Source organism: Hypanus sabinus, chromosome 3, assembly GCF_030144855.1.
Source record: "Hypanus sabinus isolate sHypSab1 chromosome 3, sHypSab1.hap1, whole genome shotgun sequence".
Classification (NCBI taxonomy): Eukaryota; Metazoa; Chordata; class Chondrichthyes; order Myliobatiformes; family Dasyatidae; genus Hypanus; species Hypanus sabinus.
The window spans coordinates 47366318-48519750 of record NC_082708.1 but is presented as its reverse complement, the minus strand read 5'-3'; the positions used below and the strand labels follow the sequence as shown (position 1 = coordinate 48519750).

At 43.4% G+C, this 1153433-nt stretch overlaps 5 protein-coding genes, 3 long non-coding RNA genes and 1 pseudogene across 18 annotated transcripts; 5 read left to right on the top strand and 4 right to left on the bottom strand.

Annotated features, from left to right (window-relative positions):
* The first annotated feature begins 50054 nt into the window (after nt 1-50054).
* On the top strand, nt 50055-80576 carry LOC132391291 (uncharacterized). The gene is made up of 5 exons (XR_009511159.1): nt 50055-50126; nt 63054-63159; nt 64628-64668; nt 72123-72389; nt 78654-80576. It is a non-coding gene; the product is annotated as an uncharacterized LOC132391291 (long non-coding RNA).
* A 34835-nt stretch (nt 80577-115411) lies between these two features.
* LOC132391290 (uncharacterized) lies at nt 115412-246670 on the bottom strand. Of its 2 annotated transcripts, XR_009511158.1 has the most exons (4): nt 246531-246670; nt 235842-236236; nt 121233-121331; nt 115412-115506 (listed from the first exon to the last, which is right to left on the bottom strand). It is a non-coding gene; the product is annotated as an uncharacterized LOC132391290 (long non-coding RNA). The 2 variants fall into 2 exon arrangements; XR_009511157.1 differs by lacking the exons at nt 115412-115506; nt 121233-121331 and adding an exon at nt 175845-177397.
* LOC132391288 (probable ribonuclease ZC3H12C) lies at nt 243345-358338 on the top strand. 2 transcript variants are annotated; one of them, XM_059964255.1, is made up of 6 exons: nt 243345-247001; nt 308362-309107; nt 320651-320790; nt 339081-339315; nt 339419-339525; nt 351999-358338. In XM_059964255.1, exons 2-6 carry the CDS (start codon nt 308431-308433, stop codon nt 353369-353371), a joined length of 2532 nt encoding a protein of 843 aa, XP_059820238.1. In that variant the 5' UTR covers nt 243345-247001; nt 308362-308430; the 3' UTR covers nt 353372-358338. The 2 variants fall into 2 exon arrangements, with proteins under 2 accessions (XP_059820238.1, XP_059820239.1); XM_059964256.1 differs by lacking the exon at nt 308362-309107 and having other exon boundaries at nt 246629-247001.
* Nucleotides 358339-360575: 2237 nt separating this feature from the next.
* On the bottom strand, nt 360576-438618 carry LOC132391289 (radixin). 3 transcript variants are annotated; one of them, XM_059964257.1, is made up of 14 exons: nt 438287-438618; nt 436791-436856; nt 400108-400191; nt 398576-398671; nt 395479-395753; nt 391533-391616; nt 390013-390159; nt 388807-388903; nt 386865-387028; nt 385102-385232; nt 381257-381417; nt 369975-370067; nt 369505-369747; nt 360576-362623 (listed from the first exon to the last, which is right to left on the bottom strand). In XM_059964257.1, exons 2-14 carry the CDS (start codon nt 436800-436802, stop codon nt 362459-362461), a joined length of 1752 nt encoding a protein of 583 aa, XP_059820240.1. In that variant the 5' UTR covers nt 436803-436856; nt 438287-438618; the 3' UTR covers nt 360576-362458. The 3 variants fall into 3 exon arrangements, with proteins under 3 accessions (XP_059820240.1, XP_059820241.1, XP_059820242.1); XM_059964258.1 differs by lacking the exon at nt 438287-438618 and adding an exon at nt 436986-437059; XM_059964259.1 differs by lacking the exons at nt 395479-395753; nt 398576-398671; nt 436791-436856; nt 438287-438618 and having other exon boundaries at nt 400108-400166.
* Nucleotides 438619-465404: 26786 nt separating this feature from the next.
* LOC132391287 (adrenodoxin-like) lies at nt 465405-516485 on the top strand. The gene is made up of 4 exons (XM_059964253.1): nt 465405-465588; nt 480969-481093; nt 501817-501946; nt 513278-516485. The coding sequence occupies exons 1-4, from the start codon at nt 465470-465472 to the stop codon at nt 513390-513392; spliced, it is 489 nt and encodes a 162-aa protein (XP_059820236.1). The 5' UTR covers nt 465405-465469; the 3' UTR covers nt 513393-516485.
* Nucleotides 516486-533084: 16599 nt separating this feature from the next.
* Nucleotides 533085-535821, top strand: LOC132390756 (uncharacterized). The gene is made up of 2 exons (XM_059963305.1): nt 533085-533533; nt 534851-535821. Exons 1-2 carry the CDS (start codon nt 533085-533087, stop codon nt 535347-535349), a joined length of 948 nt encoding a protein of 315 aa, XP_059819288.1. The 3' UTR covers nt 535350-535821.
* A 7919-nt stretch (nt 535822-543740) lies between these two features.
* On the bottom strand, nt 543741-949826 carry LOC132391285 (rho GTPase-activating protein 20-like). 7 transcript variants are annotated; one of them, XM_059964247.1, is made up of 15 exons: nt 949758-949826; nt 934118-934203; nt 908525-908695; nt 904377-904526; nt 903620-903661; nt 899864-899948; nt 896795-896872; nt 888608-888674; nt 876597-876785; nt 559255-559433; nt 557620-557781; nt 554787-554896; nt 550461-550650; nt 548273-548390; nt 543741-547546 (listed from the first exon to the last, which is right to left on the bottom strand). In XM_059964247.1, exons 1-15 carry the CDS (start codon nt 949824-949826, stop codon nt 545787-545789), a joined length of 3456 nt encoding a protein of 1151 aa, XP_059820230.1. In that variant the 3' UTR covers nt 543741-545786. The 7 variants fall into 7 exon arrangements, with proteins under 7 accessions (XP_059820230.1, XP_059820229.1, XP_059820231.1 ...); XM_059964246.1 differs by lacking the exon at nt 949758-949826 and adding an exon at nt 948336-948468; XM_059964248.1 differs by lacking the exon at nt 949758-949826 and adding an exon at nt 947900-948047.
* Nucleotides 949827-950058: 232 nt separating this feature from the next.
* On the top strand, nt 950059-959166 carry LOC132391286 (uncharacterized). The gene is made up of 3 exons (XR_009511156.1): nt 950059-950156; nt 950257-950350; nt 959038-959166. It is a non-coding gene; the product is annotated as an uncharacterized LOC132391286 (long non-coding RNA).
* Nucleotides 959167-1009907: 50741 nt separating this feature from the next.
* On the bottom strand, nt 1009908-1010853 carry LOC132390755 (sin3 histone deacetylase corepressor complex component SDS3-like; annotated as a pseudogene).
* Nucleotides 1010854-1153433: the final 142580 nt, after the last annotated feature.

The following is a 1153433-nucleotide window of genomic DNA, read 5'->3' as shown; positions in this document are numbered from 1 at the left end:
AGTACAATGTAGGAAAATGCATGGCTAAGCACTTTGGTAGTAGAAATAAATGTGCGGGCTATTTTCTTAATGGGGAGAAATTCCAGGAATCTGAGATGCAGAGGGACTTAGGAGTCCTTGTGCAGAACACCCTGAAGGTTAACTTGCAGGTTGGGTCGGTGGTAAGGAAGGCAAATGCCATGTTAACATTTAAGAGGTCTAGAATACAAGAGAATACAAAAGCTGATGCTTTATAAGGCACTGGTGAGGCCTCACCTTGAGGACTGTAAGCAGTTTTGGGCCCCTCACTTTAACAAAGATGTTCTAGCATTGGAGAGGGTCCAGAGGAGGTTCACGAAGATTATTCCAAGAATTATAGGGTTAATAAAAGAGGAACATTTGATAACTGTGTCTGAACTCACTGTAAATCAGAAGGATGAGGGCAATCTCATTGAAACCTTTTGAATGTTGAAAGGCCTAGACTGAGTAGATGTGGAAAGGCTGTTTCACATGGTGGGAGAGTCTAGGATGAGAGGGCACAGCCTCAGGATAGAGGGGCATCCATTCAAAATAGAGATGCGGAGAAATTTCTTTAGCCAAGGGGTGGTGAATTTGTGGAATTTGTTGCCACGTGCATCTGTGGAGGCCAGGTCAATGGGAGTATTGAAGGCAGAGATTGATAGGATTTTGATTGGACATGGCATCAAAGGTTACGGGGAGAATGCTGGGAACTGCGGTTGAAGAGGAGATTTTAAAAAACGGATTAGCCATGATTGGATGGCGGAGCAGACTGGATGGGCCAGATGGCCTAATTCTGCTCCTACGTCTTATGGTCTTATGGACTGCTCACTCAGTCTGGCTCAGGGGACCTAGAGGCAAAACACAAAAATGTCCTCAGGGGACCTTGTGGCAAAAGACAAATCAGTGAAGAGCTTTCTCACACAGAGTTTTCAGAAATACTGTGTCACTGATGAACTGGGTGTTCATGGGCTCATATTATCTCAGGGTTATGACTTCCTGCAGGAAGACCTTTGGTCACACTGTTATACATGAACTACTCTTTGGCTTTGGATGCCGAGCTCATTTAGACTGTGAACCTCTGGCCCCAGGATCTCCCCAAACAGTCGTTGCCATGTTCCCTAGCTTGTTACATTGGAACAGTCACCAGGCATTTTATTTGCAAAGAAAATATTTCATCTACACTGCTTTCAATGAGAATCAAGTGACAGGTTGAGTGCAGGCATTGACTGGATTCAGATACCCATCAGACCTCTTAATAATCCTCACCTCTTCAAAGAGACCAGAAAAGAGGTGCTCTAGGTTTTACTTGTGCAACATACAGACTATAGTGGATTATGAGTGAGATTTTCCAGTATTTTAAGAAGTATTTGATGCCTTTATCCAGGGGGAGTCTCCACCACCAGGCCGTGTTGTTGCCTGCATCAGTCCAGGGCTAGCGTGCAGTGTATGTGGCAACATCGTTGTTGTGTGCTACCTGCGGCACAGCTACGGAGTGGGTAGCCAGTCCCAGAGCCTAGGGTTGATGAGTCAGAGCCTTGAACACGTCACCATGAGGCCTAACAGGAAGGAGGAGGCTGCCAGAGTAATGTCCCTGCTCAGCATCCACAGCCTCACCATCCAGTTAAACACAGAAGGAAGATACTTGCTGCAGAAAATTCAGGGGGATTCCTAACTCCGAGGTGATTTTCATAAGGAGTCGGCAGATAAAGTTCCCCAGAGCAAAAGAACTGACCCTCACACTGCAGTATCATGGTAAATCAATCAATTGTGAGAGGCTAGATTATACATAAATTCCCCTCACATCTCACAGTGCAAGTCCACCTGCACTGAATAAGAATGAATGAATCCCATTTTCAATTACTTTAATGGTTTGCTACATCTCTGTACTTCCTGATGAGAGGCTCCTTGCTTAGAGAACTCAAGCCCCTGCATAGCGATATTTCACTTTGCAGGTATAATCAGTAGTATTCAGGTCACCGTGTGAGTTAATTACATTTCTTTGAATCATCGTGTGGGGACGCTCACATCCAGAGGGAACGGCGGCTGCCACCTCCTGTTGGCCTCTTATACTGGGCCCAGCAGGTTTCCTCATTCCTGACACACAGGAGACCATCAATCTGTCATGTATCTTGTTTAGCAAAGCTTACGTGTCCTTTTAAGTAAACATCTGAGCTTTTCCATCTCCCCTACTGCCCTTCACTCCTCCATGGTAGCCAGAGTGTGTGCTATTGCAGTCTGTCCACAAGGCAGACAGTCAGATCAAAGGTTGTGACCCTCTCTTAAATGTGAGAAGTTGAAGGAAAATAAATCCCCAGGGCTAGATAGGATTTATTCAAAATGCTGGAGGAACTCAGCAGGCCAAGCAGCATCTGTAGAAAAATGTACAGTCGATGTTTCAGGTCGAAACCCTTCGGCAGGACAACACCTTATATGTATTCCGTTTGGGTAACCTCCAACCTGGTGGCATGAACATCAATGTCTCGAACTTCCTTTAATGCCTCCCACCCCCTACCACCATTCCCCATCTCCTTTTCCCTCTCTCACCTTATCTCCTTGCCCTCTTTTCTTTCTTCCATGTTCTTCTGTCTCTTCCACCAGTCAACTTCATCCCTCTCCCTTCAGGTTTCACCTATCACCTTGTGTTTCTCTCTCCCCTCCCATCACCTTTTAAATCTACTCGGCTTTCTTTTCTCCAGTCCTGCCGAAGGGTTAAGGAAAAGATTATACTCTGCTGAGTTCCTCCAGCATTTTGCAAGTGTTGCTTGGATTTCCAGCATCTGCAGATCTTCTCTTGTTTGTGGTGGGATTTATCCAAGGCTGTTGCAGGTGGCAAAGAAAGAAATTTCTGGGCTCTGGCTGCAAATTTTAAATCTTCACTGGATGTGAAGTCTTCCAGACGTATGGAAGACGGTAAAGATAATCCCACTTTTCCAGACAGGCCACTGGGAAAAGCCTGGTAACATTGGACCTGTGAAACTAACATCAGTGGTTTGGGATAACATTCTAAGGAAGAGGGTTAATGATCACATGAAACAGCAGGAACAAATCAGAGACCATGGACATAACTTTACCAAGGAGATACTGTCTGACCAATTTAATTGAATTCTTTGAAGAGGTAACAAGTGTATTAATGTCAGTGGGACAGTAGATGTGATGCACACAGACTTTAGTAAGGCCCTTAACAAGGTTTTATCTAAGAGATCAATTCAAAAGGTTAGGACCCATGAGATCAAGGGCAAGTTGGCAAACCAGGTCCAAAATAGGCTTGGCAACAGGAGAAAGTGTGTTGGCAGAGGTTTTTTCATGATTTGATTCCTGTGACTAGTGGTGTCTCACAATGATTGGAGCTGGAACCCTTGTTGTTCTAAAGTACATGAATGACTTGGATGTGGATATGGAAGACATGAACAGTAATTTTGTGGCTGACACAAAGGTTGGTAGAATATTTAATGGATTTGACTGCTGCAATTTATTAACGTTTTGGTGAAATGGGCTGATAAATGGCAGGTGGAATTTAATCGGGACAACTGTAGGTGACGGATTTTAGGGACACAAATGAGGCTAGCTCATACAACACAAAAGGTTGGGTCTGAGAGAGGACTGAAGATCTTGGAGTACAAATCCATTAATCATTGAAGATAGCAACACAAGTAAATAAAGTGGTTGGAAAGGTATGAGACAGTTTATTAGTTTAGGCATCAAATACAGAGTTAGGGAGGTTATGCTCAAACATTATAAAACATCAGTCAGACTTCAGCTGGAGTTTTACATGTAGTTGTGGTGGTCATGCTTGGTGATATGTGATGGTGTTGGAGAGGATGCAGAGGAGATGGACCAGGATGGAGCATTTCAGTGATGAGGAGAGAAAGGACAAACAGGTTTGTTCTCCCTGGAGCAGAGGAGTTGAGAGGGGTCCTTGTCAAGCTATATAAAATTATGAAGAGTGTAGATAGGGTGGATAAGTTCTTCCCAAGTCAAATGAAGATCAAACTTGAGAACATAGATATGGGTTCATGGAAAAGAGATTAAGAAGGGATACGAGGAGGATCGTCTTCACCTAGAGAGTGGTAATTACCTGGACTGGTCTGCTCATGAGAGTGGCTGAACGTGGGCCACTGACTGCATTTAAGCTGTGTATAGAGGAGCATTTCAATGCTTAGGCATAGAAAGCCATGGACCAATGGACCATGGTTGATGAGATTAATACGAAAGAGTGCCCCTGGTTCATGTGGACGAATTGGGCCGATTGTCTGTCTCTATGCCACTTGATTGTGAGACTCAGGACACTGGCCCCACTGCAGAGCACGCTGCTAAATGTAAATCATCCCCATGCTGCTTCAACCTGGATTTTAGTCTATTTCACATAATTTGCAGGGCATCTGACTAGGTGCTGACACTAATCAGGGACACAGACCAGCAGGTCTGCTAAAATACTTCACTGTATTGTTCAGGGAAAGGCACTTTTGGGTGAGCTATGAAAGATCTTTGAGCTATAAAAGATCCCAGGAGTTAGGTTGAGAAACAAGTGCCCCAGTGGCCTGGCCCCCTTTTATCGCTCTACCACTGATGTGAAAATTGTGCACATTATCTGCTCTGTGCTTTAACAATCCACATGCTGGCTGCAGTATTTCTGTACACTACAGCCATATATGATTTCTGAAACAGTTAGAAAGTACCTCATTGACCATACAACACGTGCAATGTACCTGGTACTTGACAGGTGAGGGATTGTGTAGTGCGGAGTCAGTCCCACTGCCCGGACTCCCCACCCGAGCTGACAGGTGAGGGATTGTGTAGTGCGGAGTCAGTCCCACTGCCCACAATCCCCACCCAATCTGACAGGTGAGGGATTGTGTAGTGCGGAGTCAGTCCCACTGCCCACAATCCCCACCTGAGCTGACAGGCGAGGGATTGTGTAGTGTGGAGTCAGACCCACTGCCCGGACTCCCCACCCAATCTGACAGGTGAGGGATTGTGTAGTGTGGAGTCAGTCCCACTGCCCACAATCCCCACCTGAGCTGACAGGTGAGGGATTGTGTACTGTGGAGTCAGTCCCACTGCCCACAATCCCCACCTGAGCTGACAGGCGAGGGATTGTGTAGTGTGGAGTCAGACCCACTGCCCAGACTCCCCACCCGAGCTGACAGGTGAGGAATTGTGTAGTGTGGAGTCAGTCCCACTGCCCACAATCCCCACCTGAGCTGACAGGTGAGGGATTGTGTAGTGTGGAGTCAGACCCACTGCCCACAATCCCCACCCGAGCTGACAGGTGAGGGATTGTGTAGTGTGGAGTCAGACCCACTGCCCGGACTCCCCACCTGAGCTGACAGGTGAGGGATTGTGTAGTGTGGAGTCAGTCCCACTGCCCACAATCCCCACCTGAGCTGACAGGTGAGGGATTGTGTAGTGTGGAGTCAGACCCACTGCCCGGACTCCCCACCCGAGCTGACAGGTGAGGGATTGTGTAGTGTGGAGTCAGTCCCACTGCCCACAATCCCCACCTGAGCTGACAGGTGAGGGATTGTGTAGTGTGGAGTCAGTCCCACTGCCCACAATCCCCACCTGAGCTGACAGGTGAGGGATTGTGTAGTGTGGAGTCAGACCCACTGCCCACAATCCCCACCTGAGCTGACAGGTGAGGGATTGTGTAGTGTGGAGTCAGACCCACTGCCCGGACTCCCCACCCGAGCTGACAGGTGAGGGATTGTGTAGTGTGGAGTCAGTCCCACTGCCCACAATCCCCACCTGAGCTGACAGGTGAGGGATTGTGTAGTGTGGAGTCAGTCCCACTGCCCACAATCCCCACCCGAGCTGACAGGTGAGGGATTGTGTAGTGTGGAGTCAAACCCACTGCCCAGGCTCCCCACCCGAGCTGACAGGTGAGGGATTGTGTAGTGTGGAGTCAGACCCACTGCCCACAATCCCCACCCGAGCTGACAGGTGAGGGATTGTGTAGTGTGGAGTCAGTCCCACTGCCCACAATCCCCACCTGAGCTGACAGGAGAGGGATTGTGTAGTGTGGAGTCAGTCCCACTGCCCACAATCCCCACCTGAGCTGACAGGTGAGGGATTGTGTAGTGTGGAGTCAGACCCACTGCCCGGACTCCCCACCCGAGCTGACAGGTGAGGGATTGTGTAGTGTGGAGTCAGACCCACTGCCCGGACTCCCCACCCGAGCTGACAGGTGAGGGATTGTGTAGTGTGGTGTCAGACCCACTGCCCGGACTCCCCACCCAAGCTGACAGGTGAGGGATTGTGTAGTGTGGAGCCAGGCCCACTGCCCACACTCCCCTTTTCTGGGTGTGGAGGATGGAACAAGTTGACACACTGCATCTGTGTGGAAGAGCAGCCCCCAGGGGATGAGCTGTTGTAACTCAGAGTGTGGACTACCCTAATGGTCTTTGACAGTTTGTTGCTGTCAAAGGCCTTCAAACCATTTTTGGATTGAATCATTTCAAAAGAGTTCCAATGGATTGAACAATTAAATCCTTAAAAATCAAAGAGTTAAAAGATTTTTTAGAATAAGATTAATTAAAAATAATATAAAGTTCTTAAAATAATTGAAGCCATGAACATGAAGCAAAATCTATTTGAATTTGAACATTGGTGTATGCACTAACATTTTCTGCAGGTTCAGTGATGGGGTTAAATGTGTGTGTTGTCATTCTGGCAGAAGGACTGAGAGCAAAGTGCATCAGTTCCACTCTTCAATCTATTAGTCCTCCTCCATGGTACTCAATAGCAAGTCCGGTGGCAAAAGAGAAGGTCAAATGCTTCATAATCACAGCACAGTACTCTGAATCCATGCCAACCGTAAACAACCAGTCCTTCATTAGTCCCAGTTTTCATTCTCCCCACATTCTCCTCAGCTCTCCCAGATTCTGCCACTGACATAGAACATAGAAATCTACAGCACATTACAGGCCCTTCGGCCCACAATGTTGTGCCGACCGTGTAACCTACTCTAGAAACTGCCTAGAATTACCCTAGCGCATAGCTCTCTATTTTTCTAAACTCTGTGTACCTATCTAAGAGTCTCCTAAAAGACTTAGACCTACACTTATGGGCAAATTTACAGTGCTAAAAACTAAACTACCAACGCATGTGTTTTTGGGATGCATAAAGAAGCCAGAACACTTAGGGAAAAAAACATGGAGAACACCCAGACAGCATATGAGGTCAGGGCTAGACTCATGAAAGTGTCTGACCAGATGACTTCCATCTTCCATGTTTAGCCAAGCATGTGTGAAAATGGGAAATGAACTTGGCTACAAAAGGTGGTTCACTATTAAACCTCTATTGTAAACTCAAGAAATTCCGCAGATGTTGGAAATCTTGAGCAGCACACACAAAATTATCAAGGAACTCAGCAAGTCAGACAGTATTTGTTGAGGGGAGTAAACAGTTGATGTCTCGACCATCAGGACCGGAAAGGAAGAGGCAGAAACCAGAATGCAAAGCTGGGAGGAGAGGAAGGAATACAAGCTAGTAGGTGATAGTTAAGGAGGAAGATAGATGAGTGGTGTGCTGAGGAGAGGGATGAAGTAAGAAACTAGCTGATAGGTGGAAGAGTTAAAGGCTGAAGAAGAAGGAATCTGATAGGAGAGGAGGATGGACTATGGAAGTAAAGGAAGGAGGGGAACCAAGGGAGGCACTCGACAGGGGAGGAAAAGTGAGGGGGTAAGAAGGGAACAAGAATAGGAATAAAACAAGAGAGAAAGTGGGAGGGGGAGTAACTATTGTTAGCTAGAGAAGTCAATGTTCATGCCTTCAGGTTGAAGGCTACCCATATGGAATATGAGGTGTTTCTCCTCCAGCTTGAACTTGGCCTCATCATGACAGTAAAGGAAGACATGGACAGACATGTTGGATTGGGAAAGAGAGGTCAAATTGAAATGGTAGGCACTGGGAGATCCTGCCTTTGGCAGTGGACAGAGCGAAGGTGCTCGACTCTGTGTCAGGACTCACCAGTGTAAATGAGGCCACACTGCGAGCACTGGATACAATAGATGAGCCCGACAGACTCGTAGGTTAAGTGTCCTCTCATTTAGCAGGACTGTCTGTGTCCTGAATGGCGGTGAGGGAGGAGGTGTAGAGGTAGGCGTAGCACTTGCAGGGGTAAGTGCCAGGAGGGAGGTCGGTTGGGAGGGATAAATGGATAGGGGAGTCACAGAGAGAGTGAAAGCAGGGAAGAGGGAGGGAAAGCTGTGCTTTGTGGTAGGATCCCACTGGAGATGGCTTGTGGAGAGGTAGGTAAAGGCAAGGGGAAGCCTGCTCCTGTTAAGAGAGGGAGAGGTTGGGGTGAGGACAAGTGTGGAAAACTGAACATTTGAGAGTGAGAGCAATGGTGGTGGAAGAGACGACCACTAATGTTCTGCAATGGAAAACCTTTGGTGGAGACAGAGGAACTGAGAAAATGGAATAACATTTTTACAAGTGACAGGGTGGTGTGTTGTAACTATACATTTTCCCACCCTGTTACTTGTGAATCTTCCCTTCAGCTCCCATCACCTCCCTCTGACTCCTCTCTGTCTCTTTCTTCCATGATCCACTGTCCTTTCCTACTAGATCCTTTCTTCTTTAGCACTTCTGCTCTTCCACCTATCCCCTCCTAGCACCTTTCTTCATCGCCCTTCCCTACCCACCCACCCTCTGCATCACCTGGACTCACCAATCCCCTGCAAATTTGCACTCCTTCCTCTATATCCACATTCTTTATACTGGCTTCTGTCCCTTTCCTTTCCAGTCCTGATGAAGGGTCTTGATCCAAAACGTCAACCATTTATTCCCCTCCACAGATGCTGCCTAATTTGCCTGGTTCCCCTCCAGAATTTTTGAGTGTTTAAATCTCTGTTAGCTCGCTTGTCAGTCTCTCTTGCTGGCATTCAAAGTATGATCCGCAATCAACCAAACTAAAGCAGCCACATATAATATTTGTTCAAAAACTACTCATAGAAAATATTATTTTAAGGGACATATAATTTTGAAAATCTAACAAGTTAAGATTTTAGTGTTTGCAAATAAAGATACTTGCCATCTGTTAATGGGGTTGCCATTTCCACATAAACATCAATGTCAGCTGCTTATGAATTATTCAGTAACCTATACTATTTACACTTGTGTAGATAATGTCATCATTAAATTAAAAATGCCATTAGATCTTGGAATATTGCCCAATGCTGAAATGTTGTGAAAATATAAAGTCAAAATTTCTTATTTTTTAATTAAACTGTGACTGTTAGCTCATGGGACCACATACAAAGTTGTCTCAAGACTCTGTGTAAAATGGAATTCACCAAGTATCCAATGATAACATTTATATATGCTTTCACAGGCAGACTGGTGAAGTATTTAAATTGCTACAATAATACAGCAACTTTAGATCAAAGCATATTTACTCACAAAAGAAAAATTACAAATTTACCAAAAATCACTTCAAATAATTCTGAAAGGTAAACAAAAAATCTGCAAGGAAATCTTAAAGTAAAATCCTGCAAGCTGTTTGAAATGAGATCACGCATCATCAGTAATGATAGCTGACATATCAATGTCTCACATGTTCATTGCAGAATATTGTGAATCATCAACAGTTTAAAGAGAGCAGAACAGAGGGATGAGAAAAAGCATTTCAATCAGACTCCAGGAATGGTGAGCAGAATCAAAACTCAATGGGCTAGAAGTAGGGGATGACTGATGAAGCAGGCAGCATCTGATGCAGAGTGATGCCCTTCGCTGTGGGAGACTGGGCACAGGAGAAAAGTGATGCTGATGGATCTGACCAACCTATCAGAAGAGTGTTCCAATGGACAGCATCCTTGCCCCAAGCAATAACCTATCCCATCTCTCAGACATTCCAGCACTTCCTGCAAAGAGAAAGTTGGAGTTTTATTTAACATGAGAAGTTCTGAAAGCAAATGGCACTAATTTTGCACAACTCTCATTTTATTTTCAATATTCAAGCCCCTGACAAAATTTCTAACTTTAGTGTCAAAGAAGAACTGATCGTGCAAAGCCACTGACAGGAGTCAAGGTGGTACAGATGTACTTGCCTTAACTAATTCATTTTGTGGCTAGTTTTCTTCAGGTTTTTTTATTATTGCTTTGAATCGCTGTAGAAAAACAGCTGTTGGAGTGGGTATTTTCACTCGTGTGATGTGAGTGTTGCTGCCAACATCAACATTTATTGGGAACGATGAGGCACCGTGTTGAGTGACTGACCTCCATGTGGTGAATGAGTGATCTATCTGCCTGACCACGTGTGAGGATGTGCAGTGGTAACCTGATATCTCCAGAGGCATCTCTGTTTATCATCATATTTGTCAATGCCTTAGATTAAAGAATCTATCCAAGCTTTTCAAAATATCAAATTAGCATGAAGCTCCAAAAGGGTGAAGTGGATGGGCAAAACTTTGGTATGCTGCAGAAAAGTGAGAGGTCAACTACAGAGGGCTTAAAGACAAACTGATTAGTAAGAAGCTGGAGATGGCGGAGAAGTAGAAAGATTTGGGATCAGGCACAGAAATAAGTAAGAGTTAGTAAAGGTACAAAATAAATTAAAACAGCTGTTGGAATGTTAGCCTTTAATCTCAAGGGGCCTCAAATAGAGGGTGGTTACAGTTCTGCTGCAGTTGCATAAAGCTCTGGCCGGCCATGTTGTTTTCCACACAACGCATCTCGGGAAAGATACACCAACCTTCGATGTGGATGAATTAACAATCAGCAAAGGTTTAAAGGGTTCTATTACAAGGCAAGCTGCATATACTATACTCCCTTGAAAATGGCAGATTAATTCAGATGTTAAGATGATTAATGGATTTTCTGTTTAATAGAAACTATTTTCTCTGATACGAAGCATTTAAGGAAGTCTGAGCTTTGCTGGGCTATTTAGGGTGATGTCAGGGAACAATCCTTCACTTAAGGTGTAGACTGAAGGACCCTTCATCCTTCGTTCAAGAGCAATCTGAAATTCTGTCTGTCAAAGAGCTGCTGTGTCCAGGTTAGTTGTAAAATTCAGAACTGGAGTGACTGATGTTAGGTGATGTCATTGATGGAAATGGAACAAAAGCTGAGGCAAACCAACTTATTGCACTGAATATAAATGGGGAAATGGACTTGAAAGATCATATCATCTTTAACAGAAACAGAAAATGGTGGAAACAATCAGTAGCTCAGGCAGCATTTGTGGAAAGAGAAAGAGAGTATGTTTTAGGTCCATGACCCTCCATCAGAACCAAGAAAGAGAGAAGTACAAGTTGGGGATGAGATAAGTAGAACAAAAGTAATGATCCTGATAGGTAAAACAGCAGCTGAATAATCAGTGGCAACGATTACATCTCAGTGTTAAGGTTAGTTTGATTTACAGAATAGGACAATAGGTGATCTGTAGTCTGATCAGAGTTGGAAAGTGAGGAAAGTCACATTGTATGGTGACCTCAGTAGCCAACTTCCATTTTAATCCAGTTTTAGGGTCTCAAAAGGAAGGCAATACAGTTGGGTCAAAGATTAGATGCTTACTCCGAATAGCTCAACTGCTACTCCTTGTATGGGCTTTGGCAAGTGTCTAGGACAGCAAGTGGAAAGCTGGGAGGAGAGTCATTAAACATGGAAGTCTGCTACCATGAAGAATACCTTTCTACAGGTGGCTTTTTACAATAAATATTTGGAAGAAATTATCTTGCCCAACCTCAGGTAACTATCAAACTGATGCAGATGTCGATGTTGCAGCGATAACACACAATGCCAAATTTAGCTCAAGATCGACACATTCAGAGTGCTAGCAGCCTCCTGCCTATACAATGATATTTCAGAAAATCAGCATGATTCATTTAATGGTGACTTTTTATGATTTGTTGTACTTTTATTAATATGTTTCATTATCAACTAAGTGTGTCACATAGAGTAGGCCTATTAATTGAACACGCAGAAATAACTCATTGAAGTGTTATGGATTCTTGCCAAATTCAAGACATTATATTTAATACTCCACAATAATCTACATAATTAAAAGTCTTGAATTTAGCAAGTATCTATTACAATTCAATGTGTCATACACTTAATTTATATTAATCAGAGTTTCATGCTGCGCACAGCAGAAATATAAACCTATTTAAAATAAGTAGATTAGAGTGTTTGGTAAAATAGTGAAGAGAGGGATTATATGTGTTAAACAATTGCTCACTAGCATTCAATGACATCATTTCAAGGCCAAACATCTTGAACATAAACTAAGAATAATCTATCAGGAAGATGGTATGCAATACTCATTGAATGGCTGGTTTATGAGCATGGTTAACTTTCAATATTAAATATATTATCTATTCTTCAGTAATTTATATAAATGATATATAGTCTACAATAGTTTTTAGTTGAATGCATTAAGTACTAATGTAATTTCAAAACCACTGCTACTTTTACTGGGAATTTAGAGTGACTTTTGTACTGCATAGAAAAAAACATTTCCATTGGGAGCACATTCTACAAACTGACAGATGAAAAAGGAAAGTGCTTTTATAATTAGCAACTGACCATGAAAGCATGAAAATTGTGAAGTTCAAGTTGTGTTTTAAACTCTAAAGAGCTGAATGGTTCATGTGAGAGTCAGATGCAGCTGCATTAGTTGATTACAACAATCCTTGCCAACAATCCAGTTTGGCACTGAAGATGTGTATCACTGTTGGAAGACCATCTTTTGAAAGAACTGCTAACCTTATGGCCTCTATGCTATTTTAAAGAGTCGGGTATTGGAATTATTTCGCAACATTATTTTGGAAAACAGCCAGTTGGTTATTTCAAATTTCCTGGTCTATATCTTGACCACAAGACATAGGATCAGAATTAGGATATTCAGTCTATTGTCTATTCAGATGTTATTATGGCCCTCTCAACTTCATTCTCCTGCCTTCCCCCATAACCTTTGATGCCCTGACTAATCAAAAACCTATCAACTTTCACTTTAAATAAATTGTACCCAATGCCTTTTCTCCTTATCTGTCCTAAATTGATGCCCCTCTATTCTAAGGCTGTGCATCCTGGTCCTAGACTCTCCCACTATAGGAACAGCCTCTCCAAATTCACTCTATCTAGGCCTTTCAGTATTTGATAGGTTTCAATGAATTCTCCTCCTTATTCTTCTGAACTCCAGTGAGTACAGGCCCAGAGCCATCAAACACTCCTCACATATTAACCCTTTCATTCCCAGAATTATTCTTCCTCTAGACCCTCTCCAATGCCAGCACATCTTTTCTTAGACAAGGGGCACATAACTGCTCACAATATTCCGTGCAGTCTGACCAATGCCTTAATAAGCTTTTGCATTTCATCCTTGCTTCAATATTCTAGTCCTCTTGAAACAAATGCTAGAATTGCATTTGCCTTCCTTACCACTGACTCAATCTGCAATTTAACCTTTATGAAATCCTGAAAGAGGACTCCCAAGTCCCTTTATATATCTGATTTTTACATCTTCTCCATGTTTAGAAAATAGTCTATGGCTTTATTCCTTCTATCAAAGTACATGAGCATACACTTCACTATACTGTATTACATCTGCCACCTCTTTGTCCTCTGCTCACTCTCCTGTTACAAGCACCCACCCCTTAGTGATAATGATCAGAGAGGCACCGAGAGAATCCATAATTACCACACATGAATAAACACAACCGAATACCTGTGTGCATACCTACTAAGTTGTCCTGAGAGAAAGAATAGAAAAGGTAATACCAGGAAAAGGAGTCTGTGCTGGCCATGTAGTTCTTGTGGTCCCACTCCAATCTCCCCATGTCCTTGGGGTACTCCACATCTGCAATGATTGGTCTCTGGTAGTTGAAGAGTTCCTGCTATTTTGTATTTGATGCTCCCAACTCTTAGTGTTCCTCATCAGTTCAAATGATACATTTCTTCCTGTTGGTTCAAGCTCATCTGACCTATTTGTGTCACCTTCTTATTGGCTCTGGTCCAGGGCTAAAACCAGGAGTGTTCTATGATCTCCGCCATCAAGCCTCGTGCTATTATTCATTTCAACTCTGACTGGTTCAAACCAGGTGATCCAGACACTAAGTCTAAAGACATTGCAGATTTTTCCTCCTGCTAGCCAGCCACTTTACATAATAAATATCTGCTTGTCTGAGAACAGTCCCAGGTTTAGCAGTTGAAACTCAGTGTCCACATTCAATTGCTCGGATTAGATTATCCAAAAGCAAGAAATAGTTCTCAAACAGTTCACAAAATGGAGGTTACAGAGCAGCTTCACAAACCGGCAGCCTCCGTCTCCTTCAAGCACATGGCAGGAACAAAGACAATTGGTTTGTCCACTTCCACTGTCCTTGATTCATTTGAACTCACTGATTTGTAGACTGCACTTCTTTCTGGTGAACACTCCTAATCAGTCTAAATCCTTCTGCAGACTCCCTGCTTCCTCAACACTACCCCTCCACCTATCTTTGTATCATTCACAGACTTGGCCACAAAGCCATCAATTCCATCACTGAAATCATTGACAAATAATGTGCAAAGAAGCGGATCCAACTCCAATCCCTGCAGAACACCAGCAACCAATAAGAAAAGGCCCCTTTATTCCCACTCTTTGCTTCCTGCCAGTCAGCCAATCTTATGTCTATGCTATTATGTTTTCTGTAATACCTTGAGCTCTTATGCTATTTAGCAGGCTCAACTGCAGTTCATGGTCAAAGACCTTCTGAAAGTCCAAGTGAACGCCATTCACTGACTCGCCTTTATCTATCCTGCCTTTACTTCCTCAAATAATTCCAAAAGATTTGTCAGGTAAGATTTCCCCTTAAAGAAACCATGCTGAACTTTGGCATATTTTATCATGTGCCTCCAAGTACCCCAAGACCTCACCCTTATTAATGGACTCCAACATCTTCCCAAGCACTGAAATCAGGCTAACTAGCCCAGAATTTCCTTTATTCTACCTCCCTTACTTCTTAAAGAATGTAGTGACATTTGCAATTTTCCAGGTCTTTGAAACCATTACAGAATCTAGCGATTCTTGAAAGGTCACTATTAAGGCTTTTACAATCGCTTCAGCTATTGCTTTCAGAACCCTGGTATGTATCGAGGTGACTTAGTTACCTTCAGATCTTTCAGCTTCCCAAGCACCTTCTCCTTAGTAATAGTAACTACACTCACTTCTGCTCCATGCTACTCTTCAATTTCTGGCATAGTGTTGGTGTCTTCCACAGTGAAGACTGAAGCAAATACTTAATTTCATCCACCATTTCTTTGTCCCCCATTATTACCTATCAGCATCATTTGCCAGTGGTCCAATATCTACTCTCAACTCATTTACTCTTTATAGATCTGAAAAAAAGCTTGTCACATCCTCTTTTACATGATTGGCTATCTTACCTTCATATTGCATCTTTTCTCTCCTTATGGTTTTGTAGTTGTCTTCTGTTAGTTTTTAAAAGCTTCCCAATCCTCCAATTTTTGCTCTATTATATTCTCTCTCTTTTGCTTTTATGGTGTCTTTGACTTCCCTGGTCACACACAGTTGCCTCAACCTCCCTTTAGAATACTTCTTTATCATTGCAATGTACCTATCCTGCACCTTACAATTTGTCCCTAGAAACTCCAGCCATTGCAGTTCAACTGTTATCCCTGCTAGTGACCATTCCAATCAATTCTGACCAACTCCTCTCTCTGTAATTCCCATTACTCCACTGATATACCTAATTTTAGCTTCTCCTTCTCAAACTACAGGGTGAACTCTATGTTATTATGACCCAAATACTAAGCAGCAGAGACAATTTAGCAGTGAGTGATAACTTTGATAATAAATTGAAAAATAATATACTAAGAGGGGTTGAAAAATAATGGTGAACTAATACTTAACTCAACAAGGCATCTGAGAGCTAGGAGAAACTGGTTGAGGCTAGCTGGCTCATTGAGGGAACAAGGGCTGAGGATGAGAGCTGGGTTTAAATAGGCTGCTTGCTGGTGATGAGTTGGAAATGCGTGACAGATGATTCCTGTTAACAGGGTGGAGATTGGGAGGTGCCCACCTGCGGAGACCTGACAGATCCAGCACCAACCTGAATTTCACCAACCATCTGCACATTGAATCCCTCCTGATCATAACATTGCCCTTTCTGCATGGCTTTCCTAATTCCCATTTTAATGAGTACCTCATATCCTGGCCACTGTTTGGAGGTCTGTAAATCTGTAACTCCCGCTGGGATCTTTTTACCCTTAACTTTACCCACAAGGATTCTATATCTTCTGATCCTATGTCAGCTCTTTCTAAGTACTTGATTTCATATTTTACCAATAGCATGCACCACCCACAGCCCTTCTGCATTCCTGCCTGTCCTTTCAATACAACGTGTATCCTTGGATATTTAGCTCCCAAGTATGATCTTCTTTCAGCCTCAAGTTAGTGATGCCCACAACGTCGTAATTGCCAATTTCTAACTGTGCTACAAGATCATCTACCTTATTCCATTACTTACTACTGGAACAACTTCATGACTACTTTATTTAAGAAATAACAATTTATTCAACAATGATCTTTATTTTTCTGGAAGTATCCTGGACAAAGTTGGCCATTGTTTTCCCTAACTGACAGAAGTAACTATTCTGCAGAAATACTTCAGTGGCTGTGATGCATTTTGAGACTTAATGAGGTCTTGAAGATCCACAAGACTGTCTTTTTATTTCAAATTTTATTGCATGAGATGCCCCACATTGACACTTCTGCCCAGTCTATCCTATTTTGTCATTCATTTCAGAAGTCAATAAACAGAGGCAGAGCATGACGATATGGTGCAATTAGTGGAGATGTACAGATGCTGCTTGTATACTCCAATATCTCACATGGCCAAGCTCCAGGTCATTGAAGTATTCAAGAGAATGGGCCTTAAATGACAAGTGCAAACCAGAGATCCCAAATTAAGGCAGATATCCTTTATCAACATTTTAAGATCTTCATTTTCTTAGGATGTCCCTCAGAACCAAGGATAACTTGCTTCCATTCCACTCTGTGTGTTCTTAACTGACTGGTGAAACCATTGTGGGCCTCTCAAGATACTGCACAGGTGTGACATGAGATGTTTAATGGGATAGGTGAGTGGTTTAATTGGTGGTGTCCTTCTTCCACCATTTATGCTGAAATTCTATATGCTTCCAATAAGTAGTTCTCAATGTCATTTGGAAAGCCCTTCTCTGTTTTGATCCATTACCATTTAGGGTTTCCACAAGTTAGTGGTGATGTTACATTTTAAAGGAAGCATTGAGAACATGCTTCAATCTCTTTCTCTCATCTCTTGTAGTGTTGGAGCTCAGGTTGGAAAATTCATTTCAGGGATCTGTGGTGAGTGACGTAGACTGTCTATTGAAGCCAGCTGAGTGTAAGCAGGAACTCAGAGCTGGGGTGTGACCTGGGAGAGACTGCTGACCTCGGTTATCTTGTCCTTCCAGTGAATTGGAGAATTGTGTGGATTCAGCATTAATGGTCCTTCTCCTGTGCTAGGGTGTCTGCTGAAGGTGGCATCTGCCTCAGAAATGTACATGATGGAAAGGTGGGCTGAGCTCTGCACAAGACATAATGTTTGATTTCAGAACTAGTCTTTCCCCTAGATGATAAAATGATGTGCTGGCCTACTGAAATTCATGGTGAATTTCATTGTCAATGTCTGTTTTCATTGGGAGGTAGCTGCAGGGACATTGGAGATGTTCCATGTTTTCTGTCTTTCCTGTTGATGGACCCTTTTAGGCAGTTGGCAGCAGGTTAATTGGGGATCTCTGTTTAGTACTTGTCAAGTATAAGGCCCAGCTTTATGAGTGAGCTTATAAAGTGAGCTTATACTAATGAGTGAGCAAAGTGAAGGGAGGGTGACCATGTTTATGGAGTGAAAGGGAAGCAGATTGGACAGCTTCCCATTTCAGCAAATGATTGTTGGAGCTGGGCTACAGTACTGTAGAAAGCGATCTCTCTCTCTCTAATCTCTCTAGTCTCTCTAATCTCCCTAGGCTCTCTTGTCTCTATCTGAGATAGTCAAGGCCTGATTGGGAACAGTCAGCATGGTTTTCATCATGGGAGGACATGTTAGCAAACACTTTGACCAGATCCCGCATGGCCCACTGGTCTGCAAGTTTATGTCATGTAACTCAGAGGGAGCTAGCAAGATGGATTTTGAATTGTCTTAATGATAAGAAGCAGAGGGTTGTGCCTGAAAGTCAATTCACTGACCAGAGGCCTATAACTAGTGGGTTAAGATTGGGATCTCGGTTATTCATTACTTATGTGGATTATTTGCATTTGGATGAACATGATATGATTAGCAAGCTGCTGTAGGTTCTAAGTTAGGGGTCTTGTTGATAGTGAAGCAGGTTACAATAAAATGCAATAAGATCTTGATTATTTATTGATTGACATACAGCTTGGGACAGGCCCTTCTGGCCCTTCAAACCACAGAGCCCAGTAACCCCCAATTTAATGCTACTCTAATCAAGGGGAATTTACAATGACCTATTAAACTACCAAATGGTATGTCTTTGGACTGTGGGAGGAAACTGGAGCACCCAGAGGAAACCCAGACAGTCACAAGGAGAATGTATAAACTCCTTACAGGTAGCTGTGGGAATTGAACCTGGGCCACAGGAACTGTAAAGCATTGTGCTAACCACCATGCTACTGTGCCACCCCATGATTAGTTCGGGAGATAGACATCGGATTTCAACTCAGATAAGTGTGAGGTGATTCATTTTGGATATTCAAACCAGTGCAGGACCTGCAAGTAGACAGGGTGATGAAGAAGATACATAGTATGCTGGCCTTCATCAGTCAGAGCATCAAGTTTAGGAGAAGGAATATTATGTCGTAGAAATGTAATTTGTTTACGATGCTGCACTTGGAGCATTGTGTACAGTTTTAGTCATACTGTCATAGGAAAGACATTGTCAAGCTGGAGAAGGTGCTGAAGAGACTTACTGTACAAGTATTCTCTCTCTCTCTCTCCCTCCTCTCTTTGCATAAGTTCTATATTGAAAAATAGGACACACATAAAAATGTGACATTCTTGTTATGACAGAAATACTACATTGGTGGACTCTTATTCCAGGAAAATTGATTATTTCACTAAGCTGAACACAGAAGACGATTTTGTTGGTAGCATTTCAGAAATCGATTCAAGCCCTGTTGAATAATAAGCTAAAACTGATTCGTTAGCATAAGGAGCCTGTGCCAGGGACCTGGCCTGCCATAGTTCATTTTTAGAACCCACAAATAGCACAGAACCCATTACTGATTTCCTGGGAGGGCAACAGTGCACATTTCAGGCTGCAATCTCTTACTTATTTGCAGTCATGAAAAGAAACAAATTGTTAATTGTTTTATATGAAGAGGTTCATATAACAAACATGTGTTGCTAAATTGCATTATTACTTATTGTATGTCTTGGCAATTAAAAAGTATCACGCTAATTTCATAACACTATCATAAAGCAAATCATAAAACAAGTGATGCTCAGAATGTGGAAATGTTGAATCTAATCTCTTTTAGCTGATGAAGTGGGATGATATATGACTCTAACGCTCTCCTTGGCGACATGTAACAGAGAATGTGTGGCATACTGTACAGCGTTAGTTTTCGCTTTGTGGACTTGGTTCCATCTCTGACTGTGACTGAAACTGATAAATGCATCAACAAGGGGAAATGATAGTCAAACAAAAGCAAATCTTAGAACCAGAATCAATAAGTCTTCTGGCACTGAAGTACTTGTGAGAGTAAAGTTGATAAATTACATTTACACACAATCTAATTTGAAGACCATAAGATATAGGAGCAGAAGTAGGCCATTTGGCCCATCAGGTCTGCTCTGCCATTCACTCATGGACTGATCCAATTCTTCCAGTCATCCCCACTCCCCTGCCTTCTCCCCATACCCTTTGATGTCCTGGCTAATCAGGAACCTATCAATCTCTGCCTTAAATGCACCCAATGACTTGGCTTCCACAGGTGCTCCTAGCAATAAATTCCACAGATTTACCACCCTCTGACCAAAGTAATTTCTCCGCATCTCTTTTCTAAATGGACGTCCTTCAATCCTGAAGTCATGCTCGCTTGTCCTAGAATCCCATGCCATGGGAGATAACTTTGCCATATCTAATCTGTTTAGGCCTTTTAACATTCGGAATGTTTCTATGAGATTTCCTCTCGTTCTCCTGAACTCCAGGGAATACAGCCCAAGAGCTGTCAGGCATTCCTCATACGGTAACCCTTTCATTCCTGGAATCATTCTCATGAATCTTCTCCGAACCTTCTCCAATGTCAGTATATCCTTTCCAAAATGAGGAGCCCAAAACTGCACACCATACTCTAAGTGTGGTCTCACGAGTGCCTTACAGAGCCTCAACATCACATCCCTGCTCTTATATTCTATACCTCTAGAAATGAATGCCAACATTGCATTCGCTTTCTTCACCACTGACTCAACCTGGAGGTTAACCTTTAGGGTATCCTACAAAAGAACCCCCAAGTCCCTTTGCATCTCTGCATTTTGAATTCTCTTCCCATCTAAATAATAGTCTGCCCATTTATTTCTTCCACCACAGGGCATGACCATACACTTTACAACATTGTATTTCATTTGCCACTTCTTTGCCCATTCCCATAAACTATCTAAGTCTCTCTGCAAGCTCTCTGTTTCCTCAACAATACCGCTCCTTCACCTATCTTTGTATCGCAAATTTAATCACAGATCTATTAATCCCATAGTCCAAATCATTGGCATACATCATAAAAAGCAGGGGTCCCAACACTGACCCTGTGGAACTCCACTGGTAACCAGCAGCCAGCCAGAATAGGATCCCTTTATTCCCACTCTGTTTTCTGCTGACCAACCAATGCTCCATCCATGCTATTAACTCCCCTGTAATTTCATGGGCTGTTACCTTGCTAAGCAGTTTCATATGTGGCACCTTTTGAAATTCAAAGTACACCATGTCTATTGCATCTCCTTTGTCTACCCTGCTTGTTATTTCCTCAAAGAATTGCAGTAGGTTTGTCAGGTAGGATTTTCCTTTCAGGAAATCATGCTGGCTTTGGCCCATTTTGTCACGTGCCTCCAAGTACTCTGTAATCTCCTTTCTAACAATCGATTCCAACAACTTCCCAACCACTGATGTCAGGCTATCATGTCTATAATTTCCTTTCTGCTGCCTTTCACCCTTCTTAAATAGCAGAGTACCATTTGCAATTTTCCTGTCATCCAGTACAATGATTCTTGAAAGATCATTGTTACTGCCTCTGCAATCTCTCCAGCTACTTTCTTCAGAACCCGAGGGTGCATTCCATCAGCTCCAGGAGATTTATCCATCCTCAGACCATTAAGCTTCCTGAGCACCTTCTTAGTCACAATTTTCACAGCACATACTTCACTTCTCAGACACTCTTGAATGTCCAGTATACTGCAGATGTCTTCCACTGTGAAGACTGATGCAAACTACGCAGTCAGTTCCCCTGCCATCTCTGTGTCTCTCATTACAATATCTCCAGCATCATTTTCTATTGGTCCTGTATCTACCCCCAACTTTCTTTTACCCTTTATATACTTAAAAAAGCTCTTAGTATCTTCTTTGATATTAGTTGCTAGCTTCCTTTCATAATTCATCTTTTCCTTCCTAATGACCTTCTTAGTTCCCTTCTGCAAGTTTTTAAAACCTTCCCAATCCTCTATCTTCCCACTAGCTCTGGCTTCCTTGTATGCCCTCTCTTTTGTTTTTACTTTGACTCTGACTTCACTTATCAGCCACAGTAGTGTCCTTCTTCCCTTTGAAAATTTCTTCTTATTTGGAATATGTCTGTCTTGCACTTCCCCCATTTTTCACAGAAACTCCAGCCATTGCTGCTCTACTGTCCTTCCTGCTCATGTCCCTTTCCAGTCAACCTTGGCCAGTTCCTCTCTCATTGTGATTTCCTTTATTCCACTGAAATACTGACACATTGGTGTTTAGTTTCTCGTTCTCAAATTTCAAAGTGAACTCGGTCATATTGTGATCACTGCTCCCTAAGGGTTCCTTAACCTTAAGTTCTCTTACCACTTCCGGATCATTGCACAACGCTCAATCCAGCACAGCTGATCCCCTAGTGGGCTCAACAACAAGCTGTTATAAAAAGCCATCCCTTAGATATTCTACAAATTCTCTCCCTTGAGGTCCAACAATTACCACGACATTGCCCTTCTGACATGCCTTTTCTACCACCTGCTGTAATTTGTAATCCACATCCTGGCTGCTGTTTGGAGGCCTGTATACAACTGCCATTAGGGTCCTTTTCCCTGATTATTTCTTAACTCAACCCACAGAGACTCTAAACCTTCCGATCCTATGTCATCCCTTTCTAATGATTTAAAATTATTTCTTATACACAGGGCCAAACCATCCCCTCTGCCTCCTAACCCATCCTTCCGATACACTGTATATCCTTGCACGTTCAACTCCCAATGGCAGCCATCCTTCAGCCAAGTTTCAGAGATGGCCACAACGTCATGCTTGCCTGTCTGTAGCTGAATTCCAAGATCATCCATTTTATTCCTTATGCTGTGTGCATTCAAATATAACAATTTCAGTCCAGTATTTGTTGCTTTCTGTTTTAACTGCACCATGTCTCTATTGCCCTGTAACTCATCCTATTAGCCGTGATTATGCCTCATCTCCTGCCTGTCCTTTCTATAATCTCTGTTGCATGCTATCTTTGATTTATTTCTGTTTTCCTCTTCCTCAGTTCTATCACCACGGTTCCCATCTCCCTGCCAACTTAACTTAAACCCTCCCAAACAGCTCTATTAAGCCTGCCTGCTAGGATATTGGACCTCTTTGGGCTCGGATGTAACCAGCCCTTTTCGTACAGGCCGTACCTCACCCAGAAGAGGCCCCAGTGATCCAGGAACCCAATGCCCTGCCCCCTATACCAGTCTCTCAGCCACGCATTAACATGCCTGATTATGCTATTGGTTGCAATATAAAAGAAAGCATATAAATATATAATATTCTGTATTTGAATTTGGTTGCAATCCTTTTCACTTTCCTAAAGCATGCCAAGTGAGTTAAGCAGAATCAAGTGGACCATCAGAAAATGTAAACACATGGACATGGGTGAGGTGGGACTAGACTCAACCTTGCTACCTTGGGCAGTCTGCAATCCTTCCACCAGCCACATTGACCAAGGCTCATGGTTGAAAAATGAATCAATCAGAAGGAACCAGAATGAATACCACAAATCGTGGCAAATGCAATGTCAGCATTCAATTCACGAGGTCTAGAATACAAGAGCAAGGATGTGATGCTGAGGCTTTATAAGGCATTGGTGAGGCCTCACCTTGAGTATTGTGAACAGTCTTGGGCCCTTCATCTTAGAAAAGATGTGTTGCCATTGGAGAGGGTTCAGAGGAGGTTTGCAAGGATGATTCCAGGAATGAAAGGGTTATCATACGAGGAACATTTGATGGCTCTGGTCTGTACTCGCTAGAATTTAGAAGAATGAGGGGGGATCTCATTGAAACCTTTTGAATGTTGAAAGGCCTACACAAGTAGATGTGGAAAAGATGGTTCCAATAGTGGGAGAGTCTAGGAAAAGAGGGCACAGCCTCAAGATAGCGGGGCATTCATTTAAAACAGAGATGCAGAGAAATTTCTTTAGCTAGAGAGTGGTGGATTTGTGGAATTTGTTGCCATGTGCAGCTGTGGAGGCCAGATCATTTGGTGTATTTATGGCAGAGATTGTTAGATTTTTGATTGGACATAGCATCGAAAGTTACGGGGAGAAGACCGTGAAATGGGGTTGAGGAGGAGATTTTTTAAAAAAGGATCAGCCATGATTGAATGGCGGAGCAGACTCAATAGGCCAAATGGCCTAATTCTGCTCCTATGTCTTATGGTCTTAATCGAGGTTGATCATTTCAATGAGAGTTGAGTTGAGAAGTGACGTGGAGTGGAGGAAATTAGGGATGGAGAGTGGAGAATGGAATAGGTAGAGGAAAACAGTTAAAGACATAGAACTTAGCAAATTCTAGCAAATCAGTTTTGGCATACTGCTCAACCAATAACAAATTAAATAACTCAAGACTGAAATGAACACACAGCAGGTTGTAAATGTGCACACATCACATCAGTTACACAGACAACCATTCAGATTTAATTTTGAGAATATCGTTCATCTTAAAAGGATATGCTGGCCTTGGGGGGAATCAGTCACCATCACAAGTAAGCTGCATTAACTTTAACTTTAATGATTAACTGAACGTTAATGAAAAAAATGTCCAAGTTCCTCATTTTCTTCTTATCATCCCTGAGAAAGCTGAAGGATAATTTGACCTTTGCTATTGAAGGAATGAAACTCAACTCTTAATTTTCAGTTTCAATGAATTTGCCTGGCAGGAATTAAAGTTTATCACACTGGTTAAAAAAATACTACTTGAACGGTTAATCTCTAATATTCCAGAGTTAGCCCCATTCCAATTGCAATGCACAGGAATGGGGACTCAAATGGCAAAAGTCGCTACAGCTAATCTGCAGACCCGAGATTGCAAGAAAGTTCCAGGGGTTTCTCAATTCAATTTCCATTGTCTGAAGTTACTTTTCAAATTGAGAATAATTAAAAATAAGCATTGTAAACTTCACTGTTACCTTCATAGGAGATTCCCTCCTTCAGCTGAGATTTCCATTATGGAGGGAACATAACTAGAACTGGTTTATTATTGCCACATGCATCAAGACAAAGTGCAAAGCTTATCTTGTGTACTGTTTCTACACATCAAGTCATTACACCTTGCATTGAAGTAGTGTAAGATAAACAATATCAATGCAGAACAGACTTTAACAGCTACAGAGTAAGTGCAGTGCATGTAAACAATAAAGTGTAAGATCTTAATGAGGTAGATTGTAAGGTCAAGAGTCCATCTTGTTGTACCAGAGAAGTATTTAAAGTCTTACTACGATGGGATAGAAGCTGCCTTTGAGCCTGTTGGTAGAGGTTGACCTTCACTAATCCGACTACCTGTAATCCGGCTCCTTCGATAATCCGGCACTGATTTCAAATTCCCCACGCAACTGCAATTTCAAATTTCCCGGGCCACTGTACCAATCTGCTGCAGATTGTTTTGGTTGCACTAGATCTGTTCACGTGTTGGCACGCTCTTGTAAGCACAGACAGGCGATTCCTGCTTGTTTTCCTGCATTTATTAATATCACTTGGGTGAGGTGCGGCCGCCCGGCACCCGCCCGTCTCACCTGCCTGTGGCAGAGGAGCTGGCACGCACCGAGTCGGTCTGCCTCCTCGCCTGCCTGCCGGCAGTCGCACACTGCCCTCTGGCATTGCCCGGCCGGCGCTCCGTCCTCTTCTGCCCACGACCTCAGATCAGACGTGGCAACCCACTGAACTTAAGCGTATTACTAAGCGGAGGAAAAGAAACTAATGAGGATTCCCTCAGTAACTGCGAGTGAAGAGGGAAGAGCCCAGCACCGAATCACCGACCGCCTGGCGGTAGCGTGAACTGTGGCGTATAGAACACCTCCTTTCTCCAACTTCTGTTTCTGCTCACCCAGATGTGCTGCCACCAACATCAACAGTGTTTGAAGAAACTGTTGTGCCAATTTCAGCTCCAGTTCCTGATGCTTCACTCATTTTTCAAGATGAAGATGTTGATGATCCTGACAACCCCACACTTGCAGACATGTAACTTTGCCTGAAGTTATATTAAACGTCTCACTTTAGAAGCGGAAGTGCTCAACTGTTCTGTATAAGTTAATTCCTGTACGTTTATTTTATCTGTGCCTGTACAGTACATTACTTTATTAAAATTTCACTTGCTACACATTTAATATTTCTATTTCATTATTATCTAACGTACTGATTTACATGATATTTTAAAGGTATGATGAGGCGGTTAGCTATTGCGTAATGTGATCCTTCTGTAATTCAGCACTTTCACTAATCCGGCACTCCTCAGGTCCCAATGGAGCTGGATTATAGAAGGTCAACCTGTACGTTATTTCAGACTTTTGTATCTTCTGCCTGATGGAAGAAGTGAGAAGACCAAATGTCCAAGGTGGAAGGGATCTTTGATTCTGTTTGGTGCTTTATTGAGGCAGCAAGAAGTATAGAAAAAGTCCATTGAGTGGAGCTTTCCATGATGTGCTGAGCTGTGTCCACAACTAACTGAAGTTTCTTGCAGTCATGTGCACAGTAGTTGCTGTACCAAGCTGTTATGCAGATAGAATGCTTTCTATGGTACATCAATAAAAATTGCTAAGGATTGATGGGAACATGCCAAATTTCTTTAGCTTCCTGAGTAAGTAGAGGCATTAGTGAGCAGAAGATGCAGTGTATATGAATTTCAGTAAGGCATTTGGTAAGGCTCCCCATGCAAGGCTCCTTCAGAAAGTAAGGAGGCATGGGATCCAAGGAGACCTTGCTTTGTGGATCCAGAATTGGCTCTCCCAGGACTTCAACATCTGGCATGAAGAACACACAACTGCCATTTACTATACCAGGTACAGTAAGAAAAAAAAAACAAAAAGAAAAGCTTAACAGAAGCTCATGCAGAGCCAACGCCTCCTCCAACCCAGAGCCTCCTTCGAGGGAAAGCCTGATGCTTCTACTCTTGCCACTGGCCTACTCCTAACAATGGCCGCTCTGCTTGTTCCTCCTGCACTGCTCCCGCCACTGATGGGGCCTCTGCAATGGCCAAATGCCCACAAAGCTCTCTTCTTAAATAAGCATCGCCGACCTATAGTATGTTATGTTTCTGGCTGTGACTGCACCAGGACAGGCTACTGGTGAGGTTGATTCCTGGGAACTTGAAGCTCCCAGCCCCCTCAATCTCAGCACATTTTATGTGAACAGGAGCTTGTGTATCTAAAGTCAATGACCAGCTCTTTTGTTTTACCGACATTGAAGGGATGTAAAGTAGTATTTAATTCTTCGATAAGAAAAAAAAGAAAAAATTCTGCTTAATGGTTGCTTAGCAATTTTTTAAAATTTATTTTCCTTATTCTGGGCATCACTGGCAAGGCCAGCATTTATTTTACATACATAATGGCTTTGGGAAGATTGTTGTGAGCTGCCTCATCAAGCGAATGCAATTTTCTCTGGTAAATGTACTCCCACAGTGCAGCTGGATACAGAGTTCCAGGCTTTAGACCCAGCAATAATAAATGATTAAGGGATATATTTAAATTTCAGAGTAGTGGTGACTTGGTAAGCTGGTGCCTGCTGCCCTTGTCCCTCTTGGCAGCAGAAGTCAGGAGCTTCAGAACTGCAAGTACAATTATCTAGGTGAATATTCACAGTGCATTTGTTAAATGTTAGGCATTACAGGCACTGCATGTCAGTAGTTGAGGGACTGAACACTTAGAGAAGAATAGCATGGTGTTATGAATGTGCCACAACTCTGAGGGGCCAAAGGGTACAAAGTAGCCCCCTCCTTTTTGAGAATCGCAAGATCGCTATTAAGTCAGTTCAGGAGACCCAGGAAATGAGAGGAAGACATGCAGAATCCACAAAGAGTTTGGAATGTGTCCTGGCCTCCGAATGGCGGAACCATTGATAACAGCTATTGTCTCTTGGAGATGGAATTGTGTATTGAATACTGTACGATGCATCGAAACCCCAGGCAATGAACCGGGAGGGGGGGGGGGGGGTTGGTGGAGGGATTGCATCATCCCAACCTGATTGACATCTGAGACCCTGTGAGTCAGGATAAAAGAGGGTCTGGGGAACAGCCCCTCAGACGCACCAGAAGAAATGCTAGAACTCTTGTAACAGCGTAATAGCAAAAGCCGGTGGAAAGTCCACGTGCGTCCTTTTCCATTTGCCTCGGAATCAGTGGGTCTTTACCATGGAAGATTGGCTTTAGTTAACCACAAAAGGGGAAATCAGTCCCCAACTTCCATCGGCCAATACATTATCCCCTAGACAATGATAGAGCTATTTCTTATTGATTATTATTATACCTGCGCTTTTAGATTTAGTATTGATGACGTATATTATCTGTATGTTTGCATTGATATTATTTTTGTGTATTTTTATCAATAAATACTGTTAAAAATAGTACCATCAGACTTCAACGTTCCTCTCTATCTTTGCTGGTAAGTGACCCAGTTACAGGGTACGTAACAATGGAATGGAATGAAATAGACTGAAATGGAACGAAACAGAGCCTTTCAGTCCATCTACTCTGTGCTGACTGTGTTGTCTGTCTATGTTATCGCAATTACCCACATTAGGATGGTGGATGGGATACTATTCTAGCGTCTTGAATAGTATGGAGCCTCTTGAGAGTTGTATTAACCCAGACAAGTAGACAGAATTCTATCACGCTCTTGACTTGTACCTTGTAGATGGTGGAAAGGCCTTGGGATCTCAAGGGATGAGTCACTTGCTGCAGCATATCCTACTCTTGGCAGGGTACTCCACAATGGTTATGCCATTGATGGTTAGAATCTCTTCTGCTGGAGACCTCAGCAATGGTTATTCCATTGAATTTTAAGGGAAGATGGTCAGAATCTCTCTTGCTGGAGATCTCAGCAATGGTTATTCCATTGAATGCCAAGGGAAGATGGTTAGACTCTCTCCTGCTGGAGATGGTAATCAATTGATATCTTAGAGGCATGAATGGCACATAACCAATTAACCACATAACCATGTCACATCAACCATTTTTGAAGCTACCTCGGTGTTGTTTCGTGCAAAATGGGTAGTTTTCCTTGCTGAAGCTTTACAAATGGAACTGAACATAGTACAATGTTACAATACATAGTAACAGCGCACCCCACACCTTTATGTCTCACTTTGCATCTTCACAAGGACAGCACCTCATTGTTTTCAGATATGAGTAATGCTTTTTCCAGCTCACCTTTCTGATTGAATCAGGATTGATCGTCTGGCTTGATAGTAAAAGTAAAGTGCAGTAAGGTATAGAGTACTGGATGTAACCTATCTAGGCCAAGAGGCTTCAGATTTTGATTGTGTACTTTACAACTGCTATTAAATGAACTGATAATGGATTCACTGTGTGCTATTGACATGCTGGTGGGATGATAATGAAATTATTCATTCTGCATTGTACAAATTAAGCAGCAATTTACAGGGGAAGGTAACAACCAAAGTCATGAAAAGGAAAAGCTGTGAGGTGCTTCAGGAGTTGGGAGGAAATTCAAAATTAAGAAATCAGACTTTTTTTAATTCTATGATAAATATACTAGCTTTCTGTACAGCATCTTTTTATTCTATCCTCCAGATAATACATTTAATAATCAAGAGTTCATGGAGACAGCAAAGAGTAATATTCAAGCCACAGAGCATTGCTTAACGAAATTAAATTGTTAATTGGGAGTAAGCCAATGCTAATTTCCCCTTGGAACAGAACAGGTTCTCAGAAAAGCACTCAGGGTATGAAAATATTGATAACTTCCCAGAACTATATTGATTTAAGATACATTATAATAAGAAATTAGGATCTGCTTTTATCCAACTCAGCTTTATCCTGCTCTGTAATGTGCCCTGGATAGAGACAAATATGGAAACAGAAAAGTGTTGGAGTGAAATTGCAGTAATGTAGAACCTGTGACAGTGGAAAGGAAGCTTTCTCTTCTCCTAATCAATTTTCTTTACCATTGACATTAAAGGAAATACTAGTGGGTAGTGTATGAAACAGGCTGGCAACGTCATATTTTTTAAATGAAGTACTGGTGGGTAGCGTATGAAACAAGCTGTTAATGTCATAGTTTACTAATGTTGAAGGCCAATTTCTCACCTGTTACATATTAGTGTACTAAAAAGACAATTGCCAAGAAAATAAGATAAAGTTAAGTTTTTTATTGGCTTGTTATAATGGAAAAGCATTACTATCAGGACCATGAATTACTGTAGAAGAGCAGCAATGCCTGGGATTTCTGGAAGCAATTTGAAGGGGCAGGATATATACGTCCCAAAGAGGAAGAAGTATTCTAAAAGGAAGATGACACAACCATGGCTAACAAGAGAAATCAAAACCAACATAAAAATCAAAGAGAGGACATATAATAGAGCAAAAATTAGTGGAAAGTTAGAGAATTGGGGGCTCTTAAAGACCAACAGAAGGCAACTAAAAAATTCATTAAGAAAGAAAAGACAGAATACGAAGGTAAGCTAACCAATAATATTAAAGAGGATACCAGAGGTTTCTTCAGAAACATAAAGTATAAAAGAGAGGTGAGAGTGGATATTGGACCACTAGAAAACAATGCTGGAGAAGTAGTAATGGGGGTCAAGGAAATGGCGGATGAACTGAATAAGTATTTTACATAGTCTTCATTGTGGAATACACCAGGAGTATGCCAGAAACTTGTAAGTGTCTGTGGGCAGAAGTGTACAAAGTTGCCATTACTCGGGGGAAGATTCTTGAGAAACTGAAAGGTCTGAAGGGAGATAAGTCACGTGCAACAGATGGTGCACACATTAAGGGTTCTGAAAGAGGTGGTTGAAGAGATTGTGGAGGCATTACTAATGATCTATCAATAATCAATTGATTCTGGCATGGTTCCAGAGGAATGGAAGATTGCAAATGTCACTCCACTCTTCAAGGAGGGAGAGAGGCAGAAGAAAGGAAATAATAGGCCAGTTAGTCTGACCTCAATGGTTGAGAAGATGTTGGAGTTGATTGTTAAAGATGTAGTTTTGGGGTACTTGGAGGCACATGATAAAATAGGCCAAAGTCAGCATGTTTTCCTCAAGGGAAAATCTTGCCTGACGAATCTGTTGCAATTCTTTGAAAAAATAACAAGCAGGATAGACAAAGGAGAATTGGTGGATGTTGTATACTTGGATATTCAGAAGGGCTTTGACAAGGTGTGTCACATGAGGAATTCAGAAGAATGAAAAATGACCTTATTCAATGTTTGATTGAATGTTGAATGTTGAAAGGCCTTGATAGAATGGATGTGGAGCAGATGCTTTCTATGGTGTAGAAGTCTAAGACCAGGGTGCGCAGCCTAAGAATAGAGGGGCATCCTTTTAGAATGGAGATGAGGAGAACTTCTTTAGCCAATGAGTGGTGAATCTGTGGAATTGGTTCTCACAGGCAGCTGTGGAAGCCAAGTCATTAGGTATATTTAAGAGGTTGATAGATTCTTGATTAGTCAGGACTTGAAGTGATATTGGGAAAAGGCAGGAAACTGGGGATGAGAGGGAAATGAATCAGCCATGCTGAAATGGCAGAGCAGACATAGTGTCTTATGGTACTTTACTTTTCAAGTATTATTGTTGGAGCATTATTTAGATGATGAGCTGATTAATTAGGAAGGGATATGGTGTGGGGGTGTGGGTGATGGAGGATTTCAAGGGTGGTGAACGTATGGGAGCAGATTATAGTTTTAAGTTGAAGCCCAGTGCATCTGGTGTTCTGCTTGCTGATAGATAAAAGTGCCTGGGCACAGAATGTTGCTTTCAGCTACCAACCAGTTTTAGAAATGAGCTCAAATTGGCATTCATCCTTTGATCTACATAGGAAGTGACCTGGTAACTGAATAGGTACAAGGTTGCCTAGCATTTATGATAACCCTTGTAAAGAGCGTGTATAGATACAGTAATTCATCGTCTGATAAGTGGTTGTTCCAAAATTAAAATCTTTTACTGTTGCTTAGATATTTAATCATTTAGTGCACATTTTAGGCCACTAGAAGTGATGCACAAAATCTATGGCACCCTCCAGCATATTGAATGACCTGGTTGCATCTGCCACCCCCCCCCCCCCCAGAACATGCTAGAGAGCTGACAATCATCACGCAACATATCATTGACATCTGTTCATTCCATACAGTCAACACACCCTGTGTGTCCTGCTCATGAAATCCGATTTCACCAGACCCAGCACACACATGCAATGGGCTGGCCAGCTTCCTTCAATGTCATGCACTCAGTGGACATTTTTTGTTAGGTGCACCTGTACACTGCTCATTATTGCAAGTATCTATTCAGCCAATCACAGAAAAGCAACTCAATGCACAAAAGCATACAGGCATGGTCAAGAGGTTCAGTTGTTGTTCAGACCAAACATCAGAAAGGAGAAGAAATGTGCTCTATGTGACTTTGATCATGGGATGATTGTTAGTGCCAGGCGGGGTGGTTAGAGTATCTCAGGATCTCCTGGGATTTTCAGGCATTAACAGTCTCTAGAGCTTAAAGGGTATGGCAAGAGAAACAACAAAAAAAAACATTCTGCAGCAGTTCTGTGGGCGAAAATGTCTTGTTAATGGGAGAGGTCAGAAAAGAATGGCCAAACTGGTTCAAGCTGACAGGAAGGCAATGGTAACTCAAATAGCCACATGTTACAACAGAGGTGTGCAGAAGAGCTTCCTTGAACACACAAGACATCAAACCTTGAAGTGGATGGACTACAGCAGCAGAAGACTGCGACCATACATTCAGTGGCCATTTTATTAGGTACAGGGGGTACCAAATAAAGTGGCCATTGAGTGTATTACGCAGTGATTCTATGAGCCGGAAGGCGTTCCCTATTTGTGTAGTTTTGTTGGAGGTTTCACTGGGAGGACTGCCACTAGGATAAAGTGGAGTGGGCATCCTCAAAGAGCACCGTTTTAACACTGGTTTTTGTATGCAGTGGAATTTCTTGGCAAGTACAAAACTTAGTGGCTCTAATAACCTGGAAGGTTCTAGAAATGTGTTTACGTTACCGACTTTTCACTTAAAGGATCAATGCCATTACTCTTACAATTCCATAAGCAACTCATGCAAAGTGCTGTAGCAACTCAGTAGGTCAGGCAGCATCTATAGAGGGATAAACAATCAGCATTTCAAGTCAAGACCCTTCGTCAGGACTGGAATGTGCAGCCAGGGGTGGTGGTAGAGGAAGATGGATTAGGAAGATGTGAGAGACTCTTAGATAGGCATATGGATAACAGATCATTGGAGGGCTGTGTGGAAGGAAGGGTTAGACTGAACTTAGAGTAGGTCAAAAGGTCATCACAACATCATGGGTTACTGTTCTATGTTCTATAACTCATTAATAACTTACATAGACTGGAATTTGTTAACCCAGGTCAGCAGAATTAACATTAAATGGATGCCATATACAAGGAAAATGAGGCTTCCCTAGCATATTAATTCACTGACCTGATCCTCCACCCCTCACACCTCCCCCACAACCTTCACCTTATTGTAGAGGAAGGGGATCATGGTACAATTTTTTGTCAATTTAATCTTCTGTTCAATTCTCAACTGGTCTTCAAAGACAATTAAATTTCCTTTGCCATTCTATGTGCAGTACCTCATTAAGGTACTGTATGTGTTCAGACAGTGATTATCTTGTGGTCTTTTCTCACACAGTCCCTTGGAATTGAACTTTTGTTTCCACCGATAGTGGGCAAGTTATTTTGTGATGTGGAGTTGTCCTTCTGCCCATTACAGTGGGTTTCAGTGTGCTGCCATTCTGAATGCTCCTTTGCTACTTTTCACAGCCGTGGGCCAAGACATTTATGGGATGTTACATCTAATCAAAGAGGATAATAATCCCTTCCCATAGCAGAGATCAGTGCACAGTATCCACTTTTCATGTGAACAATGTGGCCTGCCCAGTAGATTACTTGACGCGACTAGGGCTTCACTGCTGATGTTGCTGGGAGAGGATGGTAGCAGTGGTTTGCTTACCCCTTCAGAAAGGGGTGGCACAGTGGTGTAGTGTTTCGTGTAATACTGTAACCGTGCCAGTGACCTGGGTTCAATTCCACCGTGGACTGTAAGGAGTTTGTACGTTTTCCCTGTAACCACATGGGCCTCTTCAAGTGGTCTGATTTCCTCCCACATTCCAAGGATGCCTGCTATAGATTGTCCAAGTTTCCAGGAGGACGTATAATAACTATGGATTGGTGCAGCATTTAGCATGACTATTGGGCTGCTCCGGCAACTCAGGATCAATCCTGACCTCCGCTGCTCTCAGTGGAGAGCTTACAACTTCTCACTGGATTTTCTCCAGGTGTCCTACTTTTCTCCAACAGCCCAAAGATATGCTGGTAGGTTACTTGGCTCTTGCAAGTTGCCCGTGGTGTAGGAGGGTAGAAGGAGAATTAGGGAGCATTTATTGGGAATCAGAGAGAGTGGAGATTACAGAGAAATCAGCAAGAGAATGGGATTGATGAGAATGCTCTGAGAGCTGGCATGGGATTGGATGGGCGGAATATGAAGATATGCTGCCTCATGGAAAAATGAAGTTGTCCCAGATTTGAGGTCTTGATCTTCAAACACCTCATAAACAAGAAGAATCTTTTTACAGCCGAATGCAGTGAAGCTGCCAGCACATATTGTAACATTCATTTTCTGTTCCCAGCTGCTGACCAATAAAAAAATAATGAATAATAATGAATAAAAATAAGTTGTTTAGTCCATGTCTGCTTGTGAGCTTTTTTTATGTTTTCTCTTATTACAGGTGAAGAAATATAGACTGAACATCTGAACAGATAAAAATCTACAAAATTCCTTTTGGAGCCCTGAGAGTAATCTCTGCTGAATCTTGAGGAATTCAGTCCAAAACTGCAGTATGTAGTATTCAACGTAGACAGGAGCTGGTTCTAGACAACACAAACATGATCCCAGGAGGAATACAAGCATTAACTGAGATTTCCTGATTGGACAGGAGCCTGACTGGAAGAGAGCCATTGCGCTCTAATTGTTGTCCTTGTTATATCTTCAGGGCTCAGCCGTATTTTAATGGTGTGGCTGAGCTCCAAGCACTTGAAATAACTTTGATTGGGAATTTAATCTTGAACCAATCCATTCTTCCCTCACTACATGCTCTCCATCCCCATTTAAACCAGCGTACTTTTCTCCAGCCCTGTTTCTTCTCTTCAGCGTGAACTGAGAGCCATTATTTGGAGAAGTTGCATCAAAGGCTAATAGGATTCTTCACACGGCAGATTAACCCTTGAAGGGAGTTACTTGTGGATTCATCTCAGGAACCTGCGCTTGAACAGGCTGTCCTTGACATTACATACCAGCTGTGCAGGGCTTTAGAAATACATGGGCTGTCTGGCATGTTTTCTTTAAACACATTTTTCTGCAAGTCATCTCCCACTGTTGCATTTCTCCCCATGAACCACTAGTACTATGCTCAGCTGCTTTTAAATTCTGTGTAAGGTATCCTAGGATAGACTTTAGCTACTGCCAAATTTCTAGTAAGTTCTATCTCCTGCAGAATGCAGGAGCTTTGAACAAAGTGGTTTATTCTTTCACAACAAAGAATTGTCACTTCAAGAGGTGCTTCCTGTCATGGACACGATGCTGATGCTACATTTCCAGACCGCAGACCTTTCAAGTCAAGTCAAGTCAAGCATCAAACATCATTTCCGAAAGCTCGGAAGGCAGCAGAATACATCCTAGCCCTAGGATCTGAACAATCTGTGCAAGATACTGACCATATAATTTCCTCTTCTCCTGCACTAGTGATCTGCTGTATCAAGGAGCCAGAGTAATAGCTGCTCCCTGAATATTCATGAGATGGGAGTATGTGGGGTATTGAGATTCTAATCAAAGTGCTACATGCTTCATCAAAGCCCGGAAATAGCAAAAGTTTTCAAAAAGTTCAAAGTACATTTATTACCAAAGTATGCATACTATATACAACTTTGAGACTCGTCCTCTGCAACGATTCCACAACTGATGGTTGTAGCCTCTAATGTAAAATCCCTCAATGTTGGCCACTGTCAGAGATTGACTTCATAGTCTGTTCAGGCATGTGATGATCCTTGAATTTTTTTTTTCAATCTTAGACCTATCAATTCTTGGATTTGTGAAAGCAACTGGTGACTAAGTTGCCCAGTAAAGGGAGAGAGGCCATCTTCTCTCACTCTTACCTGATTATTGAACATTTTATGGTTCCACTTGTTCCCATTCAGTTGAAGGGTTTTGACCCAAAACATTTGTGGTTCGTTTCCCTCCATAGATGCTGCTTGACTTGTTGAGTTCCTCCAGTTGATGCAGCATCTTGTGTGAAGGTTATTCAGAGGTCAGGGGAGAAATTTTCTACTCCATTATCATCCACCAACTCACTCCACCACTGGGTGAGACTGTTTCCTGTCAATTTTTCCCCGTGGCCTTTCTCCATGTTCCCCAGTTGGCTTATGTTCATCCAAGCACTTGAATCTTCAGTTTTGCTTCACTGCCTTCTTCTGTATTACTCTTTGCACACTTTGCTGATTCTTCCACTAAAAAGCAATTTTGCTGTAATATCTCAGATGAGGCACGTGTTACAAATACTTGGCAGTCACTTCAGTCTTCCAAACCATTTCTTCCTTACCTGCTTGTCAGGCCTGTGCAAACAGGCACCTCCCAATCTCTACCTAGCTAATGAGAGTCACCTGCCACTCATTTCCAACTCATCACATGCAGCCTATTTAAACCCAGCTCTCATTCACAGTCCTTGCTCACTCATCAAACAAGCCATCCTCACCCAGTTGTTCCTAGCCTTCAGGTACCTTGTTACCTGTGAGTCTTCTATCTGTTCTCTCTTGTTTTGTGACCACTCATAGCTTGTAATTTTGCAGTTGATTATTAAAATTATCACTCACAACTAAATCATCATTATTGCTCTGCTTTTGAGTCAAACAACTTCTACATTTCCTGACAGGATGAGTGAACCATCGATTGACCCAACAAGAGTATGCACACTACAGAGAATGGACAAAGTGGCAGATGGAATACAGTGTATAGTCATGCACTTTGGAGAAGAAAGAAAAGCATAGATTATTTTCTAAATGGGGAGAAAATTCAAAAATCTGAGGTGCAAGGTGTCTTGGAAGTCCTCGGGCAGGATTCCTTAAAGTTAACTTGTAGGATGAGTCAGTGGTAAGAGAGGTAAATGCAATTTTAGCATTCAGTTTGAGAGGACTAGAATATAAAAGCAAGAATGTAATGTTAATACTTTATAAAGCTCTGGTGAAGCCTCACTTGCAGGATCGTGAACAGTTTTGGGCCCATTATCTAAGCATGGACATTAGAGAAAGTTCAAAGGAAGTTCACAAAAATGATTCTGGGATTGAAAAACTTATCATATGAGGAATGTTTGATGGCTAAGGGCCTGTACTCATTGCAATTCAAAAGAATGATGAGGGGATCTCATTGAAATCTACCAGATGTTGGAATGATGTCGAAAGGATGGTTCTTCTGATGGGGGAATCTAAGACCAGAGGACACAGCCTCAGCATAGAGGGATATCAGTTTAGAATGGAGATGAGAAGGATTTTATTTAGTCAGAGAGTGGTGAATCTGTGGAATTCATTGCCACAGGCAGCTGTGGAGGCCAAGTCTTTATGTATATTTAAGGCAGAGGTTGATAGATTATTGACTGGTCAGGGCATAAACGGATGTGGGGAGAAGGCAAGAGATTGGGCTGAGAGGGAAAAGGACTAGCCTCAACCATGATGAAATGGCAGAGCAGACTCAATGCACTAAATGGCCTATTTCTGCTTCAATATTTTATGGTCTTGTGGAGATGCGCACATGACATGGTGGTGTGATAATGTAAGCCATTCTTCACATGTTCTCCCGGTCTGTTGTTGCCAGTACACCCTTCTATGCAGTGGTTGCTGGGGCAATAGCAGCAACATTGATGAGTCAACCTATAAACGGGGAAGTGATGACCCCTCCCCTCCTGTTAGACTGTTTGAAGTAACTTATTTTTTATTCTTTCTTCTCTTTTAACTTCTGTATTTTTGTATGTCTGTGTAATTTCCTTTGGGATCAATAAGGTATCTATCTATTCATGTACTTCTACATATAACATACAAATACACACACACACACACTATACTATATAATACAACTACTGTATAGAAATCCACATCATAGTAAATTATAAATTGTCCCATTCAGGCCTGAAGATTTAATCACTGTGGAAGGTGTCTTGTGGGTTAGTGTATTTCTTGACAGGGCTTGGTGGGTTCTGAGGCTTTCTCCATGGTGGTTGTAGGAGTTGACTCTGGGACAGCGGGAAGTGGTTCTGACAGCTCTGGACACTTATCTTCTCCTTTCTTCTTTCTTCTCCCAGATACTCCTGGCACCTTCTGAACAAGTTGACATCCCAACCAGTGCATGGCTAAGATCTTACCCAGGCCACCAGACAAAGCTTCGAGCCAATGTTTTCATTTTAACCACACCTAGACGACTACGTAGCTTCTCCAGTACTTTAGCTCCCAGCTTGGATGGTACAACAACTCTCAATCCTCACATAAGGCAGCCTCCGTCAAGGGCAAGTTCATCCCAGCTCTGGTAAAAATGAGGGAACTGGGATTGCTGCTGCATATTCCAGCCATTTTGAGAGGCCTTGTAGACCTGACATGGTGTGAGGTCTTTTCTGGTTTCCCTTTGGATCATCCCTGCTGTAATAGGGAGACTTTTGATTTGCATTAGAGGGAATACGTCAAGGGTAGTCTCCTCTTTTGTAAATCTTTCGGGTATTTCCTCTTCCAAGGGTAAACGGGACGATCCATCAACATTTCCATGATTAGCTGTCCTCTTGAATTTGATCTTGTAATTGTGTCCTCCAAGAAACAGAGCCCATCTCTGTATTTGTGCTTGCTGCTGATAGTGGAACACCTTTCTATTGACTGATAATGGACACTGGTGGTTGATGAGCAGTAATGAGAGTAAACTCTCTCCTAGGCAAGCAAAGGTTGAAATGTTTTACACCCCAAACCAGACTCAAGGCCTCTCTGTCAATCTGTGTATGATTTTTCTCTGCAGTGGTAAGGGAACATATGCAGAGGCTGTGGGGAGTTCATTTCCATCACTCATAATGTGACATGACTGCACCATAAGGCGAGACATCACAGGCGAGATTTACTGGACAATGTGGATCCTACTGTGTGAGTACAGTGTCCGACATAATTTCCTTTATCTTTTGGTAAGACACCTCACACTGCTTTGTCCATTGCCGTTTCTTCCCAATCTACAGTAACGAGCTCAAGGGTGGAGCTCAGCAGCCAGGTTTGGTAGGAATTGGTAAAAGTAATTTACAGTCCTAAAAAGGACTACAACTGCGATACGTGGCAATCACCACTACTTGAATTTTCAGCACACTTGTGCAATCCTTGTGCATTGATGGTGTGACCATGGTAAGTGATGGTTGGTTTAAAGAATTCACACTTGTCACTTCATGCTCTGAGCCCATACACTTCTAATCTTTTTAGCACCCTCTTGAGATTTTGAAGATTGTTTTGTCATCCTCACCAGCAAAAATGATGCTATCCAGATAACACTGAGAGCTTGGGCAGCCTTGCAACACCTGGTCCATAGCTTTCAAGTGCAGATGCTCCTCCAAATATAAGCTTATTCTCATGATAAAGTCATTTGTGAGTGCTTATGGTGAGAAACACTTTGGCCTCTTCTTCCATCTCCATCTGTAGGTAGGCCTCAGCTAAGTCCACTTTGCAGAAGTGTTTCCCTCCAGAGAAGTTTGCTAAGGTATCCACTGTTGGGCAGAGGACATTGACCTATTTTCAGTACTGGATGGATGGTAACCTTAAAATCACCACAGGTCCTGACAGACACAATTTTCTTGGCTACTGGTACCACTGACATTGCCATGGGCTCCACCTAACCTTGGAAAGAATTTCTTCAACCTCCATGCAATCTACTTTAACACAGATGGTATAAGGAACCAGAGGGGCTTTGTAAAACTTTTCATTTAACACTATTTTATTCTTGATATGTTTGAGTTTACAAATGCTATCCTCGAACTCTGCTGTGTCATCATCCAGGAATGTTCTTAATTCACTTGCTCCTGCATTAGTTACTTCCACAATATCACCAAAGCTCATTTTGGCCGGTTTCATCAGAGCAATCGGACTTCTACACATACTATGCTCTTCCACCTAGCACACTCAACAGAATTGGCATTCGCTTTGCCTTGGCTATTTCATTTGCTTCAAAATACTATTCAATTTATTCCTCATACAATATCCAGTTATCTGTTGTGTAATCAAACGTATCTATCTTTCTGACGAGGCCAGTTATTTCTGCAATTTTATTTATGATCATTATCACCCATTTGATGTCTCTGTCCCCTTAGAAAGAAAAAAATGTGGCGTTTTTTTAAAAACTCGGCCTTGTTTCTCCTCTTGCGAAGAAAGTGTGCTGCAATGTTTTAAAAACTTAAATATCTTGCTGCACTTCAACAGGTAGGTACTCATCTCAGGTTCATTTTAAAACTTCTTTATCACCACGATTATGTCTTGTAACTTCAAAACATAAAACTAAGTGAAAGATAAACAGGAGAGTCCACGTTAGTTTCATTTTAACTTTAGCATGACATGGTGGCCTGATTATGCATACCATTCACACACTTCTCAATATAACCTGTAATTAATTATTTAAATGAACAAGAATATTTAATCAAACCATATATTTATAATATTACTCAAATGTTACTGAAATATTAAATACACATTTGCCACCTTCCAATGCAGCCATGGTGATCATGACCTTGGTGAACCGGTTTTCCAAGGTGGTCTATTTCATTAGCTTCCCCAAACATCCATCAGCTGCCTAGACAACAGAACTGGTTCTCCAATATGTACAGTACCTTTTAAAAGTATTCACCCCTCCAATCCTTTGCTCACATAAATGAATATTATAGCCAAGGATTTGGATCAATTTAACTGAGAATTTGTATTTGCTAATCACGTACTCCTGTTTTCACAGTAGAGCCCAAACAACAGGGAAAATTGAAAAGTATGAAAAACTAAAAGCTCACACACTGAAATGTCAGCAGTTCAGAAGTATTCATTAGCCTTTGATCAGTCCTTAGTTGAACCACTTACTGCAGCTATTACAGCCAGTAGTCTTCTTGGATAAATCTCTATTAGCTTTGCACAATGTGATGGAGCAAGATTTCCATATTTCTCCTTAAAGAATTGTTCAAACTGTGCCAGGTTAGTTGGGAAGTGGTAGAGGAGAGCAATCTTGAGGTTTTGGCAGAGATGTTTGATCGGTGATGCCACTGAAGGACATCAACTTTCTTAATTTGAAGCCACTCCATGGTTGTTGTGGCAATGTGCCTTGGGTCATTGCCCTGCTGAAAGACAAACTTCCTCTCTACATTCAGCTTTCTGCCAGAGTCTAGCAGGTTTTCATCCAGGATTTCTCTGTATTTAGCAGCATTCATCTTCCCAACAATTCTGACCAGATTTCCAGTCCCTGCTACTGAAAAGCATCCCCGTAGCATGGAGCTACCTCCATCAAACTTTACAGTAGAGATGGTGTTACCAGGCTGATGTGTAGTATTAGATTTACGCCACATGTATGCTTAGTGTTGAAGCCAAAAAAATTTCACTTTAGTCTCATCCAATCACAAGACCTTCTTCCACTTCTTTGCAGTATCTTCTAAGTGACTCTTTGCAAAGTCTTAAGGGCAAGTATATGCTTTTTTTTTAAGGCAGGGCTTCTTCCTTGCACTCATTTGTGCAAGACCTTAGAGATTGTTGAGCCAAGAATGTAATCTCCAGTTACAACCACTGACATCTGCAGCTCACTGAGTGTGACCATTGGCATCACAGTAACCTCCCTTATAAGTGCCGTTCTGCTCTGATGACTAAGTTTAGAGGGGTGGCTATGGTTTCATATTTTGTCCATTTTTTCATGATGGACTTCACTGGGCTCCGAGGTATGTTCAGCGCCTTTGAGATGCTCTTGTACCCTTCCCTACTCTTGTGCTTCTCAATTATCATTTCCCTGACTTACCTTGAATGCTCTTTGTCTTCATTTTGTTTTGGTCTTGTGGAAAACCTGCTGTACTGTTGGAGCTTGTTTTGGTCTTTTGGAAAACCTGCTGTACTGTTGGAGCTTGTTTTGGTCTTGTGGAAAACCTGCCGGACTGTTGGAGCTTGTTTTGGTCTTGTGGAAAACCTGCTGGACTGTTGGAGTTTGTTTTGGTCTTGTGGAAAACCTGCTGTACTGTTGGAGCTTGTTTTGGTCTTGTGGAAAACCTGCTGGACTGTTGGAGCTTGTTTTGGTCTTGTGGAAAACCTGCTGTACTGTTGGAGCTTGCAGAGAGAGGAGGTATTCAGGTGATCCTCCACGTTGCTACATCTACTAATTGGGTGAGTTGGTCAGGTAATAAAAAAAATTGCACCTGAAGGAAGTTAACCTAGTAATTACAAAAGGGATGAATACTTTCTCAGCCTTACAAATTTGCTTTTTAATTTTTAGTCAATTATCAGCAGGTTTTGGATATTTCCTTTTGATTTGACATCATGCACAAAGTTTTGAAGATTAGCTCAAAAATCCAATTTCAATATATTTTAAAATTAGAAAAGGGGCAGTAAAATGTGAAAATAGTTGGGAAGGGCCGAATATTTTCTCAAGGTACTGTTGTTCTTCTCCATGGTTTTCCCCCAGGACATGATGCCAGACCAGGGCCAACAATCCGTTTCCCACTTCTGGTGAGCCTTCTGTTTCCTCTTCTGCAGCTCAGTGAGTTTCTCACATGCCTATCATCCACAGACCAATGGACTGTCAGAAACATAGAAACATAGAAAATAGGTGCAGGAATAGACCAATTGGCCCTTCGAGCCTGCACTGCCATTCAGTATGATCATGGCTGATCATCCAACTCAGAACCCTGTACCTGCCTTCTCTCCATACCCCCGATCCCTTTTAGCCACAAGGGCCATATCTAACTCGCTCTTAAATATAGCCAATGAACTGGCCTCAACTGTTTCCTGTGGCAGAGAATTCCACAGATTCACCACTCGCTGTGAGAAAAAAGCCAATCAGCAAGTGGAGAAGTTTCTGAGATGCTTCACCACATCTAACCCTTCCACATGGAAGAAAAATCTGCCCTGGGTCGAGCTGTCCCACAATCAGCACATCTCATCTGCTACCAGCATGTCACCCTTTGAAATGCTACGTGGTTACTCCCCCATCCCCATTGTTCCCACAGAGGATACAACGGTAGAAATCCTATCGGTCAGAGCCCTGGTTTGCCAATGCCAGAATGGACAATCCATCGCTTATTGAAGGATTCTACCAGAACCATCTGGAATGCCCTAGGCTGTCAGGTGCCAGCCATGGGGTGGTGGGGGAGGGGGTAATTCCTGTCAGACCTTCACAGGCATGCACTCCCTCCAGTCTCTACTCAGCTAACTGCCCTCATCACCTGCAGCCTATTTAAACCCAGCTCTCAACCACAGTCCTTGTTCATTCATCAAAACAGCCTGCCTCAACCAGTTACTCCTAGCCTTCAATAACCTTGTTGCCTGTGAGTTTAGTATTTGTCCTCTCTTGTTTTGTGGCCCCTTATAGGTTGTTATGTAGAAGTTTATTATTAAAGTTATTGCTCACTGTTAAATCCTCACCGCTGCTCTGCTTTCGGGTCAAGCCTCTTCCACATTTCATGAAGATGCTACCAAACTATTAAACCATTTCAGATATCTTAAAAGCAACAATCCCAATTTATTGTCTTCTTCTCTGGAGTTTGCTCAAACTTTGACAAATATACATTTGCTGTTGTGTTTTATAGCAAGAACAAGAGATGTTATTTCTGATCCACACAGACTCAAATTAACAATTGGCTTGCACCTTACTAATAGCATGCATCATTCAAGTGTTGTTATTATTTTCAGTGAACTCTGGAAAATTATTTTCTCAGTGTTCAAATGATTAAAAAATGATATTTGAAAATCTGCATTAAATTTATCTGAATTACATTTATTGGCTCTTGGGTGCTTTCATTCAGTAGCATTTAAAAAATTGCGAGGAGTAAGTCATTAGACAGTCCCATTTGCACAAAGTCATTTAAACTAGGGTGGCTACTTCCAGCCTATTCATCTTTCTAAATAAATGATCCTATAACTGTTTCACAAATTACTTCTTCAAGCATAAATTGTGGCCAGTAATTCATATGTCTGTTTATAAATGCAGAATGTTCATAGATTCTATATAGTAATATTCTGTATTTGTAGTATGATAGATCAACAGAGAAATTCCTGAGTGTAGCAATTCTAGATGTAAATAAAATATGGAAAAAACCTAACCTACAGATAAATTATAAGTTGAACAATTATGATCTTATTTATTGAGGAAGCAGGCAGTATTCGATAAACCACATAGATTTCCCCTTTCTTGAACTGCACTTTCTGCTAATCTCTCCATGGACCTTAGCTTTAAAGTTTATGCTGGCTTTAAGTACTTGGAGCCAATTAAGCTATTTGCTGTGCTTTCTGATTTAGCCAACTACAAAACACATATTATATGCAAGAGGGGCTTAAACTTTGATTACAATTTTAGTAATTTCTCAGTTTACCCAGTTCCTTATTGAATTATTGAAAAGAAAAAAAGTACCTTTCTTTAATCTGCTACAGGAAGTGTAATTCTAGAACTGAAGTGTGAAGAATGTTGCTGTTTTTAGTAGCTCAGTGTTTCAATTCTATCTCTAGTGTTTCCAGGAATCATATATATACAAAATAAAAAAGAAATGCCAAGTGTAATCTCACAAACAAAAGTGAAAGGAAATGAAATAAATAGCAAGCAAGTTCAGACCTGCTATTCTCTGAGGTCAGTGCATTGTAAGAAAAAAGTCTTTTTCCAAATGCATAATGATCAGCTGTGTGCTGCAGTTTTGAAATGTAATGATAGGGATAACCCCATGTTGGAGAATGAGGACTCTACATGAATTTAGTGACACCAGGAAGAAGGTGAAGAAAATCTATGATAGCTGAGTATCGTAATGGGTTTTTAGAAATTGTATGATGGAAAATTTTGATGGTTGAATCTTAATCTTCACAGTTAATGTTTTTTTAAAAAGAATGGATGACAACTTAATAAAATGCTTCCACACTTTCGCTATTCTCTTTAATAATTCAGGCATAATTGTGATTGGAATCATAATCCTGATGCTGAGGTTTATCTCTAGGAGTTAGTGAAAAGCTGTTATCCTTTAAAATGTTGTACATTGTCTAATCTCAATACAGAAGAATGGGAAGCTAATCCATGCGATGCACTATAATTGAATTTTAAATCCAATCACACATTGAAAATGTAACAATTCAAAACAGGAAATGAGCTTGATACCTTTTATTAGAAATGATACTTGCTACAATTTACAGTGCTTTGAACTGGAATGAAATCTGGCATAAAGCATGCTCAATGTTTACATTTAGTTATGTGAGTCATGCCCAACCTACCCCATCATCATTGATCTGCTTAAATATGTCAACTGTGGGTGGTTCTGGATTATAAAGAGTTACTTAAATGTGACTTTCAACCACAGCACAACAGAATATGTTTATTCCATAATTCTACATCAATTTTCATCCTGCTCTTTGTGGTTCAAAATGTAAACAAAGATATTTCACACTTGTGGGTTGCAATGATACTCTGTAGCAGATGTTCCCATGTCTTCTCAGTCAAACTTCGTGATTCTAGAGGCACTCGTGGTCTGCCCTTTCACTGTGCTGTGATTGATTTGCTTTCTGAGCCAGAACATGAGTCATGCACTTGATTTCTTTCAGCTCTCCGAGATCCCTATCTTTTTACCTCACTCTGAAGCACCTGACAAAGACCAATATATTGTCATTTAATCTGTATCCCTACTGGAATAAAAGCTCAATATAGCTCTTGTCTATGCAATTATCATTGTGCTAAATGGGATATTTTTCACAATAGACTGGTGAACTGCCATCACCAGGAGCCAGACTAATTTGCATCACAAAAATGTAACCACACAGCCTGGCATAACTACTGTACGACTCTGTTAGTATAAACCCAGCGGACCAACCTGGTCCAGTGAAGGGCATGTCTAGAGCAGCACCGTGTATGCTTACAAATGGGATGCCAGCCTGGTATGGTAATATGCATGTTGAGAACCAGGAGGAAGAGCTAAGCAATTTCACAAACAATGCAGCAGATTAATGTTCTGTGATACTACCATATCAATGAAATAGCCAGCCAAGGAGAAGACTCCATGAGCATTGTCATTTTCCACAGTAGTAGAAACTGCCAATAGGTGTAAAATTCAAGGCAGAGGTCATCTTTCTCAAGATGTACTCCAATGCACAAGTTATTCCATTACAGTTACATATATACCACAATCTGGAAAATTGACCGGGTATGCCCTGTCCGCAATATAGCAGGAAATGAAGTCCAACAAATGAACTTTCAACCGCAAGTTTTCTCACCACTGTTATCAAAGTGACATTCAATTTGCCTTACTCCATGATCAACTGGCATCTGACCTCATGCCAGCCTTGATTCACACATGGACGAGAAGGCTGGATTCCAAAGATGAAGTGAGAATGGGTGCCCTTGGCACTGAGGCAGCATAATACTGAGTGTGGATCAAAGAGTTAAGGTAAAACAAAAGATTCAGGAGCAGAATTAAGCCATTCAGCCTATCACGTCTGCTCCACAATTAATTCATAACTGATCATTTTCTCTTAAGCCCATTCTCCCACCCTGAAGTCCTTATACCAACCAAGAACCCAACAATCGCTGCCTGAAATAGACCCAATGAATTCCACAGATTCACCATACCCAAGCTGAAGAAGTTCCCCCTCACTTCAGTTTTAAAGGGATGTCCTTTGGATCCTTGGCTCTCCTCCTAAAGGAAATATCCTCATCACATCCTCCTCCTTCTTTGGCTGTCCATCGATTTTGATGTTGACTGAGGCCTGGGCAAGGTTGTATGGAATCGATGGCATCGCAGAGCAATGTGAGATTAAGTGCCTTGCTCAAGGACACAACACGCTGCCTCAGCTGAGACTCAAACTAGCGACCTTCAGATCATTAGACCAATGCCTTAGCCACTTGGCCATGCGCTTCACCACACGACTGTATCCAGGAACATAAAACATAAGAAATAGGAGCAGGAGTAGGCCATCCGACCCATCAAGTCTGCCCCATCATTCAATAAGATCATGGCTGATCTGTCCGTAAACTTAGCTCCATCTACCTGCCTTTTCCTCATAACCCTGAATTCCCTCACTATGTGAAAACCTATCTAACTGTTTCTTAAATATATTTAGAGAAGAAGCCTCAACTGCCTCCCTGGGCAGAGAATTCCACAGATTCACCACTCTCTGGGAAAAACAGTTTCTCCTCATCTCCATCCTAAATCTTCTCACCTGAATCTTGAGGCAATGTCCCCTGGTTCTAGTCTCACCTACCAATGGTAATAACTTTCCTACTTCTATCTTATCTATCCCTTTCAAAATTTTGTATGTTTCTATAAGATCCCTTCTCATTCTTCTGAACTCCAGAGAGTATAGTCCTAGGCAACTCAATCTCTTCTCATAAGTTAACCCCTTTCATCCCTGGAATCAGCCTGGTGAACCTCCTCTGCACTGCCTCCAAAGCCAGTATATTCTTCCTCAAGTATGGAGACCAGAACAGCACACAGTACTCCAGGTGCGGCCTCACCAGTACCCTGTATAGTTGCAGCATGACCTCCCTGCTCTTGAATTCAATCCCTCTGGCAATGAAGGCCAACATTCCGTTTGCCTTCTTAATAACCTGTTGTACCTGCAAGCCAACATTTTGCGATTCATGCACAAGCACTCCCAAGTCCCAATGCACAACAGCATGCTGCAATCTTTCACCATTTAAATAATAATCTGCTCCTCCTGACTTACTGAATGAGCCTACCATGGGGAACCTTGTCAAACATCCTACTAAAATCCGTATACACCACATCCACTGTTCTACCTTCATCAACACTTTTGTCACTTCCTCAAAAAATTCAATCAAACTCACAAGGCATGACCTGCCCCTCAAAAAACCACGCTGACTATATGTAATTAGACTATGCTTCTTCAAATGCTCAAAAATCCTGCCTCTAAGCATCCTCTCCAATAACATAGGACTCAATGGTTTATATTCCCAGTGATATCCTTAGTCCCTTACTTGAAATAAAGTAATAACGTTTGCCATCCTCCAATCTTCTGGTACTACTCCTGTGGCCACTGAGGATACACGAACATTGGCAAAGGTGCAGCAATCTCTTCATTTCCCTTAGAAGCCTATGGTATTCCCCATCTGGCCTTTAAATTTATCTATCCTAATATTTTCAAATGTTCCATATATTTTTCAGATGGCATTCACAATGTCACATTTCTATTTTAGTTTCAGATTTGTAGCACCTGCAGGATTTTAGTTTTGAAGTGCAAAATTAAACTGAAGTCCTAGCATCCATGAAAATTCATCTTATAATGATGGGAATGAAATCTGAACAAATGACCAGATGAGCATTGCTCAGTGACTTTCAGTATTTACATTAATCAAACAAAATCCTTTCAGATTTTGTTATGAATACTGAACAATCTTAAGATGAATCAGAGGTAATAATGGATTTGAAATCGCACTGCTTTACTAGAATATTCATAGTTTTTCATTCATTTAATCTCTTTTTAGCAGAGATTATTCAGCTTGCATTTCTGTTTCCTGGCTTTCTGCCTTCTGATTTTCATTTTACAAATCCTTAGTTACCTTTCAGTCAGACCTTGTCCTTGCCAAGCTCTGCTGATTGTTTGCCAATGTTAAGGGAAAATTACTGTTTGCCATTTTAAGGAGAAAGGTACACTTGAATACATTGAAAGGTATTGCTTCCAAAAATATGGAAATGTAGAGGTTAAGTCCAACGTTGGCAGAGGCAGGAGAAAGGCTTCCATTGGTCAATGCAGCAGCTGAGCTGTCACCCATTTAATTTTCCTTACCATTGTCGACAAGCAAATCTGTTATTTTCAAAGCGTTCAAGATGGAAATTTGCTTACCCGAAATTGTGGGAACACTCAGCAAGTCATGAAATGTGGAAAGACAAAGATTTACAGGTATGGGTTTGTGCTGGGATTTCTGGCATCTGAAACATTTGAAAAATGAATCCCAGGGTAGTATACAGTGATACATACATACTTTGATAATAAATTTATTTTGACTTTGATATTTTTTATCTTCATTTTGAAAGTTGTTCTTTATTAAGAATTTAATGTGCAAATAATAATCATTATCATGTGTACACTAAGAGTACCACTGAATTTGGTTACTGTTGGTCACTTCCATGAGTGAACTTTGCATCCCCAACAAGCAGCAGGACACCTTTTCTGCCCAATGTCTAATTAATGATATTCCACCCCAGAGTTTATAAAAGATACACCATTTGGTGCTGGATTTTATGATCTCGTTGAGCAATGCTCTTCATCCTGTTGCTAAAAATGATTTGAAAAATGCCAAGTAAAATTAGATTAAAAACACAAAATGCTGTCTGGCCTGCTGAGTTCTGCCAGCATTTTGTGTTTTTATTTATTTCCAGCATCTGCAGATTCACTCGTGTTGCCTTAAAATTAGATTAACCTGGTTTATTTCATACAAAATATAAGAAAGAATGAAGTTGCTCCTTTTTATCAAGAAAACACCAAAGTATTCCCACCGTCTCTATTAATATCTCAATTATGCTTTACAAACTAGTACCTCAATTAACTAGTGCTCATCTTTAGTCTTACAAAATACATCTATACATAATTTTGCCTGGAATCACAAAGTTGTTCAGAGCCTGTTAAGTGAGATCATTTTTTTCCTATTTCATACTCAAAACTGATGATTGAATTCACCAGAGAAATAAAGAAAGAGATAAAAGTTAACTTCTGACCCAAAGCTGCTTTCTGTAGAAGATTAACTCACTGAACCAACTATGTGGAATGAAAATATTTGCCAATGAGCTATGATAAGTACCATGAATGTTTTGTTAATCCCCCCTCTCTCCTGCTGGGTGCATTGAATGAAAACGATTGTTGTTCTGAAGATTTTGAGCTGCTGAAGGTTGTGCTTCATGGATCACCATAGTGTTGTAACTGATGCAATAGATGAGATTATATACTCCGGTTGGATGAACCATCTGACTGTCCAATTAATATACTTAAAATCATCTTCTGGGGTATGTTATTTTCTGAACTGAAGTTGTACTTATATCAACAACAATATAAGTCAGATGAAAATAGAATTTCAATTAACGTCAGCTACTCAAAATAGAGTTTTGATAAAAGTATGAGGCTAACATCCATGATTTTCAACTTACCAGCAGAAAAACTACATAGTAAGGGGATTTTAATTGAACAAGCAACTGTATCTCAGAGAGGTAACAATTTAATTTTGTAGCTTTATATATATATTTCAGATTAGTGGAATGAGTTTTATAGTGTAAGGATGACTGCAATTTGTCAAAGTAATATTGAGAATTTTTCAATTAAACATTAATTAAATTCAGAAATGATAAACATTTATAATGTAAAAGTGATAAACTGGAAAGTGAAACATCACAGTAAATAATTTTGTTTTTATAGCCTTGAATGTCTGACTTAAAATATTGTAGTTACCAAATATGTAGACAATTATTGTAGAAAACTGTAAAACTAAATCATTTATGCTAACTACTTATACAGTAAAATTCCAATCTTATAATCTGAAATATCCATGCCAGTGTGTACTGAAAGACACCAGTGGAAGGAATTTGTACCTTTCTTATATTTGCTGTTTTTGAGCATGATTTTTCTTAGATGCATTGAATGTTCCCCGATTGCTCTTAGCTCTTTGATCAACATAAATGGGACATTAAACAGATTATTTTGCTCGTGTGTTGTGATGTCAATACATATCGTAATTGCACATCAACACAGCTGAAATACATTAAGAAGTTGATTGAATAAACCAGTCAGCTCATGAAACCCAAGTAGAAGATAGAGTACATTTTGTGTGGCACAGTTCCCAGGAAGACGTTGGAGTGATTGAGGGAGAGTTTAAAAGAAGCGAGGGGAGCAGTCAACACAGGTTGCATACCATGGTACCTAAGGAGACACTGGATTGTACACAATTGGGCACTTGGCAAGATCCAATAAAAGCAGCAATTGTGGGAGCAGTCATTGTGTGAGTGGGCCAGTACTAGAGTGGAGGGCTGAGGATTTGGCTCATCAAGGCTTTGGCAAGGAGAGGCATTGTCCATAGGTAGATCTTTATTTTCATTATTTAATCTTTCTACCTTTTTTATTGCACATTTAGAGCAGTATGGATGCAAGGCAGGATCACGGAACGCTCCTCTTGAAGGAAAGGCAGGGAGACCTCCAGTGCCTCTGATGACTGTAACTGCAAGAAGTGCATCCTGGAGCAGCTTCTAACAATGCATGTTAAAGAGTAGGAGCTGGAACTTGTAGAACTCCGGATCGTTTGGGAGGCTGAGGGGCTGATAGACAGGACATACAGAGAGGTAATTACACCCATGGTGCAGGGCACAGGTAAATGGGTGACCAGCAGGAGGGGAAAAAGTGATAAGCTGCCAGTGCAGAGTACCCCTGTGGCTGATCCCTCAACAACAGTATAACACTTTAGATACTGCTGGGGAAGGAATGACCTAGCAGACAAAAGCCACAGCAATCAGGCCTCTGGCACTGAGTCTGGCTTTGTGGCTCAGAAGGGAAGGAGGGAGAAGAGGCGAGTCTTAGTGATAGGGGATTCATTGGTTAGAAAAATGGAAAGAAGGTTCTGTGTGTGAGAATGAAATTCCCAGATAGTATGTTCATTCCCAGGTACCAGGCTGAGGGACACCCGGAGTAAGTCCACAGCATTCTTAAATGGGAGGGTGAGCAGCCAGAGGTCATGGTCCACATCGGTACCAATGGCATCAGTAGGAAGGTTGGTGAGGTCCTGCAAAGTGAGTTCAGGAAGTTAGGGCGCTGAGTTAACGGACAAGAACGGCAGGGTTGTAATCTCAATGTTGGCACCCGTGCCATGTGCTAGTGAGGCCAGAAGTAGGAAGATCATACAGTTTAACACATGGCTAAGGGGTTCATGCAGGAGTAAGCGTTTCAGATTTTTGAATCATTGGGTTCTCTTCCAGGCAAGGTGGAACCTATACCCAAGAGATGGTTTGCACCTGGAGGGGATCTAATATCCTAGAGGGTAGGTTTGCTGGTACGGCATGTGGTTTAAACTAAGAGTTGCAGGGGGGTGGGAACCAGTGTGCCAGAAAAGTGTGCCAGTGGAGTGATTGTGGAGAAAGATGTTGTTTAGCATACGTACATGAAAAGTCAGGAATCAAAATGCTGAGCATGGTGGGACTAACGTAAGGAGTATTGTAGCAAAGCTGGATGAACTCAGGGCATGGGTCAGCATGTGGAGTTGTGATATTATAGCCATTAATAGGACCTAGTAGCAGGAGGGGCAGGACTGGCAGCTCAAAGTTCCAGGTGTCCATTGTTTTAGGCATGATAGAACGAGGAGGGGTTAAAGGGACACCGGTGGCATTACTCATCAGAGAAAATGTCACAGCAGTGCTCAGATGGGACAGACTGGAGATCTTGTCTAGCGAAGCTTTATGGGGAATAAGAAAGGTATTGCAATGTGAATGGGATTGTATTATCGACCACCCAACAGTCCGCGGGATTTAGAGGGGCAAATTTGTAGAGAGATCGCAGAGTGCTGCATGCAACAAAAGGTTGGGAGGTAGGTGGCTTTAACTTTCCATATACTAACTGCGACTCCCATACTGTAAAAGGGCTGGGTGGGAAAGAGTTTGCCAAATGTATTCAGGAAAGTTTCCTTTATCAGTATGTAGAAGTCCCAATGACAGAGTGTGCGATACTTGATCTCCAGTTAGGGAATGAGACAGGGCAGGGGAGATCTTAAATGGATTTTTTTTGCATCTATATTTGCTCAGGAGCTGGTCACAGAGTCTATAGAAGTGAGGCAAAGTAGCAGTAAGGTCATGGGCCCTACACAGATTACAGAGGAGGCGGTGTTTATTGTCTTGAGGCAGATTAGAGTGGTTGCATCCACAATGCCTGACAAAGTATTCCCTTTGATCCTGTGGACAGCTAGTGCAAAAGTTGCAGGGACCCAAGCAGAAATATTTAAAACATCCTTAGCCATGGTTAAGATGCCAGGGCTTTGGAGGAGAGCAAATGGTGTTCTAAAAAGGTTCTAAGAATAAGCCAGGAAATAATAGGATGGTGAGCCTAACATTGGCACTGGTAAAGTCATTGGAAGGTAGTCTGAGGGACAGGGTATATGAGTATTTGGATAGACGTGGACTGATTAGTGATAGTCAACATCACTTTGTGCATGGTACATGTGCGTGGAGTCTAACCAATCTTATTGAGTTTTTCAAGGACATTACCAAGAAAATTAATGAAGTCAAGGCAGTGGATGTTGTCTATATGGACTTTAGCAAGACATTTACCAAGGTCCGGCATGGGAGGCTGGTCAAGGAGGTTCAGTTGCTCAGTGTTCAAGATGAGGTAGTAAATTGGATTAGACATTGGCTTTAAGGGAGAAGCCAAAGAGTGGTAGTAGATAGTTGCCTCTCTGACTGGAGGCCTGTGACTAGTGAAGTGCCACAGGGATCAGTGCTGTGTCCATTGTTGCTTGTCATCTGTATCAATGATCTGGGTATTAATGTGGTTAACGGGATCAGCAAATTTGCAGGTGATGCAAAGACTGGGGGTGTTGTGGACAGTGAGGAAGACTATAAGCACTTATAGTGAGATCTGGACCAGCTAGAAAAAATGGACTGAAAAATGGCGGATGGAGTTTAATGTAGTCAAGTGCGAGGTGTTACACCAAGTGTAGGTTTTACACAGTGAACGGTAGAGGAGTGCTGTGGAACAAAGCGATCTGAGAGTACAGGTCCGTAATTCATTGAAAGTGGTGGCGCAGGTAGATAGGGCCGTAAAGAAAGCTTTTAGCATGTTGGCCTTCATTAATCAATGTACTGAGTACAGAAATTGGACTTTTTTGTTGAAATTGTATAAGACATTGGGCAAGCCTAATTTGAAGTATTATGTGCAGTTTTGGTCACCTACCTACAGGAAAGATGTAAATAAGATTGAAAGAGTGCAGAGAATATTTACAATGATGTTGCCATGACTGGAGGACCGAGTTACATGGGAAGATTGAATAGATTAGGACTTTATCTCCTAAAGAACGTAGAAGACTGAGGGGGGGGGGCAGATTTGATAAAAGTACACAAAATTATGAAGGATAGAGATAAGGTAAATTCTAATCGTTTCTTTTCCACTGCAGTTGGTTGAGACTATAACTAGAGGTCATGGAGTAAAGGTGAAAGATGAAATATTTAAGGGGAACTTGAGGGGTAACTTCTTCACTCAGAAGGAGGTGAGTGTGTGCAATGAGCTGTCATTGCAAGTAGTGGAAGCGGGTTTGATTTCAACATTTAAGAGAAGTTTGGATAGGTACATGGATGGGAGAGGTATGGAGGGCTATGGTCCATGTGCAGGTCAATGGGAGTAGGAGGATTAATGGTTCTGAATGGACAAGATGGACCAAATGGCCTGCTTCTATCCTGTACTGTCTATGACTCTTCAACTTTCATAACTCTTGTCCAATTCTTGTAAAATTCTTCAACCTAAAAAGAAAACTTCTTCATATAGGATCAAAATTACGTCAGTGGCATTGCACATTTACATTTCCATAAGATTTAAAAAGCTTGCTCTGCATAGTGCGTTCCATTTTCAACTTTATTCCCTTCTTTTGGCTATATCCTTTTTAATATTTCCAGCAAGTACTGTATGTTTAACAATTACTGTTGACAACATGAAACTTGAATTCCTAGTTTATAATAGCAATGCTGCACTCTATTTATCACTTTCATTGTGGGTGACTTCTGCACTTTCAGACGTATCAGTGAGCTATGACTTCTTATTGCACATTTGTGGGCTATCCTCTTTCACTAAAATGTGTTTGTCACTCCATGTGAACACAAATATATACAAACTCGAAGCACTAAGCTTTGTGAGCCCGATGCACCACTCAATGAGATTTTATCCAATCCAATCGTGATATCAACTCTGCATTCCTACCTACCTCAGTAACCTGTCACCGCCCTTGCTTATCATGAATCTATCTACCTCTGCCTTAATAATATTCAAAGATGCAGATTTTGGAGGAAAGGATTTCTAAAGGGTAACAATCTATTGAGAAAAAAAATTGTGCCTTATCTCAGTTAGATGGATGATCCCGTATTTTTACCTGATGACCCCTAGTTGTAGAATCTTCACAAGATGAAGGACTCTCCCTGCCCTGTCAGATTTCTTACATGTTTCAATGAAGCTTTGAAAACCTCACAAAGTCACCAAGGCATTTTCATTCAGTTTTCCAAACTCGTCTTGGTGGGTTGACTTTATTAATCCCAGATTCAGATTCAGATTTACTTATCACATGTACATTGAAACATACAGTGAAATGCATTGCAACACCAGCAAAATGCTGGAAGATCTCAGCAGCTCAGGCAACATCTATGGAAAGGAATAAAGAGTTAACATTTCAGGCTGAGACTCTTCATGAGGTCTAGAAAGGAAGGGGGGAGAAGCTAGGATAAGAAGGAGGGAGGGTGGAGGGAAGGAAGCACTAGAAGGTGACAGGTGAAGCCAGGTCAGTAAGGAAGGGTGGATGAAATAAGAAGCTGGGAGGTGATAGGTGGAAAATGTAAATGGTTGGAGAAGGCATCTCCATAACATTCATCAGGACCCTACCACCAAACACAACTTCACCCTCCACTCAGGGATTGCCCCCTCTGTGGTTCCCTTATTCATTGATCCTCCCCACTAATTCCCTCCTGGCACATATCCCTGCAAGTGGAAGAAGTGCTACACCTGCTCATACACCTCCTCCCTCACCTCCATTCAGGACCACTATCAGTCTCAGCAGGTGAGGCAATGCTTCACCTGCAAACCTGTTGTGGTCATCTACTGTATGCAGTGCTCCCAATATGGTCTCCTCTACACTGGTGAGACCTGATGGAGGACCACTTTGTCAAGCATCTTTGCTCCATCCACAAAAAGCAGCATTTCCCAGTGGCCAACCATTTTAATTGTAATCCCCATTCCCATTCCGAAACATTGGTCAATGGCCTCCTCTACAGCCATGATGAGGCCACTCCAAGGTTGGAGGAGCAACATCTCATATTCTGCCTGGTTAGCTGCCAACTTGATGGTATGAACATTAATTTATCCAAAATCCAGTAACTTTGCCCCTTCACCTTCCCTCATCTTCATTTCCCAACCTTGGCCTCTTACCTCTTTTCCTTGCCTGCCTATCATGTTTCTCTGTTGTCCCTCCTCTATTTCTTCCTCCCCATGGTCCACACTCCTCTCTTATCAGATTCCATCCTCTCTAGCACTTCATGTTTTCTACCTATCACCTCCCTCCCCCAAACATTATAGTCCTTCTCTCCCCCACCCCCCATCTTTTTATTCTGGCTTTCCCCCACTTCCTTTCCAGTCCTGAAGAAAGGGCTTAGCCCAAAATGTCAACTGTTTATTCATTTCCATAGATGCAACCTGACTGCTGAGTTCCTCTAGCATTTTGTGTACTGTATTGCTCTGGATTACCAGCATCTGCAGAATCTCTTGTGTTAATCAAATGTGTCTGCGGTGAACTACATATACCTGTCTGGACATGCCCCCCCCCCCCGCCGACTGCTCCTGTGGCTCCTCCCACTGACCCCGGTATAAATGCGATTGGAGCCTGAGCCCTGCCCTCAGTCTCCAGGGTGTAGTATGGTGGTCAATTGCTGCTTGTTCTTTCTTCCAGTTAATAGAAGCCTGTATCTCGCCTCACGTCTCATAGAGTTATTGATGGTGCATCAGTGTCATTTGCATTAACAACCAAAAATCTTAAGGATGTGCTGGGAGCAGCCTGCAAGTATCACCATACATACCAGTGCAGACACAACTTGCCCACAATCTTCAGCAGAACAACACATAACACAACAAGCAACAAATCAGCAAAACAAGCCCCCTTTCCTTCCTTTCTCCTGCCCACCCACACACATGGACAATCCTCTATCTCCAGGACAGGCCCCTGGACCTCCAGTCTCCAGGCTTCGGCCAACGGGCTTCAACTCCAAGACCTTCAATCAACCTTCAACCTTCGGTATCAACACTCAGACTAGCTGATGACAGGACCCTGAACTCCAAACACCACCTTAGTGGCCACGGGCTGCAGTGCTCTTGCTGTCTGCTTGCATGGACATCCAAACCCAGGCCTCACTGATCTGGGACAACCCAACATCCACATTGCTGGCCTTCAAGTGCAGAGCAGAGGCCTGGACAGTGGATATCTATTTCCTGAACACACAGCTGCAGCATGTTTGAACCCCCCACTAAATTACCATAAGATTCTTACATTGTCTTCCAATTCTTGCATTGTGACCAAAACTATCATCATGAAAGTCTTGCCACCATCCTCTTAAACGTGGACACATCCCACGCCTGTCATAAAGAGTTGAGATACAAACTTCAGTAGCAATTACTGATCAGTTTTTATCCTGGCTATAATGAACTTTTACCCTTAGATACATGAATGTGTGTCCTCATGAACTGATCCGTAACTTTTCATGCTAGATCTCAGGGTTTGCTACAGTTAAGTATATAATTAGCTTAGCAGATACATCCATGCAAGACAGGATATTATTAGGCAGCAACGTTTCTGTCTGGCTGTTATCACCCATATGGTTACTGCAGAAATATCTTGCCCTTGATGAAAGGCACACACCACCAGTTTCAAGGAGAGCTTCTATCCAACTGATATCAAACTCTAGAATGGATCCCTCATATACCAACGATGAATTTCTGATCTCCCAATTTACCTTGTTGTGGCCTTTGTCTATCTGCACTTTCTCTGTAACTACTACATTGTATTCTACTTCTTTCTACTGCTTCAAAGTACTTACATATGGTGTGATCTGTTTGGATGGCATGTAAGCAAGTTTTCATGTGGCATTAATAACCTGTGTTACCAGCAAGCTGAGGTGTGAGTGGTAACACCATATCCCTACAGGAAGATCCTCTACTCAATTGTTCCTTGATCTTCTTTCCCCTCCCAGGCTGTTGCAGTAATGATAGGTATCTGCAAATTAGACCTTAGTTTAACCCTCTAATCTTTGGCCACTTTTGTTCTTGATTACCCATCCTTAAAGTAAAAAACAATCTTCTTTCATTCAACCTTAGCACTAAAAATTTAGTGACTTCAATTTCAGACTTCTTCTGAAGTGGAGTTAAGTGCATTGACTTCCATTACCACTCTTTCCATTGAACATTCTTGATAATGCCACCTCACTACTATCTTCTCAAGAGCAATTGTCTACCTCTTAATCACTTTATTGTGTTACTCTCAGCTGAATTCCCAACCTTGCTTTTTCCTGGACATTCCCTGGACACTGCTTTCTCCCATACACTGGTATCTACATTTTCAAAGCCGTGTATACTGAATCTTCAACCCCAATTCATCACAATGGTTCTCCACCAGCTAATCTACTCAACCAGGTCTTGCATTCCCCTTTAATACCCCATCCCCCAATAATACCGTTGCCCTCCCTCACTCAGGCTACTCTTTTTGTACAGATTTTATCTTGCGCCATTTATTCCAAGAGTCACAAAATTGAATGGTTATACCATACAAATAGTCTGGATATGAAAGATTACATTTGATTTTGTCATGCCTTTATAAAGCCCTCAATCCTATCTCCTCCATCCTTATTGATAGTGAGATACCTATGTGGTATATACATTTTTGTCTCAAAGACTAAGACTGTCTGCTTCCCCTACATCATAAGGCTCAGATTCTAACTTCTTTTGACCTGAACTTGGATATCTCTCCACCTGCTATCTTATCTTTCCTTCTGGGAACTCATCAAAAAGTACAGGTCCTGCTCCATAGATCCTAATCTCACTGAACTACAGGCAGACATTCTGTGTTGTAATCCCATATTGGCTGTTAGCTTCTCCTCCATAAGAACCGCATCTCTTTTAAACCTGCAGCCATCACCCTTCCCCTCAGAACCACACGACCTTCTGCCCTTGATAATAACCACTCATCTGTAATCTGCCTTTCCTTATAAGAGTGTTTGAATATGTAATTACCTCTCAAACTAATGATAGTGCAACGTGTTGAATCTCTTCAACCAGGATTTATTCCTGACAGGGTGTCAAAACCAGGACTGTGACAAAAGGAACATGTCTCTTGAGATCTTCTTGAACTGTCAAGACCAGCTGGCATGGTTGACCACACCATTTAAAACTAATATCATGACACAATATGCAGCTGGATGCAACTATGCTCAGTTGTTTCATTCTTATTTATTTACATGTAGCTACAGAATCACGACAGTGTGCTCCATTCTTGCTCACATTTTTCAGCAGTATGCTAGCACTTTGCAATTCCACCTGAGAGCACTTGTCATTTTCAATATCACCTCTTGTTCCCTCCATTGGTAGGCTGTTTAATTTCATCTGACTTATTTTGGGAAGACCAAAGCCATTGACCTTTAACCTTACCACATTTGTTGTTCACCTGCAATCCAGCTCTGTCCTTGGAAGCTTACTGAAATTAAAGCAAACTGCTTACTTCTATTAATCATATTTGATCTGGGATATCTCTCTGATGGCCTTTGTTTAGCTCCCTAATATCCCAAGACTCTCTCCCTGCCCCAGCTAACTTGCTGAGGAAACAATGCATTCTTCTGAGCCTTTGTAACTTCTAGAGTGTTTCATTGCACTCCTGGGTGCTTCCCTCAGCATGCTCTTTATGAACCTAATTTCTTCCAAATCTCTGTTGCAACCTTCATCTTACACCCTGTTCTCATGGATCCCAGTTATTGTCATGCTTTAATTTCAACAAATCTCTGCATAGTCCTATCCCTCTACAACTCTAACTTCTTTCAGCCCTTTAGCATTCTGCACTGTCTTTGCTGCACCAATTCTGGTGTCTTGAGCACCCCTGAATTCACAAATCCCACCACTGACACCCTTGTAACCCTGTTAAAACAATTGCCAAGCTCTTCAGCTTCACATCTACCTCCCTAAGCCTCACAAATTCTTCATCCTTTTGCTACTTTAATGTTTGACCAAGCCTTTAGGCCATAAGAAATAAGAGCAGAATTAGGCCACTCAGCCCACTGTCTGCTCCACCATTCCATCATGGCTGATTTATTATCCCTCTCAACCTCATTCTCTTGCCTTCTACTCATAACCTTTGATGCCCTGACTAACCAAGAACCTATCAATCTCTGCTATAAATATACTCATTGACTTTGCTTCCACAGCCATCCTGGCAATGAATTCCAAAGATTCATCACCCTCTGGGTAAAGAAATTCCTTCTCTGTCGTGGTCCCATCTGGCAATCCCCCATCTTGCTATTAGCTCCTTGATTGGGCCTTAATCACCTCATCTGATTTCCAATTGTTTCCTGTTCTACTAATTACAGCACACCTGGTTTCCATCACTGAATGTAGGATAAGAACCCTGGAGTCACAGCAATGAGCTGCCAGTTCATTGGTCAATTCTATGTATGTAAACCTGTTTCCTGATTCCTTAGGACTGTCAGTTCTAAGCTCTGCACCGGTTCCTGAATATTCTACATAAACCTTGTCTCCATGTAAAGACTTTCCTGGATACCTGTTTCCACATTCGTGACTGTGCTAGCGCCTTACGACCCTGTCTCCATACCAGTGTCCTGCACTTGGGTTCATCCCCAGTCATGTCCTTGCAACATTCTCAGCTCTGTTCTAAATGGACATCATTCTATTCTGAGGCAGTGTTCTCCTGTCCTATACTCACACACTACAGGTAATATGTGCTCCACATCCACTCTAGGCTTTTCAATATTCGATCTATTTCAAAGAATTCCACTCTCATCATTCTTCTAAATTCCAGCAAGTACAGGCCCAAAACCAACAAATGTTCTTCATACGTTCTTTCATTCCTGGAATCATTCTCGTTAACCCCCTCTGGACACTTAACAAGGCAAGCACATCTTTCTTCAATAAGGGGCCCAAAACTGCTCACAATATTTAAAGTGCAGTCTGACCAGTGCCTTATAAAGCCTCAGCTCACAGCCTTGCTCTTACATTCTAATCATCTCATTTGCCTTCCTTACCACCAACTCAAACTGCAAGTTAACTTTTAGGGAATCCTGCACAAGGACACTGAATTTCCTTTGCACCTTTGATTTTTGAATTTTCTCCCTGTTTAGAAAGTAGTCCATGTCTTTATTCCTTTTATCAAACTGTGACCATACACCTCCCTACATTATATTCCATCTGCAACTCCTTTGTCCATTCTGCCAATCTATCCAAGTTCTTCTGCCAACTCCCTGCTTCCTCAATTCTACCTGCCCCTCCACTTACCTTAGTAATGTATGCAAACATGGCTACAGAGCCATCAATACCTTCATCCAAAACATTGACCCCAGCAGAACACCACTAGTCACCAGCAAACAACCAGAATAGGCTGTCTTTATTCTGACTCTTTGCTTCCTGCCAATCTTCAATAATACAATCTTCAATCTTTCACATAATATCATAGGGTCTTATCTTGTTATGCTACCTTGTGTGCGGCACCTTGTCAAAGGCCTTCTGAAAATCCATTTAAGCAACATCCTCTGACTCTCCTTTATTTATTGTGCCTGTCATTTCCTCAAAGAATTCCAACATATTTGTCATACTTTAGCTTTGGCTTACTTTATCATGCGTTTCCAAGTACCCCAAAACTTCAGCCTTAATAATGGATTCAAACATCTTTCCAACCACTGAAGTCAGGCTAACTGGCCTATAATTTCCCTACTATTGCCTCCTTCCCCTCCCCCTTCCTAAAGAGGGGAGTGACATTTACAATTTTCCAGTCCTCCAGAACAATTCCAGAATCCAGTGAATCTGGAAAGATCATTACTAGTGTCTCCACAATCTCTTCAACCACCTCTTTCAGAACCCTGGGGTGTAGTCGATCAGCTCCAGGTGACTTATCTACCTTCAGACCTTTCAGCTTCCCATGCACCCTTCTTCTTAGTCATAGCGATGACACTCACTTCTGCTCCTTAACAGTTTCACTTTTGTGGCATAGTGTTAATGTCTTCCACAGGGAAGACTGAAGCCTAATACTTTGTCCCCCATTACAATCTCTCTAGCATTATTTTCCTATATAGCTGCAACATTACCTAATGTTGCATTACCTATATATTACCTAACATTACCTATATAGGACCCTGGTCAGACCCCACTTGGAGTACTGTGCTCAGTTCTGGTCACCTCACTACAGGAAGGACGTGCAAACCATAGAAAGGGTGCAGAGGAGGTTTACAAGGATGTTGCCTGGATTGGGGAGCATGCCTTATGAGAGTAGGTTGAGTGAACTCGACCTTTTCTCCTTGGAGTGGCAAAGGATGAGAGGTGACTTGATAGAGGTGCACAAGATAATGAGAGGCATTGATCGTGTGGATAGTCAGAGGCTTTTTCTCAGGGCTGAAATGGCTAGCATCAGAGGGCATATTTTTAAGGTGCTTGGGAGTAGGTACAGAGGAGATGTCAGGGGTAAGCTTTAAATGCAGAGAGTGGTGAATGCATGGAATGGGCTGCTGGTGGTGGTGGTTGAGGCGGAAATGATAGGGTCTTTTAAGAGACTCCTGGATGGCTACATGGAGCTTAGAAAAATAGAGGGCTATGGATAAGCCTAGGTAGTTCTAAGGTAAGGACATGTTCAGCACAGCTTTGTTGGCTGAAGGGCCTGTATTGTGCTGTAGGTTTTATGATATATCCCAAGGCTATCATAATATTGCTCTTATTATATGTGTTTTCTATTTCCAATTGAAATGTATATCTCATATCCTGGCTCCAGTTCAGGGGCTTGTATGTAACTCCCATCAGGTTCTTTTTACCCTTGCAGTTTCTGAACTCTATCCACAATGATCCAATGAGACCTCTTTCTAAGGATTTGATTTCATTTTTTCACCAACAGAGCCACCCCAGCCTCTACCTGCCTATCCTTCTGATACAAGGTGTATCCTTGAATGTTAAGCTCTCATCTGTGATCGTCTTTCACCCATATCTCAGTGATGCCCACAACATCACACAGCCAATCTCTAACTGTGTTGCAAGATCATCTACTTTATTCCATATACTGTGTGCATTCAGATATAACACTTTTTGACCAAAATAACTTTTGGTCAACTTGGCAACAGTAATTATGCACTTCAAATATTTTGTTGTTCTTTGTTTTCTAGATGTGCAAGGCCATCGTTATAATTTATTGGTGTTGATTCCAGTACTTACGGGAAGAGGTTTTGGCCAAAAATGACATACCTACTGGAAGAATGGCCCTTTTGCAAGGTTGGTAAATGACCTCTTCAAAAAGTTTTAGTAATCCTGATACAAGAAGAATATTTTCTTATCAAGACACATCTCAGGCACAGCAAATTTTACATATACTAGATTTCTGATCCAAGGAATTAATTACAAGACAATCAACCAAATCACTCTGGTATTAACATGAATTAAAAAAAACTCCCAGTGAAGACGTAACTCCAGTGAATTTTAAGATGAAGAAATCATTTCCAGATGAAGTTGGTTCGAGCAATTCACTAGGTATAGAAAGATGTATGATTTTGTCCATCAATGTTAAAAACACTTTAAGATGTACTCTTAGATTTTATTTCATTAATAGCAATATTTATTTATATTGGTCATAATTGATAATATAACTTCATTCATTTTTCAAAAGAAATTGATTCGACTGGATATTTTAATCTACTCTTTCACACGTTTGGGAGCTGCAGCAAACGTTTTGGATCAGATCCAATTCTTAGCTGCATGCTTCCATAACTTTGAGCTTCTCCAAGAGAGCAGAGAGATGAGTCTGAAAGCACAATGAAAATTAATGAAAATAGTGTAACTGGGATTTATCTGATTTTTGCCGTAAAATGAAGATACAGCACCCGAAGGTATTTCACAATGAAAAAGTAACCTGTATTCAGAGCATCTGATTAATATGCACGTCCTCACCAGACACGCACATTACCAGTTTTCAATCTCTCTGGAATACCCCTAGAAAGAAAGCACAGCTGCAACACCCCTAACTGGGAGCAGATAAAATCATGCGCCTTAGTTTCAAAAGAGGCTGCGATGTTAATTCCTGGTTTCAATCACCTTCAAAAGCATTACTGCATCCTAATTGATGTTGGATATGACATATATGATTAAAATCAAGCACGATTCCTGTATTGCAATTCTATGTAATTTTAAAGTCATGCATGCGTATGATACACTGAGCTCTTCAACATTTAAAACTAATTGTATCTCTAATTTAGGCTAACAACAGAGATGCAATTCTTATTGGTTTCGATCAATTTGATCTTACTAAGAGCAGATGGGACACCTTGTCGGGGCAGGTGAAACGAACTGCAAGATGTTATTGGTAGATTCGACAAAGGGCGCCACGATGTAGATGTACCTCTGGAAATGGGATGGGATCAATAAAAATTCAAATGTTACCCATGTCTACCGTAGTTAAGAATAATATAGGAGCTCGTCCTCGAGTGTAAGCGTTTGTAGTTAGTCAGCATATTTTCTGTTCGTATTCACCCACCCCTCCAGTCCCAGTGCTTAATAAGGTATTGAAATTTGAACAAAAGAATCCCGCAAAAGGCAACGAATATCTAAAATGAATTGGAATTACCAAGTAACTGGATGAGCTCAGTGATATTTTTGGTTGTCTAAGAAAATACGTACTTCCGGTTATTGGGGCTGTGCAGTTCACATTGTTTCACCGATCGGTCTTATTATTATTTCGTTACTTCAGCTCTCGGCTTCCGGAACAGCAGGACTCGCCACCCAGCCAAGGTAAGAGAAACATCTGGAGCTGTTTCTTTTTAAACTACAAAGATCAATTGAACTCACTTTGAGTAGATCTTGGTCTTTGTGTTAATTACTCTTTGAGAAACCCTTTCTCTAAGATATATTTATAAATCTATAGTTTTATGTCTCTCTGCTCCGCAAAATTGCATTGACTGGCAATTTTAATCCGACTCCTTTGTTCGTGCTGCCACCGACTTTTGCCTTCCCGCAACCAATCAGGCAATCGTTACTTTGCCATACCGAGACCCGCAACTGGTCTTCCTATGAAAACCGATTATTTTCGCAAAGGCTTTGTCTTTGTAACAATTGCACGTTCCGACTTTTGAAACCGCCGAGATAAAAGTGATGAAGTAGTTGCAGGCTGGGCATGTAACCGAATTGGAAATCTAGATTGCTCACTGAATTACAAACAATAGTCACTCACCAGTATTAAGATTGTGGAAGCAGCTTCGGAATGTGCACCTTAACATTATAAGCCTTTGCTGGGAATAGTGTTGAACATTATTTTGACAATTATCAGGTAACGTTTGAAAACATAACCTGCACCTGCGAAGCTGAGTAGCGTAAATCAAAGAGGACAGGCAAGCTTCAGTGACTGGCAATGGAATAGGGTTGTTTGGTCTATGTGAAAGATTCTCTTGTCGCTAGCCTTTTTTTTGTTACCCCAAGCGATTGCTTCACTGCACAACGTTATAGATTCATTAGACGGACGCACAGAGACGCATTACACCACCATTGGTGAACGAGGTTCTCTGTTCGCATTTATTTTGCATAGCGATGCCAAACGTTGAGTGACCTTTTTATTCTCAACTTCTTTTTATATGCAGTTTAATTGTGTTTTCAATACCACCAACAGGCAGATTGTTTGACGGCGGCCTTACGTTTCATTTTGGTATCATATTTGCTATTTCCGGATCTTAAACTTGAACATTGGAATTCTATTTCCCTCCTACAGGCACAGCGCTTTACTCGGCGCGACTGGTATTGTATCGCCGACCGAGGAAGCTCGATAGATCAGCAGCGCTGAGAACAGCTACTTCTCTGGCCAACAAATGAGTGCCAGGATACACAAGGATTTGTCGCTTTCTTTGTCCTCTTGTACTGGAAACAGGAACTTTTCTCCGAGCAATGGTACCTGTGTGACCGAGGTGGGAAAGTTAATCCACTCCTTCTCGGCGACTGTGGTTCTGATCGTGTTAGTGACGCTGATATTCGGCGTAATTGCCGTATCTCTGTTCACCTTCCACTTTCACAAAAGCAAAATGAAGAAGCGGAAAATGCAGAGGGCTCAGGAGGAGTACGAGCGCGACTGCTGCCCCGAGGCGGTGAAGGGCACCCCGCCAAAGAGTGTGGCGGTGAGCCCAGGCCCTCAGACGGCGCCGGCGGCGGCAGTCTGTCTGTCTCCCGACGTCCACAGTAGAAGACAGAGTCTCGACTCTCGGACCGGCCCGGAGAGAGGAGAATCGGATTCAGCCCTCCACTGTACAGACGCTGCGAGGAATCCAGTGTTCCATTCCATGCTTTTGTAATGAACCATCGCCTGACTGCCGAGAAAACTGGTGTGTAAAATACTTGAAGATAGCATAGTTTCAAAAAAAAAATAGAGGGGAGGGGGTGGCGACGGCCACAGCGCATGGCAAATCACATTAAGCCCGGTTTCCTATTTCTGGAAATCAAGTATTTGTGTTTATAAAGGAGACGCACATATAGCAGAAATGTATGTCAGTTAACTCCAGATTTCCACTTTCGTAAATTTTCGTCTATATATAAAGTCCGAGATACCCGGCAAACGGTGCATGCAACGATGGAGACCAACAGGAACATTACACCAACACTCGATCTGGAGACTTTACACACGCAGGAGAGCCGCGGACTCCATAGCAACCGGATTGAGGAGCTGTCCATTGATTATATTTGTATAAATAAAGGCAACCATCAAACTTTACAATTGCTTTATTCAGATTCCCAAATATTACGTTGCTTGATGCTTTTTGTAAGTTTTGACTTTGAATTCAGTGAAGACTGGTAATCTCAGCACACTTCAGATAGTCATAGGATCTAACCCTGTAAAACCTAGATCTTTGGACTCAAACTCAAAAAAGTAGAATTACTAGTCTCGATTTGTTTTCAATTTCGCTTATTTTATGTGTGACTATTCACTCTTTGAATATTTTGATATATTTAAGTTTAATATCTGTTCAACTTTAACTGATAAACCCTGCTTAGCTACTTTTTGTTTTACACGAGGGAATTGAATACGCATTTCTAACAATAACCAATTTCATGATTTTTACTGTGATGTATACAGTGAAAGAGGTACGATTAAAATCTATCCGGACATGAGGCCTTTATCAATAACATGTTTTATAAAAGGCTAACTAAAAAGTTTTAGCCCCGTCCCTGAGATACTCTTGATAAGGCATATGACCCATTGCAGTAAACCATCGTATGCTGTCCAAACCTTTGGAAATCTTTTCCTGAAATATTATTGTGATATATTCTTCATGGAAAGTTACAGGTCGTGAAACGTGAGTTGAATAAGAAAGCAATAAAACGTGGTACTCTTGCAGTGCACGTGCATTTTAAGCATTTCGAGTTATCTGGAAAATGAAAGAACCCAAGATTCCTGACTATATTTTGGGAAATTCCACCATATAACGCCTTTATTACAAAGTGTTGCAATCGATTTAGAAATGACGACAGTATGTCAGTCATTTTAAAATGATGGGGGTCTTTGTCTCCAAGCTTATGCAAAAACATATCAATAATGTGCTGCCTTGGTTAAAAATAATGCGATAGACAACGATCAAAGGGATTTTCTATACACATCACTGGCACTGCCACCTTGTATGTTTCAAGAGTATGGGGCTTCTAAATGGAAGATGAAATGGCATACCCTTTCTAATATGGAGCTGTCCTGGCTTGTGGTGCTGAAAATCAAATCCCCGAGAGGCGGTTATCTGACAAATCATAAACCAACACTTACCGAGCAGTCATCTAATAGTTTTGCTGCTTCAACCTTTCATTTGCTGAAGCCCAACTGGTAGTGTTATTCCCTTCGTAACGATTAACCAACCTAGAGAATTTTGCCACTATTATTTGCCATCTGGTTTGCATTTTTGCACAAACTCAGATCCATTAAGATTGTCCATTTGGATTAATTTTGTTGTCTTTCTAAGGAATTTTTATCGCAATTATCTCAGTTAGGTTTATTATAAAAGTGTTCAATTGTCTGTTTGAGAGATGAATACTATATTTGACTATCGCCTAGATAGTTTCCTATCTGAAAAAGAAAACGTAATATTCAATTATTGGTAGCGGTGCTGCTATTATTATTATTGGATTATTTTCCAGTTTTGGGCTGAATAATTTCCCATCGGCATTTGTTGAGGGACGAGGATAGAAATGTAAGCCTCCAGGGAAATATAACCTCGACTACCAGAAACTGTTGTTGTTCTGGTTTTAAGTATCCCCAGATGCCAATTATCCACAAATGTAAATATTTATTGATGTTTACTTATTAAATGGATGCTTTTATTGACTTGCTAATGTAAGCATATGGTACTAAGAGTAACACCATAATTGACAGTGATAATATTGGTTTATTTGATTTCACAAAATTACAATCGCAGCATAAATATTAATACTTATTAGTTTTCAATAATATGTCAATCTTACCAAACCCATCATATATATACCCAGTATAAAAGATAAATTATCCTTTATCAAAAGGGAAAATTTTATTAATTTATTCCTTGCTGGCGATTTTACATTAACAATGAGGTTGTTAAGTTTGAAATGAGTAAGTAAATACTATTGAAACAGGAGAAATGATAATCTTTCATTTGTTGTTCCACGTTGTTTATTTATTGTGAAGAGCGCGTGTTCTTTCAGTGACTTTATTCTTACAATACCTCAAAACAAAGTCACATAAATGTAACTAAACTGTAGATATTCTTCTTGGAAGCATCCAGTACTTTGTTTGTTGGGGGGGGGGGGATTGAGGAACTTCTGAAAAAGTAGCACATATTCTAAATCATATCAACATGATGATTGGTTTCAAACCCAATGGCGTATAGGTACGAATAAAGAATTATACAGCTTTTAAAAATATATCCACAGTTGAAGGAACATTGTCATTATTAAATAGCTTGTGATATCTTGTGTAAGGAACCTACTGTACTGCTGAAAGTCCCTTTAGCTATGATCTTAACGCCCTTTGTTGAAGATTTTCTAGATATCCATATCTTTGATTTCAGTATGGCAACTTTGAACGTTGCTCGTCATGAAGATGTTCTGGCCGTTAAAAATAACTTAATTTCACAGGTCATGTGTTAATTCCACTGTGAATTTATACTGAACTAGCGTCCAAGTCATTTAATTCTCTATTAGCAAAGAGGACTAACACGTTATTCTTCCTCGGCACTTTAACCCATCTATGTCCTTTCTCCTACCTTCTAACCTGTTCTTCCATTTCCCCATATTTGTTCGCCTGCTTATAAGACATCTATTGTCACCACTATACCCTTGTCCTAACAAAACAACTGGTATTAAGGTCCATTTGCTCACAGCAATGTGAATATCGATTTGACATTAACGGACATTTGGAATGATAGAAGTTTTCATAAATACCAATCAGCATTATTGGTCATGTAATATTGTCTTGATTTGCCGGGTGTATGTGTACTAGCTCCTGGGATAAAAGAAAACTATTCATCAGAATTCGTTACTTCCAGAATTAGTTTGCGGGCCACCAATTCCTCAACAAACTCTAACTGACGTATTCATCGAAGTCAAGGCAACATAAGCACTGTGACTCATTCTGAAACAGTTAGACACGATGGCCAGTAAAGGACCCGGGGCTAAAGGTTCACCTTAGTGTGGCAAAAGGCGAAAGATATGCTGGTGCCGAAAGAAGAACGGAGAGCGGCAATTGTTTTGGCGTGCCTGCCTCCAGTCAAGTCGTTGAACCTCGTAAAGCACTGCTTTATAGTAATGGAGATAGGGTGACGAGCAGTGTGAATAACATGTCGCTTACTGAGAACCCAGACACACTTTATCTCCTTTGTTGCAACTCAAATCCCAACACCCTAAAATACAGCCTCGTTGAAACCTGCGCTTTTTTGTTTGTATGCTGTTCCATCCCGACCTAAGACTGACGTACTCAAGGAGACTCAAGAGTCATACATGTGGACTCCTTTATAGCTGTTGTACAAGCCCAATCATGTAGCTACTTGCCGAATGACTTGCTGCAATTGACTTCTAAAGACCACACTGTAAATAGATCCACCAATATGTTGCCCTTATCTTACACCGAACTTATTTAAGCTATTCAGTGGCTGTTCGATGGTATAACGTGACTTCATAATCTACAGTGGGCCAGAGATGAACTTGTCACTTTACAGAGAGTTCATCCCAGGAGCAACTTTGCCGAGAAGTCCCATGGAGCTCTGCGGCCCTGCCCTGACAGCCGGCTCAGTGTGTACACCGCTGACCACTGGGCCAGCTTTCAAAATGATCATCATTACGGGCGAATGAACGTACAACAATACATAACGGTGAAACCGACTTACTGTTTTCAGATTTGTGAATTTAAACCCACGAAGAATCTCCAGTAGTATCATTTGATGAAATTGTGTTTGACTTTTTGAATAAACTGAGAGCAGTCTCCCCGAGTCTCGCGGAACTGTTTCGAGCAGCTCCAACTTTCCGACGCGGGTTAAAGCATCACCCGGGGGTGGGGGGAACGATTTTTGCCTGTACGCTCTACTTCCTATTCTCACATTCGCCTTACAGCTACTATCTTTCCCTTTACTATAATGACACGTGCTGCTGTTTATTATTCAGATCGCCACTTCTTGGCTGACACGTTGAATGCGATGTCGCCGGTGTGGCAACTTTCCTCTCAGTACTGCCTCAGTTGCGACGAGCTTTGGTTGGACATTTTTTCTGTGCTGTATGCTTATTTCAAAACGTTAAACATCTCTGACTTACTGACTGACTTCGCTTTTCTAAGAGCCAACAGACTCCCCATTCTCGCCTACGCTGCTGAATACCTGCTCTGTAGGGAAGAGTCTAATGGGTTCCTGCTAATTTCAAAACTGTGTCGGCTCCTTGCTTTCTCCTTGGCTAGGCGAGCATTCCACTCGGGGGAAGTGTTTTATCTGAAGGGCTCCGTCACCCGATATCCACCGCAGTACCTTTGTGTCGTCCGGCAATTGATTTCGATATTGAAACCTTGAACCCGACGGAAGCTGTTAACGTGTTCAGTAATCGCTACTGCTATATTCAGACAACATTCTAAAGTTACCCAGAACCTGCGTTTCAATGTTTGGAATATTATCTGGTTATCAAAGTCGATGCAAAGTTTATATTTAATGTTTGAAAACCATATGGGTTTTCACACGTTCAAGAGAAATAATAATTTTGGAATGATAATTCAGTCAATTCTCTACCGTGTCTCGTCACAAGTAGCAATGCAATAATTTTTATTACAGAATTGTATCAGTTCGGGCCAATTGTCGTCGGGGGGTGGTATTTAATTAGAGACATGGTATTAAGCCTTCACACGGGGATCTCAGACTCTCCCCCTTTCTCTGTTCAACGTTTCTTGCTTCGACTGTCCAAAACACCACCGACACGGAGTCTGATTGCAAACTTTCAATCACTGCAACAGCGCCAGTAATGAATGGAACCTCTCGGCGTACTTATCCAGCGGCACTAACCAGCGAAGTACGTTTTGATGTGGAGCTGCTATAGAAACAGAAAATATGTTACAGCCTTTTCAAATGTCTTTTAACTGTTTGCAAATTGTCCAGTTGCTTTAGGGATTTTGATTGAGAGAAAAGTTTTGGACCAGACACTCGGAGAGATCCTCAACATCCACCTGGGAGAGTGTGGAGGGCCTCGACTTTAACTTCTCAGTTGTGAAGCCGCGCGTCCCACATTGCGGCAATCCCTCGTCGGACTCCGGAGCGTCGGTGTAATTGTTTTCATCTCAAGCCTCCGGACTTGACTTGAAAGTGGGCCCAGAACTTTCTGACGCAGACACCATATAACTAGACAGAGAACTACCACCTTCCTATTTCCATTCTTTCTATAACTCATGAAAATAGATTGGAAAGTAATTTGAACTATTTACCCAAAAATGTGTTGAGCCTAATATTTGAAACTGCTTTTCATTATACATAATAAATTGTAGGTGTTCTTACAAATGCTTTCTTTTTGTCATATTATAGTATTTATAAATTAATTTAGTTCAATCCTTTGACCATCAATGCAACTAACTGCACATTATCACCAAAGGCAAACTAAGCTATAGCAAGAGTTCATAGTTGGGTAAAACATTTCTTTGACCTCTTTGACCCTGGTTTTACTCTTTCCATGAGTGTATGCATGCCCCTTTGCTAACACAAACTAATTCTTCTCTTTTGATATAGAGACAAGCCACCCCAACTCCTTTAAGACGACCAGGACATACTTGATCACAATCAAAGGATGTGCTTTCCAGCTCCAGTCAAAGACTCCCGAGCCAACTGCTATTCACTGAGAAGGCAGGAGAAACGGGTTGAGAGGGATAATAAATCAGCCATGGTGGAATGGTGGAGCAGACTCGATGGGCAGAATGGCCTAGTTCTGCTTCTATGTCTAATGGTCTTATGGACTCCAAGTGTGACCAACAAAACCTGAAACATCTGTGAGAAGAGGTAGGGGCTGAAATAAAATCTGCCCATAATTTCTTACCAGGATTTAGAACCCAATTTTATTATCTCAGGTGAACTGTTTCTACCCTAACCTCCCTCACGGCCCACACTGACCTGGCCTTTCTAGTCGAAATCAGGTTTTCTGTTCCCCAGCTCCAGGAGCAGTGCATCTCTAGTTGACATGCAATTTCAGAAAACATTCAGGAAAGTTTTGTGCTAGAGGTTTAATAGAAGAATCAATTGTGTGATCAAATAAATATAGCAGCTTGGATAATGAAACGTTGATAGATAAATCAATATTGTTGGGGCTTCCTAGAGCAGTAATATTCCTAAATACATGGTAGAATCTCCTTAACAGTGCCAGAAATTACAAAGACTGATCCCTTAAATGTTGAGCCTGGTGGGATGGAAGGTTCTGTCATAGTTGCCAAGTCTCTGAGTATTATTTGGGCTTGCCTCCTTTCCTCCCCTCAGATGCTATTCACTAAGGAGAAGGATATTGAATTGTGTAAGGTAAAGGAAACAAATAGGGAAGTTATGGAAACTATGACGATTAAAGAGGAGGAAGTACCGGCGCTTTTAAGGAATATGAAAGTGGATAAATCTCTGGGTTCTGACAGGATATTCCCTGGGACCTTGAGGGAGGTTAGTGTAGAAATAGCAGGGGCTCTGAGAAAAATATTTCAAATGTCATGAGAAACGGGGATGGTGCCAGAGGATTGGTGTATTGCTCATGTGGTTCCATTGTTTAAAAAGGGTTCTAAGAGTAAACCTAGCAATTATAGGCCTGTCAGTTTGACGTCAGTGGTGGATAAATTAATGGAAAGTATTCCTAGAGATGGTATATATAATTACCTGGATAGACAGGGTCTGATTAGGAACAGTCAACATGGATTTGTGTGCGGAAGATTATGTTTGACAAATCTTATTGAATTTTTTGAAGAGGTCACAAGGAAAGTTTACAAGGGTAAAGCAGTGGATGTTGTCTATATGGACTTCAGTAAGGCCTTTGACAAGGTTCCACATGGAAGGTTAGTTAGGAAGGTTCAATCGTTAGGTATTAATATTGAAGTAGTAAAATGGATTCAACAGTGGCTGGATGGGAGATGCCAGAGAGTAGTGGCAATTAACTGTTTGTCATGTTGGAGGTCGGTGACTAGTGGTGTGCCTCAGGGATCTGTACTGGGTCCAATGTTGTTTGTCATATACATTAATGATCTGGATGATGGGGTGGTAAATTGGATTAGTAAATATACAGATGATACTAAGGTAGGTGGCGTTGTGGATAATGAAGTAGGTTTTCAAAGTTTGCATTGAGATTTAGGCCAGTTAGAAGAGTGGGCTGAACGATGGCAGATGGAGTTTAATGCTGATAAGTGTGAGGTGCTACATTTTGGTAGGAATAATCCAAATAGAACATACATGGTAAATGGTAGGGCATTGAAGAATGCTGTAGAACAGAGTGATCTAGGAATAATGGTGCATAGTTCCCTGAAGGTGGAATCTCATGTGGATATGGTGGTGAAGAAAGCTTTTATGCTGGCCTTTATAAATCAGAGCATTGAGTATAGGAGTTGGGATGTAATGTTAAAATTGTACAAGACATTGGTAAGGCCGAATTTGGAGTATTGTGTACAGTTCTGGTCACTGAATTATAGGAAAGATGTCAACGAAATAGAGAGTATAGAGAAGATTTACTAGAATCTTACCTGGGTTTCAGCACCTAAGTTACAGGGAAAGATTGAACAAGTTAGGTCTTTATTTTTTGGAGCGTAGAAGGTTGAGGGGGGAACTTGATAGAGGTATTTAAAATTATGAGGGGTATAGATAGAGTTGATGTGGATAGGCTTTTTCCATTGAGAGTAGGGGAGATTCAGACAAGAGGACATGAGTTGAGAGTTAGGGCACAAAAGTTTAGGGGTAACACAAGGGGGAATTTCTTTACTCAGAGAGTGTTAGCTGTGTGGAACGAGTTTCCAGTAGAAGTGGTAGAGACAGGTTCAGCATTGTCATTTAAAGTAAAATTGGATAGGTATATGGACAGGAAAGGAATGGAGGGTTATGGGCTGAGTGCGGGTCACTGGGACTAGGTGAGAGTAAGCATTCAGCACGGACTAGAAGGGCCGAAATGACCTGTTTCTGTGCTGTAATTGTTATATGCTGCTCAGAACCCTGCTTTGAGGAGCAATCGGAGCTAAGCAAGAAGGAAGACTTCTAAGAAGAACTGGTACAGGAAGTCTCATCATCAGGACATATATGGTAGAAACAGAGAAGCTGGGGGAATGAAATGGAGCCCATAGTGGATAATGATGTAGTTGAGATAGTTTTGGGATTGGGGTTTGTAATGAGTATTAGTAAGATGAAGATTGGTAAGTCAAGAAAGGAAAGGGAAAGGTCATATATGAACCATGTGAAAATCAGAGAGAGATGGAACTTGGAAGCAAGACTAATAAAATTAAGTGAGCTGTAGGAAGCAGGAAGAATATTATCAGGAAGATGAAGCTGAGGAAGATGGCTCGAGTTTGGAAGAGAGGACTATATAATATATCCATATATTAACAAGCATTGGCTGGCCCCATGTGATTTCCCATAGTTTCACCTTTGCTATGAACTGAGAAGAGTTGAAGGAGAAGTTGCTTAAAGTAAAGAGTGTGTTGGTAAGAGAGGGATTGGTTGATTCAGGTATTCCCTCTGTTCTACTGTTCTCTCTACAACACCCTCACAGATAATTGACATGAAATGTTTTTCCTCTTTACATGTGTGCTGAAGGACCTACTGAGTGTTCTGTTTACAGCACTGTTAGTTTTTATTTCAAATTTCCTGCTTTTGAAGTTTCTTTCATTTTGTTTATTTTTGATTCAAAAGACCGAAAAGGAAATTTTCCTCTTCTTCGTTCATTGAAGGTTTTGGCAGTAGTAGTGTTTAGAACATGGTCTTGTGTAATATCCCTGTGAACCTAATCCTTTCCCTAACCTGGTATAACTCCCCATCACTTACCAATAGCTTCACCTCATGGATTTCAGCAGAACAAGGAAGGTCCAATACTATCTGGGGAATTGGGGATGGGAAAAAGCATCTGGCAACTGGTACCTACATCCCCAGATTTATAGTCCTGTTGTTTAACGTACATCTGAAATATTTATGGGTAAAGTATTATATGCCACATATCTGAAACAAATTTATGCAATGTGTTATCCCTAAGGCAGATCATTGGTGCATAGAACCAGTGGAGAATATGTACCAAATGCCTTGGTGAAAGAAGATCCTAATTCATTTGCTGGGCTCTAGTTTTTGTCAGGAGTTCAACTCTTGAAATTTCTCTTAATTAACTGCTCTTAACAAGGGAGCATGGGATGCTTTTAGTGTACATCTTGTTTACATACATGTAAAGAGGAAACAACCACTTTGCAACCATATCAATGTACTTATTGTTTACAATGAATTCAATTGATAAAGAAGAAGTGTATCAATGATAACACTTTCTCCAGATCTCTGGTAAATTCCACTTCACATACTAAACTTCACTCTACGTTTTCCAATTTCAGTACATGGATGATACCTCTAGTTGTCTACTTTACAACTCCTTTATCCTCCACCCTGCCCCTGAAGTACAATGCTCTCTCAATCAGCAGTGACCTTGAAAAACTTCACAATCAGAACATGCCCAGCTGGTGGTCGTTAAAACTTTGAACCATTCTGAATAGGATTTTTGAGGTCTTGTGAGTGTTATAACAGATATAGCAAGGCCATCTGCCTCTGCTGCCTAAGATCCAAAGCTTTCCCATGAAAAGCACCCATGGGAAGACTCCTGCCAATGATTTGTGGTGCTAATAAACTCACTAGCATCTCCTACGTCTCCAGTCCTACAACTTGCAGCAATATTACTTTCTCCTCTTTACGTAAGGCTGGACTGCTATTTTTCAAATCCCCGGTTATTTAATTAATTTAAATTCTACAGCTACTGTGGTCAGATTTGAACTTGTGTTTCTGGATTACTAGTTTAGAATTCTAACCATTAGCCCCCCTGCTGGACTTTGTTGTGTAGTGACAGGACAAAGAGTCTGCAATAATAAGGACCGACATGTAAGTGCCAGAGATAAAGGTAAAGTATTTGAAATCACCTTCACCCAGAATTGCTACATATTATAGATGATTTATCTCACTGTCCTTCTGAGACCCTCATCATTAAAAAGCCAGTTTTCAGCCAGTTTAGTTCATATAACATAATGAACAGTTGAGAGCTCAGAATGTAGCAAAGACTATAGAGTCGGGCAGCATTCCAACTGTTCTATTGATGATTTGTTCTCCAAAACCACATGTGCCTCTAGCTGAGCCATTCCAATACAACTCTGACACCTGACAAAATTGAAAATTCCCAGATTCAGCCTATTGACAAACAGCATGACATATCCAGTCCATCTAATTGCCAACCACTCGGTTTACTTCCAGTCATCAACAAGCTGATGGAAATCAGAGATCTCATTTGGCGTTAAATCAACGTAAATCTGCTCACTAATACTTGGTTCAGATTTTACTAAAATTATTCATCATTGGAGCTCTAAAATGTTTCAAAGTAAAGATTACGGTACACTTATTATTTAGAAAATGTATGGTTTATAGTCAATAACACATAATTAAGAGCTTTTCACAATTTTACATATTAACATCGATCCCAAAGTTATATTAGTATAATTTCAAAATTAAATAAACATAATTTCAAAAATTATATTAATGTTATGTAAAAGAAACTTCCAGTTATGCAGCAACAAAAGCTATGTGTGGGAAGCATTTCAGTAACTGGAAGGCCACATACCCTTACAGTTTAGAGGGAACAATGCTCCCAGTGGTCAATCATTTTAGTTCCACTGCCCTTTCCCATTCTGACATGTTGATCCATCGCCTCTTCTACTGCCATGAAGAGGCCACTCTCAGTTGGAGGAGCAACACTTTATATTCTGTCTGAACATCAATTTCCCTAAATTCTCATAATTTCTCCCACTCCCCCTTCTCTCTTTTTCCATTCAGGCATCCCTCTTACCCCTCCTATACACCTCTGCTGTGTTTCACCTCTCTCTCGTGCCGCCTTCTTTCCCTTTCTCCCACGGTGCATTCCTCTCTACTATCAGATTTCTCCTTCTTCTGCCCTTTACCTTTTCCACCTGTCACGTCCCAGCTTCTCACTACATTCCCCTCTCTCCCACCCACCTCCCCTTCCCCTCTCCTGGCCTCACCTATCACATTATAGCTTCTACTTCTTCCCTCCCCCACCCCACCTTATTCTGGCTTCTTCCTCCTTCCTTTCCAATCATGATGAAGGGTATTGGCCCAAAACATTGTTATTCCTCTCCATAGATGCTGCCTGACCTGCTGAGTTCCTCCAGCATTTCTGTGTGCTAAGACTGAATTTTCTCCTCCTTCTCCGAATATTTTTTTTCAATCTAATTCAAAATGTCCTCCCTCCTAGCAATGGGTACCACATTGTGAGGAATGTAATCTTGCTTAAAAAGGGTGCTATCTGTCCTTGTCATTATCAGATCCCTCACAGCTGCTCACAAGTGACCATTTCCATAGAGTTTCTTGGGGCAATGCTCCTCAAAGGCCACATGTCCGAACAAATAAATTTAGAACTCCAAGTTATGGCTAACATTGCAAATTGAATTAAATTAAATTACAAAATGATAAAAAGGTCACCAAGTGCATTCCAGTGAGGAACTGCTAGGAGTAATGAGCAATAGGCAGGAACTACTAATGTGGTGATGCTACAGTGCTGGACTAAATGTCAGAAGTAGTGTGCTATAAACAGAGTGATGGAACCCTGTAACCAATGGGCTGTAGTATGCACAACAACATTAATAACTAATCAAGAGAATACAATATTGCCCTGACATGACCTGTCCACAAAAATTGAAGTTGTCTAATTGTCAGTGCTCTGGAAATGATAGCTGGCAACACTTACTCCTTTTCTTCAGTTGTGAGCACACTGAAACCGATGTAATGACAGCTTTGGTCTGAATACAGATACCGGGAGTTCAATTCCAGAAGTTAAAGAGTGGTTGTCCTTCACTCCATTAACACTGTATTGCTTGATCAAGTTAGTGAGGATCTGAGAGAAAACACTACAGTGGACAGACTTACACTGGCACAAAGGATGATGGTTTTGAAAGAAGCCAATCATCTCAGTTCCAGGACATATCCTAGTCCAAACCTCTCTAAACTGCTCCTCTAATGACTAACCATTTACCTTACATGTTTTGTTTTGTTCTTTAGTTATTGAAGCATTCCATACCTGGCTACAACGAGAATTGAATGACCTTCAGGCATTGGCTGCAAGATGGCAAGCAGCATTTTGACTTCCTAAGTCCTGGGCAATGACCATTTCTACCAAGAATGACCACCTCTATTTCACGTTCAATAATAATACTACCTTCAGGTTCTGACCATTACTATCAGTGACCAAGGCTCAATTATGACAGCCAAATGAACAAATAGTTGACCTGAATGATTCACCTTCTGATTGCTCAAGACCTTCCTGTGACATACTTACACAAGCAGAAATCTGGTGTGTTTTTCATCTCCAGTTTTGTATGAATTGTTGCTAATGCAGTTAAGCGTTAAGTTACATAGAGCATTGAAGAGTATTGTCCAACTTCTCCTTATAGTTAATACATTCTAATCGGAGCAGCATCCTGGTAAGCCATTTCTGCATGATTTCCAAAGCATCCACATCCTTCCTGTAGTGGGGCAACTGGAGCTCTTCTGTATTGAGAAGTCCAGGCACTATGATTGGAACAGCACCAGCTACATCTGAGAATAAGATGGTAGCCATGTGGCAGCAGCCTCACCATGGTCAAGCTCTCTTTCATCCTGATCTCAGGTGATCTGGGGTGTTACGTGCACCAAGTCTCCACTGACTACTGCCTTATCCAATGTATTTCTGATGTGGGCTTCAGCCTCACTCTGTCACTGATGCTCAGTTAACAGCAAGTCTTGGGCACCTCTGGATTGATTTAAATTACCTGCCTTCAGGGTTGTGCTGTGTATGGCTTTATCTATCTGAACTATCGGTTTTGCATTGTGTCCGGGTGTAAAAGTGACATTTTTCTGGTCAATGACAAGTAACTTCACTTCATATCTCTATTGACTCTTTTGACTCATCATCATCAGGAAGTACTGCCAAGCCAGCTTCCGTGTAGTTTTGTACATTAATAACACATGACTTGCTGGTTTTAACTGCATCAACATGAGGATCATGACTTACCTGAAGAGGACATTACACATTATTTCATGTTGTCCCTAGTCAAGCTGATAGATGCCCTTGCAACAACATCTTGCTCTAGGTCTATCCAGGTGAGCTTTATATGGGGTTGACACTGACTGGCACGGTGCACTTGTTATTCTGAACCTGAGCCTGCCTCTCTCTCTCTCTCTCTGAATTGATGACCTTATCCATTCCCTGGACTTGCAATATCCTCGCCATCGTGCATGCTTTGTGGAAATTATATTTCAATCTGCAATTTCCGTACGCTTTTCAGACAGTCGTGTTGCTGTCCTCAATGTTTGAAACATCTAAGCTGCAATACAACAGAAAGTACTAGAAGCAATCATCAGGTCACACGGCGTCTGTGGAAAGAGAAACAGAGTCTCTTTCCCAGGTTTGATGAAAGACTTTGGATCTGAAACATCTGTTTTTCTTTCCACTGGTGCCCTGTCGAGCATCTGCAGCATTTCAGAACAAAACTAATTGACTATTTCAGGCATCTACAGTTGTTTTGATTTTCAATTCCTTTTTTCACTTTTTGTTTCATACTTTGCTTCCTCCTGCTAATAATCAGCATACCCAGCCTGCCTTTGGACAGCTCCTCACTCCTGTGGAGCATTTATCTGGAGTTACCTTTGACTCAGAGAATCAATGATCCCTCAAAGTGAACTTAGAGTCATCACAAAGGTCAATCTCTTCAGATCAGTGAACCCATCTAACTGCTGGCAACCATTAATAAGCTATCAAAGATTTCTCCCTGGAAGAACTATTAATAATCAACTGCTTTTTTTTTTCAAAGCACGTTGTGCTGTCCTGGCATCAAATGCCTTCTTTGGTTCTTCATTTGTGGGATTTATGCTACAGTACAATTCTCTGACATGGTGGCCAATGTGATGTAATTGGTAAACAAGAGAAAATCTGCAGATGCTGGAAATTCAACAACACAAACAAAATGCTGGAGGGACTCAGCAGGCTTGGCTGAGGAAAAGAGTACAGTCGACGTTTTGGGCCAAGACCCTTCAGCTGGACTAGAAAACAAAAAGATGAGGAGGTAGGGGGAGGGGAGGGAGAGAAACACCAGGTGAAAGGTGAAATTGGGGGATGGGTGAAGTAAAGATCTGGGAAGTCGGTTGGTGAAAGAGATACAGGGCTGGAGAAGAGAGATTCTGATGGGAGAGGACAGAAGGCCAAGGAAGAAAAAAGGGGGGAGGACCACCAGAGGGAGGCAATGTGTGGGGAAGGAGATAGGATGAGAGAGGGAAAACAGGATGGGGAATGGTGAAGACCATTACCAGAATTCGAGAAATCAATGTTCATGCCATCAGGTTGGAGGCTACCTACAGTAAGTCCCAAACAGTTCTTCCCAGTGAGGTGACACTTCACATGTGAGTCTGTTCGGGTCATCTACTGGATCCGGTGCTCCCGGTGTGGCCTCCTGTATATTGGTGAGACCCAAAAAAACCGTATTCTCCCAGTGGCCACCCACTTTAATTCAACTCCCCATTCTGACATGTCAATCGATGGCTTCCTCTACTGTCCTCTAAAATGAAGCCTCTTTTCCTTCTCTCACCCTATCTCCTTACCTACCCATTGCCTCCCTCTGGTGCTCCTCTCCCTTTTCTTTCTTCAATGGCCTTCTGTCCTCTTTTATTAAATTCCCCCTTCTCCAGCCCTGCATCGCCTTCATCAACCAACAGCTCTTTGCTTCACCCCTCCCCCCATCACCGTGTGTTTCTTCCTCCCCTCACCCCACCTTCTAATCTTTTTTCTCCAGAGCTGCTGAAGGGCTCTTGGCCCAAAACGTTGTCTGTACTCCTTTCCACAGATGCTGGCTGGCCTGCTGAGTTCCTCCAGCATTTTGTGTGTGTTAATAACACATAATCTGCAGATAAACTCCAGTTTATCTTGTACAGCCACATAGAAAGTGTGAATTGCTGCCTCCATTCTCGCAATTCAGATTACTTGCCCAAGTGGCCTGAGCATCTTTATTTGATGGTTTTGTGTGTAACTTAAGTCAGGAGGCAACACACCCAAAATGCTGGAGGAACTCAACCACTCAGGCAGCATCTCTGGAAATGAATAAACAGTCAACGTTTCAGGCTGAGACCCTTCATTAGCATAAAGAATGAGATTGGCATAAAGCCATTCATCTGATGAAAGGTCTCAGCCTGAAACATTTACTGTTTATTCACCTCCATAGATGCCTACTGACCTGCTGAGTTCCTCCAGCATTTTGTGCATGTTACTTAAGATTTCCAGCATCTGCAGTATCTCTTGTGATTATAATTCACAGAGCAGCTGTCTCTCCCTGCACAGTCAGTTTTTAATTTCTAGACATTTCTGACACCATCAGCTTCCCTTTCTGAGATACTGGAGAATCGAAGTTCTGTTACGATACCAAATGTGGCTTATTAAACAAAAGAACTTACAAAGAGATGCTCTTCCTCTCTCTCGTGTCGATCTGTCACACTAAGACCACGCAGCAGCTTTTGTTTCTGAATACTCTTCCAGAACATTGTTGCAAAAACAATGCAGAATGAAGTTCACAAACGAGAGAAAATCTGCAGATGCTGGAAATCCAATCAACACACACACAATGCTGGAGGAACTCAGCAGGCCAGGCAGCATCTATGGAAAAGAGTACAGTCGGCGTTTCAGGCCAAAACCCTTTGGCAGTTGATCATATCTATATCCTTAAAGGGGTACACACCCAACATCATTTGCTAAAGACATTACAATTGCAATCAATGTCATGTTTAAATAATCAGTTTCAGTTCTTGCCGGAACAACAAATCTCAAAGCATTGGTGTACCTTTATTCCAAACACAGGTGAAAGAAAAGTGAATTCCAACTGTGAACAGCGGGTGGCTACATTCAATATCAATATGGTATTTAACCAAGTGAAGACCTGAGGAGCCCTTGTGAGATTGGAGCAAGGAACTCTGAGTCACAGGAAGCCATGCCCAGCTCAGAATCCACTCATCTTATCGCCCTGTGTTGCTGCCAGAACTTCTAGTTGGGCTCTAGAAACTCCTAGGACAGTGTCCGGTGACCCACTTCTCCACACAACCCCTCCACTGCTGAAGTACTAAAATGCAGCAACAACAGGTGTCACTTACACATTCATAACCCTACTGTCCACATCGAGGGAGATGAGGATACTCCAGGGGCCACAGTGATGCTGTGATTAAGGCCATTGTCAAGAAAGGAAACAGGATCAGATGTAACTACAGAGGGGTTTCGCTGCTGCCTGCCGCAAGGAATGGTGCCAACAAGGTTCTCCTCAACAAACTCCTCACAGAGGCTAACGATCTGCCTCCTATCTAGAGGCACAGTGGGCATGCCCTTCATACCCAATGTCTGCAGAAGTAAGACAGAGACCAGGCACCATAAATAGTCTCATCGACCTCATTAAATTATCAATAGGGGGAGGGCGCTATGGAATATCTGCTAGGAAGGTGAACCCCCCCCCCCCGTATCCAACTGCCTTCTATCAACTTTCTCAATTATTCTCTGTTTTCAGGTTGAAGAAGGCTATTTGACCCATTCGCTCTATGCCCGCTCTATCATCTCCAGCCCCACCACCTTCTTACTTTCCCACATGTTCACTAAAACACCAGGGGTTTTACTGGTCAGATCACTAAACCTGGGAGCAACATTGCAAACCATTCGAGTTACAGAAAACTCTCAGAAGATGCGGGTGCTTCTGTGTGAACACCTGACTTAGTTGTGAAAGTGAATGTGAGACAACCCAAGTGACCCGGAAATTAATGCACAGAAACAGCAATAAACTAGACGGTAGTGCGATTTCCATACGCAGCAGCCTCTCCGGACTCTGGATTGGGGATTACCAAACGTAATGTGGTTTTTCTTGTGTGGTCTGTTTTGTGCTTTTTCGTGATATTATTCCGGAGAACGTTGTCTCATTTTTTAACTGCAATGTATTTGTGGTTATAAATGACAATAAACGGAATGCGAACCTGATCTGAGAACATCACCACAATCTGCTTTATATTACGCATCAGATGTATACCAAGCTATGCTCCAGACTTCACCTTCTATTTGATCAGTTCAGAAGGAGCATTTGACTAGAAGACAACAAAAAAGAAATGCAGAGTTGCAGCTGGCACCACACCTGGTGATGGCAGGTTCAAAGTTAAAAGCTCAAGTTTTTTAATCGAAGTACGTGTGCCACATACGACCTTGAGATTCATCTCCTTGCAGGTACTCACAAAACAAGAAACACAATAGAATCCACACAACCAAATCCTGACAAGCATCCAACGTGCAAAAGAGGACAATCGCGAGAAGAGTGAACAAAAAGGTAAACAAATAATACCTGAGGTATCGAGTCCCCGAAAGTGGGTCCAGAGCTGCAAGGTCAGTTCAGTGCTGAGGTGAGTGCAGCTGGTCTAGGAGTCAGTGGCTGCAGGGTAACAACTGCCCCCAAACCTGACAGTGTGGGACCCAAGACTCCCGCACCTTCTACTCAATGGTGGTAGTGAGAAGAGAGGCAGATGGGGCAAACGCAGGCAGACATCACAGAACACCAGTTCATTTTCCACTCCCTTGGGGCTTTAACACTTTAATCTGACTCATCTGTTTAATTGGGATGGAGTAATGAAGCTAAGCACGGGTTCATTTTCCGCTCTCGGGCCCCGATGCAGAGTCTGCCCCCAGTGATGGCTGTGCCTACATTCTCAGGAGTCAAGTCTGCCGAATCCTTCATGAGATCATAAAATCACCAGTTCATTCAGACGATTCAAAAATACGGTTTATAAAGGGAAATTACAGGCTGCAGGTTGCAGTGATCGCAGTTCAGAAGTATACAGTATCTTGGTGATGCTGTGTTGAGAAAGAAGAAATTGTTGAGTGGAATCACTGTGACTGTTTAAAATGAAAAAACATTTTCCTGTTAGTCTGTTGTGGAAAAAGTGTCCATGGGATTGTTCTTGTTGTCAGCACTAACCTACATTTTGTTCTCAGTGCTAACATTTCACAAAAGTCTTCCCATCGACATTGGAAGCATTTAGTATTTTAATTACAAATTTCTATAGCAGCAAATCGTGCTTACTTTTAGCTATGTATGTAAATGCACATGTATTAGTTCTGAGGTATTTAAGGAACATCTAAGTTTTTCACAAGATCATGATCCTTGAAATGTTACATAAAATTCTAAAGTCACTGAAGTCGTACCTCATTAACAGGATTAACATTTCTAAGCTGCATTGAAATAGGCAAGTGTGAATATGGTTATCAAGTATTCAATTTAGTATTGTCCATTCAGAGTTGAGAGGATTGAATTAAATTTAAGCTTAAGGACTCTGGAGTGGATTCATTTTGGCTGAAGGTGGTCAGCGATACCAGCAGGATGCCAGAGGTGGGATCCGAATCAGCACCAACGGGGAGAGACACTGGCAACTCTGCCTGCAAGTGCCAGCATTTCCCTTCATAATGGTCATGTGTATAGAGAACCTCAACTCTCTCTGCAGTCCTTCTAAACTGTGCTCCATATTTGGCTCTCACTTCCTACAGTCTCTAGCTGTTATGGTAGGAGAGATACAAAGGAAAGTCAGTGGATGTTGTTTACATGGATTTTCAGAAGGCCTTTGACAAGTGCTGCACATGAGACCACTCAACAAGATACAAGGCCATGGTATTACAGAAAAGATTTTAGCATGGTTAGAAGACTGGCTGACCGACAGGAGGCAAAGAATTGGAATAAAGGGGGCTTTTTCTGGTTGGCTGCTGGTGACTAGTGGTGTTCCACAGGGGTCAGTGTTGGGACCGTTTCTTTTCATGTTCTACGTGAATGATTTGGATGATGGAATTGATGGCTCTATGGTCAAGTTTGCAGATAATACAAAGATAGGTGAAGGGACAAGTAGTGTTGAGGAAGTAGGGAATCTGCAGAATGACTTAGAGTGATTATTAGAATGGGCAAAGAAGTGGCACATGGAATATAATGTAAGGAAGTGAATGGTCTTGCACTTTGGTAGAAAGAAAAAAGGCATAGACTATTTTCGAAACAGGGAGGAAATTCAAATATCAGAGATGCAAAGCGACTTGAGAGTCCTTGTGCAGGATTCCCAAAGGTAGACTTGCAGGATGAGTTGGTGTTAAGGGAGGCAAGTGCAATGTTTGCATTCATTTTGAGAGGACTAGAATATAAGAGCAAGGCTGTAATGCTGAGGCTTTATATGGCATTGGTCAGACTGCACTTGAAGTATTAGGAGCAGTTTTGGGCCCCTTATCTAGGAAAAGATGTGCTGGCATTGAAGAGGGTCCAGAGGAGGTTCACGAGAATGTTTCCGCGAATAAAAGGTTTAACATATCAGGAGTTTTTGATGGCTCAGGACCTGTACTTGCTGGAATTTAGAAGAATGAAGGGGGGGATCTCATTGAAATCTATCAAATATAGAAAGGCCTAGATAGAATGGATGTGGAGAGGATGTTTCCTCTAGTGGGGAGTCTAGGAGCAGGGGACACGACGTCAGAATTGAGGGCTGTCCATCATTTAGAACAGAGATGAGGAGGAATTTCTTCAGCCAGAGGTTAATGAATCTGTGGCAAACTAGGGTAGGTCTTACACTGTGAACAGTAGGAAACTGAGGAGTGCGGAGGAACTAAGGGATCTGGAAACATGGGCCCTTAATTCATTGAAAGTGGCATCATGAGTAAATAGGGTTGTAAAGAAAGCTTTTGGCACTTTGGTCTTCATAGATCATTGTGTTGAGTACAGGAGATAGGATGTTATGTTGAAGTTGTAAAAGGCAATGGTGAGGCCTAATTTGGAGTACTGTGTGCAGTCTTGATTAGGTTAGAACTCTATTCCCTAGAACATAGAAGACTGAGGGGAGATTTGATAGAGGGATACATAATTATGAGGGGTATAGATAGGGTATAGATGTTTCCTTAAGGTTATAGCTGGAGGTGATAATGGGACACTACCTATTAAGTGTTTGCAATGACACATGCTTCAAATAGCTTCTGATAACCAAGTCCAGCTCCTAGCCTTCATGTGCAGCTTAGCTACTAAGCCCAGTGGAACTGTTTCTACTGACAGGAGAAGGGACAAAAGTGGGCTTTGGGCAGATGGGGCCCATCAGCCATGGTTGGCAGCTCACCTAGGAGAAGGAAAACTCTGATCTCAAACCTCTGCTGACTTGCATCTATACCCACTCATGGGGTAAGCTTCAGGAGTAAACACCAAGGGAAAGTCTAGAGCTGGAATTGCTAAGGCAGTCCCAAGTTGAGCTCAATGCTGACTGGCAACTCCTGCAACGCTGCTGGTACCGAACTCTATCAGTCTCTGCTGTTCCTTTGGGATGTGTGGAGAGGAGGAGCTTGCTACATGTGCAAAAACAACTTGCTCTCCATATCGTACTGCCCAGGCTTGATATCTAAACACCTAAGACACAATATCCATGGTCAACTCTGATCAACTGAGGTAAGGTAAAGGCAAGCAGGTGTTCCCTCAGAGATTGGGTGAGACTACAACTAGAGGTCATGGGTTAAGGGTGAAAAATGAAATGCTTAAGGGGAACATGAGAGGAACGTCTTCACTCAGAGTGTGAAACGAGTTGTCAGCGCAAGTGGTGCATGCAATTTCATTTTCAGCTTTTAAGAGAAGTTTGGATAGGTGCATGGATGGGAGGGGTATGAGGAGCTATGGTCCCAGTGCAGGTCGATGGAAGTAGGCAGACTAAATGGTTCAGCATGGACTAGATGGGCTGAAGGGCCTGTCTCTGTGCTCTAGTTTTCTATGACTTTCTGACTCTAGAGTCAAAGAGTGAAAAATTTAACCTTAGTGTTTTGAATGTAATCCTTCCAATAGCCAGGCACAGCAGATGTGCTTTAAAAGTTGGAAATCCTTGCAGCTAATGAACACTCTGATATTTTGTTCAGGGACTAGCAACATCATGAGTATCATTAATAATGTCCTTATATAAATTCAAACAGTGATCACTCATCAACATTTCAACAAGTTTACCTTAAGCAGAGCTATGCTACACTTCAGAAAGAAAATAACACATTCATTTTTTGAAATGTTATAAATATTGCAATTACCATATAAGCAATATTTTCAGCTTTAGATTTCTGAAGAGCAGAGGCACAATCTCACAATACAGAAATCCTCTGGCATAAATAAATATTCAAGAAATCATTGTGGAGCGTTATAGTTTTCCAAATTTATGCGTGACATAGAACGTGGAGGTGTGGTGAACTGTGAAAAGGGAAGTAATAGACTTCAGGGACGTATGGCTGGGCTGGAGTAGAAGATAAAACTAATGCTGATAAATGCAGCGTTACATGTTGACAGGAATAACTAGAGGAAAATAAACTGAAAGACACAGTTTGAAAAGAAGTACAAGAACAGAGTGATGTAACAGTCAATATGCACAGTTTGTTGCAAAAGCATCAGAACAGGTTGAGAATATTTTCCTGATGCAGAGTTTTGGCCCAATATGTCAACAGTTCCTTTCCTCACACAGATGCTGTTGAACGCTCCATGTTCCAGCACGCTCTTGTGTCTCTCTTGAGAACTATTGTGTTCATTTTTGTAAGCCACATTCTGGGAAAAGCAAAAAGGCTCTATAGAAGATGCACAGGAAGGAATTTGAATAAAAGGATTCTAGGTATTAGGACTCTATGTGGAACAACAAAGATTTGAAGGGGACCTGACCAAATTAATTGAAATCATGCAGGGTATAGTAGACTAAAGAAAAATTACTTTCATCAGCAGGAAGGCCGAGAGTCAGAGGACATTGAATGGATGGTGATAGAAATGAAAGCAGTATAAAGTGAAGCTCCTTTTGATGCAACAGGTGCTTAGAGTTTGACATGCATTGCCAGTGTAGCTGTGGGTGCAGAATCTGACTTAAAAGGGGCCTGTATGAACATCTGAAGGGGAATGGGAATAGGAATGGCTGAATTACTCATGAATTTGATGGGCTGAATAGCCTCCTTCCGACCTGTAACCATTCCGTGATTCCAGGATTCTTTAATGGAGCAGGACAAATGGTTTGAAATGGCAGCTGAGAGTGCAGAAAAGCAATCATCAAGAATCCTGGAATGGAATTGGATTTGATTGGGACTTACGTTTATATATAAAACTTCCTCCAACTATTTTAAAATATTTTGGAGCAGCAGCTTTTAAGATAAAATTATGGTAACAACGTTCCAGTAATTCATTTACTTTTAAAGTATTAAATCAAAACAACACACACAAAATGCTGGAGGAGCTCAGCAGGCTAGGCAGCATCGATGGTAAAAAGCAATCTACATTTCAGGCCAAGACCCTTCAGCAGGGACCCTCGCTGGGCTCCTCCAGCATTCTGTCTGTATTGCATGGATTTCCAGCATCTGTAGATTTTCTCTTATCTATTATTAAATCAAAATGTTATTTTGTAGGATGCAGTTTCACTAAATCCTCCCCCTATCTGAATAGTGTTGAAGTTTGGTGTACCTTTAGGTGGTTTCCGTTAGCCTCGCGAGACCATGGATCCAGGTTTCCAGGGCACAGGCCTGGGCAGGGTTGTATGGAAGACCAGCAGTTGCCCAAGCAGCAAGTCTCCTCTCTCCATGACACCGATGTTGTCCAAGGGAAGGGCAAGGGCTGATACAGCTTGTCACCATTCAGTAGGAGTTGCCAGAGCGAGGTTGAAGGCAACGTCGGACTGCCTTAGGGACTCCAGTTCCGGATTTGTCCTCAGGGTTTACTCCCGAAGCCTTTCCCATGAGTGGGTATGGCCGCAAGACAGCAGAGGTTTGAAATCAGACTTTTCCCTCTCTTAGATGGACTGCCTTCCCAGGCTGACAAGGTCCATCTACCTTTAGATATTTGTTGATCTCACAGTAATACTAAACACCAATTACAAACTAAATAGTGTTCCCTCCTTGCTTATCAATGTCAGCCCAGAATAGAATATTGGATATTTTAATCAATAGTGTCAAGGCCTCTGAAATCTACACACCTTCAGTTCTTGTCTACTCAATATTTGACATATTTCAGATCTGCAGGCTTGTAACTGAGATCCCCTCAAGCAAGTTAAGTCCAGCATTTGATTCAGCCAGGCATCAGGCTGTGGACACATGTACTCTGTGGGCAGACTCTCATGGAACTCAATTTGCAGTTCACGCCTCCTCAGATTTCCCAGCCCACTGATCTGCACCAGGCTATCCAAAGAATTGAATGCCGTTCATAGACAGTAGATAGATCTTTTTATTTGATTTAATTCCAAGTTAAATATATATGTGTTGCACATTGCAGGGTGTTTAATTTGTATGTAAAATTATAAATAACCTGTTTTTTAAAACATTTTTTTAAATATGCAGTATCCTTTGAATACATGTGAATGCGAACCAGTCACTTAGTGAGATCTTAGTGGAGCAATCCATTGAAGACCATCTGAGACAATCTTAGACAAATCAGTGTAGTCAAGTGGCTAGTAATGAGGGTGCCAGTAATCCAAATTGAAGATAAATGCTTGGAAACATTTAAGTAGGTCACTCAGAACTTAGAGAGACTCAGACAATATTTCATGTTCCTGACTATTCTGTACCTAAGTTAAAGTTAGTGAATGCCCCTGGAATTCTCAGTAAGTTCTAGTCCCAACAGTTGGAGTCCATGTGATCTCCTGGATTCTACACCAAAATCTACACGTGTTTTTAAGATATTCATGGGCTTTCATTTTCAGTGGTGAACTCATGAGCTATCAACACCATTCGTGGCTGAGCCAGCAAGTTAACCCAGGGAACTCTCTTTCTAACTACACCTTGAAAATCTTGTATGTTTCAATCAGATCCCCTCTCATCCTTCTAAATTCCAGTGTATACAAGCCCAGTCGCTCCAATCTTTCAACATATGACAGTCCCGCCATCCCGGGAATTAACCTCATGAACTTATGCCGCACTCTGTCAATAGCAAGACTGTCCTTCCTCAAATTTGGAGACCAAAACTGAACACAATACTCCAAGTGGGGTCTCACCAGGGCCCTGTACAACTGCAGAAGGACCTCTTTGCTCCTATACTCAACTCCCCTTATTATGAAGGCCAACATGCCATTAGCTTTCTTCACTGCCTGCTGTACCTGCATGCTTACTTTCATTGACTGATGTACAAGAACATTTAGATCACGTTGTACTTCCCCTTTTCCTAACTTGACACCATTTAGATAGTAATCTGCCTTCCTGTTCTTGCCACCAAAGTGGATAACCTCACACTTATCCACATTAAACTGCATCTGCCATGCATCTGCCCACTCACCCAACCTGTCCAAGTCACCCTGCATTCTCCTAACATCCTCCTCATATTTCACACTACTACCCAGCTTTGTGTCATCTGCAAATTTGCTAATGTTACTTTTAATCCCTTCATCTAAATCATTAACGTATGTTGTAAATAGCTGCGGTCCCAGCACTGAGCCCAGCACTGAGCCCAGCACCCACTAGTCACTGCCTGCCATTCTGAAAAGGACCCGTTAATTCCAACTCTTTGTTTGCTGTCTGCCAACCAATTTTCTATCCATGTGAATACCCTACCCCCAATACCATGTGCTTTAATTTTGCCCACTAATCTCCTATGTGAGACCTTATCAAAGGCTTTCTGGAAGTCCAGGTACACTACACCCACTGGCTCTCCCTTGTCCATTTTCATAGTTACATCCTCAAAAAACTCCAGAAGATTAGTCAAGCATGATTTCCCCTTCATAAATCCATGCTGACTCGGTCCGATCCTGTTACTGCTGTTCAAATGTGTCGTTATTTCATCTTTTATAATTGACTCCAGCATCTTCCCCACCACTGATGTCAGGCTAACTGGTCTATAACTCCCTGTTTTTTCTCTCCTTCCATTCTTAAAAAGTGGGATAACATTAGCTATCCTCCAATCCTCAGGAACTGATCCTGAATCTATAGAACATTGGAAAATGATTACCAATGCTTCCATGATTTCTAGAGCCACCTCCATAAATACCCTGGGATGCAGACCATCAGGCCTTGGGGATTTATCAGCCTTCAGTCCCATCAGTCTATCCAACACCATTTTCTGCCTAATGTGAATTTCCTTCAGTTCCTCTGTTACCCTAGGTCCTCTGAGCTAGAAGCTTAGCTCTCAATGAAAGCTCATTTGACCACACTGCAAGAATCTACGTTAATCCAGGCATGGTTTCTGGGTGCTGGAAATACGTAAGGTCATTCAGCATGGAAATAGGCTTTTCAGCCAGTCACTTCCATACTGTCCTTCAAGCACCATCTACAATAATCCTATTTTCCCTCTTTACCTACTCATCAACTTCCCATCCCTCTGACTCTCCATGCACCCAATTAAAGGCAAGTACAGTGGCCAAATATTCTGTCAATTTGCTTCTCTTTGTTAGATTCTACACCAGGCTACAATCATGTTTTTAAGACATTACAAATATTTGATCTCATTGCCAAATAGTGGATCTAAGAGCAATGCCTCATTTTGGGACGAAAGCAGGGCATTCAGGAAAAGCTATTAGACCTTCTGAGAGACCTCTATAAGCTAAGGATGTCAGGTGCATAACATTCCACACCTGAATAACTTACTGTGGCTCCCAGTTTGATTTATTATCAAATAATGCCAAATGAGTTGGCTTCAAATGGAATAGTTGTCAGTTCATTCACAAAAAGACCAATCAAAAAGCAGATGGGGGCAGGGATAATCAAAGCTCAGAATGGAATATTGCCCGGCATGTCCATGGAAAAGTAAGAATGCCAACATGGAGTGTACACCTGCAGAACCTTTGATAGAGATAAAATCAAGAGAGCCAAACCAAATTTGGCTCTTGGGACTGAACAAATGCAGTTAAGCCAAGAACATCAGTGGTGCTAAACCAGCAGGAATAGTTTCACATCAATGGGATTCAGAAACCAACATAGAAATTAGTAGAAACAAAAGATGCTTGGTTAAAATTGAAGACAGAATCCAAAGTGGTTTTATAGATTAAATTGTTTCCGATATAGACTAATCCATCCAGATCAGGGGTTCCCAACCTTTTTTACGTCATGGACCCCTACCATTAACAGAGGGCTCTGTGGACCTGGTTGGGAACCCCTAGTCTAGATAATGAACCAGTCAATTATGAAGTCGTATCTGAGCTGGAACCAGTGCAGACTTCAGGAAGTGAAACTCCAAATCCAAACAAGTCTGATAAGAAAAGGAAACCTTCTCTGTTTGATTCAGGAAAATTCTGAAAACTTGCTTCTACATTAGTTTTGTAGCTGTTGTTCATTAAACATGTAAAAAGACAAGTTAATTGTACGTCATTATTGTAAGTATAGAAGGAATATCTCTCTATTTAATAAAAAGGAGAGAACTATGGTGTGTGGTGTATTTATTCGCATGGGCACTGTGTACTTCATGTTTCTGTATGTGAACATGCTGTGGAAGGGCTGTAAAACTATGAAAGTAACTCTGACAGGAACGAGTAGTCTCTAGCAAGCACCTGAAGACTCAATGCCCTGGAAAGAAGTGTGGGGAAAGAGCTACCTTTCAATCAGGTCTGCAATCAAGATTTAAAAGGCAGAGCTTCGCGGCAGTTTCTCAGAGTTGGCTGTGACTAACGAACAAGAATTCATTAGAAAGGGCGAATCAGAGTAACACAAGTGGAGCGGCCAATCTTTTGAGTTTGGCTTTGGCTCAGCAGGGTGAGACAAGTTCAGGCTTGGGTGTTGTAAAGTTCCTCTCTTTTTGTTCATTCCTCATCTGTTAGGGCATAGTGGTGTAGTGAGGATGGCTCCACGGGCAGTGGTTTGTACTCTGTGGCACGTGGGAAGTCTGGGAAAACTCCAGTGCGGATAAACACATTTGCACCAGGTGCACTGAGCTGCAGCTTCTGAGAGAACGTGTTAAGGAGCTGGAACTCAAACAGGAAACTGGGGAAGTGATGGATGACCACAGGAGGTGGCCATCCGTAGGGTGCAGGAGACAGGTAAATGGATGACTGTCAGGAGGAGGAGGGAAAATGCACAGTCAGTGCAGAATATACCTGTGACTGTTTCCCTCAATAATAAGTAATCACCTATCGGAGGGAGTCACAGTGACCACCTCCCTGGTTCTGGTTCTGATGCCTTGGCTCAGATGAGCAGAGAAGTAAAGATGACTGCAGTGTGGATAGGAAATTCAGAGCAACAGAGATGTGATTCTGTGGGCACGATAGAGACTCCTGGGTGGTATGTTGCCTCCCAGGTGCCAGGGTCAGGGATGTCTCAGATCAGGTTCATGGTATTCTCAAGGACAAGGGTGAACAGCCAGAAGTCTTGGTACATATTGACAACCAATGACGGAGGTAAACAAGGTGAGGAGGTCCTCATTGGGAGCTCATCTGGGGAAGGTTGACCTGTACAAGAGGGACGGGCTTCACCAGAACCCAAGGGGGTTCAATATCCTTGTGGGCAGGTTGGCTAGAGCTGTTTGGGAGAGTTTAAATTAATTTGGCAAGGCATGGGAACAGGAGTGAGAGTGCTGAGGATGGGGTAGTTGGTTTACTAACAGAGGCAGTGTGTAGTGAGATTCCTAAGAAGAAGGAGCTGTTAATGGGGCAAAATTGCAGTCTCAAGATGAGTTGCAATGTAAAAGACTGACAAAATCGATAAAGGGTGAATCTGGATACTTTGAAGGCACACAGTACATGGAATAAGATAGATGAATTGTAGTAGAGTTACAGATTGGCAGGTATGATGTTGTAGGCATCTCTGAATCGCTGAAAGAAAATTATAGCTGGGAGCTTATCGTCCAAGGATACACAATGTATTGAAAGGACAGGCAGGTAGGCAGAGTGGGGTGGGGGACTCTGTAGGTAAAAAATGAAATCAAATCATTAGAAGTAGGTGACATAGGGTCAGAAGGTGTTGAATCATTGTGGATAGAGTTAAGGAACCACAAGGATAAAAAGACCCTGATAGGAGTTGTACACCAACCCCCCAAACAGCAGTAAGGATGTGGCCTACAAATTACAATGGGGGATAGAAAATGCATGACAAAAGGGTAACGTTACAAGAGTCACGGGGGATTTTGATATGCAGATAGACTGGGAAAATCAGGTTGGTTGTGGATTCCAAGAGGGGGAGTTTCTACAAGACGGCTTTTTACAGCAGCTCGTGCTTGAGCCCACCAGGGGATCAGCTATTCCGGATTGGGTGTTGTTCAGTGAAATGGAATTGATTCAAGAGCTTAAGGTAAAAGAACCCTTGGGGAAGTGATCATAATATGATTGAATTCACCTGAAATGTGAGAATGAGAAGCTAAAGTCAGGTGCATCAGTAGGCACGAGGGAGGAGTTGGCCAAAATTGATTGGAAACGAGCACTGGCAGGGATGAAGCCAGAGCAGCAATGGCTGGAATTTCTGGAACCAATTCAGAAGACACAGGATATATACATTGCAGAGAGGAAGAAATATTCTAAATGCAACATTACAGAACTGTGGCTAACAAGAGAATTCAAAGACAACATAAAAGCCAAAGAGAGGGCATATAATAGAACAAAAATTAGTGGAAAATCATTCCAGGATTGAAAGGCTTGTCATATGAAGAGCGTTTGATGGCTCTACGCCTGTATTCGTTAGAATTCAGAAGAATAAGGGGTGATATAATTGAAGCCTATTGAATGGTGAAAGGCCTAGATGGAGCAGATGTGGGGAGGATGTTTCTTACAGTGGGAGAGACTAAGGCTACATCCACACTAGACTGGATAATTTTGAAAACACCGGTTTCGAGTAAAAATGATAGGCGTTCTCACTATGCGTTTTTGAAAATATCTCTATCCACACTGAAACGGAGATTTCGGCGAATCTCCTCCTCCTGCGCATGCGCAGGACACATCTACCGAAAACAAGTGACATGTTTGGTGTCAAATCTCACCATAAAGTGCATGTTTGTGTAGTTACAGACTAGAAAAACTTAAAACGATGGACAGCTATTGGCTCTCATGCAGGAGAACTTAAAACTAAAAAAAACAAATACTGGAGTGTACGGCGGCAACCAACGGAGTTCACGGACAGATTAACCCGGCATCAGTGTTATCCTGTATTTCCATACAATGTTACATTAGGTTGTTACACATCTATTGTCAGAGAAGTACTTGCATAAATAGGTAAACCACCTTCATACGAGCAAGGACAGAAAACAGGGCAAAGTGAGTACAGTATACTTATTTATTCAGTAAGTTATGGGTCAGAGTATTTGGTGAGTGCATTTCTAACTCTTCTGGCTTTAGTCTCGTTGCCATCTGTTCTGAAATTGTTAGGTTGGGTTCAAGAAAACAATGAACTAGCACGCTGCTGTCTGATAGCGTTTTCAGAAGTCTCCAGTTACGCTGTCCACACTGATCTGCCCGAGCAGCGTTTTCAAAAGTCACCCAACCTGGAAAGCATTTCTGAAAAGCTCTGTTTTCGGGGAACAAAAATGCAATTTTACTGTGGACGGAGGGTAAAAACGAAGAGAAAAAGCTTCGGTTACGGATTTATCCGGCGTAGTGTGGATGTAGCCTAAGACCAGAAGCCACAGCCTCAAAATGGAGGGGTGTCCTTTTAGAACTGGGATGAGGAGAAATTTCTTTAATGAGAGGTTGGTGAATCTGTAGAATTGTTACCACAGACAGCTGTGGAGGCCAGGTTTTTAAGTATATTTAAGGCAGAAGTTGATAGATTCTTGATCGGTCAGGGCATGAAGGGGTATAGGGAGAAGGCAGGAGATTGAGACTGAGAGGTATAATGGATCAGCCCCAGTCGTGATGAAATGGCAGAGAAGGCTCAATGGACCAAATGGCTTCTGCTCCTATACTTACGGTCTTATGGGGTCTGTAGCACTGTTTTGGGTTTTAAAATGCCATTAAATGGCTCACTGATGTTGTTTAAAAAACTTCTAAAGATTGCAGGATTCTGAATGTTAGAAAAAGCTCTATCAATCTCCCTGGTGCTGCATTACTCAGTTTCATTACCAGTGGCTGTTACCTGTATAACCTGTCATGAAACTAATGCATTTCCTCATATTTCTGGGCTCAGGAAACAGCCCTCAAACTATAAACACCGTAATGTAAATAGAGAGCTTGTAGCAGCCAGGGAGTTTTGAGAAATGAATGATGGTATGCTCCACTGATGGAAGGGAAGACTGTGTCCTCCCAGGGCTGCCGAGAAACAAAATGGGTTTAAAGCTTCTTCTTGTGCAAGGAAAATTGCCAGGCATATGTTTGTAAGGATGTGAGTGCTAAATCTCTAAATCTCTAAATACTTTGGAGATACCTGAAGTCCTACAAATAGCCATGTCAAACAAGTAGAAAGAAAAACAAAGGTTTCCTACCTAGAGATGAGAGTAGTTTTAAGCTCTGTACTTCAACCATGAATAGCTTATTGTCTGATAATGTAGATATCAAAATCAGCAGTAATGAAGTAAACAAGCCTTAGGAGTCTCAGAGGACCTACTGACCTTAACTTTGACTTTGTGTTTGTTCTTTAATTTTGCTGATGTGATACAGCAGCTGGAATTGTGTACTTCCGTTCATTTATTATTGAGCAAACACCCACTGGAACTGGCAGCTCAATTTCCATCGGAACAGATGAGCTTTCTTTACTAAAGCTCTGCTTATAAATGAAGATGAGGTGTGACTATCCACTTAAAGAATGATCCTCTCCAGCCTTCGGCATTAGGAGCTGATCTGGCTGTGAGTCAGTGGTGCCAGTTGTTAGTTAGACTAATGCAGTTGAAAATCTGAGGGCTGCTAAGTGCCTGGCTGGAAGATAAGGTGCTGTTGGAGTCATAGAGTCATACAGTAATACAGCATGGAAATAGGAACCTTGGCCCAACTCACTCATCCTCGGGAAGTTACTAGAGGCAGTTCTGAGGAATATGATCTGCTATCACTTAGATAATAAAGCCCTGATCAGGAATAATCATCATGGGAGATCATCTCTGATGAATCTTGTGGAATTGGATTTTATTGTCACATGTATCGAGGTACAGTAAAAAGTTTGTCTTACATACTATTCATACACATCAAATCATTACATAGTATATTGAGGTAATACAAGCTAAACCAACTACAGAATGCAGAATAAAGTGCAACAACTATAGAGAAAGTGCAGCGCAGTTAGAGAGTAAGGTGCAAGATCATAACGTGGTAAAATTGTGGAGTCAAATGTCTGTGTTACTGTACTAGGGAACCATTAAAGAGTTTTATAACAGTGGGGTAAAAGCTGTCCTTGAGCCTCCTGGTACATGCTTTCAGACTTTTGTATCTTCTTTGCAATGGGAGAGGGGAGGTATGGCTTTTTGAAGAGATAACGAAGGTATGCACTTCAGTAAGGCTTTGATAAAGTCCCGTGTGGCAAGCTAATCTGGAAAATCAGGTTGCATGGGATTCAGGGGAAGCGAGCAAGGTGGATTCTAAATTGGCTCGGTGATAGGAAGCAGTGGATGGTGGCTGATGGGCGATTCTCTGAATGAAAGGCAGAAATGCTGTTATATAGGACCCTGGTCAGACCCCAATTGGAGTACTGTGCTCAATTCTGGTCTCCTCACTACAGGAAGGATGTGGAAACCATAGAAAGGGTGCAGAGGAGATTTACAAGGACGTTGCCTGGATTGGGGAGCATGCCTTATGAGAATAGGTTGAGTGAACTCAGCCTTTTCTCCTTGGAGTGATGCAGAATGAGAGGTGACTTGATAGAGATGTACAAGGTAATGAGAGGCATTGATCATGTGGATAGTCAGAGGCTTTTGCCCAGGGCTGAAATGGCTAGAATGAGAGGGCATGGTTTTAAGGTGCTTGGAAGTAGGTACAGAGGAGATGTCAGGAGTAAGTTTTTACGCAGAGAGTGGTGAGTGTGTGGAATGGGCTGCCAGCGGCAGTGGAGGAGGCAGAAATGATACGGTCTCTTAAGAGACTCCTGGATGACTACATGGAGCTTAGAAAAATAGAGGGCTATGGGTGAAGCCTAGGTAGTTCTAAGGTAGGGACATGTTCAGCACAGCTTTGTGGGCCGAAGGGCCTGTATTGTGCTGTATGTTTGCTATGTTTCTATGAAAATCTATGACTAGAGGCATACATCAGAGATCAGTGTTGACATCTGCGTTATTCATTACGTGTAAATAATTGGATGTGAATATTCATGGCATGATTTGCAAGTCTTCTGATGATACTAAATTAGTGGTGTAGTTGATGGAGAAGCAGGTTACAATGAATTATAAAGAGAAATCTTGGTCAGTTAGGGAAATGGAATGAGGAATGGCAAATAGATTTCAATTTAGCCAAGTATGGGATGATGTATTTTGGACATTCAAACAAGGGTACAACCTATACAGTGAATGACAGGGCAATGATGAGTGTTGTGGAGCAAAGGAACCCGGGATTACAAGTTCACAGTTCATTGGAAGTGGCCACACTAGTAGATAGGATATTGAGGAAGACATTTAGCTTGCTGACTTTTCATCAGTTAGGGCATCAAGTTTAGGAGAAGGAACATGATACTGCAGATGTACAAGGTGGTGGTGAGACCACATTTGGAGTTTTGTGTACAGTTTTAGACATACTGTCATAGGAAAGCTGGAAAAGGTGCAGAAGAGATTCATGGGAACTCTGCCCGGACCAGAGGGCTTGGGTTATAGGGAGGTTGGCACACTGGTACTTTATTCCTCGGAGAGTAGAAAAATGAGAGGTGACCCAATAGAAGTTTACAAAATGACGATGGGTGCAAATAAGATGGAAAATCATACTTTTCTCTAGGATAGCGGAGTCCAAATGCAAAGGCACAGGTGAAAGATAAGAGGTGAGAGATTTTAAGGAGACCTGAGAGGTAACTTCTTTACACAGAAGATAGTGAGTAACAAGAACGTGCTGCCAGAGGAACTGGTCAAGGCAGGGACAACTGCAACATTGAAGAGTCACGGAGGGAAAGGCTTTGGAGGGCTATGGGCCAAATCCAGGAAACTGGGATTAGCAGGCTGAATATTGTGGTCAGCATGGATCAGTTTCCATGCTGACCACAGGGCCTGTTTTCAATACAGTGACTCCATGACCCTGTGCTGACAATGGTGCTAGTTCCAAACTAATCATGTCTCTCTAAACTTCTATTATTGTATTTGTCCAAGTGTGTTTCAAATGCTGTTATTGTACCTGCCTCAACCACTTTCTCTGGTAGCTCATTCCATATACTGTACACATCACCCATTGCATAAAGAAGTTTCCCTTCATGTCCCTTTTAAATCTTACACTTCTCACCTGCAAACTATGCTCTCCAGTTTTTAGCTCCCCTTCCCTGGAGAGAAGACTGTGTGTATTCATGGTAACTTCAGTAGACTTTTTTTGGAAAAGTGTATCAGGCTAAAACCAGAGAGATCAGAATGGAAGTGGGATGGAAAACTGTGTTTGGGACCTCAAACATCTTCATGGAGTGAACAATGATCACCATTATAACCTGAAGAAGCATCACTGCATCTCCTGTTTTGTCATGATGTAGTCTTTGCGATTCAATATTGCACTTTACAGTGTCAGGTCCCCCAACATTATGTCTCAGGATATTTCAGTTTTAACTTGTTCTTTTGTTTCTCTTCTCTTTAGTCTTTAACCGCTGGCATTTTAAGTATTGGTTATTAGGACAAGTTTGGTCTGTACTCGTTTGCACACATTCTCACTGGTTTTTGCAACATAAAATTCACCTGTGGTCTCACTTTTCCAGATCCAGTGAAGGGGTAACGCTTCTGCTTCTCTCTTCATGGATCTGCTGAGGGCATTGGGCATTTTCTGTTTTAGTTCCCGGTTCTGATATCTGGAGTTTTTTGCTCCAAAGATTGAAGATATTTCTGAAAATAAATTTTGTTCTTTAAAACTATTGGCTGGGATGGACAACTAAAAAAACATGCTAGGGTTCAAGAAAACCTGGAATTAAAAAAGTGAAGTGATATTACTACTACTGTTAATTCTCCCAGAAGCATGAGCTAAGTGACTTAAAACTGCTTTAACAAAATAATTGCTGAACATGATAGGTAAGGGGTGGAAAGTTCAAGGGAGATATTAGAGGAAGGTTTTTTAACTCAGAGAGTGGTTGGTGCGTGGAATGCACTGCCTGAGTCAGTGGTGGAGGCAGATAAACTAGTGAATTTTAAGAGACTACTAGACAGGTATATGGAGGAATTTAAGGTGGAGGGTTATATGGGAGACAGGGTTTAAGGGTCAGCACAACATTGTGGGCCAAAGGGCCTGTACTGTGCTGTATTGTTCTATGTTCTGTGTTCTATGATTTTTCTCCAGCATTGTGTGGAAAATATTCTAGTCCATGATGCATATAATTTAAATGTTCTTCTTTGCAAATACTCTCCTGCTGCCTCTTTTGATATACATGCATCATACCTCAATGCATTGTGAACTCATTACATCAAACATTAAGAATCATTATTAAATATCATTCTAAGAATATGAAACTTGTCTTAAGATGAGATGCATTTTCACATAATGCATTTTAATTGTGAATGCTGTATTGTGTACATCTAATACAAGAATATTTTAAGATCTTAGTTTATTTTTATTTCTTTTCTCGTTCTGAAATCTCGTTCTCATTCTCGCTCTTTCATTTCTCGTTCTGAAATCAATGAATGCTAAATTTCAGTAGCTACATAACAGCCAAAGTTCTGTATGTGTTGAATAAATTTACTTCAGAACATTTGTAAGATGGAAGATTACTTAAATTTCTTGATTTTAATTATTCTATGGATCACATCTGTAAAGGGGTCAAGCTTACCTTAGCTACAGCATCGACACTAGCAACAGTTCAATGTATCTCAGAATAAGAATCAGGTTTATTATCACCAGCATGTGACATGAAATTTGTTAACGTAGTAGCAGCAGTTCAATGCAATACATAATATAGAAGAAAAATAATAATAAAAATAAATAAATAAATCTTATACAATATACTTTATGCAGTATATGTAGATTAAAAATTGTGCAAAAAACAGAAATACTGTATATTATACTGGATAGTCAGAGGCTTTTTCTCAGGGCTGAAATGATTGCCACAAGAGGACACAGGTTTAAGGTGCTGAGGAGAAGGTACAGAGGAGATGTCAGGGGTAAGTATTTTACGCAGAAAGTGGTGAGTGCATGGAATGGGCTGCCAGCAACAGTGGTGGAGGCAGATACAATAGGGTCTTCTAAGAGGCTCCTGGATAGGTACATGGAGCTTAGAAAAATAGAGGGCTATGGGTAAGTCTAGTAATTTCTAAGGTAGGGACATGTTCAGCATAACATTGTGGGCTGAAGGGCCTGTATTGTGCTGTAGGTTTTCTATGTTTCTATTAAAAAAAAGTGAGGTAGTGTCCAAGGGTTCAATGCCCATTCAGGAATGGGATGGCAAAGTGGAAGAAGCTGTTCCTGAATTGCTGAGTGTGTGCCTTCAGGCTTCTGTACCTCCTACCTGATCGTAACAGTGAGAAAAGGGTATTCCCTGGGTGCTAGAGGTCCTTAATAATGGACACTGCTTTTCTGAGACACCGCATTAGGGTTATGCGATGAAGATGTCCTGGGTACTTTGTAGGCTAGTACCCTGGATGGAGCTGACTAAATTTACAACCCTCTTCAGCTCCTTTTGGTCCTGTGCAGTAGTCCCTCCCCTGCTCCCCTCCCCCATACCACATAGTGATGCAGCCTGTCAGAATGCTCTCCACCGTAAATCCATAGAAGTTTTTGAGTGTATTTGTTGGCATACCAAATCTCTTCAAACTCCTAATAAAGTATAGCCACTGTCTTGCCTTCTTTATAACTGCATCATTATGTTGGGACCAGGTTAGATCCTCAAAGATCTTGACACCCAGCAACTTGAAATGGCTCACTGTCTCCACTTCTGATCCCTCTATGAGGATTGGCATGTGTTCCTTCGTCTTACCCTTCCTAAAGTCCACAATCAGTTCTTTCATCTTACTGACGTTGAGTGACAGGTTGTTGGTGTGCTACCGCTCCACTAGCTGTCATATCTTTTGTGGCCATTTACAATGGAATCTACAATATCGAAATCTACCAAACATGCATGTATAAAAGATGAAGAACTGCAGCAAGTTACAGTCTATTTTTAACTCAGAACTCATTTGACTTTTGAACTCAGCAAAAGTCACAAATCAATCAAGTCAACATTCCTCATTACTCCTTTCAGCCCTCTTCCTGCTCCTTATAAACAACCTAGTTCTTGCAAAAATCTCAGGGGAAACTCTGCTCTTTGTTTGAAGAATTTTAATTTAACAAGAAAAATAAGTGTTTAAATACAATTTAAAAAGAAAGCTGAAAACATAACCTTTTTTAAATTAATTTTTATGCATTTCTACAAACCAACTACAAACAAAAAAAAACAACAGCAAAGTGAAGATTAATACCGTGCAATATAAATATATCAATTGTGTAATTCATAACAATAAGGAAACAGCACCCAGAATAAAATCATATAAAGTTAGTATCCTCCCCTCCCTTGCACTGAAAAACTCCAGGCCCACCATTACAATATGTGAAAAAAAATCAGAGCATTTAACCCCCCCAAAACTGTAAATATAAATAAAAAAGAATAATAATGCCTACTACCAAAACTATAATGTAATTTCCAGCAAAATGAAACCATAAAACTTACAGAGAGGAAAAAAAGCTGGAAGTAAGGGATTAAAAAGAAAAAGCTTATCCTAAAGAGGAGTTGTGAAAATATTCAAGAAAAGGTCCCCACACCTTTTGAAATTTTATGTCCGAATTGAGAAGTGAGTAATGAATTTTTTCAAGGTCTAAACAGGACATAATATCATTAAACCATTGAGCATGAGTGGGTGGGGCAACATCTCTTCACCTAAGGAGAACTAAGCGTCTAGCCAAAAGAGAGGCAAAAGATAAAGTTCAACGTTTAGTCAGACTCAAATGCATGTCTGCCTCACCCAAGGTACCAAAAAGGGCAATCAGAGGGTTAGCTTCTAAGTGGCAATTAAGAATATGGGATTGATGTACCATCAATAACTCTCAGAGACTGGAGGTGAACGATAGGCTTTTATTAGCTGCAAGAGACCATGATTAGCAGCAAGAGACCACCACACAACATCCTGGAGACTGAGGGAGGAGCAGTGCCTCCAATCGCCTTTATACAGGGGTCTGTGGGAGGAGCCACAGGAGCAGTCAGCAGAGGGGCGTGTCCAGACAGGTATATGTGGTTCACCACAGGGATAAAAATAAAAAAACTTATCCTAGTTTAGAGAAATTTTGGAGAGAAAACATAACCTTTTAAAGCAATGCTTCCTTATAAAATGTCATTAAATAATTTAACTAAGACAAATCTTCAAATGGAATTTTGACTTAAAACTGAACAGTTCTTTGTGATTCTCCCTCTCTTCTTCAGGGATTGTCATCAGGCCCAAGGTAACGCATACAGCTAGAGATGTGGACTCATCATCCAGTGGGTCTTGTAACAGAAGTTGATTTCTCAAATAACTTTTGCTAAGGCAAGAATCATTCCATACCACTAACATTAGTGGATGGTCTTTGTGACTATCTCTACATTTGGCTAAAGATCCAACTTACCTGCATCAAGATGGTAGGGACACAAGAGACTCTGCAGATGCTAGAAATCTTGAGCAACACACAGAATGCTGGGGGAACTCATTAATTCAGGCAGCATCTATGGAGGGAATAAACAGTCGACTTCTTGGACCATCAGGTCTCAGCCCAAAACACTGATGGTTTATTCCCCTCCTTAGATGCAGCCCGACTTGCCGAGTTCCTTAAGCACTTTGTAGGTGTTGCTCAAAATGATAAGACCATAAGATATAGGAGCAGAAGTAGGCCATTTGGTCCATCAAGTCTGCTCTGCCATTTCATTATGCCTGATTCATTTGCCTCTCAACCCCAATCTCCTGCCTTCTGCCCATATCCCTTCATACCATGTAAACTCTGCAAAGTGGAGCATCCTCCCATTGCATCAGAATGGCTGCAAGGGTGCAAATACTCATTCCTTCTGTGGAATACCTTCACCTTCCAGTGTTGTTTACATCATGTTGTTTGAAGAGGGGAAGATATACACTTAGTGGCCAGTTTATTAGGTTCACCTGTACACCTTATTAATGCAAATATCTAATCAGCCAATCATGTAACAGCAACTCAATGCATAATGCCATGCAGACATTGTCAAGAGGTTCAGTTGTTGGCCAGACCAAACATCAGAATATGGAAGAAATGTGATCCAAGTGATTTTGACCATGAAATGATATTTGGGGCAAAACCGGGGGGGGGGGGGGGGGGAGGTGGTTTGAGTATCTCAGAAACTGTCAATCTCCTATGATTTTTACGCACAGCAGTCAACTCTCTAGAGTTAACACAGAATGGTGAGAAAAATTAAAGAAAGTTCCATTTAGCTGTTGTTCTGTGGGCAAAAATGCCTTGTTAATGAGAGAGGTCAGAGGTCAGAGGAGAATGGCCAGGCTGGTTCAAGCTGACAGGAAGGCGACAGTAATTCAGATAACCACAAGTTACAACAGTGGTGTGCAGAAGAGCGTTTTGAAGTACATAGCATGTCAAACTTAGAAGTGGATGGACCATAGCAGTAGGACCATGAACATAGACTCAGTGGGCTCTTTATTAGATACAGGAGGTACCCAATAAAAACATGAGGAATTCTGCAGATGCAGCAAGTCGAAAGCAACACACACAAGATGCTGGAGGAACTTGAGTTCCTTGAATCCTGAAGAAGGGTCTCAGCCAACTGTTTATTTATTTCCATGGATGCTGCCTAATCTGCAGAGTTCCTCCAGCATTGTGAGTGTGATACCTAATAAAGTTGCCACTGAGTCTATTTGCCTGGGTTAAGTGAACATTTCCTAAAGTGAACCCAGTAAAGTCCACATTTTTTGTTTCTGAAACAGAGGTGTTCTAGAGAATATAATGAAGGTCAATTTCTGGTCAGATAAAACCTCATTGCTAATGTATGAGGAGTGATTGATAAGTTTGTGGCCTAAGGTAGAAGGAGTCAATTTTAGAAAACCTAGCACATTTATTTTCCCTACATTTACACACACAGTCCAGCAGTTGTGGAGCACACGGATCCCTCCTTTGCAGAAGTTGGCGTCTTGGACCTCCAGAAATGGTCCACAGCCCCAGGGTGATTGATAAGTTCATGGCCTAAGATAGAAGGAGATGTTATTAACTTCAAACTTTCTGCATATTCACTCAAAGAGTTGAACTGCATGTGTATGTAACAAGAGCTGTATAACTCATCTCCTTCTACCTTAGGCCACTAACTTATCAATCACCACTCGTATTACTAAAAGTTACAATAAATAAATATTACTAAATAATTATTGCAAAAGATAGTGTTCATAGACTGTTCAGAAATCTGATGGCAGAGAGTATGAAGCTGTCCTTAAAATATTGAGTGTGGGTCTTCAGGTTCCTACATCTCCACCCTGATGGAATTAATGAGAAGAGGGCATGTCCCAGATGGTGAGGATCCTTAATGATGGATGTGCCTTCTTGCTGGAGTTGAATGCCAAGCTGTAATCAATAAACAGTAGGCTGAAGGACGTATTGCTGTTGTCCAGGCAGTCCAGTAGAGAGGCAAAAAGATTGCATCTGCCGTAAGACGTGTTGTGGCAGGAGGCAAATTGCAGACTGTTGCTCAGGCATGGTTTACTTTTAGCTATGACCAACATCTCAAAGCATTTAATCACATTAGATCTGAGGAGATCAGGTAATCATTGTTGAGGAAGCTCACTGTATTCTTCCAAGGCACCGTATGACATGAGTGGGAACGTCTAACTGCAGCAGGGAGATGTTGAAGATGTCCTTGAACCAGCCAGCTGGTCAGCACAATTTCACATTGGAACAGACGAGTTTAAAGGGATGGGGAATGCAGAGGGTTTTATGCAGCATGTGATGTAAGGTGGGAGCAGGAAAGGGTGATGTAACGGTGATGGAAGTAACTGTCTGGATATATGTATTGAAACAATCCCAAAGGACATTATGAGACCAAGGATGGAAGAGTTCAGTTTAGTCTTAGGTAGTTAGCAAAAAGAGATACAACTTTGTAGCTAGGAAACAGACTTTATGACAGCAATCAAAGACAATCATTTGACCTTCCTGATATTTCTTAAACTAATGCACAGAATGTTGAAGAAGCTATGTGACAAATCAGAATGGAAGAAGTGCAGAGAGAGGTGGTGGTAGGGTTTGATTAAGTGTCACCATCTCAGACATTGTAACAGCCTGTACTTACATCAGGAGCACCACCAAGTTCAGGATCTCTGCGTAAACAGTAGCTTTGCATTTGCTGACAGCTGGTTGCAGCAACGTCTGCAACGTTGGGCTCCAATGTTAGATCCTCACAGCGGAAGAGCTAAGTGCTGCAGCAATTTCCCCAGCTCTTCTGAATTTGGCGTTTTTCTTTTTACAGAATCAGAATCAGGTTTATTATCATCAGAACGTGTCGAGGAATTTGTTAACTTTGCAGCAGCAAAATAACATAGAAAGAATAAATAAATAAATTACAGTTTATGCGTGCCTGTGTGTGTATGTGTATATATATATATATATATATATATAGAGAGAGAGAGAGAGAGAGAGGGAATAGATTAAAAATAGTGCAAAAATAGAAATAATATATATTTTAAAAAGTGAGGTAGTGTTCACGAGTTCAATGTCCACTTAGGAATAGGATCGCAGAGGGGAAGAAGCTGTTCCTGAATCGCTGAGTGTGTGCCTTCAGGCTCCTGTACCTCCTTCTTAATGCTAACAAGAGCAGAGGGCATGTCCTGGGTGATGGGGTCTTAATAATGGATGTCACCTTACTGAGACTCTGCTCCTTGAAGATGTCTTGGGTACTACGGAGGCTAGTATCCAAGATGAAGCTGACTAATTTTACAACTTTCTGTAGCTTCTTTCGGTTCTGAGCAGTAGCACCCTCCCCCCTATACATTCATAGTAGTTTTTGAATGTTTTAATTGATAAATCAAATCTCTTCAAACTCCTAATGAAACATAGCCACTGAGTTGCCTTCATTTATGATATACACATATGTGTGTGTGTGTATGTGTCAGTGTGTGTGTATTAAAGTTTTTTGATTCTTTATTTAATCAGAACAAAACTAATACTTCTAATTATTTGAATATTTTAAATAGATTTAAATGTTTTTGGGTGTAAGAAACATTCTAGCCTTGATCCCAGGCTCCTCCACTCCCTCTATACAAGATGAAGGGATTCAAATCTGGAAGTCCCGGTCAGCACACCAGGCTTTTTCCCTGAGGCCGGATCCAGCTTTGTGCAGCAAAATTGTCCGTGGGTAACAGCAAACACAGGCTGCTTCTGCTGATGGAATCTTAGCAAACATGCTTCCAACAATGTTGCCAGGGAACAGCACACAGATGAGAAATAGAAGAGCCCAGCAGGTGGTCCCGGGGGTGGGGGGGGGGGGGTACTTGACATGGCTGCAAAGCCATTGCGGGTGATTTTCTGCCTGCTCTTAACTGGTGCTGAAAGACAGATTGTACGGGCATAGCTGGTGCAAAATTGTCACATCACTCAGAGATACACTGTGATTGCTAATTTGGGAACTATCAGGCTAGTGCAACGTAGAATGTTGATTACTTCTGACTGAAGAATGCTTACTGCTAACATGATGTGGGAAAGTATGCGATATACACCACCTCAAATCCTTCTTCATCTTGTTAGAACAATTCCCCAGACATAAGTGCCATGGTAAATAATTCCTTTGCTCCATCCACTTCCAAGTTATTGGTGGTCTTTTCTTTCAATCTTACATCATAGTTGTGCTTCAGTCTGTGAAAGAACTAGATTAAATGCCAGTTTTTAATGAAATTTGAAGGGACAAAGTATTAAACTGGATCTCTCAATAATTTAGGAAGCAAATGACAAGCAAGTGTGAATTACTTGATGCAGTTGGTATTGATTTTAAACTTCCTGTGTGCTTAATCTTCCAAAAATTTTAATTTACATTCAGTAATAAGTTTAAGATAAGCCAATAAAATTTAAGGTCCTAATTTGTTTTCCAAGAGCCTATGAGCATGAAATGACAGGAACTAAATAACTGCAATCTCCACTGCTATTTGTTGGTATTACCTCTTAAACATCTTAGGTCAGCACTGTAGCACAGCCAGTATAGCCGCTGATTCATACTTCCAGTGACCTGGGGTCAGTCCTGACACATAGTGCTGTCTGTGTGGAGTTTGCATACTCTCTGTGTGACCCAACAGGTTTACTCAAGATTCTCCGGTTTCCTTCCATATCTCAAACATCTTCAGACTGGCTGGTTAATTAACCAATGTAAATTGGTTAAGGACAGATTCTGGCATGTTGATGAGCAGAATAAAACAGGATCAGTGTAGGATTTGCTTGAGGTTTGATGGTTGGCATGGACCTATTTCCATGGTCATAACTATTTTCTGAAAGGCATCTTGCATTCCCCAGATGCTCTTCATCGTTTATCAAGCCCTCCAGTTTTGCTAACCTCTCACGTGTTCAGTTATTGAACAGGATACCAAATCCAGATTGAACGCTAATAAGTCTCCCACTGGTTTCTTACAACTAGAGTTAATCTTCCTCTTTTAAGAGAACTGCTAACCTTTAAATATCGAATTTCCACAGTAGATACATTAAAAAACAGGTAGCACCAATCAAACATGATGTCAGTAATCCAATGAACAGATGTAGGCTAATCCTGGACCTCAGTTTCCACACCCATTTTCATGGATTATCCAGCTTCAATACAATGTGTAGCTTAATTGCATAGTGATCCAATTTTTCCACTAAAATTACAGTTCCCTGCTTCCATGTTCAGAACAAATGGCTTTGAACAGGCTGGTTAGAGAGAGTCTGTTAGTCCCATTGAAGCTGAGAGATTTGATACTATTCCAGTCAGAGTTTCCTCATGCATGGAGAGTCTACTAATAGGCTAATCAACTTCACTAACCTTATGGGTGAATGCATCTTCCAGTTAACATCATTGTAGACTGATGATGAGTGGAATCCCTAATAGATTTAGTTTCCTCTTCTTCCATTGTATAAGGCTATTGAGGCTGAAATGAATTTCATTTGACACTACAGAGATTACTCAAGACAAAATAAAGACTGAACCCAGGATCATCCTGATTTACAAAAGTAAAATGCACCAGGTTGGGGAATTCCAAAATAAAGACACAAAATGTATGAAACAGTCAACCAGGCTCCCAATATCCAAGGAGAGGGAAATGGTGGTAACACTCAAGATCAATTTAATTAGAAATGGAGGGAGTTAACAATTTCAGTGTAATATCAGTGTAAAGGAGGGAAGAGTAAATGATAAGGCTTATAGAGTGATTGATGGTGTACAGAAAAGAAGGGAGAGTAGGGCAAGGGAGAAGAGTAATATCCAGAAAGGTTATTCATGATTATGCTAAACCCATTTTCAGCATTTTTTATCTAAAACAACAGGAATGATATGTTATCTAAAGTTGTCAAATATAAAAATAATTTAAAAGGTGATGTCCTTTGGTGAAGTTGAGCTGCACCAGAATGTGATCAATATGGTTATGGAATAGTATATTTAATAATAAACACAAGAGATTCTGCAGAAGCTGGGAATCTTTGGTAACCAGAAGAAATTCTTCCCACCCAGTCATTGGTAAAAATGTAATTCTGTTATTTCAGTTCCTTCGTCTCCACCCAAAATCAAATTTCAAAGTGCAAAGTATACTAATTATCAAAGTACACACATTATATGTCACCATACCCCCTCCTGAGGTTCATTTTCTTGTGGGCATTCACAGTAAACATAAAGGAAAGCAATACAATCAATGAAAAACCACACACAGATGTTACTGCCAATCCAAATGGACCAGGGTCTGTACATGAGGAAACTAAGGATCCAGTTGCACAAGGAAGTATTGAGGCCTAGATTTTGGAGCTTATTGATTAGTTTTGAGGGGATGATAGTACTGAATGTAGAGCTGTAATAAATGAATATATTCTCAGTATAAGGCTTTTCATTCCCGAACTGGGTTGTCCATTCTTTTTTCAAAGAACAGTGTTTCCCTTCCACTACCACTGATGCCCTCACTATCATCTTCTCCATTTCACACACAGTGGCCTTTACCCCATCCTCCCACCATTATAACAGGGATAGTCTTTCCTTTGTCCTTGCCAACCAGCACTTCATTCTCCATAACTTCTGCCATTTGTAAAGGGATCCTACCACTAAGTACATCTTTCCCTCAGCCTCCCACCTCTGTTATTATTTATTTATTTATTTATTTGTCTGTTTATTAAGTTATTGAAATACAGCCCAGTGTAGGCTCTTCTGGCCCTTCCAGTTGCACTGTCACAAATTAGCCTTAGACTAAACATGGGACAATTTACAATGACTAATTAACCTACTAGCCAATACTAGCCGATTTGGATTGTGGGAGAAACCAGAAACCCACACAGTCACGGGGAAAACATACAAATGCCTTACAGGTAGTGTTGGGAATTGAACCTGGGTCTCCTGTACTGTGAAGCTTTGTGCTAATTACTATGTTACCATGCCACCCTCTCTGTAGGGATCGCTCTCTATGTGACTCCCTTGTCCCTCCCCATGATCTCACCTCTGGCACTTACTCCTGCAAGCATGACGTGTTATACCTGCCCCTACACCTCTTCCTTCAACACCATCAGGCACTTCATCTGTGAGTCTCTCAGGGTCATCCATGGTATCTAGTGCCCTCAGTGTGGTAGGATCCGATGCAGACTGGGGGATGTCTTTGTCGAGCACCTTTGCTCTGTCAGCTGAAAAAGGCTGGATCTCCCTGTTGCTACCCAGTTCAATTCAACCTCAATCCCATGCTTGCATATCTGTTCATGCCCTCCTCTAATGCCATGATGAGGCCAACCTGGGCCGGAAAAGCAACACCTCATATTCTATCTGGATGGCCTCACCTCCCCCCACCCTTTCCCTCTCCCATCCTGGCTACCCTCTCACCCCTTATCTTCTGCTCACCTTCCTCTGGTTCTCTCTCTCCTTCCCTTTCTCCATGGTCCACACTCCTCTATTATCAGGTTCCTTTTTCTTCAGCCCTTTACCACTTCCACCTATTCTTACTCATCTCAGGTTCTTGCTTATCTCCCAACTCCCACCCACCACCCACCTTCTGCCTCACCTGGTCTCACCTATCACCTGCCACCTTGTACTCCTTCTCCTCCCCCCCCTTCTTATTCTAATGTTTGCCCTTCCTGCCCAGTCCTGATGAAGGGTCTCAGCCCAAAATGTTGACTATTTATTTGCCCTCCAAAGCTGCTAGCTGAATTACTGAGTTCCTCCAACATTTAATAATGTAGCCTTCATGCAGAAAATTTATTTTTTTACTAATAGTTGAATAAGATTAGTGTGTATTAATTATATTTAGCATTGGGGTGACCTCACTAACATATTCAAGATTTTGGGAGAAATTAATAGTTATGCTGAAGCTTTTGTCCCTGAGCTACAGAACGTAAAACTTGGAGGCACGGCTTTTTTCTGAGCAGTTATCTGAAAAGGGTAGAAATTTCATTATCTAAATTGATTTGAAATTTTCTGTCTTGGAAGCCTTCATCTGTATTCAAGACTGATATTGATGACCTATTGGAGACTCGAGGAAGGAGAGTAAGTGGTAGAAAAGTGAAAGAGGTATTGAATCATATTGAATGTAGATATAGTTGTGACAGTGAACAATATAGTCTTGTTTCATTTTATTGTGTCCTTATTTTCCTAAATGTAGTCTTCTACTGAAGAATGTTAGATTGATTCTTCATCTTTACCACTCAGACCTTAAGCATTCTTTCCAACTGCAACGCTAAATTTCAATTTAGCTTGACATGCCTTCACTAAAACGCTAGAATACTACAGCCCAGTACAGGCCCTTCAGCCCTCGATGTTGTGCCGATCCATATATTCCTCTTAAAAAAAGTACTAAACCCACACTACTCTGTAACCCTCTTTTTTTCATCCATGTGCCTGTCCAAGAGGATCTTAAATACCCCTAATATTTTAGCCTTCACCACCATCCCTGGCAAGTCATTCCAGGCACACACAACCCTCTGTGTAAAAAACTTACCCCTGATGTCTCCCCTAAACGTCCCTCCCTTAATTATATACATATCCCCTCTGGTGTTTGCTATTTGTGCCCTGGGAAACAAGTACTGGCTATCCACCTTATCTATGCCTCTCATAATCTTGTAGACCTCTATCAAGTCCCCTCTCATTCTTCTATGCTCCAAAGAGAAAAGTCCCAGCTCTGTTAACCTTGCCTCATAAGACTTGTTTTCCAATCCAGGCAACATCCTGGTAAATCTCCTCTGCACCTTCTCCATAGCTTCCACATCCTTCCTATAATGAGGTGACCAGAACTGAATACAATACTCTAAGTGTGGTCTTACCAGAGATTTGTAGAGGTGCAACATGTCCTCTCTACTCTTGAACTCAATCCCCCTATTAATGAAGCCTAGCATCCCATAGGCCTTCTTAACTATCCTAACAACCTGTGCAGCAACCTTGAGGGATGTATGGATTTGAACCCCAAGGTCCCTCTGTTCATCCACATTCTTAAGTAACTGACCATTAATCCTGTACTCAGTCTTCTGGTTTGTCCTTCCAAAATGCATCACCTCACACTTGTCCGGATTGAACTCCATCTGCCACTTTTCTGCCCAACTTTGCATCCTGTCTATATCCTCTTGTAACCTTCGACAACCTACAGCTCCATCCACAACTCCTCCAATCTTCGTGTCATCCGCGCCTTTACATCCAGGTCATTTATAAAAGTCACAAATAGCAGGGACCCCAGGACAGATCCCTGCAGCACTCCACTAGTCACCGACCTCCGGGCAGAATACTTTCCTTCCACAACTACCCTCTGCTTTCTTCCTTTAAGCCAATTATTTTATCCAAACAGCCAAAGTTCCACTTATCCCATGCCTCATGACGTTCTGGATGAGTCTCTCATGGGGGACCTTATCAAATGCCTTGCTAAAATCCCTGTAGACCACATCTACTGCCCTACCCTCATCAATTTCTTTTGTTACCTCTTCAAAAAACTCAATTAGGCTCGTGAGGCACGACCTTCTCTTCACAAAGCCATGTTGACTATCCTTGAGTAGACTGTACTTCTCCAAATGCTCGTAGATCCTATCCTTAAGAATCCTTTCCAATAGTTTGCAGACCACTGACATAAGACTCACCGGTCTATAGTTCCCAAGTTTCTCCCTATTACCTTTTTTAAACAAGGGAACTACATTTGCCATTCTCCAATCCTCCGGCACCTCCTCTGCAGCCAAAGAGGATTCAAAGATCATAGCTACTGCTCCAGTGATCTCTTCTCTCACTTCCCACAGCAATCTGGGGTATATCACGTCTGGCCCTGGGGACTTAACAATCTTGATGTTTTTAGGAAGATCCAACACTTCTTCTTCTTTAGTCTCCACATTGTCCAGCACACAGGCCTGTTCTATTTCGACCTCATCCTGACCAAGGTCCTTTTCACATGTGACTACTGAAGCAAAGTATTCATTTAGGACCTCCCCAACCTCCTCCGCCTCCAGGCACATGTTGCCTTCTTTATCCTTTAGTGGCCCCACCTTCATTCTTGTCATCCTTCTGTTCTTCACGTAGACATAGAATGCCTTGGGATTCTCCTTAATCCTACAGGCCAAGGCCTTCTCATGCCCCCTTCGAGCTCTCCTAAGTCCTTTCTTAAGCTCCTTCCTGGCTACCCTATATTTCTCATGAGCCTTCTGCATCCTGATTCTTATATCTAACATATGCTTCCTTCTTCCTCTTGACGAGTTGCCTCACATGTTTCGTCAGCCATGGTTCCCTTTTCCTACCATCTTATCCTTGTCTCAGTGGGACAAACTATCCTGAACCCAGCACAAGTGGTCCCTAAATTTCCTCCACATTACTTCTGTGCTTTAACCCTTGAACATCTGTTTCCATTGACTCTCGCTAGTTCCTGCTTCATCCCTTCATAGTTAGCCCTTCCCCAGTTAAGCACTTTCCCATTTTGTCTGTTTTTATTCTTTTCCATAGCCAATTTTTCCATAAGGGAGTTGTGGTCACTCTCACCAAAATGCTCCCCCACCAAGAGGTCTGTCACCTGACCAGGTTCATTACCCAGAACTAGATCCAGTATAGCCTCTCCTCTCATCGGCCAGTCCACATACTGTGTCAGGAATCTTCTTGAACACACCTGATAAATTCAGCCCCATCTATCCCCCTTGCAGTCAGGAGGTGCCAGTCAATATGAGGGAAGTTGAAGACACTTTAAAGACAACAGCCCATCCATTAAAAACAGAAATTGACTCCACATTGAGATTGACAGGCAGACCTAGTGACTGAAAATCAATACTGATATTGGTAAGTCCAGGAATATTGATAATTATATTGCTATCGTATTATATTTACTACTGAGCTCCTCAGAGCAACAAAAGCTTGCATTTGGCAGGTGCGTTTAATACCGTTAAGATGGCCAAGCAACAAATTAAGTCAGAAATCAAGGCCATGTGGTGTGACTCTTATTGGCTCAATTTATGTCTGCTATCATGCTTTTTCTTTATTTGAGTCCTCTCCAAAATAAAATGCAGTAAGATTAACCCATAAATTAGTTTAGCATATCACCATTGTTTGCATGGTGATTAAACATTTTTAGAATTCTCTTTCTTTTTTTTAAGAACCTACATTGCACATCAAAGAAATGTCTACAAAAATTTAAAAATAGCCTTTATTTGGCAAATATACATGCTGCAAATAATGTGTATGTACGTGTTCATTTATAGTGTAGTATCTTCTGGGGCTAAACAGTAAGTTTTGGAAATATTCATCAAGTCGGAACACCTGTGGAAGGAGAATCAGAAAATATTTCCAGTCTGATTTTCACAATCGATTGAATTTATGTACAACTGCTCATCAGCTACAGCTATTGGCAAAAAGTTATTTATACTAATCAAAGAATATAATTTTCGTTTAATAGAAGTACCCAATTTTTTATATATAAGATCAGAGATCAGTTGCTAAGGGGCCTTATCCTTGTCCCATGTGGGTTACTTAGTCTCTGAATCACATCAGCATTAATGGACTACCTAACCACTGTTATCTGCAAATTACAAAAAAAGAATAATGATCGATATAAGATACAAACCTCGTTTGTGTTACATATCTTAAAAATACACTGTTTAGATTACATATCCTGGGATTGCAGATGCTTTCTCTATATTCATTTTTGCACCCAAGTCAGGTTATGCATTAAAGTTCCACTGTCAATGTAAGTGGATAATTTTGTTGACATTTCATTAATATTAATATAAGTAGGGTCAGAGCTGAGTTTTGCTGTGATAATCTAAAATATTAACACAGCGACACTTAAGTCAAAAACAAAAAAAATAAAAACGACTGCTTAAAACAAGAGATACAATCATCTGAAGACCTGTGACCTACCCTGAATTAATAACTTCAAATGGTGAAAAAGGATGACACAAAAGAAGTAGGTTAATTGAGGATGTTACAGGAAATTAAAAATGCTTTAAGGCAGCATTTAGTCCAATATAACATTACTGGATTACTTGGCGGATATCATTAAATACTTTCTAAATAGCTATTTACTACCTTGGGCACCATGCTCCTTTCTTGCTTACGTCAAAGGCGACTTATTGCAGAAAGTGCATATTGAATTCCACAGCCATTTATTTCTAATCCATTATTCTATTGCAAACACTAATGACTCCAATGGGGAAGACTGGAAACCCCTGAGGAGGCATGTTGTAGTTGCTGAGTAAATTAGATTTAAAGTAGGTAAGAAGTAGACTCAAGGCTTCTCTCACTTATGCTGAGTTGCTGAAATGAGTCAATGTGCTTTGCAGAATTATAATGACTGTCCTGATCCTCACCTCTCCTCACCTAGCCAAAGTAATTATCCACGTGGAAGGGATATATTATAGAACTCAGGCTCTTTTGTACATTGTGTTCTGTACATGTGCTGCAATGCAATCAGAGTCATTTGTCTCCCAGGCCTTCTAGTTAATTCCCTATACACAGTCATTTTGATTTCCCTTGCTACGATAAGGAAAATAGTAATCTCCTGGGTCCAGTGGTTCTAGATAAAACACACTTGTTTAATAATGAGTAACTCCCAAAATTTCATATGCACTTTGATATCACGATGTGAATATATTTAATATGCTGTGTTCAATCATTTCACTTCCACCCTCGACCGTACTCTGAATTACTTCATGAGTAATCAATATTCCTCGGCTAGTACAACCCTCTAGCTTGCAAAAGCTATTTATTTAGCTGGTTGATAGCAAATGGGCTTTAAATCTATCCAGAAAAAGCTTAATGAATATAGTATTCAGGGTAGATTTGATGGACAAGACTTTAGACTATATTCTTTCCATGATTTACAATCTATTTCTTAAGATACTGATTTCCACTGACCACATATGTGAATGTAAGGATGGATTGGAGAGTTCTGCTAATATGAATACATATTGGCTTAAAGAACTGAGAAACCATTTTCAGTACCAACCTAAAATAAAGCATGACATATCTGTGAAAACAGATACACGTGAATGAAATAAAAATTATGTATAATGCCTGAAGGATGAATGAACACTCAGTCCAACCAGAAAATAAAACCTGGCTCCCAACATTGCTCAGATATGAACAACAGAGGAATTTCTGAAGATGGTGAGGAAATCTGATATAGAAACTAATTTGAGGAGTTAATGAGAATTGTTTAACATTTAGCTTTTTATGTAATAAAAAAATTAGTATGAAAGCTTACCTTTATTACTAATCTCATAAGATAAAAAATGTTTTTTTATTTTATGAATTAGAAACATTGAAACTAGACTTCATAGGTTTTATCTTATTGAAATAGAGGTTCATAGACAAAAAGATGGCAATTTTCCTGGTGATTTAAGGAGCTTTTGAAAAAAGCTGAACAGTTTGAGGCCCACACCAAAGGCTAAAGGTTAAAGTTTTTCCATGCCAGGTTGTATGCTAGGTAAGCATTGGACATCGGTGTCATTTAGTCCCTAAAAAAAATTGATTATTCTTTGTCACAACAGTACAACAAAGAAGCTCATAGGTAACGAACTTGCAGTTGCCTCTAGATGCCTTAACTTTGGCTAATGAGGAGACACGGGATAACATCTAATTCATACCCATCAAAGAGCTGCTCTTGGATACTTTGCATCTCAAATTAAATGCCAATCAAGCCTAGCTGTCAAGTTTCTGCTCCGAACTCAACATTTTCCACGGTAGATTGTGATTGTACGAGCTCGTCCAGGTGACTAGCACCTCTGATAGCCAAAGGTATCTAAGCACAGCCCCTGTTCATTGGTCAGAGCACAGAGAGGTCAGTGTCATTCTTAATGTGACTTCCATTCTGAGATTTGATGTGAGAAATTATGTTGCATTGTTGCTCATTGTCAGTTTCCAGAGCACTATACTCAATGAAGCAGCACAATTTGCAGGGCCACTTAACATCTTGCTCCCACTTCTGCTGCAGAATACCTGGATTCTGAGACGGACATCACAAGTGTCTTTGAGTGTGCTCCACTGCCATGCCCACACTCAAATCTATTTGCAATGGACACTTACGTGGTGGTCCTGTTAGGTGAGTTCCAAAAGCTAGAGGAGCAAAGCAAATTGGAATGGAGTCTTTGTTGATTCCACTGCAGAGATAAGATAACCACAGCCTCGGGCACCAAACTATACAGGCAGACAATACTTGTGTCTACCTGTGTTTAGACACCAAGCTCTAAGGGTATTGTGACTCCTTTAGTGAAGCATTCAAAAGGATGGGCCTTTCACAAATCAGCTCGTAGTCTCCTCTTCCAACACACAACATCACCATGCAGCACTCAAATCTTCAGCAAGATTAAGTAAGTATGAACCATTCTTTATGAATCTACAGACCACCGACGTGAAAAGTAGATATCAGCAATGAAGTTCAACCAAAATCGATGTGCCAACTAGCCTTCAGTCACCTGAGAAGAAGGGTATTCAAAGGCCAAGGCCCCAAAATTGGCTCCAGGCTGACAATCCCAGCAACAAGAGATCTGCTCTAGGAGAAGGGTGGCTTGAGCAGCAGACATGGTGGTGGGGTGGGGGGTGGGGAGAGAAGAAGTTGTCAGTGTTTCAAGTTAAAACTGCAGCAGCATTTGTAGATGACACAGAGCATGGAGATGAACAAACGAAGAGGAGGATGTGAGCAGACATCACCAAGGTACAGAGAGAAAGGTGGAATAATATATAGGTGACAGGTGAAATTTAATGCTGAGAAAAGTGAAGTATTTGTTGGGAAGAAGGAAAAGTGGGAAACATAAGATAAAGAGCACATTACTGAAAGGAGAACCAAATAGAGAGATCTTGAAATGTATTTGCATTGTTCATGGAAATTGGCAGCACAGGTCAAAAAGATCAGGAACAAAACTTGAGATCCTGGGCTTTATACATATGGGCAGAAAGTGCAGGAGCAAAAAAAAATTGTGACAAAATGGCATAAAACACCATTCAATCGGAAATTTGGTCAATTGTCCAGTTTTGGCCAGCACACTTTAGAAAAGATGTATAGAAAGCGTCTGGAAGAGATTTGTGAAAATGATTCCCGATTGATGGAATCAATATGGACAGAACAGGAAAAAAAACATTGCTGTCCTTAGAAGAGAAGAGGTTGCAAGCGAGGTAACCTAAAATGCAAATGGTACTTAAATCATGAGAAAGATACAAAGGGCAGACAGACAGAAAATGGTGGATTGGTCAAGAGGTAGAGTTCACAGACAAAAATGACAGGTTTTTTTTTGCTTGCACTGATTGGAATACTAAGAGAGAGAGATTCAATCATAGTATTGGATAAGTAAGTCAGAATATCAATCTGCCCAAGAATGAGGAAAATGGGATCATATTTCTCTTTCACAGAGCTGGTTTGAATGGGCATGTTGGACCCATTCTGCTAATCTGTGATTTTCATACACAAAATTCTGAATTATAGATGTTTCATTTACTCCGCTGGGTTTAATGACAGAACATTCTTTGTGTAAATAAGCTTTAGCCTGACACTCAGCCAGCTTGATTTTCTGGTGCTCAAAGCAATGAGAACCAAGCTTAAATAAAATACTGCACATCAGCACAGAACTGACCCTACTGGCCCAATGAGCCATGCCACACCCTCCTCCCTCCAGCAACCCACCCATTTAACACTAGCCTAACCACAGGACAATATACAATGAGCAACTAATCTACTAACCAGTCTGTCTTTGGACTTTCGGAGGAAATCAGAGCACACAAAGGAAATCTCGCGGTTATGTATAACTCCTCAAAGACAGCGCTGGAGTTGAACCCTGAACTCCGACACCCTGAACAGTAACAGCGTCACACTAACTGCTGCATTGCCATTCTGCCATATTCAATGGGTTTAGACAAATATTGTTGTATATGCTGTTTGAAGTGAATCGAAGTGAACTACTTTGTGTGGGAGGAATGAATCCGATATTCAGGGGTCTGGCAATATGGAATCAGAAGGCATGGGAAGACAGTGGCAACTCAAAAAATTTCCTGGCTATAGGACTCTAATTATCTTGAGATCTGTTTGGTGGGTTGGAGGGGAAGGCTCCTGCTCACTCTGGCCTGCCATGGAGCAACAATGCATTTGAACTGCCTTCATCTCCTTTTAGTCATTCTCCAAGGTGAGTTTAATGACTGCAATGGACCACAAGATCAACAATAAAACAAACTGCAAGAAAGGTAGTGAGCAAGAACAGTGCCAATGGCTTCCTGCTCTTGATGAGGTGTGGTCAGGTCAGACCTGGAAAAGGTAACCCATGACGATGCAGAGAGATTCAAGGTCAGGGCATCGGTGATTCCTGGACCACGGCTTTGCCTGTGGCAGATAACCTGCTGTCAGGAATCTGGAAAGACCAACATGTTCATGATGAGCATCTGCCTGGCACCAAGGTGATGAAAGATCCAGCAGGCCACCTGTGGCTGGCTAAATATCACAGCAATGAAAAATCCAAGGTTAGTCGGAGGGTTGCAGAGTGCAAAGGAGTAAGTTCTTAACTCCTTCACTCATGCACAGTGGCAGCAACTCAAGTCCACTGCCCAAAGCCCATGCCTAGGGCCATGCCTGCATTATTCTCATTGTGTCAGAACCGGGATCAGTTTGATGCCAATAACACTATGATTCGTGACCTTGAGCAGAAGCGAGCAGACCTTTCTGCATTTGCATTCCCCAATTGCAGAAAGTGTTTTCAGTCTCCAGCAGGGGTAATTGAAACATTTGTAACATTTACCAATTAAATGATAATTTAGAAGCCTTTACTGCTGGGGTAACATGGTTGGCTAGTTTACTTTCAGTTGTTTAAAAGGTATGTATTAAATGAGCTCACCCAAAGCAGATCTGACATAGATAAATTGGAAAATATATGGGATATTAATTTGTTATCCACCAAAAGAAGAAGCCATCCCAAGGAAAAAAAATCCGCAGAGATTTATACCTCCCATCTCTTGCAAAGAAAAAGCAAATTAAACTTCGAGATTCTATCAAAGTTACAGCTTACCTTGTACGTTCTGGAGCGTAATATTTCTAAAGCTGCAGTAATTCAGCAATCATCCCAATACTGACACGACACTGCTACAACATTCCAAAAATAGCAGATCTGGAAGAGACATAACAAAGTTCGGAAGAAGTACAAGTACAAATATATAGAATATAAACATTTTTCATGGTGGCATCAGGGAAAAAAATCTAAATTCACATGAATTGAAAATTTGAGAGTTCCAGAATACCATTAGAAAGTTTGTCACATTTTTATTAGGTGCTGTATTTTTTTTTCTGTTCCTCTGGTGCTTGTAATAGTCCTTTTTGATTAAGGACCTTAATTTCTTATACTTGGTTATTTTCAGCTTTCTAAGTGATTAATTCACCAGTCACATTACATAAGCATTACCAATTACACACATTGCATCGTGTTATAGTTCTCTGCATAGTTCTTAGTCATGTTTACCAGCTCAGAAAAAAAAGAAACTATGAGAATTCCATTATAACTTAAACATAACTTTCTATGGAGTAAAAAAAAATGCCCATTAAAAGTACAAGTAAAATACATTAATTCAACAGGGAAAATACTGGGTTGGGAAAGGTTTGAAGTGAAATTAATTAACCTATTAATACTTTGGGCTACTCCACGACATTAGTGATATCAATGACTCTTTATTGAAATGTAATTTTGCCATTAAGTTTGATCCCATGAATGACTGCAGGCCACAACAATAATGTTGGATTGAGTGGTGATGGAAACAGCCCCTTCCCCATCCTATCATTACCGCTTCATAAAAAGTATATTCCCAAGTTACAATCAGGTGGACAAAAAGCAACAGCATAAAGTAATAGTTTATAATGATGACACCAGAGGCTGGAGATGCTAGAATCTGGAGCAGAAGTATACTGGAAGAACTAATGGATCAAGCATGATGTGTGGAGTCAATGTTTCGGGTCGTCTGAGGAGGGAAGGAGGCCAGAACGCAGGAGTGAGAGGGTGGTGGTGGGTGTAGGTGCAACCAACTGGGGGGAAGATGATGGGCAGTTGAAGCTTGCCAGGGGAAGAGGGAGTGTGTTGAGAAAGAGGCTGGTAGGTGATATATGGAAAACGTAAGAAGAAAGCCTATATTAGGCAGATGGAAGGAACCAGACAAGGACTGACGATGACACAAAAAAGATTGCAGATGCTGGGAAACAAGAAGAGCTTAGGAAGAGGGAAAGCCTGATGGTAGAACCAAGAGGGGAAGGGAATAGGAAAGGTGAAGCAAGGGAGGAAGCCAGGTGGATTGACATGTGGGTGGAGGGCAGATGGAACCACATGGGGGTGGTTGATAAGTCAGGGTAAAGAAGTTGGGGGGGGGGGAGGTAGGATGATAGAAAAGGTGAACAAAGGGAGAGAGATCCTGGATGGACTAGTGGCAGTGGGAGAGGAACACAGAGAGTGGGTATTCAATTTGATATAATTGAATTTTCTAGTTTCAGGTAACTCACTTCCCCTGTCCGGGATCTCTCTCCCTTTGTCCAACTTTGCTATCACTACACCCCCACCCCCCCATTATATGGACTCATCCCCTCGATTAAAATTCCCATCATCTTTCCCTTGTCCTGTTCCATTTATCACTTATCAGGCTCTGTTTTCCCTCTTCCACACCCCTCTCCTATCCACATCTATCTCTCTAAATTTTGTTTTTTCTTCTTGTGTTTCAACCAATCAGCTACCAACCTCCAACTTAGCTCTCCACTCCTTTGCTCACCCTTCTGGCCATCGTCAGGTTTCACCTTCCTCCGACTGGCCCCTGTCTCCCAACTCCCTCTCACTTGTACATTGCCTGTCTTCCCTCTACGATCTCAACAAAGATCCAGTGTCCTGCCACTCGTGCTGCTCGACCCACTGAGTTCTTCCATTGGTTCATCTTTTGCTTATAATAGCTTAATAAGAGCTTCTGAGTAAACTGCTTGACTACAAAGATACATCAAAGTTACAAGATACAGTATCAAGGAATTTTTGCTGCAAATTTACTTCTTTGAAATATAGTTTTCAAAAGGTGGTTCCTCAGAAAGACGGCATCCATCATTAAGGACCCCCCCCCCATCACTTTACTACCATCGGGGGGGGGTGCAGGGGAGGTACAGGAGCCCGAAGGCACACTCTCAATGTTTTAGAAACAGCTTTTTCCCCTCCACCATCAGATTTCTGAATGGGCAATGAACCCATGAACACTGCCTCACCGTCTTAGCTCTCTATTTCGCATTACTCATGTAGTTTATATTTTATTATATATATTTCTTATTGTAATTTAGAGTTTATTTTATGTAGTGTACTGCTGCCACAAAACAAATGTCATGATATTAAACCCAATTCTGATTCATACAACTGAAAGCCAGTATTAATGAATATTTAATTAATACATTTGTACCTCCTTTCTGCATAGAGGAATACTAGGAGTAAAAAAAAACCTTGATGAACTACTCCAGGTAGAGGTGAACTGGAAGTCTTGAAGTATGAAGGTAAAGCACCTTCCCACTCCTGACCCCTCATTGAAAAATGATCATCAGCTCAAGTAGAAATCAGAAGCAATTGCATCAGATCCTGCAAAAGCAGTGCACCAAGAAAACTACAAGAAAGCTGGCAATAAAGCACCCCAACAAGAAGGTACAAATTCAGAAATCTCTTTACTCCTCCAACACTAGCTAGACGCAGTCCCATGCCAAAAGAAATCTATATCCTTGTACAGGATTATAACAAAGTTTTAAATTGAGTGGTGGGATCAATGTAAAAGGTCTCAGCTGCCCGGCAAATGATTTGCAGCTCTGCCCTTGGAGCCAACACAGGTTTGGACCGTACTCTTCCTGTAATGGCAGCCGATCCAATTTTTTTCCTTCCGCAGTCAAACGAAAAGTACCTACCACATTTCATTAGTAAGAAATAGAGACCTAAATATTGATCTCACAGTACAGCAAAAGAATTGAGTTAAATCTTAACCTTTTAATAATAATAATCCTGTTAGAAATTTCTATTGATTGAAGCTTGACTGCTATTGTAGAAGGAGAATTCTCACATTATGTGTCCAATTGCAGTGAAGCGATGCTGGAATTTCTGAAGGACTGGTACCAATCCATTTTCAATGTACCTACAATTATGGAACACATTCTTCATGCTGTCAATACAATTATAAGGGACTCTGTGATGGAGAATGGATGATATGGTTTATTCTCTTTTATTATTATTATCATTTAAGCATTTATAAACAGCTATATTTTAACTTAAATTTGCACTAGTTTTGATAGGTGGATGTAAAAGCAGTGAACTGTGTGTTCAGAAAAGTGTAGTGGGTGAATTCTCAACAATCCCAGTTTGTATCCAAACTGAAACCTTTTTATTTATTTCCAATAAAGTGAAAAACTGGTGGATGTTAAATAATGATTACCATTCAGGTGCAAAACCATGATGAAAGGTCATTAAGCTGAAATGCTAACTTTGATTTGTAGGTTCCATTTGCACTTAATGAGGTAATTTATTTTTATTCTGAGGAATCACAAATAATTCCAAAACCTTATTTTGGAACATAATTAGTTTAATAAAATTAATGCAAATAAGAAGGTAAGTTTTTATTTATATAGAACCTTACATGATTTCAGAACATCTTTAGAGTAAAATAATTACTTGTACAGCACAGTAACTGCTATAATGAATAAATGAGAGTAGTTAGTTTATTTACAGCAACCTCAGACAATTAGAAATTTAAAAAGACCAGCATATATAAGGTATTAGCATAGGTAGCATACTAGCTGTTGACTGAGAATAAATGTTGGAAAAACTTTCCCATTGTGCTCAGAACAGAGGCTTGGGATCTTGAAAGGATACAAATGAAACTGCAGCAATGCCTCCTTGGTAAGCTCACTGTAAGCCAATCAAAGGACAGAAAGTCCCCACCGAAAAATGTCAAGGAGATGTAATGTTTGACAGGAAATCAAAGTAATGAAGTATAAGAAGTCCTAAACAAAGTGCCCAAGAGGTGAAATCAGAAGCAACACTCTGACCTATTTAATTAGGGTGAGAATTAGAGCCGCATGAATTACACTAGATATCAAAGACATCCATCAGACTGGAGAACTATTTAATGCAAAGAATGCTACTGTAGTGAAGGAGATTATTAAAATGCGTAATTAAATCAAGTAATATTATTCATATCCAGTGCACATTTGAATAAGACTCCAGGTTATTAAATTGAAAAAAATTCCAAAAAACATATGTAAGATTTTAGTACAGCATTATATACTCATGAATATTTGGATATTAGGTGATGTCTTTCATTTCCTTAGGTGCATTCCCAAAGTGCATTATGAGCAATAAATTACTATAAAAGCATTATCACTGATATAATAGAGGGAATATGATAGTCAATCTGCACACAACTATCTCTCACAAACAGCAATATGATAATGACCAGATAATCTGTTCAGACATGTTGATTTGGAATACCTCCTCAGCTTTTCTTCAAAATGATGAAAACAGGGTTTAGTTTAAGGTTGTATTCAAAAAGGAGAACCTCTGACAATTTAGGAGCCCCTCAATATAGCATTGTGGCTAAGTCTCTGGAGTGGGACTTGTTCCCATAACCAGTGGGCATGTTACTGCTTGAGCCATAGGAATTAATTAGAAGTGGACACTTTCAAATAAAGAAAATTACTTCATCTGGTGAATGTGCAATCTGCAGGGTTATTAAAGAAAGTGTGTGCTTTATGCCTTATGAAATAATTGTCAGGAAACAGACAAAATTAAAATAGCCATTTTTTCTCTCTGAGAGGGTAATTTGTATAAATCATCTAATACCCATTTTGCTGCCAATTATACATCCTACCTGTTTTTCACTTTCATTAATTTCTATTACAATGAACAACAAGATTTTGCTCCCTGAATACTTTTGGGTGTATCTTATGGATTTTGGGCTGCTGATCATGAAAATCATCATGAAATTCCCCCATCATGCACCACTTTTTGAAATCGCTTATATTTGTTATTTCAATTCATAATTCAAGTCGGAATAACTGATCTCAAGATTAAGGAAGGCATTTTTGTTGGTCCACCAATCAAACAGGTCATCAACGACAGGAACTTTGAAGAAATTCTAGTGGGACCGGAGAAAATTGCATGGAAGGCATTCAATGATGTTGTTGAAACTTTTCTTGGCAACGATAAAGCACCAAACTATGTGCAGCTGGTTGACAACATGCTACAAGCATTTTTTAAAAAACCATGAAGTGCAACATGTCAGTAAAGATTCATTTTCTGCATTCTCATTCAGACTTCTTCATTGCAAACCTTGGCTCAGTCAGCAACGAGCATGGTGAAAGGTTTCACCAGGACATTGTGGTCATGGGAAAACGGTATCAGGGCAACTGGAATCCATCAATGCTGGTGAATTATTGTTGGACACTTAAGCAAGAAGCCTCAGACACAGAGTGCAAGTGAAAATCATCAACAAAACATCATTAGCTGAGTTGAACTATTGCAAAGTATCAGCACCATTATGCAATTAAATGCATTATATTCAATAAAAGTTAATTTCTTGTTTCTCCAACTTCCTACATGATACAAGCAGTCGGAAATCATACTTGTGTTCAGCTTCAAGTAGTCTATCATAAACAAAAACATTTCTGAGGAAGCAACAATTTTGAAAAACAATTGTGAAACCCAAATTGACTCTACTTTGAAAAGAAATATTGAAGAATTGAGTTCACTTTAAGCCAAACTGTGTGACTGCATTGGAACATAGGAAGCAAAAGCAGGAGTAGGCTATGCAGGTCCTCAAGTCTTGTTAACCATTCATGGCTGATCTTATCCTGGCCCTAACTCCACTGTCTCTGCATGAGCTCCCTCTTCCTCTCAACGTGGCACCAGTTGCAGCTTTGACTGCCATCCCACTCGTAGTAAACCATCTATGAGTGTGTTGATAACGATGGTTCTTAATTTATAGGCCACATGGTCATTCAATGAAATCAATGAGATTACGTGCTCTGCCCCCTCCAGCACCAGGGTTATCATAGAAGAGACAGTATCTATGGAGCAACAGGAGTCTGTGTAAGGATAATAGATCCTTCATGAATGTGCAGCATTATTGATTGCACCAGCATTGACTCCTGTGGTAGCTATGAAGGTTCTGGAAAAGGATGCCCTGAATATCCTGCCAGCTGCTATGATAGGCAGCCTGATATGTGGGCCTCTGCACAGTACCTCGAAAGCAAAAGCTATTCAATAATATTTTGCTTGACTTCCAGACCTACATTGTCAAGTTTGGCTGCTGATTTCTATGAGGTACAAGGGAGCAAATGCTGAGGAGTTCTACAATCAGTTTCATTCCTCTTTTATTTTTTTTAATTTTTTATTTAGAGATACAGCATGGTAACGACAAGGCCGCACCACCCTATTACACCATGTGACTAATGAACCTACTAACCCATACATCTTTGGAAAATGGGAGGAAACCAGAGCACCAGGAGGAAACTCACGTGGCCACGAGAAGAATGCACAAACTCCCTACAGACCTCAGCGAGACTGAACACACACAATTAACCTTTTGAAGCATACATTTCACTTGTTGTCTGGACAAGACTCTTCACTACAACGTGGGTGACATTATATTGCAGTAAATCCTCGATATCCATGAATAATATTGGAATACTGATTTCCTGCGGATAACAGAACTGTAGTAATCACAAAGGTCCTACCCTTTGTACCTAATATACCTCCTAAATAAACATAAATACACCTTAAAATGTTCTAAAATATTAACATGTGTTAATAAACTCATTAAAATATTTAAACATTTAAGAGGAGGTAATATTAACTAAAATACTACTTCCATTGAAACTTTCAAACAGTGATCTGTTCTGAAATCATACTGTGCAGCCTTGTAAACAAAAGCCACTTTTATTAGAGCAGAGCATGGCAGCAAACTATTTGATATGTGTGGTCTGCAAACTGATCAGATTTATATAGACAATGGCTGGTCTCTCAATGTCTTTACATTTATTAGAAAACTCAAAGTAAGGCCTGAAACTGAGCTCCTTAAATGTGCAGACAGCAAATCAACACAAAGCAATACTCCAGGTGTGGCCCCAACATCTGTACAATTGTAATAATACTTCATTACTTAAAAAACACCAACTCCCTTGCTACACAGGCCAATACGCTATTTGTCTTCTAACTGCATGCTGCAGCTGCTGACTAATTATTTTGTGATTCATGCACAAGAACACGTACATTCCTCCGCACTTCATTTTCCCCTTTGAGATAATCATGTCTTTTGATTCCTCTTCGCAGAGTGCATGATCTCACATTTTCCCACATCAAACTACATATACCCACTCATTCTTTTATCTATATCCTGTTGCAAAGTCCATTTTTCCTGATCATAAGTGCCATCTCAACTATTTTAATGTGATGAGCAAAGTTTAATGTCTATCCTCTGTTTCCTTCTCCTGCTTATTATCATAAATAGTAAATAATTGACCTAGAACTCATCGTTGGCTTACAATTTTCCAGCCTAACAAAGCACCATTTACTCTCACTCTCTATCTTCTATTTGAAAACTATTCTTAAGTCCACGATAACTCACAGACACCAATACTATTAACTTTTATCTCATATACCAGCCTTTCATGTGATACCTTGTCAAATGCCTTTTAAAAATCTAAATACACTGCATCTGCAAATCCATGCCCCCCCCCCCACCAATTGTCAGGCATGCTAGGGAATTTTGAATTTCTGTGCACTATTAATCAAGCCCCTTTGCTCCATCTACCACAACAGATGAGACTCCCTGGTGGCCATCCATTTTCATTCTACTTCCCATTCTGACATGTCGGCCCATGGCCTCCATGATGAGCCCACTTTCAGGTTGGAGGAGCAACACCTCTTCTTCAGAAGCTAGCAGATATGGGTGGAAAGGGTAAAGGGCTGAAGAAGAAGGAATCTGATAGGAGAGGACAACGGATCATGGGAGAAAGAGAAGGAGGAGGGGCAGCAGAGGGAGGTGAGAAGAGTGATGGCATGAACATTGATTTCTCTAACTTCTGGTCATTTCTCCCTCCTCCCCTTGTCTCTTTTTACATCCCCATTCTGTCTCCCTCTTACTCCTTTCAGTCTTCTCACCTGCCCATCACCTTCCTCTGGTGCCCCTCCTCCTTCCCTTCCTCCCATGATCCACTATCCTCTCCTATCAGATTCCTTCTTCTCCAGCCCTTTATCCTTTCCACCTATCACCTCCAGCTTCTCAATTCAAACCCGTCCCCCACCCACCCACCTTCCCTCTCATCAGGCTTCACCTATCACCTGCCAGCTTGTGCTTCTTCCCTTCCCCCACCTTATTTTGGCTTCTTGCCCCTTCCTTTCCAGTTCTGATGGAGGATCTCAGCCTGAAACATCAGCTGTATTCCCCTCCAAATATTACCACTCGACCTGCTGAGTTCTTGCAGCATTTTGTGTGTATAACTTTCAATCTTCTTGGATAAGCAGGACCAAAGAAATCAATGGTTCGTTTTATTATCCAAGTACGTATGTAGAAAACAACTCTGAAATCTGATAGCCGTAAAACACAGAAAGCCATTTAAGTAGTTGAAAGAAAGACATCAATCAAGAAACGAAAGACTGAATGCCATCTGTCATCTGTGAATGTCTCCACAGAGGATAATGCACAGATCACCCTCTGGCCCACTGAGTCTCTCCACCATTTTGTTTCTTCCTTCAGAGCAATTAACTTTTGTGTTTTCTGTGGCTAAGCCACAATGGAAGTTTTTCCTCTGGTCTTCTGCTTTCTGAGTCATTCAGTCACTCTGGGTTTATGTTTCTTCACCAGTCCTGGATGAATCTCCAAATAATAAATAAATTTACTAGGAGAAGGAAAACTCTGATTTTAAACCTCCGCTGCCTTGCGGCCATACCCACCCATGGGAAAGGCTTTGAGAGTAAACCACAAGGAAGAAATCCGGAGCTGGGGTCCCTAAGGCAGTTTGCTGATGCTTACAACTTCACTCTGGCAACTTCTGTGATAATACTGGTGCCAAGCTGTATCAGCTCTTGCCCTTCCCTTGGACTACATCAGTGACATGGAGAGGGGAACCTGTAACTTGGGCAACAGCCAAATCTTCCCACCCAGGGTTGCACCCTGTAGATTACACAGCCCACCAGAGGCACAAACCCATGACCCCCTGGGATCAATGCTGCCTACTGCTACCAATGCAAAGCCTCAGAGGCTATGGTGAGGTGAGCAGTACTTTGCAGCCAATGCCTTCATAGATAAGAAAAGGTGCTATAATATATTACCCTCCCCTGCAACTGATTCCCCAGGGCTCCACTCCTGCTCGCCTCCTGCAGTGAGGTGCAGGCCAATGAACACTTCAAATAAGTTCATTTTGTCACATTCCTTCCCCCACACACTCTGGCTTCCAAGTAATCACACCGCCCATTTGCCCACAAAGTTCTAATTTTATCAAAAGGAAAGCAACATTAAAAATATATGGTATAATGAATTTGAGAAAATGGTACACAAGAAATAAAATAATAAGAAAATAGGGGAAAAGACAATGTAAGACTCCAAGATGATCCCTAAAATAAGATAGATACAGCTAGTATGAAATCTTCAACCTTTTATATTTACAACCCATGCAACTGATAGTAGAAACATGAAAATTTAAGTAAAAAATCAATCACGCTCAATAATTTTCTTCATAATTAAATATTGTTTTCTGACAAGCAATATATCAAGACATACTTAAAATCTTCGAAAATAATTGTGAGAATATACACATATTATAAATACACACCAGTCATTGCCTCATACTGCTGTGGCAGTAGAAATAAAAGAGAGAAAGGCTTTAAAAACAAATGCCTTTCAAGCAGGATTACACAATTGCTACTTAATTTGATCCCGCACAATTGCAAAATAGCTCCCGAGGGATCCACAATAACATAACTTCGATTAAAAAAATATATATTAAGTGTGCTGAGGCCTCATTTGGCCAAAAAATGATGATTGCCGAGCTTTCCCGTCATTAGCAATGATTTTTAATCTAATGCTTTTTATAATAAATCTGTAATTAAAGGAGCACTTCTGCACTATGTTTCTGTCATGTTAATTTACTCTGAGCTTTGTATTGAAATGCAGGTCAGAGCAGATATTTTCTACTTGGCAGGGCTCAACCGGCTCCTGTATTAAGGGATTGTTGCTGGCTGCATAACTGTCAGCAGGCATTCTGTGAGAGTTGTCAAGAAAGATCAATACACTTGTATAATTATACATCACTGAGCCCCAATTTGGGGCATAAAATAGGGGCAAAGAGGCTAAATTTTGCAGTGGTCTGAATCCTGCCCATCTTCTTTCCTGAATTTCTTTCGCTCCCATTTATCAGTCCCCCTTTTGACAAAACTCACTGTTAGATTTTTTTACAAACACAGTTAGCTTAATGCTATTACAGCACCAGCAAGCTGGGTATAATTCTGCTGCTCTCTTTAGGGACTTTGTATGTTCTCTCCATGACCGCATGGGTCTCCTTTGGATGCACTGGTTTCCCCCCCACGTCCCAAAGACATATGGGCTAGTAAGATAATTATATGGTGTGTAATTGGCCGGCGTGGGTTCATTGGACTTGTTTTGTGCTGTAACTCCAAATTAAAGCGGAACAGCAAGAGGAGCAGCATTAATCAACTAACTCATCAATGATTGCTTTCCTTCCCCTGTCAGCCTCTTGCTTATTCTTTCTCTAGTCTCTGGAGAGTAGGAAGGTAAACGAACCCAAAAGACAACAAAGTGACTTTATTCATGTAAGCCACTGTCCAGCATCTAGTCCTATGAAATAACTTTTAAAGGGGTCATAATACCAAAATAACAATTACAGATATAAAGCATTTGTTACATTCCTCCTTGACCTAGGGCTGCTCTATCCCTATATGCGTTAATCTGGTGCAAAGTCCTTGAGCTACTTGGTCTATAGCTGTCTTCCTCAATCTGGTCCAAGTGGATCGGTTTTTCCAGTGCCTGGTGCCAAGTTGTGGGTATTTGCAATGCGGGGTGAATGATGCTCCTCTGCTCCTTAGTGAGATGGAGCTTATTTCTCCAATAAAGAACCACCTCCTGTAACCTCTCATGGCATTGTGTTGTGAGACACCAATGTCTTCTGCCACTTCTAATGCCAGCCTGATGAGGGCTTTACCTTCACTTAGTGTTGGAATGTCTTTGGACCCGCCTTCTTCGGACTGTTTTGGCTGCGCATGTGAACATGTGAATAGCCTTTCCAATAATCTACCTAGTCTTTGCACAGGACTACACATCAATCTTTGGACGGAACCATATAAGAATGCTGACAGTATTCCTCATGTTCTATGTCCTTTTGTTACTCTTCAGAAGGGAAAATTATCTTGTCTGGTGATCAAAACCATGTGGCCGCTTACTGGTTAGATTACGGACCAACAGTGAATGCTCTGGACCATCAATCCAGAGTCTCAGGTTTAATACCCTACACCTAATGCAGTCATGGAATCTATGTTCAAGTAAATAATTACAATGAAAATATAATTCAAATATTAATCCTGAAAATATTAACTATGAAAGTACTGGATGATTTCAAAAACACATCCAGTGCACTTACATCCTTCACTGAAGCAATGTGATCTATCTATAACTCTAAACCCACCAAAATGGAAGATTTTCACTGCATCATTACTTCAGGATGATTAACCAGTGGCGATATCTATTTTCAGCAACGTCGGTATTCCATGTGCAAACCAAAAAAAAACATAATTGAATATCACTGAATAATTGTTTTCTAATGCCTATTTCCCTGAAATTTGAGCAGTAATTAATTATTACCAGATATAATTTCCTCCCAGTATGAAACAAATTGCTGCTGCCTTATGTACAGATTCTGTCTGGGACTTGTGAGTTTGCAATTTCCAATGGATAGTTTCATTCTGGGGCTGCCTAGATCTTTTTGCTGTTAGTGTCTCCTTTTCCTTTTCCAATATTTTTACTAGTTTCTACATAGAAGAATACAGAATACAAGAAAGTGTATATAAAAGGTCAAAAAAGATTTTTAAAAACTACCAATTACATTATATCTGTTCATAATAACAATCACATTACCCCATATTCATATAAGTTAATCAATAGTTATATTGAACTATACTAATTTATTACAAAATAAAAGAATCTAACCCCTACCAAGACTGAAGATGTTCAATAAGGAGAAAAGAAGGTAAAATACCTTCTCATATAATAAAAATTAATAATAGCCAGCATCTGAGTTTAAACAACGAATTGAAGGTTTTGAAGGTCCCCACAATGTTTGAAAGTCTTAATGAGATTCAGAAATTGAACAACGAATCTTCTCTAAATCTAAACATGACATAACGTTGAGCACGAGAAGGAGGAAAATCATCTTTCCATTTAAACAAAAGTGTCCTCCTAGCTATAAGAGAGCTAAAGGCCAAAATATGTAAATCAGATGCTTTCAGCTTAATATCTTGTCCTGCAACAATATCAAATAGGGCCATCAGAGGGCTAGGCTTAAAATTGGCTTTAAAGAGTAAGGAAAAAGTTTGAAAACCTTCCTTCCAATATTTTTTCAAGTCCCAAGCATATGAATTAACGAAGCTTCTCCATTATTACATCTGTTACAGTAGGGAGATATATCCAAATAAAAACGAGATAGCTTATCCTTAATCATATGAGCTCTATGTACCACCTTAAATTGTATGAGGGAATGACGAGCACATAGCGATGAATTATTAACCAGTTTAAAAATTTCATTCACAGTTTCTTCAGATATTGACGTCTGTAAATCTTGTTCCCAGAGATTCTTAATTTTGTCTAAAGCAGTGGTTCCCAAACTTTTTTTGGCCATGCTCCACCTAATCACCTCTAAAATCCTGATGCCCCCTATGGTGATATATAATTCTTATTATTCAAAAAGTGAACTCCTTTTCACCTGGAGGAAACCTAAAAGACCATTAACTTGGTTTAAACAAGCTTCCAAAGAACATAGCATTCATGAAAGAGAAAAATAAAAGAACCAAAGGACTGTTAAAGTTCTGAGGAAGAAATTACTAAGAAATTGTAAAAAAAAGAACATTAAGTGATATTAAAATAATAATAATAATAAATAAATAAAACAATGCCGATTCGTTTCTACAGCATACAAAGACAGATACACCATTTAAAAGAGATGACGCAATGTACACACCTTCACACCACCAAGAACCGAAAGCTACTGCAAAAAGCAGCATTGGCGTGACCTCGTACGAGTTTCTTACATGTTTGGACTTGTTCATTTGTTCCTTCCTACATCAGTCAATTCATTAATTTAATTATGAAAGCCATTTGATGGTTGTAATGATGGTGATACACTACATATACAGTACATACGCAATTACACATGTACATACACACAAGTATTTTTATGTATGCATACTGTATATACACATATGTATTAACTCGCACACACACTCATACTCACACAGACTTACTAGAAAAAATTCACTGTTAATAACTCATTCTCAAATTGCCCCCCTTAAAAATCAAATTACCCCCCTGTGGGGCGTATGCCCCACGTTGGGAACCACTGGTCTAAAGGAACATTCCTCGTCTCCAGTAACATACCGTAAATATTAGATATTGAACCATTATGAAAAGGTGTCAAACTAAAAATTATGTCTAGTAAGTTCCTATCTGAGCTTATAGGTAATGTACATAATTGAGATCTTAAAAAGTCTCTGATTTGTAAATATCTAAAAAAGTGAATTTTGAGTAAACTATATTTAGCTGACAATTGCTCAAATGAGAAAAGGTTTCCTCCAACAAACAGATCCCAAATAGAATTCTGTAAAGGTACCATTTATTTCAGAGTGATCAGTTGTCCTATCACCATTAGTTTTGCAAATTTCTTTAATTTGTCATTTTCTACATAAGTTTTTAATTGGTTGGCCAATACTTTGCCTGATTTATCTCTGTCAGTGTAAAATTGAGTTTTGGCTTTAAGAAGTTGAGTTTCAATTGGATATGTTAACAGAAGATCATATTTAGTTTTAACTTCAACACGTCTTTTACATAAAACAGGATCTGGAGCTATAGCACATTTTTGATCTAATTGTTTCAGTTGATTAACTAATTCAATTCTTTCTTTATTAGCTTTATTTTTAACACTCGCAGTATAAGAAATAATTTGTCCTCTAATATGGGCCTTGAAAGTATCCCATAGATTAAGATTAGAAGTCTCTTCCTTTTTATTCTCTTCAAAAAACAAAATAATATGCCTCTCTAGAAATTTAAAAAATTCCTTATCAGATAACAAAGTTGTATTAAAACGCCAAATTCTGTTTGTTTAAGGAAGACCAGGGAGATTTAAAGATAGAAATACAGGAGCATGATCTGAAATAGCAATCTCTTTATATTCACAGCAACAAGCTGATGAAATCATTTGACCATCCATAAAAATATAATCAATCCTGGAATATGCATGATGAACATGGGAAAAAATGTGTACCCCCATCTAAAGGACATAAGAAATGCCAAACATCAACAATACCACATTTCAATAAAAAAATGAATAAACAAAGCTGATTTATTAAGAGACACTGGTTTAGAAGATGATCGGTCTAAAATCAGGTCTAGCCAGCAGCTAAAATCTCCTCCCATCACCAAAGAACAAAGACTCAGATCCAGTAGGAATGAAAAAAACGCTCAAAGAATCCTGGATCATTTACATTGGGGGCATACACATTGGCAAATACTATTAATTTGTTATCTAGTTTCCCTGAAACTATAACAAAATGTCCATTAGTATCAGACTCTACTTTATGTTGGACAAAGGAAAGTGTATTATCTATAATAATCAGAACTCCTCTAGATTTGGCCTGAAAAGACAAATGAAAACAAAGTCCACTCCAACGGCTAAAAAAACATAGATTATCACATTTGCGTATGTGAGTTTCTTGTAAAAAAATAACAGGGACCTTAAATTTCCTAAAATAAGCAAAAATCTTATTACTTTTGACAGGGTGATTTAACCCTTTTACGTTAAAACTGAGTAGATTAATAGTTAGGTCCATTTTTAGAATAATTTAAAGGAAGGGTTAAAATGTAAGTTAAAACCAATCCATTAACCTTGAGAAATGGTAACCAAGCAACAAGTTAGCTAAAAAAAAATTCAAAAACAGCTTCTGAGAGGAAAATACCATCCCCCGCCCACCTCCCAAAGAAAGAAAACTGACCGATAGAAAGCCGGCATCTACAACTATGGACAACCCCCCAAAAAACCTGGTGATCGCTCCAATTAGTTTCAGGTTGTTTATATTCCAACCTAGACTAAACAATATCCAAACAAGAAATTCAATTCTCGTATATCAAAAATTCACTATTAACAAATACAAAAGGAAATTAGCTACGAAGGTTTACCAAAAGTAAATGATACCATTATTCATACAGAAAGACATTAAACATTCAATCTTATATCTTCATGAAAAAACAGACTAAGCAGCTAGCTTTCAAATTTAAAAAAATCTTTATGCTTCAGCATTCAAACGAAACCATTCAAAGGGTCCATCTTTAATGAGATTCTTAGTCAAAATAGGTAGCCAAGGGACAGGTTAACCCTTGATAGAAAAATTCCAACAAAGCTTGTTTAAACTTAGCACATCCCTCCATAACCTCAAGCAAATAGTCTTCGAGAATCTTAATATTCCACCTTATAACGAATCATGCCCCTTTGACGGGAATTACGAATTAAAAGTTTCTCATTTAATCTTGTGTTTTCATGTAAAGACAAACTAAACAGCTAGCCTTCAGATTTTTAAAACCTTTGTGCTTCAACAGTCGAACAAAACCATTTGAAAGAACCATTTTTAAATGTGATTCTGAGATGAGCTGGATAGCAAAGGGAGGGTTTAAAACCCTTGTTAAAAAACTCAGACATAACTTCTTTGAACTTAGCATGTTCCTGCATAACCTCAGGTGGGTAATCTTCAACAATTCTAATCTTGCCGCCAAGATAATCAATCATGCCTCTTCAACGAGATTCGTGTATTAACAGTTCCTTTGTTTTAAATTCATGAAAACAAATTATTACAGATCTTGGTCTATATCTGTTAGGAGATATAGGGGACAGGGGACACCAGGGGACCTGAACACAGGGGACCTGTGAGCTTGATATATCATAGGCAAAGACTCCAAAATTTCAGGAAATAATTCTTGCAGGAAGTTTTCAAAGAATTCCATAAGATGATTACCTTTGATTAATTCATCAAGACCCAGAACCCGCAGGTTGTTCCTTCTACTTCTATTTTCTATGTTGAAAATCTTCTGTCTTAACTTTTTGTTGGACTTCGATTGCTTTTCACAAAACTTTTGCAGTTTATCCACTTCCGTTTCCAGAGACAACAACATTGCTTCATTATTTTTTATACGTTTTTATACATATCGTGTTCATTAAGAGTTTGCTGAATAGAATCCAATTTACCATCTATTTGATTAAATTCAGAGCTGAATTGTTGAAACTTCTCAGAGGCTTCTCGTATATGACTACAGCAAATCCATAATAGAATCCAAACAGGGGAATCATCCTTTTTAGTACCTTGGCCACCCCTTGATGTAGCCATAATGAAAAAATATCACACTTAAAAAGGAAGTTTCAAAACAGGTTGGAAATAGTAAGAAAATTAGAGTTGGAGCAATGGGAGATTGCTGCTTCTCCATCAGCCACCACCAGGAAATCTCCAGTGTCTCCTACAACATCTAATTAGATTGGCATGTCCCTTATTTCCTCAACCTTTGCTGCATCTAGCTTCAGGCACCCTCCAGTGCTTGTGACCTGTGAAAGGATCTTGCTTCAGTTTCATCTTCAAATTTTATTCATTTGAGTTCAGAAGCACCTCCTTGAATCTGTATATCGAGCCTCTCAGTTTCTGATCATGGTCTAACCCTGCCTCTTCCATCACTTTTCCTTCTCCAAATATGCTATGATTTTAACCTACTGAGGTTTCAAGTGCAGCATCCAATCTTCAGTAAAATGCTTGTATTGCATTGGCATTCTCCTTCCACTGGTACCCACTGAGAAGCACACTGACAAGAGAAACTCTGCAGATGCTGGAAATCCGAGCAACACACACACAATGCTGGAGGAGCTCAGCAGACCAGGCAGCGTCTAGGAAAAGAGTGCAGTCAACGTTTAGGGTCGACACCCTTCAGTTCCAAAATGTCGACTGTACTCTTTTCCTGGATGCTATCTGGCTTGCTCAGTTCCTTCAGCATTTTGTGTGAGAAGTACACTTAAATGAGTTTAATAGGTTTAATCTTCAAAAGCCATTGCCTTAAAAAGGTGGCATCCATCATTAAGGAACCTCAACGACCAGGACGTGCTCTCTTCTTATACTACCATCAGAGGAGAGGTACGGGTCCTAAAGATCACTCACTCAATCTTTTAGAAACCATCAGGTTTCTGAATGGACAATGAATCAACCCATGGACACTACCTTACTATTTTTGCTCTCTTTTTGCCCTCCTTATTTAACTTACTTTACACATATTTCTAATAGTAATTTATAACATTTTTATGTATTGCACTAGTATGTATGTAGGCCTCCGTTAGTCTCAATAAACCATGGATTTGCTCCTTGGAAAGTTCTTTTTATGGAAGACCAGCAGTTGCCCAAGCTGCAAGTCTCCCCTCTCCATGCCACCAATGTTGTCCAAGGGAAGGGCATTAGGATCCATACAGCTTGGCACCGGTGTCGTCACAGAGCAATGTGTGGTTAAGTGCCTTGCTCAAACTAGCGACCTTCAGATCACTAGGCGAACACCTTAACCACTTGGCCACGCACCAACTCACCACACTGTACAGCTGCAGCAAAACAACAAATGTCATGACGTGTAATTCAGTGATATTAAACCTGATTCTAATTCTGTGAATTTCACGTCAGCTCACAACTAAGGCCAGTACCTCGTCTTTGTATCAAGAATTCTTATGGATAAGTGGTATTTATTTTCTTGTAAAGTGAAACTAGAAAATAAATACTTATTTGCATATATTATCTGTGCTTCACTGAATTGATCTTGCCGTGTTCCACAAATGGTGAGACTTCCAGTGAAAAGGGCCTATAAATCAAAATGCAAACTAATTCTTCTCATTTAGATGATATTTGCTATCTAGTTTTCTTGTTCAGTGAAACCAGAAAGCAAATATGTAAATAAATCACAGATCAAGAAAATTAGAAGACAAAACCATCTCATCCTGAATGAGGGAAGACATCAGTTTAAGCAGATTTATTTGTTTCCTTGTGTATCCGCTCAGATTAATCACACAGTTTACAGTCTCACAGCACATGTCCATGATTAATTCAATTTGGTAGAGATCCAGATTAGGGTCTGATTTCCCATTTCACTAGCACTTCAGATAGTGTGGCTCACTGTACACTTCATTCTTTCTCTGAGATGCAGCCAACAGACATGACTTTAAATTATTAATGAAGTTCCTTTGTTTGTGAAAGAGCTTACAGTGTCAGTCAGCAACCTTACAGTTTTGTCTCTTTCTAACTCTGTCGTTCAGGAATTTCCACCACCACCCTGTTGCAACATCAGCCAGCTGTTAGTCACCAGGAACATGGAAGCACCACATATATTAAACTTCCGGTAATATGGCAGCGCATTTAGACACTGCGGCCACTCTGGGTGGAGCCAAAGGTATACTTGTTTGTTCTGTATGTCTTTTTATACAATTGCAAGTCCTATCTTAGCTGGATACTAAGAACATCAAGTTGGTTGGTTGGTATCCGTCTATCTCGAAGGACAATGGGTGGTGACAATCGTCATTACAAGCCTGGGCGGAAGGTACGGAAATCCTGAAAGGCCCAGTTGTCAAGATCCCCCTCTTGGCCTCGCCTTCATAGTCCAAAGGAAAGCTTATGAAGCAATACATTTGGCACCAGGAGCTGCCTGAAGGATGTTCAATGACATCCAGCCACCTTAGGGGCTCCACTCTGGATTTGCTGTCTGGGTTTACTCCTGTACCCTTCATTTCTCCCAAGGCTGCCCACAAGGCAGTGGGCTACTTACCCATAGCTGAGGATCAGATTCACGAGTACCAGGGCATGACCACACACTGGTGGGCCTGCGTGCTACGTGTGCAAGGGCCAGACCTCCACCCCATCCTCTGCAGTTCAGCCTGAGTCTGAAAGGAGTTCCGTTTCCGTGTGTCGCCAGCAAGGAGGCACTACATGAGGCTTGCTGTTGGAGAGGTTGTGTACTGGCAGGGAGAGACTTACACAACAAAATTGAACAAGCTGTAAGATGGCCTTCCGGTCCATAACATTTAATTATCAGAGATCATTACGATACAGAAATTGGCCATGCTGGCTGTTTGTAGAATGATAACATTCCTCTGTTCTTTCCCTGCAGTTTTGCTAATTATTTTCCTTCAATTCCTTTAACAGCCCTGATTGACTCTACTTTCACCACCCTTGCAGAACCCTTGCAGGTAAGTTTCTTTACCCATCACACTGAATGTTGACAGACAACTACAGATGTTGGAAGCCACGGCAAACCTAAACTGCTGGAAGAACTCAGTGGATCAAACAGCACCTGTGAAGCCAAGAGAAGGTTTTGGCTTGAAACCCTCCATCAGTAATGAATTTCTGCCTGGTTCAAACCTCTTACTAATAGGTCATAAGACCATAGGGCATTATTAGGCCACTTAGTCTGTCAAGTCTGCTCCACCATTCAATTATGGTGGATTTTTTTTCAGCCCTGTTTTTCTATCTTCTTCCTGTAACCCTTAATCACCATACCAATCAAGAACCTATCAATCTCTGACTCAAATATACACATTGACTTGCTCTCCGTTATCCCCTACTGCAACAAATTCCACAGATTCACTACCCTCTAACTGAAAAAAATTCCTCCTCATCCAGTTCAAAAGGGATGTTCCTTCATTCTGGGCTGTGCACTCAGATTCTAGACTCTCCTCCTAATAGAAGCATCCTCCTCATAGCCACTCGAGCCAGGCCTCTCAGTATCTGGTATGTTTCAATGAGATCAACCCTCACCCTTTTAAACTCCATCAAGTGTAGGCCCAAAGTCATCAAACACTCCTCAAATTTTAAGTCTTTCATTCCTGGGATCATTCTTGTGAGCCCCCTCTACACCCTCTCCAGTGCCACATCTTTCCTATGTAGGGACCCAAAATTGCCCATAATATTCCAAGTGTGGTCTGACCAATGCCTTGTAAAAACTCAGCTGTACATTCTTGCTTTTATATTCTAGTCCTCTCGACAAGTTAACATTGCATTTGCTTTCCTTTCTACCAACTCAACCTATAAGTTAAGTGAATTCTGAACCAAGTCCCTTTACACCTCCAATATTGAAATTTCTCCCCATGTAAAATACATGCTATGCATTTATTCTTCCAACCAAATTCTATAACTCCTCTTCCCTTTGCTGTATTCCATCTGACATTTCTTTGCCCATTCTCTTAATCTGTCCCAATACTTCTCCAGCCTCCTTACCTTGGCAACACTATCTGTCCCTCCACCTATCATCTGCTAACTTGGTCACAATGTCATCAGTTCCTTCAAACAAAAAATTCACATATACACTGTGGTCCAAACGCTGACCCCTTGTCACTGGCAGCTATCCTGAAAAGGACACCCAATCTTCTATCCTTTAACACCATGAGCTCCTATCTCATGTGTGGCACCTTGGCAAAGGTCTTCTGATAATCCATGTAAATAATGTCCACTGATCTCCTTTGTTTAACCTGCTTGTTGCCTCCTCAAAGGACTCTAAAAGATTTGCAGGATAAGATCTCCCCTTAATGAAGCCTCTCAGTTTGCACAATCTGAACCTGTCATAGTCTAATAGAACTCTGTCAAACAATTTCTTAGCTTTCTTTGCTGCAAGAACAAACCCATCTTCTCCAATCTAACATGGTAGCTAAACCTAATGTAGTAAAATCAATCCTGTTCACTTTTAGGAAATATTTTCTTCGCACTCTCTCCCTCAGTCTATCACCACCTTCCCAAAACACAATGGCTAGAATTGAACTGTAAATCGCTCTTTATGAAGGTTCACCATAACCTCTGTCTTGCAACACAGTTTTAAATTACTGACACATTGTACCTAAGAGCTGAAATCTTGAGCAGACCAATGGGCACTCCATTAGTTTCACTACAAATTCTCATAAAGTACAGAGTAATCACAAAGAGGAGAAAATCTGCAGACAATGGAAAGCAAAGCAACACACACAAAATGCTAGAGGAACTCAGCAGGCCAAGCAGCATCTATGGAAAAGTGTATACTCGACATTTCAAACTGAGACCCTTCATCAGGACTGGAGAAAAAATGATGAGGAGACCCAGTAATTCTCAATGTGCTCCTAATAGTTTATGCTTTGACACTAGAAATGCCAGCAGAGATAATTCTATACACTAAAAATTGGGAAGACCAAACATGCAGTCTGTGGTTCCATTACAAGCTCTGTCCCTGAGGCACTAACTTCAACCTTCTCCCTGGCAACTGTATAGGATTGAACCAGTTTCAAAACATGACACTGTGCTGAAAATTGTATTTCATAATTCTGCAATTATTAAAACTGACTATTTATGTAACCTGGTAACGTTACAGACATTATCCATGCAGCCTTGCCTCAGCTCATTTATTGTGAAAGCTCTATCCATATTTTTGTTATCTTGACAGTTGACGCAGTCATTTGCTCTCTTAGCTTTCATAAATATGGTCTCTCCAAGTATCGCTCCATTTATCCGACTTTGTACCAATTACTGTTGACCCATCATCCTGTACCTGCTAACTACATTGGCTCTGTCAAACAGAATTTGTTAATTTGTATTCCCATCTCACTGTCTCTCTAATCTCCAGCCGTCTAAAATACTTGAAGTTTGTGTGCTTCTCCAATCCTAATTTTCTGATCATCCACAGATTTAATTGCTCGGGTATTGACATTATCTATTTAGCTTTTGTGGCTCCACAAATTAATATTCCTCCCTAAATCTCTGTAGCTCTCTTCTTTTCTCCTTAAACTGCCTCTTGTTTAGTTTTTTGTTATCTACCCTGCAATTTGAATTGAATTTATTTAAATCTTACATCCATCCCACAATGCGAGGGAGTAAAAATCTTTGTATTATGACTCCATTGCAATGTACAGAAGTTTGAATTTATAAGTCTAACGAGTTGTGGAAAGAAACTTTCTCATAGCCTGTTGGTCCTGGCTTTAATGCTGCGGTACGGTTTGCCAGATGGAAGCAGCTGAAACAGTTTATGGTCGGGGTGACTGGTGTCCCCAATGATCTTCCAGGTCTTCTTTCTGCACCTGCTGCTGTAAACGTCCTCAATGGAGGGAAGTTCACATCCACAGATGCTCTGGGCTGTCCGTACCGCTCTCCACAGTGCCCAGCAATTAAGGTTGGTGTAGTTTCCATATCAGCTGGTTATGCAGCCAGTCAGGATGCTCTCAATGGTGTCGCTGAAGAAGGTCTTGAGAATTTGGAGGCTCATGCCAAACTTCTTCAGTCTTCTGAGGTGGAAGAGACATGTTGTGCTTTTTTTTTTGCCATACAGCCGGTGTATACAGTCCAGGTGAGATCATCGGTGATGTGTATACTGAGGAACTTGAAACTACTTACCCTCTCAACTGCAGACACATTGATATTGATCGGGGCCAGCCTGTCTCTGTTTCTCCTGTAATCCATGATCAGCTCTTTTAGTTTTTGGACATTGAGGGAGAGGTTGTTAACCTGGCACCACTGTGTCACCTCTCCTCTGTAGGCTTTCTCATCACTGCTAGAAATAAGGCCAATCAATACCATGTCATCTGCGAATTTGCTCAGCAGATTGGAGCTGTATGTGGCAGTACGGTCATGGGTATAAAGGGAGTAGACAAAGGGACTCAGGACACAACCCTGGGGGACACCTGTGTTGAGGGTCAGAGGGGCAAAGGTGAGGGAGCCCATCCTTACCATCTGTTGGCAATCTGATAGGAAGTCTAGGATCCAGCTACACAAGGCAGGGTGCAGACCGAGGACTCTGAGCTTCCTGTCAAGTCTGGATGGAATTCTGGTGTTGAATGCTGAACTGAGGTCCAGGAACAGCATTCTAACGTATGCATCCGTCTTCTCCAGGTGAGTGAGGATAGTGTGTGGTGCTGTGGCTGTGGCATCTTTGGCAGACCGGTTCCATCGGTAGGTGAATTGTAGGGGGTCCAGTGTGGGCAGTAGCACATTGCAGATGTAGTCTTTAACCAGCGTCTCAAAGCATTTGCTTATAATTGAGGTGATTGTGACACAATCATTCAGGCATGCTACCTTGGTTTTCTTAGGTACAGGGACAATGGTTGACATTTTGATTTGACCTTAGTCAAATTTTTAACACGTCATTCTTGAATAGCATCTGGGTGCTGTATGATCACAAATTGTTGAAGTATATACAGTATATATTGTGAATTTTTGTAGGGTGCATCTAAGTATGTTATTCTTCACTGACAAAAAAGTCAGATGAAATTCAATACGAATCAGATCAATAAATAAAAAAACAATGATGTCCATGTCATAATGAGAAGCTTTGAAGTATTGTAACTTGTGCATCCAGTCAAGTTAATGTTCACTTCTGATGAGTAATGCTTTCACTTTGGATTCTGTATCATTTGTTTAGGACGGTATTGTATAGGTTCCAGTCCTTACACAAAGATTTTTCTGACAGGAAAAGTAATGATGTTATTTACTTCCAAATAAATTACCACAGATTTTGGGTGAATGAGGAAATGAAACTACTGCAAGACAAAGTTGTAGTCAGCAATCAAATTTGCTTTAAATTAGTTAGCAAGCATATCCTCTGCTGCCAGTCTAAAACTCAACAGAGCTTGCAAAAAATATCCATTATTCATTTTACAGCATCAAAGCTCATTGTGAAATATACTTCCTTTATTCAGTCTGTTTTATAATTTTAATACAATGGAAAGTTGTGACCATAATTATACACACAAATATTTGATTGTTAATTGAAAAAGCAGCCATTGACATTGAGTTAATCTTGTGTTAACTGTCACCAGCTTACCGTGGTTGATTTTGGTCTTCTTACCACCTTGGTTCTCATCACCCTTAAACATGAGGTAATTGTTGGTGGAAAATATCATTTTCTGATGGATATTTTGTGGTAGAAATTTCCTTTGATGTAAAGGAAGTAGAGGAGAGGCAAAAATAAAACACTTTGGGGGTAAAATATTCTACTTCTGTCTCATTGCAGGTGCATTAATGTTAGCACAGACAGCTTTAGAGACATTCTAGGAAACCACCCACAATGAGATATGACTCCTTTGGTTGTGTTATTGAAACGTGTTCCGTAATATTGGATGCCTAAGGTGAAGGTGGCATCTCCAATGATTAGCTTCTCACATCGAGGAACCTGATATGCTCGCCCATCCAATCAGCACTCTCCATCAACAGTTTTGGATATCACTGTTGACCTTTGATCAAACCTTTCCCTGGCTCTTATGGAAGGGATTTGAGTAATGAGGTAATATAGAACATAGAACACTAAAGCATGATCCCTCCTGTACCTCCACACTGCTAAGAATCCTGCCATTAACTCTGTACTAGACCATCAAGTTTGACTTTCCAAAGTGTATCACTTCACACTTTTCTGGATTGAATTCCATCTGCACTTCTCAGCCCAGCCCTGGATCCAATCAACGTCCCGCTGTAACCTATGAAAACTTTCTGTATTATCCAAACACCAGTAACCTTTGTTTCATCTGCAAATTTACTAGCCCACCTTTCCACTTCCCCAAGCAAGTCATTTATCACAAAGAGCAGGGGTCCCAGAATAGATCACTACAGAACACCACTGGTTACCAACCTAAAGGCAGAAAACACTCCGTCTACAACCATACCACACCCATACCCTGCCTTTTGCGGGCAAGCCAATTCTGGACCCCAGTGCTCCTGACTTACTGCATGAAACTATCATGGAGAACTTTGTCAAATGCCTTAGTGAAGTGCACATACATCACATCCACTGCTCTGCCTTCAATGTGCTTTGTTACACCTCAAAAAATTCAATCAGTCTCATGAGGCAATATCTTTCCCTCACAAAGCCATGTTGATAATCCCTAATCAGATTATGCTTCTCCAAATGTTGGTAAAACCTACCTCTAAGAATCCTTTCCAATAGTTTGCCCAGGATTGACATAAGATGCACTGGTCTCTAATTCCCTGGATTATTCTTATTACCTTTCTTGAAGAAATAATACTTTCCACCTTCTAATCATTTAGTACTACCCCTGTGGCCAGTGAGGATGCAATATTATTGCCAAAGGCACACCAATCTCTTTATTTTTTTCTGGAAGTAACCAGGGGTGTATCCCCTCCAGCCCTGGGAATTTATCAATCCTAATATTTTTCAACAATTCCAGCACATCCTCTTTCTTAACACCGACGTTCCAGCGTATCAGCCTGTTTCCTAATATCCTCACTAATGTCAGGTTCCCTCTCAAAGGTGAATACTGAAGCAAAGTATTCTTTAGGGACCTCCCCAACCTCCTCTGATGCCAGGCATATGTTTCCTCTTTTATTCCTTATCAGTCCTACCCTCAATCTAGTCATCCTCATGTTCTTCATATAGGTTAGAACACCTTGGGGTTTTCCTTAAGCCTACTTGCCAAAACCTTCTTATGTCCCCTTTGAGCTCTCCTATGTCCCTTCTTAAGCTCCTTCCTGGGTACCTTGTAATTCTCCAAAGCCCTGTCTCATCCTTGCTTCCTAATCCTTAAATATGCTTCTTTCTTTCGACTAGATGTTCCACATCGCTTGGTTCCTTCACCCTACCATCCTTTCCCTGCCTCAATGAGACAAACCTATCCAGCACCTCACACAAGTGTTTCCTAAACAAACCCCACATCTCTGTTATGCATTTCCCCAAGTGCATCTTTTCCCAATTTACACTCCCAAGTTCCTGCCTAATGGGATTATATTTCAACTTCTCTCAATTAAATACTTTCCCATACTATCAGATCCTATCCTTGTCCAAGGTTCTGGTAATGGTCAGGGAGTTGTGTTCACTGTCATCCAAATGTTCACCGACTGAGAGATCTGCCACTTATCCAATTGTAAGGAAGGAGTTATGTTTGGTTCCTCTTTGGAATACGCTAAAATGAGTAATGTAAAATGGATGTTTTTAAGACAAAATGGTGTCAGCTTGGAAGTGGTGATATTCTAGAAGTGTGTGTGAATGGACATCCTTAGCTACTGGTGAAGAATGATTTCTTCCTTATAGTCACCTATTGTCTCTGTTTCTAAGTTGTGTGTCTAGGCCGAAGATCACAAGAGTTGAGAAGATATGGGCTGGTATCACTAAGGGATGGAAAAGTACTTGGGTAAAGTTATGTTCAATTTTTGTAGGAATCTTTAAGAGGCAATTTTTTTTGTACAAAGGGGGATCTTCTCTTGGGCAGGGATGCAACTAACATTAACAGCTAGAGATAGAGACAAGAACTTCAAGAGAAATAGAGAGATTGGAAATGTTGTTGGCCAGTTCAGTTCCCTTCAGTGGCGAGGCTTAGTGCTTGGTGATAGATATTATTTTGCCTCCTCTACTACTTCATTAACCATTTTTCTTTCTTCCACAAATAACAAGATGTACCCACAGGCGTGACTGAGTTTAGGGTACTAGGGTGAATGAACCACACTCATGGCTAATATATTGTCCACATGTTGCCCTCACACATGTAGATCTGTAGTGGTGATGTTCTGGGTATAGTTGCCACTTTGTTAAATAAGATACGGTTTTATTGCTTAGTACTGGATCTGGTATGACCAATTCTCTGGTTAGTCTGCCCACATATTGTGTCAGGAAGCCTTCCAGGATCTACTGAAATTCTGCTCCAACTAAACCTTTGGCACTAAGGAGATACCAATTAATACTAGGGAATTTGAATGCACCCATGCCAACAACCCTGTTATTTTTGCACATTTCCAAAATCTAACTTCTGATCTGCTCCTCAGTGTCTCTGTTGTTATTGGGTGGTCTCTAGAATACTTACAACAGAGTGATTGCTCTTTTATTGTTTTTGACATCCATCCACACTGACTCAATAGAGAATCTCTCCATGACTTCCTCCATTACTGCCCCAGCAAAGCCACTCCTCCGCCCCTTTTACCTCCCAGTCTCTTTTGAAACATCCAAAAGCCATTTTGGCAGCCAGGTGTCTGTAATGGCCTCAACATCATTGTTCCATGTACTGACTTGTGCTCTAAGTTCATCACACTTGTTTCAGATATGTCTCACATTAACATGGATACATTTTAACCCGTCAAACTGACTGTAATTATGCCTTATCCACTACCTATCTTTCCTCGCAGTCTCTCTATGCATTGTAACTACCTTTTCACCAACTGCTCCATCCTCTGACTTAACACTCTGGTTCCCATCTCCCTGCCAACATAGTTTAAGCCCTCCCCAACAGCTCTAGCAAACCTGCCCACAAGGACATTGGTCTCCCTCAAGTTCAGATGTAAGCTGTCCCTTTTGTACATGTCCTATCTTCCCCAGAAAGAAATCTCAATATCCATAAATCTGAAACCCTGTCCTCTGCACAAGTTTTTCAGCCAGACATTCAACTCCTGTTCTTACCCTCACTGGCACATGGCACAGGCAGTAAACTAAAGATTACTGCCCTTGAGGTCCTGCTGTTTAGCTTCCTACCTAGCTCCCAATATTCACTCTTTAGGATTTATTCCTTTCCTTACCTATATCGCTGGTACCACAATTTCTGGCTTCTCCCCTTCCCCCTTCAGAATGCTGTGAAGCCAGTCTGAGACATCTCTGACACTGACACTTTGGAGGTAACGTACCAGCCAAGAGTCTCTTACAAATGCACAGAGTCTCACGTCTGTTTACCAAACTATTGAATCGCCTCTCACCACCATCTTTCTCTTCTCCACCCACTCCCACCCTGCCACCCTTCCTTCTGAACCACAGAGCAGATCCTATGCCAAGGACCTGATTGCTGCAGCTTTCTCCTTGTAGGTTATTCCCCCACCCCAACCGTATCCAAAATGGTATACTTGTTATTGAGAGAAATGGCCACAGTGATATTCTGCACTCTCTGCCTATTCCTTTTTCCTCCTCTGACAGTCGTCCAGATACCTGCCTCCTGCAACTTAGATGTGACTGCCTCCCTGTGGATCATATCTACCATCTCATTCTCCCAAATGAGCTGTAGGTCATCTTGGCTGCAGCTCCAGTTCCCTAACATGGTCTGAAAGTAGCTGTAGCAATCAGGGACATCTCCCACATCATGCAAGAGGAGTACTCTACTGCCCGGGGAACCCCTTGCAGTACCAATGAAGAAAGAAACAGAAACCTCAACCGAGCTTCCACCTCTCTCGTCAAAGCCTTATGAGCCAAAACCTCAGTTTCCTATGCTAACTTTCTCCACTCTAACAACGGCTGCTCTGCTTAAAAGTCCTGACAGGCCTCACTCACTAAAGCCACAGTACTGAGCAGAAGTCTTAGGCACAAGAAAAAAAATTATTCAAAGTTATTATTCAAAATTATTCAAAAAATTATTCAAAAAAATATTCAAAGTTATTATTCAAAATTATTCAAAAATTATTCGAAGAAACTTTAAAAAATAATGAAGTGAAAAGTTTCTAAATATCAAAAAAATTACTATAAAGAGCAGTAAACAGTAAAAACCTAAACCAATTTGGCGAGACTACCCGTTGACTTTAAAACTGCATCAATTCTCCTAGGTCGGGGGTCGGCAACCTGCGGCTCCCGAGCCATTTGTGGCTCTTTCACCTCTGTGCTGCGGCTCCCTGTGGCTTTGGGAAATAATTGGTCAGTATTTAATTAAAATGTATTTTATGTTAGTTTGTTAGCTTTTGAAATGTAATTCTAAATTTGAAGATTATGGTGATCTTGTACAATCTAAGTGTGGCGACACATTTCCTCACAATTAGCCAGCATTCCGGCTAAGGGAGATAGCCTACGGGGGTTTGTGAGTACGCGTCTTTTGCAGCATCTGCGTCCATGGGGGCTGGGTTGAGGGAGGCTTAAAAGCAAGGCTGTTTAGTTCGAATAAAGTTATTCGACTGCAGTTTACTGACTGCGTGAGCACACCGCTACAACGTGTTTTTATCGCTATTAATATACGTCACCACTGCCAATACCTGACACCCGCCAGTGCGCGATTTCTTTAATTTTTCAATCCAAGGTAAGCCAACTATGGAGAATTCTAAAAAAAGAAAAGTGACTGAAGAAAACAGAACGTTTAATGATACGTAGACAGATTCATTTGCTTTCACTGTTGACGAGACTGGTTTACCGGTATGCTTAATATGCAATGAGAAACTAGCAAACAACAAAAAGTCAAATGTCGCAAGGCATTTCCAGAATAAACACGCAGCCTTTGCTCAAAAATATCCGGATGGAGATGAGAGAAAAAAAGCCGTTTCGGAACTGATGCGGAAGGTTGATCTGAGCAAAAATCATTTCCAGAAATGGATGAAGTCTGGAAAATCAACGAAATACGCCAGTTATATTGCCGCTCAGGAAATAGTCAGGCACGGGAAGCAGTTTACAGATGGTGAATATATAAAAGAATCTTTCATTAAGATTTCAGAACATCTATTCACGGACTTTAAAAACAAGAGTGAAATTGTGCAGAAAATCAGGGATATGCCCCTCTCTGCAAAGACTGTCAAAGACAGAACCATAAAAATGGCAGAAGACATCACAAGACAGCAAATTAAAGACATCAATTCAGCTGTGGCCTACTCGATTGCCTGTGACGAGTCTAAAGACAAAGGTGATATTGAACAAATAGCGTTGTTCTGCCGGTATGTAAACTCTGCCGGGCCACAGGAAGAACTGATTGAGTTGATACCTCTAAAAGACCAAACACGGGGGGAGGACATCTGTGAGGCTGTCTTGAATTGTTTAAGAGCCAAAGGAATAAAGACCACCCATCTGGTGTCAGTAGCTACTGATGGGGGCACCGAATATGACGGGAACGCACAAGGGAATTGTGGCTTTACTGCAGAAGTCGCTGGACAGAAAGCTGCTGACTTTTCACTGCATCTTGCACCAAGAGGCACTGTGCGCTCAAACATTTCCTCCGGAATGCACAGAAGTAATGGATGTTGTCATTCAGATTGTCAATAAAATAATGGCAAAAAGTTTAAATCACCGTCAATTCCGTTTGTTACTGGACGAGATGGAAATTGCATATTCTGATCTCCTGCTGCACAACAAAGTCTGATGGTTGTCCAGGGGGGAGGTGCTGAAACGCTTTGTCGCGTGTCTGGAAGAAGTGAAAACTTTCCTGGGCAGCAAAGGGCTCAACTTTCCTGAGCTGGAACAGCCAGAGTGGCTGGAAAAGCTACACTTCATGGTAGACATGACAGCGCACCTGAACATGCTGAACACAGCTCTTCAACGGGGTAAGGACGTACAGCCCTGCACATGTTGGAGGATGTTTTGGCATTCGAGCGCAAGTTGACGTTGCTTGCCAGAGATTTACAGAAAGGCACATTGTCTCACTTCCCCAATTTGAGAGAGTTCAAACAAGGTCACGACATGATAAATTCGGAGTATTTACATTCTGCAATCATCGCAATGCAAACATCGTTTGGGAAACGCTTCTGTGAGTTCAGAGAGGAAAAAAACACATTATCCTTCCCGGTCACTCCCCTAAGCATCGATCCATCCCTACTAAATACGACTGCATTGTCAGGTGTGAGTCAACCTGAACAAGTATGATAAATATTTTAATTGCCTATTATTTTACGTATATTCATATGTTTTCATTGTTCAGTGAAATAGTCCTTTTATTTTTCAGGTTGACAGCTGGCTGACGTTATTTTTGGTTTGCTGCTGGCGGCAAATTTAAGTTTGGCGTTTTTCATAAATACAAGAAGGACTCAAATAGACGTTGAGTATTTTACTTAAAAGTAACCTTCAACCCAACGTCTTTTTTTCGGAGTTCAAAATGTTTTTGTTGCATGCAGAAATGTAATTTCATTTTCTCTGCAGGAGTTCATCAATTTCATAAATGCAACACATTATAGTTTGTTTATACATAGCATAAAGGCAAAACAAAACGTTGTATGCAGTGTTATTTCATTTTAAATGTCAAGCGGGTTTTGCGGCTCCCAGTGTTTTCTTTTCTGTGGGAAACGGGTCCAAGTGGCTCTTTCAGTGGTAAAGGTTGCTGACCCCTGTCCTAGGTACACTGTCTTGCAGTTTTATAAGTAAATCACCTGGTAGGTTGCTCCAAGCAGTTTGGAGAACTTGCCACAGTTACTTTGCAGACTTTGGCTGTCTCACTTGCTTCTGTCTCTCCAGGTAATCCCAGACAGTCTCGATGATATTGAGATCAGGGTTCTGTGGAGGCCATTCCATCTGAAACCATATAAAAAATCTAGGGTGCCTAAGACTTTTGCATGGTACTCTAAGTGCCTTAAAGTAAAATGGTTGAATTGAGGTGCTGGTTTTTAAGGAATTACAGGAGCTAGTAGTTTGCTTACTTGTTGGACTGAGGGTTGATGCATAATTTTGGGATGAGCATTCTCGTTGTGCAGATACTCTCTGTGCGTCTTTGATTACAGAACTCTAAATGGGCCATAAACAATTTCTATCCTACTTAATTTTAAATAATTATAAATTCTTTCTGCTGATGATTTTTATTTGTTTCTGCAAATTGGATATTGGCGTAAGGATTAGAAAGAAGGGGTAAAGAGATCTGAAGTTGGATTTGATAAAGTGGCTGAATTGGCCAAAAGCTTTCCCTTGTTCCAGTCTGCTAATCTCTTTCTTCTGTATCTTCAATTGCCAGCTCTGTTGGCACTTGAGTGAAAGCATTAAAACACATTAGGCCCTGAGAAAGGAATATAGTACGTAGGGAAATTCTTAAGATCATATTCTAGTGGCTCAGTTAGTAAGACTGAACATGCAGGATCTTGATGGGATCATAATAAATTTGCTAGAATTGGCAAAAATAAAAATAAAAATAAACCTTTTTTTTGTACTGGGCATCTCTGGAAATGCAACTCATTAGCCCCACACTAACAGCCACTGGACTCCGCAGTGAGGAACCCTCCTCTCTCAGGCTTCCTACATCTAGGGTGTATACGGCCGCCATACCCGTGAGGTTGGGATGCCTCGCCAACCCAAACTCCGGTTTGTGTGAATGCTGAGTGATTTACTGCCCCCTCCCCTGTGATCGCCTGTCAGCAAGAAATACTGCATGCAGTTATAAAGAAAATATATTTAAGAACGTTAGCTTAACCAAGCTGTTGTTAAAGAAAAGAAAGAAAAAAAACAAAAGAGCTCATCATAACTAAACAGTCAAATGTGCACATAAGCTGGAGCTCCTCTTGCAGTTGTCAGTAACTCATGCACTGGACCTTCGGTCTGCGTGAAAGCACACACTACCTTCTGAACGTCGCTCGAAATCCATCTCAAACAAACGAGCTCTCCCACGAGAGTACTGCTCCTTCTTATAACCATATAACCATATAACAATCACAGCACGGAAACAGGCCATCTTGGCCCTCCTAGTCCGTGCCGAACCCTTAATCTCACCTAGTCCCACCTACCCGCACTCAGCCCATAACCCTCCACTCCTTTCCTGTCCATATACCTATCCAATTTTACCTTAAATGACACAACTGAACTGGCCTACAGGAAGCTCATTCCACACAGCTATCACTCTTTGAGTAAAGAAATACCCCCTCGTGTTTCCCTTAAACTTCTGCCCCCTAACTCTCAAATCATGTCCTCTAGTTTGAATCTCCCCTACTCTCAATGGAAACAGCCTGTTCACATCAACTCTATCTATCCCTCTCAAAATTTTAAATACCTCGATCAAATCCCCCCTCAACCTTCTACGCTCCAATGAATAGAGACCTAACTTGTTCAACCTTTCTCTGTAACTTAAGTGTTGAAACCCAGGTAACATCCTAGTAAATCGTCTCTGCACTCTCTCTAAGTTATTGATATCTTTCCTGCAATTCGGTGACCAGAACTGCACACAATATTCCAAATTTGGCCTTACCAATGCCTTGTACAACTTTAGCATTACATCCCAACTTCTGTACTCAATGCTTTGATTTATAAAGGCCAGCGTTCCAAAAGCCCTCTTCACCACCCTATCTACATGAGACTCCACTTTCAGGGAACTATGCACAGTTATTCCTAGATCTCTCTGTTCCTCTGCATTCCTCAATGCCTTACCATTTACTCTGTATGTTCTATTTGGATTATTCCTGCCAAAATGTAGAACCTCACACTTCTCAGCATTAAACTCCATCTGCCAACGTTCAGCCCATTCTTCTAACCGGCATAAATCTCCCTGCAAGCTTTGAAAACCCACCTCATTATCTACAACACCTCCTACCTTAGTATCATCGGCATACTTACTAATCCAATTTACCACCCCATCATCCAGATCATTTATGTATATTACAAACAACATTGGGGTCCAAAACAGATCCCTGAGGCTAGTCACCGGCCTCCATCCCGATAAACAATTATCCACCACTACTCTCTGGCATCTCCCATCTAGCCACTGTTGAATCATCCAGATCATTTATGTATATTACAAACAACATTGGGGTCCAAAACAGATCCCTGAGGCTAGTCACCGGCCTCCATCCCGATAAACAATTATCCACCACTACTCTCTGGCATCTCCCATCTAGCCACTGTTGAATCATTGCTTGAACCATTCATCTGCACAAAGCACCTTGCGCAACAGGGACTTATCAGGGTCAGCCATCTTCCCTCCTGTCCACTCCCAGCTCCCCCCAAAAAGACCTCGATCCACATCAGTGCCCGTCACAAAAACCTCTGCACCCAGCGTTCTCTAGACCCTTCTCCCAATTCCATCATCCTGACTGGCTGGCACCACACTCCAAAGTTGTAAAACAAAACCCCTTATCTCTGCTCAAACCCAAACAAGCTGAAAGCAGAACAGACTGCTCTTACAGAACTGATCAAATGAAATCCCTACAGCACAGCAGTAAAAATCGGAACCAGGGCGTTACATTCTATCAAAGTAAAGTATTTTGTCTTAAAAATCTTCTTCAGCCAGTAGCCTTCTTTTAATGCTCCAAAAAGGAATTGGATGTTATAACAGGTATATGAATTTCTTATTGCTATTACTAACAAACATATACAGTAAAAGATCAAAGCTTCTTCCAATAGAACAGCAATATTTATTTTGATCATTCAGATATCATAATTCCTCAAAGTGCATTCATGACTTCCACCACGATGATGTGAGATGAAGGAAATGAAAATATTCAAAGTGGAATTATGTAGAAATATTGTTTATGCAAATTAGATAGCATTTGGGGTTCTGCCATTTGTCTGATATAAAATCCCTGGAAATTAGCAAATCTCCAATAAATCTAGGCTCTCCATCAAACAGTGCACAAAGTGTTCATTACGATAGTGGTCATAATGATAGGGATGTATGAAATATACATTATAATGAGTACAGAGATGAGGAACCAGTGAAAAAGTTAGAGCTTGTCTCCCTGGAGACAAGGTCAGGATGTGACTTGATAACATTGTCAAAAATTATGAAGTGTTCAGACAATTAAGTATACTGGCATCACACTTAATGATATCTCACACGCCTGTTTCATTGTGATGACTTTGATTTGGAGAAAGAGAAGTGAAAAACATACTTAAAAAAACAAAAAAAGAATAACATTGTAATAATGTACTATGTGACCTGTCGATCAGCTTGCTGAATTGGTCCAGTCTGCCTTCTGAACCCAGTCAACATATTCTGAGCCAACAAGAGCAAATAACACCATTGGTGTTCCACCCACATAAATTCAGTAACATTTTTGTATGATGTTGATGCAACCTAACATACTAATTGAAGGGGCAGACGATGAAAAAGAAGTATTATTCTTCAATAAACATTTAATAACACTAACTTTTACTGTTGGTCTGCTCAATAGATCTATATAAACCACAGTAGAAATTACAAACCAAAGTTATTTACAAGGTTGTAAGCATTGGCTAAAGTAATGACATCAGAGCCAAAAGAATTGCAGGCAACACACACAAAATGCTAGAAGAACTCAGCAGGCAGATTGAAAGACAGAGAATTTTACAATAGCATTACTTAATCTTCAGAAAGATAGGGAAGATTGAATGAAGAGAAAGAGATGGCAATAAGTTCTGGTCACCTCACTACAGGAAGGATGTGGATACTATAGAGAGAGTGCAGAGGAGACTTACAGGGATGTTGCCTGGATTGGAGAATAGGTTGAGCGAACTTCGCCTTTTCTCCTTGGAGTGACAAAAGGTGAGAGGTGACCTGAGAGGGGTGTGTAAGATGATGAAAGACATTTATAGTGTGGCCTTTTCCCTGGACTGAAATGGCTAAAATGAGGGGGCTAGTTTTAAGGAGCTTGGAAGTAGGTACAAGGGGCACATCCGAGGCAAGTCTTTCACACAGAGATTCATGGGTTAGTGAAATGCACAGTCAGTGAAGGTGGTAGAGGCAGATACAATATGGTCTTTTAAGAGACTATTAGATAGGTACAGGGAGCTTAGAAAAAATAGAGGGCTGTGCACTAAGGAAATTCTAGGCAGTTCCTAGAGTAGGTTACATGGACGACACAACATTGTGGGCCGGAGGGCCTGTAACGCACTGTAGATTTCCTATTTACTCCATGTTAATAACCAGAACACCCAAAGATACAAACTATTAATATCTAACTGATAATTGTTACAATGAGAATGTAGTAAGGCATTCATTATGCTCACCAACGTGTTCATGTGCTGTGTATCTATAGTTTATGAAGGAATTCCTGAAACAGTCTTTGAATCCAGAATGTCTGGAAAAAGGTTGGTAAGTGAGAGTAAAAGGTTAGAAGTGTCAAGAACACAATTTCTGATATGCAACTGCTGGATTTGAAACAGCACTGTGGCTGCCGGCATGGAAGTTACAGAGACAGCTGTGAAAATGAAACTGAGCCAGTAATTATGATAGAAATCAGAGAAACTGATGAAATCCATTTCTGAGAAAACCTCAGAATGAGAGAGCAGGGAATTGTGCATGGCATCAAACACAAAATGCTGGAGGAACTCAGCAAGCCATGGAGCATCTGAGAAGAAGAGTATAGTCGAAGTTTCAGGGCGAGACCCTTCAGCAGGACTCAAAAAAGAAAGATGAGGAACCAGAGTAAGAAGTTGGGGGGGAGGAGAGGGAGAAGTATAAGGTGATAGATGAAACCAGGAAGGGTGGAAGGGGTGAAGTAAGGAGCTAGGAAGTTGATCAGCAAAAGAGATGGTACAGAGGTTAATTGTGCATGGCAATACCTTCAGCTACTTCTGCTCTGTGAGAGAAAGAAGTATGCAAGTCAGTTGAATCCAGATGTTTTCTTCAAAGAGGAAAAGCTATAGTGTGGACCATTCCCCGGTAAGGTGAGGCACAGCCTGGCTCATTCCCTAGGTGGAGCTTCTATTACATTGCCTGCTCCAGCTGTTGCTCTGGGATGTTTGTAAGGTCGTTTTTGCCAGCTCATGCAGTAGTTAGTAGCAAGTCTCATTGTATGTTAGACTATAAGACCATAAGATACAGGAGCAGAATTAGGCCACTTGGCCCATTGAGTCTGCTCTGCCATTACATTATGGCTGATCCAATCTTCCTCTCAGCCCCAATCTCCTTGCTTCTCCCCTTATCCCTTCATGCCCTGACCAATCAAGAATCTATCAACTTCTACCTTAAATATACATAAAGACTTGACCTCCACAGTTGCTTATGGCAAAGATTTCCACAGATTCACCTCTCTTTGTCTGAAGAAATTCCTCCTCACCTCCATTCTAAATGGATGCCCCTCTATTCGGAGGCTGTATCCTCTGGTCTTAGTCTCTCTCAGCTTAGGAATCATCTTCTCCACATCCAGTCTAACAAGGCCTTTCACCATTCAATCGGTTTTAATGAGGTCACCCCCCATTCTACTGAATTCTGGTGAATACAGGCCGAGAGTCATCAGATGCTCTTCTTATGACAAGCTGTTCAATCTTGGAACTATTTTTTGAACCTTCTCCAGTTTCAACGCATCCTTTCTTCTAAGATAAGGGGCCCAAAACAGCTCACAATATTCCAAGTGAGGCCCCACCAGTGCTTTATAAAATTTCAACATTACATCCTTGCTTTTATGTTCTAGTCCTCTTGAAATGAATGCTAACATTACATTTGCCTTCCTCACCACAGACTCAGCCTGCAAATTTAGCCTTTGGGGAATCCTGCACATGGACTCCCAAGTCCCTTTCCACCTCAGTTTCTTGTATTTTCTCTCCATTTAAAAAATAGTCAACCCTTTCATTTCTTCTACTAAAGTGCATGGCCATACACTTCCCAACACTGTATTCCATCGGCCATATCATTACCCATTCTCCTAATCGGTCCTTCCGTAGCCTCCCTACTTCCTCAAAACTACTTGCTCCTCCACCTACCTTCATATTGTCTGCAAATTTTGCAACAAAGCCATCAATTCCATCATCATATCATTGACGTATAACATAAAAAAGAATCGGTCTCAACACAGACCCCTGTGGAACATCACTGGTTACCAGCAGCCAGCCAGAAAAGGCTCCCTTTATTCCCACTCTTGGCCTCCTGCCAATCAGTCACTGCTTTAATCATGTGAGAATCTTTCTTATAATACCATGGGCTCATAGCTTGTTAAGCAACCAGATGTCTGGCACCTTCTCAAAGGCCTTCTGAAAATCCAAGTACCCACCATCAACTGATTCTCCTTTGTCTATCCTGCTTGTTATTTCTTCAAAGAATTCCAACAGATTAGTCAGGCAAGATTTTCTCTTGAGGAAACCACATTGACTATGGCCTATTTTATCATGTGCCTCCAAATACCCTGAGACCTCATCCTTAATAACCGACTCCAAAATCTTCCCAGTCACTGAGGTCAGACTTACTGGCTTAGTTCCTTTCTACTGCCTCTCTCCCTTCTTGAAGAGTTGAGTGACATTTGCAATTTTCCAGTCCTCCAGAACCATCCCAGAATCTAGTGATTCTTGAAAAATCATTTTTAATGACTCCATGATTTCTTCAGCCACCACTTTCAGAACTCTGGAGTGTACACCATCTGGTCCAGGTGACTTATCTACCTTCAGACCTTTCAGTTTCCCAAGAACCTTTTCTCTGGTAATGGTAACTTCACACACTTCATGACCCCGGATGCCTGGATCTTCCACCATGGTGCTAGAGTCTTCCACAATGAAGGCTGATGCAAAATAATTATTCAGTTCATCCGCCATTTCCTTGTCCCCCATTACTACCTCTCCAGCATAGTTTTCCAGCAGTCCAACATCCACTTGCCTCTCTTTTACACTTTATGTTTATAGTTTAACAGATAATTCTGAATTAATGTTTATCTACAATGAATCTGTCACTTAGCATTTAGAAGAGAAAAAATGATACTATTGGTAATGGATCTCCATTCTTACTTTGAAATAAAGACTCCATTTGAAGCTGATTTAGCTAGCACTCTTGTGCACAGGAAAATATCCTGAGTGCTAAGTGACATATCATTGTAAAGAGAGGCAATAATATATCACTTATATATGACGTACCATCAGGTCCCAGATGGATCTGGGACCAAAGGAGATATGTGAGGAAAGGTTTCACATCAGAAGTAATATCAGAGAATGTGGGAGATATTCCATAAGACAGGTAACAAATATGGGTAGAAAAAGATTCAGTCTCTCAGACTGTCGATCTTTCAGCAGAACTGATAAATAGTCAGTTCCTTCACAATAAATTAGACCTGAATTTGAAGCCTGGTTCAGAAATCCAGGATATAAAGGTGGTTCAGATGATGATGGGAAATAATAAAGGCAAAGAGTAGCTTGCAGCTACTCCATAAAGTAACTGCAGGGTGGGGCAGAGTATAAAGCTAGAAATATTTTTGTCAGATAAAATGGTAGGTATCATAGGGGATTTCAAACAAGAAGAGAAAATGCTGAGAAAACTCAGCATGTCAGGCAGCATCTGTGAAAATAACTAGGGAGAAGGCTATAATGGATCTGGCATTGTACAACAAGAGGATTAATTAATGACCTTACTGGTATAGTGATGATAGATTCTAGAAGCAATCACAACATGCTTCAATTTCACATTCGCATTGAAGGGGCAAAGAATAGTTGGGAGAAATATTTTAAACTTAAATAAGGGCAACCATGGGTGCGTGAAGGCAGAGCTAGCTAAAATGAACTGACAAGTTGCATCAAGTGATCGGTCGGATGAGATGCAGTGACAGAGGTTTTTAGGGACTTTTCAAAATGCACAGTATAGGCATATTCCTAGGAGAGATAAAGATTCTGAGGTGTACACACCATCCATGGTTAACTGAAAAGAGCCATACTGAATGAATCGACAGCAGGCAAAAGATAGGACAAAATTTTAAAACACCAACTGATAACTGAAGGACTAATAAGAAAGGAAAGGTATGAGATGAAGCAATGTAAAAAGATTTTCTAGATACTGTTTTAAAGAAGAGGGATGTTAACAGAATGACCATTGATCTGATACTGAGGAATTACTAAAATAAAATTAAGAAACAGACATTTTGTATATGTTTTTTTCAGAGGATACACATAACATCCCAGAAACAGCAATAAATTGGAAATTGAAAGGGAGCTAAGAACCCAGAGAAATTGTAGATACTGGGCAAATTATCAGAGCTGGGGCCTGTTAAGTCTTCAGGTGCTAATGGAGTGTATTCCAAGATCTTTAAAAAAATGGGTGGTGGGATAGTCGATACATTAGTTTTCATTTTCCAATATTCACTATTCACAAGAAAATAAAGCATACAGTTATTCATAAAGGGAATTATTTTATTCACCCTTTTATTCACAAAGGGAGGCATACAGAGAACAGGAGCCTACAGGTCAATTTGTAATAGCAGGATATTTATGGTAGTCAGGCAACATCAACATGTTTTTGTGAAACACCACTCTAGAGGAACTCAGCCGGCCAGGCAGCATCTATGGAAAAGAGTAACGTCCTTCATCGGGACTGGAAATAAAGAGGAGAAATCAGAAAAAGAATGTGGGAGGGGGGAAAGGAAGAAGTGGTGAATGATAGGTGAAACCAGGAGGGGGAAAGAGGTGAAGTAATGAGCTGGGAAGTTGATTGATGAAAGAGGTACATGACTGGAGAAGGGGGATTCTGATAGGAGAGAACAGAAGACCTTGGAAGAAAGGGAAGAGAACCAGAAGGAGGCAATGGGTAAGTAAGGAGATAAGGTGAGAGAGGGAAATTGGAATAGGGAATGTTGAAGGGGGGCCAATTACTAAAAAGAAATCGATGTTCATGCCACCAGGTTGGAGGCTACCCAAACAGAATACAAGATGTTGCTCCTCCAACCCAAGTGTGGCCTTATTGCAACAGAAGAGAAGGCCATGGACTGACATGTTGGAATGGGAATGGGAAGTAGAATTGGAATGGGTTGCTACCGAGAGATCCTGCTTTTTCTGGCAGATGGAGCATAGCTGCTGAGCAAAGTGGTCTCCCAATCTATGTCAGGTCTCACCAGTATACAGGAGGCCACAGCTTGATTGAAGTTCTTGGAAATATTCAGGAACTAATGCTTTCACTGTAATTAGATTGCGAGAAGGCATTTAATAACAACCCTTAGTACTCAGAAGGTAAAAGCTCACCTGTAATATCATCATGGATAGAAAATTGGCTGGCTTACAAGAAGGAGGTGATAAGCATAAATGGGTCTTTTTCTAGCTGGTAAGATATAAAGTGTGGTGTGTCACTGTGTGCTTGGATGAAGGCACCATAGATTTGGTTGCTAGATTTGTTAGTGGCTCAAACATAGAAAGGGAACTAAGCTGAGACAATAAGAAATCTATAAGGGATAGAGATAGGTTATCTCTGTGTTAACAAGAGATAGGTCTACATAGGGATAGAGATAGGAAAAAGATATGACAGATTGAGTATGATATGGGAAAAAGTGACATGTTCCACTGACTGGAAAAGCATCTTATCTAAAGGCAAAAGATTATAGAAGCTTGATGAAGAGGGACCTGGGAGTCCGGGTACATGACTCACAAATGACTAGTAAGTATAGCAAGTAATTAGGAAGGGCAACAGAATGTTATTGCTTATAGCTAGGAGAATTGAATATAAATGTATAATGGTTATGCTTCAGTAATATGCTAGGGCATTAAGGAGAAACATTAACATGTTGAAAAGTTCAGAGAAGGTTTATTTAATTAACATATAGAGTAGTAGATGGGCAGTCTTGCAAGGAAAAGCTGGACAGGCTAGACTTGTATTTGCTGGAGTTTAGAAAAGTGAGAAGTGACTTGATAGAAACATAATATGCATATTTAAAATTTTATTTAGAGACACAGCACGGGTACAGGCCCTCACAGACCAACAAACCCATGCCGTCCAAGTGCTCCCATGTGACCAATTCACCTACTAGCCTGTATGTCTTTGGAATGTGGGAGGAAACCCATGCGGTCATGGGGAGAAAGTGCAGCTTCCTTACAGTCAGTGACAGGAATTGAACCTGGGTTACTGGCACTGTGTTACACTAACCACTCTGCTACCATGCCACCAGTATGGGATTCTGAGGGTTTTGACAATGCATATGGAGAGCATTTTTCTATTTTGCAAGAATCTAAACCTTTGTAAAATTAACATGTCACAAAATTAAGCCAGAGACAAGGTAGAACTTTCTCTTTTTGAAAGCATGAGTCTTTGGAACCCTTTTCCTCAAAGGGAAGTGGAAGTAAAATCTAAGTATCTTAAAGCAAAGATATTGATATGCAAGGGGTTGGGAAAATTACTGGGAATAGACAGGAATGCAGAGTTAAGAAAACTTTCATATTAAATGGCGAAACAGGCTCAAAGAACTGAGTGTCCTACTCTTATTTGTAATCTGCAAGTGTACATGTACAATGATTCTTTCTAATATCAACATACTTTATGGATGCCTGAGTTATTACTCCTGCAGAAGCAGAATGCACTATAATAAAACAAATTAAGCATTTTAAACATGAACTCCTCACTCTGTTTCTATACAAATTTCACGTCACATGCCAGGGATAATAAACCCGTTTCTGATTCTGATACCCACAGATGCTGCCTGACCTGCTGGGTATCACCAGGTTTTCTCCTACTCCAGAACTCCAGCACTACAATTTGTCACTTTCTGATCACAAAATATCTGCTGTGGGATACATTGCCTAAAATTCAGTTTCAAAGAAAATTAAATAAAAATGCTAGGCCAATGAAAATGAGATAGGATATTCCCTTGCAGAAAACCACACAAAAAGCACAGGCTCGGGGTGACTCAGAGCTATCTATTAAACAGATGAATTACAATGAAAAATTACAATGGAAAGCCAAAATTATTAATAAGCAATAATTTGCAGAAGTAAATCATCTGCGTGAATCCATGATTGCTTTAATCACCTGAATATCCCATTTAAATCTTGCCCGATTGATGTTACCAAACTAGTAAAATATTGTCAGCAAATGAAAACACAATATATATGATAGGACAAGTATCCACCTCAACCTTATTCATTCAATATTATTCAGGGAAGACATTGAAATACTGAGTTATTTCTGCTGCATCACGAGCAGAGGGTATTAGAACAAAAATAAATGAATCTGTCAAATCACACTTGCTAAGATCAGATTTTGCATTTTTTCATTCAATCCCCAAAATGAATATCTCTCAAGACTTGTGCTTAGGTAGCAACGAATATATGCTGATAACAGATTGTTTTCCTTCATAAATTGGCATGCTGACGCTCTCCAGATGAATTATAGTTATATACAGTTAAATTAGTTCATGCAGACAAATAATTTATGTGTTGACTTCCCATCTATTTAAACTGTCCTGGTTTAAATAAATGATTAGTTGAGTTATTAATCCCTCTCCGGAGTATAATGTGATCACATATCAAAATCCTTTAGATGAACTTTTGAAATAAGACCAATCTTTTTTTTTAAAACAACTCATATTTAAACCAAGCATAAAATAGTGAGCTACATTGTGGTGTAGGTAAGTTGTAATATATTTAATGGATGGTGGCTATTCAGACCTTGCCTTCAGCACAAGCGTATTTTCTCTCTGCCATTTATCAGTCACGTTATGTTGCCAATCCTAGTAAACACTTTGAACTTTGTAGATGCTGAGCAGGTCATGCTCCACGATAAATCTGGCTTGAGTCTGACAGCATCAAGATTCTTTCTAACCTGATCATGCTCTGTGAAAGCCAAGTGATATTATCAGACAAATGCTATTGCCTGACAGCCCACTGAGAAAATAAATGCAATGGCATTGGTTGATTGCCTAAAACACTGCCTGACAATATCAGACACCAAAGAAAGCAGTGAGATAGATTTTCAAGATTTGTGATATTCTTTACATATTTTTCCTACATTCACGTTGTTTCTTAGAACCATGTAGTGTTCTAGCACTGAAATTGACCATTCAGCCTGTCAAGGCCCAGATATCAGTTCTTCCCTGCAGACAGCATGGCGTGATCTTAATTTTCTGTTCATTCCACTTATTCTTTAATATTTCCTCATCATCCAACCACCCACTTCAGTTTAATAAGTTCCTGCTACTGGCTCAGATACAGAAAATCTATACTAGGGCTCTATTTCAACCCATCTTATGGCAATCAGTGTCCTATTCTGACCAATCTGATTGAAGACTTCATTTCTAACTCCTTCTTTTAATTCTCTCTGTGTGGTTATGATGACAGAAAACATTATATTGCCACTTAGCCAATGAGAATCCTTCACAATCACAAAGGGCATTATCCAGTCATTCCTGCTACCTTTCTAGTCTCAGTTCCAAGATAAACACAGCCATAACTTCAATATCTTCATACAATTGTAGCCGATTCCTTGCATCTCAGTTCAAAATTAGCCCCAAAGTTGACAGAAACACAGCAGGTTGTGGCTCTCACCCATCCAAAGCTAATAATGCTAATCCTAAGCAAAAGAGATTCTGCAGATGCTGGAAATCTTAAGCAACACACACAAACTGCTGAAGGAACACAACAGTACAGAGAGCATCTATGGAGGGAAACGAACAGGCAATGCTTTGGGCTGAGACTCCTCTTCAGGACTGGGATGGAAGGGGACAGAAGTGGGGAGGAAGGGGTGGTAATAGGTGAGACTAGATGAGGGGGAAAGAGCATGGTGGGGTTGGTTATGACATAAGAAACTGGGAGATGATAGGTGGAGGTGGTAAAGTTCTGAAGAAGAAGAAGGAATCAACCAGGAGACAAGGGAAGGAGGTGGGAAACCAGAGGGAGTTGACAAGGGGTGGGTGGGAGAAGGGGAAGGGTAAGAGGGTAAGCAAAATAGTCAATGGTAAAAGAGAGAAGGGAGAGAGGAAAGAAGGGGGAGTAATTACTGGAAGTTAGATAAATCGATGTTTATGCCATCAGGTAGTAGGTTACCCAGATGGTAAGATGTTTCTCCTCTGAACTGAATTTGGTCTGATAGTGGCAGTAAAGGGGGCCATGGACAGACATCTTGGTATGGGAAAGAGAATGCAAATTGAAATGGGTGGCCAAGAGGAGATCTTGCCTTGTGTGGCAGGCAGAACGAAGGTGCTCAACAAAGTGGTCCCCCAATCTACAAACATTTGTACATTGGGTCTCAGCGATGTAGAAAAGGACACATCGGATTCAATAGGTGGCCCCAACAGACTTGCAAGTAAAGATTCATAGGTGGATCATCGTGCTAATCCTGCCTCTTTTCTGATTCCACACCACTTACTGGCTGAAATCCTGGGATAATTTCAGATATGTTACTAAGGCCTTTGATGAGTAGAAAGGTTACCAGAGAGCCTAGCAGGAAACTCTAGGCAGTCAGTCTATTACATATTAGGAATAGCTTTGTCTTCTTAAGTAGTTCCTCAGGATCAAGGATGCCCCATTCAGACCCCAGTTTTGTAGGTTCTAAGATATCCAATGAGGCCAGTGTTGGAACCACAGACCCACTAACCAATTGGACAGTTAGTGGGTAATTTCTGAAGTGATCCACTCCTTTCACTACTTACACAAGGCATCTGCATGTTCCCATTTCTTAGACTACTGTTCTCCATGCCATCCTTAATCCTTACATACACAAGGCATCTGCATGTTCCCATTGCTTAGACTACTGTTCTCCATGCCATCCTGAGTAATCCTTCTCCATTTTGAGCCAGCAGAGTCTTGGCGTCAGGGGAGAGGCTGTATTTCTACAAGATGGCATTGAGCACTTCCTTGAATCTGTTCCTTAATCAAGGTCAGATTCAGTACAAGATAATCAAGAACAATTGCTCCTCCTTCCATCCTGACTTCTCTGAAGCCTTTGACATAGTCACTCATATAATCCCTTCTGTTGTCCATTTTGTTGGGTCTGATCTTGCATGGTTCCACTTTAATCCATTCAACTGTTTACTGATTCCAAGGGATAACATTTAAGTCCATATTCATCAATGGTGGGCTCGTGTAAGATGACCTCTGATTCTTTGTGTTGTCTGCGGAGAAAGGTGGAAATTCCAGAAGTACACTAATGATATAAAAGCCTACCATTTCATTATCTCAACTCCTCTACTCTTGCTTTCCTCTTTGTAACTGCTTCCTCTCATCATTTATCACCTTGGACAAATCTTGGCTGTGACCTTGCTTGGGTTATTATATGTAAGAGTATTCCTGAATCTCTTAACAGCTGAAATAAACTATGACTTTTCCTATGGTGCCAGGTTTATGAAAAACATGCTTTAATTTTTCAAACATTCGGGCAATGGGCTATTAGAAATATAAATATTATCAGAGCATTCACATTCATGCAAACATATAGAATGTGGAAAATGAGCACCTAGGAAATGTTTCAACAAAGTTAAGGACTGAGAACATGAATCAATGAGCAAAGGGATAATTATACAAATCTTATTTCAATTAAGCACAAATAGTACTGGTAGAACAACCTCCAAATAACAGCAGAATGTGATGCAGAAAAGTATATGCTATGAATCATTACTTCCCTGCTAAAGGATGCATCTTGAGATTAATTTGCAATGCTGATTATATCCCAAGTGCTGGTGAGTGGGACTGGTAAAGGTTTTGTTTGCAAGTTCTTCTAAAGTTCCAAAGTAGTATCAATGGTACAGCCCCACGTTTGTGAGGAGAATCATGCTAGGCACCCGACTGGTGACAGAGTTGGTGACTATGTCATGAGCACACACCAGAAACATGCCAAGTGAGCAGATCAAGGCAGCAGCCAAGATGGAAAGATGCTCCCATTATTCTGATCTCAACACACCAGCCAATAACATCTCTTAAACTCAGAGAGATGAGCAAAAGGTAATCAGCAGATAAAATGTCATACTGGCTTTATTTAAAGGAATAATCATCTATTATGGATTAAATCCTAGCTGATGTCATAAACTTAGCTACCATCACCTCAGTACAGACAAACAAAGCCTCCTGCATAGAAGTTGGACATTCCCTCATCCCTGTTTTCCCTCAGCCTGTTTAGTTGCTGGTCAGTTATGCAGCAAAGTTCTTGCAGGAGAGGGAAAATGTCACTGACACACAATCTGTTTGGGTGATGGGTTGGGTGATGTCTCAATGTGTGTTTGCTGTGAGACAGGGCAGTGAGGAGTCCAGCAGTACTGAGCATGTGAGCATGCTGAATCCATGCTGAACTACTATGCTGCCTAGTCCCACCAACCTACACCAGATCATAGCCCTCCATACCTCTCCCATATACAAATGTTTAATTCGAACCTGCGTCCACCATTTCTGCTGGCAATTCATTCCACAATCTCACCACCTTTTGAGTGAAGAAGTTCCCCTCATTCCCCTTTGCATTTCACTTTTCACTCTTATCGGATGACCTCTAGTTGTAGTCCCACATAACCTCAGTAGAAAAAGCCTGCTTGCACTTTATCTATACCCCTCATGATCTTGTATACCTCTATCAAATCTCCCCTCTTTCTTCTATGGTCTAGGGAATAAAGCCCTAACCTATTCAACCTTTCCCTGTAACGCAAGTCCTCAACCGCTGTCAGCATGCTTGTAAATTCTCTCTGCACTATTTCAATCTTACTGACATCGTTCCTGTATGTAGGTGACCAAAACCACACACAATTCTCCAAATTAGGCTCACCAATGTCTTATACAACTTCAATATAACATACCATTTCATGTAATCAATACTTTGATTTATTAAGGCTAATGTGCCAAAAGCTTTCTTTATGACCCTATCTACCTGTGATGTCACTTTCAAGGAATTATGGATCTGTATTCCCAGATCCTGCTGTTCTCCAGCACCTCTCAATACTCTACCACTCACCTTGTAAGTCACTTTGGTTTGTCTAACCAAAGTGCAACACCTCACTCTTGCCTGCATAAAATTCCATCTCCCATTTTCCAGCTGGTCCAGATACTGCTGCAAGCTTTGGTAGCCTTCCTTGCTACCCACCCCAATCTTGGTGTCATCCGCAAATTTGCCAATGCAGTTTAGCACATTATCATCCGGATCATTGAAATAGATGACAAACAACAAAGCACTGATCCTTGCAGCACACCACTAGTCAGAGTCAGAGGCAACTATTTACTACAGTTCTCTGGCACCTCGCACTCAGCCAATGTTTAATCAAATTTACTACTGTTGAGGGAAATCAGGTTCACGGGTTCGATGAGTTTCTCTACCAGTAAGTAGGAGAGCTACTTACTCACAAGACAAAGCTTCCAACACCCCAAAAGAGCATCAACTTCCAACTTCCAACCTTTCTGCCTCTGTGGCGTGCTCCCTGCCGTGCTGACCCTCGTGGGCAGGGTGCTTTCTGCCTCTGTGGCGTGACCCTCGTGGGCAGGGTGCTTTCTGCCTCTGTGGCGTGCTCCCTGCCGTGCTGACCCTCGTGGGCAGGGTGCTTTCTGCCTCTGTGGCGTGACCCTCGTGGGCAAGGTGCTTTCTGCCTCTGTGGCGAGCTCCCTGCCATGCTGACCCTCGTGGGCAGGGTGCTTTCTGCCTCTGTGGCGTGCTCCCTGCCGTGCTGACCCTCGTGGGCAGGGTGCTTTCTGCCTCTGTGGCGTGCTCCCTGCCGTGCTGACCCTCGTGGGCAGGGTGCTTTCTGCCTCTGTGGCGTGCTCCCTGCCGTGCTGACCCTCGTGGGCAGGGTGCTTTCTGCCTCTGTGGCATGCTCCCTGCCGTGCTGACCCTCGTGGGCAGGGTGCTTTCTGCCTCTGTGGCGTGCTCCCTGCCGTGCTGACCCTCGTGGGCAGGGTGCTTTCTGCCTCTGTGGCGTGCTCCCTGCCGTGCTGACCCTCGTGGGCAGGGTGCTTTCTGCCTCTGTGGCGTGCTCCCTGCCATGCTGACCCTCGTGGGCAGGGTGCTTTCTGCCTCTGTGGCGTGCTCCCTGCCGTGCTGACCCTCGTGGGCAGGGTGCTTTCTGCCTCTGTGGCGTGCTCCCTGCCGTGCTGACCCTCGTGGGCAGGGTGCTTTCTGCCTCTGTGGCGTGCTCCCTGCCGTGCTGACCCTCGTGGGCAGGGTGCTTTCTGCCTCTGTGGCGTGCTCCCTGCCGTGCTGACCCTCGTGGGCAGGGTGCTTTCTGCCTCTGTGGCGTGACCCTCGTGGGCAAGGTGCTTTCTGCCTCTGTGGCGTGCTCCCTGCCATGCTGACCCTCGTGGGCAGGGTGCTTTCTGCCTCTGTGGCGTGCTCCCTGCCGTGCTGACCCTCGTGGGCAGGGTGCTTTCTGCCTCTGTGGCGTGACCCTCGTGGGCAGGGTGCTTTCTGCCTCTGTGGCGTGCTCCCTGCCGTGCTAACCCTTATGGGCAGGGTGCTTGTTCAGGCTACTGAGGCAGTGTACATATGGTTCTATGTACTCCACGTGACAGCAGCCGCACCATCCCGCAGGAAGTCCCATATCCAGTACGTACGTACCGCTGAGCACCTAGGAAATGCCCACCTTCAGTGCCGACACAGTCGACCCAGGATACTGTTCCCACTCACACTGACTGGTTGACCTGTGGTCATTATACTGCCTGCAGCAACACTCCTTTCCTTTCCATATCAGCAGAGGGATTACTCCCCAAGTCTGGACCTTGGGATTAGACGAAAGGTATGTAGGGAAGTACCAACCCTTAGAACACTCACTCCACCAGGATTTACTGAGATTCAAATTCCTTAAGGCCATCCCCATACTATGGGGCGAGGTTGGTTGGAGTGGACTACTCCCTCTTGGCTTCCCCCAAAACAGAATACCAAAACCCAAGAAGCTGGATAAGTTCCTCCAATAGTCCTGTTCTTCATTGAAAAGGGGATCAGTATCAGCAACACCTCATCTGCAGTGTGTGATAGCACCCTCATGCAGACCTAACAGTCCAAAGCATGATGTAGTTCACAATCTCATACGCCATCCATAGGAATATGTTATAGGATCACACACCGACCACCATTATCTCCACTGCTGTCAGCATCCACCGCTTTGCCATTCTGTAATGCAAGGATTCACAAATTCACTCACACAAACACAAGAAAGTCTGCAGATGCTGGAAATCCAAAGCAACACACACAAAATGCTGAAGAAACTCAGGAAAAGAGTAAACAGTCGGCGTTTCTGACCGAGGCTCTTCATCAAGACTGGAAAGGAAGGGCAGAAGTGAGTAAGAAGGTGGGGGAAGGGTAGGAAGAAGTACAAGATGGCAGGTGATAGGTGAAACTGGGAGAGCGGGAGGGGGTGAAGTAAAGATCTGGGAAGTTGATTGGTGAAAGAGATAAAGGGCTTGAGAATGGAAATCTGATAGGAGAGGACAGAAGTCCATGGAAGAAAGGGAGGTGATAGGTAGGTAAGGAGGTAAGGTGAGAGAGAGAAATGGAAGTGGGGAATGGTGAAGGAGAGAGGAGGGGACAATTACTGGAAGTTTGAGAAATCAATGTTCATGCCATCAGGTTGGAGGCAACGTAGATAAGGTGGTGCCCCTCCAACCTAAGTGTGGCCTCATCGTGGCAGTAGAGCAGGCCATGGATTGAAATGTCAGAATGGGAATGGGAATTGAAATGGGTAGATGGATAGGGAGATTCCACTTTTTCTGGCAGATATGATTGCAGCAGAACTTAGACAAATTGGAAGAATGGACAAAAAAGTGGTAGATGAAATACAGTGTTGAAAAATCTATGATAAAACATTTTGGTAAAAAAGAACAATAGTGTAGACTGTTATCTAAATGGAGAGAAAATTCAAGCATCAGAGGTGCAGAGGGACTTAGAAGTCTTCGTGCAAGACTCCCAGAAGGTTAATTTACAGGTTGAGTCTGTGGTAAAGAAGACATTTATTTCAAGGGGAATAGAATATAAAAGCAAAGAGATAATGCTGAGGCTTTATAAGGCACTAGTCAGTCTGCGCTTGGAATATTGTCAACAGTTTTGGGTCCCTTATCTCAGAAAGGATGTGTTGTCAATGGAGAGAGTCCAGAGGAGATTTACAAGGATGCTTCCGGGAATGAATGAGGTTAACAAATGAGGAGCATTTGACAATTTTGGGCGTGTACTCACTGGAATTTAGAAAAATGCAGGGGAATTTCATTGAAATCTACCAAATGTTGAAAGGACTAGATATAGAGAGGATGTTTCCTATGGTGGAGGTATCCAGTACTAGAGGACACAACCTCAAAATTGAAGGGTGACCTTTTAGAATAGAGGTAATGAGGAATTTTTTTAGCCAGAGAGTGGTGTATCTGTGGAATGCTCTGCCACAGACTGCAGTGGAGGCCAAGTCCATGGGTATATTTAAAGTGGAAGTTGGTTGTTTCCTGATTGGTCAGAGCAACAAAGGATATGGCAAGAAGGCAGGTGTATGGGGTTGAGTGGGATCTGGGATCGGCCGTGATGGAATGGTGGAACAGACTTAATGGGCTGAATGGCCTAATTCTGCTCCAATGTCTTATGGTCTTATGGTGGATGGAGTGCAGGTGCTTGGCGAAGCAGTCTCCCAACCTGTGTAGGATTTCACCAATATACAGGAGGCCACACCGGGATAGAGTAAAAGACACACAGGTGAAGTGTCACCTCACCTGGAAAGACTGTTTGGGGCCCTAAATGGTTGTGAGAAAGGAGGCGTAGGGACAGGTGAAGCACTTGTTCTGCTTGCAAGGGTAAGTGCCAGGAGGGAGGTCAGTGGGAAGGAACAAGTGGACAAGGGGGTTGCATAGAGAGGGATCCCTATGGAAAACAGAAAGTGGGAGGGTGGGAAAGATTTGCTTGGTGGTGGGATCCCATTGGAAATGGTAGAAGTTATAGAAAATTATATGCTGTATACAGAGGCTAGAGGGGTGGTAGGTGAGGACAAGAGGAACCCTATCTCCAGCAGGAGGATGGGGTGAGGGCAGACGTCCAGAAAATAGAAGAGATGTAGATGAGGGCAGCATTGATGGTGGAGGAAGGGAAGTCCCTTTCTTTGAAGAAAGAGGACATCTCGTTAGTTCTGGAATGAAGAGCCTCATTCTGAGAGAGAGTCAGAGGAACTGAGAGAACAGGATGCATTTTTAACAAATGCAGGATGGAAAGTGGTATAGTCCAGGTAGCTGTGAGAATCAGTGGGTTGATAAAAGATATCAGTAGATAGACTGTCTCCAGAGATGGAGACCGAGAGAACGGGGAGGGTAGTGTTGGAAATGAACCAAGTAAATTTGAGTGCAGTGTGGAAGTCTCCTGCCTTCTCCCTGTATCCCTTCATGCCCTGACCAATCAAGAATCTATCAAGCTCTGCCTTAAATATACATAAAGGCAAGGACTGGACATTTTCCAGGAAGAAGCAGAGAGCTTTAAGGAGGACAAAAGGGGCCTGCCTGGAGGGGGGGGGGGGGCTTGAAGAATGACCTATCTGACCTCTCTTCCCCTAGCAGGGTTCCCTCCACCCCTTAAACCTCCCCTTTGGGACCCTGGCTCTGAGCCATGGCAAAAACATTTCCTTAGGGGTCATCATTGGCTCTCCACCCCCAGGCAGTTTGTCTAATTTGTGCACCCAACTACAGAGACCTCCTCCCACGTACTCCAATCTCTCCCATAATTAGGCAGCTATAGTGCCCTCTAGTGTTGGTACCAATAAAGGCAGTACCGTTCCTTTTAGATTGTGAGGTGCTGCTTTAACTAAATACCCTATAATGGTCCAGTTTAATCTATTTTCCTCTGGTGGGATGCCACCATCAGGATAGATCCCTGTGACCGGAGCCCACTGGTGAAGGCACACTAGGGCACCCATCTCCTTGTTGGATAGACTTCCTTCAGCACCCCCGGCTTCCCAGATCCTCAGCAGCCACATGGACAACAGCTCCTCTGGTTTCTGCCTGTCTCCATCTCCCTGAAGGTAGTCATCTCAGGTCTCCAGGTCCCACTCCCACAGCTAGCTGCTCTTCCTCACTCTGTTCCACGGAGGCTGCAGGTGCTAGAGGCCGGTGGTCCCCTTGCTGCGTGTGGGAGCACGTGGCCACAGGTCTGGGCTTTATTGTCTCCGCTGTGTGTGGGGAAGGGGGAAGGGGGAACACTTAAAGGGGATCCCCAAGGCTTTATTTTAACCCCTTTTCCCCATCCTCACCTTCTAATCAAATGTCCCCATCCCACATTCACATGTTGCGGTTGCCCCCCCGCCCCCCGCCATGACATCAGGGCTCAGACCTTAATGGGATCCAGATGCCAGATAGACCTATGTTTGGCCTCTAATAGCTGTACCTTCAGCCAACAAGCCACCTTTGTGCTCCTATCCTCTAACTCTCTGGCCCAGATCTGTACTAACTGGGCAGCCTCTCCCATGGTAACCCATCACTGGTTTAGTAATTCCATCTCATTCCTCAATCTATCCACCTCTTCCCCTTTGTGAGATTACCTTGTGCTGCTGCCAGCAGCTAAAAAGCATCCCTCTGGATCCCCATCTTCTTGGGGAGCCCTGCCTTTTTAAGTATGGACACAACGTGGTGTCTCATTTTCACTCTGCAGGAGTCCAACTTGTCTGAGCAGTCTATGAGCATCCCATGGTCCTCCAATAGGTTGGTGGGTCTCTCAAATCCCACACTGTTGTCCCTCTCTTGTGTTTCCTTCTAAAGATACTCATCTTCTGTTCAATCACCAAACCCTGCTTGCAGTGCCAATTGTTCTGGGAAATCAGGTTCACGGGTTCAGTGGGAGGGGACAGAAGAGACTCACTACCAGTAAGAAGGTTAGTGATTTACTTACAAGAGAAAACAGACTCTAAGCATCCAGTAAGCCCTTCAAGCCAAACTTGGTTATAGATACTTATTGAAACTGAGCATCTGAGATAGCAGGACAAAGCAACAGTAAACATACACACAACAGCCAAAGCTTACTTAAAGTGTGCCCCAGGCTGCACTGCAGCACATATCCACTGTCTACAGTTTTCATGGTACCCTCGTCTACCTAGCCCACGCCAACCTGAGAGGAAAAGAGACCTCACGGTTATTGTGTGCTAGATTTAAACCCCACCAGTGCCGTGACATCATTGGCTAAAGGAAGCTAATGGGAGGGGCTGCATGGGCCAGTCCCTGCCTCCCACGGGCGAGTGGCTTTCGGTGAGCAGAAAAGTTGAGACACTGCAACAGTTCACTGCTCAAACGCCACAACACCGTTACACTTCACAGACTAGTATAAGGCTAGTATAACTCCACAGAGGCCCCAGTATACTACATGCAAAACATAGCACAATAATACCCAGAATTATCAGCCCACAAGGTAATACCCAGTGTATTACAGTAGTCCCCAGATTCCCAATGACCCTAAAGACCACCAGCTTCCCCCCAACGGCATAGTAGTTATAGAACTGGCACCCTACTTTCCTGATCTTATTTATCAGTTGCTAGAAATGATCAGCCAGATTTCCCAGACCTGTGCAGCACTCATGACCAATCACAGCACAGGTACCACCTTAAGGACATTTTAATATTTTTGTTGGGACCCCTGTAATTTCTGCACTAGCCTCCCACAAGACCCAACGGGACATCTTGTGAGGCCCTAGGAATTTGTCTGCCCTAGTTTGCCTCAAGACAGCAAACACCTCCTCCTCAATAATCTGTATATAGTCCATGACCTCACTAATGCTTTGCACCCCTTCTATAGACTCTGTGTATGCCTTCCAAGTAAATACTGATACAAAAAATCCATTAAGGATCTCCCCCATCTCCCTCAGTTCCATTTACATGTGACCACTCAGATCTTCTGGAAGACCAAATATTACTATTTTCCATTTGCCCGGTTATCACCCAGTCACTCATACTATCCATATTCCATCGCAGTATCATGTAATCCACATCACACTCTGCCCTTCCACCTATTTTCATACCATTAGAAAAATTGGATAAATTAGATTCTGCCCCATCCTCTAGCACATTAATGTGAATAATAACTAACCGAGGGCCAAGAATTGATCCCTGGGTGTTATGCTAATGTCACTTTTCTAGTTACATGAAAAAAAATCTTATTCCAAATCTCTGTTTTCTATGTGATAATTTATTTTCAATCCATGTTGACATACTTTCTCTAATGCCATGAGCTAATTTGTACACCCAGCCTTTATGTCGTTCCTTGACAAATGTCTGTTGGACAACCAATACACCATATTTAGTAATCTATCTACTTATTACAGTCTCTTAAGAACTTAAACAAATTTGTCCTACATGATCAGCCTTTCATGGTTTGGTAAGATCAAGCTTTCCTAATGATTTCCTATGTTTTTGTTGTTTGCTTATTGACTCTAGCATTTTGCCAACAACAGATATCAAGTCAGCAGACCTATAGTATTCTAACTTCTGTCCTCCACCATTCCTCAGCAAGGGAGTCATATTTTTGCATTTCTTTCTGATCCTCTGATAGTATCACAGAATTCTGTGAGATTTGAGAAGCTTCAATGAGTATGTACATGCCACCGGGTCTGGGCAGCTTGAGAACCTTTCATCCCTTGAGTTCTCTTAAACTCATGATTGGGATCTTTATAAGTTCACCTATGCTATTTAGGCATTTTCCTTATATCTGAAAAAGCATCTAGTGCTTTCCCAGTATTTATGATGAATAAACTCTTCAAGGGCTTTCCAGCCATTTACAGGTATCGATTTTAACCGACGTTTCGATGACCAACTCTGCCATCTTCATCAGGAATGATGCCTGGGCATGTCTAGACTGGTGGTATTTATACCCCCGTCATCCATCCATCCCTCCTAATTGGTTAGTCCTCATCCAATCAGGTTTCTGCTTTTCCACTTTGTTTACAATCAAATTCTGGTTCTTACTTAGAGTGAGACCTTCGTCCTTGTTAAAATTCTTTTCCTCTAGTCTTATTTCAATGGCTTCCTTTACCAGGCAGTACCAAAAGCCACTGACATGGCACTGTAGTTTTGTGCCATCAAAGTCAATCCTATGGCCATTGTGAATGCAAAGTTCTGCTATTGCTGATTACTCTGGGTAATCCAAACAGATACACCTCCTACCCTCCATGATGTGGGTTTCCACCATGCATCCTGTCTGAGCAATATCTGCTGCTCCACATTCACAGGGAATCTTGTAAGCACCAGCCAACCTGAGTCTCAGGTCATCTTTGAACCGCATAAGCTGTCATTTTGAGCTTCCTTACAGGTTTCTGGATGGTATTAATCTGGTATTTCTTCAGGATCTTGGTGGTCCTTCCAGAAACCATGGAAATTTAGGGAAGACAGGTGGTAACGATTGACTTCCTTCACCTTGTAGCCATTCTGTAGGAACATCATGCATAATCATCTTATTTCCTTGTGGAGACTCTCCAGGTCCAAAATAGTTTTTGCATGTTTAATCAAAGTAGAAAGAACAGATCTACATTGGGAGGTGTGATGGTGGCTGATATTGTTGAGGTTTAAGACCATGTGTATGGGTTTCTGATGGACGCCATGCCCGAGGCTACTGTCCAGTTTCTGTCATATTAGAATGTCCAGGAACGGGAGGCAACCATTCTTCTCCATCTCCATCGTAAATTGAATGTTTGGATGCATACTGTCCAGATGGTCGTGGAATTGTTGGAGTGCCTGGAGTCCATGAGGCCTCACTACGAAGCTGTCATCAACATATCTGAAAAATAATTGGGGCATAAGGTCAATGATCTCAGAGCACTGTCCTCAAAGTCTTCCATGTAAAAATAACACTAGCTGGCAATACAGGCAATCCATGGCCACTTTATGCATTTGTTCATGGTAGTTCCCTTCATAGAGGAAGTACATTAATGTAAAGGTGCATTTAAAAAGGTCAATCATACCCTTTTTAAGCCTTGACTGCAGGAGGACCAAGCTGTCCTTAATGGGAACTTTCATAAACAAGGACACCATGTTCAAACTGACCATATACCATGCGAAAACCTTTTTGGGCCTGGAGAGTCTCCACAAGGAAATAGGACAACTATGCACAACATGCCTACAGAGTGGCTACAAGGTGAAGGAAATCAACTGGGCTCTTAAAAGGGCCAACAGAAAAACTAGGAAACCCAATAATGAGGAGGAACCCGTTGCTACCACCTGCCTTCCCCACATTTCCATGATTTCTGGAAGGATTGCCTGGATCCTGAAGAAATACCAGATTAATACCATCCACAAACCCATAAGGAAGCTCGAACCACAGCTTATGCATTCAAAGTAGGCCTGGGTCTCAGGATACCCTGTGAATGCAGACCAGTGTATATTGCCCTGACGGGATGCACAGTGAAACCCGTATCAAGGAGCACAGGAGGAGTATCCGTTTGGGTAACCAGAGGCATCAGTGGTAGTAGAACATTGCATTCGCAATGGCCATAGGATTGACTTTGATGGGATGGAACTACCGAGTTGCGCAAATGGCTTTTGAGACTGCTGGGCGAAGGAAGCCATTGAAATACAACTAGAAGAAAAGAAGTTTAACAAAGATGAAGGTCTCACTCTAAGTAAGAACTGGAATTCAATTGTAAACAAGGTGGAACTGCAGAAACCTTATTGGATGATGACTGACCAGTCAGGAGGGACAGATGACGGGGGTATAAATACCACCAGACTAAACATTCCCAGGCGTCATCACAGATGAAGATGGCAGACATTGTCATCAAAATGTCAGTTAAAATCAATACCTGTGCCTGGCTGGAAGCCTGAGAAGAATTTATTCCTTATTGTATCTGCTCAATGTTCATGCTTCAGCCACTGCCACCAAGAGAGGCCGTTCATTTTATTTTCAGATTTGGGTGTCTTTAAATTGCTTTTGTACTTGCTCCTAAATAGTTACAGCATTTTAAGGCTCAGTAAGGGATCTTTGACAATTGTAGTAAAGTATAATTTAAAAAACTATTAAATATTTTCATTACTCTTCAATGGAGTCACATTCCAGCATTAAATTCAGGTTAACAGTAAAAATACTCAAACTTCTGGATTACCATCGCTGGCCTTTCATTGCTTATTCATCTATGTCAATGTATGAATATTGATATTCATCAAAATCGTAAGGTCAGTAACCCGCCTCTGCACTGTTTTTCCATGTGTAATTTGTGCCGACTCATGGCCTCTGTGACTCTTGAACGTTGTGTTCGGTGTTGGGCACTGAAGGGTTTTATTTCGACATTTCCTCACATTTTTCATCCGAATGGTTTTGAATGTGAAGTGAGCATTTTTCAGTCTACCTCATTGCTGTGCTTTCAATCCCCAGGCTTGCACTAATTGTAACACAATCAACTTCATTGGAAGCACACTGAATGCATTAGGAATAAATTGAATCACTGTTAAAAAATGTGCATTATCTAGGACAATTGGTTATACAAATTTTAGAAGTATAATTTGGAGAATGAGGGTAACTAGTGTATGATTTAAATTTATGCTGTGTGCTGTTTGACAATCCAATTAAAGTGATGGGCAACCTTACGAAATTAGTTTATTAACATAAAACTATAGTTGATGCAGGTACAAGATTGGTGAGGATGGGTACAGCATGATCCCTCTCTTTGCTGTCTACTCACTTACAAGTCCCACTTTTTTTTTGGAAATGTCTTCATTAGTGCTGAATTGTGGTTCATTGTAATTAATCTTTCCCCTGCAGAATCTCATGAATGTGTAGATGATGGCTCTGTTAAAATCCAAACTGCGAAACTCAGCTTCTCTGGATATTAGTAAAGCAGCAATGTGTTAAAATACAACTGCAGTGTCGGAGATGTTTTAACAGCATTCAGCAAAATATCATTAAGAATAGAATTTTACTCTGAACCAGATTTACATTTGTCATAAAATTATATTTCAGTTAACCAAAAAGGGGAAGAAAATTAGACACAAGCTTATTGTAATTGTTTACATCAACAATTATTGTCACCCATTCTTGCATTATTTCATTTTCTACTATGAATAACCAAGTTAAATGTGAATTGTTTGCCAACAGCCAAACAAGGATGTTCACATCTGAGCCCTTTGCTCAATTGTTTAATAACATACAGAGGCCTAAAAACTGCCATTGAGGTAGTATTGTGGTTCACCAAAGAAACCACTCAGAGTGAAGGTCATAGAAAATAAGTACTTTGATGCATGATCTATGGAAAAGTGATTTGGGGTTTCCATGTGAGGAGTGTTAGCGACATCCTGGAATGGTCTTATGGCATGTGAAGTGTGACTATAACTCTGACCTCATTGTGCAGACACGAAAATAACAGGTTAAAGATGCGTGTTAATACTGTGGGTCTTTTCATTGATGAAACTATGTGAACAGATACCTAGGATTTCCATAATCACACTTATGTTTGTTGATTAATAATAATAATAATAATTATTATTATTATTATTATTATTATTATTATTATTATTATTATTATTATTATTATTATTATTAATCATTATTGGTATTATTAACCAGTAATCATATTTCTTGGTTAATGGTTAATCTCATTAACCAAGAATTGCACCATACTTCTGCCACTCAAGACTACATAGAGCTAGCGCTAATGAAATGCATGCAATCTTAGCTGTGCTCATCAAAGTTGACTAACTCCTCAGTAACCTGGAATGCCTCATTCGATGTTAACCAGTCTACCCACTGTGGAAAATACTTACTTTCCAATATATTGATATTGTTTAATTCTTGGAGAAAGCATAGAGTTAGATATCTTCTAACACTTGGTAATCTTTTTACTTATTTCATGTTGAAAAGAAAATAGTAGGACTAATATATTTGTCTATTTTTAAGGTGTGCTTTCTTGTTTTAAGTTAACAGATTTTCAAAAGCCTTCTACCTGTTCATTAATAATGCTATCTAGATTAATTATGAACAACATACAAAATCAACTGAAATAACTCATTATTTGTGCCCCGTGATTCCTTTGGGATGAAACTCTGGTTTCAAATTTGTTGACAAATACATAACAAATAAAAGTAGTGGGCTTGCATTGGTTTATTGTCATTGTCACGGTGAGATGCTTGTCTTGCATACCATTTAATGCAAATCAAATCATTACACATTTTATTGGGCTAGGGACAGGTAAGGCAAAAACAATGCAGAATAAAGTGTAAAAACTACTGAAAAAATTCAGTGCAGATGAACGATAAAGTGCAAGATCCCAACGAGGTAGATTGTGAAGTCAAGAGTCCACCATGTTGTAAAAAGATCCTTTCAATAGTCTGATAGAAGCTGTCCTGCAGCCTTGTGGTACGATTTTCAGGCTTTTGTGTCTCCTGTCTGACGGGAGAGGGGAAAAGAGAGAATGTCTGGGATAGTTGGGACTTTTGATTATGTTGCTCGTCATGATACTAGTTCCTTTCCAGGTCCTCTTTATGGCTACATCATGAAAGTAAGGCTTCAACAGCTAATTCTTCACCTCAATGTCAGTTTAAGTATTTGTATACAAAGCATTACATTTTGCTAGCAACACCACATCGGTAATAGACTTCTGCCACATTCCATACCGTTTCAGTAGGTGCATGTTATTTGTTGCTTGTTTTGAGTGAACTGCTAAAAAATGATTTCAGCTATTTATTTAAACAAGTAATAAAAGTAAGGCATTGAACTTGCAATCATAAAATGTAAACTTTGGAAACACATCCTCAGGGAATAATAAAAAGTACAGTCAAGCAAGTTTTAAGAAAAATTGGGGACTGATTTCAAAAGCAAGTAAGTAATTTGTCATCACAGTGAAAGTGTCATAATATCCACACATGGATCACATATACAAGAATTAAAGGAAACTAATATATCCATGCCTATAAGCTTATCTGTATTTTTCACATAGTATGGTCTGATGTCTGGTATTTTTCTGAAAAATATGTACAATCTTAACAACGCTGTGAGATTGTTAAGTGCAAAACCATGTTGGGTACCACTTGAGAGGTTTAGTAAGGTACATTAATTGGCAATTCTGTTACAACTGATGTGCACAATATTCATTTCACATGTTCCAAAGCACAACTGGTTCAGTGCACCTTCAACTTAATTTATTTATTTTAAGACCAGCAGTTTTTTTGTCAAGCCTCAGTTAATCAGAGCATTAAGGTGCAACGCACTTTGTGCCCATTTGATGCGAAAACAATTCATGGTGTGGCTTCTAATTTGAGAATGCTGTTCTATGCTTTTACTTTAGGAGGAAAGAAAGCAAGAAAATCATGGATATCAACTTTCATTTTTATGCACAGATGTTCAAAATCATACTAAATCTGTTTAGAGTTTGTTATTATGTGAGAGTCAGCATATTCTTGTGAATTTTACATTCAATCATAAAGTGATAAATTGGACCTTCTCTGAAAGAGGATCTAGTGCTTTCCCGGCGTATATGATGAATAAAAAAAAGTCTCAGGCCTCCAACTGGGTACGGGTATCAATTTTAACTGACATTTCGGTGACAGACTCTGCCGCCTTCATCTGGAATGGTGCTTGGGTACTCTTCTTCTTCTCATTTTACAGCGGTTGGCACCCAGCTTAATGGTGTATTACTGCCACCTTCTGTTCTGGAATGTGGATCAGAGGATAGACCTACATTCTAAATCCCTTCACCCACTCTCTCTCTCTCACACACACACACACACACCCCCAATCTACACTTAATCCTTCCTTCCTTCTTTGGACATCCTAGTACCCTATTCCTGCTTATCCTGCATCTTCTATAAAAAAAAACCCTGTATCCCTTAAGAAAGCTAAAAGTACCCTGACCTGTGCCCTCTCACCCATGCCCATTAACCCTTTTAATGTGAATTCCTGCACCCCCAATTCCCTTAGATTAATTCTCTTCATCTCTCTCCATATCCCACACTTCCTGCAACTCAGAGTTACATGTTCTACTGACTCCTGTTCCTGACATACCTTACACAACCCTGTCTATCTAATCATATATCTAGTATATCTAGTCTAGTGGTATTTATACCCCCATCATTCATCCCTCCTGATTGGTTAGTCCTCATCCAATCAGGTTTCTGCTGCCCCACCTTGTTTACAATCGAATTCCAGCCTCGTGCCTGATTGTCTGCCTGCAGTACTTTCTCTGCAACTGGAATGTTTTATTCTGCACTCTGTTATTGTTTTTCCTCTGCACTCCCTCAATGCACTGATGTGACGAAATGATCCGTATGGATGGGCATGCAAAACAAAATTTCGCACTGTACCTAGTACATGTGACAATAAGCTAATTCACCAATAATTAGCTTGGTTGGATTTATTCTACTTTGCTTTTGTGTGGCACGTACCTGAGCCTATTTCCATATTACCATGTTAATAGTGTTGCCTGGCCAGTTAGCTCTGGAATACATGTCTGTAGGATATTATCTGACTCTATGGCCTGTCAGTGGTGTTAATGATGGTTAGGCTACTACTGTCAGCATTAGTAGAAAAGGTCTTATTCCCAAAAATAGATAGTTTTACAATGGAACTATAGAGGTGTGGATAAGCAACTGCTCCAGGGAAATATTCATCCCCAGCTGTTATTTAAAGGATTATACAGTGCCTATAAAAAGTATTCAGCACTCCCTCCCCTGGAAGTTTTCATGTTTTATTGTTTTACAACACTGAATCCCAGTGGATTTAATTTGGCTTTTTCGACGTGGATCAACAAATAAAGACTCTTTCATGTCAAGGTGAAAACAAATCTCTACAAAGTGATCCAAATAAATTATAATTATGAAACCCAAAATAATTGATTGCATAAGAATTCACCCTTTCAAGTCAGAATTCAGTAGATGCACCTTTGACAGCAATTACGGCCTTGAGTCTGTGTGGATAGGTCTCTTCCAGCTTTGCACATCTGGACACTGTAATTTTTCCCCATTCTTATTTACAAAACTGCTCAAGCTCTGTCAGGTTGCATGGGGATCATGAGTGAACAGTCCTTTTCATGTGCAGCCACAAATTCTCAATTTGATTGAGGTCTAGACTCTGACTTGGCCACTCCAGGACATTAACTTCATTGTTTTTAAGCCATTTCTGTGTTGCTTTAGCTTTGTGCTTGGGGTTATTGTCCTGCTGGAAAACAAATCTTCTCCCAAGTCGCAGTTCTCTTGCAGACTACATCAGGTTTTCCTTTAGGATTTCCCTGTATTTTGCTGCATTCATTTTACCCTCTACCTTTACAAGCCTTCCAGGGCCTGCTGCAGTGAAACATCCCCACAGCACAATGCAGCCACCACCGTGCTTCACGGTAGGGATGATGTGTTTTTGATGATGTGCAGTGTTTGGATTACACCAAACATAGCATTTAGTCTGATGGCAAAAAAGCTCAATTTTGGTTTCATCAGACCATAGAACATTATTCCACAAGACTTCAGAATCCCCCAGATGCCTTCTGGCAAACTCTAGCTAAGAGTTTTTTTTCAATGGTGGCTTTCTCTTTGCCACTTGCCCATAAAGCTGCAACCGGTGAAGCACCTGGGCAACAGGTGCAGTCTCTCCCATCTCAGCCACTGAAGCTTGTAACTCCTCCGGAGTTGTCATAGATCTCTTGGTGGCCTCCTTCACTAATCCCCTTCTTGCACGGTCACTCAGTTTTTGAGGACAGCCTGCTCTAGGCAGATTTGCAGCTGTGCCATATTCTTTCCATTTCTTGATGATTGACCTAGCTGTACTCCAAGGGATATTCTATGACTTGGAAATTTACTTGTATCCAAATCCTGACTTGTTCTTTTCAATAACCTTTTCGTGGAGTTGCTGGTGTGTTCTTTTGTCTTCATGGTGCAGTTTTTGACAAGATACTGACTCACCAGCAATTGGACCTTCCAGATACAGGTGTGTTTTTACTACAATCAGTTGAAACACCTTGACTGCACACAGGTCTCCAAACCAGATCTTCATTTAACTAATTATAGACAATAGACAATAGGTGCAGAAGTAGACCATTCGGCCCTTCCAGCCTGCACTGCCATTCTGAGATCATGGCTGATCATCTACTATCAATACCCGGTTCCTGCCTTGTCCCCATATCCCTTGATTCCCCTATCCATAAGCTACCTATCTAGCTCCTTCTTGAAAGCATCCAGACAATTGGCCTCCACTGCCTGCTGAGGCAGTGCATTCCACACCCCCACAACTCCCTGGGAGAAGAAGTTTTTCCTTAACTCTGTCCTAAATGACCTACCCCTTATTCTTAAACCATGTCATCTGGTACTGGACTCTCCCAGCATCTGGAACATATTTCCTGCCTCTATCTTGTCTAATCCCTTAATAACCTTATATGTTGCAATCAGATCCCCTCTCAATCTCCTTAATTCCAGTGTGTACAAGCCCAGTCTCTCTAACCTCTCTGCATAAGACAGTCCAGACATCCCAGGAATTAACTTTGTGAACCTATGCTGCACTTCCTCTACAGCCAGGAGGTCCTTCCTTAACCCTGGAGACCAAAACTGTACACAATACTCCAGGTGTGGTCTCACCAGGGCCCTGTACAAATGCAAAAGGATTTCCTTGCTCTTGTACTCAATTCCCTTTGTAATAAAGGCCAACATTCCATTAGCCTTCTTCACTGCCTGCTGCACTTGCTCATTCACTTTCAGTGACTGATGAACAAGGACTCCTAGATCTCTTTGTATTTCTCCCTTACCTAACTCTACACCATTCAGATAATAATCTGCCTTCCTGTTCTTACTCCCAAAGTGGATAACCTCACACTTATTCACACTAATCGTCATTTGCCAAGTATCTGCCCACTCACCCAGCCTATCCAAGTCACCCTGAATTCTCCTAACATTCTCATCACATGTCACACTGCCACCCAGCTTAGTATCATCAGCAAACTTGCTGATGTTATTCTCAATGCCTTCATCTAAATCGTTGATGTAAATCGTAAACAGCTGTGGTCCCAATACCGAGCCCTGTGGCACCCCACTAGTCACCACCTGCCATTCCGAGAAACACCCATTCACTGCTACCCTTTGCTTTCTATCTGCCAACCAGTTTTCTATCCATGTCAATATCTTCCCCCCAATGCCATGAGCTCTGATTTTACCCACCAATCTCCTATGTGGGACCTTATCAAAGTTATGTGACTTCTAAAACCAATTGGCTGCACCAGTGATGACTTGGTGTGTCATACTAAAGGTGGGAGGTGAATACTTATGCAATCAATTATTTTGTTTTTTATATTTGTAATTAATTTAGATCACTTTGTAGAGATCTGTTTTCACTTTAACACAAAAGAGTCTTTTCCTGTTGATTAGCGTCAAAAAAGTCAAACTAAATCCACTGTGATTCAATCTTGTAAAACAATAAAACATGAAAATTTCCAAGTGTGTGGGGGGGGGGGTGCTGAATACTTTTTATAGGCACTGTAAGTTGAAGTACTGAGTTATGTTATGTTGTAGCTTTATAAAACTCTAGTTGGGCCACATTCTGTTCACCACACCATAGGAAGGATGTTGAGGGTGCAAAGAGACTTACTAGGAGGCTGCCTGGATTAGAGGGCATGTGCTAGAAGAAGAGTTTTGACAAACTTGGGTTATTTTCTCTAGAGCAGCAGAGACTGAGTGGAAATCTGATATAAGTGTATAAAATTATGAGGGGCACAGAAAGAATAGTCAGCAGCCAGTATCTTTTCCCCAGGGTTGAAACGTCTACTACCAGAGGGTATACATTTATACATTTAAGATGGTAGGGTAGGTTCAAAGGAGATGTCCGGGACAAGATCTTTACATAGATAGTAGTTGATGCCTGGGGCGGTGGTGTATGCAGGTACAACAGAAACATCCTAGAGGCTCTTAGATAGGCAGATGTAAGAGTCCTGAAGACTGTGCCTCCTACAGGCCTATTCCATTGGTAAATGTTGACTTTAAAATCTTATCTAAAACCTTAGCATTGCAATTAGAAACTCTGTTACCTTCTATCATAAAAGAGGATCAAACAGGTCTTGTAAAAGGCCATAGATCATCTAGCAATATCAGAAGATTACTTAATGTGATTCAAGCATGTCAGCAACAGGTAGTGGGCAGCTTGGTGGCTTCCTTAGATGCAGAAAAGGCCTTTGATCATGTCGAATGGCCGTACCTTTTTTCACTTTAGAATGATTTGGTTTGGGAAATAATTTTAAGTGGGAGAAGGTTCTTTATAATGACCCTTTAGCTGCGATCCTCACTAATGGTATCAAGTTGGATAATTTTAGTATCCTGAGGGCAGCCGACAAGGCTGCCCTTTATCACCACTGATTTTCACACCAGTGATCGAGCCATTGGCTGAGGCTATTCGGCGAGATCCCAAAATATCAGCTCCAGACATAGGACTAAAGTCACATAAAATTATATTGAATGCGGATGATGTTCTAATTTCCTTACCAAATCCTGCTATATCAGTGCACCACCTTATACAATGCATTAATTCATTTAGTGCCTTTTCAGGTTATAAAATCAACTTTACTAAATCAGAGGCTATGCCTCTGGGGAATCTGCAGCAGGTACCTGATACTCAGGGTGTTTTTCCCTTTAAATGGTCACAGATGGGTTTTGTTTACTTAGGCCTATTTATCACATCTTCATTTGATCAATTGTTCAAAGCTAACTTTACACAGTTATTTGATAATATCAAACAGGATCTTGAGCGATGGTGCACTCTTCCCATTTCTTGGCTTGGCTGAACATCCTTGCTCAAAATTAATATTCTTGTCTGCTCTACCAAATACGAATGATTCCAGTCATTTTTACCCAACAAGTACTTAAAAAAATAACTGGCTGGTTTGTTTCTTTTATCTGGAACAAAAAAAAAAAAAGACCCTGTATTAAAATGTCTAAGTTGCAGCTTCCCAGTAGTCTAGGGGGTCTGGATTTTCCAGACATCAAAAATATCAATTAAGTTCCTTTTTATCTTATGTGGTTGACTGGGTTTACAGGGACCCTCAATTTGGCTAGACATTGAAGCCTCACGAGCAAAATGCCCTCTTATTAATTTGCTTTCCCTCAATAAGATGAAACTAGTTAAGGAATATTGTCACAATCCAATGACAATTAATACAGTCAGGGCTTGGAGGGCAATGCGACAAATTGAGGGCAACACAGCGAAAATATCACCCTTCACTCCAATTACCGGCAGTCCAGATTTTCAGCCTGGCATAATGGATTCTGGATTTAAACTCTGGATTTCTAAGGGTATTTTCCATCTAGGAGATTTGTTTGATGAAGGAACAATGATGTCTTTTTAGTCAAATAGTACAGAAATTTAACATACCTAACAAGGATCTTTTTCGTTTCTTTCAGTTAAGAGATTATATACAGAAAAAAAATCATTGTTAACTGATTTCTATAGTTCTGACATAGAAAAGAGGGTGTTTTGTTCTAAGGGTGAAGTCTCCATCAGTACTTTTTACAGCATCCTGAGGGAATGTTCATGTGGAGAGGCTGAGTGGTTAGGAAAGGTCTGGGAGGAAGAACTGGGAGTAGAAATTACAGCTGAAACATGGGAAGAAACCTGAGATAATACAAAGAAAATTTCAGTTTGTAATAGAACTAAAACATTGCAACTTAAAATTCTGCATAGAGCCCATCTGACTCCAGATCATCTCTCGAAATTTAAGACAGGAGTTTCTCCAATGTGTTCTAAATGTAAAGTACATACTGGAATTTTCACCCACTGTTTTTGGACTTGTTCCAAACTTCAGGCATACCGGAGTGATATTTTGGGTAAAATGGAAAAGATTCTGAAGATGGAGCTTGAACTGGACCCACTGACTTTTCTCTTAGGCTTACCCAGCAGTTGTATTATAAATGCACATCAGAAAAAACGTTTTAACATTCTGATTTTTTGTGCGAGGAAGAACATCTTACCTTAGTGGATATCTGATAAGGCCACTGGACATTTTGGTTGGTGTAAGTTAATCATGGAATACATTGCTTTGGACTTTTGGACATGTATGATACACTCAAAAGCAAATAGTTTTCATAAAACATGGCAACCTTTTCTGCAGTATGCAGGTGTAAACCTGTCTGCTATACTAATAAGGGCTTTTGTATAGGATGTGGTGGTGATGTCCATATTTTGATGGAAGTGTTCTGATATCTGTGAGGGGAAGAAATGTAAATATATCTGGAAATTGAAAGTTTTGTTATGCTGAGCAAAATAATTTTTTTTAAATAGGCAGATGTATGTGTAGGAAACTGAAATATATGAACATAGTGTTGGTAGAAGGGATTAGTTTGGTTGGATATTTGAATACTAATTAATTTGCAAATGTTGTAGGTTGAGGGCCCTGTACTCGTACTGTACTGTTCTATGTTCTATCTCGAGGATCAAGAATCCAAAAGCAGTCTGCCATGAGTATGATGGAGCAGATAATTTATCCAATACACCTCCTGATCAAATCTCAGGAGATTTCCTTAACCCTTTCTGTGCCACTTCCTCTTCATGCTCTCCTAATTAGAGAGGGATTAATACATTTGTGTCAATTAGTGTTGTTCTCTATGCAATTGTTCCATGATGAGTGGGAATTAGATAAAACAGATGTAATTCTTTTCCATTTGAACTTTCACATGCTTGCAATAGTCATTTGAATGAATCATCATGTCTGCCTGAGGCAGAATCTCTACCCCTTCTACTAAGAGAAGTGAAATAAATCAGCACAATGCACTGTAAATCCCGTTTGATCCATAATTGTGAAGTCGAAGTGGACTCATTATTCAGATTTCTTTCGTTGCAAGTTATTCAAATTTGAATGTAGTTTATCTCATATTTTTATAAATATAACTAACATGGTTTAATAGATGAATAAATCAGTAAGGTATTGCCTGTCACTATGGAGTCATATCTGAGTACTTATTGCTAATTGGCACTCTGGTTTATCTACAAATTAAGGCTTGTCAGTAACAGATAAAAAATTCCAATTATATTTCACTTTACAGTTGCTTTTTTAATACAAAAGATTGGTAATTATCTTGGTGCTTAATTTGTGTCCATCTGCATCATTCACGAAGATTAATTAATGCAAATTAATGAAAGTTAAACTACTCATATTAGCAAATCCAATTATGACTGCCTTTCGTAGGTTTTGTTAACAATTGCTTTTTATAGTTCACGTTTAAATGAAAAAAATTGTTTTATTTAAATTACGCATACTGTATTGGCAATGAAATTTAATTAAACAAAACATTTTGACTATTTGTTTAAATACAATCTCCCAATCTAAGGTATCTCTATTTTCCTTTGTCTATCTTATGCTCTTCTACACTAGTATATACTTATATTTTTTCTATTTTTATGAAATATTTAGAAGTACTACTTTACAGAATGTTGGTTACCAGACATCCAGACAGACCAAGCAATTTATTGGGGCATGAATGCCATCCATGCTAATTTTCAATTTCTTTGAATTGGAAATGTAATGATGTGCTACTGTATTTACTGCATTGTTGGAACAATTTAAAATAAATCTTAGTAACCTATCACCTTTGGGTGAGCTGTCTGAGCTTCTTGCTTTTTTAGAATATCAAGGATACAAATATGAGGTGTATCGGGATGGAAGTAAATGAAATAAAAGGCAATAGGCAATGTAACATAAATAATGGTGAATAATAATGGGATTAAGTATGTAGTGAGGAACTCAAGCTATCATTACACAATTTTTGTGTAAGCAAGGTCTTGTTACACAAAGCTATATTGTTTCATTAACCTTCATCCTAAAACACAAAATACTTGTATCCATGGTATCCTAATACAGCAAGAAGCTAAGACAGCTCACTTGAAGGAAATACATTACCAATTTGGAATTCACAGCACAACATTATATTCCCAACTGAAATAAATGTGAATTTAGCATAACTGGCACTCATGCAGCAGTACATTGCCTGATCTGTGTGAGTTAGAGACAGTTCCTCGTGGACTTCAACTGCCAGGTTTAAAGAGTGACCTGGACCTGTCAAAACTTATCTGCTGAGCAGAAAATCGTGGAGTGAGTTGGAGCCAGTTCCTTGTGGATTTTATGTGCCATGTCTAAAAAGTGACAGGGCCTGTAGGGACTTGACTGCCAAGTGGGAGTTTGCTTCAGTTATTAGGAAGTAAGCAAGAGCCAATAAAAAGAAGTGGGTGTAAACAGAGTGGCCATTGTGGGAGTGGGCCAATGTTAGAGTGGTCAGGCTTTGGTGAGAACAGGTAGAGGCTTCGGATGCTGAGTCATTTGGAATCATTTAGTTGATTGTAGAACTTAAACTAGAAGTTAGAGCTAAACATAGGTTCCTTAAGGTTATTATAACCAGACATGATAGTGGGATAAGCTCCCACTACCTATTAAATGCTCCCAATGATGTGGTCTCAAATAGACTCTGATAACTAAGTTGAGCCCCTGGCCTTCACATGTGGCTTAGCTACTAAACCTGGTGTAACAGTTTCCACTGACAGTAGAAGGGGCAAAGGCAAGTTACTTGTGTCTTAAAACCAGTTGCTTCAGGCAGATGGGGGTCTTCAGCCATTGTTGGCAGCTAGAGGAAAACTCTGATGTTAAACCTCCACTGTCTTGCAGCTATACCCACTCATGAGGAAGGCTTCGGGAGTAAACTCTGAGGAAATATCCAGAGCTAGATTCCTTAAGGTGATCCTACATTGTTGCCAAACTACATTGGCCTCTGCCATTCCTTTGGATTCATCAGCTGCACGGAGAGGGAACCTGCTTTAAAGACAACAGCTTATTCTCCATAATGTACCACTCTGGCTTATGTTAGGACGTAACATCCCTGGTCAACCTTGTCTAACACAGGGTCTCAAGACTCAGAAGGGAATTACAGAGGCATGAGAGAAGAGTTGACCAAAGCTGATTGGAAGGGGGCACTGGCAGTGATGATGGCAGAACAACAGTACAGGAATTTCTGCAGGCAATTCAGAAGGCACAGGATAGATACATCCCAAAAATGAAGTATTCTGAAGAGTGAATGAGGCAATTGTGCCTGACAAGGGAAGTCAAATACAGCAACAAGCAAAAGAGAGGGCATATAATATAGTAAACATTGATGGAAATTTAGAGCATTGGGAAGCTTTTAAAAAAACAATAGAAGGCAACTAAGATAGCCATGAGGAGATAAAAAATGAAATATGAAGGTAAACTATACAGTAATATAAAAGATTATACCAAAAGTCCTTTTCAGATAAGAGTAAAAGAGAGATGAGAGTGGATGTTGGATCACTGGAAAATGATGCTGGAGAGGTAGTAACGGGGACAAGGAAATGGCAGATGAACTTATTAAGTATTTTGCCTCAGATTTCACTATGGAAAACACTAATACTATGCCAGAAATTCAAGAGTGCTAAGGACAGAAGTGAGTGTAGTTGCTATTACCAGGGAGAAGGTGCTTGGGAAGCCAAAAGTCCAAAGGTAGGTAAGTCACTTGGACCAGATGGACTACACCCCAGGGTTCTGAGTGAGGTAGCTGAAGAAATCATAAAACATTAGTAATGATCTCTCAAGAATCACTAGATTCTAGAAAGGTTCAGGAAAATTGGAAAATTGAAAATGTCACTCCACCCTTTAAGAAGGGAGGGAGGTAGAAGAAAGGAAATTATAGGCCAGTTCCTCTGACTTCAAAGGTTTGGAATATGTTGGAGTCCATTATTAAAAATGAATTTTTGGGGTACTTAGAGGCACATGATAAAATAGGCCAAAGTCAGCATGGCTTCCTTAAGGGGAAATCATGCCTGACAAATCTGTGGAATTAATTTGAGGAAATAATAGGCCAGGTAGACAAAGGAAAGCCAGTGGATATTGGTTACTTGGATTTTCAGAAGGTCTTTGATAAGGTGCTGCACATGAGGCTACTTAACAAGAGCCCATGGTATTACAGGAAAGATACTAGCATGGCTAGAAAAAAGGCTGACTGGAAGGTGGCAAAGAGTGGGAATAAAGCGGGCCTATTCTGGTTGGCTGCCATTGACTTGTGGTTTTCTGCAGGGAAGAGTATTGGGGCTGCTTCTTTTCATATTATATGTCAATGATTTGGATAACAGAATTGATGGCAAACTTGTGAATGATACAAAGATAGGTGGAGGAGGTAGGCACTGCTGATGAAGCAGAAAGTCTGCAGAAGGAATTAGATTGTGAGAATGGACAAAGAAGTGGCAAGTGAAATATAGTGTAGGAAAGTGTATGGTCATGAATTTTGGTAAAAAAAAAAAGAATAAAGGTGTAGACTATTTTCTAAATGAGGAGAAAATTCAAAAATCTGAGGTGCAAAGGGACATGGAAGTACTTGTGCATGATTCCCTAAAGGATAACTCACAGGTTAAGTTGGTGCTGAGGAAGGCAAATGCAATGTTAGCATTCATTTCAAGAGGACTAGAATATAAGAGCAAGGATGTAATGTTGAGGCTTTATAAGGCATTGGTCAGACTGTACTTGGAGTATTGTGAGTAGTTTTGGGCCTCTTATCTAAGAGAAGATCTGCTGGCATTGGAGAGGGTCCAGAGGAGATTCACAAGAATTATTCCAGGGTTACATATTAAGAGAGTTTGATGACTCTGGGCCTGTATACACTGTAGTTTAGAGGATGAGTGGGCATCTCATTGAAACCTATCAATTATTGAAAGGCCTAGTTAGAATGGAGGTGGAGAGGATGTTTCCTAAAGTGGATGAGTCTAGGACCAAAGAGCACAGCCTCAGAATAAAGGGATATCCATCTAGAACAGAGATGAGGAGGAATTTCTTTAGTCAGAGAGTGATGAATCTGTGGAATTCTTCGTCTTTATTCTTTTTTACCAAAGTCATGACCACACACTTCCCTATGGAGGATTTATTGTTTATTTATTGAGATACCGCACAGAGTAGGCCTTTCCAGCCCTTTGTGTCACACTGCCCAGCAATCCCCCAAATTAATCCTAGCTTAATCATGGGACAATTTACAATGACCAATTAACCTACCGACCAATATGGAGAAAACCGGAGCACCCAGCGAAAACACATGTGGTCACGGGGAGAACGTGCAAACTCCTTACAGGCAGCGACGGGAAACTGCACCCAGGTCATCAGTACAGTAGAGCCTTGTGCTAACCTCTATGCTACTATGCTGCCCATTTAAAGTGGAAGTGGATTGGTTCTTGATTGGTCAGGGCGTCAAAGGTTATGAGGAGAAGGCAGGTTAATGAGTCAGCCACGATGGAATGCCAGAGTAGACTTGATGGGCTGAATGGTGTAATTCTGCTCCAATGTCGGATGATTCTGATATCTGAACAATGATCACCAGTGTGGATTAGAGTTGCAAAATAACAGATATCAGGATGTTAATAGAAATAAAAACCATGCTAATTACAGAAAGTTCACAGAATAAAGAGGGAGAGCATAAGACTGTTGTTGAATATAAAAGGTACTGCTGAAATTTTGCAAAGAAATGCTAACTGAAAAAAGGCTGTAAGTGCCACTCAGGAGAGTTTAACGTCCACGGGATCCATAGGACCCATGAATATCCCTGGCAAATTAAGCAAAGAAGAATCCTAATAGTTACATACCAGACGAGAAAGACTCAGCAAATGCCGAGGTTGAAGCAAGGAAATCGAGAGGCAGTCTCTGCTGGGCAGCACAGGAAGCACAGAAAGTCTGATAGGCTGAGATGCATTTACTTTAGTGTGAGAAGCCTTACAGGGAACTCAGTGCATGGATCAGCACAAGGGATTTTGACATTATAACTATAATAGAAACAAGTTGAGGGATGGGCAGGACTAACATCTCAAATTTCCAGCATACCAATGCTTCTTGTGACAGAGTTGGTAGTAAGAGAGGAGGGGGAGTTGTGCTATTGACCAGAAAGACCAGTATGGCAGAACTTGGAGGAAACGTCATGGTGGGAACATTCAGTGATGCCATATGGGTATAATTTGGAGATAAAATATTTGATTATACTGTAGACACCGTCTCACATTATTAGCAGAAATTAGGTTATTATTTATGTAGAGAAATGACAGATAGGTGTAGGAATAATAGGACTATAATAGTAGATGATATTAACATCCTTACTATCGGACTGCTTCAGTAATAAGGAATTAGATTGGGAGGGATTTGTTAAGTGCATTTACTGAAACTATATGTAGATGGTTCTGCTAGGAAAGGGGCCACATTCAATCTCCTCTCAGGAATTAAAGCTGGGCAAGTAGTTGATCTGTTAGTGGAGGAGCACTTCAGGACCAGGAACTATTACCTTCAAGATAGTCATGGAAAAAATTAGGACTGCTCCTAAGTTAGGCAAAGTTTAATTTCAAAGGTATCAAACAGGAGATCTCAAAGTGTGGTCTAATGGATAAGGCATCTGACTTCAGTGTTTCATGCAGTCATCAGAAGATTGAAGGTTCAAGACCAGTCCTGGTTGTTTGGTCACCTACTTACAGGAAAGAACTCAACAAGATTGAATGAGAAAATTTACAAGGATGTTGTCAGGACTTGAGAACCCAAGTTAAAGGAAATGGTTGAATAGATTAAGACTTTTTTCCCTACAGTATAGGAGAATGAAGAGAGAATGTATATATGATAGATATATACAAATTTTTGAGGGATGTAGACATGGTAAATGCAAGTAGACTTTTTCCACTGAGGTTGGGCGAGACTAGAACTAAAAGTCATAGGTGAAAGGTGAAATGTTTAAGGAGACCATGGGGGGATCTTCACTCAGATGGTGGTGAGAGTGTGGAATGAACTGCCAGTGGAAGTGGTCGATGGGAGTTCATTTCAACATTTAAGAGAAATTTGGATAGGTACGTAAATGGGAGGTGTACAGAAGACTATGGTATGGGGCGAAGGTTGAAGGGACTAGCTAGTCTTGACAGATAGTCTTGTAATTTTGTTAGCCAAAAGAGAAGTCCTGGAAGACCAGCAGATAGCTAATTATTTAAGAATGACAGCAAGGATAATCAAAAGAACTACAGGCCAATGAGTTTATTTAAGTGTTGGGAAAGTTATTGAAGGGGATTCTAAGAGGCAGGATTTATTTGCATTTGGAAACACAATGACTGAGTAACAATAGTCAACATGGCTTTGTTCATGGGAAATCATGCCTCACAAATATACATTTATTGAAGAGATGTCAAGAGCATTGTTGAGGGTAGTGTGGTGGCAAGACCTTTGACAAGGTCCCACATGGTAGCTTAGTCTGGAAATTTGAAGCATATGGGATCTAGGGTAAGGTAGCCAATGAATCTGATAGGCTCACTCTACTTCCTTTTTAGATGCTTCTGAGCAAATCCACCAACAATTTTTCTAATCATGGTTTGTACAATTTAATTTCATCTATATTAGCAAAATGTATGCACTACCAGTCGCCATTCAAAGATGTTAACATGCTTGCTTGTGTCCAGAAAAGGGGGTGGGAAGAAATAATCTTAAAGATCTCAGAAATACAGCACAAAGCTCATCTCAATTATGTGCCAAGTATATTGATTCAATATAAGTAAATAATATTCAATACGATTTATTTTATAACAAGTGATTTTTATTTCATATTAAATGAAATATAGTTGAATATTATATGCAGGGTATATATGATTGGGCAGTTAGTACAATGCTTTTCAGTGGCTGTCGGTAAGATTGGGGTTCATTCCTGTCACTGTCCATAAGTTCTCCCCATGACTGCATGGGTTTCTTTTGGGTGCTCTGGTTTCCTCCCACGTCCAAAGGTGCACAGTTAGGGTTAGTGAGTAGTGGACATAGTATGTTTGTGATGTAAGTGTGGCGACACTTGCCCTGTACAATCTTCGCTGATTTGATCTGACACAGAATTATGCATTTCACTGTGTTTCAATGTAAATGTGGCAAACAAAGCTGATCTAATCTAAAATCGTGTTTTTGTACATGAGGATGCAATGATATTTATCTGACAAATATAACAAGTCTGAATCTGTCAGCATTTACTGTTAATAATGGGAAATTCTGACAACAACTTCTGGTATCCAGATGCGTACAGTAACTACAAATTTTAGAAGCTGCTGTCAACAGAACCCGGCTTCTCCATGGGTTCCACTTTTACAATCTTAACTGAGGTCACTGTGATAGCGTGAACTTGCATAATTTCCCATAGTTCTTGCTTGAAAACCAGAGGAAAAAATGACAGGCTATGTACAATGATGATAAACTGAGTTATTTTAATTGTATAATAACTAATATTACTACTGAACAACTGTGGAAGACATGAAAATTTTATTTTATAAATTAGGAATACCATTAACTCAAGAAAATTAATAATGTGAATACTTCTTTCATTTTCTTCTTTTATTTCTTTCTCTGAATCTCAAGTTTATGTTCCAATCTTTACTTCCCTTCCTGTCTAATAATTTACATATAATTTATAATTTCTGCTATTCAATTATTCCCATAGTGCAGTTTGTATATTCCAGTGAAAAATGTTCATTCAGATTGGTTGCTCCCACAATGTAGTTATGCAGGCATTCCAATGAAGAAGGGACAGCAATATATGTCTGACTTGGAATAAAGCATGACTTGAAGGAAAATGCAGAGGAGTTGCTATTCCATATAATTATAAATCTTAGACTTCTTTATAAACTTCATAATTTTAAGAGGCTATGATTTTACACAGGACATCATGTAGATGATCAACACTGCAGGTGCAATGTATGGTTGCGGTGGGAACAGATGTTTAAGTTAGTGGATAAGGAGAATATCAATGGGATTGCCTGTGGTGGCAAGTTTCTTAAGAATTACTGCAGCAGATGCTCATCCAGACAATTTGAAGATGTTCCATCACTCTTCTGAATTGTGTTGTGTAAATATCAGAGTCCTTGGGAAGTTAAGAGGTGAGCCCATCACCACAGAATTCCCAATGTTTGACCTGGTCTAGATATCTGGTATATATGTGGCTGATTGTGCAGTTACTATGGTAAAACAGGGGATTTTGTGGACTTTGCATAAGGAATATCAAGGGGATATAATTAAACATTCTCCTGATTCATGAAACAAACTTGCATGGTGTTGGAATTCAAGAACTGTTGAATATGCAATCTTTGAATCTGAAAGAAAAAAAACACAGGAGTAACACAGGGGTTACCCTGAACATCACATTATCTCCCCAACTTAATTGTACTCTGAGCTATCATTCTGTGTCCTCCTGTACAGTTATAACAAGGCACAATGCAAGCTTCAGGAACAGAATTCCACGTGGGCATGCACCAGGCTTCTGGATTAATAATAAATTCTCTAACTTCAGGTAACTTGCCTTCCCTTTGTGCATCTGGCCATTTCTGCTGTGACTCTAAGATATTGGTCTAGCTTGTTTTCTCATAAGCTTTACCTGATTAACCATCAACGAGATGCTCCATCTGCAGCTAGCCCCTTAGCAACCCAGGTCTCACCCTATCAGGTGTTCCTTTTGTCCTACCATTCCTCGCTGTAACTTAAAACAAATTTGTTTCTTTCTTCTTGTTCTCAGTCCTGATAAAGTGCCTTTAACTTGAAACATTAACTCTGTTTCTCTTTACATGGATGTTGCCTGATATCTGAGTGTTTCCTAATATTTTCTATTTTTACTTCAGATTTCCAGCAGCTGCAGTTTATTGATTTCCATTTATGGTTAGTAACATAACTGATTACAGTATCAAATAGTTACCATTTACCCCTGCATTCGACTGAAAAGGTGATTTACATTACCAGTGCAGGAGGTGAAACAATGAGTGTGGAGAGAAGTCAGCTCCAGGTACTTGAGGCTGAGGGAGTGTAGCTTCCTGTAGAGTTTTGGGTGTGTCCAAACAATGAAGATGCTGTCCTAGAATAGACACACTTAGTAAGGCGGCTATGATCATAGCCTCAGGAAAAGGAGAAATAACATGGACAAGACAGGAACAGCAAACATGTGTGGCCCACAAGGCAGCTAACATGGCCCACAAAGAGACAGCAGCTCCAAGCAGAGAGGGAATCATGTCAGGGGGCCACCGGGGAGAGGTCCTTGCAGTCATTCAGTTAGAGACCATTCCAACTCCTCTTGTGCATCAATGAGGGGCACTGGGAGCCTGATAAATTTACCTTGCTGCTGCCCCTGGAAAGAGAGAGTTTTAACTATCAGAGAATAGAGGGGTGAAGACAGGGAACGTGATTAAGTTGTGATCAGCCAGCATGGAAAGAGCCAACAGGCATTCGAATCTAGCTGCATCTTTAAAGATTGTTGCTCAAATTACTGGAACAATCTCTCTGCGTAGCGTCTTGTAGGTAGCCATCCGGGATGATAGGTTAGATGTAGGTGCACATAAAGTAATTGGGGGGATTTCCAACGCACCGCATTTTTGCTGCCCTGTTTTAGTAGATTCGCCTTGTAAACCTTCCCTGGTACAAATTTATTTTTGTCCAGGAGAGCCAACAGGAGGGATGTTTGAGTGTTTTTCTTTTCGGGGTTAGCACATATATGTCATGGTCCCCTCTGGCAATTCTCCATCTTGCTATTACCTCTTTAATTGGGCCTTAATACCCTTGCCTGATTTCCAATCATTCCCAGTTCAGCTAATTACAGCACACCTGGTTCCCATTAGCGAACATAGGATAAATCTCAGGCATCACAGCCCTGTTTTGCCAATTTGTTGGTTAATTCTAGTGTGAATAAATCTTGTTTCCTGATGTTACGAATGTGGAGCAACTCTGAGGGGCTGAAGGGTGCAAAATCACCCCCTCCTTTTTGAGAATCGCAAGATCGCTATTATTTCGGGTCTGAGACCCAGGAAATGAGAGAGATACACATCATGTCAGTAATGAGAGGGAGAGAGAGAGACACAGGATCACAGCAAAGGCTGTTGTTATAGACAACGCAGAATACACAACAAAGTGGAATGTCTCCAAACAAAAAGCGGAACGGAACCACTGATTACTGCTATTGTCTCTTGGAGAAGGAATTGTGTATTGAGTACTGTTCTATTCATTGAAACCCCTCAGGGGGCAGCCAGAGTGGTCTGGTTGAGGGATTGCATCATCCCAACCTGATTGACATCTGAGACCCCATGAGTGAGGATAAAGGTCGGGTCTGGGGAACACCCCTCAGACACACCAGGAGAAACGTACGAGACCGGTGGGGGGCTTCTGTGTGTGTCCATCCTTGCCTGGGTGGCGAGTCCTCCACAGAACAGTCTAGCTAAAGGACAGATACGGATCAAGATCATAACAAGGAAAGTCGGCAAGTTATTCTTCTATTTCTCTCTCTCTCTCCAATAATTGCAACACAGCGACAACAAACAGCTGCCGCCTGTATGAACTGAAATGAACTTTAGATTTCCATCGAACAATTCATTATCCCCTAGACAACGATAGAGCGTATTTCTTATTGATTATTATTATACCCGCACTTTTAGGTTTAGTATTGACAACATATATTATCTGTATATTTGCATTGATAATATTTTTGTGTATTTTTACTAATAGATACTGTTAAAAATAGTATCACCAGACTCCAACAGACGTCTCTATCTTTGCTGGTAAGTAACCCAGTTATGGGGTTCGTAACAACTTGGGGTCTCGTCTTGAGATTTGATACCAAATTGGAGGGCCAGTAAATCGGGCTTTTAAGTCCAAACTTGAATCTGGTTGCGCGTGTAACCAGACGGGAAACCAGCAAAGATGGACGTAGACAAATTTACACAAAACCCGACTTCGAAGGTGCTAAAGGGGGCCACAAAGTCGGACTTGGTAAATATTGCGAAAGGACTAAATCTTGCAGAGATGAGGTCGTCAATGAAAAAGTGAGAGATGTGGAGGGCCATAACTCAGTATTATATTGAGAAGAATGTGTTTTCGGCTGAGGTATTGGAAAATATCCCTGGAAAGGTACCAGCTATTGGCATGGCTCAGATGGAGTTGGATAAATTAAGGTTGGAGCATGAAATTAAGTTAAAACAGCTGGAAGCAGCTGAAAATGAGAAGGAAAGAGCCGAAAAGCAGAGGGAGTATGAGGAGAAGGAGATACAGAGGCAACATGAGTGGGACATGGAGAAGTTAAGGCAAGAGCAAAGAGCTCAAGGGCCAGACCGAGAGGAGAGGTTTAATGTTAGTAGGGAGTTTAGGTTAGTACCTCCGTTCGAAGAGACAGATGTTGATAGTTATTTCTTGCATTTTGAAAAGGTGGCAGTGAGTCAGAAGTGGCCCAGAGAGCAGTGGGTGGCGTTGTTACAAAGTGTGTTAAAAAGGAAGGCACAACAGGCATATGCAGCGTTGTCTGTGGAGGAGGAGGAGTATGAGAATTACGAGGAACTAAAACAGGCCATTCTTCGGGCCTACGAATTGGTACCTGAGGTCTATAGACAAAAGTTCAGAAGTTTAAAGAAAGTGTGGAATCAGATGTATGCAGAGTTTGCCTATGAGAAGGGTGTGCTCTTGGGTCGTTGGTGTGCAGCAGAAATGGTGGAAGAAGATTTTCGGTGTTTAAGGGAGTTAATTCTGATTGAGGAATTTAAAGGTTGTGTTTCGGATGATATCCGGATGTAGTTGAGAAGCCAAGTAAGTCCATATCCAAATTTTCCAGGTTCACAGATGAATATGCCCTAACACACAAGACAAAGTTTTGCTCTAATAAGAGTTACCAGAAAGACCGTAGAGACGGTAGAGAAAGCCCATCGGCTGAGGCAGAGATTCAGCCGGGAGCTAGTGGTAAAAATAAGGAGGAAGAAAGGCAAGATGGCAGGAGGGGTCCTGGCTTGACCTGTTTTAATTGTGGAAAGGTGGGTCATATTGCATCTAAGTGCTTTGCTCCGAGGAAGGAGACAGGAAAAGAGAAAGCAGCAGTCCCTACAGGGTGTATTGTGTTGATCAGTAAATCAACGAGAAAGCCCCAGGTAGATATAATACGAGAGGGGTGTGAGAAATTTATTTCAGAAAGGACCGTGTCTGTGAAAGAGGGAGAAACACCAGTTCCAGTGCGGATCTGGAGAGATACTGGAGCTGAGCAGTCATTGATTCTCAGTAAGGTACTAGATTTTGGTCCTGAAACAGGAGAGGTAGCTTTGAGAGGCATAGGAAAAGGGACAGAAGCTGTGCCTTTGCATAGGATCATTATAAATTGTGACCTGGTATCTGGACCAGTTGAAATAGGGGTGCAATCAGAATTCCCGAGAACTGACGTGGACGTCCTTCTGGGTAATGATTTAACAGGTGGTGAGGTTTGGTCAGCAATGAAGCTGACGAGCAAGCCTGTAAGTGTTGAGGACCCGCCCCTGGATTCCAAGATCTATCCCGCATGCGCGATCACTCGCAGCATGTTGAGAAAGACAGCTGAGAAAGAGACCAGTTTAAATCAGGCCAGTATCGATTTGGCTGAGATGTTTTTACCGACCCTGTACCAAGAGGGGTTGGGGAATGGTAAAACGGAGAATAGGGAGGTGAAAGGGAGTAAGGGAGAGGAGGTAGACCTACCCTTAGCCAGGAGGAAATTTATAGAGCCACGGAGTAAAAATGAGAAACAGATAAGGCTGTTAGAAGGTCCAGGGTTAGACATGGATGATCTGTTGGGCTTGACAGAACTGTTTGAAGAAGTTGAAAATTTTAAGTGTGCTCTCGATAATAAAATAAGGGCAGTCCTAGATGAAAAGGATGCCGTTACGTTGAAGGAGTCTGCTGGGTTGGCAGATGAGGTTGTCTCAGCCCGCAGGGTTGAGTTTACTCCGGAAGGGAGTTGCCCAGAGAGTAACTGGGAGGATCAGGGGAACTTAGAATTTGAAAAGGGGACAGGTATTGAAAGCCTGGAAGAGGCAGATGTCCCATTTGAGTGTGTTCAAGATGGGGATGCAATTGGTACTGAACCTAGTAATGGAACTCAGAAAAAGTCTGAGGTATTTGATTCAGTTAAAAAGGAATGCAGTCCTTGTGGGTCAGATGGACTTGGTTCAGTGAAGAAAGGGTTAACCTTGGTACTAATGGGAAGTGAGAATTCCCAGTTGTTTGTGTTCGAAGGTGCGTTAAAAGTTAGTGAGGAGATAAAAGGTGGTGATGTGGATATTATTATTGAAGGAAAAGTGAAAAGTGTAGTTCTTAAATTGAATGAAGAAAATTTAAAGTCTGGATTGGTGTCAGAAGCAGTAACCAGGCTGAAGGAACAATGGCTTGTTAACAAGGTGCCTGCCAATCAATTACAGTTTGATTTGGAATGTAAAGGTGCCCCACTCGCTAATGTTATTCAAGGGTGTGCTGTGAAGAGGCAGAATTTGAAATGCTGTTTGGACAAAGAGGGATTGCTTGCAGATATTAAACTGAAAACTAATAGAATGAAGGGTCCTGAAGATAAAACTAACGACTTGCTTAAAAATAAAGAATTGTGTGGAAGTTCAGAAAATGGGCTAAGTTTGGAAAACATTGTTGATAAAATAACTCCTAGGAAAGGAGCATGCAAAAGCCTATTCCACCCTGGTAAGCAAGCTAACCGCGTGAGAGTTAACTGGAAAACGGGATGCCACTTTAAATAACAGGATCCGGTTTTAAGGGATTTCGACAAAGTATGTAAATAATAAAGACAACACCATAGAAGATTGACTGTTAAGTTTGAAAGTAAAATAAAGATTAGTATATGCATAAACTTTTGTAATATACACGTAAGCTAAGATCACAACTCTTTAGTTTTGTTTTGCTGAAGAAAAGGAATAAAAATAGGTGGTTATTAAATTGGAGTCTGATGCTACAGGAATTTATTAAGGTACAAGATATTAAGATATTAAAGGAAGGGACAATGTAATCGCTAACTGTTTAGATGCTGAATTGAATGTATAACTGTATTACTCTGTGGTGAAAAAAAACTCTTTTGTATTGTGTTAGATTTTGAAATTCTGTAAGACTCTGTACTAGTTAATTTTTACCTGTGGTAAAAATCCTTAGAAGGATGGGGGTGTTATGAATGTGGAGCAACTCTGAGGGGCCGAAGGGTGCAAAGTCGCCCCCTCCTTTTTGAGAATCGCGAGATCACTATTATTTCGGGTCTGAGACCCAGGAAATGAGAGAGATACACATCATGTCAGTAATGAGAGGGAGAGAGACGCAGGATCACAGCAAAGGCTGTTGTTATAGACAACGCAGAATACACAACAAGGTGGAATGTCTCCTAACAAAAAGCGGAACAGAACCACGGATTACTGCTATTGTCTCTTGGAGAAGGAATTGTGTATTGAGTACTGTACTATTCGTTGAAACCCCTCAGGGGGCAGCCAGAGTGGTCTGGTTGAGGGATTGCATCATCCCAACCTGATTGACATCTGAGACCCCATGAGTGAGGATAAAGGTTGGGTCTGGAGAACACCTCTCAGACACACCAGTAGAAACGTACGAGACCAGTGGGGGGCTTCTGTGTGTGTCCATCCTTGCCTGGGTGGCGAGTCCTCCACAGAACAGTCTAGCTAAAGGACAGATACGGATCAAGATCGTACCAAGGAAAGTCGGCAAGTTATTCTTCTATTTCTCTCCCTCTCTCCAATAATTGCAACACAGCGACAACAAACAACGGCTGCAGCCTGTATGAACTGAAATGAACTTTAGATTTCCATCGAACAATTCATTATCCCCTAGACAACGATAGAGCATATTTCTTATTGATTATTATTATACCCGCACTTTTAGGTTTAGTATTGACAACGTATATTATCTGTATATTTGCATTGATATTATTTTTGTGTATTTTTACTAATAAATACTGTTAAAAATAGTATCACCAGTCTCCAACAGACGTCTCTATCTTTGCTGGTAAGTAACCCAGTTACGGGGTTCGTAACACTGATTCCCTAGGACTGTCGGTTCTAAGCTCCGCCTCATTTCCTGAATACTCTGTGCAAACCTTGTAGCCATGTAAATACTCTTCTGGATATTGGTTCCCTGTTTGCAACAGTGCTAACGCCTCACAACTCTGCCTCTGCGCCTGTGTCCTGAACTTGGGTTCCTCTACAGCCTCGTCCTTGCAACAGAATGAACTGGCCAAGGATGAACCCAGCGGACATGGACCCTGTGCGACAAAACCTCACCAGCCAGGGCTACTGGGCACTCACAACCAACTGCTCAGAGAAGTCACAGAAAACCTTCATGCGCTGTCCACGAATGTGAGGAAGGTCAGTGAACAGGTTGACTGGGTATCTGCTTCCCTTACTCCGTCCCTTCCAAGAACCCAGACTGACCAAACCACACAGCCGGAGATGGCTACGCCCCTTGGATAGGCAACACAATCCCCTCGAGAGCTGAACATACCCAAACCGGAACCCTACGCTGGGGACCTAGGGAAGTGCCGGGCCTTCTTATTACAATGCTGTTTCGTCTTTGAGCAACAGCCATGTATGTACAATTCGGACAGATCAAAGATTGCGTACATCATGGGGCTGTTACGAGGGGATGCCTTGGCATAGGCCACCGCGATCTGGGACAACCAACCAGAGGTCTGAGCCTTCTTCCCTCCTTCATCTCCAAAATGAGGAAGGTCTTTGAACAGCCCATTCGCAGTAAGGATGCTGCGAAGCACTTGCTAACTCTCTGTCAAGGTTCGCGAAGCGTAGCAAAATACTGCATTGAGTTCCAAACATTAGCGGCCGACTCTGGGTGAAATGTCAAGGCACTACAGGAAGTGCTTTGACAGGGCCTCTCAGATAAGATAAAAGTTGAATTGGCAGTGAGGGATGATGCAGACAGCCTGGACTCTCTGATCGCTCTAGCCACCAGGCTAGATATTTGACTCCAAGAGCATCTGTGAAAAAAGACCAATCGCCCCATTCCTCGGGTCAGCACATGTCCCATCTTGCCATCTTCAGCCAGCCGCTCCAAGTATAGCTCCTGCTCTGACCATCCCCACTACCCTGGGGGAGTGTCGGGGGGTGGCCGGATGGACCCAAACGCAGGACGTAGACACTGAAGTACTAGGGGGAGGACAGGATGGGAATGCCATGGCACTAAAGGGTAGAGCTGGGGTTCAGGTAGATAGAGTTCAGGCAGGCAGAGCGGAGTGGGCTCCCGAAGTTCGAGTTCAGGCAGACAGGTCCCCGGGGTTCAGGCAGACAGGTCCCCAGGATTCAGGGTTCAGGCAGGCAGGTAGACAGGTCCCCGGGGTTCAGGCAGGCAGGCTAGATATGCTGGCAGAGAGCCCTCCCTGGGCAGCCCGCATATGTCTCGGGTAGGGCCACCTCCCAGGCAGAAACACCGGAGGTCTGGGCATGACACGGACCCCTAGGCGGGTGCGGATCACTATCCCAGGGTTTGGGCGGAAGAGAAGGACGGGGCAGAACCACTGCCAGGCAGTGGCAGGTCGGCCAGACCTGCCCGACGGCATAGGTCCAGGGTGACCAACACAACAGTCATGATAACGGGAAAATCGGAAAACAGCCGGCAGACAGCGCGACCACATGAACAAAACAAACAAGCGGAGAAGCGGGACCAGCGCATGGGAAGAAAGGTGGGGGAGCGGACCAACCTGGCAGTACTGGCACAGGGCAGAGAAGCATGATGAAGAGAAGATCTGAGCCCAGGCGGGATCACAGAATGCAGGGAAGAGTTCGGAGCCGGCAGAGAAACGGGAAACAGAACAAAATGACCACCTGCCTGGTCCAAGTCCCAAGGCCCCTTATAAACACCTGCAGCTCAGTGAGTTACAGGTGTGCCTCCTTGAGCCAGGAGGGTCCTAACTAGATCACGGGTGACGGGAGGGACAACTGCAGGACCTGGAGTCCAGAGCCCTCGGACCGGATCAAAACCCGGAACACAGTTCCGGACCAGACCCTGACAGGGAGGAACCGATGCAGCTGGATCAGAACTGTCTCTCCCCGCTGAACGACTTCAGAGGCAGAGAGCTGGGAACTGTTACTATTGAGGTCAGCCGGGACATTTCTGGGATACCTGTCCTCTGCGGCCAAAAGGGAGGGCTCACCAGTAGAATGGAGTCCCTAGTGAGCCAAATGACACTCCCTTCAGTCCCCCAGACCCGGATGCAGATCCCGGCTACTGTGGACTATCAACAACAGTCCCTGTCCCTATCCGCCTTGGTGGATTCCAATGCCGGGCAATCTGCTGGACGAGGACATAGCCTCCTGGGCTAGAATACCTCGTGAGCCATTAAATACCCCTCTGGAGGCCTGGGTGCCAGACAGAAAACTGCTGGCTTGGGTTACCCACTGTACGCCACCCCTGACCTTGATTCTGTCCGGAAACCATCAAAAGAAGGTACGATTTAATCTCATCCATTCTCCTCAAGCATCTATAGTTCTAGGATATCCCTGGCTGAACCCATAGACTGGTCTGCCAGGAGGTTAGCCAGCTGGAGCCCATGTGGCCATGCCACCCATCTGCGGTTGGCTCCATCCCCTAGGGAGGCTACCATGACCTCGCTTATCTTGGAATCCCTCAACTTGTCCGGAATCCCTGCAGAATACCATGACCTGGGGCAGATACTCAGAAACAATCGGCTCTTTCCCTGCCTCCACACCGCCCATATGATTGTGCTATCGACCTTCTCCCCAGGGCCTTGTTACCCACCAGTCGTCTTTATAACTTATCCCGACCAGAGAGAGAGGCCATGGAGAAATACATTAGTGAGTCCCTTGCGGCAGGCATTATTCGACCTTCTCGAAGTTGGACCTTTGTAGCACCTATCATCTAGTCAGGATGAGGAGAGAGACGTGGAAAAAGGCCTTTAATACATCTTTGAGCCACTTCGAATACTCGATCATGCTGTTTGGCATTATCTATGCCCCCGCTGTTTTTCAAGCCCTAATCAATGATGGAACTTTATTAATCGCTTTGTGTTCGTCTACCTAGATGAAACACCACCGTACTCACTGTGGTAGATCAGTTCTCCAAGACGGTGCACTTTGTAGCCCTCCCTAAACTCCCTCCTGCTCAGGAAACTGCAGACCTTCTCATCCGCCACATCTTCTGCCTCAACAGAATCTCCGTGGACATCATCTCTGATCCAGTTCCCCAATTTGTCTTGCAGGTATGGAAGGTGTTCTGTCAATCCTTAGGTGCCTCAGTCAGCCTGTCATCCGGCTACCACCCACAGACGAATGGGCAAACAGAACGGGTCAACCAGGATTTGGAGGTGACGCTACGTTGTATAACAACCACAACCCATCCACCTGGAGTGACCACCTCGCATGGATTGAGTATGCCCACAACTCTCTGGTTAGTACTGCCATTGGAAGGTCTCCCTTTGAGTGCTCCCTTAGGTACCAACCCCACTGTACCCCGCACATTAAGAGGAGATTTCAGTGCCATCTGTTCAGGCCCATATCGATTGGTGCTGCAAGATTTGGGAGGAGACGCGCACAGCCCTGTTCAGATCAGCCTATCACAATAGGAGGATTGCTGATCAACATCGGACTCCTTTGCCTGAGTATCAACCTGGGCAGAAGGTGTGGCTCTCATCCAATGACATTCCCCTCAGAAACGAGCCTAAGAAACTTGCCCCTTGCTTCCTGGGACCTTTTGAGGTTGAAAGTATCATTAACCCCACAGCAATCCAGCTTAAACTCCTGAAGTCTATGCACATCCACCCTACATTTCACGTCTCTCAAGTAAAAGCAGTTTCCGTCAGCCTTGTGTCCTCCGACTGAAACCCCTCCACCTACCTGGATCAACAACCATCCGGCATACACCGTTTGGCGGCTACTGGATGTGCGCCATCGGGGCAGGGGCCTTCAATACTTGGTTGACTGGGAAGGGTACGGCCCAGAAGAGTATTCCTGGGATGCCCACTCCTTCATTCGGGGCCCCTCCCTCATCCAAGACTTCCATCGGGACCATCCAGACAAGCCTGGGGGATATTCTGGAGACTCCCGTTGAAGGTGGGTGGGGGGGAGGGGGTATTGTCATGATCCCATCTGGCAATTCTCCAGCGTGCTATTACCTCTTTAATTGGGCCTTAATTGCCTTGCCTGATTTCCAATCATTCCCAGTTCAGCTAATTACAGCACACCTGGTCCCCTTTAACGAACATAGGATAAAACTTGGGTGCCATAGCCCTACTTTGCCAGTTTGTTGGTCGACTCTCGTGTGAGTAAGCCTTGACTCCTGATTGCTTAGGACTGCCAGTTCTAAGCTCTGCGTCATTTCCTGGATACTCTATGTAAACTTTGTCTCCATGTAAAGACTTTCCTGAATACTGGTTCCCCGTTCACAATGGTGCTAATGCCTCATGACTCTGCCTCCGCGCCTGTGTCCTGCACTTGGGTTCGTCCTCAGTCTCGTCCTTGCAACAGTATAGTAAATAACTTCAGCAACTGTCTTCAGCTGCCAGCCTTCAGATGTGAAATTGAATTGTGGATTAAATCTAAAATACAGCTCTGAACAGTGGGTCCCTAAGACCCATGAACCAAGATAACTGGAAAACAACACAGTAAATTGGAAGACTAGACAATGCTAATTTAAATTCATTGTGTGCATTTGTGTGTTTGTAATACAGGTGCGAAGAGGGAAGTGAGGGTGGTATGTAGTTCAAATGAAGCATTGTAAATGTGGAATTGTCCTGAATTTTTCTTTGATCTGTGGCATATAAAATTCCAAGTAGTGTTAGGTCAGACGGACCTTTTGCTCTGAAAGTATCTCTCTCTTTCTTTCATGACTCCAAAAGGCTACTAGCTAATTTATGAGTGTTTATATCAAATAAAAAGACTACTTTTAATATCTACCAACTGTGTCTCTCCGGTGATTTGTTCATGCAACAACAGTTCCTACTGCCACAAATTAGAGAATTAGTAGCATAGATATGGTGAAGGATGCCACAGGTAACTTAAGCAAAAGCCAGAGCTTTACCAGGATTTTCATAAAGAAATGCAGGTAAGTCCTTCTGAAAAATTGATGGCATGTTCCATGCCTCTAATATCAGCTCACTGGACAGCAGTCAAAATACAGAGAATTAATATTTTAAGTCCCTTAGGTTGCTTTCCAATTACCTTGATTTTAATACGTGGGCTAGAAGAGTGAAAGACAATTGAAATACTCTTGTGCCAATCTTGTAGATTGAATATCTGTCACTGGGCAGACGATGGAGAATGTTTTCAGCAGAAATTATCGCAACCTTTTGCTTGCTCATAAGGTACAATTCAACTGTTTGCCGGATGCTTCTTAACGCTTAAGTACCTTCCAAAGCTAACAGAAAGAGCTGGTTTCCCTTTTACTTCATATTATCATATAGTATGCAGGAAACTAAATATGGAAGCTTTAGTGGGGTAGAGCTGGAGATTACAAGGCACAATGATGCAGGCAGCAGTCCTGCTGCTTATTTCAAGATCCCAATTTCCAGTCAATGCTGGTAGGCTGATTGTATCACCTGGGCAAAATATCATATGCTAGCCACATTTCAGCTTAGCATGCAGTTCTTAAAGCTGGCTGGCACATTTTGAAAGGATGTGCGTAGTCCATCTGTGCATCCCTTTCTTGTGTCCAATCTTTGTGTGCAAACTCCGTCCTGCCAATCTCTTTCTTATGCATCTGCTGATCACACAATGCTATCTTGTCATTGCTATTACTGACAAGTGTTCTTCCAGTAGGTGCAGGCAGTTGTTTCACAAATGAACTGGCCTGGGAAGCAATGGGGAATGGCAGAGAGAAGAATGTTGGTTTTCAGAGCATTGTCTTGACAGCCCTGGAGGTGCTGATGAAAGAGGCAAGAGTTCCTATATCTCCTTAGATACACCCCCATTACATCAATGCCAGAAGTCAAATCGAGGTTAAGTATGATGTTCTGCAACAAATTCACTGACCTTAGATGATATTAAAGCTCAATGAATATATTTTCAAAAGCTATACCCTTCTGCATCAGCAGCCTGAGGCATACATCAGTTCATCACATTTAATTGGACTCAAGCACTAACTTACTGGCAGCCTCTAATACTCAGGCCTCATATATTTCTTCCATATGCTTCACCACACTCATACATACTTACTGCTACTGCAAGACTTACACCTACATCACACACCTTACACACTGCAACTATTCAGTCATGAAAGACACATCACCCAAGTAGATTGCATGGCACTCACTGACAGATTTCTCACTTCTTTGCATAAGGTGGAGCTTAACAAAAGGCAATAGGAACTAACCAGAGTAAAAAAAAATGTACCTGCAGGCCTAGTTTATTATTCAAACACTTCTCTTCTTCATAATAATGCCTTGGGATCTTTTACATTAACTTTGAGGCCAAATGGGGCTTATTTCAACCTCATCTAAATGATGGATATTGTAATGAATGCAATCAAGTCTTGCACTTGAAATTCTTTTGGTTATAGTAATCACCATGGCTACATTCCTTATATATAATAGGAGTGGATTAAGCCAACTTCAATCAATGTACAAACACAAGATCTTCGGATGCTGTAAATCCAAGCAACACACACAAGATGCTAGAGGAACTCAGCAGGCCAGGCAGTAAACAGTTGACATTTTGTGTCAACGTTCCTAATGAAGAGTCTTCGCTTGTAAGGTCAACTGTTTACTCTTTTCCATAGGTGCTGCCTGGCCCTCTGAGTTCTGCCGGCATTTTGTGAGTGTGCTTCAATCAATGTAATTGTATTAATGGCTTTTGACTTCAGGAGCAAACAATGGTTTTCACTTCATCAGCTCAACTGGAATGTACCACAGGTTGAGTACCCCTTATCTGAAATGCTTAGGGCCTTAAGTGTTTCAGATTTTGGAATACATAATGAGATAGCTTGGGATCACCATAATTTCCGACTCTGAATTTATGTGCTACTGGTAAGCAGTCTTTGACTTACACTATAAATGATACACATAGTATGTACTGATACAGGTATTGTGTTAAATTTTCAACAGTGATAATCTTGGCAAATTCATTAATGAATTTCTCTGCTGCTTCATAATTAGCAGATGTTTTATCACCACAAGTCTTTAAAAATTTAATGCTCTGCCTTTTTAAAATTCCTGCAACCAGCCTGCTGAATATTCACAATTATTTTCAATTCTCAGTACATCGTGATATATCTCTGCTTGTTTCATGATCAGCACACCGGTAAGTGGTAAATGTTCACTCCAATGTTGACAAATTTACTCTATCAATACACAATCATGATCTTCATTTTTCCCTTTATGCACTGCTTTTCTATTTTTCATTAACTTCTGTTCATTACATATGTGAGCTTACTTTTTAGAAGTGTTTGTGGAGCACAGAGAGCTGCCTGCTGCCAGGGTGCCTTGTGGAATTTTCCATTTGTGACATCATGTCAATACTCAAAGAAATTTCAGATTTCAAAGATTTTCAGATTTTTGAATTTTGGATTAACCTGTATTTTATAAACTGTACAATATGGAAGTGTTGCACTTTATATTAATTCTAACAATAAACATAAAAAGTCTTTTATTTGTTCTGTGATGACAGTACTTTGCGGATGTTCTCATTGAGTAAATTGTGTAAATTAAACATCATATTGTAATAGTTCCATAGCTTTAAGGAACGATGAATTCATATAAAGCCCACTTACCTACAGTATCTCAGCTGGTATTTGGGTTTCCGTTGGTAAAGATTTAGCTCATAGCATTTTGTGTGCTGCAGCCTTTTAGAACTTGCAGGGATGGGAACGGGCAGTAGGAGGCTTTGGAATTACCGGAATGGGATGTGTGCTTGATGTGATGGGTAGCACATTGAAAGAAGAACACTTTGTCAGTGATAGTAATGACAACATAGCGTTGTGAGTTCAGCAGGTGCACAGGAAAGAGATTTGCAGGATGGAGTTGCACAGGAAGACCGGACACAAAGAAAGGGCTGCACAAAAGTGTGAAGGTAGCAAGAAGCAACATCTGGGTCACAGGGTGTACAAAGGTACAGTTTAGTTTACCTCTCAGAAGAGGTTGTCACATTAGTTAATAGCATACATCTGAAATTTCCTAAGGAGATTCCCCTCCCTGTCTGGAACTCACGCACTACAAATGGCTGTGTAACCAACCACTGCCTTGCAATATTTTCCTCTTCAGATTTTTCCAAGAGACATAAACAGGAACAATTGCATAAAGCTGGCCTTTGAAGGATTATTTGTCAACTCTGGCAATTACCTAAAGATCTGCTCTAATGACAACAGCATAAATAAAGTGTTTCCCTAGCTAAATTTGTTCAGGTATCCAATGATATTGAGTTGCAGCTCCTTAGAGACCATGTTAAGGAACTGGAGCTGCAGTTTCATGACCTTAGGCTCATACAGGAAATTGAGGAAGAGATAGATAGGAGCTACAGGAAGGTAGTCACCCCTAAGTTGCATGAATCAGGTCTTTGGGTGACTGTCAGGAGAGGAAAAGGAAATAGGTAACCAATACAGAGTACCTCTATGGCTGTTACCCTCAATAATCATACCGCTTTAGATACTGCTGGGAGAAGCTAAAAATCAGATGTATCAGTATTACTGTGGATTAAAGGCATGAAAAGCACAAGTGAGGAGCTAGCTAAAGTTGATTGGAAGGGGACATGTAACAATAACAGCAGAACAGCAATGGCTGGGATTTATGACAGCAACTCAGAAGGCACAGGGTAGATTGATTCCAAAGAAGAAATCTTGTAAAGGGAGGACGAGGCAACCTTGGCTGACAAGGGAAAGCAAAGACAGTCTAAAAGCAAAAGAGAGAGCATCTAGTATAGCAAAAATTAGTGGGAAGCTAGAGGATTGGAAAGCTTTTAAAAGCCAACAGAAGGCAACAAAAAAGCAATAAGAAAAGATGAAATGTGAAGATAAGCTAGCCAATAAAATAAAAGTGGATACCAAATGTTTTTTTCAGATATACAAAGAGTAAAAGAGAGGCAAGAGTAGATATCAGGCCCTTGGGAGATAATGTTGAAGAGGTAAAAACTTATCCCTTAGTTCCCCTTTAAATTTTTCCCCTCTTGCCTTAAACCTTTGCCTTCTAGATTTAGAAACCCCTATTCTGAAAGAAAGATGTTGTCAATCCATCTTATCCATGCTCCTCATGATTTTATTAATCTCCATATGGAAACACTCAGCTTCCTTCACTCCAGAAAAAAAAACAGTCCTAGTGTATCCAATCTCTTCTTTATAACTCAAGCCTCCAGTGCCAGCAACATCTCTGTGAATCTTTTCCACAGCCTCTCTGGCTTAATCACATCCTTACTATAATATGGCAACAAGAATTGCATGCAGGAATCTCTTATATTAAAACATTTGATCAATTTATAGAATAAGGTAAATGTGGATGATGAGATAAAGAAAATCTTTATTAGCAAAGAGAACCCTAATTGAAAATAGACTTATTCCTTTTACAATGGATAATCAACTTTTATATTTTATATAACTGGTTTCAAAAAGAGATCAGATATATAGGTGACTGTTTTGAAGGAGGTATATTGATGTCGTTTGATCAATTAAAGAATAAATATAAAATATCAAATAACACTCTTTTCTGTTATTTTCAATTAAAGGCCTATTTAAGAGATAAACTGGGTCAAACAATGTTAATGCCAAAACCTAATGAAATAGAAACTTTAATTCAAAAAGGAAAAATTTAAAAATTTATGTCTTGTATGTATAATTTGATTCAAAAACAGACAATTAAACCAGGAATTCATAAGTCAAGACAAAAATGGGAAACTGATTTGAATATTAAAATTGATGAAAAAAGACTATGTCTTGATAGTATGACAAATACAATAAATGTCCGACTTAGATTAGTACAATACAATTTTTTACATCAATTATATATTACACCACAAAAAATAAATAGATTAAACCCAAATTTATCTGACCAATGTTTCCGATGTAATCAAGAAATCGGTACTTTTTTACACTCTACTTGGACTTCTTTTAAAATTCAACCTTTTTGGATAAATCTAAGACTTTTACTGGAACAAATTATTGGAATACAACTTCCACATAGCCCAACATTATTTTTATTAGGCAATATTGAAGGAATAATACCGAAACCTAAATTGAATAAATATCAGAAAAAAAATTATAAAAATTACATTGGCAGTAGCCAAAAAAGCTATTGCAGTTACTTGGAAATCAGATTCATACTTAACTATGGACCACTGGAATAATGAAATATATAGCCGCATTCCACTTGAAAAAATTACTTATAATTTAAGAAATGGAATATGATATATTTTTGAAAATTTGGCACCCCTATCTACAAAAGATAGGATTAAATATATAGGTCCTTTGAAGATAAAATTATTAGTTATTTGGGGAAAAAATAAAGATATATACTAAAGTTATTTTGAACTCCATGGTGCATGTGGGGATCCTCCGATATCCAAGCAATTCTTCTTTCTTTCTTTCTTTTTTTTTCCTTTTTTCTGTTTTATGAGACAGGGATGTTAAGGGGGGAAGGGTTAAGGGGAGGGGGAGGACTAATATTAATTTTCATTACTCTATTATTCTATTTATTGTATGTAATTCTCTTAAAAAATTAATAAAAAATATATTTTAAAAAAGGATTACATGCAGTATTCAAGGTGCAGTTTCATCAATGTCTTGTAGAGTTGTAACATGACTTACCAACTCTTCAAAGCCCTGTCTGATGAAGGTGAGCATGCTAAATGCCTTCTTTACCATCTTGTATTGGCAATTCCAGTGATCTAATTATTTATACCCCTAGATGCTGCTGTCCTGCCCAGGTTTAACTGCTCCAAATGCATCACTTCACATTTGTCTGAGTTAAATTCCATCTGCTATGCCCACTTTCCCAGCCGCAGCCTCAGGACAGGGGGTAGACTATTTAGAACAGAGATCACAGATCAACTTTATTTGCCATATACGTTTACATGTATTAGGAACTTTCTGTGGTGCATTGGTGTGACATGCAACAAAAAAGCAGCATTCAACAATTAAAATGAATAAAGAATGATATATAAAAAATAAAATTAAAGATTAAAGTACAGATATGGCATAAAATGATCACAATATATAATTACCAGCATGTATTAACAGTGTAAGCAGCATTATAAAAAGTGTTTTAAAGTGCAGTGCAGTGACTGAGGTAACAAATAGAGGGGGTGGGGTGGGACTAACTAGAATGGTTGATCAGATTAACTGCCTAGTGGAAGATACTTTTAAAATGGCATGAGGTTTTTGTTTTAACAATAACACTGATACATTCACCAGTATCTTTAATCACTTGCTTCAACAGTCTGAGGTACCTACCTGCTTCAAGCCCACTTAAATTGTACCGGTGCCTAAGAAGAACGTGGTAACCTGCCTCAATTACTATCATCCAGTAGCATTTACATCCACTGTGATGATGTGCTGAGAGAGTTTGGTCATGAAACATCAACTCTTACCTGAGAAGTGACTTGGGTTCACTCTAATTTGCCTATCGGCACAATGGGTCTACAGCAGGTGCCACTTCAGCTCTCCACTCAATCCCGGAATATCTGGACAGCATGGATGCATGCATCAGGATGCTCTTCATTGAATACAGCTTGACATTCAATGGTATTTAATACTATAATCCCCTCAAAACTAATCAATAAGCTTCAAGCTCTCAGCCTTAATATCTCCTTGTGCAAATAGATCCTCAATTTCCTCACTTGCAAACTCCAGTCAGTTCAGATTGGCAACAACATCTCTTCCACAATCTCCCTCAGTCCAAGTGTACCATAAGTCTGTGTGCTTAGCCCCCTGCTCTACTCACTTCGTACTTATCACTGTGAGGCTAAGCATGGCTGAAAATGCCATATTTAAGTTTGCTGATGACACCACTGCTGTTGGCCAATTCAAAAGTGGTGATAAATCAGCATATAATTGAAAATTTGGCTGTGGTGTCACAACAACTTTTCATTCAATGTCAGCAAGGTTATGATTATGGACTTCAGGAGGAGGAAGCTGGAGGTCTATAAGCCAGTCCTCTTCAGGGGGATCAGAGGTGGAGAGGGTCAACTTTACATTCCTCGGTTTTATCATTTCAGAGGATCTGTCCTGTGTCCAGCACATAAATGCCATTATGAAGAAAGCATGGCAGCACCTCTACCTTCTCAGAAGTTTGACAAGATTCAACAAGTCATCTAAAATTTTAACAAACTTCTATTGATGTGTGATGGAGAGAATATTAACTGTTTGTGTCAAGGCCTGGTATGGAAATGCCCTTATATGGAAAAGCTTACAAAAAGTAGTGGAAATGGCCCAGTCCATCACAAGCAAAACTCTCCCTACTATTGAGCACATCTACACGCAGTGTTATTGCAGGAAAGCAACATCCATCATCAAGGACCCCCACCAACCAGGCCATGCTCTCTTCTCGCTGCTGCCATCAGGAAGAAAGAACAGGAGCTTCAGGATCTACACTAACAAGTTCAGGAGCAGGTTATTACTCCTCAATCATCAAGCTCTTGAACCAGAGGGGATAACTTCTCTCCTCTCTGAACTATTCCCATATACTATGGACTCACTTTCAAGGACTCTTCATCTTATGTTCTTGATAGTTATTGCTTATTTATTTACTATGGTTAGTATTAGGGATGCAAGTTTTTTTTTAGTGCCAAACAGATCAAATGATATGGGGAAGACGACATAAACAGTATCTGTGTCTTAGGCCTTCAACCCCTTCATTCTCCTTCCTTAATGCCTTTCACTGCCGCTAATACAGCATTACTGTTTTAACTTTTCCAGGACGCTCTTGTTAAATCAGTTGTCATGAAGAGAATCATGCAGGTCTGTGCTGGATTTCCTAGTTGATGTCCGTTATTTTCTGCAAACAGATGTGTGGGTTAGCTGTGAAGGTAAATCTGGATCATGATACATGAGGAACTCCAGCACCAAGTTACTGGAGCTCTACCTTGAGAGTTACTTGGCCAGTAGGTGTTAGAGTAACAAGCTGTTACAATGTAAAGGACATGATTTATGTGGTGTAAAAAAAAAGTTGTTATCAGTGAAACTTCTTTTTACAGGCAGCATTAAGTAGAAGACAACATGGAGTAAATCAGAGTGAAAAGTTAACTAAATGAGTCCGAGATGCAGTCTTGGAAGTTGTGAAGTAGAGTTCTATATCAGCCAGCAACTGAGTTGATTATTTTGCCTCAGGGATCTGTGCTGACTGGAATCATGCCACAAATCTTAATCAATTGAAGTCTCTGTTATGTGTTTTTTTCTTTCTGAGTGGATTCAGCCTTCTGAAGATAGTAAAGGATATGCTTGCGCAAGAAGCGGCTAATGAAACTTTCTCCACCTGGCATCTTCTTCTGATTCTTCTCTGTTTCATAACACAAGAAATACTCACAAGAGTAAGTTATACAATTCATCAACCTAGTCTGCAATCCATAAAAATCATGGTTTATTTTTAGCCTCAGTGCCACTTTCCAGCAGCATCCCCAAATCATTGATTCCCTTGAAGTCCAAAAGTCTACGGATCTCCGGTTTGAGTGAATGTAACTGTGCCTCCTCAGTCACCTGGATTAAAGAACTTCAGGTGTTCACCACCTTCTGAATGACAAGATTTCTTGTTGACTTATTCCCAAATAGCTTAACACATATTCTTATATGTGTGCCCCTGTTCAAAGACTCTGCCGTCAATAGAAATCATGCCTTCTGCATCTGCCTTGTGAAGACCTTTCTAAATGTTCCAAGTTCCAATAAAATTAGGCTATTGCTGGGGACCAATGGACTACCCAGATTCTATAGTCTCTCTTATCACCTCCTGTTGGAATTGATGGAAACTGTCATTTACTTCCATCTTTATTTATCTGCACAAAATTCCCTCTTCCAGTGAGCTTGTTAACATAGAGCAGGGGTTCCCAGCACTTTTTAGCCACAGACCCTTACCACTAACCAAGGGGTCCATGGACCCCAGATTGGGAATCTCTATGACATAGAGAAATCCAAAAGGGGACCATAAGGAAGATGCTAGGTTCTATAAATGCATGGAGCCAGTACAGCCGCCAACCAGCAATAGCCACTATTGACTATGCTGTTCAGAATACAGCCCTGAGCCTCATATCTCGGCAATTTCCCTGGCCTAATTACACCAACCCTTACATGCAGCCCCACTGTGCCAAGCCAAGGATGTTTCAATGTGGAACACTCTCCAGGTTCAAGCACAACAGCATACAGCATATAGCAGAGGGGAGGCAAGAGCTCATCCCAGGTTCACAACACAAGTGGAATCAGTACAGCATCTCTCTGCATTTGATGCTATAATGACCCATTTCAGTGTTGATTCTATTATCAAACTTCCTCCTGGGAATACATCTTGAAAGGTAAGCAGATTACCAATATATGGAACTGACAGAACAGTTGCCTTTCATGATCAGCAAGATCATGGCTGATCTGTGGGCTAACATCCACAATAAGTGGATTCTATCCAGGTCTTTGAACAGCTACATCAAATCATTGTAGTCCAACATCTACAGTATTCTTGTTCACTAGTTCTGATACAAAAAGCTGCATACCTTTTTGACTGTTTCCTGCACAGGTTCATGATACTGCAATGATGTATATACACATAATTCTACAGCTTCCTCTACTTCAAGCAATTTGTCATTTAAGAAACAGTATAATCTAGAATCTGCATGGTATACTGCTGTTTCTTGTTTTGCAATGCTGCACAATCCAACATAGATTTTATCTAAAGTCAACCATATTGGAGATAAGGAGGAATTTCTTTAGCCAGTGAGTGGTGAATCTGTGGAATCCATTGCCACAGGCAGCCGTGGATGCAAAGTCATTGGGTATATTTAAGGCAGAGGCTGATAGGTTCTTGATTGGTCAGGGCATGAAAGGATATGGGGAGAAGACAGGAGATTGGGGCTCAGAGGAAAATGGATCAGCCACAATGAAATAGCAGAGAAGATCTGATGTCAAATGACTTAATTCTGCTTCTATATCTTATGGTCTTATATCCATGATTGCATCCTTGTACTTGAGAGTTTGTTGCCACAACAAGAACTTCTTACTCAATCTCAGCAAGAGCAGAGAGCTGATTATTGGCTTCAGGAAGAGGAAATTGAAGGTTCATGAGCCAGTCCTCAGCGAGGAATCAGAGGTGGAGAGGGTCAACAAATTTAAATTCCTCAGTGTTATCATTTCAGAGGATCTATCCTGGGCCCAGTACATAAGTAAGATTATGAAGAAAGCACAACAATGCCTTTGCTTTTTTAGAAGTTTGCAAAGATTTGGCATAAAATCTAAATGTTGAAAAACTTCTATAGATGTGTGGTGGAGAGTATATTAATTGGTTGCATCACAGCCTGGTATGGAAACACCATTGCACTTGAACAGAAAATCCTACAAAAAGTGGTGGATTCGGGCTAGTCCATCACAAGTAAAGCACATTTCACCATTGAGCAGATCTACACAGAACACTGTCATGGATAAGCAGCACCCACCATCAAGAATTCACACCACTAGGCCATGCTCTCTTCTCACCATTGGCAACAGGGAGTTGGTCAAGGAACCTCAGGACCCAAACCACCAGATTCAGGAACCATCAGGCTCTTGAACCAGTGGGGATAACTGCACTCAACTTCACTCGCCCCATCACTGAACTGTTCCCACAACCTATGGACTCACATTCAAGGACTTTTCATCTCATGTTCTTGAAAGTTATTGCTTATTTATTTATCATTATTATTTCTTTTTTTTTGTATTTGGGAACACGAGATGCAGAGTCCATGAAAGTGAGTTCATAGGTTGCAGGAACATGTCAGCGATGGGCAAGTGAAGCTGAGTGAAGATATCCCCTTTGGTTCAAAAGCTTGATGTTTAAGGGGTAATAACTTTCCTAAACCTGGTGATGTGGCCCTAAGGCTCCTGTACCTGCCTTCCTGATGGCAGCAGCGGCAAGACAGCATGACCCAGGTGGAGGGGAAAAGATGATGGATGTTGCTTTCCTGTGACAGTGCTCTGTGTAGATGTGCTCAATCGTGGAGAGGACTTTGCTCAGGATGGTTTGGCTATATTCTCTACTTTGTACAGGATTTTCCAATCAAGGGCATTGGTGTTTCCATATCAGGCTGTGACGCAGCCAGTCAATATACTATCCACCATACATCTATAGAACTTTGTCGAAGCTTAATAAGGAATTGAGCAAGAATTCTAAAGTAGCAATATACTACTCAAATAGTAACCTAATAATATATTAGAGATTGTAATCTTCCAGTGATCTATTATTCAGGATATTTTATTAAAGTCTTTCTCAGTGTTATTACACTTGCTTTTTGATGGTACCAAAGTCTTCCTCCAATTTTCTTTCAATGAAACAGGCCAGAAATCGCAAAACCCTGAAGTTCAAGATCAAGTTTATAAATCCATGTTTACCGCCAAACTAAACAACATTCCTCTAGACCAAGGTGTACATCACGGTACATATAACTCACACAAAACTCATGAGGAATTATTACCACAAACAAATTTACAAATAAAAGGGAATTTATGAAAAGGTCTCTGTTGCTTTTATTTCATATCAAGAATTAAGAAAAAAATTGGAAAAATTGCATTGTTTTATGCATTCAAGAGTTCGGGCAGAAAATAAATAAATTTGATTTGAGTAAATGCTCTAAGTTCACTTACTGCCTTATCTTTTCAAACTCCAAGAAAAAAAATATTTTCCATTAAACCTAAAACCTTACCATTTGCCTTGGAGGCTATCAATACCTCTTTATTAATATGAACTTCAAGAAGTCATTATTCTCAGAAAAAAATCAAGTTTCTATCACCTTCAAATAGATAACAGAACCAATAAAAGAATTCCATATACCATCTCAGTTGAATAGTTACCTCGGTTATAACATCATACACTATGAATTCAGAACAAAAAATGCGTAGGACTGATGAATCAACAGTGGAGGTCATCACATTGGATTCTGTCTCAGAGGAAAGGTTGTTAATTAATAATTATAAATGATTTGATGAAAGCATATTATCCTTTCATGTTATTATTTTAAAGTTACAGAAGCATCTGAGGACAAGAATTGTATCACTCTGACTTTCTTGTATCCCACTGAACTTAAAATGCTCACTCACATAATAAACTATCAATGTTTCTCCAAAATAGTATACACCAAGAATTCAAAATTGATGAATCAGTAATTAATTTGCATGTGATTATTAAGTTGAACCAACACCAAATACTAAAAGGCAATGTATATATAATATTGATATCATTGGATAAACTGTAATCGGCCAATTAGCCTCCATAGAAACATCTCTGAATTGAATCTAATAGGCCTTGAAGATTGCCATGGTATCATTCACTAATATTCTGGCCACTCAAGAGTAGTCAGAACATAGACTTGACAATGGTAGCTTTGAAGAGGCAATAAGTCCTGCAAAAACTGTGTATGGTGATCATGGCATTCGCCAGCATCTAGTAAGGATGAACTCTTAGGATTTTCTGGAGCTGGTTTTAATTACAAATTTGTAGCCTGTGTTCTATGGTTAAGACTACAGGAAATTCCACGTTGGCAAAGTTGTACAGATGACACCATCCAATTTTAAAATGCCAACATAGAAACAAAAAAATGCCTTTAAAATTAAGTTATTTCATTAACTATTGGAACTTCCCCTAAAATCTCCTGACAGAATAAAAATAAGCTGAAAATTAATGGCAGCAATTTTTTTAGGAAATGCACACTTGGCTCAGGCTCTGACACAGAAAGCTGAAGGGGAGATGATGGTGAACAAGTCTAAGTCTTCAGGTTATAAAGGGTATATGAGCATCTAAAATGCACCCACAAGTAGCACTGCTGGGTCTGTGCAAATGATGTGTCCTTGCTGTGACCCTTTAAATAGTGCCAGATAAAAGTCTACTAGTCCCAAGGGCCAACACATTTAAAGGACAGTGGGTTTTTTTTTAATTAATGCATCCTTGTGTTATTCAGCATGGAAAGTCTGCCCTCTAGCATTTCTTTGTGATGGTGACTGAACTAAAATATTTCAGTTCTTGGAAATTATTCATAACTCATATGAGGAAAAAGAATCTAAGGATTCAGAAATTCTGATGCAGCTTACATTGAAGACCTTTCACTGACCTGTATGAACCTTGAAAGAAAATTTATTACAGAGATTAACAGGTAATCTGATAGTATATGAATTACCCTTGAAAGCATTAGCTCACAAGTAAGAAGGTTAAATAGACACTTTTTTTGATCTTGCTGAATTCTTAATTTCCTGAGTTCTCCAAAGGGGCCATGCATGCTAACTTGCCATGTTATTAATTTTGTCCTTAAAATTTTCTATCAGAATCCTAGTGCAGAAGCAGTCATGTTTTCCCCCACCCATGTTCATTTTCCTCAAATTTGTGACCCCATGAAAAAATGTCAAAATGACATCCACAGAGCTATCTGCAATTGCTTTACATCCACATAACCCCACTTCTTCCACTCACTGAAATCTATTCATTAAAAATCGAAGCAGAAGTCAGCCACTTAGCTCCTCACACCCTGCTACACCATACAATACGATTGTGGCTGATGTCTTTCCTAAGTGCAACTTTCCTATAGTAACCCATAATCCATTAATTTCCTTCATATCTAAAGGTTTATCAGAATCTGTCTTCAATGTACTCAGGATGTTATGATCTCAGTCTTCTAAACTCCAGCAGATAAAATTTAGCCTGTCAAAACCTTCCTCTTAAGACAACTTGACGATTCTAGATTCCAGTCTAGTAAATGTTCTCCAAACTGCTTCCAGTACATTTACATCCTTTTAAAACAAGGAGACAAATGCCCAGTACTCTCAATGTGGTTTCACAATGCTCTTTATAATTGAAGTGTAACCTCCCTACTTTTGTATTCAGTTCCCCTAGCAACAAACAATAATGTTTGTCAACAACCAATAGCAGCTGTCAATGCAGCATTTCCACTTGAGAAATATAAAAACTAGAGATCTTACATATAAAAACAAAAAATCAATGAATTCAGAAGAAACATCTTTATCCATCTTTAGCTTTGCTAATTAGTTGCTGTACCTCCATATTAGCCTTTTCAGAAACAGAGTGGAAGTGGATCACATTAATATTTGCAGCCTTCAGAATCAATACTGGATTCTAGAATTTCAGGTAACAGGCAGTTTATATCAAAACTGGCCTGTCCTGTTATAAGGTTATCCATCTATAATATTAAATAAATTAATACTCTCTCTCCACAAACACTGCAGAGAATAGGCACCTGTCAGGAGAGGTGGGTTTCCTCTTGGTCTGAGCCAACATAAGTCAGAATGAATGGTTAGAATCCAGTTGTGATAAATCAACAAGCATTTTTTCTTCCATAACTTGTTGCAAACATTAATTTCTCTTGAAGCCCAAGGCTGGCTGACGGCCTTAGGTCCAACTGATATTGTGCTATACCAGTGGCAGAAGGGATGGAAGAGGATGAAATGGGTCATTGGAGATTGACACCAATGCCCAGCTAAAAGCAGGAGTGCTGATGGGGAGACTATGAGAGGAGATAGCAGCATGGGTATGGATATATTGGCTTTGTTGTAGGCAGATTAGTTTCCTACTTAAGTCAAGTGGATGGTTGGTAAGGAAGAGAGGGATTAATATGAGGTTTGTGAGGGAGTTACCACTACTATATTTGGTGTGGGTTTGGGTAGTGTTCTGACATTGATGGAGAGATGTGAGGCAATACTTACAATTTTTTGTGTTAGCTGAATTTAGATAAAATATTTTAATTGTTTGAAACTCTTGTTTCTTACATATTTATTCAATTTTTGATTCGTTTAGTTTTACATTTTGTAATCATTTTATAATTTTTGATAAACTTTAATGCTTTTGGATTCAGAAACATTTTTAGGTTTTGATGGGTTTGAAGAGGACTTAAGTCAGGGTATGGATTAGTGACAGTTTAAGTATTTTTGCTCTTTTATAGGCTAAACTACTTTGGTTCTATACCACATCCCCCTCCCCCCAGGATTAATTCTGAATACAGAAAACCCTCCCATTATGAATTGATAATTGGGCCAGCACATTGTAGGAGGAGCTTCTGAAGAGGAATGTAATCTTGTTACATTAGTCAACAACCAATTGGCAGCTGTCAAGGCAGCATTTCCACTTGAGAAAGATAAAAACTAGAGATCTTACACAAAAAAAACAAGAAATCAATTAATGAATTCAGAAGAAACATCTTTAGAAGAATGTGCAATTCACTAAAACAGTGATAAGTTGAAGTAAATAGATTAAATGCATTTGAGGAGAAATTAGTACTTGACAATCAAGGGAATGTAATATTAGATGGCATTTAATTTGGAGTTTAAACTAGAGATGCAGGGGAATTGGAACTGGAGTACCAGAACAGTTAGTGCAGAGGTTATGGAGGCAGCTGTTGGTAAGACCCTAGATAAAGTTAGGAATCAAAAGGTTGAGTATGGTGCGACTAGTGTCCTGAGCTGCGTATATTTCAATGCAAGAAGTATTGTAGGAAAGGCGGATAATAGTGTTGAAGACGAGGTAGCTGGTTTACTAACAGAGGCAACGTGTAGTGAGGAGAGGCTGTTGATAGGGGAAAATTGTGGTCAACAGGATGAGTTGCAATGTCAAAGGTGGACAAGATCAAAAAGGGTGAATACAGGACTGAAGGTGTTGTATTTGAAAGCACGCAGTACACAGAACTTGCATCATAGTTGCAGACTGGCAGGTATGATGTTGTAGGTATCACTGAATCATGCCTGAAAGAGATTATAGCTGGGAGCTTAATGTCCAAGGATACACAACGTATTGAAAGGATGGGCAAGAGGGCAGAGGAGGCGACGTTGTTCTGTTGGTAAAAAAATGACATTACATTATTAGGAAAAGGTGACAGGGTCAGAAGGTGTTGAATCATTGTGGATAGACTTAAGGAACTACAAGGGTAAAAAGACCCTGATAGGAGTTGTACACCAATCCCAAAAACAGTAGTAAGGATGTGGCCTACAAATTACAATGGGAGATAGAAAATGCATGACAAAAGGGCAACGTTACAATAGTCATGGTGGGCTTCAATATGTAGCTAGACTGGGAAAATCAGGTTGGTGCTGGATTATGAGGGTGGGGGGGAGATTTCTGGAATGTTAACAAAATGGCTTTTTAGCAGCTCGTGGTTGAGCCCACTGGAGGATCAGGATCGGCTATTCTGCATTGGGTGTTGTGCAGTGAACCAGAATTGATTAGGGATCTTAAGGTAAAAGAACCTTTAGGAGCAAGTGATCATACAATGATTGAATTTTGAAATTTGAGAAGGAGAAACTAAAGTCAGACATCAGTATTACAGTGGAGTAAAGTGAATTACAGAGGCATGAGAGAGGAGATGGCTAGAATTGTTTGAAATGGAACACTATGCGATGAACTGGAAAGGCTGAAATTTCTGGAAGTAATTCAGAAGGCACAGGATATATACATCCAAAAAGGAAAAAGTACTTTAAAGGAAAGATGAAACAACCATGGCAAACAAGTTAAGTCAAAGCCAACATAAAAGCCAGAGAGGGCAAAAATTAGTGGGAAGTTAGAGGATTGGGAAGCTTTTAAAAACCAACAGAAGGAAACTAAAAAAGTAATTAAGAAGGTAAAGATGGATTACGAAAGTAAGCTAACTAATAATATTAAAGATACCAAAAGTTTACATATAAAGTATAAAAGAGAGATAAGAGTGGATATCAAACCACTGTAAAATGATGCTTAAGAGGTATAAGGGGAACTAGGAAATAGTGGATGAACTGAATAAGTATTTTGTATCAGTCTTCATGGTGGAAGACACTAGCAGTATGGTGGAAGTTCCAGGTATCAGGGGTAATGAAGTGTGTGAAGTTACCATTACTAGAGGAAAGGTTCTTGGGAAACTGAAAGGTCTGAAGGTAGATAATTTTCCTGGATCAGATGGTGTACACCCCAGAGTTCTGCAAGACATGGCTGCAGAGATCATTTAGGTATTAGTAATGATCTTTCAAGAATAACTAGATTCTGGAATGGTTCCAGAAGACTAGAAAATTTCTAATGTCACTCAACTCTTCAAGAAGGGAGAGAGGCAAAAGAAAGCAACACTATACACCGGTTAGTCTGGAAGATGTTGGAATCGATTATTAAGGATTAAGTCTCAGGGTACTTGGAGGCACATGATAAAATAGGCCAGAGTCAGCATGGTTTCCTCAAAGGAAAATCTTGACAAAGCTGTTGGAATTCTTTGAAGAAATAAGAAGCAAGATAAACAAAGGAGAATCAGTGGATGTTGTGTATTTGTTTTTTCAGATGACCTTTGACAAGGTGCCACACAAGAGGCTGCTTAATGAGTCAATAATATTACAGGAAAGATACCAGCATGGATATAGCAAAGGGACTTGGGAGTCTTTGTGCAGGTTTAACTTGCAGGTTGAGTCTATGGTGAGGAAGGCAAACGCAATGTTAGCATTAATTTAATATAAAAGAAAGGATGCAATGTTGAGATTTCATAAAGCACTGATGTGGTCTCACTTGGAGTATTGTTAACAATTCTGGGTCCCTTATCTTAGAAAGGACTTGCTGAAACTGGAGAGAGTTCGAAGGAGGTTCACTAAAATGTTTCTGGGACTGAATGGCTTGTCATATGAAGAGCGTTTGTTGGCACTGGGCCTGCATTTGCTGGCGCTTAGAAGATTATGGGGCGACCTCACTGAAACCTATTGAATGGTGCAGGCCTTAATACAGTGGATGTGGAGAGGATGTTTCCTATGGTGGGACAGTCTAAGACCAGAGGACACATACTCAAATTAGAGGGGCATTCTTTTAGAACCAAGTTAAGGAGGAATTTCTTTAGCCAGAGAGTGGTGAATCTGTGGAATTCTTTACCACAGGCAGCTGTGAATGCCAAGTTTATACGTATATTTAAGGCAGAGATTGATAGAGTCTTGATTGTCCAGGGCATGAAGGGATACAGGGAGAAATCTGGAGATCAGGGCTGAGAAGAAAATTGGATCAGCCATGATGAGATGGCAGAGCAGACTCGATGGGCCAAATGGCCTAATTCTGCTCCGATATCTTATAAGTAAGAATGGGTTTTAACTGGATTATAAATTTGGAATGACTGTTGGAGATGAACAGCCTACTTTTTTGAAGTATGAATTAATACATTATTTAGATCTTAACTCACCAACATTATTTTCAAGTAGGCCTTAGATGCGGTAGTACCAAAAATGACAGTATGATTGCGAACCAGGTACACTTCATTAGGACCAGGAAAGAAAATATGGTGGTGGAATGGATAGAACTAAGAAAATAAATAAGCGAATATCTGCAATAAGGGTTGGGAGGTGGTGTTGTGAGTTCAAGTAAGTAAATGTAAAAGCTAAGCAGCATTTGTGATCAGATTAAGCTTGTATGTCTGTGCAATGTTTTTGCTAACCATAAGGGAATGCCAAGCTGGTCATACTATAGAAAAAAATGAATTCAAATTCCGATCTAAACCTGCCCATAAGCCCGCTGGTAGCATATTTCAGTCTGTACACAAATTCCCACTATTTTCTATTGAATAAAGTTAATATATGAAAAAAGAATGGGCATATCTATCAGAAGACAAGACCCCAGCAAAGCTACAAAATCATAAAATTGCTTTCTAGAATTTGCTTTGAATTATTTTGAAAGAAACAGCATCAAAATACATTTGATCAAAGGCCTTGCGGCTTGAAATCTCCGGGGATCTAACCTGGACTCAAAATATCGATGCAGCTGTAAAGAAGGCACTAACAGCAGCTATATTTCATTAGAAGTCTAAGGAGATTTGGTATGTCACTTAAAACATTCTTAAATTTGTACAGTTGTACCATGGAGAGCATTTTAACTGGCTGCATCACTGTCTGGGATAGGGGGCCTACAGGATCAAAGCAGCAGCAGAGACATGTAAACCTAGCCAGCTCCATCATGGGCACTAGCATCCATAGTATCCAGAAGTATTTTCAAGGAATGATGCCTCAGAAAGGCGGCATCCATCACTAGGGACCCACATCATCCAGGTCATGCCTCATTCTCATTGCTACCATCAGGTAGGAGGTAGAGAAGCCTGAAGGCACACACTCAACAATTCAGGAACAGCTTCTTCCCCTTTCCCCTTTTTATTTCCACTTTTGCACAACTTACTTAATTTAAAAATTTAATCTCTATATACTTACTGTAATTCATGTTTTTTATTATGTTTTGCACTGTAATTCTGCTGCAAAGTCAACAAACTTCATAACATATGCCAGGGATATTAAACATTATTCTGATTCTGAATTAAACAATGGACAGAAATTATTTATCATTTTTTTCTGATACCGTTTTAACCTTGATAGAATGGATTGAACATAAATATAAAACTTTAAAAATATTTGCTGATTAAGACACCCTACAGAAAAGCCAAATAAAACTTTTTTAAGGTTAAGTTTATTAATTTCATTAATGCTTAAAATTGTATAATAATAATCAACTTTTATATAATTGGTTTCAAAAAGGGATTAGATATATAGGAGATTGTTTTGATGGAGGTATATTAATGTCATTTGATCAATTAAAGAATAAATATAAAGTATCAAACAATACTCTTTTTTGTTACTTCCAACTAAGAGCTTATTTAAGAGAAAATTAGGTCAAACAATGTTATTGCCGAAATCTAATGAAATAGAAACTTCAATTCAAAAAGGAAAGATTAATAGATTTATTTCTTATAAGTATAACTTGATTCAAAAACAGGCAATTAAACAAGGAGTCCATAAGTCAAGACAAAAATGGGAAAGTGACTTGAATATTAAAATTGAAGAAACAAATTGGTCAAGACTATGTCTTGATAGTATGACAAATACAATAAATGTCCGGTTAAGATTAGTGCAATATAATTTTTTACATCAATTATATATCACACCACAAAAAATAAATAAATTAAACCCAAATTTATCCGATCAGTGTTTCCGATGTAAACAAGACATTGGTACTTTTTTACATTCTACTTGGTCGTGTTCTAAAATTCAACCTTTTTGGACAAATTTAAGAGTTTTATTGGAACAAATTATTGGAACACAACTTCCAAATAATCCAATATTATTTTTACTAGGCGATATTGAAGGGATAAAACCAAAACCCAAATTGAATAAATATCAGAAAGAATTTATAAAAATTGCATTGGCAGTAGCCAAAAAGGCTATTGCAGTTACTTGGAAATCGGATACATACTTAAGTATAGATCATTGGTAGAAGGAAATTTATGGCTGTATTCCACTTGAAAAAATTACTTACAATTTAAGAGATAAATATGAAACATTTTTGAAAATTTGGCGCCCTTATTTACAAAAGACAGGATTAAATATATAGGTGCTCCAAAGATGAAATAATTGGTTATTTGGGGAAATAAATAAATATATATACTAAAATTATTACGAACTCCATGGAGCATGTGGGGATCTTCCGATATCCAGGCACTCTTTCTTTCTTTCTTTTTTTTTCCTTTCTTTTTTATATAGGGATGTTAGGGAGGAGGGGTTAAGGGGAGTGGGGTAGGGTATATATTTTTTTTCTCTCATATATTTTCTTTTATTTCTGTAATTATTTGAAAACTCAATAAAAAAGTTTTTTAAAAATTGTATAATGATAAAAATTACATAAATGCACAAGGATCTATTCAGATTTTTAGAAAATTATTTGCTTACTACAAATTTTTACATCAATAACATTTATTTTGTGCCTCTAATCTACAATTAATTAAATAAAATTGACAATATACAAATGCATGCAAAACAATATATTAATATTACATTTTTAAAACAGATAAAAATTCAAGCAATACACTATTCATAAATAGTGTATAGTGATGGGTAAAGATATCAATTATAATCAACGTTCCAATGACCAGTTCTGCCATCTTCATCAGGGATGATGCTGGGCATGTCTGTTTCAATGGTATTTATACACTTATAGTCCATCCCTCTGTATTGGTTAGTCCTCATCTAATCAGGTTTCCACTCTCCCAATTTGTTTACAATCAAATTCCAGTTCTTACTTAGAGTGAGACCTTTGTCTTTGATAAAATTCTTTCCCTCACTATTACTTCAATGGCTTCCTCTACCAAGCGGTTCCAAAAGCCACTGTGGCAGCACAGCAGTTTTGGGCTGTCAAAGTCAACCTATGACCATTGCAATGGCAGTGTTCTACTGCCACCAGTTTCTCCGGTAACTCAAACTGGTGCTTCTTGATGTGGGTTTCCACCATCCATCCCTTCTGGCCGATATACACTGCTCTACATTCACAGGAAATCCTGGAAATGCCAGCTGATCCTGAGTCCCAGATCTTCCTTGACCCACATAAGCTGTAATTTGAGTTTCCTTATGGGTTTGTGGATAGTATTAATCTGGTATTTCTTCAGGATCTGGCAATCCTTTCAGAAACCATGGAAATATAGGGAAGACAAGTGGGAGAGTGGAAACCTGATTGGATGAGGACTAACCATTCAGGAGGGACAGACTACAAGGGTATAAATACCATCAGAATAGACATGCCCAGGCATCATCCCTGATGAAGATGGCAGAATTGTTCATCAAAGCATAGGTTATAATCGATAACCTGTACCCACCTAGAACTCGAGAAGAGTTTAGTCATATATGCCAGGAAAGCATAGGTCCTTTTTCAATGTTAAAATAATTTTACGATTTTCATACTTGCAACTTTATCAACATCGTATTTATGAATTGTAAATATGACAGAGAATACTGTCACTGACATCAACAACTTGATATATTAATTAGTTAATATAATTTAAAAATCTCAAAACTCTATCTCTTTTGAGTAATTTTTGGTGACATATTAATGTCTCCAATTTACAGCATTAATGCTGATCAGGACATATTTTAGCAAGAAGAGGGTAAAAGTACTGAAATAGTTCCTAAAAGTAAGTTAATTTCAAAAGTATCATCTTCTTTTAGCCTGTGCTGTAGGATTACAGCAAAATTCAACTGTACTTGAAGGAGATGATTGTAACTGTTTCAGAGCCTTGCAAATCATAGTATTGAAGATCATATGAAAGAACTTTAAGTTACCCTCCTCAAAAACCATCTTCTAGGACTGTAGGTGAGAACGAAGCACATAACCTTACTAAATGAACCACAGCTTGAGAAATAATATCTGCCTTACTGCCTTCTTTTTCCTCAGGCAACACTTTGGAGTTGATGATGATGTACTTACACTCCATCTCTACAGGCTCAGAAGAGAATGAAGTCCTATGTAGGATCTTCATACACACACTAGTGAGACAGATAGTGTTTGACAGGTAGATTAGTGAATATTTGGGATGCTATGTGCTCATGGATCACCCCTGCCTGCCTCTTTCTTGGAGAGCTGAGATCCTGGTAGCTGCTTTAGTATTTTGAGTACCAGAGGGATTGCTATGAGCCAGCAAGGTTGTTATTTTTTAATGAGCACATCCCTAAAGCACTTTCATTTTGGTTCTTCCAGAAACCTCTTACATGACAGGGTTTCGAGCAGACAGCTTGTTTCAGGAATCTGAATAATGGATGAGAACAATGTGAAATGTCTAATGTCTGGTATGAGTGTTTACATTATGAATGTTAGTTCACCTCCCCTGCTGCTGCATTTGGAGGCTTCCCCAGAAAAAAGAATTTGGGAAATTTCTCTGATGCTTGAGGTACCTAGTGCAGCTTGTTCATATTCCTAAAGCATATAGAAGGGTGGAATTATTACTGCTTAATACTCAATGGGTTTGCTGCCTGAGTTGCAGTTTTTATCCCTGAACTCTGTTTGCATCTGTTGGGCAAATTCTACACTAGTGCAACAGAAGCAATGATGAATTTCATCTTTAATATTAGTCTTTTCTCAGAATTGGTTCTCAAGAAATGCAAACTAATCCATATTTGAGAGTCACACTCATCACCCCAGTCTGAGTTTTCATGTTTTCATGACAGTCATGACTTACATGGCATTGATTACCAGATTCTAGAATGGTAACGAACTCCTGAGATCAGCTAAATTTAGAAGAATACAGCATAAACCTTCTCTATTAACAGTCAACAGTTTTTTTGAGATCAAGAAAGGCCTAGTACAGATGCTGGTGAGGCTGGCTACATTTTCTTTCAATTTGTCATGCAATGAAATGCACATCTAGAGTGCCTCTTGAAGGATAAAGTTTACCCTGAAATTTGGAAGAGGCCATAGTCTATGGAAAGAAACAGATTGCAGTGACTTCCCCTCTGGAAGACAGTAGATAGACCTTTCTGTAATCAATTGGATTGCTTTCTTTCTTGGAAGTGATCATGGTTATAGTATTTGAAACTCCCTAGCTCTCCTCTTCATTGCTAGGATGTGGACATGACAGGCAATGTCAGAAGTTATTGCCCATCTCTAACTGGCCCTGAAATAAAGAGTAAACTGCATGTGAGTGTTGCAGTCATGAATTCCACTAGGGCTTCACTTTGCTGTGGGTTTTACTCCAGCAGAAGTGTTCATGTATTCTCTTCACATGTGACACATTGGTCCAGCCTTGTGTGTGTGTGTGTCTCTGTGTGAGTGTGTGCATGTGTCTGTGTAAGGCATTGTAGTCAAAGTGCTGAGGGAAATGATAATTAACCAACAGCTAATAGCAAAGGCAAAGAAAACCGGTTAAGGAAAACTGACAAAGTCACACTCACCACACCAATGAGCAAGTCCAACACTCATCAATGGGAACTAAGTGAAGAAGAGCAGGTCTGTAATCTATAAAGGTATTTGATGCATGTAGGAAATAGGTCAGAATTGTTCAAGAACATAGAACACAGTATAGGGACAGACCCTTTGATATTTGCTGTCTATCTATACTCTCATAATCTTATAAACTTCTATCAGGTCTCCCCTCAGCCTCAGCTGCTCCAGAAAAAACAAACCAGTTAATTCAACTTCTCCCTCTTGCACATGTCCTCTAATCCAAGCAGTATCCTAGTAAACCTCATCTGCACCTTCTCTAAAGCCTCCCCATCCTTCCTATAATAGGGTGACAAGAACTGTAAGCAATACTCCAGGTGTGGCCTAACTGGTGTTTTATAAAACACAACATAACTTCCTAACTCTTAACTCATTTTCCAGCCAAAATAGGCAAGCATGCCATATATCTTCTCTAGCACCCTATCAACCTGCACAGCCACTTTCAGGAAGCTGTGGGACATTGAACAGTATAGCACAGTATGGACCTTTGGCCAATGATGTTGTGCCGACCTTTTAACCTACTCCATGATAAATCTAACCCTTCCTCTCCTACACAGCCCATGGCCATCCTTTTTCCAGACTAAGAGTCTCTTAAATATTTCCAATGTATCAGCCTCTACCACCAACCTTGTTAGGGCATTCCAGACACTTATCACTCTCCTTGTAAAAAAAAAAATTACCTCTAAATTTCTCCTAACCATTTTTCCACTCACCTTAAAAGGTGGTCCTGGACTTGGACCTGGATGCCTAGATCCCTCCATACCTCAACATTGTTAAAGGTTCTGCCATTAACTGTAGCGTGTCTCTTTAAATTTGATCTCCCAACATGTAATATCTTACCCTTAGCCAGATTAAAATTCATCCGCCATTTCTCCACCCATGTATGCAATTGAAATATATACATATATAGCTCCTGAGATATCCTTTCACAATCATTTACACCATCCACAATGCTATCAATCTTTGTACCATCTGTGAACCTAACCCACTTGTCTAGCATACTAGCTAAAATAAGTCCCATTGACCACTACTCTCCATCTTCTATGAGCAAGCCAATTCTGAATCCACAGAAGACACAAAAGGTCTTGGTCAAGACCCAGTGATCTCATCCTTTGTTTCTCTCCCCTCTCAATAACCTGGGGTATTTTCTAGTTTGGCATTCTTCAAGAGATCCAACTCTACCTATCTTTATCTCAAAATGACCTAACATATTAGCATACTTCACAATAATCTCACTATCCTCCACTTCTTTCTTTGTAAATACTGATAATAAGTACTCATTGAAGACCTTGTTCACACTATCTGCTTCCAAGCACATATTCCCTCTTTTATCCTTCAATGATCCTCCCCTCCCTAATTATCCCCTTGTTCTTTATGTATGTTTATAATGTCTAAGGATTCTCTTTAATCATACTTGCCAAGGACTTTTTATGGTCCCTGCTAATTCCCTTCTTGAGTTGTTTTCTAGCTTCTTTATAATTCTCAAGGGCTCTGTCTGATTTTAGCTCCCTAAGCCTTACAATGGCTTTCTTTTTCTTCTTGACAAAATTCACCATAGACAATCTCCACAAGTGAGACGTGGACTTGCCCAAAAACAGCTGTTCCCAAATGCTTTTGTAATTTATCCTGCACCAATTCAATACTCTCCCACAAGGTCCATACTTATACTTATCCTTATTCATAGTTACCTTAAGATTTAAGGAGTTGAGATCACTGTTTCCTAAACAGTCACCCACTGAAAGTCCAGAATGGCCCTTCCTCTTGTTGGAATATCTATATACTGATTTCAGGAACACTCTTGGGTGCACCTAACAAATTCTGCCCATCTAAACTCTTGCACTAATGAGGTCCCAGTCTATATTGGGGAAGTTGAAGTAATCCATAACAACCCTGTTGATCAAATGATCATATTAAGAGACATTTCTGAAGATAATGAAATGATGTTTGATGGTTAATTTATTACTTATATTAATGCACAGTTAGCTAATTTTGAAGAGTCACTAAATAGTTTAAAATTGAATGTGGGCACATCAGAGACACATACACAACTGGGGATAGAATTGTGATCATTTACATTTTGATGTGTATTGCTCCAATTTGCCTTCTCCAACCTATTCTAGCACAACACTCCTCACCTCAGGAATTCAATAAACACTCACAAAGACCCACTATCCATCCACCACTGGGAAACATCTTCATGCAGTGTCATGCCTGCCCCTCACAAACAACAAAAACTGGTTTCCATCCATTCATTCAACCAAAGCCATTCCACAAATACTGAAGAATGCTCTGTCCTGATGCCTATGAACATGTTTTGACAGATATTAAAAACAGTTCCATATGTATATCGGTGAATGTAGCTACACCCTATCCTCGTTATATGCGGGGGATACGTTCCTCGTAGTCAACGCATAATGTGAAATCACATAATCTGAATAATTAGTTAAATGGAGAAAACAGGGATGCGTTCCAGAGGGCTTCCTAAATATGTTTTATCTGTAACTTATTCACATTTTCATACCAATACAACACAAAAGCAGTACCACAAGGCAACATTTGTATTATGTTTCATCAACTTAAGTTAATATTCAATGTAATAAATCATAGAAAGTTAACATACTAGGGTGTACAGTACTCACCAACAGTGGCAGGTGTGTTCGCTCTGGGAGATGAGTGGTTGTGGTGTCAGGCAGCTTTACATGGATAAGGTGGATGGTTGTGGTCGTCAGGATCATATCGAGCACAGCGAGGGGTGAAGGAAGACTCACAGAACTCTTAGAACTGCCGGCACCGGTTTGAAGAAAGTGGTGAGGGTTGTTTGCTTGGCAGCATTTTGTTTTTCAGCATAAATTTGCTCATAAGGAAGAAGGGTTGACGGCAGGGAACGACTGAAATGCTGACTCCATTCTAAACTTGGGTCCGTGTCCATCGCCATTTGTGCTGAGTGTTCCAGCTTCCGCCATTCCCTCACCATTGGTAACCTCCTGGAATTTTCAAAATCGTCTGTTGCTTGCAGCATCTGAGAGATAGCTCACTGTAGAAAAAAATATGCCTTGAATGTGGATCACACCTTGGTCGAGTGGTTGAATCAGCGATGTTGTGTTGCAATGTGAGTATTATTAAAAGTAAGTTAATACTAATTGGGGAGCTGTTGGTAGCAAGAGGCGGGATCCGGGGTTGGCGGGGTCTTTACTTCCGCTCTTTTACTCCCAGTATGCATTGTATATAGTTCCTCCACCCAGGCCACACGAGGTACCTGTAAGCCTCTGTATTGTAAATATCATTTGCCGTCCCAGATAAAGATGTTCTTTTGGCCACCAAGTTGTTGAGTGGTCTTTTTGTAAGAAGGGACATTTCATTAAAAAGTGCAGGAGCATAAAGGGTAAGGTTAAGCCTGGGCAGGGGAAAGCTCAACAGGCTCAGGCAGCCACACACCACCTAGGAGAAGCAGACGAGGAGGCAGTGTTGCCTACAACATGTTTGGGGTGGAAACGGATGAGGGACCACCTGAACCATATTATGCCACAGTCACTATCAAGGGAAAGGACATCAAGATTGATTCGGGGGCTACTGCATCGGTCATTAGTGAAGAGACCTACAGGAGGACATGGGGATCCAACCTGCCTCCCATCAGACCATCTAAGCTCCAACTCAGGACCTACACGGGGCAGCCTATACCTCATTTAGGGGTGTTATATGTGGGTATTTTGGGGGCCAGAAGGCTGAAGCCAGGCTGGTGATAGCAGGGGCGGTGGGTCCAATCTTTTGGGCCGCGATTGGCTTCGCAAAATCCGGCTCAACTGGCATGAAATTAACTATGCACACACGACGGAGGACATTCTGCACCGGTATAGTGACATTTTCAGGGATGAGATGGGCACACTGAAGGGCGTGACTGTGAAACTCCATGTCGACCCTGAGGCCACACCAAGTTTTATAAGCCCAGGTCAGTGTCCTATGCCATGAAAGGCAAAATCGACCATAAACCACTGATGAGCCTTTTTAGGGAGACCAGATGCATCCCACCACTAGCCTCAGCCAGGATACAACGTCGGGCTCTCACCTTGTCAGTCTACCAGTATACTATCATGTACAGAGTGGGTGGGGATAATGCAAACTCTGATGCGCTCAGTCGACTCCCTTTACCTGAGACGTCTGTTACTACAGATGTGCCTCCAGAGACTGTGTTTTCATTGGGGAGGCTGTCCGTGACACCTGTAAAGATGACCCAGATCAAGCAATGGACAGAGAGGGACCCAGTCCTGTCTCAAGTCAAGACTTTTCTTTTACAAGGTTGGCCCAGAGTTGTGGGAGGAGAGGAACTGAGGCATGCCAAACGTCAAGACCGAACTGAGTCTGCAGGATGGTTGCATTTTCTGGGGGGCGAGGGTCATCGTGCCTCCCCCTGGCCATTCACAGATTGTGGAGGAAATTCATGAGACTCACCCAGGGGTGTCTGGAATGAAAAGCCTTGCAAGATCCTACGTCTGGTGGCCAAGAATGGATCAGGATCTGGAGAACAAGGTAAAATCATCCACGCAATGTCAGACCAATCAGAACATGCCACCACCGGCTCCTTTGCACCCATGGGAGTGGCCAGTCTACCCCTGGTCTAGGCTACATTTGGACTTTGCTGGCCCCTTCATGGGGCGGATGTTTCTTGTAAAGGTAGATGTGCATTCCAAATGGATCGAAGCTCACATCATGAGCAATATCACAGCCCCTTCAACCATAGACAAACTCAGGCAAGGTGTTTGCAGTCCACGGGTTGCCTGACACTCTGGTCACTGATAATGGCCCGACGTTCACCAGTGAGCTGTTCGGTGAGTTCATGCAGCAGAATGGCATTCGTCACATTCGGACGGCCCCTTTCCACCCAGCATCCAATGGTTTGGCTGAACGGGCTGTTCAGACAGTGAAGGAAGGCCTGAAGCAGATGACAGGGAACTCTCTTAGTCCCTGGCTTTCACGTTTCTGTTTAAATACCACCTCACGCCACAGACGACAACTGCACACACTCCAGCAGAGATGCTGATGGGGCGTAGGCCTAAGTCGAGATTGGACCTGCTGCACTCGGACATGAAGGCAAAAGTGGAGAGAAAGCAGGAAAAGCAGAAGGACGGACATGATCAACATGCGTGAGACAGACAGTTAGAACCAGATGACAATGTCTATGTGAGAAATAATCAGCAATGGCTACTTGGTGTTATTTTTAAGCAGAGTGGTCCAGTCTCCTACATTGTTAAGCTGACTGATGGGCATGTTTTCTGCAGACATCAGGACCATGTGCACCTGTGTCATGATTCCAGCTCAGAGGTAGACAGTTCCATGGAGTTTCCAATGGTGAGACAGACTACTGGGGAAGCATGTCCACCAGTGACTTTGCTAGAGGGAGACACACTGGCAGAGGGGGCAGAGTCCCCTGAAGAGGATGGACATTCTCACATGGACACACAGACCCCCCTTGTGTCCCCAACACTAGATCCGCCCAAAACATCCTCACCAGCGGTGCCTGCTGGGTCACCGGGGGTAGTGCGTAGATCGCAGCGCCCTCACAAACCTCCTGACAGACTGAATATTTGATTGGATAGTTTCTTTTGTTGTTAGATTGAATGTTGAATTTGCCATTTTTTTTAGGTGTTTTTGTATTGGTAACCTGTTGCTAATGATACCACTGTTTTTATTTCCCAGTTTTTCTATATTTGGGGAATGTTAGATTTTAAAGGGGGAGAAGTGTTGTAATGTGGGTATTATTAAAAGTAAGTTAATATTAATCGGGGAGCTGTTGGTAGCCAGAGGCGGGATCCGGGGTTGGCGGGGTCTTTACTTCCGTTCTTTTACTCCCAGTATGCATTGTATATAGTTCCTCCACCCAGGCCGCACGAGGTACCTGGAAGCCTCTGTACTGTAAAGATCATTTGCCATCCCAGATAAAGATGGTCTTTTGGCCATCAAGTTGTCAAGTGGTCTTTTTGTAAAGTAGAAGTTACCACATATTTTTGGCGACAAGGTAAACTGGTTTTGTGAATGTGTCAGCCCACACACTCATGGGAGAAAATGAAAATTCCACATGGACTATACCAGAATTCAGCATCAACTCCAGATCACTGGAGTTGTGAAGCAGCAGCTCTACAAGCTGTTCCATTTGTAGAACTTTGAGTTTTATTTCAACTTTCCGGCATTTCAGCTCTTTTGTTTTCAAATTTCATGCACTAACTAGTTTTATACAGTGACAGACTGTACCTACAAGTTATGAATTATAGTCATTAATATCAACTGGTCTATACATCAGAGCTTTGTAGTGATAGACCTGTACCACCAGTATATTGTAGAGGTGGGGTTGGTAGAGACATTAGTTTGCAATCTTCAGGTTTGCTTCAACAGATGTGGCTTAACAAATGACTGCTGGCAAAAATCTTAGTAAGGCATTTGACAAAGTCAGCATGGGAGGCTGGTTAAGAAGATTCAATCGCTTGGCATTCAGAATGAGATAGGGATATAAAGAAAGCTTTTAGCAGATTGGCCTTCATAAATCAATGTATTGAGTACAGAAGATGGGATGTTATTGTTGAAGTTGTATAAGACATTAGCAAGGCCTAATTTGGAGCATCATGTGACGTTTTAGTCACCTACCTAAAGAAAGATGTAAACAAGGTTGAAAGAGCGCAGAGAAAATTTACAAGGATGTTGATGGGTCTGGAGGACCTGAATTATAAGGAAAAATTGAAAAGGTTAGGACTGTATTCTATAGAACATAGGAGATTGAGAGATTTCATAGAGGTGTACAAAATCATGAGGGCTATAGATAGGGTAAGTGCAAGCAGGCTTTTTCCAGTTGGGTGGGACTGTAACCAGAGGTCATAGGTTAAGGGTGAAAGGTGACATATTTAAGCAGAACATGAGGGGGAATTTCTTCACTCAGAGGGTCAAGACAGTATAGAATGAGCTGCTAGCACAAGTGATGCATACAAGCTCGCTTCAACATGAGAAGTTTGGATAGGTACATGGATAGTAGGGATTTGGAGGGCTATGGTCTTAGTGCAGGTAAATGGGAGTAGGCAGTTTAAAATGGTTTTGGCATTAACTAGATGGGCTGAAGGGCCTGTTTCTGTGCTGCACTTCTCTATGACTGTAGCTTTGTTGAGGAGTCATAACTAGTGGTCTGGCTGAAATATTAAAAGTAGCTTTTATAAGGCTGCAGTTTTATTTTCATTATGGCCTATTTTTAGACACAACAACACACCCTGTCATCACTGAAAATCTGCTCAGAGTGCATATCTCTGTTATGCACTCTGCTCTGTTGATCTTGCTGAGTCTGATATTTTCAATTTGCCACTACTCATCAGTCATTCTCCTTCTTACATAGCATTCCTGATGTCGATCTTTATGGGCTGACTAATACGGCTTTCATAGCTACCTTGTATTAATATGCAATATTGCACAAAGTTAGAGTAAAGGCTGGTTCCCTTTTTGTAAATTTAGGTCATGATTCCTATTTTAATAGACACCAAGCTGCTTGGCAAATTGGAAATGAGAGAGTATGCTGTATTATTTGAAAATGATTTAAGTAATATAAATATTATTTATAGACATACTTGTATGTCTTAGTAAATATTACAGAAAATCAAGAAACATTAGTAAAAAGGCAGAACTATACTTGCTTTTGTCATCCTTCTGTGAATGGAGAGCCAACTGCTTTAATTTCATGAACAAAAACAGAATGTACTAAAAATATTCAGCAAGTCAGGCAATATTGCGAGTGCAAAGCAGGATTACTGTTTCAGGCTGATGATTAGAATTTCTTTCCTTTTTTGATATTCATAAAGTAGCATTAGTGTACATAAACTCATCATTGTGCCTCCTCTGATATACTATGCACATTGCTCCCTGTCTGTGGGGAGATTTGAATTGGATAATCGCCCTTCTAAATTTCCTGCAACCACTGATAGTCAACTTAATATCAGCAATCTTTTCTACCTCAGTGCACTGTGTAATGATTTGATCTGTGTGAATAGTATGTATAACATGTATATATAGGTTTTTCATGGTTAGCTCGGTATATGTGACCACAATAAATCAATTCTAATTCCAGGCCCAACTGACTCACAGTTGAATATGAGCTGCAGCCTCCAGGATACAACGTGCTACATTTATTTAATAAACAATGCTCCTGACATTCTCAGACCTTAAAACATAGGAGTAGAATTAGGCCATTCAGCCAATTGAGTCTGTTCCACCATGCATTAGGGTTGAGGAAGATCTTGCACAGATTAGAAGAATAGACAAAGAGGTGACAGATGGAATACAGTGTAGGGTACTACATGATCATGCACTTGGTAGAAGAAAGAGATGTAGACTACTTTCTAAATGGGAAGCAAATTCTAAACAGGAAATTGGAGTTGCAATGAAACTTGGGTGTACTGGTGCAAGATTTCCTAAAGGATAAGACCACAAGATAAAGGAGTAGAATTTGGCCATTTGTGCCATCGAGTCTGCTCTGCTATTTGGTCATGGCTCATTTATTTTCCCTCTAAACCCCAATCTCCTGCCTTCCCGCTGTAACCTTCGACACCCCTGCTAATCAATAACCTATCAACATCCACTTAAAATAAATTTAATGATTTGGCCTCCACAGCCATGTGTGGCAATGAACTCCACTGATTCACCACATTCTGACCAAAGAAATTCTTCCTCATCTCTATTTTAAAGGACATCCTTCTATTCTGAGGCTGTGCCCTCTGGTTATAGACCCTCCCTCCACTGGAAACATCCTCTCCAATATCCAGTCTATCTAGGCCTTTCAATATTTGGTAGGTTTTAATTAGACCCCCCCCCCCCACCTTCATTTTTTTTTAAAGTCAAGTAAATACAGGCCCAAAGCTATCAAGTGCCTCTTAAGCATTAACCATTTGATTCCCAGAGTCATTCTAGTAAACTTCCTATGGATCCTCTCCAATACCATGAAATCCTTTGTTAGATATGAGCCTAAAATTGTTCATTATACTCCATTTATGGCCTGACCCAGTAAAATCTCAGCATTACATTCTTGCTTTTATATTCTAGACCCCTCAAAATGAATGCTATCATTGTATTTGCCTTCCTTACTAATGACTTAACTTGCAAGTTAACCTTTAGAGAATCCTGCACTAGGTCTCCCAAGTCCTTTTGCACCTTCAATTTCTAAATTAGTTCAGAAACCAATTAAGGAAACCAAGCTGACTTCCATCTATTTTATTGTGTGCCTACAAGTATCTTAAAACCAAAACCTTAATAATGGACTCTAACATCTTACCAACCATTGAAGTCAGGCTAATATGCCTAGAATTTATCACCTTTCCTAACTTCATCATTGTGATTAGTGATTTCTTTATCTTAAATATATCTTCATGAAGGTCAAAAGCCAAATGTACCTTACACATGAAAATCCTTGGGTTTTGAAAAGTCACAACTTGAATGAAGGTTGGTGGAAAGAGTGCAGGAGGCATAGCAACCACAATATGCATGGATTTTAGAATGTTGTCAAAGTTATCAAATATTCAAGAACTCCTCCAGATAAGACTTAAGATCTGAAGAGAGGACTGAGAAGTCAACAACTGGAGGAAGTACTTCAAAGGCGTCTTCTTTAAAGCAAGAATTCTTGGCAGCACATAATTCACTACAATCTTGGCATTACCCCAGCCAGTAAGAGTTTCGTGAGATCATCAGTAACTGAAAAACAAAAAGGTTGCTGGAGCAGACAAAATTCCTACTGAAGAATATATTGTATAGTACTTAAACCACAAGTTAACCAGTTGATGATTCATTATGAAGCTCAAAAAATCTTGAAACAGTTGCTTCTTCAGGGGTTTATTTAATGCAGCTACATAACTCTCTGTCACTTCCCTGGAAGGAGTATTATACAGAAAAATCAATGAATGTTTGATGCCATGACACTGCATAATACTCTCAATCAATGTGTACTGTGATTTATTGTCCGGCACTTATCATGTATGTACTCATGCATAGGACTAGTCTATCTGAACTTATCAACAATACATTCCAATGTTATAAAAAGTGTCACTATTTCCAATTTCAATATATTTCAAGTATGCACTGAAAATAAAACTGACATGAACTCTTTGGAATAATTGAATAATCCGTTTATTTCCATGGTTGTATTAATGTCTTGTATGATACTGCTTTAACTTCTTGGAACAATTTACATACTGAGGCTACTTCTTCCAAGTCTTTCCCAATATTCATTCAATAAGCAAAACTTCTGGCAGCAGCTTTCATGTTGAAGATTATGTTTTGAATATAGCTCATCTCAGGTACTTCTTCCTGAGAATGCTTGAAATAGTGACTCAGCATTCCCATTTCAAACAACACCGGTATGTTTGACAATTCAAGTGCGAAATTGAAGAATATTTCATAAGTCTTCATTATAGGCATGTCTATGCTGTACCTGCATACTTGCTGAGTCACCTGACCAGTAGTGGTAGCTCTAAACTTCAGTTTGAAAATCTTGCACTCTCTACCCATAGCAGAAAATTCATGCAATGATCTGAACAGAGCATCTTGAGTTTGTAATTACATCTTAATTTGATAAATGATATTCAATTGTATATTCACCCTATGAAAGTAAATCTGCCACCAGGAAACATCCCATTAGGAATCAATGATTTTTCGTCACATGGAAGGTAATTGCTTCCTTCCCAGTGATGCTTATTTAATGAATGAGGCAAGTAATAAAGCGAACTTTCTAAATAAAATTAATAACATGGTTGATAACAGCACTAGTGCTATAACTTGAATCATCTTATGACCATAGGACATAGGAGCAGAATTAGGGCATTTGACCTATCAAGTCTGCTCCAGCAATCATGCCTGATTTATTACCCCCCCCCCCCACTAACCTCATTCTTCTACCATCAACCCATAACCTTTGACGTCTTTAGTAATCAAGAACCTATCAACCTCTGTTTTAAATATACCCAAGAAGTTGACCTCTTCAGCCATGTGTGGCAATGAATTCCACAGATTCACCACCCTCTGACCAAAGAAATTGGGTTTTAAAGCACATCCTTCCATTCTGAGACAGTGCCCTCTGATTATAGACCCACCTACTATTAGAAACATCCTCTCCACATCCACTCTATCTAGACCTTTCAATATTTGGTAGGTTTTGATGAGATCCCCCTCATTCTTCTGAATTCAAGCAAGTACATGCTCAGAGCCATCGCATGTGCCTCATACATTAACCGTTTCATTTCTGGGATCATTCTCATATCTTATTCTTTCATTAAGGCTTTTGTTCTGAGTGATCCAGCACATATTCTTTTATGTAAGATGTGCTTGCATTTATTAATTTTTCTGGTTGCACATTACTCCAATTTCTCATTCTTAAGATACAATGAAGTTAGCACCATTATTAGGTTAGACATGAAGCTGGAATTACAGTTAATCATTCCAAGAGTGAAACATTGTGATATTGTCTGGATGTTTGGTTCTCATGATAGCATTACATTTGTCTTTAACCTTTGGGCTGCTAATACTCACCTTTAAATTTAAGACACACCATTCCTGGCTGTGCTAATGCACAAGTAAACTGCTTACTTTCCACATGATGATGATGATGGAGAAACTTTAATACTTCCTCCAAAATATATGGATTATTTTCTGTAACAATCTGTGGTTGCATGGACAGATTATTTTTTAATGCCCTACACAACTGTGTGCATAGAAGGCTGGAAGTTCTTTGAGGATGATTTAATTATGTAAGGCAGTTTAGTATAGGAATTCATAATCAGAGACTCCCACCAACCAGGTCATGCTCTCTTCTCGCCACTGCCATTAGGAAGAAGATGCAGGAGTCTCAGGATTTACCTTACCAGGTTCTGGAACCGTTACTAGTCTCAGCCATCAGGTTCTTGAATTACAGGAGATAACTTCACCCATCTTCACTTGCCCCACCTCTGAACTGTTCCCACAACTTAAGGACCCACTTTCAAGGATTCCTCGTTTCATGTTCTCAATATTTAAGAATGCCTTATAGCCTGCATCAGTTAGCGGCACAGGGCTATACTGAACTAAACTAAACCGAATATACTATGGGTTTTATGCTTGATTTTCTATGTGTAGTTCACACACTTTTTGCCATTTACACAATTCGTTCTTTTTCTTTGTATGTTGGTATTCTATGTTTTCTTGAATGGGTTCCATAGTGTTCCTTTGTTTTGTAGCTGCTTGCAAGAGGATGAATCTCAGTGTTGTATTCTGCGTATATACTCTGATAATATATTTACTTTGACTTTGTATTATTTATTAGTAGTAGTAGTATTCCTTTTTTTCTTTTTTTGCATTTGCACAGTTTGTTGTCTTCCACACTGGTTATCCACTCCATTGGTGCAGTCTTTCATTGATTCGATTACAGCTACTGGATTTAGAGAATGCCCGCAAGAAAATGAGTCTTAGGGTTATATATAGTGACATATATGTACTTTGATTATGAATTTACTTTGGACTTTTGAACCTACTGTATGTATCAATTAGATGCTCTTCTAACTGTCCTAATCAATTTCCAGCTGCCAATAGGTACAGCAAGTCATTTCTTTCTGAAAAATATGAATGCTCAATAGGTCTTAAGATTAAAATAACCAAACCTATTGTATTAATTAGATGTTCTTCTAACTGTCCAAATCGATTTTCAGCTGCAGATAGGGTACAGCAAATCACTTCTTTCTGACAAATAGGTCTTGAGATTAAAATAATCAAAATGTTCTGGGAATTATAGTAAATTATTAGAATTCTCTGCTTAGAACTCAGTAAGTGAATGAATTCAAGCCAAAGAAAGATAAATACAAAAGATTCTGCAGATGCTGGAGATCTTGAGCAACACACACAAAGACTAATAATTTTTTGGATACCACGGGAATCAGGAGATGAAGAGACAGGGCCGGAGTTTGATACAGATAATATTGTTGATTGGTAGAGCAGTTTTGATTGATGTAATAGCCTGTTGCCGCTTTTTATGTTCAAATGTTTTGAGTTCCCTTTGCCATTCTCACATTTTCCATTCTTCAAGAACTTCTCATTCTCACCCAAAAGTCACTTGTCCTTATTTTATTCTGCACTAAGTATCAATCGCGTCCTTTCTAACTTTGGTGCCAATGTTCTGCTCCACACCGCAAATTCAGGTCATTCTCATTTTCATCACTGCACCCAAATCATAGTATTTATACTTCAACATATAAGTATAAATACTGGAAACATACAACTGATCGCGCATTGTATGTAAAGACAAAAATCATGCTAACGTTGGCGATGTAATCTTTGCATTGGAAACTCACTCTGACTAACGTGCTTACCAACCCGCTGAGCATTTCCAGTATTCGCTTCTCATTACGGTTTGAACTCAACCGCAGGACTGAAGAAACGTTCTACTTACGGCTCGCGGCCGTTTCAGATTTGTTCAACACATGTGAACGACGCGGTGATGAAAGGAACTGGGCCGGGCGGGCGGTCTGCACCGGCCCCACTTCGGCTGCAGGTGGCACCAGCCCCGGGCCTCGGGACGGCGGAGCAGCCCGCTCGCGAGACCGCCGCCTGACCTCGCGAGCCGCTCCGGATCAGACCGGCTGTGGCCGGCGCCGGCTGTCCTCGCTGGTGGCAGGGGGAAGATGGACGAGGAGGAAGCAAGCCCACGGGCGGTTCGCCGGAAAGCACATAGTCGGCTTCCATCTTCGGCCTGCAGCTCGAAGCCGGAGCCGTCGGCGTGAACCTGCGGGCGGCTGCTCCAATCGCCGGGCACGTTCGGTGCGGTGAGTGTGAGCGCTAGCTTGAGTGCAGCCGTCTTGCACTTACTCCGGGTCGGGCGTTGCTATGGCAAATAACAGGGGAATAGAAAGCTTTCATCACTTCTCCAGCACTTCTCCAGGCCCTTCTCCAGGAAATGGCAGAGGACTTAACTAATTTGTGCCTATCTTCATAGAGAGAAAAACAACAAACACAAATCCTGCCTGAAATAGTAATGTATCAGTGAGAACGGGAAACTGAAGGAGATTAGTATTAGCCCAAAAATAGTTCCTAAACAAGTTGATGTTGAAAGCTAATCTGCCCTCGATCCTGATGAAATATCTTCGAGATGAAACGTCAACTGTTTCTCTTTCCACAGACGCTGCCTGTTCTCTGAGTTTGTCCGGTATTTTATGTTTTCATTTCAAATTTCCCATTCTAAAGGTTTTATTTTATTTCAGAATCAAGTTTATTGTCACCGGCATGTGACGTGAAATTTGTTAACTTAAGTGTCTTGAAACAGACAAGACAGAGTCAGTTAAAAATGCTATAGACTCTGAAATTTGTTACTGTAATTTGTTACTTAAAGCAACAAGAGACACAACAGAACCACTGTTCTAAACTCTAATGGTAAAACTGAAATGTGTAGTGAAAGATGCAATAATAGAACATTTTCATGGTGTAACAATGTAAAGGATTGAGCAGGGTTAGTGCACATTTATGAAAGGAAACAACTTCTGATTAATCTGCTGGAGATCTCTGAGGAGGTAAATAGTAGAACCAGTGGATGTGGTATGCTTGAATGTTTGATAAGGTTCTGCACAAGAAGGTGGTTAACATGGTTCAACCACATAGAATTGAGTTTAATTTGAATTGAAACTTGAAAGCAAAGAATATGAATAAGTGGATTTTCTCATGACGGGGATAGGTGCTTTGGGCACAATTTAGGAATTATTTGAAGAAAATAGTAAACTTCTGTCATCTGCTTTTCTGTCAAGTTCTTCTTAAACTCAATAGCAAAGTTTCAATGCTTCTGTTTAGTTTTACAAGTAGAAGTTTTCATGTTTTGGCAAATGCTTTCTGTGGTAAATGATGCTGAGGTTGAGCCTATTCCTTCCTGTACTTTGATCTGAAAGAATGCTTAAAAATCTTAAGTGATGCATAATACCATTTTAAATTAAACTTATGATAGGTATTTTGGCTCATTTCTATGTTGATTATGTTGCCAAAAATATGTAATATATCATCTGTATTACAACTAATAGTGAGTGGGATGATGCCGATATTTGGATGCCAACATCTACATCTCTCTCATTTTGCCTCTGTTCCTGAATGAGCCAGTGTTGCTTGTATGTTTACTCCAACCATCAATGTTATTGTTCCAATTACAGCTTCAGAACATAGAAAATGAAGGGGGGAGGGTTGAGTTACCAAAAAAAAATTAGAGGGAGGAGAAAGAGAATTAAAACATCACATGATTAAGTAAATTCCCAAAACATTCTTTTAAGTATAAGGACAGGAGAGTTACCAACAAAAGAAGTAGGATCCATTGGGGAATATAGTGACAATCTGTGCATGAAATCAAAGGATGTAGGCGAGGTCTTAAAATTATTTATTCTCATCCATATTCACCAGGAAGAAGGAAACTATAATTGAGAATTTGGGGAAGTGGATCAATTGAGAAGATAACATAGCAATGGCAGGTGAAATTTAATCTTGATAGATGTGAGATGTTGTACTTGGAGAAGAAGTAAGCGAAGAAGTATTGAAGGTGGAAAGGTTTTCATTTACAAGTCCAAGGTCCTGAAGGTGGCAGCACAAGGAAATAAGATATTAAAGAAGGCTTGCAATATAATAGACCTTGTTGATAGAATCAAATGCAGTGATGAATTGGCATATAGGAGGGAGATTGAAAATCTGGTTGAATGGTGCCACAACAGCACCCCCTCTCACTTAATGTCAATAAAACCAAAGAGGTAATTATTGACTCAAGGAAGAAGAAACCAGAGGCCCATGAGCCAGTCCTCATTAGAGGATTGGAGGTGGAGAGAGTCAGTAACTTTAAATTTCTTCGCCTTATTAGAGGATATAAAGAAGGCACAACAGTGCCTCTCTTAGAAGTAGATCTTTGAGCAGATTCAACATGTCATCTAAAAGCTTTGACAGACTTCTATAGATGCAAAATGGAGAGTATCCTGACTGGTTACATCATGGCCTGGTATGAAAACACCAATGTCCAAGAAAGGTAAAACCTACAAAAATGTGGTGGATACAGTCCAGTACATCATAGGATAGGCACATTTACATTGAGCACTGCCACAAGTAGGAAGCATCCACCATCAATGACCCCCACCATCCAGGCCATGCTCTCTTCTCACAGCTGCCAAAGCAAAGGAGATTGAGGAGCCCTGGGTCCAGTCCTACACCACCAGTTGAGGAACAGTTATTACCATCCAATCATTGTGGATCTGAAACAATCTGTATAACTTTCACTCACCTCAACTCTGAACTAATTCCACAACCTGTGGACTCACTTTCAAGGTGAGGTCATTGTGTGAGTGGGCCAGTGTTAGAGTAGGCAGTTCAGGCTTTGGGTCATAGAGGCATCAGTGAGGAGAGGCAAAGGCTCTCTGTAGGAGATTTTTTTTGTCATAACAGAGCAGTGGGGATGCTAGGGAAATACTGGAATGCTTGTTGTAGGATGTGGGAAGGCAGGGAGCTGCAACAAATTGAAGCTGAAGTTGGATGAACTCCAGATCATTCGGAAAGCTGAGGGGTTGATTGACAGGACATACAGGAAGGTAGTTATGTGCAGGGCACCAGTAATTGGTAACCATCAGGAGGGTAAAAGGGAATAGTTAGCCCTTGTGGCCATTCCTCTCAGTAACAGGTATTCCACTTTGGATACTGTTGGGGAGGATGACCCAGCAGAGAAAAGCCACAGCAGTCAGGTCTCTGGCACCGAGTCAGTCTCTGTGGATCAGAAGGGAAGGGGGGAGAAGAAGCAAGCTTTAGTGATAAGGGATTCATGGGCTAGGGAAACAGGAGAGACTGAGATTTCTCCTGGTGCCAGGGTTTGGACATCTCGGATCGTGTTCACATCATTCATCATTCTTTTTTTTTTGTAATTTTTTTTATTGAAGTTCATCATCAAACAAACATTTCCATAAGAAGTATTTCAGACATTGTACATAGATATCATATAATCATTTAAATCTCCACATAGTATTTATCTGAAGTATACACTTATAGAAAAGAGTGGAGAGAAAAAACAAGCAAAAGGAAAAAAACTATAACTAGGGAGTGAACTTTTTTTTGCAACATATTCATTGTTTTGTGAGAATAAAATAAAGCCTATGAGGCATTATTTAGTTAAACCATTTTCCCAGTATGAATCAAATTGTTCCAGCTTATGATTAACAGATGTTGTTATCTTCTCCATTTTGCAAATGTCCATTGTAATTTGCATCCATGCATTTAAAGTTGGGCTCTCCTGTGATAACCATTTCCTAGTAAGAGTCTTTTTACCAGCCATCAACAGTATATTATTAAATATTTATCTCTTTTCAACCATTCTTGAGGGATATATCCAAAATATATGGTCTTACTCTCTAAAGGTATTTCACATTTAAAGATGTCTTGTAGGGCATTGTGTATCCCCTTCCAATAGTCTTTGATAACAGGGCAGTCCCAAAAAATATGATAATGATTTGCATTTTGATTTCCACAATTTCTCCAGCAAACAGGGAGGTTACTATCATAATGGGATTTCTGGGAGGGTGTAATAAAATATCTTATCAAGTTTTTCCATCCAAACTCCCTCCATTTCTGTGAACTGGCACACTTCCATTGGTACCTCCATATTATTGTCCATTCTTTGTCAGATATAATTATTCCTCCTTCCTTCCCCCATTTTGTTTTAATGTATGAAGTCGAATGTGTTTTAAGATTTGACAACCCCTTATACATGCTTGAAATGATTCTACTACCATTATCTGAATTATATGCTTTTCTAAATAGGTCTATCAAGCATGTACTTGCCTTGGTTACATTTTTAAGCGTCTTATTAACATATTGTCGCATCTGTAAATATTGATACAGATCTTGTTTTTCTAATAAGCGTTACTCTTTAAGCATTTCAAAACTGAACAGTGTTCCTTCTTTCATTAGTTTGCAAAGAACTGTTATTCATTTAGCTGTCTAGTCCTTAAATTTAGCATCCGAATTATTTGGTGTAAAATCTGAGTCATATGTACATCATTTAAGAACTGCAATATCTCCCTCTAGATTATACTCTTTTATAGCAGTTTTCCATATTTTAAGAGTCAATTTCACCCATGGGTTATCAATTGTATTTATATACCTTTGCAGGTTGTTATCAGCCAAAATTGCTTGTATGGGGATGGGAAGTACCCGCTCCTCAATGTTTTTCCATTGAGCATCATATGATGGGTTGCACCAATATATCATAGCTCTCAACTGTGCTGCAAAATAATAATCTCTAAGAGAAGGTAGGCCCCATCCCCCCTTTTCCTTTGCTAATTGCAAAGTTTTGAGATGAACTCTAGGCCTTTTACCCTGCCAAATATACCTTGATAATATCTTGTTCCATTCATTGAATTGATTTTGATTAATCTCTATTGGTAGGGTCTGAAAGAGATATAACAGCCTGGGCAGTATATTCATTTTAATAGACTCAATCCTTGAACTGAGACTGAAAAAAGGAATCAGGTTCCACCTTGCCATATCTTCTTTAATTTTTTTATATAAAGGCTGATAATTACATTCTGATAATTTTGCCAAATCTTTTGCGTAATGATGCCCAAATATTTGAAAGACTCTGTTTGCCATGCCCAGGGATATCTACTTTCAATTTCTCTTGGTGGGGCTATAGTAATATGAAAGTAATTGGGTTTTATCTATGTTGATCTTGTATCCTGATAATTGACCATATTGTTCAAAGGATAGCATCAATTTAGGTAAAGCGTATGTTGGTTGCCCTAGATAGATCAAAATGTCATCTGCGTAACAAGCCAATTTATGCTCTGTCCCTTTAACAGTAATTCCCCTGATATCTTAATTTTGTCTGATGTATTGAGCTAATGGTTCCAAGTATAATGTGAAGAGTAGCGGTGACCATGCACAACCCTGTCTCATGCCCCTTTCTAGGGTAAGACTATTTGATAAAAATCCATTGATTTTAATCCTAGCAATGGGGTTGTCATATAGTGTCTGTATAGTTTTAATAATTGTGTCTTGGAAACCAAATCTATGTAAAAACTCTGTAAAGAAAATTCCAATTAACTGAATCAAATTCCTTTTCAGCGCCCACGCTTATCACTGTTGCTTCGATTTTATTTTTTTTGTATATGATTCATAATGTGAAGTGTCCTTCGTATATTGTCGTGTTTGGCGTTGTCGTATAAAACCTGTCTGATCGTTACGTATCAGTATGGGTAGAAACTCCTCTATTCGTTTGGCCATGATGGAGGTAAATAATCTATAATCTACATTAAGAACGGATATTGGTCTAAATGACCCACATTCCATTTTATCCTTGCCTTCTTTCAGTATAGCTGAGATTATCACTTCCTTCCAACTGGGTGGCATTTGTGCCTTTTTTAGAACCCATTTCAGTGTGAGGAGTAAAACAGGAATTAACTCATTTTTAAATTCTTTGTACCACTCTGCCGTATACCCATCTGATTCTGGTGACTTGCTTAATTTAAGCCTACTAATTGCAGCTTTTAGTTCAACTTCAGTTATGCCAGCAGTCATCATTCTATTTTGTTCTTCGTTTAAAGTGGGTAACTAGAGAATTCAAGAAGGTGTCAGTTTGGGTTATGCTTCCCCCTTGAACTTTGGAATATAGAGTTTTGTAAAACACTTCAAATGCTTCTTGAATTTCACTTAGCTTATTTTTTATCATTTTCGTTCTTGGGTCCCTAATTCTATGAATTGTATTTTCTGCTGTCTTTTGTTTTCAGTTTCCACGCCAGTATTTTCATAGACTTTGATCCACTTTCATAATGTCTCTGTTTCAGAAACATTAAATTTTTCCTGATTTCTTGCATAGCCAAACTGTTAATTTCATTCCTCTTTTTTAAAATTTCCCCTAATGTATCCTGTGCCAAATTCAATTTGTGTTTATCCTCTAGTTCCTTCAGCCTATTTTGTAATTCCTCTAATGTCTTATTCCTTATTTTTTTCCTATATGAAGATATCGCTTTAAATTTCCCTCTTAAGACAGCCTTCAGAGTATCCCATAAAATGGGAGGTGAAACATTACACTATTATTACTATTACAACATTATCATTAAATTCTAAGTAGAGACCAATTTCTTTTTTAATTTGTTCCTTAAAGTACGGATCATTGAGTCGGCTTGAATTTAGTTTCCAAATTATATTCTTTGGTTGTAGGTCAAAATCAACAGATAAATATATAGGTGCATGGTCACTTACATCTATTGTCCCAATTCCACAGGTGTTTATTTTGTCTTTGTCTTTTCCAAATGTTATGAAATAGTCTATTCTTGTATATACAGAATGTGGAACAGAATAATGAGTGTAATCCCTTCTTTTGGGGAGAAGGTCCCCCCGTATATCAATTAAACCAATGTCCTCAAAAAGTGTATTAACTTTCTTTCTTTTTAAATCTTTTTATTAGTTTTAAACAAACATAAATGAAACATGAATGCAAAGTGTTTGAGAGTACATAATTAATAGTTTAAATAGACATTCAGATATATAATAATAAAAATATATAACCTGTCAAACTCAGAACATTAATGAACAAAGAAGTAAAAAGAAAAAAAAGAAAGACCCCAAAAAAAAGAGAGAAAAAAAAACAAAAAAAACACTAACCAACATGGGCCATTGAATAATATTAAGTACATACACAGTAGTGCCAATAACTCCGAACCTCCATCCAAGTAATTAAGGATAATATAAGTAAGGTTTAGGAAAAGACAATTCAACTCATATGAAAATGTTGAATAAATGGTCTCCAAGTTTCTTCAAATTTAACTGAAGGATCGAAAACCACACTTCTAATTTTTTCTGAACTCAAACAAGAAATAGTTTGAGAAAACCACTGAACTACAGTTGGAGGATTAATTTCTTTCCAATTCAATAAAATAGATCTTCTAGCCATTAATGTAACAAATGCAATCATTCATTGAGATGAAGCGGATAAACAGTTATTATCCATCATTGGTAAACCGAAAATTGCAGTAAGAGGATGCGGTTGGCAATTAATATTTAAAACTCTTGAAATAATACTGTAAATATCTTTCCAATAATTTTGTAAACAAGGACAAGACCAGAACAGATGAATCAATGAAGCAACATCAGAATGACATCTATCGCAGGTTGAATTAAGATGAGAATAAAATCGAGCCAGTTTATCCTTAGACATACGAGCTCTATGTACAACCTTAAATTGTATTAGGGCATGTTTAGCACAAATAGAGGATGAATTTACCAATAATAAAATTTTATCCCATTGCTCAGTAGATATAGGACAATGCAACTCTTCTTGCCATTCCTTCTTAATTTTTTCTGATACATCTGACTGTAAATTCATGATCATCTTATAAATGATGGCTACTAAACCCTTTTGATAAGGATTAATTTTTTGGTTTGAATGAATTTATTTTATCATGTCTATAATATCTAATTATTTTTTTCGGTCTTCATCTATGGATCAAGCTTTTCTTTTATGGAAAACAAAAGGTATAACATGTTTTCGTGATCTGTTTCTGGATGATAATATTATGTCCTTTGAACAGCTATCTAATAAATATAATTTACCTAAAACCCATTTTTTTAGATATTTGCAAGTTAGAAATTTTTTTTTATAATGAGTTACAGTCTTTTTCGAAAGAATGTCCATTGGACATTACAGAAAGAATTTTAGCCCTTAATCCTTATCAAAAGTGTATTAACTTTCTAATGTAAGGATTTTGTTTCATGGGTTTTTCTGTCGGAAGAGTCTAAATTTGGTTGTAATTGTAAATTTAAGTCTCCCCCACATATCAGGAGAACTTCTGTTTCCGCTACCATAATATCAGTAATTTTCTGAAAGAAACCAATATCGCTTCCTGGGGGTGCGTATATATTCAATAGAGTAACTGAATTTCCATCTATATTCCCCCTTTCCAGAATATATCTGCTCTTTTTATCTCCCATTTTGAATACTTTTTCAAAATTTAGCTTACTTGAGATAAGAATAGCAACTCCTCTTCTATGTCCTGATTTATATGAGGAGAAAAACAAATAAGTGAAGCCCATTCTCTGTAGTTTTCCATGCTCATTATCACTTAAATGAGTTTCCTGTAAATATACTACATGGGCTTGTTTTTTTTTCATTTTGGATAAAATTCTATTACGTTTGATTGGATTTAATAGCCCATTGACATTAAAAGAAATTAATTTTACTTTGTCTTTAGCCATCTGTACTTATCTGTCAATGTATCATTGAAATTAGCAGAATAAAACTTAATCGATCTACTCCCTGAACAAATAAGAACCAAGAAATGCAAATAATAACAAAAATGACAACGTATGTGTGATTCCAAGGCTGAGGTCTCTGGTAAATGAGGCGTTGAGCTAGAGGAAATGTCTAGCTGTGGGGGATAACCCCTCCTACTTGTGAGTTGAGGGCTCCCATTGCAGTATTCATAAAAGTCAGTAAACAAATCCATTACACAGAAAAGATTTCCCTGTGTACTCTCTCGCTCTCTCTCTGTATACACACACACACACACACACACACACACACACACACACATTACATACATTACATACATTTATATATGTTCCTATTTTGGTGTGGAAAAAGGAGTATGTGAGTGAATAAAGAATAACAACTAAGTAATATAAAATCCACACTATAATAAGTATTTCTCGAGATAGGTATATCACCGTCTACTTTTGCTTCCATTTAGCTTCTCAACATTTTTAAAGTTAGCCAAACCTTACGGCTCTTCTGGAGGAGGTGAGAGCTGTCTTTGGAAAACTTCCAGTCTCTTCCTGATATACTTCTCTCGGTCTTCTCCTGTCTCCTGCCTTCTCGATTCTCGCACTGTTTCCCAAGCGGAGCGGGATAATTCCTCTACCAGGCTTTCCCTCAGTTTGATCACGCTGATGGGCAACCCTCTGGCCTTCATGTCTGTAGTCGCCTCTTCCACTGTCTGGTACAACCGTATCCCATCTTCATAAAACACTTGGTTTAGCAGGGTATGGAGTTTGAAATCCAATCTTTCCTTGTTTTAATATTCGCTTTACTTCAGAGTATTCTTTACGTTTCTGCAGGACCATGGGGGGGGGGGGGGGGGTAATCTTGGTCGATATATTTATATATTTATCGTCTAAAAACACCCTCTTCTTACCCCAAGCCCTTTGTAGAATCTCCACCTTGGTACTGCATCGAAGGAATTTATTTATTATTGAGCGTGGCGTATCTGCTCTGCCTCAGGTAGACTTCGGGACAAGCGTACAATGTGCTCTCTCGATTTCCAGCTCCGGAGTTGAGGGAAGCTCCAGCGCGTCCTGCAGCAACTTTCCGACAAACACCGTCATAGACAAGCCCTCCACTCCTTCGGGAACATTGTATATTCTGATATTTTTCTGCCGTGATCTTCCCTCCAGGTCAAGTAGTTTACCTTCTTGTTGATTTAATATTTTTATCGTCTTATTTAGTATCCATTCCACGTTTTGAACGCGATCTTCCACCTTCTCAATTCGAGTCTCTGCCACCACTATTTTTTGATTGACGTTGGCGAGCTCTGACTTAATATCATGTTGCTGCTGTTTTATATCTTTCTGGAACTCTCTTATCTCTTTCAAAATTTCAATCATATTTGCCGCTTCGCCTGAATGAGGCCCAGCGTCCACCTCGCTAGCACGCGGTCAGGCAGGAGAGCCGCTCGCTGCACTCCTCTCGGCCGCAGGCTCCGCAGTGTTGCTTTTTTATTTCCATTCTTTCTCCTCTTATTAGTTCAAATACTTTTGAAAAATACTATATTTGATGGGTTAACAAGGCTTAATACGTGTTTTTCCAGAGGAGCTAGTGACTTAAGCTAGAGTTGGATAAACTAGAGTTGCAAGGGAATAGGAACCAGAGCATCAGAGCAGTTAGTGGAGTAGTTATGGAAAAGATGTTGTTAAACCTACATACAAAGACAGAGGAATCTAAAGATTCAGCATAGTGGGAGTGATTTTCTGTGTTATGTACATTTCATTGCAGGAGTTTTGTAGGAAAGGTGGATGAGCTTAGAGCATGGATCAGCACAAGGACTTATGACATTGTAACCATTAGTGAGACTTGGTTGCAGGAGACACAGGACTGACAAATCAATGTTTTATGTAATAGAATGGGAGGGATTAAAGGGTAAGGGGTAGCATTACTAGTCAGGGGAACTGTCTTGGTAGTGCTCAGACAGGACAGACTGGAAAACTGTTCTACTAAGGCTTTGTGGGTGGAACTGGAGAATAAGAAAGGGATGACTGCCAAACAGTCCATGGGATTTAAAGAAATAAATCTGTCAAGAGATTGCAGACTGTTGCAAGAAACACAAGGTTTTGATGATAGGTGATTTTAACTTTCCACACTGACAAATGTGGACTGACTGGGATTCCTATACTATAAAAGGGCTGGATGGGATGGACTTTGTCAAATGTATTCAGGAAACTTTCTTTAATCAATGCATAGATGTACCAACTAGAGAGAGAGAGAGTGTGGTACTAAATTTCCTATTAGGAAATGAGACACAAGTTTGAAAAAGGGGACACTTTGCATTTAGTGATTGTAATTATCAAGATAGTTACAGAGGATCGGTCTGGTCCTCGGGTTGAGATCTAAATTAGATGGCCAATTTTGATGGTATCAGAAATTATCTGGCAAGTGTGAATTGGGGCAAATTGTTTTCTGGGAAAAGTGTAGATGGTAAGTGGGAGGCCTTCAAAAGTATGAATTTGAGAGAACATAATTTGCATGTTCTTCTGAGAACAAAAGGCAAGGACGATAGGTTTAGGGAACTTTGGTTTTTGAGAAATATTGAGGCCCTGTTTAAGGAAAGGAGGTGCAAGGAAGTATAGGCAGGAAGGAGCAAATGAGGCACTTGAGTAAAAGAAATGCACGAGAACACTTAAGGAAATCAGGAGGGCTGAAAGAAGGCATGAAGTTGCTCTAGTAAACAAGGTGAAGGAGAATCTCAAGAGCTTCTACAGATATATTAAGAGCAAAAGGATAGCAAAGGACAAAATTGGTCCACTGGAAGATCACAGTGGTCATCTATGCATGGAGCTGAAAGAGACTAAGGCAAGAGTCGGCAACCCGCGGCTCCAGAGCCGCATGCGACTCTTTGATCTCTGTGCTGTGGCTCCCCGTAGTTTGTTAGTTTTTGAAATGTAATTCGAAATTTGAAGATTATGGTGATCTTGTACAATCTAAAAACGTTGTGGAGACCCCATTTCCTGGCACATCCGAACCGGCTCACAACTAGCCACCGTTCCGGCTAAGGGAGATAGCCTACGGGGGTTTGTGAGTACGTGTCTTTTGGAGCATCCGCGCCCACGGGGACGGGTTGAGGGAGGCTTTAAATCAAGGCTGTTTAGTTCAAATAAAGTTACCTTTGACTGCAGTGTCTTTATTTTAGCGCTGCGTGTAGCGCTACACAGCTACGTGTTTTTTATCACTGTTAATATACATCACCACTGCCAATGCCTGACACCCGCCAGTGCGCGCTTTCTTTTAATTCTTCGATCCAAGGTAGGCTACCTATGGAGTAACCTTCAACCCAATGTCTTTTTTTTCGGAGTTCAAAATGTTTTTGTTGCATGTAGAAATGTAATTTAGTTTTCTCTGCAGGAGTTCATCAATTTCATAAATGCAACACATTATAGTTTGTTTATACATAGCATAAAGGCAAAAAAAAACGTTGTATGCAGTGTTATTTCATTTTAAATGTCAAACGGGTTTTGTTGCTCCCAGTGTTTTCTTTTCTGTGGGAAATGGGTCCATATTGGCTCTTTCAGTGGTAAACGTTGCCAACCCCTGGACTAGGGAGATCTTAAATGGATTTTTTTGCATTTGTATTTACTTGGGAGACAGACAAAATCTATAGATGTGAGGCAAAGCAGCAGTGAAGTCATAGGACATATACAGTTTACAGAGAAGGAGGTGTTTGCTGGCTTGAGGAAAATTAGAGTGGATAAATCCTCAGGGCCTGACAAGATGTTCCCTCAGACCCTGTGGGAGGCTAGTGCAGAAATTGCAGGGGGCTAGCAGAGATATTTAAAACATCCTTAGCCACGAATGAGATGCCAGGGGATTGGAGGATATCTAATGTTCTGCTGTTTAAGAGAAGGTCTAAGAATAAGCTAGGAAATTGTAGGCCAGTGAGCCTGACATCAGTAGGGGGTAAGGTATGGTAAGGGACTGGATATATAAGTATTTGGTTAGACAGGGACTGATTAGGGATAGTCAACATGGCTTTGTGCCTGCTGGGTCATGCCTAACCAATTTATAGAGTTTTTAGAGGAAATTGGCAGGAAAGTTGATGACAGCAAGGCAGAGGATGGTGTCTACATGGACTTTGACAAGGTCCCATATGGGAGATTGGTCAAGAGGGTTCAGTCACTTGGCATTCAAGATAATGTTGTAAATTGGATTAGACTTTGGCTTTGTGGGAGAAGTCAGAGTAGTGGTAGATGGTTGCTTCTCTGACTGGAGGCCTGTGACTAGTGGTGTGCCGCATCCGTTGTTGTTTGTCACTATTTCAATGATCTAGATAGTAATGAAATAAACTGGATCAGAAAATTTGCAAATGCCACCAAGATTGGGGATGTAGTGTATGGCGAAGAAGGCTATCAAAGCTTGCAGCAGAATCTGGACCAGCAAGAAGAGTGGGCTGAAAAATGGCAAATGCAATTCAATGCAGACAAGTGTGAGGTGTTGCACTTTAGGAGGACAAACCAGGATTTGCTTGGTGAGCAGTATGGCAAGGAGAGGAGTGTGGCAGAATAGAAGGATCTGGGCATAACAGATCCATAATTCCTTGAAAGTGTCAACACAGGTAGATAGGGATATAAAGAGAACTTCTGGAACATTGGCCTTCATAAAGTAAAGTCTTAAGTATAGGAGTTGGGATGTTATGTTGAAATTGTGTTAGAAATTGGTGAGGCCTAATTTGGAGAACTGTGTGCAGTTTTGGTCACCTACCTACAGGAAAGATGTTAATACAATTGAAAGAGTGCAAAGAACATTTAAAGGATGTTGCCAGGATTGAGGACCTGAGTTACAGGGAAAGGTTAAATAAGCTTTTTCCTTTGATGTTGGGTGACACTAGAACTAGAGGTCATAGGTGAGAAATGAAATATTTAAAGGGAACATGAAGGGGAACTTCTTCACTAATAGGGTAGTAAGTGTGAAATGAGCTGCCAGAGGAAGTAGTGGATGTGGGTTTGATTTCAACATTTAAGAGAGATTTGGATAGGTACGTGAATGGGAGGGATATGGTCCAGGTACAGGTTAATTAATAGTTTGGCATGGACTAGATGGCCCGAAGGGCCTGCTTCTGTAGTGTCTGATAGCATCTATAACTGATTCTACAATTCATTCTCAGTTTGTTTGTTTATCTATTTACTTAATATTTTTCATATTTGCACAGATTGTGTTGTTTTGTACATTGGTTGTCATTCTTTGTGTGTAGTTTTTCATTAATCCTTTTTCTTTGTTCCACTGTGAATGCCTGCAAGAAAATGAATCTCAGAGTAGTATATGGGGACATTTCCATACTTTAATAATAAATTTACTTTTGAACTTTTAACTTAAGACATCATTTGCCAGTGCATAGAATGTAGGAACATAAAGATTATTTATAACCTTAAACATAGCTAGAGTACTGGTTATAGCACTTTGTAGAATGCCAGTGCTTTGGATAGGTTGCAGAAAAAAATTCAGGAGGATTTTCCTTGGGATAGAGCATTTCAGTCATGAAGAGACAGTATATAGGCAAGGCTTGTTTTCCTAAGAGCAGAAGACTGTGAGGGGGATTCCTGATTATGTACAGGCAGGCCTGAGGAGTGTCCATAAGACATTTTCAATCCTGTAAGTTAGAAGCAAATTTTTTCAATGAAGGTTGATTAACAGGGGCATTTATTTATTGTCTTTCCCTGTGAAGGTAAATGGTACAGAATGAAAATGACCTACATCAAGTGGCTAGTTTCAATGATCGATGGATGTTACATTGTTTGATAAATATTTTATGAGTGTCATTCAATGCCTTCTCTTAAGTGATCTGATGTGAACCGGCTCTTGCGTTCTTAATAAGCATTGGAGTCTGATTATTGTGAGGTTGCTTGTAAATAGTTTTTGAAGACTGGTTGTCTTTTTGAATTAACTAGCTGCTATCCTCATTCCATAATTTGTGAAGACATTACATTTCTGTAATTAACTTCCCTAATGAAAGTTAATAGAAATTTATGAAACATTTTTTGTAGTCAAATTTAGAGTCAGGACTTCAGTAGCCTGCAGAGACTCTGCACAAAATTAAGAGGGACCTAGTTAAAGGTGGAATGAAACGTTTCCCCATAGCACAGGTGCTAAAACTGAGGATGTGAGTTAACAATAAGGAGCCAAAGGTTTAGATGGGATATGTGGAACAATGTTTTTCACCCAGGTATTTGAAATCTAGAACACATTGGAATGTGGAGGCTAATGGAGGCAGAAACTTGCATAGTAAAATGGACAAGATAGATGGGGTGTAAAGGAAGGTTCATTTGGACATTGAGTATAAAAGTTGGTAGGTCATGTTGAAACTTTATAAAACTTTGGTTAGGTCAGATTTGGAGTATTGCATGCAATTCTGGCCATTGTATGGCAGTAAGAATGTGGAGGCTTTGGAGAGGGTGCAGAAGGTTCAGCAAATTGCCTGGATTGTAGAGTATATCTAGAAGGAGAAGATGGACGTTTGAATTGTTTTCTCTGGAGTTTCATAGGCTGAGAATAGAAGTATTTAAAATTATAAGAGGAATGAATGGAGTAAATTGTAAGAGTTATTTTTTCCAAGGTGGAAATGTCAAATGCTAGAGGGCATAGGTTTAAGGTGAGAGCCAGGAAAGCAGATACAATAGTGACATTTAAGATTCAAGGTATATTTATTATCAAAGAATGTATAAATATACAATCTTGAGATCTGTTTGCTTATAAGCAGCCACAAAGCAAGATACCCAAGAAAACCCAATTTAAAAATAAAGACCAACACCCAACCCACAGAGGGGGTAGAAAACACAAATCTTGCAAACAATAGAAGCAAGCAACAACAACAGCATTCCGAACCAAAGCAACTCCTTGGATCCAAATCCCCGAAGTAGGCTCAAAACCTCTGTGTCAATTCATCATTTTAGTGGGGCACATTTTCACAAAGCTTGCAGACTCAAAATACATCAGACGGGGCAGTCTCATTGCCTCAGCGTCACAGAGAGAGAAGTGAACATTGCAGGAGAGCGAGCAAAATTGGCCCGATTCTCGACACCTTGCTTTTCCAATCTATCTGACCTGTGTATAAATTATCCAAACAATGGATCATACCTCACATGAGGACCCAGGCTCCACAGTGACAAGTCACTCCAGGCCTAGAGCACACAGCCTGGCAGTTTGCTTCAGGCCTAGATTTCGTTGCTGAAGAAACTGTTCTCAGCCTCTCTAAATTTGCTTGCACCCAGGTTAGCTGGACAGGCATTGAAACTCCTCTGCCTTGACTTCTCTCTGAATCGCTCTCTCCTACTCCATCTGTGTCGGTTTTGCAGCACGCCAGCAAGGCTCATCTCTCGAATTTGCTTCACCTTCACTCACCTCTTTCTTGTTTGTGGTGATAGTTTACTACAATTTACTTCAAAAATATGTTATTTGCAATGTTGTTAGTCAAATTTCTTGCCTTTTAAATTACTGGTAAGCTGTTGCATGCCTTCAGTAGCGCCATCTTGAACTGGAAGAGGCACATGGACCAGCAAGGAATGGAAGAAAAAAGACCATGCATGTTTGGGGAGATGGAATTAGTTTAGTTTAACATCATGATGAACATCATGGCCTAAAGAGCCTATTGATACACTGTATTCTTCTATGTAAGCACCAGAATGAGCCCTTGAATCACTAAGACATAGATTTATCAAATTAGTACTTGATGATTAGCATGGACATGATGGCTCAAAAGGACTTACTGTACAAAGTGCTTAGTTATATTAAAGTTGTTAGGAATTATTCCTTTTCTAAATGAATGATGTCCTGCTTCTACTTCTGATCTGAGCTGGGATCCATGGAATGTGGCATAAGATATGGTCGACAGGACAGGTGTATGAGTAACTTGGGAAGAGCTGTGTTTTTGTTTAGCTTTCAAGTTCACTTGAAAGAGATGGGAAGCTTTTGTTCTCTTCCTGGATGATTCTCCTTGCAGTTGTGGGACAGGGATTCTGGTGGAAAGTCTCTTGAAAAGACTAGTTTGATGAGAACTGTTAGGGGGGTGGAAAGTTAACTAATCATGAGAACAAGATTTTCTTGTGTTGTAACCTCTATTATAGTTTTTTTAAAATCAAAACAGTTCACTAGGCCTAGCAGATCAAGGTTAAACTATATACTTAATTCAAAGAGAATCAGCAACCAGCTAATAATTAACAATTGTTGACAATTCCATTTTCCCCATAGATGTAGCTTGACCCACTAAGTTCCCCAGTAGATTGTTACTTGCTCTAGTTTACAGAACCTAGTCTCTTTGTCTGTTTCCAGATCATGACATTCTCCATTTAATACTTTTCATAAGACCATAAGATGTAAGAGCAAAATTATGCTATTCAGCCCATCTAGTCATGGCTGATGTATTAATCCCTCTCAACCCCAACCTGTCTTCTCCCTATAACTTTTAACACCCTGACTACGGGTAGTCCCCGAGTTACGAACGTCCGACTTACAGACAACTCGTACTTACGAACTGAGGAGGGAGAACGCCGTTCACCATTTTAAGTCAGATCACGACGCTGTCTGCCATTTTAAGTCGTTGCCGTTGACACTGTGTTGAGTGTGTAACTTTGTATTTGGCTTAAATTTTTCTTAGCAAGATTCCCCCCACGTTCTGGTCAGCTGGTGGCGCAGTGAGATCAGCGCCAGGTTCAAGGATGGAGGTTCCCAAGTTTGATCCAGTGACATACTGCTCCCGTGCCGGGTTGATGTCGATCCAGTGACTCCTGTACCATCTGTGCTGGGTTGATGTCGAACTCGCAACTCGACCTCGTAAAAAAAAACATTGCTACCTCCAAACACAAGGAAATCTTCAGATGCTGGAAATTCAAACAACACACACAAAATGCTGGTGGAACACAGCAGGCCAGGCAGCATCTATAAGGAGAAGCACTGTCGACGTTTCGGGCCAAGATCCTTCGTCAGGACTACCTCCAGTTTAAATTCCCACGCAGAATATTGTGGAGGATCAAATAACCAAACCCAGCACAGACCCCACTCGTCCCTTTTAACCTGTCTTAGTGCGGTGTTTAGGACCTGGGGAATTCAATGCAGTGGTCCTTAGGACCCAGCAGATCTCAGCAGCCAGAAGAGGTCAGGATCCGCCGCCCTCAGTGTTTCTGTTCCGTTGACAGAAAGCGATCATGATTGAAAATAAAGTGGAAATAATAAAGTGTTTGGAAAGAGGTGAAACGCCATCGGTCATTGGAAAAGTGTTAGGCTACAGTCAGTCAACAGTCGGAACAATTTTAAAGAATAAAGTGAGAATAATGGAGCATGTGAAGGGCCCTGCCCTGATAAAAGCTACAACTATTACTAAGCAACGCAGTGGTTTAATTATTGGAATACATACATTTCTTAAGTGTTTTATATGCATAGAAAGGTAAAATATGTACTAAGACAAACGTTTGACTAACTGATGGTAAATAATACTGGATGTATTTGTTCCAACTTGTGTACAAGTCCGACTTAAAGACGGACTCAGGAACAGAACTCATTTGTAACCCGGGGACTGCCTGTATTCAAGAAACTATCAAACTCCATTTTAAATATACCCAGTGATTTGTCCCCCACACCTGTCTGAGGCAGATTTACCACCCTCTGGCTAAAGAAATTCATCATCTCTCTTTTAAAGGAATGTCCTTCTATTCTAAGGCTGTGCTGTGTTGTCCAAGACTTAAGGTGGTCTTCTCCAGTCTATTCTTGAGGCTGAAATCATGCTAGTAAATCATTTCTACACCCTTGCAACATCCCTTTATTTCCTTCCTAAAGGTAATAGTCAAGTTTATTGTAAACTTGAGTTATGACCTAGCCTGGTAAAAATTCAACAAAATCTCATTCTTTTGCAGACTTTTATTTATGAAGTTTATGGTCCCATGATCTTTAGTTACTGCCACTTCATTTGTCATTTTCCGGTCTTCTACTACTTCCCTTAAGGTGTAGTTTAGATGATTAGTAGGGTTCTTGTAACATGGGGTTAATTGGGTTGGGCATAAGGAGCCCAATAAAGAACCAGAAAATAAATAAAGAGGATCTCCTTATGTAAGTTGCTATTCAGTGCTAATATCCAAACTTGGGGTCCCTATAAGTTGAACAGAAATAAGGTCCCCAAATGCTATGAATACCTGCTTTTATAAATTGAATTGAAGGTGAACTAGCAATTCAAGTGCAGAGGTAATGTGCTGCCTGCCACTGGAAATTGTTGAATATAACTGCATTTTAACTTGTATTACATGACAGATAAGTAATAAAAAAGAACAAATCTGAGCCACTTTTAACTTAGTATAAAAATTGGATTACACTGCACAAAAAATTAGGGTAGTCTGCAGTGTATCTTCTTAGTACTGTACTGCTTTTAGATATCTTCTCATCTTTCACAATATGTCTGGGGAAAAAGGGCTTTTATCATGCACATAGAATATTGTAGATGTAAAACTTGCTGTAATGTGGTTGATTTAGATTGCATCTAAAACAGAAGATAATCTCATATATGGAGGCAGGATGAGAAGTAATTTATACATTAAGTGGTTAATCCATAGCTTTATTTGCTTAAGTCACATTGACCCTGGTAAAAATTTGTTCAGAGGTAGATTTTGAGGATGACTGAAAGGGAGCAGTAAAATTAGAAAAGCTTAGGTAAGAAATTCCAAAGCTCTGGGTTTTAGCAGCTGAAAGAATGGCAGTTCATTGTGTGTCTGTCTCTCTCTCTCTCTCTCTCTCTCTCTCTCTCTCTCTCTCTCTCTCTCTCTCTCTCATTACGCCACTGGCATTTAGGGCAGCAATGAAGATCCCCATTTCTGGAAGTGTTCAGGGCTTCCTTCATCATGTCAGTAGCCTCCTCTCAAATTTTCAGTACCGTCATTTATGCAAGTCCTGGATGAAGACTCAGGAACATCGTCACACTCAGTGTACTCAATATGGAGGATTCTTCATTGCTGTTTCCATAACAATTTTGTTTTACTGGTCAGGGTTGTTGCCCCTGAGCTGAACCCCCGAACCTGGAGGACCAGTGGACCACTTTCAGTCTGGACTCTACCCTTTGACCTGTTTGGCATGGGTGACCCTACCAAGAGCCAAAGCAAAAAGCCCTGATTTCAGCCCACATAACTCTGCAGGTCATTGAGGTATGCAAGATTCCAAACCCAACAACAAGCTTGTGGTCCTCTTGGAGGTATAGATGGGTAAGGATGTCATAAAGCAAAGTTTTAAAAAATGATGTTATAAATTTTAAAATTGTACTCTTGCTTAATTATGGAAGATTAAAGGATCAGACTAAGATTTGGTTGCTGGTGATCAATGGTCAAAGTTGGTGGTCAGCCTGCAGTCAAGTGGAGGACGTATAATTGGTAGGTGCCAATTGATTTTCAGATTCAGGTTCAGTTTATTGTCATTTAGAAACCATAAATGCAATGCAGTTAAAAAATGAGACAACATTCCTCCAGAATGATATCACAAAAGCATATGACAAAACAGACTACACCAGAAAATCCACATAACGTTTGGCAATCCCCAATCCAGAGCCTGGAGAGGCTGCTGCGTATTAATATCGCGCTACTATCTTAGCGCGTATCCCGGAAAGGAGCTCCAAACCCACCAGACAAAACAAGACCAAAAACTAAAGCTACAAGACCTGCACAAAACCACATAGTTACAACATATAGTTACAACAGTGCAAACAATAGCATAATTGATAAAAAAAAAACAGACCATGGGCACAGTAAAAATAGTCCAAAGGTGTTAAAGGACTATAAGTTGAAAAGAAATCACCACACAGTTTCCACAAGTCCCCAGGGTCCTGACAGACTCGCCATCCCACGCCGGCGGCAGAAGGGAATACCCTCGCTATGGACTTCCATGGCACCACCTGACTCAGCCTTGCAGACGCAGCACACAATGAAAGCTCCATCGAACCCAGCCTCGCAGATGCAGCACACACCGAAAGCGACCTGACCGCAGCGGACTCCAAGTCCGTTGAACCTCCCAGTCAATGACCATCCCCCCCAGGCACAGCTTCTCTGAGCACCATCCTCTGCCGACCGTATTAAGTCAGCTCCGCCAATTGCCGTCAGCAACGTGACCCCGAGGTCTGGGGGCCTGTTCTTCCCAGCAGAGTCCCGGACCTCACAGCAGCAGCAGCAACGAAGAAGGTCTTCATGGAGATTTCCCGATGTTCCTCCATGCTCCCACGACCATTTTCAATCGATTATGATTGTGCACGGCACCCCACTTCACAAGTAACAGATAATCTGCTCCGGAGTGGCCACTGCAAGCTGCGTCGTGCCGCCATCTTGTGGAAGGTGTGGAGGTCATAGGATTACTAGGTGATCCTAGGGGAAGGACTGGTTGGTTAGGTCATTGGATGATTGTGAGATTTTCAGCTTGATTGCTGAGTGTAGAAAATTCTTCAGTTAGATCATTGGATTTGCAACTTGAGACTGCAGGTGCAACATCTGCTGGAAAAACTCAGAAAGTAAGGCAAATCTGTATGGGTAAGAAATTGCTGATGTTTTGTATTGAAACCCTATATCAGAACTGAGAGGGGAGATGGGGGAGTAGTGATAAAAGAGCCCAAGGTGATTGATGGACTGAGGAGTGGTGAAAGATGATAGACTGCATAAGGGAGGGTTTGAAAGGCAGTAGCAGGTGAATGATGGCCGGAGGCAGACAAAGAAACGTGAGACACAGGTGTAGCAAGACATGTGGGGGAGGATGGAAGTTGAAGAGGCTGCAGGAGGATGATAAGCAGAAATACAAAGTGCTGCATGGCTGGAATCTGATGCACAGGAGCCTGTGGGTGAACTACAGTGGTGCTAGAACATTTGTAAACCCTGCAGAATTTTCTCGATTTCTGCATAAATATGACTAATGTCTGCTAAAATGTGATCAGATCTACACGCTTCCTAAAACTAGATAAAGAGAACCCCATTAAATAAATAGCACAAGAACATTATACTTGTTCATTTTTATTGAGGAAAGATGATCCAATACTACATATATTTGTTAGAAAAAGTATGTGAACCTCTGGGGTAATGCCTTCTACAAAAGCTACTTGGAGTCAGGTGTTCCAATCAAAGAGATGAGATTGGGTTGTAGAGGTGCCCTGCCCTGCGGTGGAAAAAAGAGAAACACAAAGTCAGGTTCCTGACAGAGCCTGTCCTTCTCAAGAAAGATCTGTTTATGTGCAGCATGCCTCAATCAAAACAACTTCCAGAGGATCTTAGAAGAAGAATTGTAGAGATGCATGAAGCTGAAAAAGGCTACAAAAACATTTCTAAAGACCTGAGTGTTCATCAGTCCACAGTAAGAGAAATAGTCTACAAATGGAGGAAATTCCATACTCTTACTACTTACCCTAGGAGTGGGCATTCTGCAATGTTCATACCAAGAGGACAATGTGCAATGCTGAAGGAGGTGAAAAAGAACCCAAGGGTAATGGCAAAAGTCCTGGAGAAATATCTAGAATTTTGAATCGGGAGCAAGTTACAGCTTGTGATTCAGCTGGGAGCTCAGAGAATTCGACCGTGTAGGTAGGATTTAAGCCTACCTGGTCAATACCTGTGGAGGAGGGGGAGCTGCGCAGGCGCGAGTGACGTCAGCGTCGAGCGCGCACTTTAAAAGGCAGGACTTCTTTTCAGAGTGGTCATTTGAATCGGGAGCAAGTTACAGCTTGTGATTCAGCTGGGAGCTCAGAGAATTCGACCGTATAGGTAGGATTTAAGCCTACCTGGTCAATACCTGTGGAGGAGGGGGAACTGCCTAATGGGTGTTGTGTACAGGCCCCCAAACAGTAGCGTGGATATTGGGTACAAGTTGATTAGGGAGTTAACATTGGCATGTGCTAAAGGTAATGCAGTCGTTATGGGAGATTTCAACATGCAGGTGGACTGGGAGAATCAGGTAGGTGCTGGACCCCAGGATAGGGAGTTTGTGGAGTGTCTAAGGGATGTATTTTTGGAACAGCTTGTGCTTGAGCCAACCTGGAACGAGGCTATTTTGGACGGTGATGTGTAATGAACAGGAATTGATAAGTGATCTTGAAGTAAAGGAGCCATTAGGAAGTAGTGATCATAACATGATAAGTTTTTATCTACAATTTGAGAGGGATAGGGGCAGATCAGAGGTGTCAGTGTTGCAATTAAATAAAGGAGACTACGGAGCCATGAGGGAAGAGCTGGCCAAAGTTAAATGGGCGGATGCCCTGGCAGGAAAGACAGTGGATCAGCAGTGGCAGATATTCTTGGGCATAATACAAAAGATGCAAATGCAGTTCATTCCAATGAGAAGGAAGGATTCAAAGAGGGGGAAGGGGCCACAGTGGTTGACAAAGGAAGTCAGAGATTGTATAGCATTAAAGAAAAAGAAGTATGACAGGGCTAAGATGAGTGGGAATACAGATGATTGGGAAAGTTTTAAGGAACAGCAGATCTTAACTAAAAAAGCAATACGGAGAGAAAAAATCAGGTATGAGCTCAGTCTAGCCAGGAATATAAAAGGGGATAGCAAAAGCTTTTTTAGCTATGTGAAGAGAAAGAAGATAGTTAAGAACAATGTTGGCCCCTTGAAGAATGAATTGGGAGAAATTGTTATGGGAAACAGGGAAATGGCAACAGAATTTAATGCATACTTTAGATCTGTCTTCACCAGGGAGGACACAAGCAATCTCCCAGATGTATGGATGGGCCAGGGTCATATGATATCAGAGGAATTGAGACAGATTGACATTAGGAAAGCAACTGTGATGAGTAGACTGGTAGGACTGAAGGCTAATAAATCCCCGGGTCCAGATGGTCTGCATCCGAGGGTTCTAAAAGAGGTGGCTCAGGAAATTGCGGATGCATTGGTAATCATTTTCCAATGTTCCTTAGATTCAGGATCAGTTCCTGAAGATTGGAGAGTGGCTAATGTTGTCCCACTTTTCAAGAAGGGAGGGAAGGAGAAAACGGAGAACTATCGCCCTGTTAGCCTAATGTCAGTCGTGGGGAAGATGCTTGAGTCCATTATTAAGGACGAAATAGTGGCACATCTAGATGGCAGAAATAGGATTAGGCCGAGCCAGCATGGATTTACCAAGGGCAAATCATGCTTGACTAATCTGTTGGAGTTTTTTGAGGGTGTAACAAGGATGTTAGACGAGGGTAAGCCAGTAGATGTTGTGTACCTAGATTTTCAGAAGGCATTCGATAAGGTGCCACATAGGAGATTGGTGAGTAAAATCAGAGCTCATGGCATTGGGGGCAGGGTTTCAACATGGATAGAAAACTGGTTGGCAGATAGAAAGCAAAGGGTAGCAGTGAATGGGTGTTTCTCAGACTGGCTGGAGGTGACTAGTGGGGTACCACAGGGCTCTGTATTGGGACCACAGCTCTTTACGATTTATGTCAATGATTTAGATGAGGGCATTGAAAACTATATCAGCAAGTTTGCTGACGATACTAATCTGGGTGGCAGTGTGACATGCGAAGAGGACGTTAGGAGAATACAGGGAGACTTGGATAGGCTGAGTGAGTGGGCAGATACTTGGCAGATGTCATTCAATGTGAATAAATGTGAAGTTATCCACTTTGGAAGCTGGAACAAGAGGGCAGAGTATTGTCTGAACGGTGTCGAGTTAGGTAAGGGAGAAATGCAAAGAGACCTAGGAGTCCTAGTTCACCAGTTAATGAAGGTGAATGAGCAAGTGCAACAGGCAGTGAAGAGGGCAAATGGAATGTTGGCCTTTGTTACAAGGGGAATTGAATACAAGAGCAAGGATGTTCTTTTGCATTTGTACAGGGCCCTGGTGAGACCACACCTGGAATATTGTGTACAGTTTTGGTCTCCAGGTTTAAGGAAGGACATTCTGGCAATTGAGGAAGTGCAGCATAGATTCACTAGGTTGATTCCTGGGATGGCAGGGCTGTCTTACGCAGAGAGATTGGGCTTGTACACGCTGGAATTGAGGAGATTGAGAGGGGATCTGATTGAAACGTTTAAGATAATTAAAGGATTTGATAGGATTGAGGCAGGAAATATGTTCCAGATGTTGGGAGAGTCCAGTACCAGAGGGCATGGATTGAGAATAAGAGGTCAGTTATTTAAAACAGAGTTGAGGAAGAGCTTCTTCTCCCAGAGAGTTGTGGAGGTGTGGAATGCACTGCCTCGGAAGACGGTGGAGGCCAATTCTCTGGATGCTTTCAAGAAGGAGCTGGATGGATATCTGATGGATAGGGGAATCAAGGGATATGGGGACAAGGCAGGGACTGGGTATTGATAGTGAATGATCAGCCATGATCTCACCCACTTCTGCACCTATTGTCTATTGTCTATTGCTAAAGTCTCTGTTCATATGTCCTCTATAAGAAAAACACTCAACAAGAATGGTGTTTGTGGAAGGACACCATAGAGGAGACCACTGCTCTCCCAAAAAATCATAGTTGTACGTCTCAATGAAATGTACATTGCTGTGTTTGAAGGAAAAAGGGCACTGCTCACCAATTCCAAAACCTCATTCCAACAGTGAAGCATGGTGGAAGTAGAATCATGATCTGGGGCTGCTTTGCTGCCTCAGGGCCTGGACAGCTTGAAATCATTGAGAGAGCAATGAATTCAAAAGGAGAATGTCAGGGTAGCAGTCCGACAGCTGAAACTTAATAGAAGTTTGATAATGCAAGAAGACAATAATAAGAACATAAGAAATAGGAGCAGGAGTAGGTCATCTGGCCTGTCCAGCCTGCTCCATGTCAATTAGATCATGGCTAATATGGCCGTAGTCTGACAATGATCCGAAAGTCAAGACAACAACAGAAAGGTTTAAAAAGAAGAAAATTTGTGTTTTGGTATGGCCATGTCATAGCCCTGACCTTAATCCTATAGAAACGTGGAAGGACCTGAAGCAAGCAGTTCATGCAAGGAAGCCTACCAACATCCCAGAGTAGAAACAGTTTTGTAAGGAGGAATGGCCTAAAATTCCTCCCAAGTCGATGTGTAGGACTGATCAACAGTTACCAGAAACATTTGGTTAAAGTTATTGCTGTACAAGGGTGTCACACTAGTTCCCAAAAGCAAAGATTTGTGTGCTTTTTCCTTCAAATACATATAATATTGGATAATTTTTTCTCAATAAATAAATGAACAAGTATAATGTTTTTGTGTTATTTATTTAATTGGATTATCTTTATCTAGTTTTAGGACTTGAAGATCTGATCATATTTTAGGTCATACTTATGCAGAAATAGTGAAAAATTTTCAGGGTTCACAGACTTTCTAGCACCACTGTATGTGTGTAGTGTGTGAATGGAACTGGGGGGGGGAGATGAAAATGGTTAATGGGGAACTCGTGGGTGGGATGTTGGAGAGTAAACTAATATATTAGAGATTGGGTTAAAGTGAATTTTTGGTATAAAACATAGAATTTCTGAGTACAGCACAGGAAGGCAGGGTCCTTCTCTCCACAATGTTTTGCTGACCAAAGTAAATATACTCCATGTGTAAACCATCCTTTCACTCCCATAAAGCCTATCTCATTACTTTTCATATATTTGTGAACTTTTCTAAGAGTTCTTTTCTTTACATTTGTGAGTTTATCTAAATATCCCTATTGTGTCTGCCTCTACCTCCATCCCCAGCAGTGCATTCAAGGAACCTACCACTCACTGAGTAAAAAAACTGTCTCAGACATCTCCCCTAAACTTTGCTCAACTCACCCTAAACAGATACTAAGAACAGATGTACAGTATAAAAACTATGTTGATGAATGGCATACTACAGTTGGAGCACAATTAGTACTGGTTTCACTTTGCATCTTAAAATTGTAATATTTCTGATATGAATAATGTTTGTTTTGTGTTTGTACTTATGTGAGCTGAAAATTTAAAATAGATGAATCAATGTCTGAAATACTATCTAGAATCTAAAATTTTAAATACAAATCTTATTTGCTGTCTGTTTCAGCCACCTGTAAGCCTGTGAAAATTCTACTTTTTATTGAATTGTGTACACAGTAGCCTTTAAAATTGTTGGGTGGAAAAAGGCTAAAATAAATTATTTTATTTAAAATGCACACAAAGAATCCAATCAAAAGGAGCGTACAAGGAATTTTAAACTTCTCATTTAAAACTTCTGTTTCAAAGTTAATAACAGTCGATTTGGAGTAGCCGAAAACTTGTTCAACTTTTCTGCTTAGGAATTTGTATTAGGTAATGTGAGAGTTCAAGAATAAATGAAGCTTTGCCACTGGGCTGAAATCTGCCAATATTAGAGTAAAATCTGTTATAGATTTAGAAAAAGTGTTCAACTCTTATATTAGTAAACGATGGACTTTGTGTATATAATTTCTTGAATTTAGTGTAACTACGAAAGCTTAAACATAGTTGTTTCCTTGTATGATGTGAGTATTAATTGTTGTAAGTTTATTGTTAATAAATTTTTGTTGCACTGGAATCCTTTGGAAAATTTATGAGGCTGGAGGTAGTGAAATAGTTCCCCCCCCCCCCAGTACAGTATAAGCATTTGCAGCCACTCATCATAATTTATTTTTCTACTGGATGTGATATTGCTTTAAAATGTTCCTAACATTACTCTGAATATATATCAGTTACAGAAGGCCATTTATTTTTATATATAGCTGAATATGTTGATATATTTTAATATTGTATCAATTTGTATGACTTGTGTAACAATAACAAACAAGGCAAGACCTTAATGTTTAAATGTTTAAACTTTCAGCATGTTTTATCTGATTATGATAGTAACAGGGTTTTGGTGAAGTCCATGGCTAGCCAGGTGTTTTTGCTGACAGCCTGCTGCCTAATGACTCATGCCCTCATTCAGCAGCTGCCTGCTAGTTCCCTTTGTTATGGGTATTGTTGCTGCACACCCCTTGTTAATACACATGATGCCCAGGGCAGACCTTGGTTGACATCAGTGTACTTGTCTTAAAAGGCCCCAAGACCTGACGTGGGATAGAAGTTGGTTTGCATCTGCCTAGGAAACTAATTGTTAGCTGGGTGAGCTCTTATTGGCTAGAAATCTGGTTTGGTAATGGGGGAAAGCATAGACATTGTCGGTCCATCTGTTCAGCTATTCATTGTTCTCTCTGACTGCCTCGACGTCTGCAGCTCAAAGTGTTATAAGGATTTTTTTTGTTAACTGCAATAAAGAACCAAATGTCTGTCTGCTGTTCAACTAATGTAAGTGTTGGAAATAACAGTTTTTAAAACATGGTTGTGCTTTTTTATAACTTTATACTATTAAATATTGAAGCAGTGGATTATATTTGAATTGGTCTGAAATCTAAGTGTATTGTGACTAATGTACATCACTTCCTTTTAGCCAGTTCTGAATGGCAATTGAACATGTATTTTGTGAGTTTAATGCCAAATAGGCAGTTTAACATTTTATACTTTTTACTTTGAATAATTTTATTTAAACTGTTAAGTATTTTGATGGTGTATAAATAGAGAGAAAATGATTAAAGCTGATTTCCATTGTTGTCTTTGTATCAACAAAATTAATATACAGTATCGATATAATGGCTTCGAAAATGCATATAGGTTGCAAATTCTGGTTAAAGATTCAACCAAAAAATATTTAGATTCCTTTTTTCTTCTCTGTTGGAAGTTGATTTGAGAACTTTGTTTCAAAAATGAAAACAGGAAGAGCTAGCCAGTCAGCATCTGGAAAGATAAAATAAAAGTGTTTATTTTTAAAGGATGCTTTTTAGAAACGTTTTACAAATGTTAAGTAGCAATGTGAATAAATCCAGCTTTTAGTCCCTTCTTTTTGTAAGCTTTTTCGTTTTCACAAAACAAAAGAGCAAGTTGGCTTTCAAGTTTTTAGAAGATTTCTTGCATCACTGTTTAATTGTTGTCCATGTTGCTTGTGCATTTTGGGTTGTTGAATTTTTTTTCCAGACTTTTACATTTTCTTTGAAAATACAATGTAGTTTCCTTAAAAACACTGCTATTGTATATGTACATTCAGCAATTAATGCAAAGACTTCACTGATTAGTCCACCAGTTGCTTGCCTTAGTGACATCTGGTAGTCCTTTTGCATTAACAAGTTTAGTTTATACAAGTCTTTTTTTATACCAAATTATCAAATTTTGGTTTTTAAATAAAAAGTAAGGGAATTGAAAGCTTAATTTTACAGTGGTTATGATTTGGATTTGATTGCGAAAACTACAAGTAGAACGGCGTTGGTTCTAAAGCAAAATTTAGACAGCACACTCTATTTAAGAAAGGTTGAATTGAACATCTTTTATATAAATAAAATACTTAAAAAAATTTAATATATGCTTTGCCTCCTATGTTTGATTAACAGGTTTGGTTATTTTGACACATTGTAAAATTTAAATTGATTCTTTGTTTAAAAAAATCATTTGAGTTTTTAATTTAAATTTCCATTCTTGCTGCAATTGCATCATAGCTTTTGTACTGTCAATGATTTGACCAAAGAACAAAATTATGTGGGAAATGGTAAAGAATTTACTTTCTGCATTTGTAAGTTGTGTTTAATTTTATGCCTTTCGAATGAATTCTAAACAACTTGGGAAAACAATATTCAAAGGCATTCAACAGTAAAACATTGAACTTGGCTTCTGGGTATTGCTATTAAAATGTGGTATGTATATGCACTTAAGGCTGTAAATGGTAACTTAAGTTCTGATGTACATATTTTCATACACTGTCAGCATTTAATAACATTCTATGTATCCAATTAGAATTCTTGTGTTCCATAATCTGGAATAATCACCCACTAAAATGGAAGAATTCATATTGGCATCAGTAAATCTCTATTTCGCATTATGCATGCATAATTCAAATTAAGTTAGTGTTGTAGCATAATAGTATATTATTGGACAGTAAGCAAAATCTGCCAGAAAAATTGCATCTTATTGTTTTAAGGCATCGCTAGGGACACTTTACATACAACCATTGTTCACGTGATTTGTGGAAGATGGAAACAATTTGCACCAAACATTGATGCAGTACTCATTATTGGAGTTTCAAAGACTGAATTGATTTCCGGGAAGAGTGTTGTAACTTTTATACGCTTAAGCAAAGGAACTTCCAATACTGTATATCTCTCAGACTCATCACTGCTCTAACATGTTTGACAGGTGCACTGTATAAGTAGTACAAACTAAAATAATTTTTAAAATACTTATTAAATGTGATAACTGTACTCATTTTGGGGGGGATGGGCACAAAATTATACTACTTTGAGTTCCTTATGCTGTTGATCCTGTTTTGATATAAGATGTGTTTTGGAAGATACTGAGAAATTTATTTTTGTTAAGTGTTTATTTTTGCAATGATGAGTTGGTACATTGTCTAGAACATCACCGTTAGGGCAATGAATATTACTCATTAAATAACTTCCCCATTTGTGGTAGAACACAGTCTATATAAGACAATGATGTCGGTTTTCCATGATTTGTTTGGCAGTTTTATTGTTCTAAGAGGGCAAGCCAGACATACTTGAGTCCCTGCACTTTTTGGCCTTTGTTCATTCAAAATTGTTCATTCACTATTGGTGCATTCGTGGTGGTATTTTGAAAGATTGCATCCTAGCAACAGGGAGCAGTTGCTTAGCATCACGTTTTTGAAATAGATTCTTCCTTTAACAATTTTAAACTAGTACATAGAAAATATTATTTTCTTTAAGTTTAATGGTTTAAGTTGTATTTTATAAAAGCATTCCCTAATAATTTAGTCATCTTCTCTGGTTCATTCTGTCTCCACATTTAATTTCCTTTGGTCTTAAATTATAGGAAACAATACCCAACCTTGTGTTGTGAATTGGTGCTCAGCTGAGTTCATTATGCTGATTTTTAACAAATTGTAAGACAGTTGAGTTTATAAAGTTCTTTTACATTTGGTTCTGATGAAGTGTCCTTGACCTAAAACATTAATTCTTCCTCTATAAATGTTGCCTAATCTGTTGAGTATTTACAGCATTCTCTGCTTTATTTCAGAATTATTTGGAAAAGTTTTTGTTAGCTTATGTAGTTTGGACCTGACTGACTGGTTCTGAGTATCCGCTTGTAAATGCCTCTTGTGGTCTGGGTTCGGTTTTTTGCTCTAATGTTTAAGTCCAGTTTTAAAAGTTTTGCCAATGGTACACATCATTTCTGCAAGTACACCTCTTCCCACTTTGTCACTTGTAAAAATGTTATTCCCTTCTGCCAGTTCCTCTGTTTCTGCTATATCTGTTCTCAGGATGAGGCTTTCCATTTGGAACATCTGAGATGCTCTTATTTTCAAGGAATGGGGTTTCCTTTCCACCACCATTGATGATCCCCTCACCCATATTACCTCCAATTCCCACCCGTCTGCCTTCACTCCATCTTACTGCATCATAACAGAGATATGTTTCTCCTTGTCATTACCTACCACCCCTTGGGTATCCATCTTTGTCTATAATTACCAACCCTAACAGGATCGTACCACTAGGCACATTTTCCTACCTCCCCACCACACCAGTTTCCATAGGTGTTGCTGCCTCCCACCTGATCTCACCTATCACCTGCCAGCCTGTGTTCCTTCCCTCCCACCCTCCTCCTTATTCTGCCTCCTTCCTTACCAGTCTAGCTAAAGGGTATCGGCCTGAGATGTCACCTGTTTATTCCCCACCATTGATGCTGCCCGACTTGCTGAGTTCTTAGCATTTTTTTGTGTATTGCTTAAGATTTCCAGCATCTGTAGAATCTCTTGTGTTTAAGAAGAACACCTGTTAGGGCATGATTAATTATTCTGACTACAATTGTTTTATTGACTGATTTCTGTGCATCACAGTTGATTTCTAAGTAGAATTCTCTAACTTCTGTATAATGCAAGTGTAGCAACATGCTTTATGAGAATGTTCTGAAGAAGGCTGAGTGAATAGCCATTCTGGGAAGAATTTTTAGTCATTTGCCTTAAATTAGGTGGTGCAGGTGCCCCCCATTTTTTGAATGTTCGCTTTACAATACCTTGCTGTTACGAAAGACCTACATTAGTTACCCGTTTTTGCTAACAGAAGGTGTTTTTGCTGTTACAAAAAAAGGTAGCGCATGTGCCAAGCAGCCAAGCTCCTCCCCTGGAACTGCATTCTAGCCAGTATCGCTTAAACACATGCTTGTGAGCATCTGTGCTTTATGTTGATATACTTTGTACATCCGCTAGCAAGATGAGTTCTAAGGTATCGGAAAAGCCTAAAAGAGTGCGTAAGGGTGTTACACTTAGCGTAAAACTAGACATAATTAAGCACTTCAATCGTGATGAATGAAGTAAGGACATATGTAGTGAATTTGGCTAAGGGTTTGTGGAAGATGATGTTGAAGAGATTTTGGCATCCCATGACCAAGATCTGACATGAAGAGCTGATGTGGAAGAAAGGATAACAATTGAAGCCGAATGCAGTAGCAAATGGCCCAAAAGTGAAGTCATCCAGGAACTGAACGTGAAGCAATTGTGTGAGATTTTCACTGTGATTGACAATGCTGCAATGATTGCAGAAAAGTATGACTTTAATTTTGAAAGGTTACGTAGGTTTAGGGCATATTTGCAGGATGGTTTGAGTGCTTACAAAGAACTGTATGACAGAAAAATGTGCGAGGCTAAGCAGTCAAGCATACTGTAATTTTTCAAGCCTTCCACATCAGCCACAGCAGACTATGAAACTTGACCTTCGACATCGAGGCAAGCAGACATAGAAGAAGATGCCTGCCTGCACTGATGGAAACAGATGATGATGAGGTGTCACCCCAGTCTCCTCTACCTCCCACCACCCCAACCTGTCTGCCTGCAATTGCCTGCTCTCTCCCTCTCTTCCTGCACCCCCCCCAGAGGAAGGTGTCTGCATTTGATATCTCTCCCCTTCCCCCTTGCTGGAGCTTATAAGAATGTAGAGTGATCTAATTGAAAGCTATCAAATATCGAAAGGCCTTGATCGTGTGGATGTGTAGAGGATGTTTCCTGTAGTGTGGGAGCTTAAAAAACAGAGGGCACAGCCTCATAATGGAGACACGTCCATTTAGAACAGAGATGAGGAAGAGTTTCTTCAGTCAGTGTGTAGTGAATCTGTGGAATTCATTGGCTCAGATGGCTGTAGGGACAAAATCATTGAATATATTTAAAGCGGAGGTTGAAAGGTTCTTGGTTAGTTAGGGTGTCAAAGGTTACAGGAAAATGGGGTTGAGAGGGATAATAAAGCAGGCATAGTGGAATGTTAGAGGAGACATGATGGGCCGTGTCCATCAACATATCCATCAGTGGTCTCCTCTAATGGCGCAATGAGGCCACAATCAGATTGGAAGAACAACACCTTGTATTCTGTCTTGGTATTCTTCCAATCTGATGGCATGAACGCTGATTTTTCAAACTTCTCGTGATGCCCCCCCACTTCTCTATTCCCCATCCCCTTTCCCCCCTCTCACCTTATCTCTTGCCTACCCTGGCCTCCCCCTTTTTTCTTTCTTCCATGGCCTTTTGTCATCTCCTATTAGATTCCCCCTTCTCCAGCCCTGTATCGCTTTCACCAATCAACTTCCACCTCTTTGTTTCACTCTTCTCCCCTTCCAGTTTCACCTATCACCTTGTGCTTCTTCCTCCCCTGCCCCCACCTTCTAGCTCTGACTCCTCATCTTTTTTCTCCAGTCCTGCTGAAGGGTCTCAGCCCGAAATGTTGACTGTGCCCTTCCATAGATGCTGGCTGACCTGCTACGTTCCTCCAGCATTTTGTGTGTGTTGCTTGGATTTCCAGCATCTGCAGATTTTCTCGTTTCTAATTGTGAGTTTACATCTTTAGCATATTTTGGTCTTTCCTTGCCACCTATTATTTCAGATTTGCATATAATGGAATTAAACTCAGTGAGAACTTCGTGCTGAAAAATCAGAGACCAAAGATTCAAAGTATGTATACAATATACAACCCTGGGATTCATCCTCCTGCAGGCAGCCACAAGACAAAGAAACACCATGGAATGTTCAAAGAAAACATTAGATGCCAAGCATACAAAAAAAAACACATATCACCACAAATGGCTAGCTGCAGTGTCTTTGAAACGGTCTAGACTAGGAGTTTCAGTTCAGTTCGATTTAGCGCTCTGTTGTTTGTTCACTGCAAGCTGCGGAGCCAGTTTTCAATATGCAATATTTTAACAAACTAAGGATTCTACGACACTTATAGTGCTTGCAATAATTCAACTTTACCAAACAGTTTTCATAACTGAAAGACTGATTGAAAGTATAAAAGTTGGGTCATTGTTGCTTATGGCAACCATAGCAGTATAATAGTTATGTGATTTGTTACAATGACACCAGAGATATATGACATCAGACTGGATGATGAGTATTTTAAGTATACAGTAATTGCACCTTGAGCAGTCTGCATATTGTTTGATGGGCCTTACTTAATTTTTGAAATCTAGTGCAAGATATTTTCCAGTGAACTTGTATTAAATTCTGTTGTCTTTGAAGCAGTTGACAAATTATAGTTAATAAGTGTGAAAAGATGCTGAAATGAATGTTTGCCTTTCTGTAAACAGGAAGATTACAACTTCTTTGTGGTATGTTGAATTGGTCTAAGTGTGTCAGTGGATTAAAATTAATAGAGCATTTTTATTTCAGCATTTTCAGTCGTATATATCATATTGTATGATGTAATATATGGGAGAATTATTAAAAACAGAACACATGTTTATTTGAGAGTTCTTTGAAACTTGTGTTAGAAGTGTTATAAATTGATTCCATTAATATGTTACATGGATCTGTGATGATGTAACAACTTCTTCCCTTGTCAGTTCAAGTATCATGTAGTTCAAGCTTCATTCAGTTCAATTTAATTATGGTAGTCGTTTTTTTAATTAAAGTTTCATTTAAATATTTAAAGAAAATGCTTTGCTTTTTGAATTGTTAGTTGGCTGATAAAATATATGGTAGATATTCAGTTTTGGTCATTGTTTTTTTGTTTGTCCACAGATTGCCAGCCTGCAGTTCTAGTACTTTCTTTTTTGTTTAATTTCAACATATTTAAGGCCTTGCCTTAAAAGAAGTTAGAATGTTGAAAAAGGGTACAAATGACTGAAGTACATAAAGATCTCTGTATTCCAGTGCACAAATCAGTGGATAGCTAGCAAACAACTTCAAAAAGTCCAAATTATCTTTCCCTAGGATTCAAAAATTTAAATAAGATCCTTTAAGAAGGTATCCAGCATTTTGGACTTCATTCCAAAGTGTTTGCTTTTCAAAAATAGCTAGGGTTTGTTGCAATTGTACAGGCTTGTGTATGGTTTGGTCCCCGAATCTAAAATAGATTAGTAACATTACAGCCATACAAAAGGGACTCACCAGGCTAATTCCTAAGATAAGTGGATTGCCCTAGCAAGAGAAAGTAAACAGTTTGGGCCTCTATTCCTTGGAGTTTGTACAAATTGGAGATGACATGAAATAGCTTTGCAGATGAGGATAGTTACCTTTTTTAATATACTTATAGATAAGATAAATAAAATTATTTATATATATATAATAAAAATATAGGTGGTATAATGGTCAATGAAGGTTATCTAAAATCACAAAAGGATTCAGATGAACTGGGGAAGTGAATGAAGGAATGGGCGATGGAATTTAATGAAGAGACACAAAAGATTCTGCAGGTGCTGGAAATCTTGAACAACACAAACACAAAATGCTGGAGGAATTCAGCAAGTCAGGTAGCATCTATGGAAGGAAATAAATGGTTTAACATTTTGAGCCAAGACCCTTCGTCATGACTGGAAAGGAAAGGGGCAGAAGCCAGAATAAGAAAGCTGGAGAAATGGAAATAAGTACAACCTGCAGAGTGAGAAATGAGACCAGATGTGGGGGAAGGAGGATGTTGTGAGAAGCTGGGAGGTGTTAGGTGGAATAGGCTAAGGCTGAAGAAGGACTTTGATGGAAGAGGACAATGGAATAAAAGGAAGGAGGTGGAGATGAAGAGTCCCGGCCCAAAACATCAACCTCTTTAACTCTGAGTTCCACCAGCGTTTTGTGTCTGTTGCTGGAACTTAACTAAGACAAGTGCAAGTATTTGCATTTAGCTCAATAAAACCAGGTCAAATGTGCACAATAAATGGTAGGGCTCTGCAGAGTTTTGTAGGACAGAGGAAAAATTTTCTGCTCCATTTAAGAGGAAAACAGTGAAAAGAGCAATAAACACATAGTTGGGCATACCTTCAGAACATAAAACAGAACATTATTGCACAGAAACAGGCCTTTTTGGTCCATGAAGTTGTACCAACCCATTAACCTACTCCAAAATCAATCTAACTCTTCCCTTCTACATACCCCTCCATTTTTCTTTCATCCATTTACCTATCTAAGAGTTTCTTAAATGTCTTTAATCTATCTGCCTCACAAAATTATTAATTTGTTAGTAAAGTTATTATCAAAGTACACATTGTATATGTCACCACATACAACCCTAAAATTATTTTTTTAAAGGACAAACTCAATAAATCCATAATTGAATAAAAACAGTAGTGGTATCAATGAAAGACAGTATCAACTTGGGCATTTACAGTGCACAAAAGACAACAAACTGAAAATACAAGAAAGTAGTAATAATAAATAATAAGCAATAAATACAAGACCATAAGACATAGGAGAATGATTAGGCCATTCAGCCCATTGAGTCTGCTCCGCCATATCATCATTGCTGATTCCAGATCCCACTCAACCACATACACCATCCTTCTTATCATATCCTTTGGTGCCCTAACCAATCAGGAAGCTATCAACATACGCCTTAAATATACCCACAGACTTGGCCTCACCGTAAACTGTGTCCATAAATATACTACTCTCTTGATATAAAAAAAAATTCCTCTTCTGTTCTAAAGGGTTACCCCTCAGTTTTGAAGCTCTGTCCTCTAGTTCTGGATACCCCCACCATAGGAAACATCCTCTCCACATCCACCCTATTTAGTCCTTTCAACATTTGGTAGTTTTCAATGAGATCCCCACGCATTCTTCTAAACTCCAGAAAGTACAGGCCCAGAGCTGCCAAAAGCTCCTCATATGTTAACCCCTTCATTCCCAAAATCATCATTGTGAACCTCCTCTGGACTCTCTCCAATGCCAACACATCCTTTCTGAGATATGGTGCCCAAAACTATTGACAATCTCATAGGATACTAGTGTCTTATAAAGGCTCAGCATTATCTTCTTGCTTTTATATTCTATTCCCCTTGAAATAAATGTCAACATTCTTTTTCTTCTTGTTTTACGGCAGTTGGCACCCAGCTTAATGGTGCATTACCGCCACCTTCTGCTCCAGAGTGTGGATCAGATGATAGACCTACATTTTAAATCCCTTCACCCATTCCCCCACACTCACATACCCTAATCTACACTTTATCCTTCTTTCTTCGGCCATCCTAGTACTTTATTCCTGCTTATCCATCATATCCTATATAAAAAAAAACCCTGTATTCCTTAAGAAAGTTAAAAGTACCCTGACCTGTGCTCTCTCACCCATGCCCAGTAACCCTTTTAATGTGAATTCCTGCACCCCCAATTCCCTTAGATTAATTCTCATCATCTCTCTGTATCCCATACTTCCTGCAATTCAGAATTACATGTTCTACTGACTCCTCATCCTGACTTTCCTCACACAATCCTGTCTTTCCCTATCATTTTCAATGTTTTGTTTAGTGCACGGTGTCCCAGCCTTAACCTAGTCCACACAGTTTCCTCTCTTCTGTATCCACTGCCTACCCTAGGACCTATAACACTCTTTTGTATTTGATATAAATGCCTCCCTTTCCCCTCTCTGTCCCATCTTTCTTGCCATATTGGATGATTTTTTTTTCCCCCAGATTACACACTTAGCCTCTGTTTTGCTGATACTAATGTGCATTTTTATATTTTCTTTTTTTAATGCCCTCTTTGCCAACTCATCCACCCTCTCATTCCCCTTCACCCTACAATGCCAACATTGCATTTGCCTTCTTTACCACAGACTCAACTTGTATATTAGACTTCTGGGAGTCAAAGGTTCAAAGGTCAAATTTATTTTTTCTTGGCAAACATCCACCAAAATAGAGGAGTGTCCCCAAAGAATGAAAGACAGTTAAACGTTAGAACCCCAAAGTCCATCCCAGCTCCCCCCTCCTGCATGTAAGCAGCAGCAAGCAACAATCCCCCCTCCCCCCCACTAGCAAAAAAAGGGCACCCATTACTGAGCGCAAGCGTGAGCTAAGCAATAGCAAAGACACAGATCAAAGTCACCCCAAAGGCCTCGCATTTCATCTGAAATTCAACCACCCACAGATTCTTTCTTTCTTTCTCCCCCTCCCCCTCGCTCTCCCCCTCTCCCTCCCCCCCCCCGGCAAGGGAGAGGGAGGTGTCCCCCATTTTCACAGCAAACAGGAGACATAACAACAACCCGCTGGTTTACCATGTTAAAAGTCTGTATTGTCACTTTTTTCTTGCACTAAGACTCTGCACCTCTGCTGTTTGAACCTTCTCCCTATTTAAGTAATAGTCCACACTATTGTTCCATTTACCAAAATGCATTCTTACATTTCCCAACACTATATTCCATCTGCCACTTTTTTGCCCACTCATCCAATTTGTCTAAGCCCTGCAACAGTTGCATTGTTTTCTCAGCACTACCTACCTCTACACCTACCTTTATACCATGTGCAAACTTTGCCACAAAGCCATCAACTCCATTATCCAAAGCATTGACAAACAATGTGAAAGGTAGTGGTCCCAATACTGACCCCCGAGGAACACCACTAGTCACTAGCAGCCAACCAGAAAAGGTTCTCCTTTATTCCCACTTGTTGCCTCCTGCTTGTCAGCCATTCCTCTATCCATGCCAGTATCCTTCCTATAACACCATAGGAATTTATCTTGTTAAGCAGCCTCATGTGTGGTATCTTATCAAATGTCTTCTGAAAATCTAAGTAAATGATATCCACTGTCTCACCTTTGTCCACCCTGCTTGTTACTTCCTTGAAGAGCTCTAACAGATTTGTCAGGCAAGATTTCCCTTTACAGAAACCATGCTGACTTTAACTTATTTTACCATTAGTCTCCAAGAACCCCGAAACCTCATCCTTAATAAGAGACGCCAACATTTTCTTAACCACTGAGGTTAAGCTAACTGGCCTATAATTTCCATTCTATTGCTTTCCTCCCTTCGTAAAGAGTGGAGTGACATTTGCAATTTTCCAGTCCTCCAGGACCATACCAGAATCAAGTGATTCTTGACAGATCGTGACCAATGCATCCGTTATCTCTTCAGCACCCTCTCTCAGGACTCTGCAATGTAGTCCACCTGGTCCAGGTGACTTATCCACCTTAAGACCTTTCAGTTTGCGTAGCACTTTTTCCTTTGTAATAGCAATGGCACTCACTCCTGCTCCCTGATACCTGCGGATCTCTGGCACACTGCTGATGTCTTCCACAGTGAAGACAGATGTAAAGTAGGTCGGTGGCAGGGATCGTGCAACTCCAATTCCAGCCTTGACCTCCAGGCTGAGTCATCATGTGCTGCTGCTGGAACCACCATCTTCATTTCCCCCACCGCCACTCCGCAATCCCATGTCTCTCAGGACCCACCACCAGTTCTTGGCCCCTTGGAAGCTCCATCGTCCTCTCACCCCGCCATCCGTGAGCACCCCAAACCTCCCTTCCCCTCAGACACTACCAACCCCTTCCCCCCCCCCCCATCTCGGCTCTCATCTCTCATCAATCTCAGCCAGGTCTTCACCATTCCCTCTGACCACCTCCTCTCTGAGGCAGAATATTCAGTCCTCAGTAAGGCCTCAACATCGTCCCTGCACCCATACCTCAGCGAGTTCTGTGACCGCCACAACGCTGCTTTTCTTCCACTACCTCTGTCTCCGAGCCTTTTTTTTTGGCAAAGGTCCTCTTCCTGCACACCCTGCCCTAGTCTTCTGCCTGCTCTGGACCTTTTCATTGCTAACTGCCAATGGGACATTAACCATCTAAACTTCAACACTCCTCTCTCCTATTCCAACCCCACTCCTTCCAAATGCTCAGCTCTCCACTCTCTCCGCACCAATCCTAACTGCACCATCGAACTCACTGTAGTAGTCTGGCGTTCTGACCCCTACTTTGCTGAGGCCCAGCACCAACTCTCAGGCACCTTTTACTTATCCCTTGAGCAGGACCCCTCTAAGGCCATTGTCTCCAACACCATCACCAACCCTATCAACTCTTGGGAGCTCCCATCCACAACCACCAACCTCAAATCCCACACTGTGCACCACTTGTTTCTACCTCCTATTCAAAATCCACAAACCTGCTTGTCTAGGTAGACCCATTGTTTCAGCTTATTCGTGCCCCACCAAACTCATACCAGAATACCTCGCCTCTGTTTTGTTCCCCCCCCCACCCCAGTTTCAGTCCCTTTCTACTTACATCCATAACACCTCACATGCTCTTGATTTTTTTCCAAGGATTTCAAGTTCCCTGGCCCCCATCATCTTATTTTTACTATGGATGTCCAGTCCCTATCCACCTCCATCCTCCAACAGGATGCCTCAGAGCTCTGTGTTTTCCTCCGCCTAGCATAACTTATCCTCACACTAAGTAATTTCTCTTTTGGGTCCTCCCATTTCCTTCAAACAAAAGGGGTAGCCATGGGCACTCACATCGGTCCCAGCTATGCCTGCCTGGTCGTTGGCTACATGGAACAGTCTATGTTGTAAGCCTACACTGTTGACCATCCCACATTTTTCCTACGCTACATCGATGACTGCACTGGTACTGCCTCCTGCACCCATTCTGAACTTGTCAACTTCATCCACTTTGCCTCTGACTTCCACACTGCCCTCAAATTTACCTTGTCCATTTCTGTCACCTCCATCCCCCTTTCTCAATCTCAGTGTCTCTATCTCCAGAGACAGCTTTCGACTGACGTCTATTACAAATCCACAGACTCTCACAGCTACCTGGAGTATACATTGTCCCACCTGGCTATTTGTAAAAATGCCATCCCCTTCTCTCAATTCCTCCACCACATCTGCTCTGAGGATGAGGCTTTTCATTCTAGAATGAAGGAAATGTCCTCCTTTTTCAAAGAAAGGGGCTTCCCTTCCCCCCCCCCCCATCAATGCTGCCCTCAACCACACCTCTTCCATCTAGATTTAGGAAGATTGTTCCCAATGTTGGGGAAGTCCAGAACAAGGGGTCACAGTTTAAGGATAAAGGGGAAGCCTTTTAGGACTGAGATGAGGAGAAACTTCTTCACACAGAGAGTGGTGAATCTGTGGAATTCTCTGCCACAGGAAACAGTTGAGGCCAGTTCATTTGCTATATTTAAGAGGGAGTTAGATATGGCCCTTGTGGTTAAAGGGATCGGGGGTAGGGAGAGAAGGCAGGTACAAGGTTCTGAGTTGGATGATCAGCCATGATCATACTGAATGGCGGTGCAGGCTCAAAGGGCCGAATGGCCTACTCCTGCACCTATTTTCTATGTTTCCATTTCATGCACGTCTGCTCTTACCCCATCCTCCTGCTATGCTACCAGGGATAGCATTCCTCTTGTCCTCACCTACCATCCCATTGGCCTCCGCATCCAACATGTAATTCTCTGAAACTTCTGCTACTTCAACAGTATCCCACCACCAAACACATCTTTCCCTCTCCCTCACTTTATGCTTTCTGTAGGGATCGCTCCCTATGTAACTCCCTTATCCATTCGTCCCTCCCTACTGATACTTATTCTAGCAAGTAGAACATATGCTAAAGTTGCCCTACACCTCTTCCCTCACTATCATTTAGGGTTCTAAACAAGCCTTCCAGGTGAGGTGACACTTTACCTGTGAATCCCTTGGGGTAATATACTGTGTTTGGTGCTCCCAGTGTGGCCACCTATATATCGGTGAGACCCCGAGGTAGATTGGGAGACCAGTTCGTTGAGCACCTACACTCCGTCTGCCAGAAAAAGTGGGATCTCCTGGAGGCCAACCATTTTAATTTCACTTCTCATTCCCATTCCGATATGTCCGTCCATGGCCTCCTCCACTGTTGTGATGGGGTCACACTTAGGTTGGAGGAAAAACACCTTGTATTTTGTTTGAGTATACCCCTAACCTGATGGCATGGGCATCGATTTCTCAAACTTCCTGTAATGTCCCCCACCCCCTCCACATTCATTTTGTATCCCCTTTTTCCTCCCTCGCCTTATCTCCTTGCCTGTCCATCGCCTCCCTCTGGTGCTCCTCCCCCCCCTTTTCTTTCTTCCATGGCCTTCTATCTCTTTCACCAATCAACTTCCCAGCTCTTTTTACTTTATCCCTTTCCCTTCAGGTTTCACCTATCACCTTGTTTTTCTCTCTCCCCTCCCCCAACCTTTTAAATCTACTCCCCAGCTTTTATTCTCCAGTCCTGCCGAAGGGTTTCAGCCTGAAGCACAGACTGTACTTATTTGCATAGGTTCTGCCTGGCCTGCTGAGTTCCTTCAGTATTTTGTGTGTTGCACAGATGCAAAGTACCCATTAAGTTCATCTGCCATTTCTTTGTCCCCAATGTATATCATCAGCATCATTGTTCCGTGGTCCAATTTCAGCTCTCACCCCTTTTTACTCTTTATTTACTTGGAAAAACTTTTGGTATCCTGCTTTATATTATTGGCTAATCTGCCCTTGTATTGCTTCTTTTCCCTTTTAGCTTTTTTTAAGTTATGTTTTGTTGGGTTTTAAAAGCTTCCCAATCATCCAACTTCTCACTCACTTTTGCTACCTTGTATGTCCTTTCCTTGGCTTTTATGCAGTCCTTAACTTCCTTTGTCAGCCACGGTTACCTACCTCAGTGAGAATTCCTGTGGGACATATCTGTACTGAGCCTCGCGAGCTATTCCTAGAAACTTCAGCCACCTCTGTTCTGCCATCATCCCATCTGGTATCCTCCTCCAGTCCACCTGGGCAGGCTCCTCTTTCATGCCTCTGTAATTCCCTTTATACCATTGTGATATGATAAATGTGACTGTTGTTTCTTCCTCTCAAAATGCAGTACAAATTCAATCATATCATGATCACTGCCTCCAAAGAGTTCTTTTACATTAAGGTGCCTAATAAGCTCTGGGTAATTACACAACCCAATCTAAGGTGGCCTTTCCCCGAGTATGCTCAAGCATAAGCTCCTCTAAAAAGCCATCTAGTAGGCATTCAACAGTTTCCTTCTCTTGCAATCTGACACCAACCTGACTTTCCAAATTCCCTTGCATATTGATGTTCTCCATTACAATTCTGACATTATCCTTATACATGCTTTTTCCAGATCCTTTGCAATCTCAACTCTACATCTTGGCTACTATTTGGAGGCCTATATATGATTCCCATAATGGTCTTGTCTACCCTTGCAATTTCTTAACATCCACAAAGATTCGACATTCTCTCACCCTATGTCACCCCTTTTTAAAGATGCAATTCCATCTATTACCAATAGAGCTACACCATTGCCTATGACTTCCTGCCTGTCCTTTTGATATTAAGTATAGCCTTTCATGTTAAGCTCCCAACTATGGCCTTCTTTCAGCTATGTCTCAGTGATGCCCATGTCATACTGACCAATCTCTAATTGTGCCTCGTTCATATTTAAATTGTGCATCTAAACGCAGCACCTTCAGTCCAGCATTCTTCGCCCTTTTGAATTTTGCCTCTGTGGTACAATTTAATTTTTTGCTTTGTCTGCATTTGTACCCAGGACTTGCAGCATTGCATATTAACAAGGTCCATCAGGATCTTGCGATAAGAAGAAAAGTGACTGAGACTATCACTCACTGTTTGACTGTACACTGCCTTCGTGCACCAACTCCTCAACGCCTTTCTGATGTAGACAGGAGCACAATCCATACCAAGTCTAGCTCCTTCAGTTTCTCCACTAACAAACAACTGGCTGATGGGGTAGACCTTCAGTACTTCAAGTTCTTAATGTCTAGCAAGGTCTTGCGATCGTAAAAGATATTTATAAAAGACGGTTCTAATCAAAAAGCTCCAAAATCTGGGACACTGTACCTCTCTCTACAACTGGATCCTCGACTTCCTCACTGGGAGACCACAGTTTGTGTGGATTCTAATAACATCTCCTCGCTGACAGTCAATGCTGGCACACCTCAAAGATGCATGCTTAGTTACTGCTCTGTTTTCTCTACCCATGTCTGTGTGGCTAGGTACAGCTCACATACACCACATCTGCAATGGTTGGTCTCGAGAGAGAGTTGTCGCTATTTGAGCCCCCCCCCCCCCCCCCAAACTTAACTACTTTCATAGTTTTCCTTATCAGGCCAATCTATAATGTCTCAATTTTGTTGGTTTGAGGTCTTCTGACTGACCTGTTAAATATTGTTCTATGGCCTTTGCCTTCAACTTCATGCCTTGGGTTACTAGCATGGGTGGAGCGTCGACTGATCGGCAGAAAACAGAGAGTGGGAATAAGGGGATCGTATTCCGACTGGCTGCCGGTTACCAGTGGAGTTCCACAGGAGTCAGTGTTGGGACCACTGCTTTTTACGATGTATGTCAATGATTTGGACTATGGGATTAATAGATCTGTGATTAAAGTTGCGATACAAAGATAGGTGAAGGAGCGGGTATTGTTGAGGGAACAGAGAGCCTGCAGAGAGACTTAGATAGTTTAGGGAAATGGGCAAATGAAATACAATGGTGGAAAGTGAATGGTCATGCACTTTGGTGGAAGAAATAAATGGGCGGACTATTATTTAGATGGGGAGAGAATTCAAAATGCAGAGATGCAAAGGGACTTGGGAGTCCTTGTACAGGATACCCTAAAAGTTAACCTCCAGGTTGAGTCAGCAGTAAAGAAGGCGAATGCAATGTTTCCAATCATTTCTAGAAGTATAGAATATAAGAGCAGGGATGTGATGTTGAGACTCTATAAGGCACTCAGTGAGACCACACTTGGAATATTGTGTGTAGTTTTGGGCTCCTTATTTTAGAAAGGACATTGGAGAAGGTTCAGAGAAGATTCATGAGAGTGATTCCAAGAATGAAAGGGTTATAATTTAAGGAATGTCTGGCAGCTCTTGGGCTGTATTCCCTGGAGTTCAAGAGAATAAGGGGGAATCTCATAGAAACATTCTGAATTTTAGAAGTCCTGAACAGATTAGATATGGCTAAGTTATCTACCGTGGTAGGGGAGTCTAGGACAAGAGGGCATAATTACAGGACTGAAGAACGTCCATTTCGAACAGAGATGTGGAGAAGTTACTTTAGTCAGAGAATGGTAAATCTGTGGAATTTGTTGCCATGAGAAGCTGTGGAGGCCAAGTCACTGGGTGTATTTAAGGTAGAGATAGATAGGTTCTTGATTAGCCAGGGCATCGAAGGGTATGGGGAGAAGGCAGGGGAGTGGAGATGATTGGAAGGATTAGATCAGCCCATGGCTGAATGGCAGAGCAGACTCGATGGGCCAGATGGTCTACTTCTGCTCCTATAGTTTATGGTCATGGGTGACTTCTTTTGTTCTGTTTAACTTTGGTTCAACCTGTCAAACCAGGTCACCCAGTCACTGGGCCTAACAAGGTCACACACTGCTTCTTCAAGTTTGCCATTTTACACAATAAACAGCTTACCTGAGAATGGTCTCAGTTTTAGAGGATACTCCTTGTGTCCGCATTTCATCAAACAGTGCACAAAATGGAAGCTCAAGGCCAGTCTCATGAAATGGCCATCTTCATTCCTGTTCACTTACTGATTGTTGTTCTTTCTGGTGAACACCCTCGATGTTAGTAAATCCAAGGAATTGATTGCACAGTTCAGGAAGGGGTAGTCAAGGGAATGCACAACAGTCCTCACCACAGGATCCCTTCCTGCTACTCTAGCTAGGCACTAGTAGACAGAGTAAGAAATAAACTTATCAGAAACTTAATTTAGCCTTTGCCTCTTCTCACTGAAGCCTTTTGAGCCAAAACCTCAAATTCACAGCTCTCACAATGGTCCCTCTGCTTAAATCTAACTTTTTTATAGTCCTTTGCCAAGTGCCTAATAAGCCGCTATGTTTCAAGTCTGCTGAAAAATTCTGAAAGAGTTAACTGGTTAGGCATATTATTCATAAAATCTCTTAAAAGTTTTAAATGTCTTTAAAAAAAACATAGACTGCAAAGTTATCTGAGCGATTAAGGATAAAAGACCTGGGAGGGAAAGGGTGTCAAATTTTGCACAGTTAGACGAGAGATTATTTAGGGGATAGTGTTATTGTTGCAATTTGTGAGTGAGCCATCAGTGAAAAAGCTGTTGCAATGAATTAACACATCGCAAGGGCCAGAACTAAAGAACTATAGATTAAGGGAATTAAGGAAATATTAATGCAAGATGGATTATGGGAAAAACAAAAATAAGTCTGCCCTTGGTTTTTTTCCCAGTTTGAATTTTAAATGGCTTTGTAAAATAGATTAAACTTATTGCTGAGTATTCAGAATAAATATGTATGCAGAATGAGCTAACCACATGCCATTTGTTAAATTACACAAGGAACTAGCTTACCAACATATAATATAACAAGCCTAAAGCAAAAAAAAGTAATCAAGGCTCCAACAAAAAAAACCTGGAAAGAAAACATAATTATTTCTTTGAATCACAGATGAGGTGGAAGGGCCCAAATAATTTATCTTTCTTAAGTGAGGAGTAGTGAGTACCCAATAAAGAAGCAGAACTGTAATTGACAGAGTATAACCTTCCCAAATTACAGAAATTAGAGCTGAAGTCTTTCCAAGTCTTTGGTTAATTACAATGAAGTCTTTCCAAGTCTTTGGTTAATTACATTAAAATAAATAATTTGGATTATTGTATTGGAATGTACAGATTTCTTATGCGGATTGACAAGATACAGAAATTACCTTGGCTAAGGAATCAAGAGTCATGATTTTAAAATAAAGGAGAAGGCCATTTAGGATTTTTCTTTTACTGAGGGAACAAATCTTTGAAATTCAGTAACCAAGAGGTTAATGGAGGCCCAGTTGCTGATTATATTTAAGCTGGGGATCAATAAATGCTTAGGTATTAAATCAGTCAAGAGATACAAGAAACTTACATTGAAGTAAAATAGAAGTCATGATATTATTGAATGGTGAAGCAGGTATGAGAGGCTGAATGACCTACTCCTGCTTTTTCACAAGTTATGTTCTTTACACCATCTTGTACAAAGCATCCTATCTACTGTCCCAACTCATTCTCCTTTACAATGAGCCCAATGTGGCTGTTGTACCATTTACAAAATAAATTTTAGCAACTCATCTAGTTGCAAAACATTATTACCCAGATTTTGTACTTTTTATTCAAGATTCATTTATTATCAAAGAATGTATAAATTATACTACCTTAAGATTTGCTTGCCCACAGATAGCCATGAAGGAAGAAACCCAAAGGAAATCAATTAATAAGAAAAAAGGAATTAAAAATAAAAGACCAACACGACACACAAGAAAAAGTTTAAAAACTACAAGTCATGCAAAAAGTGAACAACAACATTCCAAACCAAAATGGAGTCCTCAAAGCCTCCCTTATCAGTTCATTATATCAACAGGCACAGAACACAGCAGCTAGGCCAGTCTTCATAGCTTCAGCGCCATGGAGATGACCATCATGGTGAACGAGTGAAATTGGCTTTATTCTTGGCTGACGCCCTGTCTTGTGAATGGCATCACCTGTGTATTCCTTTTTCAAGATGTGTACAACACCAATTTGGAAATATTAACTTTTTTCCTGTTCACTTGTTTAAAATCCTGGAAAACTCTGTAAACATTTAGCAGAAAAGCTGCAACTGTTCTAGAAGAATGCCCAGTAATGCTTAATATGCAAATCAATGTCCTATGAGTAAACAAGAGTAATTTTGAGTACAGTTCACTTTACCTGGACTATTCCTCTTCCTACCCTGTGTCTTGCAAAAATGCTATCCCCTTCTCACAATTCCTCCATCTCCGCTGCATCTGCTCTCAGGATGAGGCTTTTCATTCCAGGATGAAGGAGATGTCTTTTTTTAAACAAAGGGGCTTCCCTTCTTCCACCATCAACTCTGCTCTCAAATGCATCTCTCCCATTTCCCACACATCTGCCCCCACCCCATCCACCTGCCACCCCACTCGGGATAGGGCTCCCCTTGTCCTCACCTACCACCCCACCAGCCTCCAGGTCCAACGTATAATTCTCTGTAAATTAAGCCACCTCCAACGGGATCCCACTACCAAGTACATATTTCCCTTCCCCCCCCCCCATCTTTCTGCTCTCCGCAGCGATCGCTCCCTATGTGACTCCCTTGTCCACTCGTGTCCCCCCCCCCCCCCCCAACCCTTCCCACCAATCTCCCTCCTGGCACTTATCCTTGTAAGTGGAACAAGTGCTACACCTGCCCTTACACTTCCTCCCTCGCCACCATTCAGGGCCCCAGACAGTCCTTCCAGGTGAGGTGACACTTCACCTGTGAGTCGGCTGGTGTGGTATACTGTGTCCGGTGCTCCCGGTGTGGCCTTTTATTTATTGGTGAGACCCGCTGCAGACTGGGAGACTGTTTCGCTGAACACCTACACTCGGTCCTCCAGAGAAAGCAGGATCTCCCAGTGGCCACACATTTTAGTTCCACATCCCATTCCCATTCTGATAAGTCTATCCATGGCCTCCTCTATTGTCAAAATGAATCCAAACTCAGGTTGGAGGAACAACACCTTATATAGCGGCTGAGTAGCCTCCTACCTGATGGCATGAACATTGACTTCTCTAACTTTCATTAATGCCCCTTCTCCCCTTCTTACCCCATCCCTGACATGTTTAGTTGTTTGTTTTTTTTCCTCTCTCTCTGCCCATTACTCTGCCTGTTCTCCATCTCCCTCTGGTGCTTCCCTCCCCTTTCTTTCTCCCGAGGCCTCCCGTCCCATGATCCTTTCCCTCCTCCAGCTCTGTATCACTTTCACCAATCACCTTTCCAGCTCTTAGCTTCATCCCACCCCCTCAGGTCTTCTCCTATCATTTTGCATTTCCCCTTCCCACCACTACTTTCAAATCTCTTACTATCTTTCCTTTCAGTTAGTCCTGATGAAGGGTTTCAGCCCGAAACGTCGACAGTGCTTCTCCTTATAGATGCTGCCTGCCCTGCTGTGTTCCACCAGCATTTTGTGTGTGTTGTGTGACAGTTCACTTTTGTTTAAATGGATATACCACAATTTTAATGTTGGTTAAAAACATTTCTAGCATAAATTGGTCAGCCACTGAGAAACCTATTGAATTTTGAAAGGCCTGGAGAGTGTATGGAGATGTTTCATACAGTGAGGGAGTTTAGGACCAGAAGGCACAGGTTCAGAATAGAATCAGATTTCCTTTAAAACAGAGATGAGGAATTACTTTATCCAAAGGGCAGTAATCTGTGGAATTCATAACCACAGGTGGCAGTGGAGACCAAATCATTAGGTACATTTAAGCTGAGATTGATAGGTTCTCGATTAGTCAGGGCATCAAAATGTATTAGGGAGAAGGCGGGAAAATGGGGTTGAGAGGGATAAGAAATCAGCCATGGTGGAGCAGACTTGATGGGCTGAATGGCCTAATTCTGCTTCTACGTCTTATGGTCTATAATAAAGAGCTTAACACACTGTGACTAGGTTGTTTAAAATTATGTTTTTAGTGCATGAAGATACTCACATTTTAAGCATTATAAATGTTTATGTTATTAATATAGATTACTACATACAAAGAAAGTTTATAGGTCGAGTGTTTTAAAATGCTAGTTAATTGTGAGTTTTTTAAATAATCACAGACAAAATGGCAGTATTTAGTAGATGCACCTTCGGCAGCAGTTACAGCCTTGAGTCTGTATGGATAGGTATCTACCAGCTTTGCACATCTGGACACTGCAACTTTTCCCTTTTCTTCTTTACAAAACTGCTCAAGCTCTGTCAAATTGCATGAGGATCATTAGTGAACAGCCCTTTTCAAGTCAGTGGCAAATTCTCAATTGGATTGAGGTCTGCATTGAGTGACTTGGCCACTCTGGGACATTAACTTTGTTGTTTTTAAGCCATTCCTGTGTAGTGTTGGCTTTATGCTTGAGGTTATTGTCTTGCTGGAAAACAAATCTTCTCCCAGGTTTTCTTGCAGATTGCATCAGGTTTTCCTCCAGGATTTCCCTGTATTTTGCTGCATTCATTTTACCCTCTACCTTCACAAGCCTTCCAGGGCTTGCTGCAATGAAGCATACCCACTACATGATGCAGCAATCACTATGCTTCAGGGTAGGGATGGTGTGTTTTTGATGATGTGGGATGTTTGGCTTACAACAAACATAGTGTTTAGTCTGATGGACAAAAAGCTCAATTTTGGTTTCATCAGACCATAGAACCTTCTTTCAGATGATTTCAGAGTCTCCCATGTGCCAACTGGAAATCTCTAGCCAAGATTCCCTGAGAGTCTTTTTCAACAGTGGCTTTCTCTTTGCCACCCGCCTATAAAGTTGTGACTGTGAAGCACCTGGGCAACAAGTGCAGTCTCTCCCATCTCAGCCACTGAAGCTTGTAACTCCTCCAGAGTTGTCATAGATCTCTTGGTGGCCTCCCTCCCTAATCCCCTTTTTGGATGGTGCTCAAGTTTTTAAGGACTGCCTTCTCCAGGCAGATTTACAGCTGTGCCATATTCTTTCTATTTCTTGATGATTGACTTTGCAGTATTCCAAGGGATATTGAGTGACTTGGAAATTTTCTTGATTCCATCTCCTGACATGTGCTTTTCAATGACCTTTTTGTGGAGTTGCTTAGAGTGTTCTTTTGTCTTCATAGTGCAGTTTTTGCCAGGATACTGACTCACCAGCAGTTGGACCTTATACTGTACTATGACTACACACAGGTGATGTCCATTTAACTTGTAACTTTTAAAACAAATTGGCTGTACCAGTGGTAATTTAATGTGTCATATTCAAGGGGTTGAATTGCAATCAATTATTTTATGTAATTAATTTAGATCACTTTGTAGAGTTTTCACTTTGACGTGAAAGTTTTTTTCTGTTATCAGTGTCAAAAAAGCCAAATTAATTCCACTGGGATTCAATGTTAAAATACAATAAAACATGAAAATTTATGGGGGTGTGAATACTTTTTATAGGCACTATAATGAATTTGGGATCAAAAATATCAAATGCTATTTACAGATACAATTTTTTATTGGACTACTCACAAATGTTGGAATAAACACTTTGAAATTCAAACTCTGAATTTCAGCTACTTTGGTTTGTTTAATGCAATGAATTTTCATTTTATCTTATATTACTTTGTTCATTTCTGTTGGTGTTTGGAGGATTTTCTATAGGTGAATATGCAAATAGATTTGGGGAAAATATTAACCATAACTTAAGTAAATCCACACAGTTTGGCATAATTTAGGTGGCATTATAACATAATGGTTAGCGTAACACAATTGTAGCATCAATGAGCGAGGTTCAATTCCCACCACTATCTGTAAGGAGTTTTTACGTTCCCTGACCACATAGGTTTCCTCCAAGTGATCCGGTTTCCTTCTACATTCCAAAGACGTATGGTTTATGGTTAGTAAGTGTGGGCATGCTATGCTTGCGGGCTGCCCTCAGTACACACTCAGGCTGTGTTGGCAATTGGTGCAAATTACACATTTCACTGTATGTTTTAATGTACATGTGACAAATTTAGCTAATATTTAAACTTTGTGTTGAAGCTGGTAATTGCACCTGTGATTCAACATTCTTTTGTGCTTTATTTAAATCTTTTATTGCCTTCTATATTTTGTTTTTTGAAGTATTTTTGTCAAGTAGCATATTCTTCCCTGGATACTTTATGAATGTATGTTGTTTGATTAGTACAACAAATCTAACTGTATTTACCTAGCAGTCATTGCCGTTTTTTAATGTGGCTGGTTCAAGAGAGCACCACCTGCTGTTAAATTCTGAGAAACCTTGAAATTTCTTTGTCTAATACTAGTGTAATTTTCATCTGGTTTATAAAATAAATCACATTTGCACTAAATTTTATTGAAATGAAAGGTAACTAGTGCTACAAAATATAAAGTAGTTAAAGCACAGATATCATGAATACTCGTGTTTGGGAATTAATATTGAATTGAGAGGAAAAACCGGCCTAGATTTTACAGTCGATGGTGAACATGACATTGTTTCTCCACAATCTTTCCTCACAGGAATGATTTTATATTGAAGGCCAAAAGTAACCTTTGCTACTACAGGAATTATTTAATGTACAAAAGGAATGTGTTCCTTGAAAATATTTTATTAAGGAGATTTTAATTTTAAAAGATTGAAGAAAATTGCATCTTGGGAATTATGGTGCAATTGCAACTTAGTCATTATTGTAAAGCATAACTTGGCAAATTGAAAGTGTGTGCCCCAAAGTATCAATACTATTGTAATGAAAGCTCATTAATCAAAGGATACCTGTGCCCTTACTAAATATTCTATAATCTTGCAAGGCTCTATTAAAACTTCATTTAACTACTTTTCCAGTGGAAATATTTGTAGCATTTTGTGTGTAAATTTGTCACAATCAATGTTTCAGCCTTGGTTTGTTTCAGATTAATGTTAAATCCTCTTATTTTATAATAACACCTGTGATGGTGGGCATAGAATTCTATGGAACATATTTTAGTATCACCACCGACATATAATCAGGCATAATGGACTCAAGTCCTTGCATATAACGCAGGGAGAAAAGCCACACACCAGCAACAAGACAGATTTGATGGGTTCCCTCGCTCAGTGTCTTTTTATGATATATTATTCTATGCATGTTTGAATTTCTAGGATTGGATGCTCAAACATGTCAATGAACAATTTGTGTGCTGAACTGTCCTGAGTACACGAAAAGTACTATCTAAGTAAAACTGTTTTACAACAAACTATTTCTTATTTTTGCAGTGGATTAGCAGTCTTTGTGGACTATGTATACTATGGCTTGTTTAAATTTAGAAGGAAACTGATAATATCTCCCTTTCTTTTGTGTCACCTTGCTTTCCTATGTACACTTTTATAATATTTTGCCTCCTTTTGTCTTACTGGGATGTGTCCTGAAAACATTTTCTGCCAAAAGAAAATCAAGAAATTGGACACTATCATTCATTGCCAACAGCATTTATACTGCACCTCTATTTAAAAAAAAACCTGTTCCATGCTTTAGAGAATTGTATTCTGTAGGTTTTCAGTTTAACATTAAAATCAATAAGTTGTTTTCTATATTTCACTTGTAGAGTGCATTGTTATCTCTAAAACATACAATTCAAACTTCAAAAGGGAAAATACCTGCAACATTTAGCAGGTCAGTGCCACCTGTAGAGAGAAATAAAGTAATGTTTCAAACCAATGACTTTTCTCACAAATATACAATGGATTCCAGTGCATTGAACCATCAGTTAATTGGGGCAGCCACTTATTTGGGACAACTCTTAAGTACAAAAACCATTACAAAATAGCCAGGCTTCCCCTTGTTTCAATGGAACCCCATGCCACTTGAAACAGGAGACAGTTGCCAAACAGTTTCTAATTAGCAACAGTTACATATATTTACATGGCTGTTTAGACAAGACACTGTACTTAAAGCAAACAGTTTTAAAATAGCATCAGTTGTGTGTGTTTGTGTTTATGAAGCAGTGATTTTTGTCACTGATAGATAGTTAGCATGAAATGAGCAGTAAGGCAATTCAGAAATGTTTTCCACACTACAGTTTCAAACATTCAGACTTGGAGATGCCAGAAAAGGCCATGAGTGAACATGTAATTATTTCATACTTCTAACAAGTTAGCAACTATGAAGAATTTCAAGGTATCAACAATTATTTTGAATGTTACAATGAAAATTAAGATTTGGAAAATACAATTGTTGAAAATATTGTATGAAGTTAGTCCATTATTTGCACTAGGTGTTTGTGCTGAATTTGTTCATTTGCAGTCAATCAAAAGAACACAGCTGCATACACTGGATTAATTCCTCCATCTGTAACTATTAGGAACCAATACAGTTTTATAGTACTGTAGTAGTATGTGTAATGTTCTAATTTGTTCTGTATTTCATAAAAATACATGTTATTCAGTTAAATGGTAGGTTGTTTATATATTATTATATAATTGTTTATATAACCAATCATATATAATGGTAGGTTGTATATACCTTTTTAACAATTTCCATGAAACTTTGGCTAATTGGGGCAACTGCTTTACCAGGCCAAAATGTACTGGTCCCTATATTTCCTAATTAACCAGGATTTACTGTACTTGTATTGGAATGTAACAATTAGAAGGCGGCCACTTAAACTCTGAACAATCAGGTTGTACTTGCACTTAGCATTCCCTCTTTTCCCCAGTGACGTATTACTCCATTGTGTGTCATAAATCTATTCATCTCCACATTAAATGTATTCAAAGATTATTTTTCTTCTGCCCTTTGAAGAAAAGCATTCAAAGACACAAGCCTTTCTTAAAGAAAAACATCTGCCTCACCTTAGACTTAAATGTAACCCATCATTCTTAACCAAATAACCTATAGTTCTAGATTCTTCCACAGGAAGAAACTTGTCTTTTCATATCCACACTATCAAGAACCTTCAGGATCTTAAAGGTTTTAAACAAGTTGCCTCTCGCTTCTCTAAATTCCAAAAATTTTTGACTAGTTCAACCTTTTTTTATAAGGCGATCTGCTAATTTCTTATATCAGTTTGGCAAACCTCTGAGCTTCTGCTAGCACTTGTACAGCTTCTTTGTAGCGCTACACAGTGCTCCCAATGAAATGTCATCACCAATGTTCTATATAATTGATGCATAACCTCCTACATTTGCATTCAATTCCTTAGCAACCAACTAATGCATTGCTGTACCTACATATCACCACTTCTGAATCATGTTCTGTGACACCCAGATTCCACTGTACCTTAAAATTCTCCAGTTTCTCACCAGTTTTTCCCCTGCCCAAATTTCTCATTTTCTCCCATTTTACTCCACTTAGCTCAACTATGCCCACTCACATACTTAACAATACCCCTTTGAATGAGAGTCAGTATCAGAATCAAGTTTAATATCATTGGCTTATGTCATGAAATTTGTTGTTTTGCAGCAGTAATACAGCGCAATACATAATAAAACTACAAATTACAATAAGGAAAATAATTAACTTAAAAATAATTGCATTATGATCATTAGAGGCATAGTGATCCCCTATACAAACTTCTGTCACCTGCCCTGTCTCATTCCCTAATAGGAGATTTTGTATTGCACTCTCTCTAGTTGGAAACTTTCCTGAACAAATATGACAAACTCTTTCCCATCCAGCCCTTTTACAGAATGGGAATCCCATACTGTACCACCACTCTCTGACACTCTGTAAGTTCTGGCATTCTGCTAGTGCCCATCACAGTGAAGACTGAAGCAAAAGACTTAAGTTTGTCTGCCATTATTTTGACCCCTTTACTAGCTCTTCAGTGTAATTTTTAAAGGTCCAATATCCATTCTCGCTTCTCTTTTATTCTTTATATGTCCAAAAAATCTTTTGGTATCCTCTTTGCCATTATTGACTAGCTTATCTTCATATTACATCTCTTAAACTCCTTATTTTTTTTTTAGTTGCCTTCTGCTGGTTTTTAAAAGCTTTTGAATCCTCTATTTTCCCACTAATTTATGCTATATTATATGACCTCTTTTTTGTTTTTATGGTGTGTTTAACTTCACTTGTCAGTCATGGATACCTCATTCTCCTTTTAGAATACTTCTTTATCATTGTGATATAATTATCCTGTGCCTTCCAAATTGCTCCTAGAAATTCCAGCTATTGCTGTTATGCTGGCATACCTACTAATATTCCCCTCTAAATGAAACATGTCTCCTTCTGGATGAAACTTTGGCTAACTCCACTTTCATGCCTCTGTAAAACTGATGCACCTGATTTTAGCTTCTCTCTCACAAACTGCAGGGTGAATGCGATCATGTTTTACTGACTCCTAAGGGCTTCTTTACCTTAAGTTCACAAATCAAATCTGATTCATTACACAACACCCAATCCAGAATTGCCTTATGCCTGGTGGGCTCAACCACAAACTGTTTTAAGAAGCCATCTTGTAGACATTCTAAAATTCCTTCTCGAAATCCAGCAATTCACCTGAACATTGAAATCACTGTGACTATCGTAAAGATGCTCTTTTTACATAACTTTTCTATTGCCCATTGAAATTTATATCCTACATCCTGGTTATTGTTTGGAGTCCTGTATATAACTCCCATCAGGGTGTTTTTACCCCTGCAGTTTCTTAATTCTACCTACAAGGATTCTGCATCTTCTGATTCTATGTCACTTCTCCCTAAGGATTTGATTTCAGCTTTACCAAATGGGTCACTGCACCCCCTCTACTGGCCTGCCTTTCTTTCAATACAATGTGTATCTTTGAAATATTAAGCTCCCAACAATGATCTTCTTTCAACTACAATTCAGTGATGCCCACATCATATCTGCCAGTCTCTAACTACTTTTCAAGATCATCTACCTTATTCTATGTACTGAGTACATTCAACTGTAACGCCTACAATTCTGTATTCATTACCCTTTTCAATTTTGCTCCCATTTTACACTTCAATTCAACCCACTATCATCTGTCTTCACTTTCTCTCAGTCTTACTGCACTTGTATGCCAACTGCTCCATCCTGAGCCTTATCACTCCAGTTCCTACCCCCTTCCAAATTAGCTTAAGACTTCCCCAATAGCTCTAAAAACCTGCCTGCAAGGATATTGGTTCCCTTCAGGTTCAGCAGTAACTGTTCTTTGTACAGGTCAACCTTCCCTAGAAGAATTCCAATGATACAGAAATCTATAACACTGCATGCTGCACCACTTCCTCAGCCCCACAATCATCTGTACTATCATCATATTCCTGCCCTGACTGGTACTGGGAGTAATCTGGAGATTATACTTTGGAGGTCCTGTTCCTCAGCTTCTTCTCTGACTGCCTATGCTCACTGTGCAGGACCTCTTTCTCTTTTCTACCTACAGTATCATTGGTGCCACTGTGCACCATGACTCCTGGCTGCTCACTCTTCCTCTTGAAAATTTTCTGCAGCCGCTCTGAGACATCCTGGACTATATCACCTGGAAGGCAAAACACCATTCTGGCTTTCTTTCACAGCCACAGAATGTTCATACCCTAGCTATTGTTATTTCTGTGCCTGATTTTACTCTTCCCTGCTGAGCCTCAGAGCCAGCTACAGTGCCACTCACCTGTCTGCTGCTGATCGGCCATCCCTCCCAGCAGTATCTAAAGGAGTATGGTTGTTGCCAAGGGGAGTGACCAATGGGGAACCCTGCACTGATTGCCTATATCTCTTACTTCTCCTGGTGGTCAACAATCTCCTATCTGAAGACTGTACTCTAGCTGTGCCCACCTCAGTAAAAGACTCATCTATGAGCTTTTCTGCCTCCTGGATAGTCCTAAGTATATCCAGCTCCAGCTCCAGTCCTTTGACCTTGTCAATCAGGACTTGAAATTGGGTACCCTTCCTGAAGATGTGGTCATCAGGGTACTCTGAAATCCCACCTCTCGCAGGAGGTGCATTCCTCTGCCTGAACTACCATCCTGCCAGCTCTTGTTATGCATATAACTTCTCAAGCTTAAATTCTAGCCTCTGCCTGTTCTCACCCAAGCCTGTTGAGCCGAAGTCTGATCACTCTATCACTGTCCCATTCACACGACTGCTCTGCTTACACCTCACTTCTTTTTATTGGCTTCTGCTGAGTGCCGAAAAGATAATGATGATTGTAGCTTACTGAAATGTTCCAAAAGGCCACAAGCTCTTTTTAAACCTCATGCAGACTCACCAGTTGATGACTTCTTGCAATTATTGTAGCCCACTAAAAAGATGTATGAGTTAAGATTAGATATTTGTGTAAATACTACATTGGAAGTATGGCAAAACTTGGAGGTTGACCCCAGCATATCCCTACTCTGATCATTTACACAAATGATGAATTCTACTGGATGATTTGATGTGCATGTGACAAACAAAGCTAATCTTTATCTTAACTTTATGTGTCTCATATTTGAATAACACATCTTAAAATATTACAGGCTCATCTCAGAATTCAAGTTTATTGTCATCTGACTATACATATGTTCAACTAAATGAAACATTTCTCTGGACCACAGTGCACCCACAATACATATATAGCACATAGCACATAAACAAAATAGTATAACAAATAACTTAATAAAATATAATTTAGAATACATATAGTGCACAGCACAGGTAAATAGTAAACACCTCGCTGTCCTAGTGACAAATTCTCAGTGGTGGCAGGGTATTCATTAATATCACAGCCTGCAGGAAGAAGCTGTTAACCAGTGTGGCAATTCTAGTCCTGATGCTCCTGTACCTCTTTCCTGATGGTAGTTGGTTAAAGGGATTGTGGGATGGGTAGGAAGGATTCTCAACTGTATTGTGCTGTAACCAACTTCTGGGTAATCTGTTGGGGGACTCCGAATTTAGGCATTCCTTAAAAAGTAGGCACATTAAAGTGTACATAATTAGTTTGTTCTTGTGGAAGATGTGTGCTTGCATTTCAAGTAAATTTCTTATTGGAAATCTTGATTTAAATACACTGAAATGCCAAATGATTTCACAAAATTTGTCATCAAATCCTTGATATTCTTGATTCAGGTCATCCAGTGACTTTAGACTTTCAAAAAGTTATCTCTTGTTGATAAGAAACATTATTCTTTTAAAAAGTTGGATTTTAATCATGAGTTTTCCTGTTTTTTAAATGTAAAGTTTTTTTTGAGAAGGTGAATTGAAGATGCATAATACTACAACTCATGGTTGCTACTGTTATCCCATTATGTGATTCATTTATGTGACCCAGTCCTTTCCCTAATGGGGTGGCGGGAGGATGGGGTGAGAGCAGATGTGCATGAAATGGGAGAGATGTGTTTGAGAGCCGAGTTGATGGTGGAGGAAGGGAAGCCCCTTTCTTTAAAAAAGGAAGACATCTCCTTCGTCCTGGAATGAAAAGCTTCATCCTTAGAGCAGATGCGGTGGAGACGGAGGAATTGCGAGAAGGGGGTGACATTTTTGCAAAAGACAGGGTGGGAAGAAGAATAGTCCAGGTAGCTGTGAGAGTCTATAGGCTTATAGTAGATATCAGTAGATAAGCTGTCTCCAGAGATAGAGACAGAAAGATCAAGAAAGGGGAGAGAGGTGTCGAAAATGGACCAGGTAAAATTTGAGGGCAGGGTGAAAGTCAGAGGCAAAGTTAATGAAGTCAACAGTCTCCTTGGTACGTGGTCTGTTCCACAAAGCCAACAAAAAAGCAGGCCTAGCTGGGACCCATATGGGTGCCCATGGCTACACCTTTGGTTTGGAGGAAGTGAGAGGAGCCAAAAGAAATTATTAAGAGTAAGGACTAATTCCGCTAGATGGAGGAGAGTGGTAGTAGAGGGAAACTGGTGAACTGGTTAGGTCTGGAATCCAAAAAGAGGCGGAGAGCTTTGAGATCTTCCTGGCGGGGGATGGAGGTATATAGGGACTGGACATCCATGGTGAAAATAAGGCAGTGGGGCCAGGGAACTTAAAATCATTGGAAAAAATTCAAAGCGTGAGAAGTGTCACGAACATAGGTGGGAGGTGATTGAACAAGGGGGGATAAAACAGTGTCGAAGTATGCAGAAATGAGTTCGGTTGGGCAGAACCAAGCTGAGACAATGGGTCTACCTGGACAGGCAGGTTTATGGATCTTGGGTAGGAGGTAGAAATGGGAAGTGCAGGGTTTGAGAACTATGAGGTTGGTAGTAGTGGATGGGAGATCCCCAGACCTGATAAGGTTGGTGATGGTGTGGGAGACAATGGCTTGGTGATCCTTGGTAGGGTCATGATCAAGGGGTAAATAAGAGGCGGTATCAGCGAGTTGTTGCTGTGCCTCGGCAAGGTAGAGGTCAGTTTGCCAGACTACAACAGCGCCCCCCCCTTAACAGCGGGTTTTATAATAAGGTTGGGATTGGTGTGGAGGGAGTGGAGAGCAGAGCATTCGGAACGAGTGAGGTTGGAATTGGAACAAGGTGTGGTGAAGCTAAGCTTAGCTTACTTTTCTTGAAATTAATCTCTTTCTTTCCTTTTCATAAATTTTTAAATCTCATATGGCAAACATAATAATTTTCTGTTAGATAACTGGCTTTTGCCAAAATAGGATTTAATTTTTCAAAAGCTAAGCTCAGTAAATTTTATTCAAATAAAATAGATTTTAATTAATGCTATTTACAACGTGAAATTTTATTTGCAGTGTTGAAGCAGTGTGTTGTGACAATGTCAGGATTATTTTTACAAGAAAATCAGAACCTCTCATGGAGCCAACCATTGATGGGGCACCATCAGTACAGATGACAACACAGTTCCTCCAAGACAGACCTTTTGTTTCCAGATATGAAGACAAAATATGAAATGTATCTTGGCTTTTTTCGAGCAGCTCTTTACAACAAAAAAAGTTTTCTTCAATTTCACCATCATTTACAAACCTTTCAAATACTACAACATGACATTTATTGGTGAAATCTTTACTCACCAACCTGGATAGGGAGGCTGGTGTTTTTCAGTTTATCACACAAAACCTCTTCAGCATCATGTGACATGTCATCAATACGTCAACTTTTCATACTGTTTAAGAGTGAAACTTTTTCAATTTCTTGTACTGCATCTTGTCCTAGCATTTTGCCCACTGTAATTTTACATGCTGGCATTATTAGCTTCTCACCAACTGTATGACTTTTCCTTCTCGGGGTAATAATTTCTGCTATTAAATAACTTGCTTCCTGAACTCCTTTACTGAATGACTTTATTAACAAAAGTTTTACTCGGTTCGTTTTGAGATTCCAATAGCTGTTTAAAATAATTAGCACTTTTACGTGTCACATGGCTGTGATTTGTAGTTCAGTGTCTTTTCAATTTAGCTGAAGCCATTGCTACAGTTGTAGGTTGTTTGTCACAGACTAGGCCCAGTGGAACAGTGGAATGATCACCAGTCCATGGAAAATCTATTGATAAGTAGCTTTCATTGTAAAGTCAGACATTTTTTTTGTGTCCATTGCTGCACAATAAGAATGGCATAATAATAACTAAATGAGAAAACAACAAAAAATATGAAAACCTCACAACACAAGCATCAGTCAACCCTCTGTGCAATACAGCGCTCACCAGTTATCAACAGTCTCCCCATCTCACATAAAAAAACTGAGCAAGGACTCACCCGAATGAACATGGTCCTACTGCGCACTGCCATACTGGCGTGAAAGACCTCCAACAAAATTGCTAACGGAGCTGCTCAGTCACTGCACACCACTGCAAGTGCAAGTATCACGCTTTGTACCAAGTTCAAAAAACAATGTTTATTTTTTAAATCACAATCTCTTGCAGAACCCCTAGCAACCTCTGACAGAACCCTAGTTGAGAAACCCTGATTTGGATGGTAACAAGGTAGTTTTCACAAACTGCACAGGCAGTCCAAACCGGAAGCCTCATTAGTCTGTGATGATTTTAACAATGCAACTTACAAAGAAGAATCATATCTGGACAAATCATTTTAATTACAGTTTTCATAGACTAAATAGTGACAGAAATGTTGTCAGAATATCACTGGATATAAACTGAAGTTTCAATATATTTATAGTTCCCGTAAAATGTAATCATATTTGTGATAGCACAGCTCATTGCTGATGTAAACTAGATGCAAGGGAAATATTCTAATTTTCTACCCAATGGTTGGTACACATCCACAATTACAATGTGTAAAATTTCAATTCCTTGGCTTTCTACAAATTACAGTAAGAGTATGAAGCAATTGATGTAGGAAATTGGTCTCAATTTGACAAATTTATTTATTTATGGCTTTTTTCACTTTTAGAAGCACAACCTGTTGTGTGTCCAAACACACACAGCTCCAGGATTGACTCTCCATACACGCAACAAATTAATGGGCTTGAAAGATCACTCAGTGACTGAGAACAGCACAGTTCTTAGACTTCTACATCTCAATGTGGAAAACACTAACAACCCACTAAACGTGATTACATCTTGGTCAGTAGTGGATAAAATGGCAATGGATAAAGGATATTCCAATACAGAGCATTTTAAAGAATGGGAAGTGCAAGATACAGACAGCTCTGGTTCAGACAGTGAATTGGAGCAGTTAGGAATTGCCATGTTGGAGACTAGTTCTAATATGAAACAGTTTTGTCAGTCACCTAGTATGGAATCAAAACTACTGAAATGCAATGAGCTTCTGCAAGACTTTAAAATTGATACTGAACCAAAACCAAAGGATGACTTAAGGATTACAGATGAAGACAAAGTTTACAAAACCAAAATGGAATTTGCACTGAAACTGGGATATTCAGAGGAACAACTGCAGTTGGTCTTGAACAAGTTAGGACCTGATGCCTTGCCTAATGACATACTAGGTGAACTTGTTAAACTGGGGAACAAAATTAATTCTGATGCCTCCTGTGGCAAAAGTACTCCTGGAACTATAAACCTACGAGATACAACTTCAACAGATTCTCAACGATCTGATTCTCCTGTAGAAGATGTGGTGGATGATGGGAATAATCTAAAACCTATAGTAATTGATGGCAGTAACGTGGCAATGAGGTGAGTGCAGAAAATTGTTTTCCTTTCCATACCCCCACCTCTCAATTTCTCTCTCTCTCTCTCTCTCTCATACATTATCTATCTCTCTCAAACTCTCACATACACTCTTCCTCAAATTCTCTCCCTCAAGCTCTCAAACCCTCCCCCCAAGTTCTCACTCCCCCCCCCCCCCCCCCAAGCCTCCTGAGCTCTCTCCCTCAGGCTGTTTTGGAGAATATAGAACAGTACAGCACAATGCAGGCCCTTTGGCCCATATTGTTCTGCCAACTCTTTAACGTACTTCATGATCAACTTTAGCCTTCTCTCCAACATAGTCCTCCATTTTTCTTTCATCCATGTGCCTATCTAAGAATCTATTAAATGTCCCCGATGTATCAACTTCTACCACAAGTCCCAGCCTGGTGTCCGTGCACTTGCCTCTCTCTGTGCAATATAAAAGCCTACCCCTAACCTCACCCCTACATGTTTCTCCAGGCACCTGAAAAGTATGTCCTCTTGTATTTATCTTTGCTGTCCTGGGAAAAAGACATTGGCTGTTCATTCTATCTATAGTTTTATTAACATGACGCTATTATAGCTTGGGGGGCATTGGAGTTTGGAGTTCATTTACTGTATCCTCTGTAAGAAGTTTGTATGTTCTTCCCATGAGTGTGTGGGTTTTCCCTGGATGCTCCAGTTTCCTATATTTCAAAGACGTACTGGTTGGTAGGTTAACTAGCCATTGTAAATTGTCCTGTGATTAGGTTAGGGTTAAGTAGGTGGGTTTCTGGGTAGTGCAGCTGATTGGGACAGAAGGGCCAATATATTTATTTAGAGATACAAATAAAAGATCATTTATTTGCATCTCTAAATAAATAAATATGCACATACTGTACATACATACATAAATAGCTAAATAAACAAACAAGCAAGCAAACAATCCTCTACCTAGTCATCTCTGAACCTCCTCTCCAAAGAGAAAAGCCTTGTGCTCAATATTTCCTCATAACACATGTTCTCTAATCCAGATAGTATCATGGTAAATCTTCACTGCACCCTTTCTAAAGCTTCCACATCCTTCCTGTAATGAGGTGACCAGAACTGAACACCGTACTTCGATTGTAATCTAACCTAAATTGTATAGAGCTACAACATTATATCACAGCTCTTGAATTCAATGCCCTGACTAATGAAGGCTAACACACCTTCTTAATCACCCTATCAACCTGGGCATCAACTTTGAAGGGTTTGTGGACTTAGGCCACAAGATCCCTCTTCCTCCACATTGTTAAGAATCCTTCCATTAACCTTGAATTCTACTTTCAAGATCAGCCTTAAAAAGTGTATCACTTAATACTTTACTGGCTTGCATTCCACCTGCCACTTCTCAGCCCCATTCCTCATCCATGTAATCTACAACAGTGTCCCGTTATAACACCGTTAATACAGTACAACACCTTTCTACTCTATAACACCGCCAAGTTCATGCCATCTAAAAACTTACTAACCTACCCTTCCACTTCATCATCTAGGTCATTTGTAAAAATCACTAAGAGCAGGGGTCCCAGAACAGATCCCTGCAGAAGACCCACTAGTCAATAACCTCCAGGTAGAATCCGTTTACTACTACATTCTGCTTTCTGTAGGCAAGTCAGTTCAAATCCATGTAGCCAGGTTTACCTGGATCCTATGCCTCTTGACTTTCTAAATGAGCTCATCATAGGAACCTTGTCAAATGCCTTTATTATATAGCAGTTAACATAATAGTATTAAAGCATCACCAACCGGAGCTCAAAACCACTGCTGTCTGTAAGAGATTTATATGTTCTTCCCATGACTGTGTGGTTTTCCTTCAGGTGCTCTGGTTTCCTCCCACATTTCACTAGATGTATGGATTAGTAGGTTAATCAGTCACATGAGTATAACTGGACGGCTCAGGTTCCTTTGGCCAGAAGAGCCTGTGACTGTGCTAAATAAAACAAAATAAAATCCATATATGCCACATCCACCACTCTACCTTCATCAATTTGTTTTGTTACTTCCTCAAAATAGTCAGTCAAGTTTGTGGGACATGACCTGCCCTTCACAAAGCCATGCTAACTACCTCTAATCAGACCATGCTTCTCCAAATGTTCATAGATCCTGTCTCTTAGAATCCTCTCCAGTAGTTTTCCCACAGTAAGATTCACTGGTCTATAATTCCCAGGTTTATCCCTGTTACCTTTCTTGAACAAGGGAATTACACTCTCCAGTCTTCTGATACTACTCCTGTGATTAGTGAGGACACAAAGATCATCACCAATACTACTGTAATCTCTTCCCTTTCCTCCTATAGTGAACTAAAATATATCCTGTCTTGCCCCAAGGACACCTATGCTAATGTTTTTCAAAAGTTTTAACACATCCTCTCCCTTAACCTCGACATGTTTCAACTCATTAGCTTGTCCAAGCTGACCTCACATACATCAGGGTCTGTCTCAGTGGTGAATACTGAAGCAAAGTATTTAATAAAGGCTTCCTCTGACTCCAGGCACACATTTCCTCTTTTATCCCTTAAGAGTTGTTCCCTTACTCTAGTCATCCTCCTGTTCTTCACATATGTGTAGAATACCTTGGGGTTTTCATTAATCCTACTCGCAAGGATTTTCTCATGCCCCCTTCTTAAGTCCATTCTTAAGCTCTTTAATATCTACCTTGTAACTCACAAAAGGCCTATGTGATTATTGCTTCCTAAACTTTACGTATGTAAAGTTCATCATGAAATATTCTATCACTCGTATTAATTTTGTCCCTTCTCAATGGGACAAACCTATCCAGAACCACATGCAAGTGTTCCCTAAACCCATAGCCTTAGCAAGGATAGGAGCAGGCAGTATGGGAAAGTGTGTAATTTGGGGAGGCTAATTATGAAGCTATTAGGTAGGAATTTGGGAGAAAAAATGGGAAACTGATGTTCTCAGGAAAATGTGCAGTGGAAATGTGGCAATTATTTGGGGTAACTAGAGAGAGAGTAGGACCACCACTGAAGGATAAAGGGAGTAATATTTGCTTGGATGCAAATGATGTGGGTGAAGCTGTAGCAAACACTTTATATCAGCAGTTATCAAGGAGAAGGTTGTGGAGGTTAAGAGATCAGTGCTAAACATATTGATATACTAGGGCAATTTGAGGTAAAGGAGGAGCGAGTGTTGGGACTCTTTTTCAGAGCATTAAGGTGAATAAGTCACCAGGACTTGATGGGATATACCCCAGGTTATTCAGAGAGGTGAGAGCAGAGATTACTGAGACCTTGAGCAATATCTTCTTCATGTCCTCTCTAGCCACAGGCCAGGTTTTGGAGGACTGGCCAGTAGCTAATGTTGTTCCATTATTCAAGAAGGGAACCAGGAATAATCCTGGAAAAACTATAGACAGGTGAGTTTCACAACAGTGGTAGGGATGTTACTGGAGAGAATTCTTAGGGATAGAACTTATGAACATTTGGAAAACCATAGCCTAATTAGGGAGAGCCAGCATGGCTTTTTGTGGGGCAAGTCATGCAGTACTAAATTGATTGAATTTTTTGACAAGTTGATGAGAGTGATTGATGAAGATAGTAGAGCTGTGGATGTTGTTAACACAGATTTTAGGATATTTGCCCAGATCCCTCATGAGATGCTTATTCAGAAAATTAAGATGCATGGGATCTATGGCGAATTGGCTGATTGAGTTCAGATCTGGCTTACCCATAGAAGACTAAGAGTAGTGATTGAAGGGACTTATTTCAGCTGCAGATCTATGATTAGTGATGGTCTGCAGCAATCTGAAGCCTCTGCTGTTTTGTGATGTATATAAATGACCTGGATGAAAATGTAGATAGGATGTAAGTTTGCAAAAGATACTAATATCGGTGGCAAACAATACAGCAGGATATAGATGAGTTGCAGGTATGGGTGGAGAAAAGGCCAATGGAGTTTAACCTGGCCAAATGTAAAGTGTTGCATTTTGGTAGGTCAAATGCAAAGAGATAGTACACTGTTATGGGCAAGTTCCTTAAGAGTGCTGTTAATTAAGGCATGCAATTAAGGTGAGAGGAGTTAAATTCAAAGAGATGTGAGGGGCAAGTTCTTTTACACAGAGAGTGGTGAGTGACTGGAATAAGCTGCCTGAGGTGTGATAAAGGCATAAGCATTAGAGACTTTAAAGCAAAGCTGCGAAGTTCGAATAAAATCTTCTTTAACTGCAGTTTACCGACTCCGTGTCGTTATTTCAGCGCTGCGTGTAGCATACTGCTGCAATTGGTGACCCCGATGGTCCAAGCGATATTTGGACCGGAGATGAACGACGCCGCATCTGTTCATGCAGTTTCATTGAAACTCCCAAGCTTCTGGATGCTGCGACCTCACCTGTGGTTCCAGCAAGCAGAAGCCCAATTCCACATTCGGCAGATAACCTCAGAGGATACATGTTACTACTACGTGGTGAGCTCCCTCGACCAGGACACAGCAGCCCAGGTTGAGGAGTTCGTACAGTCTCCCCCAGCGGACGGCAAGTACACGGAATTCAAAGCCCTGCTCATAAGGACTTTCGGACTCTCATGGCGCGAGCGGGCTGCCTGTTTACTGCACCTGGATGGTTTGGGAGACAGACCTCCATCGGCTTTAATGAATGAGATGTTGTCTGTGGCCGGAGGACAGAAGCCCTCCCTCATGTTTGAGCAGGCATTCCTGGAGCAGATGCCCGAGGACATACGCCTGCTGCTGTCTGACACGGATTTCAGCGAACCCTGGAAGGTGGCAGCCCGGGTGGACTTGCTATGGAACGCCAAGAAGGTGAGTGGGGCGTCTATCGCGCAGATCACCATGCCACTCTCCCAGCAGCAAACCAGACCCGGCCCAGCCACAGAGCCTGCTAACCCCAGAGGCAGGGGTGGGGAGCCCAACGAACAATGGTGCTTCTACCACCGGCGGTGGGGCGCTGTAGCCTGCCCTGCAAGTTCCTGGGAAATGCCAGGGCCAGCCGCTGCTGATGGCTACGGTGGCTGGCCATCGGGATAGCCTCCTGTATGTGTGGGACAAGTGGTCGGGACGCCGTTTTTTGGTCAACACCAGTGCCGAGATCAGCATCTTACCTCCAACGAGTTACGACACCCACAACAGGGCACCGGGTCCCCCCCGAGGGCCGTGAACGGCAGCACGGTAAGGACCTACGGCACCCATACGGTGCAGCTAGAGTTCGGCTCCAGCCGGATCACGTGGGACTTCATACTGGCCGCCGTAGCCCAACTGCTTCTGGGTGCGGATTTTTTGAAGGCTCACAGCCTACTGGTCGACCTGCCCAGGAAGAGACTGGTCCACACCGAGACCTTTCAGACGTTCTCCCTGGGTGAAGCCCAGTTGCCAGCCCCTCACCTCGACTCCATCACGCTGTCCGACAGCAACTTCACCAGGGTCCTGGTGGATTTCCCATCGGTTCTGGCACCGCAGTTCACGGCAGCCGTGCCCCGACACGGCGTACAGTACCACATCCTGACCAGGGACCACCCCTCCACGCTCGTGCTCGAAGGCTTCCCCCGGACAAGCTCCGACTGGCGAAGGAGGAGTTCAAGAGGATGGAGGAATTGGGGATCATACGTAGGTCCGACAGCCCATGGGCCTTCCCCCTGCACATGGTGCCCAAAGCGATGGGGGGCTGGAGACCATGTGGCAACTACTGCAGGCTGAACGAGGCTACAACACCGGACCCACTACCCTGTGCCGCACATTCAGAATTTTGCAGCAAACCTGCATGGCGCACAGATCTTCTCCAAGGTAGACCTCGTCCGAGGGTACCATCAAATCCTGATGCATCCAGACGACGTCCCCAAAACGGCACTCATCACCCCGTTCGGCCTTTTCGAGTTCCTCCACATGCTGTTCAGCCTGAAGAATGCCGCACAGACGTTCCAGAGGTTAATGGACGCGATGGGACGCGACCTGGACTTGGTTTTCATCTATTTGGACGACATCCTCATAGCAAGCAGCAGTCGTCAGGAGCATCTGTCCCACCTCCGTCAACTCTACGCCCGACTGAGTGAATGCGGTTTAACAATCAACCCGGCCAAATGCCAGTTCGGGCTTGACACCATCAACTTCCTGGCCCACAGGATTACTAAAGAGTGGGCAACCCCTTTGCCCACTAAGGTAGACGTAGTCCGACATTTTCCCTGACCCACCACAATCAAAGGCCTTCAGGAATTCGTGGGTATGGTCAATTTCTACCACCGCTTCCTCCCTTCAACTGCCCGAATCATGCGCTCCCTGTTCGCCCTGATGTCGGGTCCAGGCAAGAACATTACCTGGGACGAGGAGTCTGCCGCCGTTTTCATTAAAACGAAAGAAGCCTTGTCCGCCGCGATGCTAGTGCACCCCAGAATGGACGTCTCTACCGCCCTCACAGTGGACGCATCTAACACGGCAGTCGGTGGGGTACTGGAGCAACTCATTGCAGGTCGCTGGCAACCCCTGGCGTTTTTCAGCAAACACCTGCGACTGCCCGAGCTCAAATACAGTGCGTTCGACCGGGAACTGTTGGCGCTATACCTGGCAATCTGGCGTTTCGGGTACTTCTTGAAAGGTAGGCCCTTCACCGCGTTCACGAACCACAAGCCGCTTAACTTTACGTTCACGAAGGTGTCCGACCCCTGGTTGTCCCGCCAGCGGCGCCATCTGTCCTACATCTCTGAATACACAACAGATGTCAGGCACGTCTCGGGTAAGGGCAATGTCGTGGCGGACGCACTCTCTCGCCCTACCATTCATGCCCTTTCCCAAAGGGTAGACTCTGAGGTGCTGGCAGAGGCACAACAGACAGACGAGGAGATCCCTAGTTACAGAACCGCAGTCTCCGGTTTGCAGCTCCAGGACCTCCCCGTAGGCCCAGGTGAGAGGACCCTACTCTGTGACGTTACCACCAGCCAACCCCGTCCCGTTGTCCCGGCAAACTGGCGGCGCCGTGGTTTCAACTCCATTCATAACTTAGCGCACCCCTCCATCAGGACAACCGTCGGGATGGTCTCCAGCAGGTTCGTTTGGCACGGTCTCCGCAAGCAGGTCAGTGAATGGGCCAAAACGTGCATGCACTGCCAGACGGCCAAGTTGCAGCGACACACCAAAGCTCTGCCGCAGCAGTTCCACCACACCCACCGACGTTTCGACCACATTCATGTGGATATCAGGGGCCCCCTGCCAGTGTCGCGCAGAGGGCGGCACCTCCTCACTATCGTGGACCGGTTCATCAGATGGCCAGAGGCGATCCCGCTCACCGACACCACCTCCGAATCTTGCACCCAGGCAATGATCACCACCTGGGTGTCCCGCTTTGGTGTACCGGCCCACATTACCTCCGACAGAGATGCCCAGTTCACCTCCAGCCTGTGGTCAGCTATGGCCAGCCTTTTGGGGACACAGCTGCACCACACAACTGCCTACCACCCACAGTCGAATGGCCTGGTGGAGCATTTCCACCATCACCTAAAGTTGGCTCTCATGGCCCGCCTGCGAGGAGCTAACTGGGTGGATGAGCTTCCCTGGGTCCTACTTGGCATCTGCACGGCGCCCAAAGACGATCTGCAGACCTCGTCAGCCGAGTTGGTGTACGGCGCACCCCTGGTCGTCCCCGGGGAGTTTATACCAGCCCCAAGAGGGCATGACGAAGAACCTGCAGCAGTCCTGGGCAGACTACGCTAGAGGCTCGGCAACCTGGCCCCCATACCCATTTCACAGCATGGGCAGAACCCAACCTGCGTACCCAAAGACCTGCAGAACTATAAGTTTGTGTTTGTACGAAGGGGCGGGCATCGTCCACCGCTGCAACGGCCCTACAAGGGGCTGTTTACGGTGATCAGGGACAACGGGTCCACGTTCGTGCTGGACGTTGGGGAGAGGGTGGAGGTTTTCACGGTGGACCGCCTCAAACCGGCCCATGTGGACGTGGCGCAACCGGTCGAGTTCCCAGCACCGCGGTGCATGGGCCGACCTCCCAAACAAGGTCCAGCCCAGACTGTGTATCGCTGGTTCTGGGGGGGAGGGGGTTATGTGGCACCCACTTCCTAGCGCACATGAACCAGCTCACAAATAGCCAGCGCGCTGGCATAAAGGCCAGTCCCAAAAGGGCGCCAGGTCTGCTTCACTAACAAAGGGAAAAGCTCGCGCGGGACTGTGAATACATGCCTCCTACAGCATCCGCGCCTGGGGAGGGCGGGATCAGGGAGGCTTTAAAGCGAAGCCGCGAAGTTCGAATAAAATCTTCTTTAACTGCAGTTTACCGACTCCGTGTCGTTATTTCAGCGCTGCATGTAGCACACCGCTACAATTTACTCTTTTCTTTCAGATCATTGTCTTATTGCATTATCCAACTTTTATTAAGTTTCAGCTGATGGACTGCTACCCTAACATTCTGTAAACTATCTTCAGACAATTTTGAATTCATTCTTCCATCAATGATTGCAAGCTGTCCAGGCCCTGAGGCAGCAAAGCAACCCCAAACCACTATGTTTCACGGTTGAGATGAGGTTTTAGTGTTGGTCTGCAGTGCCCTTTTTCCTCCAAACATAGCAATGTGCATTTCTGTCAAAAAGTTCAACTTTTGTCTCATATGTCCACAGAACATTGTCCCAGAAGTGCTGTAGAACATTCAGGTGGTCTTTTGCAAACTTGAGGTGTGCAGCAAAGGTTTTTTTTGGAAGAGCAGTGGTTTCCTCTGTGGTGTCCTTCATGAACACCATTCTTGTTCAGTGTTTTACTTACAGTGGACACGTGAACAGAGACATTATCAAGTTTTAGAGATTAGAACATAGAACATAGAATAGTACAACGCAGTACAGGCCCTTCAGCCCACAATGTTGTGCTACTTAAACCCGGCCTCCCATTTAATCCCCCACCTTAAATTCCTCCATATACCTGTCTAGTAGTCTCTTAAATTTCACTAGTGTATCTTCCTCCATCACTGACTCAGGCAGTGCATTCCACGCACGACCCACTCTCTGAGTTAAAAAACCTTCCTCTAATATCCCCCTTGAACTTCCCACCCCTTACGTTAAAGCCATGTCCTCTTGTATTGAGCAGTGGTGCCCTGGGAAAGAGGCGCTGGCTGTCCACTCTATATATTCCTCTTAATACCTTGCATACCTCTATCATGTCCCCTCTTATCCTCCTTCTCTCCAAAGAGTAAAGCCCTAGCTCCCTTAATCTCTGATCATAATGCATACTCTCTAAACCAGGCAGCATCCTGGTAAATCTCCTCTGTACCCTTTCCAAAGCTTCCACATCCTTCCTTTAGTGAGGCGACCAGAACTAGACACAGTATTCCAAGTGTAGCCTAATCAGAGTTTTATAGAGCTGCATCATTACCTCGTTACTCTTAAACTCTATCCCTCGACTTAAAGCTAACACCCCATAAGCGTTCTTAACTACCCTATCTACCTGTGAAGCAACTTTCAGGGATCTGTGGACATATACCCCCAGATCCCTCTGCTCCTCCACACTACCAAGTATCCTGCCAGTAACTTTGTACTCTGCCTTGGAGGTTGTCCTTCCAAAGTGTACCACCTCACACTTCTCCGGGTTGAACTCCATCTGCCACTTCTCAGCCCACTCCTGCATCCTATTAATGTCTCTCTGCAATCATCGACAATCCTCTACACTATCCACAACACCGCCAATCTTTGTGTCGTCTGCAAACTTGCCAACCCACCCTTCTACCCCCACATCCAGGTTGTTAATAAAAATCACGAAAAGTAGAGCATTTCAAATTCTGCTGTTGGTGTGATCCTTGCAGGATGTCTGCTCCTAGGGAGAGTAGCAAGGGTACTGAGTTTCCTCCATTTGTAGACAATTTCTCTTACTGTGGATTGATGAACACTCAGGTCTTTAGAAATGCTTGTGTGGCCTTTTCCAGCTTTATGCATCTCTACATTTCTTCTTCTAAGGTCGTCTGTCTGGAAGCTGTTTTGATTGAGGCATGGTGCACATAAACAGATCTTTCTTGAGAAGAGTCGGCTCTATCAGTGACCTGACTTTTGTGTATTTTTTATAGGGCAGGGCATCTCTACAACCTATACCTCCAATCTCATCTCATCGATTAGAACACCTGACTCCAAATAGCTTTTGTACAAGGCATTACCCCAGAGGTTCACATACCTTTTCCATCAAATACCTGAGATATTGGAACATTTTTCAAAATAATTAAATAAATAAGTATAATGTATTTTGTGTTGTTTATTTAATTGGGTTCTCTTTAACTAGTTTTAGGACTTGCATGATGATCTGATCACATTTTAGGTTATTTATGCAGAAATAGAGAAAATACACCAACTTTTTAGCACCACTGTATATTAATCATAACAAAGCTAATTTGCTCAAGTGATATCAGAAATTTTCTGTCAGGAAAGGACAGCCACTCAGTTTACTTTTTCACTTGATAATAATGAAGTTTTTTGAGAAAGTAGACACAGTGGGTCATAATTTACCAGACAAGACATAGCACACAAGATCAACTGGGTCCAGAGGACCAATGTAATTGGGTATGTCATACTTTCACATTGGATAGCAAGGCATGAACTGCAATGGGGCTAGAACAGCATATTGCAAAGATCAATGTCCTCACCCCAACCCAACACAAATCACTCATGATTGACTTTGACAAAACTTCATGGATTTTAATTTTAATAGGATATTTTAGGAATACAGAGAAAGGAGGGTGGAAGTTATAATTTATTTGATGATTCTTGGGGATCTCAATCAAGGGAATCATTCATGGGTAATGTAATACTTTGGCAGGTTGGTAGTATTAAGTAAAGTATGGACACAATGCGTAGGTGGTTCCAACAACTGTCAGCAAGTGAAAAAGATGATGCTGCAAATTGATGAGTAATGTTAATAAGGCTAAAAGAAGATCTTTTCTGCTTGTTTTTCAGAAATATTGTTAAAAAATATAATTGAAAAAATAACTATTGTAAAAGAGATTAAAGCAGCTAACAAGACTTGCAAAGGAGTCATGAGCCAAATAATATTCACCACCTCTTCACTAACATATGATTTTTAGACTTGTTTACCTTCCCCTATTTTGAAAAATCAACTTCCCACCAGTTACTTAATTCTGTTACACGAGGAAATCTGCAGATGCTGGAAATTCAAGCAACACACAAAAATGCTGATGGAACGCAGCAGGCCAGGCAGCATCTATAGGAAGAAGCACTGTCAAAGTTTCGGGCCGAAACATCGACGAAGGATCTCGGCCCGAAACATCAACAGTGCTTCTTCCTATAGATGCTGCCTGGCCTGCTGCATTCCACAAGCATTTTTGTGTGTTACTTAATCCTGTTATCATGTTTTAAAACTAAATTTAATAATGAAGCTTACTGTTTTATCAATAATTTCTTTATTTATCTCTTCTGGTGCTCAAGATTCTGGACATGAGGCTCCCTTGTGTCAATTTCTTTTATTAATTCATCTTTCTGGTATTAATCTTTCACATCATTTAGTGGAGTGTTAATTCAGAATGATAATCTAATATACCGATTTAAGATTGGTTTTTGTTTCTTGCAGTCATGGCAATAAAGAAGTATTCTCCTGTCGAGGGATTAAATTAGCAGTGGACTGGTTTTTGGAAAGGGCCCATAAAGATATTACTGTGTTTGTGCCTGCCTGGAGGAAGGAACAGTCGAGGCCTGATGCCCTCATCACAGGTAATCTCAATTGGTTTGTATTGATATATGAATTAAAAATTGAGAGTGTTGTAGTTGATAGAATAGCATGATATATTCATAGTCCTGTTTCAATTTTTATTTTAGTTCTAAAATTTGAAAGAAGTTTTATACAAAATTATTGTTTGGTGTTTAAGTATTGTAATGTGTTGGAATCATAATTTTTTTCCAGCAGTTTATGGCTATGCAGCACAATCTAGGGAAGAGAAAATATTGTTCCATAGAAAAATACAGCTGGCCTGTATTTAAATAGATTGTGTATCTGTTCCTTTTAAATACTATACAACATAAATGATTTTGTTGACACTACATGCAGGCATATTTCTAGATGTAAAGTAGAAGATTGTACCTCCAGCTCTTTCTTGCCTAAAAACCAAGGAAGCCTAAAATTGCTACCTAAAAAGTATTTCTCCTATTTTCATATAAAAACAGTTGTTTTTCACATTTACCACATACTGTAGAAAAACAACAGGTCAGGCAGCATCTATGGAAAGGAACAAACAGTCGAAGGATCAGGCCAAGACCCTTCATCAATATCCCTTAATATCTACATTACAAGCTGTTCTTTTAACATAACTTTTAAATTAGGATTCCCAAACAACTTTCAGATGCTCAGTCAGATTTGATGAATATTTTTTAAAAAATGCTACAAAATGTTTGGGGTATTGGGGCAGTTAAATAAATGCTATTTGCTGAAAGATAATGAGACTTGATTTAGTGACTTGTAGGAACAAAAGTAATCTATTTTGCCTGCTATCATTTGGTGATGTTGTTGCTCTTTGACCGTGTACCTTCCGTTGTCCAATTTTCCTTAATACTTACATTACGATCTGTTCTTTTGCCTCAGTAATTGATGCATGAATGTTCACTGATGACACAAAATAGACGGGAAAGAAAGTTGGAAACAGACATAAAGATGTGTGCTGCAGCTGGATGAGCTTCAGCCCATACAGGAGAATGAGCAAACAGCATATGGAAGAATTAGGTAGTTGATCTTGTAGCACAGTTGCAAACTTGTAGGTACGATGCTGTGAGCAGCACTGAGTCATGGCTGAAGAAGGTCATAATTGGGGCTGAACATCTAAGGATACACATTGTATCTAAAAGACAGATAGATACACAGAGGAGGTGGCTCTATTGGTAAAAAAATGAAGTCAAATCCTTAGAGGTGACATGGGAGGACAGCAGGAGACGCTCATGGAGTGAGCTCTGTTTCAGATTCGCTCCATAACCTTTACTTTTTTTAACCTAAGATCACCCTTATTTAACTTATTTTTACCTACACCAAAAGATTCTTGCTACTTTTTTGGACTTAGCTTTAAGAGTTTATTGTGAATTTTTGAAGAAATGAATACAGAAATGGCTCTTAGATCTAAAGGGTGAGAACCTGGGAAGAATCCTAACGGGAACGGGGAGAAGAAGCAGACTGATCCTAAGCGCACTGAATTGACTTATGAAATGTTATTGGAGGTTTTAAATTAAAAATTTGAAGAACAATGACAAATTTTTAAACAAGATATAAAGGCTTTTCAAGATTATATGGATAAGACGGATTCAGTAGTTAACCAGCAGCAAGTTCTAATCGCAACTCTGCAAGAGGACGCTCGGAAGCGAGACTTGATAATTGAAAAACTGGAGCAGAACTTACTTTCGATGATTAAACAAGTGGAAACACTAAAGCCAAGAGTGTCGACTTTGAGAATCAGTCCAGAAGACAGAACCTATGCATAATTGGTCTCCCGGAAGGTATTGAACAAGGGGACCCCTCGAAGTACTTTGCTCAACTTTTAAAGGATGCGTTCCCTTCTGTATTCCCAGACAGTCCTCCGTTACTGGATCGCGCTCACAGAATTATGCGTCGATCACCAAGTGCTTCAGCTAAACCACCGGTTGTAATTGTCCGATTTCACTATGTGCATCTTAAAGAGCAACTTATTCGTGTGGCTCGGCGTGTAGGGATGGTCAAATTTCAAGATCACAATTTTTGATTAGTAGAGGATTTTAGTCCAGAGGTAATGAAGGGAAGGCTTCTTCTTAAACCTCTGATGTCTGAATGTTATGAGAAAAATCTAAAACCTGTGCTCTTATACCCTGCGAAGCTCAGAATATCGCCTCCGAATGCACCACGGCGTGTTTTTCTTTCTACATCTGAAGCAAGAAGCTTTCTGAATGAGAAGTTCCCTACTGCTACAGATTCTCATCTCTAATAAATGAGTGATTTTGATCGTGCAAGATGGTTTTTATTTCCAAAACCAGATTTTGTTTCTGGCTATTGGTGTAGGTTTACTCTATACTTTATACTCTAGTTAAAGTTTTTTTTTCGACGTACTGGTCTTATTATTTTACTTACTTCAACCACTATACTTTATCTTTGGTTATTATTATTAATCCTTCGAAGGTGAATTTTTTTTTTACTAAGATGGCGATTTCTTCTCTAAAATATTTTTGCTTTTTTTTATTTTGCCATTTTTTTTCTCTCGCCTTCTTCCTATAATGCATTTCTTATCACAGTTTAATTTTTTTTTTGGTTTGTTTGGGTTTTTAACCCGATTTATAAGTTACAAGAGTTACTAGTGATTAGATTTTGTTTTTTTTAAGACCAATTATATTAAGAAGTTTGGTTTTAGTATAGTGATTAGTATTTCTTTAGAGTTTGGGTGGATCTTTTTTTTATCCTTTATATATGGAGTTATCTTCTGATATGGGGGTAGATTTAGTTTCATCCTTCCTTTTTCCCAGCCTATCCCCTGGCTGGGGTGGTCTTTTTTTTCCTCTTGGGTGGAGGGGTGGGAGGTCTTTTTCTAAATCTTATGTTTCTTATATCAGTTTTTAGTTTTTTCATTTGGGCTGATTTTAAACTACAAAAATGTCCGTGATGTCGTCACTTCTGGGTCCGCCCCTTATTTTTGTTCCTCTTCCGAGTGCATGAGTTCATAATTTGGTTAACGCTTTATATACCAAAGGGTTGATTTCAGAAATATGGCTCAGACCATTAATTTTGTCTCTTGGAATACTAATGGCCTAAACCATCCGATTAAACGGAAAAAGATTTTCAAAGTATTCCAAAGACTTAATGCTCATATTATTTTTGTACAAGAAACTCATGTGAGGAAAGAGGGCAATTATCGCTTTTTTAGTTTTTGGAGAGGTCAACAGTATCATTCGAATTCGAATGCCAAAGTAAAGGGAGTTTCAATTTTTATTGACTCCTCTATTGCATTTGTCCAACATGATATCTTTTCGAATCTGAATGGTAGATTTTTGTTAATTACTGGCTTACTTTTTAACAAAAAGGTTGCTATTGTTAATGTTTATGCTCCAAATGTGGATTATCCCGATTTTTTAAGTCCTTATTTACTTCTCTACCTAATCTAAATGAATATAAGTTAATAATGGGTGGTGACTTTAATTGTTGTTTAAATCCTTTGATGGACAAATCTATATCTACTCAGACTTTACCTAATAAGTCAGCCACTTGTATTAACTCTTTTTTGACTGATAATGGAATTTTTGATATTTGGAGATTTCGGCATTCTAAGGACAAAGAGTTTTCATTTTTCTCACATGTTTATCATTTCTACTCAAGAACCAATTATTTTTTATTGACTTTTGTTTTATTCCATCGGTAATTGGTTGTAATTATGATATTATAGCCATCTCTGACCATGCTCCATTAAAACTTTCTATTAAATTTACGGATACAGCTTCTAGTGCTAGACAATGGCGATTTGATTCTACCTTACTGCAAGATCCGGATTTTATTAAATTTATGAAGGAACAGATCGATTTCTTCTTTTCAATTAGTTCCACGGATGATATTTCTTGCGGAACACTTTGGGACACTTTTAAAGCATATATATGTGGACAGATTATCTCCTACTCTGTTGGTCTGAGAAAACGCATTAAGAAGGAAACTCTTTTATTGGTTGATAAAATTAAAGAGATTGACCAGAAATATTTGATCACTCCTAGCAAGGAGCTTTACAAACAAAGGAACATCAAAGGGAACATAGTTTATTACTTACATCTTCGATTGAAAATCAATTAATGAAAACCAGATCTGATTTTTATATACATAGTGATAAATCGGGTAAACTGTTAGCTAGTCAATTGAAGAATGCTTTGGTTAAATGTCAAAATACTAAGATCCGTCAGCAGAATGGGGATCTGACAGTTAACCATGATGAGATAAATAAATCATTTCAAGATTTTTATACCTCCCTGTATCATTCCGAATTCCCTCATGATCGTAATACCATGTGTGATTTTCTTGGGAAATTGAATTTTCCAAAATTATCATCAGATGATCTTTCAATGTTAGAAACGCCTATTACGGATGCAGAAATTAAAGGGGTTATTTCCTCTGTGAATTCTGGGAAAGCACCAGGTCCAGATGGGTATACAGTAGAATTTTTAAAATGTTTTTCCGCTACTCTTTCTCCTTGGTTATGCGGGGTTTTTGAAGAAGCAATTAGATTGGGCAATCTGCCACAATCTTTTTATAGAGCTTCCATTTCTTTAATATTGAAGAAAGATAAAGACCCTACTGACTGTGTATCCTATAGACCAATATCTTTATTGAATGTAGATTCCAAGATCTTTTCCAAGTTACTGGCATCCAGGCTGAAGAAGGTATTACCCCAAATTATATCGGAAGATCAAACCGGTTTTATTAAAAATCGCTATTCTTTTTTCAATGTTAGGAGATTATTGAATATTGTTTATACTCCTTCACATGGCACTTCAGAATGTGTTATTTCATTAGATGCGGAGAAAGCATTTGATAGAGTTGAATGGCCATACTTATTTACTGTGCTTGAGAAGTTTAATTTTAGTCCGACACTCATTTCCTGGTTTAAACTGATATATCATACTCCAGTAGCCTTGGTGCTTACTAACAATCTAAGATCTCCCTTTTCTCGTTTATTTCGGGGTACTAGACAAGGCTGTCCTCTTAGTCCATTATTATTTGATATTGCTTTAGAACCCTTGACAATTGCTATCAGAGAATCACTGAACATTTTTGGCATTAATCGTGGAACAGATATACATAAGTTATCATTATATGCAGATGATTTATTATTATTTATTTCTGATCCTGAGAAATCCATTCCTGCAGTTTTATCATTGTGGCTCAATTTAGTGATTTTTCCGGGTATAAATTAAATCTTAATAAGAGTGAATTGTTTCCTTTAAATAGACAGGTTCCAATTTATGGAAATTTACCTTTTAAATTAGTTAATGACTCTTATTTACTTAGGGATTAAAATCACAAAAAACTATAAAGACTTATTTAAGGTTAATTTTTTACCCTTAACTAATCAAATTAAATGTTTGTTTACTAAATGGTCACCACTATCTTTATCTCTGATAGGTCGGATTAATGCTATTAAGATGGTTATTTTACCCAAGTTTTTATATATATTTCAAGCGGCACCAATTTTTATTCCGAAATCTTTTTTTTGCTAATGTTGATTCAAAAATTTCCTCATATATATGGCAGAATAAAAATCCTAGGTTAGATAAAATATATTTACAGAAGGCAAGGAAGGAAGGAAGGTGGATTGGCATTGCCTAATTTTAGATTTTATTATTGGGCAGTTAATATCCGATATTTGATATGTTGGTTAAAGGATTGGGATATATCTTTTAGCCCTCATTGGGTGAACCTGGAAATTAAATCTGTACAAGGGTTTGCATTGGGTTCCATTTTAGGGACTTCTCTTCCCTTTGCTCTTTCTAAATTGCCGAAACAAATTGACAACCCGATAGTTAAACATACTTTACGTATATGGTTTCAATTTCGGAAATTTTTTGGGTTGACTCAGTTTGTTTTAAATATTCCTATTGTATCCAATTGCCTTTTTTATCCTTCTATTATAGACCAAGCTTATTCAGCTTGGAAGACTAAAGGATTATTACAATTTTCCGATTTATTTTTGGATAATTGTTTTATGTCTTTTGAGCAATTATCTAATAAATATAATTTGCCTAGATTTCATTTTTTTAGATATTTACAGATTAGGAATTTCTTAAATACTGTACTTCCTACTTTTCCAAATTTTGTGTCTTCTGGTATTTTGGAGAATTTGTTTGAACTAAATCCTTTTCAGAAAGGGCTAATATCAAAACTTTACAATATAATTATGAAGATACATTCAGAACCCTTTTATAAGACTAAAAATTATTGGGAAAGAGAACTTAACCTTACTATCCCTATTGAGAATTGGGATAAAATTCTTCAATTAGTTAATACATCATCTATATGTGCTAAACATTCATTAATACAGTTTAAAGTTGTGCACAGGGCTCATATGTCCAAAGATAAATTGGCTCGTTTTAATTTCTAAATAAATCCTATTTGTGACAGATGTCATTCTGAGATAGTGTCTTTAACTCATATGTTCTGGTCATGTCCACTTTTGAAAAAATATTGGAAAGATATTTTTGATATTATTTCTGCAGTATTAAACATTGATTTACAACCTCATCCTATTACTGCAATTTTTGGTTTACCAATGATGGACTCACTCCATTTATCCTCTTCCGCTTGTCGAATGATTGCATTTCTTACATTAATGGCTAGAAGATCTATTTTGTTGAATTGGAAAGAAATTAATCCTCCTACCATATTTCATTGGTTTTCTCAAACTCTGTTATGTCTAAATTTAGAAAAAATTAGAAGTGTTGTATTTGATACTTCTATTAAATTTGAAAAGATATGGAGACCATTTATTCAATATTTTCATATGATGCAATATGACCCTGTTCCAAGCCTATTTGTTTTTCCAGTTTCGATTTTATATATGTTGAGAGGATCGGAGTTGACGACACTGATGATTTTGTATTTTTGTGAGATATTATAAACAGCCCTTTTTTTCCATTTTTTCTTTTTCTCTTTTTTCTTGTTTTTTTTTGCCTTATTAGTTATTAGATTAGTTTTTTTGCATAATTTTTTTTCTTTTTCTTTTTTCTGTTTTTTTAATGTATATTATGATATACCTAGGTTTGCCTTGTTTATTTGTATATTGTATCGTCCATGATTTGGGAATACTCATTTATACTGTAATCATTGCTTATGTATTCTTTCATGTTCAGTTGAAATGTGTATGTTTGTAATCCCTTTATCTATGTATCAATTTTATTTTGTTGATATTAATAACAATAATAAAAAGATTGAAAAAGAAAGAAAGAGGTGACATGAGATTGAAAGATGTAGAATCCTTATGTATAGAGCTAAGGAACTGCAAGAGTTAAAAGGCAGTGATAGGGTATATATATAGGTTTCCCCTGCAATCCAAAGGTAGAGCGTTCCTATGAAACAGTTTGTAATCCGAAATTTTTTAAATCGGAGAAGCAATTATCATTAATTTATATGGAAAAAATTTTTGAGCGTTCCCAGACCCAAAAAAAACCCACCAAATCAAAACAAATAACACATAAAACCTAAAATAACACTAACATATAGTAAAAGCAAGAATGATATGATAAATAAAGTAGAAATATTGTAAGTACAGTGTAGTTTCACTTATAAAACTCGGGAAGACAATGAGCCGAAATCGATTTGGCGGAAAAAAATCGGCACGTACACGCATACGCACGTATATGCATGCGCAAACAACTGCCAACACAAGGCTTCACGGTCATTGTAGTCTTTCTTGGGGTAAACGCACGTATAAAGTGGGCGTCCTTTTTTTTTGTAAAAGCGAAAATTCTGTTTGGTTAGCGAAAACTGGTACTAATGTAGGTCTTTCGTAACAGTGAGTTGTCGTAAGGCAAATGTTCGAAAAGTGGGGGCTGCCTGTATATAGGTTTCTGAGCAGTAACCAGGATGTGGGAGATAGAAATTACAGTGGGAGATAGAAAATACATATAAAAATGACAGTGTTACACGAAGGATGGGTGACTTCAATATGATTGGGAAAATCAGGTTGGTGCTGATTTTAGATCCCAAAAGGGAATTTGAAGAATGCATAGGAACTGGCTTTTTAGAGCAGCTTGTGTTTGAACCCACTAGGGAAAAGGCAATTCTGGACTGGGTGTTGTGTAATGAACCAGATTTGATTTGTGAGTTTAAGGAAAGGAACCCTTAGGAAGCAATGATCGTACTATGATAGAACTCATCCTACAGACTGAGAGGAAGAAGCTAAAATCAGATGTATCCACATTACAGTGGGTTAGAGGCATGAGAGAGGAGCTAGCCAAAGTTCATTAGAAGGGGACTCTAGCAACAATAAGGGCAGAATGACAATGGCTGGAGTTTATGACAACAAGTCAGAAAGTGCAGGATAGATTCATCCCAAAGAAGAAATTTTCTAAAGGGAGGGTGAGACAACCATGGCTGACCAGGGAAGTCAAAGACAGCATAAAAGCAAAACAAGTGGCATATAATATAGCAAAAATTAGTGGAAAACTTTAAAAGCCAAGAGAAGGCAACTAAAAAAGCAATAAGGGAAGAAAAGAATAAATATAAAGGTAAGCTAACTGTAGCGGTGTGCTACACGCAACACTGAAATAACGACACAGAGTCGGTAAACTGCAGTTACAGAAAGATTTTATTCGAACTTTGCGGCCTCGCTTTAAAGCCTTCCTTATCCCGCCCTCCCCGGGCGCGGATGCTGTAGGGGGCACGTATTCACAGTCCTGTCCTGCGCGCGGATGCTTTAGGGGGCACGTATTCACAGTCCCGCGCCGGCTTTTCCCTTACTGGTGAAGCAGACGGCGCCCTTTTGGGACTGGCCTTTATGCCGGGGTGCTGGCTATTTGTGAGCCGGTTCGAGTGCACTAGGAAGTGGGTCGCCACATAACCCCCCCCAGAACTGGCGATACACCTCCCCAATGTCCACAGTCTGGGCCGAACCCTGTTTGGGAGGTCGGCCTCTGCGCCGCGGTGCCGGAAACTTGACCGGTTGCGCTACGTCCACATGGGCCGGTTTGAGTCGGTCCACTGTGAAAACCTCCTCTCTCCCTCCAACGTCCAGCAGGAACGTGGACCCGTTGTTCCTGATCACCGTAAATGGCCCCTCATAGGGCCGTTGCAGCGGTGGCCGATGCCCGCCCCTTCGTACAAACACAAACTTACAGTTCTGCAGGTCTTTGGGTATGCAGGTCGGGTTCTGCTCATGCTGTGAAGTGTGTATGGGGGCCAGGTTGCCGAGCCTCTCGCGTAGTCTGCCCAGGACTGCTGCGGGTTCTTCCTCGTGCCCCCTTGGGGCTGGTATGAACTCCCCGGGGACGACCAGGGGTGCACCGTATACCAACTCGGCCGAGGAGGTGTGCAGATCGTCTTTGGGCGCCGTGCGAATGCCGAGCAGGACCCAGGGAAGCTCGTCCACCCAGTTAGGCCCTTTCAGGCAGGCCACGAGAGCCGACTTCAGATGACGGTGGAAATGCTCCATCAAGCTGTTCGACTGTGGGTGGTAGGCAGTTGTGTGGTGCAGCTGTGTCCCCAAAAGGCTGGCCATAGCTGACCACAGGCCGGAGGTGAACTGGACACCTCTGTCGGAGGTAATGTGGGCCGCTACACCAAAGCGGGGTACCCAGGTGGCGTTCAGTGCCCGGGCGCAAGATTCGGAGGTGGTGTTGGCGAGCAGGATTGCCTCTGGCCATCTGGTGAACCGGTCCACGATATGAGGAGGTGCCATGCTCCGCGCGACACTGGCAGGGGGCCCACGATATCCACATGAATGTGGTCGAAACACCGGTGGGTGGGGTGGAACTGCTGCGGCAGAGCTTTGGTGTGCCGCTGCACCTTGGCTGTCTGGCAGTGCATGCACGTTTTGACCCATTCACTGACCTGCTTGCGGAGTCTGTGCCAAACGAACCTGTTGGAGAACATCCCGATGGTTATCCTGATGGAGGGGTGCGCTAAGTTATGAATGGAGTCAAAAATGTGCCACCGCCAGGGTGCCGGGACGATGGGACAGGGTTGGCCGGTGGTGACGTCACAGAGTAGGGTCCTCTCACCTGGGCCTACGGGGAGGTCCTGGAGCTGCAAACCGGAGACTGCGGTTCTGTAACTAGGGATCTCCTCGTCTGCCTGCTACGCCTCTGCCAGCGCCTCAAAGTCTACCCCTTGGGAAAGGACATGAATGTTAGGGTGAGAGAGTGCATCCGCCACGACATTGTCCTTACCTGAGACATGCCGGACTTCCGTCGTGTATTCAGAGATGTAGGACAGATGGCGCTGCTGGCAGGATCAACCAGGGAGCGGACACCTTTGTGAACGTAAAGGTAAGCAGCCTGTGGTCCGTGAATGGGGTGAAGGGCCTACCTTCTAAGAAGTACCTGAAATGCCGGAATTGCCAGGTATAGTGCCAACAGTTCCCGGTCGAAAGCACTGTATTTGAGCTCGGGTGGTCGCAGGTGTTTACTGAAAAACACCAGGGGTTGCCAGCGACCCTCAATGAGTTGCTCCAGTACCCCACCGACTGCCGTGTTAGATGCATCCACTGTGAGGGCGGTAGGGACGTCCATTCTAAAGTGCACTAGCATCGCGGCGTTTGCCAAGGCTTCTTTCATTTTAATGAAAGCGGCGGCGGACTCCTCGTCTCAGGTAATGTCCTTGCCCGGACCCGACATCAGGGCTAACAGGGGCGCATGATTAGGGCAGCTGAAGGGAGGAAGCGGTGGTAGAAATTTACCATATCCATGAATTCCTGAAGGCCTTTGATTGTGGTGGGTCGGGGGAAATGGCGGACTGCATCTACCTTAGGTGGCAGAGGGGTTGCCCCGTCTGTAGTAATCCTGTGGCCCAGGAAGTCGATGGTATCAAGCCCGAACTGGCATTTGGCCAGGTTGATTATCAGGCCGTATTCACTCAGTCGGGTGTAGAGTTGACGGAGGTGGGACAGATGCTCTTGACGACTGCTGCTGGCTATGAGGATGTCGTCCAAATAGATGAAAGCGAAGTCCAGGTCGCGTCCCACCGCATCCATTAACCGCTGAAACGTCTTTGCGGCATTATTCAGGCCGAATGGCATGCGGAGGAACTCGAAAAAGCCAAACAGGGTGATGAGTGCCATTTTGGGGACGTCGTCTGGATGCATCGGGATTTGATGGTATCCCTGGACGAGGTCTACCTTGGAGAAGATCCATGCGCCGTGTAGGTTTGCTGCAAAGTCCTGAATGTGCAGCACAAGGTAGCGGTCCGGTGTTGTAGCCTCGTTCAGCCTGCGGTGGTCGCCGCATAGTCTCCAGCCTCCTGTCGCTTTGGGCACCATGTGCAGGGGGGAGGCCCATGAGCTGTCAGACTGCCGTATGATCCCCAATTCCTCCATCCTCTTGAACTCCTCCTTCACCAGTCGGAGCTTGTCCGGAGGGAGCCTTCATGCGCGGGCGTGGAGGGGTGTTCCCTGGGTCGGGATGTGGTGCTGTACGCCGTGTCTGGGCATGGCTGCCGTGAACTGCGGCGCCAGAACCGATGGGAAATCCGCCAGGACTGGTGAAGTCGTTGTCAGACAGCGTGATGGAGTCGAGGTGTGGGGCTGGCAACTGGGCTTCATCCAGGGAGAACGTCTGAAAGGTCTTGGCGTGGACCAGTCTCTGCCTCGGCAGGTCGACCAGTAGGCTGTGAGACCGCAAAAAATCTGCACCCAGAAGCAGTTGGGCTACAGCAGCCAGTGTGAAGTCCCATGTGAACCAGCTGGAGCCGAACTGTAGCTGCACCATATGGGTGCCGTAGGTCCTTACTGTGCTGCCGTTCGTGGCCCTCAGGGTGGGACCCGGTGCCCTGTTGCGGGTGTCGTAATTCAATGGAGGTAAGATGCTGATCTCAGCACCGGTGTCAACAAAAAAACGTCATCCCGACCGCTTGTCCCACACGTACAGGAGGCTATTCCAATGGCCAGCCGCCATAGCCATCAGCGGTGGCTGGCCCTGGCGTTTCCTGGGAACTTGCAGGGCGAGCGATAGTGGCGGGCTCTGCGCCCCACCGCTGGTGGTAGAAGCACCATTGTTCGTTGGTTTCCTCACCCCTGCCTCTGGGGTTAGCGGGCCCTGTGGCCGGGCCTGGTCTGGTTTGCTGCTGGGAGCGTGGCCTGGTGATCTGTACGACAGGCACGCCACTCTCCTTCTTGGCGTTCCACAGCAAGTCCTCCCGGGCTGCCACCTTCCGGGGGTCGCTGAAATCTGCATCGGAAAGCAGCAGGCGTATGTCCTCGGGCAGCTGCTTCAGGAATGCCTGCTCAAACATGAGGCAGGGCTTGTGTCCTCCGGCCAGAGACAACATCTCGTTCATTAAAGCCGATGGAGGTCTGTCTCCCAAACCATCCAGGTGCAGTAAGCGGGCAGCTCGCTCGCGCTGTGAGAGTCCGAAAGTCCTTATGAGCAGGGCTTTGAATTCCACGTATTTGCCGTCCACTAGGGGAGACTGTATGAACTCCTCAACCTGGGCCACTGTGTCCTGGTTGAGGGAGCTCACCACGTAGTAGTAACGTGTGTCCTCCGAGGTTATCTGCCGAACGTGGAATTGGGCTTCTGCTTGCTGGAACCATAGGTGAAGTCTCAGCATCCAGAAGCTTGGCAGTTTCAACGAAACTGCATGAACAAATGTGGCGTCGGTCATCTCCGGTCCAAATATCGTTTGGGCCGTCAGGGTCACCAATTGTAGCAGTGTGCTACACGCAACGTTGAAATAACGACACGGAGTCGGTAAACTGCAGTTACAAAAAAATTTTATTCGAACTTCGTGGCCTCGCTTTAAAGCCTTCCTGATCCCGCCCTCCCCGGGTGCGGATGCTGTAGGGGGCACATATTTACAGTCCTGTCCCGCGCGGGCTTTTCCCCTTGCTGGTGAAGCAGACTTGGCGCCATTTTGGGACTGGCCTTTATGCCGGCGCGCTGGCTATTTGTGAGCCGGTTCGAATGCGCTAGGAAGTGGGTCGTCACATAACCATTAAAATAAAGTGGATACCAAACTGTATTTTCAGATATGCAAAGACTAAAAGAGAGGAGAGAGTATATATTGGTCCACTGGAAGATGACGTTGAAGAAGTAGAATGGGGAACAAGGAAATTGTGGACAAGCTCAATAAGTATTTTACGTCAGTCTTTACTGTGGAAAGCACCAGCAGTATGCCAGAAACTGGAGAGTGAAAGGGGCAGAAGTGAGTGTATTTGCAACGACTAAGGAGAAGGTGCTCGGGAAGCTGAAAGGTCTGAAAGTAGATAAGTCACCTGGACTAGATGGACTACATTCCAGGGTTCTGAAAGAGATTGTTGAAGTATTAGTAGTTATCTTTCAAGAATCACTGGTTCTGCAATGGTTCTGGAGGACTAGAAAATAGCAAATGTCACTCCACTCTTTAAGAAGGAAGACAAAAGACAGGAAATTATAGGCCAGTTAGCCTGACTTCAGTGGTCAGGAAGATGTTGGAGTCCATTATTAAGGATGAAGTTTTGGGTTACGTGGAGGCACTTGAAAAAATAAACCAAAGTCAGCATGGTCTCCTTAAGGGAAAATGTTGCCTGACAAATCTGTTGGAATTCCTGGAGGAAATACCAGACAGGATTGACAGAAGAGAGTCAGTAGATGTTGTTTACTTGAATTTTCAGAAGGGCTTTTAAAAGGTGCCACACATGATGCTAATAACCCATGACATTACAGGAAATATATTAGCATGGATAAAAGATTGACTGGCAAGAGACAAAAAGTCAGAGTTAGTTGGGCCATTTCTGGTTGGCTGCTTGTGACTAGTGGTGTTCCACAGGATCATTGTTGGGACTGTTTCTATTCATTTATATGTCAGTAACTTGGATGATGGAATTGATGGCTTGCAGATGATACAAAGATAGGTGAAGGGGCAGTTAGTGTTGAGGAAGCAGGAGTCTGTAGAAGGACTCGTGCAGCTTAGGAAAATGAGTGAAGAAGTGGCATATGGAAGGCAGTGTAGGGATATGTGTGGTGATGTACTGTGGTGGAACGAATAAAGGCATAGATTATTGTCTAAATGGGCATAAAGTTCAGAAGTCAGAGGTGAAAGGGGACTAGGGAGTCCACATGCAGCATTCTGTAAAGGTTAACTTGCAAATTGAGTCGGTGGTAAGGAAGGCAAATGCAATGCTAGCATTCATTTCAAGAGGCCTAAGATATAAAAGCAAAGGTGTATTGCTAAAGCTTTATAAGGCATTAGCCAGGCCAAATTTGGAGAACTGTGAGCAGTTTTGTGCCCCTTATCAAAGAAAGGATGTTCTGGCACTAGAGGAGGTTCAGGAGAATTATCCCCGGAATAAAAGAGTTAACATATGAGGAGCGTGTGATAGCACTGTGCCTGTATTCACCCAAGTTTAGAAGAATGAGGGAATCTCATTGAAACCCTCCTAATATTGAAAGGCCCAGAAAGAGTGGAATTGAAGAGGAAGTTTTCTGTAGTAGGGGAGTCTAGAACCGGACGGCACACCCTCAGAATAAAAGGATGTCCCTATAGAATGGAGATGAAGAAGAATTTCTTTACCCTGTGTGTGGTGAATCTGTTGAATTCACAGATGGCTGTGAAGGTCAAATTACCGAATATATTTAAAGCGGAGGTTGATAGGTTGCTGATTAGTAAGTGTGTTAAAGTTTGCAGACAGAAGGCAGGAGAATGGGGTTGAGAGGGATAATAAATCAACCGTAATGGAATAGTGGAGCAGATTCCATGATATTCCAGGCATTCATCATTATCATTGTCAGAATGAGCTTGAGCAAAAAGATGGAAGAGGTACCAAGATGTTTCAATATGACTCCCAGCATCCAATCAAGAAAACTATCTAGGTAAAAATTTGAGGGGACACAAAAGTACACTTCACTGTAATTCTTGTATTGGTGAGATCAATGATTTTAACATTATTATTTTAAAAAGAAACCTTTGTCAAAGAATGCCTGATAGTATTAGGGTATGAATACATAAAAAGGTTGAAATGGAAGAACAAAAAATAGGGGTCAAAACAAAATGTGATAGAAGACTAGGTTCTTTAACAATTAAAGAAAAATTGGTATTACTGACTTTTGATCTGTTTCAAGGAAACAAGGTGACTTTGTGAAAATATGGTTGCAGGTTTTAAACAGTCATAGGGACATTATTTCCATGAGAATGACAGAAGTTTTACAGCTTTACTGGAAATTGGCAAGTACATTAAGGAGTATATGAGGAGGAAATAGGTGGATGGGTCACTTGAAGGTGGGTGTGTCTTTGTGTTGAAGGAATTCTAAAGTAATCAAAACTATGTACTTTCACCATTGAACTAATGCTTACAGTGGAACATCTGAGGTGATAACCTAAAACTTAAGTTTCCAGAAAGGGCTGGAGCATTAGTGTCTCCATTTCTATGTATTGCCATTTACAGGAAATTATGTACCCCAAGTCTTGCTGTACTGTAATACTCTCCAGGGCCTTGTCATTTGCTGTGTGTGCCTTGGCCAAGTTTAACTTTTCAAAATCCATCACTTTGCATTCATCTGAGTTAAATTCCATCTGCTATTCCCTTGGCTAACTTTCCCATTTGACCTAGATCCTGTTATAACTTTGGACAACCTTCTTTGCTGTTCACTATACTATTAATTTTGGTATCATCTGTCACCTTATTAACCATGCTACCTATATTTTCTTCCAAATCATTAATATATATTTAACAAGCAATAAAGGATCCAGCACCACCCCTTGGTGCAAACCACTCATTATAAATATCCAATCTGAAAAAGCAATTCTCCATTACCATCCTCTGCTTTCCACCACCAAGCCAACTTTGCATCCAATTTGCTATTTTGCCCTGGATCTCTTTTCCTCACCTTCTAGACCAGCCTGGCATGTGAACTTTGTCAAAGGCCTTGCTAAAGTCCACATAGGCAGTGCCTACATGCCCTTGTCAGTCTTCTTGGCCACCTCCTCAAAAAGCTTAGAGAACAAAGCCATGCTGACAATCCTTAATCCTTATTTTGTGTTTCCAAATACAAATAAATCCTGACCATTAGAATCCCTTCCAAATAACTTTCCCACCACTGATGTAAGGCTATTTGGCCTGGTCCCTGGCTTGTAGCCCTTCTTAAATTAAAGCACAACATTAGCTATCCTTCAATTTTCTGGTACCTCATCCATGGCTAATGAAGGTTATAAAAATGTCTGTCAGAGCTTAAGGCAATCTCCTCCCTTGCATCCCACAAATATTCTAGGATACATCTGGTCAAATCCCTGAACCTTATCTACCTTTAAGCAATGGAAGACCAACAACATCACCTTCATAATATCAATATGCTTAGTGATATCGCTGTCTCTTCCCTGAACCCCTAGTTTCCATGCCTTTCTCCATAGTAAATAGAGACAAAAAGTATTCACTTAAGACTTCGCCTATTTCATGTGCAGTTTCACATGTAGGTTATCACACTGTTCCTTAAGGGGACCTATTCTCCTGAGTTATCCTTATGATCATAATACACTTGCAGAATCTTTTAGGATTCCAGTGTTATCTCTGGGCCTCTTTTTGTCCTATTTTCCTTCCTAACTTCACTCCTATATGTTATACCTCTCATCTCCTGATCAGAGTCTCTTTATCCCTAATCCTGCCATCCTTGTCCTTCATTTTAACAGGAGCATGCAGATTCAGAACTCCCCTATCGCAATTTTTAAAGCATCCCACTTGTCACATTTCCCTTTAGTTTCTCCCAATCAAGTATTGTTGGTTGATTCTAGTGTTACTCATTAATGTTCATTCATTTTTATTAGAGCAATGCTGTTTATAAGAAACTGGTCAAAAATCCAAGATGTAGTCTAAAATTTATGTGATAAACTGAGCCGTAAACATTATCAATAACACTATACATCTCTATTCATATTGCAAAATTTTATCTGATCTTTTAAAATTAAATCTGGTGTAATTGTTTTCTAATTTCCTCTTCTCATCTAGTTATTTCCCAAAAATAAACGTTGGCTCAGTGATGGCTCCCAGTAGACGAATCTCATCAGTCCCTTTGCCGCTTTTCCCTATTCCCTTCCAGAAAAATTCTGCCTCACGTAACTATCGGCTCCCTTTATTGATACCTTTTGCCATTTATTTCTAAGAAATTTCAGGTTCAGATTCAGTTTATTGTCATTTATAACCACAAATACATTGCAGTTAAAAATGAGATAAAGTTCTCTGGAATGATAACACAAAAAAGTACAAAACAGACCACACAAGAAAAACCACATTACGTTTGGTAATCCCCAATCCAGAGTCCGGAGAGGCTGTTGCATATCAATATCGTGCTACCGTCTTAGCACGTTCCCCGGAAAGGAACTACAAACCCATCAGACAAAACTAAAGCTACAAGACGTACACAAAACCATATAGTTACATATAGTTATAGTTAACATATAGTTTCAACAGTGCAGACAATACCATAATTGATAAAAGACTAACTGACAAAAGACCACATAATTATAACACATAGTTTCAACAGTGCACATCTTTACCGTAATCTGATAAAGAGCAGTCCATGGCACAGTTTAAAAGTGAGCCACAAAGTCCCGACAGCCCATCATCTCACGCAGACGGTAGAAGGAAGAAAAACTCTTCTTGCCATGAACCTCCAGCGCTGCAGCTTGCTGATGCAGCACTTTGGGAGCCCTGACGACAGCAAACTCCAAGTCCATCCGAAAACCGAGCCCCTGACCAGCCCTCCAACACAGAGCACCGAGCACCATCTCTGCCGAGTGCTTCGACCCCAGCATTGGCCGCCAAGCAACAAGCAAAGCCGAGGATTCGGGGCCGTCCTCCCAGAGATTTTTCCGATCGCACAATAGTAGTGTCAGCGAAACAGGCATTTCAAAAGTTTCACCAGATGTTCCTCCATGCTTCACACGTTTGTCTCCATCAAATGAGGATTGTACACAGCTCACTACTTGACAGATTACAGATATTCATTCCAAAGTGGCCACTGCGCACTGCATCGCGCCGCCATCTTGAAGTCACGTGACTAAATTACAAGGAAATAATTTACAGTAGCCAATTAACCCACCAGTATATTTGGATATTGTAGGAAACCAAATTCCTTGGAATCCCAGAGAATTTCCAAAAACCTTACAGTATTAGACATCAGGTTTGAACCCCTGTCCCTGAAGCTAAGTGGCATCTACATGAACTACTGCATCAACATTCCCCTTATATGATGCTTCAGCTAATATTCTAGTGTGTTTACTAACTCAGATAATATAAACCTAGGATATCAAAATTCGAAATTGTACCTTGAAGTTAGAAAATGTTCAGAAATCAAAAATATTTGGAGCAAATACCGAATTAAAAACTACCTTGTTTCCACAGATCAAGAAATCCTGCGCAAGTTGGAAAAGGATAAAATACTTGTCTTCACGCCATCTCGTCGGGTGCAAGGGCGGAGAGTTGTTTGTTATGATGATCGCTTCATCGTGAAACTGGCTTATGAGTCAGATGGTATCATTGTATCAAATGATAACTACAGGGATTTGCAGAATGAAAAGCCAGAATGGAAAAAATTCATTGATGAGAGATTACTTATGTATTCTTTTGTTAATGACAAGTGGGTATTCAGATTTTGATAATAGAGTTTATCCTAAATATTATCATGAAAAGTATTAATATAACATCACTTCATAATTATATTTTATATCATTTAATTTCAGATTTATGCCACCGGATGATCCCCTGGGTCGCCATGGACCCAGCTTAGATAACTTTCTAAGGAAACGACCTGTTGTACCAGAATATAAGAAGCAGCCTTGTCCATATGGTAAATGCATTTTGAAAAATAAAATTCCTATTTATACTTCTCAGTTTCAGCTACATATGAACATTTAAATATTATTCCCAAGTAAAGAGAAGCAATTCCTTCACAATACAAGTTCAGTAGGACAAAAGTTCAAGTCTCTTGTATATATTTGGTATATTTGGCGAAGGCTTTGCTAACATTCTTGCAGTTTACAATTATAAGTGACCTGTCACATGTTGAGTCATGGTTGTGAGGATGATTGCAAACTTCTTACTATATTGAGGTATAAGAATTCTAACCAATCCAAAATTTCACATGCTTTCGAAGTGATACTAATATTTAATTCTTACATTTCAGATGAGGGTGCACACTATATGAGTAACATAGTGTCATTCCATTTAAAAGCATGAGAAATAGGAGTACACTATCTGGCCTATAGGGCCTGCTCTGCCATTCATGGCTGATTTGGCCGTGGACTCAGCCCCATCTAACTGTCTTTTTCCAGTAAGTCTTAATTCCCCTACTATTCAAAAATCTATCTTACTCGGTCCTAAGTACATTTAATGAAGGAGCCTCTACTGCTTCCTTGGCTGGAGAATTCCAGAGATGTACTACTTGCAAGGAAAAACAGTTTATAGAACATAGAACAATTATAGCACAGTATGGGCTCTTTGGTCCGCATAGTTGTGCAGACCTATATAACCCTATGCCATGATCAATCTAACACTTCCCTCCTACTCATCCCATAACACTCCATTTTTCTTACATCCATGTGCTTAAGAGTATTCAAAATGTCCCTATTGTATCCTATTGCCAAGAGCGCAGAGAAGGTTTACAAGGATGTTGCCGGGACTTGAGAAACTGAGTTACAGAGGAAGGTTGAATACGTTAGGACTTTATTTCCTGGAGCATAGAAGAATGAGGGGAGACTTGTTAGAGGTATTTAAAATTATGATAGGTGTAGATAGAGTGAATGCAATCAGGCTTTTTCCACTGAGGCTAGGGGGAGAAAAAAAACAGAGGACATGGGTTAAGGGTGTGAAGGGGGTAAAGTTTAAAGGGAACATTGGGGGGGGGGCTTCTTCACACAGAGAGTGGTGGGAGTGTGGAATGAGCTGCCAGATGAAGTTGTAAATGCGGGCTCATTTTTAACATTTAAGAAAAACTTTGGCAGGTACATGGATGAGAGGTGTATGGAGGAATATGGACCAGGTACAGGTCAGTGGGACTAGGCAGAAAAATGGTTCGGCACAGCCAAGAAGGGCCAAAAGGCATGTTTCTGTGCTGTAATGTTCTAAGGTTCTATGCATCAGCCTGTATCTCAGCAGCGCATGCCGGGCAACTACCATCATCATTATGTACCATACCATAGAATCATAGAAAAGTACAGAACAGAAATAGGCCCTTCAACCCATCTAATTTGCTGAACCATTTAAACTGCCTCCTCCCATTGACCAGCACTGGGACCATAGCCCCCTGTATCCATACCATCCATGTACCCATCCAAACTTCTCTTAAGCATTGAAATTGAGCTTGCATGCACCACATGTGTTGGCAGCTCATTCCACACTCTCACGACCCTACGATAAAAGCAGTTTCCCCTCATGTTCCCCTTAAACTTTTCACCTTTCACTCTTAACCCATGATCTCTGTTATAGTTCCACCCAACTCCGTGGGAAATGCCTGCTTGCATCTACCCTATCTATACCCCCCCATAATTTTGTATACCTCTATCAAACCTCTCAAATTTTCTACGTTCCAAGGAATGAAGTCCTAACCTATAAGTGGCAACACTTACTTAAGAAGAGAGCTTCGTGGGCATTTGGCCATTGCAGAGACCCTATCAGCAGCAGGAGCAGAGCACTGCAAACTAAATAAAAGTATAGAAGAGATAAGTGGGGCGGCCATTGTCAGGAGTAGGCCGGTGGCAAGAGTAGAACCATCAGACTTTAGCTCAAAGGAGGCTTCGGTTCTGGCTAAATTTCTGTTAAGGTTTTCTTTTTGTTCTTCTCTTACTTTACCTGGTATAGTAAATGGTGGTTCTGTGTTCTTCATGCTGGATGTTGGATATCAGAGTCTCCCAGGGAACTACATCTGCGTGAAATGCACCCGGCTGCAGCTCCTTGAAGACTGTGTTAGGGATCTGGAGCAGCAGCTGGATGATCTTCAGCTTGTGTGGGAGAGTGAGAAGATAATTGATCAGAGTTCCAGGGAAGTAGTCACTCTGAAGTTGCAGTGGATGAGTAGCTGGGTGACTGTCAGAAGAAATGTAAATAGGCAGTTACAGCAGAAGCAGCCCTGTGGCCATTCCCCTCAAAAACAAATATACTGCTTTGGATACTTTTGTTGGGGATGATCTCCCGGGGGAATGCCACGGCGACTGGGTTACAGGCACTGAGCGTGGGTCTGTGGTGCAGAAGGGAAAGAGAGAGAAGAAGGGAACGGTAATGATAGGGGATTTGATAGTGAGGGGAACAGACAAGAGATTCTGTGGATGTGAACGGGACATACGGATGGTATATTGGCTTCCAGGTGCCAGGGTCAAGACATCTCAGAGCGGATCCACAACATTTTGGAGAGGGAGGGAGAGCAGCCAGATTTCTTGGTGTAGGTTGGTACCAAAGACATAGGAAGAAAAAGCAAAAAGGTCCTGAAAAGAGATTTTAGAGAGCTAGGTAGAAAGCTGAGAAGCAGGACCTCCCGGGTAGTAATTTCTGGATTGCTTCCTGCGCCACACCCCAGTGGGGGTAGAAACAGGATGGTTTGGCAAATAAATGCATGGCTGAGAAGCTGGTGCAGGGGGCAGGGGCTTCAGATTCTTGAATCATTGGGATCTCTTCTGGGGGAGGTATGACCTGTTCAAAAGTGACGGGGTTGCACCTGAACCTGAAGGAGACCAGTATTCTCAGGGCAGGTTTGTTAGAGCTGTTGGGGGTGGGGGGGGGGGGCTAAACTAATTTGGCAGGGAGGTGGGAACTGGAATGATGGGACTCAGGTTAGGACAGATGGTTAAAAAAAAGTAAAGATAGCGTGCAGTCAGACTGTCAGGAAGGGCAGGCAGGTGATGGGACATAGTCAGAGCCAACAGGGTGAGTATCAGTACATTAGGGATGCAAAATCAAAAAGGATAGCAAATGTGGTACTCGAGGTGTTGTATCTAATGCGCATAGTGTAAGTAATAAGGTGGATGATCTTGTTGCAATATTACAGATCGCCAGGAATGATGTTGTGAAAGATAGTTGTAGCTGAGAGCTAAATGTCCAAGGTTACACGTTGTATCAGAGCGATAGGAAGGTAGGAAGAGAGGGGGACATGGCAATACTGGTAAAGGATGGTATCAAATCAGTAGAAAGATGTGACATAGAATCTGAAGATGTTGAATCCTTGTGGTTGAGTTAAAAAACTACAAGGGTAAAAGGACCCTGATGCAGTTATATACAAGCCTCCTGTTACTGGCTGGGAGGTGGAGCGCAGATTACAACAAGAAATAGAAAAGGGATGTCAAAAGGGCAAAGTTATTATCGTCATGGGAGATTTTAACATGCTGGTCAATTGGGAAAATCAGGTTGGTAATGGGTCTTAAGAGAGTGAGTTTGTTAAATGCCTAAGAGATGGCTTTTTAGAGCAGTTTGTTGTTGAGCCTACTAGGGGATCAGCTGTACTGGATTGGGTGTTATGTAATAAACTGGAAACAATTAGGGAGCTTAGGGAAAAAGAACCCTTAGGAACCAGTGATCACGATATGATCGAGTTCAACTTGAAATTTGATAGGAAGAAAGTAAAGTTTGACTTAGCAGTATTTCAGTGGAGTAAGGGAAATTACAAGTCGTATGAGAGTAAATTGGAAGCAGCTGTTGGGAGGGATGTCAGCAGAGCAACAATGGCATGTACTTCTGGGAAAAGTGAGGAAGGTGCAGGACATGTGTATTCCAAAAATAAAGAAATACTCAAATGGCAAAAGAGTACAACCATTGCTGACATGGGAAGACAAAGCTAATGTAAAAACAAAAGAGAGGGCATACAACAAAGCAAAAATTAGTGGGAAAATAGAGGATTGGGAAGTTTTTAAAGACCTACAGAGAGTGACTAAAGGAATCATTAGAGGGGAAAAGATGAAATATGAAAGCAAGCTAGCAAATAGTATCAGAGGATGGTAAAAGCTTTTTCAAATATGTAAAAAATAAAAGAAAAATGAGAATGGATATAGGACTGCCAGAAAATGAGGCAGAAGAAATAATAACAGGGGACAAGGAGATGGCAGATGAACTAAATGAGTATTTTGCATCAGTTTTCACTGTCGAAGACACTAGCAGCGTGACAGATGTTGTAGTGTGTGAAGGAAGAGAAGTGGGTGCAGTTACTATTACAAGGGAGAAGGTGCTCAAAAAGCTGAAAGACCTAAAGGTACATGAGTCATCCGGACCAGATGAACTGCACCCTGGGTTCTGAAAGAGGTAGCATTAGAGATTGTGGCGGCATTAGAAATAATCTTTCAAAAATCATTGGACTCTGGCATGGTGCCAGAGGACTGGAAAATTGCAAATGTCACTTTACTCTTTAAGAAAGGAGGAAGGTAGCAGAAAGGAAATTATAGACCAGTCAGCCTGAGCTCAGCAGTTGGGAAGATGGAAGATGTCAATTGTTAAGGACGAAGTGATGGAGTACTTGGTGACACAGGACAAGATTGGACAAAGTCAGCATGGTTTCCTTCAGGGAAAATCCTGCCTGATGAACCTGTTGAATTCTTTGAGGAGATTACAAGTAGGATAGATAAAGGGGATGCAGTGGATGTTGTATATTTGGACTTTCAGAAGGCCTATGACAAAGTGTCACACATGAGGCTGCTTATCAAGTTGAGAGCTGGTGGTATTACAGGAAAGTTACAAAGTTGGTTAGAGCATTAGCTGATTGGAAGAAGGCAGTGAGTGGGAATAAAAGTATCCTTGTCTGGTTGGCTGCCAATGACTAGTGGTGTTCCGCAGGGGTCGATATTGGGATAACTTTTTATGCTGCATATAAATGATTTAAACTATGAAATAGATGGCTTTGTTGCCAAGTTTGCAAATGATACAAAGATTGGTGGAGGAGCAGGTAGCGTTGAGGAAATAGGATGCAGAAGGACTTAGATTAGGAGAATGGGCAAGAAAGTGGCAAATGAAATATAATGTTGGAAAGTGCATGGTAGTGCACTTCGGTAGTAGAAATAAATATGCGAACTATTTTCTTTTTTTTTTTAATTTTTTTTTATTAGTTTTTCAAAACATTTTACAAATTAAAAACCCCAAATCCCAATGAGGAACATTAAAACAGTGCAAAATTAAGCATACAATAACAATATGCTACAAAGGAAGAGAATTTAGCAAAAAAAAAGCACCTAAATTAAAGACAAGTAAGTTTAGTGTCCTCCCCAAGCCCCACAACACAAGAAAAAACAACAGCAACTCCAGACCAACCACAACACAATATAGAGAGTATAAGTCAGGACAGCCAAACTCCCAGACTGTGAATACACTCAGCAACAGAGGGTAATAATGCCTTCTACCAGAAAAAAAAGGAGCTGAAAGCAAGGGACCAAAAAGAAAAAAAAACCCTCGTCAAGAGGAAGGTTATGAAAGTACTCGATAAAAGGTCCCCAGACCTTATGGAACTTTAGATCCGAATTAAGAACTGAATAATGAATTTTTTCGAGGCCCAAACAAGCCATGATGTCATTAAGCCATTGAGCATGAGTGGGCGGGGCAACATCTCCATCTAAGGAGGATCAAGCGTCTAGCCAGGAGAGAGGCAAAGGATAATATTCAGCATTTGGTCGGACCCAGACATAAATCTGTCTCGCCCCAAAAACCGAACAGAGCAATTAAGGGGTTTGGTTCTAGATGCTGATTCAGAATACACGATAACGTAGTGAAGACATCTTTCCAGAATTTCTTCAAGCTAGGACAGAACCAGTACATATGGATGAGAGAGGCCACATCCCTCTTGCATTTATCACAGAACGGACCAACACTAGGGTAGAATCGAGATAGTTTAGATTTAGACAAATGTGCTCTATGAACAATCTTAAACTGTAAAAGGCAGTGGCGAGCACAAAGAGAGGTTGAGTTAACCGATTTGAGAACTGAATCCCAGCTCTCCTCAGATAAGGAGATATTTAAATCCTGCTCCCAGGCCATTTTGATTTTATCCATGGGGGCCCGTCGTAAGGCTGCTAGTTTATCTCGGATGATTGATATTAAACCTTTACCTAGTGGATTCATGGAAAGAAATAGGTCCATAGCATTTTTTGCAGGCAGTTCAGGAAAGTTAGGAATTAAAGGAGCAATAAAGTGTCGGATTTGGAGATATCGGACTATTTTCTAAACGGAGAAAATCCAAAAAAATCTGAAATGTAAAGGGACTTGGGAGTCCTTCTGCAGAACCTTGCAGGTTGAGTCGGTGATGAGGACGGCAAATGCCATATTAGCATTCATTTCAAGAGGTCTACAATACAGCAGCAGGAATGTGCTACTGAGGCTTCATAATGCCTCATCTTGAGTATTGTGAACAGTTGTGGGCACCTCATATTAGAAGAGATGTGCTGGCATTGGAGAAGACCCAGAGGAGATTCACAAGGATGATTCCAGGAATGAAAGTGTTATCATACAAAGGACATTTGATGGTTCTGGATCTTTACTTACTGGAATTTGGAAGGATGGGGGGGTGGGAGAAATCTCATTGAAACCTTTCGAATATTGAAAGGACTAGACAGAGTAGATGTGGGAAGGATATTTCCCATGGTGGGAGAGTCTAGGACAAGAGGGTACAGCCTCAGGATAGAGGAGCGTCCATTCAAAACAGAGATGTGGAGATATTTCTTTAGCCAGAGGGTGGTGAATTTGTAGAACTTGTTGCCACATGCATTTGTGGAGGCCAGGTTGTTGGGTGTATTTAACGAAGAGATTGATAGGTTCTTGATTGGATATGGCATCAAAGGTTATGGGCTGAAGGCCGGGAAATGGGATTGATGAGGAGCAAAAAAGGATCAACCATGATTGAATGGCGGAGCAGACTCAATGGGCCAAATAGCCTAATTCTGCTCCTATGTTTTATGGTCTATTCAGTCTTTCCTTACAGCTCAGGACCTTCAGACCCAGATGCATCCTTGTAAATTTTCTGTACACTCTTTCAAATTTATTTACTTATTTTCTCTGTGTAGGTGACCAAACTTGCATACAATACTCCAAATTAGGCCTCACCAGAGTCTCTTTCCCAGACCCTGATTGTCCTTGGCTTTTCTTTTCTACAGAAGTGGTTCTATTGTGTTCCTCTGACCCCAGCTATTATCAATATTCTTCAGAGAGCATTTCCCTGGTATCAGTGGACTTATAATATGCACCAGCTGCTCATACGACCATCCACCCATGCTCCCATGGCTTCATGTGACCCTAATCGGGGCTAAGAAGGTGCTACAACTTTTTCAAGGGTTAGGGAGGGAAGGAACACCTTATACTTCCTCTGGTAGAAATATATCTCCACTCCACCACCCATGGGAACTACCACTTGCTGTGTATGTTAAAAAAAAAACACTACCTAACTTTGACATCTCCCTAAACTTCCCTCCAATCACTTTAAATGGATCTCTTCTGGTAATACCTTATTGATCCAAAAGGAAATTATAGTGTTACTGTATTGTTACAAGTGCACAGATATACAAGTATTAGAAGAGAATTAAGAAAGAATACAAAGTAAGTTACCTCAAACAGTCTAGCGGGGGGGGGGGGTGGGGGGGGAGGTCATCACTTCCATGGCTATAAGTTGACTCATTATAGCACTTAATGGCTGGGGATAAGAATGACCTCATATAGTGCTCTTTGGAGCAGTGCGGTTTTTTTAGTCTATTACTAGAAGTGCTCCTTTGTTCACCAAGGTTACGTACAGAGGGTGAGAAACATTGTCCAGAGTTGCCAGGATTTTCTGTCGGGTCCTTTGTTCTACCACAGCCTCCAGTGTGTCCAGTTTGACTCCTATAACGGAGTCAGCCTTTCTAATCAGTTTAGTGAGCCCATTGGCCTCATCTGTGTTGATGCAATTACTCAGCATACCACCGCATAGAAGATTGTACTAGTGACAACAGACTGGTAGAAGATGTGAAGGAGAGGCCTGCATACTCCAAAGGACTTCCAAAGGGTATTGGCTATTGCCACTCTGGGGGGAAAAGTGCTGGCTGCTTCTAACATTCTTATACACCTCTGTCAAGTCACCTCTCATCCTCCTCCTCTCTAAAGAGAAAAGCCCTAGCTCACTCAGCCTTTCCTCATAAGACATATTTTCTGATTTAGGCAGTATCCTCCTGGTAATCTCTTCTGCGCCTTCTTTAAAGCTTCCACATCCTTCCTTTGATGAGATCAGAACTGAACATAATACTCTTAAGTGTCATATAACCATAGAGCTGCAACATTACCTCACGGTTCTTGAACTCAATACCTCTGGCTAATGAAGATCAGCATACCATACATCTCCTTAACCACACAATCGATTTATGCGGCACCTTTGAGGGATCTATGAACCAAGATCCCCCTATCTTCCACACTGCTAAGAATCCTGCCATTAACCTTATACCCCACCTTCAAGTTTGATCTTCCATAATGTATCACTTCACATTTTTCTGTGCATCTGTAATTTTATACTCAGCTCTGCATCCTGTCTAGATGCCATAATAATCTACAACAACCTTCTACAGTATCCACAATACTGTTGGCCTTCATGTCATCTACAAACTAACTAACAATCTTCCAAATCAATGACAAACATCATAAAGAGTAGGGATTCTAGAACAGATCCCTGCAAAACACTACTAGATACCCTCTGCTTTCTGTGGGCAAGCCAATTCTTAATCCAGCATCTGTTTCCATGGATCCCATGCCATAAGACTTTCTGGATGAGCTTACAATGGAGAACAGCTTACAAAAATGCATAGACACCACATCCACTGTTTTACTTTCATCAATGTGTTACTTTCTCAAAAAGCTTAAGCTCATGAGGCATGATCTACCACTCACAAAGCCACCTAACTATCCCTAATAAAACTGTCTCCAAATTCTCATAAATCCTAGCCCTAAGAATCCTCTCCATTAATTTGCCCACCACTGACTTAAGACTTACTAGTGTCTGACTCCCCGAATTATTCACATCATTTCCTTGAACAATGGAACATTTGTCATTCTCCAATCCTCTGGTATTGCACCTGTGGCCTGTGAGCACGCAAAGATCAGCAGTGCCCTGACAATCTCATCCCTCACTTCCTGTAGTAACCTGGGGATTTACCTATTCTAATATTTTTTCAAAAGCTCTAACACTGCCTCCTTCTTAAACTCAACATCCTGAAGTGCATTAGTATGTTCTACATCGACTTCCATGTTTGTCAAAAGTCCCTCCCACTGGTGAACACTGAAGCAAAGTATTAATTAAAGATCTCCCCTACTTCTACCTCCAAGCACATTTCCTCATTTATCCCTGAATGGTCTGTAGTCATCCTCTGTATGGATTGCCTTTGGGTTTTCCTTAATCCTACTTACCAAGGCCCTCTCATGTCCCCTTCTTGCTCTCCTTAGTCCATTCTTTCTTATCAGCTCTTTCCTGGCTACTTTATAACTCAAACTTGGCTGATTTTTTGCTTCTAAAACCTTAAGTATGCTTCCTTTTTCCCTTTAACTAAAAGTTCCACCTCTCTTTATCAATAATGCTTCCTTTAAATTGCCGTCCTATTCCTGTCTGAGTGAGACAAACTTATCCAGAACTCCATGCAAGTGCCCACTAAACAATCTCCACATTTCAGCAACACACACAAAATGCTGGTAGAACACAGCAGGCCAGGCAGCATCTATAGGAAGAAGTACAGTCTTCCTGGTGACTGTTGATGCAGTTGATGTTTTAGGCCGAGACCCTTCATCAGGACTAACTGAAAGAAAAGATAGAGATTTGAAAGTGGGAGGGGGAGGGGGAGATCCAAAATGATAGGAGAAGACAGGAGGGGGAAGGATAAATATCTGTCTATCTTTTCTTTCAGTTAGTCCTGACCAAGGATCTTGGCTTGAAACATCAACTGTTTCACCAGTTCGGCACATCCTTTCTAAGATAAGGGGCCCAAAACTGCTCATAATTCTCCAAGTGAGGCCTCACTAGTGCTTTAGAAATCTCAACATTACATCCTTGCTTTTATATTCTAGTCCTGTTCAAATGAATGCTAACATTGCATTTGCCTTCTTTGCCTCAGGCTCAAACTGCAAATTAATCTTCAGAGAATCCTACACAAGGACTTCCAAGTCCCTTTGTGCCTCATTTTTTTTGTATTTTCTCTCTGTTTAGGAAGTAGTTTACCCTTCCATTTCTTCTTCCAAAGTGCATGACTATACACTTTCCAACACTGTATTCCATCTGCCACTTCTTCGCCCATTCTCCTAATCTGTCTAAGTCCTTCTGTAGCCTCTCTACTTCTTCAAAGCTACTTGCCCCTAAACCTATCATCATATCGTCTGCAAACTTCGCAACAAAGCCATCAATTCCATCATGCAAATCATTGACATATAACATAAAAAGAATCAGTCCTAACATCAACCCCTGTGGAATACCACTAGTCACCAGCAGCCAACCAGAAAAGGCTCCTTTTATTCCCACTCTTCATCTCCTGCCGATCAGCCACTGCTTTATCCATGCTAGAATATTACCTGTAATACCATGGGCTGGTAGCTTGTTAAGCAACCTCATGTGTGGCACCTTGTCTGGTGCCTTCTGAAAATACAATTACACAATCAACCAATTCGCCTTTGTCTAGCCTGCTTGTTACTTCTTCAAATAATTCTATCAGATTTGTCAGACAAGATTTTCCCATTAGGAAACCATGCTAACTTTGGCCTATTTTATCATATGCCTCCAAGTACCCTGAGACCTGATCCTTAACAATCCCCAACATCTTCCCAACCACTGAGATCAGACTAACTGCACTGTAATTTCTTTTCTCTGCCTCTGTCAGGTCTTGAAGACTGGAGTGACTTTTGCAATTTTCCAGTCTTCTGGAACCATTCTGAAATCTGGTGATTCTTGAAAGATTATTACTAATGCCTCCACAATCTCTTCAGCCACCTGTCTCAGAACCCTGGGGTGTATACTGTCTAGTCCAGATGACTTATCTACCTTCTGACTTCTCAATTTTTTAAAGAAAATTCTTCCTAGTAATGGTAACATCACACATTTCATGACCCCTGACACCTGGAGCTTCCACCATGGCGCTAATGTCTTCCACAGTAAAGACTGATGCAAAATACTTAATTCAGTTTATCTGCCATTTCCTTGTCCCTATTACTACCTCTCCAGCATTGTTTTCCAGTGGTCCAATATCCACTATTGCTTCTCTTTTACACTCTTATGTATCTGAAGGAATGTTTGGTATCCTCTTTAACATTGTTGGCTAGTTTACTTTCATATTCCATCTTTACCTTCGTGACTTTTTTAGTTGCCTTCTGTTGGTTTTTAAAAGCTTCCCAATCCTCTAGCTTCCCACTAATTTTTGCTCTCACTTTGGTTTTTATGTTGGCTTTGACTTCTTTCCTTTAGAATACTACTTCCTCTTTGGGATGTATTTATCCTGTTCCTTTCAAATTGCTTCAAGATATTCCAGCCATTGCTGCTATGTCCTACCAGTGTTCTTCTTCAGTCAATTCTAGCCAACTCCGCTCTCGTGCCTCTGTAATTTCCTTTACTCCACTGTAATATTGATACATCTGACTTCAGCTTCTCTTTCTCAAATTCAATCATAGTATGATCACTTGCCCCTGAGGATTCTTTTACCTTAAGCTCTCTAATCAATTCCAGTTCATTGCACAACACCCAGTAAATAGCTGATCCTCTAGTGAGCTCAACCACAAGCTGCTCTTAAAAAGCCATCTTGCAGGTATTCTAGAAATTCCCCCACTTGGGATCTAGCGCAGATCTGATTTTCCCAATCTACCTGCATATTGAAGTCCCCCATTATTATTGTCACATTGCCCTTTTGGCATGCATTTTGTATCTCCCACTGTACTTTGTAGACCACATCTTTACTACTGTTTGGGTGTCTGTTTACAACTACTATCAGGGTCTTTTTACCCTTGCAGTTCCTTAGTTCTACCCTCAATGAATCAACACTTTCTATGTTACCTCTTTCTAATTTGATTTCTTTCTTTAACCAATAGAGTAACCTGCCTGTCCCTTCGATACATTAAGCTCCCAGCTATAGTCTTCTTTCAGCCACGATTCTTACATCATACATACCAATCTGTAACTGTGCTACAAGTTCATCTATGTTACAATGATGGATTAAGTTATAAGTACTTATAAGTTTTCCTTGGATGCACATTTTAAATATTTTTTTGTATTTTCGTTATGTAAGCATGATGTTCGTGTAGAATTGTAGTTTATTTTTACTACAGTACCTTGATTCTACAGCCGTTGATTAAAAACCTCTCTTCTGTTTTCACCAGGAAAAAAGTGCACTTATGGTCATAAATGTAAGTACTATCATCCAGAAAGAGGTACACAGCCTCAGCGTTCTGTGGCAGATGAACTACGTGCTAGTGCAAAGAATTCAATAATGAAAACAAATGAAGGATTGGTGAAGAGCAACAGTGTTCCATCTAATAACAAAACTGAGGCTACATTTGATATCAAACATATAGCTCCAAAACAACAATCTGATCCAACTATTCAAACCTCTCTTTTTAATGCAGTTGAGGAGAAACTTTGCAATAAAACCAGACTGGAAACCAGGTCTGTGCCCTCTCTCATTAGTGCATCCAGTGCTTCAGGTGCATTAATCCCAGGTAGTGCCAGATCAGGTTCTGGCATGCACTTTGTGACACAAGAACAAGGAATGCCATTGCAGTTTCCAGCAGTTCTAGTAAATAGTCCCCATGGAACACACATGTCGTATAATAACCAACGCCCAAAGTGTGACTCTCCTGTCGATGGAAGTTATTATTCCATGATGAATCCTTATCCTAATCTTACTTTACCTGGTACACACAGCCCTAACCAGTTTTCTGTAGACAAACAATACAGATTAAACCAGGTAGGTTCTGAATGCAGCAGTGAAGGTAGTGTCAGCTGTGGTAGCAGTGATTCATATGCTGGATATAATGAGCATACCTACCGAAGTTCTCCTGTTATAATGCTTGAGGAAAATCTTAAATGTCCTCAGCTTCATAAGCAACATCAACCGCTTCATGGATACCATGATAATTTACCAAGAGTTCCAACTTACAATAAAGAAGAACAAAAGTCAATGCACAAAGCTTCAGTCCCTTGCATGACATCACATTTGCCACACACAGTGATTGGAGCTCAGTCCAGTTGTCCAGGTGAGTATTGTACAGTATCTCACAATGCCCATCACCCTCAGAATATGCATTTGAGAACAGCAGTAGGAACTACAAGGGTAGAAAGCTTTCCAGACACTCATTTGTATGAAAATCAACCAGTGAGACAAAGAAAACATTGCATAGATCAGGAAATGTATGCCAGTTGGAATAGGCTTGGTTATAGTGTGGACATTTGCAATTACCTACAGGGATTTTCATTACCTAATAATCCCACACAGCCATGCTATGATCAATTTACATTCCAAAGCCTACCTGAGAAAAGGGAACAAACCTGGAGGATGCCATGGAGTGGTCTACCAATTGAGCATCTGAATTCACAAAGATTTCCGGATGCTCGTGAAAAGGTTTTCACAAATTTGTGCAACATATTTCCATCTGAACTTGTGCGGATGGTAATGAAAAGAAATCCTCACATGATCGATGCTGAAAAGCTCGCAGCAGCTATTCTAGTTGAAAAGTCGAAACTGGGTTATTGAATTTAAATGCATCATCTTGGTGTTCTTATTTCTCAGCCCAAATGCTGAGGTAGCTTACATTTGTGAGATTATTCAGAAAAAGATAAAATACTATATTTCCTATACAAAAGGGAATATTTTGTGTTTTCATAACTACCTTTTAGACTTTGTATTATTTAAAGCTACAGTTTTCCATAGGAAAATATAAACTCTGTATTTCAAAGCACCTTTTAAATATTTACTTGTGATAAAATTTACTATTTTAATCTGATACAGCAGTATTAGTAAGCCTGAGTGTTTTTTTTTCCACAATGCATTTAGTGGCTTTTGGCACTTTTTCTTCAGCATTTAATGAAGTATTAATGGTAAAGATATATTAGTGCAGGTTCCTTTATTACCACTAATTGAATAGTGTGTTAAAAACATCTCTGATTTCCAATTAATGATAATTAAAAGCCAAGTAGAAATGCTCATGATATGTATTATTTCAGGATGTGATAATTGAAGTTGCAATTAAAAGCACCCTTTTAAATTTATTTTAAAATATATTCTAACCTTTTTAGTTAATGCACTAGGTCTGTGGTGTTATGAGAAAGCCTGATTTATCTTGCCACATTTTTTTTTACAAAGTGGAAACAAACAGATAATCTGTTTAATTTCAGTAAGTGTTGTTTCTGGTATTAACGGATTTTTGTCTGCTGCAGTGCTATGGTTGTCATACATGTTAGCAATCAGTTCTATTTAACTGTTGAGTATACTGCAACTGCAAGCAAAATCCAGAATAAGCAGAAATGACCTTTAATTGTTGATGCAAATTGTATCTGTTATAAAAATGAAATCTGTAATAGTTTTAAATTTGTACTTGTGTGAGTGAGATTAGGGATCATTTGGGCGGCATTTTACCAGATCCTTGAAATAAACCATTGGTTTACTGAATTGTTCAAACTTTCCTTTCACTAGTTAGGAAAACTGAGTTAGTATACTGCCAACTGAACAGCAAAGTCCTATATTTGGTTCTTGTGTGTTTCTCTTCGCAGATATTAAACAGATCTGCACAGGGTAACACATACAAACATTGTTCAGTACGGTTTTTTAATATCTTAAATTGAAGCTCAAGTTACAAGGAGTTTGATCACTTCATATTTATTTTTCAGTTTATTCTTGTTTCTGTAGTTTCCTGGTTTGAATTTTCACAGAACTGAGTTTCATTTCTTTATAGTCAGGCTGCAAGCTATACAAAGGAATCTTACATACTTATTTTTTAAAACTATAGGTAAAATTGCTATAAATGTATGCCTACTTAATAGATTCCTAGTTGTTAAATTAATTGTGTTCAGGAAAATAACCATAGTTTTAGCTTTGCAGCATGATCAGGTTATTTAATATGCAAGTGAATGTATGCAAAATACACCGAAAGGAAATAAAATTTTAAAAATCTAATTGCCTGCCATTATGAGAGAGGATCTAGTGCATTCCCGGCATACATGACAAATAAACTCTCCTCTGGTTTCTAGCTGGGTACATCTGATGTTTCGATGACAAACTCTAAGAAGATGGCAGTTTGTCATTGAAACTTTGGTTATAATCGATAGCTATACCCAGCTGGAAGACTAAGAGTTTATTATATTGATACTTGTCTGAGGGTGAATTTTTTTTTAATCAAAAATGAAAATTCTATTTCTCAGAACCTATTCAGTACTGCTCAATATCAAATTTCTGATCTTGTTGCACATTTTTTCAGACTCACTATTAAATGACCAATTCACCTTTTTCTTTCACTTTTTACTCAAAATGAGTTTATGCATTCCATGCATATCATCTTGCAGCCAGATCAAAAGTAAATGAGACTTGCCTATTTGAATAGATATTTTGTATTTCAGTGTGCATAATATATCAGTTTAACAAATGAATTACAAAATTTCAGGGAACATGGTAAAATGGATCCTAAAACCACGTCCAACACACCTAATAGAATAACCTTTTCACTACTTGTGTGACACTATGTGTGACAGTAAGTAGATTTGGGTAAGAATGCTTTTTTGACGGGGCATTGTGCTTATAGACATAACTGATACTCTGAACCATGTTCAGTACATTTCCAAAATAAATTGTAATATACAATATTCTTTTTCTCATCTACAGTACAATGCTGTTGATTTTTGAATTGCACACATCCCAGTATCATTGTAAGGCTCCAAGTTGGTAATGGTACTATAAAATCTAGTGTATCTATTGAAAAGTTTATAAGGAATTTTGTATGCCTCTATCAGTACTAGAATTTTGAAATAATATTCATGAATAATTATTTTGTTTTCCATTTTGTCAACTGATTAATTTCAGTTTTGAGCTACAATAGTATTTAATTGTACCATTTTATATTATATTCATCATTTTGAAAATGTAACTAATAGTTGAGTTTATAATAAAGTATAATAAAGCATTTCAAATGTGATTTTGCATTTGAAAATCAAATGCGAGTTTGCTGAACAGCTTCTGTATAATGCAGCTGACATTCATGCATATTATTGTAGGTTAAAAACTAATTTTACTGTCATTTTAAGCCAAATCAGTCTTGTGTCCTGTTATAACTAATTATAATTTTAACTCATTGGGTAAATGATCAGGCATACAAACTCAAAGTTACTTCGTGGTAACTTTTATATTTTAATGCAAGACAACATTGGGGTCAATTTTTGGCTAAAGTTTTAATCTTGTTAGTATTTTTTTAACACTGCATGTCAAACTAATGCACTATTATTCATCACATTGGTTTCTAAGATAAATTCATACTTTAAGATGTGCAAATGATGTCTATCACAAAAAGTAGGTATCAGGAAATCCATAAATCTTGCCTTATGATTCATATAAAATGTGATATAAAATACATAAATTTACCCATTTTGTCATTTCATTGTTAATTTTAATGTTTGACATTGACAACAATTAAATATTGAATGGGCGGGAGGGTGATGAAGGGGGTATGTATCTTAAAATTCCTTATTGTGATATCTTCAATAGTATTTCTTACAAGTGTATACATTGTAATAATCACTGCTTGTACATTAAAACAATCAGAATGTATGTAGAGTTCAATTAAAATAGCTGTGTAAGTTTTTTAAACACCTTGTGAGATTGTATAACTATAAAAGGGTTTATGGAATATGTAAGATGAATGCACTATTAATAATACTAACATTGTAAGCATTACTATGATGTAGTTCAGTTTGACTTTTGCTAAAACTGGTTTTTATATAGTGCTTAATTAAGAGGCATTTAGAAAGACACATTAACAAGCATGAAATTTAGGAAGAGATCACATGCAGGAAGTGGAAGTTAAATTGGCATCATGGTCAGCACAGAAATCATTGGTAATAGGATATATTCCTATGCTGTGTGTTCTATGTTTTGCTGTCACTTAGGTAAGCAGCAATCAAACCTGAATTTTTGTTAGCAATATAATTTGTGTAACTACTTTAAAATCTTCCACAACTTTCAGAATCAGGTTCAGTATTACTAGCATATTATTGTGAAATGTTGTTTTGCAGTTTCAATACATTACTATATATTAGTGCAAAAAGAGGAAAATAGTGATGTAATATTCATGGGATCTTTGTCCAGAAATCTGATGGCAGAGGGGAAGAAGATGTTTCTGAAACATTGAGTGTGTCTTCAGGCTAGTTTACCACCTCCTCGATGGTAGTAATGGCAAGAGGATATATCCTGGGTGACAAGTGTCCTTAATGATGGATATCACCTTTTTGAGGCATGGACTTTTGAAAGTGTCCTGGTTGCTGGGGAGGCTAGTGTCCATAATGGAGCCGGCTGAGTTTACAGCTTTCTCTGATCCTGTACAGTGTCCCTCTCCATACAAGATGATGCAACCAGTTAGAATGCTCCACAATATATCTGTAGAAATTTACAAGCGTCTTTAGTGACATACCAGTTCTCTTTAAACTCCTAATGAAATATAGTGGCTGTCATGCCTTCTTTGTAATTGCATCAATATGTTGGCCCAGAATAGATCTTCAGAAATGCTGACATGCAGGATCTTGAAACTGCTCACCTTTTTCCACATCTGATCCCTTGAGGACTGGTGCGTGCTCCCTCAACTTCACTGACATTGAGTGAAAGGTGGTTGTTACAACACCAACCAGCTGAGCTCTCTACCCTGTACCTCTCATTGTTCTAATGTGTAATTCTTCCAAGTTTTACGAATCAACATTTTACAATCCTCTCACCTCTTCCTAAGGATATACACCAACATAGCTATGCCATCTCCTCCACCTACCTACCTGTCCTTTTGATACAATGTGTATCCTTGGATGTTAAACTACCTATAATACTCTTTCATACTTGTCAATCTGCAATTGCTCTGCAAGATCATCTACCTTATTTTCTATACTGCATGCATTCAAATACATCACCTTCAATTCTTTATCATCATTTTCAATTTTGTCCCCATTACACTGCAATTCATTCTATTGACTGCAAGTTTGCCCTATTATCCGCCTGTCCTTCCCAACAATCTCACTACACAGCACTTCTCAGCCCTATAATTCAGTTTCCCACCCCCCTGTAAAATTAGTTTAAACCCTCCACAGCAGTTCTAGAAAACCTGCCTGCAAGAATATTGGTCCCCCTCAGGTTCCTGTGAAGTCTGCTCTTTTTGCACAGATCCTACCTTCCCCAGAAGCGATGCCAATGATGCAGAAATCTGAAACCCTGCCCCTTTACCTTAGCCACACATTCATCTGCCATATCATCCAAATCTTACCTTCAATGGCATAGGCAGCAAACCAGAGATTACTACCCTGGAGATCATTTTTTTTTCAGCTTTCTCCCCAAATTCTCTCTTCAAGACCACCTCCTCTTTCCTACCTATGTCATTGGTGAGTACCAAGAGTTCTGACTGCTCACTCTCCCCCTTTGGAATGCTGTGGACCCAATTTGGGATGCCTCTGACTCTGGTACCGTGTGGGGGGGGGGGGGGGGGGGAAGAATATACCATACGGGTACCTCAATCGCAGCCACAGAATCTTGTCCACCACTCTCACTATGGAATCCCCTATCATTACTACAGCCCTCTTCCCTTCTAAGCCAGAGACCCAATCGTTGCAGCTTCCCCATGGTAGGTAGTTCTCTTCCCCCCCCCCCCCCCCCACAACCATTATCCAAAATGGTATACTTATTGAAGGGAACAGTCACAGGGGTACTCAGCACTGGTACCCATTTACCTTCTGACAATCACCCAAGTACCTACGTCCTTTAATTGCATGCCTGTAGCTCTCATCACCTCAGGTTTGCCATATGAGCCCCAGATAGAGCTACAGCTCCAGTTCCTTAACACGTTCTCCAAGGAGCTGCAGCTCGATGTGATGCAGATGTGGTTATCCAGGAGACAGGAGGTTCCCCCAAATCTCAAAACAAAGAACAGCCCCTGGAGCCATCCTCACTGCACTATGTACAAACAGAGGACGACTTGCCAGGTACTTACCTCACCCAAGCCTGATGAGCCAAAGCCTCTCACTCCAGCACTGGTCCACTGACAATGGCTGGTCCATTTGTTCCTGCCTTATTTTTATTTGCCCTTGCTAATGAATCACAATTTAATTGGGCTGACAGAAAACACTTAAAACCATGTTTAGCCAACATCTACACTGTCCCTTGGGTATCCACTACTTCCAAAGAACAGTTTTTCAGCTTTTGTGTAATATTCTACAATGACCAATAGCCCTCAGATGCATGGAGGGTCAAATCCTCAGGAAAAATTTGTCATCACTATAATAAATGACCAAGCACTTTCTTCAAGGCTAATGCTACAAGTATCCCATTATTCCTCCTTAGAATTTTAATGTTGCAGAAAGATCAGCTCTATTTTTCTACATGCAGGAAAGTTGGAATTCAGCAGGCCTCAAAGACAGTCTTAACTGCATTTAAGTTTTACCTCCAAAGTGAATTCTTACTGTTTTTCCATTGGTGGTATGTGGAACTGCCCTTGCAGTTGTGGTATCAGTCTCAGAAGCAAACATTTTTTGATTGGCCGCATATAAAACTATCTCAAAAATTATGAAAAGGCACAGCATTTGATCTAACATATGTGCAACACATTAGGCATGCAAATAGCTGGCTGTGTTAATTTATAAATAAAAATGTCTAGAAGTTGAGTAAAGGAAAGCCTGTTTTGGAAAATAGTCAAATTGTTAAATTAAACTGAGCATTGAGTTGAATGTTTCAAACATGTAAATTTACTCACATGCAAAACATTAATTTTATATTTAGTTTCAGAATACAATAAATCTATTCATTTGCAATGTGTCATGTTAATTTCACTTTTCAACTGGATTTTTAACTCGCCTTTTGTCATAATTTAGCGAAAGGTTCATTCAGGATCAGAGTTCATGCTAAAATGTGTGCATAATTAAGTATATTAATAGTTCAGTACCAATTTTAAACTATGGAAACCTTCACTTGAACACGAGAATTCAATCCAGAATTGTATAGAAAGGCAGACACTAGGACAGGTCACTGTTAGAACAGGTCATCCTCCATCAAGAGATGTACAGTTGCAAGAAAAAGTTTGTGAACCCTTTGCAATTACCTGGCTTGCTACATTAATCATGCAAAATGTGTTCTGATCTTCATCTTAGTCACTATAATAGTGAATCTGCCTAAACCAATAACAAATAATTGTACTTTTCATGTCTTCATTGAATACATTGTTTATGCAAATCTTTATATTTAATAACTGATAGAACCTCCTTGAGCAGTAATAACTTCCACCAAACTTTTCCTGTAGCTGCTGACCAGACCTGCACAATGACCAGGAGGAATTTTAGACCATTCCTTCATACAAAACTTTCAGGTCATGCCACAGCATCTCAATTGGATTAAGGTTGGGTCTCTGACTTGGCCATTCCAAAACATGAATTTTATCCTTCTTAAACCACTCTGTTGTTGATTTATTCATGTTTCAGATCATTGTCCTGTTGCATCATCCAACTTCTATTAAGCTTAGGTGATGGACTGCTACCCTCTAAAATGTCTTAAATTTTGGATTCATTGTTCCCTCCAATGACTGCAAGCTATCCAGTTCCTGAGGCAACAAAGCAGCCCCAAACCATGATGCTTCTTCAGCCATTCTCTGCATAGCATCTTTTAATACCTCATGAAAAATTACACTTAAGCCTTTAATGCCTGGACCTGTACAATACTGAAAACAATTAGAGAAATGAAGCAGCAAAACTTGTTTTTACAATTTTATTGTTAACCAATGAATGTTCAAAGTAGTTATGCTCAGTTGTACAACACAGTACATGGTGCCAGGGAAAAGCATTTGTAGTTATTTTTAGAAGAAACAAACCAATGTATTTTGTAACAGGTGTTCTATAATGCTAGTGATAGCAACTTTAGCCTTTCAGTCAATATACACTGGAAACTTTCTTGGATGATCAAGGTGTTGCACAATTTTATAAGTGGAACTCTAATCAGGATTACAGAATTATTAAACTGCATTGTCCAACACTGATACCAATGTACTAACATCAATGTTAGTGCGGACATTTCAGAAAAAATCCACTGGAATCCACAGTATTTCAACTTGCTCTTGTAAATCTATTGTCCAGTATAAAAATACTAATGCTCATGCCTTAGTGCATGTTTCTATGCATTAACAGTATTACACTGCAAGTAGAAATACTTCAAAACATTTTTTAAGCATATGCACAACATTCACTAATCAGTCCTCAGAAATTGCCTTCTGTCCCTCTAGAAAAGTTTGGTATGCAATTACAAAAAAACTAGATGTTAACTCATGATGCAAATCAAAACTTTACCTGCAATTATAGTCACAAAGAGCGCAACAAAATTGTTCATTATTTCACCTACCAGGCATGTTAAATGCTCAACTATAAATGGCAATTTAAATAAACCATCATTACAGATATTGAATGCTGATTTATAATGCATAATACCAACAGGAGTTTAGCTGAACCAACTACAGAGGAAGCAAGGACAACAAATCAGAAGTGAATTTATTGCAGTAAATTGGTTATTCAGGAAATGTGGAGAGTTTGATAACAAATGTTAAAACACCATTCACTGTCCTAATGTAATTTACCCATTACTTGAATTTTATTACGCCAGTTACCTCAAACATCATTCACCTGAAATGTGTGCACATACACATTTGGAAAAATGCATCCTGGGTTCCAACACAATTATTAAATGCAATACAAATACTTCTCAGCCAATTTTATTTCTAATGCACTGATTAGACCACTCTGAATAGTAGGTATTATAGCCATACACTTCAGATTTTAGAATAACAGGTACCAAAGATGCAAGAATTAAAAAAAAAATCTTTTATGTGATTCACATGTATTGAGAGGGTGTTTGATTGGCCATTCATCATGTGTATAATATTGAGGTAGTATACTGTCCCCACCTTGGGACTGATGTTTTCATATGCTCCCCTGCCAGAAAGGCCCAATGTTAAGAATTGTTCACTAACAGATGCTGTATTAAATTTGATTCATGTAAACATAAAGCCCTACGACTCTTCATTACTTGCAGTGTCTTAGAGTAGTTTCTAGCTGAACTATTATCATTTAAGTCTTTGTGAACAGGTAGGCAAAGAAAACCATCTATGATGATAAGACATGAAACACCAACTTTAAAGATATTTAGTTTGATATTTTACTATATTCAGATATTACATTTCAGTCACTGAAATTAGACCTGAATTATGCAGGCTTTGCCATTTAAGGCAGATTGCTTAAATCCTAAATTGTTCTATACTAACTTTATACAACTGTTAAAGAAAAGCTACAGAGATTAAGCCAACTTCACACATGCATTTTACTGATATTAAACATGCCTATTCAACAAAAAGCAACAGTATTTTCTGAGTAACTCCAGCTGTTAACTGTTGTGCTATAAAATGCTTTAAGGATAGTTACCAACTGCCTTAAAAAATTTACATCTAACTCCTGCAGATCTAACAAGTACAATACTTTGGCAAGGTGAATTAATGTTACAGTTCCAGAATGCTACTTGTTCCTCTGCTAGTGGTTCAGCTGTTTTAAAGAATATTATAAAGTAACTGCACTCTCACATAGCTTCAAATTCATCAATGCGCTGTTTTGTGTTGCCTTGTCGTATCTGTCGCAAGGTCTTGTATTTGTCACGGCCTGCCTTAACATTCTCAGCATGGATGACATCATTTACAGTCTTCTTCGTCTCATCACGGGCATGAGCCAATTCAGAACTTAATGCCTGTTAAACAAATTAAGAGGTTTCAAAAGAGGAAAAAAAACCATTTTAAATTAGAAAAATATAAATATTTTAAGATTGGATATGCAAGGAAAATAAATATTATTAATTATTAGATGATTATTCATTCAGGAGTGTTTTATCCAGGGTACTAAACAATTCAGACAATATATTCAATTTCTAACTAAATTGCCTACTGTCTAGGACTTTATTTCAAAAGACTTCTTGTTTTTGCAGAGCTATCACACTTAAACAGATTTAGAATGGATAAAAATTATGGTTAATTGCATAATTCCTTTAAAAATAAAGCATAATTGAAAAGCCATGTGATTAAATCTGTGAGATTTTAGGGACAATCAAAAACTCATTTCCTTTTCTGATCTGAAAAGCCAAGTATGTCAATGTGGTTCAAATTAAGTTACGTTTGCAGTGTAGTGCTTTTAGTCCTCATATCTAAAAGCATTTAAAACTTCACCACTAAGATCTCACAGTGAGTGTAATAGGATAGGTCATCATTGACCAGCAAATTAACTGGCTCAAAACATTAGGTATCCTATAGGGGACAATTCTAGTTCCTCTTCCCCAGAATCAGTACATTGGCAAGGCACTTGACAAGGAACTGAAGTACGAGAAATAGGAATTTGATCATTTTTGATCATATTTGAGAAAAACAATCTCTAGGGAAGGTGAGGATTGAGATGGATTACCGATGGCATTTTAGGTAGATTCTCACCAAAAAATGTCAGTAGTACTATGGAACCAATGTGCACCACAAAATTCAGGATCTGCCTGCATATGTGAAGTCCCATATTTGCTGATTGTACTTCACTGGCAATTCCCCAACTGTGCCCCCTGCAGAATGTTTGCTTATTGCCACTAGACCCATTTCCCAGGACTTCCTCAGGGGCAATTTCTAGTAACATTAGTCTTTGTGCAGGAAAAGAAATCCTACTCACTTTCACAGAAGAAGCAGTTGAAAGGGCCAAGGGAAAATATTAGACATGATTTTTCCAAAGTCCGCTTTAATGTTTTTAATTAACTCAGTGATTAAAAAAATAACGAATGGTTCTAAATGTCAGGGATATTCAAAAATATATCTGTTAAAAGTTTTCAGCAGTGATGGGCAGAACAGGTTTGGTTCACCCATGACGTTATATTATACAGTGCCTCTATTTTGGGTTCGAAAGATTCTATGGAATTCTTTGCAAGATACTTGGTCAATTTTCAAATTAATGAAAATTCAAGTACATTTTTGAAGACATACAATTTAACTGTCAACAACACTGCAAGATAAAAATGTAGAGTCAAGATTTCCTTGCATTCAATGATTTGACATGGATATATTTTGCATGAAGCTTCAAGGTCTTATTATTTTAAAAACTTAACCTTCTACTTCAGAGCATACACTCAGTAGCTACTTTATTAGGTACCCTTGCATCAGAACAAGTATCAACTGCTGGCCAAATTACATTGTGCACTTCTCACACAGGCTTCCATATCTGCAAGTTGCAGATATTTGTCCAACATGACAAGTTTTGAGTGCTAACGTACTTCAAAAAGGTAATGTCTATAAGCAGGAAATCCTGCAACAAGTGAATAAAATTTACCAGTGGCTATGAGCAGAGATAAAAGGGTTTGTTAACCACAAAACTGCGATATGCAAGAAGCAAAATGAGCAAATAAAGATTGATAACAGAAATCCAAAAAGTAGAAAAGCTGAAACTTCAGTAGATCCGGTAACATCTGCAGAGTGTAAAACAGTATCTCAGACCTTCAGAGATAGCAAGTTAGAGATAAAACAGGGAAATACCGAGTGAGAAGAATGCACAGGGTGGAAAAGTAAGAGTAACTGACTCAAAGGAATAATGGTGCAAGGCAAAGCAGACAAAACTTAAAAATCCAGAATGGCTCTAGCTCAAAAATAAACACAACATAAAAGTCCACATGTATTTAAGCTTGTACTGGGTTTCCTTAAGAAACTGCTCTTCAGAAAATAAACTCAACCGATTGCTCTTTCTTCTATATTAATTGATTTTGACCAGGAAATATTCAAAATGTGTTAAAAAGTACAAAGATGATGAGACGGTATCAGAAGGAACCTGGCAGGCATAGATTGAGAAAGGCTGTTTTCTGGCAAAGAGATGCTTTATAAGTAGAAGGCCCTCAAAAGTGAAATATTGAGAATAGAGAATTAGTATGTTCCTGGTGAGATAAAAAGAAAGGCCAACAGGTTTAGGGAACCTTAGTTATTAAGGGATAAGGATGTACTAGTAAAGAGGTGGTAGCACATATCAGGCCTAGGCAGCTATGATCAAAAGAGGTACTAGCAGTACACGAAATGCAATAGAATATGGAGAAATCAGGAAGACTAAACAACATGGTTGCTCTGGAAGACAAAATGAAAGATAAGCCCAAGGGCTTCTATAGTTACATTAAGAGCTAAAGGATAGCAAGGGACAAAATTGATCCCCTTAAACATCAACATGATCATCTATGCATGGAGCCCAAAGAGACAGGAGAAGATCTTAAATGTTAACTTTCTGTATCTGTATGTACCTAGGAAAGACAGAATATGGAATTGAGGCAAATGCGTAGCGAGGTCATGGACTGTATCCAGATTACAGAAGAGTTGGTGCTGGCTGTCTTGGAGGCAAATTAGGCTGAACAAATCCCCAGGGTAATATATACAAATGATGGAGGAATAGAAAATGGAATGAACCGTTGAGGTTTCCGGCCAAGATACTTCCTTAGAATTGGAAAGGAAGGGAGAAGAACCCAGAATAAGGTGGTGGGGGAGGGAAGTAATACAAGCTTGAAGGTGATAGGTGAAACCAGTTGAGGGGAAGGGAGGTGGGTGGGGAGTAGGGATGAAGTGAGAAGTTGGGAGATAATAGGTGGAAGAGGTACGGGGCTGAAAAGAAGTAGACCATGGGAGAAAGGGAAGCTGGTGGTGGGGGAGAGATGATCCTGCTGAAGATGGTGCAAGTTGCAGAGAATAATGTGTTGGATGTGGGGGCTCATGGCGTGTTAGGCAAGAGCAAGAGGAACTCTAGCCCTGTGAAGGCGGTGGGTGAGGAAGGAAGTCTGGGAAATGGAAGATATGTGGGGGAGGGAAACCCTGCTCTTTGGAGGAGGAGAACATCTCAAATGTTCAGGAAAGGAAAGCCTCACACTTGGGAAGTGATGACAGAGACTGTGGAACTGAGAAAAGTAAATGGCATTTTTACAAGCGACAGGGTAGGAAGTAGTATGATAACTATCGTAAATACACTATACTTCTTCCCACTCTGTCCCTTGTACACTTGTACTAATTCCCATCTGCATCACATCAGATCAGCAAGGATTGTGTCACAAGTGTTGCTACACGTCTGGTATCAACACATCGTGCCCATAATTCACTAACCCTAACCATATATTTAATTAGCAGTACAGGGCAGAGGAATGTGGGAGCAAACCAAAGAACCTGGAGGAAAAGTCGTCATGGGCAGAATATACAAACTCCTTACAGATGGCAGTAGGAATTGAACCACACTCTTACAGCTGGAGATGTAATAACATTAGACTAACCTCTACTCCTTAGCCACAGGTGAGCTGACAGAGGACTGGAGGATAATTAATGTTCCACTGCTCAAGAAAGCCAAGAATAAGACAGTGATCTTGACATCAGTTGTGGATAAATTATTGGAAGATATTGTAAGGGATGAGGTATACAAGTATTTGTATAGACAGCAACTGATTAGAGATAATTAGCATGGCTTTTTACAGGTTTAACCAATACAGAGTATTTTGAGGTCATTACCAAGAAGATGAAGGGAAGATGATGGAAATTGTTTCCATGCCTTTGACCAAGTCCCAAATGGGAAGCTGGTCCAGAAGGTTAAGCCATTTGGCATTAAGAATGCAGTAGTCAATTGGTTTAGTGAGAGAAGTCAGATTAGTAGATGGTTTTTCCTCACTCACCCACTCATTGCCTATATTCCACAGGGTTCAGCACTGGGTCCACTATTGTTTATCATCTACGTTACTAATTTAGATGATAATATGGTAAACTAGATCAGCAAATTTGTAGACGACATTAAGACTGGGGGGCACAGTGGACATTGAGTAAGGCTATGAAAACTTGCAGCAGGATCTTGATCAACTGACAAAAATGGGTTCAAAACTGGCAGATGACAATGCAGATGAGCGCAAGGCGCTGCAATTTGGGAGGACAAGCCAGAGTCAGGCTTACACAATGAATGCCAGGACTGTGGTGGAACAGGTGGATCCAGGAAAACACATCTATAATTCCTTACAGTGGCATCACAAGTAGAAACAGTCACAAAGAGAACTTCTGGCTTACTGGCCTTTACAAATCAGGGCATGTAGTACTAGAGTTGGGATGTTATGTTTTAATCATCTACAATACCTGCAGGAAAGGAGGAAAGGAGGCAAAAAGATACTATAGGACAATCAATCTGAGTTCAGTGGTTGGGAAGATGTTGTGAAGTCCATCAAAGATGAGATTTCAGGGTACTTGTAGGCACATGATAAAAAGGGCAAAGTCAGCACGGTTTCCTTAAGGGGAAATCTTGCCTGACAAATCTGTTGGAATTCTTTGAGGAAATAACACGCAGAATGGACAAAAGAGAGTGGATGTTGTTTTTAAAGAGCAAACACGAGGAAATCTGCAGATGCTGGAAATTCAAACCACACACACAAAATGCCGGTGGAATGCAGCGAGCCAGGCAGCATCTATAAGGAGAAGCACTGTCGACGTTTCGGACCGAGACTAACGTTAGCTAGTCCTGACGAAGGGTCTCCGCCAGACACGTCGACAGTGCTTCTCCTTATAGATGCTGCCTGTCCTGCTGTGTTCCACTGGCATTTTGTGTGTGTTGTGTGGATGTGGTTTACTTGGATTTTCTGAAGGCCCCTGACCAAGGTGTCACGCATGAGGCTGTTTAACAAGATAAGAGCCCACAGTATTACAGAAAAGAACAGCAGGGGCAGAAGACTGGCCAACTGACAGGAGGGAAAGTCAGAATAAAGGGGGGCTTTTTCTAGTTGGCTGCTGGTGGCTAGTGGTGTACCACAGTGGTTGGTATTGGACCGCTTCATTTCACATGGCATACACTTCGGTACAAGGAATAAAGCAACAGACTATTTTCTAAGTGGGGAGAAAATTCACAAACCAGAGGTGTAAAAGGACTTACGAATTCTCATGCAAGATTCCCTAAAAGTTAACTTGCCAGTTGAATCTGTGGCAAGAAAGGCAAATGGAATGTTAGCATTTGTTTTGCAAGAACTAGAATATAAAAGCAATGATGTAATACTGAGGCTTTAAAAGGCATTAGTCAAACAGCACTTGAAGTATTGTGAGCAGTTTTAGGCCCCTTATTTAAGATGTGCTGGTACTGGAGTGGTCCAGAGGAGGTTCTCAAAAATTATTCTGGGAATTAAAGGGTTAATGTGGGAGGACCACTTGATGGCTCTGGACCTGTATTTGCTGGCGTTCAGAAGAATGTGGTGGGGGGGGGGGGGGTTGTCCTCACTGAAAGCTATCAAATAATGGAAGACCCAGATAGAGTGGATGTGGAGAGGATGTTTCCCACAGTGGGTGAGTCTGAGACCAGAAGGCACAGCCTCAGAATAGAGAGACATCCACTTCAAACAAGGATGAGAAGGAATTTCTGTAGCTAGAGGGTTGGGAATCTGCGGAATTCATTGTCACAGATGGCTACGGAGGCAGTCACTGGGTATATCTAAAGCTGAAGTTGATGGGCTCTTGATTAGTAAAAGTGTCAAATGTTATGGGGAGACGGAAGGAGCATGGGGTCGAGAGGGATGGCATGGCAGAGCAGATGCGATGGGCCAAGTGGCCTAATTCTGCTCCTATGTCTTACAGTCTTATGGAAAAATGTCAACAAGCTGAAACAGTTCAGAGAAAATTTACAAAGATGTTCCCCCAATTTGAAGACCCAAATTACAGTGGAAAATTTAAATAGATTAGGACCATTTCCTGCAGCATAGTATAAGGGATCTTAAGAGTTTTGCATAATTATGAGGAGAAAGTTAATGTAGGCTTATCCTCCTCCCCCCCCCCCCCCCCCCCCAACTAGGATGAATGAGATGAGAAGTAGAGGTCATAAGTTTAAGGTGAAAGGTAAAATATTTAAGGGGACTCTGAGGGGAAACAATTTGACTGATTGGTGCAAACATGAATCGAATAGCCAGCACAAGGTTCAATTGTAGCATATTGGAGAATTTTGGATAGGTACTAAGAGTGGGGCATGGAGGGCTATGGTGTGGGTACAGGTAAATGGGACTATGTGGGTGAACAGGTCAGCAAAGATTAGATGGGCAGAAAGACTGGTTTCCGTGCTGTAGTAGTCTATATGATTTTGAGATCCAGACCTGAACAGAAAAAAAATCAGGTTCCTTGGATTCTTAATTGCCACGCCACACTTCTGAGATAATAAAGTTAGTTTTAGTTTGGCAAGGAGGGAAGTATCTCATTACCCAAGTTAAGCTTAACAGCACAAGTAGAAAAGAAATAACAACTCACTCATATCAACCATACAGTCTGTAACTGGATGATATTGATTGATGAAATGACAGGAAGTCTATAAATTCCACTCATTTGAAAATTAGAGTGGAAGTATTATGTATGCTGGATGCAAGTTTAGGTCAGTAAAAAGACAAAAAACATTTTTGATGTAGGGAGAAAGGTTGATTTTAATTATAAAACTACCCAAACTACAAATTCAGAAAAAGTTGAAATACTGAATTAATATTCATTCAAATTTTGGTATAATGTTTTGTTAACCATATTGAAGAGTAGGTATTCGTGCAAACCAGCAAGAATTTCACATTTGGTACAACCGACCTCCTGTAGAACTCACCTGCAGCTGCTTCTTTACACGCTCATTCTTCTGCGTTTCAGTTATGCGCTCCTCCTCACTGCGATGGTTTGCTACTCCTTCAGATAAGAGTTCAGCACTGGCTTCAGCATTGTTCTCATCCTGCTCATCGTCATGCTCGTTCTCAGCTTGCGGAATAACGAGTGGAGGTGGTAGAGGAGGAGCGGTCATCACAACCTTCAGCTCTTCCTTGGTTTTTTCCAAGTCTTCCTGAGCCGTGACTGCCTAAAGTTAGGGAAAAACAAAACAGTTTTTGCCCCCAATCTGTACTGTCAGAAATTCTTTACTCATTTTCCAAATACAATTATGTCCTACTGAATTAATAAGAATTCTCTGCTAGTGTTGTTTGGTAGAAAAATCAGGCATTTTAATTTAGTTAAAAGCATTACTGAAAGTCAATATTCCAAGACAGTATGCATCTCAATACATTTCTGATGAAACAGGTCAATTACTTTCTGCTGCCATTCTGTGGCCTCTTCCTCCTTCTTTCTCTTTGCATCCTCCAGAAGTGCAATTCTGGCAGTAAATTCAGCGAGTTCAGCTGCCTAAAAAAAAAGAGGAAACTATGATTACTCAAAGTTGCTAAAATGTACGCACCATCACAATCATACATTTTCTGCACCTGAAAATTAGCCACTAGGCATGGAGAAATATAAAAATAAATAAAGCATTAACAATTTTCCTTCAGCAATAAACATTGATTGTAAACTAATCAAGGACAGGTGGTGCCAAACATTAAATTAAGCAGACTTCAAATAACTGCCCAAATAGGTAAAGAAATTGAAGATCCTTTTACTTTGGATACAGTTGCTTACTTGGCTTAAGAAAAAGTTACATTCTACAAATGGTGCATTTTTACAAGCATACCAGTTTGAAATTAAGGTTATTCAGCTAACCTCAAGGTTGCAGAAGAAAAAAACGTCTCATAAAAGTGTCTTGTAAACAACAGTGCAGAAGTATCTGTCAACTGGGCAACTGTTGGATTTGAGAATAGCTAGGTAAGTTTATTGCTGAAGCTGACAATACTTTCTACAAAAGTTAGGGAAATGCTGAACATGTACCTCATGGCTGCTGTGTTCACTTGTAATATTTTATTAATTATACACCTTAATACCTGTTTGACTGACTTATGTCTATGAAATAATCTTGAGTATCTTACTATGTTAGAGCAGGGGGTTCCAACGTCTTTTATGCCATAGACTCCTACCACTAACAAAGCGGCTGTGGACCCCAGGTTGGGAACCCCTATGTAGAGCACCTAAAGAGGATTGGGCTTTACTCCAATTAAAGTCCCAACTCAAAAGTAGTTTTGCCCTATTTAAAATAAGGATATTTTGAAATTTGTAAAGACAACTTTCTCACTGAAGCCATTTATTGTGGAGACAGGATGGAGGATAGCTAGAATACTCTGGCAATGCTTGGAATGCTCCATGATCGGGATCAGTCAAGCTAAAGCTAATTACATTCAAAAGATGAACCTTTATTTGTAACAGAGTTAAGTTCATTTGGAGGGAAAAAAGTGACTCAAGAATAATCCAAATTTTTGCACTAGCAGCCAAGACAAGCTGGGAAATCCCTTATATTGTAAAGCTCCCAATAGTTTCACCTCGATTCTCTTTTTTTGTTTTGTTTTTTTTAAACCAAACTTACTCCTGCCCTGCTCAAAAGGAGAGGAAGCGGGTGAAAGGGTAAAGTTTGCAATAGATTTTTAGTCTCACACATAAAAAAAGAAAGATAGGGTGTTAACTTTTGAGTGGGGAAGAAAGGAAGATTGGTTAAAAAGCTTTTGATTTTGCTTTCTGCATACCTGTCTCTGTAAACGTACAAATGTGTAGACAAGCTTTTAGAGAAACATTCAAGGACACATCAAGCAATGCTTGCTGAAATGTTCCCATCAACCAGTTTTTCCATTCAGATCCAGCTTGAGAGAATGCAAGATTTCTTTCAAACAGCCCACAAGATCATTACCTCGCAGAGAAAGTCCTCATACAAAATGGAGATGAAGCATTCGTTCTAAGTAATTCATAGCTGGACTTCAAGATTTGATTATTAAGTTTTTGAGTTAGTTTGTAGAAAATTCTAAAGATACAAGCACAATAGGCAAGTTTTATTTTATGAAGATCCAGTGGCATTTCTTAAGGTATGGCAGGTATGTCACATGCCCTAAGCACCACCTGAAGAGGGCATCACTGAGCAGTTTCTATTAAAGTCAGACAAGTCATCTTCGGATAGTGAAAAAAGAATTTTCTTCAGATGTATAATCTGTCTTTGATTATCATGGGTGAGAAGCACTAGGATGGCCTTATTTCAGAGCATTGTGTAAGAAGACCATGAAACGTTTCTTCATGAAGAAGGAAAGTGGAGCTGAAGGACAGAAGAGACGAAAGTTGGAGGCGGAGGAAGCCAAGAAGTCGAGCAAGTTCTTCATGCCCTTCTTTGAAAAGCCTGGAACAAGTAGTTCCACAAGTTCCATGGAGTCGCCTGCACCTGCTACAAGTTTGTTAGAATCTGAAGTTGGATCAAGTACAAATGCCTCACGAGTTGAGGAGGAAGTCAAGTCCGATAAATCCGAGTATGATGAGATTAAGAGTGAGGCTGCCACAGAGAATGTGGACATGACAGGAGGGGAAGACAATGGTGGTGGTGGTGACATTGAGCTTATTGATGAGATTTTACCTGACGACACTGAACCTAGAGAAATGGATTGTGTCAAAGAGCCTCGAACTGTCAGAGACAAAAGAAACGAATGGCTGACAAGAACTCGAGAGACACTGGGTTAACAGCCAAGGAAGAAATGGAAAGAGTCATGAAGGGAACACTCGACTGTCTTCACAGAGAAATGGACGAAAGGTTCGCTCATTTGCATGACACTGACGCCAAGTTTGGGTTCCTTCTCAATGTCAGGAGACTGTGTTACGGTGCCGACTGTAACGACCTAAAGAAGAAGTGCAAAAATTTGGCCAAATTGTACAGCTCTGATGTTGATGAACAGCAGCTATATGAAGAAACTTTGGATTGCACAAACTTTGGATTGCATCAAGGCAGGTCAACATGAAAATATCAAGACCTGAAGAGCTCCTTGAATTTATTGTTCAGTATGGAGATGAGAGCATCTTCCCCAATCTTCGCATTGCTATTCAGATAATGCTAACCATCGCAGTTTCCATCGCCAGCTGTTAGAGATCAGTCAGCAAGTTAAAACCAATACTTTCGTATTTGAGAGCCTCCATGGGTGAAGGCAGACTCTGTGATCTTGCTCTGCTGAGTGCAGAGAGAGAAGAAATTGAAAAAACTGACTTTGATCACATCATGGACCAATTTGCATCAGTGAAAGCAAGGAAGGTGCAGTTATAATTTTCAAGTAGTGATATAATTTGCTAATTAAAAGAATAACAAGCATCTAAAAGATGGGTGTCAGATGTTTGGACGGGCGCAATTTCAGTGTTTGCATAGGCACTACTTTCCGTAGATGCACCCTTTGAAGATCGGGTAGGAAAGGAGAAGTTTAGAAGAGGGGTTGGTCTTTTAATCCCCAACCTCTTGCTGGATTCAAACCCAATGAAACATGATTTTGTAAAACAAAAATATTTATATTAGTTATGGAGAGAAGGATCCACAAATTAGTGTCTTAAGGGCAAAGATAGCAAGTTTAAGGAACCTGACAAGGAATATTGAGGCAATTGGGATCAAGGAAATCCCAGGTGTATAAGATAGAGAAGTGAAAGAACATGAGATAGCTTAGGCAGATAAGGTAAAGGAGAACCCAACGAGATTCTAGAAGAACATTAATAGCAACAGGGTAACGAAGAAGTCCTGATAGGATTAGGATCAATATGGTCAATTATGTCAGGAATCACATGATATGCATGAGGTAGTATATGAACATTTTCCATCAGTATTTACTGCGGAGAAGTTCATGGAGGCTAATGAATTTGGGGAAATGAGTAGCAATGTAACTAAGCAGATCATTGTTATAAAAAGGTGTCGGTTCTCACAGTAGGAGTCAGGTGTTAACGGAGGGTTCACTTTTTTTATAATGTAAATAGAGATACCACATGGAACAGTTACTTCCAGCCCTTTTAGCCTCACTGTCCAGCAACCCAGTAATTTAACCCCAGCCCAACCACAGAACAATTTACAATGTTGCTGGTTCAGTATTGTTGGTGTTACATAAAACATAGAATTCTACAGCATGTTACAGGCCCTTCGGTCCACAATGTTGTGCCGACCATGTAACCTACTCTAGAAACTGCCTAGAATTACCCTTCCACATAGCTCTCTATTTTTCTAAGCTCCATGAACTTATCTAAGAGTCTCTTAAAAGACCTTATTGTATCCCCCTCCACCACTGTCGCTGGCAGTGCATTCCACACGCCCATCACTCTCTGCATGAAAGTCTTACCCCTGACATCCCCCTACTTCCAAGCACTTTAAAAATATGCCCCTCTCATGTTAGCCATTTCAGTCCTGGGAAAAAGTCTCTGACTACCCACACGATCTCACCATCTCATCACATCACACTTCTCATCATCTTGGGGAAAAGGCCAAGTACACTCAACCTATTCTCATAAGGTACGTCCTCTAATCCAGGCAACATCCTTGTAAATCTCCTCTGCACTCTCTCTATAGTATACACTTCCTTCCTGTAGTGAGGTGAACAGAAATGAACACAGTACTCCAAGTGGGATCTAACTAAGGTCTTGTATAGCTTTAACATGACCTCACAGCTCTTGAACTCAATCCCATGGTTGAGGAAGGCCAACACACTGCACCCCTACTTAACAATAGTCAACCTGCACAGCAGCTTTCAGCAGACACGGACCCCAAGATCTTACTGAGCCTGCACACTGCCAAGAGTCTTACCATTAATATTATATTCAGTCTTCAAATCTGACTTACCAAAATTAACCACTTCACACTTATCTGAGTTTAAGTTAATCTGCCACTTTTCAGCCCAGTTCTGCATCCTACTGATGTCCTGCAGTAACCTCTGACAACCCTCCAGATTATCCACAACACCCCTAATTTCTGTGTCATCAGCAAACTTACTAATCCACCCTTCTACTTCCTCATTCAGGTCATTTATAAAAATCACAAAGAGGAGAAGCCCCAGAACAGATTCCTTCAAAATACCACTGTTCACCAACCTCCATATAGAATATGAACCATCTACAACCACCCTTTGCCTTCCGTGGGCAAGCCAATTTTGGATCCAGTAAGCAAGGTCTCCTTGGATTCCATGCCTCATTACTTTCTGAATGAGCCTTGCATGCGGTAACTTATCAAATGCCCTAATGAAATCCGTATACACTACATCCACTGCTCTACCTTCAATGTGCTTTGTTACTTCCTCGAAAAATTCAATCAGGCTTGTAAGGCATGACTTGCCCTTGACAAAGCCATGCTGATTATCCTTAATCAGGTTATGTCTTTCCAAATGCTCATAATCCTGTCTTTCAGATTTTCCTCCAACAACTTGCCTACCACTGAAGTAGGACTCACTAGTCTATAATTTCTTGGGTTATCTCTATTCTCTTTCTTGAACAAGGAATCAATAATTGCAACCCTCCAATCCTCTGGTACTTCTCCCATCCCTATTGATGATGCAAAGATCTCCTCCCTTACTTCCCAAGGTAGCCTGGGATACATCTTGTCCGATCTAACTTAATACCTTTCAAAAGCTCCGGAACAACCCCTTTCTTAATGTCTATATGCTTAAGTGTTTCAGTCCACAGTAAGTCATCCCCACAATTGCCAAAGTCCTTTTCACTGGTGAATAATGAAGCAAAGTATTCATCAAGTACCCTCCACTGCCTCCTCCAACTATAGCACCTGATTGGTCGTAGTCTCACACAACTCATCCTCTTACTCTTCACATAGTTGCAAAAAGTCTTGGGGTTTTCCTCAATTCTGCTCACCAAGGCCTTCTCATGCCCCTTTCTAGCTCTCCTAATTTCATTCTTGAGCATCTTCCTGGCACCCTAGTAATTTTCTAGAGCTCCAACAGTACCTAGTTTCTTGAACCTTTTGTAAGCTATTCTTTTCTTAACTAGATTTGTACACCATGGTTCTTTCACCCTACCATCCTTTCCCTGCCTCAATGGAACATACCTTTGCAGAACACCATGCAAATGTTCCCTGAACATTTGCCACATTTCTGCCATGCATTTCACGGAGAACATCTGCCCCCAATTTATGGTCCCAAGATCCTGCCTATTAGCATTACATTTCCCCCAGCCCAATTAAATGTCTCCCAAATTATCTGCTCCTATCCCTCTCCAGCACTATGGTAAAGGAGATAGAGTTGTGGTCACTACCGCCAAAATTCTCTCCCACTGAGAGACCTGACACCTGACCAGGTTCATTTCCCAATACCAGATCAAGTACAGCTTCTCCTCTAGTTGGCTTATCTACATATTGCATCAGGAAACCTTCCTGAACACATCTAGCAAACTCCACCCCATCCAAAACCCTTTGCTCTGTGGAGATGCCAATCAATATTAGGAAAGTTAAAATCTCCCATCACAACAACCCTATTATTATTGCACCGTTCCAGAATCGGCCTCCTTATCTACTCCTAGATGCCTCTTACTATTGGGGGTCTATATATTAAAAAAAACACCCAGAAGAGTTATTGCCCCCTTCTTGTTTCTGACTTCCACCCACACCGACTCAGTAGATAATCCCTCCATGACTTACTCTTTTTCTGCAACCGTGATACTATCTCTGATGAGCAATGCCACTCCCCCACCTCGTTTGCCTCCCTCGCTGTCCTTTTTGAAACATCCAAAGCCTGGCACACTCAACAGCCATTCCTGCCCGAGACATCCAAGTCTCTGTAATGGCCACAATGTCATAGTTCCAGGTACTGACCCATGCTCCAAGTTCATCTGCCTTGCTTATTAAAATAGACTCATCTCAAACCATCTGGCTGACAGCATCTTTGCTCTATCATCTACCTATCCTTCCTCAAACTCCCTGCAAGCTGTCTCTACTTCTGTGCCATCTGCCTAATCCTCTGCCTCTTCACTTCTGTTCCCACCCCTCCTGCATCACAAAACAGTATTCAATATCTTGCCTGTCATACCGCGGCTTTTTGTTTAGCAGCCTCATGTGCAGCACCTTGTCAAAGGCTTTCAATATTCAATAGGTTTCAATGAGATCCTTTCCATTCTTCGAAACTGTAGCAAGTATCTACCTACTAACTGGTACATCTTTGGACTGTGGGAGAAAAGCAGAGTACTCAATAGAAACCCATGCATTTATGGGGAAGGTGTACAAGCACCTTACAGAAGATGTCAGAATTGAACTCAGACATCACATGCTGTAATTGTAACACACCAATAACTACGCTGCTGAGGCACCCCAGGATATAGGAGCTGAACTAGGCTATTCAGCCCACTGAATCTACTCCACTATTCAACCCCGCTGATGTGATTTCTGAAGCTATTTACTGGCTCATCAACTTTCATTCATCAACCTTTCCAATTAAACCTGGCAAACCACCATCCTACAATCTCCTCAAGGGAGCTGGGCTGTGGGAGGAATTCGGAGCAGCTGGATGGGAGGTGGAACCCACATGGTCACAGGAAGGATGTGCAGACTCCTCACGCAGGCAGTGCCAGAGGTTGGGATCAAACAAAAGTCTCTGGCAATGTGGGGCAGTGGCTCCACACACTGCTGAATATCTGGTGAACCGACTGAGTCATTATCAAGTCAGACTGGAAGCCTATGATCAGTGGTGAGGAGGTCAGTGTTGTCTGAAACCTCAATTAGCAATTTAGACGACAATGCTACTAAATAGAAAGTTATGGATTAACAGCAGAATTGGTAATATGAAGGCAAGCTAGCCAATAATATAAAAAATATCAATTTTAGATATACAAGATGAAGAGTACAAGAGGCAAAACTGGATATTAAACCTCCAGAAAATGATGCTGAACCAGTACTAATGGGGGACAATAGCGGACAAGCTCAACAAGTATTTTGCGTCACTCTCTGTTGTAGAAGGCACTAGCAATATGCCAGAAATTCAAGTGTGCCAGTAAGCAGAAGTGAGTGCAGCTGCTGTTACTAAGGTGGTGATGCTTGGGAAGCCGAAAGGTCTAAAGGTAAATAAATTTGCCCCAGGGTTCTGAAAGAGGTGGCTGAAGAGACTGTGGAAGCATTAGAAATTATCTTTCAAGAATCACTAGATTCTGGAATGGTTCCAGAGGACTGGAAAATTGCAGTGTCACTCCACTCTGTGGGAAGGGAAGGAAGAAAGAGAAAGGAAATTATAAGCCAGTTAGCCTGACTTCAGTGGTTGGGAAGATGTTGGGAGTCCATTATTAAGGATGAGGTTTCGGGATACTTGGAGGGGCATGATAAAATATGCCAAAGTCAGCATGTGTTAAAGGGAAATCTTGACTGACAAATTTGTTGGGAGTTCTTTGAAGAAATAACAGACGGAATAGACAAAGGAGAGTCAGTGGTTGACGTTTTGCAGGCCCAGGACTGGAAGGGTTAACATACAAGAAGTGTTTGATAACTCTGGACCTGTACTTACTGCAGTTTCAAAGAATGGGAGGGATCTCATTGAAACCCATTGAATATTGAAAGTCAAGACTCAGGGTCTTCGACTATATTTGTTGTGCGGCATTAGTTTACTGCTATGTGTACTAAATGTGCCTTGTGTTGTGCGAGAATGTCGGTACTGTTTTTCACCTTGCCCCTGGAGTAACACACTTTCATTGGGCTGTATTTGAATTTGAATTCATTTAACTCTCACATCCATACCACAAGGTGGGGAGAGGGGGAGAGTAAAAATCTTGTGTTATGACTCTGTTGCAATGTACAGACATGTGAATTTATAAGTCTAATGATGTAGTAAAAAGGTGCCTCGTAACCTGTCAGTCCTGGCTTTTATGCTGCAGTACTGTTTGCTGGACGGAAGCAGCTGAAACAGTTTATGGTTGGGGTGCACATACACATTTGGAAAAAAGCATCCTGGGTTCCAACACAATTATTAAAAGCAATACAAATATTTCTCAGCCAATTTTGTTTCAAATGCACTGATTAGACCACTTTATATAGTTAGTATTACAGCCTAATATTACAACCAGAATTTGAGGGTAACAGATTGGCTGGCTGGCAGATAGCAAAAGGTAGGAATAAATGGGGCCTTTTCTAGTTCGCTGCCAGTGACTAGTGGTGTTACACAGGAGCCTGTCTGGTGACCGCTTCTTTTCACGTTATACGTCAGTGATTTGGATGATGGAATTGTTGACCACATCTGTGGAAAATATAAAAATAGGTAGAGGGCCAGATAGTGTTGAGGAAGCAGGGACTCTTCAGAGGGACTTGTACAAATTAAAAGAATGGGAAAAGAAGTGGCAGGTGGAAATGGTCTAGGATAGTGTATGGTCACAGACACTGATAGAAAGAATAAAGGTGCAGATTATGTTCTAAATGCAGAGAAAATTCACAAATCATAAATGCAAAGGGTCTTGGAAGTCATTGAGAGAACTAAAATATAAAAGCAAAGATGCAATGCTGATGCTTTATGAGGCATTCATCACTCTGCACTTGGAGTATTGTAAGCAGTTTCTGATGCCTCATCTTAAAAAAAAGTACTGGCATTGGAGAGATACCAGAGGTGGTTCACAAGGATGAACCCAGGAATACAGGGGTTAACATGAGCATTTGATAACTCTGGACCTGTCCCCTCACTGGAGTTTAGAAGAAAGAGGGTGGATCTCGTTGAAACCTACTGAATATTGGAAGGCCTAGATAAGAGTGGATGTGGTGAGGATGTTTCCTATAGTGGAAGAGTCTAGCACCAGAGGGCACAGCCTCACAATAAAGGGTCAATAGAAATGATAAGAAACATCCTTATCCAGAGGGTGCTGAATCTGTGGAATTCAATGCCACAGATGGCTGTGGTAAGTTCTTGCTTAGTCAGAATGAAAAAGACTGGGGAGAAGGCAGGAGAATGGGGTTGAGAGGGATAATAAGTCAGCCATGATGAAATGGCAGAACTGACTCAAATAGCATAATTCTGCTCCTTTGTGTTATAATTGACAGTGAGGTTACAACATGATCTAGATGAACTGGGAAGTGGGTAAAGGAATTGCAGATGGAATTTAACTGTGACAAGGACACTGTGTTCTAAGACAAGTTAAACCAAGACAAGACTGGAGCTGTAACAGGTAGAGCACTGGAGAGTATTATAGAGCAGATAATTATAGGATTCAGGGAAATGGTTCCCAAAAGGTGACAAAATAAGTAGACTAGGATGACAAAGTTGTTTGGCATGATTACCTTCACTGGTAAAAGGCAATGGTTACAGAAACTGAAACAGCATGTTAAAAGTGTACGAGAGAAACCACACTTGCAATATCTTGTGCAGCTATGGTTACCCAGCTATACAAAAGTTACCAAGCTAAAAAGGTTGCGGGGTGTAGAAACAATTCATGAGGATGTTACCAGGAACTGAAGGGCTTGAATTATAAAGGAATGTGGGACTTTCACCCTCTCCCAGAGTTCAGGTGGTTGAGGGTTGATCTTACAGAAATATACAAAATCATGAGAGGTATAGATAAGGTGGAGTCACTCTTTCCACCCCACCTCCACCAAGATGGGGCATCTAAAACTCAGGATCAGGGAAGGTAATGGATCTAAAGAGGGAGGGGAAAAAAATTAAAGTGGGGCCTGAAAAGCAATTTTTCCCCATACAGAGGGTTATGGGGAACAGACTACTGGAGGAATGCAGGTATAACTGCAGTGTTTAAGATTATGGACAGATGCAGAGACAACAAAGTCTATAGATATCCGGGCTAAACACAGACAAATGGGACTGGCTTAGAGGGACATCCTGGATGACATGGACGAGTTGGATTGAAGTGCCCGTGCCCAAGCTGCACACCCACCTGCTCTCTCCAGATCTAAAGGTTGTTAAAGCCAAAAAATATTTTTCCTAATGCTGCAGAATCCTAGTTTTTCTACACTTTAGATTTCCAGTATTGGCCATTTTTGTTTTTACTTTCCAGAAAACAAATCTGCTTCATTTTACAATAGCTGACAATTTATCGATCCGTTTTTGTTCTGCTCCAACCCACCAAACTCAGACTTTGCTCATGCCTGCATGTTCAGAGGACTCTGCTTTAAAATTCACAGAACTACAACAAACCATTGAAATCAATCTAGGCACAAATGGTTCAAAGATGGGTGACACAGTAGCGCTGTGGTTAGCATTACACTATTACAGAGCAAGTGACCCAAGTCCAATCCTGTTATTGACTATAAGGAGTTTACATGTTCTCGCCATGAAGGAATGGGCTTCCTCCCACATTCTAAAGATGTGCAGGTTAGTAAGTTAATTGGTCATGAGTGTAATGGAGCAGTGTGGACTCCGAGCCTAAAGGACCGGCTAGGGCTCTCTCTCCAAATTAACAAAGCTGTATTTACTACAAATATTACAAAATGTAGAAAAAAAAATAGGAATTAATCGTATTTACACCTACCATCTAATCCTAGCTATACTAATCCCTCTTGCCTTGGTCCCCAGCCTACTAAACCTTTGCAATTCAAGTACTTGCAATTTTCTGAAAATACCCCAATGCAAATCCATAGGGATTTAGTTTTCATTCCTCCATATCACACCTCAAATCCGGAGTACTCAGAACCTGTAAATTCTCAAGCAGATTTCCAGTTAAATGATTTATGATTTGGGAAGAAAGACCAATTGCCATACCAGTTGCTCTTGATTTTTCATTTGATCTTCAGCCTGTTTGGCCAAGGCAGCTTTCGCTTCTTCTGCACTGCGACGCTCTTTTTCTAGCCTCTCAGCCTCCTCCTTTGCTTTTTTCCTTTCCTGCTCAAGTTCTAAAGCCTTTCGGGTTTGATCTTCTAGCTCTATTAGAAACAATTAAAGTAACTTTTGTTTTCATTCTTGAAAGCCAAAGAATTGTTGATACAATAATTTATACATGGAAATAAAGACATAGAAACATAGAAAATAGGTGCAGGAGTAGGCCATTCGGCCCTTCGAGCCTGCACTGCTTTCTCTCCATACCCCCGATCCCTTTAGCCACAAGAGCCATATCTAACTTCCTCTTAAATATAGCCAATGAACTGGCCTAAATAGACAAAATAGACCACCTACATAAAATTGCACCAATTTCACTATCAAGATAGGTTAACATTGAATTTAAAGGTTGAAACAATTGCAGATATTGAGCTAAACAATTTATGCAAGTGAGGCAGCTTTACAAAATAAGCCTCTTATCCAAGTCATCTCACCACAATTTTAATGTCTTATTAACAATTTGACATCCATCTAAGGAGTTGATTTGAATGGCTTGTATTCCTATTCACTTTTGTTTACCGTGCCTTTCATCAAAAGAAAAAAATCTTCGCAATGGACTTGACTTGTAAATTGCAAGGTACTGCTCAAGCTCCAAAACCAATTAATTGTTACCTCAGTACATCATTTAAATCCTAATTCCACTTACGGGAATATATCGATGCCCTCTCCCCAGGGTTGGGGAGTACAACTTTAGAGGGAGCAGATACACAAGGAGATATTCAAAAAGAGACTGAGTGCTAACTTTACAGAGGTGAGCTCCTAGAACAAGCTACCAGAGGGAAGTGCTGAAGGCAGGTACAGCTGCAACATTTTGAACACAGAGCAGCACAGCCGGCTCAGGCCTCTTGGCCCACAATGTGCTGACCTTTTAACCTACTCCACAATCAATCTAGCCTAGTGGTCACCAACCTTTTTAAGCCCAAGATCCACTACCTCGGCCTTAGTTCAAGGTGAGATCGACCCCAGAGCAATTAGTTACACACATGCGCACCAGGGCAGAAAAGACCAGAAGTAAAATCCCACAACCCGGAAGTAGAAATAACGTATGAACACCAGGGATACCCGTCCTTTTATGCACTGAGAACCGGTTTAATATTGACAATATTCATGCCAACTGGCCGACCAAGGGGGGTGGGGGGGGAAGGGGGTGTTAAACACGATGGGAATACAGCGATACTCGAAAGCAGGTTCCTTACGTCCAGTCTATTCCGCAGCTTTCACGGCTCTCGGCACTTAGCTTCTGCCCCGCTCGCTCACAAAACTCAACGCATTTGTCTTTAAGTGCGGGGTGCTTGGACTCAAGGTACCGAAGAAGTTTTGAGGGCTTCATTGCCTCCGGCAGCCTCTGGGCCCGAACTCCAGCCACCCGCTCGCCTGCCGCCAGACGCCTTGGCCAGGTGCGGTTGATCGTGGGTTGGATGAGAGGACAAGGTCAGGGCCGGAGGTCCCCGTACCGGCGGGCGGTGGTCGTAATCCGAAGAAAGCGATCAAGCGAGCAAGGAATGTAACAGGGAGCGGGCGCGCCCCCTCCTTGTAGGATCTATCAGCCGACAAAAGTTTGTTTCAATAGATGCAGCGCGGTAGCTGCTTTGCTACTTACGAAACGCTGAGCCCGAATGAGGTCTGCGAATATATTAGCACCAGATTCCCCACCAATGTTCAGTGAGCTAAACAGGTTCAGAGGCAGCACTCCACACCAGGTACGACAGCACTTCCCAACCGGTGATCTCTGGCGCGAGGGTCTCACTGCATTTAGGCGACTGATGACCTCGCGTGGGTTCAAGTTCAACAGTGGGCTGACAGGGAATGAGGAAAAGTGCAGCTGACTCAGTGTTTCCTCACGGCCCGGTGGTTGGGGACCACTGAATTACACTGTGTAGTGTGGGGGGAGCTACACACATGCGCACTGGGCAGAAAGAACGGAACTAAAACCTCGCAACCCAGAAACAATCTCTCAACAGTATTTGTGTATTTATTTTTGTTTTTTTCTCGGGATCTACTGGGAAAGTCTCAAAGATCGACTAGTCGATCGCGATCAACGGGTTGGTAACCACTAATCTAGCCCATCATCTTACACATCGCACAGCCATCTATCTTGTTTACATCCCATAGCCTAACAGTCTCTTAATGATCACATTGTGTCAGCCTCCACTCCAAAAAGAAAGACCTCAACCTTTCTTCTAAAGGCATATTCTCTCATTCAAGCAGCATCTTGACAAATCTCCTCTTCACTCTCTCTAAAGCTTCCAAATCCTTCCTATAATGAGGCAACCAAAACTGAACTCAATACTCCAAGAGTGGTCTAACCAGCGTTTTATAGAGCTGCAACATTGTGTCAAGGCTTGAACTCAATCCTTTGACTATGTCGAGCGCACTGTACAGCTTCTTAACCACCGTATTAACTTTGGGATCCATAAACTTGGATCCCGAGATCCCTCGGTTTCTCCACACTGCTAAGAAACCTGCATTCATCTTATACTCTGCCTTCAAGATTAAGGAAAACTCCAAGGTGATTGTCACATACATGATGACTTGAGTGAGGGTAGGAGTGACCAGGAATAAATGGAGAAACATGCCTGGAGGAGGTGGTGGTGGTAGGGGAGGTTATTAATGAATAAATGTTCACCAATGAGAGGGACCTCATGAATGTGAATACACTATCTGTAACACCACCACCCTTCCTGTTGTGGGTGTCCCTGATGGCCTTTAAGAGGACCTAGTCTCTCCCTACTCTCCCCTTTACTGTTAATACCTTTTGGGATTATCTTCATAATTGACTACCAAATCCATCTCCTACTCTCCTCTTGTCCTCCTCATTTCCCTCTTAAGATTGTTCTTAAACTTGTATTCATCAAGGGATAAATTTTTTATTAGGGCCTAAAAGCAATGCATGTTTTCTTTTTCCTTCATGGCTCTCATCAGACAAACCTCCATGAAGTTGCCATTTCTACCCTAACAAGAATCTACTGCCCCGGTAAAACATTTGTTGAAGTCTCCCACTTGCCATGTATTCCTTTGCATTTAAATAGTCACCCAGTCGACTCCAGCTAGTTTCTACCCAATGCCCTCAAGGTTGACCCTGCTCCAACTGACGACTTTAACCTGTGGACTTGTTCCATCGCTTTCCACAGTTATTTTAAAAATAATAACTTTGTGACCAGTGGATCCAAAGTGCTCTCCAACTGCCACTTCAGTTACTTGGCCCACCTTGATCCCCAGTATTGCTCCTTCCCTAGTGCCCTATCTCCAAATAATGCCCCCTTCCTGTTGTATCACATCGTCTGCAGCTCAGGGTACAGCTCAACATCTATGAGTTTGATTTGAAATCACACTGGTGTCCAAGAGCTCCCACCCAGCTCAGCCATGTCACCTGTTGTACTGTTTACATGTTTTAATCAACTAAACTTTTTCTGGCTGCTTTTATTTGAATTACTTTCAGATAATCAGCAAACAATTCCCCAATACTTGGAACTGAATGCTGCACTCTTTTCCATTAGCTTAAAAAAGTCTGTAAGAAAATCATTAAACATCTACTCAACTCCCATCAATTTTCCACTTCTAAACCAATGCATCTGCTCAGCTGCTATCCCATCCTTTCACTGCCATTCCTTCCCACTGAAAAAGTCCTTGCTTAAGCATTGCTCATGCCCACGATTACTAGACTGCAATCTAAAACAGCAGAAAAAAATTTGAGTTGCAAGGTTACATTGTACAAGAGGCAGGCCATTTACCTTTCTGGGCTTTTAAAGTCTGCTCTTCGATTTGTCTAAGTCTCTCCATGAGTTCTTCCTTTTCATGTTCTATCCTCTCTTTTTCTTTTTCTGCCAGTTCTCTTTTCTTTTTCTCATTTTCCAATTGTGCCCTTTTAAAACAAAATTGATAAAGGATCAAAATTAATAATGTGTTTTAAATTTGTTAACTGTAATAAAAGGATTGTTTCCTCCCTCCCCCCACCCCCAAACCAAAAAGTGAATCTGTATATATCGGGGAAAATGCAAAGGAAAATCAGACATTGATCCCAGCTTTGAGATAAGACAAGATATATCAAAGGAATAAGAGCATGATGGGGAGAAAGTGATGAAATTAGAAGGTGCACCAATCTGAAAATGGCTTCAAAGTCACACAGATAAGGATCAATTAAAGGAAGTTTTTTCTATAAGTACTGAAAATCTAAGTTTTAGTCAGTCTGTCTGGCAGAGGAAAGGAATCCTGACATTTAAGGCAAGTTGTCTTCATTAGAAATGAATTAGTATACTGGCCTAAGCTGTGCCAGTATCTTATTTATTTAGAATAGAGTCACCAATTATCAGAAAGGAGCAAGTAAATGGAATTAAATCCAAGGTAGGAATGAAGCATTAAACTTGAAGTTAAACACCAAAACTGTAAACAGCGAAGGGGTCCAGAGAATGGTCAGGAGACATGATAGGCTTGAACCAAAGTGTAAGATTTCCATACAATTGGGAGGAAGCATAGAGAGTATGGTTTATCCATGAACTTCAGAATAAAAAAGATGAACTTGAAGAAATAGTTGAAACAGAAGCCCAAACCAAATGACAGAAAGACTTAAAAAAAAGGTGAAAAAGACAATTCAATCCAAAGATATAGAACAGAGATGGACAAAGATACAATGAATGACATAGACAAAACAGATAGTCTGCAATTTATACTCCAGCCAATTTACGGTTAGAAGGTAGAAACAATATCCAGCATTCAAGAATATCCATTGTAAGATGTAGTTTTTCAAAACTGTCCAAATTCCTGACTGCATAATAAATTTTCTCCATTCAAAGCTTCAATTGTATAGCTCTTGTAACTAACTGTATGCATTCCAGTTATTAAGACCATATTTAAATGGCAGTTTCCAGGCCTCATTTCTCCCCAGCTGTTGAAGCACCAAGTTCTGTAGCCAGAGCCTTGATCACTCACCAGATTTCACAATCAGATTAATTCTCCCCCTTGCAAGCATAAATAACTGTAAACAAAAAATGCTGTCATATTCACTAGTTGTCAAAGTTCAATCCAAACAGTGGTGGGATGTGGGAGTGGTTCGAGGAATTTTTCCAGAGTGTGGACTGAGAAGGCCAATATTTAATTGCCACTTTCAATTTCTGGTGGGAGCTGGTGCCACCATTGTGGTTTATGAGAGTCAGTCAATGACTAACATAGTCTGTCAGACCCAGTAAGTTCAGGATTTTTTCTGACAATCTGATAACCCCACCACCATCTAACACGACACTGAGTTTGTCATTAGATCTGTAATGAACAGAATTCCTGTCCTTACTCTGGATTCATTTTGAGTCCATTACTGCAGTACATCACCAATCTCTTTAAATACTAGTTTTTTTTTAACTGCTTACATGGATTTGAAGTTTTGTTATCAAAAGTATTATTCAAAAGGGTAATAACATCCTCTTAATTGAGATGGGAGATTAAAGACAAGAGTCAAATCAAAGTCAACACATTGTACAGGCTTACTTAAAACTGACTAACTTACCTTTCTAACTGCTTCTGATGTTTTTCCTCTCTGGCCTGTGCTTTCATTTGCTGTACTTCAATAGTATCAGGTTTTCTCCTTCGCATATACAGCTCATGATTTCCCATACAAAGTGCTAGAATTCGTTTGTTGATCCGCAGGCGTGGAGCATAAAATACAAAATCCTAAATAAAAAAATTTAACAAAAATCAAACTGAAGGAACTGACATCACTGGCATCTATGGAGGGGAACAAACAGTCAACGTTTCAGGTCGAGGCACTTCATCAGGTTCCGACAATGCTTTCCAACTTGAATTCCTCCAGCATTCTGTGTGCATTTAAGATTTCCAGTTTCGGCAGAATCGCTTGTGTTTCTGTGCGTCTTCTCTTCCCATTTGCTACTTAAATGCTCACGAGACAATAATTAAGAGTGGCATGAGTTCACAGAGCTTTGATCTGATCTGTTGGTGTGGGATTGTCTAGCTGTCTCCTATATGGCCCAAGTGTCGTAGCTTCACCAGGTTAGCACTGATTTGTCAGATCTCCTTCACTTCTTACTATGGATTAAGATTAAAAACCACTGCACAATTTAGAACTGGTGTCACTAATTAAGCAAATGCTGGAAAATGGGGAAAATAGCTGAACAGAGGAGAACTCTCAGTAATAGGCAAGTCAACAATCCTGCTCCAAAGAGTACTATGTGGGGGTAATTCTTAACCTCGACCAATAGCGTCTATAATCAGTCAACCTATAGCCAGGGAAGTGATGACCTCCTCCGGTTAAACTGTTATTAATCTGCTTACTACAATTCTGTTTACCACACCCTATCACGAACACCCTGTTCAATACTATCATCACTTATCAGAACGGTGTGAATATACTCCCACTGTATAATATTATAGTAATTCTTGCACTTCCATCTCAGAGTGAACTTGGAAACCTTATCATCTTTGTCTTGCAAGCCTTGTACATTTTATTTTTCTTTAAAAAGGTAACTTGTCCTTTCATTCTTTCTTACTTCTCTTCTAATATTTGCATATCTGCACACCTGTAATGCTACTGTGACACTGTAATTTCCCTTGGGATCAATGAAGTATCTGTCTAAAACCAAGTTAAAATTAAGAAATTCTCTATAGACACCAAGTTTCAAATTTCTTTCACAATGGCACTGAAAATTTTCCCACTGATTTACTTTCTCAGGGATCCACAGCTTAATATTTTAAAACTTCAACTTGATGCTGCAAAACCAACAAACAGAGCATTGAGGATAAACTAAGTAAACAGTGAGGCAAACCGCGATAGGCCAGCAATTGAGCAGATAAAACATGGTATGAGATTATCTTTTAGTAGTTTTTTTTTTAAATAGAATTCATTTTTGAAAAAGTGGAGCAATTAGCAAATGGGCCAAGCTGTCCTGAACCCATGCACGGACAATGCCCATTCGCACTGACTTCTCAACTCCAAGGCTGGATCAGCTTAACCTGCTGAGTCAGTAGGAAAAAAAATATTGCCACTAAACTGACAGTGGGCCTCAGCATACCCTGAGGCTGCACCCCCATAATTAAATGGTCAGAAATGCCCAAAATACATTCAGTTTAAAAAGTTTCAGCCATTTTCAAAATGAGTCAAAATAAAGCAAAAAAAAGGCACTTCTCCATGCAGAAGGCAACATCATTCAAATGAATGGAATGGAGATCAAGTTTCTATAAGCAGTAAATTCTTGATCATGCACTCCCGCCCTCAAACAGACCATCTACTCGATTTTTGATCCTCAAAAGTGTTCTGAGCAAATGAGGAAAAAGGTACAACACACAAACCAAATTATAAAGCCTACTTTGCCATAAAAGGTACTAAATGTTCTGTTCCCAGAGAAAATATGAGATTAGTGAATTCCTGTTTAAGGATCAAAAATATTTGTAACTGATTTGATTCCAAGGATGAATATTAGGTAATAAATACTTACAGGTGCCTTCTTATCAATAGGTTTTATGACAAACTTTTTGTCATTGAAGGATATATTTCTTATTTCACTCCAAGGAAATCCTATTTTTGGTGTCAGTCTGTTGAGTAGTAATTACAAAAAGCATTAGACAAAAGTGTATTCTGATTTTTTTCTTACACTGAACAGATGAGAGGTCTGCATTCACCCCCCACGGTCTACTTTTGTATTCAAGATAGATTTTTGCATACAATTCTTTCAAAAGTGAATTTTTTTTCAAAATGTAATTAAACATTTCCCATAACTCTACAAATCAGGACATGTCTAATACTTAGCTAACAGAAAGGTCATCTGTAAATTACACTACTGGCTAACATTCATCTGCCCACCTTACTCCCAGTGACTTGAGGATAAAAATCTCCAGATGAATTTTTAATAACTCTGCTTTGAGAAGGGTGGGGAAGCAAGTGTACAGACGATTGGGAAATGAAAGCTGAATGCAAATCTCAGTGACAGAGTACAGATGAATGCAGGGGAAAACCAAATGGGTGCAAGATCTAATGTATAACCAAGCTACTTGCAAGCCAGATGGGAATCGAGGATTGTGTCATTCCAGAGTAACAAGCCCACTGGAATCTAGAGCTGCAAGTCACCTAGGCAAGCTCTCACTTGAGAAGATCGCAGAAGAGGGTTTCAACAATAGAGATCAACTGAAGAGGAGAAATACAATGAGCAGAGACAGTGTAGGAGCTGACCTGGACCTGTCAAAATACTGCAGATCTATGGGTTTGATAGCAGTTGCACAGTGGAGGTGGGCAGAGTGTGACAGAGCACAGAAATCTAGACATTCAACAAGGGGAATTGAAATGAAAACACAAAAAGGCCAAATTGCATGATGCACAGGAAAAAGGGGAGATATCAATGCAAACATGACTATGAAGAGCACCCTCAAGAGCAAGCAGATGTTCTGGTATGAATTCGAAGGATTATGGATCTTTGGCACTATCCAAGGAAGCAGTAAAGAATAGGAAAATTCAGGAGCTGTTTTCAGTGTGCCCATTGATTGGAAAGGATAGCAATATGCAACTGTGAAAAAGTCAGAATTAATGCTTGCTAACAAGACACGTAGTAATGTTATTATTCCTCCACTGACCTTCCACTAATTCATTTGATTCACTATTTATTCTAGATACATTATGCCATTTGTTTAAATATAATTTGTCATCTTACTTATCGTCATGTTCATAGATGTTCAGTCCAAGAGCATCAACACCGAGCCACAGCTCTGTTCCCTTTTTGTTCTTGATTTCAAAGTAATTCACACCATACATTTCAAGATCTTGAGCAATTTTGAGGTATTCCATCATTGAATCTTCCCTATTAACAGTAAAAATAATTATTCCTTAGCACTATCAATTGAGAAAGTAGGCATGGCAGACAGGCCATTAATTGAATCACAGATTTGAAACAATCTCAACTAATCTAGCCCCATTTACAACTAATTGATCTGTAATATCCTTATGCCCAGACTGCATGAAAATGCAGTTAAAAGGTTTATGGGTTGATTGTGGGGTGGGTGTGGAAGGAATTACATTTCTTATGCTACAATGTAGTTCAAAATGCTGAAAGTTGCTCAGAACAATTTTATAGACAGTGTGGACATTACAATAACCTCCTCCCCTTCCCTTTCTTCCATGGCCTTCTGTCCTCTCCCATCAGATTCCCCCTTCTCCGACCCTTTATCTCTTTCACCAATCGAATTTCTAGCTCTTTACTTCAACCCCCTCCCCCCTTCCAGGTTTCACCTATCACCTGCTAGCTTGCATTTCTTCCTCCCCTCCCCCACCTTCCTACTCTAACTTCTCATCTTTTTTTCTCTCGTCCTGATGAAGGGTCTCGGCCCAAAACATTGATTGCTTACTCTTTTTCAAAGTTGCTGCCTATTCTGCTGAGTTCCTTCAGCATTTTGTGTGTGTTGCTTTGCTTTCCAGCATCTGCAGATTTTCACTTGTTTTTGATTACAAGTTATAATTTGTTTTTGCTGTGTCCAGGTAAAGATTACAATGGCTTTTATAGCAAAGCCAGATATTGGTGGAGTTAAGTGGGGGGGGGTCGATTACCAATCTTAATAACGTCTGCTGCCCACAGATAACTTGCTACCTGCATCATTTTCTGTCTCTGTTTGTTCAGACAAAAAAAGTTTTTGTATTACTAATACCAGTCTTTTTCCAAGCTCCCAAAAATCTTTCAAAATTATCACCATTGCATATTCACATTTCTTAACTTTGTCTATTAAAGTTACTTGATTCATTTTCCATTTATTCAAACATGAATTAAATGTATTTGGATTACAAGTTGAAGCCTCTATTAAAGGTCATCTTATGAATGCTCCATGCAATCTCTTTGGCAAAAGAAATCTTCTGGGGTTGGTTAATCATCCACCTAGTATGGAAATATACTGTAATTTCCATTGCATTCAAGTACAGAAATTACTATCATTACATGTGGAGGTCAATGCAATGGATAAACAAACATTCTAAATAGGAAACTAGAATGAGGGATATTATAAGGCTAATTTACACAATAAGACTCACCTTCTATATTCTAGTTTAAATTATTTATGAATAGCACGAACAGATTTGTAATGCTCCAACCAAAATTATCACAATAAACATTCGAGAGGCCCACAGCAAAACATACTTAATTCTTTCAGACACCTCAGGACATGAATATAACTTAATGAGCTTTACCTTAACATTCCTCGATGTTCTTCATGCCATGTCTGTATCCTGTCTTCCCACTGTTCTTTTGTCAACTTGTGCTGTTCCAAGACACTGACAAAGAGCATGTAGTACAAACATGAAAAGCATCGAGGAGACTACTTTTTATTGTTTAATATTGTTCATTAATATATTAATCCTGCGGCAAAATTTCCAGCATTTCAACAAGTAATATTAATTCCATGTATTAAAACAGGCTCAACAAAAATAAGCTTGATCTGTGTTAGAGAAGTACTTTTCAAACATCAGGTAAGTGGCAGAGGTGAAATTATTATAAAAAAAAGAACACACCAACCAACTTTCGGTTTTAGTTCTTTCAAACCATACAGAAGCAACTCAGCAAATTTTGAATATAAGTCAGCAAATATACTTCAGAACAATCAGACCAAGGGAATTCAGAACTTCCATCAAAATGTTGAACAAAATGCTGAGTACTTATAACAAAAAATTTAAAGTTTAATAGCTGCCCAGTTGGAATGGGTTTTAAAAAAAATTCTCAACTAATGTTATTGGAGCAGTTTGAGTGAAAGTCAGGTCTTAATTTCACATTATACCACTTCACAGCTAACTAACTCACATCTACAAATGGAGTTCATAATTTTCAAATTCAGAAACGCAAGACAGTCATAAAGTGCAGGATCAGGGTCTTTCTGACTATCTAAGCTAGAACTATCTGCCTGCATCCATCTAAACCTTTCCTATCTATATACACATCCAAATGCCTTTTAAATGCTGTAATGGACCTGCCTCAACCACTTCTTCTGGCAACTCATTCCATATATGGACCATCCTCTGGGTGAGAACATTGCCCCCCAGGTTTCCATTAAATCTCTCCTCTCTCAAGCTACACACCTATGTCCTCATCCTTGATTTCCCAACACTGGGAAATTATTGTGTACATTCACCACATCACTCACAATTTTAAACACTTAGAACACTTCCTCATTCTCCTATACTCCAATGAGCAACATACTTGTAAATCTCCTTAGTGCATCTTTTCTCTAGCATAGTAACCATAACTGAACAGAACATTCCAAATACTGTCTCGCCAACATCTTGTAAAATTGCAACTTAACATCTCTCCTTCTGTAATCAAATGTCCTGACCAACATGTCACAAGCCTTCTCCAGCATCCTACTTTCTGTGAACACTTGCATATGTACTCCTAGGCTCCTGCTTTTAAAACACTTCCCAGGGCCTTACCATTCACTGTAAGAGCCTGACTTGCTTCCCCAAAATGTAACACCTCACACGCACCTAAACACCATCTACCATTCCTCTGCCCGCTTACACAGCTGACCAGGGGCACCTCCAATTGCTGATTACCAACTTAATGTATGACACCTATTTTAGTGTCATCTGCAAACTTATTAACTATACCTTGCATATTAGCATAGATGACAGTGATTTGGATGGAAAACAGCAAGGGGGGGGGTGTCATAATTCAGATGGAATGCAAAAATCAAGCCCCTCAACTCAGGGCACTATTTGAAAGTATGAATAGTCAAGGGACCCTAGCCACATGGACGATAGTTTCTTATATCACTCCACTTCCTTTACTTTTAGTACTTGGGGTGGGAACTCCCAGGAATCAGTGGGGATTTCCATTTGTTCAAGGTAGCTCTTAAGGATTAAGCAATCTTTTCAACTGTTCACCCGTAATCTCTTCCCAAAGAGCTCTTCAGATATATTTTTCTCCTCAGGCCAGCCAAAGACTGATGAAGGTGAATTTCAAGGTGGCACTCACTACACAGTGTGTGGTCCACCATTGTGGAAAAACCCTACAGTAAACCATTATTGTAAAGAATCAGTGTAACAAAGCAGGAGACTTTCGCTTTGTGAGTGTCAAGTGCAAGGCCCTTTCTCATGGGCTTCAGCAAATAAGTCAAAGACAACATGGCAGTCTCTGAACATACAAACACAAGCATTAGCAATACACTGCAGTCTCGTCACACCAAAATTCTGTAAGGTCAATGATGACACAATTTTACATTCAGAATACATTTTGCTACCAAAACAAAGTGCTAAAACCTGAAAAAAAGGAAAAAGTTAAATTAAAAAGGATATTTGGGATTGACAACCTTTCTCATTAAAATACAGATCATCAATTCTCCTTCCTCCACCATCATTCCTCTGCAGAGATTTTACCACACACACTTTAACATATACATTTTAAAAATCAAGCTGATATGGTAGTTCAGATGTTTAGCACCCATTGTTTGCTATTCCAGCTATTAAACAGCATCAATTCAATACATGCCTTTTTAGACAGCGTCTCAAGTATACACCACTCCAGGTCTTTGAATTTATAAGAGATTTCAACTCTTAGAACAGAGCAAAGAATGACTAGCATTTTAAACTACAGCTGGCAGTTTCAACACAGCAGAGTTAAGTGATGTTTGCTTTGGTAACATAAGCTTTTATAACAGCCCAGTTAGGAAGGCTATCAAGATGCTTCAGGTGCTCAAACTTGGTAAAGGAAAGGAAAGAGAGCAAGCAATAACTACTGGACATAAATCATGCTTGAGGTTTTGTTGCCACCCAAAATATTGCCAATGTGTTGGTGCCCTAATCACAAAGTTATAAAGATGCCAACCTTTGTTTCTGACCATGTTGACCCCTGCCAAAAAAAAAAGCCTTTTGAAGGAACTTCAAAATTGATCTCCTGCTTGCAACAGATCTATTTGTAATTTAAAATTATTCAATGTTGAAATCAAAAGCAACTGACAAGCTACACAACTCAAAGCAGTTTGTGCATATTGATAAAATGCTGCACAAGTACTTCTGCATGCAGAGCTACAAGTAAAGAAATGCATGCCTAGTTAGATGCAATTGACTTTTATTGAGGAGAGAATGTCAGGCTGACCGTTCCTCTAAATAAAGGAATCAAGGACCTCAAAAAATTCCACACAAAAAATTAAACCAAAGTTGTGGGTACACAGAGTAAAACTGAGGAGAAAACTAGCCAAGGGGCAAGTTAGAAGCAGCCAGTGATTAGTTACATCTTGAAGAACTTGATTAGTTGGGAACCTGGGAAGATCAAGGACTAAGAATATTTAATGCTTGCTTTCTTCCCCGCCCTTTACAATTTATGAGGTAGTGGAAAGTATAGTGTACTGCAAAACTTATAGTTTTTAAATCTATCGTCTGAATTCAAAACTTGATATTGAATTGAGTATTTTATTTTTCAAACCAATTTTCTACAAGTTCTACTACTTTGCATTATAAAAAATCCATATGCAAATGAATAATATAGAAACCAAGAATATATCAGAGAATTCAATGCCTTTGAAGACATTGGGAAGATGATTCAATCAAGTACAACTCCCTGTCACATATGATTTATTGGCATGAATTTTCTGATTTTCACCAGCACCATTTAAAACAAATACCTCTGATGAGAACAAAAATATCTTGATTATGTAATCGGTGGACCTCCATTTTCATTGATGGTAAAACAATTAAATGTATCCAATTTTTAATTCAATTACAGTGTAACATTTGAAAAAAATCTCCACTTCAAAGCCAACAATTTTAGCAAAAATCTACCTTCTCCTTCCCAAGTTAATCTGAAAGACAACAGGATATAACATGAAAACTTCGGCAGTTTTCAAGTGGGGAAGAAGTCACGACTTCTCTTAGATGTGTAACGACACACTTACGTAATATTCTAAGCTGGGCTGATTTCTAGATCGTAAAGTAGACATAGCCAGATTAATTCACCAGGAGACATTTCAATACTTCTTAAAAGGGCATAATCCAGTTTTAAGATATTTTTCTAATTGGCTGTCTTTTGATATCCACCAAACTGTGGCTGTGTTATGAAAATATAATATGTGGAGTTAGAAGCACATTCATTTTCCACAGAGCAGTTACTGAACACAAAAATACACTACAGAACCTTAATGCTACTTACCGTTGGGGAAGAAGTCTGTCACTGGCCAGGTAACCCGATTTATGGACTTCTTTGTTAAAGTCTGTATACTTGGCTTGCACAGCATATGAAGCAAGCAGGACTGCAGTTTCAGGTGGGCAATAGATTTCGTCATTTAGAATACCCTCCTTTACTTGTAAGAAGAATAGACGCTGTGTAATTTCTTGGATCAACTCCTCAGACACATCTTCTGGAAAGAACTTTGCTCTAAATTTAAACTGTAGTGGATTCTCTTTTCTTACATCCTGCTGAGTTACCTAGAAAACACACAAATTATAGAAATTTCCTCAGCTTCAACAGAGAGAACAACTGCACACTTCAGCTAAGCTCATAAAAGAGACTTTTGTGGGACCCCATAAAATTTGTGATCCCTTAACTGCATATTATTCTGATGTTTATACTTTACACTTAAAACCCACAGTGATATGCCTGCTGAATTATCAGGCCAAATTGTACAAACAGTGGAAAAGCAAATATTCCCTAGGTTAAGATACAAAACAAAACACTTGTGTTATTTATAAAAAGGGTAGTCATGGATAAATAAACAAACCAAGGTGAACATTATCATCTGCTCATATTCCATTAGAATAGAGGGAGGAAGACAAAGAATAGCTAGAACTATTCAACCATTTTCTGGCTAGTTCAACCAAAACCAGAGGCTCAGCTCTGAAGACTGACTATGAGGCCAATACTGGGCTCACTGACATTCATGAGGCATGCTAAAAACATGAATATAGGAAGTATAATAAGCAAGGTTGGGGATGACTCAACAAATGGTTTTAGGAGTAGCAAGAAGGGCTACATCACAATACAGATCAGCTAGAAAGTTGGGCACAGGGATAGCACATGGAATTTAAATCCCAGTCAAGGAAGATAATGCATCTTGCAAGGGAAAGTAAGGATAGGACAAGCATAGTAAAATGATACTGCCCCATGGAGTGTTGATGAATGGGGGGCCTTGTGGTACATAAATTCCTGAAAAATTGGCACCACAGATGGAGAGGGTAAAGGCATAATAGGGGAACTGGAAAATAATGCTACAACTTCCTAAAGCATTGATTAGGCCACACACTAAGTTATAAATGCAGCTCTTGTTGCTATTGCATTGAAGAGGGTGCAGAGGAGTTTCTGTGGAATGGAGCATTTCAGTTACAAGGAGAGAACTGAGAGGTTGTAAGTTGATTTTCCTTGGAGCAAAGGAAGCTAAGGTAAACAAACATTAGGTAGGGATAGACAGGATAGATAATAACAATGGTTGGGAGTATCGAAGATAAGGCAGAGGATTAATGTGAGAGGTAGGAGACTGAGGTGACACAAGGAGGGTCTTTTTCTTTACTCAGCATGCCCCCTCCCCACAACAGTGGCTGCAATCTAGAATATACTGCCCAAGGTGATGGTGGTTATACTCTTATAACATTGAAGCATCTTGATAAGTACTTAAATCATCAAGGCATAGTCAGCTATGAACCTAATGTGAGTAAACTGGGTTAGCATAGGTGGGTGCTTTTGACAGTGTGGTTTGAAGGGACCACTTCTATATTTGCAGCTGTGGCACCACACTAACCTTGTGCAGATGCCTCTTGATCTCAGAGTCCAGTAACAAAGTGGACTAACAGACGTGCTGGAATGCGTCACTCAGTTTGTCCTAGACTTAAGCTCTAGCAGCTCAAAAACTTTGCATACAAATGGCAAGACTCTTGGCAGTGTGGAGGATAAAGCGAGATCTTAGGGTCCATGTCCACAGGAACTCAAAGCTGCAATGCAGATTGATGGTGTTGTTAATATGACGTGTTGGCCTTCAACTGTGGGATTGAGTACAAGAGCCGTGAATTACTGTTACAGCTATACAAGATCTTGGTCAGACCCCAGTCAGGCCCCGCTTGGAGCACTGTGTTCAGTTTTGGTCACCTAATTACAGGAAGGATACAAATGCTATAGAGAGAGTGCAAGGATGTTGCCTGGATTAGAGAGTACGCTTTATGAGAATAGGTTGAGTGAACTTGACCTTTTCTCCCTGGAGTGACAGAGGATGAGAGAGGTGCATAAGATGAGAGGCATTGATCGGGTGGATAGTCAGAGGCTGAAATGGCTAACACTGTGGGGCATAGTTTTAAGGTGCTTGGATTTAGGTACAGTGGGGATGTCAGGGGTAACTTTTTCCACACAGAGAGTGGTGAGTGTGTGGAATGCACTGCCAGCAAAGCTGGTAGAGGCAGATACGATAGGGTCTTCTAAGAGACTCTTAGATAGGTACATGGAGTATAGAGAAATTAAGGACTCTGTGGTAGGGAAATTCTAGGCAGATTCTAGAGTAGGTTACGTGGTCAGCACAACATTGTGGGTCAAAGGGCCTGTAATGTGCTGTAGATTCCTGTGTTTCTATGATGCCAGATCGCTTCATGTTTTCTGTCCACAACCAGCTGCACTTGGCCCAGAGTCTACAGCAAACATTATGGGAAAAAACCCAACTACCAAAGCACCTCATGAAAAAGGTGCTTCGAGTACTGATTAAACCGAGACCTTCTTGAGACTTGCAATAAAAGTCAGTTAATCAGCATCTATTAAAATGCAAGCTCTTCATGTTTACAAGGTACATAAAACAAAACCAACAGCTCAGTACCCTTCCAACTTTGGTAATGTCAGACTTGAAGATCTCCTGCACTACTGGATGTTGCTCCAATACCCCAAGACACTTATTTCACTTCATAACTCTGCCCATCACTGTCACCCAACCTCATTACAACATATCATAGATATTCTCCCACTGAGCTGATAGGGAGCAGGAAATGCACAAGGAGTCCAGAGGCAAGCCTACCCACGTTTCTGATTCCTCGGGTTTCAGATCCCAACTCCTTCCAGGCTGCACATTGAACACCACTCAAACAGCAGCAGCCTGAGATGTACTCCAGACACCAACTGGACAGTTTAGTGAGCCAGGTACTGAACTATCATATACTCTGAACAAATGGATACTGGATTAGAATTTTACTCTATATTGAAATGTGCATCCCAATTACTACACATTTTCAAAGTTCCTTGGCTAATACATTTCCACCCCTTAAACATTTTTTTTTAATACCTTTTTGTTCAACTTCAGCCACGTGGTATAGCCTTTACTGTCTATGTACTGTAGGCCAAAGAACCACACTTCTCTTAGTCCAACAGTTTTCACAACCTGAAAGAAAATCAATATGGTCACACTAACAAATAAACAGCATTATATCTTTATACCAAGGCTGAAGGTTAGTTTATAACCAGAAATCTATCTTAATCCAATTCATAGCAACAAGATTTTGGTATTTCTTTTAGCAATTCTTTTAGTATTAACTCTTAACTTTTCACTGAAAGCAAAATACAAACTGCAAACACTGGAAATTTGTTCATCTGCCAGCATTCCTGGAAAGATCAACTGTTCTGATGAAAGTCAGACCTGAAATGTGAACTCTCTCCTCGAACAATGGATGCTGCCTGACCTGCTCAGTATTTCCAGCATTTCCTTCCCCACCCCCTTCGCCTATTCCTACTGGAAAATATCAAAAAGAATAAATTTCATCTTACTTTCTAAACAGCATTGCAGATAGCACCAAAAGGTTGCAGCAACAAAGGAACCAGACAAAACCATTTAACTCAGTTCCAACATCTAACTGGGATGCTTAAATCTTTTTATTCATTTACTCATGCAAACTGCCCAAGGAGAATGTGTACAAGATGACCAGATACACTATTGCAAACCCCATTTAAGTCAGAGGAAAGGGGTAAATAAATGTACACAATACAGATGTAGGAAGTATTATTCATTCAGCATCATGTTTCTGTCCTCACCACTTCTCCTGAAGATCACTTTCAACTGTCGTAAGTTTGATTCCCATTTCACATTTATTACTTCACCACACAGTCCCATTTAAATCATATTGGAATCATGTTAAACATCCCCTTCCTTTATACAATTTTTTCCCTAACCAAGAACCAAATGCCATAACATAAACTGTATATACACCAAATAAACCTACCTCTGTTTTGACCCTCTTCACTAACAGTACTGAGTTCTGTCAGAACATTCCCCAGAGGCTAGCATTATAGCACCACTGATTTTATTCCATTCCAGGTTCATTCTTAAAGTTTCCTCCTCAGCAGCCTTTTCAACTCCACACTAGATGACTGACATTTAAATGACAAAGCAGTTAATCCTGTCCAGCCAAAGCCTATGTTGATATTGAATCTGCTTGACAACATAGTCTCGTCTCCTTTCTCAACACTTTGAATTTAAACACATTATCCACAATTTAAAATCTCTCAATGCTCTTGCATCACACATCTGCCTTAAAAGACTGTTGTCCTTCATTCAAATCTTACACTAATCCTTCATGAAGTGATTCAGCAGTCTGTTCTATGTTGAAACATTCTCATTAATTCTACTTGCCCTGAAATAATCCAAACTGTTTGACAGTAGTTTATTACTTCTGTTTTTCCTATTGTTCAAAACAAATGCAAATGGAAAATTGCAGTGTTAAATTGCAACTTTAGAACTTCACACTTTCATAACCTTCAATTACATTTAAGTATAAAGTCAAGCTGCACACAGGTGTGAACTGTAAATGACAGTGAACTTACCTGGTCAAAGAGCTGCTTGCCAGTTGTATTTGGCTGGATGGCAAACTCGAGCTCTGCATCCATGGTAGTAACCCGTACATTGATCTGTAAACAGCCAGAGAATTACATCTGTTAAACTAATATTGTTAAGAAAGAGAAGAGAAGGAAAGAGAAAGGTAGGAAGGAAAGGAGATCATGAAAATACTAACTAATTTTGCAGTCTGGTAAGGGACCAGCATTTTAACCCTCTTCCATTTTGAACCACCTGTAAGTGCCATTTGTGGAAGACCTGTCGAGTATAACCATTTGTCCCAGAAGAAAAAATATTTTTGAAGTCATACTGAAGTATCAGGGGATTGCATTCATCTAAAAAAAATTAATTAGTGGCACATGACGTGCCAATTACCGGTTAGACTACAAAAAGAAAAACAACCTTAAGCTTTCAAACCTGAGAAAAATCGGGACTTTAATTCAGAATCAGGATCTAGTATATTTTTTGGATACAATACAATTACGGGCTGTATACAAATAATCAAGGTCATTCCTCATCGCAATACTTTAAAAACACCCCAAGTTTCTACCATCTCTATCCTGCAGACTGAAGAATTTCAAATATTACCAATGTAGCAAATTTTGAAAATCCATGACATACCTGACAGCATCATAAGATATTATTTTTCTACAAAAACAATTTACTTCATGTCTAGACTGCTAAATGACGTTGTGCCTCCGCAAAACAAAGTATCAAGGATACTGCAGCGGTGTGCTACATGCAGCGCTAAAATTACGACACGGAGTCGGTGACTGCAGTCGAAGGAAAAACTTTATTCGAAATCCTCAGCCTCACTTTTAAGCCTCCCTCAACCTGCCCCCTGTGGCGCAGAGGCTCCAAAGCTCTGTGCTCACAAACCCCCGTAGGCTATCTCCCTTAGCCGGAAAGCTGGCTAATTGTGAGCCGGTTCGGATGTGCCAGGAAATGGGTCGCCACAATACTATCCTTTAAAACCCATTGCATCAAGTACTCCCATTGACAAACTCTACAGGCAACCTCTGATTAAAACAAAGTGGGACTTCTCAAACCGTGGGTTGCTAGGAATGCCAAATTGCACCATAGCCAATTATCATTGTACTCAGAACTGAGGACTACAGAATACTTCATGCATTAGCAGATCCTGGGCTCCCATGAGCATACATGTTCATGCACTGTATTCATCGAATCAAGAACTTCAGCTTCTGTTCTACCAGGATTGACATATCCTCCAGGTGCCACGCACAAAGTTGTCAATTTTTGTTCAAATTTCCCATTTCTCCTTTGAGGAAACTTAGGCCATTTTAAAATTAAACCAAGTGCTTTCAACGTAGTGTTAAATGTTAAAGAAATGGGTCCACAGATAATTAGGAAGGGTCTCGGCATGAAACGTCGACTGCACTCTTTTCCATAGACGCAGCCTGGCCTGCTGAGTTCCTCCAGCATTTTGTGCATGTTGCTTAGATTTCCAGCATCTGTGGATTTTCTGTTGTCTGTCCACAGATAATTCAGGGTTTACTTCAAAGCCATGCATTCTGCCTGTAATTTTATACAGTACTTAGACTTTATGTTAATTAGAGAAGTGAAGGAAGTAGATTGGATAGCAAAGCTCAAGGCATTTCATCAGACTCAAACTGATTGGGAGTAGAGAGATACCAACACATGCAAGCAAATAGGATTATTTTAATTTGATATCATGGTTTCTGCTGACATGATGGGCCACAGGTCATGTTCCTGTACTGTACTTTCCTATTTTCTATGTACAGTTTGCCATTAAACTGAGCTCTCTCCACAATTTATCAAAACAGTGGCCATACTTCTGCCCTACACCATTTTCCTGAAATGTCTCCATACTACTCCATTCCCACAATATCCATTGTAAACAACTTCAATGAGATAGGAATAAGATGAGTCTAGAGCCTCTAAACCTATGTCTTCTTGTTTTAGACACGTCCACCATTAGAAAGGTTTTTATCTACTAACACCACCCCCCCACACACACAAATAATGTATACTTCTATTGAGTCGAGTCATCCCCCCCAGCTCTAGAGGAAATAAACTCAATTTCTACATATAATAGAAATGCTTCAATTCAGGCAGCATCTTGGCAAACCTCTAGTACAATTTTGCTCTTGATGTTGTGACCAGAACTACACATGATCCAAGTGCAGCCTAAGTAATGTTCTATAAAGTGACAATTTTTTTTAATATATTCTGTGCCATGACTGAATAAAACAAACCCCTACACTCTGCACCACTATCTGCCTGGATACAAGGCTGGTATCCCAAGTTCCCTCTATTCATCAACAATGAAATGGGCCTTATCTGTTTAAGTCAAACCCTTATTCAACCTTTCAAAGAGCATCACTATGAAATTGTCAGGATTATATTCCAACTTCCTTTCTTCTGCCCAGCTTCCCATTCATAGATCATGATTGTACTATAGTCCAACAACCCTCGCCTTAACTACAAGAGCACATTTACTAATCATACCTCTTCATTCAATCCAGTTCACAAACATTAAGGGTTCCAGATACAATCCTTGGTGGCATACCACTGACCACAGATTTCTAATCAGAAAAGCAACCAGCAAAGCCTCCTTTTACAAGGCCAGAATTCAGAGCTGGATACATGGATATGTAGGCCTCTTTGAATGTTACTTGCTTTCACCACTTCAAAAAGTTTTGTTTTGCACACCAAAACTTCACATTTTTCCATACTGCTTCTATCATGCACTTATCACTCACACAGCTCATCTTTATCCCTTCAAGTGCATTTTTTTTTACAATTTTAATTCTGTTATATTCTGTATTGACAATCAGGAATGTACATCAGTCTGAAAGAAATCTTTCAAGCAATTTGGGACATGAATGGGTTTGGAATGTGAATTTACACTCAGCTGCAGAGTTCTGTGTAACAAAAAACATACACTACTTACGCAATCATTTCTCAAAACTGAAATTTAAGAACTGCTTTATGCACAATCAGTATAAAATTGTGCATAGCTTATATAAAGTCTATATGTCATGATCCAAGGTTGTAGTAAGTACAAATTTAGGGATTGTCCTAAAAAAATGGAAGCATACCACTTTTGAATTTTAAGTGACAGTCAAGATCAAATAAACATTTTCTCTGGAAGAATTTTTTTTTAATATGAACCACGAGTTTGCAAAAAGGAAAATTAGGTTAAGGAATTGCAAGCTAGAGTGAAGTGTGATAGAGAAATGACCACCAAATATAATAGAAAGCAGTATTAATGTCACGTTAACCATTGGCAAATGATTTTATTTTTTATTTTTGGAAATTTGGATGGGTTCCACAACCCTGCTCATCATCTTAAAACATTAAATGTTAACAGGTAACGTTTGTCATGGTTAAAACTGATTGGAGTTTAAAAATGACATTAAATAATTGTAAGAAAAAGAGGCAATGGGAGAGAACAAATGGAAAAAAAATTGGTCCACTGACTTTAAGTATTAGCATTATTATTACATCAAGAATTCAATTCATCAAACTCCAGATTACTTCATAGTTTAAAAGCTTCAAATGCTGCATTCTCATCTCACACACCTTTTTCTTCCCCAAATGAAGAATCTTCACTGTACTTGTGGGAGTCCATTCCCAGGTTTGATTGCAACTCCCCACTTTTCTCATGTAATATTGACTGCACATGGAAAATAGTTAAGATCTCCGCCTCATTAGTTTGGACTGTGAGATTGGCAATTCAACCATTCCTTTGAAATACAACTCATCTTGCCAGACAAAACAAGGACAGATCAAAAATGAGGCAAAAAAACAGTGGGATTTTTAAAAATGCCATTTTTCTGCCAAACCACATTAACTTCAGGACAGATTTTTCAACTTAGTATAATACTTTCAAGTTCATATTACTCAAACTTTAATTATAGAGTGCACGCTAAACCATTGCTACAAATCAAGTTCTCATTTACATTTGTAAACATTAACGTACTTATCAAAGTGAGAGTCTGGAAACAATTCAGACTTAGGAAATAAGAGAAAAAAGTCAATGTTTGTCAAATTAACTGTATAACTTGAAAGATTACATTTCTAATGTAGTTAATAATGTTGACATTGTTCCAAAAAGATCTAATTAGACTTTTACTATAATAATGGATTATTGCCTTACAAGGCAGTTTAGATCCCAAGGCCCGTCAGTCCAAGGAGATGCCCTCTGGCAGTTTCCCAGAGCATTTTCAATGCAGCCTTCAGTTTAACTAGGGAAGCTACTAACCCTTTATTGAACTTAATCATATTGGGAATTGTACAGGGTTCAGAATAACTGCAAGAGGAAAATAATTGGTACATCACAACCTTGAAACATGCAAAATGCTTGTACATTTACTTACAAGTCAATCTCACAGCTGAAACAACAACATGAACACAATAAATGTGTTCATTTGATTAGCAAGACAAATATACTAGTGTTTACTACTTGATCTACAGAAGTACAGCTCTCCTTCCATGCTACACCTACGATTTCTTTGCCATGCAGAGTAACGGACAGGAGGTCCTTAAGCTACCATGACCACACGAACTATCAAATATCCAGCTATTCAAACCTCATTTATCAACACTTAGTCCACACTCTTCAATACCTTAGCAGTCGAACTACTGGATACTTAAGCAAATGAGCCTCCACCAGAAATGCCAATTCATCTCTGAATGAAAGAAATTCTCAGATTCCCCCTCAGTCCATTAGCCCTGATCTGAAACTCAAATTCATTAGTTTTAGACAAATTTTCTATGAGGGAAGTTAGTGATGTGGCCACAATCCAAACATTGACAAAATGATTGGAAATACTTTTCATACAGAAAAAAAAATGACTGAATAGCAATATACCTTCAGCCTTCCATTCTCACAATTAAAAGAATTTTAAATGGTGTAGATTTGCAAAAATGCATTTGATTTCTTCAATAAGAGAATGCACCAGTGCATACCAATTCCTTTTAAAAGGATTTGCTTATCTTCCCTATCCCTCCAAACACTCAGAAAAATATCTACATTTATTCAATTTTTTTTTAAAAATACAACCAAAATAATTCTGAATCTACAAACTGTTTAGTGCCATAAAAATAGGAGTTCTCAATGCTGAAAGGCATTCAAATAGAAGACTGGTGGAGAAATAATCTGGCACTGGTTTGTACTTAAAGATGTTATATTAAAAAAAAATCAAAATGTAGTATTACTTGTTTATGTATGCAACTTCAATTTTATCTTGAGATATTTAAAAGCAACACAAAAACATTTCTTAGTTGCCAAGTTCCTCCAGCATTTTGTGTGTTGCAAACATTTCTTAGCCCTCATGCAAACACATTTGTAAGGAATATCTGTCTTTAATCCCCTCCTATAGGCTGTACAAATTCATAAAGACCGTATTTGCATTATTAGCTTCTGTACAACGTTAAGAATGACACTACAGCTAGCAATAGCCATCTTCCTGGGTGTAGATAATAGAATTAAGATGCATGGACTACAGGCAATTGACCCCTGACATTTGAGGGCAGACGCACAACTTCTTACTGACTAATCTTCTGGTGGAAGCTCTCAGAACTAGAAAGATAACTGTGGAAAATCCCACAAGCACAAGAGGAAAGAACATTAAACAGTACTCAAGCAGCATTCACCCAGAAAAGCATATTTAAGATATGAACCACATTTTTTAAAAAATGTAATACACCAGAAGTTCAATAGTACAATTCCATACACACAGACAGTAAATACTAGTATGTCTGAAATCCAACCATTTGTTATGAACCAAGCTTGGATTTCTGACAAAGAAGGAATTGAATGCCAATTAACAGCAAAAGAACTAAGCAAATGCAAGCAATAGCTAATAGACATTTCAGGCAATAGATATCTGCACAATATAATCAAAAACTGACCTGTAGTTACAGTTAATTCACTTTACATCTTTGGTTGATTATGGATTTTAAAGTAGTCAAAAAATCTTGACTTTTGGGGAATGGCATGAGATAATGTGAATAACTGCCACAAATTAGCAAGGTTTTCCAAGATGTCCTAGGGAATTGGCTACAAGGATAACAGTGGATTGGGTGCCCTACACTGAATAGGTCAAGCTTTCAGAAGCTTCATGAAATTACACGTTCATAGTGGAACCCGATACAACATAGTACACAATACATTCTGCTGTAATTCTAGGAACAGCTTTTGAGGAAAGTATCAAATAACTAAAATGTTTACATGCATACAAGTTTTCCAGTCAGTATTGAAACTATACATGAAACAAATACAGACCTATTTTCATATTAGAGGCTTGTTGTATAGTCAGACATTAAATGAAACCAGTTCACCTATAATATCACAAAGCCCACGAGTAGCCACACAAGCCAAGGCCACAGCTTATCACAGACCTTTTAGTCAGTTCTCTGGGAAAGTTATGCTACAAAAACACTTAAGGTCACTAGCTAAATAATGGAACTCTTAAAAGAACATTAAAAACTGATACCAACTATGAGTTTTAGAAGAAAACTTCTAAATCATACAAGATTTATAAAAACTCAAGGATACAGGCAGCCTTTCCAAACAAGTGGTTGCATTTGTAGAAAGGGGTCTGTATTGTAATTTTCCATTATACGCAGCCTCATTAATTTGACGTGTGCATCGATTGAGTTGCCAAATTCCAGCCCCTCTACCCCACAACAGAAATTCTACAGAGCAAGTGTTATTCTAATCTCACTTTGTTTAGTGACTTTGAATTCTGCAAGGGTGAACACAGGGTTGCCTGCAGTGCAAAGACACATAGTTCAACCACCCAGCTCAAACATCAATTGAAAAGACATGTACAATTTAATGTCAACATGCTTTCACATTCCATTCATCTCAGTCATGGGTCTAGTGAAATTTAATCCCCAAAGCAATATGGAAAAGGCAAAGACACATTCTTGACCTAAAATGTCAAAGTTACATGAAAACATCACAACTGCCTTGAAGGGAGATAGACAAGGAACCAAGGATCTTGGAGGCTTAGAGGTTTAGACAAATTCAAATAAAAACAGCAAATCTCTTGTTAAAATATTTACTCTAAAGTGAATTTCCTTCAGATGCGTTAGTCATATTGTGGGTGCCTTACAACTATGCAGTTCATTCTCAGAGAACGTGGTAGGCAAGAAAAACTGCAAAAAAAATTCAAATACACAGAGGTAAAAACATTTCTTTTTTAAAAAATCATGGAAGCTGTGGACACTGAAAATATGAAATTTAAAAACAGAAAATGCATGGCAGTCAGCAAGTCAGGCAGCAGCTGCAGAAGACAGTTAAATCTCAGACTGAAGATTATTCAAAGTTTGGTAGCATGAGGCACAAGTTACCATGGGAATAAACTGTAGATTGAGGTCATCCATTCACCCACTGACTAGGTGACCATTAGAAATTACTCCACAGCAACTCAAGACTTGCCTTATCACAGATATTTCCTCAGACTCTTCCATCCATTCCTTCACCTCTTCTACAATTCAAACTTATTTTCCCTTTCCAGTTCTGATGTGGAACCTTGACACTCCCTTTCAACAAACCAGGGTTTTGGTTCACACACCACCTTTTAAACTACATGGGGGGGCGGGGGGGGGGGGTTCCAACTACAGCTCTACTTCCATAAATAATGTACCTTATTAAGAAAAAATTTAAATATGGGATGTAAATGGGTACGGCTTTTCTGAACCATTGAATGCAATCAGTACAAAGAGCCAAATATAATGGGTTAGAATTTTACAGTGCACTGCAATTTTACTTATTTGTAATCCTTTGTTCTTATTAAGAACAATGCACAAAAGAAAACACTTTATATATGTCACTGTGCAGAAGTCTTAGGTACCTAGATATTTTAAATATAAATTTAGGTTTAGATGTTCATTTTTGTCTTCTGCAGAGCAATTATTAGACTCCGAACATTCATTTTCCAAAAAAAAAAGTTAGAGAATTTTTGTATTTCATTAAAGTAACATATTAAGCAAAGGACCACTTTTCAAATAAAAACTTGATGACTTTGTAGGTATACAGCCCAGTGTATGATTAAACAAAGATAACAAACAGGATGCTAATGATCAATGACATAAAGAGTTGAATGAACTAAACTGATTAACTGAAACAGAATTGCATTTAGAAGGAATCAAACTGGGTAAAGGCAAACCATACTAAAAGGTGAGGGTGTGGCAGATGTGACAGTTTAATCTTCAAATCATCAATTCTCACACCATGGCAAGACAAAAGGTGGTCAGCCTGCATCAGCAAGATCTTTCACAAGCAAAATTTTCACACCAGACCGGAGTTTCAAGATGTGCTGCCCGAGTTCTTTTTTATTTAGAAATATTTCATTTCATTTTTTTGAAAGCATCTTCACTTCACATAATTTCTTTCATATGTGCCCAAGACTTTTGCACAGCACTGCACAATGTCGATAGGGTAGTAATCAACCCACTTAACCTGCAACATAATCAATGGCTGGAAATGAATTTAAGGTGGACAAGCATTTCACTGTATTACATCAGAAATTTCAACTTTTATTTCAAAAGCAGTAAGTGGAACCCTAAAAAGGTACACTATGGCAGGAATGGCGAAAACTAATACAATGCAAGCAAACCACTTGCGCTGGAATTTGAAAGACTCTGGCAGAAGTAAGACTTGACAAAACCAAAACCTGTGCATGCTGAAAGATTTAAGCATTTTGGTCTGGACCAAGAAATCTTAAATATGATCCACTACCTATGAAGACAATGTTTAACTAGAATAAAGTTAACATAAGAAATGGAAAGTACACTAATGAACAGTTAGCAAGATTATATTTGGCCTTGTTTCAACACCATTTACTAGACACCACTAGAAAAGAACACTATTCAGAATCAACTAGGAATCTCAGCATAAACTAGGTGCTGTATGCAGGAGCAAAGAATACGTTGGTCTTTACTGAATGAGAAACAATGGAAGTGCACAGTTAAAACATAACCTTAATTTCAGAGCCTCAAGTAGATGAAAATTAAAGGAGTAAAAGTTTAAAATTAGGTCTCTATGGATCATTGATTACAAGTGAGAGTCAAAGCAGAACCAAAATATTAGAAATACAAGTCATCCATCATATGGCCCTTCTCACTTATTCAATAAACTTATGGTTTGGTAGTACAAGTTCCCACATTTCCCAATATCCCAATCCCCAAAATCAACTGGCAAATCTCCGCTACAGTCCTCCTATCACAACTGCTGTATATCAGTCCGAAGCTTGGAGATAAAAATTGTAGATGCAATAGCCGTACCAGCTCCCTATACAATTTCAGCAATACCTTCATTCTTGCAATCAAATCTTCTCCAGTAAATACCAGAATTGAGTTTTAAGGAAGTGGCAGCTGCTCAGCAAGATGACCCGGGCAAAGGCACCATGTGGTCAGCAGTTGAAAAGGGAGACATGGCCCAAGTGGAGAAGTCGAAACACGCTGTGGTACCTCCATTACTGAGAGAATGGCCCAGGTTGGAGTTGAGAAACCAGATCACATCATCTCCGGACTGACCTCAGTGTTCCCAGCTGGTTCTGCCTAGGAGTATCAGAGGATTGTATTGAAGTCACTTCATGATGATTCTGGACACTTGGGGGTTGAAGGGACCTATGGATTGCTCAAAGATCAGTACTACTTGCCGGAGAATACTGCAAGTCGTGCATTTGATGCATACGGAGGAAGACCCACTTGCAGAGTGTGGGGCCCCGGACCTGGTGGGTATGGATTTCCTGTCAACAGAGCCAGATGCCAGCAACACGGCGAATGTCTTAGTCTTCAGTGATCACTACACCAGATATATGCAAGCTTTCCCCACCAAGGACCAGAGGGCATCTACGGTGGTCAAAGTGTTGTGGAAGAAGTATTTCATTTATTATGGCCTCCCCTAGTGGATACATAGTGATCAGGGACAGGATTTTGAAAGTTGGCTCATCCATGAGTTACTGAGCATGTTTGGAGTCGAGAAGTCGAGGATTACTCCCTGTCATTCATCGGGTGATTCTCAGCCTGAGGGAGGTTTAACCAGACCTTGTTAAACATGAAAGGGTGCAGAAGAGAATTACAAGGATGTTGCTTGGATTGGGGAGCATGCCTTATGAGAATAGGTTGAGGGAACTCGGCCTTTTCTCCTTGGAGCGATGGAGGATGAGAGGTGATCTGATACAGCTGTATAAGATGATGAGAGGCTTTGATCGTGTGGATAATCAGAGGCTTTTCCCCCCAGGGCTGAAATGGCTAACACGAGAGGGCACAGTTTTAAGGTGCTTTGCAGTAGGTACAGAGGAGACGTCGGGGTAAATTGTTTTTTTTAATTACACAGAGTGGTGAGTGTGTGGAATGGGCTGCTGGTGACGGTGGTGGTGGAGTATACGATAGGGTCTTTTAAGAGACTCCTGGATAGGCACAGAAAAATAGAGGGCTATGGATAGCCCTAGGTAATTTCTAGGGTAAGTACAGGTTCGGCACAACATTTTGGGCCAGAGGGCCTGTATTATATGCTGTAGGTTTTATAAGTTTCTAAAAATCACTTTCAGTAATGCAAATACATAACACTCAAGTACATCTATTCCTTCCACACTCCCCAAAAAGTGGACTTGCATCTTAGTCAATTTACCAGATCCCCTTGTGGCCTCGTGCCTTACACTGCAACTGAGCCTCATGTACATTTTCTCTGATTAAACTTGGGCTCCCATACCAAATCAGAAATGCTTACCGAAGAGCCAGGGTTCAGTCTCCCAACCTGCTACTTTATTCTTTGGTTTTTACATCCTTTAACCATTCACCATCTACACTTGCACATCATCCCCAATCCCACATGCTCAAATTTGCTTCAGTAAGATGCATATCTTATCAAAGGCCTTCAAAAAAAATACAAGTATACCACATCCATTGGTTCCACCACAATCTTGTGCTGATAATTTTGATCTACATTGCCAAACAGACTTCCCTTTCAGAAACCCACGCCAATTCTGCTCAATCCGATAACTACTCAAGTCCCTATTCCCTATTTTCTATATCCTTCCTTCCCCAAGTACTGGAGAAGGAGCCATTTGACCAGACAGTAAACCCATGAACACTACCCCACTATATTTTGCTTTTTATGCACTCCTTAAATTTATAGTATATTTTATGTATGCATTGTACTACTACTGCAAAACAAATTTTACAACACCTTAGTGATATTAAACCTGATTGTGATTGCCCGTTGGGTGTGTGTAGGCGTCCATTATTCTTGATAAACCATGGATTTGCACCTTGGAAAGTTTCCCAAGGGGCAGGGGTTTTTTTTAAATGTAAGACCGGCAGTTGCCTAAGCTGCAAGTCTCCCCTCTCCACGCCACTGATGTTGTCCAAGGGAAGGTGCATTAGGACCCATAGAGCTTGGCACCGGTGTCTTTGCAGAGCAATGTGTGGTTAAGTTCCTTGCCCACGGACACGCACGTAACCTCAGCCAAGGCTCGAACTAGCAACCTTCAGATCACTAGACAAACGCCTTAGCCACTTGGCCATGCACCAACACTTAAGTGTGGGAACAATTCTAGCACTTATGACATTTTGTAATGTGACAACCAATGTAACTGCCATCTCCATAAGCACTTCTTAAAACCTTGACCTGAAGGTCAACAAGCCCTGAGTGATTATAGAACTTTCAAGCCTAGTAAAATTTCCCTTTTAAAAACCAGTTTCTTCCAGTTCATATTCTGTTTTTGTCTCTTCTAACAAGTTTATTTTATAATCTTATTTCTGCAAAAGGGTATTTTGATGGCACCCGGTATTTCATCCAAAGCCAGAACTTTCAATTTTTTTAACCATTTTTCTGCTACTCTAAAGTTAAGAGTAGTTCTCTCGAGCAATACCTTATTGATCACAACTCATTTGCTATTCTGTACAAAGCTATTTTTATTTCAAAAATAAACCTTTTCCTTATTTAGGTCATAAGATATTGGAGCAGAATTAGACCATTCGGCCCATCAAGTCTGCTCTGCCATTTCATCATGGCTGATCCATTTTCCTCTCAGCCCCAATCTCCTGCCTCTCTCCATATCACTTCATGTCCTGACCAATCAAGAATCCATCAACCTCTGCCTTAAATATACATAAAGACTTTGCCTCCTCAGCTGCCTGTGGCAACAAATTCCATAGAATCATCACTCACTGGCTAAAGTTCCTCACCTCCATTCTAAATAGACGTCACTCTACGATGAGGCTGTGTCCTCTGGTCTTCAACTCCCCCACCATAGGAAACATCTTCTCCACATCCAGTCTATTAAGGCTTTTCAACATTCAAAAGGTTTCAATGATGTCCTCCTTCATTCTTCTAAATTCCAGTGAGTACAAGGTCAGAGCCATAGCACTCCTCATATACACCTCTCAATCCCACAATAATTTTCCTGAACCTCCTTAGGTCAGCACATCCTTTCTCAGATAAAGGGCCCAAAACTGCTCACAATACTCCAAGTGACACCTCAACATCCTTGCTTTTATATTCTAGCCCTCTCAAATGAATGCTAACATCACATTTGTCTTCCTCACCACTGACTCAACCTGCAAATTAACCTTTAGGGAAGCCTGCATGACGATTCACAAGTCCCTTTGCACCTCAGATTTCTGAATTTTCTCTCCGTTTAGGAAATAGTCTACACTTGTGTCACGCACAACGCGCTACTAAAGAAACACACGGAGGCAGAGAGCGCTGAACTCAGAATGCCTTTACTGATTCAAAACTGCACGCTTAAATCTTCCCTCCCATGGGGCCCTGTGACCCGCAGAGCGGACGTGACATCAGACTGTCCCCGGAAGGTCCACCCCGAGCGGGTAGATCCAAATGCACTACCGTGTGTCTGCCCACAGCTCCCGATGGCAGTTCGAGTCCCGCGTGTGCGGGCCGCCACACACCACCCCCACCCAGAAACGTCCATCGGGGGAGTGGAGCCCCCAGTCTGTGTGGCTTGCCTGGGTGGTCAGCCTCACTGGCGCGGTGCGGGTACCCTCACTGATTGCTCAATGTCCAAGTGTGCCGGTTTGAGGCGGTCCACTATAAAAGTCTCTTCCCGGCCACTCACCTCCACGACAAGTGGTTCAGTTGTGCCGGATCACCTTGAAGGGTCCCTCGTACGGCCGCTGTAGAGGTGACCTGTGCATGTCCCTGCGAATAAAAACATACTCACAGTCTCGGAGGTCTTTAAGGGCGAAGGATGGCGTGGGACCATGCCTGGAGGTCGGGACCTGGCCAGGGTCCCTACCTTGTCCCGCAGCCTCGTTAGCACCGCTGCTGGAGTTTCTTCCGAACCTCAGGCCTCTGGTATGAACTCGCCTGGGGGTGCCGTAGACCAATTCCACTGAGGAGGTGCCCAGGTCCTCCTTGGGGGCCATGCAGATGCCCAGTAGGACCCAGGGAAGCTCATCTGTCCAGTTGGGGCCCCTGAGGCGCGCCATCAGGCCCGACTTGAGATACCGGTGGAATCACTCTACCAAACCGTTGGACTGGGGCTGGTACACTGTGGTGTGATGCAGCTGGGTGCCCAGGAGCTGCACCAGTGCTGTCCACAAACCAGACGTGAACTGCGCCCCTCTGTCAGAGGTGATGTCCGTTGGGAGGCCGAATCTGGCGATCCAGTTTGCAGTGAGTGCTCTGGCGCAGGACTCAGTGGACGTGTCTGTGGGCAGTATGGCTTCCGGCCATCTGGTGAGCCTGTCTACCATGGTAAAGGTATACCTGGCACCCCGGGAGACTGGCAGGGGGCCAGCGATGTCCACGTGGATGTGTTGGAACCTCCTTTGCGTCAGCTGGAACTGCTGGAGGGGAGCCTTCACGTGCTGCTTAACTTTGGCGATCTGGCAGTGTACACAGGTCCTGGCCCAGTGTCCGACCTGTTTGCGCAAACTGTGCCAGATGAATCTGTCCACTACCGGCTTGATGGACGCCCGGATGGACGGGTGGGCCAGGTCATAGTGTATCGAACACCCGGCGCCTCCATGCCGCTGATACCACGGGTCGGGGTTTGCCGGTAGTCCGTCACACAGAAGTCGATCCGCTGCCGGGCTGATGAAGACGTCCTCCAACTGGAGCCCCGAAACGGCGGTGCAGTAAGTTGGGATCTCGGTGTCCGACCGTTGTGCTTCCACCAGTGCTACATAGTCTAATCCTGAGGACGATATGCCCACTGAGTGGAGGCAGGGGCAAGACAGTGTGTCGGCGATGATGTTGTTCTTCCCTGCGATGTGGTGGACGTCTGTGGTGAATTCTTAAATAAAGGACAGGTGCCTCTGCTGCTGAGCCGACCATGAGTCCGATACCTTGGCCGGTGCAAAGATGAGGGGCTTGTGGTCCATCTACATGGTGAACTCCCTTCCCTCGAGGAAATACCATAAATGCCGGACAGCCAGGTAGAGCGCTAGCAACTCTCTGTCAAAGGCACTGTACTTCACCTCTGGTGGCCGTAGGTGCCGGCTGAAGAAAGCGAGTGGACGCTACTGGTCCTCGATGAGCTGCTCCAGGACTCCGCCGACTGCCGTGTTGGAAGCGTCGACTGTGAGTGCCGTGAGTACATCGACTCTCGGGTGCACTAGGAGGGCCGCCTTTGCCAGCACCTCCTCGGCCTGCTCGAACGCCTCCATGGACTGGGCGTCCCATGCCACTTCTTTGGCCTTGCCAGCCATCAGGCTGAACAAGGGTCTCATGATGCGTGCCACTGCCACTGGCACGAACCGCTGATAAAAGCTGACCATCCCTATGGGCTCCTGCAGGCCCGTGCTGGGCCTGGGGAACTGGCGGATGGCCTGGACCTTGTCCGGTAGGGGAACTGCGCCATGTCGGTTGACTCTGTGGCCCAAGAAGTCGATCACCGTCAGCCCAAACTGGCAAATCGCTGGATTGATTGCCAGTCCATGGTCACACAGGCGTGGGCAGAGCTGGCGCAAATGTGCCACGTGCTCTTGGTGCGAACTGCTGGCCACCAGGATATCGTCCGAGTAAATGAAAATGAAAGCCAGGCCGCATCCCACAGAGTCTACGAGCCTTTGGAAAGTTTGGGCTGCATTCTTGAGACCGAAAGGCATCCTCAGGAATTCGAACAAGCCAAACGGGGTGATGGGGGCTGTCTTGGGCACGTCGTCAGGGTGCACTGGGATCTGATGATATCCCCTGACCAGGTGGATTTTTGAGAAGATGGTCGCTCCGTGCAGGTTTGCCGTGAAGTCCTGGATGTGGGTTACCTGGTATCTGTTGGCAATTGTGGTGTCATTGAGCCTTCTGTAGTCTCCGCAGGGCCTCCATCCTCCTGCGGACTTGGGCACCATGTTCCACGGGCTGTCGGAGCAGTGTAGGATTCCCAGCTCTTCCATCTTACAGAACTCCTCCTTGGTGAGGTGGAGCTTGCTGGGTGGGAGCCTGTGAACTCGGGCGTGCAGCGACGGTCCTTGCGTGGGGATGTGGTGCTGTACACCGTGCTTGGGGTCGGCCGTGGAGAACTGCGGGGTGACTACGGAGGGGAATTCCGCCAACACCCTGGCGAATTCGTTACCCGAGAGGGTCAAGGAATCCAGGTGGAGGGCCAGTAGCTTGGCTTCTCTGAGCTGGAAAGTCTGGAACGTCTCGGCGTGGACCAAACGCCGGCCTTTCAAGTCAACCAGGAGGCAGTTGGCTTGTAGGAAGTCTGCCCCTAGTGGTGGCTGTGATTCCACTGCCAGCGTGAAAATCCAAGTGAAACGGCTGGACCCGAAATGCAGTGCGATAGTTCGCAAGCCGTACATCTGAATACTGGTGCCATTTGCGGTGGTGAGTTCGGGGCCTGCGACTGCCTTGCAAGTGTCCATGTTCGGGGGGGGAGTATGCTGACTTCGGTCCTGGTGTCTACCGGGAAGCGCCGCCCGGAGTGTCTGTCCGAGAGGTACAGGCGGATGTCTCGGTGGCCAGCTGTCATAGCCATTAGCGACGGCTGGCCCCGGCATTTCCCGGAAAAGCACACGGTGGACAGCAGCGGCACGCACCTGAGCCCCATCTTTGGTGACAGAAACACCATTGTTCCGAACTTTTGTCTTTTCCCACCGTGGGTCTCGACAGCTTCGGTTACAGGGCCTGGGCTTTGTGGTGCGCGATCGTGGCTGCTCCAAGCTGCTTGCTCTGCCAAAGGCCATCTGCTTTAGCCGCGACCCTACGTGGGTCACCGAAATCCTCACTCGCAAGGAGGAGGCGATTGTCCTCTGGCATTTGCTCGAGGAACAACTGTTCAAATAAAGGCACTGCCTATGGCCGTCCATGAGCGCCAGCGTATCATTCATGAGCTCGGATGGCGTGCGGTCACCCGGGCCGTCCATGTGAAGGAGCCGCACGGCCCATTCGCGGCGGGAGAGTCCGAAGGTACGGATCAGGAGCGCCTTAAGCTTAGTGTACCTGTCCTTTGTTGGCGGCTGGCGTAGTATGTCGATGATCCAGCCTGCCGTCTCCTGGTGGAGCGTGCTGACCACGTAGTAGTACCGCGTGGCGTCGGCTGTGATGTCTCTGATATTGAACTGTGCCTCAGCCTGCTCGAATCAAACGAGGGGCTGAGTGGCCCAGGAAGTCGGGAGTTTCAGAGAGACCGCGCTATGCGAGTTGCTCAAACTCATGACTGGTCACCGGCTCCAGATGCTGCCTGGAACATCGGGGTCACCAATGTAGTCGCGCACAGCGCGCTACTAAAGAAACACACGGAGGCAGAGAGAGCTGCACTCAGAATGCCTTTACTGATTCAAAATCGCACAGTTAAATCTCCCCTCCCATGGGCCCCCGTGACCCACGGCGTTGAAGTGACATCAGACTGTCCCCGGAAGGTCCGCCCCGAGCGGGTAGTTCCAAACACGGTATCACGTGTCTGCAGCTCCCGATGGCAGTTTGAGTCCCACGTGTGCGGGCCGCCACACACTTTTTCTTCTACCAAAGTGCATGACGATACACTTCCGGGCACTGTATTCCACCAGCCACTGTGTCCATTCCTTTAATCTGTCTGTCCTTCTGTAGTGTCTGCTTCCTCAACACTAACAGCCCCTTCACCTATCTTCATATCATCTACAAACTTGGCCACAAAGCCATCAATTCCATCATCCAAATCACTGACGAACAGTGGTCCCAACACAGACGTCTGTAGAACACCGCTGGTCACTGACAGCCAACCAGAAAAGGCTCCCTTTATTCCCACTCTTTGCTTCCTGCCAATTAACAAATGCTCTAAACAAGCTATTATTTTTCCTGTCATACCATAGGCTCTTAACTTACTAAGCCGTCTCATGTATGGCACCTTGTAATATATAATCATACAATGTATTGCTTTCTTTACATTCATAATGTCAGTCTAAACAATCAGTGTTATACGCATTGGTAGCATTAGCACATTTTGTGTACACACCTCCATTCACTTGGCCTCCTGTTGGAATGGTGCCAACTTCTGCATTAAAAGGCAATTATAGTTGACTCACTGTCCAGTGGCAGAAGAATCCTACACCACAGTCCTTCCCCACACTTGGCTGCATTCCACCATCAAAGAAGTCTCCAAAGGACAATGCCTCAAGAAGGGGGCATCCATCATTAAAGACCCTCACATCCAGAACATCCAGTCTCATTACTACTATAAAGGGAGGAGGATACAGGAGCCTGGGGACACTATCTTTTAGGAACAGCTCTTTCTCCTCTACCGTCAGGTTTCTGAACAGTCCTTGAATTCATGAACACCTCAATATTTTACTTTCTGTACTATTTAAATGAAAATGCATGCTGTAAAATTATAGCAATTTTTATGCATTGAATTGTCCTGCTGCCACAAAACAACTTTCACAACATATCAATGAGAAACTAGATTCTGAATCCTCTCCAGTCATTTCAAAGGTATCAAACAAAAAAAATTCTAGCAGCAGTTGATGTGTGCCTTGAGGAACAGCCAATAGATCAGACAGTCCTCCACTCAGAATGATTAATAAGGGCAACGCATCCTTTTCCAGACCTCTAATGCAAATACACAGTTTTAAAAGAAGGTGGAAGACACTTTTTTTTTGCAGCCAGCTTAAGAGCAAGATTCTGACTGCACAGGAAGAACACAACAGAGAGATCCCTTCTCACAACCAGTCAAGAGAAGTCTTGATGCTCATTGGCAAGTTCTGGTGATGGGGCATTCTGCCTGATGATTTGGATAGTCTGCTTAGGGATCCACCCTACAGAACACATCATGTCTTTGATCAGTGGAACATTCCATGGAGACTACCAACTTCTAGACTTGCAGTCAAGATGTTTTTCTAAAAATCCTCTTCCCCAAAGGATAGTTAGTGTGACAGCTGCCTAGGTCACTGCATGAAAGCAGACCCAGGCCTAACCTTCGCAATACAGACAGGCGAAACTTTTGCACATGATGACACAGCACTTTGGTTTCAGCATAGCCTTTTGCAAACACACATAAAAAAGGGTACCAGCAGGACAAAGGCAATATTGGATATGTTTTTGCCCCTTTTCTCCAGGAAATATACATAGCTACCCACACAACCCATTCCATCTCAGATTCCCAGAAACACCAGAAGATGGCTCAGATGACCGCCAAAGCAGAGATTCAATGAGTGGGCTACACCTGCACCAAGTACAGCAAAACAGAAAAGTGCATTTGATCAGGTGTTTACCAGTTATTGACAGGGAGCACTGCTCCCACAATTCCTATTTTTGTTTCACCTTGGCTGACCACTCAAACCAGTTTTTTAGTCATACATACACCTCTGAACCAGCCTAGCACCTTCAGGTAGCCGCACGTGAAGGGAATGGAGTACTAATCAGTTCCATTGCCCAAAGCATGGCTTCACTGTTCACGTGGTTGACTGGCCCTCGATGACAACTCAAACTGGCTGCAGATCCGTGGCCCAACTGTGGATCCACTCAGAAGACTGCAACATCATCCAATGTACAGGGAGGATTTGATCAGAGTACTCCACCTGCCTGGCATCACCCATCCTGTCCACATCCATGCCCAGTTCTATGCAGCACACGAAGACCAAGTGGGAAACCCTGCCTTCCGTTGGACTTGATGGGAAAGCTGCTACCAACCCATTTAATTTGCTGAGACCTTGCTTCTAACCAGACCCATACAAAGCTGAAATTCATTTCTGCTACACCAATATCTCAGCCTCTATTTCACTGTTGGTGACTCCCATAGGGCTCAGGCAGAAATACAATAGTCATTGGTTTCCTCCTGCAACACAAATTGGATCTTTCACTCCAAGTTACTCTCCAACTCTTGAGATGCATCTCACGATGGTATCAACCAGAGAACAGCCTACAGAATAGACCCTAACTGAATAGAATGACAAATTGTCCCCCATCACTACAATGTTTTTCACTCCAAACTTAAAACAGTTCACACGTCACTGTCCTGTAGGTAAGTTTATCCTCCCTGCAGTCTCTCTCATCTATACAGCAGTGCAGCGCCTGCTCTCATACCACTTCACCCTCTATTGAATTCTGCACTACTTAATCTCCTGAAATAATTTCAAGCAAACTTCCCCCCCCCCCCCTCCCTAAAGTACTAAAGTCCAAACCTCACACATCAACTTGACAACTCTGAATCAAGGTTCAGTGCTACACACATTCACGGCCATCACCCCAGGCTGGAAAGCCCAAGAGATGTTGCAGGCATACAATAGTTTGAGCACATTTCCACTCCACTCATTGATACATGAGCCACTCAGAAGCCAACCAAGGAGAACTAATGTAGGAGTCAGAGAGGCACAGCAGAGATTTGCCACTTCACTTTGATAATGAACTTCTAATACAGCCAGAAGCCTCAGGAGGGAAGGGGAAAAAGCCGCAAGTAAGAACATGTCCATCATTTCCTGTTCTCATTTCAACAGGCCCATCAATAACTACGGGGGAGGGAAGCAAAGTTGATGGTTTATGGCACAGCTTTCAAAGCCCAAAAAATTTTTTGATACCATCAAGAGTGAACAAGGCGAAGCAAAGGAGAGGGGAGACAGAATTACGTTCAGCAATCCCAGGAGACAAGTAGCAGAGAAACAACAGGTGAATAAAAATCAAAAAAAAATCTGTAAGATGAAATGTGAAGTAGTAATTCAGTACCACAGCTAAGCCACAGTCACAAGTATTGAAAATTGTTACACAACCAAATAAAAACATGGGGTCAGGTACCATCTGTAGAGGCAGAAAGAATTAATATTTCAGGTTCTTAACCCCTTATCTAGTTTGGAATGTCAGCTATCAAACACTCTACCTCCGCCCAAACCACCACCATCCCCCACACAGATGCTGATCAACCTACAAGTATTTCTAACATTTGTTTTAATTTTATCCAGTCAGCCCTGTGAGTATTCTTGCCTTCCACAATAACACAAGGGATTATGAAAAGTCTCAGACATTTACAGGTTGACAAATTAAAACTATTCTCAACTCTACTGGGATCAGGGGCAAAATAAAGACATAGCCAAAAAGGAGCAGCATACTACAAGAGATACAAATGAAATGCCACCCTTAATCATTAGAAGGCACAGCGAAGCGTCTAACAGCAATGGGAAATAGCACACCATCGTCTAAATCTTGTGATTTATGACAGACACAATCTCCTATCTAAAAAGCGTCAACCTAAATATTTAAGATAATGACAAAGTAGAGAAAATGTATAGTTATTATGTTGCAATATCCCTCCTCTTGCAAGACTGATTGATATTCCGTTGTGTCACTTGACCTAGAAATCTCTGAATACACAGAGAAGTTTGGGGCAAAAAACGTTCATTTAGTCAATGTCTTGAAGAAAAAAAGCCACCTTCCCATGGAGGTGAAAGCATAAGCGTTATCTTCTCCCTACAGTTTCTTTGGTTTAATTAAGCATTGTTCATTTAAATCACCGTTTATCATGCAGTTATCACTAAAACAGGAGACAGGCAGCTACCAGCAAAATATCTCCAAAATGCATAATAGCAACTTCATTATAAAAGTTTATTCTATGTGTTTTAAGGTGGACACCCTCGCATTTTGTATATTTTTCAAGGATATGACCATAATTATAGTTGTCAACATATTGCTTTTAATAAAGTTGGTACTTCCATATACTTCATTGAAAAAAAAAAGCACTGAATTATGCTTTTGTGATACAATACTACTGCTGGCAAAAATAAGCTCAGGACTGCTTGGTTTAATGTAATGAGCTTGTCATGTCCAGGTAGATATTTTAATATATTGCCCATTCTCTATTTAAGCATCAAGTTCTAAAATTACTGCAGATTTCTAGTGCCCTTGTAGTGCAGATTTCCCTAACAAGAATCAAACAGAATTGCTTAGACATGCTGCACATTTGTACTGTGAATGCATCTTGACTAGCAAATACACTGTGAAAACAGTCCCAAAGCTTTCCAGCTGGGTTTTACACCAAGGTCATCCAGGCAATTATGAAAGCTGCTAATGGGACTCCAGTGCAACCAAAGACACTACAGATTGCTTGAATAGAAACGTATCAAAAAGCAGCGTTATTGTTTAATAACTGTGCTATTATTTTAGTTTTATTCTCGAAGGAAAGTTAAGTGAGGAGCACATGGAATTCCAAATTTCAAAATAGCTTTGTTCAATAGGTTTATGACCCAAGAGGTTACATTAAGTTACAAAATATAGGGCTTGAACGCAACATCTGCAGCAATAATTAAGTAAGATCCTTTCCAAACAGCCATCTCCTTTTCTGGTGCAATTCATTTTATAGCAAACTTCAAACAAGCCCATTAACTCACTTATATTGGGGAAAAAAAGCATTAAAGAGCATATTTTTGTTTATGAGCAAATGGTATGATAAAAGCACATCTTAACTCAACCAAAATATGAATCTTAAGCCACTGTCCAATACCAATAGGAATTAGTTTCTCCAACAAAATATTTGAAAGACCAAAGCCATCATCTCGTTCCCAGCCATAATACAATTCCTGTACATGTCCAGTTCTCATTAAAAAGTAAGCAATAAAGGTTAAAAGGCAGCTGTTTCCCCATACAAAATGCATGTGAATAGGCATCAATTCAAACCCATCTACAATCAAACCACCTGAACAACAGCTAAATACAGAAGGAATCCAATGAATGCAAATGCCCACAGAGACAAACTGACACTTTTCCTTCCTTTGGTAAATGTTATAGAACAATACAGTACAGGCCCTTCGGCCCACAATGTTGTGCCGACCCTTAAACCCTGCCTCCCATATAACCCTCCACCTTAAATTCCTCCATATACCCGTCTAGTAGTCTCTTAAATTTCACTAGTGTATCTGCCTTCACCACTGACTCAGGCAATGCATTCCACAAAGAACCACTCTCTGAGTAAAAAACCTTCCTCTAATATCCCCCTTGAACTTTTCATCCCTTACCTTAAAGCCATGTCCTCTTGTATTGAGCAGTGGTGCCCTGGGGAAGAGGCGCTGGCTGTCCACTGTCTATTCCTCTTAATATCTTGTACACCTCTATCATGTCTCCTCTCCTCCTCCTTCTCTCCAAAGAGTAAAGCCCTAGCTCCCTTAATCTTTGGAAAAGTTCAGATCCTTTTGGCAATTGGGCTTGAAACTAAGGCAATCATAAAGATCTAATAGATTATAGATTCATAACACTGGGGGGGGGGGGAGAAGCAAGAGAACAGACTTGGAGATGCAGACATTCACCATACATACCATCAATTTCCTCTAGATTCTATAACTCAGGTACACAGCAAGGCAATTTGTACTGGAGGTCTGTATTCAACTCAGGCCACTGGAGCTGTGAGACAATGGCTCTGCTACCAGCACTACCTTGTTATGATGTACATTTCTACTGCTGATGATCACAGGACCTCATGGATGCCTAGCTCTGAGCTGCTAAATCTGTCTCGGACTATCCAATTTAGCAAGTTCATTGAGCCACACAACACAATGATGGGCAACTTTGTACGGAGCAAGATTTTGTCTCCAAAGACTCTGTGGTTGCATCTACCAATGCTGTCAGAAACAGATGCATATGCCACAGGCAAACTGGGGGAACATGTAGGTTTATCATAAACATTGCTTCACTCACAATCAGCAGCAGACACAGAAAGGCAGCTACATCCTTCAGTACTCAACCAGCTCATTCTGTGGTAGCGCAAGCCAGTCACTGTAAATCCCCTTGTGTGCCCTTGCTACTTTCAGCACGGTTCAACAATAGAAGCCACTGATCAATCAGCTGAGGGAAGACAGTAGATAGCACTCAAAGTTTCCTTGCCCATGTCTGACCAGATGTCATGAGTCTCCAAGGAGTCTGGAGATGTTATTGAAGACCAAAAATGCTACTCCCTCCCATACTGAGACGTGGGTCTGACCTGCCACTGAGAGAAGGCACAACCAAGGATTGCGATTGGATCTAGCACACTGTCTACAAGGCTAGATAATGAGAGTATTATATTAGGCTGTTGAATAGTTCTCCTAATATAGACACAAGGCACCAGACCTTTGCAAAGACCTTGCAAGGTCATCCAAACTGAAATCAACTTTGCTGACTCCACGTTCAGGTATCTGAATCAACCGCAAATAGCCCATTCCATTTTATTCCTTTCTGTTCAAACAGAAGTTATACTGATACACCTGAATGACTTACTAGGCTACTTCCAAAAACTTTTTTTTATATATAAAATGAGGGGCAATCTGGAAGATTATCATAGTTATCATTACTAGCTTATTTCCACAATCACCACCCCTCTCCCAGTTCCCAACTATTGTCCAAATTTAAATTTCATAGCTGCTGTGGTGAGATGTGAACCTCTCCCCGCTTTGTTTGTTCAAGTATCTGGATTACTGGTCTGGTAGTCCAAACACTACACAATAACCAAAACAACTCACCTCAATACAATTTATTCTTTTTGCGATCTGGGTATCTCCTGAAGACAAACATTCATTGACAATACATAAAAGATAATAAGATGATAGTTCTTATTTTCAGAAGATCCAATTTAGACTCAGTGAGGAAGGAATGGCAAAATATTTCCAAGCCATTTTATGTAACTTGGAAGGGAGCCTCCAAGTGATCATGTGTTCGTGCAACAACTGTCCTTGTCCTTTTAGAAAGTAGTTATGAGTTTAGGGACTGTCAGAATGATCTACGTGAACAACAGTACACACAGAACTTACTGCACACCAATGGTGTGAAAATTACTAATAAGTGTTCAAAGTAGAATTTATTATCAGAGTACATACACAGCACATAGAACCAACCCTGAGATTCTTTTTCTGTGAGCATACTTAGCAAATCTATAGAACAGTAACTGTAAACAGAATCAATGGACAACAAACTGTACAAATATAAATAAATAACAATAAATAACAAGCGCGAATTAACAAGATCCACAATTCTTAATGTAGACAATCGGTTGTGGGAACACCAGAAGTAGAATGAGTGTAGTTATCCTCTTTTGTTCAAGAGCCTGATGGTTGAGGGGTAATAACTGTTCTTGAACCTGGTGATGTGAGTCCTGAGGCACCTGTACCTTCTACCTGATGGCTGCAGTGAGAAAACAGCTGGGTGGTGAGGATCTTCGATGATGGATGCTACTTTTCTATGCCAATGCATCACATAGATGTGCTCAATGGATGGAAGAGTTTTATCTGTGATGTACTGGGCCAAATCCTCCACCTTTTGTAGGATTTTCTTCTCAAAGGCATTGGTGTTCCCACACCAGGCTGTGATGCACACTGTAATGGCAGCACACTTTCTACCACACATCTATAGAAATTCGCCAAGGTTTTTGGATGACATGCCACATCTCTGCAGGCTCCTAAGGAAGTAGAGGCTCTGTAGTGCTTCTTTGCAATTTTATTTACATGATTTGTCCAAAACAGGTCCTTTGAGATTAGTGAAACCCAGGAATTTAAAGTTGCTGACCCTCTCCCCCTCTGATCCTCCAATGAATACTGGCTTATGAACCTCTGGTTTCCTCTCCTGAAGTCTACAATCAGTTCCTTGGTCTTATTGAGAGGATGCTGTTATTACACAATGTTATTAGTGAAATAGCAGCAAGTTATTGGAGAGCACATACAGCTTGACAGAACTATGACAGCACTTGCTAGCAATTTACCAATAATTGAGTGCAATTGGAAGGCACTTAACTGATGGAATTTATCTTTTATTATTATTATGATGTAAGCCAGCCTACCAGGCCAATTCAGTGCAGTCAGGCAACAAAGTGGCATTCAAGGACATACAGTATATTCAAAAACAAACCATATCTTCCAGTAGCACAATCATTATAATAAACCTGTGTCAGTAATGCACAACCACCAATAAATTTAACAAGCAATCTGCTGACTTGGTCACCTTCAATACCATTCCAAGCAATTCTTTATGGTTTTGTCCCTGTTGGCAAAATAAGCAGCATTTACAAAGGCTCAATTTCTAAAGAAATTGACACTATCTAAAGAAAACACTATCTAAAGAAATTTCTGGAAGATCAAACATGTGGTTCACAAATGATCAATACCCAGTTGTTTCCAGTTCATTACTGATTTCTACTAATCAACAAGTGCACAGTAGGTGGCACTTTGTGACAATCCCCCTTCTGCCCCCACCCCCACAAACAATCATCAACAATGAGGGAAGGATGCAAGACTCTCCCAGTGGCAACCTTAGTACATCAACTTTAGACATACTCATTTCATGCCATTCACACAATGTGACAATATCTGTCTTCACCAACAGATACATACCAAACTTAATTCTCATGCGGCAAAATTCTAAAGAGCAATTGATGTTATACAAATAGCACTTAAAATGCATTGGTGCTAGTCAAGAAGATTAAGAAAGTGAAGTTTCTAGCAGCGGTCATCAATAGTTGGTACTGATCCAACCAAATGGACACCATGGCCAAGAAACCACATAAGCATCTCTACTTTCTAGGGAGGCTAAGGAAATTCAGCATATCCTTGTCGAGCTTCACTTTTACTCCCCCCCCCCCCCCCCGTCCGTCCGTCCGTCCCCGCGGCACATAGATGCACTACAGAATACAGCCCATCTGGAAGCATCATCTCAACTGCTCTGCCCAAGACTGCAAGCAACTGCAAAGAGTTGTGGACACAGCTCAGCACATCAAGAAAACAGCCTCCTCTCCATGGACTGCCTATACTTGTCACTGCCTCAGTGAAGCCTCAATGACAGCCCCCTCCCCACCCCCCGCCACGCCAGGCATTCTCTTTCTTCCCCTTCTACTGGGCAGAAGCCTGAAATCATGACAAGATAGACCCTCACAATTTACCTCATCGTGGACCTGCCCCTTATTATCTGCCTGTGCTACACTCTAACACTGTTCTGTATTCTGTAATTACTTTTTCCCCCTTGTACTACCTCGATGTGCTAAAGTGAAGAAATGACTTTTATGGATGCATGCAAGGTTCTTCCACTCTACTTGGTAGATATAGTAATTCATCAAGTACATTGATCAGTTGTTAGTTGTAATATGTAAACTACTGAATTAAGAGTTAGCTCAAAGTTCAAAGTAAATTTATCAAATGACATATGTCACCACATACAACTTTGAGATTAGTTTCCTTGAGGTCATACACGCTAAATATATGGAATATAATAGAATAAATGAAAGTCTGCACCCAAGAGGGTGGACAAATATGAAAATAATAAAAAATAAGCAATAGAGAAAATGTGATGGAGTCCTTAAAGTGAGTCCATAGGTTGTGAGAATAGTTCAGTGAAGAGGCAAGAGAAGTTATCCCAACTGGTTCAAGAGCCTGATGATTGAAGGGTAATAACTGCTCTGAACCTGGTAGTGTGGGTTCTGAAACTCCTGTACCTACTTCCTGATGACAGCAGCGAGACCTGGGTGGTGGGGGACCTCAATGATGGATGCTGCTTTCCTGTGACAACACCCATGTAACTGTGCTCAACGGGGAGGATGGCTTTACCCTTTTTCCACAAGGCTTACTGAACCTAAAAAGACAGCAATGCAAGTAACTGGGCACATGGCTTTACCTTGATGGACAGGGCCATATCCACTACTTTATGTAGGAATTTCCATTCAAGGGCATTGATGCTTCCATACCAGACAGTGGTACAACCAGTCAATATGCTCTCCACCACATATCTAAAGAAGCTTATCAAAGTTTTGGATGTCATGCTTAATCTTCAGAAAAAGTATGAGGCCAAGGTCTTAAAGCTTATCACTTTTGAGGGGATGTTAGTATTGAATGTGGAGCCATTGTCAATAAAGAGCATCCTAATGTATGGATTGCCCCTGTCCAGATGTTCTAGGGTTGAGTGAATAGTAAATGAAATGGCATCTGCTGTGGACCTGTTGCTCCGGTAGGCAAATTGGAGCTGACCCAAATCATTTTTCAAACAGGAGTTGGTAAGTTTCATCACCAACCTCTCAAAGCCCTTTATCACAGTAGATGATGGCCACTAAGGCAGAACAACACAACATTCTTCTTAGGCACTGGTACAATTGAAGCCTGCTAGAAGCAGGTGGGTACCTCAGACTGCCAAAGCGAGAGGCTAAAGACATTGGTGAACACTCCAGCCAGTTAATCAGCACAGATCTTTAGTACTTGGCCAGGTGCTTTCCATGGGTTCACCCTCTTGATGGCTAGTCACATCAGCCTCAGAGATTAAAATCACAGGGTCATCGAGGGATGCGGAGGCTGTCGGATTTGAGAAGGTTCCTCCATGTTTTGACTGTCAAAGCAAGCAGAAAGAGCACTGAGCTCATCAGGGAGTGAAGCCTTGTTGTCACCTATGTCATTTGTTTTCACTTTGTAATAGGTGATAGCATTCAAGGCCTGCCACAGCTGTCCAGCATCCTTCAGTGATTCAGGTTTAATCCAGGATTGCCACTTCACCCATGAGATGGCTTTCCAGAGATTGTATCTGGACCTCTTGTACCTTACTTGGTCGCTGGACCTGTATGCCACTGATCTGGCCCACAGCAGATTAAAGATCATGGTTCATCCAGGGCTTCTGGTTGGGGAAGACGGAATGATTTTGTGGGGACACACTTGTCTATGATTGTTTTTATAAAGTCTGTAATAACTGATGTATTCATGATGAATCCTTATACAGTGCCCAGTCCTCCAGCTCGAAGGAATCCTGCAGCCACTTGTTTGCTCTTGTGACCATCTTTTTGTTGTCCTCACCTCTACAGCCATGCTCTTTACCTGCTGCCTGGGCAGGTAGGACAGCCAAATGATCAGATTTCCTGAAATACAGTCTAGGCATCCTTATCATGGTACAGCAATGATCTTGTGTTGGGCCCCTGGTGATGCAAGTTATACATATGCTGATTGTAATTGGGCAGAGATTTCCTCAAATAAGTCTTCAAAGTTAGCATTCACAAATCCATCTCTGAGCACAGTCACAATTAACAAGCTCTGGCAGAATTACCATACAATTGCTGCTTTTGATGAGATGCACCTGTGTTTAATTAACAAAATTAACAGGGTTTTTTTTTTAAAAAGTCTTACAGAAATTTAACCACAGTTTTAATACAGGAAACAAGTCACTGTACTTTTAAAATCACTAGCAATCAGCTAAGTTACATTGACCACAATTTGAAAATTCATGTGGTTTAGAGGTTCTGGGCTCAAGTCCCACTGGAGAAAAGTGCAAATATGATTTGAAAAATATGAAAATATGAAAAGTCATGATTCCAGTATAGAACAGAAAGGGTGCTACACAGCAGTACAGTCTTTCAGACTAAATGTAAAGTGAAGTTTCAAGCAAATGCAAAGATCCCACTGCGCCATTTCAAAGACCGGAAGGAGAGTTATCCAACACAATTCATCCTCATTCAACATTAATGCAGATACTTCAACATTCTGAAATAGCTCTAGGATTTTATCATGCTGCTTTTCCAGCATTAAAATAAAATCAGTAAAGCATAATTGTAAAATACTTCAGGACATCCTGAAATACCAAAGCAGATCAGTCTTTGAGCATTCTTACTGTCATTAGCTTCACTGTTTTTAAAAAAAAGTTAGGCCAAGTAATTGTTTCCACTCTAGATCTTTGCTATCAGAGGTCAATGAGGGCACTGCAAAATCTTCCACAGATGGGGCAACACATGATGGGACAGGCTTATGGTAGTTTGTTGTGATTAAGGACTTCTTTTTATGCTGGGCTACTATATACTCATGGCACATGGACTCAATCCTCAGTGCTACCTTCTGTACTTCGAATGGTTGTAAAAATCAGTATGGATCCTGCAAGTTGTAATGATGACTTGGAGAATACCTTTGGAGATGTCCATCTGCCACAGGCAAGGCCCCAGAGGTCAGGAGAGTAGCAAATGGTGTTTCTTTGTACAAGGGAAATAGAGACAATCCAGATAATTATAGGCCAGTGAGCATCTTGTCAGTGGCAGAGAAGCTATTGGTGAGGATACTGAAGGATAGGATTTATGCACATTTGGAAGGGCATGGCCCAATTAGAGAGAGTTAGCATGGTTTTGTATGGAGTGGTCACATCTTGTATCTTGATTGACTTTTCTGAGCAGGTGACCAAGGCGTTTGATGAGCTTGAATGTTTGATGACCTGGACTTTAGTAAGACACATGACAAGGTTCCTCATGACAAACGGATTCAAAGATGCATTGGATTCAGGGTGAAAACTGCAAGATTAAATTCAGAACTGGCATGTCCATAGAAGAGCAGAGGTGGAAAGCTGATATTCCAGCTGAAGGTCCATGACCAGAGCTGTTCCACAAGGATCGGTGTTTGTCATGTACAGATGTCCCGTTTTTCGGGCGTTCGCTTTACGACAGCTCGCTGTTACGAAAGACCTACATTAGCACCTGTTTTTGCTAACCAAAGAGGATTTTCGCTTTTACAAAAAAAAAGACGCCCACTTTATACGTGTTTACTACCATGACCATGAAACCTTGCGTGGGCAGTTGTTTGCGCATGTGTATATGTGCGTATGCGTGTACGTGCCGATTTTTTTTTCTCCAAATCGATTTTGGCTTGCTGCCTTCCCGAGTTTGGCAAGTGAAACTACACCATACATACAACATTTCTACTTTATATAGGGTGTATACTTATCATATCTTTCCTGCTTTCACTATATGTTAGTGTTATTTTAGGTTTTATGTGTTATTTAGTAGGTTATTTTTTGAGTCTGGGAACGCTCAAAAATTTTTCCTATACAAATTAATGGTATTTTGCTTCTTCGCTTTACAACATTTCAGTTTACAAACTGTTTCATAGGAACTCTCAACCTTCGAACAGCAGGGGAAACCTGTATATCAATGATCAGGATGAAAATGCAAGTGGCTGGATTAACAGGTTTGCTGACGATACCAAGATAGCTGGAGTTGTTAACCATGTAAAGGGCTACCAAAGAAAACAGTGAGGTGCAGATCAGTTACAGATATGGGCAAATAGGTTGCAGATGGAGTTTAGTCAAGTGAGAGATATCGCACTTTGGGAAGTCAAATGGGAGGAGGAACTACCCAGTTAACAGTAGGGTTGTGTCACATTGAAATCTTGGGGTCCAGGTCCACAGCAAAGATATAAAGATTGGCTTCATTTGTCAAATGTACATCAAAACATACAGTGAAATGTGCTGTTTGCATTGATAACCAACACCATCAGAGGATGTGATGGGAGCAGCCCGCAGGTGTTGCTGTGCTTCCAGCACCCACAGCATCCCCACAACTTACTAACCCTATAGATCGTAGGGAGAAAACCTGAGCTCGTGGTCACGGGGAGAATGTATAAAAACTCCTTACATGGGAACTGAACCCAGATCACTGGTGCTGTAACGCTCTATGCTAATCATTACACTACTGTGCCACCCTTCACTGAGAGCAGCTACACAAGCAGATAGGATGGTAATGGCAGCATATCAAATACTCGCCTTCAGTACAAAAAGTAAGGAAGCGAAGCCACAGCTACACAAAACGTTAGTCAGACTGCACTTGGGAGTATTGTGCAGAGTTTTATTTTTATACAAATACAGACAGTGGTAGGTGCCTACAATGGATTACCAGGGGTAGTAATGGAAGCAATGGAGTTTGAAGCTTTCAGATAGACACGTGAATATGAAGAGAATGGAGGGATATGGATGGAAGGAGGACATTTAGTATAAACCAGCATTAAGATCAGGAAAACATCGTAGGTCAAATGACTCACGTAGTGCTGCACTGGTCCCTGATCCCTGCTAATCTCTTCAAGACAGAGCTCTAAATGGAAGCTACGTTTCAGGAATCAGAAATGGGCATACAAGCAATATAGTCTATCAATTACAGACAATTCAGTTTCAACAGGGTCTTAGTACTGAGGATATTTGCCAAGGAAAGACAAACTCATTTATTTTTCCTATGGATCTGTATTTGCAGTGTGAAGCAAGCCCACACATTGCCTAACATCTTGCTCCAATACTTCCCACCTCTGACAGCTTCCTATTGAAGTAGAGCTAATTATGCTAATGGTAATCAATATTCAGTGTCTGCAGTCCAGAACCAAGATTTCCATTACACTCCCCCCACCCATTCCACTGGTACAATTGCGACTGCAAAGACAGAATTCCAAGCTATCATTAACTCTGTGACAAGAATATGGGTCTTACATAATACAAGGTCCTCCGTTCCACTCCCACTGTAAAGCACCACCTTCCAGCAATTAAAGTTTATTGTAAGAAACTGAAAAATCTGGATCATCCTCACCTCCCCCTTCCAATTGAAAGCAGACATCAAATGAAGCTCACTTATTTTAAAGAGACTGACAGTGTTTAAACATCAAGAACTCAAGTCTATACAATAGACTTCATGGTCTAAAGACTAAAACCTGAACTTATTTCAACCACTACTTCAAATGATTAGCTTCACTGTTTCAACAGCAATGCACTTAAAAAAACATTAATATATCACCAAGATGCAAGTCAGGTGCAGTTTTATCAAAAGGTACCCTACCTCTAGTTATGACCTCAAAATTAAGCTTGTTTTCTAGAAGCCACCAGTATTTACTGCCCACTTGTAAATGCCCTTGAAACACATTTTAGGTTTCTCAGATCAATATAAAAAAGCAAATAATACTGAATTGCATTCCCTTTAAAAGGCAACAAGATACAATGTAAATGAATTTAACTACCCCACAATAATTTGAGAATATATCTGTACCTTCCTCTGCAATTGGATACTCTACTTCCTAACCAGAAGACAACAGTGTACAGATTGGTGATAACGTATCCTCCTCGCTGACAATAAACACTGGCGCACCTCAGGGGTGTGTGCTTAGCCCACTGCTCTACTCTCTGTACACACGACTGTGTGGCTAGGCATAGCTCAAATACCATCTACAAATTTGCTGATGATACAAGCATTGTTGGGAGAATCTCAGGTGGTGGTGAGAGGGCGTACAGGAGTGAGATATGCCAACTAGTAGAGTGGCGCTGCAGCAACAACCTGGCACTCAACGTCAGTAAGACGAAAGAGCTGATTGTGGACTTCAGGAAGGGTAAGACAAAGGAACATATACCAATCTTCATAGAGGGATCAGAAGCAGAGAGAGTGAGCAGTTTCAAGTTCCTGGGTGCCAAGATCTCTGAGGATCTAACCTGGTCCCAACATACTAACGTAGTCATAAAGAAGTCAAGACAATAGCTACAATTTATTAGGAGTTTGAAGAGATTTGGCATGTCAAATATAGTTGTACCGTGGAGAGCATTCTGACAGGCTGAATCACTGTCTGGTATGGAGGGGCTACTGCACAAGACCAAAAGAAACTGCAGAGAGTTGCAAATCTAGTCAGCTCCATCTTGGGCACTAGTCTACAAAGTACCCAGGGCATCTTTAGGGAGCGGTGTCTCAGAAAGGTAGCGTCCATTATTAAGGACCTCCAGCACCAGGTCATGTCCTTTTCTCACTGTTATCATCAGGTAGGAGATAGAGAAACCTGAAGGCATACAGTCAGCGATTCAGGAACAGCCTCTTCCCCACTGCTATCTGATTCCCAAATGGACATTGAAGCTTTGGACACTACGTCACTTTTTTAATATACAGTATTTCTGTTTTTGTACTTTTTTTATAATCTATTCAATATACATAATTGATTAATTTATTATTGTTTTATTTTATTTATTCCTCTCTCTGCTAGATTATGTATTGCATTGAACTGCTGCTGCTAAGTTAACAAATTTCACACCACGTGCCGGTGATAATAAACCCGATTCTGATTCTGTGATGCACTTTCTTTATTCAGGAAAGTGAATGCAACTACAATACAATAATACACCATACAATAAAGCCTCAAGAAAAATAAGAATCTCAAAATTTGTTACAAGTAGCATCAAATATTCTCAAATGGAACAAATACACGGGCAGGTCCATGCATAACATTTCAACAGCAAATAAATCTGATGGAAAAACTCAGCAGACTGAACAGCATCAGTGAGAGAAAAAAAATGTCAACATTTTGGACTGAAATTCTGCACCTCTGAAACATCGACAATTTCCTTCCTCTCACTGATGCTGCTCAACCCAGAGTTCTTCCAGAGGACTGTGCGCTGCCCCTGATTCCAGCATCAATAGTCTCTTGTCGCCACAGTTCAAGACAAAAAAATTTCATCTCAGATAAACCAGCGAAAATCCATTGGATTTCATCCAAAAATGACAAAGTACTCAATGAGTCCCATGTCCAACATTTTGCAGTAAGTGAAGCAAATTGCCCTTGCCACTAAACTCAAAGGAAGATTTAAGTCTTTATGCCAAAGACATGCCATCTGATGCCGGGCATCAGTACAATGGGATCCCTAGCATTCAGCAAGTGTTCTAATAGAATGGCTAACCACAAAGGAAGGCTCAAACAAACACACAAGGATAAAGCACAACTTAATTAATAAACATTTTCTTTAAAAAAAGTACCGAATAAAAATTAAACACCAATGGTAAGTAAAGAAGCAAACTTAAGTTTTACCTAGTTATTTTTAAGCTCTCTGATCTAGAGAGAAATAAGAATTCAGTAAAGTATTAGAATTTCAATTATTATTGGGTCATCCCATTTAATATGCACAAAAGACTACAAGGTCCAGATCAAGAATAATATTCTAAAAAAAAATACTAATGTTACAGTTCAACTTAAATCAAACGTGCATAATTATAAGATTACACACAAAGAAAAAGCTTCCACTATTCACATTAATCGCTGGTTCCTCTGAACAAACATTATATCATTTACAGTTTTAACTTTTAAATGGAATTGTTTAAAAACATTCAAATCACCACAGGATTTGAAAGATTTGAAATGGTTTACTTGTGAGGCAGAGGAGCTGGTGCTAGGAGCAAGGTAAAATGAAATTATGCAGGCCACAGTGAAAATGTCATGAATGAAAATCATGTAGACTTATTGCTCCAACTTTTCTTAACTGATCTATATAACTAAATTAAATCAATTATTTTAGATCAGAATCAGCCACTATCTGACCTGAAGGTTGTCATAACAAACTGTATGCACAAATGTAAAGATCCTGACCGCACCCAAAAAGTCATTTCAGAATGTATCTTACAAAAGTTATGCTATTCTACCCAAATAAACAATGCATTGAAAAAGCACTTGCAATCTGGAGAATGTCAGTTGTACAGAGAATTTTACCACATTTTACAGTAATGAGTAAACGACCCTTTCTAACAAACTCAGATTTGTTGGTGTTTCAGGTTATTAACTCAAATACAAAGCATCATATATTATTCTACCTGCATTACTTGAATTAAAACGTGCCTTTATGCTTCAAAATCAACTCAATTAAATCTCCAATTTAAGCTGAACAGTTATTTTTGCTTATACATTTTCTAATAAAATTCAAATACCAGTTTTAAAAATATCCTCTTGCTACAGATGCCCAAGACATTATATTTCCATAATTCTTTCAAATCGAATTGCTCATTTCATCACAAAGCACACCAATACACAAAATAATTACTGTTTACTAAAATATAATTTCCTTTAAAACCCAAAGCAGTGCCTGACAGTACTTAATTTCAGCCTTTCCATAGACAAGAAGGCATTGATTTAATACTCAATAGTTTGGAATAAAGATACAAGACAGGATTCAAGAGCTAACCTAGGCTTCAGCAGAAGTAGAAAGAGGAATGCAAATATAGTAACAATAGATAGTTTGTGTATTTGCTACAAAAATTAACACACACACAGAAAGAAAGTGATAGTAATTTAATGCTAGTTTAGTTGCTACAAAATAATAAACAATTGCTCAGAATCTGCTCCGTCCACATACCAAGGAAACCTCAAAGCTGTAGTAGAATAAAATTTCTCTCATTCAATGCCCATCATATTTTAAAATGGGGGTACTCAAAAAGGCAAGTTGCTCAGTCACATTAAATACATCTTTGATTGAAAGCAGCATGAAAATAAACAGTGATTAAAAGATCTATGAAATTTAGGACAAAGCCAGTATTAAATCCTTGTCTGAAAAAAAGAAAAACATCACACTTTGTCATTACAGCTTTGTAAGTGGACAAGAAGTTTAAAACTACAAGCTAGCTAAAACAGCTACTTGGCCAACAAATGAAGAAAGCAAGAAAAAACAATTACATTTCTAGATGAGGGGACAAGTGTACGTGTTGACAGTGTAATCAATGTGGGAAAATGGCCTGGCGTTACAAAGGATGTCCTTGCAGCTCTCAACTCCAAGGCAATATCTTAACTCAACTTTGATCATCAGTATCAATCTGTAAAACAAGGTATAGAGTACAAAAGACCATGCTGGACCCAATATGGAATATAGTATCCTAATTTGGAACCTATACCAAAACAGTTCAAGTATTATAGTTGCCTGAACAGACTAGAGGGGTTGAGAACCATCATCAGTACAGAAGGCTAACAGAAAGCTACAGCAATAGATGCATTTTAAATAATGCACAGTTATAGAGAGAACAAGGAATAAGAACATGTTTAGTGACTAAATTACTGACTAATATAGATTTTGGGAAATTGGCAAAAGAATCAGATAAAAACCAGATTTGGATTCAAAATTGTACCATACAGAATGGTTGTGAAATTAGTTTCCATTGCACTTAAAGAGAACTTGCTATCAAGAAAACATTTCAATGAAATATGGAAAGAAAAGGCAAGGCAAACTGGATTACTCTTCAGACTCCAAAAGCAGAACAATTCTTGTGTTACAAGTCCTCGACTAAACATAATACACAAATAATACTGAGGGAAAAAGGACACTAGTACAGAACTCAACAGGTCAGATGCAGGAGTGATTTAGGGTGCCTAGAATCAGGTATCTTGTTCTCAAAATTGGTAATCGTCCATCCAGGGCAGTTGTGAAGATATTTCTTCATGCAAAACTTCAGTTACTGAATATATTTAAGGCGTTTTTCCTTGCAGTATCAAGAGAAATATGAAATATGGGGTTAGGGCAGCAGATGGCCTGAGGTAGAGATTAGTCATGATCTTAAGAAACGAAGGAGTAGAATGGCCAACTCCCGAATCATTTCTTATGCTCTTAAACAGAATCTCCATAACAGTCAGGATTTTCAACTCACCCCTTCCACACACCCCATAGTAACCGTCGCCCAAATACAGAATATCAATATTCAATAACAGTTTTTGAAAAACATTCAGACGTGTAACATTTTAGGATTACATTGCTAAATACATTAAAAGTAGTGCAGGTAAATACCCATCATTTACTTACCGGCTTCGGCATTTTGCTTCCACCCCCTTGGTAGCAGACTAGCTCGGTGCGGTCGGTCTAATCCCTCTGTTAATACACCAAACGAAGGGGATTATATACAAAGCATTAAGTACATATTTTGTCTATTTACAGATCACCTTGTAATAACAAGATATCGACAATTGCATTGTACTGTATCGTATTAAATCACTCTACCATTCAGTGGCCCAGCTCAACCAACACCAATTGCACACCCTCTCCCGTTTAGTGATTGGCAGCTGCAACGTTTATGGAGAAAACCACCAGACCGCCAAGCAACACGTTAAATGACGGGATTGACAGCCTCTAAAGCCAATGAGGAAGATGATAAGGCGGGATTTCCAACTCCGGCCTCACCACCACTTGTGCAGGCGCCTCCAATGTAATTGACAGCGGCAGCCGCCACTATAACTACCCCTAACCTTTAACTGTGGTTGGTCAGAACATAACTGGTACTATTAACGGTTTTAGTAAACCAATCAGTGGGGCCGGAAGGCGGGATTTTCATTATTCTCTGCGATTCGATGGCTTGTTGAGTTTGATTATCGGGAGTGAACACTAAGTTACTACTTGACGCCGACGCACCGATGTCAGCTTTTTTTGGGAAGAGAAGCGCAACCAAATTATCCGCAGAGCAAAATGTGTCAAATTTATTGAAATTAGTAATTAAATATGGACGCTAATATAAAATTAACAAATGTCTCACAATCTTACGAATCTTATTCTACAGAGATAACATTAGGTGCAAAGAAAACGATTTAAACGTTAGCGCAGTACGTTCAATACACGAACGGAATAATACCGCATTGTTGACTACATACTCCTTGCTGCGATAGTGTAGGAATGCATGCTTTAAAAAAAACACTATTAAAGTTAATTTTCAGTCCACTGTGTTTAAACCAGTAACTCACAAGCAGTTGAGTACCGACCCGAAGGAATTAATTCCACCCATGTGAAGCATTTACACGTATACAACAGACGGAGGGATAGCTTAAAAGATTTTGCAAACAATATTGATAATCATTCTCATTTAAACCTATAGTTCGAAAAATTAAGGTGCAGCAGTAGGAGTCAAATCATATTCCCGATATACGATCCCTTTGTTCCACTGGCCGCAAATATTCCCATTCATTCCACTGTTGCAGTTCAAAGTCTTACTCAACCGGTTAGTTACTATGTTTCAATATTGAACCAGAATAGACGCAATGTTACCAATTAAGAGTTCAACGATTCGCAAAATGAACAGTCGAAGGTAATATAATTATTAAAAAGATTGCCTCTCATCTAAGTATTGGAATATTTTCCACATTCATTTGAAGAAGTTGAGCAGAGGAATGTAGCGGATAAGGCCTGGACCCGGCCTTCATTAATACCTTAAGGCCCGAAACAGGGAGAAGAAACATTAGAGCAGGGAATTCCTCACATTCGCGACTGGTATTGCTCTAGAAGTAAGGCAAAAAAAAAGAAGCAAAATTTACCTGGTCGTATAAACTGACCTCTTTAGAGGTCACGTGAGAAAAACTCCCAAGCAAATTGCCCTCCTCAGATTTCTCTACTGTTGCTGATGAAGCGATGCAATGTTCAGCAGGAGGATCGCAACATGGCCGCCAGCGAGAGTAAGGCGTGGTCCGCTCTGACACATCTCAGAGCCGCCGTCCTCTACATGGCGCTGCCTGCCCGTGCCCCCTGCCTCGCTCGCGTTTCCCCCCTTTCTCCTTGTAAAATGAGACGGTGCAGCGGTGCCAGAGCTGACCGAGGGAACTGCGCCAATGACCCGCGCTTTACTGGCGACAGCGCACTGCCAACGTTGAGTCCCGCTGCAGAGCTCGGCTCGGCTCGACTCACTTCCAAGCCAGGGAAAGACGCGATTTGATTTATTTTCATTATTTAGACTCAATAACGACTGTCTAATAGGATTTAAAAACCCAAACTGTGTCTGCCGCGAATGTGTAAAATGGGATCTGCAAGCGGGCATTGCAGATTTTTTAAACGTTTCATTATATACGGAGAATTTGCCAATTGAGATCATCGTCTTTGTTTTTCTAATATATATAAAACACAAAATTATACATTTATTATTTCTTAGTATACTTGTATATCCCCGTGTTCACTTCCAATAGACAGTAATTGTCAAGAGCATAATTAAAAGAGCTTTCACTGCTTTAAAAAATGGTTTCAGATAACTAAATCCCAGATGGCGTTAATTTTCTTAATTAAGTAATACGAACATAGTTTCCTTAACTTGGCCTGCCCAGACTCATTCATTCAAGTTCGCTGGGCCGCACGTCACAAGCGTGGAATTAGGCACCGCAGGCTGTTCCGACTGCGCAAGCCATAATTAATGGACAATAACTTGCTGTCAAAAGAAGAACAAGGCTATTCGCACCCGTTATTATCGCATGGACAAATGCTACTGCAAATTCTGGCGAGGTCAGATACGTGCATAATTCTTAAATTTGCCGTATGATTTGTACCCTCTTAATGACCTTCACAAGGCGCATTTGCTGACTGTTGAAGGGCATGGAATGAAATGAAGATACAGCACAATTGTTACAGATGTAAATTAAATTTGCCATAAAATGATGTCTTGCAGATTCCAGTCTAACTACTTCAGTAAAAAATTTATAGTGCTGGGAAAAATTAGCAGTTAAGGCAGCGTAGGTGGAGAGCAAAACAGTTAACATTTCAAGCAAGTCTCCTTGCCACCTAGTCATATGATAAATTAACTGTCATTCAGCATCTCTGATAAAATTTGTTAATAGTATAAACTTTTCAGACCAGTTATTAACTGGTGGTAGTTCTATAAGGTGCACAATTGTATTGTGTTCAACAAAACCCAAGAAAGATTTTCAGGAAAATTGGCCCAGTTGTACCCAATTTTTGCCAAGTTATGTCCACTGCACCTGGTATTGCATGGTAGCCTTCCATCCAAGTACAAACCAGGCTGAGAGTGCTTAGCCTTGAAGCCAGCTGTTTCCAGACTCGCAGCAATAGGCAGGATTCAATTTACCCACTCTATACTTCCCACTCAGTCCTTCGGTCAGTTCAGTTAAAGAACTACTCTATTTTTGTTCACGTACACCCTAGGTGACATGTTATCCCTACACTGTCATGATCAATTCACACATTCAGTAACGTGCCATGTGTGCGATGAGTGCTAGTGGAATTAGTGGATGCATGTTTGATTTGAACATCTAGGTGAGATTTGTATAGGTACATGTATGGGAGGGGTATGGACACTACTGTCTGGGTGCAGGTCAATAGGATTAGACATGAACTAGCTGAGCCAAAGGGCCTGTTTTTGTGCTGTAGTGTTCTATGACTATGAAAAGAAAGGTTTTAATATAACCTTTTTCCCATGACAGGGTTATCAAAAACAAGAAGGCATAGATTTAAGGTGAAAGGAGGATGTTTTAATGGGTCTTTAATTTTTTTACACAGAGTATGGTTGATATCTGGAAGTTACTGCCTGGAGGAGTCATTTACAACCACTATGTTTACGAGAAAGCTCAACAGGCTGCTGAATGAGCAAGGCATTCTAAGATACAAACCTAATGCAAACAAATTGGATCGGCATATGTGGGCAAAATAGCTGGTGTTAGAACATATTCCCAACTTAGGGTGTATGGCAAAATATTAACTTCAGCAACCAATCTTCAGACCTGAACATGACTGTAAATTTAAAATGCAGCTCTGGACAATAGGTTCCCAGAGCTGTGAACTGCAGTTAATTGAAAAACCAATGTTGATTAACATTCATTTTGGGTGTCTGGAGTGTGGGTGTCAAGAAGGTGTGAAAGTTATATGTAATTCAAAGGAAGCATTGTAGCTACCTTGTAAATATAGAACTGTCCTTCGATCTTTAGCATATAAAATGTCATGTAATGTTGGGTCAAACAGGTCTCTTCCTCTGAAAGGGTCTCTATATGTGCCTGCTGCGTCTCCTTTTGTCGAATAAAAGACAACTTCATATCTACCAGCTCCGTCTCTCCAGTGACTTTGTACACATTGCAACAGCTGGCATGGACTTGGGCAAAGTAGGTCAATGGGCACGTCTCTGAACGGTGCAACTCTATAACCTTACCACCTTTCAACTTGTAACCTCATGGTTGGTGGCAAGAGCGGTGGGCTCACAGTAGTGGGTTGTGAAGCCTCCATCAGACATCACAAATCTTGACACCTTTCTGCAGGGTATATTCATGGTTTTTGTTATATGCATCCTGGCTGGGCAGGACTGCATTGAGAACCCAAGGTCATTGGCTATGTTGTCAGAGGATAGTCCCTTTTGCAAAATGGACAATGGCTTATTGTGGTGGCTCAAATACAAGCAGAAATAGCATAGAATGAAAATTACATTGCTGTTGCCAGGATACCATCTATGACCCGTATGATGTGTTGCTTATAATCACAGAGGAGCTAGATGCTTCACGTCAAGCACTACCTCAGTTTATCGGAACAAATTTGCAGTCTGATCTGTTGAATACTTTAAGCATGTTCTAATTTTATTGTATAACACCTTGCAGGTCCATATGGCTAATTACCCCAACTACAATCCACACTTACTAAGCACATTTCCAGAGATATTAATTTATAGAAGAATTTGTTGGATGAAGCAACTTTGGATCCTGAATAATGAAAAATTCATTTTTATGAATAAATATTGCACTAAACAACAGGCATTGTTAGTGTCATTTAGGATATGCACATATTGGTGGGTTCATATTGTTCTGGACACTGTTTTATTGAGTGCTTTAATCTACAAGTGGACATTTATTGGAAGTATGCACAGCATGGAGGTCATGATGTCACTTTTTATGATACGTTGATGCCACTATATTAATTTTAGAGCAGAAGAATCCAGCTTCTCTTAACTTCACACAACTACAGACTTATGCCCAGAACCAAGAAGATCCATTTAACTATCTATATTTCAAAAGTTATCCACTACTTACATATTAATTTTAGATTGATACTTCTACAAGTGTTTGAAACCTTCAAATTTCAAATGCTTGAACTTAGGAATGGTGTGGCATATCGTGAAGGAATAGCTCTTCACCACAAGGTTTAAACACAAACTCCCAGTGGATTCTCCTTTCAATACTGTATGACCAGGACAGTGAACGTAATGCGACCATTGCAGGATGAGCTGTTGGGAGAGTTGGGAAGAGGAGGAGTAACGTGGAAATCTAATTGAAGTGCTAGAGTTGGATGAGCTTTGCATGTGGTTTGGTGCTGAGGTACAATAAAGCAAAACCAGGCAACAGTGAATTTCTGAATGTCAGAATGTCTCTGTTTTCTCCAATAAATTGGCATTATTAGCAACTAAACAACAATTTGGTATCAAGCTTAGACTTGCAATGGGGAGAAATTTCCCCTCAGCAATTTTTTTGACAGCAAATCATCTCCTGTGAAATTCTATCAACATCTTTCAGTTCCTCAGTAAACTGCTTGATAAGAATTTGTCCAGAATCTCACTGTAAATAAGTTAAGAATTGACCTGTGTGCTGCATGGCAGGTCAGATCTGTCCAGGGTTTCTAAATAAGCAATTCTCCTTCCCAACCCTGAAACATTTGTGAGGCATTTGTGCTTCAGAAAGGACATCTTCATGAAAATCTGCCACCTGCCGCAGCCAAATGTGCCATCAGAAAGCATGGCAAGGAACACATCTCAGTAACCATATCATGTTGATAGGGCTCAGGATTTTCCGTCCACTGTTGCTTAAGAGAGGTCAGTCAGCTCTGTGTTTAAAAGGGTGGGTTATATTTTATTTTCTTTTGCTGGTAAGCAGCAGGAGAAAAGGATATGGTGCCTTGCTAAGGTTGCCACCTTCCACTTGATGCAATATAAATGTGCGACACTCTGCAGTTCAACTCTTCCCTACTCTACAGAATTTTTCACTCACAACGTCAGCTGACATCTGACTATAAGCAGTAAGTCAGGGAAATCACTGCCCTATATCATAACCACAATCATGATGCTCTCATCCTGATCCAATATGTCATGTCTACTGCATTAGAACCACAGTGGTAAATCAAAGAATTGGTACTAGTTCTCAGCATGGCTGATTACTCAGTTGTGCTTCACTGAGGAAATGAACAAAGTGTCTGCTATCAGAGCTACGTATACTAGAGCCGGTTTCCAGATGGGAAAATTGCTATGGAGAAATTACTTCCTTCAAAATTTGATCACAATAATAGGGTCTGTTGTTTCATTTCCAGTGATGCTGACTGGGAGAGAAAAGTAATGAGCTTCATGTTCCTGTGCATCAACATCTCAGAGGATCTACCATAGGTCCAACACATTGATGCAATCATGAAGAAGGCATGTCAGTAGCTCTACTGCATTAGGAGTTTGAGATTTGGTGTGTCACCAAAGATTCTTGCAAATTTCTACAGTTGAACATGGAGAGCATTCTGACTATTTGTATCACTGCGTGGTATGGAGGCTCCAACATGCAGGATCAAAGGAGGCTGAAGAAGGTTGTAGACTCAGCCAACTCCATCACGAGGACAACTCTTCTCACCATCCAGGACGCCTTCAAAAGGTGATGCTCAAAAAGTGGCATCCATCATTAATGACCCTCACCATCTGGAAATGCTCTCTTCTCATTACTACTATCCGGAGGAAATGCAGGAGCCTGAAGCCCACACTCAACATTTTAGGAGCAGCTTCTTCCCTTCTGCCATCAGATTTCTGAATGGTTCATGAACCCATGAACACTAACTCCCTATTCTTCTTTTGCACTTTTTATTGTAACTTACAGTAATTTTAATATTGCACAAATTTCACAACATTTGTCAATGATAATAAACCTGATTCTGACTGATGTACAAGTATTCACTGTTGCATTGTAGCTAACTTCAGTCAGTGGTATTCTAACATCAAGCTAAGTGCAAAGCTGACTCTACTGTAACACTGCATTTGCAGTTCTATGCACCAGTCTTTCGTAATTTCTCATTCCTAAACACACATTCAGCAGCAGGAAAGCTGCTTCACAACATTTATTTAAAAATCAACATCAACTACATGTAGGCTAGATGTCAGTTGATTTTGTGTGGGTGTTGGAAAAAAACTTTATAAGGATTCTTGCTTTATGTTCCTAAGATCTACAGGGAATGATATGAAAAGAAGGTTCTTTTTCTGAATTCAACATTTCGTTAAAAAGCTCTTTCTTCCTGCCTTATGTGCATCTGCAGTGTTTATAATATTATATTCCCTTTATAATACATCATGACTGGGAAAATGAGGAGAGCATACATACAGTAAGGCAAGCTGCTATAAGAATGAGATGGAGGGGGAGAATTGCTTTTCCCTGGAGGCTACATGAGCCAAGATTGTTCCAAGGAGCAACCCTCAGTAAGGATGCTCTACAGAGTCATACAGCATGCAAATGTGCCCTTCAGCCCAACTGGTCCATGCCCATCCAAGCCAGTCTCATTTGCCAGCATTTGATCCATAACCTCTGAAACCTTTCCAATCCATGTACCTGTCCACTGTCTTTTAAATATTGTTATTCTACCTGTCTCAGTCATTTCTTCTGGCAGCTGATTCCACTGTTTGTGTAAAAAAGAATTACCACTGACATTATTTTTAAATCTCTCCCCTCACCTTAAAACTATGCTGTCCAGTTCTTCATTCCCCAACTTTGGGGAAAATACTGAGTGCATTTACCTCTTATGATTTTATACATCTCTATAAGTTCACCTCTTAGCCTCCTATTCACAAAGAATGAAGTCCTAGCCCGTCCAATCTCTCCTTATAACTCAGTCCCTCAAGTCTTTGCAGTACCCTTGTAAATATTTTCTGTACTCTTTCCAGTTTAATAACACATTTCTCATGGCAGGGCACCCAAAACTGAACACAGTAATACTGCAAGTGCATCCTCACCAGCCAGACCACGATCTCCCAACTTTTATACTCAATGCCCCGACTTATGAAAGCCAATGTGCCAAAAGCCTTTTTCACCCTCCTGTCTACATGTGACTCCACTTTTATGTACCTGTACTCCAAGTTCACTCTGTTCTACAACACTTCCCAGGGCCCTGCCATTCTCTGTAAAAGTTCTACTTGGTTCTGTCTTTCCAAAATGCAACACCTCACACCAATCCGATTAAACTCCATTTGCCAGTCCTCAGCCCACTGACTCAGTTGATCAAGATCCCACTGTAATTTTTGATAACCTATTGCATTGTCCACTATACCACCCAATTTAGTCATCTGAAAAGTTACCAACTGCACCTTGCACATTCTTCTCTTAATTGTTGATATAGATGACAAACAGAATGGGCCTATTCCAGACTCTAAGGTTCATCACGTCATGGACCTCCAGTCTGAGAAACAACCTTCCACCAGCACTCTCTGTCTTCTACCGTCAAGCTAATTGTGTATAAAATTAACCAGCTATCCCTGGATGCCATGATATATAACTTTCCTGAGCAGCCTACCATGTGGAACCTTATCAAAGTCCAATATAAACCCCACCCTCATCAATTTTCTTGGTCACCTTATCATAAAAGCTCACTCAAATTCATAAAACATGATCTCTCATGCACAAAGACATGTCAATAACCCTAATCAAGCCTGTCTTTCAGAATAAAAAAGTATATCTCCAAAGAACCACAGAACATTACAGCACAGAAACAGGCCTTTTGGCCCTTCTTGGCTGTGCTGAACCATTTTTTTGCCTAGTCCCACTGACCTGAACCTGGACCATATCCCTCCATACACCTCTCATCCATGTACCTGTCCAAGTTTTTCTTAAATGTTAAAAGTGAGCCTGAATTTACCACTTCATCTGGCAGCTCATTCCACACTCCCACCACTCTCTGTGTGAAGAAGCCCCCCCCCCAATGTTCCCTTTAAACTTTTCCCCCTTCACCCTTAACCCATGTCCTCTGGTTTTTTTCTCCCCTAGCCTCAGTGGAAAAAGCCTGCTTGCATTCACTCTATCTGTATCTCATTCCTCAGAATCTTTTCCACTTACCTACCACAGATGTTAAACTTACTGGCCTGTATTTCTCAAATTTTTCTTTGCTGCCCTTTTTAAATAAAGGCACAGCATTCACTACCCTCTAATTTGGCAAAACCAGGACTCCCACAATTTCTTCTCTAATCTCTCACAATGTTCTTGGATAAACATGATCAGATTTAAGTCTGAAGTGTTTGTGGGACAGTTCCAGTAACACAGAAGTTCCATGCATCAATGTTATTTTGTACATCAATGATAACTTTATTCACAATCTAAAAATAATACAAAAAAACAGTGCAAAGATCTTTACATTGATTGTAAGTGTGTCAGTATGGATAGAGTGGATGTTTCCTTTAGCAGGAAAATCTAGGAATGAAAGTCACAGCCTCAGAATAAAGGAATAAACATCTTCATCTGTTGTCACAGAGGGCTGTGGAGAACAAGTCATTGTGTGTACTTAAGAGAGAAAGCATGAAAATGGGGTTAAAAAAGTCAACTATTATTGAATGGTATAACAGACTTGTTGGGCTAAATGGCCTAATTCTGGTCCTACATCTATGGTCTTATGATGTCTACTTATTAATGATACTTGGCCAATGCATTTAGTAGTAGTGTCAGAACATTATTTTAGCACCATTGTCACTTGTGGACCCCCGGGGTCATACGCCTTACATGTATCTGTGTATTTTCAATTTTCAATATAATATATATATATATATACAAAAAGAAAGAACACAGTGAAAAACTTTACCTTCTTAGGTCATGTGGTCAATGTATTCAGTCACGTTAAAGCATTTAAAAATGTTGCTACCCATGGCCCCCTGTAATACACCCCTCCATTGTTTGTGGGGCTTCTCCTCTGGGTTCAGACTCTCAAGGTCCAATAGCGGTGTGATCCTTCCCCACAAAGACTTTGCAAGGTTCAATACAGCCCTCATTATGTACTCCTGCAGCCTGGAATGTGCTGGTCAACAGCTGTGCTGGAAGAGCAATAAGTTTCAGAAGGACCAAATAACGTTTTTTACTGAGTTGATAATCTTCCAGCAGCGCTTGAACAGAACAGACAGACCTCTGCTTCACAGCTGCTCGGAATGAACTGAGACAAGAATCTTATTCTACTTCTCCACACCCTCTTAGCAAATCCACATTCTGCAAAGAGCTGGGTGACTATCTCCTCAGTGCAGTCACCACAAGTCAGCATGTTTTGGGAATGATATTTCCACTGTACAAAATAGATCTGACCAGGAAGGCCCCTCTTACCACCAGCCAAGAGGTGTGTTGAGGCATTTTGCCAAATACACCACTTTGATTAGATTAGATTTGCTTAGATTTACTAATTACATGTACATCGAAACATACAGTGAAATGTGTCTTTTGCATTAACGACACAGCCTGAGGATTTGCTGGGGACAGCCCATGAATGGTGTTACACATTCCAGCATCAATATAGTATGCCCACTATGTCCAGCAGAGTAACACACAGCCAACAAGCAACAGCTGCAAAACAAACCCCTTTCTCACCCCACACACACAGACGGGCCTGCAACCCTAGGACAGGCTGCTCCTGGGCCCCTGAACTCCAGACTGCAGCCCTGGTCTTACAGACATCAGGCCTCTGAACTCCAGACTGCAGCTCTGGTCTTACAGACATCAGGCCTCTGAACTCCAGACTGCAGCCCTGGTCTTACAGACATCAGGCCTCTGAACTCCAGACTGCAGTCCTGGTCTTACAGACATCAGGCCTCTGAACTCCAGACTGTAGTCCTGGTCTTACAGACATCAGGCCTCTGAACTCCAGACTGTAGTCCTGGTCTTACAGACATCAGGCCTCTGAACTCCAGACTGCGGTCCTGGCCTTACAGACATCAGGCCTCTGAACTCCAGACTGCGGTTCTGGTCTTACAGACATCAGGCCTCTGAACTCCAGACTGCGGTCCTGATCTTACAGACATCAGGCCTCTGAACTCCAGACGTCAACTCGGGAGCTTCAATCTTCTGGCTTTGGCCTCTAGACTCACCAGCCTCAGTGTCACAATCTCCAACCTTCCTTCATAATCACCAACCTCAGGGTAGCAGCCTCCAAGCTTCGACCTCAGGGCTTTGACCACTGGACTCACTGGCCTCAGGTTTTGATCCCAGAACTCGCCAAACACAGGCCTCCGACATTAGGGCCTGTGTACTGGCCTCGGGCCTCCAATTCTAGGACTTGCTGATCTCGGACCTTCCAATCCCAGAGTTAGATTTGAACAGTTTGCTCAGGGAACCACCCATGTTCTGATGGGAACTGCAGGATGTTCCATACTTACCATGCATACTTGCCTCTTGGAGTCCCTGATACTCCTACGGATGATTACATTCTCAATCTAACTTTTATATTTCACCCTTGGTGCCTGAACTATCTGGATGTTTGGCTGGCCAGATTTTAAAGTGTACTTTTTCTAAAACCTTGTCTTCATCCCATTTGTAATTATAGCCACTTTCTGTGTGAGGTAAAGATCTCTTCTTGAGAGCTTCCATTTTCAAACATTTTGTAACCTCTCAGATGTACTGCATAGAAACATAGAAATCTACAGCACATTACAGGTCCCTCGGTCCACAATGTTGTGCCAACCATGTAACCTACTCTAGAAACTGCCTAGAATTTTCTTATCACATAGCCCTCTATTTTTCTAAGCTCCACATACCTATCTAAGAGTCTCTTAAAAGACCCTATTGTATCCACCTCTACCACCTTCACAGGCAGTGCATTTCGTGCACCCACCACTCTTTGTGTGAAAAACTTACCTCTGACATCCCCTCTGTACTTATTTCCAAGCACATTAAAACCCCCTTATGTTAGCAGTTTCAGCTCTGGGAAAAGGACTCTGGCTATCCACACAATCAATGCCTCTCATCATTTTATACACCTCTATCAGGTCACTTCTCATCCTCCATCGCTCCAAAAGGCCAACCACTCAGGCTATTCTCAAAAAACATGGTCTCCAATCCAGACAACATCCTTGTAACGTCACCTCTGCACTCTCTCTATAGTATCCACATTCTTCCAGTAATGAGGTGACCAGAACTGAACACAGTACTTCAAGTCTTATATTACTGTAACATTAAGTCTTATATAGCTGTAACATTACCTCATGGCTCTTGAACTCAATCCCTTGGTGGATGAAGGCTAACACACCAAGCGTCTTCTAAACAACACTTAACTATACCTCAACAATACTGTTGAGTATTTCATATTAAATCTGTGAACGCAGACCTAGGTTTAATTGTTTTTTGAAGATAGCTATGCTCCACAACAAAGCAATAAATGCTATAGTGTTTAAACGGTGTTGCCTAAGGGATACAATTTAGCAAGAAAACTGGGAGAACTCTTGAACTCCTGCACCTTTAAAACTATCATGGCGTATTTTATTTGCAACTGAGAGACAGGTACCTGTATTTCTTCATTTTAACATTTCAATAACACCTCACCCAAAGTACAGCATCTTTAATCACGCCTACCTTATTGCTACTGTTCTGAAGCATCAATTTCGACTACGTAGCCCAATTCTGCAGATGAATTTAAACTTATGACCTTCTGACTCAGAAGATGCCGTGACCACACCAAAACTGACAAACGTAAGTGCCCTTTTAAGTGGCAATTTGTGGTAGACAGAGACAAAATAAAGGAAAAAGATATTCCTTATTCTACAAAATCATTATATTTAAATTATGTGATGTGAGCTTATTAAGACTTATCATTTCAGAAGTGAACTTCAGATAACTATGCTTGCAATGCAGTTTCAAATGACATGTGTAATAGAACAATACCTGTTCTTCGACAAGGTCAACAGTGAATCAATGCCAAACCACAAACTATTAAACAATGAAAGAAAGTTGAACTTAGTTAATATATACCAGAAAACTTCTTTTTTATTATCCTGTTCTATAAATATACCATAAAGTTGAAAGATAAGATATCTAACATATACAAAATAGGAAGAACAAATAATATTAACTTGTGATTATAACACTAAATGACTAGTGACTAGTTAAATTCAACTCAGTAGTCTCTAAGTATAAAAAAATAATGGTGGAAGCACTCTGCAGGTCAGAGAGCATTTTGAGATACAGCACTGTAACAGGCCCAATTATAGTCATGTGATCAATTAACCTACTAACCTGTATGTCTTTGGAATGTGGGAGGAAACCATAGCATTGTAGGAAAGCCATGCGGTCATGGGGAGAATGTACAAACTTCTTACAGACCGCAGTGGGAGTTTAAGTTACAAGTCACTGATCTTCCACTACAAGATTCTGAGTTAAAGCACATTTGTTGTGTTAACTAAGCAGGAGAATCTCAATGATATTTCATGATCACCCACCAGCTAAACATTCTAACCACAGATTACTTAATCTGAGAAAACATTTTAAGAAGTCCAGATAATTCAAATACAAATCGTCTCTTAATTCAGGATCAATGAGGAGGGTAGAAAACCTGACATATAAGAAGTACAAAGTCTAGAGTCATCTGGGTAAAACAAACCTGAAAACTAATGCTAGACTTTGTTAAAAGACTGGTATTGAAAAAACATGGTCTTAGAAATTATTTGATATTATATCCAACATCCATGTATGAAATGAACTTACTAGTGTCTGGTGTAGCAAGCAGTGTGCATCCATCCAACAGTGGCAATAATTGAATTACTCTTCTAAAGAGCAAACATTATCAAGTGGTAAATCTAGGCATATCAATGACTGATGAAATTTCATTCTGGTAAGTATGAAGTGATGCTTTTTGGGAGGTCTAATGAAGGCACCACATACATCATAAATGGATGGCCTTGTGGTTATTATTGACTTGTCTACAAGGTCATAGATCTGTAGCACAGATAGATAAGATGATGAAGAGGACATTTGGGATGCTGATTTACTTGACTTATTATCAACTTCCTATCAGTTTGAAACAGTCTGGCCATTCTCCTCTGACATCTCTCATTAAAAAGGCATTTTCTTCCACAGAACTGCTACTCACTGAATGCTTTCTTGTTTTTCACACCACTCTGTAAACCCCAGAGACTAATCTGTGTGAAAATCCCAGAAGATCAGCAGTTTCTAAGATACTCAAACCACCCCTTCTGCACTAACAATCATTCCACAGTCAAAGTCACTTAGAACATATTTCTTCCCCATTATGATGTTTGGTCTGAACAACGACTGAACCTAGGTTTAAGGTGCTGAATAAGAGGGTTAGAAGGGATTGGTGCAAAAATGTTTTAACCCAGAGGGTATGCGCTGCCTGAGAAGGAAATAGAGACAGGTACTTGAACAGAATTTAAAATGTAAGTGGACAAGTAGTTGAGTCACCAAGGCACGGAAGGAAGGCTGTGAATCAAGTGAAGGGAAATGAGATTAGCACAGAGAGACACTTTGTGGTTGGCATGGAGATTATAATCCAAAGAGCCCATTTCTCTACTGTATTACTCTGCACTGTGATAAATTCCCTAAAGGAAAGCAGTGACACCACTGCTAATGACCTTCTTTTAAAAAATTTGTTTTATTGAGTTTTCAAATGATTACAGAAGAAAAAAAATTATCTACCCTGCTAAAGACCTTGATGTATTCCAGTGTGTTGCTAAGGCTTCAAGAAGCGATTTCAGTGATGTTTGATGAAAATTAGATGAATAAAAAATAGCTGGTATTTATGTACACTGGAGGGAGAAAGTCTCCTGTTGCTCATGTCTTATGAACCCAATTTTTAAAAAATTTAATGTCAGGTTTAAGCTGTTCTGGACAACCACTTAAAAATAAAACCACACAAGGAGAGACAGGCAACTGCCTACGCGAGGGTAACCTACCTACCTGATTCAGGTTTTCAGCACCAGACTACAAAATCCTGCAAGAGAGATCTACAGGTGATATGGATATGAATGAAAATTACAGTAATGGCTTCTGGGCATTCACCAAATACTGCTGTATGTTATTACAACATCTGTGGTTCTCAATGCACAAGCTAATCAAACACACGTAGTGTCCAGAACAAAACTCCTGAATTTAGTAGTGCTCACAGTTGAATTGTTCATTACTCAGATTGAATTCTTTCATTGGTTTGTGAAAAAGCTTCAAAGTTGGGAATTATTTGCAAAATTAAAGGAAGGCAGAATCCTAGTCAAGTTCGTCATATCAAATTCAGCAAGATTAAATTACATGTATGGTTCTCTGCCTAGCATTTGGCTGTATTGATATGCAAATCTGTGGATTTTGAAACTAGTAATTACAAGACTATTTTCTTACCAATCCAGAAATGAGCAAATGATTCCCCAGCAATAAATCTAGTTTAAGATAATGAAATCAGCTATAAATTATTTGGCTTGCTTTTACAGAATACAGGAGAACTAAGCAGTAGTTTTGATCTTACTACAATTGTTTCTTACTGTAGTTTTATTAATAAAATTGGATAAGGAAAACAAAAACTAAACATCTGAGTTAAAAAAAAGCTAGGTTCATGTTGCCAATATTATATTCCTGTTTATTGTTTGCACTAATCTACCTACCCAAATTTAATATCAGCCCATTTTGATGAATAAAGATGACAGTGTATGCTTTAAAGAAATTAAGAAGTTACAGAACAAATTTGGTTGGAGTCATGTTGTATTTTATTGTTTCTGTCTCTTGGCCTGCTCCATTGCCAATACAATTGCAACTGTCTTTACCCTCAAAAGCTGCTTTCATTTTTATCATTTGCTCTTTGGTTTAAATGTTTTATTTAACACAAGCAATACACGTTCAGTGCCCATGTTATTAGTAACCTCCTGCACCTAGTAAAGTTGCCACTGAGTGCAAGTTTATGGTTTTCTGCCACTGTAGCTCATGTTGTGCACCCAGAGGTGCTCTTCTGCACACCACTGTTGAAACACTTGGTTATTTGAGTTATTGTCACCCCCTGTCACTTGAGCCAGTCTGACCATTCTCCACTGATATCTCTTGTTAACAAGGCATATTCACCCACAGAACTGTCACTCTCTGGACATTTTTTTTTGTTTTTCACACCATTCTCTGTAAACTCTCAACTGCTGTGCGTGAGAATTGCAGGAGGTCTGCAGTTTCTGAGATGTTCAAACCACACCATCTGGTACCAATAATCACTCCATGGTCAAGGTCACTTAGATCACATTTCTTCCCCATTCTGCTACTCAGTCTGAAAAACAACAGAACTTCTTGTCCATGTCGGCATGCTTTTATTCACTGAGTTGCTGCCACATGATTGGCTGATTAGATATTTTCATTAATGTACAGGTGTACCTAATAAAGTAGCCACTGACTGTGGTTACTATACAAATAGGAGAATTGCTTAAGGGTGTGATAGGATGTATTGTATTTTCCAGTTAATTAGTCAAGTACAAGAGTCCTTGTGATGGAATAACAAAATCAAAGAATATACAGCCAAAATGTGGCTCTTGTCACATCATATCCGTGTTGTTTCTTTCAACGAGCAATCCAGTTTTTCCTGCCCATCTGATCTTTCCTATGTATCCACAACTCTAATTACCTTTTGAATGGTAATATTGAATTTATTTCTATCACTATATTAGGGAACGGATTTCATTCCCTAACCACTTCAGGGGGAGAAAGGATTTGCTTTATGTTGCCTCAATTCTTTGTCAAGTTTTTAAATTTCTTTAAGCTGAAGTTCGGTTTATTGTCATTCAACCGTTCTGGTAGTCAAAGTGAGCCTTCTGTGCTCTGGTTCAGATGGAGTACCTGGCCAAGTACTGAAGACCTGTGCCAAATACAGGCTAGTGTATTCATGGATATCTTCAACTCCCCCCTCACTCTGGCGGTGTGTGGTACCCACCTGCTTCAAGCAGTTTTCAATCATTCCTATGCCAAAGATGAGTGTGTTTACCTGCTAAATGACTATCACCCAGTGGCACTTACATTAACAGAGATGAAGTGTTTTGAGAGGCTGGTGTTGAAACATTTCAGCTCCTATCTGAATGGCTCCTTGGAACCACTTCAATTCACCTACTGAAGCAACAGGTCTATAGCAGATGCCAACTATCAGCTCTTCACACAATACTGGAACATCTGAACAGTGAAGATGTATACATCAGGATGTCCTTTGTCAACTACAGCTCAGCATTTAACACCACCACCCCCTTTAAATTAATCAGTAAACTCCAAGACCTGGGCCTCAGTACCTCCTTGTGCAATTGGATTCTGGATTTTCTCACTTGTAGACCTCAGTCAGTTCAGATTGGCAGCAACATCTCCTCCACAATCTCCATCAGAACAGAGGTCCATGGGCGAGTAATCATCAGAGGATCAGAGGTGGAGAGGGTCAGTAATTTTATATTCCTGGCAGTCACAATCTCAGAGGACCTGTCTTGGACCCATCATATAAAGGTAATTGTAAAGAAAGCTCAACAGTGCCTCTGCTTCCTCAGGAGTCTGTGGAGGTTTGGCATGTCATCGCAAACCTTGACAGACTCCTATAGATGTGTGGTAGAAAGTGTGCTGACTGCCTGCAATATGGCCTGGTATGGGAACAGCAATTCCTTTGAGCAGTGGTGAATTCAGCCCAGTAAAACCCTTCCAATCATTGAGCACATCGACAGGAAATGTTGCTGTAGAAAAGCAGCATACATCATCAAAGATCCTCACCACCCAGGCCATGCTCTTTTCTCACTGCTGCCTCAGGTAGAAGGTGCAGGTGCCTCAGGACTTGCTTTACCAGGCTCAAGAACAGTTACTACTCCTCAACCATCAGGCTCTTGAACAAAAAAGGATAGCTACATTCATTCAAGAACTCTGTTATTTCATGTTCATTATTTATTGCTATTTATTTATATCTGCATTTGCAGTTTGTTTACAGTTTAGTGTTACTGTTGTATAGATTTGCTAAGTATGCCTGCAGTCATTGGTGTATCTACGGAAAATAGCGCCTATGGCAAGCACAAATGTGCCCCGACCAAACACCTGACACCCATCTTTTAGATAACTTTACCATAATATCAACTCAAAAATAGAAGACAAACTCGTTAATCTTTCATTAACAAATTATGCCACTACATGAAAATTATAACTGCACCTTCCTTGCTTTCACTGATGCAAATTGGTCTATGATGTGATCAGTCAGTTTTTTCAGTTTCTTCTCTCTCTACGCTCAGCAGAGCAAGATCACAGAGTCTGCCTTGACCCATGGAGGCTCTCAAATACGAAAGTATTGGTTTTACCTTGCAGAATGATCTCTCACAGCCGGCAATGGAAACTGCGATGGTTAGCATTATCTGAATAGCAATGTGAAGATTGGGGAAGACGCTCTCATCTCCATACTGAACAATAAGTTCAAGAAGCTCTTCAGGTCTTGATATTTTCATGTTGACCCTCCTTGATAACAACAATCTGCAATCCAAAATTTCTTCATATAGCTACTGTCCCATCAACATCAGAGCTGTACAATTCGCCTAAGTTTTCGCACTTCTTCTTTAGGTCATTACTGTCGGCACCGTAACACAGTCCCTCGACATTGAGAAGGAACCCAAACTTGGCGTCAGTGTTGTGCAAATGAGCGAAACTTTTGTCTATTTCTCTGTGAAGACGGTCAAGTGTTCCCTTCATGACTCTTTCCATTTCCTCCTTAGCTGTTAACCCAGTGTCTCTCGAGTTCTCGTCAGCCATTCGTTTCTTTTGTCTCTGATGTCTTTCAACTTCAATATTCTATTCTTGACTGAGACCAGCTCCTGCTTTGAGAGACTCACTGACAAACACTTCTCTTTCATTATAAAAATCTCGGAGGGATTTCAAATCCAGGGCAGCATCATGGAAGTTCATGCTAGGATCCTGCAGCCTCTTTTGAATACGGTCAAGGCGAATGAGTACTTTGTTCCAAAATCCTAGCAAAATCAGAAAATCATAATTCAACATGTGGTTGTACATCTGCCTTGCATCACTTCTTGTTTCACTGGTCTCGTTTTCATTGCTTATCATGTCCTGGGGAACTCGAAGTATCTCCTCAAGGTACTTGTTGACGGGCTTCACTGCTTCTGTCCTTGCACTCCACCTGGTTTTGGACTCCGACTTAACAACCACAGGCACGGCGCTTTTGAGTTTTTCCCAGTTCTGTGTTGAACAAACAGGTAGAGAGCTTCGATGATTCCAAAAAACGTGACCATCATTGTATCCTGCTTGGCTGCATGTACACCCACCAAGTTGAGTGAGTGTCGCAATTCACAAACACTGCCAGGTTGTTTTTCTCACTTATTCTTTGATGAACACCACTTCTGTGTCCAGCCATCACAGCAGCATTGTCATAGCACTGTAACCAACAATCTTGTAGCCCCATTTTGTCCTTCCCTAGCTGTTTCAAGATGTCTTCAACCAAGCTCTCAGCATCCTTCTGGTTTATCTGGATAAAACCAAGGATGGACTCTCTAACACGGACTGTTTTCCACTCAAAATCAGCTTCCACATACCTCACTACTTCTGACATCTGCTCACATTGTGCCTGATCAGGAGTCGAGTCGAACATGAGACCATAAAACGTGGCTTTACGAATGCTTCTCAGTTTACTCTGGCGAACAGTGGATGCCATCATGTGATGAATTTGTTTTGGACACCCAGTGAAAGATAAGACGTGGATGCAGGATGACTTTCCAAATGAGTGAGGTGTTCTTTTATGACAGGGCCAAAGATGGCCAGTAGTTTCAGTAAGCCAAGGAAATTTCCCACATTGGAGTCACCGTCTAGCTGAAGTGACTCCATGTTCTCGCAAATCCAGATTTTAACTCACAAGGAATTTTATGCAGTGAAGGATTCTCATCAAGATATCACGCCACTTCTGGTTTTCCTTCTCAATCTGTGACTGAAATACTGTGTCAATAACTCCTGTTTCCAGCGAAATTTCTTTCCATTTCTTTCCACTGTGTGAAGCATTCCCGATGATTCTTGGCATTTTCATGAACACTAATCCTTTCAGGTGCTTTCCACTGGTTGAATCTACTTTCCTGCAGCAATGAGGATTGATGGTCTGACCGGGAATAGAGAAGACAACAGATAAAAAATGCAGACTTTTTAGAAGGGGAATAGACTAGCCAAGAGCGAGTCACTTACTCACCACGACCATTTCCCAGTTTCCTCTTGAAACAAGTTTTGTTCATTGAGCGTTTATTTGTTGGTAGGAAAGGCCCCTCACTGTTCTGGAAATACTTCAAACCCAGCTTTATTATTTCTGTCCTTAACACGTCAGGCAGAATTGCTTTTCCAGTATCCTTGTCGAACTTTGGAAGTCCAATGTCATGCTGTTCAATCACTTCTGGTATGACAGTTGTATGACAGTTCGAGGCTCTTTGACATCATCCAGTTCACTAGGTTCAGTGTCAACAGGTTCAATTTCGTCAGATAAAATCTCGTCAATAAACTCAACATCACCGCCACCACCACCGTCTTCCCCTCCTGTCATGTCCACATTTTCTGTGGCAGCCTCACTCTTAATCTTGTCATACTCGGATTTATCTGACTTGACTTCCTCCTCAACTCGTGAGGCATTTGTACTTGATCCAACTTCAGATTCTAACAAACTTGTAGCAGGTGCAGGCGACTCCATGGAACTTGTGGAACTACTTGTTCCAGGCTTTTCAAAGAAGGGCATGAAGAACTTGCTCGACTTCTTGGCTTCCTCCGCCTCCAACTTTCGTCTCTTCTGTCCTTCAGCTCCACTTTCCTTCTTCATGAAGAAACATTTCATGGTCTTCTTACACAATGCTCTGAAATAAGGCCATCCCAGTGCTTCTCACCCATGATAATCAAAGACAGATCATACATCTTGTTACGTACCCCATAACTGGGTGTGTAACCAGCAGAGAAAGAAGAATTCGTTGAAGTCTGGTGGTACCAAACTAAAGGTGTTTATTAATAAAAATAAGCAAAACCATATCAATAATGCAAATATACATATAAAACAAGTTAGCAGTAATAAGCCTAAAAGTGTAGGAATAATAATAATCAATAATAAACAAACTCTATCGATGTCGAGGGGTAAATGAATTGTCATATAAAAAGTTCAGTTCAGTTCATGAGTGCTGATGTAGTTGTGGTTGTTGTATTGTAATCGTGTGTGTGTGTGTGTGTGTGTGTGTGTGTGTGTGTGTGGGGGGGGGGGGGGGAGAGAAAGAGAGAGAGAGAGACCATCACTCCTGAATGACCGTCTCCATCAAATAAGGCCACTCCTTCAGTCCACTGAGGAATGTTATTGAGCAAACTATTGCCCTTGCAGCAAAACAGTAAATAATTCAAAAAGGAGTCACAATACGGTTAATCAGCAATTTACCCCTGTCTCTTATCTGTCACAGATGTTCTTGCCTGTCAACATAACAACAGTAATAGTTCGTGGTTCTTGGGGGGGGGATGGTTAACTCTTCACCCCACTGTCCATCAGGTCTGTTCATCACTCATAACAATCTGAAGAAAATACGTTTTTCACTATCCGAGGATGGTTTGTCTGACTTTAATAGAAACTGCTATTGGGCCCCCCCTTCAAGTGGTACTCAGGGCACATGCCATACCTTTGATATGCCACTGCCTGCAGAAAAAGAATCTCAGGCAGCACATATGTACTCTGATAATAGATTTTACTTTGAACTTTGAACACATGTATAGCACCAAACAAAACAACATTCCCCTGGGCCAGGCTACACAACACAGTGCATAAATCATAGAACTCAAGCATATAACACATAAAGTAACATTAGTTAAAGAGTTAAAGTCTGTCCCGAGCCTTATAGGCTCATCAGGCTGGTGCTTATGCCGGTTTCCGTGGTGTGAAGTGACTGAAAGTACGAGACTCCCCCTCCCCCAACCCTGCCAGTCTATCACAAGGTTAATCCCCAGCATTTTGCCGATACCCAATTTTCAGCTGGATGGACTGGAGCAATGTGTGGTTAAATGCCTTACTCAAGGACACAACACGTTGCCTCAGCTGGGGCTCAAACTCACAACCTTCAGATCGCTAGTCCAAAGCCTTAACCACTTGGCCACGCGCCACACATAAAGTAATATTCTCACAACTAAATTAACAAATAATAAGGTGCATTTACGACACAAGTTAAAAAGTAAAATGTATAACATTACTCTTGCTTCATGGTGATGACACCTGGGTGGTGGTAGGGATTTCGGTAGTCTCATGGCCTGGGGAGAAGAAGCTATTTCCCATTCTGACTCCATTCCTAAAGCTACAGTACCTTCTGCCTGATGGTGGGGGGTCACAGAAATTGTTGAATGGATGGGAGGGATCCTCGACAACTCTAAGGGTCCCGCATACACAGAGCTCCTGATAAATACCTCGGATGGGTGGAAGAGAGACCCTGATGATCCTCTCAGCTCTCCTCACCTTTCGTAGGGACTTGCAAGTCCTGTACCAGACAATGATGCAGCTGGTCAGGACATTCTCGACGGTGCTCCCGTAAAAAAAAATTGATTAGAATGGGGTGGGGGGGGGGGGGCTGGTCGCCCACCTCAATCTCCTCAGGAAGTGGAGAGACTGATATGCTTTCTTGAACAAAGAAATGGTGTTCAGGGACTACAGATTTTTGAGTTAAATTTCATCTGCCCTCTTGCTGCTGGTAAAATACAAGGATAAGGCATATTATATAAACTCTTTTCTTTTAAACAACTGAAATTCTGTAATATTCCTTTAAACTCTGTACAAAGCCAGCAGAGTTCACAAGTCAAACTGAAATGTATTTCTAGATTTATTTATGTACTGGTATGCAGCATCATTGACAAGGTCAGCATGCATTTCTTGTCTCCAACTGCATTTGAGAAGGTGATGGCAAGCCACCTTCTTCAACCACTGTAGTTTTTCTGGTGTTATTGGGTAAGAGCTCTAAGATTTAAAGCCAGTGACGATGAAGGAAAAGCAATATATTTCCATGTGAGGATAATGCACAATTTGGAGGGGAAATTCTGCCATTCACATGCTACTCTATAGAATAAGCAGCAATTTGTTTACCAAGATGTCTCATAAAGGAGAGGATGTTTAACCATTGTAATAAATTTAGTCATTATTTTGCAAATGAAAGATTATTTTGACTTTGTTATGTAGTTCATAGACAGTTAGCTCCTAAAGGTTCTAATGCAACTTATTGTCACTAGCGATAACACTTCAGTGAGAGAAACTCTGTGGAAGATGTGTTTATGCTATGATATAATCAACATATGACTCATTTGCTGTGTGGGAGTATACAAGTTGGTAGGGTGGCTGTGGGTTGCAAAGAATAAAATAATCATATGTTCATCTATAGTTGGGTTAAATGATGATCCTGGAATGGATTTCAACTATGATTTGTAATTCAAAACCAGTTTTAGCTTATATTAAAATAAAAATCACTCAAACAATGCCTTTTATTGTCATCTCAGTGTGCCATTCCCACTATTAATTTCTTATCAACTGGATAAAGGCATTTTTAAAAATAATATATCAAGAACTACTTGCTGATATACTGAGATGTTGAGATATAATGAGATGTTGAGATGTAATACTTCTGAGAGGTTTTTTAATATACAATATGCCCACTTCTTGTTACTACCATTGGGGAAAAGCCTGAAGACAGACCTTCTCCCCCCCCCCCTTCCAGGTTACTGAACCCCATGAAAATCACCTTATAAAAATGTAGTTATTTATTTATTTTTGTCATTCATAGTTACTTTTCTGTCTGCACAGTACTGTTGTTGCAAAAACAAATTTCATGTCATATAAATTAGTAATGATCAATCTAATTCTGACTTTAAAAATAAATCTTAGTTAATTGATACAAAATAACAGAGTGCATAAAATTTCTAGCAAAACTGGTGTTTGGCAAAGTGGAATTGTTCAATCTGGCTTTGAGTCTGCTGCTTTGGTATTTCCTGGGAAAAAAGACGAAAGAAGGTAAGATCATATTTCTGTTGATTGTCAGATTCTTGTACTTTTGCTCTTAAAATAAAACTAGATTGATTTGAAAATACAGAATTATACAATTTTTCTTTCTCGTACTGATAACTGAAGTATAATTGACATACAATGAGTACTTAACTAAAATGAGTTTAACAGGTAACAAATACAAGCAATGTTTAAGAGGTGGGAGACATGAGAGACTACAGATGCTGAAATTTGGAGGAACTCAGTAGGTTGAGCAGCTGCTGTGTAAGAAAATAAATTGTTGACGTTTTGAGTCAGAAGGTTAAGGAGATAAAAGATTTAAGACAGGACACTGTAAAACTAAAAAAAAACATGAATATGATGGTGTACCACTTACTGTTCAGCACTACATAAACGAACCATTCCTGCATTTCTATGTTCAATTATGCCAGAACAGGAACCTGACCAGAAACTTCCTGTCTGGATTCACACCTGTTCTGATGTTTCTTCCAATAAATACTTTCCTTTAGGAGGATTTTGCATTTAGATGTCTTGCTCACCCTTTGATCCGATCTTTTAGATTCCTCTTCAGATGAAGTTTCTACAAGGGCACAATTGAGAGCATCCTGACTGGCTGCGTCACTGCCTGGTATGGGAACTGTACCTCCTTTAATCGCAGGACTCTGCAGAGAGAGGTGCAGACAGCCCAGCACATCTGTAGTTGTGAACTTCCCATGATTCAGGCATTTACAAGGACAGGTGTGTAAAAAGGGCCCATAGGATCATTGGGGACCCAAGCCATCCCGACCACAATCTATTCCAGAGGCTACCACCTGGGAAATGGTACCGCAGCATAAAAGCCAGGATCAACAGGCTCCGGGACAGCTTCTTCTACCAGGCCATCAGACTGATGAACTCACGCAAATATGGGTGTATTCTATATTACATTGACTGTTCTATTTATTATAAATTACTATGATTGCACATTTAGATAGAAACGTAACATAAAGATTTTTATTCCCCATGTATGTGAAAGATATAAGAAATAAAGTCAATTCAATTCATTAAATGTCCAGTGAGAGAGCCATCCACCTTTGTAGAAGGCAGCGGCTCTGTTTCTCTTCTTGTGGCCTGACCTATTGTGCATTTACTGTTTTTATTTTAGATTTCTAGCAAATGCATTTTTAGAGCCACTTATCTTTGTTATCCTCTGATCTCCCAAATAATGGAACAGCAGCAGTCAATTTCCACAGCAGAATCCAACAACTGTAACAATTGCAAGTAGGTCAGGACACATAGTTTGTCCTCTCTTGGTCTAACTTGAAGCATCAGTGTTACAACTCATAATGAATATGATTATTTTTATTGTCCAGTGTTCCAATTATTTTATTTTCTTTGTTGTGAAAAATGGAAAATCTAGAATTGTTTAACCACAGGCATTTCCTTTCCTTGTTTGGGAGGAGGGCTTCAGAAAGTCTGCTGCCATGTCACTGTAACCGACGGCTGGGATCAGAACCCGTTTTTACCTCCTCTTCTTCCAGTGATCCATGATACCCTAACAAAGAAGATCATGCAAGTTAACACTCTATTTTCAAGATGAACTCATACCATTAGTCTTCACCATTTTATTTTGTCCATTTAGTAAGTTTCTTATATTCACTTGTTTCCCTTGAAATTGAATGTTGAAGTTCAGTGGCCATGTTGTCCATCCAAGTGAAATACCCCAATTCTATATATCAGGCAAGATCACAAAAACTGGGCATACTGCTATTGCCTGAACACTACCTATGCATCTATCAAATTAGCTTTTGACATATTTTATGTATGATAATTTCAGATCATAACAATGGGTATTATCAAACTGTTTTCCACATAAATTCAATTTAATTAACTCATGAGTAATGTGCATTGAACCATTACTGCAGAGTACAGCCAAAACAACATGGAAATAGAACCACAATTTCTAAATTTTCAAATCAAACCCCCAAACAAAATTTCTAAACTTGCATATGGTGCCATACTGTAGTTAAGACTGAGGAGGGCATTAACAACTTGCAAAATGGGGCAAATTAATTTTAACACAGATAAGTACAAGGATAAATACAGTCCTGCTAATGTGACCACTGATGCCAGGCAGAAAAACTCTGAGGAGTATTTATTGATCATGGCTAGAGTCATCCATCTTGAAAAGACTCTGCTCAGAAGAAGGCAATGCCAAACCACTTCAGTAGAAAGCTTTGCTAAGAACATCAAGTCATGGAAGGACCATGATTGTATACACATAATGAATGAACAAAATATGAGGTAGCATGTTTTGTTATGAAGAAAAAGGAGACCACTTATTACTTGGAAGGTTCAAGACCAGGTGGAAAAGGGGAACAAGTGTACCAGTTGAATACAAACATACAAGACTCTAAAGGTAACACTAGGTTAGCAAGCCATAAAAATATGTACTGCAGACCATGCAGGAGATTAATTTCTAGAGAGATAAATTTGCAAAAAGGTAAGTTTTGCTCAACTTATATTGATCTTCATCTGGACCATGTTAAACTATAATGCATACAGTTCTGGCCCCATATTATAAGGATACAGAGCTATCCAGAGGTTGCAGAGACTTACAAAGATGATGCCACAAATGTGAGGGTAAGCAAAAGCAGAAAAAGATGAATATATTAACTCCATTTTTTTGCTTGAGAAAAAACTGAGGGGTAATGTAATACAATTCTAAAATTTGTATATTTTGATGAATAGATACAGAGAGATCAGAGAGATTGTTTCCATTGTGAGGAAGAACATAACTTGATGGTATTAATATTAAGTAATCCATGGCATATTCAAAAGAAATATCTTTAAAGAAAGAGTAACAACAAAATATACCTGATACCCACAGGAGTTGTTGAAGTAAATAGTTGCAATTAAAGGGAGGTTAGACAGGCAGAAGATCAATACCAATCACAATTCAAAGTAAGTTTATTATCAAAGTACATATATGTCACCATATGCTATCCTGAGATTCATTTTCTTGCAGGGATTCACAGTGGAACAAAGAAATACAATAGAATCTATGAAACACTACACACAAATAAAGACTGACAAGTCACCAAAGGTTTCAAAGGTACATTTAATGTCAGAGAAATGTATACAATATACATCCTGAAATGCTTTTTCTTCACAACCATCCACAAAAACAGAGTGCCCCCAAAGAATGAATGAGTTAAATGTTAGAACCCCACAGCTCCTCCCAGCTCCATCCTCCCACACGTGAGCAGCAGCAAGCAACGCTCCCCCCTCCCCTACCAGCAAAATAGAAGCATTGGCACCCACCACTGAGCACTCAAGTGTGCAGCAAAGCAACAGCAAAGACACAGACTTGCAGTATCCCAAAGAATACTCAATAATAGACAATAGACCATAGGTGCAGAAGTAGACCATTCGGCCCCTCGAGTCTGCACCACCATTCTGAGATCATGGCTGATCATTCACTATCAATACCCAGTCCCTGCCTCATCCCCATATCCCTTGATTCCCCTATTCTGGTATTCAACATACCACAAGCTCTTTCTCTCCCTAATAAGGAAGAAAGAGATGTCTCCATTTCACAGCGAGAGGGGAGACATAACAAACAACTCACCGATTTACGATGTTAAAAGTCGGTTGCATCGCTTTTTCCGAGCTCTGTGCCCAAAGAGCTCAGCTCTCTGAGCACACAGCCAGAGATCTCGTCTCCCATGACACCGACTTTCAGTCTGCCCATCTCCAGAGCCACGGGATCCCGGAACTCTGAAGGCGAGCTAATCTCTTAGACTGCATCCTTGACATATTGAATAACAGCCAGTTGTGAAACCCAGAGAGCGGGTCACATTCCCGCAAAGAACCAAAGTCAGTGTGCAACTCCAGGTCAGGGTCTTGAGAAGAACCTTGACAGGGAAAAATAGGGATTTTAAGGATGGAAATAGAGGTGGTTCCGAAGATGCAAGTAAAGGAGTCGCCGTTAGGAGTCATGTTTCCTGCTAAGCTCCTCTGTAACAAATGTGCAAAAGCATCAAAACCTGCACAGGACTACATAAAGTGCACAAAACAGTGCAGGACAGTACAATAATTAATAAACAATAGGCATAGTAGATGACAAATTACAATATAATATAAATGATGTAGATGTCAGTCTAGACTCTGAGTATTGAGGAATCTGATGGCTTGGGGGAAGAAACTGTTGCACACTTGGGCTCTCACCACCAGTCATCTAGAATCTGGAAGGTCTGCCATTATGGAGGAGTGAGGTATGGAGGTGCTGCAAGACTTGTCCTCACGTTGACCTTGAAGATAAAATCATCCTATCACTTGGCACACAATACCCTCAAATAGTTTAGTTAATACTGGAATAAATAGGCTACTGAGCAGCAGACTCCCAGGCTACAGGTCCAATGGTAGAGGTTCTGTAAGGAAGGACCGCAGTATAGGCTGCTCCAACTACCGCACTTGGAAGGGCCGAGTTGTGGGGGGAAAGCGTCCTTAGCCATGAAAGGGACATCTTAAAGAGCCAGGTGAATGGCAACAGTACTACATATGATCTGTTTTCTATTTGAAGTTTACACTGAATGTACCTACCACGAATGTAAACGTTCTTGCACAGTTTATTCCTTTGTACATTTTTATCATGAGTAAATCTATTTCGAAATATATACTTAAAAATCCCTCCAGTACCGCCATGCCAACTTTGAAGGACGCGCCCGCGGGCGGCGCGTTCCCGTCCGCTGACGGCGGGTGACGTCAGCACGCAGCGGCCGGTGGCTTTCCACGGAGCCAAAGTGCTTGACAGGGACATGGCAGCGAGCGGGAGGCTTCTGCTGAGTTGGTTGCGATACTCGGGCTGCTACAAGAATCGAGGCCGGGTTTTGTCTGGAGGAGCCCGTCTGCTGTTCACGGCTGCCCCGTTGCGGAGGTGAGTGAGGCGCAGGACCTGTGGAGGTTGCGTTTGTTGAGTAAGGCCAGGGTAACTATGGCAATTAATGTGTTACGGAGGGGTATTGAAGACTGACAAATCATCACGCATAAGATGCTAGAGGAGCTCAGCAGGCCGGGCAACATCGACGGAAGAGAGCAAACAATGTTTCGAGCATTTTGTGTGTGTCGCTGTAGGATTTCCGGCTTTACTTGGGACGTTGCCATCGGCGTGAATAGGCTTGGAACTTAACCAAGGTCGTGTCTTTTTCCACAACTGAACATACAAACTTGCAAAGCCTTTATTCAACCAGGAGCAAATGATATCGACCCCGAAATAATTGCTTAAGCTTCAACAAAGATCACTGTAGATGCTGTGGTCAAATCAAGTCGTAGAAAAAAGCTCGATGAACTCAGCAGGTCGGGCAGCATCCATTGAAAGAAGCAGTTCAACGGATGCTGTCCGACCTGCTGAATTCATCCAGCTTTTTTGTACGTCTTGACTAAACATATTTGTCTGTCCCATTATCGCGTTTTTGGAGCATTATTTGTGCTTCTGAGGCGATTATAGAGGACTACAGCTCGGAACCAAGCCCCTTGACCCATCTAATCGGTGCCAGATTGTTATTCTGCCTCATTCCTTTCGACCCGATCCTGGACCATAGCGCTTCCTATCCATCCCGTCCATATATCTTTCTTAAATGTTTCAGTCTAACCCGCATCTACCACTTCCACACTCGCATCACTCTCAGAGTGAAGAAGTTCACCCCCCCCACCACCAGGTTCCTATTAAATATTTCACCTTTCAGCCGTGTGACCTTCTTCCTCAGTGGAAAAAGGCTGCTTTTGTTGACCCTATCTACAACCCTCATGGGGTGGAGATAAGATCTCTACCAAAGGAGATGTCAGGCACTCTTTCCCTTAGCTAGCTTGCAGGTCACCCTTGGGCAAGGTGTAGCATCTGCTTAGCACGTTCCCTCCACTACCCCCCCCCCCAAAAAAAAAATCTGGGTTACGTGAAGCCATGGGAGCAGGTTGTGGATGGTTGTATGAGTAGCTGGTGCATATCACGAGCCATGGTTATGTGACCACTGATACCAGGTAGACGATCTCTGAAGAGGATTGTTAATGGCTGGGGTCACCTGCGTGTAAGTCACTACCCAGAAGAAGGCAATAGCAAACCACTTATGTAGAATATTTTGCCAAGAACAATAATGGTCAAGACCATGATTGCCCATGTCATACAATATGCACATGGATGATACCCCTCATAATTTTATATACCTCTATCAAGACATAGAAAACCTTTTTGGCTACTGCCAATACAATTTTTATAAATTCTTTCTGATATTTATTCAATTTGGGTATCAGTTTTATCCCTTCAATATCACCTAATAAAAATAATATTGGATTATGTGGAAGTTGTATTCCAATAATTTGTTCCAATAAAACTCTTAAATTTGTATTGCAGTTACTTGGAAATCGGATACATATTTAAGTATAGATTGTTGGAAGAAAGAAATTTATAGCTGTATTCCACTTGAAAAAATTACTTATAATTTAAGAGATAAATATGAAACATTTTTGAAAATTTGGTGCCCTTATTTACAAATGATAGGATTAAATATATAGTTGCTCTGAAGATGAAATAATTGGTTATTTGGGGAAATAAATAAATATATATACTAAAGTTATTACGAACTCCATGGAGCATGTGGGGATCTTCCAATATCCAGGCACTCATTCTTTCTTTCTCTTTTTTTTCTATAGGGATGCTAGGGGGGGAGGGGTTAAGGGGAGGGGGGATGGTTAATATACATTTTTTTTTCCACTTTTATTTTGTAACTACTTGAAATACAATAAAAAAATTTTATAAAAAATAAATAAAATAAAAAGACATAGAAAACCTACAGCACAATACAGGCCCTTCAGCCCACAATGCTGTGCTAAACATGTACCTACTTAGAAATTACCTTAGGTTACCTGTCCAGGAGTCTTTTAAAAGACCCTATCATATTCACCTCCACCACTGTCGCCGCAGCCCATTCCACACACCACTCTGCATTTTTTTTTTAAAAACAACTTGCCCCTGACATCTCCTTTGTACCTACTGCCAAGCACCTTAAAACTGTACCCTCTCATGTCAGCCATTTCAACCCTGGGAAAAAGCCTCTGACTATCCACACGATCAATGCCTCTCTTCATGCAGCCAATATACGTTGTGCTACCTTTTGGTCTTTTTTCCATGGCCAACCCGAGTGCCCTAATTGGGTGGCAATGGAGTTGAGCTCCACTAAAGAATGATCTATCTCTGCACTTCTTGGCTCTGTACTCCCTAGTAGTTTGTCCAGATTAATAGTTAATCCTCTTGTTAGACACACTTTGTGTACATGGGCTCAGTTTAGGAAATCTTATGGTTTCCATGGTTTTTCCGTTTCTAGTCCTATCTTACATAATCACCTTTTTTTTTACCTACTACGTATGACTCAGCATTCCATGATTGGTATAGGAAGGGCATTAGACATTTTGAAGATCTTTTTGCTTCTTTTCAACAGCTCTCTGCTAAGTTCAATCTGCTCAATGCTCGTTTTTTTTAGATATCTCCAAATTACACACTTTATTAATCCTTTAATTCCTAACTTCCCTGAAATGCCTGAGAAAAATGTTATGGACTTATTTCTTTCCATTAATCCATTCGAGATAAATTAGCAGCCTTACGACGTGCCCCTGTGGATAAAATTAAAATGGCATGTGAGCAGGATTTAAATACCTCCTTATCTGATGAGACTTGGGACTCGATTCTCAAATTGGTTAATTCAACTTCTCTTTGTGCTCGCCATTGCCTTTTACAGTTTAAGATTGTTCATAGAACCCATATGTCTAAATGTAAATTATCTCGATTTTACCCTAACATTAGTCCACTTTGTGATAAATGCAAAAGGGGCGAGGCCTCTCTCATTCGTATGTACTGGTTTTGTCCTAGCTTGGAGACATTTTGGGAAGATGTCTTCATAACGTTGTCGTATATTCTGAATCACCACCTAGAACCTAACCCTTTAATTGCTTTGTTTGGTTTTTTGGGTGAGACAGATTTACGTCTGAGTTCGACCAAGTGTCGAATATTATCTTTTGCCTCTCTCCTGGCTAGACGTTTAATCCTTCTTAGATGGAGAGATGTTGCCCCGCCCACGCATGCTCAATGGCTTAATGATATTATGGCTTGCTTAGACCTTGAAGAAATTCATTATTCAGTTCTTAATTCGGATTTAAAGTTCCATAAGGTCTGGGGACCTTTTATTGAGTAATTTCATAACCTTCCTCTTAACTAAGGTTTTTTTTCGGTCCCTTGCTTTCAGCTTTTTTTTTGGTAGTAGGCATTAATATCTTCTGTTGCTAAGTGTATTTACAGCTTTGGGGGTTTGATTGTCCTGATTTATATTCTCTATATTGTGTTGTGGTTGGTCTGGAGTTTCCTTTTTTTTGTTTTGTGTTGCGGGGCTTGGGGAGGATACTAATTTTACATGTCTTCAATTTGGGTGCTTTCTCAATTATCTTTCTTTGTATCATATTGTTATTGTATATTTTTGCACTGTATCAATGTTCTTCATTTTGATCTGGGGTTTTTTATCTGTAGTTATGTAGAAAATGTATAAAAAAAACTAATAAAAAAAAATGCCTCTCTTCATCTTATACGCCTCTATCGGGTCACCTCTCATCCTCCACTGTTCCAAGGAGAAAAGGCTGAGTTCACTCAACCTATTCTCATAAGGAATGCTCCCCAATCCAGGCAACATCCTTGTAAATATCCTCTGCACTGTTTCTATAGTTTCCACATCCGTCCTATAGTAAGGTGACCAGAACTGAGCACAGTACTCCCAAGTGGGGTCTGACCAGGGTCCTATATAGCTGTAACGTTACCTCTTGGCTCTTGAACTCAATCCCACGATTGATGAAGGCCAATGCACTGTATGCCTTCTTAACCACAGGGTCAACCTGCACAGCAGCTTTTGGTGTCCTTTGGACTCGGACCCCGAATTCCCTCTGATCCTCTATGCTGCCAAGAGTCTGACCATTAATATTATATTTTGCCATCATATTTGACATACCAAAATGAACCACCTCACATTTACCTGGTTTGAACTCCATCTGCCACTTCTCAGGCCAATTTTGCATCCTATCAATGTCCTGCTGTAACCTCTGACAGCCCTCCACAACACCCCTAACCTTGGTGTCATCAGAAAACTAACCCATCCCAGAACAGATCCCCGAGGCACACCACTGGTCACCGACCTCTATGCAGAGTATGACCCATCTGCAACCACTCTTTGCCTTCTGTGGGCAAGCCATTTCTGGATCCACAAAGCAAGGTCCCTTTGGATCCCATGCCTCCTTACGTTCTCAATAAGCCTTGCGTGGGGTACCTTATTAAATGCCTTGCTGAAATCCATATACGCAACATCTACTGCTCTACCTTCATCAATGTGTTTAGTCACACCCTCAAAAAATTCAATCAGGCTAGTAAGGCACGACCTGCTTTGAAAAGCCACGCTGACTATTCCTAATCGTATTTTGCCTCTCCAAGTGTTCATAAATCCTGCCTCTCAGGATCTTTTCCATCAACTTACTAACCACTGAAGTAAGACTCAGAGGTCTATAATTTCCTGGGCTATCTCTACTCCCTTTCTTGAATAAGGGAATAACCTCTGCAGTCCTCCAATCCTCTGGAACCTTTCCTGTCCCCATTGATGATGGAAAGATCATTGCCAGAGGCTCATCAATCTCTTCACTCGCCTCCCACAGTAGCCTGGGGTACACCTCAACCGGGCCCAGAGACTTAACCAACTTGATGCTTTCCAAAAGCTCCAGCACATCCTTTTTTCTTAATTATTTTTTTTGAGTTTCAACAAAACAAAAAAGAGTTTTAAAAAAAGGTTTATACAGTGCAAAACAAACATACCAAAGTACAGTTCATAACAATTGAGAAAAGCACCCATAGCAGAATCGCATGAAGTTACTTACCACCCCACCCTCCCACTACCCAACTCCAAGCCAACTTTACAATATATAAAAAAGTTAATCAGAACTTTTATCACCACAGAGCTGTATTTATAAAAGGAAGGTATATTGCCTACTACCTAATCTATAGTAAGTAAATCTGCTTCATCAATTCGGTCTTTCCTTTCTAATTATGGTATTTCTGTATAGCATTTTCTCCATCCAAATGTGAGAGATTATTTTTTTCGCATGTCCATCATACTTTCACTAGAATTGATTATTTTATAATTGATAACCAGTTGATTCCATCTGTTCGCTCTTGTGACTTTCGGACTATATTGATTTCAGATCACGCCCCAGTCACCCTGTCTATTAATCTTCCTGGTTTTTCCCAAATGAATAAACATTGACGTTTTAATCTGACCTTGTTGTCGGATGATGATTTTGTAAAATTTATAGAGGACCAGATAACTTTATTTTTTAAATACTAACATGTCATCTGAAAACTCAAGTTAGGTTGTTTGGGACGCTATGAAAGCATACCTAAGGGGTCAAATAATTTCACATACTGTGAATTTGAATAGAAAGACCCATAAAGAGCAATTGGATCTGGTTAATCAAATTAAAGCAATAGACCAGACTAAAAATCCAGAGCTGTGTAAGTAACGAGTGGAACTTCAAACTAAGTTTGACCTTATTTCCACTCATCCAATTGAACGCCAACTTTTGGAAAGTAAGAACCATTTATCCATGGTGATAAATCCAGTAAATTTTTAGTTAACCAACTAAGATGCTCTAAAATTAAACAACATTTTACAAAAATATGAATGGAAAATGGGAACATTACCTTGAATCACTCTGAAATTAATTATACATTCTAGAATTACTATTCTCGACTCTATACTTATATGCCTGTCCCAAAAGAGGTCCCAATGAACCAGAAATCATTCTGAAGGACGTCTTGAAAACAGACTATAGGGAGTTAGGAAGGAAGTTGAGAAGCAGGACCTCAAAGGTAGTAATCTTGGGATTACTGCCTGTGCCACGTGACAGTGAGTATAAGAATTGAATGAGGTGGAGGATAAATGCGTGGCTGTGGGATTGGAGAGGCAAATTTTTGCCTCTACGTATTGGAGAGGCAAATTTTTGCGGACCATGAACCACACCTGGAGCACAACAGTGAAGATGAACATGAACAGCCAAAGATGGAGGACCTTTATTGTTTCCTAAACACCAGCAGTGTGACAGGCAATATAGTGGTGATATTATTCAACCTTTTCCTATAAGTCAGGTCCTCAAGTCCCAGCAACATCCTTTTAAGTTTTCTCCTCACTCTTTCAGTCTTATTGACATCTTTTCTGACGGTAGGTGACCAGAACTGCATATAGTACTCCAATTTTAGCTTCAACAACATCTTGCACAACTTCAAAATAACATCCCAATTCCTGTACTCAGTACTCTGATTTATGAAGGCCAGTGTGTCAAAATCTGTCTTTACAACACTATCTACTTATAATGTCACTTTCAAGAAATTATGGATCTGCATTCCTGGATCCCTCTATTGCACAACAATCCTCTGTCCTCCACCATTCACTGTGTAAGTCCTAGCCTTGTTTGTCCTCCCAAAGTGCAACACCTCATACTTGTCTGCATTGAATTGAATTGACTTTATTTCTTACACCCATCACATGCATGAGTAAAAATCTTTATGGTACGTCTAAATGTGCAATGTGCAGTTTATAATAATTGTAGTAAATAGTATGTCACACATAGACACCTCCCTCCGACAGCAGCAAGCAAGAAATTAGTAGAAGGTGCTGAATACCCCATTGCCTTCCACACTCACCTTGATAATTTCAGTATTCCTCGGCACTTTAATCAGCGAGATATGGAATCAATCAATGTTCATGCCCCATCTCCAGTATGCCTCAGGACGATTTGGGAAAACATTTAATTGGGGTGGGGGGGAAACATGGTACTATTAGCCAGGAACTTGTGAATAGATGTTTTTAAGGGAATGCACAGCAGAAATGTGGCAAATGTTCAGGGAACATGGCATTCTGCATAGGTATGTTCCTTTGAGGCAGGGAAAGAATGGTAGGGTAAAAGAACTATGGTGCACAAGTGAAGCGGAAAATCTAGTTAAGAAGAAAAGTTTACGAAAGGTTCAAGAAACTAGGTACTGATAGAGTTCTAGAAAATTACAGTGTTGCCAAGAAGGAGTTTAAGAATGAAATTAGGAGAACTAGAAGGGGCTGTGAGAAGGCCTTGGCGAGGTTTAAGGAAAACCCCAAGGCATTCTACAAGTTGATTATGTTTATTTACAGTCAGTCAAAGGAACACAGCAACGTACACTGGATGAATTCCTCTGTCGATAACCATTACAAACTAATACAGTTTTATAGTTCTGCAATATTATTGGTAGTGGTCTAATTTGTTCTGTATTCCATGTAGTAGTTTGTCTTTTTTATTCCTTTTTGCTATTTCTGTGTAACTTTGGCTAATTGGAGAAGCTGCTTATTTGGGGTAGAATGTACTGGTCCACATCTTGGTGTGAACACTGTACTTGGTTGATCCCAAAGTGTACGAAATGCCCAGATACCACTGTAATAATTTACGGATATGAGGGGGAGAAAACAGGAGAATGGGGCTAATTGGGCAGCTCTCCTAAAGAGCTGGCACAGGTAAGGTGAGTCTATCATAAACTTAAGAAAATCTACAGATGCTGGAAATCCAAAGCAACACACACAAAATGCTGGAGGAACTCAGTAAGCCAGGCAGCACCTATGGAAAAGAATAAACGGTCTACATTTTGGGCCAAGACCCTTCATCAACTGTATGGTATGCCATTGTTCTAGGGAAGATGTTAAACTAGCAAAGAAACAATTGGAATCTAAAGATGGGTGAAATACGGATAACCAACAGCAGAAATGAGTGAGTTTAAAGTTAAGTAATGGAAGGATGTCTTAAGCAAGTAATAGGATTTGGTATTTGCAGCTTGTTTCTAGGTTGAACAGATGATCCACCCAGTTTACAAATGCCTGACTTGTGTACAGCTCATGCATATGAATGAACGTTTGGAAGACTGAGTTGGATTTGCAGGCTGTTGGGAAGCTGCAGATATCTTCTATGTTATGGGAATCCAGTTTGAGGCTGCATTTGTGAGATGTGAACTGCTTGGGTTACGAACAGTTGATGGCAGTGGAATCCTGTTGTAACCTGAGGAGGATCTGTAGGCAGTTTTGGCTTGAGCAAGACTGGGATATGAGAGGAGAACTGAATTCTGAAACCCAAACATTCAATCCAGGTGAAGCATCACTTCAGCTGTGATTCTCAGCTACTGTATCTTGTGCTCCCAGTGTGACCTCTTCTGAATCACGAGACTGACTTGGATTGGGTGACCACTTTGTCAAGCACCTTCACTCCATCTACTACAAAAGGCTGGATTTCCCAGTGGCTAACCATTTCAATCCAACTTCCCTTTCTCATTCTGACATATCAGTCCGTGGCCTCCTCTACTATCGCAATGAGGCCATCCTGAGGTTGGAGGAGTAGCACCTCATATTTCGTGTGGGTAGCCTTCAGCCTGATGTCGTCAACATAGTTATCTCCAACTTGTGTTAATTTCTCCCCTTTCTCTCTCACTCCATTCTTCCTCCTGGCTCCCTTTTTACCCTTTCTCTTCTCACCTGCCTATTGTTATCCAGTGAACAACGTGACCAAGGGCAACATCCTGCAGATGTTCACTGAACTACTTCTTCCACTTTCTTTACGAATTTTTTCAAATCTGGTTCTGTTACTGTTGGAGCCCCTGATCTGCATTTTGGTGGTGTGCTTTCGGGGCCAATTGAGCGATCTGCTCTGCTGTCTCCAAGGGCGTTCCCTGAGGCATGTGGCCTCGAGGTCAAGAATCCTGGAGACAGCGCATGAGCCTATGATTAACTCCATATCTCGCTGAAGTGCTGAGGAATATTGAAATTATCAAGGTGAGTGTGGAAGGTGAGGAGGTGTTCAGCACTCTACTAATTTCTCACTTGCTGCTGCCGGAGGAAGGTGTCTGTGTGTAACGATCTCTCTCTCCCTCTCTCCCACTCTCTCCCTCCCTCCCTCCTGGACAAAGTTCTCTGCGTTCGAATGGTACGTATTGCTCCTTCAATGTTGTTGAAGGATTTGGATTTTGGCCAAGGTTTGATTGATACTTTTTGTGGATTGGACTCTATGGTTCACGTTATGATGTGTTTCTGGTTGCTCTTTTTTGTTGCTATTTTGGGCGATTTTCATTCAGGGCGGTCTGCAAATAATAAACACAGCTTGTAGTAGCGCGCAAAGCGCTACGAAAGGAACTCATGGAGGCAGGGAGAGCTGAACTTGGAATTACTTTACTGGTTCAAACTTGCGCGTTTAAATCTTCTCTCCCATGGGTCTCTGCGACCAGCAGGACGTCAGACTGTTGGCTCCCGATGGCAGTTCAAGTCCTGTGTGTGGACCGCCACCCCCCCCCCCCCAAGGGAAAGTCCATCGAGGGAGTGGAGCCCCCAGTCTGTGTGGCCGGCCTCACCAGCGTGGTGCGGGTACCCTCACTGATTGCTCAATGTCCAAGTGTGCTGGTTTGAGGCGGTCCACTGTAAAAGTCTCTTCCCGGCCACCCACCTCCACGACACATGTGGTTCAGTTGTGCCGGATCACCTTGAAGGGTCCCTCATATGGCCGCTGTAGAGGTGACCTGTGCATTCGCCTGCGAATAAAAACATACTCACAGTCTCGGAGGTCTTTAAGGGTGAAGGATGGTGTGGGACCATGCCTGGAGGTCGGGACCTGTGCCAGGGTCCCTACCTTGTCCCGCAGCCTCGTTAGCACCGCTGCTGGAGTTTCTTCTGAACCTCGGGCCTCTGGTATGAACTCGCCTGGGACTGTCAGGCAGGCGCCATAGACCAATTCCGCCGAGGAGGTGCCCAGGTCCTCCTTGGGGGCCATGCAGGTGCCCAGTAGGGCCCAGGGAAGCTCATCTGTCCAGTTGGGGCCCCTGAGGCGCGTCATCAGGGCCGACTTGAGATACCGGTGGAATCACTCTACCAAACCGTTGGACTGGGGCTGGTACACTGTGGTGTGATGCAGCTGGGTGCCCAGGAGCTGCACCAGTGCTGTCCACAAACCAGACATGAACTGCGCCCCTCTGTCAGAGGTGATGTCCATTGGGAGGCCGAACCTGGCGATCCAGTTTGCAGTGAGTGCTCTGGCGCAGGACTCAGTGGACGTGTCTGTGGGCAGTATGGCTTCCGGCCATCTGGTGAGCCTGTCTACCATGGTAAAGGTATACCTGGCACCCCGGGAGACTGGCAGGGGGCCAGCGATGTCCACGTGGATGTGTTGGAACCTCCTTTGCGTCAGCTGGAACTGCTGGAGGGGAGCCTTCACGTGCTGCTTAACTTTGGCGATCTGGCAGTGTACACAGGTCCTGGCCCAGTGTCCGACCTGTTTGCGCAAACTGTGCCAGATGAATCTGTCCACTACCGGCTTGATGGACGGGTGGGCCAGGTCATACAGTGTATCGAACACCCGGCGCCTCCATGCCGCTGATACCACGGGTCGGGGTTTGCCGGTAGGCACGTCACACAGAAGTCGATCCGCTGCCGGGCCGATGGAGACGTCCTCCAACTGGAGCCCCGAAACGGCGGTGCAGTAAGTCGGGATCTCGGTGTCCGACCGTTGTGCTTCCACCAGTGCTACATAGTCTAATCCTGAGGACGATATGCCCACTGAGTGGAGGCAGGGGCAAGACAGTGTGTCGGCGATGATGTTGTTCTTCCCTGCGATGTGGTGGACGTCCGTGGTGAATTCTTAAATAAAGGACAGGTGCCTCTGCTGCTGAGCCGACCATGAGTCCGATACCTTGGCCGGTGCAAAGATGAGGGGCTTGTGGTCCATCTACATGGTGAACTCCCTTCCCTCGAGGAAATACCATAAATGCCGGACAGCCAGGTAGAGCGCTAGCAACTCTCTGTCAAAGGCACTGTACTTCACCTCTGGTGGCCGTAGGTGCCGCTGAAGAAAGCGAGTGGACGCTACTGGTCCTCGATGAGCTGCTCCAGGACTCCGCCGACTGTCGTGTTGGAAGCGTCGACTGTGAGTGCCGTGGGTACATCGACTCTCAGGTGCACTAAGGGGGCCACCTATTCCAGCGCCTCCTTGGTCTGTTTGAATGCCTCTGTGGACTCTGCGTCCCATGCCACTTCTTTGGCCTTGCCAGCCATCAGGATGAACAAGGGTCTCATGATGCGTGCCACTGCCGGCATGAACCAATGATAAAAGTTGACCATCCCCATGAACTCTTGCAGGCCCTTGACCGTGCTGGGTTTGGGGGACTGACGGATGGCTTGTCCAGTAGGGAAACTGCGCTATGTCGGTTGTCTCTGTGGCCCAAGAAGTCGATCACCGTCAGCCTGAACTGGCACTTCGCTGGATTGATTGCCAATCCGTGGTCACTCAGGCATGGGCAGAGCTGGTGCAAATGTGCCATGTGCTCTCGGTGCAAACTGCTGGCCACCAGGATATTGTCCAAGTAAATGAAAACGAAAGCCAGGCCGTGTCCCATCGAGTCCATGAGCCTTTAGAAAGTTTGGGCTGCATTCTTGAGACTGAAAGGCGTCCTCAGGAATTCAAACAAGCCGAACGGGGTGATGGGGGCTGTCTTGGGCACGTCGTCAGGGTGCACTGGGATCTGATGATATCCCCTGACCAGGTGGATTTTTGAGAAGATGGTCGCTCCGTGCAGGTTCGCCGTGAAGTCCTGGATGTGGGTTACCTGGTATCTGTTGGCAATTGTGGCGTCGTTGAGCCTTCTGTAGTCTCCGCAGGGCCTCCATCCTCCTGCGGACTTGGGCACCATGTCCCACGGGCTGTCGGAGCAGTGTAGGATTCCCAGCTCTTCCATCTTACGGAACTCCTCCTTGGTGAGGTGGAGCTTGCTGGGTGGGAGCCTGTGAACTCGGGCGTGCAGCGACGGTCCTTGCGTGGGGATGTGGTGCTGTACACCGTGCTTGGGGTCGGCCGTGGAGAACTGCGGGGTGACTACGGAGGGGAATTCCGCCAACACCCTGGCGAATTCGTTACCCGAGAGGGTCAAGGAATCCAGGTGGAGGGCCGGTAGCTTGGCTTCTCTGAGCTGGAAAGTCTGGAACGTCTCGGCGTGGACCAAACGCCGGCCTTTCAAGTCAACCAGGAGGCAGTTGGCTCGTAGGAAGTCTGCCCCTAGTGGTGGCTGTGATTCCACTGCCAGCGTGAAAATCCAAGTGAAACGGCTGGACCCGAAATGCAGTGCGATAGTTCGCAAGCCGTACATCCGAATACTGGTGCCATTTGCGGTGGTGAGTTCGGGGCCTGCGACTGCCTTGCAAGTGTCCATGTTCGGGGGGGGAGTATGCTGACTTCGGTCCTGGTGTCTACCGGGAAGCGCCGCCCGGAGTGTCTGTCCGAGAGGTACAGGCGGATGTCTCGGTGGCCAGCTGTCATAGCCATTAGCGACGGCTGGCCCCGGCATTTCCCGGAAAAGCACACGGTGGACAGCAGCGGCACGCACCTGAGCCCCATCTTTGGTGATAGAAACACCATTGTTCCGAACTTTTGTCTTTTCCCACCGTGGGTCTCGACAGCTTCGGTTACAGGGCCTGGGCTTTGTGGTGCGCGATCGTGGCTGCTCCAAGCTGCTTGCTCTGCCAAAGGCCATCTGCTTTAGCCGTGACCCTACGTGGGTCGCCGAAATCCTCACTCGCAAGGAGGAGGCGATTGTCCTCTGGCATTTGCTCGAGGAACAACTGTTCAAATAAAGGCACTGCCTATGGCCGTCCATGAGCGCCAGCGTATCATTCATGAGCTCGGATGGCGTGCGGTCACCCGGGCCGTCCATGTGAAGGAGCCGCACGGCCCATTCGCGGCGGGAGAGTCCGAAGGTACGGATCAGGAGCGCCTTAAGCTTAGTGTACCTGTCCTTTGTTGGCGGCTGGCGTAGTATGTCGATGATCCAGCCTGCCGTCTCCTGGTGGAGCGTGCTGACCACGTAGTAGTACTGCGTGGCGTTGGCTGTGATGTCTCTGATATTGAACTGGGCCTCAGCCTGCTCAAACCAAACGTGGGGCTGAGTGGCCCAGGAAGTCGGGAGCTTCACAGAGACCGAGTTGTTCAAATTGCTCGGATTCATGGTTGGTTGCAGAGTCGCCGGTTCCAGATGCTGTCTGGAACATCGGGGTCACCAATGTAGTCACGCGCAAAGCCCTACGAAAGGAACATGGAGGCAGAGAGAGCTGAACTCGGAATGACTTTACTGATTCAAACTCGCGTGCTTAAATCTCCCATCCCAGGGGTCCCTGCGACCAGTGGGGCGGACATGACGTCAGACCGTCCCCGGAAGGTCTGCCCTGAGTGGACCGCGCGTCTGCCTGTGGCTCCCGATGGCGGTTCGAGTCTCGTGTGTGCGGAGCGCCACAAGTTGAACTGAATATGCCTGGACTGTTTTGATTTTGTTTTATATTCTGTGTTTATTATGCTTTTTTTTTGATTGCCATTCCTGCCATTTGTTTTTGTTTTCTTGTGCATAGGGATGGGGTGTTGGAGTTGATTTTTTTTCTTTGAATGGATCTCGTGGTTTGTTTTGTGGCTATCTATGGTAAAGACAAATATCAGGGTTGCATACTGCATACACACTTTGATAATAAATGTACTTTGAATCCTTCCCTTTCTCCTCTTCTCAGATTTCTTCTTCAGCTCTTTTTATCTCATCCAGCTATCACTTCACAGCTTCCCACTTCATCCCTCCTCCTCCACCCACCCACCTCCCTCCTCACTTGGCAAATTAAATGCTTTTTCTTGCAGTTATGAGAAAGTTCTGATGTAAGACAATGAGCAAATTTTATCCCAATTTCCTCCCCACCGTTAAACATGACTGCACAGAGTGCTGTGACACGAAGGCAACATCCATCATCAGGGACCCTACCAGCCAGGTCATGCTCTCTTCTCGCTGCTCCCATCAGGAAGAAGGTACAAGAGCCTCAGCACTTGGCACCAGGTTCAGAAACAGCTCTTGAACCAGTGAGGGTAACTTCACTCAACTTCACCTTCACTTGCCTCTTCACTGAACCGTTCCCACAACCTGTAGACTCACTTTCAAGTTCTTTATATTTTTAGCTTGTTTATGTACCATTGTTTTTTTTGAATTTGCACAGTTTGTTGTCTTTTTCACATTGGTTGTTTGTCCATCCTGATGGTCGCGCTTTTGTCGATTCCATTATCGTTCTTGGATTTATTGAGTATGCCCACAAGATGAAGCATCTTGGGGCTGTATATACTTTGATAATAAGTTTACTTAGAACTTTAAACTTTTTGAAATTTGAAGTTTTTTTAACCACTATTTTGATTTATATTTGTGCTACTTTGTAAAGAACAATTGTTATTTATGATTTCATCCATTTAGTTTCTCTCCAATTCACTTTACTGACAATCATTGCTAATAAGGGGATTAGACAGATCTGGGATGATTTTCAATTCCATTTTGACAATTTGTATTGACCTGGCTTATCTGAAGGTGAGGTCTCTGGTGGCTCAAGTTAATGGAAACTTTATCTGAAAACTTGAAAATAGAATTTAGAGCTCGTGGTTAAGCTTTGATGATTAGTGATGATGTAAACTGAAATGCTTCATTTTTTTAAAGATATTATAACCTAATCACAGACTTGTAACCTCTAATTCTTAAAACAAATTCTTGTTCTAGCCATCACCAAAGTTTCATAAATCAATTCATTGTTCTTTGGCACTTTATTATTTCTGTATGCATAGACATATTAGTATACAAGTTTCCCACAGGCTGTCATAGCAAAGACCAGTCAGTGTACACAGCTTCCAAAAGGCATGATGGATCAAGAGTAACAAGTTTAAAATTTTCGCTTTCCTTTTATGGGTTGAATTTCAGTAATATGAAATTTCTAATAATCTGTATTTTTAAGTGCAGGTAAGTCAGTTGAAATACTGTGACATTAATAATTTATTGGTTTAAAAACTTGAGAATCCTTATCTTCTGAATTTCTGAAAATGAAAAAAATATTGTGCCATTAATATTAAATGATGGCTAATTATAAATATTCCTATCTTTAAATGCACCTACCCTGTACTTCTCAGTTGATCGACATTAGTATCTCAAATCAGAAACGAGAAAATCTGAAGATACTGGAAATCCGAGCAAGCCACACAAAGCTGGAGGAACTCATTAGGCCAGGCAGTAGAGTTCCTCCATCATATTGTGAACATGAGTATCTTTTCACTTAATTAAAAAGAAAATAAGTCTAGTTAATTAATTTTAGCCTGTAGACCAAACTTGTTCACCTTGTTCTATATTTACAGTTCAGAAGATAAAATCAAGGTCAATTTTGTTAACCGTGATGGAGAGAAACTTAAAGCAGAGGGCAATTTAGGTGATTCTCTATTAGACGTTGTCATCGAAAATAATTTGGACATCGATGGTTTTGGTAAGTCCTGCTATTTTTAATTTGGCTGTATGGCTTATTGAAAATTCTTCTTAAGTAATTATAATTTTAGCTTTTGGCTCTTGTTTACTCCAATGATTAATTCAAGTAAAGAAATATTTTAATGTGCCAAAAAGATCAACAGACTTAGTGCTATATACTTAATGGGCTGTTTTCCTTGCATCTTACCTGTTCCACCTCTCACTTTCTGGTCTCTTATGCCACTTTCTCTATACTCCACTCATGCCGCTTCCACTTCCTCTACCCCACCACTATTGGCCTTTGTGTGTCTCTTTTCTTTCCATTCCAGGTTTGTTCTTGCACTTACTGAAACATATGACTATTTATCTTTTTTTGGATTGTTTGTCAATACCTGGAGCAATGGAGAGAAGGAATTGGTCAAAACCAGAAACAGTTACCTGCATACTTTTGTATGTGGCAACTCATTTGATATTAGTCCATTTTATCACCAAATGCGTGTGTTGGAAACTGTAATCCCAATGTAGGGATCTGAGAGTTGAGACTAGAGGTGGCTATAAAGAGACAGAGCCCAGTGAGTGTTTGAAACAAATTAATTTTTTTCATTAGGAATAAGTCAAATCATTTAATTTTGAATCATTCAAAAAGCTATTGTTTAATTAATTATGTTCCTTAAGGTTGTCATAGCTGGGGGAGGTAGTGGAGATAATCACCCAGTGCCGATTAAATGCTCCCAATGGCAAGCATTTCAAATAGCTTCTGAGAACCAAGTCCAACTCCTGGCCTTCACATGTGTTTTGGCTAATAAGTCTGGTGGAACCGTTTCTATTGACAGAAGGGACAAAGGTGGGTTACTCGCACGTTAAAGCCAGTCACTTCAGGCAGATGGGGCTCATCACCTGTGGTTGGCAGCTCATTTAGGAGAGGGAAAACTATGATCTCAAGTCTCTGCTGACTTGTGGCTTTACCCACTTAATAAAAAGCCAGGAAAATAATCTGTATTATTCAGTGCATTTAGTTCTCAAACTAAAATAATCTCAATACATAAATTTGTCTTAGAATTTTTCTTGCCTCAAAAGTTGTTTTCATCTGTCATAGATCTAAAAAAAATCATTTCCATTAACTGATGAAATAAGGACTTTAATACAGTAGCTCTGGTTTTTGGGAGACAATGAAAATTAGTTCTAATTTTTTTGAAGTTTTTCATGGACTCTGACTTAACGGCTTAAAGCCCAAGTACCTTTTACTAAACAATGACTGAAAGTGTATGCACAACCTACTTGCGTTGAGTCATTTATCCAGATCTCCTTAATATCAATTAGTATCCATTTCACAGTTCATTTTGTCTTTTGTATCAATTTCATATTTACAATTGAAGCATTATTGGAAATACAGATGTCCTTTCCTAGTTTGATTATCTGGCAGTCTTGTAGACTTAACAAAAATCAGCTACAGATGCTTCTGCTTAATTAGATGGCCTACCAATCCTTTCTACAGGAAAACGGCAGTAATTCACTCAACAGAGACCTGGTTCTCACATTCACTTTTAACTTAGACCATAGGACCATAAGAATTAGGCCATTTGGCCCATAGAGACTTCACTGTCATTCAATCATGGCTGATCTGTTCCCCCGCCCCCCCCCCCCACCCCACCCTCCTCAGTCTCAATCCTTGGCCTCCCCATAAAACTGTTAATGCGGTGGCCAAGCAAGAATCTTTCGGGACTCCGTTTCCAGCTTTCGGACATGTAAGACCCAGTAGCTTACTGTCCGCTTTGAATCTCTCCCTTTTCCAATTTAAATTTTGAAATTTCAACTTTATTCAGTCGAATTTGTACAGCAATAGTTATGGCTACTTAGAAGACCACCAGACGAAATCTGGACCCGTCCAATGGGATATCTAAGAAGACTGACGAGTACGCGGAAGAACCCCCTTGGGTCAAGAGAATAGAATCTCGAATCAGCAGTATCTGAACTGAACTAGCTCAACTAAAAGGGAAATTTAAAGAAAAAATTGACTCTTTGAGCATCGATCTTAAAGAAGTCAATCGAAATGCGGCTGATCTCCTCGTTTGGAAAAGGCTCAAAAAAGAATCGTGGATTTGGAAGCTCGATCACGTCAGAATAATTTTGGAATTGTTGGATTAAAAGAGAAATCAGAATCTGCCGACACATTGGGTTATTTTGCTAAAATGTTTCAGTCTTTATTTCCGGAGGTTTGTTCACAACTCCCGGAGGTCAAATCGGCTCACAGAACTGGTACTTTAAAATCTTTGGATGAAGGTAAAAGCAGGCATATTGTGCATTTTCTCCGTTTTAGAGATAAGGATCACATTATTAACCTTGCAAGTAAACAAAGAATATTTTCATTTCAAGGCTCAGAAGTCCTTTTTTTGATGATTTTCCACATGAAATTGTTAAACAACGTGCTGCTTTTGCTCCTTCTGTGAAACTAGCTTTTCAAAAGAAGCTTTTTCCATCACTACAGTATCCAGTGAAATTAAGGATCATTAAAAGTTCTGGAATTCATATTTTCCATGATCCAGCTGAAGCATTGTGTTTTATTAACTCTTTGTCTGACGAGTCTGATGGAGAATCTGAAGTTTGAAGATTGAATGATTTTTAATAGTTTGTAAAGTGATGTAAAGTGGTGTAAAGTGAAGAAATTGGAAGGTTTGATGGTTATAAAAGTTTTTACCTTAAAATGTATTTTTATCTCCGAAAAAGTGTGGTTTGGAGGGTTTTAACCTCTGAAGATATAGCAGGAGAACTGTTGAAAGATCGTAGATAATTCTGAACCATCTAGACTTTTTTTCTGTAGCATCTAAATGTACTAACTGTTTTTTTTTTGTTTCATATGCTTTTGTAAAGCTTCTTTTAAGTAATTATCTGGATTTTCTTACGTTTTAAAGAAAGACTGGACAATTTAAAAATGGCGATTTTTTTTTCCTTCTGTGCAAATACTTTTTTTATTGTAATTTATTTTTTTATTGAAGTTCATCAAACAAACATTTCCATAAGATGTATTTCAGACATTGTACATATATCATGTAATCACATATATCACAAAACTCCACAAAGTATTTATCTGGGGTATACACTTCTAGAAAAGAGGGGAAAGAAAAAACAAGCAAAAGGAAAGAACTATGTACAAGTAGGGAGTGATCTTTTTTTTACAATAGGTTCATTGAATTGTGAGAATAAAATCAGGCCTATGAGGCATTACGTAGTTTAAACCATTTTTCCCAGTATGAATCAAATTGTTCCAGTTTATGATTAACAGATGCTGTTATCTTCTCCATTTTGTAAATGTCCATTGTAATTTCCATCCATGCATTTAAAGTTGGGCTCTCCTGTGATAACCATTTCCCAGTAAGAGTCTTTTTACCAGCCACCAACAGTATATTCATTAAATATTTATCTCTTTTCAACCATTCTTGAGGGATATATCCAAAATATATGGTCTTACTCTCTAAGGGTATTTCACATTTAAAGATGTCTTGTAGGGCATTGTGTATCCCCCTTCAATAGGTTTTGATAACAGGGCAGTCCCAAAAAACATGATAATGATTTGCATTTTGATTTCCACAATTTCTTCAGCAAACAGGGAGGTTACTATCATAATGGGATTTCTGAGAGGTGTCATAAAATATCTTATCAAGTTTTTCCATCCAAACTCCCTCCATTTCTGTGAACTGATACACTTCCATTGATATCTCCATATTGTTGTCCATTCTTCCTCAGATATAATTATCCCTCCTTCCTTCTCCCATTTTGTTCTAATGTATGAAGTGGAATGTGTTTTAAGATTTGACAACCCCTTATATATGCTTGAAATTGTTCTACTACCATTATCTGAATTATATGCTTTTCTAAAGAGCTCTATCGAGCATGTATTTGCCTTGGTTACATTTTTAAGCATCTTATTAACATATTGTCACATCTGTAAATATCGATAAAAATCTTGTTTTTCTAATAAGTGTTTCTCTTTAAGCATTTCAAAACTGAACAGTGTTCCTTCTTTCATTATGTTGCAAAAAACTGTTATTCCTTTAGCTGTCTGGTCCTTAAATCCAGCATCCAATTTATTTGGTGTAAAATCTGAGTCATATGTACACCATTTAAGAATTGCAATATCTCCCTCTAGATTATATTCTTTTATAGTAAGAGTCAATTTCACCCGAGTTATCAATAGAATTTATGTACCTTTGCAGGTTGCTATCAGCCAAAATTGCTTGTATGGGGATGGGAAGTACCCGCTCCTCAATGTTTTTCCATTGAGCGTATATGATGGGTTGCACCAATATATCATAGCTCTCAACTGTGCTGCAAAATAATAATCTCTAAGAGAAGGTAGGCCCCATCCCCCCTTTTCCTTTGCTAATTGCAAAGTTTTGAGACAAACTCTCGGCCTTTTACCCTGCCAAATATACCTTGATAGCATCTTGTTCCATTCATTGAATTGATTTTGATTAATCTCTATTGGTAGGATCTGAAAGGGATATAACAGTCTGGGCAGTATATCCATTTTAATAGACTCAATCCTTGAACTGAGACTGAGAAAAGGAATCAGTCTCCATCTTGCCACATCTTCCTTAATTTTTTTTTATAAAGGCTGATAATTACATTCTGATAATTTTGCCAAATCTTTTGACATAATGATGCCCAAATATTTGAAAGACTCTGTGTGCCATGCCCAGGGGTATCGACTTTCAATTTCTCTTGGTGGGCTATAGTAATATGAAGGTAATTGGGTTTTGTCTATGTTGATCTTGTATCCTGATAATTGACCATATTGTTCAAAGGACTGCATCAATTTAGGTAAAGAGTATGTTGGTTGCCCGAGATAGATCAAAATGTCATCCGCATAACAAGCCAATTTATGCTCTGTCCCTTTAATAGTAATTACCCTGATATCTTCATTTTGTCTGATGTATTGAGCTAATGGTTCCACACATAATGCGAAGAGTAGCGGTGACCATGCACAACCCTGTCTCATGCCCCTTTCTAGGGTAAGACTATTTGATAAATATCCATTGATTTTAATCCTAGCAGTAGGATTGTCATATGGTGTCTGTATTGTTTTAATAATTGTGTCTTGGAAACCAAATCTATGTAAAACTCTGTAAAGAAAATTCTAATTAACTGAATCAAATGCCTTTTCAGTGTCCACGTTTATCACTGTTTCCATTTTATTTTTTTGTATATGATCCATAATGTGAAGTGTCTTTCATATATTGTTTTGTGTTTGACGTTGTCATATAAAACCTGTCTGCTCGTTATGTATCAGTATAGGTAGAAAGTCCTATAATCGTTTGGCCATGATGGAGGTAAATAACCTATAATCTACATTAAGAATGGATATTGATCTAAATAACTCGCATTCCACTTTATCCTTGCCTTCTTTCGGTATAGCTGAGATTATTCCAACTGGGTGGCATTTGTGCCTTTTTTGGAGCCCATTTCAGTGTGGGGAGTAAAACAGGAATTAACTCATTTTAAAATTCTTTGTACCACTCTGCCGTATACCCATCTGATCCTGGTAACTTGCTTAATTTAATTGCAGCTTTTAATTCAACTTCAGTTATGTCAGCAGTCATCGTTTAATTTTGTTCTTCACTTAAAGTGGGTAACTCTAGAGAATTCAAGAAGGTGTCAATTTGGATTATGCTTCCCACTGGAACTTTGGAATATAGAGTTTTGTAAAACACTTCAAAAGCTTCTTGAATTTCACTTAGCTTATTTTTTATCATTTTTGTTCTTGGGTCCCTAATTTTATGAATTGTATTTTCTATCTTTTTTCAGTTTCAATGCCAGTATTTTCATAGATTTCGATCCATTTTCATAATGTCTCTGTTTCAGAAACATTGTTTTTCCTGATTTCTTGCGTAGCCAAATTATTTATTTCATTCCTAATTCTTTAAATTTCTCCTAATGTATCCTGTGCCAAATTCAATTTGTGTTTTTTCTCTCGTTCCTTCAGCCTATTTGTAATTCCTCTAATGTTTTATTCCTTATTTTTTTATATGAATATATCACTATAATTTTCCCTCTTAAGACAGCTTTCAGAGTATCCCATAAAATAGGAGGTGAAACCGCTCCATTATCATTAAATTCTAAGCAGAGACCAATTTCTTTTTTACTTTGTTCCTTAAAGTACGGATCATTGAGTAGACTTGAATTTAGTTTCCAAATAGTATTCTTTGGTTGTAGGTCAAAATCAACAGATAAATATATAGGTGCATGGTCACTTACATCTGTTGTCCCAATTCCATAGGTGTTTATTTTGTCTTTGTCTTTTCCAAATGTTATGAAATAGTCTATTCTCATATATACAGAATGGGGAGCAGAATAATGAGTGTAATCCCTTCTGTCAGAGAAGAGGTCCCTCCATATATCAATTAAACCAACATCCTCAAAAAGTGTATTAACTTTCTAATGTAAGGATTTTGTTTCATAGGTTTTTCTATTGGAAGAGTCTAAGTTTGGTTGTAATTGTAAATTTAAGTCTCCCCCACATATCAGGAGACTTCTGTTTCCGTTACCATAATATCAGTAATTTTCTGAAAGAAACCAATATCACTTCCTGGGGGTGCGTATATATTCAATAGAGTAACTGAATTGCCGTCTATATTCCCCCTTACTGCCCTCTTTATCTCCCATTTTGAATACTTTTTCAAAATTTAGCTTACTTGAGATAAGAATAGCAACTCTTCTCCTATGTCCTGATTTATATGAGGAGAAAAACAGATTAGTGAAGCCCATTCTCTTTAGTTTTTTATGCTCATTATCACTTAAATGAGTTTCCTGTTTAAAAAAAACTACATGGGCTTGTTCTTTTCTCATTTTGGATAAATTCTCTTACGTTTGATTGGATTTAACAGCCTATTTACATTAAAAGAAATGAATTTTACCTTGTCCTTAGCCATCTGTATTTATCTGTCAATGTATCATTGAAATTAGAATAAAACTTAATCGATCTGCTCCCTGAATAAGAACCAAGAAACGCAAACAATAATAAAAATGGCAACAAACGTGTGATTCCAAGGCTGAGGTCTCTAGTAAATGACCCTGCGTTGAGCTAGAGGAAATGCCTAGCTGTGGGGGATAACCCCTCCTATTTGTGAGTTGAGGGCCCCCATTGCAGTATTCATAAAAGTCAGTTAACAAATCCATTACACAGAAAAGATTTCCCTGTGTACTCCTATATATACCGTAAATTCCGGACTATAAGCCGCTACTTTTTTCCCACGCTTTGAACACTGCGGCCTATACTACGGTGCGGCTAATGCATGTTTTTTTTTTCATGCCACCAAAAACATTTTGCCTCGTAACAGTAGACCAATAAAATTGATGAGTAGTTCACAGAGGTCCAATGAAATTGTACGATAAATCAAGCGCACTTTCACAATTAAATTATTGTAAATCAGTCATTTGTACTCACCCTCATCAACATGGAAAACACTCAAAGAAAAGCATATGATGCAGCTTTTAAGTTAAAGGCGATCAATCTGGCGGTTGAAGAAGGAAATCGAGCTGCTGCACATAATCTTGGCATAAATGAATCGATGGTGAGACGGTGGAGACGCCAGCGTGAAGAACTGAGTCAATGCAAAAAGACGACAAAAGATTTCAGAGGTAATCATAGCAGATGGCCCGAACTTGAAAACTTTCTTGAAGACTGGGTTAACACACAGAGAGCAGGCGGCCGTGGTGTTTCCACCGTGCAGATCAGACTGAAGGCTAATGCAATCGCCACTAAAATGAAAATCGAAGATTTTAGAGGTGGGCCATCGTGGTGTTTTAGATTTATGAGACGAAAAGGCCTGTCCGTCAGGGTACGCACGACTGTGTCAGCAGCTCCCTCCCGACCACGAGGAACAACTTGCTAACTTCCGCACATTCACTCAAACAAAGATAGCGGAGAATTCCATCGGGCCAGATGATATCATAAATATGGATGAAGTACCTTTGACGTTTGACCTGCCTCTCACTCGGACTGTTAATAAAAAAAGGTGACTTGTCCATCACACTGAAAACAAGTGGCCATGAGAGAACGCTTTTTACTTGTGTTCTGAGCTGCACAGCATCCGGACTAAAGCTTCCACCGATGGTGATTTTTAAGCGGCTGATAATGAAAGTTCAGTGAAAGCTGCCATCAAGAGTACATACTCAATTCCAGCTGTGATTCCTGGGGCACCATGAAGTATTTGCAGCCACTGGACGTCAGCGTGAACCGGGCATTTAAAGTGGCGCTGCGCGTTGAGTGGGAGGCTTGGATGACGAGCGGCGAGAAATCCTTTACCAAAACAGGACGCATGCGAAGAGCATCTTTAACTCAAGTCTGCCAGTGGATCCTAAATGCGTGGAGCCGTGTCACAACATCCACCATCACCAACGGGTTTCGAAAGGCTGGACTGCTGCGTGCTGAAGAGGACCGCGTGCGCTCAAGTGAGAGCGACAACGAAGAGACTGAAGTGAGTGACGAGATCCTGAGGTTGTTCAATTCGGACACTGAAGGACTTTGATGGTTTTAGTGCGCAGGAGGAAGATGAAGAAGGCGATCAATAACTTTTCCTGGTAGGCTGTAGTATATATATATTTTTTTACCAGTCGTTAGGTGATATTGGAATGTTGTTCGTACACTGTTCAGTAAAAAAGTATACGCAACGTAATTTGTGTGTTACCGATAAGTATGTATATTTAAAAGTAGCTGTGTTACAGGCACTGTTCGGGAAAAAAAGCATTTGCAATATGTATTTGTTTATGTTATCATACGGATTTAATTAAAAGTTAAAAAATCCTCACATGTAATATCTTTCTGTGTAAATATCTCCTATTACAACGTGGGCCACCTGCGGCTTAAAATCCGGTGCGGCCTGTACAAGTACAAAATTGATTTTCTTTCTAAAATTAGAGCGTGCGGCTTTTAATCGGGTGCGCTCTGTAGTCCGGAATCGCATGCACGCACGCACGCGCGCACACACACACACACACACACACACACACACACACACACAGAGTGAGCGAATAAAGAATAACAACTAATTAATATAAAATCCACATTATAATAAGTATTTCTCAAGGTAAGTATATCACCATGTACTTTTTATCTAAGAAAAAACATGCTGACATTGGAGAGGGTTCAGAGGAGGTTCACAAGGAGGATTCCAGGAATTAAAGAGTTATCATATATAACCATTTAACAATTATAGCACAGAAACAGGCTATCTCGGCCTTTCTAGTCCATGCCGAACGCTTACTCTCACCTAATCCCACTGACCCACACTCAGCCAAAAACCCTCCGTTCCTTTCTTGTCCATATACCTATCCAATTTTGCTTTAAATGACAATACCGAACCTGCCTCTACCACTTCTACTGGAAGCTCATTCCACACAGCTACCACTCTCTGAGTAAAGAAATTCCCCCTCATGTTACCCTTAAACTTTTGCCCCCTGTCTCAACTCGTGTCCTCTTGTTTGAATCTCTCCTACTCTCAATGGAAAAAGCCTATCCACATCAACTCTATTTACCCCCCTCATAATTTTAAATACCTCTATCACGTCCCCCCTCAACCTTCTACGCTCCAAAGAACGAAGACCTAACTTGTTCAATCTTTCTCTGTAACTTAGGTGCTGAAATCCAGGTAACATTCTAGTAAATCTTCTCTGTACTCTCTCTATTTTGTTGACATCTTTCTTATAATTCGGTGACCAGAACTGTACACAATACTCCAAATTCGGCCTTACCAATGCCTTGTACAATTTTAACATTACATCCCAACTCCTATACTCAATGCTCTGATTTATAAAGACCAACATACCAAAAGCTTTCTTCACCACCCTATCCCCATAAGATTCAGGGAACTATGCACCATTATTCCTAGATCACTTTGTTCTACTGCATTCTTCAATGCCCTACCATTTACCATGTATGTCCTATTTGGATTATTCCTACCAAAATGTAGCACCTCACACTTATCAGCATTAAACTCCATCTGCGATCGCTCAGCCCGCTCTTCTAACTGGCCTAAATCTCTCTGTAAACTTTGAAAACCTACTTCATTATCCAGAACGTCACCTACCTTAGTATCATCTGCATACTTACTAATCCAATTTACCACCCCATCATCCAGATCATTAATGTATATGACAAACAACATTGGACCCAGTACAGATCTCTGAGGCACACCACTAGTCACCGGCCTCCAGCCTGACAGTTATCCACCACAACTCTCTGGCATCTCCCATCCAGCCGCTGTTAAATCCATTTTATTGCTTCAATATTAATACCTAATGATTGAACCTTCCTAACTAATCTTCCGTGTGGAACCTTGTCAAAGGCCTTACTGAAGTCCATATAGACAACATCCACTGCTTTACCCTCATCAACTTTCCTTGTAACCTCTTCAAAAAATTCAATAAGATTTGTCAAACATGACCTTCCACGCACAAATCCATGCTGACTGTTCCTAATCAGACCCTGTCTATCCAGATAATTTTATATACCATCTCTAAGAAAACTTTCCATTAATTTACCCACCACTGACATCAAACTGACAGGCCTATAATTGCTAGGTTTACTCTTAGAACCCTTTTTAAACAATGGAACCACATGAGCAATACGCCAATCCTCCAGCACCATTCCTGTTTCTAATGACATTTGAAATATTTCTGTCAGAGCCCCTGCTATTTCTACACTAACCTCCCTGAAGGTCCTAGGGAATATCCTGTCAGGACCCATAGATTTATTCACTTTTATATTCTTTAAAAGCGCCAGTACTTCCTCCTCTTTAATCATTATAGTTTCCATAACTTCCCTACTTGTTTCCCTTACCTTACACAATTCAATATCCTTCTCCTTAGTGAATACCGAAGAAAAGACATTGTTCAAAATCACCCCCATCTCTTTCGGCTCCACACATAGCTGTCCACTCTGATTCTCTAAGGGACCAATTTTATCCCTCACTATCCTTTTGCTATAAATATAACTGTAGAAACCCTTTGGATTTATTTTCACCATACTTGCCAAAGCAACCTCGTATCTTTTAGCTTTTCTGATTTCTTTCTTAAGATTCTTCTTACATTCTTTATATTCCTTGAGGATCTCATTTACTCCATGCTGCCTATATTTATTGTAGATCTCCCTCTTTTTCCTAACCAAGTTTCCAATATCCCTTGAAAACCATGGCTCTCTCAAACTTTTAACCTTTCCTTTCAACCTAACAGGAACATAAAAATTCTGTACCCTCAAAATTTCACCTTTAAATGACCCCCATTTCTCGATTACATCCTCCCTATAAAACAAATTGTCCCAATCCACTCCTCCTAAATCCTTTCGCATCGCCTCAAAGTTAGCCTTTCTCCAATCAAAAATCTCAACCCTGGGTCCAGTCCTATCCTTCTCCATAATTATATTGAAACTAATGGCATTGTGATCACTGGACTCAGAGTGCTCCCCAATACATACCTCTGTCACCTGACCTATTTCATTCCCTAATAGAAGATCCAACACTGCCCCTTCTCTAGTTGGTACCTCTAAGTACTGCTGCAAAAAACTATCCTGTACATATTTTACAAACTCCAAACCATCCATTCCTTTTACAGTACGGGCTTCCCAGTCTATGTGTGGAAAACTAAAATCTCCCACAATCACAACCCTGTGCTTACTACAAATATCTGCTACCTCCTTGCAAATTTGCTTCTCCAATTCTCACTCCCCATTAGTTGGTCTATAATACACCCCTATAAGTGTTACTACACCTTTTCCATTCCTCAATGCCACCCTATATATAGAAAAAAGAAGGAAATTAAAAGAACCCCATCTAACTGAGAAAAATAAACCCCATTAGGAACCAACCCCCAGAAGCAATACGTTTAACCATCATTTAGATATATTAAAAAAATGCATCAACTGCCAATTCATTTTTTTTAAAAAGGTAATAAAATTGGAAGGAAACCATATAGAATAATTCAAATTAAATGGTAATATTTGGCAAAAGAACCCCATCTTCTCTCGAGATCAAATCGAGGTTCAAAAGTTCTACTTCTAAATTTTTCCAAGCTGATACATAACATTATTTGAGAAAACCATTCAATTAATGTAGGGGAAGAGATATCTTTCCATTTTAATAAAATTACCTTTCTTTCCAACAATGTAACAAATGCAATTACATGTTGATCTGAAGATGAAATACCCTGAATGTAATGTGGAACTATTCCAAATAGAACAGTTAGTCTACTAGGTTGTAAATTAATTTTTAAAGTTTTAGAGATTGTAGAAAATAAAAGATTTCCAAAACAGTTTTAATGAAGAACATGACCAGAACATATGTGACAAAGTAGCCATTTCAGTTCTACATCTATCACAATAATTATCTACATTAGGAAATATTTTAGATCGTCTCTCCTTTGTTAAATAATAACGATGGACAATTTTAAATTGAATTAGACAGTGATTGGCACATATAGAAGAATTTACATTTTTCCAAATTTGAACCCAATCTTCATTCACAAAGGTCATATTAAGTTCTCTCTCCCAATCTTGTTTAATCTTTAGTTATAGGTTCTCTTTTTGTAACTAGAGTAAATTATAAATTCTGCTAATGGAACCTTTCACTAAGGGATTCCATTTTAAAATGGTATCCAGCAAATCAGATTCTTGTAAATATGGAAACTTAGGTAAATATTGTTGTAAAAAATGTCTAACCTGAAAATATTGCAAAAAATGTGTATGAGCGAGAGCGTATTTATTAATTAACTCTTCAAAGGTCATCGATCGACCATTATAAAATAAATCTGTTTAAAAAAAAACAGATCCCTTTTTCCATAGGAGAAAAATGGGGTCGGTTATTGAAGGTTTAAATGAAAAGTTTTGATATAAAAAAACTAGACAACTTAAATCATTTAAAATTTAAAAAATTACGAAACTGAATCCAAATCCAAAGATTTAATAACTGGGTAAAAAGTTAAATTTAGGATTTTAGAGAGCTGTAAAGGTAATGGAGCTCCTAATATTGAAGTTAAATGAAATTGTTTAACAGTTTTTAATTCCAAATCCCAAAGTGGTTTTTGGCACTTATCTAGCCAGTGTAACCAAAAACATAATCGTCTAATATTTACAGCCCAATAATACAGTCTTAAATTAGGTGGTGTAAGTCCACCATCTTTTTTGGGTTTTTGTAAATGGTACTTGTTAATTCTTGGTCTCTTATTGTTCCAAATAAAGGAAGAAATAAGAGAGTCAATTTGATCAAAAAGATTTTTAGTTAAAATGATAGATATATTTTGGAAAATATATAAAAATCTAGGTAAAATAATTTTCACAGCATGGATACGACATATTAAAGAAAGAGTAAGTGGATTCCATCTAGAAAATAGTAATTTCATGGAGTCCAGTAGAGGAACTATATTATATAAAGATCTTTATATTTTTTAGTAATTATAATACCTAAACATCTAAATGTATTAGCAATTCTAAAAGGAATATCATATGTACTAACAGGAGCATTTAATGGAAACAATTCACTTTTATTCAAATTAAGTTTATATCCTGAAAATTTTCCAAAATCTTTAAGTGTTTCCAAAAGATTAAGAATTGATTCCTCAAGATTTGAAATAAAAATCAAAAGATCATCAGCATAAAGAGAAATCTTATGTATGGTTCCATTTATAGAAATACCATGAATGTTTTTGGCCTCCCGTAATGTTATAGCTAAAGGCTCCAATACAAGATTAAATAATAAAGGGCTTAATGGACACGAGAAAGTGAAAAGAAAGAAGACCTGTAATTGTTAGTAATGACCGTGGCAATAGGGTTCTTATAGATCATTTGAATCCCTCTATTAAAATTATTACCAAAACCAAATTTTTCTAATACTTTGAACAAATATGGCCACTGAACTCTATTGAATGCCTTTTCTGCATCAAGAGAGATAACACATTGAGGTTGCTAAGATAATGGTGAATAAATAATGTTCATCAATCTCCGAACATTAGAGAAAGAGTAACAGCCTTTAATAAAGCCTGTTTGGTCCATGGAGATAATTTTAATTAAAATATTTTCCAAGGGGTTAGCCATTGTTTTAGAAAGAATTTTTACATCCACATTTAATAGTGAAAGAAGTCTATATGATGAGCATTCAACAGGGTCTTTATCTTTTTTAAGAATTAAGGAAATAGATGCTTCATAAAAAGAAGGTAAATTACCCTTCTCAAAGGATTCATGAAACATTTCCAAAAGATATGGAGAAAGTAATCTTTCAAATTTTTTGAAAAATCCCATCAAATAACCATCAAGTCCTGGAGCTTTACCTGATTGTATTGATAAAATAGCTTTCTGAATTTCATGCTCGGTAATTGGAGCATCAAACATCTGTTGATCTTCATCAGAAATTTGTGGAAATTTAATCTTATGTAAAAAAGCTTCCATTTTGGAGGAATCTGCAGGAAATTGATATCTATAAAGATCAGAATAAAAATCTTGAAGTATTATTAATATCCTCATAGTTACTTACTATATCTCCATTGTTTTTACAAATCTTTAAAATTTGTCTTTTAGCTCTAATTGCTCTTAGTTGGGAAGCTAAGAGCTTATTATTTTTATCCCCAGATATATAAAATTGACTTTTCAATTTAAGCAAATATCCTTCAATAGGATATGTTAGTAATAAGTTATACTGTGATTGTAGTTCTGCTCTTCTTTTAAATGAAACAACATTTGGAGAGATTGCATTAATGTTATCTAATTCTTTAATTTGTTTAGAAATTTTATCTAATTCCATTCTTGTTTGTTTCTTCAATTTAGTTATATACGATATAATTTGACCACGTAAGTAAGCTTTCAATGTATCCCAAATTAATAACTTGGAGACGTTTCCTATATTATTAAAGAGAAAAAACTCTTTTATCTGAGTTTCAATAAACTCAACAAATTCTGCACTTTGTAATAAATGTTCTGGAAAACACCAAAGTGGTCTGGTAGAAACAACATCTTTCAATTCAAATATTAAATTTAAAGGAGCATGATCAGAAATAGCAATCGCATCATACTCACATTTCTGAACATTACATAAAAGTCGAGGGTCAACTATAAAATAGTCAATTCTTGAATATTTATTATGAACATGTGAGAAAATGGAATATTCTCTATCATTAGGATGCATATTCTTCCAGACCTCAATTAAACCATAATCAATTAAAAAGGAATTAATAAGTGATGCAGAATGGTAGGAAGTTAATGTTTGGATGGTGACTTATCCATTAAAGGATTTAAGTAAGTATTAAAATCACCACCCATTAATAATATATATTCATTTAAATCAGGTAATAGAGCAAAAACGGCTTTAAAAATGAGGGATCATCAACATTTGGTCCATAAATATTAGCCAAAACCATTTTCTTATTACAAGTTATTCCTTTAACAATTAAAAATCTACCATTAATATCAACTATAATATCCTCCTGATTAAAAGGAATATTAGAATCGATAAAAATAGAGACACCTCTAGTTTTACTCTGGGAATTTGCATGAAATTTGCAGAGATGAACAACAATAAAAATAATTAGCGTATGCTCTGGGATTCCATAACGGGGATAAAAAAAGAAAAAAAAACACCCAACCTACAAAGCCCAGAAACAAGTCGATATCAATCGACGCAAGCTCCAAGGAAAGCATAGATGCGAATACAGCTCCGCCTAGCTGAGTAATAAAAAATAATAATAAAAAAGTAATCTCTATCTCCCTCTACCAAATATAAATCTCATTTCAGTCAACATATATCTCAGTATAATTAACTTGGAAGGATAGTGTTTTTCTTGTGAAAGCAAACAACCTTCAATTTGAAAGTAACCTTCATAATATTAGATAAGGGAAGAAAAACACATCCAAAGCAACTCTTGGAATATTTTCACAAAAGAAGAACAATCGCCATCTTTAAATTGTCCAATCTGTCTTTAATACACAAGGAAATCCAAATAATTACTTAAAAAATTCTTCAATAAAGCATACGGAATAAAAAAAAACAATTGATTCATTTAAATACTGCAAAAAAAAAGTTCTAGATGGTTCAAACTTAACTTCAGCCTATCAACAATTCTCGCACTGTATCTTCTAAGGTTGAAACCCTCCAAACCAGTCTTTTTCAAAAATAAAAACACGTTTTAAAATAAAGACTTTCTGTGACCATCAAATCTTCCAATTTTATCAGTCTTTACACCGCGAGACACTTAAACCATTATAAGTCATTCAACTTCAGGCTTCAAATTTGTCATCATTGAAATATTTGTACAGGGTTTTTTCCGGTGACATCATCGTCAAGAATGGCAGCTTAAGTCACTAGCTCCTCCGGAAAAACGCGTATTAAGCCCCGTTAACCCATCAAATATAATATTTTTTGAAAAATATTTGAACTGAAAAGAGGGGCAAGAATGGGGAAAAGGAATGGAAATTTAAAAAGTGACACTGCAGAGCCTGCATCAGAGAGGAGTGCAGCGAACAGCAATCCGACCCGACCGTGTGCTAGTGAGGCGGATGTTGGGCCTCGTTCAGGCAAAGCGACGAATATCTTTGAAATCCTGAAAGAAATAATGGAGGTCCAGAAAGATATAAAGCAGCAGCTCCTTGATATTAAGTCAGAGCTTGCCAGCATCAATCAAAAAATAGCGGTGGCAGAGACTCGAATTGAGAAGGTGGACGATCACGTTCAAAAAGTGGAACGGATGCTGAGTAAGACAATAAAAATATTAAATCACCAAGAAGGTAAACTGCTTGACCTGGAGGGAAGATCACAGCAGAAAAATATCAGAATCTACAACGTTTTAGATAAAAAGCTCAAAACTGTCAGGACTCATGGTGAGCCCTCACCAGTGCCTTATAAAGCCTCAGCGTCACATCTCTGCTCTTGTATTTTAAACCTCTTGAAATGAACGCTAACATTGCATTTGCCTTCCTCACGACTGACTCAGCCTGCAAGTTAACTTTTAGGGTGTTCTGCACAAGGACTCTCAAGTCCCTTTGCATGCCATATTTTTGGATTTTTTTCCATGTCTAGAAAGTAGTCTGCACATTTATTTCTACTGCCAAAGTGCATGACCATGCATTTTCCAACACTATTTTATTTGCCTCTTTTTTTCTCCATTCTCCTAATCTGTCTAAGTCCTTCTGCAGCCTACCTGTTTCCTCAACACTACTTGCCCCTCCACCGGTCTTCATATAATCTGCAAACCTAGCTGCAAAGCCATCTTTTCCATCATCTAAATCATTGATATACAGCACAAAAAAGAAGTGATCCCAACACTGAACCCTGCAGGATCACTGGCAGCCAACAAGAAAAGATAATTTATTCCTACTCGCTGCCTCCTGCCAATCAGCTCTAACCGTGCTAGTAACTTTCCTGTATTACAAAGGCTCTTAGCTTGCCAAGCAGCCTTTTCTGGCACCTTGTCAAAGGCTTTCTGAAAATCCAAATATACAACATGCACTGCAACCCCTTTATCTATCCTATTTGTAGTCTCCTCAAAGAATTCCAACAGGTTTGTCAGGCAAGATTTTTCCTTAAGAAGCCATGCTGACTTTGTCCTATCTTGTCCTGTGTCAGGAAGTACTCCATAACCTCATCCTTAACAATGGACTCCAATACTTTCCCAACCATTGAGGTTAGGCTAACTGTTCTATAATTTCCTTTCTTAAAGATTTGAGTGACACTTGTAATTTTCTGGTTGTCCAGAACCATGCCAAAGTCTGATGATTTTTGAAAGGTCATTACTAATACCTCCATTCAATTTCTACCACTACCTCTTTGCGAACCCTATGGTGCAGTTCATCTGGTCTGGGTGACTTGTCTACCTTTAGATCTTTCAGCTTTCTGAGCACCTTTTCCCTTGTAATAGTATCTGCACTCATTTCTTTTCTCCCACACCCTTCATCACCTGGCACACTGCTAGTGTCTTCCACAATGAAGACTGAAGCAAAATACTCACTTAGTTCATCTGCCCTTTCCTTGTCCCTGGTTATTACTTCTCCAGCCTCATTTTCAAACAGTCCTATATCCACTTTCATCTCTCTTATTTCTTATATTCTTGAAAAGGTTTTTACTATTCACTTTGATATTGTTTACCAGCTTGTCATATTTCATCTTTTTCCTCTTAATTTTTTTAATTGCTCTCTGTAGGTTTTTAAAAGCTTGCCAATCCTCTATCTTCCCACTAATTCCTTCTCCTTTGCTTTTAAATTAGCACTGCCACAGTTGTACTATTTTGCCATTTGAGTACTTCATTTTTGGAATAGATCTATCCTGCACGTTCCTCATTTTTCCCAGAAACTCAAGTCATTACTGTTCTGCTGTCATCCCTGCCAGCATCTCCTTACAATATACTTTGGCTAATTCCTCTCTCATACCACTGTAATTTCCTTTACACCACTGAAATACTGCTATGTCAGACTTTACTTTCTCCCTATCAAATTTCAAGTTGATCTCAAATCATATTGTGATCACTGCCTCCTAAGGGCTCCTTATTTGCCTCTGGTTCATTACATAACACACAGTTCATTATAGCTGATCTTCTGAAAGGCTCAGTGACAAACTGTTCTAAAATGCCATCTCATAGGCATTCAACAAATATTGAGATCCATTACCAACCTGATTTTCCCAATGTAGCTGCATGTTAAAATCTCCCATGACCATCAGAACATTGCCCTTTTGACATACCTTTTCTATTTCCCATCGCAATCTGTAATACATATCCCAGCTACTGTTTGGAGGCCTATATATAACTGCTATCCGGGTCCTTTTACCTTTGCAATTGCTTAACCCACAAGGATACAACATCTTTTAATCTTGTGTCACATCTTTCTAATGATTAGATGCCGTTCTTTGCAAGCAGAGTCACGCCATCCCCTCCGCTTACCTTCCTATCCCTTCAAAGTAATGTATAACCTTGGATATTGAGCTCTCAACTACAACTATCCTTCAGCCATGATTCAGTGAAGGCCACAAAATCATACCCGACAGTCTGTAAATGTGCAACAAGATCATCCACCTTATTTCTTAAGCTCCATGCATTGAAATATAACAATTTGAGTACTGTATTTGCTAGCCTTTTTGATTCTACATCCCTAAGGCACTGACTCTTGCCCTACTGGCTGCAATTTTGTCCTATCCTCTGTCTGCCCCTTCTGACAATCTGACTGCATGCTACTTTTGCTTTTTTACCATATGTCCTATCCTGAGTCCTTTCATTCCAGTTCCCCTCCTCCTGCCAAATTATTTTAAACCCTTTCCAACAGCTCTAACAAACCTGCCCGCAAAAATATTGGTCCCCTCAGTTTAGGTGCAACCTGTCCCTTTTGTACAGGTCATACCTCCCCAAGAAGAGGACTCCCCCAGAAGATACAGGATTCTATGGAAAATGTATTCTACTATGTAACTGATTTCAATGTGTTGGAGTATTATTAGAATAACATTTAAAAGTCTGGAAAATCAGGTAGTCTGGTATACTTGGGACTTTGGTGTCAGACTAGCAGATTTTACTGCATCTAGACTGAAAATGTTGGACAAGCTATTTTGTGGACAAAGTTGCAAGGGTGCCTGTAAAGCTGTTCCTATAGCAAGTCAATAGAAGAAGGGGAGAAAGGTGACATTTTGTATGACTGATCATTTAGTAGATTTGCCTGTTCTTAGCTGTTCCATTATATTCTGAAGATGCAAACCCGTATCAATTCAAAATTGATAAGGGATAGATGAGTATTAATTTTTTTCCATTTTAATCTAAGAAAAAGAGAAGTGACCAGAAGTTGAATATAGAATAGTACTTAGAATTATTGAGCAAACATTAAATATTGAGGCAAGAAATTTAAGTTGGACTTGGAATGGTTGTAATAAAATTCCTTGGTGTGGTTGAATAATGTGTGTTGCTGAATTGTCTACACTGCCAGAGGAATTTTAGAAATGGTGTGAGGAGTACTGATTACTCTGTTACACTTTTTAATTGGTTCTTTGGTTAAACGGTACTGTTGATGTTCACAGATTTGCCACCAGGAGCTGCTCTAGTTGCATTGTTTTATCAACTGGGTTTCTAATTAGCTGGCATAGTGGTCATGGTTAATGTTGTAAAATATTTGGAGGTACAAAATTGCATCTCTTGAATTTAGCAGCAGAAATGTCACTCAGAGTTTTCATGCTAAACTTGTGTTATTGAACTGACTGTAATGAGCAAGAAAATTTAAGCACAAGTTGCAGTGCTTTAGCAAGAATACCACAGCAGAATTGTGGTAATGCGAAAATATGAATGCTTGGAAAATAGGACCTGTTTTATGCTGGCACTACAAATTAAGAAACTATGTAAAGGCTGAATAAATGTAGGACAGAACTAGATAGATATTTCAAATCTTAAGTTGCAGGGCATAGACATGCAATTAAATATAAAATGTATTGCATAGAGAACAATAAATATTACTGGAATTTACTTCCAAGGCTGGTGGTTAAGACATGCTGGGTAAACATTTACAAATAATTAGATAAATGGTTGAAGGAAAAATATAAAATGCTGGTAAATATTATCAAGGTATATTCTTACAGACTCTTTGGCATGCAACTTTTCAATATTGACAAATATTTGTTCATTTAAAAAAATTTTACTTCAGAAATCCAATTCAGAGACAGTTTAATCATAAATCTAGTGGTACTCTTCCAAAAATCCTCATGGTACTGATAACTAACACAGTTGACAGTGTATCTGCCCTATCTGCAGGTGCTTGTGAGGGTACCTTGGCTTGCTCTACATGTCATCTAATTTTTGAGGACCACATTTATAAGAAATTGGATAGCAGTACAGATGAAGAAATGGATATGTTGGACCTAGCATTTGGCCTCACTGACAAGTAAGATATTACTTATTTTGCATATTTTGGGAATCGCCATGTTCTATTAATAGGAGCAACAGGTAATGTTTATGTAGTGCCTCTAAGGTATCAAGGAGAGTAATGGATTATGTAGAGGGAAAGGGAATGGTAATTGCAGAGGGTATACTGATGAATATATAGAGGTGATAGAATGTTTGGCATGATGAGTGAATATGATCTCATTTGTTGGAGAATACAGATGGGAGTTCTTTTTTGTTCTAAAGCAGATGTTCCCAACCTTTTTTTTTAATGCCATGGGCCCACACCATTAACTAAGAGGTCCATGGACCTCTGGTTGGGTGCCCCAGTTCTAGAGGATGTTTACAGTTGATGGAAGATCAGACATAAGCACAGGTGGAAATGATAGAGTTGGGCAGATTGTAACAAGACCAAGTGGGAAAATTCAAGAATTGTGAAGCAGCAATGATGCCTTTTAAGGGAGGATAAATGAAGTCAGCTGCAGTCCCCTTCAAAGCCTAGGATTGTACAGAAAATAAGGGCTAAATGTTAGAGGAAACCTGGGAACATTATAACTCAACGTGCTATCAAGGAGGGTGCATCAATAGCTGAAAATGGGACCTCTTTATCAATTGGGTTAAAAATCAAACTGAAATCTTCAGTAAACAACTTACTCCTAACCATTTAGGAGTAATCTTTAATAACTCGAGTGGTTAAGCTTGAGGGGCTCCTGCAGCAATATTCAGATCTGATAATAACTGTCTAATCACACATTTCTTCTTCTGCCTTGGATATAAATAAATTCATTGAAATGTCCTTGCTTCAGTTTCCAGTTCCCCAATGTCTTCAGTTTTACTGGGTACTTTGATGCTGTGCCTATTTCAATAAAATCTTGGATGTTTAAAAAAATCATATGAGGGATGTGGGCATCACTGGCAAAGTCAACACATTAAGGTGGAGGTGAGCTGCCCCTTGAGTTTTTGCTGTCATTCTGAAGATGCCCTCACCCTCTCAATGTTGTTGAATAGGGGTATCTGAACATTTAGACTGGGACAATGACCAAACAGCTATGTGCAACATAAAGGGAAACCTGCAAACGATGGTATTCTTTGCTGGAGGTTGTAAATTTGTTGTTGATGTTGGTGAAGTTGTGATACTCAGTTTGTACATTTTACAAGCCACAACCAAAATCTGTCTATGCTTAAGTGAGTGAATGTGAAGGATGGTGGAATTGGTTCTAAACAAACTGTTGGTTTCTATCAGATGGCATTGAATTATTTCAGTGATATTGGAGGTGCAATCATCCAGACAGATAGAGGATATTGAATCTCGCGGATTGTGATTGACTTTGGGGATTAAAGAGGTGAATTGCTTGCATGATAGCTCCTGCCTCTAACCTGATCTTATAGCTGCAATGTTTGTGTAGTTGTTGGTGCAGTTAATTTACTTGTCAATGGTGATGCAGCACCCCCCCCCCCGCCCCCCAAACTCCCTTGTATTAATGGTGGAAAATGGGAGACTTGACAATGGTAATGCCATTGACTATAAAGGATAGGTTGGTTATTACCTGCATTTGCATGACGTAAGTGATGCATTCCATTTATCCACATATGCCTGAATGTTATCTTAGGCATGGGCTGCATTCAACCCATGGGCTATAAAGACTGCATTCAGGCATGGGCTATAAACTATAGTGGTTTAAGACACTATGAATAGAATAGTAGGTTACATAGTCGTTAGAAAACGTTTCCATGCCTGATCACATGGAGGGATGTCACTAATGAAGTATCTGATGATTTGGTGTCAAGCTGTGCAGTTAGTAGAGCTGCTGGTTGAACCCCTCCAGTGACCTGGGTTCAATCATAACCACATGGATTTACTTCCAGTTTCCTTCCATATTCCAAAGATGTGCATGTTGGCCATTTTTAAATTGCTCCCTGTGTGGTAATATCTGTGGGAATGGAGGTGGTTGAGGGAATGTAGGAAGTATTAGATGGGATTAGTGTAAATAGGTGCTCAATGATCAGCTCTGATTCCATGAGCTGAAAGGTCTGTTTTTATACTAAAGGTCTGCAGTAGAATGCTCCTTCTGTAAGATGTGAGATTTCAGGGTATGTAGCAGTCTCATTGATGACTACAACTGCAGGAAGTGTGCCAAAATTCACCTCCTGATTGACAAGGTCAAGGAACTGAAGCTGGGTGCGCTCAGGACCATTTGGGAGCTGAAGACTTCATAGGTGAGACTTTTACTGAGGTGGTCACACCCAAAGTGCAGGCTACATATTGTAGATGGGTGACCACCAGGAGAAGTAATGAGTATAAGCAGTGAGTGCAGGGTTCCTCAGCAATAAGGATACTCCTTTGGATACCACTGGGGGTGCGGTGGTGGGGAATGACCTATCAGAGCACAGCAGCAACCAGCCCAGTCGCAGTATGGCTGACTCTGAGGGTCAGCAGGGAAGGGTGAAGTCAGGCAGAGTGAGTGAATGGAGACTCAGTAGTTAGGGGAATGGACAGCAAATTCTGCGGCTGTAAAAGAGAACCCAGGATGGTGTGTTGCTTCCCAGGTGCTAGGATGATTCAGATTGTCTGCAAAAGATTTTCAAGAGGGAGGGTGAGGAGCCAGAGATCGGGGAGCACATTGGCACCAATGATATCGAGCTAGAAAGAAGAAGATGTCCTCCACAGTGAGTATAGAGAGTTTGGAAAGAGGCTGAAGAGCAGGACCTCCAAGGTAGTAATCTCTGGATTACTCCCAGTGCCAGGTGCTAGTCAGGGCAGGAACAGGGTGATAGTAAAGATTGAATGAGTGCCTGAGGAAGTGCTGTAGGGGGCAAGGGTTTCAGATTTCTTGACTGTTAGGATCTCTTCTGGGTTAGATATGACCTGTACAAAAATGACATGTTACACTTGAACCTGAAAGAAACCAATATCCTTGCAGCCAGCTGTTGGGGAGGGTTTAAACTAAGTTGGCAGGAGGATGGGAACTGGAGTGATTGGGCTGAAAATGGGGAAGTCTGTATACGAGCCAATACAGTATGTAGTGAGACTGAGGAAGGACAGGCAGAAAAAGAGGGCAAAATTACAGTCAGTGGGATGAGTTGAAATGTAACATGGGGCAAAATTTAAAAGGGTGATGAATACAGGACTTAAAGATGTCATATTTATATGCATGTAGTATATGGAATAAAGTAGATGAATCTGTAACAAAGATCGGCAGGTATGACACAGTGGTCATCACTGAGTTGTGGCTGAAGGAAGATCTTAGTTGGGAGCTTAACGTCTAACGATATACAGTTGCAAGAAAAAGTTTGTGAACCTTTTGAAATACATGTTTTTCTGCATTAATTGCTCATAAAATGTGGCCTGATCTTCATCTAAGTCACAATAATAGATGAACACAATCTTTCTAAACACACAAACAGTTGCAGTTCTTGTCATCAATATTGAGTACACCATTTAAACAATCAGAGTCTAGGTTCAAACAAGTATGTGAACCTCTGGGGTAATGTCTTCAATAAAAGCTACTTGGAGTCAGGTGTTTCAGTCAGTGAGGTGAGGGTTGTAGAGGTGCCCTGCCCTATTTTAAAAAAAAGACTCACAAATTCAGATTACTGACAGAGCCTGTTCTTCTTAAGAAAGATCTGTTTATATGCACAATGCCTAGATTAAAACACCTCAGAGGACTTTAGAAGAATTTAATGCATGAAGCTGGAAAAGGCTACAAAAGCATTTCTGAAGACCTGAGTGTTCATCAGTCCACAGTAAGAGAAATTGTCTCCAAATGGAGGAAATTCAGTACCATTGCTACTTTTCCTAGGAGTGGGCGCCCTGCAATGATCACACCAAGAGTACGACATGCAATGCTGAAGGACGTGAAAAGGAACCCAACGATAACAGCAAAAGACCTGCATAAGTACTTAGAACTTGCTTAAGTCTCAGTTTATGTGTCCACTATAAGTAAAACTCTGAACAAAAATGGCATTCATGGAAGGACACCATGGAGGAAATCACTGCTTTCCAAGAAAAAACATTGTTGTACCTCTCTACCCTGGAATATGGCTGTATTGTCCAAGTTTTCATTATTCCTCTCCACTGCACTCAGGTGGTTCCTAACAAGACCATAAGATATAGGAGCAGAATTAGGCCATTTGTCCCATCAAGTTTGCTCTGCTATTTCATCATGGCTGATCCATTTTTCCCTTCAGCCCCAATCTGTTGCCTTCTCTCCATATCCCTCCATGCCCTGACCAATCATGAATCTATTAACCTCTGTCTTAAATATACATAGAAACTTGGCCTCCACAGATAGCTGCCTGTGGCAATGAATTCCACAGATTCACCACTCATTGGCTAAGGAAATTCCTCCTTATCGTCATTCTAAAAGGAAACCCCTCTATTCTGAGGCTGTGTCCTCTGGTTTTAGAGTCTCCCACTATAGGAAACATCAACTCTATGAAGGCCTTTCACCATTCAATAGGTTTCAATGCAGTCACCCCTCATTCTTCTGAATTCCAATGAATACAGGCCCAGAGCCATCAAACGCTCTTCATATGCGGTTCAAACCTGGAATCATTTTCGTGAACCTCCTTTTGAACTCTGTCCAGTTTCAGCACATTCTTTCTTAGATAAGGGGCCCAAAACTGTTCACAATAGTGCCTCACAAATGCTTCATAAATTCTCAAAATTACTTCCTTGCTTTTATATTCTAGTCCTATTGAAATGAATGCTAATGTCACATTTGCCTTCCTCACCACAGCTTTGATCTGCTAATTAACTTTTAGGGAAACCTGCACAAGCAGTCCCAAATCTCTTTGCATTTGTTTTTTATTCTCTCTCCTTTTAGAAAAGTCAACCCTTTCATTTCTTCTACCAAATTGCATGACCATACATTCCCTGACGCTGTATTCCATCTACCATTTCTTTGCCCATTCTCCTAAGTCCTTCTGTAGCCTCTTTACTTCCTCAAAACTATCTGCCCCTCCACCTCTCTTCGTATCATCTGCAAACTTTGCAACAAAGCCATCAATTCTATCATCCAAATCATTAACATATAACGTAAAAAGAATCAGTCCCCTGTGGGATAACACTAGTCACTGGCAGCAAGGTGTCTTTTATTCCCACTCTTTGTTTCCTGCCAGTCAGCCATTGCTTTATCAATGCTAGAATCTTCCCAACAATACAGTGGGCTCGTAGCTTGTTAAGCAGCCTCATGTGGTACTTTGTCAAAGGTCTTCTGAAAACTCAAATACACAACATCAGTTGATTCTCCTTTGTCTATCCTGCCTGTTCTTTCTTTGCAACAAATTTGTCAGGTAAGATATTGTCTTGAGGAAACCATACTGATTACAGCCTATTTTATCATGTGCCTCCAGGTATACTGAAACCACATCCTTAACAAATGACTCCAACATCTTCCCAACCACTGAGGTCAGACTAACTGGCCAAAAGTTTCCTTTTTTCTTTTCCCCCCCACCCTCCTTTTTGAAGTGGAATGACATTTACAATTTTCCAGTCTTCCTGAACCATTCGAGAATCTAGTGATTCTTGAAAGATCATTACTAATGCCTTCGCAATCTCTTCAGCCACATCTTTCAGAACCCTGGGGTGTACACTATCTGGTCCAGGTACTTTTAGATCTTTCACTTTCCCAAAAATAGTCTTCCATAGTTCATCCACCATTTCCATATCCTGTTACTACATCTCCAGCATCATTTTCCAGTGGTCTGATATACACTCTCACCTTCCTTTTACACTTTATGTATCTGAAGAAACTTTTGGTATCGTCTTTAATATTATTGGCTAGCTTACTTTTCTGTTCCATCTTTACTTCCTTAATGACTTTTTAGTTGTCTTCTGTTGATAGTTGAAAGTTCCCCAATCCTCCAATTTCCCACTAATTTTTGCTCAATTATATGCCCTCTCTTTGGCTTTTATATTGGCTTTGGCTTCTCTTGTTAGCCATGGTTGTAAATACTTTTTCTTTGGGTTGGATATATCCTGTACCTCCTGAATTGCTTCCAGAAATTCCTGCTGTTCTACCATCATCCCTGCCAGTGTTCTTTTCCAATCAGTTCTGGCCAACTCCTCTAATTCCTTCTACTTCACTGTAATACTGATACATCTGACTTTAGTCTCTTCTCAAAATTCAGAGTGAATTTCATACTATGATGACTTGCACCTAAGGGTTCTTTTACCTTAAGCTCTCTAATCAATTCTGGTTCACAGCACAACACCCAATCCAGAATAGTTGATCCCTTGGTGGACTCAACCATGAGCTGCTTTAAAAAGCCATCTCATAAGTATTCTAGAAATTCCCCCTCTTGGAATTGCGCAAACCTGATTTTCCCAATCTGCATGTTGAAATACCCCATGATTATTTGTAAGATTGTAATCTTACTGATCTTGGGTGCGTTGGGGTTGGTGGAGGACCCATCCCCACCATATCTGTCTTCTACATTTTATGTCATCCTTTATGTTAATTTTGAGACTCATTCCACCTTTTTCTTGTGAGTTAGAACACTGAATAAATCATGGAGTGAACTACATATATCTATAATGTGGATGTCCAGATAGTCAAGTGTTCTGAGATGTTTCATTTTGACAATCTGGAGCAGTGGTATACTGTGCCACCACCAAACAATGGAACACAGTTTTGCTAGCCAAAGGTTAACTTTCCAAGCTCAGTTGCCTCACTTTAGGAGGACATTAGAGCTCTTCTTGAAGTTGGAGGAATGTCAAAACAATTCATTGGCTGCATAAGTACATGGCCTGGAAGACAATGGGAAGGGAAAATCAAGCAACTATGATTATTATTACCTGTTCTTACTCAAGTCTGCTTCATTTCAGGTGTAAAGCTAATGTGTCACACCTTATTGAGTTGCATGTATGCTATCTAAAGCTACAACTTCAGGTGGAGGTGTAAAGTTATGGGTGTCAACTTAACTACAAATTTGGGATGATAAAGGAAGTTTGGGATCTAAGTAAATGTGGTAAAAATTCATTTTGGTCATTAACTAGGAAAGTACACATTGGAGTTCTCTGAAGCGGGACTTCAGAGAACTCGGAAGAAGGCTGAAAAGCAGGACTTCCAGGGTGGTTATCTCTGGTTTGCTTCCAGTTTCTCATGCTGGAGAGGGCAGGAACAGAGAGATAATGGATCTGAATGTGTGGCTGAGGAACTGGTGCAGGAAGCAAGGATTTACATTCTTGGACCACTGGGATCTGTTTTGGGGTAGGGATGAATTTTACAAAAGGGACGGGTTGCACTTTAATAGGCGGGGTACCAGCATTCTGGCAGACAGGTTTGCCACTGCAATACGGATGTGTTAAACTAGGTAGTGGGGGGAGGGGATGAACTGGAAATATAAGGATGGAGTTAAAGGGAAAGTGAAAATAAGAAAAGTTAAAAAGGACAACAGAATCAATGGAGTAGAAAGCTCAAGAAAAGATCATACAGTATGGCCAAGTGAAATAGGAATTGATATGAAAGGAGAGGGGAGCAAACAAATTAAAAGTATTTTATATGAATGCACGAAGTATAAGGAATAAAGTAGATGAGCTTGAGGCTTAGTTGGAAATCGGCAAGTACGATGTTGTGGGAATAACAGAGCCATGGCTTCAAGCGGACAGGGCCTGGGAAATGAATATTCAAGGATATACATCTTATTGAAAGGACAGACTGACTGGCAGAGGGGGTGGGGTGACTCTGTTGGTGAGGAATGATATTCAGTCCCTTGCGAGGGGGGACATAGAATCAGTGTCAGTATGGATAGAACTGAGAAATTCTAAGGGAAGAAAGACCCTAATGGGAGTTATCTACAGGCCCCCAAACAGCAGTCTGGATGTAGGGTGTAAGTTGAATGAAGAGTTAGAATTGGCATGCCGCAAAGGTAATGATACAGTTGTCATGGGGGATTTCAACATGCAGGTAGACTGGGAGAATCAGAATGGTACCGGACCCCAAGAAAGGGAGTTTGTGGAGTGCCTCCGAGATGGATTCTTAGAACAGCTTGTACTGGAGCCTACCAGGGAGAAGGCAATTCTAGATTTAGTGTTGTGTGATGAACCGGATTTGATCAGGGACCTGGAGGTAAAGGAACCATTAGGAGATAGTGACCATAATATGATATGTTTTAACCTACAATTTGAGAAGGAGAAGGGAAAATCGGATGTGTAAGTATTACAGTTGAACAAAGGGAACTATGGAGCTATGAGGGAGGAGCTGGCCAAAGTTCAATGGAACAATATCCTAGCAGGGAAGACAGTGGAACAACAATGGCAGGTATTTCTGGGAATAATGCAGAAGGTGCAGGATCGGTTCATTCCAAAGAGGAAGAAAGATCCTAAGGGGAGTAAAGGGCGGCCGTGGCTGACGAGGGAAGTAAAGGGCAGTATAAAAATAAAAGAGAAGAAGTATAACATAGCAAAGATGAGCAGGAAACCAGAGGACTGGGAAGCTTTTAAAGAGCAACAGAAGATAACAAAAAAGACAATACGCCAAGAAAAAATGAGGTACGAAGGTAAACTAGCCAAGAATATAAAGGAGGATAGTAAAAGCTTCTTTAGGTATGTGAATAGCAAAAAAATAGTTAAGACCAAAATTGGACCATTGAAGACAAGTGAGTGAATTTATTATGGGGAACAAGGAAATGGCAGATGAGTTGAACATGTACTTTGGATCTGTCTTCACTAGGGAAGACACAAACAATCTCCCAGATGTGATAGTGGTCAAAAGAACTAGGGTAAAGGTTGAACTGAAGGAAATTTATATTAGGCAAGAAATGGTGTTGGATAGACTGTTGAGTCTGAAGGCTGATAAGTCCCCAGGACCTGATGGTCTGCACCCCGGGGTACTTAAAGAGGTGGCTCTAGCGTGGACGCATTGGCAATCATTTTCCAATGTTCTATAGTTTCAGGAACAGTTCCTGCTGACTGGGGGGTGGCTAATGTTGTCCCACTTTTCAAGAAAGGAGGGAGAGAGAAAACAGGGAATTATAGACCAGTTAACCTGATGTCAGTGGTGGGAAAGATGCTGGAGTCAATTATAAAAGAGGAAATTACGACACATTTGGATAGCAGTAGAAGGATCAGTCCGAGTCAGCATGGATTTATGAAGGGAAAATCATGCTTGACTAATCTTTTGGAGTTTTTTGAGGATGTAACTATGAAAATGGACAAAGGAGAGCCAGTGGATGTAATGTACCTGGACTTACAGAAAGCTTTTGATAAAGTCCCACATAGGAGATTAATGGGCAAAATTAGGGCACATGATATTGGGGGCAGAGTACTGACGTGGATTGAAAATTGGCTGGCTGACAGGAAACAAAGAGTAGCGATTAATGGGTCCCTTTTGGAATGGCAGGCTGTGACCAGGGTGTACCGCAAGGTTTGGTGCTGGGACCGCAGCTGTTTACAATATACATTAATGATTTAGATGAAGGGATTAAAAGTAACATTAGCAAGTTTGCTGATGACACAAAGCTGGGTGGCAGTGTGAAATGTCAGGAAGATGTTATGAGAATGCAGGGTGACTTGGACAGGTTGGGTGAGTGGGCAAATGTATGGCAGATGCAGTTTAATGTGGATAAATGTGAGGTTATCCACTTTGGCAAGAACAGGAAGGCAGATTACTATCTAAATGGAGTCAAGTTAGGAAAAGGGGAAGCACAACGAGATCTAGGTGTTCTTGTACATCAGTCAATGAAAGCAAGCATGCAGGTACAGCAGGCAGTGAAGAAAGCTAATGGCATGCTGGCCTTTATAACAAGAGGAATTGAGTATAGGAGTAAAGAGGTCCTTCTGCAGCTGTACAGGGCCCTGGTGAGACCCCACCTGGAGTATTGTGTGCAGTTTTGGTCTCCAAATTTGAGGAAGGACATTCTTGCTATTGAGGGAGTGCAGCATAGGTTCACAAGGTTAATTCCTGGAATGGTGGGACTGTCATATGTTGAAAGATTGGAGCGACTGGACTTGTATACACTGGAATTTAAAAGGATGAGAGGGGATTTGATTGAAACATATAAGATTATTAAGGGATTGAACACACTGGAGGCAGGAAGCATGTTCCTGCAGGTGGGTGAGTCCAGAACTAGAGGCCACAGTTTAAGAATAAGGGGTAGGCCATTTAGAACTGAGATGCAGAAAAACTTTTTCACCCAGAGAGTGGTGGATATGTGGAATGCTCTGCCCCAGAAGGCAGTGGAGGCCAAGTCTCTGGATGCATTCAAGAGAGAGTTAGATAGAGCTCTTATAGATAGCGGGGTCAAGGGATATGGGGAGAGGGCAGGAATGGGGTACTGATTGTGTATGATCAGCCATGATCACAGTGAATGGCGGTGCTGGCTAGAAGGGCCGAATGGCCTACTCCTGCACCTATTGTCTATTGAGTTTCACTTTAAAATATGATTACTTGACTTTTATTTTTTAACTTCAGTGGTGGTGAATTCAAGGAGCGCTTTAGATGAATTTTTTATATTTGTACAGAGAATCGGTTGAGGTGTTAACAAAAAGAACAAATCTGTTTTTAAGAGGGGTGCGGCAAAACTTTGGGAATCACTAGCTTCAGTTATCTGAATATTTACTATTCAACTCAATTATTTTCTTCTCATGTGCACCCCTGCTACAGTTTTCAAAGATTTAATTCTTAAATCAGCACTATCTTTAAATAGAAAAAGAGACTTCTTGAACTAAAAATATCCTTGAGAACTTTTTTAAGCCACCAATTGCTTACACGTGGCACGTGTCTGGATATGTTAAATTTAGAACAATTTTTGCCTTTGAATGGATCCCTTTACCTGCATCCAGATATGGTTTGGTAAATTTCAAGGAAATTGTACTACCAGAAAAACAATGATTGTCCAATGTCTGTTGTGACTTCTCAGTGGATTGCAGCTGATTCTATTTTTGAATTATTTATCAACCGTTTTCTTAACTACTTTAGGCATAAATAGAATGTATGAAGATGAGATGCTTCATAACTCTGTTTTGTAACTGATCTTGCCTAGTGAGACTTCTGTGAAAACCTTGTTAGAATTGCCATTTTTGAAAAGTGACATCAAAGGAACAAAATATACTGCATATTCTAAACATTAGTGCTAATTTACTCAAACACTTATGTAGCATACTAAAGTAACAGATCCTGATTCAACAAGGTAATAGTTTAAAAATTAAATGTGGATGTTTGAGTATTTATTTGAATATTGATTTTGTTTATCAAAATTGTCAAGCATTACATATATAATCGGACCTTGTACTAGAAGTCTTTCTCAAAATGATAATTAGTGTTTTTACTGCATCGAGTACTACCAAGTTTTGTTTTGCTATCTAAAAATAATTGGATTTATTTTTCAGCTCTCGTTTGGGTTGCCAGATCTGCCTTACAAAGTGGATGGATGGAATGACTGTAGAAGTTCCAACTGGTATTTCTGATGCAAGACAAACCAAGGACTTTAGCTCAGGCTCCTAAAGTGATCAGTCTAACATGGCTCAATTCTCTTCAATCAAGATACAGAACAATTGCTCTGAATAAAATATTTAGTAGAACTGAGTTACATAATATTGAATATTATATAAAGATAGTCTATTTTAATTTGTAGAGAATAATCACTTTTAGGTTATATCAGTTCAAATACTCACATTGATAAGTTTAAATGACTAACTACTGAATGGGGCATGTATAGTTTGAGAACATAAAAGCTTTGTGGGTGATGAACTAATTGAATGTCATAATATTAACAGATTAATTCTTTATGTCTTTGAAAGTTATACTTGGAAGTTTCACTTGATGTGTTTATGGTAAACTTTTATTGGCATCTTTACTATGGCATTAATACAGGCAATATTAGAAACCAAAACACCATAAATGTTTTAGCTGCAAAGGCAAGTCATTTTTCTTAGAGTGTTAGAAGTTGGATGGGGAAGAGAGGTGCAAAGGAAGAGAAGTATTCTAAGAGAAATCCTAAGAACTTTCTACAGGGGCACAATTGAGAGCATCACTGCCTGGTATGTGAACTGTACCTCTCTTAATCAGAGGACTCTGCGGAGAGTAGTGTGGACAGCCCAGCACATCTGTCGTTGTGAACTTCCCATGATTCAGGACATTTACAAGGACAGGTGTGTAAAAAGAGCCCGTAGAATCTCTGGGGACCCAAGTCATCCCAACCACAATCTATTCCAGCAGCTACCATCTGGGAAGCGGTACTGCAGCACAAAAGCCAGGATAGCTTCTTCCACCAGCCTTTCAGACCGTTGAACTCACGCTGATTTGAGTGTACTCAATCTTACATTGACTGTTCTGTTTATTATAAATTACTATGATTGCACATGGCATATTTAGATTTTTACTCCTCATGTATGTGAAGGATGTGAGAAGTAAAGTCAATTCAATTAACCATAAAAATAAAAACAGACAGCACTGTAGGAATTCAAATTCCATTTGCCGAGAGAAACAGTTAATGATTCAGGTCGATCAATGCCCTTTCATCAGAACTGGGAACATTTAGAAACTGAATGTCATTTGTGTTGTAGAAAACAGATAGTGATGTAAAGAACCAAGCAAATGACTGTGATAACATAAGAAACACTAGTATTCTGATGGGCTCTCTAACCTCCTCCACCATTTTGTAAGATTGCAGTGTATCCAGTCTTGGCCTTCGCTCCACTTTCCTGCTCTCTTTGAGTCCTTTGTAACTTAAAATATCTACCAATCCACTGGTAATTTTTTTTCAGACTGAAGATTCACAAACCTTGAAGATAAATAATTCCTACCGCTCCTCCTCTCTTAAATGGAAACAATGCATCCTATTTCTGGAAGATCCCTATATGGAGCCTTTTCTGGGTATGCAAACACCCTCTCCCACCACAGCATGGGGGTGATGTGTATTACACTTTTTGCAGCCCCTAAACACCAGTTTAAAGGCAGCACATGCTTAATGGAGAAAAAAAAAGTGCCAGAACATTACATTAAATCAGGAGCTCCAAACCTTTTTTATGGCATGGACCCCTACCATTAACCAAAGTGTCTGTGGACCCCAAATTGGGAACCCCTGCATTAAACAGCAGGGTGTTTTACAAAGTAACTTGGATGCAGAAAATGCTCTGGTAAGAGTATGGGAACTTCTGGAGTACGTGCAGTTACTGCTGGTTTCAGCCATTCTGCAGAGCCTATGGAACATTATGGGGAATAAGTATTCTGGGTAAGTTCTGGAAGTTCACACATGAGCTAGTGTGCTATTGCCATTACAAATGTTAAAATTTCTCACCAAGGCCATTCTATCAATTAGTTTCTGGATGTGTACACATTGTTGCTGCACTGGAATGAAAACAGAAAATGCTGAAAACACTCAGTAGGTCAGGCAGCATCTGTGGAAAGAGAAACTGAATGTTCCAGGTCAAAAAGTCCACCAGAACTAGAGATAGGTTAAAAAAAAACACTAGAATTTTCTGGTCTTATTTTAGAGTTCTAACAATTTTTTTTATCTTTATATCTTCCCATTTGCTGTTATAGTACCTGCACAGAATTCTCTGGAAGGTAAAATCTTTGTTTGTTTTAATGTATTAAGAAACTCTCCATTATTTAAGCCTGATTGTCAGGAATTGAGGCGAGAGTTTGGCTGATTTTGCTCGCTGTCCTGAAAATGTTCATTCTTTCTGCGTGGTGCTGAGGCTGTGAACGAATCCAGCTGCTGAGTGTTTATGCCCCACTGGTGTGATGTACTGGGGCTGAGGCTTGTGCCTACTGTGTTTGCTCCAGGAGCAGATCTAGAGACTCTGTCTAGTTCGGACTGCTGTTGGCTTTTCCTCTCCTCCTCTGGGCAGTGGATTTTGGTCCTCTTTTTGAAAATTATATTAAGTTTATCCCATAGAAGGAAACATTTTCTTCACATCCACCCTGTCAAGACCAATCATTATATATATATATATTTTTATTTGATAATGTGCTTTGAATCTTTGAATCTATTTGCTAAAATGATCATATCTCAGTATACATTCAGAGATAAGATTTATTTTCCTATGATGCAATGTACTTGGTATTTTATTCTGTTATCTAGAATGTTAAAGCAATGCAAAGTTATTTGAAGTACAGGAGTGGAACCCAATATGGCCTTTTTACTGCTGTAGCCCATCCACTTCAAGATTGGATGTGTCGTGTGTTCAGAGGTGGTCTTCTGCACACCACTGTTGTAATGCATAGTTATTTGAGTTACTGTTGCCTTCTTGTCAGCGTGAACCATTCTGGCCCTCTCTGTAACAAGGAGAACAGCTGCTCACTGGGTCTTAGTTGTTTTTGGAAACTCCAGAGACTCCTGTGTGTGGGCTAGATTATCCCACTCACTTACATCTCCTGAAATCCATTGGTGGTACAGTACTACATGGCCAGTATGGTGTCATCGTGAGGTATGGGCTGGGTATGATCATACTGAATAACCCTGGTTTCACTCCACAGACAATACCTGACTTACTATTTTTAACATTTTTAGGATTTAATGTAGTTTTGCAATATTTGCATATTCTTGTTTCAGAGGATTATGAGGTGAATAAAGTCCCGTATTGTACACTATATGCTTACTGCTTGGATATAAATCTATTACTTTTAGCCTGTGGATAATACTGTTCAAGTAGGAAAACTTCCATTGGGGAAAACTTCGAGTAAGTTTTCTTGACCCTGTGCCTTCAGGACAAATATTTAAGATCTGTTGATTTATGTTAGTAGATCTTTTTCATGACTGGAAATCGGTTCCATCTTAGTTACGTGGGGATGCTTACTGAACCATGAGTTTTAGGTGTTTTCTTAGAAGAATTGCTTAAGCATATTTCGTGTGTGTGTATTAAAAGCATCCATAAAGTAGTAAGATACTATAAAAATGGACAACCATGAGTGATGGTACTAAAGTCAATCTTTACTGAGTACATAAAGATATCAAGAAAGATGCTCAGAGCTAGGATTTTTAAGGTGGGTTTTACAAAGCATCGCAAGACAATCTTTAAAAAGGGAATTTGGAACTAAAAACCAAACAGGCTGATAAGGAGGTTTGTGAAAATCGAAGCAGCTAAAATTGGAGACTTTTTCCCAGGGCTGAATGGCTAACAAGCATTAGTTTAGTTTTAAAGTTCTTGGAAGGAGGTAGAAGGGGGATGTCAGAAGTAAAATCTTTCATGCAGTGCAGGATGTGTGGAATGCACTGCCAGTAAAGGTGGTAGAGGCGGATACAATAGGATCTTTTAAGAGGGTCTTAGAAAGGTATATGGAGCTTAGAAAAATAGGGGGCTATCCAGTAGGGAAATTCTAGGCAGTTTCTAGAGTAGGTTACATGGTCGGCACAACATTATGGGCCGAAAGGCCTGTTAGGTGCTGTAGATTTCTGTGTTTTATATACAAGGAACCAAAGACAAATCTGAAATATTCAAGGTTGGAAAAAACAATGTATGTTCCAGAGGCAAAAATGGAAAGATTTGCTAACAAGAGAAACCATTTTAAAATCAATTAATTTGCATAGCCACATCAGTGTAACTACAGTGATAGATAAATGTAAAAGAGTGAGCTTAAAAATGGTCATTCAAGTTTTGACTGAGCACTTGTTTAAGCAGTGATGCAAAAGGGAAGATCAGAGGCAACCAGGAAAGCACTGGTATAGTTAAGGCTTGAAGTGGCGCAAGTGTAGACGAATGTTTTGGCAGCTAACAAGGAAGAGAGGTTACAAGATTGAAGAAGGCCATGTTGTTCAAAGTAAATTTATTACCAAGAATATATATGTCACTATCTACTACCTCGAGATTCATTTTCTTGCAGGCGTTCACAGTAGAATGTGGAAATTCAATAGAATCAATAAAAAGAATTCACAAAGACTGACAGCTGTTTGTGACGGTGAATTCCACAGATTCACCACCCTCTTGAGAAAGAAATTCTTCCTTATCTCTAAATGAACATCCTGCAATTCTGAGGCTGTGCCCTCTGGTCCTAGACTCCCCCACACACCTGTGGGAAACAACCTCTCCACATCCACTGTATCTAGGCCTTTCAATAGTCAACAGATTTCAATGAGATTCCCTCCTCATTCTTCTAAACTCTTACGAGTCCAGGCCCAGAGCCATCAAATATTTCTCATATGTCATTATGTTAACCCTCTCATTCCTGGGATAATTCTCATGAACCTTCTCTGGACCCCCTCCAATGCCAGGGTATCTTTTCTTAGATTAAGGGGTCAAAAACCAATCTCAATACTCCCAGTGTGATCTGACCAATGCCTTATAAAGCTTCAGCATCACATCCTTGCATTTATATTCTAGTCTTCTCAAAATGAATGCTAATATTGTCTTACTTACCACCAGCTCAATCTCCAAGTTAACCTTTATGAAATCCTGCACAAGGATTCCCAAGTCGCTTTGCACCTCTGATTTTTAAATTTCCTCCCCATTTAGAAAACAGTCCACACCTTTATTCTTCTGCCAGAGTGCATGATTATGCATTTCCTTACAATATATTCCATCCACCAATTCCCCAATCTGTCTAAGTCCCCCTGCAGACATCCTATTTCCTTGCACTATCTGCCCTTCCATTTATTAATGTATTGTCTGCAAATTTGGCCTCAAAGCAATCAATTTTTTCATCCAAATAATTTACATATAACGTAAAAATAAGCAGACCAACATCAACTCTGTGGCACACCACTAGGCACTGACAGCCAACCAGAAAAAGGCCTCCCTTATTCATGCTCTTTGCCTCCTTTTCCTGTTAAAAAAAATGCTAGCATGGATAAAAGATTGGGCTCTTGTTATGCAACCTCCAGTGCAACACCTTTTCAACAGCCTGAAAGTCCAAGTATACAATGTCCACTGACCCTCCTTTAATCTATCCTGGTTTCTATTTCCACAAAGAATTCCAACAAATTTGTCAGGCAAGAGTTTAGAAAAATCTAAAATCCTTTTAGAAAACCATGCAGACTTTGGTTTCTTTTATCATATGAATTCCAACATCTTTTCAACAACTGAAGTCAGTCTAAATGGCCTATGATTTCCTTTCTTCTGCCTTCCTCCCTTAAGAGTAGTGACATTTGCAATTTTCCAGTCCTGCAGAACCATCCTAGAATTTAGTGCATCTTGAAAAATCATTACTAATGCCTTTATGGTCTCTTCAGCCACCTCTTTCAGAACCCTGGGTGTACTCAATGTGGTCTACGTGACTTATCTACCTTAAAACTTCTCAGCTTCTCAACTCTGTCTACTTAGTAGAAACACACATTTCTGCCCCCTGACACTTGCACTTTTGGCATTCTGCTAGTGTCTTTCACAGTGAAGACTGACAAAGTTCGTCCTCCATTTCTTTGTCTCCCCCATTACTACCTCTCCAGCATCATTTTCCAGTGGTCTGATAGCCATTCTTGGCTCTTTTACTCTTTACGTATGTGGAAAAAAAACTTCTTGTATCCTCTTTGATATTATTGGCTAGCTTACCTTCATGTTTCATCTTTTCTCTCTATAGCTTTTTCTAGTTGTGGTCTATTGTTTTTAAAAGCTTCCTCATCCTCTACTTTCCACTACTTTTATGCTGTCTTATCACCCACAGTTGCCTCATCCTCCCTTTAGAATACCTGTTCGTCGTCTTTCCTGCACCTTTTAAATTACTCCCCAAAACTCCAGCTATTGCTGTTCTGCCATCATCCCTACTGGTGTCCCCTTTCCAATCAACTTTGGCCAGCTCCTCTCTCATGCCTGTAAGTCCCTTTAGATCACAGTAATACAGATACATCTGATTTTAGCTTCTGCTCAAACTGAATTCAATCATATTATGATCACTGTCTCCTAAGCTTCTTAATCAAGTGTGGGTCCTTACATAACACCCAACTCAGAATTGCTGTTCCCCTAGTGGGCTCAAACACAAGCTGTTCTAAAAAGCCATCTCGTAGCCACTCTACAAATTCCCTCTCAGGATCCAGCGCCAAACTGATTCTCCCAATCTACTTGTATATTGAAATTCCCCATGACTATCTTTTTACACTTGAGATTTCTTAATTCTACCCACAAGGATTCTACATTTTCATCTCTTTCTAAGCATTTGATTCAATTTATTTTAATCAATAGAGCTGTCCCACCTTCTCTACCTACCTACCTGTCCTTTCGATACAATGTGTATCCTTGAATGTTAAGCTCCCAAATATGATCTTCTTTCAACCACAAATTAGAGATGACCACAACATCATACCTGTTGATCTCTAATTGCACTAGAAGTTTACCTACCTTATTCCATATAGTGCATGTATTCAAATATAACGCCTTCAGTCCTGTATTCATCACCCTTTTCATTTTTAACACCGTTACACTTTAATTCATCCTAATGACTGTAATCTTGCCCTAACACCTGCCTGTTGTCTTCACAGTCTCACTATACACTGCATCCAGTTGTACACCAACTGTCCCATTCTCAGCCTTATCACTCCAGTTTCCATACCCCTGCTAAATTAGTTTATATCCTTCTCCACAGCTCTATTAATCTTGTCCACAAGGGTATTGGTCCTCCTTGGGTTCAGGTGTAACCCATCCTTTTGTATAGGTTATACCTTCACCAGAGGAGACCCCAATGATCCAGGAATTTTAAACACTGTCCTTTGCACTAATACTTCAGCCACATATTCATCTGCCAAATCATCCTGTTATTACCCTCACTTGCAAGTGGCACAGGCAGCAATCCAGAGATTATTACCTTGGAAGTCCTGCTTTTCAGCTTTCTCCCTAACTGCCTATAGTCTCCCTTCAGGACCCTCCTTTTTCCGACCTATGTTGTTGGTACCAATATGTACCATGACTTCCAGCTGTTCACCCTTTAGAATGTCTTGGATCTGATCCATGACTTCCCTGACCCTGATACCTGGGAGGCGGGTATCACCATCAGGGTGTCTCTTCCATGTCCACGGAATCTGCTTTCTGCTCCTCTAATCATGGAATCCCCTGTCATTACTGGACTCTTCTTCTCCCCTTTCCCTTCTGAAGGAGCCAAACTGAGTGCCAGAGATGCCTTTCCCTGGCAGGTCATCCACCCCAGCAGTATCCAAAGGCAGACACTTTTTGGGGAGACAGGCTAGGGGGGGGGGTTACTCTGCTCTGCTCTGGCATCCTATTTCCTTTCCCTCTGCTGACAATCACCCAAGTATCAGTCCTCCTGCAACTGGGAGTGACCACCTACTTGTAGCTCCAATCTATCAATCTATCACTTGTTCATTTTCCTGGATGAGCAGAAGATTATCAAGCTGCAGCTCCAGTTCATTAACATAGTCTCTAAGGAGCTGCAGTTCAGTGCACTTCATGCAGGTGTAGTTATCAGGGACACTGGAGGTCTCCCATAGTTTCCACATCTCATACAAGGAGCATACCAAAAAATCGGGATCTATTCTCAGTGCACTATCAACAGGAAATAAAAATGATTGGAGACTTAATTTGCTTAGAACCTCCACCTGTGCTTGCCCAAGCCTGTTCTCGCCTAAAGCTGCTGAGCCAAAGCCTGGCCACTCTAACCCTGTCCGCTCACACATAGCTGCTCCATTTACACCTCTGTTCTTTTTATTGGCCCGTGCTCATTGCAACCCATTGAAAAGAGCTGAAAGCACTGGAGTTCTTTTTAAACCTTGTGCTGCACCATCAACAAGTGACCTCGCGCACTGATTGCAGCCTGTTGAATAGAACCAAAAGCACTGGAGTGTCTTTTAAACCTTGCACTGTGTCACCAATGAATGAACTCTTGTGCTGATTGGAGTCCGATTAAAAAGAAGCAAAAGCACTGGAGCTTTTTTGAAATCTCACACTGTGTCACCAACAGATAAACTTCTGCACTGATTGCAGCCCACTGAAAAATGGTACAGGAATTAGAAATCTTGCAAATCTGGTAACTGAGGTGTTTGAGTTAAAACAGAGATATGTAAAGAGCTTTTTCATAGAGTACCTTATCCCATTACCTTGTGGTCCCATGATCTGGACATGAGAACAGAGTTCTAACCAACTGCCTATAATTCTAGCTATGATTAGAGGATCCTGCCTCAGCCAGCACCAAAGATGACCAGTTCGATGGCTGTTTTAGATAAATACAAAGATCTGAAAGGGCAGTAACAAAGATATGCTGACTGATACCTTAAAGTCAACACTTAATTAACAGAATCAGCAGGGATCCCACAGAGTGTCATGATCGAAATGGTTTTTGTGTACAGAAGGTACTTTCCAGTCCCATTAAAATAAAAACTTATGATTCCAGATAGAGTTTAAATATTTTAATATATATTTGATACATCTTTTTGGATGTTTTGTACATCTTGTTACGATGTTTGGCATGTAAAATGCATTAAAATAAAATAAGTATAATTGATTATTTCTATAAAATAAAGTATATTAAGTGAGTTGAATACTAAATAGCGCAAAACAAAGACGGGTGCAGTAAAGCAGTTCAGTCATATCTGTAGTAATTGTCTGTATCTTGACACACTTTGATTCAGAGTTAATGAGCTGCTTTCCCATTTGCTAACGTTGCAGTGTATTGGAGTAAATTATTTGAACAGCTTGACCCAGAAGGCATTAGCAACACATAGATTATGGTTAGTGGTCAGGAACAGGAGGATATGACTATATCAGCAAATAATGGAGATCTAGTCATGTGGGAGGTTAAGCCTTTCTCCCTGCTCAGCTTGGACAGACCAGAAACTCTTGGGTGGAAGAGAAAACTTGCCTTGCTGTTCTTTTATTAGCACAATTTTCAGAAATAAATAATCAATTAAAAGTAATAAGTTGTTGTCCATAAGTTTCCCAACGTGTTAATACCGTAACGAAGCTAAAGGCTGTCAATAAATGCAGTCACAATGTTGAAATTAGTGTGTACTCTGAGGAGGCGTAACTGAATTGTTCTGGTCCATCATAATTGTCCTCTTATCCATCAGAAGGAAAAAGTAGCCACACTGTTCCATCAGTCATACAAGTCAGATGATCATAGCGTATCCATAATGAATTATAAAGTTTTTGATATTAAATTCCCATTCCAAAACATATTGCCAAAACTACTCAAATGTCACACGACGCTGAAATATGCAGCAGAAAATAAATGCGTAAATTGGGTGCTGCTTAAAGGTAATTCAGGGTTTATGACAAAGTGTTTTGTTTCACTCAAAGTTTATTTCTACCTCTCAGTAATGTCTTATGCCTTTTGCAATTTGCTATAACTCGCTGAGTTAAGTCATGACCTCTGATGTAGCTTCTGGCCTCCAACTTTATTATAGACACAACATGAGATGGTGTTTTTGAATGACCCCTACCATAAACCTTTTGTTGATTCCTGAATAGTGGATTGCATATTTCAGTGCACTTTCTCATTGCTTGGTGATTGATGCTTCCCTGTTACTTACTTGAAAATATCAACCTAGTGTTTTCTCATTGCAAACAGAATTTCATTTCCTGTTTTTGTTGCCTTCCTTCTCCCTTGCCCCCAGGCATACTTATTTAAGAAACTAACAATGGGGATTGCATTTTCAATTTCATGATTACGTTGACTATCAATCATAGCTGTATTTCAGTACAATTTGGATATAAGCCATCTTAGATGTTTTAAATCACACAAGTGTTATTTTGTAATATTTTTAAGTAGAAGTATTGGGCCCCTAAATGCAGCTTTGCAGCATGAGTTTGACATGGATTTGGTTCCAATATGGGATTACTCAACCGGACCTTAGTGATACAGTTTATACCAACATTTACTAAAAAGAGTTTAACACAGGCATGGGTAACACCCGCTGGAGATAAACAGTGTTCATAGGTTGTGGCATAAATCAGTGTTCATTTGATAAAAGTACCAATAAAATGGAACTCAACAGTCCAGATAACATCATTTCTTAATTTCACACCAGTGTTGCCCAAAGAGATCATTCTCGACTTATTGATTCCTCAAGCTGTTCGAATGCTTGTTTGAGTACAATCCTAGTAGTTTGAATGATACTGTCTTGTCTCAAGGGCTTTCACACAAACCAGTTGGTCCGAGAAATGGGTACTAAGTAGACAAGCCTCTCAGAGTATAGTATGACTACAGTATCGAGAAGGATGCAAGCAAGACAAACTGCTCTCAGAGTGATTGGTTACTATGTGATCTTAGTCCTTATACCTAACTTTGCCCCTTACTTCTTCACACTTTTGGTTACAAAATTCTAGCCAACATAAAAATAACTTTTGACGGACTAACAATCGCTGCTTGCAGAATAGGATTCATTCCTTCTGCCATCCTTTGCAGGTAGACATATTTCCTAACTCCTGAAAAGCCAAGATCTAATTTTTAGACATATCCACATTCCCTGGGATCTCTAAGAAATGGAAATACTTTATATCTTTATTATCAGCTGCCCTTGATATCTTGTAAAGTTTGATTACATCATTTCTTAATTCACAAGAATACAAATTAAAGTTGTGTAATCTCATCCTTTAGATTAATTCCTGAAATTTGCTCTGGTAAATCTTACATGTACTGCCTCCACTGTTAATACATATCTTTCCTAAGGTAAGTGCCTAGATCTGCTCACTGTACTTTAAGTGAGGCATCAGCAGGGCCTTGGATATATGTGGAAAATTATCTACCCTTTCCATTCCAATCCCTCTAGGCTAGGGATTCCCAGCCTTTTCTTATGCCATGGACCCTACCATTAACCAGGGGGTCCGTTGACCCCAGATCAGGAGCCCCTGCTCTAGGCCTTTCTTAATAGCTTCTGTATCTGACAATGATGTAGGTTTGTGAAGGGAAGATCGTGCCTCACGAGCCTGATTGAGTTTTTTGAAGAGGTAACAAAAGAAATTGATAAGGGTAGGGCAGTGGATGTGGTCTACATGGACTTTAGCAAAGTATTTGACAAGGTCCCTCATGAGAGACTCATCCAGAAAGTCATGAGGCAAGAGATAAGTGGAACCTTGGCTGTTTGGATAAAAAAAAATTGGCTTAAAGGAAGAAAGCAGAGGGTAGTAGTGGAAGGAAAGTATTCTGCCTGGAGGTTGGTGACTAGTGGAGTGCCACAGGGATCTATCCTGGGACCCCTGCTATTTGTGATTTTTATAAATTACCTGGATGTAGAGGTGGAAGGATGGGTGAGTAAGTTTATGGATGACACAAAGATTGGAGGAGTTGTGGATCGAGCTATAGGTGGTCAAACGTTTCGAGAGGATATAGACAGGATGCAGAGTTGGGCAGAAAAATGGCAGATGGAGTTCAATCTGGACTAGTGTGAGGTGATGCATTTTGGAAGGACAAACCAGAAGACTGAGGATAGGATTAATGGTCAACTACTTAAGAGTGTGGATGACAAAGGGACCTTGGGGTTCAAATCCATACATCCCTCAAGGTCACTGCACAGGTTGATAGGGTAGTTAAGAAGGCCTATGGGATGCTAGGCTTCATTAACAGGAGGATTGAGTTCAAGAGTACAGAGGTCATGTTGCAACTCTACAAATCTCTGGTGAGATCACACTTAGAGTATTGTGTTCAATTCTGGTCACCTGATTATAGGAAGGATGTGGAAGCTATGGAGAAGGTGCAGAGGAGATTTACCAGGATGTTGCCTGGTTTGGAGAACAAGTCATATGAAGCAAGGTTAGCAGAGCTGGGACTTTTCTCTTTGGAGCATAGAAGAATGAGAGGGGACTTGATAGAAGTCTACAAGATTATGAGAGGCATAGATAGGGTGGATAGTCAGTACCTGTTTCCCAGGGCACCAATAGCAAACACCAGAGGGCATATGTACAAAATTAAGGGAGGGAAGTTTAGGGGAGACATCAGGGGTAAGTTTTTTACACAGAGGGTTGTGAGTGCCTGGAATAACTTGCCAGGGATGGTGGTGGAGGCTAAAACATTAGGGGTATTTAAGAGCCTCTTGGACAGGCACATGGATGAAAGGAAAATGGAGGGTTATAGGGTAGTGTGGGTTTAGTACTTTTTTTAAATGGGTCAGCACAACATGGAGGGCTGAAGGGCCTGTACTGTGCTGTAACATTCTATGATATTTTACCAATCTATTTAAATGGAAGCCCAAGTCTTGGAAATCCTTTTTCTGGTTTTTCACCATTGAGAAAATACCCTTTTTAGATCCAAAGTAGTTAATTGGACATTTATTGAGGCTAAAATTTATTTGTGATGCAATTTAACCATTTTTCTTGATATATTAATCACTTGAATATCCTGCTAGCTGCAATCTAATGCTCCTATCCACATTTATTTTTATCTATTATTTATTTTTATCACATTATCTATTTACATTGCAACCTATCTTTCTGTCATTGCCAGTTGCTCTTTAGATTTTTATGCTATGATTCAAGTCACTTTGAAAATCGGTAATTTACTCTGCTCCCACTACAGATCTTTGTGGGATGCTCAGAGACACAACCCCCATTCTGGGTGCTGAAGGACAGAAGGGCTCATTTCATGAGGCTATGTCTGTCCATGATATTCAAGGAATAATTTCCCTGCCTGAATACCACAGAGCAAAAGATGTGAAGCATCTGCTCTGGTAAAGACATCCCTATTGAAATCTTCTGTTTTCTCCAAGTTTACAGGCAACCATGCAAAGTTTCACTTGTGGCTATAAACGTCTCTCTGGCCATGCGCTTAAATGGAATGGGATCTTTCCAGACTGAGCTGGAGTCATGTACCTCGTGTCATGGTAACGAAACAATAACCTTGTCTTAACGTCAATAATGTCAGCAAGAAAAAAGAGTTGGTTGTTGATGTAAGGATGCAGTGGAGAGGTAGTGTTGCGGGGTTGGGAGATATGTATGAATACAACCCTGATCTTATCAATGGAGTAACTATAGAGATGTTCAGAGGCTTCAATATCCTTGGTATCCATATCATCAGCAACCTCATCTGGGCCCTTCACACTGACATGATCAAGAAAGCACAGCAACATAATTACTCTCTAGACGTCTGAGAAGATTGAACATGTCCACAAGGATTCTCTCAAACCTCTACAAAAGCGCCATAGAAAATATCCTAGCAGGCTGCACCTCAGCGTGGCGTGGGCACTGCTCTGCTCTGGACTGATGGAAGCTGCAGAGAGCAGTAAAATCTGCCCAGTCCATTACAGGATCATCACTTCCTTTCATTCAGTGCATCTATATGGTGTAGTGTTTCAAGAAGGCTAGTAGTAACATCAAAGATGTCTGCCATGCTGGCCATTCCCTTTCCTCCCTACTGCCTTCTGGGAGCAAAAAACAGGAGTTTGAAAGCCAGGACATCCATACATTAGAACAGCTTTCTCTTTACTACTATCAGGCTTCTGAATCAATCACCTCTTTCACTCAATCCTCCCAGTAATGCTTTCATGCTTTTAATTCTACTCTTAGTTATACTATTATCATCACCCAAGGATTTACTTTTGCACAACTTCAGATTTTCATTACAATCTTTTGCACTGGTCATTGTATTTATTACTAATATTGCGTGAGCTTCATACAATCAAGGAGTTTCATTGCCTCCCAGCGCATAATAAGCTCAACTGGATCTGGAGATATTTCCATCATCTCAGTTTGTGATTCACTATTGCAGAAGGTGGTCCATGTCCAGTCAAAAAGAACTACATATACTTCATTTATACATAGCCTGCTTCGGATCCAGATGATCCCTACCCGTGCAGATTTATGCAATTAAGTTCTACAGTATTCTGTCTGAATATCTCCCCTCTGCGTAATCTTAAAAATGGGTATAACACACACTTCACATTTCCCCATGAGTTACAATGTGGCTTGTTTTATTCCTGTTTGAAGTGAAGGAAGATAGCAAAAGAGAAAAGACAGAAAAAAGTAATAATATGTCAAGCGAGACAGTGCAGGTCAGTTCTTCCTAGTCCTAAGAGAAACAGTTTCAGCCGAAGACAAAGGTTCACTGTTTCTTTTACACTGAAGTTGCCTAACCTACAGAGTGTTTCCAGCATTCTTTATATTTATTCATTTTTCTCAGCGATTTTAGAGTTCTTATTGGTCTGCAAAGGTCACATTCACCATACATTGTTAGGACCCAACATTCAAAAGCAGAAAATCTTCTTAAAAGGTGTAAAGTGGAAAAATGTAAAGTGAATAAATTTACAGAATGTATTTAATAGTTGGTGTTCATTACTTAGGAGTAAACCAGTTTGGTTGACCCAGCCACTGAAGTGCAACAAAACCATCCTGGACCGTAAAGGCAGACACTGTATTTTCACCAGTTCACCTGTAGTCTTGCACTGGTAACCCAGAAATCTTGTAAAAACCTTAGAAATGTGGATAGTATCCACTTTAACAGTTCACAAGCACACTAATAATTTTATCCATTATCCATTGGTGAGAGTTGTACTAAGTCTATCACAACAAAGATTCAATCCACTTTATAAATAGATTACCGTAAGCATGTTTGACATTCCAAATACCCTGGATAGCGAAAATCATTTCATTTAGTTGTAATCTTGTGATTTCAAATTGTTCCTTGTCAATATTTTTAGCATTATCTTTGCAAAGGCAGAGAACGTTGCTTTCTAGCAAGGAATATATTAGCACAACCTTAAAAGAAGCTTTTATTTTCATTTCCATTCTTAGATATGAGGTTTACTGAAGCTTAGCAAAAAGAGAACTAAGTGTCTATACTTTAGTTGAATCATATGAATTCACCAGACTAAACATTCATGAGGATTATACGCTCAAGATTAGAAAGAGAAACTTTTCCTCTGTTTTTCTCCCCCTTATTTTCCAAAATAACTTGTGGGTGGGATAAGTTCCATTGTATGATATTTACTTTTAGCATTTTATTAAAATGTGCTTTGCATGTGCATGTTTATGTGTCAAGTGAGTCAGTGTTTATACTTAACAGTGGCACAACAAATAACGTTATAATTAAGTCTGATGCAGTATCCTTTGATGCACCCCTAGCAGACCTACCCTTTCCATCTTTGTAGTATTTGTCTTCAATGTGCAATCACATGAATTTGAAATAAATAGGGGTGTGTTGCAAAAAGAGATTGCTCATTGCATCATGGTATCATTTTACATTCTTCATACCAAAAGCAGAAGTAAAACCCTAAGGAATGATTTTGGATGTCAGTGGTTCGTGCAATCATCGTTTTCACCACCAGTTCCCAGAAAATGAAATAGAGGTTCATCCCTTAATTTCCTGTTCAGAGGTGGAACGAAAGAAAAACAAAACAAATTTGGAAGTTATCTCTGAGTTATAATTCTTTATTTTTTTATTTAGTGATACAGCACAGTAATAGGTCCTTGTGGGCCTCAATGGGTCCGTGCCATCAATTACATCCGTGTGACCAATTAACCTACTACCCGTACGTGTTTGGAAACCCACGCGGTTATGGGGGGAACATACAAACCTCTTACAGAAGGCAGCAGGTCGCTGGCACTGTAATAATGTTACTCTAACTGCTGTGCTAGGAGTTCTGATGAGGAAATAAGGAAACTGCAGAGATGTTAAACAAACCAAAATGTTGTGAAACCAGATTTTTGTTGATAAAATAACATACAAAAAGTTATACACAAAATTAGAGTTCACAAGTTTCAGATAATAGTGCATAGAAAGGACTGGTTGAGGCACTATAAAATGGTCATCTTTAAGCTGGCTGATTATGTGTGCTAACTATACAATCAACTTTGGCCATTCTGAATAAAATCAGAAAGTACTGGGTGTACTCATCGAGTCAGGCAGCATGTATGGAGAGAGAAACAGATTAATGTTTCAAATTGATTATTTTAACCAGAACTGGGATATCAGAAATGAAGAAATGATTTCTAACTTTTTCCAGATCTGATGAAGGATTTCAACTTGTAGTGTTAACTCGGTCTCTCCACAAGTGCCATCTGGCCAGTCAAGTAGTTACAATTCTCCATGCCTATCCCTTTGTGGGCTACATGGAACATGCTTTGTTTCTGTCCTACAGCGACCACTCCCTCCCATTTTCATCCCTTTATCTAGTACATTGAAGGGTGTACTGGTGCTGCTTCCTTTTCTGTCAAAGAACTTGAAAGTTTTGTCACCTTTGCTGCTGATCTCCACGTGGTCCCTCTTTGACTTCCCTCCTGTTACTTGACATCACCATCTTCACAGAGGTGAGATTAGTGACCAGCTCTTAGTATAAGCCCACTAACTCCTGTAGCTATCTTGACTACACCGTCACCCACATTGCCCCCATAAAGGTTCCACTTCATTTTCCTTTGGCTCCGTCATTTCTGTTCTGATGCCAACTATTTCCAATCCCGTGCTTCCAAGATGTTCTCCTTTATCCTTAAACATAGCTTCCATACATGGGCATCATAGTTGATGGTACTCTCAAGCACATCTGTTAGAGTTCCTAAGGATTCTCCTTGTCCTCACCTTCCATCCCACCTGCCTTCGTGTTCAATGAATCAACCTTGGAAATTGTTACCAAATTCAACATTATGGCACAAACTAATGGGCAAATTGTTATACATATCTACTGTACATACACCCTATCCTCGTTATATGCGGGACACGTTCCTCGCAGTCGACGCATAATGCGAACAACTTTAAATAGGGATGCGTTCCAGAGGGCATCCTAAGTATATTTTATCTGTAATTTATTCATATTTTCATACCAATACGACATAAAAGCAGTACCACAAGGCACATTCGTATTATATTTCATCAATTTAAGGTAATATTCAACGTAATAAATCATAGAAAGTTAACATTCTAGGGTGTACAGTACTTACCAACAGTGGCAGGTGTGTTCGCTCTGGGAGATGAATGGTTGTGGTGTCGGGCAGCTTTACACGGATAAGGTGGATGGTTGCGGTCGTCAGGATCATATCAAGCACAGCAAGGGGTGAAGGAAGACTCACAGAACTTTTAGAACTGCCGGCACTGGTTTGAAGAAAGTGGTGAGGGTTGTTTGCTTGGTCCGTTCTAAACTTGGGTCCACGTCCATCGCCATTTGTGCCAAGTGTTCCTGTTTCCACCATTCCCTCACTGTTGGTAACCTCCTGGAATTTTCAAAATCGTCTGTTGCTTGCAGCATCTGAGAGACAGTACGCTGTACAAAAAAAACTTGAATGTGGATCACACCTTGGTCGAGTGGTTGAATCAACGATGTTGTGTTAGGCGGCAGGAAACGCACTGTTATGTTAGGTTAAATGCTGTCTGTGGTGAACTATGTGCCTGTCGGGACACGCCCCTGCTGACTGCTCCTGTGGCTCCTCCCACAGGCCCCTGTATAAAGGAGACCTGCGGCCTGAAGATCGGCCTCAGTCTCCAGGACCTTGTATGATAGACACTCACTCCTGGTTCCTTCTTCCAGTCAATAAAAGCCGATATCTCGCCTTTACGTCTCAGTGTGAGTTATTGATGGTGCATCAATTTTATTGACTGGAAGTTTTAAAACATGGAACCCGTTTTGCATCCGGACCGGTTGGATTTGGACCCTCAAGACCCTGACGCAGCTCTCGCTTTTGAACACTGGCTTGCATGCTTCCAATCGTACTTGGCGGAGCTTCGTGCGACTGAACCCGCCGTTATGCACAGAATCCTACTCTCGAGGGTCTCCTCCAAAGTTTACTCCTTTATCCGGGACCTGCCGACCTACGAAGGGGCACTGGACGCCCTCAAACGACAGTACCTGCGGCCGGTGAACACCGTCTACGCAAGACATCGCTTAGCTACCCGGCAACAGCGGCCTGGCGAATCGTGCGCTGAGTTTCTCCGAGCACTACAGACACTCGTCCGAGCTTGTGACTGCAAGACGCTCACGGCAGAACAGCATGCGGAGCTGCTGGTGCGAGACGCCTTTGTGACGGGACTGAGGTCAGTGTACATGCGCCAGCGGCTGCTGGAGAACTCGGATCTTACCTTAAGCTCGGCGATAGAGAAGGCCAACGCTCTAGAAGCTGCGCGGCATAACGCCGACGCTGTCCAGTCGCGCGATTCCCCGCCGGTTTCGTGGACGCCTCAGACCCCGCCACCGCCGGCTCCCGGGAGCGAATTCGCCAACGCCGCCGCCAGTCGCCATTCCACGAGCTCCCCGACCCAGACCACGGCTGTGGCCCGTAAGAAACTCGTGCTTTGTTATTTCTGTGGCCAAAAGAAACATCCTCGACAACGCTGTCCAGCGCGAGAAGCGACCTGCTCCAGCTGCGGAAAGCGGGGCCACTTCGCCAAGGTCTGTAAGTCTCAACCTCGAGCGGAGTGCAGCGCTGCGGGTGAAATGTGGGGGCCGCCATCTTGCATGCCGGGATGTGGGCGGCCATCTTTGTCGGCGTCAGCATGCCCCGCCCCCGATCCTCGGATGCTGACCGGGTACCCCGGATGTGAGCGGCCATCTTTGTCGGCGTCAGCACGCCCCGCCCCCGATCCTCGGATGCTGACCGGGTACCCCGGATGTGAGCGGCCATCTTTGTCGGCGTCAGCATGCCCCGCCCCCGACCCTCCGATGCTGACCGGGTACCCCGACGATCCAACTGTGGCCACTGTGACTCTCGACCAAAGCGCCCCACACCAGCTTGCAAGATCCATGATGGACATCCAGGTGGAGGGGCATTGGACTGGATGCCTGTTTGACACGGGCAGCACTGGGAGTTTTATTCACCCGGACACAGTGCAACGCTGCGGACTTGCAACGCGGCCGGTCAGTCGGAGGTTCCATTTGGCCTCTGGGTCGCAGTCCGCAGACATCCGGGCGGGTTGTGTAGCGACTTTGGTGGTGCAAGGCACAGTATATCGGGACTTTGAACTGCTGGTCATGCCTAATCTGTGCGCACCTGTGCTATTGGGGCTGGACTTCCAGAGCCATCTCGAAAGTGTGACTATGGTATACGACGGGCCCCTCCCACCACTCACTGTCAAGAATCCTCAGTTTTGTGGGACTTCTTCACATACCCCGCTACTGACCACACACACACACACGGACACACACATCCCATCCAGAACCAGGCCAACAGCTGCGCTACCGACACTTGCAGCCTCTCCACTCTCAAGATCCCTCCCCCACCGCTGTTCGCCAACCTGACCCCCGACTGTAAACCTGTGGCAACCAAAAGCAGGAGGTACAGCGCGGGGGACCGGGCCTTCATTCAGTCGGAGGTGCAGCGGCTGCTCAGGGAGGGGATCATTGAGCCGAGCACAAGCCCTTGGAGGGCCCAGGTGGTTGTTGTTCGGACTGGGCAGAAAAATAGGATGGTGGTGGACTATAGTCAAACCATCAATAGGTTTACGCAGCTTGACGCATACCCCCTACCCCGCATCGCGGATATGGTCAACCAGATTGCTCAGTATAAGGTGTACTCGACAATAGATCTGAAATCCGCTTATCACCAGCTCCCCATCTGCCCAGAGGACCGCCCCTACACCGCCTTCGAGGCGGGCGGCCGGCTCTATCACTTCCTGCGCGTCCCTTTCGGTGTCACGAATGGTGTCTCTGTCTTCCAGAGGGAAATGGACCGGATGGTGGACCAGTACCAACTGCAGGCCACATTTCCCTATCTGGATAACATCACCATCTGTGGTCATGACAGGCCAGATCACGACGCCAACCTCCAACGGTTTCTCCAAGTGGCCGCAGCTCTGAACCTTACTTATAACAGGGACAAGTGTGTTTTTGGTACCACCCGCCTTGCTATACTTGGGTATGTCGTGGAAAACGGGGTTATTGGGCCTGATCCCGAACGTATGCGCCCCCTGTTAGAGCTCCCTCTTCCCACCACTCTCAAGGCCCTCAGACGGTGCCTGGGGTTTTTTTCCTATTACGCCCAATGGGTCCCCCATTACGCAGACAAGGCTCGCCCCCTGGTCAAGTCTACCTCGTTTCCCCTCTCTGCTGAGGCCTGCGCGGCCTTCAACTGCATTAAAGCGGACATTGCCAAAGCTACGATGCATGCAGTGGACGAGACCGCTCCCTTCCAAGTGGAGTGTGATGCCTCCGATTTCGCTCTGGCTGCTACCCTTAACCAGGAAGGCAGACCAGTAGCATTCTTTTCTCGCACCCTCCAAGGCTCTGAAATTCGGCACTCCGCGGTGGAGAAAGAAGCCCAGGCCATAGTGGAGGCTGTTAGGCACTGGAGGCACTATCTTGCTGGCAAAAGATTCACTGTGCTGACCGACCAGCGCTCGGTTGCGTTCCTGTTCAGCAACCAACAGCGGGGCAAGATCAAAAATGATAAGATTTTGCGGTGGAGGATAGAACTCTCCACCTACACCTATGATATCCTGTACCGGCCTGGCAGACTCAATGAGCCCCCTGATGCCCTATCCCGGGGAACATGTGCTAGCACACAGCTCGACCAGCTGTACGCCCTTCATGCACAACTTTGCCATCCGGGGGTCACCCGATTTTACCATTTTGTGAAAGCTCGGAACCTGCCGTACTCCCTGGAGGACATCAGGACGATGACCAGGGACTGCCAAATTTGTGCCGAGTGCAAACCGCACTTCTACTGTCCTGACACGGCACAACTTGTCAAGGCCACCCGCCCTTTTGAACGCCTGAGTGTTGACTTTAAGGGCCCCCTTCCCTCCACTGACAGCAATGTCTATTTTCTCAGTGTTATTGACGAGTTCTCATGGTTCCCCTTTGCCATCCCCTGCCCCGACACCACTGCCACGTCCGTCATAAAAGCCCTGCGCCAGCTCTTCACTCTGTTCGGGTATCCCTGCTATATCCACAGTGATAGAGGGTCCTCCTTTATGAGTGAGGAGCTGCGCCAGTACTTGCTAGCTAGGGGCATTGCTACCAGTCGGACCACGAGTTATAATCCCCGGGGTAATGGCCAGGTAGAGCGGGAGAATGCCACAGTGTGGAAGGCCACACTTTTAGCCCTTAAGTCCAAAGGGTTGCCGGTCTCTCGATGGCAGGAGGTCCTCCCTGAGGCACTGCACTCTATCCGCTCTCTGTTATGTACGTCCACCAATGCCACCCCTCACGAACGCCTGTTCTCTTTTCCCAGGAAGTCTGTCACTGGGACCACCCTACCAGTTTGGCTGACGTCCCCGGGGCCAGTGCTGCTCCGGAAACATGTGAGGAGCAATAAATACTCCCCGCTGGTGGAGAGGGTTCACCTTCTCCATGCGAACCCCCAGTATGCTTACGTGGTCTTACCTGATGGGCGGGAGGACACGGTCTCCATCCGCGACCTGGCACCCGCAGGTGCAGCAGACCACTACCCTGAAGGCTCTCCGGTAACTGTGAACCCTGCACCAGAGGTGACACCGTACTCACCAGGCCCTACACAGACTCCTCACGACACTTGTATACCGGGCGTTTCGTACGCATTTATACCAGGCGCCTCGCACATGCATGAGGGATCACCGGCGCCTAGTGGGCAAGAACACGCGCAACCCCCGTCCCCTGTGCAATCGCCAATGTTGCCGGAACCTATGCGGTCACAGCCGGTGCTACGTAGATCGCAGCGACAGATTCGACCGCCTGATCGGCTTGACTTGTAAGAACCTTCGCTACATGAGGACTTTTTCAAACGAAGGGGGGGTGAATGTGGTGAACTATGTGCCTGTCGGGACACGCCCCTGCTGACTGCTCCTGTGGCTCCTCCCACAGGCCCCTGTATAAAGGAGACCTGCGGCCTGAAGATCGGCCTCAGTCTCCAGGACCTTGTATGATAGACACTCACTCCTGGTTCCTTCTTCCAGTCAATAAAAGCCGATATCTCGCCTACGTCTCAGTGTGAGTTATTGATGGTGCATCACTGTCCAAATCTTTAGGATGGGCTGGCGCATTGTCAAACGACAGAAGAACTTTAAAGGCAAGATTCTATTCCCGGCAGTAGCGCCCCAGAGCTGCGTTACCTTCACTCTATGCTGCGCTGTTTATAATCTCCAACTTTTTTTCAAGTGTTAAAGCGGTTCTCTGCTGCTCGGCTGATGGCCCAGGACATGACATCGGACTCTTAGGAAGCATAGTTAAATATTTCAGGCACAAAATCACTGTACCGTAGGTAAAACCAACAAAAGTTTAAGAGCACAAGATCGCGCATCCACAGCTTGCAAAACCAATGCGAGACTGGCGGGAGTGAGACTGTCAGGCGCGCGCACCTGACTTGTATTGGCGGGAAAGCAGTGCTCCTCACATAACTGAGTTTTTGACGCATATAAGGAGACGTTGGTAGAAATAGTTCCCCGCATAACCGTGAATCCGCATAGTCGGAAGACATATAACGAAGATAGACATATGGAAGTGGTATGATAACTAATTTTAAAAGATGTTTGGAAAGCTACGTGGATAGGAAAGGTGTGTACGGATATGGGCCAAAGGTGGGCAAATTGAAGTAATTTGGGTGGGAATCTTGGTCGGTAGGGACTTATCGGGATGATGGACCTGTTCCTTTGCTGTATGATTTTATGACTCGGATTAGAAGGGACTGTCCCTCTAGTTAACTCCTCCTTCTTCCCAAATACCCACTTCCTTTCTCATGGCACCTTCCTATGCAACTGCAGACAATGCAACATTTTCCCGTTTACCTCTTCACTCCTCATCATCCAAGGTATCATCTAATACTCCTTCCAGGTGTATCCAGCAATTAACTAGGACTTTTCAAACTTAGTGCATTATACCTGGTGCTCCGAAGCTCTCCTCTTCAGATTGCAGAAGCTAAACACAGATCTGGTGACTTTTATATAGGTTTCCTCCATCCCATTGATAAGGCTGTCCCTGAGTTTCCAATTGCCTGTCACTTCAATTCTGCATTCCACTTCCATGCTCATCTCTCTGTGTTTCAACTCTTAGCCAGCCCAAAGGAAGCCCAACATATCTCAAGGAATGCAGTCCTATCCATTGAGTAAGACCAGTGCAATCTTCACAAATCAACAACCAAGTCAACAGTTCTAGATTGTAGCTGATCAGTTCTGTGTTCATTCCCTTCCATTTGTACTTCTGCCACAATTAACCTACCCTCTCTCAGAGGGCTCAACCACCAGTCACATCACAACCTCTGGATATTACATGCATCCCCTTGTCCTTTTCTTCCTCCCCTTTCTCTACAACTTAAAACACAGTTGTTTTCAATTTTGCCTAGTTGTAATGAAATATCTTTATCTCTAGAATTGTCAAGTAATGTTAATTCGGTTTTATTCTCTAGTAAAGTTGAGTCTAACCAGTAGTTACTGCTTAATTTCAAACTTCAATTATCTGAAATTCTTTAGGGGCTTTTGAACAATGTCATCTTCCTTGCCTTCACTGAGGAACAGTGGGTTCCTGAGTACTGAGTACTGTACTGTCAGCTTCCCTTGAGTACACGCCTCTCCCTCAACGTGTAGTTTATTATGGACCTTGAAAATTTCCTGAGCACAAACGTCATTTTTCTGAGAAGAACACTTGACCCCTCATCATGAGTGAGTCCACACAGCTGGATATTTACAGGAGCCAAAACTGCCCAGAAGGATGAATCCTGGGCACTAGTAGCTAACCGCTACCTGCTTTGCTCCTCACATAATGGCACTCTCAGACCTCATCAGCTAAGTGAACGTACGAAGAGAGCTAAAAATGTATTAAATGGGAAAATACCACTGGTGTCTTTCAGAGGAGATTTTGTTACCAGAAACACACTTGATACGGAGACTTCTGCATTTACTACAAACTGTACAAACTTGGAACTTCCCAACAGATGTAGTAGAGCTCAGCAACAGCAGGCTGGAAGGATCATAAGGCTAGAAACGGTCACAAGCCGAATCCTATTTTCAAAATAATCCAAGCCCATGTGTGAAGTTATGTTTGTGACCATGGAGGTCACAAGTCTCATTGAGAACAAAAATTGCCATCTTAGTTCTTAAAATAGTGTAATTTCAGGAGGAAAACCATTGATAAAAGCTGGCTGTTGTGTTGAATAAATAAGAAATGTTGTTTAAAATTCTGGGCATAGCATTGTTTTTGTCTCACTGAGAGATCTTATGCTGGAAGAAAGGGGGTAACACAATTGAAAATCCCATTGAGAAAAAATATCCCAATAGGCTTCAAAATACCCCAAAATATTCACAATATTGTTTTGCTCTGACTTAAGCCAATAGTCAATTGCACAACATCCTTTCTTTTTGAAACATTGTGATAGCGATCACTAGGTAAGTATACTCCTTGCACACACACGAACATTGCCTTGTCATTTTGCTGATGCTGTGCTGAGTGTTCACAGAATAACTTTGTGGTAATTAAAGATGGTATGTCCTGATGCCTAATAAATGGGGCTTGTCGTCTTCAGTACCAGACAACTCAGTAATAGCTTCACACTATTTTGGTCCAGTGTGATCTCCTGGCAGCCCTGATCTCTCTCTCCTACTGAGAGCAATGAGCCCTGTTTATTAGGTATCAGGTTATATCATCTTTAATTACCCACAAAGTGAACTGCAGATTAACATCAATTAGAATATGATGCACCTCACAATGTAGCTACAATCGTATTGCAGAATAAACAGAAGTGTCTATGTTAAATATAGTATACAAACAGCATACACACTTTTATACATCCCCATTACTAAATACATGAAATATTCTGCCGTGTAAGGTGGGAAAGGCATCAGCTCAGTTTAGGATCCATTACGAGACTATACTGAAGTGCAGACACTCACCACAGCAAAAGCAGAATGACAAGGCATTTTGTGTGTGTAAGAAGAGACTTATAAATAAGATACAGATGTATGGAGTCAGAGGAAGTGTACTGGCATGGATAGTGGATTGGTTAACCAATAGAAGGCAGCGAGTTGGTATAAATGGGTGTTTCTCCAGTTGGCAGTGGAGAATGGGGTGCCACAGGGGTCGGTGCTGGGCCCGCAGCCATTTACCATTTACATTGATGATTTGGAAGAGGGGACTGAGTGTAGCATAGTAAAATTTGCTGATGACACTAAAGTGAGTGGAAAAGCAAATAGTACGGAGGATGTGGAGAGTCTGCAGAGGGATATAGATAGGTTAAGTGAGTGGGCCAAGGTCTGGCAGATGGAATACAACATTGGTAAGTACGAGAACATCCGCTTTGGAAGGAATAATAGAAGAGCAGATTATTATTTATATGGTGAAAGATTGCAACATTCTGTTGTGCAGAGGGACTTGGGAGTACTTGTGCAAGAATCGCAAAAAGTTGGCTTGCTGGTACAACAGGTTATTAAGAAGGCGAACGGAATGTTGGCCTTCTAGAGGGATTGAATTCAAGAGCAGGGAGGTCATGCTGCAACTAGACAGGGTACTGGTGAGGCCACATCTGGAGTACTGTGTGCATTTCTGGTCTCCATACTTGAGGAAGGATATACTGGCGTTGGAGGCAGTGCAGAGGAAGTTCACAAGGTTGATTCTGGAGATGAAGGGAATCTATGAGGAGAGATTGAGTCGCCTGGGACTATACTCTCTGGAATTCAGAAGAATGAGAGGGAATCTTACAGAAACACAAAATTTTGAAAGGGATAGATAAGATAGAAGTAGGAAAGTTGTTTCCATTGGTAGGTGAGACTACAACTAGAGGACATTGCCTCGAGATTCAGGGGAGAAGATTTAGGATGGAGATGATGAGATACTGTTTTTCCCAGAGAGTTGTGAACCTATGGAATTCTCTGCCCAGGGAAGTAGTTGAGGCTTCTTCACTAAATATATTTATGATACAGTTAGATAGATTTTTACATAGTAAGGGAATTAAGGATTATGGGGAAAAGGTAGCTAGATGGAGCTGAGTTTACAGACAGATCAGCTGTGATCTTACTGAATGGCGGGCAGACTCGATGGGCCGGATGGCCTACTCCTGCTCCTGTTTCTTATGTTCTTAAGTCTACCGAGTGATCTCTGTCATGGATGTGCAGAAGAATTTCTAGGACAGTGATTATAGTTGATTTTCTAAAGACAGTATTTTCCCCATCAAAGGATCTTGTTGCCGAGACAGAGATTGTGTTATTACGTGTGTATATAATAAGGAACTTCAGTTCCCAGTCTGCAATGTGGGCGATTCACACATGCTCTTGGTGGGCTAAAGTGTCCTGAGTAAATGTAGCTGAACTGAAGCCATTCTGTAAATTTGTAAATAAAATAGTTCTAGTGTTTTTACCCACGCATTTGTCTTTGTTAAACATGACATAGATCACCGAGCCACCTTCAAAGCTGAGCCATCATTTTACTGTTCATCATGGTGAAAACAACTGCCTAAGCACCTGTGCTTCAGTAATTTGAGATCTTAGCTGCAATGTTTGAATCTGGTGTCTTGAGGCAATAAGACAGCGTGAATCAGTCTAGCTCTACTGGGCATGTCCATTCATTGTCCTGCATATTTCCCTGAATTAAAAAGATCTGAATGCTTAAACAGTACTGTATTTTTGAGAATAGACACTGAAATGAACATGAACTCTGCATGAGGTGGGTAAACGCTTCCTGTGGTAAACACAGAATATGGATGTGTACATCATTGTCATCTATTTATATTTCTGTCCATAATTCATTCGGTTTAACCCATCAGATTTCACCCTAAAATCAGAACACCTTTGACTGGTTAAATTGCGTCTGTAATATTTTTAAATGGCCTGGATTTGAACACAATAGTTAACACAAAGTCAAGCACCGCAGTAAGTGATATCCACAGTTAAACAGTGAATCAAGATGTTATATTTAGTCTTTGACCATCTTAAGTAGGAATGGTGGCCACTTTATTAGGTACACCTGTACACAGGCTCTTTAATACTAATAATTAATCAGCAACTCAATGCAAAGAAGCATTGACATGATCAAAAGCTCCATTTGTTTTTCAGACTAAACATCAGATTGGGGAAGAAATGTTATCTAAGTGACTTTGACTGTGGAATGATTGTTTGTGCCAAACAGGGTGGTTTGAGTATCTGAGAAAGTGCTGATCTCCTGGAATTTTCATGCACAACTATCTCTAGGACTTTCAGAGAGTGGTGTGAAAAACAAAGCAACCTGCCCTGAGCGGCAGTTCTGTGGGCAAAGATGGTCAGAGAAGAATGGCCCGACTGGTTCAACATGACAGGAAAGTGACAGCAACTCAAATAACCACACATAATAACAGTAGCATGCAGAAGAGCATCTCTGGGTTACGTGGATGTGTTACAGCAGCAGAAAACCATGATGATACATTTAAGATCCACTCTGTTAGTTACAGGAGGTGTCTAGTAAAGTGACCACTGCGTGTATTTTACAGCAGAGCCAACCAACCAATAGACTCTTAACCGATCATTTGTAAATAATACGAATGACTTTGTAGTGGATGTGGTCATGTCTAACAGTACTAGAATATTTGTTATTTTCGTCAATGTGCCCAAATCTTGAATGGCACTGACATATGAATAAAGTAGCCTCACATCTCAAGAAATATGCACATCTGAGTACAAAATATTTACACAGAAATTTGAACCACCAAGAAGTAGAATGTAATCCTTACAAGAGACTTCATGGAACAATGAATATAATGATTATGGAGACATCCACCTCCTTCAGCACATAGATTGCAGCAGTTCAAGTGTGTGATCCAGATTTCAATTTATAAAATTTACATATATATGTGTATGTATAGATATGTGTGTATGTGTGCATGAAAACTGGTCAGTGCAAGAAACCTGGATAGTCTGCAAATTTACTAATAAAAACAGTTTTAAAATAACTATCAGAAATTCTAGTTCCTAAGCTTCCAAGACCAATCACATTAAATATCTTGATCCAATTTCTTAATACTGTTAAAAATATAATCATGAAAAGTTTTCAAAAAGTTTGGATTCCCTTTATTGTATAAATAAATCACATATACACACTTAAGGAAGAGGATATTTATCACTAAAGATTTAAAGTAAGGGAGTAGTGCTTTTTCGATTTACTGGTTTCTACATCTATTGAAAACATTCATCGAGTACATGAAGGCACATTGTTCCTAGTTTTGTTGCTTTAAGTGCAATAATAAAAGCAAACAATGTTGCATAATATCACATTTACTCATTAGCCACAGAACAATAATTGAATAAAAAAGTGGCTGTGTCATACTCCAGAAATATATATTTATCCACTTAAAACCCAACCATAAATTTACGGTCTATGTAGTTTTGTAAGGTGGTTGTAAATTAATATCCACTGAAATGCAACAGCATCATACAAAACACCACAGAAGTTCCATCCAATGCAATACCTACTGGAACGGTGGCAGTTAAAGGTATTCATCTGGCAGAATTATATTAAAGCAGTTTGTTTCAATCTGCAGAGCATGATTTACTACATACAAAGGAGATTTGTCCAGTCACACAATATACAGACGACATCAGAATCAAATGGAATGGAAGTAGAAATCATAGCAGGTGGAGTGACTTTGCAAAATATTTCTTGCAGAATTTAATGGGGGGGGGGGGGTGGGAATTGTAGGTCCTACAGAATGCAATGCATCTGTCAAAAATGTATTTCATTTTTGAGGGAGAGCAGGTGGTATTTAAAACAGAAATTAAACTTTGGCAGCCAAAGTTCTGCTGTGTCTGCTGGCCAGAGAGCAAGTTTGGAATATTAAATAGCAGGTCTCTGCTTCAAATGAGCTTGAGGATCAGTCCCCAGACCCAAGGTAAATGGCTGGGGGAAGATTTAAAACGTCTCTACAGTTGTGAGTGAAGATTAGTGTGGAATAGGGGAAAAGGGATGATAAAATCTTCCTACATAAAGATTTTTTTCTTACTTCTGGTAGGAACATTTGCTTGTTCATTTAAGTATATTAACTCCTACAATGCAACAACTTTGTTTTAGAAAGGTTTTGCAGGGCAAAGTTAATTGTCCATCCAGCTGCATAAATTCTCCTTTAAGTTTTGAAGCCAACAGTAGCTTTTCCAGCACTGAGCTGCTAGATGTAAGTATCAGTATTCAAGTACTAAGCTAAAAGCTGCCAACTGCACTGACTGCTGGGTGCCATGTTAATCAATGGAATGAATCAGAATTGTTAACATTATTACACTATTCAAACAAACAATAGTTCTTAATTATTGTTGAAGCAAATTAACAGCAAATTATCATTTAACATACCAATATAAAAATGTATTTTGAAATGTGGAATTATAATATTATATAATGTGTAACAGAATGTTCAAATACTATATTTCCCTTTGGAGTAGCATAAATAAATTAAAACTCTTCTATACTTTGATTTCATTTTGCGGTTGTGTTTTAACAGGATTGATCCTCCTCCAGTAACTTCCACAACTGTTGTAAGTCTTGTGCAAAACTTGTCAATCAGTTTCAACATCCTGAGTGTTGGGGGTACTACATCAGTTATGCCCTCACATGCTTTATTCAAACAGATAGACATAGAATCATGATTGAAAAAGGAATTGGTTGATTTATTTCTCTTGCAGCCTCGGGATACCAAAATCAACATTAGCATCCATTGACATGCATCAACTGGGATCAATTAATACATAATAGACTGGAACTCCATTGCAGGTCTGAGGTTTCTTTCAATGAAAGCACAATTGAAGATTTGAACAGAGGCTAACTCACTTGGACGTGGAAGCAGGTACGCCTTGAACTCAGTACCTTTGTCAAATAAAATTGAATACCAGGACAAGGAATTGTCACTGTCAATTTGCAATAAAGTTGGCATTAACTTGGTCTACAGCAGCAAATAATTAAATGCCACTTCCCTGTGATGTTCACTTCATCATATAAAGATAACATTATCAGCAGGAAATAAGTAACATCTTTTGGCAACAACTTTGTGAACTTGAAGCTGCAACATATGAGTTTAAAACATTATTGTATGCTTTTTAGAAGTCTTTTTTTAATCATGTATTCTAATTAAGTTAAGAACTGTACTATACCGCTTCAATGTCTAAGGACTTCTGTTCTAAGCCAGACGAAGACTGGCAGGTGCAGGAACTATAAACAAAGAAGGTAGATATAGCTGTGAACACTCAACAGAACAACGGAACTCTCTGGGGAACGGAACAATGACTCACACTAATGATCTTATATAAAGTACTTCATAGAGGAGTAAAAAGAGAAAATGAAAAGCGCTAGAGATCTGTAATAAACATCTAGTTCTAAAGAAACCTTGCAGCCAACAGGTAAATAAATCTTTTCTATAAAATAAAAAGGGAAACTATCATACACATAGCCTCATTACACAACCTTGGATAGCAGTATTGGAAATACGGCCACACCTTGAAGCCAACCTTTGACATAAACGAAGAACTGATATTGCAAACCTTTAGAAACCATGGAAACCAGGTTGATGCTAAATTCCATTTTCTCTCAAATTACTTTCCTTGGTACGTGACCACATTTAAACAGGTGTATTTGGTGCATTTTGAACCAGATAGACAAATATAGTAAAATCATTTAATTTTTTAAAAAAATGTATTTTTTGTCTCAGGTTTTGTCCTTATCAAATGGGTGAGAGAGGGGCAACCTGCTTCAGGTTCTTAATATAATACTGAAAGTTGAATAAGAAAGTATCACATTGAATTGCCCAATTGGTCCATTGGAATGTCAAATCATCTCCATTTATTAATATTGATGTACAAGGTATCATTTTACTGTGTAAAAGCCTAACAATTAACTTAATAGCTGAGGTTACCAATATTTCTTCCAACAGGCAGGCAGGGCTTGTTGAATTATCTCCAGAGCTCAATAGATAGTGAAAAATGTTTATTGGATAAATTAATAATGACAGGTTTACATCTGGCCTCACACAGAAGCTGGCCATTTTACCCAAGCCTTTCAATTGCCTTTTATTAGGTCTTTTCACATTCAGTCCCTTTCACAGTCATTAGAAACAAAAATTGCTGGAGACACTTGGGTGATCAGGCAGCATCTTTAGAAAGAGAAACAGAGGTTTCATATCAAAGACCCTTTATCAGAGACACTTCTCCTGAATATCCATCAATCTTAAGTATTGACTCTTGTCCTCTTTCCACAGATACTGCCTTACTGCTTGGGTGTTTCCAGTATTTCCTGTCTTTGCTTTGGACCTCCAGCATCTGCAGATTTTTGATGTTCTCTCACAAACTTTCTTTGTTTCCCCTTCTTTCCACCACATCCCCATGTTCCATGTTTGCCGTCCATCAGATCAAATGGCAAATCTGGTCTCAAAATGGTGACTGATTCCGGGATCTTAACCATGATCACTAGAGTCAGTAGGTGTGGCATCACGTGCGATACTGAAGACTGACAACCACAAGGGCTGGACTACGTGAGGCCCTGGTGTTCTGTGTGGGCCCCAAAATCAGGGGTGACTAGAAGTAAAATAAGCCAGGTCAGCTATTTGAGCTCAAGTACTAGGGGTATTACTTTTCAGTCAGTGAAGCACATCAAGTTGATAAGGCTGCAACGGTGATAACAAAAACATTAAGACGATGAAGTCCCCCGCTTCTAGTCCACAACATATTGTCCATCTCCCTGCTCCCCCCCCCCCACATACATATGTAATTTTGGTCACCATCTAAATATCTGTTAACACCTGTATTATTATGGTTGGGCTGCTCATCCTGCTTCCTCATCTCTCTGTTAAAATCTCAAAGGGGACAATATTTGCATTTAAGTAAAGAAATTCTGTAAAATACAGGGCTGTTGACATCCCTACCTGTGCCCAGTTTAATATCAGGGCCAGGCAGAATTGTCAGGACAGTCCCTTGTCTACCTGTTTAGCAGTTTTTAGTTTTAAAACATGTAGATATTTTTCTAGAAGTTATTTTGTTTCAACATCAGAAGTAAATTCAACTTAGTTTTGCAGAGGATTAAGTATATGAATACCATGAAGCACACTTGCAACATATAAAAGTTGACATTTGTCAAAAGTATATTTACACTGTTTGGACTGTTAATCCGTGTTCTAATAACAACACAAGGTAATGAATTAGCTCAAGATTAACTATTTTCTAAATCAATTTTCAAAATAAGTGATGACAATATTTTCAGACAGATTTTTACACGTAAGACTCCTCTGAGAAAAACACCTGTTCAAAGTTTTCGAGCTTTGAATTGGTGCACCATTCTTTTTGCCATTCTTTCTTGTTCTGGATCGCTGCATTTGTCAATCGTTGTGTTGTTATCAAGCAGTTCTCAGCATCAGTTTGGAAAAAAAAATCCCTAGCTGTTTTAGCTGCATTATGTGACAGAGCCTCAGGATGCCTGCTGCTAGCCTCCCACTCTGCCGTGTGGGCTCCACTCATGGATGGAAACAGCTTCTCTTCCTGGAACATCCGGCCCCTTTTCTCCAATACCTTGGCATTGCCTGAACTTGGGCAAGAAACCATTTTAAAAGAATGCCGATCTAATGCACTATGACTAGAATTTCCATCAACCATAAAAGGGGATGATTGTTGGCATGATTTTGATTGAAAACATAGCACTGAATTCTGCCCATAAAAAACAGTCTGAGGAATTCGATAAGGCCCACTCTGTCCTGGAAAAGCCTTGCTGGCAGTGCTCAGCGAAGAAGAACCACTAGTAATGGAGCTGCCTGCAAGTTCCCGAGAATCAGATTGCAATAAATGTTGCAAAGCTGGAACCATCAATCCTTTCTCTTTTGCAGCTGTATTCAGCAGTAGTGAACCAACACCCTCTGGATAAGGAGGAGGATCTGCACACTGGCTTTTGTCTGCATTTTGAATCATGCTTTCCCCTTCTGCGACAGAAACAGGCAACTTTCCGTAAGCTCCTTCAAAATATGAACCACTTTTACCTTCAAGCTTACCTCCATTTTCCATTTTTCTAAGCATGCAAGTTCCACTTCCCTTTCTCCTTCTATCAGTCTTCACAGCGATGCTTGTTAAGATATCTTCTGTCACACTGGAAGACCTCTTGTATTTCTCCAGTGCAGTGGAGGAGGAAGCAGGAACTGGTCTAGGGTAATATCCAGGGGACAGCTGTCCAGGAAAATATTTAAAAACACCGGGGCTAGGTAGCACTGCCAGCTGGCCTTTCTGAGACTGAGTGGCATAACAAGATGGTGAGGTTTCACTTGGAGTGAAGACAAAATATTCTGGATTGTATTTAAAAACACTATCACATGAACTTACAGAGGACCCGGAGAAGGGAGTGCCTGGGGAAGATAGACTGGAACTGCTCATTGTGGAAGGGACCTGAATTTTGAGGGGAGGAGGTGGCTGATGTTGACCACTAAATGATCCCCTTCGACCTGATTTATGGCCACCATTTCTCCACTCACCCAAATCAGTGCTCACCTTCACATTGTGTTTTGTTGGTTTCTGGCCTCCGATCTGTAGTTGTTCAATGCAGTTTTCGGCTGTCTGACACAGGACAGCATCGCAACTAGTTTTGCGGATTAGAGGCTTGCGACTCTGGCCCAGCTGAACAAACTGTGAAGTAGGAGGAATTATACTTGGCTCAGAGCACCTTCTGTGCCTTTTGGGGTCTGTCAGCGCCTGGCAAGTTGAGTAACCAGAACTGCTGGAGTCCAGGAGGGCTTTGTTTGAAAACTGGCAAATCGCACTTTCTTCCAGGGAAGCTGAAGGAATTTGTAAGGACTTCATTGTCAAAGGGACCTTTTGATGAGCTGCTTCATCCTCAACCTGGTCGAGGTCATAGTCACTCCAGGACAGAACTGAATCCCTGCTTCTATTTTCTTGGCTTCTTTTTGTCATTAGAGTGGAGTCAGTTTCATCATTGAGCTCATTTTCCAGACTGTTGTAAGAGGAGTCGTGCATTTGAAATGAAGGGAGATCTGCAAGAAAAAGTCATACAATATTGACTGACCATTTTGTAACACCAATTATTAATACTGTATTGGCAATTTGATCTCTGTTAAAATATATGGCCCTACCCTCTAATTTTTCATCCTACCTTCTTTTAAATGCTTCTTGAAATAGTGTATATGGCCCATTCAAAGTTCTTTCCTCCTTTTTTTTATTGTTAATAATTTTCAAACTGTTACATATTCTGTTCCTAATTCTGTAGTCAGTGATATTTCTATGCTCTGTTTTATGAACTATTTACTTTGGTCAATTTTGTTCTTATTCTTTCTGAATTTGAAATTCTCTGATCACATTTTCCCCCAGCAATAAGGAATTTAAGCAAATAAGAAAAAAAACAGTTGTACTTGCATTATACTTTTCATGTCCGGTAGTGTCACACCGTAATTTACAACTGATGAAAGATTTTGTAGCACTGTTACTGCTTAATATTTTTTCTTCTCATTGTGTTAGAATTCAACAAGTAGCTTAGTTATTTTTATATTCACCAGCTTTAGGAGATGGGTGCTTGGCGGGCAATGTTGGGTATGGTGGGGAATAATGGGTACTTGTCATTGGAGTTTATGAAAAGAAAATCAATGTTTTAAATAGTCTCATGCCATCAAGAAAAAAACTGTAGGGTTTATTCTAACTATTGGTCTGAGTGTGAATTCTGCTCCTTTCATTTTAAATAGTTGGCAGGATGACAATTCACATACCTGAACTATCATCTCTACTCCCAAACCTCCTTGATGATAAGACTTCAAAGAGAGAAGTGAAGACGTCGCCAAAAATCCTGGAACAGTTTTCAATTAAAAACTGCACAAACAAGGCAACCTGGAGAAGGACAGAGGCCAGAGTGTGATTTCATTGTTTTAAAATCTCATTCCACTGTCTAGCATTACATGATATGTATTTACAGCATACACTACAGCAGGATAAGGAATATGTGTATGGAGTCAAAATCATGATTGTTCTGACAGGAGTGAGAAGATATTGCTGCAGATGTGGCCTCTCCCTCCAGACCACAATATGAAGCTTGGTGCAGAGAGATGCCAGATGCTGTTAACCCACACAGTCTCCACCAGCAGAACGCTGTCAAAACAGGAAGAGACTTCTTGGAAAAAATGCTTCAGGCAACATGCTTGAAAGGTCAGGTACTAAAAATCCCAAAGCAATTTCGTGTTAGTTGCTTGAACAATAGGCATGCTTCTCATTGTCTTGAATGGTCAAAATCTGTGACAATGAGAACTAGGGTTGTGCTCACATGAAAGAGATGTTATGTAGCAGATATTCCCCATCCACACCTGCCCCTCCTCCCACCATCCCTCCCCACCCCGGCAATGATCCATCGGTATAACACAGGAAAAAGCCCCTCCTCCCACCATCCCTCCCCACCCCGGCAATGATCCATCTGTATAACACAGGAAAAAGCCCCTCCTCCCACCATCCCTCCCCACCCCGGCAATGATCCACCTGTATAACACAGGAAAAAGCCCCTCCTCCCACCATCCCTCCCCGCCCCGGCAATGATCCACCTGTATAACACAGGAAAAAGCCCCTCCTCCCACCATCCCTCCCCACCCCGGCAATGATCCACCTGTATAACACAGGAAAAAGCCCCTCCTCCCACCATCCCTCCCCGCCCCGGCAATGATCCACCTGTATAACACAGGAAAAAGCCCCTCCTCCCACCATCCCTCCCCACCCCGGCAATGATCCACGTGTATAACACAGGAAAAAGCCCCTCCTCCCACCATCCCTCCCCGCCCCGGCAATGACCCACCTGTATAACACAGGAAAAAGCCCCTCTTCCCACCATCCCTCCCCACCCCGGCAATGATCCACGTGTATAACACAGGAAAAAGCCCCTCCTCCCACCACCCTCCCCGCCCCGGCAATGATCCATGTGTATAACACAGCAAAAAGCCCCTCCTCCCACCATCCCTCCCTGCCCTGGCAATGATCCATGTGTATAACACAGGAAAAAGCCCCTCCTCCCACCATCCCTCCCCACCCCGGCAATGATCCACGCGTATATCACAGGAAAAAGCCCCTCCTCCCACCATCCCTCCCCACCCCGGCAATGATCCACCTGTATAACACAGGAAAAAGCCCCTCCTCCCACCATCCCTCCCCACCCCGGCAATGATCCACGCGTATAACACAGGAAAAAGCCCCTCCTCCCATCATCTCTACCCACCCAAAGTGTGGGTACAGCAGTAAGTTGTTGCACGGGCCTGACACCCTCATGATTTAGTATTGACCCTATTAAGCATCTGAAGGAGAGCAAGAGAAATCTTTAAATAAAGCATAGAAATTCCTACCCACAGATACGTCAGTATTCATGCACACACACAGCCACTTTATTACTTTTGTTCCTACATCATCCCACAAAGGAATATTACATAGATATCAGAGAGGATTGGGAATCTCAAACTATTGTCTCATACCCAACTGTTGGGCTGAGGTTGGTACCATCAAGGAAATCTGCAGTAGTCATTTCAAGGCAGATAACAGAATGCTTGGTGATTGGAGTGGTCCCATTCTTGTGTGTTTATTAAATAAGGAACCAAATCACATCTACAATCAACACATTGGCCATTTCTTTAATATTTAGATTGTAGCACAAATTCAAATTGACCTGCTGAAATCAGCTTTCTTTTTCCGTTCTCCTAGGTTCAATAGTAATAGCGAAGCAGTTCTTTCTACTCTGTGTGACTCATGCTACAAACAAGGAAGATGTCATCCACTTAAGCTGGGTTTCGTTAAGATTGTGACAGCTAAGAACAAATTAACGTGAAGGTTGAGAACGTAGCAGTGTTATTCGCATTGAAAGCATTGTTACTTGAAACACCTTGCACCCCACCTCATGATTATTTTACTGTTGCAGTAACAGCCTGTTACCTTTTTTGTGGACTTGCACTCTGTCTCAGGGCTGCAGAGAGCGGAAGGCCACAGGATGCTGGGTGCTATGCACACCGCCAAGTTGAAGGCATTCATTTGGTTTTCCTCAGCCTGCTGCTCAATTTTGTGAAGCACGCCAAACACATAATGCAGAAGGAGGGTATTCAGTCTTGGAAGTTGGTCTAGCAATCTGAGGAAAATAAGGAACAAAAACAGAAAACTGAAACACACGTTGGTTGATACTGTTCCATGATAGAGTGTTAGAGATTATTCAGGGTGGGAATGGGGAAGTTGCAAGTTATTTCAAACAAGAACGTGACCCCATAAAACTGCATAATGTCCAATGATATTTTAAGAGCATAAATCTAGTCACTGGGTGAGGGATATGTGATTGTGTATCATTGTAACAATGTAGGGAAAGACAATAAATAAAGGTTCCAGTTAATTAGCCCTCATTGCAAGCCCCATGAAGAGATTGCTAAAGATATATTACTGACAGTAATACACAATTCAGCACATGAGTTTTTGTTATTTAATATTCTGTCTGTATATCCAATGTAATAAAAGTAGTTCATGTTGGACGTCTGGTGTTTTGTACTCAGAACGAAGTGTCAGGAAAGGAGAAATAGATTTCCAGAAGATATGTTTGTATTCAATAAAGACCTTTTGCATCTACCAGCTTCGGTTCTCCAGTGGCTGAATCACAATCACATCAGGAGGTGTCAGCTTCAATGGTGTGCTTGGAGATAGAAGACATTACAGATGCAGGTAGTAAGTACAATTGATCGGGCCACAATCCAACTCCAATTACAACTCAGTCTGTTCGAAAATGTCACTACTGAGGAACTCTGCAGCTGCTCAGCAACAAGTGTCTGACAGAAGGTATGTAATGCTACACATAGGGAAATCCTCACCGCAGAGAAAGAAAGATCACTCTCCCCAGCTTTTTGTCAAGGTTAAATGTGGTTCTGCCACTACTGGAGCTGACATATAGCCTCCAATTTTATAGAAAATTCTAATGTAAAAACCAAACTATTTAGTTGCAGTGTCAGTTTCACTGTTGTAAAGTTCTTTTATGTATAAATGTTATATAATTCTTAACTTTAAAACAGCTGCAACAAAATAAATGACAATTTATTCACTTTCAGAGACTCTGCAGTTCCTGCTCCATGCGTTACTTGTTTACTTTTTTTTACTATTTGCCTGATTTATCCTCTTTTGCACATTGGATTTCTGCTGGTCTTTGTTGTGCATTTTTGTTTTGTGAAATCTATTGTGTTTCTTTGTTTGGTGAGTGCCTGCAGGAAAATGAAACTCAGGATTGTATATGGTATACCTTCTTTGATAATAAATTTGATCTTTGAAAGAAAGTTAGTGGAATCTCCTTTTAGTTTCAAACCAAAGGTCACATGGAGCAGACAAAGTTTAACTCCTCTTTTACAATTTCCCACTGATATATTGCTACTGTAACTAACTTTAACTGAAATCTCCAGTTTGGGCCCTTGTGCATCCCTACTCATCATTTCTTTGCCACCATCATCTAGACCTTCTGCCGCACAGTTGCAAGTTCTGGAACACATTCCTAAACTTTCCCTTCCCTCAAACTCTCCCTTTTTGGAGTTATTCCTGTAGGACACTCTTAAATCTTTCCATATGACTAAATGTCAAATGTTGTTTAATATTTCTTTAAAGCACCTTCGTGTGTTTTACTATGTTAGGGTAAAGTAGATATTATTTTAGAAGTTAGTTATCTTTTGGATAAACTTTTGACAAATAGTTCACAGATTTCAGCCATCCTGACTTTCTCCCATCACACTCTGTTGCTTTCCCATTACCAACTATTCTCTCACTGAGGCATTGGCTTCAACAATGTATAATCATTTCTCCAAATGCTACTCAACTCTAAGCTTCCACCCTTAGACATCTGTCTAAATCAGATGGTCCAAAACCTTTTTGGCACTACCCAATACAGAAAGATTTACTCCTCTCTGTACTTCTCTATATTAAATTATAACAACAGTGCCTTGGAAAAGTATTCAGCCCCCACAATTGTTTGCAAATCTTACTGTCTCATTTTCAAATTTAAAATATATTGAAGTAGGATTTGAGCTAGTCTACAAAACATTGTGCATCACGTCAAGTCAAAGGAAAAATTCCAAAACTTGTCAACAATTTGCTAAAAAATCTTAAAAAAAAACCAAAATTGTGAGGGTGAAAAAATATTCATCCCCTTTGTAATTACTACGCTAACTTTCCTCAGGTGCAATATACTGTATACTACCTAACCAACTCACCCAATTTGTTGATGTAGAAGATTGGAGGATCACCTGAATAAATACCCCGTCTCTGTAAGGTCCAACAGTATGGTAGATTTTCAACAGACCAAACCAAGATAAAAAAAAACAAAAGTATCACATACAAAATGCTGGAGGAACTCAGCAGGCCAGGCAACATCAAGGCAAGTCAGGGAAATAATAATAAAAAAACACAAATCCAGGGAAGGGTACAGGACCATCTCAAAGGCACTGAACGTACCTTGGAGATCAGTGCAGTCCATTGTGAAAAGTAGAAAAAATATGAAATTGTAGCCACCCTGCCTAGGTCAGGCCACCCTCTAAACTTAGTCATCAGAGAAGAATGGTACTTGTAAGAGGCTACTCTGATGCCAACAGTCACTTTCAGTGAGCTGAAGAAGTCAGTGGCTGCAACTGGAGATGAAGTTCATGGCCAACAATCTTTAGCTTTGCACAAAAAAAGTATTTATGGAAGATTAGTAAGGAAGAAGCCCTGGCTAAAAAAAGCATATTCTTGCCTGTAAGACTTTGCAAAGTCTCAGTGTCACTTAGAAGATACTGTAAAGAGATGGAAGAAGGTCTTGTGGTCAGATGACACTAAAATAGGACTTCTTGTTTTCAACACTAACTGGTACACATGGTGTAAATCAAATACTGTGTATCAGCCAGTTAACACTGTCCCTACTTTAAAGTATGATGGAGGCAGCATTAGGCTCTGGGGATGCTTTTCAGTAGCAGGGACTGGAAATCTGGTCAGGATCATTGGGAAGACGAAAGCTGCTAAATACAGAGAGATCCTGAATAAAAACCTGCTAGCCTCTGCAAGTAATTTTAAACTGGGGAGGAAGCTTGTGTTTCAGCAGGACAATGACCAGAGCAACCACTGAATGGCTTCAAATTAAAAATTGATGTCCGAGCGGCCCAGTCAGAGTCCTGATCTTAACCTGATCAAACCCTCCGGCAAGACCTCAAAATGCCGTCCATTGCCACTCCTTAGCTAACTTGGCACAACTTGAGCAATTTTACAAGGAGGAATGGACAAATCTTGCTCCATCATGTTGTGCAAAGTTAATAGAGACTTAGCCAAAAAGACCACTGACAGTAATAGCTGCGAGAAGTGGTTCAACTAAAGACTGAGCAAAGGGGAATGAGTATTTTGGAATGGCTAACATTTCAGTTTGTGAATTTTTAGTTTTTCATGCTTTACAATTTTCCATGTTTTTTTGGGACCCACTGTGAAAAAAGGAGCATCTGATCAGCAAATTAAAATTCTCAGTTAAATTGATCAAACCCCCTGGTTATAATACTTACTTATGTGAACAATAGGTTGGGAGCTGAGTAATTTTACAAGGTACTGTAACTTTATAATTACAGTACATTCCCAGACTTCACCACATCCCAGATTCACTCTACACTACACCCCCATGACAGCCTGGCCCCAGCTTGAATCCAAATGATAAGTTTCTATCTCAGCTTGTACTGTACAGTTGGGAGCCTGATTTAAATGTAACTGTGCTGTGTCTAGAACTCCATAGCTGGATGGAGATGCAAGAAGTTAGATCCAGCAGGAAGAATAGAGATGCTACCTACACCAAGCCACAGTCTTTCCCAGTTACTACAGTGGTCTTTCTTTAATCTTAATTACCCATTATTTTCTCTAAAAACAGACCTCATTTTAAAATAGCCAATAAATCAATTCTAATATTTCTCTTTGATTGCATAGGTATTTATATTAAAACTTATTAATTAAAATAAAATAAGAAAAGAAGAAAGAAGAAAAGAATTTCAGGATGCATATTGTCTACATTTCTCTGACATTAAATTTACCGATTGAAGAAGCTTTATAACATTAGTTAATTTCTTGAGCAATTCTCTGCATTAATTGTTAATCTCTGCATCAATGGGAGAAGAAAAGATTATTTTTATACTAATCCACCCTGTGTCTCAGTCCAGATCATTGACTGCTTATTCCCTGCCATAGATGCTGCATTTCACCAACCTCCCCCAGTCACCCTTTAAATGCTTTACTAACCTCTGAATTTCCTTTATCTTTTCTTCACGGCTGTTCCTTTCCATTGCTGCCATCCAGTTGTCATACAAGTCTGAGGAAAATATGCTACCAGGAATATTTCGAAGGAAGTCCTGAGTTTGTAATGGAGAAAAAAATATATTCCAGAGGAAGTACTCAAAAGTTTGTGACTGAAGCACTTGTTTTTGGTTTTATTTTGGATCTGTTCAAAGTACCAATCAATCATTGAAGGAGTGATTTCTGTGGACTGCACTGAATTTCACTGATTCTCAGTGCCCAGCCAGAGGATCACATACTCTGCCACCCTCACTTACTCTTGCACTGCCACTAGCACTAGAATTAACCATATTCACAGTTGCTATCTGACACGGTTTGCTCTCTCCTGGAGGATGGGCAAAGTTAGACATTGACTCCCCACATCACACTCACATTGATATTTTCCCAGATTATTCAGGATGCATTTCCTGCCTGAACCACTTGTTGTGATCAAACTAAATTTGTCCCAATTTTTTCAAGTCAATTGAAATTCTTACCACTGTTGATTTACTAAAACTTTCATGAAGTCCAGTAATCAGAAAAAATTATCAATGATATTTGCTTTATTTTATTTGTTGATTTATTTTAAGTAACTTTGTTTCCATATAATGAAGCATGCTGTGACTCATTTTTTACAGGCATATCTTCACAAGCAGTAGGGAAGTGTTTATAATGGACGTGTGCCAAGAAATGTGAACAAGATATAATGAACAATTTTGCCCTTCCTAACTTGAATTATCTTTTTTAATATTGATTCCACTTAACTGCTTAACATCATTCAGAGATTTATTCTGCTTTGTCAGAATTATTTGAACAGACTGATAAGTGTTCTTTATACAGCTGATAAAATGGAAAATCTAAAAGTGATTCATTCCTATAATATTTTATTAAATTCTAGCTTTCCACATTTGCCTTCCTTTCCCTGTGACCTAGTCACCTTCTTCTTCAAGGCAGTGGAGGAGAATGGAGGAACCTTATGAAGTTGATTAATTGGGACTTTTCATACAAGATGATTTAGTAAGTATATGTTCAAATGGTGAGATAGGAGTCACCCTCTACTCACTCTCAAAATATCAATCTATCATCGCAGATTCGGCACACCATTCAGTCCCAACCTCATGCAGCAAAAGGTGAAATGCTGATTTTTGAAGCACTGCAACAACCTAGCTCTGGAGTGTCTTGGGTTAGAATGAGGTAACATTGGACTAGTGAAGTTATTATAAATATTTCAAGTAGCTGTCCTGCCAGCTTAGCCTCAACCTGTGTGTCCACTACTAATGGGAAATTAATTATGACACTGTGAAACTATTCTAAAATCTATCAGCTGTCAACTTTAGAACAGAGATGAGGAGGAAGTGCTTTAGCCAGAAGGTTGTGAATTTTTGGAATTCATTGACACAGGTGGCAATGGAGTCCAAATAATAGGGTATATTTAAAGCAGAGATTGATAGGTTCTTGATTAATCAGGGCATCAAAAGTTACAGTGAGAAGGCAGGAGAATAGGAATGAGAGGGGTTATAAATCAGCCATGAGCGAATGGCAGAAGAGACTCGATGGATGGAGTGGGCTAATTCCGCTCGTCTGTCTTATAGAACATAATGAGGGTGAATACCCTGATGCTGCTAACAACCCTCACACAAAAATAAGTCTTGACCATTTTTGAAGTCACAAACTCATCCACATTGATCAAGTTGCCCAATTAACCTTTTAAAAATAGCACACTTCTGATTGCAAAATGAAGGGAATTATGGCTTAATATCTGGAGTGCCAACTTGCCCAGGTTTGTGTCAGTGAATCAGAAATGGACATGACTCTCCTTAATGGACACGTCACCTCACACTTTCAATTCCGTGATGATGAAAGCTGTTCACTTGCAGCAGGAAATTTTCACTGCACCACTTCAATTCAACATTTCCAAAGAGATGCAGTAAAAGAAGTGGAAAGTGATCAAAATACATAACTACATCTGCATAAAAGGCTCCTTGTGGACACTTCTGCACGAGTTTAAATAAGTGGGTCCACAAAAGCCATTTTTAAAGACTTATTTGCATAGCAGTGAATAAGTCAGAATGTTTTTAATATTGACTATGCTGTAGAATGTTTGTCCCTCTTGTGAAGTGTAGAATAGGGTACACAAACCAATGCCAGGAGGTCCATTTAGGACTGAACTGAGGAGAAATTTCTTGACTGAGGGCTTGTGACTATTCAAGATTCAGTAATGTTGGTTATTATGGTTCAGTTCCCCAGTATAACCAAGGCTGAAATTGATAAAACTTTGGATGCTAACGTCAAAAGGAAAAGAAAGGTGAGTAGGCAACTTCACCCCTTAATTCTGCTTTGCCATTCAAAAAGGTCATACTGATCTTCCAGCTCAAACGTCATCACTCTTATATCTAAGGTAATCAAAGAATATAGGAACCAGGTGTTGGAGGTGTTAACCAGGGGTTAAAGAGGAGAGGTTGGAGGATCAACCAGGATCTTATGGAAACCAGTTCAAATGAATATGGGGACAGATTCTGCTGTTTCTTATGTCCATGCGTTCCTAACTGACATCAAGTATTTGTCCCCCGATGGGGAATTTTCCTTCCAACAGAGAATCAACTGGCTTTGCCTTACCTTGTCGGTTTTTACTCTTTTGCAAATGGGAGGTTAGTATTCAAAACGATCAGTGCAAATCCCATGTTTTTACCGATCACTGTTGTTCACAGCCACTTTACCTCAAGCTACTCAATGTCGATTTATCATTAAGATTCACCTTCACTCTAAAAATGGAAATAAAGGATTTTGTGTGCGCACATACTTTGAACACTGCAGCAGTCACAAACACAGATTCACTGGCCAAGTGCACTTCAGCTCCAGCATTCAGCTTCTCCTTCAATTCTTTGCAGGATTTAGCATTTGCAGAACGTCTGAAAATGCCCCTGGTGTATGGTCCTTCATGAAATAAAAAGAAGAGCATATCCTGAAATGTCAAGAAGAAAGTAAAGGAATCACGAGGGGTATCTGAATCTCCCTATAACCCACTAATACAATTCAACTAATACCTATATCTGGCATTGATAATGTACAGACATTTAATTTTACACAGGGAAGACATCTGATGGCTGACATTTGGATTTCATTTATAACAACCAAGTCTACCTCCCTATCAGTTTTCATTCTCTCAGCTAAAATGTTGTCCATTACCTCAATTAGGTTGAACAACAGATTGTGATTACAGACTGGAAAGCCAAGCCCATTAGCTTAATTTCAATCCTAAATGTTTTCTCACTGTGAATAAGATTGCTTAAGTTATCATGTTGGACTGAAACTGAATTTAATCATTATAAAGATCATTTCCATATCTTTAATTATGCTGTTCTCGACTCTTATGCCACCAAATGCCTTATTCACCTTGAAAAATCAATTATATTTAATTTATATACATAATCATTGAATTATACATCAGATTAGTGTTTAGAAATTAGTGAAAGGTCAATGAATAAAGTTTCTCTTTAATTACTGTGTACTTGCATTTTTTATTCAATCAAAATGAATCATTCAGGATTCAATAATATTACCCTTTGTAATTATAAGAACAAAATTCACAATTCTAAATACAGGAGCCTTTGATAGTCACTTATTTACTTTACATGACTTTTATGTGGGTTTCCTCCAGGTGCTCTGTTTTCCTCCCACAGTTCAGAGATGTACTGGTTTGCAGGTTAATTGGTCATGGTAGATCGTCCTGTGAGGTTAGGGTTAAATTGAGGGTTGCTGGGTAGTGCTGATAAAAGGGCCGAATGGCTGATTCCTCGCTGTATCTCAATAAATAATGACGATCATCTAAGCTTGTTTTTAAACTATAATGTACAAACTTTGTACTTCTAATCAGTATTCGGAGTAGTGAACTCAACACAGATGGATCTATATTTGGAGCCTTTCTTGTGTTCCAGAAATTGTTATCTCTTGAACAACAACTTAAAATGGTCATCGGTCATTATCCAATTTCTGCCTTTTGGAGTTTCCATGCACATTAACAGCTACTATTTCCTTCTTCTTGGGTTCCAAGGAAATAGTTCCACACGAGATGTTGGATTCACATCCAGGGAAACAACATGGAAGTTCAAGTTCCATCTCCATTAGTTCCTCCCTGACCCATGACAGAACTATTACGAGGAAATTACATGATAAAGAACGTAGGCTGTCAATGAAACACAAGATGGAATTTCTTTTCATTCATTACAAATAAAACAGTAACACCCAATTTGCACATTAATCAAATGTCATAATGATATTGCTCCTGTATTATTAAGAGTTTACCTCTTTAATGAGCAAAAAAATTCTCTCAAGAATTATCTTCCTTCTACCTTGGAACCCGGCAGAATGACACATAATAAAACGGAGAGATGATAAATTGTCTTTCCTCCCTGTTATATAGACATTTGTCACTTACCATAATAGGCTTTGGGAAATTGTCACTTTCACAAATGGTTGAAAGAGGAAGGCCGAATAGTCCTCTTGGAGTTATGGCAGTATGCGATGTAGACGTGTTTTCTAAATGAATGCCAGAACCACGCCTGAAAGCCCAGTTCATAATTGATCTTTTCCTTTTGCATTGCTTTTGACTTGGATCTATGGAAAGAATAAAAAATAGCAAAAGGTAAAACAATCTTATTGAAAACATCATCTGCAAATCATATTCTCACACTCGCCTGTAAAAGTTGCTAATGTTACTTAAAAAATTGCACGATTGTTAACATCTTGATGGCTAGGTGCTACTGTATGATTTGATAGATGTGCTGTAAGAAATAATTTGTTTCAGGGCGGCACATTCAGATGCAGCATCTTTTCCAGGGCTGACCAAAGGTGTTTTTGACTTTCTTAAATATCTTTATTTTACAATCATAAAACAAGGCTGGACATTAAGAACTTCGAATACTGCAGGTCTACCCTCGTTGCTTGTTGGCAGAAGAGCAGGAGGAGCTAGGCTTGTACCAGAGTCAGTGTGGGAAGGCACAGGAGTCAGTGTACGAGTGAATGAAGGCATCAGAGTCAGTGTGTGAGTGTGTGAAGGCACCAGAGTCAGTGTGTGAGTGTGTGAAGGCACCAGAGTCAGTGTGTGAGGGGATCAGAGTCAGTGAGTGAGGGCATCAGAGACAGTGTGTGAAGGCACCAGAGTCAGCGTGTCAGTGAGTGAGCGCATCAGTATCAGTGTGCGAGTGAGTGAAAGCATCAGAGTCAGTGCGTGAAATCATCAGAGTTCAGGGTGTGAGTGTGTGAAGGCATCAGAGTCAGTGTGTGAGGGCATCAGAGTCAGTGTGTGAGTGGGTGAAGGTACCAGAGTCAGATGTGTGAAAGCACCAGAGTCAGTGTGTGTGGTCACCAGAGCTCAGTGTGTGAGTGTGTGAAGGCATCAGAGTCAGAGTGTGAGGGCATCAGAGTCAGTGTGTGAGTGTGTGAAGGCATCAGATTCAGTGTGTGAGTGTGTGAAGACATCAGAGTCAGTGTGTGAGTGTGTGAAGGCATCAGAGTCAGTGTGTGAGGGCATCAGAGTCAGTGAGTGAAGGCACCAGAATCAGTGTGTGAAGGCATCAGAGTCAGTGTGTGAGAGTGTGAAGGCATCAGAGTCAGAGTGTGAGAGTGTGACGACATCAGAGTCAGTGTGTGAGGGCATCAGTGTCAGTGTGTGAGTGAGTGAAGGCATCAGAGTCAGTGAGTGAAGGCACCGGAATCAGTGTGTGAGTGTGTGAAGACCTCAGTGTCAGAGTGTGAGGGCATCAGAGTCAGTGTGTGAGGGCATCAGAGTCAGTGTGTGAAGGCATCAGAGTCAGTGTGCGAGTGTGTGAAGGCATCAGAGTTAGTGTGTGAGTGTGTGAAGGCATCAGAGTCAGTGTGTGAGGGCATCAGAGTCAGTGTGTGAGTGTGTGAAGGCATCAGAGTTAGTGTGTGAGTGTGTGACGACATCAGAGTCAGGGTGTGAGGGCATCAGAGTCAGTGTGTGAGTGTGTGAAGGCATCAGAGTCAGTGTGTGAGTGTGTGAAGGCATCAGGGTCAGTGTGTCAAGGCACCAGAGTCAGTGTGTGAGTGTGTGACGACCTCAGAGTCAGTGTGTGAGGGCATCAGAGTCAGTGTGTGAGGGCATCAGAGACATCTTGTGAAATCATCAGAGTTCAGTGTGTGAGTGTGTGAAGGCACCAGAGTCAGTGTGTGGGTGTGTGAAGACATCAGAATCAGTGTGTGAGTGTGTGAAGGCATCAGAGTCAGTGTGTGAGGGCATCAGTATCAGTGTGTGAGTGTGTGAAAGCATCAGAGTCAGTGTGTGAAGGTACCAGAGTCAGTGTGTGAGTGTGTGAAGGCATCAGAGTCAGTGTGTGAGTGTGTGAAGGCATCAGAGTCAGTGTGTGAGGGCATCAGAGTCAGTGTGTAGGCATTAGAGTCAGTGTGTGAGTGTGTGAAGGCATCAGATTCAGTGTGTGAGTGTGTGAAGACATCAGAGTCAGTCTGTGAGTGTGTGAAGGCATCAGAGTCAGAGTGTGAAGGCACCAGAGTCAGAGTGTGAGGGAACCAGAGTCAGTGTGTACAGGCATCAGAGTCAGTGTGTGAGTGTGTGAAGGCATCAGAGTCAGTGTGTGAGGGCATCAGAGTCAGTGTGTGAGTGTGTGACGGCATCAGTCAGAGTGTGAGGGCATCAGAGTCAGTGTGTGAGTGTGTGAAGACATCAGAGTTAGTGTGTGAGTGTGTGAAGGCATCAGAGTCAGTGTGGGAGAGCATCAGTGTCAGTGTGTGAGTGTGTGAAGGCCTGAGTGTCAGTGTGTGAGTGTGTGAGGGCATCAGAGTCAGTGTGTGAAGGCACCAGAGTCAGTGTGTGAGTGTGTGAAGGCATCAGAGTCAGTGTGTGAGTGTGTGAGGGCATCAGAGTCAGTGTGTGAAGGCACCAGAGTCAGTGTGTGAGTGTGTGAAGGCATCAGAGTCAGTGTGTGAGTGTGTGAGGGCATCAGAGTCAGCTTGTGAAATCATCAGAGTTCAGGGTGTGAGTGTGTGAAGGCATCAGAGTCAGTGTGAAGGCACCAGAGTCAGTGTGTGAGTGGGTGAAGGTACCAGAGTCAGATGTGTGAAAGCACCAGAGTCAGTGTGTGTGGTCACCAGAGTCAGTGTGTGAGGGCATCAGAGTTCAGTGTGAGTGTGTGAAGGCATTAGAGTCAGTGTGTGAGTGTGTGAAGGCATCAGAGTCAGTGTGTGAGGGCATCAGAGTCAGTGTGTGAGTGTGTGAAGGCATCAGAGTCAGTGTGTGAGGGCATCAGAGTCAGTGTGTGATTGTGTGAAGGCATCTGATTCAGTGTGTGAGTGTGTGAAGGCATCAGAGTCAGTGTGTGAGGGCATCAGAGTCAGTGTGTGATTGTGTGAAGGCATGAGAGTCAGTGTGTGAGGGCATCAGAGTTAGTGTGTGAGTGTGTGAAGGCATCAGAGTCAGTGAGTGAAGGCACCAGAATCAGTGTGTGAGTGTGTGAAGGCATCAGAGTCAGTGTGTGAGGGCACCAGAGTCAGTGTGTGAGTGGGTGAAGGCATCAGAGTCAGAGTGTGAAGGCATCAGAGCCATCTTGTGAAATCATCAGAGTCAGTGTGTGAGTGGGTGAAGGCATCAGAATCAGTGTGTGAGAGTGTGACGACATCAGAGTCAGTGTGTGAGTGTGTGAGGGCGCCAGAGTCAGAGTGTGAGGGCATCAGAGTCAGTGTGTGAGTGGGTGAAGGCATCTGAATCAGTGTGTCAGAGTGTGACGACATCAGAGTCAGTGTGTGAGGGCATCAGAGTCAGTGTGTGAAGACCTCAGAGTCAGTGTGTGAGTGTGTGAGGGGATCAGAGTCAGTGTTTGAAGGCACCAGAGTCAGTGTGTGAGTGTGTGAAGGTACCAGAGTCAGTGTGTGAGTGTGTGAAGGCATCAGAGTCAGTGTGTGAGTGTGTGAAAGCATCAGAGTCAGTGTGTGAGGGCATTAGGGTCAGTGTGTGAAGGTACCAGAATCAGTGTGTGAGTGTGTGAAGGCATCAGAGTCAGTGTGTGAGTGTGTGAAGGCATCAGAGTCAGTGTGTGAGGGCATCAGAGTCAGTGTGTGAGTGTGTGAAGGCATCAGAGTCAGAGTGCGAAGGCACCAGAGTCAGTGTGTGAGTGTGTGAAGACATCAGAGTCAGTGTGTGAGTGTGTGAAGGCATCAGAGTCAGTGTGTGAGGGCATCAGAGTCAGTGTGTAGGCATTAGAGTCAGTGTGTGAAGGCATCAAATTCAGTGTGTGAGTGTGTGAAGACATCAGAGTCAGTCTGTGAGCGTGTGAAGACATCAGAGTCAGTCTGTGAGTGTGTGAAGGCATCAGAGTCAGAGTGTGAAGGCACCAGAGTCAGAGTGTGAGGGAACCAGAGTCAGTGTGTACAGGCATCAGAGTCAGTGTGTGAGTGTGTGAGGGCATCAGAGTCAGTGTGTGAGTATGTGACGGCATCAGTCAGAGTGTGAGGGCATCAGAGTCAGTGTGTGAGTGTGTGAAGACATCAGAGTTAGTGTGTGAGTGTGTGAAGGCATCGGAGTCAGAGTGTGAGTTTGTGAGGGCATCAGAGTCAGTGTGTGAGTGTGTGAAGGAATCAGCGTCAGTGTGTGAGTATGTGAAGGCATCAGAGTCAGTGTGTGAGTTTGTGAGGGCATCAGAGTCAGTGTGTGAGTGTGTGAAGGCATCAGCGTCAGTGTGTGAGTATGTGAGGGCACCAGAGTCAGTGTGTGAGGGGATCAGAGTCAGTGTGTGAAGACATCAGAGTCAGTGTGTGAGGGCATCAGTGTCAGTGTGTGAGTATGTGAAGGCATCAAAGTCAGTGTGCGAGTGAGTGAAGGCATCAGTCAGAGTGTGAGGGCATCAGAGTCAGTGTGTGAGTGTGTGAAGGCATCAGAGTCAGAGTGTGAGTTTGTGAGGCCATCAGCGTCAGTGTGTGAGTGTGTGAAGGCATCAGAGTCAGTGTGTGAGGGCATCAGAGTTAGTGTGTGAGTGTGTGAAGGCATCAGAGTCAGAGTGTGAGTGTGTGAAGGCATCAGAGTCAGCGTGTGAGGGCACCAGAGTCAGTGTGTGAGTGGGTGAAGGCATCAGAATCAGTGTGTGAGAGTGTGACGACATCAGAGTCAGTGTGTGAGTGTGTGAGGGAGCCAGAGTCAGTGTGTGAGTGGGTGAAGGCATCTGAATCAGTGTGTGAGAGTGTGACGACATCAGAGTCAGTGTGTGAGTGTGTGAGGGCGCCAGAGTCAGTGTGTGAGTGGGTGAAGGCATCTGAATCAGTGTGTCAGAGTGTGACGACATCAGAGTCACTGTGTGAGGGGATCAGAGTCAGTGTTTGAAGGCACCAGAGTCAGTGTGTGAAGGTACCAGAGTCAGTGTGTGAGTGTGTGAAGGCATCAGAGTCAGTGTGTGAAGGCATCAGAGTCAGTGTGTGAAGGTACCAGAGTCAGTGTGTGAGTGTGTGAAGGCATCAGAGTCAGTGTGTGAGTGTGTGAAGGCATCAGAGTCAGTGTGTGAGGGCATCAGAGTCAGTGTGTGAGTGTGTGAAGGCATCAGAGTCAGAGTGCGAAGGCACCAGAGTCAGTGTGTGAGTGTGTGAAGACATCAGAGTCAGTGTGTGAGTGTGTGAAGGCATCAGAGTCAGTGTGTGAGGGCATCAGAGTCAGTGTGTAGGCATTAGAGTCAGGGTGCGAGTGTGTGAAGGCATCAGATTCAGTGTGTGAGTGTGTGAAGACATCAGAGTCAGTCTGTGAGTGTGTGAAGACATCAGAGTCAGTCTGTGAGTGTGTGAAGGCATCAGAGTCAGAGTGTGAAGGCACCAGAGTCAGAGTGTGAGGGCATCAGAGTCAGAGTGTACAGGCATCAGAGTCAGTGTGTGAGTGTGTGAAGGCATCAGAGTCAGTGTGTGAGTGTGTGAAGGCATCAGAGTCAGTGTGTGAGTATGTGACGGCATCAGTCAGAGTGTGAGGGCATCAGAGTCAGTGTGTGAGTGTGTGAAGGCATCAAAGTCAGTGTGTGAGTGTGTGAAGGCATCAGAGTCAGTGTGTGAGTGTGTGAGGGCATCAGAGTCAGTGTGTGAGTATGTGACGGCATCAGTCAGAGTGTGAGGGCATCAGAGTCAGTGTGTGAGTGTGTGAAGGCATCAGAGTCAGTGTGTGAGTGTGTGAGTGTGTGAAGGCATCAGAGTCAGAGTGTGAGTTTGTGAGGGCATCAGAGTCAGTGTGTGAGTATGTGAAGGCATCAGCGTCAGTGTGTTAGTGTGTGAAGGCATCAGAGTCAGTGTGTTAGTGTGTGAGGGCACCAGAGTCAGTGTGTGAGGGGATCAGAGTCAGTGTGTGAAGACATCAGAGTCAGTATGTGAGGGCATCAGTGTCAGTGTGTGAGTATCTGAAGGCAACAAAGTCAGTGTCTGAGTGAGTGAAGGCATCAGAGTCAGTGTGTGAAGACCTCAGAGTCAGTGTGCGAGTGAGTGAAGGCATCAGTCAGAGTGTGAGGGCATCAGAGTGTGTGTGAGTGTGTGAAGGCATCAGAGTCAGAGTGTGAGTTTGTGAGGGCATCAGCGTCAGTGTGTGAGTATGTGAAGGCATCAGAGTCAGTGTGTGAGTTTGTGAGGGCATCAGCGTCAGTGTGTGAGTATGTGAAAGCATCAGAGTCACTGTGTGAGGGCATCAGAGTCAGTGTGTGAAGGCATCAGAGTCAGTGTGTGAAGGCATCAGAGTCAGTGTGTGAGGGCATCAGCGTCAGTGTGTGAGTGTGTGAAGGCATCAGAGTCAGAGTGTGAGATTGTGAAGGCATCAGAGTCAGTGTGTGAGGGCATCAGAGTCAGTGTGTGAAGGCATCAGAGTCAGTGTGTGAAGGCATCAGAGTCAGTGTGTGAGGGCGCCAGAGTCAGAGTGTGAGGGCATCAGAGTCAGTGTGTGAGGGCATCAGAGTCAGTGTGTGAGGGCATCAGAGTCAGTGTGTGAAGGCATCAGAGTCGGTGTGTACAGGCATCAGAGTCAGTGTGTGAGTGTGTGAAAGCATCAGAGTCAGTGTGAAAGGGTGTGAAGGCATCAGAATAAGTGTGTGAGAGTGTGACGACATCAGAGTCAGTGTGTGAGTGTGTGAGGGCGCCAGAGTCAGTGTGTGAGTGGGTGAAGGCATCTGAATCAGTGTGTGAGAGTGTGACGACATCAGAGTCAGTGTGTGAGTGTGTGAGGGCGCCAGAGTCAGTGTGTGAGTGGGTGAAGGCATCTGAATCAGTGTGTCAGAGTGTGACGACATCAGAGTCACTGTGTGAGGGGATCAGAGTCAGTGTTTGAAGGTACCAGAGTCAGTGTGTGAGTGTGTGAAGGCATCAGAGTCAGTGTGTGAGGGGATCAGAGTCAGTGTTTGAAGGTACCAGAGTCAGTGTGTGAGTGTGTGAAGGCATCAGAGTCACTGTGTGAGGGGATCAGAGTCAGTGTTTGAAGGTACCAGAGTCAGTGTGTGAGTGTGTGAAGGCATCAGAGTCAGTGTGTGAGTATGTGAAGGCATCAGAGTCAGTGTGTGAGGGCATCAGAGTCAGTGTGTGAGGGCATCAGAGTCAGTGTGTGAGGGCATCAGTGTCAGTGTGTGAGTATGTGAGGGCACCAGAGTCAGTGTGTGAGGGCACCAGAGTCAGTGTGTGAGTGTGTGAGGGCACCAGAGTCAGTGTGTGAGTGTGTGAAGGCATCAGAGTCAGTGTGTGAGTGTGTGAAGGCATCAGAGTCAGAGTGTGAGGGCACCAGAGTCAGTGTGTGAGGGGACCAGAGTCAGTGTGTGAGGGCACCAGAGTCAGTGTGTGAGTGTGTGAAGGCATCAGAGTCAGTGTGTGAGTGTGTGAAGGCATCAGAGTCAGAGTGTGAGGGCACCAGAGTCAGTGTGTGAGTGGGTGAAGGCATCAGAGTCAGTGTGTGAGTGTGTGAAGGCATCAGAATCAGTGTGTGAGAGTGTGACGACATCAGAGTCAGTGTGTGAGGGCATCAGTGTCAGTGTGTGAGTATGTGAAGGCATCAAAGTCATTGTGTGAGTGTGTGAAGGCATCAGAGTCAGTGTGTGAGTCAGTGAAGGCATCAGAGTCAGTGTGTGAGTGAGTGAAGGCCCCAGAGTCAGTGTGTGAGTGAGTGAAGGCATCAGAGTCAGTGTGTGAAGGCATCAAAGTCAGTGTGTGAGTGTGTGAAGGCATCAAAGTCAGTGTGTGAGTGTGTGAAGGCATCAAAGTCAGTGTGTGAGAGTGAGAAGGCATCAGAGTCAGTGTGTGAGGGCATCAGAGTCAGTGAGTGAAGGCACCAGAATCAGTGTGTGAGTGTGTGAAGGCATCAGAGTCAGAGTGTGAGTGTGTGAAGGCATCAGAGTCAGCGTGTGAGGGCACCAGAGTCAGTGTGTGAGTGGGTGAAGGCATCAGAATCAGTGTGTGAGAGTGTGACGACATCAGAGTCAGTGTGTGAGTGTGTGAGGGCGCCAGAGTCAGTGTGTGAGTGGGTGAAGGCATCTGAATCAGGGTGTCAGAGTGTGACGACATCAGAGTCACTGTGTGAGGGGATCAGAGTCAGTGTTTGAAGGCACCAGAGTCAGTGTGTGAAGGTACCAGAGTCAGTGAGTTAAGGCATCAGAGTCAGCGTGTCAGTGGGTGAAGGCACCAGAGTCAGCGTGTGAAGGTACCAGAGTCAGTGTGTGAGTGTGTGAAGGCATCAGAGTCAGTGTGTGAAGGTACCAGAGTCAGTGTGTGAGTGTGTGAAGGCATCAGAGTCAGTGTGTGAGTGTGTGAAAGCATCAGAGTCAGTGTGTGAGTGTGTGAAGGTACCAGAGTCAGTGTGTGAGTGTGTGAAGGCATCAGAGTCAGTGTGTGAGGGCATCAGAGTCAGTGTGTGAGTGTGCGAAGGCACCAGAGTCAGTGTGTGAGTGTGTGAAGACATCAGAGTCAGTGTGTGAGTGTGTGAAGGCATCAGAGTCAGTGTGTGAGGGCATCAGAGTCAGTGTGTAGGCATTAGAGTCAGGGTGCGAGTGTGTGAAGGCATCAGATTCAGTGTGTGAGTGTGTGAAGACATCAGAGTCAGTGTGTGAGTGTGTGAAGACATCAGAGTCAGTCTGTGAGTGTGTGAAGGCATCAGAGTCAGTCTGTGAGTGTGTGAAGGCATCAGAGTCAGAGTGTGAAGGCACCAGAGTCAGAGTGTGAGGGCATCAGAGTCAGTGTGTACAGGCATCAGAGTCAGTGTGTGAGTGTGTACAGGCATCAGAGTCAGTGTGTGATTGTGTGAAGGCATCAGAGTCAGTGTGTGAGTGTGTGAAGGCATCAGAGTCAGTGTGTGAGTATGTGACGGCATCAGTCAGAGTGTGAGGGCATCAGAGTCAGTGTGTGAGTGTGTGAAGGCATCAAAGTCAGTGTGTGAGTGTGTGAAGGCATCAGAGTCAGTGTGTGAGTGTGTGAGGGCATCAGAGTCAGTGTGTGAGTATGTGATGGCATCAGTCAGAGTGTGAGGGCATCAGAGTCAGTGTGTGAGTGTGTGAAGACATCAGAGTTAGTGTGTGAGTGTGTGAAGGCATCAGAGTCAGTGTGTGAGTGTGTGAGTGTGTGAAGGCATCAGAGTCAGAGTGTGAGTTTGTGAGGGCATCAGAGTCAGTGTGTGAGTGTGTGAAGGCATCAGCGTCAGTGTGTTAGTGTGTGAAGGCATCAGAGTCAGTGTGTTAGTGTGTGAGGGCACCAGAGTCAGTGTGTGAGGGGATCAGAGTCAGTGTGTGAAGACATCAGAGTCAGTGTGTGAAGGCATCAGAGTCAGTGTGCGAGTGAGTGAAGGCATCAGTCAGAGTGTGAGGGCATCAGAGTCAGTGTGTGAGTGTGTGAAGGCATCAAAGTAACTGTGTGAGTATGTGAAGGCATCAGAGTCAGTGTGTGAAGGTACCAGAGTCAGTGTGTGAGTATGTGAAGGCATCAGAGTCAGTGTGCGAGTGAGTGAAGGCATCAGAGTCAGTGTGTGAGGGCATCAGAGTCAGTGTGTGAGTGTGTGAAGGCATCAGAGTCAGAGTGTGAAGACCTCAGAGTCAGTGTGCGAGTGAGTGAAGGCATCAGTCAGAGTGTGAGGGCATCAGAGTCAGTGTGTGAGTGTGTGAAGGCATCAGAGTCAGAGTGTGAGTTGGTGAGGGCATCAGCGTCAGTGTGTGAGTGTGTGAGGGCACCAGAGTCAGTGTGTGAGTGTGTGAAGGCATCAGAGTCAGAGTGTGAGGGCACCAGAGTCAGTGTGTGAGTGGGTGAAGGCACCAGAGTCAGTGTGTGAGTGTGTGAAGGCATCAGAGTCAGAGTGTGAGGGCACCAGAGTCAGTGTGTGAGTGTGTGAGGGCACCAGAGTCAGTGTGTGAGTGTGTGAAGGCATCAGAGTCAGAGTGTGAGGGCACCAGAGTCAGTGTGTGAGGGCACCAGAGTCAGTGTGTGAGTGTGTGAAGGCATCAGAATCAGTGTGTGAGGGCATCAGAGTCAGTGTGTGAAGACCTCAGTGTCAGCGTGTGAGGGCATCAGAGTCAGTGTGTGAGTGTGTGAAGGCATCAGAATCAGTGTGTGAGAGTGTGACGACATCAGAGTCAGTGTGTGAGGGCATCAGTGTCAGTGTGTGAGTATGTGAAGGCATCAGAGTCAGTGTGTGAGTGTGTGAAGGCATCAGAGTCAGTGTGTGAAGGCATCAAAGTCAGTGTGTGAGTGTGTGAAGGCCCCAGAGTCAGTGTGTGAGTGAGTGAAGGCATCAGAGTCAGTGTGTGAGTGTGTGAAGGCATCAAAGTAACTGTGTGAGTATGTGAAGGCATCAGAGTCAGTGTGTGAGTGAGTGAAGGCATCAAAGTCAGTGTGTGAGTGTGTGAAGGCATCAAAGTAACTGTGTGAGTATGTGAAGGCATCAGAGTCAGTGTGTGAGTGTGTGAAGGCATCAGAGTCAGTGTGTGAGGGCATCAGAGTCAGTTTGTGAGGGCATCAGTGTCAGTGTGTGAGTTTGTGAGGGCATCAGCGTCAGTGTGTGAGTGTGTGAAGGCATCAGAGTCAGTGTGTGAGGGCATCAGAGTTAGTGTGTGAGTGTGTGAAGGCATCAGAGTCAGTGAGTGAAGGCACCAGAATCAGTGTGTGAGTGTGTGAAGGCATCAGAGTCAGAGTGTGAGTGTGTGAAGGCATCAGAGTCAGTGTGTGAGGGCACCAGAGTCAGTGTGTGAGTGTGTGAAGGCATCAGAGTCAGAGTGTGAGTGTGTGAAGGCATCAGAGTCAGCGTGTGAGGGCACCAGAGTCAGTGTGTGAGTGGGTGAAGGCATCAGAATCAGTGTGTGAGAGTGTGACGACATCAGAGTCAGTGTGTGAGTGTGTGAAGGCATCAGAGTCAGAGTGTGAGTGTGTGAAGGCATCAGAGTCAGCGTGTGAGGGCACCAGAGTCAGTGTGTGAGTGGGTGAAGGCATCAGAGTCAGAGTGTGAGTGTGTGAAGGCATCAGAGTCAGAGTGTGAGTGTGTGAAGGCATCAGAGTCAGCGTGTGAGGGCACCAGAGTCAGTGTGTGAGTGGGTGAAGGCATCAGAATCAGTGTGTGAGAGTGTGACGACATCAGAGTCAGTGTGTGAGTGTGTGAGGGCGCCAGAGTCAGTGTGTGAGTGGGTGAAGGCATCTGAATCAGGGTGTCAGAGTGTGACGACATCAGAGTCACTGTGTGAGGGGATCAGAGTCAGTGTTTGAAGGCACCAGAGTCAGTGTGTGAGTGTTGGAAGGCATCAGAGTCAGTGTGTGAGGGCATCAGAGTCAGTGTGTGAGTGTGTGAAAGCATCAGTGTCAGTATGTGAGGGCATCAGAGTCAGTGTGTAAAGGCATCAAAGTCAGTGTGTGAGTGTGTGAAGGCATCAGAGTCAGTGTGTGAGTGTGTGAAGGCATCAGAGTCAGTGTGTGAGAGCATCAGAGTCAGTGTGTGAGTGTGTGAAGGCATCAGAGTCAGTGTGTGAGGGCATCAGAGTCAGTGTGTGAGGGCATCAGAGTCACTGTGTAGGCATTAGAGTCAGTGTGCGAGTGTGTGAAGGCATCAGATTCAGTGTGTGAGTGTGTGAAGACATCAGAGTCAGTCTGTGAGTGTGTGAAGACATCAGAGTCAGGCTGTGAGTGTGTGAAGGCATCAGAGTCAGAGTGTGAAGGCACCAGAGTCAGAGTGTGAGGGAACCAGAGTCAGTGTGTACAGGCATCAGAGTCAGTGTGTGAGTGTGTGAAGGCATCAGAGTCAGTGTGTGAGGGCATCAGAGTCAGTGTGTGAGTGTGTGACGGCATCAGTCAGAGTGTGAGGGCATCAGAGTCAGTGTGTGAGTGTGTGAAGACATTAGAGTTAGTGTGTGAGTGTGTGAAGGCATCAGAGTCAGTGTGTGAGTGTGTGAAGGCATCAGAGTCAGAGTGTGAGTTTGTGAGGGCATCAGCGTCAGTGTGTGAGTATGTGAAGGCATCAGAGTCAGTGTGTGATTGTGTGAAGGCATCAGAGTCAGTGTGTGAGTATGTGAAGGCATCAAAGTCAGTGTGCGAGTGAGTGAAGGCATCAGAGTCAGTGTGTGAGTGTGTGAAGGCATCAGCGTCAGTATGTGAGTGTGTGAAGGCATCAGAGTCAGTGTGTACAGGCATCAGCGTCAGTGTGTGAGTGTGTGAAGGCATCAGAGTCAGTTTGTGAGGGCATCAGTATCAGTGTGTGAGTGTGTGAGGGCACCAGAGTCAGTGTGTGAGGGGATCAGAGTCAGTGAGTGAGTGGGTGAAGGCATCAGTCAGAGTGTGAGGGCATCAGAGTCAGTGTGTGAGTGTGTGAAGGCATCAGAGTCAGTGTGTGAAGGCATCAGAGTCAGTGTGTACAGGCATCAGCGTCAGTGTGTGAGTGTGTGAAGGCATCAGAGTCAGTGTGTGAGTGTGTGAAGGCATCAGAGTCAGTGTGTGAAGGCATCAGAGTCAGTGTGTACAGGCATCAGCGTCAGTGTGTGAGTGTGTGAAGGCATCAGAGTCAGTTTGTGAAGGCATCAGTATCAGTGTGTGAGTGTGTGAGGGCACCAGAGTCAGTGTGTGAGGGGATCAGAGTCAGTGAGTGAGGGCATCAGAGTCAGTGTGCGAGTGAGTGAAGGCATCAATCAGAGTGTGAGGGCATCAGAGTCAGTGTGTGAGTGTGTGAGGGCATCAGAGTCAGTGTGTGAGGGGATCAGAGTCAGTGAGTGAGGGCATCAGTGTCAGTGTGTGAGTGTGTGAGGGCATCAGAGTCAGTGTGTGAGGGGATCAGAGTCAGTGAGTGAGGGCATCAGAGTCAGTGTGTGAGTGTGTGAAGGCATCAGAGTCAGTGAGCTAAGGCATCAGAGTCAGTGAGTTAAGGCATCAGAGTCAGCGTGTCAGTGGGTGAAGGTACCAGAGTCAGTGTGTGAGTGTGTGAAGGCATCAGTCAGAGTGTGAGGGCATCAGAGTCAGTGTGTGAGTGTGTGAAGATATCAGAGTTAGTGTGTGAGTGTGTGACGGCATCAGTCAGAGTGTGAGGGCATCAGAGTCAGTGTGTGAGTGTGTGAAGATATCAGAGTTAGTGTGTGAGTGTGTGAAGGCATCAGAGTCAGTGTGTGAGTGTGTGAAGACCTCAGTGTCAGTGTGTGAGGGCATCAGAGTCAGTGTGTGAGGGGATCAGAGTCAGTGAGTGAGGGCATCAGAGTCAGTGTGTGAGTGTGTGAAGGCATCAGAGTCAGTGAGCTAAGGCATCAGAGTCAGTGAGTTAAGGCATCAGAGTCAGCGTGTCAGTGGGTGAAGGTACCAGAGTCAGTGTGTGAGTGTGTGAAGGCATCAGTCAGAGTGTGAGGGCATCAGAGTCAGTGTGTGAGTGTGTGAAGATATCAGAGTTAGTGTGTGAGTGTGTGACGGCATCAGTCAGAGTGTGAGGGCATCAGAGTCAGTGTGTGAGTGTGTGAAGATATCAGAGTTAGTGTGTGAGTGTGTGAAGGCATCAGAGTCAGTGTGTGAGTGTGTGAAGACCTCAGTGTCAGTGTGTGAGGGCATCAGAGTCAGTGTGTGAGTGTGTGAAGGCATCAGAATCAGTGTGTGAGAGTGTGACGACATCAGAGTCAGTGTGTGAGGGCATCAGTGTCAGTGTGTGAGTATGTGAAGGCATCAAAGTCATTGTGTGAGTGTGTGAAGGCATCAGAGTCAGTGTGTGAGTCAGTGAAGGCATCAGAGTCAGTATGTGAGGGGATCAGAGTCAGAGTGTGAGGGGATCAGAGTCAGTGTGTGAGGGCACCAGAGTCAGTGTGTGAAGGCATCAAAGTCAGTGTGTGAGTGTGTGAAGGCATCAAAGTCAGTGTGTGAGAGTGAGAAGGCATCAAAGACAGTGTGTGAGTGTGTGAAGGCATCAAAGTAACTGTGTGAGTGTGTGAAGGCATCAGAGTCAGTGTGTGAAGGTACCAGAGTCAGTGTGTGAGTATGTGAAGGCATCAGAGTCAGTGTGCGAGTGAGTGAAGGCACCAGAGTCAGTGTGTGAGTGGGTGAAGGTACCAGAGTCAGATGTGTGAAAGCACCAGAGTCAGTGTGTGTGGTCACCAGAGTCAGTGTGTGAGGGCATCAGAGTTCAGTGTGAGTGTGTGAAGGCATCAGAGTCAGTGTGTGAGTGTGTGAAGGCATCAGAGTCAGTGTGTGAGGGCATCAGAGTCAGTGTGTGATTGTGTGAAGGCATGAGAGTCAGTGTGTGAGGGCATCAGAGTCAGTGTGTGAGTGTGTGAAGGCATCTGATTCAGTGTGTGAGTGTGTGAAGGCATCAGAGTCAGTGTGTGAGGGCATCAGAGTCAGTGTGTGATTGTGTGAAGGCATGAGAGTCAGTGTGTGAGGGCATCAGAGTTAGTGTGTGAGTGTGTGAAGGCATCAGAGTCAGTGAGTGAGAGTGTGACGACATCAGAGTCAGTGTGTGAGTGTGTGAAGGCATCAGAGTCAGAGTGTGAGGGCGCCAGAGTCAGTGTGTGAGTGGGTGAAGGCATCAGAATCAGTGTGTGAGAGTGTGACGACATCAGAGTCAGTGTGTGAGTGTGTGAAGGCATCAGAGTCAGTGTGTGAGGGCATCAGAGTCAGTGTGTGAGTGGGTGAAGGCATCTGAATCAGTGTGTCAGAGTGTGACGACATCAGAGTCAGTGTGTGAGGGCATCAGAGTCAGTGTGTGAAGACCTCAGAGTCAGTGTGTGAAGGTACCAGAGTCAGTGTGTGAGTGTGCAAGGGGATCAGAGTCAGTGTTTGAAGGCACCAGAGTCAGTGTGTGAGTGTGTGAAGGCATCAGAGTCAGTGTGTGAGGGCATCAGAGTCAGTGTGTGAGTGTGTGAAGGCATCAGAGTCAGTGTGTGAGTGTGTGAAGGCATCAGAGTCAGTGTGTGAGGGCATCAGAGTCAGTGTGTGAGTGTGTGAAGGCATCAGAGTCAGAGTGCGAAGGCACCAGAGTCAGTGTGTGAGTGTGTGAAGACATCAGAGTCAGTGTGTGAGTGTGTGAAGGCATCAGAGTCAGTGTGTGAGGGCATCAGAGTCAGTGTGTAGGCATTAGAGTCAGTGTGCGAGTGTGTGAAGGCATCAGATTCAGTGTGTGAGTGTGTGAAGACATCAGAGTCAGTCTGTGAGCGTGTGAAGACATCAGAGTCAGTCTGTGAGTGTGTGAAGGCATCAGAGTCAGTGTGTGAGGGCATCAGAGTCAGTGTGTGAGTGTGTGAAGGCATTAGAGTCAGTGTGCGAGTGTGTGAAGGCATCAGATTCAGTGTGTGAGTGTGTGAAGACATCAGAGTCAGTCTGTGAGCGTGTGAAGACATCAGAGTCAGTCTGTGAGTGTGTGAAGGCACCAGAGTCAGACTGTGAGGGAACCAGAGTCAGTGTGTACAGGCATCAGAGTCAGTGTGTGAGTGTGTGAGGGCATCAGAGTCAGTGTGTGAGTATGTGACGGCATCAGTCAGAGTGTGAGGGCATCAGAGTCAGTGTGTGAGTGTGTGAAGACATCAGAGTTAGTGTGTGAGTGTGTGAAGGCATCAGAGTCAGTGTGTGAGTGCGTGAGTGTGTGAAGGCATCAGAGTCAGAGTGTGAGTTTGTGAGGGCATCAAAGTCAGTGTGTGAGTGTGTGAAGGAATCAGCGTCAGTGTGTGAGTATGTGAGGGCACCAGAGTCAGTGTGTGAGGGGATCAGAGTCAGTGTGTGAGTATGTGAAGGCATCAGAGTCAGTGTGTGAAGGTACCAGAGTCAGTGTGTGAGTATGTGAAGGCATCAGAGTCAGTGTGTGAGGGCATCAGAGTCAGTGTGCGAGTGAGTGAAGGCATCAGAGTCAGTGTGTGAGTGGGTGAAGGTACCAGAGTCAGATGTGTGAAAGCACCAGAGTCAGTGTGTGTGGTCACCAGAGTCAGTGTGTGAGGGCATCAGAGTTCAGTGTGAGTGTGTGAAGGCATCAGAGTCAGTGTGTGAGTGTGTGAAGGCATCAAAGTAACTGTGTGAGTATGTGAAGGCATCAGAGTCAGTGTGTGAAGGTACCAGAGTCAGTGTGTGAGTATGTGAAGGCATCAGAGTCAGTGTGCGAGTGAGTGAAGGCACCAGAGTCAGTGTGTGAGTGGGTGAAGGTACCAGAGTCAGATGTGTGAAAGCACCAGAGTCAGTGTGTGTGGTCACCAGAGTCAGTGTGTGAGGGCATCAGAGTTCAGTGTGAGTGTGTGAAGGCATCAGAGTCAGTGTGTGAGTGTGTGAAGGCATCAGAGTCAGTGTGTGAGGGCATCAGAGTCAGTGTGTGATTGTGTGAAGGCATGAGAGTCAGTGTGTGAGGGCATCAGAGTTAGTGTGTGAGTGTGTGAAGGCATCAGAGTCAGTGAGTGAAGGCACCAGAATCAGTGTGTGAGTGTGTGAAGGCATCAGAGTCAGAGTGTGAGTGTGTGAAGGCATCAGAGTCAGTGTGTGAGGGCACCAGAGTCAGTGTGTGAGTGGGTGAAGGCATCAGAGTCAGAGTGTGAGGGCACCAGAGTCAGTGTGTGAGTGGGTGAAGGCATCAGAATCAGTGTGTGAGAGTGTGACGACATCAGAGTCAGTGTGTGAGTGTGTGAAGGCATCAGAGTCAGAGTGTGAGGGCACCAGACTCAGTGTGTGAGTGGGTGAAGGCATCTGAATCAGTGTGTCAGAGTGTGACGACATCAGAGTCAGTGTGTGAGGGCATCAGAGTCAGTGTGTGAAGACCTCAGAGTCAGTGTGTGAAGGTACCAGAGTCAGTGTGTGAGTGTGCGAGGGGATCAGAGTCAGTGTTTGAAGGCACCAGAGTCAGTGTGTGAAGGTACCAGAGTCAGTGTGTGAGTGTGTGAAGGCATCAGAGTCAGTGTGTGAGTGTGTGAAAGCATCAGAGTCAGTGTGTGAGGGCATTAGGGTCAGTGTGTGAAGGTACCAGAATCAGTGTGTGAGTGTGTGAAGGCATCAGAGTCAGTGTGTGAGTGTGTGAAGGCATCAGAGTCAGTGTGTGAGGGCATCAGAGTCAGTGTGTGAGTGTGTGAAGGCATCAGAGTCAGAGTGCGAAGGCACCAGAGTCAGTGTGTGAGTGTGTGAAGACATCAGAGTCAGTGTGTGAGTGTGTGAAGGCATCAGAGTCAGAGTGTGAGTGTGTGAAGGCATCAGAGTCAGTGTGTGAGGGCATCAGAGTCAGTGTGTATGCATTAGAGTCAGTGTGCGAGTGTGTGAAGGCATCAGATTCAGTGTGTGAGTGTGTGAAGACATCAGAGTCAGTCTGTGAGCGTGTGAAGACATCAGAGTCAGTCTGTGAGTGTGTGAAGGCATCAGAGTCAGAGTGTGAAGGCACCAGAGTCAGACTGTGAGGGAACCAGAGTCAGTGTGTACAGGCATCAGAGTCAGTGTGTGAGTGTGTGAGGGCATCAGAGTCAGTGTGTGAGTATGTGACGGCATCAGTCAGAGAGTGAGGGCATCAGAGTCAGTGTGTGAGTGTGTGAAGACATCAGAGTTAGTGTGTGAGTGTGTGAAGGCATCAGAGTCAGTGTGTGAGTGCGTGAGTGTGTGAAGGCATCAGAGTCAGAGTGTGAGTTTGTGAGGGCATCAGAGTCAGTGTGTGAGTGTGTGAAGGCATCAGCGTCAGTGTGTGAGTATGTGAGGGCACCAGAGTCAGTGTGTGAGGGGATCAGAGTCAGTGTGTGAAGACATCAGAGTCAGTGTGTGAGGGCATCAGTGTCAGTGTGTGAGTATGTGAAGGCATCAAAGTCAGTGTGCGAGTGAGTAAAGGCATCAGTCAGAGTGTGAGGGCATCAGAGTCAGTGTGTGAGTGTGTGAAGGCATCAGAGTCAGAGTGTGAGTTTGTGAGGGCATCAGCGTCAGTGTGTGAGTGTGTGAAGGCATCAGAGTCAGTGTGTGAGGGCATCAGAGTCAGTGAGTGAAGGCACCAGAATCAGTGTGTGAGTGTGTGAAGGCATCAGAGTCAGAGTGTGAGTGTGTGAAGGCATCAGAGTCAGAGTGTGAGTGTGTGAAGGCATCAGAGTCAGCGTGTGAGGGCACCAGAGTCAGTGTGTGAGTGGGTGAAGGCATCAGAATCAGTGTGTGAGAGTGTGACGACATCAGAGTCAGTGTGTGAGTGTGTGAAGGCATCTGAATCAGTGTGTGAGTGTGTGAAGGCATCAGAGTCAGAGTGTGAGTATGTGAAGGCATCAGAGTCAGCGTGTGAGGGCACCAGAGTCAGTGTGTGAGTGGGTGAAGGCATCAGAATCAGTGTGTGAGAGTGTGAGGGCGCCAGAGTCAGTGTGTGAGTGGGTGAAGGCATCTGAATCAGGGTGTCAGAGTGTGACGACATCAGAGTCACTGTGTGAGGGGATCAGAGTCAGTGTTTGAAGGCACCAGAGTCAGTGTGTGAAGGTACCAGAGTCAGTGTGTGAGTGTGTGAAGGCATCAGAGTCAGTGTGTGAGTGTGTGAAAGCATCAGAGTCAGTGTGTGAAGGCATCAGAGTCAGTGTGTGAAGGTACCAGAGTCAGTGTGTGAGTGTGTGAAGGCATCAGAGTCAGTGTGTGAGTGTGTGAAGGCATCAGAGTCAGTGTGTGAGGGCATCAGAGTCAGTGTGTGAGTGTGTGAAAGCATCAGTGTCAGTGTGTGAGGGCATCAGAGTCAGTGTGTGAGTGTGTGAAGGCATCAGAGTCAGTGTGTGAGGGCATCAGAGTCAGTGTGTGAGTGTGTGAAGGCATCAGAGTCAGTGTGTGAGGGCATCAGAGTCAGTGTGTAGGCATTAGAGTCAGTGTACGAGTGTGTGACGACATCAGTGTCAGTGTGTGAGTATGTGAAGGCATCAGAGTCAGTGTGTAAAGGCATCAAAGTCAGTGTGTGAGTGTGTGAAGGCATCAGAGTCAGTGTGTGAGTGTGTGAAGGCATCAGAGTCAGTGTGTGAGGGCATCAGAGTCAGTGTGTGAGTGTGTGAAGGCATCAGAGTCAGTGTGTGAGGGCATCAGAGTCAGTGCGTGAGTGTGTGAAGGCATCAGAGTCAGTGTGTGAGGGCATCAGAGTCAGTGTGTAGGCATTAGAGTCAGTGTGCGAGTGTGTGAAGGCATTAGAATCAGTGTATGAGTGTGTGACGACATCAGTGTCAGTGTGTGAGTATGTGAAGGCATCAGAGTCAGTGTGTAAAGGCATCAAAGTCAGTGTGTGAGTGTGTGAAGGCATCAGAGTCAGTGTGTGAGTGTGTGAAGGCATCAGAGTCAGTGTGTGAGGGCATCAGAGTCAGTGTGTGAGTGTGTGAAGGCATCAGAGTCAGTGTGTGAGGGCATCAGAGTCAGTGTGTGAGTGTGTGAAGGCATCAGAGTCAGTGTGTGAGGGCATCAGAGTCAGTGTGTAGGCATTAGAGTCAGTGTGCGAGTGTGTGAAGGCATCAGATTCAGTGTGTGAGTGTGTGAAGACATCAGAGTCAGTCTGTGAGTGTGTGAAGGCATCAGAGTCAGAGTGTGAAGGCACCAGAGTCAGAGTGTGAGGGAACCAGAGTCAGTGTGTACAGGCATCAGAGTCAGTGTGTGAGTGTGTAAAGGCATCAGAGTCAGTGTGTGAGGGCATCAGAGTCAGTGTGTGAGTGTGTGACGGCATCAGTCAGAGTGTGAGGGCATCAGAGTCAGTGTGTGAGTGTGTGAAGACATCAGAGTTAGTGTGTGAGTGTGTGAAGGCATCAGAGTCAGTGTGTGAGTGTGTGAAGGCATCAGAGTCAGAGTGTGAGTTTGTGAGGGCATCAGCGTCAGTGTGTGAGTATGTGAAGGCATCAGAGTCAGTGTGTTAGTGTGTGAAGGCATCAGAGTCAGTGCGTGAGTGTGTGAGGGCACCAGAGTCAGTGTGTGAGGGCATCAGTGTCAGTGTGTGAGTATGTGAAGGCATCAAAGTCAGTGTGCGAGTGAGTGAAGGCATCAGTCAGAGTGAGAGGGCATCAGAGTCAGAGTGTGAGTTTGTGAGGGCATCAGCGTCAGTGTGTGAGTGTGTGAAGGCATCAGAGTCAGTGTGTGAGGGGATCAGAGTCAGTTTGTGAGGGCATCAGTATCAGTGTGTGAGTGTGTGAGGGCACCAGAGTCAGTGTGTGAGGGGATCAGAGTCAGTGAGTGAGGGCATCAGAGTCAGTGTGTGAGTGTGTGAAGGCATCAGAGTCAGTGTGTGAGTGTGTGAAGGCATCAGAGTCAGTTTGTGAGGGCATCAGTGTCAGTGTGTGAGTGTGTGAGGGCACCAGAGTCAGTGTGTGAGGGGATCAGAGTCAGTGAGTGAGGGCATCAGAGTCAGTGTGTGAGTGTGTGAAGGCATCAGAGTCAGTGAGCTAAGGCATCAGAGTCAGTGAGTTAAGGCATCAGAGTCAGCGTGTCAGTGGGTGAACGCACCAGAGTCAGAGTGTGAAGGTACCAGAGTCAGTGTGTGAGTGTGTGACGGCATCAGTCAGAGTGTGAGGGCATCAGAGTCAGTGTGTGAGTGTGTGAAGATATCAGAGTTAGTGTGTGAGTGTGTGAAGGCATCAGAGTCAGTGTGTGAGTGTGTGAAGGCATCAGAGTCAGTGAGTTAAGGCATCAGAGTCAGCGTGTCGGTGGGTGAAGGCACCAGAGTCAGCGTGTGAAGGTACCAGAGTCAGGGTGTGAGGGAACCAGAGTCAGTGTGTGAGTGTGTGAAGGCATCAGAGTCAGTGTGTGAGTGTGTGAAGGCATCAGAGTTAGAGTGCGAAGGCACCAGAGTCAGTGTGTGAGTGTGTGAAGGCATCAGAATCAGTGTGTGAGAGTGTGACGACATCAGAGTCAGTGTGTGAGGGCATCAGTGTCAGTGTGTGAGTGTGTGAAGGCATCAAAGTCATTGTGTGAGTGTGTGAAGGCATCAGAGTCAGTGTGTGAGTCAGTGAAGGCATCAGAGTCTGTGTGTGAAAGCACCAGAGTCAGTGTGTGAGTGTGTGAAGGCATCAAAGTCAGTGTGTGAGTGTGTGAAGGCATCAAAGTAACTGTGTGAGTATGTGAAGGCATCAGAGTCAGTGTGTGAAGGCATCAGAGTCAGTGTGTGAGTGTGTGAAGGCATCAGAGTCAGTGTGTGAGGGCATCAGAGTCAGTGTGTGAGTATGTGAAGGCATCAGAGTCAGTGTGCGAGGGCATCAGAGTCAGTGTGTGAGTGTGTGAAGGCATCAGAGTCAGTATGTGAGGGCATCAGTGTCAGTGTGTGAGTTTGTGAGGGCATCAGAGTCAGAGTGTGAGTGTGTGAAGGCATCAGAGTCAGTGTGTGAGTGTGTGAAGGCATCAGCGTCAGTGTGTGAGTATGTGAGGGCACCAGAGTCAGAGTGTGAGTGTGTGAAGGCATCAGAGTCAGCGTGTGAGGGCACCAGAGTCAGTGTGTGAGTGTGTGAGGGCGCCAGAGTCAGTGTGTGAGTGGGTGAAGGCATCTGAATCAGGGTGTCAGAGTGTGACGACATCAGAGTCACTGTGTGAGGGCATCAAAGTCAGTGTGCGAGTGAGTGAAGGCATCAGTCAGAGTGTGAGGGCATCAGAGTCAGAGTGTGAGTGTGTGAAGGCATCAGAGTCAGAGTGTGAGTTTGTGAGGGCATCAGCGTCAGAGTGTGAGTGTGTGAAGGCATCAGAGTCAGTGTGTGAGGGCATCAGAGTTAGTGTGTGAGTGTGTGAAGGCATCAGAGTCAGAGTGTGAGTGTGTGAAGGCATCAGAGTCAGCGTGTGAGGGCACCAGAGTCAGTGTGTGAGTGTGTGAGGGCGCCAGAGTCAGTGTGTGAGTGGGTGAAGGCATCTGAATCAGGGTGTCAGAGTGTGACGACATCAGAGTCACTGTGTGAGGGGATCAGAGTCAGTGTTTGAAGGCACCAGAGTCAGTGTGTGAAGGTACCAGAGTCAGTGTGTGAGTGTGTGAAGGCATCAGAGTCAGTGTGTGAGTGTGTGCAGGCATCAGAGTCAGTGTGTGAGGGCATCAGAGTCAGTGTGTGAAGGCACCAGAGTCAGAGTGCGAAGGCACCAGAGTCAGTGTGTGAGTGTGTGAAGACATCAGAGTCAGTGTGTGAGTGTGTGAAGGCATCAGAGTCAGTGTGTGAGGGCATCAGAGTCAGTGTGTAGGCATTAGAGTCAGTGTGCGAGCGTGTGAAGGCATCAGATTCAGTGTGTGAGTGTGTGAAGACATCAGAGTCAGTCTGTGAGTGTGTGAAGACATCAGAGTCAGTCTGTGAGTGTGTGAAGGCATCAGAGTCAGAGTGTGAAGGCACCAGAGTCAGAGTGTGAGGGAACCAGAGTCAGTGTGTACAGGCATCAGAGTCAGTGTGTGAGTGTGTACAGGCATCAGAGTCAGTGTGTGATTGTGTGAAGGCATCAGAGTCAGTGTGTGAGTGTGTGAAGGCATCAGAGTCAGTGTGTGAGTATGTGACGGCATCAGTCAGAGTGTGAGGGCATCAGAGTCAGTGTGTACAGGCATCAGAGTCAGTGTGTGAGTGTGTGAAGGCATCAAAGTCAGTGTGTAAGTGTGTGAAGGCATCAGAGTCAGTGTGTGAGTGTGTGAGGGCATCAGAGTCAGTGTGTGAGTGTGTGAAGACATCAGAGTTAGTGTGTGAGTGTGTGAAGGCATCAGAGTCAGTGTGTGAGTATGTGACGGCATCAGTCAGAGTGTGAGGGCATCAGAGTCAGTGTGTGAGTGTGTGAAGACATCAGAGTTAGTGTGTGAGTGTGTGAAGGCATCAGAGTCAGTGTGTGAGTGTGTGAGTGTGTGAAGGCATCAGAGACAGAGTGTGAGTTTGTGAGGGCATCAGAGTCAGTGTGTGAGTGTGTGAAGGCATCAGAGTCAGTGTGTTAGTGTGTGAGGGCACCAGAGTCAGTGTGTGAGGGGATCAGAGTCAGTGTGTGAAGACATCAGAGTCGGTATGTGAGGGCATCAGTGTCAGTGTGTGAGTATCTGAAGGCATCAAAGTCAGTGTGCGAGTGAGTGAAGGCATCAGTCAGAGTGTGAGGGCATCAGAGTCAGTGTGTGAGTGCGTCTAGGCATCAGTGTCAGAGTGTGAGTTTGTGAGGGCATCAGCGTCAGTGTGTGAGTGTGTGAAGGCATCAGAGTCAGTTTGTGAGGGCATCAGTATCAGTGTGTGAGTGTGTGAGGGCACCAGAGTCAGTGTGTGAGGGGATCAGAGTCAGTGAGTGAGGGCATCAGAGTCAGTGTGCGAGTGAGTGAAGGCATCAGTCAGAGTGTGAGGGCATCAGAGTCAGTGTGTGAGTGTGTGAAGGCATCAGAGTCAGTTTGTGAGGGCATCAGTGTCAGTGTGTGAGTGTGTGAGGGCACCAGAGTCAGTGTGTGAGGGGATCAGAGTCAGTGAGTGAGGGCATCAGAGTCAGTGTGTGAGTGTGTGAAGGCATCAGAGTCAGTTTGTGAGGGCATCAGTGTCAGTGTGTGAGTGTGTGAGGGCACCAGAGTCAGTGTGTGAGGGGATCAGAGTCAGTGAGTGAGGGCATCAGAGTCAGTGTGTGAGTGTGTGAAGGCATCAGAGTCAGTGAGCTAAGGCATCAGAGTCAGTGAGTTACGGCATCAGAGTCAGCGTGTCAGTGGGTGAAGGCACCAGAGTCAGAGTGTGAAGGTACCAGAGTCAGTGTGTGAGTGTGTGAAGGCATCAGAGTCAGTGTGTGAGTGTGTGACGGCATCAGTCAGAGTGTGAGGGCATCAGAGTCAGTGTGTGAGTGTGTGAAGATATCAGAGTTAGTGTGTGAGTGTGTGAAGGCATCAGAGTCAGTGTGTGAGTGTGTGAAGGCATCAGAGTCAGTGAGTTAAGGCATCAGAGTCAGCGTGTCAGTGGGTGAAGGCACCAGAGTCAGCGTGTGAAGGTACCAGAGTCAGGGTGTGAGGGAACCAGAGTCAGTGTGTGAGTGTGTGAAGGCATCAGAGTCAGTGTGTGAGTGTGTGAAGGCATCAGAGTTAGAGTGCGAAGGCACCAGAGTCAGTGTGTGAGTGAGTGAAGGCCCCAGAGTCAGTGTGTGAGTGAGTGAAGGCATCAGAGTCAGTGTGTGAAGGCATCAAAGTCAGTGTGTGAGTGTGTGAAGGCATCAAAGTCAGTATGTGAGTGTGTGAAGGCATCAAAGTCAGTGTGTGAGTGTGTGAAGGCATCAAAGTCAGTGTGTGAGAGTGAGAAGGCATCAAAGTCAGTGTGTGAGTGTGTGAAGGCATCAAAGTAACTGTGTGAGTGTGTGAAGGCATCAGAGTCAGTGTGTGAAGGTACCAGAGTCAGTGTGTGAGTATGTGAAGGCATCAGAGTCAGTGTGCGAGTGAGTGAAGGCATCAGAGTCAGTGTGTGAGGGCATCAGAGTCAGTGTGTGAGTGTGTGAAGGCATCAGAGTCAGTTTGTGAGGGCATCAGTGTCAGTGTGTGAGTTTGTGAGGGCATCAGAGTCAGTGTGTGAGTGTGTGAAGGCATCAGAGTCAGTGTGTGAGTGTGTGAGGGCAGCAGAGTCAGTGTGTGAGGGGATCAGAGTCAGTGTGTGAAGACATCAGAGTCAGTGTGTGAGGGCATCAGTGTCAGTGTGTGAGTGTGTGAAGGCATCAGAGTCAGAGTGTGAGTTTGTGAGGGCATCAGCGTCAGAGTGTGAGTGTGTGAAGGCATCAGAGTCAGTGTGTGAGGGCATCAGAGTTAGTGTGTGAGTGTGTGAAGGCATCAGAGTCAGTGAGTGAAGGCACCAGAATCAGTGGGTGAGTGTGTGAAGGCATCAGAGTCAGAGTGTGAGTGTGTGAAGGCATCAGAGTCAGCGTGTGAGGGCACCAGAGTCAGTGTGTGAGTGGGTGAAGGCATCAGAATCAGTGTGTGAGAGTGTGACGACATCAGAGTCAGTGTGTGAGTGTGTGAGGGCGCCAGAGTCAGTGTGTGAGTGGGTGAAGGCATCTGAATCAGGGTGTCAGAGTGTGACGACATCAGAGTCACTGTGTGAGGGGATCAGAGTCAGTGTTTGAAGGCACCAGAGTCAGTGTGTGAAGGTACCAGAGTCAGTGTGTGAGTGTGTGAAGGCATCAGAGTCAGTGTGTGAGTGTATGAAAGCATCAGAGTCAGTGTGTGAAGGCATCAGAGTCAGTGTGTGAAGGTACCAGAGTCAGTGTGTGAGTGTGTGAAGGCATCAGAGTCAGTGTGTGAGTGTGTGAAGGCATCAGAGTCAGAGTGTGAGTTTGTGAGGGCATCAGCGTCAGAGTGTGAGTGTGTGAAGGCATCAGAATCAGTGTGTGAGGGCATCAGAGTTAGTGTGTGAGTGTGTGAAGGCATCAGAGTCAGTGAGTGAAGGCACCAGAATCAGTGGGTGAGTGTGTGAAGGCATCAGAGTCAGAGTGTGAGTGTGTGAAGGCATCAGAGTCAGCGTGTGAGGGCACCAGAGTCAGTGTGTGAGTGGGTGAAGGCATCAGAATCAGTGTGTGAGAGTGTGACGACATCAGAGTCAGTGTGTGAGTGTGTGAGGGCGCCAGAGTCAGTGTGTGAGTGGGTGAAGGCATCTGAATCAGTGTGTCAGAGTGTGACGACATCAGAGTCACTGTGTGAGGGGATCAGAGTCAGTGTTTGAAGGCACCAGAGTCAGTGTGTGAAGGTACCAGAGTCAGTGTGTGAGTGTGTGAAGGCATCAGAGTCAGTGTGTGAGTCAGTGAAAGCATCAGAGTCAGTGTGTGAAGGCATCAGAGTCAGTGTGTGAAGGTACCAGAGTCAGTGTGTGAGTGTGTGAAGGCATCAGAGTCAGTGTGTGAGTGTGTGAAGGCATCAGAGTCAGTGTGTGAGGGCATCAGAGTCAGTGTGTGAGTGTGTGAAGGCATCAGAGTCAGAGTGCGAAGGCACCAGAGTCAGTGTGTGAGTGTGTGAAGACATCAGAGTCAGTGTGTGAGTGTGTGAAGGCATCAGAGTCAGTGTGTGAGGGCATCAGAGTCAGTGTGTAGGCATTAGAGTCAGTGTGCGAGTGTGTGAAGGCATCAGATTCAGTGTGTGAGTGTGTGAAGACATCAGAGTCAGTCTGTGAGTGTGTGAAGACATCAGAGTCAGTCTGTGAGTGTGTGAAGACATCAGAGTCAGTGTGTGAGTGTGTGAAGGCATCAGAGTCAGAGTGTGAAGGCACCAGAGTCAGAGTGTGAGGGAACCAGAGTCAGTGTGTACAGGCATCAGAGTCAGTGTGTGAGTGTGTACAGGCATCAGAGTCAGTGTGTGATTGTGTGAAGGCATCAGAGTCAGTGTGTGAGTGTGTGAAGGCATCAGAGTCAGTGTGTGAGTATGTGACGGCATCAGTCAGAGTGTGAGGGCATCAGAGTCAGTGTGTACAGGCATCAGAGTCAGTGTGTGAGTGTGTGAAGGCATCAAAGTCAGTGTGTGAGTGTGTGAAGGCATCAGAGTCAGTGCGTGAGTGTGTGAGGGCATCAGAGTCAGTGTGTGAGTATGTGACGGCATCAGTCAGAGTGTGAGGGCATCAGAGTCAGTGTGTGAGTGTGTGAAGACATCAGAGTTAGTGTGTGAGTGTGTGAAGGCATCAGAGTCAGTGTGTGAGTGTGTGAGTGTGTGAAGGCATCAGAGACAGAGTGTGAGTTTGTGAGGGCATCAGAGTCAGTGTGTGAGTGTGTGAAGGCATCAGCGTCAGTGTGTGAGTATGTGAGGGCATCAGAGTCAGTGTGTGAGTGTGTGAAGGCATCAGCGTCAGTGTGTTAGTGTGTGAGGGCATCAGAGTCAGTGTGTTAGTGTGTGAGGGCACCAGAGTCAGTGTGTGAGGGGATCAGAGTCAGTGTGTGAAGACATCAGAGTCAGTATGTGAGGGCATCAGTGTCAGTGTGTGAGTATCTGAAGGCATCAAAGTCAGTGTCTGAGTGAGTGAAGGCATCAGAGTCAGTGTGTGAAGACCTCAGAGTCAGTGTGCGAGTGAGTGAAGGCATCAGTCAGAGTGTGAGGGCATCAGTGTCAGTGTGTGAGTGTGTGAAGGCATCAGAGTCAGAGTGTGAGTTTGTGAGGGCATCAGCGTCAGTGTGTGAGTGTGTGAAGGCATCAGAGTCAGAGTGTGAGTGTGTGAAAGCATCAGAGTGAGTGTGTGAGGGCATCAGAGTCAGTGTGTGAGGGCATCAGAGTCAGTGTGTGAAGGCATCAGAGTCAGTGTGTACAGGCATCAGAGTCAGTGAGTGAGGGCATCAGAGTCAGTGTGTGAGGGCATCAGAGTCAGTGTGTGAAGGCATCAGAGTCAGTGTGTGAGTGTGTGAAGGCATCAGAGTCAGAGTGTGAGTGTGTGAAAGCATCAGAGTGAGTGTGTGAGGGCATCAGATTCAGTGTGTGAGGGCATCAGAGTCAGTGTGTGAAGGCATCAGAGTCAGTGTGTACAGGCATCAGAGTCAGTGTGTGAGTGTGTGAAGGCATCAGAGTCAGTGTGTGAGTGTGTGAAAGCATCAGAGTCAGTGTGTGAGTGTGTGAAGGCATCAGAGTCAGTGTGTGAAGGCATCAGAGCCATCTTGTGAAATCATCAGAGTTCAGTGTGAAAGTGTGTGAAGGCATCAGAATAAGTGTGTGAGAGTGTGACGACATCAGAGTCAGTGTGTGAGGGCATCAGTGTCAGAGTGTGAGTTTGTGAGGGCATCAGCGTCAGAGTGTGAGTGTGTGAAGGCATCAGAGTCAGTGTGTGAGGGCATCAGAGTTAGTGTGTGAGTGTGTGAAGGCATCAGAGTCAGTGAGTGAAGGCACCAGAATCAGTGGGTGAGTGTGTGAAGGCATCAGAGTCAGAGTGTGAGTGTGTGAAGGCATCAGAGTCAGCGTGTGAGGGCACCAGAGTCAGTGTGTGAGTGGGTGAAGGCATCAGAATCAGTGTGTGAGAGTGTGACGACATCAGAGTCAGTGTGTGAGTGTGTGAGGGCGCCAGAGTCAGTGTGTGAGTGGGTGAAGGCATCTGAATCAGGGTGTCAGAGTGTGACGACATCAGAGTCACTGTGTGAGGGGATCAGAGTCAGTGTTTGAAGGCACCAGAGTCAGTGTGTGAAGGTACCAGAGTCAGTGTGTGAGTGTGTGAAGGCATCAGAGTCAGTGTGTGAGTGTATGAAAGCATCAGAGTCAGTGTGTGAAGGCATCAGAGTCAGTGTGTGAAGGTACCAGAGTCAGTGTGTGAGTGTGTGAAGGCATCAGAGTCAGTGTGTGAGTGTGTGAAGGCATCAGAGTCAGTGTGTGAGGGCATCAGAGTCAGTGTGTGAGTGTGTGAAGGCATCAGAGTCAGAGTGCGAAGGCACCAGAGTCAGTGTGTGAGTGTGTGAAGAGATCAGAGTCAGTGTGTGAGTGTGTGAAGGCATCAGAGTCAGTGTGTGAGGGCATCAGAGTCAGTGTGTAGGCATTAGAGTCAGTGTGCGAGTGTGTGAAGGCATCAGATTCAGTGTGTGAGTGTGTGAAGACATCAGAGTCAGTGTGTGAGTGTGTGAAGGCATCAGAGTCAGTGTGTGAGTGTGTGAGGGCAGCAGAGTCAGTGTGTGAGGGGATCAGAGTCAGTGTGTGAAGACATCAGAGTCAGTGTGTGAGTTTGTGAGGGCATCAGCGTCAGAGTGTGAGTGTGTGAAGGCATCAGAGTCAGTGTGTGAGGGCATCAGAGTTAGTGTGTGAGTGTGTGAAGGCATCAGAGTCAGTGAGTGAAGGCACCAGAATCAGTGGGTGAGTGTGTGAAGGCATCAGAGTCAGAGTGTGAGTGTGTGAAGGCATCAGAGTCAGCGTGTGAGGGCACCAGAGTCAGTGTGTGAGTGGGTGAAGGCATCAGAATCAGTGTGTGAGAGTGTGACGACATCAGAGTCAGTGTGTGAGTGTGTGAGGGCGCCAGAGTCAGTGTGTGAGTGGGTGAAGGCATCTGAATCAGGGTGTCAGAGTGTGACGACATCAGAGTCACTGTGTGAGGGGATCAGAGTCAGTGTTTGAAGGCACCAGAGTCAGTGTGTGAAGGTACCAGAGTCAGTGTGTGAGTGTGTGAAGGCATCAGAGTCAGTGTGTGAGTGTATGAAAGCATCAGAGTCAGTGTGTGAAGGCATCAGAGTCAGTGTGTGAAGGTACCAGAGTCAGTGTGTGAGTGTGTGAAGGCATCAGAGTCAGTGTGTGAGTGTGTGAAGGCATCAGAGTCAGAGTGTGAGTTTGTGAGGGCATCAGCGTCAGAGTGTGAGTGTGTGAAGGCATCAGAGTCAGTGTGTGAGGGCATCAGAGTTAGTGTGTGAGTGTGTGAAGGCATCAGAGTCAGTGAGTGAAGGCACCAGAATCAGTGGGTGAGTGTGTGAAGGCATCAGAGTCAGAGTGTGAGTGTGTGAAGGCATCAGAGTCAGCGTGTGAGGGCACCAGAGTCAGTGTGTGAGTGGGTGAAGGCATCAGAATCAGTGTGTGAGAGTGTGACGACATCAGAGTCAGTGTGTGAGTGTGTGAGGGCGCCAGAGTCAGTGTGTGAGTGGGTGAAGGCATCTGAATCAGTGTGTCAGAGTGTGACGACATCAGAGTCACTGTGTGAGGGGATCAGAGTCAGTGTTTGAAGGCACCAGAGTCAGTGTGTGAAGGTACCAGAGTCAGTGTGTGAGTGTGTGAAGGCATCAGAGTCAGTGTGTGAGTCAGTGAAAGCATCAGAGTCAGTGTGTGAAGGCATCAGAGTCAGTGTGTGAAGGTACCAGAGTCAGTGTGTGAGTGTGTGAAGGCATCAGAGTCAGTGTGTGAGTGTGTGAAGGCATCAGAGTCAGTGTGTGAGGGCATCAGAGTCAGTGTGTGAGTGTGTGAAGGCATCAGAGTCAGAGTGCGAAGGCACCAGAGTCAGTGTGTGAGTGTGTGAAGACATCAGAGTCAGTGTGTGAGTGTGTGAAGGCATCAGAGTCAGTGTGTGAGGGCATCAGAGTCAGTGTGTAGGCATTAGAGTCAGTGTGCGAGTGTGTGAAGGCATCAGATTCAGTGTGTGAGTGTGTGAAGACATCAGAGTCAGTCTGTGAGTGTGTGAAGACATCAGAGTCAGTCTGTGAGTGTGTGAAGACATCAGAGTCAGTGTGTGAGTGTGTGAAGGCATCAGAGTCAGAGTGTGAAGGCACCAGAGTCAGAGTGTGAGGGAACCAGAGTCAGTGTGTACAGGCATCAGAGTCAGTGTGTGAGTGTGTACAGGCATCAGAGTCAGTGTGTGATTGTGTGAAGGCATCAGAGTCAGTGTGTGAGTGTGTGAAGGCATCAGAGTCAGTGTGTGAGTATGTGACGGCATCAGTCAGAGTGTGAGGGCATCAGAGTCAGTGTGTACAGGCATCAGAGTCAGTGTGTGAGTGTGTGAAGGCATCAAAGTCAGTGTGTGAGTGTGTGAAGGCATCAGAGTCAGTGCGTGAGTGTGTGAGGGCATCAGAGTCAGTGTGTGAGTATGTGACGGCATCAGTCAGAGTGTGAGGGCATCAGAGTCAGTGTGTGAGTGTGTGAAGACATCAGAGTTAGTGTGTGAGTGTGTGAAGGCATCAGAGTCAGTGTGTGAGTGTGTGAGTGTGTGAAGGCATCAGAGACAGAGTGTGAGTTTGTGAGGGCATCAGAGTCAGTGTGTGAGTGTGTGAAGGCATCAGCGTCAGTGTGTGAGTATGTGAGGGCATCAGAGTCAGTGTGTGAGTGTGTGAAGGCATCAGCGTCAGTGTGTTAGTGTGTGAGGGCATCAGAGTCAGTGTGTTAGTGTGTGAGGGCACCAGAGTCAGTGTGTGAGGGGATCAGAGTCAGTGTGTGAAGACATCAGAGTCAGTATGTGAGGGCATCAGTGTCAGTGTGTGAGTATCTGAAGGCATCAAAGTCAGTGTCTGAGTGAGTGAAGGCATCAGAGTCAGTGTGTGAAGACCTCAGAGTCAGTGTGCGAGTGAGTGAAGGCATCAGTCAGAGTGTGAGGGCATCAGTGTCAGTGTGTGAGTGTGTGAAGGCATCAGAGTCAGAGTGTGAGTTTGTGAGGGCATCAGCGTCAGTGTGTGAGTGTGTGAAGGCATCAGAGTCAGAGTGTGAGTGTGTGAAAGCATCAGAGTGAGTGTGTGAGGGCATCAGAGTCAGTGTGTGAGGGCATCAGAGTCAGTGTGTGAAGGCATCAGAGTCAGTGTGTACAGGCATCAGAGTCAGTGAGTGAGGGCATCAGAGTCAGTGTGTGAGGGCATCAGAGTCAGTGTGTGAAGGCATCAGAGTCAGTGTGTGAGTGTGTGAAGGCATCAGAGTCAGAGTGTGAGTGTGTGAAAGCATCAGAGTGAGTGTGTGAGGGCATCAGATTCAGTGTGTGAGGGCATCAGAGTCAGTGTGTGAAGGCATCAGAGTCAGTGTGTACAGGCATCAGAGTCAGTGTGTGAGTGTGTGAAGGCATCAGAGTCAGTGTGTGAGTGTGTGAAAGCATCAGAGTCAGTGTGTGAGTGTGTGAAGGCATCAGAGTCAGTGTGTGAAGGCATCAGAGCCATCTTGTGAAATCATCAGAGTTCAGTGTGAAAGTGTGTGAAGGCATCAGAATAAGTGTGTGAGAGTGTGACGACATCAGAGTCAGTGTGTGAGGGCATCAGTGTCAGAGTGTGAGTTTGTGAGGGCATCAGCGTCAGAGTGTGAGTGTGTGAAGGCATCAGAGTCAGTGTGTGAGGGCATCAGAGTTAGTGTGTGAGTGTGTGAAGGCATCAGAGTCAGTGAGTGAAGGCACCAGAATCAGTGGGTGAGTGTGTGAAGGCATCAGAGTCAGAGTGTGAGTGTGTGAAGGCATCAGAGTCAGCGTGTGAGGGCACCAGAGTCAGTGTGTGAGTGGGTGAAGGCATCAGAATCAGTGTGTGAGAGTGTGACGACATCAGAGTCAGTGTGTGAGTGTGTGAGGGCGCCAGAGTCAGTGTGTGAGTGGGTGAAGGCATCTGAATCAGGGTGTCAGAGTGTGACGACATCAGAGTCACTGTGTGAGGGGATCAGAGTCAGTGTTTGAAGGCACCAGAGTCAGTGTGTGAAGGTACCAGAGTCAGTGTGTGAGTGTGTGAAGGCATCAGAGTCAGTGTGTGAGTGTATGAAAGCATCAGAGTCAGTGTGTGAAGGCATCAGAGTCAGTGTGTGAAGGTACCAGAGTCAGTGTGTGAGTGTGTGAAGGCATCAGAGTCAGTGTGTGAGTGTGTGAAGGCATCAGAGTCAGTGTGTGAGGGCATCAGAGTCAGTGTGTGAGTGTGTGAAGGCATCAGAGTCAGAGTGCGAAGGCACCAGAGTCAGTGTGTGAGTGTGTGAAGACATCAGAGTCAGTGTGTGAGTGTGTGAAGGCATCAGAGTCAGTGTGTGAGGGCATCAGAGTCAGTGTGTAGGCATTAGAGTCAGTGTGCGAGTGTGTGAAGGCATCAGATTCAGTGTGTGAGTGTGTGAAGACATCAGAGTCAGTCTGTGAGTGTGTGAAGACATCAGAGTCAGTCTGTGAGTGTGTGAAGGCATCAGAGTCAGAGTGTGAAGGCACCAGAGTCAGAGTGTGAGGGAACCAGAGTCAGTGTGTACAGGCATCAGAGTCAGTGTGTGAGTGTGTACAGGCATCAGAGTCAGTGTGTGATTGTGTGAAGGCATCAGAGTCAGTGTGTGAGTGTGTGAAGGCATCAGAGTCAGTGTGTGAGTGTGTGAAGGCATCAGAGTCAGTGTGTGAGTGTGTGAGGGCATCAGAGTCAGTGTGTGAGTATGTGACGGCATCAGTCAGAGTGTGAGGGCATCAGAGTCAGTGTGTACAGGCATCAGAGTCAGTGTGTGAGTGTGTGAAGGCATCAAAGTCAGTGTGTGAGTGTGTGAAGGCATCAGAGTCAGTGCGTGAGTGTGTGAGGGCATCAGAGTCAGTGTGTGAGTATGTGACGGCATCAGTCAGAGTGTGAGGGCATCAGAGTCAGTGTGTGAGTGTGTGAAGACATCAGAGTTAGTGTGTGAGTGTGTGAAGGCATCAGAGTCAGTGTGTGAGTGTGTGAAGGCATCAGAGACAGAGTGTGAGTTTGTGAGGGCATCAGAGTCAGTGTGTGAGTGTGTGAAGGCATCAGCGTCAGTGTGTTAGTGTGTGAAGGCATCAGAGTCAGTGTGTTAGTGTGTGAGGGCACCAGAGTCAGTGTGTGAGGGGATCAGAGTCAGTGTGTGAAGACATCAGAGTCAGTATGTGAGGGCATCAGTGTCAGTGTGTGAGGGCATCAAAGTCAGTGTGCGAGTGAGTGAAGGCATCAGTCAGAGTGTGAGGGCATCAGAGTCAGTGTGTGAGTGTGTACAGGCATCAGAGTCAGTGTGTGAGTGTGTGAAGGCATCAGAGTCAGTGTGTGAGTGTGTGAAAGCATCAGAGTCAGTGTGTGAGTGTGTGAAGGCATCAGCGTCAGTGTGTGAGTATGTGAAGGCATCAGAGTCAGTGTGTGAGTGTGTGAAAGCATCAGAGTCAGTGTGTGAGGGCATCAGAGTCAGTGTGTGAAGGCATCAGAGTCAGTGTGTGAGGGCATCAGAGTCAGTGTGTGAGGGCATCAGAGTCAGTGTGTGAAGGCATCAGAGTCAGTGTGTGAAGGCATCAGAGTCAGTGTGTGAGGGCATCAGAGTCAGTGTGTGAGGGCATCAGAGTCAGTGTGTGAAGGCATCAGAGTCAGAGTGTGAGTGTGTGAAAGCATCAGAGTCAGTGTGTGAGGGCATCAGAGTCAGTGTGTGAAGGCATCAGAGTCAGTGTGTGAGTGTGTGAAGGCATCAGAGTCAGAGTGTGAGGGCATCAGAGTCAGTGTGTGAGGGCATCAGAGTCAGTGTGTGAAGGCATCAGAGTCAATGTGTACAGGCATCAGAGTCAGTGTGTGAGTGTGTGAAAGCATCAGAGTCAGTGTGTGAGTGTGTGAAGGCATCAGAGTCAGTGTGTGAGTGTGTGAAGGCATCAGAGTCAGTGTGTGAAGGCATCAGAGCCATCTTGTGAAATCATCAGAGTTCAGTGTGAAAGTGTGTGAAGGCATCAGAATAAGTGTGTGAGAGTGTGACGACATCAGAGTCAGTGTCTGAGGGCATCAGTGTCAGTGTGTGAGTATGTGAGGGCACCAGAGTCAGTGTGTGAGTGTGTGAGGGCACCAGAGTCAGTGTGTGAGGGCACCAGAGTCAGTGTGTGAGTGTGTGAAGGCATCAGAGTCAGTGTGTGAGTGTGTGAAGGCATCAGAGTCAGTGTGTGAGGGCATCAGAGTCAGTGTGTGAGTGTGTGAAGGCATCAGAGTCAGTGTGTGAAGGCATCAGAGCCATCTTGTGAAATCATCAGAGTTCAGTGTGAAAGTGTGTGAAGGCATCAGAGTCAGTGTGTGAGTGTGTGAAGGCATCAGAGTCAGTGTGTGAGGGCATCAGTGTCAGTGTGTGAGTATGTGAGGGCACCAGAGTCAGTGTGTGAGTGTGTGAGGGCACCAGAGTCAGTGTGTGAGTGTGTGAAGGCATCAGAGTCAGTGTGTGAGTGTGTGAAGGCATCAGAGTCAGTGAGTTAAGGCATCAGAGTCAGCGTGTCAGTGGGTGAAGGCACCAGAGTCAGCGTGTGAAGGTACCAGAGTCAGGGTGTGAGGGAACCAGAGTCAGTGTGTGAGTGTGTGAAGGCATCAGAGTCAGTGTGTGAGTGTGTGAAGGCATCAGAGTTAGAGTGCGAAGGCACCAGAGTCAGTGTGTGAGTGTGTGAAGACATCAGAGTCAGTCTGTGAGTGTGTGAAGGCATCAGAGTCAGTGTGTGAGGGCATCAGAGTCAGTGTGTGAGTGTGTGAAGGCATCAGAATCAGTGTGTGAGAGTGTGACGAAATCAGAGTCAGTGTGTGAGGGCATCAGTGTCAGTGTGTGAGTATGTGAAGGCATCAAAGTCATTGTGTGAGTGTGTGAAGGCATCAGAGTCAGTGTGTGAGTCAGTGAAGGCATCAGAGTCAGTGTGTGAGTGAGTGAAGGCCCCAGAGTCAGTGTGTGAGTGAGTGAAGGCATCAGAGTCAGTGTGTGAAGGCATCAAAGTCAGTGTGTGAGTGTGTGAAGGCATCAAAGTCAGTGTGTGAGTGTGTGAAGGCATCAAAGTCAGTGTGTGAGAGTGAGAAGGCATCAAAGTCAGTGTGTGAGTGTGTGAAGGCATCAAAGTAACTGTGTGAGTATGTGAAGGCATCAGAGTCAGTGTGTGAAGGTACCAGAGTCAGTGTGTGAGGGCATCAGTGTCAGTGTGTGAGTATGTGAAGGCATCAAAGTCATTGTGTGAGTGTGTGAAGGCATCAGAGTCAGTGTGTGAGTGTGTGAAGGCATCAGAGTCAGTGTGTGAAGGTACCAGAGTCAGTGTGTGAGTATGTGAAGGCATCAGAGTCAGTGTGCGAGTGAGTGAAGGCATTAGAGTCAGTGTGTGAGGGCATCAGAGTCAGTGTGTGAGTGTGTGAAGGCATCAGAGTCAGTTTGTGAGGGCATCAGTGTCAGTGTGTGAGTTTGTGAGGGCATCAGAGTCAGTGTGTGAGTGTGTGAAGGCATCAGCGTCAGTGTGTGAGTATGTGAGGGCACCAGAGTCAGTGTGTGAGGGTATCAGAGTCAGTGTGTGAAGACATCAGAGTCAGTGTGTGAGGGCATCAGTGTCAGTGTGTGAGTATGTGAAGGCATCAAAGTCAGTGTGCGAGTGAGTGAAGGCATCAGTCAGAGTGTGAGGGCATCAGAGTCAGTGTGTGAGTGTGTGAAGGCATCAGAGTCAGTGAGTGAAGGCACCAGAATCAGTGTGTGAGTGTGTGAAGGCATCAGAGTTAGTGTGTGAGTGTGTGAAGGCATCAGAGTCAGTGTGTACAGGCATCAGCGTCAGTGTGTGAGTGTGTGAAGGCATCAGAGTCAGTGTGTGAGTCAGTGAAGGCATCAGAGTCAGTGTGTGAGTGAGTGAAGGCCCCAGAGTCAGTGTGTGAGTGAGTGAAGGCATCAAAGTCAGTGTGTGAGTGTGTGAAGGCATCAAAGTCAGTGTGTGAGTGTGTGAAGGCATCAAAGTCAGTGTGTGAGTGTGTGAAGGCATCAAAGTCAGTGTGTGAGAGTGAGAAGGCATCAAAGTCAGTGTGTGAGTGTGTGAAGGCATCAGAGTCAGTGTGTGAAGGTACCAGAGTCAGTGTGTGAGTATGTGAAGGCATCAGAGTCAGTGTGCGAGTGAGTGAAGGCATCAGAGTCAGTGTGTGAGGGCATCAGAGTCAGTGTGTGAGTGTGTGAAGGCATCAGAGTCAGTTTGTGAGGGCATCAGTGTCAGTGTGTGAGTTTGTGAGGGCATCAGAGTCAGTGTGTGAGTGTGTGAAGGCATCAGCGTCAGTGTGTGAGTATGTGAGGGCACCAGAGTCAGTGTGTGAGGGTATCAGAGTCAGTGAGTGAAGACATCAGAGTCAGTGTGTGAGGGCATCAGTGTCAGTGTGTGAGTGTGTGAAGGCATCAGAGTCAGAGTGTGAGTTTGTGAGGGCATCAGCGTCAGTGTGTGAGTGTGTGAAGGCATCAGAGTCAGGGTGCGAGGGCATCAGAGTTAGTGTGTGAGTGTGTGAAGGCATCAGAGTCAGTGAGTGAAGGCACCAGAATCAGTGTGTGAGTGTGTGAAGGCATCAGAGTCAGAGTGTGAGTGTGTGAAGGCATCAGAGTCAGTGTGTGAAGGCATCAGAGTCAGTGTGTGAGGGCATCAGAGTCAGTGTGTGAGGGCATCAGAGTCAGTGTGTGAAGGCATCAGAGTCAGTGTGTGAAGGCATCAGAGTCAGTGTGTGAGGGCATCAGAGTCAGTGTGTGAGGGCATCAGAGTCAGTGTGTGAAGGCATCAGAGTCAGAGTGTGAGTGTGTGAAAGCATCAGAGTCAGTGTGTGAAGGCATCAGAGTCAGTGTGTGAGTGTGTGAAGGCATCAGAGTCAGAGTGTGAGGGCACCAGAGTCAGTGTGTGAGTGGGTGAAGGCATCAGAGTCAGTGTGTGAAGGCATCAGAGTCAGTGTGTGAGTGTGTGAAGGCATCAGAGTCAGAGTGTGAGGGCACCAGAGTCAGTGTGTGAGTGGGTGAAGGCATCAGAGTCAGTGTGTGAGGGCATCAGAGTCAGTGTGTGAGGGCATCAGAGTCAGTGTGTGAAGGCATCAGAGTCAGTGTGTACAGGCATCAGAGTCAGTGTGTGAGTGTGTGAAGGCATCAGAGTCAGTGTGTGAGTGTGTGAAAGCATCAGAGTCAGTGTGTGAGTGTGTGAAGGCATCAGAGTCAGTGTGTGAGTGTGTGAAGGCATCAGAGTCAGTGTGTGAAGGCATCAGAGCCATCTTGTGAAATCATCAGAGTTCAGTGTGAAAGTGTGTGAAGGCATCAGAATAAGTGTGTGAGAGTGTGACGACATCAGAGTCAGTGTCTGAGGGCATCAGTGTCAGTGTGTGAGTATGTGAGGGCACCAGAGTCAGTGTGTGAGTGTGTGAGGGCACCAGAGTCAGTGTGTGAGGGCACCAGAGTCAGTGTGTGAGTGTGTGAAGGCATCAGAGTCAGTGTGTGAGTGTGTGAAGGCATCAGAGTCAGTGTGTGAGGGCATCAGAGTCAGTGTGTGAAGGCATCAGAGTCAGTGTGTGAGGGCATCAGAGTCAGTGTGTGAGGGCATCAGAGTCAGTGTGTGAGGGCATCAGAGTCAGTGTGTGAAGGCATCAGAGTCAGTGTGTACAGGCATCAGAGTCAGTGTGTGAGTGTGTGAAAGCATCAGAGTCAGTGTGTGAGTGTGTGAAAGCATCAGAGTCAGTGTGTGAGTGTGTGAAGGCATCAGAGTCAGTGTGTGAAGGCATCAGAGCCATCTTGTGAAATCATCAGAGTTCAGTGTGAAAGTGTGTGAAGGCATCAGAGTCAGTGTGTGAGTGTGTGAAGGCATCAGAGTCAGTGTGTGAGGGCATCAGTGTCAGTGTGTGAGTATGTGAGGGCACCAGAGTCAGTGTGTGAGTGTGTGAGGGCACCAGAGTCAGTGTGTGAGGGCACCAGAGTCAGTGTGTGAGTGTGTGAAGGCATCAGAGTCAGTGTGTGAGTGTGTGAAGGCATCAGAGTCAGTGAGTTAAGGCATCAGAGTCAGCGTGTCAGTGGGTGAAGGCACCAGAGTCAGCGTGTGAAGGTACCAGAGTCAGGGTGTGAGGGAACCAGAGTCAGTGTGTGAGTGTGTGAAGGCATCAGAGTCAGTGTGTGAGTGTGTGAAGGCATCAGAGTTAGAGTGCGAAGGCACCAGAGTCAGTGTGTGAGTGTGTGAAGACATCAGAGTCAGTCTGTGAGTGTGTGAAGGCATCAGAGTCAGTGTGTGAGGGCATCAGAGTCAGTGTGTGAGTGTGTGAAGGCATCAGAATCAGTGTGTGAGAGTGTGACGACATCAGAGTCAGTGTGTGAGGGCATCAGTGTCAGTGTGTGAGTATGTGAAGGCATCAAAGTCATTGTGTGAGTGTGTGAAGGCATCAGAGTCAGTGTGTGAGTCAGTGAAGGCATCAGAGTCAGTGTGTGAGTGAGTGAAGGCCCCAGAGTCAGTGTGTGAGTGAGTGAAGGCATCAGAGTCAGTGTGTGAAGGCATCAAAGTCAGTGTGTGAGTGTGTGAAGGCATCAAAGTCAGTGTGTGAGTGTGTGAAGGCATCAAAGTCAGTGTGTGAGAGTGAGAAGGCATCAAAGTCAGTGTGTGAGTGTGTGAAGGCATCAAAGTAACTGTGTGAGTATGTGAAGGCATCAGAGTCAGTGTGTGAAGGTACCAGAGTCAGTGTGTGAGTATGTGAAGGCATCAGAGTCAGTGTGCGAGTGAGTGAAGGCATCAGAGTCAGTGTGTGAGGGCATCAGAGTCAGTGTGTGAGTGTGTGAAGGCATCAGAGTCAGTTTGTGAGGGCATCAGTGTCAGTGTGTGAGTGTGTGAAGGCATCAGCGTCAGTGTGTGAGTATGTGAGGGCACCAGAGTCAGTGTGTGAGGGTATCAGAGTCAGTGTGTGAAGACATCAGAGTCAGTGTGTGAGGGCATCAGTGTCAGTGTGTGAGTATGTGAAGTCATCAAAGTCAGTGTGTGAGTGAGTGAAGGCATCAGAGTCAGTGTGTGAGGGCATCAGAGTCAGTGTGTGAGTGTGTGAAGGCATCAGAGTCAGTTTGTGAGGGCATCAGTGTCAGTGTGTGAGTTTGTGAGGGCATCAGAGTCAGTGTGTGAGGGTATCAGCGTCAGTGTGTGAGTATGTGAGGGCACCAGAGTCAGTGTGTGAGGGTATCAGAGTCAGTGTGTGAAGACATCAGAGTCAGTGTGTGAGGGCATCAGTGTCAGTGTGTGAGTATGTGAAGGCATCAAAGTCAGTGTGCGAGTGAGTGAAGGCATCAGTCAGAGTGTGAGGGCATCAGAGTCAGTGTGTGAGTGTGTGAAAGCACCAGAGTCAGTGTGTGAGTGCGTGAAGGCATCAGAGTCAGTGTGTGAAGGCATCAGCGTCAGTGTGTGAGTATGTGAAGGAATCAAAGTCAGTGTGCGAGTGAGTGAAGGCATCAGTCAGAGTGTGAGGGCATCAGAGTCAGTGTGTGAGTGTGTGAAGACATCAGAGTCAGTCTGTGAGTGTGTGAAGGCATCAGAGTCAGTGTGTGAGGGCATCAGAGTCAGTGTGTGAGTGTGTGAAGGAATCAGAATCAGTGTGTGAGTGAGTGAAGGCATCAGCGTCAGTGTGTGAGTGTGTGAAGGCATCAGAGTCAGTTTGTGAGGGCATCAGTATCAGTGTGTGAGTGTGTGAGGGCACCAGAGTCAGTGTGTGAGGGGATCAGAGTCAGTGAGTGAGTGGGTGAAGGCATCAGTCAGAGTGTGAGGGCATCAGAGTCAGTGTGTGAGTGAGTGAGGGCATCAGAGTCAGTGTGTGAGTGTGTGAAGGCATCAGAGTCAGTGTGTGAAGGCATCAGAGTCAGTGTGTACAGGCATCAGCGTCAGTGTGTGAGTGTGTGAAGGCATCAGAGTCAGTGTGTGAGTGTGTGAAGGCATCAGAGTCAGTGTGTGAGTGTGTGAAGGCATCAGAGTTAGAGTGCGAAGGCACCAGAGTCAGTGTGTGAGTGTGTGAAGACATCAGAGTCAGTGTGTGAGTGTGTGAAGGCATCAGAATCAGTGTGTGAGAGTGTGACGACATCAGAGTCAGTGTGTGAGGGCATCAGTGTCAGTGTGTGAGTATGTGAAGGCATCAAAGTCATTGTGTGAGTGTGTGAAGGCATCAGAGTCAGTGTGTGAGTCAGTGAAGGCATCAGAGTCAGTGTGTGAGTGAGTGAAGTCCCCAGAGTCAGTGTGTGAGTGAGTGAAGGCATCAGAGTCAGTGTGTGAAGGCATCAAAGTCAGTGTGTGAGTGTGTGAAGGCATCAAAGTCAGTGTGTGAGTGTGTGAAGGCATCAAAGTCAGTGTGTGAGAGTGAGAAGGCATCAAAGTCAGTGTGTGAGTGTGTGAAGGCATCAAAGTAACTGTGTGAGTATGTGAAGGCATCAGAGTCAGTGTGTGAAGGTACCAGAGTCAGTGTGTGAGTATGTGAAGGCATCAGAGTCAGTGTGCGAGTGAGTGAAGGCATCAGAGTCAGTGTGTGAGGGCATCAGAGTCAGTGTGTGAGTGTGTGAAGGCATCAGAGTCAGTTTGTGAGGGCATCAGTGTCAGTGTGTGAGTTTGTGAGGGCATCAGAGTCAGTGTGTGAGTGTGTGAAGGCATCAGCGTCAGTGTGTGAGTATGTGAGGGCACCAGAGTCAGTGTGTGAGGGTATCAGAGTCAGTGTGTGAAGACATCAGAGTCAGTGTGTGAGGGCATCAGTATCAGTGTGTGAGTATGTGAAGGCATCAAAGTCAGTGTGCGAGTGAGTGAAGGCATCAGTCAGAGTGTGAGGGCATCAGAGTCAGTGTGTGAGTGTGTGAAGGCATCAGAGTCAGAGTGTGAGTTTGTGAGGGCATCAGCGTCAGTGTGTGAGTGTGTGAAGGCATCAGAGTCAGGGTGCGAGGGCATCAGAGTTAGTGTGTGAGTGTGTGAAGGCATCAGAGTCAGTGAGTGAAGGCACCAGAATCAGTGTGTGAGTGTGTGAAGGCATCAGAGTCAGAGTGTGAGTGTGTGAAGGCATCAGAGTCAGCGTGTGAGGGCACCAGAGTCAGTGTGTGAGTGGGTGAAGGCATCAGAGTCAGTGAGTGAAGGCACCAGAATCAGTGTGTGAGTGTGTGAAGGCATCAGAGTCAGTGTGTGAGTGGGTGAAGGCATCAGAGTCAGTGTGTGAGGGCATCAGAGTCAGTGTGTGAGGGCATCAGAGTCAGTGTGTGAAGGCATCAGAGTCAGTGTGTACAGGCATCAGAGTCAGTGTGTGAGTGTGTGAAGGCATCAGAGTCAGTGTGTGAGTGTGTGAAAGCATCAGAGTCAGTGTGTGAGTGTGTGAAGGCATCAGAGTCAGTGTGTGAGTGTGTGAAGGCATCAGAGTCAGTGTGTGAAGGCATCAGAGCCATCTTGTGAAATCATCAGAGTTCAGTGTGAAAGTGTGTGAAGGCATCAGAATAAGTGTGTGAGAGTGTGACGACATCAGAGTCAGTGTGTGAGGGCATCAGTGTCAGTGTGTGAGTATGTGAGGGCACCAGAGTCAGTGTGTGAGTGTGTGAGGGCACCAGAGTCAGTGTGTGAGGGCACCAGAGTCAGTGTGTGAGTGTGTGAAGGCATCAGAGTCAGTGTGTGAGTGTGTGAAGGCATCAGAGTCAGTGTGTGAGGGCATCAGAGTCAGTGTGTGAAGGCATCAGAGTCAGTGTGTGAGGGCATCAGAGTCAGTGTGTGAGGGCATCAGAGTCAGTGTGTGAAGGCATCAGAGTCAGTGTGTACAGGCATCAGAGTCAGTGTGTGAGTGTGTGAAAGCATCAGAGTCAGTGTGTGAGTGTGTGAAAGCATCAGAGTCAGTGTGTGAGTGTGTGAAGGCATCAGAGTCAGTGTGTGAAGGCATCAGAGCCATCTTGTGAAATCATCAGAGTTCAGTGTGAAAGTGTGTGAAGGCATCAGAGTCAGTGTGTGAGTGTGTGAAGGCATCAGAGTCAGTGTGTGAGGGCATCAGTGTCAGTGTGTGAGTATGTGAGGGCACCAGAGTCAGTGTGTGAGTGTGTGAGGGCACCAGAGTCAGTGTGTGAGTGTGTGAAGGCATCAGAGTCAGTGTGTGAGTGTGTGAAGGCATCAGAGTCAGTGAGTTAAGGCATCAGAGTCAGCGTGTCAGTGGGTGAAGGCACCAGAGTCAGCGTGTGAAGGTACCAGAGTCAGGGTGTGAGGGAACCAGAGTCAGTGTGTGAGTGTGTGAAGGCATCAGAGTCAGTGTGTGAGTGTGTGAAGGCATCAGAGTTAGAGTGCGAAGGCACCAGAGTCAGTGTGTGAGTGTGTGAAGACATCAGAGTCAGTCTGTGAGTGTGTGAAGGCATCAGAGTCAGTGTGTGAGGGCATCAGAGTCAGTGTGTGAGTGTGTGAAGGCATCAGAATCAGTGTGTGAGAGTGTGACGACATCAGAGTCAGTGTGTGAGGGCATCAGTGTCAGTGTGTGAGTATGTGAAGGCATCAAAGTCATTGTGTGAGTGTGTGAAGGCATCAGAGTCAGTGTGTGAGTCAGTGAAGGCCCCAGAGTCAGTGTGTGAGGGCATCAGAGTCAGTGTGTGAGTGTGTGAAGGCATCAAAGTCAGTGTGTGAGAGTGAGAAGGCATCAAAGTCAGTGTGTGAGTGTGTGAAGGCATCAAAGTAACTGTGTGAGTGTGTGAAGGCATCAGAGTCAGTGTGTGAAGGCATCAGAGTCAGTGTGCGAGTGAGTGAAGGCATCAGAGTCAGTGTGTGAGGGCATCAGAGTCAGTGTGTGAGTGTGTGAAGGCATCAGAGTCAGTTTGTGAGGGCATCAGTGTCAGTGTGTGAGTTTGTGAGGGCATCAGAGTCAGTGTGTGAGTGTGTGAAGGCATCAGCGTCAGTGTGTGAGCATGTGAGGGCACCAGAGTCAGTGTGTGAGGGTATCAGAGTCAGTGTGTGAAGACATCAGAGTCAGTGTGTGAGGGCATCAGTGTCAGTGTGTGAGTCTGTGAAGGCATCAAAGTCAGTGTGCGAGTGAGTGAAGGCATCAGTCAGAGTGTGAGGGCATCAGAGTCAGTGTGTGAGTGTGTGAAGGCATCAGAGTCAGGGTGCGAGGGCATCAGAGTTAGTGTGTGTCAGTGTGTGAAGGCATCAGAGTCAGTGAGTGAAGGCACCAGAATCAGTGTGTGAGTGTGTGAAGGCATCAGAGTCAGAGTGTGAGTGTGTGAAGGCATCAGAGTCAGCGTGTGAGGGCACCAGAGTCAGTGTGTGAGTGGGTGAAGGCATCAGAGTCAGTGAGTGAAGGCACCAGAATCAGTGTGTGAGTGTGTGAAGGCATCAGAGTCAGAGTGTGAGTGTGTGAAGGCATCAGAGTCAGCGTGTGAGGGCACCAGAATCAGTGTGTGAGAGTGTGACGACATCAGAGTCAGTGTGTGAGTGTGTGAGGGCGCCAGAGTCAGTGTGTGAGTGGGTGAAGGCATCTGAATCAGGGTGTCAGAGTGTGACGACATCAGAGTCACTGTGTGAGGGGATCAGAGTCAGTGTTTGAAGGCACCAGAGTCAGTGTGTGAGTGTGTGAAGGCATCAGAGTCAGTGTGTGAGTGTGTGAAAGCATCAGAGTCAGTGTGTGAAGGTACCAGAGTCAGTGTGTGAGTGTGTGAAGGCATCAGAGTCAGTGTGTGAGTGTGTGAAGGCATCAGAGTCAGTGTGTGAGGGCATCAGAGTCAGTGTGTGAGTGTGTGAAGGCATCAGAGTCAGAGTGCGAAGGCACCAGAGTCAGTGTGTGAGTGTGTGAAGACATCAAAGTCAGTGTGTGAGTGTGTGAAGTCATCAGAGTCAGTGTGTGAGGGCATCAGAGTCAGTGTGTAGGCATTAGAGTCAGTGTGCGAGTGTGTGAAGGCATCAGATTCAGTGTGTGAGTGTGTGAAGACATCAGAGTCAGTCTGTGAGTGTGTGAAGACATCAGAGTCAGTCTGTGATTGTGTGAAGGCATCAGAGTCAGTGTGTGAGTGTGTGAAGGCATCAGAGTCAGTGTGTGAGTATGTGACGGCATCAGTCAGAGTGTGAGGGCATCAGAGTCAGTGTTTACAGGCATCAGAGTCAGTGTGTGAGTGTGTGAAGGCATCAAAGTCAGTGTGTGAGTGTGTGAGGGCATCAGAGTCAGTGTGTGAGTATGTGACGGCATCAGTCAGAGTGTGAGGGCATCAGAGTCAGTGTGTGAGTGTGTGAAGACATCAGAGTCAGTGTGCGAGTGAGTGAAGGCATCAGTCAGAGTGTGAGGGCATCAGAGTCAGTGTGTGAGTGTGTGAAGGCATCAGAGTCAGAGTGTGAAGGCACCAGAGACAGTGTGTGAGTGTGTGAAGGCATCAGAGTCAGTTTGTGAAGGCATCAGAGTCAGAGTGTGAGTTTGTGAGGGCATCAGCGTCAGTGTGTGAGTATGTGAAGGCATCAGAGTCAGTGTGTGAGTGTGTGAAAGCATCAGAGTCAGTGTGTGAGGGCATCAGAGTCAGTGTGTGAAGGCATCAGAGTCAGTGTGTGAGGGCATCAGAGTCAGTGTGTGAAGGCATCAGAGTCAGTGTGTGAGGGCATCAGCGTCAGTGTGTGAGTGTGTGAAGGCATCAGAGTCAGAGTGTGAGATTGTGAAGGCATCAGAGTCAGTGTGTGAGGGGATCAGAGTCAGTGTGTGAAGGCATCAGAGTCAGTGTGTGAGGGCATCAGAGTCAGTGTGTGAAGGCATCAGAGTCAGTGTGTGAGGGCATCAGAGTCAGTGTGTGAGGGCACCAGAGTCAGTGTGTGAGGGCATCAGCGTCAGTGTGTGAGTATGTGAAGGCATCAGAGTCAGTGTGTGAGGGCATCAGCGTCAGTGTGTGAGTGTGTGAGGGCATCAGAGTCAGAGTGTGAGTATGTGAAGGCATCAGAGTCAGAGTGTGAGTGTGTGAAAGCATCAGAGTCAGTGTGTGAGGGCATCAGAGTCAGTGTGTGAAGGCATCAGAGTCAGTGTGTGAGTGTGTGAAGGCATCAGAGTCAGAGTGTGAGGGCACCAGAGTCAGTGTGTGAAGGCATCAGAGTCAGTGTGTACAGGCATCAGAGTCAGTGTGTGAGGGCATCAGAGTCAGTGTGTGAAGGCATCAGAGTCAGTGTGTGAAGGCATCAGAGTCAGAGTGTGAGTGTGTGAAAGCATCAGAGTCAGTGTGTGAGGGCATCAGAGTCAGTGTGTGAAGGCATCAGAGTCAGTGTGTACAGGCATCAGAGTCAGTGTGTGAGTGTGTGAAAGCATCAGAGTCAGTGTGTGAGTGTGTGAAAGCATCAGAGTCAGTGTGTGAGTGTGTGAAGGCATCAGAGTCAGTGTGTGAAGGCATCAGAGCCATCTTGTGAAATCATCAGAGTTCAGTGTGAAAGTGTGTGAAGGCATCAGAATAAGTGTGTGAGAGTGTGACGACATCAGAGTCAGTGTGTGAGTGAGGGCATCAGTGTCAGTGTGTGAGTGTGTGAGGGCACCAGAGTCAGTGTGTGAGGGCACCAGAGTCAGTGTGTGAGTGTGTGAAGGCATCAGAGTCAGTGTGTGAGTGTGTGAAGGCATCAGAGTCAGTGTGTGAAGGCATCAGAGTCAGTGTGTGAGGGCATCAGCGTCAGTGTGTGAGTATGTGAAGGCATCAGAGTCAGTGTGTGAGGGCATCAGAGTCAGTGTGTGAGGGCATCAGAGTCAGTGTGTGAAGGCATCAGAGTCAGTGTGTACAGGCATCAGAGTCAGTGTGTGAGTGTGTGAAGGCATCAGAGTCAGTGTGTGAGGGCATCAGAGTCAGTGTGTGAAGGCATCAGAGCCATCTTGTGAAATCATCAGAGTTCAGTGTGAAAGTGTGTGAAGGCATCAGAATAAGTGTGTGAGAGTGTGACGACATCAGAGTCAGTGTGTGAGGGCATCAGTGTCAGTGTGTGAGTATGTGAGGGCACCAGAGTCAGAGTGTGAGGGCACCAGAGTCATCTTGTGAAATCATCAGAGTTCAGTGTGAAAGTGTGTGAAGGCATCAGAATCAGTGTGTGAGGGTGTGACGACATCAGAGTCAGTGTGTGAGGGCATCAGTGTCAGTGTGTGAGTATGTGAGGGCACCAGAGTCAGAGTGTGAGGGCACCAGAGTCAGTGTGTGAGTGGGTGAAGGCATCAGAGTCAGAGTGTGAGTGTGTGAAGGCATCAGTCAGAGTGTGAGGGCACCAGAGTCAGCGTGTGAGGGCACCAGAATCAAGGTGTGAGTGTGTGAAGACCTCAGTGTCAGCGTGTGAGGGCATCAGAGTCAGTGTGTGAGTGTGTGAAGACCTCAGTGTCAGTGTGTGAGGGCATCAGAGTCAGTGTGTGAGTGTGTGAAGGCATCAGAATCAGTGTGTGAGAGTGTGACGACATCAGAGTCAGTGTGTGAGGGCATCAGTGTCAGTGTGTGAGTGTGTGAAGGCATCAGAATCAGTGTGTGAGAGTGTGACGACATCAGAGTCAGTGTGTGAAGGCATCAAAGTCAGTGTGTGAGTGAGTGAAGGCCCCAGAGTCAGTGTGTGAGTGTGTGAAGGCATCAGAGTCAGTGTGTGAGTCAGTGAAGGCATCAGAGTCTGTGTGTGAGGGCACCAGAGTCAGTGTGTGAGTGAGTGAAGGCCCCAGAGTCAGTGTGTGAGTGAGTGAAGGCATCAGAGTCAGTGTGTGAGGGCATCAGAGTCAGTGTGTGAGTGTGTGAAGGCATCAAAGTCAGTGTGTGAGTGTGTGAAGGCATCAAAGTCAGTGTGTGAGTGTGTGAAGGCATCAAAGTAACTGTGTGAGTATGTGAAGGCATCAGAGTCAGTGTGTGAAGGTACCAGAGTCAGTGTGTGAGTATGTGAAGGCATCAGAGTCAGTGTGCGAGTGAGTGAAGGCATCAGAGTCAGTGTGTGAGGGCATCAGTGTCAGTGTGTGAGTATGTGAAGGCATCAGAGTCAGTGTGCGAGTGAGTGAAGGCATCAGAGTCAGTGTGTGAGGGCATCAGAGTCAGTGTGTGAGTGTGTGAGGGGATCAGAGTCAGTGAGTGAGGGCATCAGAGTCAGTGTGTGAGTGTGTGAAGGCATCAGAGTCAGTTTGTGAGGGCATCAGAGTCAGTGTGTGAGTGTGTGAAGGCATCAGAGTCAGTGTGTGAAGGCATCAGAGTCAGTGTGTGAAGGTACCAGTGTGTGAGTGTGTGAAGGCATCAGAGTCAGTGTGTGAGTGTGTGAAGGCATCAGAGTCAGTGTGTGAGTGTGTGAAGACATCAGAATCAGTGTGTGAGTGTGTGAAGGCATCAGAGTCAGTGTGTGAGGGCATCAGTATCAGTGTGTGAGTGTGTGAAAGCATCAGAGTCAGTGTGTGAAGGTACCAGAGTCAGTGTGTGAGTGTGTGAGGGCATCAGAGTCAGTGTGTGAGTGTGTGAAGGCATCAGAGTCAGAGTACGAAGGCACCAGAGTCAGTGTGTGAGTGTGTGAAGGCATCAGAGTCAGTGTGTGAGTGTGTGAAGACATCAGAGTCAGTGTCTGAGGGCATCAGTATCAGTGTGTGAGTGTGTGAAAGCATCAGTGTCAGTGTGTGAGGGCATCAGAGTCAGAGTGTGAAGGCATCAGAGCCATCTTGTGAAATCATCAGAGTTCAGTGTGTGAGTGTGTGAAGGCATCAGAATCAGTGTGTGAGTGTGTGACGACATCAGTGTCAGTGTGTGAGTATGTGAAGGCATCAAAGTCAGTGTGTGAGTGTGTGAAGGCATCAGAGTCAGTGCGTGAGTGTGTGAAGGCTTCACAGTCAGTGTGTGAGGGCATCAGAGTCAGTGTGTGAGTGTGTGAAGGCATCAGAGTCAAGGTGCGAAGGCACCAGAGTCAGTGTGTGAGTGTGTGAAGGCATCAGAGTCAGTGTGTGAGGGCATCAGAGTCAGTGTGTGAGTGTGTGAAGACATCAGAGTCAGTCTGTGAGTGTGTGAAGGCATCAGAGTCAGTGTGTGAGGGCATCAGAGTCAGTGTGTAGGCATTAGAGTCAGTGTGCGAGTGTGTGAAGGCATCAGATTCAGTGTGTGAGTGTGTGAAGACATCAGAGTCAGTCTGTGAGTGTGTGAAGACATCAGAGTCAGTCTGTGAGTGTGTGAAGGCATCAGAGTCAGAGTGTGAAGGCACCAGAGTCAGAGTGTGAGGGAACCAGAGTCAGTGTGTACAGGCATCAGAGTCAGTGTGTGAGTGTGTGAAGGCATCAGAGTCAGTGTGTGACGGCATCAGATTTAGTGTGTGAGTGTGTGAAGGCATCAGAGTCAGTGAGTTAAGGCATCAGAGTCAGCGTGTCAGTGGGTGAAGGCACCAGAGTCAGCGTGTGAAGGTACCAGAGTCAGTGTGTGAGTGTGTGAAGGCATCAGAGTCAGTGTGTGAGTGTGCGAAGGCACCAGAGTCAGTGTGTGAGTGTGTGAAGACATCAGAGTCAGAGTGTGAAGGCACCAGAGTCAGTGTGTGAGTGTGTGAAGGCATCAGAGTCAGTGTGTGAGTGTGCGAAGGCACCAGAGTCAGTGTGTGAGTGTGTGAAGACATCAGAGTCAGAGTGTGAGGGAACCAGAGTCAGTGTGTACAGGCATCAGAGTCAGTGTGTGAGTGTGTGAAGGCATCAGAGTCAGTGTGTGAGGGCATCAGAGTCAGTGTGTGAGTGTGTGACGGCATCAGTCAGAGTGTGAGGGCATCAGAGTCAGTGTGTGAGTGTGTGAAGACATCAGAGTTAGTGTGTGAGTGTGTGAAGGCATCAGAGTCAGTGTGTGAGTGTGTGAAGGCATCAGAGTCAGAGTGTGAGTTTGTGAGGGCATCAGCGTCACTGTGTGAGTATGTGAAGGCATTAGAGTCAGTGTGTTAGTGTGTGAAGGCATCTGAGTCAGTGTGTGAGTGTGTGAGGGCACCAGAGTCAGTGTGTGAGGAGATCAGAGTCAGTGTGTGAAGACATCAGAGTCAGTGTGTGAGGGCATCAGAGTCAGTGTGTTAGTGTGTGAAGGCATCAGAGTCAGTGTGTCAGGGCATCAGAGTCAGTGTGTGAGTGTGTGACGGCATCAGTCAGAGTGTGAGGGCATCAGAGTCAGTGTGTGAGTGTGTGAAGACATCAGAGTTAGTGTGTGAGTGTGTGAAGACATCAGAGTTAGTGTGTGAGTGTGTGAAGACATCAGAGTCAGTGTGTGAGTGTGTGAAGGCATCAGAGTCAGAGTGTGAGTTTGTGAGGGCATCAGCGTCAGTGTGTGAGTATGTGAAGGCATTAGAGTCAGTGTGTTAGTGTGTGAAGGCATCTGAGTCAGTGTGTGAGTGTGTGAGGGCACCAGAGTCAGTGTGTGAGGGGATCAGAGTCAGTGTGTGAAGACATCAGAGTCAGTGTGTGAGGGCATCAGAGTCAGTGTGTTAGTGTGTGAAGGCATCAGAGTCAGTGTGTGAGTGTGTGAGGGCACCAGAGTCAGTGTGTGAGGGGATCAGAGTCAGTGTGTGAGTGGGTGAAGGCATCAGAGTCAGTGAGTGAAGGCACCAGAATCAGTGTGTGAGTGTGTGAAGGAATCAAAGTCAGTGTGCGAGTGAGTGAAGGCATCAGTCAGAGTGTGAGGGCATCAGAGTCAGTGTGTGAGTGTGTGAAGGCATCAGAGTCAGAGTGTGAGTTTGTGAGGGCATCAGCGTCAGTGTGTGAGTGTGTGAAGGCATCAGAGTCAGGGTGCGAGGGCATCAGAGTTAGTGTGTGAGTGTGTGAAGGCATCAGAGTCAGTGAGTGAAGGCACCAGAATCAGTGTGTGAGTGTGTGAAGGCATCAGAGTCAGAGTGTGAGTGTGTGAAGGCATCAGAGTCAGCGTGTGAGGGCACCAGAGTCAGTGTGTGAGTGGGTGAAGGCATCAGAGTCAGTGAGTGAAGGCACCAGAATCAGTGTGTGAGTGTGTGAAGGCATCAGAGTCAGTGTGTGAGTGGGTGAAGGCATCAGAGTCAGTGTGTGAGGGCATCAGAGTCAGTGTGTGAGGGCATCAGAGTCAGTGTGTGAAGGCATCAGAGTCAGTGTGTACAGGCATCAGAGTCAGTGTGTGAGTGTGTGAAGGCATCAGAGTCAGTGTGTGAGTGTGTGAAAGCATCAGAGTCAGTGTGTGAGTGTGTGAAGGCATCAGAGTCAGTGTGTGAGTGTGTGAAGGCATCAGAGTCAGTGTGTGAAGGCATCAGAGCCATCTTGTGAAATCATCAGAGTTCAGTGTGAAAGTGTGTGAAGGCATCAGAATAAGTGTGTGAGAGTGTGACGACATCAGAGTCAGTGTGTGAGGGCATCAGTGTCAGTGTGTGAGTATGTGAGGGCACCAGAGTCAGTGTGTGAGTGTGTGAGGGCACCAGAGTCAGTGTGTGAGGGCACCAGAGTCAGTGTGTGAGTGTGTGAAGGCATCAGAGTCAGTGTGTGAGTGTGTGAAGGCATCAGAGTCAGTGTGTGAGGGCATCAGAGTCAGTGTGTGAAGGCATCAGAGTCAGTGTGTGAGGGCATCAGAGTCAGTGTGTGAGGGCATCAGAGTCAGTGTGTGAAGGCATCAGAGTCAGTGTGTACAGGCATCAGAGTCAGTGTGTGAGTGTGTGAAAGCATCAGAGTCAGTGTGTGAGTGTGTGAAAGCATCAGAGTCAGTGTGTGAGTGTGTGAAGGCATCAGAGTCAGTGTGTGAAGGCATCAGAGCCATCTTGTGAAATCATCAGAGTTCAGTGTGAAAGTGTGTGAAGGCATCAGAGTCAGTGTGTGAGTGTGTGAAGGCATCAGAGTCAGTGTGTGAGGGCATCAGTGTCAGTGTGTGAGTATGTGAGGGCACCAGAGTCAGTGTGTGAGTGTGTGAGGGCACCAGAGTCAGTGTGTGAGTGTGTGAAGGCATCAGAGTCAGTGTGTGAGTGTGTGAAGGCATCAGAGTCAGTGAGTTAAGGCATCAGAGTCAGCGTGTCAGTGGGTGAAGGCACCAGAGTCAGCGTGTGAAGGTACCAGAGTCAGGGTGTGAGGGAACCAGAGTCAGTGTGTGAGTGTGTGAAGGCATCAGAGTTAGAGTGCGAAGGCACCAGAGTCAGTGTGTGAGTGTGTGAAGACATCAGAGTCAGTCTGTGAGTGTGTGAAGGCATCAGAGTCAGTGTGTGAGGGCATCAGAGTCAGTGTGTGAGTGTGTGAAGGCATCAGAATCAGTGTGTGAGAGTGTGACGACATCAGAGTCAGTGTGTGAGGGCATCAGTGTCAGTGTGTGAGTATGTGAAGGCATCAAAGTCATTGTGTGAGTGTGTGAAGGCATCAGAGTCAGTGTGTGAGTCAGTGAAGGCCCCAGAGTCAGTGTGTGAGTGAGTGAAGGCCCCAGAGTCAGTGTGTGAAGGCATCAAAGTCAGTGTGTGAGTGTGTGAAGGCATCAAAGTCAGTGTGTGAGAGTGAGAAGGCATCAAAGTCAGTGTGTGAGTGTGTGAAGGCATCAAAGTAACTGTGTGAGTATGTGAAGGCATCAGAGTCAGTGTGTGAAGGTACCAGAGTCAGTGTGTGAGTATGTGAAGGCATCAGAGTCAGTGTGCGAGTGAGTGAAGGCATCAGAGTCAGTGTGTGAGGGCATCAGAGTCAGTGTGTGAGTGTGTGAAGGCATCAGAGTCAGTTTGTGAGGGCATCAGTGTCAGTGTGTGAGTTTGTGAGGGCATCAGAGTCAGTGTGTGAGTGTGTGAAGGCATCAGCGTCAGTGTGTGAGCATGTGAGGGCACCAGAGTCAGTGTGTGAGGGTATCAGAGTCAGTGTGTGAAGACATCAGAGTCAGTGTGTGAGGGCATCAGTGTCAGTGTGTGAGTCTGTGAAGGCATCAAAGTCAGTGTGCGAGTGAGTGAAGGCATCAGTCAGAGTGTGAGGGCATCAGAGTCAGTGTGTGAGTGTGTGAAGGCATCAGAGTCAGGGTGCGAGGGCATCAGAGTTAGTGTGTGAGTGTGTGAAGGCATCAGAGTCAGTGAGTGAAGGCACCAGAATCAGTGTGTGAGTGTGTGAAGGCATCAGAGTCAGAGTGTGAGTGTGTGAAGGCATCAGAGTCAGCGTGTGAGGGCACCAGAGTCAGTGTGTGAGTGGGTGAAGGCATCAGAGTCAGTGAGTGAAGGCACCAGAATCAGTGTGTGAGTGTGTGAAGGCATCAGAGTCAGAGTGTGAGTGTGTGAAGGCATCAGAGTCAGCGTGTGAGGGCACCAGAATCAGTGTGTGAGAGTGTGACGACATCAGAGTCAGTGTGTGAGTGTGTGAGGGCGCCAGAGTCAGTGTGTGAGTGGGTGAAGGCATCTGAATCAGGGTGTCAGAGTGTGACGACATCAGAGTCACTGTGTGAGGGGATCAGAGTCAGTGTTTGAAGGCACCAGAGTCAGTGTGTGAGTGTGTGAAGGCATCAGAGTCAGTGTGTGAGTGTGTGAAAGCATCAGAGTCAGTGTGTGAAGGTACCAGAGTCAGTGTGTGAGTGTGTGAAGGCATCAGAGTCAGTGTGTGAGTGTGTGAAGGCATCAGAGTCAGTGTGTGAGGGCATCAGAGTCAGTGTGTGAGTGTGTGAAGGCATCAGAGTCAGAGTGCGAAGGCACCAGAGTCAGTGTGTGAGTGTGTGAAGACATCAAAGTCAGTGTGTGAGTGTGTGAAGTCATCAGAGTCAGTGTGTGAGGGCATCAGAGTCAGTGTGTAGGCATTAGAGTCAGTGTGCGAGTGTGTGAAGGCATCAGATTCAGTGTGTGAGTGTGTGAAGACATCAGAGTCAGTCTGTGAGTGTGTGAAGACATCAGAGTCAGTCTGTGATTGTGTGAAGGCATCAGAGTCAGTGTGTGAGTGTGTGAAGGCATCAGAGTCAGTGTGTGAGTATGTGACGGCATCAGTCAGAGTGTGAGGGCATCAGAGTCAGTGTTTACAGGCATCAGAGTCAGTGTGTGAGTGTGTGAAGGCATCAAAGTCAGTGTGTGAGTGTGTGAGGGCATCAGAGTCAGTGTGTGAGTATGTGACGGCATCAGTCAGAGTGTGAGGGCATCAGAGTCAGTGTGTGAGTGTGTGAAGACATCAGAGTCAGTGTGCGAGTGAGTGAAGGCATCAGTCAGAGTGTGAGGGCATCAGAGTCAGTGTGTGAGTGTGTGAAGGCATCAGAGTCAGAGTGTGAAGGCACCAGAGACAGTGTGTGAGTGTGTGAAGGCATCAGAGTCAGTTTGTGAAGGCATCAGAGTCAGAGTGTGAGTTTGTGAGGGCATCAGCGTCAGTGTGTGAGTATGTGAAGGCATCAGAGTCAGTGTGTGAGTGTGTGAAAGCATCAGAGTCAGTGTGTGAGTGTGTGAAAGCATCAGAGTCAGTGTGTGAGGGCATCAGAGTCAGTGTGTGAGGGCATCAGAGTCAGTGTGTGAAGGCATCAGAGTCAGTGTGTACAGGCATCAGAGTCAGTGTGTGAGTGTGTGAAGGCATCAGAGTCAGAGTGCGAAGGCACCAGAGTCAGTGTGTGAGTGTGTGAAGACATCAGAGTCAGTGTGTGAGTGTGTGAAAGCATCAGAGTCAGTGTGTGAGTGTGTGAAAGCATCAGAGTCAGTGTGTGAGTGTGTGAAGGCATCAGAGTCAGTGTGTGAAGGCATCAGAGCCATCTTGTGAAATCATCAGAGTTCAGTGTGAAAGTGTGTGAAGGCATCAGAATAAGTGTGTGAGAGTGTGACGACATCAGAGTCAGTGTGTGAGGGCATCAGTGTCAGTGTGTGAGTATGTGAGGGCACCAGAGTCAGTGTGTGAGTGTGTGAGGGCACCAGAGTCAGTGTGTGAGGGCACCAGAGTCAGTGTGTGAGTGTGTGAAGGCATCAGAGTCAGTGTGTGAGTGTGTGAAGGCATCAGAGTCAGTGTGTGAGGGCATCAGAGTCAGTGTGTGAAGGCATCAGAGTCAGTGTGTGAGGGCATCAGAGTCAGTGTGTGAGGGCATCAGAGTCAGTGTGTGAAGGCATCAGAGTCAGTGTGTACAGGCATCAGAGTCAGTGTGTGAGTGTGTGAAAGCATCAGAGTCAGTGTGTGAGTGTGTGAAAGCATCAGAGTCAGTGTGTGAGTGTGTGAAGGCATCAGAGTCAGTGTGTGAAGGCATCAGAGCCATCTTGTGAAATCATCAGAGTTCAGTGTGAAAGTGTGTGAAGGCATCAGAGTCAGTGTGTGAGTGTGTGAAGGCATCAGAGTCAGTGTGTGAGGGCATCAGTGTCAGTGTGTGAGTATGTGAGGGCACCAGAGTCAGTGTGTGAGTGTGTGAGGGCACCAGAGTCAGTGTGTGAGTGTGTGAAGGCATCAGAGTCAGTGTGTGAGTGTGTGAAGGCATCAGAGTCAGTGAGTTAAGGCATCAGAGTCAGCGTGTCAGTGGGTGAAGGCACCAGAGTCAGCGTGTGAAGGTACCAGAGTCAGGGTGTGAGGGAACCAGAGTCAGTGTGTGAGTGTGTGAAGGCATCAGAGTTAGAGTGCGAAGGCACCAGAGTCAGTGTGTGAGTGTGTGAAGACATCAGAGTCAGTCTGTGAGTGTGTGAAGGCATCAGAGTCAGTGTGTGAGGGCATCAGAGTCAGTGTGTGAGTGTGTGAAGGCATCAGAATCAGTGTGTGAGAGTGTGACGACATCAGAGTCAGTGTGTGAGGGCATCAGTGTCAGTGTGTGAGTATGTGAAGGCATCAAAGTCATTGTGTGAGTGTGTGAAGGCATCAGAGTCAGTGTGTGAGTCAGTGAAGGCCCCAGAGTCAGTGTGTGAGTGAGTGAAGGCCCCAGAGTCAGTGTGTGAAGGCATCAAAGTCAGTGTGTGAGTGTGTGAAGGCATCAAAGTCAGTGTGTGAGAGTGAGAAGGCATCAAAGTCAGTGTGTGAGTGTGTGAAGGCATCAAAGTAACTGTGTGAGTATGTGAAGGCATCAGAGTCAGTGTGTGAAGGTACCAGAGTCAGTGTGTGAGTATGTGAAGGCATCAGAGTCAGTGTGCGAGTGAGTGAAGGCATCAGAGTCAGTGTGTGAGGGCATCAGAGTCAGTGTGTGAGTGTGTGAAGGCATCAGAGTCAGTTTGTGAGGGCATCAGTGTCAGTGTGTGAGTTTGTGAGGGCATCAGAGTCAGTGTGTGAGTGTGTGAAGGCATCAGCGTCAGTGTGTGAGCATGTGAGGGCACCAGAGTCAGTGTGTGAGGGTATCAGAGTCAGTGTGTGAAGACATCAGAGTCAGTGTGTGAGGGCATCAGTGTCAGTGTGTGAGTCTGTGAAGGCATCAAAGTCAGTGTGCGAGTGAGTGAAGGCATCAGTCAGAGTGTGAGGGCATCAGAGTCAGTGTGTGAGTGTGTGAAGGCATCAGAGTCAGGGTGCGAGGGCATCAGAGTTAGTGTGTGAGTGTGTGAAGGCATCAGAGTCAGTGAGTGAAGGCACCAGAATCAGTGTGTGAGTGTGTGAAGGCATCAGAGTCAGAGTGTGAGTGTGTGAAGGCATCAGAGTCAGCGTGTGAGGGCACCAGAGTCAGTGTGTGAGTGGGTGAAGGCATCAGAGTCAGTGAGTGAAGGCACCAGAATCAATGTGTGAGTGTGTGAAGGCATCAGAGTCAGAGTGTGAGTGTGTGAAGGCATCAGAGTCAGCGTGTGAGGGCACCAGAATCAGTGTGTGAGAGTGTGACGACATCAGAGTCAGTGTGTGAGTGTGTGAGGGCGCCAGAGTCAGTGTGTGAGTGGGTGAAGGCATCTGAATCAGGGTGTCAGAGTGTGACGACATCAGAGTCACTGTGTGAGGGGATCAGAGTCAGTGTTTGAAGGCACCAGAGTCAGTGTGTGAGTGTGTGAAGGCATCAGAGTCAGTGTGTGAGTGTGTGAAAGCATCAGAGTCAGTGTGTGAAGGTACCAGAGTCAGTGTGTGAGTGTGTGAAGGCATCAGAGTCAGTGTGTGAGTGTGTGAAGGCATCAGAGTCAGTGTGTGAGGGCATCAGAGTCAGTGTGTGAGTGTGTGAAGGCATCAGAGTCAGAGTGCGAAGGCACCAGAGTCAGTGTGTGAGTGTGTGAAGACATCAAAGTCAGTGTGTGAGTGTGTGAAGTCATCAGAGTCAGTGTGTGAGGGCATCAGAGTCAGTGTGTAGGCATTAGAGTCAGTGTGCGAGTGTGTGAAGGCATCAGATTCAGTGTGTGAGTGTGTGAAGACATCAGAGTCAGTCTGTGAGTGTGTGAAGACATCAGAGTCAGTCTGTGATTGTGTGAAGGCATCAGAGTCAGTGTGTGAGTGTCTGAAGGCATCAGAGTCAGTGTGTGAGTATGTGACGGCATCAGTCAGAGTGTGAGGGCATCAGAGTCAGTGTGTACAGGCATCAGAGTCAGTGTGTGAGTGTGTGAAGGCATCAAAGTCAGTGTGTGAGTGTGTGAAGGCATCAGAGTCAGTGTGTGAGTGTGTGAAGGCATCAGTCAGAGTGTGAGGGCATCAGAGTCAGTGTGTGAGTGTGTGAAGACATCAGAGTCAGTGTGCGAGTGAGTGAAGGCATCAGTCAGAGTGTGAGGGCATCAGAGTCAGTGTGTGAGTGTGTGAAGGCATCAGAGTCAGAGTGTGAAGGCACCAGAGACAGTGTGTGAGTGTGTGAAGGCATCAGAGTCAGTTTGTGAAGGCATCAGAGTCAGAGTGTGAGTTTGTGAGGGCATCAGCGTCAGTGTGTGAGTATGTGAAGGCATCAGAGTCAGTGTGTGAGTGTGTGAAAGCATCAGAGTCAGTGTGTGAGGGCATCAGAGTCAGTGTGTGAGGGCATCAGAGTCAGTGTGTGAAGGCATCAGAGTCAGTGTGTGAGGGCATCAGAGTCAGTGTGTGAAGGCATCAGAGTCAGTGTGTGAGGGCATCAGCGTCAGTGTGTGAGTGTGTGAAGGCATCAGAGTCAGAGTGTGAGATTGTGAAGGCATCAGAGTCAGTGTGTGAGGGGATCAGAGTCAGTGTGTGAAGGCATCAGAGTCAGTGTGTGAGGGCATCAGAGTCAGTGTGTGAAGGCATCAGAGTCAGTGTGTGAGGGCATCAGAGTCAGTGTGTGAAGGCATCAGAGTCAGTGTGTGAGGGCATCAGCGTCAGTGTGTGAGTATGTGAAGGCATCAGAGTCAGTGTGTGAGGGCATCAGCGTCAGTGTGTGAGTGTGTGAGGGCATCAGAGTCAGAGTGTGAGTATGTGAAGGCATCAGAGTCAGAGTGTGAGTGTGTGAAAGCATCAGAGTCAGTGTGTGAGGGCATCAGAGTCAGTGTGTGAAGGCATCAGAGTCAGTGTGTGAGTGTGTGAAGGCATCAGAGTCAGAGTGTGAGGGCATCAGAGTCAGTGTGTGAAGGCATCAGAGTCAGTGTGTGAGGGCATCAGAGTCAGTGTGTGAAGGCACCAGAGTCAGTGTGTACAGGCATCAGAGTCAGTGTGTGAGTGTGTGAAAGCATCAGAGTCAGTGTGTGAGTGTGTGAAAGCATCAGAGTCAGTGTGTGAGTGTGTGAAGGCATCAGAGTCAGTGTGTGAAGGCATCAGAGCCATCTTGTGAAATCATCAGAGTTCAGTGTGAAAGTGTGTGAAGGCATCAGAATAAGTGTGTGAGAGTGTGACGACATCAGAGTCAGTGTGTGAGTGTGTGAGGGCATCAGTGTCAGTGTGTGAGTGTGTGAGGGCACCAGAGTCAGTGTGTGAGGGCACCAGAGTCAGTGTGTGAGTGTGTGAAGGCATCAGAGTCAGTGTGTGAGTGTGTGAAGGCATCAGAGTCAGTGTGTGAAGGCATCAGAGTCAGTGTGTGAGGGCATCAGCGTCAGTGTGTGAGTATGTGAAGGCATCAGAGTCAGTGTGTGAGGGCATCAGAGTCAGTGTGTGAGGGCATCAGAGTCAGTGTGTGAAGGCATCAGAGTCAGTGTGTACAGGCATCAGAGTCAGTGTGTGAGTGTGTGAAGGCATCAGAGTCAGTGTGTGAGGGCATCAGAGTCAGTGTGTGAAGGCATCAGAGCCATCTTGTGAAATCATCAGAGTTCAGTGTGAAAGTGTGTGAAGGCATCAGAATAAGTGTGTGAGAGTGTGACGACATCAGAGTCAGTGTGTGAGGGCATCAGTGTCAGTGTGTGAGTATGTGAGGGCACCAGAGTCAGAGTGTGAGGGCACCAGAGTCATCTTGTGAAATCATCAGAGTTCAGTGTGAAAGTGTGTGAAGGCATCAGAATCAGTGTGTGAGGGTGTGACGACATCAGAGTCAGTGTGTGAGGGCATCAGTGTCAGTGTGTGAGTATGTGAGGGCACCAGAGTCAGAGTGTGAGGGCACCAGAGTCAGTGTGTGAGTGGGTGAAGGCATCAGAGTCAGAGTGTGAGTGTGTGAAGGCATCAGTCAGAGTGTGAGGGCACCAGAGTCAGCGTGTGAGGGCACCAGAATCAAGGTGTGAGTGTGTGAAGACCTCAGTGTCAGCGTGTGAGGGCATCAGAGTCAGTGTGTGAGTGTGTGAAGACCTCAGTGTCAGTGTGTGAGGGCATCAGAGTCAGTGTGTGAGTGTGTGAAGGCATCAGAATCAGTGTGTGAGAGTGTGACGACATCAGAGTCAGTGTGTGAGGGCATCAGTGTCAGTGTGTGAGTGTGTGAAGGCATCAGAATCAGTGTGTGAGAGTGTGACGACATCAGAGTCAGTGTGTGAAGGCATCAAAGTCAGTGTGTGAGTGAGTGAAGGCCCCAGAGTCAGTGTGTGAGTGTGTGAAGGCATCAGAGTCAGTGTGTGAGTCAGTGAAGGCATCAGAGTCTGTGTGTGAGGGCACCAGAGTCAGTGTGTGAGTGAGTGAAGGCCCCAGAGTCAGTGTGTGAGTGAGTGAAGGCATCAGAGTCAGTGTGTGAGGGCATCAGAGTCAGTGTGTGAGTGTGTGAAGGCATCAAAGTCAGTGTGTGAGTGTGTGAAGGCATCAAAGTCAGTGTGTGAGTGTGTGAAGGCATCAAAGTAACTGTGTGAGTATGTGAAGGCATCAGAGTCAGTGTGTGAAGGTACCAGAGTCAGTGTGTGAGTATGTGAAGGCATCAGAGTCAGTGTGCGAGTGAGTGAAGGCATCAGAGTCAGTGTGTGAGGGCATCAGTGTCAGTGTGTGAGTATGTGAAGGCATCAGAGTCAGTGTGCGAGTGAGTGAAGGCATCAGAGTCAGTGTGTGAGGGCATCAGAGTCAGTGTGTGAGTGTGTGAGGGGATCAGAGTCAGTGAGTGAGGGCATCAGAGTCAGTGTGTGAGTGTGTGAAGGCATCAGAGTCAGTTTGTGAGGGCATCAGAGTCAGTGTGTGAGTGTGTGAAGGCATCAGAGTCAGTGTGTGAAGGCATCAGAGTCAGTGTGTGAAGGTACCAGTGTGTGAGTGTGTGAAGGCATCAGAGTCAGTGTGTGAGTGTGTGAAGGCATCAGAGTCAGTGTGTGAGTGTGTGAAGACATCAGAATCAGTGTGTGAGTGTGTGAAGGCATCAGAGTCAGTGTGTGAGGGCATCAGTATCAGTGTGTGAGTGTGTGAAAGCATCAGAGTCAGTGTGTGAAGGTACCAGAGTCAGTGTGTGAGTGTGTGAGGGCATCAGAGTCAGTGTGTGAGTGTGTGAAGGCATCAGAGTCAGAGTACGAAGGCACCAGAGTCAGTGTGTGAGTGTGTGAAGGCATCAGAGTCAGTGTGTGAGTGTGTGAAGACATCAGAGTCAGTGTCTGAGGGCATCAGTATCAGTGTGTGAGTGTGTGAAAGCATCAGTGTCAGTGTGTGAGGGCATCAGAGTCAGAGTGTGAAGGCATCAGAGCCATCTTGTGAAATCATCAGAGTTCAGTGTGTGAGTGTGTGAAGGCATCAGAATCAGTGTGTGAGTGTGTGACGACATCAGTGTCAGTGTGTGAGTATGTGAAGGCATCAAAGTCAGTGTGTGAGTGTGTGAAGGCATCAGAGTCAGTGCGTGAGTGTGTGAAGGCTTCAGAGTCAGTGTGTGAGGGCATCAGAGTCAGTGTGTGAGTGTGTGAAGGCATCAGAGTCAGTGTGTGAAGGCACCAGAGTCAGTGTGTGAGTGTGTGAAGACATCAGAGTCAGTCTGTGAGTGTGTGAAGGCATCAGAGTCAGTGTGTGAGGGCATCAGAGTCAGTGTGTAGGCATTAGAGTCAGTGTGCGAGTGTGTGAAGGCATCAGATTCAGTGTGTGAGTGTGTGAAGACATCAGAGTCAGTCTGTGAGTGTGTGAAGACATCAGAGTCAGTCTGTGAGTGTGTGAAGGCATCAGAGTCAGAGTGTGAAGGCACCAGAGTCAGAGTGTGAGGGAACCAGAGTCAGTGTGTACAGGCATCAGAGTCAGTGTGTGAGTGTGTACAGGCATCAGAGTCAGTGTGTGAGGGCATCAGAGTCAGTGTGTGAGTGTGTGAAGGCATCAGAGTCAGTGTATGAAGGTACCAGAGTCAGTGTGTGAGTGTGTGAAGGCACCAGACTCAGAGTGTGAGGGAACCAGAGTCAGTGTGTACAGGCATCAGAGTCAGTGTGTGAGTGTGTGAAGGCATCAGAGTCAGTGTGTGACGGCATCAGATTTAGTGTGTGAGTGTGTGAAGGCATCAGAGTCAGTGAGTTAAGGCATCAGAGTCAGCGTGTCAGTGGGTGAAGGCACCAGAGTCAGCGTGTGAAGGTACCAGAGTCAGGGTGTGAGTGTGTGAAGGCATCAGAGTCAGTGTGTGAAGGTACCAGAGTCAGTGTGTGAGTGTGTGAAGGCATCAGAGTCAGTGTGTGAGTGTGCGAAGGCACCAGAGTCAGTGTGTGAGTGTGTGAAGACATCAGAGTCAGAGTGTGAAGGCACCAGAGTCAGTGTGTGAGTGTGTGAAGGCATCAGAGTCAGTGTGTGAGTGTGCGAAGGCACCAGAGTCAGTGTGTGAGTGTGTGAAGACATCAGAGTCAGAGTGTGAGGGAACCAGAGTCAGTGTGTACAGGCATCAGAGTCAGTGTGTGAGTGTGTGAAGGCATCAGAGTCAGTGTGTGAGGGCATCAGAGTCAGTGTGTGAGTGTGTGACGGCATCAGTCAGAGTGTGAGGGCATCAGAGTCAGTGTGTGAGTGTGTGAAGACATCAGAGTTAGTGTGTGAGTGTGTGAAGGCATCAGAGTCAGTGTGTGAGTGTGTGAAGGCATCAGAGTCAGAGTGTGAGTTTGTGAGGGCATCAGCGTCACTGTGTGAGTATGTGAAGGCATTAGAGTCAGTGTGTTAGTGTGTGAAGGCATCTGAGTCAGTGTGTGAGTGTGTGAGGGCACCAGAGTCAGTGTGTGAGGGCATCAGAGTCAGTGTGTTAGTGTGTGAAGGCATCAGAGTCAGTGTGTGAGTGTGTGAGGGCACCAGAGTCAGTGTGTGAGGGGATCAGAGTCAGTGTGTGAAGACATCAGAGTCAGTGTGTGAGTGTGTGAAGGCATCAGAGTCAGTGTGTCAGGGCATCAGAGTCAGTGTGTGAGTGTGTGACGGCATCAGTCAGAGTGTGAGGGCATCAGAGTCAGTGTGTGAGTGTGTGAAGACATCAGAGTTAGTGTGTGAGTGTGTGAAGACATCAGAGTTAGTGTGTGAGTGTGTGAAGACATCAGAGTCAGTGTGTGAGTGTGTGAAGGCATCAGAGTCAGAGTGTGAGTTTGTGAGGGCATCAGCGTCAGTGTGTGAGTATGTGAAGGCATTAGAGTCAGTGTGTTAGTGTGTGAAGGCATCTGAGTCAGTGTGTGAGTGTGTGAGGGCACCAGAGTCAGTGTGTGAGGGGATCAGAGTCAGTGTGTGAAGACATCAGAGTCAGTGTGTGAGGGCATCAGAGTCAGTGTGTTAGTGTGTGAAGGCATCAGAGTCAGTGTGTGAGTGTGTGAGGGCACCAGAGTCAGTGTGTGAGGGGATCAGAGTCAGTGTGTGAAGACATCAGAGTCAGTGTGTGAGTGTGTGAAGGCATCAGAGTCAGTGTGTGAAGACCTCAGAGTCAGTGTGCGAGTGAGTGAAGGCATCAGTCAGAGTGTGAGGGCATCAGAGTCAGTGTGTGAGTGTGTGAAGGCATCAGAGTCAGAGTGTGAGTTTGTGAGGGCATCAGCGTCAGTGTGTGAGTATGTGAAGGCATCAGAGTCAGTGTGTGAAGACCTCAGAGTCAGTGTGCGAGTGAGTGAAGGCATCAGAGTCAGTGTGTGAGGGCATCAGAGTCAGTGTGTGAGTGTGTGAAGGCATCAGAGTCAGTTTGTGAGGGCATCAGTGTCAGTGTGTGAGTGTGTGAGGGCACCAGAGTCAGTGTGTGTGGGGATCAGAGTCAGTGAGTGAGGGCATCAGAGTCAGTGTGTGAGTGTGTGAAGGCATCAGAGTCAGTGTGTGAAGGCATCAGAGTCAGTGAGTTAAGGCATCAGAGTCAGCGTGTCAGTGGGTGAAGGCACCAGAGTCAGCGTGTGAAGGTACCAGAGTCAGTGTGTGAGTGTGTGAAGGCATCAGAGTCAGTGTGTGAAGGTACCAGAGTCAGTGTGTGAGTGTGTGAAGGCATCAGAATCAGTGTGTGAGTGTGTGACGACATCAGTGTCAGTGTGTGAGTATGTGAAGGCATCAAAGTCAGTGTGTGAGTGTGTGAAGGCATCAGAGTCAGTGTGTGAGTTTGTGAGGGCACCAGAGTCAGTGTGTAAAGGCATCAAAGTCAGTGTGTGAGTGTGTGAAGGCATCAGAGTCAGTGTGTGAGTGTGTGAAGGCATCAGAGTCAGTGTGTGAGGGCATCAGAGTCAGTGTGTGAAGACCTCAGAGTCAGTGTGTGAATGTGTGAAGACATCAGAGTCAGTCTGTGAGTGTGTGAAGACATCAGAGTCAGTGTGTGAGTGTGTGAAGGCATCAGAGTCAGAGTGTGAAGGCACCAGAGTCAGAGAGTGAGGGAACCAGAGTCAGTGTGTACAGGCATCAGAGTCAGTGTGTGAGTGTGTGAAGGCATCAGAGTCAGTGTATGAAGGTACCAGAGTCAGTGTGTGAGTGTGTGAAGGCATCAGAGTCAGTGTGTGAGGGCATCAGAGTCAGTGTGTGAGTGTGTGAAGGCATCAGAGTCAGTGTGTGAGTGTGTGACGGCATCAGTCAGAGTGTGAGGGCATCAGAGTCAGTGTGTGAGTGTGTGAAGGCATCAGAGTCAGTGTGTGAGTGTGTGACGGCATCAGTCAGAGTGTGAGGGCATCAGAGTCAGTGTGTGAGTATGTGACGGCATCAGTCAGAGTGTGAGGGCATCAGAGTCAGTGTGTGAGTGTGTGAAGACATCAGAGTCAGTCTGTGAGTGTGTGAAGGCATCAGAGTTAGAGTGCGAAGGCACCAGAGTCAGAGTGTGAGGGAACCAGAGTCAGTGTGTACAGGCATCAGAGTCAGTGTGTGAGTGTGTGAAGGCATCAGAGTCAGTGTGTGAGTGTGTGACGGCATCAGTCAGAGTGTGAGGGCATCAGAGTCAGTGTGTGAGTGTGTGAAGACATCAGAGTTAGTGTGTGAGTGTGTGAAGGCATCAGAGTCAGTGTGTGAGTGTGTGAGTGTGTGAAGGCATCAGAGTCAGTGAGTTAAGGCATCAGAGTCAGCGTGTCAGTGGGTGAAGGTACCAGAGTCAGGGTGTGAGTGTGTGAAGGCATCAGAGTCAGTGTGTGAAGGCATCAGAGTCAGTGTGTGAAGGTACCACAGTCAGTGTGTGAGTGTGTGAAGGCATCAGAGTCAGTGTGTGAGTGTGTGAAGGCATCAGAGTCAGTGTGTGAGTGTGTGACGGCATCAGTCAGAGTGTGAGGGCATCAGAGTCAGTGTGTGAGTGTGTGAAGGCATCAGAGTTAGAGTGCGAAGGCACCAGAGTCAGTGTGTGAGTGTGTGAAGACATCAGAGTCAGAGTGTGAGTGTGTGACGGCATCAGTCAGAGTGTGAGGGCATCAGAGTCAGTGTGTGAGTGTGTGAAGTCATCAGAGTTAGTGTGTGAGTGTGTGAAGGCATCAGAGTCAGTGTGTTAGTGTGTGAAGGCATCAGAGTCAGTGTGTGAGTGTGTGAGGGCACCAGAGTCAGTGAGTGAGGGGATCAGAGTCAGTGTGTGAGTATGTGAAGGCATCAAAGTCAGTGTGTGAGTGAGTGAAGGCATCAGAGTCAGTGTGTGAAGACCTCAGAGTCAGTGTGCGAGTGAGTGAAGGCATCAGTCAGAGTGTGAGGGCATCAGAGTCAGTGTGTGAGTGTGTGAAGGCATCAGAGTCAGAGTGTGAGTTTGTGAGGGCATCAGCGTCAGTGTGTGAGTATGTGAAGGCATCAGAGTCAGTGTGTGAAGACCTCAGAGTCAGTGTGCGAGTGAGTGAAGGCATCAGAGTCAGTGTGTGAGGGCATCAGAGTCAGTGTGTGAGTGTGTGAAGGCATCAGAGTCAGTTTGTGAGGGCATCAGTGTCAGTGTGTGAGGGCACCAGAGTCAGTGTGTGTGGGGATCAGAGTCAGTGAGTGAGGGCATCAGAGTCAGTGTGTGAGTGTGTGAAGGCATCAGAGTCAGTGAGTTAAGGCATCAGAGTCAGCGTGTCAGTGGGTGAAGGCACCAGAGTCAGCGTGTGAAGGTACCAGAGTCAGTGTGTGAGTGTGTGACGACATCAGTGTCAGTGTGTGAGTATGTGAAGGCATTAAAGTCAGTGTGTGAGTGTGTGAAGGCATCAGAGTCAGAGTGTGAGTGTGTGAGGGCACCAGAGTCAGTGTGTGAGGGCATCAGAGTCAGTGTGTGAAGACATCAGAGTCAGTGTCTGAGTGTGTGAAAGCATCAGTGTCAGTGTGTGAGGGCATCAGAGTCAGAGTGTGAAGGCATCAGAGCCATCTTGTGAAATCATCAGAGTTCAGTGTGTGAGTGTGTGAAGGCATCAGAATCAGTGTGTGAGTGTGTGACGACATCAGAGTCAGTGTGTGAAGGTACCAGTGTCAGTGTGTGAGTATGTGAAGGCATCAAAGTCAGTGTGTGAGTGTGTGAAGGCATCAGAGTCAGTGTGTGAGTGTGTGAAGGCATCAGAGTCAGTGTGTGAAGGTACCAGAGTCAGTGTGTGAGTGTGTGAAGGCATCAAAGTCAGTGTGTGAGTGTGTGAAGGCATCAGAGTCAGTGTGTGAGTGTGTGAAGGCATCAGAGTCAGTGTGTGAGGGCATCAGAGTCAGTGTGTGAGTGTGTGAAGGCATCAGAGTCAGAGTGCGAAGGCACCAGAGTCAGTGTGTGAGTGTGTGAAGACATCAGAGTCAGTGTGTGAGTGTGTGAAGGCATCAGAGTCAGAGTGCGAAGGCACCAGAGTCAGTGTGTGAGTGTGTGAAGACATCAGAGTCAGTGTGCGAGTGTGTGAAGGCATCAGATTCAGTGTGTGAGTGTGTGAAGACATCAGAGTCAGTCTGTGAGTGTGTGAAGACATCAGAGTCAGTCTGTGAGTGTGTGAAGGCACCAGAGTCAGAGTGTGAGGGAACCAGAGTCAGTGTGTACAGGCATCAGAGTCAGTGTGTGAGTGTGTGAGTGTGTGAAGGCATCAGAGTCAGTGAGTTAAGGCATCAGAGTCAGCGTGTCAGTGGGTGAAGGCACCAGAGTCAGCGTGTGAAGGTACCAGAGTCAGGGTGTGAGTGTGTGAAGGCATCAGAGTCAGTGTGTGAAGGCATCAGAGTCAGAGTGTGAGTGTGTGATGGCATCAGAGTCAGTGTGTGAGGGCATCAGAGTCAGTGTGTGAGTGTGTGACGGCATCAGTCAGAGTGTGAGGGCATCAGAGTCAGTGTGTGAAGACATCAGAGTTAGTGTGTGGGTGTGTGAAGGCATCAGAGTCAGTGTGTGAGTGTGTGAGTGTGTGAAGGCATCATAGTCAGAGTGTGAGTTTGTGAGGGGCATCAGAGTCAGTGTGTTAGTGTGTGAAGGCATCAGATTCAGTGTGTGAGTGTGTGAGGGCACCAGAGTCAGTGTGTGAGGAGATCAGAGTCAGTGTGTGAAGACATCAGAGTCAGTGTGTGAGGGCATCAGTGTCAGTGTGTGAGTATGTGAAGGCATCAGAGTCAGTGTGTGAAGACCTCAGAGTCAGTGTGCGAGTGAGTGAAGGCATCAGTCAGAGTGTGAGGGCATCAGAGTCAGTGTGTGAGTGTGTGAAGGCATCAGACTCAGAGTGTGAGTTTGTGAGGGCATCAGCGTCAGTGTGTGAGTATGTGAAGGCATCAGAGTCAGTGTGTGAAGACCTCAGAGTCAGTGTGCGAGTGAGTGAAGGCAACAGAGTCAGTGTGTGAGGGCATCAGAGTCAGTGTGTGAGTGTGTGAAGGCATCAGAGTCAGTTTGTGAGGGCATCAGTGTCAGTGTGTGAGTGTGTGAGGGCACCAGAGTCAGTGTGTGTGGGGATCAGAGTCAGTGAGTGAGGGCATCAGAGTCAGTGTGTGAGTGTGTGAAGGCATCAGAGTCAGTGAGTTAAGGCATCAGAGTCAGCGTGTCAGTGGGTGAAGGCACCAGAGTCAGCGTGTGAAGGTACCAGAGTCAGTGTGTGAGTGTGTGAAGGCATCAGAGTCAGTGTGTGAAGGTACCAGAGTCAGTGTGTGAGTGTGTGAAGGCATCAAAATCAGTGTGTGAGTGTGTGACGACATCAGTGTCAGTGTGTGAGTATGTGAAGGCATCAAAGTCAGTGTGTGAGTGTGTGAAGGCATCAGAATCAGTGTGTGTGTGTGAATACATCAGAGTTAGTGTGTGAGTGTGTGAAGGCATCAGAGTCAGTGAGTGAAGGCACCAGAATCAGTGTGTGAGTGTGTGAAGGCATCAGAGTCAGTGTGTGAGTGTGTGAAGGCATCAGAGTCAGAGTGTGAGGGCACCAGAGTCAGTGTGTGAGTGTGTGAAGGCATCAGAGTCAGTGTGTGAGTGTGTGAAGGCATCAGAATCAGTGTGTGAGTGTGTGAAGGCTTCAGAGTCAGAGTGTGACGGCACCAGAGTCAGTGTGTGAGTGTGTGAAGGCATCAGAGTCAGTGTGTGAGTGTGTGAAGGCATCAGAATCAGTGTGTGAGAGTGTGACGACATCAGAGTCAGTGTGTGAGGGCATCAGAGTCAGTGTGTGAGTGTGTGACGGCATCAGTCAGAGTGTGAGGGCATCAGAGTCAGTGTGTGAAGACATCAGAGTTAGTGTGTGGGTGTGTGAAGGCATCAGAGTCAGTGTGTGAGTGTGTGAGTGTGTGAAGGCATCAGAGTCAGAGTGTGAGTTTGTGAGGGCATCAGCGTCAGTGTGTGAGTATGTGAAGGCATCAGAGTCAGTGTGTTAGTGTGTGAGGGCATCAGAGTCAGTGTGTTAGTGTGTGAAGGCATCAGAGTCAGTGTGTGAGTGTGTGAGGGCACCAGAGTCAGTGTGTGAGGGGATCAGAGTCAGTGTGTGAGGGCATCAGTGTCAGTGTGTGAGTATGTGAAGGCATCAAAGTCAGTGTGTGAGTGAGTGAAGGCATCAGAGTCAGTGTGTGAAGACCTCAGAGTCAGTGTGTGAGTGTGTGAAGGCATCAGAGTCAGAGTGTGAGTTTGAGAGGGCATCGGCGTCAGTGTGTGAGTATGTGAAGGCATCAGAGTCAGTGTGTGAAGACCTCAGAGTCAGTGTGCGAGTGAGTGAAGGCATCAGAGTCAGTGTGTGAGTGTGTGAAGGCATCAGAGTCAGTTTGTGAGGGCATCAGTGTCAGTGTGTGAGTGTGTGAGGGCAACAGAGTCAGAGTGTGAGGGCATCAGAGTCAGTGTGTGAGTGTGTGAAGGCATCAGAGAAAGTTTGTGAGGGCATCAGTGTCAGTGTGTGAGTGTGTGAGGGCACCAGAGTCAGTGTGTGTGGGGATCGGAGTCAGTGAGTTAAGGCATCAGAGTCAGCGTGTCAGTGGGTGAAGGCACCAGAGTCAGCGTGTGAAGGTACCAGAGTCAGTCTGTGAGTGTGTGAAGGCATCAGAGTCAGTGTGTGAAGGTACCAGAGTCAGTGTGTGAGAGTGTGAAGGCATCAGAATCAGTGTGTGAGTGTGTGAAGGCATCAGAGTCAGTGTAAGAGTGTGTGAAGACATCAGAGTTAGTGTGTGAGTGTGTGAAGGCATCAGAGTCAGTGAGTGAAGGCACCAGAATCAGTGTGTGAAGGCATCAGAGTCAGTGTGTGAGTGTGTGAAGGCATCAGAGTCAGAGTGTGAGGGCACCAGAGTCAGTGTGTGAGTGTGTGAAGGCATCAGAGTCAGTGTGTGAGTGTGTGAAGGCATCAGAATCAGTGTGTGAGAGTGTGACGACATCAGAGTCAGTGTGTGAGGGCATCAGTGTCAGTGTGGGAGTGTGTGAAAGCATCAGTGTCAGTGTGTGAGTGTGTGAAGGCATCAGAGTCAGTGTGTCAAGGTACCAGAGTCAGTGTGTGAGTGTGTGAAGACCTCAGTGTCAGTGTGTGAGGGCATCAGAGTCAGTGTGTGAGGGCATCAGAGTAAGTGTGTGAGGGCATCAGTGTCAGTGTGTGAGTACGTGAAGGCATCAGAGTCAGTGTGTGAGGGCACCAGAGTCAGTGTGTGAAGGCATCAGAGTCAGTGTGTGAAGACCTCAGAGTCAGTGTGCGAGTGAGTGAAGGCATCAGTCAGAGTGTGAGGGCATCAGAGTCAGTGTGTGAGTGTGTGAAGGCATCAGAGTCAGTTTGTAAGGGCATCAGTGTCAGTGTGTGAGTGAGTGAGGGCATCAGAGACTCTGTGAGTGTGTGAAGGCATCAGAGTCAGTGAGTTAAGGCATCAGAGTCAGCGTGTCAGTGGGTGAAGGCACCAGAGTCAGCGTGTGAAGGTACCAGAGTCAGTGTGTGAGTGTGTGAAGGCATCAGAGTCAGTGAGTTAAGGCATCAGAGTCAGTGTGTGAAGGCATCAGAGCCATCTTGTGAAATCATCAAAGTTCAGTGTGTGAGTGTGCGAAGGCATCAGAGTCAGTGTGTGAGTGTGTGAAGGCATCAGAGTCAGAGTGTGAGTGTGTGAAGGCATCAGAGTCAGTGTGTGAGGGCATCAGTATCAGTGTGTGAGTGTGTGAAAGCATCAGAGTCAGTGTGTGAAGGTACCAGATTCAGTGTGTGAGTGTGTGAAGGCATCAGAGTCAGTGTGTGAGTGTGTGAAGGCATCAGAGTCTGAGTGCAAAGGCACCAGAGTCAGAGTGTGAGTGTATGAAGGCATCAGAGTCAGTGTGTGAGGGCATCAGAGTCAGTGTGTGAGTGTGTGAAAGCATCAGTGTCAGTGTGTGAGGGCATCAGAGTCAGAGTGTGAAGGCATCAGAGCCATCTTGTGAAATCATCAGAGTTCAGTGTGTGAGTGTGTGAAGGCATCAGAATCAGTGTGTGAGTGTGTGACGACATCAGTGTCAGTGTGTGAGTATGTGAAGGCATCAGAGTCAGTGTGTAAAGGCATCAAAGTCAGTGTGTGAGTGTGTGAAGGCATCAGAGTCAGTGTGTGAGTGTGTGAAGGCATCAGAGTCAGTGTGTGAGGGCATCAGAGTCAGTGTGTGAGTGTGTGAAGGCATCAGAGTCAGTGTGTGAGGGCATCAGAGTCAGTGTGTGAAGGCATTAGAGTCAGGGTGCGAGTGTGTGAAGGCATCAGATTCAGTGTGTGAGTGTGTGAAGACATCAGAGTCAGTCTGTGAGTGTGTGAAGACATCAGAGTCAGGCTGTGAGTGTGTGAAGGCATCAGAGTCAGAGTGTGAAGGCATCAGAGTCAGAGTGTGAGTGTGTGAAGGCACCAGAGTCAGAGTGTGAGGGAACCAGAGTCAGTGTGTACAGGCATCAGAGTCAGTGTGTGAGTGTGTACAGGCATCAGAGTCAGTGTGTGAGTGTGTGAAGGCATCAGAGTCAGTGTGTGAAGGCATTAGAGTCAGGGTGCGAGTGTGTGAAGGCATCAGATTCAGTGTGTGAGTGTGTGACGACATCAGAGTCAGTCTGTGAGTGTGTGACGACATCAGAGTCAGTGTGTGAGTGTGTGAAGGCATCAGAGTCAGTGTGTGAGTGTGTGAAGGCATCAGAGTCAGTATGTGAGTGTGTGAAGGCATCAGAGTCAGTGTGTGAGGGCATCAGAGTCAGTGTGTGAGTGTGTGACGGGATCAGTCAGAGTGTGAGGGCATCAGAGTCAGTGTGTGAGTGTGTGAAGACATCAGAGTTAGTGTGTGAGTGTGTGAAGGCATCAGAGTCAGTGTGTGAGTGTGTGAAGGCATCAGAGTCAGTGAGTGAAGGCACCAGAATCAGTGTGTGAAGGCATCAGAGTCAGTGTGTGAGTGTGTGAAGGCATCAGAGTCAGTGTGTGAGTGTGTGAAGGCATCAGAGTCAGTGTGTGAGTGTGTGAAGGCATCAGAGTCAGAGTGTGAGGGCACCAGAGTCAGTGTGTGAGTGTGTGAAGGCATCAGAGTCAGTGTGTGAGTGTGTGAAGGCATCAGAATCAGTGTGTGAGAGTGTGAAGGCATCAGAGTCAGAGTGTGAGGGCACCAGAGTCAGTGTGTGAGTGTGTGAAAGCATCAGTGTCAGTGTGTGAGTGTGTGAAGGCATCAGAGTCAGTGTGTCAAGGTACCAGAGTCAGTGTGTGAGTGTGTGAAGACCTCAGTGTCAGTGTGTGAGGGCATCAGAGTCAGTGTGTGAGGGCATCAGAGTCAGTGTGTGAGGGCATCAGTGTCAGTGTGTGAGTACGTGAAGGCATCAGAGTCAGTGTGTGAAGGCATCAGAGTCAGTGTGTGAAGACCTCAGAGTCAGTGTGCGAGTGAGTGAAGGCATCAGTCAGAGTGTGAGGGCATCAGAGTCAGTGTGTGAGTGTGTGAAGGCATCAGAGTCAGTTTGTAAGGGCATCAGTGTCAGTGTGTGAGTGAGTGAGGGCATCAGAGAGTGTGTGAGTGTGTGAAGGCATCAGAGTCAGTGAGTTAAGGCATCAGAGTCAGCGTGTCAGTGGGTGAAGGCACCAGTGTCAGTGTGTGAGGGCATCAGAGTCAGTGTGTGAAGGCATCAGAGCCATCTTGTGAAATCATCAAAGTTCAGTGTGTGAGTGTGCGAAGGCATCAGAGTCAGTGTGTGAGTGTGTGAAGGCATCAGAGTTAGAGTGCGAAGGCACCAGAGTCAGTGTGTGAGTGTGTGAAGACATCAGAATCAGTGTGTGAGTGTGTGAAGGCATCAGAGTCAGTGTGTGAAGGTACCAGATTCAGTGTGTGAGTGTGTGAAGGCATCAGAGTCAGTGTGTGAGTGTGTGAAGGCATCAGAGTCTGAGTGCAAAGGCACCAGAGTCAGTGTGTGAGTGTGTGAAGGCATCAGAGTCAGTGTGTGAGGGCATCAGAGTCAGTGTGTGAGTGTGTGAAAGCATCAGTGTCAGTGTGTGAGGGCATCAGAGTCAGAGTGTGAAGGCATCAGAGCCATCTTGTGAAATCATCAGAGTTCAGTGTGTGAGTGTGTGAAGGCATCAGAATCAGTGTGTGAGTGTGTGACGACATCAGTGTCAGTGTGTGAGTATGTGAAGGCATCAGAGTCAGTGTGTAAACGCATCAAAGTCAGTGTGTGAGTGTGTGAAGGCATCAGAGTCAGTGTGTGAGTGTGTGAAGGAATCAGAGTCAGTGTGTGAGGGCATCAGAGTCAGTGTGTGAGTGTGTGAAGGCATCAGAGTCAGTGTGTGAGGGCATCAGAGTCAGTGTGTAGGCATTAGAGTCAGGGTGCGAGTGTGTGAAGGCATCAGATTCAGTGTGTGAGTGTGTGAAGACATCAGAGTCAGTCTGTGAGTGTGTGAAGACATCAGAGTCAGGCTGTGAGTGTGTGAAGGCATCAGAGTCAGAGTGTGAAGGCACCAGAGTCAGTGTGTGAGTGTGTGAAGACATCAGAGTTAGTGTGTGAGTGTGTGAAGGCATCAGAGTCAGTGTGTGAGTGTGTGAAGGCATCAGAGTCAGAGTGTGAGCTTGGGAGGGCATCAGGGTCAGTGTGTGAGTATGTGAAGGCATCAGAGTCAGTGTGTTAGTGTGTGAAGGCATCAGAGTCAGTGCGTGAGTGTGTGAGGGCACCAGAGTCAGTGTGTGAGGGCATCAGTGTCAGTGTGTGAGTATGTGAAGGCATCAAAGTCAGTGTGCGAGTGAGTGAAGGCATCAGTCAGAGTGTGAGGGCATCAGCGTCAGTGTATGTAGGTACCAGAGTCAGTGTGTGAGTGTGTGAAGGCATCAGAGTCAGTGTGTGAGTGTGTGAATGCATCAGAGTTAGAGTGCGAAGGCACCAGAGTCAGAGTGTGAGGGAACCAGAGTCAGTGTGTACAGGCATCAGAGTCAGTGTGTGAGTGTGTGAAGGCATCAGAGTCAGTGTGAGAGTGTGTGAAGACATCAGAGTTAGTGTGTGAGTGTGTGAAGGCATCAGAGTCAGTGTGTGAGTGTGTGAAAGCATCAGTGTCAGTATGTGAGGGCATCAGAGTCAGTGTGTAAAGGCATCAAAGTCAGTGTGTGAGTGTGTGAAGGCATCAGAGTCAGTGTGTGAGTGTGTGAAGGCATCAGAGTCAGTGTGTGAGTGTGTGAAGGCATCAGAGTCAGTGTGTGAGAGCATCAGAGTCAGTGTGTGAGTGTGTGAAGGCATCAGAGTCAGTGTGTGAGGGCATCAGAGTCAGTGTGTAGGCATTAGAGTCAGTGTGCGAGTGTGTGAAGGCATCAGATTCAGTGTGTGAGTGTGTGAAGACATCAGAGTCAGTCTGTGAGTGTGTGAAGACATCAGAGTCAGTCTGTGAGTGTGTGAAGGCATCAGAGTCAGAGTGTGAAGGCACCAGAGTCAGAGTGTGAGGGAACCAGAGTCAGTGTGTACAGGCATCAGAGTCAGTGTGTGAGTGTGTGAAGGCATCAGAGTCAGTGTGTGAGGGCATCAGAGTCAGTGTGTGAGTGTGTGACGGCATCAGTCAGAGTGTGAGGGCATCAGAGTCAGAGTGTGAGTTTGTGAGGGCATCAGCGTCAGTGTGTGAGTATGTGAAGGCATCAGAGTCAGTGTGTTAGTGTGTGAAGGCATCAGAGTCAGTGTGTGAGTATGTGAAGGCATCAAAGTCAGTGTGTGAGTGTGTGAAGGCATCAGCGTCAGTATGTGAGTGTGTGAAGGCATCAGAGTCAGTTTGTGAGGGCATCAGTATCAGTGTGTGAGTGTGTGAGGGCACCAGAGTCAGTGTGTGAGGGGATCAGAGTCAGTGAGTGAGTGTGTGAAGGCATCAGAGTCAGTGTGTGAAGGCATCAGAGTCAGTGTGTGAGTGTGTGAAGGCATCAGAGTCAGTGTGTGAGTGTGTGAAGGCATCAGAGTCAGTGTGTGAAGGCATCAGAGTCAGTGTGTACAGGCATCAGCGTCAGTGTGTGAGTGTGTGAGGGCACCAGAGTCAGTTTGTGAGGGCATCAGTATCAGTGTGTGAGTGTGTGAGGGCACCAGAGTCAGTTTGTGAGGGCATCAGTATCAGTGTGTGAGTGTGTGAGGGGATCAGAGTCAGTGAGTGAGGGCATCAGAGTCAGTGTGCGAGTGAGTGAGGGCATCAGAGTCAGTGTGTGAGTGTGTGAGGGCATCAGAGTCAGTGTGTGAGGGGATCAGAGTCAGTGAGTGAGGGCATCAGTGTCAGTGTGTGAGTGTGTGAGGGCATCAGAGTCAGTGTGTGAGGGGATCAGAGTCAGTGAGTGAGGGCATCAGAGTCAGTGTGTGAGGGCATCAGAGTCAGCGTGTCAGTGGGTGAAGGCATCAGTCAGAGTGTGAGGGCATCAGAGTCAGTGTGTGAGTGTGTGAAGACATCAGAGTTAGTGTGTGAGTGTGTGAAGGCATCAGAGTCAGTGTGTGAGTGTGTGAAGACCTCAGTGTCAGTGTGTGAGGGCATCAGAGTCAGTGTGTGAGTGTGTGAAGGCATCAGAATCAGTGTGTGAGAGTGTGACGACATCAGAGTCAGAGTGTGAGGGGATCAGAGTCAGTGTGTGAATGAGTGAAGGCCCCAGAGTCAGTGTGTGAAGGCATCAAAGTCAGTGTGTGAGTGTGTGAAGGCATCAAAGTCAGTGTGTGAGTGTGTGAAGGCATCAGAGTCAGTGTGTGAAGGCATCAAAGACAGTGTGTGAGTGTGTGAAGGCATCAAAGTAACTGTGTGAGTGTGTGAAGGCATCAGAGTCAGTGTGTGAAGGTACCAGAGTCAGTGTGTGAGTATGTGAAGGCATCAGAGTCAGTGTGCGAGTGAGTGAAGGCACCAGAGTCAGTGTGTGAGTGGGTGAAGGTACCAGAGTCAGATGTGTGAAAGCACCAGAGTCAGTGTGTGTGGTCACCAGAGTCAGTGTGTGAGGGTGTGAAGACATCAGAGTTAGTGTGTGAGTGTGTGAAGGCATCAGAGTCAGTGTGTGAGTGTGTGAAGGCATCAGAGTCAGTGTGTGAAGGTACCAGAGTCAGTGTGTGAGTATGTGAAGGCATCAGAGTCAGTGTGCGAGTGAGTGAAGGCACCAGAGTCAGTGTGTGAGTGGGTGAAGGTACCAGAGTCAGATGTGTGAAAGCACCAGAGTCAGTGTGTGTGGTCACCAGAGTCAGTGTGTGAGTGTGTGAAGACATCAGAGTTAGTGTGTGAGTGTGTGAAGGCATCAGAGTCAGTGTGTGAGTGTGTGAAGACCTCAGTGTCAGTGTGTGAGGGCATCAGAGTCAGTGTGTGAGTGTGTGAAGGCATCAGAATCAGTGTGTGAGAGTGTGACGACATCAGAGTCAGAGTGTGAGGGGATCAGAGTCAGTGTGTGAATGAGTGAAGGCCCCAGAGTCAGTGTGTGAAGGCATCAAAGTCAGTGTGTGAGTGTGTGAAGGCATCAAAGTCAGTGTGTGAGTGTGTGAAGGCATCAGAGTCAGTGTGTGAAGGCATCAAAGACAGTGTGTGAGTGTGTGAAGGCATCAAAGTAACTGTGTGAGTGTGTGAAGGCATCAGAGTCAGTGTGTGAAGGTACCAGAGTCAGTGTGTGAGTATGTGAAGGCATCAGAGTCAGTGTGCGAGTGAGTGAAGGCACCAGAGTCAGTGTGTGAGTGGGTGAAGGTACCAGAGTCAGATGTGTGAAAGCACCAGAGTCAGTGTGTGTGGTCACCAGAGTCAGTGTGTGAGGGCATCAGAGTTCAGTGTGAGTGTGTGAAGGCATCAGAGTCAGTGTGTGAGTGTGTGAAGGCATCAGAGTCAGTGTGTGAGGGCATCAGAGTCAGTGTGTGATTGTGTGAAGGCATGAGAGTCAGTGTGTGAGGGCATCAGAGTCAGTGTGTGAGTGTGTGAAGGCATCTGATTCAGTGTGTGAGTGTGTGAAGGCATCAGAGTCAGTGTGTGAGGGCATCAGAGTCAGTGTGTGATTGTGTGAAGGCATGAGAGTCAGTGTGTGAGGGCATCAGAGTTAGTGTGGGAGTGTGTGAAGGCATCAGAGTCAGTGAGTGAGAGTGTGACGACATCAGAGTCAGTGTGTGAGTGTGTGAAGGCATCAGAGTCAGAGTGTGAGGGCGCCAGAGTCAGTGTGTGAGTGGGTGAAGGCATCAGAATCAGTGTGTGAGAGTGTGACGACATCAGAGTCAGTGTGTGAGTGTGTGAAGGCATCAGAGTCAGTGTGTGAGGGCATCAGAGTCAGTGTGTGAGTGGGTGAAGGCATCTGAATCAGTGTGTCAGAGTGTGACAACATCAGAGTCAGTGTGTGAGGGCATCAGAGTCAGTGTGTGAAGACCTCAGAGTCAGTGTGTGAAGGTACCAGAGTCAGTGTGTGAGTGTGCAAGGGGATCAGAGTCAGTGTTTGAAGGCACCAGAGTCAGTGTGTGAAGGTACCAGAGTCAGTGTGTGAGTGTGTGAAGGCATCAGAGTCAGTGTGTGAGTGTGTGAAAGCATCAGAGTCAGTGTGTGAGGGCATTAGGGTCAGTGTGTGAAGGTACCAGAATCAGTGTGTGAGTGTGTGAAGGCATCAGAGTCAGTGTGTGAGTGTGTGAAGGCATCAGAGTCAGTGTGTGAGGGCATCAGAGTCAGTGTGTGAGTGTGTGAAGGCATCAGAGTCAGAGTGCGAAGGCACCAGAGTCAGTGTGTGAGTGTGTGAAGACATCAGAGTCAGTGTGTGAGTGTGTGAAGGCATCAGAGTCAGTGTGTGAGGGCATCAGAGTCAGTGTGTAGGCATTAGAGTCAGTGTGCGAGTGTGTGAAGGCATCAGATTCAGTGTGTGAGTGTGTGAAGACATCAGAGTCAGTCTGTGAGCGTGTGAAGACATCAGAGTCAGTCTGTGAGTGTGTGAAGGCATCAGAGTCAGAGTGTGAAGGCACCAGAGTCAGACTGTGAGGGAACCAGAGTCAGTGTGTACAGGCATCAGAGTCAGTGTGTGAGTGTGTGAGGGCATCAGAGTCAGTGTGTGAGTATGTGACGGCATCAGTCAGAGTGTGAGGGCATCAGAGTCAGTGTGTGAGTGTGTGAAGACATCAGAGTTAGTGTGTGAGTGTGTGAAGGCATCAGAGTCAGTGTGTGAGTGCGTGAGTGTGTGAAGGCATCAGAGTCAGAGTGTGAGTTTGTGAGGGCATCAGAGTCAGTGTGTGAGTGTGTGAAGGAATCAGCGTCAGTGTGTGAGTATGTGAGGGCACCAGAGTCAGTGTGTGAGGGGATCAGAGTCAGTGTGTGAGTATGTGAAGGCATCAGAGTCAGTGTGTGAAGGTACCAGAGTCAGTGTGTGAGTATGTGAAGGCATCAGAGTCAGTGTGCGAGTGAGTGAAGGCATCAGAGTCAGTGTGTGAGTGGGTGAAGGTACCAGAGTCAGATGTGTGAAAGCACCAGAGTCAGTGTGTGTGGTCACCAGAGTCAGTGTGTGAGGGCATCAGAGTTCAGTGTGAGTGTGTGAAGGCATCAGAGTCAGTGTGTGAGTGTGTGAAGGCATCAAAGTAACTGTGTGAGTATGTGAAGGCATCAGAGTCAGTGTGTGAAGGTACCAGAGTCAGTGTGTGAGTATGTGAAGGCATCAGAGTCAGTGTGCGAGTGAGTGAAGGCACCAGAGTCAGTGTGTGAGTGGGTGAAGGTACCAGAGTCAGATGTGTGAAAGCACCAGAGTCAGTGTGTGTGGTCACCAGAGTCAGTGTGTGAGGGCATCAGAGTTCAGTGTGAGTGTGTGAAGGCATCAGAGTCAGTGTGTGAGTGTGTGAAGGCATCAGAGTCAGTGTGTGAGGGCATCAGAGTCAGTGTGTGATTGTGTGAAGGCATGAGAGTCAGTGTGTGAGGGCATCAGAGTCAGTGTGTGAGTGTGTGAAGGCATCTGATTCAGTGTGTGAGTGTGTGAAGGCATCAGAGTCAGTGTGTGAGGGCATCAGAGTCAGTGTGTGATTGTGTGAAGGCATGAGAGTCAGTGTGTGAGGGCATCAGAGTTAGTGTGTGAGTGTGTGAAGGCATCAGAGTCAGTGAGTGAAGGCACCAGAATCAGTGTGTGAGTGTGTGAAGGCATCAGAGTCAGAGTGTGAGTGTGTGAAGGCATCAGAGTCAGTGTGTGAGGGCACCAGAGTCAGTGTGTGAGTGGGTGAAGGCATCAGAGTCAGAGTGTGAGGGCACCAGAGTCAGTGTGTGAGTGGGTGAAGGCATCAGAATCAGTGTGTGAGAGTGTGACGACATCAGAGTCAGTGTGTGAGTGTGTGAAGGCATCAGAGTCAGAGTGTGAGGGCACCAGAGTCAGTGTGTGAGTGGGTGAAGGCATCTGAATCAGTGTGTCAGAGTGTGACGACATCAGAGTCAGTGTGTGAGGGCATCAGAGTCAGTGTGTGAAGACCTCAGAGTCAGTGTGTGAAGGTACCAGAGTCAGTGTGTGAGTGTGCGAGGGGATCAGAGTCAGTGTTTGAAGGCACCAGAGTCAGTGTGTGAAGGTACCAGAGTCAGTGTGTGAGTGTGTGAAGGCATCAGAGTCAGTGTGTGAGAGTGTGAAAGCATCAGAGTCAGTGTGTGAAGGCATTAGGGTCAGTGTGTGAAGGTACCAGAATCAGTGTGTGAGTGTGTGAAGGCATCAGAGTCAGTGTGTGAGTGTGTGAAGGCATCAGAGTCAGTGTGTGAGGGCATCAGAGTCAGTGTGTGAGTGTGTGAAGGCATCAGAGTCAGAGTGCGAAGGCACCAGAGTCAGTGTGTGAGTGTGTGAAGACATCAGAGTCAGTGTGTGAGTGTGTGAAGGCATCAGAGTCAGTGTGTGAGGGCATCAGAGTCAGTGTGTAGGCATTAGAGTCAGTGTGCGAGTGTGTGAAGGCATCAGATTCAGTGTGTGAGTGTGTGAAGACATCAAAGTCAGTCTGTGAGCGTGTGAAGACATCAGAGTCAGTCTGTGAGTGTGTGAAGGCATCAGAGTCAGAGTGTGAAGGCACCAGAGTCAGACTGTGAGGGAACCAGAGTCAGTGTGTACAGGCATCAGAGTCAGTGTGTGAGTGTGTGAGGGCATCAGAGTCAGTGTGTGAGTATGTGACGGCATCAGTCAGAGTGTGAGGGCATCAGAGTCAGTGTGTGAGTGTGTGAAGACATCAGAGTTAGTGTGTGAGTGTGTGAAGGCATCAGAGTCAGTGTGTGAGTGCGTGAGTGTGTGAAGGCATCAGAGTCAGAGTGTGAGTTTGTGAGGGCATCAGAGTCAGTGTGTGAGTGTGTGAAGGAATCAGCGTCAGTGTGTGAGTATGTGAAGGCATCAGAGTCAGTGTGTGAGTGTGTGAAGGCATCAGCGTCAGTGTGTGAGTATGTGAGGGCACCAGAGTCAGTGTGTGAGGGGATCAGAGTCAGTGTGTGAAGACATCAGAGTCAGTGTGTGAGGGCATCAGTGTCAGTGTGTGAGTATGTGAAGGCATCAAAGTCAGTGTGCGAGTGAGTGAAGGCATCAGTCAGAGTGTGAGGGCATCAGAGTCAGTGGGTGAGTGTGTGAAGGCATCAGAGTCAGAGTGTGAGTTTGTGAGGGCATCAGCGTCAGTGTGTGAGTGTGTGAAGGCATCAGAGTCAGTGTGTGAGGGCATCAGAGTCAGTGAGTGAAGGCACCAGAATCAGTGTGTGAGTGTGTGAAGGCATCAGAGTCAGAGTGTGAGTGTGTGAAGGCATCAGAGTCAGAGTGTGAGTGGGTGAAGGCATCAGAATCAGTGTGTGAGAGTGTGACGACATCAGAGTCAGTGTGTGAGTGTGTGAGGGCGCCAGAGTCAGTGTGTGAGTGGGTGAAGGCATCTGAATCAGGGTGTCAGAGTGTGACGACATCAGAGTCACTGTGTGAGGGGATCAGAGTCAGTGTTTGAAGGCACCAGAGTCAGTGTGTGAAGGTACCAGAGTCAGTGTGTGAGTGTGTGAAGGCATCAGAGTCAGTGTGTGAGTGTGTGAAAGCATCAGAGTCAGTGTGTGAAGGCATCAGAGTCAGTGTGTGAAGGTACCAGAGTCAGTGTGTGAGTGTGTGAAGGCATCAGAGTCAGTGTGTGAGTGTGTGAAGGCATCAGAGTCAGTGTGTGAGGGCATCAGAGTCAGTGTGTGAGTGTGTGAAAGCATCAGTGTCAGTGTGTGAAGGCATCAGAGTCAGTGTGTGAGTGTGTGAAGGCATCAGAGTCAGTGTGTGAGGGCATCAGAGTCAGTGTGTGAGTGTGTGAAGGCATCAGAGTCAGTGTGTGAGGGCATCAGAGTCAGTGTGTAGGCATTAGAGTCAGTGTACGAGTGTGTGACGACATCAGTGTCAGTGTGTGAGTATGTGAAGGCATCAGAGTCAGTGTGTAAAGGCATCAAAGTCAGTGTGTGAGTGTGTGAAGGCATCAGAGTCAGTGTGTGAGTGTGTGAAGGCATCAGAGTCAGTGTGTGAGGGCATCAGAGTCAGTGTGTAGGCATTAGAGTCAGTGTGCGAGTGTGTGAAGGCATCAGATTCAGTGTGTGAGTGTGTGAAGACATCAGAGTCAGTCTGTGAGTGTGTGAAGGCATCAGAGTCAGAGTGTGAAGGCACCAGAGTCAGAGTGTGAGGGAACCAGAGTCAGTGTGTACAGGCATCAGAGTCAGTGTGTGAGTGTGTAAAGGCATCAGAGTCAGTGTGTGAGGGCATCAGAGTCAGTGTGTGAGTGTGTGACGGCATCAGTCAGAGTGTGAGGGCATCAGAGTCAGTGTGTGAGTGTGTGAAGACATCAGAGTTAGTGTGTGAGTGTGTGAAGGCATCAGAGTCAGTGTGTGAGTGTGTGAAGGCATCAGAGTCAGAGTGTGAGTTTGTGAGGGCATCAGAGTCAGTGTGTGAGGGCATCAGTGTCAGTGTGTGAGTATGTGAAGGCATCAAAGTCAGTGTGCGAGTGAGTGAAGGCATCAGTCAGAGTGTGAGGGCATCAGAGTCAGAGTGTGAGTTTGTGAGGGCATCAGCGTCAGTGTGTGAGTGTGTGAAGGCATCAGAGTCAGTTTGTGAGGGCATCAGTATCAGTGTGTGAGTGTGTGAGGGCACCAGAGTCAGTGTGTGAGGGGATCAGAGTCAGTGAGTGAGGGCATCAGAGTCAGTGTGTGAGTGTGTGAAGGCATCAGAGTCAGTGTGTGAGTGTGTGAAGGCATCAGAGTCAGTTTGTGAGGGCATCAGTGTCAGTGTGTGAGTGTGTGAGGGCACCAGAGTCAGTGTGTGAGGGGATCAGAGTCAGTGAGTGAGGGCATCAGAGTCAGTGTGTGAGTGTGTGAAGGCATCAGAGTCAGTGAGCTAAGGCATCAGAGTCAGTGAGTTAAGGCATCAGAGTCAGCGTGTCAGTGGGTGAAGGCACCAGAGTCAGAGTGTGAAGGTACCAGAGTCAGTGTGTGAGTGTGTGACGGCATCAGTCAGAGTGTGAGGGCATCAGAGTCAGTGTGTGAGTGTGTGAAGATATCAGAGTTAGTGTGTGAGTGTGTGAAGGCATCAGAGTCAGTGTGTGAGTGTGTGAAGGCATCAGAGTCAGTGAGTTAAGGCATCAGAGTCAGCGTGTCAGTGGGTGAAGGCACCAGAGTCAGCGTGTGAAGGTACCAGAGTCAGGGTGTGAGGGAACCAGAGTCAGTGTGTGAGTGTGTGAAGGCATCAGAGTCAGTGTGTGAGTGTGTGAAGGCATCAGAGTTAGAGTGCGAAGGCACCAGAGTCAGTGTGTGAGTGTGTGAAGGCATCAGAATCAGTGTGTGAGAGTGTGACGACATCAGAGTCAGTGTGTGAGGGCATCAGTGTCAGTGTGTGAGTATGTGAAGGCATCAAAGTCATTGTGTGAGTGTGTGAAGGCATCAGAGTCAGTGTGTGAGTCAGTGAAGGCATCAGAGTCTGTGTGTGAGGGCACCAGTGTCAGTGTGTGAGTGAGTGAAGGCATCAGAGTCAGTGTGTGAGTGTGTAAAGGCATCAAAGTAACTGTGTGAGTATGTGAAGGCATCAGAGTCAGTGTGTGAAGGTACCAGAGTCAGTGTGTGAGTATGTGAAGGCATCAGAGTCAGTGTGCGAGTGAGTGAAGGCATCAGAGTCAGTGTGTGAGTGTGTGAAGGCATCAGAGTCAGTTTGTGAGGGCATCAGTGTCAGTGTGTGAGTTTGTGAGGGCAGCAGAGTCAGTGTGTGAGTGTGTGAAGGCATCAGAGTCAGTTTGTGAGGGCATCAGTGTCAGTGTGTGAGTTTGTGAGGGCATCAGAGTCAGTGTGTGAGTGTGTGAAGGCATCAGTGTCAGTGTGTGAGTTTGTGAGGGCATCAGAGTCAGTGTGTGAGTGTGTGAGGGCAGCAGAGTCAGTGTGTGAGGGGATCAGAGTCAGTGTGTGAGGGCATCAAAGTCAGTGTGCGAGTGAGTGAAGGCATCAGTCAGAGTGTGAGGGCATCAGAGTCAGAGTGTGAGTGTGTGAAGGCATCAGAGTCAGAGTGTGAGTTTGTGAGGGCATCAGCGTCAGAGTGTGAGTGTGTGAAGGCATCAGAGTCAGTGTGTGAGGGCATCAGAGTTAGTGTGTGAGTGTGTGAAGGCATCAGAGTCAGAGTGTGAGTGTGTGAAGGCATCAGAGTCAGCGTGTGAGGGCACCAGAGTCAGTGTGTGAGTGTGTGAGGGCGCCAGAGTCAGTGTGTGAGTGGGTGAAGGCATCTGAATCAGGGTGTCAGAGTGTGACGACATCAGAGTCACTGTGTGAGGGGATCAGAGTCAGTGTTTGAAGGCACCAGAGTCAGTGTGTGAAGGTACCAGAGTCAGTGTGTGAGTGTGTGAAGGCATCAGAGTCAGTGTGTGAGTGTATGAAAGCATCAGAGTCAGTGTGTGAAGGCATCAGAGTCAGTGTGTGAAGGTACCAGAGTCAGTGTGTGAGTGTGTGAAGGCATCAGAGTCAGTGTGTGAGTGTGTGCAGGCATCAGAGTCAGTGTGTGAGGGCATCAGAGTCAGTGTGTGAAGGCACCAGAGTCAGAGTGCGAAGGCACCAGAGTCAGTGTGTGAGTGTGTGAAGACATCAGAGTCAGTGTGTGAGTGTGTGAAGGCATCAGAGTCAGTGTGTGAGGGCATCAGAGTCAGTGTGTAGGCATTAGAGTCAGTGTGCGAGCGTGTGAAGGCATCAGATTCAGTGTGTGAGTGTGTGAAGACATCAGAGTCAGTCTGTGAGTGTGTGAAGACATCAGAGTCAGTCTGTGAGTGTGTGAAGGCATCAGAGTCAGAGTGTGAAGGCACCAGAGTCAGAGTATGAGGGAACCAGAGTCAGTGTGTACAGGCATCAGAGTCAGTGTGTGAGTGTGTACAGGCATCAGAGTCAGTGTGTGATTGTGTGAAGGCATCAGAGTCAGTGTGTGAGTGTGTGAAGGCATCAGAGTCAGTGTGTGAGTATGTGACGGCATCAGTCAGAGTGTGAGGGCATCAGAGTCAGTGTGTACAGGCATCAGAGTCAGTGTGTGAGTGTGTGAAGGCATCAAAGTCAGTGTGTGAGTGTGTGAAGGCATCAGAGTCAGTGTGTGAGTGTGTGAGGGCATCAGAGTCAGTGTGTGAGTGTGTGAAGACATCAGAGTTAGTGTGTGAGTGTGTGAAGGCATCAGAGTCAGTGTGTGAGTATGTGACGGCATCAGTCAGAGTGTGAGGGCATCAGAGTCAGTGTGTGAGTGTGTGAAGACATCAGAGTTAGTGTGTGAGTGTGTGAAGGCATCAGAGTCAGTGTGTGAGTGTGTGAGTGTGTGAAGGCATCAGAGACAGAGTGTGAGTTTGTGAGGGCATCAGAGTCAGTGTGTGAGTGTGTGAAGGCATCAGCGTCAGTGTGTTAGTGTGTGAAGGCATCAGAGTCAGTGTGTTAGTGTGTGAGGGCACCAGAGTCAGTGTGTGAGGGGATCAGAGTCAGTGTGTGAAGACATCAGAGTCAGTATGTGAGGGCATCAGTGTCAGTGTGTGAGTATCTGAAGGCATCAAAGTCAGTGTGTGAGTGTGTGAGGGCATCAGAGTCAGTGTGTGAGTGCGTCTAGGCATCAGAGTCAGAGTGTGAGTTTGTGAGGGCATCAGCGTCAGTGTGTGAGTGTGTGAAGGCATCAGAGTCAGTTTGTGAGGGCATCAGTATCAGTGTGTGAGTGTGTGAGGGCACCAGAGTCAGTGTGTGAGGGGATCAGAGTCAGTGAGTGAGGGCATCAGAGTCAGTGTGTGAGTGTGTGAAGGCATCAGAGTCAGTGAGCTAAGGCATCAGAGTCAGTGAGTTAAGGCATCAGAGTCAGCGTGTCAGTGGGTGAAGGCACCAGAGTCAGAGTGTGAAGGTACCAGAGTCAGTGTGTGAGTGTGTGAAGGCATCAGAGTCAGTGTGTGAGTGTGTGACGGCATCAGTCAGAGTGTGAGGGCATCAGAGTCAGTGTGTGAGTGTGTGAAGGCATCAGAGTCAGTGTGTGAGGGCATCAGAGTCAGTGTGTGAGTGTGTGACGGCATCAGTCAGAGTGTGAGGGCATCAGAGTCAGTGTGTGAGTGTGTGAAGACATCAGAGTTAGTGTGTGAGTGTGTGAAGGCATCAGAGTCAGTGTGTGAGTGTGTGAAGGCATCAGAGTCAGAGTGTGAGTTTGTGAGGGCATCAGCGTCAGTGTGTGAGTATGTGAAGGCATCAGAGTCAGTGTGTTAGTGTGTGAAGGCATCAGAGTCAGTGCGTGAGTGTGTGAGGGCACCAGAGTCAGTGTGTGAGGGCATCAGTGTCAGTGTGTGAGTATGTGAAGGCATCAAAGTCAGTGTGCGAGTGAGTGAAGGCATCAGTCAGAGTGTGAGGGCATCAGAGTCAGAGTGTGAGTTTGTGAGGGCATCAGCGTCAGTGTGTGAGTGTGTGAAGGCATCAGAGTCAGTTTGTGAGGGCATCAGTATCAGTGTGTGAGTGTGTGAGGGCACCAGAGTCAGTGTGTGAGGGGATCAGAGTCAGTGAGTGAGGGCATCAGAGTCAGTGTGTGAGTGTGTGAAGGCATCAGAGTCAGTGTGTGAGTGTGTGAAGGCATCAGAGTCAGTTTGTGAGGGCATCAGTGTCAGTGTGTGAGTGTGTGAGGGCACCAGAGTCAGTGTGTGAGGGGATCAGAGTCAGTGAGTGAGGGCATCAGAGTCAGTGTGTGAGTGTGTGAAGGCATCAGAGTCAGTGAGCTAAGGCATCAGAGTCAGTGAGTTAAGGCATCAGAGTCAGCGTGTCAGTGGGTGAAGGTACCAGAGTCAGAGTGTGAAGGTACCAGAGTCAGTGTGTGAGTGTGTGACGGCATCAGTCAGAGTGTGAGGGCATCAGAGTCAGTGTGTGAGTGTGTGAAGATATCAGAGTTAGTGTGTGAGTGTGTGAAGGCATCAGAGTCAGTGTGTGAGTGTGTGAAGGCATCAGAGTCAGTGAGTTAAGGCATCAGAGTCAGCGTGTCAGTGGGTGAAGGCACCAGAGTCAGCGTGTGAAGGTACCAGAGTCAGGGTGTGAGGGAACCAGAGTCAGTGTGTGAGTGTGTGAAGGCATCAGAGTCAGTGTGTGAGTGTGTGAAGGCATCAGAGTTAGAGTGCGAAGGCACCAGAGTCAGTGTGTGAGTGTGTGAAGGCATCAGAATCAGTGTGTGAGAGTGTGACGACATCAGAGTCAGTGTGTGAGGGCATCAGTGTCAGTGTGTGAGTATGTGAAGGCATCAAAGTCATTGTGTGAGTGTGTGAAGGCATCAGAGTCAGTGTGTGAGTCAGTGAAGGCATCAGAGTCTGTGTGTGAGGGCACCAGTGTCAGTGTGTGAGTGAGTGAAGGCATCAGAGTCAGTGTGTGAGTGTGTAAAGGCATCAAAGTAACTGTGTGAGTATGTGAAGGCATCAGAGTCAGTGTGTGAAGGTACCAGAGTCAGTGTGTGAGTATGTGAAGGCATCAGAGTCAGTGTGCGAGTGAGTGAAGGCATCAGAGTCAGTGTGTGAGGGCATCAGAGTCAGTGTGTGAGTGTGTGAAGGCATCAGAGTCAGTTTGTGAGGGCATCAGTGTCAGTGTGTGAGTTTGTGAGGGCATCAGAGTCAGTGTGTGAGTGTGTGAAGGCATCAGCGTCAGTGTGTGAGTATGTGAGGGCAGCAGAGTCAGTGTGTGAGGGGATCAGAGTCAGTGTGTGAGGGCATCAAAGTCAGTGTGCGAGTGAGTGAAGGCATCAGTCAGAGTGTGAGGGCATCAGAGTCAGAGTGTGAGTGTGTGAAGGCATCAGAGTCAGAGTGTGAGTTTGTGAGGGCATCAGCGTCAGAGTGTGAGTGTGTGAAGGCATCAGAGTCAGTGTGTGAGGGCATCAGAGTTAGTGTGTGAGTGTGTGAAGGCATCAGAGTCAGAGTGTGAGTGTGTGAAGGCATCAGAGTCAGCGTGTGAGGGCACCAGAGTCAGTGTGTGAGTGTGTGAGGGCGCCAGAGTCAGTGTGTGAGTGGGTGAAGGCATCTGAATCAGGGTGTCAGAGTGTGACGACATCAGAGTCACTGTGTGAGGGGATCAGAGTCAGTGTTTGAAGGCACCAGAGTCAGTGTGTGAAGGTACCAGAGTCAGTGTGTGAGTGTGTGAAGGCATCAGAGTCAGTGTGTGAGTGTATGAAAGCATCAGAGTCAGTGTGTGAAGGCATCAGAGTCAGTGTGTGAAGGTACCAGAGTCAGTGTGTGAGTGTGTGAAGGCATCAGAGTCAGTGTGTGAGTGTGTGCAGGCATCAGAGTCAGTGTGTGAGGGCATCAGAGTCAGTGTGTGAAGGCACCAGAGTCAGAGTGCGAAGGCACCAGAGTCAGTGTGTGAGTATGTGAAGACATCAGAGTCAGTGTGTGAGTGTGTGAAGGCATCAGAGTCAGTGTGTGAGGGCATCAGAGTCAGTGTGTAGGCATTAGAGTCAGTGTGCGAGCGTGTGAAGGCATCAGATTCAGTGTGTGAGTGTGTGAAGACATCAGAGTCAGTCTGTGAGTGTGTGAAGACATCAGAGTCAGTCTGTGAGTGTGTGAAGACATCAGAGTCAGTCTGTGAGTGTGTGAAGGCATCAGAGTCAGAGTGTGAAGGCACCAGAGTCAGAGTGTGAGGGAACCAGAGTCAGTGTGTACAGGCATCAGAGTCAGTGTGTGAGGGAACCAGAGTCAGTGTGTACAGGCATCAGAGTCAGTGTGTGAGTGTGTACAGGCATCAGAGTCAGTGTGTGATTGTGTGAAGGCATCAGAGTCAGTGTGTGAGTGTGTGAAGGCATCAGAGTCAGTGTGTGAGTATGTGACGGCATCAGTCAGAGTGTGAGGGCATCAGAGTCAGTGTGTACAGGCATCAGAGTCAGTGTGTGAGTGTGTGAAGGCATCAAAGTCAGTGTGTGAGTGTGTGAAGGCATCAGAGTCAGTGTGTGAGTGTGTGAGGGCATCAGAGTCAGTGTGTGAGTGTGTGAAGACATCAGAGTTAGTGTGTGAGTGTGTGAAGGCATCAGAGTCAGTGTGTGAGTATGTGACGGCATCAGTCAGAGTGTGAGGGCATCAGAGTCAGTGTGTGAGTGTGTGAAGACATCAGAGTTAGTGTGTGAGTGTGTGAAGGCATCAGAGTCAGTGTGTGAGTGTGTGAGTGTGTGAGTGTGTGAAGGCATCAGAGACAGAGTGTGAGTTTGTGAGGGCATCAGAGTCAGTGTGTGAGTGTGTGAAGGCATCAGCGTCAGTGTGTTAGTGTGTGAAGGCATCAGAGTCAGTGTGTTAGTGTGTGAGGGCACCAGAGTCAGTGTGTGAGGGGATCAGAGTCAGTGTGTGAAGACATCAGAGTCAGTATGTGAGGGCATCAGTGTCAGTGTGTGAGTATCTGAAGGCATCAAAGTCAGTGTGTGAGTGTGTGAGGGCATCAGAGTCAGAGTGTGAGTTTGTGAGGGCATCAGCGTCAGTGTGTGAGTGTGTGAAGGCATCAGAGTCAGTTTGTGAGGGCATCAGTATCAGTGTGTGAGTGTGTGAGGGCACCAGAGTCAGTGTGTGAGGGGATCAGAGTCAGTGAGTGAGGGCATCAGAGTCAGTGTGTGAGTGTGTGAAGGCATCAGAGTCAGTTTGTGAGGGCATCAGTGTCAGTGTGTGAGTGTGTGAGGGCACCAGAGTCAGTGTGTGAGGGGATCAGAGTCAGTGAGTGAGGGCATCAGAGTCAGTGTGTGAGTGTGTGAAGGCATCAGAGTCAGTTTGTGAGGGCATCAGTGTCAGTGTGTGAGTGTGTGAGGGCACCAGAGTCAGTGTGTGAGGGGATCAGAGTCAGTGAGTGAGGGCATCAGAGTCAGTGTGTGAGTGTGTGAAGGCATCAGAGTCAGTGAGCTAAGGCATCAGAGTCAGTGAGTTAAGGCATCAGAGTCAGCGTGTCAGTGGGTGAAGGCACCAGAGTCAGAGTGTGAAGGTACCAGAGTCAGTGTGTGAGTGTGTGAAGGCATCAGAGTCAGTGTGTGAGTGTGTGACGGCATCAGTCAGAGTGTGAGGGCATCAGAGTCAGTGTGTGAGTGTGTGAAGATATCAGAGTTAGTGTGTGAGTGTGTGAAGGCATCAGAGTCAGTGTGTGAGTGTGTGAAGGCATCAGAGTCAGTGAGTTAAGGCATCAGAGTCAGCGTGTCAGTGGGTGAAGGCACCAGAGTCAGCGTGTGAAGGTACCAGAGTCAGGGTGTGAGGGAACCAGAGTCAGTGTGTGAGTGTGTGAAGGCATCAGAGTCAGTGTGTGAGTGTGTGAAGGCATCAGAGTTAGAGTGCGAAGGCACCAGAGTCAGTGTGTGAGTGAGTGAAGGCCCCAGAGTCAGTGTGTGAGTGAGTGAAGGCATCAAAGTCAGTATGTGAGTGTGTGAAGGCATCAAAGTCAGTGTGTGAGTGTGTGAAGGCATCAAAGTCAGTGTGTGAGAGTGAGAAGGCATCAAAGTCAGTGTGTGAGTGTGTGAAGGCATCAGAGTCAGTGTGTGAAGGTACCAGAGTCAGTGTGTGAGTATGTGAAGGCATCAGAGTCAGTGTGCGAGTGAGTGAAGGCATCAGAGTCAGTGTGTGAGGGCATCAGAGTCAGTGTGTGAGTGTGTGAAGGCATCAGAGTCAGTTTGTGAGGGCATCAGTGTCAGTGTGTGAGTTTGTGAGGGCATCAGAGTCAGTGTGTGAGTGTGTGAAGGCATCAGAGTCAGTGTGTGAGTGTGTGAGGGCAGCAGAGTCAGTGTGTGAGGGGATCAGAGTCAGTGTGTGAAGACATCAGAGTCAGTGTGTGAGGGCATCAGTGTCAGTGTGTGAGTGTGTGAAGGCATCAGAGTCAGAGTGTGAGTTTGTGAGGGCATCAGCGTCAGAGTGTGAGTGTGTGAAGGCATCAGAGTCAGTGTGTGAGGGCATCAGAGTTAGTGTGTGAGTGTGTGAAGGCATCAGAGTCAGTGAGTGAAGGCACCAGAATCAGTGGGTGAGTGTGTGAAGGCATCAGAGTCAGAGTGTGAGTGTGTGAAGGCATCAGAGTCAGCGTGTGAGGGCACCAGAGTCAGTGTGTGAGTGGGTGAAGGCATCAGAATCAGTGTGTGAGAGTGTGACGACATCAGAGTCAGTGTGTGAGTGTGTGAGGGCGCCAGAGTCAGTGTGTGAGTGGGTGAAGGCATCTGAATCAGGGTGTCAGAGTGTGACGACATCAGAGTCACTGTGTGAGGGGATCAGAGTCAGTGTTTGAAGGCACCAGAGTCAGTGTGTGAAGGTACCAGAGTCAGTGTGTGAGTGTGTGAAGGCATCAGAGTCAGTGTGTGAGTGTATGAAAGCATCAGAGTCAGTGTGTGAAGGCATCAGAGTCAGTGTGTGAAGGTACCAGAGCAAGTGTGTGAGTGTGTGAAGGCATCAGAGTCAGTGTGTGAGTGTGTGAAGGCATCAGAGTCAGAGTGTGAGTTTGTGAGGGCATCAGCGTCAGAGTGTGAGTGTGTGAAGGCATCAGAGTCAGTGTGTGAGGGCATCAGAGTTAGTGTGTGAGTGTGTGAAGGCATCAGAGTCAGTGAGTGAAGGCACCAGAATCAGTGGGTGAGTGTGTGAAGGCATCAGAGTCAGAGTGTGAGTGTGTGAAGGCATCAGAGTCAGCGTGTGAGGGCACCAGAGTCAGTGTGTGAGTGGGTGAAGGCATCAGAATCAGTGTGTGAGAGTGTGACGACATCAGAGTCAGTGTGTGAGTGTGTGAGGGCGCCAGAGTCAGTGTGTGAGTGGGTGAAGGCATCTGAATCAGGGTGTCAGAGTGTGACGACATCAGAGTCACTGTGTGAGGGGATCAGAGTCAGTGTTTGAAGGCACCAGAGTCAGTGTGTGAAGGTACCAGAGTCAGTGTGTGAGTGTGTGAAGGCATCAGAGTCAGTGTGTGAGTGTATGAAAGCATCAGAGTCAGTGTGTGAAGGCATCAGAGTCAGTGTGTGAAGGTACCAGAGTCAGTGTGTGAGTGTGTGAAGGCATCAGAGTCAGTGTGTGAGTGTGTGAAGGCATCAGAGTCAGTGTGTGAGGGCATCAGAGTCAGTGTGTGAGTGTGTGAAGGCATCAGAGTCAGAGTGCGAAGGCACCAGAGTCAGTGTGTGAGTGTGTGAAGACATTAGAGTCAGTGTGTGAGTGTGTGAAGGCATCAGAGTCAGTGTGTGAGGGCATCAGAGTCAGTGTGTAGGCATTAGAGTCAGTGTGCGAGTGTGTGAAGGCATCAGATTCAGTGTGTGAGTGTGTGAAGACATCAGAGTCAGTCTGTGAGTGTGTGAAGACATCAGAGTCAGTCTGTGAGTGTGTGAAGACATCAGAGTCAGTGTGTGAGTGTGTGAAGGCATCAGAGTCAGAGTGTGAAGGCACCAGAGTCAGAGTGTGAGGGAACCAGAGTCAGTGTGTACAGGCATCAGAGTCAGTGTGTGAGTGTGTACAGGCATCAGAGTCAGTGTGTGATTGTGTGAAGGCATCAGAGTCAGTGTGTGAGTGTGTGAAGGCATCAGAGTCAGTGTGTGAGTATGTGACGGCATCAGTCAGAGTGTGAGGGCATCAGAGTCAGTGTGTACAGGCATCAGAGTCAGTGTGTGAGTGTGTGAAGGCATCAAAGTCAGTGTGTGAGTGTGTGAGGGCATCAGAGTCAGTGTGTGAGTGTGTGAGGGCATCAGAGTCAGTGTGTGAGTATGTGACGGCATCAGTCAGAGTGTGAGGGCATCAGAGTCAGTGTGTGAGTGTGTGAAGACATCAGAGTTAGTGTGTGAGTGTGTGACGGCATCAGAGTCAGTGTGTGAGTGTGTGAGTGTGTGAAGGCATCAGAGACAGAGTGTGAGTTTGTGAGGGCATCAGAGTCAGTGTGTGAGTGTGTGAAGGCATCAGCGTCAGTGTGTTAGTGTGTGAGGGCATCAGAGTCAGTGTGTGAGTGGGTGAAGGCATCAGAATCAGTGTGTGAGAGTGTGACGACATCAGAGTCAGTGTGTGAGTGTGTGAGGGCGCCAGAGTCAGTGTGTGAGGGGATCAGAGTCAGTGTGTGAAGACATCAGAGTCAGTATGTGAGGGCATCAGTGTCAGTGTGTGAGTATCTGAAGGCATCAAAGTCAGTGTCTGAGTGAGTGAAGGCATCAGAGTCAGTGTGTGAAGACCTCAGAGTCAGTGTGCGAGTGAGTGAAGGCATCAGTCAGAGTGTGAGGGCATCAGTGTCAGTGTGTGAGTGTGTGAAGGCATCAGAGTCAGAGTGTGAGTTTGTGAGGGCATCAGCGTCAGTGTGTGAGTATGTGAAGGCATCAGAGTCAGTGTGTGAGTGTGTGAAAGCATCAGAGTCAGTGTGTGAGGGCATCAGAGTCAGTGTGTGAAGGCATCAGAGTCAGTGTGTGAGGGCATCAGAGTCAGTGTGTGAGGGCATCAGAGTCAGTGTGTGAAGGCATCAGAGTCAGTGTGTGAGGGCATCAGCGTCAGTGTGTGAGTATGTGAAGGCATCAGAGTCAGAGTGTGAGTGTGTGAAAGCATCAGAGTCAGTGTGTGAGGGCATCAGAGTCAGTGTGTGAAGGCATCAGAGTCAGTGTGTGAGTGTGTGAAGGCATCAGAGTCAGAGTGTGAGTGTGTGAAAGCATCAGAGTGAGTGTGTGAGGGCATCAGAGTCAGTGTGTGAGGGCATCAGAGTCAGTGTGTGAAGGCATCAAAGTCAGTGTGTGAGAGTGAGAAGGCATCAAAGTCAGTGTGTGAGTGTGTGAAGGCATCAGAGTCAGTGTGTGAAGGTACCAGAGTCAGTGTGTGAGTATGTGAAGGCATCAGAGTCAGTGTGCGAGTGAGTGAAGGCATCAGAGTCAGTGTGTGAGGGCATCAGAGTCAGTGTGTGAGTGTGTGAAGGCATCAGAGTCAGTTTGTGAGGGCATCAGTGTCAGTGTGTGAGTTTGTGAGGGCATCAGAGTCAGTGTGTGAGTGTGTGAAGGCATCAGAGTCAGTGTGTGAGTGTGTGAGGGCAGCAGAGTCAGTGTGTGAGGGGATCAGAGTCAGTGTGTGAAGACATCAGAGTCAGTGTGTGAGGGCATCAGTGTCAGTGTGTGAGTGTGTGAAGGCATCAGAGTCAGAGTGTGAGTTTGTGAGGGCATCAGCGTCAGAGTGTGAGTGTGTGAAGGCATCAGAGTCAGTGTGTGAGGGCATCAGAGTTAGTGTGTGAGTGTGTGAAGGCATCAGAGTCAGTGAGTGAAGGCACCAGAATCAGTGGGTGAGTGTGTGAAGGCATCAGAGTCAGAGTGTGAGTGTGTGAAGGCATCAGAGTCAGCGTGTGAGGGCACCAGAGTCAGTGTGTGAGTGGGTGAAGGCATCAGAATCAGTGTGTGAGAGTGTGACGACATCAGAGTCAGTGTGTGAGTGTGTGAGGGCGCCAGAGTCAGTGTGTGAGTGGGTGAAGGCATCTGAATCAGGGTGTCAGAGTGTGACGACATCAGAGTCACTGTGTGAGGGGATCAGAGTCAGTGTTTGAAGGCACCAGAGTCAGTGTGTGAAGGTACCAGAGTCAGTGTGTGAGTGTGTGAAGGCATCAGAGTCAGTGTGTGAGTGTATGAAAGCATCAGAGTCAGTGTGTGAAGGCATCAGAGTCAGTGTGTGAAGGTACCAGAGCAAGTGTGTGAGTGTGTGAAGGCATCAGAGTCAGTGTGTGAGTGTGTGAAGGCATCAGAGTCAGAGTGTGAGTTTGTGAGGGCATCAGCGTCAGAGTGTGAGTGTGTGAAGGCATCAGAGTCAGTGTGTGAGGGCATCAGAGTTAGTGTGTGAGTGTGTGAAGGCATCAGAGTCAGTGAGTGAAGGCACCAGAATCAGTGGGTGAGTGTGTGAAGGCATCAGAGTCAGAGTGTGAGTGTGTGAAGGCATCAGAGTCAGCGTGTGAGGGCACCAGAGTCAGTGTGTGAGTGGGTGAAGGCATCAGAATCAGTGTGTGAGAGTGTGACGACATCAGAGTCAGTGTGTGAGTGTGTGAGGGCGCCAGAGTCAGTGTGTGAGTGGGTGAAGGCATCTGAATCAGGGTGTCAGAGTGTGACGACATCAGAGTCACTGTGTGAGGGGATCAGAGTCAGTGTTTGAAGGCACCAGAGTCAGTGTGTGAAGGTACCAGAGTCAGTGTGTGAGTGTGTGAAGGCATCAGAGTCAGTGTGTGAGTGTATGAAAGCATCAGAGTCAGTGTGTGAAGGCATCAGAGTCAGTGTGTGAAGGTACCAGAGTCAGTGTGTGAGTGTGTGAAGGCATCAGAGTCAGTGTGTGAGTGTGTGAAGGCATCAGAGTCAGTGTGTGAGGGCATCAGAGTCAGTGTGTGAGTGTGTGAAGGCATCAGAGTCAGAGTGCGAAGGCACCAGAGTCAGTGTGTGAGTGTGTGAAGACATTAGAGTCAGTGTGTGAGTGTGTGAAGGCATCAGAGTCAGTGTGTGAGGGCATCAGAGTCAGTGTGTAGGCATTAGAGTCAGTGTGCGAGTGTGTGAAGGCATCAGATTCAGTGTGTGAGTGTGTGAAGACATCAGAGTCAGTCTGTGAGTGTGTGAAGACATCAGAGTCAGTCTGTGAGTGTGTGAAGACATCAGAGTCAGTGTGTGAGTGTGTGAAGGCATCAGAGTCAGAGTGTGAAGGCACCAGAGTCAGAGTGTGAGGGAACCAGAGTCAGTGTGTACAGGCATCAGAGTCAGTGTGTGAGTGTGTACAGGCATCAGAGTCAGTGTGTGATTGTGTGAAGGCATCAGAGTCAGTGTGTGAGTGTGTGAAGGCATCAGAGTCAGTGTGTGAGTATGTGACGGCATCAGTCAGAGTGTGAGGGCATCAGAGTCAGTGTGTACAGGCATCAGAGTCAGTGTGTGAGTGTGTGAAGGCATCAAAGTCAGTGTGTGAGTGTGTGAGGGCATCAGAGTCAGTGTGTGAGTGTGTGAGGGCATCAGAGTCAGTGTGTGAGTATGTGACGGCATCAGTCAGAGTGTGAGGGCATCAGAGTCAGTGTGTGAGTGTGTGAAGACATCAGAGTTAGTGTGTGAGTGTGTGACGGCATCAGAGTCAGTGTGTGAGTGTGTGAGTGTGTGAAGGCATCAGAGACAGAGTGTGAGTTTGTGAGGGCATCAGAGTCAGTGTGTGAGTGTGTGAAGGCATCAGCGTCAGTGTGTTAGTGTGTGAGGGCATCAGAGTCAGTGTGTGAGTGGGTGAAGGCATCAGAATCAGTGTGTGAGAGTGTGACGACATCAGAGTCAGTGTGTGAGTGTGTGAGGGCGCCAGAGTCAGTGTGTGAGGGGATCAGAGTCAGTGTGTGAAGACATCAGAGTCAGTATGTGAGGGCATCAGTGTCAGTGTGTGAGTATCTGAAGGCATCAAAGTCAGTGTCTGAGTGAGTGAAGGCATCAGAGTCAGTGTGTGAAGACCTCAGAGTCAGTGTGCGAGTGAGTGAAGGCATCAGTCAGAGTGTGAGGGCATCAGTGTCAGTGTGTGAGTGTGTGAAGGCATCAGAGTCAGAGTGTGAGTTTGTGAGGGCATCAGCGTCAGTGTGTGAGTATGTGAAGGCATCAGAGTCAGTGTGTGAGTGTGTGAAAGCATCAGAGTCAGTGTGTGAGGGCATCAGAGTCAGTGTGTGAAGGCATCAGAGTCAGTGTGTGAGGGCATCAGAGTCAGTGTGTGAGGGCATCAGAGTCAGTGTGTGAAGGCATCAGAGTCAGTGTGTGAGGGCATCAGCGTCAGTGTGTGAGTATGTGAAGGCATCAGAGTCAGAGTGTGAGTGTGTGAAAGCATCAGAGTCAGTGTGTGAGGGCATCAGAGTCAGTGTGTGAAGGCATCAGAGTCAGTGTGTGAGTGTGTGAAGGCATCAGAGTCAGAGTGTGAGTGTGTGAAAGCATCAGAGTGAGTGTGTGAGGGCATCAGAGTCAGTGTGTGAGGGCATCAGAGTCAGTGTGTGAAGGCATCAGAGTCAGTGTGTACAGGCATCAGAGTCAGTGTGTGAGTGTGTGAAGGCATCAGAGTCAGTGTGTGAGTGTGTGAAAGCATCAGAGTCAGTGTGTGAGTGTGTGAAGGCATCAGAGTCAGTGTGTGAAGGCATCAGAGCCATCTTGTGAAATCATCAGAGTTCAGTGTGAAAGTGTGTGAAGGCATCAGAATAAGTGTGTGAGAGTGTGACGACATCAGAGTCAGTGTGTGAGGGCATCAGTGTCAGAGTGTGAGTTTGTGAGGGCATCAGCGTCAGAGTGTGAGTGTGTGAAGGCATCAGAGTCAGTGTGTGAGGGCATCAGAGTTAGTGTGTGAGTGTGTGAAGGCATCAGAGTCAGTGAGTGAAGGCACCAGAATCAGTGGGTGAGTGTGTGAAGGCATCAGAGTCAGAGTGTGAGTGTGTGAAGGCATCAGAGTCAGCGTGTGAGGGCACCAGAGTCAGTGTGTGAGTGGGTGAAGGCATCAGAATCAGTGTGTGAGAGTGTGACGACATCAGAGTCAGTGTGTGAGTGTGTGAGGGCGCCAGAGTCAGTGTGTGAGTGGGTGAAGGCATCTGAATCAGGGTGTCAGAGTGTGACGACATCAGAGTCACTGTGTGAGGGGATCAGAGTCAGTGTTTGAAGGCACCAGAGTCAGTGTGTGAAGGTACCAGAGTCAGTGTGTGAGTGTGTGAAGGCATCAGAGTCAGTGTGTGAGTGTATGAAAGCATCAGAGTCAGTGTGTGAAGGCATCAGAGTCAGTGTGTGAAGGTACCAGAGTCAGTGTGTGAGTGTGTGAAGGCATCAGAGTCAGTGTGTGAGTGTGTGAAGGCATCAGAGTCAGTGTGTGAGGGCATCAGAGTCAGTGTGTGAGTGTGTGAAGGCATCAGAGTCAGAGTGCGAAGGCACCAGAGTCAGTGTGTGAGTGTGTGAAGACATCAGAGTCAGTGTGTGAGTGTGTGAAGGCATCAGAGTCAGTGTGTGAGGGCATCAGAGTCAGTGTGTAGGCATTAGAGTCAGTGTGCGAGTGTGTGAAGGCATCAGATTCAGTGTGTGAGTGTGTGAAGACATCAGAGTCAGTCTGTGAGTGTGTGAAGACATCAGAGTCAGTCTGTGAGTGTGTGAAGGCATCAGAGTCAGAGTGTGAAGGCACCAGAGTCAGAGTGTGAGGGAACCAGAGTCAGTGTGTACAGGCATCAGAGTCAGTGTGTGAGTGTGTACAGGCATCAGAGTCAGTGTGTGATTGTGTGAAGGCATCAGAGTCAGTGTGTGAGTGTGTGAAGGCATCAGAGTCAGTGTGTGAGTATGTGACGGCATCAGTCAGAGTGTGAGGGCATCAGAGTCAGTGTGTACAGGCATCAGAGTCAGTGTGTGAGTGTGTGAAGGCATCAAAGTCAGTGTGTGAGTGTGTGAAGGCATCAGAGTCAGTGCGTGAGTGTGTGAGGGCATCAGAGTCAGTGTGTGAGTATGTGACGGCATCAGTCAGAGTGTGAGGGCATCAGAGTCAGTGTGTGAGTGTGTGAAGACATCAGAGTTAGTGTGTGAGTGTGTGAAGGCATCAGAGTCAGTGTGTGAGTGTGTGAGTGTGTGAAGGCATCAGAGACAGAGTGTGAGTTTGTGAGGGCATCAGAGTCAGTGTGTGAGTGTGTGAAGGCATCAGCGTCAGTGTGTTAGTGTGTGAAGGCATCAGAGTCAGTGTGTTAGTGTGTGAGGGCACCAGAGTCAGTGTGTGAGGGGATCAGAGTCAGTGTGTGAAGACATCAGAGTCAGTATGTGAGGGCATCAGTGTCAGTGTGTGAGGGCATCAAAGTCAGTGTGCGAGTGAGTGAAGGCATCAGTCAGAGTGTGAGGGCATCAGAGTCAGTGTGTGAGTGTGTGAAGGCATCAGAGTCAGAGTGTGAGTTTGTGAGGGCATCAGCGTCAGTGTGTGAGTATGTGAAGGCATCAGAGTCAGTGTGTGAGTGTGTGAAAGCATCAGAGTCAGTGTGTGAGGGCATCAGAGTCAGTGTGTGAAGGCATCAGAGTCAGTGTGTGAGGGCATCAGAGTCAGTGTGTGAGGGCATCAGAGTCAGTGTGTGAAGGCATCAGAGTCAGTATGTGAAGGCATCAGAGTCAGAGTGTGAGTGTGTGAAAGCATCAGAGTCAGTGTGTGAGGGCATCAGAGTCAGTGTGTGAAGGCATCAGAGTCAGAGTGTGAGGGCACCAGAGTCAGTGTGTGAGTGGGTGAAGGCATCAGAGTCAGAGTGTGAGGGCACCAGAGTCAGTGTGTGAGTGGGTGAAGGCATCAGAGTCAGTGTGTGAGGGCATCAGAGTCAGTGTGTGAGGGCATCAGAGTCAGTGTGTGAAGGCATCAGAGTCAGTGTGTACAGGCATCAGAGTCAGTGTGTGAGTGTGTGAAGGCATCAGAGTCAGTGTGTGAGTGTGTGAAAGCATCAGAGTCAGTGTGTGAGTGTGTGAAGGCATCAGAGTCAGTGTGTGAGTGTGTGAAGGCATCAGAGTCAGTGTGTGAAGGCATCAGAGCCATCTTGTGAAATCATCAGAGTTCAGTGTGAAAGTGTGTGAAGGCATCAGAATAAGTGTGTGAGAGTGTGACGACATCAGAGTCAGTGTGTGAGGGCATCAGTGTCAGTGTGTGAGTATGTGAGGGCACCAGAGTCAGTGTGTGAGTGTGTGAGGGCACCAGAGTCAGTGTGTGAGGGCACCAGAGTCAGTGTGTGAGTGTGTGAAGGCATCAGAGTCAGTGTGTGAGTGTGTGAAGGCATCAGAGTCAGTGTGTGAGGGCATCAGAGTCAGTGTGTAGGCATTAGAGTCAGGGTGCGAGTGTGTGAAGGCATCAGATTCAGTGTGTGAGTGTGTGAAGACATCAGAGTCAGTGTGTGAGGGCATCAGCGTCAGTGTGTGAGTATGTGAAGGCATCAGAGTCAGAGTGTGAGTGTGTGAAAGCATCAGAGTCAGTGTGTGAGGGCATCAGAGTCAGTGTGTGAAGGCATCAGAGTCAGTGTGTGAGTGTGTGAAGGCATCAGAGTCAGAGTGTGAGTGTGTGAAAGCATCAGAGTGAGTGTGTGAGGGCATCAGAGTCAGTGTGTGAGGGCATCAGAGTCAGTGTGTGAAGGCATCAGAGTCAGTGTGTACAGGCATCAGAGTCAGTGTGTGAGTGTGTGAAGGCATCAGAGTCAGTGTGTGAGTGTGTGAAGGCATCAGAGTCAGTGTGTGAGGGCATCAGAGTCAGTGTGTGAGGGCATCAGAGTCAGTGTGTGAAGGCATCAGAGTCAGTGTGTGAGGGCATCAGCGTCAGTGTGTGAGTATGTGAAGGCATCAGAGTCAGAGTGTGAGTGTGTGAAAGCATCAGAGTCAGTGTGTGAGGGCATCAGAGTCAGTGTGTGAGGGCATCAGAGTCAGTGTGTGAGGGCATCAGAGTCAGTGTGTGAAGGCATCAGAGTCAGTGTGTGAGGGCATCAGAGTCAGTGTGTGAGGGCATCAGAGTCAGTGTGTGAAGGCATCAGAGTCAGTGTGTGAGTGTGTGAAGGCATCAGAGTCAGAGTGTGAGTGTGTGAAAGCATCAGAGTGAGTGTGTGAGGGCATCAGAGTCAGTGTGTGAGGGCATCAGAGTCAGTGTGTGAAGGCATCAGAGTCAGTGTGTACAGGCATCAGAGTCAGTGTGTGAGTGTGTGAAGGCATCAGAGTCAGTGTGTGAGTGTGTGAAAGCATCAGAGTCAGTGTGTGAGTGTGTGAAGGCATCAGAGTCAGTGTGTGAAGGCATCAGAGCCATCTTGTGAAATCATCAGAGTTCAGTGTGAAAGTGTGTGAAGGCATCAGAATAAGTGTGTGAGAGTGTGACGACATCAGAGTCAGTGTGTGAGGGCATCAGTGTCAGAGTGTGAGTTTGTGAGGGCATCAGCGTCAGAGTGTGAGTGTGTGAAGGCATCAGAGTCAGTGTGTGAGGGCATCAGAGTTAGTGTGTGAGTGTGTGAAGGCATCAGAGTCAGTGAGTGAAGGCACCAGAATCAGTGGGTGAGTGTGTGAAGGCATCAGAGTCAGAGTGTGAGTGTGTGAAGGCATCAGAGTCAGCGTGTGAGGGCACCAGAGTCAGTGTGTGAGTGGGTGAAGGCATCAGAATCAGTGTGTGAGAGTGTGACGACATCAGAGTCAGTGTGTGAGTGTGTGAGGGCGCCAGAGTCAGTGTGTGAGTGGGTGAAGGCATCTGAATCAGGGTGTCAGAGTGTGACGACATCAGAGTCACTGTGTGAGGGGATCAGAGTCAGTGTTTGAAGGCACCAGAGTCAGTGTGTGAAGGTACCAGAGTCAGTGTGTGAGTGTGTGAAGGCATCAGAGTCAGTGTGTGAGTGTATGAAAGCATCAGAGTCAGTGTGTGAAGGCATCAGAGTCAGTGTGTGAAGGTACCAGAGTCAGTGTGTGAGTGTATGAAAGCATCAGAGTCAGTGTGTGAGGGCATCAGAGTCAGTGAGTGAAGGCATCAGAGTCAGTGTGTGAGTGTGTGAAGGCATCAGAGTCAGTGTGTGAGGGCATCAGAGTCAGTGTGTGAGTGTGTGAAGGCATCAGAGTCAGAGTGCGAAGGCACCAGAGTCAGTGTGTGAGTGTGTGAAGACATCAGAGTCAGTGTGTGAGTGTGTGAAGGCATCAGAGTCAGTGTGTGAGGGCATCAGAGTCAGTGTGTAGGCATTAGAGTCAGTGTGCGAGTGTGTGAAGGCATCAGATTCAGTGTGTGAGTGTGTGAAGACATCAGAGTCAGTCTGTGAGTGTGTGAAGGCATCAGAGTCAGAGTGTGAAGGCACCAGAGTCAGAGTGTGAGGGAACCAGAGTCAGTGTGTACAGGCATCAGAGTCAGTGTGTGAGTGTGTACAGGCATCAGAGTCAGTGTGTGATTGTGTGAAGGCATCAGAGTCAGTGTGTGAGTGTGTGAAGGCATCAGAGTCAGTGTGTGAGTATGTGACGGCATCAGTCAGAGTGTGAGGGCATCAGAGTCAGTGTGTACAGGCATCAGAGTCAGTGTGTGAGTGTGTGAAGGCATCAGAGTCAGTGCGTGAGTGTGTGAGGGCATCAGAGTCAGTGTGTGAGTATGTGACGGCATCAGTCAGAGTGTGAGGGCATCAGAGTCAGTGTGTGAGTGTGTGAAGACATCAGAGTTAGTGTGTGAGTGTGTGAAGGCATCAGAGTCAGTGTGTGAGTGTGTGAGTGTGTGAAGGCATCAGAGACAGAGTGTGAGTTTGTGAGGGCATCAGAGTCAGTGTGTGAGTGTGTGAAGGCATCAGCGTCAGTGTGTTAGTGTGTGAAGGCATCAGAGTCAGTGTGTTAGTGTGTGAGGGCACCAGAGTCAGTGTGTGAGGGGATCAGAGTCAGTGTGTGAAGACATCAGAGTCAGTATGTGAGGGCATCAGTGTCAGTGTGTGAGGGCATCAAAGTCAGTGTGCGAGTGAGTGAAGGCATCAGTCAGAGTGTGAGGGCATCAGAGTCAGTGTGTGAGTGTGTGAAGGCATCAGAGTCAGAGTGTGAGTTTGTGAGGGCATCAGCGTCAGTGTGTGAGTATGTGAAAGCATCAGAGTCAGTGTGTGTGGGCATCAGAGTCAGTGTGTGAAGGCATCAGAGTCAGTGTGTGAGGGCATCAGAGTCAGTGTGTGAGGGCATCAGAGTCAGTGTGTGAAGGCATCAGAGTCAGTATGTGAAGGCATCAGAGTCAGAGTGTGAGTGTGTGAAAGCATCAGAGTCAGTGTGTGAGGGCATCAGAGTCAGTGTGTGAAGGCATCAGAGTCAGTGTGTGAGTGTGTGAAGGCATCAGAGTCAGAGTGTGAGGGCACCAGAGTCAGTGTGTGAGTGGGTGAAGGCATCAGAGTCAGTGTGTGAGGGCATCAGAGTCAGTGTGTGAGGGCATCAGAGTCAGTGTGTGAAGGCATCAGAGTCAGTGTGTACAGGCATCAGAGTCAGTGTGTGAGTGTGTGAAGGCATCAGAGTCAGTGTGTGAGTGTGTGAAAGCATCAGAGTCAGTGTGTGAGTGTGTGAAGGCATCAGAGTCAGTGTGTGAGTGTGTGAAGGCATCAGAGTCAGTGTGTGAGTGTGTGAAGGCATCAGAGTCAGTGTGTGAAGGCATCAGAGCCATCTTGTGAAATCATCAGAGTTCAGTGTGAAAGTGTGTGAAGGCATCAGAATAAGTGTGTGAGAGTGTGACGACATCAGAGTCAGTGTGTGAGGGCATCAGTGTCAGTGTGTGAGTATGTGAGGGCACCAGAGTCAGTGTGTGAGTGTGTGAGGGCACCAGAGTCAGTGTGTGAGGGCACCAGAGTCAGTGTGTGAGTGTGTGAAGGCATCAGAGTCAGTGTGTGAGTGTGTGAAGGCATCAGAGTCAGTGTGTGAGGGCATCAGAGTCAGTGTGTGAAGGCATCAGAGTCAGTGTGTGAGGGCATCAGAGTCAGTGTGTGAGGGCATCAGAGTCAGTGTGTGAGGGCATCAGAGTCAGTGTGTGAAGGCATCAGAGTCAGTGTGTACAGGCATCAGAGTCAGTGTGTGAGTGTGTGAAAGCATCAGAGTCAGTGTGTGAGTGTGTGAAAGCATCAGAGTCAGTGTGTGAGTGTGTGAAGGCATCAGAGTCAGTGTGTGAAGGCATCAGAGCCATCTTGTGAAATCATCAGAGTTCAGTGTGAAAGTGTGTGAAGGCATCAGAGTCAGTGTGTGAGTGTGTGAAGGCATCAGAGTCAGTGTGTGAGGGCATCAGTGTCAGTGTGTGAGTATGTGAGGGCACCAGAGTCAGTGTGTGAGTGTGTGAGGGCACCAGAGTCAGTGTGTGAGGGCACCAGAGTCAGTGTGTGAGTGTGTGAAGGCATCAGAGTCAGTGTGTGAGTGTGTGAAGGCATCAGAGTCAGTGAGTTAAGGCATCAGAGTCAGCGTGTCAGTGGGTGAAGGCACCAGAGTCAGCGTGTGAAGGTACCAGAGTCATGGTGTGAGGGAACCATAGTCAGTGTGTGAGTGTGTGAAGGCATCAGAGTCAGTGTGTGAGTGTGTGAAGACATCAGAGTCAGTCTGTGAGTGTGTGAAGGCATCAGAGTCAGTGTGTGAGGGCATCAGAGTCAGTGTGTGAGTGTGTGAAGGCATCAGAATCAGTGTGTGAGAGTGTGACGACATCAGAGTCAGTGTGTGAGGGCATCAGTGTCAGTGTGTGAGTATGTGAAGGCATCAAAGTCATTGTGTGAGTGTGTGAAGGCATCAGAGTCAGTGTGTGAGTCAGTGAAGGCATCAGAGTCAGTGTGTGAGTGAGTGAAGGCCCCAGAGTCAGTGTGTGAGTGAGTGAAGGCATCAGAGTCAGTGTGTGAAGGCATCAAAGTCAGTGTGTGAGTGTGTGAAGGCATCAAAGTCAGTGTGTGAGTGTGTGAAGGCATCAAAGTCAGTGTGTGAGAGTGAGAAGGCATCAAAGTCAGTGTGTGAGTGTGTGAAGGCATCAAAGTAACTGTGTGAGTATGTGAAGGCATCAGAGTCAGTGTGTGAAGGTACCAGAGTCAGTGTGTGAGTATGTGAAGGCATCAGAGTCAGTGTGCGAGTGAGTGAAGGCATCAGAGTCAGTGTGTGAGGGCATCAGAGTCAGTGTGTGAGTGTGTGAAGGCATCAGAGTCAGTTTGTGAGGGCATCAGTGTCAGTGTGTGAGTTTGTGAGGGCATCAGAGTCAGTGTGTGAGTGTGTGAAGGCATCAGAGTCAGTGTGTTAGTGTGTGAGGGCACCAGAGTCAGTGTGTGAGGGTATCAGAGTCAGTGTGTGAAGACATCAGAGTCAGTGTGTGAGGGCATCAGTGTCAGTGTGTGAGTATGTGAAGGCATCAAAGTCAGTGTGCGAGTGAGTGAAGGCATCAGTCAGAGTGTGAGGGCATCAGAGTCAGTGTGTGAGTGTGTGAAGGCATCAGAGTCAGAGTGTGAGTTTGTGAGGGCATCAGCGTCAGTGTGTGAGTGTGTGAAGGCATCAGAGTCAGGGTGCGAGGGCATCAGAGTTAGTGTGTGAGTGTGTGAAGGCATCAGAGTCAGTGAGTGAAGGCACCAGAATCAGTGTGTGAGTGTGTGAAGGCATCAGAGTCAGAGTGTGAGTGTGTGAAGGCATCAGAGTCAGCGTGTGAGGGCACCAGAGTCAGTGTGTGAGTGGGTGAAGGCATCAGAGTCAGTGAGTGAAGGCACCAGAATCAGTGTGTGAGTGTGTGAAGGCATCAGAGTCAGAGTGTGAGTGTGTGAAGGCATCAGAGTCAGCGTGTGAGGGCACCAGAATCAGTGTGTGAGAGTGTGACGACATCAGAGTCAGTGTGTGAGTGTGTGAGGGCGCCAGAGTCAGTGTGTGAGTGGGTGAAGGCATCTGAATCAGGGTGTCAGAGTGTGACGACATCAGAGTCACTGTGTGAGGGGATCAGAGTCAGTGTGTGAGTGTGTGAAGGCATCAGAGTCAGTGTGTGAGTGTGTGAAAGCATCAGAGTCAGTGCGTGAAGGTACCAGAGTCAGTGTGTGAGTGTGTGAAGGCATCAGAGTCAGTGTGTGAGTGTGTGAAGGCATCAGAGTCAGTGTGTGAGTGTGTGAAAGCATCAGAGTCAGTGTGTGAAGGTACCAGAGTCAGTGTGTGAGTGTGTGAAGGCATCAGAGTCAGTGTGTGAGTGTGTGAAGGCATCAGAGTCAGTGTGTGAGGGCATCAGAGTCAGTGTGTGAGTGTGTGAAGGCATCAGAGTCAGAGTGCGAAGGCACCAGAGTCAGTGTGTGAGTGTGTGAAGACATCAAAGTCAGTGTGTGAGTGTGTGAAGTCATCAGAGTCAGTGTGTGAGGGCATCAGAGTCAGTGTGTAGGCATTAGAGTCAGTGTGCGAGTGTGTGAAGGCATCAGATTCAGTGTGTGAGTGTGTGAAGACATCAGAGTCAGTCTGTGAGTGTGTGAAGACATCAGAGTCAGTCTGTGATTGTGTGAAGGCATCAGAGTCAGTGTGTGAGTGTGTGAAGGCATCAGAGTCAGTGTGTGAGTATGTGACGGCATCAGTCAGAGTGTGAGGGCATCAGAGTCAGTGTGTACAGGCATCAGAGTCAGTGTGTGAGTGTGTGAAGGCATCAAAGTCAGTGTGTGAGTGTGTGAAGGCATCAGAGTCAGTGTGTGAGTGTGTGAGGGCATCAGAGTCAGTGTGTGAGTATGTGACGGCATCAGTCAGAGTGTGAGGGCATCAGAGTCAGTGTGTGAGTGTGTGAAGACATCAGAGTTAGTGTGTGAGTGTGTGAAGGCATCAGAGTCAGTGTGTGAGTGTGTGAGTGTGTGAAGGCATCAGAGTCAGAGTGTGAGTTTGTGAGGGCATCAGAGTCAGTGTGTGAGTGTGTGAAGGCATCAGCGTCAGTGTGTTAGTGTGTGAAGGCATCAGAGTCAGTGTGTTAGTGTGTGAGGGCACCAGAGTCAGTGTGTGAGGGGATCAGAGTCAGTGTGTGAAGACATCAGAGTCAGTATCTGAGGGCATCAGTGTCAGTGTGTGAGTATCTGAAGGCATCAAAGTCAGTGTCTGAGTGAGTGAAGGCATCAGAGTCAGTGTGTGAAGACCTCAGAGTCAGTGTGCGAGTGAGTGAAGGCATCAGTCAGAGTGTGAGGGCATCAGAGTCAGTGTGTGAGTGTGTGAAGGCATCAGAGTCAGAGTGTGAGGGCATCAGAGTCAGAGTGTGAGTTTGTGAGGGCATCAGCGTCAGTGTGTGAGTATGTGAAGGCATCAGAGTCAGTGTGTGAGTGTGTGAAAGCATCAGAGTCAGTGTGTGAGGGGATCAGAGTCAGTGTGTGAAGGCATCAGAGTCAGTGTGTGAGTGTGTGAGGGCACCAGAGTCAGTGTGTGAGTGTGTGAAAGCATCAGAGTCAGTGTGTGAGGGCATCAGAGTCAGTGTGTGAAGGCATCAGAGTCAGTGTGTGAGGGCATCAGAGTCAGTGTGTGAGTGTGTGAAGACATCAGAGTCAGTCTGTGAGTGTGTGAAGGCATCAGAGTCAGTGTGTGAGGGCATCAGAGTCAGTGTGTGAGTGTGTGAAGGCATCAGAATCAGTGTGTGAGAGTGTGACGACATCAGAGTCAGTGTGTGAGGGCATCAGTGTCAGTGTGTGAGTATGTGAAGGCATCAAAGTCATTGTGTGAGTGTGTGAAGGCATCAGAGTCAGTGTGTGAGTCAGTGAAGGCATCAGAGTCAGTGTGTGAGTGAGTGAAGGCCCCAGAGTCAGTGTGTGAGTGAGTGAAGGCATCAGAGTCAGTGTGTGAAGGCATCAAAGTCAGTGTGTGAGTGTGTGAAGGCATCAAAGTCAGTGTGTGAGTGTGTGAAGGCATCAAAGTCAGTGTGTGAGAGTGAGAAGGCATCAAAGTCAGTGTGTGAGTGTGTGAAGGCATCAAAGTAACTGTGTGAGTATGTGAAGGCATCAGAGTCAGTGTGTGAAGGTACCAGAGTCAGTGTGTGAGTATGTGAAGGCATCAGAGTCAGTGTGCGAGTGAGTGAAGGCATCAGAGTCAGTGTGTGAGGGCATCAGAGTCAGTGTGTGAGTGTGTGAAGGCATCAGAGTCAGTTTGTGAGGGCATCAGTGTCAGTGTGTGAGTTTGTGAGGGCATCAGAGTCAGTGTGTGAGTGTGTGAAGGCATCAGAGTCAGTGTGTTAGTGTGTGAGGGCACCAGAGTCAGTGTGTGAGGGTATCAGAGTCAGTGTGTGAAGACATCAGAGTCAGTGTGTGAGGGCATCAGTGTCAGTGTGTGAGTATGTGAAGGCATCAAAGTCAGTGTGCGAGTGAGTGAAGGCATCAGTCAGAGTGTGAGGGCATCAGAGTCAGTGTGTGAGTGTGTGAAGGCATCAGAGTCAGAGTGTGAGTTTGTGAGGGCATCAGCGTCAGTGTGTGAGTGTGTGAAGGCATCAGAGTCAGGGTGCGAGGGCATCAGAGTTAGTGTGTGAGTGTGTGAAGGCATCAGAGTCAGTGAGTGAAGGCACCAGAATCAGTGTGTGAGTGTGTGAAGGCATCAGAGTCAGAGTGTGAGTGTGTGAAGGCATCAGAGTCAGCGTGTGAGGGCACCAGAGTCAGTGTGTGAGTGGGTGAAGGCATCAGAGTCAGTGAGTGAAGGCACCAGAATCAGTGTGTGAGTGTGTGAAGGCATCAGAGTCAGAGTGTGAGTGTGTGAAGGCATCAGAGTCAGCGTGTGAGGGCACCAGAATCAGTGTGTGAGAGTGTGACGACATCAGAGTCAGTGTGTGAGTGTGTGAGGGCGCCAGAGTCAGTGTGTGAGTGGGTGAAGGCATCTGAATCAGGGTGTCAGAGTGTGACGACATCAGAGTCACTGTGTGAGGGGATCAGAGTCAGTGTGTGAGTGTGTGAAGGCATCAGAGTCAGTGTGTGAGTGTGTGAAAGCATCAGAGTCAGTGCGTGAAGGTACCAGAGTCAGTGTGTGAGTGTGTGAAGGCATCAGAGTCAGTGTGTGAGTGTGTGAAGGCATCAGAGTCAGTGTGTGAGTGTGTGAAAGCATCAGAGTCAGTGTGTGAAGGTACCAGAGTCAGTGTGTGAGTGTGTGAAGGCATCAGAGTCAGTGTGTGAGTGTGTGAAGGCATCAGAGTCAGTGTGTGAGGGCATCAGAGTCAGTGTGTGAGTGTGTGAAGGCATCAGAGTCAGAGTGCGAAGGCACCAGAGTCAGTGTGTGAGTGTGTGAAGACATCAAAGTCAGTGTGTGAGTGTGTGAAGTCATCAGAGTCAGTGTGTGAGGGCATCAGAGTCAGTGTGTAGGCATTAGAGTCAGTGTGCGAGTGTGTGAAGGCATCAGATTCAGTGTGTGAGTGTGTGAAGACATCAGAGTCAGTCTGTGAGTGTGTGAAGACATCAGAGTCAGTCTGTGATTGTGTGAAGGCATCAGAGTCAGTGTGTGAGTGTGTGAAGGCATCAGAGTCAGTGTGTGAGTATGTGACGGCATCAGTCAGAGTGTGAGGGCATCAGAGTCAGTGTGTACAGGCATCAGAGTCAGTGTGTGAGTGTGTGAAGGCATCAAAGTCAGTGTGTGAGTGTGTGAAGGCATCAGAGTCAGTGTGTGAGTGTGTGAGGGCATCAGAGTCAGTGTGTGAGTATGTGACGGCATCAGTCAGAGTGTGAGGGCATCAGAGTCAGTGTGTGAGTGTGTGAAGACATCAGAGTTAGTGTGTGAGTGTGTGAAGGCATCAGAGTCAGTGTGTGAGTGTGTGAGTGTGTGAAGGCATCAGAGTCAGAGTGTGAGTTTGTGAGGGCATCAGAGTCAGTGTGTGAGTGTGTGAAGGCATCAGCGTCAGTGTGTTAGTGTGTGAAGGCATCAGAGTCAGTGTGTTAGTGTGTGAGGGCACCAGAGTCAGTGTGTGAGGGGATCAGAGTCAGTGTGTGAAGACATCAGAGTCAGTATCTGAGGGCATCAGTGTCAGTGTGTGAGTATCTGAAGGCATCAAAGTCAGTGTCTGAGTGAGTGAAGGCATCAGAGTCAGTGTGTGAAGACCTCAGAGTCAGTGTGCGAGTGAGTGAAGGCATCAGTCAGAGTGTGAGGGCATCAGAGTCAGTGTGTGAGTGTGTGAAGGCATCAGAGTCAGAGTGTGAGGGCATCAGAGTCAGAGTGTGAGTTTGTGAGGGCATCAGCGTCAGTGTGTGAGTATGTGAAGGCATCAGAGTCAGTGTGTGAGTGTGTGAAAGCATCAGAGTCAGTGTGTGAGGGGATCAGAGTCAGTGTGTGAAGGCATCAGAGTCAGTGTGTGAGTGTGTGAGGGCACCAGAGTCAGTGTGTGAGTGTGTGAAAGCATCAGAGTCAGTGTGTGAGGGCATCAGAGTCAGTGTGTGAAGGCATCAGAGTCAGTGTGTGAGGGCATCAGAGTCAGTGTGTGAAGGCATCAGAGTCAGTTTGTAAGGGCATCAGTGTCAGTGTGTGAGTGAGTGAGGGCATCAGAGAGTGTGTGAGTGTGTGAAGGCATCAGAGTCAGTGAGTTAAGGCATCAGAGTCAGCGTGTCAGTGGGTGAAGGCACCAGTGTCAGTGTGTGAGGGCATCAGAGTCAGTGTGTGAAGGCATCAGAGCCATCTAGTGAAATCATCAAAGTTCAGTGTGTGAGTGTGCGAAGGCATCAGAGTCAGTGTGTGAGTGTGTGAAGGCATCAGAGTTAGAGTGCGAAGGCACCAGAGTCAGTGTGTGAGTGTGTGAAGACATCAGAATCAGTGTGTGAGTGCGTGAAGGCATCAGAGTCAGTGTGTGAAGGTACCAGATTCAGTGTGTGAGTGTGTGAAGGCATCAGAGTCAGTGTGTGAGTGTGTGAAGGCATCAGAGTCAGTGTGTGAGGGCATCAGAGTCAGTGTGTGAGTGTGTGAAAGCATCAGTGTCAGTGTGTGAGGGCATCAGAGTCAGAGTGTGAAGGCATCAGAGCCATCTTGTGAAATCATCAGAGTTCAGTGTGTGAGTGTGTGAAGGCATCAGAATCAGTGTGTGAGTGTGTGACGACATCAGTGTCAGTGTGTGAGTATGTGAAGGCATCAGAGTCAGTGTGTAAACGCATCAAAGTCAGTGTGTGAGTGTGTGAAGGCATCAGAGTCAGTGTGTGAGTGTGTGAAGGAATCAGAGTCAGTGTGTGAGGGCATCAGAGTCAGTGTGTGAGTGTGTGAAGGCATCAGAGTCAGTGTGTGAGGGCATCAGAGTCAGTGTGTAGGCATTAGAGTCAGGGTGCGAGTGTGTGAAGGCATCAGATTCAGTCTGTGAGTGTGTGAAGACATCAGAGTCAGGCTGTGAGTGTGTGAAGGCATCAGAGTCAGAGTGTGAAGGCACCAGAGTCAGTGTGTGAGTGTGTGAAGACATCAGAGTTAGTGTGTGAGTGTGTGAAGGCATCAGAGTCAGTGTGTGAGTGTGTGAAGGCATCAGAGTCAGAGTGTGAGCTTGGGAGGGCATCAGCGTCAGTGTGTGAGTATGTGAAGGCATCAGAGTCAGTGTGTTAGTGTGTGAAGGCATCAGAGTCAGTGCGTGAGTGTGTGAGGGCACCAGAGTCAGTGTGTGAGGGCATCAGTGTCAGTGTGTGAGTATGTGAAGGCATCAAAGTCAGTGTGCGAGTGAGTGAAGGCATCAGTCAGAGTGTGAGGGCATCAGAGTCAGTGTGTGAGTGCGTCTAGGCATCAGAGTCAGAGTGTGAGTTTGTGAGGGCATCAGCGTCAGTGTATGTAGGTACCAGAGTCAGTGTGTGAGTGTGTGAAGGCATCAGAGTCAGTGTGTGAGTGTGTGAATGCATCAGAGTTAGAGTGCGAAGGCACCAGAGTCAGAGTGTGAGGGAACCAGAGTCAGTGTGTACAGGCATCAGAGTCAGTGTGTGAGTGTGTGAAGGCATCAGAGTCAGTGTGTGAGTGTGTGAAGACATCAGAGTTAGTGTGTGAGTGTGTGAAGGCATCAGAGTCAGTGTGTGAGTGTGTGAAAGCATCAGTGTCAGTATGTGAGGGCATCAGAGTCAGTGTGTAAAGGCATCAAAGTCAGTGTGTGAGTGTGTGAAGGCATCAGAGTCAGTGTGTGAGTGTGTGAAGGCATCAGAGTCAGTGTGTGAGAGCATCAGAGTCAGTGTGTGAGTGTGTGAAGGCATCAGAGTCAGTGTGTGAGGGCATCAGAGTCAGTGTGTAGGCATTAGAGTCAGTGTGCGAGTGTGTGAAGGCATCAGATTCAGTGTGTGAGTGTGTGAAGACATCAGAGTCAGTCTGTGAGTGTGTGAAGACATCAGAGTCAGGCTGTGAGTGTGTGAAGGCATCAGAGTCAGAGTGTGAAGGCACCAGAGTCAGAGTGTGAGGGAACCAGAGTCAGTGTGTACAGGCATCAGAGTCAGTGTGTGAGTGTGTGAAGGCATCAGAGTCAGTGTGTGAGGGCATCAGAGTCAGTGTGTGAGTGTGTGACGGCATCAGTCAGAGTGTGAGGGCATCAGAGTCAGTGTGTGAGTGTGTGAAGACATTAGAGTTAGTGTGTGAGTGTGTGAAGGCATCAGAGTCAGTGTGTGAGTGTGTGAAGGCATCAGAGTCAGAGTGTGAGTTTGTGAGGGCATCAGCGTCAGTGTGTGAGTATGTGAAGGCATCAGAGTCAGTGTGTTAGTGTGTGAAGGCATCAGAGTCAGTGTGTGAGTATGTGAAGGCATCAAAGTCAGTGTGCGAGTGAGTGAAGGCATCAGTCAGAGTGTGAGGGCATCAGAGTCAGTGTGTGAGTGTGTGAAGGCATCAGCGTCAGTATGTGAGTGTGTGAAGGCATCAGAGTCAGTGTGTACAGGCATCAGCGTCAGTGTGTGAGTGTGTGAAGGCATCAGAGTCAGTTTGTGAGGGCATCAGTATCAGTGTGTGAGTGTGTGAGGGCACCAGAGTCAGTGTGTGAGGGGATCAGAGTCAGTGAGTGAGTGGGTGAAGGCATCAGTCAGAGTGTGAGGGCATCAGAGTCAGTGTGTGAGTGTGTGAAGGCATCAGAGTCAGTGTGTACAGGCATCAGCGTCAGTGTGTGAGTGTGTGAAGGCATCAGAGTCAGTGTGTGAGTGTGTGAAGGCATCAGAGTCAGTGTGTGAAGGCATCAGAGTCAGTGTGTACAGGCATCAGCGTCAGTGTGTGAGTGTGTGAGGGCACCAGAGTCAGTTTGTGAGGGCATCAGTATCAGTGTGTGAGTGTGTGAGGGCACCAGAGTCAGTTTGTGAGGGCATCAGTATCAGTGTGTGAGTGTGTGAGGGCACCAGAGTCAGTGTGTGAGGGGATCAGAGTCAGTGAGTGAGTGGGTGAAGGCATCAATCAGAGTGTGAGGGCATCAGAGTCAGTGTGTGAGTGTGTGAGGGGATCAGAGTCAGTGAGTGAGGGCATCAGTGTCAGTGTGTGAGTGTGTGAGGGCATTAGAGTCAGTGTGTGAGGGGATCAGAGTCAGAGTGTGAAGGCACCAGAGTCAGAGTGTGAGTGTGTGAAAGCATCAGAGTCAGTGTGTGAGTGTGTGAAGGCATCAGAGTCAGTGTGTGAAGGTACCAGATTCAGTGTGTGAGTGTGTGAAGGCATCAGAGTCAGTGTGTGAGTGTGTGAAGGCATCAGAGTCTGAGTGCAAAGGCACCAGAGTCAGTGTGTGAGTGTGTGAAGGCATCAGATTCAGTGTGTGAGGGCATCAGAGTCAGTGTGTGAGTGTGTGAAAGCATCAGTGTCAGTGTGTGAGGGCATCAGAGTCAGAGTGTGAAGGCATCAGAGCCATCTTGTGAAATCATCAGAGTTCAGTGTGTGAGTGTGTGAAGGCATCAGAATCAGTGTGTGAGTGTGTGACGACATCAGTGTCAGTGTGTGAGTATGTGAAGGCATCAGAGTCAGTGTGTAAACGCATCAAAGTCAGTGTGTGAGTGTGTGAAGGCATCAGAGACAGTGTGTGAGTGTGTGAAGGAATCAGAGTCAGTGTGTGAGGGCATCAGAGTCAGTGTGTGAGTGTGTGAAGGCATCAGAGTCAGTGTGTGAGGGCATCAGAGTCAGTGTGTAGGCATTAGAGTCAGGGTGCGAGTGTGTGAAGGCATCAGATTCAGTGTGTGAGTGTGTGACGGCATCAGAGTCAGTCTGTGAGTGTGTGAAGACATCAGAGTCAGGCTGTGAGTGTGTGAAGGCATCAGAGTCAGAGTGTGAAGGCACCAGAGTCAGTGTGTGAGTGTGTGAAGACATCAGAGTTAGTGTGTGAGTGTGTGAAGGCATCAGAGTCAGTGTGTGAGTGTGTGAAGGCATCAGAGTCAGAGTGTGAGCTTGGGAGGGCATCAGCGTCAGTGTGTGAGTATGTGAAGGCATCAGAGTCAGTGTGTTAGTGTGTGAAGGCATCAGAGTCAGTGCGTGAGTGTGTGAGGGCACCAGAGTCAGTGTGTGAGGGCATCAGTGTCAGTGTGTGAGTATGTGAAGGCATCAAAGTCAGTGTGCGAGTGAGTGAAGGCATCAGTCAGAGTGTGAGGGCATCAGAGTCAGTGTGTGAGTGCGTCTAGGCATCAGAGTCAGAGTGTGAGTTTGTGAGGGCATCAGCGTCAGTGTATGTAGGTACCAGAGTCAGTGTGTGAGTGTGTGAAGGCATCAGAGTCAGTGTGTGAGTGTGTGAATGCATCAGAGTTAGAGTGCGAAGGCACCAGAGTCAGTGTGTACAGGCATCAGAGTCAGTGTGTGAGTGTGTGAAGGCATCAGAGTCAGTGTGTGAGGGCATCAGAGTCAGTGTGTGAGTGTGTGACGGCATCAGTCAGAGTGTGAGGGCATCAGAGTCAGTGTGTGAGTGTGTGAAGACATTAGAGTTAGTGTGTGAGTGTGTGAAGGCATCAGAGTCAGTGTGTGAGTGTGTGAAGGCATCAGAGTCAGAGTGTGAGTTTGTGAGGGCATCAGCGTCAGTGTGTGAGTATGTGAAGGCATCAGAGTCAGTGTGTTAGTGTGTGAAGGCATCAGAGTCAGTGTGTGAGTATGTGAAGGCATCAAAGTCAGTGTGCGAGTGAGTGAAGGCATCAGTCAGAGTGTGAGGGCATCAGAGTCAGTGTGTGAGTGTGTGAAGGCATCAGCGTCAGTATGTGAGTGTGTGAAGGCATCAGAGTCAGTGTGTACAGGCATCAGCGTCAGTGTGTGAGTGTGTGAAGGCATCAGAGTCAGTTTGTGAGGGCATCAGTATCAGTGTGTGAGTGTGTGAGGGCACCAGAGTCAGTGTGTGAGGGGATCAGAGTCAGTGAGTGAGTGGGTGAAGGCATCAGTCAGAGTGTGAGGGCATCAGAGTCAGTGTGTGAGTGTGTGAAGGCATCAGAGTCAGTGTGTGAGTGTGTGAAGGCATCAGAGTCACTGTGTGAGTGTGTGAAGGCATCAGAGTCAGTGTGTGAAGGCATCAGAGTCAGTGTGTATAGGCATCAGCGTCAGTGTGTGAGTGTGTGAGGGCACCAGAGTCAGTTTGTGAGGGCATCAGTATCAGTGTGTGAGTGTGTGAGGGCACCAGAGTCAGTTTGTGAGGGCATCAGTATCAGTGTGTGAGTGTGTGAGGGCACCAGAGTCAGTGTGTGAGGGGATCAGAGTCAGTGAGTGAGTGGGTGAAGGCATCAATCAGAGTGTGAGGGCATCAGAGTCAGTGTGTGAGGGGATCAGAGTCAGTGAGTGAGGGCATCAGTGTCAGTGTGTGAGTGTGTGAGGGCATCAGAGTCAGTGTGTGAGGGGATCAGAGTCAGAGTGTGAAGGCACCAGAGTCAGAGTGTGAGGGAACCAGAGTCAGTGTGTGAGTGTGTGAAAGCATCAGAGTCAGTGTGTGAGTGTGTGAAAGCATCAGAGTCAGTGTGTGAGTGTGTGAAAGCATCAGAGTCAGTGTGTGAGGGCATCAGAGTCAGTGTGTGAGGGCATCAGAGTCAGTGTGTGAAGGCATCAGAGTCAGTGTGTACAGGCATCAGAGTCAGTGTGTGAGTGTGTGAAGGCATCAGAGTCAGAGTGCGAAGGCACCAGAGTCAGTGTGTGAGTGTGTGAAGACATCAGAGTCAGTGTGTGAGTGTGTGAAAGCATCAGAGTCAGTGTGTGAGTGTGTGAAAGCATCAGAGTCAGTGTGTGAAGGCATCAGAGCCATCTTGTGAAATCATCAGAGTTCAGTGTGAAAGTGTGTGAAGGCATCAGAATAAGTGTGTGAGAGTGTGACGACATCAGAGTCAGTGTGTGAGGGCATCAGTGTCAGTGTGTGAGTATGTGAGGGCACCAGAGTCAGTGTGTGAGTGTGTGAGGGCACCAGAGTCAGTGTGTGAGGGCACCAGAGTCAGTGTGTGAGTGTGTGAAGGCATCAGAGTCAGTGTGTGAGTGTGTGAAGGCATCAGAGTCAGTGTGTGAGGGCATCAGAGTCAGTGTGTGAAGGCATCAGAGTCAGTGTGTGAGGGCATCAGCGTCAGTGTGTGAGTATGTGAAGGCATCAGAGTCAGTGTGTGAGGGCATCAGAGTCAGTGTGTGAGGGCATCAGAGTCAGTGTGTGAAGGCATCAGAGTCAGTGTGTACAGGCATCAGAGTCAGTGTGTGAGTGTGTGAGGGCACCAGAGTCAGTGTGTGAGTGTGTGAGGGCACCAGAGTCAGTGTGTGAGGGCACCAGAGTCATCTTGTGAAATCATCAGAGTTCAGTGTGAAAGTGTGTGAAGGCATCAGAATAAGTGTGTGAGAGTGTGACGACATCAGAGTCAGTGTGTGAGGGCATCAGTGTCAGTGTGTGAGTATGTGAGGGCACCAGAGTCAGAGTGTGAGGGCACCAGAGTCAGTGTGTGAGTGGGTGAAGGCATCAGTCAGAGTGTGAGGGCACCAGAGTCAGCGTGTGAGGGCACCAGAATCAAGGTGTGAGTGTGTGAAGACCTCAGTGTCAGCGTGTGAGGGCATCAGAGTCAGTGTGTGAGTGTGTGAAGACCTCAGTGTCAGTGTGTGAGGGCATCAGAGTCAGTGTGTGAGTGTGTGAAGGCATCAGAATCAGTGTGTGAGAGTGTGACGACATCAGAGTCAGTGTGTGAGGGCATCAGTGTCAGTGTGTGAGTATGTGAAGGCATCAAAGTCAGTGTGTGAGTCAGTGAAGGCATCAGAGTCTGTGTGTGAGGGCACCAGAGTCAGTGTGTGAGTGAGTGAAGGCCCCAGAGTCAGTGTGTGAGTGAGTGAAGGCATCAGAGTCAGTGTGTGAAGGCATCAAAGTCAGTGTGTGAGTGTGTGAAGGCATCAGAGTCAGTGTGTGAGTCAGTGAAGGCATCAGAGTCTGTGTGTGAGGGCACCAGAGTCAGTGTGTGAGTGAGTGAAGGCCCCAGAGTCAGTGTGTGAGTGAGTGAAGGCATCAGAGTCAGTGTGTGAGGGCATCAGAGTCAGTGTGTGAGTGTGTGAAGGCATCAAAGTCAGTGTGTGAGTGTGTGAAGGCATCAAAGTAACTGTGTGAGTATGTGAAGGCATCAGAGTCAGTGTGTGAAGGTACCAGAGTCAGTGTGCGAGTGAGTGAAGGCATCAGAGTCAGTGTGTGAGGGCATCAGAGTCAGTGTGTGAGTGTGTGAAGGCATCAGAGTCAGTTTGTGAGGGCATCAGTGTCAGTGTGTGAGTGTGTGAGGGCACCAGAGTCAGTGTGTGAGGGGATCAGAGTCAGTGAGTGAGGGCATCAGAGTCAGTGTGTGAGTGTGTGAAGGCATCAGAGTCAGTTTGTGAGTGTGTGAAGGCATCAGAGTCAGTGTGTGAAGGTACCAGTGTGTGAGTGTGTGAAGGCATCAGAGTCAGTGTGTGAGTGTGTGAAGGCATCAGAGTCAGTGTGTGAGTGTGTGAAGACATCAGAATCAGTGTGTGAGTGTGTGAAGGCATCAGAGTCAGTGTGTGAGGGCATCAGTATCAGTGTGTGAGTGTGTGAAAGCATCAGAGTCAGTGTGTGAAGGTACCAGAGTCAGTGTGTGAGTGTGTGAGGGCATCAGAGTCAGTGTGTGAGTGTGTGAAGGCATCAGAGTCAGAGTACGAAGGCACCAGAGTCAGTGTGTGAGTGTGTGAAGGCATCAGTATCAGTGTGTGAGTGTGTGAAAGCATCAGTGTCAGTGTGTGAGGGCATCAGAGTCAGAGTGTGAAGGCATCAGAGCCATCTTGTGAAATCATCAGAGTTCAGTGTGTGAGTGTGTGAAGGCATCAGAATCAGTGTGTGAGTGTGTGACGACATCAGTGTCAGTGTGTGAGTATGTGAAGGCATCAAAGTCAGTGTGTGAGTGTGTGAAGGCATCAGAGTCAGTGCGTGAGTGTGTGAAGGCTTCAGAGTCAGTGTGTGAGGGCATCAGAGTCAGTGTGTGAGGGCATCAGAGTCAGTGTGTGAAGGCATCAGAGTCAGTGTGTACAGGCATCAGAGTCAGTGTGTGAGTGTGTGAAGGCATCAGAGTCAGAGTGCGAAGGCACCAGAGTCAGTGTGTGAGTGTGTGAAGACATCAGAGTCAGTGTGTGAGTGTGTGAAAGCATCAGAGTCAGTGTGTGAGTGTGTGAAAGCATCAGAGTCAGTGTGTGAGTGTGTGAAGGCATCAGAGTCAGTGTGTGAAGGCATCAGAGCCATCTTGTGAAATCATCAGAGTTCAGTGTGAAAGTGTGTGAAGGCATCAGAATAAGTGTGTGAGAGTGTGACGACATCAGAGTCAGTGTGTGAGGGCATCAGTGTCAGTGTGTGAGTATGTGAGGGCACCAGAGTCAGTGTGTGAGTGTGTGAGGGCACCAGAGTCAGTGTGTGAGGGCACCAGAGTCAGTGTGTGAGTGTGTGAAGGCATCAGAGTCAGTGTGTGAGTGTGTGAAGGCATCAGAGTCAGTGTGTGAGGGCATCAGCGTCAGTGTGTGAGTATGTGAAGGCATCAGAGTCAGTGTGTGAGGGCATCAGAGTCAGTGTGTGAGGGCATCAGAGTCAGTGTGTGAAGGCATCAGAGTCAGTGTGTACAGGCATCAGAGTCAGTGTGTGAGTGTGTGAGGGCACCAGAGTCAGTGTGTGAGTGTGTGAGGGCACCAGAGTCAGTGTGTGAGGGCACCAGAGTCATCTTGTGAAATCATCAGAGTTCAGTGTGAAAGTGTGTGAAGGCATCAGAATAAGTGTGTGAGAGTGTGACGACATCAGAGTCAGTGTGTGAGGGCATCAGTGTCAGTGTGTGAGTATGTGAGGGCACCAGAGTCAGAGTGTGAGGGCACCAGAGTCAGTGTGTGAGTGGGTGAAGGCATCAGTCAGAGTGTGAGGGCACCAGAGTCAGCGTGTGAGGGCACCAGAATCAAGGTGTGAGTGTGTGAAGACCTCAGTGTCAGCGTGTGAGGGCATCAGAGTCAGTGTGTGAGTGTGTGAAGACCTCAGTGTCAGTGTGTGAGGGCATCAGAGTCAGTGTGTGAGTGTGTGAAGGCATCAGAATCAGTGTGTGAGAGTGTGACGACATCAGAGTCAGTGTGTGAGGGCATCAGTGTCAGTGTGTGAGTATGTGAAGGCATCAACGTCAGTGTGTGAGTCAGTGAAGGCATCAGAGTCTGTGTGTGAGGGCACCAGAGTCAGTGTGTGAGTGAGTGAAGGCCCCAGAGTCAGTGTGTGAGTGAGTGAAGGCATCAGAGTCAGTGTGTGAAGGCATCAAAGTCAGTGTGTGAGTGTGTGAAGGCATCAGAGTCAGTGTGTGAGTCAGTGAAGGCATCAGAGTCTGTGTGTGAGGGCACCAGAGTCAGTGTGTGAGTGAGTGAAGGCCCCAGAGTCAGTGTGTGAGTGAGTGAAGGCATCAGAGTCAGTGTGTGAGGGCATCAGAGTCAGTGTGTGAGTGTGTGAAGGCATCAAAGTCAGTGTGTGAGTGTGTGAAGGCATCAAAGTAACTGTGTGAGTATGTGAAGGCATCAGAGTCAGTGTGTGAAGGTACCAGAGTCAGTGTGCGAGTGAGTGAAGGCATCAGAGTCAGTGTGTGAGGGCATCAGAGTCAGTGTGTGAGTGTGTGAAGGCATCAGAGTCAGTTTGTGAGGGCATCAGTGTCAGTGTGTGAGTGTGTGAGGGCACCAGAGTCAGTGTGTGAGGGGATCAGAGTCAGTGAGTGAGGGCATCAGAGTCAGTGTGTGAGTGTGTGAAGGCATCAGAGTCAGTTTGTGAGTGTGTGAAGGCATCAGAGTCAGTGTGTGAAGGTACCAGTGTGTGAGTGTGTGAAGGCATCAGAGTCAGTGTGTGAGTGTGTGAAGGCATCAGAGTCAGTGTGTGAGTGTGTGAAGACATCAGAATCAGTGTGTGAGTGTGTGAAGGCATCAGAGTCAGTGTGTGAGGGCATCAGTATCAGTGTGTGAGTGTGTGAAAGCATCAGAGTCAGTGTGTGAAGGTACCAGAGTCAGTGTGTGAGTGTGTGAGGGCATCAGAGTCAGTGTGTGAGTGTGTGAAGGCATCAGAGTCAGAGTACGAAGGCACCAGAGTCAGTGTGTGAGTGTGTGAAGGCATCAGTATCAGTGTGTGAGTGTGTGAAAGCATCAGTGTCAGTGTGTGAGGGCATCAGAGTCAGAGTGTGAAGGCATCAGAGCCATCTTGTGAAATCATCAGAGTTCAGTGTGTGAGTGTGTGAAGGCATCAGAATCAGTGTGTGAGTGTGTGACGACATCAGTGTCAGTGTGTGAGTATGTGAAGGCATCAAAGTCAGTGTGTGAGTGTGTGAAGGCATCAGAGTCAGTGCGTGAGTGTGTGAAGGCTTCAGAGTCAGTGTGTGAGGGCATCAGAGTCAGTGTGTGAGTGTGTGAAGGCATCAGAGTCAAGGTGCGAAGGCACCAGAGTCAGTGTGTGAGTGTGTGAAGACATCAGAGTCAGTCTGTGAGTGTGTGAAGGCATCAGAGTCAGTGTGTGAGGGCATCAGAGTCAGTGTGTAGGCATTAGAGTCAGTGTGCGAGTGTGTGAAGGCATCAGATTCAGTGTGTGAGTGTGTGAAGACATCAGAGTCAGTCTGTGAGTGTGTGAAGACATCAGAGTCAGTCTGTGAGTGTGTGAAGGCATCAGAGTCAGAGTGTGAAGGCACCAGAGTCAGAGTGTGAGGGAACCAGAGTCAGTGTGTACAGGCATCAGAGTCAGTGTGTGAGTGTGTGAAGGCATCAGAGTCAGTGTATGAAGGTACCAGAGTCAGTGTGTGAGTGTGTGAAGGCACCAGACTCAGAGTGTGAGGGAACCAGAGTCAGTGTGTACAGGCATCAGAGTCAGTGTGTGAGTGTGTGAAGGCATCAGAGTCAGTGTGTGACGGCATCAGATTTAGTGTGTGAGTGTGTGAAGGCATCAGAGTCAGTGAGTTAAGGCATCAGAGTCAGCGTGTCAGTGGGTGAAGGCACCAGAGTCAGCGTGTGAAGGTACCAGAGTCAGGGTGTGAGTGTGTGAAGGCATCAGAGTCAGTGTGTGAAGGTACCAGAGTCAGTGTGTGAGTGTGTGAAGGCATCAGAGTCAGTGTGTGAAGGTACCAGAGTCAGTGTGTGAGTGTGTGAAGGCATCAGAGTCAGTGTGTGAGTGTGCGAAGGCACCAGAGTCAGTGTGTGAGTGTGTGAAGACATCAGAGTCAGAGTGTGAAGGCACCAGAGTCAGTGTGTGAGTGTGTGAAGGCATCAGAGTCAGTGTGTGAGTGTGCGAAGGCACCAGAGTCAGTGTGTGAGTGTGTGAAGACATCAGAGTCAGAGTGTGAGGGAACCAGAGTCAGTGTGTACAGGCATCAGAGTCAGTGTGTGAGTGTGTGAAGGCATCAGAGTCAGTGTGTGAGGGCATCAGAGTCAGTGTGTGAGTGTGTGACGGCATCAGTCAGAGTGTGAGGGCATCAGAGTCAGTGTGTGAGTGTGTGAAGACATCAGAGTTAGTGTGTGAGTGTGTGAAGGCATCAGAGTCAGTGTGTGAGTGTGTGAAGGCATCAGAGTCAGAGTGTGAGTTTGTGAGGGCATCAGCGTCACTGTGTGAGTACGTGAAGGCATTAGAGTCAGTGTGTTAGTGTGTGAAGGCATCTGAGTCAGTGTGTGAGTGTGTGAGGGCACCAGAGTCAGTGTGTGAGGAGATCAGAGTCAGTGTGTGAAGACATCAGAGTCAGTGTGTGAGGGCATCAGAGTCAGTGTGTTAGTGTGTGAAGGCATCAGAGTCAGTGTGTGAGTGTGTGAGGGCACCAGAGTCAGTGTGTGAGGGGATCAGAGTCAGTGTGTGAAGACATCAGAGTCAGTGTGTGAGTGTGTGAAGGCATCAGAGTCAGTGTGTCAGGGCATCAGAGTCAGTGTGTGAGTGTGTGACGGCATCAGTCAGAGTGTGAGGGCATCAGAGTCAGTGTGTGAGTGTGTGAAGACATCAGAGTTAGTGTGTGAGTGTGTGAAGACATCAGAGTTAGTGTGTGAGTGTGTGAAGACATCAGAGTCAGTGTGTGAGTGTGTGAAGGCATCAGAGTCAGAGTGTGAGTTTGTGAGGGCATCAGCGTCAGTGTGTGAGTATGTGAAGGCATTAGAGTCAGTGTGTTAGTGTGTGAAGGCATCTGAGTCAGTGTGTGAGTGTGTGAGGGCACCAGAGTCAGTGTGTGAGGGGATCAGAGTCAGTGTGTGAAGACATCAGAGTCAGTGTGTGAGGGCATCAGAGTCAGTGTGTTAGTGTGTGAAGGCATCAGAGTCAGTGTGTGAGTGTGTGAGGGCACCAGAGTCAGTGTGTGAGGGGATCAGAGTCAGTGTGTGAAGACATCAGAGTCAGTGTGTGAGGGCATCAGTGTCAGTGTGTGAGTATGTGAAGTCATCAAAGTCACTGTGTGAGTGAGTGAAGGCATCAGAGTCAGTGTGTGAGTGTGTGAAGGCATCAGAGTCAGTGTGTGAAGACCTCAGAGTCAGTGTGCGAGTGAGTGAAGGCATCAGTCAGAGTGTGAGGGCATCAGAGTCAGTGTGTGAGTGTGTGAAGGCATCAGTATCAGTGTGTGAGTGTGTGAAAGCATCAGTGTCAGTGTGTGAGGGCATCAGAGTCAGAGTGTGAAGGCATCAGAGCCATCTTGTGAAATCATCAGAGTTCAGTGTGTGAGTGTGTGAAGGCATCAGAATCAGTGTGTGAGTGTGTGACGACATCAGTGTCAGTGTGTGAGTATGTGAAGGCATCAAAGTCAGTGTGTGAGTGTGTGAAGGCATCAGAGTCAGTGCGTGAGTGTGTGAAGGCTTCAGAGTCAGTGTGTGAGGGCATCAGAGTCAGTGTGTGAGTGTGTGAAGGCATCAGAGTCAAGGTGCGAAGGCACCAGAGTCAGTGTGTGAGTGTGTGAAGACATCAGAGTCAGTCTGTGAGTGTGTGAAGGCATCAGAGTCAGTGTGTGAGGGCATCAGAGTCAGTGTGTAGGCATTAGAGTCAGTGTGCGAGTGTGTGAAGGCATCAGATTCAGTGTGTGAGTGTGTGAAGACATCAGAGTCAGTCTGTGAGTGTGTGAAGACATCAGAGTCAGTCTGTGAGTGTGTGAAGGCATCAGAGTCAGAGTGTGAAGGCACCAGAGTCAGAGTGTGAGGGAACCAGAGTCAGTGTGTACAGGCATCAGAGTCAGTGTGTGAGTGTGTGAAGGCATCAGAGTCAGTGTATGAAGGTACCAGAGTCAGTGTGTGAGTGTGTGAAGGCACCAGACTCAGAGTGTGAGGGAACCAGAGTCAGTGTGTACAGGCATCAGAGTCAGTGTGTGAGTGTGTGAAGGCATCAGAGTCAGTGTGTGACGGCATCAGATTTAGTGTGTGAGTGTGTGAAGGCATCAGAGTCAGTGAGTTAAGGCATCAGAGTCAGCGTGTCAGTGGGTGAAGGCACCAGAGTCAGCGTGTGAAGGTACCAGAGTCAGTGTGTGAGTGTGTGAAGGCATCAGAGTCAGTGTGTGAAGGTACCAGAGTCAGTGTGTGAGTGTGTGAAGGCATCAGAGTCAGTGTGTGAAGGTACCAGAGTCAGTGTGTGAGTGTGTGAAGGCATCAGAGTCAGTGTGTGAGTGTGCGAAGGCACCAGAGTCAGTGTGTGAGTGTGTGAAGACATCAGAGTCAGAGTGTGAAGGCACCAGAGTCAGTGTGTGAGTGTGTGAAGGCATCAGAGTCAGTGTGTGAGTGTGCGAAGGCACCAGAGTCAGTGTGTGAGTGTGTGAAGACATCAGAGTCAGAGTGTGAGGGAACCAGAGTCAGTGTGTACAGGCATCAGAGTCAGTGTGTGAGTGTGTGAAGGCATCAGAGTCAGTGTGTGAGGGCATCAGAGTCAGTGTGTGAGTGTGTGACGGCATCAGTCAGAGTGTGAGGGCATCAGAGTCAGTGTGTGAGTGTGTGAAGACATCAGAGTTAGTGTGTGAGTGTGTGAAGGCATCAGAGTCAGTGTGTGAGTGTGTGAAGGCATCAGAGTCAGAGTGTGAGTTTGTGAGGGCATCAGCGTCACTGTGTGAGTATGTGAAGGCATTAGAGTCAGTGTGTTAGTGTGTGAAGGCATCTGAGTCAGTGTGTGAGTGTGTGAGGGCACCAGAGTCAGTGTGTGAGGAGATCAGAGTCAGTGTGTGAAGACATCAGAGTCAGTGTGTGAGGGCATCAGAGTCAGTGTGTTAGTGTGTGAAGGCATCAGAGTCAGTGTGTGAGTGTGTGAGGGCACCAGAGTCAGTGTGTGAGGGGATCAGAGTCAGTGTGTGAAGACATCAGAGTCAGTGTGTGAGTGTGTGAAGGCATCAGAGTCAGTGTGTCAGGGCATCAGAGTCAGTGTGTGAGTGTGTGACGGCATCAGTCAGAGTGTGAGGGCATCAGAGTCAGTGTGTGAGTGTGTGAAGACATCAGAGTTAGTGTGTGAGTGTGTGAAGACATCAGAGTTAGTGTGTGAGTGTGTGAAGACATCAGAGTCAGTGTGTGAGTGTGTGAAGGCATCAGAGTCAGAGTGTGAGTTTGTGAGGGCATCAGCGTCAGTGTGTGAGTATGTGAAGGCATTAGAGTCAGTGTGTTAGTGTGTGAAGGCATCTGAGTCAGTGTGTGAGTGTGTGAGGGCACCAGAGTCAGTGTGTGAGGGGATCAGAGTCAGTGTGTGAAGACATCAGAGTCAGTGTGTGAGGGCATCAGAGTCAGTGTGTTAGTGTGTGAAGGCATCAGAGTCAGTGTGTGAGTGTGTGAGGGCACCAGAGTCAGTGTGTGAGGGGATCAGAGTCAGTGTGTGAAGACATCAGAGTCAGTGTGTGAGGGCATCAGTGTCAGTGTGTGAGTATGTGAAGGCATCAGAGTCAGTGTGTGAGTGTGTGAAGGCATCAGAGTCAATGTGTGAAGACCTCAGAGTCAGTGTGCGAGTGAGTGAAGGCATCAGTCAGAGTGTGAGGGCATCAGAGTCAGTGTGTGAGTGTGTGAAGGCATCAGAGTCAGAGTGTGAGTTTGTGAGGGCATCAGCGTCAGTGTGTGAGTATGTGAAGGCATCAGAGTCAGTGTGTGAAGACCTCAGAGTCAGTGTGCGAGTGAGTGAAGGCATCAGAGTCAGTGTGTGAGGGCATCAGAGTCAGTGTGTGAGTGTGTGAAGGCATCAGAGTCAGTTTGTGAGGGCATCAGTGTCAGTGTGTGAGTGTGTGAGGGCACCAGAGTCAGTGTGTGAGGGCATCAGAGTCAGTGTGTGAGTGTGTGAAGGCATCAGAGTCAGTGTGTGAAGGCATCAGAGTCAGTGAGTTAAGGCATCAGAGTCAGCGTGTCAGTGGGTGAAGGCACCAGAGTCAGCGTGTGAAGGTACCAGAGTCAGTGTGTGAGTGTGTGAAGGCATCAGAGTCAGTGTGTGAAGGTACCAGAGTCAGTGTGTGAGTGTGTGAAGGCATCAGAATCAGTGTGTGAGTGTGTGACGACATCAGTGTCAGTGTGTGAGTATGTGAAGGCATCAAAGTCAGTGTGTGAGTGTGTGAAGGCATCAGAGTCAGTGTGTGAGTTAGTGAGGGCACCAGAGTCAGTGTGTAAAGGCATCAAAGTCAGTGTGTGAGTGTGTGAAGGCATCAGAGTCAGTGTGTGAGTGTGTGAAGGCATCAGAGTCAGTGTGTGAGGGCATCAGAGTCAGTGTGTGAGTGTGTGAAGGCATCAGAGTCAGAGTGCGAAGGCACCAGAGTCAGTGTGTGAGTGTGTGAAGGCATCAGAGTCAGTGTGTGAGGGCATCAGAGTCAGTGTGTAGGCATTAGAGTCAGTGTGCAAATGTGTGAAGGCATCAGATTCAGTGTGTGAATGTGTGAAGACATCAGAGTCAGTGTGTGAGTGTGTGACGGCATCAGTCAGAGTGTGAGGGCATCAGAGTCAGTGTGTGAGTGTGTGAAGGCATCAGAGTTAGAGTGCGAAGGCACCAGAGTCAGTGTGTGAGTGTGTGAAGACATCAGAGTCAGAGTGTGAGTGTGTGACGGCATCAGTCAGAGTGTGAGGGCATCAGAGTCAGTGTGTGAGTGTGTGAAGTCATCAGAGTTAGTGTGTGAGTGTGTGAAGGCATCAGAGTCAGTGTGTTAGTGTGTGAAGGCATCAGAGTCAGTGTGTGAGTGTGTGAGGGCACCAGAGTCAGTGAGTGAGGGGATCAGAGTCAGTGTGTGAGTATGTGAAGGCATCAAAGTCAGTGTGTGAGTGAGTGAAGGCATCAGAGTCAGTGTGTGAAGACCTCAGAGTCAGTGTGCGAGTGAGTGAAGGCATCAGTCAGAGGGTGAGGGCATCAGAGTCAGTGTGTGAGTGTGTGAAGGCATCAGAGTCAGAGTGTGAGTTTGTGAGGGCATCAGCGTCAGTGTGTGAGTATGTGAAGGCATCAGAGTCAGTGTGTGAAGACCTCAGAGTCAGTGTGCGAGTGAGTGAAGGCATCAGAGTCAGTGTGTGAGGGCATCAGAGTCAATGTGTGAGTGTGTGAAGGCATCAGAGTCAGTTTGTGAGGGCATCAGTGTCAGTGTGTGAGGGCACCAGAGTCAGTGTGTGTGGGGATCAGAGTCAGTGAGTGAGGGCATCAGAGTCAGTGTGTGAGTGTGTGAAGGCATCAGAGTCAGTGAGTTAAGGCATCAGAGTCAGCGTGTCAGTGGGTGAAGGCACCAGAGTCAGCGTGTGAAGGTACCAGAGTCAGTGTGTGAGTGTGTGACGACATCAGTGTCAGTGTGTGAGTATGTGAAGGCATCAAAGTCAGTGTGTGAGTGTGTGAAGGCATCAGAGTCAGAGTGTGAGTGTGTGAGGGCACCAGAGTCAGTGTGTGAGGGCATCAGAGTCAGTGTGTGAAGACATCAGAGTCAGTGTCTGAGGGCATCAGTATCAGTGTGTGAGTGTGTGAAAGCATCAGTGTCAGTGTGTGAGGGCATCAGAGTCAGAGTGTGAAGGCATCAGAGCCATCTTGTGAAATCATCAGAGTTCAGTGTGTGAGTGTGTGAAGGCATCAGAATCAGTGTGTGAGTGTGTGACGACATCAGTGTCAGTGTGTGAGTATGTGAAGGCATCAAAGTCAGTGTGTGAGTGTGTGAAGGCATCAGAGTCAGTGTGTGAGTGTGTGAAGGCATCAGAGTCAGTGTGTGAAGGTACCAGAGTCAGTGTGTGAGTGTGTGAAGGCATCAAAGTCAGTGTGTGAGTGTGTGAAGGCATCAGAGTCAGTGTGTGAGTGTGTGAAGGCATCAGAGTCAGTGTGTGAGGGCATCAGAGTCAGTGTGTGAGTGTGTGAAGGCATCAGAGTCAGAGTGCGAAGGCACCAGAGTCAGTGTGTGAGTGTGTGAAGACATCAGAGTCAGTGTGTGAGTGTGTGAAGGCATCAGAGTCAGAGTGCGAAGGCACCAGAGTCAGTGTGTGAGTGTGTGAAGACATCAGAGTCAGTGTGCGAGTGTGTGAAGGCATCAGATTCAGTGTGTGAGTGTGTGAAGACATCAGAGTCAGTCTGTGAGTGTGTGAAGACATCAGAGTCAGTCTGTGAGTGTGTGAAGGCACCAGAGTCAGAGTGTGAGGGAACCAGAGTCAGTGTGTACAGGCATCAGAGTCAGTGTGTGAGTGTGTGAGTGTGTGAAGGCATCAGAGTCAGTGAGTTAAGGCATCAGAGTCAGCGTGTCAGTGGGTGAAGGTACCAGAGTCAGGGTGTGAGTGTGTGAAGGCATCAGAGTCAGTGTGTGAAGGTACCAGAGTCAGCGTGTCAGTGGGTGAAGGTACCAGAGTCAGGGTGTGAGTGTGTGAAGGCATCAGAGTCAGTGTGTGAAGGTATCAGAGTCAGAGTGTGAGTGTGTGAAGGCATCAGAGTCAGTGTGTGAGGGCATCAGAGTCAGTGTGTGAAGACATCAGAGTTAGTGTGTGGGTGTGTGAAGGCATCAGAGTCAGTGTGTGAGTGTGTGAGTGTGTGAAGGCATCAGAGTCAGAGTGTGAGGGCATCAGAGTCAGTGTGTGAGTGTGTGAAGGCATCAGAGTCAGTGTGTGAGTGTGTGACGGCATCAGTCAGAGTGTGAGGGCATCAGAGTCAGTGTGTGAGTGTGTGAAGGCATCAGAGTCAGTGTGTGAGTGTGTGACGGCATCAGTCAGAGTGTGAGGGCATCAGAGTCAGTGTGTGAGTGTGTGAAGGCATCAGAGTTAGAGTGCGAAGGCACCAGAGTCAGAGTGTGAGGGAACCAGAGTCAGTGTGTACAGGCATCAGAGTCAGTGTGTGAGTGTGTGAAGGCATCAGAGTCAGTGTGTGATTGTGTGACGGCATCAGTCAGAGTGTGAGGGCATCAGAGTCAGTGTGTGAGTGTGTGAAGACATCAGAGTTAGTGTGTGAGTGTGTGAAGGCATCAGAGTCAGTGTGTGAGTGTGTGAGTGTGTGAAGGCATCAGAGTCAGTGAGTTAAGGCATCAGAGTCAGCGTGTCAGTGGGTGAAGGTACCAGAGTCAGGGTGTGAGTGTGTGAAGGCATCAGAGTCAGTGTGTGAAGGTACCACAGTCAGTGTGTGAGTGTGTGAAGGCATCAGAGTCAGTGTGTGAGTGTGTGAAGGCATCAGAGTCAGTGTGTGAGTGTGTGACGGCATCAGTCAGAGTGTGAGGGCATCAGAGTCAGTGTGTGAGTGTGTGAAGTCATCAGAGTTAGTGTGTGAGTGTGTGAAGGCATCAGAGTCAGTGTGTTAGTGTGTGAAGGCATCAGAGTCAGTGTGTGAGTGTGTGAGGGCACCAGAGTCAGTGAGTGAGGGGATCAGAGTCAGTGTGTGAGTATGTGAAGGCATCAAAGTCAGTGTGTGAGTGAGTGAAGGCATCAGAGTCAGTGTGTGAAGGCATCAGAGTCAGTGTGTGAGTGTATGAAGACATCAGAGTCAGTGTGTGAGTGTGTGAAGGCATCAGAGTCAGTGTGTGAGTTTGTGAGGGCATCAGCGTCAGTGTGTGAGTATGTGAAGGCATCAGAGTCAGTGTGTGAAGACCTCAGAGTCAGTGTGCGAGTGAGTGAAGGCATCAGAGTCAGTGTGTGAGTGAGTGAAGGCATCAGAGTCAGTGTGTGAAGACCTCAGAGTCAGTGTGCGAGTGAGTGAAGGCATCAGAGTCAGTGTGTGAGGGCATCAGAGTCAATGTGTGAGTGTGTGAAGGCATCAGAGTCAGTTTGTGAGGGCATCAGTGTCAGTGTGTGAGGGCACCAGAGTCAGTGTGTGTGGGGATCAGAGTCAGTGAGTGAGGGCATCAGAGTCAGTGTGTGAGTGTGTGAAGGCATCAGAGTCAGTGAGTTAAGGCATCAGAGTCAGCGTGTCAGTGGGTGAAGGCACCAGAGTCAGCGTGTGAAGGTACCAGAGTCAGTGTGTGAGTGTGTGACGACATCAGTGTCAGTGTGTGAGTATGTGAAGGCATCAAAGTCAGTGTGTGAGTGTGTGAAGGCATCAGAGTCAGAGTGTGAGTGTGTGAGGGCACCAGAGTCAGTGTGTGAGGGCATCAGAGTCAGTGTGTGAAGACATCAGAGTCAGTGTCTGAGGGCATCAGTATCAGTGTGTGAGTGTGTGAAAGCATCAGTGTCAGTGTGTGAGGGCATCAGAGTCAGAGTGTGAAGGCATCAGAGCCATCTTGTGAAATCATCAGAGTTCAGTGTGTGAGTGTGTGAAGGCATCAGAATCAGTGTGTGAGTGTGTGACGACATCAGTGTCAGTGTGTGAGTATGTGAAGGCATCAAAGTCAGTGTGTGAGTGTGTGAAGGCATCAGAGTCAGTGTGTGAGTGTGTGAAGGCATCAGAGTCAGTGTGTGAAGGTACCAGAGTCAGTGTGTGAGTGTGTGAAGGCATCAAAGTCAGTGTGTGAGTGTGTGAAGGCATCAGAGTCAGTGTGTGAGTGTGTGAAGGCATCAGAGTCAGTGTGTGAGGGCATCAGAGTCAGTGTGTGAGTGTGTGAAGGCATCAGAGTCAGAGTGCGAAGGCACCAGAGTCAGTGTGTGAGTGTGTGAAGACATCAGAGTCAGTGTGTGAGTGTGTGAAGGCATCAGAGTCAGAGTGCGAAGGCACCAGAGTCAGTGTGTGAGTGTGTGAAGACATCAGAGTCAGTGTGCGAGTGTGTGAAGGCATCAGATTCAGTGTGTGAGTGTGTGAAGACATCAGAGTCAGTCTGTGAGTGTGTGAAGACATCAGAGTCAGTCTGTGAGTGTGTGAAGGCACCAGAGTCAGAGTGTGAGGGAACCAGAGTCAGTGTGTACAGGCATCAGAGTCAGTGTGTGAGTGTGTGAGTGTGTGAAGGCATCAGAGTCAGTGAGTTAAGGCATCAGAGTCAGCGTGTCAGTGGGTGAAGGCACCAGAGTCAGCCTGTGAAGGTACCAGAGTCAGGGTGTGAGTGTGTGAAGGCATCAGAGTCAGTGTGTGAAGGTATCAGAGTCAGAGTGTGAGTGTGTGAAGGCATCAGAGTCAGTGTGTGAGGGCATCAGAGTCAGTGTGTGAGGGCATCAGAGTCAGTGTGTGAAGACATCAGAGTTAGTGTGTGGGTGTGTGAAGGCATCAGAGTCAGTGTGTGAGTGTGTGAGTGTGTGAAGGCATCAGAGTCAGAGTGTGAGTTTGTGAGGGCATCAGAGTCAGTGTGTTAGTGTGTGAAGGCATCAGATTCAGTGTGTGAGTGTGTGAGGGCACCAGAGTCAGTGTGTGAGGAGATCAGAGTCAGTGTGTGAAGACATCAGAGTCAGTGTGTGAGGGCATCAGTGTCAGTGTGTGAGTATGTGAAGGCATCAGAGTCAGTGTGTGAAGACCTCAGAGTCAGTGTGCGAGTGAGTGAAGGCATCAGTCAGAGTGTGAGGGCATCAGAGTCAGTGTGTGAGTGTGTGAAGGCATCAGACTCAGAGTGTGAGTTTGTGAGGGCATCAGCGTCAGTGTGTGAGTATGTGAAGGCATCAGAGTCAGTGTGTGAAGACCTCAGAGTCAGTGTGCGAGTGAGTGAAGGCAACAGAGTCAGTGTGTGAGGGCATCAGAGTCAGTGTGTGAGTGTGTGAAGGCATCAGAGTCAGTTTGTGAGGGCATCAGTGTCAGTGTGTGAGTGTGTGAGGGCACCAGAGTCAGTGTGTGTGGGGATCAGAGTCAGTGAGTGAGGGCATCAGAGTCAGTGTGTGAGTGTGTGAAGGCATCAGAGTCAGTGAGTTAAGGCATCAGAGTCAGCGTGTCAGTGGGTGAAGGCACCAGAGTCAGCGTGTGAAGGTACCAGAGTCAGTGTGTGAGTGTGTGAAGGCATCAGAGTCAGTGTGTGAAGGTACCAGAGTCAGTGTGTGAGTGTGTGAAGGCATCAAAATCAGTGTGTGAGTGTGTGACGACATCAGTGTCAGTGTGTGAGTATGTGAAGGCATCAAAGTCAGTGTGTGAGTGTGTGAAGGCATCAGAATCAGTGTGTGTGTGTGAATACATCAGAGTTAGTGTGTGAGTGTGTGAAGGCATCAGAGTCAGTGAGTGAAGGCACCAGAATCAGTGTGTGAGTGTGTGAAGGCATCAGAGTCAGTGTGTGAGTGTGTGAAGGCATCAGAGTCAGAGTGTGAGGGCACCAGAGTCAGTGTGTGAGTGTGTGAAGGCATCAGAGTCAGTGTGTGAGTGTGTGAAGGCATCAGAATCAGTGTGTGAGTGTGTGAAGGCTTCAGAGTCAGAGTGTGACGGCACCAGAGTCAGTGTGTGAGTGTGTGAAGGCATCAGAGTCAGTGTGTGAGTGTGTGAAGGCATCAGAATCAGTGTGTGAGAGTGTGACGACATCAGAGTCAGTGTGTGAGGGCATCAGAGTCAGTGTGTGAGTGTGTGACGGCATCAGTCAGAGTGTGAGGGCATCAGAGTCAGTGTGTGAAGACATCAGAGTTAGTGTGTGGGTGTGTGAAGGCATCAGAGTCAGTGTGTGAGTGTGTGAGTGTGTGAAGGCATCAGAGTCAGAGTGTGAGTTTGTGAGGGCATCAGCGTCAGTGTGTGAGTATGTGAAGGCATCAGAGTCAGTGTGTTAGTGTGTGAAGGCATCAGAGTCAGTGTGTGAGTGTGTGAGGGCACCAGAGTCAGTGTGTGAGGGGATCAGAGTCAGTGTGTGAGGGCATCAGTGTCAGTGTGTGAGTATGTGAAGGCATCAAAGTCAGTGTGTGAGTGAGTGAAGGCATCAGAGTCAGTGTGTGAAGACCTCAGAGTCAGTGTGTGAGTGTGTGAAGGCATCAGAGTCAGAGTGTGAGTTTGAGAGGGCATCGGCGTCAGTGTGTGAGTATGTGAAGGCATCAGAGTCAGTGTGTGAAGACCTCAGAGTCAGTGTGCGAGTGAGTGAAGGCATCAGAGTCAGTGTGTGAGTGTGTGAAGGCATCAGAGTCAGTTTGTGAGGGCATCAGTGTCAGTGTGTGAGTGTGTGAGGGCAACAGAGTCAGAGTGTGAGGGCATCAGAGTCAGTGTGTGAGTGTGTGAAGGCATCAGAGTCAGTTTGTGAGGGCATCAGTGTCAGTGTGTGAGTGTGTGAGGGCACCAGAGTCAGTGTGTGTGGGGATCGGAGTCAGTGAGTTAAGGCATCAGAGTCAGCGTGTCAGTGGGTGAAGGCACCAGAGTCAGCGTGTGAAGGTACCAGAGTCAGTCTGTGAGTGTGTGAAGGCATCAGAGTCAGTGTGTGAAGGTACCAGAGTCAGTGTGTGAGAGTGTGAAGGCATCAGAATCAGTGTGTGAGTGTGTGAAGGCATCAGAGTCAGTGTAAGAGTGTGTGAAGACATCAGAGTTAGTGTGTGAGTGTGTGAAGGCATCAGAGTCAGTGAGTGAAGGCACCAGAATCAGTGTGTGAAGGCATCAGAGTCAGTGTGTGAGTGTGTGAAGGCATCAGAGTCAGAGTGTGAGGGCACCAGAGTCAGTGTGTGAGTGTGTGAAGGCATCAGAGTCAGTGTGTGAGTGTGTGAAGGCATCAGAATCAGTGTGTGAGAGTGTGACGACATCAGAGTCAGTGTGTGAGGGCATCAGTGTCAGTGTGTGAGTGTGTGAAGGCATCAGAGTCAGAGTGTGAGTTTGTGAGGGCATCAGAGTCAGTGTGTTAGTGTGTGAAGGCATCAGATTCAGTGTGTGAGTGTGTGAGGGCACCAGAGTCAGTGTGTGAGGAGATCAGAGTCAGTGTGTGAAGACATCAGAGTCAGTGTGTGAGGGCATCAGTGTCAGTGTGTGAGTATGTGAAGGCATCAGAGTCAGTGTGTGAAGACCTCAGAGTCAGTGTGCGAGTGAGTGAAGGCATCAGTCAGAGTGTGAGGGCATCAGAGTCAGTGTGTGAGTGTGTGAAGGCATCAGACTCAGAGTGTGAGTTTGTGAGGGCATCAGCGTCAGTGTGTGAGTATGTGAAGGCATCAGAGTCAGTGTGTGAAGACCTCAGAGTCAGTGTGCGAGTGAGTGAAGGCAACAGAGTCAGTGTGTGAGGGCATCAGAGTCAGTGTGTGAGTGTGTGAAGGCATCAGAGTCAGTTTGTGAGGGCATCAGTGTCAGTGTGTGAGTGTGTGAGGGCACCAGAGTCAGTGTGTGTGGGGATCAGAGTCAGTGAGTGAGGGCATCAGAGTCAGTGTGTGAGTGTGTGAAGGCATCAGAGTCAGTGAGTTAAGGCATCAGAGTCAGCGTGTCAGTGGGTGAAGGCACCAGAGTCAGCGTGTGAAGGTACCAGAGTCAGTGTGTGAGTGTGTGAAGGCATCAGAGTCAGTGTGTGAAGGTACCAGAGTCAGTGTGTGAGTGTGTGAAGGCATCAAAATCAGTGTGTGAGTGTGTGACGACATCAGTGTCAGTGTGTGAGTATGTGAAGGCATCAAAGTCAGTGTGTGAGTGTGTGAAGGCATCAGAATCAGTGTGTGTGTGTGAATACATCAGAGTTAGTGTGTGAGTGTGTGAAGGCATCAGAGTCAGTGAGTGAAGGCACCAGAATCAGTGTGTGAGTGTGTGAAGGCATCAGAGTCAGTGTGTGAGTGTGTGAAGGCATCAGAGTCAGAGTGTGAGGGCACCAGAGTCAGTGTGTGAGTGTGTGAAGGCATCAGAGTCAGTGTGTGAGTGTGTGAAGGCATCAGAATCAGTGTGTGAGTGTGTGAAGGCTTCAGAGTCAGAGTGTGACGGCACCAGAGTCAGTGTGTGAGTGTGTGAAGGCATCAGAGTCAGTGTGTGAGTGTGTGAAGGCATCAGAATCAGTGTGTGAGAGTGTGACGACATCAGAGTCAGTGTGTGAGGGCATCAGAGTCAGTGTGTGAGTGTGTGACGGCATCAGTCAGAGTGTGAGGGCATCAGAGTCAGTGTGTGAAGACATCAGAGTTAGTGTGTGGGTGTGTGAAGGCATCAGAGTCAGTGTGTGAGTGTGTGAGTGTGTGAAGGCATCAGAGTCAGAGTGTGAGTTTGTGAGGGCATCAGCGTCAGTGTGTGAGTATGTGAAGGCATCAGAGTCAGTGTGTTAGTGTGTGAAGGCATCAGAGTCAGTGTGTGAGTGTGTGAGGGCACCAGAGTCAGTGTGTGAGGGGATCAGAGTCAGTGTGTGAGGGCATCAGTGTCAGTGTGTGAGTATGTGAAGGCATCAAAGTCAGTGTGTGAGTGAGTGAAGGCATCAGAGTCAGTGTGTGAAGACCTCAGAGTCAGTGTGTGAGTGTGTGAAGGCATCAGAGTCAGAGTGTGAGTTTGAGAGGGCATCGGCGTCAGTGTGTGAGTATGTGAAGGCATCAGAGTCAGTGTGTGAAGACCTCAGAGTCAGTGTGCGAGTGAGTGAAGGCATCAGAGTCAGTGTGTGAGTGTGTGAAGGCATCAGAGTCAGTTTGTGAGGGCATCAGTGTCAGTGTGTGAGTGTGTGAGGGCAACAGAGTCAGAGTGTGAGGGCATCAGAGTCAGTGTGTGAGTGTGTGAAGGCATCAGAGTCAGTTTGTGAGGGCATCAGTGTCAGTGTGTGAGTGTGTGAGGGCACCAGAGTCAGTGTGTGTGGGGATCGGAGTCAGTGAGTTAAGGCATCAGAGTCAGCGTGTCAGTGGGTGAAGGCACCAGAGTCAGCGTGTGAAGGTACCAGAGTCAGTCTGTGAGTGTGTGAAGGCATCAGAGTCAGTGTGTGAAGGTACCAGAGTCAGTGTGTGAGAGTGTGAAGGCATCAGAATCAGTGTGTGAGTGTGTGAAGGCATCAGAGTCAGTGTAAGAGTGTGTGAAGACATCAGAGTTAGTGTGTGAGTGTGTGAAGGCATCAGAGTCAGTGAGTGAAGGCACCAGAATCAGTGTGTGAAGGCATCAGAGTCAGTGTGTGAGTGTGTGAAGGCATCAGAGTCAGAGTGTGAGGGCACCAGAGTCAGTGTGTGAGTGTGTGAAGGCATCAGAGTCAGTGTGTGAGTGTGTGAAGGCATCAGAATCAGTGTGTGAGAGTGTGACGACATCAGAGTCAGTGTGTGAGGGCATCAGTGTCAGTGTGGGAGTGTGTGAAAGCATCAGTGTCAGTGTGTGAGTGTGTGAAGGCATCAGAGTCAGTGTGTCAAGGTACCAGAGTCAGTGTGTGAGTGTGTGAAGACCTCAGTGTCAGTGTGTGAGGGCATCAGAGTCAGTGTGTGAGGGCATCAGAGTAAGTGTGTGAGGGCATCAGTGTCAGTGTGTGAGTACGTGAAGGCATCAGAGTCAGTGTGTGAGGGCACCAGAGTCAGTGTGTGAAGGCATCAGAGTCAGTGTGTGAAGACCTCAGAGTCAGTGTGCGAGTGAGTGAAGGCATCAGTCAGAGTGTGAGGGCATCAGAGTCAGTGTGTGAGTGTGTGAAGGCATCAGAGTCAGTTTGTAAGGGCATCAGTGTCAGTGTGTGAGTGAGTGAGGGCATCAGAGACTGTGTGAGTGTGTGAAGGCATCAGAGTCAGTGTGTTAGTGTGTGAAGGCACCAGAGTCAGCGTGTGAAGGTACCAGAGTCAGTGTGTGAGTGTGTGAAGGCATCAGAGTCAGTGAGTTAAGGCATCAGAGTCAGTGTGTGAAGGCATCAGAGCCATCTTGTGAAATCATCAAAGTTCAGTGTGTGAGTGTGCGAAGGCATCAGAGTCAGTGTGTGAGTGTGTGAAGGCATCAGAGTTAGAGTGCGAAGGCACCAGAGTCAGTGTGTGAGTGTGTGAAGACATCAGAATCAGTGTGTGAGTGTGTGAAGGCATCAGAGTCAGTGTGTGAGGGCATCAGTATCAGTGTGTGAGTGTGTGAAAGCATCAGAGTCAGTGTGTGAAGGTACCAGATTCAGTGTGTGAGTGTGTGAAGGCATCAGAGTCAGTGTGTGAGTGTGTGAAGGCATCAGAGTCTGAGTGCAAAGGCACCAGAGTCAGAGTGTGAGTGTATGAAGGCATCAGAGTCAGTGTGTGAGGGCATCAGAGTCAGTGTGTGAGTGTGTGAAAGCATCAGTGTCAGTGTGTGAGGGCATCAGAGTCAGAGTGTGAAGGCATCAGAGCCATCTTGTGAAATCATCAGAGTTCAGTGTGTGAGTGTGTGAAGGCATCAGAATCAGTGTGTGAGTGTGTGACGACATCAGTGTCAGTGTGTGAGTATGTGAAGGCATCAGAGTCAGTGTGTAAAGGCATCAAAGTCAGTGTGTGAGTGTGTGAAGGCATCAGAGTCAGTGTGTGAGTGTGTGAAGGCATCAGAGTCAGTGTGTGAGGGCATCAGAGTCAGTGTGTGAGTGTGTGAAGGCATCAGAGTCAGTGTGTGAGGGCATCAGAGTCAGTGTGTAGGCATTAGAGTCAGGGTGCGAGTGTGTGAAGGCATCAGATTCAGTGTGTGAGTGTGTGAAGACATCAGAGTCAGTCTGTGAGTGTGTGAAGACATCAGAGTCAGGCTGTGAGTGTGTGAAGGCATCAGAGTCAGAGTGTGAAGGCACCAGAGTCAGAGTGTGAGGGAACCAGAGTCAGTGTGTACAGGCATCAGAGTCAGTGTGTGAGTGTGTGAAGGCATCAGAGTCAGTGTGTGAGGGCATCAGAGTCAGTGTGTGAGTGTGTGACGGCATCAGTCAGAGTGTGAGGGCATCAGAGTCAGTGTGTGAGTGTGTGAAGACATCAGAGTTAGTGTGTGAGTGTGTGAAGGCATCAGAGTCAGTGTGTGAGTGTGTGAAGGCATCAGAGTCAGTGAGTGAAGGCACCAGAATCAGTGTGTGAAGGCATCAGAGTCAGTGTGTGAGTGTGTGAAGGCATCAGAGTCAGTGTGTGAGTGTGTGAAGGCATCAGAGTCAGTGTGTGAGTGTGTGAAGGCATCAGAGTCAGAGTGTGAGGGCACCAGAGTCAGTGTGTGAGTGTGTGAAGGCATCAGAGTCAGTGTGTGAGTGTGTGAAGGCATCAGAATCAGTGTGTGAGAGTGTGACGACATCAGAGTCAGTGTGTGAGGGCATCAGTGTCAGTGTGGGAGTGTGTGAAAGCATCAGTGTCAGTGTGTGAGTGTGTGAAGGCATCAGAGTCAGTGTGTCAAGGTACCAGAGTCAGTGTGTGAGTGTGTGAAGACCTCAGTGTCAGTGTGTGAGGGCATCAGAGTCAGTGTGTGAGGGCATCAGAGTCAGTGTGTGAAGGCATCAGAGTCAGTGTGTGAAGACCTCAGAGTCAGTGTGCGAGTGAGTGAAGGCATCAGTCAGAGTGTGAGGGCATCAGAGTCAGTGTGTGAGTGTGTGAGGGCATCAGAGAGTGTGTGAGTGTGTGAAGGCATCAGAGTCAGTGAGTTAAGGCATCAGAGTCAGCGTGTCAGTGGGTGAAGGCACCAGTGTCAGTGTGTGAGGGCATCAGAGTCAGTGTGTGAGTGTGTGAAAGCATCAGTGTCAGTGTGTGAGGGCATCAGAGTCAGAGTGTGAAGGCATCAGAGCCATCTTGTGAAATCATCAGAGTTCAGTGTGTGAGTGTGTGAAGGCATCAGAATCAGTGTGTGAGTGTGTGACGACATCAGTGTCAGTGTGTGAGTATGTGAAGGCATCAGAGTCTGAGTGCAAAGGCACCAGAGTCAGAGTGTGAGTGTATGAAGGCATCAGAGTCAGTGTGTGAGGGCATCAGAGTCAGTGTGTGAGTGTGTGAAAGCATCAGTGTCAGTGTGTGAGGGCATCAGAGTCAGAGTGTGAAGGCATCAGAGCCATCTTGTGAAATCATCAGAGTTCAGTGTGTGAGTGTGTGAAGGCATCAGAATCAGTGTGTGAGTGTGTGACGACATCAGTGTCAGTGTGTGAGTATGTGAAGGCATCAGAGTCAGTGTGTAAAGGCATCAAAGTCAGTGTGTGAGTGTGTGAAGGCATCAGAGTCAGTGTGTGAGTGTGTGAAGGCATCAGAGTCAGTGTGTGAGGGCATCAGAGTCAGTGTGTGAGTGTGTGAAGGCATCAGAGTCAGTGTGTGAGGGCATCAGAGTCAGTGTGTAGGCATTAGAGTCAGGGTGCGAGTGTGTGAAGGCATCAGATTCAGTGTGTGAGTGTGTGAAGACATCAGAGTCAGTCTGTGAGTGTGTGAAGACATCAGAGTCAGGCTGTGAGTGTGTGAAGGCATCAGAGTCAGAGTGTGAAGGCACCAGAGTCAGAGTGTGAGGGAACCAGAGTCAGTGTGTACAGGCATCAGAGTCAGTGTGTGAGTGTGTGAAGGCATCAGAGTCAGTGTGTGAGGGCATCAGAGTCAGTGTGTGAGTGTGTGACGGCATCAGTCAGAGTGTGAGGGCATCAGAGTCAGTGTGTGAGTGTGTGAAGACATCAGAGTTAGTGTGTGAGTGTGTGAAGGCATCAGAGTCAGTGTGTGAGTGTGTGAAGGCATCAGAGTCAGTGAGTGAAGGCACCAGAATCAGTGTGTGAAGGCATCAGAGTCAGTGTGTGAGTGTGTGAAGGCATCAGAGTCAGTGTGTGAGTGTGTGAAGGCATCAGAGTCAGTGTGTGAGTGTGTGAAGGCATCAGAGTCAGAGTGTGAGGGCACCAGAGTCAGTGTGTGAGTGTGTGAAGGCATCAGAGTCAGTGTGTGAGTGTGTGAAGGCATCAGAATCAGTGTGTGAGAGTGTGACGACATCAGAGTCAGTGTGTGAGGGCATCAGTGTCAGTGTGGGAGTGTGTGAAAGCATCAGTGTCAGTGTGTGAGTGTGTGAAGGCATCAGAGTCAGTGTGTCAAGGTACCAGAGTCAGTGTGTGAGTGTGTGAAGACCTCAGTGTCAGTGTGTGAGGGCATCAGAGTCAGTGTGTGAGGGCATCAGAGTCAGTGTGTGAAGGCATCAGAGTCAGTGTGTGAAGACCTCAGAGTCAGTGTGCGAGTGAGTGAAGGCATCAGTCAGAGTGTGAGGGCATCAGAGTCAGTGTGTGAGTGTGTGAAGGCATCAGAGTCAGTTTGTAAGGGCATCAGTGTCAGTGTGTGAGTGAGTGAGGGCATCAGAGAGTGTGTGAGTGTGTGAAGGCATCAGAGTCAGTGAGTTAAGGCATCAGAGTCAGCGTGTCAGTGGGTGAAGGCACCAGTGTCAGTGTGTGAGGGCATCAGAGTCAGTGTGTGAAGGCATCAGAGCCATCTTGTGAAATCATCAAAGTTCAGTGTGTGAGTGTGCGAAGGCATCAGAGTCAGTGTGTGAGTGTGTGAAGGCATCAGAGTTAGAGTGCGAAGGCACCAGAGTCAGTGTGTGAGTGTGTGAAGACATCAGAATCAGTGTGTGAGTGTGTGAAGGCATCAGAGTCAGTGTGTGAGTGTGTGAAGGCATCAGAGTCTGAGTGCAAAGGCACCAGAGTCAGTGTGTGAGTGTGTGAAGGCATCAGAGTCAGTGTGTGAGGGCATCAGAGTCAGTGTGTGAGTGTGTGAAAGCATCAGTGTCAGTGTGTGAGGGCATCAGAGTCAGAGTGTGAAGGCATCAGAGCCATCTTGTGAAATCATCAGAGTTCAGTGTGTGAGTGTGTGAAGGCATCAGAATCAGTGTGTGAGTGTGTGACGACATCAGTGTCAGTGTGTGAGTATGTGAAGGCATCAGAGTCAGTGTGTAAACGCATCAAAGTCAGTGTGTGAGTGTGTGAAGGCATCAGAGTCAGTGTGTGAGTGTGTGAAGGAATCAGAGTCAGTGTGTGAGGGCATCAGAGTCAGTGTGTGAGTGTGTGAAGGCATCAGAGTCAGTGTGTGAGGGCATCAGAGTCAGTGTGTAGGCATTAGAGTCAGGGTGCGAGTGTGTGAAGGCATCAGATTCAGTGTGTGAGTGTGTGAAGACATCAGAGTCAGTCTGTGAGTGTGTGAAGACATCAGAGTCAGGCTGTGAGTGTGTGAAGGCATCAGAGTCAGAGTGTGAAGGCACCAGAGTCAGTGTGTGAGTGTGTGAAGACATCAGAGTTAGTGTGTGAGTGTGTGAAGGCATCAGAGTCAGTGTGTGAGTGTGTGAAGGCATCAGAGTCAGAGTGTGAGCTTGGGAGGGCATCAGCGTCAGTGTGTGAGTATGTGAAGGCATCAGAGTCAGTGTGTTAGTGTGTGAAGGCATCAGAGTCAGTGCGTGAGTGTGTGAGGGCACCAGAGTCAGTGTGTGAGGGCATCAGTGTCAGTGTGTGAGTATGTGAAGGCATCAAAGTCAGTGTGCGAGTGAGTGAAGGCATCAGTCAGAGTGTGAGGGCATCAGAGTCAGTGTGTGAGTGCGTCTAGGCATCAGAGTCAGAGTGTGAGTTTGTGAGGGCATCAGCGTCAGTGTATGTAGGTACCAGAGTCAGTGTGTGAGTGTGTGAAGGCATCAGAGTCAGTGTGTGAGTGTGTGAATGCATCAGAGTTAGAGTGCGAAGGCACCAGAGTCAGAGTGTGAGGGAACCAGAGTCAAAGTGTACAGGCATCAGAGTCAGTGTGTGAGTGTGTGAAGGCATCAGAGTCAGTGTGTGAGTGTGTGAAGACATCAGAGTCAGTGTGTGAGTGTGTGAAGGCATCAGAGTCAGTGTGTGAGTGTGTGAGTGTGTGAAGGCATCAGAGTCAGTGAGTTAAGGCATCAGAGTCAGCGTGTCAGTGGGTAAAGGTACCAGAGTCAGGGTGTGAGTGTGTGAAGGCATCAGAGTCAGTGTGTGAAGGCATCAGAGTCAGTGTGTGAAGGTACCACAGTCAGTGTGTGAGTGTGTGAAGGCATCAGAGTCAGTGTGTGAGTGTGTGAAGGCATCAGAGTTAGAGTGCGAAGGCACCAGAGTCAGTGTGTGAGTGTGTGAAGACATCAGAGTCAGAGTGTGAGTGTGTGACGGCATCAGTCAGAGTGTGAGGGCATCAGAGTCAGTGTGTGAGTGTGTGAAGTCATCAGAGTTAGTGTGTGAGTGTGTGAAGGCATCAGAGTCAGTGTGTGAGTGTGTGAAGGCATCAGAGTCAGTGAGTTAAGGCATCAGAGTCAGCGTGTCAGTGGGTGAAGGTACCAGAGTCAGGGTGTGAGTGTGTGAAGGCATCAGAGTCAGTGTGTGAAGGCATCAGAGTCAGTGTGTGAAGGTACCACAGTCAGTGTGTGAGTGTGTGAAGGCATCAGAGTCAGTGTGTGAGTGTGTGAAGGCATCAGAGTTAGAGTGCGAAGGCACCAGAGTCAGTGTGTGAGTGTGTGAAGGCATCAGAGTCAGTGTGTGAGTGTGTGAAGGCATCAGAGTCAGAGTGTGAGTTTGTGAGGGCATCAGCGTCAGTGTGTGAGTATGTGAAGGCATCAGAGTCAGTGTGTTAGTGTGTGAAGGCATCAGAGTCAGTGTGTTAGTGTGTGAGGGCACCAGAGTCAGTGTGTGAAGACCTCAGAGTCAGTGTGCGAGTGAGTGAAGGCATCAGTCAGAGTGTGAGGGCATCAGAGTCAGTGTGTGAGTGTGTGAAGGCATCAGAGTCAGTGTGTGAAGACCTCAGAGTCAGTGTGCGAGTGAGTGAAGGCATCAGAGTCAGTGTGTGAGGGCATCAGAGTCAGTGTGTGAGTGTGTGAGGGCATCAGAGTCAGTTTGTGAGGGCATCAGTGTCAGTGTGTGAGTGTGTGAGGGCACCAGAGTCAGTGTGTGTGGGGATCAGAGTCAGTGTGTGAGGGCATCAGAGTCAGTGTGTGAGTGTGTGAGGGCATCAGAGTCAGTTTGTGATGGCATCAGTGTCAGTGTGTGAGTGTGTGAGGGCACCAGAGTCAGTGTGTGTGGGGATCAGAGTCAGTGAGTGAGGGCACCAGAGTCAGTGTGTGAAGGCATCAGAGTCAGTGAGTTAAGGCATCAGAGTCAGCGTGTCAGTGGGTGAAGGCACCAGAGTCAGCGTGTGAGTGTGTGAAGGCATCAAAGTCAGTGTGTGAGTGTGTGAAGGCATCAGAGTCAGAGTGTGAGTGTGTGAGGGCACCAGAGTCAGTGTGTGAGGGCATCAGAGTCAGTGTGTGAAGACATCAGAGTCAGTGTCTGAGGGCATCAGTATCAGTGTGTGAGTGTGTGAAAGCATCAGTGTCAGTGTGTGAGGGCATCAGAGTCAGAGTGTGAAGGCATCAGAGCCATCTTGTGAAATCATCAGAGTTCAGTGTGTGAGTGTGTGAAGGCATCAGAATCAGTGTGTGAGTGTGTGACGACATCAGTGTCAGTGTGTGAGTATGTGAAGGCATCAAAGTCAGTGTGTGAGTGTGTGAAGGCATCAGAGTCAGTGTGTGAAGGTACCAGAGTCAGTGTGTGAGTGTGTGAAGGCATCAAAGTCAGTGTGTGAGTGTGTGAAGGCATCAGAGTCAGTGTGTGAGTGTGTGAAGGCATCAGAGTCAGTGTGTGAGGGCATCAGAGTCAGTGTGTGAGTGTGTGAAGGCATCAGAGTCAGAGTGCGAAGGCACCAGAGTCAGTGTGTGAGTGTGTGAAGACATCAGAGTCAGTGTGTGAGTGTGTGAAGGCATCAGAGTCAGAGTGTGAGGGAACCAGAGTCAGTGTGTACAGGCATCAGAGTCAGTATGTGAGTGTGTGAGTGTGTGAAGGCATCAGAGTCAATGAGTTAAGGCATCAGAGTCAGCGTGTCAGTGGGTGAAGGCACCAGAGTCAGCGTGTGAAGGTACCAGAGTCAGGGTGTGAGTGTGTGAAGGCATCAGAGTCAGTGTGTGAAGGCATCAGAGTCAGAGTGTGAGTGTGTGAAGGCATCAGAGTCAGTGTGTGAGGGCATCAGAGTCAGTGTGTGAGTGTGTGAAGGCATCAGAGTCAGTGAGTGTGAGTTTGTGAGGGCATCAGCGTCAGTGTGTGAGTATGTGAAGGCATCAGAGTCAGTGTGTTAGTGTGTGAAGGCATCAGAGTCAGTGTGTGAGGAGATCAGAGTCAGTGTGTGAGGGCATCAGTGTCAGTGTGTGAGTATGTGAAGGCATCAGAGTCAGTGTGTGAAGACCTCAGAGTCAGTGTGCGAGTGAGTGAAGGCATCAGTCAGAGTGTGAGGGCATCAGAGTCAGTGTGTGAGTGTGTGAAGGCATCAGAGTCAGAGTGTGAGTTTGTGAGGGCATCAGCGTCAGTGTGTGAGTATGTGAAGGCATCAGAGTCAGTGTGTGAAGACCTCAGAGTCAGTGTGCGAGTGAGTGAAGGCATCAGAGTCAGTGTGTGAGGGCATCAGAGTCAGTGTGTGAGTGTGTGAAGGCATCAGAGTCAGTTTGTGAGGGCATCAGTGTCAGTGTGTGAGTGTGTGAGGGCACCAGAGTCAGTGTGTGTGGGGATCAGAGTCAGTGAGTGAGGGCATCAGAGTCAGTGTGTGAGTGTGTGAAGGCATCAGAGTCAGTGAGTTAAGGCATCAGAGTCAGCGTGTCAGTGGGTGAAGGCACCAGAGTCAGCGTGTGAAGGTACCAGAGTCAGTGTGTGAGTGTGTGAAGGCATCAGAGTCAGTGTGTGAAGGTACCAGAGTCAGTGTGTGAGTGTGTGAAGGCATCAGAATCAGTGTGTGAGTGTGTGACGACATCAGTGTCAGTGTGTGAGTATGTGAAGGCATCAAAGTCAGTGTGTGAGTGTGTGAAGGCATCAGAATCAGTGTGTGAAGGTACCAGAGTCAGTGTGTGAGTGTGTGAATACATCAGAGTTAGTGTGTGAGTGTGTGAAGGCATCAGAGTCAGTGAGTGAAGGCACCAGAATCAGTGTGTGAGTGTGTGAAGGCATCAGAGTCACTGTGTGAATGTGTGAGGGCACCAGAGTCAGTGTGTGAGTGTGTGAAGGCATCAGAGTCAGTGTGTGAGTGTGTGAAGGCATCAGAATCAGTGTGTGAGAGTGTGAAGGCATCAGAGTCAGTGTGTGAGTGTGTGAAGGCTTCAGAGTCAGAGTGTGACGGCACCAGAGTCAGTGTGTGAGTGTGTGAAGGCATCAGAATCAGTGTGTGAGAGTGTGACGACATCAGAGTCAGTGTGTGAAGACATCAGAGTTAGTGTGTGGGTGTGTGAAGGCATCAGAGTCAGTGTGTGAGTGTGTGAGTGTGTGAAGGCATCAGAGTCAGAGTGTGAGTTTGTGAGGGCATCAGCGTCAGTGTGTGAGTATGTGAAGGCATCAGAGTCAGTGTGTTAGTGTGTGAAGGCATCAGAGTCAGTGTGTGAGTGTGTGAGGGCACCAGAGTCAGTGTGTGAGGGGATCAGAGTCAGTGTGTGAGGGCATCAGTGTCAGTGTGTGAGTATGTGAAGGCATCAAAGTCAGTGTGTGAGTGAGTGAAGGCATCAGAGTCAGTGTGTGAAGACCTCAGAGTCAGTGTGCGAGTGAGTGAAGGCATCAGTCAGAGTGTGAGGGCATCAGAGTCAGTGTGTGAGTGTGTGAAGGCATCAGAGTCAGAGTGTGAGTTTGTGAGGGCATCGGCGTCAGTGTGTGAGTATGTGAAGGCATCAGAGTCAGTGTGTGAAGACCTCAGAGTCAGTGTGCGAGTGAGTGAAGGCATCAGAGTCAGTGTGTGAGTGTGTGAAGGCATCAGAGTCAGTTTGTGAGGGCATCAGTGTCAGTGTGTGAGTGTGTGAGGGCACCAGAGTCAGTGTGTGTGGGGATCAGAGTCAGTGAGTGAGTGTGTGAAGGCATCAGAGTCAGTTTGTGAGGGCATCAGTGTCAGTGTGTGAGTGTGTGAGGGCACCAGAGTCAGTGTGTGTGGGGATCGGAGTCAGTGAGTTAAGGCATCAGAGTCAGTGTGTCAGTGGGTGAAGGCACCAGAGTCAGCGTGTGAAGGTACCAGAGTCAGTCTGTGAGTGTGTGAAGGCATCAGAGTCAGTGTGTGAAGGTACCAGAGTCAGTGTGTGAGAGTGTGAAGGCATCAGAATCAGTGTGTGAGTGTGTGACGACATCAGTGTCAGTGTGCGAGTATGTGAAGGCATCAAAGTCAGTGTGTGAGTGTGTGAAGGCATCAGAATCAGTGTAAGAGTGTGTGAAGACATCAGAGTTAGTGTGTGAGTGTGTGAAGGCATCAGAGTCAGTGAGTGAAGGCACCAGAATCAGTGTGTGAAGGCATCAGAGTCAGTGTGTGAGTGTGTGAAGGCATCAGAATCAGTGTAAGAGTGTGTGAAGACATCAGAGTTAGTGTGTGAGTGTGTGAAGGCATCAGAGTCAGTGAGTGAAGGCACCAGAATCAGTGTGTGAAGGCATCAGAGTCAGTGTGTGAGTGTGTGAAGGCATCAGAGTCAGTGTGTGAGTGTGTGAGGGCACCAGAGTCAGTGTGTGAGGAGATCAGAGTCAGTGTGTGAAGACATCAGAGTCAGTGTGTGAGGGCATCAGAGTCAGTGTGTGAGTATGTGAAGGCATCAGAGTCAGTGTGTGAAGACCTCAGAGTCAGTGTGCGAGTGAGTGAAGGCATCAGTCAGAGTGTGAGGGCATCAGAGTCAGTGTGTGAGTGTGTGAAGGCATCAGAGTCAGTGTGTGAGGGCATCAGAGTCAGTGTGTGAGTGTGTGAAGGCATCAGAGTCACTTTGTGAGGGCATCAGTGTCAGTGTGTGAGTGTGTGAGGGCACCAAAGTCAGTGTGTGTGGGGATCAGAGTCAGTGAGTGAGGGCATCAGAGTCAGTGTGTGAGCGTGTGAAGGCATCAGAGTCAGTGAGTTAAGGCATCAGAGTCAGCGTGTCAGTGGGTGAAGGCACCAGAGTCAGCGTGTGAAGGTACCAGAGTCAGTGTGTGAGTGTGTGAAGGCATCAGAGTCAGTGTGTGAAGGTACCAGAGTCAGTGTGTGAGTGTGTGAAGGCATCAGAATCAGTGTGTGAGTGTGTGACGACATCAGTGTCAGTGTGTGAGTATGTGAAGGCATCAAAGTCAGTGTGTGAGTGTGTGAAGGCATCAGAATCAGTGTGTGAGTGTGTGAATACATCAGAGTTAGTGTGTGAGTGTGTGAAGGCATCAGAGTCAGTGAGTGAAGGCACCAGAGTCAGAGTGTGAGGGCACCAGAGTCAGGGTGTGAGTGTGTGAAGGCATCAGAGTCAGTGTGTGAGTGTGTGAAGGCATCAGAGTCAGTGTGTGAGAGTGTGACGACATCAGAGTCAGTGTGTGAAGACATCAGAGTTAGTGTGTGAGTGTGTGAAGGCATCAGAGTCAGTGTGTGAGTGTGTGAGTGTGTGAAGGCATCAGAGTCAGAGTGTGAGTTTGTGAGGACATCAGCGTCAGTGTGTGAGTATGTGAAGGCATCAGAGTCAGTGTGTTAGTGTGTGAAGGCATCAGAGTCAGTGTGTGAGTGTGTGAGGGCACCAGAGTCAGTGTGTGAGGGGATCAGAGTCAGTGTGTGAGGGCATCAGTGTCAGTGTGTGAGTATGTGAAGGCATCAAAGTCAGTGTGTGAGTGAGTGAAGGCATCAGAGTCAGTGTGTGAAGACCTCAGAGTCAGTGTGCGAGTGAGTGAAGGCATCAGTCAGAGTGTGAGGGCATCAGAGTCAGTGTGTGAGTGTGTGAAGGCATCAGAGTCAGAGTGTGAGTTTGTGAGGGCATCAGCGTCAGTGTGTGAGTATGTGAAGGCATCAGAGTCAGTGTGTGAAGACCTCAGAGTCAGTGTGCGAGTGAGTGAAGGCATCAGAGTCAGTGTGTGAGGGCATCAGAGTCAGTGTGTGAGTGTGTGAAGGCATCAGAGTCAGTTTGTGAGGCCATCAGTGTCAGTGTGTGAGTGTGTGAGGGCACCAGAGTCAGTGTGTGTGGGGATCAGAGTCAGTGAGTGAGGGCATCAGAGTCAGTGTGTGAGTGTGTGAAGGCATCAGAGTCAGTTTGTGAGGGCATCAGTGTCAGTGTGTGAGTGTGTGAGGGCACCAGAGTCAGTGTGTGTGGGGATCGGAGTCAGTGAGTTAAGGCATCAGAGTCAGCGTGTCAGTGGGTGAAGGCACCAGAGTCAGCGTGTGAAGGTACCAGAGTCAGTCTGTGAGTGTGTGAAGGCATCAGAGTCAGTGTGTGAAGGTACCAGAGTCAGTGTGTGAGAGTGTGAAGGCATCAGAATCAGTGTGTGAGTGTGTGACGACATCAGTGTCAGTGTGCGAGTATGTGAAGGCATCAAAGTCAGTGTATGAGTGTGTGAAGGCATCAGAATCAGTGTAAAAGTGTGTGAAGACATCAGTTAGTGTGTGAGTGTGTGAAGGCATCAGAGTCAGTGTGTGAGTGTGTGAAGGCATCAGAGTCAGTGTGTGAGTGTGTGAAGGCATCAGAATCAGTGTGTGAGAGTGTGACGACATCAGAGTCAGTGTGTGAAAGCATCAGTGTCAGTGTGTGAGTGTGTGAAGGCATCAGAGTCAGTGTGTCAAGGTACCAGAGTCAGTGTGTGAGTGTGTGAAGACCTCAGTGTCAGTGTGTGAGGGCATCAGAGTCAGTGTGTGAGGGCATCAGAGTCAGTGTGTGAGGGCATTAGTGTCAGTGTGTGAGTACGTGAAGGCATCAGAGTCAGTGTGTGAAGGCATCAGAGTCAGTGTGTGAAGACCTCAGAGTCAGTGTGCGAGTGAGTGAAGGCATCAGTCAGAGTGTGAGGGCATCAGAGAGTGTGTGAGTGTGTGAAGGCATCAGAGTCAGTGAGTTAAGGCATCAGAGTCAGCGTGTCAGTGGGTGAAGGCACCAGTGTCAGTGTGTGAGGGCATCAGAGTCAGTGTGTGAAGGCATCAGAGCCATCTTGTGAAATCATCAAAGTTCAGTGTGTGAGTGTGCGAAGGCATCAGAGTCAGTGTGTGAGTGTGTGAAGGCATCAGAGTTAGAGTGCGAAGGCACCAGAGTCAGTGTGTGAGTGTGTGAAGACATCAGAATCAGTGTGTGAGTGTGTGAAGGCATGAGAGTCAGTGTGTGAGGGCATCAGTATCAGTGTGTGAGTGTGTGAAAGCATCAGAGTCAGTGTGTGAAGGTACCAGATTCAGTGTGTGAGTGCGTGAAGGCATCAGAGTCAGTGTGTGAGTGTGTGAAGGCATCAGAGTCTGAGTGCAAAGGCACCAGAGTCAGTGTGTGAGTGTGTGAAGGCATCAGAGTCAGTGTGTGAGGGCATCAGAGTCAGTGTGTGAGTGTGTGAAAGCCTCAGTGTCAGTGTGTGAGGGCATCAGAGTCAGAGTGTGAAGGCATCAGAGCCATCTTGTGAAATCATCAGAGTTCAGTGTGTGAGTGTGTGAAGGCATCAGAATCAGTGTGTGAGTGTGTGACGACATCAGTGTCAGTGTGTGAGTATGTGAAGGCATCAGAGTCAGTGTGTAAAGGCATCAAAGTCAGTGTGTGAGTGTGTGAAGGCATCAGAGTCAGTGTGTGAGTGTGTGAAGGCATCAGAGTCAGTGTGTGAGGGCATCAGAGTCAGTGTGTGAGTGTGTGAAGGCATCAGAGTCAGTGTGTGAGGGCATCAGAGTCAGTGTGTAGGCATTAGAGTCAGGGTGCGAGTGTGTGAAGGCATCAGATTCAGTGTGTGAGTGTGTGAAGACATCAGAGTCAGGCTGTGAGTGTGTGAAGGCATCAGAGTCAGAGTGTGAAGGCACCAGAGTCAGAGTGTGAGGGAACCAGAGACAGTGTGTACAGGCATCAGAGTCAGTGTGTGAGTGTGTGAAGGCATCAGAGTCAGTGTGTGAGGGCATCAGAGTCAGTGTGTGAGTGTGTGACGGCATCAGTCAGAGTGTGAGGGCATCAGAGTCAGTGTGTGAGTGTGTGAAGGCATCAGAGTCAGTGTGTGAGTGTGTGAAGGCATCAGAGTCAGTGTGTGAGGGCATCAGAGTCAGTGTGTAGGCATTAGAGTCAGGGTGCGAGTGTGTGAAGGCATCAGATTCAGTGTGTGAGTGTGTGAAGACATCAGAGTCAGGCTGTGAGTGTGTGAAGGCATCAGAGTCAGAGTGTGAAGGCACCAGAGTCAGAGTGTGAGGGAACCAGAGACAGTGTGTACAGGCATCAGAGTCAGTGTGTGAGTGTGTGAAGGCATCAGAGTCAGTGTGTGAGGGCATCAGAGTCAGTGTGTGAGTGTGTGACGGCATCAGTCAGAGTGTGAGGGCATCAGAGTCAGTGTGTGAGTGTGTGAAGACATCAGAGTTAGTGTGTGAGTATGTGAAGGCATCAGAGTCAGTGTGTGAGTGTGTGAAGGCATCAGAGTCAGTGAGTGAAGGCACCAGAATCAGTGTGTGAAGGCATCAGAGTCAGTGTGTGAGTGTGTGAAGGCATCAGAGTCAGTGTGTGAGTGTGTGAAGGCATCAGAGTCAGTGTGTGAGTGTGTGAAGGCATCAGAGTCAGAGTGTGAGGGCACCAGAGTCAGTGTGTGAGTGTGTGAAGGCATCAGAATCAGTGTGTGAGAGTGTGACGACATCAGAGTCAGTGTGTGAGTGCATCAGTGTCAGTGTGGGAGTGTGTGAAAGCATCAGTGTCAGTGTGTGAGTGTGTGAAGACCTCAGTGTCAGTGTGTGAGGGCATCAGAGTCAGTGTGTGAGGGCATCGGAGTCAGTGTGTGAGGGCATCAGTGTCAGTGTGTGAGTGTGTGAAGGCATCAGAGTCAGTGTGTGAAGGCATCAGAGTCAGTGTGTGAAGGCATCAGAGTCAGTGTGTGAAGACCTCAGAGTCAGTGTGCGAGTGAGTGAAGGCATCAGTCAGAGTGTGAGGGCATCAGAGAGTGTGTGAGTGTGTGAAGGCATCAGAGTCAGTGAGTTAAGGCATCAGAGTCAGCGTGTCAGTGGGTGAAGGCACCAGTGTCAGTGTGTGAGGGCATCAGAGTCAGTGTGTGAAGGCATCAGAGCCATCTTGTGAAATCATCAAAGTTCAGTGTGTGAGTGTGCGAAGGCATCAGAGTCAGTGTGTGAGTGTGTGAAGGCATCAGAGTTAGAGTGCGAAGGCACCAGAGTCAGTGTGTGAGTATGTGAAGACATCAGAATCAGTGTGTGAGTGTGTGAAGGCATGAGAGTCAGTGTGTGAGGGCATCAGTATCAGTGTGTGAGTGTGTGAAAGCATCAGAGTCAGTGTGTGAAGGTACCAGATTCAGTGTGTGAGTGCGTGAAGGCATCAGAGTCAGTGTGTGAGTGTGTGAAGGCATCAGAGTCTGAGTGCAAAGGCACCAGAGTCAGTGTGTGAGTGTGTGAAGGCATCAGAGTCAGTGTGTGAGGGCATCAGAGTCAGTGTGTGAGTGTGTGAAAGCCTCAGTGTCAGTGTGTGAGGGCATCAGAGTCAGAGTGTGAAGGCATCAGAGCCATCTTGTGAAATCATCAGAGTTCAGTGTGTGAGTGTGTGAAGGCATCAGAATCAGTGTGTAAAGGCATCAAAGTCAGTGTGTGAGTGTGTGAAGGCATCAGAGTCAGTGTGTGAGTGTGTGAGGGCATCAGAGTCAGTGTGTGAGTGTGTGAAGGCATCAGAGTCAGTGTGTGAGGGCATCAGAGTCAGTGTGTAGGCATTAGAGTCAGGGTGCGAGTGTGTGAAGGCATCAGATTCAGTGTGTGAGTGTGTGAAGACATCAGAGTCAGTGTGTAAAGGCATCAAAGTCAGTGTGTGAGTGTGTGAAGGCATCAGAGTCAGTGTGTGAGTGTGTGAGGGCATCAGAGTCAGTGTGTGAGTGTGTGAAGGCATCAGAGTCAGTGTGTGAGGGCATCAGAGTCAGTGTGTAGGCATTAGAGTCAGGGTGCGAGTGTGTGAAGGCATCAGATTCAGTGTGTGAGTGTGTGAAGACATCAGAGTCAGTCTGTGAGTGTGTGAAGACATCAGAGTCAGGCTGTGAGTGTGTGAAGGCATCAGAGTCAGAGTGTGAAGGCACCAGAGTCAGAGTGTGAGGGAACCAGAGACAGTGTGTACAGGCATCAGAGTCAGTGTGTGAGTGTGTGAAGGCATCAGAGTCAGTGTGTGAGGGCATCAGAGTCAGTGTGTGAGTGTGTGACGGCATCAGTCAGAGTGTGAGGGCATCAGAGTCAGTGTGTGAGTGTGTGAAGACATCAGAGTTAGTGTGTGAGTATGTGAAGGCATCAGAGTCAGTGTGTGAGTGTGTGAAGGCATCAGAGTCAGTGAGTGAAGGCACCAGAATCAGTGTGTGAAGGCATCAGAGTCAGTGTGTGAGTGTGTGAAGGCATCAGAGTCAGTGTGTGAGTGTGTGAAGGCATCAGAGTCAGTGTGTGAGTGTGTGAAGGCATCAGAGTCAGTGTGTGAGGGCATCAGAGTCAGTGTGTGAGTGTGTGACGGCATCAGTCAGAGTGTGAGGGCATCAGAGTCAGTGTGTGAGTGTGTGAAGACATCAGAGTTAGTGTGTGAGTATGTGAAGGCATCAGAGTCAGTGTGTGAGTGTGTGAAGGCATCAGAGTCAGTGAGTGAAGGCACCAGAATCAGTGTGTGAAGGCATCAGAGTCAGTGTGTGAGTGTGTGAAGGCATCAGAGTCAGTGTGTGAGTGTGTGAGGGCACCAGAGTCAGTGTGTGTGGGGATCAGAGTCAGTGAGTGAGGGCATCAGAGTCAGTGTGTGAGTGTGTGAAGGCATCAGAGTCAGTTTGTGAGGGCATCAGTGTCAGTGTGTGAGTGTGTGAGGGCACCAGAGTCAGTGTGTGTGGGGATCGGAGTCAGTGAGTTAAGGCATCAGAGTCAGCGTGTCAGTGGGTGAAGGCACCAGAGTCAGCGTGTGAAGGTACCAGAGTCAGTCTGTGAGTGTGTGAAGGCATCAGAGTCAGTGTGTGAGGGCATTAGTGTCAGTGTGTGAGTACGTGAAGGCATCAGAGTCAGTGTGTGAAGGCATCAGAGTCAGTGTGTGAAGACCTCAGAGTCAGTGTGCGAGTGAGTGAAGGCATCAGTCAGAGTGTGAGGGCATCAGAGAGTGTGTGAGTGTGTGAAGGCATCAGAGTCAGTGAGTTAAGGCATCAGAGTCAGCGTGTCAGTGGGTGAAGGCACCAGTGTCAGTGTGTGAGGGCATCAGAGTCAGAGTGTGAAGGCATCAGAGCCATCTTGTGAAATCATCAGAGTTCAGTGTGTGAGTGTGTGAAGGCATCAGAATCAGTGTGTGAGTGTGTGACGACATCAGTGTCAGTGTGTGAGTATGTGAAGGCATCAGAGTCAGTGTGTAAAGGCATCAAAGTCAGTGTGTGAGTGTGTGAAGGCATCAGAGTCAGTGTGTGAGTGTGTGAAGGCATCAGAGTCAGTGTGTGAGGGCATCAGAGTCAGTGTGTGAGTGTGTGAAGGCATCAGAGTCAGTGTGTGAGGGCATCAGAGTCAGTGTGTAGGCATTAGAGTCAGGGTGCGAGTGTGTGAAGGCATCAGATTCAGTGTGTGAGTGTGTGAAGACATCAGAGTCAGTCTGTGAGTGTGTGAAGACATCAGAGTCAGGCTGTGAGTGTGTGAAGGCATCAGAGTCAGAGTGTGAAGGCACCAGAGTCAGAGTGTGAGGGAACCAGAGACAGTGTGTACAGGCATCAGAGTCAGTGTGTGAGTGTGTGAAGGCATCAGAGTCAGTGTGTGAGGGCATCAGAGTCAGTGTGTGAGTGTGTGACGGCATCAGTCAGAGTGTGAGGGCATCAGAGTCAGTGTGTGAGTGTGTGAAGACATCAGAGTTAGTGTGTGAGTATGTGAAGGCATCAGAGTCAGTGTGTGAGTGTGTGAAGGCATCAGAGTCAGTGAGTGAAGGCACCAGAATCAGTGTGTGAAGGCATCAGAGTCAGTGTGTGAGTGTGTGAAGGCATCAGAGTCAGTGTGTGAGTGTGTGAAGGCATCAGAGTCAGTGTGTGAGTGTGTGAAGGCATCAGAGTCAGTGTGTGAGGGCATCAGAGTCAGTGTGTGAGTGTGTGAAGGCATCAGAGTCAGTTTGTGAGGCCATCAGTGTCAGTGTGTGAGTGTGTGAGGGCACCAGAGTCAGTGTGTGTGGGGATCAGAGTCAGTGAGTGAGGGCATCAGAGTCAGTGTGTGAGTGTGTGAAGGCATCAGAGTCAGTTTGTGAGGGCATCAGTGTCAGTGTGTGAGTGTGTGAGGGCACCAGAGTCAGTGTGTGTGGGGATCGGAGTCAGTGAGTTAAGGCATCAGAGTCAGCGTGTCAGTGGGTGAAGGCACCAGAGTCAGCGTGTGAAGGTACCAGAGTCAGTCTGTGAGTGTGTGAAGGCATCAGAGTCAGTGTGTGAGGGCATTAGTGTCAGTGTGTGAGTGTGTGAAGGCATCAGAGTCAGTGTGTGAAGGCATCAGAGTCAGTGTGTGAAGACCTCAGAGTCAGTGTGCGAGTGAGTGATGGCATCAGTCAGAGTGTGAGGGCATCAGAGAGTGTGTGAGTGTGTGAAGGCATCAGAGTCAGTGAGTTAAGGCATCAGAGTCAGCGTGTCAGTGGGTGAAGGCACCAGTGTCAGTGTGTGAGGGCATCAGAGTCAGTGTGTGAAGGCATCAGAGCCATCTTGTGAAATCATCAAAGTTCAGTGTGTGAGTGTGCGAAGGCATCAGAGTCAGTGTGTGAGTGTGTGAAGGCATCAGAGTTAGAGTGCGAAGGCACCAGAGTCAGTGTGTGAGTGTGTGAAGACATCAGAATCAGTGTGTGAGTGTGTGAAGGCATGAGAGTCAGTGTGTGAGGGCATCAGTATCAGTGTGTGAGTGTGTGAAAGCATCAGAGTCAGTGTGTGAAGGTACCAGATTCAGTGTGTGAGTGCGTGAAGGCATCAGAGTCAGTGTGTGAGTGTGTGAAGGCATCAGAGTCTGAGTGCAAAGGCACCAGAGTCAGTGTGTGAGTGTGTGAAGGCATCAGAGTCAGTGTGTGAGGGCATCAGAGTCAGTGTGTGAGTGTGTGAAAGCCTCAGTGTCAGTGTGTGAGGGCATCAGAGTCAGAGTGTGAAGGCATCAGAGCCATCTTGTGAAATCATCAGAGTTCAGTGTGTGAGTGTGTGAAGGCATCAGAATCAGTGTGTGAGTGTGTGACGACATCAGTGTCAGTGTGTGAGTATGTGAAGGCATCAGAGTCAGTGTGTAAAGGCATCAAAGTCAGTGTGTGAGTGTGTGAAGGCATCAGAGTCAGTGTGTGAGTGTGTGAAGGCATCAGAGTCAGTGTGTGAGGGCATCAGAGTCAGTGTGTGAGTGTGTGAAGGCATCAGAGTCAGTGTGTGAGGGCATCAGAGTCAGTGTGTAGGCATTAGAGTCAGGGTGCGAGTGTGTGAAGGCATCAGATTCAGTGTGTGAGTGTGTGAAGACATCAGAGTCAGTCTGTGAGTGTGTGAAGACATCAGAGTCAGGCTGTGAGTGTGTGAAGGCATCAGAGTCAGAGTGTGAAGGCACCAGAGTCAGTGTGTGAGTGTGTGAAGACATCAGAGTTAGTGTGTGAGTGTGTGAAGGCATCAGAGTCAGTGTGTGAGGGCATCAGAGTCAGTGTGTGAGTGTGTGAAGGCATCAGAGTCAGTGTGTGAGGGCATCAGAGTCAGTGTGTGAGTGTGTGAAGGCATCAGAGTCAGTGTGTGAGGGCATCAGAGTCAGTGTGTGAGTGTGTGACGGCATCAGTCAGTGTGTGAGGGCACCAGAGTCAGTGTGTGAGTGTGTGAATACATCAGAGTTAGTGTGTGAGTGTGTGAAGGCATCAGAGTCAGTGAGTGAAGGCACCAGAATCAGTGTGTGAAGGCATCAGAGTCAGTGTGTGAGTGTGTGAAGGCATCAGAGTCAGTGTGTGAGTGTGTGAAGGCATCAGAGTCAGTGTGTGAGTGTGTGAAGGCATCAGAGTCAGAGTGTGAGGGCACCAGAGTCAGTGTGTGAGTGTGTGAAGGCATCAGAATCAGTGTGTGAGAGTGTGACGACATCAGAGTCAGTGTGTGAGTGCATCAGTGTCAGTGTGGGAGTGTGTGAAAGCATCAGTGTCAGTGTGTGAGTGTGTGAAGACCTCAGTGTCAGTGTGTGAGGGCATCAGAGTCAGTGTGTGAGGGCATCGGAGTCAGTGTGTGAGGGCATCAGTGTCAGTGTGTGAGTGTGTGAAGGCATCAGAGTCAGTGTGTGAAGGCATCAGAGTCAGTGTGTGAAGACCTCAGAGTCAGTGTGCGAGTGAGTGAAGGCATCAGAGTCAGTTTGTAAGGGCATCAGTGTCAGTGTGTGAGTGAGTGAGGGCATCAGAGAGTGTGTGAGTGTGTGAAGGCATCAGAGTCAGTGAGTTAAGGCATCAGAGTCAGCGTGTCAGTGGGTGAAGGCACCAGTGTCAGTGTGTGAGTGTGTGAAGACATCAGAATCAGTGTGTGAGTGTGTGAAGGCATCAGAGTCAGTGTGTGAGGGCATCAGTATCAGTGTGTGAGTATGTGAAAGCATCAGAGTCAGTGTGTGAAGGTACCAGATTCAGTGTGTGAGTGTGTGAAGGCATCAGAGTCAGTGTGTGTGTGTGTGAAGGCATCAGAGTCTGAGTGCAAAGGCACCAGAGTCAGTGTGTGAGTGTGTGAAGGCATCAGAGTCAGTGTGTGAGGGCATCAGAGTCAGTGTGTGAGTGTGTGAAAGCATCAGTGTCAGTGTGTGAGGGCATCAGAGTCAGAGTGTGAAGGCATCAGAGCCATCTTGTGAAATCATCAGAGTTCAGTGTGTGAGTGTGTGAAGGCATCAGAATCAGTGTGTGAGTGTGTGACGACATCAGTGTCAGTGTGTGAGTATGTGAAGGCATCAGAGTCAGTGTGTAAAGGCATCAAAGTCAGTGTGTGAGTGTGTGAAGGCATCAGAGTCAGTGTGTGAGTGTGTGAAGGCATAAGAGTCAGTGTGTGAGGGCATCAGAGTCAGTGTGTGAGTGTGTGAAGGCATCAGAGTCAGTGTGTGAGGGCATCAGAGTCAGTGTGTGAGTGTGTGAAGACATCAGAGTTAGTGTGTGAGTGTGTGAAGGCATCAGAGTCAGTGTGTGAGTGTGTGAAGGCATCAGAGTCAGTGTGTGAGTTTGTGAGGGCATCAGCGTCAGTGTGTGAGTATGTGAAGGCATCAGAGTCAGTGTGTTAGTGTGTGAAGGCATCAGAGTCAGTGCGTGAGTGTGTGAGGGCACCAGAGTCAGTGTGTGAGGGCATCAGTGTCAGTGTGTGAGTATGTGAAGGCATCAAAGTCAGTGTGCGAGTGAGTGAAGGCATCAGTCAGAGTGTGAGGGCATCAGAGTCAGTGTGTGAGTGCGTCTAGGCATCAGAGTCAGTGTGTGAGTGTGTGAGGGCACCAGAGTCAGTGTGTGAGGGGATCAGAGTCAGTGAGTGAGGGCATCAGAGTCAGTCTGCGAGTGAGTGAAGGCATCAGTCAGAGTGTGAGGGCATCAGAGTCAGTGTGTGAGTGTGTGAGGGCACCAGAGTCAGTGTGTGAGGGGATCAGAGTCAGTGAGTGAGGGCATCAGAGTCAGTGTGTGAGTGTGTGAAGGCATCAGAGTCAGTGAGCTAAGGCATCAGAGTCAGTGAGTTAAGGCATCAGAGTCAGCGTGTCAGTGGGTGAAGGCACCAGAGTCAGAGTGTGAAGGTACCAGAGTCAGTGTGTGAGTGTGTGAAGGCATCAGAGTCAGTGAGTTAAGGCATCAGAGTCAGCGTGTCAGTGGGTGAAGGCACCAGAGTCAGCGTGTGAAGGTACCAGAGTCAGGGTGTGAGGGAACCAGAGTCAGTGTGTGAGTGTGTGAAGGCATCAGAGTCAGTGTGTGAGTGTGTGAAGGCATCAGAGTTAGAGTGCGAAGGCACCAGAGTCAGTGTGTGAGTGTGTGAAGACATCAGAGTCAGTCTGTGAGTGTGTGAAGGCATCAGAGTTAGAGTGCGAAGGCACCAGAGTCAGTGTGTGAGTGTGTGAAGACATCAGAGTCAGTGTGTGAGTGTGTGAAGGCATCAGAGTCAGTGTGTGAGTGTGTGAAGGCATCAGAGTCAGTGTGTGAGTGTGTGAAGGCATCAGAGTCAGTGTGTGAGGGCATCAGAGTCAGTGTGTGAGTGTGTGAAGGCATCAGAGTCAGTGTGTGAGTGTGTGAAGGCACCAGAGTCAGTGTGTGAGGGCATCAGAGTCAGTGTGTGAGTGTGTGAAGGCATCAGAGTCAGTGTGTGAGCTTGTGAAGGCATCAGAGTCAGTGTGTGAGTGTGCGAAGGCACCAGAGTCAGTGTGTGAGTGTGTGAAGACATCAGAGTCAGTCTGTGAGTGTGTGAAGGCATCAGAGTCAGAGTGTGAAGGCACCAGAGTCAGAGTGTGAGGGAACCAGAGTCAGTGTGTACAGGCATCAGAGTCAGTGTGTGAGTGTGTGAAGGCACCACAGTCAGTGTGTGAGTGTGTGAGGGCATCAGAGTCAGAGTGTGAGGGCATCAGAGTCCGTGTGTGAGGGCATCAGTATCAGTGTGTGAGTGTGTGAAGGCATCAGAGTCAGTGTGTGAGTGTGTGAAGGCATCAGAGTCAGTGTGTGAGTGTGTGAAGGCATCAGAGTTAGAGTGCGAAGGCACCAGAGTCAGTGTGTGAGTGTGTGAAGGCATCAGAGTCTGTGTGTGAGTGTGTGAAGGCATCAGAGTCAGAGTGTGAGGGAACCAGAGTCAGTGTGTACAGGCATCAGAGTCAGTGTGTGAGTGTGTGAAGGCATCAGAGTCAGTGTGTGAGTGTGTGAGGGCATCAGAGTCAGTGTGTGAGTGTGTGACGGCATCAGTCAGAGTGTGAGGGCATCAGAGTCAGTGTGTGAGGGCATCAGTATCAGTGTGTGAGTGTGTGAAAGCATCAGAGTGAGTGTGTGAAGGCATCAGAGTCAGTGTGTGAGTGTGTGAAGGCATCAGAGTCAGTGTGTGAAGGCATCAGAGTCAGTGTGTGAAGGTACCAGAGTCAGTGTGTGAGTGTGTGAAGACATCAGAGTCAGTCTGTAAGTGTGTGAAGGCATCAGAGTCAGAGTGTGAAGGCATCAGAGTCAGAGTGTGAGGGAACCAGAGTCAGTGTGTACAGGCATCAGAGTCAGTGTGTGAGTGTGGGAAGGCATCAGAGTCAGTGTGTGAGGGCATCAGAGTCAGTGTGTGAGTGTGTGACGGCATCAGTCAGAGTGTGAGGGCATCAGAGTCAGTGTGTGAGTGTGTGAAGACATCAGAGTTAGTGTGTGGGTGTGTGAAGGCATCAGAGTCAGTGTGTGAGTGTGTGAGTGTGTGAAGGCATCAGAGTCAGAGTGTGAGTTTGTGAGGGCATCAGCGTCAGTGTGTGAGTGTGTGAAGACATCAGAGTCAGTCTGTGAGTGTGTGAAGACATCAGAGTCAGGCTGTGAGTGTGTGAAGGCATCAGAGTCAGAGTGTGAAGGCACCAGAGTCAGTGTGTGAGTGTGTGAAGACATCAGAGTTAGTGTGTGAGTGTGTGAAGGCATCAGAGTCAGTGTGTGAGTGTGTGAAGGCATCAGAGTCAGAGTGTGAGTTTGTGAGGGCATCAGCGTCAGTGTGTGAGTATGTGAAGGCATCAGAGTCAGTGTGTTAGTGTGTGAAGGCATCAGAGTCAGTGCGTGAGTGTGTGAGGGCATCAGAGTCAGTGTGTGAGTGTGTGACGGCATCAGAGTCAGTGTGTGAGTGTGTGAGGGCACCAGAGTCAGTGTGTGAGGGCATCAGTGTCAGTGTGTGAGTATGTGAAGGCATCAAAGTCAGTGTGCGAGTGAGTGAAGGCATCAGTCAGAGTGTGAGGGCATCAGAGTCAGTGTGTGAGTGCGTCTAGGCATCAGCGTCAGTGTGTGAGTTTGTGAAGGCATCAGAGTCAGAGTGTGAGTTTGTGAGGGCATCAGCGTCAGTGTGTGAGTGTGTGAAGGCATCAGAGTCAGTTTGTGAGGGCATCAGTATCAGTGTGTGAGTGTGTGAGGGCACCAGAGTCAGTGTGTGTGGGGATCAGAGTCAGTGAGTGAGGGCATCAGAGTCAGTCTGCGAGTGAGTGAAGGCATCAGTCAGAGTGTGAGGGCATCAGAGTCAGTGTGTGAGTGTGTGAAGGCATCAGAGTCAGTTTGTGAGGGCATCAGTGTCAGTGTGTGAGTGTGTGAGGGCACCAGAGTCAGTGTGTGAGGGGATCAGAGTCAGTGAGTGAGGGCATCAGAGTCAGTGTGTGAGTGTGTGAAGGCATCAGAGTCAGTGTGTGAGTGTGTGAAGGCATCAGAGTCAGTGTGTGAGTGTGTGAAGGCATCAGAGTCAGTGAGCTAAGGCATCAGAGTCAGTGAGTTAAGGCATCAGAGTCAGCGTGTCAGTGGGTGAAGGCACCAGAGTCAGAGTGTGAAGGTACCAGAGTCAGTGTGTGAGTGTGTGAAGGCATCAGAGTCAGTGTGTGAGTGTGTGACGGCATCAGTCAGAGTGTGAGGGCATCAGAGTCAGTGTGTGAGTGTGTGAAGATATCAGAGTTAGTGTGTGAGTGTGTGAAGGCATCAGAGTCAGTGTGTGAGTGTGTGAAGGCATCAGAGTCAGTGAGTTAAGGCATCAGAGTCAGCGTGTCAGTGGGTGAAGGCACCAGAGTCAGCGTGTGAAGGTACCAGAGTCAGGGTGTGAGGGAACCAGAGTCAGTGTGTGAGTGTGTGAAGACATCAGAGTCAGTGTGTGAGTGTGTGAAGGCATCAGAGTCAGTGTGTGAGTGTGTGAAGGCATCAGAGTCAGTGTGTGAGTGTGTGAAGGCATCAGAGTCAGTCTGTGAGTGTGTGAAGGCATCAGAGTCAGTCTGTGAGTGTGTGAAGGCATCAGAGTTAGAGTGCGAAGGCACCAGAGTCAGTGTGTGAGTGTGTGAAGGCATCAGAGTCAGTGTGTGAGGGCATCAGAGTCAGTGTGTGAGTGTGTGAAGGCATCAGAGTCAGTGTGTGAGTGTGTGAAGGCATCAGAGTTAGAGTGCGAAGGCACCAGAGTCAGTGTGTGAGTGTGTGAAGGCATCAGAGTCAGTGTGTGAGTGTGTGAAGACATCAGAGTCAGTCTGTGAGTGTGTGAAGGCATCAGAGTCAGAGTGTGAAGGCACCAGAGTTAGAGTGTGAGGGAACCAGAGTCAGTGTGTACAGGCATCAGAGTCAGTGTGTGAGTGTGTGAAGGCACCACAGTCAGTGTGTGAGTGTGTGAGGGCATCAGAGTCAGTGTGTGAGTGTGTGACGGCATCAGTCAGAGTGTGAGGGCATCAGAGTCCGTGTGTGAGGGCATCAGTATCAGTGTGTGAGTGTGTGAAGGCATCAGAGTCAGTGTGTGAGTGTGTGAAGGCATCAGAGTCAGTGTGTGAGTGTGTGAAGGCATCAGAGTTAGAGTGCGAAGGCACCAGAGTCAGTGTGTGAGTGTGTGAAGGCATCAGAGTCAGTGTGTGAGTGTGTGAAGGCATCAGAGTCAGTGTGTGAGTGTGTGAAGGCATCAGAGTCAGTGTGTTAGTGTGTGAAGGCATCAGAGTCAGTGTGTGAGTGTGTGAGGGCACCAGAGTCAGTGTGTGAAGACATCAGAGTCAGTGTGTGAGGGCATCAGTGTCAGTGTGTGAAGACCTCAGAGTCAGTGTGCGAGTGAGTGAAGGCATCAGTCAGAGTGTGAGGGCATCAGAGTCAGTGTGTGAGTGTGTGAAGGCATCAGAGTCAGTGTGTGAGGGCATCAGTATCAGTGTGTGAGTATGTGAAAGCATCAGAGTCAGTGTGTGAAGGTACCAGATTCAGTGTGTGAGTGTGTGAAGGCATCAGAGTCAGTGTGTGTGTGTGTGAAGGCATCAGAGTCTGAGTGCAAAGGCACCAGAGTCAGTGTGTGAGTGTGTGAAGGCATCAGAGTCAGTGTGTGAGGGCATCAGAGTCAGTGTGTGAGTGTGTGAAAGCATCAGTGTCAGTGTGTGAGGGCATCAGAGTCAGAGTGTGAAGGCATCAGAGCCATCTTGTGAAATCATCAGAGTTCAGTGTGTGAGTGTGTGAAGGCATCAGAATCAGTGTGTGAGTGTGTGACGACATCAGTGTCAGTGTGTGAGTATGTGAAGGCATCAGAGTCAGTGTGTAAAGGCATCAAAGTCAGTGTGTGAGTGTGTGAAGGCATCAGAGTCAGTGTGTGAGTGTGTGAAGGCATAAGAGTCAGTGTGTGAGGGCATCAGAGTCAGTGTGTGAGTGTGTGAAGGCATCAGAGTCAGTGTGTGAGGGCATCAGAGTCAGTGTGTGAGTGTGTGAAGACATCAGAGTTAGTGTGTGAGTGTGTGAAGGCATCAGAGTCAGTGTGTGAGTGTGTGAAGGCATCAGAGTCAGTGTGTGAGTTTGTGAGGGCATCAGCGTCAGTGTGTGAGTATGTGAAGGCATCAGAGTCAGTGTGTTAGTGTGTGAAGGCATCAGAGTCAGTGCGTGAGTGTGTGAGGGCACCAGAGTCAGTGTGTGAGGGCATCAGTGTCAGTGTGTGAGTATGTGAAGGCATCAAAGTCAGTGTGCGAGTGAGTGAAGGCATCAGTCAGAGTGTGAGGGCATCAGAGTCAGTGTGTGAGTGCGTCTAGGCATCAGAGTCAGTGTGTGAGTGTGTGAGGGCACCAGAGTCAGTGTGTGAGGGGATCAGAGTCAGTGAGTGAGGGCATCAGAGTCAGTCTGCGAGTGAGTGAAGGCATCAGTCAGAGTGTGAGGGCATCAGAGTCAGTGTGTGAGTGTGTGAGGGCACCAGAGTCAGTGTGTGAGGGGATCAGAGTCAGTGAGTGAGGGCATCAGAGTCAGTGTGTGAGTGTGTGAAGGCATCAGAGTCAGTGAGCTAAGGCATCAGAGTCAGTGAGTTAAGGCATCAGAGTCAGCGTGTCAGTGGGTGAAGGCACCAGAGTCAGAGTGTGAAGGTACCAGAGTCAGTGTGTGAGTGTGTGAAGGCATCAGAGTCAGTGAGTTAAGGCATCAGAGTCAGCGTGTCAGTGGGTGAAGGCACCAGAGTCAGCGTGTGAAGGTACCAGAGTCAGGGTGTGAGGGAACCAGAGTCAGTGTGTGAGTGTGTGAAGGCATCAGAGTCAGTGTGTGAGTGTGTGAAGGCATCAGAGTTAGAGTGCGAAGGCACCAGAGTCAGTGTGTGAGTGTGTGAAGACATCAGAGTCAGTCTGTGAGTGTGTGAAGGCATCAGAGTTAGAGTGCGAAGGCACCAGAGTCAGTGTGTGAGTGTGTGAAGACATCAGAGTCAGTGTGTGAGTGTGTGAAGGCATCAGAGTCAGTGTGTGAGTGTGTGAAGGCATCAGAGTCAGTGTGTGAGTGTGTGAAGGCATCAGAGTCAGTGTGTGAGGGCATCAGAGTCAGTGTGTGAGTGTGTGAAGGCATCAGAGTCAGTGTGTGAGTGTGTGAAGGCACCAGAGTCAGTGTGTGAGGGCATCAGAGTCAGTGTGTGAGTGTGTGAAGGCATCAGAGTCAGTGTGTGAGCTTGTGAAGGCATCAGAGTCAGTGTGTGAGTGTGCGAAGGCACCAGAGTCAGTGTGTGAGTGTGTGAAGACATCAGAGTCAGTCTGTGAGTGTGTGAAGGCATCAGAGTCAGAGTGTGAAGGCACCAGAGTCAGAGTGTGAGGGAACCAGAGTCAGTGTGTACAGGCATCAGAGTCAGTGTGTGAGTGTGTGAAGGCACCACAGTCAGTGTGTGAGTGTGTGAGGGCATCAGAGTCAGAGTGTGAGGGCATCAGAGTCCGTGTGTGAGGGCATCAGTATCAGTGTGTGAGTGTGTGAAGGCATCAGAGTCAGTGTGTGAGTGTGTGAAGGCATCAGAGTCAGTGTGTGAGTGTGTGAAGGCATCAGAGTTAGAGTGCGAAGGCACCAGAGTCAGTGTGTGAGTGTGTGAAGGCATCAGAGTCTGTGTGTGAGTGTGTGAAGGCATCAGAGTCAGAGTGTGAGGGAACCAGAGTCAGTGTGTACAGGCATCAGAGTCAGTGTGTGAGTGTGTGAAGGCATCAGAGTCAGTGTGTGAGTGTGTGAGGGCATCAGAGTCAGTGTGTGAGTGTGTGACGGCATCAGTCAGAGTGTGAGGGCATCAGAGTCAGTGTGTGAGGGCATCAGTATCAGTGTGTGAGTGTGTGAAAGCATCAGAGTGAGTGTGTGAAGGCATCAGAGTCAGTGTGTGAGTGTGTGAAGGCATCAGAGTCAGTGTGTGAAGGCATCAGAGTCAGTGTGTGAAGGTACCAGAGTCAGTGTGTGAGTGTGTGAAGACATCAGAGTCAGTCTGTAAGTGTGTGAAGGCATCAGAGTCAGAGTGTGAAGGCATCAGAGTCAGAGTGTGAGGGAACCAGAGTCAGTGTGTACAGGCATCAGAGTCAGTGTGTGAGTGTGGGAAGGCATCAGAGTCAGTGTGTGAGGGCATCAGAGTCAGTGTGTGAGTGTGTGACGGCATCAGTCAGAGTGTGAGGGCATCAGAGTCAGTGTGTGAGTGTGTGAAGACATCAGAGTTAGTGTGTGGGTGTGTGAAGGCATCAGAGTCAGTGTGTGAGTGTGTGAGTGTGTGAAGGCATCAGAGTCAGAGTGTGAGTTTGTGAGGGCATCAGCGTCAGTGTGTGAGTGTGTGAAGACATCAGAGTCAGTCTGTGAGTGTGTGAAGACATCAGAGTCAGGCTGTGAGTGTGTGAAGGCATCAGAGTCAGAGTGTGAAGGCACCAGAGTCAGTGTGTGAGTGTGTGAAGACATCAGAGTTAGTGTGTGAGTGTGTGAAGGCATCAGAGTCAGTGTGTGAGTGTGTGAAGGCATCAGAGTCAGAGTGTGAGTTTGTGAGGGCATCAGCGTCAGTGTGTGAGTATGTGAAGGCATCAGAGTCAGTGTGTTAGTGTGTGAAGGCATCAGAGTCAGTGCGTGAGTGTGTGAGGGCATCAGAGTCAGTGTGTGAGTGTGTGACGGCATCAGAGTCAGTGTGTGAGTGTGTGAGGGCACCAGAGTCAGTGTGTGAGGGCATCAGTGTCAGTGTGTGAGTATGTGAAGGCATCAAAGTCAGTGTGCGAGTGAGTGAAGGCATCAGTCAGAGTGTGAGGGCATCAGAGTCAGTGTGTGAGTGCGTCTAGGCATCAGCGTCAGTGTGTGAGTTTGTGAAGGCATCAGAGTCAGAGTGTGAGTTTGTGAGGGCATCAGCGTCAGTGTGTGAGTGTGTGAAGGCATCAGAGTCAGTTTGTGAGGGCATCAGTATCAGTGTGTGAGTGTGTGAGGGCACCAGAGTCAGTGTGTGTGGGGATCAGAGTCAGTGAGTGAGGGCATCAGAGTCAGTCTGCGAGTGAGTGAAGGCATCAGTCAGAGTGTGAGGGCATCAGAGTCAGTGTGTGAGTGTGTGAAGGCATCAGAGTCAGTTTGTGAGGGCATCAGTGTCAGTGTGTGAGTGTGTGAGGGCACCAGAGTCAGTGTGTGAGGGGATCAGAGTCAGTGAGTGAGGGCATCAGAGTCAGTGTGTGAGTGTGTGAAGGCATCAGAGTCAGTGTGTGAGTGTGTGAAGGCATCAGAGTCAGTGTGTGAGTGTGTGAAGGCATCAGAGTCAGTGAGCTAAGGCATCAGAGTCAGTGAGTTAAGGCATCAGAGTCAGCGTGTCAGTGGGTGAAGGCACCAGAGTCAGAGTGTGAAGGTACCAGAGTCAGTGTGTGAGTGTGTGAAGGCATCAGAGTCAGTGTGTGAGTGTGTGACGGCATCAGTCAGAGTGTGAGGGCATCAGAGTCAGTGTGTGAGTGTGTGAAGATATCAGAGTTAGTGTGTGAGTGTGTGAAGGCATCAGAGTCAGTGTGTGAGTGTGTGAAGGCATCAGAGTCAGTGAGTTAAGGCATCAGAGTCAGCGTGTCAGTGGGTGAAGGCACCAGAGTCAGCGTGTGAAGGTACCAGAGTCAGGGTGTGAGGGAACCAGAGTCAGTGTGTGAGTGTGTGAAGACATCAGAGTCAGTGTGTGAGTGTGTGAAGGCATCAGAGTCAGTGTGTGAGTGTGTGAAGGCATCAGAGTCAGTGTGTGAGTGTGTGAAGGCATCAGAGTCAGTCTGTGAGTGTGTGAAGGCATCAGAGTCAGTCTGTGAGTGTGTGAAGGCATCAGAGTTAGAGTGCGAAGGCACCAGAGTCAGTGTGTGAGTGTGTGAAGGCATCAGAGTCAGTGTGTGAGGGCATCAGAGTCAGTGTGTGAGTGTGTGAAGGCATCAGAGTCAGTGTGTGAGTGTGTGAAGGCATCAGAGTTAGAGTGCGAAGGCACCAGAGTCAGTGTGTGAGTGTGTGAAGGCATCAGAGTCAGTGTGTGAGTGTGTGAAGACATCAGAGTCAGTCTGTGAGTGTGTGAAGGCATCAGAGTCAGAGTGTGAAGGCACCAGAGTTAGAGTGTGAGGGAACCAGAGTCAGTGTGTACAGGCATCAGAGTCAGTGTGTGAGTGTGTGAAGGCACCACAGTCAGTGTGTGAGTGTGTGAGGGCATCAGAGTCAGTGTGTGAGTGTGTGACGGCATCAGTCAGAGTGTGAGGGCATCAGAGTCCGTGTGTGAGGGCATCAGTATCAGTGTGTGAGTGTGTGAAGGCATCAGAGTCAGTGTGTGAGTGTGTGAAGGCATCAGAGTCAGTGTGTGAGTGTGTGAAGGCATCAGAGTTAGAGTGCGAAGGCACCAGAGTCAGTGTGTGAGTGTGTGAAGGCATCAGAGTCAGTGTGTGAGTGTGTGAAGGCATCAGAGTCAGTGTGTGAGTGTGTGAAGGCATCAGAGTCAGTGTGTTAGTGTGTGAAGGCATCAGAGTCAGTGTGTGAGTGTGTGAGGGCACCAGAGTCAGTGTGTGAAGACATCAGAGTCAGTGTGTGAGGGCATCAGTGTCAGTGTGTGAAGACCTCAGAGTCAGTGTGCGAGTGAGTGAAGGCATCAGTCAGAGTGTGAGGGCATCAGAGTCAGTGTGTGAGTGTGTGAAGGCATCAGAGTCAGGGTGTGAGTTTGTGAGGGCATCAGCGTCAGTGTGTGAGTATGTGAAGGCATCAGAGTCAGTGGGTGAAGACCTCAGAGTCAGTGTGCGAGTGAGTGAAGGCATCAGAGTCAGTTTGTGAGGGCATCAGTGTCAGTGTGTGAGTGTGTGAGGGCACCAGAGTCAGTGTGTGTGGGGATCAGAGTCAGTGAGTGAGGGCATCAGAGTCAGTGAGTTAAGGCATCAGAGTCAGCATGTCAGTGGGTGAAGGCACCAGAGTCAGCGTGTAAAGGTACCAGAGTCACTGTGTGAGTGTGTGAAGGCATCAGAATCAGTGTGTGAGTATGTGAAGGCATCAAAGTCAGTGTGTGAGTGTGTGAAGGCATCAGAGTCAGTGTGTGAAGGTACCAGAGTCAGTGTGTGAGTGTGTGAAGGCATCAGAGTCAGTGTGTGAAGGTACCAGAGTCAGTGTGTGAGTGTGTGAAGGCATCAGAATCAGTGTGTGAGTGTGTGACGACATCAGTGTCAGTGTGTAAGTGTGTGAAGACACCAGATTCAGTGTGTGAGTGTGTGAAGGCATCAGAGTCAGAGTGTGAGGGCACCAGAATCAGTGTGTGAAGGCATCAGAGTCAGTGTGTGAGTGTGTGAAGGCATCAGAGTCAGAGTGTGAGAGTGTGACGACATCAGAGTCAGAGTGTGAGGGCACCAGAGTCAGTGTGTGAGTGTGTGAAGGCATCAGAGTCAGTGTGTGAGTGTGTGAAGGCATCAGAATCAGTGTGTGAGAGTGTGACGACATCAGAGTCAGAGTGTGAGGGCACCAGAGTCAGTGTGTGAGTGTGTCAAGGCACCAGAGTCAGTGTGTGAGGGCATCAGAGTCAGTGTGTGAGTGTGTGAAGGCATCAGAGTCAGTGTGTGAGGGCATCAGAGTCAGTGTGTGAGTGTGTGAAGGCATCAGAGTCAGTGTGTGAGGGCATCAGAGTCAGTGTGTGAGTGTGTGAAGGCATCAGAGTCAGTGTGTGAAGGCATCAGAGTCAGTGTGTGAGTGTGTGAAGACCTCAGTGTCAGTGTGTGATTGTGTGAAAGCATCAGTGTCAGTGTGTGAGTGTGTGAAGGCATCAGAGTCAGTGTGTGAGTGTGTGAAGACCTCAGTGTCAGTGTGTGAGCGCATCAGAGTCAGTGTGTGAGGGCATCAGAGTCAGTGTGTGAAGGCATCAGAGTCAGTGTGTGAAGGCATCAGAGTCAGTGTGTGAAGACCTCAGAGTCAGTGTGCGAGTGAGTGAAGGCATCAGTCAGAGTGTGAGGGCATCAGAGTCAGTGTGTGAGTGTGTGAAGGCATCAGAGTCAGTTTGTAAGGGCACCAGTGTCAGTGTGTGAGTGAGTGAGGGCATCAGAGTCAGTGTGTGAGTGTGTGAAGGCATCAGAGTCAGTGAGTTAAGGCATCAGAGTCAGCGTGTCAGTGGGTGAAGGCACCAGTGTCAGTGTGTGAGGGCATCAGAGTCAGTGTGTGAAGGCATCAGAGCCATCTTGTGAAATCATCAGAGTTCAGTGTGTGAGTGTGCGAAGGCATCAGAGTCAGTGTGTGAGTGTGTGAAGGCATCAGAGTTAGATTGCGAAGGCACCAGAGTCAGTGTGTGAGTGTGTGAAGACATCAGAATCAGTGTGTGAGTGTGTGAAGGCATCAGAGTCAGTGTGTGAGTGTGTGAAGGCATCAGAGTCAGAGTGCGAAGGCACCAGAGTCAGTGTGTGAGTGTGTGAAGGCATCAGAGTCAGTGTGTGAGTGTGTGAAGGCATCAGAGTCAGAGTGTGAAGGCACCAGAGTCAGTGTGTGAGTGTGTGAAGGCATCAGAGTCAGTGTGTGAGGGCATCAGAGTCAGTGTGTGAGTGTGTGAAAGCATCAGTGTCAGTGTGTGAGGGCATCAGAGTCAGTGTGTGAGTGTGTGAGGGCATCAGAGTCAGTGTGTGAAGACCTCAGAGTCAGTGTGCGAGGGCATCAGTATCAGTCTGTGAGTGTGTGAAAGCATCAGAGTCAGTGTGTGAGTGTGTGAAGGCATCAGAGTCAGAGTGCGAAGGCACCAGAGTCAGTGTGTGAGTGTGTGAAGGCATCAGAGTCAGTGTGTGAGTGTGTGAAGGCATCAGAGTCAGAGTGTGAAGGCACCAGAGTCAGTGTGTGAGTGTGTGAAGGCATCAGAGTCAGTGTGTGAGGGCATCAGAGTCAGTGTGTGAGTGTGTGAAAGCATCAGTGTCAGTGTGTGAGGGCATCAGAGTCAGTGTGTGAGTGTGTGAGGGCATCAGAGTCAGTGTGTGAAGACCTCAGAGTCAGTGTGCGAGTGAGTGAAGGCATCAGTCAGAGTGTGAGGGCATCAGAGTCAGTGTGTGAGTGTGTGTAGGCATCAGAGTCAGAGTGTGAGTTTGTGAGGGCATCAGCGTCAGTGTGTGAGTATGTGAAGGCATCAGTGTCAGTGAGTGAGGGCATCAGAGTCAGTGTGCGAGTGAGTGAAGGCATCAGTCAGAGTGTGAGGGCATCAGAGTCAGTGTGTGAGTGTGTGAAGGCATCAGAGTCAGTTTGTGAGGGCATCAGTGTCAGTGTGTGAGTGTGTGAGGGCACCAGAGTCAGTGTGTGAGGGGATCAGAGTCAGTGAGTGAGGGCATCAGAGTCAGTGTGTGAGTGTGTGAAGGCATCAGAGTCAGTGAGCTAAGGCATCAGAGTCAGTGAGTTAAGGCATCAGAGTCAGCGTGTGAGGGCATCAGAGTCAGTGTGTGAGTGTGTGACGGCATCAGTCAGAGTGTGAAGACATCAGAGTTAGTGTGTGAGTGTGTGAAGGCATCAGAGTCAGTGTGTGAGTGTGTGAGTGTGTGAAGGCATCAGAGTCAGTGAGTTAAGGCATCAGAGTCAGTGTGTGAGTGTGTGAAGACCTCAGTGTCAGTGTGTGAGGGCATCAGAGTCAGTGTGTGAGGGCATCAGAGTCAGTGTGTGAGTGTGTGAAGGCATCAGAGTCAGTTTGTAAGGGCACCAGTGTCAGTGTGTGAGTCAGTGAGGGCATCAGAGTCAGTGTGTGAGTGTGTGAAGGCATCAGAGTCAGTGTGTGAAGGCATCAGAGTCAGTGAGTTAAGGCATCAGAGTCAGCGTGTCAGTGGGTGAAGGCACCAGTGTCAGTGTGTGAGGGCATCAGAGTCAGTGTGTTAAGGCATCAGAGCCATCTTGTGAAATCATCAGAGTTCAGTGTGTGAGTGTGCGAAGGCATCAGAGTCAGTGTGTGAGCGTGTGAAGGCATCAGAGTTAGATTGCGAAGGCACCAGAGTCAGTGTGTGAGTGTGTGAAGACATCAGAATCAGTGTGTGAGTGAGTGAAGGCATCAGAGTTAGTGTGTGAGGGCATCAGTATCAGTGTGTGAGTGTGTGAAAGCATCAGAGTCAGTGTGTGAGTGTGTGAAGGCATCAGAGTCAGTGTGTGAGTGTGTGAAGGCATCAGAGTCAGAGTGCGAAGGCACCAGAGTCAGTGTGTGAGTGTGTGAAGGCATCAGAGTCAGTGTGTGAGGGCATCAGAGTCAGTGTGTGAGTGTGTGAAAGCATCAGTGTCAGTGTGTGTGGGCATCAGAGTTAGAGTGTGAAGGCATCAGAGTCAGTGTGTGAGTGTGTGAAGGCATCAGAGTCAGAGTGCGAAGGCACCAGAGTCAGTGTGTGAGTGTGTGAAGGCATCAGAGTCAGTGTGTGAGGGCATCAGAGTCAGTGTGTGAGTGTGTGAAAGCATCAGTGTCAGTGTGTGTGGGCGTCAGAGTGTGAAGGCATCAGAGCCATCTTGTGAAATCATCAGAGTTCAGTGTGTGAGTGTGTGAAGGCATCAGAGTCAGTGTGTGAGTGTGTGAAAGCATCAGTGTCAGTGTGTGTGGGCATCAGAGTCAGTGTGTACAGGCATCAGAGTCAGTGTGTGAGTGTGTGAAGGCATCAGAGACAGTGTGTGAGGGCATCAGAGTCAGTGTGTGAGTGTGTGAAGGCATCAGAGTCAGTGTGTGAGGGCATCAGAGTCAGTGTGTGAGTGTGTGAAGGCATCAGAGTCAGTGTGTGAAGGCATCAGAGTCAGTGTGTGAGTGTGTGAAGACCTCAGTGTCAGTGTGTGATTGTGTGAAAGCATCAGTGTCAGTGTGTGAGTGTGTGAAGGCATCAGAGTCAGTGTGTGAGTGTGTGAAGACCTCAGTGTCAGTGTGTGAGCGCATCAGAGTCAGTGTGTGAGGGCATCAGAGTCAGTGTGTGAAGGCATCAGAGTCAGTGTGTGAAGGCATCAGAGTCAGTGTGTGAAGACCTCAGAGTCAGTGTGCGAGTGAGTGAAGGCATCAGTCAGAGTGTGAGGGCATCAGAGTCAGTGTGTGAGTGTGTGAAGGCATCAGAGTCAGTTTGTAAGGGCACCAGTGTCAGTGTGTGAGTGAGTGAGGGCATCAGAGTCAGTGTGTGAGTGTGTGAAGGCATCAGAGTCAGTGAGTTAAGGCATCAGAGTCAGCGTGTCAGTGGGTGAAGGCACCAGTGTCAGTGTGTGAGGGCATCAGAGTCAGTGTGTGAAGGCATCAGAGCCATCTTGTGAAATCATCAGAGTTCAGTGTGTGAGTGTGCGAAGGCATCAGAGTCAGTGTGTGAGTGTGTGAAGGCATCAGAGTTAGATTGCGAAGGCACCAGAGTCAGTGTGTGAGTGTGTGAAGACATCAGAATCAGTGTGTGAGTGTGTGAAGGCATCAGAGTCAGTGTGTGAGTGTGTGAAGGCATCAGAGTCAGAGTGCGAAGGCACCAGAGTCAGTGTGTGAGTGTGTGAAGGCATCAGAGTCAGTGTGTGAGTGTGTGAAGGCATCAGAGTCAGAGTGTGAAGGCACCAGAGTCAGTGTGTGAGTGTGTGAAGGCATCAGAGTCAGTGTGTGAGGGCATCAGAGTCAGTGTGTGAGTGTGTGAAAGCATCAGTGTCAGTGTGTGAGGGCATCAGAGTCAGTGTGTGAGTGTGTGAGGGCATCAGAGTCAGTGTGTGAAGACCTCAGAGTCAGTGTGCGAGGGCATCAGTATCAGTCTGTGAGTGTGTGAAAGCATCAGAGTCAGTGTGTGAGTGTGTGAAGGCATCAGAGTCAGAGTGCGAAGGCACCAGAGTCAGTGTGTGAGTGTGTGAAGGCATCAGAGTCAGTGTGTGAGTGTGTGAAGGCATCAGAGTCAGAGTGTGAAGGCACCAGAGTCAGTGTGTGAGTGTGTGAAGGCATCAGAGTCAGTGTGTGAGGGCATCAGAGTCAGTGTGTGAGTGTGTGAAAGCATCAGTGTCAGTGTGTGAGGGCATCAGAGTCAGTGTGTGAGTGTGTGAGGGCATCAGAGTCAGTGTGTGAAGACCTCAGAGTCAGTGTGCGAGTGAGTGAAGGCATCAGTCAGAGTGTGAGGGCATCAGAGTCAGTGTGTGAGTGTGTGTAGGCATCAGAGTCAGAGTGTGAGTTTGTGAGGGCATCAGCGTCAGTGTGTGAGTATGTGAAGGCATCAGTGTCAGTGAGTGAGGGCATCAGAGTCAGTGTGCGAGTGAGTGAAGGCATCAGTCAGAGTGTGAGGGCATCAGAGTCAGTGTGTGAGTGTGTGAAGGCATCAGAGTCAGTTTGTGAGGGCATCAGTGTCAGTGTGTGAGTGTGTGAGGGCACCAGAGTCAGTGTGTGAGGGGATCAGAGTCAGTGAGTGAGGGCATCAGAGTCAGTGTGTGAGTGTGTGAAGGCATCAGAGTCAGTGAGCTAAGGCATCAGAGTCAGTGAGTTAAGGCATCAGAGTCAGCGTGTGAGGGCATCAGAGTCAGTGTGTGAGTGTGTGACGGCATCAGTCAGAGTGTGAAGACATCAGAGTTAGTGTGTGAGTGTGTGAAGGCATCAGAGTCAGTGTGTGAGTGTGTGAGTGTGTGAAGGCATCAGAGTCAGTGAGTTAAGGCATCAGAGTCAGTGTGTGAGTGTGTGAAGACCTCAGTGTCAGTGTGTGAGGGCATCAGAGTCAGTGTGTGAGGGCATCAGAGTCAGTGTGTGAGTGTGTGAAGGCATCAGAGTCAGTTTGTAAGGGCACCAGTGTCAGTGTGTGAGTCAGTGAGGGCATCAGAGTCAGTGTGTGAGTGTGTGAAGGCATCAGAGTCAGTGTGTGAAGGCATCAGAGTCAGTGAGTTAAGGCATCAGAGTCAGCGTGTCAGTGGGTGAAGGCACCAGTGTCAGTGTGTGAGGGCATCAGAGTCAGTGTGTTAAGGCATCAGAGCCATCTTGTGAAATCATCAGAGTTCAGTGTGTGAGTGTGCGAAGGCATCAGAGTCAGTGTGTGAGCGTGTGAAGGCATCAGAGTTAGATTGCGAAGGCACCAGAGTCAGTGTGTGAGTGTGTGAAGACATCAGAATCAGTGTGTGAGTGAGTGAAGGCATCAGAGTTAGTGTGTGAGGGCATCAGTATCAGTGTGTGAGTGTGTGAAAGCATCAGAGTCAGTGTGTGAGTGTGTGAAGGCATCAGAGTCAGTGTGTGAGTGTGTGAAGGCATCAGAGTCAGAGTGCGAAGGCACCAGAGTCAGTGTGTGAGTGTGTGAAGGCATCAGAGTCAGTGTGTGAGGGCATCAGAGTCAGTGTGTGAGTGTGTGAAAGCATCAGTGTCAGTGTGTGTGGGCATCAGAGTTAGAGTGTGAAGGCATCAGAGTCAGTGTGTGAGTGTGTGAAGGCATCAGAGTCAGAGTGCGAAGGCACCAGAGTCAGTGTGTGAGTGTGTGAAGGCATCAGAGTCAGTGTGTGAGGGCATCAGAGTCAGTGTGTGAGTGTGTGAAAGCATCAGTGTCAGTGTGTGTGGGCGTCAGAGTGTGAAGGCATCAGAGCCATCTTGTGAAATCATCAGAGTTCAGTGTGTGAGTGTGTGAAGGCATCAGAGTCAGTGTGTGAGTGTGTGAAAGCATCAGTGTCAGTGTGTGTGGGCATCAGAGTCAGTGTGTACAGGCATCAGAGTCAGTGTGTGAGTGTGTGAAGGCATCAGAGACAGTGTGTGAGGGCATCAGAGTCAGTGTGTGAGTGTGTGAAGGCATCAGAGTCAGAGTGCGAAGGCACCAGAGTCAGTGTGTGAGTGTGTGAAGACATCAGAGTCAGTGTGTGAGTGTGTGAAGGCATCAGAGTCAGTGTGTGAGTGTGTGAAGGCATCAGAGTCAGTGTGTGAGGGCATCAGAGTCAGTGTGTAGGCATTAGAGTCAGTGTGCGCGTGTGTGAAGGCATCAGATTCAGTGTGTGAGTGTGTGAAGACATCAGAGTCAGGCTGTGAGTGTGTGAAGGCATCAGAGTCAGAGTGTGAAGGCACCAGAGTCAGAGTGTGAGGGAACCAGAGTCAGTGTGTACAGGCATCAGAGTCAGTGTGTGAGTGTGTGAAGGCACCACAGTCAGTGTGTGAGTGTGTGAGGGCATCAGAGTCAGTGTGTGAGTGTGTGAAAGCATCAGTGTCAGTGTGTGTGGGCATCAGAGTCAGAGTGTGAAGGCATCACAGTCAGTGTGTGAGTGTGTGAAGGCATCAGAGTCAGAGTGCGAAGGCACCAGAGTCAGTGTGTGAGTGTGTGAAGGCATCAGAGTCAGTGTGTGAGGGCATCAGAGTCAGTGTGTGAGTGTGTGAAAGCATCAGTGTCAGTGTGTGTGGGCATCAGAGTCAGAGTGTGAAGGCATCAGAGCCATCTTGTGAAATCATCAGAGTCAGTGTGTGAGTGTGTGAAAGCATCAGTGTCAGAGTGTGAGTTTGTGAAGGCATCAGAGACAGTGTGTGAGTGTGTGAAGGCATCAGAGTCAGTGTGTGAGTGTGTGAAAGCATCAGTGTCAGTGTGTGAGGGCATCAGAGTCAGAGTGCGAAGGCACCAGAGTCAGTGTGTGAGTGTGTGAAGACATCAGAGTCAGTGTGTGAGCGTGTGAAGGCATCAGGGTCAGTGTGTGAAGGTACCAGAGTCAGTGTGTGAGTGTGTGAAGGCATCAGAATCAGTGTGTGAGTGTGTGACGACATCAGTGTCAGTGTGTGAGTATGTGAAGGCATCAAAGTCAGTGTGTGAGTGTGTGAAGGCATCAGAATCAGTGTGTGAGTGTGTGAAGACATCAGAGTTAGAGTGCGAAGGCACCAGAGTCAGTGTGTGAGTGTGTGAAGACATCAGAATCAGTGTGTGAGTGTGTGAAGGCATCAGAGTCAGTGTGTGAGGGCATCAGTATCAGTGTGTGAGTGTGTGAAAGCATCAGAGTCAGTGTGTGAAGGTACCAGAGTCAGTGTGTGAGTGTGTGAAGGCATCAGAGTCAGTGTGTGAGTGTGTGAAGACATCAGAGTCAGTGTCTGAGGGCATCAGTATCAGTGTGTGAGGGCATCAGAGTCAGTGTGTGAAGGCATCAGAGCCATCTTGTGAAATCATCAGAGTTCAGTGTGTGAGTGTGTGAAGGCATCAGAATCAGTGTGTGAGTGTGTGAAAGCATCAGTGTCAGTGTGTGAGGGCATCAGAGTCAGTGTGTGAAGGCATCAGAGCCATCTTGTGAAATCATCAGTGTTCAGTGTGTGAGTGTGTGAAGGCATCAGAATCAGTGTGTGAGTGTGTGACGACATCAGTGTCAGTGTGTGAGTATGTGAAGGCATCAAAGTCAGTGTGTGAGTGTGTGAAGGCATCAGAGTCAGTGTGTGAGTGTGTGAAGGCATCAGAGTCAGTGTGTGAGGGCATCAGAGTCAGTGTGTCAGTGTGTGAAGGCATCAGAGTCAGAGTGCGAAGGCACCAGAGTCAGTGTGTGAGTGTGTGAAGACATCAGAGTCAGTGTGTGAGGGCATCAGAGTCAGTGTGTAGGCATTAGAGTCAGTATGCGAGTGTGTGAAGGCATCAGATTCAGTGTGTGAGTGTGTGAAGACATCAGAGTCAGTCTGTGAGTGTGTGAAGACATCAGAGTCAGTCTGTGAGTGTGTGAAGGCATCAGAGTCAGTGTGTGAGGGCATCAGAGTCAGTGTGTGAGTGTGTGACGGCATAAGTCAGAGTGTGAGGGCATCAGAGTCAGTGCGTGAGTGTGTGAAGACATCAGAGTCAGTGTGTGAGTGTGTGAAGGCATCAGAGTCAGTGTGTGAGGGCATCAGAGTCAGTGTGTAGGCATTAGAGTCAGTATGCGAGTGTGTGAAGGCATCAGATTAAGTGTGTGAGTGTGTGAAGACATCAGAGTCAGTCTGTGAGTGTGTGAAGACATCAGAGTCAGTCTGTGAGTGTGTGAAGGCATCAGAGTCAGAGTGTGAAGGAACCAGAGTCAGAGTGTGAGGGAACCAGAGTCAGTGTGTACAGGCATCAGAGTCAGTGTGTGAGTGTGTGAAGGCATCAGAGTCAGTGTGTGAGGGCATCAGAGTCAGTGTGTGAGTGTGTGACGGCATAAGTCAGAGTGTGAGGGCATCAGAGTCAGTGTGTGAGTGTGTGAAGTCATCAGAGTTAGTGTGTGAGTGTGTGAAGGCATCAGAGTCAGTGTGTGAGTGTGTGAGTGTGTGAAGGCATCAGAGTCAGTGTGAGTTTGTGAGGGCATCAGCGTCAGTGTGTGAGTATGTGAAGGCATCAGAGTCAGTGTGTTAGTGTGTGAAGGCATCAGAGTCAGTGTGTGAGTATGTGAGGGCACCAGAGTCAGTGTGTGAGGGCATCAGTGTCAGTGTGTGAGTATGTGTAGGCATCAGAGTCAGAGTGTGAGTTTGTGAGGGCATCAGAGTCAGTGTGTGAGTGTGTGTAGGCATCAGAGTCAGTGTGTGAGTATGTGAAGGCATCAGAGTCAGTGTGTGAGTGTGTGAAGGCATCAGAGTCAGAGTGCGAAGGCACCAGAGTCAGTGTGTGAGTGTGTGAAGGCATCAGAGTCAGTGTGTGAGGGCATCAGAGTCAGTGTGTGAGTGTGTGAAAGCATCAGTGTCAGTGTGTGTGGGCATCAGAGTCAGAGTGTGAAGGCATCAGAGCCATCTTGTGAAATCATCAGAGTTCAGTGTGTGAGGGTGTGAAGGCATCAGAGTCAGTTTGTGAGGGCATCAGTGTCAGTGTGTGAGTGTGTGGGGGCACCAGAGTCAGTGTGTGAGGGGATCAGAGTCAGTGAGTGAGGGCATCAGAGTCAGTGTGTGAGTGTGTGAAGGAATCAGAGTCAGTGAGTTAAGGCATCAGAGTCAGCGTGTCAGTGGGTGAAGGCACCAGAGTCAGCCTGTGAAGGTACCAGAGTCAGTGTGTGAGTGTGTGAAGGCATCAGAGTCAGAGTGTGAAGGCACCAGAGTCAGAGTGTGAGGGAACCAGAGTCAGTGTGTACAGGCATCAGAGTCAGTGTGTGAGTGTGTACAGGCATCAGAGTCAGTGTGTGATTGTGTGAAGGCATCAGAGTCAGTGTGTGAGTGTGTGAAGGCATCAGAGTCAGTGTGTGAGTATGTGACGGCATCAGTCAGAGTGTGAGGGCATCAGAGTCAGTGTGTACAGGCATCAGAGTCAGTGTGTGAGTGTGTGAAGGCATCAAAGTCAGTGTGTGAGTGTGTGAAGGCATCAGAGTCAGTGTGTGAGTGTGTGAGGGCATCAGAGTCAGTGTGTGAGTGTGTGAAGACATCAGAGTTAGTGTGTGAGTGTGTGAAGGCATCAGAGTCAGTGTGTGAGTATGTGACGGCATCAGTCAGAGTGTGAGGGCATCAGAGTCAGTGTGTGAGTGTGTGATGACATCAGAGTTAGTGTGTGAGTGTGTGAAGGCATCAGAGTCAGTGTGTGAGTGTGTGAGTGTGTGAAGGCATCAGAGACAGAGTGTGAGTTTGTGAGGGCATCAGAGTCAGTGTGTGAGTGTGTGAAGGCATCAGCGTCAGTGTGTTAGTGTGTGAAGGCATCAGAGTCAGTGTGTTAGTGTGTGAGGGCACCAGAGTCAGTGTGTGAGGGGATCAGAGTCAGTGTGTGAAGACATCAGAGTCAGTATGTGAGGGCATCAGTGTCAGTGTGTGAGTATCTGAAGGCATCAAAGTCAGTGTGCGAGTGAGTGAAGGCATCAGTCAGAGTGTGAGGGCATCAGAGTCAGTGTGTGAGTGCGTCTAGGCATCAGAGTCAGAGTGTGAGTTTGTGAGGGCATCAGCGTCAGTGTGTGAGGGGATCAGAGTCAGTGAGTGAGGGCATCAGAGTCAGTGTGCGAGTGAGTGAAGGCATCAGTCAGAGTGTGAGGGCATCAGCGTCAGTGTGTGAGTGTGTGAAGGCATCAGAGTCAGTTTGTGAGGGCATCAGTGTCAGTGTGTGAGTGTGTGAGGGCACCAGAGTCAGTGTGTGAGGGGATCAGAGTCAGTGAGTGAGGGCATCAGAGTCAGTGTGTGAGTGTGTGAAGGCATCAGAGTCAGTTTGTGAGGGCATCAGTGTCAGTGTGTGAGTGTGTGAGGGCACCAGAGTCAGTGTGTGAGGGGATCAGAGTCAGTGAGTGAGGGCATCAGAGTCAGTGTGTGAGTGTGTGAAGGCATCAGAGTCAGTGAGCTAAGGCATCAGAGTCAGTGAGTTAAGGCATCAGAGTCAGCGTGTCAGTGGGTGAAGGCACCAGAGTCAGAGTGTGAAGGTACCAGAGTCAGTGTGTGAGTGTGTGAAGGCATCAGAGTCAGTGTGTGAGTGTGTGACGGCATCAGTCAGAGTGTGAGGGCATCAGAGTCAGTGTGTGAGTGTGTGAAGATATCAGAGTTAGTGTGTGAGTGTGTGAAGGCATCAGAGTCAGTGTGTGAGTGTGTGAAGGCATCAGAGTCAGTGAGTTAAGGCATCAGAGTCAGCGTGTCAGTGGGTGAAGGCACCAGAGTCAGCGTGTGAAGGTACCAGAGTCAGGGTGTGAGGGAACCAGAGTCAGTGTGTGAGTGTGTGAAGGCATCAGAGTCAGTGTGTGAGTGTGTGAAGGCATCAGAGTTAGAGTGCGAAGGCACCAGAGTCAGTGTGTGAGTGAGTGAAGGCCCCAGAGTCAGTGTGTGAGTGAGTGAAGGCATCAGAGTCAGTGTGTGAAGGCATCAAAGTAACTGTGTGAGTGTGTGAAGGCATCAGAGTCAGTGTGTGAAGGTACCAGAGTCAGTGTGTGAGTATGTGAAGGCATCAGAGTCAGTGTGCGAGTGAGTGAAGGCATCAGAGTCAGTGTGTGAGGGCATCAGAGTCAGTGTGTGAGTGTGTGAAGGCATCAGAGTCAGTTTGTGAGGGCATCAGTGTCAGTGTGTGAGTTTGTGAGGGCATCAGAGTCAGTGTGTGAGTGTGTGAAGGCATCAGAGTCAGTGTGTGAGTGTGTGAGGGCAGCAGAGTCAGTGTGTGAGGGGATCAGAGTCAGTGTGTGAAGACATCAGAGTCAGTGTGTGAGGGCATCAGTGTCAGTGTGTGAGTGTGTGAAGGCATCAGAGTCAGAGTGTGAGTTTGTGAGGGCATCAGCGTCAGAGTGTGAGTGTGTGAAGGCATCAGAGTCAGAGTGTGAGTGTGTGAAGGCATCAGAGTCAGCGTGTGAGGGCACCAGAGTCAGTGTGTGAGTGGGTGAAGGCATCAGAATCAGTGTGTGAGAGTGTGACGACATCAGAGTCAGTGTGTGAGTGTGTGAGGGCGCCAGAGTCAGTGTGTGAGTGGGTGAAGGCATCTGAATCAGGGTGTCAGAGTGTGACGACATCAGAGTCACTGTGTGAGGGGATCAGAGTCAGTGTTTGAAGGCACCAGAGTCAGTGTGTGAAGGTACCAGAGTCAGTGTGTGAGTGTGTGAAGGCATCAGAGTCAGTGTGTGAGTGTATGAAAGCATCAGAGTCAGTGTGTGAAGGCATCAGAGTCAGTGTGTGAAGGCATCAGAGTCAGTGTGTGAAGGTACCAGAGTCAGTGTGTGAGTGTGTGAAGGCATCAGAGTCAGTGTGTGAGTGTGTGAAGGCATCAGAGTCAGAGTGTGAGTTTGTGAGGGCATCAGCGTCAGAGTGTGAGTGTGTGAAGGCATCAGAGTCAGTGTGTGAGGGCATCAGAGTTAGTGTGTGAGTGTGTGAAGGCATCAGAGACAGTGAGTGAAGGCACCAGAATCAGTGGGTGAGTGTGTGAAGGCATCAGAGTCAGAGTGTGAGTGTGTGAAGGCATCAGAGTCAGCGTGTGAGGGCACCCGAGTCAGTGTGTGAGTGGGTGAAGGCATCAGAATCAGTGTGTGAGAGTGTGACGACATCAGAGTCAGTGTGTGAGTGTGTGAGGGCGCCAGAGTCAGTGTGTGAGAGGGTGAAGGCATCTGAATCAGGGTGTCAGAGTGTGACGACATCAGAGTCACTGTGTGAGGGGATCAGAGTCAGTGTTTGAAGGCACCAGAGTCAGTGTGTGAAGGTACCAGAGTCAGTGTGTGAGTGTGTGAAGGCATCAGAGTCAGTGTGTGAGTGTATGAAAGCATCAGAGTCAGTGTGTGAAGGCATCAGAGTCAGTGTGTGAAGGTACCAGAGTCAGTGTGTGAGTGTGTGAAGGCATCAGAGTCAGAGTGTGAGTGTGTGAAGGCATCAGAGTCAGCGTGTGAGGGCACCAGAGTCAGTGTGTGAGTGGGTGAAGGCATCAGAATCAGTGTGTGAGAGTGTGACGACATCAGAGTCAGTGTGTGAGTGTGTGAGGGCGCCAGAGTCAGTGTGTGAGTGGGTGAAGGCATCTGAATCAGGGTGTCAGAGTGTGACGACATCAGAGTCACTGTGTGAGGGGATCAGAGTCAGTGTTTGAAGGCACCAGAGTCAGTGTGTGAAGGTACCAGAGTCAGTGTGTGAGTGTGTGAAGGCATCAGAGTCAGTGTGTGAGTGTATGAAAGCATCAGAGTCAGTGTGTGAAGGCATCAGAGTCAGTGTGTGAAGGCATCAGAGTCAGTGTGTGAAGGTACCAGAGTCAGTGTGTGAGTGTGTGAAGGCATCAGAGTCAGTGTGTGAGTGTGTGAAGGCATCAGAGTCAGAGTGTGAGTTTGTGAGGGCATCAGCGTCAGAGTGTGAGTGTGTGAAGGCATCAGAGTCAGTGTGTGAGGGCATCAGAGTTAGTGTGTGAGTGTGTGAAGGCATCAGAGACAGTGAGTGAAGGCACCAGAATCAGTGGGTGAGTGTGTGAAGGCATCAGAGTCAGAGTGTGAGTGTGTGAAGGCATCAGAGTCAGTGTGTGAAGGCATCAGAGTCAGTGTGTGAAGGTACCAGAGTCAGTGTGTGAGTGTGTGAAGGCATCAGAGTCAGAGTGTGAGTGTGTGAAGGCATCAGAGTCAGCGTGTGAGGGCACCAGAGTCAGTGTGTGAGTGGGTGAAGGCATCAGAATCAGTGTGTGAGAGTGTGACGACATCAGAGTCAGTGTGTGAGTGTGTGAGGGCGCCAGAGTCAGTGTGTGAGTGGGTGAAGGCATCTGAATCAGGGTGTCAGAGTGTGACGACATCAGAGTCACTGTGTGAGGGGATCAGAGTCAGTGTTTGAAGGCACCAGAGTCAGTGTGTGAAGGTACCAGAGTCAGTGTGTGAGTGTGTGAAGGCATCAGAGTCAGTGTGTGAGTGTATGAAAGCATCAGAGTCAGTGTGTGAAGGCATCAGAGTCAGTGTGTGAAGGTACCAGAGTCAGTGTGTGAGTGTGTGAAGGCATCAGAGTCAGTGTGTGAGTGTGTGAAGGCATCAGAGTCAGAGTGTGAGTTTGTGAGGGCATCAGCGTCAGAGTGTGAGTGTGTGAAGGCATCAGAGTCAGTGTGTGAGGGCGCCAGAGTCAGTGTGTGAGTGGGTGAAGGCATCTGAATCAGGGTGTCAGAGTGTGACGACATCAGAGTCACTGTGTGAGGGGATCAGAGTCAGTGTTTGAAGGCACCAGAGTCAGTGTGTGAAGGTACCAGAGTCAGTGTGTGAGTGTGTGAAGGCATCAGAGTCAGTGTGTGAGTGTATGAAAGCATCAGAGTCAGTGTGTGAAGGCATCAGAGTCAGTGTGTGAAGGTACCAGAGTCAGTGTGTGAGTGTGTGAAGGCATCAGAGTCAGTGTGTGAGTGAGTGAAGGCACCAGAATCAGTGGGTGAGTGTGTGAAGGCATCAGAGTCAGAGTGTGAGTGTGTGAAGGCATCAGAGTCAGCGTGTGAGGGCACCAGAGTCAGTGTGTGAGTGGGTGAAGGCATCAGAATCAGTGTGTGAGAGTGTGACGACATCAGAGTCAGTGTGTGAGTGTGTGAGGGCGCCAGAGTCAGTGTGTGAGTGGGTGAAGGCATCTGAATCAGGGTGTCAGAGTGTGACGACATCAGAGTCACTGTGTGAGGGGATCAGAGTCAGTGTTTGAAGGTACCAGAGTCAGTGTGTGAGTGTGTGAAGGCATCAGAGTCAGTGTGTGAGTGTATGAAAGCATCAGAGTCAGTGTGTGAAGGCATCAGAGTCAGTGTGTGAAGGTACCAGAGTCAGTGTGTGAGTGTGTGAAGGCATCAGAGTCAGAGTGTGAGTGTGTGAAGGCATCAGAGTCAGCGTGTGAGGGCACCAGAGTCAGTGTGTGAGTGGGTGAAGGCATCAGAATCAGTGTGTGAGAGTGTGAAGACATCAGAGTCAGTCTGTGAGTGTGTGAAGACATCAGAGTCAGTCTGTGAGTGTGTGAAGACATCAGAGTCAGTGTGTGAGTGTGTGAAGGCATCAGAGTCAGAGTGTGAAGGCACCAGAGTCAGAGTGTGAGGGAACCAGAGTCAGTGTGTACAGGCATCAGAGTCAGTGTGTGAGTGTGTACAGGCATCAGAGTCAGTGTGTGATTGTGTGAAGGCATCAGAGTCAGTGTGTGAGTGTGTGAAGGCATCAGAGTCAGTGTGTGAGTATGTGACGGCATCAGTCAGAGTGTGAGGGCATCAGAGTCAGTGTGTACAGGCATCAGAGTCAGTGTGTGAGTGTGTGAAGGCATCAAAGTCAGTGTGTGAGTGTGTGAAGGCATCAGAGTCAGTGCGTGAGTGTGTGAGGGCATCAGAGTCAGTGTGTGAGTATGTGACGGCATCAGTCAGAGTGTGAGGGCATCAGAGTCAGTGTGTGAGTGTGTGAAGACATCAGAGTTAGTGTGTGAGTGTGTGAAGGCATCAGAGTCAGTGTGTGAGTGTGTGAGTGTGTGAAGGCATCAGAGACAGAGTGTGAGTTTGTGAGGGCATCAGAGTCAGTGTGTGAGTGTGTGAAGGCATCAGCGTCAGTGTGTTAGTGTGTGAGGGCATCAGAGTCAGTGTGTTAGTGTGTGAGGGCACCAGAGTCAGTGTGTGAGGGGATCAGAGTCAGTGTGTGAAGACATCAGAGTCAGTATGTGAGGGCATCAGTGTCAGTGTGTGAGGGCATCAGAGTCAGTGTGTGAAGGCATCAGAGTCAGTGTGTGAGTGTGTGAAGGCATCAGAGTCAGAGTGTGAGTGTGTGAAAGCATCAGAGTGAGTATGTGAGGGCATCAGAGTCAGTGTGTGAGGGCATCAGAGTCAGTGTGTGAAGGCATCAGAGTCAGTGTGTACAGGCATCAGAGTCAGTGTGTGAGTGTGTGAAGGCATCAGAGTCAGTGTGTGAGTGTGTGAAAGCATCAGAGTCAGTGTGTGAAGACCTCAGAGTCAGTGTGCGAGTGAGTGAAGGCATCAGTCAGAGTGTGAGGGCATCAGTGTCAGTGTGTGAGTGTGTGAAGGCATCAGAGTCAGAGTGTGAGTTTGTGAGGGCATCAGCGTCAGTGTGTGAGTATGTGAAAGCATCAGAGTCAGTGTGTGAGGGCATCAGAGTCAGTGTGTGAAGGCATCAGAGTCAGTGTGTGAGGGCATCAGAGTCAGTGTGTGAGTGTGTGAAAGCATCAGAGTCAGTGTGTGAGGGCATCAGAGTCAGTGTGTGAAGGCATCAGAGTCAGTGTGTGAGGGCATCAGAGTCAGTGTGTGAGGGCATCAGAGTCAGTGTGTGAAGGCATCAGAGTCAGTGTGTGAGTGTGTGAAGGCATCAGAGTCAGAGTGTGAGTGTGTGAAAGCATCAGAGTGAGTATGTGAGGGCATCAGAGTCAGTGTGTGAGGGCATCAGAGTCAGTGTGTGAAGGCATCAGAGTCAGTGTGTACAGGCATCAGAGTCAGTGTGTGAGTGTGTGAAGGCATCAGAGTCAGTGTGTGAGTGTGTGAAAGCATCAGAGTCAGTGTGTGAGTGTGTGAAGGCATCAGAGTCTGTGTGTGAAGGCATCAGAGCCATCTTGTGAAATCATCAGAGTTCAGTGTGAAAGTGTGTGAAGGCATCAGAATAAGTGTGTGAGAGTGTGACGACATCAGAGTCAGTGTGTGAGGGCATCAGTGTCAGAGTGTGAGTTTGTGAGGGCATCAGCGTCAGAGTGTGAGTGTGTGAAGGCATCAGAGTCAGTGTGTGAGGGCATCAGAGTTAGTGTGTGAGTGTGTGAAGGCATCAGAGTCAGTGAGTGAAGGCACCAGAATCAGTGGGTGAGTGTGTGAAGGCATCAGAGTCAGAGTGTGAGTGTGTGAAGGCATCAGAGTCAGCGTGTGAGGGCACCAGAGTCAGTGTGTGAGTGGGTGAAGGCATCAGAATCAGTGTGTGAGAGTGTGACGACATCAGAGTCAGTGTGTGAGTGTGTGAGGGCGCCAGAGTCAGTGTGTGAGTGGGTGAAGGCATCTGAATCAGGGTGTCAGAGTGTGACGACATCAGAGTCACTGTGTGAGGGGATCAGAGTCAGTGTTTGAAGGCACCAGAGTCAGTGTGTGAAGGTACCAGAGTCAGTGTGTGAGTGTGTGAAGGCATCAGAGTCAGTGTGTGAGTGTATGAAAGCATCAGAGTCAGTGTGTGAAGGCATCAGAGTCAGTGTGTGAAGGTACCAGAGTCAGTGTGTGAGTGTGTGAAGGCATCAGAGTCAGTGTGTGAGTGTGTGAAGGCATCAGAGTCAGTGTGTGAGGGCATCAGAGTCAGTGTGTGAGTGTGTGAAGGCATCAGAGTCAGAGTGCGAAGGCACCAGAGTCAGTGTGTGAGTGTGTGAAGACATCAGAGTCAGTGTGTGAGTGTGTGAAGGCATCAGAGTCAGTGTGTGAGGGCATCAGAGTCAGTGTGTAGGCATTAGAGTCAGTGTGCGAGTGTGTGAAGGCATCAGATTCAGTGTGTGAGTGTGTGAAGACATCAGAGTCAGTCTGTGAGTGTGTGAAGACATCAGAGTCAGTCTGTGAGTGTGTGAAGGCATCAGAGTCAGAGTGTGAAGGCACCAGAGTCAGAGTGTGAGGGAACCAGAGTCAGTGTGTACAGGCATCAGAGTCAGTGTGTGAGTGTGTACAGGCATCAGAGTCAGTGTGTGATTGTGTGAAGGCATCAGAGTCAGTGTGTGAGTGTGTGAAGGCATCAGAGTCAGTGTGTGAGTATGTGACGGCATCAGTCAGAGTGTGAGGGCATCAGAGTCAGTGTGTACAGGCATCAGAGTCAGTGTGTGAGTGTGTGAAGGCATCAAAGTCAGTGTGTGAGTGTGTGAAGGCATCAGAGTCAGTGCGTGAGTGTGTGAGGGCATCAGAGTCAGTGTGTGAGTATGTGACGGCATCAGAGTCAGTGTGTGAGTGTGTGAGTGTGTGAAGGCATCAGAGACAGAGTGTGAGTTTGTGAGGGCATCAGAGTCAGTGTGTGAGTGTGTGAAGGCATCAGCGTCAGTGTGTTAGTGTGTGAAGGCATCAGAGTCAGTGTGTTAGTGTGTGAGGGCACCAGAGTCAGTGTGTGAGGGGATCAGAGTCAGTGTGTGAAGACATCAGAGTCAGTATGTGAGGGCATCAGTGTCAGTGTGTGAGTATCTGAAGGCATCAAAGTCAGTGTCTGAGTGAGTGAAGGCATCAGAGTCAGTGTGTGAAGACCTCAGAGTCAGTGTGCGAGTGAGTGAAGGCATCAGTCAGAGTGTGAGGGCATCAGTGTCAGTGTGTGAGTGTGTGAAGGCATCAGAGTCAGAGTGTGAGTTTGTGAGGGCATCAGCGTCAGTGTGTGAGTATGTGAAGGCATCAGAGTCAGTGTGTGAGTGTGTGAAGGCATCAGAGTCAGAGTGTGAGTTTGTGAGGGCATCAGCGTCAGTGTGTGAGTGTGTGAAGGCATCAGAGTCAGAGTGTGAGTTTGTGAGGGCATCAGCGTCAGTGTGTGAGTGTGTGAAAGCATCAGAGTCAGTGTGTGAGGGCATCAGAGTCAGTGTGTGAAGGCATCAGAGTCAGTGTGTGAGGGCATCAGAGTCAGTGTGTGAGGGCATCAGAGTCAGAGTGTGAAGGCATCAGAGTCAGTGTGTGAAGGCATCAGAGTCAGAGTGTGAGTGTGTGAAAGCATCAGAGTCAGTGTGTGAGGGCATCAGAGTCAGTGTGTGAAGGCATCAGAGTCAGTGTGTGAGTGTGTGAAGGCATCAGAGTCAGAGTGTGAGGGCACCAGAGTCAGTGTGTGAGTGGGTGAAGGCATCAGAGTCAGTGTGTGAGGGCATCAGAGTCAGTGTGTGAGGGCATCAGAGTCAGTGTGTGAAGGCATCAGAGTCAGTGTGTACAGGCATCAGAGTCAGTGTGTGAGTGTGTGAAGGCATCAGAGTCAGTGTGTGAGTGTGTGAAAGCATCAGAGTCAGTGTGTGAGTGTGTGAAGGCATCAGAGTCAGTGTGTGAGTGTGTGAAGGCATCAGAGTCAGTGTGTGAAGGCATCAGAGCCATCTTGTGAAATCATCAGAGTTCAGTGTGAAAGTGTGTGAAGGCATCAGAATAAGTGTGTGAGAGTGTGACGACATCAGAGTCAGTGTGTGAGGGCATCAGTGTCAGTGTGTGAGTATGTGAGGGCACCAGAGTCAGAGTGCGAAGGCACCAGAGTCAGTGTGTGTGTGTGTGAAGACATCAGAGTCAGTGTGTGAGTGTGTGAAGGCATCAGAGTCAGTGTGTGAGGGCATCAGAGTCAGTGTGTAGGCATTAGAGTCAGTGTGCGAGTGTGTGAAGGCATCAGATTCAGTGTGTGAGTGTGTGAAGACATCAGAGTCAGTCTGTGAGTGTGTGAAGACATCAGAGTCAGTCTGTGAGTGTGTGAAGGCATCAGAGTCAGAGTGTGAAGGCACCAGAGTCAGAGTGTGAGGGAACCAGAGTCAGTGTGTACAGGCATCAGAGTCAGTGTGTGAGTGTGTGAAGGCATCAGAGTCAGTGTGTGATTGTGTGAAGGCATCAGAGTCAGTGTGTGAGTGTGTGAAGGCATCAGAGTCAGTGTGTGAGTATGTGACGGCATCAGTCAGAGTGTGAGGGCATCAGAGTCAGTGTGTACAGGCATCAGAGTCAGTGTGTGAGTGTGTGAAGGCATCAAAGTCAGTGTGTGAGTGTGTGAAGGCATCAGAGTCAGTGCGTGAGTGTGTGAGGGCATCAGAGTCAGTGTGTGAGTATGTGACGGCATCAGTCAGAGTGTGAGGGCATCAGAGTCAGTGTGTGAGTGTGTGAAGACATCAGAGTTAGTGTGTGAGTGTGTGAAGGCATCAGAGTCAGTGTGTGAGTGTGTGAGTGTGTGAAGGCATCAGAGACAGAGTGTGAGTTTGTGAGGGCATCAGAGTCAGTGTGTGAGTGTGTGAAGGCATCAGCGTCAGTGTGTTAGTGTGTGAAGGCATCAGAGTCAGTGTGTTAGTGTGTGAGGGCACCAGAGTCAGTGTGTGAGGGGATCAGAGTCAGTGTGTGAAGACATCCGAGTCAGTATGTGAGGGCATCAGTGTCAGTGTGTGAGTATCTGAAGGCATCAAAGTCAGTGTCTGAGTGAGTGAAGGCATCAGAGTCAGTGTGTGAAGACCTCAGAGTCAGTGTGCGAGTGAGTGAAGGCATCAGTCAGAGTGTGAGGGCATCAGAGTCAGTGTGTGAGTGTGTGAAGGCATCAGAGTCAGAGTGTGAGTTTGTGAGGGCATCAGCGTCAGTGTGTGAGTGTGTGAAAGCATCAGAGTCAGTGTGTGAGGGCATCAGAGTCAGTGTGTGAAGGCATCAGAGTCAGTGTGTGAGGGCATCAGAGTCAGTGTGTGAGGGCATCAGAGTCAGTGTGTGAAGGCATCAGAGTCAGTGTGTGAGGGCATCAGAGTCAGAGTGTGAAGGCATCAGAGTCAGTGTGTGAAGGCATCAGAGTCAGAGTGTGAGTGTGTGAAAGCATCAGAGTCAGTGTGTGAGGGCATCAGAGTCAGTGTGTGAAGGCATCAGAGTCAGTGTGTGAGTGTGTGAAGGCATCAGAGTCAGAGTGTGAGGGCACCAGAGTCAGTGTGTGAGTGGGTGAAGGCATCAGAGTCAGTGTGTGAGGGCATCAGAGTCAGTGTGTGAGGGCATCAGAGTCAGTGTGTGAAGGCATCAGAGTCAGTGTGTACAGGCATCAGAGTCAGTGTGTGAGTGTGTGAAGGCATCAGAGTCAGTGTGTGAGTGTGTGAAAGCATCAGAGTCAGTGTGTGAGTGTGTGAAGGCATCAGAGTCAGTGTGTGAGTGTGTGAAGGCATCAGAGTCAGTGTGTGAAGGCATCAGAGCCATCTTGTGAAATCATCAGAGTTCAGTGTGAAAGTGTGTGAAGGCATCAGAATAAGTGTGTGAGAGTGTGACGACATCAGAGTCAGTGTGTGAGGGCATCAGTGTCAGTGTGTGAGTATGTGAGGGCACCAGAGTCAGTGTGTGAGTGTGTGAGGGCACCAGAGTCAGTGTGTGAGGGCACCAGAGTCAGTGTGTGAGTGTGTGAAGGCATCAGAGTCAGTGTGTGAGTGTGTGAAGGCATCAGAGTCAGTGTGTGAGGGCATCAGAGTCAGTGTGTGAAGGCATCAGAGTCAGTGTGTGAGGGCATCAGAGTCAGTGTGTGAGGGCATCAGAGTCAGTGTGTGAGGGCATCAGAGTCAGTGTGTGAAGGCATCAGAGTCAGTGTGTACAGGCATCAGAGTCAGTGTGTGAGTGTGTGAAAGCATCAGAGTCAGTGTGTGAGTGTGTGAAAGCATCAGAGTCAGTGTGTGAGTGTGTGAAGGCATCAGAGTCAGTGTGTGAAGGCATCAGAGCCATCTTGTGAAATCATCAGAGTTCAGTGTGAAAGTGTGTGAAGGCATCAGAGTCAGTGTGTGAGTGTGTGAAGGCATCAGAGTCAGTGTGTGAGGGCATCAGTGTCAGTGTGTGAGTATGTGAGGGCACCAGAGTCAGTGTGTGAGTGTGTGAGGGCACCAGAGTCAGTGTGTGAGGGCACCAGAGTCAGTGTGTGAGTGTGTGAAGGCATCAGAGTCAGTGTGTGAGTGTGTGAAGGCATCAGAGTCAGTGAGTTAAGGCATCAGAGTCAGCGTGTCAGTGGGTGAAGGCACCAGAGTCAGCGTGTGAAGGTACCAGAGTCAGGGTGTGAGGGAACCAGAGTCAGTGTGTGAGTGTGTGAAGGCATCAGAGTCAGTGTGTGAGTGTGTGAAGGCATCAGAGTTAGAGTGCGAAGGCACCAGAGTCAGTGTGTGAGTGTGTGAAGACATCAGAGTCAGTCTGTGAGTGTGTGAAGGCATCAGAGTCAGTGTGTGAGGGCATCAGAGTCAGTGTGTGAGTGTGTGAAGGCATCAGAATCAGTGTGTGAGAGTGTGACGACATCAGAGTCAGTGTGTGAGGGCATCAGAGTCAGTGTGTGAGTCAGTGAAGGCATCAGAGTCAGTGTGTGAGTGAGTGAAGGCCCCAGAGTCAGTGTGTGAGTGAGTGAAGGCATCAGAGTCAGTGTGTGAAGGCATCAAAGTCAGTGTGTGAGTGTGTGAAGGCATCAAAGTCAGTGTGTGAGTGTGTGAAGGCATCAAAGTCAGTGTGTGAGAGTGAGAAGGCATCAAAGTCAGTGTGTGAGTGTGTGAAGGCATCAAAGTAACTGTGTGAGTATGTGAAGGCATCAGAGTCAGTGTGTGAAGGTACCAGAGTCAGTGTGTGAGTATGTGAAGGCATCAGAGTCAGTGTGCGAGTGAGTGAAGGCATCAGAGTCAGTGTGTGAGGGCATCAGAGTCAGTGTGTGAGTGTGTGAAGGCATCAGAGTCAGTTTGTGAGGGCATCAGTGTCAGTGTGTGAGTTTGTGAGGGCATCAGAGTCAGTGTGTGAGTGTGTGAAAGCACCAGAGTCAGTGTGTGAGTGCGTGAAGGCATCAGAGTCAGTGTGTGAAGGCATCAGCGTCAGTGTGTGAGTATGTGAAGGCATCAAAGTCAGTGTGCGAGTGAGTGAAGGCATCAGTCAGAGTGTGAGGGCATCAGAGTCAGTGTGCGAGTGTGTGAAGGCATCAGAGTCAGAGTGTGAGGGCACCAGAGTCAGTGTGTGAGTGGGTGAAGGCATCAGAGTCAGAGTGTGAGGGCATCAGCGTCAGTGTGTGAGTGGGTGAAGGCATCAGAGTCAGTGAGTGAAGGCACCAGAATCAGTGTGTGAGTGTGTGAAGGCATCAGAGTCAGAGTGTGAGTGTGTGAAGGCATCAGAGTCAGCGTGTGAGGGCACCAGAATCAGTGTGTGAGAGTGTGACGACATCAGAGTCAGTGTGTGAGTGTGTGAGGGCGCCAGAGTCAGTGTGTGAGTGGGTGAAGGCATCTGAATCAGGGTGTCAGAGTGTGACGACATCAGAGTCACTGTGTGAGGGGATCAGAGTCAGTGTTTGAAGGCACCAGAGTCAGTGTGTGAGTGTGTGAAGGTACCAGAGTCAGTGTGTGAGTGTGTGAAGGCATCAGAGTCAGTGTGTGAGTGTGTGAAGGCATCAGAGTCAGTGTGTGAGGGCATCAGAGTCAGTGTGTGAGTGTGTGAAGGCATCAGAGTCAGAGTGCGAAGGCACCAGAGTCAGTGTGTGAGTGTGTGAAGACATCAAAGTCAGTGTGTGAGTGTGTGAAGTCATCAGAGTCAGTGTGTGAGGGCATCAGAGTCAGTGTGTAGGCATTAGAGTCAGTGTGCGAGTGTGTGAAGGCATCAGATTCAGTGTGTGAGTGTGTGAAGACATCAGAGTCAGTCTGTGAGTGTGTGAAGACATCAGAGTCAGTCTGTGATTGTGTGAAGGCATCAGAGTCAGTGTGTGAGTGTGTGAAGGCATCAGAGTCAGTGTGTGAGTATGTGACGGCATCAGTCAGAGTGTGAGGGCATCAGAGTCAGTGTGTACAGGCATCAGAGTCAGTGTGTGAGTGTGTGAAGGCATCAAAGTCAGTGTGTGAGTGTGTGAAGGCATCAGAGTCAGTGTGTGAGTGTGTGAGGGCATCAGAGTCAGTGTGTGAGTATGTGACGGCATCAGTCAGAGTGTGAGGGCATCAGAGTCAGTGTGTGAGTGTGTGAAGACATCAGAGTTAGTGTGTGAGTGTGTGAAGGCATCAGAGTCAGTGTGTGAGTGTGTGAGTGTGTGAAGGCATCAGAGTCAGAGTGTGAGTTTGTGAGGGCATCAGAGTCAGTGTGTGAGTGTGTGAAGGCATCAGCGTCAGTGTGTTAGTGTGTGAAGGCATCAGAGTCAGTGTGTTAGTGTGTGAGGGCACCAGAGTCAGTGTGTGAGGGGATCAGAGTCAGTGTGTGAAGACATCAGAGTCAGTGTGTGAAGACATCAGTGTCAGTGTGTGAGTATCTGAAGGCATCAAAGTCAGTGTCTGAGTGAGTGAAGGCATCAGAGTCAGTGTGTGAAGACCTCAGAGTCAGTGTGCGAGTGAGTGAAGGCATCAGTCAGAGTGTGAGGGCATCAGAGTCAGTGTGTGAGTGTGTGAAGGCATCAGAGTCAGAGTGTGAGTGTGTGAAGGCATCAGAGTCAGTTTGTGAAGGCATCAGAGTCAGAGTGTGAGTTTGTGAGGGCATCAGCGTCAGTGTGTGAGTATGTGAAGGCATCAGAGTCAGTGTGTGAGTGTGTGAAAGCATCAGAGTCAGTGTGTGAGGGCATCAGAGTCAGTGTGTGAAGGCATCAGAGTCAGTGTGTGAGGGCATCAGAGTCAGTGTGTGAAGGCATCAGAGTCAGTGTGTGAGGGCATCAGCGTCAGTGTGTGAGTGTGTGAAGGCATCAGAGTCAGAGTGTGAGTGTGTGAAAGCATCAGAGTCAGTGTGTGAGGGCATCAGAGTCAGTGTGTGAAGGCATCAGAGTCAGTGTGTGAGTGTGTGAAGGCATCAGAGTCAGAGTGTGAGGGCACCAGAGTCAGTGTGTGAGTGGGTGAAGGCATCAGAGTCAGAGTGTGAGTGTGTGAAAGCATCAGAGTCAGTGTGTGAGTGTGTGAGGGCATCAGAGTCAGTGTGTGAGTGGGTGAAGGCATCAGAGTCAGAGTGTGAGTGTGTGAAAGCATCAGAGTCAGTGTGTGAGGGCATCAGAGTCAGTGTGTGAGGGCATCAGAGTCAGTGTGTGAAGGCATCAGAGTCAGTGTGTACAGGCATCAGAGTCAGTGTGTGAGTGTGTGAAAGCATCAGAGTCAGTGTGTGAGTGTGTGAAGGCATCAGAGTCAGTGTGTGAAGGCATCAGAGCCATCTTGTGAAATCATCAGAGTTCAGTGTGAAAGTGTGTGAAGGCATCAGAATAAGTGTGTGAGAGTGTGACGACATCAGAGTCAGTGTGTGAGGGCATCAGTGTCAGTGTGTGAGTATGTGAGGGCACCAGAGTCAGTGTGTGAGTGTGTGAGGGCACCAGAGTCAGTGTGTGAGGGCACCAGAGTCAGTGTGTGAGTGTGTGAAGGCATCAGAGTCAGTGTGTGAGTGTGTGAAGGCATCAGAGTCAGTGTGTGAGGGCATCAGAGTCAGTGTGTGAAGGCATCAGAGTCAGTGTGTACAGGCATCAGAGTCAGTGTGTGAGTGTGTGAAGGCATCAGAGTCAGTGTGTGAAGGCATCAGAGCCATCTTGTGAAATCATCAGAGTTCAGTGTGAAAGTGTGTGAAGGCATCAGAATAAGTGTGTGAGAGTGTGACAACATCAGAGTCAGTGTGTGAGGGCATCAATGTCAGTGTGTGAGTATGTGAGGGCACCAGAGTCAGTGTGTGAGTGTGTGAGGGCACCAGAGTCAGTGTGTGAGGGCACCAGAGTCATCTTGTGAAATCATCAGAGTTCAGTGTGAAAGTGTGTGAAGGCATCAGAATAAGTGTGTGAGAGTGTGACGACATCAGAGTCAGTGTGTGAGGGCATCAGTGTCAGTGTGTGAGTATGTGAGGGCACCAGAGTCAGAGTGTGAGGGCACCAGAGTCATTGTGTGAGTGGGTGAAGGCATCAGTCAGAGTGTGAGGGCACCAGAGTCAAGGTGTGAGTGTGTGAAGACCTCAGTGTCAGCGTGTGAGGGCATCAGAGTCAGTGTGTGAGTGTGTGAAGACCTCAGTGTCAGTGTGTGAGGGCATCAGAGTCAGTGTGTGAGTGTGTGAAGGCATCAGAATCAGTGTGTGAGAGTGTGACGACATCAGAGTCAGTGTGTGAGGGCATCAAAGTCAGTGTGTGAGTGTGTGAAGGCATCAGAGTCAGTGTGTGAGTCAGTGAAGGCATCAGAGTCTGTGTGTGAGGGCACCAGAGTCAGTGTGTGAGTGAGTGAAGGCCCCAGAGTCAGTGTGTGAGTGAGTGAAGGCATCAGAGTCAGTGTGTGAAGGCATCAAAGTCAGTGTGTGAGTGTGTGAAAGCATCAGAGTCAGTGTGTGAGTCAGTGAAGGCATCAGAGTCTGTGTGTGAGTGAGTGAAGGCATCAGAGTCAGTGTGTGAAGGCATCAAAGTCAGTGTGTGAGTGTGTGAAGGCATCAGAGTCAGTGTGTGAGTCAGTGAAGGCATCAGAGTCTGTGTGTGAGGGCACCAGAGTCAGTGTGTGAGTGAGTGAAGGCCCCAGAGTCAGTGTGTGAGTGAGTGAAGGCATCAGAGTCAGTGTGTGAAGGCATCAAAGTCAGTGTGTGAGTGTGTGAAGACATCAGAATCAGTGTGTGAGTGTGTGAAGGCATCAGAGTCAGTGTGTGAGGGCATCAGTATCAGTGTGTGAGTGTGTGAAAGCATCAGAGTCAGTGTGTCAAGGTACCAGAGTCAGTGTGTGAGTGTGTGAGGGCATCAGAGTCAGTGTGTGAGTGTGTGAAGGCATCAGAGTCAGAGTACGAAGGCACCAGAGTCAGTGTGTGAGTATGTGAAGGCATCAGTATCAGTGTGTGAGTGTGTGAAAGCATCAGTGTCAGTGTGTGAGGGCATCAGAGTCAGAGTGTGAAGGCATCAGAGCCATCTTGTGAAATCATCAGAGTTCAGTGTGTGAGTGTGTGAAGGCATCAGAATCAGTGTGTGAGTGTGTGACGACATCAGTGTCAGTGTGTGAGTATGTGAAGGCATCAAAGTCAGTGTGTGAGTGTGTGAAGGCATCAGAGTCAGTGCGTGAGTGTGTGAAGGCTTCAGAGTCAGTGTGTGAGGGCATCAGAGTCAGTGTGTGAGTGTGTGAAGGCATCAGAGTCAAGGTGCGAAGGCACCAGAGTCAGTGTGTGAGTGTGTGAAGACATCAGAGTCAGTGTGTGAGTGTGTGAAGACATCAGAGTCAGTCTGTGAGTGTGTGAAGGCATCAGAGTCAGTGTGTAGGCATTAGAGTCAGTGTGCGAGTGTGTGAAGGCATCAGATTCAGTGTGTGAGTGTGTGAAGACATCAGAGTCAGTCTGTGAGTGTGTGAAGACATCAGAGTCAGTCTGTGAGTGTGTGAAGGCATCAGAGTCAGAGTGTGAAGGCACCAGAGTCAGAGTGTGAGGGAACCAGAGTCAGTGTGTACAGGCATCAGAGTCAGTGTGTGAGTGTGTGAAGGCATCAGAGTCAGTGTATGAAGGTATCAGAGTCAGTGTGTGAGTGTGTGAAGGCACCAGACTCAGAGTGTGAGGGAACCAGAGTCAGTGTGTACAGGCATCAGAGTCAGAGTGTGAGTGTGTGAAGGCATCAGAGTCAGTGTGTGACGGCATCAGATTTAGTGTGTGAGTGTGTGAAGGCATCAGAGTCAGTGAGTTAAGGCATCAGAGTCAGCGTGTCAGTGGGTGAAGGCACCAGAGTCAGCGTGTGAAGGTACCAGAGTCAGGGTGTGAGTGTGTGAAGGCATCAGAGTCAGTGTGTGAAGGTACCAGAGTCAGTGTGTGAGTGTGTGAAGGCATCAGAGTCAGTGTGTGAAGGTACCAGAGTCAGTGTGTGAGTGTGTGAAGGCATCAGAGTCAGTGTGTGAGTGTGCGAAGGCACCAGAGTCAGTGTGTGAGTGTGTGAAGACATCAGAGTCAGAGTGTGAAGGCACCAGAGTCAGTGTGTGAGTGTGTGAAGGCATCAGAGTCAGTGTGTGAGTGTGCGAAGGCACCAGAGTCAGTGTGTGAGTGTGTGAAGACATCAGAGTCAGAGTGTGAGGGAACCAGAGTCAGTGTGTACAGGCATCAGAGTCAGTGTGTGAGTGTGTGAAGGCATCAGAGTCAGTGTGTGAGGGCATCAGAGTCAGTGTGTGAGTGTGTGACGGCATCAGTCAGAGTGTGAGGGCATCAGAGTCAGTGTGTGAGTGTGTGAAGACATCAGAGTTAGTGTGTGAGTGTGTGAAGGCATCAGAGTCAGTGTGTGAGTGTGTGAAGGCATCAGAGTCAGAGTGTGAGTTTGTGAGGGCATCAGCGTCACTGTGTGAGTATGTGAAGGCATTAGAGTCAGTGTGTTAGTGTGTGAAGGCATCTGAGTCAGTGTGTGAGTGTGTGAGGGCACCAGAGTCAGTGTGTGAGGAGATCAGAGTCAGTGTGTGAAGACATCAGAGTCAGTGTGTGAGGGCATCAGAGTCAGTGTGTTAGTGTGTGAAGGCATCAGAGTCAGTGTGTGAGTGTGTGAGGGCACCAGAGTCAGTGTGTGAGGGGATCAGAGTCAGTGTGTGAAGACATCAGAGTCAGTGTGTGAGTGTGTGAAGGCATCAGAGTCAGTGTGTCAGGGCATCAGAGTCAGTGTGTGAGTGTGTGACGGCATCAGTCAGAGTGTGAGGGCATCAGAGTCAGTGTGTGAGTGTGTGAAGACATCAGAGTTAGTGTGTGAGTGTGTGAAGACATCAGAGTTAGTGTGTGAGTGTGTGAAGACATCAGAGTCAGTGTGTGAGTGTGTGAAGGCATCAGAGTCAGAGTGTGAGTTTGTGAGGGCATCAGCGTCAGTGTGTGAGTATGTGAAGGCATTAGAGTCAGTGTGTTAGTGTGTGAAGGCATCTGAGTCAGTGTGTGAGTGTGTGAGGGCACCAGAGTCAGTGTGTGAGGGGATCAGAGTCAGTGTGTGAAGACATCAGAGTCAGTGTGTGAGGGCATCAGAGTCAGTGTGTTAGCGTGTGAAGGCATCAGAGTCAGTGTGTGAGTGTGTGAGGGCACCAGAGTCAGTGTGTGAGGGGATCAGAGTCAGTGTGTGAAGACATCAGAGTCAGTGTGTGAGGGCATCAGTGTCAGTGTGTGAGTATGTGAAGTCATCAAAGTCACTGTGTGAGTGGGTGAAGGCATCAGAGTCAGTGTGTGAAGACCTCAGAGTCAGTGTGCGAGTGAGTGAAGGCATCAGTCAGAGTGTGAGGGCATCAGAGTCAGTGTGTGAGTGTGTGAAGGCATCAGAGTCAGAGTGTGAGTTTGTGAGGGCATCAACGTCAGTGTGTGAGTATGTGAAGGCATCAGAGTCAGTGTGTGAAGACCTCAGAGTCAGTGTGCGAGTGAGTGAAGGCATCAGAGTCAGTGTGTGAGGGCATCAGAGTCAGTGTGTGAGTGTGTGAAGGCATCAGAGTCAGTTTGTGAGGGCATCAGTGTCAGTGTGTGAGTGTGTGAGGGCACCAGAGTCAGTGTGTGTGGGGATCAGAGTCAGTGAGTGAGGGCATCAGGGTCAGTGTGTGAGTGTGTGAAGGCATCAGAGTCAGTGTGTGAAGGCATCAGAGTCAGTGAGTTAAGGCATCAGAGTCAGCGTGTCAGTGGGTGAAGGCACCAGAGTCAGCGTGTGAAGGTACCAGAGTCAGTGTGTGAGTGTGTGAAGGCATCAGAGTCAGTGTGTGAAGGTACCAGAGTCAGTGTGTGAGTGTGTGAAGGCATCAGAATCAGTGTGTGAGTGTGTGACGACATCAGTGTCAGTGTGTGAGTATGTGAAGGCATCAAAGTCAGTGTGTGAGTGTGTGAAGGCATCAGAGTCAGTGTGTGAGTTTGTGAGGGCACCAGAGTCAGTGTGTAAAGGCATCAAAGTCAGTGTGTGAGTGTGTGAAGGCATCAGAGTCAGTGTGTGAGTGTGTGAAGGCATCAGAGTCAGTGTGTGAGGGCATCAGAGTCAGTGTGTGAGTGTGTGAAGGCATCAGAGTCAGAGTGTGAGGGCATCAGAGTCAGTGTGTAGGCATTAGAGTCAGTGTGCAAATGTGTGAAGGCATCAGATTCAGTGTGTGAATGTGTGAAGACATCAGAGTCAGTCTGTGAGTGTGTGAAGACATCAGAGTCAGTGTGTGAGTGTGTGAAGGCATCAGAGTCAGAGTGTGAAGGCACCAGAGTCAGAGAGTGAGGGAACCAGAGTCAGTGTGTACAGGCATCAGAGTCAGTGTGTGAGTGTGTGAAGGCATCAGAGTCAGTGTATGAAGGTACCAGAGTCAGTGTGTGAGTGTGTGAAGGCATCAGAGTCAGTGTGTGAGGGCATCAGAGTCAGTGTGTGAGTGTGTGAAGGCATCAGAGTCAGTGTGTGAGTGTGTGACGGCATCAGTCAGAGTGTGAGGGCATCAGAGTCAGTGTGTGAGTGTGTGAAGACATCAGAGTCAGTCTGTGAGTGTGTGAAGGCATCAGAGTTAGACTGCGAAGGCACCAGAGTCAGAGTGTGAGGGAACCAGAGTCAGTGTGTACAGGCATCAGAGTCAGTGTGTGAGTGTGTGAAGGCATCAGAGTCAGTGTGTGAGTGTGTGACGGCATCAGTCAGAGTGTGAGGGCATCAGAGTCAGTGTGTGAGTGTGTGAAGACATCAGAGTCAGTCTGTGAGTGTGTGAAGGCATCAGAGTTAGAGTGCGAAGGCACCAGAGTCAGAGTGTGAGGGAACCAGAGTCAGTGTGTACAGGCATCAGAGTCAGTGTGTGAGTGTGTGAAGGCATCAGAGTCAGTGTGTGAGTGTGTGACGGCATCAGTCAGAGTGTGAGGGCATCAGAGTCAGTGTGTGAGTGTGTGAAGACATCAGAGTTACTGTGTGAGTGTGTGAAGGCATCAGAGTCAGTGTGTGAGTGTGTGAGTGTGTGAAGGCATCAGAGTCAGTGAGTTAAGGGATCAGAGTCAGCGTGTCAGTGGGTGAAGGTACCAGAGTCAGGGTGTGAGTGTGTGAAGGCATCAGAGTCAGTGTGTGAAGGCATCAGAGTCAGTGTGTGAAGGTACCACAGTCAGTGTGTGAGTGTGTGAAGGCATCAGAGTCAGTGTGTGAAGGTACCACAGTCAGTGTGTGAGTGTGTGAAGGCATCAGAGTCAGTGTGTGAGTGTGTGAAGGCATCAGAGTCAGTGTGTGAGTGTGTGACGGCATCAGTCAGAGTGTGAGGGCATCAGAGTCAGTGTGTGAGTGTGTGAAGGCATCAGAGTTAGAGTGCGAAGGCACCAGAGTCAGTGTGTGAGTGTGTGAAGACATCAGAGTCAGAGTGTGAGTGTGTGACGGCATCAGTCAGAGTGTGAGGGCATCAGAGTCAGTGTGTGAGTGTGTGAAGTCATCAGAGTTAGTGTGTGAGTGTGTGAAGGCATCAGAGTCAGTGTGTTAGTGTGTGAAGGCATCAGAGTCAGTGTGTGAGTGTGTGAGGGCACCAGAGTCAGTGAGTGAGGGGATCAGAGTCAGTGTGTGAGTATGTGAAGGCATCAAAGTCAGTGTGTGAGTGAGTGAAGGCATCAGAGTCAGTGTGTGAAGACCTCAGAGTCAGTGTGCGAGTGAGTGAAGGCATCAGTCAGAGTGTGAGGGCATCAGAGTCAGTGTGTGAGTGTGTGAAGGCATCAGAGTCAGAGTGTGAGTTTGTGAGGGCATCAGCGTCAGTGTGTGAGTATGTGAAGGCATCAGAGTCAGTGTGTGAAGACCTCAGAGTCAGTGTGCGAGTGAGTGAAGGCATCAGAGTCAGTGTGTGAGGGCATCAGAGTCAGTGTGTGAGTGTGTGAAGGCATCAGAGTCAGTTTGTGAGGGCATCAGTGTCAGTGTGTGAGGGCACCAGAGTCAGTGTGTGTGGGGATCAGAGTCAGTGAGTGAGGGCATCAGAGTCAGTGTGTGAGTGTGTGAAGGCATCAGAGTCAGTGAGTTAAGGCATCAGAGTCAGCGTGTCAGTGGGTGAAGGCACCAGAGTCAGCGTGTGAAGGTACCAGAGTCAGTGTGTGAGTGTGTGACGACATCAGTGTCAGTGTGTGAGTATGTGAAGGCATCAAAGTCAGTGTGTGAGTGTGTGAAGGCATCAGAGTCAGAGTGTGAGTGTGTGAGGGCACCAGAGTCAGTGTGTGAGGGCATCAGAGTCAGTGTGTGAAGACATCAGAGTCAGTGTCTGAGGGCATCAGTATCAGTGTGTGAGTGTGTGAAAGCATCAGTGTCAGTGTGTGAGGGCATCAGAGTCAGAGTGTGAAGGCATCAGAGCCATCTTGTGAAATCATCAGAGTTCAGTGTGTGAGTGTGTGAAGGCATCAGAATCAGTGTGTGAGTGTGTGACGACATCAGTGTCAGTGTGTGAGTATGTGAAGGCATCAAAGTCAGTGTGTGAGTGTGTGAAGGCATCAGAGTCAGTGTGTGAGTGTGTGAAGGCATCAGAGTCAGTGTGTGAAGGTACCAGAGTCAGTGTGTGAGTGTGTGAAGGCATCAAAGTCAGTGTGTGAGTGTGTGAAGGCATCAGAGTCAGTGTGTGAGTGTGTGAAGGCATCAGAGTCAGAGTGCGAAGGCACCAGAGTCAGTGTGTGAGTGTGTGAAGACATCAGAGTCAGTGTGTGAGTGTGTGAAGGCATCAGAGTCAGAGTGCGAAGGCACCAGAGTCAGTGTGTGAGTGTGTGAAGACATCAGAGTCAGTGTGCGAGTGTGTGAAGGCATCAGATTCAGTGTGTGAGTGTGTGAAGACATCAGAGTCAGTCTGTGAGTGTGTGAAGACATCAGAGTCAGTCTGTGAGTGTGTGAAGGCACCAGAGTCAGAGTGTGAGGGAACCAGAGTCAGTGTGTACAGGCATCAGAGTCAGTGTGTGAGTGTGTGAAGGCATCAAAGTCAGTGTGTGAGTGTGTGAAGGCATCAGAGTCAGTGTGTGAGTGTGTGAGGGCATCAGAGTCAGTGTGTGAGTATGTGACGGCATCAGTCAGAGTGTGAGGGCATCAGAGTCAGTGTGTGAGTGTGTGAAGACATCAGAGTTAGTGTGTGAGTGTGTGAAGGCATCAGAGTCAGTGTGTGAGTGTGTGAGTGTGTGAAGGCATCAGAGTCAGAGTGTGAGTTTGTGAGGGCATCAGAGTCAGTGTGTGAGTGTGTGAAGGCATCAGCGTCAGTGTGTTAGTGTGTGAAGGCATCAGAGTCAGTGTGTTAGTGTGTGAGGGCACCAGAGTCAGTGTGTGAGGGGATCAGAGTCAGTGTGTGAAGACATCAGAGTCAGTGTGTGAAGACATCAGTGTCAGTGTGTGAGTATCTGAAGGCATCAAAGTCAGTGTCTGAGTGAGTGAAGGCATCAGAGTCAGTGTGTGAAGACCTCAGAGTCAGTGTGCGAGTGAGTGAAGGCATCAGTCAGAGTGTGAGGGCATCAGAGTCAGTGTGTGAGTGTGTGAAGGCATCAGAGTCAGAGTGTGAGTGTGTGAAGGCATCAGAGTCAGTTTGTGAAGGCATCAGAGTCAGAGTGTGAGTTTGTGAGTGTGTGAAGGCATCAGAGTCAGTGAGTTAAGGGATCAGAGTCAGCGTGTCAGTGGGTGAAGGTACCAGAGTCAGGGTGTGAGTGTGTGAAGGCATCAGAGTCAGTGTGTGAAGGCATCAGAGTCAGTGTGTGAAGGTACCACAGTCAGTGTGTGAGTGTGTGAAGGCATCAGAGTCAGTGTGTGAAGGTACCACAGTCAGTGTGTGAGTGTGTGAAGGCATCAGAGTCAGTGTGTGAGTGTGTGAAGGCATCAGAGTCAGTGTGTGAGTGTGTGACGGCATCAGTCAGAGTGTGAGGGCATCAGAGTCAGTGTGTGAGTGTGTGAAGGCATCAGAGTTAGAGTGCGAAGGCACCAGAGTCAGTGTGTGAGTGTGTGAAGACATCAGAGTCAGAGTGTGAGTGTGTGACGGCATCAGTCAGAGTGTGAGGGCATCAGAGTCAGTGTGTGAGTGTGTGAAGTCATCAGAGTTAGTGTGTGAGTGTGTGAAGGCATCAGAGTCAGTGTGTTAGTGTGTGAAGGCATCAGAGTCAGTGTGTGAGTGTGTGAGGGCACCAGAGTCAGTGAGTGAGGGGATCAGAGTCAGTGTGTGAGTATGTGAAGGCATCAAAGTCAGTGTGTGAGTGAGTGAAGGCATCAGAGTCAGTGTGTGAAGACCTCAGAGTCAGTGTGCGAGTGAGTGAAGGCATCAGTCAGAGTGTGAGGGCATCAGAGTCAGTGTGTGAGTGTGTGAAGGCATCAGAGTCAGAGTGTGAGTTTGTGAGGGCATCAGCGTCAGTGTGTGAGTATGTGAAGGCATCAGAGTCAGTGTGTGAAGACCTCAGAGTCAGTGTGCGAGTGAGTGAAGGCATCAGAGTCAGTGTGTGAGGGCATCAGAGTCAGTGTGTGAGTGTGTGAAGGCATCAGAGTCAGTTTGTGAGGGCATCAGTGTCAGTGTGTGAGGGCACCAGAGTCAGTGTGTGTGGGGATCAGAGTCAGTGAGTGAGGGCATCAGAGTCAGTGTGTGAGTGTGTGAAGGCATCAGAGTCAGTGAGTTAAGGCATCAGAGTCAGCGTGTCAGTGGGTGAAGGCACCAGAGTCAGCGTGTGAAGGTACCAGAGTCAGTGTGTGAGTGTGTGACGACATCAGTGTCAGTGTGTGAGTATGTGAAGGCATCAAAGTCAGTGTGTGAGTGTGTGAAGGCATCAGAGTCAGAGTGTGAGTGTGTGAGGGCACCAGAGTCAGTGTGTGAGGGCATCAGAGTCAGTGTGTGAAGACATCAGAGTCAGTGTCTGAGGGCATCAGTATCAGTGTGTGAGTGTGTGAAAGCATCAGTGTCAGTGTGTGAGGGCATCAGAGTCAGAGTGTGAAGGCATCAGAGCCATCTTGTGAAATCATCAGAGTTCAGTGTGTGAGTGTGTGAAGGCATCAGAATCAGTGTGTGAGTGTGTGACGACATCAGTGTCAGTGTGTGAGTATGTGAAGGCATCAAAGTCAGTGTGTGAGTGTGTGAAGGCATCAGAGTCAGTGTGTGAGTGTGTGAAGGCATCAGAGTCAGTGTGTGAAGGTACCAGAGTCAGTGTGTGAGTGTGTGAAGGCATCAAAGTCAGTGTGTGAGTGTGTGAAGGCATCAGAGTCAGTGTGTGAGTGTGTGAAGGCATCAGAGTCAGTGTGTGAAGGCATCAGAGTCAGAGTGCGAAGGCACCAGAGTCAGTGTGTGAGTGTGTGAAGACATCAGAGTCAGTGTGTGAGTGTGTGAAGGCATCAGAGTCAGAGTGCGAAGGCACCAGAGTCAGTGTGTGAGTGTGTGAAGACATCAGAGTCAGTGTGCGAGTGTGTGAAGGCATCAGATTCAGTGTGTGAGTGTGTGAAGACATCAGAGTCAGTCTGTGAGTGTGTGAAGACATCAGAGTCAGTCTGTGAGTGTGTGAAGGCACCAGAGTCAGAGTGTGAGGGAACCAGAGTCAGTGTGTACAGGCATCAGAGTCAGTGTGTGAGTGTGTGAGTGTGCGAAGGCATCAGAGTCAGTGAGTTAAGGCATCAGAGTCAGCGTGTCAGTGGGTGAAGGCACCAGAGTCAGCGTGTGAAGGTACCAGAGTCAGGGTGTGAGTGTGTGAAGGCATCAGAGTCAGTGTGTGAAGGCATCAGAGTCAGAGTGTGAGTGTGTGAAGGCATCAGAGTCAGAGTGTGAGGGCATCAGAGTCAGTGTGTGAGTGTGTGACGGCATCAGTCAGAGTGTGAGGGCATCAGAGTCAGTGTGTGAAGACATCAGAGTTAGTGTGTGGGTGTGTGAAGGCATCAGAGTCAGTGTGTGAGTGTGTGAGTGTGTGAAGGCATCAGAGTCAGAGTGTGAGTTTGTGAGGGCATCAGAGTCAGTGTGTTAGTGTGTGAAGGCATCAGATTCAGTGTGTGAGTGTGTGAGGGCACCAGAGTCAGTGTGTGAGGAGATCAGAGTCAGTGTGTGAAGACATCAGAGTCAGTGTGTGAGGGCATCAGTGTCAGTGTGTGAGTATGTGAAGGCATCAGAGTCAGTGTGTGAAGACCTCAGAGTCAGTGTGCGAGTGAGTGAAGGCATCAGTCAGAGTGTGAGGGCATCAGAGTCAGTGTGTGAGTGTGTGAAGGCATCAGACTCAGAGTGTGAGTTTGTGAGGGCATCAGCGTCAGTGTGTGAGTATGTGAAGGCATCAGAGTCAGTGTGTGAAGACCTCAGAGTCAGTGTGCGAGTGAGTGAAGGCAACAGAGTCAGTGTGTGAGGGCATCAGAGTCAGTGTGTGAGTGTGTGAAGGCATCAGAGTCAGTTTGTGAGGGCATCAGTGTCAGTGTGTGAGTGTGTGAGGGCACCAGAGTCAGTGTGTGTGGGGATCAGAGTCAGTGAGTGAGGGCATCAGAGTCAGTGTGTGAGTGTGTGAAGGCATCAGAGTCAGTGAGTTAAGGCATCAGAGTCAGCGTGTCAGTGGGTGAAGGCACCAGAGTCAGCGTGTGAAGGTACCAGAGTCAGTGTGTGAGTGTGTGAAGGCATCAGAGTCAGTGTGTGAAGGTACCAGAGTCAGTGTGTGAGTGTGTGAAGGCATCAAAATCAGTGTGTGAGTGTGTGACGACATCAGTGTCAGTGTGTGAGTATGTGAAGGCATCAAAGTCAGTGTGTGAGTGTGTGAAGGCATCAGAATCAGTGTGTGTGTGTGAATACATCAGAGTTAGTGTGTGAGTGTGTGAAGGCATCAGAGTCAGTGAGTGAAGGCACCAGAATCAGTGTGTGAGTGTGTGAAGGCATCAGAGTCAGTGTGTGAGTGTGTGAAGGCATCAGAGTCAGAGTGTGAGGGCACCAGAGTCAGTGTGTGAGTGTGTGAAGGCATCAGAGTCAGTGTGTGAGTGTGTGAAGTCATCAGAATCAGTGTGTGAGTGTGTGAAGGCTTCAGAGTCAGAGTGTGACGGCACCAGAGTCAGTGTGTGAGTGTGTGAAGGCATCAGAGTCAGTGTGTGAGTGTGTGAAGGCATCAGAATCAGTGTGTGAGAGTGTGACGACATCAGAGTCAGTGTGTGAGGGCATCAGAGTCAGTGTGTGAGTGTGTGACGGCATCAGTCAGAGTGTGAGGGCATCAGAGTCAGTGTGTGAAGACATCAGAGTTAGTGTGTGGGTGTGTGAAGGCATCAGAGTCAGTGTGTGAGTGTGTGAGTGTGTGAAGGCATCAGAGTCAGAGTGTGAGTTTGTGAGGGCATCAGCGTCAGTGTGTGAGTATGTGAAGGCATCAGAGTCAGTGTGTTAGTGTGTGAAGGCATCAGAGTCAGTGTGTGAAGACCTCAGAGTCAGTGTGTGAGTGTGTGAGGGCACCAGAGTCAGTGTGTGAGGGGATCAGAGTCAGTGTGTGAGGGCATCAGTGTCAGTGTGTGAGTATGTGAAGGCATCAAAGTCAGTGTGTGAGTGAGTGAAGGCATCAGAGTCAGTGTGTGAAGACCTCAGAGTCAGTGTGTGAGTGTGTGAAGGCATCAGAGTCAGAGTGTGAGTTTGAGAGGGCATCGGCGTCAGTGTGTGAGTATGTGAAGGCATCAGAGTCAGTGTGTGAAGACCTCAGAGTCAGTGTGCGAGTGAGTGAAGGCATCAGAGTCAGTGTGTGAGTGTGTGAAGGCATCAGAGTCAGTTTGTGAGGGCATCAGTGTCAGTGTGTGAGTGTGTGAGGGCAACAGAGTCAGAGTGTGAGGGCATCAGAGTCAGTGTGTGAGTGTGTGAAGGCATCAGAGTCAGTTTGTGAGGGCATCAGTGTCAGTGTGTGAGTGTGTGAGGGCACCAGAGTCAGTGTGTGTGGGGATCGGAGTCAGTGAGTTAAGGCATCAGAGTCAGCGTGTCAGTGGGTGAAGGCACCAGAGTCAGCGTGTGAAGGTACCAGAGTCAGTCTGTGAGTGTGTGAAGGCATCAGAGTCAGTGTGTGAAGGTACCAGAGTCAGTGTGTGAGAGTGTGAAGGCATCAGAATCAGTGTGTGAGTGTGTGAAGGCATCAGAGTCAGTGTAAGAGTGTGTGAAGGCATCAGAGTCAGTGAGTGAAGGCACCAGAATCAGTGTGTGAAGGCATCAGAGTCAGTGTGTGAGTGTGTGAAGGCATCAGAGTCAGAGTGTGAGGGCACCAGAGTCAGTGTGTGAGTGTGTGAAGGCATCAGAGTCAGTGTGTGAGTGTGTGAAGGCATCAGAATCAGTGTGTGAGAGTGTGACGACATCAGAGTCAGTGTGTGAGGGCATCAGTGTCAGTGTGTGAGTGTGTGAAGGCATCAGAGTCAGTGTGTCAAGGTACCAGAGTCAGTGTGTGAGTGTGTGAAGACCTCAGTGTCAGTGTGTGAGGGCATCAGAGTCAGTGTGTGAGGGCATCAGAGTAAGTGTGTGAGGGCATCAGTGTCAGTGTGTGAGTACGTGAAGGCATCAGAGTCAGTGTGTGAGGGCACCAGAGTCAGTGTGTGAAGGCATCAGAGTCAGTGTGTGAAGACCTCAGAGTCAGTGTGCGAGTGAGTGAAGGCATCAGTCAGAGTGTGAGGGCATCAGAGTCAGTGTGTGAGTGTGTGAAGGCATCAGAGTCAGTTTGTAAGGGCATCAGTGTCAGTGTGTGAGTGAGTGAGGGCATCAGAGACTGTGTGAGTGTGTGAAGGCATCAGAGTCAGTGAGTTAAGGCATCAGAGTCAGCGTGTCAGTGGGTGAAGGCACCAGAGTCAGCGTGTGAAGGTACCAGAGTCAGTGTGTGAGTGTGTGAAGGCATCAGAGTCAGTGAGTTAAGGCATCAGAGTCAGTGTGTGAAGGCATCAGAGCCATCTTGTGAAATCATCAAAGTTCAGTGTGTGAGTGTGCGAAGGCATCAGAGTTAGAGTGCGAAGGCACCAGAGTCAGTGTGTGAGTGTGTGAAGACATCAGAATCAGTGTGTGAGTGTGTGAAGGCATGAGAGTCAGTGTGTGAGGGCATCAGTATCAGTGTGTGAGTGTGTGAAAGCATCAGAGTCAGTGTGTGAAGGTACCAGATTCAGTGTGTGAGTGTGTGAAGGCATCAGAGTCAGTGTGTGAGTGTGTGAAGGCATCAGAGTCTGAGTGCAAAGGCACCAGAGTCAGAGTGTGAGTGTATGAAGGCATCAGAGTCAGTCTGTGAGGGCATCAGAGTCAGTGTGTGAGTGTGTGAAAGCATCAGTGTCAGTGTGTGAGGGCATCAGAGTCAGAGTGTGAAGGCATCAGAGCCATCTTGTGAAATCATCAGAGTTCAGTGTGTGAGTGTGCGAAGGCATCAGAATCAGTGTGTGAGTGTGTGACGACATCAGTGTCAGTGTGTGAGTATGTGAAGGCATCAGAGTCAGTGTGTAAAGGCATCAAAGTCAGTGTGTGAGTGTGTGAAGGCATCAGAGTCAGTGTGTGAGTGTGTGAAGGCATCAGAGTCAGTGTGTGAGGGCATCAGAGTCAGTGTGTGAGTGTGTGAAGGCATCAGAGTCAGTGTGTGAGGGCATCAGAGTCAGTGTGTAGGCATTAGAGTCAGGGTGCGAGTGTGTGAAGGCATCAGATTCAGTGTGTGAGTGTGTGAAGACATCAGAGTCAGTCTGTGAGTGTGTGAAGACATCAGAGTCAGGCTGTGAGTGTGTGAAGGCATCAGAGTCAGAGTGTGAAGGCACCAGAGTCAGAGTGTGAGGGAACCAGAGTCAGTGTGTACAGGCATCAGAGTCAGTGTGTGAGTGTGTGAAGGCATCAGAGTCAGTGTGTGAGTGTGTGAAGGCATCAGAGTCAGTGTGTGAGTGTGTGAAGGCATCAGAGTCAGTGTGTGAGTGTGTGAAGGCATCAGAGTCAGAGTGTGAGGGCACCAGAGTCAGTGTGTGAGTGTGTGAAGGCATCAGAGTCAGTGTGTGAGTGTGTGAAGGCATCAGAATCAGTGTGTGAGAGTGTGACGACATCAGAGTCAGTGTGTGAGGGCATCAGTGTCAGTGTGGGAGTGTGTGAAAGCATCAGTGTCAGTGTGTGAGTGTGTGAAGGCATCAGAGTCAGTGTGTCAAGGTACCAGAGTCAGTGTGTGAGTGTGTGAAGACCTCAGTGTCAGTGTGTGAGGGCATCAGAGTCAGTGTGTGAGGGCATCAGAGTCAGTGTGTGAGGGCATCAGTGTCAGTGTGTGAGTACGTGAAGGCATCAGAGTCAGTGTGTGAAGGCATCAGAGTCAGTGTGTGAAGACCTCAGAGTCAGTGTGCGAGTGAGTGAAGGCATCAGTCAGAGTGTGAGGGCATCAGAGTCAGTGTGTGAGTGTGTGAAGGCATCAGAGTCAGTTTGTAAGGGCATCAGTGTCAGTGTGTGAGTGAGTGAGGGCATCAGAGAGTGTGTGAGTGTGTGAAGGCATCAGAGTCAGTGAGTTAAGGCATCAGAGTCAGCGTGTCAGTGGGTGAAGGCACCAGTGTCAGTGTGTGAGGGCATCAGAGTCAGTGTGTGAAGGCATCAGAGCCATCTTGTGAAATCATCAAAGTTCAGTGTGTGAGTGTGCGAAGGCATCAGAGTCAGTGTGTGAGTGTGTGAAGGCATCAGAGTTAGAGTGCGAAGGCACCAGAGTCAGTGTGTGAGTGTGTGAAGACATCAGAATCAGTGTGTGAGTGTGTGAAGGCATCAGAGTCAGTGTGTGAAGGTACCAGATTCAGTGTGTGAGTGTGTGAAGGCATCAGAGTCAGTGTGTGAGTGTGTGAAGGCATCAGAGTCTGAGTGCAAAGGCACCAGAGTCAGTGTGTGAGTGTGTGAAGGCATCAGAGTCAGTGTGTGAGGGCATCAGAGTCAGTGTGTGAGTGTGTGAAAGCATCAGTGTCAGTGTGTGAGGGCATCAGAGTCAGAGTGTGAAGGCATCAGAGCCATCTTGTGAAATCATCAGAGTTCAGTGTGTGAGTGTGTGAAGGCATCAGAATCAGTGTGTGAGTGTGTGACGACATCAGTGTCAGTGTGTGAGTATGTGAAGGCATCAGAGTCAGTGTGTAAACGCATCAAAGTCAGTGTGTGAGTGTGTGAAGGCATCAGAGTCAGTGTGTGAGTGTGTGAAGGAATCAGAGTCAGTGTGTGAGGGCATCAGAGTCAGTGTGTGAGTGTGTGAAGGCATCAGAGTCAGTGTGTGAGGGCATCAGAGTCAGTGTGTAGGCATTAGAGTCAGGGTGCGAGTGTGTGAAGGCATCAGATTCAGTGTGTGAGTGTGTGAAGACATCAGAGTCAGTCTGTGAGTGTGTGAAGACATCAGAGTCAGGCTGTGAGTGTGTGAAGGCATCAGAGTCAGAGTGTGAAGGCACCAGAGTCAGTGTGTGAGTGTGTGAAGACATCAGAGTTAGTGTGTGAGTGTGTGAAGGCATCAGAGTCAGTGTGTGAGTGTGTGAAGGCATCAGAGTCAGAGTGTGAGCTTGGGAGGGCATCAGCGTCAGTGTGTGAGTATGTGAAGGCATCAGAGTCAGTGTCTTAGTGTGTGAAGGCATCAGAGTCAGTGCGTGAGTGTGTGAGGGCACCAGAGTCAGTGTGTGAGGGCATCAGTGTCAGTGTGTGAGTATGTGAAGGCATCAAAGTCAGTGTGCGAGTGAGTGAAGGCATCAGTCAGAGTGTGAGGGCATCAGAGTCAGTGTGTGAGTGCGTCTAGGCATCAGAGTCAGAGTGTGAGTTTGTGAGGGCATCAGCGTCAGTGTATGTAGGTACCAGAGTCAGTGTGTGAGTGTGTGAAGGCATCAGAGTCAGTGTGTGAGTGTGTGAATGCATCAGAGTTAGAGTGCGAAGGCACCAGAGTCAGAGTGTGAGGGAACCAGAGTCAGTGTGTACAGGCATCAGAGTCAGTGTGTGAGTGTGTGAAGGCATCAGAGTCAGTGTGTGAGTGTGTGAAGACATCAGAGTTAGTGTGTGAGTGTGTGAAGGCATCAGAGTCAGTGTGTGAGTGTGTGAAGGCATCAGAGTCAGTGAGTTAAGGCATCAGAGTCAGCGTGTCAGTGGGTGAAGGTACCAGAGTCAGGGTGTGAGTGTGTGAAGGCATCAGAGTCAGTGTGTGAAGGTACCACAGTCAGTGTGTGAGTGTGTGAAGGCATCAGAGTCAGTGTGTGAGTGTGTGAAGGCATCAGAGTTAGAGTGCGAAGGCACCAGAGTCAGTGTGTGAGTGTGTGAAGACATCAGAGTCAGAGTGTGAGTGTGTGATGGCATCAGTCAGAGTGTGAGGGCATCAGAGTCAGTGTGTGAGTGTGTGAAGTCATCAGAGTTAGTGTGTGAGTGTGTGAAGGCATCAGAGTCAGTGTGTGAGTGTGTGAAGGCATCAGAGTCAGAGTGTGAGTTTGTGAGGGCATCAGCGTCAGTGTGTGAGTATGTGAAGGCATCAGAGTCAGTGTGTTAGTGTGTGAAGGCATCAGAGTCAGTGTGTGAGTGTGTGAGGGCACCAGAGTCAGTGAGTGAGGGGATCAGAGTCAGTGTGTGAGTATGTGAAGGCATCAAAGTCAGTGTGTGAGTGAGTGAAGGCATCAGAGTAAGTGTGTGAAGACCTCAGAGTCAGTGTGCGAGTGAGTGAAGGCATCAGTCAGAGTGTGAGGGCATCAGAGTCAGTGTGTGAGTGTGTGAAGGCATCAGAGTCAGTGTGTGAAGACCTCAGAGTCAGTGTGCGAGTGAGTGAAGGCATCAGAGTCAGTGTGTGAGGGCATCAGAGTCAGTGTGTGAGTGTGTGAGGGCATCAGAGTCAGTTTGTGAGGGCATCAGTGTCAGTGTGTGAGTGTGTGAGGGCACCAGAGTCAGTGTGTGTGGGGATCAGAGTCAGTGAGTGAGGGCATCAGAGTCAGTGTGTGAGTGTGTGAAGGCATCAGAGTCAGTGAGTTAAGGCATCAGAGTCAGCGTGTCAGTGGGTGAAGGCACCAGAGTCAGCGTGTGAGTGTGTGAAGGCATCAAAGTCAGTGTGTGAGTGTGTGAAGGCATCAGAGTCAGAGTGTGAGTGTGTGAGGGCACCAGAGTCAGTGTGTGAGGGCATCAGAGTCAGTGTGTGAAGACATCAGAGTCAGTGTCTGAGGGCATCAGTATCAGTGTGTGAGTGTGTGAAAGCATCAGTGTCAGTGTGTGAGGGCATCAGAGTCAGAGTGTGAAGGCATCAGAGCCATCTTGTGAAATCATCAGAGTTCAGTGTGTGAGTGTGTGAAGGCATCAGAATCAGTGTGTGAGTGTGTGACGACATCAGTGTCAGTGTGTGAGTATGTGAAGGCATCAAAGTCAGTGTGTGAGTGTGTGAAGGCATCAGAATCAGTGTGTGAGTGTGTGAAGGCATCAGAGTCAGTGTGTGAGTGTGTGAAGGCATCAGAGTCAGTGTGTGAGTGTGTGAAGGCATCAGAGTCAGAGTGTGAGGGCACCAGAGTCAGTGTGTGAGTGTGTGAAGGCATCAGAGTCAGTGTGTGAGTGTGTGAAGGCATCAGAATCAGTGTGTGAGAGTGTGACGACATCAGAGTCAGTGTGTGAGGGCACCAGAGTCAGTGTGTGAGTGTGTGAGGGCACCAGAGTCAGTGTGTGAGGGCATCAGAGTTAGTGTGTGAAGACATCAGAGTCAGTGTCTGAGGGCATCAGTGTCAGAGTGTGAGTGTGTGAAAGCATCAGTGTCAGTGTGTGAGGGCATCAGAGTCAGTGAGTTAAGGCATCAGAGTCAGCGTGTCAGTGGGAGAAGGCACCAGAGTCAGCGTGTGAAGGTACCAGAGTCAGTGTGTGAGTGTGTGAAGGCATCAGAGTCAGTGTGTGAAGGTACCACAGTCAGTGTGTGAGTGTGTGAAGGCATCAGAGTCAGTGTGTGAGTGTGTGAAGGCATCAGAGTTAGAGTGCGAAGGCAGCAGAGTCAGTGTGTGAGTGTGTGAAGACTTCAGAATCAGTGTGTGAGTGTGTGAAGGCATCAGAGTCAGTGTGTGAGGGCATCTGTATCAGTGTGTGAGTGTGTGAAAGCATCAGAGTCAGTGTGGGAAGGTACCAGAGTCAGTGTGTGAGTGTGTGAAGGCAGCAGAGTCAGAGTGTGAGGGCATCAGAGTTAGTGTGTGAAGACATCAGAGTCAGTGTGTGAGTGTGTGAAGGCATCAGAGTCAGTGTGTGAGGGCATCAGAGTCAGTGTGTAGGCATTAGAGTCAGTGTGTGAGTGTGTGAAGGCATCAGATTCAGGGTGTGAGTGTGTGAAGACATCAGAGTCAGTCTGTGAGTGTGTGAAGGCATCAGAGTCAGAGTGTGAAGGCACCAGAGTCAGAGTGCGAGGGAACCAGAGTCAGTGTGTACAGGCATCAGAGTCAGTGTGTGAGTGTGTGAAGGCATCAGAGTCAGTGTGTGAGGGCATCAGAGACAGTGTGTGAGTGTGTGACGGCATCAGTCAGAGTGTGAGGGCATCAGAGTCAGTGTGTGAGTGTGTGAAGACATCAGAGTTAGTGTGTGAGTGTGTGAAGGCATCAGAGTCAGTGTGTGAGGGCATCAGAGTCAGTGTGTGAAGGCACCAGAGTCAGTGTGTGAGTGTGTGAAGATATCAGAGTCAGTGTGTGAGTGTGTGAAGGCATCAGAGTCAGTGTGTGAGTGTGTGAAGGCATCAGAGTCAGTGTGAAGGCACCAGAGTCAGTGTGTGAGTGTGTGAAGGCAACAGAGTCAGTGTGTGAAGGCACCAGAATCAGTGTGTGAAAGCATCAGAGTCAGTGTGTGAGTGTGTGAAGGCATCAGAGTCAGCGTGTCAGTGGGTGAAGGCACCAGAGTCAGCCTGTGAAGGTACCAGAGTCAGTGTGTGAGTGTGTGAAGGCATCAGAGTCAGTGTGTGAGGGCATCAGAGTCAGTGTGTAGGCATTAGAGTCAATATGCGAGTGTGTGAAGGCATCAGATTCAGTGTGTGAGTGTGTGAAGACATCAGAGTCAGTCTGTGAGTGTGTGAAGACATCAGAGTCAGTCTGTGAGTGTGTGAAGGCATCAGAGTCAGAGTGTGAAGGAACCAGAGTCAGAGTGTGAGGGAACCAGAGTCAGTGTGTACAGGCATCAGAGTCAGTGTGTGAGTGTGTGAAGGCATCAGAGTCAGTGTGTGAGGGCATCAGAGTCAGTGTGTGAGTGTGTGACGGCATAAGTCAGAGTGTGAGGGCATCAGAGTCAGTGTGTGAGTGTGTGAAGGCATCAGAGTTAGTGTGTGAGTGTGTGAAGGCATCAGAGTCAGTGTGTGAGTGTGTGAGTGTGTGAAGGCATCAGAGTCAGAGTGTGAGTTTGTGAGGGCATCAGCGTCAGTGTGTGAGTATGTGAAGGAATCAGAGTCAGTGTGTTAGTGTGTGAAGGCATCAGAGTCAGTGTGTGAGTATGTGAGGGCACCAGAGCCAGTGTGTGAGGGCATCAGTGTCAGTGTGTGAGTATGTGTAGGCATCAGAGTCAGAGTGTGAGTTTGTGAGGGCATCAGAGTCAGTGTGTGAGTGTGTGTAGGCATCAGAGTCAGTGTGTGAGTATGTGAAGGCATCAGAGTCAGTTTGTGAGGGCATCAGTATCAGTGTGTGAGTGTGTGAGGGCACCAGAGTCAGTGTGTGAGGCGATCAGAGTCAGTGAGTGAGGGCATCAAAGTCAGTGTGTGAGTGAGTGAAGGCATCAGAGTCAGTGTGTGAGGGCACCAGAGTCAGTGTGTGAGGGGATCAGAGTCAGTGAGTGAGGGCATCAAAGTCAGTGTGTGAGTGAGTGAAGGCATCAGAGTCAGTGTGTGAGGGCATCAGAGTCAGTGTGTTAGTGTGTGAAGGCATCAGAGTCAGTGTGTGAGTATGTGAGGGCACCAGAGTCAGTGTGTGAGGGCATCAGTGTCAGTGTGTGAGTATGTGTAGGCATCAGAGTCAGAGTGTGAGTTTGTGAGGGCATCAGAGTCAGTGTGTGAGTGTGTGTAGGCATCAGAGTCAGTGTGTGAGTATGTGAAGGCATCAGAGTCAGTTTGTGAGGGCATCAGTATCAGTGTGTGAGTGTGTGAAGGCATCAGTGTCAGTGTGTGAGTGTGTGAGGGCACCAGAGTCAGTGTGTGAGGGGATCAGAGTCAGTGAGTGAGGGCATCAAAGTCAGTGTGTGAGTGAGTGAAGGCATCAGAGTCAGTGTGTGAGGGCATCAGAGTCAGTGTGTGAGTGTGTGAAGGCATCAGAGTCAGTTTGTGAGGGCATCAGTATCAGTGTGTGAGTGTGTGGGGGCACCAGAGTCAGTGTGTGAGGGGATCAGAGTCAGTGAGTGAGGGCATCAGAGTCAGTGTGTGAGTGTGTGAAGGAATCAGAGTCAGTGAGTTAAGGCATCAGAGTCAGCGTGTCAGTGGGTGAAGGCACCAGAGTCAGCCTGTGAAGGTACCAGAGTCAGTGTGTGAGTGTGTGACGACATCAGTGTCAGTGTGTGAGTATGTGAAGGCATCAAAGTCAGTGTGTGAGTGTGTGAAGGCATCAGAATCAGTGTGTGAGTGTGTGAAGGCATCAGAGTCAGTGTGTGAGTGTGTGAAGGCATCAGAGTCAGTGTGTGAGTGTGTGAAGGCATCAGAGTCAGAGTGTGAGGGCACCAGAGTCAGTGTGTGAGTGTGTGAAGGCATCAGAGTTAGAGTGTGAGGGCACCAGAGTCGGTGTGTGAGTGTGTGAAGGCATCAGAGTCAGTGTGTCAAGGCACCAGAGTCAGTGTGTGAGTGTGTGCAGACCTCAGTGTCAGTGTGTGAGGGCATTAGAGTCAGTGTGTGAGGGCATCAGAGTCAGTGTGTGAGGGCATCAGAGTCAGTGTGTGAGGGCATCAGAGTCAGTGTGTGAAGGCATCAGAGTCAGTGTGTGAGGGCATCAGAGTCAGTGTGTGAGGGCATCAGAGTCAGTGTGTGAAGTCATCAGAGTCAGTGCGTGAGTGTGTGAAGGCATCAGAGTCAGTGTGCGAGTGAGTGAAGGCATCAGAGTCAGTTTGTAAGGGCATCAGTGTCAGTGTGTGAGTGTGTGGGGGCACCAGAGTCAGTGTGTGAGGGGATCAGAGTCAGTGAGTGAGGGCATCAGAGTCAGTGTGTGAGTGTGTGAAGGAATCAGAGTCAGTGAGTTAAGGCATCAGAGTCAGCGTGTCAGTGGGTGAAGGCACCAGAGTCAGCGTGTGAAGGTACCAGAGTCAGTCTGTGAGTGTGTGAAGGCATCAGAGTCAGTGTGTGAAGGTACCAGAGTCAGTGTGTGAAGACATCAAAGTCAGTGTGTGAGTGTGTGAAAGCATCAGAGTCAGTGTGTGAAGGCATCAGAGTCAGTGTGTGAAGGTACCAGAGTCAGTGTGTGAGAGTGTGACGACATCAGAGTCAGAGTGTGAGGGCACCAGAGTCAGTGTGTGAGTGGGTGAAGGCATCAGAATCAGTGTGTGAGAGTGTGACGACATCAGAGTCAGTGTGTGAGTGTGTGAGGGCGCCAGAGTCAGTGTGTGAGGGCATCAGTGTCAGTGTGTGAGTGTGTGAAGGCATCAAAGTCAGTGTGTGAGTGTGTGAAGGCATCAGAGTCAGTGTCTGAGTGTGTGACGGCATCAGTCAGAGTGTGAGGGCATCAGAGTCTGTGTGTGAGTGTGTAAAGACATCAGAGTTAGTGTGCGAGTGTGTGAAGGCATCAGAGTCAGTGTGCGAGAGCATCAGTGTCAGTGTGTGAGTGTGTGAAGGCCTCAGTGTCAGTGTGCGAGTGTGTGAAGGCATCAGAGTCAGAGTGTGAGTGTGTGAAGGCACCAGAGTCAGTGTGTGAGTGGGTGAAGGCATCAGAATCAGTGTGTGAGAGTGTGACGACATCAGAGTCAGTGTGTGAGGGCATCAGTGTCAGTGTGTGAGTGTGTGAAGGCATCAAAGTCAGTGTGTGAGTGTGTGAAGGCATCAGAGTCAGTGTGTGAGGGCACCAGATTCAGTGTGTGAGGGCATCAGAGTCAGTGTGTGAAGGCACTAGAGTCAGTGTGTGAAGGTACCAGAGTCAGTGTGTGAGTGTGTGAAGGCATCAGAGTCAGTGTGTGAGTGTGTGAAGGCATCAGAGTCAGTGTGTGAGTGTGTGAAAGCATCAGAGTCAGTGTGTGAAGGCATCAGAGTCAGTGTGTGAAGGTACCAGAGTCAGTGTGTGAGTGTGTGAGGGCATCAGAGTCAGTGTGTGAGTGTGTGAAGGCATCAGAGTCAGAGTGCGAAGACACCAGAGTCAGTGTGTGAGTGTGTGAAGACATCAGAGTCCGTGTGTGAGTGTGTGAAGGAATCAGAGTAAGTGTGTGAGTGTGTGAAGACATCAGAGTCAGTGTGTGAGGGCATCAGAGTCAGTGTGTGAAGGCATCAGTGTCAGTGTGTGCGGGCACCAGAGTCAGTGTGTGAAAGCACCAGAGTCAGTGTGTGAGTGCGTGAAGGCATCAGAGTCAGTGTGTGAGGGCATCAGAGTCAGTGTGTGCAGGCACCAGAGTAAGTGTGTGAAAGCACCACAGTCAGTGTGTGAGTGTGTGAAGGCATCAGAGTCAGTGTGTGAGTATGTGAAGGCATCAGAGTCAGTGTGTGAGGGGATCACAGTCAGTGTGTGAGGGCACCAGAGTCAGTGTGTGAAAGCACCAGAGTCAGTGTGTGAGTGCGTGAAGGCATTAGAGTCAGTGTGTGAGGGCATCAGAGTCAGTGTGTGCAGGCAACAGAGTCAGTGTGTGAAAGCACCACAGTCAGTGTGTGAGTGTGTGAAGGCATCAGAGTCAGTGTGTGAGTGTGTGAAGGCATCAGAGTCAGAGTGCGAAGACACCAGAGTCAGTGTGTGAGTGTGTGAAGACATCAGAGTCCGTGTGTGAGTGTGTGAAGGAATCAGAGTAAGTGTGTGAGTGTGTGAAGACATCAGAGTCAGTGTGTGAGGGCATCAGAGTCAGTGTGTGAAGGCATCAGAGTCAGTGTGTGAGTGCATCAGTGTCAGAGTGTGCAGGCACCAGAGTCAGTGTGTGAAAGCACCACAGTCAGTGTGTGAGTGTGTGAGGGCATCTGAGTCAGTGTGTGAGTATGTGAAGGCATCAGAGTCAGAGTGCGAAGACACCAGAGTCAGTGTGTGAGTGTGTGAAGACATCAGAGTCCGTGTGTGAGTGTGTGAAGGAATCAGAGTAAGTGTGTGAGGGCACCAGATTCAGTGTGTGAGGGCATCAGAGTCAGTGTGTGAAGGCACTAGAGTCAGTGTGTGAAGGTACCAGAGTCAGTGTGTGAGTGTGTGAAGGCATCAGAGTCAGTGTGTGAGTGTGTGAAGGCATCAGAGTCAGTGTGTGAGTGTGTGAAAGCATCAGAGTCAGTGTGTGAAGGCATCAGAGTCAGTGTGTGAAGGTACCAGAGTCAGTGTGTGAGTGTGTGAGGGCATCAGAGTCAGTGTGTGAGTGTGTGAAGGCATCAGAGTCAGAGTGCGAAGACACCAGAGTCAGTGTGTGAGTGTGTGAAGACATCAGAGTCCGTGTGTGAGTGTGTGAAGGAATCAGAGTAAGTGTGTGAGTGTGTGAAGACATCAGAGTCAGTGTGTGAGGGCATCAGAGTCAGTGTGTGAAGGCATCAGAGTCAGTGTGTGAGTGCATCAGTGTCAGTGTGTGAGTGCGTGAAGGCATCAGAGTCAGTGTGTGAGGGCATCAGAGTCAGTGTGTGCAGGCACCAGAGTAAGTGTGTGAAAGCACCACAGTCAGTGTGTGAGTGTGTGAAGGCATCAGAGTCAGTGTGTGAGTATGTGAAGGCATCAGAGTCAGTGTGTGAGGGGATCACAGTCAGTGGTGAGGGCACCAGAGTCAGTGTGTGAAAGCACCAGAGTCAGTGTGTGAGTGCGTGAAGGCATTAGAGTCAGTGTGTGCAGGCACCAGAGTCAGTGTGTGAAAGCACCACAGTCAGTGTGTGAGTGTGTGAAGGCATCTGAGTCAGTGTGTGAGTGTGTGAAGGCATCAGAGTCAGAGTGCGAAGACACCAGAGTCAGTGTGTGAGTGTGTGAAGACATCAGAGTCCGTGTGTGAGTGTGTGAAGGAATCAGAGTAAGTGTGTGAGTGTGTGAAGACATCAGAGTCAGTGTGTGAGGGCATCAGAGTCAGTGTGTGAAGGCATCAGAGTCAGTGTGTGAGTGCATCAGTGTCAGTGTGTGCGGGCACCAGAGTCAGTGTGTGAAAGCACCAGAGTCAGTGTGTGAGTGCGTGAAGGCATCAGAGTCAGTGTGTGAGGGCATCAGAGTCAGTGTGTGCAGTCACCAGAGTCAGTGTGTGAAAGCACCACAGTCAGTGTGTGAGTGTGTGAAGACATCAGAGTCAGTGTGTGAGTATGTGAAGGCATCAGAGTCAGAGTGCGAAGACACCAGAGTCAGTGTGTGAGTGTGTGAAGACATCAGAGTCCGTGTGTGAGTGTGTGAAGGAATCAGAGTAAGTGTGTGAGGGGATCACAGTCAGTGTGTGAAGGGAACAGAGTCAGTTTGTGAGTGTGTGAAGGCCCCAGAGTCAGTGTGTGAGTGTGTGAAGGCATCAGAGTCAGTGTGTGAGTGTGTGAAGGCAGCATAGTTAGTGTGTGGGGGCATCAGAGTCACTGTGTGAGGGCACCAGATTCAGTGTGTTAAGGCATCAGAGTCAGTGTGTGAAGGCACCACAGTCAGTGTGTGAAGGCATCAGAGTCAGTCTGTGAGGGCATTAGAGTCAGTGTGTGAGGGGATCAGAGTGATTGTGTGAAGGCATCAGAGTCAGTGTGTGAAGGCACCAGAGTCAGTGTGTGAGGGCACCAGCGTCAGAGTGTGAGGGCATCAGAGTCAGTGTGTGAGGGCATCAGAGTCTGTGTGTGAGTGTGTAAAGACATCAGAGTTAGTGTGCGAGTGTGTGAAGGCATCAGAGTCAGTGTGGGAGAGCATCAGTGTCAGTGTGTGAGTGTGTGAAGGCCTCAGTGTCAGTGTGCGAGTGTGTGAAGGCATCAGAGTCAGAGTGTGAGTGTGTGAAGGCACCAGAGTCAGTGTGTGAGTGGGTGAAGGCATCAGAATCAGTGTGTGAGAGTGTGACGACATCAGAGTCAGTGTGTGAGGGCATCAGTGTCAGTGTGTGAGTGTGTGAAGGCATCAAAGTCAGTGTGTGAGTGTGTGAAGGCATCAGAGTCAGTGTGTGAGGGCACCAGATTCAGTGTGTGAGGGCATCAGAGTCAGTGTGTGAAGGCACTAGAGTCAGTGTGTGAACGTACCAGAGTCAGTGTGTGAGTGTGTGAAGGCATAAGAGTCAGTGTGTGAGTGTGTGAAGGCATCAGAGTCAGTGTGTGAGTGTGTGAAAGCATCAGAGTCAGTGTGTGAAGGCATCAGAGTCAGTGTGTGAAGGTACCAGAGTCAGTGTGTGAGTGTGTGAGGGCATCAGAGTCAGTGTGTGAGTGTGTGAAGGCATCAGAGTCAGAGTGCGAAGACACCAGAGTCAGTGTGTGAGTGTGTGAAGACATCAGAGTCCGTGTGTGAGTGTGTGAAGGAATCAGAGTAAGTGTGTGAGTGTGTGAGGACATCAGAGTCAGTGTGTGAGGGCATCAGAGTCAGTGTGTGAAGGCATCAGAGTCAGTGTGTGAGTGCATCAGTGTCAGTGTGTGCGGGCACCAGAGTCAGTGTGTGAAAGCACCAGAGTCAGTGTGTGAGTGCGTGAAGGCATCAGAGTCAGTGTGTGAGGGCATCAGAGTCAGTGTGTGCAGGCACCAGAGTCAGTGTGTGAAAGCACCACAGTCAGTGAGTGAGTGTGTGAAGGCATCAGAGTCAGTGTGTGAGTATGTGAAGGCATCAGAGTCAGTGTGTGAGGGGATCACAGTCAGTGTGTGAGGGCACCAGAGTCAGTGTGTGAAAGCACCACAGTCAGTGTGTGAGTGTGTGAAGGCATCTGAGTCAGTGTGTGAGTGTGTGAAGGCATCAGAGTCAGAGTGCGAAGACACCAGAGTCAGTGTGTGAGTGTGTGAAGACATCAGAGTCCGTGTGTGAGTGTGTGAAGGAATCAGAGTAAGTGTGTGAGTGTGTGAAGACATCAGAGTCAGTGTGTGAGGGCATCAGAGTCAGTGTGTGAAGGCATCAGAGTCAGTGTGTGAGTGCATCAGTGTCAGTGTGTGAAAGCACCAGAGTCAGTGTGTGAGTGCGTGAAGGCATCAGAGTCAGTGTGTGAGGGCATCAGAGTCAGTGTGTGCAGGCACCAGAGTCAGTGTGTGAAAGCACCACAGTCAGTGTGTGAGTGTGTGAAGACATCAGAGTCAGTGTGTGAGTATGTGAAGGCATCAGAGTCAGAGTGCGAAGACACCAGAGTCAGTGTGTGAGTGTGTGAAGACATCAGAGTCCGTGTGTGAGTGTGTGAAGGAATCAGAGTAAGTCTGTGAGGGGATCACAGTCAGTGTGTGAAGGGAACAGAGTCAGTTTGTGAGTGTGTGAAGGCCCCAGAGTCAGTGTGTGAGTGTGTGAAGGCATCAGAGTCAGTGTGTGAGTGTGTGAAGGCAGCATAGTTAGTGTGTGGGGGCATCAGAGTCAGTGTGTGAAGGCACCACAGTCAGTGTGTGAAGGCATCAGAGTCAGTCTGTGAGGGCATTAGAGTCAGTGTGTGAGGGGATCAGAGTGATTGTGTGAAGGCATCAGAGTCAGTGTGTGAAGGCACCAGAGTCAGTGTGTGAGGGCACCAGCGTCAGTGTGTGAGGGCATCAGAGTCAGTGTGTGAGGGCACCAGAGACTGTGTGTGAGGGCAGCAGAGCCAGTGTGTAAAGGCATCAGAGTCAGTGTGCGAAGGCTCCAGTGACAGTGTGTGCGGGCACCAGAGACAGTGTGTGAAAGCACCAGAGTCAGTGTGTGAGTGTGTGAAGGCATCAGAGTCAGTGTGTGAGTGTGTGAAGGCATTAGAGTCAGTGTGAGGGCATCAGAGCCAGTTTGTGAAGACATCAGTGTCAGTGTGTAAAGTCATCAGAGTCAGTGTGTGAGTGTGTGAAGACATCAGAGTCAGTGTGTGAGTATGTGAAGGCATCAGAGTCAGAGTGCGAAGACACCAGAGTCAGTGTGTGAGTGTGTGAAGACATCAGAGTCCGTGTGTGAGTGTGTGAAAGCACCAGAGTCAGTGTGTGAGTGCGTGAAGGCACCAGAGTCAGTGTGTGAAGGTACCAGAGTCAGTGTGTGAGTGTGTGAAGGCATCAGAGTCAGTGTGTGAGTGTGTGAAGGCATCAGAGTCAGTGTGTGAGTGTGTGAAAGCATCAGAGTCAGTGTGTGAAGGCATCAGAGTCAGTGTGTGAGGGCATCAGAGTCAGCGTGTGAGTGTGTGAAGGCATCAGAGTCAGAGTGCGAAGACACCAGAGTCAGTGTGTGAGTGTGTGAAGACATCAGAGTCCGTGTGTGAGTGTGTGAAGGAATCAGAGTAAGTGTGTGAGTGTGTGAGGACATCAGAGTCAGTGTGTGAGGGCATCAGAGTCAGTGTGTGAAGGCATCAGAGTCAGTGTGTGAGTGCATCAGTGTCAGTGTGTGCGGGCACCAGAGTCAGTGTGTGAAGGCATCAGAGTCAGTGTGTGAGTGCATCAGTGTCAGTGTGTGAAAGCACCAGAGTCAGTGTGTGAGTGCGTGAAGGCATCAGAGTCAGTGTGTGAGGGCATCAGAGTCAGTGTGTGCAGGCACCAGAGTCAGTGTGTGAAAGCACGACAGTCAGTGTGTGAGTGTGTGAAGACATCAGAGTCAGTGTGTGAGTATGTGAAGGCATCAGAGTCAGAGTGCGAAGACACCAGAGTCAGTGTGTGAGTGTGTGAAGACATCAGAGTCCGTGTGTGAGTGTGTGAAGGAATCAGAGTAAGTCTGTGAGGGGATCACAGTCAGTGTGTGAAGGGAACAGAGTCAGTTTGTGAGTGTGTGAAGGCCCCAGAGTCAGTGTGTGAGTGTGTGAAGGCATCAGAGTCAGTGTGTGAGTGTGTGAAGGCAGCATAGTTAGTGTGTGGGGGCATCAGAGTCAGTGTGTGAAGGCACCACAGTCAGTGTGTGAAGGCATCAGAGTCAGTCTGTGAGGGCATTAGAGTCAGTGTGTGAGGGGATCAGAGTGATTGTGTGAAGGCATCAGAGTCAGTGTGTGAAGGCACCAGAGTCAGTGTGTGAGGGCACCAGCGTCAGTGTGTGAGGGCATCAGAGTCAGTGTGTGAGGGCACCAGAGACTGTGTGTGAGGGCAGCAGAGCCAGTGTGTAAAGGCATCAGAGTCAGTGTGCGAAGGCTCCAGTGACAGTGTGTGCGGGCACCAGAGACAGTGTGTGAAAGCACCAGAGTCAGTGTGTGAGTGTGTGAAGGCATCAGAGTCAGTGTGTGAGTGTGTGAAGGCATTAGAGTCAGTGTGAGGGCATCAGAGCCAGTTTGTGAAGACATCAGTGTCAGTGTGTAAAGTCATCAGAGTCAGTGTGTGAGTGTGTGAAGACATCAGAGTCAGTGTGTGAGTATGTGAAGGCATCAGAGTCAGAGTGCGAAGACACCAGAGTCAGTGTGTGAGTGTGTGAAGACATCAGAGTCCGTGTGTGAGTGTGTGAAAGCACCAGAGTCAGTGTGTGAGTGCGTGAAGGCACCAGAGTCAGTGTGTGAAGGTACCAGAGTCAGTGTGTGAGTGTGTGAAGGCATCAGAGTCAGTGTGTGAGTGTGTGAAGGCATCAGAGTCAGTGTGTGAGTGTGTGAAAGCATCAGAGTCAGTGTGTGAAGGCATCAGAGTCAGTGTGTGAGGGCATCAGAGTCAGCGTGTGAGTGTGTGAAGGCATCAGAGTCAGAGTGCGAAGACACCAGAGTCAGTGTGTGAGTGTGTGAAGACATCAGAGTCCGTGTGTGAGTGTGTGAAGGAATCAGAGTAAGTGTGTGAGTGTGTGAGGACATCAGAGTCAGTGTGTGAGGGCATCAGAGTCAGTGTGTGAAGGCATCAGAGTCAGTGTGTGAGTGCATCAGTGTCAGTGTGTGCAGGCACCAGAGTCAGTGTGTGAAAGCACCAGAGTCAGTGTGTGAGTGCGTGAAGGCATCAGAGTCAGTGTGTGAGGGCATCAGAGTCAGTGTGTGCAGGCACCAGAGTCAGTGTGTGAAAGCACCACAGTCAGTGTGTGAGTGTGTGAAGGCATCAGAGTCAGTGTGTGAGTATGTGAAGGCATCAGAGTCAGTGTGTGAGTATGTGAAGGCATCAGAGTCAGTGTGTGAGTATGTGAAGGCATCAGAGTCAGTGTGTGAGGGGATCACAGTCAGTGTGTGAGGGCACCAGAGTCAGTGTGTGAAAGCACCAGAGTCAGTGTGTGAGTGCGTGAAGGCATCAGAGTCAGTGTGTGAGGGCATCAGAGTCAGTGTGTGCAGGCACAAGAGTCAGTGTGTGAAAGCACCACAGTCAGTGTGTGAGTGTGTGAAGGCATCTGAGTCAGTGTGTGAGTGTGTGAAGGCATCAGAGTCAGAGTGCGAAGACACCAGAGTCAGTGTGTGAGTGTGTGAAGACATCAGAGTCCGTGTGTGAGTGTGTGAAGGAATCAGAGTAAGTGTGTGAGTGTGTGAAGACATCAGAGTCAGTGTGTGAGGGCATCAGAGTCAGTGTGTGAAGGCATCAGAGTCAGTGTGTGAGTGCATCAGTGTCAGTGTGTGCGGGCACCAGAGTCAGTGTGTGAAAGCACCAGAGTCAGTGTGTGAGTGCGTGAAGGCATCAGAGTCAGTGTGTGAGGGCATCAGAGTCAGTGTGTGCAGGCACCAGAGTCAGTGTGTGAAAGCACCACAGTCAGTGTGTGAGTGTGTGAAGACATCAGAGTCAGTGTGTGAGTATGTGAAGGCATCAGAGTCAGAGTGCGAAGACACCAGAGTCAGTGTGTGAGTGTGTGAAGACATCAGAGTCCGTGTGTGAGTGTGTGAAGGAATCAGAGTAAGTGTGTGAGGGGATCACGGTCAGTGTGTGAAGGGAACAGAGTCAGTTTGTGAGTGTGTGAAGGCCCCAGAGTCAGTGTGTGAGTGTGTGAAGGCATCAGAGTCAGTGTGTGAGTGTGTGAAGGCAGCATAGTTAGTGTGTGGGGGCATCAGAGTCAGTGTGTGAGGGTACCAGATTCAGTGTGTTAAGGCATCAGAGTCAGTGTGTGAAAGCACCACAGTCAGTGTGTGAAGGCATCAGAGTCAGTCTGCGAGGGCATTAGAGTCAGTGTGTGAGGGGATCAGAGTGATTGTGTGAAGGCATCAGAGTCAGTGTGTGAAGGCAACAGAGTCAGTGTGTGAGGGCACCAGCGTCAGTGTGTGAGGGCATCAGAGTCAGTGTGTGAGGGCACCAGAGACTGTGTGTGAGGGCAGCAGAGCCAGTGTGTAAAGGCATCAGAGTCAGTGTGCGAAGGCTCCAGTGACAGTGTGTGCGGGCACCAGAGACAGTGTGTGAAAGCACCAGAGTCAGTGTGTGAGTGTGTGAAGGCATCAGAGTCAGTGTGTGAGTATGTGACGGCATTAGAGTCAGTGTGAGGGCATCAGAGCCAGTTTGTGAAGACATCAGTGTCAGTGTGTAAAGGCATCAGAGTCAGTGTGTGAGTGTGTGAAGACATCAGAGTCAGTGTGTGAGTATGTGAAGGCATCAGAGTCAGAGTGCGAAGTCACCAGCGTCAGTGTGTGAGGGCATCAGAGTCAGTGTGTGAGGGCACCAGAGACTGTGTGTGAGGGCAGCAGAGCCAGTGTGTAAAGGCATCAGAGTCAGTGTGCGAAGGCTCCAGTGACAGTGTGTGCGGGCACCAGAGACAGTGTGTGAAAGCACCAGAGTCAGTGTGTGAGTGTGTGAAGGCATCAGAGTCAGTGTGTGAGTATGTGACGGCATTAGAGTCAGTGTGAGGGCATCAGAGCCAGTTTGTGAAGACATCAGTGTCAGTGTGTAAAGGCATCAGAGTCAGTGTGTGAGTGTGTGAAGACATCAGAGTCAGTGTGTGAGTATGTGAAGGCATCAGAGTCAGAGTGCGAAGTCACCAGAGTCAGTGTGTGAGTGTGTGAAGACATCAGAGTCAGTCTGTGAGTGTGTGAAGGCATCAGAGTCAGAGAGTGAAGGCACCAGTCAGAGTGTGAGGGAACCAGAGTCAGTGTGTACAGGCATCAGAGTCAGTGTGTGAGTGTGTGAAGGCATCAGAGTCAGTGTGTGAGTGTGTGAAGACATCAGAGTCAGTGTGTGAGTATGTGAAGGCATCAGAGTCAGAGTGCGAAGACACCAGAGTCAGTGTGTGTGTGTGAAGACATCAGAGTCCGTGTGTGAGTGTGTGAAAGCACCAGAGTCAGTGTGTGAGTGCGTGAAGGCATCAGAGTCAGTGTGTGAAGGCACCAGAGTCAGTGTGTGAAGGTACCAGAGTCAGTGTGTGAGTGTGTGAAGGCATCAGAGTCAGTGTGTGAGTGTGTGAAGGCATCAGAGTCAGTGTGTGAGTGTGTGAAAGCATCAGAGTCAGTGTGTGAAGGCATCAGAGTCAGTGTGTGACGGTACCAGAGTCAGTGTGTGAGTGTGTGAGGGCATCAGAGTCAGCGTGTGAGTGTGTGAAGGCATCAGAGTCAGAGTGCGAAGACACCAGAGTCAGTGTGTGAGTGTGTGAAGACATCAGAGTCCGTGTGTGAGTGTGTGAAGGAATCAGAGTAAGTGTGTGAGTGTGTGAGGACATCAGAGTCAGTGTGTGAGGGCATCAGAGTCAGTGTGTGAAGGCATCAGTGTCAGTGTGTGCGGGCACCAGAGTCAGTGTGTGAAAGCACCAGAGTCAGTGTGTGAGTGCGTGAAGGCATCAGAGTCAGTGTGTGAGGGCATCAGAGTCAGTGTGTGCAGGCACCAGAGTCAGTGTGTGAAAGCACCACAGTCAGTGTGTGAGTGTGTGAAGGCATCAGAGTCAGTGTGTGAGTATGTGAAGGCATCAGAGTCAGTGTGTGAGGGGATCACAGTCAGTGTGTGAGGGCACCAGAGTCAGTGTGTGAAAGCACCAGAGTCAGTGTGTGAGTGCGTGAAGGCATCAGAGTCAGTGTGTGAGGGCATCAGAGTCAGTGTGTGCAGGCACCAGAGTCAGTGTGTGAAAGCACCACAGTCAGTGTGTGAGTGTGTGAAGGCATCTGAGTCAGTGTGTGAGTGTGTGAAGGCATCAGAGTCAGAGTGCGAAGACACCAGAGTCAGTGTGTGAGTGTGTGAAGACATCAGAGTCCGTGTGTGAGTGTGTGAAGGAATCAGAGTAAGTGTGTGAGTGTGTGAAGACATCAGAGTCAGTGTGTGAGGGCATCAGAGTCAGTGTGTGAAGGCATCAGAGTCAGTGTGTGAAGGCATCAGAGTCAGTGTGTGAGTGCATCAGTGTCAGTGTGTGCGGGCACCAGAGTCAGTGTGTGAAAGCACCAGAGTCAGTGTGTGAGTGCGTGAAGGCATCAGAGTCAGTGTGTGAGGGCATCAGAGTCAGTGTGTGCAGGCACCAGAGTCAGTGTGTGAAAGCACCACAGTCAGTGTGAGAGTGTGTGAAGACATCAGAGTCAGTGTGTGAGTATGTGAAGGCATCAGAGTCAGAGTGCGAAGACACCAGAGTCAGTGTGTGAGTGTGTGAAGACATCAGAGTCCGTGTGTGAGTGTGTGAAGGAATCAGAGTAAGTGTGTGAGGGGATCACGGTCAGTGTGTGAAGGGAACAGAGTCAGTTTGTGAGTGTGTGAAGGCCCCAGAGTCAGTGTGTGAGTGTGTGAAGGCATCAGAGTCAGTGTGTGAGTGTGTGAAGGCAGCATAGTTAGTGTGTGGGGGCATCAGAGTCAGTGTGTGAGGGTACCAGATTCAGTGTGTTAAGGCATCAGAGTCAGTGTGTGAAAGCACCACAGTCAGTGTGTGAAGGCATCAGAGTCAGTCTGCGAGGGCATTAGAGTCAGTGTGAGAGGGGATCAGAGTGATTGTGTGAAGGCATCAGAGTCAGTGTGTGAAGGCACCAGAGTCAGTGTGTGAGGGCACCAGCGTCAGTGTGTGAGGGCATCAGAGTCAGTGTGTGAGGGCACCAGAGACTGTGTGTGAGGGCAGCAGAGCCAGTGTGTAAAGGCATCAGAGTCAGTGTGCGAAGGCTCCAGTGACAGTGTGTGCGGGCACCAGAGACAGTGTGTGAAAGCACCAGAGTCAGTGTGTGAGTGTGTGAAGGCATCAGAGTCAGTGTGTGAGTATGTGACGGCATTAGAGTCAGTGTGAGGGCATCAGAGCCAGTTTGTGAAGACATCAGTGTCAGTGTGTAAAGGCATCAGAGTCAGTGTGTGAGTGTGTGAAGACATCAGAGTCAGTGTGTGAGTATGTGAAGGCATCAGAGTCAGAGTGCGAAGACACCAGAGTCAGTGTGTGAGTGTGTGAAGACATCAGAGTCCGTGTGTGAGTGTGTGAAAGCACCAGAGTCAGTGTGTGAGTGCGTGAAGGCATCAGAGTCAGTGTGTGAGGGCATCAGAGTCAGTGTGTGAGTATGTGAAGGCATCAGAGTCAGTGTGTGAGGGGATCACAGTCAGTGTGTGAGGGCACCAGAGTCTGTGTGTGAGCTTGTGAAGACATCAGAGTCAGTGTGTGAGTGTGTGAAGGCATCAGAGTCAGTGTGTGAGGGGATCAGAGTCAGTGTGTGAGGGCACCAGAGTCTGTGTGTGAGCTTGTGAAGACATCAGAGTCAGTGAGTGAGTGTGTGAAGGCATCAGAGTCAGTTTGTGAGTGTGTGAAGGCCCCAGAGTCAGTGTGTGAGTGTGTGAAGGCATCAGAGTCAGTGTGTGAGTGTGTGAAGGCAGCATAGTTAGTGTGTGGGGGCATCAGAGTCAGTGTGTGAGGGCACCAGATTCAGTGTGTTAAGGCATCAGAGTCAGTGTGTGAAGGCACCACAGTCAGTGTGTGAAGGCATCAGAGTCAGTCTGTGAGGGCATTAGAGTCAGTGTGTGAGGGGATCAGAGTGATTGTGTGAAGGCATCAGAGTCAGTGTGTGAAGGCACCAGAGTCAGTGTGTGAGGGCACCAGCGTCAGTGTGTGAGGGCATCAGAGTCAGTGTGTGAGGGCACCAGAGACTGTGTGTGAGGGCAGCAGAGCCAGTGTGTAAAGGCATCAGAGTCAGTGTGCGAAGGCTCCAGTGACAGTGTGTGCGGGCAGCAGAGACAGTGTGTGAAAGCACCAGAGTCAGTGTGTGAGTGTGTGAAGGCATCAGAGTCAGTGTGTGAGTATGTGACGGCATTAGAGTCAGTGTGAGGGCATCAGAGCCAGTTTGTGAAGACATCAGTGTCAGTGTGTAAAGGCATCAGAGTCAGTGTGTGAGTGTGTGAAGACATCAGTCAGTGTGTGAGTGTGTGAAGACATCAGAGTCAGTGTGTGAGTGTGTGAAGACATCAGTCAGTGTGTGAGTGTGTGAAGACATCAGAGTCAGTGTGTGAGTGTGTGAAGGCATCAGAGTCAGAGTGTGAGGGAACCAGAGTCAGTGTGTACAGGCATCAGAGTCAGTGTTTGAGTGTGTGAAGGCATCAGAGTCAGTGTGTGAGGGCATCAGAGTCAGTGTAAAGGCATCAGAGTCAGTGTGTGAGTGTCTGAAGGCATCAGAGTCAGTGTGTGAGGGGATCAGAGTGAGTGTGCGGAGGCACTAGAGTCAGTGTGTGAGGGCATCAGAGTCAGTGTGTGAAGGCATCAGAGTCAGTGTGTGAGTGTATGAAGACATCAGAGTCAGTGTGTGAGTGTGTGAGGACATCAGAGTCAGTGTGTGAAGGCATCAGAGTCAGTGTGTGAGTGCATCAGTGTCAGTGTGTGCGGGCACCAGAGTCAGTGTGTGAAAGCACCAGAGTCAGTGTGTGAGTGTGTGAAGGCATCAGAGTCAGTGTGTGAAGGCAACAGAGTCAGTGTGTGAGTGTGTCAAGGCAGCATAGTTAGTGTGTGGGGGCATCAGAGTCAGTGTGTGAGGGCACCAGATTCAGTGTGTTAAGGCATCAGAGTCAGTGTGTGAAGGCACCACAGTCAGTGTGTGAAGGCATCAGAGTCAGTGTGTGAGGGCATTAGAGTCAGTGTGTGAGGGCATCAGAGTCAGTGTGTGAAGGCATCAGAGTCAGTGTGTGAGTGTGTGAAGGCATCAGAGTCAGTGTGTGAGGGCATCAGAGTCAGTGTGTGAGTGTGTGAAGGCATCAGAGTCAGTGTGTGGGGGCATCAGAGTCAGTGTGTGAGGGTACCAGATTCAGTGTGTTAAGGCATCAGAGTCAGTGTGTGAAAGCACCACAGTCAGTGTGTGAAGGCATCAGAGTCAGTCTGCGAGGGCATTAGAGTCAGTGTGTGAGGGGATCAGAGTGATTGTGTGAAGGCATCAGAGTCAGTGTGTGAAGGCACCAGAGTCAGTGTGTGAGGGCACCAGCGTCAGTGTGTGAGGGCATCAGAGTCAGTGTGTGAGGGCACCAGAGACTGTGTGTGAGGGCAGCAGAGCCAGTGTGTAAAGGCATCAGAGTCAGTGTGCGAAGGCTCCAGTGACAGTGTGTGCGGGCACCGGAGACAGTGTGTGAAAGCACCAGAGTCAGTGTGTGAGTGTGTGAAGGCATCAGAGTCAGTGTGTGAGTATGTGACGGCATTAGAGTCAGTGTGAGGGCATCAGAGCCAGTTTGTGAAGACATCAGTGTCAGTGTGTGAGAGGATCACAGTCAGTGTGTGAGGGCACCAGAGTCTGTGTGTGAGCTTGTGAAGACATCAGAGTCAGTGTGTGAGTGTGTGAAGGCATCAGAGTCAGTGTGTGAGTGTGTGAAGGCATCAGAGTCAGTGTGTGAGGGGATCAGAGTCAGTGTGTGAGGGCACCAGAGTCTGTGTGTGAGCTTGTGAAGACATCAGAGTCAGTGTGTGAGTGTGTGAAGGCCCCAGAGTCAGTGTGTGAGTGTGTGAAGGCATCAGAGTCAGTGTGTGAACGCAACAGAGTCAGTGTGTGAGTGTGTCAAGGCAGCATAGTTAGTGTGTGGGGGCATCAGAGTCAGTGTGTGAGGGCACCAGATTCAGTGTGTTAAGGCATCAGAGTCAGTGTGTGAAGGCACCACAGTCAGTGTGTGAAGGCATCAGAGTCAGTGTGTGAGGGCATTAGAGTCAGTGTGTGAAGGCATCAGAGTCAGTGTGTGAAGGCACCAGAGTCAGTGTGTGAGGGCACCAGCGTCAGTGTGTGAGGGCATCAGAGTCAGTGTGTGAGGGCACCAGAGACTGTGTGTGAGGGCAGCAGAGCCAGTGTGTAAAGGCATCAGAGTCAGTGTGCGAAGGCTCCAGTGACAGTGTGTGCGGGCACCAGAGACAGTGTGTGAAAGCACCAGAGTCAGTGTGTGAGTGTATGAAGACATCAGAGTCAGTGTGTGAGTGTGTGAGGACATCAGAGTCAGTGTGTGAAGGCATCAGAGTCAGTGTGTGAGTGCATCAGTGTCAGTGTGTGCGGGCACCAGAGTCAGTGTGTGAAAGCACCAGAGTCAGTGTGTGAGTGCGTGAAGGCATCAGAGTCAGTGTGTGAGGGCATCAGAGTCAGTGTGTGCAGGCACCAGAGTCAGTGTGTGAAAGCACCACAGTCAGTGTGTGAGTGTGTGAAGGCATCAGAGTCAGTGTGTGAGTATGTGAAGGCATCAGAGTCAGTCTGTGAGAGGATCACAGTCAGTGTGTGAGGGCACCAGAGTCTGTGTGTGAGCTTGTGAAGACATCAGAGTCAGTGTGTGAGTGTGTGAAGGCATCAGAGTCAGTGTGTGAGGGGATCTGAGTCAGTGTGTGAGGGCACCAGAGTCTGTGTGTGAGCTTGTGAAGACATCAGAGTCAGTGTGTGAGTGTGTGAAGGCCCCAGAGTCAGTGTGTGAGTGTGTGAAGGCATCAGAGTCAGTGTGTGAAGGCAACAGAGTCAGTGTGTGAGTGTGTCAAGGCAGCATAGTTAGTGTGTGGGGGCATCAGAGTCAGTGTGTGAGGGTACCAGATTCAGTGTGTTAAGGCATCAGAGTCAGTGTGTGAAAGCACCACAGTCAGTGTGTGAAGGCATCAGAGTCAGTCTGCGAGGGCATTAGAGTCAGTGTGAGAGGGGATCAGAGTGATTGTGTGAAGGCATCAGAGTCAGTGTGTGAAGGCACCAGAGTCAGTGTGTGAGGGCACCAGCGTCAGTGTGTGAGGGCATCAGAGTCAGTGTGTGAGGGCACCAGAGACTGTGTGTGAGGGCAGCAGAGCCAGTGTGTAAAGGCATCAGAGTCAGTGTGCGAAGGCTCCAGTGACAGTGTGTGCGGGCACCAGAGACAGTGTGTGAAAGCACCAGAGTCAGTGTGTGAGTGTGTGAAGGCATCAGAGTCAGTGTGTGAGTATGTGACGGCATTAGAGTCAGTGTGAGGGCATCAGAGCCAGTTTGTGAAGACATCAGTGTCAGTGTGTAAAGGCATCAGAGTCAGTGTGTGAGTGTGTGAAGACATCAGAGTCAGTGTGTGAGTATGTGAAGGCATCAGAGTCAGAGTGCGAAGACACCAGAGTCAGTGTGTGAGTGTGTGAAGACATCAGAGTCCGTGTGTGAGTGTGTGAAAGCACCAGAGTCAGTGTGTGAGTGCGTGAAGGCATCAGAGTCAGTGTGTGAGGGCATCAGAGTCAGTGTGTGAGTATGTGAAGGCATCAGAGTCAGTGTGTGAGGGGATCACAGTCAGTGTGTGAGGGCACCAGAGTCTGTGTGTGAGCTTGTGAAGACATCAGAGTCAGTGTGTGAGTGTGTGAAGGCATCAGAGTCAGTGTGTGAGGGGATCAGAGTCAGTGTGTGAGGGCACCAGAGTCTGTGTGTGAGCTTGTGAAGACATCAGAGTCAGTGAGTGAGTGTGTGAAGGCATCAGAGTCAGTTTGTGAGTGTGTGAAGGCCCCAGAGTCAGTGTGTGAGTGTGTGAAGGCATCAGAGTCAGTGTGTGAGTGTGTGAAGGCAGCATAGTTAGTGTGTGGGGGCATCAGAGTCAGTGTGTGAGGGCACCAGATTCAGTGTGTTAAGGCATCAGAGTCAGTGTGTGAAGGCACCACAGTCAGTGTGTGAAGGCATCAGAGTCAGTCTGTGAGGGCATTAGAGTCAGTGTGTGAGGGGATCAGAGTGATTGTGTGAAGGCATCAGAGTCAGTGTGTGAAGGCACCAGAGTCAGTGTGTGAGGGCACCAGCGTCAGTGTGTGAGGGCATCAGAGTCAGTGTGTGAGGGCACCAGAGACTGTGTGTGAGGGCAGCAGAGCCAGTGTGTAAAGGCATCAGAGTCAGTGTGCGAAGGCTCCAGTGACAGTGTGTGCGGGCAGCAGAGACAGTGTGTGAAAGCACCAGAGTCAGTGTGTGAGTGTGTGAAGGCATCAGAGTCAGTGTGTGAGTATGTGACGGCATTAGAGTCAGTGTGAGGGCATCAGAGCCAGTTTGTGAAGACATCAGTGTCAGTGTGTAAAGGCATCAGAGTCAGTGTGTGAGTGTGTGAAGACATCAGTCAGTGTGTGAGTGTGTGAAGACATCAGAGTCAGTGTGTGAGTGTGTGAAGACATCAGTCAGTGTGTGAGTGTGTGAAGACATCAGAGTCAGTGTGTGAGTGTGTGAAGGCATCAGAGTCAGAGTGTGAGGGAACCAGAGTCAGTGTGTACAGGCATCAGAGTCAGTGTTTGAGTGTGTGAAGGCATCAGAGTCAGTGTGTGAGGGCATCAGAGTCAGTGTAAAGGCATCAGAGTCAGTGTGTGAGTGTCTGAAGGCATCAGAGTCAGTGTGTGAGGGGATCAGAGTGAGTGTGCGGAGGCACTAGAGTCAGTGTGTGAGGGCATCAGAGTCAGTGTGTGAAGGCATCAGAGTCAGTGTGTGAGTGTATGAAGACATCAGAGTCAGTGTGTGAGTGTGTGAGGACATCAGAGTCAGTGTGTGAAGGCATCAGAGTCAGTGTGTGAGTGCATCAGTGTCAGTGTGTGCGGGCACCAGAGTCAGTGTGTGAGTGAGTGAAGGCATCAGAGTCAGTTTGTGAGTGTGTGAAGGCCCCAGAGTCAGTGTGTGAGTGTGTGAAGGCATCAGAGTCAGTGTGTGAGTGTGTGAAGGCAGCATAGTTAGTGTGTGGGGGCATCAGAGTCAGTGTGTGAGGGCACCAGATTCAGTGTGTTAAGGCATCAGAGTCAGTGTGTGAAGGCACCACAGTCAGTGTGTGAAGGCATCAGAGTCAGTCTGTGAGGGCATTAGAGTCAGTGTGTGAGGGGATCAGAGTGATTGTGTGAAGGCATCAGAGTCAGTGTGTGAAGGCACCAGAGTCAGTGTGTGAGGGCACCAGCGTCAGTGTGTGAGGGCATCAGAGTCAGTGTGTGAGGGCACCAGAGACTGTGTGTGAGGGCAGCAGAGCCAGTGTGTAAAGGCATCAGAGTCAGTGTGCGAAGGCTCCAGTGACAGTGTGTGCGGGCAGCAGAGACAGTGTGTGAAAGCACCAGAGTCAGTGTGTGAGTGTGTGAAGGCATCAGAGTCAGTGTGTGAGTATGTGACGGCATTAGAGTCAGTGTGAGGGCATCAGAGCCAGTTTGTGAAGACATCAGTGTCAGTGTGTAAAGGCATCAGAGTCAGTGTGTGAGTGTGTGAAGACATCAGTCAGTGTGTGAGTGTGTGAAGACATCAGAGTCAGTGTGTGAGTGTGTGAAGACATCAGTCAGTGTGTGAGTGTGTGAAGACATCAGAGTCAGTGTGTGAGTGTGTGAAGGCATCAGAGTCAGAGTGTGAGGGAACCAGAGTCAGTGTGTACAGGCATCAGAGTCAGTGTTTGAGTGTGTGAAGGCATCAGAGTCAGTGTGTGAGGGCATCAGAGTCAGTGTAAAGGCATCAGAGTCAGTGTGTGAGTGTCTGAAGGCATCAGAGTCAGTGTGTGAGGGGATCAGAGTGAGTGTGCGGAGGCACTAGAGTCAGTGTGTGAGGGCATCAGAGTCAGTGTGTGAAGGCATCAGAGTCAGTGTGTGAGTGTATGAAGACATCAGAGTCAGTGTGTGAGTGTGTGAGGACATCAGAGTCAGTGTGTGAAGGCATCAGAGTCAGTGTGTGAGTGCATCAGTGTCAGTGTGTGCGGGCACCAGAGTCAGTGTGTGAAAGCACCAGAGTCAGTGTGTGAGTGTGTGAAGGCATCAGAGTCAGTGTGTGAAGGCAACAGAGTCAGTGTGTGAGTGTGTCAAGGCAGCATAGTTAGTGTGTGGGGGCATCAGAGTCAGTGTGTGAGGGCACCAGATTCAGTGTGTTAAGGCATCAGAGTCAGTGTGTGAAGGCACCACAGTCAGTGTGTGAAGGCATCAGAGTCAGTGTGTGAGGGCATTAGAGTCAGTGTGTGAGGGCATCAGAGTCAGTGTGTGAAGGCATCAGAGTCAGTGTGTGAGTGTGTGAAGGCATCAGAGTCAGTGTGTGAGGGCATCAGAGTCAGTGTGTGAGTGTGTGAAGGCATCAGAGTCAGTGTGTGGGGGCATCAGAGTCAGTGTGTGAGGGTACCAGATTCAGTGTGTTAAGGCATCAGAGTCAGTGTGTGAAAGCACCACAGTCAGTGTGTGAAGGCATCAGAGTCAGTCTGCGAGGGCATTAGAGTCAGTGTGTGAGGGGATCAGAGTGATTGTGTGAAGGCATCAGAGTCAGTGTGTGAAGGCACCAGAGTCAGTGTGTGAGGGCACCAGCGTCAGTGTGTGAGGGCATCAGAGTCAGTGTGTGAGGGCACCAGAGACTGTGTGTGAGGGCAGCAGAGCCAGTGTGTAAAGGCATCAGAGTCAGTGTGCGAAGGCTCCAGTGACAGTGTGTGCGGGCACCGGAGACAGTGTGTGAAAGCACCAGAGTCAGTGTGTGAGTGTGTGAAGGCATCAGAGTCAGTGTGTGAGTATGTGACGGCATTAGAGTCAGTGTGAGGGCATCAGAGCCAGTTTGTGAAGACATCAGTGTCAGTGTGTGAGAGGATCACAGTCAGTGTGTGAGGGCACCAGAGTCTGTGTGTGAGCTTGTGAAGACATCAGAGTCAGTGTGTGAGTGTGTGAAGGCATCAGAGTCAGTGTGTGAGTGTGTGAAGGCATCAGAGTCAGTGTGTGAGGGGATCAGAGTCAGTGTGTGAGGGCACCAGAGTCTGTGTGTGAGCTTGTGAAGACATCAGAGTCAGTGTGTGAGTGTGTGAAGGCCCCAGAGTCAGTGTGTGAGTGTGTGAAGGCATCAGAGTCAGTGTGTGAACGCAACAGAGTCAGTGTGTGAGTGTGTCAAGGCAGCATAGTTAGTGTGTGGGGGCATCAGAGTCAGTGTGTGAGGGCACCAGATTCAGTGTGTTAAGGCATCAGAGTCAGTGTGTGAAGGCACCACAGTCAGTGTGTGAAGGCATCAGAGTCAGTGTGTGAGGGCATTAGAGTCAGTGTGTGAAGGCATCAGAGTCAGTGTGTGAAGGCACCAGAGTCAGTGTGTGAGGGCACCAGCGTCAGTGTGTGAGGGCATCAGAGTCAGTGTGTGAGGGCACCAGAGACTGTGTGTGAGGGCAGCAGAGCCAGTGTGTAAAGGCATCAGAGTCAGTGTGCGAAGGCTCCAGTGACAGTGTGTGCGGGCACCAGAGACAGTGTGTGAAAGCACCAGAGTCAGTGTGTGAGTGTATGAAGACATCAGAGTCAGTGTGTGAGTGTGTGAGGACATCAGAGTCAGTGTGTGAAGGCATCAGAGTCAGTGTGTGAGTGCATCAGTGTCAGTGTGTGCGGGCACCAGAGTCAGTGTGTGAAAGCACCAGAGTCAGTGTGTGAGTGCGTGAAGGCATCAGAGTCAGTGTGTGAGGGCATCAGAGTCAGTGTGTGCAGGCACCAGAGTCAGTGTGTGAAAGCACCACAGTCAGTGTGTGAGTGTGTGAAGGCATCAGAGTCAGTGTGTGAGTATGTGAAGGCATCAGAGTCAGTCTGTGAGAGGATCACAGTCAGTGTGTGAGGGCACCAGAGTCTGTGTGTGAGCTTGTGAAGACATCAGAGTCAGTGTGTGAGTGTGTGAAGGCATCAGAGTCAGTGTGTGAGGGGATCTGAGTCAGTGTGTGAGGGCACCAGAGTCTGTGTGTGAGCTTGTGAAGACATCAGAGTCAGTGTGTGAGTGTGTGAAGGCCCCAGAGTCAGTGTGTGAGTGTGTGAAGGCATCAGAGTCAGTGTGTGAAGGCAACAGAGTCAGTGTGTGAGTGTGTCAAGGCAGCATAGTTAGTGTGTGGGGGCATCAGAGTCAGTGTGTGAGGGTACCAGATTCAGTGTGTTAAGGCATCAGAGTCAGTGTGTGAAAGCACCACAGTCAGTGTGTGAAGGCATCAGAGTCAGTCTGCGAGGGCATTAGAGTCAGTGTGAGAGGGGATCAGAGTGATTGTGTGAAGGCATCAGAGTCAGTGTGTGAAGGCACCAGAGTCAGTGTGTGAGGGCACCAGCGTCAGTGTGTGAGGGCATCAGAGTCAGTGTGTGAGGGCACCAGAGACTGTGTGTGAGGGCAGCAGAGCCAGTGTGTAAAGGCATCAGAGTCAGTGTGCGAAGGCTCCAGTGACAGTGTGTGCGGGCACCAGAGACAGTGTGTGAAAGCACCAGAGTCAGTGTGTGAGTGTGTGAAGGCATCAGAGTCAGTGTGTGAGTATGTGACGGCATTAGAGTCAGTGTGAGGGCATCAGAGCCAGTTTGTGAAGACATCAGTGTCAGTGTGTAAAGGCATCAGAGTCAGTGTGTGAGTGTGTGAAGACATCAGAGTCAGTGTGTGAGTATGTGAAGGCATCAGAGTCAGAGTGCGAAGACACCAGAGTCAGTGTGTGAGTGTGTGAAGACATCAGAGTCCGTGTGTGAGTGTGTGAAAGCACCAGAGTCAGTGTGTGAGTGCGTGAAGGCATCAGAGTCAGTGTGTGAGGGCATCAGAGTCAGTGTGTGAGTATGTGAAGGCATCAGAGTCAGTGTGTGAGGGGATCACAGTCAGTGTGTGAGGGCACCAGAGTCTGTGTGTGAGCTTGTGAAGACATCAGAGTCAGTGTGTGAGTGTGTGAAGGCATCAGAGTCAGTGTGTGAGGGGATCAGAGTCAGTGTGTGAGGGCACCAGAGTCTGTGTGTGAGCTTGTGAAGACATCAGAGTCAGTGAGTGAGTGTGTGAAGGCATCAGAGTCAGTTTGTGAGTGTGTGAAGGCCCCAGAGTCAGTGTGTGAGTGTGTGAAGGCATCAGAGTCAGTGTGTGAGTGTGTGAAGGCAGCATAGTTAGTGTGTGGGGGCATCAGAGTCAGTGTGTGAGGGCACCAGATTCAGTGTGTTAAGGCATCAGAGTCAGTGTGTGAAGGCACCACAGTCAGTGTGTGAAGGCATCAGAGTCAGTCTGTGAGGGCATTAGAGTCAGTGTGTGAGGGGATCAGAGTGATTGTGTGAAGGCATCAGAGTCAGTGTGTGAAGGCACCAGAGTCAGTGTGTGAGGGCACCAGCGTCAGTGTGTGAGGGCATCAGAGTCAGTGTGTGAGGGCACCAGAGACTGTGTGTGAGGGCAGCAGAGCCAGTGTGTAAAGGCATCAGAGTCAGTGTGCGAAGGCTCCAGTGACAGTGTGTGCGGGCAGCAGAGACAGTGTGTGAAAGCACCAGAGTCAGTGTGTGAGTGTGTGAAGGCATCAGAGTCAGTGTGTGAGTATGTGACGGCATTAGAGTCAGTGTGAGGGCATCAGAGCCAGTTTGTGAAGACATCAGTGTCAGTGTGTAAAGGCATCAGAGTCAGTGTGTGAGTGTGTGAAGACATCAGTCAGTGTGTGAGTGTGTGAAGACATCAGAGTCAGTGTGTGAGTGTGTGAAGACATCAGTCAGTGTGTGAGTGTGTGAAGACATCAGAGTCAGTGTGTGAGTGTGTGAAGGCATCAGAGTCAGAGTGTGAGGGAACCAGAGTCAGTGTGTACAGGCATCAGAGTCAGTGTTTGAGTGTGTGAAGGCATCAGAGTCAGTGTGTGAGGGCATCAGAGTCAGTGTAAAGGCATCAGAGTCAGTGTGTGAGTGTCTGAAGGCATCAGAGTCAGTGTGTGAGGGGATCAGAGTGAGTGTGCGGAGGCACTAGAGTCAGTGTGTGAGGGCATCAGAGTCAGTGTGTGAAGGCATCAGAGTCAGTGTGTGAGTGTATGAAGACATCAGAGTCAGTGTGTGAGTGTGTGAGGACATCAGAGTCAGTGTGTGAAGGCATCAGAGTCAGTGTGTGAGTGCATCAGTGTCAGTGTGTGCGGGCACCAGAGTCAGTGTGTGAAAGCACCACAGTCAGTGTGTGAGTGTGTGAAGGCATCAGAGTCAGTGTGTGAAGGCAACAGAGTCAGTGTGTGAGTGTGTCAAGGCAGCATAGTTAGTGTGTGGGGGCATCAGAGTCAGTGTGTGAGGGCACCAGATTCAGTGTGTTAAGGCATCAGAGTCAGTGTGTGAAGGCACCACAGTCAGTGTGTGAAGGCATCAGAGTCAGTGTGTGAGGGCATTAGAGTCAGTGTGTGAGGGCATCAGAGTCAGTGTGTGAAGGCATCAGAGTCAGTGTGTGAGTGTGTGAAGGCATCAGAGTCAGTGTGTGAGGGCATCAGAGTCAGTGTGTGAGTGTGTGAAGGCATCAGAGTCAGTGTGTGGGGGCATCAGAGTCAGTGTGTGAGGGTACCAGATTCAGTGTGTTAAGGCATCAGAGTCAGTGTGTGAAAGCACCACAGTCAGTGTGTGAAGGCATCAGAGTCAGTCTGCGAGGGCATTAGAGTCAGTGTGTGAGGGGATCAGAGTCAGTGTGTGAGGGCATTAGAGTCAGTGTGTGAGGGGATCAGAGTGATTGTGTGAAGGCATCAGAGTCAGTGTGTGAAGGCACCAGAGTCAGTGTGTGAGGGCACCAGCGTCAGTGTGTGAGGGCATCAGAGTCAGTGTGTGAGGGCACCAGAGACTGTGTGTGAGGGCAGCAGAGCCAGTGTGTAAAGGCATCAGAGTCAGTGTGCGAAGGCTCCAGTGACAGTGTGTGCGGGCACCGGAGACAGTGTGTGAAAGCACCAGAGTCAGTGTGTGAGTGTGTGAAGGCATCAGAGTCAGTGTGTGAGTATGTGACGGCATTAGAGTCAGTGTGAGGGCATCAGAGCCAGTTTGTGAAGACATCAGTGTCAGTGTGTAAAGGCATCAGAGTCAGTGTGTGAGAGGATCACAGTCAGTGTGTGAGGGCACCAGAGTCTGTGTGTGAGCTTGTGAAGACATCAGAGTCAGTGTGTGAGTGTGTGAAGGCATCAGAGTCAGTGTGTGAGTGTGTGAAGGCATCAGAGTCAGTGTGTGAGGGGATCAGAGTCAGTGTGTGAGGGCACCAGAGTCTGTGTGTGAGCTTGTGAAGACATCAGAGTCAGTGTGTGAGTGTGTGAAGGCCCCAGAGTCAGTGTGTGAGTGTGTGAAGGCATCAGAGTCAGTGTGTGAACGCAACAGAGTCAGTGTGTGAGTGTGTCAAGGCAGCATAGTTAGTGTGTGGGGGCATCAGAGTCAGTGTGTGAGGGCACCAGATTCAGTGTGTTAAGGCATCAGAGTCAGTGTGTGAAGGCACCACAGTCAGTGTGTGAAGGCATCAGAGTCAGTGTGTGAGGGCATTAGAGTCAGTGTGTGAGGGCATCAGAGTCAGTGTGTGAAGGCATCAGAGTCAGTGTGTGAAGGCACCAGAGTCAGTGTGTGAGGGCACCAGCGTCAGTGTGTGAGGGCATCAGAGTCAGTGTGTGAGGGCACCAGAGACTGTGTGTGAGGGCAGCAGAGCCAGTGTGTAAAGGCATCAGAGTCAGTGTGCGAAGGCTCCAGTGACAGTGTGTGCGGGCACCAGAGACAGTGTGTGAAAGCACCAGAGTCAGTGTGTGAGTGTATGAAGACATCAGAGTCAGTGTGTGAGTGTGTGAGGACATCAGAGTCAGTGTGTGAAGGCATCAGAGTCAGTGTGTGAGTGCATCAGTGTCAGTGTGTGCGGGCACCAGAGTCAGTGTGTGAAAGCACCAGAGTCAGTGTGTGAGTGCGTGAAGGCATCAGAGTCAGTGTGTGAGGGCATCAGAGTCAGTGTGTGCAGGCACCAGAGTCAGTGTGTGAAAGCACCACAGTCAGTGTGTGAGTGTGTGAAGGCATCAGAGTCAGTGTGTGAGTATGTGAAGGCATCAGAGTCAGTCTGTGAGAGGATCACAGTCAGTGTGTGAGGGCACCAGAGTCTGTGTGTGAGCTTGTGAAGACATCAGAGTCAGTGTGTGAGTGTGTGAAGGCATCAGAGTCAGTGTGTGAGGGGATCTGAGTCAGTGTGTGAGGGCACCAGAGTCTGTGTGTGAGCTTGTGAAGACATCAGAGTCAGTGTGTGAGTGTGTGAAGGCCCCAGAGTCAGTGTGTGAGTGTGTGAAGGCATCAGAGTCAGTGTGTGAAGGCAACAGAGTCAGTGTGTGAGTGTGTCAAGGCAGCATAGTTAGTGTGTGGGGGCATCAGAGTCAGTGTGTGAGGGCACCAGATTCAGTGTGTTAAGGCATCAGAGTCAATGTGTGAAGGCACCACAGTCAGTGTGTGAAGGCATCAGAGTCAGTGTGTGAGGGCATCAGAGTCAGTGTGTGAAGGCATCAGAGTCAGTGTGTGAGTGTGTGAAGGCATCAGAGTCAGTGTGTGAGGGCATCAGAGTCAGTGTGTGAGTGTGTGAAGGCATCAGAGTCAGTGTGTGGTGGCATCAGAGTCAGTGTGTGAGGGTACCAGATTCAGTGTGTTAAGGCATCAGAGTCAGTGTGTGAAAGCACCACAGTCAGTGTGTGAAGGCATCAGAGTCAGTCTGCGAGGGCATTAGAGTCAGTGTGTGAGGGGATCAGAGTGATTGTGTGAAGGCATCAGAGTCAGTATGTGAAGGCACCAGAGTCAGTGTGTGAGGGCACCAGCGTCAGTGTGTGAGGGCATCAGAGTCAGTGTGTGAGGGCACCAGAGACTGTGTGTGAGGGCAGCAGAGCCAGTGTGTAAAGGCATCAGAGTCAGTGTGCGAAGGCTCCAGTGACAGTGTGTGCGGGCACCGGAGACAGTGTGTGAAAGCACCAGAGTCAGTGTGTGAGTGTGTGAAGGCATCAGAGTCAGTGTGTGAGTATGTGACGGCATTAGAGTCAGTGTGAGGGCATCAGAGCCAGTTTGTGAAGACATCAGTGTCAGTGTGTAAAGGCATCAGAGTCAGTGTGTGAGAGGATCACAGTCAGTGTGTGAGGGCACCAGAGTCTGTGTGTGAGCTTGTGAAGACATCAGAGTCAGTGTGTGAGTGTGTGAAGGCATCAGAGTCAGTGTGTGAGTGTGTGAAGGCATCAGAGTCAGTGTGTGAGGGGATCAGAGTCAGTGTGTGAGGGCACCAGAGTCTGTGTGTGAGCTTGTGAAGACATCAGAGTCAGTGTGTGAGTGTGTGAAGGCCCCAGAGTCAGTGTGTGAGTGTGTGAAGGCATCAGAGTCAGTGTGTGAACGCAACAGAGTCAGTGTGTGAGTGTGTCAAGGCAGCATAGTTAGTGTGTGGGGGCATCAGAGTCAGTGTGTGAGGGCACCAGATTCAGTGTGTTAAGGCATCAGAGTCAGTGTGTGAAGGCACCACAGTCAGTGTGTGAAGGCATCAGAGTCAGTGTGTGAGGGCATTAGAGTCAGTGTGTGAGGGCATCAGAGTCAGTGTGTGAAGGCACCAGAGTCAGTGTGTGAGGGCACCAGCGTCAGTGTGTGAGGGCATCAGAGTCAGTGTGTGAGGGCACCAGAGACTGTGTGTGAGGGCAGCAGAGCCAGTGTGTAAAGGCATCAGAGTCAGTGTGCGAAGGCTCCAGTGACAGTGTGTGCGGGCACCAGAGACAGTGTGTGAAAGCACCAGAGTCAGTGTGTGAGTGTGTGAAGGCATCAGAGTCAGTGTGAGGGCATCAGAGCCAGTTTGTGAAGACATCAGTGTCAGTGTGTAAAGGCATCAGAGTCAGTGTGTGAGTGTGTGAAGGCATCAGAGTCAGTGTGTGAGGGGATCAGAGTGAGTGTGCGGAGGCACTAGAGTCAGTGTGTGAGGGCATCAGAGTCAGTGTGTGAGGGCACCAGAGTCAGTCTGTGAGGGCATCAGAGCCAGTGTGTGAGTCTGTGAAGGAATCAGAGTAAGTGTGTGAGTGTGTGAAGGCATCAGAGTCAGTGTGTATGTGAAGGCATTAGAGTCAGTGTGTGAGGGCACCAGAGACAGTGTGTGAGTGTGTGAAGGCATCAGAGTCAGTGTGTGAGTGTGTGAAGACATCCGTCAGTGTGTGAGTGTGTGAAGACATCCGTCAGTGTGTGAGTGTGTGAAGACATCAGAGTCAGTGTGTGAGTGTGTGAAGGCATCAGAGTCAGAGTGTGAAGGCACCAGAGTCAGTGTGTGAAGGCACCAGAGTCAGTGTGTGAGGGCACCAGCGTCAGTGTGTGAGGGCATCAGAGTCAGTGTGTGAGGGTACCAGAGACTGTGTGTGAGGGCAGCAGAGCCAGTGTGTAAAGGCATCAGGGTCAGTATGCGAAGGCTCCAGTGACAGTGTGTGCGGGCACCAGAGACAGTGTGTGAAAGCACCAGAGTCAGTGTGTGAGTGTGTGAGTGCATCAGTGTCAGTGTGTGCGGGCACCAGAGACAGTGTGTGAAAGCACCAGAGTCAGTGTGTGAGTGTGTGAAGGCATCAGAGTCAGTGTGAGGGCATCAGAGCCAGTTTGTGAAGACATCAGTGTCAGTGTGTAAAGGCATCAGAGTCAGTGTGTGAGTGTGTGAAGGCATCAGAGTCAGTGTGTGAGGGGATCAGAGTGAGTGTGCGGAGGCACTAGAGTCAGTGTGTGAGGGCATCAGAGTCAGTGTGTGAGGGCACCAGAGTCAGTCTGTGAGGGCATCAGAGCCAGTGTGTGAGTCTGTGAAGGAATCAGAGTAAGTGTGTGAGTGTGTGAAGGCATCAGAGTCAGTGTGTATGTGAAGGCATTAGAGTCAGTGTGTGAGGGCATCAGAGTCAGTGTCTGAAGGCACCAGAGTCAGTGTGTGAGGGCACCAGAGACAGTGTGTGAGTGTGTGAAGGCATCAGAGTCAGTGTGTGAGTGTGTGAAGACATCCGTCAGTGTGTGAGTGTGTGAAGACATCCGTCAGTGTGTGAGTGTGTGAAGACATCAGAGTCAGTGTGTGAGTGTGTGAAGGCATCAGAGTCAGAGTGTGAAGGCACCAGAGTCAGTGTGTGAAGGCACCAGAGTCAGTGTGTGAGGGCACCAGCGTCAGTGTGTGAGGGCATCAGAGTCAGTGTGTGAGGGTACCAGAGACTGTGTGTGAGGGCAGCAGAGCCAGTGTGTAAAGGCATCAGGGTCAGTATGCGAAGGCTCCAGTGACAGTGTGTGCGGGCACCAGAGACAGTGTGTGAAAGCACCAGAGTCAGTGTGTGAGTGTGTGAAGGCATCAGAGTCAGTGTGTGAGTATGTGACGGCATTAGAGTCAGTGTGAGGGCATCAGAGCCAGTTTGTGAAGACAACAGTGTCAGTGTGTAAAGGCATCAGAGTCAGTGTGTGAGGGCATCAGAGTCAGTGTGTGAAGGCACCAGAGTCAGTGTGTGAGGGCACCAGAGACAGTGTGTGAGTGTGTGAAGGCACCAGAGTCAGTGTGTGAGTGTGTGAAGACATCAGTCAGTGTGTGAGTGTGTGAAGACATCAGAGTCAGTGTGTGAGTGTGTGAAGACATCAGTCAGTGTGTGAGTGTGTGAAGACATCAGAGTCAGTGTGTGAGTGTGTGAAGGCATCAGAGTCAGAGTGTGAAGGCACCAGAGTCAGTGTGTGAGGGAACCAGAGTCAGTGTGTACAGGCATCAGAGTCAGTGTTTGAGTGTGTGAAGGCATCAGAGTCAGTGTGTGAGGGCATCAGAGTCAGTGTAAAGGCATCAGAGTCAGTGTGTGAGTGTGTGACGGCATCAGAGTCAGTGTGTGAGGGGATCAGAGTGAGTGTGCGGAGGCACTAGAGTCAGTGTGTGAGGGCATCAGAGTCAGTGTGTGAGGGCACCAGAGTCAGTGTGTGAGGGCATCAGAGTCAGTGTGTGAGTCTGTGAAGGAATCAGAGTCAGTGTGTGAGGGCATCAGAGTCAGTGTGTGAAGGCATCAGAGTCAGTGTGTGAGTGTATGAAGACATCAGAGTCAGTGTGTGAGTGAGTGAGGACATCAGAGTCAGTGTGTGAGTGTGTGAAGGCATCAGAGTCAGAGTGTGAAGGCACCAGAGTCAGTGTGTGAGGGAACCAGAGTCAGTGTGTACAGGCATCAGAGTCAGTGTGTGAGTGTGTGAAGGCATCAGAGTCAGTGTGTGAGGGCATCAGAGTCAGTGTGTAAAAGCATCAGAGTCAGTGTGTGAGTGTGTGAAGGCATCAGAGTCAGTGTGTGATGGGATCAGAGTGAGTGTGCGGAGGCACTAGAGTCAGTGTGTGAGGGCATCAGAGTCAGTGTGTGAGGGCACTAGAGTCAGTCTGTGAGGGCATCAGAGCCAGTGTGTGAGTCTGTGAAGGAATCAGAGTAAGTGTGTGAGTGTGTGAAGGCATCAGAGTCAGTGTGTATGTGAAGGCATTAGAGTCAGTGTGTGAGGGCATCAGAGTCAGTGTGTGAAGGCACCAGAGTCAGTGTGTGAGGGCACCAGAGACAGTGTGTGAGTGTGTGAAGGCATCAGAGTCAGTGTGTGAGTGTGTGAAGACATCCGTCAGTGTGTGAGTGTGTGAAGACATCAGAGTCAGTGTGTGAGTGTGTGAAGGCATCAGAGTCAGAGTGTGAAGGCACCAGAGTCAGTGTGTAAAGGCATCAGAGTCAGTGTGTGAGTGTGTGAAGGCATCAGAGTCAGTGTGTGACGGCATCAGAGTCACTGTGTGAGGGGATCAGAGTGAGTGTGCGGAGGCACTAGAGTCAGTGTGTGAGGGCATCAGAGTCAGTGTGTGAGGGCACCAGAGTCAGTGTGTGAGGGCATCAGAGTCAGTGTGTGAGTCTGTGAAGGAATCAGAGTAAGTGTGTGAGGGGATTGTAGTCAGTGTGTGAGTGTGTGAAGACATCAGAGTCAGTGTGTGAGTGTGTGAAGACATCAGAGTCAGTGTGTGAGTGTGTGAAGGCATCAGAGTCAGAGTGTGAAGGCACCAGAGTCAGTGTGTGAGGGAACTAGAGTCAGTGTGTACAGGCATCAGAGTCAGTGTGTGAGTGTGTGAAGGCATCAGAGTCAGTGTGTGAGGGCATCAGAGTCAGTGTGTGAAGGCACCAGAGACAGTGTGTGAGTGTGTGAAGGCACCAGAGTCAGATGTGTGAAGGCACCAGAGACAGTGTGTGAGTGTGTGAAGGCACCAGAGTCAGATGTGTGAAGGCATCAGAGTCAGTGTGTGAAGGCATCAGAGTCAGTGTGTGAGGGCATCAGAGTCAGTGTGTAAAGGCATCAGAGTCAGTGTGTGAGGGCATCAGAGTCAGTGTGTGAGGGCACCAGAGACAGTGTGTGAGTGTGTGAAGGCACCAGAGTCAGATGTGTGAAGGCACCAGAGACAGTGTGTGAGTGTGTGAAGGCACCAGAGTCAGATGTGTGAAGGCATCAGAGTCAGTGTGTGAAGGCATCAGAGTCAGTGTGTGAGGGCATCAGAGTCAGTGTGTAAAGGCATCAGAGTCAGTGTGTGAGTGTGTGAAGGCATCAGAGTCAGTGTGTGAGGGGATCAGAGTGAGTGTGCGGAGGCACTAGAGTCAGTGTGTGAAGGCACCAGAGTCAGTGTGTGAGGGCACCAGAGACAGTGTGTGAGTGTGTGAAGGCACCAGAGTCAGATGTGTGAAGGCATCAGAGTCAGTGTGTGTGTGTGTGAAGACATCAGTCAGTGTGTGAGTGTGTGAAGACATCAGAGTCAGTGTGTGAGTGTGTGAAGGCATCAGAGTCAGAGTGTGAAGGCACCAGAGTCAGTGTGTGAGGGAACCAGAGTCAGTGTGTACAGGCATCAGAGTCAGTGTGTGAGTGTGTGAAGGCATCAGAGTCAGTGTGTGAGGGCATCAGAGTCAGTGTGTAAAGGCATCAGAGTCAGTGTGTGAGTCTGTGAAGGAATCAGAGTAAGTGTGTGAGTGTGTGAAGACATCAGAGTCAGTGTGAGGGCATCAGAGTCAGTGTGTGAAGGCATCAGAATCAGTGTGTGAGTGCATCAGTGTCAGTGTGTGCGGGCACCAGAGTCAGTGTGTGACCTTGTGAAGGGAACAGACTCAGTGTGTGAGTGTGTGAAGGCATCAGAGTCAGTGTGTGAGTATGTGACGGCATTAGAGTCAGTGTGAGGGCATCAGAGCCAGTTTGTGAAGACATCAGTGTCAGTGTGTAAAGGCATCAGAGTCAGTGTGTGAGTGTGTGAAGACATCAGTCAGTGTGTGAGTGTGTGAAGACATCAGAGTCAGTGTGTGAGTGTGTGAAGACATCAGTCAGTGTGTGAGTGTGTGAAGACATCAGAGTCAGTGTGTGAGTGTGTGAAGGCATCAGAGTCAGAGTGTGAAGGCACCAGAGTCAGTGTGTGAGGGAACCAGAGTCAGTGTGTACAGGCATCAGAGTCAGTGTTTGAGTGTGTGAAGGCATCAGAGTCAGTGTGCAAGGGCATCAGAGTCAGTGTAAAGGCATCAGAGTCAGTGTGTGAGTGTGTGAAGGCATCAGAGTCAGTGTGTGAGGGGATCAGAGTGAGTGTGCGGAGGCACTAGAGTCAGTGTGTGAGGGCATCAGAGTCAGTGTGTGAGGGCACCAGAGTCAGTGTGTGAGGGCATCAGAGTCAGTGTGTGAGTCTGTGAAGGAATCAGAGTAAGTGTGTGAGGGGATGGGAGTCAGTGTGTGAGTGTGAGAAGACATCAGAGTCAGTGTGTGAGGGCATCAGAGTCAGTGTGTGAAGGCATCAGAGTCAGTGTGTGAGTGTATGAAGACATCAGAGTCAGTGTGTGAGTGTGTGAGGACATCAGAGTCAGTGTGTGAGGGCATCAGAGTCAGTGTGTGAAGGCATCAGAGTCAGTGTGTGAGTGCATCAGTGTTAGTGTGTGCGGGCACCAGAGTCAGTGTGTGAAAGCACCAGAGTCAGTGTGTGAGTGCGTGAAGGCATCAGAGTCAGTGTGTGAGGGCATCAGAGTCAGTGTGTGCAGGCACCAGAGTCAGTGTGTGAAAGCACCACAGTCAGTGTGTGAGTGTGTGAAGGCATCAGAGTCAGTGTGTGAGTATGTGAAGGCATCAGAGTCAGTGTGTGAGGGGATCACAGTCAGTGTGTGAGGGCACCAGAGTCTGTGTGTGAGCTTGTGAAGACATCAGAGTCAGTGTGTGAGTGTGTGAAGGCATCAGAGTCAGTGTGTGAGTGTGTGAAGGCATCAGAGTCAGTGTGTGAGGGGATCAGAGTCAGTGTGTGAGGGCACCAGAGTCTGTGTGTGAGCTTGTGAAGACATCAGAGTCAGTGTGTGAGTGTGTGAAGGCCCCAGAGTCAGTGTGTGAGTGTGTGAAGGCATCAGAGTCAGTGTGTGAAGGCAACAGAGTCAGTGTGTGAGTGTGTCAAGGCACCAGAGTCAGTGTGTGAAGGCATCAGATTCAGTGTGTGAGTGTGTGAAGGCAGCATAGTTAGTGTGTGGGGGCATCAGAGTCAGTGTGTGAGGGCACCAGATTCAGTGTGTTAAGGCATCAGAGTCAGTGTGTGAAGGCACCACAGTCAGTGTGTGAAGGCATCAGAGACAGTGTGTGAGGGCATTAGAGTCAGTGTGTGAGGGGATCAGAGTGATTGTGTGAAGGCATCAGAGTCAGTGTGTGAAGGCACCAGAGTCAGTGTGTGAGGGGATCAGAGTGATTGTGTGAAGGCATCAGAGTCAGTGTGTGAAGGCACCAGAGTCAGTGTGTGAGGGCACCAGCGTCAGTGTGTGAGGGCATCAGACTCAGTGTGTGAGGGCACCAGAGACTGTGTGTGAGGGCAGCAGAGCCAGTGTGTAAAGGCATCAGAGTCAGTGTGCGAAGGCTCCAGTGACAGTGTGTGCGGGCACCAGAGACAGTGTGTGAAAGCACCAGAGTCAGTGTGTGAGTGTGTGAAGGCATCAGAGTCAGTGTGTGAGTATGTGACGGCATTAGAGTCAGTGTGAGGGCATCAGAGCCAGTTTGTGAAGACATCAGTGTCAGTGTGTAAAGGCATCAGAGTCAGTGTGTAAGTGTGTGAAGACATCAGTCAGTGTGTGAGTGTGTGAAGACATCAGAGTCAGTGTGTGAGTGTATGAAGACATCAGTCAGTGTGTGAATGTGTGAAGACATCAGAGTCAGTGTGTGAGTGTGTGAAGGCATCAGAGTCAGAGTGTGAAGGCACCAGAGTCAGTGTGTGAGGGAACCAGAGTCAGTGTGTACAGGCATCAGAGTCAGTGTTTGAGTGTGTGAAGGCATCAGAGTCAGTGTGTGAGGGCATCAGAGCCAGTGTAAAGGCATCAGAGTCAGTGTGTGAGTGTGCGGAGGCACTAGAGTCAGTGTGTGAGGGCATCAGAGTCAGTGTGTGAGGGCACCAGAGTCAGTGTGTGAGGGCATCAGAGTCAGTGTGTGAGTCTGTGAAGGAATCAGAGTAAGTGTGTGAGGGGATTGGAGTCAGTGTGTGAGTGTGAGAAGACATCAGAGTCAGTGTGTGAGGGCATCAGAGTCAGAGTGTGAAGGCACCAGAGTCAGTGTGTGAGGGAACCAGAGTCAGTGTGTACAGGCATCAGAGTCAGTGTGTGAGTGTGTGAAGGCATCAGAGTCAGTGTGTGAGGGCATCAGAGTCAGTGTGTAAAGGCATCAGAGTCAGTGTGTGAGTGTGTGAAGGCATCAGAGTCAGTGTGTGAGGGGATCAGATTGAGTGTGCGGAGGCACTAGAGTCAGTGTGTGAGGGCATCAGAGTCAGTGTGTGAGGGCACCAGAGTCAGTCTGTGAGGGCATCAGAGCCAGTGTGTGAGTCTGTGAAGGAATCAGAGTAAGTGTGTGAGTGTGTGAAGGCATCAGAGTCAGTGTGTATGTGAAGGCATTAGAGTCAGTGTGTGAGGGCATCAGAGTCAGTGTGTGAAGGCACCAGAGTCAGTGTGTGAGGGCACCAGAGACAGTGTGTGAGTGTGTGAAGACATCAGAGTCACTGTGTGAGTGTGTGAAGACATCCGTCAGTGTGTGAGTGTGTGAAGACATCCGTCAGTGTGTGAGTGTGTGAAGACATCAGAGTCAGTGTGTGAGTGTGTGAAGGCATCAGAGTCAGAGTGTGAAGGCACCAGAGTCAGTGTGTGAGGGCACCAGCGTCAGTGTGTGAGGGCATCAGAGTCAGTGTGTGAGGGCACCAGAGACTGTGTGTGAGGGCAGCAGAGCCAGTGTGTAAAGGCATCAGAGTCAGTGTGCAAAGGCTCCAGTGACAGTGTGTGCGGGCACCAGAGACAGTGTGTGAAAGCACCAGATTCAGTGTGTGAGTGTGTGAAGGCATCAGAGTCAGTGTGTGAGTATGTGACGGCATTAGAGTCAGTGTGAGGGCATCAGAGCCAGTTTGTGAAGACATCAGTGTCAGTGTGTAAAGGCATCAGAGTCAGTGTGTGAGGGGATCAGAGTGATTGTGTGAAGGCATCAGAGTCAGTGTGTGATGGCACCAGAGTCAGTGTGTGAGGGCACCAGCGTCAGTGTGTGAGGGCATCAGAGTCAGTGTGTGAGGGCACCAGAGACTGTGTGTGAGGGCAGCAGAGCCAGTGTGTAAAGGCATCAGAGTCAGTGTGCAAAGGCTCCAGTGACAGTGTGTGCGGGCACCAGAGACAGTGTGTGAAAGCACCAGATTCAGTGTGTGAGTGTGTGAAGGCATCAGAGTCAGTGTGTGAGTATGTGACGGCATTAGAGTCAGTGTGAGGGCATCAGAGCCAGTTTGTGAAGACATCAGTGTCAGTGTGTAAAGGCATCAGAGTCAGTGTGTGAGGGCATCAGAGTCAGTGTGTGAGGGCACCAGAGTCAGTCTGTGAGGGCATCAGAGTCAGTCTGTGAGGGCATCAGAGTCAGTGTGTGAGGGCACCAGAGTCAGTCTGTGAGGGCATCAGAGTCAGTCTGTGAGGGCATCAGAGTCAGTGTGTGAGTCTGTGAAGGAATCAGAGTAAGTGTGTGAGTGTGTGAAGACATCAGAGTCAGTGTGTGAGGGCATCAGAGTCAGTGTGTGAAGGCATCAGAGTCAGTGTGTGAGTGCATCAGTGTCAGTGTGTGCGGGCACCAGAGTCAGTGTGTGAGGGCATCAGAGTCAGTGTGTGAAGGCATCAGAGTCAGTGTGTGAGTGCATCAGTGTCAGTGTGTGCGGGCACCAGAGTCAGTGTGTGAGTGTGTGAAGGCATCAGAGTCAGTGTGTGAGTATGTGAAGGCATCAGAGTCAGTATGTGAGGGGATCAGAGTCAGTGTGTAAGGGCACCAGAGTCTGTGTGTGTTCTTGTGAAGTCATCAGAGTCAGTGTGTGAGTGTGTGAAGGCATCAGAGTCAGTGTGTGAGGGCATCAGAGTCAGTGTGTGAGGGCACCAGAGTCAGTCTGTGAGGGCATCAGAGTCAGTCTGTGAGGGCATCAGAGTCAGTGTGTGAGTCTGTGAAGGAATCAGAGTAAGTGTGTGAGTGTGTGAAGACATCAGAGTCAGTGTGTGAGGGCATCAGAGTCAGTGTGTGAAGGCATCAGAGTCAGTGTGTGAGTGCATCAGTGTCAGTGTGTGCGGGCACCAGAGTCAGTGTGTGAAAGCACCACAGTCAGTGTGTGAGTGTGTGAAGGCATCAGAGTCAGTGTGTGAGTATGTGAAGGCATCAGAGTCAGTATGTGAGGGGATCAGAGTCAGTGTGTGAGAGCACCAGAGTCTGTGTGTGAAGGGAACAGAGTCAGTGTGTGAGTGTGTGAAGGCATCAGAGTCAGTGTGTGAAGGCAACAGAGTCAGTGTGTGAGTGTGTCAAGGCACCAGAGTCAGTGTGTGAAAGCACCACAGTCAGTGTGTGAGTGTGTGAAGGCATCAGAGTCAGTGTGTGAAGGGATCAGAGTCTGTGTGTCAGGGCACCAGAGTCTGTGTGTGAGCTTGTGAAGACATCAGAGTCATTGAGTGAGTGTGTGAAGGCATCAGAGTCAGTGTGTGAAGGCCCCAGAGTCAGTGTGTGAGTGTGTGAAGGCATCAGAGTCAGTGTGTGAAGGCAACAGAGTCAGTGTGTGAGTGTGTCAAGGCACCAGAGTCAGTGTGTGAAGGCATCAGAGTCAGTGTGTGAGTGTGTGAAGGCATCAGAGTCAGTGTGTGAAGGCACCACAGTCAGTGTGTGAAGGCATCAGAGTCAGTGTGTGAAGGAATCAGAGTCAGTGTGTGAAGGCATCAGAGTCAGTGTGTGAAGGCATTAGAGTCAGTGTGTGAGTGGATCAGAGTGATTGTGTGAAGGCATCAGAGTCAGTGTGTAAAGGCATCAGAATCAGTGTGTGAAGGCACCACAGTCAGTGTGTGGGGGCATCAGAGTCAGTGTGTTAAGGCATCAGAGTCAGTGTGTGAGTGTGTGAAGGCATCAGAGTCAGTGTGTGAGGGCATCAGAGTCAGTGTGTGAGTCTGTGAAGGAATCAGAGTAAGTGTGTGAGGGGATTGGAGTCAGTGTGTGAGTGTGTGAAGACATCAGAGTCAGTGTGTGAGGGCATCAGAGTCAGTGTGTGAAGGCATCAGAGTCAGTGTGTGAGTGTATGAAGACATCAGAGACAGTGTGTGAGTGTGTGAGGACATCAGAGTCAGTGTGTGAGTGTGTGAAGGCATCAGAGTCAGAGTGTGAAGGCACCAGAGTCAGTGTGTGAGGGAACCAGAGTCAGTGTTTACAGGCATCAGAGTCAGTGTGTGAGTGTGTGAAGGCATCAGAGTCAGTGTGTGAAGGCAACAGAGTCAGTGTGTGAGGGGATCAGAGTCAGTGTGTAAGGGCACCAGAGTCTGTGTGTGTTCTTGTGAAGTCATCAGAGTCAGTGTGTGAGTGTGTGAAGGCATCAGAGTCAGTGTGTGAGGGGATCAGAGTCAGTGTGTGAGAGCACCAGAGTCTGTGTGTGAAGGGAACAGAGTCAGTGTGTGAGTGTGTGAAGGCATCAGAGTCAGTGTGTGAAGGCAACAGAGTCAGTGTGTGAGTGTGTCAAGGCACCAGAGTCAGTGTGTGAAAGCACCACAGTCAGTGTGTGAGTGTGTGAAGGCATCAGAGTCAGTGTGTGAGGGGATCAGAGTCTGTGTGTCAGGGCACCAGAGTCTGTGTGTGAGCTTGTGAAGACATCAGAGTCATTGAGTGAGTGTGTGAAGGCATCAGAGTCAGTGTGTGAAGGCCCCAGAGTCAGTGTGTGAGTGTGTGAAGGCATCAGAGTCAGTGTGTGAAGGCAACAGAGTCAGTGTGTGAGTGTGTCAAGGCACCAGAGTCAGTGTGTGAAGGCATCAGAGTCAGTGTGTGAGTGTGTGAAGGCATCAGAGTCAGTGTGTGAAGGCACCACAGTCAGTGTGTGAAGGCATCAGAGTCAGTGTGTGAAGGAATCAGAGTCAGTGTGTGAAGGCATCAGAGTCAGTGTGTGAAGGCATCAGAGTCAGTGTGTGAAGGCATTAGAGTCAGTGTGTGAGTGGATCAGAGTGATTGTGTGAAGGCATCAGAGTCAGTGTGTAAAGGCATCAGAATCAGTGTGTGAAGGCACCACAGTCAGTGTGTGGGGGCATCAGAGTCAGTGTGTTAAGGCATCAGAGTCAGTGTGTGAGTGTGTGAAGGCATCAGAGTCAGTGTGTGAGGGCATCAGAGTCAGTGTGTGAGTCTGTGAAGGAATCAGAGTAAGTGTGTGAGGGGATTGGAGTCAGTGTGTGAGTGTGTGAAGACATCAGAGTCAGTGTGTGAGGGCATCAGAGTCAGTGTGTGAAGGCATCAGAGTCAGTGTGTGAGTGTATGAAGACATCAGAGACAGTGTGTGAGTGTGTGAGGACATCAGAGTCAGTGTGTGAGTGTGTGAAGGCATCAGAGTCAGAGTGTGAAGGCACCAGAGTCAGTGTGTGAGGGAACCAGAGTCAGTGTTTACAGGCATCAGAGTCAGTGTGTGAGTGTGTGAAGGCATCAGAGTCAGTGTGTGAAGGCAACAGAGTCAGTGTGAAAGTGTGTGAAGGCATCAGAGTCAGTGTGTGAGGGGATCAGAGTGAGTGTGCGGAGGCACTAGAGTCAGTGTGTGAGGGCATCAGAGTCAGTGTGTGAGGGCACCAGAGTCAGTCTGTGAGGGCATCAGAGTCAGTCTGTGAGGGCATCAGAGTCAGTGTGTGAGTCTGTGAAGGAATCAGAGTAAGTGTGTGAGTGTGTGAAGACATCAGAGTCAGTGTGTGAGGGCATCAGAGTTAGTGTGTGAAGGCATCAGAGTCAGTGTGTGAGTGCATCAGTGTCAGTGTGTGCGGGCACCAGAGTCAGTGTGTGAAAGCACCACAGTCAGTGTGTGAGTGTGTGAAGGCATCAGAGTCAGTGTGTGAGTATGTGAAGGCATCAGTCAGTATGTGAGGGGATCAGAGTCAGTGTGTAAGGGCACCAGAGTCTGTGTGTGTTCTTGTGAAGTCATCAGAGTCAGTGTGTGAGTGTGTGAAGGCATCAGAGTCAGTGTGTGAGGGGATCAGAGTCAGTGTGTGAGAGCACCAGAGTCTGTGTGTGAAGGGAACAGAGTCAGTGTGTGAGTGTGTGAAGGAATCAGAGTCAGTGTGTGAAGGCATCAGAGTCAGTGTGTGAAGGCATTAGAGTCAGTGTGTGAGTGGATCAGAGTGATTGTGTGAAGGCATCAGAGTCAGTGTGTAAAGGCATCAGAATCAGTGTGTGAAGGCACCACAGTCAGTGTGTGGGGGCATCAGAGTCAGTGTGTTAAGGCATCAGAGTCAGTGTGTGAGTGTGTGAAGGCATCAGAGTCAGTGTGTGAGGGCATCAGAGTCAGTGTGTGAGTCTGTGAAGGAATCAGAGTAAGTGTGTGAGGGGATTGGAGTCAGTGTGTGAGTGTGTGAAGACATCAGAGTCAGTGTGTGAGGGCATCAGAGTCAGTGTGTGAAGGCATCAGAGTCAGTGTGTGAGTGTATGAAGACATCAGAGACAGTGTGTGAGTGTGTGAGGACATCAGAGTCAGTGTGTGAGTGTGTGAAGGCATCAGAGTCAGAGTGTGAAGGCACCAGAGTCAGTGTGTGAGGGAACCAGAGTCAGTGTTTACAGGCATCAGAGTCAGTGTGTGAGTGTGTGAAGGCATCAGAGTCAGTGTGTGAAGGCAACAGAGTCAGTGTGTGAGGGGATCAGAGTCAGTGTGTAAGGGCACCAGAGTCTGTGTGTGTTCTTGTGAAGTCATCAGAGTCAGTGTGTGAGTGTGTGAAGGCATCAGAGTCAGTGTGTGAGGGGATCAGAGTCAGTGTGTGAGAGCACCAGAGTCTGTGTGTGAAGGGAACAGAGTCAGTGTGTGAGTGTGTGAAGGCATCAGAGTCAGTGTGTGAAGGCAACAGAGTCAGTGTGTGAGTGTGTCAAGGCACCAGAGTCAGTGTGTGAAAGCACCACAGTCAGTGTGTGAGTGTGTGAAGGCATCAGAGTCAGTGTGTGAGGGGATCAGAGTCTGTGTGTCAGGGCACCAGAGTCTGTGTGTGAGCTTGTGAAGACATCAGAGTCATTGAGTGAGTGTGTGAAGGCATCAGAGTCAGTGTGTGAAGGCCCCAGAGTCAGTGTGTGAGTGTGTGAAGGCATCAGAGTCAGTGTGTGAAGGCAACAGAGTCAGTGTGTGAGTGTGTCAAGGCACCAGAGTCAGTGTGTGAAGGCATCAGAGTCAGTGTGTGAGTGTGTGAAGGCATCAGAGTCAGTGTGTGAAGGCACCACAGTCAGTGTGTGAAGGCATCAGAGTCAGTGTGTGAAGGAATCAGAGTCAGTGTGTGAAGGCATCAGAGTCAGTGTGTGAAGGCATCAGAGTCAGTGTGTGAAGGCATTAGAGTCAGTGTGTGAGTGGATCAGAGTGATTGTGTGAAGGCATCAGAGTCAGTGTGTAAAGGCATCAGAATCAGTGTGTGAAGGCACCACAGTCAGTGTGTGGGGGCATCAGAGTCAGTGTGTTAAGGCATCAGAGTCAGTGTGTGAGTGTGTGAAGGCATCAGAGTCAGTGTGTGAGGGCATCAGAGTCAGTGTGTGAGTCTGTGAAGGAATCAGAGTAAGTGTGTGAGGGGATTGGAGTCAGTGTGTGAGTGTGTGAAGACATCAGAGTCAGTGTGTGAGGGCATCAGAGTCAGTGTGTGAAGGCATCAGAGTCAGTGTGTGAGTGTATGAAGACATCAGAGACAGTGTGTGAGTGTGTGAGGACATCAGAGTCAGTGTGTGAGTGTGTGAAGGCATCAGAGTCAGAGTGTGAAGGCACCAGAGTCAGTGTGTGAGGGAACCAGAGTCAGTGTTTACAGGCATCAGAGTCAGTGTGTGAGTGTGTGAAGGCATCAGAGTCAGTGTGTGAAGGCAACAGAGTCAGTGTGAAAGTGTGTGAAGGCATCAGAGTCAGTGTGTGAGGGGATCAGAGTGAGTGTGCGGAGGCACTAGAGTCAGTGTGTGAGGGCATCAGAGTCAGTGTGTGAGGGCACCAGAGTCAGTCTGTGAGGGCATCAGAGTCAGTCTGTGAGGGCATCAGAGTCAGTGTGTGAGTCTGTGAAGGAATCAGAGTAAGTGTGTGAGTGTGTGAAGACATCAGAGTCAGTGTGTGAGGGCATCAGAGTTAGTGTGTGAAGGCATCAGAGTCAGTGTGTGAGTGCATCAGTGTCAGTGTGTGCGGGCACCAGAGTCAGTGTGTGAAAGCACCACAGTCAGTGTGTGAGTGTGTGAAGGCATCAGAGTCAGTGTGTGAGTATGTGAAGGCATCAGTCAGTATGTGAGGGGATCAGAGTCAGTGTGTAAGGGCACCAGAGTCTGTGTGTGTTCTTGTGAAGTCATCAGAGTCAGTGTGTGAGTGTGTGAAGGCATCAGAGTCAGTGTGTGAGGGGATCAGAGTCAGTGTGTGAGAGCACCAGAGTCTGTGTGTGAAGGGAACAGAGTCAGTGTGTGAGTGTGTGAAGGCATCAGAGTCAGTGTGTGAAGGCAACAGAGTCAGTGTGTGAGTGTGTCAAGGCACCAGAGTCAGTGTGTGAAGGCATCAGAGTCAGTGTGTGAGTGTGTGAAGGCATCAGAGTCAGTGTGTGAAGGCACCACAGTCAGTGTGTGAAGGCATCAGAGTCAGTGTGTGAAGGCATCAGAGTCAGTGTGTGAGGGCATCAGAGTCAGTGTGTGAGTCTGTGAAGGCATCAGAGTCACTGTGTGAGTGTGTGAGGGCATCAGAGTCAGTGTGTGAAGGCATCAGAGTCAGTGTGTGAGTGCATCAGTGTCAGTGTGTGCGGGCACCAGAGACAGTGTGTGAAAGCACCAGAGTCAGTGTGTGAGTCTGTGAAGGCATCAGAGTCAGTGTGTGAGTATGTGAAGGCATCAGAGTCAGTATGTGAGGGGATCAGAGTCAGTGTGTAAGGGCACCAGAGTCTGTGTGTGTTCTTGTGAAGTCATCAGAGTCAGTGTGTGAGTGTGTGAAGACATCAGAGTCAGTGTGTGAGGGCATCAGAGTCAGTGTGTGAAGGCATCAGAGTCAGTGTGTGAGTGTATGAAGACATCAGAGACAGTGTGTGAGTGTGTGAGGACATCAGAGTCAGTGTGTGAGTGTGTGAAGGCATCAGAGTCATAGTGTGAAGGCACCAGAGTCAGTGTGTGAGGGAACCAGAGTCAGTGTGTACAGGCATCAGAGTCAGTGTGTGAGTGTGTGAAGGCATCAGAGTCAGTGTGTGAAGGCAACAGAGTCAGTGTGAAAGTGTGTGAAGGCATCAGAGTCAGTGTGTGAGGGGATCAGAGTGAGTGTGCGGAGGCACTAGAGTCAGTGTGTGAGGGCATCAGAGTCAGTGTGTGAGGGCACCAGAGTCAGTCTGTGAGGGCATCAGAGTCAGTCTGTGAGGGCATCAGAGTCAGTGTGTGAGTCTGTGAAGGAATCAGAGTAAGTGTGTGAGTGTGTGAAGACATCAGAGTCAGTGTGTAAGGGCACCAGAGTCTGTGTGTGTTCTTGTGAAGTCATCAGAGTCAGTGTGTGAGTGTGTGAAGGCATCAGAGTCAGTGTGTGAGGGGATCAGAGTCAGTGTGTGAGAGCACCAGAGTCTGTGTGTGAAGGGAACAGAGTCAGTGTGTGAGTGTGTGAAGGCATCAGAGTCAGTGTGTGAAGGCAACAGAGTCAGTGTGTGAGTGTGTCAAGGCACCAGAGTCAGTGTGTGAGGGCATCAGAGTCAGTGTGTGAGTCTGTGAAGGAATCAGAGTAAGTGTGTGAGTGTGTGAAGACATCAGAGTCAGTGTGTGAGGGCATCAGAGTCAGTGTGTGAAGGCATCAGAGTCAGTGTGTGAGTGCATCAGTGTCAGTGTGTGCGGGCACCAGAGTCAGTGTGTGAAAGCACCACAGTCAGTGTGTGAGTGTGTGAAGGCATCAGAGTCAGTGTGTGAGTATGTGAAGGCATCAGAGTCAGTATGTGAGGGGATCAGAGTCAGTGTGTAAGGGCACCAGAGTCTGTGTGTGTTCTTGTGAAGTCATCAGAGTCAGTGTGTGAGTGTGTGAAGGCATCAGAGTCAGTGTGTGAGGGGATCAGAGTCAGTGTGTGAGAGCACCAGAGTCTGTGTGTGAAGGGAACAGAGTCAGTGTGTGAGTGTGTGAAGGCATCAGAGTCAGTGTGTGAAGGCAACAGAGTCAGTGTGTGAGTGTGTCAAGGCACCAGAGTCAGTGTGTGAAAGCACCACAGTCAGTGTGTGAGTGTGTGAAGGCATCAGAGTCAGTGTGTGAGGGGATCAGAGTCTGTGTGTCAGGGCACCAGAGTCTGTGTGTGAGCTTGTGAAGACATCAGAGTCAGTGAGTGAGTGTGTGAAGGCATCAGAGTCAGTGTGTGAAGGCCCCAGAGTCAGTGTGTGAGTGTGTGAAGGCATCAGAGTCAGTGTGTGAAGGCAACAGAGTCAGTGTGTGAGTGTGTCAAGGCACCAGAGTCAGTGTGTGAAGGCATCAGAGTCAGTGTGTGAGTGTGTGAAGGCATCAGAGTCAGTGTGTGAAGGCACCACAGTCAGTGTGTGAAGGCATCAGAGTCAGTGTGTGAAGGCATCAGAGTCAGTGTGTGAAGGCATCAGAGTCAGTGTGTGAAGGCATCAGAGTCAGTGTGTGAAGGCATTACAGTCAGTGTGTGAGTGGATCAGAGTGATTGTGTGAAGGCATCAGAGTCAGTGTGTAAAGGCATCAGAATCAGTGTGTGAAGGCACCACAGTCAGTGTGTGGGGGCATCAGAGTCAGTGTGTTAAGGCATCAGAGTCAGTGTGTGAGTGTGTGAAGGCATCAGAGTCAGTGTGTGAGGGCATCAGAGTCAGTGTGTGAGTCTGTGAAGGAATCAGAGTAAGTGTGTGAGGGGATTGGAGTCAGTGTGTGAGTGTGTGAAGACATCAGAGTCAGTGTGTGAGGGCATCAGAGTCAGTGTGTGAAGGCATCAGAGTCAGTGTGTGAGTGTATGAAGACATCAGAGACAGTGTGTGAGTGTGTGAGGACATCAGAGTCAGTGTGTGAGTGTGTGAAGGCATCAGAGTCAGAGTGTGAAGGCACCAGAGTCAGTGTGTGAGGGAACCAGAGTCAGTGTTTACAGGCATCAGAGTCAGTGTGTGAGTGTGTGAAGGCATCAGAGTCAGTGTGTGAAGGCAACAGAGTCAGTGTGAAAGTGTGTGAAGGCATCAGAGTCAGTGTGTGAGGGGATCAGAGTGAGTGTGCGGAGGCACTAGAGTCAGTGTGTGAGGGCATCAGAGTCAGTGTGTGAGGGCACCAGAGTCAGTCTGTGAGGGCATCAGAGTCAGTCTGTGAGGGCATCAGAGTCAGTGTGTGAGTCTGTGAAGGAATCAGAGTAAGTGTGTGAGTGTGTGAAGACATCAGAGTCAGTGTGTGAGGGCATCAGAGTCAGTGTGTGAAGGCATCAGAGTCAGTGTGTGAGTGCATCAGTGTCAGTGTGTGCGGGCACCAGAGTCAGTGTGTGAAAGCACCACAGTCAGTGTGTGAGTGTGTGAAGGCATCAGAGTCAGTGTGTGAGTATGTGAAGGCATCAGTCAGTATGTGAGGGGATCAGAGTCAGTGTGTAAGGGCACCAGAGTCTGTGTGTGTTCTTGTGAAGTCATCAGAGTCAGTGTGTGAGTGTGTGAAGGCATCAGAGTCAGTGTGTGAGGGGATCAGAGTCAGTGTGTGAGAGCACCAGAGTCTGTGTGTGAAGGGAACAGAGTCAGTGTGTGAGCGTGTGAAGGCATCAGAGTCAGTGTGTGAAGGCAACAGAGTCAGTGTGTGAGTGTGTCAAGGCACCAGAGTCAGTGTGTGAAGGCATCAGAGTCAGTGTGTGAGTGTGTGAAGGCATCAGAGTCAGTGTGTGAAGGCACCACAGTCAGTGTGTGAAGGCATCAGAGTCAGTGTGTGAAGGCATCAGAGTCAGTGTGTGAAGGCATCAGAGTCAGTGTGTGAAGGCATCAGAGTCAGTGTGTGAAGGCATTAGAGTCAGTGTGTGAGTGGATCAGAGTGATTGTGTGAAGGCATCAGAGTCAGTGTGTAAAGGCATCAGAATCAGTGTGTGAAGGCACCACAGTCAGTGTGTGGGGGCATCAGAGTCAGTGTGTTAAGGCATCAGAGTCAGTGTGTGAGTGTGTGAAGGCATCAGAGTCAGTGTGTGAGGGCATCAGAGTCAGTGTGTGAGTCTGTGAAGGAATCAGACTAAGTGTGTGAGGGGATTGGAGTCAGTGTGTGAGTGTGTGAAGACATCAGAGTCAGTGTGTGAGGGCATCAGAGTCAGTGTGTGAAGGCATCAGAGTCAGTGTGTGAGTGTGTGAAGACATCAGAGTCAGTGTGTGAGGGCATCAGAGTCAGTGTGTGAAGGCATCAGAGTCAGTGTGTGAGTGTATGAAGACATCAGAGACAGTGTGTGAGTGTGTGAGGACATCAGAGTCAGTGTGTGAGTGTGTGAAGGCATCAGAGTCATAGTGTGAAGGCACCAGAGTCAGTGTGTGAGGGAACCAGAGTCAGTGTGTACAGGCATCAGAGTCAGTGTGTGAGTGTGTGAAGGCATCAGAGTCAGTGTGTGAAGGCAACAGAGTCAGTGTGAAAGTGTGTGAAGGCATCAGAGTCAGTGTGTGAGGGGATCAGAGTGAGTGTGCGGAGGCACTAGAGTCAGTGTGTGAGGGCATCAGAGTCAGTGTGTGAGGGCACCAGAGTCAGTCTGTGAGGGCATCAGAGTCAGTCTGTGAGGGCATCAGAGTCAGTGTGTGAGTCTGTGAAGGAATCAGAGTAAGTGTGTGAGTGTGTGAAGACATCAGAGTCAGTGTGTAAGGGCACCAGAGTCTGTGTGTGTTCTTGTGAAGTCATCAGAGTCAGTGTGTGAGTGTGTGAAGGCATCAGAGTCAGTGTGTGAGGGGATCAGAGTCAGTGTGTGAGAGCACCAGAGTCTGTGTGTGAAGGGAACAGAGTCAGTGTGTGAGTGTGTGAAGGCATCAGAGTCAGTGTGTGAAGGCAACAGAGTCAGTGTGTGAGTGTGTCAAGGCACCAGAGTCAGTGTGTGAGGGCATCAGAGTCAGTGTGTGAGTCTGTGAAGGAATCAGAGTAAGTGTGTGAGTGTGTGAAGACATCAGAGTCAGTGTGTGAGGGCATCAGAGTCAGTGTGTGAAGGCATCAGAGTCAGTGTGTGAGTGCATCAGTGTCAGTGTGTGCGGGCACCAGAGTCAGTGTGTGAAAGCACCACAGTCAGTGTGTGAGTGTGTGAAGGCATCAGAGTCAGTGTGTGAGTATGTGAAGGCATCAGAGTCAGTATGTGAGGGGATCAGAGTCAGTGTGTAAGGGCACCAGAGTCTGTGTGTGTTCTTGTGAAGTCATCAGAGTCAGTGTGTGAGTGTGTGAAGGCATCAGAGTCAGTGTGTGAGGGGATCAGAGTCAGTGTGTGAGAGCACCAGAGTCTGTGTGTGAAGGGAACAGAGTCAGTGTGTGAGTGTGTGAAGGCATCAGAGTCAGTGTGTGAAGGCAACAGAGTCAGTGTGTGAGTGTGTCAAGGCACCAGAGTCAGTGTGTGAAAGCACCACAGTCAGTGTGTGAGTGTGTGAAGGCATCAGAGTCAGTGTGTGAGGGGATCAGAGTCTGTGTGTCAGGGCACCAGAGTCTGTGTGTGAGCTTGTGAAGACATCAGAGTCAGTGAGTGAGTGTGTGAAGGCATCAGAGTCAGTGTGTGAAGGCCCCAGAGTCAGTGTGTGAGTGTGTGAAGGCATCAGAGTCAGTGTGTGAAGGCAACAGAGTCAGTGTGTGAGTGTGTCAAGGCACCAGAGTCAGTGTGTGAAGGCATCAGAGTCAGTGTGTGAGTGTGTGAAGGCATCAGAGTCAGTGTGTGAAGGCACCACAGTCAGTGTGTGAAGGCATCAGAGTCAGTGTGTGAAGGCATCAGAGTCAGTGTGTGAAGGCATCAGAGTCAGTGTGTGAAGGCATCAGAGTCAGTGTGTGAAGGCATTACAGTCAGTGTGTGAGTGGATCAGAGTGATTGTGTGAAGGCATCAGAGTCAGTGTGTAAAGGCATCAGAATCAGTGTGTGAAGGCACCACAGTCAGTGTGTGGGGGCATCAGAGTCAGTGTGTTAAGGCATCAGAGTCAGTGTGTGAGTGTGTGAAGGCATCAGAGTCAGTGTGTGAGGGCATCAGAGTCAGTGTGTGAGTCTGTGAAGGAATCAGAGTAAGTGTGTGAGGGGATTGGAGTCAGTGTGTGAGTGTGTGAAGACATCAGAGTCAGTGTGTGAGGGCATCAGAGTCAGTGTGTGAAGGCATCAGAGTCAGTGTGTGAGTGTATGAAGACATCAGAGACAGTGTGTGAGTGTGTGAGGACATCAGAGTCAGTGTGTGAGTGTGTGAAGGCATCAGAGTCAGAGTGTGAAGGCACCAGAGTCAGTGTGTGAGGGAACCAGAGTCAGTGTTTACAGGCATCAGAGTCAGTGTGTGAGTGTGTGAAGGCATCAGAGTCAGTGTGTGAAGGCAACAGAGTCAGTGTGAAAGTGTGTGAAGGCATCAGAGTCAGTGTGTGAGGGGATCAGAGTGAGTGTGCGGAGGCACTAGAGTCAGTGTGTGAGGGCATCAGAGTCAGTGTGTGAGGGCACCAGAGTCAGTCTGTGAGGGCATCAGAGTCAGTCTGTGAGGGCATCAGAGTCAGTGTGTGAGTCTGTGAAGGAATCAGAGTAAGTGTGTGAGTGTGTGAAGACATCAGAGTCAGTGTGTGAGGGCATCAGAGTCAGTGTGTGAAGGCATCAGAGTCAGTGTGTGAGTGCATCAGTGTCAGTGTGTGCGGGCACCAGAGTCAGTGTGTGAAAGCACCACAGTCAGTGTGTGAGTGTGTGAAGGCATCAGAGTCAGTGTGTGAGTATGTGAAGGCATCAGTCAGTATGTGAGGGGATCAGAGTCAGTGTGTAAGGGCACCAGAGTCTGTGTGTGTTCTTGTGAAGTCATCAGAGTCAGTGTGTGAGTGTGTGAAGGCATCAGAGTCAGTGTGTGAGGGGATCAGAGTCAGTGTGTGAGAGCATCAGTGTCAGTGTGTGCGGGCACCAGAGTCAGTGTGTGAAAGCACCACAGTCAGTGTGTGAGTGTGTGAAGGCATCAGAGTCAGTGTGTGAGTATGTGAAGGCATCAGTCAGTATGTGAGGGGATCAGAGTCAGTGTGTAAGGGCACCAGAGTCTGTGTGTGTTCTTGTGAAGTCATCAGAGTCAGTGTGTGAGTGTGTGAAGGCATCAGAGTCAGTGTGTGAGGGGATCAGAGTCAGTGTGTGAGAGCACCAGAGTCTGTGTGTGAAGGGAACAGAGTCAGTGTGTGAGCGTGTGAAGGCATCAGAGTCAGTGTGTGAAGGCAACAGAGTCAGTGTGTGAGTGTGTCAAGGCACCAGAGTCAGTGTGTGAAGGCATCAGAGTCAGTGTGTGAGTGTGTGAAGGCATCAGAGTCAGTGTGTGAAGGCACCACAGTCAGTGTGTGAAGGCATCAGAGTCAGTGTGTGAAGGCATCAGAGTCAGTGTGTGAAGGCATCAGAGTCAGTGTGTGAAGGCATCAGAGTCAGTGTGTGAAGGCATTAGAGTCAGTGTGTGAGTGGATCAGAGTGATTGTGTGAAGGCATCAGAGTCAGTGTGTAAAGGCATCAGAATCAGTGTGTGAAGGCACCACAGTCAGTGTGTGGGGGCATCAGAGTCAGTGTGTTAAGGCATCAGAGTCAGTGTGTGAGTGTGTGAAGGCATCAGAGTCAGTGTGTGAGGGCATCAGAGTCAGTGTGTGAGTCTGTGAAGGAATCAGACTAAGTGTGTGAGGGGATTGGAGTCAGTGTGTGAGTGTGTGAAGACATCAGAGTCAGTGTGTGAGGGCATCAGAGTCAGTGTGTGAAGGCATCAGAGTCAGTGTGTGAGTGTGTGAAGACATCAGAGTCAGTGTGTGAGGGCATCAGAGTCAGTGTGTGAAGGCATCAGAGTCAGTGTGTGAGTGTATGAAGACATCAGAGACAGTGTGTGAGTGTGTGAGGACATCAGAGTCAGTGTGTGAGTGTGTGAAGGCATCAGAGTCATAGTGTGAAGGCACCAGAGTCAGTGTGTGAGGGAACCAGAGTCAGTGTGTACAGGCATCAGAGTCAGTGTGTGAGTGTGTGAAGGCATCAGAGTCAGTGTGTGAAGGCAACAGAGTCAGTGTGAAAGTGTGTGAAGGCATCAGAGTCAGTGTGTGAGGGGATCAGAGTGAGTGTGCGGAGGCACTAGAGTCAGTGTGTGAGGGCATCAGAGTCAGTGTGTGAGGGCACCAGAGTCAGTCTGTGAGGGCATCAGAGTCAGTCTGTGAGGGCATCAGAGTCAGTGTGTGAGTCTGTGAAGGAATCAGAGTAAGTGTGTGAGTGTGTGAAGACATCAGAGTCAGTGTGTAAGGGCACCAGAGTCTGTGTGTGTTCTTGTGAAGTCATCAGAGTCAGTGTGTGAGTGTGTGAAGGCATCAGAGTCAGTGTGTGAGGGGATCAGAGTCAGTGTGTGAGAGCACCAGAGTCTGTGTGTGAAGGGAACAGAGTCAGTGTGTGAGTGTGTGAAGGCATCAGAGTCAGTGTGTGAAGGCAACAGAGTCAGTGTGTGAGTGTGTCAAGGCACCAGAGTCAGTGTGTGAGGGCATCAGAGTCAGTGTGTGAGTCTGTGAAGGAATCAGAGTAAGTGTGTGAGTGTGTGAAGACATCAGAGTCAGTGTGTGAGGGCATCAGAGTCAGTGTGTGAAGGCATCAGAGTCAGTGTGTGAGTGCATCAGTGTCAGTGTGTGCGGGCACCAGAGTCAGTGTGTGAAAGCACCACAGTCAGTGTGTGAGTGTGTGAAGGCATCAGAGTCAGTGTGTGAGTATGTGAAGGCATCAGAGTCAGTATGTGAGGGGATCAGAGTCAGTGTGTAAGGGCACCAGAGTCTGTGTGTGTTCTTGTGAAGTCATCAGAGTCAGTGTGTGAGTGTGTGAAGGCATCAGAGTCAGTGTGTGAGGGGATCAGAGTCAGTGTGTGAGAGCACCAGAGTCTGTGTGTGAAGGGAACAGAGTCAGTGTGTGAGTGTGTGAAGGCATCAGAGTCAGTGTGTGAAGGCAACAGAGTCAGTGTGTGAGTGTGTCAAGGCACCAGAGTCAGTGTGTGAAAGCACCACAGTCAGTGTGTGAGTGTGTGAAGGCATCAGAGTCAGTGTGTGAGGGGATCAGAGTCTGTGTGTCAGGGCACCAGAGTCTGTGTGTGAGCTTGTGAAGACATCAGAGTCAGTGAGTGAGTGTGTGAAGGCATCAGAGTCAGTGTGTGAAGGCCCCAGAGTCAGTGTGTGAGTGTGTGAAGGCATCAGAGTCAGTGTGTGAAGGCAACAGAGTCAGTGTGTGAGTGTGTCAAGGCACCAGAGTCAGTGTGTGAAGGCATCAGAGTCAGTGTGTGAGTGTGTGAAGGCATCAGAGTCAGTGTGTGAAGGCACCACAGTCAGTGTGTGAAGGCATCAGAGTCAGTGTGTGAAGGCATCAGAGTCAGTGTGTGAAGGCATCAGAGTCAGTGTGTGAAGGCATCAGAGTCAGTGTGTGAAGGCATTACAGTCAGTGTGTGAGTGGATCAGAGTGATTGTGTGAAGGCATCAGAGTCAGTGTGTAAAGGCATCAGAATCAGTGTGTGAAGGCACCACAGTCAGTGTGTGGGGGCATCAGAGTCAGTGTGTTAAGGCATCAGAGTCAGTGTGTGAGTGTGTGAAGGCATCAGAGTCAGTGTGTGAGGGCATCAGAGTCAGTGTGTGAGTCTGTGAAGGAATCAGAGTAAGTGTGTGAGGGGATTGGAGTCAGTGTGTGAGTGTGTGAAGACATCAGAGTCAGTGTGTGAGGGCATCAGAGTCAGTGTGTGAAGGCATCAGAGTCAGTGTGTGAGTGTATGAAGACATCAGAGACAGTGTGTGAGTGTGTGAGGACATCAGAGTCAGTGTGTGAGTGTGTGAAGGCATCAGAGTCAGAGTGTGAAGGCACCAGAGTCAGTGTGTGAGGGAACCAGAGTCAGTGTTTACAGGCATCAGAGTCAGTGTGTGAGTGTGTGAAGGCATCAGAGTCAGTGTGTGAAGGCAACAGAGTCAGTGTGAAAGTGTGTGAAGGCATCAGAGTCAGTGTGTGAGGGGATCAGAGTGAGTGTGCGGAGGCACTAGAGTCAGTGTGTGAGGGCATCAGAGTCAGTGTGTGAGGGCACCAGAGTCAGTCTGTGAGGGCATCAGAGTCAGTCTGTGAGGGCATCAGAGTCAGTGTGTGAGTCTGTGAAGGAATCAGAGTAAGTGTGTGAGTGTGTGAAGACATCAGAGTCAGTGTGTGAGGGCATCAGAGTCAGTGTGTGAAGGCATCAGAGTCAGTGTGTGAGTGCATCAGTGTCAGTGTGTGCGGGCACCAGAGTCAGTGTGTGAAAGCACCACAGTCAGTGTGTGAGTGTGTGAAGGCATCAGAGTCAGTGTGTGAGTATGTGAAGGCATCAGTCAGTATGTGAGGGGATCAGAGTCAGTGTGTAAGGGCACCAGAGTCTGTGTGTGTTCTTGTGAAGTCATCAGAGTCAGTGTGTGAGTGTGTGAAGGCATCAGAGTCAGTGTGTGAGGGGATCAGAGTCAGTGTGTGAGAGCACCAGAGTCTGTGTGTGAAGGGAACAGAGTCAGTGTGTGAGCGTGTGAAGGCATCAGAGTCAGTGTGTGAAGGCAACAGAGTCAGTGTGTGAGTGTGTCAAGGCACCAGAGTCAGTGTGTGAAGGCATCAGAGTCAGTGTGTGAGTGTGTGAAGGCATCAGAGTCAGTGTGTGAAGGCACCACAGTCAGTGTGTGAAGGCATCAGAGTCAGTGTGTGAAGGCATCAGAGTCAGTGTGTGAAGGCATCAGAGTCAGTGTGTGAAGGCATCAGAGTCAGTGTGTGAAGGCATTAGAGTCAGTGTGTGAGTGGATCAGAGTGATTGTGTGAAGGCATCAGAGTCAGTGTGTAAAGGCATCAGAATCAGTGTGTGAAGGCACCACAGTCAGTGTGTGGGGGCATCAGAGTCAGTGTGTTAAGGCATCAGAGTCAGTGTGTGAGTGTGTGAAGGCATCAGAGTCAGTGTGTGAGGGCATCAGAGTCAGTGTGTGAGTCTGTGAAGGAATCAGACTAAGTGTGTGAGGGGATTGGAGTCAGTGTGTGAGTGTGTGAAGACATCAGAGTCAGTGTGTGAGGGCATCAGAGTCAGTGTGTGAAGGCATCAGAGTCAGTGTGTGAGTGTATGAAGACATCAGAGACAGTGTGTGAGTGTGTGAGGACATCAGAGTCAGTGTGTGAGTGTGTGAAGGCATCAGAGTCAGAGTGTGAAGGCACCAGAGTCAGTGTGTGAGGGAACCAGAGTCAGTGTGTACAGGCATCAGAGTCAGTGTGTGAGTGTGTGAAGGCATCAGAGTCAGTGTGTGAAGGCAACAGAGTCAGTGTGAAAGTGTGTGAAGGCATCAGAGTCAGTGTGTGAGGGGATCAGAGTGAGTGTGCGGAGGCACTAGAGTCAGTGTGTGAGGGCATCAGAGTCAGTGTGTGAGGGCACCAGAGTCAGTCTGTGAGGGCATCAGAGTCAGTCTGTGAGGGCATCAGAGTCAGTGTGTGAGTCTGTGAAGGAATCAGAGTAAGTGTGTGAGTGTGTGAAGACATCAGAGTCAGTGTGTGAGGGCATCAGAGTCAGTGTGTGAAGGCATCAGAGTCAGTGTGTGAGTGCATCAGTGTCAGTGTGTGCGGGCACCAGAGTCAGTGTGTGAAAGCACCACAGTCAGTGTGTGAGTGTGTGAAGGCATCAGAGTCAGTGTGTGAGTATGTGAAGGCATCAGAGTCAGTATGTGAGGGGATCAGAGTCAGTGTGTAAGGGCACCAGAGTCTGTGTGTGTTCTTGTGAAGTCATCAGAGTCAGTGTGTGAGGGGATCAGAGTCAGTGTGTGAGTGTGTGAAGGCATCAGAGTCAGTGTGTGAAGGCAACAGAGTCAGTGTGTGAGTGTGTCAAGGCACCAGAGTCAGTGTGTGAAAGCACCACAGTCAGTGTGTGAGTGTGTGAAGGCATCAGAGTCAGTGTGTGAGGGGATCAGAGTCTGTGTGTCAGGGCACCAGAGTCTGTGTGTGAGCTTGTGAAGACATCAGAGTCAGTGTGTGAGTGTGCGAAGGCATCAGAGTCAGTGTGTGAAGGGAACAGAGTCAGTTTGTGAGTGTGTGAAGGCCCCAGAGTCAGTGTGTGAGTGTGTGAAGGCATCAGAGTCAGTGTGTGAAGGCAACAGAGTCAGTGTGTGAGTGTGTCAAGGCACCAGAGTCAGTGTGTGAAGGCATCAGAGTCAGTGTGTGAGTGTGTGAAGGCATCAGAGTCAGTGTGTGAAGGCACCACAGTCAGTGTGTGAAGGCATCAGAGTCAGTGTGTGAAGGCATTAGAGTCAGTGTGTGAGGGGATCAGAGTCAGTGTGTAAGGGCACCAGAGTCTGTGTGTGTTCTTGTGAAGTCATCAGAGTCAGTGTGTGAGTGTGTGAAGGCATCAGAGTCAGTGTGTGAGGGGATCAGAGTCAGTGTGTGAGAGCACCAGAGTCTGTGAGTGAAGGGAACAGAGTCAGTGTGTGAGTGTGTGAAGGCATCAGAGTCAGTGTGTGAAGGCAACAGAGTCAGTGTGTGAGTGTGTCAAGGCACCAGAGTCAGTGTGTGAAAGCACCACAGTCAGTGTGTGAGTGTGTGAAGGCATCAGAGTCAGTGTGTGAGGGGATCAGAGTCTGTGTGTCAGGGCACCAGAGTCTGTGTGTGAGCTTGTGAAGACATCAGAGTCAGTGAGTGAAGGGAACAGAGTCAGTTTGTGAGTGTGTGAAGGCCCCAGAGTCAGTGTGTGAGTGTGTGAAGGCATCAGAGTCAGTGTGTGAAGGCAACAGAGTCAGTGTGTGAGTGTGTCAAGGCACCAGAGTCAGTGTGTGAAGGCACCACAGTCAGTGTGTGAAGGCATCAGAGTCAGTGTGTGAAGGCATCAGAGTCAGTGTGTGAAGGCATCAGAGTCAGTGTGTGAAGGCATCAGAGTCAGTGTGTGAAGGCATTAGAGTCAGTGTGTGAGTGGATCAGAGTGATTGTGTGAAGGCATCAGAGTCAGTGTGTAAAGGCATCAGAATCAGTGTGTGAAGGCACCACAGTCAGTGTGTGGGGGCATCAGAGTCAGTGTGTTAAGGCATCAGAGTCAGTGTGTGAGTGTGTGAAGGCATCAGAGTCAGTGTGTGAGGGCATCAGAGTCAGTGTGTGAGTCTGTGAAGGAATCAGACTAAGTGTGTGAGGGGATTGGAGTCAGTGTGTGAGTGTGTGAAGACATCAGAGTCAGTGTGTGAGGGCATCAGAGTCAGTGTGTGAAGGCATCAGAGTCAGTGTGTGAGTGTATGAAGACATCAGAGACAGTGTGTGAGTGTGTGAGGACATCAGAGTCAGTGTGTGAGTGTGTGAAGGCATCAGAGTCAGAGTGTGAAGGCACCAGAGTCAGTGTGTGAGGGAACCAGAGTCAGTGTTTACAGGCATCAGAGTCAGTGTGTGAGTGTGTGAAGGCATCAGAGTCAGTGTGTGAAGGCAACAGAGTCAGTGTGAAAGTGTGTGAAGGCATCAGAGTCAGTGTGTGAGGGGATCAGAGTGAGTGTGCGGAGGCACTAGAGTCAGTGTGTGAGGGCATCAGAGTCAGTGTGTGAGGGCACCAGAGTCAGTCTGTGAGGGCATCAGAGTCAGTCTGTGAGGGCATCAGAGTCAGTGTGTGAGTCTGTGAAGGAATCAGAGTAAGTGTGTGAGTGTGTGAAGACATCAGAGTCAGTGTGTGAGGGCATCAGAGTCAGTGTGTGAAGGCATCAGAGTCAGTGTGTGAGTGCATCAGTGTCAGTGTGTGCGGGCACCAGAGTCAGTGTGTGAAAGCACCACAGTCAGTGTGTGAGTGTGTGAAGGCATCAGAGTCAGTGTGTGAGTATGTGAAGGCATCAGTCAGTATGTGAGGGGATCAGAATCAGTGTGTAAGGGCACCAGAGCCTGTGTGTGTTCTTGTGAAGTCATCAGAGTCAGTGTGTGAGTGTGTGAAGGCATCAGAGTCAGTGTGTGAGGGGATCAGAGTCAGTGTGTGAGAGCACCAGAGTCTGTGTGTGAAGGGAACAGAGTCAGTGTGTGAGTGTGTGAAGGCATCAGAGTCAGTGTGTGAAGGCAACAGAGTCAGTGTGTGAGTGTGTCAAGGCACCAGAGTCAGTGTGTGAAGGCATCAGAGTCAGTGTGTGAGTGTGTGAAGGCATCAGAGTCAGTGTGTGAAGGCACCACAGTCAGTGTGTGAAGGCATCAGAGTCAGTGTGTGAAGGCATCAGAGTCAGTGTGTGAAGGCATCAGAGTCAGTGTGTGAAGGCATCAGAGTCAGTGTGTGAAGGCATTAGAGTCAGTGTGTGAGTGGATCAGAGTGATTGTGTGAAGGCATCAGAGTCAGTGTGTAAAGGCATCAGAATCAGTGTGTGAAGGCACCACAGTCAGTGTGTGGGGGCATCAGAGTCAGTGTGTTAAGGCATCAGAGTCAGTGTGTGAGTGTGTGAAGGCATCAGTGTCAGTGTGTGAGGGCATCAGAGTCAGTGTGTGAGTCTGTGAAGGAATCAGACTAAGTGTGTGAGGGGATTGGAGTCAGTGTGTGAGTGTGTGAAGACATCAGAGTCAGTGTGTGAGGGCATCAGAGTCAGTGTGTGAAGGCATCAGAGTCAGTGTGTGAGTGTATGAAGACATCAGAGACAGTGTGTGAGTGTGTGAGGACATCAGAGTCAGTGTGTGAGTGTGTGAAGGCATCAGAGTCAGAGTGTGAAGGCACCAGAGTCAGTGTGAAAGTGTGTGAAGGCATCAGAGTCAGTGTGTGAGGGGATCAGAGTGAGTGTGCGGAGGCACTAGAGTCAGTGTGTGAGGGCATCAGAGTCAGTGTGTGAGGGCACCAGAGTCAGTCTGTGAGGGCATCAGAGTCAGTCTGTGAGGGCATCAGAGTCAGTGTGTGAGTCTGTGAAGGAATCAGAGTAAGTGTGTGAGTGTGTGAAGACATCAGAGTCAGTGTGTGAGGGCATCAGAGTCAGTGTGTGAAGGCATCAGAGTCAGTGTGTGAGTGCATCAGTGTCAGTGTGTGCGGGCACCAGAGTCAGTGTGTGAAAGCACCACAGTCAGTGTGTGAGTGTGTGAAGGCATCAGAGTCAGTGTGTGAGTATGTGAAGGCATCAGAGTCAGTATGTGAGGGGATCAGAGTCAGTGTGTGAGAGCACCAGAGTCTGTGTGTGAAGGGAACAGAGTCAGTGTGTGAGTGTGTGAAGGCATCAGAGTCAGTGTGTGAAGGCAACAGAGTCAGTGTGTGAGTGTGTCAAGGCACCAGAGTCAGTGTGTGAAAGCACCACAGTCAGTGTGTGAGTGTGTGAAGGCATCAGAGTCAGTGTGTGAGGGGATCAGAGTCTGTGTGTCAGGGCACCAGAGTCAGTGTGTGAGCTTGTGAAGACATCAGAGTCAGTGTGTGAGGGGATCAGAGTCTGTGTGTCAGGGCACCAGAGTCAGTGAGTGAGTGTGCGAAGGCATCAGAGTCAGTGTGTGAGGGGATCAGAGTGAGTGTGTGAGGGCATCAGAGTCAGTGTGTGAGTGTGTGAAGGCCCCAGAGTCAGTGTGTGAGTGTGTGAAGGCATCAGAGTCAGTGTGTGAAGGCAACAGAGTCAGTGTGTGAGTGTGTGAAGGCATCAGAGTCAGTGTGTGAAGGCACCACAGTCAGTGTGTGAAGGCATCAGAGTCAGTGTGTGAGTGTGTGAAGGCATCAGAGTCAGTGTGTGAAGGCACCACAGTCAGTGTGTGAAGGCATCAGAGTCAGTGTGTGAAGGCATTAGAGTCAGTGTGTGAGTGGATCAGAGTGATTGTGTGAAGGCATCAGAGTCAGTGTGTAAAGGCATCAGAATCAGTGTGTGAAGGCACCACAGTCAGTGTGTGGGGGCACCAGAGTCAGTGTGTGAGGGCACCAGAGTCAGAGTGTGAAGGCACCACAGTCAGTGTGTGAAGGCATCAGAGTCAGTGTGTGAAGGCATCAGAGTCAGTGTGTGAAGGCATCAGAGTCAGTGTGTGAAGGCATTAGAGTCAGTGTGTGAGTGCATCAGAGTGATTGTGTGAGGGCATCAGAGTCAGTGTGTGAAGGCACCACAGTCAGTGTGTGAAGGCATCAGAGTCAGTGTGTGAAGGCATCAGAGTCAGTGTGTGAGGGCATTAGAGTCAGTGTGTGATGGGATCAGAGTGATTGTGTGAAGGCATCAGAGTCAGTGTGTGAAGGCATTAGAGTCAGTGTGTGAGGGGATCAGAGTCAGTGTGTGAGGGGATCAGAGTCAGTGTGTGAGAGCACCAGAGTCTGTGTGTGAAGGGAACAGAGTCAGTGTGTGAGTGTGTGAAGGCATCAGAGTCAGTGTGTGAAGGCAACAGAGTCAGTGTGTGAGTGTGTGAAGGCATCAGAGTCAGTGTGTGAGGGGATCAGAGTCAGTGTGTGAGAGCACCAGAGTCTGTGTGTGAAGGGAACAGAGTCAGTGTGTGAGTGTGTGAAGGCATCAGAGTCAGTGTGTGAAGGCAACAGAGTCAGTGTGTGAGTGTGTCAAGGCACCAGAGTCAGTGTGTGAAAGCACCACAGTCAGTGTGTGAGTGTGTGAAGGCATCAGAGTCAGTGTGTGAGGGGATCAGAGTCTGTGTGTCAGGGCACCAGAGTCTGTGTGTGAGCTTGTGAAGACATCAGAGTCAGTGTGTGAGTGTGTGAAGGCATCAGAGTCAGTGTGTGAGGGGATCAGAGTCAGTGTGTGAGAGCACCAGAGTCTGTGTGTGAAGGGAACAGAGTCAGTGTGTGAGTGTGTGAAGGCATCAGAGTCAGTGTGTGAAGGCAACAGAGTCAGTGTGTGAGTGTGTCAAGGCACCAGAGTCAGTGTGTGAAAGCACCACAGTCAGTGTGTGAGTGTGTGAAGGCATCAGAGTCAGTGTGTGAGGGGATCAGAGTCTGTGTGTCAGGGCACCAGAGTCTGTGTGTGAGCTTGTGAAGACATCAGAGTCAGTGAGTGAAGGGAACAGAGTCAGTTTGTGAGTGTGTGAAGGCCCCAGAGTCAGTGTGTGAGTGTGTGAAGGCATCAGAGTCAGTGTGTGAAGGCAACAGAGTCAGTGTGTGAGTGTGTCAAGGCACCAGAGTCAGTGTGTGAAGGCACCACAGTCAGTGTGTGAAGGCATCAGAGTCAGTGTGTGAAGGCATCAGAGTCAGTGTGTGAAGGCATCAGAGTCAGTGTGTGAAGGCATCAGAGTCAGTGTGTGAAGGCATTAGAGTCAGTGTGTGAGTGGATCAGAGTGATTGTGTGAAGGCATCAGAGTCAGTGTGTAAAGGCATCAGAATCAGTGTGTGAAGGCACCACAGTCAGTGTGTGGGGGCATCAGAGTCAGTGTGTTAAGGCATCAGAGTCAGTGTGTGAGTGTGTGAAGGCATCAGAGTCAGTGTGTGAGGGCATCAGAGTCAGTGTGTGAGTCTGTGAAGGAATCAGACTAAGTGTGTGAGGGGATTGGAGTCAGTGTGTGAGTGTGTGAAGACATCAGAGTCAGTGTGTGAGGGCATCAGAGTCAGTGTGTGAAGGCATCAGAGTCAGTGTGTGAGTGTATGAAGACATCAGAGACAGTGTGTGAGTGTGTGAGGACATCAGAGTCAGTGTGTGAGTGTGTGAAGGCATCAGAGTCAGAGTGTGAAGGCACCAGAGTCAGTGTGTGAGGGAACCAGAGTCAGTGTTTACAGGCATCAGAGTCAGTGTGTGAGTGTGTGAAGGCATCAGAGTCAGTGTGTGAAGGCAACAGAGTCAGTGTGAAAGTGTGTGAAGGCATCAGAGTCAGTGTGTGAGGGGATCAGAGTGAGTGTGCGGAGGCACTAGAGTCAGTGTGTGAGGGCATCAGAGTCAGTGTGTGAGGGCACCAGAGTCAGTCTGTGAGGGCATCAGAGTCAGTCTGTGAGGGCATCAGAGTCAGTGTGTGAGTCTGTGAAGGAATCAGAGTAAGTGTGTGAGTGTGTGAAGACATCAGAGTCAGTGTGTGAGGGCATCAGAGTCAGTGTGTGAAGGCATCAGAGTCAGTGTGTGAGTGCATCAGTGTCAGTGTGTGCGGGCACCAGAGTCAGTGTGTGAAAGCACCACAGTCAGTGTGTGAGTGTGTGAAGGCATCAGAGTCAGTGTGTGAGTATGTGAAGGCATCAGTCAGTATGTGAGGGGATCAGAATCAGTGTGTAAGGGCACCAGAGCCTGTGTGTGTTCTTGTGAAGTCATCAGAGTCAGTGTGTGAGTGTGTGAAGGCATCAGAGTCAGTGTGTGAGGGGATCAGAGTCAGTGTGTGAGAGCACCAGAGTCTGTGTGTGAAGGGAACAGAGTCAGTGTGTGAGTGTGTGAAGGCATCAGAGTCAGTGTGTGAAGGCAACAGAGTCAGTGTGTGAGTGTGTCAAGGCACCAGAGTCAGTGTGTGAAGGCATCAGAGTCAGTGTGTGAGTGTGTGAAGGCATCAGAGTCAGTGTGTGAAGGCACCACAGTCAGTGTGTGAAGGCATCAGAGTCAGTGTGTGAAGGCATCAGAGTCAGTGTGTGAAGGCATCAGAGTCAGTGTGTGAAGGCATTAGAGTCAGTGTGTGAGTGGATCAGAGTGATTGTGTGAAGGCATCAGAGTCAGTGTGTAAAGGCATCAGAATCAGTGTGTGAAGGCACCACAGTCAGTGTGTGGGGGCATCAGAGTCAGTGTGTTAAGGCATCAGAGTCAGTGTGTGAGTGTGTGAAGGCATCAGAGTCAGTGTGTGAGGGCATCAGAGTCAGTGTGTGAGTCTGTGAAGGAATCAGACTAAGTGTGTGAGGGGATTGGAGTCAGTGTGTGAGTGTGTGAAGACATCAGAGTCAGTGTGTGAGGGCATCAGAGTCAGTGTGTGAAGGCATCAGAGTCAGTGTGTGAGTGTATGAAGACATCAGAGACAGTGTGTGAGTGTGTGAGGACATCAGAGTCAGTGTGTGAGTGTGTGAAGGCATCAGAGTCAGAGTGTGAAGGCACCAGAGTCAGTGTGAAAGTGTGTGAAGGCATCAGAGTCAGTGTGTGAGGGGATCAGAGTGAGTGTGCGGAGGCACTAGAGTCAGTGTGTGAGGGCATCAGAGTCAGTGTGTGAGGGCACCAGAGTCAGTCTGTGAGGGCATCAGAGTCAGTCTGTGAGGGCATCAGAGTCAGTGTGTGAGTCTGTGAAGGAATCAGAGTAAGTGTGTGAGTGTGTGAAGACATCAGAGTCAGTGTGTGAGGGCATCAGAGTCAGTGTGTGAAGGCATCAGAGTCAGTGTGTGAGTGCATCAGTGTCAGTGTGTGCGGGCACCAGAGTCAGTGTGTGAAAGCACCACAGTCAGTGTGTGAGTGTGTGAAGGCATCAGAGTCAGTGTGTGAGTATGTGAAGGCATCAGAGTCAGTATGTGAGGGGATCAGAGTCAGTGTGTGAGAGCACCAGAGTCTGTGTGTGAAGGGAACAGAGTCAGTGTGTGAGTGTGTGAAGGCATCAGAGTCAGTGTGTGAAGGCAACAGAGTCAGTGTGTGAGTGTGTCAAGGCACCAGAGTCAGTGTGTGAAAGCACCACAGTCAGTGTGTGAGTGTGTGAAGGCATCAGAGTCAGTGTGTGAGGGGATCAGAGTCTGTGTGTCAGGGCACCAGAGTCAGTGTGTGAGCTTGTGAAGACATCAGAGTCAGTGTGTGAGGGGATCAGAGTCTGTGTGTCAGGGCACCAGAGTCAGTGAGTGAGTGTGCGAAGGCATCAGAGTCAGTGTGTGAGGGGATCAGAGTGAGTGTGTGAGGGCATCAGAGTCAGTGTGTGAGTGTGTGAAGGCCCCAGAGTCAGTGTGTGAGTGTGTGAAGGCATCAGAGTCAGTGTGTGAAGGCAACAGAGTCAGTGTGTGAGTGTGTGAAGGCATCAGAGTCAGTGTGTGAAGGCACCACAGTCAGTGTGTGAAGGCATCAGAGTCAGTGTGTGAGTGTGTGAAGGCATCAGAGTCAGTGTGTGAAGGCACCACAGTCAGTGTGTGAAGGCATCAGAGTCAGTGTGTGAAGGCATTAGAGTCAGTGTGTGAGTGGATCAGAGTGATTGTGTGAAGGCATCAGAATCAGTGTGTGAAGGCACCACAGTCAGTGTGTGGGGGCACCAGAGTCAGTGTGTGAGGGCACCAGAGTCAGAGTGTGAAGGCACCACAGTCAGTGTGTGAAGGCATCAGAGTCAGTGTGTGAAGGCATCAGAGTCAGTGTGTGAAGGCATCAGAGTCAGTGTGTGAAGGCATCAGAGTCAGTGTGTGAAGGCATCAGAGTCAGTGTGTGAGGGCATTAGAGTCAGTGTGTGAGGGGATCAGAGTCAGTGTGTGAGGGGATCAGAGTCAGTGTGTGAGGGCACCAGAGTCTGTGTGTGAAGGGAACAGAGTCAGTTTGTGAGTGTGTGAAGGCCCCAGAGTCAGTGTGTGAGGGTGTGAAGGCATCAGAGTCAGTGTGTGAAGGCAACAGAGTCAGTGTGTGAGTGTGTCAAGGCACCAGAGTCAGTGTGTGAAAGCACCAGCGTCAGTGTGTGAGTGTGTGAAGGCATCAGAGTCAGTGTGTGAGTATGTGAAGGCATTAGAATCAGTGTGTGAGGGCATCAGAGCCAGTTTGTGAAGACATCAGAGTCAGTGTGTGAAGGCATCAGAGTCAGTGTGTGAGGGCATCAGAGTCAGTGTGTGAAGGCACCAGAGTCAGTGTGTGAGGGCACCAGAGTCAGTGTGTGAGTCTGTGAAGGAATCAGAGTAAGTGTGTGAGGGGATTGGAGTCAGTGTGTGAGTGTGTGAAGACATCAGAGTCAGTGTGTGAGTGTGTGAAGACATCAGAGTCAATGTGTGAGTGTGTGAAGGCATCAGAGTCAGAGTGTGAAGGCACCAGAGTCAGTGTGTGAGGGAACCAGAGTCAGTGTGTACAGGCATCAGAGTCAGTGTGTGAGTGTGTGAAGGCATCAGAGTCAGTGTGTGAGTGTGTGAAGGCATCAGAGTCAGTGTGTGAAGGCAACAGAGTCAGTGTGTGAGTGTGTGAAGGCATCAGAGTCAGTGTGTGAGGGGATCAGAGTGAGTGTGCGGAGGCACTAGAGTCAGTGTGTGAGTGTATGAAGACATCAGAGACAGTGTGTGAGTGTGTGAGGACATCAGAGTCAGTGTGTGAGTGTGTGAAGGCATCAGAGTCAGAGTGTGAAGGCACCAGAGTCAGTGTGTGAGGGAACCAGAGTCAGTGTGTACAGGCATCAGAGTCAGTGTGTGAGTGTGTGAAGGCATCAGAGTCAGTGTGTGAAGGCAACAGAGTCAGTGTGAAAGTGTGTGAAGGCATCAGAGTCAGTGTGTGAGGGGATCAGAGTGAGTGTGCGGAGGCACTAGAGTCAGTGTGTGAGGGCATCAGAGTCAGTGTGTGAGGGCACCAGAGTCAGTCTGTGAGGGCATCAGAGTCAGTCTGTGAGGGCATCAGAGTCAGTGTGTGAGTCTGTGAAGGAATCAGAGTAAGTGTGTGAGTGTGTGAAGACATCAGAGTCAGTGTGTGAGGGCATCAGAGTCAGTGTGTGAAGGCATCAGAGTCAGTGTGTGAGTGCATCAGTGTCAGTGTGTGCGGGCACCAGAGTCAGTGTGTGAAAGCACCACAGTCAGTGTGTGAGTGTGTGAAGGCATCAGAGTCAGTGTGTGAGTATGTGAAGGCATCAGAGTCAGTATGTGAGGGGATCAGAGTCAGTGTGTAAGGGCACCAGAGTCTGTGTGTGTTCTTGTGAAGTCATCAGAGTCAGTGTGTGAGGGGATCAGAGTCAGTGTGTGAGTGTGTGAAGGCATCAGAGTCAGTGTGTGAAGGCAACAGAGTCAGTGTGTGAGTGTGTCAAGGCACCAGAGTCAGTGTGTGAAAGCACCACAGTCAGTGTGTGAGTGTGTGAAGGCATCAGAGTCAGTGTGTGAGGGGATCAGAGTCTGTGTGTCAGGGCACCAGAGTCTGTGTGTGAGCTTGTGAAGACATCAGAGTCAGTGTGTGAGTGTGCGAAGGCATCAGAGTCAGTGTGTGAAGGGAACAGAGTCAGTTTGTGAGTGTGTGAAGGCCCCAGAGTCAGTGTGTGAGTGTGTGAAGGCATCAGAGTCAGTGTGTGAAGGCAACAGAGTCAGTGTGTGAGTGTGTCAAGGCACCAGAGTCAGTGTGTGAAGGCATCAGAGTCAGTGTGTGAGTGTGTGAAGGCATCAGAGTCAGTGTGTGAAGGCACCACAGTCAGTGTGTGAAGGCATCAGAGTCAGTGTGTGAAGGCATTAGAGTCAGTGTGTGAGGGGATCAGAGTCAGTGTGTAAGGGCACCAGAGTCTGTGTGTGTTCTTGTGAAGTCATCAGAGTCAGTGTGTGAGTGTGTGAAGGCATCAGAGTCAGTGTGTGAGGGGATCAGAGTCAGTGTGTGAGAGCACCAGAGTCTGTGTGTGAAGGGAACAGAGTCAGTGTGTGAGTGTGTGAAGGCATCAGAGTCAGTGTGTGAAGGCAACAGAGTCAGTGTGTGAGTGTGTCAAGGCACCAGAGTCAGTGTGTGAAAGCACCACAGTCAGTGTGTGAGTGTGTGAAGGCATCAGAGTCAGTGTGTGAGGGGATCAGAGTCTGTGTGTCAGGGCACCAGAGTCTGTGTGTGAGCTTGTGAAGACATCAGAGTCAGTGAGTGAAGGGAACAGAGTCAGTTTGTGAGTGTGTGAAGGCCCCAGAGTCAGTGTGTGAGTGTGTGAAGGCATCAGAGTCAGTGTGTGAAGGCAACAGAGTCAGTGTGTGAGTGTGTCAAGGCACCAGAGTCAGTGTGTGAAGGCACCACAGTCAGTGTGTGAAGGCATCAGAGTCAGTGTGTGAAGGCATCAGAGTCAGTGTGTGAAGGCATCAGAGTCAGTGTGTGAAGGCATCAGAGTCAGTGTGTGAAGGCATTAGAGTCAGTGTGTGAGTGGATCAGAGTGATTGTGTGAAGGCATCAGAGTCAGTGTGTAAAGGCATCAGAATCAGTGTGTGAAGGCACCACAGTCAGTGTGTGGGGGCATCAGAGTCAGTGTGTTAAGGCATCAGAGTCAGTGTGTGAGTGTGTGAAGGCATCAGAGTCAGTGTGTGAGGGCATCAGAGTCAGTGTGTGAGTCTGTGAAGGAATCAGACTAAGTGTGTGAGGGGATTGGAGTCAGTGTGTGAGTGTGTGAAGACATCAGAGTCAGTGTGTGAGGGCATCAGAGTCAGTGTGTGAAGGCATCAGAGTCAGTGTGTGAGTGTATGAAGACATCAGAGACAGTGTGTGAGTGTGTGAGGACATCAGAGTCAGTGTGTGAGTGTGTGAAGGCATCAGAGTCAGAGTGTGAAGGCACCAGAGTCAGTGTGTGAGGGAACCAGAGTCAGTGTTTACAGGCATCAGAGTCAGTGTGTGAGTGTGTGAAGGCATCAGAGTCAGTGTGTGAAGGCAACAGAGTCAGTGTGAAAGTGTGTGAAGGCATCAGAGTCAGTGTGTGAGGGGATCAGAGTGAGTGTGCGGAGGCACTAGAGTCAGTGTGTGAGGGCATCAGAGTCAGTGTGTGAGGGCACCAGAGTCAGTCTGTGAGGGCATCAGAGTCAGTCTGTGAGGGCATCAGAGTCAGTGTGTGAGTCTGTGAAGGAATCAGAGTAAGTGTGTGAGTGTGTGAAGACATCAGAGTCAGTGTGTGAGGGCATCAGAGTCAGTGTGTGAAGGCATCAGAGTCAGTGTGTGAGTGCATCAGTGTCAGTGTGTGCGGGCACCAGAGTCAGTGTGTGAAAGCACCACAGTCAGTGTGTGAGTGTGTGAAGGCATCAGAGTCAGTGTGTGAGTATGTGAAGGCATCAGTCAGTATGTGAGGGGATCAGAATCAGTGTGTAAGGGCACCAGAGCCTGTGTGTGTTCTTGTGAAGTCATCAGAGTCAGTGTGTGAGTGTGTGAAGGCATCAGAGTCAGTGTGTGAGGGGATCAGAGTCAGTGTGTGAGAGCACCAGAGTCTGTGTGTGAAGGGAACAGAGTCAGTGTGTGAGTGTGTGAAGGCATCAGAGTCAGTGTGTGAAGGCAACAGAGTCAGTGTGTGAGTGTGTCAAGGCACCAGAGTCAGTGTGTGAAGGCATCAGAGTCAGTGTGTGAGTGTGTGAAGGCATCAGAGTCAGTGTGTGAAGGCACCACAGTCAGTGTGTGAAGGCATCAGAGTCAGTGTGTGAAGGCATCAGAGTCAGTGTGTGAAGGCATCAGAGTCAGTGTGTGAAGGCATCAGAGTCAGTGTGTGAAGGCATTAGAGTCAGTGTGTGAGTGGATCAGAGTGATTGTGTGAAGGCATCAGAGTCAGTGTGTAAAGGCATCAGAATCAGTGTGTGAAGGCACCACAGTCAGTGTGTGGGGGCATCAGAGTCAGTGTGTTAAGGCATCAGAGTCAGTGTGTGAGTGTGTGAAGGCATCAGAGTCAGTGTGTGAGGGCATCAGAGTCAGTGTGTGAGTCTGTGAAGGAATCAGACTAAGTGTGTGAGGGGATTGGAGTCAGTGTGTGAGTGTGTGAAGACATCAGAGTCAGTGTGTGAGGGCATCAGAGTCAGTGTGTGAAGGCATCAGAGTCAGTGTGTGAGTGTATGAAGACATCAGAGACAGTGTGTGAGTGTGTGAGGACATCAGAGTCAGTGTGTGAGTGTGTGAAGGCATCAGAGTCAGAGTGTGAAGGCACCAGAGTCAGTGTGTGAGGGAACCAGAGTCAGTGTGTACAGGCATCAGAGTCAGTGTGTGAGTGTGTGAAGGCATCAGAGTCAGTGTGTGAAGGCAACAGAGTCAGTGTGAAAGTGTGTGAAGGCATCAGAGTCAGTGTGTGAGGGGATCAGAGTGAGTGTGCGGAGGCACTAGAGTCAGTGTGTGAGGGCATCAGAGTCAGTGTGTGAGGGCACCAGAGTCAGTCTGTGAGGGCATCAGAGTCAGTCTGTGAGGGCATCAGAGTCAGTGTGTGAGTCTGTGAAGGAATCAGAGTAAGTGTGTGAGTGTGTGAAGACATCAGAGTCAGTGTGTGAGGGCATCAGAGTCAGTGTGTGAAGGCATCAGAGTCAGTGTGTGAGTGCATCAGTGTCAGTGTGTGCGGGCACCAGAGTCAGTGTGTGAAAGCACCACAGTCAGTGTGTGAGTGTGTGAAGGCATCAGAGTCAGTGTGTGAGTATGTGAAGGCATCAGAGTCAGTATGTGAGGGGATCAGAGTCAGTGTGTGAGAGCACCAGAGTCTGTGTGTGAAGGGAACAGAGTCAGTGTGTGAGTGTGTGAAGGCATCAGAGTCAGTGTGTGAAGGCAACAGAGTCAGTGTGTGAGTGTGTCAAGGCACCAGAGTCAGTGTGTGAAAGCACCACAGTCAGTGTGTGAGTGTGTGAAGGCATCAGAGTCAGTGTGTGAGGGGATCAGAGTCTGTGTGTCAGGGCACCAGAGTCAGTGTGTGAGCTTGTGAAGACATCAGAGTCAGTGTGTGAGGGGATCAGAGTCTGTGTGTCAGGGCACCAGAGTCAGTGAGTGAGTGTGCGAAGGCATCAGAGTCAGTGTGTGAGGGGATCAGAGTGAGTGTGTGAGGGCATCAGAGTCAGTGTGTGAGTGTGTGAAGGCCCCAGAGTCAGTGTGTGAGTGTGTGAAGGCATCAGAGTCAGTGTGTGAAGGCAACAGAGTCAGTGTGTGAGTGTGTGAAGGCATCAGAGTCAGTGTGTGAAGGCACCACAGTCAGTGTGTGAAGGCATCAGAGTCAGTGTGTGAGTGTGTGAAGGCATCAGAGTCAGTGTGTGAAGGCACCACAGTCAGTGTGTGAAGGCATCAGAGTCAGTGTGTGAAGGCATTAGAGTCAGTGTGTGAGTGGATCAGAGTGATTGTGTGAAGGCATCAGAGTCAGTGTGTAAAGGCATCAGAATCAGTGTGTGAAGGCACCACAGTCAGTGTGTGGGGGCACCAGAGTCAGTGTGTGAGGGCACCAGAGTCAGTGTGTGAAGGCACCACAGTCAGTGTGTGAAGGCATCAGAGTCAGTGTGTGAAGGCATCAGAGTCAGTGTGTGAAGGCATCAGAGTCAGTGTGTGAAGGCATTAGAGTCAGTGTGTGAGTGCATCAGAGTGATTGTGTGAGGGCACCAGATTCAGTGTTTTAAGGCATCAGAGTCAGTGTGTGAAGGCACCACAGTCAGTGTGTGAAGGCATCAGAGTCAGTGTGTGAAGGCATCAGAGTCAGTGTGTGAGGGCATTAGAGTCAGTGTGTGATGGGATCAGAGTGATTGTGTGAGGGCACCAGATTCAGTGTTTTAAGGCATCAGAGTCAGTGTGTGAAGGCACCACAGTCAGTGTGTGAAGGCATCAGAGTCAGTGTGTGAAGGCATCAGAGTCAGTGTGTGAAGGCATTAGAGTCAGTGTGTGAGGGGATCAGAGTCAGTGTGTGAGGGGATCAGAGTCAGTGTGTGAGGGCACCAGAGTCTGTGTGTGAAGGGAACAGAGTCAGTTTGTGAGTGTGTGAAGGCCCCAGAGTCAGTGTGTGAGGGTGTGAAGGCATCAGAGTCAGTGTGTGAAGGCAACAGAGTCAGTGTGTGAGTGTGTCAAGGCACCAGAGTCAGTGTGTGAAAGCACCAGCGTCAGTGTGTGAGTGTGTGAAGGCATCAGAGTCAGTGTGTGAGTATGTGAAGGCATTAGAATCAGTGTGTGAGGGCATCAGAGCCAGTTTGTGAAGACATCAGAGTCAGTGTGTGAAGGCATCAGAGTCAGTGTGTGAGGGCATCAGAGTCAGTGTGTGAAGGCACCAGAGTCAGTGTGTGAGGGCACCAGAGTCAGTGTGTGAGTCTGTGAAGGAATCAGAGTAAGTGTGTGAGGGGATTGGAGTCAGTGTGTGAGTGTGTGAAGACATCAGAGTCAGTGTGTGAGTGTGTGAAGACATCAGAGTCAATGTGTGAGTGTGTGAAGGCATCAGAGTCAGAGTGTGAAGGCACCAGAGTCAGTGTGTGAGGGAACCAGAGTCAGTGTGTACAGGCATCAGAGTCAGTGTGTGAGTGTGTGAAGGCATCAGAGTCAGTGTGTGAGTGTGTGAAGGCATCAGAGTCAGTGTGTGAAGGCAACAGAGTCAGTGTGTGAGTGTGTGAAGGCATCAGAGTCAGTGTGTGAGGGGATCAGAGTGAGTGTGCGGAGGCACTAGAGTCAGTGTGTGAGGGCATCAGAGTCAGTGTGTGAGGGCACCAGAGTCAGTCTGTGAGGGCATCAGAGTCAGTGTGAGAGTCTGTGAAGGAATCAGAGTAAGTGTGTGAGTGTGTGAAGACATCAGAGTCAGTGTGTGAGGGCATCAGAGTCAGTGTGTGAAGGCATCAGAGTCAGTGTGTGAGTGCATCAGTGTCAGTGTGTGCGGGCACCAGAGTCAGTGTGTGAAAGCACCACAGTCAGTGTGTGAGTGTGTGAAGGCATCAGAGTCAGTGTGTGAGTATGTGAAGGCATCAGAGTCAGTATGTGAGGGGATCAGAGTCAGTGTGTGAGGGCACCAGAGTCTGTGTGTGAGCTTGTGAAGACATCAGAGTCAGTGTGTGAGTGTGTGAAGGCATCAGAGTCAGTGTGTGAGGGGATCAGAGTCAGTGTGTGAGGTCACCAGAGTCAGTGTGTGAGCTTGTGAAGACATCAGAGTCAGTGTGTGAGTGTGTGAAGGCATCAGATTCAGTGTGTGAGTGTGTGAAGGCATCAGAGTCAGTGTGTGAAGGGAACAGAGTCAGTTTGTGAGTGTGTGAAGGCCCCAGAGTCAGTGTGTGTGAAGGCATCAGAGTCAGTGTGTGAAGGCAACAGAGTCAGTGTGTGAGTGTGTCAAGGCACCAGTGTCAGTGTGTGAGTGTGTGAAGGCATCAGAGTCAGTGTGTGAGTGTGTGAAGGCAGCATAGTTAGTGTGTGGGGGCATCCGAGTCAGTGTGTGAGGGCACCAGATTCAGTGTGTTAAGGCATCAGAGTCAGTGTGTGAAGGCACCACAGTCAGTGTGTGAAGGCATCAGAGTCAGTGTGCAAAGGCATCAGAGTCAGTGTGTGAAGGCACCACAGTCAGTGTGTGAAGGCATCAGAGTCAGTGTGTGAAGGCATCAGAGTCAGTGTGTGAGGGGATCAGAGTCAGTGTGTGAGGGCACCAGAGTCTGTGTGTGAAGGGAACAGAGTCAGTTTGTGAGTGTGTGAAGGCCCCAGAGTCAGTGTGTGAGGGTGTGAAGGCATCAGAGTCAGTGTGTGAAGGCAACAGAGTCAGTGTGTGAGTGTGTCAAGGCACCAGAGTCAGTGTGTGAAAGCACCAGCGTCAGTGTGTGAGTGTGTGAAGGCATCAGAGTCAGTGTGTGAGTATGTGAAGGCATTAGAATCAGTGTGTGAGGGCATCAGAGCCAGTTTGTGAAGACATCAGAGTCAGTGTGTGAAGGCATCAGAGTCAGTGTGTGAGGGCATCAGAGTCAGTGTGTGAAGGCACCAGAGTCAGTGTGTGAGGGCACCAGAGTCAGTGTGTGAGTCTGTGAAGGAATCAGAGTAAGTGTGTGAGGGGATTGGAGTCAGTGTGTGAGTGTGTGAAGACATCAGAGTCAGTGTGTGAGTGTGTGAAGACATCAGAGTCAATGTGTGAGTGTGTGAAGGCATCAGAGTCAGTGTGTGAAGGCAACAGAGTCAGTGTGTGAGTGTGTGAAGGCATCAGAGTCAGTGTGTGAGGGGATCAGAGTGAGTGTGCGGAGGCACTAGAGTCAGTGTGTGAGGGCATCAGAGTCAGTGTGTGAGGGCACCAGAGTCAGTCTGTGAGGGCATCAGAGTCAGTGTGAGAGTCTGTGAAGGAATCAGAGTAAGTGTGTGAGTGTGTGAAGACATCAGAGTCAGTGTGTGAGGGCATCAGAGTCAGTGTGTGAAGGCATCAGAGTCAGTGTGTGAGTGCATCAGTGTCAGAGTGTGAAGGCACCAGAGTCAGTGTGTGAGGGAACCAGAGTCAGTGTGTACAGGCATCAGAGTCAGTGTGTGAGTGTGTGAAGGCATCAGAGTCAGTGTGTGAGTGTGTGAAGACATCAGAGTCAGTGTGTGAAGGCAACAGAGTCAGTGTGTGAGTGTGTGAAGGCATCAGAGTCAGTGTGTGAGGGGATCAGAGTGAGTGTGCGGAGGCACTAGAGTCAGTGTGTGAGGGCATCAGAGTCAGTGTGTGAGGGCACCAGAGTCAGTCTGTGAGGGCATCAGAGTCAGTGTGAGAGTCTGTGAAGGAATCAGAGTAAGTGTGTGAGTGTGTGAAGACATCAGAGTCAGTGTGTGAGGGCATCAGAGTCAGTGTGTGAAGGCATCAGAGTCAGTGTGTGAGTGCATCAGTGTCAGTGTGTGCGGGCACCAGAGTCAGTGTGTGAAAGCACCACAGTCAGTGTGTGAGTGTGTGAAGGCATCAGAGTCAGTGTGTGAGTATGTGAAGGCATCAGAGTCAGTATGTGAGGGGATCAGAGTCAGTGTGTGAGGGCACCAGAGTCTGTGTGTGAGCTTGTGAAGACATCAGAGTCAGTGTGTGAGTGTGTGAAGGCATCAGAGTCAGTGTGTGAGGGGATCAGAGTCAGTGTGTGAGGTCACCAGAGTCAGTGTGTGAGCTTGTGAAGACATCAGAGTCAGTGTGTGAGTGTGTGAAGGCATCAGATTCAGTGTGTGAGTGTGTGAAGGCATCAGAGTCAGTGTGTGAAGGGAACAGAGTCAGTTTGTGAGTGTGTGAAGGCCCCAGAGTCAGTGTGTGTGAAGGCATCAGAGTCAGTGTGTGAAGGCAACAGAGTCAGTGTGTGAGTGTGTCAAGGCACCAGTGTCATTGTGTGAGTGTGTGAAGGCATCAGAGTCAGTGTGTGAGTGTGTGAAGGCAGCATAGTTAGTGTGTGGGGGCATCCGAGTCAGTGTGTGAGGGCACCAGATTCAGTGTGTTAAGGCATCAGAGTCAGTGTGTGAAGGCACCACAGTCAGTGTGTGAAGGCATCAGAGTCAGTGTGTAAAGGCATCAGAGTCAGTGTGTGAAGGCACCACAGTCAGTGTGTGAAGGCATCAGAGTCAGTGTGTGAAGGCATCAGAGTCAGTGTGTTAAGGCATCAGAGTCACTGTGTGAGTGTGTGAAGGCATCAGAGTCAGTGTGTGAGGGCATCAGAGTCAGTGTGTGAGTCTGTGAAGGAATCAGAGTAAGTGTGTGAGGGGATTAGAGTCAGTGTGTGAGGGGATCAGAGTCAGTGTGTGAGGTCACCAGAGTCAGTGTGTGAGCTTGTGAAGACATCAGAGTCAGTGTGTGAGTGTGTGAAGGCATCAGATTCAGTGTGTGAGTGTGTGAAGGCATCAGAGTCAGTGTGTGAAGGGAACAGAGTCAGTTTGTGAGTGTGTGAAGGCCCCAGAGTCAGTGTGTGTGAAGGCATCAGAGTCAGTGTGTGAAGGCAACAGAGTCAGTGTGTGAGTGTGTCAAGGCACCAGTGTCAGTGTGTGAGTGTGTGAAGGCATCAGAGTCAGTGTGTGAGTGTGTGAAGGCAGCATAGTTAGTGTGTGGGGGCATCCGAGTCAGTGTGTGAGGGCACCAGATTCAGTGTGTTAAGGCATCAGAGTCAGTGTGTGAAGGCACCACAGTCAGTGTGTGAAGGCATCAGAGTCAGTGTGTAAAGGCATCAGAGTCAGTGTGTGAAGGCACCACAGTCAGTGTGTGAAGGCATCAGAGTCAATGTGTGAAGGCATCAGAGTCAGTGTGTTAAGGCATCAGAGTCACTGTGTGAGTGTGTGAAGGCATCAGAGTCAGTGTGTGAGGGCATCAGAGTCAGTGTGTGAGTCTGTAAAGGCATCAGAGTCAGTGTGTGAAGGCACCACAGTCAGTGTGTGAAGGCATCAGAGTCAATGTGTGAAGGCATCAGAGTCAGTGTGTTAAGGCATCAGAGTCACTGTGTGAGTGTGTGAAGGCAACAGAGTCAGTGTGTGAGTGTGTCAAGGCACCAGAGTCAGTGTGTGAAGGCATCAGAGTCAGTGTGTGAAGGCATCAGAGTCAGTGTGTGAAGGCACCACAGTCAGTGTGTGAAGGCATCAGAGTCAGTGTGTGAAGGCATCAGAGTCAGTGTGTGAAGGCATTAGAGTCAGTGTGTGAGTGGATCAGAGTGATTGTGTGAAGGCATCAGAGTCAGTGTGTAAAGGCATCAGAATCAGTGTGTGAAGGCACCACAGTCAGTGTGTGGGGGCATCAGAGTCAGTGTGTGAGGGCACCAGATTCAGTGTGTTAAGGCACCACAGTCAGTGTGTGAAGGCATCAGAGTCAGTGTGTGAAGGCATCAGAGTCAGTGTGTTAAGGGATCAGAGTCGGTGTGTGAGTGTGTGAAGGCATCAGAGTCAGTGTGTGAGGGCATCAGAGTCAGTGTGTGAGTCTGTGAAGGAATCAGAGTAAGTGTGTGAGGGGATTGGAGTCAGTGTGTGAGTGTGTGAAGACATCAGAGTCAGTGTGTGAGGGCATCAGAGTCAGTGTGTGAAGGCATCAGAGTCAGTGTGTGAGTGTATGAAGACATCAGAGACAGTGTGTGAGTGTGTGAGGACATCAGAGTCAGTGTGTGAGTGTGTGAAGGCATCAGAGTCAGAGTGTGAAGGCACCAGTCAGTGTGTGAGGGAACCAGAGTCAGTGTGTACAGGCATCAGAGTCAGTGTGTGAGTGTGTGAAGGCATCAGAGTCAGTGTGTGAGGGCATCAGAGTCAGAGTGTGAGTGTGTGAAGGCATCAGAGTCAGTGTGTGAGGGCATCAGAGTCAGTGTGTAAAGGCATCAGAGTCAGTGTTTGAGTGTGTGAAGGCATCAGAGTCAGTATGTGAGGGCATCAGAGTCAGTGTGTGAAGGCATCAGAGTCAGTGTGCGAGTGCATCAGTGTCAGTGTGTGCGGGCACCAGAGTCAGTGTGTGAGCTTGTGAAGACATCAGATTCAGTGTGTGAGTGTGTGAAGGCATCAGAGTCAGTGTGTGAAGGGAACAGAGTCAGTTTGTGAGTGTGTGAAGGCCCCAGAGTCAGTGTGTGAGTGTGTGAAGGCATCAGAGTCAGTGTGTGAAGGCAACAGAGTCAGTGTGTGAGTGTGTCAAGGCACCAGAGTCAGTGTGTGAAGGCATCAGAGTCAGTGTGTAAAGGCATCAGAGTCAGTGTGTGAGTGTGTGAAGGCAGCATAGTTAGTGTGTGGGGGCATCAGAGTCAGTGTGTGAGGGCACCAGATTCAATGTGTTAAGGCATCAGAGTCAGTGTGTGAAGGCATCAGAGTCAGTGTGTGAGGGCATTAGAGTCAGTGTGTGAGTGGATCAGAGTGATTGTGTGAAGGCATCAGAGTCAGTGTGTGAAGGCATCAGAGTCAGTGTGTTAAGGCATCAGAGTCAGTGTGTGAGGGCATTAGAGTCAGTGTGTGAGGGCACCAGAGTCAGTGTGTGAGGGCATTAGAGTCAGTGTGTGAAGGCATCAGAGTCAGTGTGTAAAGGCATCAGAGTCAGTGTGTGAGGGCATTAGAGTCAGTGTGTGAGGGGATCAGAGTGATTGTGTGAAGGCATCAGAGTCAGTGTGTGAAGGCACCACAGTCAGTGTGTTAAGGCATCAGAGTCAGTGTGTGAAGGCATCAGAGTCAGTGTGTTAAGGCATCAGAGTCAGTGTGTGAGGGCATTAGAGTCAGTGTGTGAGGGGATCAGAGTGATTGTGTGAGGGCACCAGAGTCTGTGTGTGTTCTTGTGAAGTCATCAGAGTCAGTGTGTGAGGGCATCAGAGTCAGTGTGTGAAGGCATCAGAGTCAGTGTGTGAGTGTATGAAGACATCAGAGACAGTGTGTGAGTGTGTGAGGACATCAGAGTCAGTGTGTGAGTGTGTGAAGGCATCAGAGTCAGAGTGTGAAGGCACCAGAGTCAGTGTGTGAGGGAACCAGAGTCAGTGTGTACAGGCATCAGAGTCAGTGTGTGAGGGCATCAGTGTCAGTGTGTAAAGGCATCAGAGTCAGTGTTTGAGTGTGTGAAGGCATCAGAGTCAGTGTGTGAGGGCATCAGAGTCAGTGTGTGAAGGCATCAGAGTCAGTGTGCGAGTGCATCAGTGTCTGTGTGTGGGCACCAGAGTCAGTGTGTGAGCTTGTGAAGACATCAGATTCAGTGTGTGAGTGTGTGAAGGCATCAGAGTCAGTGTGTGAAGGGAACAGAGTCAGTTTGTGAGTGTGTGAAGGCCCCAGAGTCAGTGTGTGAGTGTGTGAAGGCATCAGAGTCAGTGTGTGAAGGCAACAGAGTCAGTGTGTGAGTGTGTCAAGGCACCAGAGTCAGTGTGTGAAGGCATCAGAGTCAGTGTGTAAAGGCATCAGAGTCAGTGTGTGAGTGTGTGAAGGCAGCATAGTTAGTGTGTGGGGGCATCAGAGTCAGTGTGTGAGGGCACCAGATTCAATGTGTTAAGGCATCAGAGTCAGTGTGTGAGGGCATTAGAGTCAGTGTGTGAGGGGATCAGAGTGATTGTGTGAAGGCATCAGAGTCAGTGTGTGAAGGCTCCAGTGACTGTGTGTGAGGGCACCAGAGTCTGTGTGTGTTCTTGTGAAGTCATCAGAGTCAGTGTATGAGTGTGTGAAGGCATCAGAGTCAGTGTGTGAGGGGATCAGAGTCAGTGTGTGAGGGCACCAGAGTCTGTGTGTGAAGGGAACAGAGTCAGTTTGTGAGTGTGTGAAGGCCCCAGAGTCAGTGTGTGAGTGTGTGAAGGCATCAGAGTCAGTGTGTGAAGGCAACAGAGTCAGTGTGTGAGTGTGTCAAGGCACCAGAGTCAGTGTGTGAAAGCACCACAGTCAGTGTGTGAGTGTGTGAAGGCATCAGAGTCAGTGTGTGAGGGGATCAGAGTCAGTGTGTGAGGGCACCAGAGTCTGTGTGTGAGCTTGTGAAGACATCAGAGTCAGTGAGTGAGTGTGTGAAGGCATCAGAGTCAGTGTGTGAAGGGAACAGAGTCAGTTTGTGAGTGTGTGAAGGCCCCAGAGTCAGTGTGTGAGTGTGTGAAGGCATCAGAGTCAGTGTGTGAAGGCAACAGAGTCAGTGTGTGAGTGTGTCAAGGCACCAGAGTCAGTGTGTGAAGGCATCAGAGTCAGTGTGTGAGTGTGTGAAGGCATCAGAGTCAGTGTGTGAGGGCACCAGATTCAGTGTGTTAAGGCATCAGAGTCAGTGTGTGAGTGGATCAGAGTGATTGTGTGAAGGCATCAGAGTCAGTGTGGAAGGCATCAGAGTCAGTGTTTGAGTGTGTGAAGGCACCACAGTCAGTGTGTGAAGGCATCAGAGTCAGTGTGTGAAGGCATCAGAGTCAGTGTGTGAAGGCATTAGAGTCAGTGTGTGAGTGGATCAGAGTGATTGTGTGAAGGCATCAGAGTCAGTGTGTAAAGGCATCAGAATCAGTGTGTGAAGGCACCACAGTCAGTGTGTGGGGGCATCAGAGTCAGTGTGTGAGGGCACCAGATTCAGTGTGTGAAGGCATCAGAGTCAGTGTGTGAGTGTGTGAAGGCATCAGAGTCAGTGTGTGAGGGCATCAGAGTCAGTGTGTAAAGGCATCAGAGTCAGTGTGTGAGTGTGTGAAGGCATCAGAGTCAGTGTGTGAGGGGATCAGAGTCAGTGTGTGAGGGCATCAGAGTCAGTGTGTAAAGGCATCAGAGTCAGTGTGTGAGTGTGTGAAGGCATCAGAGTCAGTGTGTGAGGGCATCAGAGTGAGTGTGTGAGGGCATCAGAGTCAGTGTGTGAGTCTGTGAAGGAATCAGAGTCAGTGTGTGAGGGAATCAGAATCAGTCTGTGAGGGCATCAGAGTCAGTGTGTGAGTCTGTGAAGGAATCAGAGTAAGTGTGTGAGGGAACCAGAGTCAGTGTGTACAGGCATCAGAGTCAGTGTGTGAGTGTGTGAAGACATCAGAGTCAGTGTGAGGGCATCAGAGTCAGTGTGTGAAGGCATTAGAATCAGTGTGTGAGTGCATCAGTGTCAGAGTGTGCAGGCACCAGAATCAGTGTGTGAAAGCACCACAGTCAGTGTGTGAGTGTGTGAAGGCATCAGAGTCAGTGTGTGAGTGTGTGAAGGCATCAGAGTCAGTGTGTGAGGGGATCAGAGTCAGTGTGTGAGGGCACCAGAGTCTGTGTGTGAGTGTGTGAAGGCATGAGAGTCAGTGTGTGAGGGGATCAGAGTCAGTGTGTGAGGGCACCAGAGTCTGTGTGTGAGCTTGTGAAGACATCAGAGTCAGTGTGTGAAGGCATCAGAGTCAGTGTGTGAAGGCATCAGAGTCAGTGTGTTAAGGCATCAGAGTCAGAGTGTGCAGGCACCAGAATCAGTGTGTGAAAGCACCACAGTCAGTGTGTGAGTGTGTGAAGGCATCAGAGTCAGTGTGTGAGTATGTGAAGGCATCAGAGTCAGTGTGTGAGGGGATCAGAGTCAGTGTGTGAGGGCACCAGAGTCTGTGTGTGAGCTTGTGAAGACATCAGAGTCAGTGTGTGAGTGTGTGAAGGCATCAGAGTCAGTGTGTGAGGGGATCAGAGTCAGTGTGTGAGGGGATCAGAGTCAGTGTGTGAGGGCACCAGAGTCTGTGTGTGAGTGTGTGAAGGCATCAGAGTCAGTGTGTGAGGGGATCAGAGTCAGTGTGTGAGGGCACCAGAGTCTGTGTGTGAGCTTGTGAAGACATCAGAGTCAGTGTGTGAAGGCATCAGAGTCAGTGTGTGAAGGCATCAGAGTCAGTGTGTGAAGGCATCAGAGTCAGTGTGTGAGGGCATTAGAGTCAGTGTGTGAGGGGATCAGAGTGATTGAGTGAAGGCATCAGAGTCAGTGTGTGAGTGTGTGAAGGCATCAGAGTCAGTGTGTGAGGGGATCAGAGTCAGTGTGTGAGGGCACCAGAGTCTGTGTGTGAGCTTGTGAAGGCATCAGTGTCAGTGTGTGAAGGGAACAGAGTCAGTTTGTGAGTGTGTGAAGGCCCCAGAGTCAGTGTGTGAGTCTGTGAAGGAATCAGAGTAAGTGTGTGAGGGGATTAGAGTCAGTGTGTGAGGGGATCAGAGTCAGTGTGTGAGGTCACCAGAGTCAGTGTGTGAGCTTGTGAAGACATCAGAGTCAGTGTGTGAGTGTGTGAAGGCATCAGATTCAGTGTGTGAGTGTGTGAAGGCATCAGAGTCAGTGTGTGAAGGGAACAGAGTCAGTTTGTGAGTGTGTGAAGGCCCCAGAGTCAGTGTGTGTGAAGGCATCAGAGTCAGTGTGTGAAGGCAACAGAGTCAGTGTGTGAGTGTGTCAAGGCACCAGAGTCAGTTTGTGAAAGCACCAGAGTCAGTGTGTGAAAGCACCAGAGTCAGTGTGTGAGTGTGTGAGGGTATCAGAGCCAGTTTGAGAAGACATCAGAGTCAGTGTGTGAAGGCATCAGAGTCAGTGTGTGAGGGCATCAGAGTCAGTGTGTGAAGGCATCAGAGTCAGTGTGTGAAGGCATCAGAGTCAGTGTGTGAGGGCACCAGAGACAGTGTGTGAGTGTGTGAAAGCACCAGAGTCAGATGTGTGAAGGCATCAGAGTCAGTGTGTGAGTGTGTGAAGGCATCAGAGTCAGTGTGTGAGTGTGTGAAGACATCAGTCAGTGTGTGAGTGTGTGAAGACATCAGAGTCAGTGTGTGAGTGTGTGAAGGCATCAGAGTCAGAGTGTGAAGGCACCAGAGTCAGTGTGTGAGGGAACCAGAGTCAGTGTGTGAGTGTGTGAAGGCATCAGAGTCAGTGTGTGAGGGCATCAGAGTCAGTGTGTAAAGGCATCAGAGTCAGTGTGTGAGGGAACCAGAGTCAGTGTGTGAGTGTGTGAAGGCATCAGAGTCAGTGTGTGAAGGCATCAGAGTCAGTGTGTGAGGGCATCAGAGTCAGTGTGTAAAGGCATCAGAGTCAGTGTGTGAGGGCACCAGAGTCAGTGTGTGAGAGCATCAGAGTCAGTGTGTAAAGGCATCAGAGTCAGTGTGTGAGGGCATCAGAGTCAGTGTGTGAGTCTGTGAAGGAATCAGAGTAAGTGTGTGAGGGGATTGGAGTCAGTGTGTGAGTGTGTGAAGACATCAGAGTCAGTGTGTGAGTGTGTGAAGACATCAGAGTCAGTGTGTGAGTGTGTGAAGGCATCAGAGTCAGAGTGTGAAGGCACCAGAGTCAGTGTGTGAGTGTGTGAAGGCATCAGAGTCAGTGTGTGAGGGCATCAGAGTCAGTGTGTAAAGGCATCAGAGTCAGTGTGTGAGTGTGTGAAGGCATCAGAGTCAGTGTGTGAGGGGATCAGAGTGAGTGTGCGGAGGCACTAGAGTCAGTGTGTGAGGGCATCAGAGTCAGTGTGTGAGGGCACCAGAGTCAGTCTGTGAGGGCATCAGAGTCAGTGTGTGAGTCTGTGAAGGAATCAGAGTAAGTGTGTGAGTGTGTGAAGACATCAGAGTCAGTGTGAGGGCATCAGAGTCAGTGTGTGAAGGCATCAGAATCAGTGTGTGAGTGCATCAGCGTCAGTGTGTGCGGGCACCAGAGTCAGTGTGTGAAAGCACCAGAGTCAGTGTGTGAGTGTGTGAAGGCATCAGAGTCAGTGTGTGAGGGCATCAGAGTCAGAGTGTGCAGGCACCAGAGTCAGTGTGTGAAAGCACCAGAATCAGTGTGTGAGTGTGTGAAGGCATCAGAGTCAGTGTGTGAGGGCATCAGAGTCAGAGTGTGCAGGCACCAGAGTCAGTGTGTGAAAGCACCACAGTCAGTGTGTGAGTGTGTGAAGGCATCAGAGTCAGTGTGTGAGTATGTGAAGGCATCAGAGTCAGTGTGTGAGGGGATCAGAGTCAGTGTGTGAGGGCACCAGAGTCTGTGTGTGAACTTGTGAAGACATCAGAGTCAGTGTGTGAGTGTGTGAAGGCATCAGAGTCAGTGTGTGAGGGGATCAGAGTCAGTGTGTGAGGCACCAGAGTCTGTGTTTGAGCTTGTGAAGACATCAGAGTCAGTGTGTGAAGGCATCAGAGTCAGTGTGTGAAGGAATCAGAGTCAGTGTGTAAAGGCATCAGAGTCAGTGTGTGAGTGTGTGAAGGCATCAGAGTCAGTGTGTGAGGGGATCAGAGTGAGTGTGCGGAGGCACTAGAGTCAGTCTGTGAGGGCATCAGAGTCAGTGTGTGAGTCTGTGAAGGAATCAGAGTAAGTGTGTGAGTGTGTGAAGACATCAGAGTCAGTGTGAGGGCATCAGAGTCAGTGTGTACAGGCATCAGAGTCAGTGTGTGAGTGTGTGAAGGCATCAGAGTCAGTGTGTGAGGGCATCAGAGTCAGTGTGTAAAGGCATCAGAGTCAGTGTGTGAGTGTGTGAAGGCATCAGAGTCAGTGTGTGAGGGGATCAGAGTGAGTGTGCGGAGGCACTAGAGTCAGTGTGTGAGGGCATCAGAGTCAGTGTGTGAGGGCACCAGAATCAGTCTGTGAGGGCATCAGAGTCAGTGTGTGAGTCTGTGAAGGAATCAGAGTAAGTGTGTGAGGGCATCAGAGTCAGTGTGTGAGGGGATTGGAGTCAGTGTGTGAGTGTGTGAAGACATCAGAGTCAGTGTGAGGGCATCAGAGTCAGTGTGTACAGGCATCAGAGTCAGTGTGTGAGTGTGTGAAGGCATCAGAGTCAGTGTGTGAGTGTGTGAAGGCATCAGAGTCAGTGTGTGAGGGCATCAGAGTCAGTGTGTAAAGGCATCAGAGTCAGTGTGTGAGTGTGTGAAGGCATCAGAGTCAGTGTGTGAGGGGATCAGAGTGAGTGTGCGGAGGCACTAGAGTCAGTGTGTGAGGGCATCAGAGTCAGTGTGTGAGGGCACCAGAATCAGTCTGTGAGGGCATCAGAGTCAGTGTGTGAGTCTGTGAAGGAATCAGAGTAAGTGTGTGAGTGTGTGAAGACATCAGAGTCAGGGTGAGGGCATCAGAGTCAGTGTGTGAAGGCATCAGAATCAGTGTGTGAGTGCATCAGTGTCAGTGTGTGCGGGCACCAGAGTCAGTGTGTGAAGGCATCAGAGTCAGTGTGTGAGGGCATCAGAGTCAGAGTGTGCAGGCACCAGAGTCAGTGTGTGAAAGCACCACAGTCAGTGTGTGAGTGTGTGAAGGCATCAGAGTCAGTGTGTGAGTATGTGAAGGCATCAGATTCAGTGTGTGAGGGGATCAGAGTCAGTGTGTGAGGGCACCAGAGTCTGTGTGTGAGCTTGTGAAGACATCAGAGTCAGTGTGTGAGTGTGTGAAGGCATCAGAGTCAGTGTGTGAGGGGATCAGAGTCAGTGTGTGAGGGCACCAGAGTCTGTGTGTGAGCTTGTGAAGACATCAGAGTCAGTGTGTGAAGGCATCAGAGTCAGTGTGTGAAGGCATCAGAGTCAGTGTGTTAAGGCATCAGAGTCAGTGTGTGAAGGCACCACAGTCAGTGTGTGAAGGCATCAGAGTCAGTGTGTGAAGGCATCAGAGTCAGTGTGTGAGGGCATTAGAGTCAGTGTGTGAGGGGATCAGAGTGATTGTGTGAAGGCATCAGAGTCAGTGTGTGAGTGTGTGAAGGCATCAGAGTCAGTGTGTGAAGGCATCAGAGTCAGTGTGTGAGTGTATGAAGACATCAGAGTCAGTGTGTGAGTGTGTGAGGACATCAGAGTCAGTGTGTGAGTGTGTGAAGGCATTAGAGTTAGTGTGTGAGGGCATCAGAGCCAGTTTGTGAAGACATCAGAGTCAGTGTGTGAGTCTGTGAAGGAATCAGAGTAAGTGTGTGAGTGTGTGAAGACATCAGAGTCAGTGTGTGAAGGCATCAGAGTCAGTTTGTGAAAGCACCACAGTCGGTGTGTGAGTGTGTGAAGGCATCAGAGTCGTGTGTGAGTATGTGAAGGCATCAGAGTCAGTGTGTGAGGGCATCAGAGTCAGTGTGTGAGTATGTGAAGGCATCAGAGTCAGTGTGTGTGGGCATCAGAGTCAGTGTGTGAGGGGATCAGAGTCAGTGTGTGAGGGCACCAGAGTCTGTGTGTGAGCTTGTGAAGACATCAGAGTCAGTGTGTGAGTGTGTGAAGGCATCAGAGTCAGTGTGTGAGGTCACCAGAGTCAGTGTGTGAGCTTGTGAAGACATCAGAGTCAGTGTGTGAGTGTGTGAAGGCATCAGAGTCAGTGTGTGAGTGTGTGAAGGCATCAGAGTCAGTGTGTGAAGGCAACAGAGTCAGTGTGTGAGTGTGTCAAGGCACCAGTGTCAGTGTGTGAGGGCATCAGATTCAGAGTGTGCAGGCACCAGAGTCAGTGTGTGAAAGCACCACAGTCACTGTGTGAGTGTGTGAAGGCAACAGAGTCAGTGTGTGAGTATGTGAAGTCATCAGAGTCAGTGTGTGAGGGGATCAGAGTCAGTGTGTGAGGGCACCAGAGTCTGTGTGTGAGCTTGTGAAGACATCAGAGTCAGTGTGTGAGTGTGTGAAGGCATCAGAGTCAGTGTGTGAGGGGATCAGAGTCAGTGTGTGAGGGCACCAGAGTCTGTGTGTGAGCTTGTGAAGACATCAGAGTCAGTGTGTGAGTGTGTGAAGGCATCAGAGTCAGTGTGTGAAGGCATCAGAGTCAGTGTGTGAAGGCATCAGAGTCAGTGTGTGAAGGCATCAGAGTCAGTGTGTGAAGGCATCAGAGTCAGTGTGTTAAGGCATCAGAGTCAGTGTGTGAAGGCACCACAGTCAGTGTGTGAAGGCATCAGAGTCAGTGAGTGAGGGGATCAGAGTCAGTGTGTGAGGGCACCAGAGTCTGTGTGTGAGCTTGTGAAGACATCAGAGTCAGTGTGTGAGTGTGTGAAGGCATCAGAGTCAGTGTGTGAAGGGAACAGAGTCAGTTTGTGAGTGTGTGAAGGCCCCAGAGTCAGTGTGTGAGTCTGTGAAGGCCCCAGAGTCAGTGTGTGAGTGTGTGAAGGCATCAGAGTCAGTGTGTGAAGGCAACAGAGTCAGTGTGTGAGTGTGTCAAGGCACCAGAGTCAGTGTGTGAAAGCACCAGAGTCAGTGTGTGAGTGTGTGAAGGCATCAGAGTCAGAATGTGAGTTTGTGAAGACATCAGAGTCAGTGTGTGAGGGCATCAGAGTCAGTGTGTGAAGGCACCAGAGTCAGTGTGTGAGGGCACCAGAGACAGTGTGTGAGTGTGTGAAGGCACCAGAGTCAGATGTGTGAAGGCGTCAGAGTCAGTGTGTGAGTGTGTGAAGACATCAGTCAGTGTGTGAGTGTGTGAAGACATCAGAGTCAGTGTGTGAGTGTGTGAAGGCATCAGAGTCAGAGTGTGAAGGCACCAGAGTCAGTGTGTGAGTGTGTGAAGGCATCAGAGTCAGTGTGTGAGTGTGTGAAGGCATCAGAGTCAGTGTGAGAGTGTGACGGCATCAGAGTCACTGTGTGAGGGGATCAGAGTGAGTGTGCGGAGGCACTAGAGTCAGTGTGTGAGGGCACCAGAGTCAGTGTGTGAGGGCATCAGAGTCAGTGTGTGAGTCTGTGAAGGAATCAGAGTAAGTGTGTGAGGGGATTGGAGTCAGTGTGTGAGTGTGTGAAGACATCAGAGTCAGTGTGTGAAGGCATCAGAGTCAGTGTGTGAAAGCACCACAGTCGGTGTGTGAGTGTGTGAAGGCATCAGAGTCGTGTGTGAGTATGTGAAGGCATCAGAGTCAGTGTGTGAGGGCATCAGAGTCAGTGTGTGAGTATGTGAAGGCATCAGAGTCAGTGTGTGTGGGCATCAGAGTCAGTGTGTGAGGGGATCAGAGTCAGTGTGTGAGGGCACCAGAGTCTGTGTGTGAGCTTGTGAAGACATCAGAGTCAGTGTGTGAGTGTGTGAAGGCATCAGAGTCAGTGTGTGAGGTCACCAGAGTCAGTGTGTGAGCTTGTGAAGACATCAGAGTCAGTGTGTGAGTGTGTGAAGGCATCAGAGTCAGTGTGTGAGTGTGTGAAGGCATCAGAGTCAGTGTGTGAAGGCAACAGAGTCAGTGTGTCAGTGTGTCAAGGCACCAGTGTCAGTGTGTGAGGGCATCAGATTCAGAGTGTGAGTATGTGAAGTCATCAGAGTCAGTGTGTGAGTATGTGAAGTCATCAGAGTCAGTGTGTGAGGGGATCAGAGTCAGTGTGTGAGGGCACCAGAGTCTGTGTGTGAGCTTGTGAAGACATCAGAGTCAGTGTGTGAGTGTGTGAAGGCATCAGAGTCAGTGTGTGAGGGGATCAGAGTCAGTGTGTGAGGGCACCAGAGTCTGTGTGTGAGCTTGTGAAGACATCAGAGTCAGTGTGTGAGTGTGTGAAGGCATCAGAGTCAGTGTGTGAAGGCATCAGAGTCAGTGTGTGAAGGCAACAGAGTCAGTTTGTGAGTGTGTGAAGGCCCCAGAGTCAGTGTGTGAGTCTGTGAAGGCCCCAGAGTCAGTGTGTGAGTGTGTGAAGGCATCAGAGTCAGTGTGTGAAGGCAACAGAGTCAGTGTGTGAGTGTGTCAAGGCACCAGAGTCAGTGTGTGAAAGCACCAGAGTCAGTGTGTGAGTGTGTGAAGGCATCAGAGTCAGAATGTGAGTTTGTGAAGACATCAGAGTCAGTGTGTGAGGGCATCAGAGTCAGTGTGTGAAGGCACCAGAGTCAGTGTGTGAGGGCACCAGAGACAGTGTGTGAGTGTGTGAAGGCACCAGAGTCAGATGTGTGAAGGCGTCAGAGTCAGTGTGTGAGTGTGTGAAGACATCAGTCAGTGTGTGAGTGTGTGAAGACATCAGAGTCAGTGTGTGAGTGTGTGAAGGCATCAGAGTCAGAGTGTGAAGGCACCAGAGTCAGTGTGTGAGTGTGTGAAGGCATCAGAGTCAGTGTGTGAGTGTGTGAAGGCATCAGAGTCAGTGTGAGAGTGTGACGGCATCAGAGTCACTGTGTGAGGGGATCAGAGTGAGTGTGCGGAGGCACTAGAGTCAGTGTGTGAGGGCTTCAGAGTCAGTGTGTGAGGGCACCAGAGTCAGTGTGTGAGGGCATCAGAGTCAGTGTGTGAGTCTGTGAAGGAATCAGAGTAAGTGTGTGAGGGGATTGGAGTCAGTGTGTGAGTGTGTGAAGACATCAGAGTCAGTGTGTGAGGGCATCAGAGTCAGTGTGTGAAGGCATCAGAGTCAGTGTGTGAGTGTATGAAGACATCAGAGTCAGTGTGTGAGTATGTGAAGGCATCAGAGTCAGTGTGTGAGGGGATCAGAGTCAGTGTGTGAGGGCACCAGAGTCTGTGTGTGAGCTTGTGAAGACATCAGAGTCAGTGTGTGAGTGTGTGAAGGCATCAGAGTCAGTGTGTGAGGGGATCAGAGTCAGTGTGTGAGGTCACCAGAGTCAGTGTGTGAGCTTGTGAAGACATCAGAGTCAGTGTGTGAGTGTGTGAAGGCATCAGAGTCAGTGTGTGAGTGTGTGAAGGCATCAGAGTCAGTGTGTGAAGGGAACAGATTCAGTTTGTGAGTGTGTGAAGGCCCCAGAGTCAGTGTGTGAGTGTGTGAAGGCATCAGAGTCAGTGTGTGAAGGCAACAGAGTCAGTGTGTGAGTGTGTCAAGGCACCAGTGTCAGTGTGTGAGGGCATCAGAGTCACTGTGTGAGTGTGTGAAGGCATCAGAGTCAGTGTGTGAGTATGTGAAGGCATCAGAGTCAGTGTGTGAGGGGATCAGAGTCAGTGTGTGAGGGCACCAGAGTCTGTGTGTGAGCTTGTGAAGACATCAGAGTCAGTGTGTGAGTGTGTGAAGGCATCAGAGTCAGTGTGTGAGGGGATCAGAGTCAGTGTGTGAAGGCATCAGAGTCAGTGTGTGAGGGCATTAGAGTCAGTGTGTGAGGGGATCAGAGTGATTGTGTGAAGGCATCAGAGTCAGTGTGTGAAGGCATCAGAGTCAGTGTGTGAGTGTATGAAGACATCAGAGTCAGTGTGTGAGTGTGTGAGGACATCAGAGTCAGTGTGTGAGTGTGTGAAGGCATTAGAGTTAGTGTGTGAGGGCATCAGAGCCAGTTTGTGAAGACATCAGAGTCAGTGTGTGAGTCTGTGAAGGAATCAGAGTAAGTGTGTGAGTGTGTGAAGACATCAGAGTCAGTGTGTGAAGGCATCAGAGTCAGTGTGTGAAAGCACCACAGTCGGTGTGTGAGTGTGTGAAGGCATCAGAGTCGTGTGTGAGTATGTGAAGGCATCAGAGTCAGTGTGTGAGGGCATCAGAGTCAGTGTGTGAGTATGTGAAGGCATCAGAGTCAGTGTGTGTGGGCATCAGAGTCAGTGTGTGAGGGGATCAGAGTCAGTGTGTGAGGGCACCAGAGTCTGTGTGTGAGCTTGTGAAGACATCAGAGTCAGTGTGTGAGTGTGTGAAGGCATCAGAGTCAGTGTGTGAGGTCACCAGAGTCAGTGTGTGAGCTTGTGAAGACATCAGAGTCAGTGTGTGAGTGTGTGAAGGCATCAGAGTCAGTGTGTGAGTGTGTGAAGGCATCAGAGTCAGTGTCTGAAGGGAACAGAGTCAGTTTGTGAGTGTGTGAAGGCCCCAGAGTCAGTGTGTGAGTGTGTGAAGGCATCAGAGTCAGTGTGTGAAGGCAACAGAGTCAGTGTGTGAGTGTGTCAAGGCACCAGTGTCAGTGTGTGAGGGCATCAGATTCAGAGTGTGCAGGCACCAGAGTCAGTGTGTGAAAGCACCACAGTCACTGTGTGAGTGTGTGAAGGCATCAGAGTCAGTGTGTGAGTATGTGAAGTCATCAGAGTCAGTGTGTGAGGGGATCAGAGTCAGTGTGTGAGGGCACCAGAGTCTGTGTGTGAGCTTGTGAAGACATCAGAGTCAGTGTGTGAGTGTGTGAAGGCATCAGAGTCAGTGTGTGAGGGGATCAGAGTCAGTGTGTGAGGGCACCAGAGTCTGTGTGTGAGCTTGTGAAGACATCAGAGTCAGTGTGTGAGTGTGTGAAGGCATCAGAGTCAGTGTGTGAAGGCATCAGAGTCAGTGTGTGAAGGCATCAGAGTCAGTGTGTGACGACATCAGAGTCAGTGTGTTAAGGCATCAGAGTCAGTGTGTGAAGGCACCACAGTCAGTGTGTGAAGGCATCAGAGTCAGTGTGTGAAGGCATCAGACTCAGTGTGTGAGGGCATTAGAGTCAGTGTGTGAGGGGATCAGAGTGATTGTGTGAAGGCATCAGAGTCAGTGTGTGAAGGCTCCAGTGACAGTGTGTGAGGGCACCAGAGTCTGTGTGTGAGCTTGTGAAGACATCAGAGTCAGTGTGTGAGTGTGTGAAGGCATCAGAGTCAGTGTGTGAGGGGATCAGAGTCAGTGTGTGAGGGCACCAGAGTCTGTGTGTGAGCTTGTGAAGACATCAGAGTCAGTGTGTGAGTGTGTGAAGGCATCAGAGTCAGTGTGTGAGGGGATCAGAGTCAGTGTGTGAGGGCACCAGAGTCTGTGTGTGAGCTTGTGAAGACATCAGAGTCAGTGTGTGAGTGTGTGAAGGCATCAGAGTCAGTGTGTGAAGGCATCAGAGTCAGTGTGTGAAGGCATCAGAGTCAGTGTGTTAAGGCATCAGAGTCAGTGTGTGAAGGCACCACAGTCAGTGTGTGAAGGCATCAGAGTCAGTGTGTGAGGGGATCAGAGTCAGTGTGTGAGGGCACCAGAGTCTGTGTGTGAGCTTGTGAAGACATCAGAGTCAGTGTGTGAGTGTGTGAAGGCATCAGAGTCAGTGTGTGAAGGGAACAGAGTCAGTTTGTGAGTGTGTGAAGGCCCCAGAGTCAGTGTGTGAGTCTGTGAAGGCCCCAGAGTCAGTGTGTGAGTGTGTGAAGGCATCAGAGTCAGTGTGTGAAGGCAACAGAGTCAGTGTGTGAGTGTGTCAAGGCACCAGAGTCAGTGTGTGAAAGCACCAGAGTCAGTGTGTGAGTGTGTGAAGGCATCAGAGTCAGAATGTGAGTTTGTGAAGACATCAGAGTCAGTGTGTGAGGGCATCAGAGTCAGTGTGTGAAGGCACCAGAGTCAGTGTGTGAGGGCACCAGAGACAGTGTGTGAGTGTGTGAAGGCACCAGAGTCAGATGTGTGAAGGCATCAGAGTCAGTGTGTGAGTGTGTCAAGGCACCAGAGTCAGTGTGTGAAAGCACCAGAGTCAGTGTGTGAGTGTGTGAAGGCATCAGAGTCAGAATGTGAGTTTGTGAAGACATCAGAGTCAGTGTGTGAGGGCATCAGAGTCAGTGTGTGAAGGCACCAGAGTCAGTGTGTGAGGGCACCAGAGACAGTGTGTGAGTGTGTGAAGGCACCAGAGTCAGATGTGTGAAGGCATCAGAGTCAGTGTGTGAGTGTGTGAAGACATCAGTCAGTGTGTGAGTGTGTGAAGACATCAGAGTCAGTGTGTGAGTGTGTGAAGGCATCAGAGTCAGAGTGTGAAGGCACCAGAGTCAGTGTGTGAGTGTGTGAAGGCATCAGAGTCAGTGTGTGAGTGTGTGAAGGCATCAGAGTCAGTGTGAGAGTGTGACGGCATCAGAGTCACTGTGTGAGGGGATCAGAGTGAGTGTGCGGAGGCACTAGAGTCAGTGTGTGAGGGCTTCAGAGTCAGTGTGTGAGGGCACCAGAGTCAGTGTGTGAGGGCATCAGAGTCAGTGTGTGAGTCTGTGAAGGAATCAGAGTAAGTGTGTGAGGGGATTGGAGTCAGTGTGTGAGTGTGTGAAGACATCAGAGTCAGTGTGTGAGGGCATCAGAGTCAGTGTGTGAAGGCATCAGAGTCAGAGTGTGAGTGTATGAAGACATCAGAGTCAGTGTGTGAGTATGTGAAGGCATCAGAGTCAGTGTGTGAGGGGATCAGAGTCAGTGTGTGAGGGCACCAGAGTCTGTGTGTGAGCTTGTGAAGACATCAGAGTCAGTGTGTGAGTGTGTGAAGGCATCAGAGTCAGTGTGTGAGGGGATCAGAGTCAGTGTGTGAGGTCACCAGAGTCAGTGTGTGAGCTTGTGAAGACATCAGAGTCAGTGTGTGAGTGTGTGAAGGCATCAGAGTCAGTGTGTGAGTGTGTGAAGGCATCAGAGTCAGTGTGTGAAGGGAACAGAGTCAGTTTGTGAGTGTGTGAAGGCCCCAGAGTCAGTGTGTGAGTGTGTGAAGGCATCAGAGTCAGTGTGTGAAGGCAACAGAGTCAGTGTGTGAGTGTGTCAAGGCACCAGTGTCAGTGTGTGAGGGCATCAGAGTCACTGTGTGAGTGTGTGAAGGCATCAGAGTCAGTGTGTGAGTATGTGAAGGCATCAGAGTCAGTGTGTGAGGGGATCAGAGTCAGTGTGTGAGGGCACCAGAGTCTGTGTGTGAGCTTGTGAAGACATCAGAGTCAGTGTGTGAGTGTGTGAAGGCATCAGAGTCAGTGTGTGAGTGTGTGAAGGCATCAGAGTCAGTGTGTGAGTGTGTGAGGACATCAGAGTCAGTGTGTGAGGGGATCAGAGTCAGTGTGTGAGGGCACCAGAGTCTGTGTGTGAGCTTGTGAAGACATCAGAGTCAGTGTGTGAGTGTGTGAAGGCATCAGAGTCAGTGTGTGAAGGCATCAGAGTCAGTGTGTTAAGGCATCAGAGTCAGTGTGTGAAGGCACCACAGTCAGTGTGTGAAGGCATCAGAGTCAGAGTGTGAAGGCATCAGAGTCAGTGTGTGAGGGCACCACAGTCAGTGTGTGAAGGCATCAGAGTCAGTGTGTGAAGGCATCAGAGTCAGTGTGTGAGGGCATTAGAGTCAGTGTGTGAGGGGATCAGAGTGATTGTGTGAAGGCATCAGAGTCAGTGTGTGTAGGCTCCAGTGACAGTGTGTGAGGGCACCAGAGTCTGTGTGTGAGCTTGTGAAGACATCAGAGTCAGTGTGTGAGTGTGTGAAGGCATCAGAGTCAGTGTGTGAGGGGATCAGAGTCAGTGTGTGAGGGCACCAGAGTCTGTGTGTGAGCTTGTGAAGACATCAGAGTCAGTGTGTGAGTGTGTGAAGGCATCAGAGTCAGTGTGTGAAGGGAACAGAGTCAGTTTGTGAGTGTGTGAAGGCCCCAGAGTCAGTGTGTGAGTGTGTGAAGGCCCCAGAGTCAGTGTGTGAGTGTGTGAAGGCATCAGAGTCAGTGTGTGAAGGCAACAGAGTCAGTGTGTGAGTGTGTCAAGGCACCAGAGTCAGTGTGTGAAAGCACCAGAGTCAGTGTGTGAGTGTGTGAAGGCATCAGAGTCAGACTGTGAGTTTGTGAAGACATCAGAGTCAGTGTGTGAGGGCATCAGAGTCAGTGTGTGAAGGCACCAGAGTCAGTGTGTGAGGGCACCAGAGACAGTGTGTGAGTGTGTGAAGGCACCAGAGTCAGATGTGTGAAGGCATCAGAGTCAGTGTGTGAGTGTGTGAAGACATCAGTCAGTGTGTGAGTGTGTGAAGACATCAGAGTCAGTGTGTGAGTGTGTGAAGGCATCAGAGTCAGTGTGTAAAGGCATCAGAGTCAGTGTGTGAGGGCATCAGAGTCAGTGTGTGAGTCTGTGAAGGAATCAGAGTAAGTGTGTGAGGGGATTGGAGTCAGTGTGTGAGTGTGTGAAGACATCAGAGTCAGTGTGTGAGGGCATCAGAGTCAGTGTGTGAGGGCACCAGAGTCAGTGTGTGAGGGCATCAGAGTCAGTGTGTGAGTCTGTGAAGGAATCAGAGTAAGTGTGTGAGGGGATTGGAGTCAGTGTGTGAGTGTGTGAAGACATCAGAGTCAGTGTGTGAGGGCATCAGAGTCAGTGTGTGAAGGCATCAGAGTCAGTGTGTGAGTGTATGAAGACATCAGAGTCAGTGTGTGAGTGTGTGAGGACATCAGAGTCAGTGTGTGAGTATGTGAAGGCATCAGAGTCAGTGTGTGAGGGCTTCAGAGTCAGTGTGTGAGGGGATCAGAGTCAGTGTGTGAGGGCACCAGAGTCTGTGTGTGAGCTTGTGAAGACATCAGAGTCAGTGTGTGAGTATGTGAAGGCATCAGAGTCAGTGTGTGAGGGCTTCAGAGTCAGTGTGTGAGGGGATCAGAGTCAGTGTGTGAGGGCACCAGAGTCTGTGTGTGAGCTTGTGAAGGCATCAGAGTCAGTGTGTGAGGGGATCAGAGTCAGTGTGTGAGGTCACCAGAGTCAGTGTGTGAGCTTGTGAAGACATCAGAGTCAGTGTGTGAGTGTGTGAAGGCATCAGAGTCAGTGTGTGAAGGCAACAGAGTCAGTGTGTGAGTGTGTCAAGGCACCAGTGTCAGTGTGTGAGGGCATCAGAGTCAGAGTGTGCAGGCACCAGAGTCAGTGTGTGAAAGCACCACAGTCAGTGTGTGAGTGTGTGAAGGCATCAGAGTCAGTGTGTGAGTATGTGAAGGCATCAGTGTCAGTGTGTGAGTGTGTGAGGGGATCAGAGTCAGTGTGTGAGGGCACCAGAGTCTGTGTGTGAGCTTGTGAAGACATCAGAGTCAGTGTGTGAGTGTGTGAAGGCATCAGAGTCAGTGTGTGAGGGGATCAGAGTCAGTGTGTGAGGGCACCAGAGTCTGTGTGTGAGCTTGTGAAGACATCAGAGTCAGTGTGTGAAGGCATCAGAGTCAGTGTGTGAAGGCATCAGAGTCAGTGTGTTAAGGCATCAGAGTCAGTGTGTGAGGGCACCACAGTCAGTGTGTGAAGGCATCAGAGTCAGTGTGTGAAGGCATCAGAGTCAGTGTGTGAGGGCATTAGAGTCAGTGTGTGAGCTTGTGAAGACATCAGAGTCAGTGTGTGAGTGTGTGAAGGCATCACAGTCAGTGTGTGAGGGGATCAGAGTCAGTGTGTGAGGGCACCAGAGTCTGTGTGTGAGCTTGTGAAGGCATCAGAGTCAGTGTGTGAAGGGAACAGAGTCAGTGTGTGAGTGTGTGAAGGGAACAGAGTCAGTTTGTGAGTGTGTGAAGGCATCAGAGTCAGTGTGTGAAGGCAACAGAGTCAGTGTGTGAGTGTGTCAAGGCACCAGAGTCAGTGTGTGAAAGCACCAGAGTCAGTGTGTGAGTGTGTGAAGGCATCAGAGTCAGAATGTGAGTTTGTGAAGACATCAGAGTCAGTGTGTGAGGGCATCAGAGTCAGTGTGTGAAGGCACCAGAGTCAGTGTGTGAGGGCACCAGAGACAGTGTGTGAGTGTGTGAAGGCACCAGAGTCAGATGTGTGAAGGCATCAGAGTCAGTGTGTGAGTGTGTGAAGACATCAGTCAGTGTGTGAGTGTGTGAAGACATCAGAGTCAGTGTGTGAGTGTGTGAAGGCATCAGAGTCAGAGTGTGAAGGCACCAGAGTCAGTGTGTGAGGGAACCAGAGTCAGTGTGTACAGGCATCAGAGTCAGTGTGTGAGTGTGAGAAGGCATCAGAGTCAGTGTGTGAGGGCATCAGAGTCAGTGTGTGAGGGCACCAGAGTCAGTCTGTGAGGGCATCAGAGTCAGTGTGTGAGTGTGTGAAGGCATCAGAGTCAGTGTGTGAGGGCATCAGAGTCAGTGTGTGAGGGCATCAGAGTCAGTGTGTGAAGGCATCAGAGTCAGTGTTTTAAGGCATCAGAGTCAGTGTGTGAGTGTGTGAGGGGATCAGAGTGATTGTGTGAAGGCATCAGAGTCAGTGTGTGAAGGCACCAGAGTCAGTGTGTGAGTGCATCAGTGTCAGTGTGTGAGTGTGTGAAGGCATCAGAGTCAGTGTGTATGTGAAGGCATTAGAGTCAATGTGTGAGGGCATCAGAGCCAGTTTGTGAAGACATCAGAATCAGTGTGTGAGCGTGTGAAGGCATCAGAGTCAGTGTGTGAGGGCATCAGAGTTCAGTGTGTGAGGGCACCAGAGACAGTGTGTGAGTGTGTGAAGGCACCAGTCAGATGTGTGAAGGCATCAGAGTCAGTGTGTGAGTGTGTGAAGACATCAGTCAGTGTGTGAGTGTGTGAAGACATCAGAGTCAGTGTGTGAGTGTGTGAAGGCATCAGAGTCAGAGTGTGAAGGCAGCAGAGTCAGTGTGTGTGGGCATCAGAGTCAGTGTGTAAAGGCATCAGAGTCAGTGTGTGAGTGTGTGAAGGCATCAGAGTCAGTGTGTATGTGAAGGCATTAGAGTCAATGTGTGAGGGCATCAGAGCCAGTTTGTGAAGACATCAGAATCAGTGTGTGAGCGTGTGAAGGCATCAGAGTCAGTGTGTGAGGGCATCAGAGTTCAGTGTGTGAGGGCACCAGAGACAGTGTGTGAGTGTGTGAAGGCACCAGTCAGATGTGTGAAGGCATCAGAGTCAGTGTGTGAGTGTGTGAAGACATCAGTCAGTGTGTGAGTGTGTGAAGACATCAGAGTCAGTGTGTGAGTGTGTGAAGGCATCAGAGTCAGAGTGTGAAGGCAGCAGAGTCAGTGTGTGTGGGCATCAGAGTCAGTGTGTGAGGGCATCAGAGTGAGTGTGCGGAGGCACTAGAGTCAGTGTGTGAGGGCATCAGAGTCAGTGTGTGAGGGCACCAGAGTCAGTGTGTGAGGGCATCAGAGTCAGTGTGTGAGTCTGTGAAGGAATCAGAGTAAGTGTGTGAGGGGATTGGAGTCAGTGTGTGAGTGTGTGAAGACATCAGAGTCAGTGTGTGAGGGCATCAGAGTCAGTGTGTGAGTGTATGAAGACATCAGAGTCAGTGTGTGAGTGTGTGAAGGCATCAGAGTCAGTGTGTGAGGGCATCAGAGTCAGTGTGTAAAGGCATCAGAGTCAGTGTGTGAGTGTGTGAAGGCACCAGAGTCAGTGTGTGAGGGAACCAGAGTCAGTGTGTACAGGCATCAGAGTCAGTGTGTGAGTGTGTGAAGGCATCAGAGTCAGTGTGTGAGGGCATCAGAGTCAGTGTGCAAAGGCATCAGAGTCAGTGTGTGAGTGTGTGAAGGCATCAGAGTCAGTGTGTGAGGGGATCAGAGTGAGTGTGTGAAGGCATCAGAGTCAGTGTGTGAGTGTGTGAAGGCATCAGAGTCAGTGTGTGAGGGCATCAGAGTCAGTGTGTAAAGGCATCAGAGTCAGTGTGTGAGTGTGTGAGAGCATCAGAGTCAGTGTGTGAGGGCACCAGAGTCAGTGTGTGAGGGCTTCAGAGTCAGTGTGTGAGTCTGTGAAGGAATCAGAGTAAGTGTGTGAGGGAATCAGAGTCAGTGTGTGAGTGTGTGAAGACATTAGAGTCAGTGTGTGAAGGCATCAGAGTAAGTGTGTGAGGGCACCAGCGTCAGTGTGTGAATTCACCAGAGTCAGTGTGTGAGTGTGAAGGCATCAGAGTCAGTGTGTGAGGGCATCAGAGTCAGTTTGTGAGGGCATCAGAGTCAGTGTGTCAGTGTGTGAAGGCATCAGAGTCAGTGTGTAAGGGTGCCAGAGTCTGTTTTTGCGAAGGCAGTCTGCACTTTAACAGTAAGTGATTGTCTTTGACATTTTTCTTGCCATCACAAGACGCTGTTTGACATTGGTAATGTAAAATACTGCAAGTGTGGTTCATTGATTTTATAGCGAGACCAATGGTGGTTGAGTAGATTGGCCTCAGTTATACCAAGGGCTTAGCCTCATGCCATGGGCTTGCCTGTTCCAGCAGTCCAGGAGGGGAGATGCCAGAGGCAGTGTGGTGCAGCGTTTACGGTGGACTGGGGGCCAGCCCTTGAAATTAGTGTGCTGTCCTCCAGTGTTCACAAACTGTATTGCATGTATGTATGCCTGTGGATTGCTGAGAACTGCTGATTCTTGCTAACGACACCCACGCACCATCAATTTACAGGGCATGTCACTCAGGGACTTGGGCTATATTTGTTTTTATGTGACTATATGTTTACTTCTATCTTATAAGCACTATATGGGCTTTATACTGTGTATGACTGTTGGTATTGCATTTTGTGCCTTGTCCTTGGAGGAACAATGTTTCGTTGGCTGTGTTCATGGGTATTCATCTATGGTTGAATGATAATTAAACTTGAACTTGAAATTGAATTAGGAATTCACTAAGTGACAATTTTCACAAATAACAAGCACTGTTATTAAGCAATACAGCTGCATTTGAGTGTCACGTAATCAAATATTTTTTTCTAAATCGAGAACCATCATCCTGAAAGGGTAAGTCATGTATATTTAAAAGTCTAACATAAGTAAGTCTCTGATGAATGCAAATAATGCACATCAAACATTAAAACATACTGTTTACAACCCTGCTTTTTAATCTTTTCATCAGAGTATCTCTTTGAAATGTTGAAACAGACTGGTTATACTGGTTTTTATCAGTACTGTCATTGCTGCATTAAAATTATATGGTATAACAAAGGTAAGGAGTAACTATACTGACGATAATGGTACACTATAATGGTGTAGATTGTTACAAGGAAGTTATCTCACACTGCTTGAGCTTTACGTCTGCAGAGTGCCTGTAATGGAAAAAATACTTCCAGATAGTTGTGCTGCCTCATGACCCTATTAATGTGGGTAACTTTTCCTATCTGTCAGCATTTCAGAGAAATCAATATCTGGATAAAGTCAACCAAATTGGCAACAGTACAATACCTATGATAAATTATGATCTGGGTGCCATTTTTTGCATTAGAAAACTGCATTAAGTCTCCATTCATACAGAGCAGTTCAAATCCACTTCTAAGATCAAGTCGCAAACCACATAATCATTTTTAAAATATCAGCAACACTTGTTGTTATTAATCTATCTGGAAAAAAAAATCAAAAAATGAATTTGAACATCCGAGTTGCTGCTGTCTGGAAAATGGATGACCTCATCGAACGTGACAGATCCATTTCTTGAGCATAACACAAAATGAACTTTAACAGATTTGCAAGAAGTTCCATCATCTGCGAATTTTTAAACATTTACTTTCTAAACACTTCTGTACATTCTCCAAAGCTCAGAATAGAATCCAGGAACTGATAATCCCATGTATTTTTCATTTCATATTTCCACACTTCAAAAGGCATACTTAGCGGCATGCTTTGGGGAATATCTATCAGCTCCATGCTGTTGAAGGATAATTTCAGCACAACCATTCCCAATGGTAGATTTGTAAAGGAGTGGCAGTACTGAACACTGAAAGGGAGGCTGACAGGCAGTAAGGGAAGTTTCAGAGTGCATCACGCTCCAGAACTGCAATGGAAAATAGTGGGAGTGAACAAACCCCTTAGACTGCAGCCAAAGCCAAGAACATAGCGCTGTGAATGTGTTAATATATGTGCATAATAAAGTTCCCAGTAGGCAATGTGAGGAGCTCACCCGGAACCGGAAGCTACAATGGTGACCAGTTCAGTTCTAACGTAAACCCACACCAAGTTTGTCTTTATTCAGAATAAACATAATCAGAAAATGGTGTGAGGTCCAAGCACAGAGAGCAAATGAATATCATGCATGACTGAGAAAGTAACTATGTGAGTACGGAAGGTGCTACCTGCAAGTGAGGGTGATTACTAGTTACAATGGAAAGAAGGTGGCCAGTGAGGTGAGAGAGCACGTTATTCCCGAAGTTCAGCAGTCACCAGATTCATCAAGAGAGATTCAGGTTTGAGGCCGAGAGGTCCTGTCATGGATAAGGTAAGTATTCCTGCATCTATGCAGTTTACCCACAATCTAAATGATAACTGGAAATGCTTCAAACAGCAATTCAATGTACATTTAGCTGCTAGTAGAGCAGGAAGGACAGATGAAAAATTAAAAGTGTCTATTTTACTTTGGACAACTGTAACAGTTTTCAAACTGATTAGGCAGATTTTACATTGGTCACTCTGATGACAAATTTTGAGGAGTAACTTATCCCAAGTAAAAACATCAAATTTGAGAGATATAAGTTTATTTCCTGTGACCAGAAACAAGGTATTAGCTTTGACAAATACTTAGCTGAGCTTCACACACTGAGTCAGTCTTGTGAATTAGGAGATTTGAGAAACTCTCCAGTTAGAGACAGAATAGTTTGCAGAATTCCAGATAATGGGCTCAGAGAAAGACTGCTCCATGAAAAAAATTTGTTGCTGGAAAAGATTGGACAGGGCAGCAGAGACCACGTGAGCACAAGCTAAGGAGCTACATAGGGCAGACACAACAGTGCATGCTGTGGAAACAGGAGTAGAGCACCAAGTGTTTCCCAAAGCAACAGCAAAGCAAGCAGGAAGGCTCAAGCAGTGAATATATCAAATGTGGAGGAATCACATTCCAAGACATGTCTTGCTTATGGAAAGCGCTGCAATAATTGTGGGAAGAAGAATCATTTTGCAAAGTGCTGCAAAGCTGGGGCTACCAAGAGAAATGTCCACATGGGTGTTGAAGAAATGGAGGAAGCATTTGTGGATTCTCTACAGACTGCTGGTAAAACAGAATGGATTGTGCCAGTGACTGTGGATGAGACAGTAATTCCATTCAAGCTTGACACCAAAGCCCAGGCGAATCTGTTATCCATGGACGATTACAAGACTCTCACAGTAAAGAGTAAGGTTTACCCAGTAAAGTTAAAAGTGTTTGGCTACACTGGAGAGAACGTTCCAGTAAAAGGGGGCTGTGTAGTGACCTTCAAGCACAAGGGGTAGTAGCTAATGGCACAGTAACTGATGGTGGAAAACAGGGTACAGCCAGTCTGAGAGCATGTGAAAATCTCAACCTGGTGAAAGGAGTTTTTGTAGTAGCTTCACAGACCAAAGATGGCCATACACCACTCATGGAAGACTATGCAACTGTCGTTGAGGGCTCAAATGCTTAACTGGTGTACACAAAATTCATGAAGATCAGGCAGTATCTCCTGTTGTCCATGCATGCAGTAAAGTTCCATTTCCATTTGGATAAACTTAAACAAAAACTAGCATGCATGGAATGGATGAATGTCATACAGAAAACTGAAGAAGCAGCAGATTGCTCACTGGTCAATGTGCACAAGAAAATTGGAACATTTCAGATACATCTAGACCCAAGAGATCCCAACACAGCCATCCAGAGAGCATTTTTTAATTGCCAATGTGGGAGAAAAACATGTCCCGGTTTGCAGGTGCCAAGTGGTTTAGCAAGCTCGATGCATCATCTGGGTTTTGGCAAGCTCAAGACTGTGTACTTGAAATAGACCATAGGGAAAATATCACTCTCTTCAACTACATATGGGATTCTGTCCAGGATGCTACCATAAAACCATCCACATGATTTTTGAGGGCATACCTTGTGTCAAGACCATGATAGCTGACATCATCGACTGGGGGTCCACCAACTATGCACAAATAGAGAAAGAGCTTTTCACCAGCGCATTTGTGTATGAAAGGTTCCATCAGTACATCTACGGACAAGCTTTTGAATTGGAGACAAACCATAAACCACTGGCCTCAATTATGTCCAAACCACTGAATAAATGGTCCATGAAGATACAGCACATGCTGAAAAGGCTGCAGAAATATGATCTACACACCAAGAAAATATACGTTTGCTACTGATATGTTGTCGAGCAGTCAACAAGAAAGAAAAGTGACCAAGAGACTAATGCTGATTATAGGCCTACATTAACGTGATTGTCCCCTCCCTTCCAGTATCCCCTGATAGAGAAGATTATGAAAGCAGCAGGGACAGATGAAATAATGAAAGACCTCAAAAATACAATATTTAAAGGATGCCTAGCAGCTAAGAATGACTGTCCAATGTGTACTTGGGATTACTGGGCATGCAGAGCTGAAACGTCAGCAATAGAAGATATAGTCTTCAAAAGGAACAGGTTTGTGATTCCAGTAAACACAAAGTACACTGCAGATGCTGTGGTCAAACCAAGACGTACAAAAAAGCTGGATGAACTCAGCAGGTCGGGCAGCATCCATTGACTGCTTCTTTCAACAGATGCTGTCCGACCTGCTGAGTTCATCCAGCTTTTCGTACGTTGTGATTCCAGTGTCGCTATGCAAGGAAATGCTCCAGAAGATACACGAAGGGGATCCTGGTGAGGAAAAATGTAAACAAAGACCTTATGTACTGGCCAAGAATGAACCTAGACATCAGCCTACACATCACTGCTTCATGTGAAATATGCCTTACCTACATACCAAAGCAGCAAGCAGAACCACTTACACCACGCCCTGTACCAGACAGACTGGAATTCAAAGTTGGAGTGGATCTTTTTGATTGCCATGGGAAAAGTCATATTGCTGTAACAGACTACTTCCCCAATTAACCAGAGGTTGCAACACTGCAATCAACATCCAGCAAAGTGGTCATCACCTTCCTGAAATCTGTGATTGCAAGGCATGGACTTCCATGTGAAGTGGTATCAGACAATAGTCTACAATACTCAAGCTGTGAATTTGAGTCCTTTGCCAATGATTGGAGGGTTTCTACATCAAGCCCATATCAACCAAAATCTAATGGCTTAGCAAAAAGTTCAGTCAAGGTAGTGGAGGGCCTCATGAAGAAAGTGACAGATGGACGAGAGGATTTCCACAAAATTTTAATGATTTACAGAAGTGTGCCACTCCAGAATGGCCCTTCACCAGCTCAAGTGCTGATGGGTTGACGCACACACACTAATCATCCAATGCACGAAAACCTGTTGACACCTAAAGGAGCATAGAAGGTCAAACTGGCTAAAATGAAAGGGAAACAAAAACAGGAACAGTATCACAACAAGACTGCAGAAAGCCCACCAGTCCTGAAACCTGGAGATTCAGTATGAATCCGAGATCACAATTCAGGCACATGGTCCATGCAAGGATATGTGCAAGAAGTAGTAGCACCACATTCCTACCAGATACAGATGGAGCAAGGGACACCTCTGAGAAGGAACTGCATGAATCTATGACCACAAGCTCCATCCCATAGCTGTGATATGTCATCTGTCAGTACACCAAAGGGGCCAGCAGATGTGAAAAAAGAATGTGTTGATCGGAGTTCTCAGAGAGACACAAATATTAACACATCAAATGCAAGCAATACATCTATGGAACCAAATAGCAAACAAAAAGGACCATTAAACCACCTCAGAGACTGATTGAAAGTGGTTAAGTGGATAAGGGACAGTGGTTGCTCTTTACAATTGAAGTTGAAATAGAACCATAGAACATTACAGCACAGAAACAGGCCTTTTGGCCCTTCTTGGCTGTGCTGAACCATTTTTTTGCCTAGTCCCACTGACCTACACCTGGACCATATCCCTCCATACACCTCTCATCCATGTACTTGTCCAAGTTTTTCTTAAACATTAAAAGTAGGCCCGCATATACCACTTCATCTGGCAGCTCATTCCACACTCCCACCACATGCTGTGTGAAGAAGCCCCCTACCCAATGTTTCCTTTAAACTTTTCCCCCTTCACCCTTAACCCATGTCCTCTGGTTTTTTTTTTCTCCCCTAGCCTCAGTAGAAAAAGTCTGCTTGCATTCACTCTATCTATACCAATCATAATTTTATATACCTCTATCAAATCTCCCCTCATTCTTCTACGCTCCTGGGAATAAAGTCCTAACCTATTCAACCTTCCTCTGTAACTCAGTTTCTCAAGTCCTGGCAACATCCTTCTAAACCTTCTCTGCACTCTTTCAACCTATTATCCTTCCTGTAATTTGGTGACCAAAACTGCACACAATACTCCAAATTCGGCCTCACCAATGCCTTATACAACCTCACCATAACATTCCAACTCTTATACTCAATACTTTGATTTATAAAGGCCAATGTACCAAAAGCTCTCTTTACAACCCTATCTACCTGTGACGCCACTTTTAGGGAATTTTGTATCTGTATTCCCAGATCCCTCTGTTCTACTGCACTCCTCAGTGCCCTACCATTTACCTTGTATGTTCTACCTTGGTTTGTCCTTCCAAAGTGCAATACCTCACACTTGTCTATATTAAACTCCATCTGCCATTTTTCAGCCCATTTTTCCAGCTGGTCCAAATCCTTCTGCGAGCTTTGAAAATCTTCCTCACTGTCCGCTACACCTCCAATCTTTGTATCATCAGCATATTTGCTGATCCAATTTACCACATTATCATGCAGATCATTGATATAGATGACAAATAACAATGGACCCAGCACTGGTCCCTGTGGCACACCACTAGTTACAGTCCTCCACTCAGAGAAGCAATCCTCCACTACCACTCTCTAGCTTCTCCCATTGAGCCAATGTCGAATCCAATTTACGACCTCTCCATGTATACCTAGCAACTGAATCTTCCTAACTAACCTCCCATGTGGGACCTTGTCAAAGGCCTTACTGAAGTCCATGTAGACAACATCCACTGCCTTCCTTTCATCCACTTTCCTGGTAACCTCCCTGAAAAACTCTAATAGATTTTGAATAAAAGAGAAGAGACTTGTTATGGAATGTAGATATCTTTGTCGGAAAGGATTATTGTTCCTTGCAGGTTTATGAGGACATAGTATTGTGTTTGTTTTTCTTTAAAGGGAGAAGATGTGTTATTATGTGTACATAATAAAGAACTTCAGTTCCCAGAGGGCAATGCAAGTGGTTCATCTGGAACTGGAAGCTACGATGGTGATCTAGTTGCGTGCACACAGGATTGAGCAGCAGTTCAGTAATAAAAAGTTCTAAATAAGCCCACACCAAGTTTGTCTTTATTAAGATCAAATTTAACAGTAGATGGCTCACCTGCTCAAGGAGAAAGGAGCAAGAGTCCATGGCTAAGAGTTTTAGGAGACTCAACATTGAGAGAAATAGACAGGAACTCAGTAGCCTTGGACTTAAATACAGCATGTTGTGCTGCTTCCCAGGAGCCAAAGTCAGACGTGTCATGGATGTTTGCAGGGAACTTAAAGGGGAAGAATAAATAGTCAGAGGTCGTGGTTCACATTGGTACTAAGAGGTGAGATCTTATTGCCAGGATTTTCCAAAGGTCCTTTGTTCTACCATAGCCTCCAGTGTGTCCAGTTTGACTCCTATAACAGAACCGGCCTTTCTAATCAGTTCATTGAGCCTGTGATAGGGTAATATCAGTGCCTATGATGTTATAAACTGAAGTGAGAGTGGGGAATAAGCTGTAAACAACTCAGCAGGCCAGGCAGCATCTATGGAAAAGAGTAAACAATCAACATTTTGGGCCGAGACCCTTCATCAGGTCCTGATGAATAAATCCATAGATGCTGCCTGGCCTGCTGAGTTCCTCCAGCATTTTGTGTGTGTTGCTTTGGATTTCCAGCATCTGCTGATTTTCTCTTGTTTCTGATGTGGATGTGGTTAATGAGTTGCGCAGTGCAGAGCATGGCCTGTGACGGAGATATCCCAGTGGTGTGCTGGATGATCAGGACACCAATGGATAAGATTACTCATTTGGCTAGAGGAACAGCAGAGTGTGTCACAACCACAGATTCAGCAGTGCAGCAGATTTGGCAATTGTGCTCGTGAATGTGCACATGTCAGCTATTTATTATTTCATTGTGATAGTATTTAACTCCATTCATTCCGTTGTAGTGTTTGTCAAGATTTCAACCCAGGACACAGCAACACTTTACTGCCTGCATTCTGCCTTGCCTGAGAAACTGGACTGTTGAGTCAAATGACTCTGAAGACTAGCAGTATTTATTTTATTCTTAATTGATCTTTTCAGCCACAGTGTAGGCTTTGTTTTCCATTTGAGAGTTTTAGCTAACAGCCCTGTTTGGCCTAGCATTTATTGTTTACTTTCCCTTTAACACTGCATTGAAGTCTGTGATCTATTGACCTGCTTCAATGTCTCTCACTCTGCACTTGGGCCATATCTGAACCAGATGACAGAGTGAGGCTAATGGAGTAGCTGATGATTGAAGCATTACATAACTTTACTTTATTGTCACCAAACGATTGATACTAGAGCGTAAAATCATCACAGCGGTACTTGATTCTGCGCTTTGCACTCCCTGAAGTACAAATCGAAGTAAATATAATAAAAAATTTAAATTATAAATCATAATTAGAAAATAGAAAAGGGGAAGTAAGGTAGCGCAAGTCAGGTCCGGATATTTGGATATTACCATTGTATTTTAAGATGATACTAAAGTAAAGATAGTTTTGAGAGAGAAGACACAAAATAATGAAGGTCCTTTCTAAGTATAATCTATCCACAGCTTTATGTCATTTTGATAATACAACATTCGTGTGGAGTAAGTAAAATTGAAGGTAGTTCTATTATCCGAAAAGCCAAAAAATTTAGGCTGACAGTTCAGTGCAGTATTGAAGGACTGTTTTGGATATTCTGTACTGCTTAGCGCTGAGGCTAAAAGGTTCCATTTCAGTCTTATCCGACCACAAGACCTTCTTCCACATCCTTACGGTATCTTCTAACTGACATTTTGCGAAGTCTTTATGGGCAAGGAGATACGTTTTTTTAGTGGAGGTAGCATCAGGCTGGGGAGATGCTTTTTAGCAGCAGGAACTGGAAACATGGTCAGGATTGATTAGAAGATGAATGCTGCTAAATACAGAGAGATCAATCCTGGATAAAAGCCTGCTAGACTCAGCCAGAAAGTTTAAACTGGGGAGGAAGTTTCTCTTTCAGGAAGACAATGACCCAAAGGGCAGTGGCAGAGAACCATGAAGTGGTATCAAATGAAGAAAATCGATTCCTTGAGTGGCCCAGTCAGAATCTTGACCTTAAACCAATCAAACTTCTCTGGCAAGACTTCAAGATTGCTGTCCACTGCCGCTCCTCAACTAACCTGGCACAGCTAGAGCAAATTTGCAAGAAGGAATAGGCGAATCTTGCTCCATCACATTGTGCAAAGCCAATAGAGATTTATTCAGAAAGACTACTGACTGTAATAGCTGTGAGAAGTGGTTCAACTAAGTACTGTGCAAAAGGGGATAAATACTTTAGAACTACTAACATTTCAGTTTTGAATTTTTAATTTTTCATGCTTTACCATTTTCCCAGTTTTTAGGGCTCTGCCTTGAAAAAAAAAGAAGCACATGGTTCACAAGTAAAAATTCCTAGTTAAATTGATCAAAATCCCTGGGGGTGAATACTTTTTCAAGGCACTATAGTATGGTCTAACCGGACACAAATGAAAGATTGTCATTGCACCTTGGTGCATGTGTAAATAACACACTAATTACCAAATACCAATGCCTTACATAAAAGCAAGGAATGCTGGAATTACTAAACAGATCAAGCAGTATCTGTGGATACAGAAAGAGAAACTTGCAGTTCTGATGAAAGATCATTGATTTGTTTCTCTTCCTTCACAGATGCTGCCTGACTTGCTGAGTATTTCCAGCAGTTTCTATTTTATTTCATTAAAAAGCAATTTTCTGCTTTTTAATGGAAAACCTTAATACTGATTCAAGCAGGCATCAGAAACTTGGGACACAAGAGAGAAATGCAACACACATACAAACTTCTGGAACAAATCAGCAAGCCAGGCAGCATCTATGGTTAGAAATGATCAGTTGATATTTTTGGCCAAGATCCTTCATCAGGACTTTATGCTTTTACAATATGCTTTATTACAATACACACTTATACCACATGCTTAACATTGTATATTTAACGAAGGGTAGTGAGGGTATAAGTGACGATGATGATTGAAAGTTCTCTTTGCTGTAAGCATTCAATTCTGCAAGCAGGATTAAAGAGAACCCCAAGGCATTCTACAAGTATGTAAAGAGCAAGAGAATTAGAAGTGAGAGAATAGGACAGTGGAAAAGTGTGTATGGAACCGGAGGAGATAGCAAGGTACTTAATGAATACTTTGCTTTAGTATTCACTACAGAAAAGGATCTTGGTGATTGTAGGGATGACTTATAGTGGACTGAAAAGCTTGAGCATATGGCCATTAAGAAAGAGGATGTGCTGGAGCTTTTGGAAAGCATCAAGTTGGATAACTTGATCCTGAGAGGCAGAAGTTATGAATGTTTGGAGAGACATAATCTGATTAGGAATAGTCAGCATGGCTTTATCAAAGGCAGGTCGTGCCTTACGAGCCTGATTGAATTTTTTGAGGATGTGACTGAACACGTTTATGAAGGTAGAGCAGTAGACAGACAGACATACTTTATTGATCCCAAGGGAAATTGGGTATATATGTAGTGTATATGGATTTCAGCAAGGCATTTAATAAGGTAGCCCATGCAAGGCTTATTGAGAAAGAAAGGAGGCACGGGATCCAAGGGGACGTTGCTTTGTGGATCCAGAATTGGCTTGCCCACTGAAAGCAAAGAGTGGTTGTAGATGGGTCATATTCTGCATGGAGGTCAGTGACCAGTGGTGTGCCTCAGGGATCTGTTCTGGGACCCTTACTCATCGTGAACTTTATAAATGACCTGGATAAAGAAGTGGAGGGTTGGGTTAGTAAATTTGCTGATGACACAAAGGGTGGGGGTGTTGTGGATAGTGTGGAAGGCTGTCAGAGGTTACAGAGGGACATTGATAGGATGTAAAACTGGGCTGAGAAGCGGCAGATGGAGTTCAACCCAGATAAGTGTGAGGTGGTTCATTTTGGTAGGTCAAATATGATGGCAGAATATAGTGTTAATGGTAAGACACTTGGCAATGTGGAGGATCAGAGGGTTCTTGGGGTCTGAGTCCATAGGACACTCAAAGCTGCTGAGCAGATTGACTCTGTGTGTTAAGAAAGCATGCAGTGCATTGGCCTTCATCAACTGTTGGATTGAGTTCAAGAGCTGAGAGGTAATGTTACAGCTATATAGAACTCTAGTCAGACCCCACTTTGAATACTGTGCTCAGTTCTGGTCACCTCACTACAGGAGGGATGTGGAAACCATAGAAAGGGTGCAGAGGAGATTTACAAAGACGTTGCCTGGATTGGGGAGCATGCCTTATGAGAATAGATTGAGTGAACTTGGCCTTTTCTTCTTGGAGCAATGGAGGAAGAGAGGTGACCTGATAGAGGTGTATAAGATGATTAGAGGTATTGATCATGCATATAGTCAGAGGCTTTTTCCTAGGGCGGAAATAGTTGCCACAAGAGGACACAGGTTTAAGGTGCTAGGGAGTAGGTACAGAGGAGATGTCAGGGGTAAGTTTTTTACACAGAGTGTGTGGAATGGGCTGCTGGCGACAGTGGTGGAGGTGGAAACAATAGGGTCTTTTAAGAGACTCCTGGACAGGTACATGGAGCTTAGAAAAATACAGAGCTATAGGTAAGCCTAGGTGATTTCTAAAGTAAGTACATGTTCAGCACAGCATTTTGGGCTGAAGGGCCTGTATGGTGCTGTAGGTTTTCTGTGTTTCTATGTTTCTAATTCACTGCACTTCTGTTACCATATTTTAAGCAAAATGCCTCAGAAATTCATATATGGATATTCTGACTCTTTTTCCGCACTGGAACAATTACGTCTGCTCACCCCTTCCCAGATCAATCTTATCTCCACCACTACCCTCATTCTTCCTGCCCTTCAGGAGTGCTGTCAGTTCAGGACTATTCAGGACATTTACAATGTGTAAAAAGGGCCCAAAGGATCATTGGGGACCCGAGTCATCCCAACTACAAACTGTTCCAACTGCTACCATCTCAGGAAAGGTACCGCAGCATAAAAGCCAGGACCAACAGGCTCTGGGACAGCTTCTTCCACCAGGTCTGCTACTGCTTATCTCATGCTGACACAACTGTATTTCTATGTTATATTGACTATCCTGTTGTACATATTATTTATTATAAATTACTACAGATTGCACATTACACATTTAGAAGGAGATGTAACATAATGATCTTTACTCTTCATGTGCATGAAGGATTTAAGTAATAAAGTCAGTTCAATTCCAGACATGTCAACACTATAGAACCACAGTCTTTCACTTATGAACACATCTACACCACAGAAATAAATAAAGGCAGCTTAAGTTCAAGCAAATACACCATGTATTTTTTTAGCCACTATGGGGAGATACACCTACACTACAACTTATTTTCGATTGCCTTTAAATCTGGATAATTTACCACGAGTTGCAGTCATGGTTTACGATCCAAAGAAACTTCAGAAGATGGTATTTTATTTTTCTGGGTATTTAAAACTGACTTTCAGTGAGGTTCATTTCCTGCTTGGCAGAAAGGTACTGCTGAATTTTCCACAATCCATTAATTGTCAGGAATTTACAAGCAAATTCCTGGTTTCAGAGATATAATGTTTCTCATCTGATCACAGGTACTGATGATTTGAAAAGCTCTTCTTCGGGGGAGAACATTCCCCGACCGGTTTCTTTATTCCCATTAAAATTAAGATTTTTGGAATAACTTCTCTATTTTGATGAATGACCTTAGTATCCCAACATAATGCTCACAGTACATGCATATGACTATGAAAGAAATGGTATTGGAAACACATCCAATGGTCTATATGGAAGAGAATACAGAGTTTGCCAATTTTGCACTAGAGCTCCCATTTCAGGCATCAAGACTCCAGCTAACATAACTGAATAACAGGAGGCAGCAGGAAGGACAAACCATCTACATGATGTAAAGGAACCATGGGACAATTATGAGTCAGATTTTACAGGAAAACAGCTGCGGCTCTGATCATAATTGCTGGGGTATCTGTGATTCCTACATATGTGCACACAAATGCAGAAGTCCTGAACTTGCTGCCCACTTTCGTTGCAATTTCCCATCTGCAATTTGATGCTGGTCTCATGAAGAACAGCAGTAGGTCATAAAGTTACTTCTTTTCCTCAACACTTAGGCTTGGCTAATCTATTCAAATTACCAATAGCAACTTCAAGATTCAATGAAAGGAAACACTTTTTAGATGCTTTTAATTGAGAATAAGTGATCGTGTATTTCCAAATATTTAATGATATTGCAAACTTTTTCATTGTGTTTTAATAGTCGTGACATGTTTTGAATGCCTCTTGATGTTAAAAGTACTCGGAAAGACATCAGATGTTAAATCACAGTGGAATCCACAAGCATGTACCTGGCACTGACCACTATTTCTGCAGTGCAAAGGCTTAGTTCCAAGGTTCCTGCTGCACAGAACTCCTTAATAAATTAATGCCAGATTTCTTCATTCTTTTTGCTAGAAAAAGATACTTTCTTATGGGTCTATCTAGGCACAACAAATTTTACCCTTCAACCTGCTTCTGTCTACAGCTTGCTCCTACAAAATCCTCATTTGAATCGTCTGTATTAAGGTCATTTTGCTCTCTATCAAGCTATCTTTTACCTATCCAAGGACAGACCATTTACTCTTGGTGTCTCATCACAAGCACCCTCTCCTAAATATCTTAGTGGATCTCTGTGAATACCAAACCAATTATCTTTACGATTGTGCTCTTCCTATGTATTGGTTGTGAAGGAAGAACCTTCCTTCCTAATTATGTCTGCGTATATCTTCAATGGTTTCACCACCCTCTGGCTATTCCTTTATTAATGGGCATCTCATGAAAAAAGTTGCCCAACAGCAACTTTTTTCATGAGTAAGGGCCTGCAGATGTACCTAGTTAGACCTTGTTGCGTAGTTAAACTCCCATCATTTCTTCCAACTTTGCAAGGAAAGTTAGAAGAGAAAATGGAGCTTAATTGGGCAGCAGGGAATGCCAGTGGGTGGTGTGCAGTCTGTATGTGTATATTTGAGTTGAAAGAATGCTGACAGCACTGTATGTAGTAGAGCAGATGATCGTTGGGTATAAGCTTTCATTGGAGGATCGTTGGTATCTGAATGATGCAGGGATAATGATTTGAGCAGTATCAGGAAAGTAGGGTGTGGAAAATGAAGATGCATGCTCTTACCTTGACTACTTATGTAAGATCATTGATTTTCTTGTACTGGAGCTTGGGATTGATCTCAGGATCTGCCTGTTCCCATTGCCATGATGATACCCTGGCCCACTCCAAATTCAGATTTTGTTGTCCTCTTTCAACTCCTTCTCCAGGGCCTCCAGAACAAGATCCAAAGGCTTTGGAGAACACACACTCCAATGGACCCAGGAGCTTTGACTAAAGAACCGATTCAGATCTCAACACCCACCACCACCAAACTTAAATACGTACAAGCTAACTATAACTTAAGCAATGTACTCATTATGTTGAAGCCCTGCTGATGTATGAGCCAATGAATAGAGGACCTAATTTAGGGTGCATAATACTGAGTACATGGAATTAAATACGCACTCGTATTTAACGTGTTAACTGAATTCTACTCATTAACTGCAGAAAACAGAACATTTCTCGAATGCCCCAACCAGCTGTAGGAAATTAACACATTTCTATTAATATCCATTTTGAGCTGTCTTACCACCCAATACAAATAATAAACAAGTAACCACATATTGATTTGTTTAACGACCAAGTACTAACCAGCCATGTGCTGGCATGACACCAGGTGACTTGGCTTTAAGATGAATTGGCACTGCATCTCCGCAGGCAGCTGTTCAAAAATGAAAGGCCCCTGGAAATCTGGAGGGTAGATTGAGTCCTTGGACCCTTGCGTCTGTCCAGCTGCACCTTGAATGTGACTCATTTTAATGCTGAAAGGATATTCATGCCCTGTTGGGAAATAAATGCACAAGTAACCATCAATTCCATTCTATATCCATCTTCAGACTTTTAATTCCAGTTATATTTTGTGTATGATGACAGTGTGTGAAATTGTTTGAAGTGTCAGTGCCACGTAATATCTCATTTTTCAAACTACAACACTGTTGTACTTTGCCTATCTTAGAATTAAGATAGAATTAGGAAGTGACGTTCTTAAGGAAAACAATATGTTAAATTGAAGTTGGAAATATCAGTTCTTATCACTTGAACAATATCAGTACAATGGTCAGAAAATTGGTATAACCTCATAGTATTTTGATACTTATTGTTCTACAAATAAAATCCATCAACAAGTTCAGATTTTGTTTAAGATTGCTTTCTCTGAAACGTTAATATTTAACTGCTAGAGATGTCTTAATAAGTAAATTAACTAGCTGCTTCCCAGCAGCATCAGGCGTGAACTCATAGGAGAGGCCAAGTTGACCCAAAGCAATGTCTGTTGAGAGATTTACTAAGAATCATCTAGTGGTACCACTTCAGATTTAAGATTGTTTAATGTCATTTCCAGTACACAAGTACAAAGGAGAATAAAATAATTGTTACTCCAGATCCAATGCAGCACAAAAAAAATCACTACAAGAACACAACAAAAAAATACAATATAAATATATAAGGTAATTTATATGCATAGATTGGTTAAAATGATGCTAGGCACAGGAATCCCTGTGCATAAGGTGACTGACAGAAAATGATAATGTAGTGGTGCTGGGTGGTGCGGAGGAGTGGGTTAGTGGGTGGAGGTGTTGATCAGCTTTACTGCTCAGGGAAAGTAACTGTTTTTGAGTCTGGTGGTCCTGGCGTGGATGCTATATATCCTTCTCCCTGATGGGAGTGAGCAGTGTGGATTCAAAGTTCAAAGTAAATTTATTATCAAAGTATATGTATGTCACCACTTAAAACCCTAAGATTCATTTTCTTGCAGGCATTTGCAGTACATACACAAAGAAAGATAAAATAATGATAATAAATAAACAATAAATTTTGAGAACATGAGATGAAGAATCCTTGAAAGTGAGTCCATAGGTTGTGGGAACAGTTAAGAGTTGGGGTGAATGAAGTTAAGTGAAGTTATCCCCAGTAGTTCAAAAGCCTGATGGCTGAGGTGTAACAACTGTGCCTGAACCTGATAGTGTAGGTCCTAAGGCTCTTATACATCCTTCCTGATGTCAGCAGTGAGAAGAGAACACGACCTAGATGGTGGGGGTCCCTGATGATGGAAGCTGCTTTCATACGATAATGCTCCATGTAGATGTGCTCAATAGTGGGGAGGGTTTTACGTGTGATGGACTGGCTGTTTCCATTGTTTTTTGTAGGCTTTTCCATTTACCGGCATTTGTATTTCCATACCAGGCTATGATGCAACCAGTCAATATACTCTCCACTGCACATCTATAAAAGTTTGTCAAAGTTTTAGATGACATGTCAGGTCCTCGCAAACTTCTAAGAAAGTAGAGGTGCTGCCATGCTTTCTTTGTACTGGCACCTGTGCTGGACCCAGGACAGAACGTCTGAAATGATAGCATTGAGGAATTTAAAGTTGCTGATCCTCTCCACCTCTGATCCTTCAATGAAGACTGGCTTATTGACCTCCAGTTTCCTCTTCCTATAGTCAATAATCAAAGATTCAAAATACATCTATTATCGAAGCATGTGTACAGAATACAACTCTGAGATTCATCCTCCCATGGGCAGCCAGGAAACAAAGAAACACCAAGGAACCCAGTTAAGAAAACATCCAATACCTAATGTGGAAAAAACAACTAAATGTGTGAAAAATGAACAAATTGTGCCAATGGCAAAAAATGTGCCAACAGCTAAAGATGAGCAAACAACACAGGTTACCAAACATCAAACACAGTTCAGTAGTATTCAGTGTAGTTCAGTTCAGTGCTGCACTGCTAGCCCGCTACAGGCTGCAGAGCCTTTCTATGCCGAAGCACCCCAGTACACATCGATCAAACAGAAAAAATAAGAGTAACCAGAAACCATGCAACATGAACCTCACAGTTCTCCAAAACTAGTCCACAGCTTCGCCAATCAATCTTTGCAATGTGGATCCCAAGTCTCATGCACTTTCCTCCAACACAGCTAGTGAGAGGGAGAGGAAGATCAGTCAAACATGGGCAAATGGCGCCGAACACCCGCCTGTCTTCTGCTCTCATCCTCGTCGACTTCAACCTTGCTCAACACTTCAATCAGAGAGAAGCAATGGAGTTGATCATGAGTACGCAACCCGTCTCCAGGTTTTCAGGCCTCCAGGCCAAACACTTCACTCCAAGCCTCACCAAACCCTACTGGAGACAGCAAAGTGCAGATTACACAATCAGCCCAAAAACGCATCAACGCGGTGTAAATCACTGGCTCCAATTGCATGCAGCTTAGAAGCAGAATCCCATTTGAAAGCAGAGGAAAGCGAACTGTCTGAAGGACGTCATTGTTGGTCACTGGCACCATCTTGATCAACTCCTTTGTCTTGCTGACCTTGAGTGAGAGGTTGTTTTTGTGGCTTTTCTCAGTCACATTTTCAGTCTCTCTTCTCAGGCAAGAGTTGATATGTTTCATCTCTAAACTCTCAAAGCATTTCACCACAGTGGATGTAAGTCATTGAGGCAGGCTGCCATTTTCTTCTCAGGCACTAGTATAATTGATGCCCAGCAGTGTCTGTACTTCCTGTGAAGGTGGGAAGGTCCACCCCCACCCCTTCATCCTCACCACATTCTACAGAGGATGTATCAAGAGCAGCCTGAGCAGCTGCATCACTGCCTGGTTTGGGAATTGCACGTACCCCTCATACAAACTCTTCTCCCTCCTGCCATCTAGCAAAAGGTACCAAAGCATTTGGGCTCACATGACCAGTTTCTTCCCGCAGGCCTCAATACTCAGAGTCTAGACTGACATCTACATCATTTATTATTATATTGTAATTTGCCCTCTACTGTGCTTATTGTCTTATTTATTAATTATTGTACTGCACTGCACTGTTTTGTGCACTTTATGTAGTCCTGTGCAGGTCTGTAGTCTAGTGCAATTTTATGTTGTTTTGTGTAGTCTAGCGTAGCCTTGAGTTATCTCACATAGTCTAACGTAGTTTTGTGTTGTTTCATGTAGCACCAGGGTCCTGGAGGAACATTGTTTCGTTTTTACTGTACCAGTAGTTTGTGGTCAAAATGACAATAAACTTGACTTGACTTGAAGCAGTTAGGTACCTCAGACTGACAAAACAAGATGTTAAAGATATCAGTGAACACTCCAGCCAGTTAATCAGCTCAGGTCTTCATTACTTGGCCAGGTACCCAGTCAGGACCAGATGCTTTCCATGGGTTCACCTTCCTGAAGGGTGCTCTCATATCAGCCTTAGAGACTGAAATCACAGAGTAAGTGGGATCCTTCATGTTGTTACTGGCCCTTTACTGATACCTCTCTGTAATAAATGTCCTTGATGTTGGGTAGGCTGGTACCAGTGCTGCTTTGAGCAGTTTTGACTACCTGTTGTAGAGCCTTCCTGTCTGCCACCATGCAGTTTCATACCATTTGAAGCATGTGACAATGCAGCATGTTAGGAACTCTTTACTGCACATCTGTAAAAGAACATGAGTACATAGTCCAACTCTCTTCAGCCTCCTTAGAAAGTAGAGGGGTTGGTCAGCTTTCCTGATTGTGTAGAATGTGTTCTGGGACCATGACAGGTTGCGTAAGATGTGCAATCCCAGGAGTTTGGGACTGCTCACAGTTTCCACTGCTGTGCCACCAATTTAAAGAGGGATGTGAGTGGTGTGAGTTCCCCTGAAGTCTATAACCATCTCCTTTGTTTTGTTGGCAGTGAGGAAGCGGTTATTTGTCTGGCAGCAAGCCTTGGGCTTCTCTATCTCCTCTCTGTAGACCATCTCATCATTATTGGCAATGAGACGCACCACTGTTGTGTCATCAGCAAATTTAAGACTGTTAATGCTTAGGTGTTTAGCCATGCAGTCAGGTGTGAGCAGAATACAAAGCAATGGGCTCAGCACACAGTCCAGGGGAGGGGGCACCCATGTTGAGCATGATGAGGAGGGAGGAGTGGCTGTGAAGCCTGACTACCTGGAGTTTGCTGGTTAGGAAGTCCAACGCCCAGTTGCACAGTGCTGTATTTAGACCGACAAGTAAGATTTTGTTCACCAAGGTCTGTGGGACAATAGTGTTGAATGTTGAACTGAAATTCAGAAACAGCATTTTGACATAAGTGTCCTTGATTTCTAGGTTTGTCAGGGCCAGGTGCATGACAGATGTTCTGGCATCTGGCGTAGAGCGGTTCTGTTGTTAGGCATATTGGTGGGTGTGCAATGTGGCAAGAAAAGAGTTTTTGATCAGTACCATTACCAGCTATTCAAAGCACTTCATGATGACTGGCATTGGTGCCACCGGACGGTAGTCTGAAGGTGTAGAGTTCTTTGGCACATGGCTGATTTGAAACATGTGGAGACAGCAGCTTGGATGAGTGAAGCATTGAAGATGTCCGTGAAGACATCGATGAGCTGGTGTGCACACTTCCTGAGTAATTGGCCTGGGATGTTGTCTAGCCCGGCTGCTGTTACGGACAGTGTCTTGAATCAAGTAACTATAACAACAGAAACATTGAAGAAGAATTGAGCTACTGCTGTCAGAACCACTTCCTGCAGTTTCAGAGTCAACTCTTACAACCACCACGGAGGAGGCTGCAAATCCTGAGGTTGTTTCCACAGTCACAAGTCTCACCTGCCAAGCACAGTGATTTCCCCTTGTCAGGAAAAATATTATCCTACAGGAGTAAGAAATCCTCTACAGTACATAAAAGCATGCAGACATGGTCAAGAGGTTCAGTTGTTCAAAACAAACATCAAGATGGAGAGGAAATGTGTTCTAAGTGACTTTGACAGTGGAATGATTGTTGGTGCCAGATGGGGTGGTTTGAGTATCTCAGAAGATGTGCATCTTCCCAGATTTTGATACACAACAGTGTTCTGTGTTTACAGAGAATTGTGCAAAAGAAAAAAAAGGACATTCAATGAGTAAAAACACCTTGTTAATGAGAAAGGTCAGAGGTAAATGGTTCAAGCAGTCAGAAAGGAACTCAAATTACCTGGTGTGCAGAAGAGCAGCTCAGAATACACAACACATCGAATCTTGAAGTGGATGGGTTACAGCAGCAGAAGACCACAAACATACACTCAGTAGCCACTTTACTAGGTATAGGGGTGATGCGCCATCAATAACTCTCAGAGATGTGAGGCGAGAGATAGGCTTTTATTAGCTGGAAGAGAGAGCACTATCAGCAGCAAGAGACCATCACACAACATCCTGGAGACTGAGGGAGGAGCAGTGCCTCCAATCGCCTTTATACAGGGGTCTGTGGGAGGAGCCACAGGAGCAGTCAGTGGGGGGGGGGGCATGTCCAGACAGGTATATGTGGTTCACCACAAGGGGGTACCTAATAAAGTGACCACTGAGTGTATAACGATATCACTCAAGGAAATCAGACTCAACAACAGTCAGAAACTTTCCTGCTATATATTTTATTAAGCTTCATTTAGAGAACAAAATCCATAAGACCATAAGACATAGGAGGAGAATTAGGCTATTCAGCCCATCAAATCTGTTCTGCCATTCCATCATGGCTGATCCCAGATCTCACTCAACCTGATACACCTGCCTTCTTGCCATACCCTTTGATGCCCCGACCAATTGGAAACAATCAACTTCTGCTTTAAATATATCCATGGACTTGGCTTCCACCATAATCTGTGGCAGAACATCCACAGATCCACTACTCTGTAGCTAAAAAAATTCCTCCTTACCTCTGTTCTAAAAGGTCACTCCTCAATTTTGAGCCTGTACCCACTTGTTCTGAATACCTCCAGCATAGGAAACAACCTCTCCACATCCACCTTATTTAGTCCTTTCAACATTCAGTAGGTTTCAATGAGATCCCTCTGCATTCTTCTAAATTCCAGTGAGTACAGGCCCAAAGCTGCCAAACGCTCCTCATATGTTAACCCCTTTATTCACAGAATCATCCTTGTGAACCTCCTCTAGACTCTTTCCAATGACAACACATCCTTTCTGAAATATGGGGCCCAAAACTGTTAACAATACTCCAAGTAATTCTAAATTTTATATTTGATTCATCTTCTGGAATATAATTTTTCTTTTATTGCCTTGGCACTGATTATTAAGTTGAGATTTCCAACAGTCATCTTTTGCTTGATCTTGTATCTATCCAGATATAACTCTTCATTAAGATGCAAAACCTACTCCAAAATTCATGTGACACTTTCCTAATTCTCCTGATTGCAAAAGCTTCTTCAGCAGAACCTTCAGGAACTAATCCCAACCAAATTTGCTAAAACCCTGTCATTATTTCACTTCAAAAAAAACAATGCTGCTGCTTGCTTGTTCTTGCCAACAACTTGAGGACAACCAATACTCTGCTGCCCTAACACACATCAGGGCTCATTCACTCTTGACCTGTGCGCATGCTCATCTGCGTTGGCTCCCACTGAGGGCATTGCTTATTTTAAACATTCTCATCTATGCTTTCAAATTTCTCAATGGTCTTAACCATTCCAATCTCCATACTCTTTTGGGACTCCCTATGCTTGTCCAATTCTATCCTTTAAGCAGTGTCTTCTGCTGTGAAGGTTTCAAGATCTGGAATTCCTTCCTTAAATATTTAACAATTTTAAGGCACTGTGTAAAATCTGCTTCCTTGACCAGGATTTTGGTCCTATTATGTGACTGGGCATGAATGTTTTGTTTGCTAACTCTCCTGTGAAGATTATTGGAACAATTCTACTGTTTTAAAAACGTTTGTAAATACATGCTTCATTTTTGTTGTTGTTTTACTGGGATTCTTTTAGGATATGACTCATTAAGTATGGGGCAAATATGGGTGCTTAGTTTTTCAGAAGGCTGTTGATAAGATGTCACACAGGAGGTATGAGATTACATGAGGGTAATTTATTTGTATGAATTGAGAACTGGTTAACAATCAGGAAGTAAACAGTGGGAATAAAAGCGTCCTCCTCATGTTAGCAGGCTGTAACTAGTCAGTTTTATGCTGATTAGTATTTTCAGCCCAACTGTTCACAATCTAAATCATCAATTAATCAAGAGGACTTGTTTCCACCCATACAGTAGATTAATAGGCCACTGTAAATTGCATCTAGTGCAGTAGAATCTGAGGGGGTGGGAGTTGGTAGGAATGTAAGAAGAATAAAAAAGGATTAGTTTTGGATTTATGTAAATGGACAATTGATGGTCTACACCAGCTTGGTGGGCTATAGGGCCTGCTTCTCTGCTGTTTGACTTTATATCATTGAAAGCTAACATACAGCTGGAACGAGCTATTAAGGAGGTATAATTTTGAACCGAAGTAAATTAATAACTGTTCTGATTGCTGGATTAGGGCCTAATTGACTATCTTATCCAAGTATCTATTTCTCATTCCAAAAGATTTTAATTTGACCTAATTGAGGTTTTCAGATTACGGCTAAACATGAAAGATGGGAACAAGAATAGATCATTAAATTTAATCGATAAGATTGTAGGAGATCTGTGCTCTAACACCATATGCCACCATATCCTTGGCCGCCATGACACCATAGTGGTTATTACAGCTCGGGGCATTCAGGAGTTTGGAGTTCAATTTAGCGCCACCTGTGAGGAGTTTGAACATGCTCCCCATGACTGCATAGGTTTCCTTTAGGTGTTCCAGTTTCCTCCCACAGTCTGTAAATTTTTCTGTGATTAGGCTAGTGTTAACTAGGTGGGCTGCTGATCAGTGCGACTCATTGGGCCAGAAAGGCCTGTTCTATGTTCTATCTCTGAATAAAATAAAATTAAATTAATACCTTGTCGATTAGAACACTTGCATCTTTGAATATAAATTAACAACAGAACTGACATTAATTGTCCTCTGTTCCCAATTTTATGTGTCTTTTGTATACAGAGATATTGCTAACTTCAAATCTGCATTGAAGTTATCTGGCCCTAATTTTGAGACTATGTCACCTAATCCAGATTTCAGTTGAGGTCCATTGGAAATGCAAGAAATTAGCATTATATTAAACTTGATGAGATATTAGGTGACACTTTTAAACCTGTAAGGACCTTTAGTTATTCTTTGGTCCCCCATAACATGTTGGACTTGATTTTAAAGAGGCTACTGGTTCTTTTCCACTGCCAGTTTGGTTTCCATATCAAAAATCAATCTTAGAGAGGAATGGCTATGCCAGCATTAAGTAAATAACATAAACTGGCTGAAAAAAAACTAGCTATGTTTATTAGGAGATTATATGTTGAGAATGTAAATTTGGGATCAACAGAAATCTGAAAGCTTTTGGTAATGAATAGTTCTCTCCTGTCCATTACATCTCCTATGTTGTGTGCAATGCATGTTTGAATACCAACACCCAGAGACCACCTCATCAGGTACACCTGTTTGTTAATGCAAATATCTAATCCGCCAATCATGTGGCAGCAACTCATTGCATAAAAGCATGCAGAAGTGGCGAAGGGGTTCAGTTGTTGTTCAGATCAAACATCAGAATGGGGAAGAAATGTGATCTAGTTGAGTTTGACTGTGGAATGTTTGCTGGTGCCAGTAGCTCAGAAACTGCTGATCCCCTGGGATTTTCATGCACAACAGTCTTTAGAGTTCACGGAGAATGGTGTGAAAAACAAAAAAAAAAATCTGATGAGTTACAGTTCCATGGGTGAAAATGCCTTGTTATTGAGATAAGTCAGAGGGGAATGACCTGACTGTTTCAAGCTGACCAGAAGGTGACAGTAACTCAAATAACCACACATTACAACAGTGGTGTGCAGAAGAGCATCTCTGAATGCAGAACATGTCAAACTTTGAAGTGGAAAGGCTACATCAGCAGAAGACCATGAGCATACACTCAGTGGCCACTTTATTAGGTACAGGAGGTTCCCGCTTCCATAAAATTTAAGATGAGATGCTCACAAAGGCACCAAAACCATCTTTGATGGTAAAAATCCCAATTATTCCTTATAAACTCAGAAGCTGGAATTTTCCTGCCACCTTCTATCTATTCATGTTCTCTCTTACAGTTTGTAGCAATCAACCGATGTTCTGGTTTTCTGTCATTAAATGAGTATTCATATTACAGCTCAAGAGTAACTTCCTAGAGTTTTAACAGAAAGGCCAAGCTGCAGCCTTTTAAGTCCTATAAAAATATACCCACTGAGGATCATCCAAAATGTTTCACTGTTTAAATCACTCCATGTATAATTACAGAAATGAAGGCAATGAGGATTGTTAGAGCCTAATTTTCTCCACCTTGTTCAGGTTCTGTTTTCCTAGATCGCAAACTGTGCTGGCTTCATTTCTCCACATTGCAAGTTTAGGGCCTGCAACAGATATTTAATGAATTCTGTGGGATCATTTTATCCTGTATACAGACCAAATCAATTGCACTGTAGAGATGACTTGCACTGCCCAATATCAGTTTACTCTAAAATGGAACTTCGGGCTGTGATGAACTACATATACCTGTCTGTACACGCCCCCCCCCCCCCCCCCCACCGCTGACTGGCTTCTCCCACACACCTCAGTATAAAGCCGATTGGGGCCTGCGCCCTGCTCTCAGTCTCCAGGATGTAGCATGGTGGTCAATTGCTGCTTGTTTTTTCTTCCAGTCAATAAACGCCGATATCTTGCCTCACGGCCAGGAGAGTTATTGATGGTGTATCATGGGCATATAATGATATCTATCATTTCCTATATAAACTGAATGCCCAAACTTTCTTATGTGTCTAATGCTCCTATAATTAGTTCTACAACAACACAGAACATCAAAAACACACTATTATATCTTGAGTATTCACTTTTTTCTTTTATTTTCATTCAAATCAATCACAGATTTTAAACCTCACTTTCAACCAAATCCCTCCCTAATGATATTAGCATTGACTGAACTAAATATAACCTTTTCTTTTATATTAATTCTGACCCCAAGCAGATGGAATCTCATTAGATGTTAGGTATTAATTCAATTCTTTAGCAAAACATTACACTAATACATCCCCCTCTTCCCAAACACACAAGCATCCAAATTCAGGACCACCTTTCCCCATTCCTAGCACTAGTATACATCCAGATCAGTGGAAACATTGTCAAGAGCCCTGAAACATAACAAAGGGACAACAATGCAGAAATTTCTAATACTCTGGTATAATTGAAAAATACATCTCTCACAGAAGGTATTTGATCACCTTGATCTAGTAATATTAGTTTATCAAGGTTAGTTATTGAATGAAAGTAAAATACAATTAACATTCAACAGTATAATTCACATGTTCTGCTTTCAAATAATACAAGCAGATTCATGATTTGACACGAGAATTTTATCCAGTAACAATACCCTTTCTTTTCAAATGTCTTTTGTTACAATTAATGTGTTTGTTTTCTCTTCTTTTAATAAGTACCTTAAAAAATCTGCTTCACTCTAACAAAAATCTGCAGAATGGGCAGATAATCTGGTTCTCAAGGTTGTAATTACGTTACCCAAAGTCTTTAGCCTTAACCTTTTGTTTTCCAAGCTTCTGCAAAATAAGGGGTTTTTTTTCATTATGAGGCACATGGTTTTGTACATTTTAAATTGAATGTTGTCGTGAAACCATAAACCTCACTGGACAAGGGAATGGTTTTGTCAGGTTCTAAAAGAATAATGAATAAAATTGGAAAGGTAGAAGTTATCTTATGCATCAGAAGAACTTTGCAATGGAGGAGAATTGTCCAGCAAGGAACTAATATACAATAGAGGAGTATAAACTGTGATTGGGATATTAGAAAGCAAGTCTGGGGAAACAAGCACATACACTGTAGATTTACTTGTTAAGCTACCACATTAAAAGCATAGCAAGGCCAAGAGAAGACTGACTTCCAATATCCAAATGTAAAGACTCATACAGAAAACGTATCATATCCCCTCTTAAACCACAGACAGTAGAAAAAAATGCTTCAGTAAGGTCTAGAAAGGTTTAACCCCTAATTTATGCTGAATTGGTTGATTCAGTCAGAGTGTACTAGGATACAAAAGTGAGAAAAAAAAACATCCAGTTGTCAACTTTGTTGTTCCTTTTGGAAAGTAATGTACTGTATGTTGATGTTGGGTGAAATCGAGTTTAGATTTCAACTACAATGTCTTTGAGTCAATAAGCCTGCTGACACTTCAAGACGCATAGACTGGCTTCTTAGCCAAGATAAGCTTTGTCACATTTTTATATAGATCAGCACTGGTGAGGGGAGACAACTGAAGAGAAAATGTACATTTGATGGTTATATTTTGGTCATCTCTATTTTTTTCATCCACAAAATCAAAGGTATCATTAGGACCAACAGGAATGTACTGCATGTATTCCATAGTGTGGAGAGAACAGGTTTACTCTAAATAATATTATATAGTATTCTTTTTATAATAGAAACATTCCCTCTCAATAGAAATTCCCCACTAAGGCCAAACTTTCTTACATAACATGACCCAGATTGTTTCAATCTCACCATATATATTACGTTCCTATTGTAACAAAGTTAAAAAAGATACACTAGTAATAGTAGATAAATACTACTCAGAAGTCATCAAAAGGTCTCTGAGGCCCACTAAATTAGAATGTACTCATTATTTCATATACACTTTTCTGAACTGTCCCAAAATTATATTAACAACACAATTACTAAAACTATAAAGGGCGTATTATGACTGAAATACATTACCACCTCCGAAGCTTACCAATGAGAGGATAGGGAGTGTCTTCCTTGCCAGAGGTGACCCAAAGTTGATAGTCTTTAGAACTGCCCTATAAGGAAAGTAGAAGTTCTCATGTAATTATTCTGAGAATGCTATTCAGGATAAAGCTACTTAGCAAGAATAGAAGAAGGGGCAGCATTTCCATCCATAAACAAATGTCACAACGCAGTGCATTGCAATAAAAAAACTGAAAAGGAAAAAGTAGATCCTGTACACAGTGGGGATAATTTTCACTTTAACCATCTACCCACTAAATAACCATATAACCATATAACAATCACAGTACGGAAACAGGCCATCTCGGCCCTCCTAGTCCGTGCCGAACTCTTAATCTCACCTAGTCTCACCTACCCGCACTCAGCCCATAACCCTCCACTCCTTTCCTGTCCATATACCTATCCAATTTTACCTTAAATGACACAACTGAACTGGCCTCTACTACTTCTACAGGAAGCTCATTCCACACAGCAATCACTCTCTGAGTAAAGAAATACTCCCTCGTGTTTCCCTAAACTTCTGCCCCCTAACTCTCAAATCATGTCCTCTCGTTTGAATCTCCCCTACTCTCAATGGAAACAGCCTATTCACGTCAACTCTATCTATCCCTCTCAAAATTTTAGATACCTCAATCAAATCCCCCCTCAACCTTCTGCACTCCAATGAATAGAGACCTAACTTGTTCAACCTTTCTCTGTAACTTAAGTGCTGAAACCCAGGTAACATCCTAGTAAATCGTCTCTGCACTCTCTCTAATTTATTGATATCTTTCCTATAATTCGGTGACCAGAACTGCACACAATATTCTAAATTTGGCCTTACCAATGCCTTGTACAATTTTAACATTACATCCCAACTTCTGTACTCAATGCTTTGATTTATAAAGGCCAGCGTTCCAAAAGCCCTCTTCACCACCCTATCTACATGAGACTCCACCTTCAGGGAACTATGCACTGTTATTCCTAGATCTCTCTGTTCCTCTGCATTCCTCAATGCCCTACCATTTACCCTGTATGTTCTATTTGGATTATTCCTGCCAAAATGTAGAACCTCACACTTCTCAGCATTAAACTCCATCTGCCAATGTTCAGCCCATTCTTCTAACTGGCATAAATCTCCCTGCAAGCTTTGAAAACCCACCTCATTATCCACAACACCTCCTACCTTAGTATCATCTGCATACTTACTAATCCAATTTACCACCCCATCATCCAGATCATTTATGTATATTACAAACAACATTGGGCCCAAAACAGATCCCTGAGGCACCCCGCTAGTCACCGGCCTCCATCCCGATAAACAATTATCCACCACTACTCTCTGGCATCTCCCATCTAGCCACTGTTGAATCCATTTTATTACTCCAGCATTAATACCTAACGACTGAACCTTCTTAACTAACCTTCCATGTGGAACTTTGTCAAAGGCTTTGCTGAAGTCCATATAGACTACATCCACTGCCTTACCCTCGTCAACATTCCTCGTAACTTCTTCAAAAAATTCAATAAGGTTTGTCAAACATGACCTTCCACGCACAAATCCATGCTGGCTACTCCTAATCAGATCCTGTCTATCCAGATAATTATTAATACTATCTCTAAGAATACTTTCCATTAATTTACCCACCACTGATGTCAAACTGACAGGTCTATAATTGCTAGGCTTACTTCTAGAACCCTTTTTAAACAATGGAACCACATGAGCAATAAGCCAATCCTCCGGCACAATCCCCGTTTCTAATGACATCTTAAAGATCTCCGTCAGAGCTCCTGCTATCTCTACACAAACTTCCCTCAAGGTCCTGGGGAATATCCTGTCAGGACCCAGAGATTTATCCACTTTTAAAATGTTTTTAAAGCGCCAGTACTTCCGCCTCTTTAATTGTCATAGGTTCCATAACTTCCTTACTTGTTTCCCACACACACAATTCAATATCCTTCTCCTTAGTGAATACCAAAGAGAAGAAATCGTTCAAAATCTCTCCCATCTCCTTCGGCTCCACACATAGCTGACCACTCTGATTCTCTAAGGGGCCAATTTTATCCCTCACTATCCTCTTGCTTTTAATATAACTGTAGAAACCTTATGGATTTACTTTCACCTTATTTGCCAAACCAACCTCGTATCTTCTTTTAGCTTTTCTAATCTCTTTCTTAAGATTCCTTTTACATTCTTTATATTCCTCGAGCAATTCCTTTACTCCATGCTGCCTATATCTATTGTAGACATCCCTCTTTTTCCGAACTAAATTTCTAGTATCCCTTGAAAACCATGGTGCTTTCAAATCTTTAACCTTACCTTTCAACCGAACAGGAACATAAAGATTCTGTACCCTCATAATTTCACCCTCAAATGACCTCCATTTCTCTATTACATCCTTCCCATAAAACAACTTGACCCAATCCACTCTCTCTAAATCCCTTCGCATCTCCTCAAAGTTAGCCTTTCTCCTATCAAAAATCTCAACTCTAGGTCCTGTCCTGTCCTTCTCCATAATTATATTGAAGCTAATGCTATTGTGATCACTGGACCCAAAGTGCTCCCCAACACATACATCTGTCAGCTGACCTATCGCATTCCCTAACAGGAGATCCAACAATTCCCCATCTTTAGTCGGTACTTCTATGTATTATTGCAAAAAACTATCCTGCACACATTTCACAAGCTCTAAACCGGGGGTCGGCAACCCGCGGCTCCGGAGCCACATGCGGCTCTTTCACCTCTGTGCTGCAGCTCCCTGTGGCTTTGGGAAATAATTGGTCAGTATTTAATTAAAATGTATTTTATGTTAGTTTGTTAGCTTTTGAAATGTAATTCTAAATTTGAAGATTATGGTGATCTTGTACAATCTAAATAAGACTTTGTGTCGACCCATTTCCTGGCACATTGGAACCGGCTCACAATTAGCCAGCATTCAGGCTAAGGGAGATAGCCTACGGGGGTTTGTGAGTACTTGTCTTTTGCAGCATCCGCGCCCATGGGGGCTGGGTTGAGGGAGGCTTAAAAGCAAGGCTGTTTAGTTCGAATAAAGTTATTCGACTGCAGTTTACTGACTGCATGAGCACACCGCTACAACGTGTTTTTATCGCTATTAATATACGTCACCACTGCCAATACCTGACAACCGTCAGTGCGCGATTTCTTTAATTTTTCGATCAAGGTAAGCCAACTATGGAGAATTCTAAAATAAGAAAAGTGACTGAAGAAAACAGAACGTTTAATGATACGTGGACAGATTCATTTGCTTTCACTGTTGACGAGACTGGTTTACCGGTATGCTTAATATGCAATGAGAAACTAGCAAACAACAAAAAGTCAAATGTCGCAAGGCATTTCCAGAATAAACACGCAGCCTTTGCTCAAAAATATCCAGATGGAGATGAGAGAAAAAAAGCCGTTTCGGAACTGATGCGGAAGGTTGATCTGAGCAAAAATCATTTCCAGAAATGGATGAAGTCTGGAAAATCAACGACATATGCTAGTTATATTGCTGCTCAGGAAATAGTCAGGCACAGGAAGCAGTTTACAGATGGTGAATATATAAAAGAATCTTTCATTAAGATTTCAGAACATCTATTCACGGACTTTAAAAACAAGAGTGAAATTGTGCAGAAAATCAGGGATATGCCCCTCTCTGCAAAGACTGTCAAAGACAGAACCATAAAAATGGCAGAAGACATCACAAGACAGCAAATTAAAGACATCAATTCAGCTGTGGCCTACTCGATTGCCTGTGACGAGTCTAAAGACAAAGGTGATATTGAACAAATGGCGCTGTTCTGCCGGTATGTAAACTCTGCCGGGCCACAGGAAGAACTGATTGAGTTGATACCTCTAAAAGACCAAACACGGGGGGGAGGACATCTGTGAGGCTGTCTTGAATTGTTTAAGAGCCAAAGGAATAAAGACCACCCATCTGGTGTCAGTAGCTACTGATGGGGCACCGAATATGACGGGAACGCACAAGGGATTTGTGGCTTTCCTGCAGAAGTCGCTGGACAGAAAGCTGCTGACTTTTCACTGCATCTTCCACCAAGAGGCACTGTGCGCTCAAACATTTCCTCTGGAATGCGCAGAAGTAATGGATGTTGTCATTCAGATTGTCAATAAAATAATGGCAAAAAGTTTAAATCACCGTCAATTCCGTTTGTTACTGGACGAGCTGGAAAGCGCATATTCTGATCTGCTGCACAACGAAGTCCGGTGGCTGTCCAAAGGGGAGGTGCTGAAACGCTTTGTCGCGTGTCTGGAAGAAGTGAAAACTTTCCTGGGCAGCAAAGGGCTCACCTTTCCTGAGCTGGAACAGCCAGAGTGGCTGGAAAAGCTACACTTCATGGTAGACATGACAGCGCACCTGAACACGCTGAACACAGCTCTTCAGGGGAAAGGACGTACAGCCCTACACATGTTGGAGGATGTTTTGGCATTCGAGCGCAAGTTGACAGTGCTTGTCAGAGATTTACAGAAAGGCACTTTGTCTCACTTCCCCAATTTGAGAGAGTTCAAACAAGGTCACGACATGATAATTTCGGAGTATTTACATTCTGCAATCATCGCAATGCAAACATTGATTGGGAAACGCTTCTGTGAGTTCAGAGAGGAAAAAAACACATTATCCTTCCCGGTCACTCCCTTAAGCATCGATCCTTCCCTACTGAATACGACTGCATTGGCAGGTGTGAGTAAACCTGATCTTGAGATGGAACTGGCCGACATAGCCGACAAAGACATATGGGTGTCCAAGCTTAGACGCTTAACAGCAGACCTTGAAGATGTTGCCCGTCAGAAGGCCGTTCTTGCTCAGAATCACAAATGGAGTGATATTGAAAACCTCCCAAAACCGGACAAACGTGTTCAAAACATGGAATGCTATGCCCGACATTTATGTAAACATTAAAAAGTATGCGCTTGGAGTCCTGTCAATCTTTGGATCCACATATGTATGTGAGCAGGTGTTCTCCAACATGAACTTTATTAAAAACAAACATCGCGCACGCCTCACAGATGACAGCTTGCGATCCTGTGTAAAGATGAAGGTGACGTCATACAGCCCTGATGTGCAGACGCTGTGCGCTGAGGTCCAGGAGCAGAAATCCCATTAACCAAGTATGATAAATATTTTAATTGCCTATTATTTTACTTATATTCATATTTTTTCATTGTTCAGTGAAATAGTCCTTTTATTTTTCAGGCTGACAGCTGGCTGACGTTATTTTTGGTTTGCTGCTGGCGGAAAATTTAAGTTTGGCGTTTTTCATAAATACAAGAAGGACTCAAATAGACATTGAGTATTTTACTTAAAAGTAACCTTCAACCCAAAGTCTTTTTTTCGGAGTTCAAAATGTTTTTGTTGCATGCAGAAATGTAATTTTGTTTTCTCTGCAGGAGTTCATCAATTTCATAAATGCAACACATTATAGTTTGTTTATACATAGCATAAAGGCAAAAAAAACCGTTGTATGCAGTGTTATTCCATTTCAAATGTCAAACGGGTTTTGTGGCTCCCAGTGTTTTCTTTTCTTTGGGAAACGGGTCCAAGTGGCTCTTTCAGTGGTAAAGGTTGCTGACCCCTGCTCTAAACCATCCAGCCCTTTTACAGAATGAGCTTCCCAGTCTACGTGTGGAAAATTAAAATCTCCCACAATCACCACCTTGTGTTTACTACAAATATCTGCTATCTCCTTACACATTTGCTCTTCTAACTCACGCTCCCCATTAGGTGGCCTATAATACACTCCTATCAGTGTTACTACACCTTTCCCATTCCTCAATTCCACCCAAATAGCCTCCCTAGAGGAGCTCTCTAATCTATCCTTCCAAAGCACCACCATAAGATTTTCTCGGACAAGCAATGCAACACCTCCTCCTCTGGCCCCTCCTACTCTATCACACCTGAAGCAACTAAATCCAGGAATATTTAGTTGCCAATCACACCCTTCTTGCAACCATGTTTCACTAATAGCTACAACATCATAATTCCAGGTATCAATCCACGCTTTAAGCTCATCCACCTTTCTTACAATGCTCCTAGCATTAAGATACTCTCCACCTCCTCCTCTCTTTTCATCCATAACAATGCATTCAAATTTATTATCCTTTTCTTTCTTCTCCGCTACATCTTCGGGCTGAGCGCATCCCTTCTCCATCACCTGCCTTTCCTCCCTCACACACTGTCTCTTTACTTGCTCTACTGGTGAACTAACCTCCTCTCCCATAGTTTCCTCAAATTGATTCCCGCTCCCCCATCTTACTAGTTTAAAGTCTGCCCTGTAGCCCTAGCAAACCTCCCCGCTAGGTTATTGGTCCCCCCCAGGATTCAAGTGTAACACGTCCTTCTTGAACAGGTCACGCCTGCCCCAGAAGAAGTCCCAATGATCCAGAAACTTGAATCCCTGCCCCCTGCACCAATCCCACAGCCACACATTCATCCTCCACCTAATTCCATTTCTACTCTCACTGTCGTGTGGCACAGGCAGTAATCCCAACATTACTACCTTTGCGGTCCTTCTTCTTAACTGCCTTCCTAACTCCCTATACTCACATTTCAGGACCTCTTCCCCTTTCCTACCTATGTCATTGGTACCTACATCTACCACGACCTCTGGCTCCTCACCCTCCCACTTCAGGATATCTTGGACACGATCAGAAACATCCCGAACCCTGGCACCAGGGAGGCAAATTACCATCCGGGACTCCCGATCACCTCCACAGAACCACCTGTCTGAACCCCTGACCATCGAGTCCCCTATTACTATGGTCCTCTTTCTTCTATGCCTACCCTTCTGAGCTACAGGGCCGTCCTCTGTGCCGGAGGCCAGGCCACTGTCACTTCCACCAGGTAGGCTGTCCCCCCCAACAGTACTCAAACATGAGTACTTTTTGTCAAGGGGTACAGCCGCTGGGGTACTCTCTAGTACCTGCCTCTTCCCCTTCCTGACCGTGACCCACCTATCTGCCTCCCGTGGCCCTGGAGTGACCACCTGCCTGTAACTCCTCTCAATCACCTCCTCACTCTCCCTAACCCTCCTGATTTTCATTTCAACTGTAGTTAATTAAAATTAATGTTGAGCAAGATTAAATAGCAAATCTGTGTTATACTACTATCCAAAGTCATGGTTATACCTATGCAAACATGAGGAAATCTGCAGATGCTGGAAATTCAAGCAACACACACAAATTGGTGGTGGAACACAACAGGCCAGGCAGCATCTATAGGGAGAAGCACTGCGACAGTTCTTCTCCCTATAGATGCTGCCTGGCCTATTGTGTTCCACCAGCATTTTGTGTGTCTTGTTATACCTATGCCTCGCTTTTTTGACTTAATAGAAAATCTTTCTTTAAAAAGTTTCAGGAACCCTGTGAAAGTTGTTATCAGCACAGTCTCTATATCAGCACAGTTTCATGCACTGATTGAAAAATCTGGAGCTGGAGTCCCTAAGGTTAAGTTAAACGTTTATTGGCAACTCCTAAGACACAATTCGTACCAAACTGTATCAGTCTCTGCCGTTCCTTTGGTTTATCAGATGCATGGAGAGGGGGGTATTGCTACATGGGCAACAGTTTGCTCTCCGTGTCATACTGCCCAGACTGATATAACACATAGTGAACTGGGGCGCAATATCCACGGAGGCCTTCGTCTGAGACAGACTGTGGATTGAATAGCTTAGTTTTATTTCACTTTGTACCTATAGTCAGTGTACCTATACTGCAGAAATTAGAAGACCTTTAAATAAGAAATAGTAGCCCATGTTCATCATTGTGGCTTTATCAAGCTAAAATTAACAATCAGCTAAACATACCACTCAGAACTCCCATGGCCTTAATAATAATATATCCAACAATGAAACTTGCATGGTAATTTTGCATAAATTTATAAGTGAAATCTTTCTTCATGTAAAGCTATTTGATCATTTAAAAATCCCTGAAAATAAAAATACATTTTGATTTATTACTCATGTCTAATGAAGATTTTGAAGTTTATAAATGCAAATTAAAGAACTGTCAAACTGATCCATTTGATTGATTTAAAATAATGGAACCCTGATGTGGTTTTAGAAAACCTCTTTAGAAAGCTCCAAAATAGCAAAGTAACTATAAATAGCGTGAACAATTAATTAGGCTATAGAGTAGCAAGTCTAAGCTAAATCTGGATATGATTGGTTGTCATCTTACCGTGATACCAAACTGTTGAAGTGTCATGGCAACGACATCATTTGCTGTGTCTGTATTCTTCACTGTTAAGACCTTCGACTGAAAGAGATGGACAAAAATAATATATTGAAGATGTAATTTAAATCTACATTAATATTTCCATAAAAGGTCTTTACTCTCATAACTATTTTTAAATGGAAGTCAGATTGTGTTTTATGTCCCCAGTCAGACCTATGACGGCATTTGGTTCTGAAGATGGATTTGACAAAGTGGTTATAAGACAGTGCCTGTGACCTCACTTTCAGATTTTGACTCATATTCAGATTAATTTATTTATCACATGTACATTGAAACATATAATGAAATGTGTTGTTTGTGTTAACAACTAACACAATCTAAGGATATGCTGTGGGCAGCCCGCAAGTTTCACCACACAATCCAGCACCAACAGCAGCAAAACCACAGCTCTATTCCTCCCTCCCACCCATCCACACCCAAGCACAGAGAGTCCTCCAACACCAGGGCAGGCCATATCCAGCCTCCAGCTCCTGTGGACTCACAGATTCACAGACATTGAGCTTTCAAATCTCCAGTGGACTTGCAGACTTGCAGACCCAAGGTCCAGGCATTGGGACTTGATTTCTACGCTTTCGATCAACCTTCTGGCATTGCTCTTTAGTACTGAGCCCAGGACTCGCCAGTGATGACGACTCAAGAGCCCAGATGAGTATCCCGAACTCCAATGGCGAGACCCTGAACACTTGGCTTCAAACTCCAGTCTCATCAAATTATACATCTAGGGGGTCACCGGTCTCCATGCCTCCTGTCTGCATGGAACACTAATCCCAGAACCCACACTGAGATGGGATGGTGGGGGGAGCAAGGCACCAGGTTCCTCTTCGCTGGCTTGCTGGCCCGACATCTGACCACAGACAGCCTTCATCCCAGATCCACATCACGGGCCATCAAACACAGAACGGAGGTCTGGACTACAGCCTGACCTTTAATCTCCCCACGTCCCTGGCTGTAAACCATAACCTGCCCCTTAACTCCCACCTCTGTCTCCAAAACCATCCCCACAACCCTAAAAGGACAACCAAGGAGGAGCCACAAACTCAAAGACCACAGCTTAGCGCCATCTTGTCATCAAGATATGGTGGTTGCCTCATGTCAAGCATATGTTTCTTCCACCCCCCCCCCCAACTCCTTCCCTGAAACCACCAAACATACTGTATCTTTTGTTCTCTTTTCAGAATGATAGGGGTAGATTTTCTCTGAAGCAGACTTCAGGTTGCTGATCAGCAAAGGGCCCAGATATGCCCTCCATTTTGAGAGCAATTAAGCTCAGGGGCCACTAACTGGAAAATGAAGTTGACCAAGCAGTTGCAAGTCCAATCCCTTAGAGCAGATAAACCATGGTTGGCCCAGAGATCTACCATCTCTGGGGGGGACCAGGAAAGTGCAGTGGCAGCACTGCCCAGGTTGTAGTCCCACAGGAAGGAAGCCTGAGACCCCCTTTGGCTAGGCTGAACTCAGTCTAAACTGCTCAGCCCCTTGTATTGCTGTACTTTGAGTTATGCCAGCGCTTTGGAAGGTTGCCCAATCACAAAGATTAATTATTCCCTGGAACAGCTAAAAATTCTCCTATTCTGCCTCCTTCTAAGATACTGAACTCTCTGAACTGGGAGCTGAAATTCCAGTACCATTTGCTGGGCCCTCACCTTTCTCTCCCCTAGTGTTCTCTGTTTTCTCTCCATGTCTTCCAAATAAGCAGCATCTTTTTTATTTAGCAATTCTCAAATAAAAAAGAGTATCATAGTTCTTATTCTGTGAATGGACGATGCCAAATTTTTACCAACGATAATTTCTAACTTGCTTTCTATTGGATGTAGGAAACATATAGTACAGCATAACAGAGTTGAAAGCAAAAGAAAATGCTAAAAAAAGTTCAAAACCCAGTAAATCGAAGGATTTGACACTTGAGAGGGATGTTGCTCATCTTCCCAAACTGAAGCCTACTTTAAAAATATTAGCTAGCACTGAATCGTTGCCAAGATACATCAAAGAACAAAACATTAATCTAATTGAGGTTTTATGGCAGCTGAGGTTTAACAGGACAGTTCATTTTACAGCAATCAGGCAGACTTATTTCAGAGCACATATAACATCAATTTTAACAATGTTGGATGTTAAATTACCCTAATTTGATAAAATGCCTTCAAGGAACTCCTTATCTTTAGTGTAAGACAAATTACATTTAGTTTTTGGGAGGAATCACTTAATTTGATAATATTAATACTGAGATATTAATAAAGCTATGGGATTGAAACCTGCTTATATTTAATCCCTCTTTAATCAGTCTACCTTATAGCTATTGTATTATGAAATAAGCTATCAACTTTAAAACACTAAGGATCAACTAGAATTTTAGATGCCCTGAATCTATTAATTTTGAAACATGAATGCCCCAAAACAGTTCAGCTCAGCGTTACTTTTGGATTTCTCTCCTTTTCATATTTTTAGAGAAGAATGACAATTCCTGAATCTTTCGCACAATGAAAAAGGAAGAATAAATACATTATGCTAACTTCAACTGTTAAATTAGAAGACAGATTGACAGACACAATGTATAACAAGTGAACTCCAATTCGTGAATCAACTGTATTATGTACAAGGCTGACAAGCGCAAACAAAGGGCTGAGCACCTGAATTCAGCCAAAGGAAAATAAATCAAACAACAAATGAATATTTTGCCAGTGAGGTCCGCAGGAAGTCCAATTGTTGATAATTCAATGATAAAAGACATTGGAATCGAGTCTAAAATACAGCAGGTACTATCCTTTTCTAGTACCCTTCAATTTGGCCCAATTTGTGTGTCTTCAGCATTGTTAATGTTTAAACAAAACAGTACATGCGAAGCTGGCATGATAAAGTATTGCAATGAAAAGTGAATTCCAAGCCCACAGCCAGGTTTACTTTGCTGACACTTTGCTTATTTATTTCAGGAAGAATGAAAAGCGATATGAAAACTTGGTAAAGGCAAGACTATTAAATTGCAGATGAAGTCTATTATAGAATCACATTACTTACATATACACAGCTTGCAACATTCCTGGTAATGATCTTCAAGGGAATACTTTTTGGATGTTCTTTCTCTTTCTCCTCTTTAATGCAGCTGAAGTGTTAGGACAGTGGCAGTGTGGGGAAGAGAGAAAAATGCTCAACAATTGAAGGCCTTTACACAAGTAATATAGTTAAAATAACAACTCATTTTACAAAACCAATTGAATTCCTTGAAAGCTATTTCAGTTTGAAGTTTGCTATTTAATTGTATTCTATTTCATGAAATGGAGATACCTCTTTTTCCCTTATTAGGGAGAGAAAGAGCCTGTGGTACGGTGAATCACCGGGTGAATGAATAGTCTTTGGGGTACTGCACGTCTGTCTCTATTAATGCTTTGCTGCACGTTTAAGTGCTCGGTGGGGGGGGGGGGGGCGCCAATGCTTTGTTTTGCCGGTGGGGGAGGGGGGGTCATTGCTTTGTTGCCACCTACACGTGGAAGGGGGAGCTGCGGGGGGCGCTTTGGGATTCTAACATTTAACTGTTATTCAATCTTTGGGGCACTCCGCTGTTTTCATAGATGTTTGCAAAGAAAAAGTATTTCAGGATTTATATTGTATATATTTCTCTGATGTTAAATGTACCTTTGAGCTTTTGAATGTATTAAATTATTACATTTTATTTCATGAGTGTATTAATTATAATCTATTAAATCATGAAAAGGTTACAAAAATAATCTCATTTTATACGATTATATATGAATGTATATATTATATACTAACCTGCTTCATTGACTACCATTCTTAATGGCTTCTGCAATGATTTTACTGAAAAATGCCAATGAGGCTCATTTTAATAGCTCACATGGAGGAAAACCCAGCAGTTAAAATAATGGGCATCTCTTTCCCCACAATACCACCTCCTTTCTCCTTATTAACTTGTATGAGCTTCTGTTTTAACACTTAAGACAGAGTCCAGTGATGTCATCAGGTCCTGACTGCCACGTCAATCAAGGCCTGAGTGAGGTGGGAAAGTTGGGGTGTAGGTCAATTCTCTGTCAGGCAAAATCTGCTCCAACCCAAATCCTGAACCCATGGAAGTCCATAAGGTAAGTCGTCAGCTTATTTCTCCATCTTCCTTATAGATTAAAGAGGTTAGGAGCATTGGAAACAACTCCCAAAAGCTCACCCTACCAACTATAATAATCTCCCCAGTCCCAATCAAGAAATTTCAAATCCCTTCACTCTGTTAAGCATGACCCAAATTTTCAAAATACCAGATCACACTTGGACTGATCATTGCCTCCACCTCAGGCTGCCTCTCCCATTGACATATAACCTCAATCTCAGAAATATTCCATTCCTCCTTCCCTTTTCCCTCCATCCTACCTTCTCCTCCACCCTAAACTGCTAATTGCCCTACATCATCCTCAAGGCCACAGTTTGTTCCTGTGGTGAACTACGTGTGCCTGTCTGGACACGCCCCCTGCTGACTGCTCCTGTGGCTCCTCCCTATATAAAGACAATCGAGGCCTGATGCTCGGCCTCAGTCTCCAGGATGTAGTATGATGGTCACTCACTGCTGGTTCCTTCTTCAGTCAATAAAGCTGATATCTCGCCTTTACGTCTCAGAGTGAGTTATTGATGGTGCATCAGTTCCATCCTACTTGTTTGTTATCTTAGTATAATCAGCCAAACTCTCACTCTGAGTAGATATTGGCAAAATATTTGCAGCAAGTTTTTAAAAAAACTGAAGTCCTGCCTTGCACATCTTTAGCATTGTTGGATATTCCAGTTCCATTATTCTCTCTGCACCCATCCATCTCCCCAGTAATGTTGGACCCATTACAATACAAAATAAGACCTTAAGACATAGGAGTAGAATTAAGCCATTTGGTCCACCAAGTCTGCTCCGCTATTTACTCATGACAGATTTGTATCTCTCTCAACCTCATTCTCCTCCCTGTAAACTCTTGATGCCCATACTAATTAAGAAGCTATCAACCTCTCTCTGCTTTGAATATATCCAACAGCTTTGTCTGGAAATCTAGAGGAAATTTGACTTAAAAACAGAGCAGTAGAGATGATTTAGCGGTGAGCAATAATTTTTAATAACCAAACTGTAAAAGTACAAGCCATGAGGAGCTGCAAAACAATAGAAGACAGATATTAAACTCACAAGCTGAAGGCTGGGAGCAACTAGTTGAACAAGGACTGTGAGTTCAGATAGGCTGCAGATGATGAGTTGGAAATGAGTGGAAGGTGACTCCTGTTATCTGGGTGGAGACTGGGAGGCGCCTACCTGTGCAGACCTGACAGGATCCTTCTCCTTCCTACTGCCAGCACTCAACAGCAGAGGAAGATCCAGATGGGTCTGGTGGAACTCCTCAATGAGTCTGGACGGCACCCAAGACCTATCCCCCTGTCTGTACCCCACACCCTTCCCAGTCAACCAGATATTGTACACATGCCCTCGGTGACATGAATCCATCAACCAGCAAACCATGTACACTGGACCAACTCCCACCTTCCGAGGCTCCAGAGGTGCAAGCTCAGGTGGGTTGAGTGGCCCATGGACAACAAGCTTAAGGAGGACATGTGGAGGGTAGGTGTGATCCTGAGGGATGGTGGCAGTTGGAGATGGTAAGTGGATTGATGCGACAGGTAATCATGGTGGAACCAATAAATTGTGGCAAGAACTTGTGGGATTCAGTGGGCGGTGTCAGACTGCCGGTGGACAGCCAGACATAGTCCCCAGGCTTGAGTGGTCTGTTAGGGTGCTGCCAGAGGTTGGCCCGGCAGCAGGAGGGCAGCTGGCAGCCAGAATGGCCCTGCATGCCCTCTTTCAAGCATTCTGGCAGCCACAAGCCAGGGCCCTGGTGGACGGGACCTCCAATGTTGGCACCTGCGCGGGGAGCAACAGGGGTTGGTAAACATGAAGCACCTCAAAAGGTGGCATACCTGTGGCAGAGGACGTGTGCAAATTGTGGGACAGCTCAGCCCAAAGCAGATACTTCTTCCTTGTAGAAGGGATAGAGGTGGTGAAGCATCGCAGAAACTTCTCTTCTTGCTCATTGGTTCTATCTGACTGAAGGTCAGACTGCGGATGATAGCCAGAGGTGCTCACTGAGGTGCAGAGAAGAGAGCAGTAGGCTTGCTAGAAAAGCGAGACGGATTGTGGGTCCTAGATGCGAAGGAAGCTGTAAGGGTGAGCTACATTTTCAAAAACCAGGCCCGCCATCTCAGTGGCTGACGGAAGTTTGGGGAGAAAAATGAACCATTCCAGAATCTAGCAATTCTTGAAAGATCATTACTAATGCCTTCACAATCTCTTCAGCCACCTCTTTTAGAACACCAGGGTGTACACCATCTGGTCCAGGTGACCTGTCTACCTTCAGACCTTCCCAAGAAAATTCTCCCTAGTAATGGTAACTTCACACACTTCATGACCCCTGACACCTGGAGCTTCCACCATATTGCTAGTGTCTTCCAGTGAAGACTGATGCAAAATACTTATTCAGTTTTTCCGCTGTTTCCTTGACGCCTGTTACTACCTCTCCAGCATCATTTTCCAGTGGTTTGATTTCCACTCTCTTCTCTCTTTTATATGTATCTGAAAAAACTTCTGGTGTCCTCTTTAATTTTATTGGCTAATAATTAACTGAAGAGTATGATATAAAAATAAAATTCTTTTGACTAGTTTCATTGTTATTGCTTTCACACATCTCAATTTAAAACATGCATGAAATAACAGACAATGAATGAAACTCCTGCAAGACTTTGTACCTTTGGAGACAGCAGAGCCATTTCTCCTTCTGTTCAATAGAGCTGAAACAAAAATATAACTAATTAATTTTGAAAATAGAATCATACCATACTTTTGCAGTAAGTTATCACAAAGATAGATTGCAGATTAGTGTTTGACAGACTCATGCCACACGATTTCATGAAATATGGCTTTCGTGTTTAAAAACAGGCAGGAAAAGATTTCATGTGCTTTGCTCATTAAGAACTTTTCAGATTAGTCACTAACTATTAGTATGTACAATAATATCAGCAATGAATTGGAAAATATAATACTGTATTTAGCTATAAATCAAGAATAATTTCATCTTGCAATCTAGCTCTGTCCAATATTAATAAGCATGATGTAAATTTCACATATGATCCATTACACTGAAGACAGTTTGCTTTTAGTGGTTGAAATATAACAATCAAAACTCAACGGTATTTTAGCTCATTTAAAACATAATCTGCTCATTATATCTGACTATTAATTTGAAGATGGTTTATTAATATTTTAATTAGTTCTAAATTTAGGTTATACTTGTGTTGGCTTCAATTAAAATACTACCTGGAGGTGGCCCAGTTTGTATCACTAGACTTTGCAATTTAATCATGAGGTGAGGGACTAGATCTCAACATCTGTGGAGCTTGCACCTAGTATACTTCAGAAATGAGCTTCAATAAATATAATTGCCAATTATGTTTCACCGAATTAAGGAATGGTCATTAATTCTGTTTCCAACGTCTTGAGCCATACCTGAAAGTTGCCACGCAATTTGTTGTGGGCCAGCCCAATACAAAGGATTGTTCTGCACTTGTACTTCCTTCACACACTCCATCCATGTAGGATGTCATCCAAACCTCACTAACTTTCATTTGTTTCTTCAGCTTGAAATGAGTTACAGATCTGCAAGAAAGAACAAAACTTTGGTGTCCTACACCCTTCTACAAATCACTCATCACTTAACCTACTTTTGTGTATATAGCAGGTGGCCATGCTCAATCAGCAGACTAGAGCCTTAAATCTGCTCTCCATCTTCCATCAATAGTTTAAGTATAACCTTTCTTACCATTTATGATCTTTTTCAATCTTACTTCCATGATTTCTCACAATTCCTTTGGCTTAATTAAATTTGACAAGTTTTACCTTGATGCTGAATTAATGGTTAAATTAGACTTCATAAGGACTCGCCCAAAATGTAGACTCTTTATTTCACTCCATAGATGCTGCTTGACTTGCTGAGTTCCTCCAGCAAGTGTTGTTCTAGATTTCCAGCAACTGCAGAATCTCTTGTGTTTAAATTAGACTTACTTAACTTATATCAGTTGTTGTGTATTTTTGAGTAATATTGTAAATATATTGTTTGATTCAGCATTTTTTATTTGTTTAAATAATTCATTATGGGTAACATGTAAAAATATGTGAATTGCATACTTCATAATGTCATACATGCGTGCCTCACTTAAAGTAAAAGTGAAAACTAAGACAAGTTCTCCTGAACTTCTTTTTACTTTTAATTAGTTTAATGTTTTGGAGTTTAAAAAAAAACATAACGCTGGTGTTTAGATTTTAATGAGGAAAATCAATGTAAAGTTTCACATTTTACAAAATTAGAACCGACAGAACTGGAACAATTTACTGGGTCATTGTGTTCAGGTTCTGCTTGAATTATTATTATCAATAATTCATTTTATGGCATTATTTTAGACAAGAAAATTATTTCATCAAGGAAGAAAAGTATAAGGATGAATAGAATTTAATCTGCACCAAAAATTACATTCCCTTTTAAATAGAGTTCTCAATCAATGTGAAGTTAATAAAACTATAATGGAATTATAGAATCATGATAGTGCACTTAGAGACCCATTATACCTTAGAGCTGCTATTAATCTGGTAATTCCAGAGACTCATTTCCTCAAGTCTTTACCTGTTGTTCTGATAAAATTATTTTTAACCTAACGCTTGGTCAATTCCTTTCAGAACACTCTGATTAACTTTGTTTTCACCAACATTCCAGACAATTACTTTCTGCATTAAAAAAATGCCCATGATAAACTGTAAATCTGTGCAGCTTGCTCTTTGAACTATTTGCTGATGGAAACAGCTTCTCACTATCTCAAATAGTCATGGTCATTTACAGAACTATCCATATAAATGGTAAGGATTGAATAAAATAACCTTCATGCAGGATTTATTGTCAGGCACAAAAGAAAGACACAGAGAAAGAGATGTTTCTATGCAGACTCACAAACATGGTTACATGTTACAACAGTTTCCTGTGAACAAACTGTCACATGTTAACATTAGTTCTAGGGAACATCTTTTAGTCAGATCTCTTGAAAACACTGCAGCTGGACAGTGCACTTGGTTTCAAATCTAGCTTTTTGCCTTTAAAATGTTCCAATTAAGTAAGCTCCAGGTTTGATCCCTGTAATGGCCTCAACTGACTGGTTGTTGCCAGGATAATAACGGAGAGGATCTCAGCAATTCAGATGAGAGAACAGAGGCAAAATCGAATCAGGATTCACACTTGGTTTGTAAGTTAATTCCCCTACCTCAAAGTTTATACTCATGAGTGACAAGTGGGATAAAGTTTCGAGGTTGTCTACTGTCAGCCATGCCAGATGTATAAATGGAGAATGGCTTCACAACTGGGCAGGATGGTTAGCAAGTCAGCCATAATATTGTCTGGTACTCTGATGATTGGGATTTGATCTGAAGTATTAAGTTTGTTTCTCTCCACTAACACTGCCTACCTGCTGATGCGTTTCTGTTTTCCTTTCAGATTTCCAGCACCTGCAATGTTTTACTTTTGTTTTGTCATAAACTACTTCCTTGAACTGGGAAACAAACTTATAAATGAAATAACATGGTGCTGGCAATGTTTCCTTTGGTCCTTTTGAGCGAGTAATGTATTTACCTTCAGTATAACATCATACAAACAAACTTGGTGGAATAAATCATTATAGCTTTCAAATAACTACAGTAATCTAGTGACTCAACCTACAAAATATTTTCCTATCCACTAGGTTTACATTTATTACACTATCCAACATGATTTGTGTTGCAATGCTTCAATGACTATGCAGAATATGCAGTAATGCTGTGCCCAGGACACTTCCCTGACTGAGAAGGGAATAATAGGTCAGAGGTTTAGTATTACATAGCAACATAAGCCAAAAGCAGGAGCAAGATAAGTGAGGCTCATATTTTATGCTATTTCAAAATTTGATTATGTTTTTACATGGTGAGAGATCAAGAAAAGCTGATATTTAAAGGGACCTAGGTACCCTTGTATACAAGGCTCTAAAATCTAACATACAGATCTGAAGGATTACATACCATATTGGACTGTTTGTCTAAAAATAAATTCCATCTATAGTGGGAGCGTAGGGAAGAATCGCCAGATTGGCTACTGAGAGGAGATTGTAGATTAAACCCTTATTCTTCAGAGTTTAGTAGAATAAAATCTAACTTCATTGAACCAGATACAGTTCTTGGAAAGGTTTCTCATTTTTAGTTAAAGTTAAATTTAGTGACATAGCAGCAAGTAGGCCCTTCTGACCCTTCGAACCATGTTGCCCCAGCAACCCCACAACTCTGATTAACCTTAACCTAATCATGGGAGAATTTACAATAACCATTTAACCCACCCAGTACATCTTTGGATTCTGGGAGGAAATGGGAACACCCGGGGAAATCCCATGCATTCCATGGGGAGGACATACCGACTCCTCACAGATGGAGCCAGAATTGAACTCTGAACTCTGGAATGCCCCAAACTGCACTAGTGTCACGCTAAGCACTACAGTACATTGGTGCCTGAAGTTAAACAAGGAGGATGTTTCTTTGGGACAAGGAGTCTGGAAATAAGAGTCAAAGTAAGGGGTAAAGTCATGTTTGGTCTGCAGAAGTTCACACAGTTACTTTCACTGACTTTACACAAAGCATTTATATACTTTTAAATCCAATCTTTAATCGTTTATCTCATTTTAAAAAATTTGGCCACCCACTTTAATAACTTTACTCACTCCACATCAAGACATTTCTCTGCTGCTTTTCCCAGATTGAAGAAGCCCTTGAAACACCCTCACTTTACTGTAAGTTGCCTTCAAAATTCTGGTGTGGCTTAATTCCCTTCCCAAAGGCAGAGTAATGAAGATTATAGCTCATAGTGGGCACGTCTCCACAGTGGGCAATGCTCCATGAATGGTGGGCACAATTGCAGAATGAACACTTGGTGACATAACTCCAGTGGAGCAGTTGGGTGCTACTATTTCCTGGGCAGCAGCTTCAAGGGTGTAGATCCCATTGAGGTCTTTTCATTGGCAACAGCTGATGTTGGCTGCAATAAGAAAGCAGTTCAGACTGTGCACAACCCCATGGGAAACACCTTACCGTGGGCAATGTTCCAGGCAGTAGCTCAGTGGATCCATAAGAAAGTACTATAGCTCCTTGTGGATACTTCTCTCATGGTCCAGGGGCAACTGCTCCATAATGCTGTGCCTAAGTAGTTATTTTTAATGTAATCCCAGAATGCAGTGCGATAGCAGTCTATTCCATCAATTATGGAATACTACTGATCTTAATCTTGTAATTCCCCCAATATCCACCACCCTTGAAGGTTTGAACAATAACAATCTATAGCAGAGTCCTGGTTAGCTTACCTTGCCTCAGTCCCATGGCCGACAAGTCAATTGTAGACCTCAACTGTTCCCAGTTGAGAGCAAATTTAGCACTCAGGATACAATGCAAAATAAATGATATTTTCTTATTCAAAAGAGGATTACTAGAACCTTGCTAACCTCCACTACTCTCCTACTCTTTCCAGCTATGATGCCTGTACCAGTGCCCTCTGTAGGACCAAGTTCAGAAGCCGAAATGTTGACAAGCTCTTTTCTTACTTTGATTTTGCTATGACTAGAATGTCATTGAACAAGAAGAGATGGCGGTCTTGTGTTTGGAGACCAGTCTTGAGCTGGACAGGTCCTTCCATAAGAAATGTTCTGTGTGGGCCTGTAATGGACCGGAGAAGAGGGCAGAACTCTGGGCTCACAGGAGATAGGCAGCTTTCTCTGCAAAATAAAGCAGAACGATATTGAAGGAGAAAAATCAATGAACAGAAACCAATTTTAATATACAAAACAACTTTATCAGCTATGAAGGAGAAAAATCAATGAACAGAAACCAATTTTAATATACAAAACAACTTTATCAGCTATGATTATTTTACCTACAGTCTATCTTTAAAATTAATGATTAAATAATGCTTGACAGATCTGAAGGTTATCAGGTACAAAAATTATATCTATGTTCAGTTTTCTGCACAAGCCTGTTACAGACTTATCCACACTCCTCTAGTACTGGTATTTTGCCCATCTCTAATTTTAATCATTATATACTGTAACCAGTGGGAATACCTTCAGCCGCTGAGGTCAAGCCTGAATATCTCTGTATGCAGCCAGATGTTTAACTGGGGGGGGGGGGGTATCTTGCTATGATTAAGACCACAGATCAAGCGTCGGTAGATGGGATTGATATAGACAGTGATTAACCTGGACATGGTGATCTGTTCCTGTGCTGTTGATTCTGTGATCATTTAACAGAATCTAATGGCTTTCCTGGATACAGGGTTTAAAATAAGAACTCATTTCAACGATTGTGCATGGTGAACCTCAGACTGGTGTTATTTCGTGGAGAGGTTTCACATTGGTAGAGAACAGCAAACAACAATCAGAATTATTGGGCAAAGTTTCCTATTTGCAGAGAAATCAGAGCAGTGGAAGATGGAATGAGGTTCCTCCACACCGAATGGGAAAGTGTGCTGAGCAAGCAGCATTTTCTGGGCTCTGGTTAATTTTTATGTTGCTGGAGAAATTCCAGTGGCAGTATTGCCTCTGTTTGGGAATTACTGGGACTTGAAGATGACAAAGTATTAAAACAACTGTTGGCATAAACCATCCCAGTTACTTACCTCAGCCAAGTTTCAAACTCTACAGGCTAACTGTTCTGCCATGTTGAATAGAGGAATGGAGGGGCTGCTAAGAATACTAGCTCCAAGAAATGCATGAACTAAAAATTTACAGCACTGACAGTGGACAAACGCCATACCTTAGTGTGACATGAACTGTACTGGCTTTACTAGAATTGACAAGATAAGATGGGAAGCTGCAATCTTTTAACTATAGCATCTTTCATCTATAAACATCTCTTCTAAGTCTGTGTTAAACTGTGTACTGTCTATCTGATGCACCATCAATAACTCTCTCTGAGACGTGAGATATTGTCTTTTATCGACTGGAAGAAAGAATAAGCAGCAATTGACCACCATGCTACATCCGGGAGTCTGAGGGCTGGGCTCAGGCCTCAATCGCCTTTATACCGGGGTCTGTGGGAGGAGCCGCGGTCAGTGGGAGGAGCCACAGGAGCAGTCAGCAGGGGGGCGTGTCCAGACAGGTATATGTAGTTCACCACAATATCACTAGAGGTGGAGGCAGATACAATTACATTGGACAGAAATTTGGATAGGAATGGTAGTGAAGGATATGGCCTAACACAGGCAAATAGAATTAGCATAGATAGGCACTTCAATTAGCACAGGCAAGGTAGACTGAAAGGGTTGTCTGTGCTGTATCTTTCTATAGTTCTATGAACAAGCAGAAATTCGAAGTCAAAAGAGGATAGTTGGCATGGAAACTGAGCAGGCACGTACGTAATATAGTGTACAAATTTCCCAATGCTGCCTCCTCATTATTAAATGAGAGATTGTAAATTACATCTGGGTCATATTTCTTGAAGCATTGATGTGGATTATTGCCTCCTTAACCAAGAATTTTAAAAAGCGATAGTTATTCAAATATGATGTAAATGACTAGAATCTGTCCCTATTGATGTAGGTGTCGTTGGAATCCAATCCATTCTTCTACCATATTGGAGAAAGGTGCCATTCAGTGCCGTTGAAGACCCTCATAGAACATTGAACATTACAGAACAATACAGGCCCTTTGGCCCACAATTTTGTGCCAGCCTCTTAACCTATCTATCTCATAAATGTCTCTAAAGTACCTTCCTCTACCAACACCCTTGGCAGTGCATTCCATACACCCACCACTCTCTGTAAAAAAAAACTTATCACTGACATCCTCCCTATACTGTTATGGTCCTGATCGGTGATTCCCTGGTTCCTTTAAATTTCCTTTGTTTGTGTCACGATCGGGACAGTTGACTCCTTGTTTTCCTTTATTCTTTGTTTCCTTGTGTTTCTCAGGCTCTTTAATTAAAGGCACTTGATTCTCAGCTGAACCAGCAGTATTTAGTGTCAGGCTTACAGCTACACAGTGCTAGATCATTACCGGACGTCACCAAAGCAAGTGCCAGCAGGTCACATTGCCGGAGCAAGTCAAGTCTTCTCCCCGAAGTGAGTGCCAGTAAGTTGCCCTTCCTTGGAGCCAGCCCGTTAAGTCACCTCGTCTGAGTGAGCCGTTAAGCTACTTTGCCAGAGTGGGTCCATCAAATTCACCCGCTGGAGTGAGACAAGAACTGCTGTCTGTAGTTCCTGGGCCACGTTGAGAGCTCACCGCTACTTGAAGCCATTTCCTGTCAAGATAAGGAACTGTCTATCATTGTGTGGTTTTGTCTCTTCGTGTTCTCATCTCCGCTGAGTAGGTCCAACCGTTTTGTTGCTACTCTGAGTTGGGAACTGTCTCCTTGTGTCCTCGTCTCCGCTGGGTATGTCCAGCTATTTGCCGCTACTCAGAGTTGGGGAATTCCGTCTCGTCATGTCCTGTGTCCCGTGTCCAAGGAAGAGTCCTGGCTCTGTGTCCCGAGTCCAAGTCAGAGTCCTGGCTCTGTGTCCCGTGTCCAAGGAAGAGTCCCGGCTCTGTGTCCCGTGTCCAAGGAAGAGTCCCGGCTCTGTGTCCCGTGTCCAAGGAAGAGTCCCGGCTCTGTGTCCCGTGTCCAAGGAAGAGTCCCGGCTCTGTGTCCCGTGTCCAAGGAAGAGTCCCGGCTCTGTGTCCCGTGTCCAAGGAAGAGTCCCGGCTCTGTGTCCCGTGTCCAAGGAAGAGTCCCGGCTCTGTGTCCCGTGTCCAAGGAAGAGTCCCGGCTCTGTGTCCTGTGTCCAAGGAAGAGTCCCGGCTCTGTGCCCCGTGTCCAAGGAAGAGTCCCGGCTCTGTGCCCCATGTCCAAGTAAGAGTCCTGGCTCTGTGTCCCATGTCCAAAGAAGAGTCCCGGCTCTGTATCCTGTATCCAAGGAAGGATACTCCAGCCTGGCTCATTCCATACCCAGGTGAATATAGGCTCTATGAGTTGGCACTTCCAAGCTACCATTTGCAGTTAAGTCAACCCGAAGGGCTTTTCAGTCACTGATGATTAAAATAGTGCAAGGGGTGGTGAGTGTTTATTTAAGTAAAACCATATCCTTGTCACTATGGAAACTAAACTGAAACACAGTGGGCTACGAAAGTAGAAAGTTGAACTGAAGCGGAACAAGTGTAGTGTTATGCAGCCTGAAATGGCCATCTGGAAAACAAAATCCAGATGCCTGGCAGAAACCAGTCCAGCAAAAGGCAGTTACTGTTGAGTGCAAGACAGTTGATTAACGTTACTTAGCTTAATTTCTTTCTCAATATACTTCAATGCTGCTGGAACTTTCTACAGACCTTTGCCGTAACATTCACAAATAGTTAAGGAGATCTACACTGGATGAAGAGCAATAGGGGACAAAACCAAGTGCAGCAAAACTTAGCAGTGAACCCTTCCTTGTCCATTGTGATTAGTGGAAGTCCTGAGGTGTATCACGAAACTTCCATCAATAGGATGAATGTAATTACTACCCACACTATGGAATCAGGCCACAGGCAGCCAATTGTGTGCACTTGCAGCACTCTCAGATCCAGAGAGAAAGACTACACGGGTGTAAGATGCTTTAGAAATTCAGATAGGCACGGTTTGCTACATTCCTGGTTTTGCATTGTTTCTTCCAGTTATTCAGTAGAGTAGACCAGGTGTGGTGAACTACATATACCTGTCTGGACACACCCCACCGCTGACTGCTCCTGTGGCTCCTCCCACTGACCCCGGTATAAAGGCGATTGGGGCCTGAGCCCTGCTCTCAGTCTCCAGGATGTAGTGTGGTGGTCAAATGCTGCTTGTTCTTTCTTCCAGTCAATAAAAACCTATATCTCGCCTCACGTCTCAGAGAGTTATTGATGGTACATCAATTTTATTGACTGGAAGTTTTAAAACATGGAAAGTATTTTACATCCGGAAAAATTAGACTTGGACCCCCAAACTCCAGAAGCAGCTCTTGCATTTGAACTCTGGCTTGCGTACTTCCAATCATACTTGCAAGCGATTCCAGTGACCGAGCCTGCCATGAAGTATAAAATCCTACTATCAAGAGTAAGTTCGAAAGTATATTGCCTTATCAGAGACCTGCCGACCTACCAAGGGGATGCCCTCAAAAGACAGTACCTGCAGCCGGTGAACACCATCTACGCAAGACAATTCTTAGTGACACGGCGGCAGTGACCCGACGAGACGAGTGCTGCGTTTCTCCGAGCCCTACAGACACTCGTGCGAACTTGCGACTGCAAAACTCTCACGGCGGAGCAGCATTTGGAGCTCCTGGTAAGAGACGCCTTTGTTACGGGGATCAGGTCAATGTACGTGCGCCAGCAGCTGCTGGAAAATGCCGATCTTACCTTACGCTCAGCAATCGAGACGGCCGACATGCTGGAGGCTGCTCTGCACAATGCTGACGCTGTCCAGTCGCATGATTCCCTGCCGGTCCCGTGGACACCTCAGACCCCGCCACCCGCGAGCGAATTCACCAATGCCGCTGCCAGTCGCGAGTCCACGAACTCCCTGAAACCGACCACAGCTGCTGCCAGTCGCAAGCCTGTGCAGTGTTACTTCTGCTGACTTAAAAAGCACCTCCGAAAATGCTGCCCGGCCCGAGAAGCGACCTGCTCCAGCTGCGGGAAGAAGGGCCATTTCGCCAAGGTCTGTAAGTCTGAACCACGAGCGGGGTCGGGCAGCGCTGCGTGTGAGGCATGGGGGCCGCCATCTTGCCTGCCCGCCTCGTGCGAGGCATGGGGGCCGCCATCTTGCCTGCCCGGATGGGGGCGACCATCTTTGTCGGCGCCACCTCGCCCTGCCCCCGACCTACCAGTGCTTACCGGGCACCAAGATGACAGTTCAACTCTGGCCTCCGTAACCCTCGACCAAAGCGCCCCACACCAGCTTGCAAGGTCAATGATGGACATCCTGGTGGAGGGGCACAGGACTAGCTGCCTGTTTGACACAGGGAGCACTGAGAGTTTTATTGACCCGGACATGGTGCAATGCTGCGGACTCGTGACACAGCCGGTAAGCCAGAGAGTCACCATGGCTTCTGGGTCGCATTCCACAGACATCCGGGTGGGTTGTGTAGCGACTTTGGTGGTGCAGGGTACAGAATATCGGAACTTTGCGTACTGGTCATGCCTCAACTGTGCGCACCTGTGCTATTGGGGCTGGACTTCCAGAGCCACCTCAAAAGTGTGACTATGGCATATGACGTGCCCCTCCCACCACTCACTGTCAGGAATCCTCAGTTTTGTGGGACTTCGTCATATACCCCGCTACTGACCACACACACACACCGAACCACACATCCCACCCAGCACCATGCCGAGAGCTGCACTACTGACACCACTTGCAGCCTCTCCACTCTCAAGATCCCTCCCCCATTGCTGTTCGCCAACCTGACCCGACTGTAAACCTGTGGCAACTAAAAGCAGGAGGTACAGCGTAGGGGACAGGGCCTTCATTCAGTCAGAGGTGCAGTGGCTGCTCAGGGAGCGGATCATTGAGCCAAGCACAAGTCCTTGGAGAGCCCAGGTGGTTGTTGTTCGGACCGAGAGAAAAATAGGATGGTCGTGGACTATAGCCAGACCATCAATAGGTTCACGCAGCTTGACGCGCACTTCCTACCCCGCATCGCGGATATGGTCAACCAGGTAGCTCAGTACAAGGTGTACTCGACAATAGATCTGAAATCCGCTTATCACCAGCTCCCCATCCGCCCAGAGGACCGCCCCTACACCGCCTTCGAGGCAGGCGGCAGGCTCTATCACATCCTGCGCGTCCCCTTCAGTGTCACAAATGGTGTCTCTGTCTTCCAGAGGGAAATGGACCGGATGGTGGACCAGTGCCAACTGAAGGCCACATTTCCCTATCTGGATAATATCACCATCTGTGGTCACGACTGGTCGGATCATAATGCCAACCTCCAAGTGGATTTTTCCAAGTGCCAAAGCCCTGAACCTTACTTATAACAGGGACAGGTGTGTGTTCAGAACCACCCGACTCGCTATCCTTGGGTATGTCGTGGAGAACGGGGTCATTGGCCCTGATCTCGACTGTATGCGCCCCCTGTTAGAACTCCCTCTTCCCACCACCCTCAAAGCCCTCAGACGGTGCCTGGGCTTCTTTTCCTATTACGCCCAATGGGTCCCCCATTACGCAGTCAAGTCTACCACATTTCCCCTCTCTGCCGAGGCCCTCGCGGCCTTCAGCTGCATTAAAGGGGACATTGCCAAAGCAACGATCCATGCGGTGGACGAGACCATTCCCTTCCAAGTAGAGAGTGACACCTCTGATTTCGCGCTGGCTGCTACCCTCAATCAGGAAGGCAGGCCAGTAGCATTCTTTTCTTGTACCCTTCAAGGCCCTGAAATTCGGCACTCCGCGGTGGAGATAGAAGCTCAGGCCATAGTAGAAGCTATTAGGCACTGGAGGCACTATCTCGCTGGCAAAAAGTTCACCTTGCTGAGTGACCAGTGCTCAGTTGTGTTCATGTTCAGCAACCAACAGCAGGGCAAAATCAAAAATGATAAAATTTTGCGGTGGAGAATAGAACTCTCCACCTACAACTATGACATCCTGTACCGGCCTGGAAGGCTCAATGAGCCTCCTGATGCCCTATCCTGGGGAGCGTGTGCCAGCGCACAGCTTGACCAGCTATACATCCTCCATGCACATCTTTGCCACCTGGGGGTCACCCGATTTTACCATTTTGTGAAAGCCCGGAACCAGCCGTACTCCCTTGAGGACATCAGGATGATGACCAGGGATTGACAAGTCTGCGCTGAGTGCAAACCACACTTCTACCATCCTGACAAGGCGCAACTTATCAAGGCCACACACCCCTTTGAGTGACTGAGAGTTGACTTTAAGGGCCCCCTTCCCTCCACCGACCGCGATGTCTACTTCCTCAACATTATCGATGAGTACTCGCATTTCCCCTTTGCCATCTCCTACCCCAACACCACTGCCACGTCCGTCATAAAAGCCCTGCGCCAGCTCTTCACTCTGTTCGGATATCCCTGCTATATCCACAGTGATAGAGGGTCCTCCTTTATGAGTGATGAGCTGCGCCAGTACCTGCTGGCTAGGGCCATTGCTACTAGTAGGACCATGAGCTATAATCCCCGGGGAAATGGACAGGTGGAGAGGGAGAATACCACAGTGTGGAAGGCCACACTTTTAGCCCTTAAGTCAAAAGGGTTGCCGGTCTCTCGATGGCAGGAGGTCCTCCCCAAGGCACTCCACTCTATCCGCTCCCTGTTATGTACATCCACCAATGCCACCCCTCACGAGTGCTTATTCTCTTTTCCCAGGAAGTCAGCCACTGGGACCACCCTACCAGCTTGGCTGATGTCCCCAGGGCCAAGTGCTGCTCCGGAAACATGTGAGGAGTAATAAATACTCCCTGCTGGTTGAGAGGGTTCACCTTCTACATGCAAACCCCCAGTATGCCTACATGGTCTTACCTGATGGGCGGGAGGACATGGTCTCCATCCGTGACCTGGCGCCCGCAAAAGCAGCGGACCACTACCCCGAACACTCCACGGACACTGCGCACACCGAGCCCTACAGACTCCTCACGACACTCCTATACTAGGCGTCTCGCACGCGCATATGCCAGGCACCTCGCACACACATGAGGGATCATTGATGCCTAGTGGGCTGACATCTTCAGTTAGGCCGGAACCAGCACAACCACCATCTCTGGTGCAATCACAGCCAGTGCTATGTAGATCGCAGCAACAGTCTCAACCACCTGATAGACTTAACCTGTAAATATACTTGTAAGAAACTTCACCCCATGGGGACTCTCTTTTAAAACAAAGGTGGGGGGTGAATGTGGTGAACTACATATACCTGTCTGGACATGCCCCCCCCCCCCCCCCCCCGCTGACTGCTCCTGTGGCTCCTCCCACTGACCGTGGCTCCTCCCACAGACCCCGGTATAAAGGCGATTGGGGCCTGAGCCCTGCTCTCAGTCTCCAGGATGTAGTATGGTGGTCAATTGCTGCTTGTTCTTTCTTCCAGTCAATAAAGGCCTATATCTCGCCTCATGTCTCAGGGAGTTTTTGATGGTGCATCACCCATTTACTTGCTGATTAGGACACACAAGAAAGAAATTCAGCTCAGCATGCCCATGCCTGTCCCAGCAGAGCATTCACATCAAATCTCATTCTCTTTGTGACATTCCCTTTTGATGCCCATCAATTTTCATTTTATTCTTGTGCCATTAGGGGCAATTTAAGGTAGTCAATTAACCTACCAGCATGTCTTTGGAATGTGGGAGGAAACCAGAGCATCAAAGACCTTTTAGAGAACTCACTAAGGAAAAGTCTCACGGGATGAAAAAAAGATTGGGAGGGGCCTGGCAGAAGTGCTCTTGAGCTTACAGAGTACGTTTCTTTTTCCTGAACTCATATAAACAACTCTTGCCCTCACCTAGTCTCTTCCCTATGCAAAATCTGATGAAAGTTGCATTTGATTTAACTTATGAAGCCCCATCAAGAATGACACATCATTGTCGAGCACCACTGTTTAAAATGGGAAATAAATGACCCTGCTTGTCCAAAATATCTTGTGCTTCATTTCTTAACACCAATGTCCCCATTCCAACACCTGTAACACCTCTCCCACTTTTTGTTTAACCTATTAGTGCATCATTTATCACATAACATCTAACCATGTAGTGCTAGCTCAGGTTCTATCAATAAATTCTGCAATACTTTGGACTGATAAATAACAACAAGTTCTATCATGGTATCACAGACGAGATGGCATCTATTCAATAATTAGATTATTGAATAGAAGCCATACAAGATGGTGCTGAGCTGCAACCTTCATTGAGTTGCAACTCAGATTTAGATAGTTTTAACTTGTTTTATAATTAGTTTTTTTGGATTCATGAGGATTTTTTTTCAGACAAAGAGGGGAGTCACTTAGGGTTTAGGGACGGGGAGTGGGGCAATACAAGTCAGACTGGAATCTAAGACTTTGTTCTGTGTTCAAAGACCAATGAGGTGGATGTGGGACATCCATAGTCAGATGTTGAATGTGAGAGCGAGTAGTCAAGGGCCACCCGCCACCACCCCCCACCTCCTGCACTCCACAGGTCAGCTAGTTGTCAGCAGGTTCTGAAGTTGGAGTTCCTGAGGGGCATTAAGAACTTGCTCTAATGGCCCCTGGGGTTTGCAAATTGGTGAGACTGGAGATTGCGGTCTAGAGATCAGTGACAGAAATGTCCTTGGATTGAGGCCTGAATAACAAATCAGAAGTCTGGAAGTCCAGGCCTGTTGGTTTCCTGTGAATCTGTGCAAGTCTGCTGGAGAAATTGAAGCCCAGTGTCTGCAAGCCTGAGAACACTGGAGGCCTGTCCTGGGGTTAAAGGACTGTGTATGTGAATGTGTGAGAGGAAGGAATGGGACTTGCTTTGCTGCCTGTTGCATTCTGTGTTGATTCTCTGAGCAATCTGGAGCAATGCTCCATTGGTGCTGGATTGTGTAGTGACACTTGCAGGATGTTCCCAGGACACCCTTGGATATGTTGTTAGTTAATGAAAACAATGGGGACAAATGAATCTTGAATCTTAGAGCTCTAAGTGACCATATCCTTGGTAAATAAGAATCAACCTGGAAAGATTTATTATTTATTGGAGTTATTCTTTCTTTCTTATTTAGGAAACTCACGTGAAGTGCTCCTTTTCATTTCTCATAAGTTATGTTATTATGTTTATGACTGAATACCTATTAGAACTGGAATGATCTAGAATGATCTAGATCTGGAATGATTGTTATGCTAACAATAAAATATGAAGTGGGCAGTGAAGCATATTTTTTACTTAACTGTCAGAATGAAGTTGATTTCTTTTACTCTCATTAGGTCAAATCAAGAATTAATATTCAAGGAAACCAAAGCTAAATTGAAATTTTGAAATAAGTATTCTGCAAAACCTCTTGAACCTCTAGACTCTCAAAGCTTAATAATTTGGTGCAAACTAACTTCAAAGATCCTACACCCTTTTTGTCAAATAAAATACAAATGTTTTCATCAAAATAATTGTAAATTTAAGCAATAATTACTTGATATGAAGGATCAAGATGAATCTTTCAAGGTGGTTAGAAAATCAAACATTATAAAACTCTATTTTAAGAGCAACTAAGATCGAATGGAATTTAGTTGTCAATGGGTTAGAAATATTTCAACAGTAAGGTAAACATTAAACTCCTACTGGACTTGTTCCAGTAACCATTCTTTCTTTTGCTGTGCGCAATTACTAAACATTACATTGAATAGCGAGCACCAAACAATGATTCCTGTACCTTAAACATTAATATTTACAAAATGTCAAGTCTTATCTTTGCAGTATAAGTATTTGTCTACATTTACAAAGATGTCTTAAACAGTAAACTCAGGAGAACTATGAAAGCTTGTTGATCATTGGTGAGATTCATATAATTTTTCATGTGAAGTTAATCAGTAATGCAGTGAAATATGCAGTCAGATCATTTATTTAACAGCATAGTACATTGAAAAGTTAAGAGATAACTTATAATTCTAATGTATCACTCTAATCGAACTAACTCCAGTTCGTATTAACCCATTAAAACTACTGAATAAAGGCCATAGAATTTCATTTTAATCCAATTATTTGCAATAACACTTGCCTTTAATATACTGAAACAATTTCCCAATGTTTCTAGTTTACGCTAACTAGGTAAAACAAAAAAACATTTATAACCAATTCTTCCAATACAGCATATTATACCATAGAGTAATATTAAAATTTAACACTAAATATAATTTACTTTTCAGTGGAAAATTGTTCTTAATCATTCCCAAAACTGAGGCAGAAGACAAGACTTTAATGCGGTGACAGAATGATTGGCAAAGGTCTACTCCGCATTAAAGTAATTACCACATGCAGTTGAGTAATGTGGGAAAAAATTCTTCACCACTTTTCCAAGTTCTAAAACTCAAGGGATTAAAGGCAAAAGACAAGAGTGGTGATTATCTCTGTAGCTTTACTTGGTATAGACAGAAAGAGAGAATGCAATATGGAGAATGACATAAACAAATAGAAAAAACTGAAGAAACCTCTTTCCTCATTTTAAAGTTTAGAATCTAAGCTGACTTATTTTGAAAAAGAATGACCAGTTCAACTTATGGAGGCAAAGCTCTGAGAGAAACAGATACAAAAGGATAGTTAAAAAGAGAGAAGATGCAAACAGTTTGAAGATTAGGAACCCACCAAGGGTAGAGGGTGTGAGAATGAATGTGAATCAAGGAGCAAATAATCCAAAGTTGAATAGAGATATTCAAAGACAAAGAATTGGGTATAGTTTTGGCAGTGAGGGACAGTAAAACATGAAAAATTGGAGCAAAAAAGTGTAGATGATGAAAATCCAAAACAAAGGAGAAAATACAGCAATTGCTCCACTCACTTTCTGTCAGTGGGAGTTACAGAGACTCAAGTTATACCAGTCTCTTTGGTCCAATCCTTCAAACATTCCTCATGAAAACAGTTCTTCCATTATGTTGGTGATTGTATTGTACTGTTACCTGCTCAAGAAATTCAAATGTTTCATCACCTTAGCAAATAACCCAGACCAAAAACATTCAGTTAGGATGTTCACCTTGCAGTACACATCCAAGAGTGGACTATCACTTCAATTCTCATTCCATCTGCCTATTTTTCTTCTTTTCTTAGTTTCTACCTATCACCTACCACTCCCTCACCCCTCCCTCTCACTTCTATATACTACCTATCTTCCCTCTACAGTCTCAGTCCTGATACAAGCCCTTGGACTGAAAGGCTGACAATCTCTTTGCCTCCACAGATGATGCACAACTACTGAGTTTTTTTCCAGCAGTTTATACATTTGCTCTTCCGACATCACTAGTTGTTTGTATCTCACTTCACTTGTGTTTTTTTAACCATTAGTCTACTGTCCCTTGCCATCAATACCCAAATTTCTCAGGAACCTTTGTTTCTTATTTTGCATATTCCATTCATTACTTACAATGGGCATTCTATATTGTAGAAAACAAACTTAGTTTGAGTGATCACTTTACAGAACATGTCCAAAGGTGACATTGAGCATCCGATCACCTATCATTTTAATTCTCACTCCAGTCGCAATGTGTGACTTCTTTGTCTTCAGCCTTCTACATTATTCCAATAATTCCCAATATAAGCTTGAAGAATATCATCTCATCTCTGTCTAGTTACGTTGCAATCCTCAGGACTCAATACTGAATTCAATCATTTCAGGTAACTCATGTTTTTTTTTAAATTAGGGCTGTTTATTCCCCTCCACAGATGCTGCCTGGCATGCTGATTTCCTCCAATATTGTATATGTGTGTTGTTCTAGTGTTTACATTTCTCTGGAAATGCTGCTGGATATTTTAACTTCAATTTTCTCTTTTGTTTCTTTACCTTTATCAGCTGCTATATAAATTAATGATTACTTCGGCAACTTTTGTCTGTTGCCAATTACACCCTCTGTTTTCTTCACCTTCAGCCTTCTGCATCATAAAATACATTTATTTTCTCACTTTTCTAATGAAGAATTATTCTCCTGAAATCTTGATGATGTTTCTCTCTCCATGGATGCTGCCTGACTTGGTGAATATTTACAGCATTTTCTATATTTTATTAAGAGGTAAGTAGAAATAGCTAAAGGATTTGTTTAAAAGTTTAAAGTTTGAGTTCAAGAGCTGTGCAGTAATGTTATGGCTATATAAGACCTTGGCCAGACCCCATTTGGAGTATTGTGTTCAGTTCTGATCACCTCATTACAGGAAGGATGTGGATATAGACAGAGTTCAGAGGAGATTTACAAAGATGTTGCCTGGATTGGGAAGCATGCCTTATGAGAATAGGTTGAGTGAACTTGGCCTTTTCTCCTTGGAGCGATGGAAGATGAGAGGTGACCTGACAGAGGTGTATATGATGATGAGAGGTATTGATTGTATGGATTGAAAGAGGCTTTTTCCCAGGGCTGAAATGGCTAATACGAGGGGACACAGTTTTAAGCTGCTTGGAAGTAGGTATTGAGGGGATGTCAGGATGCCTGTTTTTCACACAGAGAGTGGTGGGTGCTGGTGATGGTGGTGAAGGGGGATATAATAGGGTTTTTTAAGAGACTCTTAGATAGGTACATGGAACTTAGAAAAATAGAGAGCTATACGGTAGGGTAATTCTAGGCAGTTTCTAGAGTAAATTACATTGTCGTCACAACATTGTGGCCTAAAGGGGCTGTAATGTGCTATAGATTTCTATGTTCTATGATTGAAACAACGCAGTTCTGAAAAGAAGGGCAGGAGAGCATCTGAGGGCCATAACTTGCTTCTGCTGTCAGTCACTGCAGGCACTTCATTCTCAACATTACCTCATATCATCTGTCAACTCCCTCCCAAAGGGAAAGACCAACTTGAAGAAGGGATGAGTGAGGACAAAGATATAACAACAATAAGACTGATTGAACCATGAATATCTGCATGAGATATGGAACATTTAGTCAAGAGGAAGAAAGAAACACACTTAAGGTATAAAAAGGGATCAGAGAGGGCTGAAGAGAGTTGCAGGGTAGTCAGGAAAGACCTTAAGAATTGAGTAAGGAGACAGAAGGGGATATGAGAAGGCCTTGGCAAGAGGGATTAAGGAAAACCCCAACGCCTTCTACACATACATGAAGAACAGGAGGACGACTAGAATGAGAGCAGGACTGATCAGAGAAAAAGAGTTGGACAAGGTAGAGGAGCTCCTTAATGAATACTTTGCTTCAGTATTCACCAGTGAGAGGGACCTTGGTGAATGTGAGGGCAATGTAAAGTTGGGTGATATGCTGGAACATATCAACCCTAAGAAAGAGGGTGTGCTAGGTTTTTTGAAAAGTATTGCGATAGGTTGAGTCCCAGTGCCAGATGGGATGTTTCCCAAATTACTATGGAAAGTGAGTGAAGAGATTGTTGCACCTTTAGTGATGATCTTTGCATTCTCACTGGCCACAGGAGTAGTATGAGGAGACTGGAGGTGACAAATGTTCAAGAAAGGTAACAGACATAATCCTTGGAATTATGGAACAGTGAGATTTACAGTATATCAGTGGTGGGAAAAGTATTGGAGAGAATTCTTAGACACAGGATTTACAGCCATTTGGAGAAGCATAGTCTGTTTTGTGCGGGGCAGTCATGTTTCACAGGCCTGATTGATTTTTTTGAGGAAGTAAATCGATGACTGTAAAGCAGTGGACATGGTATATTATGAAAGGCGTTTTACAAGGTTCCCATGATAGGCTCATTCAGAAAGTCAAGAGGCATGGGATCCAGGGAAACAAGGCTGAATGGATTCAGAATCAGCATGCCCACAGAAGACAGAGGGTGTAGCAAATTCTGCCTGGAGGTTGATGATCAGTGACAGCACAGATGTGTTCTGGGACTCCTGCTCTCCGTGAGTTTTATAAATTACTTGGACAAGGAAGAGGAAGGATGCATTAGTAAGTTTGCAGATGATATGAAGATTGGTGGGGTTGTGGAAGATTGTAATTCATTACAACAGGACATTGTTATGCAGAGGCCATAATGCCATAAGACATAGGAGCAAAATTAGGCTATTCAGGCCATTGGCTCTGCTCTGCCAATCCAACATGGCTAATTTATTATCCCTTTTCAACCTCATTCTCTTGCCTTCTTCCTGTAATCTTTGTTGCCCTGACTATTTAATAACCAATCAACCTCCATTTTAAATGTACTTCAAATTGCCATCTGTGGCAATGAATTCCACAGATTCACCACCCTCTGGCACCTCCTCTTCTCTGTTCTAAATGGATGTCCCTCTACTCTGAACCAGTGCACTCTGGTCCTAGACTCCTTCACTATAGGAAACATTCTCTCCACATCCACTCTATCTAGCTGAGCTGAGAGGTGGCAGATGAAGTTCAATTCAGGGAAGTGTGAAGTGATACAATTTGGAAAGTCAACTTGAATGCAGTGTTCGGAGTTAATGGCAGGATTCTTAGCAGTGTAGAGGAGCAGAGGGATCTAGGAGTGTGTGTCTACAGAAGTTGCCAAGCATGCTGATAGTGTGGTTAAGAAGGTGTATAGTATACGAGTATTAGCATTCATTATTCAGCGGATTGAGTTCAAGAGCTTTGAGATAATGTTGCAGCTCTATAAAACTCTAGTTACTTCACACTTGTAAGTATTGTATTCAGTTCTGGACACCTCATTATAGAAATGGTGTGGAATTTTTAGAGAGGGTGGAGTGGAGATTTACTAGGATTCTGCCTAGATTAGAGAGCTCGTCTTATGAAGACAGGTTGACTGAGTTATGACGAACGAGGATGGGAGCTGACTTAATAAAGGTATATAAGATATATAAGATGATAAAATGCATAGATAGTGAATAACAAGAGACCTTTATTCCAGGGCAGTAATGGCTAATTCAAGGGGACATGATTTTAAGGTGATTGGAGAAAAGTGTGGGGGGGGGGGGTGGGAATGTCAGAGGTAGGTTTTTTTTACCCACAACATGAAATCCGCTCTCAGGGGGTAGTAGTGAAGGCACGTACATTAGGGACATATAAGAAACTCTCAGATAGGCACATGGATGAAAGAAAAATGGAAGGCCATATGGAAGAGAGCGGTTAGATTCATCTCAGAGTAGTTTAAAAGTTTGACACAATATCATGGGCCAAAGGGCCTATACTGTGCTGTAGTGTTCTATGCTAACTGTTCTATGAAAGAAAGGAACTGAAGAGGAGGGGAACCCAGAATGAAATAGCACAGCCAAGTAAGAATATGACCATGGGATAGTTTTACCCAGTGTCATAATATGGGGTGCAGCAAGCAAGAAAAGTTTCAAGTGAATAAACATGTGATATCTAATTCTAAAAAGAGATAACTGAAGTCAATATGTTTAGCTTTAGTTCTGGGTCTCTTTTATTTTTAAATTCTAAATGACACTTTGCAGTCCATAATCAATATGTGTCAAGTTATTGGCTTGTTCCATTTACTATTTCCTTTCAAAATAATATAGATGTTATATTTTAACCATTTATATCCTTCCAAAATAATATAGAAGTTAAAAGTGAATTAAATCTTAATGTAATTGCACATAAGAATCCAAAGAAAATATTGTTTTCTTGTGGATTATATTCAGAGATTAGTTAATAAAGCAAGCTGGAGAAAAATGTTGCCAGTGGGTTCTGTAAGAAACATGAATCAATTTTTAAAATAATTATTACTAAACCGACCAGCCTTGTGCACAAATATTCCAAGCCCTACACTGGGAGTGAACATTTAAAGAGTAAAAAAGTCACTTTTGAAAAAGTTAAACCATGGAGTTTGGTTTATATATAAACATATCTTGCAAGGCAACAAATAAGATACATTTTAAATAAGAAACTTGACATTAATGGCAACAGGAAAAGTTATAAAACTGACAATTACGAGTTTTTCTAATCAAACTTAGTATTCATTTGAAAAGGTAAGTTCAAGACTACACTGAACAAAATTACATCATTCCCATATAGAATACCAATGACTTCTTGACTATAATACTCTTTTATTATTTTTCTAGTAAATTGTCTTTTGTAACTTATATTCACAAACCCATCCTTTTCAGATTCAGAGCTCATTCTGCATTATCTCAAGGGCATAAGATAACATGGTTCTGGATGTATTGATTCCATGATATGAGCTTACAAATTAGAAAAGCCTGCAAATTTAAAAACCAAAACTAAAACAGCAGATTCTGGAACTGTGAACAATCAGGCTGTCAGATGGCACCTTAACCCTCAATTTGCACAATAAATATGAGAAATATTTCTACAGGGGAACTGGTTCTTGTGGAAGTGTACCATGCCACTTCAAGAGAGAGGAGAGAGAGAGAGAGAGAGGAGAGAGAGAGAGGAGAGAGAGGAGAGAGAGGAGAGAGGAGAGAGAGAGGAGAGAGAGAGGAGAGAGAGAGGAGAGAGAGAGAGAGAGAGAGAGAGAGAGAGAGAGAGAGAGAGAGAGAGAGAAGGAAAGAAAGAAAGAAAGAGAGAAAAGAGAAACATAAGAAATAGGAGCAAGAGTAGGCCATCTGGCCTATCAAGCCTGAGCCACTACTCATTAAGATAATAGTGGATCTGACTGCGGACTCAGCTCCATCTATGTACCTTTTCCCCATAATCTTTAATTTTCCTGTTATGCAAAAATCTATCTAACTGTGCCTTAACTATATTTAATGAGGTAACCTCTACTGATTCCCTAGGCAGAGAATTCCATAGATTCACTACTCTCTGGGAAAAGCTGTTTCTCCTCTTCTCCATCCTAAATCTACTCCCCTGAATCTTCAGGCTATGTCCCCGAGTTCTAGACTCACTTACAAGTGGAAACAACTTTTCTGCCTCTCTGTTATCTACCCCTTTCATAATTTTATATGTTCCTATAACAAGCAAGTTATATTCTGGTGAGTATAGCCCCAGATGACTCCATCTCTTCTCATAGGCTAATCATGTCATCTCCAGAATCAGCCTAGTGAACCCCTTCTGGACCATCTCCAAAGACAGTATATCTTTCCTTAAGTAGGGAGATGAGAATTGCATGCAATAATCCAGGTGCGACCTCCCCAGTACCCTGTACAGTTGCAGCATAACCTCCCTGCTCTTAAATTCAATCCCTCTATCAATGAAGGCCAACATTCTACTTACCTTTTTAATAACCTGTTGCATCTGCAAACCAGCCTTTTGGAATTTAGGTGAAAGCATTCCCAAGTTCCTATGCACAACAACATGTTGTAATATTTCACCATTTAGATCATAAGCTGATCTTCTATTTTCCCTTCTAAGTGACAACCTTGTATTTACCAATGTTGTACCAAACCCTTACCCACTCACTTAATCCACACCATCTGCATGAATTGCTTTTTCACTCAACTTAGTGTCATCAGCAAACTTAGATATGCTGCAGTTGGTCTGCTGTTCCAAGTCGTTAATCTATATTGTGAATAATTTATCCCAACTCTCAGAACTGGTCCTCTATATATGCTACTACATTACTCCAAATTCCATGCATCCTTATCTTACTGACACGTCTCTTATGTGGCACCTTAAGGAACATCTTCTGGAAATACAAGTACACAATATCCACCTATTCCCTTCAGTCCACTGTCTCGTTATATCTCAGACTTCCACCAGTAAGTTTGTGAAACAGTATTGCCCTTCATGAATTCATAAACACAAGAGATTCTGCAGATGCTGGAATTCCAGATCCTGATGAAGGCTCTCAATACAAAATGCCGACTCTTTCCATCGATAATGCCTAAACTTAGACCATAAGACCATAAGATACAGCAGCAGGCAAGGGACTATCATCAGAATGCCATGTGCCTGTAACTGCAGCCTTACACCTTACAGGCATATGAACAGAATGTCCATCAGTGAGTTGTCTTGTCTCCCAAAACAAGGACAATCATCCCATTTTGACAAGACTTGCCTTTCCAGAAGCCTGCACAATGGAATGCTGTCAGCAAAGTGCCCACTGACTGACAGCTCAGCAACAGGCCATCCTTTCAGGTTTAAGTGCTCAGTGCATGTTAGGAGAGCAGATCGAGCAGTTCCAAAGCTGTCTTGAGCTGTGCACTAATATCAGTGAAGGCTTACTTTAATGACAACTAAAGCAAGATCATAATGTTGTGTGTTCCTGGTGACCATTGTGAGAGCGTTAGGGTCCATCTTACATCAGGTAGGGATAGGCCTGAAATGTCCATCCACAGTAATCAACACCATTGGGAGCACACTCAATGCTGGGAGACACTCGGGGGATCAAAAGCAGGAGGGCTTGATCCACTTTTGTGACAGCATGATCTCACAGAGGAATGACTGCTAACATAAGATCATAAGATATAGGGGTAGAAGTAGGCCATTCGGTCTATCGAGTGTGCTCCACCATTCAATCATGGGCTGATCCAATTCTTCCAGTCATCCCTGCTCCCCTGCTTTCTCCCTATACCTTTTGATGCCCTGGCTAATCAAGAACCTATCTATCTCTGCCTTAAATGCACCCAATGAGTTGGCCTCCACAGCGCTCGTGGCAAAAAATTCCACAGATTTACCATCCTCTGACTAAAGTAATTTCTCCGCACCTCAGTTCTAAATGGACATCCTTCAATCCCGAAGTCGTGCCCTCTTGTCCCAGAATCCCCTACCATGGGAAATAACTTTGCCATATCTAATCTGTTCAGGCCTTTTAACATCCGGAATGTTTCTATGAGATCCCTCCTCATTCTCCTGAACTCCAGGGAACACAGCCCAAGAGCTGCCAGACATTCTTCATACAATAACCTTTTCATTCCTGGAGCCATTCTCATGAATCTTCTCTGAACCCTCTCAAATGTCAGTATATCCTTTCTAAAATAAGGAGACAAAAACTGCACACAATTCTCCAGGTGTGATCTCACGAGTGCCTTATAGTGCCTCAATATCACATCCCTGCTCTTATATTCTATACCTCTAGAAATGATTGCCAACATTGCATTCACCTTCTTCACAACTGACAACCTGGAGGTTAACCTTTAGGATATCGTGCACAAGAACTCTCAAGTCCGTTTGCATCTTTGCATTTTGAATTCTCTCCCCATCTAAATAATAGTCTGCCGATTTATTTCTTCCACCAAAGTGCAGGACCATACATTTTCCAACATTCTATTTCATTTGCCACTTCTTTGCCTATTTCCCTAAACTATCTAAGTCTCTCTGCAGACTCTCTGTTTCCTCAACACTACCCACTCCTCCACCTATCTTTGTATTATCAGCAAATTTAGCCACAAATCCATTAATATCATAGTCCAAATCATTGATATACATCGTAAAACGCAAAGGTCCCAACACTGACCCCTGTGGAACTCCACTGGTAACCGGCGGCCAGCCAGAATAGGATCCCTTTATTCTCACTCTCGGTTTTCTGCTGGCCAGTCAATGCTCCACCCATGCTAGTAACTTCCCCGTAATTCCATGGGCTCTTATCTTGCTATGCAGCCTCATGTGTGACACCTTGTCAAAGGCCTTCTGAAAATCCAAGTACACCACGTCTACTGCATCTCCTTTGTTTACCCTGCTTATAATTTTCTCAAAGACTTGCAGTAAGTTTGTCAGGCAGGATTTCCTTTCAGGAAACCATGCTGGTTTTGGCCTATCTTGTCGTGTGCCTCCAGGTACTCTGTAATCTCATCTCTAACAATCGATTCCAACAACTTCCCAACCACTGATGACAGGCTAACAGGCCTATACTTTCCTTTCTGCTGCTTCCCCCCCTTCTTAAATAGTGGCGTAACATCTGCAATTTTCCAGTCATCTGGTACAATGCCAGAATTTATCGATTCTTGAAAGATCATCCTTAATACCTCTGCAATCTCTTGAGCTACTTCCTTCAGAACCTGAGAGTGCATTCCATCAGGTCCAGAAGATTTATCCACCCTCAGACCATTAAGCTTCTTGCATCTTCTCAGTCATAATTTTCACTGCACAAACTTCAGTTCCCCGACACTCTTGAATGTCCGGTATACTGCAGACATCTTCCACTGTGAAGACTGATGCAAAATATGCATTCAGTTCCTCTGCCATCTCTGCATCTCTCATTACAATATCTCCTGCATCATTTTGTATTGGTCCTATATCTACCCTCGACTTTTTTACCCTTTATATACTTGAAAAAGCTTTTAGTATCTTCTTTGTTATTAGTCATCAGCTTGCTCTCATAATTCATCCTTTCCTTCCTAATGACGTTCTTATTTTCCACCTTCAAGTTTTTAAAAGCTCCGCAATCTCTATCTTCCCACTAGTTTTGGCTTCCTTGAATGCCCTCTCTTTTGCTTTTACTTTGGCTCTGACTTCACTTGTCAGCTACGGTAGTGTCCTTCTCCCCTTTGAAAATTTCTTCTTATTTGTAATATATCTGTCTTGCACTTCCCTCATTTTTTGCAGAAACTCCAGCCATTACTGTTCTGCTGTCTTTCCTGCAAATGTCCCTTTCCAGTCAACTTCGGCCAGTTCCCTCTCATGCCATTGTAATTTCCTTTATTCCACTGAAATACCAATACATTAGATTTTATTTTTTCCCTCTCAAATTTTAATCTGAACTCAATCATATTGTGATCACCGTTCCCTAAGAGTTCCTTAACTTTAAGCTCTCTTACCACCTCTGGATCATTGCACAACACCCAATCCAGCACAGCTGATCCCCTATGGGCTCAACAACTAGCTGTTCTAAAAAGCCATCCCTTAGACATTCTACAAATCCTCTCTCTTGAGGTCCAGTATCAACCTGGTTTTCCCAATCCAGTTTCATGTTGAGATCCCCAACGATTATCATGACATTACCTTTCTGACACACTTTTTCTATCTCCTGCTGTAATTTGTAATCCACATCCTGGCTGCTGTTTGGAGGCCTGTATACAACTGCCATTAGGGTCCTTTACCCTTGTCATTTCTTAACTCAATCCATAGAGACTCTACACTTTCCAATCTTATTTCATCTCTTTCCAATTATTTAATATTATTTCTTCTACACAGAACTTCATTGAATCCATACTATGTCTGCCTGATGGGAACACCTCTATCCAGATACCTTGTTAATTCTTCCTTAATGATAGCTTCAAACATTTTTCCAACCACAGATGTTAAGCTAACTGTACTATAGTTGCCTGTATTTTGCCTACATCCTTTCTTAAACAGCGGTGTGACATTTGGTTATCTTCCAACCCTCTGGGGCCAGCCCAAAGTCCAGAGAATTTTGATAAAGTATGACAAAAGCAACTGTTATAACTTTAGCCTTTTTTTTAGTACTTTGGGATGCACCGCATCAGCATCAGAGGATTTGTCTACCCTTAGGTCCACTAGGTTGCCTATCACTATCTTTTAGTGACAGTGATTGCACTGAGGTTCTCACCTTCCATCACATCTACAACATCTCTTTTTGGTATGGTAGATGTGTCCTTCATTATGAAGACCGACACAAAGTAATCATTCAAGACCTTAGCCATCACATATAACCCAATATAAATTTCCCTTTCTCATCTTCCAAGGGACCTATGTTTACATTAGCCCCCTTTTCCACAATATATAATTATAAACATTTTTATTGTTTGCTTTTATATTTTGTGATCAAAAAGCTTTAGCTTGTATTATTCACTCAAATAACTCAAACTCAAACATTAGATGAAATGTTAAGGATGGTATTTTGAAGAGTAATATTTTTGCAAAAAAAAGATTAAAAACCCTCTTTGGGCATCTGTTATTAAGCACTTTAATCAAACACTGCTCTCAAATTTCAAATTCATTCTACTGCCAGGATTGCCTGCAGTCAATAGATCAGTGAATGTCAGCAGTCCATGTATTCCTTTCAGTGTTAAAACCCAGTGAGACACTTGCTATAATTTTAGATATAATGTATGCTACCATGGTATGTTTTAGCAGTAATCAGCATTTTCAAATATTAATTGTTTTTTTTTGCCTTGTTGCCATGAACCACCTCAGTTGACACTCAGCAGTTAAATTAATAATAATAATAATAATAACATCTGCTGAAGTGTATGGATCCAGTTAAATCTCTTGCTGTTGTTTGCCAAACAAAGTCAAGAATTTCCTCCAAGCAAAGAATGCTTTCAGCAATTAGCCATTCCAAGGTGCTATTCAGAGGGAGCAGCACTATAGAAAATCAGTCAAGTCACTGGTTCTAAAAATGATAATTAGGGAACCAAGGTGAAAATAGGTAGAATCCAGAGTCTGCCAAAACCTAAGTTAGAAAAAGATACTCAACTTCCATGGAGATTCCGGAAAAATTTGGGTGGGAACCTACTGTTTCCAGAATTCAGATGACATCCAAGTTTCATTTACTTTGGCAAAAATATTCAGATTAGCATTAATGCCAGAGGAATGCTTCATAAATTCATTGCTTGGTTTTCAGACTAATGCTTTCAGTATACAACATCGATCTCATGTAAAATTACCTGCTTGCTGCAATGGTAGAATCTCATCAGTAAGCTATAAAGCTTGCAAAATGAAACCGGTACAGCCAATGAATTTTCATTCATCAACAGGATGCCAGGCATTCTCTCTCAAGAAGGCGATTTGCTGTAGAAGTGAACACAAGCAGAAAAAAATTCCTCCTGTGTACATTTCTTATGAACACACGTCATTCTTTGTTTTAGGAAGCACATCTCAACAGAATAGAGTTTCTTCACCATATATTACTGTAAAATAATGGAGTAAGTATTATGTGGCCATTGAATTACAAATGAGAATTTTCTGAGCATACTTAATGGTATAAAGCACAATTTGTCCATTTAGTATGAGTGGAACTCTGCACACCTGGAGGAAGGAGATAATTCAGGTGCAGCAGTTTTTGAAGGGCTCTTGTCTTCTCTTAAAGCATTCTCTTAATATAGCAGAGTTCTCAAAACATTGTGGCATTGTCTCCTTGTTGAAGCAGGTATTTCTGTATTCACTGTTTGATTTCTTTGTGTATCTTATAGTCTCTGTAAGTGGAAGCACTTTTTGGTACCTACTCTCTCAAAACCTTAATTTTAAACCATAGTTATAAAGAAATCTATTATGCCAATAATCAACTTTCTTTTTCAGGAAAACAGAGTCTGTTCTTTCCTTTCTGATTGATATATGCTCTTGGTACTGGTGTTGTCAGTGTTATGTTTACTTTTATTCTGTCCACTTAAACTTAAACGTCACCTCCTAAATTCCAGAAGCAGTGGTTTCTCATCCAAATTTTTCAGGAATATCCATGGAAATTGAGTAGCTTTTCCTAACTGGAATTTTGGCAGAGTCTGGATTCAGCACTTGGTCCCCAATGATTATCTTTTTAACATTATTCAATGGTCACTTTGACCACATTCAGTTAATAATGTGCAATTTCATATATTGTACTGCATAATGACACTTCTTTAGCTAAGAAACAGAGTAGGAAATACTTTTCAAATCTCCCAACGCAAGCTACAGTTAATGGATATGATACTTCGTTCCACAATGACATGACAGACATATACAAATGACTGTTGTAGCCTCTCGTGCCCTTAAAATATTGAAGATAGAAATTAAGTACTTGCAATTTTTAGTGCCTTTCAAAACCTCAGGACATTCAAAGGTGATTTAGAGCCACTAGAATAGTAAGGCCAAACTCTTTTCGATTCTTCATGGAGATCAAGATTTGTAGCAGCTTTCTGCTGCCTCTCTCTTCTAGTCTAGTTCCAAAGCCAATTTTCAGGTGAAGTTTATGAAATGCAACATTTTGTCACTTTTGCTTAATTCCCCTAGCAGCCATATTTCAAAGTACAGTATATTGACTGCAATGAATGCAGACATTCCATGAGCATTATTACATAGAGTTCAGTATCATTAGTCACAGGCTGGCCATGCAGCCATGTTTATCCATACCTCTTCCTTTCAAGGGCAAATAGATGGTCGTTATCTATCAGATTTTCATGATTTTTTTTAACTAAGTTACTGCTTTCTGGATTCTTCAGTCACTACATCAACAATCAGTCTCCGGCAAGCCCTCAAACTGAAACACTGAGTGACATGAACAACATCTCCACCTTATCTTGCACATACCACAATGATATCATATCGGAGCACATTTTAGGCCCGAAAGTGCTGTCAAAGAAAGGCATTTCAAAAATTCATTCTCAAAAAGTTTCTTGGAAATGAAGGTACATCTGATCCTGCCAAATGTTAATCAGATTCATAGAAACTCACAGAGAAGTTTGAGAACAGATAGTTCAAAACAGACCTCCTCTGCATTGCCGATCCAAGAAATTCAATTACATCACTTTGATGTATGGGATATATTAATGAAAAGCATATGCACTATCAGAAGAAATTAAATGTGAATCAAGCAATGCACAGAAATGCCAATTCTGCCATGCGGAATCACCTTCTAATCACTGACCATGGGCTTTTCAGCATTTTTCCTTGTTTTAACAAGGTAGCAAAATAATAATAATGTACCAAATTGGTCTGAGTTTCATTATCAAAGTAATACGATCACATTTTGTTATGAACAACAGTGGATGATTTTTGACCTAAATATCATTTTTAATCCTTACATGAGATTGTTAAATTTCAAAACAATGCAGTATCTTATCAGGCATATTTACCTGGACAGTGTTCTAGTTTTGTTAAGTGCTTTGCTAATCATAAAAGAGGGTGCCGACTGTCGTCTCTGGGCCAAACTCTTCATTTTCTGCGTAAGGAGAAGAAAGTTAACAATGAATAATGGAAGTCAACTACTGTATATCAATTTATCCTCCACTAGGAAACTTAACAGGTTTCATACTCTAATCAGATTAGCAATTTTACCAATAGCAATCTTAGCAGCTTTGTTTTAGCATGGGTACCCCAAGACAATCTGGAGATACCAGTATGTCAGAGATTTTATTCATTTTTATGCCAGCATCAGATGCTCAGAAATCCAGAAGGGGTTGGCTGTCACCCAGTGAACAGTGTTCCAAAGAAACCTATACAGAACAGGTGTAAGAGTTGAAAAGCATATTTCAAAATTCCTGTGTCCAAAATCTTTAAGGCATTGAGAATAACTTGACAATTTTTCAGTGTAATCTAGCAGCACAGCTGTGGTTAATTACACACTGCAAGGACAGCTTGGTCATCCAACTACCTCACAGGAAATACTACTATCTGCCAACTTTCAAACTTTCAAACCTTGTGCAAATTACCTTGGCTATTCATTGGCTTCTGCCTATATGTATAATAAATATAATAGTTCATAAACTATTGCATTGGTACAAGACAGGATGCTTTCCTGAACAGATGAACACCTTTTATTTAAAACAATTTCATCACGGTAATATAATCTGAGCCAGGTCATTAAGGTGTTTCCGCTGTTATTTAAAGGTAAGAAGAACATGCTGGAACTGGCAGACCACAGTCTGTGTGGATTGGTGATAACATATCTTCTTCGTTGATGATCAACACTGGTGCATCTCAGGGTGTGTGCTTAGCCCACTGCTCTACTCTCTGTATACACATGACTGTGTGGGTAGGCATAGCTCAAATACCATCTACAAATTTGCTGACAATTCCATTGTTGGTAGAATCTCAGGTGGTGGTGAGAGGGCAAACAGGAGTGAGATATGCCAACTAGTGGAATGGTGCTGCAGCAACAACCTGGCACTCAATGTCAGTAAGACGAAAGAGCTGATTGTGGATTTCAAGAAGGGTAAGATGAAGGAGCACATACCAATCCTCATAGAGGGACCAGAAGTGGAGAGAGTGAGCAGTTTCAGGTTCCTGGGTGTCAAGATCTCTGAGGATGTAAACTGGTCCCAACACATTGATGTAGTCATAAAGAAGGCAAGACAGCAGCTATACTTATTTAGGAGTTTGGATAGATTTGGTATGTCAACAAATACACTCAGAAACTTCTATAGCTGTACCATGGAGAGCATTCTGACAGGCTGCATCACAGTCTGGTATGGAGGGGCTACTGCACAGGACCGAAAGAAGCTACAGAAGGTTGTAAATCTAATCAGCTCCATCTTGGGCACGAGCCTATGAAGTACCCAGGACATCTTTAGGGAGTGGTATCTGACAAAGGCAGCGTCCATTATTAAAGATCTCCAGCACGCAGGACATGCCCTTTTCTCATTGTTACCATCAGGTAGGAGATACAGAAGCCTGAAGGCATATACTCAGCAATTCAGGAACAGCTTCTTCACCTCTGCCATCTGATTCCTGAATGGACATTGAAGCTTTGGACACTACCTCACCTTTTTTTAATATACAGTATTTCTGTTTTTGCACATTTTTAAATAATCTATTCAATATGTGTTATTGATTTACTTGTTTATTTATTATTATGCTCACTGACTTACTTGATGCAAAATTTGTTGTTTTGCAGTAGCAGTACAGTGCAAATTCCAAAATAAATCAATAGTGCAAAATACAAGGAAAAACAAATTAGTGTTCAAGGGCTCATGAACTGTTCAGAAGTCTATAGATGAAGGGGAATCTTTTTTTTTTGGTGTGCCATACTCTGCCAGAACCTTGGCAACCACTTTTTTTTTCAAGTGGTTGTCTTGGAGGAAGATTCTGTGAGTGGTCTCCCATGTCCTTCTTGAAGCACAACCCTCTTAAATATGTCCTTGATGGTGGTAAGGATTGTGCCTGTGATGGAACTGGATGTGTCTACAACCCTCTGCATCCTTTTGGTAGCCTATGCATTGAAGCCTCCATCCCAGGCTGTGATACAGTCAATCAGAACGTTCACCACTGTGCAACCATAGAAACTTGTAAGGTACTTTGCTGACAAATAAAATCTCCTCAAATTCCTAACAAAATAGAGCTACTAACATGACTTCTTCATGATCGTTTCAATGTCTTGGACACAGGATAGATCCTCGGAGATGTTGATGCCCAAGAACTTGTAGCTGCTCATCCTTGACCCCTTAATGAGGACTGGTGTGTGTCCTTCTGACTTCCTCCTCCTGAAGTCCACTATCAAGGAGGCATCCAAAAGTGAGATAGATCAATTGCTTGAGAAGCATCACAACATCCTTGCACTGAATGCTGGCATCCAGTGCAAGGATGTGGTGGCGCTTCTCAACCAATTGATCTATCTCACTTTTGGACACTCCCTTGTCACCATCTGAAATTTTACACAATCGGGGCTGACTCTGGGACACAAGAAGTCATTGTCGAGCCCTCCAGAGATGTAGTGGGCTAATCAAGGAAGGAGGGTTGAAAAGCCCTGCATATCAACCCTGTGTCACTCCCAACATCAAGGCAGTCTCGAGCAAGCGCTCATGACCTATTGGCACAAGGGATATTAACACCTTATCCTATGTTTTTTGATTTTACCAAGAGCAATGATGACATCTGCAAATTTATAGGCGATGTTTGAGCTGTGCTTAGCCACACAGTCATAAGTGTGGAGAGAGTAGAACAGCAGGCTAACCACACATCCTTGAGGTGCATTTCATGGATTACCAATGAGAAGCTGATGTTATCACTGATTCGCACTGACTGTGGGCTCTTGATAAAGAAGTTGGGGATACATTTGCAGAAGAAGGTACAGATGTCTAGGTTTTGAAGCTTGGTGATGGGGTTAAACACTGAGCTAAAATTGATAAACAGAACCAGTGAGATTGCATTGGTTGTAGACTTGTTGTGGCAGCTGATCCCCCAAAGGAGAATATAAAGCCATAGATACAGTTCCATTCATGCATTCTGGAATCTCTCTTCCAGATGACGAGCATGACTGGTGCTTAGCATTGGCTTGGCCATTTTTTTTTCAGATGGGATAGATGACTAAGTAAAGAGCCGATATAATAAACAGGCAGTTTAATAAAAAGAAAATAAATATGCAGAATGGACCACCTATCCCATCCCTTAAGAAATACAATGAGGGGAGGTGGGCAGCTAGGAGAAAATAATGACAATTAAATATCTTAATGTGCCTCAATGTCTTACCAATTTCTCTCATCATCTGATTCAGAGACTGGGAATTAAAATTGGTTGCAGGGAATTTTAAGTAGTTTTAGGTGGCAAGTATATTTTCCATCTAAGTTTGGAGCAGTCATATGATAGCATTTCATTACCACTCTAGCTTTAAAGGCTTTGTGAATTAATTATCAAAGATGTTTTACAAAGTTCAATTGCTAATTATAGGCAGACAATAAATATTCAATTAGACAAAATAAATAAAACTGAAAGATGGTTTATTTCTAGTCATGCAAAACTATGACAGAATACTACTTAATATTTTCAAAATAAATACTTAACATCTATCAGTCACATATTGAACAAATAATCAACAGTAATTGTTTATCCATGACTAAAATACCTGCAAACTATTAAAATTTCTTATGTCCAATGCAATGTTACAAATGTAGAGCCACTTAGAATCACAATAGCAGACATCAAATTGCATTGCTAAAAAGTGTTAATTACCAACAGGTCTAATTGAACATTACAAATGAAAATATTTTATGAAAAATATTGATGTTTCTACAAATAATGCCGATACTTATGTAGCTTTTGGATGGCAAACATTCTCCATTATTTGTGAGTGCTCTGTAAACGTCCACACATCTATAATCTGATTAATTTTACATCCACTATTTAATTGATGCAATTAATAAAATCAGTGGTGTTTAGATCACCCTGTTCAGGCAGTGCGTCAATATCATTGCCCAGTATTTGCATGTATTGCTTGTGTTTTACTGATGCATTACACAGTTCAAAGAAGATTTATTATCTTCTTTAAATTATACATCCTTGAGATTCCTCTCCTTAAAAGCATTCACAAAACAAGAAACCCGAAAGAACCCATTTAAAAAAAACCAACAAGCATCCAATGCACAGAGAGAAAAAAAAACACAGATCATGCAAACAATAAAAGCAAGCAACAGCATTCAGAATGAAAGTGAGTCCATAGACTTGAAGCCCGGAGCAGCCAGATCAGGTCCACAGCCGCAGGCTCAGCTCATCACACAGTGAAGTAAAACATTGCAGAGCTCACAGGCACAAAGCCTGGAGCAGCAGGAGCAGGCCTAAAGCCTTAGCCTCAGTACAGCATAGAGTGGAGTAAGCGTCATGGAACACCAAGCAGAACTGGTCTGACCATTGCCTCTGGTCCTGACGCCCAAGCTTTTCAATCCATTTGGCCTAGAGTTTAAATCATCCAAATACCAGGTCGTACCTTGCTCTGGGGCCTGAGCACTGTCCTATCGATACGCTCTGGGCCTGGGCCCTGTCACATCAATATGCTCTGGGCCTGGACTCTGCCACCACGTTTCGGCCCATACCTGACCTTTTGAAATTGACCCAAGCTTAGATCAATCCAATCTCGCCCTTGGTTTAGGTGGATGGGCTCAGAAACTTCTCTGCTCTGACTTTCCTCCGCTTCACATACCCTGACCTTGACCTTATTCTCACCACTCCTACTTGAAGATGCCTTGACCTCACTCTGACTTTGCATCACCCCTGTACGCCTCAACCCTCGGATTAGCCTCACATCTTCATTGTTTGCAATGATCATTTATCACAATTTTCCACAAAATGTTATTAATAAAGTATTTAGTTGTACTTCCTGCTTTAACCGCCAGAAAGCTGTCACCCATTTTCAGCAGCATCATCTTAAATCAGAAGTTTAAGTTGAGCTGATGTCAATCAATTCAGGCAATCAGCAATTTAGCCTGATTCACACTCAGTGGTGAGGCTGTAGGCTAGTCATTCAAAAAATGATTTTTGGAGGTCAGGGGTTGACTAGCAGCCAAAACTTTCAAGAGTGTTTGGTGTCAGAGCTCATCCATGCACCCCTGGATCCCAAAATGTAAAGGCTGCAACGTAGACCCCCCTCTCCACATCATGTAAGGAGTGGGATGGGGAGTCTGCAGACCATTGTTCCTGGTGGTGAACAATATTCAGCAAAGTAAAGCCTATAGAACTATCTGTGTCTGAGTCAGAAGGTTGTGAGCTACAGAACATGCAACCTAGGCTTCATCTCTAGTGAGGAGACACTGTGAGTCTTTCAGGTGAGAGTTCTGAGGGACAATCTGTCCACAAAGCTGAATGTTAAACACATCATGCCACTATTTCAATCAATAGTTTGGAGTTCTAACAGCGACTCCTTTGCTTGTATCTTCGGAAACAGCTCTATTTCTATCTTTAATATCTCTTTTTTACCCTTTCAGGGTTCTTTAGAAGACCCTGACCTGGAATTACATGCTGACTTCGGTTCATTGCAGGAATGGGACCCGCTCTCGGGGTTTCACGACTGGCTGTTACTTGATATGCCAAGGATGTGGCCCAAGAGATTAGCTCGCCTTCAGAGTTCCAGGATCTTGTGGCTATGGAGATGGGCAGACTTAATGGTCAGCGTCCCGGCAGGAAATTGGTGTGTTGTGGGAGACTGAAGATCGCTGGCTGTGTGCCTTGAGACAAGATCTTTGGACACACTCAGAAAAAGTGGTGCAATGGACTTTTAACATCGTAAATCAGTGAGTTGTTTGTTATGTCTCCTCTCTCGCTGTGAAATGGAGACATCTCTTTCTCCCTTATTAGGGAGAGAGAGAGAGAGAGAGAGAGCCTGTGGTACGTTGAATACTGGATTAATGAGTAGTCTTTGGGGTACTGCAAGTTTGTGTCTTTGCTGTTGCTTTGCTGCACACTTGACTGTTCTGTGGGGGGTGCCGCTGGTTTTTTTGCTGGTGGGGGAGAGGGGATTGTTGCTTTGCTACCGCTTACGAGTGGGAGGGAGGGAAGCTGGGGGGGACTTTGGGGCTCTAACATTTAACTGTCATTCATTCTTTGGGGACACTTCTCTGTTTTTGTGGATGGTTGCAAAGAAAAAGCATTTCAGGATGTATATTATATACATTTCTCTGACATTAAATGTATCTTTGAAATGTTGAGTCCAGGCCACTATGCATCCCTCAACATACATTGATAAAAATAGACTCAGGAAACATGAACTCTGTTTCACTTTAAACAGATGTTGCCTGACCTGTTGAGTGCTTCCAACATTTTTATTTCATCTTTCCGGCATCCACAGGTTTTTGATTTTCAAAAAAAAAACAGACTGCAACTAATAGCTAGATAAAGCTGCTGTGAACTGAAAGTACATTATAATAAAGCAGTGGAAATTGTTTTTGTGTTTGTAATGACAGATACTTGGACAAATGCACTGGTAGAATCCAATACCAAAGTACGATGTAATATGAGCTGATGGGTTTAAACTTGCAGACGGCTGCTCTGTCATTTTACTTTAAAATAATTTTATTATATTAGGAGTATTGTTTGATGAATCTGATAAAGTAAATACATCTATACTGATGTCTAACATTTGGTTCTCACCAGTCTCAGAGGCAGGTAATAGACAAAAAACAGATATGAATTCCTTATGTACACAAACTTTTCCACTATAGATCCCTTTTAAAATAAGGCAATAAGGAGAGGATATTTGAAGGAGATTTACAAAGACACATCTATTTAATGAAAGCAGATTATATGTAAGTATATTCTTAAACAATTAGGCTCTTTTTTAATAGCCTGTACTGTAAAAGATATTGTTTGGTACAGTATACTGAATGTATATATTACATGTGCATAATATTCATTAGATTTGTAAGATGACAGATTTTCATCCATGCATGTTTGCTTTTCACAAGAAATACCATTCTTTTTCCACTCTAATTGAGGTTGTCAGTATGAACCAATTATATCAGCAGACTGGTCAAACTCAGATGTTAGAATCATTTTGATTCTCCTATGGTTGATTGCCCACAAATATAGAACCGAAATATTTTAAATGAGGTAATAGCTTCCTACAAACTCAGCTGGTGACATTCTTGATTTAGTATTTGTCTCTAAACAAGTGGTTTATCCCAAATAAGCTGATAAAATGCAGCCTTCATGACTTTTAGTTGTACTCACAAGAGTGTACAGAGGCTAGATTGGTTTTGAAATTGTGGGAATATTTCCTGAAGTGAAACTGTTATAAATGTGAAATTGCCTGCATTTGGGAAAAAGTGAGTAAAAACAGAAATAGTTGGAAGTAATCAGCAGGTATCCTGAAATGGGAAAATACCGACTACTTTAGATCAATGAACTTTCACTAAAACTCAGAAGGATTAGAAATAAACAGCTTTTAAGATGCAACAAAAGTTTGGAGGAGAGAAGAGAGAACATAATGTAGAGTCTGTGAAGAGGTAAACTTAGGCATAACTGAATGACGAAAAGGGGAAAGAAAAGTGTGAAAGAGGATGGTTATGAACAAGCAAAGGAACTGCAGTAAATAATAATTCTGACACAGTACACAGCAGTAACTGGCTGCTCATCACTTTGATTTTCCCATCCCTCTCCCATTCTGAGGTCTCTAGCCTCTTGCACTGTTCCAACAACGCTCACCTTGAGAAGCAGCTCTTCAGCATACACGTTGTCACATTGCAACCTTTGGGACTCACTATAAAATATTTTATACTTGATATTACAACTATTTGAAACAATTTCAGATCCTTTCCTTTTCCCGTTTGTGTCAGAAATGGCCAATTCTGAAGCAAAGTCATCCAAGGTTTTCCTTTCCCTACAGAGATTGTTTGATATGCCAAACACTTCCAGCATTCTCTATTTGGTTTCAGGTTTCAGCCGAGGTTCTGACCTGCATTTCACAGCTTCAACGTGCAATAGAATCACAGATTCATAGAACATGGCAGCAGGCCCTTTAGCCCACTGAGCTTTGCCGACCTTCAAGCACCCACTTCGATAATTCCTGTATTCATCCCTTCTTTTACTCTCCATACAGACTTCCATAAACTTCTCAGGCTTCTACCAGTGATGTATACACTTCATAACCCACATATATTTGAAGAAATTACAGCACTGAAAGAAAACCCACGCAGTCACAGGGGGAACATGAAAGGTACCCACGCACAGAACCAGAGGTCAGGATTGAACCTGGGTCACCAGAACTATGAGGAAGCAGTTCAACCCGCGATATGCCATGTCATTTTGTTTGCTTTCCCTGTCTCTAACTACCCTCAAACATGTATTAACTGGATGTCCCTACCAGAGATATTGTCTTATACTGATCTCACCCACCCTCGTAGCAACTTAAAATTAATTTGCTTTCTCACTATCGTGACCTATTGACAACTTGTATTTTTACTTCAAATAGTTCCTTTAACATCTCCAATTATTTATCTACTTTCAACTCCTTTAATCTATTTTCCCAATCCATCTCACATACACACATAACTGGATCTACATCTTTTTTATGACATGTTCCTCTCCTACATAAAGAGCAAAATAACCAGCTCCATCGTTAGTTACATGACACATTATTCTAGAATATTGCAAATTGATTACATGCACCATCCTTAGGCAGCATTTTCACATTTCATATGTCAGTCTATATGTAGATTAAATCTCCCACAATTACGCTATTACCTTTATTTTCCAAACTTTTCATATTTCTAGTTAATTCTTTTTCCAATTCTGTTGATGTTGCTAGGGGTCTGTAACCATAGTAAACCAAATCTGTGGTCCTTTGCTATTTTTTATTATTTCCACCTATGCCGTTTATACTTCTTGTTCATCAGGGCTTTTGTGTCTTTTATTACACAGCCTGCTTTGAAAACCTATCCATTTTGTCTACTCCTTCTAAACTCTGCACCCTCAAATAACTAACTCATAACCTTGGTCACTTGCAATCTCATGTCCCTAATAACTAATAAGTTAAACCCACCTGTCTCAGTTGGTTCATTTACTTTGTTATAAATCTTTTATGCATTTAGATACAGAATCCTTAACTATAATTTCTCATTGAATTATCTTTGTTTCTTAATGTACCGTTATTGGTAAGCAATCTGTTCCTTCGTTGCCTCACCCTGCTTATTATCAGCCAAATTGGTATTTGAGTAAATTGATATTTTAAGACAGAGATTGATGGAGTTAGTGTTGTAAAACCTGGGAAGAACAATGAAATAATGCTCACTAAATGAAGCATCATGACCAGTTGAGTTTTCATCTAACTGCTCATTGGACAGTGTTAACTTAATTTCTGTAATTTAACTGCTTTCCATTTAGTCATGTATGTTAATTGAGGTTCATTTGCTATTGGACAGAGAGCATAGAGTTGACTTCAAAATAGTCAACCATCATGGGCAAATATATGTAAATACATTAATAAGTACTAAGGCTCATCCTCTTTTTTTTCCAGGAAATCACGATCAAAAGAAATCCCAGCCTATAGACGGAAAGGTATCTTCTCCCCCTAGAAAGGATCTAGAATTTGATGCCTAACCTCTTTTACCATGACTCTTCTACTTCTGCTATGATATGTTAAATTTTAGCACAGATGCCATAGGCAGATGTGCCACATACCCTGCCCAACCCTGGCCCCTCCCCATAGCACATCAAACAAGCATGATAGTTAGGTTGCAAGATCTTGTGAGGGTGTCCAGGGGTGGCTTGGAAATATCAATCTTTCATTAATTCACCTCTACAGGATTAAAGTGATCGATTGTGTGATGATTGCCAGGTAGCTTGGTTACTCAGAGCTCCAGAAATCCCAGTTCAAACATAACTACTTTATTTCCTCCAGGTGCCCTGACACTCCAAAGGCAGATTGGTAGTTCAATGGTTTTGTAGTTATCCCTGAAATTAGCCCTTAATTCAGGTTAATGGCAAAAAGAATCAAAGGGAAGTTAGTGGGCAAGTGTGATAAAAAATAAATTTCAGCAATTCAGAAACATACTGAGGGAATAATACTGATGGAATCACTCCTCTGGGAGATGTAAAGGATCTGATATGCAATTTTTAGGAAAAGATAAAATAATATTGCTTGGCTCTTTCGAATGCAAGTTGCTTCTTTCAGAGTTCAAGTCTGGAGGGAAGGGCCACTTTGCTTCTGGAAAGCAAGTCATGTAGGCCAGTGCACTTTACAAGAGTGGATTGGGACAGATACCTTTGATGTGGTTTGAAGATCATTATTGCCCAACCCCAAGACTAAAAAGGGTGGGTAATTTTATATCGCCACAGATACACAGGGATATCAGAGACCAATGGATCTAGAGGGTTCCGATTTTGAGCATAAATTTTACTGCTATCGGAAGAAAATAAACCTTTCTACAGGTTCAAAGGAACAACAGGCTAAAAATTAACATGATATAAATAATGGATGATCACTTCACATTATCTTAATGGTAACATATTACATTTATTTTGATTTGATCCTGTTAAGTCTATGAACCTTCTACTCATTTAACTTGTAAAGTATATTTGCATGGATATGCAGCTTAGTGGGGATTTGTTTAGAGCCAGTGATTCCACCTTCTTGATATTTTTTTTGGCAATCCAAGACTACTGATGAGCGTCACCCAGAGAAACTCCAGACTCTAGGCAGTCTATATGGGTAGGGGCATAATACACAGAACATTTCTGCACTAATTACTTCCCAAATCCATTTGTACCTTCTAAACAGTAAAAACATGGTGTCAATGGACTCATTTTTTACTTAGAGTTGGCAGCCATTAACTGTAATGTAGACTTTCACAATCCTGTTTCATCTGATCCTGATCTTTCCCTGCTGATGATTTATCATCAAAACCTTACAAGTATTAAAACTATTCTTGTCAATTGAATATACACATATATATTTTTAAATTGAAGTTTCAGCATAAACATATTTTCTATTAGAAAATATGAAACAGTTCTCTGAACTCTCCCATATAGTTTACTGATATTTGTCATTTCCTCTGATTTATGATTAATTTCATAAAGCACCCTCCCTAAGTATTATTTTCTAATGCATTGAGACTTGCTAGTCCTCCCACGAGTTGCATCACCGTGCACAAAATAAAACAAAGAAATGTTAACTACGGCACAGTAACTGCAGGAAATAGGTTTACCCACTTGGTAGCAAGAATTTGATGACAAGTGTCTATATATTTTTTGCAAGCACCTCTCATGGATGCAAGCTGACCATAAGGGGAGAAGTAACCCAGTCAGCTCTCTGAACTTTCCAATGAACTCATTGGATATGACTGGACATTTATCCATCTTAGCTCCTTTATGTTCCTGCCTAGTAGAATGCTGCTTTGTATTGAAACAATCTGCCCACGAAGTGGGAAGATCATTTTGCAGAGGCACTAACCACATTCATTGTTTATTGTGGGATAGTATAGAGCTACCAGCAACTTATGGCAGGGTCAGTGGAAGGGAGATTATCAAAAGATCTGGCCCATATTAATTTACTTTAAAATTTTGGCACAAAGCTTCTCATAGCGTGAAGACAATTGAAGAATCATCTTGCCAGATAATTCAGTCATCCCTCTGGAAAATTCTATATCCTAACATGTGGCACTACACGGGAGACAACTGAAAAAAGATTAAAAGGAATGAAAATAAGAGCATAGAAAATTGGATTAGAATAAATTCAATGGGATGAAGCTAAGAATAGGATTAAGTTTCTCAGAATGGATGGCAATGGCTAGCAATATACCACAAATGTCTGCAATGGGGTTGCTTTAGCTCATAATGTACCTCGACCTTTAGATTTCAAGTTAGAAGCATTCGTGTCTACATATGCAGTCAACGCTAAAGTGAAGAGCAATAGTAATTGTGCAAGGCAGGTGGAAGGGCTTAAGAAAGAGAAGTGGGATTTGGAAGTTTAGGTAAGACAATAAAATCATCCAATCCGATGGAGAAAGTCATGAAACATGACAATTACTATATTATTTACAAGTCATGATGACATGGCAGATCTATGTAAAACATTGGTGAGAATATATCTTATGTACAATGAGTAGCTTTGGACTCTACAATGTGCGAGCCATAAAAGGAGCTTTACGTGGATTCGCCAGAAAATTATCTTTACGTTTACCAGGCTGAGTAAATTAACGGGTGACTTGGAGCAAAAAATGGTCTGTTGCTGGAACTTGCAGGTTAGACAGCGCCTATACAGGAAAATGGACAGTTGATATTTCGGGACAAAAGTTAATGAATCCAGATGAAGGGTCTTGTCCCTAATGATTTCCTATCTATTTTCTTCCACCTATGCTGCCTGACCTGCTGAATTCCATCAGCGAATCACTTTTCTCTATATATTCCCACATATGTAGTCTCTCGTGTCTTCTAATTTGATTGTGTCTCTAAAAATTATAAAAGGACGGAACAGAGCAAACTGAAAGAAATACGTCGATGGAAATACAGATATTTATGGTGACAATAGCAAAAACCTGCTCATGGGGTTTTTAGGCTATGAAACATTCTACTAAGCCCAATAATTAAAGGCATGCCAATATTTAGTAACAGGTTAGAAAGGGAGCAAGCCAGAAACCCCTAATCATCAGCCAAATAGCATGATTGAATGAAACAGTATTTCCCGGTTGTAATTCCACTAAAGCCAATTTAAGCTAATGTGAATGCTTTAAAACTTTAAAAACAGAGTTAACATCTATAGTGCTTAAAAACTATTCTTTTCTGCAGGACAAGTGTGCTCTCACTGTTTATAGTGAGCAAATATTGACAAACATTCAACAGGAGGTGAAGCAATGCTAGGCATCCTAGCAATGCATTGCTCACTCCGTCCACTCTCCGTCAGGCGTGTGCATACAATCAACCTTTTACACTTCTGCAAATCACTGAGCAGGGTTAAAGCGTTTCTATCAGTTAAATGTTTCCAGCTTGCTCAAGACAATCAAAATACGTTCAGGCATTTGTAAATTAAAATTTCCATTTACGTTTCAAATGACCGTTTCCTGGCATGCATGGGAAGGTGCGTCCGATGCTCGCAAACAGAAATATAAGAGACGGGCTGGGATATTTTCGGGTTTTGGCTTTACTAGTCTCTGGCTCAGCATCCATGCCACCTTCACATACAACTTTGCTCCCTATCGGTCAATTAGAAACCCTGGCATTACCTTGGCGGGATAGACAGTGTGCAGACTACATCGCAAGGAAAACAAAACATCATTGAATTACGGAAAATATTGAATGCATCAGACATCCACGAATGATACAAGACAAAACCACTTCTTCAGCTACGAACTGATAAGGGATAAATGCACGAACGATGCCCTTGGTTAATTTTCCACGGCATTCTGGTAACGCTATCTAACAGTTTCATGCTCTGTTCAGCATATGGCCATTCGGCCCAAGTGGTCCACTCCAAGTTTACCTTTCAAAATCCTTTGATGGTGGAATTAAATTGCTCCTTTGCGCTGGAATAATATTGCAACAATCCAATTGTCACTGATTTGTAACCGCTTTCCAACGTATCGATACTGATGCAAATACCATCGATGTGCCGATGAGGTAAACTAGCACATCTGAGCGCGGTTGTTTGATCTGATGGGAACCCGCAGGACAGCCGCCAAAAAAGACACAAATGCTGATTTTTTTTTAACACAACAACGTACTTTACCAGCCGCTGATTTTGACACACGTTCACTGTGCTTGCCTCCAGTACAGACTTCGTGAACACATAGATAGACATAGCAGAGAAGTTTAAAATTCGGAACACTGCTTCATGCCGAAATTCTAATTGGCGCCTGTATAACTCATGCCAGGGACCTTTCAGGAACAGGGGACCAGGACCTTTTGCTGCGACCTTTCCCAAGTTCAGCCTCTGCCAAATACTTTTCCGTAAACACTGCAACACATTATACAAAATATAAACAACTGTCCCTGCTTCGGTCAATACTCAGGTAAGTAAACCAAAAGAGAACTATAGCAAGCAAATACCATCTGTGCAGAATATCGTCCTAAAGAAAAATACACAACCGCTCGTCTCCCGTGCGCAACACGAGTATTAGGGAGTGCATATTGCACAGGACAGCTGAAATCCGTTGTTACCTTCTCTGTCTTTCTGCAGCTCGATATTCGAGTTTCCCCCGACAGGGAAGAAGAACGACTCTGGCCAACGTTATCCTGTTGTGGCGACATAGTTTGACGAGGTGTAATTCCTTAATCAGTCCTCGAATCCATCACACGGACAAAAGAGCTATTCACAAAACCGGGAGCTGACACTCGGTGCTGGAGCTAACGAGAGCTTCATTCGAATTATACCAAGTCCCTCTCCCTCTCGGAGTCTAGTAATAGTGTCGGTGCAAGTTCTAGGTTGTCTCTGTCGATTTTGTTATTAAATGAGCTTATTTAGAACCAGCGTCATTGGCTTGCCATGGATACTACTTTCGTGCCAACTAACTGGACGCTGGGTCTTAAAGACCCACGGGTTACCTATTCCGCCGCACGCAAGTCTTTGTTTATTATGGAGCTGTGTCTAGGTCACGTCACTCCCGTCAGCTTTTCTCAGTCCAAGATGATCTCAGATAAAGCTCATCACCGCACCAACAGAGGTTTCTCACTCCACTACTTCTGCGCCCTAATTATACGCCTGCAATTTATTTTGGATTCAACAATATTACTGTTTCACTTTCTCTCTAATCTTGCCTGGATTGTGTGGAAATGGGGTCGCTAATGTAGTTTCCAGTTCTTGAGATTAATCGATTGCAGTAATTCAGAGAGGCAATGGACTTAATTTATTTTACAATGCAATTATGACTTGAAGTTTATAGAAAGGCGTTTGTTCCAACTCTGTCCTGCAGCCTTCATGATTACTGCCAATGCCCTCCTCTCCTCAGAAATGTCAAATCTTCAGTTCTATCATATTCTTCAACCCGCCCCTCTCCAAAGTCTTTCTGTATCTTGCTATCACCTATTATATTCTTTCAAATTCTATTCGTCCCCATTGCCACTCTCCCCCTTACCCGAGCCAAAGGCACCAGAACATCTATTTTGAGGGTAAAACCCTCCCAGCCATTGAGCACATCTACATGAAACGCTGTTGTAGGAAAATAGCATCCATCATCAAAGATCCTCACCACCCAGGCCATGCTCTTTTCTCACTGCTGCCTCAGGTAGAAGGTACAAGAGCCTCGGGACTCTCACCACCAGACTCAAGAACAGCTACTACCCTTCAACCATCAGGCTGTTGAACAAACGGGGATAACTGCACTAATTTAAGGACTCCGCTATATTGCTTTTTCATGCTTTTTAACAATTTTCCATCCATCTCCTGCATCCTGTCCTCCTCTGTCCTTTCTTGCTTGTCACAGCAGCCAAAGCACATTTCCAACACATCGTCATAACCTACATATCATCCATAGCAATACTGGCTTGAGTGTCTAACCCACCCCCATCCACTCTCTGGATCAACTTTGCAAATGTTTCTGCACGTAAGATGTTTAGCGAAATTTTACGTAAAGAATGGCTTACATTTCGACCTGTCATCCCTACTATAAATATCTCAAAGGATATTTTATGGTGAGGATTAAATATTTCCATTCCCGATTGTGTTCACAGACTTCATTTTTGTTTTGGTCAGGAAGATCGCGTCTATCGTGGTCACTCGCAAACTCACTTCGAACGTCATTATGATCCAGTAAGGAACTAATTAGGACTAGACCAGCAATAGCCAAATAACCTCCCGTACATGTCAGCACATTCCTAGCGCTTACCAGTCGCTACGACCACTACGCTATCACCCAGGTTAGCTCTATTCTACGTCCACATCATAGTCCATAGTCCAGCTGTAGTGTATCAGTTGAATTGCAGTGGGAGAAAACGGCGATCAATGACAATCTGCATGCTACTACACAATAGAAGATGCATGTCGTAAGGAACTTGAAACAGGAGCCAAAACTATTTTTAAATTTTAAAGCATTATTAAATTAACCGGTTTTCACGGACTGATCCTTCCATTTTCTTGATACAGGCTTCTTTTTGTTGAAGTTGTCGAGCACTGTAACAATAAATTGACACGAGATTGGCAGGAATTACCGTTGAAAATGAGCATTATAGATTGACAGGTATGAAAAAAACCCTTGGTGGCATCTGACATCAGACATTGTACCTTAACAGTGAAATTGTGTCCCAATGTTATTTGTCATTTCGAAAGCATTGCCGATGAAACCAAACTGTGCTTACAAACGGTGCCAAGAATATGCTGTAAATGCACAAGTCAGTAGCGGTACAAAGAAAGTATCAACTGACTGACGTCAGGGACGTTCCACACAACTTTGATTACGAGAAATAATAAGACGTGAACTGGTCCTATAGTCGGGATATCCGAAATAAGCGACAGTGAAATATTAAAAGTGAAAGGAGGAAATATCTTGCATTTATGCCGGATCTTTCACAAACGCAGCCGTGGATAGTGGATACGTTTGCGTTTGATCTTAATCAGCCTCCCCTCTCCTATTCAAAATATTGAGGATAAAGCTCTATGTACATGAATCTGTGGAATTCATTTTTCGGGTTCGTGCTGAAGCTCAGAATATGTTAACATTCCAGGTTAGGAATGGGGGTAGAAACAAAAGGAGAGCGGGACTCATAGGAACAGAGTAGGAAATAGGATCGCGCCGGCAGTTGCTCCCCAGGTTACCCCAGAATTTCGTTCTGGTAACCCGAACAGCTCGCAAGTTGGAACTGCGGCCGCGAACCAAGTTCCCAGGCGGCAGAAGATGTCCGCAACCCCATAGCGGCTGGCAAATCCATCCCACCGGTCTCCCGAATGGTCGTTCGTATGCATGGGCTGTGCTGGCAACCTGTAGTTTCTCTCACAAGGGATAAATGGCAGGACGAACAGATTGGGGCGAATGCTCGTTTCTTTGTAGAATTATTTTAGGCATTTCCCAAGAGTGCGAGGCCATTTTCCGTAATTGGCTTTGTTGGTGGTGGGTGCGCGGGAATGTACAGAACCACGCTATTTAGAGCACAGAGTTAAACAAAGAAATCCCACAATCATGCCTCCTGTATATTTTGCCACAGCCCCAGAAGTGCTTTCCAAGGTTTGCGAGACTAGGTATTGCTAATGCTAAGATTCCGAGGTGACTAAGATGGATGTTTGATCCACAATGCCTGGTTAGCCGCTCTGGAGCTTGAAAAACACCACTTCAGCAAAGGATGCTCTGTGAGGAAGGCGCAAAGAGCTTGAATGGTATCGGTTCAGCTTAGGAGGATACACAGCATCTGATCCAGTCTCGGCAAATGATCAAATTGGGATGAAGATTTGGCCGTAAGGATTGTAGCTACTATTTAAAGCCCTTCTCAGCTTTCAGTGTTCAAGGTCTCAATGTCGCAGAAACAAAGGAGCTGCTTGTGGATTACAGCAGGAATGAAGATGGGCTAACTCCTATTGACATCAATGGATCTGGGGTTGAGAGGGTGAACAGCTTTAAGTTCCTCGGCATCCACATCACCGAGGACCTCCTGTGGTCTGTACACACCAGCTGTGTGGTGAAAAAGGCACAACAGCGCCTCTTTCACCTCAGACGGTTGAAGAAATTTTGTATGGGTCCCCAAATCATAAGAACTTTCTACAGGGGCACAACTGAGAGCATCCTGACTGGCTGCATCACTGCCTGGTATGGGAACTGTACTTCCCTTAATCGCAGGACTCTATGGAGAGTGGTGCGGTCAGCGCAGCGCATCTGTAGTTGTGAACTTCCCATGATTCAGGGCATTTACAAGGACAGGTGTGTAAAAAGGGCCCGTAGGATCATTGGGGACCCAACCCACCCCAAACCACAATCTATTCCAGCTGCTACCATCCGGAAAACGGTACTGTAGCATAAAAGCCAGGACCAACACGCTCCGGGACAGCTTCTTCCACCGGGCCATCAGACTGATGAACTCACGCAGACTTGAGAGTACTCTATATTACAGTGACTGTTCTATTTATTAGAAATTACATTGCACATTTAGATGGACAAGTATCGTTAAGATTTTTACTCCTCATGTATGTGAAGGATGTAAGAAATAAAGTCAATTCAATACACAGTGTGAGTCACCCCGAGAATGGGACTGAGTGGTCATTGTGACCTGACTGATGGCTCCCCCTTGGCTTGTTAGAGAAATGGGACGAGGCGAAAAGATCGGGAAGAGCAATAGCAACCGTAGCGACACAGACCAGGATGGAAAATCTGATCATTATGAAAGTTTCAACTCTATGCCAGAGAACCAAGCTGAGGATTACAAAAGAGTAAGATGAAATTAAAGGAAAGGAAGGTTAATGATGAGGGGAAAGATAATGGAGACATATGAGGGTTCCCAGTTGCAACAGAGTGAGACACCTAAATGACCAGTATGGAGAGATAACCTAAGCAGATTCTGGATCATTGTCACTGTTTATGTTAAGGTCCTCATTTGAGGATCAATAAAATAGCTTGCCATCTCCACTTATTCTTTTTAACCTCTTTCTTGTGAAAATGTATTTTTTTTAAAAGACAGCTCTGCCACTATCTAACTATTCTCCTTAGTTAGAGTGGAAATGTCTTAAACCACAGCATTGCCAACACTTGTTATACAATAGTAAATCATTCATTCCTTACAAGTATTAAACATCCACTTTGGTACTGATCTGTAGTGGTTAAACTGTAGGCGTTCCTCCTTCTACTAAATGTATCCTAAGTGTAAACCATATGCTGAGTCTGAACAGAGCATTTCAGGTGCATCCTTGTAATGTCCTCAGAGATTTATGGGTCATAACGGTCCCAACTTGGAATACATCATATTAGCATGTGCTCGAGCCATCAGTCTGTAAGCCTGCTGGCTGGGGCTGGGGTAATGGAGGAGTTTGCCTCTACCATGGATCAGGCTTAGTGCAGAGCTTCAAATGCCTCTCCTCCAAATTGTAGGCAATAGCCAATTCCATCCTTCAAAGTGTGGAGATGGCTGGTGCCTAAGACTGCAGTCTCTATGTGCTTCCACTCTAATGGAAGCTCAAACATCTTCCATTTCACGCTGTTACCACAAAGGGTCTGGGCTCCTCAGCTGCAGACCGTCCCAGCTGCCTGCAGATTAATACAGTGACTAAACAAACCTATAGCTTAGTGGTCAGAGGTGGGGGGCAGGAACAGACATGCCTCTTTCCAAAATCTAGCATTCCTATCCTTATAGCTCTTGCCACCGATCCCCATTCAGATCCAGAAATCTATGCCAGCTTGGCACAGAATGAGGCAGATTGATCATGATACATGGTCTCTCCACAGCATTGTACGTGAACATCAAAACAATCATCCACACATCCACCACATTTAGTAAGAACATTAATTAGGTAATGCCATTTATGCTTATGATTAATACATTACAAACATATGATTCAGAAGCAGGAGTCAGCTGCACAGCCCTTCAAGATTATTCCACCATTTAATTAGACAACAGCTAATCTAATTGTAATCTCAACTCCACACTTCCATCCTCCTTTCATGCATTTGGTTATCTGCCTTTGCCTTAAATCTTCATATTCTGCTTCCACTGCTCTTTGAGGAAGAAGCTTCAATGCCTCGTGACTCTCTAAGTGACAAAACAAAATTATGACTTCATTTCCGTCTTAACTGGGCTGCCTTTAATATTTAAACAGTGACCCCTTATTGTAGAAATATCCTTTCCACATTCATCCTCAATACTTGTGTGTTTCAATCAAGCGTAGTCCTCATTTGGTAAAGACCAGCAGAGGGATGATAGAGTGGCAAAAAAATGCTACCCAATGCATGAAAAGGAACAGCAATTACAGGTAATCAGGGGATGTTGATGGGTGTGTGAGTGAAGATAGGTTACAGGGAAATAAAGAACACAAATCAAACTGCTGGAGGAATTAGGTGGGGTAAACAACATCTGACCCATTGATTTCCTCCGGTAGGTTTCTTTCCACTCCATCTTGCAGCATTAGCACCCGCAGTCACTTGTGTCTCCACTTTGCAGGGAAATATTTTGGAGAAATGACTGATAGGATTGCTTTAAAAGCTGATGTGAATAATGAGCCAAACAAGTTCCTTCAATGTTGTAAGGGAATATAAAACCCAAGTACACACCAGGCCTGAACAACCCTGCTTTTTAATACAATCTGCCCTTTCCAGGTATTAATCTGGAACACTGGTTCTCCATGTGGGCTATATGGTTCCCCAGGGAGCCATGCCAGATTTTGTAGGGGCCTCAAGAAAAAAACAAGAAACTGGAGGCCACAGGAGTTTCTGAATGCACCATGATAAGTTTAATGGAATTGTTCTAAAATGTATAAATAAAAAAAAAATGAATATATATATTTAATTTAATTGGAACCCTGAAAGAAATAATGGGAAACTATGCTAGATGATGCAAATGAGGCAGCAAAGCAGCTTAGCCTATGAGTGTCAAGCCTGCCCCGCTCCACACCCATCCCAAATCACAAACTGCAGATTGGGCAGGGCTGTCTGCAGTAAGGCCAGTCAGTGAGCACCCCACAGGAGGTGGGTTCTGTTGTGTTATCATACTTATAAAACGTGACATAAAGGCTGCAGTTCCTGCAGTTGTGTCACCTGCTAGAAACGACTAAACTACAGAGAGGCCAGAACACGTGAAGTTTCCCACTGCATCACTGTCTCCCACTACAAATTCCGTTTAATCCCAGATTCTTAGCATATTTTGAAAGGAAGTTCAATTTGCTTTTCTTAGTTAGTACATACACTTTATTGGCACATAGAATTTGCATTTTTAAATATTTAAAAATTAAATTATTTTGTAAAATACTGCCCAAAAGCTAACTTTGTTTTTACATGTATATTCAATATTGATACTTTTCACGTGTATTCATTATACTTCTTTGACATTTACTAATTTTCTACAATGCCTTGTGGAACTGATGGAGCTGCTGTGACGGTAGGAAGATACAGAGGATTCACAGCTCATTTAGGGAATGCTGTGCCTGACATTTTTTGTATGCACTGTGACATCCATGTTCAGCATTTGGTTGCAAAAAATTGGGAGGATGTTTGCTCGACATCCTTGCTGCTGTAATAATGACTATCAACTTAATCAAATCAAATGCACTTCAAGATTGTCTTTTTCAACAACTTTGTGAGGAAACAAAGAATATCTTAAACAGGTACTAATACTTTGTCACTTTCATTACACTTTGAGATAGCATTCCTAAGTGATAAGCAGATTGGAGAATAAATTGTCAGTGCAAGGTCTGACATTTTTGCTGTCAGATATATTTGAAAACAAAATGAATTTATTAAACAAACAGTTAAAACTGCAATCTCATATTACCACTTTCCTTGGAAAACTCAAGCTTTTCAGCAGCAATATTGGGCTTCACCAGTTAATGCATTTTCCTTCACTGCCATTGCAAAAGAATTGCAAGATGATGATCTGATTGTATATCTTAATCATCTGAAGCAACTATACACTGATATAGAATTTTCATTCAGAGACCTGCTGGAGATGTATATTCTAGACTGGATGGTGGTCCATTTGGGGTGAACATGGATGACATTGACACCACATTGCAAGAATGTCTTATTGAGCTGCAGAATGATACAGTTAGAGTTCAAACAAAATTCTAAAGCAGGAAGCAAATTTTCTGGATAACTGGTGATATTCCAAGTATGATTCCACAGCTCTGGGAGAAAGAAAAACTGTTTTTATTTGGATTTCCACCTCTTATCTAGTTGAATGTGGTTTTAGTCAGGTTCTTCACCTGCTATCAAAAGCTCTTAATCATCTTGATATTGTAAATAGAGGTGATCTTTGATTATCTTTAACCAAGCTGCAACCCAATATTCAAAAGCTCACCACTGTTCATCATAGTTCACAGTTCAAGTTTAATTGCCATTAAATTGCATGAATACAGCTAAACAAAACAGCATTACTCTGGGTCCAAAACACAGTACCAACAGTCACAGACAGCACAAAGCACATTTAGGATATCAGCAAAATACAGTCACACAAAAAATATACATATAGTCCAAGATGCTGAGTCCATGAATTTTGCAGAAATCTACAGTCAAACACAATAGAGCTTGTCTTCTGCCAAGCAAATTGTCTCAAGGATATCCATAGTAACAATATTAAGTGCTTTGAAGAGTATTATCTATATATTTTATTTGGAGTTTGAAAACGCTTTATTTTTCGTATATATGTGTATACCACTGTATTTAACATATACCTATAATCTGTCAAAACATAAATATTGACTGTATATTAGAATAATTAGTGCAGTTGACCAAAATAACTTTAGTAACTAACGAAGACTATGGAGGATGGGGGGCCACAGAGGAAATTAAAGTCACGAGGGGGCCACAGAGGAAATGAAAGTCACGAGAGGGCCACAAACAGAAAAATGTTGAGAACCACTGGTCCAGTAAAGACTCTCTGAACTGCTTCCAATACACTAGCTTTTGACCCTAAATATTGTGTGGTCTTACCCTATATACTGCAATTGAAGCATGATCTCCTTATATTCGCATTCAATTAACCCAGTCATACACAATAACATTCCCCAAATAACTTCCCCAAATTCTTGCTGAATCTTCATACAGCAAATTATTGTGAATCATGCACTCGGTCACCCAGATCCCTCTACATCTTACAGCTCTACAATATTTTACCATTTAGATATGTATGTATCCTTTAAAAAAAATCTGCTAAATTGGACAATTTCACATTTTACCACATTGTACTTCACTGACTGATCTTTGGAGATGGGGTAAGTCAACGGTTTGTGTTGAGACTCGGATCAAAATCACCCGCTCCAGAAGAAATCTACTGTCTTTGCAGGATTCTTGGATAGATACCTAATCTCTCCATCTGGAAACTTGCGGCTGGGCAAGATATTCTTTATTGAATATTTTAAAAATGTGCTAAATATTTATCATAAGATTCTTTTGGTTACAATGACCCTGATAATGTACATGAATAAATCACACAGAAGTAAGTTTAAAACATTGCATACACTACCCTGGAGGAATACATGTCTTCAAGAAACTGGGATAATGTTAAGGTTTGTATTAATAAGTGGCAAAGGCAACTGATGCCCACGTGAACCCTTGATATTCACTCTTTTCCACCACCTACATCTTGAGAGTTGGAAATGGCTAGAAACTTCAGCTGGAAATGTTTCACTAGTAACTTAACATAACCCTGCAGCCTTCATCACTTTGCAAACCCAACCACCACCCCATCACTTCTTTCTTTCTTTCTCTCCCTCTCTCTCTCTCTCTCTCTCCCTCCCCCACTCTCTCTCACTCTCACTCACTCAAAAGTACTTCCACCAATTGCATAGAGTGGTTATGGAACTTGGCTCACCTTGCAATTTGAAATATTAATGAACTGCCTACATCTCATGAGTGAGACGAATAAACAATAATTTCTCATTCCACCATTAGACTCATCTTACTTTCATTATTTTGCTCATCAAATCAGAATCCATTTTGATCTTGGTCATGTACATAATAGTCAATTTAATTATCATGTCAACCGATATACCAATTCTTGGTAAATAATGACTCTTGTGCATACCTATAGTCTCTGAACATGTACACGCATTTGTCAACTTCATTATGGGACTCCTCCAGTAAATACGTAAGATAGGATTAGTGGCTGGTTACTCGTGTACAGTCATACTTTTAGACGGCAGCCAATCATGTGACACAGAGTCACTGCTACTCCTCTGGGCTTGTGCTTCAGCATTTGTTGTAATGTGTTTTATTGGGTTACTGCAATACTTCCACAGCTCCTTTCAACTGTGTTATCCTTGCCCATCACTCTATGAGTGAGGGCGGCAGAAGGCTGAGCTTTCATTAAAGAAGTCTTAGAACTCATTGAATGGGAGGTGAACTCCATGTTCAGAAGGGTGGCTCCATGCAAAGCTGTGTGGAATGCTGATGCTAGTCTTCCTCCATGCTTTTTGACATCTGAAGCAAACTTTCTGACATGCTTGTCAGTTCTTGTTCACAGCTGCTGGAATGCTTGGAAGAGGGCACAGCAGGCCCTCCCAGCTGCCAACTGCACCTACTGATGCCAGGCCAACCACTGGCTGTGTCCAGTCAGACTACTCTGGTTTGAGGACCGTGTCTGTCAGTTCAGCCAAGATCAGCTGTTGTGCACCGACTCCTGCAAGCTCTCGTCCTGCTTCACTGGTCCCTTCAAGGTTACCCATTGCATCAATCTAGTCACATACTATTTCCAGCAGCCACCATCCTTCAGGATCACACCTACCTTCCACATGTCCTCCTCAAGCCCACCTGAGACCACACCTCCAGAATCCAGGGCAATGGATGGTACTCCAGTGTACACAGTACACCAGATGATGAATTCACTTTGTCAACTGGGTTGACTGGGAGAGGTCTTGGGTGCCATCCAGTTTCATCTTGTATCTGTTGCTCATCGAGGAGATTCATCAGACCCATCCAGATCACCCTGCACTGTTGGGTGCTGGACATGGGAGAGGTGTGTCCTGTCAGGCCTGCACACGCAGACACCTCTCAGTCTCCACCCAGCTAACAGGGATCACCTGCGACTCATTTCCATCTCATCACCTGCAGCCTACTTGAACCTGGCTCTCCTCCACAGTCCCACTGAACTCAACCAGTTTCTCCTAGTCTTCAGTTATTTGTTGCCTGTTGTGTTCAGTATCTGCTCTCACTTATTTTGTGCCCCCTCGTGGCTTGTTATTTGGTAGTTTATTAGCGAAGTATTGTTTACTGCTAAATTTTCTCCATTGCTCTGCTTTTAGGTCAAGCCTCGTCTACACTTCCTGACACAGGGACACAGTTGAGCTCCTTCAAATTTCTATGTTGTTGCTGCTACTTTCCACTATGTTTGTAAATAGCTTAATGGTGAAATAAAAGATGAACCAATGAACCAAGGTGGCTTTGTAAATTGTGTAGATGAAAGTATAAAAATCAAAAATCATTTGTGCACTGGAGGGAATTGAGATTTGAAGTAAGATGATTAGATATGGGTGACTGACCAACTTTAATGATATCTGTCAGCTCTCACACTCCATTTTGCTGACCACATTATTAATGGCCGGCAGTCTATCCTCCAGGCTGCCAAGCTATTGGACACCTAACTCCCTCTCTTTTTAGTATTGATGCCACTTGATGAGAACTTTGCCAGGTGCTGAGGATGTGTGTCAGTCATAGCTAAATATGGGGCAATGTGAAAAACTCTGTGTGTGTGTGTGTGTGTGTGTGTGTGTGTGTGTGTGTGTGTGTGTGTGTGTGTGTGTGTGTGTGTGTGTGTGTGTGTGCGCGCGCACGCGCGCGTGCATGTGAGTGAAGCTTGCCCTGTTGTGAGTGTTGCATAGCTATTACCATTAGTTTGGAGTCCTACTTCATAATTGTTGTTAGTTGACAAATAGGGGTATATTGTATGAAGAAATGTGGTACAGTTGTTGGGAATTAGGACAATATGTATTCATGGACCTTGACAATGCATATAGGCTGTTAACCTTTAGTGGCACTTCATTGTCGTCTTTAGTGTTTCACTCTGTACACTTGCCTCAAGCATAATATACTACCTCCCTTGTTTGACTGGATAGTTTCCTAAGACCATATAAGTAAAAGACCATTGGTATAATCTTTGTGGATGGGGGCACTTAATAGCATGGCATGTATTAGCTAGGGACTAGAATTACAATATTAAGATCACAGCTTTTGCAAAGTGTGAAACAGATGCAGGTTAGTAATACATCACAATCTCAGTACATACATTCAGTAATGATCTGTGACACATATTTGTTCCACTTAGGCTTGTTTGTATAAGTTAATACGGCCCATACTTTGCTCCAAATACCATCTACAGAATGGATTTATGTCATATTTGTACTGAGAACTAAGTGCCACATTCCAGACCCAGTTTGGAAATCAACATTGCAGGAAGCAGCAGATTTATCTTTAGGGTATCTTATCTCATTTTGCATTTAATTCATTGGATAAAACTTATATTGAACTTCGTAGGAGGTCATTGCTGAATTTTGATTTTGAATTTGGCAGTTAACTTTCAAGTGCATACAGTGCAGCCAGCAAGCAGAATAACACTCTGGCCTCAAGCACATTTCAATCATAGCACAGCAAAGACTCAATACATGAAAACAGTCCCTTCAACCACCACTTCCATATCAATCATCCATCTCCCTACATGAATCCTATTTTTTCTTCTTGTATCCCTGTCAACTTTCACTCTTCTCTTCTACACTAGGGGCCATTTTCCTGTGACTGTAGCATTTCAGGTTCAGTCCTAACCTCCAGTGCTGCCTGTTAGGAATTTGTATATTCTTCCCTAACCACATAGGTTTCCTATAGATGATCCGTTTGTCTCCCATGCCACAAAATGTGTCCTAACCACATGGGTTTCCATTGATGATCCATTTTTCTCTCATGCCACAAAAGGTGCAGCTTGAATAACCACTGTAATTTACCACTAATGTACTGTATTTGGTACAGTTAGTGAGAATAAGGGCAAAAATGATTTTGGGGAAAATTAGTGAAGGAACTGACTTGACAGGCAAAATAGCTACCTTCTGTATTGTGTTTCTGTACACAACAATTCTGTATTGTTCTGTGTGAAAATACTGAGTAAGCTTGTGCCTGCAGTAAGGAGAGGAGAGATTTCGGTTTTGTTTTAAATAGCACAGAGAGTATTGTTGTGTACAGAAACACAGAAGATTCTGCAGATACTGTAAATACAGATCAATACATATAAAAAGCTGGAGGAAATCAGCAGGTCAGGCAGCATGAATAGACTCATGATGAAGGATCTCAGCATGAAATATCCACTGTTAACTCATTTACATTGATGCTGCTTAACCTGCAAAGTTCCTCCAGCGTTTTGTGTGTGTTGATGTGTACAGATCACTTTTAAGGAAATAAAACGTAGTAAGATCATGCTGAAGATTTCAACCTGTGTTCCTTTTTTTTCCATTCACCAAGCATGCTAATTAAGTGGAATGTCCTCTAATTACAAAAAAAAAGAACAAATTGGACTATCACAAATACCCAGGAGACAGGCAACGGAAGGCTAAACACCAGATCACATCTTGTGGTGAACAATGTGCCTGTCTGGACACGCCCCCTGCTGAATGCTCCTGTGGCTCCTCCCACAGGCCCCTGTATAAAGGCGATCTGAGGCCTGACGCTCGGCCTCAGTCTCCAGGACATAGTATGATGGACACTCACTCCTGGTTCCTTCTTCCAGTCAATAAAAGCCGATATCTCGCCTTACGTCTCAGTGTGAGTTATTGATGGTGCATCACAACTTCCAGCTTTGATCATTATCTAATAACTACTGCTAAAAATTCATGTTTTTAGAGGTTGGGATCAAGCATAAAGTGTTACATGGACTATCAGAAATACAAAGGAAACAGAAAATTTGCATTAAGTTGACACTGTGCCACTCTTAAAATTCAGTATCTGCATAGCTTTTATCCAAAGTCCAAAGGCTTCAAATGGTTTCATGCCGGGCATACTATTGCAGACTAGTACTAAGCACTTCTTGTTGATTCATATAGCATTATTTATTTAGAGCACAAGACCATAAGATTCATGCATTCATGGGCAAGGAATTTTTCAGGGTAAATTATTCTTAGGGATACATAGTGCATCCACTCTCTAAATTGCAGTTTATCAAAAATTCTGCACAAAGACCCTTTTGCAAGTAGAAACACAGAAAATAGGTGCAGGAGTAGGCCATTCAGCCCTTAGAGCCTGCACCACCACTCAGTATGATCATGGCTGATCATCCAACTCAGAACCCTGTACCTGCTTTCTCTCCATACCCCCAATCCCTTTAGCCACAAGGGCCATATCTAACTTCCTCTTAAATATAGCCAATGAACCGGCCTCAACTGTTTCCTGTGGCAGAGAATTCCACAGATTCACCACTCTCTGTGTGAAGAAGTTTTTCCTCATCTAGGTCCTAAAAGGCTTCCCCTTTATCCTTAAACTGTGACCCCTCGTTCTGGACTTCCCCAACATCGGAAACAATCTTCCTGCATCTAGCCTGTCCAATCCCTTTAGAATTTTATACGTTTCAATAAGATCCCCCCTCAATCTTCTAAATTTCAGTGAGTATAAGCCTAGTCGATCCAGTCTTTCTTCACACGAAAGTCCTGCCATCCCAGAAATCAATCTGGTGAACCTTCTCTGTACTCCCTCTATGGCAAGAATGTCTTTCCTCAGATTAGGGGACCAAAACTGCACACAATATTCTAAGTGCGGTCTCACCAAGGCCTTGTACAACTGCAATAGAACCTCCTTGCTCCTGTACTCAAATCCTTTTGCTATGAATGCCAACATACCATTTGTCTTTTTCACCGCCTGCTGTACCTGCATGCCCACCTTCAATGACTGGTGTACAATGACACCCAGGTCTCGTTGCATCTCCCCTTTTCCTAATCGGCCACCATTCAGATAATAATCTGTTTTCCTGTTCTTGCAACCAAAGTGGATAACCTCACATTTATCCACATTAAATTGCATCTGCCATGAATTTGCCCACTCACCTAACCTATCCAAGTCACCCTGCATCCTCTTAGCATCCTCCTCACAGCTAACACCGCCGCCCAGCTTCATGTCATCCACAAACGATGGAGATGCTGCATTTAATTCCCTCATCTAAGTCATTAATATATATTGTAAACACCTGGGGTCCCAGCACTGAGCCTTGCAGTACCTCACTAGTCACTGCCTGCCATTCTGAAAAGGTCCCGTTTACTCCCACTCTTTGCTTCCTGTCTGCCAACCAATTCTCTATCCACATCAATACCATACCCCCAATACTGTGTGCTTTAAGTTTTCACACTAATCTCCTGTGTGGGACCTTGTCAAAAGCCTTTTGAAAATCTAAATATACCACATCCACTGGCTCTCCCCATCCACTCTACTAGTTACATCTTCAAAAAATTCTATAAGATTCATCAGACATGATTTTCCTTTCACAAATCCATGCTGACTTTGTCCGATGATTTCACCTCTTTCCAAATGTGCTGTTATCACATCTTTGATAACCGACTCTAGCATTTTCCCCACCACCGATGTCAGACTAACCGATCTATAATTCCCCGGTTTCTCTCTCCCTCCTTTTTTAAAAAGTGGGGTTACATTAACCACCCTCCAATCCTCAGGAACTAATCCAGAATCTAAGGAGTTTTGAAAAATTATCAATAATGCATCCACTATTTCTTGGGCTACTTCCTTAAGCACTCTGGGATGCAGACCATCTGGCCCTGGGCATTTATCTGCCTTTAATCCCTCCAATTTACCTAACACCATTTCCCTACTAACACGTATTTCCCTCAGTTCCTCCATCTCACTAGACCCTCGGTCCCTTGCTATTTCCGGAAAATTATTTATGTCCTCCTTAGTGAAGACAGAACCAAAGTAGTTATTCAATTGGTCTGCCATGTCTTTGTTCCCTAAGATCAATTCACCTGTTTCTGACTGTAAAGGACCTACATTTGTCTTGACCAATCTTTTTCTTTTAACGTATCTATAAAAGCATTTACAGTCAGTTTTTATGTTCCCTGCCAGCTTTCTCTCATAATCTTTTTTCCCTTTCCTAATTAAGCCCTTTGTCCTCCTCTGCTGGTCTCTGAATTTCTCCCAGTCCTCAGTGTGCCACTTTTTTTTTTGCTAATTTATATGTTTCTTCTTTGGACTTGATACTATCTCTAATTTCCCTTGTCAGCCACGGGTGCACTACCTTCCCTGGTTTATTCTTTTGCCAAACTGGGATGAACAATTGTTGTAGTTCATCCATGCGATCTGTAAATGCTTGCTATTGCATATCTACCGTCAACCCTTTAAGTGTCATTTGCCAGTCTATCTTAGCTAATTCACGTCTCATATCTTCAAAGTTACCCTTCTTTAAGTTCAGAACCTTTGTTTCTGAATTAACTATGTCACTCTCCATCTTAATGAAGAATTCCACCATATTATGGTCACTCTTACCCAAGGGGCCTCGCACGACAAGATTGCTAACTGACCCTTCTTCATTGCTCAATACCCAATCTAGAATGGCCTGCTCTCCAGTTGGTTCCTCGACATGTTGGTTCAGAAAACCATCCCACATACATTCCAAGAAATCCTCTTCCTTAGCACCCTTACCAATTTGGTTCACCCAATCTATATGTAGATTGAAGTCACCCATTATAACTACTGTTCCTCTATTGCTTGCATTTCTAATTTCCTGTTTAATGCCATCCCCAAACTCACTACTACTGTTAGGTGGCCTGTACACAACTCCCACCAGTGTTTTCTGCCCTTTAGTGTTCAGCCCCTATCTCTCTACCTCTGTCTTTACATCTCCATCTCCATATCTGTCTCTATCCCTATCTCTATCGATATCTCTATATCACTATTTCTCTCTATCTCTATCTTTATATCTGTATCTCTATCTCTATAATCTGTCTCTATATCACTATTTCTATCAATCTCTATCTCTATATCACTATAGAGCTGTATCACTACAGTTGCCAAGCTGTATGGGTCCTAATGCCCTTCCCTTGGACAACATCGGTGGCGCGGAGAGGGGAGACTTGCAGCATGGGCAACTGCTGGTCTTCCATGCAACCTTGCCCAGGCCTAACAGAGGCCTACATACATCACTATTTCTATCTATATCTCTATCTCTATCCCTCTCTCCATGTCTATCTCTATAGCTCCACCTCTAACTCCATCTCCATATCCCTATCTCACTATCTCTATATCACTACCTCTATCTCTCTGTCTCTATCTCTATATCTCCATCTCCATATTTGCATCTCCACTCTATATCTCCATATCACTATCTCTTTGTCACTATTTCTATCTATCTCTATGTCTATCTCCACCTCCATTTCCATATCTCTATCTATCTCTATCTCTCACTATCTCTAGTTAACTACTATATCTCCATCTCCATATCTCTATCTCTCTCTCTGTATCTCCATCTCTACTCTCTATCTCTAAATCACTATTTCTATCTATCTCTGTCTATCTCCATATCTCCATTTCCATATCTTTATCTAGCTCTCTATCTCTATCTCTCAGTATCTCTATCTCTCTCTCTATCTCCATATCTCTATATCTCCATCTCTATACCACACTCTTTCTCTCTATCTCTCTATCTCCATATCTCTATCATTATCTTTTTCTCTCTCTATCATTTTATCACTATTTCTATCAATCTCTCTACATCTCTCTCTATCTCTACCTCTTTCTCTATCTCACTATCTCTATATCTCTATCTCTCCATCTCCATATCTCTATCACTATCTCTCTATCTGTCTCCTTCTCCATATCTTTATCTCTATATCTCCATTTCCATCTCCATCTCCATATCTCTATTTTTACATTTCCATCTCCATATCTCTATCACTCTCTATCTTTGTCTCCTTCTCCATACCTCTATCTCTCCAATGCATCACATATTCACTGTAATGATATACAGCCCAAATGCTTCCCAAACCTTTCACATTTATTAGAAAAATACAGGTTAGAATAAGAAACAGCAAATCCAAGGGACCGATGGGCTCTATAAGCTATTTTCAGATTTCACAGGCTGAGAATGTAGAGTAGAGGCAGTAGGTAACAAAATTTTCCACGTTGTTCATGAATAGCAGCAGCTTCCCATCTTAGCATGCTTCAATTACCTTTTTATATCAGCACTTTGAATGTAATGAGTTTATCTACAATAAAGTCTGATATTTATTAGTTTACTGATTTATTACATTTTTATTACAATGCCAATTTTAGTTAAGTGAGAAGGATATGAAGTAGTCTGTAAATCACTGTACACACAATTGTAACAAAGAATGTCACCTCAGTTCAACTTGGTAGCTTACTGATAACCTAGAATTCAATTTCCACAAGAGTTTAGGCATTGCACCTTTTTTTTTACAATCAGGAGACTCCTATCAGAGGAGCAAGTGAAAAATGAAGAAGAGGCTGCCCATAGAAAAGTGAAAAACTAAGAAGCTCATCAGCTGGAAAGTGTACAATGAGCCAGGAGAGAGAATGCTCTGGAAAACAAATCAAAGTGTTGAACTGAAAACAGAAATGCTGGAAGAACTTGTCAATCTAGCAGCATCTCTGCCTGCCTTACCTATTCTATTCCAGAGCCATACCTTACAACCCTTTGGATGTGAGCACTTTGAGCACATCAAATCAGAACAGTACTAACTGTCTTTGTCCACATCCAAAATCATCTAAACTTAATGTAAGAATAAATGATAAATATTCAACTATTTGTATTGAGACATCAGCCAAATTATTTGGAAGCTGTCAGAATACTTTAAGAAAATCATGGCCAAGTTTCCTAGTAACCAAGTGAAAGCATTGAAAGCTCTGGCTCTATAACAAGTTCCTCAGAGATAATGCCCTCAAGTCACACAGATGTAACTGATAACCTTATCTTTTGATGCAAGTAATCCCATATGTTTGTATTTTAATTGAATTGCTGTAACTATTTAAATATTATATAATGACAATTAAATCATTTCTGGATTAGGCTCAGTCCAAACTGTATCTTCATTTCACTGTTAATGAAGTTAAAATAAAGAGCAAGTAGATACAAACAAAAAATTCAACCAATTTCCATCCATTTTAGCCAATGTTCTTTGTAGCTCCATTTTGAAAACAAAATCAGTTAAGATCCACAGCTATGAATAAGATCATAAGACACAGGAGCAGAATTAGGCCATTCAGCCCATTGAGTCTGCTCCGACATTCCATCATGGCTAATTTATATCCCCTCTCAACCCTATTTTCATGTCTTCTCCCTGTAACCTTTAACACCCTGATTAATCGCAAACCTATCAACCTCCACCTTAAGTATACCCAGTGACTTGGCCTCCACAGCTGTCTGTGGCAATGAATTCCACAGCTACACCATCCTCCAGCTAAATAAATTTTTCCTCAGCAAACACGAGGAAATATGCAGATGCTGGAAATTCAAACAACAACACACACAAAATGCTGGTGGAACACAGCAGGCCAGGCAGCATCTATAAGGAGGAGCGCTGTCGACTTTGCGGGCTGAGACCCTTCATCAGGACTAACTGAAAGGAAAGATAGTAAGAGATTTGAAAGTGGTGGGGGGAGGGGGAAATGCAAAATGATAGGAGAAGACCCGAGGGGGTGGGATGAAGCTAAGAGCTGGAAAGGTGATTGGTGAAAGTGATACCGAGCTGGAGAAGGGAAAGGATCATGGGACGGGAGGCCTCAGGAGAAAGTGGGGGGGGGGGGGGGGTCAATGTTCATGCCATCAGGTTGGAGGCTACCCAGCCGGTATATAAGGTGTTGTTCCTCCAACCTGAGTTTGGATTCATTTTGACAGTAGAGGAGGCCATGGATAGACATATCAGAATGGGAATGGGACGTGGAATTAAAATGTGTGGCCACTGGGAGATCCTGCTTTCTCTGGAGGACCGAGCGTAGGCGTTCAGCTAAACTGTCTCCCAGTCTGCGTCAGGTCTCACCAATATATAAAAGGCCACACCGGGAGCACCGGACGCAGTATACCACACCAGCCGACTCACAGGTGAAGTGTCGCCTCACCTGGAAGGACTGTCTGGGGCCCTGAATGGTGGTGAGGGAGGAAGTGTAAGGGCAGGTGTAGCACTTGTTCCGCTTACAAAGATAAGTGCCAGGAGGGAGATCGGTGGGAAGGGATGGGGGGGACCAGTGGACAAGGGAGTCGCGTAGGGAGCGATCCCTGTGAGAAGCAGAAAGGGGGGGGGGGGGAAGGGAAAGATGTACTTGGTAGTGGGATCCCATTGGAAGTGGCGAAAGTTATGGAGAATTATACATTTTAATTATAAAATTTTTCCTCATCTCTGTTCTAAACTGATATCCCTTAATTCTGAGGCTGTCCTCTAGTCCTAGACTCATCCTCTATAGAAAATATCCTTTCCTCATCCACTCTATCCAGACTTCTCAATATTTGAAAAGACCTCTCCTCATTCTTTTAACCTCCAGTGTGTACAGGCCCAGAGCCATCAAATGCTCCTCATATGTTAACACTTTCATTCCTGGGATCATTCTCATGAACCTCCTCTGGGCTCTCTCCAATGCCAGCACATCCCCTCTTAGATAAAGGATCCAAATCTGCTCATGATACCCCAAATGTAGTCTGATCAATGCTTTATAAAGTCTGAGCATTACATCCTTGCTTTTGTATTCTAGTCCTCTCAAAATAAATGCTAACATTGCATTTGGCTTTCTTACCACCGACTCAACCTACAAGTTAACCTTTAGGGAATGCTGCATCTCTGATTTTTGAATTTTCTTCCCCTTTAGAAAATAGTCCATGCCTTTATTCCTTGGGCCAAAGTGAATGACCATGCAGTTCACTACACTATATTCCATCTGCCACTTCTTTGCCCATTCTCCCAATTGCTGCAAACATCCTGCTTCCTCAATACTACCTGTACTCACACCTATCTTCATATCATTCACAAACATGACCACCAAACAATCATCATTGACATACAAGATGAAAGAAGCAATCACAACACCAATCACTATGGCACACCAATAGTCACAGGCATCCAATCAGAAAAGGCCCCCTTTATTTCCACTCTTTGCCACCTGCCGGTCAGCCAATCTTCTATCCATGCTAATGAGCTACATTTAGTTACTCATCCCATGTATCAGAATTAAATGCCCACTCAAGAGAAATAGATTAACTAGGATAAAAATTCACCTGCCCTTAGTACACAACTATTTTGAATTTGTCACCTAAATGCCACAGATTTTACTTTAAGAGATCCAGAAGTTGGAATATGTTAATACAGAAAGGTTGTAACAAACTATGCAATATGGTATCTTCAAGTAAGTCTATACTCTGTTGTGCTTACACTAACCAGGTATATAAATGTCAAGTGCGTATGGATATTTTACTCTGAATCAGATTAAACTCCTCCCTAACACAAACAAGAAAAAATCTACAGATGCTGGAAATCCAAGCAAAACATGCAAGTTGCTGGAGGAAGTCGATGTTTCAGGCCGAGACCCTTCAGCAGGACTCCTCTCTAATTATAAAGTGTATGCACCGGACTGCACAGTAGCGTATGCACTGGGCTGCACATGGCATAGCAGTTAGCATCTCACTATTATACTAACAGTGATCCAATTCAATTCCTGCTGCTGTCCATAAGGAATTTATACGTTCTCTCTGTGACCACCTGGGCTTCCTCGAGGTGTGTTCCTGTTTGCTCCAACGTTCCAAAGACATACGGGTCAGTAGGTTAATTGGTCACATGGGTGTAGTAGTCGCCCAGGCTTGTTGGGCCAGAAGGGTCTGCTAGCATGCTGTACTTTTAAGTAAAAAATGAGGTCTCATTCACTTGCAGTAAATGAACATGTAGTATCCATCCAGTCCTTCAGCTCAATTGTTCATTTCCCAATTGAACAGCTTGAGCTTATGATCAAAGGCTGATTTTTTTCCTGCACTTTTATGAGAAATACAATGAGGAAAACCTAAACACAAATGGGATAAACATTGAGGAACAATACTTTAATCCTTTTAGTGTGAGATTCAACCTATTAGTGAATGTACCTGTTTCAAACTGATGGTTGGAACAAATTGCTTAGGAGGCTATTCAAAGCTGATAGCATCAGTAATATCAAGAAGAAATCAGAAAACAATTTAGTGAGAAAAATTTGTGAGGGATAATGTTCCAAGTTTATATATTTGACTGCAATCCAAGGCAATCTGGGATATTCTAAGAACGTGCATATTACTATATAAATATGAGATTTTAAAATATAGTAATCAAATCCAGTATTTTAATACATTGGCTTAAATTTTCTAGTGCACTTGACAAATGCAAAGAGAAAATGTAACTTGTTTCTCAGAAGTGACATTTTAACTGCATTAAGTGGTGTTACTTTGAACACTGCTGTTTTTTTAAAATGCATTTAATATCATAGCTAATTTATCCATTAAAAGTGTAATGCCCAAGCTTGTCATTTTTTAGTATTGCCACTGATTGTCCTAGTTATAACAGCAACAATTGAAAAGTACATTTTCATTGGCTGTTCGTGGTGTGTAGGCACAACTATTGAAAGAGGCCATCAGGTAACAGCCCACTCACAATCTCTGACTCATGGATGTAAAGCCACAAGCTGCTCATGTTTATTTTCATCCGCATAGTTGCAGTAGTGGATATGATTCTGTGCCTAGAATATGCAGGTAGGTAATAAAGCCTAACAATGTTTCAAAATCTCCTCCTGTTTATTGAGAAAGAGAGGTTACAGCACATCCTGTGAACAAAGTATTTCAGTCAAAAATATCACAATCTCATTCAGAAAATGAGGTCTCTTTATTTCATAAACTGTTAATGGTTTTGCCAAATTCTGATTATGACATTTATTGTCAGTGAGTTGTACTACAAAAGGGAACATTTAAGGTTTAAAGATAAAGATCTTATGGATCGAAACAGTGACTGCTGAAGATCTGACTGATGGTCACGGCGTTAGCAGCTCTTGTTTTTGAGGCCTACACACTGCTATTTTGTTGAGACAATAAATTGTGAGAAGAATCAAAGAATTTCTATTCCCTCCGCAGCATCTTAGAGGCATAGAATTGTTTTTATCACCTCTAATGGATTGGGGGAACACCTGCTTCCATTTATTACCTAACAGGGCTTTTGGGAAGGCTCTGTTATCCACCACATACCGGAGTCATTATCATAAAGTCATAGACACAGAGTCTTCGACCCACCAACTCCTCCCCAATTACCAATATCCTATTTCTCCACTAATCCATTAAATTCCTACATTCTCACTAACTCTTGAGATTGCATGACACATTTTCACACCAAGGAAAATTATTAAGCAAATGAATCTACCAATCAGCAGATTTTTTCAATCTGGGAGCACATTGAAGTGCCCAGGTGAAACTTAACTGGTCAACAGGTAAGCTCCGCACAAACAGCATCTGAGGCCAGGATTGAACTTGGATCACCGGAACTGTTCATTGTGGCGCAATGGCACAGTGCTGCAGACTTGTTTCATCAAGAATGGGCACAGTCCCTCCTTCGGTGAGCCGCTGTATCAGCTCAGCTGCTCTCGCTGAAACACCAATGACTAGAGTCTGCTGAATTGCAAAGTGCTGGATAACAAATCTTTCACTACATGCTCAGGATTTATGACTTTTTGCTAAGTTGTTTAACACATGGTAGCTGAATCTTTGAATATTGAATGCTGCAGTAAAGTATAAAGTATATCCTACTAAATGTCCAAAAAAAAACATTATTGTACTTCCTAGTGTACATCCCATAGAGCAACATGGGGTGTATGCAGCCCTGAAACTGATGCTCTATCAAAGCAAATGCCAATGATATTAATGGCTAAACATATAACAGTATAATACTTACTAAAAGTGTAACACTTACTTTTGCCTGATTCTGGCTGTTAACAAATACAAACTTAAGATTTCAAACTGACAAATCAAAATGATTATTCCAGATACCAGTATTTGGAAAACTGACTAAATTCTAAAATAACCAATTACTTGGGGAACAGATTGCTTCTTTATTTGCATTTTCCAGTTATAAAGCATGTCACACACCTGGAGTGAGCTGAGCTTTATTAAATTAGACTTGATCCATTTGAAATCTGTTCAAGGCTGAGAGAATTAAAGGTGTTGGAAAAAAGAGATCAATCCTGACATTGTGATGGATTGGGGCAGAGGTTTAGGAGCTAAGTGTGAAGGCAGGCTGACTATCCAGTCAGGTAAGCTTTAACCGAGGACAGCATGCCGATGCGCTGTTCCTGAATGGATCTGGCCTAAGTGAGAAACCTAACACAGCCCTCCCACCACCCCCCCCCCCACCTGCCCAACAACCCCAATCCACCCAGAATATATTACCGTCACCACCTCCCCCACGGAGCAGCCATCTCAAACTCAAACTATTCACAGCATGATCCACAGACAGAGGAAATATGTATTTGAACAGAATTAGGTCCCTGAGGAGAGCAGACTGTGCTGGTAAAACATAATGAAAGACTGAATTAAAGCAGGGAAGAAGAAAGCAGAGCAGCTCCAAAATACCCATTAAACTATTGGGCTAAAAGTGAAGGACTGTTAAAAAAAATAAACCAACACTGGAATTAAAGTATATGCCGAGACTGGTTGCTGTGAAACCTCAAGGGGCCCCAAGATGAGGCAATGTGTTATTATATTCCTGAGAGACAAAGTCAAGAGAATTAGCTATAAAGAGTGATCAGTGCTAAGTGACAAGATTGTCAAAAACAAAGAGAAAGGTAGAAGATCTGTTGGACTTTGGCAGATATGATACACTTCTGGCATTTAATCAGCTGACCTATCATTGGGAACTGGACTATGGTGTTGACCAATCAGCAACTGGACACAAGGCCTCCCTGCCCAATGTGGGGTATGAAAAAGACTACCCTGCCATGAAAGCTAGCTAGTTCAAGAAAGTAGCAGTCTGCTCAACTGCTCTGAAGCTAGAATAGGGAGGAGTGATCAAGTGGGACATCAAATGCTTTACTACAGCTCATATAAACAACATCCATTGCTCCACCCTTTCATCAATCATCTTCATCACTTTCTAAATAAAATATCCATAAAAGACTCATGATTTTTCCTAATGTAAGTAATTCCTATGCCTAAGAAACCTTCTCCAACAAAGTGACATAAAAAGTACTTCAAGACAAACCTTTCACCTAGTACATCATGTGAAATCTGGCTGATTTTATACCAAGTGCTTAATAAACAAAAATCATAATTTAGAACACATTTATCGTTGCCCTTTAAGGGAAACAATGGAATTTAGTAACATTGTGTGCACTTTCTAAGAATCCCTTAGGAATCTAATGTAATTTGCCAGATCATCCCATAATGCAAGTCTCAACCTAGATTTATTTCAGAAGTTAATGCATTAAGTTTGTTCATTTAAAATGTATTTGTTGGGCTTTTGACAGTGTGGAAATGAAAGGTATTACAGAAAATTGATTTGCACTGCATTACTAACAAATAACAAATGCAAAAATATTTTAAGAGGACACACAAGTAATATGGGCTTTTAAGAGGACACACGGAGTTATGGGTAATACATACACGTTTCCCTTATTTTGCTGGGTGATACTGAACTGCTGATATTGCTCAGGAGTGAAGCTGATAAGTTTCAGGACACTTGTCCAACATGGAAATGTCAAACGTATTGTCCAAGCGCAGTTATGCTGCTTTATTGAGCTTCCTTGTGCTGAGGAATCTGCTTCCAAGTCCTGTTCTAGATTAGACCTGGAATAGATCTTTTGAGTCCATTTATTTGTGTATGTGTGTGGGCTTTGTCGCTTATTGTGTTCCGTGTTGTTATGCCAAATATTGTGGGCATGCTATGTTGGCACCAGAATGCATAGCAACATGTGGGCTGCATCTATGCACCATCAGGTGTGTTGGTTGTTAATACAAATTACACATTTCACTGAATGTTATGATGTATGCATGATAAACAAACTTGAATCTTGAATCTGAATGGCAATTGTAAGAGTAATGCGAAGAAAGCAAAAAAATTAGGTAACATTTTTAAGGAATTGTTTGTGTTTCATTTAATGTTTTTAATTAGTTATACACTTAATACATTAAAAGGACATAATGCTAAGTAAATGCTATTTGGTAGTCATGTTCATAAAAAAGAGATCTGAAAAGAACAGATGGTTTATCAGAGTTATGTTGGTCTCTTCATAAGCAATTTGCTGCTGTTTGGTAATGCATATCTCTGCAGGAATTAAAGGATGTTGCAACAATTATTGCCAAAATGATCCTGGAATAAAATTCATAAAGGCATAGTCCTTCAGCTGGTTTTTGTTAAAAAAAAAAATGGAATTCCTACAAATGCTGTTTGGTAAAAAAAATAATTTGTCATTACAAATATTTGTACAATTTGAAATCTTCTTAACATGCTATGGATTTCTTTTTAGAAATATGTAGGAGAAATCATAAAAAATATACTTGTTTTTACCTGAAATGTTATTGGCTTTGGATCATCCTCCATGAACAAAAAAAACCTGCAATTTACAAAATAGATGTTGGAAGAACTTCACTTAAAAACAATTCATATCTATACTGAACTAACAAAAGTTTATGACAGAGGTTCTTCATTCTTCTTGGCATTTAAAAATTAAAGTCAGAATCAATTTTATACAAAATTGTAAATTCCTCTTACTTGTAATATGTGAGAAATGAAAAACTAGAAATGGGATCACCTGGCACAATTTTTTGTGTGTTTGTTGATTTTATCAAGAATTAATTGCAGTGGAGGTCAGTTATGAAATTGGACTGGGCCTTTCTGCTCTCTGTTCATGTTAGTAAGCCTACAATTTTCCAACTGCTGTCATCATTCACTATTGTCCATTTCCTACTGCATTGTCATGGAGCAGGCCATTATTGAATAGCCTCAGCAGAACTAAGACCTCTTCATGCTAATACATTTCTTAACTCGCTAATTAAAGGGACACTGTAGTGACATCAGAACAGCCCAAGGAGAAGCTTCAGAAGTAATAGCAGGCTGTACTGATTATAAGCACAGAGTCCACTCCATTTAACTAGGTTACAAGTTACAACATTTATCTGGTGGCTGTCTGTGTGGTGTCACCATTGGCAGCACTCCACTATCATACTCAAAGTGGGCTGAGAACTTTGGGGTAGGAGGCAAAGAATGCTCATTAACCAAGAGTATACTCCCACAGAGATCACAGCACAAGAGCACAGGTAAGTAGGAGCAGGATTAAGCCAGCTGTCCTCTCAGGTTTGCCCTGCCATGGCTAATCTAACCCAGGCCTCAACTCCTCCTTCATACCACATCCCATCCACACCTCCCTAATGAGCCTGGGTTGTCATCACTGTGATTTTGTGACATGCTGCAGCAAGACATTTGACCGTAGTCTCCCAGCTGGACCGCTAGAATTTTCCAGTTGGAGATTCTCAACTCCCTTGATGAATCCAAAGCCTTAAGAGATCGCCCCCAGTCTGCTGCCTGACATCACATCTGAATGACCACCCAGACACTATATTTACAAAGGTTTTTTTTTTACTTCTTGCATTACAGTGAAAATCAGGTGGTATTTCTGTAATTGGTATGGGAAGCTCCTCACAAGCACCGGAAGCCATCGGTCTCCTTTTCATAACACCGATATTTTTTTGTGGGTCAGAAAGGCTCCACTTGCTCAGTCTACAGGTTGTTGTGGATCACAAGACAAATTTTGTCATGGTGGATGCTGAATGTAATGCACATGTGCTCCTTCATCCTGATGGACAAATGGTGTTCAATCATTTCAACAGGCTGCACTGCCCATGGGAGTGGTTAAAGGAGAAGGCTACCACACACACCAGCGACAACGAGAGTCACCCAAATACCAGGACAGAGGTGGAAAACAACACCATTCTCCTAAAGATGAAAAGTTCTTGCCTGCCTTAATCGAGGCTGCCAAGCTGAAGTGGAGGCATCATTGCTTACAACACAACATAACAAGCTGCCACCTGAGGAGGAGTAGCAAAGAGACCTGGATCCTGAGGACTATGAGGTAGAGCCTGAGGTGCAGCAAGGACATGAGGAGCAGGAGGGAAGCCCCTGATTCACAATCACTGCCTTCTTTTGCAGCAGAATAGAAGAGGCAGGGAATTTCTGCACAATTTTCCCCAGGTATGATTTTGTAAGGACTCTTCAAAATAAATTTCTACATTGCAAACCAAATGACCGTTCCATAGCACAATCTTGAACACCTATACATTACACAAGTAGAGAGCCCGCTGCTGTCTGTAAGGAGTTGGCATGTTCGCTCATGACTCCCAATGTTTCAGTTTCCTCCAACAGTCCAAAGATGTACCAGTTGGTAAGTTAATTGATCATTGTGAATTGTCAAGTGAGTAGGTTGGGGGTAACTCAGGGGGTTGCTATGTGGTACAGCTTGAAGGGTCAGAACGCCCTATTCCACACTGTATCCCAATCAATCAATCAATCAGTAAATAAAATGTATGCAGTTCCTTCACATTCCGCACACCGAGTGAATTCCTGTTCCATTCGTTTTATGACTTGTTGCAGTGCACTATTTTATCAATGTACCAGAGAAAGCATTCCTTGAATATTATAACAGAATAAATTAGTTTCAGGAAAATTTAACCCAAATTCATTGTTAGCATTCAAACAAGATCTGCAAACTTTGTTATTACACAGGCAGATGACAGGACAAAATTGCTGTCAGTGGGATGGTTTGCAGTGCAAAAGGGGGACAAACTTGAAAAGGGTGACAAACGTAGGAGAGAAGGTGTAATATTTGAATGCATGTAATATAAATGCCCAGGGCCAGATGGTCTGCATCCCAGAGTGCTTAAGGAAGTAGCCCAAGAAATAGTGGATGCATTAGTGATAATTTTTCAAAACTCCTTAGATTCTGGATTAGTTCCTGAGGATTGGAGGGTGGCTAATGCAACCCCACTTTTTAAAAAAGGAGGGAGAGAGAAACCGGGGAATTATAGACCGGTTAGTCTGACATCGGTGGTGGGGAAAATGCTGGAGTCGGTTATCAAAGATGTGATAACAGCACATTTGGAAAGAGGTGAAATCATCAGACCAAGTCAGCATGGACTTGTGAAAGGAAAATCATGTCTGATGAATCTTATAGAATTTTTTTGAAGATGTAACTAGTAGAGTGGATAGGGGAGAGCCGGTGGATGTGGTATATTTAGATTTTCAAAAGGCTTTTGACAAGGTCCCACACAAGAGATTAATGTGCAAACTTGAAGCACACGGTATTGGGGGTATGGTATTGAGGTGGATAGAGAATTGGTTGGCAGACAGGAAGCAAAGAGTGGGAGTAAACGGGACCTTTTCAGAATGGCGGGCAGTGACTAGTGGGGTACCGCAAGGCTCAGTGCTGGGACCCCAGTTGTTTACAATATATATTAATGATTTAGACGAGGGAATTAAATGCAGCATCTCCAAGTTTGCGGATGACACGAAGCTGGGCAGCGGTGTAAGCTGTGAGGAGGATGCTAAGAGGATGCAGGGTGATTTGAATAGGTTAGGTGAGTGGGCAAATTCATGGCAAATGCAATTTAATGTGGATAAATGTGAGGTTATCCACTTTGGTTGCAAGAACAGGAAAACAGATTATTATCTGAACGGTGGCCGATTAGGAAAAGGGGAGATGCAACGAGACCTGGGTGTCATTGTACACCAGTCATTGAAGGTGAGCATGCAGGTACAGCAGGCGGTGAAAAAGGCAAATGGTATGTTGGCATTCATAGCAAAAGGATTTGAGTACAGGAGCAGGGAGGTTCTACTGCAGTTGTACAAGGCCTTGGTGAGACCACACCTAGAATATCGCGTGCAGTTTTGGTCCCCTAATTTGAGGAAAGACATTCTTGCCATAGAGGGAGTATAAAGAAGGTTCACCAGATTGATTCCTGGGATGGCAGGACTTTCATATGAAGAAAGACTGGATCGACTAGGCTTATACTCACTGGAATTTAGAAGATTGAGGGGGGATCTTATTGAAACGTATAAAATTCTAAAGGGATTGGACAGGCTAGATGCAGGAAGATTGTTTCTGATGTTGGGGAAGTCCAGAATGAGGGGTCACAGTTTAAGGATAAAGGGGAAGCCTTTTAGGACCTAGATGAGGAAAAACTTCTTCACACAGAGAGTGGTGAATCTGTGGAATTCTCTGCCACAGGAAACAGTTGAGGCCGGTTCATTGGCTATATTTAAGAGGAAGTTAGATATGGCCATTGTGGCTAAAGGGATCAGGGGCTATGGAGAAAAAGCAGGTACAGGGTTTGAGTTGGATGATCAGCCATGATCATACTGAATGGCGGTGCAGGCTCGAAGGGCCAAATGGCCTACTCCTGCCTCTATTTTCTATGTTTCTATGTTTAATATCCAAGGATACACAAATTATTGAAAGGACAGGCAAGGAGGCAGAGGAGAAGCGGTTCTGCTGGTAAAAAAATGAAATCAAATCTTTAGAAAGAGGTGACATAGAATTGGAGGATGTAGATTCTTTGTAGGTAGGGTTAAGAAACTGCAAGGGCAAGAATACCCTGATGGAAGTTATTTACAGTACTTCCAAACAGTAGCCAGGATGTGGTCTTTAAGTTACAGTGGAAGCTAGAAAAAAACATGTCAAAAAGGCAATGTTACATTAGTCATGGGGGTTTTCAATATGCAGACAGATTGAGACTGGATCCCAAGAGAGAGAATTTATGGAATGCATCTGAGTATAGTGTGGTTGAGCCCACTAGGGGATCAGAAATTATGTGTACTGTGTAATGTGATATGATTAGGGAGCTTAACATAAAGGAACCCTTAGGAAACAGTGATCATAATATGAAAGAATTCACCCTGCAATTTGAGAGAGAAAAGCTGAAGTCAGATGTATCAGTATTACCTGGAGTAAAGAGAATTACAGAGGTATGAGAAAAGAGTTTTCCAAAGTTGATTGGAAGTGGGGGACTAGCAGGGATGACAACAGAGCAGCAATGGCTGAAGTTTCAGGGAGCAATTCAGAAGGTGCAGGATAGATGCCTCCCAAAGAAGAGAAAGTATTCTAAAGGTAGGATGACGCAATCATGGCTGACAAGGGATGTCAAAGCCAACCTAAAAGCAAAAGAGAGGGCATATAATAGAACAAGAATGAGAGAGAAGTTAGAGCTTTGGGAAATACTTTAAAACCAACAAAAGAACTATAAGGGAGAATAAGATGAAATATGAAGGTAAGCTAGTCAATAATATCAGAAATGATTCTCTGAAGTGGAGGAGGTTGAGGAAGCATCTGATAGAGATTTATAAGATTATGAGAGGCATAGACAAAGTAGACAGGGGATATCTGTTGAAATGTCTAATACCAGAGGGCAAGCATTGAAGGTGAGAGGAGGTAGATTCAAGAGGGATGTGAGGGGTAAGTTTTTTACTCAAGAGAGTGGTGGATGCCTGGAGTGCACTGTCTGGTATGGTGGTAGAGGCAAATACATTAGAGACTTTTACAAGACATTTGGATAGGTACATAGATGTCAGGAAGATGGAGGGATATGGACATTGTGTAGGTAGGAGGGATTAGTGTTTGGGTGTCTTTGATTTGCTTTTTAGCTAGTTCAGCAAAACAATGTGGGCCAAATGGCCTGCTCCTGTTTTATGTTCTATGTAAATTATTTCCAGATATATTAAGTGTAAAAGAGAGGCAAGAGTAGATATTGCCCTGCTGGAAAATGACGTGCTGGAGAGATTGTAATGGGGGACAAGGAAATGGCAGATGAAACGAGTAAGTTTGAAATATTGTGGAATATTGGTAGCTCAGGTTGGCTATTTATAAGTTTGGTTGATAGCTGAGCTTGGCAAAATGATTGCAGATATTTCGGCTCCAATCAAGAAGCCATCATCAGTGCTTAGTTGAGGGTGTTGTCTGCTCAGAATGCCCACTTATATACTCCTCCAGGGTCCAAATGGATATTGATTAGACATCATGATCTGGTTGGCTGGTTCAAAACACTGAATAGTTTAGCAGTGAAAGATTCAGACTGGCTAGCTTTGAGGGAGGTCCGTTGGAAGTGTTTGCTTCACTGTCCAGATCCAGAGATTGCAGGCAATACTTACTAAGTAAGTATTTCGTATCAGTCTTCACTGTGGAAGACACTCGTAGTGTGTCAGAAGTTTATGAGTGTCAAGGGGCAGAAGTGAGTACAGTTGCTATTACTAGGCCGATGGTGCTTGAGAAACTGAAAGGTCTGAAGGTAAATAGGTCACCTGGACCTGATGGACTAGGTTCTAAAAGAAATAGCTGAAGAGATTGTAGAGGAGTAGTAATGATCTTTCAAGAATAAATAGATTCTGGCAAGGTTCTGGAGGACTGTAAAAATTGTAAATGACATTTCACTCTTCAGGAGGCAAAGAGTGGGAATAAAGGATCCTTTTTGGATTGGCTGCCGGTGACTAGTGGTGTTCCACAAGATGTGTCTTTTTATGTTGTATGTCAACGATCTGGAAGATGAAATTGATGGCTTTGTGGCCAAGTTCAAAGTAAATTTTATTATCCAAGTACATATATGTCACCATATATAACCTGAGATTCAGTTTCTTGCAGACATGCTCAATAAATTGTTAAAATAATAACCACAACAGAATCAATGAAAGACCACCCAACTAGGGCATTCAACCAGAGTGCAGAATCATCAAACTCTGCATTTACAAAAAGAAGAAATAATAATTATAAATAAATAAGCAATAAGTATTGAGAACATAAGATGAAGAGTCCTTGAAAGTCAGTCCTTGGTGTAGGAACATTTCAATGATGGGGTAAGTGAAGTTGAGTGTTTCAAGAGCCTGATGGTTAAGGGGTAGTAACTGTTCCTGAACCTGGTAGTCTGAGTCCTGAGGCTTCTGTACCTTCTTCCTGATGGCAGCAGCAGGAAGAGAGCATGTCCTGGGTGGTGTGGGTCCCTGATGATGGATGCTGCTTTCCTGCGACAGGGTTGGGAGGGCTTTAGCCATGATGGACTGGGCCATATCCACTACTTTTTGTAGGACTTTCCATTCAAGGGCATTGGTGTTTCCATATCAGGCTGTGATGCAGCCAGTAGGTGTATTCTCCACCACACATCTATAGAAGTTTGTCAGTCTTTTAGACGTCATGCTGAATCTCCGCCATCTCCTAAGGATGTAGAGGCACTGCCGTGCTTTGTTCATAATTGCACTTACAAGTTGGGTCCAAGGCAGGTCCTCTGAAATAATAAAAACTAGGAATTTAAAATTGATAACCTACTGCAGCTCTGATGAGAACTGGCTCATGGACCTCTGGTTTCCTTCTTCTGAAGTTTATAATCAACTCCTTGCTTGCTGACATTGAGTGAGACACAGATCCAGCCAGACTTTCAATCTACCTCCTTTATGCTGATACATCACCACTTTGAATTCGGCCTATGTCAGTGGTATCCTCAGCAAACTTGAATGTGCCATTGGAGCCATGCTTAGCTACAGTCACAGGTGTAAAGTGAGTAAAGCTGGGGCTAAGCACACAGCCCTGTGATCCACCTGTGCTGATGGAGATTGTGGAGGAGATGTTGCTGCCAATTCGAAATGACTGTGAGGAAAGTGAGGAAATCCAAGATACAATTGCACAAGGTCTTGGAGCTTATTGATTAGCTTTGAGAGGATGTGGTATTGAATGCTGAGGTGTAGTTGATAAAGAACATCCTGATGTATGTATCTTTGCTGTCCAGAGGTACCGGGGTTGAGTGAAGAGCCAAGTTTGCGGACGATATGAAGATAGGTGGGGTGGGGCATCAGGTATTGTTAAGGAAGCAGGGAGTCTGCAGAAGGACTTAGACAGATTAGGAGAATGGGCAGAGACGGGGTAGATGGAATATAGCATAGGGAAGTGTATGGTCATGTTCTTTGGTGGAAGAAATAAAGGCACAGACTATTTTCTAAATGGGGAGAAAACTTAGAAACCAGAAATGCAAAAGGACTTGAAATCCTCGTGCAGGATTCCCTAAAGTGTAACCTGCAGGTTGAGTCAGTGGTGAGGAAGGCAAATGCAACGTTAGCAATCATTTCAAGAGGACTAGAATATAAAAGCAAAGATGTAACGCTGAAGCTTTAAAAGACATTGGTCAAACTGCAGTTGGAATACTGTGAGCAGTTTTGGGCCCCTTATTTAAGAAAGGATGTGCTGGTATTGGAGAACACCCAGAATAGATTCACAAGAATTATTCTACAAGTGTAAGGGTTAATATATGCGGAGGATTTGATGGCTATGGGCCTGAACTCACTGGAGTTTAAAACAGCGAGGAGAGGTTTCATTTAAACCTATTGAATACTGAAAGACCTACATAGAGTGGATGTGGAGAAAATGTTTCCTATAGTGTAGGAGTCTGGAAACCAGAGGACACAGCTTTATAGAGGGATGTCCCTTTAAAACAGAGGTGAGAGGAACTTCTTTAGCCAGAGGGTGGTGGAGGCCAACTCACTGGGTATATTTAAAGCAAATGTTATTAGATTCTTGATTAGTCAGGGCATCAAACTTTACAGGGAGAAGGTAGGAGAATGGGGTTGAGAGGGTAATAATCAGCAATGATGGAATGACAAAACAGACTTGATGGGCCGAATGGCCTAATTCTGCTCTTATATCTTATGGACTAATGGACTAAAAATTGGTTATGTCTTACTTACCTCTGAAAAGTGGCAATAATAGACAGCTGAACAGATCACACATAAAAGCAGTGAAATTGCTTCTTGGGCCTCAATAGCGTGTCAGAGGATCTACAAGAAATTAATGACTAACAAGCCAAATGTCCCCTGAAGATTCAGAACTGAGAATCCTGCACTGAGATGGGCGGCTTGATTTGGACTGTGTTTATTAAACACTCTATTATTTCTTTTTATTTTATCTTTTTTTCTCTGGAACCATCACAACATAAATTCTTCAGAAGCAAAATAAATATTTCATTTTCTTCCTGTATTTTTTAAAATTCTAACATTAGTACAGCTGGAAAGAAGTAAGTCAAAACAACTCCTGATTCACTTTCTCTTCTCTGACCCTTTTCAGTCGCATTTCATACATCAGCTATTGTATAAACAAGCATGACATGGGAGCAGACTGTCATAAAACAAGCTGAAGTACCAATAGCTAGATTCCTGTGCCAAGAAAAGCCTACATCACTGGCTATTTTTCAATTATTACTGAAATATCTGCAGTATATAACACAGGTGTCACAGTCACAGTGAGAGACATATAAGGACACTGTTATTATATTTGTAACAAACTAAAAATCAGATGATCTTCATGTGGAAAATCTCAGTAACACTAATCATTTTAAACAGAAAAATATATACTTTTGTTTCCACAAACTAATCATAATCAAAGAAAGTAAAAATGCTTAGAGAAACCGTTGCTAACAGCAGCTCCCTTCAGAATCTTCTGTCTAGAAAAGAGATAGGAATTGCTTTAGGCACAGTGAATCTGTGGAATTCATTGCCACAGATGGCTGTGGAGGCCAAGTCACTGGATATTTTTGAAGTGGAGGTTCTTGATTAGTAAAGCTGTCAAAGGTTATGGGGAGAAGGCAAGAGAATGGGGTTGAGAAGGATAATAAAGCAGTCATTATGGAAGGGTGGAGCTGATGCAATGTATTGAATGGACTAATTCTGCTCCTATGTTTTATGGTCTTATGGTAAGGTTATTCTAAAATGCTCTGCAGTTCTTCACTTTTTTCTTGTGATTTTATCTGCTTGTCAATTTTTTTTCCTGAATGTGGATACAGTATAGAAAGAACAAATTTCATTAAGATGACACCAGTGTCTTTTTTTTTATAAGCGTGATTGGTTTGTCCGTCTTCTCCAATGTCAGATAAACCACAAGAGCACACTGAATGTTAGGAATGAATGCAGCACAGATTCCAGTCAGATATCCCTTGCTGGAAACGCAGGCAAAGAGTTGCCCCACACGTTAGCATTGTGGGTGACCACGTGAAATGAATGGTGGTCATAGCAACAGAATCTGCATTCACTAACGCACCTTGGATGGTCACAGATGGTAAAAGGTTGGAGAACTGAGAGCTTCAGATAGGATGTGAAAATTCAAAATGTATAAGTGAATTCATTCATTTGGCCACAGAATATATGGAAGTTATTGGGATCTGGAATCAACTCTGTCTTTTAGCGGGCCCAAGGGTCCTCTCTTAGAGTTAAACTCTGCATGACAAATATTTCTCAAGTGCTTTAAGCCATGTGATCGGGTAGTTCCTGAGAGATTCTGTCCACAATTCCTCTGCATTGTCACAATCAAGTTTTCTGGATCTGGAGCTGTGGAACGTGTGTTGCTTGTACATCACCCAGTCTCTCCTGTCCATAATCTCACAGTTTTCTGCTCTAAAGCTAAAATTAACTTGGCAAAGGCCCCAAAGAGTTTCTGAAATGCTCCAACATGGCCAGCTCTTTGCTCTTAGAATACAAATACTTAACTCATAATTTAAAGTACAAAGTAAATTCAAGGTTCAAAGTAAATTTATATCAAAGTACGTATGTGTCACATTTACTACCCTGAGGTTTTTTTTTCCCTACATTCATAGTAAAACAGTGAAATACAATAGCTTCAATGAAAATGTACTTACAAAGACTGACAAACAACCAATGTGTAAAAGAAGACAAACTGCAAATAGAAAATAAACAATACTGAGAACATCAATCATAGAAACCTTGAAAGTGGGTCCATAGGTTGTGGAATTCATTCAGATTTCAGGTCAGTGAAGATATCCACTCTGGTTCAAGAACCTGATGGTTGTCGAGTAATAACTAATCCTGAACCTGGTGGTGTAGGACCCAAGGCTTCTGTATCTCCTACCTAATGGCAACAGCAAGGAGAGAACTTGTCTTAGATGGTAGTGGTTCTTGATAATAGATGCTGCTTTCTTATGGCAGTGTTCCTTGTGGATGTGCTCTACAAGCAAGGAAGAGCTTAGCCTGTGTTGGTCTGTGCTGAGTCCATCAATTTTTGTAGGCTTTTCCATTCATGTTCCATTCTAATTCACAGGAGGGAAAGCTGTGCACCACGTATTAGCTCTGACAGAGACAATTGGGTGGATAGGAATTAAATTCACACTGCCTCAAGTTATAAATCTTTAAATCAGAGGGAACCAAAATACAAACTCAATTGCACTCAAATAGCAACAGTGATTTGATGGTCAAATCCCCTTGAAAGAAAGTCTGGCACTGTGTTTGTAAGATGCACTGCCAGAGTCAGACTGGCTACTGTGTGAGAGGTGACATGCAATTCCTCTGGAGAGTTCTCCATTCCCCATGACCCCAAACCAAACAAAATATAAATCCCCAGTTCTGCTTGTGCTGATTGCTCTAAGAAATCTTCTTAAATCAATGATCTTAAGAAATATTGATTCCTACTAAGTGATGAGGTGATGTCCATGTAGGAAGAATTCTATTATCCATGTCAGTCTTTTCATAATCCATCCACTTCTTCCTAAATGTCCAAGTACTTCCTACTATCCATTACTTTTTCCAAATAATGCATCACCATTAAGACCAACAATAATCTTCCAAGGTCCCTAATATTCCTGTTTGCTGTTGTTTTGCATTTTTGCTTTCACCTTCAGGAGGGCATAGATAATATACAATAGACATCAGGTGCAGGAGTAGGCCATTCGGCCCTTCCAGCCAGCACCACCATTCACTGTGATCATGGCTGATCATACACAATCAGTACCCCATTCCTGCCTTCTCCCCATATCCCTTCACTCTGCTATCTTTAAGAGCTCTATCTAACTCTTTCTTGAAAGCATCCAGAGAATTGGCCCCCACTGTCTTCTGAGGCAGAGCATTCCACAGATCCACAACTCTCTGGGTGAAGAAGTTTTTCCTCAATTACATTCTAAATGGCCTACCCCTTACTCTTAAACTGTGGCCTCTGGTTCTGGACTTCCCCAAGATCGGGAACATGTTTCCTGCCTCTAGCATGTCCAATCCCTTAATAATCTTATATGTTTCAATCAGACCCCCTCTCATCCTTCTAAATTCCAGTGTATGCAAGCCCAGTCACTCCAATCTTTCTACATATGACAGTCCCGCCATCCCGGGAATTAACCTCGTGAACCTAAGCTGCACTCCCTCAATAGCAAGAATGTCCTTCCTCAAGTTTGGAGACCAAAACTGAACACAATACTCCAGGTGTGGTCTCACCAGGGCCCTGTACAACTGCAGGACCTCTTTGCTCCTGTACTCAACTCCCCTTGTTATGAAGGCCAACATGCCATTAGCTTTCTTCACTGCCTGCTGTACCTGCATGCGTAATTCCAGTGACTGATGAACAGGGACACCTAAATCTCATTGTACTTCCCCTTTTCCTAACTTGACACCATTTAGATAGTAATCTGCCTTCCTGTTCTTGCCACCAAAGTGGATAACCTCACATTTATCCACATTAAACTGCATCTCCCATGCATCTGCCTACTCACCCAACCTAAGTCACCGTACATTCTCCTAACATCCTCCTCATATTTCACCCTGCCACCACCCAGCTTTGTGTCATCTGCAAATTTGCTAATGTTACTTTTAATACCTTCATCTAAATCGTAAATAGCTGCGGTCCCAGCACCGAGCCTTGCGGTACCCAACTAGCCACTGCCTGCCATTCTGAAAAGGACCAGTTAATCCCTACTCTTTGTTTCCTGTCTGCCAACCAATTTTCTATCCATGACAGTACCCTACCCCCAATACCATGTGCTGTAATTTTGCCCACTAATCTCCTATGTGGGACCTCATCAAAGGCTTTCTGAAAGTCCAGGTACACTACATCCACTGGCACTCCCTTGTCCAATTTCATAGTTATATCCTCAAAAAATTCCAGAAGATTAGTCAAGCATGATTTCCCCTTTGTAAATCCATGCTGACAAACCGATCCTGTTACTGCTATCCAAATGTGCTGCTATTTCATCTTTCATAATTGACTCCAGCATCTTCCCCACCACGGATGTCAGGCTAACTGGTCTATAATTCCGTTTTCTTCTCTCTCTCCTTTCTTAAAAAGTGGGATAACATTAGCTATCCTCCAATCCTTAGGAACGGATCCTGAATCTATAGATCATTGGAAAATGATTACCAATACGTTCATGATTTCTAGAGCCACCTCCGTAAGTACCCTGGGATGCAGACCATCAGGGCCTGGGGATTTATCAGCCTTCAGTCCCATTAGACTACGCAACACCATTTTCTGCCTTATGTGAATTTCCTTCAGTTCCTCTGTTACCCTAGGTCAGGGGTCGGCAACCCGTGGCTCCGGAGCCGCATGCGGCTATTTGATCTCTGCGCTGCGGCTCCCCGTGGTTTGTTAGTTTTTGAAATGTAATTCGAAATTTGAAGATTATGGTGATCTTGTACAATCTAAAAACGTTGTGGAGACCCCATTTCCTGGCACATCTGAACCGGCTCACAATTAGCCACCGTTCCGGCTAAGGGAGATAGCCTACGGGGGTTTGTGAGTACGTGTCTTTTGGAGCATCCGCGCCCACGGGGACGGGTTGAGGGAGGCTTTAAAGCAAGGCTGTTTAGTTCAAATAAAGTTACCTTTGACTGCAGTGTCTTTATTTTAACACTGCGTGTAGCACACCGCTACAACGTGTTTTTTATCGCTATTAATATACATCACCACTGCCAATGCCTGACACCCGCCAGTGCGCGCTTTCTTTTAATTCTTCGATCCAAGGTAGGCTAACTATGGAGTAACCTTCAACCCAACGTCTTTTTTTCGGAGTTCAAAATGTTTTTGTTGCATGCAGAAATGTAATTTCGTTTTCTCTGCAGGAGTTCATCAATTTCATAAATGCAACACATTATAGTTTGTTTATACATAGCATAAAGACCAAAAAAAACCGTTGTATGCAGTGTTATTTCATTTTAAATGTCAAACGGGTTTTGTGGCTCCCAGTGTTTTCTTTTCTGTGGGAAATGGGTCCATATTGGCTCTTTCAGTGGTAAACATTGCCGACCCCTGCCCTAGGTCCTCTGACCACTACTACATCTAGGAGATTGTCTGTGTCTTCCCTAGAGAAGACAGATCCAAAGTACCTGTTCAACTTGTCTGCCATTTCCTTGTTTCCCATAATAAATTCACCCGTTTCTGTCTTCAAGGGCCCAACTTTGGTCTTAACTAATTTTTTCCTCTTCACATATCTATATAGAATCTTTTAGTATCCTCCTTTATATTCTTGGCTAGCTTACCTTTGTACCTCATCTTTTCTCCCTGTATTGCCTTTTTAGTTATCTTCTGTTCCTCTTTAAAAGTTTCCCAATCCTCTGGCTTCCTGCTCATCTTTGCTATGTTATACTTCTTCTCCTTTATTTTTATACTGTCCTTGACTTCCCTTGTCAGCAAATGGTCTCCCCCTACTCCCCTTAGAATCTTTTTTTCACTTTGGAATGAACTGATCCTGTACCTTGTGTATTATTCCCAGAAATACCTGCCATTGTTGTCCCACTGTCATCCTGCTAGGGTATCCTTCCAGCCAGTTCCTCTCTCATGGCTCCATAGTGCCCTTTGTTCAACTGTAATACTGACACTTCCAATTTTCCCTTCTCTCTCTCAAATTGTAGATTAAAACTTATCATATTATGGTCACTACCTCCTAACGGCTCCTTACCTCGAGATCCCTCATCAAATCCAGTTCATTACACAACACTAGATCCAGAATTGCCTTCCCCCAAGTAGGCTCCAGTACAAGCTGCTCTAAGAATCCATCTTGGAGGCACTCCACAAACACCCTTTCTTGGGGTCCAGAACCAAACTGATTTTCCTAGTCTACCTGCATGTTGAAATCCCACATAACAACTGTAGTATTACCTTTGCGACATGCCAATTTTAACTCTTGATTCAATTTGCACCCTATATCCAGGATACTATTTGGGGGCCTGCAGATAACTCCCATTAGGGTCTTCTTGCCCTTACAATTTCTCAGTTCTATCCATACTGATTCTACATCTCCTGATTCTATGTCACCCCTCACAAGGGACTGAATTTCATTCCTCACCAACAGAGCCACCCCACTCCCTCTGCCCACCTGTCTGTCCTTTCGATAGGACGTATACCCTTGAATATTAATTTCTCAGCCCTGGTCCTCTTGCAGCCATGTCTCTGTTATTCCTACAACATCATATTTGCCATACTTGGTCTGGACAGCTGGGCAATAATGGCAAAATAGTTTAATCCACTGTTGTGTGAAGTGGAAATATGCAATGAATGTTAGGATATTGAGAATAGTGGAGGAACAGAGAGGTCTGTAGATCCACACAACCTTAAAGACAACAGGACAAGAAGGATACAGGTGGATTTCCTTTATTAGCTGAGTCAAAGAATCTAGGGGCATTGAGGTTATGGTCCAACTATACACATCAGCTAAGCTACAGTTTACTGTGTGCAGTTCCATTCAGCAGATTGCAGGAAATGTGATTGCACCAGAGAAGATTCCAAGGAAATCAACAAAGACACTCCTAGTGCTAGCTATGGGAAAGGATTGGCTGTGCTGAGAAGCTTTCTTTTAATAGAGAACGTTTAGGAATATAGAATTTAAATGTATAAATTATAACTGGTTTAGAAAGAGTTGTGTACATCTGAGGGGCCGAAAACCAGGTTTATAAACAGATTTATAAGTATTTTGTAAAAGAATCAAAGAGAAACAGTGAAAAATTTTTTAACCCAGACAATATGAACTGTGAGCAGGATTGGCTTTTATGCGGTCACGGGGGCAACGTACAAACTCCTTACAGACAGCCGAGGAATTGAACCCAGGTTGCTGACGCTGTAATGATGTTATACTAACCCCTACGCTACCATGCCACCCTTTAAAATAAAAGATAATCAATCACCAAGTTTGATGAAGCCAATTTTTTTTTAAATGCACAATAATGAAAACAGACTTTATTTCAGAGAAAACACATCTTATGGAGGATAGGGAAGCAAGTATTTAGAATACAGTTAAGTGTGGCAATGTAGAAAATGCCATTTGGATCATGGGTCTTTTTACTAGATGCTAATGACATGATTTTAAAAGCTGCAAAGATGCCAGAGTATGAAGGAAAATAAATCTGACCCCACTCAACAAGTAACATAGGATATTCACTAACATGAGACATGGAAGAATGTTCAAGCTCAAACATTGTGCCAAGAAGTTTCTACATTTTAAATAAATACTCAAGTGAATTTGTGCTTATATAGAGAGGGCTGCCAGTACTTGCAAATGGAGAATCCTGCACTATGTGTATCTCACTCTAAGCACTGAGCACTCCCATGTCAGATTAGTGTATATTAAGTGAAAGATAAAGTTCTTTCAACATCAGTTAAAATGCAAATCTTAACTTTAACTGCCTCCTTCACCAGTTTGGGTTTTGATATTGTCCACACAAGTATTCTAGTAGTCTCAGTGGTTAATCCGATGCCATGTATTTCCAAGTAATGAAACTTATTTTATATGACAGACTTAAATTCACCAGGAGTTGTTTAGACACTTCCTCAAAACTTATTTCACTTTAGAATTCTCATGAACATCAAATATTGCTGTACTTTAATGCAATGTTACTCAGTTTTCTGTGCTGTCTTTTATGTTTAGTGGTTTTAATATAATCCACAACTAAATGAATATGAGTAAGAGATTTTGTAGTGGGATTATCAAAACCTATGAGCTGAAAGACGTATTTAAAAATCAGCTTTCCTTTGACATTTCAGGTAGTAAAGAAGGACATATGCTGAGGTATGCTTCTCTGGTTATTACTCTCTGTTATTTTCAATATACAGTATCTGATATCTCTATAGATAAAGTTTCAGACAAAATAATCTTGGGGTGGATAAATTTGTACTGGTGCATTACTAACAGGCTTAAATACTTTTTCTACAAGGAACAGAAGGTCAGTCATGAGTTCAGCTCCAGGTGCAAGCTGCTACTGATAGAAGAGGTTTGGGGGTGGTTGGTGGGAAACAGAGGGTCATTTCATAGCACTAAGATGTTAGGGGTGGGTGCAGAGAGTTGGTGGCATCAGAGAGATGTGTGGGATCATAATGTGCTGGTTGAGGATACATTATACTTATACTGGGTGGTTGTGGCCATGACTGTGAAAGTGATTTATTAAATTAAATTGAACCCAAACTCAGACTCCTGCTCACATGTATTATGAAGGCCTATTTCTGCTCTAGTCAGCAGGTCATGCAGGTACAAATCAGCGTCATGATTGTGCATTGTGCACCACTGAAAACAGCTGTATTGGTCCAAGTGCCTGATGCTTTTGTGTTCAAATGCACAGAAGTCCCAGATGCAAAAAAGGTGCACTTGGTGAAAATTGAAGGATGTTCACAATGATTTTATTTCATAGGAGATGTTGCTGTAATCTTCAAAAACATGGTAGATCTTTTAGAAATTTGTATTTTATAAAATTCAGTAAATATCAATTAAGTAACCCAACAGACTGTAGCATAAAGATCCTAATGCTGGCACTCAACAAAATGACACATCAATGTACACTCAATTATTGAATGGCTTTGAAGCTCATAGGTAGTACCAGCAGATAGTACATGCAGCTTATTTCCACTTGCTGTAAAAACTCAGTCTCAGCCTCATAATGTGTTTCTTTGGTCCAGGAGGCTTCTCAAACCGTGTAATCAATTGTCTGTTTGTGTAATAAGATTAAGCTCTTAGTGTTTAAAAAAAATAGAAAAAACATAGAAAACTTATAGCATAATACAGGCCCTTCAGCCCACAAAGTTGTGCTGAACATGTCTCTACCTTAGAAATTACTAGGTTTACACATAGCCCTCTATTTTTCTAAGAACCATGCACCTATCCAAGAGTCTCTTAAAAGACCCTATCGTATTAGCCTCCACCACCGTTGCCGGTAGCCCATTTCATGCACACACCACTCTCTGCGTTAAAAGCTTACCACTGGCATCTCCTCTGTACCTACTCCCCAGCACCTTAAACCTGTGTCCTCTTGCAACCATTTCAGCCCGGGGAAAAAGCCTCTGACTATCTACACAATCAATGCCTCTCTTCATCTTATACACCACTATCGGGTCATCTCTCATCCTCTGTCGGTCCACGGAGAAAAGGCCAAGTTTACTCAACCTGTTTTCATAAAGCATGCTCCCCGATCCAGGCAATATCTTTGCAAATCTCCTCTGCACCTTTTCTATGATTTCCATATCCTTCCTGTAGTGAGGCAACCAGAACTGAGCACAGTACTCTAAGTGGGGTCTGACCACGGTCTTAAATATGTTAAGCTCAAAGTTTAAAAAAGAATACAGCACTCTAATACATGTCATAAGTTCTATGTTTGGAATATAGATGACCATTTTTGTAATGAGTACTTTGAACACTGTTAAGCATTGATGACATTTCAGAAAGGAAAAGGAATAAATTATGCTTCATTGAAAAGATGAGATTGTTCCTTATCTGAACATTTACACAGATCTTAATATTACTAATGGATGTTTCAAGTGTTACAACCTCATTATCTGATCATGAAGAGCTTGTTGGTTCAGTGTAATAGTATCATACTGGTCATTCTGATCTGCGAAGAGATTTACAGAGCAAGGCTTCATTTGCCAACGTTTGCATGCTGTGTGTAGTCTGTTTGCTATTTTTATCAATTCATTCAGTGAAGTTGTTAATAATTTCTGAATCTTTTTCCACACCTCAGTAATGATACACAACACTTCATAAGGCTGTACACAAAAAGAACCCATCAGGATAATTCTAAAGGTTCTGTTTCTTTTGCAACATCTGAAACAATAGGAGGCTATATAGCATTAGTAACAGGATGACACATTAAATAGTATCATTGATCAAAATATACTAATTCATTATTATTCACAGGATATAAAACATGGAATAGTATTCTTAAAACCGTTTCCATCTTCTAGAAATGTAACTAATTATACTGCTGTGAGAATATGGAGAATTTGAAAATCCATTAACTAATGATTTTGGAGAGTTAATGTCAAAGCTGCATGGGAATAATTAAGCAAAGAAAACCTTAATGTTTAAACTACTGTGATTATGTCTTGAATTTATAAATAAGGGAGTTGCACAAAGCCATCAGCTGTGTAGTCAGTTATAGAGACTGAAGATTCTGGTGAAATCTCATTGTCAATGATCTCAGTATCATCATTCTCATTGACCGACTGTAGAAGACAAATATCTTCATTATGATGGCCATTAACTGCAAGAGTTTCAGCATAGGTTCCTTACTGTGCAATGGGATACAATTTCAATATTGTGGAATATGTAAATTTTGATTTTTATATTATTTCTGTAACTAGCATTGTGGTCACTGGAGTCGAGTCTGATGTTCTCCTAAAAGGGTTATCCTCAGATGGGATGTACATCCATATAACTGGGGTGTTAGTGTGGACTCCCTTAATGGAGAATGCCTGTGTATGACTTTGTTAACAAGGGGAGGCTGATGTACCGGCAGCCACCACACAGTCCTTGACAGATCAGGATCAAAGACCAATGACCTGGAATGCAAGACAACTGGGCACCCTGCACTGCTGCTGTTTTCCTCCGTCTTCACTGTTGTTCTGACGTGTCATCAGCTTCCGCCAGCTCTGACGCTGACGTCTTGGTTGGATCGCTCGTTGTCCAAAACTTCCCCCTGACCTTACCACCATAGGTGACCCTACCAAGAGCTAAGTACCAGATGGCTAAACTGCAGATCGCATCACTCTTGGGATCTCAGGAACTTACAAGCCTTTCCACCATGACAAGGTGATGATCCTTGGACAGGATAACTAGATTACACCAGATTCTTTACTGATTTTTCTCACTTTATTCCCCTCACCATCTAGTGGTGCTGTAAAAGTCAATCCCTTCCTCGTCTGATGTACTCTTGCTCTGCCTTTTCCCTTGCACATTCATCTCCAGTTAATGCAAATTATTAAGCTCACTCTAAGAATACCATTCTCCCACTCTCCTTGTGCTATTTAAAACTAACTTGTTTTTTCCTTCCCCAGATCTGATGAAGGGTCTTTAATCTGAAATATTAACTCAGATACTACACATAAGATGCTGGACGAATTCAGTGGATCAGATAGCATCTGTGGACTGAAATTCAGAGCAAGGCCCTTGACCTAAAATGTCAGCATTCTATTTTGCTACATAGATATTGCCTGACCCATTGAGTTACTCCAGCATCTCTTGTGTCTTTATTTAACTCAGATGTTGTCCGAACTTCTGACCATTTCCTGCATCTTTTGGTATATTTCAGATTTCCTCCTTCCACAACTGTTTGGATTGGCTATAGAGGAGCAGGGTTCAAGTGAACATGAGAACAATATTCTCATTAGAAACAGTGAGACATTATCCAAGGGCTTGTTGAACTTTCCATAGATTTTACATGACAGATCAGCACTGAAACACCAGAGGCATCAGAGGTAGGTTAGGAGTTCGAGAGAGCACATTCTTAGAGTTAACATCACTCAGGCTTTGTCCATCATATTCTACTCAGAGAAATCATTTGAAAATCAAATTTCACAGAGGACTAAGGGAATCTATCTTATAGGATAAAGCCATGGTGGTCATGGTGATTCCACTGTGTGAGACCATGTAGTTGATACATTATTGAGGGTGTTAAGTATTTAATATTTCAGTAATATTTGAGTAATATTATAAATTTGTTTGATTAAACATTCTTTGTTGCTTACATAATGCATTGCAGGGGATATGTAAAAGTTTCAGAATTGCATGTGTCATCACAAGACCACGTGCTACATGTACGCTTCACTTAAACACAAAATTTGATACATTATTCTGTACTCCTTTACTGTTATTGAAGTTAGTTTTAATTAGAATCAGAATCAGGTTTATTATCACCGGCATGTCATGTGAAATTTGTTAACTTAGCAGCAGCAGTTCAATGCAATACATAATCTAGCAGAGAAAAAAATTAATATTTTTTTAAAAATAATAATAAGTAAATCAATTACTGTATATGTATATTGAATAGATTTTAAAAAATGTGCAAAAACAGAAATACTGTATATTAAAAAAAGTGAGGTAGTGTCCAAAGATTCAATGTCCATTTAGGAAGAAGCTGTTCTTGAATATCTGAGTGTGTGCCTTCAGGCTACTGTATCTCCGACCTGATGGTAATAGTGAGAAAGGGACATGCCCTGGGAGCTGGAGTTCCTTAATAATGGAAGCTACCTTTCTGAGATACCGCTCCCCAAAGATGTCCTGGGTACATTGTAGGCTAGTACCCAAGATGGAACTGACTAGATTTACAACCTTCTGCAGCTTCTTTTGGTCCTGTACAGTAGCTCCTCCATATCAGTCAGTGATGCAGTAAATCAGAATGCTCTCCACAGTACAACTATAGACGTTTTTGAGTGTATTTGTTGACAGGCCAAATCTCTTCAAACTCCTAATAAAATATAGCTGCTGTCTTGCCTTTTTTATGACTACGTCGATATGTTGGGACCAGGTCAAGATCCCAGGAACTTGAAACTGCTCACCTCTCTCCGCTTCTGATCCCTCTACGAGGACTGGTATGTGTTCCTTCATCTTACCCTTCCTCAAGTCCACAGTCAGCTCTTCATCTTAGTGACGTTGAGTACCAGGTTGTTGCTGTTGCACCAGTCTTCTAGTTGGCATACCTCACTCCTGTATGCCCTCTCGTCACCAACTGAGATTCTATCAACAAAGATTGTATCATCAGCAAAATTATAGATGGTATTTGAGCTATGCCCAGCCACACAGTCATGGGTATATAAAGAGTAGAGCAGTGATGCTAAGCACACACCCCTGAGGTGCACCAGTGTTGATCGTCAGCATGAAGGATATGTTATCACCAATCCACACAGATTAGGGTCTTCTGGTTAGGAGGTCGATCCAATTGCAGAGGGAGGTACAGAGGCCCAGGTTCTGCAACTTCTCAATCAGGATTGTGGGAATGATGGTATTAAATGCTGAGCTACAGTCAATGAACAGCATCCTGACATAGCTGCTTGTGTTATCCAGTTGGTCTAAAGCCAAGTGGAGAGCCATTGAGATTGCTTCTGCCATTGACTTATTGTGGCGATAGGCAAATTGCTATGGGTCCAGGTCCTTGCTGAGGCAGTAGTTCAGTCTAGTCATGACCGTCAGCTCAAAGCATTTTGTCACTGTTGATGTGAGTGCTACTGGACGGTAGTCATTAAGGCAGCCCACATTATTCTTCTTAAGTACTGGTATGAATAGTGCTTTTTTTGAGGCAAGTGGGAACTTCCGACTGTAGCAGTGAGAGGTTGAAAATGTCCTTGAGTACTCCCGCTAGTTGGTTTGCACAGGTTTTCAGAGCCTTATCAGGTACTACATTGGGACCTTCCGCCTTGCAACTGTTCACTCTCTTTAATGACAGACTAACATCGGCCTCTGAGACAGAGATAACAGGTGCAACAGGGACCTTCACAGCTGTACTTGTGTTCTCCGTTTCAAAGCATGCATAGAAGGTGGTGAGTTCATCTAATGTTTTGGAGTTACAACATTTAACAGTGCTGATGAGGTACTTTTTTAAAATGAACCTGAGATGACTATCTACCTGTTAAGCACAATGAGAGACTCAAGTTGAAAAGAGAGAGAGAGATTATAGAGTTACAAAAGGCAGAAAATTGAAGAACTCAGGGTTCATAAACGGTGAGTGCTGGATGATAATAATCATAAAAATGAGCAGAAAAGGCTAGCTACATTAGAACAACTGAAGCATTTGGTTACACAACAGGTAACTGGAAGATGTATACTGAGCTAACTGAACAATATTTTAAAGCAAATGGATTAACCAATGAGAAAGAAGTACTAGTTTTGCTGAGTGCATTGGCTGGAAAAACATACAGTATGTTTTGGAGTTTGATTGTTCCAACCAAACCAACTGAAATGAGCTTTGCTTTGCTGGGGACAGCCCACTTCTGACACCAACATAGCATGCCACCAACTCAGTAACTCTAACCCAAACCTGGAATGTAGGAGGAAACCAGAGCACCCAGAGGAAACCCCACAGAGTCATGGGGAGAACAAACAAATTCTGCAGACAGCAATGGGAATTAAACCCCAGTCATACAGCTGGAACTATAAAGCATTGTGCTAACTGTGACACTACTATGCCACCCAATAAGAACATAAGTAAACCAAATGGCCATACTCCACCATTTAATAAGATCATTATTTTAGCCCCAGATTCATTTATCTCCTTGTTTTCTTTGACATTTGACTTCCCTATGCTCTGAAGATTTGCACCTGCCTCAATTACTGTATGTTCAGTGACTACGTTCATATCTCTTCGGGAAAAGAATTTTATAGACTCTCAATTATTCCTTTTTTTCTCTTCTTAATTGACCTCTTATTCTGAAACTATGCCTCCTAGATCCAGCTTCTCCAAAGTAGATGATGAAAGCAGCCTCTGAATCTTACATATTTTAAGAAAATTTATTCTCATTCTTCTAAACTCCAAGGAATATATGCACACCCTGTTGAACTTTGCTTCCCATGACATTCCCTTCATTCTGGGAATCAATCCCGCAGATTTCTTTTGAACTACTTCCAATCCAGGATGCCCTTCCTTAAATAAGATCAAAATTGCTTGCAGCATTCCAGCTATGATCCAAGTTTATAGTCATCCCCTTTGCAATACAGAATAACATTATATTTGCCTTCTTAATCACCCACATGCTAATGTTGTATTCTATAACCTTCCCCTATTTTAAAAATATTCGACAGTTGTATTCTTCCAACCATTAGATAGTTTCACATTTCCCAAGAGCGAGAGCTGTTCAGGAGGGATTAAACTCATTTGGCAGGAGGACAGGAACTGGAGTTCGAACTGTGGCCAATCAGTGAACAGGAGCATGAGAAGAGGTGACTTCACACAGGTTCACAACTGAAGATTAAAAAAACAGTGCTTCACGGCAGTTTTCTGAGTTTGAACTGTGGCTAATCACTGAATGGGATTCATTAGCAATGGTGAATAAAAATAATGCAGGGGCAAGCAAAACACCCATCATTGGAATGAGCCGGTGTTAGAATGGGAAGGCTTTGGTTTTGGCTCATAGACTTAGGTGAGATCAGGCTTGGGCAAGTTAAGTATCTGGTAACTTTCTTCTTCCTCCTCTTTATTTTTCATTTCCTATTTTTTAGGGCGTAGTTAGAGAATGACTCTTTGCTCTAAGACCCTGATGGGAGTTGTTTACGGGCTTCTGAACAGTAGCCAGAATGTGGGCTAAAAATCACAACGGCAGATAGAAAATACATGTCAAAAGGGCAATGTTATGATCATCATGGGGAATTTTGATAAGCAGGTAGATTGGGAAAATTAGTTTGGTGCTGGATCCCAAGAGGAGGAATTTGTAGAATGTCTAGAAGTTAGCTTTTTAGAGCAGATTGTGGTTGAACTGGAATTGACTACAGAGCTTAAGATAGAGGAAACCTGAGGGAACAGTGATCATAATATGATATAATTCACCCTGCAATTTGAAAGGGAGAAGAAAAAGTCAGATGTATCAGTGTTACAGTGGAGTAAAGGGAATTACTGAGGCATGACAGAGGAGCCGACCAAAATTGATTGGAAGGGGACACATGCAGAGATAATGGCAGAGCAGCAATGCTAGAATTTCTGGGAGTAATTCGTAAGCTCAGAATAGATAGATCCCAAAGAAGTAGGGACTTCCAGTAAGATGGCGATTGTTTAGTTGCTCCGAACTTTTGCTCCGTTATTCTTCTTACCTTTGCACTATATGTCTCCCTTCTTAAACCTTAGTTAGGTATTCTATTAGTTCTCTTTTACCTGCCTGTGAACACATCTATCTTATAATGGCTACCAAAAGTACTAAAACCAGGAAAAAGGAAACTTCTACGGCTTTGCCGGCTGACATTCTCGCTGTTCTGGAACATCGACAAGATACTTTAATGGATTTTAGAACTGAATTTAGAACTTCTTTCAACCAGCTGAATGTCAAATTGGATCAGATTAATGCTAGAGTGGATGAACATGCTGAACATTTATCTCACATTGGCGTAACTTCTGAAGATTTAAAATGCCGTTTTCAATATCTTGAAACTCTCTGCTCCAACCTAGAGGAGAAGAATAGTAAACTTTTTTCCAAAATGGTGGCTCTTGAAAATCGGAGCAGACATTGCAATCTACGAATTCTTGGTTTGCCAGAGGCCACCGAAAAGGGCTCTCCCGTTGAATTTTTTTCTAAGTTTCTCTGTGAGATTTTTGGGAAAGAATTTCTTCCAACTCCACCTGAGCTTGAAAGGGCACACAGGATCTATGTTCCTCAAGCAATTCTGGGTTCCCGCCCACGGCCGATTATTTTATGCTTTCATCAATACCAGGTGAAAAACTGTTTGATGATGGAGGCACGCCGCAGAGGTACTTTTGCTTTTCAAAATAAGGTCATTCGCTTTGTGGAGGATTTTGCCCCCCAGGTTCTGAAGATGCGTGCTGAGTTTAAAGGTGTAATGAAAGTGCTTTTTGATCGCGGATCCAGACCCTCTCTCCGAAATCCAGCCGATCTTCGAATTACGCTTACTACTGGAGATTATAAGTGGTTTAAATCAGTGAAGGAGGCTGAGGCGTTTGTTGGAAGTCTTCCAGCCACACCGTCTTCTTCGGAACCGGCCTGACCTTATAAAATGGTTGATAAGTACTTCTCGAAGTAAAACTATTTTTTCCGAACTCAGACTTTACTTGAATAATTCAGTCATTCTCTATTGAAACTCTAAGGGCTGTAGTCAATCTCTCCCTGGACTTGGTGTGTTTTTTCCAAATAGATAATTTAAGTTTAATGTTTCCCTGCGAACTTTTAGATTTTACCTGTGTAATCTATTTTATTTTTGTATAACCTTATCTATAGAGAACTACAATTGTCTTTAACTTGTTTTGGAGGTTTGGAGTTTCTATTGAAGGCCTCCCTATTGGTTGATTCATAGTTTAAGTTTTGCTTTTTTTTTCTGTAAATGGTTGATAAGGACTCTCTTTGAATTTTATAATTTCCCCATTTTCTCCCTCCCTTTTTTATTCTTTTAATCTTTTATAATTTTTCGTGGGTAGGTTAGTTTTAGTTTTCTTCTGATTTTCTTTGTATTAAGTTTTATACTTCTGTTGAAGTTGTTCCTATTTGTAATTCTGTTTTCTAGTGCATAAATTAGTTATTATTTGCTATATTATTTATATGGAACTTTTGTTAATGACACAGAACTGGAAGCCATACTTGGGTTAATTTTTTAGCTGCTTTTTTAGGTAGCCGTCTAATTTTGGGTTGTGGGGGGGGGTGGGTCCTCCAGTTCCAACACTACTCACTGTTTCTTTTGTTTTCCTTTGTTATTCAGGACATGTCTCTGTTTTGATTCTACGGATCTATGTTTACATTTTTGCTCCCAGACTGTTATTGTACTGCTTGATTTTTTATATGCCTGCTACCTTCTATGCACTAACAATTGATAATGGTTAATTCACTTAAATTTGTGAGATGGAATGTAAAGGGATTGAATCATCCTGTTAAAAGAAGGAAGGTCTTCTCGTATATTAAACAACTCAAAGCTGACATTGCTTTCCTTCAAGAAACTCATATTCGTAGTTTTGATAATTCTCGGCTTCTGTCAAAGTGGGCGGGTCAGCATTTTCATTCATCCTTTGCTGCCAAAGCTAGGGGGGTCTCCATCCTTATTAATTCAAATATCCCTTTTGAACTCCATACTAAGATATCTGATACAAATGGCCATTTTATTATTGTTTCTGGTAAATTATACAATACTAAAGTTATACTAGCAAACCTGTATGCTCCCAATTTTGATGATGTTAATTTTTTTGAACGTTTTTTCTCCTCACTACCAGATTTAAACTCATACTCTCTTATACTGGGTGGCGATTTCAATTGTTGGTTAGATCCTAATTTGGATTGATCGTCCTCTGTTACTAGACTACCTACTAAATCTGCCTTAGCCATTCACTCTTTCCTCTCTAATTATGGTATCTCTGATATATGGCGTTTCCTTCATCCTACTGAGAGAGACTATTCTTTTTTTTCACATGTTCACCATACCTTTACTAGAATTGACTACCTTTTACTCGATAATCAACTTATTCCATTTGTCTATTCTTGTGACTATCAGAGTATACTGATTTCTGACCATGCCCCAATTACTTTGTCTTTAAATTTTCCTGGTCTCCCGCAGAGGAATAAACACTGGCGTTTTGACTCGACTTTATTATCGGATGATGATTTTCTAAAATTTATTAAGGATCAGATAACCTTTTATTTTAACACCAATACATTATCTGAAGTGTCATCCCAGATTGTCTGGGATACCATGAAAGCATATTTGAGGGGTCAAATAATCTCCGATACAGCAAATCTTAATAGAAAGTCCTGTGCAGATCGATTAGACCTCATTAATCAGATTAAAGAATTAGATCAACTGTATGCTCAAACTAAGAATCCTGAATTATACAAGAAGCGTGTAGAACTTCAAACTAAATTTAATCTTCTGTCTACTCAACCTGTCGAACGCCAACTTCTTGAAAGTAAGAGTCGCTTTTATATTCATGGTGACAAATCTGGTAAATTTCTAGCCAATCAGCTGAGGCGTTCCAAAGCCAAACAACATATTACAAAGATCCGGAAGGAGAATGGAGACTTTACATCAGATCACTCAGAAATCAATGACGCATTTAAAAATTTCTATTCCCGACTTCATTCCTCTGAATCTTTGAATGACAATATCTCTGTTGATCATTTTATAAATAATCTGAATATTCCTTTGCTTTCATCTGATTTTAAAGCCATAATGCGCCTATATCATCAGAAGAAATATCTTTTGCAATTTCTGCATTGTCTTCAGGGAAATCTCCTGGACCTGATGGGTTCCCCGTAGAATTTTATCAATCATTCTCTTCACTTCTTTCTCCTCAGTTATTCTCAGTATTATCTGACTCGTTTAATTGCGGTAAATTGCCACCCTCTTTTAATGAGGCATCTATTATTCATTTATTAAAAAAGGGTAAAGACCCAACAGAGTGTTTCTCGTATAGGCCGATTTCTTTGCTTAATGTTGATGTTAAAATCTTGGCAAAAGTTTTGGCTTATAGATTAGAAACTGTTATTCCCTCTATTACTTCTGATGATCAAACTTGTTTTATTAAAAACCGTCTTCCTTTTTTTAAACATTCGGCATTTATTTAACATTTTATATTCACCTCCAACTGGGATTCCTGAATGTGTTATTTCCCTCGATGCGCAGAAAGCATTTGATCGTATAGAGTGGAACTACCTTTTCGCAGTTTTAGAAAAATCTGACTTCGGTCAAAGTTTTATCTCTTGTATCAAATTGATGTATTTGTGTCCTACTGCCTCTGTTTTGACTAATTTTCAGAAAACCCAGTTATTTAACCTCAAACGTGGCACCCGTCAGGGATGCCCTTTAAGTCCCTTTCTCTTTGATTTGGCTATAGAACCTTCGGTGATAGCATTTCGAAATTGTCCTGAATTGACCGGGATTTGGAGAGGGGGTGTTGAGCATAAAGTTTTTCTTTATGCTGATGACTTATTACTTTTTCTTTCAAATCCTTCCACATCCTTACCTCCAAGGTTTTCAGTTCTTGATCAGTTTAGCCAGTTCTCTGGCTATAAACTTAATTTACATAAGAGCGAACTTTACCCAATTAATAAAGCACAAGAATTAACATTTCGTGATCTCCCTTTTAAAGTAGTTTATAATCAATTTACTTACCTTGGGATTACAATCACAAGGAAGTTTAAAGATCTCTTTCGTGAAAATTTTGCCAATCTTTCATATACTATAAAACACTGTTACAATGGTCACCTCTATCTATGTCTTTGGTAGGTCGTATTAATGTTGTTAAAATGTATGTTCTCCCTAAACTTTTATATTTATTTCAATCAATCCCAATTTTTATTCCTAAATCTTTTTTTGATTCCTTAGACTCTATTATTTTGTCATATCTGTGGAAGAATAAGCGCTCTAGAATTAATAAAGTTTATCTCCAAAAATCTAAAAAAGAGGGTGGCATGGCTTTACCTAACTTTCGTTTATATTATTGGGCAGCCAATATATGTTGTGCTACCTTTTGGTCTTTTTTCCATGGCCAACCCGAGTGCCCTAATTGGGTGGCAATGGAGTTGAGTTCCACTAAAGAATTATCTATCTCTGCACTTCTTGGCTCTGTACTCCCTAGTAGTTTGTCCAGATTAATTGTTAATCCTCTTGTTAGACACACTTTGCGTATATGGGCTCAGTTTAGGAAATCTTATGGTTTCCATGGTCTTTCCTTCTCTAGCCCTATCTTACAGAATCATTCCATGATTGGTATAGGAAGGGCATTAGACATTTTGAAGATCTTTTTATTGATAATCGCTTCGCATCTTTTTAACAGCTCTCTGCTAAGTTCAATCTGCCCAATGCTCATTTTTTTAGATATCTCCAAATTAGACACTTTATTAATCCTTTAATTCCTAACTTCCCTGAAATGCCTGAGAAAAATGTTATGGATTTCTTTCTTTCTATTAATCCACTAGGTAAAGGTTTAATATCATTTATTCATGATAAATTAGCATCCTTACGGCGTGCCCCTGTGGATAAAATTAGAATGGCTTGGGAGCATGATTTAAATATCTCCTTATCTGATGAGACTTGGGACTCGATTCTCAAATCAGTTAATTCAACCTCTCTTTGTGCTCGCCATTGCCTTTTACAGTTTAAAATTGTTCATAGAGCCCATATGTCGAAATCTAAACTATCTCGATTTTACCCTAATATTAGTCCTCTTTGTGATAAATGCAAAAGGGGCGAGGCCTCTCTCATTCATATGTACTGGTTTTGTCCTAGCTTGGAGAAATTTTGGAAAGATGTCTTCATAACGTTATCTTATATTCTGAATCACCACCTAGAACAGGGGTGGGCAAACTTTTTGACTTGTGGGCCACAAAGGGTTCTAAAATTTGACAGGGGGGCCAGATCAGGAGCAGATGGACCAGATCAGGAGCAGATGGACGGAGTGTTTTGGTAATACACCTCATAAGAGAAAATAAAATATCATGGGATATGTAGAAAACATGTGCTTTAATTTCAATTGAAAATGAACAAATGCATTACAACAAAATATCTGTCTTTGAAGTCCCATGGTATTTAGCTATTTATTGAAATGACTTTTAAAACACTGAAAATTAAATGAATAAAATACAGCTTATTTTAATAGTAACAGTTATTATTTTAAAGCACTGAAAATTCTGTTATCCTTCAAGATATTATCATCATCACTCTCCTCCTGACTGTCTTTATTTCAAAAACGGTAGGAGATGCAGGTCTACTTGTCCTGCTCCTTCTTATTCAATTGTCCCCTGTGCCAAAACTCAACAACGACCAGCGCAAAGACAGAACAGTGACAACGCGACAGTATGCAGAGCGCGTTATTTGATCTGGAGCGCATTTTTTATTTTGAGAACGTACGTGCACCTGCGCACTACTCATGTCCATCACGTAACAGAAATGACATGTAACATGTAAGGCTTATTGAAAAAAATATTGTCAAATGCATTTTTTTACATAACACAACGAAGAAACTTATTTTTAATTTCAGTGGGAACAGTGTTGTTGGTCTCCCTTTTTAGCCAGCGCATCAAAGTCTGGATTTAGTTTTGTTGTGGCGATTCTCAGGATGGATCTGAGGTGTTGGTCAGTTAACTTGGATCTGTGGCTGGCTTTGTTGATGTTCATGACGCTGAACGCCTGTTCACACAAATAGGTCGAGCTGAACAAAGAGTAAAGCGCAAATGTGGAGTAATACGCTGCACCTCAACAAAGGTCAATGTGTAGCGGTGTGCTACATGCAGCACTAAAATTACGACATGGTGTCGGTAACTGCTGTCGAAGAAAAAAACTTTATTCGAAATCCCCAGCCTCACTTTTAAGCCTCCCTCAACCTGCCCCCCTGCGCAGAGGCTCCAAAGATCTGTGCTCGCAAATCCCCGCAGGCTATCTCCCTTAGCCGGAACGCTGGCTATTGTCAGCCGGTTCGGATGTGCCAGGAAATGGATCGCCACAAATGTATATAGAGTGCGTCATCTATTGGGAAAATGCCAGAATTACAGGGAAAAACGTTAACAAGATTTATTAATATAATTTCATCAAGTTCTGCCGGCCGGATTAAAAAGCTTAACAGGCTGCATATGGCCCGCAGGCCGTAGTTTGCCCATGCCTGACCTAGAACCTAACCCTTTAATTGCTTTGTTCGGTTTTTTGGGTGAGACAGATTTACGTCTGAGTTCGACTAAGTGTCGAATATTTTCTTTTGCTTCTCTCCTGGCTAGACGTTTAATCCTCCTTAGATGGAGAGATGTTGCCCCGCCCATGCATGCTCAATGGCTTAATGATATTATGTCCTGCTTAGACCTTGAAAAAATTCATTATTCAGTTCTTAATTCAGATACAAAGTTCCATAAGGTCTGGGGACCTTTATTGAGTACTTTCATAACCTTCCTCTTAACTAAGGTTTTGTTTTCGGTCCCTTGCTCTCAGCTTTTTTTTTGGTAGTAGGCATTAATATCTTCTGTTGCTAAGTGTATTTACAGTTTTGGGGGTTTGAATGTCCTGTTTTATACTCTCTATATTGTATTGTGGTTGGTCTGGAGTTTTTTTTTGTTGCGGGGCTTGGGGAGGATACTAATTTTACATGTCTTCAATTTGGATGCTTTCTCAATTATCTTCTTTTGTATTATATTATTATTGTATGTTTATTTTTGCATTGTATTAATATTAATGTTCTTCATTTCGAGCTGGGGGTTTTTTTATCTGTAGCGATGTAGAAAATGTATAAAAAAGTAGTAGTATTCTAAAACCAGGATGATGCAACCATGGGTGACAAGGGACGTCAAAGCCAACATACAAACAAAAGAGAGGGCATATAATAGAGCAAAAATTAGTGGGATGTTAGAGGATTGGGAAGCTTTTAAAAACCAACAGAAGGCAACTAAAAAAAGTCATAAAGAGAGAAAGGATGAAATACAAAGGTCAGTTAGCCAATAATGTTAAGGAGGATACCAAACACTCCTTCAGATATATATAAATGAGAAGACAGAGTAGATATTGGACCACTGGAAAATGACATTGGAGAGGTAGTAATGGGGTCAAGGAAATGGCGGATGAACTGAATAAGTATTTTGCACCAGTTTTCACTGTGGAAGACACTAGCAGTTTGCCAGAGGTTTGAGAGTGTCAGGTGGCAATAGTGATTGAAGTTGCTATTACTAAGGAGAAGGTGCTTGGAAAACTGAAGGTAGATAAATCAGCTGGATTAGGTGGTCTACACCCCACGGTTAAAAAAAGAGGTTACTGAAGAGATTGTGGAAGCATTGGAAATAATCTTTCAAGAATCAATAGATTCCAGCATGGTTACAGAGGACTGGAAAATTGCAAAAGTCACTCCACTCTTTGAGAAGAAAGAGAGGCAAAAGGAAGGAAATTATAGCCAGTTAGTCTGACCTCAGTGGCCAGCAACATATTGGAGTTGATTGTTAAGGTTGTGGTTTCGGGGTACATGGAGGCACATGATAAAATAGGCTGTAGTCAGCATGGTTTCCTCAAAGGAAAATCTAGCCTGACAAATCTGTTAAAATTCTTTGAAGAAATAACAAGCAGGATAGACAAAGGAGAATTGTTGGATGTTGTATATTTGGGTTTTCAGAAGGCCTTGACAAGGTGCCACACATGATGCTGCTTAACAGGTTATGAGTCCATGGTATTACAGGAAAGATACTAGCATGCACAGAGCATTGGCTGATTGGCAGGAAGCAAAGAGTGGGAATAAAGGGAACCTATTGCGGATGGCTGCTGGTGACTAGTGGCGTTCCAAAGAGGCCTGTGTTGGAACCACTTCTTTTTATGTTACATGTCAATGAATTGGTTAATGGAATTGACATCTTTGTGGCTCAGTTTGCAGACAATATGGAGACAGGTGGAGGGGGAGGTAGTGTTGAGGAAGCAGAAAGGCTGCAGAAGGACTTAGACAAATTAGGAGAATGGACAAAGAAGTGGCAGATGGAATACAGTGTCAGGAAGTATATGGTCATGCACTTTGGTAGAAGAAATAAAAACAGACTTTTTTCAAAATGGAGAGAAAATTCAAAAATATAAGGTGCAAAGGGACGGAGTCCTTGTGTAGGATTTCTTGAAGGTTAATTTGCAGGTTGAGTCAATTATGAGCAAGGCAAATGCAATGTTAGCATTCATTTCAAGAGGACTGGAATATAAGGACATTAGAACATAAGAAATAGGAGCTCAGTTTGCAGACAATATGAAGATAGGTGGAGGGGGAGGTAGTGTTGAGGAAGCAGAAAGGCTGCAAAAGGACTTAGGCAAATTAGGAGAATGGACAAAGAAGTGGCGGATGGAATCCAGTAAGTATGTCAAACAAGACCTGCCCTTTCTGAATCCATGCTACATCTGTCTAATGGAACCACTCCTTACTAAGTGCTTCACTATTTCGTCCTTAACGACAGCTTCAAGCATTTTCCTGACCTCAGATGTTAAGCTAACTGGCCTATAGTTGCCCGTCTTTTACCTACATCCTTTTTTAAAAAGTAGTGTGAAATTTGCTGTCTTCCAATCTGCCAGGACCTGCCCAGAGTTGAGAGAGTTTCAATAAATGATCACCAACGCCTCTACTATAACCTCCAGCAATTCCTTCAGTACCCTGGGATGCAACCCATCAGGACCAGGGGACTTATTTACCTTCAGGCCCTCTAGTTTGCACATCACTATCTCTTTAGTGACAGTGATTTTATCGAGGTCCTCACCTCTCATTTTGTCCATAACATCCTTCTTTGGCATATTAGACGTGTCCTCCACCGTGAACACTGACACAAAATAGTTGTTCAATGCCTCAGCCATTTCCTTATCACCCAATATCAATTTCCCTTTATCATCTTCCAAGGGATCTATGTTGACTTTAGCCACCCTCTTCTGCTTTATATATTTATAAAAACTTTTGCCATCTGTTTTTATATTTTGTGCTAATTTACTTTCATACTCTATCATCCCTTTCCTTATTTCTTGTTCAGTTGTTCTCTGTTGCTTTTTAAAGTTTTCCCAATCCTCTAGTCTCCCACTACGCTTTGCGACTTTGTACACGAGCTTTTAATTTGATACTATCTTTTATTTCCTTAGTTATCCAAGGCTGGCTCTCCCCACACTTACTGTCCTTACTTTTGACTGGAATATACTTTAGTTGAGCACTGTGAAAAACCTCTTTGGAAGTATTCCACTCTTCCTCAACTGTCCTACCAAACAGCCTGTGCTCCCAATCCACATTAGCCAACTCCTCCCTCATCCTGTTGTAGTCTCCCTTGTTCAGGCATAATACACTAGTTTTAGATCTAACTATTTCATCCTCCATCTGAATGCGAAATTCAATCATACTATGATCACTCTTTCCAAGAGGATCCCTGACTACAAGACCGTTAATCTTACCTGTTTCATTGCACAGGACTAGATCTAAGACAGTATTTTCCCTTGTAGTTTCACTAACATGCCACTCAAGAAAGCCGTCACAGATTCATCCTATGAAGTGCTCCTCAAGACTTCCTTGACCAACCTGATTCACCCAATCTATGTGGAAATTAAAATCCCCCATGACAACTGCCATTCCGTTCTTACAAGCCTCAATTATTTCTTGGTTAATCACCTCTGCCACTGCTATATTTTTATTAGGTGGCCTATAGACAACACCAACCAGTGATTTTTTTCCCTTTACTATTCTTAATCTCTATTCAGATGGACTCAACATTCTTCTCCGCAGATCCTATATCGTCTCTCACAATCACCCTGATCTCATCCCTAATTAAGAGCGCCACCCCACCTCCTCTGCCTTCCTGCCTATCTTTCCATATTACCTGATACCCTTAAATATTTAATTCCCAGTCATCTCCACCTTGCAAACAGGTTTCTGTAATGGCCACTAAATCATATGCCTCTGTGCCACAAGTTCACTAACCTACCTTTGAGAACTTTTCCATCATCTTCTTTCATTATTGACTTTTTCAATGCAAACTCAAAAGCTTTACATTCATTTGTCTCTTATCATTTGATAATGGCCTTATTAGTTTGGTTAATGGACCAGCTCACTCCACAATGCTCTGCCACAGGATAACATACCATTTCTGTGCTGCCCTTATTATCAGTTGTTACTTAATCAAATTAACTTAGATCGTCCATGGCCTAATTAAACTCTGCTCTATTTTCTGAACATAATTGGATGAGAAAACTGAGCAAGTCAATAATATAGAAAGCCTCTTTACAATTGGTTACCATTTCCTTACACATTTATATGTGAGTGGACCTCACAAGAATAGACAAAAGGGATATAAGAAACAGCTGAATGTGGTAACGGAGTCTCCAACCTAATAGATCCAGCTTTCACAGAGCAGACAGTGCTTGCAGACTGCCACATTAACAATGCAAAAAATGAGAATCACGTCCTAAAAATATTCAGTGACAGACAGGCCAGCTGGGTGATTTCTTGGTCAACATATGAGAAACAACAATTAAGGGCTTTAGGGTTAGGGTTCTGCTTATGATTATTGTTGCATATATGGCCTGGTTACACAACAATGCTATTAATAAAATCGCTAGTGACAGGAGCCAAGTTTCCTGGTTCTTTACTGGCAGTAAATTTACATTCAATGATGTGTTATTAAAACATAAAGTAGTCCCTTATTATACTGTAGGCCATAGGGTACACTCCTCCCCTTTTATTTTAATAGTGTATAAACTTTTTTTTTACTGGGGCACTATGCTAAACAAATATGTTTATCCTTAGTATACAAATGCCTACTATTTGTTTACTTAGTAACTTAATAATAGCAAATTATAACAACTTTTTTTTTTACTTTTGGTCTAAGACCCATTTATAACTGAAGTCTCTGGGGGTCTTCTCTGCCTCTCCAGGTAACACCTGTCAATAACTTGTTTGTTTTAATACAGATATCCATATAAAAGTCATGAAAAGTTGACCTCTGAGCATAGGGAGTTTAAAAGATGTGTGCCTCTAAATTGCTAAGAGTACTAGGCAGCAGATTGTCTCCATATAATGAAGACTCCTCTCTGTAGCTGTCCTAGATCTATACGCATCTTTGTGCTATCACTTGTCTTCCTTTCTCATATATCATTTGTTCCAGCTGAGCTAATTACACAGCCAATCTTCGTATTCTCCTTAGATTCCAAATAGATAGCCTGACCTTCACGATACCATCACTTATAGTAATATAATTTTCCATCCTCTATTTGTGCTTCATATCTTTGTGCTGGAGATTCAGCAGGAGTGCTGGGAAGATGCTCAGGAGAAGACGGAGATGCTGGTCTTTTCAGAGATTTAAGCTTATTGAGAGTTCGTAGATTTTCCATTATCTGTTCATCTGTTAATGAACTAAGTAAGTAATTTAACTGTGCAGGTGCAGGTTTTCGTCTTTTGTCTGTAATTGGAACAGGGTCATTAGGTCTTCTCCTTACGTTTCCTAGTCATTATTGGCTTTACCTCCATAGAATCTCCTGTGAGTTCCATTGTTAGCCTCTCATTCTCAATCATCTTTTTCTTTTCTTCTAACTCAATTTTTTTATCTTCAAATTCCTTCACTGCTGCTTTCTTCCCTTTAATATAATTCCTTTCCACTTGTTTGGTCTCCAGTTGCAGAAAAAGCTCTGCATTTCATATTCTTTCCTTGTATTGTTGATCTAGTTTCTTCATCCTTTTCTGATACTCCTGCAAAGTGCCTTCCTGTAACTGCTGTAGCTGTCTTTTGAGAGATGTCAACTTCTCCTGGTACATCCACTCTTTTACTTCCAGGTGGTCTTCATCATCCTGCTTATTGGCAATATCTGTCTCCCTTGCATCCTCTGTATCTTCATCCGAGTCACTGCCATGGATATTGGGTTCGTCCTCATCGTCAACGCTGTCTAGCTCCTTCTCATCATAGTAATAGTCGACTATGGGTGAGAGCAGAGCTGTGGACATCACTGCCGAGCTGCGCTCCTTTGTTGACACATCTAGTGCCTTGATGGTGTGCCAATCTAACTGAATTCTCCTGAGTCATTCACATCCCAGCAACAGTGTTCCTCCATTTTTCAGTATATAGAGGTTCAGTTGCTGTGTTTTACCTCCGTGGGTCACTGTCACTTTAATATTGTCTTCAGGATGTATTTTCTGTCCTTAGCAGTAGTTTAGTTCATTTCAGAGGTACGTGCAAAACCAGTCATTTATAGGTGTGTCCAGAGATCACTGTTAAAGCTGAGCCTATATCGAACTTCATTTTGTCTCACACCTGCCACTTGTGGAGTGATCCATATTACTCTTTGATCATCTGTCTCTTTCATACTGTGAAGTTGCAGACAAGACAATTCACTTTCATCTGAGTTGTTTTCATCAGAACTGTCTTCTTTCATTTTGTGAACCTTGTTGTTTTTTCCTTTCTGGGATTTCTTGTTTCTCTGCATTTTGCCCTTTTTCTGCTGTTGACTAGCTTTGCATACTCTGCCAGTGTAGCCCTGTTTGCCACAGTTTCTGCATTCTTTGTCTTTAAACCAATAGTCGTCAGGGTCATGTGACCTGTTCCCACAATGGTAATGTTTCTTTCCTTCATTTCTGTTCAGTGACAGTTTATTCGTAGCATATTCCAGAGACTTTTGTTGCATCTCTGAAGCATCCCGTGCTGCTGTTTCCGTTGATATTGCAATGTTCAGCGTCTTCTTTAATGTAAGGTCTTTTTCACTCAAGAGCTTCTTCTGTGTGGTTTCACAGTGCATGCCACACACTAACCTGTCCCTCAGTGTGTCCGACAGACCAGCTCCAAATTGACAATGTTCTGATAATTTGCACAATTCAGCACAATATTCAGAAATGCTTTCATGTTTGCTCTGATTCCATTTGTGAAATTTAAATCTTTCAGCAATGACCACTGGTTTGGGGTTTAAATGCTGTTGGAGAGTGTCTGCCAGTTGCTTGAATGTTTTGTTAGCTGGCTTTTCAGGGGTTAGAGTGCACTCACCAAATACTTTGGCCCATAACTTACTGAATAAATAAGTGTACTCACTTCTCCCCGTTTTCTGTCCTTGCTTGTATGAAGGTGGTTTACCTATTTATGCACGTACTTCTCTGACAATAGATGTGTAACAGCTAATGTAACATTGAATGGAAATACAAGATAACACTGATGCAGACATGTTTTATACATTTAACAAGATGCTTTATTAATGTATTGCTTGTGCAAACATTCAATAGATGCAATTGTCACTACTTCCAAAATATCATTTTTAAGTAGTAGCTTATGTTTGGCATAGACGTGAAAATGTTAAGGCCAAAAAAGGAAAATTTTAAGTTTCACATTTACTCAGGTAAAAATAAAATCAGTTTTGCCCAGTTACTCATTTTATTGCACATGTTAAATACAACAAAATAATACAGAAAGACATGGCAAAAGGCAAACAAATGAGGTAACAGCAAATTTCACTTTTGCCCAGTAACAAGCCTTAACTGCATTTAGTTATAGCTGTCGCCCCTTTCATTGGTGAAGAGACTATGACTGTAGGAAATGTTTCCAGGGTAACCCCTCTTTTTTTTTTATTAGTTTTTCAAAACATTTTACAAATTAAAAACCCCAAATCCCAATGAGGAACATTAAAACAGTGCAAAATTAAGCATACAATAACAATATATTACAAAGGAAGAGAATTTAGCAAAAAAAAAGCACCTGAATTAAAGACAAGTAAGCTTAGTGTCCTCCCCAAGCCCCACAACACAAGAAAAAACAACAGCAACTCCTGACCAACCACAACACAATATAGAGAGTATAAGTCAGGACAGCCAAACTCCCAGACTGTGAATACACTCAGCAACAGAGGATAATAATGCCTTCTACCAGAAAAAAAAAGGAGCTGAAAGCAAGGGACCGAAAAGAAAAAAAAACCCTAGTCAAGAGGAAGGTTATGAAAGTACTCGATAAAAGGTCCCCAGACCTTATGGAACTTTAGATCCGAATTGAGAACTGAATAATGAATTTTTTCGAGGTCCAAACAGGCCATGATGTCGTTAAGCCATTGAGCATGAGTGGGCGGGGCAACATCTCTCCATCTAAGGAGGATCAAGCGTCTAGCCAGGAGAGAGGCAAAGGATAATATTCGGCATTTGGTCGGACCCAGACATAAATCTGCAGGGTGACCCCTCTGTGGGAGTGGCGAAGATGTTTGTGGGGCCACCTGGGGTCTGTGTGTCCATATGTGTAGCTATTGTAGTGGCTGTGAGGGTGGTATTGTTGCGGTGAGAAGTACTGGGGGGAGCATCATATTCCCCATCACTGCAAATCCCTCTGCAACAAAGTTAGTCAGCTTTTCAATGTGCATTGTTAGCTGGGTCATACTGTCTGAACTCCCTGCAGATTGCCTCCATATGCTCCAGTATATGTTTTTTAGTTTTAAGTCCTCCTGTGCAAGATTCAACAGCTGTCCATTGTTTGGCAATTTCCTTTCAAGTTTTTCTAGTCTGTAACTGGTCAAATGCACACCAAGTCTTTCACGGCAAGATTCGACACCAAACATGTCACTTGTTTTCTGTAGATGTGTCCTGCCCATGTCCAGTAGGAGGAGGTTCACCCAAATACCTGTTTTAATGTGGATGGAGGTATTTTCAATAACACCTGGTGTAGACGCCTATTGTTTTTACGTGAAACTGGCGCTTTCAAAATTATCTGGTCTACTGTGGACGTCGCCTAAGACGCTAGCTCTCTTTTCATCATTAACATCGTTAGCATCACAATATAACTCCAGTCTTTCAATACAAGTTGCCCAGTCTTCAATGCTACTATCAAATGCTGTAATGGTTCCAATCATCGCCATCTTTGTTATGATAATTTAGCCCCGTTCTCCCTTTTTTTTCACTCACGTGTCCTTTTTGCTAGCGCAATGAGCGTACTCTATCTAGATGTGTGTGCGTCGCTCCATTTTATCTCCCTTCTGGGGCAGTCAGACCCTCAGCTCCTGGGGTCAGCACCGGCTGTGGTCTCAGCTGGATATGCTGCGGCTCCAACTGTGTCTCTTGGTCTCCTGATGTTTCCGACCCTAGCTGTGCTCCCGCTTCCTTTCAGACTCGTGGCCTTGCTCTGCCTCCTTCTCACGCTCCTTGGCTCATTCCTTGCGCTCTTCCTCCAGGTGTCATTATCAATGAAAACACAGTGTTCTGATACAATGTAGGTTCATTAACCTTGTCGCCAATTTGTTGTGTATACGGCCTGGTTACACAACAATGCTATTAATAAAAATACTGGAGACAGGAGCTAAGTTTCATGGTTATTTACTAGCAGCAACTGAACTTGGCCCACATATACAGATCAATACGTGCCTAATAACACATGCTCAATATGTGCCTAATAGTGCATTCAATGACATGTTACTAAAACATAAAGTAGTCCCTTATTATAATGTAGGCTATATAGTACAATTATGTTTTTAATGTAGCAACTCTTAGCTGGATATTCCTAGTATAGAAGCTTAAAGAGTTTTCTCTAGATCTACTGAGATAAAGCCTGGGATGAGAAAACAGGGAAATTCATCCCTACTGTGCTCCAAGCTCCAAGAATGCCTAGCTCTGGATCTCAATGCTGCAAATGCAATGCCATTTCATTCCACAAAATGCAGAGACCTCTGCAATGCCCAGAACCATGTTATTTAAATAAAGCCAAATTTGAAACACTTGATAAAACGCTCATTATGTTAGGTAGCTAGTTGTTCAATGCATCAAGATGGGGTGTCGTATTACAGGGGAAAATTCAAGTTATTCTACACAGAAAATTAACTTGCTGCAAATAATTCCCTGCACCTCCTTACTAATAAGTTTGTCAATAAAATGTTACGCAGGCACCATAGAATGAAACCCAAGTACAAATGACAGAGTTAAAAATGTGAATTCCAAATTTCTTAATTTTATTTTCAATCGTTTAGTTACATTCATTCTGAAAAAAAATTAAACTTACTAGTAACTGTTATTCTTAAAAGTACAGCTTACAAGAAATTAAAAAGAAAAAGAAAGCTGTAACCATGACTTATTTATTGTTGTGCCTCTATCTTAAACAAGGCTGAAGGAAACCCAGTGGTATTTGAAACATTCAAATACTCATTAAAATTATAAATCTACCATGAAAACATAATTACAGTTTAGCTAAAGATTGACTGACATTTAATTGAAGTCCAAAATAACTATTGTTCAATTGTATGTTGTAAGTACCATGGATTACTTTTTAATATGAACACCTGTACTTCATTCTTAATAAGAGAGAGATAGGACTCCTTGGAGGAGCTAAAAGAAAGGACCGATAGTTTGAATTTCCATCCACCTGCAATAAGCTTTTACAATAGTTTGCCCATCCAAAACACTCACATCTAAATTTCAAGTTACAGATGAAAAGCTGTAGACAAACATGATAAATTTGATTGTTACAATTAGTTGTGTTTTTCTTGTTCTATTTCTTAAGTATTTGAGTGAAATAAGGGTTGGGCAACTAATAAGGTGCAAATGGGGAGCAAATGACACAGAAGATGACACTGGTCCCCGTCTCAAGTTTCCCCTTCATCTCTATATACTAACTATCTGTCCTCTCCACAGGGGCCTTAACCCAAAAGGCTGACAGTTCCTTTCTCTCCTACAGATCTGCTTGACCAACTGAGTTCTTCCAGCAGATGGTTTGTTCCTGCAGATTCCAGCATCTGCAGGCTCTTGTGTCTCCACACATGAAATTACATTAGTTTCATTTACTCATTGTTTAAAGTCTTTCGTTTCCTCCCTGTCTTGCTTTTTCTGCCATTTGATGCCAGGTGCCATAAGCCTTTGAATGTTATAAGAATGTAGGAAGCTCATTTGTAAGGCTACATCCACACTAGACCGGATAATTTTGAAAACACCGGTTTCACGTAAAAATGACAGGCGTCCACACTATGCATTTTTAAAAATATCTCCGTCCACATTGAAATGGAGATTTCGGAGAATCTCCTCCTACTGCGTATGCGCAGGACACATCTACCGAAAACAAGCAACATGCTTGGTGTTGAATCTCGCCGTGAAAGTGTGCGTTTGTGCAGTTACAGACTAGAAAAACTTAAACAACAGGCTGCAGTTGGCTCTCGTGCTGGAGAACTTAAAAGCAAAAAAAAAACAAATACTGGAGTATATGGAGGCAACCGACAGGGAGTTCATGGACAGAGAGACCCGGCTGACGTTGAACATTGAAAAACTGACTAACTCATTTGCATTAACAAAGCACCTTGCTAAATGTATAAAACATGTCTGCATCAGTGTTATCTTGTATTTCCATATAATGTTACATTAAGCTATTACACATCTACAGTCGGCCCTCCTTATCTGCGAATTCCGCATCTGCGAATTCAACCAACTACGAATCGTGAAAACCCAGAGGTGCTCTTCCTGCACTTGTTGTTCGAGCATGTACAGACTTTTTTTTATCATTATTCCCTAAACAATGTAGTATAACAACTATCTTACATAGCATTTACATTGTATTAGGTATTATAAGTAATCTAGAGATGACTTAAAGTATACGAGAGGATGTGCATGGGTTATCGTGGATCAGGATTGAAAAAATCGGAAGTTCTCTTACTAAGAAAGTCGGAACAGGTACATCCAGTATTATTTAGCATCAGTTAGTCAAATGTTGCATTTGTATATAGTATATATTTTACCTTTCTATGCATATAAAACACTTAAGAACGTATGTTTCAGCACCAGGCTCGGGAAGTTTCCGAGTTCGATCTAGTGACAGATCGCTATGGAATGCACTCTCCACCATGCCAGGTTGATGTGGAGGATCAAAAACCCAAAACCCAATAATTAAACACTGTGTTGCTTAGTAATAATTGTAGCTTTTATCGGGGCACAGCCTTTCTCACTTTATCCTTTAAAATTGTTCCGATTATTGACCGACATAGCCTAATGCTTTTCCAATGACCGATGGCATTACATTTCTTTCCGACCGCTTTATTATTTCCACTTTATTTTCAATTGTTATCGTGATTATTTTTGTGAACAGTAACACTACGGATTCAGATCTCTACCGCTGGGTCCTAATATCCTAATATTTTGTGGGGCAGATCGGGAGTCTCGGATGATATGTTGCCTCCCTGGTGCCAGGGTCCGGGACATCTCAGATCGGGTGCAGGCTATTCTTGAGAGTGAGGGCATGAACCCAGATGTAGTGGTCCATGTAGGGACCAATGATGTAGGTAAGGTGAGTGAGGGGTCCTGCTTAGAGAGTTCAGGGAGTTAGGAGTGAAGCTGAAAGGCAGGACCTCCAGGGTGACAATCTCGGGATTTTTACCTGTGCCACGTGCGAGTGAGGCGAAGAATAGAATGATTATGCACATTAATACGAGGCTGAGAGCATGGTGCAGGAAGGAAGGGTTCAGGTTTTTGGATAATTGGTCTTTGTTCCAGGGACATTGGGATCTGTTTCGAAGGGATGGTCTACATCTGAACCGGAGGGGTACTAACATTCTTGCAGGAGTATTTGCCAGTGCTGCTCGGGGGGGTTTAAACTAGATATGCAGGGGGCAGGGATCCAGATCCAGAGGGTTGGTCAGAAGGTGCATGGGGTTAAATGTGTACAAGGTTTGGGTGATCTTGAGAAGGTCATCAAAATTCAGGGTGCAATTTGCCCGATGGAAGTTCAAGGAGCTGGGTTAGGTACAGTAGACAGTGTTTTAAGCAAAGAGAGGAGGAATGGGCTAAGAATTCTATACTTGAATGCACGTAGTGTCAGAAATAAGACAGATGAGCTTGAAGCTCAGTTGAAAATGGGGAACTACGATATTGTTGGGATAACGGAGACATGGCTGCAAGGGGATCAGGCCTGGGAATTGAGTGTACCAGGGTATACGTGCTATCGTAGAGACAGAAATATGGGAAGAGGGGGTGGGGTGGCCCTGTTGGTGAGGAATGAGATTCAGTCCTTAGCAAGAGGTGACTTGGGAACAGGGGAAGTAGAGTCTGTGTGGATTGAGCTGAGGAACAGTAAGGGTAAAAAGACCCTAATGGGTGTTGTGTACAGGCCCCCAAACAGTAGCGTGGATATTGGGTACAAGTTGATTAGGGAGTTAACATTGGCATGTGCTAAAGGTAATGCAGTCGTTATGGGAGATTTCAACATGCAGGTGGACTGGGAGAATCAGGTAGGTGCTGGACCCCAGGATAGGGAGTTTGTGGAGTGTCTCAGGGATGTATTTTTGGAACAGCTTGTGCTTGAGCCAACCAGGAACGAGGCTATTTTGGACGGTGATGTGTAATGAACAGGAATTGATAAGTGATCTTGAAGTAAAGGAGCCATTAGGAAGTAGTGATCATAACATGATAAGTTTTTATCTACAATTTGAGAGGGATAGGGGCAGATCAGAGGTGTCAGTGTTGCAATTAAATAAAGGAGACTACGGAGCCATGAGGGAAGAGCTGGCCAAAGTTAAATGGGCGGATGCCCTGGCAGGAAAGACAGTGGATCAGCAGTGGCAGATATTCTTGGGCATAATACAAAAGATGCAAATGCAGTTCATTCCAATGAGAAGGAAGGATTCAAAGAGGGGGAAGGGGCCACAGTGGTTGACAAAGGAAGTCAGAGATTGTATAGCATTAAAGAAAAAGAAGTATGACAGGGCTAAGATGAGTGGGAATACAGATGATTGGGAAAGTTTTAAGGAACAGCAGATCTTAACTAAAAAAGCAATACGGAGAGAAAAAATCAGGTATGAGCTCAGTCTAGCCAGGAATATAAAAGGGGATAGCAAAAGCTTTTTTAGCTATGTGAAGAGAAAGAAGATAGTTAAGAACAATGTTGGCCCCTTGAAGAATGAATTGGGAGAAATTGTTATGGGAAACAGGGAAATGGCAACAGAATTTAATGCATACTTTAGATCTGTCTTCACCAGGGAGGACACAAGCAATCTCCCAGATGTATGGATGGGCCAGGGTCATAAGATATCAGAGGAATTGAGACAGATTGACATTAGGAAAGAAACTGTGATGAGTAGACTGGTAGGACTGAAGGCTAATAAATCCCCGGGTCCAGATGGTCTGCATCCGAGGGTTCTAAAAGAGGTGGCTCAGAAAATTGCGGATGCATTGGTAATCATTTTCCAATGTTCCTTAGATTCAGGATCAGTTCCTGAAGATTGGAGAGTGGCTAATGTTGTCCCACTTTTCAAGAAGGGAGGGAAGGAGAAAACGGAGAACTATCGCCCTGTTAGCCTAACGTCAGTCGTGGGGAAGATGCTTGAGTCCGTTATTAAGGACAAAATAGTGGCACATCTAGATGGCAGAAATAGGATTAGGCCGAGCCAGCATGGATTTACCAAGGGCAAATCATGCTTGACTAATCTGTTGGAGTTTTTTTGAGGGTGTAACAAGGATGTTAGACGAGGGTAAGCCAGTAGATGTTGTGTACCTAGATTTTCAGAAGGCATTCGATAAGGTGCCGCATAGGAGATTGGTGAGTAAAATCAGAGCTCATGGCATTGGGGGCAGGGTTTCAACATGGATAGAAAACTGGTTGGCAGATAGAAAGCAAAGGGTAGCAGTGAATGGGTGTTTCTCAGACTGGCTGGAGGTGACTAGTGGGGTACAACAGGGCTCTGTATTGGGACCACAGCTCTTTACGATTTATGTCAATGATTTAGATGAGGGCATTGAAAACTATATCAGCAAGTTTGCTGATGATACTAAACTGGGTGGCAGTGTGACATGCGAAGAGGACGTTAGGAGAATACAGGGAGACTTGGATAGGCTGAGTGAGTGGGCAGATACTTGGCAGATGTCATTCAATGTGAATAAATGTGAAGTTATCCACTTTGGAAACTGAAACAAGAGGGCAGAGTATTGTCTGAACGGTGTCGAGTTAGGTAAGGGAGAAATGCAAAGAGACCTAGGAGTCCTAGTTCACCAGTCAATGAAGGTGAATGAGTAAGTGCAACAGGCAGTGAAGAGGGCAAATGGAATGTTGGCCTTTGTTACAAGGGGAATGGAATACAAGAGCAAGGATGTTCTTTTGCATTTGTACAGGGCCCTGGTGAGACCACACCTGGAATATTGTGTACAGTTTTGGTCTCCAGATTTAAGGAAGGACATTCTGGCAATTGAGGAAGTGCAGCGTAGATTCACTAGGTTGATTCCTGGGATGGCAGGGCTGTCTTACGCAGAGAGATTGGAGAGATTGGGCTTGTACACGCTGGAATTGAGGAGATTGAGAGGGGATCTGATTGAAACGTTTAAGATAATTAAAGGATTTGATAGGATTGAGACAGGAAATATGTTCCAGATGTTGGGAGAGTCCAGTACCAGAGGGCATGGATTGAGAATAAGAGGTCAGTTATTTAAAACAGAGTTGAGGAAGAGCTTCTTCTCCCAGAGAGTTGTGGAGGTGTGGAATGCACTGCCTCGGAAGACGGTGGAGGCCAATTCTCTGGATGCTTTCAAGAAGGAGCTGGATAGATATCTGATGGATAGGGGAATCAAGGGATATGGGGACAAGGCAGGGACTGGGTATAGATAGTGAATGATCAGCCATGATCTCAGAATGGCGGTGCAGACTCGAGGGGCCGAATGGTCTACTTCTGCACCTATTGTCTATTGTCTATCCACCGCACTGAGACAGGTAAAACAAGGTCTCAGGTTCCGCTGGGTCCTAAGGTCCACTGCATTGATATAGGTTGAACATGGAACTTGAGCATCCGTGAATTTTGGTATTCGCGAGGGGTCCTGGAACCAATCACTCACGGATAAGGAGGGCCGATTGTATTGTCAGAGAAGTACTTGCATAAATAGGTAAACCACCTTCATACGAGCAATGACAGAAAACAGGGCAAAGTGAGTATACTTATTTATTCAGTAAGTTATGGGTCAAAGCATTTGGTGAATACATTTCTAACTCATCTGGTATTAGTCTCATTGCCGTCTGCTTTGAAATTGTTAGGTTGCGTTCAAGAAAACAATGAAATAGCGCGCTGCCATCTGACAGCATTTTCAGATTTCTCTGGTTACCCCCTCCACACTGCTCCGGCCCATCTGGCGTTTTCAATAATACACTTTGGAGAGCGTTTCAGAAAAGCTCCGGTTTTGGGGGACGAAAACGCCGCTTTAGTGTGGATGGAAGGTAAAAACGAAGAGAAAAAGCTTCGATTATGGATTTATCCGGTGTAGCGTGGAAGTAGCCTAAAGTGTTTAGGATTCTGGATTTAAAATTGCAGAAAAGGGACCCATTTGCAGATAGCTTATATGCAATTAGCACACATAACAGTTACTTTGGGCACATTAAACCATTGTTTCCAGGTTGATTTGCCACAAAAGGAAATTGACCCGGGCACTTTTAAATGAAATCATGCACATTTTACTGACATCAGACGTATGAATTGAGGTAAAAAACAAAATAAACACACTGCTCAAGGAACTCAGTGGGTCAGGCAGCATCTGTAGAGGCAAAAGGATAGTTAACAGAAAGGTCCATACCTTGTTCATTCAATAGAGATCTGAGGTCAGGAAAATATGCAGTAATTCATTTGTAAGTGTCTTGGTAATGACAGTGGAAATAAACAGAAGAGAATGAAACTAGTTAAAGAGGGGATGATAGGCAAATGGACCCCAGTTGGTTAGGGTGGAGGTGGTACACAAAGGCTGGTGAGTGATAGGTGGAGACTGGTAAGGAGAAAGAAAAAAAGTACAGATAGAGCCACTTTGGGGGGTGGGGTGTAGACATAGAGGCTGGAAGATAAGGGGAGACACAAGAAGCTGTAGATGCTGGTATTTAATAATTAAGGAAGTTATGAATGGAGATAGGTAAGGGAGGGATTATGGGCAGATGGAACTATACCTGGATGTTGCTGAGGAAGTGGGTGCAGGGATAAGTGTTGCACCATTTATATTTACAAGGAAAATCTATTTAAGTAAGGCCGAGGATATCTGGAATATATCTGGAAAAGTGTTGAAGCCAAGAATGGGATCAAGCATACTCTTATTGCTTGATAGAACAGATTTAACTCTAATGCTCCAAAGATTTGCTTTAGGAATGATGGAAACATTATCAATTTAGGCTTTTGAAAGAGAGCTGGATGGACCCCCGAGAGTGAGAGAGAGAGTAACTTGCAAGAGTATTGTGAAAGACCTGGCAGAGAGTTGTGTGCTGAATGGTCTTTTGTGCTATAACTATTCTATGGTTCTATATTTCATGCCTGAAAGAGAACTTATGGAAAATCATGGCTTAATATTGTCCAGTCTTGCACTGAGGATGAGACCAGGAGCTTTCACAGGTTTTATACTGGTTCTGGTTATGCTTAAGGATTTAGATGACCACTGCCAGATGTTGAAATGTTAATTATCAGGCCACAAGAGGAAATGGGATAGAATTAGGCTATGTCAAAAGTTCTCATCCTTTTGTTACTGATGGATATGTATTCATTATTTCCACTGGTTGACTTTTAACTGTCTCAGTTCAGGTGCCAATAAAGTTGAGGAATAAATTCCAGTGTTGTCATTTTCTGCGGTTGGCTGGTGGCGCAGTGAGATCAGCACCTGGCTCGAGAACGGAGGTTCCTGAGTTCGATCCAGTGACAGATCGCTCCCGAGTGCGCTTTCCATCTGTCCCGGGTTGATGTCGAGATCGCAACTCGACCTCGTAAAAAAAACGCACTGCCAACTCTAGTTTAAATTCCCACGCGGAATATTGTGGAGGATCAAGTACCCAAACCGAAACAAACAAACAAAGCAGACAGTGTTTTCGATATAATTGTCACTGAAAGCATAGCAGAATATACTGTATAACACTTACAGTTTTCCTTCAAAGCAAAGACTTGTACGATTGTAGCTACTGACTGAAAGTAGATGCATTTAGAACCATAGAACACTACAGCACAGTACAGGCCCTTCAGCCCTCCATGTTGTTCCGACTCATATAATCCTTAAAAAAAAGTACTAAACCCACACTGCCCCATAACCCTCCATTTTTCTTTCATCCATGTGCCTGCCCAAGAGGCTCTTAAATACCTCTAATGTTTTAACCTCCACCACCATCCTTGGCAAGTCATTCCAGGCACTCACAACCCTCTGTGTAAAAAACTTACCCCTGATGTCTCCCTTAAACTTCTCTCCCTTAATTTTGTACATATGCCCTCTGGTGTTTGCTATTGGTGCCCTGGGAAACAGGTACGGACTATCCACCCTATCTATGCCTCTCATAATCTTGTAGACTTCTATCAAGTCCCCTCTCATTCTTCTACGCTCCAAAGAGAAAAGTCCCAGCTAGTAATTTCATTACTAGAAATCTTCCCTCTACATCTGTGAATGAAACTTCATCTATAAACTCCACCAGGAATTCAAAGGGTTCCATGTAAGCTTAAAGAAAACATATTCAAGTTCTCAAACCAACAGACAACTGCCAAGGGTAAGAGTAAGAAGACAAATTAAATGCATTCCAACACTAGCCAATAAATGGCATCAATCTGACCTTGGACAGTAGGAACTTTGATATCTCTGGAACCGCCAAACTCATAGAACACCATCAAATTATCCTGACTACAACAATGCAGTGGAGCCAGTTTGTCAAAATTATGTTGACAGCTTTTCTAACAATTTTCTAACAATACCTTAATAGAAAACCGTGCAGTGATTGGAAACTTTATATGCATGAATTGCACAAATTAAAAAAATCTGAAGGCCATCATGTTACTTTAAACCAGTCTACAAGTTCTTCTGCAATGGGACAATATGCTGGACTATATTAAACAGCAGAGTACATTGGTAAAAAGAATAAACCTGCGATCTTTCTTCTAAGTGTTTCCAAAGCACCAAATTCTTTCATGATGAGTACAGTGATTTGAGATATCACAGATCTCAGTATTATTAAAACATTACAGTTCCACTCATTGTCATCTGAATGATCTATTGGGAAAAAAAGGCATCAGGAGTTACAACACTACTTTACGTTGGCTTTTAATATACGATTCTTCAAGAATGTTAGTTAATATTACAGGTTCTTTTCATACCATTTTAGTACTTTGCTCTTTTGAAGTGCTCTATCTATTAGATGAATAAATTGATGGCAGAAGTTAATCTCATTTAATCCAAATAGTTGATTCAGCAGGGCCAAAGTCTAAAAATAGATCAGGAATTCTTTTAAAGTGATGGAATTTAGCAGTCTGCAAGAATCATAAACTCAAACTCTGCCACAGCTAGGACTATTTTTGGTTGAAGTAAACTTTCATTTATATAAGATAGTTTATTTTAACAGCTGCTTCAGGAATTCAGATGAACTGAAGCTCAATGGTGCTTCAGCATCTGTTGTGAACCTCCCTAAAGTGTAGAAAACTGCTGGATGAAGAACTAAAATCCAGACCAATCATTTTGCTCCTGACCAGAGTGAATGACATTATCTTACTAGAGAAATGTTTTTATAGATTTTACCTTAAGTGGCCTTCAATTTATTTTGATATTTGATATGATGTTTCTTAACATAACTAATACACAAATACAAAAAACATTAAAGTATGGTGAAAACATTCCTGAGGAGGAGGCTGAGATCCCAAGCAGCAGCATGTATGTTTTGCCACCACTATAACATACAGTGGAGACATTGGGAAAGATGGTGATATTGTAGCAAATAGATCAAAGAAAGAAGTGGCAAATACCATGGGACAACACTGTATTATCAGAGATAGGAAATCAGAGTGACATGTTATTTGTGATTGAGAACTGGTGACTACTATCACGTTATGCCTCATTTGAATAGTTAAATTTAGGTCTTTGCCTTCATCGACTTCTATTATTGTCTGTGTGGTCAGATATGACCGGAATGTCCACTGAGCGGCTTTTCCTTTGCATGACCACAAATAGTCCTAATGCCCCAAAAAGCATCAGTGACTTATGGATGCACAAATACAAGGCCAAGAATTCTGAAAGAATTATCTGAATAATGTCATTTTTGTACAACCCCAATCTGACTTTCCATTGACAAAAAACACAGAACTTGCTAATAGATGCACACAAAATGCTGAAGAAACAGCAGGTCAGGCAACATCTATGGAAAGGAATAAGCTGTCCAGATGAAGGGTCTTGGCCCAAAATGTCAACTGTTTATTACTTTCCATAGATGCTGCCTGACCTGCTGAGCTTCTCCAGCATTTTGTATATGTTACTCTGTTTTCCACCACCTACATAATCTCATGTTTAGAATCCTCTAATGGCGTCCCAAGAGGCCATTGAGGAGTCAGTGAGCAGAGATATTTCCTTTACTGGGGAGAATCCTTCTCTTTGCTGGAAGTGCTGAAACAGATATTGCTGCAAGACCAATGCCAAAAGCTAGTGGCTAATATTGCAAATGCTCATTAGCATTGTCCTACTTAGAAATGGCTTTTCTTACTCTCATCTCTGGGATCTGACTATCCAGTAAGTTGCCAAAGCAGATAGAAAAGTTGCTGCTTATAATTATTATGTTAACAGATCCTTGTAATGATTCTGTAATGTATGCAAGGCATGCTGAAGATGTGTTTAGTTATTTAATTTTCTTAAAATCTTTTGATAATATTCTGGCAATACTTTGTCTATTCAATCAAATCTATTTGTATCTCCAACCTGATCTTAGATCAATAACTTGCTCAAAAATAAGTGGAAAACCTTATAAAGGTTGAATAATAGTTTCTTACTAATACATAATTAAATAAAAAGAAATCTAGTGCCTTGATATCTGTTTCAGGAAGATTTACAGCTTAACAAGTAACATAGTTTTGGCAGAATTATAGAATTTGCTAATAACTCAAATGAACGTGCCTTACTGTGAATTACTGGTTCTGCCTTTTATCTTTATCTGTTGAAATGGATGTTGCCTGGGTTAAAGGGCATGTGCTACAACACAAGATTGGACAAACTTGACTTGTTTTCTCTGGAGCGGCAGAGGCCAAGGGGAGATCTGATAGGGATTTATAAGATTATGAGAGACATAGAGACAGGCAATATCTTTTTAACAGACAGTATCTTTTTTTCCCAGGGTTGCAATGTCTAATACCAGAGGGCTTGGATTTAAGGTGAATGGGGTTAACTTCAAAGGAGATGTGAGAGGCAAGTCGCTTTTTAAACAGAGAGTGGTGGGTGCCTGGGATGGTGGTATAGGCAGATGCATTAGTGTCTTTTAAGAGACAGATAGGCACATGAATGTGAGGAAAGTGGAAGGATATGGACATATTGTTGGCAGAAGAAACTTGTTTAGTTAGCCAATTGATTACTAATTTAATTGATGCTGCACACTATTGCAGGCTGAAGGGCCTGTTCCTGTGCTGTAATGTTCTATGTTCTATTTAATCTCATAAACTATGTCTATAAAAAGGACTGAAGTTGAATTTAATGAGTAATCAGGCATTAGGTCTCACGATTTGTGGGGCAGGAGTGGAAGAGCTGGTACTGGACTGTGATCAAATAGAATGCCTATGATGTAAGGAGATTTTCTATCCAAGTGCATGTGATGTTTATACAGAAGATCATTCCTGTGCCTCCCTATTCCCTATTACGTTGCTGCTTTGAGCCCAACAAGTAGTCCCTAGGTTTAGAGTTGGTGGACTCATGAGCTTTAGGGAACAAACACTAAATTATACATGTAGAACGTCTAATGTCTGCTTTATAGGCAGGTAACACAGAACTTGATCCTTATCAAATCTGGAGGGTGACACACTACTAGTCAGAAACATGAGTACTTGCCTTTCTCCCATTGAGGTGGCAATCAGAGTAGCCAGTAAAACAAAAAGTAAACATGGCACAAGCTAATTTCTGGGGCATGATGTTCTCTTGTAACCGTCATTGCTCTTTGGACCATTTCATTTCTGCCACTTAGTGACATTTATTGTGAACAGCTTAATGATTTATAATTGGACTAGATTTATAGCTGTCAACTAGAGTTGAAATATTTCCCTCTGGTAATTGAAAGTAGATTTGTTTAATATAGTAAAGAAATCAATAAATTTGAAACAAAATAACCAAGCCTTTTAAAGTAAACATTACTGCCGGATTTTTAAGGCTTCTTAAGTAACATTTATTACGTGAAAATGCCTGAACTGTAAATTAGACAAAGCTTTCATGTGTCTATTACCTTAAGCAATAATATTTTCTTAGAACAACTAACTCTAGCAAAAAAAGATTTACAAAGTTCAGTAATCAGATATTTATTAAAATTCCTGTTTCTAAATATTTAAGGCCTTCTCTTTGACAAAGAACTAATTAAAATGGATTTCAGCTATGCAGAGAGTATACTGTTAACAAAATCTTCTGATTGCTGGCACAAATGATGTGGAAAGAAGACCTGAATTTTACCAAGTCAAGGATGAGGACATAGACAAGTAATGAAGCAAAGCAAGGAGACAGAGAAAAATGAGTAACTGGCATGTAATTAGATAGGAGGAAGAATATTTAAAAAACAAATATTCAGAAAATATAAAAAAGTAAAATGTGGTTAAGTGTTTTTTTAATCTAAAATGAAATACAGTCGGCCCTCCATATCCACAGAGTTTGGTTCCTGGACCCCCGCGGACACCAAAGAACACAGGTGCTCAAGTCCCTTTTAATAAAACAGCGTAGTATTTGCATATAACCTACGCACATCCTCCCGTATGCTTTAAATCATCTCTAGATTACTTATAATACCTAATACAATGTAAATGGTATGTAAATAGTTGTCATACTGTATTGTTTAGGGAATAATGACAAGAAAAAAAATGTCTGTACACATTCAGTACAGATGCAACCATCGTAGCTCGTCTGGGAATGCTGATGCTGCCTTGGCATCAGCCTATGCCAATTCTCCCGTAATCTCTAAATTCTTGAGGCTGTAGCGCTTTACATAGCTAGCCAGCCATCCCTTACTACCTTTAAACTCCTTCCTCTCACTCACAACACAAGTAGCGAACGAATGAGACGTGTGGCCAACAATGCCCAAGATCCAGGTTTTCCCGATCCGCAGTTGGTTGAATCTGCGCATGTGGAACTCGCAGATAAGGAGCTGACTGTAATGAAGTTATCTGGTAAACTTTTAATAAGGTTCTCCTGCATTCCAACATGTTTTTATTTATATATATATATATATATAAATGCAATAACAGAAGGAATAAGAGAAGTAAACAACAGGGCCCTTGCGCCAGCTCCATTATTCAACAACGCACTGGCTTGAATAAGATCTAATCTTGTTTCAACACAGTTTCCTATTCTCTCCCTTTATCCCCTGACTCTCTTTCAATTCAGATATCTGTCAGTCTCTGGGGTCCATCACTCAACTTTCCTAGATCTGCGTATGGAATTCCAAAATGTCATAACCCTTTAAGAAAAAAAATCCTGTTCATTGTCTTAACCCTTTACACTGAAACTATTTCTCAGTTCTAGAACCTGTATCTTCTCAGCACCTGCTCCATCTACCTCCACAAAATCTTATTTGTTTTCCTCTCACTCTTCTAAACTCCAAACCTGCTCCATCACAAATAAATATATCTTCATACATTAAATCCTTCATCACAGAAACCATCCCAGTAAACTTACACTGCAAATCCTTTCTAGAAAAATTGAGGCTAAAACTATATGTAGTCTTCCACAGCCTTGTAAATTTGCATCCAAACCTCCCTTCATTTATACTTTATACACTTTAATGTGGTCAATATCTGATTGGCTTTCTTAATAGCTGCTGTGCGTTTCTGTTATATGTACTAGGCCTCCCAGATCAGCGAAACATTTTTGTTGTCTCACTTTATTTAAATATTAATTTGCACTTTTATTCTTGCAAAATTTCACGAGGGGGAACCCTCGCAAGGCCTCAGGCCCCGATGGTGTACCTGATAGGGCACTGAAAACCTGTGTCAACCAACTGGCAGGAGTGTTCATGAACATCTTCAACCTCTGACTGCTCCAGTTTGAGGCTTCCACCTGCTTCAGAAAGGCAGCAATCATAACAGAGCCCAAAAGGAACAGGGTGAGCGACCTCAATGACTATCACCTAGAGCTCTGAGAGGTGGCCAACGTTTCAGGAATGGCCTCTTCCCCCTGCATATACTTCTAAATAGACAATGAACCCGTGAATATTACATCCTTCTTTTTGCTCCCTTTTTGCACTACTTATTTTTTAAAAATTTATATTTATTTTAATTTACAGCTTTTATTATTATTATACTGCTGTCACAAAACAACTAATTTCATGATATGTGCCAGTGATACTAAACTTGATTCTGAACATACGTTTTACCTCATTATACTCTTATCTTCCAAATATTTGTCAAATCGATGTCCCTTTGGAAGTTCCTTTTGTTCTCTTCACACCCTGATCTATCTTCACATCATCAAAATCATTAATTTGATAAAGATTGCCAATAATTGAAGCCCCAGCACGGATTCCCATGGCAGCTCGCTAATTACTGATGAGAAACTTGAAAATGACCTACTTATCCTGATGAACAACACACACAAAATGCTGGTAGAACACAGCAGGCTAGGCAGCATCTATAGGGAGACGCGATGTCGACGTTTCGGGATGAGACTCTTCGTCAGGACTAACCGAAAGGAAAGATAGTAAGAGATTTGAAAGTCACAGCTACTTGGACTATTCCTCTTCCCACAATGTCTCTTGCAAAAAGGCTATCCCCTTCTCACAATTCCTCCGTCTCCGCCGCATCTGCTCTCAGGATGGGGCTTTTCTTTCCAGGACGAAGGAGATGTCTTCCTTTTTTAAGCAAATGGGCTTCCCTTTGCCACCATCAACTCTGCTCTCAAATGCATCTCTCCCATTTCCCACACATCTGCCCTCACCCATCCACCTGCCACCCCACACGGGATAGGGTTCCCCTTGTCCTTACCTACCACCCCACCAGCCTCCAGGTCCAATATATAATTCCCCGTAACTTCTGCCACCTCCAACTGGATACCACTACCAAACACATTTTCCCTTCCCCCCCTTTCTGCTTTTCGCAGGGATCGCTCCCTACGTGACTCCCTTGTCCACTCATCCCCCCCCATCCCTTCCCACCGATCTCCCTCCTGGCACTTATCTTTGTAAATGGAACAAGTGCTACACCTGCCCTTACACTTCCTCCCTCACCACCATTCAGGGCCCCAGACAGTCCTTCCAGGTGAGGCAACACTTCACCTGTGAGTCGGCTGATGTGGTATACTGCATCTGGTGCTCCCGGTGTGGCCTTTTATATATTGGCGAGACCCAACGCAGACTGGGAGACCGTTTCGTGGAACATCTATGCTCAGTCCGCCAGGAAAAGCAGGATCTCCCAGCGGCCACACATTTTAGTTCCACGTCCCATTCCCATTCTGATATGTTTATCCATGGCCTCCTCTATTGTCAAAATGAATCCAAACTCAGGTTGGAGGAACAACACCTTATATAACGGCTGGGTAGCCTCCAACCTGATGGCATGAACATTGACTTCTCTAACTTCCGTTAATGCCCCTCCTCCCCTTCTTACCCCATCCCTGACATATTTAGTTGTTTGCCTGTTCTCCATCTCCCTCTGGTGCTCCCCCCCCCCACTTTCTTTCTCCTGAGGCTTCCCATCCCATGATCCTTTCCCTCCTCCAGCTCTGTCACTTTCACCAATCACCTTTCCAGCTCTTAGCTTCATCCCCACCCCCTCCGGTCTACTCCTATCATTTCGCATTTTCCCCTCTCCCCTCTACTTTCAAATCTCTTACTATCTTTCCTATTGGTTAGTCCTGACGAAGGGTCTCGGCCCGAAACGTCAACATCGCTTCTCCCTATAGATGCTGCCTAGCCTGCTGTGTTCTACCAGCATTTTGTGTGTGTTGTTGTTTGAATTTCCAGCATCTACAGATTTCCTCGTGTTTGCTACTTATCCTGACGTGCTGTTTCCGCTTAGTTAATTCCCTATCTAATCCGCTAGAACCTCTATAGAAATGGGTGGATTTTGTAAGGTTTCAACCAATGTATCCGCCATCTCTACAGCTACTGTCCATAAAACCAGTGGGTGCAGGCCATCATGTCCATGGGAATTTTTGACTTTTCATTCCATTACTTAGCTTTGGATTTTTTTCCTTTAGTTTGTTTAGTTCCACATTTTTTCTTTGGGTACCTATTATTATTTGAATGTTTCTATACTGTCTGCTATAAAGATTAATTATAATCATCTAGAATTCTTGCTATTTCCCATTATTATTTGGTGGAATGCAGCAGGCCAGGCAGCATCTATAGGAAAACGTCGACAGTGCTTCTTCCTATAGATGCTGCCTGGTCTGCTGCGTTCCACCAGCATTTTGTGTGTGTTGCTTGAATTTCCAGCATCTGCAGATTTCCTCATGTTTCCCATTATTATTTCCCCAGTCTGGTGGTCTAAAGGACTAATCTTTACTGCCTATCCTTTTATCTACCTACAGAAGCTCTTGCTGCCTGATTTATATTATTTGCTGGTTTACTTATACTTTACCTTCTCCATCTTTATGTATTTTTTACTTGTTCTTTACTGGTTTCTAAAAGTTTCCTAATTCTTTTGCCCATCACTAATTTTTACAACATCATAGGAACTTAAGATCATTAAGTTATTGAGTGGTGTATGAACTCTTTCATGTGAAAAGTTGGGAAACTGAATTCAAACAGTGGAGTTCAATGTCAGATGTGGTTCAGACCAAATATTCTACTCAATTACCAGCCCAAATTATTTCCAACGATTTCCAGTAGACTGATTCATTGTACTCCCAAAACATGTATTCTTTGGATTAATACTACTTCTTTTTGTATTTGGTACTTGGACAGATATTTGAAATTAACATCAACATTTTAAAAAACTGCACTGAAGATTTATTAGAGATAAAAAAAAAGGCAGTGGCACTGGAGGCTGTTCATTAAGAACTCACGCAAGTGCAGTTAATAACTGAAGTCACTATTCTCCTATCACTAACTGCTTCAGATATCCATTCTGTTTCTGCCCATCACCAGATCTGCTTAAGTAACTACAAAAGAAACTATAAAAACTGTAAGTGAATTCATACAGTATTGCATACAAAGGTCCATTAATCAACATTTCACATTCTCATTCATTTTCCTCTCCAAATAACATGACACAGAGCTGCCAAGGGGCTGAACAGTGGTAGATGAAAAATGCTGACCATTGGGGCAGGAGTCTGTAGGGTACCTCTAGCAGTTCTGGGCTCAGAAGGCTTAGCTGTGGCCTACAAATGTCCAAAACAACAAAAGAGCTGATAGTGGATTACAGGAGGAACGGAGACAGGCTCGCTCCAATCAACATGAATGGAACTGCAGTTGAGAGGGTGAGTAGTTTCAAGTTTGTCGGAATACACATCACCAAAGATCTCATCTGGACTGTACACACCGGCTTTGAGGCAAAAAAAGCACAACAATCTCTTTCACCTCAGGCGACTGAAGAAGTTCAGCATAAACCTCCAAATCCTCAAGACATTCTACAGCAGCACCACTCAGAGCATCCTGACTGGCTGCATAACCAGCTGGTATGGGAACTACACCAACCTTGATCACTGGGCACTGCAGAGAGTGGAATGGACAGCCTAGCACATCTGTGGATGTGAACTTCCCTCCATTGAGGACATTTACAGCAGCAGGTGCAGAAAGAAGTCCTGGAAGATCATCAGGGACACAAGTCACCCCAACCATAAAGTGCTTCAGCTGCTTCTGCCTGACAAACGGTACTGCAGCATTAAAGCCAGGACCAAAAGGCCATGGGACAGCTTCTTTCTACAACCCATTAGACTTATAAATTCAAATGTCTGTACATTGCAATGGAGTCATAACACAAAGATTTTTAATCCCTCATATTGTGGGGCGGATGTAAGATTTAAATAAACAAATAAATAGATTCAATGTTTTACCATAAGGACCAACTTTAAAGACAGATCGGTCAAATGGCATAATAATGGTCATTTGCTATGAAAATAACCATCATTAGGTTTCTTATCACTGATAGTGTTGTGAAATATGATGTTCTATGGCAGCAGTACAGTGCAAGACATTGAAAAACTACTATAAGTTGCAACAAAAACATAAATAGTACAAAATAGAAACTGCGAGCTTGTATTCATGAGTTCATGGATCGTTCGAAAATCTGATGGCAGAGGGGAAGAGGCTGTTCCCAAAATGCTGAGCTTGCATCTTTAGACTCCTGTACCTCCTCCCTGATAATATTAATGAGTAGAGGGCATGTCCTGGATGGCAAGAGTCCTAAATGAAGGATGTCACCTCTTTGAGACACCACCTTTTGAAGATGTCCTCGATGGTGGAGAGGCTTGTACCCTTAATGAAGCTGGCTGAGTCGACAATCCTCTGCAGCCTCTTTTGATTGCGTACATTGAAGCCTCCATACCAGGTGGTGATGCAACCATACAGAATGCTCTCCATTGTACAATTGTAGGAAATTGCTGGAGTCTTTGGTAACATACCAAATCTTTTCAAACGTTTAGCCTGTGGCCTGCTCTCTTTATGATTGTGTCAATGTGTTGGGTTCAGGATAGATCCTCTTAGATGCTGACACCCAGGAACTTGAAACAGCTCAACCTTACCACTGCTGATCCTTCAATGAGGACTGGTGTATGTTCCCTCAACTTCCCCTTCCTGAATTCCACTATCAATTTCTTGGGCTTACTGATGCTAATTGCAAAGTTCATGTTGTGAAACCATTTAACCAGCCAATCTATCTCACTTATGTACACCCACTCATCGCCATCTGAGATTCTGCCATCATGAGTGGTATCATCAAATAACTTTTGAAATATTACCCATTATTCTTCACATTACTTGTTACAATTACAAACTGTCTGCAACGTGCAATTACTTATATTACAACATCTGGCAGCTGTTTCTTTATCTGAGCACCCCTCTGATTTACCTGGTAGTTTATGAATATAAGTGTAATTGTGGCCCTGTTGATGCCATACTTAAGCAGAAGTAGTTAAATGGGTGAGGTTACAGGTGCTGGCAAGGTTGGCAGGCATGGGTACCTGGAAGGGTAATTAGTTGTTAGGTATTTAAAGAGAGGGAACAAACGGAATGGAAGATGTGCCAGGTAAGTTCAATAGTCCCATATAATATCAGAGAATGTATACAGTATACAACCTGAAATTCTTACTCTTCGCAAACATCCAAAGAACAGAAGGAAAAACCCCAAAGAATGATAGAAAAATGTAGAACCCTAAATCTCCCCCTCCCCCTCACACAAACAGCTGCAAAACACCAATTCTCCCTCCTCCCTATCCCCCCATTAATTCCAGCAAAAAACATCAGCAACCCCCCCTCCACCCACCATGCAAGCAATAGCAAAGCCCTCAAAGAGACCATGATCTAGAGTCTATCCAAAACCACTGTTCATCCCAACAGCGAGATTACTTTGTTGAGAAATAAAAATATGTGGAAAAGACCCAAAGAAAATAAATTTACATTCAATAATCAAGGCCACATCAGATGAATATACAAATCAACTAATCACTAAATTATATTTTCCTGTTGTTATTATATTCAGGTTATACCACTGAGGAGCCCATCATTAAGCTCATTAATGTTCATTATTTATCAAGAAATTGTAAAACTGATTAAAACTGACCAGTTTAATCAACTGGGAGACATCTGAAAATATCTAAAATTAGAAACAATGCACAGTGTGAAATTAGCACAGGAATGCTCAATAGGAGCTGCCAAAGAAGTGAGGGAATTAGTGTTCAGCCATATGCAATAGTCTTTTATGAAGCCACATTCAGGAAGGGCTCCTTGCACGAGCAAAAGTGCACATCAGATGTAACAGAATTACACAGCAACTGTATTATTCCCCTCCTGAAAAAAATTAATAACCATCCTGCTGTTTCCTATTGTGTTGAACTACAACTGTGATACCAGGGTACACTAATACATTCAGGCAAACAGGACACAAAAGCAAGAGTTCTCGTGTCAGTAAAGGTAAGACAATTTATGGGTCCACTGAATACACAAACTAAAACCATCATGTTATTTTATTCAGCAAATACAGTACTGTTCATCTTCCCTCTTGGAGTACAGGAAGGAGATACAGAGCCTAGTGCTATGGCTTCAGGACAACATATTTCCTTCAATATTCGCAAAACAAATGCATGGCCATTGACTTCAGGAAGGGGGAATGGGCAAATGCTCCTATTTGCATCAACAGTGCTGAAGTCACTGAGAGTTTCAAACCCCTTGGAGTGCACATCACCAATAGTTAGTCTTGGTCCAAGCACTTAGATGCCATGATCAAGAAAGCTCATCCGCACCTCTATTTCCTTAGGAGACTAAGGCAATTTGGCACACCCTCTTTGTCTCTCACCAATTTTATTGAAACACTATAGAAAGCATCCTAAATTCTGCAGATGCTGTTAGTCTTGAGCAGCGCACAAACAATGCTGGAGGAACTCAGCAAGTCAGACAGCATCTATGGAAAGGGATAGTCAATATTTTGGGCTGAGATCCTTCATCAAGACTGAAAAGGCGGGGGGGTAGAAGCTAGAATATGAGGGTGGGGAGATGGGCACAAGTACAAGCTGGCAGGCGAGAAGTGAGAGGGGAACATGGGTGGGTAGGTGGTAAGGGGAGATGAAATAAGAAGATGGGAGTGGATAGATTAGAGAGGAAGGAGGAGGGATCTAATAGGAGAGAACAGTGGAACATGGAATATAGGGAAGGGGAAGGGGAGCCAGAGGGAAATAAAAGGCAAGTAAGGAAAGAAATGGTCAGAGAGAGGAGGAGGAAAGCTACCCAGATGGGATATGAGATATTGCTCCTTGAACCCTAGTTTGACAGTACAGGAGACAATGGACAGACATGTCAGAATGGAATGGGAGATTGAAGACACCAGGAGATCCTGCCTTTTGCAGATACATCATGATTTTTTTGTGGTCCTGGGCCACTGTTCTGCCCATGCCCTGGACTGCAAGAAATTGTAGAGAGTTGTGGCACATCAGCACATCACAAAATCCAGCCACCCCTCCATGGACTCTGTCTACACTTCTCACCACTTCAGTAAAGTAGCCAGTATTATCAAAGATCCTTCTCAGACATAATCAGAATCAACCCCCGCCTAAGCAAGGACCTGGACTCACATAATTTGCCTATCACCACAACAAATCTACAGCAGATGCAATCTCATTGGCCTCCACGGCCTTGGATTGCCTGGACAATAGCAATGCCTACATCAGGCTGGTGTTTATTGATTACAGTTCAGAGTTCAACACCACCATAGCCTCAAGACTAATCAACAAGCTCCAAAATCTGGGCTTCTCTACCTCCCTCTGCAACTGGACTCCTGACTTTCTCATCAGGAGACCACAGTCAGTGCAGTTGGAAATAACATCTCCTATCTGGCAATTAACACTGGCATAATTCAAGGATAAGTACTGAGTCACTGCTCTACTCTCTCCATACCCATGACTGTGTGGCTAGGCACAGCTCTAATGACATTGCTGATGACACAAATTTCTACAGATGTACCATGGAGAGCATTCTAAACTGGTTGCATCATCATCTATTATGGAGGGGCCACTGCATAGGATTGGTTAAAAGCTGCAGTAAGTTGCAGACTCATGTAGTTCCATCATGAGCACTGGCCCCAGCATCAAGGACATCTTCAGAAGGTGATGCTTCAAAAACCCAAGACAAACCCTCTTCTGATTGCTAACATCAAGGAGGTGGTACAGAACCACGAAGACACATACTCAACATTTCAGTAACAGCTTCTTTCCCAGTGATATTAAACCTGATGCTGACTCGCTCTTCTTCAGAATCAGAATATCACCGGCATGTGTTGTGAAATTTGTTAACTTAGCAGCAGCAGTTCAATGCAATATATGATGATATAGAAAGAAAAAATGAATACCTGGCTTGTGGGGGTCCTTAATAATGGGCATCACCTTTTTGAGGCACTGCTCCTTGAAGATATCTTTGTTACTACAGAGACTAGTACCTATAACGAAGCTGGCTAATTTTGAAACTTTCCATAGCTTCTTTTGGTCTTGTGCAGCAGTGCCCCACCCCCATTCCAGACAGCGATGCAGCTCGTCAGAATGCTCTCCAAGGTACATCTATACAAGTTTGAGTGTTTTAGGTGACAAACCAAACCTCTTCAAACACCTAATGAAATATAGTCGCTGTCTTGCTTTCTTTGTAGCTGTGATATGTTGGGTCCAGGTTAGATCCTCTGAGATCATGACGCCAGGAAGTTGAAATAGTTCACTTTCTCCATTACTGATCCCTCTATGAGGATTGGTTCATGTTCCCTCATCTTACCCTTTCTGAAGTCCATAATAGAACATAGAATAATACAGTTTTTTCAGCTTATTGACATTGAGTGCCTGGATGTTGCTGGGACACCACTCAACTAGTTGGTATATTTCACTCCTGTACGCCCTCTCACCTCTATCTGAGATTCTACCAACAATGATTATATCATCAGCAAATTTATAGATGGTATTTGAGTCATGCCTAGTCACACTGTCATGGGTATAGAGGGTATAGAGCAGTTGGCTAAGCACACACCCCTGAGCCAACGCTCATCGTCAACAAGGAAGAGATGTTATCACCAATCCACCCAGATTATGGTCTTCCAGTTAAGAAGTCGAGGATCCAATTGCAGGAAAGTTCTGTAGCTTATCAATCAGGACTGTGGGAATTACAGTGTTAAACACTGTGCTATAGTCAAGGAACAACATCCCGACATGGGTCTTTGTATTGTCCAGGTTTTCTAAGGCCATATGTAGAGCCATTGAGATTGCCTCTGCTGTAGACCTATTGCGGCGATAGGCAAAATACCATGAGTCCAGATCCTTGCTGAGGCAGGAATTTATTCTAACCACAATCAACCTCTCAAGGCATTTCATTACTATAGATGTGAGTGCTACTGGGCGATAGTCATTACGGCAGCTCACACGTCTCTTCTTAGGCACTGGTATAACTGGTGCCTTTTCGAAGCAGGTGGGAACTTCCGACCATAGCAATGAGAGGCTGAAAATGTCCTTTTGTATGGCACAAGTTTTCAGAGCCTTACCAGGTACTCCATCGGAGCTGCCACCCTGCGATGGTTCACCTCCTGAAAGACAACCTGATGTCAATCTCAGAGACAGAGATCACAGTGTCACCCTGTGCAACAAGGATCCTCAGAGCTGTAGTTATATTCTCCCTTTCAAAGCAAGCATACAAGGCATTAAGCTCATCTGAAGGCATCACTTCCATTCACGATGTTAGGTTTCATTTTGTGGGAAGTAAGGTCCTGCAATCCATGCCAGAGTTTACATACATCCGGTGTTGCCTCCAACCTCACTCAGAATTGTTTCTTAGCTATTGAAATAGCCCTCTGCAAGTCATACCTGTTTTTTTTTGTACAGACCTGTGTCGCCAGATTTAAATGCCACAGATCTAGCCCTCAGCAGATGACCAACCTCCTGGTTCATTCACAACTTTTAGTTTGGGAATATACAGCAAGTTTTCATCGCACCCCCACTCCCCATCCACACAGGTCTTAATGAAGTCGGTAATCATTTTTGTATGCAAAAAGAAAGAGAGAAAAAGTGAAGATAGATAAACACTCTGGGATAAAATGGAATTCTTAATATTGTTAATTTTCAATAATGAACAAAAAATAATGAGATCCAATAATTTTATTTAGAATCTTCTTCTTCTTTATATATCTCCCATAATTTATATTTTGTCCACATTATGCACACTTAATATCACTTAAGAAAACTAAAACTAGTTCATCTAAAACCACTTTAAAGCTCTAATTTTGTTAGGCCACTAGGTTAATATTGATATATTGTTCCTGGTAGTAGGAAGGGTCACAATTTACTTTAATTTTAATGCTTTCTTAATGTACCAAAAAATGTAAGCAGCCTACCCTTCAGAGTCACTGACAAAAGTTTGAAAATATACTCAGCAATGGTATCTTGCCTGCTGTTTTTTTCCCCTAAAAGATTGGTGCATTTTTGATTTGACAAATTAAACTTTTCTATGCAACAATTCCAGGTTATGGTTCCCAAAGATAGCAGCAGCGTGCATCTGGGAAAGGTGAGAATAGAATTAATGGTAAGGCTTGGCATTTGCCAAAGATGCCCTGAAGGTCTTGCTGAAAGATAAACAATTCAGGAACATGACATAAACACAAGAGGTTCTGCAGATACTGGAATTCTTGAGCAACACACACAAAGTCTGTAGGAACTCAGCTAGACAGGCAGCATCTATGGAGGGAAATGAACAGTTGATATTTTGAGCCGAGACCCTGTATCAGGTCCACAGAGGAAAGAGAAAGAAGTGAGATCGAGAAGGTGGGAGGAGGTGAAGCTGAAAGGAGTACAAGTTGGCTGGTGATTAGGTGAAACTATGTGAAGTGGAAGGCAGGTGGGTGAGGGATGGGGTGACATACTTTGGTGTAGGAATGTATCTCCTTATGAAAGTGGTGATGTAATCTGTTTGTATGCTGATAACACAGAGCAAATTAAAAAGGAGGGAAGTGATGTGATTTTAGAAGTACCCATCTTCTATAAACTATTTATGATTAAGACTCTGTTTGCATGCGATAAACCTGAAGTTGGAATAAACTATACGATAGATGAAATGATTATAATTCCGGGAGTTCTTTTCCACCAGTGGCTACACAAAAGCATAAATCCACTTCTGTAGGAATGTTCTTTCTAGGCATATACATAAAAGTTGTTTAATTCTACTCAATAAATCACCATGTGTTCAAAATTTGGAGTTAGAATTCTATCAAAGGTTGTCCTTCTGTTTAAATAAATCTACAATAAAAACGGCAACAGGTTCCATGTTGCCCAAATTGTTATCTTTGCATTCAGATGACACAGTTAATAAAAAAACTTAACAAAGAACTGAAATGAAAGGGTTCTTCCTGTACCCTCGACCTTCCTCTTTTCCTCAAATCCACCTTAAAACCAAATAACTTAGACTATTGTTATCTAACATCTTCTTTTAATGCCCATTTATTTATTTCTCCTTTATTAATTATTTTGTAATATTTACTTACATTAAAACTGAAAAATATTGGTCTGCAGAAATAATTGGCTGTCAATGACTGATTTAGAAATTACTATGACTTGGGCCAATTGAAAAGCAGTCCCTTTGAATCAATTTTACATTATATTTTCAGACTATTTCTTAGTGATATTTATCACCAACAAGAAATAACTTCTGGAAAAATGTTTTATTTTACATAGGTAACTGTATGAAACAAGAACACTCTCATTCAGTTCTTCATTAGTTTTTTAATTAACTGTGTCATCTGAATGCCAAGATATCAAATTGTGCGTGACTGAAAAATGAAACTTTACTTGAAAAACAATAATCTTGGAAAATTACACAACCAATGCTTTAAAATTAGAATGGCAGCAAATTAAAATGGCACATTAACCACATCATTAATTTGGTCATAATTATGGAACATTTGCTACTTTATTCATAAAGGAATGACATCAAGATTGACAAATGTATTTTACCAAGACAGTTAAATAAATATATTTATGATTTTTTGTAAATATAGTTTTTTTTTAAATAACAAGCAGATATGAATAACACACCAATAATGGTCTGACATTTTGCTTTAAAAAAAACTAATTTTCACCCAAATTTGATAATCAAGATTATTTTCACTGGATAAGTTGATAGAATATCAAGTGTAAAGATCAAACTATTCAAATGTTGTTTTAAAATATATAGTTTATTTATTGAGATACCGTGTGGACAATTTACAATGATCAATTAACTTACTAATCGTACATCCTTGGACTGTGTATACAAGGTCTATCAGAAGAAAGGAATTAGTAAAGTGCATCTCCCTCTGCGATCAACATTTACAGCCACAGATTATCTGGAAATTTGGCAATCATCTTTTGGTTACATGTGATTGGCTATTATTTTTAGCTTCACTAGGAACATTCATGTAGTTATGTCAGAACTAAACCAGCCCACAGTTCCGCATCTTTCATCAAATTGATTTGCTCTGTCTACCAAAGTTAGTCACACAAAAAGGAATGTCAACTAAATTTATGCATGGGCAGGACAATTACCATATAAAATGTTAAAAAGAATAAAAGCACAAAGCATAATATACCAAAGAGACCATTCTGTGTCAAAATTGATCATTTTGATGAGTATTGAAACAGATTTATAATTAACCATGCCTGAGGTCTAACTGACATTGTTACAATCTTACAGACTAGAATTCTGAGTAATTATATAACCTGACATTTTGTTTACATAAAATGCTATTCTATTCTCCTCTACAGTATAGTAGTAGATTAATTAAAATCTAAATTTTTAAAGAACTACTTTTATGCCATTTACCATTTGAAACAACTTTGCCCTGCATGCATTTCTGAATATACAGCATATTCCATGTGACCACACAATACAAGCCACAATCACCATCACAGTGGAGTACTTTGTGGGTGCACAGAATGTTCTTTAAAGGACCACTTTAAATGATTAAAGATACCACAGAAGACTAAAGAGAACACTGGTTTTTCAAAGCCAAAAGACTGAATAGATAAATCAAGGGAGGTAAAGTGTTTGAACATTTTAAATGGACAAAATATTGTATAGGAAATGACATAATTCATCTTTTTAGATAAGATGAAAGCCAAAAAAATTGGCGACAGGCAGAAATACCAACCTACTGTAACTGAAAAATTAGAGAATATCAGTAAGCTGATGTAACAATGATGAATGCAAGTGATGTAGATTTATATCAGGATAATGCATGAGTTGGAGATCTTAGAGTTCCAATATTATTGATTTTGCCCTCTGTAATGTTCACTTTCAGTATTATGATTATATATACTTGCCTCCACCTACAGTATAGTGATGGATCTAGTATTAATTGATAGATATGAATCAATAAATATGACCTAGTCAGGCTGATTTGATGCTCATCCAATTTTATTTTAATTGAGTTAAGTGTATATACATATGTGACTATAAGAGTAAACCACACAATATAGTTTGAATTTCAGACCAACGCAAATGCAGATAGAGCTGTAGATCATAAGACCATAAGACATAGGAGCAGAATTAGGCCATTCAGCCTATCAAAATTGCTATTCAATCATAGCTGATTTATTTTTCCCTCTCAACCTTATTCTCCAACCTTCTACCAGCAACCTTCGATGCCCTTACTAATTAAAAAGCTGTCACCTCCACTTTGAATATACACAATTAGTCAGTCTCCACCGGCCATCTGAGACAATGAATTCTATAGATTCCTTCTCATCTCTGTTCTAAAGGGACATCCTTCTATTCTGAGACTGTACCTTCTGGTCCTAAACTCTCCCTCTATTGGAAACATCCTCTCTACATACATACATGCCATCTAGACCTTTAAATATTCAATATGTTTCAAAGAGATCTTCCCTCATTCTTCTAGACCAGTGGTCCCCAACCTCCGGGCCATGGATCAATACCAGGCTGAGAAGCATGCAGGGATGCAGCGTAGCCAGGACGCACCCAGCATATCTTTAAGAAAAAAGCCGAAATAAACAAGCTAATTAATTAGGTGCCGCCCAGCACGTAAATGTCCGCCCAGATAAAGAGGCGATTGCCGATTGAGTAGAGCAAGTGAAATCGGCAATCGCCTCTGATCTGGGCCGACATTTACGTGCCAGGTGGCACCTAATTAATTAGCTTGCTTATTTCAGCTTTTTTCTTCAAGATGTGCTGGGTGCGTTCTGCCTACCGCTGCACCCCTGCATGCTTGGTGGCCCAGTAGTTGGGGACCACTGTTCTAAACTCCAGCAAAAAGCCCAGAACCATCAAATACTCCTCTAACATTACCATTTCATTCCCAGTATAATTCTCTTAAACCTATTCTGGACCATCCTCCCAATGCCAGCATATCATTTCTTAGCTAGAGTCCAACACTGCTGATAATACTCCAAAATATGCTCCGACACCACCATATAAAGCCTTAGCATTACATCCTAGTTTCTATAGTCGATTCTTCTCAAAATGGATGCTAACAGTGCAAATAGATGTAACATTATGCTGATTCAATCTCTTTATACCATAAGACATTGGAGCAGTATTAGGCCACTTGGCCCATTGAGTCTGGTCCACCATTCTATAATGGCTGATTTATTACCCCTCTCAACCCCATTCTCCTGCCATCTCCCAGTACCCTTTGATACCCTGTCTAACCAAGAACACTCAATGACTTGACCTCCACTCATTTGTAGCAATGAATTCCACAGATTCAACACGTTGTGGCTAAAAAAAAAATTCCTTTTCATCTCTATTCTAAATGGAGGCCTTCTATTCTGAGGTTGTGCCCTCTGGTCCTAGACTCGCCCACTACAGGAAAGCTCATTTTCCACATCCACTCTACCTAAGCCTTTCAATATTTGAGAGGTTTCAATGAGATCTCCCTCATTCTTCCAAACTCCAGTGAGTACAGCCCTAGAGCCATCATGCACTGCTGAGACATTAACCCTTTCATTCCAGAAATCATTCTCGTGAGCCTCCTCTGGACACTCTCCAATGCTAGTATAATTTTTCTTTGACAAGGGGCCCCAAACTGCTCATGATACTTTGTGCGGTCTGACCAAAAGCCTTACAAAGCCTCAGCATCACTCCCTTGCTCTTGTTTCTAGTCCTTTCAAAATGAATGATAACATTGCATTTGACCACTGACTCACCTGCAAGTTGGCCTCAGAGAATCCTACACCAGGACACCCAAGTCCTGTGCATCTCCTATTTTTGAAATTGCTCCCCATTAGAAAATAATTAATTCCTTCAACCGAAGTTCATATATAACTAAACACTCCCCTACTTTGTATTCCATTTGCCACTTTTTTTGTTCATTCTCCTAACCTGTCCAAGTCCTTCTGCGGACTCCCTGCTTCTTCATCACTACCTGCCCTTCTACCTATCTTTGTATGATTTACAAATTTGGCCATAAAGCCATCAGTTCCATCATCCAAATACAACATGAAAAGCAGTCCCAACACTGATCCCTGCAGAACCACCACTAATCACCAGCAGCCAACCAGAAAAGACTCACTTTATTCCCACTTTCTGCCTTCTGCCAGTCAGCCAATCTTCTATCAATGCTATTATCTATCCTGTAATACCATTGTTTAGCCACCTCACTTTGTTAAAGATCTTCTGAAGGTCCAAGTAAACATCCACTAACTCTCCTCTGATTAGACTGCCTGTTACTTCTTCAAAGAATTCCAACAGGTTTGCCAGACAAGATTACCCCTTAAGGAAACCATGCTGACTTGGGCCTATTTTATTCTGTGTCTCCAAGTACCACAAAACCTCATCCTTAATAATGAACTCTAACATCTTGCCAATCATTAAAGTCAGGTTAATGGGCCTATCATTTCCTGTCATTTGCCTCTCTCCTTTCTTAAAAACTAGAGTAACTTTTGTGATTTTCCAGTCCTCTGGAAACTTTCCAGAGTCCAGTGATCCCTGAAGGATCACCAATAATGTCTCCACAATCTCTTCTGCCACCTCTTTCAGAACCCTGGGGTGTAGTCCGTCTCGTCCATGTGACTTCTCAACTTTCAGACCTTTCAGCTTCCCAAGCAGCTTATCCTTAGTAACAGCGACTACACTCACTTCTGCCCCCACACACTCTCAAATTTCTGGCACACTGTTGGCATCTTCCACAGTGAAAACTGATGCAACATACTTATTCTGTTTATCCACCATTTCCATGTCCCCCATTACTACTCCTCTGCTGTCATTTTCCAATAGTCCAATGTCAACTCTTGCCTTTCTTTTACTCTTTATATATCTGAAAAACTTTGGTATCCTCTTTCATATTATAGGCTAGCTTATCATCATATTTCAACTTTTCTTTCATTGCTTTATTTAGTTGCCTTCTGTTGGTTGAAAAGCTTCCCATTCTCTAACTTCCCAATGATTTTTGCTATATTGTACGGCCTCCCTTTTCAGCCATAGTTGCCTCATCTTCCTTTTAGAATGCTTCTTCTTCTTTGGGACGAACCCAACCTGGGTCTTTCAAATCATTCCCAGAAACCTCTGTCATTGCTCTTCTACCAGCATCCCTGCTAATGACTCCTTTCAGTCAGCTTTAGCTAGCTGCTCTCTCGTCTGTGATACCAATTCATCCAATTTTATCTTCTGCCATTTTGCCTTCTCTGAAGGAAGTTCAGTTGGCTTTAGAGGACAATCATTTCATGGATGCATTTAGACCACAAAGTCATAAGATATAGGAGTAGAATTAGGCCATTTGGCCCATCGAGTCTGCTCTGCCATTTCATCATGGCTGATCCAATTGTTCTCTTATCCACAATCTCCTGCCTTCTCCTTGTATACCTTCATGCCCTGACCAATCAAGAATCTATCAATCTCTGCCTTTAATATAAAGACTTGGCCTCCACTACAAAAAATTCCACAGATTCACCACTCTCTGGCTGAAGAAATTCCTCTTCATCTCTGTTCTAAAAGGATGTACCTCTTGTCAGACCGCCACCACAGGAACATCCTCTCCACATCCACTCTATCAATGCCTTTCACAATTCGATAGGTTTCAATGAAGTCACAACTCATTCAAGTTGCCTTGACAGCTACCATTGGTTGTTGACCAACATAGCAAGATTATATTTCTCTTCAGAAGCTCCTCCTACAAAGTGCTGGCCCAATTATCAAGGCATAATGGGAAGGTATAGTTGGTACTCTCCATGAAGGCCAGTGACCAGTGGTGTTCCACAGGGATCTGTTCTGGGACCCTAAGCTGTGATTTTTATATATGACCTGGATGAAGAAGCAGAAGGGTTGGTTAGTATGTTTGCTGATGACACAAAGGTTGGGGGTGTTGTGGATAGTCTGTGTCAGAGGATCGGTAGGATGCAGAACTGGGCTGAGAAGTGGCAGATGGAGTTCAACCCAGATAGGTGTGAAGTGGTTCATTTCAGTAGGCCAAATTTGAAGACAGAATATAGTATTAATGTTAAGACTCTTGGCAGTGTGGAGGATCAGCAAGATCTTGGAGTCCATGTCCATGGGACACTCAAAGTTTCTGCAAAGATTGACAGTGTTGTTAAGAAGACATATGGTGTGTTAGCCTTCATCAACCATGGGATTGAGTTGAAGAGCCATGAGGTAATGTTACAGATATACATGACTTCAGTTATATCCGACTTGGAGTACTGTGTTCAGTTCCGGTCACTTCTTTACAGGAAGGATGTGGATATTATAGAGAGTGCAGGGATTTACAAGGATGTTGCCTGGATTGGAGAGCATGCCTTATGAGAACAGGTTGAGTGAACTTGACCTTTTCTCCTTGGAGCAACAGAGGATGAGAGGTGACCTGTGATGAGAGGTGCATAAGATGATGAGAGACATTGATCGTGTGTTATGCAGAGGCTTTTCCCCAGCGCTGAAATGGCTAACAGAGCAATGCCACCCCCTCTGACTTCCTGCCTGTCTTTGCAATACAACGTGTATCAAAGGACATTAAGCTCCCAGCTATAATCTTCTTCCAGCATTTCCTTTGCAAGCTCACACATTACCAGAAACTTTGAATTCAATTTCACAAAATGCCATAATGTGGTTGTTTTTGCAACCTTTATTGGTAAATGCTGAAACAGTGCTACTCATAAAAAAAAAATCAGGCAAATGACCACAGTAATCATTCCTCTTGGAATTATTGTCTTCTTTTGAAGAAATTAGATATTTAAAATATTGACTTCTAGATGATTTAACGTTATATGTAGTTCGAACAAAAACAAAAAAAAGGGTGCCTCCATCTTTTTTTTTCAGATTTATAGCAATAATATATTTTGCATCTCACAGTGCCAACATATGTTGTTTTTTCTAGGTGAAAGAAAATTTTTTCTAATTGTCCTCATTCATCTACTAAACTAGACAGTTCTGCAAATTATATATCAGTTGGACCACCTTGCTGTATATCTATCACAGACATTCACTTTGTCCTAGCTATCTGCCTCCTCACAATTATTGTCCCTTTTCTCCAGTACTAATGAAGGGTCATTGACCTAATCACTAACTTCATTCCTCTCTCCACAGAATGCTGTCTGACCTGCTCAGTACTTTCTGTAGCAAGTTTTGCATTTTTCATATTTTAAAAATAAGACAATCAGCTAATTAGAGGAAAACTAAACTAATATAGTAATCCAGTAACTACTACTATTTTTGCTTGATACAAAATATATCTTCTACATTTTGTATAACATTAATGATGGAAAGAATCATTTGAACAATGCCAGTAGAGCTGCTATAATACTGAATGTTTCCACAATATGAATTGGATATACAGTTACCTGATCGGTGAATTAAGGAACACTATTTGTATTACCTGAAATGAATTGGTTATAACACAATTTTGATTGGGACCTGGAGAACCACTTAAAGTTACTTTGGAAATTGACAAGCTGAAAAGAAAGCTGTGTTGGAAAATCGATTTGGGAGAAATAAAACTGTCTCCTTGCAACCTCCCTTCAAAACCAGACAAAGAATACAGGCTGCTCGTCTGACCGTGTAAGGCCATTCAAAAATGACAAGCAATCACTTCTATTGACACTGGTGCAAGGATACTTTTTTTTAAACAATGTAACAGTTTTTCGCTCTCAGAAACACCTTTTATTTTTGAATATCCTGTGGGAAAAATTATTGAGAGTGTGAAATTCTCTACCCCAACCCCCTTTTTTCCCCATTGACACAATTGTTTTCTATAATAAAATTTTCTAGAATGCATTTTCTTAGGCACATGAGTGTTGTGTTACAGCAGTACTACAATGTTTATATATTCTAACAGTATTTCATTCTGACTTTATCTTAATATTAATGAACTGATTAACTGATGTCTTTATAACAAATTATTATAAATTGCACATTGCACATTTAGATGGAGACATAATGTAAAGATTTTTATTCCTCATGTATGTGAAGGATGCAAGTAATAAATTCGAGTCGAATGTAAGTTTAAGCTTAATTTGACAACCAGAAAACCTCTCATGAGCTGATGTATTCTGAAACAATTTCTCAAAACAAATCAACAGGCATATTTCATGATTTACTCTATACAAGGCAGTTGGAAATATTCATCTGTTAAATAACACTTTTTTTTAAACTTTGAAGACTAAGACTGCGAAAATTAATAGTTAATGTTTCATTTTGTTTTTGATATTTTATCTTAAAGAAAAGAACTATTACTGCTTGTAATAGTGATTTCATTTGCACAGTTTCATCGTAACCATTTTCTACTCCATCAACACAATTATCTGGTGTTCTCATGACTTTGGTAATGCTGAACTAGTAGATTTTTCAGAAACTATCAGATATTATTTGATTAATATTCAATTCAATATTTTAACATATTATGTGAATAAAATATTTTTCTAGTGAACTAGGTCACATTCAAAGAAACACAGAGGTCTTGCTTCATTGAGCAAAAAGGAGCACAAGAACCAGGACTCCTGTGAATGAAAGGTATGACAGCCAGAGTCCAAATTAGACTGATTGGTGAACCATTGGGATTTCCAAACTGTCTGATAGAGGATTAACACAGTTTTACAGTATATTAAAGATTTTGTTGTGAACAACCAGTAATGATGTCTAACATGAAAATGTATGAACTTACTCATCCTGATTTATGCTAAGAGGTTTAGCTGACAACATTTTCTTTCGTTTACATGCAGGACAATAGATTTGTTGTCATGGCCATAATTTCTACTGCCAATCCTTAACTGTTCTTAGAGGTTGATGGGATTCGAAAAATTAACATCCTGGGTTTAGTTTCTTAAGTGAAAACAAATTGCAGCAAAGCAACTTCATTCTCTCCACAAATTAACAAGTGTCAAGGAAATTCACATTGTTGTTTTGGGACACAGTTATGTCAGTGTGAGATGGACAAATGTGATCTAGTTCAAAAGGAATTATTTTTATTTATAATACAAGACCAATACTACCAGTGTAGAAGTTTTGTATTCTGTGTATGTATATCAAAACAAGAGTAAAATTTACTTCCATCTTCTTCATTAGAATTGTGCATGATAATTTTTCTTTCTGGTACGTGCCAGAATTCTGTTCTACAAAATTAATTCATCGATTTCAACATTAAGATGGTGCAAAGAAATAATAGGAAAATGTTAAATGAAGAAAAGCAAGGTGAACATAAAAAAGGAACATCTATGAACGACATTATACTATAGGAGTCAGTGGCCACTCTATGTATTTTATTCTCTGTACTGACAGCGACACTGAGATGTCAAGCTGACGAATTTAGAAAGAAGTTATTTCCACAGCAGTTCATCTATTTGTTTAACATCTTAATTCAAGGAGAAAATTGGTGTACAGCTGGTGACTAAGGAGAAACCTGCAAAAGTTCTCTCCGTGTTGTCACAGTTAACAAAAAAGCTTCAGTATTTATCGGTTTATTTACTTATGTTGGTTTTACTGGCAAAGATTCATCTCAAAACATTGCTATGTTTGCTATATTTATCCTTATTTTCAATACCATAACAGTATTTGAACATTTTTCTTGGATCATGTAATCACAAAGTATTCCTTTCCCTAAAAGTAATTTTTTTTTACATTTCACTGGAATCTTCTTGTTTTTACTAGGATTTAAACATTTGGTCAAGAAAGGGATTTACTTATTAAAAACATCTATGATGCCGCGATATGGTATTGTGCAATTAAATTATATCCCACTTCATTCTTATTTTCCCAGTTGTATGTTGTTAAAATTTAAGATGACAGCTTCACCTTTCTAACATATGAGGAATAACAGCATCAGTTTCTGGCAGCAGTGTTCAAGACCTGCTGCCCACACTCGTCACTTATTTACCTCAATGCGCACGTTGCTTTTCATTGTTGGCTGTGACAATCCTGAAAGTGAGAGAGAAGGCCATAAAGTTCTCAGACATTGGAGATTAATGATTCTTGAATACAGGAACTAAATTCCCCCCAGTATAGGAAACATCTCCTCCACATCCACTCCATCTAGGCCTTTCAATATTCTATAGATTTCAATGAAATCCCCCATCAATCTTCTAAACTACTGCACAGAGCCCAGAATCATCAAACACTCCCCATACATTAACCACTTCAGTGCCGGAATCATTCTCATGAACCTCCTCTGGGCCGTCTCCAATGTCAGCACAACTATTCTTAGATAAGGGGCCCAAATCTACTCACAATATGGGCTATTTGAGTGATACTGCAGCAGCAACCTTCCACCCAATGTTAGTAAGATCAAAGAAATGATTGTAGACTTCAGGAAGGGTAGGTTGAGGAAACATGAACCAATCCTTATAGAGGGATCGTAAGTGGAGAGAGAGAGCAATTTTAAGTCCTTGGGTGTTATAATCTCTGAGAATCTAGCCTGACCCCAACGTATCGATGCAGCTACAAAGAATGCAAGACAACAGTTATATTTCATTAGGAGTTTGAGGAAATTTGCTTCATCACCTAATACACTCAAGCTTCTACTGATGTACCATAGAGAACACTCTGACAGGCTACATCACATTCCGGTATGGGGGGGGGGAGGTGGTGCTACTGCACAGGATCAAAAGAAGCAACAGTAAATAGTAAAAATTAGTCAGCTCCATCTTGGGTACTAGCCTCTGTAGTAACCAAGACCTCTTCAAGGAGCGGTGCCTCAGAAAGGTGGCATTACTAGCTCTTCAACATCATTTTCCAACAGTCCAGTGTCCACTCTTGCCTTTCTTTTACTCTTTATATATCTGAAAAATTCTTGGCATCCTCTTTTATATTATGGGCTGGCTTACCTTCATATGTGATCTTTTCTCTCTTTATGGTATTTTTAGTTGCCTTCTGTTGTTTAACAGCTTCTCAGTTCTCTAACTCCCCACTAATTTTTGCTGTATTATATCCCCTCTTTTTTAATTTTCTGTTGCCTTGCCAGCCATGGTTACATCATCCTCTCTTTAGAATACTTTTGAAAGTATCTATACTACACCTTCTGCATTGCTCCCAGAAACTCATGCCATTGCAGTTTTGCTGTTATCTCTGCTAGTGTCCCCTCCCAATCAACTTTGGCCAGCTCCTTTCTCATGCCACTGTAATTTCCTTTACTTCACTATAATACTGATACATCTGACTTTATCTTCTCCCTCTCAAACTGCAGGATGAATCCTATCATATTATCATCACTGCCACCTAGGAGTTCCTTTACAACAAACTCCCTATTCAAAAATGTTTCATTACACAACACCCAATCCAGAATTGCCTTTTCTCTAGTGGGATCAAACACAAGCTGCTTTAAAAAGTCATCTTGTAGGCATTCTACAAATTCCCTCCCTTGGGATCCAGCACCAACCTAATGTTCCCAATCTACCTGCATATTGAAATCACCATGACTAGTCTAACATTGTGTTTTGACATGCTTTTTCTATCTTTTGCTGTAATTTGTAGATCACATCCTGGTTACTATTTAGAAGCCTGTATACAAATCCAATCAGGGTCTTCTTACTCTTGCAGTCACTTAACTCTACCCACAAGGATTCTATATCTTCTGATCCTATGTCATCTCTTTCCAAAGATTTTTTTTTAAACCAAGAGCCACACCACCTCCTCTGCCTGTCCTTTTGATACAATGTGTATCCTTGGATGTTAAGCTCCTAACTATGATCTTCTTTCAGCCATGACTTATTGATGCCCACATCATACCTGCCAGTCTCTAACTGCGCTACAAGTTCATCTAGCAAACACAAGGAAATCTGCAGATGCTGGAAATTCAAACAATACAAAATGCTGGTGGAACACAGCAGGCTAGGCAGCATCTATAAGGAGAAGCACTGTTGAAGTTACGGGCCGAGACCCTTCGTCAGGACTAACTGAAAGGAAAGATAGTAAGAGATTTGAAAGTAGTGGGGGGGGAGGGGGAAATGCAAAATGACAGGAGAAGACCGGAGGGAGTGGGATGAAGCTAAGAGCTGGAAAGGTGATTGGCAAAAGTGATACAGAGCTGGAGAAGGGAAAGGATCATGGGACGGGAGGCCTTGGGAGAAAGTAAGGGGGGGGGAGCATCAGGGGGAGATGGAGAACAGGCAAACAACTAAATATGTCAGGGATGGGGTAAGAAGGGGAGGAGGGGCAATAACAGAAGTTAGAGAAATCAATGTTCATGCCATCAGGTTGGAGGCTACCCAGCCGCTATATAAGGTGTTGTTCCTCCAACCGGAGTTTGGTTTCATTTTGACAGTGGAGGAGGCCATGGATAGACATATCAGAATGGGAATGGGACATGGAATTAAAATGTGTGGCCACTGGGAGATCCTGCTTTCTCTGGTGAACCAAGCGTAAGTGTTCAGTGAAACGGTCTCCCAGTCTGTGTTGGGTCTCACCAATATATAAAAGGACACACCGGGAGCACCAGACACAGTATACCACACCAGCCGACTCACAGGTGAAGTGTCACCTCACCTGGAAGGACTATCTGGGGCCCTGAATGGTGGTGAGGGAGGAACTGTAAGGGCAGGTGTAGCACTTGTTCCACTTACAAGGATAAGTGCCAGGAGGGAGATCGGTGTGAAGGGATGGGGGGGGGGGGGGAGTGGATAAGGGAGTCGCGTAGGGAGCGATCCCTGCGGAAAGCAGAAAGGGGGAGGGAAAGATGTATTTGGTAGCAGGATCCCATTGGAGGTGGCAGAAGTTACGGAGAATTATACGTTGGACCTGGAGTCTGGTGGGGTGGTAGGTGAGGACAAGGGGAACCCTATCCTGAGTGGGGTGAGGGCAGATGTGCGGGAAATGGGAGAGATGCATTTGAGAGCAGAGTTGATGGTGGAAGAAGGGAAGCCCCTTCGTTTAAAAAAGGAAGACATCTCCTTCGTCCTGGAATGAAAAGCCTCATCCTGAGAGCAGATGCGGCAGAGACGGAGGAATTATGAGAAGGGGATAGCATTTTTGCAAGAGACAGAGTGGGAAGAGGAATAGTCCAGGTAGCTGTGAGAGTCTGTAGGTTGATAGTAGATATCAGTAGATAAGCCGTCTCCAGAGATGGAGACAGAAAGATCAAGAAAGGGGAGGGAGGTGTCGGAAATGGACCAGGTAAATTTGAGGGCAGGGTGAAAGTTGGAGGCAAAGTTAATGAAGTCGACGAGCTCAGCACGTGTGCAGGAGGCAGCGCCAATGCAGTAGTCGATGTAGTGAAGGAAAAGAGTGGAACGGATACCTGTATAGACTTGGTACATGGACTGTTCCACAAAGCCAACGAAAAGGCAGGCATAACTAGGACCCATACATGTGCCCATGGCTACACCCTTGGTTTGGAGGAAGTGGGAGGAGCCAAAGGAGAAATTATTGAGAGTAAGAACTAATTCCACTAGATGGAGGAGAGTGGTGGTAGAGGGGAATTGGTTAGGTCTGGAACCCAAAAAGAAGCGAAGAGCTTCAAGACCATCTGGGTTGGGGATGGAGGTATATAGGGACTGGATGTCCATGGTGAAAATAAGGCAGTGGGGGCCAGGGAACTTAAAATCATTGAAAAAATTCAAAGCATGAGAAGAGTCATGAACATAGGTGGGAAGAGATTGAACAAGGGGGGGATAAGACAGTGTTAAGATATGCAGAAATGAGTTCGGTGGGGCAGGAGCAAGCTGAGACAATAGGTCTACCTGGACAGGCAGGTTTGTTGATCTTGGGTAGGAGGTAGAAACGGGAAGTATGGGGTGTGGGAACTATGAGTTTGGTGGCAGTGGATGGGAGATCACCAGAGCTGATAAGGTTAGTGCTGGTGTAGGAGACAATGGATTGGTGCTCCTTAGTGGGGTCATGATCAAGGGGTAAATAAGAGGAAGTATCAGAGAGTTGTCGTTGTGCCTTGGCCAGGTAGAGGTCAGTATGCCAGACAACAACAGCTCCCACCTTACCATCAGGTTTTATAGTGAGGTTGGGATTTGTGCGAAGGGAGCAGAGAGCAGAGCGTTTGGAAGGAGTTAAGTTGGAATTGGAACAGGGTGCAGTGAAGTCGAGACGGTTGATGCTCCATTGGCAATTAGCAATAAAGAGATCCAGAGCAGGCAGAAGACCAGAGCGGGGTGTCCATGAAGAGTAGGAGGGAGAAGAGGTAATCGGTGGGGGTAGGAGAGTCCTTGTCCAAGAAGTAAGCTCGGAGCCAATGAAAGAAGAGTTCAGCGTCATGGCATATGCAGAACTCGCTGAGGTGTGGGCAAAGGGGGACAAAGCTGAGGCCCTTACTGAGGACAGAGCACTCTGCCTCAGAGATTTGATGGTCAGAGGGAATGGTAAAGACTCGGCCTTCAACTCCCTCCGACCTTCAACTCTCTGATGGGTCTTTACCATTCCCTCTACTTTCAAATCTCTGACCGGGTCTCTACCATTCCCTCTACTTTCAACTCTCTGACCGGGTCTCTACCATTCCCTCTGACCTTCAACTCTCTGACCGGGTCTCTACCATTCCCTCCGACCTTCAACTCTCTGACCGGGTCTCTACCATTCCCTCCGACCTTCAACTCTCTGACCGGGTCTCTACCATTCCCTCCGACCTTCAACTCTCTGACCGGGTCTTTACCATTCCCTCCGACCTTCAACTCTCTGACTGGGTCTTTACCATTCCCTCTGACCTTCAACTCTCTGACCGGGTCTCTACCATTCACTCTGACCTTCAACTCTCTGACTGGGTCTCTACCATTCTCTCCGACCTTCAACTCTCTGACTGGGTCTCTACCATTCCCTCCGACCTTCAACTCTCTGACCGGGTCTCTACCATTCCCTCCGACCTTCAACTCTCTGACCGGGTCTTTACCATTCTCTCTGACCTTCAACTCTCTGACTGGGTCTCTACCATTCCCTCCGACCTTCAACTCTCTGACCGGGTCTTTACCATTCTCTCTGACCTTCAACTCTCTGACTGGGTCTCTACCATTCTCTCCGACCTTCAACTCTCTGACTGGGTCTCTACCATTCCCTCCGACCTTCAACTCTCTGACCGGGTCTTTACCATTCTCTCTGACCTTCAACTCTCTGACTGGGTCTCTACCATTCTCTCCGACCTTCAACTCTCTGACCGGGTCTCTACCATTCCCTCCAACCTTCAACTCTCTGAGGCAGAGCGCTCTGTCAGTAAGGGCCTCAGCTTAGTCCCCCTTCATCCCTGACACTCTTATCCCCCCCCTTGTTCAATCTCTTCCCACCTATGTTCATGACTCTTCTCATGCTTTGAATTTTTTCAATGATTTTAAGTTCCCTGGCCCCCACCGCCTTATTTTCACCATGGATGTCCAGTCCCTATATACCTCCATCCCCCACCCAGATGGTCTCGAAGCTCTTCGCTTCTTTTTGGGTTCCAGACCTAACCAATTCCCCTCTACCACCTCTCTCCTCCATCTAGCGGAATTAGTTCTTATTCTCAATAATTTCTCCTTTGGCTCCTCCCACTTCCTCCAAACCAAGGGTGTAGCCATGGGCACCCCGTATGGGTCCCAGTTACGCCTGCCTTTTTGTTGGCTTTGTGGAACAGTCCATGTTCCAAGTCTATACAGGTATCCATCCCACTCTTTTCCTTCACTACATCGACTACTGTATTGGCGCTGCCTCCTGCACGTATGCTGAGCTCATTGATTTCATTAACTTTGCCTCCAACTTTCACCCTGCCCTCAAATTTACCTGGTCCATTTCCGACACCTCCCTCCCCTTTCTTGATCTTTCTGTCTCCATCTCTGGAGACGGCTTATCTACTGATATCTACTATCAACCTACAGACTCTCACAGCTACCTGGACTATTCCTCTTCCCACCGTCTCTTGCAAAAATGCTTTTACCTTCTCACAATTCTTCTGTCTCCGCCGCATCTGCTCTCAGGATGAGGCTTTTCATTCCAGAACGAAGGAGATGTCTTCCTTTCTTAAACAAAGGGGCTTTCCTTCTTCCACCATCAACTCTGCTCTCAAACGCATCTCTCCCATTTCCCGCACATCTGCCCTCACCCCACTCGGGATAAGGTTCCCTTTGTCCTCACCTACCACCCCACCAGCCTCCAGGTCCAACGTATAATTCTCCGTAACTTCTGCCACCTCCAATGGGATCCTACTGCCAAGCACATCTTTCCTCCCCACCTTTCTGCTTTCCGCAGGGATCGCTCCCTACACGACTCCCTTGTCCACTCATCCCCCCCATCCCTTCCCACCGATCTCCCTCCTGGCATTTATCCTTGTAAGCAGAACAAGTGCTACACCTGCCCTTACACTTCCTCCCTCACCACCATTCAGGGCCCCAGACAGTCCTTCCAGGTGAGGCGACACTTCACCTGTGAGTCAACTGGTGTGGTATACTGTGTCCGGTGCTCCCAGAGTGGCCTTTTTTATATTGGTGAGACCCAACAGAGACTGGGAGACCGTTTCGCTGAACACCTGCACTTGGTCCGCCAGTTAAAGCAGGATCTCCCAGTGGCCACATATTTTAATTCCACATCCCATTCCCATTCTGATATGTCTATCAATGGCCTCCTCTCCTGTCAAAATGAATCCAAACTCAGGTTGGAGGAACAACACCTTATATACCGGCTGGGTAGCCTCCAACTTGATGGCATGAACATTGACTTCTCTAACTTCTGTTAATGCCCCTCCTCCCCTTCTTACCCCATCCCTGACATATTTAGTTGTTTGTTTTTTTTCCTCTCTCTCTGCCCATTACTCTGCCTGTTCTCCATCTCCCTCTGGTGCTTCCCTCCCTACCCCTTCCTTCTCCCGAGGCCTCCTGTCCAATGATCCTTTCCCTTCTCCAGCTCTGTATCACTTTCGCCAATCACCTTTCCAGCTCCTAGCTTCATTCCACCCCCCTGGTCTTCTATCATTTCACATTTCCCCCTCCCCCCAACTACTTTCAAATCTCTTACTATCTTTCTTTTCAGTTAGTCCTGACGAAGCGTCTCGGCCCGTAACGTCGACATTGCTTCTCCTTATAGATGCTGCCTGGCCTGCTGTGTTCCACCAGCATTTTGTGTGTGTTGTACAAGTTCATCTACCTTATTCTGTATAACGTGTGCATTCAAATATAGCATCTCCAGTCCTGTATTCATTATCTTTTTTGATTTTGCCTCGTGTTATACTTCAACTCATCCTACTGAATGCAATTTTGCCCATTCATCTGTCGGTTCTTCCTCAGTTTCACTACACACTATACCTACTCTTATATCAACTGCCCCATTATTCCAGTTCCCAGTTTCAATTTCCAACAGTGCTATATCCACTCTTGCCTTTCTTTTACTCCCTATACAATATATCTGGAAAAAAACTTTGGTATCCTCTTTTATATTTTTGGCTAGCTTACTGTGTGTAAGCAAATAGCACCTTCAGTCCTGTATTCATCATCCTGTCCACTTTTGTCCCTATGTTACAATTCAACTCATTTCATTGGCTGCTCAAGTTTGTGTTCAGCTTGGTAATGTAATCAATTGGTGCCAAATTGCTGCCTACAGTCCCTGCACACCAACTCTACATGGCTAAAAGACAGGGAATTTCTTTTGCTGGTTCCCAGCAGCAAGGTCTGGAAGGCAGTTGAGGTAGGGGCTCCCAGATATCTCTGTAATCCTCAAAGTAGCAGCAGAGCTTTGCTAGTTGTAAAGCCACATATCATTTTAAATTTTGTTTAAATGCCTATGTTGTTCAGATATTTTTCATATATATGCATGTGTGTAAATAATTAAAAATACATAAACTCTCCAGAAAATTGCCTACAATTTAAAGAGAAAACAATAAAAATGCATAAAAATTAGTTTCAGTCAGTTACAGCAGTGCAGTTCCCAAGCATAATTGAAGAGTGAATTACTTCATCACATCCACTCTTGGTGAATATAGCATTTTTATTGTAATTAGTCAATCATAAATAAGCAGCTGCTAGTAACTTAGCAGCCTCAATAATGAAAAACTCAACTGCTTCACCTAGGATTGAGCAAACCATACATCAGGTTTGGAGACATAAGAGACTGCAGATGCTGGAATCTGGAGTTAACGAAATGCTGCACGAACTCAGTAGGTCAAGCAGCCTTTGTGGAGGTATATTGATGTTCAATGCTTTCAGTTGAGACCCTAATAGAAATCTGCAATAGTAGGAGTGTAGAGGGATGTGGAAGTAAGTGGGAGAGGCACAAGACTGAGGGTGGTAGATAATAAATGGAACCAGATGAAGGTGGTGGGGTGGGGGTCAAAGATGGTCACATTGAGTTTGTTGAGGGAGGGGTGGAGAGGAGAGTGCTGGTGATGATAAGGAAATACTGGAAGAAAAAAAAACTAGGCAGACAGATTGAAGTTTGTGAAGAAGGGACTGGGAAAGTTAGAAACAGCCACTGGTTGGTGATAGGTGGAATCAGATAAGGGAAGGATGGTGGGCAGGTGGGAGAGTGGACAGGAAAGTTGAACCAAAACAGCCAAAATCAACATATTTAGGGTAATGGGATGATGGAGAGTGATAGGATAGAGGAGGCAAGATTGGAAAAGGTGACAAAGGGAGAGAGACGCTTGATGACACACACAAAATGCTGGAGGAACTCAGCTGGCCAGGCAGCATCTATAGAAGAGAGCACAGGCAATGTCTCAGGCTGAGCGACCTGTCGAAAGGTCTTAGTCCAAAACATCGACTGTGTTCTCTTCCACAGATGTTTCCTGGCCGGCTGAGTTCCTCCAGCATTTTGTGTGTGTTGCGTGGATTTCTAGCATCTGCAGATTTTCTCTTGTTTGTGATTGTAAACCCTTGGTGTACTGATGGAAGTGAGGATGGATGACTAAGTGTGAGAGTTATCTCAAATTGGAAAATACATTGTTCATACCACTGGGCCATAGACTAGCCAAATAGAATATTAGGTGCTGGTTTAAATGAATAACAAGCAGAAATAGTGTAGGACAGAAAATGGAACATGACACATTGGTCACAACACATTGTTAGGAAACTAGCTGCATGCACATCAAAGTATCAATCTGAAATTGTCAATTGCATGAAATAACTTGATATTAAATGTTATTATATGTCCCAGCAAAATTCTTAGTGAAATTATTCCACTTTCTTTCTTAGAATAAACAAGTGCTCTTCCTTCCAGCCTGGTTCTGATTCCCATCACCTTAATTTCAAAAACTTTGGTTTCATCTGACAACCAAATCAGTAATTGAACTTGATATGACCTGAGATAACTAAACATGTTTTTAATAACATTGCTCCAATAATACAGACATGATTGTTTTAAGAGAAAACTTTTCTTAAATGACTTGTGGGAATTGTTTCAGTTACAACCATGAGTTAGTAGAATGCAATAATAAGCAAAAACAATCACGCTCTCTAGTGGGAACTTTGTAATCTCTTTGCTCAATTGAATTTAATTTCATTATATTTAAACCATAAAATACAGAGATTACAAACATTGCACAGGGGGACAGAGCTTGCTTTTACTGTTAGTCTACAAATCAAAGCTAATTCAACAATATGAGTTGAAAATTCTGAGCAGGACTAACGGAGAAGGGCAGATAGTGATCAGAATTTGGGACAATGAAGCATTTGTCCAGATGCATATGAGTTCCAAGTCCTGAAATGTATTGATACTTTAAATTTATGCCTACTTGAGGACAGTGTTTTGTAAATCTTTTTAAGCTTTGTCGAACAGTAAAAGTCTATTTTCTGAGGACCTGCCAGTGTTCCAAAGGGATACTTTTCTTCCCCTGTCATGGAACCTCAATAAATATTAAAGGCTCATAGCACAACATCTCATTAAGATGCTCTTACCAGCCACAACCAACTGGAGTTGCAGGGGGATGGAAATCAGTGTACCAGAGCAGTTTAGTGGACGGGTTGTGGGGAAAAAAGGATGTTGATAAGCCTGCATACGAAGACAGGAATCGAGAGGTTGTCATAGTGTAAATAATATTCTGAGGTGTGTACACTTCAATGCAAGGTGTATTGCAGGAAAGGCAGAAGAGTTTAGAGCATGGATGAGCATGTGAAATTAAGACATTGTAGCCATTAGTGAGACTTGGTTGTTTAAGAGGCAGGACTGGCACCTAAGTGTTCTGGGGTTCTGTTGTTTTAGACATGTTAGAATGAGATGGATCAAAGTGGGTAGGGAATTAGCATTACTAGTCAGGGAAAATGTCATTGCAGTGCTCAGACAGGACAGGCTCATCTACTGAGTCTATATGTTTGGATCTGAGGAATAAGAAAGGGATAACTACATTAAGAGAAGCAGGAGTAGATGAGGAGAATCAAGGGGGGAAGAATTGGTGGCAGAATCATCAATAACCTTTGTTATGCTGATGTCATGACAATACTGGCTGAAAACAAAGAACTGAAGCAATTGCTAACCAACATCAAGTACATCGTCTCAAGATGGGTCTGCACATTAACCTGGTGAAGATTAAGATTATAACTACTGGCAGCACAACTGATTTCAATCTCAATGGAGAGGAAATTGAAATGACTGACAGTTTCAACTTACTTGGATCAATGATTATCACCAAAGCAGTAAACAGTCAAGAAATCCAACAAAGAATCATCCCTCGGCAGAGCAGCCATGAACGATTTACAGAAGGTTCTCGGGAACAGGGTTCTTTCTCTACATACAAAGATTTGACTCGTGCAGGCAATGGTGTTCTCAACGACACCATATGGATGTGAAAGCTGGGCGGAAAAGGAGGATAGAAAGTATATCAACACCTTTGAAATGTGGTGCTGGATTAAAATACTACACATCTCGTGGACTTCTCATAGAACAAACAAGTTGGTCATCAACTAGATCAAACAAATCTCTCTCTCTCTCTCTCTCTCTCTCTTTGTCTCTGGAGGCTCAAATGACAAGACTCAGCCTATCATACTTTGAGCACATCATGCTCCTTGGAAAAGGGTATCATGCTCGGCAGGGTGGAAGGAGAATGGAAGAGAGGAAGGCCACCAATCAGATGGATGGACACATTACAGACAGCTATGAACGCAATATTATCAACAATAATCCACCTTTGCGAGGATCAAAACTCATTCAGGGAAACTATCCATAGGGTTGACATGAGTCAATGATGACTCAATGGCACTTAACTACAACATCATAAATGGGATTATATTATAGACCACCCAGTGGTCAGTAGGATTTAGAGAACCAATCTTGTAGGCAGATCACAGGCAGTTACAAGAAGCTTGAGTTTGTGATAGTAGTGAATTTTAACTTTCCGCATATTGACTGGGACTTTCATCCTATAAAAGGGCTGGATGGGATAGAGTGTTCAATACTGGATCTCCTATTAGGGAATCAGCCAGGGCAGGAAACAGAAGTGTGTGCAGGGGATCATTTTGGATCTAGTGATAATAGTGTCATTAGTTTCAAGATAATTATGAAGAATAGTTCTGGTCCTGGAGTTGATATTCCAAATTGGAGAAAGGCCCATCAGAAAGGATCTGGCAAGCGTGGATTGGGACAGATTGTTTTCTGAGAAAGGTGTTCTTAGTAAGTGGGAGGCCTTCAGAAGTGAAAGTATGTGAGTATCAGATTTGTATGTCCTTTTCAGAATAAAGGGAGAGGATAACAGGTTTAGGGAACCTTGGTTTTCAAGAACTACTACTGAGGCCCTGGTTAAGACGAAGAAGGAGGTACATAGAAGGTATTGGCAGTAAGGGACAAATGAAGTATTTGAGGACAAGAAATCTATGCAAGAGAACATTTAAGAAGGAAATCAGGAGGGTTAAGACAGGAGGTTTCTCTAGCAAACAACATGAAGGAGAATCCTGTTAGTTGTGGCTGGTGCAGATATATTAAGAGCAAAAGGATAGCAAGGGACAAAATTGATCCCTTTGAACATCTGAGGGGTGATTTATGCATGGAGCCAACATAAAAGTCAAAGAGAGGGCATAAAATAGAGCAAAAATTAGTGGAACGTTAGAAGATTGAGAAGTTTTTAAAGACCAACAGAAGGCAACTTCTTTAAGTTTAAAAAAGTTATTAAGGTAAAGATGAAATACGAAAGTAAGCTAGCCAATAATGTTAAAGAAGATAGCAAATGTTTCTTCAGATATATAAAGTGTAAAAGAGGCAAGAGTGGATATTGAATTGTTGGAAAATGATGCTGGAGAGGTAGTAATGGGGGACAAGGAAATGGCAGATGAACTGAATAAGTATTTTGCATCAGTCTTTACTATGGAAAGCACTTACTGTATGATGGAAGTTCCAAGTGTCAGGGGTCATGAAGTGTGTAAAATTACCATTATTAGAGAAAGGTTTCTTGGGAACTGAAATGTCTGAATGTAGAATAAGCACATGGACTACATGGTGTGCACCTCAGAGATCTGAAAGAGGTGACTGAAGGGATTGTGGAGCATTAGTAATGATCTTTCAAGTATCAATAAATTTTGGAACGGTTTCAAAAGACTGGAAAATTGCAAGTGTCACTCCACTCTTCAAGAAGGAGTAGGCCAGTTAGTCTGACCTCAGCAGTTGGAAAGTTATTGAAATCAATTACTAAGGATGAGGTCTCAGGATACTTGGAGAGACATGATTGAAAATAAAAGACTGTATTCAGCATGGTTTCCTCAAGGGAAAATCTTGTTCCACATATCTGTTTGAAGAGATAACAAGCAGGATAGGCAAAGGAGAAATGGTTGGCGTTGTGCACTTGGATTTTCAGAAGGCCTTTAACAAGGTGCCACACATGAGGCTGCTTAACAAGCTACGAGCCCATGGTATTACAGGAAAGATTCTAGTATGGATAAAATAGTGGCTGATTGGCAGGAGGCAGAGAGTGGGAATACAGGGAGCCTTTTCTGGTTGGCTGCCAGTGACAAGTGGTGCTCCACAGAGGTCTGTGTTGGGACAGATTCTTTTTACGTTATATGTCAATGACTTGGATGATAGAATTGATGGCTTTGATGCAAAGTCTAGAGATAATATTAAGATAGTTGGAGGGCCAGGTAGATTTGAGGAAGTAGAGGCACTACAGAAGGATTTAGATTTGGAGAATGGGCAAAGAAATGGCAGATGTAATACGGTTAGGAACTGTATGGCCATGCAGTTTGATAGAAGAAATGAAAGGGTTGCCTATTTTCTAAATGGAGAGAAATTGCAAAAAGCAGAGGTACAAAGAGTCTTGGGAGTCCTTGTGAAGGATTCCCTAATGTGCAGGTTGACTCTGTGGTGAGGAAGGCAAATGTAATGTTAGCATTCATTTCAAGAGGACTAGAACATAAAAGCAAGGATGTAATGTTGAGACTTTGTAAAACACTGGTCTCAGTTGCGGCATTATGAGCAGTTTGGGGCCTCTACCTTCAAAAGGATTTGCTGAAGCTGGAGAGGACTCAAAGGAGGTTCACAAAACTAATTCCAGGATTGAATGGCTTGTCATATGAAGAGCTTTTGATGGCACTGGACCTGCATTCATTAGAATTCAGAAGAATAAGGGGTGACCTCATTGAAACCTATTGAATGGTGAAAGGCCTTGATAAAACGGATATGGAGAGGATGTTTCCTGTGGTGAGTGGGAGACAGGGAGAAGGCAGGAGTTCAGAACTGAGAGGAAAATTGGATCAGCCATGATCCAATTGGATGAAATGGCAGAGCAGATTTGAGGGGCCAAATAGCCAAATTCTGCTCCTTTATCTTATGGTCTTATAGAAAAACTTATAGTGCCAATTGGCCTATCAAGCTGCATGTCTTTGAGATGTGAGAGTCACAAAAGAATTAGGAAATATTTGATGGAAAGGGAAATAAGTGGGTGAATGGAAGATCCTAACAGCACAAACAAGAGAAAATCAGCAGATTCTGAAAATCCAAGTAACACACACAAAATGCTTGTGAAACTCAGCAGGCCAGGCAGCATCTATGAAAAAGAGTAAACAGACAACATTTTGGCCAGAGACCCTTCTTCACGACTGGAAAGGAAGGGGAGAAATCAGAGTAGGAAGGTGGGAAAAGGAGAGGAAGTAGTACAAGGTGGCAGGTGATAGGTGAAACTAGGAGAGGGTGAAGCAAAGATCTGGGAAGTTGACTGGTGAAAGAATTTTAAAGTTAATTGCTGGAAAAGGAGAAATCTGATAAGAGAGAAGAGAAGACCATGGAAGAAAGGGAAGGAAAAGGAGCACCAGAGTGAGATGATGGGCAGGTAAGGAGATAAGACCGTAAGACATAGGAGCAGAATTAAGCCACTTGGCCCATTGGGTCTGCTCTGCCATTCAATCATGGCTGATCATTTTTCCTCCTCCTCAGCCCAAATCAGTCTTCTTGCTGTAACCTTTTATGCCATGTCCAATCAAGAACCTAGCAAATTCTGCCAAAGGTACACCCAACAACCTGTCATCCACAGCTGCTTGTGGTAACAAATTCCACTAATTCCCCACCTTTTGACTAAAGAAATTTCTCCACATCTGTTTTAAATGGACACCCCTCTATCCTGAGACTGTGCCCTCTTCTCCCAGACCTTCCCCCCATCACAGGAAACATTCTTTCCACATCTACTGTCTAGGCCTTTCAACATTCGAAAAGTTTCAATGAGATCCCTCCTCATCCTTCTAAATTCCTGCAAGTACAGATCAGAGCTATAAATAGAACATAGAATAGTACAGCACATTACAGGCCCTTTGGCCCACAATGTTGAGCCGACCCTCAAACCCTGCCTCCCATATAACCCCCCCCCACCTTAAATTCCTCCATATACCTGTCTAGTAGTCTCTTAAACTTCACTATTGTATCTGCCTCCACCAGACTCAGGCAGTGCATTCCACGCACCAAACAGTCTTGGAGTGGAAAAACCTTCCTCTAATATCCCCCTTGAACTTCCCTCCCCTTACCTTAAAGCCAAGTCCTCTTGTACTGAGCAGTGGTGCCCTGGGGAAGGGGTGCTGGCTGTCCACTGTCTATTCCTCTTAATATCTTGTACACCTCTATCATGTCTCCTCTCATCCTCCTTCTCTCCAAAGAGTAAAGCCCTAGCTCCCTTAATCTCTGATCATAATGCATATTCACTTAACGAGGCAGCATCCTGGTAAATCTCCTCTGTACCCTTTCCAATGCTTCCACATCCTTCCTATACTGAGGCAACCAGAACTGGACACAGTACTGGTCCAAGTTTTATAGAGCTGCATCATTACATCACGACTCTTAAACTCTATCCCTTGACTTATGAAAGCTAACACCCCATAAGCTTTCTTAACTACCCTATCTACCTGTGAGGCAACTTCCAAGGATCTGTGGACATGTACCCCCAGATCCCTCTGCTCCTGCACACTACCAAGTATCCTGCAATTTACTCTGTACTCTGCCTTGGAGTTTGTCCTTCCAAAGTGTACCACCTCACACTTCTCCGGGTTGAATTCCATCTGCCACTTCTCAGTCCACTTCTGCATCTTATCAATGTCTCTCTGCAATCTTCGAAAATCCTCTACACTATCCACAACACCACCAATCTTTGTGTCCTCTGCAAACTTGCCAACCCACCCTTCTACCCCCAACATCCAGGTCGTTAATAAAAATCACAAAGAGGTCCCAGAACAGATCCTTGTGGGACACCACTAGTCACAACCCTCCAATCTGAATGTACTCCCTCCACCACGACCCTCTGCCTTCTGCAGGCAAGCCAATTCTGAATCCACCCGGCCAAACTTCCCTGGATCCCATGCCTTCTGACTTTCTGAATAAGCCTACCGTGTGGAACCTTGTCAAATGCCTTACTAAAATCCATGTAGATTACATCCACTGCACAACCCTCATCTATATGACTGGTCACCTCCTCAAAGAACTCCATCAGGCTTGTTAGACACGATCTGCCGTTCACAAAGCCATGCTGACTATCCCTGACCAGACCATGATTCTCTAAATGCCCATAGTTCCTATCTCTAAGACTCTTTTCCAACAGCTTTCCCACCACAGATGTAAGGCTCACTGGTCTATAATTACCTGGACTATCCCTACTACCTTTTTTGAACAAGGGGACAATATTCGCCTCCCTCCAATCCTCCGGTACCTTTCCCATGGACAACGAGGACATAAAAATCCTAGCCAGAGGTTTAGCAATCTCTTCCCTCGCCTTGTGGAGCAGCCTGGGGAATATTCCATCAGGCCCCGGGGATTTATCCATCCTAATGTATTTTAACAACTCCAACACCTCCTCTCCCTTAATATCAACATGCTCCAGAACTTCAACCTCACTCATTGTCTTCACCGTCATCAAGTTCCCTCTCATTGGTGAATACCAAAGAGAAGTATTCATTGAGGACCTTGCTCACTTCCACAGCCTCCAAGAACATCTTCCCACTTTTATCTCTAATTGGTCCTACCTTCACTCCTGTCATCCTTTTGTCCTTCACATAATTGAAGAATGCCTAGAGGGTTTTCCTTTACCCTACTCGCCAAGGCATTCTCCTGCCCCCTTCTTAAGCTCCTTTCTTGCTACCCTATATTCCTCAATAGACCCATCTGATCCTTGCTTCCTAAACCTCAGGTATGCTGCTTTCTTCTACTTGACTAGATTTTCCACCTCACTTGTCACCCATGGTTCCTACACCCTACCATTCTTTATCTTCCTCACCGGGACAAATTTATCCTTAACATCCTGCAAGAGATCCTTAAACATCAACCACATGTCCATAGCACATTTCCCTGCAAAAACATCATCCCAATTCACACTCGCAAGTTCTAGCCTTATAGCCTCATAATTTGCCCTTCCCCAATTAAAAAAGTTCCTGTTCTCTCTGATTCTATCCTTTTCCATGATAATGCTAAAGGCCAGGGAGTGGTGATCACTGTCCCCCAGATGTTCACCCACTGACAGATCTGTGACCTGACCCGGTTCGTCACCTAATACTAGATCTAGTATGGCATTCCCCCTAGTCGGTCTGTCAACATACTGTGACAGGAATCCATCCTGGACACACTTAACAAACTCTGCCCCCATCTAAACCCTTGGAACTAATCAAGTGCCAATCAATATTAGGGAAGTTAAAGTCTCCCATGGTAACAACCCTGTTATTTTCGCACGTTTCCAAAATCTGCCTCCCAATCTGCTGCTCGGTATCTCTGCTGCTACCAGGGGGCCTATAGAATACCCCCAGTAGAATAACTGTTCCCTTCCTGTTCCTGACTTCCACCCATACTGACTCAAAAGAGGATCCTGCTACATTACCCACCCTTTCTGTTACAGTAATAGTATCCCTGACCAGTAATGCCACCCCTCCTCCCCTTTTTCCCCCCTCTCTATCCCTTTTAAAGCACTGAAATCCAGGAATATTGAGAATCCATTCCTGCCCTGGTGCCAGCCAAGTCTCTGTCATGGCCACTACATCATAATTCCATGTATGTATCCAAGCTCTCAGTTCATTACCTTTGTTCCTGATGCTTCTTGCATTGAAGTACACACACTTTAGCCCTTCTACCTTACTACCTTTACACCCTTTATTCTGCTTCTCTTTCCTCAAAGCCTCTCTATATGTTAGATCTGGCTTCACTCCATGCACTTCTTTCACTGCCCTATCGCTCCGGGTCCCATCCCCCTTGCAAATTAGTTTAAACCCTCCCGAACCATGCCAGCAAACCTATCAAACATTCCTCCTATTATAATCCTTTCATTCTTAGAATCATCCTTGTGAACCCCTTCCAATGCCAGCACATCATTTCTTAGATGAGGAGCCCAATAGAACCACAGAACCATAGAACATCACAGCACAGAAACAGGCCTTTTAGCTCTTCTTGGCTGTGCCGAACCATTTTTCTGCCAAATCCCACTGACCTGCACCCAGCCCATACCCCTCCATACACCTCTCATCCATGTACCTGTCTAAGTTTTTCTTAAATGTTAAAAGTGAGCCCTCATTTACCACTTCATCTGGCAGCTCAAGGTGAGACACTACCTGCCCCTCCACCAATGTTCATAACATCTGCAAACTTGGCAACAAAGCCATCTATTCTATCATCTAAATCACTGATATATAGCATAAAAAGAAGCGGTCCCAACACTGACCCCTGTGGAGCACCACTAGTCACTGGCAGCCAACCAGAAAAGGATACTTTTATTCCCACTTGCTGCCTCCTACTGATCAGCCAATGCTCTAACCATGTTAGTAACTTTCCTGTAATACCATGGGCTCTTATCTTGGTAAGCAGACTCATGTGTGGCACCTTGCCAAAGGCCTTCTGAAAGTACAAATATACAACATTCACAGCATCCCTTTTATCTATCCTACTTGTAATCTCCTCAAAGAATTCCAACAGGTTCATCAGGCAAAATTTTCCCTTAAAGAAACCATGCTGACTTTGTCCCGTCTTGTCCTGTGACACCAACTACTCCATCACCTCATTCTTAACAATTGACTCCAACATCTTCCCAACCACTGAGGTCAGGCTAACTGGTCAATAATTTCCTTCTGCTGCCTTCTTCCTTTCTTACAGAGTGGAGTGACAATGTTACAGTCCTCCAGCACAATTCCAGAGTCCAATGATCTTTGAAAGATCATTTCTGATGCCTTCACAATCTTTTCATAACTCTAGGGTGCAGTGCATCTGGTCCGGGTGACTTATGTACCCTTAGGTCTTTCAACTTTGAGCACCTTATCCTTTGTAATAGTAACTGCATTCACTTCTCTTCCCTCACACACTTCAACAACTGGCACACTACAAGTGTCTTCCACAGTGAAGATTGATGCAAAATACTCATTTAGTTCATCTGCCACCTCCTTGACCCCATTATTATTTCTCCAACCTCGTTTTCTAGCCATCCTATATCTACTCTCATCTCTTTTATTTTTTTTAAATATATTGAAAAAACTTTTACTATCCACTTTGATATTGTTTGCTAGCTTGCTTTCATATTTCATCTTTTCCCCTCCTGATGATTCTTTTAGTTGCTCTCTGTAGGTTTTTTTTAAAAAGGTGAGAGAGAGAAACAAGAATGGGGAATGCTGAAGGGGGACTAGGGGTTGGCCATTACAGGAAGTTTGAGAAAATCGATCTTCACGTGTCAGGTTGGAGACTACGCAGATGGAATACCCAGATTTGCTCCTCCAGTCTGAGTGTGGCCTCATCCTGACAGTGGCCATGGACTGACATGTTGGAATGGAAATGGGAAGTAGAATTGACATGGGTGGCCTCCAGGAGATCTGCTTTTTTTGTGTCAGGAGTGCAGGTGCTCAGCAAAACAGTCTCCCAATCTACATCGGGTCTCACCAATATACAGGAGGCCACATCAGGTGCACTGAACACAGTAGTTGACCCCAACAGACTCACAGGTGAAGTGTCACCTCACCTGGAAGGACTGTTTGGGGCCCTGAGTGGTAGCAAGAGAGGTGGTGTAGGGGCAGGTGTAGCACTTGTTCAACTGGCAAGGACAAGTGCCAGAAGGGAAATCAGTGGGTAAGGACAAGTGGACAGGTGCAGAGGAGTTACATAGGGTGCGATTCCTGCAGAAAATGGGGGGGGGGGGTGGGTGGGGAGGGAAAAATGTGCTTAGTGGTAGGATCCTGTTGGAGATGGCAGAAATTAGAAAGGAATATATGCTGGACACGGAGGCTAGTGGGGAGATAGGTGAGGACAAGAGAAATCCTATCAGTGTGACGGTGAGAGGATGAGATGAGGGCAGATATATGAAAATGGAAGAAATGTAGGTGAGGGCATCATTGATGGTGGAGGAAGGGAAGTCCCTTTCTTTGAAGGAGGACATCTCAGTTGTTCTGGAATGAAAAGCCGCATCCTGAGAGCAGATGCAGCAAAGGCAGGGGAACTGAGAGAAGGGGATGGCATTTTTACAAGTGACAAGTTGGGAAAAGGTATGGTCCAGATAGGTGTGAGAATCAGTGGGTTTATAGAAGATATCAGTACAAAGACTGTCTCCAGAGATGGAGACTGAGAGATCGAGAAAGGGGGAAAGAAATGGACCAAGTAAATTTGAGGCCAGGGTGGAAGTCAAGGCAAAGTTGATGAAGTTGACGAGCTCAGCATGGATGCAGGAAGCAGCACCAATGCAGTTGACATAACATAGGAAGAGTTGGGGAGCAATGCTGTTGGAGGCTTGGAACATGGACTGTTCCAAGTAGCCAACAAAAGGCAGGCATAGCTGGGACAGATGCAAGTGCCACGACTACACCTTCTGTTTGAAGGCAGCGGGAGGAGCCAAAGGAGAAATTATTGAGTGAGGACCAGTTCTGACATACAGAGGAGAGTGGTGGTGGAGGGGAACTGGCAGCGTCTGATGACCAGAAAAAAATGGATAGCTTTGAAGCCTTCTTGATGGGGGATGGAGATGTATAGGGACTGAATATCCAAATGAAAAAAAAATGATCGGGGCCAGAGAATTTAGTCATTGAAAAGTTCAAGAGCCTGTGAAGTATCATTGATGTAGGTGGGAAAGGACTGAACTGGGGTGGGGGGGGTGGGGGGGTGATAAAACAGAGTCAATGTATGCAGACACAAGTTCAGTGAGGCAGGAACAGGCAGAAGCAATGAGCCTACCTGGACTATCAGGTTTATGGATTTTGGGTAGGATGTAGAAATGGGAGATGTGGGGTAAAGGAACTACGAGGTTGGTGGCAGTGGATAGAAGATCCCCGGAGTCGATAAGGTCAGTGATGGTGTGGGAGGCAATAGCCTAATGCTCCTTAGTGGGGACCTGTTCAAGGATTAAGTAAGAGGTGATGTCTGAGAATTGTCATCTAGCCTCAGCAAGGTAGAGGTTCTAACAGCCAGTATAGATTCAATAGGCCAAATGGCTTCTATGTTGCAAGAAAATAGAATAAATATAAATGCAATAAATACAAGACTGACTAATAATGTAGCACTTTCTTTCTAATTTGTAACTTTCCCTCAAAACACATATATATCTTTAAATGCTGTTATTTGAACAGTTTAAAAGATATCTGGTAAATAGAGTGAGGGAAGAGACAACAGCTAGTCTAGTCAAGTCACTTTTATTGTCATTTCGACCATAACTGCTGGTACAGTACATAGTAAAAATGAAACAATGTTTTTTGAGGACCATGGTGTTACTTGACAGTATAAAAACTAGACTGAGCTACGTAAAAAAACACAGAAAAAAACTACACCAGACTATAGACCTATCCAGGACTGCATAAAATGCACAAAACAGTGCAGACATTACAATAAATAATAAACAAGACAACAGGGCAGTAAGGTGTCAGTCTAGGCTCTGGGTACCGAGGAGTCTGATAGCCTGGGGGAAGAAACTGTTACATAGTCTGGTCAAGAGAGCTCAAATGCTTCAGTGCCTCTTCCCAGACGGCAGGAGTGAGAAGAATTTGTATGAGGGGTGCGTGAGGTCCTTCATAATTCTATTTGCTTTGCAGATGCAGCATGTAGTGTAAATGTCCGTAATGGCGGAAAGAGAGACCCCGATGATCTTCTCAGCTGACCTCACTATCCGCTGCAGGGTCTTGCGATCCAAGATGGTGCAATTTCCAAACCAGGCAGTGATGCAGCTGCTCAGGATACTCTCAATACAACCCCTGTGGAATGTGATGGGGCGGGGGGGCGGGGAAGAGATGGACTTTCCTCAGACTTCACAGAAAATAGAGACACGACTTGGCTTTCTTTGCTATGGAGCTCGTGTCGAGGGACCAGGTGAGATTCTCCACCAAGTGAACACCAAGAAATTTGGTGCTCTGAATGATCTCTACCGAGGAGCTGTCGATGTTCAGCGGGAAGTGGTTGCTCTATGCCCTCCTGAAGTCAACAACCATCTCTTTTGTTTTGTTCACATTCAGAGACAGGTTGTTGGCTCTGCACCAATCCGTTAGCCGCTGCACCTCCTCTCTGTAAGCTGACTCATCGTTCTTGCCGATGAGACCCACCACGGTCATGTCATCGGTGAACTTGATGATGTGGTTCGAGCTGTTTGTTGCAGCACAGTCGTGGGTCAGCAGAGTGAACAGCAGTGGACTGAGCACACAGCCCTGGGGGGGCCCCGAGCTCAGTGTGATGGTGTTAGAGATGCTGCTCCCGATCCAGACTGACTGAGGTCTCCCAGTCAGGAAGTCTAGGATCCAGTTGCAGAGGGAGGTATTCAGGCCCAGTAGGCTCAGCTTTCCAATCAGTTTCTGAGGGATGATTCTGTTGAATGCTGAACTGAAGTCTATGAACAGCATTTGAACGTACGTGTCTTTTTTGTCCAGGTGGGTTGGGTCCAGGTTGAGGGTGATGGTAATGGCGTCATCTGTTGAGCATTTGGGATGGTACGCAAACTGCGGGGGTCCAGTGAGGGGGGCAGCAGGGTCTTGATATGCCTCATGACAAGCTTCTCAAAACACTTCATGATGATGGATGTGAGTGCAATGGGACGGTAGTCATTTAGGCAGGACACTGAAGACTTCTTCGGCATGGGGACGTGGTGGCGGCCTTGCAGCACATTGGAATGGTGGCGCTGCTCAGAGAGATGTTGAAGTTGTCAGTGAGAATATTTGCTAGCTGGTCTGCACATCCTCTGAGCACTCTACCAGGAATGTTGTCTGGTCCAGCAGCCTTCCGTGGGTTGACCCTGCACAGGGTTCTTCTCACATCGGCCATGGTGAGATACAGCATTTGGACATTTGTAGGAGGGGTGGATTTCCTCGCCGCCACATCAGTTTCCGCCTCAAAATGCGCATAGAAGTTACTCAGCACATCTGGGAGGGAGGTATCATCCGCACAGTCAGGTGATCTTGTCCTGTAATTGGTGATGTCCTGGATGCCCTTCCACATGTGCCGCATGTCGCTGCTGTCCTGGAAGTGGCTGTGGATTCACTGGGCATGTGCATGCTTTGCCCCTCTGATGGCCCAGGACAGTTTGGCCCTTGCTGTTGATAGGGCTGCTTTGTTGCCTGCTCTGAAGGTGCAGTCCTCAGCTGCGCACGCACCTCCGTGGTCATCCATGGCTAAACAACATTTTTACTATTGCTTTCACCAGCTAAATATTTTTACTATTACTAATTTATTTTTTAGAAAACCTTTTACATTTCTACTGCCTATTTCAAGTTCCTAGGTGTAAACATTTAATAAGCTCATTAAATAATCAACAGCTCAGGGAAGAGGTACAGGAGCCAAAAGGTACACACACAAAGTTTTAGGAACAGTTTCTTCCCCTCTGCCATCAGATTTCTGAACAGTCAATGAACCCATGACTACTACCTCACCATTTTGTTTTCTAGTCACATTCCACACACAATTTATAGTACATTTTATGTATTACACTGTACTGCTGTCACAAATTTCATGACATAGCTTGTCCTGGCTTAACCACATTGGTATCATGGCCAAGAAAACTCCTCAATGCCCAACATCCTCAGGAGGCTAGCTAAAGGAACATGGCATGCCCCCATCGAATTTTACAAATTTTTATCAATGCATCATAGAAAGCATTCTGTCTGGATGCATGATGGCTCTGTATGTGACAGCATGAACCTGCAGAATTGTGGACACACCTCAGCACATCACAGGACCCAGCCTCCCTCCATGAGCTCTGTCTACACTTCTCGCTACCTCAGTAAAGCAGCCAACATAATCAAAGACCCCACCTACCTTGGACATTTAGTCTTCTCCCCTCTCTCATCCAGCTGAAAATACAGAAGACTGAACACACGTACCACCATGCTGACGAACAGCTTCTATCTCACTGTTATCATAGAAACACAGAATACCCACAGCACAATGCAGGCCCTTCGGCCCACAAAGCTGTGCCGAACATGTCCTTACCTTAGAAATTACCTAGGGTTACCAATAGCCATATAACAATCACAGCACGGAAACAGGCCATCTCGGCCCTCCTAGTCCGTGCCAAACTCTTAATCTCACCTAGTCCCACCTACCCGCACTCAGCCCATAACCCTCCACTCCTTTCCTGTCCATATACCTATCCAATTTTACCTTAAATGGCACAACTGAACTGGCCTCTACTACTTCTACAGGAAGCTCATTCACCCCCTCGTGTTTCCCTTAAACTTCTGCCCCCTAACTCTCAAATCATGTCCTCTCGTTTGAATCTCCCCTACTCTCAATGGAAACAGCCTATTCACGTCAACTCTATCTATCCCTCTCAAAATTTTAAATACCTCAATCAAATCCCCCCTCAACCTTCTACGCTCCAATGAATAGAGACCTAACTTGTTCAACCTTTCTCTGTAACTTAAGTGCTGAAACCCAGGTAACATCCTAGTAAATCGTCTCTGCACTCTCTCTAATTTATTGATATCTTTCCTATAATTCGGTGACCAGAACTGCACACAATATTCCAAATTTGGCCTTACCAATGCCTTGTACAATTTTAACATTACATCCCAACTTCTGTACTCAATGCTTTGATTTATAAAGGCCAGCGTTAAAGCCTTCTTCACCCTATCTACATGAGACTCCACCTTCAGGGAACTATGCACTGTTATTCCTAGATCTCTCTGTTCCTCTGCATTCCTCAATGCCCTACCATTTACCTTGTATGTTCTATTTGGATTATTCCTGCCAAAATGTAGAACCTCACACTTCTCAACATTAAACTCCATCTGCCAACGTTCAGCCCATTCTTCTAACCGGCATAAATCTCCCTGCAAGCTTTGAAAACCCACCTCATTATCCACAACACCTCCTACCTTAGTATCATCGGCATACTTACTAATCCAATTTACCACCCCATCATCCAGATCATTTATGTATATTACAAACAACAATAGCCCTATATTTTTCTGAGCTCCATGTCTCTGTCCAGGAGTCTCTCAAAAGACCCTTTGTATCTGCCTCCACCACCGTCGCCAACAGCCCATTCCATGCACTCACCACTCACAGCGCAAAATACTTATCCCAACATCTCCTGTGTACCTACTTCCAAGCACCTTAAAACTGTGCCCTGTCGCGCTAGCCATTCCAGCCCTGGGGAAAAGCCTCTGTCCACATGATCAATGCCTCTCATCACCTTATACACCCCTATCAGGTCACCTCTCATCCTCTGTCACTCCAAGGTAAAAAGGCCAAGTTCACTCAACTTATTCTCATAAGGAATGCTCCCCAATCCAGGCAACATCCTTGTAAATCTTTTCTCCACCCTTTGTATGGTTTCCACATCCTTCCTATAGTGAGGCGACCAGAACTGAGCACAGTACTCCAAGTGGGGTCTGCCCAGGGTGCTGTATAGCTGCAACATTACCTCTCGGCTCCTAAACTCAATCCTACGATTTATAAAGGCCAATACACCATATGCTTTCTTAACCACAGAGTAAACCTGAGTGTCCTATGGACTCAGACCACAAGATCCCTCTGATCCTCCACACTGCCAAAGTCTTACCATTCATACTATATTCTGCCATCATATTTAACCTACCACAATGAACCACCTCACACTTACTGGGTTGAACTCCATCTGCCGCTTCTCAGTCCAGTTTTGGATCCTATCAATGCTCCGCTGAAACCTCTGACAGCCCTCCACACTATCCATAACACCTCCAACCTTTGTGTCATCAAAAAATTTACTAACCCATCTCTCCACTTCCTCATCCAGGTCATTTATAAAATATCACAAAGAGTAGAGGTCCCAGAACAGATCCCTGAGGCACTCCACTGGAGACCAACCTCCATGCAGAATATGAACCATCCACAACCACTCTTTGCCTTCTGTGGGCAAACCAATTCTGGATCCATAGAACAAGGTCCCCTTGGATCCCATGCCCCCTTACTTTCTCAATAAGCCTTTCACGGGGTACCCTGTCAAATGCCTTGCTGAAATCCATATACACTACACCTACTGCTCTACCTTCATCAATGCGTTTAATCACATCCTCAAAAAATTCAATCAGGCTCCTAAGGCACGACCTGCCTTTGACAAAGCCATGCCTAATCATATTATGCCTGTCCAAATGTTCATAAATCCTGCCTCTCGGGATCTTCTCCATCAACTTACCAACCACTGAAGTAAGACTCACTGGTCTATAATTTCCTGGTTTATCTCTACTCCCTTTCTTGAATAATGGAACAACATCCGCAACTCTCCAATCCTCCAGAACCTCTCATGCCCCCATTGATGATGCAAAGATCATTGTCAGAGGCTCAGCACTCTCCTCCCTCGCCTCCCACAATAGCCTGGGGTACATCTCGTCCAGTCCTGGTGACTTATCAAACTTGATGCTTTCCAAAAGCTCCAGCACACTCTTTCTTAATATCTACATGCCCAAACTTTTCAGCCCACTGTAAGTCATCCCTACAATCGCCAAGATCCCTTTCTGTAGTGAATACTGAAGCAAAGTACTCACTAAGTACCTCTGCTATCTCCTCCGGTTCCATACACACTTTTCTTCTGTCACAATTGATTGGTCCCATTCTCTCACATCTTATCTTCTTCCTCATACTTGTAGAATGCCTTGGGGTTTTCCTTAATCCTGTCCACCAAGGCCTTCTCATGGCCCCTCCTGGCTCTCCTAATTTCTTCAAGGTCCTTCCTGTTAACCTTAAAAATCTTCTAGATCTCTATCATTACCTAGTTTTTTTTTGAACCTTTCGTAAACTCTTCTTTTCTTGACTAGATTTACAACAGCCTTTGTACACACTGGTTCCTGTACCCTACCATCTCTTCTGTCTCATTGGAATGTACCTACGCAGAACTCCATGCAAATATCCCCTGAACATTTGCCATATTTCTTTCGTATATTTCCCTGAGAACATCTGTTTCCAAGTTATGCTTCCAAGTTCTTACCTGATAGCCTCATATTTCCACTTACTCCAATTAAACGCTTTCCTAACTTGTCTGTTCTTATCCTTCTCCAATGCTATTGTAAAGGAGATAGAATTATGATTACTGTCTCCAAAATGCTCTCCCACTGAGATCTGACACCTGACCAGGTTTATTTCCCAATACCAAATCAAGGGCAGATTTTCCTCTTGTAGGCTAATCTACATATTGTGTCAGGAAACCTTCTTGAATACACCTAACAAATTCCACCCCATCCAAACCCCTCACTCTCGGGACATGCAAATCGCTATTTGAGAAGTTAAAATCTCCCACAACAACCCTGTTATTATTACACCTTTCCAGAATCTGTCTCCCTATCTGCTCCTCCATGTTCCTGATACTATTGGGTGGTCTATAAAAAACACCCAGTAGAGTTATTGACCCCTTCCTGTTCCTAACTTCCACCCGCAGAGACTCCGTAGACAATCCCACCATATCTTCATTCTTATCTGCAGCTGTGACACTATCTCTGATCAACACTGGCATTTGAAGCAATCATTCCTGCCCCTGAGCCATCCAAGTCTCTGTAATGACCACAACATCATAGCTCCAAGCACTGGTCCACGCTCTAAGCTCATCCGCTTTGTTCATAATCCTCTTGCATTAAAATAAACACACCTCAAACCATCAGTCTGAGCATGTCCCCCCCTTTATCACCTGCCTATCCTCCCTCTTGCACTGTCTCTAAGTTTTCTCTATTTGTGAGTCAACTGCCTCTTCCTCCATCTCTTCAGTTTGGTTCCCACCCCCCCCCCAACAGTTTAAACTCCCTCCAATACCCTTAGCAAACCTCCCCACCAAGATATTGGTCCCCCCTGCTTTCAGGACCTCCTCCCTTTTCCTGCCTATGTCTTTGGTACCAATACATACTTCCCACTTCAGGATATTGTGGACTCGATCAGAAACATCCTGGACTCTGGCACCTGGGAGGCAAACTACCATCCATGCTTCTTTCCTGTGTCCACAGAATCACTTGTCTGACCCCCTAACTATAAAGTCCCCTTTCACTGCTGCTATCCTCATCCTTTCCCTATCCTTCTGAGCCACAGGGCCAGACTCTGTGCCAGAAGCGCAGCCACTGTTTCTTCCCCCAGTTAGGCTGTCGCCCCCCCACCACCACCCCCAACAGTACTCAAGCAGGAGTACTTATTGTCAAGAGGTACAGCCATTGGAGTGCTCTCTAGCCTCTGACTCTTGCCCTTCCCTCTCCTAACTGTTACCCACTTATGTGACTCCCTTCCCGATAGCTCCTATCCATCACCTCCTCACTTTCCCTGACCAGATGAAGGTCATCGAGCTGCATCTCCGGTTCCCTAACAGTTCCCAAGGAGCCAGGGACTCTTGAATGGATGTCTTATACAATAAGATGGATTCTTGGCCTCACGATCTAATGATCTTACACTTTTATCATTTATCTGCATTGCACTTTATCGTTAACTTTTACACTTGGTTCTGCTTTTTATTGTTTTACTTGATTCTAGCTCAATGCACTATGTAATGATTGATCTGTATAAACAGTGTGCACAACAAGCTTTTCATTGTATCTTGGTACATATGCTGTTAATAAAACAAAACATATGGATATTATGGCTCAGATTGCTCAGTTTTGCTGGCTGTTCTGCTTGACTTACTTTGTTTACCTTTTTAACCACTTTCAATTGTGATTACTCACCTGAATACAGATCTTAAGCTCTTCAGGTAATATTATGGCTGTGCTCCAATTCTAGGCTCCACACATACTCTAACGGAGAAGCAGGAGTATTTTGGAATTCTCCAGCATTTTGTTCAAATTTATTGCCATTCAACTGTGCACAAATACACTGCAAATGAAACAAAATTCCTTCAGACTAAGGTGCACAACTCAGTACCCTTAACTCACACACAAGTAATATCACCACAAATAAACAAATAATAAAACTGCCATTTAGATGTGTCATAAATGCAATTTGTGCTAAATGACAAAGCCAAAAGAAAACAGTATAATGCTCTGGTACTTCAGAAATGATGACCTGGGCGGTGGCAGGAAGTTCAGTAATCTCACTGCCTGGGGAGGAAGTTATTTCTCATCCTAACAGTCCTTGTCCTAATGCTGCAGTACCTCCTGCCTGATTGTAGGGGGTCAAAAAGACTTTGGACAGATGGGAGGAATCAGTGACAATGCTAAGGACCCTGCATATGAAGCGCTCTAGATAAATATCTCAGATGGGTGGAAGAGACACCAATGATCCTCTCAGCTGTGCTCACAATCCTTTGTAGTGTCTTGCTGTCAGGTGCCTTGCAATTCCTGTACCAGATGGTCATAAAGCTGATTGGGACATTCTCAATGGTACTCCTGTAAAAATTGGTTTGAAGGGAGGTGGGAGAGGCCTCGTTCATCTCTATCTGTTCAGGAAGTGGAAGTAGAAACTGGAAATTTGCTGCAGGATCAGGGATCAGGTTATACACAAGCCAGTTAACTGATTATAAAGTTATAGCTGCAAGGAATAAGGTTAGAAAACTTTCAGAATTTTTTGGGTTACTTTAAATTTTTAATGACTTAAAATTGATTTGATAACTTTTAAAATAACTATACCATTTCTCTGCCATCCAATTTCTAAATGACCATTGAACTCATGAACACTACCTCACTATCTTTTTTTTAAAAAAATTGTTTTTTGAAATACTTGTCTTAATTTAACAATTTATATACTGTACACACTGCAATTCAGTTTTTATTTTATCCCTTGCTGCTGTAAAGTTAACAAATTTCATGACATATGCCAGTGATATTAAACCCGATTCTGAATCAAAATTTTAATTATTCAGTTAACATTTTATAGTTTTTGGAAGCTTCAGAAAATCTTTTAAACTCTGATAGTTGACAATGTCAGGAGCCATTTTATGGCCTCAGGCAATGATCTTCCAGGATAATTACACTTAAAATAAGTTATTTTACTTGTCTTGGTTACATTGCAGGGGTCTACTGATGTCAAGGACAGTGCCACTCAGCTCCGGAGCAGTTCAGAAAGCAAGATTATTGTTAATGATGCTGACAAGGTTAAGTGTGGAATACTAATGTACCTCCGTGGCAAGTACAGACTATGGATCAAATGCTGGAAAATCTATGGCCATTGCAGAATTGCATTAATTGCAGCACAGAAATAATTTCCTTTGTTCATTTCATGCCTTGTTGATCTCACCAGGAAAAATGAAATATGTTCTCATAAGGAAAAATTAAACACTAGAGGATAGGTTACTGCTGGAAAATGCCACACACACACAAAATGACAGTATCATCTATTTCACTAGGTGATGAGTGATGTGTGTTGTGGCAAAGCTCTGCAGAGAAACAAATTAAACTTGAGAAACCATTAAATTCAAATTTCTAATAACTGCAAGATTCCTTTGGTAAGCTTTGCACTTCATTGCTCAAGACTTAACTTGTTAATTGCACCTTCTGTTCAAACTGTTAAATAAATGGATCAAAATGCATTAAAATAGATCATGCAAAAAAGTCCTGTGAACATTAATATGCTATTTGGACATTTTTAGGCTATCTAAATGATGGATAAGACTATTCAATCAGGCAAAAGAAACCTAATAGCTGATACAAAATCTACTTTTTAAAAATCATTTTCAGTTTGGACTCTGAAATAGATAATTCTTATTTTCACACCAGGTATTTAACAAATGCAATAATTTATTGGAGGTCAGTGAAGCTTTCTACGTATTCACATTCAAAGATAAGAACAGATTTCTTTTAGGAAAAAAAAGGTTATTTGTGCTGTAAATATGGTAATGCCTCCACCCTGAGGGTGGCCTCATCTTGGCACAAGAGGACCCATGGACTGATATGTCACCTGTGAGACAACACTTCACCTGAGAACCTGCTGGTGTTGTCTATTGTATCCGGTACTCCCGATCCAGCCTCCTCTACATAGGGGAGACCCATCGTATATTGGAGGACCGCTTTCTCAAGTGACCTTCGTTCCATCCACCAAAAGTGGAACTTCCTTATTTCAAGGGCAAAGAGACAATTTCGAATGAGGTTGGAAGCAACATTGGACACATGACAACTGTAGTGGGGCTTGCAAAACATTACTTTCTACAAAGTGAAACCCAATATCATGAATGGCAGTGATGCTTCGCTATCAGGTGAACTCAATACCTTCTATGCCCATTTTGAAAGGGAGAATATGACTACAGCTGTGGAGAAATCTGCTGCACCTGATGACCCTGTGACCTCTGTCTCAGAAGCTGATGTTAGGCTATCTTTAAAGAGAATGAACCCTCGCAAGGCGAAAGGTCCCGATGGAGTACCTAGTAAGGCTCTGAAAACTTGTGCCAACCAACTGGCAGGAGTATTCAAGGACATTTTCAAACTCTCACTGCTATGGGTGGAAGTTCCCACCTGCTTCAAAAAGGCAACGAGTTTACCATTGCCGAAGAAGAATAACGTGAGCTGCCTTAATGACCAGGGCCCAGTACCATCACATCTACAGTGATGAAATACTTTGAGGGTTGGTCATGACTAGACTGAATTCCTGCTTCAGTAAGCACCTGGACCCACTGCAATTTGCCTATCGCCACAATAGGTCAATGGCAGACGCAATCTCAATGGCTCTCCACAGAGCTTTAGACCACCTGGCCAACACAAGCATCTATTTCAGGAAGATGCTCATTGACTATAGCTGAGCATTTAATACCATCATTCCCACAATCCTGATTGAGAAGTTGCAGAACCTGGGCCTCGGTACCTCCCTCTGCAATTGGATCCTCGACTTCCTAACCGGAAGACCACAATCTGTGCGGATTGGTGATAACATCCTCTCCTCCCTGACGATCAACACTGGTGCACCTCAGGGGTGTGTGCCTCGCCCACTGCTCTACTCTCTATATACTCATGACTATGTGACTAAGTATAGCTCAAATACATGAGGATACAACCATCATTGGCAGAATCTCAGATGGTGACGAGAGGACATACAGGAGTGAGATATGCCAACTAATGGAGTGGTGCTGCAGCAACAACCTGGCACTCAACGTCAGTAAGACCAAAGAGCTGATTGTGGACTTCTGGAAGGGTAAGCCAAAGGAACACATACCAATCCTCAGAGGGATCAGAAGTGGAGAGAGTGATCAGTTTTAAGCTCCTGGCTGTCAAGATCTCTGAGGATTTAACCTGGTCCCAATATACTGATGCAGTTATAAAGAAGGCAAGATAGCAGCTATACTTTATTAGGAGTTTGAAGAGTTTTGGCATGTCAACAAAAACTTTCAAAAATTTCTATAGGTGTACCATGGACAGCATTCTGACAGGCTGCATCACTGTGTGATATGGGAGGGGGGCTACTGCACAGGACCAAAAGGAACTGAAGAGGGTTGTAAATCTAGTCAGCTCCACCTTGTGCACTAGCCTACAAAGTACCCAGGGCATCTTCAAGGAGCGGTGTCTCAGAAAGGCAGCGTCCATTATTAAGGACCTCCAGCACCCAGGGCATGCCCTTTTCTCACTGTTACCATCAGGTAGGAGATACAGAACCCTGAAGGCACACACTCAGCGATTCAGGAACAGCTTCTTCCTCTCTGCCATCTGATTCCCGAGCGGACATTGAGCCCTTGGACACTACCTCACTTTTTTTTTGAAAACTATAATAGTATGTTTTTTGCATGATTTTTGATCTATTTAATATATGTATACTGAATAAGATTTACTTATTATCATCTTCTATATTATGTATCACATTGAACTGCTGCTACTAAGTTAACAAATTTCATGTCACATGCTATTGATAATAAACCTGATTCCGACTGTAGCCAAAATATTTTAATTCTGATTCCCATTCCTGAAGTGACATATCAGTCCACTGCACCCTCTTGTGCCAAGATGAGGCCCCCCAGGAGGAAAGAGGAGCAACACTTTATAATCTGTCTAGGTAGCCTCCTATCTAATGGCATTAACACCGAGTTCTCCTCCCAGTTAAAAAAAAATTCCCCTCGCCCTACCCTCTTCTTCTATTCCCCAGTCTGCCTCTTAACTCTTCTCACCTGCCTATCACTTCTCCCTGGGTGCCCACCTCCTCCCCTTTCTCCTAGGGTACATCTTACTCTTACATCAGATTCCTTCTTCTCCAGCCCACCTGGTTTCACCCATCACTTTCTAGCTATCCTCTAACCACTTCCCCGACTTTTTATTCAGGCATCTTCCTCATTACTTTCCAGTTATAATGAGTTTGGGCCTAAGACATTGTCTGTTTATTCATTTCCATAGATACTACCTGACCTGCTGAGTCCCTCCAGCATTTTGTGTGCAGTGATTTTATAACCATAACCATATAACCATATAACAATCACAGCATGGAAACAGGCCATCTTGGCCCTCCTAGTCCGTGCCGAACCCTTAATCTCACCTAGTCCCACCTACCCGCACTCAGCCCATAACCCTCCACTCCTTTCCTGTCCATATACCTATCCAATTTTACCTTAAATGACACAACTGAACTGGCCTCTACTACTTCTACAGGAAGCTCATTCCACACAGCTATCACTCTTTGAGTAAAGAAATACCCTCTCGTGTTTCCCTTAAACTTCTGCCCCCTAACTCTCAAATCATGTCCTCTAGTTTGAATCTCCCCTACTCTCAATGGAAACAGCCTGTTCACGTCAACTCTATCTATCCCTCTCAAAATTTTAAATACCTCGATCAAATCCCCCCTCAACCTTCTACGCTCCAATGAATAGAGACCTAACTTGTTCAACCTTTCTCTGTAACTTAATTGCTGAAACCCAGGTAACATCCTAGTAAATCGTCTCTGCACTCTCTCTAATTTATTGATATCTTTCCTATAATTCGGTGACCAGAACTGCACACAATATTCCAAATTTGGCCTTACCAATGCCTTGTACAACTTTAGCATTACATCCCAACTTCTGTACTCAATGCTTTGACTTATAAAGGCCAGCGTTCCAAAAGCCCTCTTCACCACCCTATCTACATGAGACTCCACTTTCAGGGAACTATGCACAGTTATTCCTAGATCTCTCTGTTCCTCTGCATTCCTCAATGCCCTACCACTTACTCTGTATGTTCTATTTGGATTATTCCTGCCAAAATGTAGAACCTCACACTTCTCAGCATTAAACTCCATCTGCCAACGTTCAGCCCATTCTTCTAACCGGCATAAATCTCCCTGCAAGCTTTGAAAATCCACCTCGTCTCTTTTACTCGTATTATTTCGAATTTTACTCGTCTCTTCAATTGGGAAATCTAAGCGGACGGAGCGTTTGGCTACTCTGTTACATGTTCCTTTGGCCCTCCAAGGAGAATTGCTTCAGCCACTTTAAAAGTTAATCACAATTGATGGGTCACCCACTAAAACTTCTGATGGTCATCTTAAAACCTGTTCTGCCTGTGCATATTTTAAACAGATTGAGGATGTTTCCTTCAAGTGTGGCCATAACCATTATCTCTCACATTATGAATGTGGACAACACCATTCAAGTGACATTTGCCATCCATGTAACCAATACATTTTCCAGTTGTGAAATTGGAAAACACAATAACATACAGCTCCTTTATCATAGTTTTGTACAGTGTCTTCCTGCCATTCAAAAGTGTTAGACTGAAGAGACTCCAGTTCATGAATAATTTAAGCATTTAATTTTCTCCCTAAGTTCCCTAAACACCTATCAATCTTTTCTTTCTCATTTCATTTTAAATTCACTTTACTAATCTTATCAATGCTTAATCTGTAGCAATTATATAGAACTTTGTCCAATGTCAGAGAATTTAAGCTATAAATGCCATGAGATCTAACCTACAAAATATGATTGATCAAAAGCAGAGCTGATTTTACTCAAGCAGCACACAAAAACTTTTGAAAGTGATGCATAATGATAAAAAGAAGGCAATCACAATTAAAGTAATGCAAGAGAATTTTAATTTATTGTCCACATCTTCAAATATAATATTAACAAACAGACAAGCTAAATTGCAGTTTTTGCTTCTGCCACAGTTTTTATTGGTGGAGGGGAAGGGGAGTTGGTGGTAATTGGGGTGGAAATTCCAGTTAATTATGATCCCTGATCAAAGGTTGGGCCAGGTCAACCCTATACAGCAGCCTGGTTAGGTAATCCAATAACTGAGTCAGGCAAGTCCCAGGCCCAAGACATTGATGATGATTGATGAACTACAATTGTTTATTAATAGACAATGCACCAGTAGACCTAAACACAATGGCCAAGTTTATATTGCCAGTCAGTGCCTTAATGACCAAATTGAACCAAGCCAAAACAAGTAGAAAATTATGCAGGTGAGTTTTACCAAGATAGCTGGATAAAATCTAGCCATATTCCTGCTGACATTTTATGTTTCAAGTACAGTTTTTTCAACCTTGCTTGTGTACCCTTTCCACTATGTCCTCTTGGAAAGAAAGCATGCACTTCATTTTCCTCTTATAGCTAGCAGGCCTCTTGTTAGTATTTTTGAAACCATAAACATCTGTGTATCAGTCATCAGGTTATTAAGTAAAAAATAAGAATATAATTATACTTAGTTCTGAAATACTATTCAAAGATATTCTGGATATGTGGTGGGTAAGAGTAATGAAGTTTCATAATACTGCCATCTTGTGGCTAATCATTCCTAACAAACTAACTTGCCTTCATCCTGGAAGTACACAATAAAATAGAGACAGGAATAGGCCACTTGCCCTCAAGCATACCTCACCATTCAGTGTGACCATGCCTGACCTACACTGGAATCAACTCCTCTTCTATGCCAGGTTAATTCTTTGATCTTGCAGATATTTATCTCCATTTGGATCCTTCCATAACAACATGAAAGGGACTGTGCAGTACAACAGCAGCTCTTCGGAGTCCTTTGACATAAGCAGTGCTGTCAAGCAAGGCTGTGTTCTTGTCCCAACCGTCTCCTGAGGCACACATTCAGCATTGCAACAGAGGCAGGCTTTTAAACCTCACCCGCCTAAGAGCCAGAACCAAAGTGTGTGAGGCTATGATGAGGCGTACAGTTTGCTGATCATACAGCAGTCATAACCCACAATCTGCAACTCCTCCAGTTCTTGAGGAATCACCTCCCAGGCTTCCAAGGAATTTGGTCTGACTATCAGCCTAATAAAACAAACATTGAGGCAAGATCTGGTGGCAACACCAGGCTTTACCACTGACAACTACAAACCGGATGTTGTTCTTCAGCTCACATACCTGGAGTCCATCATCAGTGATAACCTTTCCTTGGATACAGAAATTGACAAGCACTTCAGGAGGGCTGCATCAACTCTTGTCCATCTCACCATGCGAGTTTGGGAAAACAAACTCTCAGTCAAAACAAAGATGGCAATGTTCAACACCTGCATCACCAGCACACTGCTGTATGACAGTGAAATCTGGAAAACATACACTAAGAGAAGGCCCAATACCTTCTACTTAAGGTGCCTTCATCCTGTCTCGGGTTCTCCTGGAGAGACAAATGCTGAGGTTCTCTCTTGTCCGGCCCCTCTTGCATGTACGTCCTGCTCAGGTAGCGTAGGCTGTGCTGGCTGGGCCACATCCCATAAGACATCCTCTACGGTGAGCTGGCTTCGGACAACTGTACTACAAGGATATCTGCCAATGGGACATGAGGGTGCTGAACATCAGCACTAAGTCCTGGGAGGAACTTGCAGCCAGCTGCACCAGGTGGAGAATCACCCTGAAACAACACCAAGGCCAGACAAAGAAAAATTCCTGAAAATAGCAGAAGACAAACAGGCCCAAAGAAAGGAGCACTGCAGCTCCAGAGATGAAACCACTTATAGTTGTGACCTTTGTAATGGAGACTGCCATTCTCGCATTGGTCTGGTCAACCACAGACAACGCTCCAGCAACAATGTAAGCAGCTATAATGCAAAATTCATGGTCATCTCAACCAACAGATGGCCATTCCAGGAATGATCAGACCTGCATAAGTGTCGACAACAGAGAATCCCTGAGATGCAGTATAACTGAGAAAATAAATTTCTACGCACCTTCCTTTGTAACCATGTCCTCTTGTTTGTGACTCTCCTACTGGAGAAAATATCTCAACATCTACCCCTTCAAACCACTATGGCATTTCAAGTTTGAATTAGGTCACACTTCATTCTTCAGAACTTCATGGAATACAAACTCAAACCATCTAACTCCTCTCCTTCAAGGAATTAACCTTTGAACTGTCCCCAATGTTACTAAATGCTTTGTTTTAGGTAAGGGAACCAAAACCATATATAGTTCAAAGTAAATTTATTATCAAAGTATATATACAGTATGTTGCCATAAAAATGCGACCATGAAATTCATTTTCCTGCAAACATTTACAGGAAAAGATATACAAAAGAATCTATGAAAAATTATACATAAACAGATAAATCCTAACTACCAATGTTCAAAAGACAAACTGTATATTTTTTTTTTAAATGAGAACACGGGTTGCAAGTAGTCCTTCAAAATGAGTCTGAAGGTTGTAGAATCAGTTCAGAATAGTGGGAATTAAAGTTATCCACCCTGGTTTAGGAGCCTGATGGTTGTAGGTTCATAACTGTTTCTGAACCTGGAGACATGGGACCTAAACTTTCTGTATCTCCTGCTCGAAGGGAGAAGGGAAGAGGATATTGACAGGATGCCGGGGGTCTTTGATGATGGATGGTGCTTTCTTGTGACTGCACTCCATGTAAATGCATTCAATGGTGGGGAAGGATTTGCCTGTAATACCACTTTCTGTAGCCTTTTTCATTCTGGGCATTCGTGCTTCCATGGGAAGCAGCGATGTAACCAATTCAGACACTCAACACTGCACAATTTATATATACAGTGGATTCCAGTTAATTAGGACACATCAGAACCAGTACATTTTGGCCCAATTAAGCAACTGTCCCAATTAGCTGAAGTTTCATGGAAATAGTTAAAGACAAACTGTCATTTAACTTAGTAAACAATTATGTAATTAAACAAAATGCAGAACAAATTAGAACACTAACAATACTAAGTTCAAATTGAATTATCATTCAACCATACAATACTTGAATACCTGTGAATACAGTCAACCAAAATAGCTACAAGAGTCCTGCAAAGCTGTCTATTAGTTCCTAATAATTATTGAAAGAGGAGTTTATCCAGTCCACATTGCCATGCATGTGGTGTCCGGGGAGGGACAGCACTTCGGGTCCATTCTGTGTCAGCTCATTCAGCTTTGGTTTCCACTTGACACTCAGCTCTGATCTGTGGCTCCAAGTATCTGTTTGCATGAGACAGTGTCCAAGACCCCAGAACACAGCTTAGACTTGCAGGCTAAACCAGGTGAGGGTAGCCATCCCGTCTGTCCTCGCATGTGAGATAAGCTCCGGCAGATTGGCCAGATGAGATCAACAGTAAAATCCAATGGTCAAGAAGGCAGTTCTGCAACACTTCTTGGACAGCGAAAGGCATGATAAGGCACAGAAGTACTTATGGTTATCCACTGCAACCAGGGAAGACCTCAGTTTATGATGACCACTTGTACCACTGTACCTGGACTTCCAAGTTCAAAAGAGTGGACCTGTCCCAGTGGAATGGCCTTAAAAACTCTCCCTCACATTCCACTGTCATTGTTGGATAAGATGGACAACTAACATACTACCGTGTTCTTTTGACTGACTGTAAATGAACAAAATTAGGGCAAACACCTAGTGCAAATAATGGACTACAATACTTTCAACGATTACATACTCCAGATCTTTGTTTTTATTGTAGCATTCAAGATAGTGTCAATCTTCAAATTCTTTGTGGTTCCCAACTTGAAGTAGTGAAACAGCTTCATTTTAATTCCCAGCTATTTCTGGCATCTCCAAGCCTGAATGCTTGAAATTACTGTGAGCAAAACAAATCAGAATTGTCTTCCTGCTATTTCTCACCAACTATCAGTGACCAAAATCACTGCTTTGTGGACACAAACACACAAAAATGATGCTATTTAAAAACTGTTCTCTCTAAGCACTGTGTAGTGTCGAATGGCCACAAACACTCATGTGACTGACACTAGTTAGAAGCTGTTTGCTATATATAGTTCTATCTGATCTGTGCCTATCACAATGATGTTGTTGAGTTAAGCAGCAACACCATCAATACCTCTCAGCATGGTGTCTATAAGCTGCTGGAAAATTGAAGAAGCTGCCTTCACCTCAAAAAACAGGCGGAGGAATGAAAACAAGCCCTTGAAATGGTGAGAAGCTCCTGTGAATTTTCTGTCACTTCTACTTGGAAGTAGGCTTCAGGTTAAGTCAAGCTTTGCAAAATAGTGGCCTCCATTCAATTTTGCAAAAAGATCTGCTGGTACTGGTATTGGGAACCAGTATGTCTCCAGAGCCGCATTGAGACCAGTTGAGAAGTCTGGACACAACCTAATTGTTCTATTGGTTTTCTTGATAGTGACTATTGGAGCTGCCCAATGCGAGTAGTTGATGGCTTTGATCACACCTGCTCATTGCAGCTGATCTAACTCTTGCTCCATGATTGGTAAGGCTGTGTATGGTACTGGTCTTCTGGGACAGAAGACTGGCTTTGCAGCTGGATGGAGATGGAATTTTGCTTGCAGTTTGGTGCAGCAGCCTACAAGAAACTCTGTTGCATAGAATTGTTGAAGTATCTCACATACTGATGGTGTTATGATATCAACTCACACAATTTGAATAGCCTATGTCTTTTATACAGACTTCATTCAAAGGGATGCTCCAGAGATCAACCTTATCCATCCAGTCAATTCCAAGGACATTCAGACTTGTCTGGCTGTTAGATAGCACACACCATTGACTTGATTACTGTTCAGCATCACCATGCAATGCAGTTCGCCATTTAGCTGAAGGTTCCAACAGATGCACTATAGGTGGAATGATGAGCTGATCTGGCCCAAGCTTCCACCACTTGCATTTGGAGATAATGGTGATGTCTTACACCATGTTGAGTTGGACTTTGACCGATTGTCGATAAATATGCTGACTTAATGTCTCCTGGAAGTCCACGGTAAATGTGACCATTAAATTCTTTGTAAAATCTGATTGCTCTTGAAACTTCTTGTCCTTGTGTTCCACTGGCCTTGGACATAGTGAAGGGCAGCAAGCGCCTTCTTTGTGACTGTGTCAATGGCATTTGCTGCAAATATGTTTCTTGTATTGGCTGTTTCTTGCTTAATGCCACGGACCACAGTTCCAATAAGCTGTGGTTGGCTGCTTGGATACCTGCTAAGTGATAATATCTGGCTCATCAGACACTGAATCAACCTCCATCTGTTCAACCAAGCTTCATGTTGATCAAACACTGGTGTTCTTGAGTGATAGCTTGTTGAGTCATATCAGGGTCTTGCTCCAGTCTGGCCAGGAGCTGTTTGCTGATATCTGCATCGCCAGGTGCCAGAAGTTAACAAATATCAGACATTTGAACTGTTATTCAGTCATGGTACCCAGCTTGAACTGTTCACATTTGTGATTTGGTGAATCTGGAATTTGTGATAAAGTCACCAGCATCTTGTTTAATGAGTTTTAGGCAATGGTAGTGAATGCTGAAGAGAGAGGACTGCTCTCCAAAAATGCTTGTTAGCTGTTGGACAGATTCATCAAATTGTAAGCCCTGCAGGTTTGTAGGCAGAATGAAGTTGAAACAGCACTCATGTTCAACAGTACCCAATTTTCAAATGCAACTCCTGAAGCAGCAACTAACTAGAAGTTGGAAATGAATGCAACAACCGACTAACATGAGTTCTGTTGAGTGAGTGACACCGACAACCTACTAGTTAAGATTTAAATTAACTTCAGGTGTGCTGCCTCAAATTGAGCTAGCTGCTGTTGTTGAACTGCACACAAGTCTTCTGCTGAAATTGTTCTGTCACTATAACACAGTGCCTCGGTGCCAATTTTTTGAGCTCACTCACCGATAGCTATTGATGAGACCCAAAGCCAGACAAGCTGGAATTCAAAATAACCCTTTATTCAGTAAAACACCAGTTGCAAAATTCAACACAAACTCACTTCTCTTGACTTTTAATGGCAGTCAGGAGTCCAACTTAAAGGTGCATTACTGCCACCAACTGGACTGGAGTGTGGTGTAGAGAAATGGGAAATAAAACCCTTACTACTACTTTTTCAAATGAAAGCTAAATTACCCCCAAAAGCTCTATAGATTGTAAGTAGTGGAAGACTATGCTGCGAATTAAATTAAAGTCGCTCCCATAATTTACTTTTTAAATGAAAATTATCAAACCCCGAAAATTGTAATGAAGCCTGCATTTGATCTCTTTTAACCTTAAATGCTCCACACTAATAATACATGTTCAATTATTTCACAATGATGACAAAACTTATACTACACAGAATTATGTTTTCCAACAAGATACAAGGAATAATTAAGCACAGCTTGTCCAGTTCTAAGTCAACATAATTCCTTCCCTTCTTGTTTACCCCCTTCTCCTATAAACACAGTTTTATGTATTTTAATGAAGGTGTCTACCCTTATGTCTATTATCCCACAAGTCTTGCCATCACCCTCCTAATTCTTAACCCTACCAACCCCTTAGTTTCCGATTTCTTAAGTGGAAGATTTATATACACAGTTGAACTTTAACAGCTTTTTCAGCGAAACAATCAACCTGCTCATTCACCTAAACACCTCTACGTGCAGGGACCCATAAGGACCAGATGTGCAAACCAATACTTTGAATATGAAATAAAATTTGATGAGCTTCTAACAATATATTTGACTTACTGCTAGAATAACCTGTTTTAAGACTCAGCAAAACTGAAAAGGAATCTGAACAAATTACAACTTTGCAAGGATATAGTTCAGATTCAGATTATTGTCATTTAGAAACCACAAATACAATGCAGTTAAAAAATGAGACAACATTCCTCCAGAATTACATCACAAAAGCACATGACAAAACAGACTACACCAGAAAATCCACATAACATTTGGCAATCACCAATCCAGAGTCCGGAGAGGCTGCTGCGTATTAATATCGCGACCATCTTAGCGCATTCCCCGGAAAGGAGCTCCAGTCCCACCAGATAAAACAAGACCAAAAACTAAAACTACAAGACCTGCACAAAACCACATAGTTACAACAGTGAAAATAATAGCATAATTGATTAAAAAAATGACCATGGGCACAGTGAAAATAGTCCAAAGATGTTATAAGTTCAAGTCAACATAAGGATGACTATAAGTTCAAAAGAAACCACCACACTGTTTCCACAAGTCCTCAGGGTCCCAATAGACTCGTTACCCCATGCAGGAGGCAGAAGGAAATACCCCCGCTATGGACTTCCACGGCGCCGCCCAACTCAGCCTCGCAGACGCAGCATACAATGAAAGCTCCGTTGAACCCAGCCTTGCAGACACAGCACACACTGAAAGCGACCTGACCGCACTGGACTCCGAATCCATCGAACCTCCGAGCCTCCGACCATCCCCTCCAGCACAGCTTCTCCGAGCACCACTCTGCCAAGCGCATTAAGACGCCCCCACCAACAGCCATCGGCAATGCCACCTCAAGGACTGGGGGCCTGTTCTTCCCAGCAGAGAACCGGACCTCACAGCAGCAGCAGCAATGAAGAAGGTCTTCCTAGAGATTTGCAGATGTTCCTCCATACTCCCACATCCGTTTTTCATCTGGTTATGATTGCGCACGGCACCCCACTTCACAAATAACAGATAATCAGCTCCAGAGTGGCCGCTGCAAGCTGCGTCGCGCCGCCACCCACTGTAAATCCAAAACGATGGAAACTAATTCTGCTATATACTGTCTACTGACAAACGGTTAGTAAGATATTTCTTTATTGTTACCCGTAATTCAGGCACACCAACATTTTCAGTTAAATTATCTTTTGATCCATCAGTAAAAATAGTTAATATATCATAAAAAATTTTCTTAATATATTGATAGACCAACAGTCTCTCAGGCATAACAGAATCCTTAGACTTTATTAATGCACGTAACCTAAAATCAACTAAAGTTATTGGGGGAGAAACAAGGTTGGGTTAACAAGAAAGCTACAGTAGGACATGTTGCATAAATCAAAAAAAATTAGCATAAGAACCCAGCTATCCAAAACTAAAACACTCTCTTGGGATGCTCCCAACAATCCTGCAACACATCTTTAACAGGATGATCATTTCTATGCCCAGTTTCAAAACTCAACACAAACTCACTTCTTCTTGTTTTACGGCAGTTGGCACCCAGCTTAATGGTGCATTACCGCCACCTTCTGCTCCGGAGTGTGGATCAGACAATAGACTTGCATTCTAAATTCCTTCACCTATTCACACACACATACCCTAAACTACACTTTATCCTTCCTTCTTTGGCCACCCTAGTACCCTATTCCCATTTATCCATCATATCCTATAAAAACCCCCTGTATCCCTTAAGAAAGCTAGAAGTATCCTGGCCTGTGCCCTCTTACCCATGCCCAGTAACTCTTTTAATGTGAATTCCTGCACCCCCAATTCCCTTAGATTAATTCTCATCATCTCTCTGTATCCCATACTTCCTGCAACTCAGAATTACACGTTCTACTGACTCTTCTTCCTGACATTCCTCACACAATCCTGTCTGGTGCTTCCCTATCATTTTCAATGTTTGGTTTAGTGCACTGTGCCCCAGCCTTAACCACACAGTTTCCTCTCTTCTGTATCCACTGCCTACCCTAGTACCTGTAACACTCTTTTGTACTTGATATAAATGCCTCCCTTTCCCCTCTCTGTCCCATCTTTCTTGCCACATTTGGATGACTTTTTTCCCCCAGATTACACACGTAGCCTCTACTGATACTAATGTGCATTTCTATATTTTCTTCCTTTAACATGCTCTTTGCCAACTCATCCACCCTCTCATTTCTCTTCACCCCTACATGAGCTGGAACCCCTAGAAATTTTACCCGACCTCCGTGATTTGCAACTCTTGTGACTGACTGAAGGACTTCATAAAGTACATCTTGCCGGCTGTTTGAGTGAAAAGACTTTAAACTTGCTCGAACGGAGGATGAATCTGAGCATATCAACACTTTGATTTGTCTCACTTTCTCCACCCATCGCAACACAACCAACACTGCCAACATCTCCGCTGTATACACCCCTAACTTATTAGATGTTCTTCTGCTGATTCCAATTTCTTTTGCTGGTATAGCCACCCCAAACCCCGTCACTCCTGTTTCAGGTTCCTTAGCACCATCCGTATAAACCCAGGTATAATCACTATACTTTTCCATCACATGATAGTTAAATGCACTTACCAAATCAGTTTTATATTTTTCTTTCCTTTTTACCTCTAACAAATGCCAGTCTATGTCTGGCCATACAATTTTCCATGGAGCTACAACCGGATAAACTACTGAAGGACTTATCCTTAGATCAAACACTCCATATTCTTTAGCAATATCATTCACTACCTGACTAAAATTTTCCCTCTGAAACCTCCCGTTCTCCCAGCACTCCTGCAACACTCCTTTTGCAGGGTGAGAATCATTGTGCCCCTGCAAATTAACCCAGTAGTTTGCCATCAATTGCATCCTTCTTAGTTCCGAAGGTATTACTCCCAATTCTACCTGCCGGGCTGATACTGGCGATGTTTTAAAAGCCCCACTCAAAGCGTGAGCCTGAATCACATCCAGTTTCCTTACAAGAGACTTAGCTGCTGATCCATATGCTATATTTCTATAGTCCAACACAGATCTTACTAAAGCCACATATATTCTCTTCAACACTGAACAACTTGCTCCCCATTCCCTACCAGTCAAACATCTCATCACGTTTATTACTTTTTTACATTTCTCTGCAACTTTCCTGATATGGTCTGCCCATGTTAACCGTGAATCAAATATAACTCCCAGAAATTTAAATGATCCAACCCTTTCTAATTCTATCCCATACGTCCTTAACTTCTTCCCTACCTCAATTCTTTTCCTGGTGAAACATACAGTTTGAGTTTTTTCTACTGAAAATCTACATCCCCAATCATAACCCCACTCCACCAATTGCTCCTTGTAGCTTCCTGATTATATGCTCCATGTTCCTACCTCTTTTCCACAAGGCCCCATCATCCGCAAATAGTGACCTACCTATATCCACTGGTACCTTTGTGAAGACATCATTGATCATAATGATGAAAAGTAACGGGCTAATCACACTACCTTGAGGTGTGCCATTTCCCACTATGTACTGATTTGATAACTGATCCAATCTGAACTTGAATTTTCCAACCAAACAAAAAATCTTTTATTCAATTAAAAACTCTCCCACCAACCCCCATCATGTGCAGTTTAATTAACAATCCTTCCTTCCACATCATGTCATAGGTTTTCTTCTACGTCAAAAAACACTGCAACTACTGACTCTTATTTTGCCCGGGCTTTTATTTCAGTCTCTAACCTTATCACTGAGTTCATGGAATTCCTTCCCTTCCTAAAACCACTCTGATAACTTGCATGCATTCCCCTCTTCTCAAGCTCATATGATAACCTTTCTGTTATCATCCTTTCCATCATCTTACATATATTTGATGTTAATCCTATTGGCCTGTAGCTAGTGGGTTTTGACACATCCTTGCCAGGTTTCCTTATTGGAATTACTACTGCTTCTTTTCATGCACTTAGTAATCTTCCCTCCTCCCACACTCTGTTGTAAAGATGCAGCAACTTCAAGAGCGCTCCTTCTAGATTTTTTAGCATAACGTAGCATATCAGATCTTTCCCTGGGGAGGTTGGTCTTGATCTCTTTATTGCTCTCACCACCTCTGCCGATGTAAATAGTTCATCAATTATATCATGTTTCTTCCTTCCTGTCTAACACACCTGGGTGTTGACTCATTGTTCTTTCCCTTCTTCAGCCAAATTTTCTGAGCTATGCATCTTTACCAATGACTTGGCCATGATCTCAGCCTTATCCCTACTGGAGACTGCTGTTTCCTCCTCAGATATAATTACTGGATATTCCCATTCCCTTCTAACTCCTCTCATCCTCTTAATCATTCCCCATACCTCTCCCACAGGTGTTGTTCTTCCGATTTTGTTGCAAAAACTCTTCCAACTTGCCCTTTTAGCTTAATGTATAATTCTTCTCACCACTGCCTGTGCCTTCTTATATTGAATCAAAAACTGCATATTATGGGTTCTTTTAACTAGTCTGAATGCTCCATTTCTGTTTTTTTACAACCTGACAACATTCCTCTGTCCACCATGATACCAGTTTTCTATTCATCCTATTTTTACCCCTGGGTATAGATCCTTCTGTTACCATAATAATTGAAGTCACCTGACTGTTTAATTCATCTATATTTCCAGAAATGTCAGTCCTTATCAATGCTTCTTCACTCAACTTCTGGAACTTACCCCAATCTGCTTTTCCAAACACCCACTTTGGGATTCCACCACCTGATCTTACTTCAACTCTTTCACCCACTGAACATGAAACTGGGTAGTGATCGCTGCCTACTGTTGAAGCAGTCCAAACTCCCCAGTTACTAACCCTAGCCAAGGTATTAGACACTAACGTAATATCTATTACTGACTCAGTTCCTGTTGTTATGTTCATCCTTGTTCCTCTACAATCATTCATACACACCGAATCCCTTTCTTCCATCAAATCTTCAATTACCTTTCCAGTTGAATCTGTAAACAAATCCCCCCCCCCATATTGTTCTGTGAGCATTGAAATCTGCACACCACACTACTCTATGACTGTTTTGTCCTTGTATCCTTAGTAGGCTGTCCAAATCCAACCTTTTGCATGGATTATAGTAGTTAATTATAACCACTTCCTCCTCTCTCTCCCACACTTCCACTAGTATGTATTCCTGATCATTTCCCTTTTCCAGTACCCCACATGGTATACCTTGTTTGATTAACATAACACAACCCCCTCCTTCCCCTAGATTTCTATATTTCCTTATCATTGTATATCCATATACCACAAAGTCTAAAGTTGGTTTCAACCAAGTCTCCTGAATACACACTACATCCGGTTTTACAAGTATTTCTTTAATAAACTGCTTGAATTCCTGGCTATTGGCCAGTAAGCTCCTTGCATTCCATTGCAAAATAATCACTATAATTAGTATTAACCAACCCATGACACTTCCTGGTTTGACTGATTAGTGAGGTTCTCCCTCACTTCTTCCCATGTCAATCCTACTAACCTTAAATGGTTCACTGCTGTTTTGACAACCAGCTGAATTTTTTCACTTTTTGACTTTATCTCAGCCATACTATTAATCACTCCTGCAATGAATGTTACTAGAGCCCTTTTGTCTACATAAATCCTGTCATTTGTTCTTTGTTGCATCTCTCGCATCCCTCTTGTTCCCTGTTCATGAGGAGCATTATTCTGTTCTCCTGACATTTGTACAGCTTTTGTATCTTTCTTTTCACTCTTATTTCTTGAATTTTATTCTCCCGTCTCATAACCTCACACCCACTATATGCCACATTATGAGCTCCTCCACAATTACAGCATTTTGGTTGCACTCCTGTTCCACACTTTCCATCACCCCCACATCTAGCACATCTCCTCTCCCAATTACAGTTTTTAGCTATGTGTCCAAACCTTTGACAATTATAGCACCTCGATGGCTTTGGCACATACACTCTTACTGGGAAACTTATGAAACCATGGAACACCTTCCCTAGCACTCTTTCTTCTTCAAATTCAATCAATACTATTTCACTCCCTCTTTTGTTGTTTTCAGTCTTTGAACATTCATTATTTTTCCCTCTGATATTCCTCTTTAACTCGTCCATATTTATACTCTTGGTACCCCTGTGAACACCCCTTTACATCCACCACCATCTCATGCTCCCACCCTCCCTGTGTATTCCACCTTACATTTTCCTATCTCTCTTAATTTGAGTGCTTTCTCAAGCTGTTCCTCATTTGCACATCTTACCAATAGGTTGCCACCATTAAGGACTTTTGCAAATACTATTTCCCCTATCTTATTTGCCATTGTTGTTGTTAGCACAAACAGGTTAATTTTCTTCACATTTCCTTGATCCTGCTCATTAAACCTTATTATGACAACACCTTCTTTCTGAACTTGTTCATCTTCCTCACTTTCAGATCGCTCTCCAATATCATTTCTTATTCTTTTACTCCCTTTGTCTCCGTTTTCATTCATCCATCTCCTCATTCCCTTTACTTCCCCCTTCACAACCATCCATTTCTCCCCAGCTACCTACTTCTGATCCATTCACCCCACCCCCAGTAGTTCAGCAACAAATCCTCAGGCCTCCTCAGGGCACTGCTCTCAGTTCCAACTAATGCAACCACCACCCCCCAGCTCCAGCCCAGCACCCTAACCTCTTTGGTCATTGTTGATTGCTTAACCTCCACAGACCAAGACAAACTCACACTCCCCAGTATGACTATTTAAATGGGTTATGCCAGAACAATTGAATCATTGATTAGAATGGCAACCAATCAGTGAAAGTCAGCCTGAGATTGGTTTCAGCTGACCATTAGGTACTGAGTGTTTTGACTCAGTGAAACATTATGATAATAAACTATTTACAGCTTTGGCATAATTATCAGCCAAGCAGCACTAAAGTCCAAGGAAATTATCATGTAATTGGATTAATGTTTATGGTGTGAATGCTCTCTTTATCAGGTATATTCAATCTGACACAAGAGGAGATAATATGGCTCATTTGCCTGTGCTCAGTCTTCTAAAAATAACTTACACTGTTGTTGCTACTTATGCTTAATCTGTAACCCTGTAGATTTCTCATGTTCATTTGCTTACAAATCTTTTCTAAAATTATGAAATTACTTCAGATTGAGTTTTCCACATTTAAGCAAAGCTGAATGTAAAACAACTTTCATTTGGATGGTAGATAATTTGCTGATGACTTAAACCCAGAACTTTTAGTTTTGATCCATTGGTCAGAAAGTTTATTTCAGTATGTTCATCAAAATTTTCTATCATCTTGAAAAACAACTGGGCTGATTTGTGAAGTCAGGTTTATTGACATATGCAAGTGCAAAGAGGTACAATGCAAAAAAAAACCCTGCTTGTAGTAGCATTACAGGTACACAGATTCAGACAGCAACACACAGAACATAAATTATATGTAAATTATATATTGGTTATACAAGGCAGTGAAGAAAAAGGACTGTGCAAAATAACAGTGCAAAAAAGACACTTCCATTGTCAAGCAAGAGATGATCCATTGTGTTCTGTTGCAGAGGTAGAATAAGGGTTGTGCAGGACATGATGGATGTAGGAAAGTTTCTGCTCCTGAACCTGCTTTTGTTGGATATCAAGCTTCTGTACCTTTTGCCCAAAGGTAGCAGCAAGAAGCAAACATGACCCATATGGTGGGGATCCTTGATGACAGATGCTGCCTTCTTGGGGCAGCACGTCACATAAATGCTTTCATCGACAGGGAAGGCTATACCAGTGATGGACTGAGCTCGGTTCACCACTCTCTGCAGTCTTTTGCGATCCCTTGTATTGAAATTGCTGTACCAGGTTATAATGGAACCTGTAAGCATACCTCAAATAGTGCATCTGTAGAAGTTTGTTAGGTATTTGGTGGCATACCAGATCTCCTTAAAGCTTCTAAGAAAGTTTTCCTTGTGATTGTATCTATTCACAGACACTGCACAACATGTCAACAAACTTTGTAGAGTGCAGGATCATCACAGGCCATGGGACTGAAGGCTTCCCCTCCAGAACACTTCTAGCTAAGCCATTCCTGTACGATAACAACACTGACATCTACATAACAGTGTTGAAGATTACTCAAGCATGTCCTTTCAACAAAAAAACCAATTTAATCAGAAAATATTACCCCAGTATATTCCATGTCCATTAGAAAAGTAATGAAAGGTATTTTCCACATTCACAAATGCCCATTTTTTGTTTTGTCAGGAACACCCAGCTCCAATAGGAGAATGACCCTTAACAAAGTGGCCATCCCAATTAAAAGTGAAGTCAATGGGCATCAAAGCGAAAGCACTCCAGTGGCTGGAGTCATATGTCACAAATGTCACACAAAGGGATATGACTGTGGTTGTCAAAAGTCGACCCTCCTAACCGAGAGGACATCACTGCTGGAGTTCTCAAGGCAGTGTTGTAACTACAACAACCTTCATCAATGACCTCTCTACCATAAACTGAGAAGTGAGGATGTTTGCTGATGACTGAAAACATTCAATTGCATTTGCTACTCCTTAACAAACGAAGCATTCATCTGCCTGCGTCCAGAAAGACATTGATAGTTAGGCTGATAAAGCTTAACTATACTTGTGCCACAAAGGTACTTGGCAATGACTGTATCCAATAAAAACACAACACCTACCCTTGAAATTTCAAAGATTCTGCTTATCTTCTTGAAAGTGGTTCATCTACCAAGACACCCCCAAAGCCTTTCCACTTTTTACAAGTCAGAAGCATGATTTTGAACTTGCCATCTGCCTTGAAGTGTGAAACTCCAACAGCTTTCAGGTACAGAACTGGAATCTGGAGCAACATACAAGATGCTAGAAAAACTCAGTGGGTCTGTTTTTCTTCCTTTAACATACCCAATGACTTGGCCTTTACAGCCCTTTGTGGCAATGAATTTCAGATTCACCCCTCCTCAGTTTTAAAGGAGATCTCCCTTTAGCCTGAGGCTGTGCCATTGGATCCTAGACACACGTAATAATGGAAGCATCCTCTCCATGTCCAGGCCTTTCAATGTTCAATAGATTTCAATGGGATTTCCCCCTTATCATTCTGAGCTCCACTGAGCTATCAAATGCCTCTCATATGGTAAGCCTGTCATTGCTGGGATCATACTTGTGAACTTCTGAACTTCCCCTGGACTGTTTGGGAGGGGCAGCACATTCTTACTTAGATATGGGACCCAAAACTGCTCATAATATTCCAAATACAGTGTGACTAAAACATTAAACTTCAGAAGTACATCCTTGCTTTTATATTCTGTTCCTTTCAAAGTGGACTGCTAACTGCATTTACCTTCTTCAGTATAAACTCAACTTGCAAGTTAATCTTAAGGGAATCGTGAACCAGGATTCACAAGTCCCTTTGTTACTCTTTGCTGCTTCCTCAGCCCCCCACTCAAATCCCTATACACTCACAAATGCCTGACCAAATTTTGCTCTAAATCATCTACAAGATTGCAGATAACAAAATAGTGCACCATAAATAAAATAACGATGTTGGAGTACAGGAAGAGGAAAAGAGAACCTAGTGACATTGGATAATGAAAAAAAAATTTCCCTTAATGTCAGCAAAAATGGTCATTGACTTCTAGAAGGGTAAGGGGTAGTGCTGTTATGCTGAGATCAAGAGAGCTGAAAGCTTTAAGTCTCTGGCCTGGCCTGTGGTCAGACCTGGACAGGCTAGGAATGAACATCACAAATAGCCTCTCCTGGTCTAACTGAGTAGCTCAATGGTGCTTTTACTTCCACAGGAGGGTGAAGAAATTTGGCACGTCCCCTTTGACGCACAACATTTTATTAATCAACGTACCAGAAAGTATCCAGATTCACCACAGCTTGGTATGGCGATTGCCTTGCCTGTGACTGCAAGAAACTGTGGAGTTGTGGACATAACTCAGTATCTTGCAGAACACACCAGTACGCCACCCTTGCAGGATATTCAACTGAGCTTTATTGATAACCCTCAAATGAATTTTATTGATAACATACTCAGGAGTATGTGAACTCCTCCCATGTAGAAGTGACTAACTGAATGAAATAGGAGCACCACTATTAACTATCCTTCTTGAAACAAAAGAAAAATTAGGTATGTACTCTGGTCTATAGAACTGCTTTGCAATTATAGTCACTGAAATCAAGTGATTCAGTTCACTCGATTGTTCCATTGCACATAACTTATGCTCCTTACAAAAACAAAAAAAACTACCAACATTTTAACTGAGTTTCTCTTTGTTTTCCTCCTTTTGTCACCAATTCCTTTTTTTTTGAAGAACAATCTCATTTCTTTGTATGTTTTCAATATTAGAGCTCTTTTTAAAAACACTAAACCTAATGGAGGTCAGGGTAGACTACCTGAAGACTCCAGCGAAGTGAGAGGATTATTCTGCCTCATTAGTCACTTGCCCTAAGCTATTAGGCTCTGGAATATATCTCTGTGATGGGACAGATAAACTACCCCATCTGGTATAGGTTTCTGGAAGTGTTGGACAGGATGGAGATTCTTGAACAGGTATGTCCACCTTTGGTAAGTGATCCTCATCATCAGGCCACTCCATTTCTTTCTCTACTTTGAAGTTGCACAAGCGCACTCCTGTTCCGCCTGATTTCACCTCGTGATGTTCTGATCACAAACAATCATAGTGCATGCTGCTGGACTATCATTCCATTGGTGAATTGGTCTGAAACCCAAACAGCATCACTTCTCCTGAGCAGTGACAAATACTTTGCTCTGTGTCTGAGATCTTACACATTCTTCATTTTCTCACACTGTGTTGCTTCAAAATTTCTCACTTTGTCTAAGTCCAGTAAGTGAAGTGGGAGAAGGCAAGGAAGAATGGGCAGGCTTGTTCTCAGTTCTTGTCCACTGACAGCTCTGATGGACTGTAGCCATTCACAAAAGGTGTGTAGCGATACGCTAGCAGTGCTTTGTAGGGATCTATTGCCTTCAGTGCAAGATGCTTAACAGTTTGCACTGCTCTTTCCACTTCTCCATTTGCCTGTGGGTGCCATGGACAGCTTGTCTGGTGTTTGAACTCACAGTCCCTAGCAAAGGCTTTGAATTCTGAGCAGCTGGATTGTGAACCCTTGTCTGACACATATCTCTATTATTCCATGGTAAATGAATACAACCTTCAGGTGCTGTATAACTGCTGCTGAGGATGTAGAGGACAGCTTGAGCACCTCAGCATTCCTTGAGCAGTAATCCACAGTGAGAAGATATTTGTCTCTTTTCAACTTAAAAATGTCTGTGCCTGCAATTTGCTGTGGAAAGTCTGGGAATTCTGTGGGACAGAGAGGTTCAGCATGATCTTGTGCAGTTTTCTGCAAGCTTCACTTTGCTTTACATCATCTCCCAGACCAGGCCACCACACAAGATTGCCTTGCTCTTAGGTGACATTTTCCGATGCCTTGATGTCCTTTGTGGAGTTGACTATTGACCTTGGCATGCATAGAAACAGGAATGATGAGTCTGGAGCCCTTTAGCAGCAAAACATCAAGAATGGTGAGAGTGTCTCTTTCAAGCCAGTAAGGCCTGCTCATGAGTTCCTTTTGGAACAGCTGGCCATCCATGCTCACATGATTGCATGACCTTGCTGCAGATTTGGTTCTTTTTCAACTCAGCACAAACTTCATCCAGTTTACTCTATGATTTAGGAAAGCTTTCACGTACCTGAGCTAAGTAGATGTTGGTGTCTTCCATGAGAGCGGAGTCAGCTTCCATCCACTCACTTTTGGATGGCATCCTCGACAGAGTGTCTAGTGTTGTGGAAGATTTGATGGGGTCATGTTCAATGTCATAACTGTCGCATAAGCATCATATTGAATCTTGGCAGACGTGGAAGTAAGTCAATCAAGAGCTTTGAGCTGAGAAGACTGACAAAAGGTCTGTTTCAAGTAGGAATTTAGAGTCTATCAAGCAGCAGCTGAAGCGTTCACCAGCCCATATGAGAGCCAACATCTCCTTTTCGATTTGGGCATAATACTGTTCAGTAGGAGTCAGTTCTCTTGATGCATATGCCACGGATTTCCATACAGCACTGCAGTATTTCATGTGCACTCCACTAGGCCAAAGGAGGAAACATTTGCTGAAACCTTGGATGTTTTGTTCAGATCAAAGAATGCCAACATTGGCAGAAAGATAAGCTCTGCTTTAAGTGATGAGAATGACTTCTCTGGTGGTGCATCCCAGGACCAAAAGTTTTTCTGAGAGAGGAGGTCATGTAGTGGCTTTGCTTTTGCTGCCAAAACTGGAACGAACATTCCAGCTAGTTTACTTTGCCAAGGAAAGTGCAAATCTCTGATACATTCGTAGGTTGTGCCATGTTCTGAACTCCTGCCAGTTTGCTTGAATCTGGTTGCACTCCTTCTGAGGACAGTTGGTGGCCTAAGAATCTCACCTCCAATTTTGCAAATACACATTTTTTTGTGTTCAGTGTGATTCCAGCCAGTTTCAGTTTCTCCAAGGCAGCTTCCACTCTTTTGTCATGTTCCTCACTTGAGCCTCCACAGATGAGTGTATTGTCCATGTATGTGGCAGACTACTTCTTCCAGTCCCTCCAAAATCTGGTTCATCCTCATCTGAAAGAGTTCTAGAGCTGATGAGATGCTAAAAGGAGATCTCTTGAAGGCCTAGCGTCCATGTGGTAAAAGTTGTGAGTTTCTGTGACTCCGGTGTTAAACAGATCTGCAAGAACCCTAAGCTTACATCCAGTTTGGTGAAGAACTGTGCTCTACCAAGCATACCCCCTGTGTGCTCAACAGAGGGCAAAATACATTTCTCCTGCCTCACAGTATTATTCAGTTTTGTTAGGTCAACACAGATACTCACTGTGCTATCTGGCTTGGGAAGAGGAATAATGCCTGCACACCAATCAGTAGGTCCATTCACTCTTGTTATGATGTTTAGAACTTCCATTCTCTCATGCTCAACTTTGACTTTGTTCATCAATGGGATTGGTGTATGCCTCCCTGTGGTCACAGAGTAGACTGTCACTCCTGGCTTCAGTTAGATAAAGTATTCTTCTTTCAGTATCCCCAGGCCTGCAAACAACTCCAGGCACTTCTCCTGTCACTGAACATTGTTTAGTGAATCCAACCTTGCAATAGGTTCAGCTTCTCACTGGCATATCATCCCAGAAGTGGTGGGAAGAGATTCTGAACAACATAGACATCATCTTGTAACTGTTTCTCAGTTTTAGATGTTTATCTGGCCCCAAGAGGATTTCCTCTGTTGAGCTTGGCCTAATGCCCGTTTTCTTCACTAGTTTTGGTGAACAGACATCCGGGGATGGCTGTGACATCTGCCACATCTGTCCATTTTGAACGCTACTGCCTTATTTTGCAACTGAACCGCAGTACACTAGCCTTGTTTACTTGAATCTAGAGCCCCAAGGAAAGCTCTCTCTTCATCTGCATCTGGTCTTCTTTGACCTCCTGAAGACTCCTGAGTGACACTGGCTTTGATAATGGCCAACTCAATTGCATTGGTAGCATTTAGCTTCTTTTGCTGGACAGAGCTTTGACATGGAATGGAGACTTGCCGCATCTCCTGCAGTTGGACATTTTACCTGCTCTTTGTTCTGCTCGTCTGTTTTGTGTGAGCTGAGCTTTGCTGTCACCTCTTTCTGACTGCACCTTGTTAGTACCTTTCTTTTTGTACAGCTTCTAGCTTTACCTCAGCATCATTTTCATGAGTTCTGCCTCTTGCTGACAAACATTCTCACTCTGCCTGACCATAGTAAGAGCTTTCTCTCGTGTGAGATTTGCCTGCAACTGAACTTCCTCTGACAATTTGGTGTCCAGTAGCCCAACAACAATCCTGTCTAATAATTCCATCTCAGATTTTCATATGTACAGTTGTCCGACAGGACATACAATGCTGTGATGAAGTCACTTACACTTTCATCTGGTTCCTGTGTTCTAGAGTTGAACTTTGCTCTCTCATATATCACATTTTGCTTTCCTGTGAAATATCCTTTGAATTTGTCTCACACTGTTTTGTACTTCTTTTTTTGAGCATCTTAACCACCCGTGATGTCATCTGCTTTGTCACCCTTGCAGTATGTCAGTGTGCTTGCTTGATGCTCTTCGGTTGCCTGATTGAAACTGTATATGAGCCATTTCTCAAAGTTCCCTGGTTTAGAGAATTCAAATGTCTTGGGGGAGGGAGGCTTTATTAGGTAAGCAGATTAGGTACAAGTATTTGCTCTATTTTACTGTTTGTTTATATATTATTTTATTTATTTGGACCACAAGAATCTCTCTCTCTCGCTGAGAGTTTGACTGACTTCTCTGCTGTGTATGTGCCTCTGTGCCCTTGCCCAGGCTAGTGACCCACAGGTAATTACAATATATCCACTTTCAGGTGTAGCTAGGTGTTGCCCAGTAACCCGGGCCCTTTCTCAGCTCTGTGCCTCATGGTGCATACAGTTAACACAGGCAGTTCAGGTTGATAAGTCTCTGGATATTTCTCATAGATATATGCAAAAAAGAAAACAGTTGCTGTAAATTCTTTTTGTGGGGGATCTCACTTGGTCCATGGCATCAATTACAGTCAACCCTCCATATCAGCGGGTTCCACATTCACCAATTCAACCAATCACGGATCAGGATTGGAAAAAAACCCGGATGTTCTCTATCTTTCTTCTTATTCCCTAAACAGTGTAACAATTATTTACATAGCATTTCCATTGTACAGGTTCTTCACACTATCCAAAAGTAGAGCGTTTTTGAGCGTTCCCAGACCCAAAAAGTAACCTACCAAATTATACCAAATAACACATAAAACCTAAAATAATACTAACATATAGTAAAAGCAGGAAAGATATGTTAAATAGCGGCCTATATAAAGTAGAAATAATGTACGTACAGTGTAGTTTCACTTACCAGAATCAGGAAGACAGCGAGCACACTGGAAGGGTCGTGCATTTTTCTATCATTTGAGTTCTTTGTAAGCACTCAAAACATCCTGCAAATGTCCCCTTTCAAAATTAAAGTCATACTTCTCTACAATCATTGCAGCACTGTCAATCGTAGTGAAAATCTCACGCAGTTCAAAGCTGTGGCGGCTTGATGCCGAGATACTGAGTGTTTGTTTTGCTGAGAGCAAAACAAATGTTGAACGCTATTTTCGCTTTCCTCCACTCTCGCTGCTCAGGGAGTGCGCTGCTTCTATAACGGCTCGCTGCAAAACAAACGCTGAATGCTGTTTTTGCTTTTCGCCACTCTCGTTGCTCGGGGTGCGCGGAAGAGCTACGATGGTTGCGTCTGTACTGAACATGTACAGACCTTTTTCCCTTGTCGTTATTCCCTAAACAATACAGTATAACAACTATTTACATAGCATTTACATTGTATTAGGTATTATAAGTAATCTAGAGATGATTTAAAGTATACGGGAGGAAGTGTGTAGGTTATATGCAAATACTACACAATTTTATATAAGGGACTGAGCATCCTTGAATTTTGGTATCTGCGGGGGGTCCTGGAACCAAACCCCCGCGGGTACAGAAGGCTGACTGTAATTGACAATCAACCACTGTAGACACCATGTTGTGATTGATTTTGACGAATGGTGCAGAGCACACCAGGACACCAGCCTTGCAGGATATTCAACTGAGCTTTATTGATAAAAACACAAAATGCTGGCAGAACTCAGCAGGCCAGACAGCATTTATGGGAGGAGGTAGCTTATTGATAACCCTGTTTGGACAGCATGTGGGAGTGGCTGAGTGGCATAGGAACACTGCTATTAGCTACCACAAAGCATCATTAGTTTTATCGTGCACTACTTTGATGTACTATGTAATGATTTGATCTGTATGAACAGTGCTCATTTCAAAGTTTTTCACAGTATCTCACTACACATTAAAATAATAAGCTAATGTATCTTTAACTACCTCAATAAACACGTTCCCTTGATAATATGAATGATTTTCTTCTTCTGTCAAGTACACTTACAAGAATCCAAATGCAAATTAAAACAGATACATCAGACATAGTTCCTATTCTTCTTGTAAAGTTTACTGGCAGTGGGCAGATCAACTTAATATGCTTTACTGCCACCTATTGAGTTGGAGTGTGGAGCAAAGAGGCAGGAAGTATATCCCAAAAATCCCAAATAATATCTTAAAAGTACATATGCTTTATACAAATACACAATTATCACAATTATATACATTACGATGGCAGTGATAGCCTGACAAACTTTCCATGTTAAACTGTGTGTCTCCTAAAGTTCTTAATTTAGCAATTAGATGTTTCCCTTGCACCTTATAGGAAGTGCATTCAAATATATGCTGCAGTTTCTTGACAAGTGCATGCATATTAATTCTGAACAAGGAATTATTCAACTTAGTATGTCCAATACGTAAACATGGAAGTATAACGTTGTCCTCCTTTTATACCCAGTTGAGTTCCAATCATCTTCTGAGTTTTGTATAAATGCTATCTTTTCCTTATCCTAACTTTGTTGCTGCAGAGATTGAGTAAACTTATTTAATTATTGCTTTCATCCCTTTATGCAAAAGGAACCACTACATTTATTATCTTTAATTTTAAGTGATTGCTTTGGAAGAATGTCTGCCACCTCATTTTCTTCAACCTCAACATGGGCAGGAACCCACACGAAATGTACACACAGACTCGACCCTGCAGCCTCGATAGACATAGTCCAATCTCAAGAAGAATGTCTGGCCTACAATTTGAAATACCTGTTTTAATAGATGTCGAGACCGGGATCGAATCAGAGCACAGAAGCGCAAAATCAGGGTGTACTTCTAGTTACCTCGCGACTGCCAACTTTCTCCACAAACAAAATCGGGAATACATCAAGTGTTCTAAACTCATCCCCTCCCCAATTTTCTGTATCGTACCTGGATCTCTTCCGCAACGCCATCACAGAAAGTCCATTGCCCTTCTCACTATAGCTTGAGCTCTTTTATATTGTATGAAAGATGAAGCACTGCCTAGCATTTCTGAAAGCTTTGTTCCGCTCCTTCACAGTTCTTTTACAGTCGTCCGACCTCAAGTTTAATTATGAAAAACAAACTGATATTTATGACTGAACAGTAAGGTGCGAGTCCGGAGGGGCGGCGGCGCGCGAGCGGGCGGGAATGACTGGCCACGTGGTGTCGGTGTGCAAACGCAATGGCGGAGGGCCGTGAAGGCAGTGCGAGGGCCGCTTGCTCATTGTGTCAGAGACGGTTTCAGCTGCTTGGTATGTACCACAGACAGCGGCTTGAACTAGGTTTTGGTTTTTAAAAAGTGTACTTATTTCTTTGAGATCTCTTTTGCCAAAATGTGTCAGGGTCATCTTTGCGCAGATGGGTCGGGGGCTTCAGCTGATTGTAGGTTTGCAAACGTTCTCAAGGGTCCGAATGCAGCACCCTGATGCAACCCGTTTCGTCAATTGATTGATCAGAGAGTTTTGTTTAACACTAAATAACAAAGTGGATGAGTTCCGGCACGATTATCCTTCTCCGTTCAACTTAGCAGGTGATTGACAGACTACCAAACTCAATGTCCTCAACTACCTCGGTTAAAAGCGCATAAATACAAAGCAAATGGAACATTGCTTGGGAAAAAAACAAATAAAGTTGTGATTTAGGTAAATAAAATTTAGGGCAAAGAAAGAATTTGCTTTATTGGTCTCTCGGTCGTTATTCCCTAACTCATAAGCAATGCTTCGCTGAAGAGGGGTATAATAGCTCCGTTGTCCTTTCTGCTGCCAACAATTCCTGTTAACACAAAACCTTCCGTATGTTTGGTGACCCAATCGAATGCGTACTTAAGGGGAAACTGAACAGCAGGCTGCAACGCATTTCATCCAGTTGCGTTGCGTTTCTGCATTTTATGGTAATTCCCAAATATATAAAATAACCCATGTGTAGACAGGACACCTGCAAAATGTAACCCTACTTTTGTAAGCTGTGCAGGAAAAACTATGCATTTGTCTTGGCTTTTCGCCACTGGTGGTTTTTACTTTGTTTCGCTGTGGTTCTCTTGAGTTGTTTTGCCTCGAAGGAATGTGTTTAAAACAACTTTGTAATGGCAAAAATTCATCTTTTGACCTTTGTCAGTCCCTCCATGGGTATTTGATACTGAGCTTATAGATGTGATTTTGGGCTTTTTTTTTATTGAGGAGGCACTCAGACAATTGACGACCTTATTCATTATTTGCACGCACACAGATGGGGAGCCCAAGTTACAATTCCTACACAGCTTTTGCCAAGCTATATGCGATTTTGAAATTATTTCACTTAAATCATGACTTCTAAAAACAAATTGATGTGTAAAATAGCATCTGAGGAGAGAAGAAAAGATGTTAACCTGTTGGGTCAGAGACCCTTCAACTAATGAAGGGTAATTGACTTGAAATAGTAACTTTCTCTCACAGCGGATGCTGGCTCTTTTACTGGATATCCCCAGCATTTTCAGTTTTTATTACATTTCCAGTATCTGCAGTTTTTAGTGTCTGTCAGTAGAAGTCCTTCAAGAATCAGTTGCAGGGAATGCCTGAAAATTTGCTGATGTACAGTGACCAATTACATAATCTGTTCACAAACCTGTATGTTCTTTTGCTAAGTAAGATCAGGGCTGAAAGTTTATTGTCTTCATTTTTCTGCTCATTCCCTTGAATAAGTTCACCCAAACTGAATAAGGATCAGGGTTAATATCACCAGCATATGTGGTGAAATTTGTTGACTTAGTGGCAGCAGTATGATGCATTACATGATAATATAGAAAAAATAATAAAGGTCATTCATTAGAGTAATTATACTTGTACATTAAACAGTTAAATTAAAAATAGTGCAAAAGCAGAAATAATATTTTAAAAAGTGAGGTAGTGTTTATTGGTTCAAAATCCATTTAGGAATCAGGTGGCAGAGGGGAAGAAGCTGTTCCTGAATTACTGAGTGTGTGCCTTCAGGTTTCTATACCTCCTACCTGATGGTAACAATGGGACGAGGGCATGTCTTTCTGAGGTGCCGCTCCTTGAAGATATCTTAGATACTACGGAGGCAAGTACCTAAGATAGGACTGGCTGATTTTACAACTTTCTGGAGCTTCTTTTGATCCTGTGCAGTACCCTCCCCCCACCCATACCAGACAGTGATGCAGCCTGTCAGAATGCTCTCCACTGTACATTCATAAAAGTTTGAATGTTTTAGTTGACAACTAAATCTCCTCAAAGCCTTAATGAAATATAGCTGCTGTGTTGCCTTCTTTATAGCTGCATCAACATGTTGGGACCAGTTAGATCCTCAGCGATCTTGACACCTGGAACTTGAAAGTGCTTGTTCTCTCCACTTCTGATCCCTCTATGAGGATCAATTCGTGTTCCCTCATCTTACTCATCCTGAAGTCCACAAGCAGCTCTTTCATCTTAGTGACATTGAGTGCAAGATTATTGCTGCAATACCACTCGACTAGCTGGTATGTCTTGTTCCTGTATGCCCTCTTGCCCTCCATCTGAGTTTCTGCCAACAATGGTTGTATCATCAGCAAATTAATAGATGGCATTTGAGCTATTCCTGGCCACACAGTCATGGGTATAGAGAATGTAGAACAGTGGGCTAAGCACACACCCCTGAGTGTTCATTGTCAGCGAAGAGGGGATATCATTACCAATCCATACAGATTGTGGTCTTCCGGTTAGGATGTCGACATTCCAATTGCAGAGGGAGGTACAGAGACCCAGGTTCTGTAGTTTATTGATCAGAACTGTGGGAATGGTGGTGTTAACTGCTGAACTATAGTCAATACTTACATAGGCTTACATATCCTTACATAGGAGTTTGTATTGCTCAGGTGATCTAAAGCCATGTGAAGAGCTTTTGAAATACTGTCTGCTGTAGACCTGTTGTGGCGATAGGCAAATTGTAGTGGGTCCAGGTTCTTGCTGAGGCAGGAGTTGGTTCTAGCCATGACCAACCTCTGAAAGCATTTCATCACACTGTAGATGTGAATGCTACTGGAGAATAGTCATTAAGGTAGCTCACACTACTCTTCTTGGGCACTGGTATAATTGTTCCCCTTTTGAAGCAGTTGGGAACTTCTGACCATAGCAGTGAGGTTGAAAATGTCCTTGAATGCTCCCACCAGTTGGTTGGCACAAGTTTTCAGAGCCTTACCAGATACTCCATCAGGGCTTGACACGTTCTGAGGGGTCATCCTCCTAATAGACAGCCTGATATCTGGCGAAGAGCTTTAAAAACCTAGTCTCTGAAAGAGTGGTACCACCTAGCTTAGCGATCATCATCGGAGTAGTCTAAGTCAGAGTAGTAAGGCTTTGGCTCAACAAGGCTTCGTTGAGAACAGGCAGAGTCAGTTGTATAAATCAGAATCAAAGAATGACGATGTTAAGATAGAAGAATTTTTATCACAAATAACTCTTCCAAAATTAAATACAGAAGAACAGAAGGGATTAGGTATGTCTTTTACAATGAAAGAAGTTGAAGAAGCTTTGGGATCACTTCAAAGTAATAAATCTCCAGGAGAAGATGGTTTTCCACCTGAATTTTATAAAAAGTTTAAAGATTTATTAATTCCTCCTTTTATGGAGTTAATATATCAGGCGGAAAGAACGCATAAACTTCCAGAATCTTTTTCAACAGCTATTTTAATAGTATTGCCAAAAAAAGACAGAGACCTTTTAAAACCAGCATCATATAGACCTATTTCTTTATTAAACACTGATTATAAAATAATAGCAAAAATCTTATCTAATAGATTATCTAAATGCTTACCAAAATTAGTGCATATGGATCAAACAGGATTTATCAAAAATAGACAATCGGCAGATAATGTAACTCGGTTATTTAGTATAATCCATTTAGCACAAAAGAGGGAGGAAATGAGTGTGGCGGTTGCTTTAGATGCAGAGAAAGCATTTGATAGATTGGAATGGGATTTTTTATTTAAGGTATTGGAAAAATATGGATTAGGAACATCATTTATAAAATGGATTAAAACCTTAAATACTAATCCCAAAGCTAAAGTAGTGACAAATGGTCAAATTTCAACATCATTTCAGTTAACAAGATCAACTCGGCAAGGTTGCCCACTATCACCTGCTTTGTTTGTGTTGGCAATAGAACCACTAGCTGAATTAATTAGAATGGACCCAGATATTAAGGGTTTCAGAGTTAATCAGGAAGAATACAAGATTAACTTATTTGCTGATGATGTTCTAATTTATTTAACAGATCCATTACATTCACTACGCAAATTATCTTATAGACTAGAAGAATATGGGAAAATATCGGGTTATAAAATAAATTGGGATAAAAGTGAAATTTTGCCTCTTACTAAAGGAGATTATAATCAATGTCGATTAATAACTCAATTTAGATGGCCAGCAAATGGTATAAAATATTTAGGTATAAGAGTTGATAATGATATAAAAAACTTATACAAATTAAATTACTTACCACTTTTGAAAAAAATTCAGGAAGATCTTGAAAAATGGATGGCATTACCAATAACATTAGTAGGTAGAGTAAATACTATAAAAATGAATATATTCCCTAGATTACAATATTTATTTCAATCATTACCAATACAATTACCCCAGAAGTTTTTTCAAGAGTTAAATAAATATCTGAGGAAATTCCTCTGGAAAGGTAAGATGTCCAGAATATCGTTGGAAAAATTGACATGGAAATTTGATCTAGGAGGATTACAACTTCCAAATTTTAAGAATTATTATAAAGCAAATCAACTTAGATTTATTGCATCTTTTTTCGAGAAAGATAAACCGGCATGGATTAGAATAGAATTAGACAAAATAGGAGAAAATGTACCAGAAGATTTTATATACAAATGGGAATCTAAATGGATACGGGAAAAGAAAGAATCTCCTATATTAAAACATTTGATTGATTTATGGAATAAGATAAATGTTGATGATGAGATAAAAAAATCTTTATTAGCAAAGAGATCTTTAATTCAAAATAGACTTATTCCTTTTACAATGGACAATCAACTTTTATATAATTGGATTCAAAATGGGATTAGATATATAGGGAATTGTTTTGAAGGAGGTATATTAATGTCATTTGAACAATTAAAGAATAAATATAAAATATCAAACAACACTTTATTTTGTTACTTTCAATTAAGGGCTTATTTAAGAGAAAAATTAGGTCAAACAATGTTATTGCCGAAATCTAATGAAATAGAAATTTTAATTCAAAAAGGAAATATCAAAAAATTTACATCTTGCATGTATAATTTGATTCAAAGACAGGTAATTAAGCAAGGAGTCCATAAGTCAAGACAAAAATGGGAAAGTGATTTGAATATTAAAATTGAAGAAACAAATTGGTCAAGACTATGTCTTGACAGTATGACAAATACAATAAATGTTCGGTTAAGATTAGTGCAGTATAATTTTCTACATCAATTATATATTACACCACAAAAAATAAAAAAATTTAATCCAAATTTATCGGATCAGTGTTTCCGATGTAACCAGGAAACTGGTACTTTTTTACATTCGACATGGTCTTGCTCTAAAATTCAACCATTTTGGACAAATTTAAGACTTTTACTGGAACAAATTACAGGAACACAATTTCCTCATAATCCAATATTATTTTTACTAGGTGATATTGAAGGGATAAAACCGAAACTCAAACTAAATAAGTATCAGAAAGAATTTATAAAAATTGCACTGGCAGTAGCCAAAAAAGCTATTGCAGTTACTTGGAAATCGGATACACATTTAAGTATAGATTCTTGGAAGAAAGAAATCTGTGGTTGTATTCCATTAGAAAAAATTACTTATAATTTAAGAGATAAATATGAAACATTTTTGAAAATTTGGAGCCCTTATTTACAAAAGACAGGATTAAATATATAGATGCTTTTAAGATGAAACAATTGGTTATTAGGGGAAAGAAATAAATATACATATTAAAATTATTACGAACTCCATGGAGCATGTGGAGATCTTCCAACCACCAGGCATTCTTTCTTTCTTTCTTTCTTTCTTTCTTTCTTTCTTTCTTTCTTTTTTTTTCTCTATGGGGCAGTTAGGGGGGAGGGGTTAAGGGGAGGGGGTATGGGTTATATACATTGTTTTTTCATACTTTGTAATCATTTAAAAATGCAATAAAAAATTATTAAAAAAAAAAAGAACAGGCAGAGTCAAGGTAAGTTCATTCCTTATTTCTTAGTTCTTTTTCTTATTTAATTCAAGAGAATAGGGGATATGTTTACAGAGTGAGTGTTCTGTTCTGGATGTCAGATGTGGTATGTCCCAGAGACTTCCAGCCTCTCCGATGGCCACATCTGCAACAGATAGATAGAGATACAGCACCTTAGAAAATGTGTTAGGGTACTGGAGCTGCAGCTCGATGACCTCTGGCTTGTTAGGGAAAGTGAACCATTGATGGACAGGTGCTACAGGGAGGTAGTCACCCCAAGACTACAGGAGACAGATAAATGGGTGACCCTCAGGAGAGAGAAGGGAGAATGTCAGATAGTGGAGAGCACCCTGTGGCCTTCCCACTCAACAGTAAGTACTCCATTTTGAGTACTGTTGGGGGGGGACTGATCTAACTGGGGGGGAAGCAACAATGGCCGTGCTTTTGGCACTGAGTCTGGTCCTGGATTTTCAGAAGGCATTTGATAAGGTGCCACACAAGAGGCTGCTTAACAAGATAAAATCCTATGGTGTTACAGGAAAGATACTGGCATGGATAGATGAATGGTTGACAGATAGGAGGCAGTGGGTGGGAATAAAGGGGGCCTTTTTGGCTGCCAGTGACTAGTGGTGTTCTTCATGTGTCACTATTTGACCTGGTGTCACATTGCTTGTTAATGATTGAGGTAATGGAATTAATGGCTTTGTGGCAAAGTTTGTGGATGATACGAAGATAGGCGGAGGGGTAGGTAGTGCTGAGAAAGCAATGTGATTGCAGCAGGACTTAGACAGATTGGAAGAATGGGCAAAAGGTAGCAGATGGAATACAGCGTTGGGAAATGTACGATAATGCATTTTGGTAAAGGGAACAATAGTGCAGACTATTATCTAACTAGGGAGATGGTTCAAGCATCAGAGGTGCAGAGGGACTTGGAAGTCTTCATGCAAGACTCACAGAAGGTTAATTTACAGGTTGAGTCTGTGGTAAAGAGGCAAGTGCAATGTTGACACTGTTTTCATGGATGTTAGTGAAGAAATGTATTTTCAGGATATATAGTGTATATAGTTCTCTGACTTTAAAAGTACCTATTGTACCTATTTCAAGGGAATTAGAAGGAAGAACAAGGGAAAACTAGATAATGCTAAGGCGTCATAAGACACTAGTCAGGCCACACTTGAAGTATTGTCAACAGTTTTGGGCCCCATATTTCAGAAAGGATGTGTAATTGGAGAGCGTCTAGAAGAGGTTCACGACAATAATTTTGGGAATGAAGGGCTTAACATGAGGAGCGTTTGGCAGCTTTGGGCCTGTACTCACTGTAATTTGGAAGAGTGTAGGGGGAGGGGATCTCATTGAAACTTAACAAATGTTGAAAGATCTAGATTAGATGGATGTGGAGAGGATGTTTTCAGTGGTGAGGCTATCCAGAACTAGAGGGCTCAGCTTCAAAATTGAAGGGTGACCTTTTAGAACAGACATGAGGAGGTATTTTTTTATATAGCCAGAGAGTGGTGAATCTGTGGAATGCTCTGCCACAGACTGCGGTGGAGGCCAAGTCTCTGGGTATAGTTAAAGCCTGATTGGCCGGGACATCAAAGGATATGACGAGAAGGCAGATGTTTGGGGTTGAGCAAGGATCTTCACAGATGTAGTTATGTTCACCCTTTCAAAGAAGGCATTGAGCTTCTTTGGTAGTTAAGCATCACTGCCATTCATGCTATTGTGTTTCGTTTTGTAGCGAGTAATGTCCTGCAAACCCTGCCTGAGTTGATGTGCATCGGATGTCGTCTTCACCTCACTCAGAATTGTTTCTTCACTCTTGAAGTAGCCCTCCGCAAATCATATCTGGTTTTCTTGTACAGACCTGGGTTACGGGACTTAAATGCCACAGATCTAGCCTTCAGCAGACAACATACCTCCTGGTTCATCCATGGTTTTTGGTTTGGGAATGTACAGCAAGTTTTCGTAGATACACACTCACCCACACAGGCTTTAATTAAGTTGGTAACAACTGCTGCATACTCATCCAGATCTGAAGATGAATCCTTTAATGCAGTCCTGTAAGCACTCCTGTTCTTCCCTTTTCCATACCTTCTTGGTCCTCACTATTGGTGCTGCAGTCTTCGGTCTCTGCCTATACACAAGAGTAGAAATACAACCAGATGATCAGACTTTCTGAAGTGTGGGCATAGAATAGCATTGGTAAGCACTCTGGGGGTGTAACAGTGGTTCAGTGTGTTGTTTCCTCTAGATTTGTTGATAATTATTTGGTAACATTCTCAAGCTGGCCTGGTTGAAATCCCTCAAAATGATGGTGGAGGTGTCAGGGTGTGCTGTTTCGTGTACCTTGATCACATTGCTCAGGTCATCCAGAGCAGGGTTTCTCAATCAGGGTTCCATGAGAAATCATGGTTTTTTTTTTAAAAAAGCACATTTTTGTTTGAACTTTGCACTACACATGATGTTGGCACTCACAGTGGTGGGCAGTGACTGAGCAGGCCCATTCACAATCTCATTAGAGGTCTCTCAGCCCAGTATATCAGTGTGCAGTAGGACCAAGTTTATTCTCAGTTTTTGATGTGAGATGGGAGAAGCCGTTGATATTTGGTCAGCACTGTATTGCATAGAGGGGAAGTTGGAAAGCCAATGGTGAGCGCTGTATTGCATGGAGGGAGGGACAATAGGCTGATGAGGAGTATGTTTTCAAAGCATTGAATGGACTTGCCCAACTTAGGCTGTGATGTCAGCCTCTCCCTCCCGATTCAGTTGTTGTAAAGGTGCATTGTGTATGTTAGAAGTGGTATTGTGAAGTTTTTGTATTTTTTGCAGTTTTCTCTTTAAGTTATTTTTTATGCCGTTCTTTTTTTTGTATTTAATTAACCCCGTTCCATTGTGCCTAGTCTGGCATAACAAATTATAAATACAGCAATGACTCCAGAAACAACAAACAAGAGAAAATCTACAGATGCTGGAACTCCAAGCAACACACACACACAATTCTGGAGGAACTCAACAGGCCAGGCAGCATCTAAAGAAAAAAAGTACAATCAGAGTTTCAGGCCAAAACCCTTGCGTGTGTTGAATGGCTCCAGCAAAATTGAAAAGATAGTTAACTGCAAATCACCACCATGTGACATATAGAAGTGCTGATTATTTTAATCTGTTATTGGAATCTCAAAATGAGCAGTAAAGCTTTTAATTAAAATCAAACTGTAAGTTTTATTTAAATTAAATCTACCAAGTCTACCTTTAGAAAAATTAAATCCCATTTTGGCTTAAACCAGTTATTTAACAGAAATTTATGTTTGCCTAATGAATTTTTAAAATTTATGTAAGGGGAAAAAATAGTTTAATTTCAAAAATGGTAAGCTAAGCTTGACGACCTGTTTTTTTCTTCAAGAAAGGTTGGCTAAAAATTCATTCTCTTAAAAGAATATTGACAATCATTTTTAGATTATTATACCTACAACTTACTGATCACACTAACGTATCATGAGCTGTCAATGTAATAATTTTTACGCAGGGTTTCCCTGAGACCTGAAAATTATTTCAAAGGCTCCTCTAGGGTAAAAAGGTTAAGAAAGACTGATCTGGAGCCTGTTTGACATTGGCCTGAAGTGTAATGTACACTGCTATCAAAATGATCACTGAAATTTCCTGTGGCAGGTGAAATGGCCAACACTTCATTGCAAGATTTTCCAGGTCTGGTGAGCAGAATCAGGACATCACTGACACATTTGTGCACCAAGGAGTCAATCGTGAGATATTCATCTCCACCTCTTCTTTTGAGAGCCTTAACAGCCCTATCCTGACGGTGTATAGTGAACCTGTCAATCTGAATCACTGCGTCTGGTACGGAAGGAGTTAACCAGGATTCAATGAAGCAGAGGACATAAGCATTCCTAATATCCATTTGATACAGCACCCCAACTCAGATCGTCAGTTTTCTTTGCTAGAGACTGTATGTTTGCCTGCAATATAATTGGTACTGAGAGTTGAAAGCCCAAAGCAACAGCCATGTTTCCTTTGAGGAATCCAGTGGCGAGAAGTATGGCTACAAGAGGCATTCTTTCCATCGGTTTTAAGCAGCAATAGGTTGTTCAATCGCATTAAAACATCTTTGCTATCCATACAGACCTTGAATGAAGTTGTGATTCTCAGCTGTAGTAGGCTGAAATAGGAATATTTTAAATTGTATCCATCAAGTTGTGCCACAACGAGTTCACTTCAGATTCAACTGAGGAATGAAAGGTTCTTGTCTCAACTGTTTACCTCCTGACTATCCTTTTGGGCTATTATCATTTCGTGCAATCATACTCTCTCATTTAAATGCACACACAGTTTTGACAAACTTATCTGTCTAATTTGATCAGAGCATTGAGGTATATCTGAAAGTCACGACCAGTTGCTAAAGTGCAGTGACGCTGTCACAGTTAATGAAAGTTAATTAAGTGCTGTGGCAGTTAATGAAAGTAAACTAGCACTGTAGTGGGGGGGGGGGGAGAGGATGAAATTCTTCACTGAACAATGATTATTTTACACATTCTCTATCTTGGTGTTGAAATGTTTATTCAAGACTGAGGTGAATAGATGGGGTATGAAAAGTTAAGAAGATCTGGCTGGAACGTGGAGACGATCTAGATGGCTAAGCAGACATGAATGCTCTACTCCTATTTGTTATGTCATCTTAATTATTTATGCTGTCAGCCTCAAATTATTTAATCAAGGAAAATATTGATAAATGTGATTTAAAGAGCTGTTAACATTGCTTCAAAAGCTTGATGATACCAATATTAGTTTGGCCTTATGGCAAGGATGACCAGTTAGGGTTGGACTTGGCTTAATAAAACAAATTTAAAGTTAAAATATGATCATAAAATATAGAAGCAGAATTAAGCAATTCAGCCCATCAAGTCTGCTGTGTTATTTATTCATTCCATTTATTATCCCTTTCAAAACCATACTTATGTCTTCTCCCCTAACCTTTGATGCTTTACTAATGAATCTATCAACTTCAGCTTTATATATACCCAATGACTTGGCCTTTACAGCCCTCTAGTAATGAATTTCACAGATTCACCGCCTTCTGATTAAAGGAAATCCTCCTCTTTTCTAAAGGGATGTCCTTCAATTTTGTGCTCTTTGGTCCCAGACCTCTCCACAATAATTTGGGATTCTTGTAACTGTTAAAGAATAACAAAAATAAAACTGAAGAGTACTCTTAAGAATATGAATCGCTCATGGTATGTGTGTGTTTGTAAAAACCTCTAGTGCCCCACCCTGCTATAGTCACTTTTTTGGGTGGCAGCACTGGATAAGTATTGGCCAGTCCAAATGCTAAATAAATGTAGTTATTTCAATAATATGTGAAAGCCTTTTCCTCAACCACCTACATTTGTATTTCTTTCGTTGGAGTGCAAAAATAATACAAGTTCTTTTCCTATATCACTTATGTGAATGATTACCATTAATAAACGAAAATTGTTAAAAACTCTCCATGCAGCAACTCATGAATCCAGAATAGTTAACTGTCACTTTCCAGGATGCTGCGTGCTTTTTCTTTTTAAAATTTCTGATTGCCTTAAGTATATTAAGAATTAGTAAAAATATTAACAATTGCTTAAAATTTTTAATTTTTAGAAACAAGGTTACAGCAGAAATGCAAGAATACAACAGAGGAGTTAGGTGCTATTTTCTTTGAATGGGTAAGATATTTATGACCGAACGTATCTTTTCACTCCCTGTACGTTAATAATAGCTGTTGAATAGTATTGTTTACATTAAATTGAAGATTATTATAGTTGAATGCTGAAATGAGTCAAGTTCTATTTCAATTGGAAAGACATCTAGATCCTGAGATTTTCTTTAGCTTCTTGAAATGTTGTTTTCTTGTTAACTGCATTTAAATGCAGTTTATATTAATGCATAAGCACATTAAATTTGAAGTGTTCGTTTTAGGATCGGAATTTCACAGCACAAAAACAGACTTTTTAGCTGACTTACTAATTATCAAGTACCCACCTATGCTAGCTGCAATGAAATCCCACCACCAGCCATATCATCTCCCCACCCTTTTCTCTCTTCTGCAGGGACCACTCCTGTGATCCACTGCTCTGCTGTTTCTCTCCACAGTTATCCCTCCCTTATCCTTGACACTCTCCCTTGTCCCTGTAGTAGATGTTGACATTTGGTTGTGCACCAGCACCCTTGCCATGATCCGGGGGCTTAAACAGTCTTTCCAGGTGAGTCAAAGGTTCATATGCATCTCCCCACATATCCCCCTTCTCCAAGTCTGGTTTTAAATGTCATTCATTTCTCCCAGTGTCTCCCATCTTCCCTTCTTATCCAAATCCAACTCTGATAGTACTTCCATATTCCCGCTTGTCTCCTTCCAGCAGTGGTCTCCTATCTTCATACTCCCCTCACCCCACCTGCTGCAGAACTCCAACTCTACCCCCACTCATCTCCCCTACCCAGCACTATCTGCCTGTCATCTTACACCTTTCCTCAGTCCACCAGTTCCTCAGAATCCTTTCTCACCACTCTTTTCGTTATGTTGGCAATCTTGCCTCTCCACTCTCTCCTGATGCAGGGTTTCGATTTCATTCCACTCACATGTTGCGTGACTTGCTGTTAATAACTGTATTACTTCTATTATCATCGTGTGGTCTGTGTCATCTTGCGCTGTGGTAGTCAAGGGCTCATCTAGATACTTCAATATTGAGAGCACCTACCTCCACCACACACTCAACATCCTGAATTGTGGATTCCAGCCAATCTCTGCGTGGAAAATTAACTTTTAATCCTTCTGCCCTTTAAATTTACGTCTTCTAGTTTTAGACGCCTGTTAAGACATTCAACCTATCAATGCTCCTCATAACTTCGTATATTTTTCTCCAGTCCCTTCGGTCTCCTCTGTCAGAAGTAAAGAAATTAAACCTATCTAGTCTCATAATTGAAACACTGCAACCCAGGCAACATTCTGGTGAATTTCCGGCATACATTGCCAAGCATTTTCTTAGTGTAGCAACCAAAACTCTACACAGTAGTCCAGTGTGTACCATGGCATCCTTGTTCTTGCATTCTGTGCAGGATTAAATCTCACCTGCCACTTCTCTGCTAATTTTACCAAATTGTATTGCATCTATAGTTATCCTTCACAAGATCAACAGTACCAATATTTTTGTCTAAAAAATGGATGTGTATGTGTGTGTGTGTGTGTAATATGGATTATTAATCCCCATAGATTACCACTGGTATACCACCATTAGAATACAATCTTCTAATCTCAAGCTTCAGTATTTCACTGTCATTCTTACTAAGCCAACTTTGGATCCAGTTTGCCAACTTGTATCTGATCCTGTGAAGTCTAATCTCTTGAACTCTCTTTCCACTGGTACCTTGTCAGACACCTTACTGAAGTCCAGACTGCATCATCACCATTACCATTATCAATACATTTTGTTACCTGTTCAAAAAACTTACTAAGCAATTGGTCAGACTGGATTTCTTTATTAATGAGGCTAGCTTAATATCTTTAATCCCTGCCTTTCTAAGAGTAGTTTAGACTTTTTCCAATTATTTTTTTCAGTAGTAATGTTAGGCTTACATACCTGTAATTATTTGGCTCATCCCTGCTGTCGTTCTTAAATGAAAATACCAATTTTCTCTTTTTCTATCATCTGGTATTTTTGTCCCTAATGTGCTTCAATCTTTCCTAGACTACTATTGCTCTTACTAATACAATACAGTCCTAGATCACTTTCTTTTGTTTTTGTACTCCTTTTATTCCTGGAACTCATACAAAGCCATGCTTACTCTATCTAATCAGACCATGCTTCTCCAAATGCTTGTGAATTCTGTTTTTAAGAATCCTCTCCAGTAGTTTGTCCACCACTGATCTAAGACTCACCGGTTCATCTCTCTTGACAACCAAATTTCCTTCTCTTTACCATCCTTGTCTCAGTGGGACAAACTTATCAAGAATCCCATACGAGTTGTCCCTAAGCAATGTCCGCATTTCTCTAGTGCATTTTCCTGAGCCCATCACCAGTTAAATACTTTCCCATATTGTCTGCTTGTCTTTGGCTAAAGGTTGGTGTTATGTGGTCACTACCTTTGAAGTGCTGTCCGACTAAGAGATCTATCATCTGACCAGGTTTATTGCTCAGTACTGGATCCTGTATGGCCTTTCCTTGAACAGTCCACATACTGTGTCAGGAACACACAATAAATTCTGCCCCATCTAAATCTTTTGTACTAAGGAGGTGCCAATCAGTGTAGGTAAGTTGAAGTCACCCATGATAACAAAACTTATTTTCCGACCTTTGCAAAATCTGTTTACTTACCCACTCCTCAGTGTCCTGGTAGCTTTTAGGGAGATTATAGAATACTCCCAATAGAGTGATTGCTCCCTTCCTGTTTCTGACTTCCAACACTAACTCAGTAGATGATCTTTCCATGGTTTCCTCCCTTTCTGCAGTTATGATACTACCCCTGATTTGCAAAGTCGTTTCCTTTCCCCACCCTTTTCACCTGCACCCTGACACTTTTGAAACATCTAAACCACTGAATATCAAACAGCCAGTCCTGCCATTGCATCAGTCAATTCTCTGTAATGGCCATAACTTCATAATTCTATGTCCTGAGGTTCATTACTTTTATTAATACTGCTTGCATTGAAGTAAAAACATTTCAACCCATCCAACTAACTGCATGTATGCCCTACTACTGCCTGTCCTTGCTCACAGTTTCTTTGCATATTGTAACCTAACACTCTGGTTCCCATCCCTCTGCTGACCTGGTTTAAACCGTCCCATAGAGTTCTAGCAAACTTGCCCATAGGAACATTGGCCCCTTTTGAGTTTGGTGCAACCTGGTCCTTTTGTTCAGGGCATACCTTTTCCAGAAGAGATCTCAATGATCCATAAATCTGGAACTCTATCCCCTGCACCAACTTTTCAGCCACATGTTCATCTTCCTATTCTTACCCTCACTGGAATGTGGCAAATGCAGCAATCCAGAGATTACTACCCTGGGGTTTTGCTTTTTAAATTGATTTTTTAACTCCCTATATTCATTTTTCAGGACCCCCTTAAGAATGCCTACCACCTGGGAGTCTCATTCTCATCCACAGAATCTCCACTTTGTTCCCGCGGGTCAATTAATCACTTTCACGCTCCCCCCTCCCCCACCTGAGTCACTGAAACAAACTCCGTGCCAGAGACCTGGCTGTTGTGCCTTCCCTATTAGGTTGTACCCCCCCCCCTCCCCACATCAAGTATCCAAAGTGGTATACTTGTTATTTGAAGGGAATGGCCACGGGATACACTACACTGACTATCTATTCCATTTCTCTCTCCTGATGGTCATCCAAGTACTTGCATCTTGCAAACTAAGTATGACTGTTACCCTGTAACTCTTGTCTATCAACCTTCAGCCTCCCAAAAGATCCATAGTCAAAGTTATTAATATATCTGAACAAAGGGTTCTAGCACTGTTCAGACTTCCCAATCAACCTTCTGTGGCTTGCTGACACAGAGCTAATTTTGTGAGCTTAATCACCAAAATCAAAACAATAAGTTTGAGTTTAAAATGCAGTATTTGAAGGCAGAAGAATTAATGGCATAAATTGATCCAGTAGATATTACTGAGATGACCAAGTTTGTGAACAAAATATTCCAGTGAAGTGGCAGTGGAAAAAGAGAGAGAATCTTGCCTTAAATTCAAATGTTTGATTGGCATAAGTGGAGTTGTAAAATAATTGTGGAGAACAATGATAAAAAAGTAAAATGGTATTGATGTTGGAAATCTGAAATAAAGTTCAGGAAGAACAGCATGTGTGAAGAGAGGACAAAAAAGCTTCGTAAATTTAAGTTTTTATTGTTACGAATGAGGAGCAACTCTAATGGGCAGAAAGGTGCAAAGTCACCCCCCCCCCCTTCTGAGAATCGCAAATCGCTACTATTCCGATGCTGTTATCAAGGGAGATGAGAGAGACACAGGAAAGCTGCCAAGACAGTTGTTATTGATAAACACTCATGTCAGTTAATGAGAGAGAGGGACAACTCAGAGATATACAAAGTGGAATGTCTCCTCCTACAAAAGCGGAACGGAACCACTGATTACTGCTATTGTCTCTTGGAGAAGGATTGTTTATTGAGTACTGTTCTATTCATTGAAACCCCTCAGGGGGCAACCAGAGTGGGCTGGTTTGATGGGTTGCATCATCCCAACCTGATTGACACCTGAGACCCCGTGAGTGGGGATAAAAGTAGGGTCTGGGGCAACACCCCTCAGACGCACCAGGAGAGACACTATGAGACTGGTGGGGGCTTGTGTGTGTGTCCACCCTTGCCTGGGTGACGAGTCTGCCATGGAAGAACGGTCTAGCTAAAGGACGGAGGGGTCATACGTGAATGGCCACAGCAACAACGCATCGACGAATCAAGATCGTAAAGGAAAGTTGGCAAGTCAATAGCTGTTACTTCTCCCTCTTACTCTCTCTCTCTCCAACAATTGAAACACCGTGACCAACTACTACCACAACCTGCATGAACTGAACTTTATATTTCCATCTGACAATTCATTATCCCCTAGACAATGATAGAGCTTATTTCTTATTGATTATTATTATACCCGCACTTTTAGGTTTAGTATTGGTGACGTATATTATCTGTATATTTGCATTGATATTATTTTTGTGTATTTTTACTGATAAATACTGTTGAAAATAGTATCACCAGACTCCAACGGACACTTCTATCTTTGCTGGTAAGACACCCAGTTACGGGGTTCATAATATTATCATGTAAGAGGTAGAACCTCCCATGTATAATACCTTGTTTCTCTGAAGAATCCAATAATTGATATACTTGTAATGCATCCAATTTATTAAATGCATTAGGTGCTCATATTGTGATCTCTCCACATTGGAGAAACAATGCAGGTAGGGTGACAGCTTTGTGGAACACCTTTGTGTGCCCCCAGCTGCCTGTCATATTAATTCTTCATCCCACTTCGACTTCTTTCTTCTCTTCCCCACCCCTTTGGTCCCCACTTCCCCTTATCCCCCCACCCCCACTCCTACTTAGCCCCTCATTAATTGCTATATTTCTGTTTTTTCTCAGTCCTGATAAAAGATCATTGTTGAAATTTTAGCTTGTTCTATTCACAAATTCTGCTGAATATTTTCAATTATTTCAGATTCTATAGTACTTTAGTCCTGGACAAATATCTTATACCAGCTTCCTATTGATTTATTATTTGATCAAGTTTAAAAACTTAAACAAATATACATTTAGTTTTTTTTGTATAGATGGTATTCTTAAAATTGTGGTATATTGCTAATTTAATTTGAAGAATGGTTACACTTATTAAGTATTTTGATTTTTCTTTCTCAGGAAAGCTGTGGAATTAATGATGGACTTTGTAAAGTGTGTGAACGAGACCAGTTGAATAACTTACTTCAGGTAAGTTATGTTTCTTTATATGTTCTATCACTATTGTAAATTATATTTTGTTTAACCGAGAAATAAAATTTAAATAACGCGCAAGATGTTGGAGGAACTCAGCAGGCCAAGAGGCATCTATGGAAAAGAGTAAATGGTCAACATTTCAGGCCGAGACTGCAGGCCTGATTAAGGGTCTCAGCACAAAACATCAACTGTTTACTCTTTTCCATAGACGCTGCCTGGCCTGCTGAGTTCCTGCAACGTTTTGTGTGTGTTGCTTGGATTTTCAGACAGAGATTGATAGATTCTTGATTTGTCGGGGCATGAAGGTATTTGGGGAGAAGGCAAGAGATTGGGGCTGAGAGGAAAATTGGATCTGCCATGATGAGATGGTTGAGCAGACTAGATGGGCTAAATGGCCTAATTCTGCTGCTATGTCTTAAGGTCTTGTGGTATAATTAAGATGTTTTATAATATGCAAAGTGCTGCAAGTAAGCATATATGTAGACAGTTTTTTGAGAATTATGCTGCAGATTTGCTATGCTTTTTAAAGAGTTCAAGTTTCAATGCAATTGATCTGAAGGTGTGTATATGATTAGACAATTTAAAAACCTATAGTGTTTTTTATTTCTATTTTAGCTTTTTAACATTAGACATTTAATACATTAAAATTATAATAAAATGCAGTGGCAGCTTTACTGTCTAAAGGATGCTGCTTTCCATGCTCCTTTCTGATCCCCCTGAGACACTTGCCCAAAGCAGAATTTTAGCAACAAAAAAAAAGGCAGAGTATGGTAGAAATATTCAACAGGTCAAGCAGCATCTGTCAAGAGGCAAATAGTGATGATGTTAGTGTTTGCAGCATTTTCTGTTTTCTATTGCCATTTGGGTTTCTTTGTTTTCTCATCACCCATCTTCACCTCAGTGTATTACATTTTAATGTTCTGTTGACCTTGAGGGTACACCAAGTCTGATGTTCAAGTCTATATTTTGGATATGAGGGAGAAATTGCATTAATGTAGTATCTGGGAAAAGGATCTAGGGCATTCCCAGCATATATGACGAATGAACTCTTCGTGGGCTTCCAGCGATTTTATCCATGGCCTCCTCTATTGACAAAATGAATCCAAACTCAGGTTGGAGGAACAACACCTTATATAACGGCTGGGTAGCCTCCAACCTGATGGCATGAACATTGACTTCTCTAACTTCCGTTAATGCCCCTCCTCCCCTTCTTACCCCATCCCTGACATATTTAGTTGTTTGCCTGTTCTCCATCCCCCTCTGGTGCTCCCCCCCCCCCACTTTCTTTCTCCTGAGGCTTCCCATCCCATGATCCTTTCCCTTCTCCAGCTCTGTATCACTTTCGCCAATCACCTTTCCAACTCCTAGCTTCATCCCACCCCCTCCGGTCTTCTATCATTTCGCATTTCCCCCTTCCCCCTACTACTTTCAAATCTCTTACTATCTTTCCTTTCGATTAGTCCTGACAAAGGGTCTCGGCCCAAAACATCGACAGCGCTTCTCCCTGTTGATGCTGCCTGGCCTGCTGTGTTCTACCAGCATTTTATGTGTGTTGTTCAGCGATTTTAACCATTGTTTTGATGACAAACTCTGCTATGTTCATCAGGGATGTTCCCTAGGCAGGTCTAGTCCAGTGGTATGTATACCCTTGTCGTTCGTCCCTCCTGATTGTTTAGTTCTCAACCAATCAGGTTTCCACTGTCCCACCTTGTCTACAATTGGATTCCAGTTCTTAGAGCAAGATCTTCATCTTTGTTAAAATTCATTTTCTCTAGTTTTATTTCAATGGCTTCCTTCACCAAGTAGTCCCAAAAGCCATTGGTGCTTCAAGCATAGGAAGTGTATCCATTTGAGTTACCCAGAGAAATCAACGATAGCAGGTATGCATTCTCAATCTCCATAGACTTGACCTCGCCACAAAACCACTGTGTTTTGTCAATGCCTTTCAGGACTGCCTAGTGAAAGAAGCCATTTGAATAAAACTAGAGAAAAAGGATTACAACAAATAGTTTTTTTTGAGTTATAAATTTTTTTATTAGTTTCAAAACATTTTACAAATTAAAAACCCCAAATCCCAATGAGGAACATTAAAACAGTGCAAAATTAAGCATACAATAACAATATGCTACAAAGGAAGAGAATTTAGCAAAAAAAAAGCACCTAAATTAAATTCAAGTAAGCTTAGTGTCCTCCCCAAGCCCCACAACACAAGAAAAAACAACAGCAACTCCAGACCAACCACAACACAATATAGAGAGTATAAGTCAGGACAGCCAAGCTCCCAGACTGTGAATACACTCAGCAACAGAGGGTAATAATGCCTTCTACCAGAAAAAAAAAGAGCTGAAAGCAAGGGACTGAAAAGAAAAAAAAAACCCTAGTCAAGAGGAAGGTTATGAAAGTACTCGATAAAAGGTCCCCAGACCTTATGGAACTTTAGATCGGAATTGAGAACTGAATAATGAATTTTTTCGAGGTCCAAACAGGCCATGATGTCATTAAGCCTTTGAGCATGAGTGGGCGGGGCAACATCACTCCATCTGAGGAGGATCAAGCGTCTAGCCAGGAGAGAGGCAAAGGATAATATTCGGCATTTGGTCGGACCCAGACTTAAATCTGTCTCGCCCCAAAAACCAAACAGAGCAATTAAGGGGTTTGGTTCTAGATGCTGATTCAGAATACACGATAATGTAGTGAAGACATCTTTCCAGAATTTCTCCAAGCTAGGACAGAACCAGTACATATGGATGAGAGAGGCCACGCCCCTCTTGCATTTATCACAGAGCGGACTAATGCTAGGGGAGAATCGAGATAGTTTAGATTTAGACAAATGGGCTCTATGAACAATCTTAAACTGTAAAAGGCAGTGACGAGCACAAAGAGAGGTTGAGTTAACCGATTTGAGAACTGAATCCCAGCTCTGCTCAGATAAGGAGATATTTAAATCCTGCTCCCAGGCCATTTTGATTTTATCCATGGGGGCCCGTCGTAAGGCTGCTAGTTTATCTCGGATGATTGATATTAAGCCTTTACCTAGTGGATTCATGGAAAGAAATAGGTCCATAGCATTTTTCGCAGGCATTTCAGGAAAGTTAGGAATTAAAGGAGCAATAAAGTGTCGGATTTGGAGATGTCTGAAAAAATGAGCATTGGGCAGATTGAACTTAACAGAGAGCTGCTGAAAAGAAGCGAAGTGATTATCAATAAAAAGATCTTCAAAATTTCTAATGCCCTTCCTATACCAAACCTGGAATGCTGAATCGTATGTAGTAGGTTAAAAAAAGGTGATTATGAACAATAGGGCTGGAAATGGAAAACCCCTGGAAACCACAGCATTTCCTGATCTGAGCCCATATACGCAAAGTGTGTCTAACAAGAGGATTAGCTATTGATCTGGGCAGACTACTAGGGAGTGCAGAGCCAAGAAGTGCAGAGATAGATAATTCTTTAGTGGAGCTCAGCTCCATCGCCACCCAGTTAGGGCACTCGGGTTGGCCATGGAAGAAAGACCAGAAGGTAACACAATGTATATTAGCTGCCCAATAATATAAATGAAAGTTAGGTAAAGCCATGCCACCCTCTTTTTTTTTGATTTTTGGAGATGGATTTTATTAATTCTAGAGCGCTTATTCTGCCCCAGATATGACAAAATAATAGAGTCTAAGGAATCAAAAAAAGATTTAGGAATAAAAATTGGGGTAGATTGAAATAGGTATAAAAATTTGGGGTGAACATACATTTTAACAACATTAATACGACCTACCAAAGACATAGATAGAGGTGACCATTGTACCAGACTCTGTTTTATAGCATATGAAAGATTGGCAAAGTTTTCACGAAAGAGATCTTTAAACTTCCTTGTGACTGTAATTCCAAGATAAGTAAACTGATTATGGACTACTTTAAAAGGGAGATCATGAAATGTTAGTTCTTGTGCTTCTTTATTAATTAGGAGAAGTTCACTCTTATGTAAATTAAGTTTATAGCCATAGATCTGGCTAAACTGGTCAAGAAGTGAAAACATTAGAGGTAAGGATGTAGACAGATTTGAGAGAAAGAGTAATAAGTCATCAGCATAGAGAGAAACTTTATGCTCAACACCCCCTCTCCAAATCCCAGTCAATTCAGGGCAGTTTCAAAATGCTATCGCCAGAGGTTCCTTAGCCAAATCAAAGAGAAAGGGACTTAAGGGGCATCCCTGGCAGGTGCCACATTTGAGATTAAATACTTGGGATTTCTGAAAATTGGTTAAAACAGAGGCAGTAGGACTCAGGTACAGCAATTGGATCCAAGAGATGAAACTTTGGCCAAGGTCAAATTTTTCTAAAACTGCGAAAAGGTAGTTCCACTCTATACGATCAAATGCTTTCTCCGCATCGAGAGAAATAACACATTCAGGAATCCCAGTTGGAGGTGAGTATAAGATATTAAATAAACGCCGAATGTTAAAAAAAAAGGAGACGATTTTTAATAAAGCCTGTTTGGTCATCAGAGATAATGGAGGGAATAACGGTTTCTAATCTATGAGCCATAGATTTTTACACTGCATGGGTAGGATATTATGTCTATTGAGGTATCATTATTATTGTCTATTAGTATTGAGTTTTGAGATAAAGGCTCAGGCTCCAGAAACTGCAAAATCTTCGCTACCACTTTAGTGCAAATTTAAGAGAAATTTACATTGCCAAGGATACAACTTTTCAAAAACAAGTTAAGATTGCTCAGTAAGATGTATGTAAAAGATTCTGATGCAGTATTTTGAAAGAGAAGGAAAATTATTTCTGGTGACTGATGAATTTTTATCCCTTGTTAACATTTCCAAGTGAAACTGACTTGACATAATGATGTTGCTGTTTGCATTCCCTACAAGAAGAACAGTACTTTAGATGTATCTTATTGGCATTTTAAATGTGTCCAAAAATAATGTGAAAGATGCTGTTTAAATGCAAGTTTTTAAAATTAAATGTTTGAGATGGGGAAGAAGCTTCAACATCATTATCTTAATTATTGCCTGTCATGAGGGTAAAGGAAGAACATTTAGGATAAAGGAAGCAATGTTTGTTAAAGTGAAATTAATTTTGAGTTGCAAATTTATTGTTTGTGATGAGAAGAAAATCTGAAACAAAAATAAAAGAAGTTACTATTGGGTGCCAGTCAAGCTTATTTTGTAATGAATTTGTGTTGTGGTTAAAATTAGTGATTTACTTATTTAGAGATGTGTTCAGATTCCCCCCCCCCCCCCAAAGTTCATTAATGACTTGCTATTTGCCTTGTACTATATTCTATTAAAAACAGTTATGTTTCATTTTTTTAAGGATTATATGGGTCTGCACAACATGGAGGGCTGAAGGGCCTGTACTGTTCTATGGTTCTATGATTCATTTACTTTAGTAAGATAACTGAATATTGGGTTAAATTCAAGGTGTGATTAAGCATGTCTTTTTATCTCGTGGACCAGGTTTAGGTGAACATAAAATAATTTTGACAGTATAATCTTATTTTGGATTGTGTGCAATAGTGATATTTGAACAATAATGAGCTGTTGTATTTGTTCTTGTCATTGCTTTGACTAACAGATTAGTATTTTATTTGTATAAAGTTCAATAGGTTTACATAAAAGTTACCAAATGCTTTATATGTATAGAAATTGTATATAATCTTCTGTCTCCTTGGTAGTAGCTTGAATTTTATTCTTCTGTGACTCATCGGTTGCTTCATTGCTTATAGTTTAAATCATACTTTTCTTTTGTGCAGAGAGTGGAACACATTGGCATTTCAATTGACAAAGAACATAAAGGAATTAGAAGTGAAATTCATGAAGGTTTTGGAAAAATAGAGCAGCTTGCTAAGAACAGGTAATCTTTGAGATAACTGTGCAATGGTTTTTTTAAAATTAAATAAAATGGAAGTGTAGCTATGATTAATTATACAGTTTTAAGAAAAAGATCTGGATGTTTATTTAAAATTTATGAAAATCAAGTCCTAGTTTTCTGTTTTCATCCAAATACTGTTTGTACAAAGTTATTTTCCACTGTACAAAATTATAGTAACAACATTTAGCTCTGTCATTATTATCATTCTTGGCTCCCTCCATTTGTCACTAAATTGTTTATCAACAGGCAGAAAGGTCCTCAAACTAAACAGAGGGGGACTGAAGCCATCATCCCTGAATCTCACAAGCTCCATTCCCTAAACACTGATTTCCATCTCTTTCACTTGCAGTTGAACCATGTCTTTGTGACATGATGAGTTTTGATCCATATATCCCTGCCTGTTTCCCATCCTATGACAACTCTCTCTTTCTCAACTCATCTTTTAAAATCTCATCATCATGGTTGTTAACCATTGGCCAGCGTTTTCACATGCTGCCTTTAAGTATGGCATTAAGTCATCAGTTACTCATGCCCTGGGATCTGTAGATACCTAGTTAAGCAATGCCTTAATTTTAAAATGCTCATCCTTTTTAGACCCTTGTTTGTCTGCCTCCTGGCTTTACATCCTCTATGATTGGTCACCCCCAGATTCAATTGCTTCATCTTTGGCAATATCAAAACCCTAAACCTTGGGATCCTTTACCTAAACCTTGTTGCCTTTCTAAAGCACCTTCTTCTAAGATTCTCATTGAAATGTTTAAAGGGGATTTTTCGAGTATTTACATATTGTTAGTACACAACCAACAAAATAGCAGATGATTAGTTGGGTAGACCCAGATCATTTTGTCAGAAGATCATGTTTTTTTTGCTATCTAAGCCAACTGCGTAGTAGCAATCTTTGTTTTTGCTTCAGATCCAACTCTAGTGATGTGAATACATTATTTAAAATGAATATACATATAAGTATTGTGTAACAGAGAAAATACTGCACTGTCAAAGACCTTTTGAGTGATGATAGTAAACTGTGGTGCTCATTTACTTCTTCCTTCCTATAGCTGTACAAGATTCTTTGCCGCTTCAGAGCATAACTCGAGTTCTTTTTGAACTCTTGTTGGAGGGAAAGTTTCCCTCCATGAAAATATTATTGGGTGTTAGCTCATTGGTGTTCCTAAGCAAATTGTTTGTTGAGTTTTCTATATTTTAACTTTGGTGCTTTTAAGATTACTTGTAGAAACTTTACAATACCAAAAGGCTTCTTGAATCCATAACCATGCAGATTAGTGGGTAAATCTGTACCTACTGCTCCTTTAACCAGTGAATTTCAGACCCATGCCACAGCATCAAGGAAGAAAATCCTAAATTTCCTTAATTTTTCTGTATTTTATATCAATAGTCCCTGATTTTGGGCTCCACGCTAGGGATATCAGTCTTGTCAATTTATTCACCTCAATTAATTCACTCCTCCCCCCCCCCCCCGTCTTATTTGTTCCAATTTAAACAACCCCAGCATATCTGGTCTTGCAGCTATATTTTTTCAATCTTGGCTCGTCACTGTAAATATCCTTTGCACTGCCTCCCTGTGACTGTATTTGGGGGAGCATAAAATTATGAAAGCTCTAGAGATAAAAGGTATTTTTATTTACAAGCAAATGGTTATAGAAAATGTTTATAAATTTGTTGATGTAGATAATGTGTGGGTTTAGAATTTAATTAACTTTGATTAAAGAAAAGGGTTGGTAGTTTTCTGAAACAAAGAAAGCATATTCTTTTGGTGGGTTCATGGTTTTATGGTTGTTTCAAAATGAACCTAACAAATCTAAATAAATTGAAAGCTAGGATGTCCCACTGTGTAATCAAGATTACCATAATCCTGGCATGTATAATTCAGAATATGTAGAATTTCTTTGGATTACAGACCAAATTTTAACTATTGGCCTTGCATTTTATAAAATGTATTTCTGGGGTCAAAGTAGAATGAAGCAATTTTATTGATATCTATTGATGATTGATGCACCATCAATAACTGATCAATAACCATCAATAATAATGTAAAGGCGAGATATCGGCTTTTATTGACTGGAAGAAGGAACAAGCAGTGGTTGACCACCACACTACATCCTGGAGACAGGGAGGCCGGGTTCAGACCTCAATCGCCTTTATACCGGGGTCTGTGGGAGAAGCCACAGGAGCAGTCAGCGGGGGAGGCGTGTCCAGACAGGTATATGTAGTTCACTACATTCACCCCCCCCCCTTTGTTTTAAAAGAGAGTCCCCAAGTGGCGAAGTTTCTTACAAGTATATTTACAGGTTAAGTCTATCAGGTGGTCGAATCTGTCGCTGCGATCTACGTAGCACCGGCGGTGGTTGCACAGGTGCCAGTGCTGGTTGCACCAGAGACAGTGGTTGTGCTGGTTCCGGCCTAACTGGAGGTGTCAGCCCACTAGGCATCAGTGATCCCTCACGCGTGTGCGAGGCTCCTGGTATATACGCGTATGAAACGCCCGGTATAGGAGTGTCATGAGGAGTCTGTGTAGGGCTTGGTGTGCGTGGTGTCACCTCGGGTACAGGGTTCATAGTTACCGTGTTCGGGATAGTGATCTGCTGCTCCTGTGGGCGCCAGGTCGCGGACAGAGACCGTGTCCTCCCGCCCATCAGGTAAGACCACGTAGGCATACTGGGGTTTCGCATGTAGAAGGTGAACCCTCTCGACCAGCGGGGAGTATTTATTACTCCTCACATGTTTCCGGAGCAGCACTGGCCCTGGGGACGTCTGCCAAGCTGGTAGGGTGCAGCTCATCACTCATAAAGGAGGACCCTCTATCACTGTGGATATAGCAGGGATATCCAAACAGAGTGAAGAGCTGGCGCAGGGCTTTTATGACGGATGTGGTAGTGGGGTTGGGGCAGGGGATGGCAAAGGGGAACCGCGAGTACTCGTCAATAATGTTGAGAAAGTAGACATTGCGGTCGGTGGAGGGAAGAGGGCCCTTAAAGTCAACACTCAGTCGCTCAAAGGGGAGGGTGGCCTTGATAAGTTGCGCCGTTTCAGGATGGTAGAAGTGGGGTTTGCACTCAGCGCAGACTTGGCAGTCCCTGGTCATCGTCCTGATGTCCTCCAGGGAGTACGGCAGGTTCCGGGCTTTCACGAAATGGTAAAATCGTTGACCCCCAGATGGCAAAAAATGTGCATGGAGGGCGTATAGCTGGTCGAGCTGTGCGCTGGCACACGCTCCCCGGGATAGGGCATCAGGGGGCTCATTGAGCCTTCCAGGCCGGTACAGGATCTCATAGTTGTAGGTGGAGAGTTCTATTCTCCACTGCAAAATTTTAACATTTTTGTTTTGGCCCCGCTGTTGGTTGCTGAACATGAACGCAACTGAGCGCTGGTCGGTCAGCAAGGTGAATCTCTTGCCGGCAAGATAGTGCCTCCAGTGCCTAATAGCTTCCACTATGGCCTGGGCTTCTTTCTCCACTGCAGAGTGCCGAATTTCAGAGCCTTGAAGGGTAAGAGAAAAGAATGCTACTGGCCTGCCTGCCTGATTGAGGGTAGCAGCAAGCGCGAAATCGGAGGCGTCACTCTCTACTTGGAAGGGAATGGTCTAGTCCACCGCATGCATCGTTGCTTTGGCAATGTCCTCTTTAATGCAGCTGAAGGCCGCGCAGGCCTCGGCAGAGAGGGGAAAAGTGGTAGACTTGACCAGGAGGCGGGCCTTGTCTGTGTAATGGAGGACCCATTGGGCGTAATAGGAAAAGAAGCCCAGGCACCGTCTGAGGGATTTGTGAGTGGTGTGAAGAGGGAGTTCTAACAGGGGGCGCATATAGTCGGGATCAGGGCCAATGACCCCGTTTTCCACGACATACCCAAGGATAGCAAGTCGGGTGGTTCCGAACACCCACTTGTCCCTATTATAAGTAAGGTTCAGGGCTTCAGCCACTTGGAAAAATCGTTGGAGGTTGGCATTGTGATCCGGCCAGTCGTGACCACAGATGGTGATGTTATCCAGATAGGGAAATGTGGCCTTCAGTTGGCACTGGTCCACCATCCGGTCCATTTCCCTTTGGAAGACCGAGACACCATTTGAGACACCGAATGGGACGCGCAGGAAGTGATAGAGCCTGCCGCCCGCCTCAAAGGCGGTGTAGGGGCAGTCCTCTGGGCAGATGGGGAGCTGGTGATAAGCGGATTTCAGATCTATTGTCGAGTACACCTTGTACTGAGCTATCTGGTTGACCATATCCACGATGCGGGGTAGAGGGTACGCGTCAAGCTGCGTGAACCTATTGATGGTTTGACTATAGTCCACGACTATCCTATCTTTCTGCCCAGACCGAACAACAACCACCTGGGCTCTCCAAGGACTTGTGCTTGGCTCAATGATCCCCTCCCTGAGCAGCCGCTGCACCTCTGACTGAATGAAGGCCCTGTCCCCCGCGCTGTACCTCATGCTTTTAGTTGCCACAGGTTTACAGTCGGGGGTCAGGTTGGCAAACAGCGGTGGGGGGGGGGGGGGATCTTGAGGGTGGAGAGGCTGCAAGTGGTGTCAGTAGCGCAGCTGTCGTCATGGTGCTGGGTGGGATGTGTGGTTCGGTGTGTGTGTGTGGTCAGTAGCGGGGTATATGGTGAAGTCCCACCAAACTGAGGATTCCTGACAGTGGGAGGGGCCCGTCATATGCCATAGTCACACTTTCGAGGTGGCTCTGGAAGTCCAGCCCCAATAGCACAGGCGCGCACAGTTGAGGCATGATCAGTAGCGCAAAGTTCCGATATTCTGTGTCCTGCACCACCAATGTTGCTACACAACCCACCCGGATGTCTGTGGAATGCGACCCAGAAGCCAAGGTGACCCTCTGGCTTACCGGCCGTGTCACGAGTCCACAGCGTTGCACCGTGTCTGGGTCGGTAAAACTCTCAGTGCTCCCTGTGTCAAACAGGCAGCTAGTCCTGTGCCCCTCCACCAGGATGTCCATCATTGACCTTGCAAGCTGGTGTGGGGCGCTTTGATTGAGGGTTATGGTGGCCAGAGTTGAACCACCATCTTGGTGCCCGGTAAGCACCGGTGGGTAGGGGGCAGGGCATGTTGACGCCGACAAAGATGGCCGCCCACATCCGGGCATGCAAGATGGCGGCCACCATGCCTCACGTGAGGCAGGCAGGCAAGATGGCAGCCCCCATGCCTCACATGCAGCACTGCCTGATCCCGCTCGTGGTTTAGACTTATAGACCTTGGCGAAATGGCCCTTCTTCCCGCAGCTGGAGCAGGTCGCTTCTCAGGCCGGGCAGCATTTTCGGGGGGGGGGGGGCTTTTCCAGTCCACAGAAGTAACACTGTGCGGGCTTTCAACTGGCTGCAGCTGTGGTCGGGTTTGGGGAGTTCGTGGAATCGTGACTGGCAGCGATGTTGGCTAATTTGCTCGTGGGAACCAGCGGCGGTGGGGTCTGAGGCGTCCACGGGACCAGCGGGGGATCGCGCGGCTGGACAGCGTCAGCGTTGTGCAGAGCAGCCTCCAGCGTGTCGGCTGTCTCGATCGCCGAGCGTAAGATAAGATCGGCATTTTCCAGCAGCCGCTGACGCACATACACTGACCTGATTCCTGTAACAAAGGCATCTCGTACCAAGAGTTCTGCATGCTGTTCCACCGTGAGAGTTTTGCAGTCACAAGTTCAGACGCGTGTATGTAGGGCTCGGAGAAACTGGGTGCTCGATTCTCCAGGCCGCTGTCATCGCGTAGCTAAGCGATGTCTTGCGTAGATGGTGTTCACCGGCCGCAGGTACTGTCTTTTAAGGGCGTCCAGTGCCCCTTCGTAGGTCGGCAGGCCTCTGATAAGTGAGTAAACTTTCGGGGTGACCCTCGAGAGGAGAAATCGGTGCATAACAGTGGGTTCAGTTGCACTAACCTCCTCCAAGTATGATTGGAAGTATGCAAGCCAGAGTTCAAAGGCAAGGGCTGCTTCAGGGTCTTGGGGGTGCAAATCCAATCTTTCCGGATGTAAAACGCTTTCCATGTTTTAAAACTTCCAGTCAATAAAATTGATGCACCATCAATAACTGTCTCTGAGACATAAAGGCGAGATATCGGCTTTTATTGACTGGAAGAAGGAACAAGCAGTGGTTGACCACCATACTACATCCTGGAGACAGAGAGGCCGGGCTCAGACCTCAATCGCCTTTATACCGGGGTCTGTGGGAGGAGCCACAGGAGCAGTCAGCAGGGGGCGTGTCCAGACAGGTATATGTAGTTCACCACAGTGATATATTGAGTAAACTGAGCAGTTGTTATATTTTGGTAGATTTCTGTAAACATTGGTTTTCTTATGTCTACGTGGTAAAATTGCCTTGTACTAAGTTCACAAACTTTCATTTGCTTTCTTTGCTTTCTCTTGTGTTACTTTCTCAGTACATTTTCCTTCATTTTTCAGGACTTTCCTGAGTGATTGCTGCTACAAAGCAATACCTGAAGCTGTTAAGGACCATAAAGCTATCGTAAAACTTTAATAATCTGGCATCTTTTGGGATTTGGAATTAGGCTAGCATATATTACAGACCATTGGATTTTATACTATTATTTTCAACAGGTTCTTAAGTCACTTTCTTAAAAATATTAGAGTAGTGTTACAAATTTTCCAGCAAGTTTAAAGAGCATGGGAAATGGGAGCCCAGGAATTTCAAAGGAAGAGCATTAATCCAACAAGATGGTGCCAATGACCAGGGTGATATCCTGCAGTTAGCTCTCATAACTACTAGATACTTTTTCTAAATATGCTTCTGAACTATGATCAATAGCAATCTGTAATATCTCTTTTAAAGATATATTTTTGAGCCAACTAAACATCTGGCAGTTCTCTGATCTCTTGGGGGATTTGGTGTGGCTGAGAGCAGAGAGTGCAGCTATGGCCATGGCTGGGGTGTATGCCGTGTTGATTACTAATGGTGGAACACAACCTGTGGTCAGCTCCATTACTCTGTGATGTTTAAAGCATCAAGGCAAGATTAAAATCATTGAGGTTGAGAGTGGAAAACAAGCAGGTGTTCAGCACGGTGTACCTGCGTTTTGACTAGTTTCCTCCCTGCTGCTGATGGGTGGAAGACACAGGAAGGTGATGGTCCCACTCTGCTGGGTTCAGGAGCAGCTGCTGCCCCACAGCCATCAGACTGGATGGGTTTTACTCACCTCAGCGCTGAACACGCTCTGTGGCTGTGGACTCTTTTGGGGGTTCTACAATTCATGTTCCTTGGGTTTTTGTTTACTTTTTTACTCCTTGCGTGACTTGATTAGGGCGCTTCAGTGCGGAACTGACTCTACAGCTATTGGCCCAGCACTGAACTGATTCTGCAGACCTGGCATGAAGCCATTCGCCTCTGTGGCTGTGGACTCACTTTCGTGTACTCTGTGGTTAATGTTATTTGTTCACTTTTTATTGTTTACACCATTTTTTTCACACATTGGATGTTTGATGGTCTTGTGTGGCTTCTTTCTTTAAACGAGTTCTTTTGTGCTTTGTTTTGTGGGTGCCCGCAAGAAGACAAATCTCAAGGTTGTATACTGTATACATTCTTCGATAATAAATGTATTTTGAACTCCGAATTTTACCCCAATGTTCAAAGATCCTGATGGCTGGCATCTAGCTCACTCAATTTAACTATACTAGGTTCAGCAATGCTTTCTTGGTGTCTTGCCTGACTTTCCTTTGTAGAATTGATGAAGGAAGAGGTGAGAATATATTAGTCATTTAAACATAAGACTTTTGTCTTTTTAATGAGAAGTTTTTTTTTAACTACTGTTGATTCGGATCTGCACATTAGCAGATTAAGTGAGTTGATTGAAGTGAAAACATTGGTTGACAATTGAAATTACAAATCTATGATGTAGGAAGGTCTTCACAATTCTCTTCAATGTGTTCCCTTTTTGGCAGCTTTAAATGATGTCCAGATGACCCTCACATAACAGAGTGTGTAGTTCTGTCTGTAGAAAATGGTCGGTAAGGCAATCATCCACATTGCAAAGCTGCATCATCTGTGTATGCTTTAAGAACTTGAGTTGGGGAAAAAATACATTGTGTTGATGTATTTACATTTTACATACATTCTGTGATAACTGTGGGTCTCAAGTTTTTGAATAATCTGAACAGTTGTAATGCGGAAGGTGCCTATTACTGAAAATACAAAAATAGTTGTGACTTAACAAAAATCTATTTTGGTGCCTTTACATTTTTTAGGAAAGATGAATTGTTAAAAGAGCTAGAATTCATAGTTCAAGAATATTTTGTTGCAATTGGTAAAGTACAAAAGATACTTGAAGAGAAGATCAGTGCTTTAGACTCTGCCATGCAAAACGAAGTGGAGACGAAACATGAATTTCTCTCAGCATATTGTAATAAACAGCAGGTAAAATTTTAATCTACTGTGGCATGTAGACTGCAAAACAAAAAGTATTTTTGAAATCAGCTGAAATATTTTACGAAGTGTTTCTGATTAGCCTATCATTGATTTTGCATTTAGTTTGTTGAATAATTGCCAACTGCGGTACGAGTCACTACTTTGAATAACGTATTTTGCTTTATTTTTTTATCTGTTATTGGAGTGATTATGTTAGATTTCTTGAAGGAACATTTATTTAAGTAAATTATTTGATTTTAATTTAATCTAACTACCTCATGTAGAGAAGTGTTTTAATAGCTTGGGTAAAAATTCATGATACAGATTAATTGTAGAAGATCCATTTTTAGAATATGAATATTATTAAGGAGTGAAAATGGCTATCATACAAGTGTTAGGAAATTTCCTTTTGTCATGGATCTCTGAAGCATCTCTGGTCAAAGCACCATAAACCTTCCCCCACTCACTCTCCCACCTTCCCCCCTCACCTACCAACTTTTACTCCCTCCCCTTTCTCCTTCTTATTCTTGCTTCTCCCCACTTCCCTTCCAATCCTGGTGAAATGGTCTTGGGTCTTGGCCTGAAATGTTGAATTTTTTTTTTAATTTTAATTTTATTTCTCTCCATAAGTTGCCTGATCTGAATTCCTCCAACATTTTCTGCCAGTTGCTCAGGATTTCCAGTGTCTGAAGAATCTCTTGTGTTCATAATCTACATTTTCGTGTAGTATTACGAATAGTCATGTTCATTCCCAGCATTTTTCCCCTTGTTTTTAACTTCAGGGAATTGAAAATTTGAAAAGCTTGGACCAAGCAAAACATATGGTTGAATTGTTAGAGTCTAGAATTAGTCTCAGGTGGGTATTTTAATTGTTCTTAAATTTTTTTGATCTGAAGCATATTTCTGTTTCAGTATGGCAATCTTAGAGGCTTCTGCAGTCAGGCTTATGAACAACCTTCTGACTCCATCCATAGTTAGATCTTAGGGTTGACTCTTACATTATGTGTTACAAATACTGAAAACTCATCTTGATACAAGCGCTGTCTTTGTCTTTGACTTTCCAGCTGGATGGCCGAAAATTAAAATTACTGTCATCTTCAAATTTCACATGCATTCTTGTAGCACTTTTAAAATATGATAAATTTATTGTTTACAATTATAAAACATGACAAGCAAGAAGAAAGATGTTTAATGTCTTGACTCCGAATGCAGTACATTCATGTCAATATATAGTGTGTGTATGCTTTTGTAGAAGAGGTCACTTGTCAAAAGTTGAGTTACATCGTAATACTTAACTTTCATCTGAGAGTAGAGGAAAATAATTGTTTCAGATTCACTCAATTTTTCTATTTTTACTTCAGGTTTCAATTCCAGCCTGCACCTTTAATAATGTCTCTTGAAAACTTAGGAAAAGTTGAAACGGGAACAGAGAAGTAAGATGTTCAATTGTTTTTGAATATATTTGTTCATTTCTTATTGTGTGCCGTGAATCTAATGTAATTGTAGAGTTGTAGAGCACAAACAGGCTCTCTGGTCCAATAATCCAGGTCATATAAGATTCCCATCAAAGCTAATCCCATTTGCTGGATTGTGGTCCATATCCCTCAATTTTTCCTATCCATGTTAATGTACCAGCTTTATCCACTTCCTTTGGCAGTTGTGCCCTGTAGTCCACTCTTTGGGTGAAAAAATTACCCTTCATGTTTGGATTAAATCTCCTCTGTCTTTCTAAATCTACTCCATGTCCTCTATTTCCTGATTTCCCCAATCCGAGGAGTGAGACTGTGTGCTATCTCTCTTTCGCTGCCTCTGTGTGTGTGTGTGTGTGTGTGTGTCTCCCCCCCCATTCTCCCCCTCCCCTCCCCGTCTGCCCCCCTCCATCTCTTCCCTGTCCACTCTCTCTCGCTCTGTGTGTGTCTCTGTAGCTGCAATATGAATACACCAGTTAAAGCCGTCTCCTGCATGCGTGCTTTTAATTGATATGTAGTTGCACAGACACAACAGTAGTTTTTGACATTGGGAATGTGTTAAGATAAATCAGTTTAAACTTTTGTATATTGATTATGTTGCTTTAAGGTTGTGTTTTAAATTTGCTATCTGTAAACCATAGTTCCCAGGACCCCCTGCCCCCCCCCCTGTTGTCATTTACTTTGCCTGATTGAACTAGATTTGAACTTTGGTCTTTACTTGTAAATAATGGAAATTATTGACAACCATATTGGAAGAGTATAGTTCCCAGCACGAAGGTGGATGCAAACCAATTCTGATTTTAAACAGCAGCTCTTGACTAACAATTTAAAAGGATTAACAGCCAGCAGAAAAAGAAAATAATATAATACTCCTATATCTTGGAAAATTTTGGAGGAACATATGTGCTTTATAATTTCCCTTTATACAGGGCCAATTGCATTGTTAATGCAGGTTTGTACAAAGAGAAACCCCACAATATTGGTAAGTACTGTGATGCAGCAGGTGGTGCTGTGCCTCATGAATAGGAGTCATGGGCTTGATCTTAACCTCAGCTGCTGTCTGTGTGGAATTTGTACATTCTGCTTGTGCTCATGTGGGTTTCTACTTGGTGCTGTGGTTTACACCAAGTATATGTTGATGTAAGTTAATTGACTGATGTAAATTACCTTTTCACAAGAGGTGCTACCTCTCCCTGGTCACTCCATTCAGCCTTTACATTTACATTTACTGTTACTCTAAAAACAGGTTTAAATACATAATTTGCTACTCAATTAAATGGTGATTTGTCTTTTTTATACCTATTTAATTGTTCAAATTAGACGTCTGTAATGCATTTTTTCAAGACTGCCTGAAAGGTATAAATCAGCTACAACTCATTCAAAATGAATCAAGAATCTTAATTTTAAAAATCTAGCACATTTCACCAGTTTTGGCATCATTATACTGGCTACATGTGTCCTTTAGGATCAATTTTAAAGTATTCTTTATGTATATAAGGATCTGAATAATCTGATTCCTCCGAATATTTTGGAGTGTATTTCCTTACAACCCTAATGATAATCTTAGATCCACTAACACTGGTTTACCTGGTGTTCCTCGAGCCAAACATACAAGGACTGGTGATGCCGGCCTTTTACTTTTATACACCAATAATTTGGAATACTCTGCTGACTGTGATATGCCAGGCTAGTACTGTGAAATGTTTCAAAACAATTCTAAAAAACCTTTTTTAAATGTGGCCTACTTAGAGCATTACATTTTATTGTCTATAATGTTTGTCTTATTTTTAATTTTGCCTCTTATTTTTATGACTATATTGATTTATCTTTACAATATATATGAAGCACTTTGACCTTGCATCTTGATGTATTTTTTTTTAACAATACATCTCGTGTTACTCGGAACACATCATCAGTGATGTAACTTGGGGTCATTGGCTGTTCAGGTCTTTCAACATCAGACACTCTCGACCAGACGACCCACCTGGGGTTAATCAAACCGTGACTTGTGTTGAGGTAGAGTGTACTGCAGATTCCCATGATCTTGCCCCCTTCATTCAGATCCATCTTGAGGCTTTCTCTGCTGCCTAAGTGATATTGCAGATGGCTCTCTGCCTTATACCAGCAATACCCAGTGTGCTGAGGGCTCTGTGAAGAGACTGTCCCGCGAAGCTCTGGCAGCCACTTCAGTGGGCATGCACTTTCCTGTCCATATACCTCCAATAGTCACTGACCAGTTCCTCATATCTGACAAGCTTCCTCTCATGGGTCTCCTCCAGGTGCTCCTCCTGCAGCTCTGTCAGTTCCAGTAGGATGATGTGTTTTGCTGTCTCTGAGAGCAGGAGGATGTCTGGTCTCAGTTCCAGTAGGATGATGTGTTTTGCTGTCTCTGAGAACAGGAGGATGGTCTCAGCTCCAGCAGGTTGATGTGTTTTGCTGTCTCTGAGAGCAGGAGGATGTCTGGTCTCAGCTCCAGCAGGATGATGTGTTTTGCTGTCTCTGAGAGCAGGAGGATGTCTGGTCTCAGTTCCAGTAGGATGATGTGTTTTGCTGCCTCTGAGAGCAGGAGGATGTCTGGTCTCAGTTCCAGCAGGATGATGTGTTTTGCTGCCTCTGAGAGCAGGAGGATGTCTGGTCTCAGTTCCAGTAGGATGATGTGTTTTGCTGCCTCTGAGAGCAGGAGGATGTCTGGTCTCAGTTCCAGCAGGATGATGTGTTTTGCTGTCTCTGAGAACAGGAGGATGGTCTCAGCTCCAGCAGGTTGATGTGTTTTGCTGTCTCTGAGAGCAGGAGGATGTCTGGTCTCAGCTCCAGCAGGATGATGTGTTTTGCTGTCTGAGAGCAGGAGAATGCCTGGTCTTGAGGTGTTGGCGATGTGCTTTTGAAGCTTTAGTTGTTTCTTCAGGTTCTTTGTGTCAGAATCCCTGTGGATGGCTTTACTCTTGCTTCTGGTTGCTCTCCAGCTCTCACAAAAACAATGGTTCAGTTGCAGGGTTTGTTTGCTATTACTTAAGAAGATTGCTTCTGCAAGGGTCCTTAATACTTGGTCATGTCTTCAGTGGTATCAGCCCCCAAGAGTTTTCGGGCAGCAACTCAGGATGTGCTCCAAGGTTCCTCTTCTGGAACACAACAGACAATCTCAGGCATCAACCTTCCCCAGCTATGTAAGTTAGAAGGGCTGGGCAAGATATCATACAGCACCTGGACAAGGAACTTGATTTGATGTGGCTCTACATACTCTCTCAGTACAAGAGGACATGGCTTTAAGGAAAGGGGAGGGAAGTTCAAGGGAGATATTAGAAGAAGGCTTTTCACTCAGAAAGTGGTTGGTGCGTGGAATTCACTGCCTGAGTCAGTGGTGGAGGCAGATACACTATTGAAATTTCAGTGACTACTAGACAGATATATGGAGGAATTTAAGGTGGGGGGGGTTATATGGGAGGCAGGGTTTGAGGGTCAGCACAACATTGTGGGCCAAAGCACCTGTAATGTGCTGTACTATTCTATGTTCTATATACCAGAGATCAGCCCATGCTACTCTTCTTTCTATGGCCTGGTCCAAGCTTCATGCTGACTACTTTAATGGATCTGTGTGTACCTGGGGACTGAGAAGCTTCCCAGGCCAGGTCTTCCTTGAGTCATCATTTCCACCAGGACATGGTGGCCCAATGAGATTCAACATTCTGCATGGCCTCCTGGTCTTCACAATGACTCCTGTCTATGGCCACCTTTGGGTCACTGGATTCCCTATACTGCATCACCTCTCTAGCTCTTGTCACCTTGGACTCTTTCTGCAAGGATTTCAAGGGCAGCCGCAACTTGGTGTTCTTTCCATAGAGGGTGATACTCCTGAGAGTCCTGGTCAATCCCAGCCAGCTCTGGAGAAAGCTGACCTTTCTCTCTAGGTTCTCAACTATGGAAATTGGAAATTCATAGATGAGCAGTGGCCAAAGAGTCCTTGGTAGGATGCCGTGCTGGTGTATCCATGCCTTGAACTTGCAAAGTAGTTGCCAACCTGCTTTCAATCAGCCCTTCAGCTCTTGAATTGATGGTGAGTCTTTTAGGCTACTATTGAACCCTTTTGCCAAGACTCTTAACTGATTTTTCAGAGGTGATTGGAGTGAGTGGCCCTGCAATGTTAAAGTGGAATCTGTCAGTGATACTGGCCTTCCTCAATGTCAGTGATTTGTTTTTGTGCACTTGAAACTCATCCTTGTATGAAAGATGCTAAATAACTAAAGATATTGTTACTTTCATGAAACTGGCTAATTGGGGCAATGGTTTAATGCAGCCAAAATGTACTGGTCCCAATTAACTGGAATCCTCTGTATATCTTATCCCTCGGATTGTTAAGTCTATAGTTCGTAAGTGAGTAAAGACAGAACATTGGCCACCCTCCAGTATTCCAGCAATATTACTCGTTACTAACAATGATGCCTATATCAGCCAGTGTTCTTGAATATACCTGATCAGACCTTTGAGACTTATCCGTCTTCATACATTTAAGGACATCCAGCACTTCTGCTGTAATATGACTTTCCCAAAGATGCCCCCATTATCTGTCTCAAGTTCCAAAGTTTTCATGTCTTTCTCTATGATTTAAAAACAATAAATATTCATTGAGGACCTCTGCCATCTCCTGTATCTCCACACAGACATGTCCACTTTGTCTAAGCAGCTCTTTTGTTTCTGTAGTTACTCTTATTTCCTTAATGTACTTCAAAATATCTCTTTGGATTCTCTGTATGTGTGAAGGTATATGAAATATTTCAGTTAAAGCTATTTCATGCCCCCCCTTTCCCCTTTGATTTCCCTAAGTATATTACTGCATCCCTTGTACTATCGGAATTCACTTGATTCCAGCTGCCTATGACTTTTTTTTCATGACCATTTCTTCAGTAACCTTCAATATTCAGTGATCCTTGCTACTGTCAGCCTTGTTTTTCACTCTGTGGGAAGATGCAGACCTTGAACTCATTCCTACTTTGAAAAGCCTCCCACTTGCCAGAAGTCCTGTTGCCTGCAAGCAGCCTACTCCAATCAACTTCTACAACTTTTTGTTCAACGCTGTCAAAATTTGCCTTGCCCCAGTTTAAATTTGTAACTTGTGGGCCAGATCTGCCTCTTTTATGACTAATTTGTCCTGCCTTCTTTCCCAAGAGTAGGTCAAGCTTTACACTCTCCCTAGTAGAGCACTCTATATATAGCCTGAGGAAACTTTCCAAACCACACTTAAATTCCACCCCATATAAACCCAAGTACCATATATTTGGAAATTTAAAATTTCCTACAGAGACGGAGTTAAGATGGAGCTAAATGGCAACTCCTTTGCTTGCATCTTCAGAAACAGCTCTATTTCCATTTTTAATAACTTTATTTTTCCCTTTCAGGGTTCTTTTGAAGACCCTGACCTGGAGTTACACGCTGACTTCAGTTCTTTGCAGGAATGGGACCCATCCTTGGGGTTTCAGGACTGGCCGTTGTTCGGCATGCCAAGGGTTTGGCCTGTGATCCCGGCTTGAATTCAGAAGCTTAAGATCTCGGGGCTCTGGAGATGGGCAGATCAAGGGTCAGTGTTATGACAGTAGACCCATGTGTCGTCAAGGGAATCAGGTTATCTGCTGTGGTCCCGAAGACCTGAGATCTTTGCAATCTTCGGGCACAGAACTCAAAAAAAGCGACATAATGGACTTCTTAACATCGTAAATCAGCAAGTGGTTTGTTATGTCTCCCCGCTCGCTGGGTTAATGGAAACACCTTTTTCTCCCTTATTAGGAAGAGAGAATCTGCATTATGTGGAATGCGAGGTGTAATGCAAAGCCTTCGGGGTAACTGCAAGTCTGTGTCTTTGCTATTGCTTTGCTCACGCTTGAGTGTTTGGTGATGGTGCTGATGCCTGTTTTTTTTACTGGTGGGGGGGGGAGATTGTTGCTAGCTGCCACTTACACGTGGGAGGGAAGGGAGCTGGGAGGACCTTGGGGTTCTATCGTTTATCTGTTATTCATTTTTTGGGGCACTTCTCTGTTTTTGTGGATGTTTGCAAAGGAAAAAGCATTTCAGAATGTATATTGTATACATTGTCATTAAATTGGACCTTCGAACCTTTGATAACAACCCTATTGTTCTTGCAACTTTTTGCAATCCCTCTGCATATTTGTTTTTCTCATTCCCATTGAGTGTTAGGGTACCAATAGTACAATTGTAGCAAGGTGATCAGAGAGGCCCTCTGTTGACTGGGGTCTATCATGGATGTTGCGTCCTAGCTGCCTACATTGTTGGTGCTGTCAATATGCAGGGCAGTACGATATGGAGAGCAAGCTGTTGCCCATGCAGCAGGCTCCCCCTCTCCACAGCTGATGAATCCAAAGGAACAGCAGAAACCGATACAGTTTGGCACCAGTGTCATCACAGTAGTTGCCATTCAGCGTTGAACTCTATGTAGCACTGCCTTAAGGACTCCAGCTCTGGCCTTCTGGGTTTACTCCCAACAGATTCCCCATGAGTGGGTACGGCTGCAAGGCAGCGGAGGTTTATGAGCAGAGCTTACCTTTTCCTAGATGAACTGCCAACCCACAGATGACAAGCCCTGTCTGCTCAGACTGACTAGATTTAAGGCATCAGTAACCCATCTTTTCCCTTTGTCCTATCAGCAGAAATGGTTCTGCTAGACTTAGTAGTTAAGTCACATGTAAAGGCCAGAAGCTAGACTTGGTTGTTAGAGGCTATTTGAGACATGCCATTAATACAGGGTAAAATACAGCCTCTGTATTTTTCACAATGTGTGGACATCAGAAAGATAAAGATTAGAGTTTTGAAGAAAATAATGTCAGTTGGGAAAAGGGTTTTCAACTGTGATGGATTAACTACGTAGATCTAGCTGATACTGCGTAAGCGTCTTAAACGGTCAGGTGAGTGAGTGTGAGGTGGGATTTAAAATTGCATTGCAGCTTTTTTTTCAGGGATACCAGAGAAGAATATTGAAATTTCAAGTGCCACTCCAGGAATTTAACACATTATTAAGTTGTCCATTCTTTAAATAAGATAAATCTGTTCTGGTAGTCTTCATATAGATAAAAGGTTTTATGATGCTAAGGAAAAGCTATGAATTATATCTGTTATTCTTCTCAAGATGACGGCTGCATACAACACTCCCTTCAGTCGACATCTTTTAGATAGATCATGAAACCATATACAAGGGGTGATTGATAAGTTGGTGGCCTAAGGTAGACGGAGGCAATTTTAGAAAACCTAGCACATTTATTTTTCACATAATCCCCTCCTACATGTACACACTTAATCCAGTGGTTGTGGAGCATATGGATCCCTTCTTTGTAGAAGTAGTCCACAGCAGGGGCGATTGATAACTTCATGGCCTAAGGTAGAAGGAGATGAGTTATACATCTCTTGATACATGCACGTGCAGTTCAACTCTGAATGAAAATGCAGAAAGTTTGAAGTTAATAACTCATCTCCTACCTTGGGCCACGAACATATCAATCACCCCTGTTGTGGACCTCCTCTGGAGATCCAAGATGCTGACTTCTACAAAGAAGGGATCCATATACTCCATGATAGCTGGACTAAGTTTGTAAATGTAGAAGAAATAATAGTGCTAGGTTTTCTAAAATTGACTCCTGCCTTAGTCCATGAATTTATCAATCACCCCTCGTGCTTCACTTCTTTTGTGTCTTTCACGTTTGTTTTTCATCTTGAATGTGATTCTGGAGCTGTTAGAGTCTGTGATTTGCTATTGGAGATCATTTGGTGTTCCAGCACTCTGTGTGCCACTATGCCTGGAGAGTGTTGTCCTGGTTTTCTGCATTTTGGACAACAGAGTTTTTTCAGTGTTGGCTTTTCTTTATATTGTGTTTATTTTGGCTGATCTTATTTTTTTGTGTGGGGAGGGGGATTTGGGGGGGTCGATGTGCTTGTTCTGTTTTTGTTAGTTTTTTTGTGTGGGGAGGTGAGATTTGGAGGTTGATGATTGTGCTGCCTTTCTTTTCTTTCTTAGTTTCATGGCTACCCAGAGAAGAATTTCAGAATTGTATATTTTGATATTAAATGTATCTTTGTACCTGAAGTAACTCTGCCAGAAACAGGTTAACAAACAGTTTATCCAATTTACTGCCTATATAATCATGAGCCCTTCCAGTTAGTTAAAGGGCTGAAGCTATCGCTGGGATCTGGTGAGATGCTACAATAAATGCAAGGTTTTACTTTGTTTTGTGGCTAAAGCATATAACTGAATGTAAAGTATTTTTGCCAATTTATCATTGGTAAGCATAACATCTTTGTAGCGTCAACAAGGACAATAAAATAGTTTCAGTTATCTACAGTTTGATCTCTCCACGATCCTCCCAGAGCTGCAGCTTCACGAGAAGGGCAAATGGATAATTTTATAGAAATGAACAGAAAGCCCTCATTCCTGACAGTTTACTAAAGTTTGACTAAATATTTTGCAAGCGCACTGTGCAGTCATAAATGCTCTGTTTCTGTTTAATGATGAAATGTTTTAAGGAGCATTTGGTTATTGTTGTTGCATTCTTAAACTTTAACTTAAATCCCAGTTGTAAGAATGGTTTAACCTCCTTTAGAGCAGAATATATCATATGGCTCCTTAAGTCTGTAAGGGTCATAGCTAAATGTTCACATTATTTCTCTTTCTTACTTGATCCTGACATCCCTCAATCCTCTCAAAAATATTCAAAAATCTGTCAATCTCTGATTCGAATATATTTGACAGCTGAGCACCCAGAATCCTAGATAAATTAACAATCCTCCAAGTTAAGAAATTTCTTACCAGTTCTAAACACCCAACACTTTACCCTATGAAATTGGCCTAATTCTTGATTCTCTACTTGGATATAGTTGTTCAATGCTAGCCCTACCAAGCTCAGTGGTAAGGAAGGCAAATGCAATATTTGCATTCATTTCAAGAGGACTAGAATGCAAAAACAAGGATATGATGTTGAGGCTCTATAAGGCATTGGCCAGAACACACTTGGAGTATTGTGAGCAGTGTTGGCCCCTTATTTAAGAAAAGATGGTGGAGATGGTCCAGGGGAGGTTTATGATAATGATCCCAGGAATTATGGGTAGTGTATGAGGAGTATTTGAGCTTGTACTTGCTGGAGTTTAGAAGAATGAGGGGTGGATCTCATTGAAACCCATTGAATGTTAAAAGGCCTAGATAGAGTGGATGTGGAGAGGATCTTTCTTATAGTGGGGAAGTCTAGGACCTGACAGCACATCTTTAGAATTGAGGAACATCCATTTAGAACAGAGATGAGGAAAACGTCTTCAGCCAGAGGATAGTGAATCTGTGAAATTCATTGCCATTGACAGCTGTGTAGACCAGTTCATTGGGTATATAGAAAGCAGAAGCTGATGGTTTCTTGATTAATCAGGCCATCAAAGGCTATGGGGAGAAGGAATGTGAATGGGGTTGAGAGGGATACTTAATTAGCCATGATGGAATGGAGGAACAGACTTGATGTGCAGAATGGCCTAACTCTGCTCCTATGTCTTGCAGTCTAAGCTTTCTAAAATGTGTATATTGTATTCTTCTAAACTGAGAAATCATGCCCTTTTTAATCTTTTTTTCATGACAACCCTCTCATTCTAATAACTAGTAAATTTTCATTATATCCTTGAGGCAAATGCAACCCTCCTTAATAAATGTTATTTGATATTTTTACATACAGGTCTCTTGCTTCACGGACAGGAAATGGTGTTATTGAAAAAATTGTACAACAACCCTGTCATCTTGGAGAAGGACAGAATCTTGCAAGTTACAAAAATGAAGCGTCTGAAATAAAGATGGATTCTGTAATGGACTGTAATGTGAATGAACGAGCCATAGTTGTTTCTCAGCTGGTAAATGGTGATTCTGTGATAGGCTGTAATGTGAATGAATTAGGCATGGTTTCATCTCAGCTGGGAAATGGCTCAATATTCGAGGAAAAGTCTTTATTATGCAATCAAAGCAAATTATGCCTTACAAGAGGTACAGACATTGATGGCAAATTTGAAGATTACACACCAAGTATGTATTACTGCTGTTTATTTTTTAAATCGTCTTAAGAAACGACATCAGTGTCCTTTCACTGGACCTTTAGTAAAATATGGGGAAATTGGTCCTGAAATTGATTTATTTTTGTGCGAACAGAACCCTTATTCATAAGGGTTTCTTGTATACAAATAGAAACATGTCAACACTGGATTGATTTGAAGTTTCAATATGTCAGGGTAGTGGCAAGCTTTTTTAAATAATTAAAACAGGAGGATATAGTTAAATGTAAACAAAATTGAATTGTAGATCTCCAGTTTTATACTGTTTAACTCTATTAAATATAAATATTAATCAATATAACCAAATTAAAGGCTAAACTATACTGCCCGGCAACTAAAGTTGCAATTGTTCCAATTTTTAAGAATGGGGTTTACCGTAAAGGATGGTAGCTCTGGTAACTGGAATGGAATGAAACTGGAAATAGGAATGCTGGTACAGCCTGTTTGTTATTTCTTCTCACTAGATCCCTTGTCAAATTTCTAATCCATTATATGGTTATGGTTATATAAGTGGTTAACATTTAAAGAGTGATAATCTCAAGAAATCATTTAAATTTCTTTACATTAATTTAGGGGAAAATAGGACTAACGCTGGTCTTGGCAAGACTTCAGATGCTTTAAAAATAATCATTTGCAAAATTTGAGATATCTGGCAGAGACCAAGTGCCAATAGCAAGATTACATGAGACATGTGGGAGAATCAGCTTTGTGGTGTACAAATGTTGGTATGAACAATTTTGCAAACCCTGCATTTAACAATATCTTGAAGAGTAGAGGAACACCATAAGATTGAAGATAGTTAAAATTACTGTGAAAACATGTTTCAGAGCTCGACTACTGTTGTCATGCTGTAGGTTGTGAGTGTGTGTATTCCTTATTTACTTCATTAAAATGTTTATTTGGTTTTGTATTCAATTTTCTTCAATCTATGGCACTTCAGGTTTTCAGGGATTGGTTTCAGTCAGTCATGTGGTAAATCCATGTCACTTCTATGTGCAAAAATCTTCAGAGAAAAAGATGGCTGCTCTTTTGGCTGCAGAAGCTGATAGCCTCTACAGTAGTTTGGATATGAAAATATGCCCCACAGCTGTTCTTGAACTCGGTAACTGATCTATTGTTCTTTATAATTCAAAACATTTTCTTAAACTTGTAAGATAGCTAGTAAACATTTATGTTGGATATCACAGCTGGATCTTAGAATCCTGCCTGTATAGCGGAAGTTGCTTATGCTACATATGAAGCTGAGTAGCAGTTGGATAATGTTTCATTGCTTTAAATTTTGCAAACCCTGAGGTAAAGAGGATCCATAAACTTTTTGTTACGAACAAGAATTCTGTATGTTATCAGTGGAAAAGTCGTGATTAGTCAACTTCTGACTAGATAATTGGAAGGCATTTCTTCTAGGGTTACTAAATATTGGTTGCTAATAAGTGTCTTAATATAAAACCTAGTTAGTTTTTTCTTTGCAAAAATATAATGCATTGCAAATCTATTTAATAAGAATGATTACAGTTACTTAATTTCCATTTTTAAAATTACTAATTTTAATATTTTTTAAAGATACTCTTGTAGAGAACAGTTTGATTAGAGAACAGTTCACTCTGCATTTTTAATCATATACTTCGAACAATTTGGAATAAATTTATTGAATATTGACAGTGTACTAAATGTGAAAGTACTTGTAGATTTAAACATTAGGTCTGGCTATAGAGCGAGTGCCACATTTCTGAAATTATTTAACAGACAAGTCTCTGGCAATTTA

Bases quoted from the DNA above. Each gene is read 5' to 3' on its own strand.
- LOC132391288 (XM_059964255.1), top strand. From the start codon at position 308,431: ATGGGCTTGAAAGATCACTCAGTGACTGAGAACAGCACAGTTCTTAGA. The intron at 339,316-339,418 runs GTGGGTATTCAG...ATTTAATTTCAG, and splicing joins TATTCTTTTGTTAATGACAA to ATTTATGCCACCGGATGATC. The intron at 339,526-351,998 runs GTAAATGCATTT...TGTTTTCACCAG, and splicing joins GAAGCAGCCTTGTCCATATG to GAAAAAAGTGCACTTATGGT.
- LOC132391289 (XM_059964257.1), bottom strand. The intron at 381,418-385,101 runs GTAAATGGCCTG...TGTTTCTAATAG, and splicing joins GACTTTAAAAGCCCAGAAAG to AGCTAGAAGATCAAACCCGA. The intron at 369,748-369,974 runs GTAATTGACCTG...CCCTAACTTTAG, and splicing joins CCACAGAATGGCAGCAGAAA to GCAGTCACGGCTCAGGAAGA.
- LOC132391287 (XM_059964253.1), top strand. From the start codon at position 465,470: ATGGCAGCGAGCGGGAGGCTTCTGCTGAGTTGGTTGCGATACTCGGGC. The intron at 465,589-480,968 runs GTGAGTGAGGCG...CTATATTTACAG, and splicing joins ACGGCTGCCCCGTTGCGGAG to TTCAGAAGATAAAATCAAGG. The intron at 501,947-513,277 runs GTAAGATATTAC...TTTATTTTTCAG, and splicing joins GCATTTGGCCTCACTGACAA to CTCTCGTTTGGGTTGCCAGA.
- LOC132390756 (XM_059963305.1), top strand. From the start codon at position 533,085: ATGGTGGTGGACTATAGTCAAACCATCAATAGGTTTACGCAGCTTGAC. The intron at 533,534-534,850 runs GTATGTCGTGGA...CTCTTTTCCCAG, and splicing joins ACCCGCCTTGCTATACTTGG to GAAGTCTGTCACTGGGACCA.
- LOC132391285 (XM_059964246.1), bottom strand. From the start codon at position 948,425: ATGTCGCCACAACAGGATAACGTTGGCCAGAGTCGTTCTTCTTCCCTG. The intron at 908,696-934,117 runs GTAAATATGCCT...TTTATTTTGCAG, and splicing joins AAAACTAGAACACTGTCCAG to AGAAAGCTGCCTATCTCCTG. The intron at 903,662-904,376 runs GTATGGCTCAAG...TTTTTGTTTCAG, and splicing joins AATTGCGTGGCAACTTTCAG to CTCTATTGAACAGAAGGAGA.